Source organism: Cydia strobilella, chromosome 16 (assembly GCF_947568885.1).
Source record: "Cydia strobilella chromosome 16, ilCydStro3.1, whole genome shotgun sequence".
Classification (NCBI taxonomy): domain Eukaryota; kingdom Metazoa; phylum Arthropoda; class Insecta; order Lepidoptera; family Tortricidae; genus Cydia; species Cydia strobilella.
This window is the reverse complement of record NC_086056.1, coordinates 12,510,910-13,579,928: the sequence shown is the minus strand read 5'-3', so window position 1 is coordinate 13,579,928 and position 1,069,019 is coordinate 12,510,910. Positions and strand designations below refer to the sequence as shown.

Genomic DNA, 1,069,019 nt, shown 5'->3' with positions numbered 1-1,069,019 from the left:
TAGCTGTGCATTCGAAACCAATATAGGATGTGTTTATTGTTGTTTCCCAAATATCTACCTAAGAGACAGGACGTCACAGTGGCGACGAGTTACCAAATAAGTGAAAATCCTGTCTCAAAAATAAGAAAGAGGGATATAAATAGCAGCTTACTAACTAGTTGCACCACTAAAGCTATTTATTGCTAAATATATCGATGTAATAAATAAAGAACCCACGAGATGTACGTAAACGTACACAAAAAGGTTATAGGAATTGTTATTTCGTTACCCAACTTTTACCGATAATACCATGATTTTTAATCAGTATAAGTGTGTACATCAATCTAGTCAGTATTTAACTAGAAACAAAAATATTGGAAATTTACTCCAATAAATAAAAATATAATATATCCTTGCGGCATGGTGCCGTAGATGATGCTGGCCGACAAAAAGTTATCAGTTTTATATTCTTCTCAATAAAAGGAAAGGAGAAGAATGACCCAAATAGCGCAGATATGACTACCCACAAAGCAGTCTGAGCACATAAACATTTTTGTAAGGTACACTTTTGGTATTTAAACTACAGTATGGTCGAGAAAAGAACTATTTTTGCGCTAATAGTATTACTATAAAGCATATTTCAACGTCTTATTTAGTCTGAATACTATTAAATGCTTTTGTCTGCGTAACGGTTGTTGATCTAGGTACAACTGTAGTATACATGGGACATATGAATGGGACAAGGGCAAGCGAATGATGACTGTAATATATTAGTAGCTCACGAATATGTGGTATAAACGACAACTGCTTCATAATAGTTCACATAATAGTTTTAACCAGAAGTTATCTAAATAAATAATAAGTGTACACTTTACAATGGACGTGTCTCATAATTGTAGTGTAGACTTTATTTAGCGTCAGACTTAATAAAACTCAACTGATCAGCTGCACAACGTGTGCTATTTAGGTATCAATTTTAATTGTTTACCAAATCAGCACATTATTGCCTGAGTCTTCTTTCTAGAATGCAAAAAAGAAAAATAAGTAAATAAAACTGATACGGTCGGTGAAATTTGTCGTTAAAGCAAGTAATTACCTATTCTCCATGGAAATACCTTTATGGTTGTTAATGTTGTGTTAAGATTGCACTGATCCTCCTGGGGCCCAGCCATACAAGGAAAAAGTCCGAAATTTGCTAATGAAATCTAAACCTTTAACCTCGTAAGACCCACCATATAGTTTTTAAATTTTTAATTTGGACTTTATTCTATAAGTAAATTGGAACGAATTTCGTTTGTTTTACAACGCTGTAAAACAAAAGAAACGCTACTCTATTGGTTTCATCAAAAGGTTCAAATTAGATTGCAATGAATATGTACATTTTAATGTACATTTAGACTCACGAGGATAATATAGGAAATAGGGTTAATTTTATTTTGTTTTAAAATAGAACAAAGCAAAGCAGATGCCACTCTGCTGCCATTGAACATTAGTGAAACGTGTCACAATGTAGCAAAATGTCATGGTTACGGCGAGGGCTTGCATTGAATCCTGAACGAAGCGAGAAATTCTAAAATGGAATACTGAGCGTAGTGAGGGATTCAAGTGTTGACAACGCCAGTGAAAATAATTTTGCTACCATGTGACCCATACTGCTTTCCACTTTTCATTTGAGAAATAAAAAAATAAAAATAAAGTCTAAGGAGTAAAGAGTAATAATAATAAAGCCCTTTTCCGAATAGATGAGGTAAAAATTTTAAATTTCATCGAACTTAAAAAGTAGGTACCTACTACATGTAGGACCGTGGGCCTTGGGAAGGTATGGTTATGCTTATAATAATTCTGCCACGCCAGCAAGTTGAAAACTCATGAAATGGACTACCTTGTCCTCCTTAATTAAACGAGTTTTCAAATGCAACTACCGCGGTTATGGTACGCGGGGCAGGGTTGCTAATGCTGACTGTGGTGTATTTAAAACAACTACACATTAACACAAAAGTACCTGTAAATATTAAAACTAGCAAAGTCGAGTTTCATAGACTGAAAAGACAAAGCTATAAATGTACAGTTTATGCAATAGATGAGTTCCGTTTATATAAATACAATTGGAGCGAAAACTCCGTAAGTGGAACATAAGCCCGGAAAAAATACCATCGGAGTGAAAAACTTCGCGAGTACTGCATGGGATATCGGCCCATGTAGTGAAAATGATAAGTTCTTCAACTATGTGACGATAATAGGGTTGGTGACTCATGTTGAATCTAAATCTAGTTTAATAGATAGAAAATGAACAATTTATGATAAAAAAAAATAAAAAAAAAATATTTGAAAAATAATGGGAAGAGTCAAAAAACACCTCAAAGTTTCAAAATTTAAGTTTTTAAACATCCAAAAAGAAAATATGGTATCATTTTATTCGATTCCTTACATAAAAAATAATAATAATATCGTATATCGTATGGCGCATAAATGCAATATTTCGCCGCTTGTTTTCCATACATCGAAACGGTTTCTAAGCAATAGCGACGTTACATCGTGACGTCACGACGTATTGCCATTTTGTTAGAAGCGTTTCGTCAGTAAAGTGCGGGTGCCAGACTTCGACCATAATTTGTGACTTGTATTCTATTGCTTATGGCAACGGGTCGCATAGACATTTGATTTTCAAAATAAACCTGATCGACTGATACCATTAATAAAAATTTGTCAAATACCCTATTATTAACGATAAGGAGTGATACTCTGCTAATTGTCACATAGACTCGTTGAATTTTAATGTATGTCTTGGGGTCCAATCCTATGTATATGTGCCTACCTGTTCTGTTGTTAAAAACGTTAGATAACTTCGATAACTCGCTAAGTATGGAAACTCGGTAGTTAGAAGGTACTTACCTAACGCACATGTTCCGTGCTTAATTACGGATAGTATTACCAAAGACCTATGTAATTCCATATAAGATGAATAAAGTCCAAGGAAATACATGCCTCGGAAATCAAGAAAAATTGATTTTAGGCTAGATGGCGTTGACGGTTTCGCTTGTTATTTAACAATTTTAACACATATCTGTAAAAGAATATGGGTCAAAATCATATAAAAATAGTAAATACAAATAAAAAAATAATTTATCTGTATTTTTGGTATTATTATACATTTTCATTTTTAGTTTTAATCGTGTGTCGATAGATGGCAGTAAATTTACTGTGACTACAAAATTTACTATGACAGTAACCGTCTAGTCTACCCTAATATATATTCTCCTTGGTATTACAATGATGTCTTAGTTGTCCGCGTTATAACGAACAGGTCAACAGGATTGTAATAATGGTGCTGCCTTTCCCCTAAAAGATAAAATATGCCGGCATGTGATAAATGTGTCTGCAAAGACCAATTCCAAATGCAAAGCTGCACTAGGACTAAAAGAGTACCGATAAAAGTCGACGGGCCGACTAAATAAAAGTCCAAGAATGAATAAATTACCTAAAGCCAATCAACTAGTTTTAGTGCCGAAAGAGCACGTAATTCTATAAATTGATAATCAGAGGTAAATAAATAGACGCTGGGTAAAAACTAAATGCTGAAAAATAAATAAAAAAAACAAAGTACAAATCAGTGGCGTTGCGTGAAACCTTGCACGGCGAGAAAGCCACTGCGGTACTTTATATATGACTTGTTCCTAATAGTGAAAAACACACATACGTACATAATAACCGAGTTCGTAAAACAGACTGCCTAGCCATGGCGCCAATATCGGACAATTACCCAGACAGAGATGGGTTTTAATTAAGTATACGTATAAAAACATAAGCAAATAGGAACAATATTCGGATCAGACTTGATCTTGATTGCACCAAATTACAGTGTGCCTAGCTGAGGCAACAAAATAAAATAAAAATAGTGAATTGAGGTTGCTAGATTAACATTACAGTCGAGATACCGTATTTGAATATAATTGATGTCAATATTGTATCCAACAAGTATTATAATTATAGAACTAAATAATATGTCCAATGCAATTTATAATAATAACGGTCAAATACATAATATGTAGGTTCATCATTATACCTAATTAATATAAATCTATTTATATATACCATTGTTTGTTTAAATAACATTATACCTGTACACAAGTAAAACTACACAGCTTGTTGTGGTATGTACGGTAAACGGTAGCAGTGTGACATTCCTACCTTACTTAACATTGGACCATTTATGCATATTATAAATTGCATCATATCTAGACTTATATGTACTGTATTATCAAATATGCCAAGTAAAACTAAGGCAATCAGTTGTTGTACAGGTACAAGATGTTATTGGAAAGCTACCTGTATGATATAATTTTATTGTAAACTCACGAAATAGGTATTAATTTGGTGAAAAATGTATGTAGCTGGTATGCTAATAAAAATACCTAGAAATGTGTAGCCATTATAAGGCACTATGTAGTCATACTATAGGTTAATACTTGTAAGATAAACCTCAGTTTTTATAAATTTGAATAAAAGAAAGTAGACTCAAAACTGCAAAAAAGGAGAAGGAGAAGGACTGATATTGTAAAATTAAAATAACAATAAGATAATACAATAAATGTATACAAAGACGAACTTATTCCTTTATGGGATCTCTTCCAGCTAACCGCTAAGCAATTAAGAGAGATATATTGAATAGTTGTAAATATTCCAAGGTTTGATACTGTTGAAAAATGTTTATCGTTGAACTGTTGCAAAATGAATACATCCACAACTCGCCGAGTTTCTTTCGCCGGTTCTTCTCGGGTCTGAGTTTAACGCTGTTTTCCGAACCGGTAGTAGTATGTCAGAATTAGAATCTAAATTAACCTAGCAGTATAAGATAAACATAAATCATTATAAAAAGGAAGAGATGTGACGTCATGAGATTATATAATAAATGGAATGTCGGTTAGCACTCGGCCGATAATGTGGGTAGGGTTAAAGGCAGTCTCGCTCCGACCCTGCCACCGAACGGACGAGTGCATAGCTGTGCATTCGAAACCAATATAGGATGTGTTTATTGTTGTTTCCCAAATATCTACCTAAGAGACAGGACGTCACAAGTAGTAATAATTTCATTAAATTCAGTCATCTCATCTCAGCCGAAAGACGTCCACTGCTGGACAAAGGCCTCTCCCGAGGATCTCCACAACGAACGGTCATTCGCTGCCCTCAACCATCGGTTTCCGCGACTTTAAACAGATCGTCGGTCCATCTAGTGTGGGGCCTTCCCACGCTGCGTCTTCCGGTGCGTGGTCGACACTCGAGAACCTTTCTGCCCCATCGGCCAAAGGTTCTGCATTAGTTATTCTGTGGTTCTGCGAGCAGTGTGGCCCGCCCACTGCCACTTAACTCTGGCAATTCTCTGAGCTATGTCGCCAACTTTGGTTCTCCTGCGGATCCTCATTTCTGATTCGATTACGCAGGGAAACTTGCAGAATAGCTCACTCAATTGCTCTTTGAGTGACCTTGAGCCTTCTTATGAGGCCCATTGTGAGTGACCACGTTTCTGTGCCGACACTGGCAACACACACTGGTTGAAGAGTTTCGTCTTAAGACACTGTAGTACTTTGGACGAGAAGATATGTTACGTAGCTTCCTGCTTCCCAAACGCTGCCCATCGAAGTTGGATTCGACGAGCAACCTCTTTCTTAAAGTTGGACTTACCTAACTGGACTGGTTTGTCCCATGTATAGTCGTTTTTTACTGCGAATTTTGCTGACTTTTGCTTCTAACTTACCTATACGAGTATATCTATGATAAACCAAAACATGAGTCGAGATTTCAACTCTTGGCGTCGTAGGTATTATGGTTATTATAAATTGTATGCGATGTATTTCTTTAGTATAAGCAACAAAATAATGCACCATCAGTATTCTAGATTTAAACTGACCGTATAAATAAAATTAATGTTCGCATTAATCAGGGTATAAATTAAGTAGTTTCATGTTTCATACTATTTCAATGTAACATTTATCCGAAATTGAGGGCTTTGGAGTTGTGCCAGCGCCATGGAAACTCCGTCCTTAGTACAGTCGATATCATAAGTAATTTACTTATATAGGTACTTAGTCGGTGCGTCTAATTACTACCACCTTTTTCATACATATTATATAGGGTCGCGGCAATTTGACCGCAGACATTATTATTTTTAGAAAATGGCCGGAATTTTTCCCTGTGCCGTATCGAAAGAATGAAAGTAAAGGATGACTCATGTTAGACCGGGCCGTGTCCGGGCCGGAGCTTCCGGCGCTTCGTTTTCTATGGAAAGCATCACGTGATCACCTGTCATGTCATAGAAAAGTAAGCGCCGGAAGCTCCGGCCCGGACACGGCCCGGTCTAACGTGAGTCATCCTTAAGGTGGCACCCGGTCAGACTTATAAAAATGTAAGGAGATTTTTTGCGTTTATGTATAGGTACGTATGTATTAAGTACTTAACAATTTTTTCACCACAACAGCTGCTTTACGGCTCTCTTGATTGTTCAAAAACTGATAAGAAAGTTGCATTTTATTCACATGTGAGGCAAATTAATCAAATGCAAGTTTTGAGTTGTTTTCTTATGTTTGCTGGTAAAATTGACTTTTAAATATTATAATGATTTTGAATGATAAATATTTAATAATATTAATTTTGAATCGATTTGCTTTGATTTTGTTTGGTTATTATTTTCCTTATGTTGGTGTTGGTAAAAAAAATTGTGATTCACTGTGGCAAAATTTGAATAACCCTCGCAAAGCTCAAGATTCCGTTTTTCGAACCACTTGCTAGGTACGCAGCAAGCACGCGGTTCAATTTTGGAATCTTTCGCTTGCACGAGCGGTTAAACAACAACTTTGCCCCCTTGTAAAACAAATAACTATTTAACACCCCTCTTTTTGCGTCGGTTTAGGTTTATGCAAAGATAATAGATGGATACAGTCTCCGTATCTTTTACTATACTACTATTACTATTACTATATATCTATTACTATACTACTATTACTATTACTATATATCTATTACTATATTACTATTACTATATATCTATTACTATCTATTACTCCGTAATAGATGGATACAGTCTAAGGAAAAAACGTGCCTCGAAAATCAAGAAAATTTGATTCTCGATCAGAGGGCGCTACTAGCTTTAGCCTACTGTCGTATAGATGGCGTTGACGGTTTCGTTTGTTATTTAACAATTTTAACGCATATCAGTGAAAGAACATGGTTCAAAATCATAAAAATAATGAATGCAAATAAAAAAAATAATTTATCCATATTTAAATACATTTTATCGTATTTTTATAAATTTTCATTTTTAGTTTTAAAGTGTGTCAAGACAGATTGCAGTGAATTTACTGGGGTTTCAAAATTTACTATGACAGTACCGCTCTAGTATAAGTTACTCTATGGTTTATGTAATGTGAGTTACTTGTATTACTTGTATGTTTTCTGAATATTACCGACTGTACTAGCACTGGAAATTCAACTGAAGAGCGTATTGTGTTCTGGATAAATGTGTTATTTTGGGATATTTATTTTCTTCACATTCTCACTGTCGTCTTTGTTTGCACTAACATGTACACATACATACAAATATACATGTATCGGGCTGGGAGGCATATTCAGTTCAAGACACAATATTAATTTGATTTGCGCCACGACGCTAGTATTGTCAATACAATACTCCAATGAATGCATTTTACGTTTCCGAATACGCCCCTTAGTAGGTCTGTCTACAGCTTTTTTACCCGACTGCGACATGAACAAAAGAAAGAATTATGATTTTAGCAGTGTATTTAAGTGGGAAAGTGTTATTTTACTGAAGTAGAAGTATAATGTGGCTCAGCGACCCAAAGAGGGTCTTGGCCTCCGAAACGAGAGAACCCCAGTTTTCCCGATCCTGCGCCTTCCTGCCAATTTTCGGCTTGAAGCTGCCGCAGATCCGCTTCAACGCTGTCTCCAGCGGTACTTGGTTCGACCCACCGGGCGGCAACCAGTCTGTCTTCCCAAGTAGGTACGCCCTATTGGCAGCCCGATCCTTTTCCATTCTGTAGGTCATTTCTCTTTCATTAGTAGGTGGCCGAACAAAGAATAAATGGAAGAGGATATTATTGTCAATCCATATATTTTTTACTCACGATAGAAAGGACTATGGAGACATTATATCTATACTTTTAGGTATTGCGTTGCGAGAGACTGTTTATGAGTTTGTTATACAATTGCCCCACTATAATTTAACTATAGTACCCACCTACATATGACTAAAAACCGCAAGTCAGATAGATGGAGACATTATATCTATACTTTTAGGTATTGCGTTGCGAGAGACTGTTTATGAGTATGTTATACAATTGCTTCACTATTATTTAACTATAGTACCCACCTACATATGACTAAAAACCGCAAGTCAGATATAATAAATCTACTTACGTTACCAAAGATGAGTACCTATAACTTGGGCCAGCATTTCGGGTAAAACGTTATACGCGGCAATATACAAATATACCTAAGGGTGTTTCCCTTTGATACTGTCGCGTATAAAAAAGTGTCATCATATATTATGTGAGATTCTATAATGAGCATCACTCAGTTGCCACGCCCCGACCGCCCCACCCTTATCTAGGGCAGCCTGCAGCCCTAAAGTTATGCTAAAGGTCTACCTTAATGACCTTTGGGCCCGAGTGTCATAAAATTAATTGCTAGGTATTGTATAATTCACAGGCAAAGGCTGTGGTTAAAGATAGTCTTATTGCGATTCCTATAAGAGGAAAGAGAAAATAGTGCCATGCTTTGTCCTTATCACCAACCGGGTTTTATTTCATGGTCGGGTTATGGCAGCATAGGTAGGACGCGATGGCGAAATACCGAAATTTATAAGAGTGAAAGGGAAAAAGGATTATGCTGCCATACATTAACCTGTCAATACATGAATATGTCTTTCTCTTACCCCTGGTCGCTCGGTTTCATATCTATAACTGCTATACTATGTCTATGGACGCTGTGCATTTGTGTAGAATTAATATTAAAAAGAGCACTCACAGCGACGAGATCATTTTTATGAAAATTTATTTTTTTGAAGATTTTAATATTATGTTACGAGAGATGTAATTTAACACTTTCACTGCCAGCGACCCACTAGGCGAGTTCTCTGTTCGTGGGTGCTTTTCACTACAAAGCGGAAAACACGTGTTATCGGCTACTCTCGGAGCATGTAGCCGCTTGCAGTGTGTTAATGGTGTTTTTAGTAAACTAAACATACCTAGTTTTACAATATAGGTACTTACTCACCTACATATTGAGATTATAAAGCTTTCTGTGCCGGAAAACCCTTATTATAAGCTACGACGTAGCGCAGACCATAGCTCAGCGGTGAATGTGATAGAGTGGGCAATTATGCGCCCTAGCCTTTTTTTTCTTCTAAAAGTTGGTTAAACAAGTACATTTACGTCAATCACCTGTTGTGGTCCGAAAGACACTATGTAAAGGTCTCCGGGATTATATTTTGTATGTACCTAGCTCCCGACATGGCATCTCATCTTTACAAATTAAACTACGTACTTATTCATGAAATACAGACATTTCATTTTTAAGAGCAGGTTGTCAGCCATTCAGGAGGACCATATGTCATATTGTCCTTGTGACAACAAGTCAGTGTCATAATGACACATGACTTTCAGAGAGAATAAGTATATTAATTTACGATACAAGTGCGGAAAAGAGGAAATTCGAAACGAGTGGCGATAAATTAAAACACGACCGAAAGGAGTGTTTTAAATCGACACAAGTTGCGAATTACCTATTCGCACGTGTATTGTACGGTTTATAGTACATGGGGCCACCCCACACTAGCGTCTCGTCAACTCTGTGGCTACTGCTCGACGCAACGTTTGCGCAACTGCGCAGCGACGCCATTTTCCTTAGCGCTGGCTAGACGCCGACGATCAAAAGACGATAGTGTGTGGTGGCCCTTTTTAAATTTTCGACATATGCACGGAAAGTAGTATGTACGATAATGGTCCATATGTATTTTAAAAGTTACAAAATTACTTGCGGCAATACTGCGCCAGGGTAAGAACTTGCGCGAGTTATTCATCGTGTAAAAAACCGGCCAAGTGCGAGTCGGACTCGCGCACGAAGGGTTCCGTACAATTACGCAAAAAACGGCAAAAAATTCACGTTTGTTGTATGGGAGCCCCACTTAAATATTTTTTTATTTTGTTTTTAGTATTTGTTGTTATAGCGGCAACAGAAATACATCATCTGTGAAAATTTCAACTGTCTAACTATCATGGTTCATAAGATACAGCCTGGTGACAGACGGACAGACAACAGACGGCGCAGTCTTAGTAATAGGGTCCCGTTTTTACCCTTTGGGTACGGAACCCTAAAAACGATAAAAAGAAACATTATCTGCGATCCTCGGTAGTTAGGTAAAACTTGTATGTTGATTTTCTTTGTCCACATACTAAAGGATTTGGTTCTGAATAAAACAATTATAAAGAGTAACGTATTTATTGTAGAAATCTTTCAATTTAGCCACTTATGAACAAGCTTGTGGACGTTTTACTGCTTCTGTGACAGTTTTAGCAACTAACAAAGAGATTATGAATCTATACGGATCCTTATCTTGGCAACTAACTTAATTGTCTATTCTGAGATGCAAGATGTATTGATTAGTTCGCAGTTTCCGTTCATGTACCTATTTCGTATTATTTAAAGTATTTCGATGTGTGTTTTTACTACATTGGCAAAATGTTTGGCGAAGCAGATTGAGAGGCATTTGGCGACTATTTCGTGCGGCCGAATGCGAAAGCGCCTCAGGACTGTACTCAATGGAATGAAACAACGCAATAATATTTTGAAAATGTTTTTTATTAATAACACTTACATTTTTACAGCGCTCCTAGCCAACAGAGTAATACTTAAAAAATGAATCGGTGTAAAGAACTGTCGAACGCAAAACAAAGTTCTACGGTGTACGTCAAATAAACGGCTCACAAAGATCAAATCATTACAGTAATATCATCACGATCAACCACTATTGTCACGAGATGTACATCTTCTCCTCAAACAAGCACAGGTCACTCTAAAGAAACAAACTTCGTTTAAATCTATAAACATTTCATATAATTTAGATTTATTAGTCGCTATAATGTTATATTTTACTTTTGTAACCATTATTATAATGTTATATGTATTCGTTACGAAAAATTGAAATGAATCGTCCCACTCGGGTCTCCAGCTCGCTGGCCTGGTGCGCGAGCGCGCCCCGAGCTCGCTCGCCGAGCGTGCTCGCCAAGCATGCTCGCCGAGCGTGCTCGCGCCCGGCTGCGGCCGCCGCCCGCTCCGGCCGGCGCCGGAGCCCCGAGTGGCCACTAAAACAATCTCACTCTATCATAACTGTATAATTTTAAAAATTTCTAATTACGCATCCCTACGTTTTGTTATTATCCTTTAATTAAGAAATAAAATCTTACATAATTACCATGAGCAGCCTATTTTATTAATAAATTTGACAAAATTCACTAATAATCTGAATATGTTGTTATAAAAGAAAAGCATCGTGTCGTAGCGTGGTGGCCGCGACGGAGCGAGAGTCGGCAGTGCGCCCGGCGCGGCCCGCAGGCGCAGGCGCAGGCGCAGGCGGCGGTGTAATGCTTCATAACTACGTTACAATTCAAAATACGGCTTCAAAATTTCAACTACCTACCTAACAGTAAGCGGTAGTACAGTGTACACTAATCCTCAGGCACTCCACATCGACCTCGCACACACCATGCACCCGATCGCTGAGCGAACTAAACGTTTTCCACTCGAAAAATTCAACTTAATCCTATACTTAAATTATAATAATAATGGCTCTTAACTGTAATTTTACAACAAATGCTTTTCGTTGGCCGCCGAACACGGCGGCATACCGATGCCCACATGATTCACGAACAATGAACTACTGCTAGACGATCATTTATTACTTATTACATAAGTATGTGAAAAACAATTCATTAGTATAATTGATTAAGTCTATCTTACGTGATTAGTGTGTTCGAGGTGGCGGGCCGGCGCCGGCGCCGTCGCGCGGCGGCCTGAGTACGCTTCCGGATCCGCGTCCTCGAGATTCAATCGTCAAATTACATCGTCAAACAATTTTCAATATAAAAATAACTCGATTCATAATCATCAAAAATAATAATAATCGTGTATAATATTTTTCATCACAAATATCAAACCACCGTTCACCGTGCATATATACATACATAGTTCATGGAAACAATAAATAAAGAGGCGGGGTCCGTCTTGTGGCGCCGGGCGGGCGGGGCGGGCCTGCATCGGAGCGGAGCGGACTGGGGCAAGCGGAGCGCCTAGTAGTACGTCTCCTGCTCCAGCCAGCCGCCCGGGTTGCGGCGCAGGTAGAAGCGCCGGATCTCGTCGTAGATGAAGATCGACAGCATGAACGGGATGGCCGGCAGCCACCACACGAACCTGACAAACCACACACCGTGTTCATACTCGTATTCATACCACATGGAAAGGTTAGCTGGCGCAGCGCAGCCGGTACGATCCCAACTAAAATTATGAAATATCGCTTGCGAATTACAACAAAATGCCGAGCCAAGACCTTTTCCCTACTGCACACATTGCTGGACCCAAATATGTAATTTGTACAGTGTGTACATAATTTTATTTGTTGTTTTTATATTGTTGTTGTTATCTTTATCTTTTCATTTTTATTTCTTTCATCTTCTTGTCCTGTGTTCTATGGAATAAATGTATTTTCTTTCCTTTTTTTTAAATAGACAGAGAAAGTTGGGAGTTAGATAGGAAGTTAGGCACTCTCATCCATTCCTGTATCAAAATACGCACTGTATGACAACTTGCATACCAATTCTAAATTGGCATAATCGGTAGGATCAAAACAATGTATGTAACCCCGTAAATTACAATTAATATAAAAACTCATTCATGAGAAACAAAAAAAAAAATCCTACGTCACGCAAAATAGGCGCCAGTCGTAGAGTTACGGAAACCTGCCCGTGATACAATACAATACAAATTCCTAGGTATGACAATGACGTTAATATATGTTACCTACGTTAGATTGACCCGGCAATGATAAGACTCGCGTTCGGTTCAATCTCTTGGTTCGCTTGGCATAATTAGATGTTTAGTACTCACTTGAGTGGGTACATCCGGAGGCCCTTGTCCATGCCGGGCGTGTAGGACAGGAAGGCGGCCAGCGCGGTCTCGAAGATAATGCCGAAGTTGAGCGCCCAATTGCGCATGCCCTGGTGCACGATGGAGTTGCGGCGGGTCTTGCAGATGATCAGATCGGCCCATTGTACGACGACGATGGAGACGAAGAAGGCGGTGTGGCAGGTGAACTCGAGGGCCTTGCGGTCGCGGTACGTCTGCAGTACAAACGGTTTAAAAGTTGTCAATGAAGGAGAAGAGAGATGAATTACGTCCAGATCTAGCTGAGCTATTCAAAACATTTGCAAAAGGATTACTAACTGGTCCAGTGCATTACGTACGTATTACTACGATGTGCATTGGCCATATCTATTCGGACCTTAACGTGATAAAGGTAAGATAATTAAAAAAACATTCGTTTCTTTGAGTCAAATTTGGGTAAGTTTGAACGCTAGCGGATCTATGATGATAATAGTATGTTACGACTGCAGTTTTCTACAGATGTTAAAAACATTCATCTCTTCCTACAGGTATTTGCGTGGTATAGCAACAAATATTTGATAATGATAACAACCAATACACGATGCGAAAATTGATCTATTCTTTTCTGACGCTTAGAACTCATCTTAAAGAAAAGAAAGACGTCCACTGCTGGACAAAGGCCTGGAAAAGACCAGTAAATATTTCTTGCTAATTTGCAAAGTTCCGTTTTAAACTGTGCTTATGAAAGTGTCCCAGCTTACCCATTCTTGTCCATAAGAGTCAGTCAAATCGTTGATAGCCTTGGAATCCCACATCTTTCGAATCCCGAACAGCTTGAGCGGCAGGAAGCCGTTCTCAGCCATGATCACGAAGTACACGAAGAAGCCGGCGGCCGCTTGGATCATACCGATCTGCCCGTAGGCCATGGAGATCAACCTGACAACACCCACAGCTAGTGTCAAGAGCTGGTACAGAATAAAAGTCTTGCAAGCTTGATTTGATCGACACACGTTTAGAATATCCTTTAACATTGTATTTTAGCCAATCGATTAGAGCATCTTAATCTGAATTAGTTTCTTGAATATTTTAATAACCAATAGAATTTCAGTATGCTAAAGTAAAGACCAGTTCGGGTTCTTTACTAGTTTGCACAAAATTTTATTCGTATCGTGTGTCGTAAAGTGCCTTCTGTATGTGCATTCTTTTGCAGAAGTTATTGACGATCGGCACGTTACTAGCTAGTAAGCGTTAATGTTTTGGAAGAACATAGAATATGCTCTAAACTGGTTTTGTAAATAGCTATGATTATATAGCTAGCAGATTGATATCAAAGCAAAAATCATATCCTCTTTTTGGTATTCATTACAATCGAAGTTCTAATCCGCTAATGCAATAATGACAGAATGTATTAACATTTAAGAAAGATGTGGTTTTTGCTTTAATTATTTAAAATTGCAATTTGGTACATCGAAAATGTTCGTTTCATAACAAACTTTAATTTAATTTTAATATGTTCTTAGTTATACCTAAATAACTGAATACTAAATTAATGTAAACAGTTTTCGATGTTTCCAAATTAGTATTCTAAATGTACGATAGAGATAAAACAACATCCATGCTTCCACTGTACAACATTCAGTTAGTCGATTCTACGATGTAAAAAATAACTTAGAAATTAAAATAAGAAAAAAGAGAATGCCCAATTTCAGAAATTTTAACACAATTTTAGGTATTGCGTCTAGACCGTACACAAAACAAATTTTACATTATTCAAATATATTTGTCTTTTCAGAACTGGTTTAATTATTTTAAAACGTAGCGTTCTGAAAGGCTCATATTTAACTTGTAATATTCTTATTGATATTTCTGGAATTGGGTAGGAAGTAAGCTACAGCGAGTGAGTTAGACAGGCAGTCATAGTTATATTATTTTAAAGCAGTTATAGTAAGAGCGTAAGGATCCCTATCAAGTGTAGTGTGTGTGTGGCGTAGAAAGCGCTTTGAGCATTAATTTGCGACTAACGTGCTCTTCTACTGAATATAAATAATAAATCATATTATACATAAAAATAATTACGTGATAAAATTATTACGATATCTATAAATGTACCCTTTCGCCTACGACATTCCTTGAACACAAACGTTTATAATGTTTAATGGAAATTTTCTATGTTTATCTACTGGGACATTACGACACGTATCACACAAGTTGCTAGCGTCTAGGACGTAGACTACACTAGATCTAAATAGATCTAATCGTGCATTTGTCGCCGACACTGCGTTGCGAAGTGTCGCCCAACATTTTTTTTTGCAAATTTTAATTTATATGGAAGAGTGAAGATAATAGAGAGATAGAGGTAAAAGTCTAATCTATTTGGAGAGTCTTCTAGTTTAAAAGATGTCAGAAAATCTATGAAGAACTTTATGAAACAAACAATTTACAGTAGCAGGTAGGTTTTATGTACTGGTTTCGTATATTTATTAGGTATTGTACACAAGTTTACATATTTATTTACGGGGAGGGACAGTGGTCTGAATACATTTTTCTGTATACAAGATAGGGGACAGTTATAATCACTCTTCCACATCCAGCTCAAATGGTACTGTTGAGACACGGGTGGCCGTATTATTGACGTTCGTCGCTACGGGCGACAACTGAACTAATAGACGAAATAAGGGTCATTCCACAAGGATGTCAATTACGAAATGCTTTGCCTTGTATGGCAGCTACCTCATTCAAATGCGTAAAGCTCGAAAATATATTGCCAATATGTTAACCAAGTCATGAAACATTACCAGACCAACAATCGCTTCCTCAGCATTTTTAGAAGGACTAAATGAATAGTATGTCGTAAGCGACATTCTCGTGGAATGCCTCATAAGTCGAACCAGACTTAGTGCCGTCATCAAACAACTTCACTAGATGGCGAAGACATAAGAAGAGTCGTCAACTAGTAAGACTGTCATTATGAAAGTCAAAATAGGTTTCAACTTTTTTCAACATTCTGTGCCAAATAAACATTTTTGACTCTAGAGGTGTCATAGCGCATTGTAAAGGATACGCTATGTTGACGGTTCAAAGAACAAATGCAGGTGCCTTACCGTCGTGAAACCTTAAGTCGTCTATTAATTCAGTTGTCTGTTTTGGCTGGCGCCGTGCAACGGACGAATAGTTGTGTCGTTCTCAGAGAAAAAAATACCACTGTGTCAGTTGTCAGTAACCCCTAACTGACATAAAAAATCAATTAAAATTTACCCATTCGAGTTACCAAAGCGGGTTACTGTGGAATTTGCTCCCGGCGTCTGTATTAGCCGGCGCGGCGCCGGCGTCTGACAGATACAATCTATCTACGCATGTACAAGCAAGAGTATATAGGCTCTGAAATAGTAAGCTTAAGCTTTATCTAATCAATCGTCTTATGACTTTCCATTAATAGATTGGTCTAAAGAACTTTAGACTATTTATGGAAATAAATCCATAACTAGAGTAAACAGACTTGGAAAACACATTTTGTAATTTAGTTATTTTTTCTTTGAAACATCATCCGACAGTGCATTTATCTGAGAACGTCACTAAATAATCTGGCCATCGCGTGTTAACACCCATATGAGAAGTATAAAGCGTCGGGCCGCGGTGCAGTCAGGCCAACCTTCTGTTGACGAGGTTGTCGCGGTAAGGGTCCCGCGGCTGTCGCTTCATGATATCGGACTCGGGCGCCTCGTACGCCAGAGAGATAGCTGGCACCTTCGTAAACACCAAGCAATCAGGACATACCAACATACACTACATCCCAAACGTACTTGGAGCTGGTTGGATTTCAAATTGTACGTTAAGGGCTTCAATTGATGTTGTTAATCTCAGCCGAGTATTAGCCTTCTGTTGTATTAAGAACGGTCTTTTCCCCGTGTCTTTAAGACCCGGTTTGGGTCTCACAACACTAGCTTCTACTGTGTTTTTAATTGATTCTTTTGTGCAACAGTCACGTATAGCTAGTTTTCGTTACACGAAGGGATCAATTAACATGTAAGTAGATAAAAGCGCAATTGAGGCTTTAACTTTGTACACAGAATTTGAAATTCAGCCATAATTAGAAAACTCGCAGTCATCACATATTGACGCGCATGTATTAGTAAAGTATTAGGCCACACCACTCAGTTGCATACTACAATATACCCTGTTTGTCCCTAATATTCTTAATTTACATTAATTATGATAAGTGGTAGACAACTGACATAAGTGGTGGGGAAGAATACTTTATTAGTATCGGAGCGCCAATGCGCGTTAAGCGCGAGTCTTTAACAAGCTCGGATTTGTGGGTATTTGATCTGTATATCAATATGACGCTTATACATAATAAATATACCTACGTACACCTCTCTACGCCGCTTATACTAAACTACTTCGATTAGAAATATCATTAATAAAATATATATAATCTAAATATATCTGCTTAATATTACGATATAGCTAGTATAAAAGACTGGCGTGTTTATAAATTACATACGATAGCTTTCGACCTTGAAAGACAAAATGTAAAAATCTGAAACACTACACTAGTGAAAGAAGTTACAAACAAGCCCTAGATTGTAGAGTAATTATAATTATAATATATTACGTATATATCAGTGTCAGTGTACACATATTATAGCCTTGATGAAGTAATCTTATGTGTGATGAAGCGCTCGGCTCAACGTGAGTAACGAATGATAGCGATAACTTCGTGAAAAACTTGTGTCGGGTGAAGTATGAGCGGTAAGAAATGAGAAAACATCAAAATACCATACATAAAACAGTAGTACTATAGGACACTTATCAAATGTTCCATGCATGACAGAGATGACAGGTACAGACAGGGAAACACCGAAACTTACCTGCTCGTAACACCGTACATAAATGAGTGTTAAAGATCACAAAAAAACAAAATGAAACAATGTGTTTATGAAGGGACCATGAGGTGGTAACGGGGATAAAACACATTCTTCCATGGACACCAAGCTAAGGAAGTCAGTTAAGATAGTCAAACACAAAGACAACGCAAGGCATAAGTTAGGAGCTGTGCGTTCGTCGCCTTCAATATCCACGAAGATGCACGGTGTTAGGGCATCTACACACAGGCAACAACCACACCTCAATATTGAAGACTAACTTACACGTGGTAGCAAGCAAATTAGCGGATAGATAGAATCTTTGAACGAGTGCTGACACTCGCGTGGGTTTTACCTCTCGTTAACTAGTTTATCTGTGAAAGGATTACGCGGCTGTCGCTTCATAATGTCAGATTCGGCCTCCTCGTAGGCCAGGGAAATGGCGGGCACCTACAAACACTAGCCATGTGAACACAGGACACAGGACCACACCACGACGGCCGCCGCGCGAAGCGTGTGCATATCGTCACGTATACAACATCCAACACTTAGCAAGCTGATTGCAACCAGACGCTATTTGCTATTACCACTATTAATTGATTGCTGAAGGCGTATCAACCAAAGGCCACGAAAAACGTTCCGACCGAATTGACTCACGGACATGGCTAATACGGGCGGCGTCAACCACGAAACATTTGTATAACACAAATATATGATGGCGGGTGCTACCGGCGTTAGCGTCAAACGCATTCGCTCAGAACGTTTTTTACGTCACCAAGGCATTATGGTTGCGTCTATCGCGAAATAAATATAGATAAAACCACCAACGTCTTTTATCACAATGATAAAAAATGAAGAACAGTTTATCATATCACGCGTTAAACGCAAGCATCAAAGATACGCTAAACTCTTTCTGGACGTGATCAAAAATCAAAATTTGTTAATACACCTGGGTGTTGACGCACCTTCGATTAATCAGCCATTTGACTTTCGATAACGAACAGTAGCTTCGAGTTTAACAATCAGATCATAATGGTTACAAGAGCTCGTATATAAAATGGCTTCTGATTTAGGTAATTCTAAAATAAAATTCGAGAAAACGGCCACTGACAACGGACAAAATTTTCTTCAACTGGAGAAACAAGAACGTCTATGCCAAGTGCTTCAATAAGTCTGCAATTGTTGTTTTCAGTAAATAATAACTTTATTCTTAAGATTTATTATTATACAAATATAAAGTAGTAAGCATTGTCATTCTAAAACAAAGGACTATTAGAACGACTCAGACAATCTTTAGTAGAACAAACAGTACTTGAAGTAAAGTACTTAAAAGTTCCTCATTGAGATTAATTGGCCTAAGTTCTTAGTTCCCATTTACTGAAACTGCATCGACAGCACTACAGCTCAAGTACTTTATTGTGATACAGGCAAGGACTCTCGGCCCGAACGCGATCAATAGCCAAACGTCAGTGCCGCCATCTATCGCGAGTTTCCCGCAAACTGCGACCATTTTAATTCTGTACTTAGCGTATGGTTGCAACGGCTTGGAATGCTTAAAAACTATCGTAGAAATGATATTTATAACACAAAAAGATTGTGATGTGATTTTGTTTTAACCCATTATGTAAAACACAAAATTTGGAATATGGGATGGGGATGGTATTTAATCACAATGTTTCCAGGGTTCGAATGGAGATGAAGTGAGATGAATGACTGTACTAAGGGTGTGTTGTGTCTGTTTTAACTGTCGGTCGCGGGGGAGACCATTGTCGGGGTAACACCAACACTGTTAGGTATTAAAATAGGCAAAACACATTCATATGATTGTTATTTCCTAGCGGTCGTCCTCTGCTTCGGGTCGGGTCTCAAGCGGGACTCCACATTAGTAGAATGATTCCAGGCTAACACTTATCTCTATAATTTAACCATAATGAATGAAAGTTAAGTTAACACAGAGCTCAGTCCTTATGATTACATAAACAAGCTGTTTAGAGTAACACTGACAGTACACCCACTCGTTACGATATCGAGACAACAGCAACGTTATTGTTATTAGCTGGATACCGGCATGTTATATGGCAACAGTAATTGACAATTTATAAAGACCTCTCATTGACAAGTTTGTCGCAAAATGGGTTCCGAGGCGGACGTTTCATTATGTCCGCCTCCGCCTCCTCGTAAGCGAGCGCAATCGCAGGCACCTACATATGTCAATCACGAGGTAAATACAACTACGTCACAGTCGGCGAGGCCGCCTCTACAATATTAACTAAAATATTGTCAGTCTGCAACTCCTGCATGTTATGATGCCAATCGTATACTCATGAAGTTTCTAGTCAATTTAGAATAATAACAATTTCGAAAAAAGAAAACCCAAATATAGTCAACAAAAAAAAAACAGATGTTGCAGACTGTTAATTAACATAATTATTATCTTACACAATCTTACAGCTGTAATTATACCTCAGTATCTCACATATTGGGCATTTACTAAAGCTGTAAATAATTAATATATCCAGTGCACTAAAAGAGCTATTCGCACAATAAATATTGATACAATTCGTCGTGATTTTTTCATTCATATAATAACTCAGGTTTTCAAGTAGTAATTTTCTAGGTTTTCGTGTTTAAGAATTATTCTTCATCCAGTGTCATTTATGCGAGTATGTATAGCGCCTTATTAAAATTATATCTCGGAATTGCACTACATAATCTCAAGTCATTTTAAAAGAATGCTCATAAATCTTTAATTTCCAGTTCAGCTCTTTTAATGCACAGTCCGATAAACAGTGACAGGAAGTGAAACTTACCATGTCAGTTCCAAGATCGATGCAAAGGATAGTTACAGTGCCAAGAGGCAACGGGATATCGCAGAGGATGAAGGCAAGGAAGGGAGAGATCTCGGGGATATTGGAGGTGAGCGTGTAGGCGATGGACTTCTTGAGGTTGTCGAAGATCAGGCGGCCCTCCTCGACGCCCGTGACGATGGACGCGAAGTTGTCGTCCAGCAGGATCATGTCGGCGGCCTGCAACACCGGGGAAACGTGAGTTTTGGCGGATTTTATTAAGTGGGAAAGTAGAGTGGTTCAAAATTTCTCATTAGAGTACTTTGCATGTGATATAATTTTCGGGCGTACCTACGATTAAGAAAACTGATACAAAAACAAGATAATACAATTAAAACTGGGGAAACCATGCATAGACTGATGCCTACATCTTAAATACATTTAAGGACCTTAGGGTTGGCAATAAAAAGTTTATAGTGGCCAAGAGGACGACTAGTGCCATGAAAAATTGCCATTACATGAAATATGAGTGCCTAGATTACTTTTTTGTTACCAGTGAATTGTATACGCCAGTAAGTAGGCACTAGGCACCTTTTGCCTCTTTGTGGTACAGGATTGTAAAGTGTACACACCTGTTTGGACACGTCGGAGCCAGCGATACCCATGGCGACACCGATATCGGCCTTCTTCAGGGCGGGGGAGTCGTTGACGCCGTCACCGGTCACGGCCACGATGGCGCCGAGACGCTGGCAACCCTCTACGATGATCAGCTTCTGTTGTGGCGAGGTACGGGCGAATACGATTTCAGTGTGGTACCTAGGGAAATAATAATTATCAATACAAATTAGTCGCTACAAGTAAACAAAAAATAACTAAAAGTTATCGACAAAGAACATTGTTGACAACCAAACATAAAATTGCAATACATGTGCCGTAATATCTATTTCATGATCATAATACCAGCCACAGTGCACGATCATAAAACATCAGGGTCGTTATATTGGCTAAATAACTCGTGGGCCGGTTTTCCTCAACTCGAGGTTATATGTGTCTATTTTGAGTGTTGCAATGTCAGGCTTATATTATCAATCATATCTTTTTTTAGACAAAGACCACTACTTGATAGAAGCCGGCAACACCTATTAAATATGTATAATATGTTCAACAGCAGTTTGTCTGTACAAATGAACACGGGTAACTGTTCTAATAAGGTTTACGAAAGGTGTCTACAACATGTCTGTGTACAATATGTCTGTGTTAATATCACGTTGCCTTTAAAGGCGATGACTTGACGACAATCGCTAGTCGGTATGAGCTGTAGTTTAAAGTTTGTACTCACTTGAGAATCTCATCAAGCTGGTCAGAGTTCAGTTCCGTTGACCACAGTAGCCATAGCCTCACGAGGGTCCACTTCGGACATGGGGATGTTCAGACGAGTGGGAATGTCTTTGACGGTCTCGTTGCCTTTGAAGATGCCCACAATCTTGGCCATTAACCATAGACTTGTTGACCTTTAGTAACATAACGTTTGTACTCACTTGAGGATCTCATCAAGCTGGTCAGAGCTGACATCCCTCAGCTCCGTTCCGTGGACCACAGCAGCCTTAGCCTCGCGAGGGTTGACTTCGGACACGGGGATGTTGAGGCGAGCAGCAATGTCCTCGACGGTCTCGTTGCCTTCGGAGATGATGCCGACGGACTTGGCGATGGCCTTGGCAGTGATCGGGTGATCGCCGGTAACCATGATGACCTGGAATAGCAGGGGTTATGTAGTGTATGTGGTTTTGAATAAGGGAAGACTTGTTGGAAATAAGCGAAGGTTATCAAAAGTTGGAATTGGGTCTGGTCTGAGTAAAAAAAAATGTCTACTCTGTTTCCAGAAACTATTTACAATGATTATATTTAAAAGCATAATGTAAAAACATAAAAAAATATTGTATTTTTTATGACAAACTTTATCTATAATAATAAACTATAATAACCTTGCAAGTCTTAAGTGATTAAAGTCATTAAACCTCTAGTTTTGTAATTGCAATCTGTTTTCATTTCGTCTCGTCTAATTATTGCTGTATACAGTCAACATAAATGTCCTATTTCGCGGATTCAATTTTCGTCTTCAAATACAGTGATTTATGAGTTTGTACTTGTCAAATTATTTTGTGTATTTTAGGTACAGGATTTGCAATTATTTACAAATTGTAGGTATATTAGGTCTTTCTAAACTTGTAAATATAAATTCGGAACCGTACAAAATTTTAATAAGTATATTTAGAATTTAGGTAATTCGATGAAAAATTCCTTTATAAAATTCCACTCGTCGGAAATCATACACTTTCCGCACTTGTTGCATAAATAGCTATTATGGCATTTTTTTCTGTTAACTGATATTGTCAATATGTATATCTTATATTGTTGGCTTATAATGATTTCGTCGGTTCCATTTTCTACCGAAAATCACAAGGTCGACCATATAAATAAAGCACTTTTTATATGAAAGTCCAGACATGGCTATTGACATGACTCGTGAAAATCAGTGGCGTATTTCGAGGGGGGTGGGGGGCGCGGAGGGGGCAAGTGCCCCGGGCGCCATCCAAGGGGGGGCGCCATCCAAGGGGGGGCGCCAAAATGGGCAAAAGGCAGCAGCAGGGAAACTTGTCAGTCGTCAGGGGGCGTTAATTTGGTGACTGCCCCAGGCGCCATATCCTCTAGCTACGTCCCTGGTGAAAATGCACTAGCACTTAACTTTAGGCCCATTGGGAGCCTCTTCATTATGGCAAGGTCGCCATGTGGTGATCGGTGGAAGGTTCGTATAAAAGGCGAACACGTGTTGACAGTTCAAGCAATTTATTGTAACTAAAGCTTAACTCAACTTTCTTACGCCCACACTTGCTCAAGGCTGATGTAGCGTAAATTGTCGACGGGAACTTGATACCGCCCATATTACAGCTTCCCTGGATTACTATGTAATCTAACACTTTAAACTCTCTTTAAATATATACATACTATGTAATCATTAAAGGTCGATTGTATATAATTACCAATCTTTCTATCCATTATCATGTGCGAAAAACGTCACGTTCCTAAAATTGACTCCTTGCTGCTTTGCAGCGACAAAATGTGAATTTGATTATGATGGTACCACCGGTCTGTCGTTTGCCAAGTCACTGCAGTTAGGTGGTCCGAATAGTTACCTTGATACCGAGAAGATGGATGCACGTCCTTTTACAGTTTAAAATGTGCTAATTATTTATTTTTAGATGTTAATATTGTAATTTAAGATTAATTTTATATTGTTTATTTTTCTTTTTATTTTCTGTGTAAGTTAGTAGTGGTTTGGTATTTTTACTGTCATACTGTTTAACTTGTTTGATAAATAAAATAAAATAAAAAATACCGGCGGAGCGGCACTTGGCAACAGCGTCGTGCACAGCAGTTCGAAGCGGGTTTATCATGCTCATGAGCTACACGAAGCGCAGATTGTCGACGGGGAAGCTGTCTGTATTGAAGTTGTGGCGGGGTACTTGAGTGCCAGTTACCTTGATGCCGGCGGAGCGGCACTTGGCAACAGCGTCGGGCACAGCGGTTCGAAGCGGGTTTATCATGCTCATGAGCTACACGAAGCGCAGATTGTCGACGGGGAAGCTGTCTGTATTGAAGTTGTGGCGGGGTACTTGAGTGCCAGTTACCTTGATGCCGGCGGAGCGGCACTTGGCAACAGCGTCGGGCACAGCGGTTCGAAGCGGGTTTATCATGCTCATGAGCTACACGAAGCGCAGATTGTCGACGGGGAAGCTGTCTGTATTGAAGTTGTGGCGGGGTACTTGAGTGCCAGTTACCTTGATGCCGGCGGAGCGGCACTTGGCAACAGCGTCGGGCACAGCGGTTCGAAGCGGGTTTATCATGCTCATGAGCTACACGAAGCGCAGATTGTCGACGGGGAAGCTGTCTGTATTGAAGTTGTGGCGGGGTACTTGAGTGCCAGTTACCTTGATGCCGGCGGAGCGGCACTTGGCAACAGCGTCGGGCACAGCGGTTCGAAGCGGGTTTATCATGCTCATGAGCTACACGAAGCGCAGATTGTCGACGGGGAAGCTGTCTGTATTGAAGTTGTGGCGGGGTACTTGAGTGCCAGTTACCTTGATGCCGGCGGAGCGGCACTTGGCAACAGCGTCGGGCACAGCGGTTCGAAGCGGGTTTATCATGCTCATGAGCTACACGAAGCGCAGATTGTCGACGGGGAAGCTGTCTGTATTGAAGTTGTGGCGGGGTACTTGAGTGCCAGTTACCTTGATGCCGGCGGAGCGGCACTTGGCAACAGCGTCGGGCACAGCGGTTCGAAGCGGGTTTATCATGCTCATGAGCTACACGAAGCGCAGATTGTCGACGGGGAAGCTGTCTGTATTGAAGTTGTGGCGGGGTACTTGAGTGCCAGTTACCTTGATGCCGGCGGAGCGGCACTTGGCAACAGCGTCGGGCACAGCGGTTCGAAGCGGGTTTATCATGCTCATGAGCTACACGAAGCGCAGATTGTCGACGGGGAAGCTGTCTGTATTGAAGTTGTGGCGGGGTACTTGAGTGCCAGTTACCTTGATGCCGGCGGAGCGGCACTTGGCAACAGCGTCGGGCACAGCGGTTCGAAGCGGGTTTATCATGCTCATGAGCTACACGAAGCGCAGATTGTCGACGGGGAAGCTGTCTGTATTGAAGTTGTGGCGGGGTACTTGAGTGCCAGTTACCTTGATGCCGGCGGAGCGGCACTTGGCAACAGCGTCGGGCACGGCGGCTCGCGGCGGGTCGATCATGCTCATGAGCCCCACGAAGCGCAGGTTCTCCACGGGGAAGTTGATGTCGTCGGTGTTGAACTTGTAGCCGATGGGGTACTTGTCGGAGGGCAATTGGAGGTCGCAGAAGCCGAGCACGCGCTCGCCGAGCCCGCCCAGCTCGAGGTAAGCGTTGTTGAAGGCCTCCTTCATCTCTTCGTCCAGAACCTACAGAGATTGGGAAATTAATATCACTGGTACTCGTATATTTTCTATGACTTCTTTTCGGTAATGTAGGTGATGATTACCGCGTTGTGATATTTACATATCTACATTTTTTATGAAGTTTCATGGTAAGGTCGAGTTCATAAACATCTTTAAAGGCCAACGTTCCAGAAATATATTTACACGACCTTAAGTGTCGTTTTCAAGCAAAAGGTACCACATTGTCGCTTGCCATAAGGACGCTCTGACATGTTTTTCGATATAAAGACACAAGCAATTTTCGTCCTTATGGTGAGCGACAATGTTGTACCTTTTTGATTGAAAAAGTCACTTATTGTCTGTCTTAAGAGGCGTGTAAATAATATTTTTGGAATGTTAGCTTGTAAAGAACTCGGCTCTAATAAAACAAAAAAAGCTGAATTATAAGAAAATAGCTGTTTGATTACGTTACAGATGTAGTATAGAATTGTTTGCCATCGTAGTTTCTCGGAAACATTCGTATTTGTCATGCTACTTCTGTCAACCTCGGTACTTATTGTACTTAGATTGACTAAAATAGCATAACACGTTCGTGCGTTCCCGTGAAAATACGATTGCAAACAATTATACACTACATCTGTATCTAATTATGGATACCAGTCACTTTAGTGTACAGAAACAACATTCTCGTTAATGTCAAATGAGCTATGCAGTGATACTACTGAATAAACTTATTTGTAAAAGAGCGCTAACCAAAAACGAATATATGTATATCCAGATTTATCGCTTCTTAAAACTCGCGTCACGTCTTCCGACCGTACTTTAGGTACACGCAAAAACCGATTTGAATATAAACTATCGTGCCCAGAACTCGAACTTTTATTTCTTCCAAGTTATTCTCAAAGGAACCGCATTGCGTAAGCTCCGGGGAGGCCGTAACTAAATAACTTTTTCGCTGACAAAGGTAATGAGGGTAGGCTTATGCTTACGAAATCCTTTGCAACTTCGTTAATTACTTTAGGCCTTGGGCCCCTGGAGGTATTTACCACCCGCATTGGACATAAAGAAATTTACTTTGAACCCGGAGATAAAAACTGTGTTATGCTAAATTGAAGTGCTAAGAAAAATTCTTAGGAAATATTCTGGGGTCAAATTATTAACGCGATAAGATATTTCTTTCCATTTCTAATAGACTGATAATTTCCATCCCAAATCTCATTATTGCCAAACTCAAAGTGGAGTCAGGGATAGAAATAAAAACGTTGCACATGACTTTTTATGAAAGATTAATGGAGTTATTCAGAAACTCCTGTCTAATCTAACAAACCGTTAATAATCCCTGTCTCAGTCATTTTGTGATTTCTGTTTGTTAGAAAGAGACAAATTTAAACAGAGGTTTGTAAGAGGTTGCTAAGTATTATAAATAAGCGGGTAAATCTCACTCTTAATTTCTCGGTCTAATCTAATATAGGACTGTTCAAAGTTCTCAGTTTACCTTTTCCTTTCCTCCAATGAAGATAGTGCTGCAACGTTCCAAAATCCTCTCGGGGGCTCCCTTCATCACAAGCAGATGGCGCGGATCGCTGGGGTCATCACTCTCATGAATAGACACTTGGTACTTGTTGGTGGAGTTGAACGGGATCTCGCACGCTTTCTTGTTTCGCTTCCTGATGGACAAGACATCTCCAAGAGCTAATTCCATGCATTTCAGAAGGGCAGCTTCGGAGGCGTCCCCGGCGACTTCCTTCTTCAGAATAGGGACACCGTCTTGACCGCCTTTGAACTCGGCGCGGTTGCAGAGCGTGGCGATCTTGGCGAGGGCCTTGAAGCCGGGGCTGGTGCGGTCTGTGGACGAGGGTAGAATGTTAAGGTCAGATAGATGACAGATGTAACTATCGTAATTATCGTAATAAGCTTGTAATTATCGTCGGAACTGATATACTCTTATATGAAGTTTTGAAGAGTTGCGTTGTCTAATGACGACGCGTTTCGTTATGTCTAATCTCAGATACATACCTACAATACAATATTTTTTTTGTAAAAAAAGATTATATTTCAGATTTCTTTTAAATGGACTAAAACACAAATATAACAAAATACGTGACAATTTAGATGTGTTTGGTTTCCCTGGAATGGAAAGTATAAATCGCATGAGTAACTAAATTTTTTTTTGTATGTACCTATGTAGTTATGTAAAAAACAATAAACTGAAATAAATGTCATATACGAAAGAAAAAATGACCAAAGCCTCCAGTGTCCAGAACACCAGAATGATTGTGTCTACTTAAAAAACACAAATTAAAATATTTTCATAGAAAATAATTTAATTTGTTCTTAGAGTATGTAAAAAACATTAAAACATTTTGGTAAGTTTTATATAACAAAACTTCCGTGAGACACAGACATATTAAATATATTAATAACGGGTCACTCACGTGTTTTAAGTCGAAAACGCTCGACACATGTCGAGCGAAACATGTTGAGCGTTTTCGACTTAAAACACGTGAGTAACCCGTTATTAATATATTTAATAAGTTTTATATAGTTTATATAGGTATATGATATAAATCAAATTCCTAGATAAAATAGCTCATTAATCTTACGTAACTATATCGTTTGTAGTTTTTATAACAGTTTATTTTTTATTAGGAGCAATATAACAGGAGAGAATACTGAACTCCTGCCGGACGTGGAGCCAAGGGTTTCCACGGCTTCAAGGTTCTTCACGAGACAGTTCTTGGACCCTATACGCTTGGATGTAAGGCAAATATCAAAAAGTGCTTACCATACTGGACTCCTGACTGATCCTCAGTGGTATCAGCCTCAATGATCTGGTTGTCGAACCACATGTGGGCGACAGTCATCCTGTTCTGTGTAAGGGTGCCGGTCTTGTCAGAGCAGATGGTAGATGTGGATCCGAGGGTCTCCACGGCCTCCAGATTCTTCACGAGACAGTTCTTGGACGCCATGCGCTTGGCAGTGAGGGTCAGACAGACGGTTACAGTGGCCAAGAGACCTTCAGGTACGTTTGCGACGATGATACCTGTAGAAATGGACGGTTGATTAGTAAGATCTTGATGACTAGTTTAGACCTTATTTCATTACAATAAGGTATGAAATGGTCAACTAAGTGTGTCTGCTTTACAAATAATCATCAGATAGAATCAGGTAGAAATTTGTCGCATAAAACAAACAAAGAGGTTTTTGCTTATAATACGACGCCATTTTTCCCCGTTTAGTGTTCAATTGGTAATACCGCCTGCTGCTGACATACTTTCAAGAAATTTATTTAAAGCGCGAGCAAGAATATGCCATTTTTACCAATAAGGAAGATGACAGCGTCCAGACAGTTGTAGCCGAGGATGAAGGCGATCACGAAGAAGGTGACTCCAAGGAACACGGCCACGCCGGTGATGATGATGAAGTGGATTCAGGCGGTGGGCTCTAGAACCTTACCAATGAGGAAGATGACGGCGTCCAGCCAGTGGTAGCCGAGGATGAAGGCGATCACGAAGAAGGTGACTCCGAGGAACACGGCCACGCCGATGATGATGATGAAGCAGATTCAGGCGGTGGTCTCTAGAACCTTACCAATGAGGAAGATAACGGCGTCCAGCCAGTGGTAGCCGAGGATGAAGGCGATCACGAAGAAGGTGACTCCGAGGAACACGGCCACGCCGGTGATGAGGTGGATGAAGTGGTGGATCTCCTTGGCGATGGGCGTCTCTCCGGTGTCCAAGCCAGAAGCCAAGCCGGCGATACGGCCCATCACCTGGCGAAAGAAAACATTTTGTTAGAACTTAGAACTTACCAAAATATATTGCAGGAAGAATCAGTAGCAAAATTTAGCGCGAAAAAAAATTCTAAGTTCGGATTTGTCATCTTAAAACTGGCTTTTTGAATACTTCTGTCAACACAAATTCGCGATTAGGTGGCAATTTTAATATTAAAACTGTGAATAGTTGCTGGCATGAAAAATTATAGCTTTCCATTTCTACAATAAGGTGTATATAGGTAGCTTTGAATCACTCACGATTGTCAGGTAATTCCGAAAACCACTCGTAATACCATCTTATCAGAGTCCATTTTAGGAATCATCTGCAAGTGCCAGATGAGGTCTTATACCCACCCTTTTAAATTAAGAATACGTCGTCATACTTGATCAAAGTGGAATTTAAGGAAAAACCGAGCAAGTTTCGACTCACGGTGTTATCTCCGCAGCAGATGACGATTCCTTTAGCGGTGCCCTCGACAGCGTTGGTAGAGAAGAAGCCCAAGTTCTTGGTTTCCAGGGGGTTCTCGTTGGTGAAATCTGCGCCGCGGGACTGAGGCTCGGATTCGCCGGTCAAGCTGGAGTTGTCCACTTTAAAGCCGCGCGCCTCGATGATACGGATGTCAGCAGGGATACGGTCGCCAAATTTCACCTGAAATTGTTGGAGATAGTGAAACTAATGTCATATCACGTTAATAAACTAAACTGTGGTGTATGTGGAGAGCTACTTATGCACTTATTATATAAGCTACGTATCATTCATGTATCGAGTTAGACTGTAAGTTGTGTTTGACCTATAAACACATTTAATCAATATTCTATTTTATTTATTAGAAACATCTATCCGTACACTACATCAGGAGGTAGTCAATAGTCTGAAAATGTTTATATTTATTCGGCAAAAATAAGTTTACGCTATCTTTCTGTGGCATTATAGATCCTAAGAAAAAAAGCCGCTTTTGATATCTTTGTGGTGGGTCGAAATGGTTCTTTATTTTTATTTTGATAGCTTGACGATTTACCTCCTTATTCGTAAAAGTTAACAAAACTGTAAATTTTTGTATTTTTCAAACAAACACGAAATAACCAAATAACGAAAAGGGATAAACTATAATGAACGGCTTGTTAGATTGGACAGTCATATAATTATAACGCCATTAGACGACACATGTCGTAGCTAGCAGTTGATATTGATATATCCGCCTCCTTCCCTTCAGTCTTTCGAAAAGTTTACGAAGGTATAGCCTTCGTTAACCTTTTGTTGAAATACGGGTTTAAAATCGTGACCACACCCTTACATCACAATGTGATAGGGTAAAGTGGGTTTTATATTGCACTTAAAACAACCGGTACCGGTTGTGGCGTATTCAACCCTTTTACACCTCGCAATAGCTTTTTATGCCGTGACCTCAATCGATCAACGGGTAAAAATAGTCGAGTGTAAACACTTCGTGTTCTGAGTAACAATTTACAGTATATTCTCACTTTATCATGAATAATATTAGTCAGTGAGTCACTTAGTGTTATACGTACAAAAAAATTGTTATTGAAAGTTAACTAACTATAATTGTATATCATATCACTAAACTTAATTAATTTAAGATGTTATAAATAATTGAAACTGAAATATACTTATTTTAAATTTTGATTAAGGCCAGTTTTGAGAACCTATTTAAGAAAGATTCATATCAGTGTATAAAGATAAGGCAGCGGCCCTAAATACGCGAAAACGAAGCCGAAATGTGAGCCGGCAATACTATTCTGGCCATTTAGAGCTCACTGACTATTATTGTCATTTTATCATTATGTCATATTAAAGTACGCGAACCTTAACAATGTCAAAGGTCCTAAGGTGCTAAGCGCCTCGCAGATGATGGTGGCGAACTACAGCACCATGCTCTTTAACGACTCCATGATCTTGGACCTCCGTGGCAGATGTACTAACCTCAACAATGTCACCGATTACCAGGTCCTCAGCTCGCAGCGTCAGCTTCTCGCCCTCGCGGATGACAGTGGCGAACTGCGGCACCATGTTCTTGAAGGACTCCATGATCTTGGACGACTTGCTCTCTTGGTAGTAGGAGAAAATGCCAGTCACGATTACTACTGCCGCCAACACAATGCCCAGGTACAAATTGTCGTCCGCCGGTTCTTCTACGGTACTCGCCTGTAACGCAAAAATACTTGATAAAGTCGTGTAATGTAAACAAATATTTCTTTTATAATTTTTACAGACAAAGAAAACTAAAAGTTGTCTGTTCCTCGACAGTAAAGTACACTGCAACCTATACCTACTGGTTACAGACGTGTAGTTTTGGTACTCCTTAATTCTCGGAAGAAAAAAGACAAAGGAGTCGAAATCTCTGTAGGATATATTGTCCATCAATAACACGAAGGTTAGGTGAAAAACACACTGCGCCGGGTGTCCGACCAAATTTATCTAAGATTGAGAAAAATGCGCTCGTTTTCAAGCGCGTAACGTTGCAGTTGTAGTGCATGTGTTTATCGCATAACCTTCCCATGTGTCCATGTTTACATCGGTTTTAACTGATGTGGTCGACAGTTAAAAAGGACAATTGATGTTTAAATTGTACTGACCTGAATTCCATAGGCTATAAAGCATAGAATAGCACCAATCCACAGTAATAACGCAAAACCACCGAACAAATTTTTACAAAATTTCACCCATTCGGGCGTCTGTTTAGGTGGCGTGAGTGCGTTTGGACCATCCCTTTCAAGGTTCTCTTTCGCTTTTGCGTGACTAAGGCCCTAGAAAAATACATAAAAAGCATTAAAACACAAGAATTATGTTTATATTATGTCAAGTGTAACATGTATAACTATTATACGAAGAGCTACTGTAACCAACAAAAAGTACTTTTAGAAAGCAGTGGAGGGCTATGTTTATATGATCTTGTATCGGACATATGCCGATGACGTTGTACAAAACAAGGAAGAAATCAGAAAGGAATGCAAGAGATTAGGAAAGGATTAGATTGTCCAATACAAGGAAATAAATAGATGATGATTATGTATAGGACAAACTGGTGGGAATTCAGGTTTTAAGAACCCTGCACCACTGATAGAAATAGGGTAATATCTGAACAATTTGTTTGTGTATGTGGTTTAATTAAAAGAGGAAAGTAATCTTACATTTTCTGGATGTGTTTGAAATCTTTGGTATAGTTCCTCGGGAGTGACTTTGTGAAAATCAATATCCAACTCCTGTTTCAGGTCATCTAAATCTCCTGGTTTCCGCTTCTTCGCGGGAGGCTTCCGGCGGGTCTGAAACACACCAAGACACGGTTTACACATGCTTTCATCCTACTATCTCGTTTATTATTCGACGAATTGATAGTCTCCAGTCTAATTTCAAAAGCAAGCACTTATTCATAATGGAGGAATAAATCTAAATGCATTATAAAGTGAATCAAAACGCATGCAATAACGAGGGCTGACAGCGGCTGTCAATCTTCGTCGGGATAAAGCAAAAATGAAAGATGGTAATGTAAATAAAAACCTTGTACTGTCCATCGGCAGTTCTATTATCGTCCTTAATGAGGCCGATGGTGGCGACGCGGTACGAGTCGGTACGGCCATGCTGCAAACACAACTAGGGGCTAGACACATTCTACAGGCTGGGCCCTATGGGCCATGCACATGAGTGACGGATGAGTGAAGCTACGATCTCGAATGACTCCAGAATAGTTAAAGATATTTGGAAGTCATGCGATATCGATGCTTAAGAACAAAAAGAAAAAGAAACCGGAACGAGCTAATAAGTAAAACTTGTGTTCCAGTTCCTTAATAATAGGATTAAATAAGGTGTGTACTAAAACTAAAATAACTAATGAATGCTCGGCTACTATGGGGTCAAGCCTTGAAGTTGTACAAATACTGACCGAAGTACATATAGCCTAACCTAACAACGCGGCTGGAAAGCAATCAATAAAGCGAATAGCACGCGCAGGGAGCGCGGTAACCTTGCCGAACGTACGGGGATCGCTCAATTGATCTGAACTAGTTGTATGCGAACCTGAGAGCGGTTGAAAGGCCGGCGCGCACCTCGATGCATGACCGATTCAACACTCATACCCATATTCATCGCGTATCTACATCGCTGAGATTTGGTGAATGCGGAACAGTTGTTAGCCGAACGAAAGGGGATGTTAATAGAGATCATTATGAAAACGACCGGTAAGTGGCATGACGATTAGACGGAATCGTGGAGTGCTCTGTATACGTACGTCGAGCAGTTACAGTAGATGGGATCGAGGCTAAATGCGGTCCCGTTGCCGTAAACACGGCACGTCACCGTCGATAATTGATGGACGTTTGCATAGCGTTCATTAAAGCGCGCCCTGGATTATCGCGAAGGTTGCTATGAAAATAGCTAGAACAACAGCCGCGAGAAATGGCTTAAGGTTCAAAGGGGACATAATCGGGATTTAATTAGCATCTTATGGCCGCTCGGACACGAGGGTGCGATGAAATATTCATACGGTGGTAGGGTAGGGTATGGTAGGGGGCGCGATGCACGTCCTCGACTCGAGACGACGCCGAGGCGACGGCGACGCGGCGGGGGCCCGCACCCGCGTTACATAACGCCGCGCCTGCGCACTGCGGCCTTTCTCCACCCCCGCTACGCCCTCCACATAAATAGATAACACAAGGTTGCCACCCCGGGCCTCGGCGACCGCATTTATAATCTCTACAAAGGTTAAACCGAAATATCTAATGGAAAAATCGAAGTTCTCCAGCGAAACAAACAACAGCTTTTTCTCCAATATGCTCGGAAATGTTCACCTTATTGTAGCAAAAATAGTACCTACGGGAAGTTCTTCTTTATGGTCAAATTCAAATATAAAAAATAAAAAAACCATTATTGTCCTGTTTTAGCGGACGGGAAGTCATTAGTGTATTGTTTTTTGCTTTTTTAGGGTTCCGTACCTCAAAAGGAAAAAACGGAACCTTATAGGATCACTCGTGCGTCTGTGTCTGTCTGTCCGTTTGTTACAGCCTATTTTCTCCGAAACTACTGGACCAATTAAGTTAAAATTTGGTATCCATATGTAAGTTTATGACCCGAAGACGGACATGTAACGTAAACAAATGAATTTTAAACACGGGAAAACTTTTGGGGGGTAAATGAGAAAATTAAAAATAAAGTTTTTCAAACTATATCGTGTTACATATCAAATAAAAGAGCTCATTATGAGAATCTCAATTTTTTTTTTAATAATTTTAGGATAAACAGTTTAGGAGTTATTCAAGAAAATAGGCAAAAACAATGACCATTCCCCCCTCCCCTTTATCTCCGAAACAACTGGGTCTAAAATTTTAAAAAACATACAGAAAATAGATCTTTACCTATAGATCACAGGAAAACCTATTAGAAATGTGAAGTCAAGCGTGAGTCGGACTTAATTACTTAGTTTTTGATCCGACCCCTACGGGTTTTTTATAGACATTTCACTCATGTTTCACATAAAAATATACATTGTTTAAATTGTGTAATGTACGGAACCCTTGGAAGGCAAGTCCGACTCGCACTTGGCCGGTTTTTTTAAGTATGTATCCACTAAGAAAAATTTAAACAACCAATTCAATCGAAACTCATCCACGAATTGTCCTTTTCCGGCCTCTGCAATAATGTACTATTTTTAGGGCTGAAAATGTTTCAATGTGACAAAGGGTAATTAGGGACACCTACTCTTGAAGGATATTTTTCGCGTTTACCAAAGCTGGTTCAGTCGAAATCAGTTACCTACAGCGCTTTCGCTGGCATATCATGGTTATCGCATGCCTCTAAGTAGGTTAACACTTTTTCGTGCCAGCCACTGGCTTCAGCAAATATTTATCGGCCAATCTTTTAACGGTCAGAATACTGTATTCCTGAATTTAACATGACAAGCAGAACCGTAAGTTAAACAAAATATTCTTACTGGAATTATAAGGGTCTGAAGAAGGTGAAACCACTCGTGCGGTGCTGTGCTAAGCTCTGGTATAAGAGTGAATTTAGGACCAGCGACTGACATTATGTAAATCGGTTTTTAAAGATTGTTCTCCTCGGTTCGTTAATTCTTTTTCTCACGTGCGTATAAAATAACAGAAGGTTTTAGGTAGCAGGGCATATATAACGTAAATAACCACGCCAATGACCCATAATCGTTATCGGTAAGCTGCCCTAGTGTGAAACTGCTAAATGAGGCGACCTCTATAGACAGCTTCAAAAACATACTTTTTTAGTCATAGGATAAGGTGTAAAATCGTACGCACATCTTTGTCATAGCATAAACGGGTTAAAGGGTTATATATTCAACGTCCCCCCTAGGCTGAAACCGGTGTGGTCTGGATGAAAGGATGCTGAGTTTTGCAAGCACAGAAACCTATTCAGAAAGATTCTTTTGTAAAGCCCTTTTTAACCCCTTTAGAACTTGACTTTATATGAAATACACTAGGTAGGAATTGTGAGAATCTTTCCACAATGACAAAACTTTCTAACTCATTTATTTCAATTGGTTATTTCATTCTTTTCAAATAAAACTTCTATTTTATGTTCAAGTTGGTATTGTAAAGCACCTTCTCAAAGCTTGACAGGGTTTAGACATGGAATCTCGCGTGCCTGTTCAAAACGATAAGAAACGTTCAAGAAAATGTGACATGTTGTGACAAGGGGAGGGGGAAGTCACAAACTTTGTGACGTCACTTTAACTTATTTGAATTATTTTATTCGCTGTACGGTTAAATAACAAGTTTTTGGAACGATAATCGTTTTTATTCGTTTTATTTACTTTCCTAATCAGTTTTGGGTTATAAAATTACTAATATTTCATCTGTCAGAAATATTTTGATAAAATATTTAATAAATTAATAATACTTAATTCGATTTGCCGATTTCGTTGAAACAATGTGACGTCACGCCAGGGGGGTAGGGGTTTGCCAAATGTGACCAAGTTTGACAAGGAGGGGAGGGGGAGGGGGAGGGGGGGGGTCAAAACCTAGAAATTCGTGTGACCTAATTATTGGATGAACCCTTACTTTGCCCGCGAATTATTCGGCCTTTGTCATTTCACCTTCCTCCTCCAAGGGGAGAATTTCCAAAATCAAAATAGCTTATGTCATTCCCATGGGTGTAACTTTAGACGCCAGTGGGTAGGTTAACCTTGAAAGGGTAACAGAGCTACTATCGCATTAATAATATAACACCATAATTTGACAGAAAATGTCTGGTTAAATCCGTCATATAAAATGACAATTTTATGGATTTTTCATTATCTCCAAATCATGTATACTCTGGCACAGCGACCTTGTCAGTAGAAAAACGCGGCAAATTTAAAAAAATGTAGGCGCGAAGAGTAGACTTCCCATAGAACATTTTTATTTCGCGCCTTTTTCTACTGACAAGTTGGGTGTGTACATGTATACCTATTATTAGCAGGTAGGTACTATAACTTAAGTTTCTCTTATATACTTGTTTTTAGTCACCCTTCACACAAGAAATCCATCAGAAAAGAAAATGCCCCACAATTGTTCTGAAACATCGATTCATTGTCACGGTCACGAAACTGCTTTATACCGAAAATTTGTGGTTACTATCGTAGTAGTGACGTATGAATGAGACAATTATTTTTAACGTGATTTAATGAGCGTCCCGAAGCGCCGGGCCCATCACATGCCAAAACTGTCCTTTAGCTGTAAAAGGACTTAAGTCGCTTTAAAATCCTTTAGACACACGTCTTTTACGAAAGTGCGTTAGAGCACTATTAATAACGTTGTTCTATGAATTAGAATGTGTTTAGTGATGAGTTACGTGGCGACGATGCAACATTGTAAAAGGCTATTTTTGGAAAACACGGTTTGCAACACGCAATTGGTTGGAGAGCCGGCAGTAAAGTTTCGAACCAACGTGATACCGCGATGAGATGCACAATGGTTTCCCATAAAACTGATGCTAAGTCCGAATTTGATAGTCTGCCACGGCGGAACTAGCCGAAAGTACAAAAAAAATAGCCACTTCCGGTGCGAAAAAGGGGGGGTCATTTAACCCATCTGATACTGCAATAAAAGCTATGGCATCAGTTAGAAATTTACTGGTAGATACAGAAAAGCGAAATCTGCCAGTATGATTCCTGCCGGAAGTGCTTGGCATACGCTCTCAAAGGTGACCATCAGGACCCCTAAATTAACCCATCTGATACCAGCATGAAACCAATTCCAGTCGGTAGATATGAACCTTCTCTTCAGGAATATATAAGTCTGCCAGGGCGCTTTCAGCCGAAACACCTTGACATACGAGATTATGTGGCGCAACATCCGTGGTACCCGTATAACCCGTATTTTGGAATTGTACATATTACGGACATTTCAAATACTGCAGGCTTATTAATTTATTACTCTATGCTTATATTTGTATATTATTACGTTATTAATAACACATATTTATAATAAATTAAGTTAAAATAAATTAAATAATGTGATTAATATGATTAATAGTCATTGAATTAGCTATATGAATCGTTTGTCTTTGTCTGTCATTTTGACTTATGTATTTGTAAGAAAAGGATAAAACATAATTTAACTAATTCAGGCTCGTAAAGTTTTACGAATAAGGGGGTATTAGTATTCATAGCTAAATCAGGCTTGTAATGCGACATAAAATGATTTTTGGTGGTTTCTTTTACGCTTGAGGCGTTTTTTCACCTATTTGGTGTATCTAATCACTATCTTATGTAGGGGAGAGAGGGGCAAGACGAGTAAGACGGGGTAGCGGCTTTATATGGCGACACGACTGACCAACCATCAGAATCCCGTTAACGCATGACGATGCGTCGCCATCATAGCAATCAGTTCGCACAGTGACCGGCTAGACAAATGGTGTCGTTAATTATTTATTTGCAAAAAAACTGGTTTTGCCATATTCCTTGTTATTTTTAGGGTTCCGTACCCAAAGGGTAAAAACGGGACCCTATAACTAAGACTCCGCTTTCTGTCTGTCTGTCTGTCTGTCCGTCTGTCACCAGGCTGTATCTCATCAACCGTGATAGCTAGACAGATGAAATTTTCACAGATTATGTATTTCTGTTGCCGTTATAACAAACTATAACTAATTGTTTATAACACCTGTAGGTATTCATTACCTGTAATGCACAATTGATGAATAAATGATTCTAAAAACATTATAAAATAAATATTTAAGTGGGGTTCCCATACAACAAACGTGACTTTTTTGCCATTTTTTGCGTAATGGTATTATGGTACGGAACCTTACGTGCGCGAGTCCGACTCGCACTTGGCCGGTTTTTGTGTTTTATGTGGTTTGCGTTTGTTTTCTTATTATCACCAGCACATATATACTGTTACTTTATTCCTATGGCCCAGCAATCACGCCAACAGCTAAGGACTTGTTTGGTTTCAAGTACGGTTTATTTTACAAAAAACTTTCGAATTTCATTAGGCACATGGGGCAAGATGGGGTACATCTTGACGGCCGTAGTTTTAAAGTGATAAACTGATGAAGAATTGCGGATTTGAATTTATTTATTCTTCAACATCAACATCAACATCAAACATTTATTCAGCAAATAGGCCACAGGGGCACATTTACATGTCAATTTTTACAAACAATAAAATTAACCCAACAAACAATAAAATTAACAAGGGAAGATGGGGTACATGTTAGCTGTAAACACATTTTCTGTCTCTCAGACGACTTAAGAAATAAAAGTAAAACAGTTCGTGAGAAGTTATCAGACGATGGACCCAAAAGCCAAAAATTTAAGTTTTGTTTAGGCCCTAAATATAATATTTATATGAATCATTCTTATCTTGTCCCGTAGGGGTTCCCCATCTTACCATACTTGGGGGGCAAGATGGAGAGAAGGCACTTTTGGCCATTTTAATTTATTTTTAATTTTATTATCTAACTAGAGAGTTCCTAGTAAGTGTTGATTATGAAAGACTGATTACCAAAGATAAAAATAAAAATAACAAAAACTTAAAAAAAATAGCATTTTCAGTTTTATTAGACTTGAAACATTAAGTATCCCGTCATGCCCACCTCTCCCCTACATTTCTTGACGTTGACGCAAAACTGACGTAGTTTAACATTCAGGGTGTTGTTTTATAACACTACAAATTGAGATAACTAAGGTCTGTTTTTTTATTCCGTAGACTAAAATGACGTTTCATATGTAAGACATGACATTTCTTAGTACCACATGAAATGTCATTTTAGTCTACGGATTACGGAATAAAAAACAAAATATAATCTATTGGAGTCTTAGTAATAGGGTCCCGTTTTTACCCTTTGGGTACGGAACCCTAAAAATGATTTAAAATGTTCATATTTGGATTATTGGTAAAAATCGTCCTTGACGTTGAAAATCCTGTCTTTTTACACCCGTTTACAATAAGTATGTAATAATAATAATTTTGTTCATTTTGGTAAATAAAGGATATTGTAATTTGAAATTATTGTATTATTTATATATAAGGTGCTAACAAATTAGCTACAGAGATGGTTGGTACTTTACACTAGAACAATTAACTTTTAATAGAAATTAAGAAAGTTTCTCATAATTTTTGTTTTATTTACCGAACAAAATAAATAAACTATAATTCTATCTAAAAAAATAATCATCATGTATTTAACTGCTTGTTTGTCTTAAATGTCATTGTCAACGTGTCATTTGATTTATCAGCGTGAAGTGGCCAGTTAAGTTTTATATTTAAAAGAGGTTTTAGAATCTGTTCAATGAGGTCTCATTTAATTATCTCATTAACAGTTTTTTTTACAAAGCAAATTTGTTTTCCAATTTTCTCAAAATAATATCATAAAACCTATAATGTTTCATACTTACATATACTTCAGGAGCCGATTACTATCAACTGTAAAGATATCGGTAGCTAATTTGTTAGCACCTTTATAAGGCAAACAAAGAAGTACAAAGCCGTGAGCAGGTATTAAATTAATGCCCAAATTATATTGTGTATATTAATAAATTTGAAATATATGTTATTAATGGCATAAAAATATACAAATATAAGCATTAGGTAATAAATCATAAGCCTGCAATAATTAAAATGTCTGTAATCTGTACAATTCCAAAATACGGGTTCCACGGATGTTGCTCACATAATCTCGTATGTCAAGGTGTTTCGGCTGAAAGCGCCCTGGCAGACTTATATATTCCTGAAGAGAAGGTTCATATCTACCGACTGGAATTGGTTTCATGCTGGTATCAGATGGGTTAATTTAGGGGTCCCGATGGTCACCTTTGAGAGCGTATGCCAAGCACTTCCGGCAGGAATCATACTGGCAGATTTCGCTTTCCTGTATCTACCAGTAAATTTCTAACTGATGCCATAGCTTTTATTGCAGTATCAGATGGGTTAAATGACCCCCCCTTTTTCGCACCGGAAGTGGCCATTTTTTTTGTACTTTCGGCTAGTTCCGCCGTGGCAGACTATCAAATTCGGACTTAGCATCAGTTTTATGGGAAACCATTGTGCATCTCATCGCGGTATCACGTTGGTTCGAAACTTTACTGCCGGCTCTTCTACCAAATGTGCTGGAAGTTCCTCGGCCTACGTTTTGTTACAATAATACTAAGTACAAAATCCGGGAAATACAGGATTGCCTGCTTCGTTTCGCGATTGTATGCCGAAGCTTATAAGGGTGATATTTCCGTGCGTATAAAAAGAAAACCTTATTACTGCGAAAATACAAACGTAGCATATCGGAAAGTTATTAGGTTGATTAAAAAAAACAGTCCGTTTTTCCAGTTTAAACCCCTCGTATATATTCACCCTCTGACCTTATTGTGAACCTTTCCCTTTGCATACTAATCAGCACCTTGGGAAAACCCAGTGCGGGCCCACTGGGCCTTGTTTTTACATTCGCGGCAAATGTTTGCGAGTAGGTACTGTCGGCTCAAAAAGTATACTAAAAGCAACACTCATAACTGGGTCCCTGGGGGCCTAGCCAAGTGACAATCGTATATCGACAAACGCCGATCGAAAAGAAAAAAAATGTACGGAGATAAGAGATGCAACGAAAAGTCGCGTGATAATTTCCATCCATTAATTCATATTCGATTGGCGCTTTCCATCAACCATACTGTATTTAAGACAAAGCCCTCTCCACACTCGTGCGCGAATCGCGGCGCGAAGCCGCGAACCCGAGTGTGGAGTCTAGTTCGCTAATCAGCAAAATCGACTCTACACTCGCGTTCGCGGCTTCGCGCCGCGTAGTCTGGAGCGGGCTTAAGGTATGCGATACTTAATGATCAGTCACTGTGTTCATGATGGTTAATATAAAATACAAAATTAGTACAACATTATCCGAGTGCTATTAACACGTTTCAAAAACACAACATACAGTCGGGCTCGGGTTGTGAAACTAGCCTTTCCTATTTTGTATTTTCTTTTAAATCTTCTACAGCAAGTTGATAACCAAGGAAAAAACACATGCTACTCTAGACATTCAATAGGACGACTGTATCTCGTCCTGCAACAATAAATTTAGTGATTACCAGCGACATTTGTTTGGAATATTTTTGAAGTCTCTACACCGTGTCCAATGAGTCCGAATACACATCTTTTTACCTTGGCTTTAAAGACATACGGATTACAGGCCATCAAATTCTTATTTTAAGAGGATCGGTGCACAATATTTTGAGGGTGGATCTTGGATACTATGCTTATAATAAACGCATTCCTACACACATGGCATTTCCGAAGCGACCAAGAAATAGAGAGTGCAAAGATCTAACATAATACTTTCTTGGCACGCAGGTGACGAGTGTTTTTTCTGAAACTGTTTGTGTTAGAACAGCCTCATAATGCCCAAAATGATCGATTGTGGGCACCACGGATAGAAGACATTCCGGACAACTAGATCTAGAAAATGTTCCTAGGCTCCAGAGCTCACCATCGGTCAAGGTGTGGGGTGCAGTATGTAGGAGGGGTAAACTACCTTTAGTATTTTTAGATAAAGGCGTTAAAATTAACGCACTTTACTATAAAACCGAGGTTTTAGAGACGATTGTTGCCCCAAATTTAAAATGTATGTTTGGGAATGAATATTATGTGTTCCAACAAGACGGAGCTCCTTCACACACGGCAAAGGCAAATGCATTTGACAGATTTTTTGCCGAAACATGAATGGCTACCTAGTTCTCCAGACTTGAACGTATTAGATTATTTTGTATGGTCATACATGCTTTCGAAACTACCTACATGATTATAAAATCATAAACCTGGATCATTTCAAAAAGGTTATCAAGCGTATTTGGGACGAAATGCCAATGGAAATGGTGCGTGTTGCGTGTGATGCAGAGAAGCGTTTGAGACTGGTAAAAAAAAGTTAAAGGTGGAGTTATTCCTAAACATTTGTTGTAAATATATTATACAGTTATTATTGTATAAGTGTGCCATTAATAAAATATAATTTTAATTGTAGTAACTAATTGTACATTTATTTTATTCGATATTTGTACTGTATTCGGACTTATTGGACACGGTGTAGTATCGTGGGTGTTTTACGGGCCAAATGTCAATTGAGAAATGTCGAACAATCTACACAGCCGTGCTGAGCCGTGCATCTTCATTATGTATGATTGCTGTCTAAAACAAGTAATATAACTGACAATATTGTCATGTGCACTCAGATAAAAAAAGCTCTTGTTTCAAGATTTATTGAAATTTTGATATAAGGAAACTCGAAAATGTCTTCTTCCAAGAAATCAAATGTCTTGTATTATATCACGAACACCTACTTTCTTGCATTGTATCAAATAACAAATTGTCAAATAAAAAAGATCAAGTAATAAATTAGATCTGGACGGAATTTTTATAACATGGAATTCCAAAGTCAACTGTTAATAGGCGCCAGGCTACGCCAAAGTCGTGCATATGAGCAATGTGATTACTTTTACATTTTTTATAACGAAATTATGATATGGCTTTAAATGAAATAACACAGAAAAAAATGTTATGTACGAGTAAACATGATAACCTTACTTGTATTTACTAAAAATACATGATAATTTTATCAATACATTGACCTCGCGTACCTTTAAAAATGTAGTTTGCATTTGCACATAAGTATTGTTTATACATATTAAAAAGATTATTGACCGGTTTGTAGCTATCAATATATAATTCTGGAAGTGTCTCATATTAAATTAACTAGTATTTGTACCAGCAATTACGACAAACATAATTGTCAGTTTCGCACGTATTTTTAATCGAAGATTGCTCGACATGTTTCGCTCCATAACAAGGGGCTTCAACGGGAGCACGCGTTGGCGGACCGACACTGACACATGTCTTGCAATTTTCAACTTAAAAGTGACCCGTTTTAATATATTTAATGTCTTAATTTTTTGTACTTATTTTAACTTTTTAGCATAGGTAAACACGTTTGTTTTGCCTACTTTTTTTAGCAGTGTTAACTTATTTTAGGGGTGGGTTTGTCCCTAATAGTTTCAAAAATTTAAAAATATGGTACAAAATTATTTAACTAGTCGTTCTACATTCCCACAAATATAAATGGACCTGAAAAACAGTTACGAAAACGTGCGTGAATAGTCGAGTAAATTTGGCCTTGTATAGATTATCGTATTCTCAAGGAATAAATTCCGTGACCGGAGTAAATAAAACTAAAATAAAGTAAATTGCTAACCTTAAAGAAACGCCACTAGGAAATAAAAATACTGGACATTCACAACTAAGAAGTCCCGTATTTATGACTTTTCCTTTCGACATTATTATAAATATAGACTAGAGATTTGATAAGGTAATTTGCGTTATAAAAACAAACATGAAACGTCAAATTATGTTTATAGATTGGCACATGTATCACTTCTACTTACATGGATGACTTCAGTTTTTCAGCTCTATTGCATATCTTTATAAATTATTTAAATTAATAATAAAAAAACGCATTTAACTGATTTGCAAGACCGAAGTGATCCCACAAGTGTTCCGTTATTCAAAACAAAGTTTTGCACGGAACACTAATAACCTTGTCATCGTGTAATGGCTGTACAAGGAATCGAATAATTATTTAGCACTGTAGCCCAATAATTGGTTCATAATTGGGAGGAGCTTGCCGAGAACAGAGACAAGTGGCGCAAACTGGTGTTCGACGGCCGTAAAATCCACGATGGCGCTTGGTTTAAGACACTCGCTAGTAAGCGAGCCAAGCGTCATCAGAGCGACGTCTGTTCGCCACGGGCACAGTACACCTGCCAGGCTTGTGGGCGTGTTTGCCGCTCCCGTATTGGCCTGCACAGCCATGGAAAATGTTGTCGCCCTACCTGACACTGTTTCTATAGTCTGGCCTTTATACTTTAAGGCCATTGATTGATTGAGCCCAATAACGTTTAAAAGCACTCAGAAACGTACCTTTAATTACCCTTCTATTAGTTTTACAATAAGTCATTAGGACTCACCGACACTAACATAACAAACTGTCTCTCGCGGCCTTCCGAGCTCATGGTGAGGTATTTAAAACGGCTTTATGGGTACTTTCATTAGCTTGTACGCTTACTAACAGTTTACAGCTCGTGCACACGACAGTATACTCATACAGTGTTGCCAAAACATCTTTTGAAAAATTTATAAACGATTATACATATAATCTTTTGTAGGTCTTAAGAGTCCCCGGCAAGCTCGGCCGAATTTCACCTTCCCATACAAACGGAGTTTCGGTCTCATCTTAAAACTACTTGTTGGATTGCAATGAAACTTTATATACACAATTATATGAGGTATATCTAGCTCTGTAATTAGTTTACATAGCTCCAGTTTATTTAAATTACAAAAGCGTGCTCTCCGCATTATGACTAGGAAACCACTCGACCATCCGGCTAAAGAACTGTTTAAAAAATGTAAAATCCTTACGTTACCTAGTGTGTATATAATAGAAGCATGCAAATATGTGAGACAAAATCTTGATCAGATCCCCACTCATAGTCAACTCCGGGGTAGCGTGACGCGCAGGCGTAATCAGTTGGTCGTGCCCGCGTGTCGCCTCGCGAAAACTAGGAAGTCTATGCATGTACTGGGAATCAGACTGTACAACATACTGGACGATGAAATAAAGCATGCTTCTAGCGATGCAATATTTGTCCGCAAACTGAAAGCCGTACTATTAGAAATGGCTTGCTATACCATTGACGAGTTCTTCGATAGCCACGGGTCATTGGCTCAATCGCGTACCTACTAAATTATATAGGAATATAATAAATGTTTTTATTATTAATTGTAATAATTATGTTTTGTAATATTATTAATTGTATTATTGTATGCTAAATTGTAGAAATGACTTGTAAATGTAAATATTTACCAATAAATATCATATCATATCATATTTAAAAACAAACGAAATAGAGCAAAAATAAGTTTTGTATGAAAAACTTAAATTCGCTGTATTTTTTTACCATGGCCCCTGAAGCTACATAAACTAATTACAGACATAGATATACCTTATCTTATTGTAAGTACAAAGTTTCAGAGCAATCTAGCTAGTCGTTTTAAAACAAGAGCGTAACTACGTTTGTATGGAGAACCAAGCCTGCCGGGGACTCTTAAAGAAAATTTAAAGTTTGATAGTAATGTCTACTTAGTCGGTGCGTAAGTTCTGTCTCTGTCTCTGATATACGATGATCATTATTTTAAAAATGTGAACGTATTTAAAACATATTATTAGGTGAATGAAGTACCTTACACTATTTTATAAAGTTACACTCGAATCGAGCAAACGAGACTTACGATATTATACACCGTGTTTTTTTTTGATTTCCGTTAAATTCAACACGTTGCTTGGAACATTAATAGAAGCTACCTGGTATATCGCTTTTTGTAAAATTCGAAAAAAAAAATAAGAATCTTTTACACAGGCTCAGCAATTAAAATTATTTATTGAATATCTCATAAACTGTAAGAGTTAAAATACTAGTTTCTTAGAGAAATTAACTTTATTTAACCTGAAGATTCTCCCCTTAAAATTAACGGAAATCAAAAATAACACGGTGTATAACGACAAATGATTAAGATTCGCAAATAATAACGCAAGAAATATACAATTCACAGTTAGGTAAGTATTTATATTTAACATATGTTTAATGATATTAACTTTTAAAAAAAACTGTAGATTTTCCACTAGAGCTGGCAACGCTGTACTCATAATTATATCGCATAGCAAATGTGGAACGTATTTAGAAAACCGTATAAAATCGATTTCAAAGGTTTTTACTACATGACTACTACACTACACTATACGTAACTATAAGTCTCTTTTGTCGTTTATTCTCAGAGGGCCTACCGCGAACCACATTCGACGTGTTGCCTCTCTGTCGCACTTGTAAATTCGTACGTGTGACAGGGAGACAACACGTCGAATGTGGTTCGCGGTAGGCCATGTGATGTCATATTTCAAGGGCTAGGGTTTGACATGTCAAATTGCCTAAGGACTTTATTAACGATAATGGTCCTGTACTAAATGATTATTATTATTTTTAATGCAGGCAGGCAGTTTAAATAACTGATAATGCCTGTATCCAGAGTCATAAATGGTATAGAAGTTGTTTGAAGTAAGTAGGTTGTTATGCTTATTTTGTGTAACTGTATATAATGTTATTGCAACGTAATCTAAATGTAACATTTTCAGTCAAAAGGTGCCAAATTGTCAGTTGTCAATAAGGTCGATTAATAGTTGAATACTTATGGCAGTAGGGCCTTATTGACTACCGACAAATATTTAAAAATACTGTAAATTTAAGTTTATTTAAGGTAATAGACGAGATCAAACTATATCTAGTCAAGCAATAATTACTGACACAAAGTTAATTGTTCCTAGAGACTATATGATTTCAAAATAGTTAATTAAGTTTTGTATACTTAGTAAAGGGACTACGAACGAATAATAAATGCCCAATCATTTTATTGTATTTATTCAGGTAATTACAACAAGAATATCTAACTAATTTACAAATTATCGTTAAACCAGTAAGGTTTGTCTCGATACTCCATTCCACAGCAGATTTTGTACAAAAATGAATTATTCTTTATAATTATGTTGTCATCCCTTGCCTTAATACATGCCTTTTAAGAGAATAGGGCCTAATATACGCACAATTATTTTGTGGAAATATGACATTTTTGTTCTGAATAATTTTATTCAGGTGACCAATATTATTTTACGGTTTTTAATGCATTCCTTGTCTACATAGAGATCTAAGGAAGTAGCAGATGTAGTTAACAAAGTTCTGCAAGACTTTCATCCGATGTATTTTATAGTTTTATGAGAAATTCGAAAGTTTTAAAAATATATTATACTATACGTTACGTACGTATAATGGTACACATCTTTTTTTTAATCTATTTAATAAAGGGGTTTTATCATATTTGATGATGGCACCCATTGTTACAAATCAAAATCACAAATTTACCTTCGCTTAATTCCTAAATTAACTAATTTATATAAATCTTTAGCTGTTTTAGACAAAGGGTGTGCTAAGATATCATTACATGTACCCACATTCAATATGTTAATTTTATGTTTAATTACAAAAGCTTGCCTTTCTGCTTCGTTTCGGATACATTCCATCATAATGTGAGTAGCATCTTGATCATAACGTCGAGATGTTAAAAAAATACACCTCTAGATACAGGTCCTTAAATATAATTACGCAGATTAAAATAATTGTAAATTTATTTAACTTTAGGCAATCTCGTACTTCCCGGGCCTCGGAAATAGGTCTCTACTCTACTATAAGTGTGTGAAGTGAGTAGTTCTGTCGTATTAAAAAAACATTACATAAATAATTAAAAAATCGGCCAAGTGCGAGTCGGACTCGCGCACCGAGGGTTCCGTACTTTTTTAGTATTAGTTGTTATAGCGGCAACAGAAATACATCATCTGTGAAAATTTCAACTGTCTAGCTATCACGGTTCATGAGATGTAGCCTGGTGACAGACAGACGGACAGACGGACAGCGGAGTCTTAGTAATAGGGTCCCGTTTTTACCCTTTGGGTACGGAACCCTAAAAAAGCATTACAAGATTTACAACCATTTATTTTTCTTTAAGATGTAAAAAATAGGGCACGGAAAGGATACGATGGATCGTTTAAAAGAAAATAAACAAATTGTTAACATTATAGTTAGCCTAACGCGAAAAAAGATCTCAACCCTTGTCAAACTACTAAATGACGTAGCACTATCATCCCCTTTGTTAAGAAAATACTCAAGGGATATTCAGAATCAAAACGAGTGTACCTACTGACAGCAGGAGGCTTTTTCTAATTTTAATATAATGTTATAAAGTTGATCTGGATTTGTTATGGATATGATATGTTTGAAAATATATTGTGATTTACGAATTTATTCGTAAAAATATTTATAAGAGAATGTTCAAAAGTTAAATAACTAACTCATAAAAAGTGTAAGCTTTACAATTATAATAAAACGCAGTAATTTATTTTTATAGGTAAGGACTCAAGCGCCAAACAGTCCCTCGAGTTCTAAATATTAGTATTTAGTAGTGGGTATGGTATAGTATAGAGTATAGCTATTATGTGATAACTACCAAAGATAGATATAACTCCGTAATAGATGGATACAGTCTAAGGAAAAAACGTGCCTCGAAAATCACGAAAATTTGATTCTCGTTCAGAGGGCGCTACTAGTTTTGGCCTACTGTCGTATAGATGGCGTTGACGGTTTCGTTTGTTATTTAACAATTTTAACGCATATCAGTGAAAGAACATGGGTCAAAATCATAAAAATAATTAATGCAAATATTTTTTTTTAGCCATTTTTAAATACATTTTATCGTATTTTTATAAATCTTCATTTTTAGTTTTTAAGTGTGTCGAAAGATGGCAGTGAATTTACTGGGGTTACAAAATTTACTATGACAGTACCGCTCTAGTTTAAATTACTCTATGTAACTACTAACGAAACTTGATAAAATGCCGAAAATTGAGCCAATTACATTTTGTATAAATAAGCTCCTTAAAAATGGTTATATCTAACTTGTATTCCAATTAAATTTTTACTATGCTCTCTCAAATAAAATCTTTGTACGAAACAAAGCATTTCTAAGATAAATTTACGTGTTTGTTTAGCAAACCAAAACTAATAATTAACCTAACTATATGAACTAGTTTTGCAAGAATTGTACGACACGATTTCAAAAGTTTTTAGAACCTTCCCTCATCCATCCACAGGCATCCAGTGACCGTTTCCCAGAAATAATTGTACCTAGGATCGAAATGAAATTTTAGCGGTAAATGTAAACTGATATAAATGGTCCCTTTAAACTTTAAAGAGTCATTTGCGAATTTCCAGGATAAATCTTTACAAAATTTGAGAATAAGATCATAAATTCTCAAAATATTTATTATTATAACCAAAAGGGAGTTCTAACGTCGGCATAATCGGTCGCTTTACATAATTGTAGAAAACTGCGATCATGAAACTAAAAAACCTCATAGGAACCGCGTGTCTCACGTTATTGGTGCGTGCCTCCGAGGATAAAGGAGATACTGCGTCAGCAGTCTATGCAATTTAAGTGACATAATTCAATGTTAGCAAATTACTGGGTCGAAATATTTGGAAAAAAGAAGTGAAACGGAACTATTTCACTCCTACACTGATAATTGATGGTTCAGAAAATTGTATGTGATAAAACGGTAAAGAAAGAAAACCGAAGGCGTTCTTTTTAAGGAGACAATGGCAATTTTTGAGATGTTCGGACAGCAGAATGTTCTAAGCAGCTTTCAAAATTCAGCCGTGAGAGGTTTCTAAATTCAAATCGCAGTCCAGAAAATTCTAATTCTTCAAAATTCATTATCCAGAAAACGCCATAGGAGCCGCGTGTCTCACCTAATTGGTGCGTGCCTCCGTCAGAGGATAAAGGAAATACTCCAATGGAGCGTCGGCAGTCTATGCGATTTAAATGACATAATGACGAGGCAATTTTCTAATAAACCTTCGGGGCTCTTAGTGCTGGTGTACGAGGCAACCTGCCACCTACTTCCTCAGTAAGGTAAGGCCGTCGTAAGTGGCTTTGGAGCATACATCGAGGTTTTTGGTGCGGTAATGATTTGAGTAAGAGTAGAGATAAACAGAAGGAGGATAGGCCTGAGAAAACCTCATATTATGCCTAATGAATAACGACCTATCTGTGAATTTTATGCTTACTTTGATACAATTTTATTTTCACCACACAAGCTCGTAAAGACCCTGTTTATGTTTCAGAAACAGAAGAGAAAGTTGAATTTTATCCATGAGAGTGGAGAAATAATTTGATGCAAATTTTGAGTTGATGCCTGATGTCGGTGAGTAAAATTGACCTTTAAATGATGATTTTCAATGATAGGTATTAAATAACGTTCATTTGGATTTGCTTTGTAATGTTCTACAGTAAGTATTTCACTAGCGTTGGTATGGTGAAAAAAAACAATGTGTTTCACTTTGTAGCAAAGTTTGTTTAAATATAAAAAACATATTTTTTAATTTAATCTTTTGTTTAATTAATTATTCATTAGGTAGAAACCTGCTAGAGTACATTCTGTTTTTTAAGTCAACACCTAATCTTTGGCTAATGTCAAACATTCCCGCACAGAAAACCCCGATGTATGGTTTGGAGTTAAAAGAATATGTTACTTTGAAATAAGTCGGAGATCTTTCCGACTGTCACAATTAAGTGTCACAACTATCTATTTTCTAAATACAAATTTAAAATTACAGTACAAAAATTATAATGAAATACGCTCTTAAAGCAATTAAGATACTTTTCTAGGTCAATAGGTAAGTTATACTAAAGAAACAATGTTTCTAAGATTTACTTGCTATGCTCAATAAATGTAAAAAACTAAAATCTAAGTTTTAAAAAGGTTTTTTTTATAAAGACGACGGGTTTACGTTTTAGATCGAAATGAGAGAAAATCTTTAAAAATATCCCACTTTGTTGAAACTAGTAAAATACCATAACTGAGAAAAAAAACTTTCAGACAGATTGTTAAAAAAGCTTTTGAAACTTTCAGCCCTTTTTTAAAACTATAGGTACGCTCAGCAACTACGATTCATGAATTAAGATAATTAAGATAAATAAGAAAAGTTCTTTGAGTACGATTGCAAAGTAGCTTTTGAAAATGACAGCTCTTACATCCCTAAAATTCCACAGCATTCTTAATTAAGTGCATGATAGGAAAAATATGTAATAGGGATTTTCGCAAGTTACAGCTTCGGAAGGATGATCGGCAGTGAAAACACCATAGAACCATATCTCGTTCCCTGCGATCGATACTGGCAGTTACGCAACCCGGCCGGCGCCCTCAACGAAAACTCCACTTAGTTCCGGCTTTTCCCAACTATTTACTTACGATTTACAGGTACTATGATACTCCCCAATATATGATAGAAATAAACGAATGTGAATAAACTTAGCAAACGAAACGGGTAAGCATTGAAACGCGTGACAACTACGTGCACGGATTAATTGACACGGTGGAACAAAGGTGATGAGACGTGTATGGTGGCGTGAGACACTGCGAACATGCCCTGGGGGTTGCAACTCTGCAAGCACTCGCGGCGGCCGGCGCCAGCTGACCGGCGTATCTCCAGCACTCACTGTCGGCGACATGCACTCACATCTTCACGAAAGCACTGTACCTACCGCCGGTCCGCGCTCGCTACTATAAAAGCCTATTAAGCACTACTTCAAGCGACACCTCACTCACCTCGCCCATTTTCGCTAGACTCTATGAAAAAGGCGGATAAAAAGGAGCAAGCCGCCTCTCGGTCTCGCCTCGGTCCCTCTAACGGAGTGGGGTGGGTCGTCGCTAGTTCTGCAACAACGGGAACCGTTACGGCTTCCTCGCTCCAATGAAAAAACTTAAAATGTGTGCGCTTTTACGTAGTGTCTTCGCACGGCACCGGGGCTATGTCATCGTGGTACGGAACTGAAACCCGTATGATACGCGGGCGGAGGAGGCGCGTGGGGCGCGACGTTCGGCGGCCTGGCTCGGGCGGCGACTGACGGCGGGGCCGGCGCGTATCGAGCCGACGGCGCACTGACGTCACACTGCGTCACGACGCCAGCGCCGCCGCCGCCGCGAGCGTCGCGCGCATGCACCGCCCGCCGCCGAGCCGCCGAGCGAGAGCGCCCTCTGCACGCCGGCCTTCCGCCACCGGCACGTTGACAGCCTCCGCTGATCGACGGCCGTACGCTGCCTCCACGCGCCTCCGACACCTTATCTCATTAGCCGATCTATTTCTAATAAACACGGCCTAAAAAACACATACGGTGGCCTTCATTAATAACTGTCCATAAAAGCTTTTACAGTGGCGGTGTTAATAAATTTTTATGAGGCATTCTGAGCCGGTAGGGCGCGGGCGGGTGGAGGGCGGAAGGCCGTCTCGGCGACGCGCCCATCCTAATGTTGCATTGAGAATGATAGACATTCTTATCTCAAGGGCGAGTTCTCGGAGGGAAAAGTTACTCACGCAGTTGCCTTTGCTTAATTATAATTACTTTCTATGCTCAACAAAGCACATACATTACTCGTGAGACTAATAACACGCCTAATTTTGTTAAACACATTTAACGCAAGTTACTGTAGCATAATATTTCAATTATTCATACATAAGTAATACGTACCTATTCAAAAAATTTAATGATTACGTAATCTTAATTACTATAATCATTAATTCTCTTTTACAAATCGAAAGCTCAACTGTATAAATAATCTTAACACTTTAGAACAAGCTAAAGAGCTATTGATTGCAGATTAGCTCATAGATTCGCCTGATCTATTGACTTTTAAACAGTTTTCGCTCTTCAATCCGACCGATCTGCCCACATCGGTTTACATTTCGATGGCCGTAGTGCGGTTTTATAGTGGGCAATATATTCGATTCGGTTTTATTGCATACGCATTATGATAATGTCATAAGCATCGTATAAATGTGGGGCGATAAACGTTTTACGTCTAGACCTCGGATGTGGCCACGATCCGATCTAAATCCGCAAGTCTGATGAACCCAAACAATAAAATAGTAATTCTAAGACAGAGTTCTAAATCTTACTGTAGAATTAGAAGTTACACGCTTACAATTTATGGCTAAGAGTAATGGAGAAGAAACCCACATTCACATTACATACGAAAAGGTGTGTTAGACACATTACGTCTGGACCATTAAATCCTTTGTCCGATCAGACGCACCGAGACCGAATAGAAAAGTTGAAGAAAGGTACAAATCTCGCACAACCATAGAACCTTTTTCAGTCGGCTACATTAGCGGAGAAAATCAAAACACATTATACTGGACTCTAGAGCTTTCTTGATTTATTTCCTTGGAGAAACTAAGTCGCCTTTATAAAGGAATACAGATTACTTGGAGTAGTAATAATAGTTATTTGTTATACAAGGGTGCAAAGTTGTATTTTACCCGCGAGTGTGGAATTCAAACAAGAGCAAGCGAAAGGATTCTATAGTTGAACCACGAGCGAAGCGAGTAGTTCTAAAATAGAATCCTAAGCGTAGCGAGTGTTTTAACACACGAGAAGTAAAATACATTTGCACCCGTGTATAACACAAAACTTTTCCCCTCACTATAGCGAGGAAAGTGCAACATCCACAGGCGTTAGATCATCTTCATCACTGGAATCACTCATTTTTTTACGATAATACGATATTATAACAGAAATCTCGGGAAGTTGTGTATTTTTACGTGTCGGAGTCGGTGAAATTTTTTTTGTTGACAATGTTGACATTTCTGACGATGCGTTTTGAAATTGCATCGACTCAACTTGTGCGTTCAGAATTACATTCAACATCATTTAAAAAAACAAATGTTTCTTATGGAATTTAAGGTTTATGACTTAAAATCATTAAATAAAACTAAATTTGGTATTTTTTATCAAATTCTCGAACCATTTATTTAATGATAATTAATATCGAACGAACCATTATTATGACGTTTTACGCTTTGTTATCTGTCAAAAGTTACTTAAACACGCTCCATCCAAGGTCAAATTACTTTCCCCACTAGTGGATAAAATGCGTTTTTCCCCGCTTGTTTTAAAGGATAAAAGACGGCTTTCCGAGCTAGTGAGGGGAAAAATACTTTATACTCGAATAAAATATACTGTCGGCACAATACCGGTGACAATAAAATTCTAAAACGATGCACTCTAACACTTGGTAAGTAGAAAGGCCATTGAAAGAAAAGTTCGAAGATAATGTAGAGCGTGCAGCCTAGAAAAGTTATATAATATTTGTCTAGATTTCAGGACTTGGTGGATTTTTGGCAAACAGCATGGAGTAAACACGAAAGTTAAACGAATTCCACAAAACTTTATTTTTAACAAGTATAAATTGCGAAGACTGTCCAAATTTACACTTAATCACATTAAGAAAAGTCAACATTTGTTTTCAACTTCTTATACACACATTTTCTCCACAACCTATTAAAACCAATACTCGTGTTTTAGCTTAAGTGTGTAACTGACTTTAAAGTCAACCTCAAAACATCAATATAAGCCAAGGCTACAATACATATTTGCGTTTATTTTAAGATAAATTCATTCTAACTATACGAAGGGCGTTAGGATGAATATCTGTACTATTGGCGTCTATTTCGTACGATCTTCAACGTTAAGCGGCCCATGAGGCTTAGGTCGGCAGGCGTGACGAAAGGCCCCAAGGGGCTACCTGTCCTCTTAATTTCCGGTGCTTGACGCCTTGCCCGTAATTACCCTGTGTGGCAAAAACTACACGCTTCTATCCCCCACAAGGCGGTCAAAATTATTCATGAGGATTAACTGGCGTTAGTAAACCCTTTGATGTAAGGTCGCTGTGTATAAATTAGTTAAAATAAACAGAATTGAAACAAAGGGAATTAAATTAGAGCTTTAAGTTTCATTAAGTTATGGACTATCTCTGTCTATCTGAAAACTATCATATTTTCAGTAAAGTAGGCATTATAATAATTAATCAGAGTACCGAAAGCTCCAGAGATTAAAAATGACAAGAGAAGGAGAAGACCACTGATGCGCATATTACGCACGAACAATTTTATGCAATGAAAAATGGCATCGTACCTTAATTCCAAACTCGGACGCCAAGCCTTCGCGTAACAACAAAGGTTTAACCGTTTAAGTACGTTCCAAAAACCCTAATTCCTTTCATTTCTGTCGAGTTAGTCAAGTGTCTGGCGCGTTTTAGGCTCTCACAATGACCTGCTAATCGTAACGAAATCACGCACGCACACCGTAAGCGTACAACTAGCGCGAAGCCCAGACTACTGGACAATTGTTCTAATCACTTAGATCGTCAATCGTTCAGGCGACCAGTATAAGTAAGTGCTGTTCATGGTACTTGATCACGTTACTGGAGATCCAGTTACAATGGCATAGCCGAGTGTCCTAAACGCCTGCGCTCAGCGACAGGAACGGCTAGCGTAGCTTTTTTCCGGTTATGTAAGGTTCCAGACTGGTTACATCATGAGGGGTGGAACTATACGCATTGATTAACGGGGAGGGCGGGAAATATAATAATCAAAAGTTTGCTTGTGTTCGTGCGACAGAATGTACGTATTTGTATTCACAAACAAGCCATAAATAGGATTTGTTTCAACTTAGATTAACGAACGCTGTATCATGGGATTTAATGATGTTTTTTTTTTCATTTAAAATGTATTTTAAGTACATAAATTATACAGATGTTTACGACTGATTATAATCAGTCGTACACATAGGTTTATTTATATCAGGTCAGTTGGGGCGCAAGTGTCTTAGGACAATTGCATGTATTCGACAAATGCAAGTATGGCGTAAAGGTTAGAGGCTCTTCCACCGTCATCGCATTTTTCAGTAGGAAATGGAAATAAACGGAAACGGTGCAAAATGCACGTAACCCTAAAGCATTTAACAATGTTGGTATAATCAATCGTACGATGACTCGAATGATCGATCTGACGACCTTTAACATAACATTTAACAGTATGTCAATAAAGTCGTGTACACACATTAAATTAAATAAATATCTTCTTTTATTTGCACACTACATTAAAAATAAAATCCAGAATTTGTGAAAATCTTAAAAATAATATAGTTACATGTAAAAAATCTGCAACGCAGGCTTCGTCAGGTGGCTACAAATTCACATCGGCAACATGCTTCGTCCCAAAAATACCAATGATGATATCCGCAACAGGCTTCGTCATTTTTTTTTTGTTTAAATAAACACACACATTTAATTATTTATGCTAAATTGGTGGCATCAATAGACCTTGCCTTGTCAATTAGACTTCCTTTAAAAGGTGTACCATTACGAAATTGTTATTACACAAAATCTTGACGGAATTGTCACGATATTCGTAATTCGTACATACATGCAGAACTTTTTCAGAAAAAGTCACACAAGTGGCAGATCGTAAGAACTGACGGAGCGTGACATTTCGCCTGCAATCTCCTGGCCTATTGCAATGTAACAATAAAAGCAACTGCACACTTTTCAATTTAAGCGTTGAGGCTTGCAGCGGCCGCTATTTTTCATCTCAACGAGCCCTCCCTGGATGGAGACTAAACAAAAGGATTTCCATCATTGTTTCAATCATTCGTTGTTGGTTCCCCGTTACTTATTCAAATTTTACTGAAGATATTTTACGGTTTAATGGTAATATTTTATTTTTAGTGTTCCGTGCAATACTTTGTTTTGACAAACGGAACACTTATGGGATCACTTCGGTCTTGCAAATCAGTTAAATGCGTTTTTCTCAGAGACCGTTTGAGGTAGATACCTAAAATTTGAAACAGTTATAGCAATTACCACCACTTATATTGTAAATATGTCAAAACCGCTTATTTACAATATTCTATCTGATGTAGCGGTAACAAACAATGTTGTCACTGTACCTAAAACCGTCAGAACAAAGGAAAACACATATCAGAAATTTCGCGCTCAAAAGCACTTTACAAAGTTGTTCTAAGTATCGGAAACTGCATAAAACAGCACGTTAAACCCCTACATCCATCATAAAATCGAAGCCATCAAACACCATAAACAAAAGCGATATGGAGTATTTATATTTAAAGCCTTCATTTGTCATAAGCTACGCGCTCCCCCAACGCAGCGCGGGCCGGGAAATACGCGAAAACCTGGGAAAACCCTAGGCAACCTACCCGATCAATATAGATTCAATATGTCAGCCATCAGGACAGTCAGCGGTGCATTCAAGCGAGCCAAATCATAGGTCAGTTATGCACTCGGGCGCCAAATGTACCGAGTTTTCAGCTTTGATTAATATGCAAATTATGACACCCTAGAGTGAATAAAAATTATCCAACTTTAATAAACAGGATTATATATATATATGCGTACGCGTGTCCACGACTATCTATCGGTTGATCCGAGCGCCTTAGTGTCACCAAATATTTATTCGGCAATGAAAGTGACCTCGAAACTTTAAGTCGGGCTTATAAAACTTTCATGGCACGTAAGCGAGGAAGGAAAAATTTAGGGACTCATCCGGTTGAGAGATGTAGGTAAATGTTTAAGGGCGTTCGCATTCGAATGGACGTTCACCGTGTGTTAAGCGGAAGGTATATTATCAGTAGGGGCAGCAGCAGTGCTATCCCTTCGCCGCGGAGAGCCGGCTGATATGAAAATTCGTCGTCGAGCAGTCGGCGGCCGAGGGCGGCGGTGGAGACGCTGGTGTGGGGCCGGAGGCACGGAGGCTCTATCTGGGTCACCCCGGGCGTCATCCCCCACGATCAATAGCCGAGCCGGCGCGCGCCGCCCTCTCGCTCGCTCCCGCCTCGCTGTTACCTAACGCGTCTCGCACACTCCCCCCCCGACATTAATTATTCTCTAAATCGGTCTATATGAGCTATTTAGACTTTATATTAAGAACTATAGTCTTATCGTGACTAGTTCCGAAAGCGTTCATTACCTTTAAGTTTCCAAGCGCTGCGGTGCGAGGCTATAGGTAGGCGTGGGTGTAGAAACCACCGCCACTGTCTGGCTTTTTCCTTTACACGAGTCCTCGAACTTACGTAACACAGAACAATAGAATCAACGTACATTTCTGACTAGAGCAGCTTTACAATGGTAGAGCGTATTTTATTACAAATAATATGTATGTTCTGGATAGATTTTAAATAAGGGTATTCAGCAAATAGGCCACCGTTTCGCGGGCGATTCATACTCAGGGAAGCACGCTGAAATCTCATAATGAGGCGTTCTGCCGAGTGGGGTACTCGAGTGGACTCATAAATATGATCTGTAGGCAAGCCCATAGCGTTAACTGCCTCGGAAAAGTTTCAGCTTTCAAACTAAATATTTTTTTGTAGATGGTGGATTTAACAGGATGTAACACTACTCGCATTTATTAAAATTTACCTATTGGAATGAACATGAGGAACAAGAGTTCGCGATAAAATTATATAATCCTGTAGATTTGGCGGCACAGAATCCTGGAAATTTGCTTTACTGGATGTAGTAACTTTTCACATTAGCTAAATCGGTGAGAAACTTCGGGAATATATTGAATGTTCTAATACCGCAACTTGGAATTGTGGGAATTCACTGGAAGAGGTCGCGTGTCGGATTATGTGCAAAAACACGTTCGTCGTTTAAACATTAACGAAACGAATGCAAACATTGGTTTGAGCCAAACACAAATTAAAAGCGTGCGTGAAATTAAGCCTCACCCGTGTTTGTTGGGAAGACTGGAAAGATTGTTAATTAATGTTTATAGTACATGCCCTTCCATCGAGTGAATAGGATTATTAGTCGTTACACTCGTTACAAGTAACAACTCAATAAATGAATAGCTGCACGTCAACGGAGGGACCGACCGCGCCAGGGGACCCGCTGGGATACAAATCTACCATAAAAGGGAGAAACAGTCAAGGTCATGTCGGCTTCTGCACGCGTGGATAAATTTGTACAATTTATTCGGAGCTTCAAGAACGCGGGATTACCTCATTTTGTCGATACCACTCAGGTATTGTTACGTATAAGCACCTAGACCGCAATTCGCATTTCAGAAATAGCCCGTGAGTACCTACCACGGCGAAATAGAAGGTAAGCATGCCGACATGACGTGTTCGTCTAACAAATGTGGTGCCAAAACGTACCCATAAAACTGGTGTACTTATTGCAAACCACTTCAGTTTACGGAAAACTTCAAGGATAAGAACACGTTTGGCAAAGAAAAGATAATTCAGGCTGATTGAGGAAAACCAAATTGAAACATTTAAAATCTGAATGGAATAAACAGGTAAAATCAGTAATATCAATTCAATTCAGTTAACAAATTTACTCAGCGAATTTAAATTGTTTAAAATGCCATTTAATCGGATCCCTGCTAGATTATTTTTGCGTTACAATCGGTTAATATCTCGGTAGACTTAGCAAAGCGCGGCACAATGAAATGAAATTAGTAATAAAACGGTCATTCTTCCATTCCCTTCTGCCAACTTTCTGAGCTAGCTTTCGTGCCGCAATTTTCTGTATACCAATTTCACAAAAACTGAGTCTACTGAATATATTAGTGTATTCGACATGCGACAGTCAGAATATAAAGGATAGTCTTTATATCTCAATGTCTGTGTCATGATGCAAGTATAATAGAATTATACAGTTCTTTATGTAATTAATTATAAGGACAGTCCAGACAGACCTTGTGTCTGGTCAGTACGAACCGCTCGAATCCGAAGCAGAGTAATCGATACTGTAAACCGCCCCCAGCGTCGATATTTCAGTATTATGTTTCTTTACGAAACCTTCCGAGTGCCGAGATCAATGTATGTAGGTACGCATACGGTAGTATCTTGCGATTTGGTTCGACAAGATCACTGAACCTCGACAATTGTTTGTTCAAACTATTGAGAAAGTATACGATTTTCATGCAGAAAGTTGTGTTATGAAATCATGGTGTTAGCATTCAAAAAACTAACATTGACGAAGCCGTTAAATCCAAGATGGTTTCAATCAAAGGTTACGAACAATTTCCGTTGGCTAAAGAGACATTTTAATGGTGTTATTGTGAATGCAATTTTGTGGCGACGCAGCATTGGATTTATCGAGTAATGAAATTGAATATTGAAGATAATAGTTTTACCTCACCTCCAGCCGGAGCGCTAGGTCAAAGTGAACAAACCGTCGAGTCGAGTCAATTTCCGATATTAGATTTGCCTGCAGGCAGAAGTGGGGCAGCCATAACGAGATGTCCTGTTTTATCTCTACAAAATAGAACCGACGTGTAAGTGATCAATGTCGAATATTTTTTCCATTTGGAAATGTTTGCGACACAAAAACGGTTTCCATTATCTACGTCGCTTTCAGTTCCGCCTAAGGGAGCGTTCAATTCAATCAGGATCCCCTTACCATTGAATACGAGAAGCGTGTAGCTACTGAACGGAACTGAATTTAATAATGTGTCCTTTACCTAAAACAATATACTTACAGCAGCTGTGACTACTTAAATAAAGAGGATACTGTTTTGAAGTATGTGTAAAAAAATAATCGACCTAGATATTCAATAGTAGATTGTACAACAAGGGCATAAAGCGATCCAGCGAGGAGGATCCAATATTTTAGGTTATTTTACCGTATTTATTCAAGACTAAAGTAAATTGTACTTGGTTGTGTCAGGGGCGCGGGGCACGCAGGTCGGGACTTTGGGAGCGCGCCGGTCGGGAGCGCCTCGGCAGGGCTGGCAGATTGTATGGCAGATTTTGGACTTTATAAGTCAATAAGGGTCGTAATAGATGAATTTACTTTATGCTCTAGAACATAATAAGCAACTTTATGTCGTCTACGCACGACTTAAAGTCGAACTTCACGAGCATGAGAAGTGAAAAGAGGATTTGTATTGCATTTAGCTCGGGTCAGAACCCCTAGTGTAAATTTCATTAGATAGTTACTTAACGAGCGTTTGCATTTGCATTATGTCTATTTTTGTATGGGATTTAGAATAGCGCGCCAACCGGGACTCAAAATCCCATACAAAATTACACTTAACGCAAACGCGTACGTCACGTCACGCTATGGAATGAAATTTACACTAGGGGTACAGACGGCCTGCGTCTACTTTCAACAAGGATTTACACCGCACCGACGTTTCGTAAAACATTTCAGTCAATGAAATTATTATAGAGTAAACAGTATATGAGCAAATATAAACATACGTCACGGCCGTTGCTACGCCGTTACTGTTGATTCACCGCTTTCGGAGCATGATCCGAAGGTGAATATGGAGGAAGTTTATTGAAATACATACAGATAAGATTTATGGTTCTCAGTAACGTTCTAAAAATTGCACACGTCTCACCCTACAAATTTGAATAGATGGAATATGATTTCAGAATCTATTACACAAGCGGCAGTAACGAAATTACAGTGTGGTTTATGGAAGTTCGAATGGATTGAAATGGTTTTTCAGGAAATTAAGTACTTCGAAAATTGTCCAAACTTCATGTCCGTGTGGCCACTTATATAGATCAAAGCCATCTCAATATTTAACGCTTGGTTTATTGCATGAAACAGAGCTATGCTCTTACGTTGCGAAACTGAAAACACTAATGTATTTATATTGAATGTATGTCAGTATTTTAGGAATGCCCTGAATCTGTGTTGTCCATAAAAAATAAATGCATAAAGAGATAGAAGTTGTGAGTACTTCAGTATACAAATGTCATAATGCTAAAAACTATAGCTGACGATGACGTATCAGTTCCGCAGCGTACACCTACGCATGTGAAGAAAACTAATTCGGAATGTAATTGCAAACATAAATACAAGTTTAAGGCCTTGTTAAATAGGGCAATCCAATAAAAGTAGAGCAGGTGGAAACTGGATAGGTCCCTATAATCAAATTAACGCTAGCCAGTGCACGAACAATGGCTTAGTGGCGTTACAATGCCAACCAAGTCAACTATTTATAAAAAGTAATTTGAATCATTTTACAAGTAACCATAATGTAAGTTTTTATAATTGGTGAACCATATCATTTAGTATCTCCAGTTCTTGCTTTTCCTCTACATTTTGACCCATCTTGTTGTCTATTTAAGGCACCTGAAGGTAACTAGTAATTTTCAGTGTAAAATATAAGTTACTTTATCAAAATATTTCCGTAATGTGCGGCGTGTGTCCATTACGTGTTTGTGTTGGACAAAGGAACTAGTAAATAGAGCATTACTCCACAGGAAAAATTCTACCCTTCAGCTGTTTACTGTTATTATGAAAGTTGTTTTCCCCTAATGATTGATCTAGCGATAAATCATAACTCCATGATGTATTATGTTACCAATTATTACACAAGCTCTCTTTTCGTGACAAATACCAATAATAAAATGTCAATTTGACAAATATATGACAGCCCGCAACAAACAGCGATAATACTAGTGTAAACTTTCTGAAAATTCCCTGTCCACTATAACTTGGATCTTTTCAAATCGAGAGTGAATATAGGCATCTTTTAGATAAGCATGCTCCATCCTAGACCGCATCAGCACTTACTATCAAGTGAAAGTGTGGTCAAATACTATCCAGTAATTAAGAAACCGGACAAGTCGGACTCGCCCACCGAGGGTTCCGCACTTTTTAGTATTTGTTGTTATAGAAATAGAATAGAATAGAATAGAAATAATTTATTCGTTAGCACACACAAATAGAAAATTATACAAAACAGAGAAACATAAATAAAAAGAAAAAGTGCCACGAAATGGTCAACAGCAGCAATCGGCAGCTATGGTGGTATAGCAGGAACAGACAACATCATTTGTGAAAATTTCAACTATATAGCTATCACGATTCATCATGAGATACAGCCTGGTGACATACAGACGGACAGTGGAGTCTTAGTAGTAGGAGTAGGGTCCCGTTTTTACCCTTTGGGTACGGAACCCTAAAAAGTATAGTCGTCATAAAATATATCGAAGCGGCCAACGTGCTTAAAATATCTGCGCACCAATAGTGTTCACGGTGTGTTCATATATTTGAGAACATCTTGGCCGCTCTGATAAATACTATAGCGACCGTATTCACATAATAAGAAATAAAATATGTTTCTGTATACATAATAATAATAATAAAGCCTCTTTATTCCCATATAACTTATAGCTACATGATACATAATTTAAATTTAATCTTTTTTTTTTTTTTTTTACTTAAATTATAGGGACCCCTATTGTAGGGTATAGGCCTCCTCCAGATTCTTCCACCTCGTTCTGTCCTGGGCTACTGTTAGCCAGTTTTTGCTGGATACTTTTATAATATCGTCCGCCCATCTTTGTCGTGGATGTCCAATTTTTCTTTTCCCAACCGGACCGGCCCATTTGGTAGCGGCAAGGGTCCAGCGCTGGTCGGTGCATCTTGCTACGTGCCCGGCCCATCGCCATTTCAGTTTTAAGGCATGTTGTAATGCATCTGTCAGTCTTGTCTTTTTCCTAATTGTTTGACTTTTTATTTTGTGTATTTTTCTTAGTAGGATGCTTCGTTCCATAGCTCGTTGACAACTTATTATTTTGTTTTTAATGTTTTTTGTATAGGCCCAAGTCTGGGACCCGTATGTCAAGCAGGGAAGAATACAGGTATCCATCACAGTTTTTTTTTCATACTTAGATTGTAGTCACCTTTCAGTATGTCTTTGTGCGCCCAATATTTATTCCAACTACAGGTAATTCGCCTATTCACCTCCTCTTCGTTGCTCGTCTTGGAAAATGATACCTGTTTACCTAAGTAAATGTAGCTGTCTACGTATTCTAGTTCAAGTTCTGTATACATAATGATATGTAATGTCATGGAAAACCGGCAAGAAGTAACTGATGTAACTGTGACATTTGGGCGTTACCCGTGGGGGTGCAACGAAACGTATAAAGCGGATTAGTGGGGTCTTAATCCTCGTAAAGCCCCTTTCAGAACCACAAGCAAAGGCTAATGCGACATTTTAAATGTGACACAATTTTCTTTCTCGCGTTCTGGTGTAAATGTAATCAAAAGGAATCATACATAACAACCATATCCAAAGTATGGAACAATCATGTTGGAATTAAGACAAAGTTCAGTCTAAAACTGTGTTATAAAATATTCACAAAAACGTAATAGCGTTATTTTTTAAGCACGCTACCGATTTCCATTTAACAATCACTATGTTATTTGATGAATTTCCGATTGAAAAAGTATTACTCATTTATTTAAAAGTACAAATTTGTTTTATTTAGGGTTTGTTTCACATAATCTGAGTAAGGTATTGGATAGCTAATTAACAAATAAATTATCTGACAGATAAAATAAGCGTAAATCTGCCAGTTAAGCTTATTTGAAGATTGTGAAACGCCAACGATGAACTTATTCAGGACTTTATTTGGACATTATGAAACAGACCCTTACTCTAAAATCGACCGCATTGGCCATTGTAGCCGCCGTGCAGGTTTCGACGAAAAATAAAAAGACTTGAAGTAAACTTATAATTAATAGGTGCTGGTTACGTTACAACAAGGTACAGTTGACGAAAACGGTTAAAGGGTGTAGAAGTGGTGGTTCTAGTATGGAGGCTGATGAAAGAGTGATTAAGCTAATTTTGAATAGTAAAAAGGTAGTCTAAATTTAGGTGCCTCTAATTGGCCGCGATACAAGTTATGTGGAGCGCTCCTATTGGTGTTTTTAAAAAAGCCTCCGCATAGTAAGCGAGCCCGACGGTTGCGTTTAGCTACTGCATTATACTAATAAAAGGTTTCGTTCGCAACAGACATATAATGTTGGATACCTATACGAGCCTACACTACACCTACCTACCTACCTACCTATACTATACCTAGGACAATTGCATCCAGTCCAGATTTATACGAGTAATTTGAAACATTTTCCCTTCGAGCTATTTGAGTTGCCAGTTGTTATGCTAACCCTATAAACAGTTGCGAGCAGGGCTATATTTCCTAAACGATTACCTCATTCCACTCCTAACCCAGCAATAAAGACTCGAACTCGTCCCGTCTTGTAGCGAAGGTTAAAGTCGTTGTAAAAGAAAATTGCGTGCAGAACCCGACATATAAAGATAGGTAGGTGTATTCGAGGCCTTGCCCTAGTGGTTTGCTGAGGGCAATTGCTAGGAAATTGCCGAGACCCCGCGCCGGGCGTGATACGCAGCCCGAACCTCATCGGTAAAATTACTTAATTTGTTATTCCAGAATTCTTAATTAAACTGTAACTTCGAAATGTTACATCCAAACGCTTTTATCGAATATCCCCCATATTTCAAAAATGTACAAGGGTTATTATAAGTTTCTTTTTTCGCACAGATTTAGCTGCTCAATTATTAACGCTTTAGAAACTGCGATGATTTGAAGAGCTAAGTTTGCGGCTCATCGATTTTACTTTATGTAAATGAACAACTGGAAAAGCACACTCAGTTCTTAGTAGGACAGAAGCGGTTATCGTATCATGGCGCAGCCGCGATGTGCGAAAATAAGCCAGACTAAAGTTGAACGCTCTTCTTGCTATTGATTAGTGCACTAGAAAAAGAGAAAAGGAGGTCGCATGGCCCCGGCGCCGCACTTATGGTGTGCCTGGCTGTCGTTTAGTCCACACGATCTAGTGAATTGTGTAGACTCCGTTTAATGCTATCCTCCCCCGTAGAGACTAGCTTTAAGACCTCTACGAGAAAGCCTGCCGAGGGCAAACACAAATAAGCTCGGCAGTTTGGTGTTGCGTGGCAGCAACTTTTCCATCTAGAATTGTTATAGAAAACAGAAATATGATAACCCCAATACACAAATGTTTTTGAATCAAGCGTTCATCAAAATTAAGAGACTTTAAACTTTCTAGCAATATCGTTGACCATGTCCGTATGTTAGAGCTTAGTATAAAGTGCGTCCTACCTACCTTTTTCGATTACTATGATTAGCCTCATTTCGGTGCCAGGGTCGTCTGTCAAGTGTCCTGCCGCTAAACAGTTCCCAGGGTACACTGTTACGTAAATCTACCCGTGAATCAGCGACGTTAAGTGCATGCGAAAATTGCCATGCTCCACATAATTCAATTAGGAGCTTGATGGCGCTTCTCATAGTGACGCTCGAAAAAATGCATCTAAATAGATAAGGTCAATCGTTTTGAAAAATAGGTCACTCATCAATGGAAAACATGCTATTATAGGTGATAGCTTCTAATCCAAAACAGTAATAGTTTACTCAAGTTTGCAGGATTCCTTGGGCGAAACAGTTCATAAAACTCATATTGACAGTCATATTCATCATCCGAAAACTCAACAAGCGAGGATAGGTCAATAATTCAATACTAATGAACGATAACATCAATACAAATGAAGAATGAGAAGCACAATTACACGATAAACAGTATTTTTAGCGCCCTATTCATGAGCGGTATCTAGCTTTATTACAAGCCATTCAGCTCAGATACAAATCAATACGTGTTTCGCAGAAGAAGGCAGAGAGCTCATAAAATAAATGTATTTCTCGAGTCACTGACTTACGTTTGATAACCCATTTGAAGGGATTTGAAAGGTTTTTATTTGGCTCTGGTTTTTAGAAAGTACTTTTGGAGCACTGAAATCCTTGATATTTGGTCTACATCAGTAAAAACATGAAATTATTAATGATATAATTCATTTAATAGTACGAGTATAATTGGTTTTCGGTCTAGAATTCTGTCAATCGTTACTTTTGTTGTCACGTATTGAAACATTACTTATTTGAAAATCAATATAAAAACCAATTGATCTTTGAGTTATTTACTGAGAAGGATATGCAAAAATGCTGAATTACGCTATATCCCATTTGACAGTTTTTTTTATTTGGTTTAAAATTGCCAGTGATTACCCAATAATATCTCTTCTGGAATGCTAAAAGTTTTCGTGTTTAAATTGGTCTAGCTAGACGTTAATTAATAGCAAATATAGATATAACTCCGTGATAGACGGATACAGTCTAAGGAATAAACGTGCCCCGAAAACCAAGAAAATTTGATTCTCGATCAGAGGGCGCTACTAGCTTTAGCCTACTGTCGTATGGATGGCGTTGACGGTTTCGTTTGTTATTTAACAATTTTAACGCATATCAGTGAAATGACATGTGCATCCTGCCCATCCTAACTTACGGTGCACAAACTTGGTCATTAACTGAGGCCCTAAAAGCGAGACTCAAGGTTTGCCAGCGAGCTATGGAGCGTAGTATATTAGGTGTTCGTAGAACTGATCGAATCAGAAACACGGAACTACGCTCCAGAACTAGAGTTGCAGATGTAGGCGTCAAGACCGCTAAGCTTAAGTGGGACTGGGCGGGACATGTCTGTCGCATGCACCCGGAAAGGTGGGCCAAAATGGTTACTGAGTGGGACCCACGGAGCACCATAGACGGTGCAGGCCGGGGTTCAGGCAGACCAAAAAGGAGATGGCGGGACGACTTGGACGCATTCTACCCCAAATGGTGGGAAAATGGCGATGACAGGGTCGAGTGGAGAAAACGAGGGGAGGCCTTTGCCCAGCAGTGGGACACTAAAATAGGCTAATATTAAAAAAAAAAAAAAAAACCGTGAAAGAACATGGGTCAAAATCATAAAAATAATTAATGCAAATAAAAAAAATCATTTATCCATATTTAAATACATTTTATCGTATTTTTATAAATCTTCATTTTTAGTTTTAAAGTGTGTCGATAGATGGCAGTGAATTTACTGTGGTTACAAAATTTACTATGACAGTACCGCTCTTGTATAAGTTACTCTATGTTAATAGTAGTGATGCATTATTTTTAAAAACTGGTAAGGATTTTATTTCGGCGTAAAATGTCAACAGTAACTTTCATTGTCTTCTTCTATTGAAGGACGTTTTTGTTTCCATATTTTATTTTGGCAAACATTTTTGTCAATCATAACTGTCAGCACTTGCTTCTTTTTAGTTTTCAGAATTGGTCAGGATTATTGAATAATAGTGAATTATGATGAATCGTCGCGTAGGTTCGTACGCGTCCTAAAATGGCCGGTGGAACTGGCCGCCGCCGGTGGCATCCAGTGCGGGCGGTGCGCGCTAGCGCGGGCCCACCGGCGTTTCCGCTCCCAAAGGCGGTTCAACGGACTACTTTACAAATAGAAAGATATAAAATTTAATGTAGTGAATATCAAAATAGAGCATTTACAATAAATTGAGAGTATATTCCAACACTATGATTATTACCCATATTACCTACTTCTAATACTTCATTGTATAGAGTTTTTTGTATTCACGATTTTTTCTGTAATTTATGTGTCTACAAACAAGTTTGGGAACAAATCAAATTATTTTATTAAATATCTTTGATTTGTTTTTTTAAGTAGTCACACTACTATATATAAATTAAAAACTGTAATAGATGTCATATATTAAAGAAAAAGTGACGAAGCCCTCCAGTGGTGAAGGCCGGATGTGCCTACAATTTTAGTGTCACTCGTTGCCATGGTTACGTTTCTCTGGACAACTTAAAAGCATATTAGTCTTATTAGTAGTATTTCTTTTAACAAACTGTACTTAGGACAACGGGACAGTATAATAACATTAATAACACAAAAAAGTTGATACACCCTTATACTAACTTCTCAATTCAATCATTATTAGTGAATATGCGATATATGTATATAAGAACACCCTAAACAACGAACAGCTTTGATTGCTAAAGCGAAAAGTCTCCCGAAGACTGCAAGAATGCCTTCTTGACCTAAATATTTAACTAGCTGCCTTAAAACCCTACACCGTAACACTACAACACAATTTACACAATCACATCACTTAACGTCAGCATTCCAGGGTGATATTGTGCTAACGATCCGCTATGGCTCCTCACTATTACAAGGACAATTCATGATTGAGTTGTCAAGTAAATTTGCCTAAGCAAGGTAATTTGAAGTAGATTGTCTGCGAAAACGCTACCTTTGTCCTCTTTCCTGATTAAACCGTAATCCGAGAATGATGGACAAATTGCCAGTGGGTGTGGCGTATGAATGAAATTCGCGCACGGCCGCCATGGCACAATACTCGTACTGTATAGATCCAATTGGATTACCTACATGATACGTAGTAATCCTCATTAGAATATCCAACGTTGGTCAGAAGTATGTTAGATTCGTATTCCCGTTTCAAAGATGTATATATATAATACCGGTCGAAAAGTGAGCACTTAATTTTTCGTTTAAATAGAATGTCTTAGAACAATTTAATATATAATTAAGGTTAAACTTATAATATTGTCTTCGGTTACCGCGATAGTTACTCATGGAATAAAACTATGAAAACGGATTATATCGCGTATATTGAATTTATAATACATCCCGACGTTTCGAACCCTTTACAGCGTTCGTGGTCAACGGGTGACGGGTCAACGTCGGGATGTATTATAAATTCAATATACGCGATATAATCCGTTTTCATAGTTTTATTTCATGGGTTAAACTTATAGTTAAGGCTGTTGTTACTGAACCGGTGAGCTCCATCTTAGGCCCTGTCTTCACTTTCCATCAGGTGTGACTAGGGCCAATCGCCGATCAGTTTATAATAATTAAAAAAAAAATTAAGATAATCTCAAAACTTTGATATTGTAACTGAGTTCTATTCTGATTAATGTACCGCTACCCTTAAATTGAAATAAACTTCTTTTTTTACATAAGTACCAGATATGGTAGTAACGTAGGTAGGTATGTATAAAGGTGAGGATTAACAATTAACTACGTTTCGAATGTTGTTGGGGTTGGAGCATATGAGAAGCAAATATCGACAAAAGCCCAACTCGAAGACAAGACGTATTAAAAAAAACATAAATGTCTTGTTTGATAAATACTAGTAAGTCCCAGAAAAGTAAGTACAGTAACAAGAAATGAGAGCTGAATTTGTGATTTGATTTGTTGTATACCTGCAAAGATAGCATGGCACAAACTGTCAGAAGAGACGGAGCTACGGTAAACTTGGTTTACTTTCCACATACATACATATAATAACGAGTAAACTCGGTTATGTAACAGCGACTCGTATTCCTGCGGGCACACACTCAAATGAAAATTATGAAAGCTTCGCTGCAACTCCGCATCATAGTGGATTTTATTTCCAACGTTGGCAGCATTTACATGTTTTTCAACGGGAAACATAACACCGCTTGCTGCTACACACAATTAAATTGATTTATTACATTAAGCTGGGTATAAATCTAATAAGTGTTTTAGTTATGCTGTTCACATAAAATTGCTGTTAAATTAAAACTGTCAAAGGGGACCAAATTAAGGTTAGTTGGGGGAGACTATTAAACGCCTCCTTAGCAGAATTGAAAAGCGGTCCGCATAAACGAATTTCAGAGTTGTGGTAGAAATGAAATTTGCAAAAGCTCGCGGAGGAAAATTGATTGCCTCGCCCGCTTGTGTGGCAGTGTAAAGACAGTACACGACGAAACCCGGCCACGCATGATCTAGCATATCTTTTTACCGAATTAATGCACATATTGAAGCAGTTCTTTTTTTTAAATCTGTAATTATTGTAATTTATAATAAAAATACAATGTATGGGCTTCTGTGAGTTTTCGCCAAATATATTCCGTCATACCTTAAATCTTTTGCCCTGCGTTTTTTTTTGATAATCTTCACTCGCTTCGTACTATAATGCCACAATTGTAAGTATATTTTCATAAGCTGTTTAATGCTTATTAGAATGTCATCTTACCGAAAACATACCTTTTGAAACTCTTTTCTACATGAGGTAGTCAGGAAAACTTTCTACTCCAAGCACTGAAAGTTGTTTTGATATGGGAGGCATTTTTTTGTTAAAAAGTCAAATTCACCAAAGTTAAAAACACCTTAGAACTATTTTAATCTGAACACAATCAGAAAAATGTTAGGTATTGTGAAAAGAAAATGTAATAGTTAAGGTATAATTTGGTTTATATAATTAAAAATAATAAAATATTTTTTAATGGAAAATTTGGTAAAAACTGTCAGAAGACCGTGGGCAAAAAATATAGGTACTGTGGAATATAAAACGCTCAAAGTCACAGACAATCTAACTTTATATTATGTTTCTAATTTTATTATGTAGTTTGATAACCACAAACTGTTAAAGGAAAAGTGCTGCTTGAAAATGTACATTCATTTAAAAGATTTACCACAACATGCGGGCAGTGTTGGGCGCAATTAATTGCTTGTGTAATTTTATTACTAGTTTAAATTTTATTATATGCAATTCCATTTCCTATGTAATTTGGAAATGCAATTACATCAATTAGAAATTAAATTACTCAATTACTGAATGTTTACTATTTTTTTTCTAATTTACAAAGATGAACAAATGTATTACATTGACTGTTACTGTCATTTATTTTAAACATTAACTTAAACCCGATGGTATAAAAATCTAACATTTTAATCCTTGAATTTCCCATACATAAAACTGTTTTTTTATTTATGTATTATTTCCGCTTGTAAAAATACTCCTATATGTTTTTTTAATACAAAATGTCATTGTAAGGTTAGTCAAATTTAAAGCTCATCCATAATTTTAATATGATTTTGGAAATAAAGATGATCGAAAACTTGTATTCAATAAAAGTAATTCGTAATTGAGTAAAGTAATTAATTTCTAATTTCAATTTCAATATAATTAAAAATTTAATTAACCATTACATTTTGCAATTGCAATTGTAAATTAAAGGCGCAATCACTTTTTACATGTAATAAAAAAAAACATTACTAATTGTAACTGTTAATTAGTAATTAAATTACTTTTTGCCCATCACTGATGCGTGGTCGGGTTTTATCCTGAACAGTCTTTATTCACAAAATTTTAACTGTCTTGCAAATTAAGTTGTATGGCCTAGTTGAAATTTAACACCCCATTCATTTGCAAGTATAATGCAATACAAAATACGAATAAATACAACAGAGATTGGCAACGAGGCGAAATTAGATTTAGGGTTTTCGTTAAAAATTTACGTTTCGATTGACTTAGTTCAATTTGTGACGAGAAGTTAAAAATGTAATGAAAGGACAACAAATCCGCACGAAATTTAATTGGTATCTCAGGAGGGTCAGAAGTCAGAACCATAACTGCAACTTTTCGTTACAAAAGTTTTCGTGACCTTTTTGATAACAATTTCAACGTTTCATGTGAAGTTTAGCATCGTAAGTACCACTAGCTAGATAAGGTAACGTCTTACGTTGTAGACCACAGCGGGGCTATCGTGTGGGAATTTAATAGCAAAGTGCTGCGGACTTATCTGCAGAGCTTTGCAGTTAGCTCAATCTGGTTATATTTTGGAGGATTACCATATAAAATTATTTTCTTAGCCAAAATTGAAGAACTTTATGGCGCTTTGTTCCAGGCCGTTTTTGTTGACAATGGCGACTAAATATAAGCAACTTCCGGACAACAATATGATTTGAAAATGAGTTTGTGCGTGGATTTCGCCGAACATTAGGTAGTTACATTTACCACCCCACTTATATAAATCCTTCTGTCAACCTCTTCTCTTTTTACACAAGCCGATTAAAGACAGAGCAAATCATTAATCATGTAAGATCAGATAAGAATCCAGTGCCAAAATAGAATATGCTGAACAAATCCTAGCTAAGAAAAAGTAGGAGCGCTTGAAAATAGTCCACATTACTAGTTAAATAGATGCACGTCGTGCACCAACGATGGATGTGCACGTAACTCTCAAAAGCAAAAACACGAGTAGGTACCTCGTTAAGTTAAAAAATTCAGCTCCTACAAAGTCTTAAAGTTAATGTTGTTTGCCCTTACAGGGTGTCATGGTCTGACTTGTATTTTATTGAATAACAGCTTGATTTACTATGTACATGACTTTACAACGAAATAAATGAAAAATGAAATGAAATAAATATACAATGTTTCTACGAAAAATTGGTCGGAAGATTCGACAGGACGGAAGCCTCAACTCATATTTCAGACACGCGTCTCGTTTGCAGTAATTGCATTAGTACAGTATGGAAGTAATTTCAACGAAATTGACGCCATTACGGGATTAGTCAGAGTCAGAGTGGTTTGCAGTTTAAGCTGGATTTGATGTTCTTTCTTCGGGCTTCGACTTGCTCGGGACCAGACAGTGAGTCATTCAGGAAAAGGATACTTTGTCGTTCAAATGCCGAATAAAATTTAGCGTGCTTTGGCTATTTGATAATGACTTCCCCATTTATCTACTAATCCTATTCATCTATACCTATATAATATTATATTTGCAACTGATGCGAGATAGAGCACTGAAATTCGGAAGAAAATTTGGTTTGCAGTTGCACACATTTAGAATTTTAGACACCTAGTAAAAAACACTTTTTTTATGCCGAAAATCATCTCCCAAGTCGACGTGTTGTACGCCGACGAAGTCGCGGGCAGGATCTAATTATATTTAAATAACAGTATAATAGAGAAAAGCTGTTCCCGTTTCAACAGACTCATCAAATATTATCTGAATCATCTCAGTGGTCGGAATTAAAATAGACAAGTAACTAGTAACTATTTTAGTATTTTTTGTAAACTGTGACGTTTGACGATTTACATCAGGATCTTCATTCTTCATTTTCTCGCACCGTTAATATAAATTTGATATGAATTAGATTGTTAACAATATGCTTTACATCAGCATGGTATTTCACGCGAACAGAAGCGCAATTCGTAATAGATCGAAACGAGAATATCAAGTGTCAAGAAAATATGGCCACCGTAACGTAAGGACTGTATTAGGCCACCAAGGAAAAATATTCGTGTTGCCGACCCTTTGAAAACCTCTAGGACTCTTAGGTACTTTTTCTTGCAGACTGTAGTCTCTTAAGGGAAACTCAACAAGAGCGTTCACGTGAACGTAAATGTTCCTAAACACGTGTACGTTATGTACGTGAATGAACCGCCAGTCCGCCATACGTCAAACGGCGGAGGCAGCAATAACGGCGCAATGAATGCAACTCAAAGGAGATTAAATATCACCCGCGCGGTGCAGTGGAATCTAGACGAAACTAACTCCAATGTTTTGAATACGTTCGTACAAAGCTTGGAGCATTAAGAGAATTAGTGATTGCGTCCGGTGGTGCTCGTTTCGTTTAGTGATGTGGCCGATTGTTCCGCTGGTTTTAAAGTCCCTCAAGTTAAGGAAATATTTAATACAATTCCTTTTTTTGTAGTAGATATATTGTTTTTCTGTTTAGTTTAACTAACTTAGCGGTTTCACTCACGTTTTCTATTTAGGTTTGTTTTAGGGTTATTTATGACAGCGGTTCTCAAACTTCGACGGAACCCTTTTGGTAAGCAAAATATTTGACGGAGCCAAAAAAAAAATCGTTCGTCAAATTAACTGTGGATCAGAGACATATAGCTGGTTATTGATTTGTTTTCGCTTGGCACACTTTGAGAAAGGCTGATTTATGACATTTAAATGAGTAGGTGATTATGACTTATGACAGTTATGACTACGCGCTACGTTTACACATAGAAACGCAAGTGATTTTTGATGTATAGCGTGTCCGCCCTGTGCTATCATATTAAATATGGCTTCGAATAAGTTTTATTATTTGGAACACAATACAAGAAATAGTGAAAGGATATGCATAAAGTACCTAACCTAAAAGGGAAGGATAAGGACACAAAGGAAGCATCGAGGCGTTCTCAAGGTCTCGGCTTATTGTTCGTGAAACATCCCATTTAGCCCGACGCTGTTCCCTTTGCTGAGGAAACGACTCGAGAGGAATAGTATTAGTGTGTATGTCTGTATTCTGTCTCTCTCATAGCGTTTATCCTGAACAAGCCCTCAGCTACTGCTCTGGACCCCAGGGTCAGCCATCAGACTTTTCCTTCTCCACTTGGTCTATTTCAAACGGTCTCCGTCTTCCTCTTTATATATCTCTAACACAAGTCTCACAACTCACAACGTCAAGCCAGCACCTCCAGGGCTTTCCAATTTCATTAGTATATGATCTGATTAAGCAATCAGTGCTACGCTACGGTGCTTGAGGTCACGTCTTTATTGGTTTGCCGTACCTTAGCGAAAGCGATATGAGTATCAGAAAAACTCTTATTAGATCATTGGTAGACCTTGTATCTATACAATTAGAATTATGAATTGTCAGTTAACAGAGTGAACCATGTTATCCTCCCTTATATAGTCGCACGAGGACGTACGTTATTCTTGGGCGTTATTGTAACGTGACCTTAAGATTATTAATTAAAAAATGCGTAATTTGAGAGCGCTCTTGGATCCTTCGCGTTCGGCTCGCCCAAGCTCGGTAAGCATTTTGATTGATAGCCCTCGTCTGCCCTAATCCGCGGAAGAGGTGCGAGTATTTCAACCTCGAGTGGTCTAATTGATATTAATATTCTTGATTTTGTCTTGACTATTCATACTATAATAAATCTAGAAATATGGTCTAGAGAAGAGCAATCCATCCACGGTAGTACTATTAGTTATTCTGTGCCATTACTTTGTTTGAACTACGATTGTGTTGAACGCTCGTTGATTAATGTCTGTAGCTCCAATAGTAAGAGTGATTTATTATCTAAAAAGTAATACTACTTTAATATTTAAGTATATTTTCAGTAACCCAGTTGGCGATAGACAAGTTTCAAACCCGATCGTTTTGACAAAATCTAACTGATTGATTAAGGTTAAATACATAGGCGACAAAAATACGAACGTTAATTCAACGTATGTTCACTTTCATAAGCACCAATTATCAGGTTATCATACAATTTTATAACGATATCTAAAAATAAGTTTGCCGATTCATAAATATATTGTCACAAGCTTAAGCGTTTCATATTGCTTACAAATATACCGTCTTACATCGCCATAAGTCTTTATTAAATTGAATATTGCAATAGCAGCAATATCAATCTCTTTGTCAGCAACTCTCAATTACATTGAATAGACAGTGTCTCCCAAACCCCAATATTTTATTTAAGTTAATATACTTACAGGTAAAATACTTCTAGTTTTAATTTTATATTATTATAGTTTAGTTAGTTTTTAGTATTGATTTGTAATTTATATAAAAACCATGTCTTATTTAATAAACACATAGGTAAATTACAAGTACGTAATTATATTAACGCTAAAAAGCGAACTTTTCCAATTGATTCGGTCAAGCTATGTACTAATGTATGGGGAAGACAAACAAATTACTTATAGCCAGCATGAAATGAATGTAGTATGAGTATGATACCATTGGGTATGGTGCATTACGCACACTAGCGTCCTTCCCCTCCCCCTGACGCAACCCCCCCTTTTAGCATGAAATATGTCCCAGTTGATGGTTTTTTTTTTTTAATTTTTGAGAAAAGCATTAAGTATTGTACTTTTGAGTTAAAAAAATGTCACAAAAAATGTTATATGCAACTTTTTGGTAAGACTCAGCATATTCGTGTATTAACTTGTCGAAGTTCAATTTATTTATTTATAACATATGAGATTTAAAGGCACTTAGCCCACCTTTAAATGTATTTTAAGAAATTAGGTGAAGACATCTAAAGGTCTTTTTAAATTACGACTAAGGGCACTCCAGTTAATAATAGAAAGGACGATATTTTTGTAAAAGTGCAGCTTAAAAATCCATAGATCTGCTTCTTACAATATAACAATTTCATCAGAAATGAATTCAATTTGCACCTAATTTCAATTACAATCAGGAACTAGAATTGAATTTCTCACAAAACCTTCAAATAATCGAAATCATCTCCCAATTAATGTTAAAGTAGTCCATTGTCGCCAACAAGGCAGGAGCGAGAATTGAACAGACGATCGTACCCTGGGGTAAAGCGGTTGGGACTTGGGACCCTCAAAATAAGGATTTACACTAATGGGTTTTGAAGGGCAAAATATGTTCAATTCTGTCGATTGTTTGTTATGTACTGATATGAGAAATTTGCTGTCAATTTTGCCAGCAAAAGGAAATACAGTAGGGAAATTTAGGATTGCCAAAAGCTTTTAAATTTAGTAAATTATAGTGAGTTAAGTTAAAGAGTAATTTTTAAAAGCTACCTAATGGTATCCTGTAGGTAACTGTCTAAAATTGCAATTACCGAACACGGTATAAAGGTACGCAAGCGTGCATATTTTTCTTTCTGCTTTCCTAGTTTTCATCCGCATATTGGCAAAAGTAAGTTTTCCGTTCCGTCAATTTCACCCGAACAGGGATCACTAATAGAACACCACAAGCAAAGTCAAAGCACTTTCCGAATAAGTACATATTCCAATGCAGTCTCCCAGTCTGGACTCGAGCGTCGCGAAATCTCGTTTGCTGGTTACGTAACTTTTAGCCCGTCCTGGCCAATCAATACAGACTTCATAGAATAACAGGCCAATGTATGGCGGGGACAATCTAGCGTCCCGTGTTGGCGCCTAGGTTATAATAGCCATCATGGGTATGTTGGCTCCTATATCCCATTGGCAACAACGAATGTACTGACACGGTTGACATTATGTAAAAGGACATGATACAACTTTGGTTATATGCAAGGCACTTTAAAATAAAAGATATCACAAAACAGCAAGGCATAACAGGGCAATGTACGACGAAGACAGTTTAGCGTGCCGCTGTAGCACAGTTGAACTCTGTACCTGTGCCTGAATCAGCTATATTCAAACGAATGTCCCCATTTCCCCTAAGCAACGAAAAACATGTTTTTAACCATGGATGTAAGTAAAGGGAGGTAGATATGGCACCCGGCGCTCGATCGTGAGCCATCAAATATAGGTTCCGGAACCTATATTGGGTAAGTCGTACGGCTGACGCCAATATGTCAAGACTGTCACAATCATCTACTAAATATTGCCTGCGTTTGAGTTTTGTCAATTATGAACGTCACGCGTCTATTAAAAAAAAAGTCATTTTTTTTAACTGACAAAGTAGCGTTAACTAAATAACATCGTTTAAGTAAAGTCAGACAAAAACAAAAAGAAAGGCAACAAAGGAGAAAAATTTTGATTTTTCAAAAACTTATAAAGAAAACTTATCACCGAAAAGAAAGGTGTATCCGAAGATAATATGATACAAAACTTTCCTCCGTAAACCCCAAACATAATAGGAAAACATAGCGAAAATATACTAAATATACTAATGTATGTAAAGACCGGCGAATACTGAATTATGTAACAGTATTACGCAATATGCAAAGGGAAGCTGTGTTTCGGGATTGGATGGGATCAGTTTATCGCCAGATTTTAGATGCTGGATTTCTTGTACTAGAAGATTAATATGAGCTGGTACTACTTATAATGTTGAAATAACAGAAAAAAATAAATTTAAGTATGTAGTAAAGACTTAAAGAGGAGATCTAGGAGAATTGTAGAGCATTTAAAAGTTATGTGTTGCACTTACAGATGTGAAAGTTACAAATGTTTCCAAATGTTGGAAAATTTGGTTAAAGGAAACTTTCATTATGGAAAATGTCGATCTACATACAAAAATAAGAAAGGTTTATGAAAAATACCTATGTGGAAATTTCGCAAATTCGGAAACTTCGAGAAATCGTCAGCCGGTGAAACTAATTATATAACGTAGAAATGCGGACATATCCCTAAGCAATCTGAAATGAGAAGAATCCTTTTATATGTCAAATACAAAGACCTTTCGTGTCTTATAACGAGACTTGGCAGATTTGGAAAAATTGGCAGAAGACTACGAGAACCGGAGCCTACTCCGACAAGAGCCAAGCTCTTAATCAGCGATGATGAATCACAGTAACGACGTTTACATCTTCGAGTGCCAATTAGTGGGGTGGGTTAATTGGTTCCAATTTCCGGTAGGAACTAACAAATCGCGATGAACAAAGAAAACAAAGAATTGCGATCTGTTTTACGTAACAAGTCCGGCCCAAATTCAAAGAGGTAAGGTAACAGTGTCAATGACAAGCACGCATATAATAGTCTGGAGGGGTTCTTCTTTATAGTTTTTTCAAGGTTGTTATCGGCTTTAGGCTGGTTACGCATAGACATTTGAGGCGATACAATTTCACGAACCTGCCGGGCTAGCACATGATTGGCGCGAGAGTATCTCGCCGCGACATAGACCACCCGTCCCCCTTTAATTCATACAGTTAGTAAAAGACGGGTAGTCTATCTCGCGGCGAGGTAATGTCGCGTCAATCATGTGCTCGGCCTACTGCGACTGCATCGCGGTTGTTTACGGCGCTAGCAATTGATAGCGTTTGTACCAATTCGCCATTATTGACGATCACTTCAGCCGAGCGATTGGATGGATGAAATCACTGTGGTAAATAGCGGTATGCGGTATCCATTTTTAGGCCCGTGTGTATATCGACATTCAATTACTGTGCCGCTGCGCTATACAACATCGTGTCGCTACAAACGTGCTATCATAAGTCGTCGTATATTTAACCTGCTTTATTTACAGATCAGAGACAGAACTTGGATACACGATTCAGCAAGTTTCAAACGCGCTGGCGATGTGTTTAACCCCTGGAGCGCCCTAGTTTCACAGCAGTAGTATGGAACTCCTATACAAGCTACTGACACACGTGTCAGTATCAGTAGGGCGCTTCACGGGTTAACCAGCCCTAACAGCGTAAAGTATACGAACACGCAACGCTACCATGCGACTCCGAGCCGTATTGTGTTGCCGTATTGAATGTCAACAGAAATAACGCACCTTTGTAAGGGCCAACAGGATATTTCTCACTTCCAGATCCGTTGTACCGTTGTAAGAAAAGGCAATTGTAGCTTGCCTTGTCACAAATAAACGGAACGAGAAAAGGATACACTTTTTTAAATTTGTAACTGACTACTCGTTTCGACAATTACAAATAAGTTACGTAGTGAACATGTAGCCTAAAATTAATAACATTGATTAGTTTAAGCCCATCAATTACTTACCTCGTATGTGCGTATACATTTGTCATAATACTGTGGCAATAAATTTTAATAAAAAAATAATAGGCTAGTAAAATGGGTCTGTAAGTTTTTATTATTTCGCTTTGGTTGGAAATACAATAAATAAAGATTAAATAAACCGAACGTTTTTAAATAATATGATAGAATAATAGACCAATAAAAATAATCCTGCAATAAAGTTCGTTAAATTTAACGTTCTCTTAATTAAACGACTGGAATAAGTTATCAATTAATCGTCCAGCTTTCATTGTTTTAATGTACTTAGTCAGGTCATAAGTTGCGTCACAAAGATTTTTACTGACACATAAAAAAGTTATAGGTACATATGCCTTATTATTCATATATATGGGTTGAAAGATTATTTGATGCTGACTTACAATATAATTAAACGTGATTTGCTGTCTCGGTTTTGCATAATTCTATGTAATATTCAGAAAAAAGTAAAAAAAAAAACATGCAAAAAATACGCGGCCTGTTCAAGATGATTCTGATCCCTATCTATTTATTTTTCTTTTTTACATGGTTGTATCTTACATAAAACAAAAGCTGGGTATTTTATTTTTCTTTAAATACATAATTCATGTGTATTGGACTGCGAAAATTGCAACTGTTCATGTTTTACCAAACCTACTCGTTGGATGACACTGAAAAATAAGCGTGTTCCTGAAAAGTACCCTAAGGTACAGACTTGTTGGAGAACTAAATGCTGGTGATAAAAAACCGTCCTAATAAAGTAGGTTCATACAAATAAACAATTATACCTACTTTATTAATGTGACACTGATTTTTACTCCCTTTTCTGAAGTATAATTTTTCACAATCCAGCCGCGTATTTTCGTCCAATCCCAAAGTAAACAAGTACCTTAGTGAAGTAAGTCGCGATCAAAATTTTTAGCTAATTATATTACGTTTTGATCAGTATAAAACAAGCTTTCAAATCATTATTTACTTTTTTTATTGGAGGCTAATACAAAGCCTCATTTTATCAGTCAAAACCTTTCTTGTGACAGAACTTATGACCTGACTAAGTAATATCGGAAAACAATTTCCCTGGGTCCATTAGAAGTGATCACTTACAAGGAAGACAATCTTTCTTATCTAATTGACGGCCAAGATAATCCAGAGGGGTAGGACTGCTGAATGCTCTGTCCTTCCTTATCTAGCTGTAGTAATTAGAAAGCGACGATTAGTCAATCTCGCGCGCGGGTTCACATGTATTAGAGCCTAGAGTTGTCACATTAACGACAATAGCGGTTACCTAGATTAATTTTTAACAAGCAGAAACGTCTGCGAACGATGCTAATAAGCTTAGAATAAATTTAAAAGTGGAAAAAAATACTGACTTGGGTGAGACTTGAACTCCAGAAACTTGGGTGGGACTTGATATCCAGACGCCGTGAGTTCATGTTCAATTCTAAGCTTAATAGCGGTTACATAGCTTTGTCTAATTACATTATCTACTCTCATTTTAATCATATAAAAAACGTAGTAAAATTAAGATTAGCAATCTCTATTGATCCCTTCGTCCCCAGAATGACGTAGTGAACCTTATTTCGATAGCGGCACTCCCTTTGAAATTAATCAGGAAAGTAAACTGACCTTCGCCGACTTAATTGGTTCGTCCACTATGGGTTACACCTAGCAAACAGCTCTTGAGACTATAATGGAAGATGCGAACATTTCATTATACGGCTAACGAAGAAAGGAGGGTAATGGTTTCGAAAATATACAGGTTTAACGTTTAATCATACTCTGCGAGGTGATAACGCAGGTCATACAGAAAAACTTTTACTATGGATACCGTGCGCGTTGGAGGGTCTGCTATCTTGTAGCTTAAATAAAAAACTTTAGGTTTACATTGACATTTCACGCCAAAGCACGTTTTCTTGTGCATTGTAGGTTCTGCCATCTTGTGGCCTAGAAGCTTAAACATTTTCTACTTTGCGCCAATAAACAGGGGGCTCCGAAGGACCTCCGAAATCGCGAATAAATCGGCTGTTTCATACATTTATGTACACATACAATTCCTGTTATCGACAAACACCAATCGAAAAGTATCAATTTATCGGGATGACTGATGCGAGTAAAAAGTCACGTGATAATTTCAAACATGCTTTAATACCTATTAAACGACACGAATTATGTATAAACGACAGCTAACTTTTTAATAATGGGAATGGAACCGATAAATCTTTTAAAGTGAAACTTTTATACTATCGCCTCAAATATTTTGGCCCGTCTTTAGCATGTGGCATTACAGAATTACAGCATTAGTAAAATTCTACATTATTTCTCGTACTTAAGAGTTTATAGTCTTATAAAATAAGCTTCATTATTGGACTAAGGTTACAATATTTAATTCACTAAGGCTGATATTTGCTTGAGCTATGAAATTTCATACCAGTCTAGACGGCTTCGTCGAATGACTGTATTGATTTATAGACTGTGACAGAATGGTCAGAAAAAATAATTTTGAACCAAGTACCTAATTGAATTCCTCTTAGTCAAACTTTTCAAAGAGCCGTATTGCGGTGCAGAATTGCAGCCATGCATTCTTAAATAATTCTCTAATGCACTAAAATGTTTAGAATACAAAGTTGACCTTTCAGGCGAAATAACAGGTCTATTTCTGTTGGTATAGCTCCATGACCCTTCGACTAAAACTGGAGTACGCTATATCGAGCGTTTACAAATGTCAAAGATCAAATGGTGTGACATTTAATTTAATTCGATGCAACCCCAAACTAAGCTGACCTAAGTTGAGTTGCAGCACACAATACGTGCAGTAAACTAAAGGTCCGAGGAAGCGAAATGTCAACCCGCTTGCCCATACGCCAGTTAGCTTACCGCAGCACACACCCTACCGCTTCCTTTGCCTCCGAATTCATTTTGTACTTATTTACACTGTACCTAATAAAGTGGCATATGGCCACGTAAAATATTTTATGTATTATTTATTAAGATATCTCCATGTCGGTGGGTGTATCACTGGTGAAAAAATTGGAGCGGTGGTGCCTAACGAGAGTAACGAGGAAGTACAAAAATTTTTTTTGAGAAGTTTAGTCAGCGTTTTTTAATTTTATGACATAATGAAAATGTAATTTATGTCATATAATCATCTTTAGTACATGTACAATATATGTGATGCACGCTAAAATCGGTTGAATAGAAAAAAAAAATTACGAAAATTATATTGCGTTTTTTTATACTACAAAATTATTTAGTTTAGGGGGCTGAAATTTTGTATTTTAATAACTAATGTAGAGCCACACCACCCATAAAAGTTACAAGCCTAAACTCGATGGGGGTAGAATCACTTAGCTTACCCTGATGGCACGGCCTTTGTATTGTCTCAACTTATTTATGATCGCTTCAGTCTGACCAATAAAGAAAACTGTTTGAAAATGAGTATTGAGTACAATCACATGACCTTAAAACTTCCTAATTTAAGATCAAAGAGCATACACGTTTGTAATAGAAATAGAACGGATTGAAATAAGCTGACACAAGTATATTTTCGACAAACGAGTTATGTAAACCGCATGAAGCTTTATAGTTTGTGAAGTTGAAAATATGCTTTCGTGCGCAGAAATGCAAGCGAGACGACTAAAAATAGTCAATTTGCAGTAAATCACAGAGCTTGAGGGTGGCAAGTGAAAGGCCGTTAGTATATTTTAGAACTGAGCGTTCGGTGTCTGGAACCGTTTTGAAAACATCAGAACAGAGTCACTATTAAAATAACGGAGTTTTATCTCTTTTTCAAAAAATGCATAACCCCGTACTTCTAGCGTAACCCATTCTCTAGATGTACATTTGAAGTCCAAATTATTCACAATACAACAGTCCTTTCTTGAAGTTTTCTAATTTGTTCTTGATTCTTGAAATCAAACTATTTCTGACGTTTTTTCGCTTCAACCACAAATCGCCATTCGCAAGACGAAATTATTTTATAAAGATAGTCTTTTATGATAGGTACCGATTTTGAACAATACAAAACGTTTTCAATTTATTTTATGAATCTCGAAACAAAATAGCTGTACAAAATTCACACATACCTTATTCGTTTCAGTAAGGTAGAATGCATGTTCTTTAGCACTATTTCATCGTGGATTGTAGGTTGTTAGGCAATTGTTTATTAGACCTAATTATGGTAGCTGAAGATCGTTAAGGAAAGTTTCGGCGTGAATTTTAACTAGTTACGTTTAATACTAACATTGGAATGAATAGAAATCGCTTAATTAAAATACTATTAGATTTACACCTAGTAGCAGTAGTAGTAGTAGTACCTGCCACATAAGCTGTTTAAAAAAAATTTTTTATGAACTATTAGCTTTGCCACCAAGTTTAGTTTTATTATAAACAAGACTATCTTATTCACAATACTCTACATCTTAACTTAAGGCACCAAAAACGGAATATTATATGAACGCAAGCTTTGGCAGTTTTTACATGAACGGCGAAAGCCTTCTTTACAGAAGGTTAGTTGATTTCATAATATAAAATAATTTCCAATTTGACTCGAATACACCTATGAGCTTTGCGAAAACCAAGTCATGAAGAAACTTAGTTGTATCCAAGACGATCTTACTTACACCTCAGGCACCAAAAACTGAACATGTGAATATTACATGAACGCGAGCCTTCACAGTTTTTACGTGAGCGAATATCTTCAAAATTACAGGAGCTTAGTTGATTTCATAATCTATAAAATAGTTCCCAATTTGGCTCGAATGCACCTACGTTACATAACGCGTGACCTGCGCGATCGATGAAGTTGCCGACCCCTTTGCCGACCGATGCACCGAGCTGGCCCGGGCTTTTACACGTGACCCTTATCTGTTAGGGTTAAGGCCTATGTTGCGATAGCTGGCTGATGTTGCAGCTAGGTGGTGTCAAGTGGCGTTTGTCGACCGGTGGCGTGATAAAGCGGTGTTTTTAGTTATGTAAAAAATAATCTTTTACATAATTTAATGCCTTCTTCAACGTTTCCAGTTTACTGAAAGGGTACTTTTATTTATTTTACTTCTGTAGAATATGTACGAATCACTATAAAAATACTCAAATCATAATAAATACAGTACCGGTCAAAAGTTTAAGTTCACCCTTTGTTTTCGGTACAAATGAGTACTTTTGTACGATAATTTTTTGCGGTTCGGATGTCGAAATTTGTGTCCAACTGATGCGTTATTGTTTCCAGAGATGTGTTTGATTAGTCAGACACAATTTACGTACATTTCTAAACAACTCATTCCATAAAATCTTATACGTCGTCTGTCTAAGCTAACTTTGCACCAACTCGAACAGAACAGTGAGTGTTATTATGGTCGTGATATTTTCATAGAAATTTGACATTAGATGACATCACCACACTTTGTCATTACAAATGCTATGTAGAGTTGGCTCAGTCAGACTAGACATAATTGTTAAACATTGATTTTATAAAACCTTAGCTCTACCTACCTACTACCTAAGATACCTACGGTTCTGTAGATATTATCCAACGCTGTACAGAATCCTGGTATGCCCTGGAGTCGCTATCTGTAATCGACTAACCTACTTCCAATGCTGAATAATACAAAAGGGAAGCTAGCATCTTCAGTTTTTCAATTATAGGATGCAAAGCGTACCTATTTCAATATTGATTTTACTCCGGGGACCTTCTTTCATAAAACTCTTAGTTACATAAGCCCATTATAAGCCCAGCATAATCAATTATAATTTATAAACCTTAACCAGCAATATTTATGCGATTAGTATTTTTTATACCACGAGTTTTTTATCCAGGGATTCAGTGTGTTGATAGTTGATAGGTTATGGTAGAAATGCAGGCTCCTCAGAAAGTTACAGCCAGGTATGAGTACATACAGCGCATCTCATATATGCATAGCCAGCCTCTTAAAAAGGGGTCCAAGTTATCCCGCCACGAGGCCTGCCGGCTCCTCGGTTAGACTCGTGGGGCTCCAACTCAAATCAGTATTATTTTGACTGTGGTCTTTTGAAAGGTTTCGGTCATCCCTAGTAGGGTTGACACGAGCTTGCTCAATAAATAACAAGAAAGCTTTTGTCCAAGTTGGATGTTTAGATTAAAACACTTTAAAATACTTAGTGAAGTAGGCGATATATCACACGTTAGAAGGGGGATGACACATAGGGGAGGGAGGAAAAATGGCTTACGCTGTCAACACACCAGTGAATGTGGATAAACCGGTAGGGGAGTATATCACCTATACACAACATTTACGAGTGATTTATGTCAGATTGTCGGAAACTTGCACAATTTCATTACTTTCTTTCGATGTGTTTAGTTGAATTATACAAAGAGGAAGGGGAAAAGAAATAAAATTGAATGAAAATGTAGACACTAACAGCGCATTATTGTATCTATAAAAAAAGGCTTGTGAAAGACAGCGGAAGTGTTTTCCTTTACAAACAATAGAAATAATGTAAGCCCAGTTTGAATTTTAGATGCAGTCAAAAAAATTCTCTACATATTATAAACCTGTAATATTATGTATAAAACATCAAATATAAACTCTTTTTAGACAATCTATTCACTAATGGACATATTGGTATAAGAATATACTCAATGGAGTAATCGTAAAGTAACCGCGCACTGAAATAATACCGCTTGCAGTGATTTAATGGCTGAAACGCAAGCCGAAGAAATATTTTCCGAAACACTTTTATCTTCGTAATACGATACAGCACACTGGGTAGATGAAGGGCCGTATTACAAAGTAAAGGAAAATCCGATAGCGGCAAAAAGCGGGAAAGATGTACCGTTAGACGCCCATCATGTCTGTATCATCATTCATCTTTAAAGATGAGCCCTTATTACTCGCAGAATTTATTCAGTAACATGCGTCATAATTTCGATACCGAGTCAGAAATCTTTTTCAACAGACTGTATATAGAGTGCAGGATGATATAGTTTTATGACGGGGTAAAACAGGAAAGAAATAAACGTTCGTGAATGAAAGTTTAAAAAACTTAGTTTAAAGAACCTTATCGGCAGTATCGGCACTTAACTGTTTTTACCCATTTAATCCTTCTCAGTCTGCATTTAGATCTGGTTGTCTACTTTTCTATATTTTGCAATAAAAGTTTAAAAAACAAGGTTCATTTGGTATGGCGCATGTTCCCTACAATATGTCCTTGGTCCCAAAAGCTAATGTGTTATCATAATGTCTGCCGATTACGACAAATTGTCTCCGACGAGGGACCAATTAGGTAGTCGTTTGGCAGTTAAAGGTTTTTCTTATCTCAATATTTTCTTTCGCCACACATATTTAACTTTTTATGCCTCGCAGAGGGCGGAACAAGGTCACCGGAGCTCATGATTGTCAGGCAGCAGCTTGTAGTGTTACGCAACCTTCCCAAGGTTCGATGTTACGAGACCTGTAAATTTCCGTTAAATTTGTTCAGGTTGAGGCGACGACATTGCGTGCGCCAGTCTCGCAGAGATAAGCCACCCCAACGGCAGAAATGCGTGAAAAGGTTGGGTGCTACATAAAAAGAGCTTTATATAGTGTCTGTATAAGGCTGATAAAACTCGAGCGAGATTATAGGAAACCTGCTGCTGAGTTCGCTACCTGATTTATCTTGAGGATTGAAGCAACTTTGTTATAGGTATTCTAATATTTTGTATTAAGCCTCAGACAGCCTCAATATTTGATAAATGTCAGATCATTTATTAAACTTGTCATATATTCAATACAGGTGAATTGAATAGATTACAAATGGGACGTATATTAATTGTTTTCTCACCTCCCGTACTCATTGGCCGATATTGATTTTTAATTACTGGCAGTGGAAGGGCCCATTTACTGGCGCTGCGTATGTTCCGTTCATCCGTAAGATTCATCATAATCTTTTATACGAGGTGAAAAATTGTATATAAGCTAAATTAACAACGTTTATAGATAAAGCCAAAGTGTATAATACCTATAACTATAGCATAACTTGAAGTTCTCCTAACTTAAAGAAGATTGTATACAGACGAATCAGTAATATACATATTTAAATTTATGAATATTTGAATATGCAGCAACGAATTGAAATATTCCGCCTCTCTCTCTCTCTCTCAAATATGCTTATTGGCAGCCTTTTTCCTTGCGCGCAGAATTGTGAACGGCAGGAATTTTTGTATTTGTTCAAAATTCATCATGTTCGCGATTCTCTTTGTTCCACCTTTTATCTTTATCGTTGCTTGGCAACATTGGCAACCCACATCTACCTGTAACCTTTGCCTTTTTCCGACTTCGCAATTTATCTTGCCTGGCCACGATATAACGTGCCTTCTGGCATTTCCTACGGAGGGATTTGTAGACCTCAAATCACTGAAACGATCGAAACATGCCTGGGGTTGCTGTAAAAAGGTTAGTTACTCAACTGGTAGGTATGTCGATTCTGGCGCTTCAACATATATGTTTAGGCCGTCGGCATGTCGGCAACAAATTAACTGGTTGATCAATATCCTCAAGGCTCAGCAACAATACTTCATCATATAAATTCCGACGCAAGTTTTCGTGTTACACAGCCATCGCTATTCATAATGGGTTAAGATAATTATTTAGGCGCCCAATAACAATGTCTAAGCTTAATGACGTTCAAACGAGCATAAAGAATATGTTCTGGAAACGTAAGCGACCACAAAAAAAGGCTATTAAACCCATATTTTATGAGAAACTTTTGTGACCGTTAAAAGGTATCTTGTACCTACTATGAGCTGTCCGATAAATCCCAACCCATCGATTTAACCCGAAATCGTTTAATAAAGGTTTTGTATTTTTCATTTCGTAACACACAGGGTGAAGCATTGCTGCAAGCAGCTACTGCCTTGGACATGGCAATTGCCAATACCTGGTTCCAAAAAAGGGATGAACACCTGATAACCTACAAAAGTGGCAATCACGCCACGCAGATTGATTATTTCCTTGTGAAGCGAAATAAGATCAACTGTATCAAAGACAGTAAAATAATACCAGGAGAACACCTTACTTCACAGCATAGGCTGCTTGTAATCGATGTAAACATTAAAATCCAGTTTTGTATCAGAACCGAACGGCCCCCTGCAAAGATAAGATGGCATATGCTAGAGAAGAATGAATGTGCTATAAAGTTTAAAGAACGTGTGATAGATAAAATGATAGAAATGAATGGAATGGAAGGATTGAATGCAAACGAATGTTGGAACGAGATGGCAAATTATATACGAAGAGTAGCAAAAGATGTCTTGGGAGAGTCGAAAGGGAAAGGTGTGATAGATAAGGAAACGTGGTGGTGGAATGAGGAGGTACAGGGAGTATTAAAGAAAAAGAAGCAGGCATTTAAAGAATGGCAAAGTGTTGAAACTGGGCGGGAAGTTGAGAAGGAAATAAAGAGGACAGAGTATATAGAATGTAAGAAGAAAGCAAAGCGTGCAGTTGCTATAGCCAGAACCGCAGCACAGGACAATTTGTACGAGTCTTTAAATAACCCTAAAGGCGAAAAGCAGCTGTACCGCCTAGCGAAAGCGAGAGAAAGAAGTTCTCGGGATATGGCTCATATAAAATGTGTGAAAGATGATGCAGGTAAGGTGATTACGAAAGATGAAGCGATAAAAGAACGTTGGAAAGTCTACTTCGAAAGGTTGATGAATGAAGAAAATGAATGGGGCAGGGTGCTAGAGCACAGGCTGATAAATATGGGTGCAGTGAAAGAAATATGTATGGATGAAGTAAGAACGGCTGTGAGAAGTATGAAAAATGGAAAATCTGTAGGACCAGATGATATACCAGGAGAGGTATGGAAGTTATTGCGTGAGGATGGATGTATGTGGCTGACTTTATTCTTCAATAAGTTGTTGCATGAAGAAACAATCCCCGACGAATGGTGTGACAGTTTGCTGGTGCCCATTTTTAAAAACAAAGGGGATGTACAGGAATGCAACAACTATAGAGGAATAAAGCTCATGTCACATAGCATGAAAATATGGGAAAAAGTGATAGAGAGACGCCTGAGAGATGAGAGTGATATAACACAAAACCAGTTCGGGTTTATGCCGGGGAGAGGTACAACAGACGCCATTTTTGCACTTCGCCAAATGTGCGAAAAATACAGACATGCTAAAAAGAACCTGCATATGGTGTTTGTTGACCTCGAAAAAGCATACGATCGAGTACCCCGAGAGGTTTTGTGGTGGGCTCTGAAAGAGAAATGCGTGCCTGGGAAGTATGTGGAGCTAATCCGGTCAATGTACAACCGATGTTGTACACGCGTCCGGTCAGCAGCTGGCACCACCGACAGGTTCAGTGTCACAGTAGGCTTGCACCAGGGATCGGCTTTAAGCCCTTACCTCTTCCTGCTAGTTATGGACGCACTGTCATCGGACATACAGGAGGAGGCACCTTGGTGTATGCTGTTTGCTGATGACATTGTGCTTGTAGGTGAAAACGAACTAGAGGTGCAGAGCAGACTTGAGAAATGGCGGCAAAAATTGGAGAATGTTGGCCTAAAGATCAGCAGATCTAAAACAGAACACATGTTCTGCGATTTTGGCGGTCTCTCCAGTTTTGCTGCCATAGAACTCGATAGCGTTACATTGCCGGTCTGCTCCGACTTCAAGTACCTCGGTTCGCTCGTACAGTGCGATGGCGATATTGACCGCGACGTGAAAAACCGGATTAGCACAGGATGGATGAAATGGCGACAGGTTACGGGAACCATTTGTGACGCCCGTATGCCCCTTCGGTTGAAGGGTAAAATTTATAAAACGATCATAAGACCTGTCGTCATGTATGGATCAGAGTGTTGGGCCCTAAAGGTGAAGGATGAAAAGAGATTGCATGTAGCGGAGATGAGAATGTTAAGGTGGATGTGTGGCGTGACGAGAATGGATAGGATAAGGAATGAGTATATAAGAGGAAGCCTGAAAGTTGCACCCATAACAGAAAAAGTAAGGGCAAATCGCCTAGCATGGTACGGGCATGTGATGCGGAGGGATGAAAGTCATGTGACGAGAAAGGTATTAAGAATGAATGTGGAGGGAAGTACGAGGAGAGGAAAACCGAGGAAAAGGTGGATGGACTGTGTGAAAGATGATAAGAAACTAACGCAAGTGAATGATGAGATGACGGGTGACAGAGATGTATGGAAGAAAAAGACATGCTGCGCCGACCCCAAGTGAATGGGACAAGGGCAAGCGAATGATGATTTTTCATTATTATCTGTTTAAAAATTATCTTTGTGTTTTCACACATTTTTCGCAGTATCATACCTATTTAGGCTACGGCAACCTATCATGTATTTAAAATAGCGTATGTTTCTTCACGGTGCAGACTGCAGATGAGAATTTCTCAGTATCCTTAAAACAATTGCATTTCCAATTCATACGACTGTTATTTGTTAAGGAATTTTCTCCGCAGAAAACCTTACTCGTTTTCTTCGGAGCCATAGAAAGCCCCGGGTAAGCCATTTAGATACGTATATGTTTCTTGTTTAGGGTTTATTTTTGTTTGTATAAGGACCCGTATGCCGGGCCTATTTCATTATAATGGTCTCTACAAATCTTTCCTGAAGGTCGTGGCAAAAGTGCTACGTCTGAGATTCGTATTACCCAAGGATGTTTGTTGGGTCCTGATGACTATTTTATACCCAAAATACTGCCATAGTAGCTTTTTCTTGAATATTAAAACTGAGGAGTCACATTTCAGTCTTTGAGATAAAAATTGGCTTCGAACTTTTTTAGTTTTAGTTAAATATTAGTAAAATCACTATATTTGACGTCTTACAGCAGCATAAAAAATGTTGTAAGGTATTGTATGATTCATCTTAGTTAAAGTTATGAATGAACGTGTTTTGCACACAATACACATATATATTACAATTTGCTTAAACAATACTCTTTATTCTGGAATTTATCCCCCAATAACTATTATACAGTTTTATACCAGAATTGGTTTTACGCAGTCAAAATAAAGCTATTAGATTAGGTTATAGTATACATTAATCAGTCATTTATTTTACTTTATGTTATAGAATCAATGTTTGGCTGTCATTTTCCTACAAACGCACATTACTCCAGTGAACTTTTCAAAGGGCAGTGTCAGCTCCAATGAGTACTTATTTCATTTCATCGCGCTCCGCTGGGGATTGTCGTGACACTAATTTGACAAGATAATGGCTAAGGATTCTATTATAATATAATACAGTTGTCTTTAAATTAGATCACTCGGGTTAATGTTGGCTTTCGCGTGTCGTATCTAATTACAGTATATGTCAAGGATCTATGTTCTACAAAATTCAGGCCTTATCTTTGACCCAGAAAGAATCTAAAAGAAAGAAAGGCAATACAGTTCAGCCCGCAAAAAGAAAACGAGATTTTGAGTAATCACAGAGCACAGACATCAGCAGCAGAGCTTCTATTTTGTATATTAAGATCCTTTATATCACCTGTGTTATAACAAATAAATGTTATTCTATTCTATTTTAATCTTTCGTTCAAAAAGTTCGGAAACCCCTGATAGGATTTTTTATATCACGTCGTTGGCAAACAAGCATATCGCCCACCTGATGATAAGCGGTCACCGTATCCTACGGACGCCTGCAACTCCAGGGGGGGATTACATGCGCGTTGCCAACCCTAAAATATTATATCTGTGCGAGTTTTGCTTGGCATCAAGGTTTATGACTATGACCCGCGTTTGTTGCATTGTGTCAAAGCGGAAGTGTGCTTATTTTTCAAGATAGGTTATTTTGTGCTTTCTAGGGTCATATCATATATTTGCAGGTACAATTAAATCTGCCCAGCTACCGCACTTAAAGAACAAAAGACGTTAGTAATATCCTCATTAACTGCGTTACACAACCCGCGACGGTCGCCACCCACGACCAGCGTTATTAGGACACGCTCTCATTCCACACATCCTGGGGAAGCGTGGTCACTTGCGTCAGCCGAGGACCTCGGGCTTGTGACTAGAGAAACTTGACAGAGTGACGGCGTCTTGCTGTAAGATTATTGCGGAGCGCAGAATCTGTGTACCGTGTACCTAATTGGTTTTCTTTTTTTGACAACAGAGGGGCTATCTTTCTGTCAAATTCTAAGTCACGTAAAGCATCTTCTGTTTCGTACAATAGGTACTAATTTGAAAGAAGTGGGTAGAGCCCCTCTTAAATTCTGATTTTATGCTAACATTTATTTATTTATTTTAAACTTTATTGCACAATTAAAAACAAGTACAAATGGCGGACTTAATGCCTCAAGGCATTCTCTAGCCGTCAACCATAGGGCAAAACAGAAATTCTCGAATGTGGGTGCAGTGTTAAAAATAATTCAGAAAACATAACTATACTCGTACCTAAGCTATTTTGGACATTGACAACATTATTTACAATGTTACACAAATAACATTCGCGTCACACAAAGACTTGCGAAGATTAGCACGCACTCGCGTAGACAACGGAAGGATATAAGAGATGGATCAGCAGGATGGCGGTAATGTGTGCATGTAATATTCGAAATTGCTTATTTATTTCATAATGTTCGGTTATAGGTATGATATAGGTATGTATGTATGGTCTTAATTTCTCACCGATTACCATGCCAGCAACAACTAAGTGCATCGATTTTATCTTTTGTAAAAACTTGCTTTTTTTGTATATGCCTAACTCACTACTTGGGTCCCACTGGGCAGGCCAGAAAAAAAAACGCATGCTTACGCTCGATAGTAGTATTGTTATTTTACAGCAGAATTTGTAGCAGCTGCTCTATCAAGTTGCTTTACTCGCATGCCTCAGTCTAGTCCGCGCAGACGATTTGTCAGACGCTCGCTACCGAGATATATGGTCTGGTACTTTGTCAGTTTGTCACCTTCGTATTGCGATGAAGGGTTTGCAGCGATAAATCCAATGCAATTTGTCCAAGACAAGTGACCTTCTCTGGATAAGTATTGGTTTATTTATGTGCTAGATCTGTACAGGAGACTTCCATCAATTTTGATGACGTCAATCATAACCTTTTTTATAGATTTATGCGAGTAACGACCTCAAGACATAACTGATACGTTATATGTTCGATTTTCGTATATTATTTTATGTTGAAAGATTGGGTTAAGGTCTGACAAATTATGGGTTTCCTCCTTTGTAATCCACGATATGGCTTTTCTATTATTTTGTTTGATCTGAACAGCGAGGTATTGGTGATTATAATTGTTTTTAGGGTTCCGTACCCAAAGGGTAAAAACGGGACCCTATTACTAAGACTCCACTGTCCGTCTGTCTGTCACCAGGTTGTAACTCATGAACCGTGATAGCTATTAGGCAGTTGAAATTTTCACAGATGATGTATTTCTGTTGCCGCTATAACAACAAATACTAAAAACAGAATAAAATAAATATTTAAGGGGGGCTTCCATACAACAAACGTGATTTTTTGCCGTTTTTTGGGTAATGGTACGGAACCCTTCGTGCGCGAGTCCGACTTGCCCTTGGCCGGTTTTTTTTCTCGTTTTGCCAAGCCGTGATCAGTTACAAAAAATAGCATTGAATCCTTTTCCCCTAATGACGTCCAATTGTGTAAAATATTTTCCAAAACGTCAATTTCCAGGGAGGATAGGGGAAATGGGGAATACGTTTGTATAGAGTTGTCCACTTTTGTCTTAATGACTCCGCTAAAAACGAATGGGCTTCCACATAATTTCCTGAAAAGGCTTCATTTCCTGTGCCTATTTCACTCATAGCTTCAGTATCCTAATTTGAGGAATTTCACACGCGGTTAGAGTCCGAAATTGATGATAGGATTAACTATTGTTGTGTCATGTCCGTCATTAATTACGACGGAAATTCGGATATTTAGGGAGGTTAATTGGTTCGGAAAATTAGGGAAGCTTTTAACCAACTCATGTAATAGGACCTAGTGCGCTTATGCACCAGACGGTTTAAAAAAAAGTCACATACAGGAAAGACGGCATATCGATTAAAGTCACGATTATAATAAACAATTCAGCAAAGATTAAATTATACAACAAATCTCAAACAATTAAGCAAAGGTAAATGTAAATGTAATTGTATATGGAATTTTTATTCTAAAATAAATTATTTGAATTGAATTGAAAAGAGCCTTCAAGACAAGAGTTACAGGCGTTTGAAACTCCCATAGGAATCGCACTCTAGTCAACTAATATTACACTGATGGGTATATTCTTTTTGTCCCGACTTATCGTACAATGTACCCTATCTCCCTAAGTCTTATCACAACGCCGCCCTAAGCTTCATAAGTCATAAGTTTTTTTTAACTTCGCGTCAGGAACACAAGACTGTACCAACTAAGAAGGTAGCAGTCGTCTTCTTTAACTGGAGATCAAAGTTGGGTTGCTTCAAAAATGAGCAAGTCGTTATTCTGTACCTACCCTAGCTTTTTTGAATTTATTTCATTATGCGAAAAACAAGACAACCTTTCAACAGAAACTGCGCAAAGTGCCTTTAGAAACGCGCATGAGGATACAGAATTCTTTTGTACATCTACATCCACTAACGACTGAAAAATGAGGTGGTTATTCAGCGAGTGCCATTCATTAAATCCATGCATAATGTGGATTCACAATGCCGGGATGGGCGAGGACGTACCATTCATCCATTGCCAATGTGACTGACTAGTGACTCTATATTCATCAATTCGAATCATATCTGACCTTACGTTTGCAAATGGAGGGTTTTGTGACCCGTTAAATAGTTACGTACGTTAGTGATGTTGATTGATTGCCTACAGCTGTAACAATTATCGACATTGTTGCCTTGCTGTAGTTCTAGTGCGTGTGTCAAATTAGGTATGACTGGAATTAGGTTTGCCTATGACTGGAAAAAACATGTACTCAGTGTAAAACTTTAATACCTGGCCACAGTTCTGTTTGTCTTCGCAATTATACCTTCAAATTTGGTTAAGGTACAATGGATAAAAAAAGGACATATTCGAATTATGATATTTTCTTAGCACTAGGATTCGAGATCGAGATCTAACCACCGCCGGGATATCGCCGTGTGATGAATCGATTGCACAAATTTGTTTTCAGAGCAATCTTTTTCGAAAAGTACGATTATTTCTATAATTACTATTAAAAGCTTAAGAGTTTCATATAGAGTATATAGAGTATAGACCATATTTGATAAAATAAGCTGGTTTAATTTATTCAAAGTGTTAGTGGTGTTAGTTACTATAACTGTTCCAAATTTTAGGTGTCTGTCAAAAGCCTCAGAGAAAAACGCATTTAACCGATTTGCCATACCGAAATGATCCCGTATTTTGTACGAAGCACTAAAAGTTTGAAAAAACTATACCTAACTATTCGCAAGGACCCTTGGAAGACAGAACCACAGTCTATAGAAAAAAATCCCGTTGCCTATAAACTCCTAAACGTCTCAGTTGCCGCGGATGCTGTGCTAACCTTGACGGCGATGAGCGGTTCTTCCAGCTCTGTCCTTTGACACAAATACGGATGTGCTCAATTGGCCCGCCCGTTATCGAACCGCGCTAAACACGGCGCAAGGCTGCGCTAGGGTCTTCCGACCAGATAGTCTAGCCCGGGGGTCTCTTTACACCTGCAATTGCTCTTCAAGACACCCAAACAATTAACACTTAGAGAACTTAGAGCAGTCAAATCAACGTTTGTGGCTCTTTACGGTTTCAAATTCTAGCGATTTATACTGTAGTTTGCTCTGCTCTTTCAATATTTGTATTTTTTTGGTGCCCCCTAGACGTGGTGCCCTAAGCAACTGCTTAATTTACTTGTTAGTTAATTCAGAATGTTTGGCTAGGGCTAAAATAGAAAGACGTTGTGATCGGATTGGCGTCCCCTAAGATGTACAAAAAAGGCAATTACTGTGTAATAAACAATCCAGAATAATCTATTCCATAGTAGTATAGTCTTGTTTTTTTTTGCAGTTCATGCAAGTACTTCTGTTTGAAGAACTCTTTTATAAAAAAAACAACCCTTTTATCATTTTCATCTTAGCATTTATTCCGATTGCATTTCAGTTAACAACAAAGCATCAGAGCCTGTTTATGATAGCAGTAGACAAGCCGAGTTTGTGGTGTCATAGCAGTGGTCGACTGGCACAGGTAGTTTGCCTTAAGGCATTAAGTCCGCCATTTGTACATATTATTTTATAAGCAAAATAGTGTAAATAAATAGTCAATATATTGTTGATTTTATAGTAAACAGTGGACCATAATTCAATGGCGGGGATTTTATAACAAGCTTTTAATATAAATGACAAAATTACCCCTACATGTTTTAAGTCGAAGAATGTATTTTTAATGTTGTTGATAATAATAAAACTACTAACATAGAGCAAGGGTCTCTGAGCTTTAAGCCCCAGAGCCACAGGCAAGTCTCCTCTTCTCAGTGGCCCTTTCGTTTTGAATTAGGCTTTTTCTAAAGGTCATCACTACATAGTATAAAACAAAGTCGCTTTTCGCTGTCTGTCTGTCCGTCTGTCCCTATCTATGCTTAGATCTTTAAAACTACGCAACGGATTTTGATGCGGTTTATTTTTAATAGATAGAGTATATCATGAGGAAGGTTTATATGCATAATTTGTAAAGGTTTCTGGCATAGAGTATTGATTAATAGAGTCTGTTTAAGCTAACTTTGCACCAATATGAACAGAACAAAGTGACGGAGTGTCATTATAAACATAATATTTTTATAGAAATTTGACAGTGCCATACTTTGTTTGTGACATTGCAAAGTTGGCTTTGTCCGGCTCTATAAGGGTATTGATTGATAGACAATTTTCATAAATACAATAATTCATTACAACATACAAACAAAAAATATTGTACAGTTTGTTTGCAGTATAATTATGTAATGCACTGGGTGCATCACAGATTTAATATATACACTAGATGACGCAAATACCACGATTTGTATTGAAAACAAGCGTGCCGACTTTTGCATATAAAATTTACGCATAATATAATTTTAAAATTATCTGTGATAGGAAATATGTTCTTGCCTTTGGGTGCTTGCAATTTTCGGGCTGTTGCAGTTAATTATCATGCAATGAAGCATTTTTTAAGTTTTCACGGACGTCCGGCTGCAACAACCGGCGGCTTGGACTGTAAAGAGCAATAGTCAACCTCGACACTTGGTCGGGGTTCGGACACACATAGTAGATGCATTTGCGTCTTCTATGGTATATTTATTTCTGTGGGCTGCATGACGTAGATTGAACTAACAAGATGTTTATTGTTTAAAATACAATGCAAAAATTTTATGGCTTGTTTGTGCAAAATTGTAAATTAAATATTTTGCCTTACCAAGTAATATTTTTTATAAAGCCTTTTTTATAAAGTCTGATAAGAAATGGTAAGTTATCACAGAATTTGAAAATTCTTGTTTATGTAGGAGGTTAAACAGTATGTCTACACAAGCAGAGTTCTTTATATTAAACTTAATTTTAATTTCTACATTCAATGTATAAAATATTTGTTGCCTACGATTAAAGTTTTTTGAGAAGCCAGTCAGTAGACTGAACTTAAAGAGTAAAAGAGGCATATTTACGAGTAACTTATTATTCGAATAAGTTAAATTCAAATACCGGCCGTCCATATTATAATGCCTACTTTGTGAATTAAAATCAACTATAAAGTCATTGATTTCGCTAAAAAAAATGTATCATACAGATGCATTGTTCAATGGTCTATCTGTTTAACGTCGGATAATTCAATCTTTGTGTGATAATAGTCAAATAATTCAATTCCAACTGGACACCTACCAGGGCGTGGTCTTTTCTATTAAGATACATTATAAAAGAGCTATAAAAGTCCTAGAAAAAAAGTTATCATACAAAACACATCACATTGCGTAAAATGCATCAAGATTCTAGATAATTATAGAAAGAAAATAAGGAAAAAACGAAGAAATATTCAGTACTCACGTCAAGAGACTCCTTCGACGCCATCTTTCACAAACAATTTGACGTTTGAATCAAAATCGATAACAAAGCACAGTGCGTTTTATTATGGAAACTTGTTCGAAATCTTCGAAAAAGTCTCAATAAAATTGTAATTTCTGCTAAGTATTGTTCAAACATACACAGTTTAATTAACAAGCGTAATCGTAAGCGTATCGTATAACTATTTTATAATTATTCGTTACAAATCGAACTTCTCCCTAAAATAACTAAGGTCGAGTATTCACGGGCACGGACTTGGTACAGACCGTTATTATGGTCGTACACCATCGCACCGCACGAATGTCATTATGCGACGCACCCATACGTAAGAGCGACAAAGAGATATCGCTTTCTCGCTCTTACTTATGGATGCGTCTCACACTGACCTTGGTGCGGTGCGACGGTGTGTTATGTGGCAGCCATGTGGCAACACGGTGGCAACAAGGTAGTACGTGAATGGAAGGCCTTAACTTAATAAAAGTAACATATGTCAAAACAATTTTGTCTCTGGGAAACTTCAAATTGACAGTGTTGCGTCGAGTGGACGATAGATTATTTGGCTCAATTCTTGCTTTATTTTTACTGCAATGAAATAAGAATATCATTTTCCTTTAAGGTGTATGTCTAAAGCATCGTTAATACTAAGCGTTTAAAATGTAAATGTGTCTTTGTAGTTAAGTGTACAGATCAAGTTATCATCAAAGAGTAAGTTTTCGTATTGTTAATTAATTTTTAACTTTAGTCGTTCCAGCCGCTTGTTATCAGTTGTAATAACAAACTGTAATTGAATGATTTACGTTCATGTCGCTCTTGCAAAAATCTGTTTCTTTATAGGTCTTAAAAAGTCACCAGTCGTGTAAAATCAATATTAGTAAACTCGGTCGCGTTATTGTTTTATGTTATTGGTTTGAAAACCGTAAATAATTTCGTGCCGGCGTGTCTTTTAATCATTGGGAGTGTAAACAATGCATTCAAAGATGTACTAGTTGCGAGTGGAATGTAATTTATGATGTAAATATTCGTGAAATGACATGCACGAAAATGCAGTTATTTATTTTACTGCTGTTTCGCAGTTAAAAAATGATCAGTGTTATTGCAATTATAGTAAGAAATCCAGTAGGTCAAGGACATATTGATAAAATTGGAAGGTAATTTTTTCAATAAAGTAAAAATATGTTCTGACTTATTTTCATCTATTTTTTTTTTTGTTTGATGTAGATAAGTTGTAAGTTAGTCATGCCTTTATTTTTTCATGTAAATGTCTGGTTACAGTAAATTATAATTGCTTACATGTATGTACATATCAGGTTTTCCAGTAACAATTTTTTCAATACATGCATACACCCATATCGGGTAATAAGTACATTATATCAATAATTCCTATATTACAAATTAGGTTTTCTATAAGCAAAGTTATGGTACATAACTTTTATAGCAAATGTAATGTTTTTAGGTGTGTAGTACAGTAAATAGTTCATGATGAGTATCAGACGGCTGTCAACTGTGTTCTGGGCGACGTGCATCATGGCGTTCATATTCATCCTGTATGTGGTGACGGACCTGAGCTTCAAGCTGCCGAGCATCAAACCAGCTATGCAGGAACTTGATGATGTAAGTTTTAGTTATATTTGAACCCTCGTCTTGGGTTTGCATTATACCAGATAAACAAAATTCTCGGGATATGATGTCAATAGTGTAGCATAAACATTGTCAATTGCATAGCTCTTATACTTTAGATTTTATTCATATCTAAAAAAAAAACGATTTCGTCACTGACTCACTCACTCCCTCACTGATGATCATCAAAATCTTTAGGGTACTTCCTCAAGTCCTAGGGAAATGAAATTTGGTATGTGAGACTTACTCGTACACAAACAACAAAAAAAATCAAAAACTTGTAGTTTTTAGCCTCTAGGGGTGATTGGAATTTTGTCAGGAATCAATAACCGCTAACAATTATTTTAAAACGTGTTCTCTATTTTGTTTGAATTGTTATAGGAACAATTCTCAATTCATGGCTTTTTAACTTAAATATTTTTTCCATGACCGTGTTTTATATAGGCCCCTTGATATATTCTACTGTTTCTATTTTCAGAGCAAATGGTCCATGTTTGAATCTAAACTCCGCCACATAGAGGACGAATTAAACCAGCACCACGCAGTAGTGGGTGAGATCAAATCAGCCATGGATCAAATCGGGGAACATCCGGAGCTCGCCCAGCGTGTTGACCCACAGGAGAATGTTCTGCAAATACCAAAGCATAGGGGAAAAGAACAAGTGCCAAAACGTGCTGGAAAGGATAGGGAGATGAAGGAGTTTAAGGCGGTGGTCGCTGAGCCGCCTAAGATGAGGCCGAAGTTGAATGAGTCTGGTTGTCCCATACAGAAGCATGTCACGCCAAAAACGGATGTACAGGTATGATAATATATCAGTGACTGTTTTTTCAAAAGGGCTTTCTTTGTATGGTGTTCATAGAGAGATGAGCCCTTTTGAAAAGACTCTCCTCAATTATTTATTACTCAAGTAATAATGTATATAACATTTTTTGACATTGTTACCAGATATCCTTACTTAACCATTTGATCGCCAAACACGCGCACGGTAACAGTTTAATATGAACCTTCACGCATTCCAATAAGGTTTACGATGACGCATACAATACAATACAATACAAATGCTCTTTATTGCACACCTCATTACAGAAAACAATACAAATAATACAGAAAAGAAGAGGTTAAACAACATGCGGTCTTATCGCTAAAAAGCGATCTCTTCTAGACAACCTTTAGGTATCGGAAATTAATAAATTTATATCATGCCAGTAGATGTTAAAGATGCAGTAAAAGAAATCTAGCACAGAAAAAACACAAAACAAAAGAATATACCATACATATTATACCATAAATGGTTGACTGGTAGAGAATGCCTCCGCCACTTGTACTCTTTTTGTGTAAATTTGTGCAATAAAGTTTAAATACATAAATATAAAAATAAAATACAATATGTATATACATATAAAAAATAAACGTAAAAATGCCAGCTATAAGGAGAAGGAAGCAGATAAAAGTATTACGGAGCAGATAAAAACTGAAGTAATATATAACAGAAGGTATTTAATCTATACAATCATGTTTGTTGTTTACCATAGGTAATGTGATTAACGTGTAATACATTTGGCTGACTTTTACACTTGTTTCAGATGTTATCAATGTATGATAGAATAATATTCGACAACGAGGACGGCGGCGTGTGGAAGCAGGGCTGGAAAATCGAATACGACGACAAGCAATGGAGCCAGAAGAACAAGCTCAAAGTGTTCATCGTGCCGCACTCACATAACGATCCAGGTATGCTAGCCGGGTCCACACAGAGCGAGCATACGCGCGAGGCAATTTCCTCGCGCACAAAACGGCTGCAGACGTGCCTCGCGCGCACCGCCTCGGCCGAGACACGTCTACACTGGCCGTTTTGTGCGCGAGGAAGTTTCCTCGCGCGTATGCTTGCTATGTGTGGACCCGGCTAATAATGTATGCCCCTAGTGACTACTTGTCTTTCTAATTAATACAGTTGGATAGATACAGGTAGTCGACCTTATGCGCTAGTAGTGTTTATGAGAGGTGGCTATTTTAAGAAAATTTCTGAAGAAATATTTAATCCCCACAACCTGTACAATTTTTTATGTCATGAAATTGCCACGATTTTTTAGGGTTCCGTACCCAAAGGGTAAAAACGGGACCCTATACTAAGACTCCGCTGTCCGTCTATCTGTCTGTCGCCAGGCTGTATCTCATGAACCGTGATAGCTAGACAGTTGAAATTTTCACAGATGATGTATTCCTGTTGCCGCTATAACAACAAATACTAAAAAGTACGGAACCCTCGGTGCGCGAGTCCAACTCGCACTTGGCCGGTTTTTTTTAGATAACTTTGTAAACCAGTCTTAGTTTAGTAAGTAAATGGTTCCCACACTTTTTTGAATTTGATACTAAAATGTCGTCTCTAAAGAAAAAAAAAAAGCTTTAGTGGTAACTATTTGAGAAACACTCTTCTCGATAAGTAAGATAAAGTAATAATGATAAATATCGAGTCTGAGTCTGATGCAAAAAGCATTAATTCTGAAGGTAGTTAATTACATTACTGATGATTAATAAAACTTTACAGGGTGGCTGAAAACCTTCGAGAACTATTACAAGACGCAGACCCGCGCGATATTCACCAACATGGTGGAAAAGATGGCGGCCGGCGTCGGGCGCAAGTTCATCTGGGCGGAAACCAGTTTCCTTGCCTTGTGGTGGGACAACGACGCCTCAGATAAGGAGAAGGATATATTTAGGGGGTGAGATATATTAAGGTTATTACTTACTAGCGACCCGCCCCGGCTTCGCACGGGTGCAATGCTGATGCTTATTATACATATAAACCTTCCTCTTGAATCACTCTATTTATTTAAATAAACCGCATCAAAATCCGTTGCGTAGTTTTAAAGATCTAAGCATACATAGGGACAGACAGCAGGAAGCAGGGCTCGGAACCGGTTTTTTTTTTCAAAACCCCTAAATAGCCCAATATTTTTAATTATTTTATGCTCTTTACGTAGGACTGAATCATGTATTTTGGTAACAACTTCGTATTATTAGATTGTCCCATTAAAAATTAAATAATAAACCAAAGAACGAATAAGAACGTTATTAATATCGGTATTTTTTGTATGAAGAAATAACCGGTTCCGAGCCTTGGCAAGAAGCGACTTTGTTTTATTATAGTATGTAGTAATTTCGTAAACGCGGTAATTCCGTAAATAAATGATTTTCTGAATTAATTAATACTGGTGTATTGATAACATTAGTTAGCTAGTTACACTGCCATTAGCTCCGGTCGCTGTCAGTAAGTGAATTTGTGCTAAAATGTAATTACCGCGTCAACTGCTATTTGTGTAGGAAAAACATTTATGTATTTAACACGGATTGTTTTCTAAGTATATCTAATTGAACAAAAACGGTACCAGTTATGGAAAAAGTTATAACTTCTATCTTTCGAGTTCAGCCACGAACATTACTGTCAACTCGCCCAAAAACCTTATAGTGTACAACTTACAGCTCTTTCCCACTGACGTCCAGTTTTCTGCGGGTACGGTTTTCTACAGGATCCCGTTTTAGTAGTATAAGTGCTAATATAGTAACGTTCACACGAGAATTCCGTTTGCTGAACACTGCACGCTACTACTAAAAACGGGATCCTGGAGAAAACCGTACCCGCAGAAAACTGGACGTCAGTGGGAATGAGCTCTTACGTTTTAAATCAAATTGTATTCTTTACGTTAATATGTAGTTAATCAAGTTAAGTTTTGTTTATTAATAACTGGAAAACCGTAAAATTGAAAAATGTGTACACAATGTGCTTCAGAATAAAATTCATTATTCTCTCTTTCAGCCTCCTAAAATCCGGCCAAATCGAGATCGTAACCGGCGGCTGGGTGATGAATGACGAAGCCAACTCCCATTGGCTCTCCATCATCCAGCAACTCACCACGGGCCACCAATGGTTGCTTCACAACCTTAACTACACGCCGAGAAACGCGTGGTCTATAGACCCGTTCGGATATTCGAGTTCACAACCTTATTTGCTCAAGTTGGCTGGGTTTGAGAACTCTATTATTCAGAGAGTGCATTATAGAGTGAAGAAGGAGCTGGCCCAGAATAGGCAGTTGGAGTTTAAGTGGAGACAGTTGTGGGGTGAGTTTAAATTGTCATTTTACTAAAACCTCTGAATTTTACATGACATCTTGAAACTAGTCAGGTATGAATGTTAAACTAAAAATCAACCACTGGTTATCAACAAGTTGACAAGCTTTATCTCATGTAAGTAGTTAAATTAGAAGTCCGTTCAAGTAGTAGTACTAATCTCTAAACCATACAAGAAATTTGGCCGTCAGAAAATCAATGGTATTAAAAACTAGAAATTAGAATTGAATGTATTTCGTTTTAAAATCGAACGAAACAAAGCCAAAGCAATTCTGCCCCATTTAATTATGATTTAAAATTCATTGGATGTTATTTGTACTAGCATTGGGACCGTGGGACGCTAGAGCATAAAGTTTAATAATAAGGTGCAATTTTGGCTATATTGTGGATAACAGAATTCAATATTTTAGTCCAATGTGCATTGCGTCTCACTCTCTCACTAAGCTAAATGTGAGATGCAAATTCACGTTTTACAGGCGGAATACCATGCTAAGATGTAGTCGTGCCCCCAAGTTCTTAAAATAAATATTTTAACTTTTAAGTGTTTTCGGCAGTTTTTATAGTAACTCGTGTTTTGCGGAAATCACTTATCAGTGAAGTGGAATTGCTTATGAAGACCGCAACCGCACAATGATGGCATATTAAAATGTTTGTAATAGATTAGTTTTTGTTAATGGTAATGTAACGTGTAAAGAAACTTGATATAGTGAATAAATTTTTATATTCATTTCAGATGGCGTTGGTAAGACTGATATGTTTACTCACATGATGCCTTTCTACTCCTACGACGTTCCTCATTCTTGCGGACCTGATCCCAAGGTACTCTATTTTATTCGTATTTACCCGTAGAGAGTTGCAGCATAATTACAATACGCCACGTTGTAGTATTGTTAAGCATATTATCTCCATATTTTATTGACCGAGCGTCAGCGAAGGTCTCCATTTCAGCTTGGGCAGAAATACATTTATCATTCGTTTTATTTCTCTCTATATGGGGCATTTTCTATGAAAAGGGACCTTATTGTCGATGACGCTTACGCCGCACAGCGTCGCGCGGCATTGTATTTATATCGGAGCATCGTTTATAATGGCGTAAGCGCCATAGACAATAAGGTCCCTTTTTATGGAAAATACCACATATGTATGAATCAGTTAATTTATTGCCATTATCTTTAAATATACTACTTAAATTGTAGGTTTGCTGCCAGTTCGATTTCAAACGACTGCCAGGAAATGGCGTCACTTGCCCGTGGGGCACGGCGCCCAGGAAGATTATACAAAAGAACGTCCATGAGAGGTATGATTGTTATTGACATTATTGGCAATTTTAATGCAAACTAACTTTCGTTAAGCGAGGGTGGACCAAAATGTAATTTATTTTATGTCAGATGTCAGCAATTGTTTTATTTATTTGCATGTGCAATACGGCATAACTTCTTGTCAAAATGTTTCTAGGTCAACGGGTTTAGATTTTTTGAATTCTGATTTTTGCATTAGATTTAGATATGCGGCATAAACTGACATCCTTTGACGGTGGGAAGTTCTTCCAACGTCAACCACGACACAACACAATGTATGTTGGACTACTTTACGCATCTCAATATGCTCAACTTCAAACTCAGATAAATCCAACTGTCATATTTTGTGATTTTGGTATTAGGGAAAGGTAATAGGAATGGATTTATCCAAGTTTGAATGAAAAACTTAAATTATTTGGCTGAATGGAACTATCATTGCCATGTTGAAGGTCGTAAACAGAAAAAATTAAAAAGTAAAACCGGCCCCCGGTAATTCATCTTAAATTGCAACCGTGTGAGTTTTTTGTGTTAAATGAGTTATTGTGATTAATTTTTGTAATGTATTTATCATCTCTAATCATATCATTTGGGTTCAAGGTAATAATAGGTAGTAATAGGGTAGATATTTCCCAAGAGGGTCGAATGGATTTATCCAAGTTTGAAGTAAACGACACATATATTATTTTATCTATTTGTGTCTGCAAGTAATGAGCAGTGTTAAATCACATTTCCTTGTTCTAGGTCGCAACTGATCTTAGATCAGTGGCGGAAGAAGGCCCAGCTTTACCGCAGTAACGTAGTGTTGTTCCCACTCGGTGACGATTTCCGTTACGACCGCTCCAACGAGTGGGACAACCAGTATCAGAACTACGAGATGATTATAGACTATATTAATAATAACGAGGCATGGAACGCGGAGGTGAGTGCTACATACAAGCTTTTATTTAACTTACAATGTATGTAAAAAAGGGATGATGGAAGACAAAAAATGAGATGGGAAGACGAGTTCAGACAGGTGGCTGGAGCCTTCTGGAGAAGACAGGCTCTGGACAGGGACTCGTGGAGGAATATGGGAGAGGCCTATGCCAAGGGCAACCAGACAAGACGTCTGCGGAGAAAGGCTAGCAGTAAGTAAGTAAGTAAGTAAGTATGTATGTATGTTCGGGTCAAATCATGCAAGCAAAATTAGATCCATTTCCCAATATTCGATGTCTATGTAAGTTGGGTGACAATGCGATATTATTGTACCAGCGAGCTGATCTGATGATGGAGACAGAAGATGGCCATAGGAACTCTATGATAAAGCAACGAATTGTCTCGATGAGTATAAGTTTCTATCATCGCCGTCGGCAGGGTGTTCATCCTCACACTCTAGAACCTAACTGGTCGCGTACTTTGCGGTTTAAGAGGAATTTCCTCCCGCGGATGCTCCGGCTGTAGAACTCTCTTCCGAGGTTTTCCCGAATGTCTACAGTATGGGGTTCTTCAAAAAAGGGGTACAGGATTTTAAAAGGTCGGCAACGCGCATATAACACCTCTGGAGTTGCAGGCGTCCATAGGCTACGGTGACTGCTTACCATCAGGCGGGCCGTATGCTTGTTTGCCACCGACGTGGTATTAAAGAAAAGTTGCCTGTTGACAGAAAAGTACAGTCAGCGTTAAAAGTTTGTAACAAAAATGATATATTTGACAAAACTGGTTTTCTCTTTTGCTCCAAGTTATAACCAGTGTCAGAGGTAGAAGAAATCTTATCTTTTATAGTTATACCACAAGAAGAAGGTATCTCAACTGTGCTGGTCACGGGTGGCTGGCTCAACTTGGCGACGATTTCCACTACGACCGCTCCATATTTTTTTTCACTAGAATAGAAGAACATAATTATAGTCCTCCTCATCGATTTCGATGACGGATATGTTATATATGTAGGTTTGGCTGATCAGTTATTGGTTTTACAAGAGGGCAAATTTTGCCACCTAGTGAAACACAAAAAATTTCACCACACCAACGCAAGGAAAATACTATCTGTAAAATATCAAATAAAATCAAACCAAACAATTAAAAATTAATGGTATTAAACATTTATCATTTAAAAGTCAATTCTACCAGCCTACATAAGGAAACAACTCAAAATTTGCCTTTGATCACTTTGCCACACATGTGGATAAAATGCAACTTTCTCATCAGTTTTTAAACCATCAAGAGAGCCTTTATCAGCTTGTGTAGTGAAAAAATCGGCCAAGTGAGAGTCGGACTCGTGCACGAAGGGTTCCGTACCATTACGCAAAAAACGGCAAACAAATCACGTTTGTTGTATGGGAGCCCCACTTAAATAATGATTTTATTCTGTTTTTAGTATTTATTGTTATAGCGGCAACAGAAATACATCATCTATGAAAATTTCAACTGTCTAGCTATCACGGTTCATGAGATACAGCCTGGTGACAGACAGATAGACGACACAGACACACACAACACACACACACACACAGACACAGGAGGAGGGGAGGGTGGAGACAGTGGAGTCTTAGTCATAGGGCCTCGTTTTTACACTTTGGGTATGGAAACCTAAAAATTACTATCATCTTCTTATATCGATATGATAAATACTAAACTAGTATTTTTGTTTATTTAAAGTTTGAATTCGCACTTTCCAGATACAATTCGGAACTCTCCAAGACTACTTCAAAGCTTTGCACGAAGAGATGAAGCTGTCGGACTTCCCCGTACTTTCTGGAGATTTCTTCACGTATGCGGATAGGAATGAGCACTACTGGAGCGGGTACTACACGTCGAGGCCGTTTTATAAGAACATGGACCGCGTCTTGTTAGCTTACGTCAGGTAAATAATAGTGGCTAGCTTGGTCTTATACCTTTTTACTAATTAAAGTGATTATGAAACTGTTTAAGGTCGGTGAAAGGTGTCTCTTTAGAGATTTTTTAAAAATTATGCATTGTTTTCGTGGGATAGAGTTGATTTTATTTACTTTTATTGCATGGAAGTTAAAGTATAGATGTTAATGATTACAGGGCAGCGGACATAATAACGGCACAAGCGACATCATCCAACTCAGTCACCTACATTATGTCGCTGTCTTTAAGAGACAAGGTAATCTAAAAGTAATTTCATTTGCATATTATTTAGCATTGTTTCATGTGTAACGAAGTCGAGATGTAACTAAAAATCCTTTCGGATAGCACGCCACGGTCTCGGATACAACTTCAAGAAAAGTGAGCTTTTCATGTTTAAGGCGGGTTTCAAGAAAACCGAAATACATACCACCACTAAAACTTGGAACTTGAAAATGTCACTCGGTTTAAGTATCTGGGGCACTAGGTCACCGTTTGCCGAAGCTCGCGTGGATGGCTTCCAAGCCATAATAAAGCCTTTCACGACCGGTTTGGCCTAGTGGGTAGCATAGAGTAACTTATACTAGAGCGGTACTGTCATAGTTCAAATTTTGTAACCCCAGTTTCACTGCCATCTGTCAACACACTTTAAAACTAAAAATAAATATTTATAAAAATACGATAAAATGTATTTAAATATGGATAAATGATTTTTTTATTTGCATTAATTATTTTTATATGATTTTGACCCATGTTCTTTCACTGGTATGCGTTAAAATTATAAATAACAAACGAAACAGTCAAAGCCCTCTATACGAGTGTAGTGGCGCCATCTGATCGAGAATCAAATTTTCGTGATTTTCGAGGCACGTTTTTTTCTTAGACTGTATCCATCTATTACGGAGTTATATCTATCTTTGTGGGTAGTGACCCTCCCTATGAAGCCGATGGTTCTGGGTTCGAATCCCGGTAAGCGCATTTATAAGAAAAATGGAACCATTTACCGCTTCTGGCAAGATTCGAACTTGCGACCTTTTGTAACACTAGAAGTCAGAAGCGTATTAATCTCTCCATTTCTTCCTTTTTGTTTCCACGCCTTAGGGAGGCTCATAGCGATATTTGCCGAAAATAAAAATTAGTTTGAAATTCTCATATCGCTTACTACGGCTATGTTCCGAATCACGCTCACAACGCTTACAGTGCTGGCTGCCGGTCCGAAAGTTAGTTAGCGCGCTCAAGGCCGCGTGAGTGCTGTTTTGTTTCGGACCGCCGGTCATGTCGAGCGTGTTTACTGTCAAATCATGTCAACGTCAACTGAATTTGAATTTTGTTCGTTAATCGTAGGCAAGGGCCTGACACTCTTTGATAGAGAAAGATAGTCTTATTGCGATTCCAATAAGAGGAAAGAGAAAATAGTGCCATGCTTTGTCCTTATCACCGACCGGGTTTTTTTTCATGGTCGGGTTATGGCAGCTTAGGTAGGAGGCGATGGCGAAATACCGAAATTTATAAGAGTGAAAAAGAAAAAGGATTATGTTGCCATGTATTAACCTGTCAATACATGAATATGTCTTTCTCTTACCCCTGGTCGCTCGGTTTCATGTCTATAACTACTATACTATGTCTATGATCGTAGGCTATGTTCCGAATCACGCTCACAGCGTGCTCACGATCGGACCGATTCACGCTCATAGCGCTTGTCATTGTCAAACGTCACCTTGACGTTTGCGCTCAAGGTGCTTACCGGACATTCTCCTCAGTGTGAAAGTCAAAACCGACATTGGCAAATTAACCCTGTGCAAAATTGCAGGGAGTAATAGCCACATAAGTAAAAAAAGGGTGCTTACGCCTGAGAGTGTGAGCACCGTGAGCGCCGTCCACTGACGTCATCAATGACGTCACGATATCTCATGTAAGCGCTGTGAGCGTGAATCGGTCCGATCGTGAGCATGCTGTGAGCGTAATTCGGAACATAGCCTACCTACAAGTATACGTCGATAGGACGTATTACGTATACGTATAGTACGTATTTATAGGTGGAGGCTGCGCGGCGCTCGCTGGCGCTGTTCCAGCACCACGACGGCGTCACCGGCACCTCGAGGGACGACGTGCGCGCCGACTATGCTGCCAAGTAAGTCACCCGCAAATATCCCTTTTCGCGGCAACGTGGCTTACAAGATACATATATACAGGGTGTTTCTGACCATGGGGCTTTAAATTCAGGGCTCGATTCTACTCGCTAAACTAAGCTACTTCTATTATGAGACTAACCCCATAATTGCGAAAAGAAACTTGGCTTTTTCTTACATTTTGGCTGATCAGACGTATCGACTTCGGCAAAGCCAAAAAAAGTTCGGCATTTTAGTTAGTCCCATAATGAAAGTAGCTCAGAGTAGCGAGTAGAATCGAGCCCTGAATTTAAAGCCCCATGGTCAGAAACACCCTGTATATATGTATCTTGTAAGCCACGTAGTTGTATAGGTACCCTCGTTTTGTATTTTTTATTGTAAATAATTATTTTGAGTGTCCAAAGCCTCAATAAAAACCAGATTTAAAAAAAAAATTCGCTTTTTCGCACCAGCGAGACGTGAAGACACTTTTCTTTTAAAGGCCGAGAATAGGAATGTCAATATACAGTGTAGGGAAAATGTATGGGCCCTGGAGAGAAAGTGCCTTAAAATTTTAAATTAGCTTATTTTACTTAAAGGAAACATTCTTTTATTTTTAAAAAGAAACAAAACTGCATTTAGTTTTTTATTTATTTAACTTGCAATGTAAGTATGTATGTAACTATGTTTGTACGGGTCAAATCTTGCAAGTTAAATTTGACCCACTTCCCGGTTTCCGATGAAGCTGAAAATTTGCATACATGAGTATGTAAGTCAGGTGACAATGCAATATTATGGTACCATCTAGCTGATCTGATGATGGAGACCATAAGAACTCTGATAAAACAACGCAACCTAATTGTGTTCCTAATTATGTTTGGGGTTTTAGAATGGTCTTGACGAGTATTAGTTGCCTGTGGAAATAAAAGTACAGGCAGCGATAAAAGCTTGTATCAAAAATGAAATTCTTGCCTAAAACTTATTTCAGAATGCTGACAGCTATCAAATACAGCCAATCCGCAATCCAACAAGCGGCCTACTTCCTCCTTAAACAGCCCGACATCCTCGACCAAACTCAAGAAGACGTGTTTTTCGATGTGGATGACATCTGGCGGCAGAAGGACGAGATTCCGTCGAGAATAACTATGACTCTGGACCCTCTCTCGTCTTCTAGGCGGGTGCTGCTGTATAACTCGCTGACGTTTAGACGCCAGCAGATATTGACTCTGTTCGTGTCTACGCCACATGTTGAGGTACGTTTTTTTTTGTTTTATATCCCGGACATTAAAATAACAGCTCTATTGCTCAACTAACTGTTTTCATTTTATAGATAGACACGTAATTATTGCAAATTTTTTAGTGTTTAAATTTCGCGCAAAAACGCTCCAAGCTGTCACGTGATCTTGATGACGTAACGATGTTGATAAACAAACTGCTGTCAGTGCCACCTCTGGTGGTGGACTTGGTGGTCCTTCACCACCAGGTTTGACAACTTGTCTTGTGCGTGTTTCTCACACCGTGACGTCACGTGTTCCGATTTGCGTTTGCAGTCACGTGATGCTGGGCATTACTTTAAATACTTTGAAATTATTTTTAATTAATTTCTTACGCATATTTACACTTACAAAATATGATTTTCAGCATTCTTATATTCCCTGCTATGGTAAAAACATAACATTTTATATATTTGCGGTTCATGTCAACATCCCTATTGAGCTAGTTCAAAAAAAAAACGGACCTGATATGTTACGGAGTTAATTTAGATTAGATTAACAAGTTTTGAGAACAAATCAAATTATTTTATTAAATATTTTGATTTATGTTTTTTAAGTAGTCACACTACTATATATAAATTAAAAACTGTAATAGATGTCAGATGTCATATATCCGGCCTTCACCACTGGAAGGCTTCGTCACTTTTTCTTTAATATATGACACATATTACAGTTTTTAGATTAGATTAGTTAAATATGCGTTGAAAAAGAAAGGACTTAATAAAAATCCCTATTCATCACAGGTATTCGATCCAGAAGGCAAACCAATGATGGCCCAAGTGTCACCAGTGGTGTCGGGGGAGAAGCGGCTGGCATTCGCCGCGAACAAGTTCCAACTGTCCTTCCCTGTTACTGTGGAACCTTTAGCAATAACTACCTACACCGTGTCGCTACGGGACACCACTACCATTAACAAGTAAGTAAGCAATTAAGAAAATGCCACGCGAAATTAATCCTCCCAATCCACACGGTACACGGTATTATATTAATTTGTATGCAATAAGGAGTATTATTGCAATGTTCTGCCGCCAGAGTGCAGCACTAGTGCACATACTAAACCATAGAGTAATTTATTTATTATTGGTCTCGAATAGCCGCACTGTTTAAAGCTTTCGAATGGAATAGAAGGATTAGTAAATTACCTATTCGCTCCGTGCATGACTGGCGCCGCCGTAATGGATGTGGGACCCATTGTTCAGTTCACAGTTGGCAGCTACCTGCCTGGCGTCCGTTGGCTCGTTGGGTGGACGACATTCGGAAGACTGCGGGTCACTTCTGGATGAGATTGGCTCAGGACCGGGATAAGTGGCGTACGCGAGGAGAGGCCTATGCTCAGCAGTGGGCGATAGAAGGCTGATATGATGATGATGATGATGATGAAATAATATAAAGATGTCTTTCTCCGAAAGTTAATATTTTCACCACACCGTGCGTTGGCGTCGCTTGTTCTTCCCCTACCACCAACTTTGCAAATAGCCAATTGACTGTATTGTCCCTTCAGAGGCAAAAATCTACAGGCAAAATTTTAGAAATAAGTATATTTTATATACCTATTTAATTTAAAAATATTAAATCCTATTAAATGTTAGTGCAATTCAACCTCTTTTTTAGGGTTCCGTACCCAAAGGGTAAAAACGGGACCCTATTACTAAGACTCCTCTGTCTGTCTGTCTCATGAACCGTGATAGCTAAACAGTTGACATTTTCACAGATGATGTATTTCTGTTGCCGCTATAACAACAAATACTAAAAACAGAAAACAGAATAAAATAAATATTTAAGTGGGACTCCCTTACAACAAACGTGATTTTTTTGCCGTTTTTTTGCGGAATGGTACGAAACCCTTCGTACGTGCCTGAGTCCGACTCGCACTTGGCCGTTTTTTTGTACTTATTTACTGACTATTTGGTTTGACCAACTATAACTATAATTTCCAGATACACAGCCTTCTCCCGCGTGCGCGTGTATAACGCGGACTACTGGAATATCGACCTGCCAAAGATGTTCGCCATCGACCAACCCACCGCCCGCCTCAGCGAGGATGTCGCCTTCCAAGCAGGCAACGGGACCAGAACTGTCGCCACCATGAATGGACTGATTAAGGCTCTAGTGACGCCTAGTGGGGAAACTATCCCTGTCCATATGGACTTTGTACAGTAAGTACTATGCTACTTAATATAGTCTATATATCAACCTAGCGTCTCAGTGTAGACGTCGCGTTCCAGGCAGGCAACGGGACCAGAACTGTCGCCACCATGAATGGACTGATTAAGGCTCTAGTGACGCCTAGTGGGGAAACTATCCCTGTCCATATGGACTTTGTACAGTAAGTACTATGCTACTTAATATAGTCTATATATCAACCTAGCGTCTCAGTGTAGACGTCGCGTTCCAGGCAGGCAACGGGACCAGAACTGTCGCCACCATGAATGGACTGATTAAGGCTCTAGTGACGCCTAGTGGGGAAACTATCCCTGTCCATATGGACTTTGTACAGTAAGTACTATGCTACTTAATATAGTCTATATATCAACCTAGCGTCTCAGTGTAGACGTCGCGTTCCAGGCAGGCAACGGGACCAGAACTGTCGCCACCATGAATGGACTGATTAAGGCTCTAGTGACGCCTAGTGGGGAAACTATCCCTGTCCATATGGACTTTGTACAGTAAGTACTATGCTACTTAATATAGTCTATATATCAACCTAGCGTCTCAGTGTAGACGTCGCGTTCCAGGCAGGCAACGGGACCAGAACTGTCGCCACCATGAATGGACTGATTAAGGCTCTAGTGACGCCTAATGGGGAAACTATCCCTGTCCATATGGACTTTGTACAGTAAGTACTATGCTACTTCATACAGTCTATATATCAACCTAGCGTCTCAGTGTAGACGTCGCGTTCCAGGCAGGCAACGGGACCAGAACTGTCGCCACCATGAATGGACTGATTAAGGCTCTAGTGACGCCTAATGGGGAAACTATCCCTGTCCATATGGACTTTGTACAGTAAGTACTATGCTACTTCATACAGTCTATATATCAACCTAGCGTCTCAGTGAAGACGTCGCGTTCCAAGCAGGCAACGGGACCAGAACTGTTGCCAACATGAATGGCTTAATTAAGGCTCTAGTGACTATCCTCGTCTATATAGATTTTGTACAGTAATTTACACAAAATACTCTAGAGCAATTAATAGGTTCAGTGACTTCGTATTTCCAGCGGCCAATGTGAACTGTCTGCTAAAAAGTATTAGCCAAAGCTTAGTGGGGAGATCATGAACATACATGTTTCATAGAAGACGTACTAAGCGGAGAGGTTGTTTTTTAAAAAATTGAGGGATAGGAGGAACTGACTTTTTTTATTGTCTGAACGATATAGATTATATGGCTTAAAAAATACAATAAATCCTTTCCTTACAGATACGACTCCATGCAAGCACCAGACAACAACAGCGGAGCATATCTCTTCATCCCATCCAAGCCAGGGACTGTGTTCCGCGCGGACGCTTTCCCTGAACTGGTCATTACGGAAGGACCATTCAAAGCCACGCTGTACACCGGCCTGAATGGACCTAACTCTGCAGAGATCGTGTTGGCGGTAAGTTCATATTAACACGACTCCACATGGGCGCCAAAACAGAAATTAAATCACTGTTCGAACTAAAAGGAACATCTATTGGCCTTTTTTCTGCGATTACTAAGCAGTTTTGAAGAATTAAGTCCCTTTTTTATAGAAAAAGCCCAAAAAAGCTAGCTTTGTCTTATGCCTAAAATTTCCACAAAATTTGCGTTTGTAAGTGACAAATCTAAATATGCCTGGAACGTCATAATCAAAGATAGATATTACTCCGTAAGAGATGGATACAGTCTAAGGAAAAAACGTGCCTCGAAAATCAAGAAAATTTGATTTTCGATCAGATGGCGCCACTACCTTTGGCCTACTCTCGTATAGATGGCGTTGACGGTTTCGTTTGTTATTTAACAATTTTAACGCATATCAGTGAAAGAAAATGGGTCATAATCATATAAAAATAATTAATGCAGTAAAAAAAAACATTTATCCATATTTAAATATATTTTTTGATATTTTTATTTTAAGTTTTAATCGTGTGTCGATAGATGGCAGTGAATTTACTGTGGCTACAAAATGTACTATGACAGTACCGCTCTATCCTATTATATCTTCTTTGGTCATAATATAATTAATTATCTTCTAAATATATGTATGATAAAAGTCCTATTGTACATTAAATCATATCGCTGTGTTTGTACTAGCTATACATTTATTTGTCATCAGATCTCCGTGTTCGACAACCCATCGCTACCGCAGACTGAAGTGGAGATCTCCAACACGTTCCTGATCGACCCGCAGGTCAACGACCTCGAGCTGGCCATGCGATTCTCGACCTCCATCAAGAACAAAGACACGTTCTATACGGACCTTAATGGCATGCAGGTTTGCGATGAGATTTTTTTTTAACTTTTACCTTTGAAACCCAAGAACATCTAAAGGCGTTATAACTAGTCGTGCCGATAGCGCCATGAACACGAGTAGGTGTTATGGCGTACGTTGTCAAAGTAACCGTCACACTTTCAAGTAAGGTTTATATTAGCTCGCTTGCGTCCGTGACTTTGCGTATGAATAATGTTTTTATTTATGATGTAGAATTGTAGAGCATTTAATGGGTTAATACGGGTAAAATTTTGTCCCGGAAATTTTTTTTTTGTTCGAAATTAAACTATCGTGAGACATATTTCACCAACCGAAACCGTGAAACCGTAGTGATCTAAATATTTTGATCATTTTGTTCTTCGTTGTGTTGTGTTGACATTGTAGTAGTCGATTTAAATGTTTCCGGGTAGAACTAAATATGTTAGTAACGCAGCTCATTCGATGTAGGACAAATTATTATTATTTTTGAAAATTAGGTACATACACAAACTCATTTTAAATTGATTCCCAACACTAGCGTAAAATCGTCAAAAGGTGGCAGAGCTTTAACAAACATGGTTCCTAAGCTCCCTCCACACTCGTGCGCGAAACGCGGCGCGAAGCCACGAACATGAAGTGTATAGTCTAGTTCGCTAATCAGCGAAATCGACTCCACACTCGCGTTCGCGGTTTCGCGCCGCGTAGTCTGGAGCGGGCTTTATAGCTTCGGTCCATTTTTTGTAAGTTATCTTAGATTTTCTTGCAGCGTTTTGTTTTTCTATAATAATTTTGACCATATATTTTTGTTTTAGATGATAAAACGTCGCTATTTCGAGAAGCTGCCCCTCCAAGCCAACTTCTACCCGCTACCGGCCGCAACATACATCGAGGATTCTGACGCGCGTTTGACGTTGCTCACGTCAACGCCGCTCGGCATGGCGGCGTTGCAACCTGGCCAGCTAGAGGTAAATCCCCTAATTGACGATCATGATAAGAAGATAAGCATAATTTTGACATTGATGCAAATTTATAGTGTAATTTTTATCCTGAAATCAATAAATCTAAATCTAATCCTTTTTACAATTTAACTTGCCCTGTTAGTATGTATGTTGCTTTGTTAGTGTGGGTCAAATCTTGGAAGCTAAATTTGACCCACTTCTCGATTTAGAATTGAGCTGAAAATTAGCATACGGGATCCCTTGTTTGACATAATTATTGAAAGTCATAATGTAATGATTGTCTTATTATCATTAGTCATAATTCTGAAACCGTTAACCTTTCAGGATTTTCCTCAGGTTATCCTATAGATAGGTTAGGTTTGTTTTATGGCAATTCTGAAAAGTTACGCGTTTCTCAGAAAAGCCAAATTATGACTAACGAAAATGCGGATAAACAATACATTATGACATTCTATATGGGAAACAATAGAGACCCTTTGCATTCATTATGTAAGTCGGGTGACAATGTAATGCAATATTATGGTACCTTCGAATTGATCTCGCGATGGAGACAGGAGGTGGCCATAGGTACTCCGTGATGTGCTGATGAAACAACGCAACCTTGATTATAATTGTGTTTGAGTTTTTTAGAATTGTCTCGATGAGTTTTAGTTGCCTGTGATAAGAAAAGTACAGTCAGCGATAAAAGCTTGTACCGAAAATATTTTTTTTTCCAAAAACTTATTCATACCAGGAAGTTGGCTAACAAGCGTACGGCCAGTCTGAATGGTAAGCAGACACAGCTGATTAATGACGCTTAAACTTCTAACAACTTCAAGCGCCGATCCGAAATATATATAGAGTTCACTGTGTTGACAGGGTAACGGATAAATGAAGGCCCCACCACGTCAACACTGAGCACTCTCTGGATCAATATTACTTTTGTTATTTCCTGAGATTTTAGAACCGCCTGCTTTATTTTATTCAAGATTCATATGAAGTTACAGCAAATGTGGTAGGCTTCAGCTATTGAGAGTCAATGTATAGCATTTGAAATGAAATAAACCGAAAAGAAAACCTGGTTTGTAGGCAATAAGTGTTTTTTTAAGTAACAAGTTAATTTATTTTTATTTAATTTCATGTGCTAGCTGAGCTCGAGTTTTAGAAGTACATCAACTAGAAATGTCGAATTGCGTTCTAATGAAAGATACGTCGACCGAAATGTGGGCGCTACTCAGGTTTTTATTATATGCCGTGGTTTGTAGCGACGAGTAGGTAGTTAGTTTCAGTTGTTCTCAGTAAAGTCGGTACTTTGATTGTGATATTTATGATTACGAAAACGAAAACTTCGCAGATAACTTTGTCTTAATTTTTGTTTGTTTTCCCAGATTCAGTAAATATACGATGTTCTCATGTCAAATAGAAACAAATATAAAACTATACTTGTAGCATTACTAATAGAAGTACTTAGGTTGATTTTGATTCTTAATTTAGTAGTTTAGATAATGCCAGAAATAAATAGCCATAACCAAGAATATGGGAGCATCCCAACAGATTATAGTTTACCAACGCTACTATTTTAATTTATTTTTTATTACGAGTAGCTTACTTTAGTGTCTCACTGCTGGGCAAAGGTCTCTCGTTTTCTCCACTTGACCTTGTCGTTGGTATTTTCCCACCATTTCGGATATGCTTCCAAGTCGTCTCATCTCCTTTTCTTTTTGTCTGCACCCCGGCCTGCACCATCTATGGGGTTCCGTGGGTCCCACTCAGTAACCATTTTAATATTTAGGAAAATTATAAAAAGCCGTTTTTTGACCCAACTATATTCCGTGGCATGGCCACAGAATAAATAATAGTACTAGGTACAGAAGGTTCACTCTCTAACAAAACGCGTCTATTACGACAGATATGACCGCTAGGTGGCGCAAGCGCGAATTGGCGTCCGTTCCGTGGCGGTGCGCGGAGACTGCTATGGCTAGACACCAAAGTACTTGTAGCGACGCGACGAAATCGCAGAGTGAGCCACGCCTGGCTTGGCTTAAAATGTTACAAACACGATTTCCTAATGCATTAGGGTTGATATATTATAACATTTTGTTTATGTCTGTATCCAGGTTATGCAAGACCGGCGTCTGAGCAAAGATGACAACCGGGGAATGAATCAAGGCGTACTGGACAACGTGCGGACAAGACACACCTTCCGCCTCATATATGAAAAGGCCAACAATCCTTGCCAGGTAAGTTTGCATTTATGTCTCAATTCTAAGATCTGACCTTGGTTGACAAAACCGACGGCTAAGTAAGGACGACAACTTGAAATCACAACCTCAGTATCATTATACAAGGTCCAAAGTCAAACAATAACAGTGACGAACGAATATATTTTAAATTACGTACTTATATGTTTAGTATTTGCAGTATTATGTTTATTAGTCAGATGTCTTCATATATTTACGAACGGGCAGCTCCGATATCTCTGAACGTTCCAGCAGTGGAAGTATTTTTACCTGATATGATGAAATTACGATTGAAGATAACCAAAAGAAACAAGCTGCGGTGGCAGCATGGTTCCCTTTTTATCGCCTGTCACTTTCGCACTTACATACTTGTTAGAACGTGACTGGCATGGTGACAGGTGATAAAAGTGCGACCGTGCTACGGCCGCTGGTTTTTCAGATTGTTGTTTATAACCGTTTTGTTTTCAGCAAAAGCATTCCCCTGACCACCCAAGCGGTCAGCTGACCCTCGGCGCCCACGTGTCATCGCAGACCCTCCTGCACCCGCTCGTGGCGCTGCACTACTCCGCGCGGACCGGAGTAGCCCGGCCCGCCTACAAGCGAGCGCGGACCAGCGCCGCTGACGTTGTACTAGCGGAGTTTAGTGCGCATGTCTCGGCCAAGGTCAGTAGACTCCTGCACCCGCTCGTGGCGCTGCACTACTCCGCGCGGACCGGAGTAGCCCGGCCCGCCTACAAGCGAGCGCGGACCAGCGCCGCTGACGTTGTACTAGCGGAGTTTAGTGCGCATGTCTCGGCCAAGGTCAGTAGACTCCTGCACCCGCTCGTGGCGCTGCACTACTCCGCGCGGACCGGAGTAGCCCGGCCCGCCTACAAGCGAGCGCGGACCAGCGCCGCTGACGTTGTACTAGCGGAGTTTAGTGCGCATGTCTCGGCCAAGGTCAGTAGACTCCTGCACCCGCTCGTGGCGCTGCACTACTCCGCGCGGACCGGAGTAGCCCGGCCCGCCTACAAGCGAGCGCGGACCAGCGCCGCTGACGTTGTACTAGCGGAGTTTAGTGCGCATGTCTCGGCCAAGGTCAGTAGACTCCTGCACCCGCTCGTGGCGCTGCACTACTCCGCGCGGACCGGAGTAGCCCGGCCCGCCTACAAGCGAGCGCGGACCAGCGCCGCTGACGTTGTACTAGCGGAGTTTAGTGCGCATGTCTCGGCCAAGGTCAGTAGACTCCTGCACCCGCTCGTGGCGCTGCACTACTCCGCGCGGACCGGAGTAGCCCGGCCCGCCTACAAGCGAGCGCGGACCAGCGCCGCTGACGTTGTACTAGCGGAGTTTAGTGCGCATGTCTCGGCCAAGGTCAGTAGACTCCTGCACCCGCTCGTGGCGCTGCACTACTCCGCGCGGACCGGAGTAGCCCGGCCCGCCTACAAGCGAGCGCGGACCAGCGCCGCTGACGTTGTACTAGCGGAGTTTAGTGCGCATGTCTCGGCCAAGGTCAGTAGACTCCTGCACCCGCTCGTGGCGCTGCACTACTCCGCGCGGACCGGAGTAGCCCGGCCCGCCTACAAGCGAGCGCGGACCAGCGCCGCTGACGTTGTACTAGCGGAGTTTAGTGCGCATGTCTCGGCCAAGGTCAGTAGACTCCTGCACCCGCTCGTGGCGCTGCACTACTCCGCGCGGACCGGAGTAGCCCGGCCCGCCTACAAGCGAGCGCGGACCAGCGCCGCTGACGTTGTACTAGCGGAGTTTAGTGCGCATGTCTCGGCCAAGGTCAGTAGACTCCTGCACCCGCTCGTGGCGCTGCACTACTCCGCGCGGACCGGAGTAGCCCGGCCCGCCTACAAGCGAGCGCGGACCAGCGCCGCTGACGTTGTACTAGCGGAGTTTAGTGCGCATGTCTCGGCCAAGGTCAGTAGACTCCTGCACCCGCTCGTGGCGCTGCACTACTCCGCGCGGACCGGAGTAGCCCGGCCCGCCTACAAGCGAGCGCGGACCAGCGCCGCTGACGTTGTACTAGCGGAGTTTAGTGCGCATGTCTCGGCCAAGGTCAGTAGACTCCTGCACCCGCTCGTGGCGCTGCACTACTCCGCGCGGACCGGAGTAGCCCGGCCCGCCTACAAGCGAGCGCGGACCAGCGCCGCCGACGTTGTACTAGCGGAGTTTAGTGCGCATGTCTCGGCCAAGGTCAGTAGACTCCTGCATCCGCTTATACAATATTTTTTAAGAAAAAAAAAACCGACTTCCATGTTGGATGCCGGTAAAAGATTATTGTTGATCTTGAAAACCTAACTTGCTTAATAAACATAACGAAGAGGACAAATCGCCAAACGTGAATTATGCGTCGTTGCAGAGTTCCATTCTGATCATCATCAGCAGTTCCACTTCATCAAATGTCACTTTTTTAAATGTTAATGCTTGATTTGTTAATGAAAATACTAAACTCACTATATGTGCCTTTAACATTTGAGGAGTTCCCTCGATCCCTCATGGATCCAATCATCAGAACTGCGTTTTGACTAAAACGGGACCAATTTGTATGTATATACTTACAATCAAAAAAAGAATTTTCATAATCGGTCTAGAAATGACGGAGATATGGAGTTTTTCCGATTTGGAAGTCCTTTAAAAATAAACCCTGACAATAAGGCGACATGTCATATTGGATACCGTCAGCACCCAAAAGACGCGGCAAACTGCCAAGCCACGGACTTATGCCTAAACACCCTAAAGCAGAGTGCGGTTATTTTTGTTTTTGCCATTCGAAATTGCACAATATCACTGAACGAGATAGAAACTAAAGATTCTCGTTTACACAAGTTGCTATACTCGTATTAATTTATTATCGAGTTCCAACAATACTGTCAAATGAAATGACGTCATTATTAATGACTCATTAATCAATACGAGATGCAATTCTGTGCAATTGTGTTTCTCCTGTGTCGGTAACGGTTTAGGTATACGTTCATTAGCCAAATTCGCTTCACGTTCATCAGCTCATAGCTGATTTTAAGCAGTCATCCTAGCCTATATGCACATGCAGTTCCACTTATACAACTCCACTATGTCTTCCCATACAATGTCACATCAGTCATAATATGAACTACTAAGATCTACTTTAAATATTTTCAGAAGAAAGACGGCAACACAGTCCACGGCATGGGCATGACCTTTCAGAGGGTATACCTGGATAAGTGCTACGGGAACCCGGAGATCGCCAAGTGGTACCCGACCAGCGAAGGCATCGTAAGTTTTTTTCGTTACTGTTCGATTCACAAGAGCTGGCAAGAATGGACTGGATGAGTGAATGAAAATATCTATGTGATACATCACATTAAAAACACACACACAGTTAATGATTAACCAATAAAATGGTGGCTCTGACTGTAGAGTGGAATCCGTTTATTATGACGCAGCTTATGCTGACCAACCGCTTACTATGACGCAATTACTGTGCGAAGTTTGGTTTTCATATAAAATTTGTGACAGTCGGATAAGATGACTTCGCTTATGCTTATAGTGACAAATTGCTTATAACCTATATGACCTATAAATCCTATTTTTATGAAATTATGTTTGGTTATACTGACACATTCGCTGGTTTTCGTGGCCGCCCCCACGTCTCTCGTCGACTTTTGGTGCGTGCGTGGCGTTTAAGTTGTTTTAGTTTTGATTTTCGGTGAAAGTTGATAATTGGTACAAGATTAATTAAAACACAGGAATTTGAGATTAATTAAAAAAAATAACAAAAATAAGAAGTTAATCAACTATGCTTTATATGACATCCGCTTAGTATGACGTGTTTGCCACTGCCCTTCGATGTCATTATAAGCGGATTCTACTGTATACCGACCGATACAGGTGTCACTCATACCTACAATGAAAGTTTCGTTCATTCCATTCGTGCCAACTTTCGTAAATCAATCTGTACAATACTATACAACGTTTCCTATTAATGCTTCTATAGCGACCGCCTGCTAGAAATGTTGAATTTCGGTTTTGCCTCATGTAATAATTTCCCTTTTTCGCAAAAATTATCAATTGGCGATAAAACCACATTATGGCGCTATATTCGTCTTCCTTTGTTTTATTGCAGTGCGTAATTCAATAAATAATTATTTTGACTTCTTATATGTAGTATTGAACCTTTCTCTACACGAGTGGAGAAAACATAGCATAGTCAGCTTCTTCTCAGTTATGACACATGAATTCCAAATTTCCAAAATTCCAGGCTTGAATCGAACACGCCTGTCTCAACCAAATATTCCACGAAATATTTAATTTTGCTTTCTTATGACGTAATCAACGCATGCCTACATCACGTGTGATTAATATTTCAGATCCAACTATCAGATATGGTAGACGCCGCACCGGAGCAAATATTCGACAGCTCCTTAACTTTCAACCACGTACGGAACCCCGTGCCCGACGGGGCTCTCACACTCTGCCCCATGGAAATACGATCCGTCTTCATCAACAAGACTTTGAAACACGGCTGAACTGTAACCTAGACAGAAAACGCGCGAATAGTAAGGACGGTTGGTTAAGAAAAATATTAAGCCTTAATTAAGCAAGGGGAATAAATTATCACCTTTGAACTTTATTATCTCTTTTCGATAAGGTTGAAATCTTTAAAAAACCACGTCCTCGTTCCTATTTAAAGGACAGAGCACACCGGCTGTGTTGGCTTCAGACTCGGGTAAATCCGTCAGATTTTGCGATTTTAGTATTAAGAAAAGATAATAGGGTATATATTTCCTAAGAGGGCCAAATGGATTTACCCGAGTTTGAAGTTATGCGGCACAAGTTTAGCGCTGCGCGTGCGCTACAATTTCTATTGAGTAGGAAAAGTGTTATCGAAAAAAATGCAAGAAAGGCCGTATAAGGGAAGAAAAAATGCCCTTCACGATTAAGAGCTGTTTTTTTTTAAATATAGTTTTGTTGAAAAATTCCCAGTGGTTCAGCCAGGAAAAAATAAAATCCGGATTCAGGAAATGTGACTTTTCTCCAAAACTATTAAATTTTTTCATACCATCTTTGTGTCATGTCAAAAATTGTTTTTTTTTACTTCTTTACAAAGAGGATTTATCCTTAAGTTCTTTGGCAGTGTTAGAATAGCATAAGAATAAAATGTAAAAAAAAAAAACAACCAACTAACATTTTTTATTTATTTTGACACTGTTGCACTGTTGCTTTTTGATTTTGACCGTCAAACTAATATGACTGACAGAACGCTAAATAAGGCTTTTTTTAGAAATGACATTTGGAGTGGTCACTCCTTCAGGAATGAGAAAAAAATGTTTTTTTTTTTTAATTTTGACTTACTAGTTTTTTACAGAGATGTTAGATGGAGACTCAATTTTCTTTCAGGATATACATATATACAATTTAATAACCAAAATGAAAAAAGATGGTAAGATAAAGTTGAATAGTTTTAGAGAAAAGTCATATTTTATAAATTCGGATTTTATTTTTTCCCGGCTGAAACACTCGGAATTTTTTAACAGAACTTGGCACAATTGTACTACTAGATGTAAGTAACTATAGAAAAAAAAACTCAGCTCTTAACTCTTAAATGCATAGTGACGGATGCAGCCTCTACGACAAAAAACATAATTTTATGCATAATTAGATAAAATTGATTTGGTCCTGTATAACTATTTTGATCGTAAATTAATACACTTTCCGATGTTTTATTCAAATTTGCGCAGTATTTTAAAGAAAAAATTGATGAGTTTTAGTTTGTAATTTAGGCGTTTTTTTCGGGGTTTGCAATTATTTTATATTTAAAATCTGTATTATAGGCAAAGAGGATATAATAAGATAGAGCGGTACTGTCATAGTAAATTTTGTAACCACTGTAAATTCACTGCCATCTATCGACATACTTTAAAACTAAAAATGAAGATTTATAAAAATACGTTAAAATGTGTTTAAATGTGGATAAATGATTTTTTATTTGCATTAATTATTTTTATATGATTTTGACCCATGTTCTTTCACTGATATGCGTTTTATAAATAACAAACGAAACCGTGAACGCCCTCTATACAAGAGTAGGCCAAAGCTAGTGGCGCCATCTGATCGAGAATCAAATTTTCGTGTGATTTTCGAGGCACGTTTTTTCCTTAGACTGTATCCATCTATTACGGAGTTATATCCATCTTTGTTATAGGTATATTATAAATAGTATAAATTTCTAATGGTAGTAAGATTTTTCATATATTTTACCAATAATGGTATATTTACATAAATTATGATTTATTATTTTTCCCAGAATCAGTAAACAATTATGTAACACATATATTAATTTCAGGCAAAAAGAAAAAAATCATGCATTTATGGGTTAATCATAAAAGGGCATTTTTTTCTTCCCTCATCCTGCTACGGCCTTTACTGAAGAACTGGAATCTGGATAATTATCAATTATCAATAGGGAATATTACGCGAAACTCTGCGCAGGGGGCGCCAGGGCGCCACTACCACAATCTGAGGGTCTATCGTGAAGCAAGGAAATTTCTTTATCTAACATCTCTGTCACTCTTGCATATTCGAGCGACAAAGAGGCAGATACGCAGATAGCGAACTTTCGGAGTCGTGTTTCCCGGTAGGTCCTCTGTAAGCAAACCGCATTGATGCATCAATGTGATATTTTATTATCTCTGAAAACCTGTTAAAGGTACAGTGTATATAAGTTACTCTATGGTTTACTAAAAAGGCTAGTCCTGCACTCTGGTGGCAGTACATTAGTCAATCACAGCCGAAAGATTAATGAGATTTTGTAAACGATATTCACATCGTTTCCAAAAATAGATTTTTAAGGAAATATTTAGTCAATGCAATGTGACAACTGTATTTGTTAACTTCAAACATGTTTACATTCTGCGACAACATAGCGTTACGTAGTTTGCGTTGAGTACAGCGACATCTAACGGCATGTTAGGAAATAGTTATTTGTTATACAAGGGTGCAAAGTTGTATTTTACCCGCGAGTGTTTTAACACACGAGAAGTAAAATACATTTGCACCCGTGTGTAACACAAAACTTTTCCCCTCACTATAGCGAGGAAAGTGCAACATCCACAGGCGTTAGATCATCTTCATCAACTGGAATCACTCATTTTTTTACGATATTATAACAAAAAACTCTGGAAATTCTGTACTTTTACGTGAGAAGTTTTTAAGTAAAATTTTTGTTGACAGTGTTGACATTTCTGACGTATGAAATGTCAATGATGCGTTTTGAAATTGCATCGACTTAACTTGTGCGTTCAGAATTATATTTAACATAATTATTAAAAAAACAAACGTTTATTATGGAATTTTAAGGTTTATGACTTAAAATCAAAAAATAAAGCTAAATCTGGTATTTTTTATTAAATTCTCAAACCATTTATTTAATGATAATTAATATCGAACGAACCATTATTATGAGCGTTTTACGTTTTGTTATCTGTCAAGCTACTTAAACACGCTCCATCCAAGGTCAAATTACTTTCCCCACTAGTGGATAAAATGCGTTTTTCCCCGCTTGTTTTAAAGGATAAAAGACGGGTTTCCGAGCTAGTTAGGGGAAATAGTTATTTGTTATACAAGGGTGCAAAGTTGTATTTTACCCGCGAGTGTGGAATTGAAACATGAGCAAGCGAAAGGATTCTATAGTTGAACCACGAGCGAAGCGAGTGGTTCTAAAATAGAATCCTGAGCGTAGCGAGTGTTTCAACACACGAGAAGTAAAATACATTTGCACTATACACTCGTTTGCAATATTTAACTTACGCCCATATTGCACAATGTACTATTGTTTCTGAGTCATGAGCGTTCATTGTATGTAAGTATTTATATTATAATAATCTCTAATCATTGTGATTTGGGTCTCACAACGACTGATGTAACTAAATGCGCATGCAAATGTGCACGTTTCAAAATAAGGTGAAAACTGTCAAGAAACTAGTTTTCTGGTTTTTGTGTGGCTCATGGCGTTATACATAAACTTCTGTCAAAACTTATTTTAAAACGTGCATATTAATAATACTTAGGATATACCTATACATACATCTTTATCCTTTTTCAAATACTGGCAAGTCGAGTTTGTACGTGATAGAAGTTAGCGTAGGATATACCTAAGTACTAAGTGTAGCAAGGTAGAAAATCAAGTAAATAACATCTGTCTAGCACAAAGTAAAGATAATAGCATTGTTACGCGTGTTTCATACTATACCTTGATGTCAATGTCGGCGGCCGATGGTAAAATCAGGCAGATCATGAAATTCCTAGGCATACCGTGAATCGTGAAAATCATTATCTCGTTCCCTGAGTCGACGGAGCTCCGCGTCTGAAGCAACAACGAACCTATCCTACCTATCTATTGGTTTAACCTTTTCGACGCCGTGTCAAACACAAAGCTGTCACTCAGACGCCACGTCACCGAAGTATCAAAACTGAAATTGAACTTTATGCACATGCACGTAGGTCTATGTTGCTCTGTGGTCTGTGACGGATTAATCAGTCTTTGGCGTTCGACCTGCGGTGCCGATATATCCGTCATTAGGGTCCAAAAGGTTAACGTGACTTCCGTCAAAACTTTACGATCGGCCGCCGACATGGATAATATAATACATATTGAATTGCTATTTTCAGATTTATTAATGCACGGAGCGGGTTAATGAAAAATAGTATGAGCAACGTTAGGTGACGCAAGCGTGCGGCGGTTTTTACCTACAATGCCACCCGCTTGCGTGCGCCCGCTCCGTTAATCCGGACGCACTTAGGGTCGGTTGCACCAAACTGTTTGTCATCGTTAAAGTTCGCAAAATTTTATTGTATCGAAAGTTTCATAGTAAACCGCCGCGGCGCGCCGGGTGACGTTGATCAGTCTGTCAAGTGCGGATGGTGCAACTGGCACTTAATATGATAGATAGTACTGTCAAGTTAGCGTTGTACAAATGTGCTAGTTGCAGCAGTTTCCACGTCTGAATATTATTACAGGAATCGGTTTCCATGTTGGGAATGTCTGAGATCTTTCCATGTGGAAAGTTAAGCAGTTTTGGAAACGTCGGCACATTAGTAGTAAACTCTTGGGCTCTTATTTATTTTACAGTACATCTTATATATTTACGACACCTGTATAGCACAGGGTGTCGTAAAATATATAAGCACATTACGTAACTACGTCGAAAAAAGGGCCATAATTATGTACGTTGTACGATACACGTGCGAATAGGTAATTCGCAATTCGTGTCACATTCGTGCAACACGACCGGATGGAGTGTTTTAAAAGTGTTGCGAATTTCCTATTTTTCGCACTTGTATCGTAAATAACTAATGAGTGTGATTAATATTATTTTGATTGTTTTTAGTGTTTGCTTTTAGTGTGGGAACATTTTATTTGTTGTAAATATGTGTCGGGTTAATTAGCGCTGACGTTGCACGATTATTAACCCTTTTCCAGGCATAGTACCTACGATTTATCGATCACATACGCGCCAATAGACTATCAACTTTAGCATTCCGATTTAATGTTCAAATTAGATTGCACTTTTGGGAAATGTGACGTCTTTAAATGAATGATCAAAGTTGGAATAATTGGAATATATAGTTTGTCAAAGGACTGTCTCATTTCAAACGTAGACAGAGAGAATCATACTATCTTTGCCTTACATTAATACTAGCACCCAAAAGATAAGGATGAGTGTAGTTTTTTTTCGTTCTTATTTACTGACAATTTGGTTTGACAAACTATATTTGGATTTTTTGGGAAAACCTTGTATTTCAGGCAGCACCAATATAAAATAGACTACATATTCAAAATAGTTAAGCATTTCAAGAGTTATCAAGAGAAGTTCAGTCTAATTTGGACTTTAAAGTTGCAATTCCGTTTAGATGTTAGTGGTGGATAAATAGCTATGCATGGAAAAGGGTTAAAATAAAATACCATAATGGCAACTTCCTTAAGATCCCCTTTCATATAGACACATATTTGTCCATTAGGTTAAAAATATTATTTGATAATGTTTTCTGATTTAATTATTTTTTTATTTAAAAATTATCCCACAAACATGTAAAGATGTATAATATATTTATAGTGAGAAACGATCTCAGCAATCTTTAGTAATAATGGTGTAATAAATCTCCTATAGATGAAATTATATAAACAGTTGGATTTTAATAATCATATATCCATCCAGATAAAATTGTTTATTTATTTTACATATTATAAAATAAAATGTTGTTTTTATCTGCTTTCTCCTATTATTATAAAATAATCATGATACTTTTATATTTCAATCTTTGTTCATGTAAATATAACGTCTAAAATTATTATTTAGTTTTATTGACACACCCAGTACATTTTTGAAAGCTTTTAACTAACCTGAGTTCCACAATTAAAATTAGATTCTAGACTTAATACCTCAAGGTCGTTTATGGTTGGCAAATTGAGACCCTTGAGATTCCAAGGGTTTATTAGTACCCAACATACCATTAATTACAACTGTTTTTACTGGACTTTCACTTTTGCAGAATGCATCAATAATGGGGTTAGCAACTGTCAAAGGTTTGCAGAGATAGCGCCATCATAGCTTGCCCCTTTTTCTATGAGATCTGGGCTGGCATCCAGGGCATTAAAAAAACAAGAATTTGACACAATTCTAGGGATTGACAGGGAAAGCTATGCTGGCGCCATCTGCTAAACAGTTCGACCGGCCAACCCCGGCTAGGTAGGTGATATATTGAGCGAAATAAGGTTGAAAAATTAAAACCTCACATTGCTTAATAAAAGTTTAATTAAATTATCAACACCTTTATATTTAAAACAACATAAACCGATAAATACAGGCATAACGTGACTAGGCAAGTTGTTACAGTGACAAAGCACTGTTGGTAACAAATCAAATTTATAATAATATATTTGTCCGTGAGAATATTATTCTTTCTATTACAATTATGCATGATTATGCATCAATTTATCACAAAATACTGATTGTATTTATTAAACAATATGACCGCCACAACATAATTATAGTACCTACACTCAAATAATTTAATTTCAGTACAATTTTGTAATTTTCGTACCTTGTCACAGTGACAATTGATATGAAAGTCGCTAGGGACCCTATACTATTGTCACTGTGACAAGGTTCGAAATTATAATGAAATTAGATTCCTTGACCGTGCCTATAAATTACCGCAATAGTAAACTTTATTGGAATGAAGAGGTACACTTAAACAGTACGCGTTGTCATGTTCGGTGGCGGTCAAAAGGTCAATTAGTAGGACAAACTAAAACCACAGAGTAAATGTACTACCGTACAGAAAGGAAACTTCCTACCAAACTGAAGTTTGACAGCAGTTCAGGGACGAATCACGGTGTCCCTTTCTAATATATGGCACTATCCCTTTCGGCTATTTAGGGTTGTCAAAATTCAAGTCATTATCTTATCTGGTCTTGCATGCAAAGGGACGTCAAGTCCTGCCAATCATAATAATTGCTCGGAGCAATGCTGAGCCGAGAATACCCGAAAGGAGGAGTTTCGCACCCCTGCTAAAACCTACAAAATACCAATTTTAATTTGTAACTTTACAGGGCTATCAAAAATGTGTCATTATTTATCATCATAATATACCAAATCATATTAAAATATATTAATACATTTGCGAAAAAATCACAATTTAACAAATATTGGTTACATGATTACACTTACAGTTACGACTTTTCCCTTGAATGATATTATATAAGTATTATATTAATCAGCACTATAAAATACGTTCAGAGTTGGTTTACATTGCCAAAATTAATCACATTAACTCATTTCATAGAAAAACACTTTTAAAGTTGCAATTTAAGTTAATTATTCCGATACAACTAAATTTTAAGTGAAAATTGCGAGCGCCGGTAAATACTTTTTAATTTTTTTCTGTTTACGACAGCCAACGTGGCAATGATGGTTCCATTCAGCCAACTAATAAAAAAGTTTTTTAGTGAAATATCGCATTTTAAAACGATTTATATATATAATAACAAATAAATAGTAACTTTATATCGTATAACAATAATTTTTTCATTTCTCATGCTCTGAAAGAGGGTCATTGTTGTTCTAAAAGGTGCGCAGAAAATGATACGTGTCTGCACTAGAGCATTTTACATTCGAAGTACGATATTTTTAATTTTTTTACGATAAGCAATTGAAATTTGAGTTTAAATGGATTTGTTATACAATTTCCATTGTGATACTTGACTCTCCATTCCATAAATAACGATACTTTTGCCTGAATTTTTAATTGAAAGTTCCCTCAATAAATACTATAAAAATGTATTATTCGTCATGTTTTTGAAAAAACACATGCATTTTACTTTCCTCGTATTCGAAATGAAAAGTAGAGTGTTTAACTCGGGTGAAAGGCATCATTTCTGCCTCGGACTATTGGCGCTCTCACTGCGTTCGAGCGCCAAGACACCTCGGCAGAAATGAGTGCCTTTCATCCCTTGGTTAACAATCTACTATTGTACGTAATAAATGTCTAATGGCAAAATAAAAATATATAAAGTTTTTGAACATCCAAACTCTTTGGTGTGGACGTATCGATTACGTCTGAATTAAATTTAAAAAAGCTGGAAAAGTAAAAAGCACTAGTTCGCAAAAAAACAACTTTGCGAACGCTAAACAGCTACGTAAAGTAGCACTTTTTGAGCAAAGAACTGTATTAAAAAATATATTTACATAAGTAATTCTCGTAATTTAGGTCGAGATTTCAGTCTATGGTGAGCTTAGCTGCCAGTGTTAGTCCATCAATACTCGTAATATGCCGAGCGAAAGTAGACTTAAATTACGTGAACGACAATCGTTCGCAGAGAAACGAAACGCTATATGTTTCTATCGCACTAATATGGTAGAGTGAAAGAGAGACAATTATCAAAGCCCCGTTATCAACATATTTTAAGGGTCCCCGGCAAGCTCGGTTTTCGTACGGTTGACGTAATTTCGGTCAAATGACGTAACTGGTGACGTCATAATTCGACCTCTTTTTGAAACGCCCCCTTTTGCCCCTGAGGGGAATCCCCGTGCGCTACTTGTTAGTTCGGCAAAGATCCGTCAAAGGGCGCTACTTTGTGTAAGTGAGTTATCGATCCGTATCTTATCCTCGTAAGTTATCTATAGAAGAACCATGCCTGTTTCAACCAGACTAACAATAAAGTCAATCTATAGTCTAGAAGCGAGTTTCTGGTCCAAGATGACGGGGTTGGTTGCGGTGAAGTCCACTTGGAACTCGGGTACCACGGAGCTGACGAGGCGGCGGCACTCGGACAATACGGCTGGTGACACGATGTACGTTTGCTCCGTGGCACTGTACAGAAAATGTAAATACTTTACCAAATTTCGGTTTTGTTGTTAACTGTAAAACCGTGTCCTACAATTCTGCTTTCAGTGAAACTTAAACCTAATATTATAAAGTCTAATCGACTGCACCTAAGCGGAGATCAACGAAAACACACGACACGCTTGGCGGCTTAACGCGAATTTTAAAATCGAAGTCTGTCTCCATCTCCGTCATTTACCCAGCATAAACAATAGAGATGGAACTAGATAGACAACTTTGGAATTTGGATCCTAGATTACGAATCTTTAATTTTGTGCTTATTTTTTATAGTTAAGAAATTTTATTGCAATAATATGTTGTACAACGAAACGCATAAAAATACCTAATGCAATTTATTCAAACGAGCTGCGTTATGCAATATGTTATTGTACACGACTATACCACAGGGCGGACACGCTATACATCAAAAATCACTTGCGTTTCTATGTGTGAACGGCACGCCTGTACACGCGTCATGCGTCACAGTGTGAGTAAGTTACTTAAAAATAGAACTGAGCGGCCGCAAACGGCCGTCAATCTGCTGTCGCGAGGCGAGGTAATTCGAGTCGGGGCGGGGCGGTGCGTGGCCGTTCTGTATGATAATACTATTACTTATTCTGTGACTATACTTTGCACACTGTTTGTGAATACGGCTCGCCAGTCAAAAGTAGGAACTTCTGGCCCGCGGAGAGGTAGCGGAGGAGACAAAGACTATACAATCCGGTCCGCGAAAAAAAAGCGGAAGAGCGTGGCCGTGGCTTTCGGCACAGACCGCACAGAATATACAAGGTGTTCACGAGGAAACCGAAAGATTTTAACCACGCTTTTCTGAGGCCAAAAGAAGGAAAAAATGTAATAAGTTTAGGTCAAATTTGCAAAAATTTTTTTTTTAGATTTTTTAGATGTATTTGTACATAAAAAGTAAATATTATTGGTAAACTTGTCACTTAAAATGGACTTTTACTTTTTTTTCGTAACTCGTAGTTTTTAGAAAGTGATACTTTTCACTTTTTGACATCTATCAATAAGGTTACTTAGACTACGTCCCACAGTGGCAACATCGACATCAAAAATGCGTTTTGCACTATGTAACAATAAAAACTCGTTTTTTTTAAATTGGTATTAACTCTGAAACTAGGCAAATTACAGAAAAGTTTATAAAACATTTTAGTCTTTAAATATGATCAGGAATACGCTGTTAAAACTATTCGGTATCCTCATTTTACACCGTGTATAATAGTACTAGGTACAGAAGATCCACTCCCTAATAAAACGCGACTACTACGCGCAAGGCGGCGCAAGCGCGTGCAGGCGTCCGTTCCACAGCGGTGTGCGGCAATTACTATGGCAAAACCTCAAAATTGAGGCGGCCGCAGGTACTTGTAGCGACGCGACGAAATCGCAGTGAGATACGCCTGCTTTCGGGTCTAAACTCTAGATTATAGTTTGACACTGTGAAGTGACCTCTTGTCCCTGAGCGCGGCGCCGGCCAGCAGCAGGCCGCCGCAGCAGTTGGCGCCGGCCTCGAGGCTGAGGCAGTAGGGGTGGCGCCGCCGGGACGAGGCTGCCGCTTGCATGAGTTTAAGCGCTTGCTTGTGTGTACAGCTTGTTTGCTGAAACATACACAATAAATAAAACAAACAACAAACAATAAATACAATAAACATAATGTTGTTAATATTGTCTTCGGTTACCGCGATAGTTACTCATGAAATAAAACTATGAAAACGGATTATATCGCGTACATTGAATTTATAATACATCCCGACGTTTCGAACCTTTTTTTTTATCGCGTATATATATATCTTTACTTGAAAATAATTGTAGTGTATAACTAGCCTTATGAACCGATTTTGCATGTACAACCAGCCTTAAAGTTTGTAGTCTATGATTGTTCATTATTTTAGTATGTGGGTATTTTTGCACTTTGTAATTTTTCCTCAGTCACCCGTTGACCACGAACGCTGTAAAGGGTTCGAAACGTCGGGATGTATTATAAATTCAATATACGCGATATAATCCGTTTTCATAGTTTTATTTCATAATGTTGTTGTTGTTAATGTTGATGTTATTGTAATGTGTAATGTTGGGGATAAACATTTTAATATTAATTGCGAGGTAAAGCTCAGTTCTCCTAGGACAGCGGTGCCGTCATAAAGCGGCCGTCTCCATACAAAATAATACGGCTAAATATGGATGGGTTAGTATTTTGTATGAAGACGGCCGTTATATGAGCGGCATCGCTATCATAGGAAACCAGAGCTTAAGATTAACATGATTTGTTGTACGCTAGGCGATAAAAAAACGGTGCGATGATTCGATTCAAATTCAAAATTTAACAAGTGATTCGAAGATATTAAATCACATTTAGAAACGGGTCTATCGCGAATTTATTTTGTTACCTTTATTTACCGACGTTTCGACACAGGTTTCACTGGTCGTGGTCGCGGCTAACTGACGTCCCAGCAAAATGTCAAAACAGAGATTTGTGTGACTACCCCACGAAAAGTGCATTTAAAGTTCGAGGTAGACATCACATTTTCAAACCACCCACTACACATAAAAGTTAATTATTGTCAATAGTCCGACACACAACACTCACAACATCCGCGCACACATCCGAAGATAGATCCCTTGGCTTTAACTTCTGGATCACTGGTCCCCAAGTTGCCGATAAGTTAAAACCATCTTCCCTATTAAAATTTCTGGGGTGCTTCTTGATTTCAATCGCTTCTCGCACAACTCGAGGATAATAATGGCGTTCAGTGGAGACAACTTTTGGTTTATGAAGCTCAATCCAGTGATTTGCGCCGCATGTAAGTAGATGTTCGGCGATCGCGGACTTGTTTACTTGGCGATTTTTTACTGCCGCTATGTGTTCTTTCACTCTCTCTTGCACACTTCGTTTGGTTTGACCAATGTACACACTTCCGCAACTACACTCTATTTTGTAAACGCCCGGATTTTGGTACGGAATGACATATTTTGGACTGCGTAAAAGATCTGCTACTTTGAATAACGGCTTGTATACAGCCTTGATGGAGAATTTCTTAAGTACTGCTCCTACTTTGTCCGTTATCCCTTTCACATATGGTAAGAACGCTGGTTGTCTGTTGACCTCTGGATGTCTTTCCGTTCTCTTCGGCTTGCGTTTCATCCCCCCTCGGTATCCATTCTTTTCCAGTACAGCTTTGACATGCGCTAATTCACCGTCCAGGTGCTCAGGGTCACATAAGTCATGTGCCCTGTTCACCAAGGACGTGATCACGGATTGTAGGTGCCTTGGGTGATGATGAGAGGATGCCTGTAAGTATCTGTCGGTATGCGTAGGTTTTCTGTATACAGAGTGTGCCAAGGTGCCGTCCGATCTCACCATCAGTTTGACATCCAGAAAAGGTAAGGATCTGTCACATTCTATTTCATGTGTGAATTTCACTCTTGAGTGGATGGAGTTTAGATGCTCGGTGTAACTTTTGACGGTATCGTTATTCCCCTTAAAAATGCAGAAAATATCGTCCACGTACCTCTTCCACATTGCAATGACGTTAGGTCCCGACTCCAGTGCTAACTCCTCAAAATGCTCCATCCAGATGTTAGCGATTACTGGAGCAACCGGACTACCCATTGCTACTCCATCCACCTGGAGGAAATACTGGCCTTGATATATGAAATAGTTTTCCTCCAAGCAGTGTTCCAGTAAAGTGATATACTTTTCCGATATCCTATATTCCTGTAGTTTCTTTTTGATAATGTCCAGACATTCTGTTAACACCAGACATTCTGGTAAACAAGTCCGCGATCGCCGAACATCTACTTACATGCGGCGCAAATCACTGGATTGAGCTTCATAAACCAAAAGTTGTCTCCACTGAACGCCATTATTATCCTCGAGTTGTGCGAGAAGCGATTGAAATCAAGAAGCACCCCAGAAATTTTAATAGGGAAGATGGTTTTAACTTATCGGCAACTTGGGGACCAGTGATCCAGAAGTTAAAGCCAAGGGATCTATCTTCGGATGTGTGCGCGGATGTTGTGAGTGTTGTGTGTCGGACTATTGACAATAATTAACTTTTATGTGTAGTGGGTGGTTTGAAAATGTGATGTCTACCTCGAATTTTAAATGCACTTTTCGTGGGGTAGTCACACAAATCTCTGTTTTGACATTTTGCTGGGACGTCAGTTAGCCGCGACCACGACCAGTGAAACCTGTGTCGAAACGTCGGTAAATAAAGGTAACAAAATAAATTCGCGATAGACCCGTTTCTAAATGTGATTTAATATGTGTTTAAACCGCGAAAGTTTTAAATGATTCGAAGATATCATAGATAGAGAAACCTCTCTAGTCGATACCCCTAATTAGACAAAAACACGTTAACACGACTTCTTTAGCGTTTCCCTTGAGATTGTATAAGCTCCACTGTACCACAGAATACAGTACAGAAGATTCACTCTCTAACAAAACGAGTCTATTACGACAGATATGACCGCTAGGTGGCGCAAGTGCGAGCAGGCGTCCGTTTCGTAGCGGTGCGCGGCAACTATGACGACTAGTCACCAAAATTGGTGTGGGCCGCATGTACTTGCAGCGACGCGACGAATTCACGGAGTGAGCCACGCCTGACTGTACTTTTAATGAGTTTACCTGTATCATGACATCAGCACAGATGAGCAGAGTGGAGAGAGCAGGCCAAATAGCCCATTTGAGCAAGTACGACAATTTCTCGTCCGAGCCTGGTGTGAAAGTAAGGTCGTCTTCTGTCGTGAGTACTCCATTTTGCAAGCAGTATTGTAGGGCTTGCGAAAATGTCTGGAATTAGAGCAAACCGGTTAAGTGGGTGACGCACGATGGACAGTTTATGGGTGTATTCCTATGTGTCCCGGCCTCATGTGACCGCCGTCATACATGAAGCGGGGCCAGATGGGAATGATTCATATGAATGCGCCTATTCCCATTTGTGCCCAGCGAGGCCAAATGGGAATACACCAGTTAATGTGGTAATCAATCATTTCACTAAAAAGTATAATTTAAAGTGGAAAAACGAATACTAAGGGCCTGTTTCACAATGTCCAAATAAAGTATTGGTTAGCTAATTAACAAATAAAATTAACTGCCAGATAAAATTTCCTACAAAAAAAGCATTTTATCTACCAGTTAAGCTTATTTGGAGATTGTGAAACGCCAACGATGACTTTATTCGTCAGATAAGTGGCAAGTAGCTTATTCAGGACTTTACTTGGACATTGTGAAACAGGCCCTAAGACGTCTAGTTAATGTAGTCCGTAATATTGTAGCTCCAAAATTGACACCATTCGTTTTTAATAACTAAATTCAACTTACCGCCGCTTCAGTCTTCTCGATGTGGAAGAATTCGTGTCTAAGCATTGTTCTGATGCGGCTGTAGTCTGCCACCAACTGTTCTGTAAATGAACGAGATATTTAACCCTTTATATATCCTAAGTATATGATGTACCTAGTAAATTACTTGAGGAATTTTACTCTCTAATTTCTGACTATTTTATTGGTCAAGTCCAATTTACTTTTTGCAATCCCATGCAATCCGCTGTTCTATTGGGTTTACTGTTGTTTATCACAGGTTGTATTGTTTTTTAGGCCTCGCGAGCTCACCTGAGCCATAGAGGCAAAAGTCACTGTCAAATTACCTCTGCTAGTTGGTCCCCTGGCAACTATGACGCACAGTACGGCCGGCGGCACGAGGTAGTGTAGGACAGGGTTCACGTACAATTGCAGCTGGATTATAGGCACCGCGTTCACCATCGTCTCCGCTTTTATTATGTGGCCTGAAAGGTAAATTATATAAAATATAAGGTTACAAATGTTACAATGTGTACAAACATAAGTCAAAGCACAGAAGGATACGTAAATGGGCCCGTTTTTTTATTTGGTAGTTAATTTTGGTGAATAGATAAGAGGTCCCTATTCTGTAAAATATACCTCTGAGTTACGGCAACAGAACGTATTTTTTATACATAAATTATTCGTCCCAAATTGGGATTTCGTATTTATTCCGCTCAGAATGAGGAACTCTTCAAACCAGCCAATGTTATCCATATCTTACAAAAAAATCGACATCAATAAAAATCCCAAGACGCATAATAATCAGTTGGAGTCGATATACGTTTTGTGCTACCTATGTTTCTAATGGAAATGGAAAGAACTTCATAGAAACTATTGCTAGCTGACCTAAAAGTTAAAGTCGCGGACGGGTATGACGAATTAAAAATTTTAGTCGATGATTAAATATGTATTGATATTTTAAAGTAACATATTTATTTGGTATCGTAAATTAACCTAATTTCAACTATTTTTATAATTTTTAAACAAAAATATCAGCCCAATTAAATCAAAATATCCAAAAAACAACCTACCTTTCATTTTCTTCTGCACATCCGCCGACACCTCCATAATCTCACTAGACACCAGCCTGAGTCTACTATGCTGGTCCACTCTCATCATGCTCCTATGAACAACCAGCACTCTCTCCACGCTACTCTTAACATCATTCTCAAACACTGAAGCGCCTAACTGTCTCAGTACTCCTACCATCCATTCAACTTCTGTAAAAACTTGTGGGAGACTTAATACCTCGCTTTTCATTAAACTTTGCATGAGTACTAAAGCTAGTAAGTTCGAGATAGTCGCTACAGTATTTTTCTGCTGTAATGTTATCACGTAATTCGCTAAGTCTTGGACATTTTGGAACTGTGCTGGTGTTAATTGCTGAAGGTCTACAGGTTTGAGGCGCTCGGAGCTTTCGGTGGGGGTGTTGAGGTACTCGCGGACGGAGAGAGGGGAGCCCAGGTTGATGTAGATGTTGCCGAAATGGTCGTTTAGGCGATGGAGGGACTTTAGAAGACCCTGGAAGGGGATGGTATATAAATGTTAGAAGTATTTTTATTTTACAGTCTATTCAACAAGAAAAAAAATACCGACAAATAGGAAATATTTCTGCAATTTTCTGCCGCCAGAGTGCAGCACTAGCACCCATCGTAAACCACGGAGTAACTTATACATCATGGAGACTGTATAAAGGAGCCAAATCTCTATGTATGAAAAGTGTCCATCAAAAAACAGTAATTAGGCGGCGCCACCATACACTGAAATACTACAAAAAACAACCTACGTTATTTGGTCGGGTTATTTGTTGCCTTATATGGTTCATGTTATACTCATGTCCCAGAGCCTAACTAGCGCCACCGGAGAGATTAGGAACTATTATTTAAAGCTGAAAGCGGTCACTTTTGCAACAATTCTGCCATAAGAGATTGGCATCCTTTCTATACCATCCATATTATACATACTGTGCCTTAAACTGTTTATTGAAAGTTTTCACAGATAATAAAATATGACATTGATGCACCAAGGCGGTTTGTTTACAAAGGGCCTACCGGGAAACGCGAAAATCGAAATTTAGTTATCTGCCTCTTCATCGCTCGATTAAGCAAGAGTGATAGAGGAGTTAGACAACGAAATTTCGATTTTCTTGTTTCTTGTGTACCTGTTGTGTGTAGATTGTGATGAATTGTGGTAGTGGCGCCACCTACAAAGTTTCGCGTAATATTCCCTATTGGGATCCTCCTCTTTTGTTTAAAACTACGTGACTGCTATTCCGTCGTTTCGATACATTATATTATGTATGTATATATTAATTATATGACCTATAATGTATATTATAATATTTAAGTACTATCTAAGTGTACCTATTATGATTGTTATAATTTTGGATATTTTTTAATGAAATAAATATTCCTATATTAAAAAATATATATCATTGTTCGAATTAGAAGCCTAATTTAGACAAAATGCGTTTTTATATTGCCTTGATTAGGGTCAGGTGGGGTAAATATAACACACGGGTTAAAATAAGACAAAGGTTTTAACACAACGACTTACTCGTATTCTATTTCATTCATATTCCATTTAAAAAGAAGTAAAAAGAAGCCTTGTGTATACTTCTTTTTGAATGGAATAAGAATGAAAAGAAGTTTTTGAATGTTAAAAACTTTGTCTTTATTAGTTGAAAACTACACATCACGTACGGTTAAAGGGCTCCACATACCTTGCAACAAATCGTATGCATCATTTTCACCACATCGATAAAGATCGGCATTTCGATACATTGCGGCAATTTATCGATCGCCTGAATTGATTGCACCTACTTAATCGGCAATGTATCAAAACGTCGTAGAGATTTATGGAAAGGTCTGTGGAACACTGATTTAATAAGGTTTTTGAAACTCTTAAGTTTAAAACCGAACATAGGCAAGAAACTGTAAGAATTATTAAACCTTATTCTGACATAATGTTTTAAGAAGTTAGTACTGTTACCATTAGGCATAGCACGAGTGCACCTTGACGGTTTTTTTGTGCGCGAAATAGACTAAGTACACGTCTTTTTCAATGTTAAAGACATGAGTAGTTTATCTCGTATGGCGCACTCCTACTATGCCTACTGTGTATGCAGTGTAAATTAAATAGTGTTTGAGAGTGAAGTATGTTTACATTTCGTATACTTATCACACGTGCGTGAAAACGGAGGTCAACACGCTAGTTATTGTTTACTATGTTACATCAGCGTGTAACAAGGCAATGAGCAAACTGATAACATGATAATAATGGTAACTTGTCAATCAGTTATTGTCGGTATTTCCTGTCGAACACGTAATATAGAAGTTGATAATGTTTGTGACTTCTTTGTATTATTTTTGAGTGTTGGAATTTAAGAGTTCTCAATTCCCCCACTTTCACCTAGAACCCGCGGAATAGTACTATTGGCCAAAAAATACGTTTACCAAAAGTTTTAAGAAAGTTTTTCTTACTTACACGCGTCTTTTACAAAATGTTATTAATAGGGCCCGGAATTTTAGGTGCGGGTGCGGCTTTTATCGATATTATCGCACAGTGATAGTATCAATGCGGTTAATTTATTTAAATAAAATAATAATGAGTCATCTTTTCTCAAGCTATAAAATGTAAAGGTTATCTTAATTATACTTAATTTAAACGGATTAAACTTTCCGATATTTCAATTTTTTTCATTATTGACCGGACAAGAGTTTACGTATCGGATAGTTTGATATACATCGATAAATATATAGTCTTGTTCTCTCCCTACAATCCGCACCCAAAACTCCTGCCCTAGTTATTAAAAAAAAAACATAGGTAATTTAACTAAAACAAAACTTATTACCTTTAACATTTGGGTCAAAATTATTTTCGTTGTCTTGTTTTTTGTCCCCAAAAAATGTGACCGAGTGGAGCTTTTTGTATGACATGTAATTTAATCCTTCAGTTTCCTCGTTTAAAATATAATCTACAGCTAGGAAGACATGCGATGGCACTCGACTTTTTTATATATTAAATAGAAGACGGAAATACAAGCGTGACAGAGTGGTTAGAAACAATTTAAGACAACGAAAATAATTTTGACCCATTTAGCATTGATACACAAGCGCAAATATTTGTTAAAATTATCAAAAACATGCCACAGTCAAATAATTTGTCAACGTAGGTATGTATTTTTGGGCCATACCTACTGTAATTATAAAACATATTTTTTATAGTTATTATGCTTTCTAGTTTAAGACGCTGTTTAGCGTGGTAGGTAGTTTCATACTCTTCTCTAGCGGGTCTTACTGTATTTTTTCGATATGAAATATTATACGAATGTTTTAACGCCTACGAGCATTTATTGTAATAATCATCATCTATTGTATGTATTGTCTATTGTATTGCATCTATTGTGTATTGTTGTTGGACCTATTGTATTGTTGTTGTGGCGGGGTGGCCTAGGGGTTCATGGCGTTAGCCGCGATAGCTAAAGACGCCGGTTCGAATCCGGCCTTCACCACTGGAGGGCTTCGTCACTTTTTCTTTAATATATGACATCTATTACAGTTTCTATTAAATCTATATCACAGCTGTTTTTTGGCAACGTTTATCATTAGGTACATTTTGAATAACGTTCTTATGATTAGAAAATAGCTGATAAGTCTTTGATCGTATCTATATAAGCCCTGATAGCTTATCGCATTTCTAACCTACTCTCAAATATTATAAATAACTACATCGGTCCCTAAGCGAACTACTTACCACATGTGTACTCTAAAAGAGAACACAGATACTGTTACTGTAGTTATATTTCGTCGTACTCACCCCAGTATAGGTTTGGGCACGCCGAGATGCTCGTAGGTACGTAGGTGAACAGTCCGTGCTCTATGAGGCGGTCCTAACTGATATTGATGAGGACGATTGTGATGTCACTTACTCCACGTGAACCACGGCACTAGGCTCATCGTAATATGGACTAAAACCGTACTCACTCCGGTAGATTCTATAGGTTTGGGCACGACGAGGTGCTTATAGGCGAACAGCCCATGCTCCATGAGACAGAACTGATATTGATAGGGACGATTGTGATGTCGCTGACTCCACGCGAACCACGGCTCTAGGCTCATCGTATACAGCCTAAAATCTTACTCACCCCGGTAGATTCTTTAGGTTTGGGCACGACGAGGTGCTCGTAGGCAAAGAGTCCGTGTTCCATGAGACGGTCGTAACTGATGTTGATGGGGACGATTGTGATGTTCACGCGAACCTCGGCACTAGTCTGTTATAATACGGGCTATAACCGTACTCACCCCAGTGGATTCTTTAGGTTTCGGTACGCCCAGATGCTCGTAGGCAAAGAGCCCGTGTTCCATGAGACGGTCGTAACTGATATTGATGGGGACGATTGTAATGTCGCTCACTTCACGCGCAAACCATGGCACCAGACTCATTGAGAGCATACCTGATGGAATATTTATTATCATTAATAAAATTGTAATTGTACGGAACGGTTGCCCCAAACTGTTTGTCATCGTTAAAGAGTTCGCTAAATTGTATTGTACGGAAAGTTTCATAGTAAACCGCCGCGGCGCGTCGGGTGACGTTGATCAGTCTGTCAGTCAAGTGCGGATGGTGCAACTGGCACTAATTCAGTGTTATTGATTGATGTAATTGTTCCTAAGGGTTACTGCAATGGGTATGTACATGTTTAGATACAAAATCGCTTCCAGAACTATGGAGATTGCGATAGTCTTACGAATAGTCACAAACGTATCACTTTCTGCATGTAAATAGTTGCTAATTTTGAAAACAAAAGCCTCCTCAATTACTCAGCATTTTTAGGGGGCAAGCTTTTATTGCTCCTATTATTCGTTCCTTCCCGAAACAACTCTATAGGTAAGCAATGTTTCGCCACCAGGGTCCTTATGTATTGCTTGAGCGTGGCGGCGCACAACGGAGCCCCTACCAGCGTGCGATGGCAAGATTAGACTCACCATACTTGGGTGGTAGACTCTTATTGCTCCGGCTCCTCGTCCCTTCGAGGAAGAACTCTATGGGCGAGCAGTGTTTCGCCACCAGGGTCCGTACGTACTGCTTGAGCGTGGCGGCGTAGAGAGGAGCCCCCACCAGCGTGCGGCGGATGTAGAACGCGCACGTCTCGCGCATGCGTCGACCCACCACCGCCATGGAGTAGAAGTCTGCTCATCAAAGTAATTTATATTTAAAATATATATATTTGTTTCAACCAACAGAAGAGATTTAACCTAGATTTAACCTAAGTATTTCGGTAGTAGAAACTGGGAATAATCCATAAATTCTCGCGCAATTTCGTTTTTCTCGAGCGGGTTCCTGTAGGAAGGGTTGGTCATCGCACTCATCGCCAACGAAGGTGGTTATGCGCCAAGTGCGATGGGCACCTTTGCACCCGGTACAGCTCGCGGTAATCATTTCGAAAAGCATACTTAGTACCGTAAAACACTGTGGGACGAAATTCGGCTCTCATTGACATAGAAACCAAAGTTATTTTAATTTTTTTATTGAAATATGTTTTGCCCAGCATTGTTATGTTAAATTTTGAATTTGGGACGATTTTGGCATATAGAGTGCCGAGTTAAGATTTTTTTTCGAAAAAAATGTATGGAGCAGGAACAAAAAATCAATGTATTTCATAAACCGCAAAACAAACCGTAATAATATCCTCGCAGATGGTTATACTAAGAATTATTTGTGATTTGTGGCATACTACATATTTCCGTCACGGGTGCGAGAACCGCAGAAAATACCGTAATTTCCTCTCAGATGGTTAGTTTTTTTTTTTTGTTGACGTTCTTTATATTTCCGTAACGGGTGCAGTTTTTTTAAATCGTTTATTGTTTCTATGGAAAAGACACGTATCAGACACCTATTCCCCCCCCCACCTTTATCTACGAAACTACTAATAGCAGCAGTACTAGCACTAGCAGTAGATAAGTTTTGCAATAGACAAATATGAAACAAAGAGGTGGCCTATCACACATACTTAAAAAAACCGGCCAAGTGCGTGTACGCAACGCAGTTGTTTACAAGGCTACATTACGCGTAAACATTTACTTTTCTCTGTTAGACAAAAGTATGTCGCATTTCCTATCGTTTATCGTTATACGATACGGATGCTATTTTATTACTATTCAACTATTGTTAGTTCACTCATTATTTACCATAACAATTCTCTAATAAATAATTTAGTACAAACGTCATTGAGAAGTTGCTCGACCAGTCTTTTGTCTATTGTAGTCTTTATTTATAACGTTCTAGTTTGTAACAACATTATTATAATAATGCAACTGTTTGCTTGAAGCTTGTATCAAGGCTTAAAAAGTTGTCATATATTTGTTTATGTTGTATTGTAGGATTGTAAATGTGATCTAAATATTAAAACTAGCCAAGGGCATGTCGAGCCATGCTCAGTGTAGGGTTCCGTAGTTACACATCCGTCACAATAGGCAGTCTTGAAAGTTGATGTGCACATAACAAGCAAAAAAAAATCGGCCAAGTGCGAGTCGGACTCGCGCACCGAGGGTTCCGTACTTTTTAGTATTTGTTGTTATAGCGGCAACAGAAATACATCATCTGTGAAAATTTCAACTGTCTAGCTATCACGGTTCATGAGATACAGCCTGGTGACAGACAGACAGACGGACAGCGGAGTCTTAGTAATAGGGTCCCGTTTTTACCCTTTGGGTACGGAACCCTAAAAAGGAGTATCTTCGCAGCACTTGTACGCATTTTTACTAAGAGGGAGGGACTTTGCCTTCCATGAAATGTCTCTAAATTCATTATTTTAAAAAGACTTATTCGTTCCCGCAGCAACGGCCAGGAAGTCTTTATCATAATGGCAGCACAGGTATGTCATCACGCAGAAGTCTGCGTAGCTGCGGTGTGAGGCAGGAAGAGATCTGGGTTGGAACCCATCACCTTTTTAAAAAGACTTACCCATTCCAGCAGCCACGGCGGGGAAGTCTATATCATAGTGGTAGCACAGGTATGTCATCACGCAGAAGTCTGCGTAGCTGCGGTGTGTCGGCAGGAAGAGCACTGGGTTTGAACCCATCACTTCTTTGAGCTGGAATCAATGTCAATGTCAGTCAAGATAAGTTTCATTTGGCCGAATAACTTTTACCAAATAATTATTTCGCAACCTTTTCATTTCCCAACCCCATAGTTGGGAAATGAAAATGACGTACTAGGTTGGTTTAGGTTAGGTTGGATTAAAAAAGATGGGCGTCCCGCGGACTCTCCATCAGCCTACCGTCCGATCGTGTTGCTCGACGAGGCCGACAAGCTCTTCGAGCGTATCATCTGCTGTCGCATTATCAAGCACCTCCGGGGAGTGGGACCTGACCTGTCCGAACACCAGTTTGGATTCCGAGAGGGCAGGTCGACCATAGATGCGGTCGCGCGCATCAAAGCCCTCTCGGATGAGGCGGTTAACCACAGTGGGGTTCTCCTGGCGGTGTACTTGGATATCGCCAATGCCTTTAACACCCTGCCGTGGGCGTGCATTAGGGAGGCGCTGAAACACCATAAAGTGCCCCCTATTTGTGCCAAATAGTCGGGGCCTACCTTTCGGAGCGGTGTGTGGAGTATCCGGTCCGGGGCGGCGGGCTGACAAGGTGGGAGACATCGTGCGGTTTTCCACAGGGCTCGGTTTTAGGGCCGCTCCTGTGGAACATTGGGTACGACTGGGTGCTGCGGGGGTAGCTCCTCCCGGGGGCAAGTGTGACTTGCTACGCAGACGACACGCTGGTCACCTCCCGGGGGACCTCGTACCGGGAAGCAGTACGCCTCGCTACCGTGACGGTAGCACAGGTGGTGAGGCGCATAACGATGCTGGGTCTGGAGGTGGCGCTGCACAACTCCGAGGCGCTCTGCTTCCACGCTGCCCGGAAGGCGCCACCTGCAGGATCCAGCATCGTCGTTGGTGGCACTCGAATCGAGGTAGAGTCCAACATGAAATATCTTGGACTTGTCCTCGATTCCCGCTGGAACTTCCGCGAGCACTTTGCCCGCCTGACCACCCGACTAATGGCAGCATCGGCCGCATTGAAGAGGCTGATGCCCAACATCGGGGGGCCGGAGGTTGCGAGCCGCCGTCTATATATGGGGGTGGTGCGATCGATGGCCCTGTACGGGGCGCCGATCTGGGCGGTGAATCTGGCGGCCCGAAATGTCGCCCTGCTGAGGAAGGCTCAGAGGGCGATGGCCATCAGCGTCGTAGGCGGGTACCGCACCACCTCATACGATGCGGCGTGCTTATTAGCGGGAACGCCTCCTTGGGATCTGGAGGCGGAGGCCCAAGCGTCTCTGTACGAGTGGCGCAGGGACCTCCGGCTCCAGGAGTACCATCCTGCGCCCAGGGAAGTAGAGGCGCAGAGGCTCCTCGTCCGGCAGTCCATCGTCCTCCAATGGAAGGAAGAACTAGCTGGACGCGAGGGAGGACACAGGACTGTCGAGGCGGTCCGGCCGGTCCTACAAGACTGGCTGGAGAGAGAGCGGGGCTCGCTAACATTCCGGTTGGTGCAGGTGCTCACGGGTCATGGCTGCTTCGGGAGCTACCTGCACCGGTTCGCAAGACGGGAGGTGACGGCCGAGTGTCACCAGTGCAGCTGCGGCGAGGACACGGCGCAGCATACCCTGGAGGAATGCCCAGCCTGGGCGGGGCAGCGCCGTGACCTCATGGCAGTGGTGGGGGACGACCGCTCCTTGCCGGCCGTAGTTAAGGCTATGGTCGCCGACGAGAGGTCATGGAAAGCGGTCCTCTCCTTCTGCGAGGATGTAATGTCGCAGAAGGAGGCGGCGGAGAGGGAACGGGAGGCCGACCCAGCCTCGTACCCGATCCGCCGCAAACACGCAGGGGCTCGGAGGAAACCGTATGCCCATCTCCTCCCCCCACCTAGCGAGGTCTGGGCAGCGGCGCGGGGGCGTCACTGCCCATTACATAGGCCTCGCAGAGAAGGCGCGCGTGGTGTGCCCACGCGCCTTCTGAGGAGACAGGGGTAGAAGTTCTTCTCTAGCCCCCCCCAGAGAAGGGCCCGCTGCATGTGGTAGTGGCGGGCCCTTCTCTGGGGTGGTCACGGTTGCGTACTTAAGAGAACCCGTGGCTACGCCCATTGGCGGCGCGCAGGCATACCGTTGGTTTTTTAATGGGTAGTGGCGCCTTTTGCCGAGTCCCACATAACCCGCACTTTCTCCCCCCAAGGGTGTGGGTATGCATAAAGCATTTTTCCAACGAAAAAAAAAAAAGGTTAGGTTGGATTATGTAAAGTTGGGAAATGAAATTCGGCCAAATGAGACTGCTGCGAAAAGTTGGTTGGTTAGTGAAATTCGGCAATACAATTTTCGGCGAAAAGGCAGAGAACCGCCTGTGAAGCCGATGGTCCTGGGTTCGAATCCCGGTAAGGGCATTTATTTGTGTGATGAGCACAGATATTTGTTCCTGAGTCATGGGTGTTTTGTATGTATTTTAGTATTTATTTATTATATATATCGTTGTCTGAGAACCCATAACACAAGCCTCCTTGGGCTTACCGTGGGACTTAGTCAATCTGTGTAAGAATATCCTATGATATTTATTTATTTATTTACATGGTTAAATTTTTTTGCGTTCCTTGCAAGCACCTTTTATAGTTTATTATAGCTTTATTTATTATTTTACGCGATTAAGTCCCGTCGTTGTGAATAATAATGTATTCAAACTGTTGCTTAATCCTATCTTATGTTATATTGGTTGCACTTTTGATTGCACTGATCCCTTCTGAGTGAAAGCCTCCTTGTTACCCTTCCATCTCTCTCTGTTTTTTGCTGTTTCCATCCAGTTTTTTCCAGCTAGTTATATGATGTCGTCTGCCCATCGTTTTTGAGGTTTCTCTTGACCTCTTTTTCCCCTTGGACCTTTTATAGTTAACTCACCTTTAATACTGACGGTTCATTGACATAGATCCTCATATTCACCATGAATGCGATCTTGAGGAATACAATCCTCATCTAGCTTATTACGTGCAGCTTATTTTATAGTTAACTCACCTTTAATACTGATGGTTCATTGACATAGATCCCGATCTTCATCATGAAGGCAATCTTGAGGAATACAATCCCCATCCACCGGATCACGTGCAGCTTCTTCTCCAGCCCCATCTCTTCCAGGTATTGGTCTACTTCTTCTTTTAACTTCTCTTTAGGGACACCCGTTCTCTGACTTTCCTGGAATTTGAAAAATAACCGAGAATGGCATCTTAGGGCCACCCCACACTAGCGTCTTTTGAGTGTCAGCGTTTAGTCAGTGCTGCGGAAAATGGCGTCTCCGCACAGTTGCGCTAATGTTGCGTCTAGCAGCAGCCAAAGAGTTAACTAGACGCCGACGCTTAGGAGACGCTTGTATGGGGTGGTCCTTATAGGGAAACTCTTCCAATTGGTATGGTAGCCATCTGTCCAGGTTTACCCAGACTTATCCATGAGTTTTGAGAGAACAATTCCAAACAAAAAAAGGTTCAAAAATGCTTTTTGCAGTTTGAGGTGCATGAAGAATTAACCCTCCATCTTGCAAACTGCTGTAGTAGGATACCAAAATGTAATCAATTTAAAGAAAGTTAAGTAGCACATACAAGGAATACCAGCTGGTTTAATATAAAAATAAAACAATACATGCCCGTTATTTATATACCAGCCTGCATTATTTTATACTAATTATTATTATTATTTATTTTTTACTGTCACTTCTTCACGATTATAAAACCTAATCGGTTCAGCGATTAAGTTGAAATTTGGTATAGAGATAGTTTGAGTCCCGTGGAAGGACATAGGGTAGTTTTTATCCCAGAAATCAAACTTTAAGGGGGTGAAGAGGGAGGTGGAAGTTTGTATGGAAAATCGATAAAAAGCATATTGGATAAAAAATAAGCTACCCAAATTACTAACTCTACTCAGACGAAGTCGCAAAAGCTAGTATTTAAGTATTTCGGGGATCTCGGAAACGGCTCTAACGATTTCGATGAAATTTGCTATATGGGGGCGACTAATCGATCTAGGTAGGTCTTATCTCTGCAAAAACGCGCATTTTTGAGTTTACGAGCAAAGCTCGGTGTCCCAGATAGTCCAGATACACACAAAGATAATTTAAGAATTAAAATTCTTACCGCCTCAATCACAGTTTCCAAGAAGACCGAACTGGCGGCCGCATCCTTCAGATCCTGAGGGCTCAGGTACTTGTCCATCACCAGCGTCCTCTGCGGGTACCAGGCCCGCGACATGAACCTGAATATCCCACTCTCAGTCCTCCGCGGCTCCATAATATCTTTAAAACTCACGTTATCACTCATTTTTATATTTTTCGCTTTTCAAAAATACCTTTAATAAATTAAATTAGAAATCTTCTTACGTTAAACACATGTCACATCAGTTTTTAAAATATTCATTTTATAATTAACAATTATTTTATTTTATTAACAGCGCAGCGAATTAAACAAGCGCCGTACGTAAAGCACGAATCCTTAACAACTGGTTGACTGGTTGCAAGTTGACTTAGTTGACATTGACAGAATGACAGATGAACTCATACTGACATGAGACATGACAGCATGTATTTTTTTTTTCTTTGCAAAAGGTGGCATCGAGTCTTTTAGTCAAGGGCTCCACATACGTGCGGTAATCAAAGAGCGAAGATTTCGTCACTCCGCACGCAAGCTTGAGCCTTGCTCCAAAACTTGACTGGACTTGACTCACTCATGTATATAAAATAGTTTGGTAAGCCGTTTCGGTCAGTAGAAAAAGGCAGAAAATTTTAAAAAATGTAGGTGCGAAGGGTTGTCTTCCCATAGAAAATTTAAAATTTGCTCCTTTTATTACTGACAAAGTGGGTTTGCCAGAGTAGACATTCGTGTATTCTTTGATAGGCGAGTCATTAATTGTGACGTTCCACAAGAAAGGGTACCTTATGGCGGCTGGCGCTTACGTCGCATAGCACCGCAATAGTATTGGTGCGGCGTTAATAATAGCGTAAGCGCCAAATGCCATAAGGTACCCTTAACTGGGGACGTCACAATTGATTTCCATTGTATTCGTTTTCGTTTTTTTGACAATAATAAATAATAATAATAATAAATATTCTTTATTTGCTTAAAATACAATCAATCAATTATTCATGCTTGTTCATACTTCCGCCTATTTACTACTAACGTTTTTATAACGCCTATATGTTTCATAATGAAAATAATGGTTATACATACAACGGAATAATGGATTCTGTGCTGAATAACACAAAAATCAGAAATATTAAACAAAACAAAACAGTTATTGAAAAAAAAAAAACTTTATTCTAATACAATTTTTTTAGTACACATAGGCAGTATGGCGGCCGATGACGAGTAGCGCGGCCACACTACATCTCTGCCTACTTCCCATGACACTCGTCGAGTATGTGGACGAGGTATCTGGGGGCACGGCCGTGCCCCCGCCAAGACGAGACAAAGGGCAAAAGGCAGTTTACATTGTCACTGCAAAGTCACAGTCACAGCCGGTGCAAATTAAGCACGATCCGACTCTTGTCTAGCCAAACGTTTTAAGTTTAAGCCTGGCCACACACGCACGGAATTTTACGTACGGAATGGCATGTGCAAACGAGACAGCGCCATGCATTTGTAGAGCGACGCGAGCGACGTGACGTGCCGTTCCCATCTGTCATTCCGTACGGAAACCGAATCATAATTCCGTGCGTGTGCGGCCAGGGTAAAGCCCCATGCCCAGACGTATTTATTTTATTGGCAACACTGATTCGCATGGGGGAAATACTTAAATAATACTTCCTTCCTTAGAAATACAGCTTATATTTCTTAAACCTTGTATTTAATATACTTACTAACAATAAACAATCAACAATCTTTTTTATTCTTAAAGGTTCTATAATTCTATATACCTACTAACAATTTAAAAGTTATCATAGTAACAGGATTGTTAAGTATTTGTTTTTAAAAAAAGCCGTATAAAAAGCCACATAATTACAGTATATCTCATGAAATAAAATGTCTCATGAAATGACCCGTCACCCGTTGACCACGAACGCTGTAAAGAGTTCGAAACGTCGGGATGTATTATAAATTCAATATACGCGATATAATCCGTTTTCATAGTTTTATTTCATGAGTAACTATCGCGGTAACCGAAGACAATATTACAGTATATCTGTTAACAAAAAATGTAACTATTTAGTATCTTCAAATAAGAATTATAAAAAACTGATTTGTTGCAATAGTGTCAAAGCTAACATCAAATAGTCAACTAAGTAATATTTCAATATTTTTTTAGGTACAAATACAATGACTACCTAAATATTAAGATTATATATTAATGTACCTATTTAATTGGTGTGCTCAATTGAATAGGTACATGTAGAAGAGTTAGTAGTATAATGTACTTAACAAAATTAAACACAACAGTAACTAGGTACTATAGCTAACTTTCAGTCAAGTGCGATAACCTAGTTCTTATTTTAAACTTAGCGATTTGTTAGATGTCATTTCGGATACTTTATTTTATTGTATAAAAAAATCCGAACACGATTTGTTCCAGCATATATTTTTTCCCATTTAGATAATTTAAAACGTTCTTGATCGCATGGCTTCATGTTTGTAAATTTTCATGAAAAAAATATTCAATAATCTTTTTGTCCCGAGATATATTAATGTTATTTATTTAATGCGATAATGCGTTTTGTCAACTGTGCACAACTACATGCAAGAATGGCTTTAACTAAGTTATATATTTACCTGTCGTAAAACCACCCAAATAAGTCTATAACTCCATAGTGTGATTATTATTAGAATTTTGTAGTTCTGGCATAATATGTTTATAAATGGAAGAAAAAACTTATGCAAGACCAAAAAGAACAATAGTATTGATACTTAATTAGTTATTGAACGTGTGGATCAGATCAGATCGAACCACGTTCGACGTGTTGCCTCACTGTCCCACTTGTAAATTCGTACTTAAGTGTGACAGGGAGGCAACACGTCGAACGAGGTTCGCGGTAGGCCCTCAGTGGTTGTAGTGTTGCACTATAGTTGAGTGGTATTACGTTATAACTGCCTTAGACACTAGACAATAATAGTTTGGCAAGCCATTTCCATCAGTAGAAAAAGGCGGCAAATTTGAAAAAGTAGGCGCGAATGGTCAGTCTTTTCACGGAGTAGGATGGAGATGGCAAGTGGGCGTTCCCGTCTATCCGACAGTTAGTAGCGACCGACTCACTTTATGCACAGACTATGCTCAGTTGTTGTGTAAACTTCATGCTCGAATGACATTCACGTCGTGAGATGAATGAGATAATGAAAGAGTCGTATGTCGTATAGCTTTGACATTATATTTTAAACCGTCACTCATGTAGCCTACAGTTGATATTCGTTCGAGAAATGTAATACCGGTAATAACCTTTTGGTATGGAAAGTTGCTACGAATCAGAGCAATTTTGTAAGTGTGTGACGTATTTTAACGTGGCTATGAATGTGTGAGTTTAGCGACACTGGTTTTCATACTAAATATGAGTCATTTCACATCCACTAGTTTATTAATTCGCGAGTCTTTTATACAAAATTTGAATTTCGCGCTTTTTTCTGCTGACAAAGTAGGTTTGCCAGAGCATATTTTCCTCATTCACACCCTCATATTCTCCAGCGCCTTCGTCAGCCGCAGAATCTGCTTGATCTGGTCTATAGCCTCAGTTTCACCTGCTTCCGTCTCTCCCAAGTCGTTGCCGCAGTACGTGCCGAGCTCGCGGCACTTGGTTATGTACCGGTGCCACTTGGCGTCTTTCTGGAGGCAGGCGGGGTTGCCGATGACGATCAGTTTCGCTTTGGCGCGAGTTAGGGCGACGTTGAAGCGCTGGAAAAAGAAGTTATCAGTCAGATGTTATTTTATTAGGGTCTGTAATGCTCCTTTAGCGGTTGGCGGCTCCACTGCCGTAGCAACCGAATGCGGCGCCAGTGTGATCCCCGGCTTAGCTCTTTGAACGCCAAAGACGTCAACTGACAGCAGCTCGCACTTGGTCGCATAGTAGACACGAGGATAATGCGATTTTCCTTGTCTTGGAAACCGTTCACGGTGCCCACTTTGATGTTCAGCTAGCGCTCTTTAGCCACTATACTCTTTCATTTTGTTTCGTGCAGTATACAGGGTATACAGGGGGAGATCCCGGGTATGTCCTTAAACTACGTCCAAAAGAGACAACCTATATAGAGTATTTACCTTTGGGTCGACAAGGAATCCCAGTCGGAACTTGGCATCGTGTGCCAGCAGCTCGCACTTGGCCCGCACAGTGGACACGAGGATGATGCGCTTTTCTTTCCCTTGGAAGCCCTCCACTGTTCCCACTTCGATGTTAAGCTCTCGCTCTTTTAGCCACTGCTTCATTTTATATACCTGTCGCAAGTAAGCTTTAGTTAGGGAATCACATAGTATTTCAGTCTGTCTGTGCTCTCCTTTTAGTGGCTCTGTGAGCTGTAGACCTAGCGAGCATATTTAACTTAACGGAATAAATGTATAGATCCGCCATTTAAAAAAAAATCGACAAAAAAACTATTTAATCATCGAACGCTCACAAAACTTCACGAAAATCGTTTGAGAATTTCGACTGTACATCAGGACATACGAAAGCATTTTTGCCCAAGCTGAAACGGAGACCTACGCTAACGCTCTGTCAATTACTTAAGACAAAATCTGATTCCGAAACATTCCAATCAATTCAAAAAATATGAAAACAACTCTTTAGTTTTTAGGTTATTGAACTTGTAGACCAGGGGTCACCAATTAGTTTCTTCAGGGGTCCGGTTCTTAAAATGAAATGATCATGGCGGTCCGTTTTTCCTTGAGTTTATTAAATAAGAAACAAAATAAAATAGGTTAGCGGTCCGGATGCGGACCGCGGTCCGCCATTTGGTGACCCCTGTTGTAGACTATCCATTTGTGGTTCAGTAAAAACTACCAAAAAAAATATCTGCGGAGTTATTTCGAACGCAATATAACGAAGTACTTATAATGAGTAAAATTTATTACAAGTACCTGTCTTATGTATGGTGTGACCACGCCTATATCCGCCTCAGCCACGCGGTGCACCTCCAGCAGCGCTGTAATATGGCGCTGTACCACTTCCAGCTCAGAGTCGTTGTAGAAGCTGCAACAAAAATGGCATACTATACCATGAAACTGTTTTTGCCCAGGTTGGGACTGCAGGTTAGCTGTAAAGCGAGACCATGGTGTACCTGGGTGACTTCCCGATCCTCTGTTCCTGGGCCGCTACGCCGTAGAACACGATGGCGCGGCTAGATGTCCTCTCCCCTAGAATGTCCACGCTGCTGATGTTGTCCACAGGCGCCATGGCCTGGTAAATACACGTTTTCTTGGATAAAAGGCTATCAAAACAGTTGAACCGTAAATATGCGAAAAATGTTGCGAGGAAGAGGAAACAGCAACGGTCGATGCCAAGTGGCTGGTCAAGCATGGCTTGGGCCTTGGCCATACCTTATTATCATTGCCAAGACTAAGAGACTAAACTATTTTAGGATATCAGGGCCGTGTTGCATAATAAACTACAACTAATATTACAAGCGGAACTCCTTTCTAATAAGTGGAATTAGAAAAGGAGTTCCGCTTCGCACTTAAACTATCGTGAGACATATTTCAAAATATTTATCAGTACGGTTTTTACTCACTATTATTTTGTCGCTTTTGGCGATATGTTTCGGATTCGTTGGGAATCCCCATCCTCAGGCACGATGTACGTCGTGCACGCGGACGCGTCGTGGTGTGGGCGGAGTTCCGCTTGTAATATTAGTAGTAGTTTATTATGCAACACGGCCCTATTGTAATTATTATATACTCGTACTATGGGGGCGCCATAAGCCTTCAGTAAGAAGTGCATATACTTGAAAAAATTCGACCTATGCCGCTGTGGCCCGGTGGCCGAATGGCACAGCACATGAAGGCATCTGCCGCGATAGCAGAGGACGCTGGTTCTGTTCCAGCCTGGGGCACTGGAGACCTTGGTCACGTTTTCTTCGTATATGACATTTATTTCAGATTATTATTATATACTGCTTTCGAACATGTCGGTTTGAAGGATCGCCTACCTCCAGTTGTCCGTGATAGAACAGCTCATCGGGAATGCTGAGGATGTCGCGGTGAGATCGGAAGTTCTTTTTGAGCATCATGATGTAGTTCGGATCTCGTCGCTCGTCGCTGTAGAGGGTGCAGTGGCGCTTCAGGCGTTCCATCAGGGAAACACCTGTTGATAATGAATCAAAGTGACTAATCAAGAACCCGAGTACCTATTTAAAAAAAAATGTGTTGTTGCAATTTAAAGATTCACCTACCAATGTCGATAAACATTCGATAGAGCATTTCGTTCTTTTATGAATTGCTTGTGTAATATTTGTGTATCTATTAACAATTCACTCACTAGAAAAAGTAGCAATGATCATCATAATATATTTTTCGAGGCTTTAATGGTGATCTAGAAGCAGTTTTGTTGAGTTTTGCAGATACAAGAAGTAACAGAGTGGTAGACAGTAGAAGTAGTTGGTAGTTGGTAGACTCACCAAGCCCCAGCTTGCTGGCCTCCCGGGAGATGACGACGGGCCCCAGCTGCTGCGGGTCGCCGGCCAGCACGAGCGCGCCGCCCGGCTGCAGGAGCCCGCACTGCGGGACGAGGCTGGCCGGCTCGCTGGCTTGTGCGGCCTCGTCGATGAACACGTGGGTGGTCACGCGTTCATGCTTCTTTCGCTTTAGCTCCCTGTTTGTGTTGGTGAATAAATAAAAAAGTTGATATCGTAGATTGTTAACCAAGGGAGGCACTCATTTCTGCCCAGGTAGTTTCGGTCCGAGGCTGAAATGATGCCTTTCACCCGAGTTAAACACTCTACTTTTCATTTCGAATACGAGGAAAGTAAAATACATGTGTTTTTTTAAACTCATGACTAGTACAATTTTTATATCATTTATTGAGGGTACTTTTAATTAACGTTATTTATGGAATGGGCTACATCAGAATGGAAATTGTATAACAAATCCATTTGATTCCAAATTTCAATTGCTTATCGTAAAAAAAAAACGTACTTGGAAAGTAAAGTGCTCTTGTGCAGAAACGTATCACTTTCTTACACATTTTAGAACAACAATGACCCTCTGTTGTCCCTGACTGTATTTTATTCATGCTTATAATCATATTCATTAATTTTCATTCATATCTGGTAATTAATATTCTAATTTAAAATGAATTTAATTTAATATATTATGTGCTACTACGAATCGAGCCCCAAGCAACAATTTTAGATCTGTGTTCAATTATTTGGCTCCATTCGTTTTCGTTTACAGATCTTTTAGACCCGCTAAGTGCCATAACTTGTAGATGAGTATGATGACGTCCTAACTCTCAGCTGCGTCCAGATTTAACAAACGAGTCATTCGCAATTGCAACCCCTCGCGTTGCGTACTATTTACACGCGCATTGTAACACAACATATTTACAAATGTATGTGTGCGAGCAGTTAGCAATCCTCTGGTAAAAGTGTTAGGGCTTAGGGCGGTCGTCGTGAATGGCGCGTGTTAACTATTCGCCAGATCGGAACAAGCACACCTATTTTGACTTTATGTACTCACTTGGCAAATTTTGCGGCGTGGACAAGCGTGGTTATGACGATGCTGTAGGTCATGAACTTGGCGATGGATACCCTGTTCCAGGTGTCACGGCTCGTGCCGTTAGAGTAGGGGCCCAGGATCGGTGGCATAGTTTCCCTGAAATAGTTTCTAATTAAATTAAGCAGACCAGGATTTTCTACTCAGCAGCCCATCCTAATCGATCGGATTGCAGCAGCGACAGAGTTTCTTGCGAAAATTGGAAATCGTCCGGAGATAACCTTGGCAATGACAAAACCGCGAGGATGGTGGATTGAGTGTTCTATCTTACAGGAATTAAGTTAACTAGCTCATTCTATTGTTTTTCTTTCCCTCGCGGTTTTCTTGCTTGCATTTGCTTCCACGACCTAACTTTGGACTTGGATCGATTAATCAGACATCAAATTGGATTAGCAGGCATAAATAAATAAATAAATATTATAAGACATTCTAACACAGATTGACTAAGCCCCACGGTAAGCTCAAGAAGGCTTGTGTGTTGTGTTGTGGGTACTAAGACAACGATATATATATATAATATACAAATACTTAAATATATAGAAAACATCCATGACTCAGGAACAAATATCTGTGTCATCACACATATAAATGCCCTTACCGGGATTCTAACCCGGGACCATCGGCTTCATAGGCAGGGTCATTACCCACTAGGCCAGACCGGCCTATAAATAACTTACTAAACAAAGTGCGCACGAATCTGATTCCCGTTCGTCATCGCATACTGGTCTCAGTACATGAAGATGGGGACCTTTTTTTATTTTTTTACATCCAAATCACATCCGAAACATATTGTAAGTGTATTGTGTTGTATAATAAGTAGTATAATTAATATAAAACTACTAACCAAACTCTGAACTCGGAGTTGGCACGAAGAAGGAACTCCTCCTCCGGAAACTTGTCCGCGTACTTGATGAGCAACGTGGCCACGTGGTCAGCCGCCATGTTGGAGTCCGTGCACACCAATATCCGGTTGTTACGGCTCTTGGCCAGCTAAAAAAGAATACAATTACTAATTGTGTTGTCGGACCGTTCATTCGTTCCATTCTCTAAATAATGATAATAATTATGAATGAATGAATGAATGAATGAATATTTTTATTTCGTGTAACACATGGACACATATTTTTATTAGTAGAACTTACAAACTAAGGGGGTTAGTATGTACAACGAGATTAGATTTAAAATAATACCATGCAGATGGGGGAATGCAATCCCTCACAGTGCGACAAGTAGGGACAGTCTACCCTGTCCGCTATCATTCGTAGGATGCTTCTGGGACTGCCACGCACCCGGCGCACCAGGGATGCTGCGCTTGCACGCATGGTAGTATAGAAACATTCCACGCGAGCCGTCGCGAACATCCCCGATGCGCTACAGAACCGAGGCAGCCCCATCAGCACCCGGAACGCATTATTGTACTGGACCCTAAGAGCCCTGTATGCCCGTTGCGTATACTGCGCCCACAGATTGCAGGTGTAGAGGGAAGTGCAAAACGCCCTAAACAGTGTGACTTTCACCTCTTTAGAGCACCTTGCAAATCTGCGGGCGATCATATTCGCCCGGACCGACAGGGCCCTTCGTTCCCTTTCACGGAACTATGAATTATGGAATTATGGTCACGCCACGACCTTCAGATATGAGATTTCGATATAGAAGTAAAATTAGAAATTATTAGTCCTCTTATGTAAAAGGTATAAAGCCGGTTTACACCTGCTTGACTGACTTTTATAGTGACACCTGCAGAATGGCCTTGACGATAGTGGCCGTCTTGCCGGTGCCAGGCGGCATACAGCCGATAAGTAGCGACCTATTCGACTTTAGAGTTTATGTAATGGAAATACATAAGTCCTACCTGCAGTATGGCCTCAACTATGGTGACCGTCTTGCCGGTGCCAGGTGGTCCGTGCAGCAAATAAGGGGCAGTGCCACTGCTCCCAGCTACGATGTGTTCCACAACAGCATGTTGTTCCGGGTTGTTCGCAATCAGCGGGTTGTAGAAGCTGTAAGTACACACCAATATTGAGTTTAACGCAGAAATTGAAGATACTGCTTGTGTATCCCCGATTTAATCATTCTCAGACAAAAAAATGCTGTATCATACATACATTTCGGTAGATTAGGTAAATCGTGACGTTTAGTAATTTTTGTATTTGAATGGGACTGCTGAATCTTACTTTGAGATGCGTTTGATGGGAGGCACCCGCTCGTTGCACTTAGGGAACGAAAGAAGTCTGCATATGCCCATCTGCGCATGTCGTTAACCGCCAAAGCATGCGCTCCATGCGGGACATGCAACATATCCACTTACTCGGAGATGCGTTTGATGGGAGGCACGCACTCGATGCCATTTAGGAAGGTCTTGGTCAGCATATGCTCACGCCGCATACCGTCCACCACCACATGCAAGGGCCCCATACGGGACATGCAACATGTCCAACTTACTTGGTGATGCGTTTGATGGGAGGCACCCGCTCGTTGCCCTTAGGGAAGGTCTTGGTCAGCATATGCTCACGCCGCATGTCGTCCACTGCCACATGCATGCGCTCCAAAGGCATGCGGGACATGCAGAAGCGAATGTCGAACTTTGCGTCGTTCTTGTAGAGAATGTAGAGCTTGTGGAACCTAAAAGAAAAGGTTACTTCAGGTATCTTAAAAGAAGACAGAGTTATGGATCCAAAATCCAGATGGTGACTAAAATGAATCTAGAGCCAAGCGAATACATTTATAGGTTTCATAAAATCCACGAGTCGCTTTGCAGAATAAAATGTAGTGATATTTAAGTAACTACATTACGCATTCTTTTTAACGTGCCTACTCTTATATTCTGTAATTGCAAAATAGTATTTTATACAATCGTGATATAATAGAGAGCTTTTCAGTCGAGTACCGTGTTTGAGCAAGGAAGCTTGCTGAGTTGCCTAAGTACGAGATTAAAAAGCTCGATTATATCACTATTGTATACAATACTTTTTCTACGAGTCATCTAAAATACTTAATACTTTTTTTACTATAAAACCTAAATAAACAATGAGAATTGGTAAGTATCTCAGTAGACAAAAATAGTCGCGCGTTTATGTCTTTTCTGTGGCAGCGCGGCGGCACGTGATTGGTCAAATAATTTTATAGTTGACTACAGCGTACCGAAATGAATATTATAGTTAGTTGGGAGTCCACACATGAAAAGTACGCACTTATAGTTTGACTATAAAACTCCCGTGAAACTCAAATCCTCGTGTCGTGTCTCCGTGAAGACGGTCTTCGTAAATTGGACCGAAACATGTCGAGCTATTCAACTTAATAATACGTGAGTGACCCGGTTTAAAATAATCTAATACTTATAGTTTGGTATACGAAATCTTAATTCAACCATTACAGTCAACGAATAGAAAAAGGTACTAAGTTATAATATATCACCAATCGTAATTTGCGTTGTTTTATATGGTTAGGTGAGTTAACTGATTGTTTTTAGTGATGCACATGAATGACTTTATCATCATCATCATATCAGCCAGAGGATGTCCACTGCTGGACAAAGGCCTCCTCTATACATCAAAAATCACTTGCGTTTCTATGTGTGAACGGCACATCTGTACACGCGGCATGTGTCATAGTGTGAGTAAGTTGCTTAAAAATAGTACTGAGCGGTCGGCAAACGGCCGTCAATCTGGTGTCGCGGGCGAGGGCATTCGAGTCGGGGCGGGGCGGTGCGTGGCCGTTCTGTATGATAATACTATTACTTATTCTGTGCCCGCTCTGCGCCTTCCGGTACGTGGTCGCCACCCGAGAACCTTTCATTGAATGACTCACTTAGCAGATATCTGGCTGAATTGCGCGTAGTTGTCCTGAATGTCAGTGATGATAGCTTCATACATCACTTCGGTTTTGTTGTGTGGTCTGACGTAGACCAAATCTCCTAAAAAAACATAATGTATGGTAAAATTGCCCTTTTTAAAATTTCAAATTGAGGGAAAATGGACGCTTTGAAACTTTAACTTGAAGGCCATTAAAATCAAAATATTTAGATCATCGGTTACACTCACTAGTATTTTTAGTGAGTGTAACCGTAGCATAGACCTAGCATCACATATACGCGTGCGCCCGTGAGGGACAAAACATACGCAATGCGACAATATGATTGGTCGACTAGATTTGTAGCCCACCATAAACCATACTAAATTTACGGTGGGAAATAAAAAAAAAGTGAGACTGTGACAAGGACAAACAATAACAGCGCTTTCTCTGCTACTCCTACTGAGAGATACATAAGACTATCCCGCTCGGTCATTTCCCCCCACCCCTCATTACCGATCCAGTTTTACTAGATTCATGAACCGTAGTGATCTAAATATTTTGAAATATGTCTCAGGATAGTTTAATTTCGGCCATTAAAATCGCTCCGAATGAATCTACTTGATTATCACATTACGCGGGCTGGCGTCAGAGGGTACAACGCGAAAAACTAAAATCGAAAATTCTTTATTTGCCTCTCTATAGTATCTATCACTCACCCATATTCGTGCGAAAGAGAGGTAGATAACGAAATTTCGGTTTTCGTGGTAGGCCCTCACGACACAAGTGCTACAGTCGAGTTCATAAACATTTCTTCACCTTAATCCATTGCAATAAGGGGAAAAATGTATACATTTTATGAACTCGACTGTACGTATAGCGTTTCGGTGGCCGTCTGTCCGTGTCAAGTCAAGCGAATTCGCTTGGTGCGTTTTAACGTGACTTGTTCCTTAAGCTGTTTGTAGTTTTTGATGGATTATAGCTATAAATAACATCACAATAATTTTACGTAATAAGTAGTTTAATACTTACCTAGCATTAGCGACGGCCGTTTCTCGGCCAGACCCGGTACCAGCAACGAATACGACTTGCCTGAAAGACTGCGCCTCAGCGTCACGCCAGACATGTTGTAATTCTGCAATATTACATTAAGGCGCTTAGCACACTGGATGCGATTCGTACGTCGCTCCGATGTTTGAGCGAGACAACGCATATTATAGCGACATTCCGCTCGCACATCGGAGCGAAATGCGAAACGAATCCAGTGTGCTAAGCGCCTACAAGTTACAACCTACAAGATCACACAGTCAGGCTGCCACCCGGGTTTCCCTGAATTCCCTCTGAAGATCCAGGGTGTCTTCTGTCTGGCGTCGGCAGCGTAGGTTCGACGAAAACAAATAGACCATTGAATTTATTCAAACACGGATAAAGCACGTACATCTTTTGGTAAAAACACATTACGAGTATAAAAATAATAATAACTAAAAAAAATACATTCAGTTAGTCCACACTTCTTACGAATGTCGAAATGTTGCGATATTGTGTAGTGTAAAGTTACAAACCTTCAAATTAGCTCCAATAACAGTTTCCTCATACCACAGTAAGTTATGGAAAAACTGTATGTAGTTGAATTCGTCCGGGCCAGCTTCGAAAATAGTCCTGAGGAAAACATTTAATTGTTAGGATTAGGTATCTAAGTCCTTTAGGCGAACTAGGTACCTACTTCGCCTAAAGGGTCAAAGTTACGACTATAATTTATTATCTATCTGTATGCTTGCATTTCCAGGATGAACACTAAAAACCTACTCACTTGACTTTTTCGACAAGAGCTTTCTCCTCGTCAGTGACATCTTCGTTGCCGACTTTCAAGTCTCGGACGAACATTTTCTTCAAAGCTTTTGATGGTATTACGAAAACGTCATCTTCTCCCCTGAAGAAAGAAAACGGAAACATAAACCACAATACAAGTAAGTGGTAAGGTTGTTTTTAACTATTAACTATGCCTAGCTTAGTGTTTTAGAGATAATATAATATACCATACCTCTAGGTTAAATTGAACAATTTACCGTAGGACCAACTCCAAAATTGCAGACAAAGACGCGTATTTCATACCTTTTTTTTTATGAAATAGGAGGCAAACGAGCAGACGAATCACCTGATGGTAAGCGATTACCGCCGCCCATGGACACCCGCAACACCAGAGGGGTTGTAAGTGCGTTGCCGGCCTTTAAGATGGGAGTACGCTCTTTTCTTGAAGGTTTGAAGGTCATATCGGTCCGGAAATACCGCAGGCGACAGTTCATTCCACAGTTTAGCTGTGCGAGGCAGGAAGTTTCTAGAGAAACACACAGTTGAGGACTGCCAACCATCTAAGTGGTGAGGATGGTAATGTTGTCGCGTAGGGCGATGGCGAAAAGAAGCGGGAGGGATTAATCCGAACAATTCCTCGGAGCACTCCCCGTTATACACGCGATAGAAAATGCAAAGCGAGGCCACATCTCTACGCAGCGCCAAGGAGTCAAGCCGTTCCGAAATACGCTGGCATTCGACAATTCGAGTCGCTCTTCGTTGGATGCGGTCCAGAGGGAGAAGCTGGTATTGGGGTGCCCCTGCCCATAGATGAGAGCAGTATTCCATGTGCGGGCGAACCTGCGCATTTCCGATATCAATGTTAAGATGATATTAAATATTTTAAAATCAACAAAAACAATAAAAGGAGGGAGATTTCTTGTCTTGCTACCATCTCCTTTTCCCGTGATAACTTTATAGGAATGAACCGATTTTACGTTTCATAACAAGTAGTTGATTTGACTGGTTAGTACACATTGAACACGTTTTCCAATGGCTAAGGTATTCACTTCGTAATATGGCAAATCTTAGCATAACATTAAAAAAAAACTGTATTAAGGTAAGTAAGGTAACATTACTTTTTGTGCGCAGTGGTCCTCTCCAGTTTATCAGCCAGTACCGGCTGCAGCGTGTACGGACTGTCCACCTTCTCATGCTTCCTCTTCACGGCTTCCACAAATACTAGCTGAAACCAAACACTCATCATCATTAGCATCTATACTTTCCTATTAGGATTCGAACCCACAACTAGTTTGAAAGCCGCCGCACGCTATGCGAAGAACACACGTTCCGCGCGGTGGAGCGCGACCCTGTGATACAAAATTTCAAGCGGTCAAGCAGAGATAGTGACCGGGTGCCGAACTGCCGATGCCGCCGCGGCGGGCGGTGCCGGTGCCACACCGCTACGTGTTCTTCGCCTTACCGGATGCGTAAAAAATGAAAATAACAGAACGAATTTTGAAATCGCTCCTTTTGATTAAATATAATATTAATTGACAACATTTGACTGAGACAAAATTGTTTTGTCAAATTATGTTAAAAAATAGTTCTGAGGCACTTTCCATGTAAGGTGTATTTGGGTAATTCCGAATGTCAGATACAGTCGGATAATTCTTAAATGGGACTCATAACTGTTAATGATGGAATTTTGGGTAATTTTCATCAGATTTTTGGAATCATCCGACAAACGAAATTACCCGAATACACCTAAGGTAGGTATATATTTGTGACGCCAGATTCGAAATTCTGCATGTATCTATCCAGGTTTTACGTAAAATAAAAACAGACATGACGTAACTTCGATATATTTTTCTATTCCATGGGACAGTAAGGTTCATATTTATGTAGTCAGCAAAGCTATTATTAGCTTGGAACCGATGCAAACTCATTTAGTCAATATGGCTACAATCAAAAAACTAGATGCTTTTGAAATGTGGCTTTATAGAAGAATGTTAAAAATATCTTGGGTACATAAATTATCCAATAAAGAGATATTAAACAAAATGAAAAAGAAAATGGAAGTAGTGCTATCAATAAAAAGAAGAAAAAACAGCTTACTTCGGACATATTTATAGAAATAGTAAATACCAAATATTGAGCAGAATAATAGAAGGTAAAACCGGTACAGAAAGACCTAGAACAACATGGAGTAACAATATTAGGGATTTGACCGATACCAAGGACGCCGCTACTCTTTCTAGAACGGCAAAGAGTAGAGAAAACTTTCGCATGATGATCGCCGACATCCGGTAGGATATGGCACGATAAGAATAAGAAGAAACCACTATTCCGACCCATTTATAGTCTTGATAAGAAAGGCAGGCTCGAAATATTGTTTATACATACCTACTTAATGGCGTCGTATCGTATTTCATTCACCGTTTAGTACCTATACGTACCATCTCCTTTAGGATCACAGTGTACTCCTCGGTGTCAGCGTGGATGAATATGAAGTACACAGGTTGCTTGTACACGCCGTTCACACTGTTTTCAAAAGTCAAGCACACCTGTTCCTCCATCAATGTTCCTGTGAAAAGACCACTTACGATAATTGATAAATTTTATTAATCCAATACTACGACGGTTAACATGGTTTAAATTAGTTTTGTACTCAGCAGGACTGTCTGCTCCCCAAACGGCCTCTACGTGTTGGATCTGTATGTCCACGCACGCCTTAGAAATGACCGGGATCGAAAGACCCGAGAGTTTTAAACGGAGACACAAATAAATAATAATAAAAAAAAAAAAAAAACTAAAAAAAAGTTAAACCGACTTCAAACGGGAAAAAATAAAATATTATCTCGTTTTATATGAAACGTGCACACAGTCGCGCTTCTCACGACAAAATCCGATCTGTAATGACGACACAAATACATAGAAAATGACACTCAAAGACAAATCGTGCATACCTCGATCTGTTTTTGTGTACGGGACGAGTCACAACAGGCAAAGCCGTAGGTACAGTCGCCATCAGATATATCGGAGCGGCCGAGGTGCTCACAAATATATAAACACGCACTCTAACGCCCTGACAATAGAGGCGTGTTGAGATATTTGTGAGCACCTCGGCCGCTCCGATATATCTGATGGCGACTGTACAGTTGTAATTGTAACCTATGCTTCGGCAGAGGGGAAATAGTACGAATGCCGTCTCCATTCCCGGTGTTGCTCGAAGAAATATCTGGTCGAAAAACAGCTTTATCCTAATAATCATAAGTCTCAATTTTAAAAACTGTACTTACTTGGATGTATGCGGCAGCTTACAGAACCGAAACTTAAGTCTTCGCTGAGAAGTGTGAAGTTGAACTTGTTATTTGGAATCGAGATTCCTCTGAAGATAATGTCGGCTTCGGCATTGTCGTTCTTTATTTTAAATGTAAAGTTGACCCCTTCGCGCGGTTTCACCTGTAAGTATAAATAACACTATACTAGCCTCTGACCGCGACTTCGTCCACGTAGGGCCCGCGTCCGGGGTGCGGGAGATTTTTAAAACGCATGCCATAGGGCCCGCATCAGTAAAACTGTTTTGATTGGTCGATAGGGCCCGCATGCGGGGTGCGGGGTGTTTCTAAAAGGCAGGCCATTATGAATTTCACTAGTCGTTATACCGCCTTACCGCCTGCGGGGAGTCACCCACATGCTGTATATCGATCGAAACTATCGACTTATGAGTTTCACTAGGCGTTATACCGCCTGCGGGGAGTCCCCGCACGCTTTTTATCGACCAATAAAACTGACCCATTAACATAGACATAATAGTATATACAAGTAGTTATAGACGCGCCACCGGGCAACCGGGGGTAAGAGAAAAAATACTCATATAAAATTTGGGCAGCATAGGATTTTTTCTCTTTCACTCTTATAAATTTCGGTATTTCGCCATCGCCTCCTACCAGTCCTACCTATGATGCCACCCGGTCGGTGATAAGGACAAAGCATGGCACTATTTTCTCTTTCCTCGGAATCGCAATAAGACTATCTTTCTCTATCAAAGAATGTCAGGCCCTTGGCCATTAAGGATGACTACGCCAGAACAGGACCATTCTAGGTTGATCATCCATGTCACACTATAAATATGAGTGCATACACAGGCCATAGATATATATTATATAGACTGCAATACATAAGGTACTTACGGATACTTTGAGTACAGATAGCTCAGTATCGACGTGAAACGGTGCTGCGTTGTATGCTACTGGGGTGACGGTACTGGACACCACAATGCCGTTTCTGTTCTCTGCGTAGAGCTTACTGTGAACAAAATTAGAAGCGGTGACGCCGCGTCTTACGTAAGCGAACAACTCGCGAACGCGAAGCGAAGCGGGGCGGCGGACCCACGGCGCGGCGTACGCAACGAGATCGCCCACGTAGGACACTTCTATATGTATCAAAGGATTGATTCACCCCGCGCCGCATCGCTTCGCTTCGCGTTCGCGTGTTGTTCGCCTACGTAGTACGCTGCCTTAGTGTCGACCACAGGTTTATTTCATGGAATCAAATCGCAATCAGATTACAAACATGTTCGCCGAATCAAGACGCCGGTAGAAACCAATAAAATGGTACGTGTACAGTTTCTGAAGTACCCTAAATAAAAACCTTTTTCCTGTCCGAGAGGTAAGTACTTCAGCAGTTAATCAAATACCTAAATACACCTAACTCGCTATTTAACACCGAATATCGGTGACCAAAAGCTCATTAGTATAGCCCATTATTTATTTATTTATTTTAATACAATTATAGTTAAACGGCATTACAGCAAACACCAATGCGCCGAGAAACTTAACCTAACAGAATATTACATTTCAAGAAAAATATAATACAAAAGTAGGTACAAGATACAAAATACACAGGAAGAAACAGAAATAACAGATCTCATAACATAGTATTATACATCGACTGTGGAAGGCCTATCATCGATCGTGTCACAATACTCCAGACACTCACGGTAACACAGTCGTGCATAACTAGGCTAGGGCTAGGTATTATAAATAGGCTATACATACTGTATATTATTAAAATTGTACATTGAGATAATCATTTATACTTAGGTACTTATAATTACTTATCTGGGGGCACGGCCGTGCCCCCGCCAAGACGAGACAAAGGGCAAAAGGCAGTGCATATCTTTTCTCGGCACGTTTCGCCGTATTTTCGAACTCTCGTAGCTTCGTCTTGGACAATGCTAGAGAGCTGTAATTTTTTGTATTCAGTACTTTCAAGTATGTATTCAGTTCAACGATTTAAAAAATTGTGTATATACCTACCTACTTAGGTAAAGTTAAATGTCATTAAACCATAAAATATGAATCGTAAAAGCAAAAAAAACGTAAAAATTCTTAAATAAAATTTCTCTTGTGCTGTCGTAAAAGCGACGGCAGCAGTTGTACAGCGTGTCCTAGAAAACATGGTTTAGAACTTTAGATAGGGACTGCATATAAAGAGCTAGGCGGGTTCTGTCTCTGGGCCATACTTAGTGTGACCAAAATTCTTTATTTTTAGGTTCCTTACCCAAAGCGTAAAATCGGGACCCTATTACTAAGACTCCGCTGTCTGTCTGTCCGTCTGTCACCAGGCTGTATCTCATGAACCGTGATAGCTAGACAGTTGAAATTTTCACTGTTGCCGCTATAACAACAAATACTAAAAACAGAATAGAATAAATATTTAATTAAGTGGGGCTCCCATACAACAAACGTGATTTTTTGCCTTTTTTGCGTAATGGTACGGAACCCTTACCTTTTTTAACTTTACGTCGGCATAAATTCGTCATAAAGGAAAACCCAAGGATATTTTAATAATTGCAATACTTTTTGATTTGAGTGTTAAATAATATCGACAAAAGCTCGTAAATCGTGAAGTATATTTTTCGTAAAGCACTTGATAGAGATATGATCCATAGTTTTTTGACTTTTTTTTTACACTCTGTACATAAATATACGCGTTACGGATATACATAAAATTATCATAATCATTTATTAATCGTAAAAGTCAGCTTTGCCGAAAATAAATGGTGCGGCTAAGATCGTGCCCTTTGTACGAAAAACATGACATTTATAGTGTTAATTATGTTTTTAAAAATGCTTCTCAAATTAAGTTTCTACTTTCCCTAAAAAGTTGGCTCTGACATGTCACTTTCTATCTTAATGACCATAAATGAAGTCTATATTCCATAATCATTGCTTTTTTTAAGGTTCCGTACCCAAAGGGTATAAACGGGACCCTATTACTAAGACTCCGCTGTCCGTCTGTCTGTCTGTCACCAGGCTGTATCTCATGAACCGTGATCCGTGATCGCTAGACAGTTGAAATTTTCACAGATGGTCCACGGTGTAGGTATGTATGTATGTAAACACTTTATTGTACATAAGACAGATTACAAACACAATAAAAGAACAAAAATATATACAATGTACAAAGGCGGACTTATTCCTATAACGGATCTCTTCCAGTCAAGTGTTAACAAAATTTGCCGCGGCATTATGCTGAGTGGGGAATTGGGGATCCTTTTTGGGGTCCAAATGTTTTTTTGTCTGCATGCTTTTCTTTTTTATGTACTATGTTGTGGCGTCAAATAAATGTATTTTCTTTCTTTTCTTACTTTCAAAATTGCTGAAAATAGTCATAACCTAAATATTTTACGAGGGAGTACGACTCGCACTTGGCCGGTTTTATAAAAATCTTTCTTATCAGAAAACGATCGACTACTATTTTTCTAGACTAATCCAGTCCAAGTCACGTGGAATAACAAAGACCAGAAATCCACAGCAAAAGTCGTTGTTCGATTATAATAACAAAATCCATCCACGTCGTAGATACCTATATATTTACATTTCCGTCATACAACAATTAGCTCCATGCATGAATTTATTTTTATTTTTGGATTCATAATTTATATCGTTGGAACACCGGAAATGATAAAAATACTTTTATAAACCTTAACATTATTTTATTAAAAAATATTTAAAATGTTGAAAATTTTTGAGCGGTTGAAACGCTCATAATTTTTGGCGCGAATTCGACAGAGCGTGATGACGTCACACGTTGGGCGGCCCAACTGACGTTTGCTACTAATGACACTAATCTGTCGAACGCGTGACGTCACGTGGCATTTCGAGCGTTTCGCTCTCTAGCTTTTCGCGGGCAAATTTTTGTACTTTTTATTTATAATTTTAAGTAATTAAATGGTAATTTGAAAACGGAAATGCATTTGTAACATGATATAACGGTAACAAACATCCGAATAAAACATATTTCGTTCAAATATAAATTTCATGCATGAGGCTAATTGCTTAAAAGCGGCGTCTTTCACCGTAGGATAGGGTATTAGATAAGAATCGGGTTGGGTTACAGATAAGAAAGCAGGTATGTTAAATGGGGAAGTTCATGATTCATTCGTTGCTGTACTAACATGCCTTCGGGTGTCAATTGTGCTGTGTTTTCGCGTATCTATTTGGCTATTCAGGGGGCGTTCAAATATTACGTAACGCAATTGGGGGGACGGCGGGTCTTGTAAAACGTTACGATGCGTTACAGGGGCGGGAGGGGGGGTTGGAACAAGGCGTTACGTAACATGTTATTTTTAATAAATATCATTATAATCACGCTTATTTCCCGGAGGGGTAGGCTGAGAAATTACATTTAAAAAAAATACATTGAAATGGGAAGACGTACCTGCCCCATACATAGTTTCTCCTAATATTCCATAATCAAAACACGATACCTATTACGCCCTTAAACGATTCACCACAATTTTTTTGTTACAAACTGTTTGTAGTTAACTGTTTACCACAACGTGTAGGTATGTTAACAAAATTGCTGAAAATAGTCTTAACCTAAATATTTTGACAGTTATCACTATTTCCTGATGTTTTTAGAACTTAAATAATTAAAATAATATTTTTAAGAAGCCGACTCCATACTTGCCGAGGTTTTTCTGGGAATTTGCTAATTGTAGGTATAAAAGTATCCGAATTTCCGATCCCCGCTACCTACATTTTTAGGGTTCCGTACTTAAAGGGTACAAACGGGAAACGGGACAATATTACTAAGACTCCTCTGCCCGTCAGTCCGTCTGTCTGTCACCAGGCTGTATCTCATGAACCGTGATAGCTAGACAGTTAAAATTTTCACAAATGATGTATTTCTGTTGCCGCTATAACAACAAATACTAAAAAATACGGAACCCTCGGTTGGCGAGTCCGACTCGCACTTGTCCGGTTTTTTTCCATAATCAGGAGAAACTACATGTGTGTATAGATAGGTAGATACAAATCTACGTCATGACACTCATGACCTTGACTTCATAAGTAACTATACTACTTAAGTAGGTACCTACTTTTCTCGCTTTTGCGACATCTTTGTTTTTGCGACCACTCTTTATTAAATTAAAGTGTGCGGTAAATATTTTATAAATAGTAGGTACTCACTTGATTTTCCCAAGTTGGTCCAAGAGTAAATTCTTCAAATGCTTCTGCGATTGCTCATGGCCTGCTTCGACGTTGTCTTCCAAACAGACCCCACACCGCGGAGACATTTCGACAATTTCTACAAACACAAAACAACAATTAGAGAAAACACGACGAGCTACCGGCCGGGGCAGAGTGCTGTTCAAAATGAATTACGCAATAATATCGAAGGTAACACAAGACAATTCGTAAGCCTTAAAACAATAGCATAAGGATCATTATTGGCCAGAAAATAACGCTGTTTTTACTTACATTTCCTGGAACTCGACTATCGAAGGTATCGTATTCACCGTTTAGCTATGCAGTTTGATCACCCACACGTGGTAGATAGAATACTGTTACATTTATTCACATGAAATTGTCAAGCATTAATATTTAACATATATTTATACTTTACGAAATGTTTACGAAACAAAAGATGTAAACAAACAAACTACACGTCCGGTCGTCAGACGTCACGCCGCGACAAGTTTTAAAAACCAAATGAACTTAATGTAACCTCTGAATGAAATGAAATGATCAGAATCAGAATTATGGATCGTATAGAAAGGATGCACATCTCTGATGGCAGAATTGTTGCAAAAGTGACTGCTTTCAGCTTTAAATAATAGTTCCTAATCTCTCCGGTGGCGCTAGTTAGGCTCTGGGACATAAGCCATATAAGGCAACTCATTACCCGACCAAATTACGTAGATTGTTTTTGGTAGTATTTCGGTGTATGGTGGCGCCGCCTGATTACTGTTTTTTGATGGACACTTTTCATACATAGAGATTTGGCTCCTTTATAGTCTCCATGATCAGAATGATAAATAAAAGTATTGAATGAGATGAGTCAACTTATCAACTATAGTTGGGCAAGCAAATCTTGTCAGTAAATAAGCACAAAACAAACTATACACATCCTTTTCTTTTGGGTGCTAGTATTAGTGTAAGACAATGATAGTATGATTCTCTCTGTCTATGTTTGAAATGAGACAGTCCTTTGACAAACTATAATAAAATAGTAAATCCCAAATTCGGAGATTAGTGTTGCCACAATTATGTCGCTTTATATAGCTGGTCAAGCAAATCTTGTCAGTAGAAAAAGGTGGCAAATTTAAAAAATGTAGGCGCGAAGGGAAATCTACATCCGTGATATCATCCCATAGAAAATTTGAATTTCGCGCCTTATTCTAGTGACAAGATTTGCTTGACCAACTATAAAAGCGGCCTTTTTTAAGCCGATTCAAAAAATATTGCCGGCATAGAAAACGGCATGATAGCTTCAGCTTCATCGCATCTTCATCGGCATCAGGGGATTCAAAGGGTCCTCCACACTCATGCGCGAATCACGGCGCGAAGCCGCGAACGCGAGTCTGGAGCCTAGTTCGCTGATTAGCGAAGCGAACACACTCGCGTTCGCCGCTTCGCGCATGAGTGTGGGGGGCCCTCAAGATTCAGGGATTGGGGGGGGGGGGGGAATAGTAACCGACGACTCGACTCAAAAGCAAGTTTCTGGGCCACGTGACGCGTTCGGCCAATCAGAGAGCACTTCCGATGAAAATGATCAATTACGTTTCGAAAATAGGCTAAATTGTCCTACTAGTCAAATTATATGAAACATTACACAATGACGTCACGGTCAACTCACCTACTTATTTATTAAATCTAACTTGTTTAATTCAAAAATAACTACTATCAATTTTTTTCTAATAATTATCTGGTGCTGGTGCTTTATTTCACCCATACACCCATACCCTATTATTACAAGCTTTTATTTAACTTGCCCTGTTAGTATGTTTTGTAGTTAGTTATTGTGGGTCAATAGATTGAACTGAAAATTCGCATACAGTATATATATGTGAATTTCGGTATTTCGCCATCGCCTCCTTGCTATGATGCCATATCCCGACCATGAAAAAATGCCCGGTCGGTGATAAAGACAAAGCATGGCACTATTTCCTCTTATAGGAATCGCAATAAGACTATCTTTCTCTATCAAAGCGTGTCAGGCCCTTGCACTATAGGCTACATTGGGCTGTATTAGCCGCGCGCGTCATCATCAGTTGATGTCTTTGGCTGTCCAGTGGCAGGGGAGGGGGGGCAGAGGGGGCAAGTGCCCGGGCGCCATCCAAGGGGGGCGCCAAAGCCCAAAACGGCCAAAAGGCAGCAGCAGGGAAACTTTTGTCAGTCGTCAGGGGGCGCACATTTGGTGACTGCCCCGGGCGCCATATCCTCTAGCTACGCCCCTGTGGCTGTCAAAGGGTAAGGGATACTGTATAGTCATACTTGTTATGGCCATTTTTTGCCCGGATGCTGCACTTCATGATAAAAGCAAGCCGCTTTGCACAGTGCTAGTAGGGACCAAACTGAGTGATTTGACCCGCAGCAGCGCAAGTTTCACCCCTTAGGAACAGAGATGGCGCCACTTCTTTAAAAAATATTTCAAAAAATTGTACAAGCTAAACCAATGAACCGATTTAAATGTTTAATATCTCAAATGAAAGCTCATTATATACATTACTTTCAAATAAATACTCAAAAAATATATACTCATTACTTTCGACAAAAAACGACATCTTAAGTTTTTTTTACTCGATTGATAGTTTTTACTTGGTTTCTCAAAAAAAATGTATGAAACATGAATAGCTTAATGCATATATATATTACTGAATAAATAACAAGTATTATAAAAAAACCCGACACCGATACCTCTCATACTTCACGAAATATAAAAGTTTGAATGTGAGTGTAAATTTCTTTAAAATATATTTCAAAAAATCCTACAAGCTTAACTATTTGACCGATTTCAATGTTTAATATCCCAAATAAAAGCTCATTATATACATTACTTATAAAAAAATACTCATAAAACATATACTGAACCCTTTTGGCAAAAAACGGCATCTTAAGTTTTTTTTTCTTACTCGATTGATAGTTTTTACTTGATTTCTTAAAAAAATATTATGGAACATGAATAGTTTAATAAATGTATATATAGTACTGAGTATATAAAAGTATTACAAAAAAACCCGACACCGATACCTTTCATTCTTCACGAAATATTTAAGTTCAATTATGCACGTTCTTACAAATAAATCCTTTAAAAGAAATCTTCAACCGCAGTAAGTGCACTGATTTTAATATGAAATGTGTCATATGAAAAGAAATCACCCAATTTATTTTAATAAATAAAAAATTTATAAATAAAAACTGAATAAAGTTTTTTCCTGGTGGTGAATTACAAAAAAATATAACAAATCTAAAATTAGGAATTATTTTTATTTAAAGTGACTACATTTGTAAACCAAAAACTTAAATGTCCTCTTCGGGTTCATATTTATTTATTGCAACCATGGTTTTATAGGTATTACAAATTCTTGGTAGTTCCACATGGACCCCGTGGGGGCATACCAATATTACATGCATACTTAGGATCTAATCTTAAATCTATGTGTATAATATAAAAGTAGGTCAATTTAGTAGTTTTTATACATATAAGCCGAATTGAATCAGATAATTCTCAGTGTATTAAATACAAAAATAAACGGGCAACTAATTATTATTAGGTGATGTCAAATTATATGGTTTACCGGTAGATGTAAAACTGAAAAAGAATAGTCGTTTTGAAGTACTCGTACCATTCCAATACTACAAAATCACTGATCATACATGAACTGGTTGCTGTAGATTACTGTTGAATTATTTTTGTGCCTAGTTGATAACCATTAAACCTATAATTTTGTGCCAGACCTATAATTAGTGGTCAGCATGCAAAATAACCCTGGATTGAAAATTACATTAACTTACTTTTGATTTGTACAGCCACATTTGCATGATTTACACTGGGCTGTGCATGGCCAGCTGACGCGACGACACCCACAATGCATAGTTTCGCAGCCAGATTTGCAGCCACAATGGTCCAAGAGGCTTAATTGAGACCAAATCGTTGTAACTGCCGACCATTCCGGAGTCCAACTCTCTTTTTCCTCAGTCCATCCCGGTTTTTTATAATACTTGTTATTTATTCAGTAATGTATACATGCATTAAACTATTCATATTCCATACAATTTTTTTGAGAAATCAAGTAAAAATTATCACTCGAGTAAAAAAACAAACTTAAAATTCCCGTTTTTATCAAAAGTATTGAGTATATATTTTCTGAGTATTTTTTTAAAAGTAATGTATATAATGCGCTTTCATTTGAGATATAAAACATTTAAATCGGTTCATTGGTTTAGCTTGTAGAATTTTTTGAAATATTTTTTAAAGAAGTGGCGCCATCTCTGTTCCTAAGGGGTGAAACTGCCGCTGCTGCGGGTCAAATCGCTCAGTTTGGTCCCTACTATCACTGTGCAGAGCGGCTTGCTTTTATCATGAAGTGCAGCATTTTGTTCATAACAAGTATGACTAGTAGGTGATCATACAGAGTTGTAGGTGGTAATTCGCCTTTCTTGATAAACAACAACACAACTATTTTTGATATTCCTTTATTAAAAATCAAATTTAAACTTACAGCCTTTTTCAGGCGTCCGTCTTTCTTCGCCAAATAACTACAAACAAGTTTCTTTAGTATACGAAATGGCCTTCATGCTCACTGCTCGGTAAGAATGATTATAAAAACATCAAAAAATATTCATCTTAATACTAAACGACCTAACAACAATTTTAAGGTCATCAACTCATCACAGATATCATAATAGTTCAGTTGTAGTGTATGTATGTTTTAAAAATCTCCATTTTCCTCCAATGAGTAAAGATTTTTTAGCCTAGTTCCTACCTTCCTACAGCTGTCAGGTGCAAAATGACAAGAAAAGCCAGTTCTCAGGAGAAATACTATAGGCAAGTGAAACAAAAGAGAATTGAAAATACGGATTTTGAATGTAATATTTAGGTTTATTGATTTTAGTTGGATGGCACCGGCAGAGCGTCAAACTTTTGTTAGGAAAGATAACGTTAATTTAGCTGCTCTTCCTTCGAAACCATTAACAGAATAGAGACTTGGTCAAGAGTCAATAAAATCGAATGATAAAAATAGAATTATTTTGTTGTGTAATATATCTTTTTAGGTAGGTAGTAGTTAGGTAGGTGTAAGAGATTTCGGTATTCGGCCGAATTCTAGGCAACATTCGGCAAAGTGGCCGAATACCGAACAGTTGCTGAATATTCGTGGCTTCTCTACTATGGACGCTCTGTCACTGTCGAATATTATGGTAGGAAATAAATTATGTGAGTATACATACATTGATTGGTATAAAAGTAACTAAAAGGAACAGTGTAAATATCTTATAACATAGGGATTACGAAGACAAGGATTATAAAATCTCAAACAGTAACTAAGAAAATATCTTAAAAAAACTCATGTTAATAGACATTTTGAGTTTGAAACAGGAACAGAAATAACAAAGTATAGTTGTTGTTTTGTGGTAAATCGCTAATAATAGTAATAATTATAAAGGTAACATTTGCGCATCAATTTGGCACACACTTATAACAAACGATTGCTGACTGTACGTATACTTAAATCTACTTTTCTTTTCGTACAAAAATAGTCTCTTAATCGCCCCGATCGCACTTACATCCTTGACGATACTATGGCAATAGGACAGTTATTTGGCAAATGGCAGGATAAACTGTCGACAACTGCTTTAGAGTAATGACATACGTGAAACACAGAAATGGTTGTTTTGACAGATATCCCAAGTTTAACGGGTCAAAGGTCGAGATTGGTAGGTTAATTATATTTGTCAAGGATGTTTAACGAGTAATTAATGTAGGTAATTAGTTAATACAGATAAATTGACGAGACTTATGTATCAATCAATAAGTTACAGTTTTTAATAAAACTATAAATATTATTAACTACAAAGCCCCTTGCCCCGGCAAGCTCGGTTCTCCATACAAACGTAGTTACGCTCTCATTTTAAAACTATTAGCTAGATTGCTCTGAAACTTTGTACTAACAATAGGATAAGGTATATCTGTCTGTAATTAGTTTATGTAGCTTTAGATACAATAGTAAAAAAAATACAGCGAATTTAAGTTTTTCATACAACACTGGTTTTTGCTCTATTTCGTTTGTTTCATAAACTGGAGCTATAAAAACTAATCACAGACCTAGATATACCTCATATCATTGTATGTGCAAAGTTTCATTACAATCCAACAAATAGTTTTAAAATGAGAATGAAACTCCGTTTGTATGGGAAAGTGAAATTCGGAGACTTAAAATTCAATATACTCTATGCTTAAAAGTGATTTGAGGGCCTAAAATGGTTTCGCATTTATCGTCTGTCACCGTGGCCGCTAATTTTATGTAAGTGCGAGAGTCACGCGTGACACTAGAAGATAAAAGCGCAACCATCATACAAATACAGTGTGCATATAACTAAATAACACTTATAAATATTGCCAATATCACAATATTTAAACTAATGGTTATGATAGCAATAAAAGTGTGGATGGGTTAAGTGTTTAAACACTATTTTTAAAGTTCAAAGATGCCGTGCTAAAATAAAAATCATATTTTCAGTAAAATGTGTCTTCATTTTGAATGGCAATCAATGGACTTACAATATAGTGATATTGCTGTGGTTTATGTTTTAGTTTTAGATTAACAGCCAATGCCATCCTGCCATCCCCTGTCCGTCCCTTGCCATTCAATATCCTAAATTAAACAAACATTAAACTTAACAATCTATTTGAAACTCTCTAATACTAGGACTTATAATAATGACTCCGGAATAATCTCACTACAGCTCCCATAACAAACAACAATTATGTCAATTTTAACGAGCCTATTCGTATCAAAATATACTTAACAATGAATGAATCAAAGAATTTAAGATTATTTCTATACCAAATAAAAATGGAATGTATGTAGTTATATTTTGATACGTACAGACAGGCATAACCTAAAATTAAATAGATATGGTGTAATCATAATCACCCTACTAGGTCATTAGCCGGATCATAGAATGTTGTTTGCCTGGCGAACTCATACCTACCATTTCAATGGAATTTCAACCTTAACACGTAAAAAGTAGCATTTATTTTTTCATAAAATTTGCGAACGATTGATATTCAAACTCCTATAGCAAAAATCGAATTTAATCCTATAGCAAAACATTTGTATGGTGGGCACAAGGATTCATAAGAGTAACAAATAGTAAATATATTTTTGTACTTTCTGTCTGTGTGTAATAAACTACACAGTTTATTACACACAGATCTGTAACCTCTTCAGCAATCATCACAGGTAAAATTAGTTTAAACAACAATGTAACTTACCTCACTGGAATAAGGCATACAATAACTCCCCCCCCCCTCACTTAACTATCCCGGAGCCTCACTTAACTTTACTATTACTTCTTCTTTTCCTTCTCGTGTTGGGGATTTGGTTTCAACTGAGCTGATATACGGCATTTGTTGAACCTGGTGATAGCGACCTGAAATCAATGAAAACAAAAATAAGGAAGATACGTCCAGAAGTGTTAAAAGGAGTCAAATAGAAACCGAGTATACGACTTTAAAATAGAAATTTTATGGATTGAGCTTAGAACATACACACGGACGGACATGAGGAAACTATGACGGCTCCGTTTTTGCCATTTTGGCTACGGGTTAAAGTTGAGTTAGTTGTTACCTCATTAAGGACCTTAGAGGTTCTCTCTATCTGTTCGCACTCGTGGCCGAAGTAGCAGTTGAGGTCCTTGCAGTGGGTCATGTAGCGGCGCCATTTCTTGTCGCGGGTCAGGCAGGTCGGGTTGCCGATGATCACCAGCTTGGATTTGGCTCGGGTTAGGGTTACGTTGAATCTCTGTAGTGCATAAAATAATTTAGTTCTTTATCATCATCACAGGGGATTAGGTCTATGGGCCGGATTAGGTCTATTAAAACACAAGTGTGGTTTTTTGAAACGAATGTTAGCGTGGTAGAAGGAGCACAAGCACGAAAAAAAAAAACCGGCCAAGTGCGAGTCGGACTCGCCCACCGAGAGTTCCGTACTTTTTAGTATTTGTTGTTATAGCGGCAACAGAAATACATCATCTGTGAACATTTCAACTGTCTAGCTATCACGGTTCATGAGATACACCCTGTTGACAGACAGACGGACTGCGGAGTCTTAGTAATAGGGTCCCGTTTTTACCCTTTGCGTACGGAACCCTAAAAACGTTATTATAATTTACCTTGTCGTCCACTAGGAAGCCGAGCCCGTATTTAGCGTCATAGTCGAGGAGCCTGCAGTTGGCGCGCACGGTGGACACGAGTATGACTCGCTTCTCCTTCCCTTGGAACGCTTCGACGGTGCCGACCTCGATCTCATCGTACCCCGCGCTCATGAGCCATGTTTTCATCTTGTACACCTGCAAAAGACAACGAGTTACCCTCATCTGGCAGAATATTATTTGTCAGAAATACACTTCGCATAACACGTATCGCAGAAAACTTTTAGTCGAATGATACTTTCGTATAAATATATGCTTGCCATAATAGTCATTTCGCATAATATTCATTAAGCAGAATTTTCTAAGTTAGGTTAGGGTTTTCTGTCAAATAATATTATGCGAAAAGAAATTCTGCAAAGTAATATTATGTGAAAAGCAGTATGGCAAAATTATTTCTACCAAACAATATTTCTACCAAGTAAAATTATGCAATACAAATATATGTCAAAAAACTTTCTGCAACACAATAGGGAACCCAACGGGACAGCTGATCAAGAACTAATGTAGCTTGACAAAATGTGTTAGCGTTGAAAATGAACGTCTTTGTATACCGCTGTCAATATAAATTATAATCTTTGAAGTAGAACTTTGATGTTCAAGCAGCTTTTGACTGATACGAGACAAAGCATACGAAAGATTACGCGCTAATTACCCACACCGTCAGTTCATTTTTCACCAAGTTTACAAAGGTTAGATTAAACTTCATATAAATAGACTTTAATTGGAACAGTGTAACTTCAATTCAATTCAATTCAATCTTTATTTGCAACCAAGTAGATACAGTTTGCACAAATACACATGCAACTTAATGCTAGGTAGGTACATACATAACTACTAGGACCCGGTAAGGGCTTAGCAAAGTATTAGGGTTTTTAAAATATTCCTTATCTAGATTTCTTTGGCTTTCATTCATTCTTTCTTCCAATTGGTACATAATTCATTAGTATTTTAGGTACTTATAATAAAATTTTCATTAAAAACAAAATAACAATAAAAAAATTAAAAATTGAAAGCTATGTCACAAATTTAACTACTATTATGATAATAATGGTAAAACATTGTCAAGATAAGTTATTAAAGCATTTGTAAAATTGTCAAGGTAATATAAGAACAATATGGTATCTATATTTGGATAGGAGGTGAACATAATATTGTGATGCTTATTATAGCGACTGTGTATGTTTTAATGTCAGGATGAGTTTAAGTATTCATTAACGGTATAAAAAGCATTTTCGATTAAGTAATTTTTTTAAGCTTTTATAAATTTGTTATAATTTTCTTCAGATTTAATTTCTTAATAATTTCATAGGTTGTTGCGTTACTAATCAGTTTCTGAGCTCTTATGCCTCCTCTACACTATCGGCGATGATCGCTGATAGTATCATCGTCTATCATCGGCAAGATCATCGTGCAAGCATCCACATGATCGCCTGTACAATGCAACCACCCGGCGATACCCTTTGATGTGTGCCCAAAAACCGACAACTCACGGGTCGCAGACGATGATAGACGATGACTGGCGGGGACTGCCGAGTATGCCCTCCACACTATCGTCACAGAATAAGTAATAGTATTATCATACAGAACGGCCACGCACCGCCCCGCCCCGACTCGAATTACCTCGCCCCGCGACTGTACTATTTTTAAGCAACTTACTCACACTATGACGCATGACGCGTGTACAGACGTGCCGTTCACACAGAAACGCAAGTGATTTTTGATGTATAGCGTGTCCGCCCTGTGTTATCGTGCTCGCCAGTCATCGTCTATCATAGCCGATAGTGTATCCATTAGTCTAAACTGACCTGTCTGATGTATGGAGCGATGACACCGATGTCCGCCGGCTTCACGTTGTGCTGTTCTATCAACGCCTTCGTGTATCTCTTCAGCATGTCCAACTCCTTCTCGTTAAAGAAGCTGTTAACCAAACACTAATTTATTTAAATTTTGCCTATCAAAATGATCTACGACAAAGTTTGACTATAAGTCAAAAGTCTGCTATGGATATATAAAATCCGAAATAGAAGCTTTTTAATTTGATTTTTTTTATAATACTCCGATATGAAGTATCACCATTACCGCAACGCAGTTGTTTAAGTATTTTTTTTAATCAGAATAATTCCGTTTCTTAATACCAAAATATCTTCCTGATAATGACATAATAAAAGTAATTAAGATGACTGAGTTATTTACTCGATTTGTACCTACTTAAAAAGTCTTAGTAAATACATTGTTCAATTAGTCGGATTCACACAGCCTCCTTGAAAGGAGGTTGCCGCGTGAAGTAGCTCGGTCTTTGTGGACTGTGGGCCTAGCTTATGGTTGCGATTGCATTTACTTTGGTCGAAGTAAACGCAGGAGCAACACAGACCGAGGGGCTTCGCGCGGCAATTTCCTTGCGAGGCGGCCGTGCGCGGCATCGGCCACGAAACGCACCGGGCATTCACGCTCGACGTTGACGGCACCTCCCTCAAATTGGTTAAAATACATGTATAGCGGTCGGTGACAGTGTCGAGCGTGCGTGCCATGGCCCGATAAGTGTAGGTAGGTGTACCTGGGGGCCTTGCCCATCCTCTGCTCGCGGGAGTTGACGGCGTGGAACACCACCGCCCGCTCGCCGCCCGGCAGCCCGAGGATGCTCCGCCGGCTCAGCGGGTCCTCTGGAGCAAGAGGCTGGTACGAACAGAAAGTTAATCAATTAAACGGGGTCAAACTATGTAGTCTGAAATTACTGCAAGGGCATCAGACCCTGTAGCATGACTTGCATTTTCGCGCGCGACTCCATACTTGAAGTTGCGCTAGATGGGGGCGCGTATGAAGTCGTGCTAGAGAGTCTTGATGATATAAGGATTCGCCCTCAAAAAATCCTGGTAAGGATATGGATGGGTAGACCTAAAGGTAGCAAAACGCTAGAATATTTTTTGCTTAAGTATATTATATAACTTTTTTACTCCAATTAAATATTTACTCGGTTAATAAAGTGGTACTCACCACCAGGTTGTCATCGTAGAACATGTTGTTGGGTAGAGAGAGGATGTCAGGGTCGTTGCGGAAGTTCTTCACCAACATGGTGATGTAGTTGGGGTCGGACTCGTACAGGTTCGCGTAGTCGGTCTTCAGACGTTCCATCAGCGATTTACCTACAACAGTTTCCATAGAGGTTAGCATCCCTTTAATTACAAAAAAATAATTTTGACTGACAAGTGAACTTTTATTTGTCTTAAGTTAAAGGTCGGCAAACTGCGGGTCGCCAGCCGCGTGCAGCTCATTGGATCTGCAATTACAGCTCTCTAAGATTACCGGAAATAACACACATGACTAAGACCTTTCAAACCAACTTTCATGGCTCTTAAGAGCCCTCAAACCAAACCAATGACAACTACTGCTGTTGGCCGTTGTCTTCAAAAGTTTGCTGGCACCTGTGTATGAATTACGGGTCTCTATTGTTTGACATAATTATTGAAAGTCATAATGTAATGATTGTCATATTATCATTAGTCATAATTTGTTTTTTCTCAGAAACGCGTAACTTTTCAGGATTGCCATAAAACAAACCTAACCTAACCTATATATAAGATAACCCGAGGAAAATCCTGAAAAGTTAACGGTTTCAGAATTATGACTAATGATAATATGACAATCATTACATTATGACTTTCAATAATTATGTCAAACAAAGGGACCCCATGAATTACATATCAGCAGTCATAGCATACATCTGGCCAGTCTCTACAACATGTAGAAGTCGTCCCTTCCTCAAAGAATTTTTTAGCAAAAAAACTGGGGCGCACTTTCTGAACCAATTTTAAAAGGCAAACCCGTCGTAAATTAAAATCAAATCAATAAAAAACACTTAATTGGAGTTCAGATTGGACCTTAACGTACCTAACCCGCGGTCCTTGGCATCCCGGCTGATGCACACGGGCCCGAGCTGCATGGGGTCCCCGGCCAGCACCAGCATGCCAGCCGGCGCCAGCAGCCCCGTCACGGGCACCAGCGTGGCCGGCTCCGACGCCTGCGCGGCCTCGTCGATGAACAGGTGGGACATCTGGAGCTTGTGTTGAGCCTGAGCGCGAGGGCTGTGAGATAAACGGTTCACTAAATTCTCAGTTTTAGGCACGCGATTAACAATATCACATTTAACTCTCGATAGTCATTTAGCGGGTCCGCGTAGAGCGAGCTGCCTCGTGAGGAAGTTGCCGCGCGAAGCCTCAGTCTTCCGCCCGAGGCATTCCGGCCATCCGTGCGTTCGGACGAAGTGCGTCTACATAAAGCGAGCAGCTGCTGTTGTTATTTCTTCGCGAGGCGGCTTGATCTGTTTGAACCCACCTATTTATGCAACGCCGCAGATACTACTTCATGTATGTGATACTCACGTGCCATATTTAGCAGCGTGCAGCAGAGTGGTGACAACCACGCGATAGGACGACAAAGCGTAGTTGCTGACGGAGTATGAGTTCTCGTATTTAGTGCCGTTGGACACAGGCGCCAGTTCGGATGGCATCACGCTCCTATAAAATAACGTGAATAATTAGTCATTTGCATGTTTACATGTTTAGGTATACATATATTAGACAGATATAGATACATAGGTTTATGGTATACATACATACTTACTTTTTTTACTATGTACCTACTTAACTTAAACTGTTTTAGTTTTAACACACATTAATTTCGAAGCTACTTTTTCTCCAAGGGACTTTGTAAAAACTAGTTGTGGCTGAAAAATCCACGTTAAAACTAGTTTTCACCGAGGCCTGACGGAAAATTGGTTTTAACTAGAGAAAACGCATTTCTACTAAATTCTGCATAGTCTGTCAAAATCGACTTCTCAGCTGCAATCAACAGAAATTAATTGTTAGAAAAGCATTAAATGAATTGTACCTAACTTGATATAGGAAATGTAAAGAAGGCAATGGGAATTATAATATCTTACCAAACCCTAGTCTGAGAGTTAGCGCGCAGGATGAAGTTGTTAATGTTAAGCTCCTTGTTATATTTAAGCAGCATTAGGGCGATGTGGTCGGCCGCCATGTTGGAATCTGTGCACACCATTACGCGGTTCTTCGAGCTGTATTGGACTATCTGGAAACAAATGGCCGTGACAATTTTGACCGACACTTTGCTTGTATGAAAAGTTTGAGAGTTCTTTAGAGTAATATACCGCCACCACATATAACGTTTAGGCGGGTCCACCACACAGACCGAGCCACCTTGCGAGGAAATTGCCGCGCGAAGAAGCTCGGTCCTCGGTCGGTGCCTCGTATCACGTATGCGGCCGAGAGTGCCCGAGGGAGACTTTAGTAAACGCGCAGAATGAAGTTGTTAATGTTAAGCTCCTTGTTATATTTGAGCAGCTTGAGCGCGATGTGGTCGGCCGCCATGTTGGACTCTGTGCTCACCATCACAAGGTTCTTCGAGCTGTATAGGACTATATAGGAACAGATCCGTGACAATTTTTAGGGGCCTTAGTTTTCTATGGTAATCGATGCAGTGGACATATTTAACGATGATCAGTTCATTGATTCTGAGAAGATTTTTTTTTTGGAGATTCAAGGAGGTGGATATATCACATCGTTACACGTTAAATATGTTAGTAAATATATATATAAATAAATAAAAATGTTATTTATTTAGGTATCAACCCAATTCATTAAGATAATAATAATTATTAATCTAATTTATACATTCTAATCTATATTAAATGTTACTATTCTAAACTAAACTATTTATTACCTAATCTAACACTAGTTAAATATTTGCAGCGGAGGCAGCGGCAGCGGTTTTATATACATATATAATTTTCAGTAAGAGACATATGAAAAATCTTACTGCCATCAGAACGGTACACTATTTGTGATACACCTATGATAAAGTTTTTAAATATACAATAGTTACAAACCCCGAAAAAAAAACGTCCAAAGTCACATACTCAAAACCATCAAATTCTGGATTTTTTAAAATTTCCCGACATTTTGTCTTAAAACTAATGTATTTTTTATAATTAAAAATATTGCGTAAATTTAAATTAAGAAACGGAAAACGGATTAGATTTACTATTGAAATAATATAAGGAACAAATAGATTTTATCTAATAATGTATAAAATTTGATGTTTTTGTTGTGTATGCTGCATCCATCACTATGCATTTTAGGGTTAACTAAGGTCGGGTTGCATCAAACCGTCTGTCACCGTTTTAGCGTTCGCTAAATATTCATAGTTTTCTGCTGCTTGACGTTGATCAGTCTGTTAATTGTTACCTGTATGATGGCCTCAACGATCGTCATGGTCTTGCCGGTGCCGGGCGGCCCGTGAACCATGTAGGGCGCGCGGCGGGAAGTACCCGACAGTATGTGCTGGACGGCCAGACGTTGCTCTTCGTTGTTCCTGATCAGCGGGTTGTACCATCTGTGGATTCATTATAATTTTACAGTACATATGGTGCTACTTTTTCGCACTAGTGCGGGAATGAGCACTTTTCGAGCATATGTCGAAAGTTTAAAGGGCCATATGTACTGTAAAACGTTGTACGATACACGTGCGAAAAGGTAATTCGCAACTCGTGTCGATTTAAAACACTCCCTGCGGTCGTGTTTTAATTTATCGCCACTCGTTTCGAATTTCCTCTTTTCCGCACTTGTATCGTAAATAACTATTACCATCTTTGGATACATACATCATCATATAGAAAATCGGGAGCGGGTTGCGTAAGATAATCAGATTTTTTACTTAACCCTTACACCGCCCGAAATTAATATACGTGTTACATAATTGTTTGCTGATTATTGGAAAAATGATAAAAAATTTATAACATCGATTTTCACAACGAAATCAGTGTTAGAAGTTGCACCGGCTAAGTAAATGTGACGTTTTCAACCAAAAGGTACCACATTGTCGCTTGTCGATAAGGTTGATTTCTAATTGAAGTTATATGGAAATAGCACCTTACTGACAAGCGACAATTAATACCATTTTGGTTGAAAATGGCACAAATATATAATTTTCAGTAAGAGATATGAAAAATCTTGCTACCTCAGAAAGGTACATATTTGTAATGATAAAGTTTTTAAACATAAAATAACTAAAAAACCCGAAAAAAAAGGACCACATAATAAAAATCTTCAACTTCTGGATTTTTCCAAGTTTTCCGCCATTACGTCTTATAACGAATGTAATTTTTATAAATTACAATACTGCGTAAATTTAAGTAAAAAATCGGAAAATGGATTAGTTTTACTATTGAAATAATATATGGGAACAAATAGATTTTATCTAATTATGTATAAAATTAGATGTTTTTGTTGTGTACGCTGCATCCTACACTATGCATTTAAGGATTAAACAAACATATCTGGTCTGGAGATCTCGACGAGTACTTGGAATGAGGGCTATCGTTTTTTTGCTCACCAGTTGGCGCCTCTGTTGATGGTGGTCCAAAAGACTAAAGAATAGCTGTCAGCCATTGAAGTGACAAGTGACATTTGACATTTCGAAGTATGGAAAAGACCACCATCTACACTAGCGCCCCTAGCGGCGAATTCATACGCGTTAGCCCTCATTCAAGTACGACGGTTTTACCATAAGTCCAGAAACCATCATTCTACCAATTGTGCTGTCGGGAGCGGGACCCTCGTCATAGCTGACAAATCTTACCGAGGCCCTAGATCTTCAGGTTATTTTGTAAATAACTTAAAAGGAGACACCAGCCACTGTAATATTTGTAAAGTTTTTGAATGCAATAAACAATTTTTTTTTCACACGCTGCCCAATGGGTGAAGAATTTAGATATCGTATTGTAATTAATAATTAGCGACTGTATATGCCATAAGAATAAATAAATAAATAAATCACCGGGGTGAATGTGATCTGAATGAATAAATAAATATGATAGGACAATTCTACACAGATGGACCTAGTCCCACAGTAAGCTTAATAAGGCTTGTGTTGTGGGCACTTGTGGGTACTACACGACGAAATATATAATCATAATCATTTATTACACGTCAGAAACAGGAAAATACATTGTCTATCATTAAAATGAATAATAATAAAGAAAATTCATTTTAAATAAATTAAATAATACAATGTCAGTGTTAAATTAATAATAACAAAAATGAAAAATAATAACAGATTAAAAATTACAATTAAACATCACACAATTCGCATATGTCATAGAAGGCATTATTAGTTAACCATTTCTTTAATTCTTTGTAGAATTAATTATTATTTTCTATATAATATACAGTTATGTATATAAATACATAGAAAACATAGATAATTCAGAAACAAACTTTTGATATAAACACACAACTAAATGCCATTACCAGGATTCGAACCTGAGACGTCCTACTCCGTAGGCCACCACCACTGACTAGGCTAGCTAGAAAGCCGTAAAAACCTAGGCTAGGAGGCTCTGAGGTTTGAAACCTCGGCAGGTTTAAAATCACATTTGAGAACTTTGGCTATCTGATAATTCAAAAACTTTTGATAGCACTGACTGTGCAAGTGTTATTTTAAACGTCATAATTTCATAGACGTTTGACGTTTAAAACGACACTTGCACAGTCTGTACTATCTAAATGACACTTGCACAGTCTGTGCTATCAAAATGACACTTGCACAGTCTGTGCTATCAAAATGACACTTGCACAGTCTGTGCTATCAAAATGACACCTGCACAGTCTGTGCTATCATAATGACACTTGCACAGTCTGTGCTATCAAAATGACACTTGCACAGTCTGTGCTATCAAAATGACACTTGCACAGTCTGTGCTATCAAAATGACACTTGCACAGTCTGTGCTATCAAAATGACACTTGCACAGTCTGTGCTATCAAAATGACACTTGCACAGTCTGTGCTATCAAAATGACACCTGCACAGTCTGTGCTATCATAATGACACTTGCACAGTCTGTGCTATCATAATGACACTTGCACAGTCTGTGCTATCAAAATGATACTTGCATAGCCTGTGCTATCAAAATCGCTGCAGAGCTAGCTTGGCCTGACTCTATAAGCCTAGCTACAACTTACTGATAGATCGATTTAAGCTTGACATCCTTTTTCCTCGGCTCGGGAAACAATCTGCTGTCCTGCTTCCTCTCAAAAACGTTGGCAACCGCGACATGCGCTCGTTCGTGCGGAACTCGAGACATCATGAAACGGATGTCGAACAGAGCTTCTGGGCTGTAGTACGCGTTGAAGCTGGAAACATCACCATTTCAACCAAGGGCCTGACACTCTTTGATAGAGAAAGATAGTCTTATTGCGATTCCTATAAGAGGAAAGAGAAAATAGTGCCATGCTTTGTCCTTATCACGGACCGGGTGGCATCATAGGTAGGAGGCGATGGCTAAATACCGAAATTTATAAGAGTGAAAGAGAAAAAAATCCTATGCTGCCCAAATTTTATATGAATATTCTTTCTCTTACCCCCGGTCGCTCGGTGGCGCGTCTATAACTACTTGTATACATATACTATGTCTATGATTTCAACACAATATTTGACACATCACAACCAAAGATAGATATAACTCCGTAATAGATGGATACAGTCTAAGGAAAAAAACGTGCCTCGAAAATCACGAAAATTTGACTCTCGATCAGATGGCGCCAGTACCTTTGGCCTACTCTCGTATAGAGGGCGTTGACGGTTTCGTTTGTTATTTAACAATTTTAACGCATATCAGTGAAAGAACATGGGTCAAAATCATAAAAATAATTATATTATATTATTATTTATCCATATTTAAATACATTTTATCGTATTTTTATAAATCTTAATTCATCTTCATTTTAAAGTGTGTCGATAGATGGCAGTGAATTTACTGTGGTTACAAAATTAACTATGACAGTACCGCTCTATAATATTATATCCTCTTTGGTCACAACAAATAAAACATGCTAGTAAACCTTAGGTAACCAGTTTAAGTATTGGTTTTTGTGCTTAGATTAGAAGTGAAGCTTAGAATAGTCAATACGGATAAGTGTGGCTGCAACTATAGTCTGCATCTTCTCAAATGATTTTTACGTCTTAGACCCTAATCTGTTAAACAAAAGTCATTGTTTCTTTTATGAGAGCGGTCGGCTATTGTGTGCCATTGTTAGACACAATGGCACGCGCCGTGGCACGCGCTCAGAGACAATGTCACACAATGGCCGACCGCTCGCACAAAAGAAACAATGGCTTTTGTTTAACAGATTAGGGTCTTAGACGTAAAAATCATTTGAGAAGATTTATACTATAATTGACCTCAATACCTGTTTACAACTGTTTTTTATTAGTGTTTAGGGCGAGATGCCGCTAAACGCAAATAGTAAATGTATATTTTTTTTTATATTATAAACTGATCGGCGATTGGCCCTAGTCACACCTGATGGAAAGTGAAGACAGGGCCTAAGATGGAGCTCACCGGTTCAGTAACAGCCTATTCACTCTTGTTTTAAAGAAACCGAGGTCATATTGATCAGGGAATACAGATGGCGGGAGCGCATTCCATTCCTTAGCCGTCCGTACCAAAAAGGAGGAGGCAAAACGTTTCGTCCGAACGAATGGAATGTGGACCACGAACGGGTGCATTCGCTCCCCGCGCCTGGATGTCCGATGATGGAAAGGGGAAGGTGGGATCAGGTCGTGCAGTTCTTGTGCGCACTCCCCGCATGTATTTACATTACCTTTCATCAATATTCCCGATGTGAATAGTACTTTCTTCCATATCTTTTATTACGCTCTCGAATAAAATTTCGTTGCTATTATTTAGTTTTATGTATACTTTATCACCTAAAAACAATAAATGTAAAATAAATAAAAAAGTTCTTTTGTAAAACAGCCGAGGGACGACTGCCAATAAGTGGGAAAGTGTATTAACCGAGAAAAAAACCGGCCAAGTGCGAGTCAGACTCGCGCACGAAGGGTTCCGTACCATAAGGTAGTCCTATGTAATACAAATTTAATGTATTATAAGGACCCATTTGCATGCTGCCAAAAACTGCTAAAAAGGCTAGCTAGACCATGTAAAAAAAAACACGTTTGTTGTATGAGAGCCCCATTAAAATATTTATTTTATTCTGTTTTGTTATAGCGGCAACAGAAATACATCATCTGTGAAAATTTCTACAGTCTAGCTATCACGGTTCATGAGATACAGGTTGGTGACAGACAGATGGACAGTAGTCTTAACTAGTAAAGGGTTACATCAACCATCAGTGTAAAATGGTGTGTTAAGGGTGACTCACGTTAGAACGGCGTTGGTCCGGGCCGAGGCATTCGACACTTCCTTTTTAGGGTTCCGTAACCAAAGGGTAAAAACGGGACCCTATTACTAAGACTCCGCTGTCCGTCTGTCTGTCACCAGGCTGTATCTCACGAAGCGTGATAGCTAGACAGTTGAAATTTTCACAGATGATGTATTTCTGTTGGCGCTATAACAACAAATACTAAAAAGTACGGAACCCTCGGTGCGCGAGTCAGACTCGCACTTGGCCGGTTTTTTATAGAAAGCATCAAGTGATCACCGGTCACCTGTCATAGAAAATGAAGTGTCGGTTGCCTGTGCCCGGACCCAGGTCGTCATCCTATATGCGGTAAATACTCGTAGTATAAAAATAATGCTTTTGAGACTTACCACGTAATAGGGAAGGACGGTTCTCAGCCAGACCGGGCACTTCGAGCAGGTAAACATCACCCTTCTTCTCTAGAGTAACAGCAGTCATATTGTACTTCTGTAACACATCCATATACCAAACTTGAGTAAAAAATCAACAACTTAGTATTATAAATAAGTTAAAACCAAAGGCAGAATTGTCAGATACACACACAGAGACACAGCTGCAAAAGAGCATACCCACTATATGAATGGAATTCATTCATAAAGTCGGTATGCACTTTTGTAGCTCGCTGTACGTATTGACAGCCCCTAAGAGCGTTTTCACATAACACATTGTCCGATCCGATATCGGATGTCGGATCCTACATCCCCGTAGTCAGGCCGCGGGGGCGCGCCCGGGCCCCGTCTTTAGTGGTCACGCACACTACAATAAACTTTAGGCCTACACATACAAACAAATATTATCGGTCCGACAGCTGACGGGGGGCTCCGACATGGCTGAATTTATCGGCAGCGCCTTTCCGATATCGGATGTCGGAAGGCGCCTATGAGAAAAATAGCTGCAGGAGAGTTGCCATATGGTATCACTATCAAGTCCGCCTTTTTTGCGTTGTCTACCGTTTTTTAGGGTTCCGTACCCAAAGGGTAAAAACGGGACTCTATACAAGCTTACCCTGGCCTACGGGTTAAAAAGTTTGGAGAAAAAACCTAGACTATAAAATGTACCTAGTATTTCCTTACCCTTAAATTGATCCTAGCAATGATTTCCTCCCACCAGAGCAGATGATGGAAGTACAGCATATAATTTGCTTTGGTTATTCCTTCGTCAAAAATAGCCCTGAAATAATCACAATCTTATCAATCATGCATGTAATGCATGTTAATTATAAAATGTAATGTTTTGAAAAAATGTGTCCCGCCGAGTTTGTTGCCGGTACCATATTGGGATACCCTCCTCCAATTGAGGGGGAATTAAATCTTCTCGAGGCAGAGGCGTAGGGTCTTGCGGTTTCAGTCTTTTAAGTGCGTGCGCTTATAAAGCATGCCGTACGTTACATTTTTTGCGGTTGCGGAACCACTTTTGAAAAAATGCAGTGCGTTCTAAGCCTAAAAGCCAAAGCAGACATCAGGCCTATTGCAGCAGGGCTTCGGCTGCCATCGCAATACGTACTTGTATAAAATGAATTTTGACCGTCTATCCACAAAAGAAACGAAGGCTTTTGATTAACAGATTAGGTGTCCTGATTTGGGAAACCTGTGTCGAAGTCGGTAAATAAAGGTAACAAAATAAATTCGCGATAGACCCGATTGTAAATGTGATTTAATGTGTTCAAAACGCGAAAGTTTTTAATGTTATTAATATAACAGATTAGGGTCCGAGGCGTAAAAATCATTTGAGATAATTCATACTATACTTGTAACAAATCCCGCACGGTACGCAAGTTATGTATTACGCAGAGAGCCCGAGAAGTGTTGTATATGCATCCGATGTGGCCTGACCTTAGAATAGATAGATGGAGAAGACGTTTATATGTAGCTACAATAACACACAATATCATACATTGGCATAAAAAGAAACAAAGGAGACAAAATAATATTTTTCCGATACAATATTTATCCCTTGGTGTGCATTGCAGCAACTAAATACGATCACGTTCAATACGGTCCCTGCGACATGTTTACTACGAACACGGTTTACACTTTACCGTTTAAGAACCGTTTTGACGGGGTCCAATCAGAATCTTCTTAAGCGGGTTTTACTGGTATATACTAAGAGAACGAAAACAATTACAGGTAACTAGATAAAAATAGAATCATACCTAGTAGTTAGCAACACATTTCTCAATTGCATTTTGAACTCCACTTGGCCCTCTATTTTTTCCAGGGCGTCTTCATCCAAACCAGCGGGTAGCAAGATTTTAAGCAGTTTAGGTATTTTGTATAAGTTGTTATACGGCCTGTAATAAAACAAACGTTCCACGTATATACGTTCCACGTATATTAATGAGGTAATGAGCAAACCTAGGATAACATGGGGCACGTTCTAGGGATTTGATGTCGATAAATAAGATGTCAATTGTCAATATATATTTATACATATGTGCTCGCTGAAAAATCCTCGATTACTAAAACGAGGTTTGATATCATGTCCGATATAGAGCCTCTTAAGATAATAAAAGTATACCGATGTAATTTCCATCAAAATAATCACACTATGAAATCAATATTAAATTAAAGAAATTATACACGTTTTAATTTGTTATGTGTATTTATTTTAAAATCCAGATAAAAAAATAATATTTATTTATGTTGAATAACATCTAGACGTCGACAGTAACATCGATATATTTAATTGTCGATAGAATATTTTTCTACGTGACTTTAGTATAAGTGCCCCGAGTTATCCCAGGCATGTTAATGAGGTAATGAGCAATATAACGGTGTACGGATATTTCTATAGAAAGTCATAAGCCTACATCAAAGACAGTGAAATTGGTTATTTGTAACATTTTCAGGAAAAGGCAGGGGAGTATTGTCGGTGGTTGATAAGGTTGATTTTTAATTGTATCCTCATGACACGTTTTATCGACGACTGACCGCTACACTTTACTTATAAACATGGTTAAATAATACACTTAAAGTTCATTACTTCTTGAATCAAAGGAATCAATAGTCAATTACCAAAGAAATTATATGATACAGAGTGAATTGATAGTGGTAGTATGGAATCGGGTGTTTATTTTACTGTAATTGATTTCAGCTAAAATCTTAACTAATCTTATGGACTATGGGGTCTATAGGTCTCCCAACTTTCGCCAATGTATTGCTTTAACTTTAAGTCTTTATATAAAATAGCAAATAAATTACACATGATCTGTGGATACGACGAAGCGCTCTGCGTGTTTCCAGTCCAGGTTGGAGTAAGGACTCTTGGCGTTAAACTTCTGCGGCCTTTCAGTTGCCACCAAAACCACCTAAAGCAAAGTACATTATATGTGGCTTTCCATCAGAGAAAGGTCGTTATGCATTATGCACACGGAGGACCTTATGCATTAAGGACCCTTTTCTGATGGGAAGACACAAATTTAATTCTTCGAAAAAAATCTAATTTGATTGTCTTACAGTGCCTTTACTCTTATTCTCTCTTTCTCTTTATTTTTTAGAACCACATCGGTGGTAAACAAGCATACGACCCGCCTAAGCGGTTACTGTAGCCAAGTAGCATAGTAAAAAAAGTAAAAAAAAGCAGCAATTAAATAAAAATACATACCATTTCCCTGATAAAAATGAGACTCTTTCCATCACTATTTCTAATGAAAGTGAACATGATAGGCATCTCGTACTGCCCCACGTCCGCGCCAACAAAAGTAATGGATATAGTATCGATTGTGGATTCTGAAAAAGAAATGTTCATTAATTTGAAAGCTTTAGTCATATTGACAGCAAATCACTCCTTTATTTGTAGTACTTACAGAATAATTATACAGGGTGGCTAATAAATAAGTACATTCCCGTTGCCAGGGAGGTTTTGGGATTATACCGAACCACAAAATCGCGGAAAACATGCGGATCCAGCCCAAATATAAACTCGTGGTCGCACATTACAAAATGCGGTTCAGGGTGCGCCAGTTGAATCCCAACTACCGTCAGGAGATCTTCGCTTTTCATGTCATTGGTGTATAAAGAAGTAGTTTACTCACTAAGTTCCAAAAGATGCGGATCCTGTCCAAATATAGGTAAACTCATGGTCATACATGACAAAATGCGGTTAAGGGTGCATCCCAAGCACGAGGAGATTTTCGGTTCGTTGGTGATCGTGAAGAAGAATTTTACTCACTAGGCTCTAAAAGATGCGGATCCTGTCCAAATATAAAGTCATGGTCGCACATGACAAAATGCGGTTGTGGGTGCGCCAATTGAATTCCAATCACCAGGAGATCTTCGCTCTTCATGTCGTTGGTTATCTTGAAGAAGAATTTTACTCACTAGGCTCTAAAAGATGCGGATCCTGTCCAAATATAAAGTCATGGTCGCACATGACAAAATGCGGTTGTGGGTGCGCCAATTGAATTCCAATCACCAGGAGATCTTCGCTCTTCATGTCGTTGGTTATCTTGAAGAAGAATTTTACTCACTAGGCTCTAAAAGATGCGGATCCTGTCCAAATATAAAGTCATGGTCGCACATGACAAAATGCGGTTGTGGGTGCGCCAATTGAATTCCAACCACCAGGAGATCTTCGCTCTTCATGTCGTTGGTAATTGTATAGAAGAATTCAACCTCTTGGTTAGGTTTCGCCTGAACATTCGAGAATAATGTGTTAAGGTGCATTGAGATAACTTCGAAAGCTGCGTAATTTTGAAAATGGCAATATCTACTAAACTAGAAGCACATTGTACTGTAACAACAGTAAGCAAGATGCCTTGGTAATAAATAAAGCCGATAATTGTGGCGTAAAACGTCTAAAACGTGTATCTATGTTCCGGCTTCTTACAATAGACTAAGATACAATATTTAGTTTATACAATATACAGGTTGGAAAAAATTAATGGGCCCTGGAGAAAAAGTGCCTTCAAACCTTAAGTTAGCTCATTTTACAAGGAAACATTCTTTTATCTTTTTAAAAGAAACAAAACTGTGTTCACAGATTTTTGTTTTTTCTTTTAATTTCGCTTGTCTAAAAATATTCTTGAGTACTAAATATTCGATTATATGGATATATTGTACGACAGACGAGTGTAAGACCTAATGTTTCTTGGAGAAATGTTGTCATTACCATTAACTGTATCGACTAGTAGAATTTTCAGTAGATTTTTTTTTGTAGTAGTGTGTGTTCATTTTTTGGAATTTTTAGTTGGTTCGATTCCTGGGCCAGACAAGCGAATAAAAAAAACATTTAATGCAGTTTTGTTTCTTTTTCAAAATAAAAGAATGTTTTCTTTAAGTAAAATGAGTAAACTTAAGGTTTTAAGGCACTTTCCCTCCAGGGCCCATATTTTTTTTCCACACTGTATTTAACGAAGACCGTCACGTAAAAAGATGGATTTATAGTTAGGGGTGGCTTTCCGTCAACATGACATACCGTATTTAGCGGTTAAAGGGTAAATAAACGTACATGAACTTTTTTACATCCAAAGTACAGTACGATTTTATAAGATGTTCGAATTGAAGAGCTTATAGGAGTCCCACCTTTGCCCCTCGGACTCGGACGCGATATCGACTCAACAATGGCAATCAAATTCAATTCTAAATTTAAAACCTCAAAGTAGTTATTTGGCTGGCATATTTTGATCCCTGGAAGTAACACGGTTAAGTAACATTCGGATACCTTAAACAATTCTAATTATACACGAGTACATTGACCGATATCATGTAGGCACTTAGGCAGTTGTTATACAGAGAAACAATGCCGTCAGCGTAATAGAACCAGTGCCGCAAGCAAATTCGTTAACTAACTACGGTTGGTTGGTTTACAAATATCATATTTCTTGCCCTCTCATTTATTATACTGTATTGCTTTTGTGAACTTAATTAATGGAACAGGGAACAGTGAATATAAATAGTATGTGTTCGTATAATCAAACCTTTTCGACAGTTAGCAGGTTGTTATTTTATTAATAACTATAATGGGTATTTTTTATAAAAATAATAATAATACTATTAACGCTATTAAGTACGAATGAAAAAAAATCTAGGATCAGGTAAGGCCAATACGGGTATGTGTGGCTCGCCTTCACATTGGGTTTATTGCGAGTTCATACAGTCACATGCAATAATTTGTTACACAATGAAGGCTGCAAAAATATCTGACACGATCTTATTTGTAGAGCCATAAAATACACGAACATGTGTCACTAAACACAAGTAGCCTATTGACCTTACCTGAGCTTCGGTACCTCAGTTGGTGGATCGGGGCTCCGGTGTCACAGAGCCGCAACTTCGAATTTCACATAACGATTCTTTTTTTAATTTACTGAGTTCAAAACTTGATTTTTATAAATAAACTCACGAATATCCGGACTTTATGGTGATCAGTAGGCGGTTCCTTGATGACCCTGGCGTCGGAGCCAGCAAGCGGGAGGCTGTTCGCCGCCCCGAGGATGATAACACCATCCCTGTTCCTGCTGAACTCCTTCCTGGAATGGTTATCATCGGTCACAACTATTCTAGGGTATATTTAAGATACCTATCCAGAATTATATGAAGTATGAAGTAAACTAACAGATAAACAACGATCAGACAACGCTATCGCTGCTGCTTGACGCAACGTTGGCGCAACTGCGCAACGACGCCATTTTCCATAGCGCTGACTAGACGCCGACGCTCAAAAGACGCTAGTTTGAGGGTTCTCTATAAATATAAATGAGAAAACGAAATAAGTATACTGCAACTACGTAAGCCTCTTTTTGTATGGGGTGATGACAATAATGCTATATAACTAGTTGCTTTACGCGGTGTACTAGCAGCAATACTATTAACTAACCATCGGTGGAAGTTTTATCTTTGCAATAATTCATGTGAGTTCAGTGTGGACGATTGTATGGCGTTGACCGGAGACAAGCCTCAATACAGTGTTCAGCCACATCGCTGTTCAAAAGACGTTGATACGATATAAAACTATGTATTAACCTTAGTAATATAAGTTAATCGTTAAATTTAGATTAAGGTACTAACATTGAAAATGAGTGCATCATTTCGCCGTTAAACGCAAGTTTGGCGAACCTAGTATAAGTTTAAAATGTATCATACTTTTTTGAAAAAAAAAAAAAAACATCGTAGCAAAATGATCAAAACGCAAAGCTTAATTATATTAATACACGTCACTCAATTGGTGGAGGTAGCATATGCTTCAGGCCCCACGCGCTTAGGGGGGAGCCACGCTCCCAGAGGTACTGGAAGACCTGATATGTACATACATGTAAGCAATTATAATTAAATAAATAAAAAACGAAATTTTGATTTTTCCTTTTCTCTGAGTCCTAAGACACGCTACGTCAAGTCAAGTTCCGTTGTGGTCCAGGTACATACTTCTTGTGCTTGTATTGGTGCAGTATCCGGTTGCAGATGTGCTTGGGCGTGTCCTCGTGGTCGAGCTCCGAGTGTTCCTCGTAGACCTCGTCCACGACTCCGCAGAAGTCGCAGTACTGGGAGTCCTGCATGATCCTGCAACGTCAATCAGAAAACTATCCAACTTTGACTTAGAGCCAGTGGCGTAGCACTGGCGTAGCGTGAACCAATCTAGCCGTGGACGAACCCCAATCTGCGAGGCCATCACATTTTCAATGTGTTTTCCCAAGGTAATAAAAAGGTTGGCTTTGCGAGGCCCTAGGTGCGTACGCCACTGCACAGAGCAGTGGTTCAACTTTTGATCACTTGGACTTGGAAATTGCAAATGAACTGTGAACCACTGTTTGGAATGTAAGGTCTGCGGCATTTAGTGATGGTGTAATTAAGCATACTTTGCAGGCATGGGGTCTTTCGACCCCATACCGCAGTGAACGTGTTAATATATTTTTGAGAAAATTTTGTACTTATCCATGCAACTGTTACTGTGGCCCAGGGAAGGGCAGAGGTTCTTAAGCGGTGGTCCGCGGACTACGGGGTAAGTACCTGAAGTGGTCGAATTTATAAATAAAATAAATATTTGTTGATTGACTATATTCCTGTTAGCCGCTTCTTCAGTTAAAACACCATCGTACAGTAACAACTATTTATTCCTTTACGTAGTAGGTGAATAGAAATCAATTCCCACAATTTAATCTTGTCACAAGCATACACTTCAACTTCATTTAAGTACACAAGACGAACTGACTCATGATCGTTTGGTCGGCCCAAAACGCTGGCGCGGTAACTTGATGTTCATCAGTAGTCGTTAAATGTCTGTCAAGAGCAAAATAGACCTGTGTAAGCCGCGGTTAAGAGGTAAACAATAATCAAACTACGAATGAATACCTAATATTAGAACTGTCTTTTTATCCGTTATGTATGTTTTGTTCCTGTTTTTTTAAAGGGCTATAGTAAAAATGGGCGGTTTAAACTTGCACGTTCATAAATGGCCGTGTTATGAAGCTTCTAAAGTTACAATGATGGCGCGTGTGAACAATAAAAAACGGTCGTTAAAATAAACGAACACGTCACAAGAGACCCTTGTCGACATGAAATGTTATAGGAATGCAATGCCCCTTCAAATCCCTTGTATACCTACTGAATACTAGCGATGGTATCTACTTATTCTCGCTCGGTACTGTACATGCCATTATACAGACAGATACTAAACATATTACTATCATATCTTTCCATTAACTTTCAAACTGGTCTTTGTTATGGACCTACTTTGGACTAAATACATTCTTTGAATGAACTACTAATATCATAGAGAATAAGTAAAAGAGAAATAAGTATAGAGTGCTCACTCCTTACAGGGCTATCATTATTACTTATAAATAATAAGTTGTATACTAAACTTGTATGTGAGGTGTGGTTAAACATATTATTAATAGGATTAATGAAGCCGATGGTCCCGCGTTCAAATCCTGGGAAGGGCACGTATTTGTGTGATGGGCACAGATATTTCTTCCTGACTTTCCTGAGCCATGGGTGTTTTCTATGTATTACATATGTCCTTATAATATTTATTTTAAATATTTATTACGTCTTAGTTATTTAAATAAGTTTTCGCAAAGCTCGCTTAAAACTTATTATAAAAGAATTGTTGTCCATGTATGGACTGATCATTCTAAGCTTACTTATTTATCTATGCTAATATTTAGGGATCCCGTTGTTTGACATAATTATTGAGTCATAACATAATGTAATGATTGTCAGATTATCATTAGTCATAACTCTGAAACCGTTAATATTTCAGGATTTTCGTAAGGTTATCCTGTAGTTACGTTAGGTTTGTTTTATGGCATTCCTGAAAAGTTACGAGTTTCTGAGAAAAACCAAATTATGACTAACGAAAACTCAGACAAACAATACATTATGGCTTAAAACTAAAAAACAATAGACTCTAATATTTATTGCTTGATATCAATGTTTCATTTCATTCTGCCTGCTGTGTTGTTTGAATATCAGTAGTCATGTTGGCTAAGCTACTTCCATGAATCATTATTTTATAAATATTTAATTACCACTATTATTGCTCTAGTGTTTAAGTCAAGCTTATCAAAACTTGACTGAGTCATTTATCCTTTAGGTATCGCTATTCTAACCTCCTAAGCCCAAGGTCCTACCTATAGTACCTTTTCAGTTCGATTAAATTTAAACCCTATTCAATTGGAACAGTCGCGTTTGCTTTGTTTCGTTCAATTTACCCACAACGCAAAATCAACTCTATTTCCTACACTACATAGGTTCAAATTACAGTGGCAAATTTTTCACTTGTATAGCTGAGCCTTAGGAGGCTAATGACACTACCGATATGAGTACCGGATGTTTTATCTCTAATGTATTTTCCTAACTGAGGACCATCACTTATTTAATTATCATCATAAAACCTGAAAGAAAGAGAAATGCTCTGAAAGAGAAATGCGTGCCTGGGAAGTATGTGGAGCTAATCCGGTTAATGTACAACCGATGTTGTACACGCGTCCGGTCAGCAGCTGGCACCACCGACAGGTTCAGTGTCACAGTAGGCTTGCACCAGGGATCGGCTTTAAGCCCTTACCTCTTCCTGCTAGTTATGGACGCACTGTCATCGGACATACAGGAGGAGGCACCTTGGTGTATGCTGTTTGCTGATGACATTGTGCTTGTAGGTGAAAACGAACTAGAGGTGCAGAGCAGACTTGAGAAATGGCGGCAAAAATTGGAGAATGTTGGCCTAAAGATCAGCAGATCTAAAACAGAACACATGTTCTGCGATTTTGGCGGTCTCTCCAGTTTTGCTGCCATAGAACTCGATAGCGTTACATTGCCGGTCTGCTCCGACTTCAAGTACCTCGGTTCGCTCGTACAGTGCGATGGCGATATTGACCGTGACGTGAAAAACTGGATTACCACAGGATGGATGAAATGGCGACAGGTTACGGGAACCATTTGTGACGCCCGTATGCCCCTTCGGTTGAAGGGTAAAATTTATAAAACGATCATAAGACCTGTCGTCATGTATGGATCAGAGTGTTGGGCCCTAAAGGTGACGGATGAAAAGAGATTGCATGTAGCGGAGATGAGAATGTTAAGGTGGATGTGTGGCGTGACGAGAATGGATAGGATAAGGAATGAGTATATAAGAGGAAGCCTGAAAGTTGCACCCATAACAGAAAAAGTAAGGGCAAATCGCCTAGCATGGTACGGGCATGTGATGCGGAGGGATGAAAGTCATGTGACGAGAAAGGTATTAAGAATGAATGTGGAGGGAAGTACGAGGAGAGGAAAACTGAGGAAAAGGTGGATGGACTGTGTGAAAGATGATATGAAACTAACGCAAGTGAATGATGAGATGACGGGTGACAGAGATGTATGGAAGAAAAAGACATGCTGCGCCGACCCCAAGTGAATGGGACAAGGGCAAGCGAATGATGATGATCATAAAACCTGCTGAGTGTTTAAGTTAGATTAAGGTAAAGGATGACTTACAAAAAGCGGCCACGTGCGACTCGGACTCGCGCACGAAGGGTTCCGTACCATTACGCAAAAAACGAAATAAAATCACGTTTGTTGTATGGGAGCCCCACTTAAATATTTATTTTATCCTGTTTTTAGTATTTATTGTTATAGCGGCAACAGAAATACATCATCTGTGAAAATTTCAACAGTCTAGCTATCACGGTTCATGAGATACAGCCAGGTGACAGACAGGCGGACAGTGGAGTCTTAGTAATAGGGTTCCGTACCCAATGGGTAAAAAAGGGGCTCTATTATGTGCTCGGTCTACTGTATGATTTAAAAAGTGTCCAAACAAAACATTTTATGTGGCAGGTAAATCCCTACTGTGAAAGTTTCTGTAACAGATTGTTACAGTAACTTTCACTAAAGTACAAAACAAATTCTTTAAAACTATTTTGATGCGGCTTTTTTTAATAGATAGAGTGATTCAAGAGGAAGGTTTATATGTATAATACATCAGTATTGCACCCGTGCGAAGCCAGGGCGGGTCGCCAGTAACTTACTAGTAGTAATAAGAATTTAAACTGCCCAGAACAACCACAGTCATTAGTAAGTCAATAGCAAGAATAATCACCAAGCAGTTTAGATAGAAAACATGTTTGATAAAGTATTGTAATGCCATCATCGGCTGTCTAAATTATATTCCAAAATCCAATCAGATCAGTATAACCACTAATGAACTCTAATAATAGGTCTGACAAAATATCATTTGTAATTGTGATAAACATATTTTTAGTGTACAAATAATTTTTATTGATGCAAAAAATTACACAGCATTACAGCGAACTAATACACTGTGAAATTTAAAACAGAGAGTATCATACAGACAAGGTACATTATACGGTCTTAAGTAGAGGACAAACAGTAGGTACAAATGCAAAAATGAAAAACCAATACAAAACAGAAGATTCACGTTTATCCATTATGTCACAAAAGAAAGATACAGTGGTTGAAACCTAGTCTAATTCCAAACAATATGAAAATGCTTTTAAGGAGAAAGGTGGCGAGCTTCAAATTAAACCCTCTTTGGATCACTGTGCCACAATGGTTAATTATTAAAACCCAAGACAGATATCAGGCTTACAACTAGATTCAACATTTTTTTGTTTGTCAATGGCCCCCTTTTCTAACCATATTTTTAAAGAACTACAAAACTATGTTGTAAGTGGTGTTTTGTCTTGTTTTTAGGGTTCGGTAACCAAATGGTAAAAATGGGACCCTATTACTAAGACTGCTGTCTGTCTGTCCATCTGTCTATCACCAGGCTGTATCTCATAAACCGTAATAGCTAGACAGTTGAAATTTTCACAGATGATGTATTTCTGTTGCCGCTATAACAACATATACTAAAAAGTACGGAACCCTCGGTTGGCGAGTCTAACTCGCAATTGTCTGGTTTTTTTGGATGTAGTGTTTACAGTTTAACAATCGCTGCAGCAATTAGTGTAAATCATAATTAAGCATATTTTGCATCAGGTCGTTCAACCCGGTCCCACAGTGAATGTGTTAAGCACATTTTGGCATTCCTTGACCTCCATAAATCAACGGACTAACTTTAAGGATAGCGGAATTAGTTAAGCCTAGATTTGTAGGCAGGGATAATTTACCACATTAAAATTATAGCACCTTCAAATGTTGTAAATTTTTGGGCAGTCATTTAAAGATTACAAAATTACATGATTCAGATAAATAAAATCTTGTCTGGTGTACATTTTATTGTAACTAAAACAAATATCTTAAGAAAATAATTATTTCTTATCTTGTATATATCTTTCATGTAAATAAATGCTATGCTCACTCTAAAGAAATATATTGTACACTTTTTTATTACACTTGGCACAGATTGTGGGTAGGATAATTTAATACATGTTGATGCTGTAACATGACATGAGACACTAGGAAACTTACTTGTTGGTTAAAATTGAACTATCAAACTTATTTCCACACGATATTTTAAATGACTGCATTTACTGAATAATTATGCACATATGATTAGCAAACTAATCTATACTATACTCAGGCCATGGTAAACCCGACTCAAATGTAATAAAGGTAAAAATAATGTATTTTATCTGCAAGATTTTTTTAAATCATTATCGAGTGTACTCTTACTAACCGAGTGGACTTCCCCTAACAAAGACAATGAACATTAGCATCGCAAAATATTCGAAAAAAAAAACTTACCCGACACCGATAAGAACTTCTTACATACGTAGAAGGATTCTTTAAATCAGAGAAACGAACTATGCACAAACTATACAAGTAAAACGTTAAAAATATTTAATTATTTTCTTAAGTTTTACATTAAGTCGCAAGGTCGCAGTCGCAACACAAAAAACCGCCGGCAGGCCGGCAGATGACATGACAATGACAAGTTGACAACAGACAGAAGTCAGCTCACAGATAAGAAAATTTAACGCGCTCACAGAGCAACACGCTGAACTGTCAAACCATATGAAAGATCAGATATCCTTATTATGTTGGTAGCCTGTTTTAAGTAAAACATTTTAATCAAAAGTAAATATTAATTTATTAAAACTGTTATTAATACATCAAATACTTAAATGTAATATGAGATCGTTCAGTTACAATTAGAGATCACAATTATTAATATACCTACAAGATGCTTGTTTAAAACAAACTTGCTATATATTCCCATACATTTGTAGATAGAAGGAAAATCTTTATCACGTGAATGGTTGATTACGTATGTTTAGGTATAGCAGCCATTTAAAATTTAAATATCACGTCGGTTCCGGAGTGGGTATCTCTCAAATGGGTTTATTAAGTGCAGCTGGCCGTTCCTGTACGGGTTGCCGAGACCTGAAAAAAGACAATTGTCTCAGCATCCTTTTCTTTCTCTTTTAGAGTGCAACAGTAGACTATTCCTATAAATAAACGTGTCATAGCTTAAGTATAATGCAATTTGAAATGATCGAGCTGCTGCGGATTCCTGAATTACCTGATGCATAGCATCACCCCAGCAGACCCATTGAAAGATAAGTTGGCGCCTCCATTTGTTACTGACCTATGCATTTTCCAGTGACGCTGGAGCAAGTCGATCCTGGGGCGCACTTCCACCCGAATTCATCGTTGTCCAATTTCTCGGTGCACGGCTCGTCGGGGCCCTGGGGAAAGAAAACCTTTACTGCCTTTGCCTTTCGTTCGTTTTAGAAAAGTGGAGTTAGAAGTATTAAGATTTTTATAGTCCGTCCCTTACATAGTTGGCCATAAGATGATACCTAGTGCGTGAGTTAACCTGCGTGCGTGCTTGTTAAAGTCGTGACACACCATAGACCTAGCATTACATAGACCAGCTATACGCGTGCGCCCGTAAGGGATAGACATAGATGACGTCATAAACGTGGGGATACCATATTGGTAAAAATTACCCCAATATTTGATATCACGTTGGGGCGATTACCCTGGAGGCAAAGTTAGCTTGTTTGACGGTATTAAAAAATTGTTAAATAAAATGTCAATGGGCCGACCTTTTTAGGCGTATAAACAATGAAATACCTCCTATAATTCGCGCAGGTGGTACAAAACTAAACATGTTTAGTAAATAAAACGTAAAATAAAATGTATTATGGCTTCTAATTTAAAGAAATCACAAATCGCAATCACACCAATTAATGTACACCACATTTAATCTTCACAACATTTGTTTATTTATTTTTTGGAATTAGAAGTACGAAAAAACTTCGAGGTCAAAATTACCCATAAAATTATGATATTTTCATCTGGTATCCCTAACATGATTGTTATGCAGCTAAATTAAGAAGAAGTTTAAAAATGGCTGACCTCAGACTCCTACCTACCTACGTAATTTGGGCGGATAATTTTACAAATAATGTTTTGTTAATTTGCGTAAATAATTGTGATATTTTTATTGAAATCCTTTGATTCTACATTGCTTTGAGTGTAACGTAATTTTACGATGTTATTCTCACATATTGCGTTAAGAGGAAGGTGTAAAATACCGTACTTACGTGTGAAAGGTTATGATCTCATATTTTTGCTCAGAGCGGCTATTTATTACGATTATAGAACAATTCACCAGTATTTTATCAAAGTTCAAGCATTCAAAATGCTAACCATCACTATATTTCATAAGAGAAAGCACAATTTCATACAAAACAACGATAATTAAACAAGCAACGAACAAACATGACATGTCACGTACTTATTTGTTTGCCACAACCTCGGTTGTGGCAGCGGTGGAAAAGTGAAACTATGACAAGGACAAACAATAACAGCGCTTTCTCTGCTACTCCTACTGAAAGATACATAAGACTATCCCGTTCGGTCATTTTCCCCCACCCCTCATGACCGATCCAGTTATACTAGATTCATGTAACACACTATCGCACCGCACCAAGGTTATTGTGCGATGGTGTGTTACTGTGTTACGGCCTTTAGTCTACCTTCGTAGAACATTTCTCTTATTTCAAAATCTCTATGACTTCTATTACTACGTTTACATGCGTGCCGAGACTTGGTAAGCGTCAAGGACGCAGTTATGCGTTAGAGGGAGCAAGAGATATTGCTATCTCATTCCACCGTATAGCTGCGTCCCTGACGCTTGCCAAGTCTCGACATGCATGTCAACGTAGTAATAGAAAGCTGGTAATTCTAGAGTTGGTTAGTAAAGGCTAGTTCAGATGGGAACAATTGCTCAACAAATTGATTAAATGGTCTGATCAAATCAGGTGGTGTGGACGCACACGCTAATTTTGTTCGCCGATTTCAACCGCCGATTATGACCGTTATTACCGATAAATTAGAGGTGCGGACGCAAGAATACTAATTTGTGACGCTAGTATTCGCGTTGGGGGGCATTTTTTTAATTTAGAGCGCTCAAATATCAGCATAAACCTAAAATTTGATCATCCCATGTGGACTGACCTTAAAGAATACCTACGCATATAGCATGTAGTCACAACTGGTCGACTGCATCGAACACCAAATTGGTTAGTACATCTACCTTTTCAGCCTGCCATCTTTCTGCTAAGACAACCAGGGAAATAACATATACCTTTCTCTATCCATTCGGTAGAAAGTGTTTTTCTTTATTTTTATTTAATCCACACTAACAAAATGTTAATATACCCGATAACAGTCCCGCCTTGAGCCGCAGACTTTGTTGATGTAGGTCCCGTGGAGGCAGAGCTTAGCAGGCCTGCTGTTATGCATCTCACACACTTCGTCGCTCGTCAGCGCGGAGTAGCTGGGAGTGTCGCACACTGGGCAGTCGACCCACTCGCTGAAAAAATATCGAATAACTACTACAAAAGTACCGTTTTTTTATCATACACAATTAATTTGACTTCTTTTAGATTCGGTTAAAAGAAAGTTAGAATAAGGTTTTAAGAGACTGGCAACATCAATGTGATAATTTCATAAATCCCCGTCAATTTCCAAAAATTGTTGCCAGTGTATAGAGTTACCAAGAAAAGTCTGCAGAGATTTTGACAGCACACGCACTGCAGGTGTTATTTTAAACGTCAAACTTCTATGAAATTATGACGTACAAATAACACTGGCACTGCGTGTGCTGTCAAAATCTTTGCAGAATTTTCTTGGTCTAACTTGGTCTAACTCTATATTATTTCTGTTCATCCATTTCCTTCACTAAGTGTAAGTGTATAGTGCGGCGAATTTGAAAAATGTAGGGGCGGAAGGGAAAATAGGTATTGTCAGGAATGTTAAAACGTGTTTATAATTAATTCTGTTGCATTGCGTATACGTGTAATGTCATGGTCCTGTTCCTCACGGGATCTTGCATGTATCAACTCTATAGTATACTTGCTTTAAGACTAATTTATTGTTAGTTTCTAGAAAAATAAACCTTTTGTACTAAAGATTAGCTGGCATGAATCGGTTGAATGAATATAATAAGTAGGTAAAACTATATGTATGTGTCAAAATAACTGCCAATACTAGATCAATCTTTAAATAATTTCTGCCTTTGCAATAATGAAAGATGTTAACTGGAGCCGCATCGGCATGCGGCGACGGTGTGCGAGTAAGACTACCCTTTAGACATGTCCTAGCACCTGCCTCTCTTCGCATCAATGTTATAAACTGCCATACCCTTTCTCCTGCAAGTCATCGCGTTCAATTAGGTTCCGGGGCTCGAAGCGGTAGCGCGCCAGGCATGGGCCGGCCAGGAGCATCAGGTATACCAGTGGGTGCATCATCACGGAGTTCTGGAACAGTTACTAATACTACATCTTACACAAAAAATGCTGCAGTTCTCCCACGTAACCACCAGATTTTTAAAGGGTCGGCAGTAACATAAACATTAAGTTCATTTGGTGATTTGGGCAATACAACGGAGGGCACAATAGAAACGACAGCAAAAAGGATGCTGTCCGTCTAAATGATTTGCCAATTTTATTGGTATTTTTTTTGCAGTCACACATCGTTTCATCGGAAACCCTTTCTGACCGCGTGACTATCGTTCGTAAGAACTATTATATAATCTGTGCTATCGTGTAACATGAAGTAACATCATCAGTAGGACGATCTTCATGATGATCAACAATGAGTCTCCTATAACCGATAGTACATAGGTAGGTAGAGTTAGAGAGTTTAGACTTAACTCCTTTTGGTTTTAAAACAACAGGATACATAAGTGCAAATATGGAAGTAAAGCTTCTGGCACCCTCAGAATGAGCTGGCACCCATGCACTAGTTAGGCGATTAGCTGCATCAGTTTCACTAGATGGCGTTGGCGTCTACATCATCTGGCACTATGTACTATACGTACTTCTATTCTATTATAAAACTATATATAATAATATTATTGCAACGATTTTTTCTATCGCTAATTATAATTATTTCTCCTTCTTGAACATTGTGACATAAACGGTAGAAAATGGCGGCCTTGTACCTAACCCCAATGTTGTACCTTAGATAGTTTTTCTTAATTCTCGACGAAATCTTTCCAACCCACATGTTTATTCCTTGGCCTTTATTTATTAGTCACACATAATATGTCCCGAAATATATCTGAATAATAATTAATACGAATTCCATTTCGTCAGCTCCGTCGCGACGTTTATGAATGAAACGCGGTGTAGGCGCCCGAGTCAAGTCACGGGAACATCCACTTCCACTCGTGATTGTGATTAATAATCATTATAGTTTTACTATAAATACTGCTACACTATATATGTACTCATTACTCATTCACCGGCTTGCGATAATCTTACACCCCGATATTTGGGCAAATACAGTCGGTGCAGTCATTCAAATTTAATATTGTCTTCGGTTACCTCGATAGTTACTCATGAAATAAAACTATGAAAACGGATTATATCGCGTATATTGAATTTATAATACATCCCAAATCCCAAATCAATATACGCGATATAATCCGTTTTCATAGTTTTATTTCATTCAAATTTAATCAATAATGTAATTTATGTAAAAAATCGGCGGTTTTGTTTACGACTCCTGAATTTCTCGAATTACGTTTCTAAGTATGTATACCTATAAAAAACCTACATAGCGATAAGATTTTAAGATATCTAAATAAAAAATAAATAAAAATCGTTTATTTCCGGTAAATATTCACTTGGATACAGATTTTGCTGACCTCCACACTAGGCAATGCCTGTCCCGTGAAGGAGAGATTTTAAATAACCAGTAATTCTAAATTCTTAAATTAGCTATTTACCGATTAACAAGTTTGAATTAAATATAAAGTAATATCTAGTTGTCACTTTAGCGTAACTCGAACCCCTGTAACTGTAACTCGAATCCGTCATGCACACAGTCAGTCATTCGGACGTGCAACGGAAACGATATTCAGTAAATTTTATTGGAGATACTTTATTTTTATTATATTTTTCAAAGGTACTTTTCATTATTTGAGATCTAGGTGGGTCTATAATGGGGAACTATGTGGTTGTGGGCGTGCGTGTAATAGAGCAAATATATGTGACATTTTTAACCAAAAGGTACCACGTCGCTTGTTGGTAAGGTTGATTTCTAATTGAAGCTATATGAAAATAGCGCCTTACTGACAAGCGACAATAAGTACTCTTTTGATTGAAAATGACACATATTATATACTCCAGTATACAAGAGCGACTGGCTCGTGGGAGTCGGGAGTCGTGGGTATTCGCACGTACACTTCTATTTGCGACTTCGGTGGGTGTGATGTTTACTGTTTACCGTCTTTACCCGGGTTCTGTTTACCTATTTACCAGCAGATATTCTAGGTAAAGGTCTAAATGTTAACCAACATCTGTAGGGTCCGCTGTTATATGTACAAGTAAGTAAGTAAATATTCTTTATTGCACCAAAATTATACATTTTACATACATGTAAAACTACAAAGAATTTTTTGAAGAAAAATAGAACCAGGTAACAACAGGCGGTCTTATCGCTAAAAATCTCTTCCAGACAACCTTTGGGTAGCAGGAAATGTATACTACGTTACGTAGCTATAATGCTTGGTAGAGTCAATTAACTCCGTCAAAGGGAATTAATTCTACTCTATCAAAAATATTTCAAGTATTTTAGAGTAATATTCGACGCTACCGTTAGTCGCCCAGCATGACCACGTGGAGAAAAGTGACATTAATTAATTTGATTTCCTTAAAATGTTATTTCAATAAATGATTATTCAATTATTCAAGCTTTTGAAATCTGGGTCAAAGACAATATGTACTTCATCGGCTCTATCAATACGGATCGCGTGATCAAAAGCATTTCTGATGCTTTCATCGTAATTAATGATTGGAGCTGTAAGTACCTAAACGGTAAAAAAAACCTATTTGTTGTTGTTTGTATTTGTTGTTATAGCGGCAACAGAAATACGTCATCTGTGAAAATTTCAACTGTCTAGTTATCACGGTTCATGAGATACAGCCTGATGACAGACGGACAGACAGACAGACAGCGGAGTCTTAGTAATCCCGTTTTTACCCTTTGGGTACGGAACCCTCAAAATCAATCAATCTGATTGTTGGAAATTACCAGAAATATAGCCCTAATGAAAACACGCAGTAAACGTTTAGCCATTTATTTCAGAGTGACATTGATTGTAAAAATCATAAAAAGTACAAATTTAAATATTTGACACATATCAAAAAGGAGTTCGCAACATCCTCCCACCTTTTGGGACGGAGGCCCAAAACTCTTCTTTAGATCTCGCCTGGAAAAGTTCCTATAATCCTCCCTAAAGGCCACTTAATAAGCTTGGAGTTTGTATCTATTAAAGCTACATTACCTACCCTTAAATGCGAGTCCCTCTCCTTGCCCTTTTCTGGACGAGCATCTCCATGTAGTACTCGTTTCTGAACCTTTTTAAATATTCCATCGACTTACGAAGATGCCCACGGCGTCTGCTGAGAGAATTACGGTTGCACTGGTAAGGTAAGTTTCGTTTCATAAGGTCCTTCATAGAGCGTATGAGGCGCTCCCACCATGGCGCTGCAGGAGGACTGAATTCCCACTTAATGTTCCTCACGTTGAAAGTCTTCAGAAGGTTAATATTAGCTCCGTGGAAGTCAGTATCATTATTCGTGTGTATTGTGTCAAGTCTTCCACGTCTTGCGATAAGTCTTCTTAGGGCCATGAGAAAGACTTCAGTCTTCAGTGATTTGGTCAGATGCACGGCTCGGTAAACTGAACAGGTGACTAAAATTTTCCATATCATCCTGGCGATTATTATTTTAACAACTAACATAGCGGTTTCACTCACGTGTTTTTAGTCACTCGCGCGACATGTTTCGGAGAGCCTAAGTCTCCATTTTCAAGCAAGCTAAGTTAGTCAAGCTGATTATTATTCTTTTTATTTTGACCAAAAGTTATTGACCCGAGGTTCGAACTGCCCCAATATTTTTTAACGTCTGGAGACGACTCATCTTCACCAGTCTGTTCTTTATTTGACTTATTCACATATATATGTTTGCACAGAAATTATAATTATACGTAGTTTGATTTAAGAAGTCACTGACATGGAGCGGAATTTAAAAATAAAACGTCATTGCAACGTAAATTTAGTGTTTGTTGAGAAAGTTTGCAAAACACATCCATTGCTGCCTTAAGATTAAGAAGAAATAACGCAGTAGAGACAAATTGGCAATGTATTTGTAGACATATTATAACGACAATATATATATATGAAAATGGTAGACACTTGCGCACGCGTCGCGTCGCGACCCCGCCCGCCCAAACGATCCCCCGCCCAGTGCGAATGCGCATTCAAGTGACACACTTCGCCTGAAGCGGATCTTTTACAACTTTTAAAAACAAAACTTTTAAACAAAAACTTTTGAAGTCGGCGTTTCAGTGTATTCATTTGTTTTAACGTTCGAATTTCGATTTTAGAAATGGGCATGATATCGCGAGTGCGTGGACGCATACGGAGTGATTCTTTCTCCAAGATTCACACGCTTAAGTCCGAAGACAAAATAGCTAATATCGGTACGTAGAAATTTAATTATGAATGAGGTTATTAAATTTAATTGTTGTTTGATTGCAGTCATTGTACTAATACTAAGTAGTAAGTATGTTTTGGAATTTGGTTCAGAAATGTAAGCTACTTTCTAAGTAGATTTTTTATTAGATATAATTAACTTTATTCTGTTTTTTTATTCCGTAGACTAAAATGACATTTCATGTGGTAAGGTGCACTAGGGTAATTCCGAATGATTTTTGCACTAGTTGATAAGGTGTATATGTCTCCATGAACCAGTCAGTATAGCAAAGTTTTTAGACGGAAATAGTGAGTAACTTACTTACTAGATGGTTCAGCCTAACAATCGATTACAGAATTTTTCATAAATAATGTAAGATTTTTAAAATACAAGCGTTTCAAATCTAGTTTTTTTTTCGTTGCGAACGTGCAATTCCGAATTGGTTCGGGTAAATCCGAATACACTTGAAAACGAGTTTTATGTGTATGTCGCATAAGGTACATATTACTTTTTTGATTAGAATTACCCTCTCTGCTCTTTTTACTCGATTAGGCTAATAGGAGTACTTATTCATGTGTGTGTCAAGCTTTTATTTCGGAATTACCCGATCAGGAATCTGTGGTACTCAAACTTTAATAACACTTGCAGAGGACAAAAAAATTCCGGCTTGAAATGCCACGAATCGAGGAAAACATTCCCATACAATATGTATGAAAATGAAAACTTATTTTTTTAAGCCAATCGATTTCATTCCTATCCAGTATCAATAGTTTCCTAGGGGTCGACTTATAATAATGTACCTACTTACTAAAAATCCACATATTAAAGAAAACTTTTTCCATACATGTGGAGCAGAATTTACTATGAGAGAAAAAAAATAGCCTGTGAAAAATAAAAGTTAATTTTGATTGTTTGAGAACCACTGGCTGTCACTTTGAGAAAACAAGGTCGGGTAATTCCGGAACACTTTGTGACACGGAATTCCCCACTTCGGGTAAATCTAAAAATGTAATAAAATTCAAGCTAGAATAGTTTGAGCCCATTTAAAATGGCTAAAAAACGATAATCTCTTAAACACAAAAGCAGTCAATTCATTTACTCCCCAAATTACAGAGTTAGCGATGGTCGTCTAATTCCGAATGTCAAAAAAGCGGGAATTTTTCACCCGCTCATTAATCTGATGCGCCACACGCGTAGTTTCGTCGCTAGCGTCCCGAGCCTTCTAACGCGGGGAGGTAGATACTTGAACGTCATAGGGAGTGTTGCCAGAGCAAATAATGTAGCCGCGTTTAGTAGATATTAGTAATTTTCGGAATATCCCGATTTTCGGAATTAGCCGAGTAAACCTTACTAAGAAATATCATCTCATACACATGAAACGTCATTTTAGTCTACGGAATAAAAAACACACCTTACCTACCTATTTATAATAAGTTATGACAGAAAATCAACTGTTGTTATTTATAAATGCATGTGCGCGTTATTTGTTGTTATTTTTCTTTACAACAACACATCGTAATCTAAATTGGCTATAATCGCATGTATCTGTGACTGAAAATAGGACCACATAAAGAAAATACGCACTAATATCGGATGTTATGTTTTGATAACATAAACATTGTACCGAATGATGTTTACCGACTCTTGTGCGACGTACAAAGAAACTTTACACAAAATGGGTCAAAAACAACGATTTGGTTGTCAAGGTTGGGAGATTGAGGCCAAAGGCATATTTCTCGAAAGCTAGGTTAGCGTCTCAAGGAAATATTTCAAGTCTAGATTTTATAAAGTAAATTAAATTAAATTCTAAGAATATTGGCAGACTGTTACATTTTTATAAAACATTGGTAGAAAACAAGCGTATACGCGGCACATGATGGTAAACAGGGTTTTGCATGTATGTTGAACATGAGATGATTTCGTATTGGTTTAGACAAGAGGTAGATATAGCATGTTTTTTACAAGAAAAATGTAGTGGATGTTAGGTACCTAGGTACAAGGTATAAAAGTATAGGTACTTTAACTTTCATGCGTAAGTACATTAAAATGCGTCGGTAAATCAAGAGCCGAATGATAATTTGGGAACACATTTCGTTTGCCATTAATTTTACGAATCTAGTCCAGATGGCGTCTTTTTTTATTAACCGACTTCACTTTCATAGTTTTCTCTATAATCTTAGGCGGAGCGTTGACCCGCTTGGAGAGTTCATTTAAAATTGGCACGAGTTGCTCCGCTGTTGACGTGTTTAAGGTATGTAGGTTCCGCTGTCGCCTACCGGAGAGAGCCCATTGTTTATAGGGTTCCGTACAAAAAAGGTAAAAAAAGGTATCCATGATGCGATTCTGTCCGCCTGTCTGTCACATTGTTAAATATCTCGAGAACTACTTAGGTACGCCATCGGTTTGAAATTTGGTATAGGTATGAACAAAGAGGATATATAAGATAGAGCGGTACTGTCGTAATAAATTTTGTAACCACAGTAAATTCACTGCCATCTATCGACATACTTTAAAACTAAAAATGAAGATTTATAAAAATACGTTAAAATGTGTAGGTGTACGTTATACGTTTAGGTATACGTTAAAATACGTTAAAATGTGTAGGTAAATACGTAGGTGTCCAGACCGCTAAGCTTAAGTGGGACTGGGCTGGGCATGTCTGCCGCATGCACCCTGAAAGGTGGGCCAAAATGGTTACCGAGTGGGATCCACGGAACACCATAGATGGTGCTGGCCGGGGTGCAGGCAGGCCGAAAAGGAGATGGCGGGACGACTTAGACGCATTTTATCCGGATTGGCGGGACACTACAAACGACAGGGTCGAGTGGAGGAAACGAGGGGAGGCCTTTGCCCAGCAGTGGGACACTAAATTAGGCTAGTAAAAAAAAAAAAACGTTAAAATGTATTTAAATATGGATAAATGTTTTTTTTTATTTGCATTAATTATTTTTATATGATTTTGACCCATGTTCCTTCACTGATATGCGTTAAAATTATAAATAACAAACGAAACCGTCAACGCCCTCTATACGAGAGTAGGCCAAAACTAGTTGTGCCCTCTGATCGAGAATGAAATTTTCGTGATTTTCTAGGCACGTTTTTTCCTTAGACTGTATTCATCTATTACGGAGTTATATCTATCTTTGGTATGAACAAGGCTAACCCAGCCAGACGCGTTGAAAGTTTTATTGTTTTATTGTGTATATTGGAGAGCTATAAACGCTACTATCCTTTGCAACTGAGATCTATGTAGTCTGCATTGTGTAGTTATCACGCGCCGCCCTGCTTACAGTTTTTTTTGAGGGCATGTTTCCACTTTTAATCCTATCCTAGCTAGAGTTCTAGAGGCGGACTCCGACAATTTAGAACTTAAATGTTTAGTTCTTGGTGCATCTACATGTTCTACGCAGTGAAATCGGTGCTTGATGACGAGCTTAGTTTGTCTTCAGCATTCCTGGACGATGCGCTCAGATGTTTAATAGGTCGTGAAGCCACAATACCGTTTATTTAATCCATAAAAAATGGAAAGCGTACACAGTTTGTTTTTTATTTCAACACCGCGAAAGCTACAAGAACAAATTGTTGGTTTACGCACGCGTGCGCTGATTGACTTGCATCTTTATGTTGAAATTAAATTAATATGGACAATTTTATTGACATAGAAAAATCTATCCTACACTCAAAGTACCAAATGCATTTTTAACCAGTTCCTAAATTCCAGTATGGCTGCTGTCGCTGGTGCTGGTGCTGCCTTACTGGGCGCCGCGGGGGCTGCTAGTGGCGCTGGGCGGCGCCTGGCTGATGGCCGCCTACACGTGCCTCGTCGTGCCCGTGCTCATCTCCGCCAATTACCGCTACCCGGCCCGGTGGTGGCCCGACGTTGTGAAGCTTGCGCAAAGTAAGTAATTCCAGTATGCTGCTGCTGGCGGCGCCTGGATCATGGACGCCTACGCCTGCCTAGTCGTGCCCGTGCCAACTTTCGCTACCCGGTGGTGGCCCTGCGCTGTGCAAGCTTGCGCAGAGTATCATGGCTACTATTTATCTTTATATCTATTTATGGATGCTGCTGCTGGTGGTGCTGATGCTGGGGCTAACTTGGGGTTTTTTGGTGTACAAAAGTACTACAAGTGCTACGGCGTAGCCCGTAGCATTGTTAGAATAAGTATGTAGCGGACACTGTTTGTAGGGGTATAACACACACAGCATTGAAAGCCAGAATAGATTTTCAAAGCATTGACCTTTTAGAAGAATCGCACGATGATTACAAGCAACCACCTGTGGTGACTGGCTTTATAATAAAAAGGTTTAACAATAGCCATTTTAGTAAAATGAGCTAGCCCTGTAACCCAAGAAAATTAAAGAAATCTGCGGAAATAATTCGTGTAGTTTTGAAAATTGGTATAGTTGTACCTTGTGGTGTCCAGATGAACATACTAAAAGTCCTCGGGGGTGGGGGGTGAGCTGAGGGTGTAGGGGGGGGTTGAAGGTATATTTTTTCAGATTTTTGCTCGTATCTCGAATATCTGTACGAATAGCATTATAATTACTTCGAAAAAAAGTTTCTACATAAAATTTTCTACAAATTAGGTTATATATTTATTTTTAGTCTACGATCAATACTTTAGGAGCTACAGGGTGTTTAACAAAGAGATGAAAAATAGACATAAGAAAACGTCGTTTCTTCGTAGTTGTTCATCATAACTCAAATGTTTAGTTTAGAATAAGCAAGCTTAGTCACCTGCTGATCAATTATAGAAATAAACGGCCAACATCATGTCGGGCCATGCTCAGTGTAGTTCCGTAGTTACCCATCCGTCAAAATATACTTTTTGCACGTTTAAGAAGGCTTGGGTGTAAAGGCGCGGCGCGACTTCGCGGAGAGAACATGTCGCGACGTTGACGTATGACTCCACACTCGCAAACTTCACGGCGATTTCGCAGTTTGGTTCTCGCCATTATGGCGGAAAAGCATCAGCTGATCGAGCTTAACTGCTAGTTACCTATGGCATCATACGTGATTTAGCTATTTTTCCATTTTGTTTTGTTGTAAAACCGTAAAATATAGCCGCTTCATATAATATAATAAAAAAACGGGGAACTAGGCGCGAAGGCGTGAACAATCTGCGAAATCGACGCCACACTTACGTTCGCGGCTTCGCGCCGTGATTCGCGCATGAGTGTGGAGGGGCGTTAATGTAATTAGGTATTTTAAACTCCATCCGACTGGGAACTCTCAATGAAAACAATGAGACTCAAAGGCCGGATGCGATTCGGATGAATCTCCTGTAGGCCGGCTGTTTACTTCATATTTATTATTTTCCTTGGCAAAACAAATTCCTCGCAAAAATACTGGCGACAACAGCAAGCGTGCCAATTTATATACTGACCTATGACGCGTGGGCGCAGATCGCATAGATTTGTACTGTGTCTAGCGGTCAATGCATGAACATGACATGTTAAACAAAACAACATTTTTTTCCAACGGTATATAAATGCGTATTTATCTGAAAATAGTAGTGAATATGTGTACCGAAAAAAAATCTTAATAGTTAATACCCCGATTGAGCCTTGCTCTCAGTAGGAAAAGCGCCATCTAACGGAATAGGATGAGTGTGTATTATAGTTTTTCACCTCAGCAGCTCGAACAAGCCTACTTTCGTCACTCCCAGGGGTGAAGAAAGTGCGTCTGTAGTGAAACAAAGTAGCTTTTTATTTTGGTGAAGGCCATGAACTGCCACTTCATACTTCTATCGCAAATTCGTTTTTTTTTTGTTTCTCTGTATTATACTGGGTAATTTGAAATACATTTTAACCTTCAATATGTTCTCACTACTGAGGTGAAAAATTATATGTGTCACACGAGAGCAAAGTTATTTTACATCTCGTGTTTTTGAGTCCCGCGCTACGCTCAAGATTCTAACTTAGAATCACTCGCTTCGCTCGTGATTCAATTATAGAATCTTTCGCTCTCTCGGGACACAAAATCAACACTCGCAAGAAAAACCAACTTTCCTCTCTTGTTGCACAAATAGCTATATATTTACAACTAGTGGTTCTGTGAGCTGTAGGCCTCGCGATAAACTTCATAAGTTTAAAAAAATTTAAAAATAAAAAAACTTACTTCGTTAAGTCTTATCTATATCACAGCGAACTCAGAACTCTCAAGTGCCAAAGACCCTATACTGGCACTTAATTCATTTATGCCAATTTCCACAATTTTGAACATTTTCCAATAAAACGAAACGACAGAAAAATAGTAGATTGTTAAGCAAGGGATGAAAGGTACTCAATTCTGCCGAGGTATTTTGGCGCTCGGACGCAGTGAAAACGCCAATAGTCCAAGGCAGAAATGATGCCTTTCACCCGAATTAAACACTCTACTTTTCATTTCGAATACGAGGAAAGTAAAATGCACGTGTTTTATTTTAAAACATGACTAAGTATACATTTTTATAGTATTTCTTGAGGGTACTTTCACTTTCAATTAACAATTCAGACAAAAGAATCGTTATTTATGGAATCGAGAGTCAAATATCAGAATGAAAATTGTATAACAAATCCATTTAAACTCAAATTTCAATTGCTTATCGTAAAAAAAATAAAAAATCGTACTTCGAACGTAAAAATGCTCTAGTGCAGAGTGCAGATACGTATCTTTTTCTGCACACCTTTTAGAACAACAATGACCCTCTTTCAGAGCATGAGAAATGAAAAATATCTAATTACCAAACCTGCTCACAAAATTTCACGAAAATCGGTTGAGAAATGCGACCTGCAGAGGAGAAATGATGATATATGAAAGCATGTTTTCCCAAGTTGAAACGGAGACCTACGCTAACGCTGTCGGTCAATTAGCATCGTTTAATTTTCTTAGGTGCAACCGGGATTATTTATTTCACTTTAATGGCAGCGAAAACCTATTACAATTGCTTTCCCCATTCCCCTCACTCTTGCATCATTTATCGCAACTAGACTGTACAATAAACGCGTACACATGGCATTTCTAACATATTTATTATATACAGTGTTGTGTGTGAAAGTCAGGTCACCGTCGACAGAGCTGAATGAGCGGCGGAAATGGCAAGCCGCCAACACTCGTGCGTCATTAGTTCCTGTTCTTCAGAAAAACATTGTTGTAACAACCTATAGCTTCGTACATCCTTAATACCTTTCTCTTTCAAGGTCCCGCTATCATGGTTCAAAACACGCCCTCCAAAATAAAAATGCTGTTGCACGCAGTGCAAGTGTTATTTTAAACTTCAAATTTCTATGAAATTATGACCTGTAAATAACACTTGCACGGCGTGTGCTATCAAAATCGCTGCAGACCTCTTCTTGGTTTAACGCTATCGACTTGGAAAATGTTCTGCCAATAACTTGTGGCGTTCAGCACGACTACCTACGAAGTCACGTATCGTCATATCCGTTTCTTTCTGACATATGCAGGAAATAACGAAAGTGAAAGCGAAAACTGACGGATGTCGTTGATTGTCATGTGCGTCAACGATTTCCGGTTTACTGCGAATTGGCCGCATCGAATATGAAACGAGCGACGAAGAGGAGAGAAAAGTATATTTAGATGAAGTAAATTCACAGCATTCGATTTGAACATCATCGCATAAAGCATCGTTAAATTTTAATAATGTTTTTTCGAAGTCATAAATATAAATATTCTATATGTGAGTTCTTGTATCTGCCTGGAACTATCAACTATCAACGCTCGAATGAAATATCGACTGAAATAGCTGCCATGCAATTTTACTTAATTGCCTAGGGTAGCAGTTAAAAGTAAAATTGAGGTACAAACAACATTAGGTTCCACATGCAGTATTCAATTTTTTTTAATACCACGTCAGTGGCAAACAAGTATACGGCTCGCCTAATGGTAAGCAGCCACCGTAGCCTATGGAAGCCTGCAACACCAGAGATAGTACATGCGCGTTGCCGATCCTTTAAAAACCTGTACACTCCATTTTTGAAGAACCCCATACTGTAGCCCCCCGGGAAAACCTCGGCAAGGAGCTCATTCCACAGCCGAAGCGTCCGCGGGAGGAAATTCCTCTTAAACCGCACAGTACGCGACCAGTTAGGTTCTAGGCTGTGAGGATGAACACCCTGCCGCTGGCGAGCGGTGCGGTGATAGCTAGAAAGCGGCCGTTGGCATCATGTCAAACAATCAAATTGGTTCAAAAGCTGTTAAATATACTTACCTAATACTGAAATAGCTGCCTTGCAGTTGTAAGTGCCTACTAGGTTAGTAGTTAAATTAAAGGTAAAAGGCTTTATTGACGAACACGTTTAGGTTATATAAAAAGTCGAATAGGTTTGAAATAAAATATTCACAAAATACTTACCAGATAGATTCCTAAGACGAGTTCTATGGCGTTGTGAAGGGTGGCTCTGAACTGACTACCCTTGGTCACTGGGGGTCCTTTTATACCATGTAAAATTGTTGAGAAAAATAACATTGACAATCTTCACGGTTCCTTGGGCGTGTTTATGTTGTAGTGAAACAGCTGAAAATATCAAAATAATTTATTATTGATGTTTCTAGAGACTGTTGCTGCAGGGCATTAATTTTATACTTACGAATCGATTTGAGGAATGTAAATATCATTGGCAGGTAGACAAAACAAACCTTTATTAAAAGGAAGATAAATAACTATTTAATTTACCTTATTGTATGAAACTAAATTATGACTACTTATAAAATAAAATGACTAAAACTAAACCCAACTAAAAAAAAAATCCTTATAATAAACCCTGGCCTCTTGGCAAGGTGCCCATCACGCAGGCAGCATTCCCGCGCATCGCGATAGCAATTAAACCTTTGCTCGAGAAAGCTGCCCGCGCGAGGTTCTACCGTTGAGGGTATTATTCTTAAATATGTAAAGAAGAACGCTTCAATATGTAGAATCGTCATTGTGTTCGTCTAGCCCCGAGCAAACTAAACTATGTTTTTTTTACCCCATCTCACCTCATACAGGTATGTTATATTCGCATGCTGCTTATTGCTGGCCCTTTATCCGTCTCTGCATGGATAGTTAAATTGATAGTAGGACTTTAGCTGAACTAACAGTCGTTAGATCGTTTATTAAATCCACACACACACATTAATGTGATGAGTGATGATGGTAATGGTACCTATATACATCTAATGTTTCCGTGCGACTATTATAGTAAGCAGTGGCAGCTGAATTGTTTTTATTATTTATAAGTAGGTATGTCTTTTCCATATATCATGGGGTCCCGGACCTTTTGGAGGCGTACGTGGGGCTGAAGCCAAATTTGATGTTATGTACTTAACTATTATTATTATTTTATTTGTATAAATATAAATTTGTATTTGTATAAATGGGCCTGGTTCCTTTCAGAATAAATAGTTTATTTATCTGGAGCATTCTAAGAAAAAAGGGGAAAAGTTATGCAAATGTAGCAAAATGCGGGATGACGGGTTCAGTCAGCCAGCCGCGCCGCGACCCTGTTGCTAGACGCCCACGCAATTGATGTACCTAATCATGCTTGGAATCTTGTGCCGTGCAATAACAATACTCCTAATAATGTACTTATACTACATAATGATCAACAGTCCTATAACATTCTTACATCCCCCAGAAACATCTGACGTTTGACATATCATTGAATCCCGAACACCTTTGCCGGACACTATCAGATCAGATCCTCTATAAGTAGTCTAAGAGCCTCTTTAATATCGAAAGCTGTATTCTTTCTGTAGTCGTTCCCTCGTGTGTTTGCTCTCCTTGTAGTCCGGTTCTTTGAAAAACTGTTCTGTGACAGTTAGACGATGACTATATAATGTCTCTCGCACACTGGAATTAGTAATTTACCATGATCTTCCTTCTGAAATCCTAGGTTAATTTGTATTGATAATATGACCATGGAAAAGTGTATTATACATAGCTACTCTTCGCGTATAGATACATAAGCTTTTTTTTATTAAAGGAAATGTTTCTCCTTGATTATTAAAGCCACCAGAAAACCATGAAAACATCGTAAACTATTTTTCAGCGTGTCCGAATCATAAATCCGCTAACAAAAAATACAAGAAATGTATCTCTTCGCATCTAATTCGCGTAAACTGCGAAAGTGGGTTAATCATAACGTAACAGAAAATCTATTTAAAATTTAACAGCATTGAATGACAGCAAAAGCAAGCAAATTTAATGTTCTCTGTTGATTACGCGATTTGCAAATGTTTCAGTAGGTTGGTAGGGGGGCTGGGGGGGGCAAGTGCCCCGGGCGCCATCCAAGAGGGGGCGCCAAAATGGGCAAAAGGCAGCAGCAGGGAAACTTTTGTCAGTCGTCAGGGGGCGCAAATTTGGTGACTGCCCCGGGCGCCATATCCTCTAGCTACGCCCCTGGACTAGTGAAGCAATTAAGTTATTTTTCATACTTATATATCGCAAGATTAAAAAGTTTGAAATGGGGTTCAAAAGCAAGCAAACAATATATGAGCTAAAGTGTTGTTGTTTATTTCCAGAGATGTGGCGCAGGCTGGAGAGGCCAGTGTCGTGCGCACTGGGAGTGGTGCGCGCTGCGTATGCGCCGGTCGACCGCGCGGAGAAGCTCTTCCTGCAGATGAGCAACCTGTCGACAATGATTGGACAAGTGAGTAGAACCTCTATATGACAAGTTGTTACACTTGTTAGGGCATATTATATTAAGTACTAGCGACAAGGTATATGTAATACGTTATATCAGGCGCTATGTAAACGTTTATCATCATCATGCAAACTGCTTGTATTGTCTGCATCTACAATTAACCATTTTGTCATGTTCAATGGCTACCTTTACTTGTCGACTGGAACAATAGGCTCGTAATCGTCTGTTTAATAATTAAGTTATAACTGAAATTGAAATAATGTTGTTCCAGTTGCTGATGTTTACCGCGTGCGACCGGCTGTTCGTCTCGCAGGGCCGCCTGACCTGCCTCTACTCGCTCATGTTCTACAACGTGGTCACCTACTCCGTGAGCTACGTGCGCGAGCTCTGCACCAAGGAGGACTGGTCGCCCTACGTCAACGTCACCCGCCACTCGCGCGTCAAGCATCTCGCCATGTCCGCCACCAAAATTGTCCTCGAATGGACTAAAGCGGTCACTTTCATAGTTACTGTGACTTTTGTATTGTTGGCCTTTGGACTGGAACAGGGCTTGGAGCATTACAAACCGACAGCGTTGTATACGCTCTTCACCGGTACTTATTATTTGCTAACGGAGCGGACGTTCCTTGAGCTCTGGCCTATAGCTTTGACAGCTATGAAGTTTGAGCGCCTAGAAGGTATGGAGGCGCTGTATTTAGGTGTGTGGGCGCGAGGTGTGACGACAGCGCTGGCGCTGCCGCTGGTGCCGGCGCTGGCGTGGTGTGAGCGCTGGCGGCTAGCGCTGCTGTTGTTGTATGTGAATGTGATCGTTCACGGCAGGCACAGGCTCGGTGAAGCGTTAGAGAAGCTGAATGTAGCGTGCGGCTCGCTCGCTAGATTCCGACGAGCGACAGCAGCGGAGCTCTCCATGCTAGAGGACGTGTGCGCCGTGTGTCTAGGCGTGATGCGTTCGGCGCGCGTGACGCCGTGCGCACACTTCTTCCACGCAGACTGCCTCAGGAGATGCCTCGCAGCCTCCGACCGGTGTCCCATATGCGTCAGGCCGTACATATTCTGCTGATTGCTGGACACCACATTCGCCGGACAAGACTGTTGAGATTACGAAAGCCTCGAGAGTCGAGATCGAGATCGAGAACGAGATCCACGGGAAGACTGGATTCAATGTTTATTTGCTTGGAGACTTTCGTGCATGATTTCTGTTCATGCGCAATTTGCAACCACCATTTGTATGATTTAGGTTTATTTAATATATTCGTATTTACTCTTTACCTCTTTAGGGTCTAATTTAGATCGCTGTATTCTAAAAAAACCGGCCAAGTGCGAGTCGGACTCGCGTTCCAAGGGTTCCGTATATTACACAATTTAAACAATGTATTTTTTTGTAAAACGTGAGTGAAATGTCTTTAAACACCCGTAGGGGTCGAATCAAAAACTAAGTAATTAAGTCCGACTCACGCTGCAATTTCTAATAGGTTTTCCTGTAATCTACAGGTAAATATCTATTTAGTGTATTTTTTTTCAAAATTTTAGACCCAGTAGTTTCGGAGATAAAGGGGGAATGGTCATTTTTTGCCTATTTTCTTGAATAACTTCTCAGCTGTTAATCCTAAAATTATTTAAAAAATATATTTGAGATCCTCATAATGAGCTCTTTCATTTGATATTTAACACGATATAGTTTGAAAAACTATTTTTTAAAATTTTCTCATTCACCCCCAAAAGTGGCCCCTATGTTTAAAATTAATTTGTTTACGTTACATGTCCGTCTTTGGGTCACAAACTTACATATGTGTACCAAATTTCAACTTAATTGGTCCAGTAGTTTCGGAGAAAATAGGCTGTGACAGACGGACAGACAGACAGACGCACGAGTGATCCTATAAATAAGGGTTCCGTTTTTTCCTTTAGAGGTACGGAACCCTAAAAACTATTTTAAACACTTAACAAGTTAATTATTGATAATTAAAGTCATTTCTAAAAAAATATAATTCAATACGATAAAAATACGTAAAAAAACAAAAATTACAGCATTAAATTCTTATATGTTTATTAAAAAATAATGACCAACTAAAACGCTTCACTGTTGATAAACAGTGTCTTTCGTTTATCATGTAAAATGCTCGTAGCAGAAAGGTCAGTGCAGTGCAGCAGTGGCAGTACAGTATGAAATGCCTTCATGTAACTACAATTTTGTTATAAACACAGCTTATATGATTGCGTAGGTGTTGCATATGGCCCTTCGAACCGGATTTCAGTAATTATATTTTTACTAAAAATATACCTAGTACATACTATACATGTCATGTAACATGTAACCCAAACTTCAGTTAAAAGGTATTCGCCCCTAGTTTTACTGTATCTCAACATATCGACAATATATTATCTTTAAGAGGCCGGTGTCGATTTTAGTCGCAAAAATGTAAAATTGATAGATTTAGTCGGTGAAATTGTACACCTTTTGATACCTAATTGAAATAACAAGTACTGGTTTCTATTAGCACGTCTTCTTATCCTACCTTTTATCAGATCAATTTTTTGAAAACAGACTCACTAAATTAGTAATGTTTGCTTTTCTGATGGACGTTTAGGTAAACGCGCGTAAAGCATTGATTTTGTTCGTCTTATTTGTAAATTTCGTAAAGTTTGGACTGCTAAACATGGTAATTTTGTATTACACATATTCTGTACTTGACGTTTATCAGACTACATTTTTATTATTATGACTTTGAAGTAGTGTAAATGAAAGTTAGACGAAATCAATTTTCTCCAGAAATTACTTCAAAACAAGTGACAATATCTCTGAAAATCCACTTAATTTCAACGTAATTTTGATACTTAAATAATCTACAACATCTGCTGAAACTATTTTTATATATCAATTTGTATAATTTACCACCATAATTTTTTTATGAATTTTTAAAAACTGCCTCTTCTTTTCATATTTTACCGGTGACGCACGCTCGCGACCTCATTATTAAAAGGCAAGATGAGAAGACGTGGTAATAGAAACCAATACTTGTTATTTAGATATTACGTAACAAAACGTGTATAATTTCAACGACTAAATCTATTAATTTTACTTTTTTGCTCCAAAATCGACTACGGCCTCTTAAAAACTGTTGTAGTATATTTATTATGCCTAGTTACCACGATATATCTACTTCATTAAACTTTGTTCATTAAATTGTCCGTCTTACAGGTATACATCTACCATAAGATATCAGTTTTGTTTATCTTGTGTTTACTCTATGTGAAAATATTACAAGGATCATCATAATATTAATATGATGGTTGCGTTTTAGACATCGTACGACAAGTGACGCGATGAGTCGCGATGCGAGATTATTTACAGCGGAAAGTTGTACCTAAAAACGCGACCTATAGAACTACCATATATACCAGAATGTATTTTATATTTAGTTACATATATATGTTATTGTAATTTTCACACGCCTGCGGTAACTACATTACCTACCTACCAAAATTTTAATGGGTCCAATCCAACGTAAGCGCTTTGTACTTATACTAATAATTTTGTAATAAAGCAAATTTTAAACAGCGAAGGGTTTTCATTTTTACACGCAACCATTTAGTAATGTGTTAAAATATGGGTATGTAAGAACTGAAATAAATGTTTTTTTTTAGAGTGGTTTCAATGTGGAATTGTTAGACGTGCAAAGGGAAAGAGTACAGTCAGCAATAAAAGCGTGTATCAAAACTAATTGACAGTTATGAGTCTTAATCGCGAATGTCAATTGTTCCCCATTCCTTATCTCTGTTTTCGAGCACAAATCAATAAGCGCCTGTACGAGATTCACAAGCAATGTTTAAAAAAACTAGCAACTCCAAACTCAGTTCTACGTTCTACAATCAGCAGAGGGCCTACCGCGAAGTGCCGCAAACCACGTTCGACGTGTTGCCTCCCTGTCACACTTACGTACGAATTTACAAGCGCAACAGAGAGGCAACACGTCGAACGTGGATCGCGGTAGGCCCTGGATGACAGAGGCTACGAAAAATCACATGTATATTTCCATACATAGGTACATTATTAAAGTTTCCATTGTCGTTTTCTATCAATTCATTTTGGCTAGGCCCCAAGAAGTAAATGTGCCATTCTCAACCAAAAGGGTCGAAGGGGGGATTGTCGGTTGTCAATAAGGCGCTATTTCCATGTACCTTCAATTTTAAATCAACCTTATCGACAACCGACAATGTAATGATCTACATAAACTCTTCATTTCTTAACGGTAAAGTCGTGTCAATAGTCAGTATCATTTTAACTTGTTCACTCTGCTGCTGCAGTGCTGACTATATTTTGGATAATTTTAAAATATTTTATTACTTAAAAGCTTTTACTTGCTTGCACCTGGGTCCTGGGTGTATGCTATCAAAGAGAATGTACCTACCTAAGTATCTACACTTGCAAGTTAACCTTTTGAACGGTTTATGTCATAAACAAAAACGTCACTGTCACGCCAAGATAACGGGTGCAAGCGAGCGAATGTAAACTTTACTTGAAAGTGTCAAGGTTACTTTGACAGCGTCCGCCATAACATAACCCATGGTCCTTGGCGCTGTGGGTACGACTAGTAACGACCACTTTATGGGTTCTTAGCGTTCAAAGGGTTAAGTTTGACTCAATTTCAGGTTTATGTTATTTTATCATGGTTTATGTAACTACCAACCCACGAAACTTCGAAGTGACAATGCAATAACAAATGACGCCATACGCAAAAGCTGTTTATCTGGTGATAGTGATGATGCACCCGGAATTAACTCCCGAAAGGTGGCCGAAATCGAAATATACCTACTGTAAGTATACAAATACAACCTGTAAGTATATTTATTTTAAACTTTATTGCACAATTAAAATACGCGCACAAATGGGCGGACTTAAGAGCCAACAGGAGTGATCATTTCTCCATACAAACGTACTCGACTGTTTCCTCCCTGGTTTTTGAAGCTAGAGGAATGATTTTTTCAACACAGATTAATATTGTCAATATCTGTGTCGGTGTGTTTTGCTTTTTTTGATATTTTTGTTTTTTAAGGCGCTAGAGCCCTTCAAACATGGCCAAAAATGGCCTCACTGACTATGCCGCAATGAGAGGCGTGGTATTCAAAACTGGTATCAATTAGCCAAAAAATCAAAACAGTCCGACACAGACAATTTCATAATCATTTAGATTTCCAAATTTGGTTACGATTGCTTAAGTTTTGGAGGAGGAAACAGTCGAGTACGAAACCTCGATTTTTGAGATTTTTACGGAGGATTTTTCGCCTAAGCTGCAGTTGTCCTTATCGCACTAATTTTAGGGGCGGGGTCAAGTTTCTAAATACGTACACGGACAGAAAAGTGATGGGCAATAGTCGACATTGAAAGTCGATAATCTAGTGATGTGATAAGTTATCGATAAACCATAACAAAGTCGCGATTTGCCTCTTAGTAGGCGAAGTAAGTAAAGTGAGTATGCACTTTGGCCTCAGGGGATATCGTTTAACACTATTTATTATTCCTTGGTTCATACAAAGCTGAGCTGACGCACTAGCTACGAGATTAAGTCCTGGCTACCCCCCAAAAAGGGAGGGGAAAAGTCGGCTTCTGCGGTCCAGTTTGCCTCTATTTCTACCTATCTCTTGATATGAGATCAAATTTGGTATAAATTTTGTGTAAATTAGGGACGAATAATTTATTTTAGAAATAATAGTTTCACATTTTCATACACAAATCTGAATATACGAACGAAAAATTAAAACTATATATAATTTTTGGTCACAGATTTGCTCTTTAGAAGCAAATTGTGGTGATTTGCAACTAAAAATTAATTACACAATTTAGTTTATTCATTCTTTATTTAGAAAAGTATCAGTTCTAAGTACGTATTATTATATTGCTTTATATTTTACAATTTTCACTATTATTCAAAAATTTATTTTAAACAAAGTATTAATTTTATTAAAACTTTTGTGACGTGATCTCATGAAAGGGGCTCCACGAGGCGAAATACTTTTTACGCCAATTTTTTTTTTTTTTTTTTTTTTAATTTACAACAAAGACGAAAGTTCGAAAAAAATGTGGTTACTTAATAATTGCCTAACTTGTTGAAAAAATTAGTTTACATAATATCAATTTATAACCGTAGTATATTCCATGATATGTTTTAAATACACCATATTATTTCCTAATTTTTAAAAGAATATTTAATACCTTTAAAATAATATCTGTCTGTCTGTCTGTCAATCTGCCTGTCCGTCTGTCACCAGGCTGTATCTCGTGAACCGTGATAGCTAAAAAGTTGCAATATTTACGGATGATGTATTTCTGTTGCCGCTATAACAACAAATACTAAAAACAGAATAAAATATTTTTTTAAGTGGGGCTCCCAAACAACAAACGGGATTTTTTGCCGTTTTTTGCGTAATGGTACGGAACCGACTCGCACTTGGCCGTTTTTTGTTAATAGCTTTGAACTTTTTTTATGTGGGAATAAACGCTTCGAATACATTTTTCTAGACATCATTCTGAATCCAATGAGGTATCATACGTATTTTTAGGAGTTAGTATCTCTATTAGTGGCAGCCGTACAAGCCCAATTTCAAAGAAAAACCGCAAATCGATGTACAGGTTAGCCGTTTGGCACACGCATACTAAGAGGTCAAAACAAAATTTTTGACCCGCAGTTTCTAAAAAAAATCCCTTAGGAGGGGTATGCTGAAACATTTTTTTTGTATGAAAAAAAAAAACATATTTTTTTCCAAAAACCTATCGTGTGTGGTATCATACGAAAGGGCTTTTTGAGGCGATTCTAAAATTATACCACATCATTACATTTTAGACATTTTTTTGTAAATTAAAACAAATAGAATTTTCAAAACACACCAAGTTTGGGGTCAAGTTAAAGGGTTAAGTAGAACTGTGTCACTTTGTATTGAAAAAAAAAACTAAATAAATTTTTTATTGCTTTTTTGGGGTTACATATGAGGATATCACGTATCATTTGTACAAAAAAAAATCAGCCATATCGTATCTGGAGGAGCCCAAACTTGGTATGTTTTGAAAATTCTTTTTCTTTCAATTTAAGAAAAAACCGGCCAAGTGCGAATCGGAATCGGGCGCCGAGGGTTCCGTACATTACACAATTTAAACAATGTATTTTTATGTGAAACGTGAGTGAAAGGTAAATTGCGGTTTACGATTTATAACGTATTAAAAAAAAACTACTAACTAGATCTCGTTCAAACCAGTTCTCAGTCTCAGTTTTTTCAGTTTTATCATTCTCTTATTTTAGAAGTTAGAGGGGGGGTTACACATTTTACCACTTTGGAAGTGTCTCTCGGTCTCGCGCAAACTATTCAGTTTAGAAAAAAAATATATGAGAAACCTCAATATCATTTTTGAAGACCTATCCATAGATACCACACACGTATGGGTTTGATGAAAAAAAAATTTTTTGGGTTTCAGTTCTAAGTATGGGGAACCCCTAAAATTTTTTTTTTCCTATTTTTGAGTGAAAATCTTAATGCGGTTCACAGAATACATCTACTTACCAAGTTTCAACAGTTCTTATAGTTTCGGAAAGAAGTGGCTGTGACATACGGACGGACGACAGACAGACAGACATGACGAATCCATAAGGGTTCCGTTTTTTGCCATTTGGCTACGGAACCCTAAAAATGGCTAAAATGCAATGATGTGGTATATTTTCAGAATCGCTTCAAAAAGCCCTTTCGTATGATAGATGAGAAGTATACGATAGGTTTAAAAAAAAAGTTTTTTTTTATACAAAAAAAGGTTTCAGCACTCCCCTCCTAAGGGAATTTTTTTTAGGAGTTGCGGGTCAAAATTTTTGTTTTGACTAGTATATACGTGTACCAAACGGCTAACCTGTACATCGATTTGCGGTTTTTTTATGCGAACAGCTTACACTATTTTTTTCACCACCTTGAACCTTTTGTAGACTAGACTATTGTCCCAAAATATTGGGCGACGACCGGTCGTCTGGCCTAGGAGGTAGTGACCCTGCCTGTGAAGCCGATGGTCCTGGGTTCGATGATATGATATGATGAGCACAGATATTTGTTCCTGAGTCATGGGTGTTTTCTATTTGTATTTAAGTATTTATATATTATGTATATCGTTGTCTGAGTACCCATAACACAAGCCTCCTTGGGCTTACCGTGGGACTTAGTCAATCTGTGTAAGAATATTGATTTAATATTTATTATTATTTATTTATTTATTGGGTTTCATATTTATTCCGATCAGAATTAGGAGCTCTTCAATTTATACCTATTTTTATCAAAATCTGACACATAAATAAAAAAAACGGACCATCAATAAAACTGTATAATTACATCAAAGTAAGAAATATCACATGTCACATGTTTCTTTATTATGATAATTTTATCTAACCTGAGGCTTTCTTTTTTCTATTCAACGGAGCCGGAGAGCGGCAAATTTGTTTTTCAAGACGCTTGCTCGAAAAGATCTTATTTCATGCAGGTGTACTGAAGGGAAAAGGCCTATATTGTTCCCGCGGGAGTTATAGCTTTCTTTTTTAATTAGGTATGTCACTAATTCATACGAACCAAGTAAGTTATAAGTAAAATACTTTGTTTAAAATCAAGGTATAAGGGAGTTTTACTTTTAAAATACTCACGACTATAATTTAATATTTTTGTTTATCATATTTAAAAATATTTAATTGGATTAATTTAACAGCCGTTATCTTGTATGTTTTTATACAACAATGTTTTCTTGTATGTCCATGTTATGTTATGTTTTTTTACTATTCTGTAACTCGAAATGTTAATTAGATTGCAGGTTGTAGAAGGATATTGAATTTAGTTACTAAAAACGCGAGCGGCGTGAGGCCGGCGAGGAGCGCAAATAACGTGCGCGTCGGTGTGCGTGCACCACACACACTGGGATAGTCCCTCGGTACGCGGTACCGCCCCCGTCAGCGCGACGACGATATTCTCTTTCAAATCTCAAAATTGAGTTTGGTCTCGGCTCCTGTTGGCTCTTAAGTATAGTGTTATTAGTGTTCTTAAATAAAACAACACAACCCCATTTAGCTTAGACTCGTTTGATTCTTCTTGATATATAGAATAGATTAAGAATAAAACCGTTTTGATGTAAGTTTAAAAAATATTTTTTAACAAAAGCTTACTTTTATGATATACATTAAGCTAAGCTAAGCTACCGAATAATATCGATACCGTAGTATCTTTTTTATCTTCTATCCCTTTGCCTCTTATGTTAGCATCTAACATAGCACATCAGGTACCTAGATACCCGGCCGTATTATTAACTAAGAATCCGTTGCATTCTGAACTATCCTGAACATATCAATCCAACTCAATCTACGTTCGTATACCTACAAAATAAAGGGAAAACTGGATGGAGATAAAATGTGTCGTTTTCAAGCTAAAGGTACATTGTCGCTTGCCATAAGGACGCTCTGACAGGTTTTTCGTATAAACATACAAGCAATTTTCTTCCTTATGGTAAGCGACAATGTGGTACCTTTTGATTGAAAGCGTCACAAATATACATGTGGTCACAGCGGACAGGACTTGTAAAATCGTCTTTATTGCTAAGAACATAAGAGCTTACAAATAGTTTTGGTTCTTTGGCACACATAGGTACCTACTGTTTTATACATGTAACCCATACTAATATTATAAATGCGAAAGTGTGTCTGTCTGTCTGTTACCTCTTCCCGCTTAAACCGCTGAACCGATTTAGTTGAAATTTGGTATAGAGATAGTTTGTCCCGGGGAAGGACATAGAGTAGTTTTTACCCAAGAAATCATCGTTTAAGGGAGTGAAAAGGGGGGTGGAAGTTTGTATGGGGAATCGATAAAAAGCAGATTGGATGAAAAATATGCTACCCAAATTACTAACTCCACGCAGACGAAATCGCAGGCAAAAGCTAGTACTGTCTATAATGCTGATGCTGTGTCTAGGCTGGAAATATACGAGTAGGTATAATATACCTACCTATAAATAAACGCAACATTTGGTGTACCTCAAACCCATTATACTACCAACACCGAATGAAAATAAAATATACTTAGCGTGGCTGTGTTACCATGACATCATGTGGTTGAATCACGTAAACAAATGGCCGAACTTCCACATATCTAGCTGTCCTTGTCCGACCCACAGTTTCACAATTGTATGTTTTCGTTGTATCTCTCTTTTGCATCTGTATACCAATCGCATCACGAGCGCGGAAGTTGATAAAAACCAGCCTGAGCGGGATCTTATATAACGTTTGATTTTTACGGATCTTGAGGTCACTGTTATACTAGTTAACTTGAGTTACGCTCTGTATACGATGATATTACGTATCATATCGCTATTCTATTCGTCCAAAGTTAGTCTACGCGGTATGCGTGAAAAGAAAGACGTGTATCGATTCCACCCGCGAATTTTTCCGAATTGTGGCCAAATCTTATCAATTAGAATGTGAATTGTTATCGGTGTGGACTGCATGCTATTGAAAAGGATTTCAGTGAGGTTGGTCTACAGTATAAAAACTTAATAAAAAATGCAATTTTTTTAAAAGCTTTCATCAAACTGCAAAACTGCATTTATGTCGAGGGCGAAATAAAGTAATAATTTAATGGTATTCCTAAATATTATAGTCAAGAGCTATAGTGAAGTATAGGTACCTAAATGTTAAGAGTCACGGCCCGGTGTAGGTACAAAGAAAAGAAACTTATAAATTAGCTATTGTTTTATCAAATTCCACATAGAACTCGATTCTCGCCGACTTGCCTAGTTTTGGTACATCCAGATTTGACTCCGGCTTCCCTAGAAAATATTTATGAAGCGCCGAAAATGCCTTAGAGATCATTTTTGCTCGATTCTGACGTTCTTGACAGCCCTGGCTGTTGCGTCCCTCAGGGCTCAGTACGCCGGCTACCATCAGTTTGGCACTGACATAAACGCCATCGAGAACGCAATTTACTTTATATGCATCTCGCTCGTACTCCCAAATTAGTGCGAGCGAGATGCATAGAAAGTAAATTACGTTCTCGATGGCGTTTATGTCAGTGCCAAACTGATGGTAGCCGTACAGATCAGTGATGCGGGCATGCGGGGCACGCCAGTAGATGTGCCATGGTTTGCGTTTGTCGCAAGTAGCCGAGGGGCTACGGACGGAGCAGTCCCCATCTGACCATGTTTTGCTTACAGCGACCTACTTGGGACCTGAGCCTGTTTAAGGACTTCCAAATTGGCCAAGGTTCTTTATAGCCAGGCGGTAGTTGCACCAAAGCCTGCACGTAGACGTGGATTGAAACTATTTAAATAGTAAATAGTAATGATTTTCTCCATTCAAATAGTTTTAATCCACGTTAAAATCCAGGCAAGGGCACATAATTTATAAATCTTATAAGAACTAGGACGGTGTAGGTTGCTAGGTTGTATGCCTGCCAGCTGCCAGCTGAATCTTAGCATCCCCTTTCGCTGAGAGAAATCAATTTCGGCAGCCAGTCTGACCTGACCTACTTAATAATCCCTTGCCCTTATAAACGTTTCAACTGTTTTGAGGCGGAGGTTGGGAGGAGGGCAAAACGTTAGGTACAGGCCTTGAAAGGGCACAGCAATTTAAATTATTAGTGTTATACATACTTTTTAATATACATATATGTACATACTTAAAATGTATCTTATTGATAAACTTAATAAGAAACGTTGGTATGGATTATCACGTTACTGAATTTACTTATTAAGTATATGAACGAATTTAGGAAGTCGAGAAAAACGCAAAAAAACCTAACTATCTAAGTAATGTCCCATCTTAACAATGTAACTATTTAAAAGCGTATAAAAAAGCCCATTATTATTCTTATTACACAGCAGTTAATTGGTATTCATTGAGTTGTGGTTATTAAAATGCAATGAAGGCATCATTGTTGCTGCCGGGAGCTTTAAAATGCCGCATTATTTTATGGAAACCATATAAAGTTACACCGTTTTTCTAATAACATGGCGAACAATGTTTTACGGGCAGCGGCGCGCGGACCTATAAAAAACCGAATACCTATCAAAACCAGATTACGTCATGCCGGCTAGTTAGATTATGAGACGAACACAACAGTGATTCCGACAAGATCGTATCCCATGCTAATAGACATTTTAAATTGAACTCTAAGCTACAAGACATAAGGACGTATCAGGAAAATGCTTTATGTAGGAAGTAGTTTACAAGGGAATAAATCTCACAGAAGCACGGTCGTAAGTTTGTGAACTGTTATTTTTGTGTTTGTTTACGAATAAGGGGTATTGAGGTTAAACATAGTGATGTGGGGAAATCGAAAACACATATAAATCGAATACGTGGAGTGCATTTCTATGTGCCATTTGAAATTTAGATATTCCTAAGACTGACTGAGGACCTACATAGGACCTACCCACTTTTCTAACCTATTACCATTACATACAGGATGCGGCTCTTAAGGATGACTCACGTTAGACCGGGCCGTGTCCGGGCCGGAACTTCCGGCGCTTCGTTTTCTATGGAAAGCACCACGTGATCACCTGTCATGTCATAGAAAAGTAAGCGCCGAAAGCTCCGGCCCGGACACGGCCCGGTCTAACGTGAGTCATCCTTTATGCAGATGACCGTCATGTATTTATAAACATTACGTAGTGTTTCTAATTCGGCTAATTTACATTCAGAATAGGTCGATCTGACTAATTTGGTAAAATCCAGACGTTTATTTTGGAAGATACGTACGTTATTAGGTACGTTTTAGTATAAGTACGTGTTCGGTTTGCATTTTGGAAGCACTAATATATTTTAATACTAGGTAACTACCAAATACCTAACTACGAGTACTACAGACGTTGGAGACGAACCCACTTCTGAGGTATATCACTTACAAAGAACTTGCCGTTCTAAGTATCTTCAGTTACCTAGGTCTATACTCATCCTTTTCTTTTGGGTTCTAGTACTAGTGTAAGACAAAGATTTTATTTTTATTTTTTATTTTATTAATTCAAAAAATTTACACAGCATTACAGCGAACTAATACACTGAGAAACTTATAATAGAAAGTATTTATACAAACTAGGTACATGATACAGTCTAGAAAGGACAACAGAACAAATGTAAGAAAGAAAAACTAATACAAAACAGATGATTCACGCTTATCCATAGCCTCACAGTACTTCATACATTCTTTACACAGATCCATCCCACTACTTGCAAATACATCACATCAGATGTATGATTCTCTCTGTCTATGTCTCTGTCTATGTTTGAAATGAGACAGTCCTTTGACAAAATACATTTTTATTCCTTCTATTCTATGTTTGATTACTTATAAACAATGGTACTGTGGCGTCTCCCCTAGCTGTCACTGTCGACATCGTGCCACAAGATTCTAACAGATGGCGTTAGAGAGCTAGAACGCAATTAGCTAGAAACCTACATCGCGCTTACGGAGTTTCAAATATCACTTACTATTTATATATTTCTATTTATTTACGCCGAAATTGAACAATTAGTTGCTGAACCAAACATCATTGGTGTGACCAAGGCGCAAAGGCTTCGGTGGCTCGGCCATCTGGAGCGAATGGGAGACGATCGGGCGGTGAAGAGCGTTTGAGGGAAAACCGACAGCACGCCGCCCGGTCGGACGACCTAGGTACCGATGGGCGGATGGATGTGGTGGACGCTGATCTGCGCGAGCTCCAGGTCCAAGACTGGCGAGAAACGGCACAGGACCGGAATCAGTGGCGAATTGTCGTGTTGGAGGCCAAGACACACTTTGGGTCGCTGCGCCAGAGGAGTAAGTAAGTATTTATATATACTCCATCTGACTACCTCTGTGGACTTCGGTCCCCAGGCATAACACCCGCCTGGAGAGAGTCTCTCTCTACCTACCACAGTACCTTGGGTTCTGCAACTCCGGCAGAGTCACGTGCGCGTTTCCTGCGCATCCAGTATTAAGGTAGCTCGTACGATGTCGGAAGTTGTCTCTTCTATAATTTATATCTATATATAAAGAGACCCATTTTTGTCAGTAAATAGTAAAATAGTTATCCTGAATTTGTAACCGACAAAGCTTAGGGCTGTACCAAAATTGGAGCAATTTGTTTCACAAACTTTTAGACAGAGACATTTAGAGCCCAAATCTATGTGATCTTTCTATGAATCAGCACAGTGTGCGACCGTTTAGGTTCTTGGGTGTATGAACTAATGTAATCCTTTAAGAAACCGTCGACAGCTCATTCCCAAGCCAAATTAAATTGCAGAGCAGAAAACGCGTGACAGCACATTTGTCATCCCGAGCGTGCCATGTGTCATACGTCGTGTAGTGTATGCTGGTTGCGAAAATTAGGGCACACGGAACTGGCGTCGCTGGCGAATGGCCAGGATTTCACAGCAATGCTAAAATCAATCTCTATATACCTAATTATAAAACCATTCCTGATTAAAGGCTATGTGGGTCATGCATATTATACACAGCACGTTTCTCCTAAAATCTCATGTGAAGGTCAGTTCAATAAAACAATCCGATAATCCAGCAAGCTTTGTATTCACGTACACTCCGACATAATCAAGTAACTTAACCTCAAATCATAACGTTTTGCTATTACAATATGACAACTCGATCTGCACTCGTTCGTAGCCTCCCTCGTTCTGCCTCCCAATTGTGGTGCCAGTTGCCGCCATCTTGCCTCACCGGAAGCGTTACGATTTAAAATCGCGACCAATCGGGAGCCAGCTCGAAATGTCAAATACTCACTTCCGTTATTTATTCAATGAATATATTTTGATAATCAAAATATACAGAAATTTAAAATACATCACGCCCAAAGTTAACCCTTATCTACAAAATGTCCGCCCTAAAATATGAATTATCTTTTTTTTTTATCAAGGGCTATAAATCCTCATAACATAACATTTTGCGATCATTTTAAACTAACACGGAACTTAATCGCGTAGAAACGGGCGAGGAATTGTATCAACATCTTACTGCGCGGGTTTTGCGAACTACCCGCACTTGATCTTGATATTAACTTGTACGCTAAGGTTGTCACTTTACCTACACACAACACTAACGACATCCGATGGTATGTGATGGGATGTTTTTCCCCCTTACATTTGCTAATCACTGGATTCCACGAAGACGAAATCCCATCCCTCATTTAACCATAGGCCATAAATAAACGTAAGTTTTTACGCGATTAAGTCCAGTGTTAGTTTAAAATTATGAGTGAAAATCGTATTAGTTTAAATTAACATATTTTGTGATAATCTTAATTCCAAGCAATAGAGGTTATATACGGGCTATTAACTATGTATTAGGCTCTCAAACATGCACATAAACGGTTAACTATTGTCAAAAGGAATGACAACTTTGGTCTTAAAATCTGTTTAAAAGTAGATATTTATGACTCGGCAATGCGTAAATCAATCAATGTTTAAACGCTATTTTGTTCATTGGAATCAATAATGTTGATTGGAAATAATGGGTATTAATTACCAAAATCTCAGGAAACAATTGAATCTATGACGACTCCGAAGAGAGGGCGGCACCGTTGTCTAGAAATGCTTATGCCATCTAAATACCAGTCTTATCCCTACAACATACCTAACCGTGACATGATGTCATAACTTACAAGGGTCACTACTCATAACGCGTCACCTTGTAACTGCAAACATAACTTTTTTATGACCGAATGACACAAGTTGTTACTCAAAAGTCCTCGACCTCGTCGTCATGAGTAGCATACAGAAGCAAGATTTTTTGCACTAAGATGATAATATTGATAATACACTGTACAAACGAGTCACTTTGTACCGAAATAGATAGAGATCTTTATTTGCATCCAATGTACATATTTATATAACATAGTAATATATAGGCACATGGTCCCTGGTAGGGTATCGTGAAAACATTAGTAAGTAATACCTAATATTGTCTTCGGTTACCGCGATAGTTACTCATGAAATAAAACTGAAAATGGATTATATCGCGTATATTGCGTAATAGCTGCTAAAAAAAGCAATCAAATATAAGTTTTATGTACGAGTATGTGACAAGCATAACATAACTTAAGAGCCAACAGGAGTGGTCATTTCTCCATACAAACGTACTCGACTGTTTCCTCCGTGGTTTTTGAAGCTAGAGCAATGATTTTTTCAACACAGATTAATATTGTCAATATCTGTGTCGGTGTGTTTTGCTTTTTTTGATATTTTTGTTTTTTAAGGCGCTAGAGCCCTTCAAACATGGCCAAAAATGGCCTCACTGACTATGCCGCAATGAGAGGCGTGGTATTCAAAACTGATATCAATTAGCCAAAAAATCAAAACAGTCCGACACAGACAATTTCATAATCATTTGGATTTCCAAATTTGGTTACGATTGGTTGAGTTTTGGAGGAGGAAACAGTCGAGTACAAAACCTCGATTTTTGAGATTTTTACGCAGGATTTTTCGCCTAAGCTGCAGTTGTCCTTATCGCACTAATTTTAGGGGCGGGGTCACGTTTCTAAATACGTACACAGACAGAAAATTGATGGGCAATAGTCGACATTGAATGTCGATAATCTAGTGATGTGATAAGATCGATAAATCATAACAAAGTCGCGATTTGCCTCTTAGTAGGAGAAGTAAGTAAAGTGAGTATGCACTTTGGCCTCAGAAGATATCGTTTAACACTATTTATTATTCCTTGGTTCATATAAAGCTGAGCTGACGCACTAGCTACGAGATTAAGTCCTGGCTACCCCCCAAAAAGGGAGGGGAAAAGTCGGCTTCTGCGGTCCAGTTTGCCTCTTTTTCTACCTATCTGTTGCTATGAGATCAAATTTGGTATACATTTTGTGTAAATTAGGGACGAATAATTTATTTTAGAAATAATAGTTTCACATTTTCATACACAAATCTGAATACATGAACCAAACATTAAAATAAAATAAATATTTAAATGGCGCTCCCAAACAACAAACGTTTTTTTGCCGTTTTTTGCGTAATGGTACGAAACCCTTAGTGCGCGAGGCGCGAGTCCGACTCGCACTTGGCCGTTTTTTGTTAATAGCTTTTGAACTTTTTTTATGTGGGAATAAACGCTTCGAATACATTTTTTTAGACATCATTCCGAATCCAATGAGGTATCATATCATACGTATTTTTAGGAATTAGTATCTCTATTAGTGGCAGCCGTACAAGCCCAATTTCAATGAAAAACCGCAAATCGATGTACAGGTTAGCCGTTTGGCACACGCATACTAAGAGGTCAAAACAAAATTTTTGACCCGCAGTTCCTAACAAAAATCCCTTAGGAGGGGTGTGCTGAAACATTTTTTTTTGTATGGAAAAAAACTTTTTTTTTCTAAAACCTATCGTGTGTGGTATCATACTAAAGGGCTGTTTGAGGCGATTCTAAAAGTATCATCATTATATTTTAGCATTTTTTTTTTGTAAATTAAAACAAATAGAATTTTCAAAACATACCAAGTTTGGGGTCAAGTTAAAGAGGTATTTACCGTTGGTTATATGGATATTACGTATCATTGTATGATTAATATGTACCGTATCTGCAGTACAGTTCCATAAGTCTCGTAGTCTCGTAAAATAGGTATTGAAGTAGAACTGTGTCACTTTGTATTGAAAAAAAAAAAAACTACATAAATAAAATTATTTTCAAAATTGCTTTTTTGGGGTTCGATATGAGGATATCACGTATCATTTGTGGTATATTGTACAAAAAAAAATCAGCCATATCGTATCTGGAGGAGCCCAAACTTGGTATGTTTTAAAAATTCTTTTTGTTTCAATTTAAGAAAAACCGGCCAAGTGCGAGTCTTTAAAAAACCCGTAGGGGTCGGATTAAAAGCTGAGTAATTAAGTCCGACTCACGCTTGACTGCAATTTCTAATAGATTTTCCTGTAATCTTTAGGTAAAGATCTATTTTGTGTATTTTTCTCAAAATTTTTGTCCCAGTAGTTTCGGAGATAACGGGGGGGGGAATGGTAATTTTTTGCCTATTTTCTTGAATAACTTCTAAATTGTTTATCCTAAAATTATAAAAAAAATGTATTAGAGATTCTCACAATGAGCTCGGTCATTTGATATATAACACGATATAGTTTGAAATACTTTATTTTTAATTTTCTCATTTACCCCCCAAAAGTGGCCCCCATGTTTAAAATTCATTTATTTACGTTACATGTCCGTCTTTGGGTCACAAACTTACATATGTATACCAAATTTCAACTTAATTGGTCCAGTAGTTTCGGAGAAAATAGGCTGTGACAGACGGACAGACAGACAGACAGACGCACGAGTGATCCTATAAGGGTTCCGTTTTTTCCTTTTGAGGTACGGAACCCTAAAAATGGCTAAAATGTAATGATGTGGTATATTTTCAGAATCGCTTCAAAAAGCCCTTTCGTATGATAGATAAGAGAAGAAACCGATAGGTTTAAAAAATATATATACAAAAAAAAAGGTTTCAGCACTCCCCTCCTAAGGGAATTTTTTTTAGGAACTGCGGGTCGGAAATTTTGTTTTGACCTCTAGTATACGTGTACCAAACGGGTAACCTGTACATCGATTTGCGGTTTTTTATGCGAACAGCTTACGCTATATTTTTCACCACCTTGAAAGTTTTGTAGACTAGACTTTTGTCCCAAATTGGGGTTTCATATTTATTCCGACCAGAATTAGCTCTTCAAACATACCTATTTTTATAAAAATCTGACTCATAAATAAAACACGGACAATTAATAAAACTGTTATGTTTTTTTACTCTTCTGTACCTCGAAATGTTAATTAGATTGCAGGTCGTAGAAGGATATTGAATTCAGTTACTTAAAATCAAGGAGTTAATCACAACAACAGGGAATAAGCAAACGCTTAGTGGTGGTAACGAGCGAACGAGCTATAATCGAAGAATAAATCTGTAAGAAAAGAACTGGGTATAGCGTGGTATGTGGTATGCATAGCTATGGCGTAGCGGGCCGCGAGTGTCGCGACGCGCCGCGCGAACGGAGGCCGGCGAGGAGCGCAAAATGCGTGCGCGTCTGTGTGCGTGCACCACACACACTGGGATAGTCCCTAGCTACGCGGTACCGCCCCCGTCAGCGCGACGACGATATTCAACTTGAAATCTCAAAATTGAAAACGGGCTCACCTCCTGTTGGCTCTTAAAATAAATATTAAGAGTAGGTAACAATTAGGAACAATTAATATAATAGGTACTTAACTAAAATGTGTTTTTTACATACTTATAACAAGGTATTCTATAACAAGGTAATAGCATTTTTCGACAAGTTTACTTTTGAAAAAAGAACTTATTTTCATTGCTCGTAAGTGTAATACTTTAATACCTACTGCTTTTGTATGTTAGTAACAGTATGTACAGAACTAATTTGCTTGCACCCACGCCTGCTTGAGTAGCGAATCACGTATATATTTGAACAGACTTAAGAGCCAACAGGAGCCGAGACCAAACTCAATTTTGAGATTTGAAAGAGAATATCGTCGTCGCGCTGACGGGGGCGGTACCGCGTACCGAGGGACTATCCCAGTGTGTGTGGTGCACGCACACCGACGCGCACGTTATTTGCGCTCCTCGCCGGCCTCACGCCGCTCGCGTTTTTAGTAACTAAATTCAATATCCTTCTACAACCTGCAATCTAATTAACATTTCGAGTTACAGAATAGTAAATAGTAAACATAACATAACATGGACATACAAGAAAACATTGTTGTATAAAAACATACAAGATAACGGCTGTTAAATTAATCCAATTAAATATTTTTAAATATGATAAACAAAAATATTAAATTATAGTCGTGAGTATTTTAAAAGTAAAACTCCCTTATACCTTGATTTTAAACAAAGTATTTTACTTATAACTTACTTGGTTCGTATGAATTAGTGACATACCTAATTAAAAAAGAAAGCTATAACTCCCGCGGGAACAATATAGGCCTTTTCCCTTCAGTACACCTGCATGAAATAAGATCTTTTCGAGCAAGCGTCTTGAAAAACAAATTTGCCGCTCTCCGGCTCCGTTGAATAGAAAAAAAGAAAGCCTCAGGTTAGATAAAATTATCATAATAAAGAAACATGTGACATGTGATATTTCTTACTTTGATGTAATTATACAGTTTTATTGATGGTCCGTTTTTTTATTTATGTGTCAGATTTTGATAAAAATAGGTATAAATTGAAGAGCTCCTAATTCTGATCGGAATAAATATGAAACCCAATAAATAAATAAATAATAATAAATATTAAATCAATATTATAGGACATTCTTACACAGATTGACTAAGTCCCACGGTAAGCCCAAGGAGGCTTGTGTTATGGGTACTCAGACAACGATATACATAATATATAGGTATAAATACTTAAATACAAATAGAAAACACCCATGACTCAGGAACAAATATCTGTGCTCATCATATCATATCATCGAACCCAGGACCATCGGCTTCACAGGCAGGGTCACTACCTCCTAGGCCAGACGACCGGTCGTCGCCCAATATTTTGGGACAATAGTCTAGTCTACAAAAGGTTCAAGGTGGTGAAAAAAATAGTGTAAGCTGTTCGCATAAAAAAACCGCAAATCGATGTACAGGTTAGCCGTTTGGTACACGTATATACTAGTCAAAACAAAAATGTTGACCCGCAGTTCCTAAAAAAAATTCCCTTAGGAGGGGAGTGCTGAAACCTTTTTTTGTATAAAAAAAAAACTTTTTTTTTAAACCTATCGTATACTTCTCATCTATCATACGAAAGGGCTTTTTGAAGCGATTCTGAAAATATACCACATCATTGCATTTTAGCCATTTTTAGGGTTCCGTAGCCAAATGGCAAAAAACGGAACCCTTATGGATTCGTCATGTCTGTCTGTCTGTCGTCCGTCCGTATGTCACAGCCACTTCTTTCCGATACTATAAGAACTGTTGAAACTTGGTAAGTAGATGTATTCTGTGAACCGCATTAAGATTTTCACTCAAAAATAGGAAAAAAAAATTTTAGGGGTTCCCCATACTTAGAACTGAAACCCAAAAATTTTTTTTTTCATCAAACCCATACGTGTGTGGTATCTATGGATAGGTCTTCAAAAATGATATTGAGGTTTCTCATATATTTTTTTTCTAAACTGAATAGTTTGCGCGAGACCGAGAGACACTTCCAAAGTGGTAAAATGTGTAACCCCCCGTCTAACTTCTAAAATAAGAGAATGATAAAACTGAAAAAATATATGATGTACATTACCTTGCCAACTTTTACCGAGAACTGGTTTGAACGAGATCTAGTTAGTAGTTTTTTTTTAATACGTTATAAATCGTAAACCGCAATTTACCTTTCACTCACGTTTCACATAAAAATACATTGTATTTATATGAATTTCATGTTATCAATTTTTGTTTTGTACAATAAAGTGATTTACTACTACTACTACTACATTGTTTAAATTGTGTAATGTACGGAACCCTCGGCGCCCGATTCCGATTCGCACTTGGCCGGTTTTTTCTTAAATTGAAAGAAAAAGAATTTTCAAAACATACCAAGTTTGGGCTCCTCCAGATACGATATGGCTGATTTTTTTTGTACAAATGATACGTGATATCCTCATATGTAACCCCAAAAAAGCAATAAAAAATTTATTTAGTTTTTTTTTTCAATACAAAGTGACACAGTTCTACTTAACCCTTTAACTTGACCCCAAACTTGGTGTGTTTTGAAAATTCTATTTGTTTTAATTTACAAAAAAATGGCTAAAATGTAATGATGTGGTATAATTTTAGAATCGCCTCAAAAAGCCCTTTCGTATGATACCACACACGATAGGTTTTTGGAAAAAAAAATATGTTTTTTTTTTCATACAAAAAAAATGTTTCAGCATACCCCTCCTAAGGGATTTTTTTTAGAAACTGCGGGTCAAAAATTTTGTTTTGACCTCTTAGTATGCGTGTGCCAAACGGCTAACCTGTACATCGATTTGCGGTTTTTCTTTGAAATTGGGCTTGTACGGCTGCCACTAATAGAGATACTAACTCCTAAAAATACGTATGATACCTCATTGGATTCAGAATGATGTCTAGAAAAATGTATTCGAAGCGTTTATTCCCACATAAAAAAAGTTCAAAGCTATTAACAAAAAACGGCCAAGTGCGAGTCGGTTCCGTACCATTACGCAAAAAACGGCAAAAAATCCCGTTTGTTGTTTAGGAGCCCCACTTAAAAAAATATTTTATTCTGTTTTTAGTATTTGTTGTTATAGCGGCAACAGAAATACATCATCCGTAAATATTGCAACTTTTTAGCTATCACGGTTCACGAGATACAGCCTGGTGACAGACGGACAGGCAGATTGACAGACAGACAGACAGATATTATTTTAAAGGTATTAAATATTCTTTTAAAAATTAGGAAATAATATGGTGTATTTAAAACATATCATGGAATATACTACGGTTATAAATTGATATTATGTAAAGTAATTTTTTCAACAAGTTAGGCAATTATTAAGTAACCACATTTTTTTCGAACTTTCGTCTTTGTTGTAAATTAAAAAAAAAAGAAAATAATTGGCGTAAAAAGTATTTCGCCTCGTGGAGCCCCTTTCATGAGATCACGTCACAAAAGTTTTAATAAAATTAATACTTTGTTTAAAATTAATTTTTTAATAATAGTGAAAATTGTAAAATATAAAGCAATATAATAATACGTACTTAGAACTGATACTTTTCTAAATAAAGAATGAATAAACTAAATTGTGTAATTAATTTTTAGTGCAAATCACCACAATTTGCTTCTAAAGAGCAAATCTGTGACCAAAAATTATATATAGTTTTAATTTTTCGTTCGTATATTCAGATTTGTGTATGAAAATGTGAAACTATTATTTCTAAAATAAATTATTCGTCCCTAATTTACACAAAATGTATACCAAATTTGATCTCATATCAAGAGATAGGTAGAAATAGAGGCAAACTGGACCGCAGAAGCCGACTTTTCCCCTCCCTTTTTGGGGGGTAGCCAGGACTTAATCTCGTAGCTAGTGCGTCAGCTCAGCTTTGTATGAACCAAGGAATAATAAATAGTGTTAAACGATATCCCCTGAGGCCAAAGTGCATACTCACTTTACTTACTTCGCCTACTAAGAGGCAAATCGCGACTTTGTTATGGTTTATCGATAACTTATCACATCACTAGATTATCGACTTTCAATGTCGACTATTGCCCATCACTTTTCTGTCCGTGTACGTATTTAGAAACTTGACCCCGCCCCTAAAATTAGTGCGATAAGGACAACTGCAGCTTAGGCGAAAAATCCTGCGTAAAAATCTCAAAAATCGAGGTTTCGTACTCGACTGTTTCCTCCTCCAAAACTTAAGCAATCGTAACCAAATTTGGAAATCTAAATGATTATGAAATTGTCTGTGTCGGACTGTTTTGATTTTTTGGCTAATTGATACCAGTTTTAAATACCACGCCTCTCATTGCGGCATAGTCAGTGAGGCCATTTTTGGCCATGTTTGAAGGGCTCTAGCGCCTTAAAAAACAAAAATATCAAAAAAAGCAAAACACACCGACACAGATATTGACAATATTAATCTGTGTTGAAAAAATCATTCCTCTAGCTTCAAAAACCAGGGAGGAAACAGTCGAGTACGTTTGTATGGAGAAATGACCACTCCTGTTGGCTCTTAAGAGTTGAAAATTATGTTTGATGCTAGGACCTATTTACCAGATTTTTTAAATAGTTACCTATAGGTATTGGTTGGGTACTTAAAATAGACATATATTTATTTTGGACATGCGTTGTTTATACCTACTCAAAAATCTTACAATAAAATACCCTTCAGGTTGCCATGATAGGACTATAAGTTTAAAGATTTTGAGCGTAGCGAGTGATTCAAAAGGCATCAGATGAAGATTGTGTAAGTAAATATACTCTATCCCACCCAACCCCAGTGTCAGTAGAAGAAAGCGCGTAATTCCAATTTTCTATGAGAGGACAACCCCTCACGCCTACATTTTCTAAATTTACCACCCTTTTGTACTGACGGAAATCACGGAAATGGCTTGCTAAACTGTAGGTAGTTAATCAATCCTACTAAAAACATTGGAATGCTTTAAAATTGCAATCCTTCCTGCCATCCTTCCATCCTTTTCCTGAAATCCTGATTACAAATGAGATTATTTAGCCTCATTCCATGTTGACAATCGCATTAATATCTCCAAAAACTCTTACGTTATTTCCTACTCCCGACACCACCTGCCATCTTGGAATTTCTACTGAATAAGCTTCGAATGAAAATAAAATATGTAACGAGGTCCTGATAAATTATGTCAAGCCCATCACATCTTAAAAGACCGGCAACGCACTTACAACCCATGTGTCCATGGGCGGCGGAAATCGCTTACCATTAGGAGATCCGTCGGCTCGTTTGCCTCCTACACTCCTATATATATCATTAAAAAAAGTTGACATGTAGGTACCGCGCTACCGCGGCCTTTATCACATGTGTATATACTGTATGTACAATATATGTGGCTACGGAAGTGACGTTTATTTATTATACACTTTATGTTAAGGGATTAAAAGTGGTTTTCATATGACTACGTTGTACACTTGGGGGAACGATTAACGGTGTACTTTCGTCCTTGAATGAACAATAGGGAAAATATATACTACACCATTGTGTCGATAACAAACTAAGTATATCATGAAGGGATATGGTATATGGCAAAGATAGATATAACTCCGTATATGGTAAATTATCACTAAATTATGTTCACGAGTGCCAGTAAACTTATGGGTTTTTTAACGGGAAGATTGCTAAAGTGGTATTTTGTTTTTATGGGAAGGAAGAGATTTTGAATATTTTGACACGTTTAAGAAAGTGCGTCAGCAAAAAACACAATATTGCCTGTGTTAAAAGGAAAATGTAACAAAACCTGTAGTTTAGACAGACATTAGCCTCTGTTAAAGTAATTATGATCCATGAAAAATAGATATTAAATAAGAAATATATTTGATATTATAAGTATGAGCAATAGCAATATCGCTATAAAAACTTATTTTTGTAACTCATAACATAAGGGCGGTCATTCAACAGCTGTATGTCCAAATGTTTCATGGCATAGTTACATATTTTTCAACCTGGGGTCTTAACCTTTTGACCCCCAGTAGGGTCGCAAAAGCCCTATAGTGGTCGCGGGGGCGCGGACCGCAAATCACAGGTCTGATGTCGGCAAACCGCGGCTCGCGAGCCCCCTGCGCTGCGGCTCTTTGGGCGTACAATTGCGGCTCTTCAAGTCACTCAAAATATAAACACTTGGAGTTCCCAGACCAAGGAAAACAACGTTTGCGGCTCTTTTAAAATCCTTTAATTAGTGAATTCTACTGCGGTTGGCTCGTCTTTTCAGAAGTTTTGCCGACTCCTTTTAGGTAATATAGGCACATACTGCTGTATATGTATGTAATAATCTGTGTCTGGAGGGCAAGAAATCGCGAAACAAAATGATCATGCCAAAGGAGGTTGCTTCATATTTTCATTGGGGTTGGGTTGATAAATATTGTTCTATTTAAGAGTCCCCGGCAAGCTCGGCCACAGAACTGGCCGAATTGCACCTTTTCATACAAACGTAGTTCCATTTTAAAATTACGTGTTGGATTGTAATGAAACTTTGCACATCCATTGACATGAGGTATATCTAGGTTTGTTTTATAAACATAAAACAAACGAAATAGAGCAAAAACAAGTTTTGTGTGAAAAACTTAAATTCGCTGTAGTTTTTTTACTATGGTATCTGAAGCTACATAAACTAATTACAGACATAGATATACCTTATCCTAGTACAAAGTTTCAGAGCAATCTAGCTACTCGTTTTAAAATGAGAGCGGAATTACGTTTGTATGGTGAACCGAGCTTGCCGGGGACCCTTAAACGTTTCAGTAAATTATTTTTTGTATGGTGTGCCAATTCCCCGTAGCCGTAAATTTAATTAACTCTCCTGAGGGACCTTAACGTCACCGTTAACCACTTGCCACACGTTGCGTTCATTAGTGAGCGTTAACAGTCGGTAACACTGCACTCTTTAGTGGACCTTAATATCTTTAAAATAAGGCAGTTAACAACGTCGACGATCGTATTGGGGTTGACAGGGAAATTAATTACTTACCTATTAAATATTAGTAAGGCATATGCAAATGTGTTTCGTAATCGAATCGAAATTGTAGTTTTTCTGTGTATCTATATGTTTACGTTGTAATATTTAGATTAAAACATTTACATATTCAATGAATAGTCAAGTGGGCCCATTGCTCAAGTGGGGTACTTATGCCTTAATTTCCATATACGAATTTTCATTATTTACACTTAACGCTTTCACTCTCACGAATTTTGCTATTCTTTTGACTTGTTTTGAGGTCAGTTTAGATAGAGAGGTGTCACCTAGGGTCACTTTTGCTGCCCTTTATCCGGGCGGCAATCATATTTTTAATACTCTTTCACTTGGACCCTCAAGTTTCAAGTTTATTTGCATTCATGTTGTAGGTACATATGGGTATCAAATAACAAATGAGTAGATAATAATGACCCTGGTAGGGTATCGCCAAAATATTATGAATACTTACTAAAAACAAATCAAATATTTATACATGTGACAAGCATAACATACATTCAGTAATACGTAAAGAAAGTTCGATGATTACTCCGAAACCATTTTCGCTGAACATACCTACATGGGGGTCTTAATGTAGCACTAGTCTTGGTCCCATAACATATTGGCCTTTCTTTGCTTCATTATGTAGATCTTCATCGATTGCAAACATGTTACAGAATGGACAACAAATGATGGAATAGCCACAATACGATGGCGATACTTATTCACGACTACTACGAGCTGGAGGAGCGGGCGGGCAAGCACCTTAGAGCGTGGAAAGGTAGGTAACTTCTAACATTCATTAACTCATTTTGTATGCCTAAGTATCTATAAGTATTTTTTGCGAAGTAAGATAATCGTGTTGAAAATATGGCGAATTTATTAAATACATAAGTTCATCCGTTTCATTTCAATAATTTCGGTAAAAATACATCTAACACCTAAATTAATCAGAATGAGCCGACTAGAACTCTGTCGAATTCATTCTTTTGTGTTGCATGATTGTAATATATGTAGGTAAAAGCAATATAGCTTATACTAGAGCGGTACTGTCATAGTAAATTTTGTAACCCCAGTAAATTCACTGCCATCTGTCGACACACTTTAAAACTAAAAATGAAGATTTATAAAAATACGATAAAATGTATTTAAATATGGATAAATGATTTTTTTTATTTGCATTAATTATTTTTATGATTTTGACCCATGTTCTTTCACTGATATGCGTTAAAATTGTTAAATAACAAACGAAACCGTCAACGCCATCTATACGACAGTAGGCCAAAGCTAGTAGCGCCCTCTGAACGAGAATCAAATTTTCTTGATTTTCGAGGCACGTTTTTTCCTTAGACTGTATCCATCTATTACGGAGTTATATCTATCTTTGGTAAAAGGTAAAATAATAAGTAAGTATTGAACAAAAGTCTACAGTCGCACTCAATTTCAGATGTGGAAGATGCAAAATGTTTCCAAAAAGTTGAAAAGTTTTAGATATTCCTTAAAAAAATGACAATAAATAAAGGGAGCTTTCATTTGAGGTTTTTGTGAGAGGATCACTTTCAGTAACCATAATCTACTAGATGTCGGGAGGTTCGCTGAAGTCCGAACAATGCAACGTGGCGTGGACACATATTTATTCCCAATTGTACAATATTTAGTGAGCTTTCATTTGAGGTTTTTGTGAGAGGATCACTTTCAGTAACCATAATCTACTAGATGTCGGGAGGTTCGCTGAAGTCCGAACAATGCAACGTGGCGTGGACACATATTTATTCCCAATTGTACAATATTTAGTGAGCTTTCATTTGAGGTTTTTGTGAGAGGATCACTATCAGTAACCATAATCTACTAGATGTCGAGAGGTTCGCTGAAGTCCGAACAATGCAACGTGGCGTGGACACATATTTATTCCCAATTGTACAATATTTAGTGAGCTTTCATTTGAGGTTTTTGTGAGAGGATCACTTTCAGTAACCATAATCTACTAGATGTCGGGAGGTTCGCTGAAGTCCGAACAATGCAACGTGGCGTGGACACATATTTATTCCCAATTGTACAATATTTAGTGAGCTTTCATTTGAGGTTTTTGTGAGAGGATCACTTTCAGTAACCATAATCTACTAGATGTCGGGAGGTTCGCTGAAATCCGAACAACGCAACGTGGCGTGGACACTTATTTATTCCCAATTGTACAATATTTAGTAGGTATTATAACGAGTTGACTCACAAGAATTAGCACGTCGCACGCGCAGCAAGCTTTTATAATGATATGACCTCACCGGCCGCGCCTCTGGGGCGGGGGCCCGCTGTAGCAGAGCAAACAGTGATAACACACCTCTAACGTCGCTATATTATTTCAGTTAGTTATTTTGTTTTAATTATAAATTTTTCGATTAATTTAACAAGTTGCTGTTAGGCAATTTAGAGTCGATGATTAGGAGATGGCGGTGATGAAATTTCAAAAACGCCGCTGCGGACAGACAGATATACAGACGGGCATGGTTTACATGGTGAAACTATACCTAAGGGGTCCTATTAGTTGATTACGAAACCCTAAAAATAACTTTTTTTTTTAAATACTGTAAACAATTCAACATAATGAGGGCTAACGCGTATGAAATAGCCGCTAGGGGTGCTAGTGTGGATGGTGGTCTTCGCAAATATGGATGGTATGGCTGACAGCTGTTCTTTAGTCTTTTGGACCACCATCAACAGAGGCGCCAACTGGTGAGCAAAAAAACGATAGCCCTCATTTTATATAATTTATTATACGGACAGTTATCTAAAGATAAGCTATCTATGTACATCGAAAATATAGGACAAATATTACCACAAATTATCTACTATAGACACATTGACTGATAAGTCTTCTATAGGTACCTATCAGTCGTAATCTAATAGGGTCGCACATGTTTTAAATTGTCCTACGTAACTTTCTATGCACCCTTCTACATTGATCATATAAATGCTAGATTAGACATAATGACATAGGTATATGTCAGAGCTTTTGTATATTTATTAAAACTGAAACGGACGAAAATAAATGCATCTCTGCTCCAAAAACTTGTATGAGGACTGCACAGCACACACATAATCTGCTTTTCCAAATTAGATATCTATAATTTGCAATCGGGATAGTCCGTCCGGTACTAAAGGGGCCCACTGACTATCAGTCCGCCGGACGATATCGGCCTGTCAGTTAGAACAAAAATTTGACAGTTCCGAACAACTGACAGGCCGATATCGTCCGGCGGGACTGATAGTCAGTGGGCTCCTTAAGTCGTAAATTACGTGGAAAAGATGAAAGCTTTATTTCCATCTTTTCACGTACACGTAAAGCACCGAAATTGAATTGAATTTAGTTTAAAACAATTTCTATTATTATTTTTTCTGTTCCAGTATGGCACATAATAATCTACGTGCTAGCAGCCGTATTTGGCATCCTAAACTACGTGTTTCTGCACAACACAATGTCGATAGTAGACGACCACTGCGTACTGGGAGCCCCACAGATCGTGTTCAGCCCGGTCCTCGTTTACAACCCAGACCGTGCCACCAATGAGACTGGAGTGGAAGCTCAACCTACAACCGTCCCTGTTAATACGACAGAAACGTTGAAGAGAAGAAATGCACGCACTGATTTAGAGGATGCTATTGCAAAGAATGGTAAGTAATGGTGGTAATGGCGGGCGGACACGCTATACATCAAAAATCACTTGCGTTTCTGTGTGAACGGCACGTCTGTACACGGGTCATGCGTCATAGTGTGAGTAAGTTGCTTAAAAATAGTACTGAGCGGCCGGCAAACGGCCGTCAATCTGCTGTCGCGGGGCAAGGTAATTCGAGTCGGGGCGGGGCGGTGCGTGGCCGTTCTGTATGATAATACTATTACTTATTCTGTGGTAATAGTAAGAGACCTGTGGAGACGCAAAACATCCCACCATTGACAACACGGGACAGATATTGTCCTGGCGCAGACGCACAAGAAAGCCCGACCCCAAATGAAGTTGGAAAAAAAAACCGGACAAGTGCGAGTCGGACTCGTCCACCGAGGGTTCCGTACTTTTTAGTATTTGTTGTTATAGCGGCAACATAAATACATTGTCTGTGTAAATTTCAACTGTCAAGCTATCACGGTTCATGACATACAACCTGGTGACAGACAGACAGACGAACAGACGGACAGAGAAGTCTTAGTAATAGGGTCCCGTTTTTACCCTTTGGGTACGGAACCCGTTTTTACCCTTTGGGTTTACCCTTTGATGATGATTGCAAAGAATGGTAAGTTATATAAACTTTTTTAACAATCTTCTGCCTAGTCGGTAGTGACCCTGCGGCCTGCCTACGATGCTGCCCAAGTAACATATTGTAGGTCCAGGATGCAAATCCCAACTTGGTATGTTTTTAAAATTATTTTTGTTATTAAAAAATAATGGCTGAAATGTAATAATGTGGTATATTTTTAGAATCACCTCAAAAAGCCCTTTTATATGATACCACACACGATAGGTTTCTCGATTTTTTTCCCATACAAAAAAAAATGACAGATGAAAAGGATTTTTTTTAGGAACTGCGGGTCAAAAACTGTTTTGACCTCTAGTATGCTTGTGCCAAACAGCGAAACTGAACATCGATTTGCGGTTTTTTTTGCGTACACCTTACACTAAAAACATAGGCTCTGAAGCCCCTTCCACACTCGTGCGCGAATCGCGGCGCGAAGCCGAGAACGCGAGTGTGGAGTCTAGTTCGCTAATCAGCGAAATCGACTCCTCAAGTCCTCACCACGCTCGCGTTCGCGGCTTCGCGCCGCGTAGTCTGGAGCGAGCTTCATGTTTACATATTACTTTTTCAACACACTTGCTCATAACGACGTTTTTATTCCACCGATTTTTGGCTCATAATAGTCATAATCCTAGATATTAAACATGCGTGCTTTTTCAGTATATTATAACACTCGTGGTTTTTTATTATATTATCCGACTGAGTTAAGAAGGTAACTCATTGCTAATAAATACTAATAATATGCATGGAAACGGAGCCTTCTTTAATTGGTCGGACTGGCGGGCACCGGCGCGCCCGACCGCCTGCCGCGGCCCGGCCGGCCCGCCCGCGGCCGGACGAGGGGCGGCCGGCAGTATGACAAAATTAATGCAAACACTGCATACTAACTGTTTTAACAATTAAAATTTGATTATTAAGAAAGTTTCTTTTTTTGTGTGCAAGTGTGTTGAAAAACGTCGTATGAAACGCGTGTGCATTGGTAATTACACACATCGGCTTTCTTATACAATATCGCCTTGTGTGTAATAACCAACTTAGCACACTTGTATCACAATGTACTATTATGAACGTTTGATAGTAACAAGTAATGTATTAGGCAACTATAGCATTTACTATTAAATAGTAAATGCTATTAATGCTAATTAATGCAAATTTTGCATTAATTTGCAGTACTGCAAGAACGTTGGCAACAGTAATGTAAACGTTACTGACTGAGTTTGAAATGTACAAATCTTTCCGGGCCGTAAAACACAAACTACTTAATGCACTTGGCAGACTGCCACACTGAAGTAGCTACTTATTTCTATCATGCTTTGCTCAGGGTCGTATTCCACAGAAAGAAATTGGACATTTATTTGTCCAATGTGCATTGTGTTGCGTACAGCCAGTGGACTGTAGGTTGGTGTTTTAGCATATATTAATCCAATAGATTTAGACCGCTTACCGGATGGTTTTGTGGTCTGCTGCTGGCAGAGGCCTCTGCTGGAGGATGCCTGGTGATGTTCTTTCTTGGTGTATCCTTCCTTCGAGCACTTTAAGAGGGTTTTTACCGAGTATTATTTGCTTTCGCGTTAGTTTTTTATGGTTTTTTATCACGTTTTTGATGACACTGAAGTTGCTAGTTATATGTTTTTCAAGACCTCTTTTGTGACCGGCCAGTAGCCGCGCTACTTCCAATGAGTTAAATTTTAATGTAGAGAAAAATTAAATGATAATGTAGAGGTTACTAGCTTATCATTTAATTTAAAGCTACATCTAGTGGTTAACTGCCGAACAATTTTGCTTAGTAAAATGTAAAATTCAGTGGTAAAGTAATAATTAAGAAAACTTATATTGCTGGTTATTTATAAGACGGGTTTCCACCAGTGTGCGGCACAAGCATATATATACAGTACAATTACAAAAATGCGAAACCGAACCGAACTAAAGCGACATCCAGTAGTGAAAACATAATCTACATGGTTTGTTTCAATGCCAATAGATGGCGCTTAAATAAATAATGGCGCTGACATCTAGTAAATGAGATGCCGAATTAATTTCTAGCGACATCCAGTAGTGAAAAAAAACTGACCAAGTGCGAGTCGTACTCACACACGAAGGGTTCTGTACCATTAACTATAAAAACGGTCACCCATCCAAGTACTGACCCCGCCCGACGTTGCTTAACTTCGGTCAAAAGTCACGTTTGTTGTATGGGAGCCCCACTTAAATCTCTATTTTATTCTGTTTTTAGTATTTGTTGTTATAGCGGCAACCGAAATACATCATCTGTGAAAATTTCAGCTGTCTAGCTATCACGGTTCATGAGATACAGCCTGGTGACAGACGGACAGACGGACGGACAGACGGACAGCGGAGTCTTAGTAATAGGGTCCCGTTTTTACCCTTTGGGTACGGAACCCTAACAAACCTACATGGCCTAAGTGGTTAGTTTCAATACTTTCAGCAGTAAATCGCGCTTAATTAAATAGTTGTGCTGACACATTTTAACACACACATTTTAACTAGCAACTCTCCAAAAGTAGTTTGGCAAGCCATTTACGTCAGTAGAAAAAGGCGGCAAATTTGAAAAATGTAGGCGCAAATAGTCTGTCTTCCATAAAAAAATTGAATTTCGCGCCATTTTCTACTGACAAAGTTGTTTGACCGGCTAAAACAATTTTTTTTTTACCTTTACAGCATCCTTAGAAGAGTGGCCGGCGCTGGATCTTATGAGGACCTTCTTCGGGCCGCGGACGGACTGCGAGTTCGTCGAGTACATGCCGATCGTCTCCACCGTGTTCGCGCTCGTGTGGACGACACTGTTTGTCATGTGTCCTGGGGGTGGGCACGCACGCTTTGGGTGAGACACTTTAAATAAATAATATGCGCCAGTTATTTAGCTACTCGTATCGTACCTACATGCGAAGTGGCGGAATGACGTGGCAAAAAATCCAAATTTTTATGCTATTTTTTTTTACTATTTCAAATTACCTATTTACAAAGAAATAACTCAGAAAACCGGTTGGTTGGTATTTGACAAATAGTTCACTAGGGTTATGTGGGGTAAATACAGTGCTTTCGTACCGTAAATCGCGAAAAAAAAACTGCTATATCCCATAAATTTCGGTGAATCAGTCAATGTTTTCTATAGAACAGCTGAGTTTTGTTTCGCGATTTCGGGATTGGCCCCATTTTGTTTAGTATGATCTACATCATAATATTCATATTCAACCCTCAGTATGGTCAGAGAACAAATTTCCCTGTATAAGGCACGGGTAAAAATAAGACAAAGTTTGTAGCACTAAAATTTATTCTATTTCGTTCCAATTTTCCCTAATCATTTTTTCCCATTTAAAAAGAAGTCTATACACATAAGACTTCACGTGTACCTACCGCCAGGAGCGCGAGCTATTATTAGACGGGGATCTAGCCCCATTAAATGGTACATACATGATAATGGGAGCAACGGTACCTTGACAGTTTGCTATTCTTTCCTTATTACTGGATCCAGGAATCTGGCGGCTGGTTTCCCTTCCTCTGCTGGCCCCGATGCACTCTGTCATTTGACGATTTTATTTTCACCTAGGTATCCGTGCCCACAAAACCCACTTATTGCCCTATCCCTTTTTTATTTTAGCATAATAATCAAGAAACCGCATTTTCAAATTTAAGCCAATACTTAGTTGAGGCTAGGCGGGTGTTTCACATGTCCGATAAGTAGTCGTTACTTTATGAAGGAAATTAATATAGTAATCTGTCCAGGCTCACCCAACCTTGGCGCATCCTGGCCCCGGCGCTGGTGTTCACGCTGGTGCTGGTCGGGCTGACCGCAAGCAGCTTCACGCAGACCAACCGCGGGTTAAGAGAGTTCTGCTCGGCGTTCTACAACTACACCAATGCTACCACGTAAGATCAATTCCTGAAAATTTACCAATTTATTTTAATCTCGATTCCTCCTATAGGGAGCGTGCATAAACTGTAGGGGGCAGCACGGAGACGTCAGATTTTTGGCGCGAGGCGTAAATGTGAAGTTTATGCTTTCAAAGTAGCCCACAAGATGGCAGCACGTGCTTTGGCGTGAAGTGTCAATGTACATGTGATATGTGATGTACATGTTTATGGTTCCGATTCAGGCCACAAGATTTATTAATCTGTGCCACAAGATGGCAGACCCTCCAACGCGCACGGTCCCTATACAATCAAATCTTTCGCTAGCGTACCTACCGAGCGTACATGCAGCGTCAACCAGAGACCGAAACCAGGCGTGTCTCACTTTTCGCTTCATTTCGTCGCTACAAGTACCTGCGGCCGCCTCAATTTTGAGGTTTTGCCATAGTAATTGCCGCACACCGCTATGGAACGGACGCCTGCACGCGCTTGCGCCGCCTTGCGCGTTAGTAGTCGCGTTTTGTTTGGGAGCTCGCGGGAGTGAGTCTTCTGTACCTAGTACTATTATATATTCTGTGCCGAAACCTAAAATAAAATAGATAAGGTTATTGTCAAAGCGGTACTCAGATATAGGCTTTAGGTGTGGCGCATACATACGGTGACGGTCACCGAGTCGTTCGCCTAGGTATGAGGAACTGACAATATGAAAATTGTGCCATTATGTCACCTAAAACCACAACTCAACTTTTTTATTTAGTATACTTGCAGTCCTATAACGTCTTCATATCGATCATATTTTCCAGCTGCTCATCAGTAAACGTGTACATGGAGCGCTCATGGAACGCCACGTGGAAGTTCGGGTCCCGCGCCGTGGCCACGCGCGCCGCCAGCGCCGGCGTCTGGGTGAGCTGGGCGTGCGCAGCCACGCTGCTCATCGTGCGCTGTCTGACGGCGCCCGACTTTCAGCTGAAGAAGACTGGAGTTTATCTGGCGAAAGACCCTGAGCTGGTGAGCAAATTGTGCACACACAAGAATGTTTGTTGAATAGGACCACACTAAGTTTTCATGCCAAGTGCTACGTTAACTATGGAGCCTATAGGGATATATATGCTTTCTTACTGCCTTGTGCAAAGTTAGCGTGGCCAGTCTGTATATTCACTCCCGTTGCCAAAAAACTAAATAAATAGAGATTAGGATCGTTTCCTAGATATAACAGTAGGCGCAGGACAAAACTTCGCCTTTCTAGAGAACCACTATAACCACTTGCGTTGTCGCACGTGACTCATATGTAAAGCGCGATTTCAAGTATGCAGTCGCGCGCATCAACGTAAGTCATGCTAGGGGGTCAGATACGTATTTAGCGCACCATTTGCGTTTTTTTTTTATGAAATAGGAGGCAAACGAGCAGACGGATCACCTGATGGTAAGCGATTACCGCCGCCCATGGACACCCGCAACACCAGAGGGGTTGTAAGTGCGTTGCCGGCCTTTAAGATGGGAGTACGCTCTTTTCTTGAAGGTTTGAAGGTCATATCGGTCCGGAAATACCGCAGGCGACAGTTCATTCCACAGTTTAGCTTTGCTAATCAATCACTAATATTATTGTTCGCGTACATTTCATATAACGATGTGAAGCGTGAGTACATCAGTGCGAGAAGGGTTCGCTAATGGCGCGCAAGCAGTCGCAAGTCAGACCTCGCACCTTAGTATACAAACATAAAGTACAGTCAAGATGTATCCATTTTTTTCACTTTATTACAATGCAGTAGGGCAGCGGTTCTTAAACTTTTTTGGTGACGGAACACTTTTGGAAAGCGAAATATTTGACGGAGCCCCAAATTAAAAAATTTCGTTCATCACTGTAGACCAGACATACCTATAAAAGAGCTGGGTTTTCGTCTTATTATTACAAGAAGTATTCTCTCGGAGCCTTAACAGTCTTCGCGGAGCCCTAGAGGTCCGCGGAGCACACTTTGAGAATGGTTGCAGTAAGGTGAAAAAGTGGATAAATAAGTACATCTCTTTGTAGTCGACTGTACGTATACATTCATCATCGACTATTCTTTCGTTTCAGAAAATCACGCCCCACCTGCTAAAATCCCGACGGCGCGGGGGAAAGTCGCCATCGCCCAGCAAGTCAGTCCGCTCCGAGCCCACGGCCACGACGGAGCTGGTCACCAACCTGGAGCAGGACTCCGCCCCCACCTCGCGGCTCGGCACGCCCGTGCCGCCCGGCGAGAAGGATTCCAACGTGTAACCGTTGCCTCAACAAAACAAGGGTTTTAAACCTTACCTTACCTTGAAAAGCGCATCAGTGTCATAATTGCGAAATCTCTTGTATCTAAAATGAATTCAACGAAAAACATGAACTTTTTTGGTTTATAAATAATATATACAAAATTGAACATGTATGTACTTAAAATTTTAATATGTACATGTTTTTTTGCGAAATACCTAATAATTTTAAATTAGGTTTAATTTTGTATAGTTTTTGGTTTTTTACCTTTTTGTTGACGATGATGACTATACCAGTGTTTTGTATTTAGATTTAAGTTAAAAAACATTAAATAAAAATTTCACATTACACAGGAAATGTGTTTGTTATTAGTATTATATTTTTATACTTTTGCTGAAAATCTACTACTGATACATACTATTAAGGGCCCTCCACACTCGCGCGCGAATCGCGGCTTCGCATCTTCTTAGTAGTTTGTGGCGCCGCGTAATCTAGAGCGGCTTTATAGACAACACAACGCATTGCAATGTTATTGTGAAACGTAGAAAATATAGTCTGTCAAACAACTTTCAGTAGAAAAAGGCGCGAAATTCAAATATTTTATAGGACGATAACCCTTCTGCTTTTTTTTTTAATTTGCCGCTTTTTCTACTGACGAATATAGTCTGTCAAAGAACTTTCAGTAGAAAAAGGCGCGAAATTCAAATATTCTATATGACGATAACCCTTCTTGCTTATTTTTTTTTTATTTGCCGCTTTTTTCTACTGACGGAAATGGCTCAGTGTCTTGACATACTTGGCAATTTGATTGTCTCATTTGAATTAGTGTCGTATCTTAGTCGTATCCCGCTGTCAACTGGCAACATTAAAGTAATCAGCTGAAAAATGTGGTTGTCATTTGTTTGTCAAACTGACATCAGTGACAGATGTTATTGACAATCCCAAATTAAAATTGAGTTATTTGAGTGTGCTAGAATATGACGAAAATTAATAAAATTGTGCAATGAGAAGAACTTATGAAACTTCATGCAAATATTTTACCGTCTTAGAATGATTTATCAGGTAAATGGAATTTTTCGTAAACCTCATGCATTTAGACACTTCATTCGCTGCTTTCACGGCGAACAATCTTCCAGCGTTCTGTATCCCCTGCAAAAAAGGAAGATAATAAAAGTAGCAGGCGATGATGCAAGCCGATTCCTGCACGGCCTCATCACCAACGACATTGAACATGTGTCGTCAGGGGCGCAGTCCATGTATGCCATGTTTCTGAACAACAAAGGCAGAGTATTATTTGATACTCTGATATACAAGTGGCAAAACCAACCCTCGTTTATGCTCGAGTGCGATGAAAACGTTCTCGCGCAGCTCAAAAAACATCTAAAAATCTATAAGCTTAAAAGTGCTGTTCAAATAGAAGATTTAAGTCAAGATCTCAGAGTTTGGGCATTACTGCCATCTCCTGACCTAACCCCAGATTGTAAGTCAGTTACTGAAAACCAAATTAATATTTACAAAGATCCGCGTCTAGCAGACTTAGGATACAGAGTTCTGTCAACAGCATTATTAAATGGAAGTCAGGTAGCAAAACATATAAATGAGAATATAGAAGTTCAGAGTTCAGATGAAGGTTACCAATACTTGCGATATAAACTAGGTGTGAGTGAAGGGTCAGATGACCTTCCACCGGGCACTTGTTTCCCTCTAGAGGCCAACTGTGATTATTTACATGGAGTTAGTTTCCACAAGGGCTGTTACATAGGACAAGAACTCACTGCCCGAGTACATCACACAGGAGTAGTACGGAAGAGAATAATGCCACTAAAAATTATTAACCTAGCAGATGATAAGATAGAAACAGACACTACCATCAGAGCTGAAGGCAAACCTAAATCAAATTTAGGCAAATTTAAGAGTTATGTTAAAGACTATGGTTTAGGGCTGGTAAGAATCAAAGAAGCACTAGATGCCAAAGTACTCACAGTTGGCCAGAGTACCATGGAAGCGGTCAAACCTGTCTGGTGGCCTGTTGAAGCACCAAAAGAAAAAGCTATAACTTTGAAAACTGAAGAATAAATTGTTACATGTAATATATTTATTTCAAGATTTGCATTGAAAATGGGAAATAAATAATTGAAAACTTGTTGCAGAAAATTATGGGAGACTCCAAACCAAAAGAAGAACCTATTCTTTATGAATTTGCTTGTTCATCATGCAACTTAGCTGAGACAGCTGACTATAAAGGAACAAGTCCACCATTCTCACGGAACATAGACCTCAAGTACCCAAGCTATGTAATGAAGGACCCGTTCAGCCCTCCCGGCAAGGGCGAGATATTGGTTTTGGGAGCAGACTGTGTGAAATGTAACAAGCCCGTGTGCATCAGCAAGGATTGCAGCATATTCTACTTGAACATGTACTGTCTGGATTGTGCACAGAACTCTGCTGAGGAATTTCCTGTAGAAATAAAAAGTAAAATTGCACAATTAAAAAGAAAATAACATAAATTTACGTTGTTTGTTACTTTTATGTCGTATTCGTTATTTTTTTCTATTTCAACAATATGCCTTTGATATTCTTAGCTCAGGATCATGGACCAATTCATGCACTTTTACTTTTACAGTGATGAACTGCATGTCAGAGATTTCTTTAGTTGAACTTTTTGGCTAAAATAAATGCTCTTTACATTTAAGCCAATATTATTTGAAATATGTGTTGACTTGGAGAGAGGAGGTCGCAGTAGTAAATACTGCTATGGAAGGGATTAATGAATAAAAAGCGCAAATGCGACTTTATAAAATACTGTTTACTTTGGCTTTCCACTCCGATTTACAGTATTTTTTTTTGCACAAATTAACGTCAATAACACAGTTATATTTCACTGAAATTCAGTAACGTAAATGTTTGTAATAGTATAATAGGTCAACACACGAGTTTCAAGTTTATATCATTACAAGCGATATCTTAGTGGCGCGGTCCATGTAAGCTGCCCGCGGAGTACCACTCGCGGCGGCGGCCATGCACCGCGCCAGTTAGGAAATAAATTGTCTTACAAATAATAAAAATATAATTACAGCTGTTATAATATATTACGGTATATATATTAATAAGCTCTAAAATCAGGACAAAATTAAATATACATTTTGTCTTAATTTCCAGTCACTCGAAACAGCATTGATAGCACCACTTTACAAGTCGCCAGTGACTGCCCCCGCGTCCCGCCCCTCGCCGGCCGCGGCCGGTGTAACGCGATCATTACCCGATACACTATTTATAAATCGTTAACAATTACACAATGAATAAAGTACAAATTATGAAAATTCGATACATCTCGTCACCTGTTCTCTCGCCAGGTAAAATTATTGCTTTGTTTCAATAGTTGAGTTATATAAGCGACTATTGAAGGTTATATTCAAAAAGGTGATTGCATGCAATACATTCGAGACCTATGCCTATAAAGACAGACCTACCGGAGAACTAGCTAAAATGGCTGTCGCACAACGCGGCACACCTGATACGGCACCCAGGAAAGAGCACACATTTTCTAATGCGTTGTCGCTACTATGTCATCCGGTCCCGGTAGACCGTGTCCGGTGTGCCGCGTGGTGTGACATCCCTATAAGAGAACGGCCCCTGCGACTACAACGACAAATACATTTGTGATGGATGGTAGTGTACTATGAATGGACATGAATAGTTAATATTAACTTACAATTATTGATGTATACATATACGATAAACTTTTATATAATTTTACATCGTAAGTTACAAATTTAATTTCACGTACCGTGTATTAAAATCTTGACTGAGGCAGTGTGTTTAACGGGACTGGTATGTCTAGAAATAGCCTAACTATCAAAAGAGTATTCGATCGCCAAATCAAGAATATTTCACAAAAATGTTTGGTTTGAAATTGAGCTTTAGATAAATATCGACGCCATAGACAGTACACGACAAGTACACTTACAATAGGTTCGAAAGGAGAGAAGCAAACTTAAGAAGCTGGGACCGAAATAAACATTCGCAAATGATTACAAAGTACAAGTTTTGGACGGGTATTGGTTGACTTACAGGTAGGTATGATATCGAGAAAGATAACAGTAGGGAAATTTCGCTCACTCCACAACACTAAACTAAGATACGCTCACAGCCGAAACATAATTGTTACAATTTAGAATACAAATAGATACATTTCAAAGTCGATAAGCTACACATTTTTTCATACGAGACATGACACGAAATACAAAATTGTAAAATATACATAGGCCAAGCAATAAGAAGGTATAGAGGGAAATGCTAGGAACACAATTTTTAACTTCGTAGCTTTGTTTGGACTAGTTAGGAGATGAACATATCAAAAGTCCCCGGCCGTAACCCTGGTGCTGGGGGGGGGGGGGGGGAGGGTTTGTAGGTTCCATTTTTCGGTTTTTCGATTATATCTCGGAAACTATGCATCTGAGCGACTTGGCCACTTATACAAAATGAAAAGAGATTTAATTTGTTACAAGTTTTATTCAGTCAAGTTTATCGATATCTTGTATAGTTTTTGAGATATCCGCTCTTGAAGGTTTATTTAGGGCTCTCATTTTTATCTTGATTATCTACATCAGTAAAGCTGCTAGGGCGGGTTTGGTAACGTTTTCATATAAATCGGGGGTGTTGAATTCATTTATGGTATCAACATTGACACCTTTGCGAAGTAAAAACATAAACTTTTAACAAATAACTTTTTTTTAACTCCTCTTCACGCTTAAACCGCTGAACCGATTTAGTTGAAATTTGGTAAATATGTGTTAAGTCCCGAGACAGGATATAATATAGTTTTTATCTCAAAAATCATACTTTAAAGGTGTGAAATTTGGTGTGAGGGGAATTCAGCTTCTTCGCCGAAGTTGAATTCCTGAGGTTAATACTGTTTAAATTTAGGTTTGAAGTCATGTTTGGTATCATTATCAACTAAATCAAACATGTAGACCATCCCAAATATTATTTAAATAGGTTCAGAGGGTTATTGATTCCCCATACAAATTTGCACCCCACTTTTCACACCCTTAAAAGATGATTTTTGTTATAAAAACTATCCTTCAACGAAATCGGTTAGGCGGTTTAAGCGTAAAGAGGAGTTTTATAAAAAATCTTTTTTTTTTAATTTTGTTTTTACTTGGGAATGGTGTCAATGTTGATACCATAAACGAATTCAGCACCCCCGATTTATACGAAAACGATCCCAAACCCGGCCTAGCAGCTTCACTGATGTAGATAATTAAGATAAAAATGAGAGCCCTAAATAAACCTTCAAGAGCGGATATCTCAAAAACTATACAAGATATCGAAAAACTTTACTGAATAAAACATGTAACTAATTAAATCTCTTTTCATTTTGTATAAGTGGCCAAGTCGCTCAGACGCATAGTTTCCGAGATATAATCGAAAAACCGAAAATGGAACCTTCAAACCCCGGGTCTCCCCCCCCCCAGCACCAGGGTTATGGCCGGGGACTTTTGATATGTTCACCTCCTAACTAGTCCAAACAAAGCTACGAAGTCAAAAATTGTGTTCCAAGCATTTCCCTCTATACCTTTTTTTGGGCATTTATTTCCTGGCCTAACAGCATACAGCTATAAGACGGAGAGCTACTCATAAATACAGTACATACTATAAACATTTGCACATATACTAACACATATTTTTATGAAGAGTCAGCATCCAAAAATGTAACGATAAAATCGTTATAAAAAGATCATTTCATTATTATTTACCTTTTAATGAAAAGGTAATTCGATTTCAGGTTCCAGAGATTTAACTCAATGTACTGATACAAAACATTGATGATAAATTTGAAAGTCATAATGTAATGATTGTCAGATTATCATTACTATCATTAGTCATATTCTGAAACTGTTAACTTTTCAGGATTTTCATAAGTTTATCCTATTGATTGCTCGGACACTTTGTACTTACAATGGGATATGGTATATCTAGGTCTGTAATTAGTTTATGTAGGTAGCTTCGAATACCATAGTAAAAAAAATACAGCGAATTTAAGTTTTTCATACAAAACTTGTTTTCGCTCTATTTCGTTTGTTTTATATGCTAGAGCTATATAAACTAATTACAGACCTAGATATACCTCATGTCATTGTATGTGCAAAGTTTCATTACAAATTACAATCCAACCCGTAGTTTTAAAATGAGAACGAAACTCTGTTTGTATGGGAGGGTGAAATTCGGCCGAGCTTGCCGGGGACTCTTAACATTGCCACGTTTCTTTCTGATTTGTTAGGGGTTGCCAATTACTATGGAGGGGCCAACAACTATAGCACTCACCCTATTAAGGTTGTCAATTTAGACTGAATGAACAGCCAAAGTCCTCGCAAGAAGCTCCATAATGCAAGAATATTGTAATTGTTATTCGTTAGTGTTTGAACACGTCGCGAGTACTTTATCTGTTAACGTTACAAGAAAATGTAATGGCAGCAAATAGCAGTTCATATTGTAATGGCAGCAAAGTGCAGGGCACATTGCACTTTTGACTTGGGACACACTAAGGTACTATAAGGAACCATGAAACCTTAGTTTAATTGACCCAACATAAAGCATAGCAGCGTGGCTGCAGACAAAAATGCGTAGTTGTCCCTGTTTTATCCATTGCATCCATGTTTCAGCAATAAATATGAAATCGCTGTCTTATAAAACCATAAATACGGAACCCTAAAAATCACACGGTACAAATACATTTTAGTTACGTTGTTATATTTTCAAATAAGCGTCAACATTTCAAATTCAGTATACGACATAATTTGTTGCTACATTTACCACCGTATAAAATTATACCTATACTCCCCGCCTGCAAGCAAAATTGAAACTTATATCTGCGCACGACCCGTGAACCTACTTTGTGCGCCGCAGTTTTATGACCGAGCTGCGAGTGTCGGCACGGGGTTGTCACTTGACAACAAGTTTTTGTACCTATATCTACTGATTTATTATTTTTGAGATAAATATGTAGGAATTCCAAACGTTGATTCTCTAAACATTAAATTTTTATCCGGAGATAGTATTACTGGTTCTCACGGAAGTAAATCGGTATGCCACAGCCGTATTCCTCTGAAAATATGTCGGTCAATATCGTCCGGAATTTAAAAAAATGTTATTTCTGCTTCCTTGTTCTTCCGTTTATTCAGACATCCGTAGACAGAACAATATCTTTTATACGGATTAGATCGAGATTTAGGTTTGGAAGCCATTGTGTATTTTCAATTTTGCACGAGCGCCACGTGACACGACTATCGTGCGAGCCGAGCGGCGGCCCACTGCCATACGCCTGCCCGGGAGGCGCGCCGGCCAAATGTACCTAAACTGCGTAGTGACACCCCCCTGGTATGGGATCCAATACATTTTACAATTCTTCTCTTTCCGCACAGACTACACTTACTTTACAACTGACATAGCTGCCTGAGGGACCTGACTATAAATTCTAGTATGATAAGAATTTACATAGATAGAAAATGATTCCAATCATTAAACTCATGAAACTTAACTCAAAGTAGTTACGCAAAACACGATCTAGTTCCGCTGACACAGAGGCCTTCAACATACTAGTAAAACGTCTGTCTGTCTGTCCCTCTGTCACCAGACTGTATCTCATGTACCGTGATAGCTAGACATTTGAAATTTTCACAGATAATGTATTTCTGTTGCCGCTATAACAACAAATACTAAAAACCGAATAAAATAAATATTTAAGTGGGGCTCCCATACAACAAACGTGATTTTTTGCCGTTTTTTGCATAATGGTACGGAACCCTTCGTGCGCGAGTCCGACTCGCACTTGGCCGGTTTTTTAAATAACTTAGAGTAGGTTATACCGTATTTCTAACCAATTTTTCAAACAGTGACTAAATAAGATTCGTAACTCAAAGACTTGAAATTTGATTTGATTAAAAGCTGCTTCAGGTCGAATACTGGATTTGAAAAAGACAAGCAACAAAATTATGAGATAATAATCCAATCTTGCTATGTGTAATGTGTAAATACCATGCTTTTATTACCTTGTAAAAATAAACTAATCTAAATGCCGTAAGTTCATTATGTCCATATGCACTAAACCAGCCCGCGCAGCATGGTTTCCCCTATCACTAAGTCCGTCACTTTCGCACTCACATACTTGTTAGAACGTGACAGGCATGGTGATAAGCGTACCGTGCTACGAGTCCTGGTATAGCGCTGTGATTTGGCGAGAAGAAGCATTGCGCTTAAGTTGTTTTAATAAGGTAGAAGTTACATTAAAAATAATCTAGAATGCGAACGGGAAGAATTTTTGTTTCAGTTTATGTGCGCTGTTTTAAGGCTAACATACTTTTTATGTCAGTTTTCAACAAGGTGCACAACAGGCTGCACAATCGTTAACAAATTGACATACTATTTGGCCTAGAACCATCATATAAAATTCTTACCACTCGCGTTCAAGAAATACAGTGTGATTACGAACTAACTGATGCCTCATTTTACAAAGATCAGAATCGCGGCGGTAATCTAATAACTATAGGTACATACTAAAATTTCACTGCAACATTGAGCCGATTTCAAATTTACAACTTATAATTTCTTGTACATTCCTCAAGAGTAAACATTTAATAAACGTTCGAAACCGTAAGGTTACACTTAAGTTTAAATTTTCATCGCCGACTAGCAGTACCGCGGTGGTGAATTTTCATAACACATAATCAACATTTTATACATTGGAATCTCGCCGCTTCAAATAATTCAACAATTTATTCACTTTTAAAGCTCATTCAATATTATCCGGCGTGTTTTTCCTTTAAGATCTGGGACTCGTTTTATATAAAATAAAGTCCTAATATTATCAATACACATAGCAATACATAGATATAGAATAGCGATGCACACTAAAGCATCATTTTTATAATTTTACGACGTCAAAACGTCGATCGACATCAAACACGCCAGACAATAATGAAACCTACAAAACAGAGCTTAATTCCAAACAAAACAAACTCGAACCACCGTAACCGTCTAGCTGCAAACAAAACTGGACCTTACTGCGTGGGCACAGAGTCTATCCTTCGGGGATGAGCTGGTTGACCTGCGCGGCGAGGTCCTGGAGGGCCTGAGTGAGGAGGGCGCGGTAGTCTTTGCCGCGCGGGAGGGGGGGCGGGGGCTCGTCGGGCTCGTCGTCCAGGTCGGCCGCGATGTCGTCCAGCTGCTCGTCCGGCTCGCTGCCGTCCGGCGTGTGGCACCGGACCGGCTCCGCGGCCGGCTCCGCGCCAGTCTCAGGATCCGAGTTCTCTTCCTCTGCTAGAGAAGAATACTTAGTTATTTCTAAATCTTTCGTTTCGCAAATTTGCCGTTAGAACACTTAGAACATTAAGAGTGAATGAGGTGGATTCTCAATTTCTAAGTTTTCAGAACAATAAAATATTCATTTTTCAAAATGTTAAGCAGTCCGGTATGCAGCTCCTATGTTTTGAATCGTGTAACTTTGTGAATGAAAGAGGGTACGAGTGTGGCGGACCGAAGTGTCCTTGAGGCACTCACCCGTCGTGTGCGTGAGCGTGGCCGTGGCCCTGAGCAGCGCGCGCAAGTTGGGCGGGGCGAGGCGGGCGCGGGGGAGGAGGAGTGTGAGCGCGCGCACGGGCGCCAGCAGGCCGGCGGGGGGCGCCCGCAGGCCGGCGGGGGGCGCCAGCAGGCCCGCGGGGGGCGCCCGCGCCGCCGCGCTGCACAACTCTTCCGACAGCGCCGCCGCGCCCGCTGCCGCGCCGCACCCGCTCAGCTGTTTAACATAATAACTGTTAATAGCTGGGGAGCCAGCGATGCTAAATGTGTAGTTACTCGAGCGCCGTAGAGACCTATTGGAATCGAATGAATTAATGATAAGAATAAAAAAAGGTTATATTTTTTTTCTTCCAGCAAACAGGAAAGCGTCAACAGTTTTTTTTTAAATACAGTGGAACGAAGAAATCTGGATTACAACCGATGCTGTTGGTTCATTTCCAATGGAAAAGCAGCCTTATACGTGGGTCCTATAAGATTAAAATTTTCCGCGCAGTTCGAGCCTCGCCTCGCTCTAAAATCGTACCACGAAGAATTATACACGTAGTTGCCCCGCGAAGCAAGCGCTAACCAATATGCCCGGTTGGTTTAACACCACCGCTGTAAAGCTCGAGCGAGGCACGCCCTAATTGTTCAAATAAGTTATCACATTCCACAGCACTCACGTACCTTAGGATAATAGTGTTTCATGAAATCGTGTATAGCAGGATCCTCGAGCGACTCGCGCTCGTCAAACACCGCATCGACGTATTCCGATACAACACTACACTCCAGCAGCATTTCTTCTAGCTTTGTGTCCCCCTGTAACAGTACCAAAACATGTAATGAAAAAGGACTAACGAATTGGTTTAAACACAGTGTGCAAACTGAGTGGGCGCTCGACCGAAGTGTACGGCACGGCATACATGTTTAACGAATGCAAACGTATGCGAGCGGCCTCAGTATATGCTGCTGAAATCTCATGGACGCTCGAAGATACCCTGCACACCCCGTCGAACGCGCCACTGTACGCTCGCCACTGAGGCCATTAACTATCATAACGCATTTTTATTCCAAGTAATCATTCGGTGACTTTCGAAACTCAAATTTAAATGCATTTCGTTGATGCAAAGATAGATATAACTCCGTAATAGATGGATACAGTCTAAGAAAAAAACGTGCCTCGAAAATCACGAAAATTTGATTTACGATCAGATGGCGCCACTACCTTTGGCCTACTCTCGTATAGAGGTCGTTGACGGTTTTGCGTGTTATTTAACAATTTTAACGCATATCAGTGAAAGGAATGCAAATAAAAAAAATCATTTATCCATATTTAAATACATTTTATCGTATTTTTATAAATCTTCATTTTTAGTTTTAAAGTGTGTGGATAGATGGCAGTGAATTTACTGTGGTTACTAAATTTACTATGACAGTACCACTCTATCCTATTATATCCTCTTGTCACTTTTCAACTGAGTTAAACCAGACGATGAGCCCAGAGTCCCAGACATATCCATGACGATGACTACTCACCGGCGTGGTGGCGACCTCGTGCCAGAAGGCGGCGAAGTAGTTAAACCGCAGCGGCACCGCTTCTAACGCACACAGCGCCGACAGTAGCACCAGCTGCTCCGACATGCAGCGTTGTCGCCACGCCACTCGGCAACAAGTGTCTGCGTACATTAATGTGACGTTTTCAACCTAAACGTACAACATTGTCGCTCGTCGATAAGGTTGATTTCAATCAATCAATCAATCAATTAAATGTTTTATTCGTGATAAACTTAAAACTAAAATTACATACAAAAGTATAACTAAAGCTATAGGAACTTATAAAATTGGTAGGAGTTGAAGTTTACCACGAAATGGTCTCGCCTCAGCATAATGCTGACCCGAAGGTCAGCGCTGATCTTCCGGCGGGACCATTTTGGGTCACGATCGCAGCCGTACGACACGGCCCAACCATAAGCTGAACGCAGCCTTTGCAGCAGCGACCAGCGCCATCTTGTCTACTGTCTATGGCAGTACTTGACAATGTCATTATTGACAACAACAAGTGTATAAGAATAAGAAATGGCTATGCCGTACAACGCGATAAAATATATTTTTGCCTTTCATTCGTTTAAATTTACAAGTAACAAAAGAGATGACAAATACAACAGAACAAAAGTGGTGAAGTTTACTTTGTCAAGGTGAAAGTTTCCGCAGTTGACCATGGAGTGATCGTGCCTAACTACATAGTTGGGAGTTTATACTGTGTACTAAGGGAATTGAAGCTATATGGAAATAGCGCCTTATTGACAACCGACAATAAGTACCCTTTTGGTTGAAAATGGCACAAATTATGAGTTAAAACGAGTACAAATTGTAGTAAATATACAATCTAGAAGCGTTTGTCCAGTTTAATCCAGCAGTTCACAAATTTAGAAATAAGAGGACCGTTAGCATCGTGACCTATAATGGTTTAGATTTTTTGTATTACATCATGTAACTGGCGCCCACATTTTTTATTTTAAGAAGTTTGGTTAACCTTTTGACCGCCAAAGACGGTAAATCACGTCGTCGACATTTTGTGCCACTCACGCCGCCGACGTCATTTGCCGTCCAAACTTAATTTATCAAAGACTCTTTAATAAATAACTATATTTCTTTGTTTGTATTTGCATTATTTTATTTTGCCCTTCTACTTTATTGTATAACTTTATTACAATTCAACTATGAATAGAAGGTTAAAAAAACAACATTATGTTATAATACGACTTACCCAGTAAATAGCATAGCTAGCCACGCCAAAAACGGCACTTGACGTCGCCTAGTGATGTGACCGAGTCATGGAGGAATAATATTATTATATGAAAGTAACAATCTCCTAATAGAAATCGTTTCGCGCAGTTCCGACAAACACGCTAGCGCCATCAATAATAGATATGGCTTAATCCCATACATTTTGTAATAGGAGTTGTTTTTGCTAAAATAACTCTGCTATTTGTGCTGTTACGGTACTTGTTTTCGTGCTTAATTTAAACAACTTGGTTTGAAAGACGGTACTGACCTTTTGTGATAATGTAACCCCTTATGCATTTATTTTATTGTAACGATACTGCAGTTTGCTAATTAGTAGGTAATAATAATCGACAACGGGTTTGCACATCTCTGAGTAACGCGCGCTTATCAGTGTTCCGTGCGCCCATGACGGCACTTCACGTCCGATGCCTGACGTCACCACCAAGTAGTGATGTGGCATTATTGAGAGATTTGAGTGGAAGTTACAAGTACATTTTGATATTTAAATACGTTATTTAAAGGTTTTTAGTAGAGCTAAAAGCCAGAATTATCTAATATTATATTGTAAAACACCTGTGTAGTGGTTCTTCTAATCTAAGTATGTCAAAAACGAAATCAGTGAAAATATCGATATCCTGTTTTGTAATCACTATTGTTCTCTAAGGTTTTATTTTGCTTCATTGCGGTGTCACGTCGAGTTACGTCAATGCTTGGCGTTCAAAAGGTTAATTCGATCCATTTTTACAATCGACTACTGCAGAAAAATGTTAATTTTAAGGAGTTGGATCTAAAAGTATCTAAGATTATAAGTGGCCATGATTGGAATCCTCATTTCAGTCTACTCTGTGTAGGGTGGCATACTGACCGATGAACTTGTGGTAGGGGCGGTAGACGGTGGGCTGGGTGGTCGGGCCGGCGCGGGTGGAAGGGAGGCAGGCGTGCAGGCCGGCGTGCACGCGCGTGCGCGGACGTGCGTGCACGCCGGCCGCCAGCGGCACCAGCGCGCCCAGCGCCGCGCCGCCGCCGATCATCACCAGCTCGCGCAGCACGCCTGCACACATACAGACATTATATATCTTACAGAATATTCATGTCATTAAACCGATAATCCACATAGAGCAAAACGAGGCGTCAAAAAAAGATTTAAAGGGCCGGGGCTCGATATGCTAAATAGACCAAATACGCATTCGACATTCAAACTGCCTGAGCGGTTCATGCTGCTGAGAACCGGGATAAATGGAACGTCGCTCGGAAGAAACTAATGCTCTTAAAAGGAGCTGACAAATATCTCAATATGAGTATATTATAAATTCGATATCAGAGTTTCAGTTCCACTCACCCAACGCCAGGTCCCGGAGCTGCTTCGGCCTGGCGTGCAGGTTGAGCATGGTGAGCAGCCGGCGGGCGCACTCGGGCCAGTCCTTGCAGGTCAGCAGCAGCGCGCGCGCCTCCTTGGCGTCCCTGCGCGTGCGCAGCGTGCGGCACAGCGCCCGCGCCCAGCGCAGCGCCGCGACCAGCTCCTCCCGGACGCCGTGCGAGCCGCTGCCGCCTTCCACTACCACTGCGTGTAGACTGTGTAACGCCTGTAAACATTATCTCGCGTTAGCCGTGTCTAGTGGAGAGGCTCCGCAGACAATATATCGTATATGGACACGCATTCTAATTCGCAAGTCTTATTTCCGTACAATTTCACTTGTGCGCGAATATTCGTTAGTCGTGTTATAAGACTGTTTGTTTCTTAATAAATAATAAAAAATAAATAAATAAGAAGACACGTGTAGAACGGAGGTCCGTATTTAACTTTACATATCATTCATATCAAACGCCACACGGTTAGTCACAAAACAGGCAAACGTGCCTCAAACAAAACTTAAGTCGGGCTTAAAACAAGGTAGAAGAAAGTGCTCATAACAAAGAGTTGTTATGGGCCATAATAATTGTGGAAAAAGAAATCCCTATCCACGTACAAATATATCCAGCTGAGAGGTAAGATTTCGCGGTAAATTTAAAATAAAGATGGGGTATGAAATCCTATGTTTGTGTATCAAGTGCACTAACCTCGAAAGTCATCTGCAACCCTCCATTATACACAACGTACAGCCGGTCGTCCTCGTTCTCGACCAGCGTGCAGAACGCCGATATCAGCGTCGTCCAACACGTCCTGCCGTTTAAACCTGAAACCCAACTCCATGTTACTATGTTACAAAATATAAAATATTCGATCAATTTATTGTTCGTAAATCATTATTATTTACTGTGACCGACAATTGGTAACCCATATTTTTCAAGTAAGAATGAACACGCAAAGGGCAACTCATAGTGAGCTGCAATCGTATAGGTTCCAACTTCCGGGAATTTGAAATCCAGGTTTGGAATTATAAAAACAAAATTCTTGTTTACACGTTGTTGTTGTACTTGTCAATTAAATTTAACCTTTAAGAGCAGTACCACTATCATCAGATCATCACTGTCACTCGAACTCAAGCCACAGGACGGACACGCTATACATCAAAAATCAATTGCGTTTCTATTTATGTGTGAACGGCACGTCTGTATACGCGGCATGCGTCTTTGTGTAAGTTGCTTAAACAGAGTATTGAGCGGTCGGCAAAAGGTCGTCAATCTGCTGTCGCGGGGCGAGGTAATTCGAATCGGGGCGGGGCGGTGCGTGGCCGTTCTGTATGATAATACTATTACTTATTCTGTGCTCAAGCTCCTTACTCCTTACCCTGAAGATACGCGGAGAGCGTGCTGCGCCGGAAGGCGGCCGCTTCTCGCCCGTCAGTCTCCCCGCTGCTGCTGCTGCTGCTGTTGCTGTTGCCGCTGCTGCCGCCGCCGCTGCCGCGCGCGGCAAGGATACGTGCTAGCCTACGCATTAAAAAAATTCAACGTTCCATTATTATAGCCTTTCAAGCGCGGTACAATTATCGAATAAAATCAAGAATGAAAATGATCACAAATGAACCAAATTTTCACGTGATGCATAAAATATTTAGAAGGAACTAACTAGCAGGCAAAATACTTGTGACAACTATTTTTCACGCTTGACATTTTTTTTTAATGAAATAGGAGGCAAACGAGCAGACGGATCACCTGATGGTAAGCGATTACCGCCGCCCATGGACACCCGCAACACCAGAGGGGTTGTAAGTGCGTTGCCGGCCTTTAAGATGGGAGTACGGTATTTCCTGGAAGGTTTGAAGGTCATATCGGTTCGGAAATACCGCAGGCGACAGTTCATTCCACAGTTTAGTTGAGAAGGAATTTAACTAAAAGCCGTTTCGATGAGTTGCAGTGAAGTTAGGATCTCTATTCGGGATCGTGAGGCGTGGCGAGAACTCGTACAGGTCTTCTGTAAATCTGGGATATCGTAGGAAAAATAACAGAAACAACATGTCGCCAACCGAGGTGAATAGGGACAAAACCTGAAACGTGATTTACCTGATAATTTATTATAAAATATCCACACAAATTGTATCACACAAATCTTCTATTATTTTCAATCGAATGATACAATGTGTGTAAGTGTTTTCTAAGAAATTGTCAGGTAAATCACATTTTAAATTATGTCCCTATTCACCCCAGCCATCCCTATTCACCCCGGTTGACGAAACCTATATTTTTTTAATAAGATGAGCACGTAACGAGTAGGTACAGTATAGCATACCTGAGCAGCTCCTCCGCCGCGCCGGGGTAGAGGTGCGCGTGCGGCGCGATGTTGCGGAAGGCCCAGTGTATGTTCTGGTGCTGGGCGAGCGAGCGAGCGAAGGCCGAGCGAGGAGCAGGCAGTAGTATGTGTAGTGTACACACCTGAGCAGCTCCTCCGCCGCGCCGGGGTAGAGGTGCGCGTGCGGCGCGATGTTGCGGAAGGCCCAGTGTATGTTCTGGTGCTGGGCGAGCGAGCGAGCGAAGGCCGAGCGAGGAGCAGGCAGTAGTATGTGTAGTGTACACACCTGAGCAGCTCCTCCGCCGCGCCGGGGTAGAGGTGCGCGTGCGGCGCGATGTTGCGGAAGGCCCAGTGTATGTTCTGGTGCTGGGCGAGCGAGCGAGCGAAGGCCGAGCGAGGAGCAGGCAGTAGTATGTGTAGTGTACACACCTGAGCAGCTCCTCCGCCGCGCCGGGGTAGAGGTGCGCGTGCGGCGCGATGTTGCGGAAGGCCCAGTGTATGTTCTGGTGCTGGGCGAGCGAGCGAGCGAAGGCCGAGCGAGGAGCAGGCAGTAGTATGTGTAGTGTACACACCTGAGCAGCTCCTCCGCCGCGCCGGGGTAGAGGTGCGCGTGCGGCGCGATGTTGCGGAAGGCCCAGTGTATGTTCTGGTGCTGGGCGAGCGAGCGAGCGAAGGCCGAGCGAGGAGCAGGCAGTAGTATGTGTAGTGTACACACCTGAGCAGCTCCTCCGCCGCGCCGGGGTAGAGGTGCGCGTGCGGCGCGATGTTGCGGAAGGCCCAGTGTATGTTCTGGTGCTGGGCGAGCGAGCGAGCGAAGGCCGAGCGAGGAGCAGGCAGTAGTATGTGTAGTGTACACACCTGAGCAGCTCCTCCGCCGCGCCGGGGTAGAGGTGCGCGTGCGGCGCGATGTTTTTTTATTTTTATTTTATTTTCTTTATTTAGAAACAAACAGTCTCTTATATTAATAAGTTGTTACAATATAGGGTAATAGACTCATAGACCTACAGTTTCCTAAAAAATAGTATGAAAACCATGTGACTTATATAAATACTAAATTAAACTAGAAATAGAACTTCTAAGTTGTCAAAAACAATGTTACAAAAAAGAAAAAAAACTTTCATTTTAACAATAATAAAATAAAAATAAAAATAAAACTAAAAATAAAAATAAAACAAGAATGGAAGAATAAAACAAAAATGGATAAATTGTAACACAGACAAAAGTGCAATTGTTGTTAAATTTTCTAATTAAAGCCTGTTAAAGCCTATTAATACACTTCAAGGTCAGGCGTTTAAAGGTACAAAACTTGTTATTGAAAATATCTAAATTTTGAAATTTTTCATCATACATCCTGCATGCTCTTCTAATGAAACCGTTTCTCGCGTATGAAGTTCGACTACGAGGAATATAAAAGAGGTTCTTCTTTCTACATGCTCGCTCACAACGACGGGGTACTCTAAAGGAAATAGATTTTAATAACTCAGGGGCGTCGATAATGTTGTTAATGACTTTATACAGAATTATAACATCAGTGCGTTCGCGACGCAAGCTCAAGGGAGAAATATTATGTCTTTTCATAGCGGTAGTGTAATCTATGTATTTATTACCAGTGCGATAATCAATTGCTTTTAGAAACTTTTTTTGCACTTTCTCTATTCTATCGCTATGAATTTTATATAGTGGGTTCCACACTGCGCTAGCAAATTCTAATCGACTACGGACATAACTATTAAATAATATCTTATACGTCGAGGGTCTCCTGAAATCCTTACCTACACGCAATATGAAACCTAACTGCTTAAAAGATTTTTTTAAGATATTGTCAATGTGGGGCACAAAGGTAAGCTTTGAGTCCATGATTACGCCGAGGTCACGGATCTGGTTCACACGGGTTAACTCTTTATCGCAAAGATCATACTTGAAATTAATAGTTGTCCTTTTTCTACTAAAGCTAATAACAAAACATTTTGCTGGGTTTAAGAAAAGATTATTTGCGTTACAAAAAGTCTGGAAATCATGTAGATCATTTTGCAGTAACATACAATCGTCTGGATTTCGTATGACTCTAAAAATTTTCGTGTCGTCGGCGTATAAAAGCATGTTTGAGTTCTTGATACATTCAGTGATATCATTCAGGTACAGGACAAATAGTAAAGGCCCCAAATGGGAACCCTGCGGTACACCAGAACTGATAGACCTGTAATGAGAAATATGGCCTCTAACAGCTACAGCCTGCGAGCGATTTTCTACATAAGATTTTATCCAACGGTAAAGATCCCCGCGTATACCAAAATGCCACAGTTTCAAAAGTAAGCGCTCATGACAGACCTTGTCGAAAGCCTTGGCAAAATCGGTATACACAGCGTCCACTTGACAGTTGTTATCTAATGCAGTTAATATGACTTCTGTATATGATAGAAGATTAGTTTCGACACTACGACCGCTGAGAAAACCATGTTGGTTAGAAATGATATGGCGCCGCATAGCAGTAGAAAGCTGATCACTAACAATCTTCTCTAAAATTTTGCCAAACTGACACAATTTCGATATAGGGCGATACTTCTCTATGTCCGAGCTAACTTCACCTTTTGGTACTGGTGTAACTAATGCCTGTTTCCATAATGATGGTACACACCCCTCCCTGATAGACCTCTCAAAAAGTAAAGTTATCGGTAATGTTAAGCTAGAGGAGCAATTTTTAATTATGATGGGAGGTATACCGTCAGGACCAGCACCCTTATTAATGTTTATACGTTTAAGATAATTGTTAACAAGGTCTTTTGTTATAAAAATAGTGTCCATGTCAAACACTGTATCATTTACAGGTGGAAGATTATTCAGGTCAACAGAACTAACAGTAGGTTTTTCGAAAACTGAGTGGAAATGTTGATTGAAAAAATCACATATTTGTGTACCATTTGAGGCTGTCATACCCTTATAGTACATAAGCTGTGGGAGACCGCTCTTAACAAAAACTGATTTTATATACGTCCAAAAGAATTTAGGGTGAGTACTAATTTTGGCTTCAGTATTATTAATGTAATTTCTGTAACATATTGGCTCTAATTTTAAAATTCTTTTTCTTAAAGTTTTAAATGTGTCGAAATCTAAGGGATTACCGAAAGTCTTCCACAGCCTATGATATTTCTTTTTCTCATTTAGAAGTCTTCTAAGAGATCTAGTATACCAAGGAGGCCTAGAACACGATGTACGTTGCGGTACCTTTGGAACATATCTGTCAATCAATTTATTTAATATATCATAAAATAGTAATACACATTCCTCCAGTGCGCGGCCTTGAAAATATTCGACCCAGTGAATTTTTGATAATTCAATATTTATTTGATTAAAGTTCGCCTCATAGAAGCGATATATGTAAGTGGAAGCTGGCCTCAGAGGTGGCGCGTAATCGAAGTTAAGTTCGATCTGAAGAGCCTTATGATGCAAATCCTCAGGTGTTAAAATATCATCACTTACTGTTACCATACAATTTTTATTGCAAAAAATAAGATCAAGCACACGTTGATTAATATTATAACAACCGTTAAATTGTTCAACACCTGTGAATGATAAAAATTCACTAAGCAATTGTGTAGGATAACTGTTGCTGCTAGATAAGGTCATTTTGTAACAATCATTTTTAGTCCATTGTGCGTCAGAAATATTAAAATCACCTGTTATAAGAAAAATATCATTTGGATTGTCTATTATTAATTGACTACAGATTTCAAAGAAGTTTTCCAACGTATCCCTATACTGCGGCCCGTGCGGAATGTAAACGCAACAAATATTTAAGAATGTTTGTCCTTGAGCGTCAGTATGCGATAAAGGTATTGACAACCATATGCACTCGGAGGATGCAGGAGAGGGGCAGGGCCAGTCTCGCGGAGTCGGCAGGAACTCCCGGCGCACAGCGACCGCCACCCCCCCGCCCCGCTCCGCCCCACTCGAGCCAGCTGATCTATCGCAACGATAAACAATATACCTACTGTCGAAGATTTCCCTGTCAAAAAAGTGTGCATTTAACCAGCTCTCGGTAATACATATAAAGTCATAATTTAACAATGCGACCTGCGAATAAAAACTATGTGTTTTGGTACGCAGTCCCCTTACGTTCTGATTAAGTTAACAGTTAGGCCGGCGGTAAGTCTATAAGTACTTGAATTAGTATTAGAGCCAGAGTGAGCCATGTACTCTCTGAGTACCAAAGTATATTAAAGATAAATGGAGAGGGTTGGTGTTGCGAGTAAAACGAAGAATTTGTATTATTTTTTATATGGCTAGATGAGAAGGCGATTTCATTAGCGAGACATGCTGAGGATTTCATATGGGGCGTTAATATACATAATTTACGAACATTAATTTTTTTATTTATGAATAATACTAATAAAAACAGTCACTTAAACTTATTGAAATTGAAGTTTTTGTTAACCACCATAACTTTAGAAGACTCGGATTTTCTAGCTAAAATTTTACAGTCCCTTATCCATAGGTAGGCGATTTTGTTTTCCTTTTTTGAGCTCTCGCGCCTGCTTGAGTAGCATCTTACTTGCTGGAGTAAGGTGGTCCCCCAGGTACAGGTTCAGAGCTGGCCCGGGGAGGCCGATAGAAGATGTCGTAATGTCCCTTCGATGTTGCGGAAGGCCCAGTGTATGTTCTGGTGCTGGGCGAGCGAGCGAGCGAAGGCCGAGCGAGGAGCAGGCAGTAGTATGTGTAGTGTACACACCTGAGCAGCTCCTCCGCCGCGCCGGGGTAGAGGTGCGCGTGCGGCGCGATGTTGCGGAAGGCCCAGTGTATGTTCTGGTGCTGGGCGAGCGAGCGAGCGAAGGCCGAGCGAGGAGCAGGCAGTAGTATGTGTAGTGTACACACCTGAGCAGCTCCTCCGCCGCGCCGGGGTAGAGGTGCGCGTGCGGCGCGATGTTGCGGAAGGCCCAGTGTATGTTCTGGTGCTGGGCGAGCGAGCGAGCGAAGGCCGAGCGAGGAGCAGGCAGTAGTATGTGTAGTGTACACACCTGAGCAGCTCCTCCGCCGCGCCGGGGTAGAGGTGCGCGTGCGGCGCGATGTTGCGGAAGGCCCAGTGTATGTTCTGGTGCTGGGCGAGCGAGCGAGCGAAGGCCGAGCGAGGAGCAGGCAGTAGTATGTGTAGTGTACACACCTGAGCAGCTCCTCCGCCGCGCCGGGGTAGAGGTGCGCGTGCGGCGCGATGTTGCGGAAGGCCCAGTGTATGTTCTGGTGCTGGGCGAGCGAGCGAGCGAAGGCCGAGCGAGGAGCAGGCAGTAGTATGTGTAGTGTACACACCTGAGCAGCTCCTCCGCCGCGCCGGGGTAGAGGTGCGCGTGCGGCGCGATGTTGCGGAAGGCCCAGTGTATGTTCTGGTGCTGGGCGAGCGAGCGAGCGAAGGCCGAGCGAGGAGCAGGCAGTAGTATGTGTAGTGTACACACCTGAGCAGCTCCTCCGCCGCGCCGGGGTAGAGGTGCGCGTGCGGCGCGATGTTGCGGAAGGCCCAGTGTATGTTCTGGTGCTGGGCGAGCGAGCGAGCGAAGGCCGAGCGAGGAGCAGGCAGTAGTATGTGTAGTGTACACACCTGAGCAGCTCCTCCGCCGCGCCGGGGTAGAGGTGCGCGTGCGGCGCGATGTTGCGGAAGGCCGAGTGTATGTTCTGGTGCTGGGCGAGCGAGCGAGCGAAGGCCGAGCGAGGAGCAGGCAGTAGTATGTGTAGTGTACACACCTGAGCAGCTCCTCCGCCGCGCCGGGGTAGAGGTGCGCGTGCGGCGCGATGTTGCGGAAGGCCCAGTGTATGTTCTGGTGCTGGGCGAGCGAGCGAGCGAAGGCCGAGCGAGGAGCAGGCAGTAGTATGTGTAGTGTACACACCTGAGCAGCTCCTCCGCCGCGCCGGGGTAGAGGTGCGCGTGCGGCGCGATGTTGCGGAAGGCCCAGTGTATGTTCTGGTGCTGGGCGAGCGAGCGAGCGAAGGCGCCCGAGCGACGGCAGCAGAGCCGCAGTAGAGCGTAGTAGGGGGGGAGCATAGCGCGGTTGTACGCTACTACTTCGCCGTCTTCGTGGTCCGCACTGCAAAAGGGATATTCATTCATGATAACCATATACACCCTCGGGGAAATCCTGAAGAAAGGCCAGGTCAAGAGCACCCTAAACCGGCGAGCGTGTATGAGGAATGTTATGAAAGTGAAGGAAGCGAAAGAGGTATGTCAGGGTGGTCAGGATCGTAGCAAGTGGAAATCCGTGGTCTCTGCCTACCCCTCCGGGAAATAGGCGTGATTATATGTATGTATGTATGTATATACACCCTGGCTTACTTTTAGTATTTAACATTTCTAATCATAATCAGTAGTTTATTTTTATAGTTCACTTAAATCTGAACCATAATACAAGCACTTACAGTATATAGTTGAAGGCTATGTGCTTCGTGAGCCGCTGATTCGCCACCGCTAGCTGAACGTTCTCCGCGCAATCAACACAAACAGCGTGCCAAAATGTTAATAGCGCCTGTTTGTTCGGGTGAACGGCTACTGAGGGCTCTGATATCGCCGGGTGGTACAGGTCCCAAAGGTCGTTGAAGTACTGGCCGAACTAGACGGAAAAAGAGGACGAAGATATATAAAAATCTGTTAGGATAAATCAGTACTAGTTTTGTAGAACAGAACAAACGACTAAAAGAGTACAAAGGAAACCGTGTAGGATTGTGTATATCACAAGGTATATTGTTGCAAGTACGTATTACTTCTTAACTAATTTTAAACATTTAACGTAACAAGTTCAAACATGGTAAAATCATAGGGAAACAAATTCAATTGACAGTAAGGAGACCGAGTTCAATTTTAAATTACAAGGAAAAAATCTAAATCAGTCAAAATTAATATTGTCTTCGGTTACCGCGATAGTTACTCATGAAATAAAACTATGAAAACGGATTATATCGCGTATATTGAATTTATAATACATCCCGACGTTTCGAACTCTTTACAGCGTTCGTGGTCACCCGTTGACATGAAATAAAACTATGAAAACGGATTATATCGCGTATATTGAATTTATAATACATCCCGACGTTTCGAACTCTTTACAGCGTTCGTGGTCACCCGTTGACCACGAACGCTGTAAAGAGTTCGAAACGTCGGGATGTATTATAAATTCAATATACGCGATATAATCCGTTTTCATAGTTTTATTTCAGTCAAAATTGTTTACATTTAACGCAACAGGCTGGTTGCAGAACGATTATGTCCTCAGTTGTTTTTTTTTTCATGAGAATTTGTTACACACATTTAATCAATGTTGTCTGCAAGAAAGGTTCGTTACCATGAGCTTCTCGACGCGGCTGACGACGCAGTAAGACATGACACCGAAATATGCCGTCAGTTTCATGGTGCCGTGCACCGCTATGTCGGTGTATTTCCGCGCCGCTTTCAGCTTGCCCAGGAGCATTGTGTACACCTGCAAATTGGGTGATATTACAGGTTGGCCCCAAAAATCCGTAAAGTTTTTTTTCTATGTATATTGAATGGAGAGTTTGAATGTTTGAAGCGGTTGTGGTTTACACTAGTGTACCTGGTGCAGCGTGTGGTGCGCCGTGTCGGGCAGCTTGGCCTGGTGCGGCGCCTGCGGCGGCGGGCGCGCGCGCGCGTAGCCCTGGCGGAAGTGCTGCGACGGCACCAGCGCCACCAGCAGCAGTGCCGCCGCGGCCCGCACGCGCGCCGCCGGAGCCGCCAGCAGCTGCGGCTCCACCCAGCGCTCCGCCGTGCGCAGCGCCCAGGCGTGCGCCGCCTTGTTGCGAGGGACCTAATACAAACATAGACAAAACATGAGATGTAAATATAAGTCCGAGATCTCGTTACAGACTTGACCTCACGCCGTCATTACCTGTAACGCGAGCCACTCGAGCGCAGCGTGCGGACACACGTCCGCGCAGTCCCACAGCCGCGCCAGCACTAGCTGCGTGAAGCAGGGCAGCCCGCCGCTGGCGCCCGCGCCGCCGCCGCTTCCTTCAACCAATAGCGTCAGCAGCTTGAAGAACGATCCGCAGCTCTGTTAACAAAAATACAAAAATACGTAAGAATACGTAGTGATAAAGTATTCCAATTCGGAGCGGTTGTGAACTCTTTCGACGAGGTTTGTGACCGTCCGGGGATTGTGCATAGAATTAAATGTCTGCTTGACAAATTACAATTACACGAATAAAGCTTGCCTAGCTAATTAAGGGCTTCCATCCGTCCAAGTTTGCCTAGATTTGTCCTAGTTGTGAACCCGTCCAGGGATGAAAAGCTGATACTTTTGTGTCAGAGTTATGCCAACAGTTTAGTTCGGAATAAAAATAGTTTTAAGGTGTCTTGAGGAAAAATACGATTTCACGCATGGGAGACCATGTTAACGATCTTCTGCGGGAGCGGCTCATTCTAGCGGCACAGCGCGAACACCTGGGGCCCGTTTATCAAAAGCTTGTAGCTTGTAATACAAGTGGAAGTCCCTTTTTGACAGCTTTTGTTAGAAAGGAACTGCCACTTGTATTACAAGCTACAAGCTTTTAATAAACGGGCCCCACCGCGCGCGACTGCTGCAGGCTCAGGCACTCGCGTCTGTTTGTAGATGAACGGGAATCCTAGAGAGAGACAGATACGGTACCTCGGAGTGTTTGGCGATGGCCTGAAAGATCATGCTGACGATCTTCTGCGCGAGCGGCTCGTTCCAGCGGCACAGCGCGAACACCAGCGCGCGCGTCTGCTGCAGGCTCAGGCAGTCGCGCGTCTGCTGGTAGATGAATGGGAAACCCTGGGGAAAGGGACCACAGATCAGACATTTTGTCCGACAGAGAGAAAGGATAAAAATCGTTACCTAAGTAAATACCCGGGAAGTTGCGGATGCCGATGTTTTGAGATCCGCGCATGCGGATGCAGATGCGGATTTTTAAAGCGGATGTCGAATATTACACTTTAGTAGTTTTTATTAAAAAAAAACGAATCTTTTAGTATTTAAACTAGAATATAAGTGCCCCACAATCGCATTACTATACCAAAGTCCAAATAATAGTACATTACTACAGAGGCCGGGAAGTAAGGGGTTGCCGGCCGAATGCATATATACGGCCGAACGTAGTGAGGTGTATGTATAGTGCTTTTCTCAAACATGCAATGAAATAAATAAAGAAATCTCCACGAAATCAAAGTTTTAATTCTAAAGAAACTAAAAGTAAACTAGGCACAAAATATAACTACCACCTGTACCTATCTTTATCACACGTGTCGTATATTTTACACATGTAGTTAATCAATTTATTACACAAATGTTCAAAGGTATATTTATGTATCTTTGATTTTTCGCCTTGTATCCTTCTGACTGTAGTTTTAGCCACATAACTAAGATTACATCGTTTTTTATGTTGATATTATGCTTTACATACATTGTTGCCTTAAACATGGAGTATAATTAACAGGTATTCATTTAATATTTTCGTCGGAACTCATATTAAATACCACAATAAACAACGCACAATAAATCCAATAAAATAGAATTACAGATGCACAATGAAAAATGTTCAACTTTACCTCCAAAACGATTAAAAAAACACCAACGCGTGTTTGAGTAGACATTTTTACCGCTAATATTTAAATGAAATATAGTTTGTCAAAGGACTGTCTCATTTCAAACATAGACAGAGATAATCATACTATCTTTGTCTTACATTGGTACTAGCACCCAAAAGAAAAGGATGAGTATAGTTTTTTTGTTCTTATTTACTGACAAACTGGTTTGACCAACTATATTTTAAATCTGTATTTGTAGGTAAATTTGCAATTTAATATTATTGGAATTTGTTAATAATGTTATATTTATATATTTTTTGTAAATTCGATACAAATAAAACTGCAAAATATATTAATTATCGTTTATTGTTTTTTTTAAGGGGCAGAATGTCATTCCGAACCATAAGCAAATATTGGTTATAGTTTTTTTTTTGGCTGAATGCCATGATGCTGTGTCACAAATATATGTGATGTGGAAATTAAAAAAGAGCCACTTCCCGGCCTAGGCCTGCAACTTTGTATGAAATTTCATTACAGGCCCCTCGTCTAGCCGCGCCGGAGTCGTGATACTTCCCAGCCTAATATAAAGAACGTAATATCAATATTACATAGCATGTTTGAGAAAAACAAATTATTCACTTCTTGTCATTGTTCGTCATAGGCTAAAGTGTTCGATCGACGAATCACAAAAACGTAACGAGATTCCTATTGGCTAATGACGAAATTACCTAGCACTTACGCTGCCGCTAAGACGTTCCTGTACCTACCTGTTCCACATCCGCATCCGCATTAAGCTCCGCATCGATTTTATGCGGATGCGGATGTTTAAAATAATGCGGAAGTTCCGCGGTTGCGGATGCGGATGCGAATATTCAAAACATCCCTGGTAAATACTTCGGCATACTGATAAAGTCACGAAATTTGAATTTATCATGTGGACATAAATAAACATCGAATAATGAAAGGTAGGTAAAGCAAGATGTAAGTTTATTTATATCTGACCCTATTCTGGGTGCAGTCGACAGTAATCGAGAAGTTTTAAAAATGTATTTTTATTTTAAACCTTACACAAAAAAAAAACATTACATGGTCTTACAAAATTAAATGTGTTATAGAGAGGTATGGAAGAAAGAGACTTGCAGCGCCGACCCCAAATCAATTGCATAAGGGCAAGGGAATGATGATGATGTTGATAGATAAATATTGTACCTTGGCATGAAGCAGCGCCTTAGCATCAGTCTCCTGCAACGCTAAATGGCCGCTGGCGTCCCGCGACCGCTCCACGAGCCCGGCGACCAAGGCCACCATTTTGTCCAGAGCGCCCGGTCGTAGCTTATCGCCTGCGCTCTCTGTGTTCCCGCTGCCGCTGCCGCTGCCGCCCGCTTCTTCCGATGGTGATTCCACCTGAGACAAGTTAGACCTGTACCGCTGGTTATATTTTGACCCCTAGGTTATAAAAATATTAAAGTCAATTCTGTTTTCGCTTATGAATACTTTGTTAACATGTAAATCTTACATTTTGTTTTGTGTCATATATATAATTTGCTTTTCTAGTAATTTGTTATTTTGTGGTAATTATTTTTTATTTTGAATTATTTTGGAGAAAAAAATATTCGAGAGAAAACATGTAACTGTGTTGCATTTAGGATAGTGTTTTTAGTGTGAAAACATAGTTTGTGTCAATTACGTCCACTGCAATCTGATACTATGTCATAATATTCTAAATGACACAAAAAAAAATTAGAGTTAAAAAAAAATACTTAGGTCGAATTTAATCGTTTAAATAGGTTCATTAAATGATTTTGTGTCTTATTAAGGCATAGCTTCATAAGATATTTGATGATTTTGTTGTAACAGGCTGTCATCGTTACAAAAGAATATTAAAGATATTAGAGTTTACATCTTATTAATTTGAAATGCGGGATAAATAAGATGTATGAATTTGTGTCACTTGCATCCACTGCATAAACAAATATTACAAAAATATTATTTGCGTTCAAACGAAGCTAGCGGGCGGTCTGAATGAGCAACGGAGGCCGTGCAGGGTGGGGCCGCGGCGTGACCTTGCCGTACGCAACGCATGTTTACTTCGCCTGTGCGCCAAATTGACGCAACTTATTCAAAGAAGTTACGCAAACAACACAACAACAAGCAACAAGCAAGCAAAGAATGCGTCGAATTATCTTTTACCTATTTAAAACTTATAGATATTGTACAATGTCACCATTATGCAAAAGAACTGTAAGTACATGTTTGATTTGCGAGCGAGCTGGCAAGATTGCGCAGGGAAATCTTAAAAATATCGCGTTTACGTGAACGCCACATACATTTGTGACTGTGATAGGGAAAAGGTACCACTAAAGTAAAATTTGGTTATTAATACCGTGACTTTCTTTCATTCTTTGATAAAAAAAAATGCAATTTATGCAACAAGTGCGGAAATCATCTTTACGCACGTGTATCATACAATGTTTTACTATGCATTGTGCGAGTAAATAAAAAAACATATCATGGCAAATAAGTTTAATTATTAAAAGGAGTGTTTTAAATCGACACGAGTTGCGAATTACCTATTCGCACGTGTATCGTACGTTTTACAGTACATATGGCCCTTTAAACTTTCGACATATGCACGGTAAGTGCTCTTTTCCGCACTAGTGCGAGAAAGTAGCACCATATGTACTGTAAAAAAAAATTGAAAACAAAAAGCACTAGTGCGGAAAAGCAGTACTTTCCGCACGATATGGCTCCGTAGGAAACGCACTTTTCGAGCACATGAATTGTAAAAAAAAATATAGGACTGTATCTCCTAAACCATGCGTCGTAGCGCAAAAATAATAAAATTTTCGTTCCCCTTTATGTAACCCAAAAGTAATACATGAAAAATACAATGAAAAAAAAGAAACAAAATCTTTATAGGGCTGTATTAGCTGTATCTTCTAAATCTTGCATCGTAGCGCAAAAATAATCAAATTTTCGCTCCCCTTTAAGAAGCCCCTAATTAAGATTTAAAAACGCAAAAAAGAAAAAAAGAGGAAAAAATCTTTATAGGGCTGTATCTCCTAAACCGTGCGTCGTAGCGCAAAAATAAACGTTTCGGTCCCGTTTATGTGACCATTAATTTATATTTAAAAAAAAACGCAATAAAAAAAACAAAAAAAAAACTTTATAGGGCTGTATCTCCTAAACCGTCGTAGCGCAAAAATAATCAAATTTTCGTTCCCCTTTATGAAACCCCAAACTAATATACAGAAAACACAATGGAAAAAAAAAATCTTTATAGGGCTGCATCTCCTAAATCGTGCATCGTAGCGCAAAAATAATCAATTTTTCGTTCCCCTTTAAGAAACCCTTAATTAATACTTAAAAAAAAAAACAAAAAAAAACAGGAAAAAATCTTTATAGAGCCATATCTCCTAAACCGTGCGTGGTAGCGCAAAAATAACAAAATTTTCGTTCCCCTATAAGGAACCCCAAAGTAATATACAAAAAATACAATGAAAAAAAACAACAAAAAAATCTTTATAGGGCTGCATCTCCTAAACCGTGCATCGTAGCACAAAAATAATCAAATTTTCGTTCCCCTTAAGAAACCCTTAATTAAAACTTAAAAAAAAAACCAGGAAAAAAACTTTATAGAGCTATTATAGCTATATATATATAGATATGATATCTCCTAAACCGTACGTGGTGGCGCAAAAATAATAAAAGTTTCGTTCCCCTTTATGCAACCCATAATTTATATTTAAAAAAAAAACGTAATTTTTTTTTTTTAAATCATTATAGGGCTGTATCTCTTAAACCATACGTCGTAGCGCAAAAATAATAAAAATTTCGTTCCCCTTTATGAAGCCCCGAAGTAATATACTAAAAACACAATGAAAAAAAAGAAAAAAAATAACAAAAAAGCTACACCGTGCATCGTAGCGCAAAAATAATTTAAAAAACCCCTTTAAGAAACCCCTAATTAAGATTGAAAAACGCAAAAAAGAAAAAGAGGAAAAAAATCATTTTAGGGCTGTATCTCCTAAACCGTGCGTCGTAGCGCAAAAATAATCAAATTTTCGTTCCCCTTTATGCAACCCATAATTTATATTTAAAAAAAAACGCAAAATTTAAAAAAAAAATCTTTATAGGGCTGTATCTCCTAAACCATGCGTCGTAGCGCAAAAATAATAAAATTTTCGTTCCCCTTTATGCAACCCATAATTTACATTTAAAAAAAACGCAAAATTTAAAAAAAAATCATTATAGGGCTGTATCTCTTATAATCCTATATAATCCTAACAGAATGCAGACTTAATGCAAACAAACCTTTACCTCAACTACCTAACTATAACTCGTATCATACAGTGTCAACTAAACCAAAATGACGGGGTAGTTGTTTACGTGAAAAATAATCTAAATCATAAAGTCAAGGAAATAACTCTGTCGCAAGCATCATGTTTACAGCTAGACATCTTAAATAACATTGTTTTAGGCATATATAGATCTCCGTCTTATCAAAATGCGGAAAGTTTTGTAAACTCACTTGGTGCTCACCTGGACACATTTCGTAATATAGATTCTGGTAATAAAAGTATAATAATTGCAGGTGATATCAACATTAATATTGCGCTTAAGCCAATGGAACCGTCAACCGAACGTAAGAATAGAACCCACTATCTACATACATTATCATCATATGGCATATTATCAGGTCACACAATACCCACCAGAGAGAAAAATTGTCTTGACCACTTTATGTTATATTTAAATAAAAGAAAACTAGTAGCCTCAATAGCTATACTTAACACAACCATAACCGATCACCTCACTACATTTTTATCTATCTCAAAATTAAAAATCATCTCTTCTCCAAATAAGACAAAAACAGTTATAAACTTTGAAGAAGCACTAGAAAGTCTTAAATCTAAAAATATTGCAGAACTACTGTTTTGTGATGATCCTAACATGATTATTCAAAATCTTATAAGCAAGCTGACTTATTCATTACAAGAAAATACAGTGATCACACATATATCAAAAAAACACCGCATAATTAAACCTTGGATAACACAAGGTATGCTTCGCTGCATCAGAAATCGTAATAGACTACAAAAAGCGGTTAAAACTGATCCTTACAACGAAATCAATAAAATAACGTATATTAGATATAGAAATTATTGTAATAGGCTTATAAAGAAACTTAAAAGAAATTATAAAAAAGAATTGATTGCAAAAAATACGAAAAATAAAAAAGAATTATGGAAAAATATTAAGAACATTACATATTCTAACAAGAATAACACTTCTAATTCAGAATTACTTAACCTTAAATCAACACAAATTGCTTCCGCGGATTTTATAAACGACTATTTCGTAAATATTGGTAAGAACCTCACTCAGCAGACTAATCTGTCAGTTGATGAGCAAAACACTTATTTGCAAAATTTATCGTCTCAGCCGAATTCATTTGTTCTACTTGATGTTGACTATAAAGAGGTATATAGTACACTAATGAATCTAAAATCCGATAGTGCTCCTGGCTGGGACAATATCCCTACAAAGTTTCTAAAAATGGCAAATGCAGAAATTGTCCCCGTATTAACACATTTTATAAACATTTGTTTCGAGAAAGGAATATTTCCTACTCTACTCAAACAGGCAGTTATCACGCCAGTTTACAAGGGAGGGAGCAGAGACGATATTAGTAATTACAGACCCATATCGGTGCTACCAGCAATCTCCAAAGTTGTTGAAAAATTGCTTAATTCCAGATTAATAGCTTACCTAAACCAATTTGATATCCTATCAAACACTCAATTTGGTTTTAGGCAACGTAAATCAACCGAAGATGCGGTAGCAGCGTTAACCTCACTAGTAGTAGAGCAATTAGATAACCGGCAAAAGTGTATGTCCGTATTCCTAGACTTGAAAAAAGCTTTCGATACCGTTTCTGTTCCCATCCTTGTACATAAACTAGAAAAAATTGGAATAAGAGGAACTCCGCTTCTTTTACTTAAGGACTACCTGTCTGATAGAAAACAAAAAGTAAAACTAGAAAACTGTACAGGGGGGCTTAAGGAAATCACTTACGGCGTACCGCAGGGAAGCGTTCTTGGTCCAACCTTATTCCTAGTTTACATAAATGATCTCTGCGGTATGCAAATCACTAATGCTAAAATCTTCTCGTATGCCGACGACACCGCTGTCGTTTTTACAGGGGCGACTTGGGATGAAGTTAGAGTTCACGCTGAGCAAGGATTACGACAAATCCAGAAATGGTTGCATAATAATATACTAACGCTTAACACAGCAAAAACAAACTATGTTTGCTTTAGTATTTCTAACAACACACAACCTAGCAGTAATTTTACTATTAAAATACATATTTGCGAAGATACGCTGACCTCTGGAATATGTAGTTGTAGCTGTCCAATCATCCAAAAAGTTGCACAAGCCAAATACCTAGGAGTTTTCATGGATCAGCGGCTCTCTTGGTACCCACACCTTGAATATGTCTCCTCACGAATAAGAAAATTAATCTGGATCTTTAAAAGTTTAAGATATGTGGTGCCAAGGGGAGTGGATGAATCTAGAGACTCTGCCAAAGATTTACTCAAAGAGATATATATTGCTTTGGTACAGTCCGTCATAATTTACTGTATACCTATCTGGGGAGGCGCAGCCAAAACGCGTTTCTTACAACTGGAACGTGCACAGCGCAGCCTATTAAAGGTCATGTATTTTAAGAAAAAAAGATTTCCCACTAAAAAACTATATAGTATGACAAAACTTCTTTCCATAAGAAGATTGTTTATTCTTTACATAGTTCTGAAAAAACATAACTTATTACCATATGATAACACTTGCACACAAAGAAGACGAATGTATAAAGTTGCTACTGTACCTCAAAATAATACTAAATTTGCAAAACGGCATTACGTAGCATTATCTGCACACTTATATAACTTCTTTAACAAACACCTTAATATTCACAGTAAAAACTATTATGAGTGCAAAAAGATTATACCGGCTTGGCTTTTAACACAGACATATGAGGAAACAGAAGAATTGCTCATTTGACTAACCTATTGAACATAAAATACACACAGCCGTACAAAAAAATTTCACACCCACACACACACACACACACACACACACACACACACACACACACACACACACACACACACACACACACACACACACACACACACACACACACGAGGGATTTTACATCTGTTTATTTTTCTAATTATATGTACATACCTTTTGCATGTCTTGTATAAAGCTTCTCAGCATTATTATTGTAACATTTGTAACTGTAAGTAAATCGTAATGTAATATTTACCTAGCATAAATACCTACTCATAAATGTAGCACGCGCTATTGTTAATATTCTCCAGATAAGGAAGGGCGGTACCTCCTGGCACAGGCTTTTAAAGCTTAAAAGGAGGTTCCAACCACTAATTTTTAAGATGATGAGATTGTTAAAGAAAATAAACATTTTTGATTTTTGATTTTGATTTTTGATTTGATCTCTTAAACCATGCGTCGTAGCGCAAAAATAATTAAAAAAAAACCCTTTAAGAAACCCGTAATTAATACTTAAAAAAAAAACAAAAAAAACCAGGAAAAAAAACTTTATAGAGCTGTATCTCCTAAACCGTGCGTGGTACCGCAAAAACAATAAAATTTTCGTTCCCCTTTATGCAACCCATAATTAATATTTAAAAAAAACGCAAAATTTAAAAAAAAATCTTTATAGGGCTGTATCTCCTAAACCATGCGTCGTAGCGCAAAAATAATAAAATTTTCGTTCCCCTTTATGCAACCCATAATTTATATTTAAAAAAACGCAAAATTTTAAAAAAATATCTTTATATGGCTGTATCTCCTAAACCATGTGTCGTAGCGCAAAAATAATAAAATTTTCGTTCCCCTTTATGAAGCCCCAAAATAATATACAAAAACACAAAAAAAAAATAATAACAAAAAAACGTTATAGGGCTGTATCTCCTAAACCGTGCATCGTAGCGCAAAAATAATCAATATCCGTTCCCCTTTAAGAAGCCCCTAATTAAGATTTAAAAACGCAAAAAAGAAAGAGAAAAAATCATTTTAGGGCTGTATCTCCTAAACCGTGCGTCGTAGCGCAAAAATAATAAAATTTTCGTTCCCTTTTATGAAACCTTAAAGTAATAACAAAAAACGCAATGACAAAAAAAAGAAAAAAAAACAACAAAAAAAACTTTAGGCATGTATCTCCTAAACCGTGCATGGTAGCGAAAAATAATCAAATTTTCGTTCCCCTTAAGAAGCCCTTAATTAAGATTTAAAAACGTAAAAAAGAAAAAGAAAAAAATCTATATAGGGCTGTATCTCCTAAACCGTGCGTCGTAGCGCAAAAATAATCAACTTTTCGGTCCCCTTTATGTAACCATTAATTTATACAAAAAAAAACGCAAAAAAAAGAGAATTATTTTAATAGGGCTTGATCTCCTAAACCATGCGTCGTAGCGCAAAAATAATTAAATTTTCGTTCCCCTTTATGAAACCCCAAAGTAATATACAAAAAACACAATGTAAAAAAGAAAAAAAAGAAAAAAAACAATAAAAAAAACTTTATAGGGCTGTATCTCCTAAACCGTGCGTCGTAGCGCAAAAATAATCAAATTTTCTTTCCTCTTTATTCAACCCTTAATTTATATTTAAAAAAAAACGCTTTCACTAAACTGCTGTAACTCGGAAACTTAGAATCCACAAAGGGGACTTTACTAAATTATGACACATATTAAAGCCTGACCAGTAATATATGATCATTGTCAAGAAGGCGCTGTTCATTCTCATGTATAGGGTGACAGTTCAGTATAGTACGAAAAAATATTGTATTTAATGAACATCATCATCATTGTAATTAATGTTGCTTGCCACGCTTAAACATAACAAAAATCACAATAAATTGCGTCTTAAAATAAACTTAAAAAGTCTACTAAAAATCGAAACAAAAGTAATTTTTAAGTCGCTGATGTGACATTCTCAATCAAAAGGTAGGTACCACTTTGTCGTTTACCATAAAGACGAAATTTGATTATATCTTTATACAAATAACCTGTCAGAGAAAGTGGTACCTTTTGATTAGGAACGTCACAAATGTTGGTCAGTATGAGGAGTGCAGCCTACAGTTTATTTTTAATTATATTTATATACCTACTACGGTAAGATTGATAAGACAATGTAATTATGCCTCCGAATGAAATAAATACACTGTATCGCAAAACTAAGTGGCGAGACAGCTCATAATGCCATCTCTTTCACTCTTGGTTGGTCTTAACAAGGGTAAAGGAGATAGTATTAAGATCTCAGTCGCCAGCTGATATTGCGGCAAGTATAATAAGCACCCCACCCGCGTAGGTACCCTTCCCCGCGCACGCCCTTCTTTCTCAATTGAGTTTTATTTTGCCAGATAGTAAAAAAACCGTGGATCAAAATGACCCAAATTATGAATGATGTCTCAATGTGGTATTATAATATTGTAGACGTAAACTTATTAATATGATTTTTTTTTTGTGGCAGATACAGGGTGTTAATTAGAAATTTTTTTTTTTAAATAAAAGCGGTGGATGAATTTGACACAGATTTGTTTGAATAACATATATCAATGTTCTGTAAAGTACACCACTTCACTTACCGACTCTAATATTTTTTTAGGCGTTTTAGGATCAATATTAGGTATTTATTAAATGCCATTATAGCCGTGGATGAAAATGACACAAAATGCGTGTGTACGTCGGAAGCCACTTTGCCTTTACAGGGAAACAAAGAATTTCGTCTCTAATATTTTTTTTACAGAATGCTGATTGAAAAAAGAAATACCTAAATTTCTACCTAAGCAAATACCTAGGATGACACAAAATATTATTTTTAGGTTTAGTATATGGTCTGGCAACTATATATAAAAAATAAGCAACATTAATATTCTTATAACCTCAGAAGTTATTGGTACAGGTCTAAGTATAACGTTGAGTAAACAATACAGCGGTCATTGAAGCATTCATTTGTTTTCGTTTTTGACACAGCAAGTTGTCGCTCCTTTTCCTTGGACACTTGAAGGCAACTAACCAGTCACTCTTTCAAGTGATAACAACTCTTGGGTATACAGCTGTGTCACAGACGGATGATTACCAAAAAAGTCAAAATGGCGGAGCCGACACTAAAAATATATTCGCTTTTAATACTAAACCAGTTTCCGTACAAAGGCTTTAAAAAAATTGGATATTTTACAACATGAACATGACTAACCGTCGCAGTGTTCTGGCCCAGGTAGAAGCTGACCATGCTGGCGACGGCGTTGATCCTCAGCATGAACTTGCCCTCCTCCTCGCCCATCTTGCTGAACTCGTACAGCAGACTGATGTACTCGGTGAGGTGCCGCAGGTGAGATTGCGCTTTCTCCGTCTATATCAGCTACAGCAGTATATCGTCACTCACCGCAGCGGTGTTCTGGCCCAGGTAGAAGCTGACCATGCTGGCGATGGCGTTGATCCTCAGCATGAACTTGCCCTCCTCCTCGCCCATCTTGCTGAACTCGTACAGCAGACTGATGTACTCGGTGAGGTGCCGCAGGTGAGATTGCGCTCTCTCCGTCTATATCAGCTACAGCAGTATATCGTCACTCACCGCAGCGGTGTTCTGGCCCAGGTAGAAGCTGACCATGCTGGCGATGGCGTTGATCCTCAGCATGAACTTGCCCTCCTCCTCGCCCATCTTGCTGAACTCGTACAGCAGGCTGAAGTACTCGGTGAGGTGCCGCAGGTGAGATCGCGCTCCGTTCTCCATCTAATAAGTAAGCAGTGTTAAACATATTGAATGCGTTCTTGGAGTATTTGCGGTAGTTTATTTATAAGTACTTAAGTCTAGTTAATTACATAAATGTTCTGAATAGTAAGCGCAAGTACTAAGAGCAAGACTCATTGAACATCGAAGGTTCACGAATTGTCAGTTAACGATGTTAAAGCTCTACATCGGAATAAGTATGATTTTTTGTTCGCATCCTTTGCTAGATGTGTGCCGACTGTCATTATTTTATTTGTATCGCAGTTTCCACGGTATTCCGTATTTAGACACGTCCGGGATAATTCAATTTCCGACATGGATTAGTAAAAACTACATTTGCTTAGGCGATGGAAATAATTTTGGTAACTTACTTCATTCAGACCAGTAAATTACAAATAAAATACCGCCAATACTCGTTGAAAGAAAACAGCTAAAATTACAACACAAATATTATAAGTTTATTGCCAATTGTCACTACAACATTAGTGGTTATTACTTTTGGATAAGACACACGACCAGTGTGCGAGGTCTTGCAGCGAACTCACTTGCACTTATCAAGTATGAGTGAGAGATAATTTAGAGATTCAGCTGCTCGACCTAGTGACAATCAATATGCAATACACTTACAACGGCATAATCGTGGCAAACACGTCCCGTGTTCCAATTAATGTTCACTTTCAGCACGTGCTCGTTTTGTAACCGCGGTAGCTTCAGATTCCGCCACTGACGTTATAACAAAATAAAAAAGGTTGAAAATGGAGCCTTAACTAAGGCGCACACGCTAATATAACATTTATGGCTTAGTCGGTAAGGTAGCTATTACACGGAACGGCTTGACACACGAGTGCGTGCTATCTACATGGTTGCCTGTATTTGTGCATGTGCATGCGACATCAGGGACGCGTATACACTTTTTATCTACCTATAGATAAATGGCAATATTTTGTAGCCTGTGCACCCTAGGCGTACTAAGTCCATACATTATTTCTTTAATTCTGATCAATCTTTACAACTGCTTTTTAAGTTATTAATACTCTTAATATAATTGTAACACTGTTTGAACAACAACATTGAAATGTGTGCTGGTCAAAATTTAAAGTACTAAAATAATAATGTATAATGTAACTAGAAAAACTAATGTAATGTAACTAATATAAAATAGCACTGATCCTTTCTCGTGACAAAGTTGTCAAGTCGGAAATATACAAACGATTTAACCTTCTGGAAGCCAGGCATTCATATATAAACATATAGTTATATCGACATCATATGATGTCTATATACACCGGAATAACTTGTATTTTTACGTAATAAACGTACCTATCACAGAATAAACGAAAATAAACGATAAAAATATCGTGCCAAAAATTCAGTTTCAATTTCTTCTTAGCCCAGCTATACGCGGCCTAACATTATAGAAAACCAATAGAAAATAATAAAAAAACACTATCTTGTCACTTACCGTGCCCCGCTACAATGCACAGCAACAACTCAAAGTACTTATGTATTATAAATAAAGCAAACCACAAACACATTTATAGCGCTCAAAAGTTTCAGGAGGAGAATAACAAGTAAAATTATCTGTTGAGAAAGTCTAGTGCTAGTAAGCTAAAGCTTATTAATAACATCAATATATAGGACTCACCAGTGACAATAACATTCTTATAAACCTAGTAACACAACTCGCTTCACCAAACTTGCTGTTATCCTCGCCCTCCTCCATACCCTGCAGGTATAAGGCACAATGACTAGATCTGAAACAAGCGGAAATGGACGTTAGCTTCTTGTTAATAGGGTTGAATGTAATATCGATGGAGATATAGTTACCTGAGCCTTTGTATAACGTGCATACATAGCCTCTGAAACATTTGACGGACCATCTGGTTTGGGCATTTTATTAGCACCTGAAAAGAAAAAGAAAGTAATTAAATGGAAAGAAAGATTTTATTTATCGAGACATAAGACAAAAAGCAAGACTGCAATCCATAGTGACTGTATTGTATGTATAACAAAGATGAAAGAAAAACTATCATAAGATTAAGTAAACTCGATTAAACCCGCTAAAAAAGTTGTTCCATAGTGTTACTAGTCCATAATGTTACAGCAAAAAATTCAAATTGAATTAAATTGAGATGTGTCAAAACGGCACGGCAGCGCATACGCAAGCGTTAAATTACACAAATCATTATGGGCATACAGTGCCGTTGGCGCTTAGGATTGGACTTAGAACCTTAAGTCTATGGTCGTAGATATCCAATTAGCGTACCTGCATAGGCCACCACGTGTCGTCCGCCATGTGCCCGAGGAACCACTCGGACGCGGCCGCCGACGCGTTGAACTGCTTCGTCACGAGCTCCACCCACGACACCATCGTTGGCTGACGAACAGACACACGTTATTTGTTTGCCAATATTTATCCTCATCAGCACACGGATTTATATAGAAATCGGATTCTTTTTTTGCTAATCAAAATTGACCTTTATCACCGGGCTAGACTGATAATCTTAAGAAACAAGAGAAAACTGTCTGAAAGAATAAATCCAACCAGAGGACTGTGTCTTACTCCCACTAGTTACAGTAGTAAAATAAATTGCAGGTTCAGTCCTGTCACGGTCGCCAATTATCGGAGCTGTTGTTCATTAACAGCTCAGCTGAGGGTTTAACTCTTCAAGAAAACTCCTGCTTAAGGTGGTTCGACTAGGTTACCCAAAGCTTAAACCCCGCTAGATGGCGTCACTTTCGCAAATTTTCAGGTTTTATTTTTTTGTGGAATAGTGTTGGTATCTGTATACTTAAAAGTATGTTTAGCGCACTCTTTACATAAATATTGAACTATTATAATAAACATTGAATACTTCATTAGTGCAAAAAACACTTTTAAAGTCGACAGAGTGTTTCTGTCATGCTATTTCCTACTATTACTCACACATGCAAACAGTGTTTCCGTGATGCTTGTAGTAGACAATTTCATGCAGTGTAAGTATGCTGCAATGGCGTTGCGGTATGTTCGTGGAAATACGTGCAAGAGGATTCGGGTTCGGGTCAGGGGTACTTTTTTTGTCCTTTTTGTGTTATCTTATATTTCTTATACCTTTTATTCTTCGAATTCTTGTCCGATTCCGATATAACCGAAATATATTTCAGTGATATCGGAAACGGCTCTAACGATTTCGATGAAATTTGCTGTAAGGGGTTCGATCTAGCTAGGTCTTATCTCTGGGAAAACTAGCGTTTTTGAGTTTTTACTTATGTTTCCTTTTTCTCCCAGATATTCAAATAAATTAGTTTATAACGTTTTATAAAAATATGTGACGTTTTGAACTAAAAGGTACCACATTGTCGGTTGTCGATTAGGTTGATTTCATTTTGAAGCTTTATGGAAATATGACAACAATAAGTAGGTACCCGTTTGGTTGAAAACGCCACATATATTGAAAACCTGACTTTCACAAATCTCACCTTTTTGGGTTCTTCCAACTCAGAAAGGATGGAGAATACTGACGATTCTTAGTAGCACTAGCCCAAGGAAGTCCAGGTTTGTAAGTGTCAGGTATCAGTTTTTTTTAAAGCGCTAAATATAGTTCTACAAGTAAAGCAATCCCTTACTGCCCAGCCTCTATAGTATTTTTCAAACTGGAAGGGTACGATGATAGATTTCATCTCCATACAATTTATAACCTAATAATGCCAAATGTTGCAAAATTATATTGAATTGAGATCTATCATCGTACCCTTGCAGTTTGAAATATTTATTTACGATACAAGTGCGGAAAAGAGAAAATTCGAAACGAGTGGCGACAGATTAAAACACGACCGCAGAGAGTATTTAAATCGACACGAGTTGCGAATTACCTATTCGCACGTGTATCGTACAACGTTTTACAGTACATATGGCCCTTTAAACTTTCGACATATGCATGAAAAGTGCTCTTTACGCACTAGGGCGAGAAAGTTGCACCATATGTACTGTAAAATACTTTTTAGTACATATGGTGCTACATATACGTTACCGCCCTAGTGCGGTAATTAGTACAATACGTGCATACGTCGAAAATGTAAAGGGCCATAATTATGTACTGTAAAACGTTGTACAATACACGTGCGAAAAGGTAATTCGCAACTCGTGTCGATTAAAACACTTCCTTCGGTCGTGTTTCAATTTATCGCCACTCGTTGCCAATTTCCTACTTTTCGCACTTGTATCGTAATGTACTAATAATAAAGTAGTAATTGTAAAATAAAATTAAAACTTTTTTTATATATTTTTTTTTGGATTCAAGTAGGTACAGTGAGTAACAACATTGCATGGCCTTCTAATTATAACTATTATAGAAAACGGGATATTTATCATGTTTATTTATATTATTTATTTCTCGATATTTTGGCCGGTCTTGCAAGACCAGTCGTTGTGGAGATCCCTGGGGAGGCCTATGTCCAGCAGTGGATGTCTTGTTGGTGTAGATGGATTTACACAACAAATGAAATAACATTTTTTCATATTTGTTATCCGTAGTTGTCCCTGTACCTGAAAGAAAAATAATATCATGATAGCACAAAATCTCTAATGTTATAGGAAGAAAGATGATGCAACAATATGGATTCTAATAAAGTTATCATTTACTTACCTAGTAATAATTGTGTTTTTCATTCATAGACAAAATTCCATAATTTTCATCCCCAGGAAATGTTTTATTTTATTGCATTGAGGATGTCCTGATTTTTTCTGGCTAATGAAGGAAAACATTTTATTTCCAAGAATGCCTCTTCATTTTGCACAATACCTAAAAAAACCTAGAGTTAGTGACACATTGACTATTCGGCAACCAAAACAGTAATAATTACATTATATAGGTATTGTTCACTGCTTATATCTACCATTACGGAAGAAATGAGAATTATTTTCTAAAAAGATCGGCACGAGAAAATTACAGTGTACAATGAAGGAATGAAACTGTACCTACCTTACGAAACTTCACCATCATGAATTCCGCTTCAATTGAGTCTGAATTTTTCTGGATTTTCGCGGACCAGAACACCGATGATTTTTGTAACTTGATTTAGACGTTGCTATCATTTTCAATTTATACAAACAAATTGATAAGCATAGATGTAGGTATCCATGTTGATAAGTCACAATAAACATGACCCTATGTGTCAGTGTCAACACTGTCAAATAAAAATGCACTAAACATGACTTCATGGGCAGGATTTGCAGTGCCGTCGTGATCCTGCCAGGTCGGCCAGGCAACGTCGCCAACGTCATAGAGCGGCAACGCCGCACGCAACGTATTTGTACACGACATTTGTGACACACACATACGTAAAATTGATGAAAAAATTACGTTGATTTATGTATGATTTCTGTATGAAACAAAGTTTTTCTATTCATTTAGCGCAAACGAATATTCTAAAGTAGATAAATGAGCAAATATTTGTGTAGTAATAGTGTGTAGTGCCTTAATTAAAGCAGATTGAATTTTGTATGAAAATCGAACCACCTTAACATTAACTTCATCTAATTTGATATTTTAAAAAGATTTAGGTATGCAATAGGTACAGTCAAGGGCATAAACATATATACATTCTCAAAGTTTCAAAAATATGTGTACGCTCTTACACCTTAGACAATAAAGTCGTGTTCACATATTTTGAGCCATTTGTCTGGATCGATATGTTTGCCTTCGACTGTACATATCGGCACTACTTTGAAAAAAAAAAACTCTTATCTTGTTCTTTCAATCAAAAGAAAAATGGGGTATCTATGTATGGGACGCATACAGAGTTACTGCCTTTCAACTTTGAGCGGCCGTCACCCCGGGACTGGTGCGTTAACATCCATGTTGGTATTATTTGAGTTGACTTGCCAGTCCGATCCTATTTTGAATGAGTTTTGAAATCCCAAGTGTACATTACCTTCTCCTTCGCGTGTATAAATGTCTCGATGAAGAATGATGTGGACAGCCGGGCCGCGACCTCAGTGACCTCTGGCCGTAGCGTCATTAGCGACTGCGGCACTGAACTGCACATTTGACCCATGAACCTGAAAGGACACAATTTAAATTAATTTTAGATTCTACGTAGTAAACGTACTGTCCGCGCGCGAATTCCGTGCACGGCTGAGGAATGTTAGGAATGTTGGGCGTCATGACAGAGTGATGGTGACTGGTGTCATTTTGTACGTACGGGCGCGGCGCACACCCCCCCACTTCCTCGACCTCCGAATGCACGGAATTGGCGCGCGGACAGTAAAGTGTGACGTGCTATCGATCTAATAATTAAGCTTAAAGAGTAACTCAATTTAAAGGCGGTATACCATTTCTAAATGAGTAACACTCTCTCGTCATACTCCCCACTCCCCAGAAAATAATCTTAAGATAGAATCTTATAGTAACTACTTTTGTTTTGTTGGTGTTGCTGTGTTCGTTCTCGCCCCCATGCAAAACATTCGCAAGTGTGGACGTCGACACCGCTACTGAGACTATCAAAAGCGTGCATACTTCTGTAGATGTAGTTTCAAAAGTTTGGATTTACTGTTATACACATGTTATATTTCCTGTGTTATGTATGACATTAATTATTAAAAAATAAAAATACACTTAGAACGCGAGCATAATCTACTAGTAATCAAGGCCGGATCTAGGGTAGAGCGAGTGGAGCGGCCGCTCTAGGCGCCGGATGGCAAGGGGGGAGCCAAAATGGCAAATGAAAAAAAAAAAAGTTTTAAAAGACGCGAGTGTGACGCGGGCCCAAAATACGGTTCGTTTTGCTTTTGGGTAAAACGCTTCAACGAAAGGCGCCAAAACCCGATTTCGCTCTACCCTGATCAAGGACTCGGGCCGGCACTGCTAGTAATGTATATTTAAATATCAAGAAAACGTACGTGAAATACGCGTGCTGGAATATGTTCTTGTCGTGCAGAAAATGCATGTTGTCGTCCCATATCCACTTGAGCAAGTCGGGGGGAAGCGTGACGCTGGGCGTCAACTCGCTACGCCGCTCCACCGCCTGCGGCGACTCGCCCGCTGTAGACGACTGTCACAACCAAATCATTTATACAAGTTAAAAGTTGTCGTATCTCTAACACTATAGAAGTAAGCCAATCGTTGCAGTTAGATCCACAACTGGTAGAAAAAAGTAAAATCTAACTTCACTTTAGTCGAAGATAAGAATATTATCAGTCGCTTTACACTAGCACAGTTGCCCAACAAGGCTTTATATGCTCTCAATATTTAAACAAGATTTTCCTATGAAATAAAACTATGAAAACGGATTATATCGCGTATATTGAATTTATAACACATCCCGACGTTTCGCCCCGCCCGCCCCGCCCGAGATGTGTCCCGCCGAGTTTGTTGCCGGTCCCATATTGGGATACCCTCCTACAATTTAGGAGGGAATTAAATCTTCTCGGGTCCGTGGTGTAGGGTTGGAGCCGGCGTAGTTTTTATCGCGTATATATATATATATATATATATATATATATATCTTTACTTGAAAATAATTGTAGTGTTAACTAGCCTTATGAACCGATTTTGCATGTACAACCAGCCTTAAAGTTTATAGTCTATGATTGTTCATTATTTTAGTATGTGGGTATTTTTGCACTTTGTAATTTTTCCTCAGTCACCCGTTGACAACGAACGCTGTAAAGGGTTCGAAACGTCGGGATGTGTTATAAATTCAATATACGCGATATAATCCGTTTTCATAGTTTTATTTCATGAGTAACTATCGCGGTAACCGAAGACAAGATTTTCCTATGTTCATTCCACAGTATTATTCAAATCAAAATGAACTCTACAGTCATTGTAATAAAGTGCTAAATACCTGCGGCTCCTCCTGCGGGCCGCATTCGGACCCGCGCTGGCTTCGCGGCGGACTCAGCTCGTAGAACAACATGTACGCGCTGTTAGTCTTCTCGAATGAGAAGTCCATGAATTTGTCCGTCACTGAGTCGTAGGTTTTACTCTGAAATAAAAAATGTGGTTGTCTGTAAAGTCGGTTTACGGACGATAATTTTGCGTGATAAGATCATAAGACTCATAAGAAAACATTGATGAAAAGGCCGTAACGTTACCATGTAGATCTGTCCACAACGTGACACTTTTTCGTGCATGCTACCGCTGTTCATCGATTTATAAGTTATCACGTCAAAAATACAGAATAAGAAGAGGCTTTACGATACGAATAAATCAAGAGCTGTTTGCGTGGAAACAGCTAGTTCGTAGTAAATTTTGATTATAAATTGTTGTCAAAAGAGAATTCGGGAAATGAATTTTACTGAAGTAACTCATAGAAGTCATTTTCGGATTATCCAAGGATGTATTGATTGGAGTCCGACATGACGGCCACGAACTTTTTTGCTTGGCCTGTTCTATCTTCTATCTTTTCCAGTTTTTTTCCAGATGCGATATCCTGTTGCTACCGAATTTTGGATTTCAAGATGATGGCCATCAACGTGTTTTACAGAAGTTGATTGAAGTTACCGTCATCTCCCCGCCGAAGCACTCGGCGGCGATGTGCGCCGGATCAAAAGGTTTGACCTCGGCGTCGTTGAAGAGCAGCCAGCGGTCGTGGTGCGGGTGCTGCCGGTCGCGGATGAACGAGTAGTAGTGCCCGCCGTCGGCCGTACCCGTGTGCACTGTTACGCCTATTAACTCGTACCTGGAACAATCACTTTTCTGTATACTCGGCTCCCTCCGCGATATCGTCCCGTTGCCACATGACCCATGACACCCGACAAATACATGCGGCCCACACCAATTTTGGTGTCTACCCATAGTAGTTGCCGCGCACCGAACGGACGCCTGCTCACGCTTGCGCCACCTACCGGTCATATCTGTCGTAATAGGCGCGTTTTGTTAGAGAGTGAATCTTCTGTACATAGTACTATTATTTATTCTGTGTTAGCGCCTTATTCAGACATATTATCGGTACACGGTAAATTATGGTACAATTACACAGCCCTTTTATAATGAAGCCACATTGCGCAACGCTTCGAGCCAAGCCATTCAATTTAGTCAAAATTGCTATGAAGATAAACAACGTCGCATTGGACCGTGAAAAAAACTAAAAGAAGAAATGTCGACAACAGAGGGATCAGAAGCGCTAAGCAGCTATTTTGACGAGACATATTGCAGCGTAGCGTAGTTTGCTATATCCACGGCCGGTGCTAAATACATTTTAAATTTCCAATCTAAAGCTCCAGCAAGCATCTAACTAAATTAAAATTTAATATGCTTGAAAGCTTCGTCAATTCCTAAAATTAATCCTAGAAGAAATTATATCAACTTACTCGTGATGTTCTTCTATGTCCAAGTTGTCTTCAGACTCTGTGCTTGGACTACTGTCACCTTCCCTTTTCGTGTCCGCAGATTTCCTTTTCTCTTCTGAAAATGTAATAAGAATAAAGTATAAAAAAGAATAAAGTTATTCATGTGGTTCTAATTATTATAACACTTCGAATTGGTACAATCTTAACTTAACCCTCAGAACGCCACGGCTATCGTGCGCGGCGCATTATCGTGAACCTTGTCGCAATGCACGAAGGTTGATATTGGGCTGTAGCCGCGCGCATCAGTCTTTGGCGGTCAAAGGACACTCGAAATTTGATGAAAATTTGTTACACGATTTAGAACCCTATATCCAAGGAACAAGGTCGCAACTTGTCTAAGCCTTACCTTGATACTGTGCTGGCATGAGGTGCTTCTCGACGTATCCGGACATGTCCAGCCGCATGGGGAACGAGAAGTGAGTGTTGACTTTCTCTTTCAACATGGTCAACATGTTGAACGTGTACCGCATCGTGTTGAAGCAGAGGATGCGGGGGAGTTTCTTGAAGCAGGCCCTGTAACAAGTGATCCAGTTAGAGATCCTTAACTCTTTACGCCGTACTTGACGGTAATAAACCAAGCTTCCGACGGTCCAATGTCACTCTGACCTTGGTCGGGGCGCAATGCAATTTGGTGGCAAACCACCTACTAGACAATCGAAAACTGGCAAGGTCTCTTGGTCGGACACTTTCCGACAGTGTATTGAGCCGATTGAGCGCTTTAGACAAAATAAGGGGAGCTAGTTCAAGCCTTAGCGTTCACGCTAAATAATAGACGTAATGCTTATTATGAAAATATACAAAAACTAGCTTTTGCCCGCGACTTCGTCTGCGTGGAATTAGTAATTTGGGTACCTTAATTCTTATCTGCTTTTTAATCCATCCTTTTTTACCCCCAAATAGGTCCACACTATACATTTCCACCCCATTTTTTACACCCTTAAGGGATGATTTCGTGGATAAAAGTTATTCTATATCCTTTCCCACAGCTTAAACTATCCCCATACCAAGTTTCATCTAAATCGGTTCAGCGGTTATTGATCCCCATACAAATTTCCACCCCCCTTTTCACCCCCTTGAGGGGTGAATTCTGGGATAAAAAGTATCCTATGTCCTTCCCCGGGACTCAAACTATCTGTATACCAAATTTCATCTAAATCGATTCAGCGGTTTAAGCGTGAAGAGGGATCACACAGACAGACAGACAGACTTTCGCATTTATAATATTAGTATGGATAAGGTTAAAAGTATTGTCCAACATTTTATACGTTGTCCAATTAGGTAAGCGTAATCATCTTGACTCAAGAATCGTTGGGGTTGGGAGAACTTACATTCAATGTGATATAAGGAATACAACATAAAATGGCGTTTTTGTGACGTTGGAAGTTCGAAAAGAAGTCGGATCGTTGAGGCAATGCAATAAGAAACAAAAACGTAGGATTTTGGCGTTTTAGAAATTTTCCAAGCCTTGTGGAGTAGGGAAAAAAGTTATGTATGTTGGATACTACTACTATCTACACTGAATTTTGGAAATTATAACACTAAAGACTGACCGTTTCTCAGCGCGCACTTTAGCTGCGCACTGCGAGCACGTATAGCAGTTGTCTCCCTCTAACGTGTCCTTGACCGTGACCTCGTCGAGGCTCTGGTGCAGGTTCCGCATGTCGGCTACTTGGCAACGTACTGTGTAGAACTCTTCTAGAGTCCGGGACACGTGTGGGCAGTCCTGCGAAAAAATAAGAAGTTTAAGTAAGAAAAAAACACCTCGTTTTGGAGCGTATCAAGGGTCAGACGAAAAACCATTAAATGGAAAACATTTCGTTTTACTAATGGTAATAAAATCTACTTCTTATTGTTATTATTGTTATTGTTATTAATTCCTTTTTATTGTTATTATCAAAATTCAGAAACACTTTATTGAAAACGGAAATATAAATTCTTTATCTTTAATACTAAAACTAAAACTTTTATACTGTTAATGAAATAATGGAACTGCCAATGACTTTATAATATAATAATTAATTATATAATTTTTTTTTTGTAATTTATTATATTCTATTAATAATGAATTGATGACATTACAATGTTGTGTATATTTTCTGTCGAAATACTCTGTAATTGTGTCATCTCTATGTTTATTGTACAAAATTGTATTTGACGTGTACCTGTATTGTACCAATAAAGATTATCTTATCTTATTTAATTCTTTGAGCGAGGAAGCTGCCAGCTTTACAATCGCAGGTGACGTCTGCTATGCTTGTGGATAATTACTTTAATAGCGAATTCTGAAACAACTAAAATACAACAACTATTTCTTACAAATATGACAGTAACTCACCAATGAAACAACATTATTGCTCAGCACGCCACAGAACAGTGTCTTCACCAGCTTCTTCAGCTCCGGCGTCATCTCCTCCAGCTTGGAGACGAGGTCGATGAAGAACTCCGCCATGTCTTTTTGCTCCCCAGTATTCAAAGGCTGGTGGTCCATTTGGTACACTTTGCAGAAGCTGCGGGGGTTGTAGGCTTTTCGTTCACTTTCCTGTTAAAGAAAACACAAATCCACTTATTCATAAAACTTCAGAGCCTGATTCAGTTAAATTATGTTTACAGTACATATGATGCTACTTTTTCGCACTAGTGCGGGAATGAGCACTTTTCATGCATATGTCGAAAGTTTAAAGGGCCATATGTACTGTAAAACGTTGTACGATACACGTGCGAAAAGGTAATTCGCAACTCGTGTCGATTTAAAACACTCCCTGCGGTCGTGTTTTAATTTATCGCCACTCGTTTCGAATTCCTCTTTTCCGCACTTGTATCGTAAATAACAATTTATCCCTTTCTTACAAATACATACGTCAAAATGACTGATAAAGACACGATTCATAGCTAATTCAGGCCAGTAACGCGTTTATAAATAACGCCAAAAATCTCGTGAAGATAATGACGATCTATTGTTTCCTGGTTCGATCGGGGAGTATTAGAAATTAGGACCCTTTCCCTACACTCCTGAGTACATCTTTAACAATCGGATGATTATATTTATTGTAAAAGTTTTTTTAGGTTTAAGCAGTCAATCCTTTTGTGTCATTAGAATTGAGATACGTAGTAAAATGCTTCATCACAAAATACCAGGATAATTTAGGATTGGTAAAAATGTGGCAATCAATTACAAATGAATTACCATAAGGTACGCGAACATCCTCTGCATCTCATGCAGCGTGGCGCCATGCCGGCTATGCGCGGGGTCGGCGCGCAGCACGGCGGCCCTCGCTTGCGGCATCATGTACAAGTGCTGCATGCACGACGCCATGTAGCATGTGGCTCCGAGGTTCGTGAGGCCGACGTAGCCGCATTCGGAGCGGGATTCTTCCGCCGGCCAGTAGTCCCACGGATACGAGGATTGTGGACCTGAATAATAGTCGTGAGGTAATTTTTCACACATATTGAATTAAGCCCTACGAAGGCTACGAGGGCCAAGTTTCATAAGGCAATCACATTCATACAATTGACACGAGCTGAGCCAATGAAGAGATGTCTTGCCAATTTTTTACATGCAGATACGTCTGCGAGCGATACTCCAAATACGGAGGAGCGGAGGTTGCGGGTTCAAGTCCTGCCGGAAGCGTAACTTTTTCCATTTTTTCCTTCATGCTAGTTTTTTTATTTTACGCTCAAAACTTATTTCGTTCCGCCTTGTTCGAGCCGATACCAGCCGGTAACGAAATGAGTTCAGACCAAGACCACTGTTGAAGGATTTCAATCACGCCTCTGTGATATGGATTGCATGTTAATGAACGTTGATAGTCGAAAATCTAAACGGCGTAATGTCTCAAAAGCCGATTCTACATAGATAATAGTGGGAGCACAGGTCTTCTACAAGTTCTGAGACAGAATTGACAGAAAAAATAAGAAATGTATTAAAGCTAAAGCTTGTATAAGAATTAGCTCACCTGGTTTATGATGCTCCATCAACTTGTTATGCAGCACCATGTAGTTGTCGGGCGCGCCGCGGACCAACTCCACCAGGAGATCATATGCCGCAGAGCGCGACTTTTGAGACTTGCATTTCGGCAGGTTGCGGTGCTCCGGGTTGGGCACGTCAAACAGAAACGAGAAAACCTATGGACATAATTGTGTGTTAATAGTTTTGATAATCGGTTTGAAGTTTTCTAATCCCTTTGAACGCCAGACGGCGAAGGAATATGCCGTGCCCCGGACGCCAGGCGATCGCGATTATTTAAGCGAAATTGAACTTTACAGAGTCCCGCGTAAGTCCCTATTGCATTGACAAGCAATCGTTGCCGTCGTTGGTAGCCGTCGTTGGCGCCCTGGTAAGACTTTCTGAAGACGTCCACAGCCGTCTGTGACGGTCTAAGGGCTCTGGTACTCTACTGCCAGTTAGGTGCGATTCTAAAAGGATGTTTTTATACATACAGGGTGGATATTTCAAATGAGACACTTAGGAGTTGCTGCAACCATATCCCGCACGCCCATATGGTCTTAGAGGCGTCCGTCCCTTACTAATACATGGACAATCATTGGCATTTACATATTTTCTTACCATTTCTAACGTCCTAGTACCCTGCTCGGAAGTCTTGAATCGCAACGGATGCTTGAGCAAATGTGTTAGTAGACTGAGTTGACCGTAGAGGCCGTCGTCGGGCGTGCACGGCTCAGTCCTCTTCTCTATGATCTCCCGTTTCTCAAGGGAGGAGCGTATTTGCTCGCACAGCTCGTTTAAGTCTGGCGCGCCGCTGTCTTCTGATGTTGCGCCTTCTGCAAATATATTGTTAAAATTAGCGATTAGACGGTGTGACGTGTCAGAATGTAGGGTATAAGAACACTAGGCTTATTTACAATACATTTAGGCATAAAAAAAACAACTAGAGAAAATTAAGTCCATCTACGCAGTTTGCACCGATTTGGCTTGGCAGTGACATACTTGGCGTAGACTTGGCAGTTTTTATCAGTAGAATTTAATTACACGCTTATAAGTCTTTATAACTCGTATTCTGTTGAGTTATTTTATTAAGAAGATAGGTAAGAAAAAGTACAGTTTGTATATAGTATGAATTTAGTCAAATGATTTTTAGGTCTCAGACCCTAATCCTTTAAACGAAAGCCTTTGTTTCTTTTATGGAGAGGCGCCTTAGTCGCGTGCCGAGCGCGTGCCAAAGCAACCGTTTATTTATTATTCAAATTAGTTACACAGCATTACAGTATTACTACTAAGGCACTGCGAACTACAAAACAAATAAAAATACAAAGATACAATTATACAATACAATTTAAGTATTTAAGATTTGGGCGACGACATAACAGCGTGGCTCCGTTGCGTCGTCTGACTTGGTGTAGAATTCGGCAAGTTGCCCCGGAACCGCCGAAACACCACACCTTTCGACCATGTCGTTAAAAAGAAATCGTGATAGTATGAAAGTTCAAAATGTAACAGCTCATACTGAGATAACGAGTTTGGGTAATGAAGGACGAACGGTTGCCTGTGTGTGGACTCAGAATACAGAGCTGCTACATAAATTTGAACCATATAAATAGGACGGTAAAATTTATTTTTAAACGAGTTTGTTGCCGTTCAGTCAGTAACGGTAGCATTGGTAACCGCTGAACGAAAGAAACAAAAGCTTTTGTTTAACAGATTAGGGTGTGAGGCATAAAAAAAATTTGAGAAAACTCATATTATACTAACCTTTGAAAAAATCATCAGGAAGGCCGTCAATCAACCTGCACACCAACCAGAAGTAGTCTCGACACGCGGGTCCATACGGCTCCTTGCCTTCCTCTGTGTGATGATGAACCACCTACGAAAAGTAACAACATGCTTGTAGAATACTTTACATAATGATGAAAGGCGAAACCAACTAAAGTAGGCATTATGAAATATTTAAGTAGAAGTTACATGTGATATTGCCTTATTTTTTAGGGTTCCTTACCCAAAGGGTAAAAACGGGACCGTATTACTAAGACTCCGCTGTCCGTCCGTCTGTCACCAGGCTGTATCTCATGAACCGTGCTAGACAGTTGAAATTTTCACAGATGATGTATTTCTGTTGCCGCTATAACAACAAATACTAAAAACAGAATAAAATAAATATTTAAGTGGGGCTCCCGTGATTTTTTTGCCGTTTTTTGCGTAATGGTACGGAACCCTTCGTGCGTGAGTCCGACTCGCACTTGACCGGTTTTTTGCTTAAAATAATATCGATATATAAATTCCTTGCTCGGGCTGTGGAATGTGTCCCCAGACGACGTTTACTCGAAACACCGCAGTATGAGGTTTTTCAAAAACACATGTAAACGGTAGCGCTAAAGTGATATAGCCGGCGTTTCATTTCAAGCGTCTTGAAGCTACGGAGAACGTCATTAGGCTGGTTTACCAGTGAAATTGTTAAACAAATAGAAATGTAGGTACTTCGACATTTAGCTGCTGATGCTGGTGGCGCATGTCAGCGGCGCGGGGCAGATGGTCGAGCAGGAGCTGCAGCAGCGGCGCCAGCACCGCCACCTCGCCGCGGGAGCAGAGCCGGTAGAGGGCGCCGCCGGCCTCGCGACGAACCTGCACATAATATTTAACTTTTTTTACAATAGCAATAGGGTTTAACCACAGACCACGTATTCTAAAGACATACATAGTCCCGCTATCCCCTCTGTCACGCATACGGTAGCTTTACTCGATAAATTTTCGAATTTCGAATCACGCCACCAATCCTACTTCAGTCGGCGGACCACATGTTTTTGAACGGACCAATCACGGCACGGGACTCGTTTACCCGCACACCTCTCATCTTTGGCAGCATCGGTTTCATGAAATAATTGCTCTATACGAGTTCTTTAGAAATAGGTGTTCTGTGGGTTTAACTACTCGTAATTAAGCGGACTGTGACCATCCTGTTATCAGACTTGTGGAACAGTAATAGAGCGTGCGTAAACCGTAGGATATAGAATAGGAGCTACCAATTTATTCGCGAAAAGTGTTACACTTAGACGACAAGATGTGCCCTAGAACGTCCAAAAAAGCTTGCAATGTAGTAGAGGAGAGCAACTGCTCTTCGGCATAATGTGTCATTGTTAAGTTCCAAGTTTCTGATTTAGGTCACAAAAGCCACAAGTTCCCTTCGTGTACGGTCCCTTTAAGATTTTTCTATCTTGGAACCGTTGCTTTAGTGACATTTTAGCCACATTTCATTTGAACCTTCTAGTAGATATATATAGGTAGAAGTAGAATAACTGACCGCTGGGTCGGCGTCGTCGAGCAGCAAGCGCGGCGCGGCGCGGCGCAGCGACCAGGCCAGCGACACCGCGTCGCCGCCGCCGCGCGCCCACCACACGCACATGCGCATCGCGTGCTGCACTACCTAACATTCATAACTGACCGCTGGGTCGGCGTCGTCGAGCAGCAAGCGCGGCGCGGCGCGGCGCAGCGACCAGGCCAGCGACACCGCGTCGCCGCCGCCGCGCGCCCACCACACGCACATGCGCATCGCGTGCTGCACTACCTAACATTCATAACTGACCGCTGGGTCGGCGTCGTCGAGCAGCAAGCGCGGCGCGGCGCGGCGCAGCGACCAGGCCAGCGACACCGCGTCGCCGCCGCCGCGCGCCCACCACACGCACATGCGCATCGCGTGCTGCACTACCTAACATTCATAACTGACCGCTGGGTCGGCGTCGTCGAGCAGCAAGCGCGGCGCGGCGCGGCGCAGCGACCAGGCCAGCGACACCGCGTCGCCGCCGCCGCGCGCCCACCACACGCACATGCGCATCGCGTGCTGCACTACCTAACATTCATAACTGACCGCTGGGTCGGCGTCGTCGAGCAGCAAGCGCGGCGCGGCGCGGCGCAGCGACCAGGCCAGCGACACCGCGTCGCCGCCGCCGCGCGCCCACCACACGCACATGCGCATCGCGTGCTGCACTACCTAACATTCATAACTGACCGCTGGGTCGGCGTCGTCGAGCAGCAAGCGCGGCGCGGCGCGGCGCAGCGACCAGGCCAGCGACACCGCGTCGCCGCCGCCGCGCGCCCACCACACGCACATGCGCATCGCGTGCTGCACTACCTAACATTCATAACTGACCGCTGGGTCGGCGTCGTCGAGCAGCAAGCGCGGCGCGGCGCGGCGCAGCGACCAGGCCAGCGACACCGCGTCGCCGCCGCCGCGCGCCCACCACACGCACATGCGCATCGCGTGCTGCACTACCTAACATTCATAACTGACCGCTGGGTCGGCGTCGTCGAGCAGCAAGCGCGGCGCGGCGCGGCGCAGCGACCAGGCCAGCGACACCGCGTCGCCGCCGCCGCGCGCCCACCACACGCACATGCGCATCGCGTGCTGCACTACCTAACATTCATAACTGACCGCTGGGTCGGCGTCGTCGAGCAGCAAGCGCGGCGCGGCGCGGCGCAGCGACCAGGCCAGCGACACCGCGTCGCCGCCGCCGCGCGCCCACCACACGCACATGCGCATCGCGTGCTGCACTACCTAACATTCATAACTGACCGCTGGGTCGGCGTCGTCGAGCAGCAAGCGCGGCGCGGCGCGGCGCAGCGACCAGGCCAGCGACACCGCGTCGCCGCCGCCGCGCGCCCACCACACGCACATGCGCATCGCGTGCTGCACTACCTAACATTCATAACTGACCGCTGGGTCGGCGTCGTCGAGCAGCAAGCGCGGCGCGGCGCGGCGCAGCGACCAGGCCAGCGACACCGCGTCGCCGCCGCCGCGCGCCCACCACACGCACATGCGCATCGCGTGCTGCACTACCTAACATTCATAACTGACCGCTGGGTCGGCGTCGTCGAGCAGCAAGCGCGGCGCGGCGCGGCGCAGCGACCAGGCCAGCGACACCGCGTCGCCGCCGCCGCGCGCCCACCACACGCACATGCGCATCGCGTGCTGCACTACCTAACATTCATAACTGACCGCTGGGTCGGCGTCGTCGAGCAGCAAGCGCGGCGCGGCGCGGCGCAGCGACCAGGCCAGCGACACCGCGTCGCCGCCGCCGCGCGCCCACCACACGCACATGCGCATCGCGTGCTGCACTACCTAACATTCATCAAACGACGCCATTCAGATAAACAGAAATATATCAACATTAGTTAAATATGTCACAATTCATTATCAAAATTAAACCACTACATTACAAAATAGGGATGTTGACAATTTTTTACAACTGTTTTCGTTTTATAGACAGACGCGTAATTATTGCAAAAAAATATTTATTCATTAATTTTTAATAAAAAATCGACTTTAATTAGTTTAGTGTTTAATTTTCGCGCAAAAACGCTCCAAGCTGTCACGTGATCTGGATGACGTAACGAGGTGATAAACAAACTGCTGTCAGTGCCAGAGGACCACCGTTTGACAACTTGTCTGTGCTTGTTTCTCACACCGTGACGTCACGCGCTCCGACTTGCGTTTGCAGTCACGTGATGCTGGGCATTATTTTGAATACTTTTAAATTATTTTTAATTAATTTATATTTACATTTACAAAATATGATTTTCAGCATTCTAATATTCCCTGATATGGTAAAAACATAACAGTTTATATATTCGCGATTCATGTCAACATCCCTATTCTTTCAGTTCTTAAAGGTTCGGGTGTACCATTTTTAAGAAAAAATACTATGCATGACTCGATTGGAGTGGCATTCGCAAGCTTCGTATTTAACTGACGCCCAAGTCTGACCCCAAGTCGTCCGTATAAACTTGGTTTAAGAGTTTTAACTTAACACCGAAGCCTGTACATAACTGCATTCCTTACCTCGAATATACTATGCTACTTTTATCTTTGTTTTAAGGGTATGTACACTGTCTGCATTACTTCTGATATTTACACTTAACTTGGATCCCAAAGATTCAAACGCCACACCTTTTGTATACATTAAATACTTATGTCTAGATTACCTGCGCTCGACCCCAGAACCCCGTTTTGTAGGTGGTTGGTTCTTTTGACGTCGCCGCCTCGCATAGAATTGATATCAGTCTTTCTGTAGTGTCCTCCACGCTCATCAATGATAATAACGACTGAAACAAACATTATCATTAAAGTGCCTAAACCACAAAATAATTTAATACACAAGCGATTGTAAATATTAAAAATTAGAAACATTCAATACCCTATTGGTTAGGTAAAAGTCAAATGAAACTAAGGACACTAAAGGAGCCTTAAGTGTGTGACTCTGTCCGTAGCTTTAAGATTTTTTTAATGTTATTAACACCTGTATTTAAATTATATTTTGTTGTCGTGTTGTACATTCTAACCAAACTATGGACTCAACGTGTGCAATAAACGGTTATTTTTTAGGGTTCCGTACCCAAAGGGTAAAAACGGGACCCTATTACTAAGACTCCTCTGTCCGTCTGTCTGTCACCAAGCTGTATATCTTATGAACCGTGATAGCTAGACAGTTGAAATTTTCACAGATGATGTATGTCTATTGCCGCTACAGCAACAAATACTAAAAAGTACAGTACCTTGGTGGGAGAGTCCGACTCGCACTTGTCCGGTATTCGATATTCGTATTGCGCTATTCGGTACAACAATCGAGAGAAAGCGATACTGCTATGTATGTGACTGAACAACACACTTTATATGGCTTCACTACGGTAGCAAGAATCTTCTAGACTAATTATTCTAAGCAATGAAATATAAAAATCATACCGGATGCAACTTTGGTGTCTGCGACGGATCAGAAGAAGGCAGCGTTCCAATCCGACATAACAACTGCAACAACAACGCCAAGCAATCCTGTCTCCATTCACTATCGTCACTCCTTTGTAACACACCTAAAAACATATTACACATCAATCAAAATTGAACTTTAAACGTCTAAGATTTAGATACAGAGTTGTCTGAAACTGACAAGCACGACTCACCCGACATCATAATGTCATACAACAACCTCAGCCCGCCTTTCTTAATAAACAAATCATTCCAATTTTCCACATTAACTTTTTCTTCTTCAGTCTTTTCGCTTCCGGAAGGTTCTTTCGTAGGCGGACCATTATTATTAGAGCTCAGCTTATCAATAATGTGCAGAGAGTACATGAGTTTCTGTGGACTGTTGGGGTCGAGTAATTCTGGTAGCTTGCTTTCTATTGGGTTCTGGAAGGCTTCTAGTAAAGTCGGGTTTAGTGGTACCGCTTGGAGTATGTCCCAGACGCGCCGAGATAAGAGTTGAGCTTTCGTGTGGGCTACCGAATCCTAAAAAGAAATGGTAGATGAATTAGTATCAAAACGCTTACTAGAACAATAAGATGAGGTGGGTTGAAGCCGAACAGAGTTTAGCAATAGGTAAGTTATATTTACCGGCTGCGCCAGTATTATCATTTTAGAAGGCAAAAAAAAGTTAAGACGTACACGTACTTACGTGTACCTGTTTTTTAGGGTTCCGTACCCAAAGGGTAAAAACGGAACCCTATTACTAAGACTCAGCTGTCCGTCCGTCCGTCCGTCTGTCTGTCCGTCTGTCACCACGCTGTAACTTATGAACCGTGATATCTAGACAGTTGAAATTTTCACACATGATGTATTTCTGTCGCCGCTATAACATCAAATACTAAAAACAGAATAAAATAAATATTTAAGTGGGGCAACAACCCATACAACAAACGTGATTTTTTGCCGTTTTTTGCGTAACGGTACGGAACCCTTCGTGCGAGAGTCCGACTCGCACTCGGCGTGTTTTTCTTATTATATCGTATTAACCAAGCGTAAATTATTTGACAATTAATACAATTATATGGTAGACCATATATCGTCAAAAATAAGGTTCAGAATAAATCTGTTTGTTAAGTTGTAGTACACACTAACCCCGTTAGCGCCGGGCTCACGCATGCGCCCCAGCGCTTGCATCAGCGTGAAGAGATGGTTGAAGTAGGCGGGGTCCAGCAGCAGCAGAGTGGGCAGCCTCGTGCGCGCCGGCGCGGGCTGCGCGGACGGCCACTCCGCCCACGCGGACCGCGCGCCCACTCCCACCGACACGAACACCAGCTGCGCACAGTACACTCGATACTCGATACTCGGTCATACAGGTAAGGGCCCCACTCCCCGCCGTGCCCGGCAAGCTCGGCTCGAACATACAGACGTATAGTGTGTCAAACGACTGTCTCATTTCAAACATAGACCGAGAGACTTATACTATGTTTGTCTTACACTAGTACTAGCACCCAAAACAAAAGGATGAGTATAGTTTTTTTGTTGTTCTTATTTACTGCCAATTTGGTTTGACCGGCTATAGTTACGCTCTCATTTTAATAGGAATTGCTTTGCGCTATAACATTGTACTTACAATAGGATAAGGTATATTTATGTCTGTAATTAGTTTATGTAGCTTCAGATACCATAGTTAAAAAAAATACAGCGAATTTAAGATTTTCGTACAAAACTTGTTTTTGGTCTATTTCGGTTGATTTATAAACTGGAGCTATATAAACTAATTACAGACCTAGATATACCCCAAGTCATTGTGTGTGCGAAGTGTCATTACAATCCAACACGTAGTTTTAAAATGAGAACGAAACTCCATTTGCATGGAAAGGTGACATTCGGCCGGGCTTGCCGGGGACTCATAAGGCATACGGAAATCTGGCAAATGGATCGCGAATGTTCACAAATGGCGCTCTACCCATTTGTGAACTATTATCGAAAATATCGGGTGCGGCTTGCGTGTATTCGTAGTGCAGTGCGCGAGCGGTTCGCAAATGGACCTACGGCCAGATCTGGACGTGTCTATTCGTATTTAATCGATGAATGCTGTCAATACAGAAAGTAGAAGCAGCATTGCTTACTATTTTGTTGATACCGCATAATAGAAAAATGCGAACAAACGTAAACGTGGGTAGCTTGAAACGGAAAAAGTTGGTGTGCTATGAAACTTACAATTTGAGGACTGAAATTAAAATCTTTGAACAATAACACAAGTTAAAACAATGGTAACTGACCTGATTATCCTTAAACCCCATGTCGTAAAGAGTTCTCTCGTCGTAGTCTATAGTGAGCTCCTGGCCCTGTGTGATCATACGTAGCGGACCGTCCGTTGACAATGCCGTCACGCCCTCCTCGCCTTGTATCTAAACAATTGAAATAGTGCTTGTAATGAATTCAAAGTAAAACATACAAAGTATTTCTAATATTGTCTTCGTTACCGCGATAGTTACTCATGAAATAAAACTATAAAAACGCGATATAATCCGTTTTCATAGTTTTATTTTAAAAGTATTTCTAATGGATTTAATGGATTTTTTACGAAGTTAATCGTTACCATTCCTCCTGTTGACGCCGCAGAAGATTTTGTGAAATATATCCACGGTCAATCCCTGCCGCTCCTCGTGTGTGACAAAGTCCGAATGATATAAGCTGAGCGACGCACGAGGTCACCGGCCGGTTGTAAAGTCGCACGGTAGTGTTACCTGCCGCTCCCACCAGCAGTGAACGTGAGCTCGCAGATGAGCGACAAGGTCGGAGTGATGTAGGCTGAGCGACGCACGAGGCCCCGCGCCGGCGGGTTGTAGCGTGAGCCGGACCGTGCCCGCCCCGCCCGCGCCTTCCCAGGCTCCTGACTCCGCTAACGCCCAGCGGCGGAGGTGATATGCATATCTAGGGAAAACAGAACATGATTCAAATGTTTTGTGAGGTCATCGAAGCGTTTCAACCGCTAATTTTTTGGACAATTTCTGAAGAAATATAGAGGTACAACCAGAAATACCATCAAAACTCTAGTTTCCCACTGAGCACAGCTCTCTAGGTTTGATGGTATTTCTGGTTGTTTGGAAGAAGCTCTGTTGTCTTTTAACCCATTGAAACTTGTGTCCCACGGACGCGATATCGATTCAACAAAGACAGTCAATTAATTCTAAATATATACACTCAAGGTCGTTTTTTGGTTGGCAAATTTAAATGCCTGAATCTGTAGAGATAACTATCTCCCCGAACGGAAATAACTTGAACCTGCGCAAAATTCTAGGACTGAGATAGCAATCTGTCCGTTTTCTAGGTTTCCAAGAACCCAAAGCTAAGAAATGAGTGTCAACCAGCAAGCATTTTAGAAATATATAGGACAAACCTTCTTTTAAATGTATCCAAATGTGTTTTCAACAACAGCAGCGCCCTCTGTACACACTGCAACGCCGCATCCTCCGCCATATGCTCATAAATATTCTGCTTATCCGGAACCTTCTCCGGTTCTGTCTTTTCTTCGCCCGTCATGGACGGTATCGAGCTCTCGCTGCCCTGCTCTTTCACTATGAGCCTCTCGGCTGCGGAGGAGAGATGGAACATGCATTTGGAGACGAAATCGTCCTCTTGTAGTAGTTGCTGGCCCATGTAGTAGCTGTTTAGGTATTGAATGGCGCCCATAGAAACGTCTGGAAAGTTATTGTAAAATTAGTTGATAGAAATAACTCAAGAAGTAAACAAAAGAGGTTCGCAAAAGCCACAAAACAATCAGATTCCCTCGAAACCTTAATTCCTCTTTACTAAATAGGTATGTTAAGCTGTACAATATCAGGCCTAGAACTATCCAAATGTGAAGTTACTGGTTAGAAACATATACAGCATGGCTAAAAATTAAGTGCATTCCCATTGCCAGGAAGGTTTTGGGATTATACTGAGCAACTTTTACTATGGGAAATCGCGAAAAAAAAATTTGGCTGTTTCATACATTTTGGCTGGTCCATTTTCTATGGGAGGATAAATATTTTTTCGCTATTTCGTGATTGGTCTCATAATAAAAGTTGCTCAGTATAATCCCAAAACCTCCCTGGCAATGGGATTGCACTTAATTTTTAGCCACCGTGTATAGTATAGTGTCGTAGTAGAAAAGCCATTGCATGTTGTACATGGGTCAAAATCCTTTTCGTCGTCTTGTTTTTGTCCCCAAAAAAATGTGATGGAGTGGAGCTTTTTGTATTTATTTATTTTATTTAGTTTCAAATTTTTCTCAAGAGAATTATAATCCACAGCTAGAAAGACGTGTAATAGCACTCCAACTTTTTTTTATTTATTTGATAAAATTATTGACATGTCTATGATTATCATACTAGTAAAATTTTAAATTTTAATGGAATAGTAAATGTTTTATGTGTTATAAATAAGTACGGCTCACCCGGTATTTAGTCCTAGCTCTAAGTTATTGATGTGCATGGTAGGTTTTAATTAATTGTACTTTTTAACATTAGTATTTAAGTTTTTCTTTTGTTACTAACACCTCTATGGGCCATGCCTGAAAATAAATAATTATTTAATTTAATTTAATTTAAAAGACAAAAATAGAAGCGTGACTGAGTGGTTAAAAACAAGACAACGAAAATAGTTTTGACCCACGTGTCGACAGTCGAGACGTCGGAATAGCAGCATATTGACACTCTATGATCGTTGTGATTGGTGAATGTCCTCGTCATTTTGTTACAGTGCCAGTTAGACCCAATGGCAGATGTTGATGCACGCCATATTGGCACTTGGAGGATATAACCAAACGGAGTAGCATTTAACAGGCGTTCCCCTCTGTCGAAAATAGCCGGCAAATGGTCACACACAATGTATGGACTGACATTTATCTGACATAGCAATTTGGACGTTACGTATACATTTGACGTTCCCCTCCCCCGCAAAAAATGGCAATTTTTTTGTACAGTAAGTTACAGACAAGGCGTCTCCGTTGGTTATATCCTTCAAGTATTGGCAGCCGGTGGTCGGTGCACACGTCTGTCTCTGTACGGACACGTACCGGTGCTGTTGGCGCGGAGAGCGATCTTCCACAGATGGTCGATGGCGAGCGTGTGCGGGTGCGCGTCGCCGGTGCCGCCCGCGCCGCCCGCGCCCAGCGCCATGCGCGCCAGGTTGCACAGCTGCTGGTACAGGCTGAGGCCCATGATGCTTATCGTCTGTCCACCAATACAATAACTAAACGTTACTTCATATTGCGTTTAATTAAATAAATCCAACGTTATTTGTGTCAGAATCAAAGCGTTTTTGTGCCTCCTCTTTCTTTGGACACATTTCTAATTAAATGTTTCGACATTTCGATGACATTTCCTGACTGCTACCAAAAATATTATGAAAATTTAATAAATGGGGAAAAATCGTGTTTTATTATTATTATTTAGCTTTATCCCACAATAGTGGTCCTCAAGGGTATAAGCCTCCTCCATCTGTCTCCACCTCTCTTTGTCGGTGGCGACATCCATCCATTTTTGTCCCGCAGCCTGTACGATGTCATCTGCCCATCTTTTTCTTTGCCTTCCCGCTCTTCTTTTTACAGCTGGGCCTGGCCATTTTGTTACAAGATTTCGTTTATTTCATAATAAATACATGGTAATTTAACTACAAAATTAAGAAACTAAAACCCGTTCTGAGCCATGCCGGGTCCAAAGGTCCCCATCACACTAGCAACGCTGACGCTGGCAATGGAGACCTGTCCAATAAAATTATGCGTTAGGAACGCCCGTTACATTGATCCAACTATAATGTTCTCAACTTCTCATGTATTTGGAAATCCAATGTCCCGCACTATATATGTACGAAATATGTATGTTGGTTAGCAAAAATAAGCATCTCATAAAAAAAGGCGGCTGACCTGAACCAGCGTTCTCGTAGAGACCCTAACAGGCTCGTATTAGATGTTACTCCAAAACTAGCAACTCTACAGTAAAAACTGTCTCAAAATGTGTGTTAAGCTTTTTAACAAATTGCCTTTTTAGGAATTTAACGCCAAAAAATTAAAACCAAGTTTCTATAAATGGCGAATTGAAAAAAACTTGTATAATATTAATGACATTTTAAATTGACGGCTCCTTTAATTAATTAAATTGTTCTTAGTTTTAGTATTGACATTTGAATTATGTTATATATACCTGTCTATTTTGTTTAATATGTTGTATGTCCTAGAGTTTAAGGTGTAAATTTGCATGCTACTATGTACTTAATCATGTGTTACCTAATAACAATAGCATAAGAACCATTGTACCATGTTTAATGCAAATAAATGAAATGAAATGGTATAGAAATTTAGATAATTTTCTGGCAGTTGCGCGTGTTGCGACAGAAGCCAAGAGGCACTGTCCAGCTGTGTAAGTAGTACCTCAGGGTCTAGGGTGGGCATCTTCTCGATGTACAGGAACCGGAGCGCGTCCAGCCCCAGCGCGTGCTGCTCGGGCGACTTGGTGTGCGACAGCAGCCAGGAGTAGAGGCAGTCGGCGCATTCCGGAGTGCCGCGGACCACGAGACACTGCCATAACTCTTCTACTTGATCCACTGTTAACCTGTTAACATGTAAAAAAAGTAAAAACCCGTTAAATTATTGTTTCATTATTGTAGTTTTATTTTTATTACAAAAAGGCAAGCATTTGACCGCAATCTCACCTGATGGTAAGTGCCGATGCAGTCTAGGGGGATCATGCTTACCTAAAAGATGTCTATTCACTCTCGATTTTTAAAGATCCAAGTTATAGTGAACTGGGAATCGATTTGCAGGAAGTGAATTTCACTCCTTAGCCGTTCGCATGATAAAGCTGGATGCATAGCGCTTAGTACGAATCATGTAGTTTTCCTACTTGAACCATTACGCTTGGTCTATGTCATATTTATTTATTAGGCTATTTCACTCACTGGAGTGAGTAAGCCCTGAGTAGGTGTAAAACGGAGTTTGACACGCGTTTTACCAATGGCGAGGGGCGTTTTTGGGCTCTTGTCCACGGCACGGTTTGACCACGGCACGGCGTGTTAGCGGCGCCGTGGTCAAACCGTGCCGAGTTTTTACACGACGCGGTAAAATAACAGATGGTACAACGTAAGTACTACTCAGTTGTGAAGGACTGAAACGTAAAAAACCTCCGGCGACGCCAACTAGCTCATAGAGACTGCCATACAACACCGGCGAACATTACGCCGTGCGTACGTAGAGACGCCGTTTATTTACCGTGGATTATTACAGCAAAAAAACGTGTGTGTACAAGAGGCCTTAGACTTGTAAAATTGTACCTTGTAAATGTGACAGGAAACTGTCTTACCGGAAGTGCTGCGGCGACCCGACGGGCGAGAAGATGGCGGTGAGAAAGTGCAGTCGAACCGTGAGTTCTGTGATGTGCGCGTAGTGCGCCGCCTCGCCCGCGGCGCGCGGTTGGCACGCGTAGTGACGCAGGTCTTCGAGAAATAATCGCATCATGCCGCGCTCGCGCTCTGCCCACATTACCACCTGGATGGAGATATTATGTTACTACTTGCTATATATAAAATATAGGGGCCTAGTTAGAAACAACAAGTAAAAAAGTGAGTGCGTAAGTGCGTTTTAAACAAAACAATTGACATGTACATGTCGTTATTCATAAACGTCCATCAAACCTTATTTAGTTAAAATACTGAATTTGAAAATTTTCGTTGGTAAGAAAGAGACAAAACCTAATACAACTTAACAAGATATGATCATTTTTATGAGTGAGAGGCTATCTAAAATGTTACCTGATGCATATCCATTCCGCGTAGTTGTTGAAATGATGAGAATAACTTCGGCAAAAGACGAAGCGAGACTGCCACAGACCTGCGCGGGCAAAATATAACTCAGTCGCAATTTCTGGTTGCGAAATGTTAGGCCAAAACCTGAATGTGATCGTACCTTAAGTGACACTTTAATAAAAAAAACCCGCCAAGTGCGAGTCGGACTCGCGCACTAAGGGTTACGTACCATTACACAAAAAACGGCATAAAATCAGTTTGTTGTATGGGCATACCCCCCCAATATGTTTATGAAATTAAATGTTTTTTTTTTTATATTTGAGTTGATTGAATGAAAGGTGGAAGGTTTCGGTGGAAGTTTGCATGGTAATGTACTATTTTAAAAGTTACAAGGGGGGGGGGGGGCACACATTTTACCACTTTGGAAGTGTCTCTCGCGCAAACTATTCAGTTTAGAAAAAAATGATATTAGAAACTTCAATATCATTTTTGAAGACCTATCCATAGATATCCCACACGTATGGGATTGATGAAAAAAAAAATTGAGTTTCGGTTCTAAGTATGAGGAACCCCCAAAAATTTTTTTTTTGTGTGAAAATCTTAATGCGGTTCACAGAATACATCTACTTACCAAGTTTCAACAGTATAGTTCTTATAGTTTCGGAAAAAAGTGTCTGTGACATACGGACGGACAGACAGACAGACAGACATGACGAATCCATCATCATCATCATCATCACTTAAGAGCTTTGCTCTTGTCGGTGGAGTAATTGCCAGTCCTTTCTTTCCTGAGCCAGTCTTTTGATTTGCTCGTACGACGCATTCTCTTTTACTTGGCTCAGGTATGTGATTCTAGGCTTTCCACTACCTCTCGTCTTTTCAATTTTTCCTTCCAGGATGTTAAGGAAAAAGTTGTCGTTTCGTATTAGGTGTCCTAACATCTTGCCTCTCCTATTCCTTATGGTATTTAATAAGCTTCGCCTTTCTCCTACCATATTCAAAACCTCTTCATTCGTCTTTCTTTCAGTCCAGCTAATCCTTTCCATCCTCCGCCAACACCACATTTCGAAAGCTTCCAACCTTTTTCTGTCTTTTTGTCTCAGTGTCCACGTCTCACTCGCATACAACGCAATGCTCCAGATAAACACTTTTATCAATCGTTTCTTGGCTTTTTTGGAAATGCGTGCCTTAAGTAGGTCTTTTTTGTTTAGCGATTCTCTGCTTAATGTCTTCGGTGCATCTAGAGTCATTGGTTATCACGCTTCCTAAATATTTGTACTGATTGACTTGTTCTATGGGTGTGTCCTGTAGTATGATGGGTTGGGACGAATCCATAAGGGTTCCGTTTTGCCATTTGGCTACGGAACCCTAAAAACAGCAAGGAAAAGGATTGACCGCTAGTGTGTATGGATAAATAACCAGCTTGCAGTGTAGTGCATAATTATCTTCCATATTTTTTTCACGTAAACATACGAACGTGTTCTGCTATTTCAATCAGTCTCGGTACAAAAAGTAGCTTGACTGAAGTAGTGTGACAAATACGACGAGAAAATACGATGGAAAACAATTATGCCTATATCTGCACATTATGTGGTTTTTAATCTACAAAAACTTTTGAGTGGCCCATTTTAAATGTTTTAACTATTTAAAACTATATTTTTTCTACAAGAAATTTTAAAAATGTGTACAACATACCTGTGATTGGCAAGATTATCAAGGCACCCCTCGATGAACTTGATTCGGATAAATTTGTCGGTGCTAAAGCAGAGCAGCGCGCAGAGCGCCTTCTCCGCCTCTAGAGCCAGGCCTTCGCCGAGTTGCTCCTGTAAGTAAGGAATCGAATCAGGCAATTGTTTATTTATGCAAATGTTTGTAAAACGGACGAAAGGAGACACGAGACTTACTATAGCTCCGTCCTGCAACAAGTCCCACAGCAGCGTGTTGCCCGGGCGGCACACGTCGTCCACGTTGCAGGCCAGCGGCGCCGGCGCGGCAGGGGGCGGGGGAGGGCAGGAGACACGAGACACTTACTATAGCTCCGTCCTGCAACAAGTCCCACAGCAGCGTGTTGCCCGGGCGGCACACGTCGTCCACGTTGCAGGCCAGCGGCGCCGGCGCGGCAGGGGGCGGGGGAGGGCAGGAGACACGAGACACTTACTATAGCTCCGTCCTGCAACAAGTCCCACAGCAGCGTGTTGCCCGGGCGGCACACGTCGTCCACGTTGCAGGCCAGCGGCGCCGGCGCGGCAGGGGGCGGGGGAGGGCAGGAGACACGAGACACTTACTATAGCTCCGTCCTGCAACAAGTCCCACAGCAGCGTGTTGCCCGGGCGGCACACGTCGTCCACGTTGCAGGCCAGCGGCGCCGGCGCGGCAGGGGGCGGGGGAGGGCAGGAGACACGAGACACTTACTATAGCTCCGTCCTGCAACAAGTCCCACAGCAGCGTGTTGCCCGGGCGGCACACGTCGTCCACGTTGCAGGCCAGCGGCGCCGGCGCGGCAGGGGGCGGGGGAGGGCAGGAGACACGAGACACTTACTATAGCTCCGTCCTGCAACAAGTCCCACAGCAGCGTGTTGCCCGGGCGGCACACGTCGTCCACGTTGCAGGCCAGCGGCGCCGGCGCGGCAGGGGGCGGGGGAGGGCAGGAGACACGAGACACTTACTATAGCTCCGTCCTGCAACAAGTCCCACAGCAGCGTGTTGCCCGGGCGGCACACGTCGTCCACGTTGCAGGCCAGCGGCGCCGGCGCGGCAGGGGGCGGGGGAGGGCAGGAGACACGAGACACTTACTATAGCTCCGTCCTGCAACAAGTCCCACAGCAGCGTGTTGCCCGGGCGGCACACGTCGTCCACGTTGCAGGCCAGCGGCGCCGGCGCGGCAGGGGGCGGGGGAGGGCAGGAGACACGAGACACTTACTATAGCTCCGTCCTGCAACAAGTCCCACAGCAGCGTGTTGCCCGGGCGGCACACGTCGTCCACGTTGCAGGCCAGCGGCGCCGGCGCGGCAGGGGGCGGGGGAGGGCAGGAGACACGAGACTTACTATAGCTCCGTCCTGCAACAAGTCCCACAGCAGCGTGTTGCCCGGGCGGCACACGTCGTCCACGTTGCAGGCCAGCGGCGCCGGCGCGGCAGGGGGCGGGGGAGGGCAGGAGACACGAGACACTTACTATAGCTCCGTCCTGCAACAAGTCCCACAGCAGCGTGTTGCCCGGGCGGCACACGTCGTCCACGTTGCAGGCCAGCGGCGCCGGCGCGGCAGGCGAAGGTGGACGGGCGCGGGGAGAAAGCGCGCCTGCTGCGTAACCAGTGAGACACTGCGCCTGGACAAGCAAATTAGTATTTTATACAATCGTGATATAGAGAGCTTTTCAGTCGAGTACCGTATTTCGGCCACGAAGCTTGCTGAGTGGCCTAATGAAGGTACGAGATTGAAAAGCTTGATTATAGACGTTAATAAGGTCCATACCTGCGCGGCGAGTCGTGCTAACTCCTCCTCGCACGCCGAGTCGTCCTCGTCGAGGTCGGGCAGGCGGTGCGAGTGAGGAGAGATGGCGGAGGAGGCGCTGCCCTCCTCCTCTTCGCCTCGGCGTTTGTTGTAGCTCTCCATTAGGCGGAGTTCCATCAGCCTCCTGCTGAAAGAACGTGGGTTAGGTCACAAGAATGGAATGTTACAACTGCGGACAGAACTAAACTATATCACGTATACCCTAAGCTTCTTATTATTAGCGAAGCTCTGTTAACTAAACAGCAAGACTTCTAACATTCCAACACGGAGGTTGTGGGTTCAAACTTTGGCTTGTACCAATGAGTTATTCGCGAAAATAGTACCTACAAGCCGGCGGTGTAATGTACACAATTAACGATTAATTGCATCTCTTTTTTGCACAACACGTAAGTTTCTTGCAAGAAAATAGTCGATCGCTATTTACTGTAGGCCTAGCACAAAAGGGGCGCGCCAGTATCTCTCCCGCGAGATAGACTACCCGTCTTTTTATAACTGTATTAATTAAAGAGCGATGGGTAGTGTACCTCCCGGCCGAGATACTGTCGCGCTAATCATATGCTAGCCCGGCTGGAAGGACAGCTGTGAACAGGATATACTAGTGTCACTAACCTGGCGTCCACATTATCGCTAAAAAGCTGACAGTGTGCATTTTCACTGCCTGATGACTCTTCTTCTACTTCCGACACAGATTCTGCTAAGTCTGCCGTCTTCAGTTGTGTTGCTACAGGACAAAACAGATCGTAAATAACACTTTATAGCAGCAGATAATAGACTCCAGTCCGCCAGACGATATCGGACTGTCAGTTGCTCGGAACTGTAAAATTTTTGTTCTAACTGACTTGAGCTAGTCGTTTTAAAATGAGAGCGTAACTACGTTTGTATGGAGAACCGAGCTTGCCGGGGACTCTTAAGAGATCCAAAGGACCATGAGTATAAATCATAGCTTTATTAGCTTAGCAGGTATATTCAGAACTCACGAAAGTGCCTCTGCTTGTTGGTCTTGTGCCGTTTCTTGTAGAGCTTCTTCTTCCGCGGCCGCAGCAGCTCCTCGGCGCCGCTGCTCGCACTGCCGCTGCTGCCGGCGCGCTTACCGCGCCTAACGCACAAATCAAGCCATTTTACTTTTACAAGGGGTTTAACCCTTTGAAAGCCACGCCTATCGTGTGCGGCGCGTCATCGTCAACCTTGGCGGAATGCAAGATTGATTGTAGCCGGGCGCGTCAGTTGACGTCTTTGGCGATCAAAGGGTTACGTAATTTAAATAGGGCAGATAGAAAGTCAAAAACTAAGTAAAACAGACAGATTTTTTCTTAGGGTTTACTTAGAATTGTACGTTATGCAAAGATTTACTCACTTTTGACACGATTTCAGAGTAGCGCATTCCTTCTTTGTCAGCTCTTCGCCTTCACGGAGCCACTCTTCTTGTTCTGCTAAAAATATTACAGATTTAAGATTTTTTCAACAGATGAGGAAGTCAAGAATATAGTTGGTGTAGTCAGGTCACAAACCTGTGAGTTCTCGCTGGTGTTTGCTCTGTTTTCGGGGCGTGGGGCCCGCTTCCTCACCCGATGTGGATAACTCTTCACACTGAAACAAAAAGGAATGGATAAGTCACTCACCACGTCAAATTTGAATCAATTTAACACCTGTCCTGTGTACACATTGGCGGGTATTTTTTTTAATGAAATATCATCATTGTTAAACATCAACGTCAAACCTTATTGAAAGTAGAAGATATGAATGTTCAGCAAAGTGTGTGTAACGTGTATAGGTACCGGGTCGTCGTCGGAGTTGGTCTGCTCCATGCTGACGCTGGCCTCGCTGGAGGAGTGTCCGGGCTTGCAGGCGGGCTTGAGCCGCGCGTCCTCCGGCGGCGGGGTGCCCGCGCCCGCGCCCGCCCCCGCGCCCGCGCCCGCGCCCGCGCCGCGTGACCACATCGCGCGCATCAGCGCTGAAGCTAAGTACAGGCTCTAAAAACAAATGACGAGTCATTATTATTCTTTTCCAGGCGTTATATAAAAGCATGACCTTAAACAAGACCCAGTGCGGGTAGTTCGTAAAACTCGCGCGCCTGGAAGATGTTGATGTCAACTTTAGCCAGTCTTCTCCGAGACCACGGGGACAACGCCGTCCTCGAAACGTCGGAGTTAAATTTTAAACTTATTTTACGCGATTAAGTCCCGCTGTTGTGAATAATAATGAACAATGACCTTAATTGTAAGATCATAGAGTAAAAGACCAAATCTAACCCGAAAACGCACAATGAGATACAAAAATAATTGTTCTGATAATTAGACTAAGATTATATTTGTACAATATGACGATTTAGAAATGCTTGTTGCTAGAGCAACTACTTGAATAAAGAATATTTGACTTTGAGAATGCTCCAGGGTTTTGTGGACATTCAGCTGCGGTACCTAGTCTGCTCTGTACAAATGCCAGTCCGGCATTGGCACATAGCATAGTCAGTTATGGAAGACGTCCCTCACGCTACTTAAATCATCTGTCAAGATATGTAAGGTCTCATAACAATTAGAATACAATTTAACAGTGGGTCCAAAGATCGACCATACCTGTTCAGTATGCTCCTTAGGCGGCAGCGAGCATAGCAAACTGTACAGATGCGAGCACGGTTTAGGCGCCAACGCACGTATGAACCCGGGCAACAAGTCGTACACCTGTCGCCCGCAGTGTTTCAGTTGTGCGGCTGCCCATACCAGTTCCACGTGCTCTGACGTAACGCGGCCTTCCACCGCCAGGAACTTGAGGATCATGTGCGACTGCTTGATAACCTGATAATGAAGCTTGTTTGAGACTGAGTTGGTTTAAGTTATGGGCCTAATAGCACAATTTGTGTTTTATAGGTATTGATATCGATATATTTTTTTATTAATTGAATAAAACTGTTAAAAAATCACAAGCAAACAGTACTATGCTATGTATTCCAAAAGATACCCAGACATTTTGTAATAAGAGGGTAAGCAAACAAATGCTTAATTTTGTTATCATATTGAAGGCAAAGGACAAGCAATGTCTCACAACTGTTCAGTTAACTACACTGAAACTCACAGCCACAATTCCTAGGGTGAGGCAAGTCTACACAGACTGAGCTGCAGAGGTGGCTCTTTCTGTTTGGACTCACATAATATATAATTTGAACGCTATAATAATACATACCTCAACATGTAGATTAGGTCCAAACAGATGCTCAATGATATTATTCTGTGTAAGCCAGGATGCTAATTGCTGGCCAGCCACCTCAGCATCTTGTGCCGGCTCCCCCGCACACAACTCATTATGGGCCGCTATATGCGCGTTGATCTGCGCTATGCCTGCTAATCTCATTGTCAGGGTGCTGCTGTTGAAGTATTTGAAGGCTAAGGCTAGACCGTCACCGTCGAATGTGAGAGGAGCGTCTAGAGGCTCTTTTGCAGCTCCCCACATGAAATCTAGATACAATAGAATAGTTATAGACAATGCATTGAAAACATATGATATTAGATTAGACAAGATCAGTTCAGTCGCAGAATAAAACATAAGCATCTAATATTCTATGTAAATAGTGTATATGACAATGTTCAGCCTTTCAGAAATTTTTGTGCAGTTTAGTTGCAATATCTGAAGGCGAAGGGACTGAAGGGTTATGTATTATTTAAGTTAAAAGAACTTAAAAAAAATTCTTATTCCAGAATTAAACTAGAATCTTTAAGAAAATTATTCAAAAAGAAGCAATTGATATGGCATTGGCACCACTGAACTTATGAAGCAACAACATGCTTAGACATGTTCTTACCTGCCATAGACTTCACAGCTGGTACTCTAAGGTCTTTGTCCTCCAAACTGCACATGTACTTTAAGATTTTACTCCTCAATGGCATGAACAGCTGCGCCACAGCTCGAAAGTTCAACCACAGCTTGAGATTACCAACAGCTGCGACAATCGCATGTGCCATGGACAGTGGCAGCGTGCTGGGCGACGCATGCTCAAATACTGATGTCATTGCACACACCCCACCAAGCTTACAGAACAAGCTAACATTACGTAGTAGATATGCAGGTATTTCTGTATCATGTAAGTCACAGTAAGAACTTAAATTTGAAATCTCTTGAGCAGACAGGTCATCTAAGCGACTTAGTGCCGAGTGTTTACAAGCTAAGTATAAAGGGAAATTTAGAAGGAAAATTTTCGAGACAATTGCCATGAGCTTTTCCTTTTGCTGTAGAGACCAGATTTCAGCATCATCAGTGACTGTAGGTTTTGATGCAGTGGATGGAACTTCTGCAGTCTCGCTCGGCTCCACAGGTGTTTTGGACTCCTCAGGCTCAACAGGAGCCTGTTCCTCCTTGGGCTCATCACTTTTCTCTTCATTGTTGGGCGGGGCAAGTTCCGGAGGCTGAGGCTTCTCCTCACACTCTTCAGGAGGTAATGTCTTAGCTGCAGTTATCAACTCATCCTTGAGTAGCTTCAGTTGACACACAGACAAACATAAAATACTCTGCACCACTAAATAAAACCTTTCAAAGTTTTTTACATCTCGGTAGCAGCACATGCATTGCCTGGAAAAACAGTTTTATCTTAACCCCAATTAGCCAGGTCCACACAGAGCGAGCATATGCGCGAGGCAATTACCCGCCTCGGCCGAGGGACGTCTATACTAGCCATTTTGTGCGTGAGAAAATTGCCTCACGCGTATGCTCGCTCTGTGTGGACCTGGCTATTCACAAATAATTTCTTATTTTAAACATTATTCCATGGTTTAAAGACTTAAAAACATTGTAAGATGACACTTTTTTCTATATTACTCGTGTTTTGAACATAACAGCTGACTCAAATGTGAGCACAATAAGAATAAAGCTAGACCCTGACACTGCAGCTTTTTCACATCAAACAAACAATGTTGTGCTTAGCTTGTTATCAATAATGCAATATTGACGTTGTTCTTACCGTTGAGGCCAAGAAATAATGTAGTTCAGGACAGTCTCTAGTTCGAATTGGCTTATTGTTGGGTATTGGGAAACATCGTCAGTTAATCTTGCCTCACCTAAAAAAAAGAATATAAACCAGAATTTGAAATAACCATGACCAATAAATTACTTGTTTTTGTAATTAAATTATCGTTATAGCCCTCGAGGTAAACAGAAAGCACAAGAACGAAAACTACAACATTTAGAAACAATGTAACTTACAATTTAGTAAAAGCTGTGAAAACTCCGAACAAACATCACACATTCTTATGGTTTTGTAACAATATTAAGCGAAATATTATTGCAATATCATCGCAGTAATGATTTCGTGTGAAGTATTGACCATAATTGATAATTTTTCGTCTCAGAAAACGAACACTGCCTTGTATGTCACGGAATCCGTTTCCACCATTGTTGACGATTGTTGTCAAAAATTGCGTTTAGTTAATAGCTTTACATATGAAGGATATTTTTATAGCGTGGTAATTTAAATAAGATCTAATATGGGTCAAAGGTCAACCAAATGAGTTATTGTAGTTCGATAATCAATATTCTAATTTTGTATAAAAAAATGAAATTTCTATAAAAAAGTTGAATGTAAACCTTGCTTCTAAAAATCAAACTGCATACCTATAGTGGATATTAGCAATGCTTCATGAATAATTATAGATGAATGAGTGTATTTCAAATATCCTCTTTTTATCAATTATTTCACTTTATACATTACTATGCTTCTTTACAAAAAGGTTTAATGAACCAAAACTTGCATTAACAAAACTTAACTTAACCTATTGTTTTTTCGTTCAGAAAATGTTACATGAGAGCCATTGAGAGCCAAGAATACAATACTCACTAGGAGCACGCGATATTAAATTGAAATTACTATGTGATTTAAAAAACTAATGTATATAAATATTGTAGTTCTCACATTGTGTTTTATAAAATTATTGATGAGTTTTGCATTTCGGTGTTTCTATCTTATTTTATACATATGTCATGTTCGTATTTCTGAACGCATTACTTCTGTCATTAAATCTGTCAACAACATCAAGAAGTTGACGTTTCAGTTGTGCGCTATGGGTTGATTATTTTTGGATTTTAGTTTAATAAAATATGGCTCGATTGCTTTATGTCATTGCTAGCTTACATGTCTTACTCTGCCCATTTACAAAAGTCGAAGAAAGTTTTAATATACAAGCATTTCACGATATTTTATATCATCGACATAACCTCTCACAGGTATTGAAGAAAATCTAATTTTGGATTCTTTAGTGGCATACTTACAATTGTGTAATATTTTAATAACTTGCTCCAGTACGACCACAATGAGTTCCCGGGAGTGGTGCCGCGTACATTCGTCGGGCCGCTTATTATTTCGGCTCTATCGGCGCCTATGGCCGCAATTTTTCATCTGTTTGGGATAAATAAGTTTTGGATGCAGTATGTTGGTAAGACTTTATTCTACACACGTACTATTAATCACACACATATTACGATATACTCGCAATAATATACTATGCTATTTATTTAAAGTAAGTAGATTTTGTTTATATTTATTATTTTGATTTCAGTGCGTCTAGTATTAGCATTGACTGTGATCGGAGCATGGACGCGGCTGAGGAACACGCTGCAGAAACAGTTTGGGAACACGTTTGCTTGGTGGTTCACTTTAATAACAGTCACTCAGTACCACTTCATGTTTTACATGAGCCGTCCACTACCTAATATTCTAGCATTACCCCTTGGTAAGTAAAAACAATTCTATTATATTAAGATTCCATTATTATTATTATTATAGCCTCTTCTTCTTCTTCTTCTTTTTCTAGGGGCTATGTAAGGCTCCAGAGCCTATGTATCACTGCGACCTTCTCTGATCTATTGTGATCGCCACCTACTACAACTCTCGATCCAAACCTGCAACTTCAAACAGCTGCAGGATCTTTTTGGTTTCGAGAGACTTTAACTCCTCCGGGCGCAATATATGTCCACCCAGGATCAAGTCACGAGTGCGCATTAGGCAGGGGCACTCTGTGAGGATGTGTAGGGGCGTCTCCTCTGCCTCCATACAGAGTCTGCACCGCCCCATGTCACGTTTCCCCATAGTGTGCATGTGCTTATTTAGGCCGCAGTGCCCGGTAAGCACCCTGACCAAGTTGCGCAGTTGGTTCCTAGGCAGCGCCAAGGCGCTCGAAGACGCCTTTTTGCTGAAGGCCTTGATAAGCGCTTTGGAATGGTTCAACCCTGGTTTCTCCCTCCAGAGTTGAATGGTTTTGTAGTGACAGTAGTTTTTGCAGTCCGGAGCCTGAATGTGCGGAACGATCCTCCGCACATTTGGGACCCGGAATGCAAACCCCAGGCTTCCTTTCACACCACTTCTCCTACTCCACTCCAAGAGGAGACAACCTCTTTAAAAAATCCCCAATCTAAGGTGGAACAATCGTGCCGAGAGATGCGTGGCTGAGGGGAAGCTCAGCCGCTAACGATGACCCTCGATACCGGGCAACCTCGAGGAGTATTTTGCCTTGTTCCGGCAAGCGGGGCTCTGCTGGAACCGACCACATTTTTCCCTAGCTTCTCGTGGGATTTGTATGGAGAACGTTAATAATAAAACTGAAGGTACCCTGGAAGACCTATGCCAGGAACTAATGCCCCTGATGGTAGGTGCGGAAAACTCTGCCCAAACATCAGAGCAAGCCATGGAGGGAGTGGAGAGCGTCGACACGGATGAAAGGAGCGATATTCATTGCCCAAACATCCCAACGGAGGCTCCCAACCCTGACACACGTAAGTCCGTCAAGAAATTGACGGGCTCTGCGAAGGGCCGCTACAAAGCTCTTAGAGGACTAGGAGTTGCGCACGAGGAGGCGCTACGACTGTCCGCAAAGAGCTTCGCGGAACTTAAAAAGTTGGGATACAAGTTCGGGTCCTCACACTCCAAACCCGAGCCGAAATCGGCCAAACGGCCGCGCTCGGAGGAAAAATCACCGCAGGGGAACGCCAGCAAGAACCCAAAGGTGAGTGAGAGCCCCCCAACCCAACCCCAACCTCTACAACCCTTTAACGAGGTCCTTAGCCAGGTCCGGGTCGGAATCAAGGACTCCAAGCCGATGAACGTCGCGCAGTTGGGGTCCCTATGCAATACCATCTTGCAAAAGATTGCGACTCTGGAGATGGATGAGGGACCAAAGTTCAAGGGTTATGCATACAAGCCAGGTTGGTTACTCATTACATGCAGTGACCAAAGATCCAAAGCCTGGCTTGAGGAAGTAACACCAACCCTAAAACCATGGCCGGAAGCCAACCTCGGGGTCATCCCTGAAAATGAGCTTCCTAAGCCTAATATAGGGATGGTGTTCATTCCTGAGATAGACGACTCCATGGTCAAGCAGTCGCTATCTCTACTCTATGCGCAGAACCAGGGGCTGCACACAGAGTTATGGAAGACTCTCCACACCAAAGTCGAGAAGGGTGGGGTTTTGGTAACCCTGTCTCTGGACGACGTGTCGGTGGAGAATCTTAAAAAAAAGGACCTAAAGGCAAACCTAGGTTTCCGGGAGGTCCAGTTTCGGCTAAAGGGCCAACCTAAGACCCAACAGCCCGAAACGCAACCCACCCAAAACCCAACACCGCAGCCTGCAAACCCTGCCCCTCCCACCACCCTAACCCAAACACCCGCCCGAAAGGTGCCTTCAGGTCCAAAGCGTGCGGCTCCTTCCACTTCCAATCCCACTCCAGGACCTCCGGGGTTGCAGCGGTTTCTCGCCAACAGGGGAGGCTACAGGGGCAAAAACCGCCCAAGGGGTAGAGGGAACGGAGGAGGCCACCAAGGGCACGGCAGTGCCCACCGCCGTGGCAAATAAAAAAGACGCTACCAGGGGTAGGGGGGTGATGTTCCTTCAGGCCAATCTCCACCACGCCATAGCGGCCACAGCGGTCGTAGAGAAGCTTTTTGGCGAAAATGGCCTGGACATCGCCCTCATACAAGAACCATGGATAAACACCAAGTCCATGGCAACAGGACTCAACAGAGCAGGAAAGGTACTAATCTACGAAAAAGGAGCTAAACCGAGAGCCTGCATCGTATTTAACAAAAATATTAACCTCTTGCCTGTTACAGAGCTATGCAGTGAAGATATAGTAGCTGCCTACGTCGATCTCAAAGGGAGAGGAGCACTGAAGGTAATAGTCTGCTCCGCCTACCTGCCCAGAGAGAAGCAAGACCCCACAGAAGAACTGACTAAAGTGCTAGAGTACGCTCAGGCACAAAAGGCGGAACTTATTGTGGGTTGTGATGCCAACGCCCACCACACCATCTGGGGGAGCACTGGAATCAACAAAAGGGGTGAGTTACTATCCCAATTTATCTTTACCAATTGTCTGCACTTGTTGAATAAGGGCAACACGCCCACCTTCGTAACTAGAGCTAGGCAAGAAGTATTAGATATAACCTTCGCTACTGAAAAGGCGGCAAGCTGCCTAGCCAACTGGCGTGTCAGCAGCGAAAATTCAATGTCGGACCACAGACATATTTTGTTCAGTGTTAAGGACTCTCTAGATAGGGAACCACTAACGCGTAGAAATCCAAAAGAAACGTCATGGGAAGCCTATAAGGCTGACCTGGAAAATCGTCTAAAGGATGTACCAAAATATGTCAAAACACCAGACTCTCTCAACCTGACAGTTAATCTATTATCTGAAGGCATACTTAGGGCCTACGAACAAAGCTGTCCTTTGAAAGAGGCAAAAACTACTAACACAACGACGTGGTGGAACAAAAGGCTAGAAAACCTCCGTAGGTCTACACGTCGCATATTCAATCACTCGACCACGCCGAATGAGTGGGAAAGGTATGGTAGAGCGTTGACTGAATATAATAAACAAATCAGGAAGGCAAAAAGGAGGTCATGGAGAAGGTTCTGTGAAGAGATTGCCCAAACTCACAAAGGAGCGCGAATTCACAAAATACTTTCCAAGACACCGACCAACTATCTCGGCCTTCTTAAAAGACCAGATGGCACTTTTACGAGCACAGAAGAGGAAACTCTAGACTTGCTCAGAGGCACCCACTTCCCCGGTTCGTACACAACCAGTAACACACAGTTATGCGCCCAAAGGAATAATCAAATCCACAGGGCACGCAATATCGACTGGAATTTGGCAACTAATATCTTTAGACCAAACAAAATTAAATGGGCATTGGAAAAATTTAAACCATTTAAATCGGCAGGAGAAGACGGAGTGTTTCCAGCACTTTTACAGCAAGGACAGGACCTCCTCCTCCCGCATCTGGCCAGAATATTCCGAGCAAGTTTTGCGTGGGGAATTATACCAGATCAATGGACTAGGGTCAAGGTACGCTTCATACCGAAAGCAGGGAAAAAGGACTATTCACAACCTAAATCCTTCAGACCTATTAGTCTAACATCGTTCCTACTCAAAACGATGGAAAGAATCATTGATCAGCACATTAGAGCGAAATATCTGGTGGATAGACCACTAAGTGTAAACCAACATGCTTACCAAAAGGGGAAATCTACGGAGACTGCCCTACTCGACCTGGTTGACAAGGTGCAGAAAACCCTAGAGGAAAAGCAAACCGCTCTATGTGCGTTCCTTGACGTCGAGGGTGCTTTCGATAATACGCCCACAGAGACCATACTTAATGGTATGAAATCAAAGGGAGTAGACGAAACCACCACCAGATGGGTACATAGCATGCTCTCGAACAGAGTAGCCACTCTGACCCTCAATACTATAGAGCATGAATTTTATACCACAAAAGGGTGCCCACAAGGAGGCGTTCTATCCCCACTATTATGGACCCTAGCAGTGGACCAACTTCTTGCAATTATGTCAGGCCAAGACTATGACACACAAGGATATGCCGACGACCTTGTAGTCATTGTCAAAGGCCCTTGCCTCCACACTATATCCAACCTAATGCAAGGAGCTCTAAACACAATATTCAAATGGTGTAGAGAAAATGACCTGTCCATTAATCCGAGTAAGACGGTAATAGTACCATTTACAAGAAAACGGAAGCTTGAAAAGCTTACAGAACCAAGACTTAATGGACAAATAATACCGTTCTCAGAAGAGGTCAAGTATCTAGGGGTCACTTTCGACCAAAAGTTAACTTGGAACGCTCACCTGAGGAAAATTATACAAAAAGCGAAAATGGCCATGTGGTCATGCTGTCGAATGGCAGGAGCAAGATGGGGTATAAGACCCAAAATTGCTATGTGGTTATACACAGCGGTAGTGAGGCCCATTATAACCTACGCCTCCGCAGTCTGGTGTAACAAAACCAGCCAAAAGACGGCAATAGATACTCTAAACAGCCTGCAACGCATGGCTTGTTTAACAGTAACAGGCGCCTTCTCCTCGACACCGGGGGCGGCCCTCGATGCACTGCTGGACATTTTACCACTCCACTTGCAGGTGCAAAAGGAGGCCAAGCAGTGCGTCTACAGAATATGCACGCTAAACAGGCCAAAATGGCGCTCTCAAGCACTAACCAAGCTGAAGGCCTGGGTTTTTGCAAATAAAACCCTTAGCATGCCCACTGATGACACGCACACAGAATGTCAATTTATCAAACTGTTCTCAGTAGAAATACCTCCTAGAGACAAATGGACCAACGGCCAAATGTACTTTGAGGAGGGAAGCCATATTTGGTACACAGATGGTTCCAAGAAAGGCAATGATGTAGGATGTGGGATCTATGGTGAAAGACCTAAGCTCAGAGCTAGCGTCAGCATGGGCACACAGGCCTCAATCTTCCAGGCAGAAGTCTTCGCCATCAACAAATGTGCGGAGATCAACCTGGATAAAAACCTAAGACACCAACATATCTACATCAACTCAGACAGCCAGGCTGCTCTGCTGGCACTAGATTCACTTGAGTCAAACTCAAAACTAGTCCAGAACTGTAAAAACAACCTAAATGCACTGGCTAACTCCAACAAAGTCATACTTAGATGGGTACCAGGGCACTCCGACATTAACGGAAATGAAGAAGCGGACGAACTTGCTAGAAAGGGCGCAGACACAACCCTGGTCGGCCCAGAACCGTTCTGTGGAACCACAAAACGGGATGCATATTCTCTGCTCAGCAACTTAGAAAAAACGAGAGCAATCGATTGGTGGAAGTTCGTCAAAGGACAAAAACACTCGAAAGCTCTAATTAAAGGATTCAACAGCAAAGTTGCTAAGGAGCTTCTAGGGCTCAAAAGACACAAAACCTGCGCGGTGACTAGAATACTGACTGGACACTGCAAGTTGAACAAACACATGTTTCAAATAGGAAAGATACAAGATCCGACATGCAGGTTCTGCCAGGAGTCAGAGGAGACTGCAATGCACATTCTCTGTTCCTGTGGACCACTAATGTCAAAAAGAAGTACCTACTTAGGGCGGCACGTACTGCAACCCTATGAGGTACAGAACATTACGGCCCAAAGAATCTGGAATTTTCTGGATTCAACGGGCATTAGTAATGAGCTTTAAAGGGCCGTCACAATAGATCACTGTTTGGTCGACGTGACACTCAAAGGCCCACAACGCCCCAAATAATAATAATAATAGTGACAGTAGGTCTTTAGGGTGAGCCGCGTTAGGCTTCTGGGAATCCCACAAAACGGCTCAGGACTGTAGTTCTTCCCCTTAGCCCCTGCTCGCGCGAGTTCGTCGGCCTTTTCGTTTCCAAGGATACCCGCATGCCCGGGACCCAACGTAGAACAACCTTGTTCCTGGCTCCAAGGTTGTTCAATAATTGCCTTCAGTTCTCAACCAGCCTCGATGTGGTGACATCAGAGGTTAGGGCTAAGAGTGCCGCCTGGCTATCCGAATGGATATAGATAGTATGGTTGCCGTAGTTGCTTTGCAGATTCATTGACGCACATTCAATAATGGCGTATACCTCTGCCTGGAATATAGAGCAAAAACACCCTAGGTTTAAGCTGATGCTTTTCCTGGGCGCTTCACCATATACTCCGCAGCCTACTTCAGATCCGGATTTGGAGCCATCAGTGTACCACCTCAGGCTTCCTTCTTTCCACTTAATTTGACTGTTTGACCAGTCCTCCCTTTTGGGGAGTTCCACTGAGTAGAGTTTGAGTGGACAAAATTTGGGTGCCATAGTGTCGGACGGCATCCCAAGAACAGGAATATCGTACACTGATTCCTTAAACAGTCTCAGAGTTTGCGATAACCAATTACCTCTCCTCGCGCCCGCTATTCTAAGCATACTAGATCTCGCCTCCAATTCCAGATGCAGGTGAAGGGGCAGTAGATTTAGTATGGCCTCTAGGGCTGCCGTCGGGGAGGATGACATGGCTCCAGTGACGATGACACAGGCAGTTCTTTGCAGGCTGCCAAGCCTCGTCACTGTTGCCTTCTGCGTCGTTTTTCTGTACCATGCTACGGAGGCGTAAGACACTATCGGCCTCACTATAGCCGTGTACAGCCACAAGGCAATCTTGGGTTTTAGACCCCATCGGTTGCCTGCTAAACGACAGCATATTGCCAAGGCTGATCTAGCCTTTTGTATAGTTCCGTCCACATGCTTGTTCCAGGTCAGTTTCTGGTCCAGTGTTACCCCCAGATATTTGACCTCTGTTGAGAACGGAATAGTTTTACCATTCATGACAAGCGGCTTAAGTTTGTCTAGTTTCCGCTTGTTCGTGAATGGAACTATAATTGTCTTGTCCGCATTGATAGACAATTCATTATCTCTGCACCATGTATTTATGGTGTTGAGAGCCCTCTGCATAAGGTCTGATAAAGTACTTTGACAGTTGCCCCTCACCGTCACAACAAGGTCGTCTGCGTACCCCTGAGTGTCGATTCGGAGCTCCGCCATCTTATGCAGAAGTCCATCCACCGCGAGAGTCCAGAGCAAGGGAGATAGGACACCCCCCTGCGGGCAGCCTCTCACAGTGGCCACTTCCAGTGTAGTGTTAAGCAAGTCTAGCCTAACCATTCTGCTTGAGAGCATGCTTTGCACCCAGCGGATAGTGGTGCCGTCCACCTCCTTGGCCCTGAGCCCTTCCACCAGTGTCCGAGTGGGTGTATTATCAAAAGCGCCCTCAATATCTAGGAAGGCCGACAGGGCTATGTCTTTGTCTTCCAAAGCCCTTTCCACTCTGTCAACCAGCTCCAGCAGGGCAGTCTCTGTAGATCTGCCCCTACGGTAAGCGTGTTGGGTGTCGTGTATGGGTTTGTTTAGAAGACAGCTCTCCCTGATATACTTATCAATTACCTTTTCCAAGGTTTTAAGGAGGAACGAGGAGAGGCTGATGGGTCTGAAGGACTTGGCTAAAGCGTAATCCTTCCTCCCAGCCTTCGGTATAAATAATACCTTAACCATGTTCCACTGCTCCGGTAGGTGTCCCCAGGCATAACTAGCTCTGAAGATCCTGACCAAATGCGGGATTAGGACTTCAGCTCCTCGCTGCATTAGCACAGGGCTTACTCCGTCCAGGCCGCACGTCTTGTAAGGTTTAAAGGAGTTTATAGCCCACCTCACTATCCCAGGTCTTATGACGAGGGCAGCCTGCCTCCAGTCCTCTGGGCGAGGCCTATGCAGGCCTCTGACCAGCTGGGGCTCGTGTGACTGTCCTGCCCCCGGAAAGTGAGTTTCAGCCAAGAGCTCCAAAGTCTCCATCTCACTAGCAGTGAAGGAGCCATCATGCCTCCTGAGAAGGCCTACTTGATTACTTCTAGCTTTGGAGAGTATCCTGTGAAGTCTCGCTCCTTGAGGCGTATTTTCAATTTCCTCGCAGAACCTCCTCCATGACGCTCTCTTAGCTTTCCTAATCTCTTTACTGTATTCATTTAGGGCTTTCCGATAGACCTCCCACTCCTGTGTCCTCTTAGCCCTATTGAATAACTTGCGTGTTTTGTCCCTGAGCCTCCTGAGGTTGGAGTTCCACCATGGGACCACACGTTTGGTTGATTTGAACTTGGGAGCACAGTTTTCTTCAAAGGCACTTACAATGCCATTTGAGACCACCTCCACCGCAAGTTCTAAACTCTCCCGCGTTTTGATTACCTTCGCTGCGGATTCCAGATTACTTTCTAGGCTGCTCCTGTAGCCTTCCCAGTCCGTCCTCCGGGGATCCCTGAAGGTGACCGTTTGAACGCTGAGAGAAAAAGCTATATTAAAACAGATGTGCTTATGATCTGACAACGATTCCGCATCACTTACCCTCCAGTTCTGAATGTGCCTGGCTAGATTTGAAGATGCAAAAGTCAAGTCTAAAACCTCCTTCCTGACCCTAGTGACAAAGGTAGGTGTACATCCCATGTTTAGAATTTGGAAGTTATTGCATAGAAGAAAGTCATGTAGTAACTCACCCCTATCATTGATGTCGGTGCTTCCCCAGTTGGTGTGATGGGCGTTAGCGTCACATCCCACCAGCATTTCTGCGTTGTGTCTGCGGGCGTACTCGGCCACGGCTGTGAGATCCGCAGAGGGGTCGTTCCTGTCTCCAGGGAGGTATGCCGAGCAGAGTATAATTCTCTGCCCGCTCCATCCCTTGAGATTTACATACGCTGCTACCAGGTCGTCTGTGCATAACTCTGGAACAGGTAGAAAGTCAATGTTCTTGCCAAAAACAATGCAGGCCCTAGGCTTAATTCCATTAGTATTGCATAAAACTTTACCAACCGAATTCAGTCCTAGTATGGTTGAGTTTCGCACCCAAGGTTATTATAGCCTCTTTGTTTCCACTCTTTTCAATTATTTAGTTTCTATTTCAGTTTTTAAATTTGGTTAAAATAGGTTTTTAAGGTGTTGTTGTTTCTGTTAATTTTTCTCCTTTCTTGGGGTATGGATCCCGTTTGGGTAAAGGCCTCCTCCCATTTCTTCCATAAATATCTATGTTTGGCATTGTACATCCAGTCTTTCCCCGCAACCTGTACTATGTCATTGGTCCACCGTAAGATTCCATATTGTTGTAAAACAAAATGGCAAAATTAGTTTGTAAACAATATTTTATCAAAGATTGATTTCTTTATTCTAAAGTATTTACTTTTAAAATGGCATGCTATTGAGTGATACGAATGAATGCTTTCCAACAAAAACTTACTCTGGGAGTTATTTTTTGTAGGGAGAAAATCAAATAGAAGATTCATAGTATTGCCAAGGAGATAGTCTGAAATATTTGTCTATTTTTAGGGTTCCGTACCTCAAAAGGAAAAAACGGAACCTTATAGGATGACTCGTGCATGTGTCTGTCTGTCTGTCACAGCCTATTTTTTCCGAAATTACTGGACCAATTAAGTTGAAATTTGGTATACATATGTAAGTTTGTGACCCAAAGACAGACATGTAACGTAAACAAATGAATTTGAAACATGGGGGCCACTTTTGGGGGGTAAACGAGAAAATTAAAAAATAAAGTTTTTCAAACTATATCATTCTACATATCAAATGAAAGAGCTTTTCATTTTGTATAAGTGGCCATGGTGCTCAGACGCATAGTTTCCGAGATACAATCGAAAAACCGAAAATGGAACCTTAAAACCCCCTTGGACTTTTGATATGTTCACCTCCTAACTAGTCCCCAAACAAAGCTAACGAAGTCAAAAATTGTGTTCAAAGCATTTCCCTCTATAACTTTTTTTGAGCATTCATTTCCTAATAGATCAAACTTTATGCAAAAAACACCATTTATTGCTAATATTAAATAGTCTTTCAAATTAAACAAATTTAATATACTAGACTTATATTGACCGGGATATAGACGTGATTACCTTTTGTATAAGTCTAGTGAAACTAACCGTGAATCATTCAAAACTCATAAATTTAATATAGCCTCATATTGAATAAAGGTTTTATTTTGTAGTGTTGCTAGCCTTTGAAGGATGGATATTAGGCAAGCACAAGCAGTTCCTGATATCAGCGGGGGCCAGCATGATCATCTTCAGGTCCGAGCTGGCGGTGCTTTTTGGACTGTTCCTCATCATTGATGTGTACTTTAAGAAGATTGACATCAAAACGTAAGTTACTCCAATCCATTTATAGTATTTTTTTTACATCATTTAATCATTATAAATGAAGGTGTGAAGCTGAAGTGTAAGTATTTTTTTTAATTGTGCACCATAAAATAAAACTATGAAAACGGATTATATCGCGTATATTGAATTTATAATACATCCCGACGTCACCCGTTGACCACGAACGCTGTAAAGAGTTCGAAACGTCGGGATGTATTATAAATTCAATATACGCGATATAATCCGTTTTCATAGTTTTATTTCATGAGTAACTATCGCGGTAACCGAAGACAATATTATGTGCACCATAAAGTTAAAAAATACACAGAAAATGAAATACAAGTTCAAGACTAGATAACAACAGGCAGTCTTATCGCTAAAAGTGATCTTTTCCAGACAACCCTTGGGTACAGAGTCTTCATAAATAATATCAAGAGTTTTCTTTGATATACATTTTTTGATACATCAAATTAATTGGAAGTTATGGTATTAGATTCAGGTAAGACAACAAAGGCGAAAGAATGTATCAACAAATTCTAGCTGCCTGAATCCTGCCTCAATTAATCTTGATTCATTACTTTTAACATAGGGTTTTCACTCTGCAGACTCAACACTAACAATACCTAATGATTTTTCTTGTTTCTTGTCACTGACATTGCGATATTTTCTAATTTCAATTACTTCATGAAGCAAATGTAACTCCAACCCATCCTCTTTTCTCCTCAAAAAACATCCTCTCTTCCATTCCAATTAAATATTAATAAAATTACCCAGGTTGCTCAAAATAGTGTTACCGGCCGGCGCGGGCCTGGTGGCGCTGACCGTGGTGGTGGACTCCGTGTTCTGGGGGCGGCTGCTGTGGCCCGAGGCCGAGGTGTTCTGGTACAACACCGTGTTGAACAAGAGCTCCGATTGGGGTGTATCCTTTTCAACAAACATGTGGATCTTTGAGTGGAAATGTAAACATCCCGGTTACAATGAAAAATGTCCTTATTTATTTAACAGCTACAATTTTTGTGCTCACCAGTTGGTGCCACTGTAGTGTAGGTCCAGAAAAACAGATCTCAAAATTCTGCTATGCTATAATTTTATAAAATCAATACATACAAACAAATACACAAAGGTATTTTAACGTCTGAATGTGCCATTTTTTTAACCTGTTTAATTTTGCATATATTTTAGTTAGGGTAAAAACGGGACCCTATTACTAAGACTCCGCTGTCCGTCTGTCACCAGGCTGTATCTCATCAGCCGTGATAGCTAGACAGTTGAAATTTTCACAGATGATGTATTTCTGTTGCCGCTATAACAACAAATACTAAAAAGTACGGAACCCTCGGTGCGCGAGTCCGACTCGCACTTGACCGTTTTTTTTAAACTACCAACATTTATTGAGCTATATTTATTGTTTACCATGATTATTCAAAGATGAACAAAGATTTACCACACTTACTTATGAATAAGAAGTGAAAATTCCCGATAAAAAAGCTTGAAACCCCCAAAAGTTCTAGGCATTTGACATTTTGAAAGACCTCCATCTACACTAGCGCCCCTAGCGGCGAAATTAAACGAGGTAGCCCTCATTCTTTGTTACTAGCAGCGTTTTACCTGAAATAAAACGCATATTAAAATACTTACCTCACTGGAAGCTTTATAATTGAGAGAGCATATCTGTTTCCGTCGAATTATCACCAGTCTAGTGCTTTATTTGACTCTTGTTTCCGGCAACAGTGGCGACACCTGGCGGACCGCGCCATTTTTACACCAGGTAAAAGATGTCCGGTGAACTGTTTGTCATTGGCTCAATTTCACCAGGCAGAAATTAAATGAAAGCTTCCAGTGAGGTAAGTATTTTAATATGCGTTTTATTTCAGGTAAAACGCTGCTATTAAATTACTTTACCGTCACTGGAAGCTTTATAATTGAGACCTGTTTGTTATCGCCTGGTGTCGCCCCTTATTAGATTAATTCTAATGTATTATAGCGCCAATGTGATTGATTAGTATCTGAATTTATGATGACTGAAATATATGATACTGAAATATCGATTTCAATTATTTTATTCTTCGAACAGATAATTTTACACTTAGTACTTCAAATGTAATGATTTATAGTTATTCCTTATTATAATTTATTTATGTACTTCTTTTAATTGTATAATCTTGCCTGAACGATCAGGTACAATGATTGCAACCAGGCACAGCGCCTGAGAAATCAAATTTACTTTACTATTACTATATTATATAAATCAATGATCGTAATACCTATACAGAATTAAACAATTGTGTGACATTTGTAGAAGAAATACTTGTTCTTGCTACCTGTCTCCTGTAAAATCGCTGGAAATGTGTTAGCTGATTGCCAGTTTCCACGAGCCATAATGTCATCAAGGGAATGATTTTCCCACCAACTTTTTGAAGCTGCAGCTGATCTAATACTACCTTGGGCAGCTGCTATGTTCGCTTCTTTAAACAAAGTTTTTATCTAATTAGCAATGATCGTCCGTGAGGCTGGCTGCGGCCGATTCTTGACACTTGTCATGAACAAATTAAATGATTTATTTAGCAGCATTACGTCTGTCATTTACAAGTGATATGGTTCTTTCTATCCAAAAAAGGGAGATTTAGCATACTATTACTCGTATTTGCTAATAGTTTCCAACCTGACTGCCTGTAATTACTAGTCTATTTTTGAGCCAAACTGTGGCCAAAAAATGATACATTTATCTGATCTTATACAGTTGTCATGGTCAATCGTAAGCAAGGTTAAATTATGTATGCGCCTACCAGAGCACAGAAGTAGTAAAGTGGCCGTATGACGCATTATTTGGAAAGCATTGTTAAAGAAATATCAGTTAATCAACATCCCAAAATGGGGGTTTAGTCGTTTTAGGACATGTTAAGGAAATCGACTTAAGAATATGTTTTATCAGAACATGTGAACTCAAACAACTTGATGTTTCAGTGTTACACAATGTAGAAACGACTGACTTGTGTAAAAGTATGGTATTATACTGATAATTTATTTATTTGATGTAAATCCGATAAAAATTGTGCTAGTTTATATATATATTTGTACATGCCAAAGAAATCCAACGTTGCCAAGCTCAAGCTTTCTTGTAAGTTCTTAAAGTCATTTTTCTGCAAGAATTGTTAAGCAATGATAATTGATCTGAGCTCCATGACTAGCGCCTCAGAGTATACTTATACAGAGTATACTTCCAAACCTCGAGAATCATTTCCTCGACTTAGGGAGGTGGTAACCCTGTCGACGTGTCGATGAGATTGAGATTCTTCCGCAGGTGTCTCAGAGTAAGCGGCCTTGCTAGCGCTCGGGCTTTGAGATCTGCCCGCCAGAACATTTTTTCCCTAGCAAGGCATCATTACCAGAAATATCCCGGTCGATTGGTTCAAGTGAGCGAGGACTATTGACATCAGAAAAGGTGGTGGGAATACCCACGCGAGTGGATAGTTCCACGGAATACTGAATGCGTGGTACATCGCTTGAGGGTCTTTCAGGTCTCGGGATACATAATATTGTGTACCATGTGGGCTGTTGCCGAGGCGAATAGATCCACCACCGGTATTTCCCACTTCGCAAAAACTGTATCCACGCAAGCCGGTAGTAAGTGCCATTCCGGCGGTAGGTGACGACGCGATAATTGATCGGCTTGACAATTGTACTTCCCCGGTAGATAATGTATGCTAAAGTGTATTTGATTTTGATCTAGAAGATCTAAAGTCCGATGGGTTATGTTTACCAGGGCTAACGATTTCGATCCCCCTTCTTTCATTAGACGGGTTACGGCCGTCCTGTTGTCGCATTGTATAGGCATCAAACTGTGATGCAACAGGTGAGCGTAACCTTGAAGAACATGAAGGATAGCTAACATTTCTTTCTGATTGCAATGAAGGTTCCGAAGCTCCCGAAAGAGCTAGGTCGTTCAACTGCGACCCGGACATCGGTTTTAGAAAATTGGTGGGGAGGGTGATGTAGAGTTGTTGACGCCTGTCAACTTTATACCCACCAATTTAATCGCTCGACACACTTTGCGGTATTAGGAACGATGTGTTCGATGGGTCTGGCAGGGTGAAATTTACTTACCATCGATACTTATGAGGGTTCGAATAAAGATTTTGACATGATCTAGTAGTATGGCATTTTGATGGACAATCAGAAAATCGTCTAGGTAAACTACAATTCTGACATTCCATTGTTGCCGCAAGGTCTGAGCTACCCAATTTGTCAGTATTGACAACGTTTTTGTCAATTTTGTCAGTATAGAAAATACACTTGGCGTACGTGCGTGCAACGTGAGACTTGGACGTGGAACGTGGAAGTATATTATGATTATTATGGCATATACCTGCACACCCCGTCATTTGGTTGAGGAAGTCGGGTATCCGATGAATGTTTATGTGGTGAAACGGTTCGACCAGTATATAAACCGTTTAGCGCTTTCAAGTTGAAAATTGGTCGAGCTGATCCGTCCGATAAAAGGAAAAGAGGAGAAATGAAGCTTGGTGACGGTTAGTGCTACACTTAGAATGCCTTGAGCCTTCATTTTGGGCACGGAGCATCATTGACATCATTAACTATATATTGACGATCGGTCTGCAGTGGGTAGTGACCCTGCCTATGAAGCCGATGGTCCCGGGTTCGAATCCCGGCAAGGGTATTTATTTGTATGATGAACACAGATATTTGTTCCTGAGAATCCTGAATCATGGGTGTTTTCTATGTATATAAGTATGTATATTTCTATATATGTATATATATCGTCGCCTAGTACTTATAGTACAAGCTTTGCTTAGTTTGGTGCTAGGTCAATCTGTGTAAGATTGTCCCCAAATATTTATTTATTTATATAATTCACCACTAACCTCTGACAGGATTGACTCGTTATCAGGGAAAGCAATTTTTGAGGCAACGTTTGTTTTTAAAACAATTATTATCTTGGCAAAGAGTGTTGACATTGCCAACTGCAATATGCTTGCGAAGCTCACCCATTCACTGATCACTATCCATTTCTTAAAATAGCAATGCAAATAAATAAATATTAATTCTAGTGCACAATTGAAGAAATTTTCTTTTGACACAGGAGTGTGATGAAAGAGGCCTGATTTTAAATTGGGATACACCAGAAGTGGTTATGCAAGGAATGGTATGCGATACCCTCGTATTAACTTTAATGCAATAGCAAATGAGACAATGGGAGCCCCAGAAATACTGGTGCTCCCATTTTCTTCCACTGTATGAGGAAGTGCGCTACCGGCCTACTTGAAACGGTTCCGAGTCATGGTTTCTGCCGTTTCTGGTTGCCTTTGTAACCTCTACTGGAATTTCCTCATCCTCTAGTATTTACCTCCACGACCGGGCCGCGAGCCTCAATTTTGAAACTACGCTCTTCCACTTGTGTGGTAAGCAAGGTGGTTTTTTGAAGGTTGACCCAAGGGTAATTTGGTTGTTGACAATTTTGCCAATGACATACACCCCGCGAGGGTGCGTCGGTACAGGTTTGCATATGCGTATTTTGCGAGGAAAAGTACCCTGAGCTCGCATTGCACTGAATTCCACGCGATGGAATTGTAGGTTTTTGTATGCCTTGCCCCCGCGAGGGGCGGCTGTTAGGCTGATTTGCCTTGGTAATATCATTATGTTTAAGAGGCCAAACATGTTTCAAACTCCTCCTGCCTTTTCAAGAGGTGAAGTAAAAGAATCAGCATCAAAAATGTTAGTTGTGCAAGGGGGGATTTGGTTTACTAATGCCTTGACAAGTGGCTGTTTAATTTGGCTTGTAATGGCCTCTCTGCGTATTTCAATAGCTTCGGCGCGGTAACCACAAACTAATTGCAGAAGATCAGAGGAAATCTTTTGTAAATCGAGCTCATTAACTAGTATTTAATTCATAAGAAAAATTTCATACTTTTAGCCCACGATAAAAGACTACGAAATCTATCTTGAATCGCCTGTTTTTGTTTCAAAATGGAGTAGGTAATAGCTGCATATGATTCTATCAGCATAAGCTAGATGGCGTAAAGTATCATACATGTTTACCTCTTCGTTTGTTTCCAGGTCTATGAAACCTGGAGTATGATTGTAAATTTTTTATATATCAGAGTATCTACCCTCAGACCATGCTGCGCTTCCCAAGCGTTGAACGTCAAGAAGCATTTTAAATAAAATACTGGAGTCTTAGGGACCGAAGGTTCCTTTAATTTCGTTTCAATATCAAAGTGAACGGCAAATTTAAATTTGCGTCTTGACTCTCAGCGTTCGTCAAAAATGCAAGCGATTGTATAATTTCTCACAAAAAGTATAATCGGATAGAAAGATCTGCAAATAAAACACTATAGTAAACTGGTTAATTATTTGGCACAATAATTTAAAATGTAGGTAGTGGTCCGAACAGAAAAACTGTTAAAATATATGACCACATATTCATTTTACTAATATTAGAAATCAGGGTACTTACGTGACGTGGTCACTTTTTACACTTAAATTCACTTTAATTAATATAACGTATTGATTTACGGAATCACACGTAACAATTTAATTTCATTTTTTAAAATTTAAATTGTAATGGCCGCAGGGTCAGTGAGCCTGACTCGCTGCGGACTTGTTGTTTCGACGGGAAACTGAATGCCAATGACAAACAGTTCACCGGACATCTTTTACCTGGTGTAAAAATGGCGCGGTCCGCCAGGTGTCGCCACTGTTGCCGGAAACAAGAGTCAAATAAAGCACTAGACTGGTGATAATTCGACGGAAACAGATATGCACTCTCAATTATAAAGCTTCCAGTGACGGTAAAGTAATTTAATGTCTTATTTTAATCTCTTCAATGTCAACCGCGGCGTCATAAAAAGGAACGTGGGTAGAACTACAACGAGGTCGCCGTGGCAACCTGGTCACTCTTTGTAGACTGGTTTGCAATTAAGTAGGATTATTTTGAGAATTTGTAGTACTAGGAAGAACCTATATTGTTGATCTTTACGCCACAACATTCGACGTCTAGCGAGACCTATCTATGACTAGTTACGTGCCTACCGCCATGATGGGTGAATCAATTTTTAGAACACTCATTTCGTGTTTTAGACTCCCTAGCAAAAAAAACTGTTTTTCAATATCCATGTAATTTTTTTGACTTTTTTGTTTACACTGGCATTATTAGATACATAAATATTTAATTAACACATTAAAATTAACAGCTTGATCAGATAAAAGTTACATTTTGTACGGTAACGCAGCAGAAAAATACAAAAATGGTGTGTCCCTGATTTTTGTATGGAAGTAAACTTTTTTCTGTTGCATTACGCTTTACCATACAAAATGTAACTTTTATCTGATCAAGTTGTTAATTTTAATGTGTTAAATAATACTTATAACTTATAAATATAAGTAACATGTTTTAAAAAAAATGATTTTTCTTTGCTAGGGAGTCTAGCGACACGAAATATAAGTGTTCTAAATGTTGATTCTCCATTCACCCACATACCAATATGATAGTGGCTTTTACGAATTTTACATTGTTACAATACACTTAAATTTGAAAAAACATGTCCTTAACCAGTAATCAGACTTCCCCATTCCTCTGGTACCTATACTCGGCGCTGCCTCGCGGGCTCGGCCCGAGCTTGCTCCTAGCGCCTCTAGGCGCGTACCTAGACAAGCGAATGGTGCAGTTGGTCGCTCCGGCACTTGTCTACGTGTTGCTGTACTCGATGTTACCGCATAAGGAGCTGCGGTTCATTATATACGTGTTCCCGCTGTTCAATATGGCGTCCGCTGCGGCCTGCTCTTATATGTAAGTTGTTTATATTATTAGATATAATATGGATTATCTCTAATGTTTTTTTTTTTTTTTCGATCAAACCCTACGCCGTTAAACAAAAGGTTTCTTTTGTGCACTGCGGTGGCTACCTCATTTTTTAAGTGAAAAGGATCACGCCCGTTTTAAAGGCAATTTTAGCGTGCTACGCACATAGGGCTCAAGTTTAAGTAACAACTTTTTGCTATCTCCGAATATTCTTACCTGTCGTCCTACAGTACCCAAACGTGGTTACTCCGAATGCTGTTATCTGAATTTGAACCATATAAGTAGAACGCTAAAATTGCCTTTTAAACGGGCGTGATCCTTTTCACTGATGAGAAAAGAAACAATGACTTTTGTTTAATTAGGGTTTGGGCGAAAATCATTTGAGATAATTCGTACTATACCTAGGCTGGCCCTTAGATAATAGTATCTAGTAATAGTAGATAGCCAGATAGGGGATGGTGCAAGTCACCCCGGCACTTTTCTACGTGTGTTTACAAATCATGGGACTATTATTTGTATAATGTTGAATTTATGTCCTAGGTTTATATTAAACCCAGGTATCAAACTCCTGATAAAAATGAAATTTCGCAATTCATGGGTCATGTCCTCATATTATGACACATTGTCATGTTGTCTCAACCTTAACTTTTTATTTAATCTTATATCAATGTGATAAGGTCTACAATTAGTAAGAATTTGTTTTAAAGTTAGCCTATACGGGTAGATTTTGACATGGCGCAATTGACCTTAATTAATACAAGTAAATTAACTCGGATGTTTTTTTTAAAGATTTACTCGCCGAACGAAAGCGCCGATCTTTGAGCTCCTATTCTGGGGCACCGTTGTGGTAGTGGTTGGCAATGTGCTGCTGTCAGTCGCCTTTGCGTCCGTGGCCATGACCAACTACCCGGGCGGGGTCGCCATGACGAGGTAAGGTTCCGAATCTAAATGAATAAATATTCGTTTGTCCCTATTACAGTAAATTTCGAGATCCAAATGAAGTGGGCGGGGCTTTTCGTGTAAGACGCCCAAGTACCAGTTTACCAGTATAGCTTTAGAACCCGAATTACATTAGAAAATTGTGACAACCTTCAAAATACAAGATTATATAGGTGCATTCTTTTATCGAATTTTGCTTTATTTATGCTTTTAATAGAATTTGAGACAACCAATTGTATTATTTATATTATATACAATATAATTAGTATTACTTAAATAGTCCAAGATTCACTCTTCTACACTAGATTTAGTCATTCCTATTTTTTTTTCAGATTTCACAAACTCCTTAAGAACGAACCATACGTCCACCTACATATCAGCAATTTGGCAGCACAGACCGGCGTAACTAGGTTCACAGAGATCCACAACCCCCATTGGCAATACAGCAAAAACGAATCTCTCGACGCAGAACAATTACAAGAGTACACCCACCTCCTAATAGAAGCTAAGAGTAAATATTCACCAAACCTTAAATCATTCACTCATACGCATACAGTTCTAGAGGGTATAGATACGTTTTCTGCAGTTTCCCTAAATTATAAACTTTTACCTCCGATCAAAATAAAAACTCGCCCAGCGCTGTTTATTCTACAAAGGAAAGATTTTCGTGAATATCCACACGGTCATAAAGTTCGTATTGATAGCAGTGGTCGAGAAGAACCAGATTTAAGTAGCCCTTCAGATGACAATATGTACAATGAGTTGGAAACAGAATATGCTAATAATGATAGTTCTGAATCTGAAGGATTACTAGATGAAGAACAATTTGTTGAAGAAGAAGAAGAACAGACAGTTGAAATTGAAGAGCCAATAGTTAAATCAGAAAATATTGTTGAAACTGAAGAAGAATCTCCTGCAGACGACGAGACAGCAAACGATGCAAGTGATGTACATGTCCAAGAGATTGTTAGAGAAATATACAACACGGTAAATGTTGAAGAAATTGAAGAGAAGGAAGAAATTATTAAAAAGCCAAAGGTTAAGAAAGCAATTGAGGAGTTGAAAAGTTTGAGAAAAGAGAAAAAACTAAAAGCGATAGCGAAAATAAAATCTGAAACTCGAAAAGAGGTTGTGGCATCTGCAAAAGAAAAGCTCAGGGAGTTGATGAAACGACACAAAAAGATCGCTGAGGAACTCTATGGTGACAGTCCCGATGCAAAGGAACATGTAGTTGAAGTAGATGGCAGAGGTGATATACCTGAAGAATTACAGGAAACCGTCGCTGAAGAACAAACTCAAGTAGATGCAGAAAATCAAGTTGAACAGGAACAAGACGTAACTGAAAATCTTAAAGTTATTGCAGAAACGGCGGCCACAAATAAAAACATTGATGAGATAGTTGAAGAAGTTATAGCTAGACTTATAGATAGAAAAATATATGATGATAAAACTAAACCAGAGGATATCAAAGCCGAGGACAGGCAAGTGATCCAACAGATTGTAGAAGAGATCCTAGCAGAGAAAATGAATTATACTAGATTTGATCAGTAATTGTTTTTAGTATTTAATGATTTTACAGTTACTAATTTGATCTCGGATATAGTTATCTAACGGACTACTCTACCGTCAGATTAAAATAACTACGTACACAGCAAATTTTAAGATACACAGCCCTGGTTTGAATACTTCTATCTAGAGGACATATTATAACATATTTATATCGGGTCTATCGTGTTAATCGCGTAACCTGCCGGCCTAGCCAAGGTGACAGTCGCTATCGCTTCGCCATCGAATCGCTTTGTGTCTCTCTATCACTCTTCCATATAAGTGTGACAGTGACATTTGCGTTTCGTTCGCTACGGAGCGTTAGCGACTGGCATGTTGTCTACGGGGTCTGCTTAGCAACGTCAGAAATAAAGGTAACAGAATAAATTCGCTTTAGGTAAATATGATTTAATATGTGTTCAAAACGAGAAAGTTTTAAATTGGATATTCTATCCAGAGGAGTAATATCGCTACATTTCAATTTTCGAATCTTTAAAACTATAATTCCTGATTATTCAATGCATTTTACATGTAACAGCATTTTTCTAATACATAGCATTTTATAGTAATGCAATATTTTACTGTTAGAATGTAATGTCAAGAAATCTAGTCACATATCCGAAAAATAATCTGTCTTATTGTTGAATTTGTTGTTATGTATATTTATTATTAAGATTTTCTTACAATGTGTAAATAAAACGATTAATAATTATGAGACATTTATTTAATCTTACATTTCTTAAGGCTAAGTGTATTGAATTGTTTACTTACATTGATAATCATGATTAATAACAATCTAATCAGTCTAATAAGGCATAAGAAGTACATAATGCACAGGTACCGTGATTGAAGTCGTATGGGTTTAAACTCTGCCATGGGAGCTACCACAAGAAGCCGCGATTGCACAGACGGTGCAATTTAAAGTTTGTCCTCAATAATCTATACCAGTTATAAAACAAAATAAAAAAACAAAGTTGTATACAAACCCAACCCGCATTGGGCCAGCGTGGGGACTATAGCCCAAACCCTCTCGCACATGGGAAGAGGCATGTGCCCAGCCGTGGGACGTACATAGGCTAAATATACGGACGGCAACCATTTAATGCGCAATTCTAAATTTTGAAACTAATAAGTAACTTTGTTTGTTCTTGTTTATTACTAACATCAATGGGGTTAGTTAAAGGTTTGTGTAGATGGCGCCATAGGTTCTACCTGTCTATAGTTTGTTTCTATGAGATTTGGCTTAAAGGGCTAGCATCCAAGCCATAAAATTCCCACAAAGAAAACATGAATTTTACGCTTTTCTTCGAACTGACAGGAAAACCTATGCTGGCGCCACCTGTAAAATACTTCGACCAGCCAGCCCTATTACAAGAGGTGTACGGTGTTTCTTAGCTAGTACTAAGTAATTAGTTAATCTTATGTGTTACATCTTTGCCATAAGGTTTACCAATCCTCAGTTAACGGTGTGGACAATGGTAGAATAATAATTTCAATACGTAAATTGGCAGTGACGTTTGCTTTACAAACAACAGAGTCAACAGAGCCAAAAGATTTTATAAAAGTACAAACATGAACTGTATTGACTCTGATGGTTCTATATTAAAATATGCTATAAGGGGGTTTTCAGAAAAAATTGTACCATTTACTTTTTTTCGGAAACCCATCAATTTTTATTAGACTACTTTATTTAGACTCAGAATCACGAGTGAATGAGAACTATTGAATGAGACAAAGAAAAAAAGTGTCCTCGGTGTTTCATACAAATTTTGGGTGACAGTTTTATAACGGTATGTGAAAATGCGTTACAAAAGTGTCATTTTTATGGGGACACATTTTTTTCTGTTTAAATCCTCGTGATTCTGAGTAGAAATAACCCAAAAGTTGATAGATTATCGAAACAAAGTTAATGGTACACTTTTAAGTGAAAATGCCCATAATTATAATTGCCTATCAACACAGACTAGAAATAAAATACTATGTGGACCATGGTATGATAATATACTCCGCCTGGTACTCTCTTCCGAGACTCGCGAACCACGTTACTGACACTAGCCTACGTCATCGTGAACCTGCATGATGACGTAGGCTTGTCAGTCACGTGGTTCGCGAGTCTCGGAAGAGAGTACCTTGATATTATTATACCATGATGTGGACCTTTCGGCCACTGCATGAATTTCTTCAGTGACATAATTATTAAGTCCCTTTATAATATTGATCGACTGCATGCAAATATGTGGACTGAGAATTAAGTTTAACCCTATGACAATTAAAGACGTCAACTGACGCGCGGCTACAGCCTAATACCAACCTTCGTGCATTGCGATAAGGCTCACGATGACGCGCCGCGCAAGATAGACGTGGCCTTCAAAGGGTTAAATTAATGCTCAGTGAAAAAACAATATAGTAGAGAAAGTATTTATACAGTAAAATTGCTTAGATTATTTTAATTCTATGCCATAAGTTAGATATCTACAAATAATTAAGTAACAATATAATTCTATCGTTCACTGAAACTCTAGGAATGTGGAAAGCATTTCCGAGTAATTATCACAGTAAGATGAACATGTTTTACAAAAAATGATAAACTACTAGCTTTTGCCCGCGACTTCGTCTGCGTGGACTTAGTAACAGCAGCTAAAGTAAGTATAGCGCCTGGAAAAATTGTTATAGCAATTATTCAATTTGAGCAAATTATGCACACAAATTAGCAGGCACTTCATTAATTATCTCAATTCCACCCTCCTATGTCTGATTTCTATATGTCCTTCTCAGGGACTCAACCTATCTCTATGCCAAATTTCATCTAAATCGATTCAGCGGTTTAAGCGTGAAGAGGGAACACACAGACAGACAGACTTTCGCATTTATAATATTAGTATGGATAAAATTAACAGGTGCCATGCCTTCGTGAACTCTAGCTTTTTGTTTTGATACAATGATTTTATACTCAAGATTTATCGATTCATTAAATGGTTTGATTTACGGGGCCTGTTAACTTAATTATAAAAAATACCAATAAAATTCGATGATCTTTAAGTTAATCTCTACAATTTGATGTTGAAGTTACAGATTTCGTATTAAAACATTATTCGTAACAAATTAAATTGATGTATGACTGAAATTATTTGAAATTGTATGAGACTTCCAAAGACTTCTAGTATAATCAGAACCATCTTGCTTTGACCATACATATTTATCTCAAATAATTGCGATCAAAGAAATTGCCATAACTCTCATAAAATAAACGCCATTAAACCACAACATTATCAAAGTAAACACCTTGAAAAATGCTACGCGATCACGTCAGCTCAGTGCAACCCTAAGAGGTCTATCCCACTGACAACCAGTTTTTTGAGGGTACGGTTTTGTGCAAGATCCCATTTTTAGATCCAGCAAACAGAATGCTGTGAACGTCACTATATTAGCACGTCAACTATTAAAACGGGATCCTGCAGAAAACCGTAAAAGCAAAAAACTGGACGTCAGAGGGAAAGAGCTTTAAGGACTGTTTCCGTTGACGTTTTATGTACATTTACGTTTGTTTATGTACACAGGCGTCGCATCGTATGGGAAGACAGTATTTATAGAATGTGTCACCGTTTAGCTCTATTAAAGCATAGTGTATGAAAATGACGCCATGTTACATGTAGTATGAATTTTCTTAAATGATTTTTACGCTTAAGACCCTAATCTGTTAAACAAAAACCATTGTTTCTTTTGTGCGAGTGGTGGGCTACCGTGTCTGAGCGCGTGTCAAAGCAACAATAACGTTTAAAAAGTGGCTGTATCATGGTGGTTTTAAGGTTCAAATATATGTAATAATATGAGCGCTCGCCTACATTGAGGTGGTCGATGGTCCTACATTACCAAAATATGTTATAGTACTTCAATTTGAACCTTAAAACCACCACGATACGCTTTTCAAACGAATGTTGCTTTGGCACGCGCTCAGACACGGGAGCCCACCACTCGCACAAAAGAAACAATGGCTTTTGTTTAACGGATTAGGGTCTTAGGCTCATTTGTGAAGATTCGTACTATATACCTGCGTTAACTATCGAACGATTCTCAGTGCGATCAACATGCTCAGATACAGCTAACATTTCACTTAATTGAACAATATTACAATTTACAAATCTAGCAATATCTTCCAATCGAACCTGCCGGAGCTGGAGTTGATGGAGGGCGGGCAGGGCGGGCAGACCACCTGCCACGGGTTGTCGCGCACGGCGCCGAGCGCGCAGTACGGCACGCGCAGCAGGTGCGGGTTGAGGGTGTAGGGCTCCGGCTCCGGCTCCGGCTCCGGCCCCGGGGAGCCCGCGCCCGGGCTCAGCCGCTTCAGCGCCAGCACCATCATGTCCAGCGTGGCCGCGTGACCGATGAAGATTATGTTGCCGCCTGAATTCAATCATTTATTACATTAACAGGTTTACAAACCCCCAACACGTAATGAACCGGATGAAACTATTTTGATATAACATGTATAAGATTAAGAACCACCGCTAGAAAATCGGCTTTCAAATAAAAAATATGCATCCAAATCGGTTCACCCGTTTAACAGCTCCGGTGCCACAGACAGACATACACATATTGATCAAACTTATAATATAACACCCCTCTTTTTGCGTCGGGGTTTGAAAAAAGACAGTGGCGCTGAATTTTAAGTCCATCATGTATACGTAAATGGGTTCAGGGAGCATCTTGATTATAGGAATCTTTAGGTTAAACAAGTGTTGAAAATTCTGCTTTCGACTACACAATGCTTCAACATGCTTAACTGTTTGTTGTCGTTGCTGCTTTATGGTGTTTTTCTAACTGCTTGGTATTTCACTAAGCTTCTAATTCAAGGGCCTAACACGGCCAAAGAAAAAATACAAATTGAAAAATATGGTGTCCGCTTCTTTCGCAGAAAATTGTTTCATAGAACGTAATGATTCGCAGAATTTTCATTTCATAGAAACCTTGGTATTTCACTAAGCTTCTAATTCAAGGGCCTAACACGGCCAAAGAAAAAATACAAATTGAAAAATATGGTGTCCGCTTCTTTCGCAGAAAATTGTTTCATAGAACGTAATGATTCGCAGAATTTTCATTTCATAGAAACCTTGGTATTTCACTAAGCTTCTAATTCAAGGGCCTAACACGGCCAAAGAAAAAATACAAATTGAAAAATATGGTGTCCGCTTCTTTCACAGAAAATTGTTTCATAGAACGTAATGATTCGCAAATTTTCATTTCATAGAAACCTTGTTTTTTCGAAAACCGTAAAATTTCTAGGTACAGCTAAAAGGTCATTGTGTAGAACCCATTAGGTCTAACAGAAAAGTAGGTTAGGTTAGGTTGGAACTGCGACCCTTTGAGAAAAAATATGTTTTCTATGAAATGAAAATTCTGCGAAACATGACATTCTATTAAACAATTTTCTGCAAAACAAGGTACAACCGAAAAATACATTACTAGCTTTTACCCGCGACTTCGTCTGCGTGGAGTTAGTAATTTGGGTAGTTTATTTTTTATCCAATCTGCTTTTTATCGATCTTTCGCATTTACAATATTATAGTATACCTTCCGCCTCAGTGTCCTTGACCGCCGAATGCATCACCAGCTCATTCCTTTTATAAAAATCTTCTAAAGTCTCTGATGTGGTAATGTCCAATTCTATGTACGGCTTGTAACTGTAAAACAAAACGAATATTTTGTTACTTTTTCTTGTCAGTTTCATTTGTAATAGTTATTTTTAAAAAGAATAGATTAGTAGACAGCAGCATTCAAAGGTTCTTAGATAGTTGTTGGCTATTTAAGATGCCTAAACATTTCACCTTCCCATACAAACGGAGTTTCGTTCTCATTTTAAAACTACCTGTTGGATTGTAATGAAACTTTGCACATACAATGACATTAGGTATATCTAGGTCTGAAATTAGCATACCTGTGATATCTCGCGGCACTTATACTAAAATGACGTAGCAAAATATTTATCGACAATTAAATATATCGATGTTACTGTCAACATCTAGATGTTATTCAACATAAATAAATATTATTATTTTATCTGGCTTTAAAATAAATACACAACAAATTAAAAAGTGTATTATTTTTTTATTTTAAAATTGATTTCACAGTGTGATTATTTTGATGGAAATTACATCGGTATATTTTTATTATCTTAAGAGGCTCTATATCGAACATGATATCAATCCCCTTTTTAGTAATCGAGGATTTTTCAGTGAGCACATATGTATAAGCTAGTCGTTTTAAAATGAGAGCGTAACTACGTTTGTATGGAGAACCGAGCTTGCCGGGGACTGTTAAAATGCTAAAAATATAATTAATTGGAAATTTATATCGAGTGTGTATACTTGATGTAATTAAGTGTCCCACACGTTAAAAGCGATAGTACTCACTTCAAGTCGACGTTGATCCCGGCTTTGTGGTGCTCCTGCGGCGTCATGAAAGGAGCCATTGTTGGCGTCAGGTGCCAGTTCTTGAACTCGAACAGACCTGGCTCCACCTTCACCTTGAGCGACGGGTTCTGGTAACCTGGAAAAGTAAAAATTGTACTATAATATTAGGAAACAGAGCAAATGGATCCACTATTTCTTGTTATTTTGTGGCGTCACTAAGAAAAAACTATTTGTTTTAGGGTTCCTTACCCAAAGAGTAAAAACGGGATCTTAATACTAAGACTTCGCTGTCCGTCCGTCCGTCTGTCACCAGGCTGTATATCATGAACCGTGATAGCTAGACAGTTGAAATCTTCACAGATGATGTATTTCTGTTGCCGCTATACAACGCTGTGGGGCTCCCATACAACAAACGTGATTTTTGTGCCGTTTTTTTTGCGTAATAGTATGGGAACTCTTCGTGAGCGAGTCAGACTCGCACTTGGCCGGTTTTTGTTACAGTTGTGTCTCAGAAATCTCAGCATGACGAACTCTTTCGATAGATCTAAGTCTAAGTGGTTAAGGCGTCCAACGCGAGTAGTAAGAGAACAGTAAGGCGGCTGACATTTAGTACGGGTATTATTTATAGTTGGTCAAACCAAATTGTCAACAAAAAAACTATACTCACCCTTTTCTTTTGGGTGACAGTACTAGTGTAAGACAAAGATAGTATAATTATCTCTGTCTATGTTTGAAATGAGACAGTCCCTTGACAAAGTATACGTACCCTCCAACATGTAGTGCGCCGTCTCCACGCAGCGCAACGCGGAGGACGCGTACACGTGCGAGATGGGCTGCTGCGCCAGGCGGAGCCCCTCGCCCACCAGCGTCGCCTGCAGCCGCCCTACTCGGGTTAGTGGGGTGTCTTTGGAGTACGACTCGCAGCCGCCGACTCTGAAATATCAGAATAGTATATCACTAAGTTGTTTTGGTTCTCGAACAGCTGGGAGCGGGTAACGAAGCCGATTGAGATCATAAACAGTATAATATGTGTGTACCTATACCCATAGTCTGTATCTTTAGGTATTTAAAATAATGTTAACAAACCACAATTAGGTATTTTATTGGGCAAGAGAATTCTTCAAAATATTGTCTTCGGTTACCGCGATAGTTACTCATGAAATAAAACTATGAAAACGGATTATGTCGCGTATATTGAATTTATAATAGAATTCTTCAAGTCAATTAACTTAATTTGATGTGTCAAAACTTACAGAAGTTTAACTACGACATATTACTTACTCAGCGTAACAACAAAGCTGCTATATAATCGTGCTATTTTGTTAATAGGAATATATCGGAATGAAATGATTAATCAATAGCAATTTAGTTTTGTTATATATGCAGCTTGGACGCTGACTCAGAAAGAAGAGAACAAGCTCTTAGTGGCGGAGAGGAAAATCTGGCGAAAGATTCCGGGGCCTATCAGAGAAGATGGAACTTGGAGGCGCAGGAATAAATGGTTGCGGTGCCCAATATAATTGGCGAAATCAAAGCCACACGACTCCGCTGGCTTGGTCACCTGGAGAGAGTGGGAGAGGATCGTGCTGTGAGAAGCGTATGTGGGGCATCCGGGCGGAAAGCGTCCGTCTGGACGTCCCAGATACCGCTGGAGTGACGAAGCCCTAAAAGACCTGTCCGCCCTCGGAATACCCAACTGGCGTGAAGTGGCGCAGAATAGGGCAGAGTGGCGCTCTCTTGTGTCGGAGGCCAAGATCCTTTTTGGGTCACTGAGCCAGTGAAGTAAGTAAGTATATATGCTATTACTTCGCCCCCATAAAGAACCTAAAACGAAAAATATTTAGCCATTTGAGGGTAGATAAAAACATTACACGATTAAATGAAATAGGTTAAAGCCAGAACGATGAGGAACAGATCCAGGCAGTTTTCTATTTGGTTGGTTAACTGATAAATGTTTCAAGTACCCGAAAAATGTAAAAACACATTGTTTAAATTTATTTAACTACCTAAAGATACAGACTATAGTAGTGTGACTAGTAGTCACTGACTACTTAATACACAAATCAAAATATTTGATAAAAATAATTTGATTTGTTCCCAATTGTATCACAATCATTTGTCGATAATCTTTCGCACTACTTCGGAACTGGAATTAGTAATCGAGAAAAATTTGAACAGAGACATTCCTTTATCTTATGCGTTTATTTTTATGTTACAACTGTTTAGAGCAACCAAACGGAGATTACGACCTCGATACATTCTGTGTGGAGTGGCGGGAATGGGCATTGGACAGAGCCAAGTGGCGGGAAAGAGGGGAGGCCTTTGCCCAGCAGTGAGACACACTAAAAGGCTAATAAAAAAACTGTGAGCTCGCAGATGAGACGCAAGCTTGACAACCTTAGCAAGCTAACAGACCGAAAAGGTTTAGAGGAAGACAAAGATACATGTCGGACTCTCACCGTTCGCCGAGTGTGAGCGGCATGTTAAGATCCTTGCGCACGTAGTTACCGGCCTCGTCGAAGCAGAAAGGCACCCATGAGCCGTATGTTAGGTCGACGCGCTCGCCGTGACGCATCGCGAAGAACCAGCGGCGGTCTGGCTGCAACAACCATTACTGGTTGCTTCAATCCATAGTGTAAGGCTTCAGTGGACGCTCGAGTTGAGCGTGCAGGGGGGCGGGGCGTGCGACGTGCATGTTAAACAAATGCAAACGTATAGGAGCGGCCTTAGTGCACGCTGCTCACATCACTTGTGTGAGCCTGACGCGACGCTGCACGTCCCGCCGAACGCTCCGCTTTGAGCGTCCACTCAGGCCTTACACATGTATAGGAATACGAAATGTGCATCAGAACGCCTACCGCGAAAACCGAAATTCGCAAATTGCGGGGATCTTTCTCTTTTACTCCAATGAAGGCGTAATTAGAGTGACAGTGAACGGCGCGCAATTTGCGAACTTCTATTTTCGCGGTTATAGCCCCGATCAAACGATGATTGCAAGCAACTATCGATGTCAGTTTGTTATTTTTGGTCGACTCAAGATAATTAACAACAGCGAGCTTGCGCTTTAAATTATCACCGATGGTAATGATTATGACACTACCTTCATTTGTTTTATTCAATAATAAATCACAATCCCAATGTCGTTCCAATTTAATGGACCGTTACTAGGTATCGTTAGTAAGTGATAAACTGTGCCAAATTTAAATTTTGAACTCTTAAACACCGTTCTCAAGGCCTTGAATCATTACGCATCCCATTTCCTATATCCATAATTTGCTTGTTATTTTGTAATCGTATGATATTTATAAAATAATATTAGTATTTTTAGAAAATAATGATATAAAAATATAGTATACACGGTGTTTCCTGTAACAAAAGCAATAAATTAAACTGGAGGCTGTACGCCTCAAACTGACCAACATTTGTTTAGCAACTTTTTTAAATTATGAAATTTTTAGATTATACCTTTTTCATATTAATTAAATATTTCAATGTACGCTGCCATCTGTGTTTGACTTTGCTTGTCACCCTTTAAACATAACAAATTTTGCAATACATTGCGTCTTAGAATAAACTTTAAAGTGTAATGAAAATCAAAACAAGTTATTTTTTTAAAGTTGCTTAACAAATGTTGGTCAGTTTGAGGAGTAGCCTACAGCTTAATTTAATGCTCCTGTACAGAAAACACCCGGTATAATATAATTATACATATTACAGTAAATCCAATCCCTTTCCAAATTTTTGTCTTATCCGTATTTCCTAATTCCTAGTTCCCCTAACTTCTAATTCCTATACAACTTGACATTGGCTAACATAACAAAAGCCATAACAAGAAAAAAAAAAAAAAAAGGCCGGGCGAAAGAAGAACAGTCTATTAATACTTAGTAGTTTCAGGTGTAAGAATATGAAGCAAACACATAAGTAATAAGGTAAATATGCTTATGTGTTGCCGGGGAGATTCTTCGGCACGTAATTCAAAATCATTTTAGGCAATCAATAAAAATTTTTAGGTACCAATTTAAAAAGCTGTTAAAACGAACTTAAACATACCTTAGCTTTGGTTTCCATATCACCAGTTCCTTGTGTATTTGATTTCCAGTCGATACTAGTGCCTGAAATAACTATAAATTGTTATAAGAAAGGTAATATAAATAAAATAAAAAAACAATAACAGCACAACTTACAATCTTGGGCTATAAGCGCGAAAATCGAAGTTCATTTTCGAGCATAAGTTACGCCTTAATTGGAGTAAAAGAGAAAGATGCCGAAAGTTGCGAAATTCGATGTCCGCTGCTATAGGCCCTCTAAATACAACATGACTGCTGATCTACCCAAAATTTAACAATAACAGCCCTGCGTAATGTTTATAATACGATCGCTCGTCTAATTTTCAACGAATACGGGACTAAATCGCGTAAACCTACGTTTTTTATATATATTTGCCTGAAGTTTCAAACGTGACATTACGTTCGTGGTCACAGGCAGACTGGCGAGGAATTGTATCAACTACTTCTGGCTGCGTGGGTTTTGCGAACTACCCGCACTTGATCTTGATTATTCACTTGTACGCTAGGGCCGCGCCTAATATAGCGTATAAGTGAATAATCAAGATCTCGTGTCCTAGTCGGGTGGCTCGTGGGATCCGGCCACCTCCCGTCCGTGTTCGAGTCATCAATAACAACCACTCACCCTGCGTAATGTTTATAACACTGTCACTCTTCTGTTCAGTCATGACCACATCCCAGTACTTCTGCCACGCCTTGTAAACCTCCTCCGATTCCTCGTGTCCTAGTCGCGTGGGGTCCGGCTACCTCCCGTCCGTATTCGAGTCATTAACAACAACATAACTCACCCTGCGTAATGTTCATAATACTGTCACTCTTCTGTTCAGTCATGACCACGTCCCAGTACTTCTGCCACTCCTTGTAAACCTCCTCTGATTTTTCGTGTCCTAGTTGCGTGGCGTCCTCGTGGGGGTATCCGGCCATCTCCCCGTCCGTGTTCGAATCTGATTCGGACTTGCAATCCGAGCCTAGAAAATTATTCTCCAGTTAATGCCTTGTTCAGTTCACCCCTAACCACTGACGTACGAATGTTATTATAGGGATTGTTATTATAGACAGGGGGAACCGATTTCCATGACCAATCGCATCCCGGGCGAAAACTCGTATAGTGGTTAACGGCTATGTATGATGAACCCTCGTGAACGTCAGCTGCCGCTCCGTTGGTGCAGCAAATAAATTCTATAAAAAAAATTGTCATCGCCTCCCGCTTGATACTTTGTCAGATGATAGTTTAGATGCTATTGTGAATAAACAAAATCGTCAGCCGATTGTATCGCTGTGGAAAGACCGTCAGCTGGGTGACCAGCTGATACTTTGTCAGATGTTAGTTTAGATGCTATTGTTAATAAAACAAATCGTCAGCCTGTTGTATCGCGATGGAAAGACCGTGTTACGCGTTTCGGTAGCTGCCATTCCTTAACCCACCAACGAAGCGGCAGCTGACGTTCACGAGGGTTAATCAAACATAGCCGTTAACCGCTATACGAGTTTTCGCCCGGGAGGCGATGACTGACGAAATTTACGCCTGGCTCGCGGTCTATAATTTTTATTATAGGGACATTCTTACACATATTTACTAAGTCCCACGGTAAGTTCAAGAAAGCTTGGGTACTCAGACGACGATATACAATGTGTGGCCTGTAATAGGAGCAAAAAATTTAACTGTAGGCTGTACTTTTCATACCGACCAACATTTGTTCAGCGACTTTTAAAAATAACTTGTGTTTTGATTTTTAATACACTTTAAAGTTTTTTTCAAGACGCAATGTATTGCGAATTTTGTCATGTTTAATGTGTGACAGGCAACGTCAATAACTATGATAATGGCGTACATTGAAGCTAATATTTATTTTGTATGAAAAATACGAAGTCTGAAGTCTTCATTATTTTTAAAAGTCGCTGAACAAATGTTGGTCAGTTTGAGGAGTATAGCCTACAGTTTAATTTTTTGCTCCTATTACAGGCCACACATTGTATACAGGCTGGCTAAAAAATAAGTGCATTCCCGTTGCCAGGGAGGTTTTTGGGTTATACTGAGCAACTTTTACTACGACCCCAACCACGAAATCGCGAATCAACGGTTTTAGATGATTAACGTAAGCCTATCTAACGAGCCGTGCTGTCCCTGAAAAAAGTAAGGTTTTTTTTTGGGTTTCGTACCCAAAAAAATTGTAAAAACGGGACCCTATTACTAAGACTCAGCTGTCTGTCTGTCCGTCTGTCACCAGGCTGTATCTCATGAACCGTGATAGCTTAGACAGTTACAATTTTCACAGATGATGTATTTCTGTTGCCGCTATAACAACAAATACTAAAAACAGAATAAAATAAATATTTAAGTGGGGCTCCCATACAACAAACGTGATTTTTTTGCCATTTTTTGCGTAATGGTACGGAACCCTTCGGGCGCGAGTCCGACTCGCACTTGGCCGGTTTTTTTTTATTTGCCTGACTGATCCACACTCGAGCTTTGACTTAAACACATCCACACATTATATATTTTCCAGCATCAGTAGGTACGATCTTCGTTCGGTTGGTAAATACTGTAGTAATTTTCAAACAGATTGGGCATGGTGACAGATGTCATCTCAATACAATTTTGCGAGTTTCTGTGTTATAAATTGTATGGAGATACCAGATGTCACTATAAACTAATTTAGCAAAAAAAAGTCATCATGCACAAATAGATATACTCGTGTTACATTTATTGAGTATATATATCAGGCGTTTCGCTTGAGGCAATGACTCTTCAGTTAGGTACCTACAGCATCAATTAAATCAGTATGATAACATTGATAATATTAATATGTCATAGCTAAGTAAACGTCTATCCGCGAGAAGTTACTGCTTGTAAATAAACGAGATCATACATGTTACGTATATAATAAACACAAAACATTATCACACAACACGTGTTTCTCATATCGGCAAGGAAGCTTAATAATCAAAGGTTTATCTTATATTGCTATATCAGCTTGTATCGTGTTAATACATGCAATTGTCATATCACGAATCGATAATATTGTTAAACTAGCGACCCGCCCTGTCTTCGCACGGGTTACCCTTAACAAATTATACACCTAAACCTTCCTCAAGAAGCCCTCTATTGATAGGTGAGAACCGCATGAAAATCCATTCAGTAGTTTTTGAGTTTATCGCGAACATACCTACATACAGACAGATCTTATTCTATTCTTATTCATTTTATGTACATAACTGACACATGCAAATGAGGAAAAACCGGACAAGTGTGAGTCGGACTCACCCACCGAGGGTTCCGTACTTTTTAGTATTTGTTGTGAAAATTTTATGTTAAAACTTTTGTCCGAAGTAATTATAAAATTATAAAATAAAATATGAAAAAAGGTACCTTCAACCCCCCTTACACCCTCAGCACACCCCCAACCCTCAAGGACTTTTAGTATGTTTATCTGGACACAACAAGGTATAACTATACCAATTTTCAAAAATACACGAATTACTTTTGCTGATTGCCTATTTTCGGCTTAATTTGACGTGGCTAAATACAGAGATTTGTGTAACTACTCGACGAAAAGTGTATGAAAAAGTTTGGGGTAGACATCACAAATTCAAACCACCCACTACACATATGTTGAACAAATTCGGGATAGACCCGGTTATAAATATGATTGCGTTTTTCATGTAAAAAACCGACAATCACAATATAAATTCCTAAGAATTTACCATGTGTAATTTTAAGTGCCATTGTATATTGTGAGATAAATAAATCATATCATATCATATGCGTCACGTGTCAAAGAAAAAGCAATAAATTAAGCTCAGCGTTGTTCAATCAAGTTTTGACGCCCGCACCTGGCTATTATTAAATAATATACTATATTAATATAATTTTGCTTACCGCTGTTATTCCCAAGCGAAATCGCGCGGTGTAGCGTCCACGCGTCCGATTCCGCCGTGCGCCGCGTGAACACAGCCGGCAAGTAGCCGCTCACGCCTAAAAACAGGCGTAACTACACATCCAGCACATCCAAATAACAACCCTAAACACTGGGGATAAAGATCACAAACGCTTGCAACAAGTGCGCCAAAAAATGAAAGGATAGGTTAAAAAGGCATAGAAATTATGACTGACAATCAAATAACAGTTTGAATCAATGGAGATCAAGATCAACACATTCGCGGACACGATTGCTTTTGCAGTCGTGTAGTTTTTTGTTTCCTTTGGCCTATAACATATGACGTCACTAGGCGTCCGCGAACGTGTTAAGATACGCTGAAGGAAAACGTCTTAAGCAGACCTGCAAAAATATGCGAAGAAATTCAAAGGTGTATGTGAAGTCCATTCTGCATTGGGGTAGCGTGTGTTTTTTATTTTGTTCTTTTTTCACGACAGAGCTCCAGTTAAAATAATATCTGAAGCATCCAGATGCAATTGCCAGCAATTAAACAACTTTCATTGAAGGAACAAAGGTCTAATTACGCTTGTTACATTGATGTGGCAAAGCAAACTAATGACGACTTATTTCGTAAGTAATAAGGTTGGAATGTGCTTAGAAGTGATGCGGTAAACAACTTCTTACCTTACGTTATTAGAAAAAGCGTTAGGCTTTACATTGAAAACGCTGATTTGACGTCCTCTTCGATTACAATAGCATATTCCTAGTCAAACAAATTACGACTTAATTGTTTAGTGTTAAGGTTGGGTTGCGGTTGACACAAAAAACGAATGACTAGCAAATAGTTGGGATCGAATGGAGGACCGTAGATAATTCAAGACAAGAATCTACTGGATCAAGTGACGGCGCGGAATGATTTACCATACTAACAAAACAACAACATTCTTAACTAACAACTAGGGAATAAATCAAATTATTTATAATAAATATTTTAATTAGTGTTTTAAGTAGTTACATTACCTTTTTCTTTCTATCCCCGCTAAAATTTCGCTTACTAAGACGATGCCCATATTAATCTATCTGAAGAGCAACTCAACAAACTGGAGCGTATTCAGAACATCTGTATACGTTTCATATTTGGATTGCGCAAATTCGACCATGTGTCTATCTTTCGTTCGCAGCTCAAGTGGCTTCCTATTCTACGTTGACGTAACCTTCATACTCTTTCGCTTCTTTATAGCATACTCTTTAATCCTGCAACTCCCCGCTATCTCAAAGACCGCTTTAGCTTTGTTCGGTCTATCAGATTTTCCCAAAATTATCGTCATCTTCTTCTACATTTTTTAATGATTCCTTTATGTTTGAGGCAGTTCGGTTGTGGAACTCATTACCTTCCGACTTAAGGCATGCTAAATCACTTAATATTTATAAAACTCAAGTAAAAGAATATTATTTATCACTTCCGTAATGTTATTTTATATCCTGTTCCTTGTTTCCCTTTAAATTGTTGTTGGCCGCATTGTGGTGTTTTATATGTATATATTCGTAAATATGTTACATATGATATTTATTTATAGTGTATGTAGTTTATACTATTTGCTATTTATGTATGTGTATTATTAGGTATTATTATTTCTCAACTTCTATTACTCACTGCATCACCTACTCACATTACTTGTTCTTTTTGCCTTATCTCCAACTCCCCACTAAGCTAAGGTTGTCTGGAAGAGATCGCTCTTTAGCGAACAGACCGCCTGTTGTCTACCATAGTTTAATTTGTATGTCATGTTTTTTTTCATATTGGTGAGCAATAAAGAATATTTGTATTGTATAAATTATAAACGTAAGACGTCGGTCCGATTCCGCCCTCGGCCACGACGGCTGGGTTGCTTTTTCTTTATTCTACACCAGAATAGGCGGCGCAGCAAAAGACTGTTGTGTCCCCAAAATGTTTTTTTTTTTAGTTTTTAAGATCATATTTATTGTGTGTATGTTAGTCTGTAAGTTATGTATCTATGGGCCGTTGTTGCCTAAAAATAAATGTTTTTTTTTTAGTATATGACATCTATTTGAGCTTCTCTTAAGCTCCTAACTGACCATCGATAGACCTAATGTCTTACCAATAAGCTTTACAAATTGTCAGTTAATAAAAGCGTGGTCGATGGTACCGTCAATTTCCTCAACATAGTCTACCATGCCCAACATTGGCCTAGCTTAAAAATTGATTATTTACAAAACAGCTACTAAGTATGTCTAATAATGGGAGTATGCGACCTGTGGTTGGCGTTCAAAAATTGTATAGGTAGGTACCTATTTTTATCGTAAAAATTCTTCGCCAGCTCGAGTACACGGAACTGTAACATTACCAGTGATCGGCACGGATGGTGCCACACCGCGGGATTCCCAACAAAAATCTTAATATGGACATGACTCAATAATGCCGCAAAAGAAAAAGTAATTCTATTGTTATTTAAAAAAAATCTTGAGATTTAGAATAAGATTTCTATTCTGGAAAACCTGCGGTTTGGCACCATCCGTGCCAATCACTGAACATAACATAAAAATGCCAAAAAACTGTCAATAGAAACAATAACTATTTAAGCCTAAAACATAGATACCTTTTAAAACAACGAAATTTTCCGACAAATTTACAACACAAAACAAGTACTCTAGTAGACTGCACACTTGACTGGGACTCAAGAGTTTAGTGGAGACGGAATCACGTACAATTTCTTATAAACCATAGCAATCAGCCTAACGCGGTGAGTAACCTGATAACGTTAGAACGAAAGCCGGTTTTACACTATTGGTACTTCAACTACGAAAAGATAATAGTTGTGCAAATTCTGAAAAGCATACAAATTGAATACAAATAAAAATATTCTTTTATTGCACAACACAATGGATGAAAATAATATAGAAAGAAAACAGCAACACCGGTAGAGGTAAACAACAGACGGCTTTATTGCTAAAGAGCGAAAAAACAGCAGAAAGAAAAAAGAAGCAGATTATTGAAGTCAAGAGAAATGATTAGAAATATAGTTTTTTGCAATTGTATGTACATGTATATTTTGGTTCAGTCAGAAAAGCAGTTACGGTGTGGTATTCAAAATGACGTGTGCACGCTCGTATTCTTTTAACAACAAAATTGTGTACGTTCATTATTTGTACACCTGACCCGTGGCAACTTATACTGCTAACTGTATTTATTTTATATTTTATCTGCTAGTACCTACGTAAATACTAAATTCTAATAAACACTATCTCAAGTACCCAGCGACCCAAAGACAAACCCAAACCCCAAACCCAAAGTACCAAGACACACTTTGGGTCACTGCGCCAGAGGAGTAAGTAAGTAATAAACACTATACAACATTTTTCATGAAATATCTTTACAATTTTAATAACAAAACTTCCGTGAGACAGACATATTAAATATATTAATAACGGGTCACTCACGTATTTCAAATACTAGACTTAAAATACGTGAGTGACCCGTTATTAATATATTTAATATATCTCTACAACATTAATTAACACAGGAAAATCTTCTGAAAGGCCATGTACTTTGAAACCTGTGCTAAAATAACATGTATAAGTGTAGTAATGGCTTTATACTGATAAAAACCCGAGCGTCTGTCGTTGAAAGCCGCGCTGTTGGCTTTCAACTTGGCCTTGAGAGGTCGAATACTCTAATTCTGTAATGCTGAGCTAACATGAATTAAACGTTTATAAATTTGAAACAATGAAATGTAATCAACTCTGGTCAACCTGGGATTCGAATCCACATCATTGGATTGCCGGTCAAACGTGCTACCAATTCGACCAGCTAACCATTCGTCATTGCAATCGTGAGATCTGTATACTTTGATTGAAAGGGTTAGAACCTTAACCTTCTGGACGCCAATGACGGATATATGGGCACCGCAGGTCCAACGCCAAAGACGGATTTATCGGTCAAAGATCAACATAGACCTACGTGCATGTGGCATGTGCATAAAGTACAATTTCAGTTTTGACACTTCGGTGACGTGGCGTCCGAGTGACAGCTTTTGTTTGACACGGCAAGCTCGGCCGAATTGCACCTTTTCATACAAACGTAATTCCGCTCTCATTTTATAACTATGTGTTGGATTGTAATGAAACTGCACATACAATGACATGAGGGGCTATCTAGGTCTGAAATTAGTTTATATAGCTCCAGTTTATCAAACATACGAAATAGAGCAAAAACAAGTTTTGTATGAAAAACTTAAATTCGCTGTATTCTTTTAACTATGATATCTGAAGCGACATAAACTAATTACAGACATAAATATACCTTATCCTATTGTAACTACAAAGTTTCAGAACAATCTACCTAGTCGTTTTAAAATGAGAGCGGAACTACGTTTGTATAGAGAACCGAGCTTGCCCGGGACCCTTAATCAATATTTTTTCGTTTTGAATGGTGATAGACAATTCTGTATATACAATTTATAAATTGCATATTAAAATGTATTGTTTTATTAACGTATGATGTAGTAACGGCTTAATATTGATAAAAAAGTATAAGAACTCAGATAGCGTCAGATGCCACGATCGCGACACGATACAGCCTTCAACTTGGCATTGATAGATTATTGCATTGAGTAGGAATAGGTATTCTGGGGATAAACTAAGGTGACTTTTAGGTCTACTAAGGTAACAGTGCGGCTGGCTGCTGAAAGAACGTCTTCCTTTCTGATACAGAAGAAACGAGCCTGTTTAAAATGTAATTTACCGCCTAATGTGTATATGGTTAAAAGTTATACAGCTAGAAACAGTTTTAAATGATTCACGGTAAGTTTCACTAGACTTATATCGACCGGGATATTTACCGTGATTACCTCTTGTATTATTTTGGAGCTCCCGATATCTCGAAGCAGTTACCCGAGAAGGCCGAGAACGAGAGATGCATGTATCAGCGTCGAAATATCGGGAGCTCAAAAATAATACATAAGGTAATCACGGTCAACATCCTGGTCGACATAAGTCTAACAGCTAAAAACTTAAACAACCCAAAAATCTTCTTTCTAAAAATAATATGTGGTATTTTCTATAAAAAGGGGCCTTATTGTCGATGGCGCTTACGCCATTATAAACGATGCTCCGATATAAATACAATGCCGCGCGACGCTGTGCGGCGTAAGCGCCATCGACAATAAGGTCCCTTTTCCTAGAAAATGCTCCATATTACAGGTTTAATTTAAGTCGCTATAGTACATACTGACGCTAGCTGTGCAGGCACCGCGCTTACTGTTCAGGCTTTATTTACAATGTGAACAAGCACTCTTGCAAAATGAGAAAATAAAAACTAAACGTTGATTCGTATGTCAATGGCTTAAAATTCAAAATTGCATACATACATAATCAAACAGCCATTTTACTCACATATCTCGCAATTATGAACTATACGTACGTAGGATATTGTAAGATGTAAGTTGGAATACACGCCACGTTTTTCAGCTTCGGAACCCTAAATCATTGTCATGGGCTTATGAGTCGTGACTCGTGACCACGACATGATCATGATCGCTGTCCAAGCGCAGTGATATCACTTTCTTGGAGTTGTCGTTCACGGTGCGTCAGCGTATTTTGAGCGGCGGTGTAGCTGATCACGATCATGCCGTGATCATCACTCATGAGCTCATGACAATGTTTTTAGGGTTCCGTAGCCAAAATGGCAAAAACGGAACCCTCACAGTTTCGTCATGTCCGTATGTCACAGCCATTCATCTAAAAACCTATAGGTAAGGTACCATCAGAATTAAATTTTGAATACAGGTGTATTTTGTGAGCCGCTACTAAGTTTAGAAATTAACGTTAAAAAAACAAAATTTTTAAGGGGGCACTCCATACATATAACTAAAAGTAAAAAATAGTACATTACGATACAAGTGCGAAAAATAGGAGATTCGAGTGGTGGTGGAGTTTAAAATATGCGTCACATAATTTAACTTTCGAAGCGATTATCCCCCTCAAACTTTTAAATCGGACGTACAAAAATATCAACTAAAAACAAAATATTTATTTGTTTAATATGTTTGTAGTTTTGCAGTGACTTTGTATATTTCATACTGTTATGCTGTACAACAATTTTGAAATAATAAAATAAAATAAAAAATCAAGTAAACAAAGCTTAAGGCGGTTCCCTGAGCCAGAAGGCGAAAAATCTCCTTATGTGATCCTGTTTTTCTAAGAGGCGTTGATATTCGTAGACGTGGAAAAAATATATGTAGTTCTTGACTATATTATCTTTAATATCATAGCTTCCGATACACGAATTATGACACTTCGCTCGATACAATTAATTCCCAAATTAACCTCTAACTCGGACTTTTAATCCAACTTTACTCGGTTATTTATTATGTGATACTATAAACAAAAAAATAAGAAAAAACAATCTTAACTTAAATAATAATTTCATAGTTTTCGAAATTCGATATTGTAGGATAACGTTTTTAAAATAAATAAAAATCGACAAAATTCGATCAAAATTGACACTTGGCGCGCATGATCTTTCCCGTTCTTTCTTGCAAAATGTGACAGAGACAGCGGTAAACCGATGGAACGGCCTTAATACATATTTTCCAAAAAGCTTCTGTTTTTATTAAAAGGACGTTAGTGCCGCGAAGGTACGCCCAAGCTCGTATGGCTGTTTATATCGTATAAAGGTACAAACCCTCCATTATGCGTGGCCCGATACGCACATGACCGGTTTGATTTCTTTAAGGATATGATGGTCATATTTATCTACAACGTGACAGCTTGATAATGACGGTGTCTTTCTCTTTCAATGGCGTGGAGTTAAAAAGTGATACTTATTTTATCACGTGGATAAAGCCATGTATATACGCTTGGTAATATCAATAGACTATTATGGTAAAGTTCAAATTTATACTTCTTCAGACAATGGACTCGTACTAATTAAACATCCATTGTATTTATTCAAGACATTGATTACCGTATACAACATGCACTGATTTTGATAAGATAACGAAACACACCTAGTAACTTAAAAGAAAATAGTAGATTGTTAACCAAGGGGTGAAAGGTACCCATTTCGAATACGAGGAAAGTAGAATACATAGTCTATTTGAAAAGTATAAACTTCAGTAGTATTTCTTGGGGGTACTTTCGATTAACAATTTAGGTAAAAATATCGTTATTTATGGAATGGGGAGTTAATTATCAGAATGAAAATTGTACAACAAATCCATTTATTGAATAGAAAGTACGTGCTCTAGAGCAGAAACGTATCATTTTCTGCAAACTTTTTAGAACAACAACGACCAACTTTCAGATCATGAGAAATGAAAAGTAAATGTATAATAACTGTTTGAAATAACTGGTGTTTCCCGCCATTTTTGTCCGAGCGCTAGCAATGGGTCTACGTTTCAGCTTTGGCAAAAATGCTTTCGTATGTCCGGATGTTCTCCTCTTCGGGTCGCAATTGTCAACAGACTTTCATAAAATTTTGTGAGCAGCTAGGTTCGATGATTAATAGTTATTTTCACAACCCCAGCTGGTAAAGGCTCTCTTGATTGTTCAAAAATTGATAAGAATGTTGCATTTTATTCACATAATGAGGCAAAGTAATCAAACTAGACTTATATTGACCGGGATATAGACCGTGAATCAAATGCAAATTTTGAGTTGTTTTCTTATGTTTGCTGGTAGAATTGACTTTTAAATTATGATTTTGAGTGATAAATATTTAATAACATTCATTTTGAATAGATTTGCTTTGATTTTGTTTGATGAAACCAAGGCATTAAATTAATTAGCAGTAAAAAATCAAACAAGTTTTATTTATTTCAGATCGTAAAATTGTAAGACTATTAGATTTCTTCAGTCCATATTAAGGCAGTGCGCCCGCGCCGGCTGTCCGGATTATAAGGAGCAGCGGATTAACGATGCTCTACTGTATTTACAAACTTTCATGCATGAGTAACCGATGATGATGATGAGTATACACGGTTGTAGGTCGAGACTAAAATATCATGCTATCTCCATTTGTATAGATAAAACCAACCCTGAAACGTGCTATTTTATTATACAGTAAGCAATCGGTTTGTTTGCTTTACATTTAGATCGAGTTAGAACCTTTATCCGTGTGCATTGTTCTAGCGATCCTATCGCTACTGAAGTATTTGCATTAACTATACAGCCTTTAAACAGTGATATATCCGGAAGCTGTCTTTTATAAGTAGGTACATCAACAGTTACATACAACATACAACGTATTTTTTCAAACTCCGATAATTTCAAGGGCGTATTCCTGAGCTTAAATTAAGTTCATTTCTTAAAGATACCGGTATTCTAACTAGCTCCATTTTGAAGATAATTAATAATTTAGACCACGGGGACAACGCCGTCCTCGAAACGTCGGAGGTAAATTTAAAACTTATTTTACGCGATTAAGTCCCGTCGTTGTTGAATAATAATGAGTACCAAAATCGTGAAAGTTTCAATCAATTAATAATTTATTTTTATTTATTCTATTTCTTTTTTTTTTTTTTAATTTATTTTCAAAAAAGTATAACACATTTTAAACTTATACAAGTTTCGCCAAACTTGCGTTTAACGGCGAAATGGTGCACTCATTTTCAATGTTAGCACCTTAATCCAAATTTAATGATTAACTTATATTACTAAGGTTAATACTTTTATATTACATTATCAAAGTGTAAGTTGTAGGTATATATGTTGTTGTTATTCTTTAAGAATTTATTTGTAGTTTTACATGTATGTAAAATGTATGATTTTGGTGCAATAAAGGATATTTATTTATATACAATATTTACCCATCCCATACATTTAGTCATGCGTTAAGCCCTTACGATTACGACCATACTATACAATTGCCTTAAGGCCTGATTACATATTAATTTGTGCTTAGTAAAAGTTCAAACATTTGCTTCTAAACGCAAGTACAATCTCGGGCTAACGATATATGTCATCATAGTTTAGTTTAGTTATCTTTAGATTTAAGATAATTACCGTGCCCTACCACGGCCCATGTGAAACAGATTATTATGTAACACCTGCGTACCTACCATGGATGCAATAAATATATGAATACGAAAAAAAAATTTAGTTAAATATAATGCCAGTGGAGTAATGTTAGTGGAGTTTTATTTTATAAAAACACCGCCTATATATTAAACCAAAGAGAATATATAGGATAGAGGGGTACTGTCATAGTAAATTTTGTAGTCACAGTAAATTTACTGCCATCTATCGACACACGATTAAAACTTAAAAATAAAAATATCAAAAAATGTATTGTATATATATGGATAAATGATTTTTTTATTTGTATTTATTATTTTAATATGAATCTGACCCATGATCTTTCACTGATATGTGTTAAAATTGTTAAATAAGAAACGAAACCGTCAACGCCATGTAAACGAGAATAGGCCAAAGGTATTGGTGGTAGATCCCATCTGTGCGAGAATCAAATTGTCTTGATTTCCAAGGCACGTTATATAGGTCTGTGATTAAACTGTACGATAGTAAAGATAAGCCACTTTTATAAACTGCTTATCTTATCACCGCGAATATAAATAATTACAAACAAATAACAACTACAAGGGTTCTAACATAAGTCTCAAAATAAATAAACAACTTTGGTTACCATAGGCAACAAATTCTGTGTTGCGGCACCGGCCGGCGAATACAAGTTTGGACGCTATCCAAATAATTTACTAAGAACATACGTTCTGACGTAACTCGTTGATACTATACGGAATGTATACGAAAAGAGATAACAACCAAAGTAAAATAACGGTTAAAGTACACTCGCACGAAAGCAAAGCAGCTAAAAGTAAAGTACAATTTAGAAATATATTAAAAAATAAAATAAAAACAAAACTAACCTTCCTTCAGTGCCAGTAACCGTACGCGATTCATGAATTTAGCCATAGTGACATCACAATCAGATTATAAATAGTCCTACCAGCTTGTTTGTGAAGTAAACCGCGAATGTGTGAGTGACGCTGACGGCGGCTTGGTGTTGCCATTTTATAAACTTTGCTGATTATTGGGGTAAAATTATTTGTCTTTACTGTATTATACCTCGTTTTTTTAGCATTAGAAAAAGGTAAACAATCTTGACGTGTCTTTTTATTGAAAAACACTTGAAAAACAAGTTACAGCAAATATAGTTTGTCAAGGGACTGTCTCATTTTGGGCGTAGACGGAGAGAGTCATGCTGTCTTTGTCTTGCACTGGTGTTGGCGCCCGGAAGAAGGGGATGAGTGTAGTTTTTTTTGTTCTTAGTTACTGACAAGATTTGCTTGACCAACTATATGTAACAAATAGCAAGGATATTATATTTACATTATTTTGGTTTCATAAGTAATAGTTACTAGGTATTTAATAAAAGAGTTTTTCAATAAAAAGACACGTCAAGAATGTTGACCATTTTTGTGTGTTAACAAAAATTAAATAGGCCGCTTAGTTTTACAATTTTCATATCAATATTTCATATTTCGTCACCTACACCCGGGTCAACTTTGACATCTGATAATATAAAAACTAGAAAGTTTTGGCAAGCCGGAGTTCTTGTGAGCTATTTATGCATTTATCAAATAAAAACTGAATGAGACAAAATGAGGGTTTTATTTTTTAACACACTGTGAGACGGTACTATACTTAGAGCAGTGTTTTTCGACCTGTAGGTTGCGACCCCCTGTAGGTCGCGGAGGGTCGTAAAGATTCATTAAAAAAAGCAAGTCTCATATTGGTTTACTTTAGCGAAGGTCAGAGGTCGCAAACTTTTTTACATAATAATGTGGACGAGTCACGAAATGGTTGAAAAACACCGAATTATGTATAATAAAGCAAACTATAGTTTAGCACATTATTATTCGTAGTTTTAATTTTGCATGTTAACATAAGCAATTTAGAAATAATCATAATGAAACTGTAGCAATATGTAGGTAGCGCTTTAAGGATCTACCACTGTTTAGGCAGACAAACGTATGACAAAACGCCAAGCATAAGCGGCACTGACACGGACACGACACTGCGTTCACGCTGTGTCTAATTCCAGTATATTCGGTTCTTTACATTACTACCAAAAGAAACGGCTCGTCTGACTGTACTGCCCCCCCACGAAAACAAACTTCTTTTACGTTTGTTATACACGGCGGGACAGTACAGTATTCAGGGTGGAAAAAATTAATGGGCCCTGGAGGGAAAGTGCCTTAAAACCTTAAGTAAGCTCATTTTACTTAAAGGAAACATTCTTTTACTTTTAAAAAGAAACAATCTACATTTAAAGATATTTCCCTTTATTTTATTTTTGCTTGTTTAAAAATATTCTTGAATACTAAATATTCGATTTTATGGATATTTTGTACCACAGACGAGTGTAAGACCTAATTTTTCTTGGAGAAATGTTATTATTAACATTAACTGTATCGAATAGTAGAATAAAGTAGCGAGTGTTTACTTTTTGGAATTTTTAGTCGGTTCGATTCCCGGGCAAGGCGAGCGATGAAAAAATCTTTGAATGTAGTTTTGTTTTTTTTTTTGTAAAAATAAAGGAGTGTCATCTTTAAGCAAAATGAGCTAACTCAAGGTTTTAAGGCACTTTGCCTCCAGGGGGACTCCACTAGCGACCCGCCCCGGCTTCGCACGGGTGCAATGGTGATGTATTATACATATAAACCTTCCTCTTGAATCACTTTATCTACTAAATAAAACCGCATTAAAATCCGTTGCGTAATTTAAAGATCTAAGCATACATAGGGACAGACATCCATCCAGACTATGTAGTGATACAAGTGAGTGCTACGTACCCGTGAGCCACGAGGTGCCAGGAACCCAGCCGTCCGGCGAGCTTTCGAACGCCTTCTCCTCGATGTAAATGTAGTCTCCGAGCACCAATTCTAGCTCGTCGCTCGCCAGCGGCGAGTAGCCCTGCGTCACTTTGTGCACCTGGTAAAAGAGACCTGGTAGTGTAAGGCCTGAGTGGACGCTCGAGTTGGGCGTGCAGCGTGCATGTTAAACAAATGCAAACGTATAGGAGCGGCCTTAGTGCACGCTGCTTAAATCACTTGTGTGAGCCTGACGCCACGCTGCACGCTCCGCTTCGAGCGTCCACTCAGGCCTTACACTTATATTTATTCTCACATACTGAACAAAATAGCGGTGATTGACAGCAGTATTGTTTTATTTTTTATTTACGCTTATACATATTATTTATCGTATGGCGGTTAAACACTGGTTAAAAAACATTTATGGAACACGTTTATTTATGGGACAATATGATTGAGCGGTATGAACGTTGAGCAAAGTAAATAAAAGTTACTTTAATTCATGAAACGTACGAGATTTTCAAAAAGATTTAAGAGCATTTAAAAGTTTCGCGTTTTCAATGCTTACTAAGCGATATGTACCAGGTCTAACGTGAATAAATTCCCACGTTTCAATACAATTTTCACTGGTGAAAGAGGCGGCCAACTGACGTCTCGGCAAATGTCGACACAAAGATTTTTGTTGAACTACCCGACGAAAGTATATGAAAAGTTGTTCCAAGACACAAATTACATTACATGTTAATTATTTTCAACAGTCTGTTATGGTTCCGTATAAAATTTATACCATAAAGCGGTTACATCATGAAATACTCGCCCACGAATGTCAGTTTACTACCTATATAGTTATACCATGTTATACCTAATTCTGAATACGAGATTCGATCGTCGATCTTAAATATGTTGGGTAACTACTGTTCAGAGAAAGTTTTACACGGTTTTTATATTTGGAAGATAATACAATACATTTTTTTTTTATAAACTGATCGGCGATTGGCCCTAGTCACACCTGATGGAAAGTGAAGACAGGGCCTAAGATGGAGCTCACCGGTTCAGTAACAGCCTATTCACTCTTGTTTTAAAGACCGAGGTCATATTGATCAGGGAATACAGATGGCGGGAGCGCATTCCATTCCTTAGCCGTCCGTACTAAAAAGGAGGAGGCAAAACGTTTCGTCCGAACGAATGGAATGTGGACCACGAACAAGTGCATTCGCTCCCCGCGCCTGGATGTCCGATGATGGAAAGGGGAAGGTGGGATCAGGTCGTGTAGTTCCTGTGCGCACTCCCCGAAATGTATCCGATAGAACACCGATAGGCAAGCGACTCGACGGCGATGCTCAAGGCTCTGTATCCTTGACTTGACAGATGGGTCATCGCCAAAGAGTCTATGAGCCCGGCGCTCTATTGAGTCCAGGGCCGCCAGCTGATATTTGGCAGAACAGTCCCATAGGTGGGAGCAGTATTCCATGCACGAGCGTACCTGTGCTTGGTATAGGGAGAGAAGCTGATTCGGCGTGAAATACCGCCTCACCTTAAATAGGACACCAAGTTTTTTGGCAGCAGTTTTAGCCCTAGACTCAATAGTCGACCCGAAGTTTAAGTTTGATTTTAAACTTAGACCAAGAAGCTCTAAAGTGTTGGTCACGGGAAGGGACACATTTCGGAAAGTGGGAGCCAAGGTGAACTGGCTCCGTTTTGCGGTGAAAAGAAACATCTGGCCCGTGAAAAGGGAACGGGAAAACAGAACGCCTAAGGCCGCGGCCTGGACGCACGCGACCGGCGAGCAGCAAATCAAGGCCGTTCGTAAGGTCGAGCGCAATGTATGAATGGCCTTGATTTGCCGCTCTGTGGCCTTCAGGTCCAAAAATTTAGAGACCCAAGCTCTATACTATCAATTCGTTGTTTATCTACCTATTGAAATACTAGTAATGTATGCACATTAATGCGCGTTAGTATGTCAATCAAAGCGATTATCTTTGTAATGCACTTAAATTCGATAACGGTTTTATTACCAGCTCGACGTTTAAGTGAACTTACCTACACACGTCACACTGATAAAAATCGTTCAAAACATCGGTAACAAGTCAAATGCTTTACAAATTTTACCCCAACTGCGGACTACACTTAAAATAAATATAAAAATCCCCCTCCTATTAATAAGTCCTCCAATTAATAAAATGTTGCTAAGGTCGGGCGGGTGACCCGCGTTAGAAAAACCTTTTTTACAAATTCGGTTGTTGTTTTGACAAGTATTACATACATACATCAAAACGGCAAGGTGAAAAGGGACAACATAAAAAAAACTGATTAGCAAATTTAGCATCCCTGGTTTTTGGGTAAAGAGTAATAGGGCATGATTTGTCCGGTCGGCTCAAATTTTCATGTTTCTAAAAAACTGGCCAAGTGCGAGTCGGACTCGCGCACGAAGGGTTCCGTATCATTACGCAAAAAACGGCAAAAAAATCACGTTTCTTGTATGGGAGCCCCACTAAAATATCTATTTTATTCTGTTTTTAGTGTTTGTTGTTATAGCGGCAACATATATACATCATCGGTGAAAATTTCAACTGTCTAGCTATCACGGTTCATGAGATACAGCCTGGTGACAGACGGACAGACAGACAGACAGCGGAGTTTTAGTAATAGAGTCTAGAGCCAAGTCAGTCTAGCTATCACGGTTCATGAGATACAGCCTGGTGACAGACGGACAGACAGACAGACAGCAGTTTTAGTAATAGGGTCCCGTTTTACCCTTTGGGTACGGAACCCTAAAAAAGTACAGTCAGAGCTCCCACAACGCCTTCAGCCCGTCGAACGCTACCTCGCAGTGGTACGCTGCAGGGACTTTACATGCACCTCCAAGTTCATTCAGTGTAACAGTGCCACTGACCTGGTGATTAGCGAACTTGGGATCCCTGGAGTAGAGCCGCAGCTCCCAGCTGGATGTCTCCAAGGGCTGCAGCTCATCCACCAGCGCCTTCAGCCCGTCGAACGCCGCCACCTCGAAGTGGTACGCCAGCGTGATATGGAGGGACTTCACATGCGCCTCCAAGTTAATGGCTACCGTAGAAAGTAATTCAGTAAAATTAAAGATTCCAACAAAAGTGACATAAGTTTTATGCTGCTTTTTTCCTGTTGTCAATGATACTACTACTACTTATTATTATATTGTACTTATTATTATGAGTACTACTTATTATATGATTTTTGTACATTTCTTTAGAAAATTAAATTATCTAAAAATCTTTACAAAATAAGTTACAAAAATCTAATATCACTAACAAAACAGGGGTAATTCATATCTAAAACTTATAAAAGTGACTAAAAACTATAACACTATAGCAAAGTAATAAAAAAATACAAAATAAAAATATGATAAAATAACATGCAGTAAGTCTGCTTTCAATCCTATATCATTAATATTTAACAAAATCAGCCATAAGCACAATAATTTTATAACATTATCCAAAATTACATTTTGACATTTTTAAGGCTGTTTTAGCTAAATAACATGATTGATTAATGATTGTAAATGTTTTTAGAATAATGAGATTATTTTTTATTTACCTTTACAAGAACATGCAGGCTCTTCTACCACCTCTCTAGTTTACTGATAAATAAAAGGATGACAAATTAAATAAATAAAATACAAGCGGTCTAAGGTAAGGGTCTACTCTTACATTTAATTGGTTTTTCTTGGGGCATGGTGCACCAGGGGAAACATGTCCCCAATGCATCCAAATGTTCATATGTATCCATGGATACACCCACTGTATGGAAACAATCTGTGCTTAGTATTTTAATATATCATATCACATAGTGTAAGGTTCTAGGTGTGGAAGCAGTGTAAAATTTATTTCAAATGTTGGAGAAATGTTGACAATGGCAGGAACAGTGCATTTTAATTATTTATACATATAGCTAATGATATAATACTAAGGAGACCTAAAGAGACCTAGCTAGTTTCCAACACCAAATTAATTCCTCTTAGACCAAAAGAGTGCAGTTGTTGGCAATCTTTAGCAGGCACAGGCCATTTTTTTTTTCAAAACTGCCCTGCTAATATGAATGTTTTGAATATCATACCTTTTGCAGCAAAATATATTTTTTATTAGCAGGAAGGGATGTCTTAAAATACATAAAGCTTGCCAACTACTGATACAGAAATCCAAACCCTTTAGAGGAAGGATAAATAAATATACAGTGTTAACTCCTTATAACGTCACTTGATATAACAATTGACTCCCTATAACGTTGACATTGGCTATAGTTGCTTTACTATAATATTAATTTCTCTCTATATAATGAAAACTCTATAGCGTCAAAAACGTCTGGTCCCTTGAGTGTCGCTATATAGAGTTTACACTGTAATTGAAAACTTACACAAAGTTGAAACTTGCTTTACATACTGGACTGCTATCTTTTTCAAATACTCAGCATGTTCTTCAGACACAAAGAGTCCCATGAAGTTCTGTGAGATGTAGGGGTCCAACTTCAGGGGGCAGGCCGGGGGATCCCCCACTGTCTCTATAACACTTTTCACTGCTTTAGCCAGTTGCAGGGACGTCTCATCAGGTGCCTGAATGAATAATTTTACTGTCATTTCAAAATATAATCTAATTAATTTAACCTATTTAAAGACATTGTATTTTATAACTTTGTTTATTGTAAAACAATTGCCAAACTATGAATTAAAAATAGGTAGTAAGCTAGTGCTTAGAAATGTTAAAATAGTTTCTGTTTTTACCTGTTTATTGGCTAGTGTGAAACATTCCCACACACAAAACCCCAATGTATGGTTATTAGACTTTCAAATTCAATATAAAAATAAGAAACTGGACAATCAAATCAGGAATACTGTTCAGCAGCATATTCACTTTTTAACATATACAAATTATACCTACCTTAAAAAATGAGACTAGTGTAATATGAGGGGGGAAATTATGAGCTCCATTCCACCCTCCCAACTTTTTAGACTTGGCCCAGAAGTCGTGCAGTTGCGTAAGTAACGCGCCCGTCGGATTCGCGTACAGAATGTACTCGCGCGGGTGGTCCGCATCGATGTAGGTGTCGTTTACGTGCGTCAGCAACCAATCCGACGCTAGCTGCACACTGCGGTTCCCCGTAGCAGCCAAAGCCTTCAATCTAAAACACAACAAACAACTTCAGCAACTTACAATAATAAATAAAACCAACAAACTTGACTAACTTACGCCCGGTGTCTCGGAAAACCCATCTGTAGAAGTATTTGCAGCGGCGAGGCATCCTGTTTAGAAGGCTTGCTGGATGGCGAAATTTTCCTTGGCGGAATGTTAGCCATAGTTCTTATCTGGTTTCGTAGACTACACCAAACACGCTTCATAAAAACTGCACATGAGCACAAGATGAAAACAACGTAACTATACCGTACGCAAACAGCGTCGGTACGGTTGTTTAGAAAATACTGTCAGTGTCAAATTGACAGCTGGTATAAAAAAAAATCATGGCAATGTTCGAAAATGAGTAGAATACTAGGTGTGGTCTAGCCGACAAAAATACAAGAGATTTTATTTGTTGTTCATTGAACCACATCTATTACTGAAATATAAACATGCAAAAAGCTATATAAAGCTATAATAGAAGCTATTGAAGAAATTTAAAGCAATTAAAATTAATTAAACTATACAACCATTTTGTGATAAAAATCTGTGGTGAGGCTGTGTTAAAAAAATATGTAATATGATGTATGTATGATGTACAATAAGCTCCCTCCACACTCGTGCGCGAATAGCGGCGCGAAGCCGCGAACGCGGGTGTGGAGTCTCGGTCGCTAATCAGCGAAATCGACTCCACACTCGCGTTCGCGGATTCGCGCCGCGTAGTCTGGAGCGCGCTATACATGTATATGATAACATTACATTGATTGATTGTCACTGTCAGATTGTCACGTTTCTTGTATAGCACGAGTGCGCGTAAACTGCGAAATTAAAAGTTATTACAAGATTAAAACTCAAAACCCATATCAGTAACAATGTATCTCAGATATTTCTTGAACGAAAAAGGTGAAAGACAGTACACTCTGGCGGTAAGTGGTGTTTTCCACAATAACACAACATAACCTAACTTTCGTCTTTCTTTGCATGCGTTTAGTTTGAATGTATGTTCATTTCATTTAATATTCTTTAAATTTACAGACGCTGGACCCTACTGGAAAGCCAACCCTATCTGCCCACCCAGGTAAGGAAAAGTGATTAAATTTTTTCGTTCTGTCATGTACAAAGAATATAATACTCACTGTCATGTATGTATGACATACTGGGTAACGAGTATAACTTTGATTTGAAGTTGCTAGGCCAGGCAGCTTAGTTAGAATCTGAGCAAGCTAACTCCGAGTTATTTTTCAAAAGTGATATTCAATAAAAAGACATGTCAAGATTTTTTACCTTTTTTCTAATGCTAAAAAAGGTATATATTATAATGTTCATAGCGCTGTCTCACACACACAGCAGATCAATTATTCTCAAAGGCAACTTAAAGTTTCCAACCCCTATCTTGTTTACATTGTCTCACTCACATATAACCTAAATCTAAAAGTACAGTTCTGCTTATAAAAATAGAATAAAAATCCTATACTATTAAAGTATTAAATTTGTTTTAGTAAATTTGGTTTTTTAAATTTTCCTTCCTTAATGTGATTTTTATACTTATAATTTCTAATAATAATTTCCATATGATGACTACAACTAAATAAAAAACAAAACTAAAACACGACCGGACGACCGGTCTGGCCTCGTGGGTAGTGACCCTGCCTGTGAAGCCGATGGTCCTGGGTTCGAATCCCGGGAAGGGCAGTTATTTGTGTGATGAGCACAGATATTTGTTCCTGAGTCATGGGTGTTTTCTATGTATTTAAGTATTTGTATATTATATATATCATTGTCTGAGTACCCATAACACAAGCCTCCTTGGGCTTACCGTGGGACTTAGTCAATCTGTGTAAGAATGTTCTATAATATTTATTTATTTAAAACAATCTTTTTTTTTAGCCCGATTTTCTCCCGAAGACAAGTATTCAAGACAGAGAATTATAATCAAGAAGAGATTTGGTCTCCTTATAACACAACAGCCAGAACCAATCCACTAATTTAGCATAAAATTATTAGATTTAAGTACTTTAATCTTAAGCAAGATGTCTATTTTATTTTTAGACAGTGTAAGTTATAAGTAACTTGGAAAAAATTCCAGTGTAACATCAAAAAGCAATTTATGATAAGTAAATAAAATTTTCCAAACAATAACCCATATGTCATTGACCCAAAATACCCAAATAAGTTCATCATATCAAATAATATATTTCATATTTAATTTGCTACTTGCGAAATATCATTTTTATGTAGACAGATGGTAGGTTTATATTCAAATTTCGGTGGTTGAAGAGTAGGTAGGAATAGGGTATAGGCGGAATATAAACAACTTGTGTTATAGTTACGAATAGAATGAACCTTTATTATGTCATTAGCCTACTTTATACATGTATAGTTATCGCTTGCCAAGCAATACGCGTTTATGTCGCAGTAAACCATAACGTTACTGGGCAACACTAAAAGTGGACAATTACCACATTAGTCTGCCCCCGAAAGGTCCTCTCACCGCCAGGGTGGCAGAAAAAAAAAATTCAACTTGCTGTTGCTTGTTTACATTCGCCTACGTTAAGATTAAAATTCAATAATACCTTTCATTAAAACAGAAACGATTTTCTTTATCAAGAAAAAAAAATTATCCTTCAGTATGGAAAACAATGTCTAAGAAATATTACTAAGTAATTGCAATATCCTGAATTTAAGAAAACTAGTAGCGTTAGTGTCATAGCCCTTAAATTTGAAGAAAAATAATAGTGTGTGAAAATTATCAAAATTAAATTAGTATTTGTTTGCGCTTTATTAAAAAAAGAATTGTAAAAGAAAAAAATATTATTGTTATGGGACGTATCGTATTTCATTCAACACTTCAAAATATCAATATATTCTAACTTGCGGCACAGTCTCGTGGCTAAGTTAGATTTTCTGTCGACGTGCGCACTACCTGTGGCATGTGCTGTCAATTGCGACAACGTAATTGGATAAATTACCTATTAAGTATCGGTACTTCTTTAAAATCACTAGGAAAAAATAATATATATATATATAATGCCGTATTAAGACGGAGTTCTTAGCTCCTAACATCATGGGAATGGTTACCCAGGGCATGGTCAGTGGTCACCCTATAAATCAACAATGGGCTACGCTCCCGTGCGTACCCTTCACCTTAATCTTATCTCTCAATCGGGACTAGAACCCGAGGGCATGGTCACCCTAACGAGAAAAAAAATAACCTAGAGACACAAATACATTAAGACATAACAAGTCTCCTATGACTCTCACGGAGGACATGATAGGTCACACTATGATCGAGTATGAAGGACTAGTGCTCTAGCTATAAGGTCACATTATATGAATGTGCCTACAACTTCTGTAAACCTCTATTTGTGCACCGTACTGTAACTCGTTTAAAAAAAAAAATAACTCAAAAATTTAACGAAACAAAGAATCAAACTTCTACTGTACGTCAGATGAGCAGTCCCACATGTAGCTGAAGTATTAATTTATTTATTTAAACTTTATTGCACAAATTTACACAAAAAGAGTACAAATGGCGGACTTAACGCCTTGAGGCATTCTCTACCAGTCAACCATTGGGCTAAACAGAGACCGTTAGTTTGGTGCAGGATTGTAAAGAGTAAATATTAATCATTACTAGGAATCAATTTATAACGAAGCTATAAAATTCACTAAGTGTGAGTATCAAATTTCATTCACTATAAATTAAAACTTATACAAGTCGACGAGCAGCGCGCGACCTTCTCGCGTTTTGCTAACTCGTGCCGGCGGTTGCGCAATTATGAAAGTAGGGCTGTATTCGACACTACGGCTTTACAATTTATGACATGAATGGAATAATAATAATAAATATTTTGGATATTGACTGAAAGGTAGCGATAACTATTTAGAATGGGAAGAAATTGATGTCATTAAAATTAATGCGAACCTTGGGACTCCCAGCATGGTAACCTGACGGCTTCGCCATCCACGGCTCCGTCCTGGTCGTGGGTGGTCCGTGGTCATCCGCGGCTGTCGCAGCGGCGGAAATGGTGTGGCCGTCGGTGGCGGGTACTTACAGTAATAACATATACTAATCTATGGCGGGTACGGTGGCCGTCAGTGGCGGGTACGGTGGCCGTCGGGCCTGAGGACTCTGGTGGCGCTCTCATTCGGGGACGTACGACTATTGTCGGACGTCTCCAGCGCTCCCTATTTTCTTGGCTGGTGACGTCGGCGACGTCGGTCAGCGGCGGTGGCGGGGCATACCTCGCCCATGCCCTTGCCAGTGGTGTCCCTCTTGGCGCTGCTGGTGGCTGCGGGGACGTCTGGCTCGCTTGGCTGGCGGACGGTTCGTCCGTCGCTGGCGCGGAGGTGGCCGCGGCAGGTATTAGCGCCGTGGCTAGGCACCGGTGTGACGGTGTGACGGGTCATCGATGCGGCGGCTGGTGTAATACGTGGGGTGGAAGAGGGGAAGGGTTAGTCTGTCAAACACAGTACTCGGCTCACATAGATGTATTGCCTCCAAGCTGGTACACTCTGATCTCCCCGAACCTTAGTCGTCTATCTTTATATATAGTTATTCTACGTGACAGAAGAGGAAATCCCTTATCGGGTGGAGGTGCAAGATCGGGTGCACTGGGGTCATCGACAGGGTGGCGGCGACGATGGTCTCCGTGACGGTCCGCTTGTCTCCATTGATTGTAATTCGGAGCGATTTCATTGCTGTAATCGGCCCCGATAACTCGAGGTCGATGCCCTCGTTGGTCACGCGGATTGTTGTTGCTGCCATTGTGCTCGGTGCTCGATGTGATGGCCTTCTTGCTTGTTTCTTCCTCGGTTGTGTGCTGTGGCTTCTTGTTGATCCTCGATGTACTTGGTTCAGTTAGGCAGGGTCGCCATGAAATGTTGTTCAGAAGAGGTGGTTGAAGAGTAGGTAGGAATAGGGTATAGATATAGGCGGAATATAAACAACTCGTGTTATAGTTACGAATAGAATGAACCTTTATTATGTCATTAGCCTACTTTATACATGTATAGTTATCGCTTGCCAAGCAATACGCGTTAATGTCGCAGTAAACCATAACGTTACTGCGCAACACTAAAAGTGGACAATCACCACATTACAACGTCCTATTTTAGTTACCAATGTTACTATCTAGCATCACTGCAGTTTGCAAAGTTAACTTGGTCTGACTCTAGCTACTTTTTAGAGAATATCGTAATGGCTTTTTTAAAGATAATCAACCTTGAGAAAAAGAAAATAAATTTCATGCTTGAATAACCTCTCCTTCCTGCTTCTCTCTAAATTTTTTCTCGTTTTCACTCATAGCTGCGTCTGACCTGACCAACGTACGGCGAACCACCTTCGATCGAACAGGCCTCGGATCGAGGGCCTACCGCGAACCACGTTCGACGTGTTGCCTCCTGTCACACTTACGTTCGAATTTACAAGTGCGACAGAGAGGCAACACGTCCAACGTGGTTCGCGGTAGGCCCTCGAAATTGGAAATCGATCAAACAACAAGTGACTTCGAAATAAAATGCATTTAAAAAAACAATGAGTCAAGTTATGGCACCCTACTTTTTATTTTAAACTATAATTTTATCTATATAGGAAGCGTGTGGAGTTGGTGTGGAACTCAGAATAATAACTGTGGAGTGTGGAGTTGACTAAGAAGTTTATCTAGTTTACTGTAAATTGTTTGTCAAAGGACTGCATCATTTCAAACATAGACAGAGAGAATCACTATCTTTGTCTTACACTAGTACTAGCGCCCAAAAGAAAGGGATGAGTATAATTTTCCTGGTTGTTACTGACTGACAAATTAATTTGACCAACTATATATCCGAACGTACATTGTGTTCTGTCAATGCTGTCACTTGACAGTTGAAATGAAACTTCGCTAAAATAAAATCGCTTCGCTAGGTTTTTCTGTTTTATCAGTTGTCCAATTAAACGTAAGGATAATAATATACAGTCCTTTGTTAATTGTTATTAAAATGGCCCATAAACGAGCAGAACTAAAAGTATATTGGAATAAGATAACCTACGCTTATCCGATTCTCAATGATACACTATTTACCGACTGCACAAACGCCGAATATGATGAGATTCAGCAAATCATTGTTGGTTTGGGCATTCCTGCTAGAATAAGAGATTTGGTATTGTTGCATACAGAGAAGTATGTGCGCCAACACATAACACCATCCTTCTGGTCGAAGTTTACTGTCGTCGAGGAGGAGGTGAAAGGATTCCAACTCTTCAAGTCAGCTGTGAACGACCTATATGAGTCTGTCTCGAACTTTATGCCGATGCTGCGGCGACTGACTATCCTGAATAATACTTGTTGTGATAATAAACCTATATTTGGAGAGAAAGATGTAATTTTAGGCTTTAAGCAGCTTATACGGGCTACACTGCTGTCTCAACTGCCTCTGGATTTCCAGGTGATCATAAATCATTTTTATAAAATGTCATTTAATGTTTTTGATAATGAAAATGAGAGTTCTGACATGAGTGAAGATGTTACATGTGGGGGATGTTCAAATGAATACTCAGAATGCAATTGTGCCTATATTGTAAAAATATTTCATGATACAAACAGGAAATTGATGGAGTTGCAGCTGTTAGAAAGACTGACAGGGCAGGTGCTTACAAGCTTCATTCAGCTGCGAATAGACTCTCACATTCAGAAACTTTGTACTGGCACTGATGTTTCACATATAAGTGCACTGGAGAATTGGCTTGACACTACTGTGATGTCCTGGCTCACAAGGATATACTGTGCTGGATCTTCCAAGCCACCCCCAGATGACAAAAATATACAGAATGCAATCCTGAAGTTTAAACAGAAATTAAGCTACTACTTGTACCACAGTTATACTAAACTCAGAATAGACCAACTGTTTAACATCATTATTATTGATTATCCGGACTCCCAGCCTGCAATAGATGACATTAAACTGTGTTTAAATAAGACAGATTTGAGGGCAACTTTATGTAAGAAACTCCAAAGTGCATTAGAAACTAGGTTACTGCATCCCGGTGTGAATACTCCAGATATCCTCACAGCCTATGTGTCTACTATTAGAGCTTTGCAGCACCTTGATCCATCTGGGGTTATCCTAGAGACTGTCACTAAACCTGTGAGGAATTATCTGCGGAACAGGGAGGACACAGTGAGGAGTGTTGTCAGCAGTCTTACAGAGGAGGGAGCTGGCAGTGAACTGGCAGAGGAATTAGCCAAATTTGCAACAGATGCTGATGGTGATCATGAAAAAGAAGAAGCCTGGGATGAATGGAACCCTGATCCGGTGGATGCTGATCCTAAAATTAATGCCAATGATAGGAAAGCCAGTGACATCATATCCATGCTGGTCAATGTGTATGGTAGCAAGGAATTGTTTGTAAATGAATATAGAACACTCCTAGCAGACAGGCTGTTGGCTCAGAATGTCATAAACACAGAAAAAGAAATAAGATATTTAGAATTACTCAAATTAAGATTTGGAGAGTCACAATTGCATTTCTGTGAGGTGATGCTGAAGGACATATCAGATTCAAAAAGAATTAATGCATTGATACAACAACATAGTAATTTTAAAGCACTTAATGAGAAATTTACTTCAAATGCAATGATTCTGTCCGCTCAATTCTGGCCACCTTTTAAGGATGAAAACTTGGAACTGCCTGATGAGATCAAAAAACATTTTGAAGCTTATACTAAGACATTTGAAGAATTAAAGGGAAGTAGGACTTTAAGTTGGAAGCCACACCTTGGTAATGTAAATATAGAGATTGAAATTGGAGGTGAGAAAACTGACTTAATAGTTTCTCCATTTAATGCCACTCTCATAATGCACTTCCAAAATAAGCCTGAATGGTCACTAGAAGAGTTGCATCAGGTCATGAAAGTGCCAATTACTGTCCTAAGGAGAAAAATAACGTATTGGCAGTCTATGGGTTTTATTACTGAGAAAAGTACTGACTTTTATGTGTTAGTGGACAGCTCAGATGCTAAGAAATCTCAAGTGTCAGCCAACCAAGTACAAGAAATGATCTGTGAGGATGATGAAACGGAGAGTGTTATGGCGTCTGCTCATGATCAGCGGGAAGGGGAGCTTCAAGTGTTCTGGTCCTACATTGTAGGCATGTTAACCAATTTGGACTCTCTGCCATTGGACAGAATTCACCAGATGCTGAAAATGTTTGCATCTCAAGCTCCAGGCACAGAGTGCAGTCTGCAGGAACTCCGTCAGTTCCTGGATACTAAAGTCAGAACTCACCAGCTGGTGCTGCAAGGTGGCATGTATAAGTTACCAAAAACGTAATTAAAATACTATTTTCTACTTATAGTAATATGTTTTTGATTTGTTTTCCCATGAAAGAAAAAGACGTACAAGTTTAACAAAAACTTTATTTTTACATTGCATTAAATATAAAAAATTTGGTTACCATACATAATGTCTGTGGGTTAATATGTGACATATTGAATTCGTGAATTCAATCATAATAATAAATTAGTTATCATTTTAACAGTGTAAAAACCACCACATTTTAAATAATGTAAATAACAATTTAAATTAATACTTAGTGATTTCAATACAATACATATTTAATCTTGTGTCAGTCTTAACATCTATAAAAATACTGATTAAAATTAGGTAAGTGGAAATAACAGGGTGAGAACAGACACTAGATATTTGAGATGGAATGCTTTCGGTTAAATTAAATTATACATCATTAACTGAAACTTACTGTATGTCTGTATGTGAAGTAAATGCAAGCAATAAGCAACAAAGTACATACAGATTCACAGAATAATAAGTCAACATGAACAATATTTATTCCGTATATTTTAGCATTTCCATATGATAAGACAAGCTACCTAGTGTGGAATGTAGTTCAATTTTTTTGTAATAAAAGCACCAATGACATCTAATACAAAAATAATAACATACTCGTACCAAAAATTTTCTCATAAACAAGCCAAAAGAACATAAATCAACACCTAGATATTCTTAGAGATTAGTCAAAATTCAGGAAGCTTCAGATGGTAAACTGGAAAGAGTTACAATAAGTACTCTTAAAACATATAAAACAATGTAAAAAACACAATAATAATAATACAATACATATCAGACAGAGTAGCCAGATTTTGTGTTAGACGGTGGAGGAGGTTCGTTGCTCGGTTATCTACTATTTACGGTAGCATAGAAGGGAAAGAAACTGTAGCTGGAAATTTCAGTAAGGCAATTTTAGGGGTAGTCGGACTATATCAAATTTACTTCATCATTGAGATATACAGGTAATTTACTGTATGTAACGAAAGTCCGTGAAAGTTGTGAGGAATTCGCAGCTGCGCCTTTTGGTACTTCAGGAGAAAAAGCCAGCTCTTTGGCCAGCATTTATCTCGCTATCACTAAACTCATGCATATACTCAAAACACCAACAGAACTATGTGGTCCATTTTAATACCTTTAAAAAGATAGATCAGAATGTTCCACAATTAAAGAACATAATTTGCGTCAAGTACTTAACTCTAATGTGCAAATAAAAAGTAAAATTAGTGAACATAAATAATAAATTCCTATAATAGAAACGTTAAAGCTCTACAACTAGTGTACATTATATACAGAGAACGTCAATGGAATGTTAAATGTTTGTTAAATATGTCACGAATATGTGTGACGAATTTGAATACATTATAAATATTTTACAAACATCAACACCACATATTTAAATGCGAGATACACTTCTTAAGCTTATAATTAATTAAGTACATGAAAAATTCATTAAGTTCGCAATACTACTAATCTCATATTGGACGAATAAAATGACTAAATAATTTTCAACTTTTAGTTTTAGAACAGTTTTAAGCAGAATTTTTATTTTATCGTTTAATACCAATTATTATCTTGAGGCATGCATGATACAAACACTACTTCAAAATTAAACTATTGTGAGACATAGTTCAAAATATTTGGATCAGTACGGTTTCCCTCACTATTATTTTTAGTGCGCGGAGTACAACCGCCGCGGACAGTTGTGCCTGAGGAAGGATTTCCGACAAATCCGAAACATGTCGCCAAAAGCGATTAAAAATAATAGTGAGTGAAACGGTACTGATCGAAATATTTTCAAACACTAATTGATTCTAGCGCCTCGACGACGGGGCCGTAGCTATATTAGCACCACGCATAACTTGTGACATGGAAAACCCAATTTAAACTTGTACTTTATTGCGCGACAATACAGTAAACAATGGGATTGGCAACTGTCAAAGGTTTGCATAGATGGCGCCATCATAGCTTGCCCCTTTTTCTATGAGATTTGGATTAAAGGGCTGGCATCCAGAGCATGAAATTCCATTTAAAAAACAAGTTTTACATAATTCTAGGGATTGATAGAACAAGCTATGCTGACGCCATCTACTAAATACTTCGACCAGCCAACTCCATTGAATGCGTTTTCGAATGACGCATATTACGGGTAAGGCGTAAGTAAAAATGTTAATGGATATGAGGGATCTTCGTTATCTGCCTCTTTCACTCCTTAATATTCGCGCGATGAGGCAGATAACGAAATTTCGAGTTTCGCGGTAGACCCTAGGATCCGATCAACAGTTGACGATAGTACTCGCGTCATAGGTCCTCTCGTTACGGCTCTGGCCTACCGCGAACCACGTTCGACTTGTTGCCTCCCTGTCACACTTACGTACGAATTTACAAGTGCGACAGAGAGGCAACACGTCGAACGTGGTTCGCGGTAAGCGATCAGAATCATATTTGCATTCTTATTTAATTTCTCACAGAAATCTCACCAAAATTGACACAAATGGGTACCTTTTAAATCACAGTGTTTTAAACATTATCATAGCAAAATAAATAAATATATATTTTGTGCCACAGATCCGAATACACCTAGCAAATCGTCGTTACTTCGAAAATATCTAGTATGTACCTCTTATCATATTTTAATATTTTAAAATACAAATTAAGCTCATACAATGGGTACGCCTAGGTGACAATTTGCAAATCTCATTATAACGAGATGACGTCTATACTATTCTATATTTATTCTCCATTTTATCCCACAGTTTGTAGATACGAGCTCTTCAAAGTAGTGATGACGTCATAATAATAGGCCTGAATTCTCACATGCAACTAATTTCAGGCGGCTTTAAAGGTCATGACATAGTATACCGGCTGCTTGGGCGACGTGCACGTGCGTGTTCGCTTGTTCGAGCCGTGCATGCACACGTGACGCAAGCGGTGTGCCGTCTCTCATAATGATCTGTATATTACAACGCGCATGTCTAGGCACACGCATCCAGTGTGCACATGCCTTAACAGTGTTAGTTTAGTTTAAAACTGTCCATATAGACCAGGAGCAAATTTCGTCAGTGATCGCCTCCCGGACGAAAACTCGTATAGCGGTTAACGGCTATGTATGATGAACCCTCGTGGACGTCAGCTGCCGCTCCGTTGGTGGGTTGAGGAATGGTAGCCACCGAAACGCGTAACACGGTCTTTCCACCGCGATACAACTGGCTGACGATTTGTTTTATTAACAATAGCATCTAAACTATCATCTGACAATCAAACGGGAGGCGATGACGCCGAGGACTGAATTTTATTTTTATTTTTTACATGTTCATGTGACCAGCTGACGGTATTTCCACAGCGATACAATCGGCTGACGATTTTGTTTATTCACAATAACATCTAATCATCTGACCAAGTTTCAAGCGGAAGGCGATGACAATTTTTTTTATAGACTTTATTTGCTGCCATTCCTTATCCCACCAACAGAGCGGCAGCTGACGTTCACGAGGGTTCATCATACATAGCCGTTAACCACTATACGAGTTTTCGCCCGGGAGGCGATTGGTCATGGAAATCTGTTCCTGGCCCGCGGTCAATAGTTTTTAAGTGATGGTGAAGATTTTGCACATGCATTTGGGCACTTACCCATTTTATTAACAATGTGAAATCCTTAACAATAGAAATCAACTTCATTCAAACAGGGCGAGGTAAAGTATTTGTATATTGTGGTGTTTCATGCAAACGGCACAGAACGATCGACTGGCGGTGCAACGTACAACATTCACAGGACAGGTTGACGGGACACTCTGTTGAGGAAATTAAAGATTGTGACAATTGATTATGCCTAGTTTAGAATATCTTGGCATAATTGTCGATTATAATTTGGCAGTTTTCACATGCGCGGTGAATAGAGTTAACAGCGTTATTTAACAAGAAATAGGAGTAAAATAATAAAGCATTTACATGTATTTCATTAAGTTAGTACTTTTAGAGGGTACATGCAACAGAGGGTAATTTAAAGCTAATAAGTAATAACTTATTAGCATACTTACTAAAGCTTACATGATTTGTTTTATGTTTTGTTTAAACAAAATTAGATGCATTTCTTTAAAAAATATATATAAAAGGATTGAATTAATTGAGTAAAAATAACCGACAGGCCAAGTGTCAGGTCAATCAGTTAGCGTGTTAGTTTTGTCCCATTGGTCACATTGAAACTGTTGAAAGTCACCGATACCACGTGTCAAAAATCATCTGTCCTGTGAAGCAATGCTTTTATCAGATTTCATTAATGCCGCCGTCATATTGTTTAATTTGTTTTTGCCGCACCGGACAGATGATTTAGACTTGCATATATTTTCGCCCGCACCCATCTCAGAAGGTCGTTAACAGTCGAAGGGTGGGCGGCCGTTAATAGTCCTAGGCTCGTTCATGTTAGATCCACTCGTTCAGCAGAAGGTTACCGCATGGTACAGAGTATGCGCCGCTCACCGGTGTTTCCTGGGTGCGGGTGCGGGTGCGGGCGCGGGTGCGGGGTGGTGCGCGGGCGGTTGGTGCGCGGGCTCGGCGGGCGGCGGGTGGAGCGGGCGCCGGAAGGGCCCGAGCCGCTTGCCGGCGCGCGGGGACACGGTGAGGGCGTCGCCCCCGCCCCCGCCCCCTACACCCCCTCCGCCCCCGCCCCACGCCACCGCCGCGCCCGCGTCGAGCAGCGCTGCCGCTAGACGACCGGTGTTTTGTTCTATAAACAAATAACTGAGTATGATGACATCGTTCTAATCCACCTTGCGACTGTGTGACACCAAACACAAGTTCGCGTACGCGCTCCACAAAATGCTCGAATATAGCTAGCCGTTTGTTGCTGCACTAATGACTAATTTGCTGAAGACTGCTAGGTCGCTCAAAATAAGCGTGCCGGTAGAGTGGCAAGTGGCAAGTTACTTGCACAACACCTATTTACAACTTTTACTGGGGTCATGTTAGGCCTAGGTTCCTCTCGAGTTGACCTACCTCCGGTGTCACTGTGACTGGGACGTGGTACTTCCGGGACACCCTGTATACAGTATACACTGAACAGGTTGGGTTACCTTGCGGCTGCAGGTGGGTAACTGCAGGCACGGGCTCGCGCACGCGCTCCACGAAGTGCTCGAAGGTGGCGGGCTGCGTGTGGTGCTGCACGAGCTGCTGCAGGCTGCGCGCGCGCTCGGAGTAGGCGTGCTGGTAGAGCGGCATGGTGGCGCGCACGGCCCGCCCGCCCGCCGTGGCGGCGCCGCGCACCAGCGCCGCGCCGCACGCCACGCTCACCAGCCCTTCCTCCCACAGCGGACCGAACACTGCCACCTGCAACAACATTAACCGTATGATAAACATGGTATTAACATTTAAAAACCACAAACCAAAAACGATGTACAGTCGCCATCAGATATATCGGAGCGGCCGAGGTGCTCAAAAATATCTGAACACGCACCTAGCGCCTTGACAATAGAGGCGTGTTCAGATATTTTTGAGCACCTTAGCCGCTCCGATATATCTAGTGGCGACTATACATAAAAAATTGCCTCTCCGTCTTCGAGAATAACATCTTCTTTTCGTTAACGTATTTTTATTTTTATTTCTGAGCCTAGCCAAAATGTAGCATATCCGCCACCTTCCTACTTTTCATCTTTAATAATCCGTTCCGCTCCCATATTTCCTTACACATCTATTCTCCGATTTCACAAATTTACTTGAACTAAACCTTACTACATATACATAAGGTCCACCGACGTTAAGGTTGGTTGTCAGTACTCACCGAAGGCTTCCTCGAGACGGTGACCCGCAGCAACCCGGCCGACAGCGGGTACAGCACGATTAAAACGTCGCAGAACTGGGTGGGCAGCGTGTCTCTCTTGTAAGCTCGCCAGTGCTCGCTCCACACTACGTGGACCTCGTCGTTGCCGAGATGCCGCGTCTGAAATGTACAGATAAAACTCTAGTTTCTTATTTAATCATAAATGTTGATAATAACTATACAAATGTACGTATAGTTATACATCATATAGTGACAATTAGTAAGTTAATAATTATGTTGTGTTCAATCAAGTTTTGCGAATAAGGGAGAAAGACTTTCGCTTAAATGAGAGAGAGATGCACGGTCTCAGACTTTAATCTTTAATCCACTCAGGATTCAAGCTTATTTAGTTATTCAATACATAATCAATATAATCATATTGCAATGTCTAATGTAAAATAAGCCCTAAATTGCTCAATAGTAGCCGAAGCACCACGGAACGCACGCAACACATCGGTTAAAACAAATGCGGCGCAAACTTAGCGTCGAATGTGCGATTCGTGGCCGAGGTGTAAAAGTCAGCGACAAAAAAGTGATTTTACACCTTGTCCCAATCGGGAAAAAAACATCAAAACGTGTTATAGTTACCTTGTTGAGGATGGCGTCGGGCGTGTCGGCGGGCATGCGCGTGGCGACGTGGAAGAGCGCCTCGAGCGTGAGCGTGGCCGCGTACGGCGCCACGTGTTATAGTTACCTTGTTGAGGATGGCGTCGGGCGTGTCGGCGGGCATGCGCGTGGCAACGTGGAAGAGCGCCTCGAGCGTGAGCGTGGCCGCGTACGGCGCCACGTGTTATAGTTACCTTGTTGAGGATGGCGTCGGGCGTGTCGGCGGGCATGCGCGTGGCAACGTGGAAGAGCGCCTCGAGCGTGAGCGTGGCCGCGTACGGCGCCACGTGTTATAGTTACCTTGTTGAGGATGGCGTCGGGCGTGTCGGCGGGCATGCGCGTGGCGACGTGGAAGAGCGCCTCGAGCGTGAGCGTGGCCGCGTACGGCGCCACGTGTTATAGTTACCTTGTTGAGGATGGCGTCGGGCGTGTCGGCGGGCATGCGCGTGGCGACGTGGAAGAGCGCCTCGAGCGTGAGCGTGGCCGCGTACGGCGCCACGTGTTATAGTTACCTTGTTGAGGATGGCGTCGGGCGTGTCGGCGGGCATGCGCGTGGCAACGTGGAAGAGCGCCTCGAGCGTGAGCGTGGCCGCGTACGGCGCCACGTGTTATAGTTACCTTGTTGAGGATGGCGTCGGGCGTGTCGGCGGGCATGCGCGTGGCAACGTGGAAGAGCGCCTCGAGCGTGAGCGTGGCCGCGTACGGCGCCACGTGTTATAGTTACCTTGTTGAGGATGGCGTCGGGCGTGTCGGCGGGCATGCGCGTGGCGACGTGGAAGAGCGCCTCGAGCGTGAGCGTGGCCGCGTACGGCGCCACGTGTTATAGTTACCTTGTTGAGGATGGCGTCGGGCGTGTCGGCGGGCATGCGCGTGGCAACGTGGAAGAGCGCCTCGAGCGTGAGCGTGGCCGCGTACGGCGCCACGTGTTATAGTTACCTTGTTGAGGATGGCGTCGGGCGTGTCGGCGGGCATGCGCGTGGCGACGTGGAAGAGCGCCTCGAGCGTGAGCGTGGCCGCGTACGGCGCCACGTGTTATAGTTACCTTGTTGAGGATGGCGTCGGGCGTGTCGGCGGGCATGCGCGTGGCGACGTGGAAGAGCGCCTCGAGCGTGAGCGTGGCCGCGTACGGCGCCACGTGTTATAGTTACCTTGTTGAGGATGGCGTCGGGCGTGTCGGCGGGCATGCGCGTGGCGACGTGGAAGAGCGCCTCGAGCGTGAGCGTGGCCGCGTACGGCGCCACGTGTTATAGTTACCTTGTTGAGGATGGCGTCGGGCGTGTCGGCGGGCATGCGCGTGGCAACGTGGAAGAGCGCCTCGAGCGTGAGCGTGGCCGCGTACGGCGCCACGTGTTATAGTTACCTTGTTGAGGATGGCGTCGGGCGTGTCGGCGGGCATGCGCGTGGCGACGTGGAAGAGCGCCTCGAGCGTGAGCGTGGCCGCGTACGGCGCCACGTGTTATAGTTACCTTGTTGAGGATGGCGTCGGGCGTGTCGGCGGGCATGCGCGTGGCGACGTGGAAGAGCGCCTCGAGCGTGAGCGTGGCCGCGTACGGCGCCACGTGTTATAGTTACCTTGTTGAGGATGGCGTCGGGCGTGTCGGCGGGCATGCGCGTGGCGACGTGGAAGAGCGCCTCGAGCGTGAGCGTGGCCGCGTACGGCGCCACGTGTTATAGTTACCTTGTTGAGGATGGCGTCGGGCGTGTCGGCGGGCATGCGCGTGGCGACGTGGAAGAGCGCCTCGAGCGTGAGCGTGGCCGCGTACGGCGCCACGTGTTATAGTTACCTTGTTGAGGATGGCGTCGGGCGTGTCGGCGGGCATGCGCGTGGCGACGTGGAAGAGCGCCTCGAGCGTGAGCGTGGCCGCGTACGGCGCCACGTGTTATAGTTACCTTGTTGAGGATGGCGTCGGGTGTGTCGGCGGGCATGCGCGTGGCAACGTGGAAGAGCGCCTCGAGCGTGAGCGTGGCCGCGTACGGCGCCACGTGTTATAGTTACCTTGTTGAGGATGGCGTCGGGTGTGTCGGCGGGCATGCGCGTGGCAACGTGGAAGAGCGCCTCGAGCGTGAGCGTGGCCGCGTACGGCGCCACGTGTTATAGTTACCTTGTTGAGGATGGCGTCGGGCGTGTCGGCGGGCATGCGCGTGGCAACGTGGAAGAGCGCCTCGAGCGTGAGCGTGGCCGCGTACGGCGCCACGTGTTATAGTTACCTTGTTGAGGATGGCGTCGGGTGTGTCGGCGGGCATGCGCGTGGCAACGTGGAAGAGCGCCTCGAGCGTGAGCGTGGCCGCGTACGGCGCCACGTGTTATAGTTACCTTGTTGAGGATGGCGTCGGGTGTGTCGGCGGGCATGCGCGTGGCAACGTGGAAGAGCGCCTCGAGCGTGAGCGTGGCCGCGTACGGCGCCACGTGTTATAGTTACCTTGTTGAGGATGGCGTCGGGTGTGTCGGCGGGCATGCGCGTGGCAACGTGGAAGAGCGCCTCGAGCGTGAGCGTGGCCGCGTACGGCGCCACGTGTTATAGTTACCTTGTTGAGGATGGCGTCGGGTGTGTCGGCGGGCATGCGCGTGGCAACGTGGAAGAGCGCCTCGAGCGTGAGCGTGGCCGCGTACGGCGCCGTGGCGCCGCCGCCGCCGCGCAGCCCGCCCGCGAACCCCACGTGGCTCTCCAGCTCCACCTGCACACACACAACGACACCCGTTCAGTGCCCGTGCCCCGCTTGCAGAACAGGACTCATAAGCAACATGGGAATTGTGTATTGATAAACGCCCATCCGAAAAAAATATATAAATAAATATCGGGATGACAGATGCAACAAACACGGATACATTATTTCAGTTTCGTTTGGCGTTTCCTTAAAACGATTGTCACTTGGCTAGCCCCCCCAGGAATTATATAACGCTAACTAGTTACATCATGACTATTCATGACCTATAATCTAAATATTATACAATGTGATTGTGAATATCCTTTATATCATGTCTAAAAATAATTAACCAGATATATCCAAAAATAAGAAAATTAAATCAAGTTGAATAACACTATAATTTTCGTATAGTTATACTATACCAAAATAAATACATACATTAGACCAGAAAATTATACTGATATTCAACTTCATGTACTTTTCTTAGTTTTTGATATATGTGTTTAATTATTTTTAGATATAATATAGAGGATATTCACAGTCATTGTATATACATTTTGGACTAATCCATTCGCCATTTTTAGAGCAGTTCAAAATCAACTCAGGATTGTGAAAATTTTGAGCGTTTTCTAATAATTTGTTAGACCAAGTAGTGAAAATGTTAGACTATGTTATATATTAGTAATCTACTCACAAAGCCCTTTCATTTGGTACCCCACATGGTATGTTTAAAAGAAAAAAGTTTAAAACTTTGTACTGCCGATTTTGTGACGTCACAGTTATCCCCCCCACACTCTTAGAAAGTGACAAGTTCTTATTTCGTACTCAGTAGAGTCTACCGAACACAACGATACCACTTGTCGATAGTATACTGTACAGTCACATCGAATGGTGTATTAGGCCCTCTGGCCACTGTACTATTGAAAGAACTACCCGACCGAATAACTTGCCCACGATACTAAGGAGGGCAATGCCCCGGTAAATGTTGCAATCACCGCGGTCTCCCTTCCTTTTGTATAACGTGATGATGTTAGCCTCACGAATATCCTGTGGGAACACTACATTCACGTACGTATTAAGTAATAAATTAAATAATTATAATTATATAACACATCAATAACGTGAGAATAAATATTTATGTTCATCACACAAATATAAGTCCTTACCGGGATTTAAACCCGAGATTACAACTTCGCAGACGAGGTACTAATATTACCATTAATTAAGCAGCTGTTACATATATTCGTCTTATTTCTCCAAGTTTCAAGTCCAAGTGAAGAAAACATACCTCCCACGCCAAGGCAGCCAGGAAGGCCTCGTAGGCGGGGCTGCCGCAGCGGTTGGACAAGATTTCGTTGCGAGTCTCCTGCCCTTTGCCCACGTAGATCACCGCCACTTTATGGGTCTCACGACACCTGTAAAGATTGAATGGTATATGTGATGTAGGGATAAAAACCGGACAAGTGCGAGTCGGACTCGCCCACCGACGGTTACGTACTTTTTAGCATTTGTTGTTATAGCGGCAAAAGAAATATATCATCTGTGAAAATTTCAACTGTCTATCTCGGTTCATGAGACATGCCTGGTGACAGACGACAGTGGAGTGTTAGTAATAAGGTCCCGTTTTTACCCTTTGGGTACGAAACCCTAACAAAAAAAAAATTTTTTCAATATTATAACGCTATAAATGACATTCGTTATTCGGTAATTCACAGATGTTAAAAGATACCAAAATTTAAGTGAAAAATCAAAATGTCCACATTATTGCTATCTGGAGCGCGATCATTTAGTTCCCACACTGGACATTTCGGACATAGCATATTGTGTGCGTGTGGATTGATCAGTATTAAGTGAGATTAAAATGACACTAAAGTTCACCTCTGCGCATCGAGATTCCGCAGTTCTCGCAGCAGGCGCTCGGAGCGGCGAAGCAGCTGAGCGTGCGCGCGTCGCGATGGAGCCAGCGTGCCCAGCTGCGCCAGCAGCAGCCGGCACTGCGAGAACGGGCCCGCTGACCCGCTGTCGGGTCTCTCCGGTATTTCTAGTTCCTCGTCACTGGAGACAAGAGTAAAGTTAAAACCAATATTCTGTATTCTGCTATTCTAACTGCATAAGATTAACAGATGCTTCAAAAATGCTGGGTGAAAAAAAACCGTAAGCTCTTATAGGGTCTCTAAAGTAAAGGTCTCTCCTAGATGGTAGTTCTCGAAGTTGTGACGAGAGAAAAACAGCGGTGACAACTTCAGCTTTGATTCACGACAGTAATAGTAAAAGCCCAGCTTTGTCCAGCCTCTGCCGTCAACGTAATGTCGAAGTTAGCTATCCCAACAGCACCAAATAGTAACGATTCTCTTTCTAGAAACGAGGTAGTGGCGCTCGGTGTTCCGGTGCGCGGCCACCGTTCGTCTTTAACTCCTTGAGGTAGATGTGAAGGGGGCAGCTCTATCCAGTCTACGTAATATCAAAGATAGATATAACTCCGTAATAGATGGATACAGTCTAAGGAAAAAACGTGCCTCGAAAATCACGAAAATTTGATTCTCGATCAGATGGCGCCACTAGTTTTGGCCTACACTCGTATAGAGGGCGTTGACTGTTTCGTTTGTTATTTATAATTTTAACGCATACCAGTGAAAGAACATGGGTCAAAATCATATAAAAGTAATTAATGCAAATAAAAAAATCATTTATCCATATTTAAATACATGTTATCGTATTTTTATAAATATTTATTTTTAGTTTTAAAGTGTGTCGACAGATGGCAGTGAATTTACTGGGGTTACAAAATTTACTATGACAGTACCGCTCTAGTATAAGTTACTCTATGGTAATATCGAATTCAACTATCCTGGTCACGGCACAAAATTGTAACAAACCTGTCTCTAGAGGCGAGGTAGTGCCGCTCGGCGTTCCGGTGCGCGACCAGCGCGGCCACCAGTTCGTCTTCGGCTCCTGGAGGTAGCGGGGAAGGCCCGGCCTCATCCAACCTTCGGCCGTCTACTACTTCTGGTGATGTGTGGCCGATGTAAGCCAAAACCTGTTGAAAGAATTACAAATATACATGTTTGCTTGATACAAATTCGGAAGTATAGGCCATGACCACCAACCACGTCAACTGACGAGCGTGGCTACAGGTCATATCAAACTTTATTTAAACAAGATTCATGATTACGCGCTGCACACGATAGGCGTTGCGTTTAAAAGGTTAAAAACTAACGATTAAATTGAAAAATTGGTTTGTGCCTTAACTGATTGGCCAGTAAAACAAAGTTGACACAGAACAGTGCAAACTAGTAAAACATTTTACATACATGATCCAACTGGTGTTTATCTGGCGGACAGTTTTGGTAGTCTGGCAGCAGATCTGGCGGTAACGGCGGCGGCAATGATGACAACGTGTTATCGCGCGGACTCTCCACGCTGTGAAAGGATATTATTATTTTAAAAATAACTTTTACAGTACATAATACTCGTGTGGTGCACTAGTGCGGGAATGAGGTATTTCCGTGAATATGTCGAAAGTTTAAAGGGCCATATGTACTGTAAAACGTAGCACGATACACGTGCGAATAGGTAATTCGCATCAATGACTGGATAAGACAATGGGGCTTAAGAAAAAAATATGGTGTTTATAAAATAGTGTGGCAGTAGAAAGCAGCTGAGCAAAATTCACTCATCTGTTTATGCAAAATAATAAGTCTGTGTTTAGCTGTAACTGCTTTTTGTGATACTAGCTTTAAGTAGCTTTACAGTAGGTTCAAATTACCTCTCAGGTAAAGCCAACGGTTCGGGCTCTTGCTCCGCGCAGTAGGAGGGATCGTAGTACAACGCCGAGGCGTCCCAGCACGCCTTCCCCGCGATGTCGCGGAGTAGAACACGCACCTGCCGATCTGATGTCGCTAGACCTGGACAAGGAAAAAATCTATTCAATAAGTGGGTGAATTCTGAATTTATATTCCGGATAATAAAATGAGTGTTCGTTTGGACTTTTTTTAACACCACGTCGGTAGCAAACAAGCATACGACCCGCCTGATGGTAAGAAGTAGTTAAAATGCGCGTTGTCGACCCTTTTTGAATACCCCATACTTGTAGCTCCTCGAAAAAACCTCGTCACAGCTTATGAATTCCACAGCCGGAGTGATGCGGAAGAAAATTCCTAAACCGCCCAACACAATTTGCTCAATCCAACTGTCATATTTGCATCTTCATCATCTTCTCTGCAGGACTTCTAGATATGGTTTAACCTAACTAAACTTAAAGTCCTCCGTTTGAGTTAGGTACAATTGCTAGCAACAACCCACTGTATTTTTTTAAACCGTACTTACCGTGTTTTTACTGTATTGTTATTTATTAGTGCACGCTATAAAATCCCGTTCCTGAAAGTTAGCTTTAGGGCCTCCTGTGATCTAAGGCTGTATACTGACCGGGCGCGGGCGGCGGCGGCGGCAGCGCCGGCAGCTCGACCAGCGAGGCAAGCGTGGCGTCGCTGAGCCGCAGCAGCTGGATGTGCGGCGCGGACAGCACGGCGCCGCCCAGCTCCACCCCGAGCGACGGCGAGCTGTCGTGCTGCTCGCCCACGCCGCACGAGAGCTGGCAGCTGCTCCACAGAGGCCAGTGGCCGAGAAACAGCACTAGTTGCGTGCAGATCTGTGGGAAAATAAGAATTGCTTAGGTTTACAGTTTCTCTTCAGAAGAGGTGTCTAAAGAAAGCTTAACCTTCAGCTGTGGAAAATTTCACCTTTATCCTTGTATCGCTGTAGTCTAAAAACTGCTCGGACCCGTGCGCCTTTCCACAGGTGAGGGGTTATTAAGTATACAATGACCTATTTCTCGGAGTTTTACAGAGAACTGTAAAAATAAATCCACTACGTACGAGTTTCGTAATCTATGAAAATGTCAACAAATCACAAATGTTGTGAATAATCCGTTCTCATCGTATTTTGACGGAAACGTAAGAATTTTTCATGCTATTTTAGTCCATCTCAGTACAAAAAGTACTGATGCTGACTGAAGTAGCATGACAAAGACGAACGTCTCCAAGTAAGTAAGTAAGTAAGTAAGTATTTATTTGCAAAGAATAAGTAGGTACAATAGAAAAAAATACGATGGGAATCACAACATCTGTACTAACTTAGCACCTGAACTTTTAGAAAGCGGGCCATTATATCATTTTTAAATAAATAAACGACCATTTTAGTACTAAACCATTTTGAATTTCCTTATGTCACACATTTCGCCAATTATTATTATTTATTATTAAATATTCTGTTAAAGGTTCCATTAAAAAAGTAGCATACGTGAAAGTTAGTACTATCAGTATCACGCTAAAGATCACTGCGGCACGTAAAAAAATCACACTCCAGTGATAAGAACATTGCAATTGTTTTGGAGGTGACACAATGTTAAACTGATCAGATTTTCATAGGCTAAGTATATTTTCATGTATGAAAGTAAAAAAATGGACTGGAAAATTAGGAAACGGTACACGTAAAGCCTTGATTATGGATTATTCAGATGTTTTTTTTTATTCGGAGTGAAACCGGACATCTTTTACCTGGTGTAAAAATGGCGCGGTCCGCCAGGTGTCGCCACTGTTGCCGGAAACAAGAGTGAAATAAAGCACTAGACTGGTGATAATTCGACGGAAACAGATATGCTCTCTCAATTATAAAGCTTCCAGTGACGGTCAAGTAATTTAATGTAATGATTGTCATATTATCATTAGTCATAATTCTGAAACCGTTAACTTTTCAGGATTTTCCTCGTGTTATTTGTTTTATGGCAATCCTGAAAAGTGCGCGTTTCTGAGAAAAACCAAATTATGACTAATGATAATATGACAATCATATGATACAAGTGTGAATGCTTACCGTCTGCGCCCATAGCTTCACATCTACGGTGGAAGCCGGAGCAGCTTTCTGGCCTAGATTGTCTTGTCCATGCTGGATGTTGGGGTCGAAGTCCTCGTCCACTGGTAATGATAGTCCTTCTATTTCGGTGTTGGTTCCTCGCATCACAGCATATAGCACCTGAGAACAAATTATATAAATTAATTTCTAATAGATAGATATTCGACATTTTGAGAGACATGAATTAAAACATATTCCTAAAACCAAAGAGGATATAATAAGATAGAGCGGTACTGTCATAGTAAATTTTATAACCACTGTAAATTCACTGCCATCTATCGATATACGTTAAAACTAAAAATAAAGATTTTTAAAAATACGTTAAAATGTATTTTAATGATTTTTTTGTTTGCATTAATTATTTTTATATGATTTTGACCCATGTTCTTTTACTGATATGCGTTAAAATTATAAATAACAAACGAAACCGTCAACTCCCTCTATACGAGAGTAGGCCAACGCTAGTGGCGCCATCTGATCGAGACTCCAATTTTCGTGATTTTCGAGGCACGTTTTTTCCTTAGACTGTATCCATCTATTACGGAGTTATATCTATCTTTGCTAAAACCGTAATGAAGGTTGGTATGATTTTACGAATGATAAATATGTAGGTAATATCCTTAAGGACTAGACTTGATACGATACATATTAATATTATTCCTAAAAAGTATAGGTTTAAAGATATTTATTCTCATAAAAGACATACAAGTCACTTACACGAGAACAGAGTTATAAGTAAAAGTTATCCTATTTACGGTAGCATTAAAGTCGAGCTCGAGAGGTACACGCTCACACATATTTTTTTTTAAGTATATATTATAAATATTAAAATAAAATAATATTTATAAATAAAATAATATTTTGGTATTTCTAATAATATTAAAGGGATAAGTTCGCCTTTGTACATCTTATTATTTGTACCATGTAATCTTTAATATGTATATTTGTACAATAAAGAGTTTACTACTAATACTACTATTCCAAAACATGATAGCTATAGTAGTCTGTTACTCAAATTTTTACTTATAGTTTAGTTTATTTATTTCTCATAAGCGATCGTCGGATACAAAGCAAATGATTCAATTACAATTTATATTATAGTTTAGGAGTAGTTAATATACAATGGTATATAGATCTATCACAATATATTAGTCATTTCAAAATATTCAAATAACAAATCTTACAATGTCAAAATTAATAAATAATAAAAACAATTATAATATAGTACTACAGAGTACCAATCATTAAATAATTTGAATTATTAAACAATGTCAAGTTAAATGCAAAAAAAGAAAATAGAGACATGTCAAATGAAAAATAAAATAAAATGAATAATAATATTGCCTGTAAGTGGGGGATCAATAAAAAATGTGCCCTTTTACTATGTTAATTCTAGCAAAGATAGATATAACTCCGTAATAGATGGATACAGTCTAAGGAAAAACGTGCCTCGAAAATCACGAAAATTTGATTCTCGTTCAGAGGGCGCTACAAGTTTTGGCCTACAGTCGTATAGATGGCGTTGACGGTTTCGTTTGTTATTTAACAATTTTAACGCATATCAGTGAAAGAACATGGGTCAAAATCATAAAAATAATTAATGCATAAAAAAAAAACATTTATCTATATTTAAATACATTCTATCGTATTTTTATAAATCTTCATTTTTAGTTTTAAAGTGTGTCGTCAGATGGCAGTGACTGTGGCAGTGAGTGGCAGTTACTGGGGTTACAAAATTTACTATGACAGTAACGCTCTAGTATCAGTTACTCTATGATTCTAGTATGTAAATTGTATCTTCTGTTGGTGATCCTAATAAACAAATAAAAATATAAATGTATCCTCACCTCCTGGGATGGAGCAAACTCGGATTATACGCATTTACATAGAGTAACTTATACTAGAGCGGTACTGTCATAGTAAATTTTGTAACCCCAGTAAATTCACTGCCATCTGTCGACACACTTTAAAACTAAAAATGAAGATTTATAAAAATACGATAAAATGTATTTAAATATAGATAAATGTTTTTTTTTATTTGCATTAATTATTTTTATGATTTTGACCCATGTTCTTTCACTGATATGCGTTAAAATTGTTAAATAACAAACGAAACCGTCAACGCCATCTATACGACTGTAGGCCAAAACTAGTAGCGCCCTCTGAACGAGAATCAAATTTTCTTGATTTTCGAGGCACGTTTTTTCCTTAGACTGTATCCATCTATTACGGAGTTATATCTATCTTTGGTATTTAGGAGCGAATAAAGGTAATAAAATAATTTCCAGCTTGCTGGGAATTAATTCCTCAAAACGCTTTTTTTGGGTCTAATTTGACTGGCCTAGCAGTTTACTGAAACACTAATTGACTTGTAATTATTTATTAAAGCACTCTATACACGGTGGCTAAAAAATAAGTGCATTCCCGTTGCCAGGGAGGTTTTGGTATTATACTGAGCAACTTTTACTATAGGACCAACCCCGAAATCGCAAAAAAAAATTGGCTGCTTCATACATTTTGGCTGGCCCATTTTCTATGGGAGGGTAAATTTTTTTTTCGCGATTTACTATAAAAGTTGATCAGTATAATTCCAAAACCTTCCTGCCAACGGGAATGCACAAATTTTTTACCCACCCTGTATGTATGCTATATTATTTATACTGTTTTTATTAGTGTTGAACTAAAAAATAAAGAAAGAAAGAAAAATCCCCGTAGTTACCACCAAACCGAGTTGGTGGTAACTAATGGGAATTGTTTTTCCCAATAGTTACCAGTGGTAAAAAGTGGAAAAAAGATCCCAATAGTTACCACTGGTAAGAACTTGTGGGAATAGCCCAAATAGTATGTAGTAATTTTGTAGAGCGGGCACCACGATACAGGCCTAGCTAGCCTACTGTCTGACCAATACATGATTTACACAGAAGTAGGTAAAACAAATAAAATTATTTAATAAACTTTCCAACTCAGCCGGGCTAGCACATGATTGGCGCGATAGTATCTCGCCGCGACATAGACTACCCGTCCCTCTTTAATTCATACAGTTAGTAAAAGACGGGTAGTCTATCTCGCGGCGAGCCACTCACGCGCCAATCATGTGCTCGGCCTACAGGTCTCATTCGAAGACTATCACAATATAATTGCGAAAAGCTGCACCCAGGTGTCAAGCTAACGCTAAACAATGGCTGAAGGATGTACACTCGTTATGTAAGAAAGTTTTAGCACTATGTTTGTGGGCCATTCGTCTTCATTCATTAGCACCATACACAGATCACTTACACACTAGACGGAGCAGCATACAAGATTAATCGTGGTCCCATTGCGCTCGCTAATTCAGTATGAGCGCGCGGCCGGTTATTTCTGTTCTGTGTTTATTAACGAGCTTTACTTATGTAAATAACTAATATACAGCGAATTTACGGGTGCGGGAATAATTCCGTGTGTTTATAACTTTGTTTATTGTAAAATAATCACCAAACTATGAATAAAAAATTGGCAGTAAGCTTTAAACGGGCTTAGAAATGTTCAAATAGTTTCTTTCTTTACAGTTTTTACTTTTTTACCTATTTTTTGGCTGGTGTAAAACATTCCCGCACGCAAAAATCCGGGGTGTGCTAATATCAGATCGAGTGCTATTAATACATATAGATATACCTATATGTTTATTGAAGTATAAAAATGTCTAGGACAAAGCTGTACATTTATTTCAAAAGTGATGATCTATTTTGATGTAGGTGAGGGCTAGAAAAATCCGTCCGCTTGAAAGAATGAAACGTAGGTATGTATGCAGACCGCCCGGCATGAGCCTAGCCTAGACTCAGTGAAGAAAGTCCACGTCGTGTCGCGTCACCTCGCAGTCTTTGTAAAAGTTTTATGCCGCGTAGTCTGTGTGTGGTTGTCTACGGCACCATATTACACGCGGTTTTGACATCGATATTATTGTATTTATAAACGAGGAATACGTAGGGATATGTACAGTTTGCAAACAGCTCGAGTAGCAGTAGTTTACTGTATAGTAAAACAAGCTTTTAAATTCAAAATGCATAAATACGTAAGTTACAGCATATTTATTTGTTTGCTTTGTAATGGGACTTTTAAAGCAGTTAATTGTTAAATATTCGAGCGATAAAGATGCAGATAGCGAAATTTCGTATTCGTGTTTCCCGGTAGGTTCTCTGTAAACAAACCGCCTTGATGCATCAATGTCATATTTTATTATCTCTGAAAACTTGTCAAAAACCAGTTAAAGGTACAGTATGTATAAGTTACTCTATGCTTTACTAAAAAGGCTAGTGCTGCACTCTGGTGGCAGAACATTGCAGTAATATCCCCTATTTAGCAGTAATTATTTTAATATTTGGTATAAATGCTGCCTCGTACTTTTCATGTTTATCGACAAAGTTTAATAATATCTCAGGTTTTTATTCTCTCATTTACGTTTACTCACGGTTACGTGTAACCGGTCGTAGTCGTTGAATACACAGGGAGATCGATTAAATAATCTCATAGAATTATTGGGATTCCCAACCTGTGGATTTTTAAAATATTTAGATCACTACGGTTTCACTCACTATTATTTTAAGTCGCTTTTGGCGACATGTTTCGGACTCTTCGGGAGTCCTTCCTCAGGCCTTCGTGAGGCGTAGTATGGATTTTTTTACGTTTTTAGGCAGGTTTTTCTAACACGCCTTACTGTCCATTAGTAGTATTTAGTAGACCTTATTTTATTATAACACTTGGGTTGTCAATGGTTAATGGTTGGTGTGAATGGTTAGTTAACTGTGTAAACGAATTCAACGATGCATTTTCAGGCAATCGTCGCCCTCGCCCTGTTCGCTGTGGCTCTGGCAGCGCCGCAACACCAAGACCAGCCTCCTGTGGAGATCCTCAAGCAGGACGCCATCGTAGGTCCCGAAGGGTACCACTTCGAGTAAGTTTCGATATATATTTACTTATAACTGTTTAGCCCTAGCCTCTGTCCGCGGCAAAGTCCGTGTAAATAAAATTACCGTGCCCTTTATCACAGAATAAGTAATAGTACTACCGTACAGAAAAGAAACTTCCTACAAAACCGAAGTTTGACAACGATTCAGGGACGAATCATGCTGTCCCTTTCTAAATCGCACTACCCCTTTCGGCTATTTAGGGATGTCAAAAGTCAAGTCATTATCTTGTCTGTGGTTGTGCACGCAAAGGGACGTAAGTTGTGCCAATCCTAATAATTGCTCGGAGCAATGCTGAGTCAATACACTATTCAGCTGGCATGCATCAATAGGGAATATTACGCGAAACTCTGCGCAGGGGGCGCCACTACCACAATCTGAGGGTCTATCGCAAAACAAGAAAATCGAAATTTCGTTATCTAACATCTCTGTCATTCTTACATATTCGAGCGATAAAGAGGCAGATAGCGAAATTTCGGATTCGTGTTTCCCGGTAGGTTCTTTGTAAACAAACCGCCTTGGTGCATCAATGTCATATTTTATTATCTCTGATAACTTGTCAAAAACCTGTTAAAGGCACAGTATGTATAAGTTACTCTATGGTTTACCAATCGGGCTAGTGCTGCACTCTGGTGGCAGAACATTGCAGTAATACCCCGTTTGAATTGTTGAAATTTTAACTATCTGTCAATTTTGTTAAATTTAAATGTCGCTGTCCCGCTACGGGAGTTTGCCACACGAAGGGATGTATTGATACTTCGCTTCCAGGTTCGAGACGAGCGACGGCACCTCCCGCCAAGAGCAGGGCCAGCTGAAGCAGATCAGCGAAGACCACAAGGCCATCGAGGTGCAGGGCAGTTACAAGTACACTGCGCCCGACGGCGTGGTGTACACTGTCACTTACACCGCCGATGAAAATGGGTTTCAGCCGCAAGAGCACGTCGACCAGGGGCAGGGACAGCAGGGACAACAGTACCCGCAGTACCAGCAATAAACACTAACAGACTACATTGATCATTGGTGAAGCTTATCTCGTTGCATTAAGGGTCAGGAATGGTCAGTTTACTCGACGATGGTACAAGAACATCGCCGTGTAATACTGTAGCCGCAAAATTGATATCTGAAGTAGATAAACGGTACAGTTGTAGTGCATAATTGTTTTCCATCGTATTTTCTCGGAAACGTTCATATTTGTCATGCTACTTCAGTCAACCTCAGTACTTTTTGTACCGAGACTGACTGAAATAGCAAGACACGTTCCTACGTTTCCGTGAATAAACAATGGAAAATAATAATGCACTTATCTGTACATTTTGTGGTAAATAGTTAGTCAAATACTTACGCTTGAAACACTAGTTACTGCATTATGTGGGGGCCGTACAGCGCCATCTACTATAGGCGTCAAATTTGCACCAACAATGTTTTATACTACTTTTTGCGTCCTATTATTATTCCTATAACCATGATCCGATACATACACATAACAGAAAGGGATGGATTTTCTGGAATCTTAGGTCAATTTATTATCCCAAATGAAAGGTTGATATCAATTTAGTGTCTTTCAAAATTTTGATATTTGTGTAGGTTTTACTACACGTTCAAAGTGTTATTTCTTACTTTATTTTTAACTTCTTCTCAATTTACTAATTATTAATGTTTTTTTATAACTTTTTATACTTATTTTTGTACAGATTTTTAAATATATTTGTTAATATTTTACTCTCTCGTTTAATTGAAAAAGAAAAAAACCTATTAGCATGTTATTTTGAATATAATAAGGAATAAAGTCTGGTCGCCCTCCTTCCGCTGCATAAGATCTGTAGAGGCACACCGAACAGCAACTCGGGAGACAAAGGAGTAGAGCCAGCCAAAGGAATTACTGAAGCCCGCACCTGCTCACTACTTGGGCCAAACATGGGTAAATAAACCGTGAATTATAAGTATCTTAGCGTCTGGTCGCCCTCTTTTTCCTGCATGAGATACGTGGAGCTACACCGTACGGCGAACTCGGCGAGACATAGGAGCAGCGAGCCAGTCAAAACCTCTCAATCTCGTCCGCTACTGCTAAGTAGATGAGCCAAATATGCGTCAATACACTTTACGATTATTGTAGTATCTTACCTTGAATATAATAAGTAACAGCGTCTGGTCGCCCTCTTTTTCCTGCATGAGATACGTGGGGCCACACCGTACGGCGAACTCGGCGAGACATAGGAGCAGCGAGCCAGCCAAAGGCTTCACTGAGTCGCGTCCGCTGCTGCTCGCGAGTTGGGCCAAGCATGCGCAGATCCACTTTATTATTTTACCTGTAACAAAACTGTTATGTTTATTTTGTGGACCATCAAGCAACTGAAAAATGGCTCCATTTAACTTTATTGAAAGGAAGAGACTTGACTCGGTATTTCAGGTAATGGCAGAATATAAAATCACCCCTGCATAACATAAGGATCTTCCCTCCTTCCTTCCCTCATCCTGCCTAATGTGATTTTTCAAATTGTCGACATATTTAATTTTTAGCAAGTTATGAATAAAAAGCCTGGATAGGTTGAGGTAACACTGAAATTTGTTTTTTTTTTACTTAATGCGTGAACCAAAGGAAAATCAACTCTATTTTCCAAATAATTTGGTTTGAATTTTAATGGCTTAAACTAAGTATGGTGGGCAGGACCAGGATATAGGGAATAAAAACAAAATTTCTATTATTCAAGAGTTTCTGAATAAACCTATGATTTGCAGAGAAATGAATAGCTTACCAGCGAGCCCCGGATACATTTCAACTATGCGGTCCGTGTAGTCGGCTAACACCAGTATGCAGTCGCTGACCACTTTCGCAATGTGCTTGTTTTTCATCTAAAACAAACGTTTTATATTACTATTTTGAAGTTTTGTAAAAACTCAGACCATTTTTTGCCACCTTCGTTTTGTTTTGCTTCGTTGAAGTAACCAGGGATGTTGTGAATATTCGCATCCGCATCCGCAACCGCGGAACTTCCGCATTATTTTCAACATCCGCATCCATCCGCATGGAACAGATAGGTACAGGAACATCTTAGCGGCGGCGTAAGTGCTAGGTAATATCGTCATTAGGCAATAGGAATCTCGTTTCGTTTTTGTGATTCGTCGATTGAGCATTTTAGCCTATGATGAACGAGGTCAAGAAGTGAAAAGCTTGTTTTATTTGGACTTTAGTATAGTAATGTGATTGTGGAGCACCTATATTCTTGTTCAAATACTAAAAGTTTCGTTTTTTTTAAATAAAAATTACTAAAATGTAATATTTGACTTTTTGATGTGCCTAATGCCGCATCCGCTGATGTCGAAAAATCGGCATCCGCAACATCCTTGGAAGTAACTGATTACCTACCGCGCGCGAATTAATACCATTTCTTCGTATTAGCACACGTTTACCCCTAGGCGCCGCAGACTGGACGTGAGCAGCGCGAGCGGCAAATCAAGACCGTTCATACTTTAGGTCAAGTGTAATGTATGAACGGCCACTGGCGTGGCGTCCGATCCGCGGCTCGAAGCTAACTGTACAGGCGGCTCGGTCGAACAGACCACAACTCGGACTCACCATCAGCATCTGCAGCAGGCAGGTGACGATGGAAGGCAGGCGCGGGCAGTGCTGCCTGGTGGCCAGCAGGCGGCACACGTGAGCGGTCAGCGCGCAGGCGCCGCAGCAGCGCGCCGCGGCCGCGCCTTCCCGCCGGCACACGCGGACTACTATGTTTAGCACGTGTTCCTGTAACAATGTGATCATTACACATAGAGGTTTTTCTAGCACGAACGAGGCAACGCTAGTGACTTCCTTCCGAGATTTAGTTCATCGATATCTTATAACTGTCATAATACTATCGCTATGAGTAACTATCGCGGTAACCGAAGACAATATTATGTCATAATACTGTTACAAACAAATATGGCATGTTTGGATTTTTTTTTAACAAGAATAACGAAACTATCAATATATTAATACTTTACCCACATATAGTTCATAATTTAAAACGTTCGCGCTAGAAAAATCTCTATGTCTAGTAAAGATAGATTGGATGAAATGGAAAAAAGTCCTACAAGTTAATGGCCACCATCTTAATGGCAATCATCAGTATCATTCTTAGAATAGGTAAATTGTGACTGAATAAATGAATTCAAATATGCACTATTGAAAACAGTTTTACCAAAAAGAATTCCACCTTTTTCTAGACAAGCGTACCGGTGGTTTTGACAAGCTAGCCCTATAATCCATGGGCGCTTCCAAATGTATACAGACTTGTAGACTGTGTAGTGTGACTGTGTTTGTGTGTGATTTTTAATAGTGTAAAAAGCTTTATTTCGCACATCGTTAAAACTGTGTATTCATGATTTCCACTGGAATCCTATTTTGTAACCAGAATCGTCTGATAATTTTTCCGTATCAATGAAAAATAATAAAATAGATTACCTTGAGATCCGGGCACGAGACGGTGTTGTATTGATGGGGGTACGGTTGTAACATGGGCGCGCTCATCAGGGAGTCGGGTAGCGCGAGCAGTGAGCCTAGGAACGTCACCGCTGCTGTTCGGGGACACTGAAACAAATAACACTTTTTAGTAAAATATATTTTAACTTGTGCACATTACTCATCATTATCAGCATTATCTAAGCTTTTTATCGCCCACTGTTGACCATAGGCTTCAAGTCCGCCACTTGTCCCATTTCTGAGCTCGTATCATCCAGAAATGACCAACAATCTCCATTCTGCTTGGCAACATGTCCAGTGCAACTTCATTTTAATATGGCCACGACGTCACGTCTTGCACCTTGGCGCAGCATCGGATCTTGACACACGGTTTTAAAGCTTGATGACCAACTTTCTGAGCTCCGTCACTATCTGTGCTTAGTGAGCGTCTCGGCACGTTAACTGTCGTCAGACTTGTGACTGAACACTCGGCGTCTCACCGTGGGCCCCATGCCGGAAGAGTTGAGCACGACCGTGGACGCTTGCACGAAGTCGAGCATCAGCAGTGAGTAGCCGTCGAGAGCCAGGGACAGGTAGCGGGACTACTCAACCAGCACGACTAGACTTGTCGAACACTCGTCTCACCGTGGGCCCCATGTCGGAGGAGTTGAGCACGACCGTGGACGCGTGCACGAAGTCAAGTAGTAGTAGCGAGTAGCCGTCGAGAGCCAGGGACAGGTAGCGGGGCGCGGCGTACTCGACCAGCACGTCTACTACGGATCGGTCCTCGCCCGTCAAGCCTGAGGCAAAACAAACACTTCTATTGTATTTTTAATCTATGAGGGTGCTGAACCTGTATGATGGTAAAGGTTAGACTTTAGTCCTTTAAAAACACAGTTTTTGAAACTCCTAGTCATCAAGTTGAAGCATCTCTATCTAGAGATTGAGTTTTTATATAAAGAATACTACTTTCTATCATGTTAAATCCTTTCGAGACGAAAAAAACTCGCCTCGTGACTCAAATATTTAGAAATTGCCAAGGCAAAACAGATAACTAGTGATTTCCACAATAAAAGTAAAATTACACTGTAAATCAATAGAACTTTTACGATTTTTACTCATTATTATTTACTAACACGAGACTTAATCGCAGTCCCGTTTTAGTAAATAATAAAAACTAAAACAATTAAGAAAAAAAGTTAATAGCCGCAAAACAAAAATATTTTATATCCTTCTGGGACCTGGGACTATCCTACCATCACAGGTCGTTGAGAGGTAAGTGTCAAATTACAACATTTATTTTTAGATATTATGTTTGTATAGGAGCATTTCAATGCGTCAATATAATTAATTAATTATAGGTTTTTAGTCGATGTGTGGTTACTTTAAAAAAACCGGCCAAGTGCGAGTCGGACTCGCGCACGAAGGGTTCCGTACCATTACGGAAAAAACAGCAAAAAAATCACGTTTGTTGTATGGGAGCCCCATTTAAATATTTATATTATTCTGTGTTTAGTATTTGTTGTTATAGCGGCAACAGAAATACATCATCTGTGAAAATTTCAACTCTCTAGCTATCACGGTTCATGAGATACAGCCTGGTGACAGACGGACAGAGGAGTCTTAGTAATAGGGTCCTGTTTTTACCCTTTGGGTACGGAACCCTAAAAAACAAAGGCTTCTGGGATCCAGTAGTATAAAACAATTTCATCTCTTTTGGGATCAACGTACCTTTCTTTTTCACGAGCACGCTGGCGGCAAACATTTGTAATGATTTCACTGACCTCATATTTTCCCCCTGTGTCAATGTCACTATTAGTACTATTTAAAATAGTGAAGCGTTGAAATGCGCAAACACTGTTAATGTAACTGCGTTAACTGTGTAGGGTAATGCAGAGTTGTTTTGCAGTCAATTAGTTTTAATTTCACTAATTACGACACTGAGATGACCTTTAAATGTTTCATGCACATTAAATTCTAATCTATTTGTTTATTTTGTGTAATTAAACGAATTGAGGTCAACTCATTCGTCATTTTGTCATGAACTTCCAAGTGTGAAACGTACTGTTTCCTCATAGTCCAACACGGTCCAATTTTTCCCTGTATCAAATATACAAAATTAACTTACATTTGTCGCTTAATCAATATTACAATAATGCTTGAAGGGTCTTACCATGGTAATGCGCTAGTATAAATACAGACGGTGTGAGATGTAGCCAGTAGTAAGCAAAACCCTGCACGGCCCTGCATTAGAATACTAAGGCGAGCTTACCATGGTGGAGCGCGCGCTGGTACAGATGCAGGTGTGCGAGATGTAGCCAGTTGTTGCACGACGACGGCGCGCCCGGGCCCTGCGCCTGCACTCACACACCAATCATAGCGCCCAGTTTGCCGCCCTACAGTTAATACTAAGGTCACGTTACCATGGTGGAGCGCGCGCTGGTACAAATGCAGGTGTGCGAGATGTAGCCGGTTGTTGCACGACGACGGCGCGCCCGGGCCCTGGGCTTGCGCTTGCGTGCTCTCGCACAGTAGTCGTAGCGCCATGAGTTTGCCAGCCCTGCACATATGGCCAATATTAGTGAAACAGAATGTAGTATTTTAGAGAGAGCAGGGGTGCTGCACTAAATAAATTAAATAATTATCAATTAATATGTTGTTATATGGTAATGATGCCTCCCAAGAGTCATTTTGCACAGGTTTTATAAATAATACATACCTGTGCGAAGGCGGCAGCGCCTCTGCCTCGAGGCACCATCCTGCCACCAGGTTAAAAGGCACATGGATCTCCGTGTTGCCATTTAGCGTCTGATTTTGGCTTATCTGGAACAACGACAAACAAACTGAACAACTATCACAGGCAAACTTTTAAAGTAAAATCTCTGGTCGTATTGTTTGACGGTGCTTCGAACAGAAATGAATACTAGCAGTCATTATTTGTTTATTTAGGTTCTTCAATATTAATTATACATCAATGTCTGTATTCTTTAGATCAAAATTCAATTTAAATCCAGTAACTGTAATGCCATACGATAAATAAATATTAATAATGTGTTAGGCATACACCAGTATTTATTTCAACTCTGCTTCTGTTTACTGCAGACATATCACAAATAACGATATTTAGGTAGGAATTTAGTACTAGTTCAATACGAAATATAAGAGGTTTCAGCAAAACGTTATGTTCACAAAGGAAATAAAATCTATTTCAAAAATACCTTTAAAAACTCGAAATAATCGTCATCATCAAATGTTTTCAAATTCGAGTTTAAAACGATTTGTAACATTCGTAAAAACCAGCTAAAATCACTAATAAACTCGCGGAAATAAAAATAAACTTCGATAACGACCATTGGGTTCGATATTAAATTAAATTAAATTGACAAGTAAATTGTCAAAGCTAAGCAATCTACCCACATTTTATTAATTCTTTACAGCTGCTTTAAATAAACAAACGTTTCATTCCACGCACTTATCTTTTTCAAAACTCGACTCATTTGCTTGGCTCTACTTAATTTTTAATAAATAATTTAGGTAGTTACTTTTATTGAAGTAACGTTGCCTAAATAGAAGTACTCGCAGTTAATAAAACACTTAAATTCAACAGTTTGTAAATTGTAATACATACTACGCATACGCGGAAAAAATGCCAATTCAATAAAGCTACCTTTTTCCGGAGCCTCCTCAGAAGCCTCCTTTTTCCGCTTCTTCTTTCGCATTGGCAGTCTTTAAACACTTTAGAGTTGGACAACACTTCGTACAATCTCACAAACAACACGCACAGACACCGACACTTTGATAACTTCGTGATTTCTGCTCAACAATGTCAATTTAACAAAAAAAAAACTGTACAGTAAACAATAAACAAATGGCCAGATCGAGATGAAAATGATTCATTTAGCTATTACACCGAGATATCGACTGATAAATTGATAATTCCGTCACTTGTTTACGATAAAAATTAACAAATGGCTGGCGTATTGAATGACAAGGTTTGCGTAGTGTTAGCGGTAGAACGGTATTTGAATGCTTATTACATACTCACGATTATAGGTAACTGAACTTTAAGTTAAATAACTAACACGCTTATCTTTCAAAATTTAGAAAAAGGTCAATCGTTGTGTGTATACGCGGCTACCGACGTCGAGATTTAACTTTATCTCGATATGCTTCAATGCGTTTCAACCATCATGATAAGAAATTCGAATTTATTGGAGAGAGAACTATTAGACGTCACTGCAAAAAATGTTGTAAAAAATGTATTCGTGTAGTCGTTCGTTTTTAGGGTTCCGTACCCAAAGGGTAAAAAACGGGACCCTATTACTAAGACTCCGCTGTCCGTCTGTCATCAGGCTGTATCTCATGAACCGTGATAGCTAGACAGTTGAAATTTTCATAGATGATGTATTTCTGTTGCCGCTATAGCAACAAATACTAAAAACAGAATAATATAAATATTTAAATGGGGCTCCCATACAACAAACGTGATTTTTTTGCTGTTTTTTTCCGTAATGGTACGGAATTCTTCGTGCGCGAGTCCTACTCGCACTTGGCCGGTTTTACACACTGCAAGTTTAAAAAATAATCGATGTCGCATGTCAATTCAAACTAGACCGCTGCACAGCAATAAAAAAAACTAAATTTTTGCGACGCAAATAGATACTTTTTTGTTACTTATTAGATTAGTTCACGACAGCTTTGGTAAATCGATTTATATGTTAATAGCTTTGTTCGTCCTTTTTGGATCTGCGATGCCTACGGTTCCATCATGCATAACAAACGTATGTTACATTGGAAAACCAATTCGAATTCGTTATTATTACGCATATAGAAGGTAAAAAAAATTATGAGTTTTCCAACGACATAGGTTAAGCGTAGTGCGGCCATATACTATACGCAAACCTCGTTGTTATCAATGTTGCAATTAATTGAAAATTAGGGTTGGCAAAACTATCTATCGTGGGGTGGTATCCCTAACTTCACAATGGTCCCAACTTCGCCCAAGTAAAACATTAAAATAATAAGTTTACCAAGAAATAGATATCTACTGAATTTACAATTAATAGTTGCGAAAAAGCGTTTTAAAGTAAATAAAATAAAATATCTAAAACTTCACCTACTCATTTATTTATTATGAAAATTATACTAAAACTTAATCTAAATCCTAAATGTTGAGTTACTTAACGCCCATGATGTATGTTACAGTTGACTTATGTTATGATTTAATGCTAAAAAGTGAAGGCGAAGTTATGTAACTGCTAAAGGCGAATTTAGGGTACGTATCGAGCCAACCCTTATTTTCAATGAACTACAACTGCTAAAAATGCACTTTAAACTATTTTCTATTGCACCAAATATTACACAATAATTAAGACTACTTCTTGCTAGGGTGAATGTTCTGGCAACAATGAAATAAGGTACAAAAATGTTTGCAATAGCCACCAACTCTTACCCACGTATAAAGTAAATACTTTGAATTGAATAGTAAAAACTAGAGTGGGTGCTTAAATTAACAATGATGGCATTGCGACACGGCGGACACATGGTCAGTTCAGCTGGTGTCAAGGTCGCTTGTGAATTTAGGTTTCTAATTTGATAGAATAACGTTGATAAAACACGTATAGGCATGGCACAGTTATTTATTCATCACTAGCTTTTGCCCGCGACTTCGTCTGCGTGGACTTAGTAACCGCAGCTAGAGTAAGAATAGCGCCTGGAAAAGTTCTCATAGCCATCTAAATTTGAGCATATTATGCACACAAATTAGCAGGCACTTCGTTAATTATCTCAATTCCATCCCGCTTTTTACTTTCTTAAGGGATGATTTTCGGGATGAAAACTATCCTATGTCCTTCTCAGGGACTCAACCTATCTCTATGCCAAATTTCATCTAAATCGGTTTAGCGGTTTAAGCGTGAAGAGGGAACACACAGACAGAAAGACAGACAGACTGACTTTCGCATTTATAATATTATAGTATGGAGTATGGATTCGGTCTATCGCCTTTTCTTTTCTTACGACTGATGGTCTGGCCTAGTGGGTAGTGACCCTGCCTGTGAAGCCGATGGTCCTGGGTTCGAATCCCGGTAAGGGCATTTATTTGTGTGATGATCAAAAATATTTGTTCCTGAGTCATGGGTGTTTTCTATGTAATAAGTATGTATATCGTCGCCTAGCGCCCATAGTACAAGCTTCGCTTAGTTTGGGGATAGGTTGGTCTGTGTTAGATGTCCCCTAATATATATATATATATATATACTCAAAGTGGTAGTTACTGATATCAATACCACTGTCAATATACGAGTATATGGGTTAACAATAATGGTGTTTAAAATTTGAAGCTTGTGTTGCTAGAAATATATTAAAATTTTGATGATCGGTGAGTGAGTCAGTGACAAAATGAGAACTGAAATAAAACGTAATTGCGAATATATAGTTGGTCACGCAAATCTTGTCAGTAGAAAAAGGTGCGAAATTCAAATTTTCACGCCAACATATAGAGGCCGAAGGAGGCCTCTGCAGATTTATCTTGTACTCACCTTCAGTAGAGTAGCGTTGAGGTGTATGAGGTACTTGTAGAGGTTCTTGTGCGCCTGCGGGTCGCGCAGCAGGTTGGGGTCCCCGAGGGCGGCCAGCATGCGGCGCCACATGACGGCGGCGACGTCGGGCAGCCAGCCGCGGGCGCCGCCGCCCATCACCACGCCGACGCCGACGCCGACGCCGACTGACCCGGCTAAGCTGTCTGTCGCTTCGTTTTCTGACCACTCTGTATAGTTGCAAACCAGATTTTAGACTCTAAAATGGCTATCATCAATTGTTTCCGGTTTTAAATTATGGTAGTCGTTTTTAAGGTTTTCCGTTTCAAATTCTAAAAACTATGTTTTTATTTATACGCCCTAATTGAAAATGTTTTCACAAAAGTTTCATGAAATCCGAGTTTTTATATTACAAGAGCGAAAGACCTATAAAATGTTTTGAATTTATTTTATAAGATTGAAAATCAAACGGTGTGCAATGAATTACAAAAGTTCTTACCGACATTCCCGCCGTCTGATGCTAAATCTATCTGCAGCGGCGAATCCTTGATGGAGCTGCTTTCGACGCCGCTCGACGGAGCCGGCGACGGGGACCGAGATTCTATCACAAATAAAACAGTTATCATCGCAATTAGCCTCATGCATGAAGTTTATATTTGAACGAAATGTTTTTCACATCACCTATTCGAAAAGGGAACTTTTCTTCCCTGCTAGGAGGGATCAAAGTGGCACTTTTCTGTTCAAGGACATTTTGTTGCCAGTATAAAATATTGACACAAAGACATATGAAATTAGTATGCATATAATCGATTACAATTTCTTTATAATCGATTACGTGCATACAATTTTCTAACTTAAATAATATTTTGTTGTAATTGTAAACAATAAATGTAATTAGCGTATTTTAAATTAATTAATAGAATATTTAAATTAAGTAAATTAATTAATTAGCGTAATATTTACAAAGAAACGTAAAAAACATTAGTTTAATAATTTAATTTTTATTTTGACATTTTAGGTCTCCTTAAACGCAACCATACTTGTCTATGCAATTTAAAAAGTTTATATTTAAAAAGTTTTGTACAAATATTTCACAAAGCATAATTATGCGGTTCTGTATTGTGTATAAATTTGTAAATACTTAGTTTAAATCAATAACTTTATAATAATAAATATAAGTGATATCAGTCTTCATAGTGTTCTTCCGAAGATTTGGTTCAAAAGGGTAATAAAGAGCTAATTTGTTACCAGAAAAATCTACAAAAATAATGCACTTGATTTTCATTGTATCATTTTAGGTGTTTGCTGCTGTCTTTGAAAAGATATTTGGTACATAATTATGAGCTGTAGGTACTTTTAATTTGTCAGTAGTCACGTCTGAAAATATCGATACGGACAAAGTGCCAGAAGTATGTACCTACCTATACTTAGGTCGTGTATACATATTTTTGGCACTTTGTCCGTATCGATGTTTGCTTAAAATAATAATGTTTTGAAACCTAATTTATGTATGTAATTTCCTCATAGGTGATGTGAAAAGCAGTATGTGTCACATGGTAGCAAAATTATTTTCACCTTGGGCGTTAACACTTGAATCCTCCTCCTCCTTGAATCATCTTGAATTGAGGGTCGGCAACGCGCGTGTAATATCTCTGGTGTTGCAGGCGTTCATAGGCTACGGTAACTGCTTACCATCAGGCGGGCCGTATGCTTGATTGCCACCGACGTGGTATAAAAAAAAAAAAAAAAAAAATCCCTCACTACGCTCAAGATTCTATGTTAGAATCCCTCGCTACGCTCAGGATTCTATTATAGAATCCTTCGCTTCGTTTAGGATTCAATTGTACGCCCTCGCCGTAAATATGTAATTTTGCTCCCTTGTGACACAATCTACTATTATTCGGATGTTTGTTACCGTTATATCATGTTACAAATGCATTTCCGTTTTTAAATTACCATTTAATTACTTAAAATTATAAATAAAAAGTACAAAAATTTGCCCGCGAAAAGCTAGTGAGCGAAACGCTCGAAACGCCACATGACGTCACGCGTTCGACAGATTAGTGTCATTAGTAGCAAACGTCATTTGGGCCGCCCAACGTGTGACGTCATCACGCTCTGTCGAATTCGCGCCAAAAATTATGAGCGTTTCAACCGCTCAAAAATTTTCAACATTTTAAATATTTTTTAATAAAATAATGTTAAGGTTTACAAAAGTATTTTTATCATTTCCGGTGTTCCAACGATATAAATTATGAATCCAAAAATAAAAATAAATTCATGCATGGAGCTAATTGAGCATAAAAAGTTTGTACAAAAATATGTAAGAATTCAATTAATATACATAGTTTTATTTGCCTTGAACAGTTAATGTTACACACCTTGAAACAATATTTGTCAAATAAAGGCAAATATTAAGACTATCTTCGTAATATGACATCGCAAACCGTCGTAAGGTATAAAGTTATGAAAGAATTCGCTTTCTTGGATGTACCTCGATACGTGATACTTTCCCTTTACCGTTGGCAATGAGGATATAATAAGAGAGCGGTACTGTCATAGTAAATTTTGTAACCACTGTAAATTCACTGCCATCTATCGACATACTTTGAAACTAAAAATTAAGATTTATAAAAATACGTTAAAATGTATTTAAATATGAATAAATGATTTTTTTATTTGCATTAATTATTTTTATATGATTTTGATCCATGTTCTTTCACTGATATGCGTTAAAATTATAAATAACAAACGAAACAGTCAACGCCCTCTATACGAGTGTAGGCCAAAACTAGTGGCGCCATCTGATCGAGAGTCAAAATTTCGTGATTTTCGAGGCACGTTTTTTCCTTAGACTGTATCCATCTATTACGGAGTTATATCTATCTTTGCCGTTGGTTAGCGGGTTTTCCTACGTTACAACAAACGCTCCGTGATTTGTGAGCCATTTAGGGTTCTGGCTGAATTGGACATTCCATAGCGTCAATATTAAACAACCTATTTTGCTAGGACACTAAATGGCTCAACAATCACAATCACGGAGAGTGATCGTTCGAGTCCCGCACGATACATATAGGTTTTTCAGTGTATAAATATAACTTCCTTAGTAAAAAAGAAATGTGTCCACTTACCACTAGCGGAGTCTCTCTCGTCGTGTTGCGACGAGTGCCGCAGCGAGTCAAGCGAGTACCATCTCCGGGGTTTGCTGGCTGGTTCTTTGGTATCTTCTGCTAAATAAAGAAAACAAATGTTCATTATAGAAATTGGTGTTATTGTGGACATCACTATAATTTTAGTTATGATGCCACTATGGACTTGGCTCATTAAAGTTGCGTCTATAATTATTTGGATAAAAATAAAGTCAACAAAACGTCATTGTATCTCCAAACCTTGATATTGTACCTTATAATCAACTCATATATGCCACATATGTCAAATTGCTTTTGGGCCCGAGATACACTTGTAAGTTTTACTTACGTAAGAAGGGACAGCTATACTACAGAATGAGATATGAATATCGTTATCTCATTCTAACAAATAGCTTTGTCCCTACTTACGTAAGTAAAACTTACAAGTGTATCTCAGGCCTTAAAACATGAAGTTACGCGAGACTAAGTAAAATGTGCTAGAATTTGACCACGCCAAGTGTTTCTTCCAGTATGGCGCTTCTGTGGCTCATGTATGAACACTGCCAAATAGGTGCAAACTTAGCGTGGTCGGAGTGTAGGATTGCCGGACATGTGTACCGTGTACCTGTGTGTGTGAGGGTGGGCTGGTGCTTGTGTAGGTGCGGGTCGGAGCGCGCCCGCGTGAGGCGCCGCGCGCCCGTGTCCGCCCGCCTAGTCGCTCCCGCCGACAGCTTTGGTGATTTGCCTAAATTAAATCAAACACGTTAGCGACACCAGGCCGCGTAGCCAACATGCCAATCGCTTACCCTCCATAGCGATCGAAACGCAACTGTCACTGTTGCACTAATATGGAAGAGTGAAAGAGAGGCACAAAGCGTTTCGTTGTCGAAGCGATAGCGATTGTCACACCTTGGCTAGGCCGGCTGAAGAGATATTTGTTGTACTCACAGCGACAATGCAATAAAGGGGAGGATTATAAATGTAAGTGCGCCGCTTAGGCCTAATTCACAAAAATGTATCGAAACTTGCCATATACAGGGTGGCTAAAAAAATAAGTGCATTCCCGTAGCGGCGGTTTTGAGATTAAACTGAGCAACTTTTACTATGGGACCAACCGCGAAATCTAGAAAAAAAAAATTACCCTCCAATAGAAAACGGACCAGCCAAAATGTATGAAACAACCAAATTTTTTAAGCCATAGTAAAAGTTGCTCAGTATAATCTTAAAACCTCCCTGGCAACGGGAATGCACTTTTTTTTTAGCCACCGTGTATAAGAAGGAGCGAATCCTAGAGGCATTACTCGAAAATGGCTAGAGAGATGGACTTGATAAATTGATTGCGTCAAAAAATAATCTTGAATGATAAACAGCTCTACACTTGGTCGACATTACCCAGCGCTCGTCCCTCGGGCTGGTGCGGCGGCGGCGCCTGCCTGTGCGGCGGGGGCGCGGGCGCCACGCGCCGCTCCCTCCCCTCCCTCCCCTCCCCGCCGCGACCCTCCCTCCCCTCCCCGCGCGCCTCGCGCCCCTCCCGCCCGCGCCCGCGCGACTCGCTGCTCTCCGACAGGTCGAGCGAGTACACGTGCCGGGCTAGTACGCGAGTTAGGGTTTCCATTGTTTTCTGAAACAAACAAATCCAGGACCATTTCAAAATGTCTATTTAGACAAATAAATCTTTATAATGTAAAACGTGCGCCGGACGAACTCCGCCGACATTTGAGACTCCGTCAATGGGAAAACCTGAAAAGAGTCCACAATTGTCGGACATGATGACCTTCGCATCGTGATCGCTGTGATACGATTTCATTCCTATATCCTCCTGAGGCATAAATTTCCAATTCCTTCGAGCCGCAGATATTGTCTCGAATTGACTGAATTTCGAGACCGGGCAAGACACAAAACATCAATGTCTATTTTCATTCGCAATCGAATACAAAATGTTGATGTATTTGTAAATAAAAAAATTCATTACAACAATATTACATACCGCCCATTCTGTAATTAACTCCTCCCAGTGCGTCAACCTCGTCAGTAGCTCCATGAAGTTCTGCCACAACTCCGGCTTCACCCGCCACGTTTAAATTAACAACACTCCGTAATATTACATACCGCCCATTCAGTTATCAACTCCTCCCAGTGCGTCAACCTCGTCAGTAGCTCCATGAAGTTCTGCCACAACTCCGGTTTAACTGCTACGTTTAAATTCGCTTTTATCCACGTCACTATTAGCGTTTGGAACAACGCCGGTGCTAAAAATCCACCTGCAATAAACGTTACTTTTAGAATTATTATAGATTAAGAAGAGCCAACCGCAGTACAAATCACCAACTTTACGAATCTGAAAGAGCCGCAAATTTTGTTTTCAGTGGTCTAAGAACTCTCTAAATGTGATGTTTTTGGTCCACTGAAGAGCTGAACTTGTACGAGCCGCAGTTTACCGACCCTTGGGTTAGGTCAGAGATAATGTATTCTAGTAGAAAACTCCCGTGACTATGACAGGTTACTCAAGTTAAACAGAAACAACCTGCCGTTAAATATCCGGGGATATAAGGGATTGAAAATGAAAAAAAATGTTTAATTCTTCTATTGTAAATAAAAAAACCTGAGTGACAAAAAGAATCTTAAAGTTAATCGAAAAAGATCTTAAAGCTAATAATGTAGACGCAGGGACAACACAAAATAGATTGTTGTGGCGAAAACGTACGAGGAGGGCTGACCTCAAGTGATATGGGAACATAGCCAGGAGAAAGAAGAAGAAGAAGAAAAAGAGTGACCTGTTTTCATTGAAGACTATATCATAATAAAAAGTAGTATACTTTGTTTAGTCTTACCCAGTGATTCCTGTTTTCTCTTTGGTGGTACTTTGGTAAGTACAAGCGACGTTATTTGAAGCAATACCAGCAATAGTTGTTCCCTGCATCAAAAAACTCTAATTGAAAAGTTGATTCAGATGAAAGATCTTTAAAACTATGCGCCTGTTTTTGATGGCCCTATATGCTAAGTCCAAGATTATTTGCGAGATCATGTAGTCACGATGTGATGTTGAGAATTACGCCGAATGATAAAATGTGACATGACCATGTAGCGATAGTTGATAAGAAATAGGGAGAGTTGTAGTAGAACGTTCTGGAAGTACTGACCAGGAGCCGGCGTCCATGGCGACATGCATGACCATGTAGCGGTAGATGTTGAGCACTCGCTTGCACGTGTCCGTCTGCTCTTCCAGCAGCTGTTGCTGCCCCAGCCCGCCAGGCGGCGCCACTGGCGAGGAACTCGCTAGGAACACGTTGGCCGCTTGCGTCATGAATACTTGTAGAACGTTCTGGAAGAAAAGTATATTACAAAAATTACATTACAGTCATAGTACTGCTAAGACAAGTCAGTTGTTACGACACTAACTAAACCGTCGTCAACTCACTCGGCTTTCTCTACCAGGAATGTAGGGATCGCTGATACCTTTATCTATCTGCCTTCAGCTGAATCATTCCAGGTTTCTAAGTATGCGCCGTTGGCAATGAGGGCTATCGTTTTTTTGCTCACCAGTTGGCGCCTCTGTTGATGGTGGTCCAAAAGACTAAAGAACAGCTCAGTCATTGAAGTGACAAGTGACATTTGACATTTCGAACTATGGAAAAGACCACCATCTACACTAGCGCCCCTAGCGGCGAATTTATACGCGTTAACCCTCATTGACTTAAAAGGTGTACTTACTTGAAGGCCAGCGCGCACCATAACATTATCTCGCCCCACGGCGCCAAGGTACGAGTCGTTCCGGAGTCGTCGCGGCGGCGCCGCGGGCTCGTTCGGCTCGTACGTGTTCTCTAGCAGGAATGGCGGGATCTCCGATACCTGCCGAACAAACATAATGTAGTAATTATGTATGCATGACGGGTTCATGAAAGAAAGAATAAATCCATCAACATATTTCTCAATAATTTCGTTAAGGGCAATTGGAGTACTATGCTTGGCACAGTTACCTGACCATTCGAAAATATTATTGCAACAAGATAATAGCGCAAATATCGTAAATCGAAATTTGGTTATCTGCCTCTCAATCGCACTTGTATGACATGCGCTAATAGCAGAAGAAAAGTTTGATGCAGTACATGTAATGTAATAAGGTTTATATATGTAAGTTGACCTTATTGCGACTACATAAGGTTCATATAAGCTCACGTTCATCTGTATCCAGTCCTTATAAAGCTGATGACACGGCGTGCAGCTCCGGCGTGAGCGAACGGCAACAGGAAAGCTTGGCACTATACATTACTGTGAAGTCGACCTTATTGCGACTAGATAAGGTTCATATAAACTCACATTCATCTGTATCCAGTCTTTATAAAGCGCGATAACCCGTCGCGCAGCCCCGGCGTGAGCGAACGGCAACAGGAAAGCTTGGCGCAGTACTTCGACTGTGAAGTCGACGTGCTCGCGCGACCAGCCACATAGTACGTCGCGGACTACGGCAGAGCTACACAGGTCTTCTGCTGGGCAACCTAAAAAAAAAACTCGTTATATTTCATTCGAGATCATAAACGAATACTAGTGCCGATAAGCCGCGTGCAAAAAACCTCATTACCTACTGATGGAGCGGAATTAATACATCGTTTACACTTTGCCGCTGCGGGCATGGAGCATTTCGATTGTTCTCTCTCAAACTCACTGTTGCCATCGGAGGCCGTCTTTAGTCAAAGCACCTCTTATTTCAGTAGGTACGCATGAGATGCATCCACCGATGAATTAAACTAGTTACGAACTGTAGGATAATATTCGGATCGGATGGATATAGGGTTTGTTATATGTCGACCCATTTTATTTCTCGGGTTTCGAGAATTCTCGAACCCAAATTCTCGAGTTTTCTCGAGTCTTTTTGTATAAACCGTAATATTTTGGTAATATAAAGAAACAAAATATATTTTTTGCATGATTATATTCATATACGTTAAATTCTAAATCGCGGGCGAAGCTGTAAAGCAAAAAGGCGAGCCTTGCTTCAGTTCGCATTTCGAGTTCGGAACTCGAGAATTCATCATACGTCATTTTTTTCTCGTCTAGAATGAAGCCAAAATTCTCGAGTTGTCTCGAGTGCGAGAAATCTCGGTGACAAACCCTAGATGGATATCAAGTGGATGTAAATGGGTACGTACCTGGTTCCAAGCTAGGATGTGTGGTATTAGACGTAGAATCATGAGACGAAGCCCTGCTAGAGTCCGAGGGTTGTCCTACGGTAAAAGACGTTTCTTCCTCATGTTGTAACGACGTTGCTGGCGTCGGAGTATTTGAATGCGGCACGTGCGACCCTGTGCTGGTCATGGATGAAGGTTGGCCGCCATCACTTCCGGTCTTCTTGAGGAAGTGGGCGTAGTTCGCCACCCATTTGATGAGGATCACGCGGCATAGAACGTAGTCGTCGTCTAGTATATTGTGTTGGACTGGCAGTTCTGAAATTATTGAGTGGCATTAGTCTTTGCTAAATAATTACAACAAGTATATTATTAGTAAAGGGCGGCCGATGGATGAAAGACTTTTTATAAATTTCGAGTAATATTTATGTATTCCTTTTTATTAAAAATATATAATGCATGATGATAAAGTTCCAAATAATGTTTAAATATCACTTTACAAATATGTAGATGTCATTTTCCCTCTATAAGTGGATACGGTAGTGAATTATAAACAGAACGGAATGAAAATATGTAATATATAAAAAATATCATTATTTAGGTAATGATATTCATAATCAAACTTTTAACTTTTTTGTGCAATTGAAAGTATGTTCTCTCTTTTTAAACCAATTGTAGTCATATCTATATTACGTATATCGTGTGACACTATTTTGACGTATTTTGCATCCGTCAGCCGCCCATAAATTATCAGTTTACTTTGAAAAAAAAAAAAATAAGTGCAGAGTGTAGTAAAAACGACAATTCATGAGATTAGAACCCCAGGTTCGCTTGAGGCGTGGCATAACGCCGGGACAGTGAGACAGAACTGTACTTGTAATCTGTCTTGATGTTACATACCTAAATTCGGTTTATACAATGAATTCTTGCTGTTATACTGCGGACAGATGACAGGCAAATAATACATCTTAAACCTCTCCAGCAAAAAAGCAAAACTCCTCATACACTTCGCGTGCGACCGGTCCTTCCAATGGATCTTGGTTACCGATGATGCCATTCCTTCCAGTAATATTTCAAAGAAATGCTTCGTTTCATTGTCAATAGCTTTCTCATTGGCACTTGGTGGCAGTAGCGGTTGAACCTCCACACATTGGACTGGGTTTAAAGCGTTTGTATCATGAAAGATAGATGCTGAGACGTTCGCTAGTTTTCCCATGAAACCTGTAGTAGTTTGCTCCACTACAACCTTTTTGGCATTGTCTGTGGTCGAGCTAAAATTCGGATGGTGCAGTATATCCTCCATGCTGAAGTCTCCGGAATCGTTAGGTGCGTTTGGGTCAGGTTTCCCTTTGAGTGGTGAGCCGCTTGGTAATATGCAAGGTTCGGGCAGTCCTGGCACGAGTGAAGCGAACATCTTGTGAACTTCCACCGGAGCATTGTCACCGAGGGCTTGATACCAGAGCAGGAAATACCTGTATGAAAGCAATATGCAAATATTATCACTGTATGTTTGTATGTATAAACTCTTTATTGTACAAAACACAGAACACAAATATGGCACAGAAATAGGCAGTACAAAGGCGAACTTATCCCTTTAAGGGATTTCTTCCAGGGATTTGTTGTTGATGAATATGTTTTTATCAACATTATTTTTCCAACTAAATTGCTATGCTGCCTATGCTAGGCACACATCAAGACTATTCTAACAAGCTTAAACTAGACATGGAAAAGGTTCCAAACATATCAATGTTACAGAATTCCTATGGCTATATCCTACTACATCATCAGACTAGATAACTAGACTTTACCACAGCATTTCATGTCTAATGAACAACATGAGTATGACACACATCATTTGAATATTAAAAAGTTTTACAGTAAAAGTAAAAAAAGAGCCAAGCTTTTTTAAAGCCAAGACTTTACATAGCAAGAGTCATATACAGAGTGGCTAAAAAATAAGTAAAAAAAATTACCCTCCCATAGAAAATAGACCAGCCAAAATGTATGAAACAGACAAATTTTTTTTCGCGATTTCGAGGTTGGTCCCATAGTAAAAGTTGCTCAGTATAATCCCAAAACCTCCCTGGCAACGGGAATGCACTTATTTTTGTGGGCACCCTGTATAAATTAGGTATACTTTGGCTTAGTAAATTAGATCTTGTACTATGCATAAAGGAAATAATACTATATTCTTTTATTAAAACATTACATAGCTAAGTTGCTGATCTGGGCCAGAATCTGAATAGGTTGCGGGTCTGAATTCTGCTTCAAGTGATACATTTTTCATTTCATCTTAAAAATATTCTTTAATGTTTACCTTATCGATTCTGCTCGCAACTTCTGTGAGTTGCCACTATGTAGGAGCTTGGAGAAGATCCTGGTCAATGAGTGCAGCTGCCATCGTTTTCCAATCAGCTCCGGCAGCAGGCATAATACTTTTTCGAGAAGGGACAACGCCCCTTCTAGCTCTTCTCTTCCGGCTTTATGAACTAAAATAAATAAATATATGAGTATCTAAAAACTAGATTTTGATTTATTAGCTAAATCTTTTCCATTGTGTTAAATAATTATCTTAACCCCTATTAGTGTTACTATATTAGCGTCACTTGCACCATCACCATCCCACTAACCTGGGGTTAACCGGTTAAACCTGGAGTTACCATGGTTACCAGTACAAATTGGCACAGGGTTAACTAATTACCGGGTTAACCCCAGGTTAGTGGAATAGTGCATGTGGCGCTTAATAAATTAGCAGGCCATTTTATAAATGTCTTAGATGTAATAAAAACAGAAGTCTCTATAGTCCATTATTACATCAAGTTGTTTTATAAAACAGCTGCAAAACCCATTTCCAGTAGAACTAGCTATTAGTTAATGATTTCATGGTCGAATAAATGAAAATGAGGTTTTAGGTTTATCACCACCCTTTTTTATGCGGCGTTCTCTGTCTCGGCGGCAAAAGAACTCTAGAACGCGGCGTTCCGCTTTGACTGCCACGTTCTGACCCTGCTGTGTACGTTATCGTAAAGACTCAGGTACATTCGAAAGAACGCAGAACTCTGAACGCGGACCTCGGATCTCCAGACCGCTCATTGTCACTGTTATGTGTTCAAAATTATCTTCATATTCTTTTGTTTTCCTAACAATAAATATATAAACAATTGAAAACTTCACCCAATTAGCTACTTTTGCTGCTAAAATAATGCCATGTGTTAATAACTTAGAAATCCATCCAACTTATCTGTCCTAACACCAAATAAGTGAAATGAACAAGAAAATTTTGAATATGGACAAATTTCATTTCAAAATTATGAATAAAAAAATAACGGTACATAATTGAGATTAAGAAATAAGCAAGTAAGAGTTCATTGAACCAAAACGAACAAAGTTTATATTGTGATTACTCCATACAAAATCAACAATTGATCTCTGATAAGATCCTTAATTAGATCTGGACAAAAGTGGCCTTAAGTAATTGCATATCTCAGCCATTCAAAGTTCAGTCAAAGTGTGCTCCGCGGACCCTAGGGCTCCGCAAAGTCTCTGTGGGGGCTCTGCAAGAAAAAATCAATAACCAGCTTCCTTTATCTCTGGTCCGCAGTTAATTTCTCAAATATTTTTTTTTAATTTGGGGCACAGTCACCAAAAAAGTTTGAGAACCGCTAGCATATCTAAATTTATTTTAATTTTTCTTATCATTTATTTATATGGATTAGGTCAAGCCAATTAATTATCTTATCTTGTAAGGTTGTGATAAAAACTTAAGCTGTGTGCATAAAAAAATCACTTGAGTTAGATGAGTCAGAATGTGTGAGTCACTTGTGTTGTCTCAAAGTCTGTCCATAACACACCTCATTTGCCTTTACCTGAGTTAAACATGCAACTTTATATAGACATATTATTTTAGCAAAAAGAATCCAACAATAACAATAGATTGCGGAAATAAATAAAGAACATAAAATATTATGTTATCAGACAAAAGGTATGGTTGGTTTGCAATGGAATTCCAATTCTTATTGAATCCTTATAGCATGAGCACATTATTGTAAGTTTATTTTTATTTTTTATACCACAATGGTGGCAAACAAGCATTGTCAATTTTTCAAGCAAAAGGGTACAGTCAGCAGTAGATGTACCTAAGTGGGCTGAGCACAACTTTAGAAGAATAAGAGTTGTGCAGATCATTTTGAACACCTCACCCGCTTAGCAACTTCTACTGCTGTGTGTACCCTTTTGCTTGAAAAAAATGACAAATAATGGAGAATAATTTTTATTTTTATTAGTTCTGACCCGTCGGCTCCCTGGGTAGCCATATTTACTAGAATATGGGTCCGGGTCTCTAAAGGTCATAGTCATTTTTTCTTTCAGATACTTAACAATATTTTTGTCTGGATGATTAGATTATTTTTGCTGTACAGTCACCTGAATTAATATCTGGCACAGTGCAGCAGTAAAATATGTATATAGTTGTACTAATAACATTGTCAGTTACTTAATTATAGTATCGAAAGATATTATTACAGGTAACTGTTATATATTAATTTAATATCCCGACATTTCTACTGTCCTCAAACCAAAAGGTGATTATAGTCTTCCAAAGTAGTAGACTTTAGCCGCCTTATAATTTGAGGACAGCAGATTTAGTATACCCTTTAGTATACACTCAGTTACTAATAAGCGAATGTTAAATGGCTGCTTTAAACAGTAATTTGTCTATGAAAGCCCCTTTAGTTAACTCAGTTCTGGAGTCATGCCAAACTTAAAAAATGTCATAATTAGTGAGTGGTACCATTCAAGCATACTACCATTTTCTAGTGTTAAACTCCACTAAAACAATTAAATACTGGCAACCTAAGCTGTATGAGATGAGAAACAAAAAGTTGTAAAAGATATCACAATGCATTAACAGTAGCAGATTTATGATTTCTATGTTATCTGATAGTTCTAATGCAATGATAAGATATTCAGTTAATAGATAAGGCTTCAGTAGCTTTATATAATGCTTTTAGTGCTGTAAAAGAATGTTCCAATGATGAGATACAATTAAAATGGATATGTGTATGATACAGTGCCACCCAAAACTCACCAAGATGGAACGGAAGTTCTGTATGGTACAAAAAGAGAAACAATAATAAGTACATATATTATTAATAATCAAGTTCACCACAGACAACAAGGAAAATATACTCATTAAATTAAACACTAGTATTTTAATATTGCAGTTAGTTAGGAATATGTAAATTGTGATATTACCTCTTTGGCGAAGGTTATTTTCTGCTTGGATAAAGTTGTCATACAATATAAAATACACATGGCTGAAGTTGGCCTCGAAGTACGTTTTAGCTTCATCCGCGTCAATGTGCTCTGAAATAGAGGAAGATCATCACACACTCTCCACTTGCCCTTGCTCTAAATATCAGCCAAATTGCACTTGTAACACTTATGGGTAAATAGCTCATAGAACTGTGATATGACATAAAATCATTAGGAAAAGAGAGTTTATTTTCACGGCAAACACAAGCCGAGACGCATCAATTACAGTTATTTCCCACTAATTAGCATGTTCAACGGAATGTAGCGTCTATCGCCAATAGATATATTCTAGCCACTCGTACACCCTAATAACAACACGATCAACCTAACCACACTCGATTAACACGCGAAAACCTCACCTAAAACAATTTTTAAGTGTTTCAATCGGGTTGCAGAATCCTTTTTAGAATCCTGTATTTTGACTGTTGATTTCTTAACATCTTGGTGAGATTTCTTGGTAAACATGTCGGTGTATGTATTACACGATCATAACGAATATCTTCTTCATCCTGACAATGAGAAATTTGGCTTTTCACATTGTTTTCCTGAGAGTTTTCACTCCCATTTTGACATAAGAGAAACGAAATCTCAAGCAAGTTGACGTAAACACTACATTTGTTTTTCTAAAATGCTGGCAACGGTATTTACCGATACTGCCACGGCGTTCAATTTTTTTGACAAAGTAAACCAAAGAAAAACCAGATTAAATAAATGTAAAAGGAATGTTACAATTAAAACATTGGTTTATACATTTTTACCAAAATAATATACAATTTACCGCGTTTATTTATGTGCGAGAATGTTGTGAATAGCTGCCTTTATAACGGTTTGCAGCACTGGCGCGAAATTTTAAATTCACGAACAGAACTACTGAACGGATTTTCATGCGGTTTTCACCTATAAATAGAGTGATTCTTAATATTGTCTTTGGTTACCGCGATAGGTACTCATGAAATAAAATTATGAAAACGGATTATATCGCGTATATTGAATTTATAATACATCCCGACGTTTCGAACCCTTTACAGCGTTCGTGGTCAACGAGTGACGGGTGAGTGATTCTTATTTCTTGAGGAAGGTTTTTACTGTTTTTAGGTGTATACCTAATTCGTTAAGGTTTTGTGTAACCCGGCAAAGCCGGGGCGAGTCCCTAGTATAGCATTATGTTTTTTTTATGTAACCATAATTATCACATCGATTCGAAAGCATACAATTAATAGGTATTGAAAAATCTAATAAATATAATTAAATCTTTAATCTCATCATATTTATAATATAGAAAGGTTGGTAAATCTTACTTCCTAATGACGAGATTTCGTATTTCAGTTAAATAAATAGAAATAATGACTCCAGACTCATTAATATAGCTCACAAGCATAAATTTTAGGTCTGTGATATAGCTCTTATGTATTTACTTAATTGTACATAAGTTCCGAAAAACTCATTGGTACGAGCCGGGGTTTGAACCCGCGACCTCCGGATTGCAAGTCGCAAGCTCTTACCGCTAGGCCACCAGCGCCGATACAACAATTATAAAACTTTAATAATAAAGACAAGTAGGTACGTTATTAAAATTGTTAGTTGTTGTTAGGTACATTTGGTGTTCGGTTTCATATGCAGGTCGTAGAACGTACTCGTAGGTAGTTTATTTTTCTAGTTTGCAATACATTTATTCTTATTAAATCAAAATAATTACAGTCTGGCAAAAAAGAGTAGAAATTAAAATGTGGCAACACTGTAGTGTTGTCCCTTTCAAATCAATCTAAGAAAAACGGGACGACACTACCACTTGTTGCCACTTTTTAATTTGTACTCTTTTTTGCCAGACTGTATATACACGTTTTTGTAGTGGGTGAATGAATATTTTGCAAGTATTCGTCAATAGCGTAATAAGCCAATTAAGTCACTAGGTGGGTTTATGGAAGCGCGTTAGGTATATATATGTATATCTTGGGCCCTATAGCGTGCCCTAGCACACTAAGTGATTTTCGCGCTTTCGCTAGTCTCCGCGACCAAAGATTTATATAACTCCGTATAAGATGGATACAGTCTAAGGAAAAAACGTGCCTAGGAAATCAAGAAAATTTGATTCTCGAACAGATGGCGCCACCACGTTTTACCACCTTTGGCCTATTCTCGACTAGATGGCGTTGACGGTTTCGTTTGTTATTTAACAATTTTAACGCATATCAATGAAAGACCATGGGTCAAAATCATATAAAAATAATAAATGCAATAATTTATCCATATATAAACACATTTTATGGTATTTTTAACCATCTTCATTTTTGGTTTTAATCGTGTGTCGATAGATGGCAGTGAATTTACTGTGGTTACAAAATTTACTATGACAGTACCGCTCTATCCTATACATATATCCTCTTTGTTGTTACCAACATAATATTGTAAACAAACAAACATATGGTGACTGGAATAAAAATAATTATACATATTCATTTTCATTAGTAAGTACTTAGTCCTAAAACGTGTCCAATGACGAATAAACGCGACACGGACAAACAGTTAATCAGAAACTAGTTTTTATTTTAATTTGTATTGATGACGTCACTTGGTCATTATCTTCGCTCACAGATCACTTGCTGCACAGATTCAGTATGGAGCAGAATTCATATTTCATAGGTATGTAAATGTTGTAGCTCAAGATGTATCATCTCATTAGGTATATGGGAACCAAAAGATCGGTCAGTCAAAATCGTTCAAAACCCAGCAGTGTGTCAGTGTGTCCTATGAGAAATAAAATATTTACCTAGGTACTGATTTTTTTCGTTGATATTATTAAATAAAACAATCACTAACTAAACTGAGGCGATATTGTATAAAATATATATTAGAATATTTATTTTAGAGATAATTTGACTATGTGAGGATGTATTATTTCACCGTAGGTACTAAAAACTTTAAATTCTGACAAAAAAAGATACTCAATGAATATAACGACCTCAGACAGTTTCCCTGTGGGCATTCTATCTACATATGTTTTCGGATTCTACAGTGATCCAGTTAGAAAAAAACCGGCCAAGTGCGAGTCGGACTCATGCACGTAGGGTTACGTACCATTTACGCAAAAAACGGCAAAAAAATCACGTTTGTTGTATGGGAGCCCCACTTAAATATTTATTTTGTTCTGTTTTTAGTATTTGTGCGGCAACAGAAATACATCATCTGTGAAAATTTCAACTGCCTATCTATCACGGTTCATGAGATACAGCCTGATAACAGACGGACAGACAAACAGACAGACAGACGGACGGACAGCGGAGTCTTAGTAATAGGGTCCCTTCACCCTTTGGGTACGGAACTACGGAACCCTAAAAACTGTATTAAATTAAAATGTGTGCTGTTGACTTGTGTCTCATTTTATTGTACTTATTGTACCCTGATTGTACCTACACATGATATGGGCGCGCCTATATGGAGAGCGCGAGTCTTATAAAAATTCGTAATGCGTAATGCAGAATCTTTAGGAAGTAATCTACGCCCGCCTGCGCTCGCGCAGCTTCAGTCAGCCTCGAGCCCCGAGAGGCTCACATAGTTTCCAAAACAATTAAATAAATTCACTTTAATAATTTAGAGGTTATATTATCGTCCTTAATCACAACAGCTCAATTAGTTTTAACAGAAATGTGTTCACTTAGTACGAGTATTACGTTAACGTGCTTTTTGCTGATCGCAAGATCGTGTGGTCAAACCATCGATGGTGCCATCGGATTTCCAGAAAAGGAGGAAAATAATCTGATCAAAAATAAAGAGGTAATTGCTGTCGTGGTCAGTGTTTGTTTTTGTTCTGTTTAATTGTGTCTTTTATTATTATTGATAGGTACCTAATTATAAACTGAAACAGAAAACAGGTGATATTGCCTGGCTCATAGGCTACGGTGACTGCTTATCATCGGGCCGTATACTTGTTTGCCACCGACGTGGAATAAATAAAAAATAGATATGTTGATTAATATTACTGATAAATCCTTATATAGTACCTCTACCTACGCTCCATCCTAAAATAGAGCAGGTATTAATTTCTGATTTAGTGATAGTGATTGTTAAATGTGTCAACTTACGGCGTACAGTGCGTATTATACCTAGTAAGTACCTATAGTCTGTCACATCATCATCATCATTCGCTTGCCCTTGTCCCATTCACTTGGGGTCGGCGCAGCATGTCTTTTTCTTCCATACCTCTCTGTCACCCATCTCATCATTCACTTGCGTTAGTTTCATATCATCTTTCACACAGTCAAGGTGGATGGACTGTGTGAAAGATGATTACAAATGTTTGCCGCCAGCGTGCTCGTGAAAAAGAAAGGTACGTTGGTCCAAAAAGAGTGGCAATTGTTTTATATTACTGGATCCCAGAATCCTTTGTTTTGTTTTTATATTTGTAACCACACATCGACTCATCATTCGCTTGCCCTTGTCCCATTCACTTGGGGTCGGCGCAGCATGTCTTTTTCTTCCATACCTCTCTGTCACCCGTCATCTCATCATTCACTTGCGTTAGTTTTATATCATCTTTCACACAGTCCATCCACCTTTTCCTTGGTTTTCCTCTCCTCGTACCTCCCTCCACATTCATTCTTAATACCTTTCTCGTCACATGACTTTCATCCCTCCGCATCACATGCCCGTACCATGCTAGGCGATTTGCCCTTACTTATCTTTAGGTATTTATAAGAATGTAAACTAACCACAATTAGGTATTTTATTGGACAGGAAAATTCTTCAAGTTAATTAATTTAACTCGATGTGCCAAAACTTACAGAAGTTTTACTACGATATATGTAAATACATATAAACCTTCCTCTTGAATCACTATTTATTAGAAAAGCCACATTAAAATCCGTTGCGTAGTTTTAAAGATCTAATTTAAGCATACATAGGGATAGACGGACATCAGGAAGCGACTTTGTTTTATACTATGTAGTGATTATATTTATTACGTCCAGTGGCGTAACTAGGGAGGGGGGCAGAGGGGGCAAGTGCTCCGGGCGCCATCCAAGGGGGGGGGGGGGGGCAAAATGGGCAAAAGGCAGCAGCAGGGAAACTTTTGTCAGTCGTCCCGGGCGCTATATCCTCTAGCTACGGCCCTGATTACTAGACCTGTACCGCTGGCTATATTTTGACCCCTAGGTTATAAAAATATTAAAGTCAATTCTGTTTTCGCTTATGAATACTTTGTTAAGATGTAAATCTTACATTTTGTTTTGTGTCATATATATAATTTGCTTTTCTAGTAATTTGTTATTTTGTGGTAATTATTTTTTATTTTGAATTATCTTGGAGAAAAAAATATTCGAGAGAACACATGTAACTGTGTTGCATTTAGGATAGTGTTTTTAGTGTGAAAACATAGTTTGTGTCAATTACGTCCACTGCAATCTGATACTATGTCATAATATTCTAAATGACACAAAAAAAAATTAGAGTTAAAAAAAATTACTTAGGTCGAATTTAGTCGTTTAAATAGGTCCATTAAATGATTTTGTGTCTTATTAAGGCATAGCTTCATAAGATATTTGATGATTTTGTTGTAACAGGCTGTCACCGTTACAAAAGAATATTAAATATATTAGAGTTCACATCTTATTAATTTGAAATGCAAGATAAATAAGATGTATGAATTTGTGTCACTTCCATCCACTGCATAAACAAATATTACAAAAATATTATTTGCGTTCAAACGAAGCTAGCGGGCGGTCTGAATGGGCAACGGAGGCCGTGCAGGGTGGGGCCGCGGCGTGACCTTGCCGTACGCAACGCATGTTTACTTCGCCTGTGCGCCAAATTAACGCAACTTATTCAAAGAAGTTACGCAAACAACACAACAACAAGCAACAAGCAAGCAAAGAATGCGTCGAATTATCTTTTACCTATTTAAAACTCATAGATATTGTACAATGTCACCATTATGCAAAAGAACTGTAAGTACATGTTTGATTTGCGAGCGAGCTGGCAACATTGCGCAGGGAAATCTTAAAAATATCGCGTTTACGTGAACGCCACATACATTTGTGACAGTGATAGGGAAAAGGTACCACTAAAGTAAAATTTGGTTATTAATACCGTGACTTTCTTTCATTCTTTGATAAAAAAAAATGCTATTTATGCAACAAGTGCGGAAGTCATCTTTACGCACGTGTATCATACAATGTTTTACTATCCATTGTGCGAGTAAATAAAAAAACATGTCATGGCAAATAAGTTTAATTATTAAAAGGAGTGTTTTAAATCGACACGAGTTGCGAATTACTTATTCGCACGTGTATCGTACGTTTTACAGTACATATGGCCCTTTAAACTTTCGACATATGCACGGTAAGTGCTCTTTTCCGCACTAGTGCGAGAAAGTAGCACCATATGTACTGTAAAAAAAAATTGAAAACAAAAAGCACTAGTGCGGAAAAGCAGTACTTTCCGCACGATATGGCTCCGTAGGAAACGCACTTTTCGAGCACATGCATTGTAAAAAAATATATAGGACTGTATCTCCTAAACCATGCGTCGTAGCGCAAAAATAATAAAATTTTCGTTCCCCTTTATGTAACCCAAAAGTAATACATGAAAAATACAATGAAAAAAAAAAAGAAACAAAATCTTTATAGGGCTGTATTAGCTGTATCTCCTATATCGTGCATCGTAGCGCAAAAATAATCAAATTTTCGCTCCCCTTAAGAAACCCTTAATTAAAACTTTTAAAAAAACCAGGCAAAAACTTTATAGAGCTATTATAGCTATATATATAGATATAATATCTCCTAAACCGTGCGTGGTGGCGCAAAAATAATAAAAATTTCGTTCCCCTTTATGAAGCCCCAAAGTAATATACTAAAAACACAATGAAAAAAAAGAAAAAAAATAACAAAAAAACTTTATAGGGCTGTATCTCCTACACCGTGCATCGTAGCGCAAAAATAATTAAAAAAATCCCTTTAAGAAACCCCTAATTAAGATTGAAAAACGCAAAAAAGAAAAAGAGGAAAAAAAATCATTTTAGGGCTGTATCTCCTAAACCGTGCGTTGTAGCGCAAAAATAATAAAATTTTCGTTCCCCTTTACGGAACCCCAAAGTAATATACAAAAAACACAATGAAAAAAAAACAAAAAAAACTTTATAGGGCTGTATCTCCTACACCGTCGTAGCGCAAAAATAATCAAATTTTCGTTCCCCTTTGTGGAACCCCAAACTAATATACAGAAAACACAATGAAAAAAAAACAAAAAAAAAATCTTTATAGGGCTGCATCTCCTAAATCGTGCATCGTAGCGCAAAAATAATCAATTTTTCGTTCCCCTTTAAGGATCCCTTAATTAATACTTAAAAAAAAACAAAAAAAAAACAGGAAAAAATCTTTATAGAGCTATATCTCCTCAACCGTGCGTGGTAGCGCAAAAAGAACAAAATTTTCGTTCCCCTTTACGGAACCCCAAAATAATATACAAAAAACACAATGAAAAAAAAAACAACAAAAAAAATCTTTATAGGGCTGTATCTCCTAAACCATGCGTCGTAGCGCAAAAATAATCAAATTTTCGTTCCCCTTTATGCAACCCATAATTTATATTTAAAAAAAATGCAAAATTTAAAAAAAAATCATTATAGGGCTGTATCTCTTAAACCATGCGTCGTAGCGCAAAAATAATTTAAAAAACCCCTTTAAGAAACCCGTAATTAATACTTAAAAAAAAAACAAAAAAAAACCAGGAAAAAAAACTTTATAGAGCTGTATCTCCTAAACCGTGCGTGGTACCGCAAAAACAATAAAATTTTCGTTCCCCTTTATGCAACCCATAATTTATATTTAAAAAAACGCAAAATTTAAAAAAAAAATCTTTATAGGGCTGTATCTCCTAAACCATGTGTCATAGGAGAAAAATAATAAAATTTTCGTTCCCCTTTATGAAAGCCCAAAGTAATATACAAAAAACACAATGTAAAAAAGAAAAAAAGAAAAAAAAAACAATAAAAAAATCTTTATAGGGCTTTATCTCCTAAACCATGCGTCGTAGCGCAAAAACAATAAAATTTTCGTTCCCCTTTATGCAACTCATAATTTATATTTAAAAAAACGCAAAATTTAAAAAAAAAATCTTTATAGGGCTGTATCTCCTAAACCATGCGTCGTAGCGCAAAAATAATAAAATTTTCGTTCCCCTTTATGCAACCCATAATTTATATTTAAAAAAAAACGCAAAATTTAAAAAAAAAATCATTATAGGGCTGTATCTCTTAAACCATGCGTCGTAGCGCAAAAATAATTAAAAAAACCCCTTTAAGAAACCCGTAATTAATACTTAAAAAAAAACAAACAAAAACCAGGAAAAAAAACTTTATAGAGCTGTATCTCCTAAACCGTGCGTGGTACCGCAAAAACAATAAAATTTTCGTTCCCCTTTATGCAACCCATAATTTAGATTTAAAAAAAAACGCAAAATTTAAAAAAAAAATCTTTATAGGGCTGTATCTCCTAAACCATGCGTCGTAACGCAAAAATAATAAAATTTTCGTTCCCCTTTATGCAACCCATAATTTATATTTAAAAAAAAAACGCAAAATTTAAAAAAAAAATCATTGCTGCTATGGCTGTATCTCTTAAACCATGCGTCGTAGCGCAAAAATAATTTAAAAAACCCCTTTAAGAAACCCGTAATTAATACTTAAAAAAAAAAACAAAAAAAAACAGGAAAAAAAACTTTATAGAGCTGTATCTCCTAAACCGTGCGTGGTACCGCAAAAACAATAAAATTTTCGTTCCCCTTTATGCAACCCATAATTTATATTTAAAAAAAACGCAAAATTTAACAAAAAAATCTTTATAGGGCTGTATCTCCTAAACCATGTGTCATAGCACAAAAATAATAAAATTTTCGTTCCCCTTTATGAAACCCCAAAGTAATATACAAAAAACACAATGTAAAAAAGAAAAAAAGAAAAAAAGAAAAAAACAATAAAAAAATCTTTATAGGGCTTTATCTCCTAAACCATGCGTCGTAGCGCAAAAATAATAAAATTTTCGTTCCCCTTTATGCAACCCATAATTTATATTTAAAAAAAAAACGCAAAATTTAAAAAAAAAATCATTATAGGGCTGTATCTCTTAAACCATGCGTCGTAGCGCAAAAATAATTTAAAAAACCCCTTTAAGAAACCCTTTAATACTTAAAAAAAACAAAAAAAAAAACCCAGGAAAAAAAACTTTATAGAGCTGTATCTCCTAAACCGTGCGTGGTACCGCAAAAACAATAAAATTTTCGTTCCCCTTTATGCAACTCATAATTTATATTTAAAAAAACGCAAAATTTAAAAAAAAAATCTTTATAGGGCTGTATCTCCTAAACCATGCGTCGTAGCGCAAAAATAATAAAATTTTCGTTCCCCTTTATGAAGCCCCAAAATAATATACAAAAACACAAGAAAAAGAAAGAAAAAAATAATAACAAAAAAACTTTATAGGGCTGTATCTCCTAAACCGTGCATCGTAGCGCAAAAATAATCAATATCCGTTCCCCTTTAAGAAGCCCCTAATTATGATTTAAAAACGCAAAAAAGAAAAAGAGAAAAAAATCAGTTTAGGGCTGTATCTCCTAAACCGTGCGTCGTAGCGCAAAAATAATAAAATTTTCGTTCCCTTTTATGAAACCCCAAAGTAATAACAAAAAACGCAATGACAAAAAAAAGAAAAAAAAACTTTAGGGATGTATCTCCTAAACCGTGCATGGTAGCGAAAAATAATCAAATTTTCGTTCCCCTTAAGAAGCCCTTAATTAAGATTTAAAAACGTAAAAAAGAAAAAGAAAAAATCTATATAGGGCTGTATCTCCTAAACCGTGCGTCGTAGCGCAAAAATAATCAACTTTTCGGTCCCCTTTATATAACCATTAATTTATACAAAAAAAAACGCAAAAAAAAAGTTTTTTTTTATAGGGCTTGAAATGAAATGAAATGAAATGAAATGAAATGAAATGAAATGAAATGAAATGAAATGAAATGAAATGAAATGAAATGAAATGAAATGAAATGAAATGAAATGAAATGAAATGAAATGAAATGAAATGAAATGAAATGAAATGAAATGAAATGAAATGAAATGAAATGAAATGAAATGAAATGAAATGAAATGAAATTTATTATTCATAACACACAGTTATAGGTCAATACATAATTAGATTATTAGATTATTTCACATTTGGTATATTTGAGTACTTATTTTTAAGTATTAATTAATTAATTTATTACAATACATTATATATATTTAATTACAAAAAATTATATTATTTATACTGCAAGAGGCAGATTGAAAAAATCTTGATAATTATAAAAATTATTCTCCTCGAGCCACGTCTTCAGTCTACTTTTAAAGCTTTGGGCGGATGCTGCATTTCGTACTGTGCTTGGCAACCGATTATACACGGAAGGTCCTAGGTAGTATACTGATCTTTCCGTTTTGGCGAGTTTGTGCGAGATTGTACTTAGCCTATATTCATATTTATTGCTACGCAAGCTGTATCTCGGATTCGTACCCCTGCGCTTGAACTCATCGATGTGTCCATAAGTGAACATGGCTACTTGGTACAGATATAAGCAAGGCAGGGGTAGTATATGGAATTCTTTAAACAGCTCGCGTGCTGAGGTGTCGTCGGGCACGCCGGCCATTGCTCGGACTGCTCTCTTTTGCATCGAAAACACTCGCTGCCAATCCGAGGATCGACCCCATAGCTCGGTGCCGTACGTTAGCAGCGAGTGGACCGTTGCGAAGTAACAGTCGCGCACCGCAGCCCGCCCAGCCGTGCGCGCCAGCCGCCGAAGCGCGAAGCATGCGCGCCCCAGCCGGCCGCACACCTCATCTATGTGAGTGTCCCACACCAGGGCGCCGTCAAGGTGAAAGCCGAGGAGACGCGTGCAGGTCACATGCTGTATCTGGGCATCGCCCGCACTTACCTTCAGGTTCTGTGTTGGATGCCCATTGAGTTTGAACGTGATAAAGCACGTTTTTTCTTTATTGAGTGCTAAACCGTTCGACTTAAACCAGTCCTGTAGCTGCCCCACGACGCTGTTAAGAGCTCCCTCTAGCTCTCGTGCAGATGGCGTGCTCACCACGGCTGTGACATCGTCGGCGTACATGTAAATACTTGCGCCATTTATTGCCCGTGGTAAGTCATTTAGGAGCAAGCTAAACAAAGTGTTTGATAAGCACGATCCCTGCGGAACGCCCATTAAGTTTTGCATCTCTGCAGACGAGATTTGCCCGTTTTCGCCACAGACGACTTGGGTTCGCTCGGTCATAAACGACAGCAGCAGGCTCAGGGCCGGTCCCCGGATCCCACAGTGGGCGAGCTTCTCGGCGACGAGCGTGTGGTCAGCCGTGTCGAACGCGCGCGACAGGTCGCAGCAGATGGCTGCGACATGGCGGCCCGCCTCGCGCGCGCGCAACACGTCGCGCACTACTTCCCGCACTAGATCAGTGGTGGAGCGGCCCCGGCGGTAGGCGTACTGACAGTTGGACAACACGTTCCTAGGGAACCAATATTCCAATAACCTTCTGTTCAGTCCGACCTCGAAACATTTGCTGGGGCCTGGCACTAGCGAAATTGGGCGATATGACTTCACGGCGGATTTTTGGCCTTTGCCTTTGTACAAGGGACATATTTTTACTTTTTTTAAGCCGTCCGGGTATACTCCTGATTTCATGCAGTCATTAAATAAATGCGAAAGTACGAAGCTAATAGCAAAACCGGCCTGTCTGAGAAGGCTAGCGGATAGCCCGTAGATGTCCGTGCTGTTTTTAGAGGCGATGGCGGTTTTCAGAATGACGTTGATTTCTGCGGGTGTAAAAGGTATTAATCTGATCGAGGTATCGCTAGCATCTCGCCACTCGGCCATGTGGGCGCGACAGCGCGCACGGGCCGGGACAGGCGCGCCGCACGCGGCCGCCGCCGTCACAAATTCACGGTTCACGGCGTCCACCAGCTGCTGTTTCGACGCGAACGGTTTACCGTCAGTGTCACGAAGCAGGTCCGTGTAGTCGACGCGCTCGCGTGGCTTCCTAGCTAACTCCATGTTTATTGCCCTCCACATTGCCTTGCTTTTATTGGGGTTGCTATTTATGAAAGAATTAAAAAAATCCATTCGTTTGGTCTTTAATTTATTGGTATATGAAACTTGTAGTTTGGCCAGGGTTTCGTTTATCGCAAGGTTACCCGGGTTATTTTTTGTTAATTGTATAAAGTCAAATAACAGTAATTTATGATTATAAACTTCGGAATCTACCCATGGCCTGCTATTCAAATAAGTCTTAGTATTTTTTATTGGGATATGTATATTTAGAAGGTTGACCAGTATGCGTAAAACCGCTTCAGTGAAACGTCTGCAATCGCCTTTATATCTGCTCACAATTACTTGCCAGTCAATAGCTGCCAACGCGTTTACAAAAGAGGTCTTATTGTTATTACTATAAACTCGCCTTCTTATCATCAAAGGCGCCGTAGGCGCCGCCTTGATCTCCTAAACTATGCGTCGTAGCGCAAAAATAATTAAATTTTCGTTCCCCTTTATGAAACCCCAAAGTAATATACAAAAAACACAATGTAAAAAAGAAAAAAACAATAAAAAAAACTTTATAGGGCTGTATCTCCTAAACCGTGCGTCGTAGCGCAAAAATAATCAAATTTTCTTTCCTCTTTATTCAACCCTTAATTTATATTTAAAAAAAAAACGCTTTCACTAAACTGCTGTAACTCGGAAACTTAGAATCCACAAAGGGGACTTTACTAAATTATGACACATATTAAAGCCTGACCAGTAATATATGATCATTGTCAAGAGGGCGCTGTTCATTCTCATGTATAGGGTGACAGTTCAGTATAGTATGAAAAAATATTGTATTTAATGAACATCATCATCAATGTAATTAATGTTGCTTGCCACGCTTAAACATAACAAAAATCACAATAAATCGCGTCTTAAAATAAACTTAAAAAGTCTACTAAAAATCGAAACAAAAGTAATTTTTAAGTCGCTGATGTGACATTCTCAATCAATAGGTAGGTACCACTTTGTCGTTTACCATAAAGACGAAATTTGATTATATCTTTATACAAATAACCTGTCAGAGAAAGTGGTACCTTTTGATTAGGAACGTCACAAATGTTGGTCAGTATGAGGAGTGCAGCCTACAGTTTATTTTTAATTATATTTATATACCTACTACGGTAAGATTGATAAGACAATGTAATTATGCCTCCGAATGAAATAAATACACTGTATCGCAAAACTAAGTGGCGAGACAGCTCATAATGCCATCTCTTGGTTGGTCTTAACTTAACAAGGGTAAAGGAGATAGTATTAAGATCTCAGTCGCCAGCTGATATTGCGGCAAGTATAATAAGCACCCCACCCGCGTAGGTACCCTTCCCCGCGCACGCCCTTCTTGCTCAATTGAGTTTTATTTTGCCAGATAGTAAAAAAACCGTGGATCAAAATGACCCAAATTATGAATGATGTCTCAATGTGGTATTATAATATTATAGACGTAAACTTAATAATATGAATTTTTTTTTGTGGCAGATACAGGGTGTTAATTAGAAAAAATTTTTTTTTAAATAAAAGCGGTGGATGAATTTGACACAGATTTGTTTGAATAACATATAACAATGTTCTGTAAAGTACAACACTTCACTTACCGACTCTAATATTTTTTTAGGCGTTTTAGGATCAATATTAGGTATTTATTAAATGCCATTATACCCGTGGATGAAAATGACACAAAATGCGTGTGTACGTCGGAAGCCACTTTGCCTTTACAGGGAAACAAAAAATTTCGTCTCGAATATTTTTTTTACAGAATGCTGATTGAAAAAAGAAATACCTAAATTTCTACCTAAGCAAATACCTAGGATGACACAAAATATTATTTTTAGGTTTAGTATATGGTCTGGAAACTATATATAAAAAATAAGCAACATTAATATTCTTATAACCTCAGAAGTTATTGGTACAGGTCTATACGTCAGTAGTCTAGTCTCCCGTCCCGTCCCTGTCTACCCACAGAACAATATTCATGTTCATGTATCTATTATGTCATGACTTTTGTTGTTGTTATCTAAGGCCCACTTGCACTTCCTCTAACCCCGGGTTAACCGGTTAAACCTGGAGTTACCATGGTTATCAGTACAATTTGACACTGGGTAAACGGTACGAGTATAACTGGGCTAAATGACGTAGGTACATACTTAGTTAAGTTATACTTTATAAGTAATCATTGTTGACATTCTTTTTATATTGTATTTTAATTTTGCTTTTATTATTATTTCATTATGCCATTGTGTCGTCATGTATTATGGGCTAAAAGCCTGAAATAAACGAATATTTTATTTTATTTTAACCGGTTAACCCCGGGTAGGGCTTCCAAATACCGGACCTTTCGCAATACCGGTATTAATACCGGTATTGGCGACTTCAATACCGGGATCCCGAGATCCCGGGATTTTTTGAAAAAAATAGGAACCAAGTAACTTTGAAATAAAAATACCAAATTTTAATCAAATTGTTTTTTATTTTGCATGCGGGTTACAATCCCCGGGCTAGTGGGATGGTTCAAAAGGCGCTACGGCCCACTTGCACCATCCCACTAACCCGGGTTTAAGCGGTTAAACCGGGAACCCAATCTCAAATTGTACTGGTAACCATGGTATTCCAGGTTTATTCGGTTAACTCCGGGTTAGTGGAATGGTGCAAGTGGGCCTTAGTATCTAGTGATAATGATAAACAAATGACCGGTTCAATGTTGTCGAACTTTGCTAAAGGTCTCTGAAGCGGAACGATAGCTATTCTGTTATATAAGTCTGTATCTTTAGGTATTTAAAATAATGTAAACAAACCACGATTAGGTATTTTATTGGGCAAGAAAATTCTTGAGGTCAATTAATTTGAACCGCTTTGGGACCCAATTGCTAAAAGAATATAATATAATATTATATAATATAATATCTCATCATACCTTGACATAGAATTACAGTTCAGTTCAGTTTTTAGAAATAAAATAGCTTCAGTCCATTAGGACAATTTAGCCAGTGTATATGTATATATAAGGAGCTATAATATAGAATTATAGACGAATATTTATTGTAGCTACTTAGCGTTGACGCCAGAACAATGGATAAACTCGCCGTATCTAGATTAATTCATCATTATCCGCACACTTCCCCATTAGTTTACTGCATATTAGTTACTAGTTATTCACTTTAAACAACGTTAATGAGCAAAAACAAAGAAATTAATCACGACTCGATATCACCAAGATAGATGGCGGTTGACAAGCAACTCCATAGTATTACAACGGTCTCTACAAAGTTTTCTTGTTTATGTCCTCAGAATCGTGAGCCCGTGTTCCTGCCGTCAATGTGTCCAGTGGACCAACTCTACTACCCCGGCGACCAGAAGGACGATTGGATTTGCGACTGCAGGCCGTGTAAGTTTATATAATGTTACAATAGCACTAAATAGTCGGACTAGATTTGAAAAACAAAATAATGAAAAAGGAAATCCCTTGCGTGATATCTGTGTGCGTGGTGTTTGCGGGATGCTTCATATCATACCGGCTAGGTAGTTGTATTATTTTGTCTCTCTTCTAGAAATCATCGACATGATGAGCTAAAAAATTCAATTATTTTTGGGATTGCAAAATATGGCAAAATAACCATACTTAAGTACCTACAATTTGTTATTTCCTATTAGTTTTTTTGTGACGGAAGACATCATAAGCGATTTTACTAAATCGAATTCCTCTGGTAAACCCTGGTTAAACCCGAATAACCCGATATTTATGCCAAAACTAAGCGTCACACACTTCAGGTTAGCCTAAAGAGGCATCACGCTCATGCCAACCGCTTTATTTTATAAGCTATTAAACAGGTCAGGCTTTCTAGGGTAAAATTACTTTTATTTTCCAGCTTACCTCTACCATCCGGCGACGGACAGGTGCTGGCCGGCCTACCGCCGCGGCCCTTGCAAAGAGAAAGAATACCTGATACTACCGTCGAACACCTACATACCTGCCTGCGTGCCGAACCCATGCTTAGTAGACTCCTACGTACCGTGGAACAGAAAATGCCAGCAACTGGGCTTGACAACCCCCTGTGCGCATTTGTACCCTAACTCGGCAGCGCTAGGCGTAAATGCTACTACTTTGCATATTGACTGTGTAAAATTAAATATTGAGTCTAGATTCCTTAAGCCGACTGGTCAGTTGCCGGTGACGGTTGTGCCTTGCCCGCCGGGATGCAAAAGAAGTATAAATGGGAAATGTGTATATGCCTACTAATAATTACAACGGATAAACTCTTTGTTGCAACGTGTTACTGCCTACTAGTAGTTAGTACTAGTAACATTAGTAAAGTTAACGATACCTACTACATTAGGTATATGAATAATGATATGATTAATATATACATACTAGCTGATAATTTGTCAAAAGTGAATTATGATTTTATTTTATGTGTTCGAATCCTTTTGACACGTCCCCTCAAAAAGGAGTAAAAGGGTTGCCAAACATCGATATTCCTTAGACATTCCTTAATGATAGAACTTTCCTGATATCATTCAAACTTATTAATTAATTCACCCTGCACACAAAACCTTGCACCGTATGGCACACCGCCGCGAAGCCTCGTCGTTGGCAACCGCGGCGTCCCCTGGTAACCATGGCAATCACACCACCCTAACCACCACATGTCATTTCCCTTTATTTACCAATTATTTCACTTGACATCAGGCGTCCGTGCGCATCATTAGTGACGATAAATATCTAATTCTAATCTATGTGCGTGACCATTAACTTTCAGTGTTTTGTGACCTTTAAAGTTCAGTTTCAGTCGCGTTTCTGATAGGTTATGACTAGGACCTGTATTTGATAAAGTGTTATTAAATTGAAAGTGAAGTGCAAAGTGCAATTGCAATTAGCATCGTTGTAAAAATGGAGCTGAAATGCAGTAAGTTCCAGAAAACATTTTACGACATAGGTACTTTGTCAAAGATATACGAATTATATTATGAATAGTACATCTCTTAGGTAAGCATGCTCCATCCTAGACCACATCGGCACTTATTACTGATCAGCTGAGATTGTGGTCAAATCCTTTCCTTTAACCAGTTAAAAGAAACATGTGGTGTGTTGTTATTTATAGAATAGAATATAATAGCTTTATTTGCATAGAATAAGTACATTATTTCGTGTCAACAGGTGTAGCCATTGGACATAGCCAAAATGTACATATGCATTAGGGTTTTTTTTTTTCATTTATTTGGAGCATTAGAACCAGTATACAAAGTATCATAACAACCGGTTTAGCGGTTACGAAGAAATTAACAAATTACGTTTTTTTACTTTGGAGCAGTCTGTATGTGACTATGTGCTCCTGAGGTAATAAATAGTATGAAACCTTCTTCGACCGTTTTGATTATCTTTTTTATTTATGACACTAAATAAGATTCTGACTTTTGACAAATGTCATCATCGCCGCACATTTGCCGCACATTTTCGAACAAATTGTCAAAAGCACTGCCAATGATTAATACAGTATGTTTTTTTTGTTGTCGATTATTGGAAATAATATAGGAATAAATTTTTCACCTGACTAACTCGTAAAGGCTCAGTTTACTCTTCAAAAATTGATGATAAAGTTACATTTTGACCACAAGAGTGGCAATATAATTTGATGCAATTTTGAGCTATTTCCTCATGTTGGCTGGTTGACTTTTAAGTGATGCTGATTTTGAATGACAAATAATTAATACCGTTCGGTTGATTGAATTAAGATTGAATTTAGATTTGTAATATTTAATATTTTCGTGTGGTGTGAAAAATGTTATATATGTTTCACTCGTTAGTAGTTTCTAATCATCGTGCCTTGAAACCCTCGCAACGATCAAAATGAAAGCAAAGCCAAAAGGATGAATTGAATACGTAAGCACGGGGTAATAAATAACCTCTATTTCGTATTTCGTTATCAGGGTGACAAATCACAACTTTTCATCGCTATTACTTATGTATAAATTGTTATTTTAAAGTGACAAGTTTATGAAGACTCTAATATTTTATTAAGTAAATAGCAATAAACCTTAATATAGGTCATTGATCATCAATTAAACTTTACTCTAGCGCTAAGAAATTAGAATTTATTATTAATCACCTTACAACTGGCCATTATTCTGTAATCTCGCGACTGATGGGGTTATTTCCATATAATCGCGAACACGGGCGCGCTCGCCGTATCGCGATTGACTGCTGACCCCATTTCCCACTGGATACTGGGCCACCATACCTGTGATTAACCCACGGGCCCCGCGACCTTGGTCCGAGTTTTTGCCTTACCGTATTCTTTGACCACTCGATTAAACGCTTGGAGGGGAACTCGACAAGCGCTACCCTGACCAAATATACAGTTTAGGGATAGATCAACAAAACTAAACTATGACAATTAATATGAATTAACAATATGATGATCTAGAAGACAACTTTTAATTGCACGGTTGGTGCAATTACTCAAAGGTTGATGATTTCCAGTAGCAGAGGAAGTTTAGACCTTGAAAATAAACGAGATGCTCTAAAGGCAATAATCATAATGATATAATAGTTTATTTGTCGCAAACCATGGTATTACAGATGTTATCAAAATTAAATAAGTACAGACATGGACCAATAAACCTAATATAGGTCCGACTACCCACTACGTAGTCCTCACACGCCCTCGGTGTGGACGAGCACTGCAGACCAAGATTGGCTACTGCAGACACATGAGGGCGCACGAGCGGGCGGGCCAGCTTAGATCCCGCACCTAAGGAATATAATGTAGTCGCTGTGGTCGAAATCGGCTAGGAAAAGAAGGAAAATTTACAATAAGTACAGCCAAAGGGCTAATTTAAGAATTTATTTTCAATTCCAACATTTCCAACGTACCTATCACACTGGTTCCCTTTCATGAAGACTGCAAATGACTTCTCATTTAAATCCACATGAGGATAAGTACCTTGAAAATATAAAGGACATGATTATTTAAGTCAATCAATCCCGGCGGTTTAAATTTGTAAGTCTACAAAAGCCATCGTGGGCGAAGAGATCTAACAGTGTTTATAATCTTAATTTATTACTGTTTTTGTTTTTTTTTTGATTCCACGGGCCTAAATCCCGGTCTTTTGCTAGGCTATAGTATAGATACATCCGTGAAGACGGTCCTCGTAAATTGGACCGAAACATGTCGAACTATTCGATTTAATAATACGTGAGTGACTCGTTTTAAAATAATTTAAATTAACATAATATTAGTAATTGTGAATACTACGCATACCTATGCGTTTTATTAATAAGATGCTTAATATAAATATAGGTAGGTACATAAAAAGCACAAGGAACAGGTTCACCGGCTTGGAAAAACCCTGCACGTAACCTAACCGGCTCGAGTGTGCTTGAGAATGCTTCATTCATAAATTCATGTTAAATGAAATGAATTTTATTATCCAAGTAGTAGGTACAGGACTCATATATAATTGCTCCTTATAAAAAGTGAAAAAATGAAAATAAAAAATTGTTTATTTCGTTTAAGAATTACTTATACAGGTAAGTGTTGGTGCCTCTTTTTAAGTAAGAAAATACTGTTTAGCTATTTAGCGTACCGTAAAATGGGGTGAGTTGGGTTCGCGGGGAGAGTTGGATTATGAATGGGGAGAGAAGGTTTGAAAGGGAGGTGAGATGGATTTTTAGGGCTACTGGTACAAAAATAATGTATTCCAATTTAAAATGCAGCTATAGTAATACTCATAATATACTGACCAGCGTAGTGTTACGCTACTCGAATTCTATCCAGTAGCGTAACACTACGCTGGTCAGCGGGTGTTACGCTACTGGATAGAATCCGAAATCAGTATATCAGAGGAAGCTTCAAGATTGCCCCGATTGTCGAAAAGGTCAAGGAGAAACGCTTAAGATGGTATTCATGGCCAAAGGCGTTCAGAAGACCATATGGTGAAACTGGCCCTAAAACTGCCAACCACTAAACGCAGCTCAGGCAGACCACCTACCACCTGCTGGACGACGGTTGAAAAATACCTAAAAGAAGCTCATTTAAATAAGGACGTAGCGCAAGACCGCGTTAGATGAAAATTGAGGACAAGGAAGGCCAACCCCAAGTAAATGGGAACAGGTCTAGCGGGAAGAAGAAGTCATAATAAAAAAAACTATTCAACAATCTTCCAAAATCACCTTTGTATGAAAACCCATCTCACCTCAATTACGAGGGACTACGGGGTGAGCTGGTTTTTCCTTTTTATCGTCAGTTATGAAATGGAACTTCCCAAAATTAAATAAAAGCTAAAATACAAACACTTATTTTATTATATACACCATTCAGGTTGCATATGTAAAAATAAAATGTAATCGGGGTTTGAATGTCAGTTTTGCTCCTACTCACCCCATTTTACGGTATATATTATTTACTTTTTGAGTTGTAAAAGGAAAAATGAGGTAGAAAATGTTCTTTGGGAAGAGTTGTGAACACGTTGTGAAGAACGTCAAATAGAGTCTTGAGTCTGACCACCACACGCTAAGTTGTCATGCCATTTGCTAGGTGCCTCAAGTATTATGGTGCTTCTCTCAATGGGGAGGCCTTTGCCCAGCAGTGATACACTCTTTAGTAGATGACATAAAAAAGCGTAGGTACTGTCGTGCACAACGTTCATAGAGAATTAAAGTCTAGCGTGCTAGATGTGAGCTAGATGCACTAAGCTAAGCGGTTTTACTTCACTTAGTATCATTACTCAAAATGCTGACAGTGTGCGCACGACAAGAGTAAATATCTCGAAACTAGGTCGACACACGGCCCATACGGCCTAGTTTCGCATAATTTCATTGTCTACGTTGCACTTTTCTTGTTCAAACAAATTCGATTTTAAGCATATAACATCCCTATAGGCTATCCCCATAGGATCCACACAGAACTTGCGAACTTCAAATTGTAATAGAATTCCGAGCGTAGTGAGGTTACTTTGTCTGGGTAATTTTAACGAATGTCGTCATACATCTTCCAATTGTCGATTAGTCACAAGTAACATGCCATTTACTACGAACTAATATTCTTTATGGAATTCCCATAACGGAAAATAACAGTCTATAACTAATAAAGTTAGATAATTCGGAAAATTCAACAACGAAGGCGAAACTTAGCAAGTTTTAGAGCTCGCGGTTTGAATTACTGACAAAACAAATTTATTTGGCATACAAGGTGGCAAAGTTAGCCGTGAGACCATGAGAGCCTATATAAAATGCTGAACAAGCGAGAGATTCCAAAACGTTTGTCTAAGTTGATTGATATGAAGAACATTTTGAGACTGCGTAAAATTTTGAGTTAATTGCGTATTAAGTTAGGCCAGCTAAGAAACTGATATTTACCTATATTCATCATGTCAGCCGATAGACGTCCACTGCTGGACATAGGCCTCTCCCAAGGTACCAAGGTAAGGTAGGTAGGGGTTAGGTAAGGTATTATAGTTATTTGTTATACAAGGGTGCAAAGTTGTATTTTACCCGCGAGTGTGGAATTTATTCCCGCGAGTTGTATTTTACACACGAGAAGTAAAATACATTTGCACCCGTGTGTAACACAAAACTTTTCCCCTCACTATAGCGAGGAAAGTGCAACATCCACAGGCGTTAGATCATCTTCATCAACTGGAATCACTCATTTTTGTACGATATTATAACAAAAAAATGGAAATTCTGTACTTTTACGTGAGGTTTTTAAGTAAAATTTTTGTTGACAATGTTGACATTTCTGACGTATGAAATGTCAATGATGCGTTTTGAAATTGCATCGACTTAACTTGTGCGTTCAGAATTATATTTAACATAATTATTAAAAAACAAACGTTTATTATGGAATTTTAAGGTTTATGACTTAAAATCATTAAATAAAGCTAAATCTTGTGTTTTTATTAGATTCTCAAACCATTTATTTAATGATAATTAATATCGAATGAACCATTATTATGAGCGTTTTACGTTTTGTTATCTGTCAAGCTACTTAAACACGCTCCATTCAAGGTCAAATTACTTTCCCCACTAGTGGATAAAATGCGTTTTTCCTCGCTTGTTTTAAAGGATAAAAGACGGCTTTCCGAGGTAGTGAGGAGAAAAGGTATTATTGGTACCTATACTCAAATACCTTAGTTAAACACATTACAAAACTTAAGTACAATGTTAATTAAGGCACGAACAGCCCTTCGGCTATCGGGGGCAGTGGGGCAGATCTGGCTGTAACGAAAATATACAATGTTGTTTTGTATTTTTAAGGCACCGTTGCGTGTGAATTGGTATACCTTTTGTTACGTACTTTCGGCTGCCAAACGATCTTGATTTACGAAAAGAACCGTTGCTTGTGGTGCGCGTTTTAACGAATCAAATAAACAAAGGTGGCTATAAAATTTACACTCAGAAATCCCGACCACATCGGGACTTGACGCAGCGTATACGCAGTGACGTGTCTTATGTGTTGCGTTTTTGTCACGATTATGAAATTTTACAGCGTAATATACACTACGTCAACGTCTTTTGAGTAGCGGTGTGGCCGATATTTTTAAACTGTTGCTTTTCGAATTTTATTTCGGATCAGAAGCTTATAATTTACAAGATACTTGAGAAGACACTTGGTCTCTTCTGCTTTTTTTTTACCAATTGCTGTCTTTATCCATCACGGAAAAATTGTGTTCCCGGACATTTAGGAGGCGTGCGCGCTTTGCCGAAACCAACACGTAGAGGCCCTTTTGAAACTTTAATGAGATGTAAGAGATACACCGTGCGGATGACGCCCTTGGCCGTGTAATAATGGGACGCACGCAGAGACAGCACGCAGACAAATGTTAAATTTTTATTTGTCCATATGTCACGAGTGTCACGACAAAACAAAGTGAAACTCCACCGCGACTTTGTTCCGATTAAGTGCGTGTATCGACTTAATAGCAATGTACGTAATTGTATGGCCTATGTTGTCAGAGCGATTACTGCGTTTGCTTGTCAGTCTGTCCTGTCAAGTAACAATTTCGCAACGCAACAGCAACACTTTGCTACGATAGCAAAAACTGATACACAAATGGATAATACTTATATGCCGTTAATTAGCTAGTCAAAATTGAAATAGTACCAACAAACAAAAAAAATATATACCTACCCGTTTTCAGTTTAGGTGGAGAGTAGGTATTTACTCTCCAGTGTCCATTCTGTGCAGTATAATTGCCACGACGTTAATTAAAAATGTATTAAAAATGTCTTGGTAATTCAACGCAACCTCTGAGATATTTTCAGTTTGCCCAATGGACCATGGAGCATCATTTTCCATAGATATGTAGAGATATTACCGCCCCAACCCGAAAAGCGCTTCTACCATGCTTCTACAACCAGTTGCAGAGAAATCATACCCCTTCTGCATAGAGTGCATATAGGTTTTTTCCCCTCACTAGCTTGGAAAGTCGTCTTTTATCCTTTAAAACAAGCAGGGAAAAACGCATTTTATCCACTAGTGGGGAAAGTAATTTGACCTTGGATGGAGCGTGTTTAAGTAGCTTGACAGATAACAAAACGTAAAACGCTCATAATAATGATTCGTCCGATATTAATTATCATTAAATAAATGGTTTGAGAATTTAATAAAAAATACCAGATTTAGCTTTATTTAATGATTTTAAGTCATAAACCTTAAAATTCCATAATCAACGTTTGTTTTTTAATAATGTATTTTATTGTACAGTATGTATTTTACTTCTCGTGTGTTAAAACACTCGCTACGCTCAGGATTCTATTTTAGAACCACTCGCTTCGCTCGTGGTTCAACTATAGAATACTTTCGCTTGCTCGTGTTTCAATTCCACACTCGCTGGTAAAATACAACTTTGCACCCTTGTATAACAAATAACTATTTTAATTTACTTATATCCAACTTTATATACCTATTAGGTACTTAATTTTTACCAGTACCTACCTACCGAATAAATCTCTTATTTGTGGACCTACAATATTAGAAACAGGCGGCGTAGCCAAGGTAACAATCGCTATCGCTTCGCCATCGAATCGCTTTGTGTCTCTATCACTCTTCCATATTAGCGTGACAGTGACAGTTGCGTTTCGATCGCTACGGAGCGTTAGCGATTGGCATATGATTGGCATGTTGTCTACGGGGCCAGGAATAGTAGATTGTGTCACAAGAGGAGCAAAATGACATATTTACGGCGAGGGCGTACAATTGAATCCTAAACGAAGCGAAGGATTCTATAATAGAATCCTGAGCGTAGCGAGGGATTCTAACATAAAATCCTGAGCGTAATAGTGAGGGATTCAAGTGTTAACGCCCAAGGTGAAAATAATTTTGCTACCATGTGACACCTACTGCTTTTCGCATCACCTATGAGGAAATTACATACATATTCATTAGGTTTCAAAACGTTATTATTTTAAGCAAAGATCGATACGGACAAAGTGCCAAAAATATGTATACACGTCCTTAGTATAGGTACATACTTCTGGCACTTTGTCCGTATCGATATTTTCAGACGTGACTGTACTGACAAATTATATAAAAGTACCTACAGCTCATAATTATGTACCTACCTAATATCTTATCAAAGACAGCAGCAAACACCTAAAATGACGATACAATGAAAATCAAGTACATTATTTTTGTAGATTTTTCTGGTAACAAAATAGCTATTATAAAGTTATTGATTTAAACTAAGTATTTACAAATTTATACATAATACAGAACCGCATAATTATGCTTTGTGAAATATTTGTACAAAACTTTTTAAATATAAACTTTGTATAAGGAGACCTAAAATGTCAAAATAAAAATTAAATTATTAAACTATTTTTTTTACGTTTCTTTGTAAATATTACGCTAATTAATTCATTTACTTAATTTAAAAATATTATTTAAGTTAGAAAAATTGTATGCACGTAATCGATTATAAAGAAATTGTAATCGATTATATGCATACTAATTTCATATGTCTTTGTGTCAATATTTCATACTGGCAACAAAATGTCCTTGAACAGAAAAGTGCCACTGATATCTCCTAGCAGGGAAGAAAAGTTCCCTTTTCGAATAGGTGATGTGAAAAGACAATTTACTTACTTGAGTAGGTTATCTAATTTTAAATGATACATAAATCCCACCAAAAACATTTTCATGTAAAACGTTGCCAAGACGACCATATAGCTCACACTGACAATATATGCAAATACGACTATAATTATATGGTGGCTGTTTACGTAAAGGGTGAAATTCTATTTTATTTTTTGAAGTTTTTGGGTTAACCCAGCAAAAATTTTATTTTTAATCATCTAAGTAAATAAGTATGTACTGCCAGTCTTGAAGTCCGATTATTATTTATACGAGTATGCCCTGATTATGTCCCACATCATGACAAAAGCTGTCTGCTACTAGGTCTTCTGAATAATAATAACCGCCTCTTATTAGGAACAGTGTCAGTGTCTACTAAAAACAGCATTAGTCATCAATACAAAATCAATAAAATTTAAACATAAAAAAAAAACATTGTATTTCAACATATAGTTATCTCGAAACGTTATCTCCCGCAAAATCATCTTTAAGGGGCCCACTGACTATCAGTCCGCCGGACAATATCGGCCTGTCGGTTGTTCGGAACTGTCAAATTTTTGTTCTAACTGACAGGCCGATATCGTCCGGCGGACTGATAGTCAGTGGGCCCCTTTACCGCGACGTAAATTATGTTACAGCGATACCATCGCACGATAGCGTGCTGCGTCGCGAGGCAGTTCATAACGCCTTCAGACTTCATACCTAACTTTCCAAACTACGTACAAACCTATATCTATATCCCAATAAACTTGACCTCGAAACTCCCCGTTTCAGTGGAGAAACAATAAGGTGAGTTATTTGGCATTTCATGATGGACCCGTGTTACGGTCATGTTGAGTGACTAATGACTGTACATACACGCAACGTCTGCGAGAAATAATAATATACATACTTGTACTTCGGAATTACGAGTCATGGTGAACGGAACTTGCGTGAAGTACTCAAATATGTACATAAATACCGGGGGTTTTAGTTAAAATATTGCCGAGTATTTTGACGAATAATAGGTATGTACAGTCGCCATCAGATATATCGGAGCGGCCGAGGTGCTCAAAAATATCTGAACACGCACCTAGCGCCTTGACAATAGAGGCGTGTTCAGAAATTTGTGAGCACCTTGGCCGCTCCGATATATCTGATGGCGACTGTACAGACTTTTTTTAAACTGCACTTTTAATTTTTTGAGGAATTAAATGAATTGTAGGTACCTACTATATGCAGTTTTGCATTATAATTCACCTCTACATCTAGGGTTCTGGATACATACCTAATTGCTTAGGAAGTAATCTGTTTTCGATTAGCCACTTACTTAAGTATTGTAACGAAATATAGCAATGACCTGCTTTTGTGCAAAGAGTTAAATACTTATATTAGGCGGTGACGGCGGTGGGGTTGCGTGGCGCTCCGCCCGCCCAGGTAGCGTCCAAGCGGGCAGTCTGAACCTCGCGGGCCAGTCGGAGCCGCGCGCCCTCCGCGCTCGCTCGCGGCCCGCCACTTCCACACATGGCCCGCACGCCGGTCTAACCTCTCCTCTGTTATGGACAAGCGCGGCGCCAGCGCCCGGGACATCCCGAGCATCCTCAAGAAGCCCAAGGGCCGTCGCAAGGGGGACCTGCTCGACAAAAGCACTAAGATCAAGGGGGAGAAGGTGGAGGGCCCGAAGGGCGAGGATGTGAGCGCTCCCCTGCCGCAGGGCTGCACGCCTCTCATGTACGCCTGCCAGCAGGCCGACTACAAGGCAGTCGTCGATGCTATCAACAAAGACGTGAGTCCGCCACGATACAAACAATAACATCATCACAACATAAAGCTTTTAGCATAATTTCGTGATTAGCACGATAAAAGTTGCCTGAAAGCCTCACTTAAATCATTAACAGTAGTATTATGGAAGGTGTGGGAATATGAAATGAGAAAAGCTTGAGTTTGAGCGGCGCGGCAGACACGCGATGCTCGCGAGTCGTCTCCGCCTGCCGACACATGCACCGCTGCTACCATATTCACAAAACATTTAGTCCCGACTTTGTTTTAATATCTGGTATAACTTGACCTGAAAATCCGTAAGAACTATTCCTTATCGGAGACCACACATATATTGGTGAGCCTAAGGTGAGGTGCTCTGCGAACAATGGCATTAGAGGGCTTGCACATATTCAGTCAATATTTACACACTTGTTTCGCTAACTACCGGAATAACGCTGAGCTCACGTGGGGCTTGCAGCTAGAACCTGGGAAAAATAAGGGGCTTTATCACTGAATTCATTCATAATTTCTCCATGCAATTTCGCAGCTCACTGTACCTAAACGTTGACAAGATGTTTCATAGTTAAGTCCCGCCAAAAATACACAAAATAAGTGACTGCTTCGGCACTAAAAAGTTTCAAACATCAAATAGGAAATGCACCGACGTCGGTAGCACGGTAACGTGGCCGCGGTTCAATCAATAGGAGGCATCGGCTACACAATAGCAGGGGAACTATTGTCTATGAGGCCGAATCACGAATAATTTATTACGTATACCTATTATACGATTTTGCCACGTCAACTTGTTTACACTTGAGTTTAAGTAGTAGCTTTAAAGCGCGGGCACTTTGGACACAACACAACTAATAGAGACACTATAGTCTGGCTTCCTTTTAAAGGAAGCCAGACTATAGTAGTAGTAGTAGTAAATCACTTTATTGTACAAAACAAAAATTGTTAACATGAAATTCATATAAATTTAGGTACAAAGGCGAGCTTATCCCTATAAGGGATTTCTTCCAGCTAACCTTAGAGTAAATGAGTGGAAAATTCGAATTAGATAGATAGACAAACTTACAGAACGTACAATAATATTTAAAAAGGAAAACTACAATATTAACGTCTACGAATAACTAAAATACATCAATTGCATGCGCAATTGCATTGACTATAGTAGCGCGCGTAGAGCGCCTCGACTGCCCTGTTACGAAGTTTTGGGTGGAGGTGGCCATTGGGAGAGCGAAATAAAGGATGACTCACGTTAGACCGGGCCGTGACCGGGCCGGAGCTTCCGGCGCTTACTTTTCTATGACATGACAGGTGATCACGTGATGCTTTCCATAGAAAACGAAGCGCCGGAAGCTCCGGCCCGGTCACGGCCCGGTCTAACGTGAGTCATCCTTAAAGCATGGCAACCTGCGCTCGGTCTCCGAGTGGCCACGTCTAACCAAATACCTAGCTTTTAGTTTTTACTTAGAGATAAATATCTTTTAGTTGTACTATTATTAATTAATTTAGTACTTAACATAGTTTTTAGGTTTTTTTTATACTAACACCGTTATGGATCAATGCAGATCTGAAATAAACGATTTTTATTTCTTTATTTATTTTATAAAGGAAGCAATTCATTTGTAATCTCGTAGTTACATGATGTATAGTCTAGTCTAGTACTCAGAATCCATTTTAAATACTAAATAGTCTACATACTTATGATATGCCTAATATGACTGACCGAGGGCACTGTGTATGTAACATGTATATGCTACTTTATTGCACTTGTACATACACATTGCAGGTTTACATAAAGCGGACAAAACAAAAAAAAAAAAAAGATGTACATATCTCTTCCAGCTAACCTTTGAGAAAATTCGAAACGATCAAACACTAACAGGTGAAAGACAATTTAGTATGAACAAATAGCAACATGATAATTTTGGATACACATAAAGTAAGGCGACGAGGACATCCATACACATCCACTCACATAAAGTGAGACGAGAGTAATAAATAAAAAATAAAAGGATAAAAAAAACAGTATCACCTGTGTCATGCATTTAGTACGTTTAATATAATACATACAGCGCTCCATTCGCCGCTCTAGGTAACCAACACTACTTTAGCGCCACTTGCACCATCCCACTAACCCGGGGTTAACCGGTTAAACCTGGAGTTACCATGGTTACCAGTACAATTTGACACTGGGTTAACGGTTTAATTGCTTAACCCTGGGTTAGTGGGATGGTGCAAGTGGGCTTTAGGAAAAGTGCGTAGAGTTTGATTTTACATCTCTGTTCTTAGTAGTATTTAGTAGTAAGTATGGTATTTTATTAAATATTACGCCGACGTAAAGCATACTCTATCAAGCAAGTACCTAATACTTTAATTATTCTAGTACCGTAAAATGGGGTGAGTAGGTTTCGCGGGGACAGTTGGGTTATGAATGGGGAGAGAAGGTTTGAAAGGGGGGTGAGGTGAGATGGGTTTTTAGGGCTACTGCTACAAAAATAATGTAAGTATCCCAATTTAAAATGGAGCTATAGTAATACTCATATTTAAAAAAAATCGACCCAACAATCTTCCAAAATCACCTTTGTATGAAAACCCATCTCACCCCAACTACGAGGGACTACGGGGTGAGGTGGTTTTTTCCTGTTTATCGTCAAAGTTATGAAATGGAACTACCCAAAATAAAATAAAAACTAAAATACAAACGTCCGGAACACTTATAATATACACCATTCAGTTTGCATATGTAAAAATAAAAAGTTATCGAGGTTTGAATGTCAGTTTTCTTCCAGCTCACCCCATTTTACGGTAATAGTTTAGGTTCCTGCATATCAACGCGGGAGGGAAGAATGCTATGTCGGTGGTTTGGCAATTACACCTTTCTTTTGTATAGGTACTTTTTGAGTTCGTGTCTTTCCTCTGACAAGTTGATTTCTGTCCCCAGTTTAGGGCTAATAGCAAATTACTCGTACGTATAAAGGTGCATTAATATGGAATTCGATGTCATGTTGTTGATATGTCCAGGCCGCATCAGTCCGCGTCCGTGACCGCGGGCTCCGCTGCGCGCTGCACTACTGCGCGTCGAGCGGCGCGGGCGCGAGCCAGGCGGCACGCGCCGCGTGCGCCGACCGGGTGCTCATGGCTCAACCAGCCCTAGCTGACGCAAGAGACGCCGACGGCCTGACGCCGCTGCATCTGGCGGTGGTGCATGGCAACGTGCCGCTCGTGCAGACGTTGCTGGCGGCCGGCGCTGATGTCAATGCGAGGGATGATGAGCATCACACCGTCGTTCATTGGGCTACTGGTGAGGAAATTGAGACTTTTTTGTTGGTGAGAGCGGCTCTTGATTTTTTAATAGTTCTATTTCTAGCGCTACCAGTAGAACTAGCAAATGTGCACATCGTATCGGCACTATCGGCTTGTCTGTTGTGCATATATTTTTGTTCATGAGACTGTTATTGGTAAAGTGGTAAGATAAGGTAACATACGATACCGAAACCAAATCAAGATGTTCGGTATTCTACTGAGTGGTGCCATAGAGTAACTTATATCTATCTTTGGTGGTGCGCACGATGCGTAAAACGTAAATTTTAGGATTTTAGGTATTTACTTTAAACAAAACTCCAACGTGGATGTCAAGAAACAGCGCAATTAATTCCCTCCATGGTTAGTAGGAAATGTGTTCAACTTTTGCCCTGAAATATGTGTCTCCTACATTAACTCCAACCATATATAATTGCGGTCTACCTCATCATGTATAAAAACTGCAACAGCCATTGAAAAACCAGTTTGAATTTGGAATGTATTGCACTAGAACACGGTTAACCATGGAATGAGTTTTCCAATGGCTGTTATGCATGGCTACAGAAGTACAGACTACAGCGATATCGTCTGAGTGAGTCGTTATCTGGCCGGTGTCACTCGGTGGTGCGCGGCTCACTATCTTCGCTCGTACTGCGAGCTTGCACGCGACCAATTAGTTACGTTTGCAACCCGCTGGGTTGCATATGCGTCAATCACAGTTGTTGATTGTGCTTTCAATTTACTTTCAGAGTGATCGGTTGTCTTCACGCTTTATATACTTAGCAGAAGACGGTTTATTCACACCTTAGAACTTACTTTTATAGGGTTCCGTACCCAAAGGGTAAAAACGGGACCCTATTTCTAAGACTCCGCTGTTCGTCTGTCTGTCTGTCACCAGGCTGTATCTCATGAACCGTGATAGCTAGACAGTTGAAAATTTCACAGATGATGTATTTCTGTTGCCGCTATATCTAACAACAAATACTAAAAACAGAATAAAATAAATATTTAAGTAGGGCTCCCATACAACAAACGTGATTTTTTTGCCGTTTTTGCGTAATGGTACGGTACGGAACCCTTCGTGCGCGAGTCCGACTCGCACTTGGCCGGTTTTTAGTAAGTATGATGTGCAATGTTATCCACTCCTTGCTCTTGCCTTCATTTTCCTCGTAAACAGGCTATAATACTATAATCTAGGAAAGCGAGAAACTTAAGCTATAGCTATGTAGGTACGTACCTATGTTTAACAAATAAATAATTTGGAATTTGGAAGTTCACCATCGACACTTTCAATTATGTAGGTATTCTAATAAATATAACTACAGTAATACCTACCTATATTTTATTCAGCCAGTGTTTGTCAATGTCAAGTGCCTACCTTGCATACAACAAGGGACACTATCCATCGTGTCTTGGTATCGATATGAACATTGTCGGTAGTTTTCGTGTGGTGTTCGCTCAAGTCATTAGTTCACGTGGAACAATCGATAGTTTAGAAGCGGTTACCCAGTACGGTGACCGTTTTCTGCCGTTTTCTACCTATTGATTGGAGGAAAGCGGCCAAGTGCGAGTCGTACTCGCGCACCAAGGGTTCCGTACTTTTTAGTATTTGTTGTTATAGCGGCAACAGAAATACATCATCTGTAAAAATTTCACTGTTTAGCTATCACGGTTCAAGAGATACAGCCTGGTGACAGACAGACGGACAGCGGAGTCTTAGTAATAGGGTCCCGTTTTTACCCTTTGGGTACGGAACCCTAAAAACTGAAAAAGTATTAGTGTATACTTTTTCGCGGATTCAGAAAATTCGGACTTTGGAGTGAGAAAGAGCGAGTCATGTCTACATGACACAGCATTTTTCTAATTATGATTGTAAAACTAACCAAGTGGACTTTGTTATTAAATAGATAGGTACCTACTGTCTTTTTTACTAGCCCAGTAAAGACCTCAAACCCCTGAAATGTAATTTAATTGAAATCTTTACAGCCAAATGCGAACTTGTGATTATCCATGCTAATAAATGCGCGCGAACCGATTTTGTTGCAATTTGGTATAGAGATAGTTTGAGTCCCGGGAAGGACATGGGGTAGTTTTTATCCCACAAGCAGGGCCGGATTTAGAGGTGTGGAGGCCCCGGAGCAAGAAAGGAGTTGAGGCCCCCTGGCCCTAAATAATTTTTCGGAGGTCTCTATTGTGGGGGCCCGGGGCAGTTGCCCCGGTTGCCCTCCCCTAAATCCGGCCCTGCCCAGAAGTCATCCTGGGGGAGTGGATGTTTGTATGGGAAATCGGTAAAAAGCAGATTGGATATAAAATACTAACTTCACGCAGACGAAGTCGCGGGCAAAAGCTAGTGAATAAATAAATCGGAATTTGTGCGCAATATGCCCTAGCAAGTTTAGTAAAGACAAGTGCAAAAGAAACCGAGGCCGATGACAGTGTATTACATGTGAAGGTATCACATGTGGGTGACATGAAAGATGCCACCCGTTTTACCTGGCACACAATTTTACATTCGTCGTATTCAGATTTATGACACGATACGGGTCTAAATAAATAATTGCAGCATTTTCCAGGCCATTTACACACTGGCTAGCATAATACTTTCCGGCTTCTTGCCCTGGCTATGGTAATATGTGTTCAGTTTAAGGTCATTTCCGATGCAGGCTTCTCAACGGACGTCCGACGGTAGGTATATACTGCTGACCTTTGTCTTCCTTCCACTTGCAACTGACTTTGGCCTTAGTCTAATTTTAGTCTAGGTATCAGAGCAGCATATTGCACATTTTTAACTTGTTCATATAATGATGTCTGCCTTTGTCAAATCTTTGAGCGTATAGGTAGCTATTTACCTATATGTAAAGTTAGGCAGATTATGGTGATGTGGCGTCTGGCACCACTGTTGGCGGATGGCGGCAAAGGTTAAACGAATAACCGTGACAAACTAGAAAAGTTTTCTGGGGTTTTACTCTACCTTTGTTTGTTACCTGTCTTTAACTACCCACCTGTACCTGATTTGACCTGATGTACCATAAAGTTTAATTCATAATTATAAGTATACCTATGGGTTCTATTTGACTGTACGTTACAGTCGGAAAATTACCTATTAGAATAATAAGTCGATGGATTAACGATCAAGTTTATGCGGCACTGTTGACCAAGCAGCTTATCATAACTATATCATAACTATGCCCCGCGGGCACTAAAAATAAAATAGCACTCAAACTGTTAGGCATGAAATAGCCGACTTGATTTGCACGACTGCGCTGACCTATAACCATAAAAGTGTACGAATAACAAAGTAATGAGTAATGTTCTTATCGTGGCCATCTTGGTCCATTATTTAGGGGAGACACCCCCCTAGTCCGGCGGATCGACCGACGGCAAGGCCGTGCCCTTGACTGCCCCCATAGGCTACCTAGGACTGCTATTAAGGGAATTGTTGATTGAAAAGGCCGTGTCAGCTTGATGAGTCAATGGTTTATGCAATCGGGGTTTACCAGAGTTAACGCGTGGTGATAAAGGCGGTGAATATTTTACGAAGTACTTAAGTCAATATTTAAATGTGCTGCTGATTTATGGATTGGTCTGACAGAATGTTATGATGTAATACAGGTAGTCAATGAGCCAGTTCGATGAGAACCTACTTGAGGTACTTTTTGATGTTACCGATTTGTATACTGCCCTTTAACAACCCTTTGTAACATTAATGTGTGCAATACGCAATAAGATAACACTAGGTATGCAATTAGATGAGTCGCCTTATGAGGTTAGGTTTATTATGCGTGGTAGGTGTGCAGAATATAAGGGTCAAATTTACACTACCACAGCAGAGCTATGGAGTGGCGAGTGATATTCGAGTAACTTTGCTGGCTGTCACATAGAAAACATTGACATTTGACCAAACGAAACGGTATGAATCCTCCAACTTTTTCTTCACGTACTTATCTGAGATTGGTCTCTCAGCATTACCCACCTACATATTACCTAATGTACCTGCCTACTATATGTATAGAAAAACACCCTGCGTGTTGAATATCGTTTTACAATTGTTTGCTGTTTGTGCAGTGTGCGGGGAAGTAGGCGCACTGCGCGCTGTCCTCGCGGGCGGTGCGGACGCTGCCACTCCTGACCAACACGGTGGTTATCCACTCCATTACGCGGCGCAGATGTGCGGCGCTCCTGCAGCCACCGATCATCAGGTATAATTTAAAAAATCCTGATACTCACTACAGCGGCCAAGGTACAAGGTAGGTTGTGATGAGAAATGACTGGAGACTGTCACCAATTAAGTAAGTAATGAGACCTGGGAAATCTCCACACTTTGTGTAGGTACATTCTGCACCAGTAGCGCTTTTTCCAAATAGCACAAGCAGTACTCTGCCGACAATAAGGCTAAGCGTATGCTGAGACGCAGGCGACGCAGCACAGCATTTTGCAGATTTTGCAGGGCAGGACAGTTGGGACAGACATAGGCCCCCTCCGCATGCTGCGACACAGCTCCACGCAGACCTTTCGCGTCCTAGCTATTACAAGAAGTAGACGTTTGAGGAATAAATAATAAGTCCAGTCAGTCTGATTGTGCGAACGAGTTGTTGCTGCTTTACAGTTTGTCCAAGAGTATTTAGAAAAAGTATTTGGCAAAGTGATTATTTAATAGTAGATTGTGTCACAAGGGAGCAAAATGACATATTTACGGCGAGGGCGTACATTGAATCCTGAGCGTAGTGAGGGATTCAAGTGTTAACGCCCAAGGTGGAAATAATTTTTCTACCATGTGACACATACTGTTTTTCACATCACCTATGAGGAAATTGTTATGTTCCAATATATTAATTAACCTAAAAAAATTGTATACAAAAAAGAAAAAAGATCATGCCCTAGAACAGAAAAGTGCTACTTTGATCCCCCCTAGCAGGGAAGAAGAGTGCCACTTTGATCCCTCCTAGCGGGGAAAAAAAAGCACTTTTTCGAATAGGTGATGTGAAATAGTTATTTGTTATACAAGGGTGCAAAGTTGTATTTTACCCGCGAGTGTGGAATTGAAACACGAGCAAGCGAAAAGATTCTATAGTTGAACCACGAGCGAAGCGAGTGGTTCTAAAATAGAATCCTGAGCGTAGCGAGTGTTTTAACACACGAGAAGTAAAATACATTTGCACCCGTGTGTAAGACAAAACTTTTCCCCTCACTATAGCGAGGAAAGTGCAACATCTACAGGCGTTAGATCATCTTCATCAACTGGAATCACTCATTTTTTTACGATATTATAACAAAAAACTGGAAATTCTGTGCTTTTACGTGAGAAGTTTTTAAGTAAAATTTTTGTTGACAATGTTGACATTTCTGACGTATGAAATGTCAATGATGCGTTTTGAAATTGCATCGACTTAACTTGTGCGTTCAGAATTATATTTAACATAATTATTATAAAACAAACGTTTATTATGGAATTTTAAGGTTTATGACTTAAAATCATTAAATAAAGCTAAATCTGGTATTTTTTATTAGATTCTCAAACCATTTATTTAATGATAATTAATATCGAACGAACCATTATTATGAGCGTTTTACGTTTTGTTATCTGTCAAGCTACTTAAACACGCTCCATCCAAGGTCAAATTACTTTCCCCACTAGTGGATAAAATGCGTTTTTCCCCGCTTGTTTTAAAGGATAAAAGACGGCTTTCCGAGCTAGTGAGGGGAAAAGAATTTTTTTACTCGTGGGGAATTTACGGCCAAAGCCAGTCACGACTAGTCCGATGGTTGAAGAATGAAACAATTCCGACGGCCCGCACCGAACTTTTATACCATTTAGTAGCGACACACTCCAGTGTCCATATTGGATACATATTGGATGCTGGATACCGGATACTGGATACATATTGGATACTTAGTGGATACATATTGGATACTGGATACATAGTGGATACTGGATACATATATAGTGGATACTGAAGACCTATTGGATACATAGTTGATACTGGAGACCTATTGGATACATAGTGGATACTGGAGACATATTGGATACATAGTAGCAGTGAGGCGACGATGCTAAATGTGCGTCGACTCGAGTCTTAGAGACCTAATGGAATCGAAAGATTAGATGATAGGAAGAAAAAATGTATTACGAGCAGGAAAGCGAAAAAAAACACCACGTGGAGTTACTCGAGCGCGTCAGATATGAAGCAGCGCGTCAGAACACACATGCCAACCACTTTTCCGACTATTCAAAATTCTCACATTACCATCTATATACATCTTCGAAATGTGTAAATTTGCAAAACAAAATAATCATATATTTAAAAAAAGATACGAATTACTCACAACCCACCTACTGAGACATCAAAACAAATTACTACTACCGGCCTCTAAAATTAAAAAGCACTCTAATAGTACCTACCTATATGTAATGGCAATAAAAATATTTAATAAACTGCAAGAGGCTATAAAAAATGTAGGAAATGATAAAAAAATGTTTAAATTAATTAAATCTCTTTTATTAAAAAAATGTTATTACACATTGAACGAATATTTGAATGATAATAATATAAACAATTAACGAAATAATATAGAATGAATAATTAATATCTTAGTAATTATGTCATTTTCTATCAGAATGTAATATGTAACTTATAAAATAAAAAAAAGTTGTTTTGTTAATTTAGTTTTTAAGACAATTTTGCTGTGCCCTAACAGGGTATCATGTACCGACTATATTTTATTTACCACCTGTATGAAATGAACATGATTGCAATAAATAAATGAAATGAAATATTGGTAGTGTCAGTCGCGCAACATGTCTCTGATAAGAAGGGTATGTTCAGCAAGCTTCGTTGCTTAAACACGGTACTTACTCGACTGAAAAGCTCTCTATTATATCACGATTGTATAAAATACTATTTAAATTATTCCTTAATAAGTATCATAATAAAACGTATTTTCAGTACTATAAATATATTTTCCTTACAATCTAGGTCTATGGAATAAAACCAGTCAACAATTTAGCTGATAGCGATACTCATTAAAGAATTTGGGGTACCGCGGTTTACTTTGAGGGGTCCTAACTACTAACTAACTAGACGATCACAAGGCCAAAATTCTGGGGTAAATTTAAGTAAAAGTGTGTTTATATTGCGATTATTTTATTTAAGTAAGGGGGGAAGTGACAACACCTGTAAACTATGTTCGCATTTAATGTACAATAAACATGTTAATAAACATTAATGTTTGAGTAAATATCCGTTGTCAGATAAGTACATAGACCCAGTAATGCTCCTCGCTTTGTCACTGGCCAAAAACAACATGACTTCAGCTATTTCTTCGGGCTCTCCTACCCTATTGAGGGCCGTTATTTTTTTGTAATTCTCCCATATGGCATCTGCATTCTGCCTTCCGCTGTTATCCAGGAAATCAGACTTCACCGGGCCAGGATTGACGCTATTGACTCTAACACCGTACGGTGCCAGCTCTAACGCAGCACAGCGGGTAAAATGATCTAAAGCTGCTTTGGACACGCTGTATGATGTCAGGCTTAGCAACGTAGGAACGCGAAGAGCCGAAGTGCTACCCGTGTTAATGATGTTGCCTTTAGTTTTTATCAAATGGGGCGCGGCTAAGGTTGTGAGATGGATAGCGGCGCGAACATTCGTTTTCATAATAACGTCGTATTCTTCGAGAATGTTGCCTTCGAGTAACGACGAGCCTTGCCTGGACATACCGGCGTTGTTGATGAGAACGTCTAATTTTCCGAATTTTTCGATGGTTTGCTGGACTATGGTGCTAGCCTCACTTTCGTCGGAAATGTCGGCTTTGATGACGAGGGGTTGTGGTCCGTGCTGCGCGCACTGTTGCGCGACGTCGGCGAGTTTGGCTTCGTTCCGGCCCACGATTGCAACGCACGCCCCTTGTTTAGTGAACAGCACTGCGGCAGCCGCGCCGATGCCGGAGCTCGCCCCAATCACCAGGACAACTTTACCGGAGAAACTCATGATGTCGACTGTTTAATTTAGATCACCAGGCGACTTTTATAAGATAACCTACGAAATAAAGTTGCGTGATCGAGATTATTTTTTAGGGTTCCGTACCCAAAGGGTATAAACGTGACCCTATTACTAAGACTCCGCTGTCCGTCTGTCTGTCACCAGGCTGTATTTCATGAACCGTGATAGCTAGACAGTTGAAATCTTCACAGATTTCTAATGCCGCTATAACAACAAATACTAAAAACAGAATAAAATAAATATTTAAGAGCTCCCTTAAGCTTTAAGGGCTCCCATACAACAAACGTGATTTATTTGCCGTAATGGCACGGAACCCTTCGTGCGCGAGTCCGACTTGCACTTAACCGGTTTTGATAGAGATAAATCTTCAATCATCAAAGTCAATATTTGACTCAATCTTCATTATCACTAATTATGACTTATGTAAGTACTTACCTACTCGTGATATAAATACAATTTAATGTAACTTTCCAAGCTTGTTAAAAGCAGAGACTAGTAAATATTCTAGACGAATAATTTCTATGTATACAACACCGCGTTTATCGCGTGCCTCATCATTGTTGTAGGTGGCGCTTTATACTATTTTTCAATTTTAGCTTTATGCGAATGATATCTATCACCTACTGCTATTTATGGCTATTGGCTACCCTGCACGTCTCAATTGGATTTGCCTGGTCACTGTCATATACACAAAACTAAAACGAAAGCAATCCGCGTTAGACCCGTTAATGATATTAATTAAAGCTGTTATTTAACTTATCCTGTTAGTATGTATGTTAGTGTGGGTCAAATCTTAGAAGCTAAATTTTACCCACTTCCCGATTTTCGATTGAGCTGAAATTTTGCATACGAGTACATATACATAAGTATGTAAATCGGATAACAACGCAATATTATGATGACATGGAGCTAATCTGATGATGGAGACAGGAGGTGACCATGGGAACTCTGTGATAAAACAACGCAAAACAAGTGTTTGGGTTGTTAGAATGAGGGCTACCGCGTTTAATTTCGCCGCTAGGGGCGCTAGTGTAGATGGAGGTCTTTCAAAATGTCAAATGCATAGAAGTTTTGGGGGTTTCAAGCTTTTTTAACGGGAATTTTCACACCTTATTCATAATTTGTGGTAAATTTTTGTCCATCTTTGATTAATCATGGTAAACAATAGATATAGCTCAATAAATGTTAGCGGTTTAAAAAAGTGCAAACTAAAATATATGCAAAATTAAACATGTTGAAAAAATGGCACATTTAGACGTTAAAATACTTTTGCGTATTGATTTTATAAAAATAAGCATAGAAGAATTTTGAGATCTGTTTTTCTGGACCTACATCTACAGTAGCGCCACCTGGTGAGCACAAAAACGGTAGCCCTCATTGTCTCGATGAGTAGGTATTAATTGCATGTGGAAAGAAAAGTACAGTCAGCGACAAAAGCTTGTACTTATACTTATTGCCTAGACTCTATTAAAGTACTTATAAATTATTCGCAGTCAAAACTACTTATCTACTGCAATATCAGTATTACTTGCGAAAGTTGACGGCGGTATAAGCCTTCACACGGCCGTGGAATCAAACTGTCAAGGCACACTTTTGGCCAGCAAGCCAGCAGTGAGGGCGGGCTTTTGAACCTTCCGTTCCAGCTAGCGCCAGTAGACAGCGCCAATTTCAACTTTCATTTCAACTCTTGTTGCCAAAGTTGATGTTTGGCAATTTAGTGACCACAAAACATTGTGGCGTAGTACCGCTGTACTATGCTGTTTATAGCTGAAACAGATGGCGCTCCATCTGTTTCAGCTATAAAACTAGGGGGCACCTTTTATTATTTAGACTTCCCTTCGTCGTCGTCGTCTTAGACTTTAACTCTCTATTACAATAACCTCTTTCTATTATAAACTTCGTTTTTTTGAAAACTCCGTTCAATTTTCACAGAGCCGAGGCGCGGCACTGGAGGTGCTCCGAGCGCTAGTAAAGGAAGGTGGCGCAAGAGTGGACGTCCGCGATGCAGACGGCCGCACGCCGCTGCTCTGGGCCGCATCGGCGGGTTCCGCTGCTGCCGTGCTCGCGCTGCACCAGGCTGGTGCTAAAGTTGACGATGCCGACAGGTGACTTACTAAAACTAGATAAAATCTCCCAGTCGCCGACCACTGTAAGATTTATTATTATTATTTATTTATTTAATAAAATACAGAGTATTCATACAATAATCATAGCCCCGCAAAACTCAATAATGAGTTTGACTGTGGGGTCATCAGTCTCTAGTTACATATGTACTTAACTTAATTTTATAGTAGTGCTCACTATGAGATTGCGAATGATACTTTTAAACTAAGAATTCTTTGTGAACAGGGACGGACTAACGGCACTACATTGCGCTGCAGCGCGCGGACACACCGAAGCATTAGAAACGCTAGTCGGTCTTTGCGGCGCTCGCGTCGACGTAGCGGACTCGCACGGTTGCACCCCTCTCCATTACGCGGCCGCGCTAGGCCATGCTGATGCCACGGCGGCTTTACTGCAGCATGGTTCAGATGCTCATCGCCAGGATCGGCGGGGACGCAGTCCCGCACATACTGCGGCCGCTAAAGGACAAATTGAGACTGTCCGTATACTAGGTAACTGCGAATGAAGACAATTAGGTACCTCTATCTTAACAATGCCTACCTGCGGCATTAAACCTGCAAAAACTTTTACCAACCACACATCCCTTCAGTCTTAAGTGTTCACTCTTTAACTTTTCTCTAAGTGTTTTTACTTTATTTCAGGAGCGAGAGGGACGAATTTATGGTTACGAAACTCTAAAGGCGATTTACCATTGCACGAGGCTGTGGCTTCCGGCAGAAGGGAATTAGTGAAATGGCTCTTAGATGGACGGCCCTCCCAAGTCAATGCTACGAACCATGAAGGTCGTACTCCACTGCACATCGCAGCGGCCACTGATAACGCTGACCTGTGTCGTCTCTTGTTGGATCGTGGCGCTGAAGTTAATCCCGTAGCGAGGTCCTCCAAGAACGAACCAATGACGCCTCTAGATTGTGCGACAACCCGCGGCCATAGATCCACTGCTAAATATTTGCAAATGCACGGCGGTCTGCCAGCATCGAAACTAGGAAATACAGAAATTGTCATTGATGGCGCCCCAATAACAGCTTTGCCAACACGTAGGGTAACTAGCACAAAAATTGATGTACGAGATAGGATTAGGATAGAAAAAAGGGAAGTCGTTGAGCTTTCCAGTCCTATCCATGATAGAAGACAAGCAAGAAACAGAATGGATAGTGATAGCACTAATGGTTCATCAACTGATGACAAGAGATCGAGACGAAGGTCTGATAACAAATATACCAGTAGACATCAAGATAGACGAAAAAGAATAATCGAACCTCAAAAAAGTTTCAGCGATGGGTATGATACAGAATTAGAAGGACAGGCACGGGACGAATCATATGGTCGAAAACATAGAAAGGGTAGTAAAAAGAATAGGTCTAAAAGTGAGCCCTCAAGGCGAAGTAGAAGTAACTCAAGATATCGGGGACGTCATCGATCTGCATCTCATAGTTCATCAGGATCAGAAACATATCCAGAGAAAAAGAAAAGTAAACGGCATCGCAAGCGTGGAAGAAGGAGGTCAACTTCATCATCAGAAAGTAATAGTAGTTCTGAATCGAGCGAAAGACGGAGTACAAAACGCAAAGGAAAGAAAACCTCAATACATATCGAGAACAACGATGAAAAACAGAGCGTCAACATTGTAAAATACAAAAGCGCCGATAATATACAACGCTCTGAAACAAAGGAAGATATCCCTGCGTTGACTCCACCAGCTATTGAAATTACAGAAAAAAAGGAATCGGATAAAGAAGAAAAGCAACTAGTAAAAAGTAAGACTCTCAGTGAAACTGAGACTGACACCTTATCAGTAAAGACTAATATGATCGTTACAGAGGCACAAATACACATGGAACGCGAGTCAAGTCAACATGGAAGTTCCGAAATTACAGTGACTGTTGATTCATCAAATAATGTGTCCATAGAAACAGCTAACCTCTCAATAACGCATAAAGATTTAAAGGACGAGGCTAAATTAGAGGCAGACGTTGACTTAACAAGTAGTGTAACTGAAGAAGCTCAGATCAATGATACGACTACAGGGCCACAGCCTTCAGGAGAAAATGCCGCAGAAAAGTTAAAAACTTCTGAGAGCCAATCAAAAGATGCAGCAAAAGAAGCAAATGAAAATACACAATCCGTGGAAAAGTCGGGTTTAGAATCTCAGACAAGTGAAAAACAATCAAAATCACTAGAGAGTGATAAAGATCCCTCACGAGATTCAGCTAAAGATGACAAGGAAAAGTCAAAAGAAACGTCATCAAGTTCTAGTTTAGAACGGACTAGGAAAAAATCTTTTCAAGTGTTGGCTGGCCCGGAAGAATTATTACTGCAAAGTAAAGACGCAGGAGAACTTGCCACTACGTTAGACATTAGTGCTGAAAGAAAAGATTCGCGGGACAAAAGTAGCTCTCCAACGGTGTCTTTTGCCAATAAACACGAGGTTTTTGAAAGTAAGGACTTAAATAAACAGCCTGATCATCTAATGGGCGAGCAAGTGATTCATGGTGAAGTGAGTCCAGGAAGTGGCAGTGTGGATAAGAAATTAAGTAGTGAAAGTACTGCGAGTGCTGATGAAAAACGAAAAGAATATTCTTCCACAATAACAACAGGCAGCAGCAACGAAATTGCACCAACTACAGATAAGGGTTTGATTACAGTAATTGCGGCGGAAGATCGCGCTGTTCAACAAATTCTATTGGAGAATACTTCAGATGACATCAATTTACCTTTACCTGTTTCACCTAAACGAAAATCATCTAAGGACAGCCAGGGAAGCAGTAGAAAAAGCAGTATTTATGAAACCGAGAGTTATAAAGTACTATCCGACATTGCAAGTGTTACCGATGTTGGCACCGGTATTCTTAAAAAATCTAGTAAAGTTGACGAAGGCTCCTTAGATGATGACAAAGAAATGGTTATCAAAGATTCATTTGGACGTGTCGCCAGTGTTAGTGACAACGAAATATACAGTCACTCTGAAGTTAACGGTCGTAGAAAACGTTTCCGTAAAAAGGGTAGAACAAAGAGTCGCATAACTATTAGGTCTAAAAGTGAGAATTCAGAGAGGGGGTACGAGTCCAGTGGACTAATGGATTCAGGGTTTGAGCCAAGTCCTAGAGCAGTTCAGCGCCGAATAATGAGTCCCCGTCTTGCAGCTTATTATAGGCAGAGAAACGCAAGCGGAAGATATTCTGGTAAATCCGACAGTAGAATTCCTGTGCGAAAACCAGGAGATAAAAACGCAGTGGATATGAAATCTGTTACTCAACGCATTCAAACGAACATGAGACGGTGAGTAGTGAAGTCATGATGATACTCTTAAAGCTAAGGAGCAGTAACTAAAATAGATCACCCAGTTACTTAGTCCCTCTATTGCAGCGGTCGGCAACTTTTTAGCATCCAAGGGCCACATAGTAGTTAATGAAGTTAAAGCGGGCCGCACTTTGTTAATATTTGCGATTGAGTGAGAGGTTCGCGGGCCGCCTGTTACCGACCGCTGCTCTATTGGCTCCAATTAATAGTAAGAAAAATTGGTGACTGATTTTCTTTTGTTCTGCAGATATTATTGCGAGAGAAAGATCTTTCAACATTTACTGGAGCTGAAGCGTCTACAGATCCGAACAAGTAAAACCAACGAAGCAGTTCTCGTCAAGCGAGCCATCGATGAGTACAACAAATCAAGCTTAGCAAGCGTGGGCCTCGGCATCTACAGCAGTGTCGACTACTCATTCAGCAGCTTTGAAAAATTCCTCTACGAAAGTCTTCGGAAATTGCAGAAAAGTGGCAAAAGACACTTGGACAATCTGCCCGAGAGACCAATAGATTTTGACTACGGAGAGAGTGAACTGTACAAAATGAGTTCGATTCCTGATAATCCTTGCCTCTGCACGAGCAAGACTCATCGATGTTTCCACGCAGTTCACGCCTACACCGGCATACCATGCTCAGCTTATAGTAAGTACCCACATAATATTCACCGCAAGCACAAGTACTGGTACCTACATTTACATTAATTAATCACACACTCCAGGCGCGCGTGGCATATCCGTGCGAAATATAATTAATTACCTGTTTACTTAATGGTATCTTATTTGTTATTTTCCTTATTATACTAAAAGTAACGTATGTTTTCAGTACCCTATAAGTGGAATCACCACACAATGCCCAAGCCCGCTACAGCTGATCCAAGTACCAAATCAAAAGGATTCCTGCCAAAAATAGCCTCAAAGTCGCCTTCGAGCTCATCAGGAAAGGCTCACGTCACTCTTGAGGTGTCTCACGGCTCCGAGCGGCAGCTGATCGCATTGCCGGCTGAGAAACTCGACAAAAACAAGAGATACTACGTCACATTCACTGTGAAAGGCTCAGAACCTGCATCTGATAACGATAACGGGTCACCTTCCAACAAAGCTAAAGCAAGCGTACGAAGTGGCTAATTAAAATTTCCGACGATTCATGATGATTCTCAATCCTTACTCACTGCCATATAAAGATGTACCTAGAGAAATATAAAAAATATTGGCAAGTAATTTTGCACCGTGTAGGTACCAAAGGTATAATATTTATACACGTGGATTTTATTAGCTATTTTGTTGAAAATTGCAATTGTGATTTTGATTGACTGATTGATGCCGTCCAGTAGCATAATGTGAAAACATTAAAAAGAAAATTAACATCTATTTTTCTAATAGTATTAAACAGAAATATTATAATACATAAATTATTTATATCGATTTGAGTATACATAGATCCCCGTTCATAGTAGTCCTAACTACCTATTATGCAATTTCTAATTATTTTTACAAAGTAGATGACAATCTATTCAATAATACACAAATCATGCGATTGTGTTGTCTTCCTTTACTCGAAGTTATTTAATTATTAGCACAATATTCGGAGAAATATTCGACATTTTGCAAGCACAAGTGATTGTCAATATTCAATTATTTAGATATCTTATTATAAGTAAAACAACTATAAATACATTTTGTTATTATTTCCTGTTAACGTTAACGTTACCCAACCCAACCCGACTCCATATTTATGTTTATAAACAAGGAAAACCACACAAGTAATTAGTGCGAATGAGTTAATAGATAAGTTATTAGTTATTTACGAAATGTAAACAAAAATTATGTTACAAATAAGTCTTTATTTAGTTCATTTAAATAAGAATCACAACAAATATGTACATAAACAATTATACCTAAGAAGGTCCAGCGCCGTGGAGTTACGAATCCTAAATCCTGAATCCTCCATCGAATAATGGGGAAATTAACTAGTAATGTCACTAACTATGAAATGTCAAGTGGTTTGAATACTTGTAACCATACTTGTAACGCTACGCTACAGTACCATCAAATAAAATGACAATATAAAACAATAAATAACTAAAAAACACATATTTAGGCGGAGATTTTACTACATATTGAAATCTAGACGCCAAGCAGTAGGGCAACACCGGCTAGAGTCCAGCGTGTTGGTTTGTCTTTCGTCTTCAAGTTGAATGTCCACACGAATGTCGGCCCTCGCATTCTGGAATAATTTTATCATCAGAAAGAAACTATAGCGTCGTACCTAATGATAGTAATGATTGACAGGGAATAGCCCCGGTCCGGTGCGGGCAGAACTTTTTTCATGCAACACTTTGCATATTACTTGAACCTACCTAATAAGGAAAACGGTGAACATAATACCTACAAATCAATAACCATCCAAACATGGATGGTGTTTGGATGGTTATTGATATTGAGTTATCCACAACTCCACGAAGCCACTAGCGTAATCCAACTAGCAGCAAAATCCTACTTTATTGCAATGGGGATAGGTAAGGTCTGTATTACACACACATGATCTTATAGACGGAGCACTCGTACACGGTACACACTTAAACGTTGCGCGTGTCTTGCTTGTCCTGTGTCACCGCCTAGACGTAGATGACGAGAACTATCGGGAATAGTTTTAGCCGATTTCACGAAGCCACTAGCGTAACCCAACTACTAAAAATTTAGCTTATTGCAATATTTTTTATTTAGATAAAGGCCTACACTAAACTCACCGGATCTTATAGACGGGGCACTCGTAAACGTTACGAGTATCTTGCTTATCTTGTGTCACCGCCTTGATGTAGATAACAGGGACTATTGGGAACAGTTCCATCATGCGCGACTCCACGATGCCGCCGCTGGCCGTGTCCCAGCGCGCGCCTTCCATGTACAGGCCATGGATGTTGGCACCTTCACGGGGTGGGGCACTGTTCGACAAATAAGCAATTAGTGAGTTTCGGTACGATAGAGTGGTGTTACAAAGTAAGCTGTCAAGCCTGCGAGTCTTGAAGACAACGATCCAAATGAGTCTTAATTTTCAAGTACCTAGCCACCTAAGAAGCGATCTACATAGCAAGGAAAATCTTACTTACTTGAAATCACCGCGACTCTTTTTAGTAACGTCACAGTTGAGACACATCTTGTCGAGCGGCCACTCGTTCTTTCTGGCGGTCTGCTGCATTATGGCCGTCAGGAACGACTGCGGGTTGAAGAAACCAGCTAGCCACACTGCAGGTGGCAACTGTAGAAGAAAACAAAAAGTTAATATTAGGATTTCTGCGAATAACGAGGTTTTCAACAACATTGAGCTTTGGTTACAAGACGAAAAGCAAAGGAATTACCCCAGAGCATAAAATGCCCTTGTTCACATCTCGTTATACAGCGTACGGAGTCATCTCTGTTCGGGATTACCAGAAAGGTTGACTTGTACGCGAGTTAGGATCACTGTTCGACTGGCATGCGGTCTATAAATACTATGAAGAGCCCCTACATCAAAACGTCGTTACTCAGCAAAACTTTCGAATCACTTAGTTACACGGATATAGTGTCCTATATTTACCCTAAATGCCATACTAGCCATAGGTACGCACATAAAAATCCCCAAATTAGTTCTCGAGCTCAGTAAGTCACAGATAAGGGTCGGCGAACCAAGAAGCAGTACGCGAGCATGATCCCCACTGGTCGGGCACGCGGTCTATGAAGAGCGCCTCCATCAAAGTTCGTCGCTGTTCAGCAAGCCATTCTTTTTCTAAGTTACAAGGGTAGCGTCTAATAAACTATAACAAGCCATACGCACATTGAAATCTCCAGACCAGTTCTCGAGCTCAGTAAGTCGCAGGCAAAGGTCAGCGAACCAAGAGGCCAGGCCGAGTAAACTGGGATACGCGAGTTTGGTCCACGCGTCGGGCACGCGGTCTATGAAGAGTGCCTCCATCAATTTTTCCATATCGCTGCTGATCGTTAGCTCGCCCTGAATTTTACAAGAAAGTTATTTGACGATTGCTATTGCAGAACTTTTTTTTACATAGTCATGAATTGGTCATAAAAAATAGTACATTTCGATGCTAGTGCGGAAAGTATGTCATTACTTCACGAGTAACGAGATATCGTTATTTATGATTATTCGTTTAACCAGAATTGTATTAAATAAATAAATAAATTTGTGTATCGTTTATTTATAAAAACAATATCGAATGTTGCCTTTGGAAACTTAAAACATTCTTGCAGTAAGAAAATACGCCTCTTCTTTGACAGGCGTTCCGTTCCATTCAGACAACTTATTAAGAACGGTTTTTCAACATTAAAAAATAAACGTGTTATATAATACTTATAATGATGTAGAGGTAAGTAATAAAATATGAAATATGCATATTTTTCGTATTCTTACATTAACAGTAGGTTTTTATATTGATAATGACGTTTAAATGAAACTAATATTAACACTCATCAATAAGTAGTCATGAATTGGAACAAGTAAAAATTAAAAAAAATTGGAAAAGTAAAAAGCACAAGTTCAAGAAAACCAACTTTCCGCACGCTAAACAGCCACGAAAAGTAGCACTTTTTGAGCAACTGTATTAAAAAATCTTTATTGCACTAAGTTATATTTTACGCGATTAAGTCCCGTCGTTCTGAATAATAATGAGTAAAAATCGTGAAAGTTTAAATCAGTTCTAAGTTATATTTTGATTGCACATAACATTGGTACCTGGCTCTCAAAGTACCTAGCTTTTACATTTACGAGGGTTATACATTTATGATCCTTGTCTCAAAGACAAAGGTCATAAATGTATAACCCTTGTCATTACTCTTTATACGCCCTGTTTCAGATAACAAGCTTTCTTATAGATGAACGAAACGGTCCTAATGCTGGGTTTCCCAAGATTTGAACTAGGTATCTACTTATAAAAAAGATCAAGTTGGTAACCAAATTCCGTTTTTACCTTAAGTCCGAGCTCGCACTCTTTAAGAGACCTTCGTATTTCACCCATTAGCCGGTTCATGCGCTCACACTCTTGAAATGCGACGATAATGTAAGGAGTCAACTCCTCCACTTTACCCATCAGCTCTTGAAGATTGAAGGGCTCGGGCACTCTGTCTAGGATGTCTTCTATTATGGCTTTTACCTGTCAAAAAGGAAATAATTATACCTACTTCCTTACACTGGGAACCCTGTAAAATTCAAAAGACCCCTAAGTTTCATCTTTAGATCGTTTTGGTTCTGGCTAATCCTCACCAACATCGTTTTTAATCTATACATGGTGCTGGAATAAGTAGTCATTAAGGAAGCAGAGGGGACTACTTGAAGTATAATACAAACCGTTTCTTCTTTGGTAGCACCTCCACCAGCCTGCGCGCCAGTGTCTCGTGGTTGTAGTTCAAACACGACCTAAATCCAGATCATTGAGAAAAATAATTACATTAGCATACCAATGGAAAAGCAACACATATCTTTTTAATCAATAGTTGTCATTAATACTCATCTAACTGTCAAAATCTACAAGAAATTGTAATTAATTACTAGGTCTGGGTACAGTCAACATCAAGTAGATAGTGATGGCCAAATAGCCAAATATAACGACACACGTCCTTATTTTTTGGTACCGAACAATGCAAACTGTACCAATTTCTATTATTCTCCGAAAGTAAAAATAAAGTAGACAAGAATACCCTGAAAAGTCGTTCTGACACCGTCGTCAAATATCCAATCTCAGCATTAGGGTGCAACCCGTATAGATAAGGAGTCTCGTCCGGTAAAAAGTCGTCAATGTACTGGTGATAGCCTACATAGTCCGAATTAGGCGGCGAAGTGAACCCTACGGCTAAAACGCATTCACCGTCCACCTGCAAAAGTTTATACAATAATTGGTATTATCACTAAGCTCGATACTTAAAAGGGAAGTAGAAGTTGTTTTAGGATAAGGCTAAATTTTACAAACATCACGCTACTGATGAAAATTAAGGATATTTTTGTCACTTTGAGTCTATAATACTTCCGAGTTCGACTACATAGGAATATACTCCAGGAATGAAGTGCGGCTCAGCAAGCTATCCCAATTGTGATCTCCCCTAAAACTCTCCGCAAACTCCAGGTTTATTAATATGGATTTTGTGTCTTCATTCAGTTGAGATCTTACCAGTTCCGGTTGCATGTACTCCAGTAAGAAGGTGCGACATAATCGCCTGTCCCAGTCGTCAGTGATGTGACCGCCGTACATGATCTCTCCGAACAGATACCGTAAATCCTCCCAAGGAACACGAGGATTTGCCTCTAGGTAGTTGTACAATACGTATACGCAGATAGTGAGATCCCCGAAATTAAATGGATACGATCTGAAAAACGGGTAAAAGTTAATGGAAGCGATAATTGAAAGCTCTACTGACACGTATAGGTAATTAAAAGTAGCCTTAAGCTTCCCAACACTTTACCTTTTAATAAAGTAAGTATAAAAAATGGTCAAGTAATTTTGGAGGCGAAGGTAAGGTACATCCTTTTGTCCCTACATTTTACCACGGCTCACTTGGGGAGTCTGGGATGCGCTCAGTCAGTCCACAAACCTACCATGATAGAGAAACACACCTGTTCCAGCCTTGCGGACCGAATTTGCGCCGCTCTGCAACCACAGCATGGAAATAGCATAAAGCAAATAACACGGATTTAAACTCCGCCTCCTTACTGCACATCTCCAGAGTTTCTTGACTGAAGTTATCCAAGGACTGCAGAAAAGTTATTGATTATTTAAACAGAGGTTAAGATGAAAGTGGAGGACCCGCGCGAAATCGGCGTTTCATACAAACGTAGTCCTCATTTTCCCCTCTGGATATTAACTTATTGAAAATATTTTGACACAATTTGTTGTATATCAACCACAGCTATGCCTCTACGTTAGTTTTTTTTTTCGACTTTTTAATTATAACAAGAGAAAGCATTTAAAAATTTGTATAAAATCTGTTTTTCGCACCTAGCTTTTACAATAATCAAAAAATATAGCTATGGTTAATAAGTTAATATACATCAAATTATGTAAAAAATGACAATATCCAAAGAGGAAAATAGGGACTACGTTTGTATGGAGAAGCGGCCGTCCCCTGTCCTCTTAAACAACTTCTAAACCACTAGGTTAGTACTTAGTTTCCCACTTGTTCTACAACAGTAAAACGTTAAAGTAGGTAATAGTAGAAAAACTGGCAAGTACCTACTGTGTTCATAAACCACATTCATATTACATTACCTTATGCAAGTTGGCCCACATGCCACTTGGGGGTTCATTGGTAATCTTGATAGCGGATTCCAAGATACCTTGCGGAATTATATGATACGCAGGATCGGCAGCGGGTTCAGCACTCAAGAATAATCTGGATTATAACATAAATCATAAGTATCGTAACAAATAATTAGATGGTTACCAAATACCCGTTAATACAATCAGCTGCAGAGATCCATTGGCTTTGATCTCTGAGACATTAATCATTATCCTTCTTTAATTAAAGCGAAAATTACGAGTAATAAGTAATGTTTATTAGTATTTACCTATATTCATCTAACGGACTTTCGAAGCACTCTTCCATCTTCTTCTCCAAGGTCGCCAGCCACTTGGCCACCAAGTGAATGTTCTGCAGAATAACCCAGTGGCCACCCGCGGACGCGACGCCTAAAGCCTCTTCTGCGACCACCTCTTGGCCCTGACCCAGGGACACGATGTGGAAATTCTTTTTGTCAGTAGCAAAGCCCAGTTTGCGACCCAGTTTTTCTAAGTCCTGTGTTATGAATAATTTAAGTATTTATCTGCTGAGTATTTATCTAGATTTATTGTCAACGAGCTATATGGATTTGGACAATCTTTTTAGGAATATTCATGATATATGATGATATAGTAACCAATGTAGCGTGCTGACCGGTTTGAAAACCTGTCCACTTACTTTTTTTGCTGCTGGGGATTAATAGGGGATTTTACTGCAATGTTCTGCTACCAGAGTGCAGCACTAGCCTTTTTAGTAAACCATAGAGTAACTTATACATACAAGTTTTCAGAGATAATAAAATATGACATTGATGCATCAAGGCGGGTTGTTTACAAAGGGCCTACCGGGAAACGCGAATCCGAAATTTCGCTATCTGCCTCTTTATCGCTCGAATATGCAAGTGACAGATGTTAGATAACGAAATTTAGATTTTCCTGTTTCGCGATAGACCCTCAGATTGTGGTAGTGGCGCCTCCTACGCAGAGTTTCGCGTAATATTCCCTATTGATAAGATAAACTTACATAAAAGAATGGTAAAATTGTAACTGGTGTTATGTAATGTATACCTTCAACGGGTCCACTCCTGGCGACAAAATGAAGAACATAGCAGTTGTCGAGTTACTTTCTTCGAAGGATTTTTCTAGTGGTGGAGTTCTCGCTTCAACGAACTTTGTCCCCAAATTCTCTTCACAAAAAGCGCTAAAATAAATTGCCATAACATAATAGATACATCAACAGAGCTCAACGCTATCAAAGTATGTTTAAGTGACGGTTCGGGATTACATTTTATCAACTTTTGTAGACATTCAACTGAAATGTTATTTGTCATGAATACATTTTTGCTCTCCAATATTGTCAATTAATGACAACATTGGACCACTATTCCCTTCAAGCAAGCCTTGGACTATTAAATATATCTTTATTAATAAAACTATAAGTGACAGCTAAACTATAGGTATAGGTAATAATTTCAGTCTCGCCGAGGGGTTTTGAGGACCTTTTGGTAAGCCAGTTTTGCTGCAGTTCCTAATTTTTTTCATCATATGGAGAGAGGACATTGGGGGGGGGGGGGGGCAACTAAGATGATAATCGTCTGGAGAAAACGAAATGCTATCTGTCTCTCTATCGCAGGAAGAGTGATAAAGACAGATAGGTAGTATTTTGTTTCGTTTCGTTTTCTATAAACGATTGTCGTCTTCGCTAGGCCCCCTGATATGCCTAAACTCAGGGGTGATAACAGTATAAGTTATTTACTTTGACGCATAGGACATTCGATCTGGCCGTAGAGCGCGCATGATACAAAGACGCTGTAACGATGACTTGTTTTTCCACTCTCCGGGCAATTTATCTCTTTCAGGAGCTTCGCCGTCGGTATACTTTTGCCATCTGTTTATGAGTAGCAGAAAAAGTGCTAATTACATACAAATGCTAAGTAAATTTGTGTAATTCATTAACTTGCAATTTATAATGTCATACCTCTTTGCCGCACCCTCTATATCCTTATCCAGGTTCTCGAAGGCATCCATCTTAGCCAAGGCCACAATGCCACCAAAACTGTTGTTAGAGAGCCACGTGTACGGAGAAACTTCTGGCGCTACAGCATATTTCAACAAGAAATCCAGTTCTCGTGGATCTACTTTTCCATCATTTTGTAAAATCTATTGAAACGGGTAATAAGTTTAGTTAAATAAAATTAAAAAAAAACGAATATTATCTGGGTCTGGGTCTATAAGGAGCAGAAAGCAAATCAAATCGTCGCCTCTCGCCTCCCTCAAACTAAGTGCATTGACCTAACTAGATAATTATTTGTATTCGGAATAGTGTAAGCTATTTAAATAATTGTAAATAATAATTTAACACTATAATTGCTAAAAACTGTAGACAATTTATCCCTTACATTCTTAGTGGCAGAGCAAGTAGTTTTTAAAAGTTCGGTCAACTAAGTCCTCTTTTCTACAACGTCTGGCTACACTACCCAATTATTCATTTTAGTATAAACATATAAGCACTACTAGCTAGCTACCTGTAAAGTGATGATGAACAAAAAGACCAGTTTATCCCTCTCGAACAGGCCTCTGCTAGTATAAACAAACACAAAGTAGGTAATGCTATCGAGCAGGTTCCTAACTCTGTGCTCTAGTTCTTCTGCAACTTCTGCCTTGGCCAAAGCGTCCTTGAACACGACGCTGTATGCTTTTAGCGAGAACTGATATATAGGATTGATCTTGCACAAGTCGTTCAAAATGAAGTACAATATAGAAGCACGTGTGGCTGCTCGTCTGGAAAGATAGAATTTAAATAAGAGTCAACAATCCGCAATACGGCTGAACATCTCACTGAAGCAAATACCTACTTCAGAAGACATCAAACGATTTCCATTCTTTACTCCCCAATCCCCATATAGCTCAATCGTGAATAGGATCAAGCATAGAGTCTACGTTAATAAATGTGGCAGATTCTAAATGATAAATTAGACAAACCTGTATTTTTCTCGAGCATCGTCAATCTTTACCGTAGTAACTTTACCCTCCTCTACTTTTACTTCGATATCTGCGGCGGTTTTTTTCGTGGTCTCCAAATTGATCACCAAGGCAGAGTCGCTGAGAATATCCGCGCCAGCATTCGCCAGGCGCTTTAGCAAGTCATCTTCGAGGGTTTTGAGGGTGATCTTAAACTCGTTCTGCTGTTTGGTAAGACCAGCGCGCAACATTTCCAAGTCTGGCCTTTCAGCTTTCACTACTTCGCCTAAAAGTTGTTCTTCAAGCCTATAGGTAATTATAAAACGTTAAAAACGGGAACATTTAATATTTTTTCCAGTTTTTACACTAGTTACACTAACCCATCTTTAGTGACGGTGAAATTGATGAGAGTGCACTGAGCCTGCATTTCAGGTTGGTAATGTGGATTGGCCAGTTTCGTTTGGATTATCAGTCGGAAACTTGGCATATAATCTATTTCCCTGTCGCCTATCTGTAAAACATAACAAAAATCACAAATCGTTCAGTAGTTCACCCAAAAGTTGAACCCCTAATAGTAAATATAGTTAGACCAAGATATGTCTGCAGCGGATTTGATAGCCCAGACTGTGATATTTTAAACGTCAAATTATGACGTATAAATGCACTACTTGCACAGTCTGGGCTATCAAAATCGTTGAAGAGTTATCTTGGTCTAACTCTAGTAAAAACAGCAACACTCCTAACCGTACATCGGTGGACGTTATTACAAAAGGCATAAGGTCCACCAATGTACAGATGTTTTTTTTTTTCGGAGTGGAAAATGCATTTACGCACCGTCTCCTCGGCCGCAGGAAGGCCATTGATGGGGGGGTGTGTGGGACTCGCCGCTCCTGTCCCCTCTCATCTGGCGAGAGGGGAGGGAGAACTTGGCCCTACCCACTGAACCCACTCCGGCGTTCCACCCTCTTTGCCGTTTGCGAGAGCGCCATATGGGATCGAGTATGCTTCACTCCACCATAGGCAGTTAACAGTGTGGGCGATGGTACAACATTTTCCGATCGACCTATCTTGCATTCTTTCCTTACCTTCAAGACTTTGCCTTTCCTGATGAGAACGCGCCCCAGCAATGGTTCTAACACAGCGTCGACAGTTTCTCCAATATTCTCCAAAAGGACGATTTCTCCGTTACTGACAGCTCTCTCTATGCGATCGAGGTAGTTACGCATCGTCAGGCGAACCACTGTTAGACTGTCGCCGTACTTTGATTTAATCCATTTTATTCCTTGCCTTGAATCAGAAACATATTCTGCTTTAGTAATTATTTTATATCGTCAGGTGACAACCAAAACTCACTAATTACTAAAAAAATATTAAACAAAATTAACCTTATTTTAGTACTAATATGGTTCACTAAATAAGTAGCATTCATTTCACGAGCATTTAGTGTTCGTATCACAACCAAACAGGGGATTATTTTGCATAGAAATAGAAGCTGGAAACGTAAATTCGCTAGAATCATGGGTAATCTTAGCTTCTAGCATAGTATAAATATTAAAACATCAGATATCAAAGATCGACTATCAGCAGATAAAAATATTCTCTCATTACAACAAATGAACAATTATAAGATAATTTAAATTAAAGCAGTTACAGCTGGGGGTCGATCATGAGCGGCCAGCGTGCAGAATTCGTGAGGATGGTGGCGTTCTCTGTGCTCATGGTGTCGGTGGGCAAACCCTCGTTGTTCCACGTGGCCACCTGCGCGTCGTCTGTCAGCATCGACAACGGGTCCAGACCCGGCGTTGTCTCGATTTTAGGCTAGATGTAACCATATTTAATTTTTAAACCAAGTAATAAATAATATACTTAAGAACCTAAAGTTTATAGGAAAGTATGATCAGGAATTCAGTAGGATACCCATGCACAAAAATAAAAATAGAAAAGTATGACTCAAATACTACCACCAAATTTTCGAAATTAAAATCAAAATGTCGACACAGTTCCAAATCAAATATAGATCCAAAGAAATTTAGGAAGTCAAAAAACGATATGGACCACGTTTACGTCCAAATGATAGATAAGATCAAGTTCTGAGTTGTCGATGGTAAATGACTCACGTTAGTCTTTGCAAGGTTCGGAACCCAGTCTTCATTCATGAGCTGCTGCCTGTAGCGACGCATGAAACAACCCACGTATGATATGAAGGCGGTGACTAACAGAACGTCACCGGGCAACATCTTACCAGACTCTTTGAGATTCACCACCGTTGCCGACCATCTGGAGACGAGGTAAAGCGTTATCAAGTACTGAAGGTAATGTACTCATTTCCCACCGAATTTTCTACGGGTAACTCGAAGACATTATTTGTGAAAGAATATCAAGAGATCTAGGAGTAACTCAAACCGACGAATATGCATGAGTATATCCAAAAATTGAAAGAATGGAAATACGTAGATATTTCAATACCGATACCATATAATGGATACGATAATCCACCCGTATTCCAACACACTATCGACTTAAGCATATAAAAGAAAGTAAATAAAGCACAGAAAGGAAAAATACAAGTGCCCCACCTGATTTTTTCAGAAGCCAAACCATTCACCAGCCTATTAGCCAGATCAATGGTAGCATTGGTAGCGTCGGCTTCGGCCTGGCATTTAATTTTTTCATTTACGGCTTCTTGGAAAGCTTTCATTAGAACTCCTAATTTTTCTTCTAATTCCTAAAAAGCACAAAGCAATTTTGACCACTTCGAAAAAATATTTTTTGTATTTCGTGGCCACTACTAAATACTAATCGTTAATTGGGTGAATCGTAAAAATATTGTACAAAGCAAGAGGACCGGTAATTAGTTATAAGTTAATTGATTCCATTGTGTTGCAATAATTAAGCAATTTCTATTTAAGTAACATGCATTATAGTGTGATGCCGTCTGTTATAAATTATAAACCTGCATGTGTATAAGTTAAATACAGTCCAATACATAGTTAATTTTCGTAACACAATGGAATCAATTGACGCAAGACTAAATGCAAGTCGTTAACTAGTCTTAATTACTTATGTAAAGTTTTTTGCAATTCACCCAGTTACCAAAGTGGGAAAATATTGACTCTTCGTGGGTAATTTGATAGAGCTATCAAAGTTTGAAAATGTTTCTGATTGATGTCTAAAAATTTTAAAAACATGTAAGTACTTACCTTAATTTGATCAGTTAGGAATGACAATTTGTCCCTAGCTGCTTGTAACTCTGCGTTTGCAGCATTTAAAGCCTTTCTCTTGGGCTCTACAACGACGAACACATCGTAGAACTTGCAGATGTTGATAACCCAAGAGCAGAGACCGGCTGCAGCCGCCGACTTTGATGCGATAACCTCTGGATTGAAATCTGGGTTCTTGAGGTACGGTAGAACTGCCTGGTAAAAATAATTCAAAATAATAAATAGTATACCTTAAATCTAAGAAAGCAAACTTACTAGATTTCATTATTTAGTCCGACTGCATTTTTCAACATACGCTAATGGATATAGTTCAGAACACACCTTAATGACATCTGGATGTATGTTTTCCTTGTCGTAGTAGACAAGATCATATAAAAACTGATCAACTTTTGCCATCATAATCTAAAATAAATAGTAATTTGATAACATTAAAATATTTTTCAATTTACAGAAAATAGTATTTTGTAATTGTTTTCAATTAGACATCTCCGTATGTGTTACATGGATATGGAATAAAGATTGTAATATATTGTAAAGTATTTACCTTACTAGCTTTCCATGACCGATCTTTAGGAATTTTTCCCTTCTTGGCAAACAACACCAACACGGCCGCTGTGACAGTAACCACGGCCTCAGGGGGAGACCCAAAGGCCTTCAACTCAGTCAAGTTGTTCTTATTTAAAGTGTTCAAGGCTTCTTGAGCCGCTAACAGGGCCGGCTCAGCCTTGGCCAGATCGTCCGCGCATATCTTAGCCTTTATTGTGACGTCTTCTTCAATAACTTTTACCTTCTTTTCCTCCTCGGCAGCTGTTATTAGATAAAAACGTCATGAGGATACCGAACTAATCTCAATAAAGGATGGTTATATTAGATGAATATCGCTTTCGCACAATGGAGTCAAGCAGATTGATGCATCAGATCGGCAATTTTTTCAGCGGTGAGCAGAATGGGCGGCCTGAACTCGTTAAAGCAATGTATTTTATCAAAGCGAAGGGACGTCGTTTATATGTAGGTATATTTTTATTTTTATAAAAAAAAATATGTAAATACCAAATGCCTTTTCCTTCGACACTTTTTCACTCTCTGCGCCTACCACTTCGATAAGCTCTTCAGCGGCCCTATTTTTTACTTTTAATATAATTTCTTGTTCCGCTAACGTCACCTGTACAAACAATATGTTGTTAAAAGGTTTACTTTATTCATTCGTTTCTTTTTTTTTTACAAAATAAAATTCTACGATGTTTAACTTGTTAAAATAACTCTGTTACTAAATTGTGCACCATGCAACTTTTTTCCACACGTTTTAAAGTACCTAAACAAATCACCCCTCGTAAAAAAAATCTTTTCAAAAAAGCTTTCCATTTTCATAAATCATAAAGCAACTAATTAAATTAAGATTATTCAGAGATATCAAAACTGCACATATTTGTTCACATTTCACCTTTAACACCGCGACATCGGCCGCACAGGACGCCAGCTTCTCCAATCCATTTTCTAACCTAGTAATCATCATATGCAGGTTCTTCGTCTTCTCATTAAGCAGCTTACTGTACAGAGCGATTTGTTCAAGGAAAGTCTTCGGCGTTGTGTAGTTGTATCTCCGTTCGTTTTGAAAATATATGGCAGACATTAAGTTCACACTTTGATGTACGTGTGACATGAAATCCGACACGGGCTGTACGAAGGTAGGCTGTAGAAGATTTAAATAAGTTCGTTCTTATTTGAATTGCGTAAATAGCAATGTTCATAAAGCAATATTTTCTGTTTATAAAGATTATAAACAGATGACTCTTCTGAGGCACTAATAGCTACACAATTAATTGACTATTGGAAGCTAAGATGTATAATTTTCTATAGATATGCATATGCAATACGCGTGCACCCGTGAGGGATAGAACATACGCAATGCGACGAAATTAAAAACATTTTTAAGATTCCTGACATCATACCAAACATAACCTACGTAATTTGGTCGGGTTCATTGTTACCCACTATAAACTATAATAAATTCACGGTGGGAAATAAAAAAAAAGTGAGAACTGTTTCTCTGCTACTACTACTGAAAGATACATAAGACTATCCCGTTCGGTCATTTCCCCCCACCGCTTGTCCAGTTATACTAGATTCATGATTAAAAGAGATTTTAAGGTCTTCATGCTACAGAAGTGAGTCAGAATCATGCATTGAATAATAATCATAATAGTTTTATGTAAAGAAGAATCAATTCGTATTGCACTAGGCCAAATATTGGGGTACCGGTAAAGACTCCACTTCAGCTAGGAAACGCCTGGAGACAGATTTCAGGGCTTCAGCGGGCCATTCGTGGAACCAGTTGATCGCAGTGCAGTTGACGATGGAGGGGAACTTGCGCGCGCGGATGCGGAGCGTGGCGCCCACCGGCGAGAAACATAACACCACCTGATATTATGGAGACTAGTTTCATCCATTTTTTGAAAGTAAATATACGTTTATGTCTAAAAGTTTAAGATCACTATGATTTCAGTACAAATGAGTACGTTTGTGCAATAATTTCTTGTAGTGCTGATGTCGAAAATTGTTTCGAACTGGGCGCGTAGCCAACTTGCCAATCGTTAACGATCGTAGTCATCTCTCTCTATCACTCTTCCACACTAGTGCGACAGTGACAGTTGCGTTTCGTTCGCTACGGAGCGTTAACGATTGCACGTTGGCTACGTACCCTGATCTGTTACTATGGCACAACAGAAATGTATCGCACAAAAGTACTCATTAGTACCAAAATCACACAGTGAACTAACTTTTGACCAGAAGGTAGTGTATCTCAATTCGGGCCAAGCAAACAAACATAAAGCAACGTTATATAAAAAAAAACTGGTTGCGAATAAATGTATTAAGCGTTTTTATTGTGACAAAATCATACAGCAGCTGCACACAGTAGCGGCAGCGGATAGCTATTTTCATACAAGATAGTTTCTACACTAAAAGCAATCATAACGTGGTCTAAATCAGGCAATGCTTTTAATTTTTTTTAATTTTAATTATACAATATATACAATAGTTAAGAAGCAAAACTGCACCTTTAACATGGTCCGAACTCTGTTGATAAAGAATCGCCAACAGTTCTCTTTCGTGTCCATCACGCCACTAGCTTTTGTCTGGAAAAGACAAAAGACATGTCCGAGGCTTTAATTCAAAATACTGTATGAATTGGTTATATTATAACTAAAAAATATTTAAATTGTGTGTCAGAAACAAGCTCAAGTTTAAATTTCAGAAACTGACGGCTGTTGCACCACACTATTTACATTTCCAGCTTTACTAGAACTTGCGGAAAGCAATAGCTTATATTTAACCCTTTTTCAGTCCGCACCAACCAAGGTTTTTCCAAAAAATCGAAATATATTCCGAATAGGTATAGTTAAGTTTTGGTAATGCATTACGTCGCATTTTGCGAAACTTCAATCAAAATCGAACCTTAAACGGGAATGCTAAGGTTGAAATTCTATTGACACGTATACCTAAAAAATGGTATGTATAGCTCGAAATTTACCTCAGCTCGTAAGCTTGAAATTTACCTCTGCTCGTACGCCGTTAATAAGATTCTCTGTTTCATCTTCCGCAAACAACTCCGGTATTTCTCCGGAAGCTAATAGGTCGTTTATTAGCACCAGGAACCGTTCTTCTGCCACCTGAGCATCCGTCATCAGAAACACGTTGCCGATATTCTTCAAACCAGCTTTTACGTATAAAACCGCTGAAGTCATAGAAAATATCGAATGAAAATATGTTAAATTCAGTTACTAATAGTTCTAGAAAGGCAAACCAACTTTTTCATATCATGCGTGGCAAATTATATGTATGAAGCGTACATCTTTTCTTTAATATAAAAATTCATATTTCGTCAGGTGACAACCAAAACTCACTAATTATAATTACCACCACAAGTTCATAACCATAGTGTACCATGTTAAAATACTAAAAAAGGTCGATTTTTGTTTAATTATTTTTTAGTAATTAGTGAGTTTTGGTTGTCACTTGACGATTTATAGATTGTATTTCCGCCCTTTTTTTGAGAAAAGCTTAATACATACCTCGGCCGGGATAAGAATTATGTACCGGCCTTGTGCATAAAATGGCATCGCTTCGCTCGGAACTTTCTATCACACTCGGCCGGCAATTCCCTATTCCCCGGCTTTTAGGAAAGTATTATTTAAGTGCCCATACGCTTACCTAAATCTGCTTTTAGGTCAGCCGAGGCGTAGCCTTTTCGTAACTGAATTTGGAACACTTCCAGCGAGGAAATAAATGACGACAGTCTTGACAAAGATTGCTTTCCGGACCCTCCCACGCCGACCAGCAACGCATTTCCTCTAGGAGCTTCAAGAATACGATTGATCCTACACAAATAGATAGTAAATTACTGCCGGGAACTGAAGACATTGCCGGTCGGAATAGTGATACCTAATTATTATATAACGTGCTAACAAATCAGCTAGTTAAGCTACCGATATTTTAAGAGGTGGTACTTTACATCAAAAAAAATTAACTTTAAATACAAATTAAGAAAACTTTCGTTTTTTTTTGTTTTTGTGCATTTAACTGACAATATGTTTAATTAACACTTTCTGTCATGTCAACAATTGTTTGTCTTAAATATCATTATCAACATGCAACGTGTCATTTGATTTATTAACGTGAATTTGCCAGTTAAGCGTTGTTAGGTAAAAGAGGTTCTAGAATCTGTTTAATGAGGTCTTATTTATTTTAATTATCTCATTAACAGGGTGCTTTTGTGTAGCAATTTTGTTTTCCAACTCCAACAACTTGGTGGTAACTAGTGGAAATAACCCTGAATGAATGAAAGTGCACGATAAGTTTACCTTCAAGAAACATTTTGGTTAATATTGTAGTTGGCTGTGTTGCTAAGTACAGTCAGCATCAAATAGATAGTGGCGGCCAAAGTGACCAAATAAGAACACTAAATTCAAAATACACCTTATACATTTACATCCAAAACCATTAATGGTATTGGATGTGAATGTATAAGGCGTGTTTTGAATTTAGTGTTCTTATTTGGTCACTTTGGCCTAGTAACACTTAACATTCGATTAGCTTATCTATCAATCAATAATTAAAAACATAACTCTTTTTCACTATAGGTACCTGCAAATATGATACATCGCATCCTCGAAAAGCACCAAGTTCATAGTAGCAACCAAATCATTATAACTGGCCAAAGATTCGTCAAGTAACTTCTTGATTTGAGGCCAATCTTTTATAGGGAAGTATTTTGGATCACCCACTCCTTCCGCGAAATGGCAGAAAATTAACGGCTTGTCAAAGACCACGTTTTCTTCAATGTCCTATGTAAAAAAATAACGTCTCATTTACCTTTACGAATAAGCACTCATACAAAAATATTATATCAAAAATTACACATACTTCACAATTTTTTTTTATCACTTCCTGTATAAGTTTGTTGAATGCATCAATATCCACGGAATCTACAAATTTATCTGAATACACGCGAGTTGCTTCGTGATACCACAGTCTCACTAGTTCTGAATGTGTTTTTATGGCATCTCCTGTCGTGAATAGAATTCCCTGTAACATATTGTCTATGTATAACATCAGTTTTAATCATTGTAATAATTATGATGATGGAAATTAAAGTTTCGTGGGACATATTTCGCGGCGGCTGCACTCCGCAACTCCGGCTGCGGACTGCTCCGAACCCCCCGCCGCCGCCCTATCAGCGCGCGCGCAACGAGCGACGAGGCGGGCGGCGCGCGCATTGTGCCTGAGGAAGGACCCCGACGGGCCCGAAACATGTCGCAAATAGCGATTGTAGTCTAAATATTTTAATTCAGATGATCTCCTTAATATTAATTACAATTCAGACAATCTACTGAGGCTGTCTAGGTTGAAGAACAGAGGGAAAAATAGTGATAAAAGAAGCACTTCTGAATATCTATGTACTTAGACCACTATGACCACACATTACCTGCTGAAACACCATGTTTTCTAGATTTCGCGGAGTAAAGTTCAAATGGAGCTAGGTTCCACACGCATCAAGAAAAACGTACTCTAAGATCGAATCAAGAACATATCTGATAAGAACTACCCTATTTTTGAATAATGTGCCGATTCGATAAAAGTAATACCTGGAATATATTGGAGAGATCTCTCAAGTTAAATATGTAGTGAAATTTAACCGCTGTTGGCAAGAACATTGAAGCCAATTTGCTGTGTAACACGAGAGCTGTGTTGACCAGTACCTCAGCGTACCGCGAGACTTGTGGCCCGAATTTGTTCAGAGGATTGACTAAGTGCTGTGACAGAATCTGCTTGTAGATGTGGAAGCAGGCGTCTAGAGCTGGGAAACTAAAGTACACTGTGGTTAGTAAATGTTCAATGAATGTATTTCAACGATTTCTTTGATTAATCATTCGGGACTTACCTCACAGCAAAGGTACAGAAATGCCTTTGCAAGCGTGGATCGATAGAGAATGACCCAGCGGTTGGATTCATGCATGAGACAAACATGCAATTTGAAATTTCCTTTAACGACAGCTTCTGTCGATCATACCTATAAAAGTATAAATAAAAAACAATTATTGACATTGTAATCAGTAGCAGAATTTAATATTTACGTCCACATTGTTTTATTTTTAGGGTTCCGTACCCAAAGGGTAAAAACGGGACCCTATTACTAAGACTCCGCTGTCCGTCTGGCTGTCTGTCACCAGGCTGTATCTCATGAACCGTGATAGCTAGACAGTTGAAATTTACACAGATGATGTATTTCTGTTGCCGCTATAACAACCAATACTAAAAAGTACGGAAACCTCGGTGCGCGCGTCCGACACGCACTTGGCCGGTTTTTTTTATTATATGTATATTCTTTTTAGTAGGTACAATGTGCCCACTGGGACCTTTTATAAAATTATCCCCTAGAATACACCACGGATCCGTGGCAAATATTTTTTTAAGGTAGACTTCATACTGTGCGACCATTTAAAGTCTGAATTTCATTCATACGGAATTAATGTAAACAAACAACTGTCAATGTCAAAGTGACACTTGCAGGCAAGTCAAGGGTTCTCAAAGTAAGGGCTCGCAGAAAAACTTAAAAATAAATGTAGGTAGTAAGAAATTACGGAGTTTCGCGGTAGCATACCTACATACTTACAACAAAAAAAAACGATAAAATTGATAACTACCTTTTTTGAAGGCGGTTTAAATTAAAGCCATTAAAAGCGATTACGGGAGCACTCAATCTCGAAAGTTAGTGAAAAAATAGAATAGAATAGAATAGAATTTCTTTATTTGCCAGAATACGTGTATAAGATGACAACAGAAAAGGTTTACACGTATCAGTATTCAGTCGAGGACACGACATGCAAATAATTGACAATTTAATAATTTTAACATAAAATTAAAGTACTAATAATATTTAGCACCCCGCAACTTGCTCGCCCGGGTGAAGCTCCATAGTGATGCCAGTGCAATAAATAAACTACCCGACGAAAGCAGCTTTTTTTCCATTATTATACCAAAATGTTTTGTTAAAATTTAGTTTCCTTTTGACAAAGTCAATATTTCTGGAGTAGAATATAAAAAGATTTCTAATAAATATGGAAATTATGGACAGTTCTGTTTAAGTTCCCTGAATGCTGCTAATGTCCAACACATATCCCTTTAAGTGGCAGGCGGCTCGCGGACAATTACACCAATTAAATTAGAAATTTGATTAATTCAAATAAAATCGAAGTTCCAGCAACTCAAAAATGACGTATACCACTAGAAGGGTTATTCAATTTCTTTTGGCAGATCAGCCTGATGGTGAGATGTGCATCTTGATCAATACTCTACCAGTGTTTGTAATCCATGTACTCTCTGATAAGGGTGTGCGGCTGCACCGTCCCGTACGTGTCCACCTCGGGCATGTTCATATCGTCGACGAAGTATATCATGAATTTGCTTCCCGGCGGGCCGTAATTGCGTCCGGATTTCTTTTCTAACGGCTTTTCAAGCACTTTTTGTAACATTTCTATAAAACAAAAGTTGTATTAAGTACTAGGGCACTAGAAATGTATTTAACACTTTAACGGTCAAGATTCAAGCCTAACAATTCTGCATAAAAATAAATGGAAAACGTTGATGTTATAGGGTAGTCTTTTTTCCCATATAATACCTAAGTGTGCCCTATAAAAGGTTAAAAATCATAACAACTTTATTAATTAGTACACCAATACCACCATCTTTAACCCAAATATTACTTATTTGCAGCTATTTACTCGTACAATCTTACCGGATGTTGTATAAAAATTAAGCGGAGCATTTGTAATGGCGTAGGAATCCGGCAGAGCGTTAAGCTTTGCACCGACGCTCACAGTTTTGCCGCTGCCGGCGCTGCCCACAAGCATCACCGGTCTTTCGTTCGCTATCAGCAGATCCATGAAGAATTTGATTCGAGTAGTCTCCGATGTTGATACCAAACATGACTAGAAACCAGAAGGTAAATCATGTTTATATGTATTTTCACACGCTTTTACCTAGCTCCACTAGCAGATTATTTTCTTTTATTGTGGTTAATTGCAAAAATGTAGAGGACAAATAGTAGGCATCTTACCTGTAACGGCATATCAGGGTCCAATTCGAAATGCTCCACTTTCTCCGACCATGGCAAGAACTTTTTCGTTTCAGGGTCAATAAAGAAGCTGAAAACGTTTCCTGTAGATGGGAACTTGATCTGTTTGAATTCATTACAGAACCATTTGCTGAACTCATTCCGCCAGTCCACCAGTTGGTCTTGGAAAAGACCAGAGCCGAAACCCCATACCACACAAAACACGAAGTAAATTTCGTACCTGATGAAATATTTATATTTTAATTTCATATATCCTATCCAATGATGTCAAATAGCCATAAGACTCGTGGTAAATATGTTACAGTTATAAAAATCGTCCATGTATGTGTTTTCTGGCAATAACACTCACCATTCTTTGGGACAGTCTGATGGTAACAAAGATTTCTTAAGGAAACATTCGAGCAAATAGCATGTCAGCTGAATTTGCTGAAGCTCGGTTAAAGGAGTTATGCGTTTATACTTCTTGGCAGTTTCCAGAAGTGAGGGAATGTACTTATCAAACATTACTGTCAGCATTGCTTTTTCGGACTCGTCATCTCCTCTCATATCAATCCATGAGGCCACAAAACTGAAATACGAAATTACAATATTTAGACCCACAACGTACCTATAGGTACAGTAAATGTTTCTTCGACATTGTATTAAAATCACGAAGAGTATGGATTAATTAAAGAGGAAATTTTGGACGAAGCATATATGTTTCGGAATGACGGGAAAAGAAGATAAGGATGTGATTTTAGCCATAGGATTGTCTATGTTTACCAAGTGTTTGATTATAGGTTTCGTAATCACATAACTTACGGATTCCAGCCGAGATCCTGAGGGTTGATATACAGAATGCCAGCTCTGGACACAGTGGCAGGCGTAGCTACTCTCAACGTAGCGATCTCAAACAGTAACCGCATAGTCTTATTTAAAGCGATACGCTCGTTACTCGCCAGAGTCAATACCTGGCAAGACAAAATTAAAATGAACATTCTGTACCTTAAGTATGTAAATGTAAGAAGTATAATACTCTAGTCGATCGATTTGATTTCTACCTGACTTTTTTGATCCTCCACGAGATAGTACTTGAACCTTGGAGTTGTTACTAGAAACAGTTTTTTTATCGGTTCTAATAAAGGCGCAGGTATCCTTTTAATATTAATTCTTTCTTTTATTATAGGTTTGCGGGTCCTATTGTTAATTTGGACTTTAGAAGAGATTTCCAGCATTTATAGTCTCGCCTCTCCCTTGCACATATTTCATAAAAACATTTTTGATGTCGGATAAAAACAAATCTAACCTTGTTATCATCCATTAACGTGTTCAAACTCTCAATCCACATAGGATCAATATCCCCATCCAGGACAATCCACTTAGGCCCGTCGCCAGGCATGTTAGCCATATCCCTCATTATGGTTGAGAAAAGTCCATCCTTCCACTCTCTCGTAGCCGGGTTAATAATGCCGAACAACTCGTCATTAGTCACAGCTTTAGGGTCTAAGTCGTTGTAGTATGGCTTCATTTTCAACATAGTGTAAGTCTTGTTTAGACATTGCCACACCATAGATTTGCCAGTGCCGGCAAAACCGTCGATGAAAACGGAATGTCGCACGGCGAACAGTTCTACAAGTTGCACCATCTAGAATAAAATCAGAGATACAGATAAAAATATATTACTAGCTTTTCCCGCGACTACGTCTGCGTGGAATTAGTACCAGCAGTTAGTTAAGTACAGCGCCTGGATAAAATGTAATGGCAATAATTTCGATATAGCATATTATGATGCTTACTTGCTTACGCCAATTAACAGGCAATTCATTAGTTTTCTATTTCCACCCCTCTTTTCACCCTCTTTAGGGATGACTTCCGACATAAAAACCATCATATGTCCTTCCCCGGGACTCGAACTACCCCTTTACCAAATTTCAACTAAATTGGTTCAGCGGTTTAAGCATGAGGAGGTAAAACACAGACAGACAGACAGACTTTAGCATTTATAAAATCAAAAAAACCGCGAAAATTTCGTAAAATAAAGTCATATATCATTTTCATATAATTTCAATTTTTCCCAACGCGGGGGCAGTAACGCGCTTTGTAGACCTGTACCAATAACTTCTGAGGTTATAAGAATATTAATGTTGCTTATTTTTTATATATAGTTTCCAGACCATATACTAAACCTAAAAATAATATTTTGTGTCATCCTAGGTATTTGCTTAGGTAGAAATTTAGGTATTTCTTTTTTCAATCAGCATTCTGTAAAAAAAATATTAGAGACGAAATTCTTTGTTTCCCTGTAAAGGCAAAGTGGCTTCCGACGTACACACGCATTTTGTGTCATTTTCATCCACGGCTATAATGGCATTTAATAAATACCTAATATTGATCCTAAAACGCCTAAAAAAATATTAGAGTCGGTAAGTGAAGTGTTGTACTTTACAGAACATTGTTATATGTTATTCAAACAAATCTGTGTCAAATTCATCCACCGCTTTTATTTAAAAAAAAATTTTTCTAATTAACACCCTGTATCTGCCACAAAAAAAAATTCATATTATTAAGTTTACGTCTACAATATTATAATACCACATTGAGACATCATTCATAATTTGGGTCATTTTGATCCACGGTTTTTTTACTATCTGGCAAAATAAAACTCAATTGAGCAAGAAGGGCGTGCGCGGGGAAGGGTACCTACGCGGGTGGGGTGCTTATTATACTTGCCGCAATATCAGCTGGCGACTGAGATCTTAATACTATCTATCTCCTTTACCCCTGTTAAGACCAACCAAGAGATGGCATTATGAGCTGTCTCGCCACTTAGTTTTGCGATACAGTGTATTTATTTCATTCGGAGGCATAATTACATTGTCTTATCAATCTTACCGTAGTAGGTATATAAATATAATTAAAAATAAACTGTAGGCTGCACTCCTCATACTGACTAACATTTGTGACGTTCCTAATCAAAAGGTACCACTTTCTCTGACAGGTTATTTGTATAAAGATATAATCAAATTACGTCTTTATGGTAAACGACAAAGTGGTACCTTTTGATTGAGAATGTCACATCAGCGACTTAAAAATTACTTTTGTTTCAATTTTTAGTAGACTTTTTAAGTTTATTTTAAGACGCAATTTATTGTGGTTTTTGTTATGTTTAAGCGTGGCAAGCAACATTAATTACATTGATGATGATGTTCATTAAATACAATATTTTTTCATACTATACTGAACTGTCACCCTATACATGAGAATGAACAGCGCCCTCTTGACAATGATCATATATTACTGGTCAGGCTTTAATATGTGTCATAATTTAGTAAAGTCCCCTTTGTGGATTCTAAGTTTCCGAGTTACAGCAGTTTAGTGAAAGCGTTTTTTTTTTAAATATAAATTAAGGGTTGAATAAAGAGGAAAGTTCAGTTTTTTTGCGTTTTTTTTAAATATAAATTAATGGTTACGTAACGGGAACCGAAACGTTGATTATTTTTGCGCTACGACGCACGGTTTAGGAGATACAGCCCTATAAAGATTTTTCCTCTTTTTTTTTCTTTTTTGCGTTTTTAAATCTTAATTAGGGGCTTCTTAAAGGGGAGCGAAAATTTGATTATTTTTCGCTACCATGCACGGTTTAGGAGATACATCCCTAAAGTTTTTTTTGTTGTTTTTTTTTCTTTTTTTTGTCATTGCGTTTTTTGTTATTACTTTGGGGTTTCATAAAAGGGAACGAACATTTTATTATTTTTGCGCTACGACGCACGGTTTAGGAGATACAGCCCTAAAATGATTTTTTTCTCTTTTTCTTTTTTGCGTTTTTAAATCTTAATTAGGGGCTTCTTAAAGGGGAACGGATATTGATTATTTTTGCGCTACGATGCACGGTTTAGGAGATACAGCCCTATAAAGTTTTTTTGTTATTATTTTTTTCTTTCTTTTTCTTGTGTTTTTGTATATTATTTTGGGGCTTCATAAAGGGGAACGAAAATTTTATTATTTTTGCGCTACGACGCATGGTTTAGGACAGGGGTCGGCAACCTTTTAGCAGCCAAGGGCCACATAGCAGTTAACGAAATTGACGCGGGCCGCACTTTGCTAATATCTATGACTTTATCAGGTATTGTCGTTTGTCAAAATTACATACAAAATAGCCAGGGAGGCTCGCGGGCCGCAAGTGAGAGGTTCGCAGGCCACATGCGGCCCGCGGGCCGCCTGTTGCCGACCCCTGGTTTAGGAGATACAGCCCTATAAAGTTTTTTTTTTAATTTTGCGTTTTTTTAAATATAAATTATGGGTTGCATAAAGGGGAACGAAAATTTTATTGTTTTTGCGGTACCACGCACGGTTTAGGAGATACAGCTCTATAAAGTTTTTTTTCCTGGTTTTTTTTTGTTTTTTTTTTTAAGTATTAATTACGGGTTTCTTAAAGGGGTTTTTCAAATTATTTTTGCGCTACGACGCATGGTTTAAGAGATACAGCCCTATAATTATTATTTTTTTAAATTTTGCGTTTTTTTTTAATATAAATTATGGGTTGCATAAAGGGGAACGAAAATTTTATTATTTTTGCGCTACGACGCATGGTTTAGGAGATACAGCCCTATAAAGATTTTTTTATTGTTTTTTTTCTTTTTTTCTTTTTTACATTGTGTTTTTTGTATATTACTTTGGGGTTTCATAAAGGGGAACGAAAAATTTATTATTTTTGCGCTACGACGCATGGTTTAGGAGATACAGCCCTATAAAGATTTTTTTTTTAAATTTTGCGTTTTTTTAAATATAAATTATGGGTTGCATAAAGGGGAACGTAAATTTTATTGTTTTTGCGGTACCACGCACGGTTTAGGAGATACAGCTCTATAAAGTTTTTTTTCCTGGTTTTTTTTTTTTAAGTATTAATTACGGGTTTCTTAAAGGGGTTTTTTAAATTATTTTTGCGCTACGCTTTCTTTTTTTTCATTGTGTTTTTAGTATATTACTTTGGGGCTTCATAAAGGGGAACGAAATTTTTATTATTTTTGCGCTACGACGCATGGTTTAAGAGATACAGCCCTATAATGATTTTTTTTTAAATTGCGTTTTTTTTTTAAATATAAATTATGGGTTGCATAAAGAGGAACGAAACTTTTATTATTTTTGCGCCACCACGCACGGTTTAGGAGATATTATATCTATATATATAGCTATAATAGCTCTATAAAGTTTTTTCCTGGTTTTTTTTTTTAAGTTTTAATTAAGGGTTTCTTAAGGGGAACGAAAATTTGATTATTTTTGTGCTACGATGCACGGTTTAGGAGATGCAGCCCTATAAAGATTTTTTTGTTGTTTTTTTTTTCATTGTGTTTTTTGTATATTACTTTGGAGTTCCGTATAGGGGAACGAAAATTTTGTTATTTTTGCGCTACCACGCACGGTTTAGGAGATATAGCTCTATAAAGATTTTTTCCTGTTTTTTTTTGTTTTTTTTTTTTAAGTATTAATTAAGGGTTTCTTAAAGGGGAACGAAAAAATTGATTATTTTTGCGCTACGATGCACGATTTAGGAGATGCAGCCCTATAAAGATTTTTTTTTGTCTTTTTTTTTTCATTGTGTTTTTTGTATATTAGTTTGGGGTTCCATAAAGGGGAACGAAAATTTGATTATTTTTGCGCTACGACGGTTTAGGAGATACAGCCCTATAAAGTTTTTTTTTTATTGCGTTTTTTTTATATATAAATTAATGGTTACATAAACGGGACCGAAACGTTTATTTTTGCGCTACGACGCACGGTTTAGGAGATACAGCCCTATAAAGATTTTTTCCTCTTTTTTTTCTTTTTTGCGTATTTAAATCTTAATTAGGGGCTTCTTAAAGGGGAGCGAAAATTTGATTATTTTTGCGCTACGATACACGATATAGGAGATACAGCTAATACAGCCCTATAAAGATTTTGTTTCTTTTTTTTTCATTGTATTTTTCATGTATTACTTTTGGGTTACATAAAGGGGAACGAAAATTTTATTATTTTTGCGCTACGACGCATGGTTTAGGAGATACAGTCCTATATATTTTTTTACAATGCATGTGCTCGAAAAGTGCGTTTCCTACGGAGCCATATCGTGCGGAAAGTACTGCTTTTCCGCACTAGTGCTTTTTGTTTTCTTTTTTTTTTTACAGAACATATGGTGCTACTTTCTCGCACTAGTGCGGAAAAGAGCACTTACCGTGCATATGTCGAAAGTTTAAAGGGCCATATGTACTGTAAAACGTACGATACACGTGCGAATAGGTAATTCGCAACTCGTGTCGATTTAAAACACTCCTTTTAATAATTAAACTTATTTGCCATTATATGTTTTTTTATTTACTCGCATAATGCATAGTAAAACATTGTATGATACACGTGCGTAAAGATGATTTCCGCACTTGTTGCATAAATAGCAATTTTTTTTATCAAAGAATGAAAGAAAGTCACGGTATTAATAACCAAATTTTACTTTAGTGGTACCTTTTCCCTATCACTGTCACAAATGTATGTGGCGTTCACGTAAACGCGATATTTTTAAGATTTCCCTGCGCAATGTTGCCAGCTCGCTCGCAAATCAAACATGTACTTACAGTTCTTTTGCATAATGGTGACATTGTACAATATCTATGAGTTTTAAATAGGTAAAAGATAATTCGACGCATTCTTTGCTTGCTTGTTGCTTGTTGTTGTGTTGTTTGCGTAACTTCTTTGAATAAGTTGCGTTAATTTGGCGCACAGGCGAAGTAAACATGCGTTGCGTACGGCAAGGTCACGCCGCGGCCCCACCCTGCACGGCCTCCGTTGCCCATTCAGACCGCCCGCTAGCTTCGTTTGAACGCAAATAATATTTTTGTAATATTTGTTTATGCAGTGGATGCAAGTGACACAAATTTATACATCTTATTTATCCCGCATTTCAAATTAATAAGATGTAAACTCTAATATCTTTAATATTCTTTTGTAACGGTGACAGCCTGTTACAACAAAATCATCAAATATCTCATGAAGCTATGCCTTAATAAGACACAAAATCATTTAATGGACCTATTTAAACGATTAAATTCGACCTAAGTAATTTTTTTTAACTCTAATTTTTTTTTGTGTCATTTAGAATATTATGACATAGTATCAGATTGCAGTGGACGTAATTGACACAAACTATGTTTTCACACTAAAAACACTATCCTCAATGCAACACAGTTACATGTTTTCTCTCGAATATTTTTTTCTCCAAAATAATTCAAAATAAAAAATAATTACCACAAAATAACAAATTACTAGAAAAGCAAATTATATATATGACACAAAACAAAATGTAAGATTTACATCTTAACAAAGTATTCATAAGCGAAAACAGAATTGACTTTAATATTTTTATAACCTAGGGGTCAAAATATAGCCATCGGTACAGGTCTATTGTATATTCACCTTCAAGATGAATCCCGGTTCAGGCTGTAGTTTCATTTCTACGGCGGCCTCCACTAAATGCTTTTCGAACTCAAAGTCCCGTTTCCTGGGCACGTCAAGAGCCGGGAACAGGTCTCCGATCAGGCCCATGAACACAGGGGTGTCGTCAGTCACAATCTTGGGTACGTTGAAATCTCGCAAGGCTCTCATGAGCACTTGATCTTCTGGCCTTAAGCGGTCACCTCGCTAGGGAATAAAAATGCTCAAAAAATCAAATGACAACAATCATGGTTTATATGGTACAATGGACAGTAGCTATGAAAGTTTTCTTTATTCTTTATTGTATTGCAGTCATGTTCATAATACATTAGGTGTTACAGTATGAGGATGGTAGGTAAGGGGACTCAATTTTTCTTAAGTCTAGGTAATTACATGCATCTCATACAAATAGCAATAAAATCTATATTTATAATTTTATATTTTATCGACGTTTATGCAACGTTAAATGTCAAGTACGTTTAGAAAATTAGTAAAATAATAAAATAATTATGCTAAATATTAAATGTTAAATGTCCAGGTTAATTTATAAATAGATTTAAATAATGTGAAACAATATGGTTAATATTAATTAACTATATGTCATTTTAGAGAATGCATGAATGTCAATAAATGTTTACAATAATATTTCAATAAAATTTAATTAATTCAATTTGGGTAAGTACATAGCATTATTCCAGTGTACCAAACATTTAGAAATTCGTCTATTGTGTAATATGCTTTCACTAGAAGAAGCTTTTTAAGCGTATTTTTAAACAGTTTATCGTTCGGTTCCTGTTTTATACTGTCGGGGAGTTTATTTGTGATTATAATACATTGATAATAAGGTCCCTTTCTACACATAGCTAACTTGGTATTTGGTATGGCTAACTGATTCTTAGTTTAAAGAGCTTATGAAAGTTTTGCAGCGATTGGCGGGAACATGCACCAAAACCGTGACGAGTAGTGGAGAAAAGGGGAGGCTTTTGACAAGCAGTGGAGCACAAGATAGGCCATATATGAAATAATATGGTCCTTCCCCCGCCCCACTGATATAAATATTTGAGTTTAGGTGCTACTAAAACACGACAGGATACAGAAAAAACTGTGGTTGGAAAAGGTATTATCTCTCATCGAATTTGTGCAAGGTGAACTTCCGTTTGACCCTAACTGATTTGAACATGGTATTAATTTAAAATAATACAGTACCTTCAGCGAACCAGCAACGACCAACACAGACTTGATGGCCCGCAAGCCCCAATCGTAGTGGTCCTGTTTTGATAGCAGTTCTTTGCACAATGTGTAAAGCGTGATGAATTTACGCGCTAACAATCGGGCCTCCTGGAAACCTTCGGCGACCAACATGATTTCGCAGATCAGCTCGAAGTCTGGTACCACCATGGCACAGGGTCTGCGTACAGAGGACTAATTGACACGCAATTAGGCAATGAAGAAGTTATCCTCTAGGTTTTTAAGAAACACACTTTTAAAATTTAATAAAGATTAGTAAGTTGGGATCATGTGCTTCATAATAACATTCATAATTCATAACATCAACCAAATGAATAGGGGTGGACGAGTGACTGCGCCAAAATAATTGCTCGTCTTTATAAATATCTTATCTTCCCGTATCAGTAATACATATATGAACGCTTATCCCTTATTATAGTACTTACTTACCTATTTTGACATTGTATTTATTAACACAAACACTTAAAAATGAAAAAAACTTATAAATAAAAAATTTGGCCTAAGTCGAATTCGCTCGGTAGGGTGGCCAGAAGGCTGGCCGCATTGCCCCGCTGGATAGCAATGCTAATCCGCTGGGCAAAATATTGGCCAGCCCTCTGGTCACCAGAAGCCTCTTGAAGTGTAGGTATAGAATATTAGGTATTTATAGGATTCAAATAACATGTAATTAGATCATAAGGATCATATAGCTTAGCGGTACCATATACGGAGAGTCATGTAAGATGACTCTCCTCCATATTAGGTTAGGAATGTAGCCATATACGGAGAGTCATCGGAGACTCATGTAAGATGACTCTCCTCTATATAAGGAATGGAGGTCAAACCATATGACACCTTCCACGTGTAGCCATCCCCACTTAAACACGTGTAACCTAGATTCATAAGTTTATATATACCTAGTTTAATGAATAAATAGTTCAGTTGTACTCGACAGTCTTGTGTTTTACTTCTGTCTTGGGTCCCATCCTTACATGGCGATCCTGCCAGTGGCGTAAAGTCTACGCCATATGGCGCCTGCCGGTGCAGTAGGTGGTTCTGCACTGGCGGGGCGCGCTTGAATGGCAAAATTTCGAGTAAATAATTCAAGAAAATAATTTAAAACTCTTAATATGTGGACATTCGCAAGAAAAAAAAAACAGTGAAAAACTAAAATATCAAAAAGCAAAAACTGAAAGTGAAAAACAAACAATAATTTAAATAAACTAAAATAATGTGTGGGAAAGTGGACTCTAGTGATAAACATACGTAAAATTAAATAAAGCAAGACATAATATGGACAAGAAGGCAAGTGATATACCAGCGCCGGTTTGCTAATATAACGTAAATAAAACTATTTTTGTGAAAAATCTATCAGCGTGAATGTGAAAACGTGATTTAACTATTCGGATAAAGTTCTGTGCAAATCCGCGAACCAAGACTTCATGTGTATGTGATGACGGTCATTGCTAGCCAGTAACGAAAGCTGTGGGCGCGGCTGGATGACTCTAAGTGGACCCAAATAGACAAGAAGAAATGGACTCCTATTATATTAAGGTACACTCAATAATTGTGTTCGAGATTTTAATTATTTTTTAAGAGTGTACATGTGGATATTTAATTTGACTGTCATAACAAGCTGTATTTTCAGGGTAGTTATTTTTTTAAATTGCAAATATCTAAGGTTAATAAAATGTATTAAAAAAAAAAACAAGAAATTCTTAGATGTAGATTCAATAAATTTAAAAATAGAAATATTACATTCTTTTAACTTCTTCTTAATAGATTCTTAGGCGAAATGCATTAAATTTATTGATTTTATAATGTTTATTTTATTATAAGGTAAATTAAGTAGATATATGTCAAGTATGAAGGAAAATACATAGGATACTTATAGTAAGAAGATATGATTTTACCGGATTTGACTTTGTTAACACGGACTTGAATGCATAATAAACAAATAACGAGGAAGAAAATAAGTGATATATATAGAAAAATTAAACGTGGAATACATATATGTAACAAAGATTAAACGAAAAAAGGTTAAATATTATGATATGTCTATGAAATAAAACTTGATATTATTTTACTATCTGATATGGAAAATTAAATGTTCGTAGGTAACATTTTGTAAAGTGAAGTTAAATGATTATTTTAGAAAATGAAGTTATTACAATATAAAGGACTGGTTTAAAGAGAAAATTCGCGAAGATAGAAGGTTGAAATTGTGAGGTTTATAAAGTTGTGTTAAAGATGGCAAAGCTAAGCAGATAAGTTTTTATGATGCAATTAGCCTGATCACCTAAGAGCGAATTAAATCCTTATATGTTGTAGTTTTGATGGTTTGTAAGTAATATGAAGCGGATAATAATTGTTTTTAGATTATGAGGAAAATTAATTATTTTAAAAGGGATTATATGAGAATAATGAGAGCGGTAATAATGATATTCGTTAGCTTCAGTGGCCCGAAGGGAACTGTTGTGCGAATTAAAACAAGTAGCAAGGTACACCGGGATACAAGGGCAGGCACGAAATCCTTGTTACCTGATCATGATTCGGTCGAGCTACCTTTCGTGAAGGTCCTTGGACACGTGGTATGTTTGTTAAAGAAAGGAAGTGTTAAAAGAACTGCCTGTTAAGTAATAATTAATGGTATAAATAATATATGCGCACTAAAGAAAGTAATAAAAATAAAAATATACCTTGTATCCTGAAAGAAATAATGAATAAAATAATAAATGAGTGAATATATGATATATTGAAGAGATATTGTAGCGCTACAGAATAGATAATTATGCTGTATACCCTTGCAATGAGAATCGCATACAGTGCATGCTTTATAAAAGAGATAGTATGAAAACAAATAATAAACATAATAAGCATGTGAAGACGTCATAAAAGAGAAAGAGATAAATAAATAAATTGTGAAACATTATTTTCTTGCAAGTTAATAGGAAAGACGATACTATGAAAAGTTATGCATACTGACAATATGAAAAAAAACCTGTGTAATTTAAGGTACCTAGGATTGTGACAAATACGCGTATTAATCAATGACAATGACAATGAGAAATAAGAGAATTAATAGAAAAGGAGATTGAATTAAGAATTACTTTGTTATCAAATAAGTTTAATTTTATTAAGATAAGAGATTTTTGTATTATTAATGGTTTTATTTTAACATGTAAGTAAAATTTTATTTTAGCATAATTATGGTTATACTAAAATAAAATTTCCACTATAGTGGAAGACATATGAATATTATTTTTGTGTTATGGATAAATAATTATAAAAAAAAGTGTCAAAAAAAAAAGTGTAAAAAAATATATATAAAAACAATAATATAAAAATTTAAAAAAAGAAAAAATATATTCAATAATATATTTTTCCTTTTCCAAAAGGAGGGAGATGAAGTGTAGGTATAGAATATTAGGTATTTATAGGATTCAAATAACATGTAATTAGATCATAAGGATCATATAGCTTAGCGGTACCATATACGGAGAGTCATGTAAGATGACTCTCCTCCATATTAGGTTAGGAATGTAGCCATATACGGAGAGTCATCGGAGACTCATGTAAGATGACTCTCCTCTATATAAGGAATGGAGGTCAAACCATATGACACCTTCCACGTGTAGCCATCCCCACTTAAACACGTGTAACCTAGATTCATAAGTTTATATATACCTAGTTTAATGAATAAATAGTTCAGTTGTACTCGACAGTCTTGTGTTTTACTTCTGTCTTGGGTCCCATCCTTACACTCTATAAGGCGCTTTGCCAGCTCCTCATAGAGGCGACGCGCGCTAGGTCCCCACGGCCCCAGGGTTTCCACCCCAAACGCTGCAAATATGTAGCTACTACCTGGTGTGGCATATTTGCGACGTTTGAGGCTTTCGGCCGAGGATGCGGCCACACCAGCGCCAACTTTGGTGCCTGGAATATGGGACGGCGCCAGGGTATCTACGCAGGTAGCTTCCCAGACAAGTGGCCGACCCATACTCCAAGGCACCAGCGTCATTCCGTCAGGCCTCTTGCCATCGACCCTTTTTTTTTTGTTGACGGAGTGGGCGAATGCTGTTACGCACCGTCCCCCCGGCCGCGAGAAGGCCATTGATGGGGGGGTGTGTGGGACTCGCACTGACAAGGGCCCTTCGAATGACGTCGTTGAGGCTGGCGTGGCGAGGGATCCTCCCAGCGCTACGGCTGCATGAGAGGCCGTGATGGCCCAGACTGTCCACCATAACTCCGCATTGGCACCGGTGGGGCATGTTTGTTGATGCCCCTATTTTGACATTTTGAATTTCTATATTCACTTCCCGTTAGCACTTCAATGTATTCTAACAAAACTAGTTTATATAAAAATCAAACCTGAACAATGCTTTCAAATTTTCCGGCAATTCAGTCCTGCCCGCGTATCCGGGGTTCATAGTAATGAACATTCCCACGGTTGGTATTATAGTAATAATTTCGCCCATGAAATCGAACTTCTTCTTTTTGAACTTGATCGCGTCGAGGACAGACTTGACCTGGACCGACACTACGGATAGCACTTCGACGGAGATTCTGTTAAACTCGTCGAAACATCCCCATGCGCCGGTTTGGCAAAGCCCTAGAAATAATATTATGTCTGTCAAGCCATTCCCGTCAGTTGAAAAAATGGGAAATTTTAAAAATGTAGGCGCGAAGCGAAAGGCTAATCTTTTATACAGACAGTTGTTTGACCGGCTATATGTTAGCAAGCTGATGTAGCGTTAAATCAAGACGTTTTCTAAATTACAATACAGAATAATTAGAGATAATACTCACCTTTGTAAATGTTTCCACAGGACTTGTAGTCCATTTGCTCGGAGCAATTGAACACGTACACCATTATTCCGAGGGCTCTTCCTAAATCCTTCGTGGTCTCAGTTTTTCCCGTTCCGGCCGGTCCTGCTGGCGCTCCTCCCATTATCAAATGCAAACTCTACAATGTAACCAGATAATTTGTCATGTGTGTGACTAATAATGAAAGACAGGAGAGTTGTTATAGTTAAAAAAAATAAAGGCTGCCGTTCCATTGAGGCGAACACGTGCAATTATTTAATCACAATGACCAAAGTAAAGTACATAACTCTTAAGTTGTCGGACGTCTATCCGTCTTGAGTTCTGTCAGGCTTCTCGTCTCTAAGCTAATCTCCACCTCAGTGGAAAAACAATCTAATATAAATCGAATTGTGCCAATGTACCTGCGTTAATGTTATGTAACATCTGTCGGTTAACGGCGTGATCACAAGCCTAGGCGTATTACCTAAGTATTCGTAATCATACAAAAACTGGGCGTCACAAATGTTGGCGAAACAGTTATTTATATTAAAATCCCAGCGATGCCTGTAAATAAAATAATCTACAGATGTACCTAGTGCATAATATTTCCCATCGTATTTTCTTTACGGAAACTTACGAACGTGTCTTGCCATTTCAGTCAGTCTCGGTACAAAAAGTACTGACGTTGACTGAAGTAGCAGGACAAATACAGCCGGTTCCGAGAAAATACAAAGGCAAACAATTATGCACTACATGAACTACATCTGTACATACCTACACAATTTTGTTTCATTATATATTAAATAAATGTTATTAATATTATGCTTAAAGTAAGCAAAATAGCACTTAAGATATACTAATGTGATCTCATATAATTCTACAGAAACTATTGTAGTAGGTACTTTGTCATTTATTTATGAGACTGCTGCGCCCTTGCAGGTTGCAGCGTCCATATTACGTAATATTATGTCATACTCGTATGTTTGAAATAAATGCTTAGAACTTTGACTTTTGAAATCACTTTTAAACAAAAAATCCTTAAGTCACCTCAGTTGACTTTGCCACTGGAAAGCACTAGACGCATCCACTTTAGCAGCAATAAGCTTAGCGACCACGTCTCGTGAATGCACGTCGATAGTACAGATGGTCATGATCTTTTGTCGGTCACCAACGGTCAAATCTCCGAGCAACAAGACGATCAGATTGTTTAACTGATTAATTTGTTTCTTTTGATAATCCTTGAGAGCATTTTCATAGCCTTAACAAAAAACATAGTGTTAAAAACTATTGATAGGCACACAGTTCCAGTGATAGGAACATTTTATTTGTACTAATCAGTCGATCATAATCATAATCATAATAATATATTAATAACAAAAGTTACAGCTCATTCGAGTTATTGCCTATACGTAATAAGAAAATATAAAACATAATGAACACTTACAAAGTGTAGTAGATTTTAACATAGGTAAGTATTATACCACATATCTGATTTTGTAGGATTATGGCAGTAGAATTATTTATGGTCGTAGAAAGCCTGCTCGATTAGCCAATTCTTCAGTTTTGTTTTAAAGACTGTGTTGCTGTGTGAGTTAACTATTTCGTTGGGTAGATAATTGTATACCTTCGGGCCCATGACGTGCACAAGTTTGGCTGACTTGGCCAGCTTGTGTGAAACGGCCGGGAGTCTTCTCTCAACTCGGTCATAATCATAATCTTTATTGTCTGTGAGAAATGGGTACATTGCACAGTAATTACTAATGTAACAATTTCATCAGACACAGTTTCTAATCAGTCGATGTCACGATGCTCAGGAAAAGTTCTCCCGTTTTTTTTGCAGGATCCCGTTTTAGTAGGAGATATACGTGCTAACATAGCAACGTACACATTCTATTTGCGGGATACTGCACGCATACTACAGAAAACTGGACGTAAGTGGGAAAGAGCTCTTACTAAAACATTAGATTCTTCAAGTCATATAAGCTCGGTAACTCAATTTGCTTTTAATGATAGCCTGAGGCGGGTAGGATGGCGTCCGGTATGTCAAAAAAATAAACACTAACCTTCTTCCAATTTCTCAAACGCCTGGTTGGTTTCAGTGGTCCACCAGATTTGAGTGCCTACAAGTGCCGGTTGTGCTGGCCAGTCGAACACCCACTCATCTCTAGGTTTGTCTTCGTACGATTTCACTGCATGCTCAAAAATATCACGCAAAGTGTAGCGCATACATTCTGTCACTCTGTTTAACCACACCTCCACCTACGATAACCAGATTCTTGTTAAGCCAATGAATGATAGAATTCTCGGATGCTGCTGACTGATGATAAACAACACATTATTCAAAAAATCTACGCTACTTGGTTACACTGGCACCTGACTTTTTATTAGCAGTATTTTCCCGTACAGCACTCCGCCGATTGTCTTTTGGCCATAATTCTGGATTTTTAAGTGCGGAACTGTCATGATCGAGGACGAAAAATATAACCAATACAAATATAACCCTGCTGTTCTTCACTTACCTTTCCTGAACAATCTAAGCACGGGGCCTTAAAAGGTACGTGTTCCTCATTCTCCTTGGAAATCATCTCGAATGCATGCTTACTGGTTTTATTAGGAAATACCAGTTTGGCCAAATTGTCGTATAATTTGGTTAGATGTCGACAAACAGCTGGTGGGTTATTGCCATTAGACAAAATATCTATAAAAAAGAAAATATAAGGTGTAGAGTCAACTAATCATAAAAGTAACAAGTGTGATAATCAAACCAACAACATAGATACTTATATCCACGCTCACATTTTTTAAAGCTAACCATTTTTACACCAAAATGTGAATGCTCCGTTTATATGTGACGATATCACTTGTCCATTGTCGGGGACCGGGGTTATAGCACTTCTATTTATTTACCTGCCTTCAATGCATACATTAATTTGGATCATACAATACCCAGTAAATCTGCTGAAGATACAAAGTAGAATCTTGGATATGCCAAGCGTTTTGTCTCTAAGTAATCATTAAGCGCCTTCTCGCAGAGGTTAAGCGCTTTCATCAAATCCTCCAATTTATCCAAAAGGCCTGGTTTATTAGTAGCTTGTATTACGTTTGGAGTTTGGCCAATGTCTCTTAACAGCTCCTGTAAATAGCACGATACAGGTCTAGGTTTATTTAAGCAGAATGTTTCATCATATGTCATGGGCCAAATTGTACTTAAAAACCTACCTGGTCGTATTAAAAGAAATAGTGAGTGAACGACACTGTGCCTAGCACTATTAATACAGAAACGAACGAACAGAAAGAAAAATTAAAACGAAAAAGTCTGAAAGAAAACCTTAAATGTTTTGTCAACGTTATCAAATCGCTTGGAGTCCTCTGGTAACTGTGAGCGGATATCGTCGGATCCGACAAAGATGCTTTCCAGATACTGCCACTTGCGCTGCACTTCAAACCAAATGGCAATCACGGCATCCGCCATACCAAGTTTTTTCTGCCATGCAGTGACTTGGGTCTCAAAGTAGCCGACAAACTTTGATGACATCATGTTTTGAACTTGGTTCTGTAAAATTTACGTTTAGTTAGTAAAAACATGACGATTTTGTTACAGCGATTAAGTTTCCACGACAGCGCGTAAAGGGTGAATTCTTTATCGATGCTAAATCGTGTCTTTATCGAGGCTGTATCACTGTAAAAGGTCAATGTATGCGATTTCCTAAAAAATGATTCCCCTATTTACATAACAATATTACCTGGTTGTCTTCCAGAATTTCTACGAGCTCTTCACTAGCCCTAGGCAGCTTGATTCCCGTTCTTTCATGAGGTACATAGTCGAACTCCAGTTGTGCCCACGTAATTTCCAGCTCCCTAATAAATCAATAAGATTGTTAAACAGCTTGGTTCAAAGCGTAGATATACTTTACTTACAGATTATTATTCTCACTTTAGAGTTTTCTCCATAGCTGCTTCTTTAACTGATTTATCCACGATTGTTTTGACCTCCTCTTCAAATTTATGTAAATTAAGCGCTAGAAGATCAGCTAAGGTAGTTTCATCACCGAGGGAGAATTTCACCTGTCAGCAAATAATTCAGTAGGTATGCATGATTCAAACTAACGAACTCACATACATGTTAAAATTAATACTTACCAATAGATGTATTTTTACTTATCAAAATAAAACTATTAATATCATGTACAGTATGATTATTTACAAATGTGCTATACGTAATTATCTACAGTATGAATTCCGATAATATGACTACATGATCTGACACCTTCTGCTGTAAAGATCCTCTTCTTATCGACTTCAGTTGGATTCCATGCCTTCTCATTTCTTCCATTGAGTAAACTTTGTTTAATTTTCTGAATTTGCTACCAATTTCAGTATTTTCTTCTAACTTTCGCCTTCTAAAGTCGTTTATTTGAAGATTGCTATCTACGTTATCCTCTTCTGATTTGTGGTCTTGATCCTCTTTTAGTACATCACTAGCCATGTCTTCAAGGGATTTAAATTCGGCAATGATTTCGTCAAAGGAAACGCTACTGGACGCATGTTTTAATGGGGATGGTGATGGCGCAGATGATAGAGCGTGTTCGGTATTGATGATCATGATGTGCGAGTGTATCGACTTCTACGCAAATGAAATGAAATGAGAAATTAATTTTAATATGTATAAATATTTATACATGACAACATTTATTTAATACCTTAGTGGCCATCATTAACTCAACCCAATGTCTATCCTTGATGGCAGGATTTTGGAGATCTGTGACTGCACGTAAAGAAGTCATCAAGTTCTTTATAGTACCTTCAACCGCTAAGAATGGCTCCCTAAAAATAAATACGCGGTTTTACTGTACGTAAATAATGAATGGCCTCGCACCAGCACGACTCTAATACTCCTCCAAACGCATTTACCACATCGTCGGTCTCATTCAGATTACAAATTGTAGTAAAGTAACAAAAATAGCTATGTTAACAGAAGAATATTAAGGGTTTAAGTGATGTAAATGTGGGATGTAAGCCAATTATGATATAGAGCGTGGCTAAGCTACGCTGGAATGTTGCCAGCTAGTGTGTCATAATCCCAAGCTATTTATCGAAAATCATTTTAGCCAAATCTACTCACCAAGTTCTCATTTCCTTATCCAACTGCCTCAAATCTTTAGTAAAACGTTTGCATTCCTGATCCATCCCATCAGCGTCGATCTCTTTCCACGGCGACTTCTTCCAAGACTCGATAGTTCCCATCACCAAATTGTAATAATCCCACAATTGCTAAAAGAAAAGCGCAGTTACCCGTCAATAATGCATTCATATAGTTATATGAAAGTTATATTAAAAATTGTGTTAAACGAAAACTGATACCTAAAATAACCAAGCCTTGACACTATATAGACCGATAGTGGGACCAGATCTGGATATTTCCTCGTATATATATATATCTATATATCCTCGTTGATCTTCTTAATAATTTAATAAAATTTATTTTATAACAAAAATATTTGCTGTTTGCGAAATATTGAATTAAGGAGATCATTGATCATCTCAGATAAATCCGAGAACAACATCCGCAAAATACACTACACAGTTTGACGACTATTTCTGAACCTAATTACAAATAAGGTCGACATTATGGTCAGTTAACGCATTCACTGCCAACGTTTTCGTAGCGCTACACCCGTAGCAGATTCTAACGTTTCCCCGCTTTATAAAGGAAAGCGATCACGAGCGGGTTCCCGGCATGTGTTGAGAGTATTGTTATTAAATATTATTCACAAAGACTTATTTTACGCGATTAAGTCCCGTCGTTGTGAATAATAATGAGTAAAAATCGTGAGTTTAAATCAGTGTTGAGTATGGCTATTAGTAGAAACCTTGATTGGGGGATAATCTAATACCATTTAAATACCTTGCACATTTTGACTTCTCGTCGGCATTGTTTTAGGATCTTGTCATCGGGCGGTTGTATGTCAAAGAGGGACGAAGACTTCTTCAATTGTTCCACGACGTTTTCGAAGACCATAAGCTCTGCATTTACTTTATCGATCTGCTTGTAGGGTTCTTTGCAGTTCTCCAAAAACATCTATATTTGTGAAAAAAATACATCTTGTTTTTTAATGAAATAGAAAATGAGCAGACGAGTTATCTAGTGTAGAATGGCTATAGATATAGCTTTTATGTTACATAAGGAACATTACTGATGTGACGACGGAAAGATCTCAGACTTTTTGAAATGTCGTACTTCTGGAAAGTATTTTTTTTTATTTATAAAATCAATAATTTTGTGAAATGATCTACAATTTCCGAAAAAAAACTTTTTGGGAACCCTCTACTTGCACATCAGTAAGCAATACAAGAAGAAAGCAATACTACTCGCGCCAGAAATATGACATCACTCTGGGGGTGGAGAGCATCTCTGTGCTCGTTCCGGAACGATATTGCTGATGCGTAGTTAAGCGAGCGTGACGCGCTTGGTGATGTGGTCAGCTAAATCTAGTCACGTTGGGAAGCGTTTTCAGCTGAGTAGTGTATGCTTTATTTCTTGGACTGTACCTCCTTGTTCCTTAACGAGTCCCGGTACAGTCGCCATCAGATATATCTTATGGCGACTGTATATGCTGGTTAGCGAGTGCGATACGCTTGGCGAAGGCCGATGCCTGCACAGCCTGCAGCGGCGCAACGTTTTGCTTCATCACGGTAGTCAGCTACATCAGTCACACTGGGGAGTATCTCAAGCTGTGTATCCTATCCCACGGACTGTACCTCCTTGTTCCTGAACGAGTCCCGATACATGTTGATGCGTAGATTAACGAGCGCGACGCGCTTGGCGATGAGCGCCGCCTGTGCGGCCTGGAGCGGTGCCACGTTTTGCTTCATCACGGTGGTCAGTTTGAGCAGATTCCGCCACTTTTCGGGAAGCATATCAAGCTGTACAAATACAACATTTTGTAATTTAATAGTCGTACATGCCTTTGTTGTAACACCTCAACGCACATGGAATTTAGGCACAAGCAAAAATACCTGTTCACATGCACATGCCCCTGTAAAGCAGTATACTGTTATTCCCAACCGGTAGCATAAAAAACTACGAGCTAGATTCGATAAAAATACAGCCGATATACGTTCGATGCGTAGCGTAGCGTAGCAAATGCATGCGAAAGCTATTCAATTCCCAGACTTGCTGGATAATTTGTAGGCATGCAAAATGTTTCTCACCAAAACATCCCCGCGGACCCTGCCGCTAAAGTAAGGATTAGTAGATATATCATTTTGCAATTCCTGTTGTATGCATGAAGAGAAAAGAAAATTATCAATTGACTTACATGAAAAGAGTGGGACCCTTATACCTAAATACTAAACCCTTATTCATAAAGCTTAACAAGTCTCAAGCAGTTTATTTATGTTATATCCCTTTCTTACATACATTCTTATATACACTCAAAATCAAAAAAATCAATCTTTCCTACATTCAAAATTATAAATTAAGACAAACGATTAATTTGATCGAATCTTGTAACGCATTTATTAATAATGCCGTAAATCTTATATCGGAAGATACCCTGTTGGTTGTTTCAGCTACAGACGTCTCTCTCGTAAAATAACCAAAGGGTAGAATAATACGAGTATGAAATACAGCTTAGTTTGAAGTAAACAAGTAACCTGTTCATAAGTTTCTTCAGGGAAGTCCACCCCATATTCCTTTAGTGCGTAGATAATGTCACGGAGCGGCTCAAACATGGTGTCGGTGCCAGCATCGACCCTTGCCTTAACTTCGTTAAACACTCTCATGACTTGCAGTAATCCTTCATAATCGTCTTCTCCTAGCTCTACTGATAATTCTTTTGTGGCATATGCGATGAATTCTTGTAGCTCGTTCAAACTGTCAACAATATTTTGGTGAGCTTGTGAAATATGCGAGAGTGAAGATTTTTAGATATTCTGTCTGTGTACCTAGTTTTAGCTTAAAGACTTTGCTGAACATTTTGATATATGATTTTTTGCTCCAATTACGGAATAAAGGTAAAATAGTGTCTTACGCTTGATAACCTGTTGTAAATGATTTTTGGTATATCGTACTTAGGTTGTGCTCCATGTACTGGTTTTCTAAACAAATTTACTTTCGTAACTGGAAATTCTCAAATTTATTTAGTCCCGTCAAGTCCCGTGAGCACTTAATATTTCATTTCAAATCTTATCCTGTTATGATAAAGACATATTTTACAACAACACATATAGTTTAAGAAAAATCACCTGGTGATAACATGGTCTTTCAAGTTCTGTTTGTACATGTTGCTCCACTTGCAGATGATGTTCATAATAGCTTGGTTGAGCAGTTTAAGGTCCAGCTCCAACCAACCATTGCAGAGGTAACTGCGCGGCAGTGCCGCTACCTCGTCATACATTGCGTTGAATTTGTCAATCTGTTAAAAGGTTGACGTTAATCTATACTAACACGATTTTCAGTCAAAATTTAAAAACTGAAACGGGACTTAATTGCGTGCACTAACTTTTATTGGCCTGACGTTTCGAACGTGACATTACGTTCGTCGTCACAGACAGACTGATTGTTCACTTGTACGCAAAGGTTGCGATTAAGTTGCGTTTCAGTTTTAAAATTATAAGGTTGACGATGTAGAAAACGAGTCAGTTAGTTCCCAAATTCGCCGGATTCTTGTTTCGTTGGATTATCGTATACTCGGATTGTGACGTACTAAAGTAAATCTGGCGAATAAGGAACTAATCGAGTCGACCTTTGTAAGATCATAATACCATAACAACACATCATTGTTATTTACATATTAAACCACCACCACCACCATGGAGTTGCCACCGCGGACCATGGGAGTGTCACGTACGAATTTGTCAAGCTATAAAATAAACTATACGAACCGCACCGCACTAAGTACCTATTCGTTTTTAACAATGGCGCCCAACGTGGGACGTGGATTCGAACCAGCAACTATAGAACTAAGTTTCTTACTAGCCGTGAAACCAACGGATACACCACGAATAAGACTTTATTTCTAAAAGTTTTTTTAATACTAGTCTTAAAATTTACTTAAATTTTACTTTAAGCTTTAACTCCTTTTTTTAGTTACTCGCACAAGTCGCACGACATGTTTCAGTGAATAAAAATGAGCGAGTTAAACTGTAAAAGTAACTTATGTTAGTATGACTCACGACAGTTTCAAGTTCGATAAATTTCGCTGAAGATTCTTACCTCGTGTTGGTAATTTTGGAGTTTCGGTTTGGTTTCCGGCGGAGGCGTGCCGTTCTCGTACACGTACTTGTCGAACTCCTCCGGTGGAATCACGCGGCCGTACTGCAAGAAGCCTGCCAGCACTTCTTGTCTGTCCTCTAGCCATAGAGGTGTGTATTTTTCGTATTTCTAAACCAAAGTTAGATAGTTAATAATTAGCATAGGTACCTAAGTTATTTTCTTATCGCGTAGAGACTCGGGAAAAAATTATGGATTGCCTAAAGATGATTTATAGAAAGGAAGTGAACTTAATGAAACAGAAGCATGGATGAAGAACGCATTACCATACTCGTATTAAGCTAATTTAAACACTTACCCCCCTTGTTCAGAAAACTTTAAGGGCCTGGTTTAGTTAAATTATGTTTTATCCCTTTCTTACAAATACATAAGTCAAAATGACAGCTAAAGACAAACGTTGAACGCATGCTATCAACGGAATGTAGGAAAAATTACATTTAACATTACATAATATAGTGACACTATTATTTTACGCGGTAAACGCAGCATTAAGCGTATGTCATTTTTCATACATTGCGTTAACGCATGCGTTCATGCATGCATGCGTGCATGCGTTCTTTATAATGGTAGGACCAAATTAAAGCAAATTTACAATTCAAGTCTCATTGCCACTGCATAGTCCTAAAAACTGAAAAAAATACAAAAAGATGATTTAGGCGATGTTATGGACTGATAATTTTTGCCTTACAATGGTGTTGTAAACCGTTAAGGGCAAGTTATTAATATGATATTTTTTGCTTACCGATGCGTATGTCACGATATCATTAATGGCATTTTCAATCCTCTTAAGAATATCATGGTACTGGTCAATCAAAGCATCTTCCCTCGTTATATCATCTACAATAGCACGAGCAAATATTATTATAACAATAATTCGCCAAATAAGCTACCACAGACATTTATTTCAATGCCACATCACCTTCATAAGAAGCGATCGGTACGATTGGGTCGATTCTAGGGAAAAGAGTTGCCTGAAGAAACATGTCTTTCATCATTTCTCGGAGTGTATCGTAGAGACCATCTTCATCTTCCAATTCTAACGATGGCGAGAAATATATATCTAGAAAAAATAAAGGCCATGAATACAACGTTTTGACACTTTTACCAACCCTTTGACCGCCAGAGACTTCAACCGACGCGCGCGGCTACAGCCTTATATCAATCTTCGTGCTTTTCAATAAGGTTCACGATAACGCGCCGCACACGATAGGCGTGGTGTTCAAAGGGTTAGAATTAAAAAAAAACAATTATTTACGATAAAAATGTGATGACGACTGGATACTTTGGATGATATTTCACCTGGATCTCTCAATTCTGCTGTAACTCTCATAAATGCAACTTGCGGCCCCTTTTCCAAGTCCGTGTTTATTTCAAAAAGATCAATGCTACTTTTGATTGCTTTCATAATTTGTTTTGACACCTAAAAAGTGAATGTGTAATGTTTATAAATAAATACTCATTGTCAATTCATACTTCTGAAATTTTTGCATAAGAAAACAATAGAAAATCGTTACCGTAAAACTTCCCAACCGAGATTAACTCAAATATCTTCGTTCAGGAGGGACGACTATTATTTTAACGTCTAAGGCAAAATATTTGTATAAATGGAAGATAAACTCAGACCAAACCCAAAAGAAGTTGAACTTGAGGGCCATGGTGGTTCTAGGGTATAAGGTGAGGTAAGGTAAGGGGTATTATAATACTTATTTTGCGAAGGCTATTACCAAAGAATCAACGTATTCCACGTATGCGGGCCAACGTGCAGCCCTAAAGTTCTCCTCTTCTATCTCTTGCTTTTCAAGTTCGATATCAGCTAATTCTTCTGGGTCCGTTATTTCTTCTTCCTCCTCAGCCGGGGAATCCACTCCCTCCTCACCTGAATTATTTTTGCTATTCAATTTAATAGTTTACAATTTGACGTCTTTTAAATAAGTACTGAAGTGCAGCCGGAAATTTTCCAGATATGCGAAAATTTCGGAATATTCTGACATTTTTTGGAAAGCATCCTTTACTTTTTGTTAAATTTTCCACAAATTTCCAAGAATTATTTTAGGTAATTAATTTTTTTAACTTCCCGAAATCTGTATAGCATAAGCTGCTAAGGAAACATGAATATCCGCTCTTTCAAGTAGTAATATAATGCGCTTATGAACGTCAAATAAAGATTGAAATAGTTCTAAAGTTTTTAATGTTTACGGAAATGCAGTTTACCAGCATCTCGTCGTGCTTGCCGCTCAGCCCGCTCCGCTTCTTTAGCCTCCCTCTTGGCTCTCCTGATCGCCCTCCTTTCCTGCTTAATTGCTTCCGCTTCCGCTTTCTCCGCTTCTCTCTCTTCTCTCGCGATGCGCTTCGCTTCCCGCCTCTCTGCGATTTCTCTAAGCTTCGCTGCACGAGCTGCCCTCTCTTCGTCGTCCATGGTAGCTTCGTCTACTTCTTCCAAGTCTTCTTCTTCGTCAAGTGACTGTCAAGGAAAATTTTAAGTTTTACCTATACTAGGGACCGGAAAGCCTCTGCATTTGTTAATTTTTTCGATGTGGTTAGCCTATCGAAACACATGTTGTTTTCCTATCGAATAAGGTAGATAGTTTTAATACTTACAACTTACCGTTTTACGATATGGTTTCAAAACTGATGGGGTTTGTAAAACTATTTTTTTTATACTACGTCGGTGGCAAACAAGCATACGCCCCCCTGATGTTAAGCAGTCTCTGTAGCCTATGTACGCCTGCAACTCCAGAGGAGCTACATGCGCGTTGCCGACCCGAACACTTCGCACCGCTCCTCCGCTCCGTCTAATAGTGTTTTTTGGCTGCTGTTTTCTGTAAGGTACTTGTTGTACCCTAGTTGGGCTCTGCTCTAGATCTGGAACGACATCCGCTGTGCTGTGCCCTACCACACAAAGCGAGATGGCATTCACGGTGCCCATATCTCTCTTTTGGGCGCAGTTTAAGGACATACCCGGGTCCAGGACGTAGTTTAAGGACATACCCGGGTCTATCAAATATCCTATCCAATACCCATTTATTCGGAACCGGTTCCGATCCCTGACCTAAGCTTTTATTTTTGTAAACCGAATAGAATTTTATTTATCAAATTACCTCTGTATCTTCTTTAATATTGAAGAACAACTTGTAATTGGTATCCAAGATGTGTTGGAATTCCTCGTGGCTCTGAAGTATTTTGTTTCGTCTGAAATTTATTCGAAATAATGTATTGTATTTTATAATCGTGATACGTGATAGAGGTTGCGATCCCCGTTCAGGCTCCTACTTGGTCCAACAAATATCGCTTGCTATCCAGCGCGGCAATGCCGCAAGTATATTAGGCACGTTTGGACAGGGTGGGGGTCGGAATGGGGTTTATATTTAGTATAGATAATGTGTATTTTCTAGTTAGTTTTAGTGTTTTTCTTTAGTTTTATGTGTACGTGTTTGTTTTGGTTTTTAACATTTGATAATGGTTAAAATCTATATGTGGAATGTGTGACATGTTAATAAATTTTATAATCGAAATGTTATTGACATTTTTAATGTAATGGGTTGATACGTAAATAAATAACATTTTATTTTTTAATGATGTGTATAATTAATTTAATAAGTTTTTGGCAAAATTACATTTTTACTGACTGTACTTTTATTTCCACAGGCAACTAATACTCATCGAGACAATTCTAAAAACCCCAAACACAATTAGGTTGCGTTGTTTCATCACAGAGTTCCAATGGCCACCTCCTGTATTCATCATCAGATCAGCTCGATGGTACCATAAAATTGCATTGTCAATTTGTCATCCGACTTACATATTTATGAAAATTTTCAGCTTCATCGGAAACCGGGAAGTGGGTCAAATTTAACTTGCAAGATTTGTTTACAGACATCGGGACACGCGAAAATAAATAAAAGTTTGTAAAAATTACCGAGTCACATTGATAGTCGAATCACATTGTCAGCGAGAACCACAGATTTAATATATACACTAGGAAGATGACGCAATTACCACGATTTGTATTGAAACCAAGCGTGCCGACTTTTTCATACAAAATTTACGCATAATATTACTTATCTGTGATAGGAAATATGTTATTGCCTTTGGGTGCTCGCAATTTTTGGGCTGTTGCAGTTAATTATCATGCAACAAAGCATTTTTAAGTTTTCACGGATGTCCGGCTGCAACAACCGGCGGCGTGGACTGTAAAGAGCGACGGTCAACCTCGACGTTTGGTCGGGGTTCGGACACGCGAAGTAGATGCATTTGCGTCTTCTATGAGTTCTATGGTATATTTATTTCTGTGGCGAGAACTTTATTGCAAGAAATACTTGCATCTCACTTGTTAGGTAGGATGAGAATACCTGTTAACAAATCTCTGATGCCTCTCAGTTACAGCCAACAGTTCCCCTTTGACGTTGATCCTGGACCTGTTTTCCTTGCGGCTGTAAAGAGGCACGTCGCCCCAGGCTGCGATGTTCTTCAGACCGTCCTTCATGTTGTTCTGAGCCCTGAGCACTCGCTCTTGAAGCGTGTTGATGGCTGCGTACACTTCTGCCATCCATTCAGTAACTGTTACAATAAGTTTTTTTTTTCATTGAAATATTTTGAGTGCAATTACAAAAACTGCTCAAAGAACAAAATGTTCTGTTGCCCGTGTTTAGTGCCTAGACCATCTTGTGCAACTGGTTTTATGTATAACTTACGAAATAAATGGACGTTTTCTAGAAAATTAACTAACTTATTATCAGATATTTAGAATCAGACTAAAGCTTAAGGTGGCAGCGATTTTGATAGTAGCACAGACTGTTCAAGTATTATTTTAAACGTCAAATTTCTATGAAATTGACTTTTACTTAACAACTGCACAGTCTGTGCTATCAAAATCGCTGCCAACTTAACTTGGTCCGACATTATCGACCACCAATAATTTAACATCTTTAGCCAGAAATTAAATCACATCACATATTGCCCTGAAATTGAATAAAACTCGTGCCAAATAATGAAAGGCTTTATTATCATCATTTTAGGTGAATTCCCAAGCCCGGCCTGACTATAGCTAAGATCATCTTCTTAGCACCACCACAGAATAAATAATTGTACTACCGTACAGAAAGGAAACTTCCTACAAATCCGAAGTTTGACAGTGGTTCAGGGTCGAATCATGCTTTCCCTTTCTAATATACGGCACTATCCCTGTCGGCTATTTAGGGTTGTCAAAATTCAAGTCATTATCTTATCTGTGGTCGTGCACGCAAAGGGACGTCAAGTTGTGCCAACCCTAATAATTCCTCGGAGCAATGCTGAGCCGAACGGAGCCGAGTTTGCCCGAAGCGAGGAGCACCACTTCTGTCTATTTGTTTTCAAACCTTGTTGTAGGTACTAAAACATGGAATACTTACAATCATCGTTCCAAGTGTACTCCTCGACGCCACGGCCTAGAAGAGCGTCAATGGCCGAGATCTCCTTTTCTATTAGAGCCACTTCTGTCTCGTGACTGCCTTCTCGAATTGCGTTGTACCATGATATGGCCCGGTTAAGACGATTCAGATCATACTAAACCAAATACGATATAAATTATTTATTTAAACTTTATTGCACATAAAATGAAAAGTACAAATGGCGGTAAATTAGTATTTTCTGCACTAGGTGCGAGCTACCTAATAGTGGTACATAAACTGAACATACCTGTAACTTTTCATTTCGTGCGTACAGGTCCAAACCATCTTGAGGTATCCCCTGCTTATTCAAGTACATCATATGACGGATTTCGCGCAACAACATTTCCAACTGAAATAGTCAAATAAAAAAAAGAAGTGTATTACATGCCGTGACACAAAAGGCAACTTTATTTCTGATGGACGTCCCCACCCCCCGGGTAACGCGCCGTAACGTTTTCGTGTACCCCTCCCACCTAAAAGTTACGTAACACCCAAGTGACCATTTTTACCTAAAAGACAATTATGTTTAGAAAAGTATAATCATAAAATTGAAGAAATGAGCGAGCGTGTATGAGGAATGGAATGTTACGAAAGTGAAGGAAGAGAAAGAGGTAGGTACGAGTATATCAGGATCGTAGCAAGTGAAAATCAGTGGTCTCTGCCTACCCCTCCGGGAAATAGGCGTGATTACACGTTTAAGTATGTATATATTTTATTTAATAAAAAAATTAATATTGTTACGTAACGCCTTGTTCCAACCCCCACCCCCCCCCCCCCTCCCACCCTGTAACGCATCATAATGTTAAGACCTCCCACCACCCCAAATTGCGTTACGAAATATTCGAACGCCGAGAGAGAGAAAACCGAGGGAAAGATGGATGGACTGTGTGAGAGATAATACGAAACGAACGCGAGTGAATGATGAGATGACGGGCGAGAGAGAGGTACCTATGGATAAAGGCATGCTGCGCCGGCGCCGGCACCAAATGAATGGGATAAGGGCAAGCGAATGATGATCTTACCTCAGGACTGAAGTTATTTCTGACAAACGGCGGGTCTCGATAGATAAGATTCTTGGCCAAATGCATCTTGCAAATCGCCGGTACAGTGGCGCACCAAGCTTTGAAGGACTTGTCGTCCACAGAGTTCAGGTAGCCAAGCATTTCGTTTGCCTTCTGTCGCATGTATAGGGCAGAGTCTGATTGTACTATGCTGCAAGTTACGAAAAAAAATTAGCGCTTGACAAGCTGTTAAGAAAGGGGACGGCCGCTTCTTCATACAAACGTAGTCCCCATTTTCCTCTCTGGATATTAACATTATGGAATAGTAGATAGTATAGAACATATTTACGGCGAGGGCGTACATTGAATCCTAAACGAAGCGAAGGATTCTATAATCCCCACAGTCTCCTGGCCGTCGTGGCAGGGAGATGGGACAGTGCCCTAATTAGGCACTGGACCTCCCAACATCTTAGTTTAGGTACTAATATAGTAATTTAAGTATATTTGTAACTAACAAAAAATGGATTGTGATATCGTCCGAAATAAATGTTTTTTTTTATTTATTATAAATAAATAAATTTTATTTATTATAATAGAATGAGGACAAATAATACAATATGACCTTTAACTTTATGGGAAACAATAGAGACCCGTTAAATACTTACGGGTCTTCTAAGACCACGAACTCCTGTATGGGGTCTTCAATCCTCCTGCGCAGTTTGTTGATCCACCACATCATGCCGGCGACGGGCGGGAGGTACGCGTCCACCATCGGCCTATCTGCACTTTTACCCATTTTCTGCAAATATATATGCAAGTGCAGTAGTTTTCTAGGGTAAAATGGTACTCAAGAGAACGAAAGCGTTGGTTGTTAAATTGAACCATAACTTAGTTCAGACTGAAAGTTAAGAATAGAATCCGAAAACAGAAGGATCAAAGATTCGAAGGTTGAATGTTCGTACAACGTTCAACGTTCGTGAAGGTGGAACGTTGTATGGTCTAAGTCTAAAGTAATAATATGTTCAAGTACTAACAACAGATTATACCGAACTAATTATCATCCCTAGAATAAAAACACATTTCTCATGTCTAAGCATAGTGTTGCAATAAGAGCACACAATATCAAGCAGAAATTAGTATAAAGTAAAGAAAAATCTTACCGTCATTTCTTCGTCAAAGATTTCTTTCACGCTGTCCAAATTGTCATGCATCATATCCATCAACTTCTTCAGTTTCGGCTGAATCTCGGCCTTGATGATGGGACGGTGGTACAGATCTCCGACGATTTGGAAGAACTGGAAGGAGTTGGCAAAATAAGCACATTTGATAGACTTTATGTCGTTGCAGAAGTGTTTCTAAAATGATCAGTTAACTGCGTCGACTATGGTGCTTGAAGTAAATGTAGTGTAGTTTTTAACTACAATATAACAAACTTCGTCACGATAATCGACGGTGTGGTTGCTCTTTCACACTTTTTTCACCCTAAACTGCGACATTCACTAACATCTCTGAGTAGAAATAGAACTAATAATTACGACATTCACAGAACAGATGCATGGTCGCATTAGTCGCCTGCTTCCTTAGATTCCAAAATCAACCTAATTTCGCGTCCCTGAAAACATCTAAATCGACTAACATGAAGGCATCTTGCATTCCAAATTAGTCATAATTTATCGCTTCTTATGGCATTTAAAATAACACAATTTAACAAAATACACACTTTAAATATTTGCTGCATGTTATGGCACTCGTCGAGCCCCTGCGAGAAGAGCGAAGCTAGCCTCCGATCCATTTGGTTGAGCACACCCATGTGTTTCTCATAGTCCGGTAGAAAGCTGTTGTCTTCTGGATCCGCTGGGTCGTAGGTTATGTTGCCGAGGTTCTGGTAGATAAGCGTGTAGTCTTCTAACACCTGTGAGTTACAATGATAATTGTAAAGCCATTTTGTATAATAGCGCACGTGGCCTAGCGGTAAGAGCGTGCGACTTTCAATCCGGAGGTCGCGGGTTCAAACCCCGGCTCGTACCAATGAGTTTTTCGGTGAAGTTTTCCTGCGTGAGGAAACCGGACTAATCCCAACAAGGCCTTGTTTACCGTGGGTTGGAAGGTCAGATGGCAGTCGCTTTCGTAAAAACTAGTGCCTATGCCAATTCTTGGGATTAGTTGTCAAGCGGACCCCAGATTCCCATGAGCCGTTGCAAAAAAGCCGAGACAAACGTGATGAAGATGAGATTAATTAATTAATTAATTAGTAAGTGTTAAAATATAATGATATGCCATATTTGCATTGATATGCCAAAGTACTCGTACCAGTTATTGGCACCTGCTGCCTTAAAACAGATTGTAGGTGCCAACCATTGGCAGGTTGCCGCCAGTAATTAACCCTATCTACCAAAAAATATATCAATACGACCGATAATACTGGCCAAAATGGATAACCATTTTCGTCAAAATAAAATGCAGATGCTAGTAGTTTCTTACATTAGTCATGGTAACGTAGGTAGCATAAAAAATAAAAATAAAATCTCACCTTCATACACTCGACCTTCATACAATCTTCCCCCTTATCCCGCAAAATTCCACCTTCTCCAGCTTTAATATTTCCACTGTAGCTTCAAGTATAGATTCTATCATCTTGATCCGCTTCAAGTAGATGTTGAACCGCATGAACACGCGGTTGAGTTGAACGACCAGCGGACTGGGTCCACGCCGGGCGGGATGACCACTCGATCATAATTGGGGTCATGTAGCATTATATAAATAAAAGATCTTACCTTCATACACTCGACACTGATAATCTTCCCCCTTATCCCGCAAAATTCCACCTTCTCCAGCTTTAATATTTCCACTGTGGCTTCAAGTATGGATTCTATCATCTTGATCCGCTTCAAGTAGACGTTGAACCGCATGAACACGCGGTCGAAGTTGAACGACCAGCGGACTGGAGTGATGCCGGGGGGGAAGAAGGATTCTATTTTGTCGCGGTTCATTTCGTAGGTGGCGCTGGAATGGGGTAGGTATTATGTACACGGAACCGGATAGTCAAAGATTCATTTCAAAGATTCAAAGATGCATTTATTTCGTCATCATGGGTTACATAAGGTGTCATTTCGGTAATATATTAGGTCCATGAGCCATGGTGTGCCTTTCGGCGTACGATATAAAAATATAACTATACTAAACTACTGACTTACTGAACTTGGTTGACTGGTAGATAATGCCTTATGGCATTAAGTCCGCCATTTGTACTTATAATTTTATGTGCAATAAAGTTTAAATAAATAAATAAATAAAATACTAAGAGTACGCGCTAAAATATTCTTAAAATAACAACAATACAAGGCCAACCTCACATGCAAAAAATTAAACTAGATATAAAACAGTGTAATAGTAAAAACAATCGTACAATAGTTGCTATTACAATAAAATTTTATTCCACAATAAATTTAAGGAATCGTAAACTTTGACCTATGTATTTTTAACTAGAATTGTATTTATCTATGATATTTCAACTGTACCTGTGTGACCTGTAAAATATTTTTTACACCAGCATTTAAGCACGAGATATTTTTTTTGGATTTGTACCTGTCTTGGTTGTCACCTGACGTCATGTTTATAACGACGAGGAAAACAGTAAATTACCAAGCCTTTTTTCAAGGCTAGCTAACTGACTACGCAGACTCGTGATCGTGACCCATAGACGTTCCCAGCCTCGAAGCTAGATGTCACCTATATTCCCTATTTTGTATGTGCTTGTGCTACTTTGGAATGAGATATTCCAATGACATTTTACATTTTCGCTCACGTTCTCACAATCTCATTCCAAAACACGAGCTAGAATTCCTTTAAGATGTTTGAACTAGCGGAGACGTATCGCTTCAAAGCTTAATCTCATATACTGATGTAAAATTGTGTCCTTGCTTTCTAAAATTCCTGAACTGAACCCACCCACAACTATTTTCACTTTTCGAATAAATCTAGTAAATTAGGCTTTATCCATAATAGGCTTTATCTATCTATACATATAATAAAGCGCAAGAGGGTCGAAAGTCTGTACATGGAAGATATTCGAAAAAAAATTAGCTTATACATATAATAAAGCGCAAGAGGGTCGAAAGTCTGTACATGGAAGATATTCGAAAAAAAATTAGCTGGGGATACTTAGAATCGATAACAGAACACGTTCCAACAGTTTTTAGAATTTTTGTCTGTTTATCTGTTTGTCTGTTTATCTGTTTGTCTGTTTATTTGACCGCGCATCAAATGAAAACGGCTGAACGGATTTTGATGAAAACTTTACTAATCTGTTAAAAAAATCCACGGCAAGGTTATAGGCTATAAAAATTTGAGAAATTTCACCCCTAAGGGGATCAAAAGGGGATGAAAGTTTGTATGGGGTTCAAGATGTATTTTAAGGTAGCAATTTGAAACTTCGTAAAAAGATATACTATTGAAATACAAGAAAACTTATTTCAGCGTTTTTGAAAATTCATCCCCTAAGGAGGTGAAAAAGAGGTTGAAAGTTTGTATGGAGATCAAATTTTTTTTCGAGTGCGTTACTTGAAACTTTGTATATGGGCATATTATTATAATACAGGAAAAGTGATTTTAGCGTTTTCAAGAATTCGTCCCCTAACGGGGTTAAAAGGGGGTTGAAAGTTTGAATCCATTACAAATGCTTTGAAACTTCTTAGAAAGGCATAATAGACGATTAAAAAAAATTTTTTTTTTTTTTTAACATTTATGGCCGATTAAAAAAAATACCTTCGACGTTTTTTGAAATTTAACCCCTCAGGGGGTTGAAAAGGGGATGAAAGTTTGCCTTGGGGTGAAAATTTTATTTTAAGCTAGGAACTTGAAACTGCAAAAAGGTATTATATAAAAAGCAAGAAAATTACTTTCAGCGTTTTAAAAAAAACCATCCCCCAACGTGGTGAAAAAGGGGTTAAAAACTTTATCTTGATAACTACTTATCCACACCTACACACAGACACCTATGTATATATAACGATGTAAGTACTTAAGTATAAGTTTAGTTTTAAGATAGGTAGATTGTCTACCATAATTGTACGCCCTAGCAGGCAACTGTTGATACTTATTATTTTTAATTACCACCTTTGTACGTACACAGTTATACAATAAACATTATTCTATTCTATTCTATTCTATCATTTAAGCTACTAGGCCAAGTTAGGTATCGTTTTTGTATAAATCGGGTATGCCGAATTCATGAATGATATCAAAATGACACCATTCCGGAAAACAAAAAATATGAAGAAAAAAAATTCATAATGATAGAGGAAAATGGATGGAGACTGCGTTTGTATGGAGAAGCGTGGGTACTTTAAAAAAAAAAAAACATTTTTTTATGTCGTTTGCGGAGTAAATGTCAAACGATTTGGGACTAATACGCGTCCCCATGGGGAACACCCAAATATTCCGAAATACGTTTTTCCGATTTTTATAACCACGATTTTCAAAATCCCGATTTTTTTGAAGTCCGAAATATCAAAATTACGATTTTAAAAACACGATGGAATAAAATCACGATTGTGCTATTTCCGAAAACTCAAAATCCGATTGTCACTTGACCGAGAGCTTAACGTTCCGATTTTGCACTTTTCCGAAAATATTTTTTTCCGAATTCCTAAATTCCGAAAAGTCATTGTCCGATCGGAAATTAAATAATTCGGTATTCAGAAATTCGGTCTTTTGGCAGGTCGGAAAGTGAAATTCGTGATATTCAAATAAAGACTTACGTTTTACTTTAGTAAACCGGTATTCAGAAATTCCGTTTTTTGTAAGGTCGGATAAATGAAATCCGTGATACTCAAATGAAGACTCACGTTTTAGTAATTATTACGGGTGCCTGTCCTGCCGCATCATGTTAAATTCGGCATAAAATATTTTTGGCATAAAAATTCGGCATAAATAAATTAGGCAGAACTGCGAACTTGCGAACCTGAACTGTTGCTAGAAGTGGGTTAGGTTTAGTTACAACTGCGACCTCCAAGAAAACGAACTGTTGCCAGAAGTGGGTTAGATTAGGTTAGAACTGCGGTCCCCAAGAAAACGAACTGTTGCCTGAAAAGTGGGACAACTACGACAGTCGGAATTTTGATGGATCGAGCATTTAAAAATCGGAATGATAAAATTCGACATTCTAAAATTCGGAATAAAAATTATCGGAATTATGTAGTGTACCCGTTACCATGCCTTCCCGAAAAAAATAGAATCTTTCACGAAAGTCTCGCAACGCATTGAGGCTACAAGGGGCACGGTCTTAGGAGTCTGAGAAAGACCACGGTGAGACTCAGTGGCGCTCTAGCCAGGCAGGTCGCTTCGCTTTCGACAGAAACGGCATGCCAGCGCGAGTCTTGATTGTGATACCAAAAACATCGTACGCAATACATAGGCGCAGATCCTGACGGAGTGTGGCGCTCATCCCGAGCAACTTCCCGTTCCGCTTCAAATGCTTCAGGTCCCCGTGAGCGTCTGCTTCGCCATGACATGACCATCAACAAGTCGTAGGGGCAGACGTTGCGCACCGCCAGCGTCATGCTTAGACTGATTTGACTGGAGGACCGATTTGGATGATATTTGCCATGGGCATGATTTGGATAGGTACAGTCAAGGACGTAAAACTACCATATGGTACTGTATATATCGTTCGATAATATCTATGTCGTTTAAATCACGACAAAAATTTGAATAATGGCAAAAAAAATATTGATTTTGGAGTGTAGTTTTATGTAGTGGTAACCTGGTACCTAATTGTAAAATATTTTAATCCGGACTACAGTCCTCTAGCGTATCCATCTGTCAAATTTACTTCAAGTTCCGCCTCCAGGGGAGAAGGAGATAAATTAGGGGTGCATTAGCCGCTTACTGACACAGACCGAATTCCACGCAGGCGAAGCCGCGGGCACAGCTAGTCCATAATACGATCAGGTTTTTTCACAAACTGTACTTACATAAAATGGTTCAAATTAGTAAGAGCCCTCCTCAGCTTGAGTAGCTGCTCATCGGCCTCTCCTTGGAAAAGGGACGGCGGGTCGATAGAGTTGGAACACTGCATTATCACTAGGTTGCACACCTCACGAAGTAGAGCTGTGAACAGAAAACAAAACATTGAACTTAATGGCCGGACTAGGTAAGAGCGATCGGACCGGTGTGTTACGAGAGGTGACACGATCGAATCTGGATCGACACATTGAGTTTTTCTATCCATCTTCAAACGAAAATTGAGTGTCTATGTCATCAGAATCACGATAAATTATGCAAATGATAATCCGGAAATGTAATCCATAAACGGCTGGTTTTTTGCCGTTCCAGATTAGCGAGGTCTTACTATAGCAGTAAGCAAGTGCCGATACAAACGTTATAAATATGTACCAATGTGTAGTTAAATTGGTAGATAAGAAAACAAGCATAATTATATTAATGTAATTTAATAGAAGTTGTTATTTATCTAACGCTCTTTTACTCTTTAAACCGAACCTGAAATTTTCTGACACCTAATGTTAAAATCTAATAATTCAATAAAACATTATATCGTACGTATAAGTTTCTCAACATTGCAGAAGTATCTGGAGCTGCCCCACAACAGTCCGATGCAGTGGAACATGGGCCGGATGTTCGGCTTGGCGTCCTGAAAGTCCGTGCCCTCGAAGTTCTCGAAATGGGCCTGCAGTGGCCGCTGATACACGTAGATGTCCCGGCATTCTACCACGCCTGGAATTACAAACATCTTGTGTTGGTAGGGTGTGTACCTCTACACTATGAATATAACGGTCTTCTTACCTGTCAGTTAATTAGGCAAGTTTTAGAGAATTTCAAGTTTCAGTATGTGCTACTTTCAAACGGAATTTTATTTTCCTAATAAGTAGATGATGATAAGAAACTTTGCTATGCGCGTATTATAGCCCGCTCGCAAAAATCAGAGCGACGTGCGAATCGCATCCAGTGTGATAAGCGCCCTACGGTTAGCAGATTCAAGGCACTCGAGATACACGTTATTCGTTGCCTCGAGGTATGAAGCCATTGCGCTTAACGCGCGGGTCGTGTTGCGAGTAGATCCCCTCTAGATTCTTTAGACTGTTCTATTTACACCGATTATTATAGAGAGTAGATAATGATAAACTTTACCAGCCACAACGTTAGTGAGCAGATTCTTGAAGCACTCCAAATACACGCTATTTGTGACTTCTAGATATGAAGCCATGCGTTTCACGCGCGGGTCGCGCAGCTGCGAGTAGATCCCCTCTAGATTCTTTAGTCTAAGCGCATAGAAATCTAAGTCCGCCATTGGTAAGGGAAACTTGGTCCGCTTGAATGCTGCAATCATGATCATAAATATATAAATTACGATGTCTTCAGGCAAGTATAATGGCTGAACGCACAGCACCTTAAACCTGTTTGATAGAGGTAAGTCACACTGATAGATCTAGGTATGTATCGTCTCTATATTTATGTATTATGTATAAAAACGCATTACCTATGTAAGAATCTTCTGACATCAAGTCATGGATTTGCTGAGTCCACTTTATAACGGCGCCTTCGATGTTGGTCTTGAGATGCAGGTCTAGATCTTCGCCGTCACTATGACAGTGCAAAATTTTGTAAAAGGCAGGACGTTAAACCCACAACGTTGACTTTGCTGGAGCAACCTTTTCACCGCCACGTCAATGAAGTACTTATTAAAGTGTCATCAACGCCATGTCAAAAATTGCATGAAGTCGTGGCACAGATTATATAATAGTTCTTACGAACAGATACTTAGCTCTCAAAGAAAACGCAAATACCTACCGTTTTGATACCTACACAAAAATACAATGGAGTGACCTTCGGCGGGCCGCTCCCCGCACCGCGCGCACCGGCACAACGCTAGGGTTGCCGGCGCCGTGGCCGGCGCTTAGAAATGATAAAAACCAATAGGTATTTATCATGAGAATCATTACTCTGCTGTTAGAAATGAGAAATACCAATAGGTATTTATCATTTCTAACAGCAGAGTGAAATAAAATGAAATCTAAATCTTAGATTATGTATTTTATTCATTCATTCATTAATTTACAACTGGTTTACTTTGTAACTATAAATTTGTCGTAATAAACACTACATGTTTAATGAAAGAAATTCAATCGTAAGTACCTACGTAGCTTGTAACTATCGTAAAAATTGCAAGAGCGGCGCGCGGTGACGTGCGTGCGTGAGCGCGTGTGGCAACCTTTTCTTGCTTTTCTACCGTGAACGGGAGGCGATTCGCAGGTATAAATACGAGCTCGCGCGGAGAGTTCCATAGGCCTGGTCGTGGCGTATGGGGCACGAAATGTACTGACTTTATATCAAGTCAATGGCGGCGAAAAGGCCAAAATCAAAGAAACATGAACCACAGACTAAAATACTCACTTTTGTATGGTTCTTAGACAGTTGGAACTATTTACGTACCTAATCTATGGGCGAAGGTGTTGGGAGGGAGGGGTTACGTATCTATAATCTGTTGGGGTACCCCACAGAGCGAGGCTGTATCCCCATTTGTCTCCGTCCCACGTGACCGCCGCCATACATGAGGTAGGGACATTGAGGCGGGGATGGGCCATGCTGGCTATCAGTTCTAATGGGTCCCAATAGTTTTAACTACACCCTCACAGGGCGCTAAAGTGACATATCGTAAGAAGTATCTAACTTCTTAAACAACATGGAAGCATGAATTCTCAGCACAGCTAATTAATTATTTTTTCAAAAAGAACAAGTTTACATATTTGTTATATACGACAGATATGATGAAGTTTTATATGTAAGATAATTTACCTTTCTCTAAACCTTGCTTCCGCTTGAAAAATGTTCTCTACCCCCGTCGGCATGGGTAGCATCACTTGACTAGCCATTTCACCTTTTAGCTGCACAAAGTAAGTCATAGATATTTGTAAAGATAGATAGTCAGAATACTCTTTATTGCAAACCTCAAAATGGGTCAAAATTTCAAATTAACCTGGTGCATCAAACTCCTTAGCTCATCAATGTGCCTCTTCATATCATTGCAGACGATCTTCGGCCAGCCCCTCTGGTTCTCCGGATTGCAGAGTAACGGCCCAATCACCTCGTCGGCCATGATGCTCAGATCCATGAGCACGTTACCAGACATCTCCCCTAATGTGACGTTCTGCAATATTTAGGGGCTACAGAAAATTTGTCGCTTCTTTGAACGCCACGCCTATCGTGCGTGACGCCTCATCGTGAACCTTGTCAGAATGCATGAAGCAAGGGCCTGACACTCTTTGATAGAGAAAGATAGTGACGTCAGCGACGTACAAATCACGTTATAATAACGTCCTTTATACGTCATAATGACGTAACGGACGTCAGAATGACGTATAAATGCTACCTGAGGCGATTTCTATAAGAGGAAAGAAAAAATAGTGCCATGCTTTGTCCTTATCTCCGACCGGTTGGCATCATAGGTAGGAGGCGATGGCGAAATACAGAAATTTATAAGAGTGAAAGACTCAGTAAAAAATCTTATGCTGCACAAATTTTATATGAATGTTCTTTCTCTTACCCCTGGTCGCTCAGTGGCGCGTCTATAATTACTTCAACTACTTGTATATACTATGTCTATGGCATGAAGGTTGATATTGGGCTGAAACCGCGCGCGTCAGCTGACGTCTTTGGCGGTCAAACGGGTTAATAGAGCCACAGTCAACACTTATGCTGAGCATTAATGAATATACAGCAACCTTAATAGGGTTTTTAACTACTTGCCACATCAGTTTCTTCTTTCGAACTGTCAAAACGATTTGGTACTATGGAATTTATATGTAATACTAGCATGTGACGTCACGATCAAATTACCTACTCTTTATAGTTATATAAGAGTTTTAAAATATAAATTGTGTCTAAAAATAACTGCTGTCTATGATTCTCTATTAATCTTTTGGTGCTTTATTTCTAGCATGGTGTAAAATAATTAATTTTAAATACAGTCAAATACCCTTACAGAAAATAAGTAAGGAAAGAGTGCTAACTCCCGTCAGTTTTCTTACCAAAACGAGAGTTGTTTTCGTAGTCGACATCTAGCGTCAAGTAGCAAATTTATCAGTACTGCTAGTTGACAATAGATGTTGCGACGAACGAAAAGTCTAATGCTCAACAATTTTCAAGCTAATATTATAACCGGATTAACCAGAACTCTATTTTCAACTCCTTCTGCTGGTAATATTACCTAGCTGTTAAATTGTTTTAGCAATAAATTTTACGTCGTTTTTATATTTTACTTTTATATCCATATTGTAAAAAATCTTACCTGAGATCAAAGATAACTATTAATAAAAAGTAAAGGTATTACCTTCCGAAAATTGGCTGAAGTGAGTGCCTCTTCAGCAGTCCTCAAAAAGTAAACCATCTTTCCTCTGCTGATTGGCGGAAAGGTCAAAGAACATGTCAAAAGTCCGGCTGTGTTCATACGGAATACGAGGATTGGAGACTTTTTATTTTCAAACCATCTGAATAAGATATGCTGCAAAATAAAGTTAACTTAATTTTCTTGCAATAATAGCTTATTAAAATAGTAGGTATGAGTTAATACTTCCTATGTACTTATTTGTGAATTAATCATGTATTGAAAATAGCAAAAAGAAGTAGGACTGAAATAATAGTATGCCATTAATGCCTTTATTACACTGCTGACTTTTTACTACAAGGAAATAATATAATATGCTATACGCTAAACCAGACACTTACAAATCACGATTATAAAACTACTTTCTCAGGCTAAACAACCCATAAAAGTTGTGGATATATTAGTTTAACATGGAATGATTATTTAAAAACAAACTAACTATAATTTAGTAGTAAGTTCACTTTACTGTGCTATTGGTAATGATCTAAATAACAGTTATGTGAAGCTGATTATAGTGATGATGAAGAAAAAATAAATGGAATGTTAAAATTATTAGCATGCATAATTTTTACCCTGTCATCCGAGGATATGAACTTTGCCCATTTGTCAACTTTCTGTTTCAGCGCCTTCAATAAATAATCTTGCATAAATTCAAGCCGTTTGTCAACTTCTTCCTATGTAAGAAACAAATAAAGCTTTGGTAAACAAGGACTTGATTACAAAGACGAACATGTTAGGCTTATATTTTTGCATTACATACATCAGTCATGTTGTTTGATTCCACTAGTCAATCACATATATCGAATAAATATTGTGTTTATGTGCACATTTTTTAAATAGAATTAATATTTAATTATTTTCGTATTTTTGTGCACAAATCAATACTGACCAATTTTGTTTATGGTGCTGTCTAGGCAACGTACATGGAGTTTCAAATTTTAAATTTCGAGCCATGATTTTTATGCCACAGACTAGAAACGACTATCATGGCACATGTTTTATAAATACTTTAAAAGTTTGAAACGTTTTATAATGTAGCTCAAATAGTTTTAAGTTTACTTTAGTGTTGCCATACTATTCAGAAGGTAATTTCCCTTAATTTAAGGTAATTCATTAAAAAATTTTACTGCACTAATTAATTTAGGATTAAATATAATGTTGTTAATAGAAATACGGCATATTTGAGTAAAATATATAGTTGGTCAAACAAATCTTGCCAGTAGAAAAAAGCGGCAAATCTAAAAAATTAGGCTCGAAGGCTTATCTTCCTATAGAAAATTTGAATTTCGCGCTTTTTTCTACTGACAAGATTTGCTTGACCAATAATATTTACGTCCAATCGACCCAATGAGGGCAATGAGAAGTGGATTGGTTCGAATCGAAAGCATTTTAGAGGATATAACCAAACGGAGTAGCCATTAACAGGCGAACGCCCTCTGTCGAAAATATTTGGCCAATACACAGTGTATGGACTGACGTTTATCTGACATAAAGCCCGACCAGAAATATATGATCATTGTCAAGAGGGCGCTGTTATTCTCATGACAGTTCAGTTTAGTATGAAAAATTTAGTTCCAATGAAATTCCGCAACATGGCGCGTGATCATATATTCCTGGTCAGGCTTTACTTTAATATTTGGGGATTTGATTTTTGTAAGCTGTTAACCCGACGCAGCGCCTGGCGCTTGCGCTGCTGTCAATGTCAATGTCATAGTAGTTACGCGCCAAAACTGCTGTTTGCGGCGTTGTTGTGTTGTGCTTAATGTGCTTTGTAATTTAGACTCACATAATTATAAAATTAAACTAAGTCGGTTATTATAAACAATAATCAAATAAAATGGAAGGATTCGATGATCCCGGTGTTTTCTTCTCCGACAACTTTGGAGTCGAGGATAATGAATCTCAAGACCAAGTTAACCTACAAGGTGTAAAGAAGAAGTTCAAAGAATTCATTCGCCAGTTTCATGTTGGAAATTTCAACTACAAATACAGGTAACAACGCATTAACCCAACACAATTATATACAATGTCAACATCAGGTTTATTCGTGGCTTCCTTATGTAAATACCAGAGCTGTTGATATCAGTTCCGTTCCATTAACTATTGATAAAGAGAACAAATACTACGGATATTTTGATGGGAATCGCGTTGTTTAGTTGGACACCTTGAAGTAGATATGACACTATGTAATAAGCTGCATTTTTGATACATAAATAAATCATTTTTCATTTTCATTTTTTCACTGGGACACGAAGACCCTCCTCCCTCTTTAATCTAGCATATATCTGAGAAATCGTGGATAGAAACAGGCAGCCTGATGCTGATTTGAGTTTTAGCTATTTATATCCAGTACAGGTGCGTTAATGGTCTTTATTAATAATTTCTACTGTGGTGTTAATAAAAGGTTTTTTTCTCTTTACAGAGATGCTCTTAAACGTAATTACAACCTGAGCAAATATTGGGTTGAAATAAATATAGAGGATTTATCAAGTTTTGATGAAGTTCTTGCTGAGAAACTGTACAAGAAGCCTAGCGAACATCTTCCAATTTTAGAAGAGGCTGCTAAAGAGGTAAGTCTTGTAAACTATTACTTAAAGTATCAATAAAGAACAGAGATAAGTGTACCATCCATTAACCTATCTTGTGCAGGGATTTTTTTTTTCTAATAGTTTCCTTGTACATGGATTTAAAAAAAGACCGGCCAAGTGCGAGTCGGACTTGCGCACTGAGGGTTCCGTGCTTTTTAGTATTTGTTGTTATAGCAGCGACAGATATACATCATCTGTGAAAATTTCAACTGTCTAGCTATCGCGGTTTATGAGATACGGCCTGGTGACAGACAGACAGATGGACAGCGGAGTCTTAGTAATAGGGTCCCGTTTTTACCCTTTGGGTATGGAACCCTAAAAAGTATGAATTTAGTCACCTCTTGTTTTGTTGAACACCTATAATAGGTACTTCATTTAAAAAAAATGTTTAATCTCATACTTGTGTTATGCTGAGTGTTAAAATAAACATTCCCTATATTAGTTTTTACATTGTGTGATACAAAAACAACTAATCTATTTAACTTTGGACAGTCTTATGATACTGTCAAGTTTGTCTGATGAATGATGATGTATATATAATGTGGCCATGGGACCTTTGTATAAAAACGCTGCAACAAAATAGTTTTTAGGTTTAATAGATTTGTCTGAATCAGTAGATCTCTAAAGTAAGTCCAGTTGGTAGTAAAAATTTGTGTCTGGAATTTAATTTTTAACAAATACCTATATATTTTCGGTTTACCACAATTACCACCCATCTACATCCTACACATACTCATAATTTTTTGCCATTTTAAACCAAAATATAATCTTCAGTTGGCAGATGAGCTGACAGCTCCGCGACCTGTGGGAGAGGAGACAGTTGAAGACATACAAGTGCTTCTCTCTTCTGATGCACACACATCCAATCTGAGGGAGCTGAAAGTAAGTTTACTCATACCATTACCCAGTTCCGACCGGACCAATAACTCCCATCTAAACATAACATAATTTAGATTAAACTTAACCTAAGTATAGTATACATGTACAGTTTGTACTGTACTCAGTAGATATAACACATAAAAATACTTACTTATAATATAATTGAGAGCGCACTATTTGCCAACAAACTGTCTACAGTTTGGAGAAACTTTTGTATACCTAGACATAAGTATATTTTTTTTAAATAAATAAATTAAAACAAAAAAATAATTAATTTTACTATAACATAAACATGCATTATTTTGTTGGATGAGTCTGAAAGAAATTGCTAAATTCTGGTAGAAAGGGAAAGCCAAGCTCGTTTCTTAACCGTTAAATGCATGATTTTTTTTTTTGCTTGAAAATAATATATGTCTTACATTATTGTTTACTGATTCTGGGAAAAATAATAAAAAAATTAAAACATCGATTTTCACTGCTAAACCAGTGTTAGAATTTACATAGGGTAAATCATTATTTATGTAAATTTATACAATTATTGGTAAAAGATAAAAAATCTTACTACCATTACAAATTTATACTATTTATAATTATACCTATAATAAAGATTTTAAATATAAATAATTGCAAACCCCAAAAATACCGCCTAAATTACATGCTAGAAATCATCAACTTTTCCAAATTTTCCGCCATTTCGTCTTAAAAGAAATGTAATTTTTTTTACTGCGCAAATTTGAATAAAACAACGGAAAGTGTATTAATTTACGATCAAAATAAAATAGATTCGGAGGCTTTTTTAAAGCACCAATAGGAGCACTCCACATATTTTGTATCGCGGCCAACTAGAGGCACTTAAATTTATACCTTTTACTGTTCAATTATTTTTTTATACCACGACGGTGGCAAACAAGCATACGGCCCGCCTGATGGTAAGCAGTCACCGTAGCCTATGGACGCCTGCAACACCAGAGATATTACATGCGCGTTGCCGACCCTAAATCGCCAAATTTCGCTAAATAGCTCTTTTATCAGCCTTTTGACTGTTTTGGGCAACTATACTGTTGTAAACCAGTATATTTGGAAGATTACATTAGTTTACTTCAAATCGAAGCTTTATTTAAGTTGTCAAGACCTGCACGGTGGCTACATAATGTATAAAATTAAATGTTTTAGTTGTGTGCATACATACATCACTATGCATTTAAGGGTTAAAAAAAGTTTAGAGAATAGGACAGTATAGAGGAATAGATTTGCCACACTTGCAAAATGAAATTTAGTTTCTCATCACCAATCAAATAAATTCCTCTCTTTTTTAGTCAGAAACCGTCTCCCGTCTGGTGAAGATCCCCGGCATAGTGATATCCGCATCAGGCATCAAAGCGAAGGCCACGAAAATCTCCATCCAGTGCCGCTCATGCCGCAACGTCATCCCTAATCTTCCCGTCAAGCCTGGCTTGGAGGGTTATGTCATGCCTAGGAAATGTAACACGTAAGTTATTGATAAGATCTTTTTTTTTTTTCATAGGGATTTTTTTCTGCCACTGTGTTTAAAGTGATTGAGTGTGATTTAGATTAGATTTAAATTTATTTATTTCAGGATAAAAATTACACTATATTGTGTTGTGTATTCATTGTGATTCTTTTCTTATTAGATTAAGTACTAGTTGGAATAAGATAGGAAGACTTTCTTCTAATACCCTAATTCTATAATCCGGCACTGATAAAAGTTTGAAAAAAAGGTTACAAGAGTGACCATTATAAATTATACACTAGTCTTTAGGAATTGGCTTATGCCTATGATCATAGAGTAACTTATACTAGAGCGGTACTGTCATAGTAAATTTTGTAACCCCAGTAAATTCACTGCCATCTGTCGACACACTTTAAAACTAAAAATAAATATTTATAAAAATACGATAAAATGTATTTAAATATGGATAAATGATTTTTTTATTTGCATTAATTATTTTTATATGATTTTGACCTATGTTCTTTCACTGGTATGCGTTAAAATTATAAATAACAAACGAAACAGTCAACGCCCTCTATACGAGTGTAGGCCAAAACTAGTGGCGCCATCTGATCGAAAATCAAATTTTCGTGATTTTCGAGGCACGTTTTTTCCTTAGACTGTATCAATCTATTACGGAGTTATATCTATCTTTGCTATGATGCATGTTATCTCATAAGTTAGTGTTAAGTATATTGCTATACCCTTACAGGGTTCATGTGGAACTGTATTAAATATCTATAAATTGTATATACAGATGTCAATCACAATGAAAAAATCAACGATGATCAACTCTGGTCAACGTGGGACTCGAACCCACATCCTTGGATTGCCGGTCCAATGCATTACCAATTGCGCAATTGGTAACGCATTGGACCGGCAATCCAAGGATGTGGGTTCGAGTCCCACGTTGACCAGAGTTGATCATCGTTGATTTTTTCATTGTGGTTGACATCTGTATATACAATTTATAGATTGTAATAATGTGGTACGTCCCACAATAAAAAAGGAAAATAGTTTTAAGAACTGCATACTAATATGAGTGCAATAAACAATTCTAATTCTAATACTTTACATTTAAAAGTGATGGTGCAGTACAGGGCTGAACCTCCAAACACACTTTTTCTCGTACAGATTTTAATCATTAAGGGTGAGGTATTTTTTTTAAAGGGTTGAAAACGGTCCACTTGGAATATATTATATCGTCAAGTTTGGCACTTCAAATGAAAAGGCTCAATTATTTTTAAATTTTGTCATAGTTTGTCTCCTGATTCTTGTAATATTGCTTGTTTCAAAATATTTAGTTCACTACGGTTTCATTCACTTGTATTTGTAGCCGCTTTTGGCGACATGTTTTGGACTCGTTGGGAGTCCTTCGTCAGGCACGAGTGTCCGCGGCGGCTGTACTCCGTGCACTAACCGCGCTGCCCGCCTCGTATTTTGAAATATGGCTCACGATAGTTTAATTTCGGATATTGCTTGTTCAATATTATATGATATGTTTAATGTATGTTTAAGACAATTCCCATTAAACAGTCTTTATTTATTTTTAGGGAGCAGGCTGGTCGTCCCAAGTGTCCATTGGATCCTTATTTCATCATTCCAGACAAATGCAAATGCATTGATTATCAGGTAAATTTAAACAGAAACGGGTCTTAATCGCGTGCACTTCCTTTTCAACCGACTTCAAAAAGGAGGAGGTTATCAACTAGACCGTTTTTTTATGTATCATTTTTTCCAGTGTTTTTTAGGGTTCCCTACCCAAAGGGTAAAAAGAGGACCCTATTACTATGACTCCACTGTCCGTCTGTCTGTCTGTCACCAGGCTGTATTTCATGAACCGTGATAGCTACACAGTTGAAATTTTCACAGATGATGTATTTCTGTTGCCGCTATATCAACAAATACCTTTGTGCCTTTTTGGCACAGACATCAGCCACCACCTTCCCTTTCAATTAGTTTGCAAGCATTATCGTGTACTTTTATTATGTACCTATGATGTGCTTTACCTGCCGCAGCTTTGTATGGTACTTTAGTAGCGATTATTATCGTCACGATGCAGTAATGGTAGTTACTTGTACGATAAACGGTTTAAAATATTTGACAAGTAAATTTTCTAGGTTGCGCTAGTATTGAAACAATTTGTAATTTTATATGCAGTAACCGGAATAGAATTAAGTATCAACTCTTTCAATAGGTGTTGAAACTACAAGAAGCACCAGAAAGCATCCCGCAGGGCGAGATGCCGCGCCACCTCTCGGTGTACTGCGAGCGCGTGCTCTGTGAGCGCGTGGCGCCGGGCGCTAGGGTCCAAGTTCTTGGCATCTACTCCATCAAGAAGATAGCAAAGCAAGGAGTAAGTAACAAAGGAAAAAAGATGGGACCAGTGCTCCTTAAGGGTCCCCGGCAAGCTCGGTTCTCCATAAAACCGTAGTTACGCTCTCATTTTAAAACTAGTATCTAGTTTACTCTGAAACTGTACTTACAATAGAATAAGGTATATCTATGTCTGTAATTAGTTTATGTAGCTCAGATACCATAGTTAAAACAATACAGTGAATTTAAGTTTTTCATACAAAACTTGTTTTTACTCTATTTCGTTTGTTTTATAAACTGGAGCTATATAAACTAATTTCAGACCTAGATATACATCATGTCATTGTATGTGCAAAGTTTTATTACAATCCAACACGTAGTTTTAAAATGAGAGCGGAATCACGTTTGTATGGGAAGGTGCAATTCGGCCGAACTTGCCGGGGACGGGTTTTGTTAAAAGTCAAAACGGTTTGTAAAGTAAACGCAATTCTATTGAAGGCACAATCTGACTCTCGTAATAATATAATTTTATTACCTACGCATAAAAAATAACCCCCTCCCACACTCGCCACCTCTAGGGAAGAACCACTCTTGCGCTTCTGAAAAACCACCATCTGTTCAAACTGTCATGTTGAGAAACGGACATGAAATTGAAAAGTAAAAGTGATAACACTGTGTACCGCCTGAGTGCACGCTCGAAACGGAGCGTGCAGCGTGGCGTCGGGCTCACAAGAGTCACAAGTGATGTGAGCAGCGTGCACTAAGGCCGCTCCTGTACGTTTGTATTTGTTTACCATGCACGCCGCACGCCCCACCCCCCATGCCCCACCCCGCTGCAAGCCCAACTCGGCGTCCACTCAGACCTTACACGAACACCTCTCGAACCATTTCCACAGAGGGAAGGGCGCGGCGACAAGAGCGTGGGCGTGCGCTCGTCGTACCTGCGCGCCGTGGGGCTCGCCGCCGCCGAGGGCGCCGCCGCCGGCCTGCTGCCCTTCACCGCCGACGAGGAGGAACACTTCCGGCGCCTCGCCGCTTCACCGGACATCTACGACAGGATCTCCATGTCCATAGCACCAAGTGTGTTCGGGGTTGTCGATATGAAGAAGGCGATTGCTTGTCTTCTGTTTGGAGGTGTGTAAACGAGGCCTATAGGTAATCTTAATAGCGACTTAATGCAGGATCTGGAAAATATACGGCAGTGTATAAAAGTAGAAACATGTATAATTCCTGAAAAAAGAGAGGTACTAGGTATGATTCCTGAACACTTATTTGAGCGTCACATAAATAGTTAAAATTTACGGAGACCGCAGGTTTACTTTACTGTACCTACTATTTATCCTGACGCTTCGAGCGTGACATTACCCTCTTGGACTCGGTCACAGACTGGCGAGGAATTGTATCGACATCTAGCTGCGTAGGTTTTCCTAACTGCCCGCAAAGTGGTCGTAATCAAGGCTCGGAAACCGGTTAAATTTCCAAACCGTTATCATGTACTTGGCGCAAAACCTTTGTAAAACCGTGATTATGGATTGTGAGTTAGCCTATACAAAAGACTCGTAATATCCTTTTCAACACACTTGCTCAAAACGACGTTTTTATTCCACCGATTTTTGGCTCATAATCCTAGATATGAAACACGCGTGCTCTTTCAGTGTATTATTCCACTCGTGCTTTTTCATTATATTATCCGACTGAGTTAAGAAGGTAACTGATTGCTAATAATATGCATGGAAAGGGAGCCTTCTTTAATTGGTCAGACTGGCGGGCACCGGCGCGCTCCTCGCGCCTGCGCGGTGCGCGGCCCGGCCGGCCCGCCCGCCGCGCCGCCCGCGGCCGGGGCGAGGGGCGGCCGGCAGTACGAGTATGACAGATGCAACACACAATACTAACTGTTTTAACTATTCAAATTTGATTAATATGAGTATCTTTTTTTCTCGCAAGTGTGTTGAAAAACGTCGTATGAAACGCGTGTGCATTGGTCATTACACACATCGGCTTTCTTATTGCGCGCTCGCTTACAGCTCGCGCGCACAATATCGCCTCGTGTGTAATGACCAACTTAGCACACTTGTATCATAATGTACTATTAATGACTAACAGGTGCCCGTAAGCGACTCCCAGACGGGCTGACGCGGCGCGGCGACATCAACATCCTCCTGCTCGGCGACCCCGGCACGGCCAAGTCCCAGCTCCTCAAGTTCGTGGAGAAGGTGTCGCCCATCGGCGTGTACACGTCCGGCAAGGGCTCCAGTGCGGCCGGGCTCACGGCTTCTGTCATCAGGGACCCGGGCAGTGTGAGCATCTTGTTACTAGACGCCGGGATAGTAATAAGTAAAATTTCGAACTTTCTTTCCTCTCATTACCGTTTTTTTGGTGAGTATCAATTACACTAAGGTTAGGGTTCCGTATACCCAAAGGGTAAAAACGGGGCCTTATTACTAAGACTCTGCTGTCTGTCTGGCTGTCCGTTTGTCACCAGGCTGTATCTCATGAACCGTGATAGCTAGACAGTTGAAATTTTCATAGATGATGTAATTCTGTTGCCGCTATAACAACAAATAACTAAAAACAGAATAAAATAAATATTTAAGTGGGTCTCCCATACAACAAACATGTTTTTTTTGCCGTTTTTTGCGTAATGGTACGGAACCCATCGTGCGCGAGCCCGACTCGCACTTGTTTTTGTACGCTGCTACCCAGTTAATGCCATAAGGCATAAACCATTGTACCAAGTTTACCATTTAAAAAAAAACCATTTATTCATCAAACGCAATATTTCCAATTTTCCAACAAATGTTACGCAAACATTGATAATATTGAATGTTTTGTTTAGCGCAATTTCGTGATGGAAGGCGGTGCCATGGTGCTCGCCGACGGCGGTGTAGTCTGTATCGACGAGTTCGACAAGATGCGGGAAGACGACCGCGTCGCCATACACGAGGCTATGGAACAGCAGACCATCTCCATCGCCAAGGTAGGTTCAACCTATACATACATCTATGGCGGTCCTTATTTAACGTTTAATGCAAGGGACGTTGTCTGTATAGAGTTCGACAAAATGCGGGAACATGACCGCGTCGCCATCTTCTTCGTCGCGTTATCCCGGCATTTTCGCCACGGCTCATGGAAGCCTAGGGTCCGCTTGACAACTAATCCCAAGAGTTGACGTAGACACTAGTTTATACGAAAGCGACTGCCATCTGACCTTCAAACCCAGACTAGACCTTATTAGTCCGGTTTCCTCACGATGTTTTCCTTCACCGAAAGGTTGTTGGTAGGAGGCGCGGTTCGAACCCGCGACCTCCGGATTGAAAGTCGCACGCTCTTACCGCTTATTTGATTTGACATCAAATAAACTTCTGACGTCAATAAGTTACTAAATAAGTCACATAGCACGACTTGGGGTCTTACCTAGAACAAAATTTGGATGGATGGCAGATCTGTGTATATCCTATTACTTATCTTTGCTACAATTACATATTGCATCATAATCAGCTGAGTAGTTTCATCAAAAAAGTATACCAAACAGCCAGTTACTTTTGCTGCATTTCCTTTCAATCCATTTATATTATAATCAATTATGTTATGGGGAATTGGTAGACGAAGGCGAAGATCGGTATTCCCATTCCTGTTTTGGCTCGGTTCCTGGTGGATTAACCTTTTCGACACCGTGTCAAACACAAAACCAGTCATCCAGACGCCACGTCACCGAAGTGTCAAAACTGAAATTGAACTTTATGCATATGCATGTAGGTCTATGTTGCCCTGTAGTCTATGACCGATTAATCGGTCTTTGGCGTTGAACCTACGGTGCGTATATATCGATCATTGGCGTCCAAAAGATTAAGAGCCCATCGACGTGCTCACTAGCGCCGCTGCCTAATAATTGTGATTATTTAAATTTAACGATAGATATTTAAAAAAGGGGGGCGCTACGTACTGTATTTTGTATTTAAGTACCTTTTCAATCACAATTATTAAGCAGCGGCGCTAGTGAGCACATCGAGGGGCTCCTAACATTGTCCTGTTTATTCACAGGCGGGCATCACCACAACTCTAAACTCCCGCTGTTCCGTGCTGGCGGCCGCCAACTCGGTATTCGGTCGGTGGGACGACACGAAGGCCGACGACAACATCGACTTCATGCCCACCATCCTGTCGCGTTTCGACATGATTTTTATCGTGAAGGACGAGCACGACCAGAACCGAGATATCGTAAGTATTCATCGCTCGGACCTTCATAAGGCCACTCGGCAAGCTTCGGGGCCTAAACACGGTACTCGACCGAAAAGCTCTCTATTATATCACGATTGTACAAAATGCTAATTTACATACTGGGACGTGTTTAAATTGTACTAAGACGTTGCGGAGCGAGAATCGACCATTATGAATATTTCCAGACGCTCGCGAAGCACATAATCTCCGTGCACATGGGCGGCGACAGCGCCGAGCGCTCGGCGGCCTCGGGCGAGCTGCCGCTAGCACTGCTGCGGCGCTATGCCGCGTACTGCCGCGCGCGCTGCGGCCCGCGCCTGGCCGCCGCGGCCGCCGAGCGCCTGCAGGCGCGCTACGTGCTCATGCGCACGGGCGCGCTGCAGCAGGAGCGGCAGGCCGACAAACGCCTGTCTATACCCATCACCGTCCGGTGAGTACGCCGCGTACTGCCGCGCGCGCTGCGGCCGCCGAGCGCCTGCAGGCGCGCTACGTGCTCATGCGCACGGGCGCGCTGCAGCAGGAGCGGCAGGCCGACAAACGCCTGTCTATACCCATCACCGTCCGGTGAGTACGCCGCGTACTGCCGCGCGCGCTGCGGCCGCCGAGCGCCTGCAGGCGCGCTACGTGCTCATGCGCACGGGCGCGCTGCAGCAGGAGCGGCAGGCCGACAAACGCCTGTCTATACCCATCACCGTCCGGTGAGTACGCCGCGTACTGCCGCGCGCGCTGCGGCCGCCGAGCGCCTGCAGGCGCGCTACGTGCTCATGCGCACGGGCGCGCTGCAGCAGGAGCGGCAGGCCGACAAACGCCTGTCTATACCCATCACCGTCCGGTGAGTACGCCGCGTACTGCCGCGCGCGCTGCGGCCCGCGCCTGGCCGCCGCGGCCGCCGAGCGCCTGCAGGCGCGCTACGTGCTCATGCGCACGGGCGCGCTGCAGCAGGAGCGGCAGGCCGACAAACGCCTGTCTATACCCATCACCGTCCGGTGAGTACGCCGCGTACTGCCGCGCGCGCTGCGGCCGCCGAGCGCCTGCAGGCGCGCTACGTGCTCATGCGCACGGGCGCGCTGCAGCAGGAGCGGCAGGCCGACAAACGCCTGTCTATACCCATCACCGTCCGGTGAGTACGCCGCGTACTGCCGCGCGCGCTGCGGCCGCCGAGCGCCTGCAGGCGCGCTACGTGCTCATGCGCACGGGCGCGCTGCAGCAGGAGCGGCAGGCCGACAAACGCCTGTCTATACCCATCACCGTCCGGTGAGTACGCCGCGTACTGCCGCGCGCGCTGCGGCCGCCGAGCGCCTGCAGGCGCGCTACGTGCTCATGCGCACGGGCGCGCTGCAGCAGGAGCGGCAGGCCGACAAACGCCTGTCTATACCCATCACCGTCCGGTGAGTACGCCGCGTACTGCCGCGCGCGCTGCGGCCGCCGAGCGCCTGCAGGCGCGCTACGTGCTCATGCGCACGGGCGCGCTGCAGCAGGAGCGGCAGGCCGACAAACGCCTGTCTATACCCATCACCGTCCGGTGAGTACGCCGCGTACTGCCGCGCGCGCTGCGGCCGCCGAGCGCCTGCAGGCGCGCTACGTGCTCATGCGCACGGGCGCGCTGCAGCAGGAGCGGCAGGCCGACAAACGCCTGTCTATACCCATCACCGTCCGGTGAGTACGCCGCGTACTGCCGCGCGCGCTGCGGCCCGCGCCTGGCCGCCGCGGCCGCCGAGCGCCTGCAGGCGCGCTACGTGCTCATGCGCACGGGCGCGCTGCAGCAGGAGCGGCAGGCCGACAAACGCCTGTCTATACCCATCACCGTCCGGTGAGTACGCCGCGTACTGCCGCGCGCGCTGCGGCCGCCGAGCGCCTGCAGGCGCGCTACGTGCTCATGCGCACGGGCGCGCTGCAGCAGGAGCGGCAGGCCGACAAACGCCTGTCTATACCCATCACCGTCCGGTGAGTACGCCGCGTACTGCCGCGCGCGCTGCGGCCGCCGAGCGCCTGCAGGCGCGCTACGTGCTCATGCGCACGGGCGCGCTGCAGCAGGAGCGGCAGGCCGACAAACGCCTGTCTATACCCATCACCGTCCGGTGAGTACGCCGCGTACTGCCGCGCGCGCTGCGGCCGCCGAGCGCCTGCAGGCGCGCTACGTGCTCATGCGCACGGGCGCGCTGCAGCAGGAGCGGCAGGCCGACAAACGCCTGTCTATACCCATCACCGTCCGGTGAGTACGCCGCGTACTGCCGCGCGCGCTGCGGCCGCCGAGCGCCTGCAGGCGCGCTACGTGCTCATGCGCACGGGCGCGCTGCAGCAGGAGCGGCAGGCCGACAAACGCCTGTCTATACCCATCACCGTCCGGTGAGTACGCCGCGTACTGCCGCGCGCGCTGCGGCCGCCGAGCGCCTGCAGGCGCGCTACGTGCTCATGCGCACGGGCGCGCTGCAGCAGGAGCGGCAGGCCGACAAACGCCTGTCTATACCCATCACCGTCCGGTGAGTACGCCGCGTACTGCCGCGCGCGCTGCGGCCGCCGAGCGCCTGCAGGCGCGCTACGTGCTCATGCGCACGGGCGCGCTGCAGCAGGAGCGGCAGGCCGACAAACGCCTGTCTATACCCATCACCGTCCGGTGAGTACGCCGCGTACTGCCGCGCGCGCTGCGGCCGCCGAGCGCCTGCAGGCGCGCTACGTGCTCATGCGCACGGGCGCGCTGCAGCAGGAGCGGCAGGCCGACAAACGCCTGTCTATACCCATCACCGTCCGGTGAGTACGCCGCGTACTGCCGCGCGCGCTGCGGCCGCCGAGCGCCTGCAGGCGCGCTACGTGCTCATGCGCACGGGCGCGCTGCAGCAGGAGCGGCAGGCCGACAAACGCCTGTCTATACCCATCACCGTCCGGTGAGTACGCCGCGTACTGCCGCGCGCGCTGCGGCCGCCGAGCGCCTGCAGGCGCGCTACGTGCTCATGCGCACGGGCGCGCTGCAGCAGGAGCGGCAGGCCGACAAACGCCTGTCTATACCCATCACCGTCCGGTGAGTACGCCGCGTACTGCCGCGCGCGCTGCGGCCGCCGAGCGCCTGCAGGCGCGCTACGTGCTCATGCGCACGGGCGCGCTGCAGCAGGAGCGGCAGGCCGACAAACGCCTGTCTATACCCATCACCGTCCGGTGAGTACGCCGCGTACTGCCGCGCGCGCTGCGGCCGCCGAGCGCCTGCAGGCGCGCTACGTGCTCATGCGCACGGGCGCGCTGCAGCAGGAGCGGCAGGCCGACAAACGCCTGTCTATACCCATCACCGTCCGGTGAGTACGCCGCGTACTGCCGCGCGCGCTGCGGCCGCCGAGCGCCTGCAGGCGCGCTACGTGCTCATGCGCACGGGCGCGCTGCAGCAGGAGCGGCAGGCCGACAAACGCCTGTCTATACCCATCACCGTCCGGTGAGTACGCCGCGCGCGCTGCGGCCGCCGAGCGCCTGCAGGCGCGCTACGTGCTCATGCGCACGGGCGCGCTGCAGCAGGAGCGGCAGGCCGACAAACGCCTGTCTATACCCATCACCGTCCGGTGAGTACGCCGCGTACTGCCGCGCGCGCTGCGGCCGCCGAGCGCCTGCAGGCGCGCTACGTGCTCATGCGCACGGGCGCGCTGCAGCAGGAGCGGCAGGCCGACAAACGCCTGTCTATACCCATCACCGTCCGGTGAGTACGCCGCGTACTGCCGCGCGCGCTGCGGCCGCCGAGCGCCTGCAGGCGCGCTACGTGCTCATGCGCACGGGCGCGCTGCAGCAGGAGCGGCAGGCCGACAAACGCCTGTCTATACCCATCACCGTCCGGTGAGTACGCCGCGTACTGCCGCGCGCGCTGCGGCCGCCGAGCGCCTGCAGGCGCGCTACGTGCTCATGCGCACGGGCGCGCTGCAGCAGGAGCGGCAGGCCGACAAACGCCTGTCTATACCCATCACCGTCCGGTGAGTACGCCGCGTACTGCCGCGCGCGCTGCGGCCGCCGAGCGCCTGCAGGCGCGCTACGTGCTCATGCGCACGGGCGCGCTGCAGCAGGAGCGGCAGGCCGACAAACGCCTGTCTATACCCATCACCGTCCGGTGAGTACGCCGCGTACTGCCGCGCGCGCTGCGGCCGCCGAGCGCCTGCAGGCGCGCTACGTGCTCATGCGCACGGGCGCGCTGCAGCAGGAGCGGCAGGCCGACAAACGCCTGTCTATACCCATCACCGTCCGGTGAGTACGCCGCGTACTGCCGCGCGCGCTGCGGCCGCCGAGCGCCTGCAGGCGCGCTACGTGCTCATGCGCACGGGCGCGCTGCAGCAGGAGCGGCAGGCCGACAAACGCCTGTCTATACCCATCACCGTCCGGTGAGTACGCCGCGTACTGCCGCGCGCGCTGCGGCCGCCGAGCGCCTGCAGGCGCGCTACGTGCTCATGCGCACGGGCGCGCTGCAGCAGGAGCGGCAGGCCGACAAACGCCTGTCTATACCCATCACCGTCCGGTGAGTACGCCGCGTACTGCCGCGCGCGCTGCGGCCGCCGAGCGCCTGCAGGCGCGCTACGTGCTCATGCGCACGGGCGCGCTGCAGCAGGAGCGGCAGGCCGACAAACGCCTGTCTATACCCATCACCGTCCGGTGAGTACGCCGCGTACTGCCGCGCGCGCTGCGGCCGCCGAGCGCCTGCAGGCGCGCTACGTGCTCATGCGCACGGGCGCGCTGCAGCAGGAGCGGCAGGCCGACAAGCGCCTCTCCATACCCATCACCGTCCGGTGAGTACGCCGCGTACTGCCGCGCGCGCTGCGGCCGCCGAGCGCCTGCAGGCGCGCTACGTGCTCATGCGCACGGGCGCGCTGCAGCAGGAGCGGCAGGCCGACAAACGCCTGTCTATACCCATCACCGTCCGGTGAGTACGCCGCGTACTGCCGCGCGCGCTGCGGCCGCCGAGCGCCTGCAGGCGCGCTACGTGCTCATGCGCACGGGCGCGCTGCAGCAGGAGCGGCAGGCCGACAAACGCCTGTCTATACCCATCACCGTCCGGTGAGTACGCCGCGTACTGCCGCGCGCGCTGCGGCCGCCGAGCGCCTGCAGGCGCGCTACGTGCTCATGCGCACGGGCGCGCTGCAGCAGGAGCGGCAGGCCGACAAACGCCTGTCCATACCTATCACCGTCCGGTAACTTCTATATGACCCTCCCCGTGGCGAAGCTTGAACCCCCTCGATGGCTCCATTTTGCTCAAAATTAAACTCCTAATTGATGGATATTCTCAAACATGGCATCTGCCCTCTTAACGTTTAAGTGCGATGTCTAAACCTTTTCACCACCCCGGCCGGTAAAGGCTCTTGATTGTTGTTTGTACTCCTAATTTCAAAAAGGGCGCTCTTTACTTGGGATGGGATAGAATGATAAAACCATTAACCTCACAAATAAAGCCAATATATTAAAATTAATTTTCAAACCTTATACCTAAGCTCTGTAAGAACATCGTTAGCTAGTTGCCCGGTCTGGTCAGCGACATCTAGCGTGAAATTTGGTAAACCTTGTATGCAGTTACTATGCAGTATACGGACGCGAACATGCCGCCCACCAAGAACAACTGTTCTTAACATAATACAGAATAACAAATAAACTTATAACTTTCAGAGAAATATTATATCTTTAACAGAAATATTGCTTTCAACATAAATTTAACTTAAATATAGTTAACATTTAATCGGCTAATGGCAAAACACAAATTCTCGAAGTAGGTCTTTTTATAAGACTATTTTTTGATCTAAGAGTAACAACTCGCGTTACCCTGTCCAAACCTGGATGTGTTTCAACCACTTGACCGAGGAGCCATCTAGCCGGTGGTAAATCAGGCTCTTTCACTAGAACTACATCGCCTATCTTAGGTTCTGGAGTTTGCTGAGTCCACTTGTGCCTTTGTAGGTACTGATTTAAATACTCTTGAGACCAGCGCCGCCAGAAATCCTGCATCATACGTTGGCATAATTGCCATCTACGTAATGGCGAAATTGGTACTTGGTCATAACACTGATCTGGTGCTACAATCAGAGGTTCTCCCACTAGGAAATGACCTGGTGTTAACGGAAGAGATTCTCCATTGTCATCAATGCGCCACAGTGGCCTTGAATTCAGGCACGCCTCAATCTGCGATAGAACCGTACTGGTCTCTTCAAATGTGAGTGTGGCATTCCCAATTACGCGTTTGAGATGAAATTTACAGGATTTTATCCCTGCCTCCCAAAGTCCTCCAAAGTTGGGGGCGTAAGGAGGTATAAAATGCCATTGAGTCCCGTTGGAGGCCATCCAGTCAGCCAGCTCGGGAACTAAACTTGACCTTTCTGCATTGAACAGATATTGAAGTTCCTTGGCCGCACCCACGAAATTAGACCCGTTATCACTATAGAGGTCGCTGCAGTAACCTCGTCTCGCGACAAACCTTTTGAATGCAGCGAGAAATCCGGCAGTTGATAGGTCACTAACTGCTTCTATATGAACGGCTTTGGTAGCCATGCATACAAATAGGCAAATATACCCTTTGTATGACTTGTTTCCCCTACCCTTGGAAACACGTATATTGATGGGCCCGGCGTAATCTACCCCACTATGTACAAACGGTCTTGCTATGTTCACCCTAGGCGAGGGTAATTGCCCCATTAATTGGTTCCGAATGATGGCTGCGTTACGAACACATGGAATACATTTCCTGACATGTGTTTTAGCTAAGTTCTTGAGACCTGGTATACAGAATTTAGCCCTAATGTAATTAACCATTAGCGGTGCTCCTCCATGTAAAGTCTGGAAATGTGCATCCCGAATGATAAGCTGAGTCAACCACGCTGATTTCGGCAACAACATTGGATGTTTTTGATCGTAGGCCATGTCCGCGCTCTGGAGCCGCCCACCAACACGAATTATTCCGAAATCGTCGAGCTGTGGAGTAAACGAGGTAAGTTGGCCTTTCTTCTTTAGTCTACCTTTTTTGATTTCCTCTATTTCTTCCGCATATGCTTGTTGCTGACTCTTTTTTACCATGATTGCTAAAGCTTCGTCTAACTCAACTTTCAGCAAGTAGGTATGATTTTTTCTTTTATTTTTCAGGAATCTTCGGCAGTATGCAACAACTCTCAACATCTTCGTGAGTGAAGAATACTTCGACCACATAGGATCTTCACCATCCGATTCAGTTACCACAGTTTCCAAGTGAGTATGTATTTTCCTTTCTTCTAGGTGAGTATTGACTGTCTTTGATGTTTTGTAGTTAATCACTTCTTGTTTCAGCCAAGCTGGTCCGGTTAGCCAGAGTTCAAAGTTACTTAATTCAGATGCTGAGATCCCTCTTGATGCACAATCGGCCGGGTTCTGCTCTGACTTTACGTGCGACCATTGGCTCCGACTAGTGGCTGTCAAGATCTCTGAACATCTGTTCCCTATAAAAGTCTTCCATCTGCTTGGGTGACTGCTTAACCACGCTAATACTACCTCCGAGTCTGTCCATGCATGTATATTCGATTTTTCCACGTCTAGCACCTCAGAAACTTCAACTAATACCTTAGCTAGTAATACCGCACCGCATAATTCCAGTCGAGGAATTGAAATTTGCTTAATTGGCGAAACCTTCGTTTTGCATGACACCAGACTGACGCGTATCAACCCTTCTGCATCAATAACGCGTAAATACACCACCGCGGCATATGCATCGTTCGACGCATCACTGAACCCATGTAGTTCAACTAACATGGCATCAGTTCTGTGATTTGACCAGCGAGGAAGTCTGAATTTGGTGAGCTGTGACAATTCTTCCCTATAGTTCAACCATTCCTCAAGCAGTGGAGACGGTAGCTCTTGATCCCATTCGATACCAGCCAACCAGAGCCTTTGAATGAATATTTTCGCTCTTACGATGCTAGGTGCTATCCATCCAAGAGGATCATATAGTTTCGCAATGTCTGATGTAACCTTTCTTTTAGTTACAGGTGCTGTTGGTGGAGGTAGCTGAACTGTATAAGCAAATTCGTCCCGATGTCGATCCCAGGTAAGTCCTAATATTTTATTTACCGCTTCTTGCTTCATTTCTATTTTTTTTTGCTCTTCTTTCCCTGCTGTGCTTTCTCGAATTTCATCTAACACAGCTTTACTATTGCTTGACCACTTTTGAAGTTCGAAGCCTCCTTTGCTTAATAGCGTCTTCATCTGGTGGTAGATCTCTACTGCTTCTTGCTCGGATTGACAACCAGACATCAGGTCGTCCATGTAGAAATCCTGACGTATCCGACTAGCTGCAAGAGGGAAGTCTGCACCCTCATCCAAGGCTAATTGAATCAACGTTTTGACAGCTAGGTATGGAGCTGATGAGACCCCAAAGGTAACTCTATTTAACTTGTATTCCTTTACCCTTTCATTGTTGTTCTCTCTCCACAGGATGCGTTGGTACTTAGTGTCTCTTTCATCGACTAATACTTGCCGGTACATCTTGACGATGTCGGCAATGAAGACAACTGGATGCATTCGCCAACGCATGATTATGTGCCTCAACTCTGACTGCAACGTAGGACCCACCATAAGGTCGCTGTTTAAGGACACCCCGTTTGTGCCCTTGCAAGACGCATCGAAAACTATACGAACCTTTGTAGTTTCCCGGTCGTCACGCACAACAGCATGGTAAGGTAAGTAAAATCCTTTTTCCTTAGATTCTTGTTCTGACAAAGGTTCCATGTGATTTAAATCCCTATATTCATGGAACACCTTTGTGTATTCTGTTTGCAGGCGCTCATCGGTTTGAAGTTTCCTTTCCAGAGAGTGGAATCTTCGCAACGCTATCTCTCTGGACCCACCATCTACACAGGCTGGTTGCTCATCCCTGAACGGTAATCTAACAACGTATCGACCGTTCTCATCCCGTGTAGTAGTTGCTTCGTATATCTCCTCACATCTTTGTTCTTCAGGTGTTAAGATCCGTTGTTTGTTGCTAGGTTCTGATTCAAGTTCCCAAAAGGACCTCAGCAACTGTTCCACCTGAGTGTGCATGCTGACCAGCTTGCAGGAGATGTTCGCCTGTAAACCTATTTCACCACATAAAATCCATCCCAGAGACGTCTTTTGTGCCACCGTAGTCTCCTGGGGAGATTTGAATAAACCTGGTTGAATGATCCGAGCATAGACCTTTGCTCCTAACAACATGTCTATTTTATTTGGAGTGTGATACTCAGGATCTGCGAGCTCGACACTTTGCAACTCAGGCCAGGATGTAATAGATACCTTTGCAGAAGGTTGATTCGAGGTAACTTTGTCTACTACATATGCTGTGACTTCAATGGCACTGCTAGTGTCAGAGCGCGGTGCTATTGTAACTTGAACCGTAGACTTCAGCACTGTAATCAGCTGACCTCTCAATCCTGTCACTGTAACCTTAGCTGGAGTTTGTTTTAACCCGAGTAACTGAACTGTCGCTGAGGTGATGAATGACACTTCTGAACCCGGATCTATTAGTGCCCTTATTAGATGATATTCTTCCTTTTCCCACATTTTGGCTTTTACAACAGCGGTAGCCAGTAACCCATGCTGAGAGACTTCATTTAAGAAGTGATTTGAAACACTGGTTCCCGGTGTAGCTTCCAACGATGGATTTGTGAGTTCCTGTGTGTGAACGTGTGCCACCGTTTGACTAGCTGATGGCACCTTGCCTTCATTTGCTTGAGTGTCCCCTTTTTGATGTAGCAGCGAGTGATGTCGCCTGTTACAGATTTGACAATTTGTTGTCAGTTTACAATATCTGGCAGAGTGATTATTACCCAAACAGTTGAAACACATCCCGTTGGTTTGAACAAAATTACGCTTAACATCGACATCTAAAGCATTGAAATCTTTGCAATGTATTATCCTATGCTCACCTTTACAGTAATTACAAGATACATTGTTGGAGATATGCAGATTACTAACCCTTTGCACCTGATTGCCCTTGACCTGACTAAAATTTCCCTTGTAATTGTTATTTACATATTTAGGTTTTTGGGTGAATCCCGGTTTTGGTTCCAAAAATTCCAAAGAATGATATCTTGTTTGCAAAAAGTCTTTAAATTGTTCCAGTGTCGGTAACTCTTCAGACAGAGATACAGATTCGCTTACTTTACATTCCCAGTTTTTCCGACTTTCTGGATCCAATTTATGACTAACAATGTAAATGATAATAATATCCCAAGTGCTTGTATCAATTTTGAGACCAGACAATGCATTCAACGTTTCCGTGGTACAATCTAACATATGCTTAATATCAGTGGCAGACTCAGTCAAAAGAGGCTTTTGTGCAAAAAATCTTTTTAATATGCAATTCGCCAAATATTGCTTATTATTATAGCGATTCTCTAACTGGGTCCAACACTGGTCATAACTTTCACTAGAAATGGGTATGTGTCTAAGAAGCTGTTCAGCTTCGCCTGTCAAATGCGCCTTGAGGTAGTGAAGCTTCTGGATGTCATCGATGTCCTGATTTTTGTGGATGAGTGAAGTGAACAAATCCCGGAATCCCATCCACTCCTCATACTTTCCCGAAAAAGTTGGAATCGTGATCTTAGGGAGCTTCACATGACTCGATTTTGACGTTGATGCTGTAGTTGACAACATGGGACTATCATTGCTGGGTGTTGCCTTTAACTTGCTCAAAGCGTTCTTAAGTTCGCACTTGTAATCCATATATGACTCGTTGGTTGCATCATACACATCGTCTTTTATGTATGCAGTGTCTTGTAACATATCTTGCTCTGGCAACATCAGTATCTGCATATGCATACGTGAAAACTGATCCCATATTTTTTCTAAGCTTTCAAGTCTGGTTTCAACGTATGAGATGGTAATCCGCTCCTTCGGAGACTTTTTGTAATTACTGAAAGCCTTGGTAATACGAATACTTTGATCTGTTTGAAAATTGACACTAGCTTCCATCTTACTACTCATCTTGAAAATTTACAAGTCCCAGCAAACTTATCATAAAATTTCTAAGTCCCAAATAGTCACGTAAATTTGCTAAGTCCTCAAACAGTAAATCTTGAAAAGTTACGTGTTTTTTGTTTTTGCTCATAAATTTTCTAAGTGTTTGGCTGATGTTCGATATGAAATCGGGCATAGGTTCCCCGTCGGTTCACTTTTTCTTAAATTATTCTAAGTCCTAAACACTTTGAAATTGTCTTCTGTCTATGAATTTTTCTAAGTCCAAATTTGACAGTTCTATTTTCCAATATTATTTTGACAGGTGACAGTTCCAATTAATGACACTTTGCACAGATAAACATAAATGTACTCACTGTTTGAAATCTTCTTACACTTCACTTCACTAGTACTTGAACCTTAGTTGAATCTTCCCGCCAAGTTGATCCACCGTGACGTCACTCAAGGTCACGGCGCTGCTGACTCCGTCGACTGCTCCAATCCGCTGCCGCCCTCGGAGACTGCGTCCTCGACAACAATCCGTTGCCACTTGACGCAGGAACGCACCACTAAATACTAAGGCCCAGTACAATCCGGCTCGAAGGACCATATGTTTGTACTCCTAATTTCAAAAAGGGCGCTCTTTACTTGGGATGGGATAGAATGATAAAACCATTAACCTCACAAATAAAGCCAATATATTAAAATTAATTTTCAAACCTTATACCTAAGCTCTGTAAGAACATCGTTAGCTAGTTGCCCGGTCTGGTCAGCGACATCTAGCGTGAAATTTGGTAAACCTTGTATGCAGTTACTATGCAGTATACGGACGCGAACAATTGTTCAAAAACTAATGAGAAAGTTGCATTTTATCCTCATGTCTCGCAAAGTAATCGAGTGCAAATTTTGAGTTGTTTCCTTATGTTGGCTGGTAGAATGGACTCTATCAAATGATGAATTTGAATAATATATATTTAATAATGTTCATTTGGATTTGATTTTGTTTGATATATTACAGTAAATATTTTCCTCGCGTTGGTAGTAAAAATTTTCAAAAAAGATACCGGTTTAACTGGTTAACCCCGGGTTAGTGGGATGGTTTAAGTTGCAGTTAGGGATAAACGATTATCAACGGCTTGTTAGATTTGACCGACGTGTATGAGTAACGCCATCAGACTATATTTTGTGGATATTTCATTGACAATAGTCATTTCCTTTTCAGACAACTTGAAGCCATCGTCCGCATCTCTGAATCTCTCGCCAAGATGCAGTTACAGCCATTCGCGACTGAAGCGCACGTGACCGAAGCCCTGCGGCTGTTCCAGGTGTCCACGCTGGATGCGGCCATGACTGGCAGCTTAGCAGGTAAATATCGACATTATGTAGTTAACATAGAGTTCTAAATCCCTCGCCAAGATGGTGATGCAGCGATTAGCGACCAAACTTGCGTGAACGAGGCAGGTTTCAGCCCTTACTAATTATCCCTGGCCAACCGTTCGACCCTACAGATGTCTTATGTGACTGAAGCTAGGGAGTAAACATTTTAAAATACACTACTTTTCTCTTGACCAATAGCACAGTTATCAAATTTAAAAAATGTTCAAAATATGTGACCAACCGTATCATTCTTGTTAGTTTCAAATTGTCTTCTTTTTATCACAGGTGCTGAAGGCTTCACGACAGAAGAAGACCACGAGATGCTATCCCGCGTCGAGAAGCAGCTCAAGCGACGCTTCGCAGTTGGCTCCCAAGTATCGGAACAGACCATCATACAGGACTTCCTGCGACAGAAGTACCCGGAGCGCGCCATTCAGAAGGTCATCCACACCATGATCAGGCGAGGCGAGCTGCAGCATCGCTTGCAGAGGAAAATGCTGTACCGACTTTCTTGATTGTATGTTTGTTGTTTGTCTTGTGGAAAAAGTGCCCTTCTGGAGAGTGCCTATTAAAAATACATGAAGGTAGCGGAATTTCCCTGGTTAAATAGAGAAGTCCCTATCTCTGCAATCCGTCAAATCATCTCATGTAAGGAACCCACTGTGGCAGACTACGAACGCGCTCGTGAGCTAGAAAGAACCGGGCGAACATAATTATAATGGCGGTGCCCGCGTGCCACTGCATTTGTGTTATATTCGTTTGGATAAGTATAAGGGAATGTTGGAAGCGCCTGTGTGAGCTCACGCACCTATCCTTCCATAAGGCTGCGTTTCCACCAGAGATGTGCGAGGTAGCTGAGCGGTGCGAGGCTGTGTAGCGGGCTCTTTTCAAATAAGCGAGCGGAGTGTGGCTAGGCGAGAGCGAAGCGCGCGCGCCACACTGCTTGCGTCTCGCAACACATCCTTCCCTTGTTTTGTATGCACAGAAACCTCGCTCCGCTGAGCTGTTTCCAGTAGAGCTGCGCTCAGAGAGGATTGGTAAATGACGTGTTTCTAATTCTATTGGTTACATCACTGATGAAAACGCAGCCGCATACGTCCAATTTCCTTGATAAATTATATAAATAAACGAATTTTTAGAAACGTTACCGTGTTCTGCGATTTTCATCAGTATTTTTATGACGCACTCGCTTTCCGATCTATTTTTTAAGTTTGTTACTTGTAATCGAAATAAAACCACCTCATTTTATAAATTTGGTTTTATTCAATAGCATCTAATGCACAGGCAAACAAAGACATGCTCACAGCATTAATAGACTTTAACATCAGTTATACTGATCGGGATCACATGAGATTACTAAAATACTAGCTAGCAGCCTCTAGAACGATAATACTGGTCTCCTTGTAGAAGAGGTAGAAATGACTAGTTTATTGAGCCATCGGACTCTTACGTTTTCGAAAATCTTCAGTTATTCTTTGATTACTTGAGGTGGGAGTTTGAAAGGGTATTCAGGATGTTTTTCGACTCCTTTCCAGAACAGGAAGTTAAATATACGGCCATCTTCACCTTTGTCCAGCTTCTTGAGACGGTTCATGTCTTCTTCGGATAGTTCGAAGTCGTATATTTCCATATTTTCCTGCAAAGTGAAAGCAATAAATATTTCGACAACAAAATAATATCTCTCACAGCTAAAACTTAACCTGTGGGACCAAAAGCAGATGCGCGCATTACAAACTCTAGCGTAATTGTCCGTTAAGAGACGGCGAGAGTTTGGCTAAGCTAACTCTGCAGCGGCAAAGTGTGGAAGTGCGTCATATTTTATGGCACTTCTAACACTACCGCTTGCCAAGTCGGTGCAGTTAGATATTTTTAGTTATCTATTATATCGAGGAGAGCCTAATACTATACCTTCAATCTATGTTCGCTGGTGCTCTTCGGTATGGCAACAATGTCCTGCTTCACAAGGAAGTGTAGCAGCACCTGCGCCGGAGTCTTCCCGTGTTTATCGGCGATCTCCTGGACGATTGGGAGCCCAAGAATGTCGGGGAAAGCATCGGGGCTGAAATTAAAAATATATCATTTTGAAAAAATACTCTCAAATTCATACATTTTTTTCGTGCTGTTTTCTGTGTAGACGTGGCACGTCTTTATCAACCGAGCTTCTTCGCGCGGCAATTTTCTCGCGAGGCGGCTCCTTCTGTGTGGACCGACCTTCTTGGGCCTACTCTCGTACAAAAAGAAAAGTTTTCTCTTATGTTCCTGAAAGCTAGTGATACTGTAGTCTATCTTCTGGTTGTGACTATTATAGGAAAAAAAAAGGGAACTACGGCACAGTACGACTATACCTAAACTGTAGACATCTGACTTGGCGATGAACTTTTGAATATAAAAGATACTTTTGATTTCAAATCTGTGTACGGCTTATTGCTTGCATTCCGAAATCTTGGAATAATTTTCCAATATTATTATGATTCCGGAATGAGAGCACTGAATATGGAAAATTCCGGAATTGGATTCAAGTACTTTTATTAGATTTTAATACGTTTACTACTAAAAATTTCCAAGAAATTACACTACGCTGGTGTTATTAGCCGTCGCAAAGCAAAGCAATACATTTACTTGCCCAGAATCCTACGCGAAACTGGCTTAATCAAAACATTCGGCCGGAATAAACTGGTTTAATCTCAATAAGGCTTACGTTTTGGGCACTAGTAAGCTAGTCGGCAATGCATGAAGGTAATAGATATAGCTCAATACTTTAATACATAGAAAACAACCTAAATTCAGAAATGAATCATCGTTATAAACACAATGAATGCCCTTACCGAGATCGGAACCCCAGGATCTTCATCTTCGTAAACAGAGCCAGCCAGTACCTACTAGGATACGAAGCCGTTATATTTAGACATTATGTAAAACTGGGCATCAAATGCAGGGCCTGATTTACCCACAGGCTAATAAGGCAAAGCGTAGGGCGCAAGGACCAAGGGGGCGCGGCGGCGGCTCTGAGTTGAGACAAGCGGGGGGGATATACATAGTCAGCCTAGGGCGGTCAGAACCCTAAGTCAGGCCCTGATCAAATGGTTTGCTAGCATCCGTAGTTTCCCTAAATGAATACGGCCGTGTCATTGAAGTGAATAAAAGTGACCATAGTAGTAATACGGTGCTAAAATAAGCGGTCCAAACACGGCACTACTCAATATAAAGATATTTCTCGATAAATAATTCTTCAAATAAAAAATAAAAATAGAAAAAGTACGGAACCCTGGGTGGGCGAGTCCGACTCGTCCGGCTTTTATTAAAAAATCTAATAAAAATATTATGAACCTTAATTCCGGAACCAGTTCCGGATATCCTGAATTAGGACCCAATATCGAAAATCAGTTCCGGAATTGAAAACCATCCGATATTGCATGCCCTACGGCCATACCTATACTTATACTTATTCACGAAGTGATCCTTCGCCCCCGGGCTGCCCAGCGGGGCGTAGGCCGTCACCACAATATTATTGACAGCACAAAACTTCCTCAACTGCTGCTGCTGAAACGACGCATGGAGCTCCACTTGGAGAACCTGGGGCAGGACCGAGGCCTTGTCCATGATCTTCTTGATTTGGTCTTCGTTAAAGTTGGAGAGGCCTAGGTTTCGGATTAGGCCTTCTCGCTGGCATTCTTCCATTACCTGGAATAGCAGAATTAATTAGAGGAGGTATCTTAAAGTAGGTCTTCTCAAATTCCCAGCCCAGGCACACAAGAAGAAATCCAATACTTTATTTAATTTAAGGTATTCTTCCAACATTCAGCTAGAATGTGTCAAGTATGTTTTTCTTTTATCTTTTTAAGTGATCCCAACATCTCCTTTTCGGTTTATCTGCACCCTGGCCAGCCGAAGTAACCATTTTGACCCACCTTACCCAGTGCATGCGGCAGATGTCCAGCCCAGTCCCACTTAAAAAACCTACTTAATAAAACGGATACAGGAGTTGGAAGGGGCAGACCTCGGTGGACTTTCTCTGATCAGATCGGGGAAATCCTGAAGAAAGGCCAGGTCAAGAGCACCCTAAACCGGCGAGCGTGTATGAGGAATGTTATGAAAGTGAAGGAAGCGAAAGAGGTATGTCAGAATCGTAGCAAGTGGAAAATGATTATATGTATGTACTTAATAAAATGTTGTACCTTCCATATTTCACAATGATTAGTTGTAACATCCAGCAAATAGTCTCCATCGCTGTTGACTACCGGTGTGAGAGCCTCCGGGTCACACACGAAGGCGAACGGCACATGGATAAGGTAGAGATCGATGTAGTCCATGTTCAACTTAGTGAGTTGCAGTTCTACAAATTTTCTAACATCTGATGCCCTGTTGCCAACATGTGGGAGCTGTAAAGTAATACAATTTTATTAAATAATAATTTATTAAACTAACTAAACTAGATAGAAACTTTTGTGTAAACTTGTTTATCCATACTAATATTATTAATGCTAAAGTCTGTATGTCTGTCTGTGTGTTACCTCTTCACGCTTAAACCGCTGAACCAATTTAGTTGATATTTGGCATAGAGATTGAGTCCTGGGGAAGGACAGGGTAGTTTTATTTTCGGAAATCATCCCTAGAGAGAGTTAAAAGGGGGGTGGAATTGAGAGATTTAATGAATGGCCTGATAATTGATGTCAAGCAATTAAGCTTATGCTCAATTTGAATGATTGCTATGACACTTTATCAAGGCGTTAAACTTACTCTAGCTGCTGTTACTGGTTGCAAAAGCTAGAATGCAATAAAGTGATATACATACATATTATACCATAAATTAAAGTTTGTCACAAAGGGATATGGAAACATTGGAAACCAGAAAGTAATTCTTTAAAGTTAAATTATAATTATTATTTATAATATTACCTTGGTTGTGATGAACAAGTCCTTCCTAGACCCTTTTCCACTATTTATCCATTCGTTCACAGCGGCACCAATGGCTTCTTCATTGTTATAGTTAAAGGCAGTGTCTATGTGTCTGTATCCCAACTCCAAAGCCTTCAGCACTGTCGGCTCAATTACATTAGAAGGTGCCTGCAAATTCATACCAATAAATATACAACATTTTAATAAATATAACCAATATTTATGTACTTAGCCACTAAAGCCCCAATACTTGAGTGTTCTAACCTGCCAAGTCCCTAGCCCTATGGTTGGCATGGAATCGTTTGTTTGTGATAGGGTCACCGTCTGCATTATTCTGATATTGTTGTAATAGAAGCGTACAGGTGTCCTGAAAGAAGTAGAAAAGATAGCAAGCAGTGTTTTCGTTCCAAGATTCATATAATATTAGCAATGTGAGTCTGACGGGTTGAAACTTGGCACAAAGCCAAAAAAGGGCGTATTTAGAGTGTGCGTACAAAAACTGATCAAGGCAACCAGTGTAAGCTATTTATAATGCAGTAAATACCACCAACTTATGAAGCCGAAACTATGAAAAAATATTGATTTTTCCATGTGACGTAAGAATAAAATTCAAATTTCGCGGTAGAGAAAACCAAAGGTCTGTTTGAGACAACGATTAAAGCATTGGGTTTAGGTAGCAATTTTGTAGAATAGTCGTGTAAATAAGCTTTTAGTGTCTATGGGTAAACATTTTTTGTCTATGCTTAAAAAAAAAGAAAAAAGAATTGACATTGACAGAATGAAATTGTTTCCCGCCGTGTTTACATAGATTGTTTATATAGTTTTTTGAAGAATTATTATAACATAAAAACAACGCATAATAACTGTTAACAATTTTTTTTATTTAAATAATCCATTCCCTAAAAGCTAACATGGGTGTAAGTAGTATATTTTCATGAAAACATTACTGGCTTCATTTGTACAATATTTGTATGTTTTATTCTCAAAATTCAAGGAAAACGTAATTTTAATTTAGTAAAGACAGTGCAGTGAAGATAACAATAATTTTACGCACTCTAGCCTTATAATACCAACTTTTTCTGCTTATTTATTGAGGTTATGTTTGTAAAGAAGCTTTGTTGCTAAAACGCCTTGTAATTCTTGCAGAAGAAATCTACAGCATCCGTAAACAAGAGCAAAGAGAAGAGGCTCGCTAGGAAGCAGGAGCAGTACCGCATTGCCGATGGGATGTCTCATGTGACTTCGGCAAACAAGCTGACAGACCTGGCTTTGCTGTGCAAAGAGCTGCTGGTGTACCGGAGCAATGACCTGGACGTTGAAATGTACATACAGCGGGTAAAGGATCTCGACAAGAGTGTTTTAGACTGGGCAATAGACCTTACTGAACGGAATATGAAGAAATTGTAAGATATTAAGCTTATTTTATTTAAATTATCCCTTTTCTTGCTAAACACGGACATCTATTAGGTTTTCACTGAAACTAGTCACTACTATCATCATGTATACTAAGACTCCTACCAGGCTGTATCTCATGAAACGTGATAGTTAGACAGTTGATATTGTCACACATGATGTATTTTTGATTTTAATCCAAACTGAACGCGGCAACAGATATTTCTGTTGCCACTATAACAACGAATACTAAAAAGTAGGGAACCCTCGGTGGGTGAGTCCGACTTGCACTTGTCAAGTCTTGATTAAAATACTTAATAATGTTACATAGTCACAAAACTATGAGATGTTCAATTTCATTTGTAGGTATAGCATTGGTATAGGTCAGGGGTCGGCAAACTTTTTAAGAGAAGAGCCAACAACAGTAGAGATCATCAGTTTCAGGCATGTCACTGACTTCATAGAGCCACATAAAGTTTATTTGACTGGTGTAAATCCTTAAGTGTTGATCGTTGGGTGTGTTGAAGAGCCACATCTGCAGGTCCAAAGAGCTGCATGCGGCTTGCAAGCTTTATTAAATCTTACATGCTTATGCAAATTAGCAAAATATAACTAATTGAAGATAACATACAGGACACGTCTCCACCCACTCAAAACACAAGCTTTATATCATAAAAAATGTATTTCAGGTATGAGACCTGTGCCTGGGGCTGGAACAAGGAGAAGAAGGTGGAAGAAATGATGGATGACTCGGCCTGGTACCTCATAGCCAAGGAGAAGTCCGGGACCCTCCTGGCATTCTCACACTTCAGGTTCGACATGGACTTCGGGATCCCTGTCTTGTATTGGTAAGTAGTTATTGAACACATTCACTGCCAATCTTTTTGTAGCGCTATACCCGTAGCCGATCTCAGTGTTCTCCTGTTTTGTAGAGGAAAGCGACAACAAACAGAGAACCCGCCGAGCGGGTTTCCGGCACTCAATATGTTAGGTTACTTGTTTTACATGTAATTATGTGTATGAATAAGCTCATCAGCTGAATATGAATATGAATAAATATAGATGGTGCTGCAGTGCACCATATTGGATTATAAAATGTTAATGTTTTACAATCTAGTAAATTTGGCCACATAGCTTAATGTTGGAATGATGAGGCGGATGAAAACTTTCCATTAAAATTAATGTGAATTTTATACTAGCTGTATGATAAACAGAGACCGAAATTATTGTGACATTTTTGAACTGTCATAGGGAGTTCTCATTTATCGACTTGCAATACACAATTATATTGATACAATGTAGAACACAAAATATTAAAAATTATAACAGTAAAAGAAGAAATTTCAGCTATAGACTGCAATTATATAGAGCAATAGGAAAAGTCTATATGTAGTGAGATATTTTTAAAGGGAAAAGAAAACAAGATTCATAAAGTATTTTCTATTATCAACATAAATATCTTACTTGTTATTATTTACACTTATACCTAAATTACAATAAATTCAATTTGAATTAACTAATTAACTTTCGCTTTGTATTTCCAAAGCAAACAGAGCAAAAGACTGTTTCTTCTAAACAGCCTTTTTTCGAACACTAGCTTCTCTTTAGGCCACCATTTGATACACCTAGTGCAAAGATATCGAAATAGAATATAAAGAATGAAAGTTAATAGAATAGCTAAAGCTACGCTAAGGGCGATTACATCTAGTAGCATGTGCTGAGCTGGATGCAAGTCTAACGCGGGAGACCTCAAATGTCCAGCACCTTTATGTCTTAGAACATACTCTATCCAATATACTCCAGTATCGAGCGGCGATAGCGGCCTATCTAAAAATATATCCCTCAGCTGTAAGGCGTTTTCTTTGTACCTGCAACAAATATTATTTATTAAAGTTCAGTTACACAGCTTGTGTCTTAGGTTATCTAAAAGTTAGCTGTAAACAGATAGCAGGGCGTTTTTATAGGCAATAAATATTAGTTAGGCGATACGGGTGCTTTGCCGCGTGTGGCGGTGTGCGCGTGCCCGAGATAGTCCTTGTTTGCGAGAACGGGAACTCGTCTGATTGTCTCGTCTGAACAGAGAAAGTTTTTTGTTCCGAAGAAAGTTCTGGCAGTTTAAGTACCTATATATATCTACGAGTATACCGTCGTAAGAGCAAAAGACAATCATGAGTCAAAGGACAATGGGCATTGGTATGAGGCTGGACCCAGATATGAGTTGAATATCATTAAATAGGTCTTTTATAATTATTTAATGATCACGCAGCCAATGAGTTTTTTTCAACAATGTTATATTATAATTTCAGAGTTGTCTCTAACTTATCTCCGTTACTACTTTGTTTTTATTTATATTTGTCTCAAGTTATACACCGCAGTTTTACATGTTTTACCGTTAGAATGATGACTTGTGTGAGTAGGTATTAGGTTAATTAGGTAGTTTAAAAGTCGGATAACTAAACAGTGCCTAGAGACTTATACTACGTGACGAGACGTGTACTTCTGATCACTAAGCAAATCCTTTAATGCTTCCCGCCACTGGTCCATATCGAAGTCCCTGTTAGGTGAGGCCACTCGCAGGACGCCTCTATCTGCCATGGCTTATCCGTTGAGTGGCTGGTCTCTATACAGTAGCACCATGAGCATAGTTACAATTTTACAGGTAGATATGAAGATAAGAAGTCACTTACTTTTGATTGCTAAGCAAATCCTTCAGTGCTTGCCGCCACTGGTCCTTATCAAAGTCCCTGTTGAGAGTGACCACTCGTGCGACGCCTCTGTCAGCCATAGCTCGTCCGTTGAGTGCTTGGTCCGCGTACAGTGGTACAGTCAGCATGGGCACGGCGCACGCCACCGCCTCTTGCGTACCCAGGAGTCCGCCGTGCGATATAAACAACTTTACGTTGGGGTGACCTGAATATCCAGCACCATGGTTAGTTCATGTTAGCAAAAAAGCTTTATTGAATTTGGTCCACTCGTTTCTAGTGATTTAATTACAAGATAAAGGGTCAGTTGCACCAACCACAATTAACAGACTGATCAAAGTCAAGCAGCAGAAAACTATGAAACTTCCCATACAATAAAATTTAGCGAACGCTAAAACGGTGACAGACGGTTTGGTGCAACCTAACCTAAGTCAGGTAATGTTACATGAAGTAATTCGGTCAGTTAGCTGTCTTACAAAATTTGGAAAGACTATCGTAAATCTAGTCCGCTCTAACGCCTTTAACTGCTTAGTAGGTATGTTATGTACACAACAAAATCCAAAGCCATAATAGCAATCCTAACTGTGTTTAGATTACTATATCAAATGACTACTCACATAAAGTTTTATACTGTGGTATCCAGTCCATAGTGTACACGTTGTCAGGCACGGTCAGGTTCCGGGCTAGCATCCGTCGGTCCATCTTAATCAATACTGTCTGTGGCAGTTCGCCTATAACGCGGAAAATCTCGGCCAATTTGTGGTTGGGGATCGTCTCGATGCGCGACATGGAGCCGAAACTCCAGTAGATGACGCCTTCTTGCGACGCGTCGAGTAGCACTTTCAGTTCCTGAGAATTATATGTACATATTAATTATTATAGTCTTAACTGCTGGGCTTACTGGTTAGAGTTTTGTTGCGCATGATTGGGCATATGGCTCTAATAGCGCGCCAATTATGGCTTTATCTCAGGTCTACCAATTTCACCTTTTATGTCACATCTTTTGAACATTTGTTTATTTGTGCGGAGCGTGGTCTCTATTCACACCCAAATCCTGATCTTATTAGTCCATCCGATATATAAAAACTGGCGCTAAGTTGTAAGTACCTAAACTGCTTAACATTAGACAATAGGAAGGCGTTGCATTTTTGGTTAAAAGGTCTCTATCATTGGTTACGTCCGCATGACGGTGGTACCTATCTCCTGTGACTCTGTGATTTAGTAATGAGTGTGTTAAGGCTTTTATTTACTTCAATGGAGTACTTGCAAATAACTTCGCTTTGTACAAACTTTCCAAGCAAGTTAGTACGGAAGCTGTGATGATGGCTTATCACAGTTTCGTTGGGTCAACCTTACGATATGGGATCATCTATTGGGGTAATTCAGTCAACAGAGAAGCCGTCTTTATCGCACAGAAAAGATGCGTGAAAGCGATTCTAGGGCTTCACCTAACAGATAGCTGTGTACCACATTTTAAAGACCTGAAAATTCTTACATTCCCCTGCCTCTACATTTTTGAAATCGCGATGTACATCAAAACAAACCCAACACTATTCAGGACGGTCTCTGAGGTATTTGCTAGAAATTCCAGGTATCCTCAGAATCTCTTTCCTGTTTCCGCAAATACTGCCCTAATGCGCAAAAGTGTGTTCTGCTTAGCTAGTAAGATTTATAACAAATTGCCTGTCCATTTCAGAATGTTACCCTTAAATCAGTTTAAGCACAAACTACTGACATTTTTAATTGATAATTGTTTTTACACCATTTCTGAATTTTTGCTGTATAATTTTAACGCTTCTGATTTGACATGACTTTAATATTAATAATAACTAGGTATTTATATAGATATGTAAATTTATTTCGCATGTTAGTATGTAAGGAAATTATTCAAGTTTTTGTACGCCATCAGGCAGGGTATAGTGCTACAAATATTTATTTACCGCCACTGTAATCAGTTTGACATATACTCACAAATAAAAACACTTTGAACTTTGAACTTAATTCTCTATTCTATTTCTATTTATTTATTACAAAATATATAAGCATTACAGTCAACAGAAACCAAGTCGCTTATATACTAGGACAATTCATAATATATAAATTTATATAGAAAATCTAATCATTTAGAGTGAGTTAAGATTTGTTGCCAATATTTCAACAGATAAGAATCGCATTAATCATCTCTATTCGAATTAGGCAATATCAACAAAATATTATATCGATCTAAACAATATCAGACACTAACTAACTTATAACTAGACTGCGTTCACAGACCGTATGTCTATCAGTGGAAAGTAGGCCGCAGCTAGTTTGGGAACAGATTATGGGTAATTTGGCAAATAGTGCCGCTATCTGCTAGGTCTTAGGTCCCGGGTCGATAGATCACTATTGCTATATAATTTGGGTTAAGTGTTATAGCATCGAACCACTAAGTACAAAGTTCGATTAGCGACGATTTCGTTTGCAAGAGCTCCCAATGTTCTGGCTGTGGGGTAAAATTCTGGATGGATCAGACTTTTTTACCTTCGGCTTGGCTCCTGATCAGATCAGAAAACAGAAGTAGATATGTGAATAACACATTGCCATCGTACCTACTATTGTTAGAAAGCCATACAGAGGTAGAACTCAAAAGGAACGACCCAATACCCTGTAAAAAAACCGGCCAAGTGGGAGTCGCACGAAGGGTTCCGTACCATTACGCAGAGAACGGCAAAAAAATCACGTTTGTTGCATGGCCCCACTTAAATATTTATTTTATTCTGTTTTTAGTATTTGATGTTATAACGGCAACAGAAATACATCATCTGTGAAAGTTTCAACTGTCTAGCTGACTAGCTATCACGGTTCACGAGATACAGCCTGGTGGTGACAGACGCGTTGTTATTCTTAACTTTTCTTTAAGTGAAATGTTTATACCAATTTACCAATGACAAGTTGACAATGTATGATTATTACTGAATAAATGATATGATATGATATGATATGATATGACGGACAGACAGACGGACGAACGGACAGCGGAGTCTTAGTAATAGGGTCCAGTTTTTATCCTTTGGGTACGGAACCCTAAAAACTATGATAATATTGATGATTCGCTCAAGATTTAATTAAAAGCAATTTTCCGGTATATTACAATAGTACATTTCGATGCTAGTGCGGAAAGTATGTCATTATCTTACGAGTAGCGAGATATCTTGCCACGAGCCGCAGGCGAGTGGCAAGACTCGGGACTAGTGAAGAATGACATTTCCGCACGTGTATCGAACGACGTTTTTTAATACAGTTGCGAAAAAATAAGAAAAACAACAAGTAAGGAATTCGAAACTTTATATTATTAATTCTGTGACATAATTGACATTGACATTATGAAGAGGTGTTTTTTTAGCTGGGTGTTATGTTATTACCATCGAACCCACTTCAATGAAAGTTTTTTTTTTAAATGCATGTTCTATAAAACAGAAACAATTGTAAATATAAAACATTGTACTATTATTACCCAAATATCGTTAATTACGATTATTTGTGTATCGTACATTTATAAAAACAATATCGAATGTTGCCTTTGTAAACCTAAAGCAGAAAGAAAAAAACGCCTGTTCTTTGACAGTCGTTCCGTTCCATTCAGACAACTTATTAAGAACGGTTTTTCATAAGTTTACGTAAAGTAGCACTTTTTGAGCAACTGTATTAAAAATATATTTTTCCCCTCACTAGCTCGGAAAGTTGTCGTTTATCCTTCAATACAAGCGGGGAAAAACGCGTTTTATCCACTAGTGGGGAAAGTAATTTGACCTTGGATGGAGCGTGTTTAAGTAGCTTGACAGATAACAAAACGTAAAACGCTCATGATAATGGTTCGTTCGATATTAATTATCATTAAATAAATGGTTTGAGAATCTAATAAAAAATACCAAATTTAGCTTTATTTAATGATTTTAAGTCATAAACCTTAAAATTCCATAAGAAACGTTTGTTTTTTTTATAATGATGTTAAATATAATTCTGAACGCACAAGTTGGGTCGATGCAATTTCAAAACGCATCGTTGACATTTCATACATCAGAAATGTCAACATTGTCAACAATTTTTTTACTTAAAACCTTTTCTCACCGACTCGCGTAAAAATACACAACTTCCAGAGTTTTCTGTTATAATATCGTAAAGAAATGAGTGATTCCAGTGATGAAGATGATCTAACGCCTCTGGATGTTGCACTTTCCTCGCTATAGTGAGGTGAAAAGTTTTGTGTTACACACGGGCGCAAATGTATTTTACTTCTCGTGTGTTGAAACACGAGCAAGCGAAAGGATTCTATAGGTGAACCACGAGCGAAGCGAGAATTCTAAACTCGCGGGTAAAATACAACTTTGCACCCTTGTATAACAAATAACTATTACAGTACATATTGTGCTACTTTACCGTACTAGTGCGATAATTAGCACTTTAAGTAACTATGTCAAAAATTTAAAGGGCCATATGTACTGTAAAACGTTCGATACATGTGCGAATAGGTAATTAATAATTATTAATATATATTATTAATATATAATTTCCTATTTTTCGCGCTTGTATCGTCATAGTATAAACAGGACAAAGTATGTTATATACAATATACAAGTCCCGCGCGGTGCGTTTGTATGAAGATAACATACTTTGCCCTGCTTATACTATGGTATCGTAATGTACTATAATATGTTTGTAAAGTGAGAAGGTGAGTATCCACTGTCCGGATTTCTTTAACTTCTCATTGATTCAACTGGAAATTTCCGTGAAGATTTTCCGATTTAGCTCTATTTGTACTTGAGAGAAGTGCATCAAAACAATTGAAATGGGTTAATCCGATAATGAGGGCTACCGTTTTTGTGCCCACCAGTTGGCGCCACTTTAGATGTAGGTCCAGAAAAACAGATCTCAAAATTCTTCTATGCTTATTTTTATAAAATCAATACGTTCTAATATACACAAATGTATTAAGGCCGTTCCATCGGTTTGCCGCTGTCTCTGTCACATTTCGCAAGAAAGAACGGGAAAGATCATGCGCGCCAAGTGTCAATTTTGATCGAATTTTGTCGATTTTTATTTATTTTAAAAACGTTACCCTACAATATCGAAATTCGAAAGCTATGAAATTACTATTTAAGTTAAAATTGTTTTTTCTTCTTTTTTTGTTTATAGCATCACATAATAAATAACCGAGTAAAATTGGATTAAAAGTCCGAGTTAGAGGTTACTTTGGGAATTAATTAGTATCGAGGAAAGTGTTATAATTCGTGTATCGGAAGCTATGATATTAAAGATAATATAGTCAAGAACTACATATATTTTTTCCACGTCTATGAATATTAACGCCTCTTAGAAAAACATGATCATATAAGATTTTTCGCCTTCTGGCTCAGGGAACCGCCTTAACGTGTAATTTTTCCGACCTGTTTAATTTTTCTGTTTTGTTTTATTTAAGTTGGCACTTTTTTTTAAACCACTTACAATTATTGAGCTATATCTATAGATTACCATGATTAATCAAAGATGGACAAAGATTTACCACAATTATGAATAAGGAGTGAAAATTCCCGATAAAAAGTCTTGAAACCCCCAAAACTTCTATGCATGTGACATTTTGACAGACCTCCATCTACACTAGCACCCCTAGCGGCGAAATTAAACGCGGTAGCCCTCATTAAAATAGGTTAATCCGATAATTATCAAGAGGCACTTATTAACTATTATAGTTCTAACATTATTTTCTGCTCTTTAAAGATAATGTCATACTTCGGTCACTTTTGTTATATAATACAAGTAGACCAACATGAATGCAATTACAACATTCTTATTTGTAATAATAATAATTGTCAATAGGAATTATTATGCCATTGTATAATGTGTACAATGTTGTTATTGTTTATCTTTTATGAGTGCGAAGGCAAAATGTATATAAACAGTAATGTTATTTAATACACGTGCATAGACTCCGACCACGCTAAGTTTGCATCGACTTGTCAGTGACAATGCCAGCCATACACTTGATCAGACGTAATACTTGGCATGAATGTAATACAGTTAATTTAGGTTTCTCATTTAAAAACTATAATCTCATCAATTGAATATATCTGCATCTGACTATAACGTAATTTTTTTGTACCTAAGTAGGTATATAATTTCTCAGTTGATTATTATCGTACCGTTTATGCTAAAAGTGTCGTTCGGTTTCAGCCTTCGCGTCGAGAACTTTGCTCTCTTAACACATTCACTGCCAAGAACACGATAGGTGTGTTCATTTTGTATTGGAAATGGGGCGCTCGGCAATGAAAGTGCTAACTGACCATTGGTAGACCTTCGGTTTCAGTTTCGGCAGGTTTCGGCGTAAATATCATGTTTCAGCCGCAAGGCCCGGTTTCGGCCAAAAAACTTCCGAACCTTTCGCCGAAACTTACAACATTCTACTTTAGAATCGCGTTTGGCTAGTTGTCTATTCCACTTGGCCGGTTTCTGCACGAATTATAGGTGTTTCATTGTTCATAGGTCTAAAAATAAAGGACACAGATTTTTTTTTTCAATGATTTAACACGTCTATAAAAGTTTCACTATCGGTCCGACCTAAACTGGCTGAAAACCGAACCTCTGACTTCGGTTTCGGCTAAAAATCCGGTTTCGGTCGGGCACCTACCTAGCTTGTCTAAATTTAACGTATGACCATATCCTATTCACAAACCAAATTATCAACGATATGCTTCATTATGACATTCAGGTCTACAGTGGGTCTACACTACAACAGCCCTACAATGTCAACAACAACAATTCAATAGATTGCTCGTTGATTTATTGGGTGCAGTCGCGAGAAGCCGAGGTGACCTAGTGACTCGTAAGATATGAAATCACGATGAATTCCGCCTGCGAGAATATACGAGATAACGTAATCGTGCTCTTAGTATTTTACTCCTTTTAACAATATTCTCCGTAAACCTTGCATTAATTAACTGGAAAATCTTAATCAACATCCTTATTTATTTGTCAGACTGCCAGACTCAATGACACGAATGGAATAAAATCGATTACACAACCTATTTACTCACATATTATTTACGTTTGTAGAGAAGTCTTAAGATGCACGACGTTAATCGATACACTTAGCTCCGAATATTTGGGTTGCTGTGATATATTGTACGGGAATTTTTATTTCAAAATCCCATATTCATTTGGTTCCATAGTAAAAGTCCAGCCTTGGTTATTAAAAAAAAACCGTTTTAGCTCTAAATCGTATTCGGGCAAGTAGCATGAGATACCTGCGACCTACTGAAATATTTGACTTGAAATATAGGCGTGGCATGATAAACACTTCCGTAAGGGCGACTTGTTTATTGTTTGCTTCGAGATTGATGAAAGTTTTACCTTTGGCAATTGTTGCGAGTCGTCCAGATGCAGCCCTCCTACTTCTACTAAGCCCGGCACCAGCGGCCGCACCTGATTTATACTGAAATGACTGTTCGACAGCACCAGACTGTAGTTCTGAGCTAAGGCTTCTAGTTTTGGTCCAGGGCCGAAAAGCCGGTCTGCTATAACCTGAAACATATACTTACGCTTAAAATCTATCCTTGCAATAGTTCAGTAAAAAAGAAAATTTGGTCTTTTGCAGCTGTGATAAAATTCAATGACAATATGCAAAAAAATAATTAAAAGACTTACCTGAGAAGGAATTTGCGACTGGTATTTGTACAATATTTTAGCCCAATACACAGATAGCGTGTTCATAAATCTTTCCCAGAGCGTCATGTGTTGTCCGTAGCCCATCATATAGGCTGGGATATAGGAAGTCGCCTCCGGATTCCCGAGTTGGTCATTCACCCATGGTAGGGGGACGCTGGATAAAAATCCCACTACAGGAGCTTGGTATTTCCTACCAAACGGCAGGAAACATTCGCTTCCGAATATCTCGACTATCACCATATCAAATTTTACAGTAGAATTAAGCAGGGCTTTGACAGCTGGTAACTTGGAGACGATTTCACATGTCCTGACACACTCTTGTATTATCTGCTCCAAGTTGCCTATGAACTCCGGTTTTATTGTGTGATGCTCTTTGGTAAGGTTGTTGGCGATTTCAGGTATTGTTCCGGCTAGGCTGATCGTTTCAACGTTTGGAGGTGGATTTTTCTGTAACAATAAAAAAGAATAGGTGTAAGCAAATAGTTTTTAGAAATGTGTTTTTGGAAGGCGGTAAATGTTCTCGAGTCCTTCTTTAGATGTTTTCCAGAGATCATTGTTAAGGTACAATTTTATTCTTGAAAGAAAGCTCCAACTAGTGCGCTAGATATTGTTATTACATGTTGTTATTTTTTAGTTCAAGAACGGAATATGTACTGTTGTCAAAATTATAGTTTAACTCAACTGTCACCTCTTCTCCCACATGCTGTATTAAGTTTGCTTTATTTTATATTATTAATGTGTTTTTAATTTAAACTGGTTGCCCTGAAAACCAACGCCATGGCTAAGGACGATAGTTATCGGCACATGCTGAGTGGCATCCATTTTGGTGTCCTGCATTAAAATATTTGTATTATAGCCTAAGCTTGCATTCAACACCAAATAAACTATTTCAATCCAAAAGACGCTTAGCTTTTAAACAAAACGATATAGGGGATATAAGTTGAATGAGCGAGTGTTTAGACGGGCACCGCGCGTGCGCGATAAGCGCCGCAACTACCGCAGAATCGCAGACACGAGAGGTGAGAGGGCAGAGGGATCACGGCTATTCCTACTAGCACTAAAGAAATACTTGCAAAATTCCGTGACTGTTGGTCGTGTGATTAACTATCACCAATTCCTATTACTCTCTGTATGTGCATAGGTATGTGTCAGCAAAGTCGGTCGGCCAAAACCCAATTTGTAATATTAACATCTCCCGAGTCTGTCTTCTGATTTTACAAGCTCGTTAAGGTATCTTCGCGACTTGTTTTTTGGTCAAACGGAATGAATGTTTATATTATATGTATTTCTAATGAGACAAGTTTTAAAATAAAGCTATAAATATACATGTGCTAAGCGACCAACGGCCGCGCGTCCTTGCCATTGACGAACCCGTGATTTAGTTCGTTCACCCATATAGGTTTTCTTTGATGTTGATATCTTGATATACCCGCTTTACACTGTCCGCAAAAAACGCGGAAAGCGAATATGCACCCGATACAAACAGCAACACTTAACTGTCCATTGGTGGACTTTATCATAAAAGGTCCACCGATGGACAGTTAAGCGTGTGGGCGATGGTACACACAATCATTATGCCTTTGTGTCCAGTTTATGTCAATTTGTCTATATGCCAACAAAATGTGAAATTTCCTATTATACTAACTACTGTCGCGATCACGCACGCGATTATGCTTTGCATTGGGCTGGGCGACACCATTACGACATTGCGATATGCGAAAGTAAAAATCACGATTTTTAATTTAACTAAGCTTAATTTATAAGCTAAGTTCGTAAAATTTGGACTCTATCGAGAACTCTAATTATAAGTAGAGTTAATGTGTGAGTGTGATATTATGATTTATGGCACACTCTAATAATTTTTTGACATTCACGACAATCACGACTTCACGAGGTCGATAGATCTCAACGAGTGACAGTTACTTGAGATCTAGTTATTGGTCACCAACCGTGAAAAGTGACGTATCAGGAGCTCAAAACAGTGGCAGAGAGAAGAACGGAATGGCGCGCGGTTATTCCACCGATAAGAGCCAGGCTCTTAAGAATTATGATGATGATGTGAAAAGTGCGGGCATAATAATTTGCACGCAGTGAACCCATGATGTTCGGTGACAGGCCAACGCACTCGTGGTAAGATGAAGATAACATCTTAACACGCGTTCACTTAATTGTTGCCGAGTAGGTATATCATCGAAATGACTGACCTCTAGTATATATCAATACTACTTAAGACTTTTAATGAGCGATAATATAACTGCTTTCGCAGTTGACGCGGTTCTACATTGTATTATGTATTTTTCTACTCAATTAATATATGCATGTCAGATAAAACAAAATTTTAAACACACATATAATTGATTTCGTTTTTAATACCTACTTAAACCTATAATTATGTTGTTTTAAGGGCGGTGAATACCTATAGAGGTATCGTAGAAACTTTTACACTGGATATCGACGAATGATATTGTCTTTTGTTAAACCCGACCACTAGTTACGTGGTCTTCGGGGCGTCCCAGCGATGCCTACTTTCCGTGACTTTTTTTATGATGGGTGCAACTTTGTAACTACCTCTGATGTATTCATTTTTCACTTTTATTTGTTGACTTTGATACCTATCCAATGTGGACTTATGACGCTGCTTTACGATTTTGAAGATTTCTAAGTCATTCTTACCATCTCCCAATCTACTATAAAACATTCCTGAGATTGGGCTCTATTTTGGCTACCTTCCTCTTCGCTTCTTGTTTGGCTTTTTTGTACTCTATGTGGTTAATTTGAAGTTCTTTGGTTTAACATCATCATTCCACCACTTTGGGCCCTTGTTATGCGTAAGTATTCCCTTTGGGACTCCTAAGATGTTGGAAGAATGGGTTTTACAAGTGCGTGTAAAATTTGACCACATACATTCGGCATTGTTGTTGTATTCGTTGTTCATGTCATCCTCCAGATACTGTTTGAGAGTAGCAATAAGGTACTTTTAGGGCTGTAAAGTAGTCCCCATTTGATTTTCGGGGTTTTATCAATGGTTGTCTTAATATGCTTGGGTAGTTTGAGACATACTACTAACATTCTATGCTGCGAAGTAAGCGCTTCTCTCGGTATTACTTTACAATCCCTAAAGTTTCGAAGTAAGTTCTTGTCTGATAAAATATAGTCTATTTGCGTACCATGTCTTGAGCTTTTATACGTGATCAGGTGTCAAGGTGGTCATGGCGAGATTATGTCTCATCCCAAATTCCAAGATCTCTTCCCATCTGTTTATTTATAGTCCCATAGCCTCGATTTCCATGTACTCCCGGGTATCCATCAGTGGAAACTACATGTTCAGATCTCCGCCGATATATTTCGTTTCTGGAGAAGGTATCTGATTGATCAAGTCATTAAAATCATTCCAGAATTGAGATTTTTCCGCTTCTGAACATCCTACCTGTGGAGCATATGCCGAAATTAGATTTAAAGGCGGTTGTTTATCCATGGCTAACTTTACAGCAATCAGTCGGTCGCTTATTCTTGCGACCTGGATCATCTTTTCTTTAAGGTGACGTGACTATTTCCATACATTAAGCCAAATTAGGGTCTGCTTCACCCACGTATATGTATATTAGAGCCCCACCGCTGTCCTATATAGTTTCTTTCCGCCCAAACGCTGTTAGACTTTGTGCTACTACGATGTACTTCTGTGAAATACTTTCCGGCATCAACATAAACAAATAAACGATAATGTAATGTATAACATCCACGACCGACTTGCAACTGATAATAACTGAACACTGAAACTTATGACTACATAAATGAAAATGATTCACTTAATGGCTGCAGCAAAACTTATCATTATCTACGAAGTACAGTAGCCTATTTTTTTTCTTCACATTGTAATAAAGAGAAAAAGTGGACGTAGACTTTGTGAAAAACATGTGGAAAGCAGTTTTTGTTTCACACCAAATATATTACTATTTCTAATTAATTGAAGCCTCAGTTAAATTCTTGCACCATGAATTCCGTACCAGCATACAACTTTTGTAGCGTTTAGATTTCTGTTCTTGAGGTTGACTCGCTCTTGACAATCATATAAGTTTTCAATAAATACTTAATCTTGTTATGTGATATAACACTAAAACCCCACGAAACTTTGATAACACCAGCAATTTCACTGAATTCACAACTATTTATTCATTATTTTAATCGAAGAAAATGAAATATTATTTATGATATTTTTTATTTAACAATTAAATCGGTAGCGAAAGCTCTAATCTAACTGATGAAGAAATTTCAATTTCGCCGTTCGTCTAACCCTGTTCATGTTAAGTCCTATAGTTTTATAATTATAATATTTTTGTTGAATATAATTTAATTTAATGTTTCTGGGCGTGAATTTGTACACTGCTTAATGTTGAATTTATTTAAAATTTTAAAATCTTAATTATTAATTATTTTTCGTTAATGATTTATGAAACTTAAAAGCTTCCACCACCTAAACTTTTTCTCCTCCAAACTAAGTGTTAATAGTACGTACCATTGGAAAATGTGTGATGACGGTGAGGTGATGCTGCCTTTCAGCCAGCGCCTCGATCAGCTTTCCGTACATCGCGTAGTGACTCCTTGTGTTGGTGGGCAGCACCGCCAGCAGCCGCGCCGCCTGGCCCGCCGTCGCGCACCACAGAACCAACCACATCACCCACACCCGCATCTCGCCGCCGCTAGCCTTAGTTTGCAAGTGTCCCGGCCACCGTCGCCGATCGCTACCCGCCCCCGATAAGGTGTGACGTCACTCTGTCCTCTGATTGAAGTCCGTAGCACGTACCGCTCGAGCCCACCCACGGCGAAAGCAACCTTCATTCACTACGAGACCTATCGCCTTCCGATTCGTGACTACTTAGATAAATTTCTTCGTGACGACCTGACGCGCTTTCGTCTGCTAGGACAATGAGGCGGCGGCGGCCCTTACTCGTTTTGTAGCCGGTATACATGTCGATCGTGTAAACATTCATTGTGTGTTCAGATGAACGGTGACCGAAGTGTTCTGCGCAGCCCGCGGTCCACGTGGGGTGAGCGTGCGAGTGCGGATTTACGAAACGGTGTGGAAAGCCAATTTTTTTAAATCATAAAAATAAAGGCAGGGCTGTGGTATTTGGCTTGTCAATATTTTTGAATTTATAGATCATTTTTTATATATGCATAGAATTTAGCAACAACTTTTGTTCAACTAACACGGACTGTTTGGAAGCTTAAATACGACAAACTTTTCATAAAACATTACGTACAATAAAACTGCAGTGAACATATTGTACAATTACAGACGGTTTGAGGTATACAGCTCTTACTCTACTAACTTATTTACTTTAAATGAAAACTCACTCTTACGGTTGTAGGTATAAGTCTTCGTTTCGAATACCTACAGGCAATTCGTATTATGATTGAGATTTTTTTTTATACCACGTCGCTGGCAATCAAGCATACGGCCCGCCTGATGGTAAGCAGTCACCGTAGCCTATGGACGCCTGCAACACCTTTGCTTTGCTTTGCTTTTTGAACAAAATAAGAAAAAGATACTCTACAACAAGTTATTTTACACAAATTTAGAAAATAATACGATGTTATATAACATTTTATAACAGCCAATGTGGGAGCACCATTACAAGACATTGCAAGAAAATATAGGATACAAAAACCAGTTTTACCATCCTTAAAAGTTTTGCACTCAGTTACCAAATACTGGCGATGCATATTCTACTCAAGTAGGTATTTCTGTAGTTTGGTGTGTTTTGATGAGGGATAAAGTTTTATTTTTGATAATTGGCTCATCGCCATTACGGAAAATTTGCTTTTTAATCCACGATGATATGAATAATCCATAAACAGAATTGACATTGCAATTGGGTGAATGCATTTTCCTATTTTATTTAAATCGCAGTTTTACTTACACAAACTTTTTTGTGCTTATGCAATAAGAACCTGTGTAAAATTAACACTGAGTGCGTAAGCAAGATGAAAATCGTTTATATTAGACATCCGCCAATCGAAACATGTATTGGGATGACTGATGTCACGTGATAATTTCCAAACATTATTTATACTTCCATGATGTGACAAATTACAACGTGGCGCACTCAATATGGTCTCAATGTTAGTCTTTATATTTATAAATCGAATTAGATCGCGTGACATGATAGCTAACGGTGGACTGTATAAAGTAAGATGAGATGATGAAAACACGTACTAGAAGTTAATTATTTTAATTAAAACATGGAACACAAGAATAAGCAGTATACAAATTTACAAAGATATATAAATGAGGTCGCATGCCAGCCAGTCGAGTCGCTAACAGGTAGCTTATCCGAACTACACTGAATTGCTGATATCATCTAGTTCACTTTAACTTATGTGACAAGAGATATGTCTGGGACTGATTAGTGTAGGTTGTATATCACCATTAGTCCGTACAACCAGATAGTCGATATAGTCTAACGAATAATGCGAGTTCATATCTGCATAATTGTACATTTTGAATACTTACTGTAATAATATATTCTTATTACCAGTGTGTAAACGCCATACGATAAATAAATAGTCCGTTACAAAAACTTACATTTTATTACTGTAGAAACCTTCACTACTTTCACCCAGTTAGAGTAAATACTAAATATTTCACAAATCAAAAACTTTTGCCATTTTCGGGTGCGTCCCGTTGCCTCTCCACTTGGTGATGACATGACTTCATATCTTGTTATTGCACATGCATTTCAGTATAAAAAATGAGGACTGACGAGAAGATAGCAACAGCTGCTACGCATGCACACTGACAATTTTTTTTATTTTTTATTTTCAAAAAAGTATAATACATTTTAAACTTATACTAGGTTCGCCAAACTTGCGTTTAACGGCGAAATGATGCACTCATTTTCAATGTTAGTACCTTAATCTAAATTTAACGATTAACTTATATTACTAAGGTTAATACATACTTTTATATTACATTAACACAGTGTAAGTTGTAGGTATATATGTTGTCTTTCTTTAAAAATTTCTTTGTAGTTTTACATGTATGCAAAATGTATGATTTTGGTGCAATAAAGAATATTTATTTATTTATTTATAAACAATATTTACCTATGAAATAAAACTATGAAAACGGATTATATCGCGTATATTGAATTTATAATACATCCCGACGTTTCGAACTCTTTACAGCGTTCGTGGTCAACGGGTGACTGAGGAAAAATTACAAAATGCAAAAATACCCACATACTAAAATAATGAACAATCATAGACTACAAACTTTAAGGCTGGTTGTACATGCAAAATCGGTTCATAAGGCTAGTTATACACTATAATTATTTTTCAAGTAAAGATATATATATATATATACGCGATAAAAATAAACTATGCCGGCTCCAACCCTACACCACGGACCCGAGAAGATTTAATTCCCTCCTAAATTGTAGGAGGGTATCCCAATATGGGACCGGCAACAAACTCGGCGGGACACATCTTTTCAAAACATCAGAATGTCCAGCATCATCCAACACTACGGTCTCACAGTCTATGTCTCGCTTGCTCCTTTATCAGGTGGACTACAGGATCCCAAGCTGGTGGTAGAGAAAAGCCATCTTCCCTATTAAAGTTTGGATATTTCTTAATCTCAATGGCCTCGCGCAGCATTCTGGGTATGTAACGCTTCTCCTTGGCAAGAACCAGAGGCTTATCAAACTTGATTGAGTGATTGGCTTTATCCATGACATGCTCACAGACAGCAGACCTAGGTCGACGGTGCTTGACATCAGCTATGTGTTCCTTCACCCGAGTGGAAATGCTCCGTTTCGTCTGCCCGACATATGATAGGCCACACTCACAGTCCAGCCTGTACACTCCTGCAGTCTGTAGAGGGGTATTGCATTTTACAGGCCTCAGGAATTGTGACATCTTCTTCATTGGCTTGAAATATGTTTTTATAGAAGCACGCTTCAAGATGTGGCTGATCCTGTCCGTGACCCCCCTGACAAAAGGCAGAATGGCAGGCCTGCGCTCGACTGTGGGGATCTTAATGTGGGACCTCTGGTTGACCCGCGGTATCCTGAGCTCGTTTGCCTGGAGCGCGCGCCTGGCATGCTGGAGCTCCGCGGCCAGATGCTGGTCATCACATATCCTCTGGGCTCTCTGAAACAAAGATTTGCCTACTGTAACAAGTTGACTGGGATGGTGATGCGATTTGCCATTTAAGTACCTATCAGTATGAGTAGGTTTCCTATACACAGTGCGACCTAGGGTGTTATCAGGATTTCTTTTTACCAATACATCTAAGAAGGGGAGAGAACAGTCTTTTTCCAACTCCATAGTAAAATGTCAGCGACTACTGGAGACACCGGAGACCCCATGGCCACGCCGTCGACTTGAAGGTAGAATTCACCATTCCATAGCAAGTAGCCAGATGTAAGGCAATGTTCCAACAGCTTAGCATATTCCTCTGACATGTTCTGCTCACATAACCTCTTCTTGACAATTTCAATGCAGTCTTGTACCGGTAGGCTTGTAAATAGCGACTGGACGTTCTTGGATCGATTCGTCGGATTCGTTTCTTGGATCACCTAAATTCCATCCATAGCAAAATAAAATTTACTATGGAGTTGGAAAAAGACTGTTCTCTCCCCTTCTTAGATGTATTGGTAAAAAGAAATCCTGATAACACCCTAGGTCGCACTGTGTATAGGAAACCTACTCATACTGATAGGTACTTAAATGGCAAATCGCATCACCATCCCAGTCAACTTGTTACAGTAGGCAAATCTTTGTTTCAGAGAGCCCAGAGGATATGTGATGACCAGCATCTGGCCGCGGAGCTCCAGCATGCCAGGCGCGCGCTCCAGGCAAACGAGCTCAGGATACCGCGGGTCAACCAGAGGTCCCACATTAAGATCCCCACAGTCGAGCGCAGGCCTGCCATTCTGCCTTTTGTCAGGGGGGTCACGGACAGGATCAGCCACATCTTGAAGCGTGCTTCTATAAAAACATATTTCAAGCCAATGAAGAAGATGTCACAATTCCTGAGGCCTGTAAAATGCAATACCCCTCTACAGACTGCAGGAGTGTACAGGCTGGACTGTGAGTGTGGCCTATCATATGTCGGGCAGACGAAACGGAGCATTTCCACTCGGGTGAAGGAACACATAGCTGATGTCAAGCACCGTCGACCTAGGTCTGCTGTCTGTGAGCATGTCATGGATAAAGCCAATCACTCAATCAAGTTTGATAAGCCTCTGGTTCTTGCCAAGGAGAAGCGTTACATACCCAGAATGCTGCGCGAGGCCATTGAGATTAAGAAATATCCAAACTTTAATAGGGAATATGGCTTTTCTCTACCACCAGCTTGGGATCCTGTAGTCCACCTGATAAAGGAGCAAGCGAGACATAGACTGTGAGACCGTAGTGTTGGATGATGCTGGACATTCTGATGTTTTGAAAAGATGTGTCCCGCCGAGTTTGTTGCCGGTCCCATATTGGGATACCCTCCTACAATTTAGGAGGGAATTAAATCTTCTCGGGTCCGTGGTGTAGGGTTGGAGCCGGCATAGTTTATTTTTATCGCGTATATATATATATATATCTTTACTTGAAAAATAATTATAGTGTATAACTAGCCTTATGAACCGATTTTGCATGTACAACCAGCCTTAAAGTTTGTAGTCTATGATTGTTCATTATTTTAGTATGTGGGTATTTTTGCATTTTGTAATTTTTCCTCAGTCACCCGTTGACCACGAACGCTGTAAAGAGTTCGAAACGTCGGGATGTATTATAAATTCAATATACGCGATATAATCCGTTTTCATAGTTTTATTTCATGAGTAACTATCGCGGTAACCGAAGACAATATTAATATTTACCTATCTTATATATATTTTTAGTCATGCGTCGTTGTACCCAATAGCAACTTCTTAATTTTTGATTTAAAGATGTTTTTACTAGCACACTCGTCTTCTATTGATAAATTGTTCATTAGTCGCGGTATTGATTAACGACTACATTAACGATGAGATGTGACTGTGCTGATTGCTGACCCCGGCGAGGGTCGAAGGAGCTGATAAGTGATAGCTGCATACTTTATTCTTCACCACTCATTACTGGTTATCTGGTAGTTTGTTTCTAGTAAACGAATATGTTGTTTACGCGTAAAATTCGTGAAATTTTATAAGTAAAGCTGTAGTTTTCCTTAATTACCTTAGACTATTTAGACGGTTCAAGAATTTACATGCGATTTTCGTTACATTGCTGCATTTGCTCGATCGACTGAATTCATTGTAGGTATACTCTGTAGTTAGCAATGTATCGAATATTGCATTCAAATTCTTGAACCGTCTAAATGGGGCTGTATCTATAGAAAAGCTTAAAGTACCTTAATACTACGACGAAGAAAAAGAAGGGGTTATGATTTTAGCAGTGTAGCTATAATATAGGTAAATCTATATGTAAAAGAGTAAGATTGTGCCGTGTGTTTCACCGTATCTGCGAAGCTACTGAGCGAACGACGAGCAAGCGAGCGAAAACGAAAGAGCTATATGTATATGTAGTATGTACTCGTACTTGGGTTATAGCTTTTTAACTTTTCATTTCTATGTTTGCTGAACAGATTATGCCACCCAGCATAGTAGATTCAAATCAACGACAATATTTTTAACTCCTATCTTCCCTGCATCTACTCTTTATTACTGATCATTCATTCATTTATTCCTTTATAAAACATAATTTTACATGTCAAATACAATATTTCATCATTTTATTAAACTTCATTATAATATTATTGACTTTTTATAACTCCTAAAAATGTGTGACTAGTACATTTCACACGTGTTGTAAACGACATTTTTTAATACAATTGCGAAAAAATAATAAATTAATATTTAATATATCATTAGTAGAATCATACCACCAAACCAAACCAAAACCAAAAGTACCTATACAGCTAAGATACGCGAGCTGCCGCAGCCCGCGATACCTTCATACTCGTGCGCGCCCCGGCCGCGGCCGCCGCGGGCCCGGCGCGGGTTGGTCAACGACACCTCCTCATAACTCATGAGGCCCTGGTACCTGCTCCGCGCTAAATTCAATTTTAATTGCGTTTCGAAAGTATAGTTTGGAACTAAAAAGTAAAAAGCACTAGTTCGAGAAATTGAGCTTCTCGCACGCTACGCAGCCACAAAAAGTACCACTTTTTGAGCAACTGTATTAAAAAATAAATATTACATCTTCGTTTAGGTATCGCGAAATAATATATTGCCATCACAAAATGTTCTAGGTATTGATAAGCGGTTATTAACTAATAGGTGCTAATAGCAGAATCACGTTTTATTATAGAATTTTGCCATTCTTAAATGACGCAATATACCTACTAATACACGAACTGAGAACGTGAACGACCTCCGAAATTTGAACGTTTCATTTTATTAATATTTTAATTTAAAGCAAAAGCTTACATAAAAACTTAAATGTGGATAGAATGTGTGACAATTGTGTGTTTGTTATTTCTTTTAGGAAAAAAATGATTTTAGATAATATAACTTCTCATTAATACATATCGAGTTCGATCGAGTTCAAGGAGAAAGAAGGACTACTCGAATTACAGTATTAATCAAGAACAGGGAAAAACAAAACCTGTGTAAAGATCATAAATCCAACATTCAAATGTCATACCTACTTATCTATTTGTCGTATGGCTTTGTTATATGTCACTGTATACTATAAAAACAAATACAATTTTACCCTAAAAAGTCTCTACTAAACGATAGAGCGTCCGTATAATCTAGACTAATCTACAATGTAGTCGTACGATTGTCGGCTGTAGGTACATCTGAAATTCAAGCATTTATCATTAGGCTTAGAATCTTTTCGTCGTTGGTTTCAAAACGTTTTAGATCTAAACATACTTATTTGTTCCAGCTATGAGGTCCAAGTGGAGGCCGAGGGGCGGCGGCGCGGCCTCGGACATCGCGTGCTAAGCGTACTGGAGAAGCTCGCGCTTGCCACGCGCATGCGCTGCGTGCGCCTGACCGCGCTCACGCACAACCCCGCCGCCAGCGCCTTCTTCCGGGCCTGCGGGTCAGTACAGTACTAACTCCTTGTTGTAGCCCGCGCTCCTTACTGTTTGTGTGTTTACCGCGCTCAAGCACGATTCTTTTATCAGAATCAATAGAACTCGTGATTCTTACAAAGTAGAAAAACTATAAAAATTCAAAAATAAAAGTTGCGGGTAGATCTACGGCAGTATGGCGAAAAAGTAGGAATCCCAAATACAAATACCTTTATTTTGCATGAAATATGGTACAAAAGGTGGTCAGACAATATTATACATAGCACATATTTCACCAGCATCTGCAGCATCCCATAGTTCTTAAATCGCTGACATAAAAGCTATGGGACATATTTTTGAGTATGATGAGTACACCCATATTATTACACTTGACTTTAGCACATTTCAGTAGGTACCTAATACAAAAATACGAAATTCGGGATGTGAACGCATGCCACTGATTGCTTACAGTTTATCAAAAACTTATAGAGTAGCGTTATGTCATAAAGCCCAATTAGCGTTATCATATCATTGCAACGATATATTACCTATTCAATGAGTATATGTATTATACCTAAAATTCAGTTCATTATCTATTTAGCGAAACACAAAGTCATAACATAACCGTTATAAAACTTACAATAATTTTAGAGAATTTTAGATATTTTTGAAACGTAGTCTTATCCGCTACTATTAATTCTGTCTGTACCACGACGGTATCAATGCGTGCCCACTGTTAACTGAGAATTCATAAACCCTATTGATAAGTCATAACTCATAAGGTTAACGGATGGTCAGCTCTGAATGTTGCTGTTAATATTTATCGGGGACCGCGAACCGTGACGCTGTCGATAATTTATCTACGATACTTCGTACTAATACGTTGTGCAATTTGTATAACGAAAACGTGGACAAGTTGACACTTGTGCTCAACGACTGGTTAATCCAGGGTTAGGGTCACGTTCAGATTAGGGCGTAATCTAAATGTGTCATAATTTGCCTCATTAATTGTCATCAGTTGGCGGCCGGTATTTACAATTAAGAGTAGAGCATTCGCGGTACGACAGATGAAAATTGTATTTTGATCACACTTGCTCGTAGAAGATCTTATGGGCCCCGGCACACTTAGCGTCTTTCGAGCGTCGATGCCTAACAGCATGACAAAAATTGTAAAAATGGCGGACACCGCGGACAAATGTTTGAAATGTCACCGTATTTAAAATTATTTCGCTTCAAATTTAGTTTTTTCTTCGCAAGTGTGTTGAAAAACATTGTGTATCTTGTTGACGAGGGTACGAGCGCACTTTGGACATGATAACACTCCGCCGTCGTAGTTGGTTGTGATAGCTACAGGTGGCGGAATCTAATGTTCGTCTCGCTTTGTGCCAAGCTCATTTCTCAGATTCAAAAACGTTAAACCCGTTTTAGGCTACGCTATCTATCGTTCTAAAGGCCCTATTTCTCGTGCAGGACCCAGCCTCCCTCCCTGTACTCCTTAAGTCGTTAATAAGTATCCCTACTTCTTTTCCCAATCCTAGTAATAATAAAGTCAAAAACGGGTTGTGACTTGCTACTATCGTTATCGTTTCCCACTTAAAAGGCTGCATTAATTGTATCTTCTCATACATCTATCGGAGGAGTACAAATACAAATGCTCACACTATTGAGACATTCCACGGGACGTCCCGTACAACTGCATTTTATTCATGAAATAAAACGTTTTTTCCTGCGTTTAAAACGGATGATTATGTTTCTGGAACAATTTTACAGAAAAAGATACCATGTTCAGAAAATTCGCGTTTGTGCGGGACAACAGTAAACAACGAAATGGAATGTTCCTATTTCTTGTTACAGATACGTTTTAGACGAGACGAGTCCAGCGCTAGAAGAAGCCGCACATTACGAGATACTGAGCAAGGCCACAGAAGCCCCGGAGGAGACTTAACATCCCCACCACTACACCGCCACCACCTAGTCAGCAGGCCAGCTCATCGCTATTATCCCAAGTGGGTCCATACTCCATAAGTTCGCATTATGAAGTGACTTAATGTAATGTTTAGCATAATAATCTTGCACATCATGATTAATACCAATGTTCTTATTCGACAGAATATTACATGTTATATTGGCTTAAACATACATGTGGGCTTTGATTAATAGGAACAAAAATACCAAACCAAAGGTTTAGAAGAAAGCGAAAGTATGCATATCACTTTTCGACTTTTTTTCAACGATTGTATGTACTAACAGTTTTACCGCTATTTCAAATTAGTTCTTTTAAACTACGTTAAGTATTTTGGTCTTATTAATTGTTAAAGTTTTCTAATTTCATATATGTATGTGCCCCATCTACATTATTACAAAAAGGCCCGTGCTAGGGCATATAACCCCGTAAATCTATACGAACATGATGTCATAATTTCAGTTCCTAGTCTACCACACACTTTACACCATTATTTTTACTCTCTGAAATCTAAAATAGAAATATTTTTGTATTTTTACACATGACATTGATAATGAACTCCTTTCATATTATTAAACTCATGCATACTACTTTTTGTATCGATTTCAGCTAATCTAACTTTGACTAATGATATCAAATTTTGGTGCCATCAAAAGTATATTTCCAACAGAAGCTTTCGATTTGAAGTGGTATTATCTTATCGCCGGCTACTTTGTCTACTTCCGTCCGAGAATATAAACTAAAACTACTTATATTCATTAATTCAATTACTACTTGTATCGTACTTCTTTATTTAAAAGCGCCTACGTAAATACGCACAATTGTTCGAAACTCTGAGAGTTCGTCTACGCTACATTTGCAGCGTACAATATAATGGGCGCGCCTTACTTGAGCATTTGGCGAGAGAACTTAGCGTAGCCCATTGAAGTTATGTATTCCGGAATAAGTACAGAACAAAAATGACTAAATGTTTGTACTAGCGTCCGTAGCACGGTCGCATTTTTATCACCTGTCACCATGCCTGTCACGTTCTAACAAGTATGTAAGTGCGAAAGTGACAAGCATAGTGACAGGCGATAATAATGGAACCATGCTGCCACCGCAGAACAAAAATTTGTGACCATAAGAAGTCAAACTATGACGAGGATCGTGTCTCGTTTTGATTAAGACAATAGTGCCTCCAGTTCAATAAGTGAATATTTCAGTCCTTTAGTTTGATGCTCTCTTTCGAACTGATTTCTTTAGTTTGCCATTATCGCCTGGCTTGCTGGGTATAATGGGTCAATTTTGATCAGCAAAAAAGTGACAGAACTATCCGGGTTCTACATAAATCTGTAGTTGGCAGGATTGTAATAAGCTAGAAATCATTATAAATCGTATCGCTACACTAATTCGTCTGCAGTATAATTGGGCCAAAATTCTTTTCTTTGTCTTGTTTTTGGTCCCCAAAAAATGTGACGGAGTGGAGCTTTTTGTATCGGGTGATGGGATGAAATTTAGTTTTAATTTTTTCTTAAGGGTATTATAAATATTATAATCTACAGCTAGAAAGACATGCAATAGCACTCAACTTTGTTTTTATTGATTTGATAAAAGACAAAAATAGAAGCGTGACAGAGTGGTCAAAAATAAGAACGAAAATAATTTTGGTCCAATTATTAGTTACGTCCATCACTACATTCCGTGTTTTGTAACTAGTTTAACAGGTTGTTAATAATTAACCCGTCAGTACCTTAAACTGATAATTCTCATAACAAATAAGTTTATTTTAGCAAAATAAATACAAAAATTTTACAGATAAATACTATTTTATTTTGGATAAACCATTCAAAACCAACCATCAAAAACAGGAAAAATATTATAAGTAGTTAAATATTTACTTATAAAAAAACCGGCCAAGTGCGAGTCGGACTCGCCCAACGAGGGTTCCGTGCTTTTTAGTATTCGTTGTTCTAGCGTCAACGGAAATACATCATCTGTGAAAATTTCAACTGTCTAGCTATCACGGTTCATGAGATACAGCCTGGTGACAGACAGACGGACAGCGGAGTCTTAGTAATAGGGTCCCGTTTTTACCCTTTGGGTACGGAACCCTAAAAACAATATTTATTACACGGTATCCCACAACTCCATAAAATATGATACAAAAACGTGTTAGATGTAAAATATTTGCTAACAACTTATAAAGTATCACTTACAAGTTAATCTGCCATGATAATGGTTTTGAAAGCTCATTTTGTGGCGTTGGGTTGTATGTCGGTATGGGACAAGAAGGCCCTTTTCTGATGCATTCAAGCGAAAGCCCCATATTTATCTATTATTTCCTCTATACAAAAGTATGTCGGTCAAATTTAGGTCGTTATACGCTTTGCATAAAGTCCAATATTCGTTGAACTGCATGAAAATGGGTTATTATTGCAAATCTTTTAATTACATTTAAAATTTGAAGCGTAGTTTGTGCAAGTCATGCATCAGAAATCTGAACGGAACTGTCAATATTTCCATAAACATTCGGCGTCAGCACTTGATATGATATAATTCGCATACGTAGTATGCTTGCAAGTGCATTTTGAAGATTAGATAACGAAGAGGTAACTAGAATCCACTATATGATATTAAAATATTAATAGCCGCGTCTATAATCTGTTTATTTATTTATATAAGAATCAAAACTCGAATTTATACCTATTTTTACAAGTAGGTACGCCGGGACTTACAAGAATAGGATAGGATTCCAAATCGCACATTATATTCACATTTTTACTTTATATTAGGGTTCCGTACCCAAAGGGAAAAAACGGGACCCTATTACTGTCACCAGGCTGTATCTCATGAACCGTAATAGCTAGAGAATTGATATTTTCACAGATGATGTATTTCTGTTGCCGCTATAACAACAAATGCTAAAAATGTATCTTTAAAAAAAAGTAAAACCGACTTCAAACGGGAAAAAATAAAATATTATCTCGTTTTATATGCGCTAGCAAACTGATACGTTTGAATTCGGTGCCCTGGTATAGATTGATAAGAACAAAAGAACCAGTATTGTAACTATTTAGCTTGGCACCGACTTCAAACGTATTAGTTTGCTAGCGCATATAAAACAAGATAATATTTAATTTTTTCCCGTTTGAAGTCGGTTTTACTTTTTTTTTAAGATTAATTTTATGTTTCCATTTTTAGTGTTTCTTCATCTGTCTGGCCAAACTGTCACTAAACATCTTTGCACTTCGGGTAAGTTTCAAGGTCTGGATCTAAGCTATCAAGATTTGAGGAGTTGGACCTCATGGAACCCATCATCAGAACTAGACCTTAACACAAATGTTCCAACTTACTTGGGTTTAACAAATATAACGAAGAGGACTTAAAATTGAAATATGCGTTATTAAAGAGTCCCGTTCTGGTCATTATCAGTAGTTCCACTTCATCAAATGGTACTGTTTTGGATGAAAGTGCTTGGTTTGTTAATGAAAATCTATAAGATTTGAAGAGTTCCCTGGATTCCTAATGGATCCCTTCATCAAAACTGGTTTTTTTACAAAAACGGGACCAACTAGGGACTATATACATTCAAACAAAAAAAAAACCAAATCGGCTCAGAAATGACGGAGATCTGAGGTAACATATACAAAAAAAATACGGTCGAATTGATAACCTCCTCCCTTTTTGAAGTCGGTTAAAAACAGAATAAAATAAATATTTAAGTGGGGCTCCCATACAACAAACGTGATTTTTTTGCCGGTTTTTATAGTAAACGGTGTGCGTATCACTTCGTCACTATAACAGATAAGGACGTCTTTCCATTGACCGGTAATCTGTACTAACGCTTATCTACAGGACCTGTAAATAATTGGCTTGACCCCTACTCTATACTTGCATAATAGGTATGAGCTTCGTGAGAGATAAAAATGGTTAATTAGGAGCCACTCCCCCGAATTGAGGTGTTGTTAACCTATTCTTTGTCGTCAGCGTGATATGATATCCGGATCAAAACAACATGACATGTGTATGAACAACATTGACAGCAACTTTTGAAGTTGAAGTTTCACCTGACCGCTGCCCGCAGAACGCATCCAGTGTGGCAAATCCTTTAGTGCAATAAAAATACAGTGTTTTATTCAACGGCTATCTCCTGCATACTAACCTACTAGTACTACAAGCTGAATAGTACTGTATAGGTAATATTGGTCGTACTAAAAAATCATGTGTCTAATTAGGTATTTGGACATTTCAAAAAATATTGTGCCTGTTTACAAGCTATTTACAAGCTTTTATTTAACTTGCGATGTACCTATGTATGTACGGGTCAAATCTTGCAAGTTAAATTTGACCCACTTCCCGGTTTCCGATGAAGCTGAAAATTTGCATACATGAGTATGTAAGTCAGGTGACAATGCAATATGATGGTACAATCGAGATGATATGATGATGGAGACAGGTGCTGGTCATAGGTACTCTGTGATAAAACAACGAAACCTAATTGTGTTTGGGGTTTTTAGAATTGTCTCGATGAGTATTAGTTGCCTGTCGAAAGAAAGGTACAGTCAGCGATAAAAGCTTGTACCAAAAATGAATTTTTTGCCAAAAACATTTTTATTACAATCACACAATTAGCCTCATGCATGAAGTTTATATTTGAACGAAATATGTTTTATTCGGATGTTTGTTACCGTTATATCATGTTACAAATGCATTTCCGTTTTTAAATTACCATTTAATTACTTAAAATTTTAAATAAAAAGTACAAAAATTTGCCCGCGAAAAGCTAGTGAGCGAAACGCTCGAAACGCCACGTGACGTCACGCGTTCGACAGATTAGTGTCATTAGTAGCAAACGTCAGTTGGGCCGCCCAACGTGTGACGTCATCACGCTCTGTCGAATTCGCGCCAAAAATTTTCAACATTTTAAATATTTTTTAATAAAATAATGTTAAGGTTAACAAAAGTATTTTTATCATTTCCGGTGTTCCAACGATATAAATTATGAATCCAAAAATAAAAATAAATTCATGCATGGAGCTAATTGTGATAGTAAAATAAAAAAATAAAATAAAATTCATTTATTTCAAGCTGCAAGGCTCATAATCAGTTTTTGCACGTCATAAAAATAATAAAAACAAATATAAAATTAAAATTGAAATCGAAAAATTGGTACCTATTAATAAAACAATAAAATAAATTTAAAGCATACACTAAGTCCCTATCCTATGCCAGTCTTAATTACATGCCTGTCACAGCAGTGCATGATGTAAGGACAGTCCACTCTGTCCGCGATCATCGCTAGGACTGTGTTGGGGCTGGCTCGCACCCGCTGGACCAAGGACGCGGCGCGCAGTCGCATAGTGGTATGAAAACACGCCGTGTGCGCTGCCGCGAACATTCCCGAGGCGCTGCAGTAGCGAGGCAGCCCCATCACTGCCCGGAACGCGTTGTTGTATTGGACGCGAAGTGCATTGTATGCTTTCTGTGTGTAGTTAGCCCACAGGCTGCACGTGTACAGCGACGTGCAGTAGGCTTTGAACAGCGTCAACTTCACGTCGCTGGAACACCGAGCAAACCTGCGCGCCAACATGTTAGCCCTTACACACAATGCCCTTCGCTCCCGTTCAATGTCAACGTTATCTTTCAGGTCAGCAGTAACGATATGCCCTAAATATTTAAAACTCTTTACTCTTTCTAGTGGTGTTCCATACAGAGTTACATCAGGTACATGCAATGGTCGATTACTGCCGGCCTCAAAGACCATATATTGGCTTTTAGCCACATTATATTTCAAGCCATGGCTCACAGCGTACTCCTCACAAATTCTCAACAACCTTCTGAGACCACAAACCGACGCGCTCAGCAGCACCATGTCGTCCGCGTAGCTAAGGTTATTCACACACACGCCATCCACATGACAACCGACATGCTGACTGCTGAGCTCGCCGATCAGCGCGTCCATGTATAGATTGAACAGTGCGGGAGAAGTCAACCCCCCCTGCCTCACCCCGCACCCCAACCCATACTCCTCCGATGTTGCTCCTGCCCACCTGACCCTATTGACCTGGTGTCCGTACCAATATTTAAATATATTAATTAATTCCCTGGGCATGTTTATGTTCTCCATTTTTTCCCATAGTACTTTGTAGGACACGAGGTCAAAGGCTTTGGAGAGGTCCAGAAAGCAGGCATACACCGGGGTCAGACGATCGGTATAGTATCTGACTGTATGCTTAAGACACAGTATTGCACTATCTGTGGACAGTCGAGGACGAAAACCAAACTGATTATCGTGCAGTTTCAAATATTTCTCTAACTGTGTATTAAGCATACAATCAAACACTTTTGCAATAATCGTTGCTAAAGAAATTGGCCTATAGTTAGTTTGATCCGTTAAGTCTCCAGTTTTATTTTTAACTACAGGTACGACTATCGTTTTTAACATAACAGTAGGTATATAGGAATGACTCAGACAAAGGTTATAAAACATAGCTAAGACTCTTGCGATATGTGGACCGGCATGCAGGAGGTGCTCGATACTCAGACCGTCATGGCCCGGAGATTTACCTCGCGAGATAGATTTAATTGCCTGTGCGACTGCCTTAGCTGTGAATCTTATCCCCCCCACCAAGCCGGTCAGAGCATCGGGCGCCGTCCTCCCTGCACCCAGAGGAGATTGCACACGAAAATGATCTTTAAAGGCATCAGCAATGCTTTTGGGGTCACTCACCCCGCCAACACTCACAGGAAGGCCCGGACGAGCGTTCATCTTTTTTGTATCACGCCAAAAACCCCGGAAGTTGCCCTTAGAATGCTTCTCAGCGAGAGTATCCATTTTTAACTGCTCTTCGTGATTTTGACACCACTTTAACCGAGATTTGAATACTTTTCGACTGAGACACATCTCCTCGTACATTATACCACTCCGGGGTCTTCCGCATGACACCCATTCGAGAAACCTCGCCCTGGCCACCCTATGAGCCCCGACGACGTGTTTATTCCACCCCAATACGCGTTTACCCCTTGCTCCCCTCGCTCTACTACCCCTACCACATACTGCTGCCTCACTTAATGCTTTTACAATATTACTATATAAGTTGTCAATAATACGCCTATGAGCCACGCTATCGCAATATCTATCTGCACAGTTTGAGAAATTTTGGTCGAAGTCTATACGCCCCAGTCTAGAATGAGCCTCCCTCTTATATAATTCAATTTGTTGCTCCGTTCTTTCCCCCCATACTAGTTTTTTATTCGCGATTATTGTGCTAGGCAGCTTAGGTGTTAATAACTCTAAATCGCATTCTATGATAAGAGGGAAGTGATCAGACCAGAATGAGTCATATTTGACTCGCACATCTCGCACAGAATGCACAGCCGCCCGGGTAAGGATACCGTGATCGAGCCAACTAGGGGTTCCGTACACTTCGCTAATAAAGGTATAAGTAAGGGAGTTCAAACCTAATTTATCTGCGTCGATGCAAGACCAGTTCTGTTCCCTACAAAACTCCATTAGCTCCGTGAAAAATAATTCCCCCGGGTTAGCATTAAAATCTCCTAGAATATAAACGGATTCTATGCCATATTCATCTATGATTGCACTCACCGTACCCAGGCAGTCCGTGAACTCCGACAGATTCACAGCCGAATTAGTAGGCATGTATACGCTCATTACAATTATATAACGATCTTTAATGGCGACCTTGATTGCACACACTCGACTATTATCACATTTTATCACGGACACCTCAGAAAAAACACTATGTTTCCACAAAAGCGCTACTCCGCCATACGGTCTACCGCGTAGTATTTCCACTGACGTGTCGACGGCCGAAGTTCCCGTAAACCCAAACTCACTATCTACAGTGCTTAGGTAACATAAATCCTCTTTCAGTAACCATGTTTCTTGTAAGGCTATTACGTCACAGGTACGACATAACTCCCTCACACCATCTATGGAGCGCTTTATCGACTTGCAGTTAAAACTGGCAAAAGTACACACCTTACTTGTATTATTCATTTTTCTTGATTTCAAGGCCGGTCACAGAGTTCCCTCCGTTCGTATAATTTACAAAACGTCTGAATATAATGTCTTCAGGCCACAACTTCTCATTCAAATACATGTGTAATTTATTTTTAGATACGTACATCTTGTATGCCTTATAGTCACGCCGTTTTTGTATGTTTATTTCTTTTAGCGACACTGTATCTTTTGTTTGACCATAAATGTATTGAATAATGTCATCTTCCGTTGTTTCCTTATGTACGTTTGTAATGAGGACAGGAACTTTCCTTTCTGCCGCTTTGAAATTACATTGAAGGTCCCGCGCAACACCATACTTGCCATGAAAACGATATTTTCGTTGTTTTTTACGGCTCTGCACCTTCTCCCATTTCCCCTCATTATCCTCATCTAGCAATTTAATAGATGATGACTCATGCGTTACGCGGTTTGCTAATCCACCACTATTGTTTACGGTATCGTCCATCAGCTGACTCTCGGGCTCGGGCACAGCTGGTTTCGGCCTGGCAACGCCGCCACTCAACGTTGCCGCGTCGTTGCCGCTCTTATCATCCGATAACGGTTGTTGAATTGCTGACCCGTTTGTCGTGTTTTGCGCGCCTACCTCCCAAATGTTTTTATTCGGGTGACCGTTCTTTGATGCTTGTTCCCGATCATGATAGCTATCCAGCATCGAATTGCACTGCAGAATGCCCACAGGTCCACTATCCATAGTATCCAAAGCCCAGCAGGCAGCCCCTCGCTTCTTATTAACGTTACAAATAGGTGTCGATGGTAACGTATCATATTTATTCGCTAGGAGTTCGAGTTTCAACCCCTTCAGCTGCTCCAAAGTCGCGTACGTCCCTTTAATCTCTGCTAAATCATTTTGAAACTTGAGCATGTCTTTCAAGAGCTTAGTACAATCCAGACTATTAAATAGTATCGGTGGCAGACGCTCGAGTTTTCTCGCCACAAATACTGGAATTACGTCCGGCTCCGTTGACTTAAAAACATTAAAAATGTCTCGCAGGTCCCTTTCTTCTTTGCCTTCACTTTTTCGATTAATCTTGCGTGCCTCCGTTGGAATCGAGTCAAACAGTAACGACTTCGAGTTTTTGATCTCATCACTGGAGAACGCAGACTTACAAATCCGCACAAGCGTTATCTCGTCCACTAACGACACTTTATTTTGAACATAAGCCAACAGTTCATCGATGACTATGTTACACGAATTGCACTTAATTACGCCCGTCATTTTTACCGCGATCGTATGTACGCACCCACCTTCGTTGAGCGTGCGCGCGCGACTATAGTAGTAGTTTTTATAGTTTTTTGTTATAATTTTAGGGTTGTTAACAGTGTTGGCCGAAACGTTAATGCAATTAACCAGTACAAATTGAACCGTAAATTGTAACCGTCCGTTACGGTTTACGGTTCAATTTGTACTGATTAATTGTTAATTGCAATTAACGTTTGGCTCGTGGTTTATTGGTGTGCGGAATAGTAGACTCTTATCGTGGCAGTATATTTAATTCGTACCTATGCACTACCTATGTCAGTTTAACTGACTCAGTTCTACCTGATTTCACTTAATTTTTTGTGATAGGTAAATGGTACCGCTTAGTAACTACCATGACTGTAATACTACATTATATAGCTACATAATCTTATAGTTACTTTGTCGTTAACTTAATTCTTAATTGGCGAGTATTCGTTTGACCTTTTCTCGTAACAATCTCATTGATACTATTACAGTAGGCATTTGTTGTAGTAACATAAACACTGATTAAGAGTAAAGTTACATAAGATTTATTTAATTTAATAATTTACACACAATACAATAGGTATCACAGTTACTAATAAATGCTCTTTTTCTCAATGATAATCATCTTATAGTAATTACATTGTCGTGTTCACTTAATTTAGGTACTTAACACGAAAGTGGAGGACTCGTGCGAAATCGCCTTCTCTTACAAACGTAGATATTAGCATTATTGAAAATATTTTGACACAATTTGTTGTATATCAACCACAGCTATGCCCCTGCGTTTGATTTTTTCGAATTTTTAATTATTATAAAAGTTAGGAGCATTTAAAAATTTGTATGAAATCTCCGCTCCTAATCTTTACAATAATAAAAAAATCTAAGAAAGTCAAACGTAGGGGCATAGCTATGGCTAATATACTTACATCAAGTTATGCAAAAATAATTATTTTGCATAATGTCAATATCCAGAAAGGGAAATGGGGACTACGTTTGTACGGAGAAGCGGCCGTCCCCTTTCCTCTTACCAGTATTACCTACACACCAATCTCTTGACACGCTGCATAGGTTTCAGGATTCGGTAGACAACCAGGAACTCTTATAGTTTCGCCATGTCCGTCGTCTGCTTTTCTATCCGTCTCAAGCCTAGCTCAGTGACGGTGGGGATGAGTTTTTTTTTCGCTTCAAGCCTAATACAATAACTTCAAGACAAACGCAGGTCATTTTTAGTACAGTGAGTATTTTCGGAAATAACCGCTCCTATAATCCAAAACAACCCGACTTATCTCATTAAAGGCCTGTTTTCCCCTGAAAATACTGTTTTGAAAAAACTGTAAATTCGCGCTAGCTATACTAATCAACCGTTTCAATATCTACAGGAGAATGCTCGTCAGCAGAATCTCGACTTTCCTCGCTTTGCTCAAATGTAGTTTCAACATCTATAGAACTAATTTGTCTTGTATAATCCTGAGTAGTGTTAGACATTTCATGAGTCCACGTGTGGGTCACTGGTAGTCTCGAAGGTGGTAACGCTACGGCGCGGGGCGGGGCGATATTGGTGCATTTCTCTCGGCGCTCCCGCGCTCGGCGATTTTGAAACCAGATTTTTATCTGCAACAAAGTTTTACACATTATAGCTGTGTTTAATGGCGTATTGTTAACTCACTTACGGTATTTATTAAATTAAAATGTTGGCATTATTTTCTTACTTTCTGCTTAAAATATGGAAATATAAGTATCGTTTTATTTTAAGTCGTTACCGTAAGTAAATCGGTAACTTGGATTTCTCACAGTTAAGTACCGGTTTAAGTTCAAGTTAAGAAAGGCTGGTGATGTGTTCATGTTCATGCTCATAATGCTCATAGTCATGTTTTTGTCTTGTCTTGTCTCTTTTGTTCTTGTGTTCCCGTGTCTTGGGTCTTGTTTTGTTCTGTTCTGTTCTCTAGTATGGCTTGTGACGCCAATATTAAACATTTGCATCTATCGCACTAGTATGGTAATATGTGACGCTAATATCAAACAGTTGCATCTGTCGCAGTAATATGGTTTTTTTCGCCTACCCTCCGCAAACCGTCCGATAAGGAACTTTTTTCCAAAAATTGCAATTGATTATAAATTGTCCCACTATTAAGCAAAAGTCTCCTGTACAAAAGTGTGTGGTTCCCACGCTAGTCCAATGCGGAAATCCCCAATTTCACATTGGGTTTTTTAAAGTTGTTGTGAAATGACTGTAATGAGGTATGCAACTTTCGTCACGATGTTTTTTTTTACCAAATATAACTGATATTTCGTACATTGGTAAGTCCAATGACAGTCATTGATACGAGCCTGGGGTTAGACTTCGCACATTTTATCGCTTGCCTACTTATTCAGCAAAGAAGAATAGGTACCAGCTACCAGCGCTTGGTCAAATTGGAAATACGAGCACCTGTCATGAATGTAAATATTGGTTGGTTACTTCGAACCTTCGAATCTAGAGGAAAAACCGAAACTTGGGGGGATTAACAGGATAAATATAACCGCCTGAAGGCATCTTACTCAATTTTTGTGCAGAGTTAACTTGGCCCGACTTTATACACGGATGTATCTAACTTACTCTATCATCTCGCAGCTGTAGAGCTGCAGCTAGGGCTCGCAGCGCCGGCGGTGCTAGGTACGGCGCACGCGCGTAGGCCGCTTCTAGTGCTGCCGCCTGCGCCGCGGTAAAAGGAACGCGTGCGTGTCGCCCCGACCGCCGTTGCCGACACACGTTGTTGACTGCTCCTGTACAATTTAATTTTATCTATTTTAGATTTTTGTCATAAACCAATAACTGTTGTCAATTGTATAGATGTACATACCCTACCACAACTTTACCCCCAACACTAACCTAGCCATTTAGAGTTGGCACTTCGACCATTCAGCATCGGCTCGAATATCATAGCTAGCAACGAGACTCTAGCGACCGAGCTTTAGTATCACGAAGCAACGAGACTAGAATACTAATTACAGTACAGATCTCTGAATGAACTGTATAGCGTAAATACTATAATTAATATAAATACATATAATTTTTGCCATTAATTAGCACAGCAAACTGCCCGCGTGACCCCTAAACTGCTTTCCAGAAACTTCAGTTTAAACAGCGCAGCCATGTGATAACCTCAAATTTGTGATAACAGACTAGAACTAAATCGTGAAATTTAACTAATTATCTTTAACTGGTAAAAAAAAATTAAGGCAATCATATTCATAACTGTCGTAGTTAGGCTATAAGGACATTGTGCTATTCGTATGAAAATCAGTCAACTTTGGCTCCTATGTATTTTCAACAAGTAATATCAGTCAAAAATCGTCACAATTGCACTAGCTATTTAAGTAAATAGTAGTAGAGTAAATTAAACGAGAGATGTGCATTTAGTAGCTAAGTGATAACTAGATAAGCAAAAAAAAAATTGAGGCAGGCTACTTCAGAAACAAGTTATTTGGGGTTACCCAAACACCTCAAGGAAAATTGCAAACGAATATCAGAGTGGGCTAAAAACTGCTGACTGCTTGCAAACGGGTGCTATGATCCGAAATCGTTGCCTAATGCCTATGCACTTTTGAGTCATGAGAAATAAATATAAGTAAATTCTATTAACACTAACGTGGAAGCCGCGGAGGTCGGTACCGCGTGCAGCACAACCAACTCGGAGTCTCCGGCGCCTCGCGACTCGAATCCGCACTCAAAATCCGCTCGATACTGAAATCCGTTCCCCTAGAACTTCGCACAGGAGACACGTCCATCTTTTCACAGACTAAATGGGCCGGCTTTTCGATCCTTCAAATATATACACTGGTTAAGGGAGGTCTCTCCCATGCCCCGCCTTTCAGGGGATGATTTTGATACCCTATATAGATGTTATCAGTGACCGCAGAAAGGGATCACGCCTCGCTGGCTCCAGGAGTGTTGTGACGTAAACTCATTCATACAACAAATTGAATGGTAAACGATACTGTTTGCACACAAAAGAATGTTATTACTTTACTAGCATGTGGGAATTGATTGTAATTTAAATTTTGTTTGCGATTGGTAATACGATACTTGCGTATTAAAATTGCATTAGGGTGTATGCCACTTACAATTATTATTGCAGTATAGAATGAATATCAATTAAAGTAGGTATATGTACATATTAGGTATTAATTAAAGTTTACGTGGCAACGCTGCCAGTGTCATGGGGACGTTTGGGCCGGCTACGGTCCGGGGTGGCACCATAGCCTAAATAGTTTAATTTAGTGGTTAAGATTGACAAAGCCTGTTGCGGATTACATCATTTGTAAGTCGATGACGAAGCCTGTTGCTGATTTGCTTTTGTGTCCACTTGACGAAGCCTGCGTTGCCGATCACGATCTATGCATGGACTTTCTATTTACTGTTTTATTTATTGTGACGTGAAAATAAATGAATGGTTTATTAAAGTTTATATACTTATCTGTTGACGGATCAGTAAATACCCCACTGAAAATAATTCTTCAGTTTCAATCAATGTTCCCATTTGTATCTCCTGTCCCGAAAACGTCGTAGGGACCGATATATGTAACAGCCAGAAATTAAGCTCCATGCAGTAGATAGGTATTTAGCTGCTAGCTTTAACTTTCGGCATTATTCTCTCATCCTTAAGAATCCCCGGAAAGCTCGGCCGAATTTCACCTTCCCATACAAACGGAGTTTCGTTCTCATTTTAAAACTATGCTTTGGATTGTAATGACACTTTGCACATACAATGACGTGGTATATCTAGGTCTGTAATTACTGTAATTAGTTTAAGTATATAGCTCCAGTTTATAAAACAAACGAAATAGAGCAAAAACAAGTTTTGTATGAAAAACTTAAATTCACTGTATTTTTTAACTATGGTATCTGAAGCTACATAAACTAATTACAGACATAGATATAACTTATCCCCTTATCCTATTGTGAGTACAAAGTTTCAGAGCAAACTCGTAACTACGTTTGTATGGAGAACCGAGCTTGCCGGGGACCCTTAAGAGGTTGGTGCTCTGTGGTCATAGTAGGTAATCTAATCTTCAATATTACCTTAGCTGCAAAATTTACTAAGTGGACCTACTAAACTTCTATTAACTGTTAAGATTTCTATCTTCTATTAGTCTTACAGCTCTAAAGAACTTTGGTACATTGCCCAATAGGGTCCAAGAAAACTGATATATAGATTACAAACTAACACAAACATTGTTTTATAATACGCAATCATGCGCAAAACTTGTGGCCTAACATCTAATAAACCGGGGTCTTTAACCGATTATTCACAAGTGATGTAATCACGTTATCTGCTTTTGCTCGCTTGTTCAAGTGCCACATTATTTTATTGTGTTAATCGTAACAAAAGTACGGGCTATTGACAGGGCTGTTGTCCAAGCAACCCTATTGTACTTTAAAGTAGCAAGATGGGTCGAGAGATTGTACTGATAACGTTGAGTTTCAAAATAAAGGCAGATGTTTACTGAATATTCGTTTCATCTCAATCACGGCAAGCGTATCGATTTCCTGTGTGGGAAAAATAGTAATTTATAGGCAATTTGGGTAGACTCTGACCACGCTAATTGCACAAACTTGAGAATGCATCCATATCCCTATAAACTCCATACTTCACGTGGCACTTTGCATGAAAAATAGGGTATTTGACTACCAGTCAAATCAGTTTCTTTTTCGAACTGTCAAAACGATTTTGCTACTATGGAATTTATATGAAACACTAGCATGTGACGTCACAATCGTCAGTGTGTTGTAGAGTCGTCGGACCAGGTCAATAGGGTATTTGACTGTATTTAATATAAATTATTTTACACCGTGCATAAAATAAAGCAGCAGAACATTAATAGAGAAACGTAGACAGCAGTTATTTTTGGACACAATTTCTATTTTAAAACCCGTATAAAACTATAAAGGTAATTACCTTTACGGTTTACGGTTTTAGTCAAATACCCTATTGACCTGGTCCGACGACTCTACAACACACTGACGATTTGTACAACTTATGTCGGTCTGTTTATAATATGTAGGTAGTACCTACTTATTTATAGCAAATGCTTAATTTAAGTATTCCATTGAAATGCAATCGCAAAATGAAAACGGGTCATCCTTTAGGTAGGCGACCAGTGCTATTAAACAGCTTAGGTTTTGTAAGGCTCTCCCTTATGGAAGTTTCTCTACATATAAAGTACTCCACGTTTTCATTGTCCTGTGTATTCAATTCACTAAGTATTCATATTTCTTTATCATTACTATTTTATTGACATTATAAGATTAGAATTAGCTAACTAGCTCGTAATTAAAATGAAAGCATCATTTAACTAATAAGTACACAACAGAATAATGATCGCCAGTTTGGAAGTTGGTAGGTATATGACACATATGGCAAGCTTGTTTGTCTTCAAGCCAATCAAAGCAAGGCAAAGGAAATTCATACAAATAACTATGGATGGTATAGAAAGGATGCCAATCTCTTATGGCAGAATTGTTGCAAAAGTGACCGCTTTCAGCTTTAATTGTTCCTAATCTCTCCGGTGGCGCTAGTTAGGCTCTGGGACATGAGTATAACATAAACCAACAAATAACCCGACCATATTACGTAGGTTGTTTTTGGTAGTATTTCGGTGTATGGTGGCGCCGCCTAATTACTGTTTTTTGATGGACACTTTTCATACATAGAGATTTGGCTCCTTTATATAGTCTCCATGCAAATAACGATAAAACAAATGACAATTCCATATCGTCGATCGTATAAAAATCACCGCACGGCGCCTTGACTTAACAGTAAGAAGCATAATTGTGTGGCATGACCCGTAGCGGACCGGTAAAAACTTAAAAAGTCCCTCACCAAGGCCGCTGCACCGCTACCTCTTACCTCCCACCATTGTGGATCGGTTCACCGGTCGCAGTACACCTATAGCTACGGTTCAAACCAGTACACAGTAAACTTGTGGAACGTAAAAATGGCCCTCCCGGAGTATTTTGAGTTAAGCAATGGTGATCGCATGCCGAGGATCGGCTTCGGAACATGGCAGGTTAGTGTTGTTTTTGTATTATCCTCAGATCGTAGAAAAGCTGAAGGTAGTTTTACGCTTTATTATTTTTTTGGACTTTGCGGAAGTATTTAATATAAAATGTCCTACTTAGTGCAAATTGAAAAACAAAGATAAGAACATAGGTAAGTAATATACGCGTGCAATTTATTTATAATTGTTACATTTTTGTTAAGTAAGTATATCTTCGGATAAATCGGAGCGGCCAAGGTGTTCATAAATAATATCTGTACAAAGCCTTTATTATCAAGACGTTTAAGTGCATGTCCGGATGATGTCCAGGTATTTTTGAGCGCATGTGCAGCTCCGATATATCTGATGGCGTGGCGACTGTATGTTGTTAAATTGTTAACTGGTTATAAGCATACAGTAGACAATAATTATGTATGATAAATGATAATAGTGCATCGTTTCTTGGCCGATTGTTGGCGGCACTTGTATTGATCTAGGTATACAAACTCCTTCACAACATGACCTAAGTGTTCGGGAGCTTTGACATAGGTAACGAACGTTAATCATTTATTTGCTTTTTATTTTTATTCCCTCTTTCGAACCGTCGTGATTAATTTAACTAAAGCATGTAATAATTAAAAATTCCAAGTTATTACAGTCAGCTGCAGAGAAAAAGTAATGTCTGCATAGAAATTTGTATGCAAAGGTGCTAAGCTAATAGTATTGCTGACTGTACATACCTACTTACTTAATGAAGAATTTTTTAAAGTATTCATGGGACTCATGGGAGTTCCTATTAGGATTTTACATATTAAAGATTTGATTAACACAAAACATTGCAGTATTCAATTTATACACGGTGTTTCCTGTAACAGGAGCAATAAATTAAACTGGAGGCTGTACGCTTCAAACTGACCAACATTTGTTCAGCAACTTTTTAAAATTATGAAATTTTTAGATTATACCTTTTTCATACCATAGAGTAACTTATACTAGAGCGGTACTGTCATATTAAATTTTGTAACCCCAGTAAATTCACTGCCATCTATCGACACACTTTAAAACTAAAAATAAATATTTATAAAAATACGATAAAATGTATTTAAATATGGATAAATGATTTTTTTATTTGCATTAATTATTTTTATATGATTTTGACCCATGTTCTTTCACTGGTATGCGTTAAAATTATAAATAACAAACGAAACAGTCAACGCCCTCTATACGAGTGTAGGCCAAAACTAGTGGCGCCATCTGATCGAGAATCAAATTTTCGTGATTTTCGAGGCACGTTTTTTCCTTAGACTGTATCCATCTATTACGGAGTTATATCTATCTTTGTTCATACTAATTAAATATTATTTTCAATGTACGCGGTGTGTTTGACGTTGCTTGTCACCGTTTAAACATAACAAATTTTGCAATACATTGCGTCTTAGAATAAACTTTAAAGTGTAATAAAAATCAAAACAGAAGTTATTTTTAAAAGTTGCTGAACTCATGTTGGTCAGTTTGAGGAGTACAGCCTACAGCTTAATTTATTGCTCCTGCTACATGAAACACCCGGTATATGGAAAATGCTTTGTATATAAAGGTATTGATAGGTATTCAGTATTTTGTATAAAATGGAACTAAAAAATTTCCATACTAAATTGTCGCCATGTTTAAGCATTTTACGTAAAAAAAGTGACAGTTACGTAGAAAGTCGCGCCCTCAATAATTTTCTTGTCGGACTATAAACGCGTGCGAATAAAGAAATAGATAAATAATAATAAGTTTACCAATTAACCGCTATTATATATCAACTTGTTTGTAAAAGAGGCAGACCACCTAATATGTATGCCACTAATTAGTAGAGCATTTAGTTGATTTAGAGAGTTGTAAAGATATCGTGCTGGTATCGGAAATGAGGTCAACAGCGCTAAAGGCAAACCTACTAAAAATTTACCTAAAATATATTTGACTCTGCTACTAGTTTGTTTAGATTATTGTTACTAAATTACGGGAAAATAGATGTATTGATTAGGCACACAGATATTTATAGTATACAAATCTGGACATTTCTAATCTAACCCGAAAATCAATTTTTTAACATGCAGATACGTCTGCGAGCGATACTCCAAATATTATATTAAAGGAAAAAAGAAGCAAGAAGAAGTGTAACTTTTTCCATTTTTTCCTTTAATATAAAATTTGGACTAACCCGAAAATACCTATGTCCCCGGTTATGTCCCCGTCACTGCCAGTACAGTCAGCATACAAAGTAGCGTATCATGCCCCGTGGACATGCCAATCGCTAACGTTACGTAGCGAACGACACGCAACTGTCACTCTCACACTAATATGGAAGAGTGATCTTAGAGACAAAGTGATTCCATAGCGAAGCGCTAGCGATCGTCACCTTGGCTAAAAGCCGCCAGACTACGGGCCAAAAGTAGGTATGTACCTAATCTATTAGTACTAATAGCTTAACAAAAAGAGGCAATAATTGCTCTATATATGTATATATGTGTGGAGCTATTAGGCTGTGACAGATACTTTTGAACGCGTAGTATAGTGAATATATCTCTATTTGGATAAGTATTCCAGGGTGGCAGATACTTTTGTCGTGTTGTTTCATCCGCTCCTAATGATGCTGACTGTACAAGTTTCTATGGATGTGCGAATAACAAAAGACCAAGAGTAGATCTAGGAAAGTATCGTCAACTTCCCCAACATTGCCTACCGTGCCCAACATATTCTGGCTTAAAAAAAACCTTGTTTCTTTACAAATCAGTTAGCTAGTTGTCTTTCTCTAATACCTAATAATGGTCGCGATAATCGCATTATTAGTAAACTGATATAGACAGCTGTTTTGTAAAGAATCACCGTTTCTTTAAGCCAGGCAATGTTGGGTATACGGTAGGCATCGTTGAGGAAGTTGACGGTACATGGACTAAGATGCTAACAAAAGCTAGTATTTGTCAAAAAATATTTATTTCAATGGAACAACTTGGCTAGGAGTGTTTGAGGGTCGAATAAGGACTTCCCCATTATATCTAGTATGGGTTCGCTTTCTGTATGGAACTTTGATGCGCGTCTTGAAGAAAGTTATGAGAGAACGCCACTTGGACTGGCGTAGTTTGGTGGTGGAGTCCTTGATGGCGCAGGGTCTGTTGAGGGTCGTCGTGCAGCGGTATGAGGCGTGCGAGTGCGCGCACTTCAGGCGGCGCTTGAGCGAGGCCTCACTTCCGGAGCAGTCGCCGCTGGAGTGGGACAACCCTCGCGACGTGGACGCGCAGCATTCCTCGAGCGAACACCGATCTTCTGTCTGCTCCAGATCCTGCATTCCATTACATATTCACAATAATTATTCTCTTTCTTGACTGATGGAATATAGTCGAAAATTATCATTTATCTCCAAATAATGCTTTTCGAGGTAGGAGGACATCACTGCACAATATGATTTCTGATATTTTTCAAACAAAAAAATTTCTGAAACGGTTTAATCTGTTTGACATTCATAGAATGGAAAATGACAAATCTTAATGTCTAAAAGGTGACAAATAAGAAGTAGGTAGCATAGGTAGGCAGGTCTATTCAAAGATAATATAACCACTACGTTGTAGGTTTATTATGCATGCAATATTTGGTATATAAAGCCTGACTAGCTGACTAGAAATATTATATGATCATTGTCATGAGGGCGCTGTATGAAAAGTATAGTATGAAAAAATAAATTATAGTGAAATCCCGCAACATGGCGCGTGATCATATATTCCTGGTCAAGCTTTAACCGTCCAACTATGTACTGCACTAAATGCTTAAGTGATTCTTACAGGCCTCCGACGAAGTATTAGAAAAAGCCGTAGATGCAGCCCTAGAAGTAGGGTACCGTCACTTCGACTCTGCGCGAGCTTACGAAAACGAAGCAGCCCTGGGACGTTCCCTGCGGCGGTGGATTGGTGACAACCCTGCAAGGAGAAAGGAGCTTTTCGTTGTCACCAAGTTGCCACCTGGAGGTCAGTTTTAAAACAATTTTCGAGATTTTAAGGCGCTCTACATAGCGTACACTGCGGTATTATGAATATGGACAGGGCCGGATTTCCACCTAGGCCCACAAGGCCCGGCCCTAGACAATTTAACAATGGTTTTAAGATGAAGAAGCCCCCCCCCCCCTAAATTCTAAGTACCATACCAAATAAGTGCCTAGGGGCCCTAGGTCAGGTCTCTAAATCCGGCCTAAATATGGAGCACAGAACGATATTATGAATAGAGCGAAGTGAGCTCTTAATTAGGGCAGGAGTGAGCAATTACTTTTTTCAGACAATATTTTTAATTGGTATTTTTAACGGGTGTTCATAACATAAAATTTGGCAAAGACGTAGTTTATATAATACAAATAAGAAACGTAAAATCAGGTAACTTTTGTCCACAACACAACTATGGTCCAAGTTCAAGTTCCAATGAGTAAGTATCTAATATAGAAAAGGCATTAGTATATCGCAACAAAATAAATGTAACGAGTAGGTACAAATCAAAAAGGCTCGTTGATAATCAACGATAGTTACCTAATTTTACGGTAGTACCTAAATAGTTGAACCGAATTTGACCTTTTCTGATCCGCGTCTTTACTTGCCAGGTAATCGCCCCGAGCTAGTACCAGAATACTTCAACGCATCATTAAAAGACCTGGGGCTGGAATACCTGGACCTGTACCTGATGCACACGCCGTTCGCGTTCGAGCACGTGCCGGGAGACCTGCACCCGAAGAACCCTGACGGTTCCATGAGGGTCGACCTCACAACTGATCTCATCGCTGTTTGGAAGGTAAGTGTCTATTAGTATAGTCTAGCGGCTGGACTCTAGCCAAACAATCCAGTCAGTTTACTTTTTAAAATCCACCACAATTAGCTGAACATATTATTTTATCTCAGTTTTATACCGGTTGCATCATCAGCTACTGATTCGGAGTCCAGGATTCGCGATTTACCCTATGATTCCACTTTTTATACGCTGCTCTGCTGCCGCTCTGTGGCTAAGATGAATTATACCTATACCAAGGATTTCTTATTCTAAAGCTACAAGAATCATCAAAAGGGAGATCAGAAAGCCAGTATGAATGTCTCTGATAATCTTAAAACTAAGTAAACTTATAAGTAGCGTCTGTTCGGAAAGAGAAGAGTCGTGGAATGTTTTGGGCCCCATTACATTCCACGACTCTTCTCTTTCCGCACAGACTCTACCTACATTTCATCAGCGGGAGACGGGAAAAGTGTGTCACAACCAAAGAATACTCACTAGTTGCTCACTATTCACAACCAAAGAATATGTCACAACGTAACGTTACTCTTTATTGAAAATGTCACTGTAATCTTTACATTTGCAAAAACAAAGAATACCTGTCAGGTTTTTAATGTCACATATTAACTTCACTTCCACCTCCCATCAAACAAATAAATTTTAATAGTGTAACAAAAAACTTACAAAATGGGTGTGAACTTTACTGAAAAAATCAATGACTCGTACAACTACAATGCGGTTTTCCGCAATCCTGAAGTATACAAGGAGTGCAGCCATCTCAAAACTAAACCAAAAAAGATCTTTAATGCGATCAAGTCTCGCATCCTGACCCAAACACCGCAGAAAGTTAACAATAAACAAAGCATTCAAAACCACGATGAAGAACCGTGGTCGAACGTTCTCAGGTCCTCTCCTTCCTTGAGTAACATTGACAGAAAGAAAAATATATCACAAAGTGATACGTTCAATCCTCCCGAATACGGAGTTGTATGTCCCGTCGCGGGTAGTGAGACTGAGGAGCAGACTCTTGCTAAAATAGAATTAACAGACGCAGTACAAGGATCACTTGACAACAGTACACTTACAGAAGGGGTTGGCGATAAGCCGCACGTTCCTCGAAAGATATTGAATATAGCCAATTTACCGAGGTTTCTGTGTCCTTGCTGCACAGGTGAAGATGCCGTAGAAACAGTGCAAATTCCCAAGGATTCCTACGAAAGCATTGATATATCTAAAAAGTCTAATGTTACGTTGCCACCTTTTGATACAGATGCATCCCTATTGAGTATTGTGACTTACACACCAAGGCGCATACGGCTTATAAACAAATCAAAAATATGTATGAATACCGTTAAAAATGTTATTCGTAACACGTGGGAATACTTATAACAATGCTCTGCGGAATTTATTATCATCCAAAAAACCTCCTGCCATTCAAGTGAAATAATTCTGGAGTCCCAGTTAGATCTCAGGTTATCCTACCAGCGCGTTGCAGCACATGGAAACTGCGGAATCAGGTAATTAGAATAATATAATTGTTTTGTTTTGTAATTCTACTGGGTAAGTAATGATAATTCATTAATTATCAAAAACGTACTTATATGAACCTATACATATATGCGTGTGGACAAGGTGACAGCTGGAAGGGGGCAGAGGTTTTTTAAATAAATACAATAAATAGGTAGTTTTACTTAGCCTAGCTTTATTATACTTTCTGGCCAGTTTCTCGTGTCGTCTTGGTGCCTAAGTTAGTATTTAATATATTTCTAGTGTGTATTTTAATATTTCTACGTATGTCTAATTTTAGATGGTGATTCCGACGAATGCGAACATTATTAAATTGTGATCAAATATTTTACTTTTTTTTAAATATATTATAATAATGGTAATTGGTTAAAAAACTTTATCAAGTGTAAATAACGCGTGAGGACTATAGTTCTCCGTATTCTTTATACTTATTACAATTTTTAGCATCGGAAACTATATTCATGGACAAATTTAGAGGAACGCGCAAAAAAAAGGTTTAATTACTGGATTACAGCACCTAATATCAGCTGTATATACACACCAGGGACCGGACAACCCTTTCCGCGATAAAACCCTTTCAATGGGCGACACTTAAACACGGCTAACACATTGAAAGACTTTCCCTTTTGAACTGCAAGCCCATTCATACCCCTACCTTTGACTAACCCTTACCGAAAAGCTAACCAAAAATAAGGCTAGCCCTTAATAAGGGTTACCCTTATCTTTAAGCGCTTTTTATAAAGGTTTCCCTTTGCGTCAAAGAGACAGGATTAGTATATATCTACGGTAGTGTATGAAAAGGAAAGAAAATACGTGCCTAGTCAAAGAACGCCGCCGTCGCCGCCGATGATCGCTCGGATTCGAAGTAATGTGTGCTTTATGAACAAGGTAGACGACTTAAATTAGCACGCTTATATGCTAAAAGTGAAGCCCTTTATAAGGCTAACCCTTATAAGCAATATGCAAGGTGTTGGTGAGCGGATGATAAGGGTTTTGTAAGGGTATTTGGGCTACCGATTACTCAAATGTGGTAGCTTTATATAAGGGTTTTTAAAAGCAAAACAAAGGGTTTCGTCAGGCAAAGGGTATGGTGAGTTAAGCCTTATGCAATACCCTTATAAAACCCCGATAAGGGATAGCGGGCCGGTCCCTGATACACACTCGTCGAAAGCCTCTCGGATCAGCGATCCATTGGAGAGGCGCAAGACAAGACGGGGAAGAGCGAGACGAGAAGGGAGCAACATGTACACACTCGTTCTCGACCTGTCTCGGGGTGTCTCGACGAGTGTGTACAGCCGATGCCGGCAAGTAATTTCAAAATTAGTAACTAACCTTTTTTTTGCGTTCGTCTAAATTTGTCCATGGGTGTAGTAGACTTCGATTGTATAGGAGCGGCTTTTCGCGTCGAGCTCGTGTGACTCCCCATGACGCTGATCAGTCTGTCAAGTGCGGATGGTGCAACTGGCACTAAAGTCTGTTGCTGTTAGCAATCTAGAATAAATTTTACTAAAACCATAGCGTATTTCAAACCTCAATTAACCAAGCTTCAACCTACTTTTAAAATCCAGATTGAGACCAAGTCATCTGTCATCTGTCACGAAAGAAAAAATATACTGACATCCGCCACCTTCTGACAACATCAAGTCAAATCCCATGTTTAGGTAACAAAAATATTAAAACAGTAGTTTCAAGTCAACAATGAATCCAACTTACATCAAAGTTAAATTTGGAAATGAGTAGGCAGTGTTCAGAAGTGAAAATTAATGTGTATCGGGTTTGGGAATGCCCTCAACCTATCATGAACAATGTCAACCGCGAGTTATAAGATGTCCTCGATCAGCAAGATGCGGGCCGCGGTCGGCGCCCCGGCGGCCTAAGGCTTGCTCAGAACTATGTCCCAATCCACGTCAATGTCGGTACGAGAAAAAGTCTCGCGACTGGGAGTTTTTCTGTAAGTACATGTGTTGCTGCGGATGGTGCTGCACCAAGAAATGTGTCACATGTTGTAGCCAATGCAAACAATGTTTCCAATGCAAAATATGCAAAAAGAAATCGAAAGGACCAAAAGCGTTTAAAGACAACAAAGGCAAGATAGGCCCGTCCGCCTCCGGCCCCGCAGGCCTATCTCCGCCTGGCGCCGCTGGCCTAGCCCCACCCGACCCCGCAGGCCTAGCCTCGCCCGACCCCGCAGGCCTAGTCCCGCCCACCCCGAGTGCTAGCAACCTACCGACTCCTGCCTCTGCGACACGTATCTCCTCTGCAGGAGCTATAAACGCTGCCAAAGTACAGGCAGGCACTCAGGCAGGACCTCAAAATGTTAGAAAAGATTCTAAGGGAATTCCTGGCTCTACTAGCAAAACGTCCATGACAAATCTTGCAACAACCAAGGCAAAACAAGGAGGATCGGCCCTTGAGGCAAAAGTAGAAAACGCACAGGTCGATGATGATGACGTTAATGTGCAGAAAGAGGGACAATTTAAAAATAGGAAAAACGTTTATTACTTATATCATTGTAAAGTTGAAAGTATGAAGTCAATATGGCCAATGAAAGAACCGAAATCTACCTTTACTAATGCGAGGGGCGTCGTGGAATTAAAATCACGGGAAGATGGTGTGACAAAGCTCCCCGAGATTTTACCGCACTTTCGTGATTACGGCAAGTCATTGCAGTGTTACTATGCGGTAAATGGTCCGTTAGAAATTGAACATTCGAAATGCATTCAAAAGGGTATAAACATTAAGAGCGTTAACTCGCTTCATAGAGGCCGTTTCATAATGCCTGAGAGCGCAACCCCTGGCCCTTCTCAATCTACAAAACCTTCGCACCCACAGCGAAGACCATTTTCATATAGACTATTTTGGCTTTGGGGAAAGAAAAAAAATAACGAAAAAGCAAATGCGTCCAGTTCCTCATTAAAAAGTAGCACCAGAGCTCAGGAAAAGAATTCGCTCAGTGTCAACTGTCCAACCTCGACTAGCCCAGATTACGACAAACTTTACGCTTATCATTTAAAAGCAAATGCATCCAGTTCCTCATTAAAAAGTCGCACCAGAGCTCAAGAAGACAATTCCCTTAATGTAAACTGTCCAACCTCGATCAGCCCTGATTACGACAAACTATACGCTTGTCATTTAAAAGCAAATGCACCCAGTTCCTCATTAAAAAGTCGCACCAGAGCTCAAGAAGACAATTCCCTTAATGTAAACTGTCCAACCTCGACTAGCCCAGATTACGACAAACTTTACGCTTATCATTTAAAAGCAAATGCATCCAGTTCCTCATTAAAAAGTCGCACCAGAGCTCAAGAAGAGAATTCGCTCAGTGTAAGCTGTCCAACCTCGGCTAGCCTAGATTACGACAAACTTTACGCTTATCATTTAAAAGGAAATGCATCCAGTTCCTCATTAAAAAGTCGCACCAGAGCTCAAGAAGAGAATTCGCTCAGTGTAAGCTGTCCAACCTCGACTAGCCCAGATTACGATAAACTTTACGCTTATCATTTAAAAGCAAATGCATCCAGTTCGTCATTAAAAAGTCGCACCAAAGTTCAAGAAGAGAATTCGCTCAGTGTAAGCTGTCCAACCTCGGCTAGCCCAGATTACGACAAACTTTACGCTTATCATTTAAAAGCAAATGCATCCAGTTCCACATTAAAAAGTCGCACCAGAGCTCAAGAAGACAATTCCCTTAATGTAAACTGTCCAACCTCGACTAGCCCAGATTACGACAAACTTTACGCTTATCATTTAAAAGCAAATGCATCCAGTTCCTCATTAAAAAGTCGCACCAGAGCTCAAGAAGAGAATTCGCTCAGTGTAAGCTGTCCAACCTCGGCTAGCCTAGATTACGACAAACTTTACGCTTATCATTTAAAAGGAAATGCATCCAGTTCCTCATTAAAAAGTCGCACCAGAGCTCAAGAAGAGAATTCGCTCAGTGTAAGCTGTCCAACCTCGGCTAGCCCAGATTACGATAAACTTTACGCTTATCATTTAAAAGCAAATGCATCCAGTTCGTCATTAAAAAGTCGCACCAAAGTTCAAGAAGAGAATTCGCTCAGTGTAAGCTGTCCAACCTCGGCTAGCCCAGATTACGACAAACTTTACGCTTATCATTTAAAAGCAAATGCATCCAGTTCCACATTAAAAAGTCGCACCAGAGCTCAAGAAGACAATTCCCTTAATGTAAACTGTCCAACCTCGACTAGCCCAGATTACGACAAACTTTACGCTTATCATTTAAAAGCAAATGCATCCAGTGCCTCATTAAAAAGTCGCACCAGAGCTCAGGAAGGGAAACCGCTCAGTGTAAATTGTCCAACCTCGACTATCCCACATTACGACAAACTTTACGCTTATCATTTAAATCAGACATTATATAAAGATTCTCATCCTGCAAACAAAGAAATACCGTCGATCAAAGATAACACTCGGATTGCGATTCGTCAATCGCGGCGACGCAATAGACGGGCTTTCGATCTCACAACAGCGTTACGGAAACTGAGGAAGAAATCAAGGATATCTCCCGTAATACACGAACCATCTACTACCACCGTCGTAATACACCTATCAGACTTCCAATTTAGTGATAGTTCCACTATGCTAAGGATTCCTACTGCGTCCAACCTGTTGCTAAATAAAGAATTTCAAAAACCATTAATAATCAAAGATTGTGATCCTGATCAATCATAAAAAAATAAAAAATGTAAGTCCCATTACAAAGGCGTATGATTTTGTCCATCCATGTTCCCATTGCTTAAACACCACTATTTCCAACTGACTGCGTAACATAGCTACTCTATACGAGCAATTTATACAATTGCTTTGACACTTCAATTGAAATATTTAATTAATTGATAGGTACCTATATTTTTAATTAAATTTGACTACTTTTAAAATAATGTAACCGGTTTTAACTATAGCTTTCCACGAGCTGTACCGTGCAAACGTAGAAAATGAAACATCTTGCATTATACAGATTAATTAATAAATGATTAATTGATTACCCACATTCCTAATTAATTCTTTATTATTACTGCTTTAGATGTTTAAGTAGTTCTTGTCATATCAGGCTTCATACAGAAAAAGCGAGAGGTTTGCTGCTGAGAGTAATAAATTATTTTCCCCTCACTAGCTCGGAAAGTTGTCTTTTAACCTTCAAAACAAGCGGGGAAAAACGCGTTTTATCCACTAGTGGGGAAAGTAATTTGACCTTGGATGGAGCGTGTTTAAGTAGCTTGACAGATAACAAAACGTAAAACGCTCATGATAATGGTTCGTTCGATATTAATTATCATTAAATAAATGGTTTGAGAATCTAATAAAAAATATCAAATTTAGCTTTATTTAATGATTTTAAGTCATAAACCTTAAAATTCCATAAGAAACGTTTGTTTTTTTATAATGATGTTAAATATAATGCTGAACGCACAAGTTGAGTCGATGCAATTTCAAAACGCATCGTTGACATTTCATACGTCAGAAATGTCAACATTGTCAACAAATTTTTTACTTAAAAACTTTTCTCACCGGACTTCCGGTTCGAGCGCCATCTTGATAGTTAGCATCGTGATTAATTACTTTGTTTTTTGCTTATTAATATTGTTTAAAGTGTAATATCGATAGCTTATTATACAGTAAACTAATGTGGTAGTGTGCAGTGAATGGAGAATTAATTTTGAAGCGCGTTTAACCACCATCTTGGAGTCAACGGCCGGTAGTCCACGTGCTTCTTGTAAAGACTAGCTATCGATTTACAAGAGCTAACAAATCACCGTACACTGTCTTGTACAACCGTAAAATTTTTGTCGTTTGTAAACCTCTCAATACCTTGATACTGGCGAAATAGTCCCACTGGGCTGAAGCCATAATTTTAAAAGAAGAAGAAGAAGAAGAAGAACTTTTCTCACCGACTCCGTAAAAATACACAACTTCCAGAGTTTTCTGTTATAATATCGTAAAAAATGAGTGATTCCAGTGATGAAGATGATCTAATGCCTGTGGATGTTGCACTTTCCTCGCTATAGTGAGGGGAAAAGTTTTGTGTTACACACGGGTGCAAATGTATTTTACTTCTCGTGTGTTGAAGCACTCGCTACGCTCAGGATTCTATTTTAGAACCACTCGCTTCGCTCGTGGTTCAACTATAGAATCCTTTCGCTTGCTCGTGTTTCAATTCTACACTCGCGGGTAAAATACAACTTTGCACCCTTGTATAACAAATAACTATTGATGTATAGGTATACTATCGGCACGAAATATGTATACAGGTTGGAAAAAATTTATGGGCCCTGAATGGAAAGTGCCCTAAACCCTAAAGGAAACATTCTTTTATTTTTAAAAGAACCAACACCCAACACTTCATTCAAAGATTTTTCTTTTTTTCTTCAATTTCGCTTGTCTAAAAATGTTCTTGATTACTAAATATTCATTTGATGGTTATTTTGTACGACAGACGAGTGTAAGACCTCATGTTTCTTGGAGAAATGTTATCATTAACATTAACAGCATAGACTAGTAGAATAAAACAGCGAGTGTTTATTTATGGAATTTTGTGTCGGTTCGATTCCCGGGCGAGACAAGCTAATTTAAAAAAATCTGAATGCTGTTTTGTTTCTTTTTTTAAATAAAAGAATGTTTCCTTTAAGTAAAATGAGCTAACTTAAAGTTTTAAGACACTTTCCCTCCAGAGCCCATAAATTTTTTCCACACTGCATATTAAATTATCAATGGCATGACCACAGAAAAAAGGGCATGACATTTCTCCGTAAGTTGAGAATTAGAACCGACATTGTTTGCATGCGGCGAACTATACCTATAAGTGTGATCGTCGCAATGACCGACCTGGGGGCCTATCCTAGATGACAATCGTATGCAGAAATACGAAACGCTATCTGTCTCTATCGCACTAAAAATGTGGAAGAATGATAGAGAGCTAATAGCGTTTCGGTTCGTTTTAACTCGCGATTTCTTGTGTGGTCCCTCTACGGTTACTGAGTGCCGGCGAGTCGAACCAGTCTAAAATGTGCCATCGAGATGCGTAATAAAGGCGCGTTATCGGAGAGCGCACCTACACTGGTTTTTTGACCGTTGGACTAGTCGGCGCTATCTGGATCTGAATTATTTATTAAAGTATGTACTCTATATTTGTATAGGTATAATACTATTTATACTGTTTTTATTAGCATTGAACATTGAACTCTAACAAAATATTAGTGGTAACTACTGGGAAAAAAATCCCAGTAGTTACCACTGGTAACGAGATGGTGGTAACTAGTGGGAATAACCTGAATAATTCAAAGTGGCAGAGCCATGGGGGTTCGCGAGGAGCTCATTGAGTGTAAAGTATTCAATTGTTTTTCCAGAGCTTGTTAAAACTGAAGGAATCCGGCGCCGTACGACACGTCGGAGTCTCCAATCTGAACGCGGAGCAGCTCGCTAGGATTTGTGCTGTGGAGAAACCGGCTTGCCTGCAGGTTTGTGCCTGATTAATAATATTACCACTTTTTTGTATGTACTTACTAATCCTCTGTCAATCCTGTCTATTTTCATTTGTCCCACCGGGCACAGATGTGAACAGATGCATTTATATGAATCGTTTCCATTTGTCCCCGCCTCATGTATGGCAGTGGTCACGTAGGACGGGTACTAATGAGAATACTCCGTCAATCTGTGCAGCAGGAAGGCATGATTTATCCCTTTCACCAACAACGCCTAAAGTTGTCCACTGTTGCCGTACCACCGATATAATTGACGAACCTTAAGAGGAAAGGCAACGGCCGCTTCTCTATACAAACGAATGGATATTTTACATAATTTGATGTATATTAACCATAGCTATGCCCCTACGTTTGACTGCTTTCGATTTTTTGATAATAGCAAAAATTAGGAGCGAAAAACAGATTTCATATACGCATTTTAAAATGCGCCTAACTTTAATAATTATTATAAAAATAAAAAATAAATAAACGTATACGGGGCATAGCTGTGGTTGATATACAACAAATTGAGTCAAATATTTTCGATAATGTTAATATCCAGAGAGGAAAATGAGGACTACGTTTGTATGAAAAGACGATTTCGCGCGGGTCCTCCACTTTGGTCCTTAATAATTTCACGTTTCTCTCAAATTTTTTTTAAAGAAAAGTTTAATGTTAATTTTGGAGAAGTTTGTAACTTCGACCGTCGAAAAACTGTCAAAAGGGTAACTTATTTGTATTTCCAGGTGGAAGTACACCTGCTGTGCCAGCAGCCGGCGCTGCTAGCCGAAGCCAAGAGGCTCGGCGTACCCGTGGTCGCGTATTCGCCGCTCGGCTCCAAGGGTCTCGCCGACATGCTGGCTGAAAAGACTGGGTAAGTGTGGCCTCCCTCTGGACTGAGAATTGTGATCATTGGATATTCCTCCACGCCATATCGCCATATCACTGGAAATTCCACCTTTGGAGTGTATGATTTTCCTCCGTCGGCGTTTGTCCATCACGCCTCTAGGCTTCTAGGCTCCTTCATTCATTCATTCATTTAACCAATAGAAAATAGTCGAAATTAAACTATCGTGAGATATATTTCAAAACACGACAGTGCACGACGTACAACCGCCGCGGACACTCGTGCCTGAGGAAGGATTCCCGAAGAATCCGAAACATGTCGCCAAAAGCGACTAAAAATAATAGTGAGTGAAACCGTATTGATCTAAATATTTTCAATAGAAAATAGCTGACTAGAACTGCGCTGAGCGAGGACAGGTAAATAAAGAGATTCTATTTTACTAATTAAACCGCTGTGACAATTGTGTATTTTTTTTTTCTTTCACGTGCTTAGTCACAACACATACGTAATCCGCACAAGCATCGCCACAAATATATTCTACATTCTATTGGTTATATTGATTCTATTGGTTCTTAACAAACACATCAGTCCCTCGCTCGAGTCGCTCGCTCTGGTGGAAACGCAGCCTTACAACAGAGCAAAAGTTAGACGAAGTGAAGTCCTTTAATTTATCGGTCCACCTAGTTGGAGACCGGCCTTTACGCTCGCCTTCTGTGTTCCCAACCACTATCAAATTTTCCAGACTTGTGTAACTTCATAACATAACATCATCTCCCTTGTGTAACTTTAAGGAGACTCTGACGATACTTCTATTACTGATTGTATTATTGTGTGTTAGTAGATTAAAGTATAGCACCGTGTTTCGGATGTGCAACAAACAACACCACGTTTATCTGTCTCATCTCATCAGCATTACGTATCGTACTCGTATCGTCAGGGTAACTCTCCTGACCATAACATTATAGCAAATCTATGGTGTACTTCCTTTTTGGCGAAATTTATTTCGCCAAATTTCACTTGGCAACCAACTTTTGGCCAAAGTTTCATTTGGCAAACCAATCGTTGGCATAACCTTACTTCGCAACCATTTCATTTCCCAACCCCATACTTGCGAAATGAAAATGATGTACTAGGTTGGGTTAGGTTAGGTTGGATTATGTAAATTTGCGAAATGAAATTTCGCCCAACTAAAAATATGGGATAAATAGTTTGGGAACTGAAAGTCTGTCAAGTAATTTTCGCCGAAACTTCAGTAAACCTACCTACTCGTAAATTTAAAAGGGAGTGAATTGTTTCTTAAAGGGTGACGTTGAGAGTGTGCTTGGTAACAATATTGTGGTTTTAATTCGTTATAAATGTATTGCTGCTTGCATAAATTACAAAAAACCGGACAAGTCCGGGTCGGACTCGCCCACCGATGGTTTCGTACTTTTTAGTATTTGTTGCTATAGCGGCAACAGAAATACATCATTTTAGACAGTTCGAAGGAAGTTAATAATACGAAATCCAATGCCATTCGACAGTAGTGTATACTAAATAAATTAAACGTTTTTATATTAAGTTTCAATGCCAACGCCAGTTTAGGAAGTAAACTAAGTAGACAATTATAAAAATGAATGTTACATTTTCAGGGTTCCGTACCCAAAAGGTAAAAACAGGACCCTATTACTAAGACTCCGTTGTCCGTCTGTCCGTCCGTCTGTCTGTCACCAGGCTGTATCTCATGAACCGTGATAGCTAGACAGATGAAATTTTCACAGATGATGTATTTCTGTTGCCGCTATAACAAATACTAAAAAGTACGGAACCCTCAGTGGGCGAGTCCGACTCGCACTTGTCCGGTTTTTTATCAAGATATGTTATCAACAGGCGCTCGTATCCCGATCTACTGACGCTGAGGCCAGTGACCCGCGCGGCGGCGGCGCACGGGCGCACTCCCGCGCAGATACTGCTCCGCCACGCGCTGCAGCGCGGCGTCGCCGCCATCCCGAAGAGCACCAACCCGCAGCGGATCAAACAGGTAGTTAACTCCGATGTGTGATATGGAGACGGTAATAACACCCAGACCTACTGACGCTGGGGCCAGTAACTCGGCTCGGTTCTTATCAGCAACATCTTTAACTGACCATTAGTTAACCTTATAACGTTGCAATAAAGCTTACGAATGGGCAGGTACTCCTGCATGTGTATAGATATAGTATATAGAGTCGCCCATACTCAGACCGGCTGACGCTGGAGATGTTAACCAACGATCTATTATTAAATCAGATGGTTGATGACAAGTTTTTTTTTTGCTAATTTCTGTGTGTTTGAAGGTTTGGCTATGTGATTCGTACCTCGTACTATATTATTATAAGCAAAAATTGTTTGACCTTTAACTATTTGTGGACAGAATATATCGGTGTGGGACTTTGAGCTGAGCGCTGCAGAGATGGCAGAACTGAACGCGTTGGACCGCGGCGAGGCGGGACGCATCTGTGACTTCAGCTTCTTCGCGGGCATCGAGAAACATCCCGAGTTCCCCTTCAAGAAGTAGCCTTACCGTTATGAATCGTAAATACTAGGTGATAGGGTTACTATTACTTCGAGCTGAGCACCTCGGAGATGGCGGAACTTAACGCATTAGACCGCGGTCAGGCGGAACGTATTTGTGGCTCCAAGATCGTCTTCAGAGCATCGAGAAACACCTTAAAATATCACTTTTATTACGAGCTGAGAAGAGACTGCCGAGCTTAAATGCGCTAGTCCGCAGTGCTAAGAAACTCCTCGTTCCGCTTAAAGAAGTACCCTTGCCATAATAGTCTGTAAATACTGACCAATAAGGTTACTATTCCCGATTTCGGTAATATGCTGTAGTGTAGTACATTCAGATGCCATGACAAGATGAAGGAAGTTCGAGCAGCGTCAAGAAATAATTCGAGTGCCTCTTCAAAAGCCTCATGTAGTCTACAAATTAGTTGTCGCGATCTGCTGGCCGATAGCGACGCGTCTATGAGAGTTATTGCTTTCTCATTCTAATCTACTGATCTGTCGGTTGTAGACAATAGACACAAATTGTAACGTTTATAGACCGTTTTTTCAATGAGTAAAGAGCGCGTCGATTTTGATGCATGATAAAAATTGTTCGTCATATTTGGTAGTAGGTATCTGGATGTTGACTCTTTTTCAAACAAACGTGATAGAAAAATTACCAATTATTTATAAGAAAAAAAAAATATTGCCTGTTGATAATATATATATATATATATAATTACTTAGTTTATAAATACAACACTACAATGTACCAACAAACAAATAAAAATAATAATACCTAAGGTAGCAAGAACAGTAAGAATATTTTTGAAGACACGTGTTTATACTTAGTTTATAAATAATGTTTTTGACCCTAAGAAATATAAAAAAATATCTGCAAATAGTTTGTTTCCTTTTTATCCATTTGAATTAAATCACAGGCTTGTAATGCCAAATTCCTTCTTCAGCTGTTCAACAACTTTAGAAAACCACGCTACGCACGTTATTCTATCTACGCTTACCGGCGTCCGCTAGACTCGGACCAAGCTATCTCTGCATGGCATTTGTAATCATCATAATTTCAATCTCATCATTCATGTAAATTTATATAAAAAGATTACGTGTAGTCCCTCACTATTCTATTCAAGCCGTGCAGTTATAGACCGCGAGCCAGGCCCAATTTTCGTCAGTCATCGCCTCCCGGGCGAAACTCGTATAGCGGTCTCGTACTCGGTAGCGGCGGCTATGTATGATGAACCCTCGTGAACGTCAGCTGCCGCTCCGTTGGTGGGTTGAGAAATGGCAGCCACCGAAATTCTTTTCACCGCGATGCAACCGGCTGACGATTTGTTTTATTATCAACAGCATCTAAACTATCATCTGATAAAGTATCAAACGGGAGGCGATGACGCCGATGACTCAAAGAATTTTCTTTTTTACATGTTCATGTGACCAGCTGACGGTCTTTCCACTGCGATACAATCGGCTGACGATTTTGTTTATTCACAATAGCATCTAAACTATCATCTGACAAAGTATCAAGCGGGAGGCGATGACAAAATCTGACGTTCACGAGGGTTCATCATACATAGCCGTTAACCACTATACGTGTTTTCGCCCGGGAGGCGATTGGTCATGGAAATTGTTCCTAGCCCGCGGTCTAAAGGCCCAGGCATAAAAATAAAAAATAAAAAATTGGCCACTAAAATATTAACCTATAGTGCAGGGAATAGTTGATTTTGATTTGTTTGAAAATTTTACGAAACAAAAGAAATGCGACTGTTTCAATTAAATACCGTTTTCGGGGTTTTCATTTCATCGAACCGAAGAGGTAATAATACTATAGGTAGGTTGGATTGGGCCTTAGGAGGTTAGACGGTATATGGTCCCGCTGTTACAACAGCAACTACTTACAATGTTTTGCATTCACAATGCTTTCGAATACGTATCGTTCAAAATAGGTACCAGCAGATATATATATATATATATGCATGTATATAGCGTGTGTAATCATAATCATTCACCTCAACACTCAGTGCCATTCCTATAGTATCTTATTGTAGATAGGTATTATATACGGCGATTGGGATAAAGTGACAAACAATTATACTAACTGTACTTACAGTTAGGTTTAGTTTATATAGTTTGTCAAAGGACTGTCTCATTTCAAACATAGACAGAGAGAATCATACTATCTTTGTCTTACGCTAGTACTAGCACCCAAAATAAAAGGATGATTATAGTTTTTTTTGTTCTTAAGTATTTACTGACAAATTGGTTTGACCAACTATATATTAACTCGCTGATTACAGTAGGTTATACATATAGTAGGTACTAATATAACATTACCAACTAACAGCCCAGGCTGGTGAATGTGACTGGAGACCGTAGGGCTGCCATCGATGGACTTTTCAATAACCTTATTGAAAAGTCCATCGATGGCTGGTTATGTTTAGCTGTTAGTCAATTTTTTATTGAAACATTAAATAACGAAAAAAAGTTGTATAAAAACTTAAACTAAACATAAATAAATTATAGTAGCCTAAAGGATTTGACACACTACAGACTTATCACATTACAGTGTGCACAATGGTACAATGCATACAATTAAAATGTATAATACTGAATTTCATTTCACTTTGAAATGAACCTTCTTTAGCAACAGTCACTCTAGGAGTGCAGTTTTACCCATCGATGTGTGTACAATAAAATGTATTATTAAAATGGCGCTAATTTTAAAAGCTGCAGTGAGATTATATTATTATTTAAATGAAGATATTGCAGGTAAGTTCTGGTCAAATCAACCACTTATTTATATATAAATCATAAAAGTTATTACCTAAACATGCTAAGACTTTTTTTTTGAAATCGCAAGTAAGGCCAGAGGGCAGATAAAGAAATTGAGATTTTAAGTTTTCGCGGTAGGGCTCAGCTCCTTTGTTAAAGTTGGTATTCAATAGTTGGTAACTAATCTATGTTAAGCGGATAAATACCTATCTAGGTTGAATAATTTACTAGTCTGAATAATACAATGTTCCGTCAAGGTTCCGTCAATTATGCCTTTCACCATAATTTGTGAAGTAACCTTAAGCACTACCGCATTTTTATTCCGCCATAGATCCGCGAACCCAAAACTGGTTCCTGATGAGAACGCCATGGCCCGGGGTAGCCATCATCGTCCTCTACCTGGCGTCCGTGATCTATTGGCTGCCAGCGTTCATGCGCTCGCGGCGCGCTTACAATCTGCGCGGCGTCATCGCGATCTACAACGCCACGCAGATCATTATGTGTGGCTACGTGGTTTATAAAGTGAGTAGACTATATGCATGACACTATAATGGCCCGGGTAACCCTGGTTAACGACCTAGGTATATCAGTTATCAACTTATCACAATCAAATGGCTCTGCGGAAAGTAAAGGGATCGCCCACTGCCACGTCAATTCCGAAAAAAGTTTCGATTGGGTCTTCAAGTTTGTTACCTCTCTTCTAATATAATCTTATTCCACAGAGCCTTTTATCTATTCCGAGAGAAGTTCCGATTATTTATCAAGTTTCTCATGTAGGTATTATTATTCCACAGAGCCTCATGCTCGGTTGGTTGAGCCACTACCGCTTGTTCTGCCAGCCGGTGGATGAGGGCCCTAACAGCGTGGAGTACGCGTGGCACGTCTGCTACGCATACTTCTACATCAAGATTATTGATCTGCTGGACACGGTACGATTCTAAATACAGTTATGCTATATAAGCCATTTACGCGTAACGGGCTTGAGCTAGGTACTTTACCCGGCTTTTTTCTACCGAGACACTATTCCCTCCTTGACCTAGCACTTTAAAGCGGGCTTAGTAACTACAGTTAACAAAGGAATGCAGTCCCAAAGCTCATCCGCAAATATTCTAGAGACCCACTTCGTAAAGAGACCTTTATTAGCTCGATGGGGATTTCTCTCTCCTTGGTACCTAACTGATTGATAATGATTGGGTACCCATAAAATGAGTAATATCTTTTCAAAAGGGCTTATTTCCTCATGAAAACCATACAAAAATAAGCCTCTTTGAAAAGATACTCCTCAAATGTAAAAATTCATGATATCTTTATAAATTTCCACATTGTCGATATCTATCTACCTACTATACTATCCATCGTGTAGATAATTTGCATGGTCAGCGGATGTTATATGCACTATCATGCAAATCTTGCTATTGAATTCAAATTAAAGCGTGACGTGGACGTTGTAACTATGTTCCTAAACTTCAACCTTTAGCGAGACTTTATACCTACCTACTGTTGGGCGAATTCTAATAATTCGAATGCCCTAGGCCTGTTTATCCTACGGTAGGCGGATTGTCTGACTGACGGCGAGAAAGCGACTAGCCATCAACTACCTACTTATTTTTTACCCGTGTGTAGATATGTATAATTTAATGTTAATGTGGATAAAACAGATGCAATGCGACCATTTTCTAAGAGAAAACATATGACTGCGAAGAAAGAATTCGTAATCACATCTCGCTGATCGCTGCCCATCGGACACTTGCTATAATGAGAGTCACTTGGTAGCAAAAGCACATTCTAAAACTGACCTAGACGCGTTTTTTTTCAGACTGTTATTTACTCACATTAGTATCTTTTAAACTGAGTGTGTGTAGGTAGGTACTTTATACGGCCAACAGCACAATACAAACTTCCACTCCTAATGAACGCGACTATACTAAACGGTTAAAATTGGAAACTGTGTATTACAGGTATTCTTCATACTGAGGAAGAAGCAAGAACAAGTGACGTTTCTTCACGTGTACCATCACTTCGGCATGATAATGGTGGCGTGGGGCATCACCAAGTGGGTGCCAGGTGAGATTTACATTAAATTTCATCAATTTTAATACTTACAAACACTTTCAAAACATCATATAAAATTATACCTAGTTTCCTTACAAGGCACACAATCGATTGTATTTTCTGCAGACATCTCTTCTCTGTCGTATCGCTCTTGACAGAGCGGTCGTGGTCACGTTGAGGCGTCCGCATCGGTAGTAGAGGCGGACACAGCTCTTCGCACGATCTCCCGCCATCTCTCAGACATAACTAACACGATATCTTTTTTTTGGTACTGTGTAAAAGTAGTCGGATTTCACGAACGTGGCAGCAATTTCAACGTATCATTCGTCCAACTGGAAACAGTACTTTTTCTATAAGCGGGTAAAGCGGGGCTAGACTTTAGTAAGTTTAGTACCTCAGTTAGCCGAAAGGCGGAATGAGGACTTCACACACACCTTTGAATTACTTCAACGATGTATGTATGTGTAGACGTTTCTTCGCGATTTTTTTTTCTGTACCGTACCGTAGTACCGTAATAGGTACCAGGCCTTACGAGCCGAGGTGGACCCTCGAACCACGATGACCACCTTATTGCGCACTGTAAGTAGTGTAAGGCTTCATCTATATAATACTTCAATATTTTTTAACAAATTTACGCATTGTAGTAAGTATTCCTTGTCTACCTATTTACGTTTTCATTCTGACATTCTGTGTTTTACCAGGAGGGCACATGACAATGCTGGTGACCCTCAACTCGTTTGTGCACATGGTGATGTACACGTATTACCTGCTTACATCATGGGATGCCTCCTATAAGCACTCGCTCTGGTGGAAGAAACACGTTACGCAGCTACAAATAGTAAGTACAGATGTGTCGCTTAACTTCAAGCTGGGGTAAATCCATTCTTAGAAAAATATCTACCCTATTACCTTTTCTTAATACCAAAATCTGACAGTTGGATTTACCCGAGTTTGATAAGCGACTCGGATGTAGTGCATAATTATTTTCCATCGTATTTCAATCAGTCTCAGTGCTGAGCCTCCTCTTCATTTTCGACGCCAATATTTTTGTGGTATTTTCCGTTGTTCCCAATTCTCTAATCACCAACTCTGGACATCTGTGTAAGAATGTCCTATAATCTTTATTTATTTATTTAAAGGTAATGAAAGGGTGGATGACTTAACTCGAGATGCCATTAGTTGTGGGGACATGTTTCCGTTTAAGAATGTTGCTGAAGACCTATTGGCACTGCCTAAATTCTACCTACGAAAGGAATGGTCGAAATTATGGAAATCTGGTGCGGGTGCCGCTGCGTAATGCGTTACATTATCGGAGCATTCAAACATCAATTCATGACAAACCTTGGTTTGCTAAAATCTCTTTGCCAAAACCTGCAACTAGATCAGGTGGAAACTCCTAGCTTCGGGCAAACTCGGCTGCGTTCGGCTCAGCATTGCTCCGAGCAATTATTAAGGCGTAACACACCATCGCACCGCAAGTGTCCATGTTTTTCATTTTTTTTTCATGGAAATATGGGACACTTGGCAACACTGGCGCACGTGTGCAGGCAGTCTGTAAGGTGATCTGAGGGTAGATCGCACCGTTTTGATGGTTCGGTGCGATAGTACTTAGGGTTGGCACAACTTGACGTCCCGTTGCGTGCACGACCACAGATAAGATAATGACTTGAATTTTGACAACCCTAAATAGCCAAAAGGGATAGTGCCATATATTAGAAAGGGACAGCATGATTCTTCAGTTGAAGCGATATCTCTTTCTCGCTCTTACTTATGGGTGCGTCGCACAATGACCTTGGTGAGGTGCAATGGTGTGTTACCACCTTAATAATGGGATGACAACTGTCAAAGATTTGCAGAGATGGCGCCATCATAGCTATGGCGCTATGCTATAGCGCCTTTTTCTATGAGATTTGGTTTAAAGGGCTGGCATCCAGGGCATTAAAAAAACAAAAATTTGACAATTCTAGAGATTGACAGGGCAAGCTATCTGCTAAACACTTGCTAGAGTTGCTAGTTGCTAAACACTTCGTCTTCGACTGGCCAAGGGCCAAGCCAACCCCGTTGCTCGGAGCGATGCTGAGATCGCTCATGATCCGTGCGTTTCCTTTATATGTTATAACCGCAACGCTTTATATATATACAAAGAACATTTAATATGGACGTAAATGGAACTGCGAGTACGAGTATTACTGAAAACAGGAAGAGAAAAAAGTCGTTTATGGTGCGGAGTCAGGCACGCAATATGGCAAAACACATTCTTTTAAAATGTGAAGAAGAAAAAAGGTTGAACAAATATACGTTTACTGTTAACCAGGCACTTGATCGTGCAGCGTATTACACAGGCCTGTCTAAACGTGTGCTATCTAACATAAAAAAAGAGCCTGTGGACGCGCAAGGGTGTTTGAAATCTCCGTCTAAAAAAGGCAGGAATTATACGAGAAAGAACATTCTGAATGTGGATAACTTTGATCGTCAAGTATTACATCGGTGCATCGAAGAGTTTTATTTGAGCAAAAAAACCGTCCCAACCTGCAAAAAACTTTTGTCAGCTTTACGAGAAAAAATTAATTTCCCTTGGGGTGTGACCAGCTTGAGAGGGTTGTTAAAACGGATGGGTTATAAGTGGCAGAAATGCCAAAGCAGAAGGAGAATTTTGATAGAGAGGACAAAAGTTTTGCATGCTAGATCAGTTTATTTAAGCAAAATACTTCAGTTTAGAGAGAGTGATCGCCAAATATTTTTCTTAGACGAAACATGGATAGACAACAACTTAACATTTAAAAAATGCTGGCGAGATGACAACATTAATGCAAATATAACAGATAAAAGCTCCTCCAATCAATTGATTTTAGTCCATGCAGGATCAAGCAGCGGCTTTCTAAATGGAGCAAAACTGCTTTTCGAAGCTGGCCCAGCCACTGGTGACTATCATGGGCAGATGGGTGTTAACTTTGAAAAATGGGCAAAGGAAATGTTATTGCCGAACCTTCCTACAAACAGCGTTGTTGTGATGGACAACATGCCCTACCACAGCCTTCAAGATAATAAACCTTCAAAATCCAGTACAAAACAGGCAAAGATAGATTGGCTCGCCAGGAATAATGTACAGGCCGATCTTAGTATGAGGAAAGACTACTTGTGTGACTTAGTTGATTTGCATAAATCTCCAGAAAATACTTTTAAAATGGACGAATTATTAAAACGTCATGGCCACGATGTATTGCAATTGCCTCCCTACATGTGCGATTTGAACCCGATACAGCTCGCGTTGGCAAAAGTTAAGAGGCTTGTGAGGGAACAAAATGTTACCTCCGACTTTTCTTTAGCCAGATTGAAGGAAGTAACAGAACAAGCCATCATGCAAGTCACACAGGCAGATTGGCGCAGATATGATGACCATGTTTTAGTATTAGAGGAGCTTTACTGGCAAAGAGATGGCGTGATGGAGGATGTAATCGACTCATTCGTTATTGAAGTACGTGACGAAAGTAGTACATCAAACTCATCAAGTTCAGATTTTTCTGAGAGTGATAGTGCCTAATTATTTTAAGCAATAAGTATAATAATGTATGTTGTTAGTTTTTAAGTTACATATTTTTAATATGTATTCTAGTTTGAATGTATTTGTCTACAGACTACAGGGCAATAATGGCCTGACAATAAATATTCAGATTCAAATTTTATTTGCTTAAACATGGTATTTAGAGATGCAACGGATAGTTGTTTGGCCGGATACCGGATGTTTGGCCTGACCATCGGCCGAATATTTGGTATCCGGCCGCCGAATATTCGGTCAGTGGAACTATACCTACATTTCGGTATCTCAGGTGCGCATTGTGAAGGTTTTTTACCTGTTTCGTAGTGAACGTTCGCGCGGACTCATTTCTAGGATCGAAATGAGTGCTCGTGTAGTACAGCTTTAACAAGCACGGGCTAAAAAATATATCAAATACGGTACCATCTGGAAGAAAGTACGAAACTTGGCATGCACGTAGCTTTTATATTATATGTTTCAATATTAAAAGAGGAAACCGTTAAAAAACCTTTCCACTTCTCATGCCCGTAATGTTCGACTAAGTCGTGCGTAGACGACATAAAGTTGCTTATTTTGTTCTAGAGCATCAAGTAAAATCATCTATTACGACTCTTATTGACTTAGCAATAAAGTCCAAAATCTGCCATACAAACTGCCAGTGCTCGCTGCGCTCGAACCAATAAATTGCCTCGGATAAAAATGGATCGCTTTATTTTATGCCCTTGTTGTACAATCTTCTATTCCCCCCCCCCCCCCCTCTTGTGTCCCTAATCACAGTTTTTTTAATTCTTTTGAAAACGGCTAAAGCATGGAGAAAACCGTCAAAGGTTAAAATGTTCTTTATAAAATTATCTACAAAACATTCTTTGGATGTAAAGCCTGACCAGGAATATATGATCACGCGCCATGTTGCGGAATTTAATTGGAACTAATTTTTTCATACTAAACTGAACTGTCACCACATACATGAGAATAACAGCGCCCTCTTGACTCTTGACAATGATCATATATTTCTGGTCGGACTTTATGTTGATAGGACTTATAGTTTTCAAAATATGCTAAAACATTCATTGGGGTAAGTACTAAATAAGGACAGTACTAAATGTATGAAGCAGTATGCACTCAGTCAGGCGATGCCGCTTGGCACGATTGTTCCTTAGGTCAAACAAAGCTGATCTGACCCGGTAGCCACGAGATCGTACCGTGCCTCCAAAAAGGGGGGGTAAAAGGGTCGACTCCCCAGGTCCAATCTATGCTGTATTTCTTCCTGTTCTTAGCAACTAGGGCAAGTTGTATATCATTTTCGTATAATTTAGGGACGAGGAATTCATTTTTGAAATAATATAACCTTTTCATACAAAAAAAAATATTTTTGTACAAAATGTTGTAATTTTGGCTATTACAATCACAGTGTGGCGATTTGCAATAAATAAAAAATTGGACAATGTAGCTCAGTTATTCTTCAATATCTGGAAAACCGAGCTTTGCTCGGAAAACAGATCGATTTTTTGCCCCCGAAAATCCCCATATAGCAAATTTCATCGAAATCGTTAGCCGTTTCCGAGAACCCCGAAATATATATACATACATACATATATACAAGAATTGCTCGTTTAAATGTATAAGATTCTGGAACATATCAATTTAAAGTAGGTAGGCATTCATACATTTTTTCGTAAAAAGAAAAAAAAGTTATAGCGCGTGGCGGTGACGATTTCCATACAAATGGAACTATGCCCAAAGTCAAAGATTAAAAATGTTTACAAAAACACTAAATTTGGCATTTTAAAAGTATAAATATAATGTTTTAGCTATTTTCCCATGCGTTATTGCCATTTTTTGGTACACATGTTTAGACATGCAAATATATGTTTCATTTATTTTCACTTAATTATACAAATTATACAAGTAGAATTTAGTACAAAGTTGTATTTTTATTTTATCAAAAACATACTAAGTGGTTAATCTTTATTTTCATAATGTACCTATTTAACTTGCGCGCGGCGGCAATACAATACAAGTTGCATATATCGATAACGTAATATCGACAAAATCACACCACTCGGTCATGACGCCCAACATTCCTACGGCTACGTTTACATGCTTGTCGAGACTCGGCAAGCCTAATGGCGTACCACACCATCGCACCGCACCAAGGTCCTTGTGCGACCCACACATAAGTAAGAGCAAGAAAGAGATATCGCTTTCTCGCTCTTACTTATGGATGCGTCGCACAATGACCTTGGTGCGGTGCGACGGTGTGTTACGCCCTTAAGGGACGAGCAGCTATGCATTCATTCATTCATTTATTCCTTTATAAAACATAGTTTTAAATTAGAGGGAGCAAGCGATATTGCTATTTCATTCCACCGAATAGCTGCGTCCGTTAGGCTTGCCAAGTCTCGGCAAGCAAAGCATGTAAACGTAGCATAAACTAAAGTTCTATAAATAAAGTCTATTCTGGTAATTCGTGAGACTTCATGAGACTTAAATAAATTTAAATAGTATTTAAGTCTCATGAAGTGAAATATAACTTTCTTTTGAGAATAATAAAAATATCTTAAACCCGATTTCGAAAATTGAGATCCCGAAAATCACTCATATTTCGTTGCAATAAGTGTCCCTTTAGCGGAATTATGCACCAGTTTTTAGTGTTTATTCTTACCCCGAATACATTTTATTTTTTCAGTTGCAGTTCACATACCTGCTGATCCACTTTGGTACGCTGGCGGTAAAGCGCGAGTGCGACTTCCCGCGGCCCTGCGCCTACATCATGTTTCCGCAGAACCTTTTCATGGTGCTCATGTTCGGGGACTTTTATTATAGGAGTTATATTAAGAAGAAACCCAAGCAGTAGCGAGTCATCTAATCCACAAAATTACTAAAGGACTTGTTTCTACAACCAATTGGACCGATCGGTGCCTATATTTGGAAGATTGAAATGAAACAAAATATATCTATTGAAATACTCAATATAGTCTTTTTAAAAGTCTTTTTTAAGTAAAATAAAATTACATCTTTAATTCTTAAGAATTTTATCTTATCCTATAAGCGCTTATATCACCTTATTTCATCAAACATTGCAACACATTGTTATGCTAAGCACCATTATCAAAATAAATAAAATTTTAATTCTCACTTTAAAAGATTCTAAAATAAACTGTGGAATTATCACACCGTAAAACCTCACAACTATAGTCCAAAATCTCCCAAATAATATCTTAGTTCAGTTCTGATTTTTTATTCCGTAGACTAAAATGACATTTCATGTGGTACTAAGAAATGTCATGTCTTACACATGAAACGTCATTTTAGTCTACGGAATAAAAAAACAGACAGCTTGTAATACAAGTGGGTCAAGTGGAAGTCCCTTTTTGACAGCTTTTGTTAGAAAGAGATTTGGGCCCTTGGGGTCCGTTTCTCAAAAGCTTGTAACTTGTAATACAAGTGGATATCACTTTTTGACAGCTTTTGTTAGAAAAGGACTTCCACGTGTAATTACAAGCTACAAGCTTTTGAGAAACCGGCCCCAGGTGTGAACTTTATTTGATTTTTTAAGGTGTATGGCAAAATGGAAATAAACACTCATACTTAACTAACTTAGCGGTTTCACTCACGTATTTTTAGTCACTCGCGCGACATGAAACCGCTAAGTTAGTTGAGTTAATATGTTAAAATGTTATGTGTATAGTTTAAATTGGATTAAACACTCATATACATAACCAAAAAGAACATACTGATACTTAATTACTAATTGCACTTGTGGGCCATACTTGCAGTACTATAGCTGGGAGGTTTTATGGCAATTAATTAAATTTAGTCAGACCATTTTAATTTTTACTTAAATCGAAATTACAATTTAAATCGAATAATAGAAATAGGTACTATTAACGTACCTACTTTTACCCCAATCAAGAAGTTTCCGTAATGAAAACCAACAATGCGAGTACCCCTGGCTTAGGTAGTATATATAAGCTGTATAAAGGGGCCCACTAACTATCAGTCCGCCGGACGATATCGGTCTGTCAGTTAGAACAAAAATTTGACAGTTCCAAACAACTGACAGGCTGATAGTCAGTGGGCCCCTTCAGGTAAATACGTATTCCAGTAGGTATACATATAATAACTCTACTTTACATGCATAAATAGCTTTACGGTCATGGCCTACTACTAGTGTGAACAGAGGCACCGACACCCGATTAAAAATCGTCCCGACAGCTGACTAGTGTGAACAGAGGCACCGACACCCGATTAAAAGTCGTCCCGACATCCGACAGAGCTCATTCCCGCTAGCTCTTACTGTTTTGATTCAATCAAAAAATATATTAATTGTATTACCCTATAGGACATACCATGGTGGTCCCGTACAAACAAATTTTTATTCTTCAATTTTTTTGTGAATTACTAATGAAGTGGAAAAAATGCGCCCTGGGTGGAGTGCCTTAAAACCTTTGTTAGCTCATTTTTTTTATTGTAAGGAAACATTCTTTTATTTAAAAATAACTGCATTCATAGATTTTTCATTTTTTTTTTGCTTTTATAAAGATATTTTGTACGACAGACGAGTGTAAGACCTAATGTGTCTTGGAGAAATGTTATTATTACCATTAACATTAAAAAATAGATGGTGTTTATTTGATTCCCGGGCGAGACAAGCGAATATAAAAAAAATATCTTTGAATGAAGTTTTGTTTCTTTTTGAAAATAAAAGAATGTAGCTAACTTAAGGTTTAAGGTACTTTCCCTCCAGGGTTTTTTCATTTTTTTTCTACATATAGTGTTGTCACTAAGAAATAAACATCTAAAATTGCATTTATATGAAACACACGGTCACAATTCCATAGTACGTACCCGAAGTGACTAAAAGTAAAATCAACTTACAGGTATTCTCCAATCAGTAAACAGCCGAAAGAAATCTTTGTCATCACTTCAGTCGAGAAAAGAGATTCTGCTTCACTAACTCAATAACATTATTATCGCTGAACGCATCTATGATCGCCTTCGTCAAACAAAGACTCCTCGTCCCATCTATCTCATCCTCATCAAAAGAAACTCCTGTATTCGCAAAATCTCTTACATTTCTTTTTAATAAGTTTATAAGTTCCTCAGCGGATACAGTAGGGGGTACCTCCAAGTTCTTGTGATCTTTAAGTACAGCTTGTAAGTCTAAGGTTTCGATGTCTGGCGGGTTGGCTTCGTCGTCGCAAGTGCGCTGTCGCTTGATACGTCGTAGCTTGCGACGGCTGTCCAGATACGATTTGGTCACAGATTCTAGTTGGAGAAATAGCACTGCTAAAGGGGTGTCTGATAGGTCATCCTGGAAATAAAATAAAAAAACTTTTAGTGACAAATTAAGCAAATTTAAATAATTATAAGTTTTTGGCAAAAAAAAAACATTTTTGGTACAAGCTTTTATCGTTGATTGTACTTTTCTTTACACAGGCAACTAATACTCATCGAGACAATTCTAAAAACCCCAAACACAATTAGGTTGCGTTGTTTTATCACAGAGTTCCTATGGCCACCTCCTGTCTCCATCATCGGATCAGCTCGATGGTACCATAATATTGCATTGTTACCCGACTTACATATGTATGCAAAATTTTCGGCTTCATCGGAAACCGGGAAGTGGGTCAAATTTAACTTGCAAGATTTGACCCGTACAAACATAGTTACATACATACTTACATAGGTACATTGCAAGTTAAATAAAAGCTTGCAAAAAAACGCAAATTTACGCAGCTTCCTAACAGAAATGCTAAGAGTAAAAAAAATAACGAAAAAAAGACCGTCCTGCTGGCTGACATTCTTTAAAATACAGTCAAATTAAACACCATTAAGAGCAGATAGGGTAAGCTACAAAATGATTCACTCGTCCCATTGGTCCCAGTTTTGCAGGAATATCACCACTGCTGCTTAGCAGAAAGGTTGAAGAGCCATCATCAGCCTTAGCTTAAATAAGGTATTTGACTGTATTTAAAATAAATTATTTGACCAGTAGTCAATTAATAATTTCCAATTGTTTTATAATTGTTTTGTGGGTGTGTCACAATTGTTGTGTAAACCCTACACCAATTATAACACACCCCCTATTATAGCACAGGATTAAATGATGTTAAATCACGCGATAGTTTCAAACTTAAATAATAATTAAAATTTCGTTATTAGAGAGTTTCAACACTGATCTGACCATGAGGTTAAGTTATTAATTTAAATATTTTAAATTCGAATAGAACAACATAAGACAACATACAACAACATAATATATGTAACATGTTTATTATGACTGTTTGTGTTCTGGGACTGCCAGACAGGTTACAGAATTAGATAAAGTGAGAAAAGTTACAGCAGGTCAAACTCGTTTTGACATTGATATAAGAATTAAACTCAATAACAGCGACAAGTGTTGCGACACAGTTACAGAGTAAGCCCTTTTTGAATTGTGCGACTGGTAAAATGCATTTTGCAACTGCAGCGAATTGGCGGTGTACCAACTCTATTTTTAATACTCGTATTGTAGTTCCACATAACAATTTACTGGTCATTAGCATTAGGTTAAGAAACAACGAATATATTTATAGCTATGAACACGTTCCTTTACAACGATTTAACTTTAATTAAAATCCATATTAATATTATAAATGCGAAAGTGTCTGTCTGTCTGTACACGCTCCACCTCTTCACGCTTAAACCGCTGAACCGATTTAGTTGAAATTTGGTATAGAGATAGTTTGAATTCCGGGGAAGGACATAGGGTAGTTTTTATCCCAGAAATCATTATTTAAGGGGGTGAAAGGGGGGGGGGGGATTTGTATGGGAAATCGATAAAAAGCAGATTGGATAAAAAATAAGCTACCCAAATTACTAACTCTAAGCAGACGAAGTCGCGGGCAAAAGCTAGTAATACATAAATGTACCTACAGTCATGGCCTAAACTATAGATGGAATGCACAAAGGTTGATATTGGGCGTCGGTTGACGTCTTTAGCGATCAAGAGGTTAATACCCTTAAGGTAGAGTGCATAAGCTCGAAATAACACGCTATAATCGACAGGCAGGATATATTTGAGTAATGCCACATATATATCCAACTACAGTCAAAAGCAATAAAATAGTGGTCACAGTATATGAAAACTTCAACAAAATAAACACGTTTGATTGCTCTCTCGAGTGCAATACACACCTCGTTAGGGTTGACAAGCAGTTTCGCCGTGTCTTGGGGGAGGTCTTTACACACTTGGGCGACCATTATCTTGGTGAGGGCTTCCGACACTCGGGTTGAATTGTCTTTCTCCTGAAAAGGAAAACCAAATACGTTTTATAGCCAAACAGGTTTTCATCCCACACAATTCGAGACCATCCAGCCAGTCAGGCCAGCTGACTACGTAGGAAACATATTCCTTAACCTAGACCTTGACGGCCCCCGACCCCAGGGCAGACCAAAAAAGCGATGGCTCGATGTCGTGAAAGCCGATATGAGCGTAAACGGGCTCACACAAGAGGACGCCCATCAGGATCGCGCAAAGTGGAGAAAGGCTAGTAGGAAAGCGGACCCTGGCAAAGGCCGGGATAACCCTAGGTAGAAGACAATAGGGATGATGACCCATGTTGAATTTTATAACAAAATCTAGTAACATAGATAGCAAATGAGTAATTTATCACAATTATGTAGATATTAAAATAATATATGGAAAACAAAAATACAGGACTTGAAAGTTTCAAAATGTAAGTAATTTTTCAACTTCCAAAAAGGAAAAAATTAAGGGTACCATTCGATTTCTTACATTTTACCCAAAAAAAGATTGTAGAGCAACTATATACATAAACGCAATATTTCACCGACAAAAACGCAATTTTCTTATTTTGTTCATACATTCAAAATGGGCTCTCAGTGAACTTGACGTCACGTTCACTTATCGTTTTGTTAGGAGCGTTTCGCGAGTGAAGTACGACTGTCGGACTTTGACTATCATTTCTGACTTTTGTATTGCTTTAATGCAATGGGTCCCATATAGACATTTGATCCTAAAAATAAACCTGATCGATTGATACCATTAATGAAAATTTGTCATCTAGCTTATTCGAGACCATAGATGCATGGATTGTTAAATTATAGCCAAGAGGCCTAAATAAAACATAGGTAACTGTTGGTAACGAGACGCTTTGTTTTTTTTTAATGAAATAGGAGGCAAACGAGCAGACGGATCACCTGATGGTAAGCGATTACCGCCGCCCATGGACACCCGCAACACCAGAGGGGTTGTAAGTGCGTTGCCGGCCTTTAAGATTAAAATACGCTCTTTTCTGTTTATTATTAAACAACTGTGAGTTAAAACAGTGGCGTAGTGTAAACCAATCTAGCCGTGGGCGAAAAACACATCTGCCAGGCCCTTTTCAATGTGTTTTCCCAAGGTAATAAAAAGGTTGGTTTTGCGAGGCCCCCCTAAGTGCAAGGCCGTGGGCGAAGGCCCCATTCGCCCACGCCTAGCTACGCCACTGTTATAAGTAAATAACAAAATCAAATTTGTTGCAATCACTACAAAAATAAGTCGCTACCGTCAAAGTAACCATCATTGGGAAATGTTTCTAAAAAAACACGATTTTCAAATAAAAACTATGAAAGGTTAAAAATTATTCTTGCCTACCAACACCCATGTTGATCTTAAGCATGATTTTCTTGAAAATGAAGACCTAGGCACTAGAGACTAGGAACATGTCGCGCAAGTGACGTGTAAATACGTGAGTTTAACCTGTGTAATTACTAATTAGCTTAGTGTTAAGTTTTAAAGTCATACGTGTTACCTATAAATATAGTGTTAAAACCAATTATAATCTGTTTCTACTAAGGACATGGTCTACTATCGTTTGTACGATACATATAGCAGTCGTCCGGCGAGAACGGCGTATGATCAAGCAGACCAGAGGGTCTACCGCGAACCACGTGCGACGTGTTGCCTACCTGTCACACTTACGTACGAATTTACAAGTGCGACAAAGAGGCAACACGTCGAACGTGATTCGCGGTAGGCCCTCACTCTTATTAGACACCCGCGGCCGGCACGCTGTCAGTCGCCTGTCGTGACGTCACGCCACGCTGTCGGTCGCGGGCGGCGTTTTAAGCAGCCGCAGCCTATAATATAAAGGGGCTTCTAAACGAGCCATATTTTCATCGCAATATGTGGCCGGCAACTATTGGTGTCCCTCTTTTACTCGCATGTTAGAGAAAGACACCAATAGTTGCCGGCCACGGGGTCCCTTTGTTTGACGTAATTATTGAAAGTCACAATGTAAGGATTGTCATATTATCTTTAGTCGTCATTCTGAAACCGTTAACTTTTCAGGATTTTCCTCAGGTTATCCTTTAGATAGGTCAGGTTAAGTTAGGTTTGTTTTATGGCAATCCTGAAAAGTTACGCGTTTCTGAGAAAAACTAAATTATGACTAACGAAAATGTGAACAAACAATACATTATGCCTTAAAACTATATGGGAAACAATAGACACCCGCCGGCCAAATATTGCAGTGAAAATATGGCCCGTCTACTTCTTCTTAACTCACATGCGGCAGCCACATGTTGAGCGTGATGTTCACACTGTCGACGTTCTGGACGTAGTGCCACCAACCGCGCGGCACGACCAGCGCGTCGCCCGCGCACAGCTCCACCGTTCGGCCTCTACTCAACCCTATAACCAATCCATCCATACTAATATTATAAATGCGAAAGTCTGTCTGTCTGTCTGTCTGTTCCCTCTTCACGCTTAAACCGCTAAATCGATTTAGATGAAATTTGGCATAGAGATAGATTGAGTCCCTGAGAAGGACATAGGATAGTTTTTATCCCGAAAATCATCCCTGAAGAAAGTAAAAAGCGGGGTGGAATTGAGATAATTAATGAAGTGTCTGCTAATTTGTGTGCATAATATGCTCAAATTGAATAATTGCTATAAGACTTTCTCCAGGCGCTATTCTTACTCTAGCTGGGGTTACTAAGTCCACCAAGACGAAGTCGCGGGCAAAAGCTAGTGAGAATATATGTATAGAGGGGTACTGCTACTGTCATAGTAAATTTACTGCCATCTATCGACACACAATTAAAACTAAAAATAAAAATATCAAAAAATGTATATATGTATAGAGAAATGTTTTTTTAAGTGTATTTATTATTTTTATATGATTTTGACCCGTTTTTTCACTGATATGTGTTAAAATTGTTAAATAACAAACGAAAGCTTGAACGCCATTTAAACGAGAATAGGCCAAAGGTTGGTATTGGTGGTAGCGCCATCTCTGCGAGAATCAAATTTCTTGATTTGCGAGGCACGTTTTTTTATTAGACTTTATTCATCTTATATGAAGTTATATAGGTCTTTGCCTATAACAAAACAGTGAAAATTGTAACGCTGGGCAATAATCAAATGTGTACATACAATTAGCACATGAGAAAAATCTATACTAATATAGCCGTCAGGCTTGCAATTATAAAACTTTTAACAATTAGGTATTTATATTGCAATTATAAGTTTAGGCAGCTAAATAAAACGGTGTTCAATATCAAATGGAGATTGACGTCGACATTTTCTGGGAGTGTGTGATAATGATAACTTGAGAAAAAGAAGTGAGGGCAGGGAGGGACAAACTCGAATTTCAAACTATAATGGAATAAAAAATATTTACGAACTGCAAAAATGACTGGGACCTAATAAGATTATAGATTTATTTCTCGTCTTTCTAAACACATTTTATTTTATTTTTGTCGAAATCATCAGAGCTGTTTTCGGGAACTGATTTACAACTCAAAAAATTATACACTAGTGAGTAGGAATAGTTAGTAGAAATTAGTATGAAACTTCTATCAGTAATGTTGTTTGTACAAAAATGCCTATTCAAGTTAAAATTAACATTATGCAAATAGGCAACTCAGGAAACTCTTAAAACAATACAAATTCATGAAAGAAGTAAAACGTTACCTCAGAATGACCTCATATGCCACAAATTTGCGTCATAAAAAAGGTGAGACATACGAAAGCTTGTGAGTGACGTAAGAACTGGCCTTGGGCACATTCTGCCCCATGGCTGAATGACTGGATATGAAGTCATCCATAATTTAATGTTCCTTTTACAGCAGTTTAACTAGTCATAGTCATTTAACAACATTTATAGAATAAAATAAGTGCAACAAAAGTGTGAATCATCTTTAGTTTTCGTGTATTTACAGTACCATCCACATTGTTAACTGACCTATTCAAAGCCTTAACGTAAAGACATAAGGTCCCCCATTAGGCAAGAGTTACAGCATTTTTTTTTTTATCTGTTTTTTTTGAGGCTTTGGACACTTAAAGCATGTTAGATAGTTTTGGATTATACTTGCTGCAAACCGAAGTGGCGAGTCAGGTCGTAATGCTATCTCTTTCACTCTTGGTTGGTCAACAACAAGGGTAAAGGAGAAAGCATTATGATCTCAGTCGCCAGCTGGTATTGCGGTAAGTATAATAGACAGTCCTTATTTTTTTTTGTAGTAGGTAAGTATGTTTTTTTACAGTACATATGGTGCTACTTTACCGCCCTAGTGCAGTAATTAGCTAGCACAATACGTACCTATATCGACAATTTAAACGGCCAGATGTACTGTAAAACGTTGTACAATACACATGCGAAAAGGTAATTCGCAACTCGTGTCGATTTAAATCGGTCATGTTTCAATTTATCGCCAGCCACTGCGAATTTCTTACTCTTCGCACTTGTATTGTAATGTACTATTTTTCCTCAGATATATTTGTTTGCACAGTTAGTTTAACAGATAAGAAATTGTCATCTTCAAAATCTTTAATGCAGCTAAAGCTTATTTAGCATACTTTAGAAGTTTGAACCCAATGAGGGTTGGGAGGAAGGGGTTAAGTATGGACCCTAAATTTTTTCATGGAGAGACTCAGATGCTTAGAAGAGGGAAGACTTGAGCTCCTTACTGGTGGAAATCAAACTATATAGTCTGCATACTGCATACATACCATTAAAGGCTTCCATATTGTTAGGGCAGTAAAAATTTAGTTCACTGTAGATACTAGACTCCTCGTAGGGCACTCTTGTGGGCTTCATACCTCCCGACTCTGGGGGGAAGAGAATCCAGCGCTTTCTGCAATTTAAAGCTAGTAAACCTCAATGCAACTAAGACTTGTACATTTTATCATCAATATATGTATAGTTAAGAAATAGTAAATTATCTTTTTGCATGTACAGTGTGGTTGATAATATTATTTCAAAAATACTTATTAGACTATTAATTGTTCCCATATTAATATTCACATATCTTACTTTCCATACAGTTGGGCTACAATATTGTATCCGTAAGTGTCCTGGTGTGCCGGGGTGTGCGCCCCACTGCTTCCAATCCACAGGGTTGAATCTGCTGCTCCCTTGTCTGGGTAGCCAAACTTATGCCAGGATACTTCCTACAAACATAACCAGACTTGAAAAAATTACAAATTACATTTTCAAATGCAAAATATAATACAAAGCTTGTGTTAAAATTAACTATCCTTTTCTAACAAACATATAACAGAAAAGCAGGAAGGAAGAATATAAAGGAAGCTTTGTTATTAATTAAATCATAATACTTAAAGGATAACTCAAAATGCTATGCAAGGCAATGCTGGGCTTACACAATGTAGGTACATGATACGTTTTCCACAACAAACTTGTTTATGATCTTAAGCTGTATTATTAACTTTATGATCTTAGCCTTCCATTCAATGTCATCACCACATAGTATAAAACAAAGTCGCTTCCTGCTGTCTGTCTGTCCCTATGTATGCTTAGATCTTTAAAACTACGCAACGGGTTTTGATGCGGTTTTTTTAAATAGAGTGATTCAAGAGGAAGGCATTGCACCCGTGCGAAGCCGGGGCGGGAAGCTAGTATCCATTTAAAACGCCAGAGGTTAAAAAGAATACAGGACATAATACCTACCTTAAGAAACTCAGCGTGTTCGTCGAACCACTGGGGTAAATGTTTATAATCGAAATACATCCATTGTTCACTAGTAGGAGACTGGGTGATGAATTCCTTAAAAGTCATAGATTTCACTTCACATTTCCTCTCCCAGCAGGGCTCGTCGGACACCAGATGTTTCCTTAAACACCTAAACGGTACTTCTTTATTCCCTAAAGCTGAACACCATTTTTCCATGTCCCACCGGCATAATGGCCAGTCTGATATAAAATTTCGGAACACAAGCGGCACAGTCACATTTTCAGTAATTTTGCGTACTAAGTCGCTAGATAAAGTTTCAGTCATTTTAAAAATTAAAGATATTTATAATCTGGACAGCCGAGAACTCGAAACCGTCCGAGGTCAAGAGACTAAGAGAGAAGCGAGACTAAACTGAAGATGCAGAATGCAATGCGTGCGTCTCAGTAAGTCAGTAAATATTATATGTTATTGTTATGAGTTTATTATGCAATGCAATTAATTCAACTATTGAGTGACAGTGACAGATATGAATGAATGTTCCAAAATGTTAAACAATCACTTCAATCAGACATCAGTAAAAAAATTGTAATTCATACGTAAAAAACATAAAGGTTTAGATAGTAAAAAGTTGTTTCAAAAATATCAAAAAAATTCATTATATTTTCATATCTTTCTACTCGACTATGCAAATATAGTTGGTAAAGCAAATCTTGTCAGTAAATAAAAAACAAAAAAAACTATACTCATCCTTTTCTTTTGGGTGCTAGTACTAGTGTAAGACAAAGATAGTATGATTCTCTCTGTCTATGTTTGAAATGAGACAGTCGTTTGACAAACTATACATTATATACAACAGGGGAGGTAAAAAATAATAATACATATTTATGTGTTTTGAAACATGAATATGCGTTCAAATTTTTAAAAACTAATGTCTATAGGGCCCTCCACAGTCGTGCGCGAATCGCGGCGCGAAGCCGGGAACGCGAGTGTGGAGTCTAGTTCGCTAATCAGCGAAATCGACTCCACACTCGCGTTTACGGATTCGCGCCGCGTAGTCTGGAGCGACCTTAGTAGTTTAATTAATGATACGTATTAAGCCCTTGCTAGACGGTCGCCGACAAGCCCCTTGGACCGCGTGGCCTTGGTCTGGACGGACTGTGTAGACAGTGTTTCCAACAAAATTTCATACAAACATTACCAAGGTCAGACCAAGATCAGACGGTCTGAAGTGATCTGAAGGCTTGTCAGCGACCGTCTAGATCGCCCTTAAAACATACTTTAGAAAAGCAAAAAGGACCCACACATGCAATCCCAGTAATTCATGCGCAAAATGTGTCACTATCTCACTGTCACTGAAAAGAAAAGATTGATACGCATCTTTCGTACGCTGTGAAGTACTTCACTCTTTTAGATCACTAGTTCAGTTTAGTTCAGTAGCTAAACAGATCCATCTATGTCAACAGTACTGTGATGGAAACTATATAAAGGAGCCAAATCTCTATGAATGAAAAGTGTCCATCAAAAAACAGTAATTAGGCGGCGCCACCATACACCGAAATACTACCAAAAACAACCTACGTAATTTGGTCGGGTTATTTGTTGCCTTATATGGTTCATGTTATACTCATGTTCCAGAGCCTAACTAGCGCCACCGGCGAGATTAGGAACTATTATTTAAAGCTGAAAGCGGTAACTTTTGCAACAATTCTGTCATAAGAGATTGGCATCCTTTCTATACCATCCATAAGTACTGTTTTCATTTCTCTCATTCGCGAATATATTGAGTTGAATGAAGAATTCGATAGATAATTTGATTCAATATGAATAACTTAAATAAATTAATTTATGAATCGAAGGTTTAACATGGCGTGTTTGTCACTCTCTAATCGCTAATCAGCGAACTAGGCTCCACACTTGCGTTCGCGGCTTCGCGCCGCGATTCGTGCATGAGTGTGGAGGGTCCTTAAGCTAATGAGCAAGTGAATGAAAAGGTTTTTAAACTGAACTTCTGAAGTAAAGAACTAAATGAGTCCGAACTGAACTAGTGACATCAAGTGAAGTACTATTAGTACGTCAACTACTTCATTTCATTTGATTCATTTTATTTGAATCTTTCATTCGCGAACTACTCATGTCTACCAGTAATTTGGTTTTTCATCTTTGGCTACAATACGATGCGATGCGAATATCAAGTGCTCCACAATTGTGCATAATAATCACGTATTAGTCGTTCAGGTTTATGAACGCTTGTTCTAAGTCAAAAAAAGTAAACAAGCGGCACGGCTATGACACGGCAGCTTGCTTTCTTGGCAGATGGCATTTGTGTTGCGATTGGGACATTTGTGTTTTGTGTTGTTGTTGTTTGTTATTTTTTTGTAGCTGTAGCAAAATGAACTAAGTTACACTGTAAAGTGTAAGTTATATAGATAAACAATGGAAGCTGAAGTAGTGTCTTCTTTTTTTTCTATTCATAACGAAATTCAGAAGACATCCGAGGATATAGGAGATGAGTTCCTAGAACTCGTTGATGATTTAAATTTCTCATTGGAGCAACTCAAATTGCCTAGATCTGTAGAATGCATCTACAATCCTACGTTATATGCGCGGGAAACTTTTGAAATGTATATCAAAAAGTTCTGTAACACGAAAAAGGATATAATGTACTTTGGAATGAACCCTGGACCATGGGGCATGTCACAGACTGGAGTATGTATAAGAACCATAAGGCTAAGCGTATGCTGGACGCAGGCGACGCAGTTCACGCAGCGCAGAGCAGATTTTGTAAAGTATAGAACGTTCTTTAGCTACACACACTGCAGCGAGTGCAGCGCAAGGACTTTCTATACTTTACAAAATCTGCTCCGCGATGCGCTGCGTGATCTGCGTCGCCTGCGTCCAGCATACGCTTAGTCTAATCAAGCTTTCAATATTAAAATAGCTGCCTTTAAAAAAATAGCATTACGTTGACAAATTTATTATTCAGATATTAGGCCAGGCACAGGTAGGACATAATTTTATGTGAATTAGTTAATATTCCTCATTTTAGGTGCCATTTGGGGAAATCAGTTCAGTCAGAGACTGGCTAGGTATTCAAGGGCCAGTCAATAAACCTGAAAAAGAAATCAAAGACCGCCCAGTACAAGGTTTTGAGTGTACTAGGACTGAGGTAAGCAGAATTTGTTCTCTTTTTTAGTTCTCAATTGAAACATTTTTTTTTTATGTATTAAAGTTATGTGTACTTTAAGGTGAGTGGGAAAAGATTTTGGGGACTATTCAAGGAAATCTGTGGTACTCCTGAGAACTTTTTTAGAACCAGTTTTGTCTACAATTACCTGCCCCAGCAATGGATGAAGAATAATGGTTGCAATCTCACTCCTGGTGATTTTAGGGTAGGTATTCCTTTTAAATAAATAAATATATTACCTGTACAGTATTCAGTAGTAATGATTTCATTACTCTTGAAAACATTAGTACCTAAATGAAAACAGAAAATATTAAATGTTTCATGTCATAACAAATATTACTTTTCAGGTTTCAGAAATGCAAGCCCTATTTGATATCTGTGATCCTATCTTCATTAAAGTCCTGCAACTGTATGATGTAAAAACTATAGTCGCCATTGGAAAATTTTGTGAAACCAGAGCCCAAAAAGCTTTGAAGATGCACAGTCCACATAAAACCTATCAGGTATTCATTTCATACCGTATTAACTACTGTAACTATAAGGCCTGGCAACACAAGATGCAGATGAAGTTGATAAACACATATTTTGTTATTTGAATATGCATCTGGTGTATATCAGTCCTAAAAGCATTTATTGTTATAAGACTGGGGTGTGGTCACATTTCAACTGCTGTAAAGACAGAGCCCTTGTACAGATAATATTACATACAATGTTTACTTTATGTTCTTCTAATGCTGACTATACAATCAGAGAGCCATTTAGAGTTCAAGCGAATTCTATTGTTCAATAATTAAGCTATCTAATTTAAACCTTAATAGCTCAACAATTGAAGTCCGTGGCCATAGCCGCCATATTAATTAAACTATTTTCATTACTTGTTGTTTCAGATACTATACATTCCTCATCCAAGCCCCAGAGCTGTGAACAACAATGACTGGGACAAAAAGGCTGTAGAATACTTGAAGAATCTAAATCTAATGCAATATTACACATGAAGAATTAACATGTAGTGCCCAAATTGATCAAAACCAGGTCACAAAGGGGTTTAATTAATTTAAAAAATGATTATGTAATTTTAATTTTATAAGAAACTCTATGAATAAGAATTATTAATAATGTGTCTTGTATTAGAAGTCTGTTTAATGCATAAAAAGTTTATTACAATAATTAATATAACAATTCTGCACTTCACTTGACTTGAGTGTGTTGTATGAGAGATTATTTTTTGAAGTATGTTTCCATTATGTTTATGATTATTTATATTTGCCATTTTGTGATCTCATTTACTATTGTACTTTGTAAGATTAAAATCTCTAAAAATTAATCTTCACTTGAGCTGTTATTTACCTTCCCCTGCCGGAGGACTCCGTTTCAGCTTGGAAAAAAATGCTTTTGTATATTGGGATGTTCTCCTCTGCAGGTCGCATTTCTTAACCGATTCTCGTGAAATTTTGTAAGCAGATTTGATAGTTAGATAGAATTATAGAATGATTTTGTCATTTCGTTTTTCGGAAAAAGTTCAATATGGTGAAAGTTGGCATAAAAGACACTGCGCCAGGCACTTACGACCATTGTGAGTTCGCTGTGATAATGACTCAACGATGTATTTTTCATTTTCATATTTTTTAAGCTTATCGCGAGATCTACAGCTCGCAGCCACTAATTTTAGTTTAGTACGTAACGGTCGCCGAGAGCCTACTGTTATGGTGTACCACACCATCGCACCGCACCATGGTCATTGTGCGACGGTGTGTTAGACCCTTTACTATAAATTTATTATATTTTTTGGCCTACTGAAACATGGAAATTTAAGTAGTATCTGCCTCTCTATCGTTCAAATATGCTCTGTGAATTTTCGTCTACTCTGCTATTGCTCTGCTGTGTGTGCGATGCTCCTAGTGAGTATTAAGGCTGGCGTCCACTAGGCTTGCCAAGGCGGATCGCAATAATTCGCCTTCTATACATTTACCAACATTTACTATGAAACTGCGTCTATTGACTAAGAGCCGCGGCGCATCGAATCGAATTTACCATTCATAGTAAAGCCTGACCAGAAATATATGATCATGCGCCATCTTGCGGAATTTCATTGGATTTGTCACAGATGTCAGTGTCATTGTGGCGGTTTACTTGAAAAATGCTTAAGTGTTGAATATTAAATAATAAATGACAAAAATGCCAAAAACTATACATAGTCAGGAGCGGAACATTGTTAATAATGTAAATAATAAACTGCTGGAAAAGAGCAGTTCGGGAAATTAAACTATTTCGCTACAAAACATTTCCAAATTAACATCAGAGCTGACAGGTAAACAAATCAAAATGTCATTATAGTCTGGCTATTACGACTTAGTTATTGTAGTGTTATGTAATATTATATTACTGTAGTGTTATGTTACTGCTGTAACAAAAATGAGTTTGAAATATATTTACTATGTTTTGGAGACGATTAATCTTGTTAATTGACAATGTAGCAGAACCTATGTAAGGTTACGGACCATATACCTACCTAGTAACATGACCATCATCGTCATCATCATCATCATGGTGGCCTTTTGGTGATCCAATCAGTCCAATCTTGGATATAGGCAATACATTGATTGATGATTTTGATGATTGATTTGTTACAAATCAAATGAAGTAACATGATAGACGAAATTTTTTAAAAAAGCTATAGAGTTGAGCTGAACTGATGGTGTGGCTATTGGCTAATAATAGTAGTCACACCATCTGGTATGTTACGACTAATTTCTAGGTAAATCGGAGGCATCGATTACGCGGATTACGAGAGAAGGTTGTACCTCCTGAGGTTTTATGCTGCCAAAGAAAAGCATACCAAAAATAAAAAAGAAGACGCAATAGGGTATTTGACAACATTCAAAATATATAACGAATTGCTGTCATCCTGAAAGACAATAAAATAATAAAGTATATTTCACTATATTTGAATGTAAATTATGTTTATTTTTTGGAAAATAAACGATAGAAAAATTAATATTTTTTGAAATTTCATCAGGGACGTGAACGCTCTGTGATTGGTCAACGCTCGGATGACGTCACACGCGGGTAAAAATTCTTGATTGCCTTGAGTGTTTTAACTGTTTTATTTGTATTTAGTTAATTTTAGTTATTGTTCCACAGTTTTCTGATATATTCCGATTTATCCGTATATCTAGTAGCACAATATTCATAAGAATCTCAAAATGGAGCCGAAATATGTGAAAGCTGATAGCGCAACCTACCAGGCAGACGCATTAATGGTTGCACTTTTCTTTAAAGATAATCCGGATTACTATTTTGCGGAACTTAGAAATGTAAAAACAGCTGTGTGAGTATACGTAGAAATTGTTTATTTACGAACATTTCGATTTCGATGATACGAATATGCTATATATATATATATATATATATAGAATACGATGACGAGCACAATATCTCCATACTGCACTTTAGTTTGAAAGAAAAAGTATGCTACTAGCTACCTACTAATGCTGAATGAGCTATGTTATGAGGTTATGTAGTAATACATTAAATACCTAGATCTTGTTTCGTTAAATAACAAAATCCGCTGCTTTAATTACCATATTTATTTACAGTTAAATATTACTTACATCGAAGTGGTCTTCACACATAAAAACATTTATATGCGCTAAGCTAAAATGCTCTTTGGGTCTCTTCGCACTAGTTTTAAATACATTTTTCTTTTTTTGGGATTCGTTGGAATGGAAACAAACGATTTGTCTGGATTTTTTATAGTCGTACTTGAACATTGCGGCACTATATACCATTTTACAGTGAAATAATGAATTCAATGCACATAAACCATAAGATTAACTAAGGTCATTGACTGAGTTTACTTGCGCGTGACGTCACACGTGTCACGTGATTAGCCCCTTGACAAAAACAGCGTTTAAGGCGCGTTCAAAATAAATAAACTTTAACATTGTTTTTTTATATTTAATATAGGAAATTTCCGCGGAAATTTCAATATAGTGTAATTATTAGGTCATAAACAATAAATAAAACCATTTTCAAAAATTAGTCAAATAGCCTATTAGACGATTTTGACCTATGTGTGATACGTAAGAAAAGAAAATACATGAATCTTATACGGCAAAAAATAAAAGTATGTAAGTCAAACGAGTTGCCAATCCACATTGTTCAGACTATACTGAACTGTTGCCATATAAATGAGAATAATAGCGCCCTCTTGACAATGATCATATATTCCTGGTCAGGCTTTAAATGTATAGAAGGCGAATTATTGCGATTCTATTCGCCTCGGCGAGTTTAGTGGACGCCAGCCTTTATATTCTTTAGGACCCCTCCCTATATTATACTACTCTTTGCCCTCCCTCCACACTCATGCGCGAATCGCGGCGCGAAGCCGCGAACGCTAGTGTGGAATCCAGTTCGCTAATCAGCGAAATCGACTCCACAGTCAATCGCGTTTGCGGGTTCGCGCCGCGTAGTCTGGAGCGAGCTTTTAGTGCGATTTGGGTGCGATGTTCGCGCTAGCACGTTCTGATACTTCTGAAAAATTACTTACAGCGTGGTGGCTTGGTGGTGGCCCTAAAGGCTCATAACTCATAAAGGTCAAAGTTATAAAATACTTAAAACAAACAACGATAGTGTAGACGAAGAAAATCATACTTATTCTTATTTAATATAAGTATAAAACATATATAACATACAAATTGAGTTAGTGAAACATTTCAGTTTAAAATGATTGATTTAAGGCTCCTTAGCTGTATGTATTTTGGTTTCTGAACATACCGTTTCTGTCATGTCAGTGTCACTCCAATCTCCATGAAACATGCCGAATGAATATGAATGAGCCAAACGATAATAAAATGTAATTTTGTAAGATATTAATCTTCATTCCATGCATATAATATTGTAACGAAGTGACGTACCTACGTGTTTCCATTCTTTTGGACCAGTGTATTAGTTACATACTTGGATTTCTTATATAAAAACCCTACATCAAACGTCACCACATACATACTGGCTCAGAAAAATAAGCAATGGTCGATCTCATGAAAAGAGCCCTTGAGCTAGCAAAGGAAGCACTTGTCGCGCAGGAGGTACCCGTTGGTTGCGTGTTCACAGATGGCGAAAACATAGTTGCAGAATCAAGAAACTGCGTGAACTTGACTCGGAACCCTACAAGACACGCTGAAATCAACTGTATAGACACTGTAATTGACTACTGCAAAACAAATAACGTAAATTATAAGGAATTATTTCGTAAAATAACTGTGTATGCAACAGTTGAGCCATGTATAATGTGTGCAGCGGCTCTCAATGACCTACATGTTAAGGAAGTAGTGTATGGTTGTGCTAATGATAGGTTCGGGGGAAAGACTGTAGTAGATGTTAGTAATTACTATGAACACAACTACACACTGACTGGGGACCTGATGGCAGATGAGGCCATGGCCTTGCTAAAACAGTTCTACAAGGGTGTCAATCCAAATGCACCAGAACCAAAAGTTAAAAAGAAAAAGGATAATGAATGATGTTGTAATTGATTTTAAGAATTTGCATTTAATAAATGCCAGAATTTGTTACAGTGGATGTTGCAATATATTTAAATTGTATTAGTAGAAAAACAATTTTACACTGTAGCCGGTGCTGTCCATTTATCTATCTATGCTAAGATAAATCAGCTCTCGTGCTAAGCATATAATTAAATTTCTATACTTTGCATTATTATTTCACTTAACATGTTAAAGCAGCACAATAATTTCATTACATTGAGTATTATTTGCTATTAATGTTCATAATATATACCAAGACTTAGTTGGATAATGTAAAGTATTAAATCATTTTACGGTACAGACACTTGTTTTAGTCACTCGCGCAACAAAATGAATGAATGATTTAATGTTAGTATGTCTCACAACAGTTTAAATTCGATTAATGTAAAGTATTGTAATAAAAGTCATTTAATTTACATGTATAGTACTTTATTTTAGTAACTTAATATCACTAAAAAGTTGGTATTGCCCAAGAGACAGGAAGGTATCCTATACAAACAATTAGCCAGTCCTGTAATCCAAAATATACATTCACTGCAAGAGATCAGAGTAATAACTAGTCACCACTCCATGGTACATTCATTCACTCCCCTCCAACTAGCATTGTACCTATTTATTATATCAATAAAACCCATAAATATAACATTATTTCATTCACTGAGCTATAGCCTTCCTCTCCCTTAAGACTTACTGTGATGGCATTAAAAAAAAACCCTGTTTAAGCATAAAATACAACAGTGGCATAATATATAGCTTACCTCAATCTACTTGACACATGCAATTTGGTTGAAAGAAATAAAAATGGGTACCTACTACTAAGAAGTCCAACAATAATCATAAAATATCCCTTACACGAAATGGCTAATAAATTATAACTCTTCACATACATTTTAAACCTTAAATCTAACATACAATCCACTGTACCAACATAAAAGTGAGACCTATTGGAAATATCACTATCATCTCACCTTTTTTTCATTGACAAAATATCCACATCATAAAGGATATCACAGATTTAGTTTAAGCCTAATAACTTGAGATCTCACCATTACATTCTTACAGTGTAACAATCTTAAAGGATTTTTTTGTAAAACACCTGCAATTACTAAATGCATACATATATAAAATTATAACACTGTTCCCAATAAGAACAATTATAAAACCAGGTATAAACAAAAAAAATATGAAACTGAAATACTTTTAAAATAATGTACAGACTTTTAAAGTATAAAAACTAATTTATTGTAAGGAAAAAAGTTTATGGATCTTCATCAAGCTCCAGTTCATTAGGGTCATGAAAACCATTCACAAGGGGCTGGGGCTCGACAGCTTCTGCCGTTCCATTCACTCCGTTGACCATCACTGGCTCCTCTGTGGATGCATATCCATTAACCTCCACTTCTGTGGCCAGTTCCTCAACTGGACTGGTACTCCGGCTGGAGCTGCTGTCACTTGCTGAGGTAGAGCTATCACTCTCGGAATCCTCACTGGATGAGCTCTGTGTCCTCTGTCTTAAATGCTCATTGTCATTGCGAAGCTTCTCATTGGCCGCTTCAAGTTCACGAATCTGCTCCTCCTGTTCCTTCAGGCGTTGCAACAAATCACTGGAACATTCTTCCGTAACATTAGATTCAATGGAAGTCCCTGAAGTGTCTTTTTCAATCATCATACCATCCTTATCAAGTGAATTATCTAGTTCACCTGTAGTGTCTTTGTCTTCTTCCATTCCTTTGGGTCGACGATCACTCCTCTTGACAAGATTATCATATTTGGCTTCAAGTAGAAGATATTCCTGGATCAGTTCACTCTTGGACATATTTGACAAACGTTCACTTTGAGCATCCTCATAAACACTGGAAAATTCTTTTGTTAAATATTCTTCCTCATCCTCTGGTAGAGAAAAAAAGTAATTATCCTCAGAATCTACGCTGAAGCTTGAGTCCCGGGTGCGCGCTGATGGGGTTTGCAGATCATGAAAATTATTTTCAGGTTCTGGTTTATGAATTTCCATTAAAAACTGATTGTTGTTGAAAGGAGCATGAGTGTTCGCCAGAACCATTTTCCTGAACCGATAATTCCTTTTGGAATTATCGTACTTTCTTCCATCTTGCCAAGGAGTCTTCACAAAAGGTTTCATGATTTTTCTTTTAGACTTCCCGCGTCGCCTTTTCTTCTTGGTTCCTTCAAATTTCTGGTTTGGCACATCCAGTATAGATGGCGCCTCTGGCGCGATGGGGCGCGTCGAATCGCCATCTTTATTTTCCGAAATGATATTTACATCCATTTCGAATTAGTTGTTCACTTTCAGTTGAAATTTCACCGATCCGATGACTAAATCGAAGTTACAATAAGACACACAAACAATATTTTAACTTCTAATGTAGTTTAATCACCATACACAAATTTTTTTGTCGGAGACCTACACACCGATATTGCAATATCGCCATCTATATAATATTTGTTTTGTACTTGTACACGGTTGTACAGCCTACCACATTGCAGTGTTGCAAGGTACACGTAGTAGGTATTTCGTGACAGGAACTGTATTGTCATAGCAATAGCGGTTATATTGCAGTTGAACATCAACATTTCGTTATTACAATAACAAGTCGCCTTGTATACATAAATGAGGCCTCTTTATCACCATTTTTGTGCATAAAGTAGTTTTTGATATATTTACACAATTTGATTAAAATATGCATGATATCAATGGAAAATAACTGAAATAACGTGGAAATGAATAACTATCACATTCTTTTCACGACGATTAGTTTGTATAATACATATTTGTGCAATTATTAAAAACATGAGGAATAAAATCAAGTTTGCAAATTACGCATTTCTAAATAATGTTAATATTGTCAAGGATAAATATTTGATTATTATATTAGGTATTATAAAGTTTAAATGAATAAAGCCAGTAATATTTCATAGTTTATATTTAAATAAATATATTTAATATCGTTTTATTTCTGTAACTAAAAATGTTTTGTTTATAATAAAATAATATTATTCCAATTAGAATTAAAGTGAAAAAGTGAACCAATAACATTCCTATTCTATTCATTGTGCTCGATCGAAAAAAAATAGGGACATTTTAATGTCACTGGTAGCACTGAAAAAAAAATGTAAATGTCAGGTCAGAGTCAGAAATAGGCTTGTGCCTGCTCGGTCACTACAGAGAGCGCTCCGCTCTCGGTCAATCGGTCAAACGAACTAGTTCGGTCTTTTAGTTCCTTTAGTTCAGTTCGGTTGTTGAGAGCCGGGAATTGGATTTTTTCCAATATTTAGTAACTGAATACAATTTAACTTGTACAATACGATTTGTCGATATCAAACATTAAAACACCTTAACAATACAAAAAAAAAACAAATATCAGATTTATGAAAAATATTTGATTTTCCTTCGTATTTTACGGGCTTAGGAGTGTCACGTCGTTCATTCATCTCGTTCACACTCGTGCCAGGGACAGTGCCAACCGTTTCGTTCCATCCATTTACCGTTTCACTCAGTCAAGCGCTCTCCACTCCCACTGAACTAAAGGACCTAAAGACCGATTAAGAGCGTGCAAAAAGATTTAGTTCCTTTCGGTCCTTCACGGGATTTCATTCTTAACAGTTCTTAGTTCATGACCGACTCAAGCCTAGTCAGAAATCTGAGAAATCGTCTGTCAGCTTAGACTTGACATTTGGTATTTTGGTTCATAAAATAGAACAAAAATAAATAAATAAAAGTTAAATCATAGAAAGCCTGGTTTATTTAGTCAGTATCTAGTAAATGTATAATTACATGTAATAAAATATTATAGATCTACTTCCAAATTACAATAAGATTTACTAGTATCGACCATTAGAAATCTTCAACGATGGCTGACGACATTGTTTTCGACTTACTTCATTCAGAAATAATAAATTATGCTATGGAGCAATCGAAAGATAACTCTGAAAAGAAGGTAAACCTTAACTTGTACAATGTATTACACCACACCCAGGGTAGCTGTGCTATATAAATATTACGACTACATTTCAGGAGGCAGACTTATCTATTGTGGAATACATTGGATTTGCGGCTGGATATAAAGTAATGGAGCGATTAACCCGAGAGTGGTCGAGATTCAAAGATGAACTGGACACCATGAAGTTTGTATGCACAGATTTCTGGACTTGCATTTACAAGAAGCAAATTGATAATTTGCGCACAAACCACCAAGGGGTGTATGTGCTTCAAGACAATGCGTTTAGATTTCTAACTAACTTTTCAAATGGGCAACAATACTTGGAATATGCTCCCAGAGTAAGTAATTCATTTTTGAGATTATATTACATCAAATCTATCAATCAGAAATATATTGCATGGTTATGGGTTTACAAAGATGTTACATTTGCCTACTATTCGTTTATAACGGGGTCCCTTTGTTTGACATAATTATTGAAAGTCATAATGTAATGATTGTCATATTATCATTAGTCATAATTCTGAAACCGTGAACTTTTCAGGATTTTCCTCGGGTTATCCTATAGATAGGTTAGGTTAGGTTTGTTTTATGGCAATCCTGAAAAGTTATGCGTTTCTGAGTAAAACCAAATTATGACTAACGAAAATGTGGACAAACAATACATTATGACTTAAAACTATATGGGAAACAATAGAGACCCGTTTATAACACACATAGTTGGAGTACTTGCACTGGGATACAAACCTTTGGCAGTTGCCAACCCCATTATTAAATAAATCTTATTTGATAACTAAGCTGAACATTTGATTAATATTTATATAGCAGGTAACTAAATATATAGTCCAGTAAATTGGCACACAAGCATTTAAAATGGTGTTTAAATTAAAAATATAATATAATATTCAATAAGTATCTAAAAAATATGTATTTATTTGCAGTATGTGGCGTACACATGTGGTCTGATAAGAGGCGGTCTGGCAAACCTGTCCATAAACAGCATTGTCACCGCCGAAGTGCAGTCCATGCCCTCCTGCAAGTTCCACATCCACGTCCAGAGAGTATGAATTACAAAATAAAATATTTATTGTTAAAAAAGTTTTATTTTACTAATAATTTAACAAAAATAAGTTTGAAAAGTTTTTTATTATATAAATGTAGATTTTTTTATATCAATTTATTAATTATTGTGGGTAGATAGTTTTTATTCTGTTTTGTATAAAGATACAATTAAAATGACATGTTTCACAAACAAGTGTGCAAAATTATACAGAAATCCATACATTTCTGTAACCCAGTTGAAGTTGTAGGACATACTGGGAAATTGAAATTGTACCACTTAAGAACAGGGAACTATCTACCCTAGTACCTCTAAACTTTATCAAATAAAAAAAATCAACAAAATTTAAAAAAATTGGGACTACAAAACTACAAACTACTATTGAATTTTAGAAGGATAATAAAATTGGTCACTTGACCTTCCAGCTTTCAGGTTTAGCATGATCGTATATGGTCAGGATGACCAGAAAGAGCCCAAGGCCGCAGCCCACGATGGTAGAGGTGTACAGAAGTCTATCGGTAAAGCCTCGTTTCAGCCAGATTGGTTTGCCGTCCTCACACTGAAAACAGTAGTTAAATAAAATATTTAGCTTGTATTTGGGAAGGAATGCAAGTTATTGTGACAAAAAGATTGCCTCATGGAAAATGCAGATTGATCAAAAACCTCAATATGTTGGGTTATTCCCACTCGTTACCACCAAGTTGTTAGCAGTTGTAACTACTGGAAAATTTTTCCCACCTTTTACCAGTAGTAACTACTGGGAAAAATAAATTCGACGGTCTTTCCCCTGCGACACAACCGGTTAACGTTTTTTTTTATATTCAAAATAACATCTAATCTACCATATGAATATGACAAAGTTTCAATCGGGAGGCGATGACTGAAAAATATTTTTTTACATTCATGTGACCAGCTGACGGTCTTTCCACCGCGATACAACCGGCTAACGTTTTTTTTTATTCCTAATAGCATCTAAACTATCATCTGATATAGTATCAAACGGGAGGCGATGACTGAATTTATTAAATTTTTTTACGTGTTTCGGTGGCTGCCATTCCTCAACCCACCAACGGAGCGGCAGCTGACGTCCACGGGGGTTCATCATACATAGCGGTTAACCACTATACGAGTTATCGCCTGGGAGGCGATTGGTCATGGAAATCTGTTTGTGGCTCGCGGTCTATTAGGGTGGTATTCCACACCTCTGTCCTATGTGCATTGCGTCTCACTCTCTCATTAAGCAAAATGTGAGACGCAAATACACATTGGACCAAGATATTGGACAGATGGAATACCATCCTTAGGCCAGGATTACACTTGTAAGTTTTACTTACGTAAGTAGGGACAAAGCTATTTGCTAGAATGAGATAACGATATTCATATCTCATTCTGTAGTATAGCTGTGTCCCTACTTACGTAAGTAAAACTTACAAGTGTAATCCTGGCCTTAGATAGAGGGCAGGCACGTGACGTTTTGGAGGAACACGTTGGCAAAGGGAATGATTACTACTTAGGTATACTGCATACTAGGTAAAACGTTAGGTGATATCAGTGTGCAAAGGCAAGTTCTAATTCTAACTCTTATTGTTGTAAAACACTCGCATTTGCTTGTGTTTTACAATATCCGACATTCTTGAAATTCCCTATAGGTATGGCTATATCTACCTACCTACTACAGAGTTTATGCAGTCCACTATCCGGGATATCGTCAGGTCAGTGCCGAGTTACCAAGGATCACGAGAGTGGATGAAACAATAGTAGTGATGATGATGATGTGTAGGGATGATTAGTACACTTACTTGAAAGTCGGCTTGTAACTTTCTCAATTTTGTAAGGGACGCTGATTCTCGCAAGTAGGGGGTCGTGGATATCGCACGAGCCATGGGCTTGGTAGTCATGGTGGTCATGACATACTGAAACAAAAACCTATTTTAGAATATTGCTATGGATAGGTATAAATATTAAGTTTTGTAGTTAAACGCGTTTTAGACTACAAAACCTATTGCTTCTCTAGGCCCTATTTTTCGACTACCTCTCCTTACACCTCCCTGTACTCCCTAAGAGCTTTAACTCTTTTTACACCTCCCTAACGACGAGAAAAAGAGCCCGAGAAGTAGTATACGTAATTAGGTAACGTGCATGAACTTATTGGCGCGAAATGTAAATGTCAAGTTTAAGCTTCCAGTGTAGTCCACAAGATGGCAGACCCTACAATGCAGAAGGCACAAGAAAACGTACGTGAACTGTAGAGGGCAGCAGTAGCTTGCTTTGGCGTTAAATGTCAATGTAGTTTATGTTTCCGATTCAAGCCATAAGATGGCAGACCCTCCAACGCGTACGGCCCCTATAGTCTAAAAGCCCTTTTAAAAGTAGGTAAAGATACTTATTTCTCAGACTCGCTCGAACTGTAAGTTGTACTTTTATGATAAAAACAAATTAATTAAAGGGCAAAACTAGTGCAACTGCTTTTTATTGTTCAGGCTTATCTAAATTGTAGGTTTATGAGTTTGTTAGCGTAGTGTTCCACCATAGCGTCTAAACTACTGAACCGATTTTGATGAATGAGGTGTCAATCCGCGGTTTTCGCGCGCGCGCGATTTTCGCGGCTTCGCGCTCAGTGGAGTCAGTGTCAGTGGGCCGTGAGTGGAGAACGGACTAGCATGCGGCTAGTATATTGCCATTGCATTGATATATCGATAACAGAACCATTATAAATCATTTATTCGTTGCAACGTTGCAACTATTATTTGATAAATTATTTGAATTACTTACCCGTGGAATAATCCGCATTCGAGCGAGGATATTCATTTTTCGTCCAATAAAAATATAGAATTATAAATTTAATTCGATTTTCTGTGACCCTCAATGTTATGACAATGTTTTAAAAAATGTCATAGAAAATTTGTTTTATTTTGAATAGGTACAAATATTTTTTATTTTAAGCCAGAGCTAGCTAACGAATCGATTTTTATTGAGTTCGATTATTGCACGATAATGTCCTTAAACAACTGTAAAAACTAAAAATAACCAGTCTGTTTTCAGTTAAACATACATCACATAATTCAACCAGTGCGAACGAAGCGTAGGAACGAAGCATTGCTTCGCCATTGTTTTTCATTTCATTTTAATATGTAATCCAAAGATTTCTCGATTCGATTATACACACGATTACGAATAACGATTTCGGGCGACTAGCTCGACGCCCATTGACGCCTCTCTAGCAGTTTCTCTAGTTTGTCTATGGTTAGCTTGGTTTGACTTGTCTATGGTTCAAACTTTCTGACGCAAACTTTTTGATTGGCGGTCTTCTCCTTGCTTCCTTCACTTCATTCACTCTCAAATTTACAGAAAATGGCTACCGAGGAGTTGCTGACTGAGCAATTTCAGTTTTTAGGTATTAGCGTGCAGAAAGAAGTTCTAGCAAAATGTGAGTATCTAACTAATTACTTATAAACGGTCCACTTATCGGCAACTGTTAATAACCCGCATTTCGTGATTGTTTGTATGACTTGTACCGCTATGAAAATGACTGTTCAAGGTTGTTTTATTATTCACTTGTATTCCAAAGGTGTGAGTTTATGCGAAGAATACGACGTCGACGCCGAAACTTTTGTCGAACAATGGATGGCGTTCAGTTTAACGAACTTAAATGGCGCCCCTCCGAATTTGGATAGCTTGGATTCACTTGAGAGAAAGGAATTTTCCAAGCGGGCGGATCGCCTCAGCGCGCCCGTTAAAGATGCTAGAACGAGTACCGGCACAAGTGTCGCGGTGTACGGAGCGTCCGTTGCTACTCAGTATCCTTTTTGCTCGAATGATCCACGTGCTCTAATTATGTTTTATTGTTAATAAGTTTTCTAACGTATATTTCCTCGAAGTCGGCAACTGTTACTGTCTAATTGTTTTTTTTTTATGAGCATTTTGTGTTCATGTTTCAACAAAATTAACATAATATTCCTTAACATTCAGGCCAGATAATGAAGTCCTATCTAAATACATAGCCGTAACTCCAAAGGTACGTTATTTTACTTTGATTATTCTTTGTAACAACTTAACCTTGTAGAAGTAATTGAAGTGACATGCTGTCCTTATCTTCTTATTGTGGGAACTGAATGTTAGAGTGAGACATACTATAGCAGGCATACATAAAAAACTTTGTTAGATATAAATACATGTTTTAGATGTATGGACATCAATTTTGGTTTTGTACTTGTCATCATTATTATGAATGTGTGTTGTAATCATGTTTTATGCTTAGCAGAAGTTTTGATTATATATTTATTTGATGAACCATGTGTATTCTGTGAGCAATGAGATACTTCTTGTGTTACATGACTTTTTTCTCTAGGTTATCTTGTATATGGCTGATGTAGGAAGTGTCAAAACAGAAATAACATCTACTTGTGCTGAATGGGTATGAATCTAGTGTCGCAGTTTACCTTCTGTGACTAGATCTACACTCATTGAGTGCTTGTAGACCAAACTGCAGTGAAGACAAGAAGACATGTAGAATTTACTTTTTATTGACTTGATGATATTTGTGGGCGAGTATGCTTCTAGTTCGTGTCACTGATACCATGACTAGATCCATACTCGTCTGCAGCCATCAACTCACTCAACTAGGCTTGTGCCTGCTCGGTCACTACAGAGAGTGGTCCGCTCTCGGTCAAAAGAACTAGTTCGGTCTTTTAGTTCCTTTAGTTCAGTTTGGTTATAATAAAATAAAAAATATATCATTTTGTTAGAAACTACATTTCATAGAAATAAATAATTACTAGGGCAATGTTTCTAGAAATAGATACCTAACTAAATAGTTAGTAATACATACTTTTGGAGACATGCAAATGATCACAATGCCTCAAACTGCAAACGCAGATTGCGGTTGGGGCTGGCCCGCACCCGGCGTACCAGGTATGTGCATCGTTTGCGCATAGTTGAATAAAAGGACTAGACTAGGACTTTGTTTTACATTAGGGTTTTTTTTCAATCTTTGGTAACTGAATATAATTTATATAATTTAAGTTCTGCAATATGATATGATTAAACAATAAAACAGCTTAACACAATAAAAAAAAACTATATAGAGAAAAATATTGGATTTTCCTTCATACTTTTTGGGCTATATGGCGTGTCACGTCGTACTTTCATCTTGTTCGCACTTGTGCCAACCATTTTGTTCCATCCGTTTTCTGTTTCACTCAGTCAAGCGCTCTCCAATCCCACTGAACTAATGGACCTAAAGACTGATAGAGTGTGCGAAAAGATTTAGTTCCTTTCGGTCCTTTATGGGATTTCATTTTTATCGGTTCTTAGTTCATGACCGACTCAAGCCTACACTCAACACAACTACTCTGTTTGTATACTAAATTATGTGTATGATGTATTGGCGGAGTTAAAAAATTAAGTAATTATTGGCAGGTGACAACCAAAACTTACTAATTACTACCACAAGTTTATAGCCATAGTGAGCCGTATGGTAATAAAACAAGGTAGAATTTCGTGTAGTATTTTTTTCTGCAATTAGTGAGTTTTGGGTCACCTAAGATGATAATATCAGATGTATACAAATATTTTTACATAATCTGATGTATATTAACCAAATAAAAATAATATAAATAGCCTTTATTTCTACTATTAACATTTACATAATAATAATTTAATCAGTTAACAAAGTTTATTTATGTAATAGTAGTCGCCTCCGTGGCGTAGGCCTCCCCCAAGCTCTTCCACAGTGGTCTGTCATTAGTACAAATTGAACCGTAAACCATAACGGACGGTTACAGTTTACGGTTCAGTTTGTACTGGTTAATGGTTAATTGCATTAACGTTTTTGGCCAACACTGCTACCAAGCGCTGTCCTTTTCTAGCTAAAACTATTGGCTAAGGGCCCGTTGCACCAACCACATTTAGCAGACTAATCAACGTCACTCGGGAATTAACTATGAAACTTGCCATACAATAATATTTAGCGAACGCTAACGGTGACTGACGGTTTCGTGCAACTGATCATGTGTGTGTAATTTTACAGTTGTTAACTGACACCAATTCTGGCTGAAATGCCTAATCTAGACAGACACCATACATAATTACACAGTACAGTTACTGTACAAGTGTACAGTACACACATACACGAGTTCATTGCCTTCTAATCGCGATTTGATTGCTGCGACAATTACACTAATGTATGTAGAGTAGATGTGGAATCCGCGTATTATAATATAACCATTGTGCTCTTCTATTGCGTCTTCTATTGGAAGTTAGTTTCCTATATTGGATAGTAATAATGAGTTGTGTGATGCTTTTTTAGTAAAAGTAAAGTAAAGTACTTTTACTTTACTTGCTTTTTTACTACGTGTCAAACAAGGGTCTCTTAATATCGATTCAGACAAATGGCTCAAAAATATGTAAACACGACTTTACTACCTACTTAGGGCGGCACGTATTGCAACCCTGTGAGGTACAGAACATTACGGCGCAAAGAATCTGGAATTTCCTGGATTCAACGGGCATTAGTAATAAACTTTAATGGGCCGTCACAATAGATCACTGCTTGGTCGAAGTGGCACTCGAAGGTCCAGAATATCCCCAATAATAATGGGGATTTTAGATTTCTCTTAGCCTTGGACATTAGGTATATCTATAGTGTAAACGTGTATAATAATATTGTTACTGAGAAATATTACTGTCATTTATAAACGATCTATTATTATTCCGCGCTGTCGATATTGAACTAAATCGACGACCTATTTGAGCTGCAGCTGTTTCGAGTCGCAATATATATACAAACTAGTGAATAATGGTACAAACGTTCATACCAGTTGTATGGGACTTGTACCGTTTTTCGCTAAAGCCACAATAGATCCTGCAGGGTCAAAGTGCAGGCTAAACTGGGACGCATCTGTTTGTGCTGTCATATATCGAATGTTCTGTTTGTATGTATTATTTAGTATCTAGGGTGACCCGAAATACATACACAGATATTTATCAACGCCGAATAGTCTTATTAGGGTTCCGTACCATAGGGTAAAACTAAAAACGGGGCCCTATTACTAAGACTCCGCAGTCTGTCTGTCACTAGGCTGTACACAGTTTAAATTTTCACAGATGATTTATTTCTGTTGCCGCTATAACAACAAATACTAAAAACAGAATAAAATAAATATTAAGTGGGGCTCCTATACAACAAACGTGACTTTTTTGCCATGTTTTTTGCTTAATGGTACGGAACCCTTGGTGCGCGAGTACAACTCGCACTTGGCCGGTTTTTTCTTAATACGTCTTCTCTCTTATGTGCGGTTCGCAGCAGGGGTAGCTAAGCAGACTAGATGTAAATAGTTACTAAGTAGTATGTTTAGTACCTACCTATACGTAGACTACTTTAAATACCTACTTCGTTTGCTTAGCGACTCATGCTGCGGGCTTGCTTATTATATAATTCCATATAGATAGATATGTTAACCACAAAGGGCACAACGCATGTGACATGCAGGTATTTCCGATTATCAGTGTTTTTTTTAAGTGTTATGTATTGTGTTGTGTATAAGAGCTATTTTTAAAGTCGCCGGAAGAGGATAGATAAAACGATGTACCTAAAAGCTGCCAAGAAGAAGTGAATGTTCAAATATTTTGTGCGGCTTAGCTGCTCCGATTTATCCGATGGCTAGACGGGTAGCCCGGATGATCTACTAGACTTGACGCCCGATGCTGTCCAGTGGTTGCAAAACTTATGTATGTTGCCTTATAAAAAAAACTGTATACATTAATTTAATACTGTATAATTTTGCTTGTGACTATATCGAAATATCTAGATAAGGTATAGTATTCTGGATGACTTGATTGCTTTTAAACGCTTCTCACTGCACCCACCTCGACATTTTTCTGTTTGGCCCTATGGTTTACTGGTAGAGAATGCCATGAAGCATTAAGTCCGCCTTTTGTATTTTTTTTGATGTGAAATAAAGTTAAATAAATATCGCCATACGATTAAGTAATAAGTGATGGCTACTGTGCGGCCCGCTTTATATCGAGTGATTAATGATTATCGAAGCCAGTCATACAATCTGTCCTCCTGTCGGCCTGTACTACAGGCCCTGTACTATCATATAAAAATGTTAGGTATGTGTTTTATACGAAATCCTTGTCTGCTCCCTGATTCCCCCACATTGTAAGCATTTAGCGTACATACAATACTCCCCTTGTTGTTAAGTTAATTAAAATTAATATAAATACGGTAACAGCTCAACATTGCCTTAGGTAATAGGTATGTATGTGGTATGTGTAGTGTATATATTATAGCACACAAGACACAAGTGTTAGCTCGGCTTCCTTTCCTTGGCTAAGGTTTTAGGTATACACTTTTATACTGAGCTGTTTGGTCCGTTTCATAAATATTCCGAGTTAGATTGTTAAAGATTATAGTGAGCTAAAGACTTCGTAAGTGACACTGAAGATGCCCCTAAGATCATTAATTATCGCCTACAAAGACAACCACACAAAGTTTTATGAACAAAACTTTAGCTGTGAACAGGTTGAGTAGGTACCTATACAAACATCCTGTTTTTCGTTCACTATCTTATGCCAGTTATGCCTCAGGAAATTTGACTCTAGGTACACTTAAGTATGTACAAGAGATCCAAATCACTATAAGACAATACTGTCATCTGCGATATTGTCTAAGAGGACAAATTTAAATGTCAGAGTGGACAAGTGGTAATTATACTATTCCCTGACTTTATACTGTCCCTAGCATCTCTATTCTAAGCTACATGATTTTAGATACAAAAACTTTTACTCAAGGCCGTTCCGTCGGTTTGCCGCTGTCACTGTCACATTTCGCAAGAAAGAACGGGAAAGATCATGCGCGCCAAGTGTCAATTTTGATCTAATTTTGTCGATTTTTATTTATTTTAAAATCTTTTTTTGTTTATAGTATCACATAATAAATAACCGAGTAAAGTTTGATTAATAAATGATTAAAAGTCCGAGTTAGATGTTACTTTGCGAATTAATTGTATCGAGCGAAGTGTCATAATTCGTGTATCGGAAGCTATGTTATTATAGATAATATAGTCAAGAACTACATATATTTTTTCCACGTCTACGAATATCAACGCATCTTAGAAAAACATGATCATATAAGGAGATTTTTCGCATTCTGGCTCAGGGAACCGCCTTAAACTTAACATGTTGTTTGTGAACCTGTTGGTTGTAGTCATGAATTACGTGGCTAACTAAAATGCCTTTTTCAGAGAATTAAAGTGGAGGATACAAGTCGTAAACACGAGTTGACGGCAGCTACATACTCCCCGAAGACGTAAGTAACACTTACCTACCGTCGACGCCGACGAGAAAGCTTTTATTTTTCGACTACCTATTATCTCACTCGGGACACGTACCGTGGGTATAAACTGTCGAATCCATCGTGCATACCTATAATAGACCGCGGGCCAGGAACAGATTTCCATGACCAATCGCCTCCCGGGCGAAAACTCGTACAGTGGTTACCGGCTAAGTATGATGAACCCTCGTGAATGTCAGCTGCCGCTCCGTTGGTGGGTTGATGGCAGCAAAAAGTCTATAAAAATGTTTTTGTCATCGCTTCCCGCTTGATACTTTGTCAGATGATAGTTTAGATGCTATTGTGAATAAACAAAATCGTCAGCCGATTGTATCGCTGTGGAAAGATCGTCAGCTGGTCACATGAACATGTAAAAAAGAAAATTCTTTTCGGTCATCGGCGTCATCGCCTCCCGTTTGATACTTTGTCAGATGATAGTTTAGATGCTATTGTTAATAAAACAAATCGTTAGCTGGTGGTATCGCCGTGGAAAGACCGTGTTACGCGTTTCGGTGGCTGCCATTCCTCAACCCACCAACGGAGCGGCAGCTGACGTTCACGAGGGATTATCATACGTAGCCGTTAACCGCTATACGAGTTTTCGCCCGGGAGGTGATGACTGATGAAATTTGCGCCTGGCTCGCGGTCTATAAGAAGCTTACCTAAAATGTCTCATGCGCGCGTTTCTTTTGGATTTGTTCTTCCCTTTGTTCGTATAGTAAACATTTTTCAGCGGAGCCTCATCAAAATACAGCACGCGAGGCAACGCCGGCACAGTCCTTCACAGCTACGGCGACGATGACTTGTTACAAGCCATCACCACGCCCAGCGGGCCCAATGACGCGCTCAACGTCACGCAGGTGCCCAACCACGACGGCGAGCTGTACACTAAAGCCATGTAAGTGTATAAGGTTCAACTCCAATACTTTACAGCTAGAATGAGTGATGACTTGTTACAAGCCATCACCACGCCTAGCGGGCCAAATGACGCGCTCAACGTCACGCAGGTGCCCAACCACGACGGCGAGCTGTATACTAAAGCCATGTAAGTGTATAAGGTTCAACTCCAATACTTCACAGCTACGATGAGTGATGACTTGTTACAAGCCATCACCACGCCTAGCGGGCCAAATGACGCGCTCAACGTCACGCAGGTGCCCAACCACGACGGCGAGCTGTACACTAAAGCCATGTAAGTGTATAAGGTTCAACCCGAATACTTTACAGCTACGATGAGTGATGACTTGTTACATAAGCCATCACCACGCCTAGCGGGCCCAATGACGCGCTCAACGTCACGCAGGTGCCCAACCACGACGGCGAGCTGTACACTAAAGCCATGTAAGTGTATAAGGTTCAACCCGAATACTTTACAGCTACGAATGAGTGATGACTTGTTACATAAGCCATCACCACGCCTAGCGGGCCCAATGACGCGCTCAACGTCGAAGGTTGACTGGTAGAGAATGGCTCATAGCATTAAGTCCGCCTTTTGTACGATTGTATTTTCTTTTGTGCAATAAAGATTAAATAAATAAATAAATAAACGTCACGCAGGTGCCCAACCACGACGGCGAGTTGTACACTAAAGCCATGTAAGTGTATAAGGTTCAACCCGAATACTTTACAGCTACGATGAGTGATGACTTGTTACATAAGCCATCACCACGCCTAGCGGGCCCAATGACGCGCTCAACGTCACGCAGGTGCCCAACCACGACGGCGAGCTGTACACTAAAGCCATGTCAGTGTATAAGGTTCAACCCGAATACTTTACAGCTACGAATGAGTGATGACTTGTTACATAAGCCATCACCACGCCTAGCGGGCCCAATGACGCGCTCAACGTCGAAGGTTGACTGGTAGAGAATGCCTCATAGCATTAAGTCCGCCTTTTGTACGATTGTATTTTCTTTTGTGCAATAAAGATTAAATAAATAAACGTCACGCAGGTGCCCAACCACGACGGCGAGCTGTACACTAAAGCTATGTAAGTGTGTATGGTGAATTCCCGGTACTTCACAGCTATGATGATTACAAGTGTCCCAACGGGCACAGTGGGCTAGAGCAAAGAACCGTGTCCTAAGACTCCCAAGTGAATAATGTGACAGACCTATACAGTTTACAGTGGCTATTAGTACTTGTTTCAATCATCATCGCGCACACGGCTGCATTAGTGAACTCTACACTAGAGCCATGAAAGTATGAGTATGTAAGTGTGTCCTTCTAAGTAGGTAGCTATTAGCAGTATTAGCGTTTACAAACCTTATTTAAGATTATTTCATCTGCATATACCTACATAGGCAAGGTATCCTAACTATGGGCATAGAGTAACTTATACTAGAGCGGTACTGTCATAGTAAATTTTGTAACCCCAGTAAATTCACTGCCATCTGTCGACACACTTTAAAACTAAAAATAAATATTTATAAAAATACGATAAAATGTATTTAAATATGGATAAATGTTTTTTTTATTTGCATTAATTATTTTTATGATTTTGACCCATGTTATTTCACTGATATGCGTTAAAATTGTTAAATAACAAACGAAACCGTCAACGCCATCTATACGACAGTAGGCCAAAGCTAATAGCGCCCTCTGAACGAGAATCAAATTTTCTTGATTTTCGAGGCACGTTTTTTCCTTAGACTGTATCCATCTATTACGGAGTTAATGAGTTATATCTATCTTTGCTATGGGCTATTTTTCATAAAGAGATAAGTAAGGAAGTTTTACAAGTAACAATTAGCAGGTTAACTACTATTTATGGTGTCCATATGTATTTATTCTATATCTATATTTGAGCACTGCAAACAAGAAGACAAAAACGCGTTACATACCGCTACCATACCTATTGAATAATAGATTCTCAACTCCATTTTTAGGGCTTCTAAGTAGATTCCCCCATTTGTTCAGTGATGTGCTTCTGAGCTATCAGTCAGTGAAGTGGACTGGAACTTCTACGAACTTAATATATATACAGACTTATTTTTAATTCATGATCAAAATCTTATTTACTCATAAATATGTATAGTCAGCAGCTTAGATTCGTAGCGTTATTATCTTGGTAGCCTAGCGGTAAGGCATGCGGGCATGCTATTTTCAAACCGAAGGGGTTTGAATCTCAGCTTGTATTTTTCGGAACTTATGTACGAAACATGATTTGATATTAACGATCGTTTTTCGTTGAAGGAAAACATCATAAGGAACATGTCTAGACTTTGCATCAGAAACAAAATTAGGAACACAAAAAAGTGCCGAAAGGTGTCACAATGATTTACACACATTGAGCAGAAAATGATTATTTATTTTGCATAGCATCTACATCTACTTTTGCTTGTGTCCTGTAATTTCGTTCGTTGCAAACAATTGCTATACAATTACCTTTTCATTGAATCATAATGGACTTGAAAATAACTATGTAGCTGCAGCATTACGATGAAAATATTTTGTTACAAAGCCACAGAAATCACAGAACAGACAGCACTTAAGCATAGAAGGGTCACTGTTTAACAAACCAGATTGGTTAAAAAAAATAAAATATTTTAAGCGGGAACGGCGGGAAGGCTGGGCCGTAAGTATCGTAATAGTTAGGTACTTAAGTTTCTTAAATATTGACTTATAATACTCCCATTCTTTACCAACTAGTTTAGCATCAAGCTGCACGGATATTATGGTCGTGTCTACGTGACAGCGAGATAAAACGGTGTCCGTCACTTTCTATCCCGCGTTGTTAAAAAGTGACAGTTATTTTATCACGTGGATAAAGCCAACCATAATACGCCTGCTGGTCGACAGCGACCTAACGGAACTGCTTTGTCGCAGGTTTGGCTTTGAACTCCTCCCCGAGAAGGCCAGCATATACGACGCACACATCAGCTACATCTCACGACACATAATGAAGAAGGCCGGCATTACAGAGTGCAGCTCTGTCAGGCAGAAAACACAGGTTTGTTCGCTAGATTTATTGTTTATCGTCTTCGATCTTCAAACTTCGTGATCGAAGCTTGCTTATGTCAGAAGAAGAGGGGTCACCCTGGAATGAACAGAGCGTAGGTATTTAAGACGGCTGCTGGTTACGCGTTCCGTTTTAGCTGCCTAATTTATTTCAATGTATTTATTCCTAAGTATAAACTTTCAACGATTTCCTGTTGTTTGGTAGGTGGTAAGGGATAGTGCCGTAATAACTAATAAGCAAAGTAAGCAATTTCTCAGGGCAACACGACAAGGGGTAGAGGGGGGCCTAATTCTCAGGAATCAGGGACCGGCCCGCTATCCCTTATCGGGGTTTTATAAGGGTATTGCATAAGGCTTAACTCACCATACCCTTTGCCAGACGAAACCCTTTGTTTTGCTTTTAATAACCCTTATATAAAGCTACCACATTTGAGTAATCGGTAGCCCAAATACCCTTACAAAACCCTTATCATCCGCTCACCAACACCTTGCATATTGCTTATAAGGGTTAGGCTTATAAAGGGTTTCCCTTTTAGCATATAAGCGTGCTAATTTAAGTCGTCTACCTTGTTCATAAAGCACACATTACTTCGAATCCGAGCGATCGTCGGCGGCGACGGCGGCGTTCTTTGACTAGGCACGTATTTTCTTTCCTTTTCATACACTACCGTAGATATATACTAATCCTGTCTCTTTCACGCAAAGGGAAACCTTTATAAAAAGCGCTTAAAGATAAGGGTAACCCTTATTAAGAGCTAGCCTTATTTTTGGTTAGCTTTTCGGTAAGGGTTAGTCAAAGGGTATGAATGGGCTTGCAGTTCATAAGGGAAAGTCTTTCAATGTGTTAGCCTTGTTTAAGTGTCGCCCATTGAAAGGGTTTTATCGCGGAAAGGGTAGTCCGGTCCCTGTCAGGAATCGATCCATTATGATGGATGACTCCAGGGAAGGGGAGGACTCATCGTGGTCTAGGAATGCTTGCTTAGGGCATCAAAATGTCTTAATCCCGCACTGAAACTAACATTAAAATGTGGAAGAACTTCCACAAAAATAGGTAAAATTGACGTAAGCGAAGAACCTCTTTTTTGTACTTTACAGTAGTATAATTTCAGACGGAGACGACAGTGGCGGGGCGGATTGAGTGTGACGCGGACGCGAGGCTCAACCCCAAATGCGTGGTTCTGCAGGGTACGTGGGAGCACTCGCTCAGCCAAGCCGTGCCCGTGGACTTGGACGGGTGAGCTACTAAACCTACTAACTTATTAGGTATAATTATAATAATGGTGTGTTGTGCGCAAGTGCTCGTTGTTACGGGTCGAGTGTGACGCGGACGCGAGGCTCGACCCCAAATGCGTGGTTCTGCAGGGCGCGTGGGAGCACTCGCTCAGCCAAGCCGTGCCCGTCGACTTGGACGGGTGAGCTCCTGAACTTACCGCAATGTTGTTACCTATATAAGAAAATTGTTTATAATCTACAATATGTTTTTTCAACTTTATAGCCTACGAGTTAAATATAAATCTTGTCAGAGTGAGCTCACATTTAGCATTCCTACGTAATTTTAGTGACACTACGAATGTCATGTTGCGATTAAGTCACTGATGACAGTAATGATTTTGATGATGGATAACCAAAGTGGCCATATGAAATCTAGTCTGTAGTAAAACAACGTAAACTCATGGACTTTTTCACACGGGCTTTTTGTTTGAGAAATAATCGTTTTGATTAGTTAGTTGGCGTGGGTCACTGCATTTCAGGGACCGGCCCGCTATCCCTTATCGGGGTTTTATAAAGGTATTGCATAAGGCTTAACTCACCATACCCTTTGCCAGACGAAACCCTTTGTTTTGGTTTTAAAAACCCTTATATAAAGCTACCACATTTGAGTAATCGGTAGCCCAAATACCCTTACAAAACCCTTATCATCCGCTCACCAACACCTTGCATATTGCTTATAAGGGTTAGCCTTATAAAGGGCTTCCCTTTTAGCATATAAGCGTGCTAATTTAAGTCGTCTACCTTGTTCATAAAGCACACATTACTTCGAATCCGAGCGATCGTCGGCGGCGACGGCGGCGTTCTTTGACTAGGCACGTATTTTCTTTCCTTTTCATACACTACCGTAGATATATACTAATCCTGTCTCTTTCACGCAAAGGGAAACCTTTATAAAAAGCGCTTAAAGATAAGGGTAACCCTTATTAAGAGCTAGCCTTATTTTTGGTTAGCTTTTCGGTAAGGGTTAGTCAAAGGTAAGGGTATGAATGGGCTTGCAGTTCAAAAGGGAAAGTCTTTCAATGTGTTAGCCGTGTTTAAGTGTCGCCCATTGAAAGGGTTTTATCGCGGAAAGGGTTGTCCGGTCCCTGCTGCATTTTCCTCCACTAACTTATGTAGGTAAAGGATTAATGTCAACCTTCTGTACTTTAGTACTGTAACTAATGTTACTATCCTATATCCTGTACAGTCGACGTCACAGATATGTTTACGCTTTTGCACCTTACTCCTTTCTAATAAGGCAAAAAATGTAAGTAAATATTCTTTATTGCACCAAAATTATACATTTTACATACATGTAAAACTATAAAGAAATTTTTATAGAAAAATAGAACCAGGTAACAACAGGCGGTCTTATCGCTAAAAAACGATCTCTTCCAGACAACCTTTGGGTAGCAGGAAATGTAGAACTAAATATGGTAAATGTAATGTAAACAATCAGCGATAAAACATGTATATTTTTTTTCAGTATAAAACAGTATTCCCTATTCCCCGGCCAAGTAGTGGCGATGCGGGGCACCAATCCGCGCGGAGACAAGTTCCTGGCGCAAGAAGTATTCTGTGATGGCTCGCTGCCGTTACCTGACCATAGAGCGGATATGATTAATGCTTTACAAGGTGTGTATTTCTATTTTGAGCTTTCCCTACCTATGAAGGTATTCTAAACTGAAGAACCACCTTGCCAATCTACCCACTGATCCAAAATTGCCCTGGGTCCGTAGCCAACATGTCAATGTCACTGTCACTGATAGAGAGAAATTACTACGCTACGGGCGTTAACGAATGGCATGTTGACTAAGATCTCTGACCTGAAATATGACCTGCAACCTGCAAACGACAACATATTCGCCTTTAAATTGACTTAGTGCCGTTCCGTGAAGCAAAGGAAGTGTTTGGAATTGGGTGGGCGAATATGAAGCAATCTTGCCTAGGAATGATACAAGTGGAAAAATATGATTCGAGCTCTAAACCCAGAGAGGTCTCCATTTAGATATCATTATGACATCCTGTACCTATTGAGGTATCAATACAGGTTGAAAAACATTCAACACAATACGTCAATTTCTTTTGTTGTTTTACTCTACCACAAGTACCGCAACTTATCTAATTACTCTTGTCTACTATAAAAAATACTTTCAAACCATAATTTCATTCTAGGAAACTTGTCAATGGTGGTCGCCGCAGGTCCTTACACGACCTCCGACAATCTCTCCTACGAGCCCCTCAAAGACCTGGTTACATACATCAGCACACACAAACCCCACATCGTCATCATGACGGGACCCTTCATGGATGCCGACCACGCTAAGCTCAAGGACAACACGCTGGCAGAGACTTACAAGTCGCTGTTTGAGAAGCTGATCGATAGTTTAGCGGAGCTTAATACTAGTTGGTGAGTTCATATGACAGTAATGATTTTAATATGTTTACAAATGGTCTCTAAATAGGCTATAGGTACATTTTTTGTGAGCCGCCGAAAGACCTGACAGCATACGTTAGCGCACTGAAACTACAATTCGTCTTCATGACGTACCCTTCATGGATGCAAATCACTCAAAACCAGGGGTGCGAGACTCCTCGCTTCGGGCAAATTCGGCTCAGCGTTGCTCCTAGCAATTATTAGGGTTGGCACAACTTGACGTCCCATTGCGTGCACGACCACAGATAAGATAATGACCTGAATTTTGACAACCCTAAATAGCCGAAAGGGATAGTGCCATTTAGAAAGGGACATCATGGTTGGACCCTGAATCGCTGTCAAACTTCGGTTTTGTAGGATGTTTCCTTTCTGTACGGTAGTACTATTATTTATTCTGTGTCAAAACTCAAGGACAATACTTACAGGCCAATTAATGTCAGTGTACATACGTTCGAATTGGCCAGTGAAATTCTTGTTACTGGTTACTTTCTCATGATAAATTACAATATTTATAAACATACAATGTTCACAAATAAAAGGCTACTTACTTACAGTACTTGTTTAATTTTCATAAGGTTGCTAAATTAACTGTCGGTAATTCCACGAGGTAGATGTCACGTTTTTCCTCATGGAAACTTGTTTCTTTCACTTCGATTTATGTTGCGGTTTGTATGATAATCCATTCAGTTCGAATAGCATATTAACTTACGGTTTTATGCGATGCGTATGACGCCATAAAGTTGTAACAAGTCTGATTATGCTTCCATACAATTTATGGAATACAGTCAAGTGAATACATATATATACATTCCCAAAGTTTCAAAAATATGTGTACACTCTTACACCTTAGACAATAAAGTCGTGTTCACATATTTTTGAGCCATTTGTCTGAATCGATACTTTTGTCTTCGACTGTACATTGCTACTATGTCTGGTTGCCCTATGTCCCGAAAATTGCGATTTACACACGTTACATAATACAAACAAACGTAATAGGTAAAATGATTCTTTCTTTCCAGTCCATCCACCAAAATCTACATAGTATCCAGCCACAAGGACGCCTTCCACCTGAACATATTCCCCACGCCGCCGTACTCGACGCGGCGCAAGCATCCACACGTGCACTTCGTGCCGGACCCGTGCACGCTCAACATCGGGGGCATCATCGTCGGGGCCACGAGCGCTGATGTGCTCATGCAGATTAGCCAGGAGGAGATATCGCTGTGAGTTTGTCACACTGTTGCTCATATTAACCCCTCGAGTCCCAGCATTTTGAAATGTCTACAAGCTGTCTCAGAGGTTTTTGATTTACCGCACATTTTTTATGAAGTACCGTGCTTTATCGCGTCCGACGGACTCAAGGGGTTAATCCCTCAACGCTAGGAGTTGACCAGTTAAGGGGCAGAAACATCCTCTTTTGAGAACTAAACCAGAGATTTAATTTATATTTCTCATGGAAAGTAACCACTAACCCAAGATGGAAGCAATAAAAACAAGCGATTTTGTAGTATCAAAATCGGAAATGACAAATTAACGAAATATGTGTATGACTTCTTTGGTTTACTTCGGTTACTTTCATAGGCCTGTGACTTAAGGAATAATAATCTGGGGTAAATGAATATTGAAAAAGAAAGTTATTCAGATTCGTTATCAAGTATAATAATGAAGTGTGGTTTTTGCAGAGGCATGGGCGGCGACAAGCTGGCCCGCATGGCGTCGCACGTGCTGAGCCAGCAGTGCTACGCGCCGCTGTTCCCCGCGCCGCCCGCGCAGCCCACGGACGCCGCGCTGTGGGCGCAGCACGCGCACGTGCCGGCCACGCCGCATGTGCTGGTGCTGCCTTCTAACTTCAGATATTTTGTTAAGGTGACCTCATTTTTCAATAAATAAAGTTAGATTATAATTATTACTGCACTTGCGACTTCGGAAACGAGAGCGATCAACCAAATGTGCCCTGGTACTTTTTTGGAGCATGCGGCTCCAAGATCGGGCAAGATATGCTATTCATTGTCCTATATGTTGGACTATATGTAATTATGTACCTGTACTGTTATTCTAACGCCGCTCCAATACTATTGCGATGCTATGCGACGTAAGCGCCAGCCGCCATAACGCACCTTTTCCCGTGGAATGTCACATATTTAAACCTAGTTGCATTTCCTAGGAGGTGAACGGCACAGTGGTGGTGAACCCGGAGCGGCTCACCAAAGGCACAGGCGGAGGCACGTTCGCGCGCCTCGCGGTCCGGGCGGACGCGGACGCGGACATGAGGCGGGTCGCGGCGCAGGTGGTGCGCATTTGATATCATTACCTAATAAAACATTCTGTGAGTACAATCATTGTTTCTTTTCCAATCCGGTCCGTAGCTAAAAAAGTTTCCAGACTTAGTCTTGTCTCCAGAATTGTCTTCAGTCTTTAGACATTGGGATACCCTCCTACAATTTAGGAGTATTTAAATCTTCTCGGGTCAGAGGTGTAGAGTTCGAGCAGGCATAGCTTTATTTGACGTTTGTAAGCTCATTGTAATATGAATGTGCCTACTTGAAAAATAAACTATCTATCTATCTTTAGACTTGGTCATATTTTTTTAATAAAGTAAGTAGTAGTAAAGTACTTTCAATTCCGTAATTTATCTGCTTTGTAGGATTGAGTGGTAGACAATTAGTATTAGCATTAAGTCCGCTATTTGTATGGCGAAGTATTTTGTTCAATAAATAATAGCATTCTCCAAAGAATAAACTTTTATACAGTATTCGTTGTAAAGTCGTCGTCAATAGAACTTGCGAACGATGTAAACAAACCGTTTTACCTTCATTACTTCGTAATCGCGCTCTTTAAAAGTACAACTGTGACTGTATCAACAGTCTATATACTTAAATATTTTATTTATATAAATTTTTAGTTAAATTAAATGTTAATTATTCATATTTCAGCGAAAATAACCTTCGTAAAAATGTTAGGTTATGTGTCAAACGCTAACAAAATCTGTCATATTTGTTTACATCGTTTGCAAGTTCTATTGACGACGACTTTAGTCACTTAGGTACCAAACAAGATGCCTGTTCAGGATAACAATAACAATGTCATTCCTTTAAATCAAACTTCAGACTTAGCATGTAATAATAAAATAATGTTTCATGTTCATAAAAATACAAAATACACACTTCAATAATTAAATCAGATATAACAACAACAAAAAATGTATAGTAAAACATCTTACAACTACGGGTTTCGTACACAGCTGCTAAAATAATCGTTAACTAAAAAATATTTCATAAAATAATGGTAGAAAATGAAGCCAGCTGGTATAAGACACCTAGTGGAGGAAATATGAGATGCGTTAGCACTTGGACAGTAAAGAGGAAAGTCAACAAAACTTGAATTTTGGCAAAAAGTTTCCATCCATAGACTTCAAAAATTTTTTTTTAATTTCATTCAAACTTCTCTAATGACATTAAGAAATCGTGCGCGTTGGATCTGCCACCTTCTGGCTTACACCGATACTTAACTTAAACTTAACTTTAAGGGCCTCCCCAGTCTCCCCACCCTAGCGTCTCCCGAGCATCGGCGTCTGGTCAACTCTATGACTGCTACTCGACGCAACGTCGGCGCAACTGCGCAGCGACGCCATTTTCCATAGCGCTGACTATGACACCGACGCTCAATAGACGCTAGTGGGGTGGCCCTAAGGCAATAAACAGGCGTTCCCACACACGCTCCCTAGGAAGATCTCGTTGAGTTTGACCCACTCGCCGGGCGGCGAACGCAGCGTCATTTGTAGCCCCATGCGCGGGGAGTTAGGAGATTGGGAGCGTAACGCACACAGGGGTCGCAGGGTTTTGATTACTTTAGATGGACTCGGTTATAGTCTGATAATGTCAGGATAAAGTGTCCGTCTATTTCTATATCAAACTTAAGCTATATACATTAACTCTTCACATAAACAGTGGGTTCCCGTGCCCCCTAAAATTCACGCACGCTCCTTACATTCACGCGACGTAGATAGGGTCGTTGAGATTGACCCACTCGCCGGGCGCCGAGCGCAGCGTCATCTGCAGCCCCATGCGCGGCGAGTTGCCGGCCGAGCGGCGTACTTCGGGGTCTTCGATTTGACGGTAGCTGGGAAGTAGGGAGGGATTTATTACATTAATTATACTCGTACTTTTCATAATATTTATTGCCACGAGATAGGTCGATCACCTCAGATAAGTGTACGTGTCAAAATTTTCTAATGCGCCAACAGAATTTCAAATTTAGCATTACGATTTAAGGTTCAAATTTGATTGCACTTTCGTGAAATGTGATTTTCGTCAAATGTATCATCAAAGCTGGATTAATTCGAATGTATTTGGATTTTTTGGGATCTTGTAGATTGGTGCGGCCTTAAAAAAGGGATAAAGATGTCTGTGGTACGAGTTAACGTTAGTATACAAATATTGTTTGAACTTTTTAACTGTTTTGTAATTTAATATTTTAATTACAAATAAAAATAAACACTGTTTCTACCTTTTCAAAGTTTCCAAAGGCTCGGTATTCGCATTACGAACGCCCGTCTCTGGGTCAATAGTTGTCAGTACGCATCTGAAAAATAAAATGGTTTATTTCCATTCAATGTGAGACGCAGTTCGCAGTGTTTTTTTTATACTACGCCGGTGACAAAGAAACATACGGCCCGAATGATAATAAGCAGTCTACGTAGCCTATGGAGGCCTGCAACTCCAGAGGTGTTACAGACCCTAACACTCCGCACCTTCGTTGAGCCCTGGCAACCTTACTCACCGGCAGGAACACAACACTCAATGTGAGTATTGTGAATCGCCAGTCTCAGTACCTGGTGCACGGCTTCAAGATCTCAAACACGACGTTCCCTATCTTGAGGAATTTCCAATTGTCTTCAGCATAAGCTTGCGCCCCTTGCAGTATGAAGTTAGGTCGGAACGAGCGATGCGAGACGCGGTCCGTGAGCTGCAGCCGTGTGTTCAGATCCTCTACTGATGCCTCGTTTATCAAGTTGAACGGAGTTTCGTCTGGGAGTGCGCCCTGGAAATTATGTAAGGCGAATTTTAGTTCTGTCCTCTCATGATGCTCAAGATTATATTTAGAATATTTCGCAGACTCGGTGCTCAAAATCATTACTTGGGGAAAATCTAACTCTTCTTTCCTGGCTGCTTACTTAAATATTGTATAATACCAGGAATAATGAGACGTACCAAAGATAGATATAACTCCGTATGGATACAGTCTAAGGAAAAAACGTGCCTCGAGAATCAAGAAACTTTGATTCTCGATCAGATGGCGCCACTACCTTTGGCGTACTCTCGTGTAGATAGCGTTGACGGTTTCGTTTGTTATTTAACAATTTTAACGCATATCAGTGAAAGAATATGGGTCAAAATAATATAAAAATAATCAATGCATCCTAGTGCCCATATTGCTGTCCCTGCTCATTACCTAACCCGTTGACCGCCTAAGCTAAGACGTCAACTGATGCGCGCGGCTCGGTTGCAGCCCGATAGGCGCCATTCATTTATTACGTAAGAAGATTTTTGCCAGTTTTCGAATAGCCAATTAATAGGTAATAGGTATGCTCACCGTATCATTCTTAGTAAACTTGTAGATTTTGTTGGTGCTGCTCCTCAGTGGTCGAGGATGCTGGGTGGCGTAGTACACTAAGCGGAAAGTGCTTGACGGGCGACCCAGCAATCTGCAAACAATTGACAGATCGCAGTGTCGATAGCTTAACCTTTTGGACGCCAATGACGGATATACCGGCACCGCAGGCGCAGGTCCAACGCCAAAGACAGATTAATCGGTCAAAGACCACAGAGCAACGTAGACCTACGTGCATGTGCATAAAGTTCAATTTCAGTTTTGACATTTCGGTGACGTGGCGTCCGAGTGACAGCTTTTGTGTTTGACACGGCGTCGAAAAGGTTAAACTTGTTAAAAAATCATCGCCAGCATCGCATAGCTTGCACTTCATAATAATTGTAATAAGGTCAATATCCAACGTCTACGATAACTTGATAAGTTTACTGCTGATCTACTTTTTTAAAGACCATTCGGCTATCGCTTGCTCAAAACGTGTCGACATCTCGACAAATTAAAATTAGAGCTCGTTCGCTCTATATGTATATGTTTTATTAGCATCTTATTGCGCAATCACACTGTGTCATTCGCCACATGCAAACAATGTCGTTGCCTAGCAATCTCATACGTTCCATTCGGCTATCTAACTGGTGAATGACGCAGTATGACCCAATTATTTTTCCCAGTAGTTACCAGTGGTAAAAGGTGGGAAATCGAAATCGTAGTTTCCTTTTAACAATGGGATTGGCAACTGTCAAAGGTTTGCAGAGATGGCGCCATCATAGCTTGCACCTTTTTCTATGAGATTTGGCTTCAAGGGCTGGCAAACAAAAATTTGACACAATTCTAGGGATTGACAGGGCAAGTTATGCTGGCGCCATCTGCTAAATATTTCGATCGGCCAATCCCATTAGATACGTACATCTCAGATTGTCAACCTTATAATTGTAACTGCACTATTATAACTTTGACATGATAACAGGAGCTAAGTAGATACGTACTTGTTAAACCATCCTGAGACCTCCTTGCCGCAGTCAAAGACAGGCACTGGCACGCCCCAGACCGTGGCTTCGATTGGCTTCTGTAGCGCGATCACCTGCAAATTAAAGACGTACAAGTTTTAAAGTTAAAAGTTCTGTGATTCGGGAGTTCAAGTAACACTTAAAGATGCATCGCTGTGTCAGCTGTGTGTATAGTTAAGCTGCGTTAACTCCTGGCATATTCGGCGTGGTCGAGTCGTTGGACGCATTTTTTGAGAACTTGAATTTGAGCATCATTCGTTTGGTCGTTTTGGGACAAAGTCTCACCTCTGCCAAGTTGACGTGCACGGGAGGGATCTGGTCATGTTTGTGTGTGAGGGTGAGCACGGAGCTGCGCACGCACGGTGACACCAGTAGCATTTCTGGATACGCTCGGGCTGTGATGAAGTTGTCCTTCTCGTCTATCACCATCAGAACTCTGTAAGGATATAGTTATGGTGTTACTGGTATTTCAAGAATAGCATATCATCATCATCTTCCTAGCGTTCGTTCAGCCAGATCCTCGAAAAAAAAACAATACGCCCCCGAACTCACTCGATATTCAGCATCTTGCAAATTATGAAATGTGAATGTGAGCGTGGCCGTTTGCGACCACTCCTTGGGTATCCTGATCCTGGCTATGTGTGATTATGTGGTGTGCAACGACGCGTCGGAACAGCTCACCTGTCTCTCAGCCACCCGTCTTTCAAGCCCAAAGTCGAACATTCCCCAGTATCAAGTACAACAGGGCCGCATGACTTGATTGGATAAGTGTATATCTTCTGAAGCGTGCCGACTTGTGTCCACTCGGTGGGTATCCTGGGCTTGCTGCGCTGGTAGATGTGGTAGGCGCAGTACGCGCTGCCGAGCATGCCGGCGGTCACGGCTGCCGCGGTGGTGTATGGAGCTGGAACGGGGCATAGGTATTTATTGAAAGGCAAGTTTAGTTCAGTTGAAAACCCGTTAAATATGCCATGATATCTGAACGGGAAAATGTACGGCCCAGGAAACAGATGGATTCACAGAAGAGTTGTGCCGTTCTCGAGAACGTACTCCCGTTTGTATGGGAAATGTTCTCGCTCGAGAATATTCCTCATATTAGTAAATTGAGAACGTTCTCGTGAACGGCACAACTATATCACAGAGGAATTTCATATTTTAATTCATTTTTTTCTGTGTATGTGTGCTTTATGCACTAGAGACTAGTTAGATAATATTGCATCCACCTACAAATCTGACTCGACCCACCTTCATGCAACCGAAAAAAGGGTAGATACGAGTACGTACTGTAATAATATTAATTACCTCCTATTTACATTTACAGTTTACCTACTAGTAAAACACATACCTATCTATTAGTATTTGGCTTCATTTTGTATGAAGCTGAATACATTAAATTCTAAGTTAAATAAAGTAATTACAAAGTGTCATCAATAGCATGAACGCAGTTAATTAAAGATATCAAAGTGTAAACAAAGTTATTTAAGTTTGTTGGATAAAACTATTATTTATCGCAATAAAGCCCTCATCACACAACGTGCATTGCCAAAAATCTAGGAGGAAATAACCAAACGGAGACGCCACGTCTGTAATTTTCTGTACAAAAAAGTCTGCCGATTTTTGCGGGGGAGGGGAATGTCAAATGTATACGTAACGTAAAAATAGCCATGTCAGATAAACGTCAGTCCATACATTGTGTATTGGCCGACTATTTTCGACAGAGGCACAAACTAATAAGAGATACGACAGAGGGGATCGCCTGTTAATGGCTTCTCCGTTTGGTTATATCCTCCTAGCTAAAAATGCTAAAGCCGCGAATCCTTTTCGTCTATACTTAACATAGAGTCTGTGCGGAAAGAGAAGCGTCGTAGGATTTGAAGGCGAGCCGGTGCTATTTTACGGATTTTGCTACGCTGACAACACTGTGACGTAATTATAGTACAACACTAAAGGTTTTTGCCTGGCGCTGGTGGCCTAGCGGTAAGAGCGTGCGACTTTCAATCCGGAGGTCGCGGGTTCAAACCCCGGCTCGTACCAATGTTTTTCGGAACTTATGTACGAAATATCATTTGATATTTACCAGTCGCTTTTCGGTGAAGGAAAACATCGTGAGGAAACCGGACTGATCCTAACAAGGCCTAGTTCCCCCTCTGGGTTGAAAGGTCAGATGGCAGTCGCTTTCGTAGAAACTAGTGCCTACGTCGATTCTTAGGATTAGTTGTCAAGCGGACCCCAGGCTCCCAGGAGCCGTGGTAAAATGCCGGGGTAACGCGAGGAAGAAGAAGACTAAAGGTTTTTGCCAAGTACGTTCAGTGATCACACTTCGAACAGAGAGGGTTGCAATGGTTCTAAACTAAAATGTTCCGTTGCATTCGCGTAGTTACGCTTTCATGTTAAAACTACTAGTTAGATTGCTCTGAACTTTGTACTTGTTGTACCTACGTACAATAGGATTACATATTAATTACTTTATGTATCTTCAGATACTTACCATAAATAAATAAATAAATGTCATTGTATTTGCAAAGGTTCATTACAATCCAACACGTAGTTTTAAATAGAGAACGAAACTCCGTTTGTCTGGGAAGGTAAAATTTGGACTAGCTTGCCGGGGACTCGAAGAAATCTTTAAATGACGCATTTACCTCAAGTGACGCAGTTATCCCGGTTGTCCTTAATGTTAGAAAATTAATTATTATATAAAATTTTACGGTAAAGTTTCGGAATGCTTAGCATGAGTGATCGAAGATTAAGGCTGTAAATTCTTTATATTATTCGTTGTAATTGTCAAGATACACAATATCAGTATGATATTTTATATTTCCTTATATAGGTTGTCTTTCTTAAGAGGTCCCGTGGTAATGAACTTGTTTACTTGCCCTTATCGCGGTTGTTTTGGGTCAATGAAACGTAGATACTTACTTTGCCGCCTACGGTACTACCGATGTACCGATCCATCTTTTATACTTGTCTACTTCAACGAAAACGTAACCCAATGATGAGAAGAACTAATATTTAGTTTACTAGTTAGCATGGGGTCTATTTATTTACTCGAGATATTGAGATGGCAGAGTGAATTCCAAAAGAAGTGTAGTTCACAATTAGAAATGTCTTCAACATTAAAATATCTGTAAAAAAAAATATATTGCATATATAATCAGTTTAAACACTTACATTTAGTGTAACTCAAATGCTATTCACTACATCAGCCTACCGCGAACACCTAAGTTCGCAAATTGCGGGTTTACCCTTAGTTAGTTAGTTAGTTTTGCTGGGCATTTTCCGCAACTCGACATCCAATGTGCCTATTTTGCGTGAAACGAGGTAGCGCTACTCTAACCACCCCAGCTCCTCCACGAAGCCTAGCAAGGTCTTCAGGTTGCTAGTTGCCTCCTTTAGTGTGCATGGATTCCCTAGGTATTTGCTCCTATATACTTCTACCTGTTTACAGTCTAGGAGAATATGTTTTGTTGTTTCTTCTTCTGCCATGCACGCTCTGCACATGGGGCTGTCCGTTTTACCCATAATATGTAGGTGTTTGTTTAGTGTGTTATGTCCTGTTATTAATCCTACTATTTTACGTAGTTGGCTTCTTGGTGTTTTCAGTAATATTTTTTTTTACCCTTTAATATGTTCTCACTACTGAGGTGAAAAATTATGTGTGCAACACGAGAGCAAAGTTATTTTACATCTCGTGTTTTTGAGTCCCTCGCTACGCTCAAGATTCTAACTTAAAATCTTTCGCTTTCTCGGGACTCAAAATAAACACTCGCAAGAAAAACCAATTTTCCTCTCTTGTTGCACAAATAACTATATTAACTATAGTGTAAGTTAGTGAAAGTGAGAGTCGAGCTATGAGCTATCGCTGTGCCCGTTGTGTGACTCGGGTCTTAGATCAAGGTCATGTGCGGCAGACTTTATTAACACGAGACGAGATATGAAGTTTGACGCTAATTACGAAAACAATGTAAAAATTTAAAAATGTCGGTACTCGATCTATTTTATTTCAGATTTTAATAAGTATAAAAAAATTGGGACTATGTATAAAAGATCTGCCCCACCCACCACGCATAACTTCTATAGTAACAGCCATTGGAAAACTCGTACCTACCGTTTTCTTGCGAGACATATTCCAAAAATAGCTATTTATGCAACAAGTGCGGAAATCATCTTTACGCACGTGTATCATGCAATGTTTTACTATGCATTGTGCGAGTAAATAAAAAAACATATCATGGCAAATGTTTAATTATTAAAAAAATGAAAACAAAAAGCACTAGTGCGGAAAAGTAGTACTTTCCGCATGATATGGCTCCGTAGGAAACGCACTTTTCGAGCACATGCATTGTAAAGTATTATTAAAGACTGGCTCCGGAATTTTATCTTCTCCAAATAGTATTATTAAAAAGTAACAATTCTTACCGTAGCTACACATTCCGCCGCTAAGACTATTACACAAATAATACAAAACAAATTTAAAATTCAAGACGCGAGGCGGCAGTATCGCGCTGTTACGCGCTCACGACTAATGAAGGCATCACAGTGCATCAAACTGATCAAACTTGTTCATGCTTGGATATTCGCTAGCAAAAACTGTTTTATATTTTTGTTCGTAAAGAAAAACACATGGAAAACGTTGTGTTTTCAGACTCGTCACTCGCAAAGATGTCTTGTCTTGCGATGGCAACAGCGCGTTTAGTGTTAGGTTGGATTTAGGTTATGGGCGTTTTGAATAGAATTTATAGAATACCGCTATTAGGATAGGTACCTTATGCCATTGTAATAAGGTCTTCGCTCCGTTGAGCGTCTTCGAGGGTTATTATTGCTACCCAGGCGGGTAGCAATTTGGATGTGTCGCCAGGTATTGCCGGCGCCACACCTGCGCATTACCTGCGCCGGGTACGGGTGTGAGGAAAAGTCAATGAAATATTGAATGGCTGGCAAAATTGAAAAGAAAAATAGTAAGAAGAACAAATAATATTGAAGTTATTGATTGATGTAGTAAACGTTCAGTAAATCTTACCTGAGCACATCTAATCACCAGGCATCGTAAACTGCGAGCAAAGATAGATATAACTCCGTAATAGATAGATACAGTCTAAGGAAAAAACGTGCCTCGAAAATCAAGAAAACTTGATTCTCGTTCAGAGGGCGCTACTAGTTTTGGCCTACAGTCGTATAGATGGCGTTGACGGTTTTGTTTGTTATTTAACAATTTTAACGCATATCAGTGAAAGAACATGGGTCAAAATCATAAAAATAATTAATGCAAATAAAAAAAATCATTTATCTATATTTAAATACATTCTATCGTATTTTTATAAATCTTCATTTTTAGTTTTAAAGTGTGTCGACAGATGGCAGTGAATTTACTGGGGTTACAAAATTTACTATGACAGTACCGCTCTAGTATAAGTTACTCTATGCTGCGAGCGAAATCCATTGAAATGACGTATGACAACAAGTAACAACCCTAGTACTTCAATGGATTTCGCTCGCAGTTTACGATGCCTGCTAATCACCTATCTGAGGGGCTACCGCAAAAAAAGAAATGCGAAAATTGCGGGGATCTTTCTCTTTTACTCCAATGAAGGCGTTATTAGAGTGACAGAGAAAAATGCCGCGGTTATAACTCTAGTGGTGATACGAGTATAAGTTGAGTCCACGTACTTAGGTAATGAGTTAATGACTGATAAATTGATAACATGCATTTTCACGGTATTATCAGCGCTGTTTTAAATTATTATCATCTTGCTTTATTAAACTGCGTATATAATTGCAATCACATCATTTGTCTCCACTTATTTTGTAGGTAATAGGTTTACCTCTACATAAATAATAAAATAGTTAAAGATCCAGACATTATGTAGTCAGAATTTAAAATTTCAAAGTTTAACCTGGTTACTTATTCCTAATTTGAACCGCTTGTGTTGATGACTGTACATGTTAATTTATCCATTTATTACGTAAATGTTTGTCACAAACACAATGTATTCATATAATACCTATATTTTTGTCCATGAGATCTAAATTATTACGGGTATTAAAAATTACTGGTTTTAAATTGCACCTACTTGTGGATAATTGTTATTATATGCGCTAATTTAATTTTTCTCTTTGCTAAAAACGCCATCAAAACTAGGTATATGCATTCTATTTAACTTCGCCAAAGATGCTCTGCGCGTCGTGATATCGGGTCAACAGATACAATCAAAACAAATTCTAAATCCACATTGTTTATTCAGTTTATTGGCTGGCAAAATCAGGGCCACTAGGATTTCATAAAATGTAATATTTATATTTTGACAACAAACGCTACAACAAAGCTTAATTCGCAACATTAGGTAGACAACTACAGAGCTGTAGGCACCTAGTACCTACCTATAGTACCTATAGCTATTATTAATTATTAGACGCCTGTCATTCAAGTATGGCTAATATTGCTATATTAATTACACATTCGGTAGTACAAAATACAGGTATTTCAATATTGTTAGGTATCTATTGCTTTAATTTATATTAAAATCGTTTTCTTTGAATAACAATACTTATTTACCTACCGCCTTACAAGATCTATATTAGATTAGGTACTTTTATTTACTTACTACCACATTTATATAACTGGGTACAATATGTACATACGTATGTAATTGTTATTAATTATTGTTACAAGTTATACATAAGATAATAGCATCATATTTATAGTTTCTCATTTAATATCTATTTCTGGCGGCAATATCTTTTATCCTCGTAAGGCCCACCATACAAAGTTTTCCTATTTTTAATTTGAACCTTGTTGCATAGAAGATTAGGGTGACTTTCGATTGTTTTAGAAAAAAACGAAACAAAAGAAATGCTACTTAATTCAGTTAGTGTAAGGTTCAAATTAGATTGAAACAGAATGTACATTGTAATGCACATTGGGCCTTACGAGGTTAAATAAAAAAATACGTAAATAATACACTTTACCATAAATTTTTGCATCTTACTTAATTTAATAATTTGTGACGTTTTCAATCAAAAGGTACCACATTGTCGCTCACCATAAGGACGAAATTGAATTGAATCTTTATACGAATAACCTGACAGAGCGTCCTTATGGCAAGCGACAATGTGGTACCTTTTGATTGAAAACAACACATTTACACATAAGGAACTTAAATAATAGCACAGATCAATTAAGTATAATTATAGAGACATAAATCCGTCATTTTGGTGACTTATCAATACGTGGCTTATGTTTACAGTTCGTAAAATGATGAAATAACAAAGCTACAGTCACCGAAATTAAAGTTATGTTATGACATTTAGGTCCGTCCTAGCCATTTTGCGTAACCCTAAAATTTGTCTAATTCATCAGGCAGGAAATACTAGATTCGTACCCGCAGCCGAGCGACTTCTGCATCAGCCTCGTGTGAAAGTTCACATGCGACACACACATTGCGGCTTTCCATCACAGAAGACCTTTTCATCTGAATTTCAGATGGAAACGCCCTTATTGCACTTGAAGTATAAGGACTCTTCTGGCACATATTGTGCCAGATTGCTAGCGATAGTTCACGCGAACACGGAGTCCTGGAGTGACATAAGTTCGTGTCCGTTGACAGATGACATTGCAATGTCAGGCTACTTGAGACGAAGACACTATGAACGAAGGCCACGCGGCAAACACGAGGTTGTGAAGGGATACCAGAGCACTGTCTACATCAGAGCATCTTCATAAGGCAATAGTCTTGTTTGAGACGAAGGTCACGCGGCGAACATGGGGTCGTGAAGGGTACCAGTCCGTGGACGGAGCAGAGCACCGTCTACATCAGCTGCATTGTTTGCTAGACTGTTTGAGACGAACGTCACGCGGCGAACACGGGGTCGCGGAGGGACACGAGTCCGTGCCCGGAGCGAAGCGCCAGCTGCAGCCCCATGCGGGGAGAGGGGCCGGACGCGCGGCGCTCCTCGGGGTCAGGGGTCTGGCGGTAACTGGACATAGAGAAAAAAGTTCTGTACTCATTTGAACAGCAAATAGGTAATAGTTTCCTGAGGCTAGGGTTTTGTGCAGGTATGAACTAATCGATATATGTGTCGTTTTGATATATGTTTTTCGTATAAAGATACAAGCAATTTTCGTCCTTATGTTAAGCGACAATGTGGTACCTTTTGATTGAAAACGTCACATATGTCTCTATAGCAGGGGTTCCCAAACTGTGCGTCGCGGCGCCCTGGTACGCCGTAGACAGTAAAGAGAAGCGTCGTGAGGCAATCCTCCTCACCATGTACCTATCTATTTCGAACAGCCTGGCTAGGGGTTAGGGCGCCGATATTAAATTTTAAACTTGCAAGTGCGCCGCGGACTGAAAAAGATTGGGAGCCCCTACTCTATAGTAATAAAGTATGCTCTCTATAGTAATCATAATTGGCATAATTTGAAAAACTCACGTTTTCAAAGTCTCTAGTGGCTCCCGCTCCTCTCTGCGCACGCCTGTTTCCGGGTCGATCGTTGTGAGTACACATCTGTAAACAACAAAGTACATCTTTTAATTTTTTTCCCAGATGTCATAGTGCATAGTGGATTGTGTAGAGGTGCTTGTACGCAGCGCATTTAGCTCATTTTCCCCAGTTTGATAACGTAGTGGTTATATTTTCTTTGGTTTGATATACAAATTTCCCGCTTGTGCTATTACTCAGTCAGTTCAAGTAAAGGCGCACGCACGCGTTTATAGGTAGTATAGAGCAATGAACTTTTCAACTTGGGCTGGTAGAGTGAAAAAAAAAAACACCTGATATTGGCTCGACTATACTAGCTCGCGTCTTTACTTTCTTCCCTGCAAGTGACTTAACACGCGCAAGCACGTATGTAGCTCCGTGTGCAAGTATTACGCTCCGTGTGGAGCACTATAGAAACCCGCACAAGAAACATTGAGGTACCTATTTACCTCAAGCACGGCTTGATGACTTCAAACACATTGTCTCCAATCTTTAGGAACTGCCAACGATCCTCGTCATAAGGCTGCGAGCCTTGTACCACGAAGTTTGGCCGGAATGTGTGGTGAGTGACCTGACACGACCGCAGTCGCGCGTTGAGGTCGGTGACGGATGACGCGTTGATTATGTGGTAGGAGGTCTCATCTGGGAGCGCTCCCTGAAAATAAAAGACAAAAAAATTATGAATCTAACCAAAGTAGACCCATACTAACCCACAGCTAGTCACAAAGGCTTTTTAGCTCGAATTTCCTAAAAGTTTTTGGATAGCATTATTTTCGGTGTCTGAGCTGTATCTAATCAACCGTTATTGTTTTATTTACCTTTATGGTTACTTTATCTTGGTTGGTCCATCAGTTAGTTCGTGTATTCAGATCCTCTCAAGAGAGAACCTCCTACCTACCAAGAGCTTTGGGCGTAGGCTTATTGTAACTTCCTATGACTATTATTGTCTTGTCATCAGAAAATAAGTATAAGTACATGTACAAATATACCGTGTCATTCTTGGTGAATTTGTAAAAAGTGTTTCCCATCAGGTTCAACTTTCTCGGCTTTTGCGTCGCGTAGTACACTAAGCGGAAATTGATCGCAGACATGTCCAATAGTCTGGAAATTGGAAAATATGATTGAATCATCATCATCTATAGAAGAATCAATTGTCATCAGGTTATCCTGACAATTGAAAAAAAAAAATTATTTTTTTTAGCTAAGTCAAGGCGAAAGCAATAAAGAAACAATCCAGTAGGATAATTTTTGCTCAATCTCGCAAAACTGATTGGATTTGGATGAACATCAAAATGTATTCCCTAATAAGGAAGGATGGAGGTTAAAAATCAGAGACTAGTAAGCTATAAATAGCTTTTACATCTTCCTGAATTTGGTGACTGACGTCAGGGTCGCCACAATACTACGTGAGACACTATGGAGATATCTCTATCCAAATTCTACGTATTGCTGCGTCCCTGTCACCCTGTACTAAATTCAGAAAAAGGTAGAAATAACTTAAAACCTACCTAGAAAACCATTCTGAGACCTCCCACCCACAGTCGAGCACAGGCACCGTCACTCCCCACACCACAGCTGTCTTGGGGCTCTGCAACGCAACCACCTAAAATTAACGCAAAAAACAACGGTTCAATTTAGCGCCTTTTAAACATATTCTACACTAATATTGTCTTCGGTTACCGCGATAGTTACTCATGAAATAAAACTATGAAAACGGATTATATCGCGTATATTGAATTTATAATACATCCCGACGTGAGTGTGGCCTATCATATGTCGGGCAGACGAAACGGAGCATTTCCACTCGGGTGAAGGAACACATAGCTGATGTCAAGCACCGTCGACCTAGGTCTGCTGTCTGTGAGCATGTCATGGATAAAGCCAATCACTCAATCAAGTTTGATAAGCCTCTGGTTCTTGCCAAGGAGAAGCGTTACATACCCAGAATGCTGCGCGAGGCCATTGAGATTAAGAAATATCCAAACTTTAATAGGGAAGATGGCTTTTCTCTACCACCAGCTTTGGATCCTGTAGTCCACCTGATAAAGGAGCAAGCGAGACATAGACTGTGAGACCGTAGTGTTGGATGATGCTGGACATTCTGATGTTTTGAAAAGATGTGTCCCGTCGAGTTTGTTGCCGGTCCCATATTGGGATACCCTCCAACAATTTAGGAGGGAATTAAATCTTCTCGGGTCCGTGGTGTAGGGTTGGAGCCGGCATAGTTTTTTATCGCGTATATATATATATCTTTACTTGAAAAATAATTAGAGTGTATAACTAGCCTTATGAACCGATTTTGCATGTACAACCAGCCTTAAAGTTTGTAGTCTATGATTGTTCATTATTTTAGTATGTGGGTATTTTTGCATTTTGTAATTTTTCCTCAGTCACCCGTTGACCACGAACGCTGTAAAGAGTTCGAAACGTCGGGATGTATTATAAATTCAATATACGCGATATAATCCATATTCTACACTATTATAGTTTGTCAAAGGACTGTCTTATTTCAAATATAGTTCTTTTTGTTCTTATTTACTGACAATTTGGTTTGACCAACTATATTACCTATAGATAATCTACTTATATTTAGTTGTACTAACGTTTACGGTGAAATATACAAAGTGGTTGGCAACACTAATATTTATTAACATAATTAGGTTCTCTAATAAAATTTAAGACTATAATATGACTCTAATGACTCAGTCCAAAAAGGCCTTCCACGGCCTCTCCTTACGTTTACGTCCGGTCGACCTTTACAATTTGCGGTCGGGAACGTATTTCAAGGCAAACACACTTTACACCTGACCTAATCTTATTCGTTTGAAATATTTTAATTCATCAGTAATAACTTCACCTCAGCCATGTTGACATAGACGGGCTCCATGTCGCGGTGCTTCAGCGTGAGGATGGAGTTCCGCACGCTGGGTTGGACCAGCAGTAGCTCCGGGTAGTTTCTGGCCGTCACAAAGTTGCCTTTCTGGTCTACAACCATCAACACTCTGAAAACGTTAAGCGAGAGATTGATAGGCAGGAATAGTCTGCATCTTCTCAAATGAATCTAATCTGTTAAAAAAGACCCTAATCTGTTAAACAAAATCCTTTGTTCCTTTTGTGCATGCGCGTGACCATTGTGTATCAGCGAGAGGCATGCGCTCACCAACAATGGCCACACGCTCACCAACAATAAGCACGCGCACGCACAAAAGGCATAAAGGCTTTTGTTTAACAGATTATGGTCTTTGGCGAAAAAATCATTTGAGAAGATGCAGACTATACCACACAGGTACAATGTCATAAATAAAGTAAGAAATTATGGATGGTATAGAAAGGATGCCAAACTCTTATGTCAGAACTGTTGCAAAAGTGACCGCTTTCAGCTTTAAATAATAGTTCCTAATCTCTCCGGTGGCGCTAGTTAGGCTCTGGGACATGAGTATAACATGAACCAACAAATAACCCGACCAAATTACGTAGGTTGTTTTTGGTAGTATTTCGGTGTATGGTGGCGTCGCCTAATTACTGTTTTTTGATGGACACTTTTCATACATAAGAGATTTGGCTCCATTATATAGTCTCCATGTAAGAAATGATGAGACTACTAAAAGGTGACCAATGATAAGCGCACATGTGCTGAATCTTAAATCGCATACGATTTGTTGCAAGGTCTGTAGAGGCCTTAAAACAGTTTAGAAAGAAACTTAGAATAGGTTGAAAGGTACAGAACTTATTAATAAATAAGCATTTCAAATATAATGGAAGTGTAAAGTAGTAGAGTTAGACCAAGCTAAGTTAGCAGCGATTTTGATAGCCCACTGCTTACCATCAGGCGGGCCGTATGCTTGTTTGCCACCGACGTGGTATAAAAAAAGTGGTATTTTAAACGTCAAACTTCTATGAAATTATTACGTTTAAATAACACTTGCACAGTCCGCGCTATCAAAATCGCTGCCAACTTAGCTTGGTCTAACAAGTATAATAGTTTATGTACGTACTATCTCGCCTTAAAAACAATTGCTAACATTTGGACTCCACTATCTAGTTTATCTGTTGCAAATTGCGGTCAAATTAGCCCTAATTAGGTCCTTATCACATTGGTGATTTGCGAGCAGCTTTCTAACCTTTATAAGTATAGGTAACTATATTACTTGCGCATTTGCGAATCGCCAGTATTAAAGGTGTATGAGTTCTAGAACGCCCCTAAGAATTTCAGAACTTTCGGGCAGGGGTGGGGTGCACGTTTTACCTTTAGGCCGACTCTCCATGCCTTGGAAATAAAAGATACAGCTATGGCATCAGGAGTAGGCAGTAGCAAGTGTAGAAACTTACAATATAATGTATAAACACAGAGATTTCATTTTGATGACAGATATGACCGTGCGTTTCACCATCGCCAATGTCATCCATCATCATCATCATCATCATAAATCTCACCTGTCTCTTAACCAGCCATCTCTCAGCCCTAATGTCGTGCACATAGCTGTCTCCATGGCAATACCCCCACACGACTTGATCGGGTACGCGTAGATATGCTCCAGGGTACCGACTTGCGTCCATTCAGTTGGTAACCTCTTTCGGTTCTGGTAGATGTGGTAGGCGTAGTAGGCGCTACCGAGAACGCCCGCTGTCACGGCGGCGGCCGTGGCGTAGGGTGCTGGAATGACAAGAGTACCTAATGATTCAAAGCTACCTTCTTAGCGACAGCGAGCTCAATGTATGAATGGCCTAGATTAGCGCTCGCCTCGCCGCGCGAAGCTTGCGTCCAGTCCGTGGTCTGATAGGTCTAGGGTTGCTATACGTCAGGATTTGTCCGGACATGTCAGGATTTTTGACCCTTTGTCCGGATTACGGCCGGACTAGGGCAAGTGTCAGGATTTTTAGGAATGAACCACCGCAGAGCGCAGCGCGCCGCCGGGGCGTCGTTGAAGCTACGCCAAATCTCTGTTACAAGAAATGTCAGGATTTTTAGGCGCACTTTGGCCGCACCGTGCGCAGGCGGCGTCCCTATTAACTCAAGGCTAGTACTCAACAGTACTCGGGGCTAACGAACTACTTGTTCGTTCCCCTTGCTGTGGAGACGTCTGGGTGCTGGTGCGCGGAGGCGAAAACTTTTCTCGGGGAGCTGGGGCATCACCTGCTGGAGAGGGGTCTCGACCCCCGCTCCGGGTCGTTCCTGGCGCAGAGGTTGTCCATCGCGGTTCAATGCAAAAAGGCAGCAAGCGTGATGGGCACCTTTGCGTCGGGAGCGATGCGGGATGGATTGTTCGACTAGTTTGTATGGGTTAGTTTAGGTTTAGTTTTAGTTAAGTTTATTGTTAGTATTTTTAAGTATAATAGGTATTTTTAATGATGGTATTTTTTTATTGTAATTGTATTATATTGTATTGTAAATTAATAAAATTGAGATTTAATTAAAAAAATAACTATAGTTTGTTAAGGGACTGTCTCATTTCGGGCGTAGACGCAGAGATTCATACTGTCTTTGTCTTGCACTGGTGCTGGCGCCCAGAAGAAAGGGATGGGTGTATTTTTTTGTTCTTATTTACTGACAAGATTTGCTTGACCAACTATACTTACATTGAAGTACTTATTTAAAAAATACGAATAATATTTATAATTACTAATCTTATCTGCCGAGCAGCATTGCAGTTTGCTGGCAGTTGGCACCCACTTTTATTCCTACCCAATCTAAATTACATCATGAACAGCTAAGTTTTATCAAGATATTAATGAGTTTTGAACAAGGTCGTTTTGAAGAGTTGATTAATAAACAGTCTTACTGATAATGATGATGTTTGTATAATGAGATATCATTATGACGTCTCCCAGGTAGCAAAAAGACGTCAAATGGCGTCAGCGACGTCGTAATGACGTAATAATGCCGTCATTATGACGTCGCTGACGTCATTTTGCTACCTGGGCTATTCCGTATAATACCCAGGACTAAATAGTTGATTTAATTCAAAATATTAAAAACGCATGGTAATAGTACTACAATTAATGAGAACTTCAAATGTCCTTCAGTATTCAATGTTCTCACTCATACAGGAACAATGTAATTATTATTCTCTTTATTTATTATTTTTCTCATGTTAGGTTTTTTATAATATGCATATAAAAGTAAAATATAAAAACACTTACAAAACAATACAAAATACATATAAACAAATTATAAAAAACCTAACCTAGGGTGCCGCCAGCAGCGGGGCAGGGCCCAAGCTGCCGGTGGTCAGGGCCGCAGAGAGAGGAACCGGCGGACTATCCGCGCCGTGTCCAAGATCACCGCCTTCTGCATCTGACCCTTGATCCAAATTATTATTATTATTATTGTTCTTATTATTTGTACCGTGTAATTTTTAATATGTATATTTGTACAATAAAGAGTTTACTACTACTACTACTACTAATTACCTACTTAGGTTTAGCGGAGTTTTCGAAAGTTTTAAATCATGTTTAATACTTTAGACCCAAAGCTACCTGGCACCCAACTCGGAACTCTCGCAAGTATGTAAAAGTAATTAGTTATTGCTATTTTAGGTACTCACCTTGCTGTAACATGACGAATATAAAACAATAGTTAGAAGTACGTAATATAATAACAACGAAATGCAAACACATTCAGCCACTAACCACTGACACGTATCGAGCGAGGCGAGAGACTTGTCTGTAACTCTATAGTCAAGTTAATTATTTAAGAGGGCACATCCGATCGGGATATACGGGTGAGAGTGAGAGCAAAAACACGATATGTAGAGATTTTTTTTCGTAAGTAACTAATAATTTTAGAGGCACCGATCTCTTGAATAACTTGATGTATGGCAAATAGGTTTAAAATAAATAATATTCACTAGCTAGCGTACATTTCTGCTACAAGTGGGTCAAGAGGCACCTTAACAACCGGGAAAGAACCTCGTATAAATATACTGTATACCTACCTATATATTTAATGCGGTAAAGTCCCATCAAAGTCAAATAAAACATCCCTAATGTTTAAATTAATTCCAAACATTGTAATCAAATTATTAAATTACTAAATAATGTTTGTTTGTATAAATTTTCTTGGTCATTTCCTGTAAATCTGTGCAAATTATACGTATCTCGTATTAGCCAAAAGAGGGATGTAAGTACGAACATGGTACGAACGAACAACCTACCATAGTCAAAACTTGAATTAAAAAAAAACATTGAGCCTGAGCTATTCAAACGGGTAACGTTTTGTTTCACGCACAGTATTTTATAGCCATGAACACGGTTTAAGAAAACAACACGGTTTAAACAGTACGTAATAAAAATTCTAATCATCTAATGTCTTAAATTAAAACAAAGTATATATAAAAAAATGTTTCTCAATATTAATAGTTTCTTAAATAGATATAATATTTATTTATTCTTTAAATGCAGAAAAGTTCGGAAGCGGAACTAAAGAGCTATGTGAGAATAACCAGCAACCAGTGTTGCCAACTTGGCATAATTGGTGCCAGATATGGCATAATTTCACACTCTCTGGCATCGAAAATTTCCATTTAGCATCTGGCATCTTTTTTAGCATAATTTAGTGAATCAAGTGATTATGTCCCTAAGCCAAGTTTGAAACCTACTTGGCAGTGATAGACAATCCATGGCTCAACCGTCAAAGGAAATTTTATACATACGAGGAATTATAATAAGCCGTAACAGACTACCGCACCGCACCGCGACCTTTTTTTCATACGCGTTACCAATTAAATTGTCAATCAGATTGTGCGAAAAATTGTCTCGTCTACACCGACTAATCTTTTTGTGTTATCTATGGTATAGTCAATGTCAATGTCATGTCATATGTCATAATGGCCGGTTTTTTGTTACCTATAATATTTTAGCATCTTTTTTAGCACATTTCAAAATTATTTAGCATATTTCTGGCATAATTTAGACATAAGTTTGGCATTTTTTCAAATTCCGAGTTGGCAACACTGCCAGCAACAACGTCAACGTGTAACATGTCATTTGCCTGCTGTAGAAATGCGGTCCAGTCTGACTTTCATTAAATTTTCGTTCAAAATGTGTAATTTGTGTCTGGTCTGAGCACAAATTTCTAAATAAAACGATTGGTAGTCATTATTATAAACGACTGTAACAATTAACAAACATGGTGTTGCTTGGGAATGATGAGGTGACTATGATTATCTTGTTTAATTTGTTCAAAATAATCTACATTGAATTTGCTTTAATCAACATATTCTTACTTTTCAGTTCCTCGTTGAACTTACTAAGCTGTTCCAAAAGGCACGTGCTTCAGGATCCATAACCATGACGATGAAAAGATGTAAGTACTGGACCTTTGCAAATTATACATATAAACCTTCCACTTGAATCACTCTATCCACTAAAAAAAAAACCGCATCAAAATCCATTGCCTAGTTTTAAAGATCTAAGCATACATAGGGACAGACATGAGAGGTTTTTTAAATAATAAATCAGAGGTTTTTAATACTTGAATACTTATTTATTTTATATGAAACATTATTTCGTGTACATTGAAAAAAAAGCGGAGACAGAATGACAGGCAGATTCTACAGGATTCTTTCAGAGGATTCTTTCAATAGGTTGCGTTCAGAAACTAACTACAAATACTACAATTTAGAGATGAGCAAAATGTGTCAGTAAAAAGAAAAGAGTGATATATATCTTTCTCTCACTGGGATATATATCACTCTTTTATATCTTTATATCCGTATGCGTCACTGCTCCCGCTCGCAACTGTATCGGCACTTGCTCACTTTACGTCATGTTATGAGTGAGAGAGAGGACACTAGAGTAGTTATTATACCGTGGCGAGATTATTTCTTTCATATTGTATCATATCATATCATGATGGATATTGGATATAAATCGATTCATTCACGAAGGCACTTGCTTTGGTTCCTTGCATTTAAAAATGAATATATTGACGTTATTGAATTTTAATATGTTTGCGTAATCAAATACCTTATTGCGGTTTTTTTACATTTTGTTAAATGCCTAAAGGAATACACTCAAGTCCCGTCGAAACGAACGAGGTCAAAGCAAAGGGAACGATTTGCAAAATTTGGGAAATCGCAAATACGTTTTGTGTAAATCCCTAAACTTACCAAAATATGACCTAAATTAGTTTGCATATGCATAGTTTAATTCTAACTTTGTAGGAACAAAACGCAGCCAGTGTATAATAACAACGAAAATAATCATGCTAGGTCCAAACAACTTTAAGCAATTGAACTCATTGACTCATCACATCATTGCATTGTATCCTGCGCGTTGCGCGAGCGAGAAATGATAAATACTGTAGGTAGAACCCGCCCGAACTACCGCTGTAGCTCCTTCGTGTTACTTCGGTCGACCGACGGCGTCGACGCGCGGCCGAGACAATAGGCTTCGCTTATCTTATAATCTTATCTATTGCCGGGGGTGCGAGTGTACGGATATATTGGGATATACTGATATATTCGGATTCGTAAAGACATGAAGAGTGATTCATGAAAAGAGAAAGATATATATCTTTTATATCTATATCCCCTGAGTTACCCATCTCTACTACAATTATCAAAATAAAATGTTTTAACGTTTTACAGACTATTATTTAACATTCCCCCTTAATTGTAGATTAGTTCACAAACATTTTTAAACTTAACAGGCTCTAATGGCTTGGTTAGAATGTCAGCACAGTTATATGAAGTAGGTACATACTCTACACATAAATTACCTCTTACAACATTTTCATGAATGAATTTATAACGAACATCTATATGTTTAGAGCGTCTGTTCAACACTCCATTCTCTATCAGTTTTATAGCACTTTGATTGTCCACTTTTAAATTCACATGCACTTTTATTTGTAACATTTCTTCTATTAAGCTTTTTAGATACAGCACTTCTTTACTGCATTCTGCAGCAGCTATATATTCAGCTTCGCAGCTTGAGAGTGCGACTATAGGTTGTTTCCTTGCACACCATTGCAAGGGACCTCCGCAGTACATAATAATGTATCCGGTAGTGCTTCTTCTTGATTCCAGGTCTCCAGCAAAGTCGGAGTCGCTGTAGGCTTCTAATTTGGTAAGGTCCGAGTTTGTGTCATAGCCGATATCTATATTCTTACTTCCTTGTATGTATCTTAGGGTTCTCTTTACGTTTTTCACATCAGTGTTGGTAGGTTTTTCCATGTTACGACTTTCAATATTAACCGAGAATGCCAGATCCGGTCGAGTCTTGCTACTTAGGTACATTAAAGAACCTATAGCTTCACGGTAGGGAAATCTCACATCTTCTGTATCTTCGTTGTCTTTTTCCTTCAGATCTTTTACTAATGGTGTCGGACATGGTTTAGAGTTTTCCATCTTAAATTTTTCCACTATGCTTTTGGCATATTTTTCTTGTCCAATTCTTATTTGTTTTTCTGTTCTAACTATCTCCATTCCTAGAAAGGAAGTAGGACCTTCTACAAAAGTCATTTCAAAGTCTTCTTCAAGTTTCTTCAACAATGAGAGCATCTCTTCTTTATTTTCTCCTATCAGCAATCCGTCGTCTACATATATTCCAAGGATAACATCTCCATTTTCTGTTTTGAAAATACAGTGATCTGTGTTAAGTGGGCATAATCCCTTCTTCTTTAGGGTCATTGAGAACTTTTGGTTCCACTTCAGAGGAGATTGTTTTAGTCCATATAGGCTTCTTTTCAGTTTACATATTTTTCCTTCTTCTTTTTCATAGCCTTCCGGTATCTGCATGTACAGATCTTCAGTTATCTCTCCGTAGAGGAAAGCAGTTTTTATATCCAGTTTCATGATATGGTATTGCTTATTTGCAGCAATAGCTAGCATAGTTCTGATAGAACTGTTATTAATCACAGGACTGAAAGTTTCTCCATAGTCAATGCCAGGTTTTTGTTCACATCCTCTCACCACCAATCGAGCTTTGTACTTTCCATCACTTTTCTGTTTCAGGACCCATCTATTGCTCAAGATTTTTCTTGTTCCAGCTTCAGCTCTATCAACAAGTTCCCATACTCTGTTGTCTTTCAATGATTGTTTTTCAGAGTTGATGGCTTTTATCCATTCTTCTTTTTCAGAACCGGTTGTGGCTTCGCTGTAGGTAAGGTAAGTGAAATAGTCGTTTAGTTTTGCTGGCTGTTTTCTTATTCTTCCTGACCTTCGAATTGTTTCAGGTGTTTCTTCTTCGTCAATGGTTTCTTCTCTTTTCTGGAGGTTTTGAGTTTTGCTTCTTTCTTCTTTGTTTGGCATTTCTTCTCTTCTTTCTTGGTTTAGAGTTTCTTTTCTTTCTTCTTGTATTAGGTTTTCTTCGTTTCTTTCTTCTTCTCTTCTATCTTGGTTTAGAGTTTCTTTTCTTTCTTCTTGTCTTAGGTTTTCTTCGTTTCTTTCTTCTTCACTTCTATCTTGGTTTAGAGTTTCTTGTCTTGGGTTTTCTTCGTTTCTTTCTTCTTCTCTTCTGTTCTGGTTTATTACTTCCAGTTCTACCACAGGTTGTTGTTTTATATTTTTAGGTTGGAAAGATCTTTGTATTAGATTTGAGAAAATTACATCTCTTCGCTCTACGATACGTCGCTTTTCTTCATCCCAAAGACGGTATCCAGTAGGGGAGTATCCGACCATAAGGAATTTCTCAGATCTTTTGTCTAATTTACTCAGGTTTCCAAGTATTTTACTGTGAGCTTGACTTCCGAAGTAGCTCAGATTCTTCAGATCCGGTCTTTTACCAGTCCATAGCTCTGAGGGTGTAACCTCTTTTCCATCTGTAGGTAGTCTGTTGATTATATATGTCGCGGTTCTTGTCGCTTCACCCCATAGATATTTAGGTACGTTATTCTCATACAGCAATGCTCTTACTTTTTCCAGAATTGTACGGTTTAATCTTTCACTCTTCCCATTAAGTTGAGGTGTATATGGGATTGTGTAATCCAGTAATATTCCCTTTTGTTTGCACCATTCTTTTATGTTATTAGAAGTGTATTCTCCACCATTATCACATCTTATCATTTTTACTTTCTCGCTGTGGGTTCTTTCCGCTTCTTGTATATATTCTTTCAGGTATTCAAACGCTTCATTTTTACTTTTCAGCAGGTATATTTTTGCAAAATGGCTATAGTCATCCATCACAGTGAGTATATATTTCTTTCCATCCCAGGTGTTGGGTGTTATGGGACCACATATGTCTGTATGTATAATTTCCAATTTTCTTTCAGCTCTTTTTCTCTGGGTATTAAATGGTAAACGGGTTTGTTTGGCTTCTAGGCAAACTTCACAGTTGATGAGTTGATCTATGTCGTTTTTAGTTATATTTATGCCATCTACTTTGTCTAGCATTTTTTTCATTGTTTCTTTGCCCGCATGACCAAGTTTTATATGCCAGTTTAAAGCTGTATCATTTTTATGTGTTAATAAAGATGTCTCTTCTTTTTTAATTTGCAGTTTTATGAAGTACAGGCCATTTTTATTTTTCTCACCGGTTAACACTTCTTCATTGTTTTTAGAAATTATTACTTTGTTTTTAGTGAACAATACTTGTCCATCTTTTTCGGTGATTTCATTTACAGAGATCAGGTTTTCTGGTAGTTCAGGAACATATAGTACTTCTGTCAGGTTTACATTCTCCGAATTAATTACACCTTTTCCAGTGGATATTATCTTCTCATTTTCTTTAGCAATTTGGATGCTGGTTTCTTCTTTTTTAATCTCGGATAACATATTTTTGTTTTTAGTCATGTGTGAAGTACAACCTGAATCAACGACGAACTCTTCGACGTCAAGGTTCCTTGTTTTATTAAATGTTGTTAGAAATGCTACCTTTTCCTTAGTCTTATTTTTCTTAAAGAAACAGTCTTTTTCTTCGTGATTTGTTTTTTTACAGATTTTACACGCCTTAGTTTTGTTTTAAAATGCCTTGAAAGCCACTTTTTCGGATGAAGACGAATCAAGCTCGCTTTTGTTCAGTCTCTTTTCTTCACTCAGTATTCTGGCTTGTAGATTTTCTAGTTTTATCGGCAAAAGAAGTGCTTTCCCACGCAGTTATTAAGTTGTTATATTCGATAGGTAAACTTGATATGATTTTTGAGATAACCATTTTTTCTTCGATTTTTTCACCGAGCCCTCGTAGTTTAAATGACAGATTTTCTAAATTACCCAAGTGTTCTGTCATTGAAGTGCCCTTTTTATAATGGCATTGAAAGAAATTCTGCATTAATTTGCACCTTTGTTGTTCATCAGATTTTTCGAATAGGAAACATAGTTTCTTATACATGTGGTAGGCACTTTCACATGTCATAATTAAGGTTAAGTGTTTTTTATCAATAGTTTGCATAATAATGCGTTGAGCTTGCGCATCTTTCAGGCTTTGTTGGGACGAACCGGCACTTTCGACGGCGTTTGTCGATGCGCACACAATTTCGTACAAACCGTAGCTTTTAAATAGGATTTCGACTTGAAATTTCCATATCGGGAACGATTCGGCGTCCTCCAGGCGTTGAATGTTGGCTAATTCCGCTGCCGTAATTGGTATCTCCATCGTTTTTCTTTATTTTAGCTTCTCTCAACACTGCCACATTTGTCACAGAGAAATCGTATTACTGTTGTACTTGTTTTTACTTGTTTTACTCGTGAAGAACCACGGACCTCTGCTACCATGAGAGGTTTTTTAAATAATAAATCAGAGGTTTTTAATACTTGAATACTTATTTATTTTATATGAAACATTATTTCGTGTACATTGAAAAAAAAGCGGAGACAGAATGACAGGCAGATTCTACAGGATTCTTTCAATAGGTTGCGTTCAGAAACTAACTACAAATACTACAATTATCAAAATAAAATGTTTTTAACGTTTTACAGACTATTATTTAACAAGACATACATACAGAGCGAAAAGCGACTTTGTTTTAATTGTTTTATACTCTCTCTCTCTAGCCTTTTCTTACCCTTTGGGTGTAGGCCTCCTTCATTTTGCGCCATTCGTCGCGGTTCTGTGCGACTTGGAGCCACTGTTTCTCCGCAGTCTTCTTGATGTCGTCGTCCCAACGCATCTGGGGTCTACTTTCAGGATTTGTTTTATACTATGTATTGGTAATGTTACATCTAAAATTTGCTCCTAATTTTTTGTTTATTTCAGATGATGGACGAACTAAACCTCAACCGCGGGATGGAACACCAGTAGTCAAAAACCCGGAGTACAAATGTTTAATTAGGGCACAATCTAGCAGCAAGAAAATATCTACAGTCATTGAACAAAGAGAAGTCGAAAAATTCAGTACAGCATATACAAACCTACTGAGGACGAGCGTTAACGGACTGAAACGCTTGAAGAAACCCAAGAAGAAGGCAGTGGTAACTCAGTAATGGCATCCAAGGTCACGGCAATGTGTCAAGAGACTGAAAATATAGTGCGCAATGTGTTCTATGAAGTAAACTGTTGTGAGTGTTCCACCGTGGTGTCCTAAGTGTGTTGGAGGTCCATTGAACTGTGCTTTTCTCTCGGCAGAGATGGAAGAGTTGGGTCCATGCGCTAGCGACGCAGGCTCTGTTCCTCCTTGACCATCGTCCAATGTCAACTTATTTATAATTAAATATAACTAAGTACATTATCAAATAAATATCAAAAATCTTTAATATTAGTTGAAGTTTTTTTTATGGCAAGTTTATATGTATATTTAACAGTATTCCGATTTGTGTCCACCGGGCAGTGTTCTCCTACACCATAGAGTAACTTATACTAGAGCAGTACTGTCATGGTAAATTTTGTAACCACAGTAAATTCACTGCCATCTATCGACACACTTTAAAACTAAAAATGAAGATTTATAAAAATACGATAAAATGTATTTAAATATGGATAAATGATTTTTTTTCTCTGCATTAATTATTTTTATGATTTTGACCCATGTTCTTTCACTGATATGCGTAAAAATTGTTAAATAACAAACGAAACCGTCAACGCCATCTATACGACAGTAGGCCAAAGTTAGTAGCGCCCTCTGATTGAGTCAAATTTTCTTGATTTTCGAGGCACGTTTTTTCCTTAGACTGTATCCATCTATTACGGAGTTATATCTATCTTTGCCTACACTGACCCGCCTGTGGCTATCTCTATTGCACGTGCATAATTATGTATATTGCTGTCCTGCCCACAATGCCGGCTGTCGATGTCACTGTGCGAGCGTGACAGCAATATTATTATGTGTGTGCAATAGAGATAGCAACTGATGGGGTCAATGTATGAAAATCCTTGTGCTAAGCATCTTTTCTTTAGTTACTGCATTTATGTTGTAACTTAATATTCACATAATTTCAGTGGTAGAAATAATTTTAAGTAGCAAAACAATTACTTAAAAGTTGGTAGAAAAATACCTGCTTGCTTGTTGCTTACTATAAAGTATACACTGATAATTATCTAGGACAAGAGCAATTTGACATAGTGGGTGTGTATTTATTGATATTACCATGATCTGATAAAACCAGTAGAATTATACAATTCTAGTGATTTTTGTGAACTTTAATTCATTTTATTTTAATCTTCTAGTTCCTGTATAATATTTTTATTAAAAATGCCTGGATATTAAAATATTCTGTCTTTTTTTGTCAGTATACTCTTTTTTTTAATACTAAATATATTATAAACAAAAAACATACCATTCTATGAGTAAAATAGGATGTGAGTTATAAATAATATTTCAGAAATAAAACCATGTTATTGATTTCATGTATAATGTTTTATTCTGTTAGATTTTGTATCAAAATAACAATTATATTCATTATAGAATTTAGAATATCACAAAAAGAATGAGACCAGTACAAATTACAATATACCTAAATCTAAGATTATATTCTTTCATTTTGTTTAATAATATCAAGCACCAGGTATATAAATTTTTAAATATGTATTTTGAGCGTTGCCATAACTTGATTTATCATTTTTATATAAAAATATATATTATAGTGGGCTATATACAACCATTTATGTGAGTTTTTAACATAACAATTTGTATCTATTTCAAACCCATGCAAAATATTTATTCATATTAATACATACATTATTTTTTACACTTGTGAAACTTTGCGTTCATACATAAAACAATAGCAACATTAGCAACACACTATATTTATGAAACAAAAAGAAAAATTATTAATACATTAGAAACAAGCAATATACTCAACAAAATGTATATAAAATCATGCAATGCTAATACAATTTCACTAATACTTAATTCATTTGATTTGATTAACAAAAAAATACTATAACATAATTCCTAAACTCTTAGTCAATATCATAATTCCTTTAATGCATATAGATAATAATAAAAAAACAAATTGCATTTCATTTAGGAGTTATTGCACCAGCAGGTACTACTTACTGGCTTCATGCTAAAATGTATCAAATCTATATTTAATTTTTAATACATTTTTCGCACTTGCATTGTCATTTTATCAAATTTCCCGTCACTTCTCTAGTTTATAAACAAGTACAAATACTACAATTATATGAAATAATGGTAGTATAATAACTTGCATTACACTCAAAACCTTTTCAAAATAAACCTTTCTTTTTTTCCAGTCAAAACCTTATCAAAATTATATACATTGTCTTTAATATAGACGTATATGGGTTTTTGTAATGCCTGCAATTTTATTATAGCTATTGCCATTGGTATTGGTAAGTTGGTAACCTTATTCTAATGAACTTAGCTGACTGTGACTAGCTACCGTCTCTAGTTATAATGACAAGGAACATGAGCATACAGTGTGATTTAAAAAGTTCCAATATTACTGTTCTAATATAGCGTAAACACCCCAATAATCGACATGTCAAGACCCAATATTCGACACCTTGTTGTCAACTTTATTACTATGACATTATGATTGAAAATGTCGATTATTGGAGCTGTGTTGGGTACTGGAGCCTCTGTTACTATGAAACCATCAGACTAGGAAAATTCAAACTAGTGTTATTGTCATGTTTTCCTATAGAAGGTCTATTAAAACAGCGAGTACTTTTGAAATTAACCCAGTTATAAACAGCAACACTCTTGAGTGACTATCTGTGGACCGTAATTCTTTACAATAAGGTTTAAGAATTGTCAGTTACGGTATATACATATAGTTCTAGTTCGCATGTTTATGAGTGTAGCAAAACAAAGCTAATTTCAGTCAAGATATTGATACAAGTATTTATCAAGCACAAATTAATGCGTCTTGTATAAAAAAAATACACTGTCAGCTCTATTTATGAATAGAACAATTATTCGCGTAGCGCGTACTCATGAAATAAAACTATGAAAACGGATTATATCGCGTATATTGAATTTATAATACATCCTGGTGACTGAGGAAAAGCTACAAAGCCACGCGCGTGGTTTCATAGTTTTATTTCATGAGTAACTATCGCGATAACCGAAGACAATATTATATTCGCGTACTATTTTTTCCAGTGCACACAAAACGAACGAGGATAGCCGCGACTCGCCCGAGGAATGATTCGACGCTTCGCGCAGCATTTACTCGCGAGCTAACTCGTCCTGTGTGGACACATCATTCGTACTATTCGTCTGAACAGCGAGTCCTTTAATTCAATTCGACATTAAACATTTAGCTGAACGTTCAGTTGATGGTGGACTTGGCAGTGAGCCGCTTGAGACAGGCGGAGCGCACCTGGTCGTGTCCGAGGCGCTCGGCCTCGTGCAACACTCTGCGCAGTTCGTTGGTGCGGTCGTGGCGCGCCGCTAGGATGTACGCGTTGCTTACGTTGCGGCAGAGCAGATAGCACGATATCTGTTGAAATTTTTTTTTAAACCCTCGATTTTTACTCATTATTATTCACAACGACGGGACTTAATCGCGTAAAATTAGTTTTAAATTTACCCCCGACGTTTCGAGGACGGCGTTGTCCCCGTGGTCAGTCTTCTCCGAGACCACGGGGACAACGCCGTCCTGTAAACCAATTTACACAAAATCGATGTATCGCTTAACTTGCCAGCAAGTGCTCTACTAAAAAGTACCAACCACGACAGGTTGACAATAGACGGATCATAGGAACGCAAGTAGTGCTGAAAATAAGTTGGTTTTGTTTACGACAAAAATGCGACATGCATTCCCGACGTGCTGTATGAGCTGCCCACGCGCCTCGCACCAGACCACGGCATCCACGCCCCTCAATGTGCATGTAATATTGATATGATTGTGATGTGGTAGTCGTGGTCGTGGTACCTTAATGCTGAGGCTGGAGACGAGCTGTATGAGCAGCTCGGCCTGCTCGTCGTGCAGCTGGCCGCGCGCCTGGCACCTCGTGGTAGTCGTGGTACCTTAATGCTGAGGCTGGAGACGAGCTGTATGAGCAGCTCGGCCTGCTCGTCGTGCAGCTGGCCGCGCGCCTGGCACCTCGTGGTAGTCGTGGTACCTTAATGCTGAGGCTGGAGACGAGCTGTATGAGCAGCTCGGCCTGCTCGTCGTGCAGCTGGCTGCGCGCCTGGCACCTCGTGGTAGTCGTGGTACCTTAATGCTGAGGCTGGAGACGAGCTGTATGAGCAGCTCGGCCTGCTCGTCGTGCAGCTGGCCGCGCGCCTGGCACCTCGTGGTAGTCGTGGTACCTTAATGCTGAGGCTGGAGACGAGCTGTATGAGCAGCTCGGCCTGCTCGTCGTGCAGCTGGCCGCGCGCCTGGCACCTCGTGGTAGTCGTGGTACCTTAATGCTGAGGCTGGAGACGAGCTGTATGAGCAGCTCGGCCTGCTCGTCGTGCAGCTGGCCGCGTGCTCACACCTCGTGGTAGTCGTGGTACCTTAATGCTGAGGCTGGAGACGAGCTGTATGAGCAGCTCGGCCTGCTCGTCGTGCAGCTGGCCGCGTGCTCGCACCTCGTGGTAGTCGTGGTACCTTAATGCTGAGGCTGGAGACGAGCTGTATGAGCAGCTCGGCCTGCTCGTCGTGCAGCTGGCCGCGCGCCTGGCACCTCGTGGTAGTCGTGGTACCTTAATGCTGAGGCTGGAGACGAGCTGTATGAGCAGCTCGGCCTGCTCGTCGTGCAGCTGGCCGCGTGCTCGCACCTCGTGGTAGTCGTGGTACCTTAATGCTGAGGCTGGAGACGAGCTGTATGAGCAGCTCGGCCTGCTCGTCGTGCAGCTGGCCGCGTGCTCGCACCTCGTGGTAGTCGTGGTACCTTAATGCTGAGGCTGGAGACGAGCTGTATGAGCAGCTCGGCCTGCTCGTCGTGCAGCTGGCCGCGTGCTCGCACCTCGTGGTAGTCGTGGTACCTTAATGCTGAGGCTGGAGACGAGCTGTATGAGCAGCTCGGCCTGCTCGTCGTGCAGCTGGCCGCGTGCTCGCACCTCGTGGTAGTCGTGGTACCTTAATGCTGAGGCTGGAGACGAGCTGTATGAGCAGCTCGGCCTGCTCGTCGTGCAGCTGGCCGCGTGCTCGCACCTCGTGGTAGTCGTGGTACCTTAATGCTGAGGCTGGAGACGAGCTGTATGAGCAGCTCGGCCTGCTCGTCGTGCAGCTGGCCGCGTGCTCGCACCTCGTGGTAGTCGTGGTACCTTAATGCTGAGGCTGGAGACGAGCTGTATGAGCAGCTCGGCCTGCTCGTCGTGCAGCTGGCCGCGCGCCTCGCACCGCGCCACCACCGCGCCCACTCCCCATTCCAGCACTTGGTCGCTCATCAGGCTGTAATATTAAACATTCTTATTAATATATTACAGATAGTGGAGTCAATATAAAGTTTAAGTTACATTAAATGCACACTCAAATTTTTCTACATGGGTGAATTCTATATCATATTGAATACCCGTCTGTAAAGTAACAACTTGATATCAGTTCCCGTTTTTGAGAAATAAAACTTTTTTTTAAATCTTTTATACTACTTAAACAATAATTCCCACATAAGATATTTTTCGTAGAATGGGTTATGAAGCTTATACGACTACACGGTCAGAATATCTCTCGACAATAATGTAAATTATAGATTTATTGAAACAAATTATTATTTTGTAAGTTTTTCATGACCGAGGAACTCCCACACCGAGAGAAAAGTTTACTATGGTGGTTGTGAAGTAGTTGTATCGATCATGTTTAAAAATCTCCCGAGTCACTACTATATTTGTAGAATAGCAGCAAGATTTTGGAAACAAACAGCAAATAATGTTCTGCACAATTAATGGACATTTCTAGTTTTTTGCCAGTAACTGCACAAGTTATGGAAGAATAACATATTCATTTTTCTCTCGATAATTAAATCAATTTCCAGCATAAAAAATTTAAAAAGTATACGGTATTTCCAGGCATTCACAGAGGCCAATTCGAACTTTATTTAAGATGTCAATAATATATAATTTTGTTATCATTCGCCCGACCGTCTCACTCGCACCAAAACATATTTTAACTAGTACGAGCGAAATGCACACGCAAATTAAAAAAATGACATTTTTAATAACAAAGTTCGAATTAGCCTCAAGGTATATTAGGAAAGTATACCTTATGGCTTATGGCATTGCGTTAAGGTTCAATAGTTCAATGCATTAAGTGTCTGTCTTTATATGAAAAACAATAGCTGTCAAATTTTTATATCTATTCACAAAACGTTTAGAATACTGGATGCTGTGTCAGATATAAATAGACCCTTGAAGTCTTACAACTATCTATTATGCTTGATCTGAATCTTACTGGTTAGTAAGGACCGTCCACTTAGTTATACTTCGAATAGCCGCCCGGACAAATTATGAAGCTAATTTCGAATTTTAAATTTGGACAATTCACGAGAAGAGTAACGTAACGTCAAACGATATGTTTGTCCCTTTTCAACGATCCTGTCATCCGATGCTTTTAGTAGCGGGAGCTGTGAGAGTGAAAGACGCAAATGTCAGCAATTCTTACCGCTTGGTATTTGTCAGCGAGCGCATCGCGACATGAAACCAGTATGAACCTGGCCCTCGATTACGTATAATTGTAAGGAAACTTGGGATTAAGTTATATTAGTCTAAGGTCTAACAGTTGAGAATAAGACGTGCTCTGAATATACAGTGTGGAATTTTTTTATGGGCCCTGAAGGGAAAGTGCCTTAAAACCTTAAGTTAGCTCATTTTATTTTTAAAAATAATCAAAACTGCATTCAAAGGTTTTTTGAAATTCGCTTGTCTCGCCTGGGAATCGAACCGACTAAAAATTCCAAACAATAAACACTCCCTATTTTATTCTACTAGTCGATACCACGTCGATACAGTTAATGTTAATGATAACATTTCTTCAAGAAACATTAGGTCTTACACTTGTCTGTCGTAGCAAAATTGAAAAAAAAAATTAAAAACCTTTGAATGCAATTTAGTTTCTTTTTAAAAATAAAAGAATGTCTCCTTTAAGTAAAATGAGCTAACTTAAGGTTTTCAGAGAATTTCCCTCCAGGGCCCATTAATTTGATTATTAAATTATAGTGGTAAGTAAGCGCATTGAGTATGCACTTTTGTCTCAGGCGATGCCGCTTGGCACGATTGATTGTTCCTTAGGGCAAATAAAACTGATTCAGCCCGGTAGCCACGAGATCGTAACGCCCCCCAAAAGGGGGGTGAAAGGGTCGGCTCCCCAAGTCCAATCTATGCTATATTTCTTCCTGTTCTTAGCAACTAGGGTAACTTATATATCATTTTCGTATAATTTAGGAACGAGGAATTCATTTTTGAAAAAATTATTAGACCTTTCCATACAAAAAATTTAATGTTATGTAATTTTTTGTGACAATTTTCCCTGTTACAATTACAGTGTGGCGATTTGCACTAAATAAAAAAATGGACAATGTAGCCCATTTATTGTTCATTCTGGAAAATATCACTTTAAAGGAATAGCTGCCGAAACGCCAGTCAAAAAAGAGGCGTTTTTTCTTACTAAGCGGCGTTTTAAGTTTCCAAGTTTTTATTCCTTACTTGTTGTTTTTATTCCTCACTTGTTGTTTTTATTATTTTTTCGCAACTGTGTTAAAAAACGTCGTTCGATACACGTGCGGAAATGTCATTCTTCACTCGTCCCGAGTCTTGCCAAGATACCTATCTCGGTACTCGTGAAGTAATGACATACTTTCCGCACTAGCATCGAAATGTACTATTTATTTCATTTGGGCACCAAGAAGTATGTTGGTAGTAAACCTTTTTGCGAGTAAAATAGTATGTAATAATGATTTAATATAATATTGTTAATTAACTAAAGTTTCATTATTGCGTCATTTCATCTCATAACCCTACTACCCATTGAATTGAATGACCTTTTTCACGTTTTCTGCAGCAATGCAGTCGACTGCAGCAGCAATATTGAAGCGCGACATTGCTGTCGACTGCTACGGCAGTAGCCGTAAATGTCAAAATCAAATTTCCTGTCTGGATTTTGACGTTCATTTAAAATAAATAATCAAAGGGGATCATCGATTTTGGGCCCGGAGGACAAACCATCGCGTATATTATGGTACACTACACAGACGGTTACAGTAATTATAAACGCAATTGATTACGGAAAAAGATATAATATTGGGTGTAAATGAAACGGGAATGTATTATACAATAAAATAAATTATATCTATTATTAATTTCCGTAAATCACACCATCATCTTTATTATGTGACGTCCTGTCTCTTAGGTAGATATTTGGGGAACAACAATAAACACATCCTATATTGGTTTCGAATGCACAGCTATGCACTCGTCCGTTCGGTGGCAGGGTCGGAGCGAGACTGCCTTTAACCCTACCCACATTATCGGCCGAGTGCTAACCGACATTCCATTTATTATATAATCTCATGACGTCACATCTCTTCCTTTTTATAATGATTTATGTTTATCTTATACTGCTAGGTTAATTTAGATTCTAATTCTGACATACTACTACCGGTTCGGAAAACAGCGTTAAACTCAGACCCGAGAAGAACCGGCGAAAGAAACTCGGCGAGTTGTGGATGTATTCATTTTGCAACAGTTCAACGATAAACATTTTTCAACAGTATCAAACCTTGGAATATTTACAACTATTCAATATATCTCTCTTAATTGCTTAGCGGTTAGCTGGAAGAGATCCCATAAAGGAATAAGTTCGTCTTTGTATACATTTATTGTATTATCTTATTGTTATTTTAATTTTACAATATCAGTCCTTCTCCTTCTCCTTTTTTGCAGTTTTGAGTCTACTTTCTTTTATTCAAATTTATAAAAACTGAGGTTTATCTTACAAGTATTAACCTATAGTATGACTACATAGTGCCTTATAATGGCTACACATTTCTAGGTATTTTTATTAGCATACCAGCTACATACATTTTTCACCAAATTAATACCTATTTCGTGAGTTTACAATAAAATTATATCATACAGGTCGCTTTCCAATAACATCTTGTACCTGTACAACAACTGATTGCCTTAGTTTTACTTGGCATATTTGATAATACAGTACATATATGTCTAGATATGATGCAATTTATAATATGCATAAATGGTCCAATGTTAAGTAAGGTAGGAATGTCACACTGCTACCGTTTACCGTACATACCACAACAAGCTGTGTAGTTTTACTTGTGTACAGGTATAATGTTATTTAAACAAACAATGGTATATATAAATAGCTTTATATTAATTAGGTATAATGATGAACCTACATATTATGTATTTGACCGTTATTATTATAAATTGCATTGGACATATTATTTAGTTCTATAATTATAATACTTGTTGGATACAATATTGACATCAATTATATTCAAATACGGTATCTCGACTGTAATGTTAATCTAGCAACCTCAATTCACTATTTTTATTTTATTTTGTTGCCTCAGCTAGGCACACTGTAATTTGGTGCAATCAAGATCAAGTCTGATCCGAATATTGTTCCTATTTGCTTATGTTTTTATACGTATACTTAATTAAAACCCATCTCTGTCTGGGTAATTGTCCGATATTGGCGCCATGGCTAGGCAGTCTGTTTTACGAACTCGGTTATTATGTACGTATGTGTGTTTTTCACTATTAGGAACAAGTCATATATAAAGTACCGCAGTGGCTTTCTCGCCGTGCAAGGTTTCACGCAACGCCACTGATTTGTACTTTGTTTTTTTTATTTATTTTTCAGCATTTAGTTTTTCCCCAGCGTCTATTTATTTACCTCTGATTATCAATTTATAGAATTACGTGCTCTTTCGGCACTAAAACTAGTTGATTGGCTTTAGGTAATTTATTCATTCTTGGACTTTTATTTAGTCGGCCCGTCGACTTTTATCGGTACTCTTTTAGTCCTAGTGCAGCTTTGCATTTGGAATTGGTCTTTGCAGACACATTTATCACATGCCGGCACATTTTATCTTTTAGGGGAAAGGCAGCACCATTATTACAATCCTGTTGACCTGTTCGTTATAACGCGGACAACTAAGACATCATTGTAATACCAAGGAGAATATATATTAGGGTAGACTAGACGGTTACTGTCATAGTAAATTTTGTAGTCACTGTAAATTTACTGCCATCTATCGACACACGATTAAAACTAAAAATGAAAATGTATAATAATACCAAAAATACAGATAAATTATTATTTTTTATTTGTATTTACTATTTTTATATGATTTTGACCCATATTCTTTTACAGATATGTGTTAAAATTGTTAAATAACAAGCGAAACCGTCAACGCCATCTAGCCTAAAATCCATTTTTCTTGATTTCCGAGGCATGTATTTCCTTGGACTTTATTCATCTTATATGGAATTACATAGGTCTTTGGTAATACTATCCGTAATTAAGCACGGAACATGTGCGTTAGGTAAGTACCTTCTAACTACCGAGTTTCCATACTTAGCGAGTTATCGAAGTTATCTAACGTTTTTAACAAAAGAACAGGTAGGCACATATACATAGGATTGGACCCCAAGACATACATTAAAATTCAACGAGTCTATGTGACAATTAGCAGAGTATCACTCCTTATCGTTAATAATAGGGTATTTGACAAATTTTTATTAATGGTATCAGTCGATCAGGTTTATTTTGAAAATCAAATGTCTATGCGACCCGTTGCCATAAGCAATAGAATACAAGTCACAAATTATGGTCGAAGTCTGGCACCCGCACTTTACTGACGAAACGCTTCTAACAAAATGGCAATACGTCGTGACGTCACGATGTAACGTCGCTATTGCTTAGAAACCGTTTCGATGTATGGAAAACAAGCGGCGAAATATTGCATTTATGCGCCATACGATATACGATATTATTATTATTTTTTATGTAAGGAATCGAATAAAATGATACCATATTTTCTTTTTGGATGTTTAAAAACTTAAATTTTGAAACTTTGAGGTGTTTTTTGACTCTTCCCATTATTTTTCAAATATTTTTTTTTATTTTTTTTTATCATAAATTGTTCATTTTCTATCTATTAAACTAGATTTAGATTCAACATGAGTCACCAACCCTATTATCGTCACATAGTTGAAGAACTTATCATTTTCACTACATGGGCCGATATCCCATGCAGTACTCGCGAAGTTTTTCACTCCGATGGTATTTTTTCCGGGCTTATGTTCCACTTACGGAGTTTTCGCTCCAATTGTATTTATATAAACGGAACTCATCTATTGCATAAACTGTACATTTATAGCTTTGTCTTTTCAGTCTATGAAACTCGACTTTGCTAGTTTTAATATTTACAGGTACTTTTGTGTTAATGTGTAGTTGTTTTAAATACACCACAGTCAGCATTAGCAACCCTGCCCCGCGTACCATAACCGCGGTAGTTGCATTTGAAAACTCGTTTAATTAAGGAGGACAAGGTAGACCATTTCATGAGTTTTCAAACTGCTGGCGTGGCAGAATTATTATAAGCATAACCATACCTTCCCAAGGCCCACGGTCCTACATGTAGTAGGTACCTACTTTTTAAGTTCGATGAAATTTAAAATTTTTACCTCATCTATTCGGAAAAGGGCTTTATTATTATTACTCTTTACTCCTTAGACTTTATTTTTATTTTTTTATTTCTCAAATGAAAAGTGGAAAGCAGTATGGGTCACATGGTAGCAAAATTATTTTCACTGGCGTTGTCAACACTTGAATCCCTCACTACGCTCAGTATTCCATTTTAGAATTTCTCGCTTCGTTCAGGATTCAATGCAAGCCCTCGCCGTAACCATGACATTTTGCTACATTGTGACACGTTTCACTAATGTTCAATGGCAGCAGAGTGGCATCTGCTTTGCTTTGTTCTATTTTAAAACAAAATAAAATTAACCCTATTTCCTATATTATCCTCGTGAGTCTAAATGTACATTAAAATGTACATATTCATTGCAATCTAATTTGAACCTTTTGATGAAACCAATAGAGTAGCGTTTCTTTTGTTTTACAGCGTTGTAAAACAAACGAAATTCGTTCCAATTTACTTATAGAATAAAGTCCAAATTAAAAATTTAAAAACCATATGGTGGGTCTTACGAGGTTAAAGGTTTAGATTTCATTAGCAAATTTCGGACTTTTTCCTTGTATGGCTGGGCCCCAGGAGGATCAGTGCAATCTTAACACAACATTAACAACCATAAAGGTATTTCCATGGAGAATAGGTAATTACTTGCTTTAACGACAAATTTCACCGACCGTATCAGTTTTATTTACTTATTTTTCTTTTTTACATTCTAGAAAGAAGACTCAGGCAATAATGTGCTGATTTGGTAAACAATTAAAATTGATACCTAAATAGCACACGTTGTGCAGCTGATCAGTTGAGTTTTATTAAGTCTGACGCTAAATAAAGTCTACACTACAATTATGAGACACGTCCATTGTAAAGTGTACACTTATTATTTATTTAGATAACTTCTGGTTAAAACTATTATGTGAACTATTATGAAGCAGTTGTCGTTTATACCACATATTCGTGAGCTACTAATATATTACAGTCATCATTCGCTTGCCCTTGTCCCATTCATATGTCCCATGTATACTACAGTTGTACCTAGATCAACAACCGTTACGCAGACAAAAGCATTTAATAGTATTCAGACTAAATAAGACGTTGAAATATGCTTTATAGTAATACTATTAGCGCAAAAATAGTTCTTTTCTCGACCATACTGTAGTTTAAATACCAAAAGTGTACCTTACAAAAATGTTTATGTGCTCAGACTGCTTTGTGGGTAGTCATATCTGCGCTATTTGGGTCATTCTTCTCCTTTCCTTTTATTGAGAAGAATATAAAACTGATAACTTTTTGTCGGCCAGCATCATCTACGGCACCATGCCGCAAGGATATATTATATTTTTATTTATTGGAGTAAATTTCCAATATTTTTGTTTCTAGTTAAATACTGACTAGATTGATGTACACACTTATACTGATTAAAAATCATGGTATTATCGGTAAAAGTTGGGTAACGAAATAACAATTCCTATAACCTTTTTGTGTACGTTTACGTACATCTCGTGGGTTCTTTATTTATTACATTGATATATTTAGCAATAAATAGCTTTAGTGGTGCAACTAGTTAGTAAGCTGCTATTTATATCCCTCTTTCTTATTTTTGAGACAGGATTTTCACTTATTTGGTAACTCGTCGCCACTGTGACGTCCTGTCTCTTAGGTAGATATTTGGGGAACAACAATAAACACATCCTATATTGGTTTCGAATGCACAGCTATGCACTCGTCCGTTCGGTGGCAGGGTCGGAGCGAGACTGCCTTTAACCCTACCCACATTATCGGCCGAGTGCTAACCGACATTCCATTTATTATATAATCTCATGACGTCACACATAGCATAGCTTAACGCTCAATTTCGCACAAACCGTGAGGTTTTCACTAAGGAGTTTAAAATTCTCTTTGCACTAAACTTTATGGTTGGTAAAAAAGTGTGTATTCTAATTTGGCACTAACTGCCACTGTCTGTCATTGCTATGTCATAGCCTCATAGCTGACATACGTGAGATATATGCCGCAATGTATACATTGCGCGTTTTATCGGAGCTTTGCCTGAGGTGTGTTAAGTAAGCGCGCAATCAAAATTAAACATGCGTAAACAATCGTTACGCGTACCGATGAAACTGGGTAAGTTAGTCATGGGAGAATTAACGGTCGACCGCATCGCGAACTCTCGGCAGTTCAAGCGGACCGATCGTCTACCGCGAACATTGAAGTGAGACGGAGATATGGAAGTCGATCAAACGTTCTCTACAGTGAATCAGTACCCGTCAGTTAGTGCCTGCGTGGGTAATTTAAATAGCTTGGACGTCGTAATAATTATGGTTGTATTCCATACAATATTACATATACGTGAGATTTTTTTTGTTATTACACTAACATGAGTAAGAGATTTATGAAGGTGAAACAAAAGTCGAGTGTCCATTTTCTATAAGCAACAAAAAAAAAATCGAAACAAAAATGGTTAATAGTAATTAAACGGATTCATTTACGTTAGAGATTTTTTTGTAGAATATAGTAAATATAAAGAGCTTAATTAACATGTAATTTTTATGTACACATTAGTTGTTATTTTTATGTAAAAAAAAAAATTAATAAAGAAAGTTATTGGGGGCAGGTTTCTGTGCCAAGCTGGAAGAAAATATAAATACTTAATGAGTATATGCCTGAGAACAGCATATTAGAAAATCTCTAGTGTGGGGATTGATGTTTTGGTTTATTTCTCTATTTTAGTAATAATTTGGATTTATAAAAACAAATTGACATATTTTGTGGAGATTTTTTTCAAAATATATTATTTGTAACATAGGTAATCACATCTCAAAAAATCTCTAATGTGAGAATTAATGTAGATTTCTCATACATTTTGAACTGTGCGGACCGGCCTAAGAGAACGTTAGAAATAGTTGAATTGTCGAAGTGCTGAAAACAGATCAATAGGATGGTCGATACGGAATGAGCCGCCTCGCGAGAGGGAATTGCAGCTCGGTCTATGAGGTGTATGAGTTATCTCAAATGATTTTTTCGCCCAAACCCTACGCCGTTAAACAAAAGGCATTGTTTCTTTTGTGCACCGCGCTGGCTACCTCATTTCTCATTAGTGAAAAGGATCACGGCCGTTTTAAAGGCAATATTAGCGTGCTACACATAGGGGCTCAAATAGTGTTGTGGATTTAAGCTTTGAGGCGTAAACTACAAGACTTGAGTCGCGACTGCTGAGCCTTGAAGCCTCGAACCTTAAAGCCTCGGAACCTTAACGACTCGAACTAAGAGTTCGTGTTGCTGCTTACGAGCAAAGAAACCTCGAGTCTATTGGCCTCAAGCTTTAAAGCCTCCTAAGCTTTGAAGGTTTAAGTCTGTCAGGTTTTTAGCAGTAAAGGCTTGGAGCAAAAAGTAAAAGCTTTTAACAAATAAGATCAACCTAGGGTAGGGTGAAATTTAATACGTTTTTGTGAAATAGGGAAAAACAGAAAAAGATAATTATGACTTATCGCGTTTTTAGAGTTCAGTATAGTCAACTAGGAACCCTTATAGTTTCGCCATGTCTGTCCGTCCGTTCGTCTGTCTGTCAGTACGCGGGTTGGCTCAGTGACTAGTACAAAAAAGTTGAAACTTGGTATGAATATATAGGTATGTGTTGTGAAATGTGAACACGCTGACAAAGAGTGCTCGAGCAAAAACAAAAAAAAATCTTTTTTTAAATACTTTTATTTTTATTTCTTATGACTCACTCATATAGGACGGAACGGAACGGGAAAATTTTAAGATATAGTTTCATAGAAAATGTATCTGGATGTATATTGTAACGTAATACGTTACATGTTTCATAAAATAGACCTTAAGAACTATTACTTACCTAATTAAAAATATATTTACAATTGTTAACTATATTACACACTAAAATATACAACAATACTGTCTTAAAACTGTGTATTCAGGAATATAAAATCATCATCACGCTGATTATTTCAAATATGTCGCGCCATAGTTATAACATTCATTCACAGTAATGTTCACATTCGCGAGTGCTTGAATGAATGCACTTATCGGTGCGCTGTGTCATGTCATCGCGCGCACCCGCTCGCTCGTTCATTCTATCTTTGAAGTTGAGTGGAACGCACGTCGCTCATTATCGATCTCTGCTACGGTTCGAAATAACGAATCCGTAATCGAATTTTGACTTCGTCCCTACGCGTCCCTCAACGATTATAAAATCACTGTGGTGTTTAATTATGTTTTAAAGTGTACCCCGAATTGGGTAAGTGGATACATGTTATATGTTAGTTGCTTAGGATGTTGTAGTGTTATTTTATTGCTTTGGAATTTTAACTTACATATTGAAATTACAAACATTTCATAGTAATTGTCATTTAACTAAAGATAAATCACTTCCTCACTATAGTTCTATTCATAGTCGTCATGACCTTTTGTCAACCGACCCTCCATTTTGTATTAAGAATAATAGTTGCATTTAAATTCCTTATTTCGTTAATTTACTTCGCCTTTTTAAAATCTCCGTATCTGAATTGTGAACTTCCACGGCAACACAACTACTATAGTGCTTTCCTTCTTGCCGCTGGTGTTCACAAAGGCTTATGGACCGTTTCTAACGCATTGTCTGATGGCGCGTTCCTGGGTCCAAAGTCCAGAGTGACTTTTATTGGCTTCCTGCTTGCCGCCCGCTTGCCGTTCTGCTACTGGCGTGCTTCTGGCCCTTTCCCCGACTCAGCGCCACACAGTTACGAGCTGCGCTGAACTCAGCGCCGACCCGAAAGACCTGCGCCTACCACCTCGGCACCGTCAGGGGAGTACTTTGGCTGCAAACGACTAGCGGAATCCGATCTTGACAAGTATTAGCGCGAACCACGACATTTTACCCGTTTTTGACCATCTGAGCTAGTTGTGGTAATAAATATTTTTATTGAACGTTCTTCTGCCTACTCATTTCAAATTTCCCATTCCTATTGGGACAATTAGAAGGTCAGAACATCCCAGAACGCGACAATATACATACGCAACGGAATCACGGTTCTAAGTAGTCCACCCTGTATACGTTGCAGGCAGTAAATGCGTTAACTGATGTTAAGTTAATCTTCCGATATAGATAGGTATTTATAATATTCGTAAATTCTCTACATAAAAATAATTTCTGCAAAGAGAGCTCAACGTATGAGCTCTAAGCTTGACACAAGCTTTTAAGGTTCGGGGGCTTGAGCTTAAGTTAAAAAGCTAGAGTTCCCTATGAGGCCCGAGTCTTAAAGACTTCATTTTGACAAGTCATAAAAAGTTTTGAGTCGTTAAGGTTCTAAACCGCTTTGTGAGCAAACCTTTAACGCTCTAGCTTTTAAAGCTTGAGCCTTAAAGGTTCGCGAGTCGTTAAGGTTCAAAAGTCTTAAAGACTAGTCTTTTAACAACACCAGGCTCAAATTTATGTAACAGATTTTTGCTATCTCCGAATATTCTTACCTGTCGTCCTTCATTACCCAAACGTGTTAACTCCGAATGCTGTTATCTGAATTTGAACCATAAAAGTAGAACGCTAATATTGCTTTTTGAAGGGGCGTGATCCTTTTCACAGATGAGAAATGAGATGGCCACCGCGGCGCACTACTATACTAACAATGGCATTGTATTATTACAATACAATTATCTGTTTTTGTTCTCGTAGCCGCCAACTAGTTACTTACAAAATAAGTTAGAAGTGCATTGCATGTATATTGAATTTTTAACCTTATTCCTTGTTGAATAGGGTTAAAATGGTCTAAAAACATGTTGTAACAAATGGTTTACTACAGAGTGCGTTCGTTTTGGGTGTCGACGGTTTAAAATGCAAATAAAGTTATGTTAGCCATTATTTAGTTAGTGTATTTTGTAGTCTATTGTTAAAAAAATAGAGTCGTTAATAACATTTCAAGGCGGTTATAATCTGGTTTTACTACGAGGTAGTTATCCAAAATGGCGAAGCCATGAGGGTTCAGGAAGTACAATTCACAGAGCCACTGTCAATGTTGTATACATTTCCACATCCTTCCCGGCTTACCTGGACGCAGTTTCCTTGGATTCCCTGATGCACTTGGCCAAAGTCTTCACTTCCATGAAGCGGTCGGTGTTCACCAGGTACTTGGCTACATGTGTGTAGATGTTCATAGAGTCCAGCTTGTGCTCTGTTATTACCCTGGTAACAAATATGAAACATTCAAACAAATGAGATCGACTGACTAATGCTGCAATGCAACAGGTCGATTCATAAGAGCTGGCACGAATGGAATGAATGAGTGAATAAAAATATCTATGTGTACCAATACAGTTGTCACTCATACAATAAAAGATTCGTTCACTCCATTCGTCCCAGCTTTCGTGAATCAACCTGTTAATTGTACCACAAGAATATAGAGTAACTCATTTTAACTGGGGCAATGTTGTTCACCTAATTTTGTCCATAGTATCTTGACAAACTGCTGTGTAACTTCATCTACAATTTTCGTTTAATTGTACCCGGCTGCTATGTTCACTGCGAATGATTCTGTGAATATTAATTGAGACGCTGCTATTTGCAGTCCTAGAGTTTCTTAGACTTTTAAGATTTTTATTGGATCCTACTTTATTTACTTAAAAGCCAAAGTCAAATCCATCCTTCACGGACTGCCCCTTAGCCAGTATCAAAGCCACTATCCGTATCTTATTCGTGTTCAACCCGAACAACGTAAGTTGTATAAACTCCTTTACATCCGAATCCCTCCTAGTTTGCTGGTATTCAACTCTATTCGTTAAATATCAAAATACTTACTTAAACGCAAGATCGAATCCATCCTTCACAGACTGCCCCGTAGCTAATATCAAAGCCACTGTCCGTATCTTGTCCGTATTAGATCCGAACAACGTAAGCGGTTTTTACTTTGAACTATAGTATACTAATTAAATTTTAAGACACTTACTTGAAAGCTAGGTCGAATCCATCCTTAACAGACTGTCCTGTAGCCAGTATTAAAGCCACTATCCGTATCTTATCCGTATTCGATCCGAACAACGTAAGTGGTCTAAACTCCTTAGCATCTGGGTCTCTTCTAGACTGCATTGGTATAACCTCATCTATGACGTTTAAAGGTAGTCGCTCGGCCGCTTCGTTCGCTGCTAAGTATTTAGCGACTTCCATTTGACGCGATATTGTGGTCATGAGGTTGTCTATCGTCACTTTGTCTAGGTGGAAGTGGATGGATTTCGGGTCGTTTGTTCCTGAAAATAAGAATTTAAAATTTTTAATACATCTGTATTCAATTAACACGAATTAGAATTAGAATACGAGCAATGGAACCTTCTGAACGCCACGCACCACGCCCATCATGCGCGGCGCGTCGTCGTGAACCTTATTGGAATGCAGGAAGGTTGATATTGGCTACAGCCCAGCGCGCGCGTCAGTTGGCGTCTTTAGGCCTCCCCAGATATATCGACGCGTAATCGGCAAAAGCCGATAGAAAAAAACCTTTATGTCTGTGCAATAAGAACGAAAAAGCCGTCGACGCGTCGGCCGATGCGAGCCGAGCCGAACGACATCTTTTACGCTCTTATTGGGCAGACATAAAGGTTTTCCTATCGGCTTTTGCCGATTCCGCGTCGATATTTAAAGTTTTTCAGTATGGAGATGACACTAACTTATTGCAGGAACACACTGCGAGAGATGATGGTGCGCAGCAGCTAAAGTCCCACTTCGAGTATGTAATATTGTGAAAGGCGTGGTTCGTACAGGGCGCGCGTACAGCAACGCGCAGGTGGCGGAGGCGCGCGCGTGCTGCCCCGAGCCGCACTGCAGCGCGTACAGCGCTTCTAGGCGCTTCGTGGCTTCCAGGGTGCGGCAGATGTGCATTATGTATTCCTGCAAATATGAGTGTAGAAATCATATTGTATGCATTGACATAAACTACCTTTTAATTAGGGTTCCGTACCCAAAGGGTAAAAACGGGTTCCTATTACGCGAGTGTACCCAAAGTTAAATAAATACAAAATCCAAACAAAATTGGTGTGTATTTAAAATCCGGTGACAATATGTGTTTAATTTGTCTTTATTTGTATGATCCAACTCTAGACGCGTGTTATGAAAAAAAAACCGGACAAGTGCGAGTCGGACCCGCCAATCGAGGGTTCCGTATTTTTTAGTATTTGTTGTTATAGCGTCAACAGAAATACATCATCTGTGAAAATTTCAACTGTCTAGCTATGACGGTTCATGAGATACAGCCTGGTGACAGACGGACAGACAGACAGACAGCAAAGTCTTAGTAATAGGGTCCCGTTTTTACCCTTTGGGTACGGAACCCTAAATAACAGGTTCTAAAAATTGTGTAATTGAGTGGTTAAAAACACTTAAACTCACCGACCACAAATCCAGCGTGCTATCCACATCACTCATAGCTTTCAGCAGCTCATTGACCTTATCCTTCTTCAAACACTCCATATACACCGACTCCGTAAACGTCTCCTTATCCACCAAGTTATCATAGCAATACGTCAGCACCTCTGACATGTTCTTATATTTCATATAAAATGCTATGTTAGCTACGTGAGAACCGTAGTTAGTTAAGTAGTAGACGCATTCTTTATAAAAGAATGGGTCTAGTTTTTTGACTAGATGGTCTACTTTAGGCTCGTGGTTGTTGTTTCTTCGTAATAGCCCTTGAGCGAGGCTTTTCTTTAGCTGGACGGTGGCTGTTTGGAAGTCGCTATAGTCACCCTGTTTGATTTTTTTCACGCTTGCTAGTGTGTGCATTATGTTGAGAGCTGGTTCGGTGACTTGGATACGCTTTTTGCTTGCGTTTTGGGATGTCAGTTTTTCGTTTGTAGACTGAAAGAGAAAATTTAAATTAATAAGAGAAGCTATGCATTATTGGGTCTTCTGTCCCTGTGTTTCACCAAAGATTGAAAAAGAGTTGGCGCAGTCAGTAGGATCCAAGCCAAAGAAAATAAACTTGTCGACTTTGTGACTTTGAAGTGGGTCTAGTCTGTTATCTCCGTACCTTCATAGTCTCCGCCTTGTTGAGGATGTGCTGGTTGACGGGGAAGTTCATGTCCTCGAGCATGCTGAGGATCTCCTTGAGGAGGGGAGGGTTGGCTCAAGAGCGGATCTGATTGGCTGATACTGTGTCTTACTAAACAGATCATACCTTCATAGTCTCCGCCTTGTTGAGGATGTGCTGGTTGACGGGGTAGTTCATGTCTTCGAGCATGCTGATGATCTCGTTGAGGAGGGGCGGGTTGGCTCGGGGCCGGCCTTCGGATTGGGTGCTTGATACTGAGCTGGTACGTTCCGACTGTCTTAAACCTGGACAGAAACAATGAAATCGTTTCAATATATTATTTGTCAAGAATAAAATTTTAGATACATGTACTTTGTGAATGTACTATTCGTTCCACAGTAATTTAATACACATCGAGATGATTCTAACAAACATAACGCGCGGTGTGCCCTGCCAGCCTTGACAAGTTAGACCTAACTAGCTAGGTAGCGCATGTACTTGTAACAGAATAAGATATAAAATGCGGACACACACCCGGCATAACCCCAAGTTTGCTCTAGCTAAGGAAAAAGTAAACTTATGTTGATATATACAGAGCGCTTGTTTCTAAACACCCTTTACCTTGCAACCTCCTATTCAAGAACTGCTCAGAAGCCTCCCTCCCGTACTCGCAGTCCTCGGCCACCTCTAAGTACACGTTCACGGTGTTCTTGAAGCAGTGCGCGAACTTTTCCCGCGCTTGCTTGAAACACCCCGCCTTAAGACACGCCTTGCCCCAAGCGGCTAATACGCTGTTGCGAGGGATCCCGGATTTGGTGGCTATTTCTAGAGCCAGCTCCCATTTCTCGGCTTCTAGTAGGGAACGGACGATTTGACCTGAAAATAAAAATATTTTGTTGCTTGAATAAATAATATTTGTTGCCTTTTTAGGATTTTGACTGGTTGTAATTAGAGTAATTAATTACTCAATTAATATTGAATAGTCACGATAAATTAACTAATAAATGGATAGAATTGCGGCTATTCTAAGACAAATACTGCTTACAATAAAGCCTGATGAGTCACAAAAAAATTAAATTCAGGATAACGTACAATCAATAAATCGTTTGTGTTTGAAAATCAAGATGATAAAAATATTCTCGGATAGATGGCGCCTACACCTTTGGCCTATTCTCGGCTAGATGGCGTTACCGAACCCGTTTGATATTTATTTAACAATTTGAACACATATCAGCGAAAGAACATGGGTCAAAATAATATAAACATAATAAATACAAATAGAAAACCGGTCAAGTGCGAGTCGGACTCGCGCACGAAGGGTTCCGTACCATTACGCAAAAAGATCACGTTTGTTGTATGGGAGCCCCACTTGATAATAAATATTTATTTTATTCTGTTTTTAGTATTTGTTGTTATAGCAGCAACTGAAATACATCTGTAAAAATTTCAACTGTCTAGCTATCACGGTTTATGAGATACAGCCTGGTGACAGATAGACAGACATCGGAGTCTTAGTAATAAGGTCCCGCGTTTTTAGACTACGGAACCCTAAAAATAATTTATCCATATATACATTTTTATTTTTAGTTTTAATCGTGTGTCTAAAGATGACAGTAAATTTACTGTGACTACAAAATTTACTATGACATGACAGTAACCCTCTATCATATACATCAGCTGAACGCGCACACTTACTAGGGTGTTGTAAACGCGGCACAAGGTGGTGCGCCTGTTGTGTAACGAGTGTGGCCATAGCGTCGGCGTGGGCGAGGCAGCGGGCCGCGTGCGCCGCTCCCGTCTCCGCGATGCGTCCGCGCCCACTACCACTGTAACAAACCGCCACTATTATTGACACCGTCGATCTCATCAACAAAAGAAATGGGCGTTTTTTAAAATAATTATTCCCTAACCTGTTTCTTTCAAATCTGGACATTCTTGGGCTCATGCTGCTCAGAATCGACAGCATTCTCCATTCTGCCATTAAAAAAAGGTCCCAAAATGTACATTCCATTACGTCACGTTTTAGTGTGAAAATTTTTTCACGTTGACGTAGTGGAATATACAATTTTCATACAAATTTTTGGGACATTTTTTTTATCATCAGGATTGAATATGCTAGTGATTCTGAGTTGAAAGAACCCAAAAACACCAGGATCTGTATCAGGTTTTCAATGTTTATTTTAGAAAACGCCAATATAACCAACGTAAGTTATGTATGTCTGAAATATTTGGTCGAACCGTTGGTCATGCGATTATAGTACAATATCTACTTTCTAACTCTTTTTATTACAAAGATACTTTGCTTGTGTATAATTACAAGTTCCGGCACTCTCAAAAATGCGTCTTTCTTTTTTGCAAATTTCATTGCAATAAAATTCACGAGTCAGTTAACAATACGATGGTATATACAGGGTGTCCCAGAAGTACCACGTCACAGTGACACCGGAGGTAGGTCAACTTAAGAGGAACCTAACCAGCCTAACATGACCCCAGTAAAAGTTGCACGGTTTTTGAGTTATTACCGAAATAAAATAAAAAATATTGAGAATTTTCCCCTTTGTTTTAATATTTTTAATACCTACCAGCATCGATAACTCGAAAACCATGCAACTTTTACTGGGGTCATGTTCGGCTGGGCGGAATGCCTAACTGCATTACTCCACGTAATGCAAAAAAAAATGCTGCTTACGTTCCTTTTCAGTTGACCTACCTCCGGTGTCACTGTGACGTGGTTGTTCTGGGACACCCTGTATACTGACGCGATCTCGTGCGGTGCGTGGCAGGGATGTTGCGGATGCCGATTTTTTGACATCCGCGGATGCGGATGCGAATGCGGATTTTTAAAGGCTCACATCCGCGGATGCGGATGTCGAGATTAGGCACATAAAAAACGTCAAATATTACACTTTAGTATTTTTTCATTTAAAAAAAAATAAACTTTTAGTATTTAAACAAGAATATAGGTGCCCCACAATCGCATTACTATACTAAAGTCCAAATAAAACAAACTTCACTTCTTGTCGCTGTCCGTCATAGGCTAAAGTGCTCGATCGACGAATCACAAAAACGAAACGAGATTTCTATTGGCTAATGACGAAATTACCTAGCACTTATGCCGCCGCTAAGACGTTCCTGTAGGTACCTGTTCCAATGCGGATGCGGATGTTGAAAATAATGCGGAAGTTCCGCGGTTGCTGATGCGGATGCGAATATTCGCAACATCCCTGGTGCGTGGGAGTAGAGTTCAGCTGCGGTGAAGGGCAGGAAGCGCCGCGATTTCGTCACTTCGATCTAGGAACGTGCCGATGGACCAATATGATTAACAACAAGTACTCACGCGATCTCGTGCGGTGCGCGGGAGTAGAGCTCGGCGGCGGCGAGCAGCAGGGAGCGCCGCGCGCGCACCAGTAGCCTCGCGTCGCCTCCGCCGGACAACGCGCGCGCTATCTCGTCGCTCCTGTCTAGGAGGAATCTGTGGGCGAAAAAAGAGTGATTAGAGAAAGAAAACCGGCCAAGTGCGAGTCGGACTCGCGCACGAAGGGTTCCGTACCATTACGCAAAAAACGGCAAAAAAAAACACGTTTGTTGTTTGGGAGCCCCACTTAAATATTTATTTTATTCTGTTTTAGTATTTGTTATAGAGGTAACAGAAATACATCATCTGCAAAAATTTCAACTGTCTAGCTATTCACAGTTTATGAGATACAGCCTGGTGACAGACGGACAGACAGACAGACGTACGGACAGCGGAGTCTTAGTAATAGAGTCCTGTTTTTACCCTTTGGGTACGGAACCCTAAAAAACATTTTGAAAAGAGCCGCTAGAAGCTTATTAAAGATCTTGAGGTTAGCTGGAAGAGTTCCCTCATAGGGATAACTTCGCCTTTGTACTTTCTAATGTAACAACGATCGTAACAAAGGTAGATAACAACCTATCCTTTCTTGGATCATTGTATGATTGTAGATTCACTTAATATTAAAGGAAAAAATGGAAAAAGTTACACTTCCGGCAGGATTTGAACCCGCAACCTCCGCAATCCGTGCGTTGCTCTTAACCAATTGAGCTACGGAAGCCTACCAGAACCTTGCAAATCTTTCCATTCCTTCCCTTATGTATACACGCCTTTGGGGTGGCGTAAAGCGCCATCTACCGTAAGACGATTACATCTTTTTAACGGCACCGGAGTCTCAAGTTGCATTGAGAATTCACCAGTAACAATGTGCTAACCCATACTAAAATCAATTTTTTAACATGCAGATACGTCTGCGAGCGATACTCCAAATTTAATATTAAAGGAAAAAACGGAAAAAGTTACACTTCCGGCAGGATTTGAACCCGCAACCTCCGCAATCTGTGCGTTGCTCTTAACCAATTGAATTTTTTTTTCCATTTTTTCCTTTAATATTAAGTTTGGAGTATCGCTCGCAGACGTATCTGCATGTTAAAAAATTGATTGTAGATTCACTTGTAGCGTTGTTGACAACCCTAGCGTACAAGTGAATAATCAAGATCAAGTCAACAACCCTACAAGTGAATAATCAAGATTTAATGCGAGTAGTTCGCAAAACCCGCGCAGCTAGATGTTGATACAATTCCTCGCCAGTCTGCCTGTGACGTGACTACGAAGGTAACGTCACGTTCGAAAAGTTAGGGCAAAAAATTAACTTAAGTGCATGCGATTAATTCCCGTCACAGTTCTACTTGCAAACCTACTTCTGAAACACCAAGGTAGTCCTTCCCAAAATTAGAAATTCAGTCTCAATACTAGTCTAAGGTGAATGATTTTTTGTACTTACTTCGGATATTCCAAGCTGATGGAATGCATCTTCATTATACTCAAACACAGAGTAACATTCGGGGTAAATTCAAATCCAAATTCCGCCCTAACAGCCTCATTTTTTCCAGAATTGTTCGATAAACACCAGTCCATACAAGTGATGCCGCTGCCGGCAGAATCAGAGTTACTGCTTAGCATCATGTTGTCATGGTCCGAGGTGTGCTTCTTGTTGGTGGTTTGAGTGTAGCAATCGTTGCATACGCGGAATTTAACGCTGCTTGGGTATGTTGGCACCTTGAATAGAAACGTAATATTGTATTTTGTGGTTGCAGCATAACGATTGAGTTTTTAGAAGTAAATATGCAGAATCATCCCTTCTCTTTCTGTCTTGCTTTTGGACTTTTTGGAGGCTTCGTAAGTTTGGTGTAGTTTGCTTTTCATAATGATGGTAAATATATTAGCTTTTAAATAGCGAACAATCATGGAATCCTTAGAAGACCTCATTAAAGAGGCCGTTGTACTTGAAAGACGTTTATGTCGAAATAAAAACACAAGTTATCAACAAAACGTAAGTAGAAAACATAAGTAGTGAGACTAACTAACCTGCATTCTATTCCTCGAGCAAACATGGCACACAAGCCTGCCACACCGTCTACAATGATGCCTCCGAATGATCATAGAGAATATAGACGTTTGACACACCATGCACCGATCCGTCGAATAGTCTTCCGCCCATTGCTCTTTCGGGGGCACCTGCTCCGGCATTACAAAAGGCCTCGACGCCGCTTCAATGTTGATGGAATCTATAGACTGCATGAGAGAATCCTCCGAAGGTTTTGGTGGAGCAACGCAAGTGTTCTTTGGGTTCATATCCAAAGCTTTCTCGGCGTAGAAACGGAGCAACGCATCCACAGAGTTCCTTGAAATCACTATGTTATCTATCAACTTTATGTTATAGTATAAGTTGTCTCCACTGGGATCTTTCTTCAAATTACTCGAGATCTTGTTAATGATTACTGATAGTACATCTAGTTTGGCGTTCATGAGAAATTGCTCAAGCATTAGCAGAGGTTTCTCGATCAACTCCCAGAACATTTGTCGTAGGATTACATCTATTTCGAGCATGATCTGCAACCCGATCTTGATGTTTTCAAACGATTTCCAATCGGAGGAATTTTCTGAGACGAAGTCTACACAAACTTGGAGTATTTCGACATTTCTGACTTTGGACATTTCCTCTTGGATGAGATCCATCGCTTGACTAGTTGGCAAGCTTGACAAAAGTTCACCAACTAGAGAAGGAGTGGCTTGGTTCGTGTATTCAAACAGCTGTCGTAAGAGATTCATGGTGATCAAGTGTTTCATGTGCTCCGAGACCTCGTGGACCTCGGCCCAGTCCAGGCAGAGTTGGAATTGCTGACTGTCCATTAGGACTTCGATGACGTTTTCGGGGTTGTTCATGGAACGCTCGTAAACGTCGTACCAATGGCTGGAGCCCATTATTGATGCGATCTGAAAACAAAAGATCAACGTCACAAACCAAAAACTTCGCATTCAAAGTTATACCTATCATATGCAAAAAGGATGCCTACTAACTTTGGATTGAAAATTCTTTGCCAATTAGGGATTTTAAACCATTACCCTATGTGTATTTATAAAATTAAAAGCCGTGTAAAATCGAGACGTTTACCTGATTATATAGTGGTATTTTAACCATCCAATTTGAGCATTTCTCATGTAAATCTTCGTCTAATATCTCCCGATCCAGTAGGAACCTCAAATAATCCAACACCTCCAGAGCTCCTTCAGCGGGCCAACTGTTCAGATTGTTTAGAATGAGATTCACCTTCAGCTCCGAACACTTCAGGTATTGGCAGTATTTCCAATTGTTCTCTATCTTCGGGTGAATGGCCAGTTTGAATAATATTAGATCTCGCAGGTTCATCAAATTAGCACTGCACAGTACTTGTCTTTCAGAGAGTGCGTCAATTATATTCAGGCATTTTAGTAACTTCCCAGCTTCAATCAGCTGAGGCATGAACAGGAACAACTTGTCGAGATCAATTGTGGTATGGAGAGACGCTAAATACTTATTACCTCCAAAGAGAGCCTTGGTGTAGTTAAATCTTTCCAAGTACATATAGTTGTTCAGGTATCTCGTTCGCGCGTCCATGCTCTGCTGAAAGCTGTTGTCGTTCGGCGATGTGTGGATCTTTTTGATCAAATGCGCCAACACCCAATTGTGTAAGACGATGTATGTGAGACATTGAGGCGTCGGCGCGCGCGGTAGTGGTGCCATGTTCGTATCCGGCTCCAAAAACAAATTTTCCTCTGTATTTTTAAACTCATATACAGCTTGAAGCAAATTATTAAAGTTAATCTCACTTGCTTCCATGTGAGGTGTAAGTATAATCGACGGGCAAAAATTCAGTATCAATTTCGGTATCAAATTGACGTTCAGCTTCTTGCAAATAGGCTCCAAGTACGTTACTGGAATTTCTTTGGTATTGATCATGCTGCCGAATATGTCGTGCAGTTGTTTCTCTAATACAGTGAAGTAGGAGGTTTCCGTTGCGGTGGTTGCATTCTCTTCCAATTCTAGCTGAGATACTGTTTTGCAATACATATAGCACATCCTGAGGTAGTGCGTTCTTGTCTTCTTATTTCCGTGTCGAGATACTTCTCCTATATTGCACAAGTCTTTGTCAGATGCGGCTACGATGTTCATGTAAATCTGATGGTATTTCTGCAACAGATTCGGATCGATGTTAGTCTTGTTAGGGTTGACGATGTCTGCTAAATCCTCGCAGCATTGACGCAGTTCTTTGGACAGCTGATTCATTTTGCAGAACTCTTTATGTTTGATCGGTATTCGGCAGTCGGCGATCAGGCCGCACACATTGTCGATGAAATCGAAGGACTTTTCCGTATTGCCAAAGATCTCGAAGGTAACGCTGGCTATATCTTCGATGAATCTGATGTAGTTGATCTTTTTAACGGCAGCCACGTCCGTGGACGAGCGTACTTCGGCCAGTTTTCGTTCGACGACATTGATTAATCCATAAGTTATTTCTCTATTCAGACCGCTGCTTAAAAGAATGTCGACCGCGTTGATAAAAGAGGCGTTCTGATGGCTATACAGCTGCAGGTGAGGATGGCAAGCGGCTAGTTGAATAACGTCAAAAGAAAAGTTAGGAGGCCTGTTTGAAGCCAGAAACCCTTCAACTAAGCCCATAACTTCTGTGGATACTACGGAAAGGGCGGACAGTTCTTTGGTAGCGTAGGGAGTGTCGCCTTTGTAGTAAATAATGTTTTTGATTTTCGCTACAAGGTGACGCAGCTGCTCGGTGAACGAGACCTCTGTTGCGATCTCGGCATCGGCTAGATCGAACATCTGAAAATAAAATTAAACTTTTTAATAAGCGGCTTGTTTTCTTAGATGCGGAGAGGGATCTGGGAATGCTAATTTTTTTATTGAATTGTTAAAACAAAGTCCAAAGAGAGTTGACAATATTTCATATATCCAAGTGGACCATTTTCTGATCTATATCTTTTATCTTTAAGTTTTAAGAAGCTCATATTTTTTTATGTCTCTTGAAATCCAATTTTTCATTCAAAAACGCGAACGAATAAGGGTGGTATTCCACCTATCCAATATTGTCCAATGTGTATTGCGTCTCACATTTTGCTTAATCAGAGAGTGAGACGCAATCGCAATGACATTGGACGGAATACCACCCTAAGCGTGATCAGAAATCTTTTGCGAATGATTCAAAAAATTTCAACCACAATTAAAAAATCATTTGACTTTATTGACATATTTGTCATGTCACTGTTATTGATATGATAGTGGCAAAAATGATCAAAATAAACATTGTAATCTTGTTACTAAATGCTAATTTACATAATAATAATTACAGTGATAACGCAAACATACAGCTTGAATACAGAGCACAGTCATAATAGGGTCGTTAGGCGCAAGACGGACTATAAAGTAAATATTTCGATGGTTGACGATGATATCGAAATGGACAGAGAATTCATTCATTTAAGCAATAGATCCAGCAAATTAAGCAAGTAGGTAAATGTGATTAGAATACTTTATATTATTTAGTCTTTATAGGTCGCTTTGGGGTCAATGAACTATTATTGGCCAAGATATAAAAATAAATATTAGGGGACATCTTACACAGATCAACCTAGCCCCAATGCCCAAACTAAGTAAAGCTACTATGGGTGCTAGGCGACGATATACATACTTATATTGGGGTCCCAGCGCGCACAAGTTGTTTGCAGAAATCGCGAAGCGTCTGGTTGACGTAACTGGTGACCTAAGAGCTGGCGGCTTCCTCGCACAACGTATCAGCATTGCGATACAGCGAGGAAATGCCGCCAGCATCCTTGGTGCAATGCCTCAAGGGCCTATTTTAGATTTAAGCTAGTTATTAAATTTCGTTTACGTAGTACCACTGTATATATCTTGTATGTAAATAAAATTGATAAGTTTTTATAGATAAATACATACTTATAGGTATATACATAGAGCACCAATGACTCAATGCAACTCAAATTGGGACAAGGGACAACACAAATTGTAGTATTTATGGCGAAGGGGAGGAATTAACATGTTGTAACGGAACTATTGTACTTAGAGCAAGACCTGTACACCAACATGAGAGCAATAAATATTCTATTCTATTCTATTCTATTACATTACACAATGGAACACAATTAGTGTTAATATGACGCCCCCATGAATTACTTTAGCATTGGATGTTGAGCCCGAAAAGAAATTGAAAGGTAGGTATATTAGAGTCGAACCACGCTAAGTTTTCATGCCAAGTGCTCGGTATGTCAAGTATGGAGCTTATGTAAGTATAGTCTGCATCTTCTCAAATGATTTTTACGCTTAAGACGGTAATCTGTTAAGCAAAAGCCATTGTCTCTTTTGTGCGAGCGGTCGGCCATTGTGTGTAAGCGCCGCACGCGCCAACCCACTATGGCACACAAAGGCCGACAGTTCGCACAAAAGAGACAATGGCTTATGCTTAACAGATTACCGTCTTAAGCGTAAAAATCATTTTAGAAGATGCAGACTATATAAGCGTATGCGTTCCTATTGTTTGTGCAAAGGTAGCGTCGTCAGAGTCTACGCACGAAATAGAAAGCTCTTGCGTAGGTGGCGTAGGTGCAATTGCATAAGATCCCAAAGGGTAAAAGTGCTCCCAAGACTCATAAAAGATTTAGGGCAATAGTTTCAATCGTTGCCTGCTGAGGCCACAGTAGATCAGTAGGCTGGTATCTTACATTTATTTTTCGTTATTTGCAGATATTACAAGAAAAATTCTCATAAAACACTTCGGAACACCCGCCTTGATGGCAAGTATAATACAGTATTGAATCCCAAGGTAATCAGATATGCTGTTTCTATATAAATAGCTTTGTGTACTTTGTATCAAATCATATGGCTGCTCTATTCTATAACATACATATATAGTTTGTCAAAGGACTGTCTCATTTCAAACATAGACAGAGAGAATCACACTTCTTCGTCTTACACTAGTACTAGCACCCAAAAGAAAAGGATGAGTATAGTTTTTTTTGTTCTTATTTACTGCCAATTTGGTTTGACCACATGATTTATGAATGACCAAAATACCTCCTTTTCCAGCTAACTAATCTGACACAAGATCATGATAATGATATTGTAAGCACGAAAATGTATCAAAATAATTCTTTAACAAGCAGCAACTATAGCTATGAAAATAGTGAAGAGAAATCGAAAACACATCACATCGTTGAAATAGGTGAATTATACTCAAAATTATAGTCGATAATAGTCTAAAGTTTCGGCATTTGTTTCACCGCCGACTATGAGCAAAAAGCGTTTTTCTCTGCATGCAATTGTTACATCTACACGTAAACTGGTCGCTTTTTCGCCACTGGCCAGACAGTTGTATAAATTGTCGTGTAATAATATAGGGCCATTGCGCTAGTTTTCGTCCAATTGACGGATAAGCAAATAATATATTTCATTTTTCATTTGCTACTTGCGAAATATAATTTTTATGTACATAGATATATTGTTTAGACATTAAGGATTGCAATAAGTCCAAGCTTGTACAGCAATGTGGGTTTATATTCAACATTCAGCAAGTGGACGAAAACTAGCGCAATAACCCTATTTGACTTATTTTATGTTATAGATGTCAACAAAACTGTATCAGAAGATCGAACAAATCTAACTCGGACAGCACGTGATATTTCAGCCTACCGGGTGTGGAGTATAGTGCAAATATGGCTAATAATTTACATTGTTCTAGCCATTCCTCTATGGTGTACTATAGGTAAGAATTTATTATTTTTATGCAGGCTCTCGTAGAAAAACCTACCTTTATAAAATTGCGCCGAAATTGACTGGCAACTATATAAATCTAGTATTATTTTGATAAAAATATTTTTTTAAATAATTGTATCAGTCGAATCATGGAATTTTTTGGCTAATTCGACTTAAAACCCTATTTAGTCCTTTTTTGAAGAGTCCTATACTAGACTAGTCTCTTGTGGAAACCTTGGCTGTCATTCTCTAACCGGAGCGTAGAAGACTTCGTCGTCCTTTGAAACTGCTGAGTGCGTTTAAACAATTCCAGGGTGTTAGGATGAGCCCCCCTACCAAATTTAATGACAAACTAAATAATGTACTGTATAATTCAGGTCGCTGTTGTTGCTGTCTCGTGTGTAAGAGCTTCCAGGCCCAAGAAACAATAAGGGAAGCTAAACTATACGCAATGTGGAACCCTCCCGGAGTGCTCAGAAAAAGTACTGGTGACGTCGTATACACTCCTTCGGAGAGGGAGAAGGAGGCTTATGAAGAGCTTGAGCATTTAATAAGGACTTTGTGAGAGAAATAATCCATGAAAGTGCTGTTGCTGATTTCCTGACGCCGCGGTAAACATCATTTTTTTAAAGACGGAAACCCACCAAGGAAAAGAGACGCGGAAAGAAGTTTAAAACATCGAGGACGGACCCAAATAAGACGCCTGTAGCAGGAGCTGTACGTCGCCATATTTCTGCCATGTATGCCAACCTAAAGTTACCGTAACATGTACAGCGCCATCTAGTCAGGGGGCAAATTGGCGTGTTTTACAATTAACATATTGGACTACTTTACGCGTCTTAGTATTTTCGTTTGTCTATGGTGGTCATATGGTCAAGTGATGGTATAATGTTGGAGTTTACATATGAATTTCCGAGTAAGGAAGAACCTATTCATTTTGATAGTTTTGTTTAATGTAAAAGTACATAACACAATAATAATCATAGTATTTTATTACGCTTTATCAATAATAAGGAGATTTCTATTTAATAAAATGTTTGACATACCTCTATGATTTGATTGGCTTTAGAGAAATCGTTATGGTAGAGTGCCAATGCCACCAAGCTGTTCGGTTTCGCCAACATTACGGAGATGAAGTCAATGTTTCCTTTTGTGGAACTGGTCACTGTAATGCGTAATTTTATTACTACATCATGTAGACATATTTTAGACAGATAAGTAAGTAGGTAACCATAAACCTATGCAGTGTTTGATAGTCCGCCTACAGCGTTTACGTTACGTCAAGTAAGCGCGAAAACTAATTTCAGAAAATCTTACCATCATCAGTAGCAGAGATTGTAGATGCTAACATCACTTGGTCGACATCAGGTTTAGGGTTTGTGTGTCGTCTCCGCACCCTCAGCTTCCTCCTAGAGCTCCTCAAGTCAAGCTCGCGATCCTCTTCCTCGCTGCTGTCGTCAACTTCCACGTAATCTAAGCATAGTTTTAGCTGCAGCGGCCCCGTGTCGGGCGGGAGAGTGGATACCAGCTGCAGCTTCCAAAGAGAGTGGTTCACAACCTTCACAAGGCGTTTCAACCTCGACAGGACCACACTGTCTGTGGTGTCTGCGTTCACATTGTCTTCCAAAGACTCTAAGCACAATTTCAATGTGTTCAAAATTATCTGCATCGTCATGGCGTTACACATGAAGCCAGCGCTGGCGGTCTTGTTCCCTTTCGGATTTTTCACTTGTTTTTTTGAATAAAAGTATGAACAGTCCGAATGAGTTCCGCAGGGAAACTCTTGATAATGTACATGGCAAGAAAAGAACTCGTATCTTAGGAAGAGGCATGCGAAAATGTTCTCGATAACTTCGATGCATGCTTGCATGGGTTGTATGGATAAGACCACGCGTTTTACTTCGTCTAGGGAAGAGGTAATTTCTACAGCATCCTCAGAGCCTTCAGCTGCGTTTAGTATTGTGTCTATAATTTTAGTGATAGCGCAATAGCTGTTATAAGTCACTATGTCCCAGTTTAAATTCTGATCACCTTTTGGTCTCTTGGTACTCCCTTGTAAAGTCATCAATTCTGTTATTATATCATTGTTTGTATTCAAAAGTCTTGATACTTTATATCTGTCTACTTTTGGTAGCCTGCAGACTTGGGAAATTAATGCTAGAGCACTTTGCGTCAGAGCCTGGCTAAATATTGACGTGGTCATGATTTTGCAATTGTTTTCTAAGCAAAACTTAATTATGGTCAACTCTCTCTTCACTTCTGTTATATAGAACTGTAGTTGTTCATCGGGAGTGGAATATGTGTCCAAAATTGAAAAGATATTAGTTAATTGGTGAACAAGAGATGGTAAGTCATATGTTTCTGGGCTGTTTGTCAAATCTATCAGAACCATTATGAGTATTTGCTTAGTGAAGTTGTTGATTTTGAATGTGACATTCTTCATATCATGTAGCTGGTGCTTGTACACCTGAGCAGCCTTTAAAAGCCAGTGTGTTTTGTCTTGGTAACAGAGTTCTAGCATGTACTCTGGAGTCAATTTGAATTCTTTCTGCGGCTCATTCTGCTGTATAAACTCAGAAGTGACCTTTAAAAGTTCTGGCCTTTCTTGGGGTACTAGACCAATTAGAATCTGTTTTTTATACTGTCTGTATGTGTCATCAGAGACCAGTTTGAGGACTTGTTGGGTAAATTGGGGTATAAATTGATCTTCCCATTTCACCAAAGACATAATTGTGATTGTTTTATCAATGCTATCTGTTATTGACAAATTATTTAATAGCACTTCTGAATAAAGTGTCAGAATTTTGTTAGTGTTCAAGTTATTTAGCATGAGGTGGAACTGCAAGTACCTCAGGATGATGGAGGTGGTGATTGGGTTGCTGATGAGATTTTGCTTCAAAAATGCTAAGGTTTCATTTGATATGTCTCTACATGGTTTGGATTCCTCTATGTAATAGAAGAACTGTAGTATCTCCTGAGGAACACAAGAATGTATTTGTGATTATAATTCAAAACAATTGGTCATTAAATCCCTTGCTCATCAAGGATTTAGTAAAATTTAATAATATACAATTTTAAAATAACCCAAAATTGAAAAAAAAAAAAACATTTCTGCAAGTAAGTATGTCTCAAGCACTCATTCACAAGTTAATACAACATTTACAGTGACAGCATACAGTAACATGAGATAGCAAATTTATACAACAGCCAATACCTGGGTAAACATTACATTATAATAATCTTTACATAAATAACTGCTTACTACGACATAAGAGAGATGTATAGTCTCTAATTCCATAACCAAGAAAAGGATACATGAGGAGATAATTATTAGTATGTAGTAGATCAAGTCAGTCAGTGAGTTAATAGAAAATCAGGCAATGAAGTACCATAATATTAAATTACTGTAGCACAATAGACTAATCTAAGATCCATTATATTTTATTACATTTAAATCCTTTGCAACACATATTAAATCACATTTATAATCAGGTCTATCGCGAATTTATTTTGTTTCCTTTATTTACTGATGTTACGACACAAAAATATAATGTACATTTACAATCGGGTCTATCGCGAATTTATTTTGTTTCCTTTATTTACTGATGTTACGACACAAAAATATAATGTACATTTACAATCGGGTCTATCCCGAATTTATTTTGTTTCCTTTATTTACTGATGTTAGGACACAAAAATATAATGTACATTTACAATCAGGTCTATCGCGAATTTATTTTGTTTCCTTTATTTACTGATGTTACGACACAAAAATATAATGTACATTTACAATCGGGTCTATCGCGAATTTATTTTGTTACCTTTAATCCCGCGACCACAACCAGTGAAACCTGTGTCAAAACGTTGGGAAATAAAGGTAATAAAATAAATTCGCGATAGACCCGATTGTAAATGTACATTATATTTTAATACACTTTCATTTTGTATAAGAATTGGAGACCCACTTACTGAATGTTAAAATCAACAATTAGTAAAATATGTGTTTCTATATCACACCAATATTATAGTTGTATAACACAAATGATTGTTTGTAATGATTTGACTCACCTCAAAGACCTCGGGCGACAGGTCGTCAAGGAGGCGTAACAGATATTTCAGTTCCCCCTCCTTAATTTTTTCAGGTCCCTCCATTTTACCAGAGCATTTAAAACTGTTTCTAACAGTATGAAATGCAACTCCTACTTCCCACTGGAAGTTTCCTTCATTATGATACTGCAAATAGCATTGTAAATGTATCGCCTTACAGTAAACAGATAAATTGTCATTTGTTGTTTATCATTTCACCCTCCTACAGGTCAAAAGTAATTCATTCACTGGCGAAATCGTCTGTTCCTATGTAGATAGTAATAGTCGACGAGCACTACTACTATCTACTAAGATAAATAAATATTATAATCGAACGAATCTACGTACACCTCAAAACAATGTAACATACGAACCAAAACAATGCTGTTACTGGACGAGAAGCATACTCGGGCTATGAAGGCAAATTTATCAGAAACCAGTAAATTATTATTTCTACAGATTATGAGCCGGCACTTGTACAATATAACAAATTTACTGTTTATTTATTAATAAATTGTCTATTCAGCATAACTCCATCGTAAACCTAAACCTTCTGTCACTGTCACTTTACACACAAAGGTGAAAGTGATGTTCTAGACATGGTTTTATCTGCTCTGCTGCTGATAAAATAAATTAGTAAGTAGGAAATATAGTTGGTCAAACCAAATTGTCAGTAAATAAGAACAAAAAAAAACTATACTCATCCTTTGGGTGCTAGTACTAGTGTAAGACAAAAATAGTATGATTATCTCTGCCTCTATTATAAGACAGTCCTTTGACGCCTTTGACAAACTAACTGGAAATTCTACGGTTTAATAAAAAATTACATCATTGATAAATTTCGTATAAATATAGTTTGTCAAAGGACTGTCTCATTTCAAACATAGACAGAGAAAATCATACTATCTTTGTCTTACACTAGTACTAGCATTCAAAAGAAAAGGATGAGTATAGTTTTTTTTGTTCTTATTTACTGACAATTTGGTTTGACCAACTATACTCAAGACTTGATCGGATCATCAGGGATCAAATGGAAATCAACGTTTATAGTAATATCTGAAACTACCTGTGACATGACAACTGTCAAAGTCACGTCAAATGCCAAATGATGCATGCTTGCCTTTTTGGCGAAAAGTCGGAAAATTAAAAATTACAATGTGATGAATAGAAAACATTCATCTTTGGCTAAATTATCTTTTCTAACGTTATTTGTAAACAAAGCTGGCGTATACTTTGTTACGTCTTTATTTTAGTTTCTGTTTCGTTCCCTTATAATGCGGTTAATAGCGCGATCTACTTTTTTGAGACAAATATCAACTCTATACTGCAAAACAAGTAGCAATAGAAGGCGAGAATGCAATGTATTTGTAAGAGAGCAGAGGCCTATCCTCACGATAAGCTCCTTAAAGCTTCTGCCGCTGGGTTGTGCATATTACTCGGACGAAAAGAAGAACTTGCTTCAGTTGGAAAAGAAAGCTGAGGTACTGAAGGATGCATTCGAAAAGAAGAAAGAACAGTTAAAGGACACAGAACACAGGATAAGACAGCGGGGTGAAGAGCTGGTGCGTGATATCAGACATCAGAAGGAGCTAACTGGGCAGAAGCTGCGGGAGAAGAGGGAGCATTTAGTGAAGGATATTCTTGAAACAAAAGCCAAAGTCAGGGAAAGATTTGAGGAAGCTGTTGAGGTGAAATCTTAGTTTACCACCTAAACTAAGGTAAATCTTTTACGAACTAAAGATCTGTAATGTTATTGTCTGTTGTTACAGAAAGATAGAATGTTCACAATACCCAATTTCCTGTGTGTCACCAGGATGGCAATTTCCCCGTACTTGGGGTACGTAATTCTACAAGACAATTATCACTTGGCTCTGGGTTTATTGACCTTTGCTGGAGTTACAGACCTGGTAAGGATAAATATATCATTTTATTAGGATGATGTTATTTCCATTCCATGAATAATAAATACTCGAATAAGTAAAGTAATAAATACATAAGAGATTTAAACTAAAGGCCCTATCCTGAATGTATCTATTTTGTCAAAAAACTGTAAATTTTGCATTTTCAACATAAGAATTTGCCTATTTTTAATGCTCTGGGTTTTTTATAGAAATTTTCTATCTGTATTTTAGACAAGTTATAATATTCATAAGAAAAACTTATATTTATTTTTATTACCATATTTCAGCTGGATGGTTGGATCGCAAGAACATGGGAGAGCCAGTCCTCCCGCATGGGCTCCTTCCTTGACCCGCTGGCAGACAAGATTCTTGTTGCAACACTGTTTGTCACACTCACCTGGCAGAACCTCATACCTCTGTCTCTGACGGTGCTGATTGTGGGAAGAGATGTGGCCTTGGTTGTGGCTGCATTTGTTATCAGATATGTCAGCTTGCCACCCCCAGTTAGTATTTCTTTTTTGGTATCATTATGTTGAGATAAAATTGTTCAGACCCTCTTTTGAGAGGTCATATCTGTTAGGATGTTAATGACAATGATTAATATTTTCTACTATACAATCAATGTAGTCTGAACTGAAAAACCGGCCAAGTGCGAGTTGGACTCGCGCACGAAGGGTTCCGTACCATTATCTATTGTTTTTAGTATTTGTTGTTATAGCTGCAACAGAAATACATCATCTGTGAATATTTCAACTCTCTAGCTATCATTGTTCATGAGATACAGCCTGGTGACAGACAGATGGACAGTGGAGTCTTAGTAATAGGGTCCTGTTTTTACCCTTTGGATATGGAACCCTAAAAAACACAAGTTTAATTTTATTCATAAGTCATAACATTTTAATAGCATTTAATGTGTATAAAATATCAAAGATATTTTTTAATATGGCAAAATATCCTCAAATCAGACTTTTTTTTTTACAGAGAACACTAAGTAGGTATTTCGACGTGACACATCCCACTGCTCAGCTTGCTCCCACATTCATCAGCAAAGTCAACACTGCCATTCAGTTACTATTGGTATGTGTTGTATTGATAACTAAAATTAGCACTTAGGTAACTATAGTATACACGGTCGTTAAAAAATAAGTGCATTCCCGTTGCCAGGGAGGTTTTGGGATTATACTGAGCAAATTTTACTATGGGAACAACCACGAAATCTATATAATTTTATATAGTCTGTCAAACAACTGCAAAGGTGCATGGAGAATTCCGTACACCGACCCGTCATTTCCTATCTCTATCGCACGCGAATTTAAAAAGAACAATCATTTTTTCATCTGTTTAATTCTGCCGCATAAATAATGTTCTGTAATTTGGTTTTTTTTTGCGAGCATGTAAATATTTGAAATAAAATGTGACAATTGATGTTGTTTTGACACATACTTGAATAAATTTCAGAAACTTCTCGCCTTGCCTTGCACTGCTAAACTGTGGAATGAACCTTCGCCCGCAGTATTTAAAAGAAAATCGCTCTTTATTTAATTTTTATTCATTATTGTCCAACTGTAGGAGGGTGGTTAATTGTTATTAACCCAAGTAATGCACAAACTACTGTTAATACTTAATACCTAACCAATTTTTTTTAAATGTATTAGTTTTAATGTGCGTAATATTAATTCCAGGTGGGCACAACCCTAGCGTCCCCCGTGTTCGGGTACGTAGACCACCCCGCGCTGCACGCTCTGTGCGGCGTCACGGCCGCCTCCACCGTGGTATCGGCCGTCAGTTATCTAGTCAGTAAGGACACATACAAAATCTTGAAGAAAAACAAGTGAATGTTGATCGTTAGTCTTCCACGATGTTTGAAACGGGAAAGTGTAATAAAATGTATATATTAGTTTTGTATCTTTATTTCAATGCCAGCCAATCAGATTTGTATCATAGACAAAGGAACACGCATGTACAGTCGCCATCAGATATATCAGAGCGCCCGAGGTGCTCAAAATATCTGAACACGCACTCTAACGCCTTGACAATAGAGGCGTGTTCAGATATTTGTGAGCACCTCGGCCGCTCCGATATATCTGATGGCGACTGTACACAGTGCTGAAAAATATTGTTAGACCGAGGTAAGTCTGCAACGATTTTGATAGCACACGCAGTGCATTATTTATACGACATAATTTCATAGAAAATTGACGTTTAAAATAACACTTCCACTGCGTGTGCTATCAAAATCGTTGCAGACTTATCTTGGTCTGACTTTAACGGCAACCTGGGTAGTGAAATAGATGCCGCTGGACGGCGGTGACATACGTTTTTTTGTCTAAACTGACATAAACGCTAACGACTACGTAATTTACTTTCTAAGAAAGTAAGTTACGTTCGCGATAGCGTTTGTTAGTGCCAAACTGGTGGTAGCCACCTAGCCACACAGATTGACAAACGAAAACCTGTGCACGGCGCCATCTACTTCAGCAGTCAGTTTGTGGCTACAATATTTTGCATGACTTATCAGGTACGTGTTATATTTTATCTGATTATTCGCTGTGCGGCGCCACCGCCACGAAAAGTCACGATCATTTCCATAATTATTTCGTTTCGTTTCTAATGGAGTTTTCTATAAACGATTGTCATTTAGAATACGAAGGCACGTAATTTATTGCAAAATATTGTAGCGGCAAACTTCACAGTTACAGTAGATGGCGCCAGACGTTTAGTGTTAACTGAAGGCCAACCGCTGACATTGAAAATCGTTATCTGCCCCTTTTAAGTCAAACCAAATTGTCAGTAAATAAGAACAAAAAAAACCGGCCAAGTGCGAGTCGGACTCGGGACTATTTAATTCTGTTTTTAGTACTTGTTGTTATAGCGGCAACAGAAATACATCATCTGTAAAAATTTCAACTGTCTAGCTATCACGGTGATGAGATACAGCCTGGTGACAGACAGACGGACAACGGAGTCTTAGTAATAGGGTCTTTTTTTTACCCTTTGGGTACGGAACCCTAAAAAGAGATCGATAACGTGAATGCAACTAAGTCGAGTTGATATGCTTTCTCCCGAGTTTAAGTGCACTAGTATTGAATTCGCTTAGAAAGAAATAAATATTTTGTGCTAAAACAGTCGTTCAAACATGTCATACCAGCCAATAGGATTTTTTAAGAAATGTCGTCGTGTTCACCTTGTCGAATGTTCAATTTCGCTCTCTTGCACAACGAATAGTTTGGGGGTAGCAGAGTATATGAAATAATACAATGATTACAAATATGGAATTGATTTATTTCGTTCTATTCATATGAATAAATTGCAAGTAACCTAATATGATAAATTACGCATAGGTATTATAAAAATATATAATGATTACAAAATTATACTTAACTAGGCAAAATGACGTTATCCACAAGTCGCCGTTTTGGAAAAATGGCTGAAGCAGGAAAAGGGTTACAATTTATAAGTCGGTATGGCCCTATTCAAGGAAATGTTCTCTACTTTTACCCAACTACGGAAATATATTATTTTGGCTGTCTATAAATGTATGTATGTTGGTGTCGTGTGTTCCGTCCTAGCGTCAAAACTACTGAGTCGATTTCGGTGGATAAGGAGTCATCCATTCGGATTTAAGACGCTGACGTGGCTACGTTTTTAACCGACATTATAAGAGGGGAGATTTTGCTTGTAGCTTGTTTGTGGTTGGATATCATCGGCAAATTTTTTAACCGGAAACAAAGTCTGTGGAGCCAGAGCTGGGTGTGTTTGGATGGGATGGGAGGAGGTTACCCAAGCTACCCAGAACCGGAGTCAGTGGAAGGGTAACAGGATGAAAAGAAGAAGAGACAAAGAGTAAGAATTCTGAACGAGGTAAACCGTAGTTGGCTAATTAATAGTTTTTCAAATGTTTACTTATATCCATTGAAATAGGATAAATTAATATAGGTCCTTTAGAAACCATGCTATTATTTTTATTGTAGAGTGAAGTTTGCGTCATTCAAGTTACGATTGGCGTTTCTTTTCAACAATTGCCATCATAGCTAAGCCCGCTGAAAATAGGTAGGTATAGTCCGACAAGAAATTGTAGAAAATTATTGAGGGCGCCACTTCCAACGTAACTGTAGTGGGGGGACACTCCTCCTTTCGGGCTTTCTCGGCTCCGTTCGGCTCAGCATTGCTCTGAGCAATTATTAGGGTTGACATGAATTTTGACAACCCTAAATAACCGACAGGGATAGTGCCATACATTAGGAAGGGAAAGCATGATTCGACCCTAAATCGCTGTCAAACTTCGGGTTTGTAGGAAGTGTCCTTTCTGTACGGTTTTATTACTTATTCTGTGGTAACTGTCACATTTTTGGCGTAAAATGCTTAAACCTGGCAACAATTTGGTATGATTTTTTTTTAGTTCCGTTTTATTTAATTTCTACTATTTTATGTCGCACTATTTCTATTTAAAAAGATGTGCCTGCTCACCCCTTTGCGAATAATTAGTCGATGATGCGTAAGACAAAACAGAAAATATGAGGATGGATATGAGTACGACTAATGAGTCTTATTTATAAGTAGTTATCCCAATCTTAAAACACTGTGGAATGTCGAACATGTTTTAAGTTAGTAATGGGTTAAATTTTAATACTATCACATCTGTTGTTGAAAACAGCATTAGATTTTTTTTTTTAAGTTTTGTATGTAATTCACATTATGTGATGTGTGATATAGTGCTCATGGCTTACATAAAAATAAAACTTTAAACACTTGACACAAATAGGTTTCAAAAACCCTTAACTATCCTTACAAATTGTTTTGTTCTCGAGAAAAGGGACAGTTGCCAAAGAAATATATTTGCATAATACAGAATGTTCCAAAATATCTGAACTTAAAGTCTACAAAACCTTGATAAGAGCATTGTGCTCAGATATTTGAGAGCACCTCGTATGACTGGACCTGCACGTGCGTTGTAATGTATGGATGGACATAAACGACGTCACACCACTCGCGTGGCTCGTGCGTGCGATGCAGTGTGGCGTTCCTTAAATATGAATTCATACATTACAACACGCGTAACTGTTGTGCAGTGATCTTAAGTTAGGAAATATGCCAAATATGGTTTTATCTCATATTATAATTAGCCACTGCACACAATGGAGTATGAACTAATGTCCCTATTCTCAGAGAATATCACAATCAGATAATACAACGCAACCGCTCTTACCCCACTCTTGGGTAAACAATGAGCTTCCAAAGACATTAAATATAAATATACAAGTTACAAACTACTTATCATGTTATGAATCTCGATCATATTTCTCATAATGGACCGGATGTGGAGATTTCAAAGGCACTATGTACATTCAAAACGAATTAAGTAGACATAGAGTGCTCACTCCATACATCAATTTTGTTACCAAAACGACTATTATTTTCGTAGTCGACATCTAGCGTCAAGCAGCGGAATTATCAGTGCTGCTACTCGACACTAGATGTCACTTGTGTCGCGACTGAAGAAAAGTGTATTGCTCAACAATTTACAACTAATATTATAAGCAGAAGGAGTTGAAAATAGAGTTCCGGTTATAATATTAGCTGAAAATTGTTGAGCATTAGACTTTCCGTTCGTCGCGACATCTGTTGTCGAGTAGCAGTCCCGATAATTCTGAAATTCCGCTACTTGACGCTAGATGTCGACTACGAAAATAAAAGTCGGTTTGGTACAAGAAAACTGATCTATTGAGTGAGCACTCTGTGTCTATTTAATTCTCTTTGGTACATATAATCAGTTTCGTGTAAATAAATAAATAACTTATGGCATAAACTATACAAGAATTCATGAAAAGCTGAAATTGATGTACATAGTGTAAGTATTAAACCTAGATAGGAAGTGGGTTATAAACCCTACTACTAGGCCTAATTCAGCTAATTTTTACTTATAGTTATCTCTTTTGACAATCTGTAGTTCTCTATTGCCTCATTCGTTATCCTTGTAGGAGTATTGCACATTCTACTGTTACCTTAACGAAATAGTACATACATTTTAAATTAAACATTAATGATTTTAAAAACAAAACTTCCGTGAGACACAGACATATTAAAACATTAAAAACGCATCTCGCGCGATGCGCGCGCGCATGAGCGTTTTCGACTTAAAATACGTGAGTGACCCGTTTTTAATATGTTTAATAAACATTAATGATTTCACAATAAAGCACAAATTAGAAAAGAGGCTCCAATCAAGTTCTCTTATTACTGATGCAAATTGAGGCTTAAGCAGGGATCAAAATCCGGCATATTTTTCATACAAATGAAATTCGGAATCTCGGTTGTTTAGGTATGTATATTTTTGCATTGCATTAGGCTAGGGGTCGGCAAACTTTTGAGAAGAGCCAACTGTAGTAGAAATCACCAGTTTTAGAAAGCTCAAAGAGCCGCAAATGTTGTTTTCAATGGTGTAAGAACTCTCAGGGGTTAATTTTATGGGCGACTTAAAGAGCCGCAATAGTATCACCAAAGAGCCGCATGCGGCTCGCGAGCCGCGTTTTGCCGACCCCTGGGCTAATCTAGTAACTCATTGTTACTAGATTAACATTATCAAAGAAATATGGCAAATGCTATGTGATATGATACTTTCATTTTTAGTTATACCAGTAACAATCCCTCAGGCCTAAGTAAAAAATATGTAAGCTGTAACCTATAGCTTGAATCTATTATATGCATCTATGAATAGACTAGACAAGCAAATATCTGCCTTTCAGAGCTCCTGATCGGTGGCTTGATATAGCCAATTGAGATAGTTTTTCGATGTTTAATTTAACTTCCTACATTATTATGGATACAATAATGTATACTTCATTATACAAAGTAATCCTAATATAAACAACATTCAAATAAAATATGGCAGGTATAAATGTTATGTTACTACAAAATAATCAATCTTGTGTTTTACCAAACCTTTACCACTTTTACTCTCTTTGGATAAATGATTTTACAACTGCAGTTATATCAAAATAACCAGAACATAAAATAATAAGTCTCATCAGATTAACAGTTTCATTACTTATGTTAATAAAGTACAGGAAATACAAACACAATACTGAATTACAAAATTATAAAGTAGGCTTTGAAAATTAAATGAATTTATCAAATTTATATTCAATGTCAAAATAAATTAAAACTTAAGTATAAAATTATAAAAAATTTACAAAAATATAAAGGGACATTACTCCAATTAATTGCAGAGAATTATTTACAATTTACACACAATGAAGAAATGGTAACAGCACTGGCGCACATTAAAGTTATAGTTAAGCATTTACTTAATTATTACAATTAATTTAATTAAGCATTTGTTTAAAATGCACAAATATATTAAATGCAGGTTAGTGAAATGAAAATGTGGCTTACTTAAGATTAGTAAGCATTTAGATTAATCGTTTACCCGACCTTGTTGATGAGTTCATCACAGATGGCCGTCAACTCCTCATTGTCTTTAATCTTCTGCGCAAGGGACTCCTGCAGGGAGGACGCGTGTACTTCACTCTTCTTCAACATGGCATTCAGCTTCAATATCTCGGCCTGGTGAGCCTTTTTGACTGAATCGAGCTCAGCATTAGCCTTGTTTAGCTGTTGCATGGCATGTTGACGCAAAGTCTCATACCTCGCTTCTAATTTCTGTATTGCATCATTGTTTTCCTCTACAGACCTTTTTAGTGACTCTTCATTACCTTTGTAGCCTTGTATGATGACTTTACATCTTTCATACTTTGTGTGAACATCATTGAAGGCATGTTCCATGGAAGCCAGATGGGATGCAGCTTCGTCCCTTTCTCGAACTAGCGTGACTCGTTCCTCTGTCCATCTCTTGCCTTCAGCTTCTCGTTCCCCTATAAGGGATGAGATGGTTCTTTCATATTCCTCCATGACTACACTCATCTGTTTGTTATTTTTAACTTTTTCCGCAACACGCTGCGAGAGAGCCTTTTCTTTATCAGCATATTCTTCATTTTGTTCTGAAAGCTTTTTGACTTTGGTCTCACACTCCTCGAGACGATCTCTTAATTCCCGATTGAGATCTCTGAGGTTCTGCGCTTCTTCCTCTTGAGCAGTGAGCAGTTCCTTGACGGCCCGCAGCTGTTCCACCGTGTGGGGGTCCATGTCTGACGTGCGGGTGAGGACTGGCGGGGGAGGGGGGGTGTTTCCTCCCAGGCTCAGGAGTCTGTCGATTGTAGCAATAGCTGGGGACACTATGTTCGCTTTTACGGGCGTCACCTTCGGCGTTGAAGACAGCTGACTTCTGTTCACTGCGGGAGTGACCACCTGCGTGGGTTTCTCAGTATGACCGCTATGACTTGGCTGAACAGACAATTGTTGCATCGAGTTCACTATATTTTGCTCTGTACCTGACATGGTACTGCTAAAACTTTCTTACTATATCTTAAACACAGTGTTCATTGACGAACCTGGAAATACATAATGATACTTAATATAAATATCAAGGTGAGTCAACGTGAGTACATGTAATATTTTACTCGATGTCCAAATTAAGTGAAGGCTATTATCATACTTTTGGAGACAACGAATTGTACCGAAGCATCTCAATAAAAAGGTCAACATCCTACGCTCGGAAATATAACTCCTAATAGGATATGAACATAAAGAAAACCTTCGAAAGCAAACATACCGCATGTCCTTGAACAACTGCGCACTTGGATAGAAATCACTAGTTAGGAATACAGATAGATTAGAATCTTATGCCAATGTCTGCACTTAATAATTAAATAAACATTTAGCACAGTACAAACTATTAGGAAATAACGATGATGACATCAGTCAAGTCCACTACCAATAATACCAATTACTGCTAAACCATAGACAACGTGGAATTGACAGATGTTTAGTGTTGCAGGTGTGAAAAATAACGGACATAACAGACGATAGAACCACAACCTTTGTACGGTCCCCGTTTTGCTTGCAAACGGAGCAAGCAGCTTGTGGAACGTCCGCTGAAATATATTATCGCATAATAATTTTGATTCATAATACAATAATGTTTCGATGGGAAATACCTCCTGTAATTTCTACAAGGCAGATCCAGCTCCTATAATCTGTAAAGCTATTTCCGTCAGTGGAAAAAAGCGTCAAATTTAAAAAATGTAGGCGCTAAGGCCAAAGGGTTATCGTCCCATAGATAATTTGAATTTTGCGCCTTTTTCTACTGACAAAATTGTTTGACCGGGTATATTTATATTATTTAAAATTCCATATCTAATGACGTAATGACTAACTTAGAAAATATAAACCAAAAACATATCATTTATTTAATCTTGTTTATTTACATTAACATATAGGTAAGTAGCTTAAACACCGACGATATATCTTTCCGTTTTGTACATCTCATATGCAAATTCTTCATCATGCGTTGGATCAAATTCTAGACCTGAAACCGTATAAAACAATATTTAAGTTAATTAGTACTATTAGTGGCTCTCTCAGCTAAGACTTCGCGAACTCACATGGCTACGACATGTTGAAAAACTAAAAATATGGATCGCGAATAAAAAACCTATAATTATCGAAATTCCACGAGAATCGGATGAGGAGAACTGCCGGACATATTAAAATATTTTTGCCTCAGCTGAAACGGAGACGCTTTGCACTCACTCAGTAAATAAAGGTAAAGTAATACGAAGAAGTAATAGGTGAGTGAAACGGGACTTGAAATAGGGAATATTACGCGAAACTCTGCGTAGGGGGCGCCACTACCACAATCCGAGGGTCTATTGTGAAACAAGAAAATCAAAATTTCGTTATCTAACATCTCTGTCACTCTTGCATATTCGAGCGATAAGGAGCCAGATAGCGAAATTTCGGATTCGCGTTTCCCGGTAGGTCCTCTGTAAAAAAACCGCCTTGATGCATCAATGTCATATTTTATTATCTCTGAAAACTTGTCAAAAACCTGTTAAAGGTACAGTGGATATGGTTTACTAAAGGGGCTAGTGCTGCACTCTGGTGGCAGAACATTGCAGTAAAACCCCCTATCCCCAAAATGGTTGTGAAGCCCGGTTCTGAAAAAAAGACCTATATTTTTTTATGCGTACTTCATTTCGAAACACTTCACTTCATGACCTTCATGACTTCACCTCACTTTATGCATAGTTTCCTAATTTCCTATATACCTAGGACATAACAGCATTGGTAAGTAACTTACCAACATATTCTATTTCTAAATTGAATTCGCCATTAATTTTGTCGCAGCAGGTGATGCCGAAATGCGTCACTTTGTCGAACCGCACCCGGACTTGCTTGTCCTGCAGCCTGCCTTTCGAACCTAGAATAAACTTCGAAAACGGAATCTGAAAGCCAAATAATAATATGAAGTTACCCCCTTATTCATAAAACTTTACGGGCCTGATTTAGTTAAATTATGTTTCATCCCTTTCTTACAAATACATAAGTCAAAATGACAGATAAAGACATACGATACATAGCATTAGCTATGCGAATTATCGGGCTTGGAGGAAAGGGGACGACGTCACATGATCGCTTCTCCATACAAACGTCGCCTGCGGTATTTCCGGACCGTTACGGCATTCGAACCTTCAAGTAGAGCTTACTCCCACCTTAAAGGCCGGAATCGCACTCACAAGCCCTCCGGAATTGCGGGTGTTCATGAGCGACGTTAATTGCTTACTATTAGGCAATTCGTCTGCTCATTTGCCTCCTCTATCATAAAAAAACAAGGTTTCAGCCTTCAACAATAGTTTGCACTTCTTTACGCATCTTAATATTAGGTACTTTAGGTCATGTTTTCATAGAGGCACAGGGCGGACACGCCATACATCAAAAATCATTTGTGTTTCTATGTGTGAACGACACGTCTGTACACGCGTCATTGTGTGAGTAAGTTGCTTCTGAGCGGTCGGCAAACGGCCGTCAATGTGCTGTCGCGGGGTGAGGTAATTCGCATCGGGGCGGGGCGGTGCGTGGCCGTTCTGTTTTCTTGACTGACCAAGTGACCTTCTGCCACTGCAATAAGGCTCACGAATAGACGGTTAACACTGTTTATTTTAAACGTACCTTGGCTATTTGCCAATAAGGCCCTCCCCTGGTGTACAGGACGTAATGGTAGATATCGTTCCACGTGATATCGTAGTAGCCCTCGCACGACAGGTTGAGAAGGTAGGAGCGTCCGTCGCCGCGTATCTTTATCACCAGTGTGTTGTATAGATGCCAGTCGAAAGTGGCTTCGCGTTTAAATGATTTCTGCAATGAAAAAAAAAGGTGGTGTAAAATTGTCTTCTGAAGTAGGTGGATGGCACAAGGTGTAAGGGGCAGTGCGAAGCAGCAATGTCTGTGTAGACCTACTTCACTAGAGGCAAACGCACACGCGGCCGTATAAAATACCTCTGACAAGGCACAGACAGCGTAAAACTGTAAGGAAAACTTAGCGTCGCACGTTGCGATCTCTAAGCAGAATACCCTAGTGTCCAGATATCCGTGGAACAGGGCCCGGCCCGCGGGACTCATGTCCAATAAGCACGTACTTAGAGAACAGAGAAAAACTGTAACAACTTACCCGGGTTCGCTGCGATCTTAAAGCATAATAACTTGCCTTCTTAATACTCCTATCCTTGTTTACCCTACTGTTCAAATATCCATGGAACAGGGACCAGCCTGCGGGACTCAAGTCCAAGCAGCACGTACTTAGAGAACAGAGCAACACTGTAACAACTTACCCGGGTTCGCTGCGATCTTAAAGCACAATAACTTGCCTTCTTAATACTCCTATCCTTGGTTACCCTACTGTTCAAATATCCATGGAACTGGGACCAGCCTGCGGGACTCAAGTCCAAGCAGCACGTACTTAGAGAACAGAGCAACACTGTAACAACTTACCCGGGTTCGCTGCGATCTTAAAGCACAATACCTTGCCTTCTTAATACTCCCATCCTTGGTTACTCTACTGTTCAAATATCCATGGAACAGGGCCCAGCCTGAGGGACTCAAGTCGAGCAGCACGTACTTAGTGAACAGAGCAAAACTGTAACAACTTACCCGGGTTCGCTGCGATCTTAAAGCACAATACCTTGCCTTCTTAATACTCCCATCCTTGGTTACTCTACTGTTCAAATATCCATGGAACAGGGCCCAGCCTGAGGGACTCAAGTCGAGCAGCACGTACTTAGTGAACAGAGCAAAACTGTAACAACTTACTCGGGTTCGCTGCGATCTTAAAGCACAATACCCTGCCTTCTTAATCTTTCCATCCTTGGGTACCCTAGTGTCCAGATATCCGTGAAACAGGGCCCGGCCCGCGGGACTCATGTCCAATTTGCAGGTGCTGAAACCTTCGTTGTGGTCGCTGTCGCTTGTCGTCACGAATTTATCCAGGACCGAGCGCTCGTTGAAGCACCAGATTAGGTCGGTTTCACCTGGAAAGATGTGATGATAATTGAATGAAAGGGTGGTGATAGAAAGGTGCGTTAAGAACTGGCGATGGCATGTTCGCGAAAGCATCGCTAACTGCTGGAGTGGATTGTGTAACTAGTACAAAATACATAGACAGCAAAAATCTAATTATCCCTTTGAACGCTACACGACGCCTATCGTGCGCGTCGCGGCGCGTCATCGTGATCCTCGCAATTCACGATGGTTAATACGGGGCTGTAAAAGGTCTTAATCTTTTGTCCATCTACAAATCCTACAATCATCTTCCTCGCGTTATCCCGGCATTTTGCCACGGTTCATGGGAGTCTGGGGTCCGCTTGACAACCAATCCTAAGAATTGACGTAGGCACTAGTTTTTACGAAAGCGACTGCCATCTGCTGACCTTCCAACCCAGAGGGGGAACTAGGCCTTGTTAGGATTAGTCCGGTTTCCTCACGATGTTTTCCTTCACCGAAAAGCGGCTGATGGTCAATATCAAAAGTTCCGAATAACTCATTGGTACTAGCCGGCGTTAGAACCCGCGACCTCCGGATTGAAAGTCGCACGCTCTTACCGCTAGGCCACCAGCGCTTCTACAACTTCTACAATGTTGGTGGTATATAAAACTTCTAGAATTAGACCAAGCTAAGTTGGCAGCTCAGACTGTGCATGTGTTATTTAAATGTCATAATTTCATAGAAGTTTGACGTTTAAAATAACACTTACACAGTCTGGGATATCAAAATCGCTGCCAACTTAGCCTGGTCTAACTCTATTTGTCACATGCTTATTCAAATGTTAGGTAACTATAATTACTCATAATATAAAGCATGTATTTTGGCAAAAAAAAGCAAATTTTATAACTTGTTTTTTTTTTTTTTTACTATAATCCTACGAAAAATATGCAAATAAAAACCATCGCTTAATTACAGCTTTTTATTTCAGAAAAATGTAATCTAAGTACAAGCATATATCATAATAAATATTAGATACACCGATCTTAGACGGATGTCTACCTAAACAAAGGCTCCTATATTGTAGAATAAGGTGAAATGGAGAAACACTACACCTCAGTCCTATGATTTAGATGCAGTAAAGAAGTCTGGGTTTTATAAAGACTTTAGCAAATAGAAAAACTAAAAACCGTTTAATATGTTGCACAATATTTTAAATCTCTCAATTTATAGTTTCTTTAATATACCCAAACTTATGGTGGTCCCACACTAGCCGCTATGTAAAGTTATATTACATCGTGTGGCAGGGACAAAATGATAGTAGTGATAGTGTTTTATTATGCTGTCCCTGTCAATGTTTTATGTTATAGAACATTATATAACAGCCAGTGTAGGAGCACTTTTAATCCGTCTATACAAAACATAGGCGGGATTTGGACGCGATAAGTAACTAATTGACATAGAGCAAAACAAAAAAAAGAGAAATAAACATTTTAAGATTTTTAAGTCAGTCAAACATCTAAACAAGGCATTTAACATCAAGATAAGGACATTAGGGACAATACTTGATTAGTTTACACATAATTTGTTAATAGAGTTTGTAATTATTAAGTGTTACACCTATTTTATGTTTACAAGTTCGAAGTCTAATCTATCTAGTAGAAGCTGTCTTGTATTTTTTAATGGAATTTATAAAAAAATGAATTCACAATGTACATTTTTAAAACAGTTCCTACAAATTAGTCAACAAGCACCAACACCTGTAAATGGAATATCAAATAAGCGCAAACATAAAATAGCATTCTTAGATAAGGGTTCATCCATTAATTACGTCACCCAAAATCGAATTAATATTTTATAAAAATATTTTGACAAAAGAAATATTACTAATTTTATAACCCAAAAATGATTAGGACAGATAAATAAAATGAATAAAAAATCGTTCCAAAAACTTGTTATTTAACTGTACAGCGAATAAAATAATTTAAAGTGACATCACAAAGTTTGTGACTCCCAGCTTCCCCTTGGCACAACATGTCACATTTTCTTGACCCCTACTCCCTAAATGTGTGATGTAATTAATGACTGACCCCTAATATGTTTCTAATCAAAAAGTTATAATAATATATCCAACTATAACTAAAGTCATAATAATGTCATAATTGTAGAGATTCATCACAGAGATTTTAGATAATAGAATACAGTTAAATATCTCTAAAATGGTGCACTCTAGTGCACCTCATTTATGAGCTGATCACAAATTCTTGTTAACTCCTCATTATCTCTTATTTTTTGAGACAGTGACTCCTCTAGAGACGAAATTTTGATCTCATGCTTCTTGATGGTAGCATTTAACTTTGTTAGCTCCACACTATGGTTTTTCTTCACAGTTTCCAATGTTTCATTGGCTTTAGACAAGCTCTCTTCAGTAATTTGTTTCAAGTTTGTATAAAGTTCTTCATATTTTTTCAAACCAGCTTCATACTCTGTAATTTTCTGCTCAAATATTTTCTCCGTATCTTTATGTTCCATAATAATACTTTTGCATTTTTCATACTTGGACAGCAAGTCGTTGAATGAGCTTTCCATGCTTGCCAAGTGACTTAAAGCTTGGTCTCGTTCAGTGCTTAGTTTTTGTTGCATTTCCCGCGTCAGTAGTTGCTCCCGCTGATGCTCACCGATCAGAGAAGATATAGTTTTCTCATATTCTTCCATTACTACACCCATTTGTTTGTTATTCAGGTTTTTGTCATGAAGCTGCTGAAGTAGCTGGTTTTCTCTCTCTATCAAATTATGTTTTTCATCCTTAAGCTTCTTAACTTTTAACTCTAACTCCTCAATAGTACTTGTGTATCTACTCTCAATGTTGTGTAACGCAGACTTGAGATCTCCATTTTCCTGTCTGAGTAATAAAGCTTCATGTTCCTGCTTCTGGAGTATAAGTCGAAGAGAATGTAGTCTGTCTACCTGGTGGGTGTTTGAACGGTGATGAGGACTGCGGGGAGCAGCCACAGGCGGTGTACTCCCTATGAAATTAATGAGCCTGTCTGTAGCTACATGACTAGACGATACGATTGCAGAGGCACTTCGAACCAACGGCGGCATTCGTTTAGTTTCAGTTTTGGCCAAATCGTTTTTGACGGGTGGAACCACTTGAGTAGGCTTTTCCCATGCACATGAGATAGATCCCACAGACATTGAATGCTTAGGCGTAGCGACACTGTTGTCAGCGAAAATGGATGCAGCACTTCCTGTTTCGTAGCCTATGTCAGCCTCCGTGGAGTCCGGGAGGGATTCAGTAGGAGTGGATGGGGGTTTTTGACGAGCGTAAAGCGGATCGAATTTTATGAACAAGCTTTCCTTGCCGCGGTCTACGTGACTGTTGCTGTGAGTGGACTCGGCACACTTCACTAGATAGTCCATACTTGTCGGATCCATGTACAAAGGATCCTCGTAATGTTGAAGTTCCTGCATGGTTATATCACAAACACTGTCGAAGTCACCGCCCGTGAGCAGGTCACTCGTCACATCAGCCGACTCCTGGGCCTGCTTGCCTCGCGGTGACATCGCCATCAGATCTCCGACCGAAGACACCGGCGTAATGAAACTGTCCTCTGATGCGACCGTACTGCCCCTCGCAGATAACATGTCCTCTTTAGCGCAGCTGCCGATGTCAATATTCGTACCACGGCCGAGGAGACTTTGAAACTTCTGATATATATTGCTCAAACTCCTGTTTTTATTGTAGGTCGGAGACGGATCGACAGTTACTATATTAGAGAACATCCGGCCTTCAGCCCCACGCGAGCTTTAGTGCCACTGAAGGAAAAGCTTCGTCAATCTACTTAAGTCTCGCTATTTTCGTCACTCGCACTCAAAGACTCAAAGGAGTAAAAACAGAAGTTACAACCGATTTTATTTTGTCAATTTTGTGTAGGAGGTAACGGATATTTTTAAAATACCATATGACATTCGTATTGTTTGTTTTTTCATCTTGCCAGATCAAAAAATGGTTTGGGTTGCCAACCTATTTGCACACTGTTTCAGCTACATTTTAAAACATCGAATTTTATATAGATTAAATCAAATCAAGAAGGATTTATGAAATTTGCAAAAAAATTAACAGAAATTTTATATTACATCCCAAATAATAAAATAACAATTCGATAGGCCAATTTACTGCCCGATCAGAGGATCTACCGCGAAAATAGTTATTTCGTTACCTACAGCTCGAATAGTGCTCGAATATGTAATGTAAGTGATAGAGAGGCAGATAACAAAATTTCGATTTTCTTTCTCCAGCTTTTGTTCTTGACAGATCGGTCAGATAAATTGTGCCAATTAATTCTTCATAAACCTGGGTAAAACAAAGACTACTTAAGACTGCCTAAACTACTACTATTTGGTATATCAAAGGAACCTAATGTTTTTAGATTTAGATGTAAAAATGAATGAATATAAATAAATACCTGGTCTGGCGATAAGTAATGGATCGGTCAGGGCTAAGTCTTTCATTTCTTGCAACCATAGTTTTACTTCTGATTTTAATTCCTTGACACCATTTTTGATATGTGTGAGCGTCGATACATCTTCTTTTGTATTATAGCCACCTTTACGTTCACTCTCATGAAACAACCATCGTTGTGTATTAGTAAGAATTGACGCAGAATTGTATAGCTTTAACCTTTTATCTAAAACCCTGTTTAATACAGAGTACGCTCGGCAGCACTGATGAATTTTCACTATATTATTCTTAAACAAAGCCATTGCACACTTCGAACAGCTTATTGATAGCACGATTATGTTTACTAATACTAATAAATTAAAACATTTTAAATATTTCGCCTTTTTTACATAACCTACAACCGATACCAAATGTCAGAAATGTCAATCCGGAAAATCAGCTGGTTAGTCAGTTCAAGACAGTGATAAAGTATAGGAAACCACGTTTGTTAACAATATAAGCACGTTTTTAACATTATCTTAAACAGCTTTTGCTGTCATATTGACGTTAAATTACCAACCAACCAAAACCATTAAACCATTTGGTTGGTTGGAGGTTACAATCGAGTCTAGTATTAAATTATACAATACACATAACTTTCACTTTTTGCTACGCTGTGAAGCCGAAGCCAGAGTTCTCTGAGGATCTCGCGTCTACGTTTTATTTTATGGTCACCTCACGAACCGATGACGTGGTGACTTTTACCATAAATAAAGTCGGCTAACAAATAATGGTGTATAATTTAAAGTTCTAACTGTTCTACATAAAAACTACGATGGGAATGGAAAGAAATGTTTCGGTAAATATTTTATTAATATATTTTATTTCTAACTATTCAATTTTTTTAACAACATACCTATACAACAAGTAAACTTAACGTTAACCAGTTGTTTAAATACTTTTCTATTGGTAATATTGCATGTTATAATCATATAAAGTAAACCCTAAACTACCTTATTTTTTAAGTGAATGATTCAAACCATTAAAAAAATCCGCAATGTTTTTCTTCTATCATCTATATAATATTGTTATCTTGACAGTATACTAGAACTAAAATAACTTTACCCTTAATGAAATAAAACTATGAAAACGGATTATATCGCGTATATTGAATTTATAATACATCTACATTTACCCTTAATCATTATCTATGTCTTGCTTCAATGGTATCTGTTTTGATTTCCGGTGAGATCAAGATTAGATAATATTAATAGGTAAATAAATCTGTACATGGCGGGAAGAAGTTGATAACCTAAGATATTTTATTGAAGAAATTTGAACTTTAAATAAAATTTCATAATGTTAAAATTTCTTTTTTTTACGCCACATCAACTTCTTTCTGCCGTGTACGGAAATATGTTTTTGATTTAAAGGTACATCCAAGTTACATAAAAGCAATTTTTTTACCTTATCAATCTTGTCTTTGATAAATGGTAAACATAATTTTGTTCCTACTATTGCATATTTCAATAAATCTTTTTAGTTTACTTTGAAACTATTAATTACATACAATTTGAAACTTCTTCAACTATTTAAGATGCTTCATAGATGCGACGGGTGACCGGAAGGCTGGGGCATACCTCGCCCAGCGCATTGGTGTTGCTGTCTAGCGCGGCAACGCTGCCAGCCTTCTGGGCACCCTACCGGATGGCACAGAACTGGGGCAAAAAATTTTATTTGTAGGCTTTTACATTTTAGGTACTTTAGTTGTTTTGTTTAGTTTATAGTCTCGTAATTAATTAAAACAATTAAAGTAAAGTTTTTTAATAAGATGTTCTTTTATAAACAAGTTTGGAAACAAATCAAATTATTTTATTAAATATTTTGATTTGTGTTTATTAACTAGTCACACTACTATATATAAATTATAAACTGTCATTGATGTCATATATTAAAGTCAGATGTCATATATCATATAGAAAAAAAAGTGACGAAGCCCTCCAGTGGTATTTATTATTTATTTATTTTATATATGACATCTATTACAGTTTATAATGTTCTTTTATACTCACATGCCTTCATTATACAAAGAACACAATATAGATAGCCACATTTCTTTTTCAGGGGGCAAACTCAGAGTACCTCTATCCCCCCGAGCTTCTGCAGAGATTGGACTTCAGTAAAAGCCCTGCCACATTCAAGCCAAAAATAAGTGCAGTAGAGCCGGGTGAGGACTGGATGGTTGTAAGACCCCTGCAGCGGGCTGATTTTGACAAAGGGTTCCTGCAGTTGCTGAGCCAACTTACAAGCGTTGGGAATGTCACACAAAAACAGTTTGATGGTGAGTTTTACACCTTATGACTAGAAAGTTATACATAAGTTTCTAGTTTAACTATAGCCGGTCAAACAAGTTTGTCAGTAGCGCCTACATTTTTAAAATTTGCCGCTCTGGAATGGAAATTGCTTGACTATACTCTATATATCAAATATGGATCGCTTTTGATGTAGTTTTTTTTTTAACTAAGGTAAGGAGATGGGGAACTAATGTGTAAGGTAGAAATAATAATACTTGACCATTTTTGCTCTTTGTTCTATTACCAACAAAACTTTTTTTTTCGCAATCTGATCCTGAAAAATGTGAACTAGGATCTGGTAACCCTAGTTTCAGGCCAACATTTTTTCGACCACTATATCTTCGTCTTGAAGGGTAGTTTAATATGAAATTATTCCTCTGGATTTCATTTCTGCAATTTTGTATTTTATTTTATTTATTTGTTTGCTTCCTGTGGAGCTACTATCCTTTGTGGGTCTTGTCCTACATTTTTTTTACCAGTAGCTGCTAATTTAATGTACTGTAAAATTTCATAGTGAAAGGTTACATTTGACTATTACTCATTTGTTTACCAACTACTTAGCAAGCATGTGCAATATTTGACAACACACAAGTTGTGTTAGTGAATGTAATTATTTTGAAATGTATGCATGATAGTGCCAATAAATGCATGTTCTGGCTATACAATATACATAAATAAATCTTACACAGATAAGCAAAGCTTGTACTATGGGTGCTAGGTGACGATAAACATACTTATATAGGTAAATACATACTTATTTACATAGGAAACATCCATGACTCAGGAGCAAATATAATATAAAAAAACACAAATAAATGCCCTTACCGGGATTCGAACCCAGGACCATCGCAGACAGGGTCACTACCCACTAGGCCTACTAGATAAATTTTGCACTGTATTGGTCTATTCAAAATATGATAGACACTGCTATAATGTAACACATGGTATGGTATCGTCAGGTGACAACCAAAACTCACTAATTACTACCACAAGTTAATAGCCATGGTGAACCATAATTCATACCTAAATAAGGTTTTTTGTTTAATATTTTTTTTGTAATTAGTGACTTTTGGTTAATTAGTGAGTGAAGGTATGAACAAAATTTATAATGGCCCCATGTGGCCATTCAAGAGAGGAAAATGTATGATGTGTATTGTATTTTCATTTATGATCTCATTAAGGTAAATATAGGACGAACTCTCTATGGTTCCCAAGATACAGGCTCGGCCTAGTTTGGGGACCACTGTCAAGTTTTCTCTGATGTAATGTTTTTTGCCTAATTAAACCTTTTTATTTTCATTTCATTTTCATAGTATTTTTCACATAGCTTGGGTATGGTGAGAGCTGTCATCTCCATACAATTTATAACTATAACAGTACCTATCTCGCAAAATTGTATTGAGATGACAGCTGTCACCATACCCAAACTTTATGAAAAATACTATTGGTAAAGATAAAGTTAAAGATAGTTTATTATTCAAGTAGGCATATTACAATGCGCTTATGAACGTCAAATAAAGCTACACCGGCTCTAACCCTACACCTCTGCCCCGAGAAGATTTAAAAGGTACTAATCAAAAACTTTGTTTACTACCCAGAAACCAGAATAACTTGGAAAAGTTATAGACATTATTTCTAACACACTATCAGCTTCAGCTACTGATAAAAACATGTCCAATAGATAGGCATATACAACGAATATAGTTTATATAAATGTCCGAAGTGGATGACCTTCAGAACCGGCACAAGATATGAGCTTAACCTTTCTTAAACCTTGATATTGTTCCTGTTCGCGATTTTCGCAATAACACCGTAAATATCAATCACATTAAGAATGTTAATTAGAAGCAAACTGGTTGGTCGGGTTCCTTGTTTGGTTGCTAAAAAAAGGTGGCTATTTTAATTAATGATAATGATAACACAGTATGTTTGAAAGGCATTTCTTCTTAAGGGTCCCCGGCAAGCTCGAATCTCCATACAAACTTAGTTCCACTCTCATTTTAAAACGACTAGCTAGATTGCTCTGAAAAATTGTATTTACAATAGGATAAGGTAAATCTATGTCTGTAATTAGTTTATGTAGCTTCAGATACCATAGTTTAAAAAATATAGCGAATTTTAGTTTTTCATACAAAACTTGTTTTTGCTCTATTTCGTTTGTTTTATAAACTGGAGCTATATAAACTAATTACAGACCTAGATATACCTCATGTCATTGTACGTGCTAAGTTTCGTTACAATGCAACACGTAGTTTTAAAATTAGAGCAGAACTACGTTTGTATGGGAAGGTGCAATTCGGCCGAGCTTGCCGGGGACTCTTAATGATAAGATCTTTAGATTTGCCAGACATTTTAGTCATTAAATGTTATATGTAGGTATTGTAAGCAAAGTGGACTATTACCTTTATCTGTATGATTATTCCCAAAACATTTTTCGAGATTCTATGGATTTATTACCCTAGTTTTTGGACCCGGGAATGTCCATAAACTACGTCCAAAAGAAAGGCATGGACACTGTGAATGTCATCTCGCTTTGTGTGGTAGGGCACAGCACAGCGGAAGTCATTCCGGATCTAGAGCACAGCCCAACTGGGGAAGTACCTCCACCTTACAGAAAACCGCAGCCAAATAACACTAGACCCTACTCATAGTGTTGTGTTCCTGCCGGTGAGTAAGGTTGCCAGAGAGCTCAACGAGGGTGCGGTGTTAGGGTTGGCAACGCGCATGTAACTCCTCTGGAGTTGCAGGCGTACATAGGCTACGGAGACCGCTTAACATCAGGTGGGCCGTATGCTTGTTTGCCACCGACGTAGTGTATAAAAAAAGTTTTGATAAGTAAATTAGTATAAGGTTTACGATGACGCGCCGCACACGATAGGCGTGGCTTTCACAGGGTTAAACATGAATCCCTGGACATAAATTCCATTGTTATATTTCCAGAGCGCTTCACGCAAATGAAGCAGTCGGGCGGTTACTACGTGACCGTCATAGAGGACACGCGCATCAAGAAGTTGATCGGCGCCGCCACGCTCACCGTGGAACAGAAGTTCATTCACAACTGCTCTTTGGTACGTTAAAAACCTAACTGTGTATTTTATACATATTATGGTATTACCCACTCTATCGAACCCTGATATCTATGATAATTGAAGTGTGCAAAATAAATAAACAATTCATGAGTGCGAAAGAGACAGGCAACAAATTAAAAACTTCATAGCGGCCGCGCGCTCTGGTCCTCAAGTGGTTAGATTATAATTTTCTTGATTCGAGACTGGGAGCGATTCAATTTGAGACACCGACCAACTCGAAAATCAGGGCCTGAGATAATGCTTGGTTGGCCCTTTATTATAAACCATAGTAGCTTAGACCAGTGGTTCCTAAAGTTGACTGGGCTCCGACCCACCTAACAAAAACTGCCAAAATCAGGACCCACCTCTTGGCCGTCTTTAAAAGGGGGCATAAAATATTATTGGCAACGCTCAGATGCTCTAGTAGTTCCAGTGCCCACTTAATATTCGCTAGACCCATAGTTTGGGAAATGCTGGTTTAGACTGTTTAGATGGGCTTTTCAACCAGTAAGTCAGGATTGTCAGGAAGATATCGAGTTTTTAACTATGTATAAAAATATCTTGTCTGATTGAGATGCCGGCTGTACACACTCGTCGAGAGCATCTCGCCGAGTGTCGGCAAAAAACCGAACCAATCGGAGAATGGCGAGACGAAACGAGTAAGAGCGAGAAGAGAGCAAAATGTACACATTCGTTCTCGGTCTGTCTCTGGGTCTCTCGACGAGTGTATACAGCCGGCATGTAGTATCTACTTTTTACCGTTGTGTAAATATCACAAAAGCGGAATTTCTTCAAACATTGATATTGCATTTTTCAGCGTGGGCGACTAGAAGATGTGGTAGTCAACGATACGTACAGAGGAAAGCAGTTGGGAAAATTGTAAGTATCCATTGATAACTAATAATTTTGCTGCGATTTTTCCCTATCCGTGTTGCATGATCGCATCGCAAGCGCGGACTTATGGCCGAAGGGTGTGGTGTTTCGGCGGTTCTGGGGCGACCTGCCGAGTCCTGCACTAAGTCAGACGACGCAACGGAGCCACGCTGTTATGTCGTCGCCCAAATCTAATGTTTAATTTGTCTTTGGTTTTTATTTGTAGTTTTTTTTGTTTCCTTGTATTCAGTGGCGTAGCTAGGCGTGGGCGAAGTGGGCCGGCGCCCCCTACGCAGAGTTTCGCGTAATATTCCCCATTGGACTAGATTGATCTGTGTAAAACTGTCCTATAATATTTATTATTTATTTATAACCCTCTTTTTTGCAGAATCGTAGTGACAGTATCTCTCCTAGCGCAAGAGGTAGGCTGCTACAAGATGTCCCTGGACTGCAAGGACAAGCTCATCAAGTTCTACGAGACCCTCGGCTACAAGATGGAGCCCGGAAACTCTAACGCTATGAACATGAGGTCAGTCGAGCCTACAAACTTTTTCTGTAGGAGTTTTGTTAATTTTATATCGGATTTAGGCTTTTTAATGTGACATTTGTAAACAGTGGCAATAAAGAAAGAACTCTGTGTAAATAGTCTGTGCCATATAAACATGTAGAAGAAAAAAAATGTTCAAAACTCAACAATCAGGAATTCAATGTTTTAATTGTAAAATAGTATCAACATTTCTGATCATTAATTATTTAAATCTTATTATCATATTGTACCTGAATAAATATATAGTGATAAAATTACAACACAGACCAAGACAAAGGGGCATTCAAGAAAAGTGTCGGGTACCTGACGCATTCTTTTTTTACTTTTCTGATAAAGATTAAATGCCGTTATTTGGCATGATAACGAGATATTATTAGATAAAGTTATCAAAACTTAGCTTTAAATTCAACAGTATATAATACAGATCTCTACAGGTTATACGCGTCACGTCCCCAACAAAGTAGATCTTTTTGTGGAATGCACCCAAATCAGACCTTATTTCAAAGTCACAAAGTGTACTTTTGCTATTTTTATCCACAATAAAAAACTTCCAGGTTCGAGGATCCTTCCTGACAATTAGCCGCCGGGACGTCTGACCTGCGCTCTAAACTGTAAGTCCCGCGCGCCGAGCAGTCTTCGCAACCCCACATCATTACCCCACACCACTAGTCACTACGCCATAGCACTCCGCGTTCTCTACATATGCATAATACGCACGCGACTTAATAACTTACCAGTTTTCCTATTAGTGTTGAATAAAGAGTAAACTAGTCTCTTGGTCGTAAAACATCCTTTTCTGTATAAATTGACAGAAAAAGGATGAATTACGATGTCAACCAGCTAGGTTTGCTAAAGGTTGTTCAAGTGTTTATTTGGGTATAATTGTTTCTCACTAATTCATAACGTCGTCCACATTTTTATTTTTTACAAGAATACTGTTTTTGTCATTTACAATTTTTTTTTACTTGTGTGAGATTTCATTTATTAGATAACTTATTAAAGATGCACCCTTTTCACTCCGTCATATTAATCCGCCTGTGTATCAAAAATGTCCAGACTTTTTAAATAGATCTGTCAAAGGAGCCTGTTATCATGGCGTTTTATCTAGCGATAATTCCACGATTTCTACATCGTATTCACTATACTATCCGCAAACCAAACTGACGAACGCGGTCATATTACTGTCATTCAATCTTGCTATGACCATGCAAGTGTGAATGAGAAGTTTTACGACTCCGGTCATCAGTTTCGTTTGCATATAGAGTATAGTGATAAAATCACAGAAGAATCGCTGAACAAAAACACCAGACTGAAAAAGTTTTAAGTGTTATAATTTAAGGCTGCATTCCACCCATTTTTCTGCTTGAGCTGTTGTGATTTCTGCTTGGTTGCCGTGTTTACAGTGCAGGGTCAGTTGTTCTATCCATCAAAAGCGTATTTCCACTTATATTGCTGCTAGTTTTTTTAGCCCTACTTAGTAGAAAATAAGGTGTAAAACTGCCACCAAACGAAAGGTATTTTTTGGTTGGTTCTGTGAAAATTCGCGTTTGATGGGGTGTGCGATTGATTTTGGATGTCCTAGCATATAATTTTGTTTTATTAGTTTAAGCTTCATAGATCCGCTAGCGAGTTGCTTCCCATTTCACCGTAGTTTCATTGTCATTGTTATTATTTAGAAATTGTGACTTAATAAATTGCTGGTTACTTTTGGAAACTAACTTTTGCAAAATCTACGCTTTGTCCGTAGTGAGTTCACCATTCGATTTAAAAAGTCTAATGTATATTTTAGTACTTATTAATACTAACTCTTTTCTTAACTAGATAGGTGAAGTAACCAGCAAGCAATACTCGCACGGTTATATTGCGTTCATTCCATAGATTCGTTTATATATTATATTGAAATTGTCATGTTATGTAGAAATATAATATGTGCAAAATCATTCTTAATTAATTATAACATAGTTTAGTATAGTTCCTAACCTTTCATTATTATTTTTGCTAATAAAAACATCATGCTTTACTTATATTTGGTTTCATTTATTTGATTTTTGATCGCAATATGGAGCTGGACGGGACATGATGTGATGCTAGGCAGTGATGGCAGGACCAAAATGTTAACGGATTGGTGGCCGCTTTAGGATGGGCGAAGCCCCTGGCGTCCGTTGGCTCGTCGGGTGGACGACATCCGGAACATTGCGGGGCACTTCTGGATGAGATTAGCTCAGGACCGGGACAAGAGAGGCCTATGCCTAGCAGTGGGCGATAAAGGTCGATGATGATGATATAGTCACTTGGCTATGTTCTTACATGCCAAACCTTAAATGACAGTTTGATTGGTCAATTTGCTACCTGCCTTTGTGCCAATTTTATACTAAAATGACAGATTGGTTGGTCAAATTGGGGCATGAAGGTGCTGATAGATTTATAGAATTCACTCGAGCTGAACATCGAGCAGTTTTTAAGCAGATTCGGTAAATTGTTCGACAAACGCTAGTCCATTATTCTGTTCTCGAGAATGCTCATTATCATTACAAGTGAATGCTCAAGTCTATCAGAACCTTAAAAACAATGTCAGTGGGGCGACACTCCTCCTTTCGGGCATTCTCGGCTCCGTTCGGCTCAGCATTGCTCCGAGTAATTATTAGGGTTGGCACAACTTGACGTCCCCTTACGTGCCCGACCACAGATAAGATAATGACTTGAATTTTGACAACCCTAAATAGCCGAAAGGGATAGTGCCATACTCAGAATAATGACTAAAGCATAGAAGTCGGGCAAAAATGCTTCGCAAATATGTATACCCGTACTTTACTTCCTTACGAATTAGATAATGTGCCGAAAAGAGATGCATATATGCTTGTTATTTCTCATTTACGTACGGTGTCATAAGTTTGATAATTTGCTAGGGATGTAACTGTGTCGACTTTTTATATCGATAAATTATGCATAAGTTTATGTGCCGTGTAAAATAATAATCACGAAATTGGCAAATTGATAATAGTCTGGCTAATGAAAGTTGAACCTGAAATAACGCGGCAATTTCAAGAAATCTGTAGCAGGCGGCTCGTTGAAATGAAATGAAATGAAATGCGTGGAATACAAGGATTGCATAACTTTTACACTTTTTATAATTTTCATATTCTAAAAATCATTAAAAAGTATAAAAAATATGCAAACCTTGGAATCAAAGAGCCGCCTGATATGAGGATTAATGCATGTACCTAATATAGCTTTTATCTCATTTGCAGTCTACCACTACCACTCAGAACCGTCTAACTATACCTCTCGTTTTTTTATCATTAGAAAGAAGGCGAGCGATCTTAACGTGTCGTTTTATCGAAAAACACTTTGAAAATAAGTCACAACAAATATAATATACGATCATTTACATACTTTTGCTTTCATACGTAAAATATTGTTATATTTATAAAAAAAACTTGTCAATAAAAAGACACGTGGAAATGGTTTACCGTTTTTTCTAATGCTAAAAGACTAAGTATAGTTTCTAGTCATGTACAGTCAGCTGCAGAGAAAAGGCACCCCCCTGCATACAAAGTTCTGTAAATTAGTATGGACGTGGGGTACCTTTTCTCTGCAGCTGACTGTACCAAATAGGAAATAATAAAAAAAAACGTTCGTGTAATATTTTTTAATTATTTAATAATAGGGAATATTACGCGAAACTCGGCGTAGGTGGCGCCACTATCACAATCTGAGGGTCTATCGCGCAACAAGAAAATCGAACTTTCGTTATCTAACATCTCTGTCACTCTTGCGTATTCGAGCGATAAAGAGGCAGCTAGATAACGAAATTTCGGATTCGAGTTTTCCGGTAGGTCCCCTGAAAACTTGTCAAAAACCTGTTAAAGGTACAGTATGAATAAGTTACTCTACGGTGCACTAAAAAAGCTAGTGCTGCACTCTGGTGGCAGAACATTGCAGTAATATCCCCTATTCCTCGTCCTTTGGAAATCTGAAATAAAAAGTTGTGACCAACAATATTAATAAAAGGAACGTTCATCAATGATCATTAATGTCTTTTTTATTAGGGTTCCGTACCCAAAGGGTAAAAACGAAACAAAGAAAATTATAGGTACAGTCGAAGGCAAAAATATCGATCCAGACAAATGGCTTAAAAATATGTGAACACGATTTTATTGTCTGACCGTACACATATTTTTGCGACTGGGAATGTATATATATTTATGCCCTTGACTGTACTCATCAATTAAAATGAGACAGTCCTGGGCCAAACTATAAGAAAGCTGTAAATGTCTGTATTGATCTGAGGTCGATACATCACTATGCCAAAAATATAACCTTTCATACTTAGCAGAAAAGTTCGAAAATATATGCAAAAATCTATATAGACTTGAATGCAAGTAATAATTATATAAACAACATATCGATTTCTATGTTTAGGGTCAGGTCCTATAAATAATTTTTTTCAAAATTGAACAAAACTCACCGATTAAAGGTTATCGGTTCGTGCGTATTTTCTTTTCTTCCTGTATGCGATTTACAGCCCTCGATCACACAAGACATTATCACAAAGGGAACTTCAAACCATTACAAATAAAAACTCAGCACGTTTTCCAACAATCTTTCAGGAATAGCAAAAATTAAATTAAAATAAACCAAGATGACCGCTGAAACATCCCGAAATATTTCAACTAAAATAATACGACTATGTCAAGTTGTTACAGTTGACACCTACCTGTGAAATAACGAACATATATTTTATTTGGCTGGATTATATTATAGAACCACATAGGACCATTTGACATTTCCCTCAGTTTATCTTATGACAATACTGAAAAAAACGAAAGAACTTGCGGATTGTTGTCTCACTCACTCATAGACAAAAAGTAATAACGTGTTGTGAATACGATATCTTTTACCAAGCTTTTATTTTTGCCCGGCTTCTTTGCTTTAGTCATTATTAGACCTGTACCAATAACTTCTGAGGTTATAAGAATATTAATGTTGCTTATTTTTTATATATAGTTTCCAGACCATATACTAAACCTAAAAATTATATTTTGTGTCATCCTAGGTATTTGCTTAGGTAGAAATTTAGGTATTTCTTTTTTCAATCAGCATTCTGTAAAAAAAATATTAGAGAAGAAATTCTTTGTTTCCCTGTAAAGGCAAAGTGGCTTCCGACGTACACACGCATTTTGTGTCATTTTCATCCACGGGTATAATGGCATTTAATAAATACCTAATATTGATCCTAAAACGCCTAAAATAATATTAGAGTCGGTAAGTGAAGTGTTGTACTTTACAGAACATTGTTATATGTTATTCAAACAAATCTGTGTCAAATTCATCCACCGCTTTTATTTAAATAAACATTTTTTCTAATTAACACCCTGTATCTGCCACAAAAAAAAATTCATATTATTAAGTTTACGTCTACAATATTATAATACCACATTGAGACATCATTCACAATTTGGGTCATTTTGATCCACGGTTTTTTTACTATCTGGCAAAATAAAACTCAATTGAGCAAGAAGGGCGTGCGCGGGGAAGGGTACCTACGCGGGTGGGGTGCCTATTATACTTGCCGCAATATCAGCTGACGACTGAGATCTTAATACTATCTATCTCCTTTACCCTTGTTAAGACCAACCAAGAGTGAAAGAGATGGCATTATGAGCTGTCTCGCCACTTAGTTTTGCGATACAGTGTATTTATTTCATTCGGAGGCATAATTACATTGTCTTATCAATCTTACCGTAGTAGGTATGTAAATATAATTAAAAATAAACTGTAGGCTGCACTCCTCATACTGACCAACATTTGTGACGTTCCTAATCAAAAGGTACCACTTTGTCGAGGACTCTCTGACAAGTTATTTGTATAAAGATATAATCAAATTTCGTCTTTATGGTAAACGACAAAGTGGTACCTACCTTTTGATTGAGAATGTCACATCAGCGACTTTTAAAAATTACTTTTGTTTCAATTTTTAGTAAACTTTTTAAGTTTATTTTAAGACGCAATTTGTTGTGATTTTTGTTATGTTTAAGCGTGGCAAGCAACATAAATTACAATGATGATGATGTACATTAAATACAAGACTTTATAATACCTAGATATTTGAAAGTTATTAAAAAAAAGTGCCATCGTTTGATGAGTAGAATATTATGTTTTAATTATTTTGGTCGAGTTACAGGCCCCACCTGGTTAGTATGTTACAAAATTATGGCTTGCGATTATCGTTAGCCAAGCCCCCACAACATAACATGAATTGAACGCTTTCGTTTCAGGACGTCTCCAACGGATAACATTATTTTTATCAATATAAAAAAAATCTAAGTAAAGCCTGACCAAGAATATATGATCACGCGCCATGTTGTGGAATTTCACTGGAACTAATTTTTTCATACTATACTGAACTGTCACCCTATACATGAGAATGAACAGCGCCCTCTTGACAATGATCATATATTACTCATGGCTACATCAGGCTTTAATATGTGTCATAATTTAGTAAAGTCCCCTTTGTGGATTCTAAGTTTCCGAGTTACAGCAGTTTAGTGAAAGCTCGCAAAATTTACCTAAATCCATTTTGGACAAAAACTGATACAACATTTAGTACTAATTTAAAACAGGAAACCTAGTGAAAATTTCAATTGGAAACTCAAAATCCCATACAAAATGACACTTAACGCAAACGCATTCATCACCTATCAACAACCTCAGGTAAACGGTACACCTAGTATTGTTACTTCTCATTAAAGAACAGGGATTGCCCATTGTAATAATTTATATGTAATGTTTATTTGCGTTTTTTTTTAAATATAAATTAAGGGTTGAATAAAGAGGAAAGAAAATTTGATTATTTTTGCGCTACGACGCACGGTTTAGGAGATACAGCCCTATAGTTTTTTTTTTGCGTTTTTTTTTAAATATAAATTAATGGTTGTTACAAAAAGGGGACCGAAAAGTTGATTATTTTTGCACTACGACGCACGGTTTAGGAGATACAGCCCTATAAAGTTTTTTTTATTGTTATTATTTTTTCGTTTTTTTCATTGTGTTTTTTGTATATTACTTTGGGGTTTCATAAAGGGGAACGAAAATTTTATTATTTTTGCGCTACGACGCATGGTTTAGGAGATACAGCCCTATATAGATTTTTTTCTTTTTCTTTTTTACGTTTTTAAATCTTAATTAAGGGCTTCTTAAGGAGAACGAAAATTTGATTATTTTTCGCTACCATGCACGGTTTAGGAGATACATCCCTAGTTTTTTTTGTTGTTTTTTTTTTTCTTTTTTTGTCATTGTGTTTTTGTATATTACTGGGGTTTCATAAAAGGGAACGAAAATTTTATTATTTTTGCGCTACGACGCACGGTTTAGGAGATACAGCTCTAAAATGATTTTTTTCCTCTTTTTCTTTTTGCGTTTTTAAATCTTAATTAGGGGCTTCTTAAAGGGGAACGGATATTGATTATTTTTGCGCTACGATGTACGGTTTAGGAGATACAGCCCTATATAGTTTTTTGTTATTATTATTTTATTTTTTTTCTTGTGTTTTTGTATATTATTTTGGGGCTTCATAAAGGGGAACGAAAATTTTATTATTTTTGCGCTACGACGCATGGTTTAGGAGATACAGCCCTATAAAGTTTTTTTTTTGCGTTTTTTTAAATATAAATTATGGGTTGCATAAAGGGGAACGAAAATTTTATCGTTTTTGCGCTACCACGCACGGTTTAGGAGATATAGCTCTATAAAGTATTTTTCCTGGTTTTTTTTTTGGTTTTTTTTTAAGTATTAATTAGGGGTTTCTTAAAGGGGTTTCTTTGATTATTTTTGCGCTACGACGGTTTAGGAGATACAGCCCTATAAAGTTTTTTTTATTGTTTTTTTTGTTTTTTTTTTCATTGTGTTTTTTGTATATTACTTTGGGGTTTCATAAAGGGGAACGAGAATTTGATTATTTTTGCGCTACGACGGTTTAGGAGATACAGCCCTATAAAGTTTTTTATTGTTTTTTTTTTGTTTTTTTCATTGTGTTTTTTGTATATTACTTTGAGGTTTCATAAAGGGGAACGAAAATTTTATTATTTTTGCGCTACGGCGCATGGTTTAGGAGATCCAGCCCTATAAAAAAAAAACTTTTTTTTTTGTGTTTTTTTTGTATAAATTAATGGTTACATAAAGGGGACCGAAAAGTTGATTATTTTTGCGCTACGACGCACGGTTTAGGAGATACATCCCTAAAGTTTTTATTGTTGTTTTTTTTTTCTTTCTTTTTGTCATTGTATTTTTTGTATATTACTGGGCTTTCATAAAAAGGTACCGAAAATTTTATTGTTTTTGCGCTACCACGCACGGTTTAGGAGATATTAAGCTCTATAAAGTTTTTTTTCCTGGTTTTTTTTTAAGTTTTAATTAAGGGTTTCTTAAAGGGGAACGAAAATTTGATTATTTTTGTGCTACGATGCACGGTTTAGGAGATGCAGCCCTATAAAGATTTTTTTTTTGTTTTTTTTTTCATTGTGTTTTTTGTATATTACTTTGAGGTTCCGTAAAGGGGAACGAAAATTTGGTTATTTTTGCGCTACCACGCACGGTTTAGGAGATATAGCTCTATAAAGATTTTTTCCTGTTTTTTTCTTTTAGTATTAATTAAGTGTTTCTTAAAGGGGAATGAAAAATTGATTATTTTTGCGCTACGATGCACGGTTTAGGAGATGCAGCCCTATAAAGATTTTTTTTTGTTTTTTTTTCTTTGTGTTTTTTGTATATTACTTTGGAGTTCCATAAAGGGGAACGAAAATTTGATTATTTTTGCACTACGACGCACGGTTTAGGAGATACAGCCCTATAAAGATTTTTTTCTTTTTTTTTTCATTGTATTTTTATGTATTACTTTAGGGTTACATAAAGGGGAACGAAAATTTTATTATTTTTGCGCTACGACGCATAGTTTAGGAGATACAGCCCTATATATATTTTTTTTAATGCATGTGCTTGAAAAGTGCGTTTCCTACGGAGCCATATCGTGCGGAAAGTACTACTTTTCCGCACTAGTGCTTTTTGTTTTCAATTTTTTTTTACAGTACATATGGTGCTACTTTCTCGCACTAGTGCGGAAAAGAGCACTTTTCGTGCATATGTCGAAAGTTTAAAGGGCCATATGTACTGTAAAACGTACGATACACGTGCGAATAGGTAATTCGCAACTCGTGTCGATTTAAAACACTCCTTTTAATAATTAAACTTATTTGCCATGATATGTTTTTTTATTTACTCGCACAATGCATAGTAAAACATTGTATGATACACGTGCGTAAAGTTGATTTCCGCACTTGTTGCATAAATAGCTATTTTTTTATCAAAGTAGAATTTTATCAAAGAATGAAAAAAAGTCACGGTATTAATAACCAAATTTTACTTTAGTGGTACCTTTTCCCTATCACTGTCACAAATGTATGTGGCGTTCACGTAAACGCGATATTTTTAAGCTTTCCCTGCGCAATGTTGCCAGCTCGCTCGCAAATCAAACATGTACTTACAGTTCTTTTGCATAATGGTGACATTGTACAATATCTATAAGTTTTAAATAGGTAAAAGATAATTCGACGCATTCTTTGCTTGCTTGTAGTAGTATAACTTCTTTGAATAAGTTGCGTAAATTTGGCGCACAGGCGAAGTAAGCATGCGTTGCGTACGGCAAGGTCACGCCGCGTCCCCACCCTGCACGGCCTCCGTTGCCCATTCAGACCGCCCGCTAGCTTCGTTTGAACGCAAATAATATTTTTGTAATATTTGTTTATGCAGTGGATGCAAGTGACACAAATTCATATATCTTATTTATCCCGCATTTCAAATTAATAAGATGTAAACTCTAATATCTTTAATATTCTTTTGTAACGGTGACAGCCTGTTACAACAAAATCATCAAATATCTTATGAAGCTATGCCTTAATAAGACACAAAATCATTTAATGGACCTATTTAAACGATTAAATTCGACCTAAGTAATTTTTTTAACTCTAATTTTTTTTTGTGTCATTTAGAATATTATGACATAGTATCAGATTGCAGTGGACGTAATTGACACAAACTATGTTTTCACACTAAAAACACTATCCTAAATGCAACACAGTTACATGTTTTCTCTCGAATATTTTTTTCTCCAAAATAATTCAAAATAAAAAATAATTACCACAAAATAACAAATTACTAGAAAAGCAAATTATATATATGACACAAAACAAAATGTAAGATTTACATCTTAACAAAGTATTAATAAGCGAAAACAGAATTGACTTTAATATTTTTATAACCTAGGGGTCAAAATATAGCCAGCGGTACAGGTCTATATTCTGAGGTGCCATAAATTCGTCCGTGAATTGCTGTCAAACTTCGGTTTTGTTATAACAAAATTATTTTATTCTGTGACTTTTGTCACTATCGGCGAAGAAGTGTGATGAGTACTCCTTGTGGAAACTTACAAAACAATTCAAAAGGCCTCAACAAGCTGTTCCGCCACTGAAATCTCAGTCGGGTTCATGGGTTAAAAGTCCCAAAGAAAAAGCCGAACTCTTCGCGCAACACCTTAGCAAAGTTTTTATGCCCAATACTAGCTCAATGACAGACTTCGAACATGAGGTGAAGGCTTACCTGGAAAGCGATCAACAACTATCACTGCCTATCCATGCTATTACTCCAAGAGAACTACAAAAGGCAATAAAAATGCTAAGCAATAAGAAGGCACCTGGTTTCGACTTAATAACGGCAGAAGTCTTGAAACACATACCTAAAAAATCTATTGTCTATGTGACTATGCTTTTTAATGCCATAATGCGAATACATTATTATCCCAGACTATGGACAGTTTCTCAAATCTGTATGATACCCAAACCAGGAAAAACGCCTACAGACCCAAGTTCCTATAGACCAATTAGTCTTCTGCCAATAATGTCAAAACTCTTCGAAAAGCTTTTCCTGCGGAGACTCAAGCCAATCCTAGAAAAAGAAGCTATCATACCCAACCACCAGTTTGGATTTCGAGAACAACATTCAACAGTAGAACAAGTACATCGTGTGGTAAACAAGATAAAACAATCATTGGAACAAAAGGAATACTGTGCCGCTGTGTTTCTGGATATCCAGCAAGCATTTGATAGAGTCTGGCACGATGGACTATTGCATAAACTGAAAATGTTATTACCAAACTCATTTTATATGGTTTTAAGATCTTACCTACAAGACAGAAAGTTTCAGGTCAAGTTTGGCGATGAAGTATCCCAGTTGTACAACATCAAAGCCTCTGTCCCGCAAGGTTCGGTACTTGGTCCTGTTCTTTACTCAATTTTTACGGCTGACCTACCATGTAGTGAAGAAGTAGTAACAGCAACATATGCAGACGATACAGCCTGTCTTGCAAGCCACGTAAACCCAACCATAGCAGCTGAAAAATTACAAACTCATTTACGCAAGATAGAAGAATGGCTTGAAACGTGGAGAATAAAGCCAAATGTTAATAAATCAGTACAAATAACATTCACACTACGAAGAGAGAGCTGTCCAGCCGTGAACCTGAGAGGAGAACAGCTACCCCAGGAAACTTGTGTAAGATACCTTGGTCTTCACCTGGATAGGAGACTAACATGGGCCAACCATATTAAAACAAAGAGAAAAGAAGCAGACCTTCGTTACAAGCGCCTGTACTGGCTGATCGGCCGACAATCACCTCTGACACTATCTAATAAAATGCTAGTGTATAAAAGCATTATAAAACCCATATGGACATACGGGATTGAACTCTGGGGAACGGCCAGTAACTCAAACCTCGAGATTCTACAAAGGTTTCAGAATAATGTCCTAAGGGCTGTAACATGTGCACCATGGTTTGCAAAGAATACAGAGATACATGAATACCTAAATATTCCAACAATCAAAGAGGAGGTTAACAGATATTGTGTTAAGTACAAAGAACGACTAAAAAAACATACAAACGAACTTGCAAGGGACTTGGTTAACATCAATGACAATCCGAGTAGGCTGAAAAGGTGGCAAATACTGCGGCTAGACCAGAGGCACTAGAAGATAAATTATATTTTATAAAAGTCAAGAGAGAGTATTTAATGGAAGACCTCTCAAAACCCTTAAAAAGACAGAACATCTGATTATGGCTAGAACGGCCGATTGCAGATAAAATGAAAAAAAAAAAAAAAAAAATCTGTGACAATGTCTAATAATGGACAAAAACAACATTGTTTGCAGACTAGAAAAAAAGGCCAACATTGTAAATTTTAAACTTTTATTTACAGAATTGTAAATTTCAGTTGCAGACAGAATAATATTTACCACACGACTTCGATATCAGTTCAATATCGGAAAAAATTATCAACATACGCACAATAACAGTTCCCGGTATATTTAGTTCAAATCCCATTTTAGTTTGAATATACAATCTGTTATATTTCTCATACATTCATATTGTTAATATACTCTGAAATCGTTAAAATTCTGTCATGGTTTTATATCAACTCCACACTGAATTTACTTTAAGGACATTTGGTTCTTGTGGATATTAAATAAATATTTAAAGTTAGCTGCGTAATTGATGTATTGACGAAGGTACAAAGTTATACAATCCCGTACCTTGCGATAAAGAAGAAAATTGTATATCTCTATATTTAAATGTAACAACATGGGTGCATTCTACCATCTCAAGAATGTCGATCTTATTTTTTCACAATATAAAAAATCGATTTAGTATACATTTATAAAGTTTAATACTTCCATGTTAGCGGCAAGACTTATTTATTGAGCGCAAGCCATTCTGTTTGACATGTTTACTACTTGAACTTATCGATCTATCGTTTGAGCATCGCTCGGTTTTTTTTTCCAATTAATTTGACGATATAACTCACCCGAAATCGATCGGTAGTTGCAGTAATATCTCGTTCTTACAGCACTCTACCTCGAAAGGCTCACCATATACAATTTTCCTATTTTTAATTTCAACCTTGTTGTATAACTTGTATAGTAAAATGGGATGAATATGGTTTGTTTGAGATGCCATAAAACAAAAGAAATGCTACTTCATTTGTTTTATTAAAGGTTCTAATTAGATTGAAACGGAGTGTTCATTGTAATGCACACTGGGCCTTAGGAGGTGACTGTGTGAACGTTAGTACCGCTAGACATTTATGGGGGTTTTCAGAAAAAATGGTATTGTTTACTTTTTTTCGTAAAACGATCAACTTTTGGGTTATTTAGACTGTCACGAGCACTATTGAATGAGACAAAGAAAAAAAGTGTCCCCAGTTTTTCATACAAATTTTAGGTGTCTGTTTTTATACGGTCCATACAAAATGTATGTGAAAATGCGTTACAAAACTGAATTTTTTTTGGTCTCATTTAAAAAAAATCGATAGTCCTCGTGATTCTGAGTAGAAATAACCCAAAAGTTGATGGATTTACGAAAGAAAAAAGTAAATGGTACACTTTTAAGTGAAAATGCTCTTATGTCAAGAAGAAGATCTTGCCAAAATCCGCGCATCCACGTAAAGAAACTAAACATATAAATTCTGCCTCTCCAAGGCTTTCTTACAATAATCTATACAATCTTTTCGGAGTCTAAAGCGTATCGGATAGGATAAAATATTACTAGATCTTTCAATGAGCAAATACCAAAAAATGTGATTCATTACAAAGTATATTCCACTAAATTTCCTATTAACATGATTGTAAAATGCTTGTAATGATAAAGTAAAATCCTAGTAAAATTCATAGACCGACTCAAGTCTGTTCCATCGAACATCACTTATTATGACGTTGTGACTCAAATAGTGGGATTCAAGATGGCGAAACTTGCTCGAAACAGACGATCATTCTTATTGCAAGTATAGCAAATAGTCATAATGAATCCCATTAATCAAATCATCAATTTAAATATACATTTCATGTCTCTGAATGGAAAACAACCTACCGGTACTCATCCTTTTAGGCGTTCGCATTACTATTTATCTAAATGAAAAAAGAAAAAAATATATATGGTAATACAAATAGAAATGCTACAAGACAAATTTAAAATCTTGCTTCATTTGTTTTAAATAAAACAAAAGAAAGAGCTTTTACTCGAATATTTGAGAATGAGATAGCTATATTAAGTACCGGCCCCGGAATGTCCATAGTAACACACACACACACAAGCACTTACACCGAATTGACACCCTCATTTCCTTGGCTTCCCTTATTCGTTCCATGGAACTTATTGATTAAGAAATAGAGTTAAAAATGCCACACATTTCAGTTCTAAAGAGCAAATAGGGTATACCTATCTGTACCTGAGACACAGAGTGAAGTATGTTGAATGACAAGAACTATAAGGACCGTACGCATTGAAGGGTCTGCCATCTTGTGGCTTGTTCGGAAACTTAAACTTGACCAATTACAAGTGTCAATACACTTCGCGCTAATAAACAGGGGATGCTGCGTCCTACAATTGCACGCTCACCATAGGGGGGGGGGGGGGGGGGGGGGGGGGCTATAGCGTTAAATAGTTTTACAAATCTCTCGATCACCAGCATCAAAGTATAATTAGAAATGGACGTTATTGGCAACCGACAAGGTACCTAATTGCCCGAAAGAGCCATTTTTTTCGCGCGATATACTGGTACTACTAAACTAGGCATGAACCCTCAGTCCTTACTCAATCAAAGTAAGAAAAAGCGTCAATTTGCTATATCTCTCAATCTTGATACGGCCAAAGAATTTGTTTTTTGTACCACTTTGTACCTTGTCGCAGTGACCAGTGATAATCGTTATGAAAGCCGTTATGTGACGATCAATCTCATAATGGTATGTCAGTGTGACAAAGCGACACATAGCATTTTGACGATTCTATAGTATAGTATAAAGTATTAAATCATTTTACGGTTTAGACTCACTTGTTTTAGTCACTCGCGCGACATGTTTTGGAGAGCCTAGGTCTCCTTTCTCAAGCACTAATAGTGCGAGCAGCGTTCACGACGACCGTGTGTTGCGTACTGCCGCTGCCGCGCGCCGCGTCGCTCGCTGCGCGCGCGCCGAGTCCGAGAAAACCGGTTGGGGGAGGTCTTGCGCTATCGTTGTAGGCGGGCACAGTGGTGTGTTTGGGTTTGGGTCACCTAACACTTGTAGCGCCACACAGCACGAACTCACTATTAGTGCTTGAGAAAGGAGACCTAGGCTCTCCGAAACATGTCGCGCGAGTGACTAAAACAAGTGAGTCTAAACCGTAAAATGATTTAATATCAGTATGTCTCACAACAGTTTAAATTCGATAAATTCGATAGTATAACGTTTTCAATTCACTCTGGTTCTAAGGTACAAAATTCCGATTGCACTCTCCCGTCTCGAGCTAACCGACTGTACAAAGCGAAGTTATATGCTAGAGTAAAATATGGCGACGGCGTTCTACCGTTCAGGGCCTGTGGATTCAAAACTCCCAAACCCAGGTATTTACAGTTAAATAAGAAATGCTTTTTCAGAATATGCACCTTCCCCCCAAAACAATGAGAAGAGTAATATTGTAATGTATCTAAGACCTAAGTAATTAATCGTCGATCGTAACATCGATCAAAGACAATCGATTTTGAAATTAATCGTCGAATGATTGATAGACGGGTTGATGTTGTGTCGCCCATCTTATGTCAAAAATACACCAAGAAAGTATGTAGTGAACCCTATTGCAATGGCTTAAGGCTTATATATCCTAACGTAAATAACATAAGTTTTTATAAATAAATAATAATAAATCCGTTTATTTAAAAGACAACATAGGTCCACACATACATGTGATAATGATATACATTTTTAGATTGATGATTTTGATGGATAAAAATCAAAGAAGATAAAACTCAATTAACTTTAAAACATCCATATTTTGAGGAAAAAAAATCTTTTCCAAAACCAACCTGTTTTGGAAAAGTATTTTATATACATTCAGTAAATATTCCTAATTCGGAAAAGTGCATATTTCGAAAAATTTTGGGCTTAGAAAATGGATTCTTGGCAAGTATCTCCACGACCCTAAGAATCTCAAACTGTCAATAGAGACGTGACCCGGCTTAAATTCTCTCACCTATCTAATAACAGTTCCAATTCTTAACAAATATCAATTACAATTTAATAAATTACCACATCGGGTCCAAAACCTGTAAGTCGTAGGTTGCAAAGATAACCTTAACATACGAATTGAAAATGGTACCGTTTTCAGACAAAAGTCGCCATCCACTTTACCACTTTGTCGGTTATCAATAAGGCACTAAGACATTACATACAAATCGCTTATTGACCGACAAAGTAGTACGTTTTTGTCTGGATAGAACACTTTATACCTATTTAATTAAAACGCCTTATTGGCTTCTAGTCTCACTGGAACGCTCAGCATCAGTTATAACACTTGTTCCCAAACTTTCAGAGCTACTGATCAACGTTTTGACATTTTCGCTTCATTCGCTGCAGTGATTTGTTATAAATACATACATTTTAGTACTTATACAATAATTAAAATTTGAGTTAAACAAAAAATATTAATAATTTGAATAACAATAAATAATCATAATACAATATTATCTACAATAATGATCATAGTAACATTTTAGAACAGTATTTCTCAACCCTCAACGAATGAGTGAGAAAAAAGACCCCCTAAGGTTAGGAAGGTTGAGAACTCCTGCTCTAGAATGTCTGGTAAAATCAGGATAGAAACTTACCAACAATCACCTTTATCTCGTTAGCATAAAACACATTTTTGTTTGGCGAAAGTGCCACATACACGCCATGTCATATAACATAAGGCCGGGGGCCATCAAAAGTTTCGTCGTATATTTCTTAAAATTTGAAAAGTGTTGCTCTGAACACCTGAAAGAAGAAGAGTACGAGAACGTACGTCCGTATATGATCTGAGAACCTATCGCGAACACCGAAATTTGCAAATTGTGGGCATCTTTCTCCTTTACTTCAATTAAGGCATCATTTTCAATTGTGGCTGAATGCCGATGGGTCTGTGCCTTCGATGCCTAAACTGCAAAAAATTCCAAAATGGTGGACGAACGTTTGAAATGTCACCGTATTTAAAAATGATATCGCTTCAAATTTAGTTTTTTCTTCGCAAGTGTGATGAAAAACATTGTGTGTAACTCCGGGGGTGAGAATATTGTTACTCGAGTCTTTAATTCACTCCAGCCTGCGGCTGACGTGGATATAAAGTCTCTCGTACAATATTTCACTTACGTTGCACAGTACTATAATAGTTGTATTCAGAATGGCGGCGGCGGCGCCGCGAGCTTGGCGGCGAGTTTCATGGGCCCCTGCCCTCTCGCGCTGCGCCGTGCTTCCATCTCTCTCTGTCGCTGTAGTTTGCGCTCTTCACGCTTTCGTCGTATCTCGTCCATTTTTGAGGCGTTGTTTTCTATAATAAACGGGGGATATTACTAAAAATACAAGACACAATGTTAACTTGACCATTGTGAACCTTATTGCAACTAAATATGGTTTTCCAAAGGCCAGTTACGTAGTAGTTGTTGGGGTATGATTGAATACCTAATTTTAATAATTAAAAAGTCAATCACAACCATAATTAAGCGTGTGTATGCTTAACCCTTTTCCAGGCCGCACCGATCTACAATTTTTTCTCAAAAAATCCAAATATATTCCAATTCAATCAGCTTTAATGATTCATTTGAAGACAAGTCACATTTCCCGAAAGTGCTACTAATCTGATCCTTAAATCGGAATGCTAAAGTTGAAATTGTATTGGCGTGTATGTGGTCGATAAATCGGACTATGACTAGAAAAGGGTTAAGTGAGCGTGCTGTGAGCGTAATTGGGAACATATAGACGGTGATGCTCACCGTCAGCGTCCTCCTCGATGGGCTCGAACTCCCCGTCCTCCCAGCCGCCGAGCGAGTCGTTGCTGTTCTGCGGCGCCGCCAGCCGGTGCTCCTGCAAATTGTTCATTTATACTCTTGCACGGCCACCTTGGTAGTAGAAAAAGGCAGCTCATTTACAAAAACCGGACAAAAGCGACTCGGATTCGCGCACGAAGGGTTCCGTATCATTACGCAAAAAACGGCAAAAAAATCACGTTGGGAGCCCCACTTAAATATTTATTTTCGTCTGTTTTTAGTATTCGTTGTTATAGCGGCAACAGAAATACATCATCTGTGAAAATTTTAACTGTCTAGCTATCACGGTTCATGAGATACAGCCTGGTGACAGACGGACAGACAGACAGTGGAGTCTTAGCAATAGGGTCCCGTTTATACCCTGAGGGTACGGAACCATAATAAAGCAAGATTTAAACGGTACGAAGCTTCTTAGAATAGGGAAGGGTGGCATTATTTGATGTAGAAGTTAGTTATTTCTAGTTTTAAAGATATACCTAGTCAGTCAAGTCACCCATAGATTAGTATATGTTATTTGTAGTCACCTTCGTTTTTGTCGAAACGGGTCATAAAAATTCCTTTATAGCCACAATTTCTGTTATGTTATATCCCAGCGTGTTATATCTGTATTCATTATTTATTGAAACTTTATCATATATCAGCTTGTGCTCGCGACTTCTTCTACGTGGGATTTAGAATTTATTCTATGTCCTTCTCCAGGCCTCAAACTATCTACATAACTAACTTCATCTAAATCGGTTCAGAGGTTTAATAGTAAGTAGGGATCGTTAGTACCTTGTGTTGCAGCGCTGGGCGCACGTATGTAGCGTTAGCGTGGTTGACGGCAGGTTCCGTCCACGCGGAGTTGTTCCACGTTTCCGAGGGGCTCACCAGTTCGGCCTCTGCAGACTGAAAAATAAAACAATACAATGTGTAATAGGAATATCGGTAATATGCCGAAATTGTTAACAATAATAAAAAACCCCAAGTGACAATATCGTATCAGTCGCGCCACTCATCGCGCGCTAAGAGAGGCACATGGCGACTTTTTCGCATGTGGCCCCTTGTCGCATTTGCAACGCGCGACAGAAGCAATGCAATAGCGATACAAACGCGCGACTGTCGCGGCTGTATCGCGACTGTAGCGATGCTGAATTGCGATAGTAGCTAGCTATATTCGATTCTGCAGCGCCTCTGGGATGTTTGCCGACGCTAGCGTAGAGAACTTTTATGCCATAGTAAAGAAGAAGACGGCGTCTGTGGTGCTGCGGATAAGGGGGAGCTCAAATAGCATCCAGAAAGGTGGGATTTGGATATCCTCCGTCGATATACCGACCTTCATGTCGTATGACCTAGGAAATAAGTATTTTTATGTAATAGGTAGTTTTATAAGTGTTTTGTAACTAACAATTTATGGATCTCAGCTATCTGAAAATAAATAATTTATTTATTTATTTATATTTTTATTTATATGGGCGTTTTCTAAAATAAATATTGAAAACCTGATTTTCACAGATCCTGGTGTTTTTGGGTTCTTTCAACTCAGAATCACTAACATATTCAATCCTGATTATAAAAAGTCCCAAAAATTTGTATAAAAATTGTACATTCCACTACGTCACGCACATACAAATGAAAAAGTTTTTCATTTTATGGAATGGACATTTTGGGACATCATTTTTTAATGGCAGGATGGAGAATGCTGTCGATTCTGAGTAGAATGAGCCCAAGAATGTCCAGATTTGAAAGAATCAGGTTTTTAATATTTGTTTTAGAAAACGCCCACATAGATAGTGTATCGCTGCAATAACTCGCCGTGTGCGATCTTCCTAAAACGCAAGGGGCTGCGTCCGCGCCGCACGACGCTCAGTAGGTAGTTAACTAGTTAAACGCTCGAGAGCGTAATGCGGACGAGCGAAGTGCGTCTATTCCTCTGCACGCATCACACACGCGTCACGATCCGCTTGTTATCTCAGCCTGTATGGCCAACCTCTTATGTTTAGCTGAACGGTCTTGTTGGGTGTAACGAGGCTTATTCTTACGGGTTGTTCCTGCAGCGTGCCCCACTCGCCGTTGTCCCAGTCGTCTTCGCACAGCGCGGTGAGCGGCGCCGCGGCCGCCGCGCTGCCGCTGCTCGTCGGAGACTTGGCGCTCGCTCCTGTGCCTATATAAAAGAGTAGTTTGTAAGTGAGAGAGTAAGCAATAGGGGCTATTACTGCAATGTTCTGCCACCAGAGCGCAGCACTAGCCCGCTTAGTATACCATAGAGTAACTTATACATACTGTGCCTTTAACTTAACAGTTTTTTGACAAGTTTTCAGAGATAGTAAAATATGACATTGATGCATCAAGGCGGTTTGTTTCCAGAGGACCTACCGCGAAACGCGAATCCGAAATTTCAGTATCTGCCTCTTTATCGCTCGAATATGCAAAAGTGACAGATATGCTAGATAACGAAATTTCGATTTTCTTGTTTCGCGATAGACCCTCAGATTGTGGAGTTTCGCGTAATATTCCCTATTGTCTATGAGTGCTGTACGAGTCACACTGGTTGGATAGCTCACATATTCTTTTTAAAGAACTGAGCAAAAAGCTCATCGACCCTACTGGAGACTAGAGAGCTGGCAGCTTTCTCTCACAGCGCATAAGTATTGCCATCCAGCGAGGGAATGCTGCCTACGTCTTTGGCACGAGAAAAAGGCCCCCCTTTTTTAGATGTATTTTAATTAATATTAGCTTTATTATTTAATTTCTTTTAAGTAGTTTTGAATATACAGTGTAAACTCTATATAACGTCACTCGATATAACGATTCACTCCCTATAACGTCGACATTTGTTGGCTATAGTTGCTTTACTTTAATATTAATTAGCGTGTTAATTAAGGAGGAAGAGGAACATGTCGCAGAAAAACTTAACAATTTTAATTTTATGTTTCAGGTCATTGGCGGATGGGTGTGATACGCAGCAGACATTTTTTAATGATAATTAGGAAAATTGTATATGTATACGTAATATAACAAATATGAATAATATAATACGTAATATAATAGAAAACAAAAAGTTTGCCAAATACCGGACCGGAGTCTCGGCCCCCAATACCACTTTGTGGCAAGTGGGTTCAATTTAAGCTCACATGTTCTTTTTAAAGAACTGAGCAAAAAGCTCATAAGACACTACTGGAGACAAGAGAGCTGGCAGCTTTCTCTCGCAGTGTATAAGTATTGCCATCCAGCGAGGGAATGCTGCCAGCTTCTTTGGCACGATGCCACGGGGGCCTTTTTTAGATGTATTTTAATTAAGATTAGTTTTAGTATTTAGTGTTTAATTTGTTTTAAGTAGTTTTGCATATATGTATACAACATATAGTTTAATAGGAATTAAATTAATAAATGAACGGTCTATTTATTTTCACTTCGTTTACGAAACGATATTAAAATCGCACATTCGGTTATGTGAATAAAAAACCGGCCAAGAGCGTGTCGGCCTGCCCACAAAGGATAATTTCGTGCCTTCGTACGATACGAAAGAAGCAAAAACAAAAGAGTGAACTTTTTTTGGGTTTCAATAAGACTTCTTCAGGTATTCCAGATATTACTTATCCAAGTTTGCTAATTTTCCCTTTATCAGTGCGCTAAACCCCAAACCAAATTTCATCTCTCTAGGTTTAGTGGAAGTACTAGTTCTATTTTGATGATCAATAAGTCAGTCAATAAAAAAAAATTAGGGCTTACGCGATAGCTTTCGAAACCTTTTATTGGGTAGTTTGAGACACTGTAAAACACTGTTTTGTGTATGTGTATGTGTGTACGTCACGTACCCGCGCTGGAGTCGATCTCGCCCCAAGCCGCCATGTCCCAGTGCTCGGGGTCGTAGTCGGACGCGGACTCGCTGTGTTCCAGTGACGTCATCGATGTAACTGACGAAGTTGTAGTTGACATGCTTGAGGATGATGGTTGCTCTGAAAAAGAAAACATATTTATAACGGACTGTGATAGGTGGGTAAGTACAGCGGACATATTTCTCCCTACATTTTTATGATATAGGAGGCAAACAAGCAGACGAACACCAGGGGCCTGTTTATCAAAAGCTTGTAGCTTGTAATACAAGTGGAAGTCGTTTTTTGACAGCTTTTGTTAGAAAGGGACTTCCACTTGTATTACAAGTTTACAAGCTACAAGCTTTTGATAAACGGGCCCCAGAGGGGTTGTGAAGACCGCCTTACCTAGTGAGCCCGGCTTGGACAGCACGGACTTGGGGTGCTGCGCGCGCGCCGTGTCGGAGTGCGAGCGGTAGAACTTGGCCGTGACGGCGGTCACTGCCCAGCCCGCCCAGGTTGCTGCTGCGTTGCTGAGAGATGGGGTGGCTGTGTGGACGTCCGCCTCTGCAAATAACAGATATTGACAGACAAGTCGCGGGCAGAAGCTAGTTATAAGAATAATACCTCAAAGTTTTTGAACAGCAAATTTTAGACAAAATATTGTGTGAGTACTGTGAGTGCTATTTGATACATACCCATTCCTTCCTTCAGACTTGGATCTTCTGAAACCTTCTCTAACTTGCCGAGGAAGCCCTTGATAGTCCTGAATGCTGCGTCGCGAACCTGGAAGTATAGGTATAATCAAAGACCTATTGATTGTGCAAGATGTGGAAAGAATAAGACAGACAGAATTTAGTGCTTTTAATTTGACAGCTAAACGAGATGGCGCTGTACGGCTCCATAAATTAGAAGGTAACTTTGATTGTCAAAAGTTGACGTTTGAAAATACATGGCGAAGTTTTTAGTCAAAAAATTCATTTTAGACACAAGCTTTTATCGCTGACTGTACTCGTCGAGACAATTCAAACAAAGCCAAACACGATTAGGCTTCGTTGTTTTATCACAGAGTTCCTATGGCCACCTCCTGTGTCCGTCATCAGATCAACTTGATTGTACCATATGTAATGGCATTGTCACCCAACTTACATACGTATGTGAAGTTACAGCACAATCGAATAATGGAAAGTGGATCTAAATTAGCTTGTAACATTGCAAGCTACATAAAAGTTTGTAAAATATGAAGAACATGAATAAGAAAATGTATAATGAGTGACATTTTCACTCGGAATATGAATGACAGACTGAGAGGACATTCTCTGAAGCTGGCACGGACGCAGAGTAGTAGCAACCCAAGACGACACTTCCTGTCTAACCGTGTAGTGAAAGTGTGGAACAGTTTGCCCGAATCCGTAATCAGTGCGCCTTCAGTTAACTCCTTTAAAAACAGACTCGACAAACATTTTACGAATGGACCGAACACAAGTGCAGGACATTGATATGCACGTATCAGCTATTTTAAGCTGCCTGTGCATTCGTATATAATAATAATATAATATAATAATTCTTACTCAACTCGGAAAGTATCTACAAATATAAAATGCAAAAAAATTGACAATCAAGCATAGTACTCGTAGATATTGGATAGTAGATTAGGGTGACTTTTATTTGTTTTAGAAAACAATGAAACAAAAGAAATGCTACTTTATGTAGTTTCTAAAAGGTTCGAATTAGATTAAAACAGAGTGTACATTGTAATGCACACTGGGCCTTAAGAGGTTAACACAGGTTAACGAACTTTTTGTCTCAACACTCCAGTTACGATGCGACTCCATTACATTAAAGGTCAAATAAATTGAACATATTTTAATGAACGATGACAACATTCGCTTTGAAATGAAAACTATGTCATCAGAGATCGTCAACCTTATCTTATATCTTTAAACTTTTGGACGCCAATAACGCGAGGAAGAAGAAGGAGGTGCTGCCCCCTACAGATGACGCACGCTCTACTGCGCGTAATACGGTCTGCCATCTAGTGGCTAAAATCTAAAAATAAAAACATGATATTATGCTTCGCGCGAATGAACAGGGGCTTCTGTGCTGCCCCCAACATATAAAGCACACTCCCTATAAAGCGGAATAATCTGTATCGATTTGGATCATTTCTTACCTGTTTCTCCGGATCGTTAGTCAAAGGACACAACGCCGGCAGAACTCTGTTAGCCACCTCAGCCAACAGGAAGTACTGCTGTGTAGCTGCCAGCGCTAGCACTCCGGCTTGCCGCGCGGGCGGGAAGGCATCCCGGGTGGCTCGCACGAACGCCGACACGAGGACTTTCTGCCGGATCTGGGGGTGCAAGTGCGCCGCCACCTTGCCTAGGCACACTGTGGTGTTTGTCCTAAAAATATATGCCGTTGTAATAAACTGTAAATTTCCGTCAAATATTTTTTTTGTCCAATATTACAGTCGCCATTAGATACATTGCAGCGTGAGCTCGCAATTATGCCTACGAATCTCGTCCCGCCGGCGGTACAAAAGCCAGCTAGTTGGTTGCCACACGCGCTCACGCAAGCACGTTACTGCGCGCTTTGCCAAAATAATGTTTTCAAAACAAATAAAAAATCATAGTTTTTTCCTCTTTCGATAGATGAGGAAAAGTAAGTAGATAAGTAAGTAGAGTTTGAGAGAAGCGTAGGCAACCCTAGCGTTGTGTCGGTGCGCGCGGTGCAGACAGCGGCGCGTTGAAGGTCACTCCATTGTATTTTTGTGTAGGTATCAAAACGACGTATTTGCGTTTTCTTTGAGAGATAAGTATCTGTTTGTAAGAACTATTATATAATCTGTGCTAAGGCGCTCATAATTATCAAGGCATACACTTACGTCTTGATAATAGAGACAGTGGTCAGATATTTGTGAACACCTTGGTTGTCGCCCATCCATAGAGCAAATAATGATTATTAGTGCTATGCATATGCATGCGAATGTCTAGTAAGTTTCAAGCGTTCAAGCAAATATCTGTAAGGTTTTATTAAATATATTTCTCGATTCCTAACTACTCATACCTTATACCCAACTGGTCATCTTTAGACTGCAGTATCACGAAATGCCTCAGCACCTCAATGTTGAGGTTGTTGTATTTGAGTTTTGATGCCAGATGAACTATGGACTTGACCGTCTGTTCGCGTATATCAGGTGTCTAGATTCCTAGCTACTCATACCTTATGCAGCCCTGGTCATCATTAGACTGCAGCCTGGCGAAATGCCTCAGCACTTCAACGTTGAGGTTATTGTAGTTGAGCTTCGACGCCAGATGCACTATGGACTTGACCGTCTGTTCGCGTATATCAGGGTTGTTGTCTAGATTCCTAGCTACTCATACCTTATGCCGCCCTGGTCATCTTTAGACTGCAGCCTCGCGAAGTGCCTCAGCACCTCAACATTGAGGTTATTGTAGTTGAGCTTCGACGCCAGGTGCACTATTGACTTGACCGTCTGTTCGCGTATAACGGGGTTAGTGTCTAGGAACCCGTGTACCACTTGTGGGAAAATTTGGTCGTTTACCTGTGGAAAAGTAAGATTTTGTTGATTGTTCAGGATATATTCCAGATTTTTGGACTGTAATGAAACCAGGTAAGGAATAGAACCCGCTTAATATGATCACTTTTAGTAAGATTTTAAGTGTAAAAGGTCATTTTATAGTGTTTTTTGCACCTTGTTTTCAATCATATTTTCACAGTACTTTCAGGTGGAAAAGATATTAGGATATATAAATAATTAGAATTTCCTTGAAGTGAATTTGTCATTTCGATCCCAAAACGCATTGGCAATTTAAAAAGGTAGGCCAAAACTTATTAATATTCAATTAAAGTATTTTCCTCTTATCTTTACAAAATAAAAGTAAACCAAGAACACAAGTCAACATATAATTTAGTTCACTTATCAAAAAGACAACAACCTTAATTAAATGTGCACTCACCGTGGAGTTCTGCAGATGCATGATGAATTGGTCTAATTGCTGCAGCAGCCGCGACCGCGTGGTGCGATCGTTTGACGCAAACAATTTTACTACGCACGGCACGATCTGCTTTTGGTACGATTCCTCGTCTAGCAGTTTACCTAGCTGAAAATTAAATTAAAATTAATATGAATCCCTCATTTACTGACTTGGCACACAAATTTAACCATTCAACCGAATTATTTATGTAGAATTGACCCTTTAAACCTTTCTATCATAATTTTCCTCTTGAAAGTCGCACATCCTGATCATTTCCAACCTTATGAAACGCTCATAAACATTTTTATAAGTGATAAAATTATTTTCTAATCTTTTATAGTTTCAATTTCATTAGCACTCTAATCTTCTCTCAAGAGATTTAAATCTTTTAAAATATCGGTATTTACATTTTCTCAGCATTTTGATTTAGATACCATCTCTGGAGAACAAAAAGTCACCTTAGTTCAGAGTACATTTTAATTTTTCAGTATGTATTCATACTACATAGTATGCATTCTACATTGATTCGCCATATTGGTTGAACATCAATTTAAATGTCTAATACATACTCTAAGGTCCACTTGCACGCGCCACGCGGTTAAATCGTTAATCTAGTGTTAAATTGTACTGGCAACCATGGTAACTCCAGGTTTAAGCGGTTAACCCGGGTTAGTTGAATGGTGCAAGTGGGCCTAAGTGTTCATTCAGACGCCAATCATAATCAATGAACTCCAATATTTGAACAGGCTGTTAAACTGCAAAGCACCAATTTATGAACCAATATGAATAATAATAGTAGAAGAGTTGGATAATTTAAGAAACAGTAGTAGTAACATTAAAGCAAAGCCTTTACTATAATCAATACCATTTTATAAACATACCTTGAACATGGGCGCCAACACTGCCGACCCCGCGTCCCCATATTGGAACGCTGTCAACAACTGCGGCAGTATCTTGTGGACACACACAGCTTCCGGAAAGTTGTCCAAGTATGAGCTAAGCGTGGAGAAGAACCGACCTTTCTCGATCTTATCCTTGATTTGCATCTCTTCTAGAAACAGCATAGTGTCTATAAGATCGTTTTTGAAGTAGCCACCCATTTTTCTACACCTGAGAAGTGAATAAAAAAAAAGTATTAGTTTCTCAAGTATTTTATTGTATTGCATTTTTTTGTTATTTTATAATTTTGTTTGTATTACAGTTTTCACTAGAAAACATACTTAAGCATAATCATAACTTTTTAGCTTGTCAGATTATACACTCAGTTCGGTAGTGGTAGGACAAAGGCTTTTAAAATCATAACTTTTTATTATTATTATTTTTTGGCACAGAACAGCATATTCTGCCAGCACTGGCACTAAGGTTCACTGTTATAGTTGGCCAAACCAAATTGTCAGTAAATAAGAACAAAAAAAAAACTAAGCTCATACTTTTCTTTTGGGTGCTAGTACTAGTGTAAGACAAAGAAAATATGATTCTCTCTTTCTATGTTTGAAATGAGACAGTACTTTGACAAACTATAGCTAGCAAACCCTATAAATACTAGAGATGCAACGGGTTGGCCGGACACCGGATGATGATGATGATGATGAACTATACTACATTACTAACTACATTCCGGTTTTTCAGGTGCGCATTGTGGAGGTTTTGACCTGTTTCGTAGTGAACATTCGCGCCGACTCATTTTATAGGTTCGAAATGAGTGCGCGTGCAAGTAAGTGGAATGTTTAAATTGTTTTAAAATAATAAACAAGTACAATTATGACCCTGACGGTTTCTTAAATCCAATTTGTTTACTCCAAAATCAAGCAGTAGGTCACTATCCGGTATCCGGCCGGATATTAAGATAGGTCGGATACCGGATAGTAACCGAATATCCGGTGCATCTCTAATAAATACTATACCTCGTAATAATGTCAGCAGGGTTGGGCCGAGATGTAGGGTTGGCACTGACTAGCTCGCAATACAGAGTGCACAGCTGCTTCGGAATGTAGTCCAGAGTCTTGAGGGCTGGTTGGGTTTTGAGAGGGCCGTTAAAGGCCTCCCAAATAAGACAGCCGAGGCCCCACATGTCTGTTGAACTGTAGATAAAGCATAATTTGGAGTTTCTTACAAAATATTTGGTGGTCATTTGAAAGTAAGGCCTCTAAATAAATTTGCTAATATCATGTTCCTCGCGTTGTCCCGGCATTTTGCCACTGCTCATGGGAGCCTGGGGTCCGCTTGGTAACTAAGAATTGGTGTAGGTACTAAATAAATTTGCTAATATAATTTTTTAAATGTATGTTAACCCATATAGGTAGGTCTAGAATTCGTTTTTGGTTGAAACTTCTTAAGTTTATGAGCTCTTTTTCCTACTGATTATTAATTTTAATGAGTAGGAGGAGTTTTTGCCAGTGAGTCAAAAAAAATACAATGGGCATATGGGTTAATGTAAATAAATAAACAAAATTTTATCATGAAACATAAATGAGTATATGAAGCAGAAAAATAATATTTTATCTAAAAACTGTCTAATTGATACATTTCATGACTTATTGCTTTATTTATTTGTGTTGTTTTCAATCAAAAGGTACCACATTGTTGCTTGCCATAAGGACGCTCTGACACGTTATTCATATAGAGATACAATCCAATTTTGTCCTTATGGTAAGCGACAATGTGGTATTGTTTAAATGAAAACGTCACATTTCTACTGAATGAAATTGAATTGAAAATGTACAAGTGATATTTTCCAACACCAATTCATGTATCTTAGAGTGTAACCTTAACTAATATCAATATTACCATTTTGTAACTGCCTTCAGTTTGGCTGGGTCCTTTTTCTCTGGAGGATCATATATTTCAAGTGCCGGTAGAATTTTAATAGGAATAGGGTTTGAAGTGTCCTGTCCGTGTGAAGTGAGGAACTCGAAGCCTCCAAGCTTCCATTCCCCGGCTTGCGTGACAAAGACAGAGTATAAGCATACATTGTTGTGTCTCATGTTACCATCATTATTGAAAAATGATAGTGCTCTCTGTAAAAGAAAAAAAGTTATGGACATGGACAAACAAGTTTAAGTTTTTTTAATATTGTTAAGTCATAGGACCTTTGCATTTATATTAATTTACAAGTGAAATCAATCATTGCAAGTAGCAATTGATATTTGTGGTACATGAAACCAACTACTTCCTAGAACTAAAACCGAGCTCTATGTATAAGTGGCAGTACTTACAGTAATTTGGAAAATTCCCCAAGCTAAGAACAGGTCTTTTTGTTGGCCTTCAAGTTTCATATCATCTAATTGGGTAGCTAAAGGCTCTACATATTCTGTAGCTACATATAAAAATTTCTCAGTTTCACAGCTATCTAAATAATGTAAAAGGCTAGGGTGTCTCATAGTCTTAAGTTTCTTGAGTGAGGCCTTTGCTACGTCGAACATCGTTTCCGAATTCTTTTGAACGTCGAAAAGGAATATCGATACTTCGTCTTGTGTACCCCTCTTCTTTCCCTTGTGCAAAGACCATACTGTCTTATCTTCTAAACCACGCACTGGATCACCCACTTCATAAGGAAAATCCTTTGTAGGATCTCGCGAGAAAAACGACCACATATTGCGTTTTTATCAACACTTCTTTTCAACTAGAACGCATGATTGCTAATGGGTGCAGTTACTTAAATCACAAGAAATATGAAAGACTATTTCATTATAAATATAATTATTTTCAATTATAACACCTTTTAAACATTTAAATCCCTTATAAACATTTACGAGAAAAAAAGAATGAATGGTGAATGAAGTGATGACAAAACTGAAGTGACAGTTCAAACTTTTTTAAATTTGTAAATCTAAACCAAGGTTTGAGTGGGTTTGAGGGAAACAGTCCAAAAATTGACAAGCTTTGGCGTTTATTGCGGTACCTCAAACAGCTCTCCTAAAATTTTTGACATATTAGCTCGCCATTCTAGGTTATGTTATGAAATTAATGAACTTTATTTATTTATTCTATCTTTATTAAAATAATTGCTACTCCTGGTTATAATTTGTGTTAAGTAGAGTTGTTTTTCTCTTCTAACCATGTCTAAATCAGTAGCAAGACTTAAGTCTATGAAGAAAGTTGCTGATAAGATTGATCATTCTTCTAAACTAAGAACCAATATTCCTGCTGGAATGGCTGCTGCTGGTCCACCTTTAGGGCCTATGCTTGGACAGGTATGCATAATTAATTGTCTTTCTCCTAAATTAAGATTATAATCTGGTATCTAAAAATTATAACCTATATTTCAGCGAAACATTAACATAGCTGCGTTTTGCAAAGACTTCAATGAGAAGACTGCAAATATTAAGCAAGGAATACCGTTGCCGACTAGAGTGAAAGTGAATCCTGATCGATCATACCAGCTGACGATTCATCAACCACCAGCAAGTTATTTTCTTAAGCAAGCAGCTGGGATCAACAGGGGTGCCATGGAATCTGGTAAGTTTTTTAGGTTTGCTAGTATTACATTGTGATGATGGCTGCCTTTACGTATATTACCCAAGCATTGCAGCCCTAATTAAGAACATTCCCGCACCCCCAAACCCAGGGTATCAAGATGAGAGTCCTATTTACTCTATCCAGTTTGGGTCTTAAAATAATGTGAACAAAAATCAACGTGTATAAATGTTTTACCTTATTGGTGAGAATACCTACTGAGCATGGATATTTCTTTCATGTTTTTATGTAGAGGGCTTTTTTTGTGAAATGCCCTCTTACCAGTGTCTACACCACCTACTGCACACTCTTGCAATATTTTGAATTCCACTACCCAAAGGTCTGGTCTTTAAGTTAAAAAAAAAAAAAAAAAAACGTTTATTCAAAGATCTTACTTACAACTAAATACATATTTTCTTCTGCCAAACCACACAGTGGTTTGTTGTTGGTTTGTGATATGACCACCTGTTTTTTTTAACCATACAATTATATGTTACACACATGTAATTTGTCTGTATCAGTTTCTATGGCGTTTGAGATGTGTAATCAAAATTTATTGCATTTTTAAATGATTGTTCTAAAATATTTTATCTATACTATTTCAGGAAAGGAGATAAGTGGAAAGATCACATTCAAGCATTTGTATGAAATAGCTAAAATAAAGCAGCAAGATCCCCCTCTGGAGTGGAGACCGCTGAAGGAGATCTGCACAATGCTCATTGCCACGGCCAGGACTTGTGGGATTCAAATAGTTAGAGATTTAGACGCTAAGGTAAATTTTGTTTTAAAAATCTTAATTGAACCAAAATCTACTAATTAAAGTTTACATTTCCATTGTCACTGATGGCAAAGCATTAAAATCACGATCAACCCTTTGACCGCCAAAGACGTCCACAGACGTGCGTGGTTACAGTTTGAGATGGCACATTATATTTTAAGTACCTGGGAGACCGAGCTTTGCTCGGAAAACATATAAAAACTCAATAATGCGCGTTTTACTAGAGATCAGACCAAGCTAGATCGGTTTTTCGCCCCCAAAATATAGCAAATTAAATCGAAATCGTTAGAGCTGTTTCTGAGATCCCCGAAGCAGCAATTGTGCAATCTATGGGATGCAGTTATTTGTTTGAGGGAGCAAGAATAATTGGAATCTTGCTCCACCACATAGCTGCATCTAATAATTAGCCAGACTTGACCACTATGTAACTTAGGAAACTATAAGGACTTACTTCTGAAAAAGATTATCAGAAGTAAGTCCTTATAATTTATAATAATAAATATTATAGGACATTCTTAAACAAATTGACTAATCTCCACAGTAAGCTCAAGAAGGCTTGTGTTGTGGGTACTCAGACAATGATATATATAATATACACTAATACTTAAATACATAGAAAACACCCATAACTCAGAAACAAATATCTGTGCTCATCACACAAATAAATGCCCTTACCGGGATTCGAACCCAGGACCATCGGCTTCACAGGCAGGGTCACTACTCACTAGGCCAGACCAGTCGTCAAATCTTATTACAGCTGTTGAGTTTACTACAATAATTTGCACTACTTTATGCATCTCAGGATCCCATTGTCCATGCTAGTAATTAACATTTTACATATTTCCAAATTTCAGGAATATGGAGAATTTTTGGCAGAAAGAAAGCTAGCTGTAGAGGAACAGAAGAAACAACTCCAAGAAAAGAGAGAAGCTAAAATGTTACGAACTGCGTAGACCTGCTAGTCTGACTGTTAGAAAACTGTTATAATTAGTTTAAATATAGAGTTATACAATAGTTCAATGGTTTGTTGCTTTTTGGCTCATTTACATAATAACCCTATTTTCTGTTGTACTAAATTTATTTTTTCAATCAGTAAACTACTAGAATTACTGCCCATATCATTCAAGAAAAAACCGGCCAAGTGCGAGTCGGACTCGCGCACGAAGGGTTCCGTACCATTACGCAAAAACGGCAAAAAAATCACGTTTGTTGTATGGGAGCCCCACTTAAATATTTATTTTATTCTGTTTTTAGTATTTGTTATAGCGGCAACAGAAATACATCATCTGTGAAAATTTCAACTGTCTAGCTATCACGGTTCATGAGATACAGCCTGGTGACAGACAGCAAAGTCATAGTAATAGGGTCCCGTTTTTACTCTTTGGGTACGGAACCCTAAAAAATTATGGCACTAGTTGACATCAGTGTCATCTCGTATCACTGTAGTTTCAAACAGGTAATGGTACTTTAAATATTTCACATAGGTACTTAGGTAATACTATAATTAGACATACTTTTGCCAAGTGGAACTAACCCACAAACAACTAAATCATCATTAATTTTTTGACTAAAATTAATTTTGCGAATTTTGTGTTGTTGGATCCCATTTTGTAATGTACATTACGATACAAGTGCGAAAAGTAGGAAATGCGCAACGAGTGGCGATAAATTAAAACGAGCGAAGGGAGTGTTTTAAATCGACACGAGTTGCGAATTACCTATTCGCACTTGTATCGTACAACGGTTTACAGTACATATTGCCCTTTAAATTTGCGTCATAGTTGCGTAATGTGCTAATTATCGCACTAGTGCGGTAAAGTAGCACCATATGTACTGTAAAATAACATCTAGTGCAGTATCATATCATATTATGTACAGTGGAAGGGCAATCGAGTATCTGAAGAGTGCAAACCTCAAATCTCTAGATTAATATTTAATTTAAATCCAGTAACTGTAATGCCATACGATAAATAAATACATGTACAGTAAGCATCAAAAGTAACGGATCAGACTACGCGTACAGGTGTCTAGCAGCGTAACAAAAAAGAGGTATGTCTCTATATGTAAGATAATTCGAATGTATCCGATACTTTTGAACGCTAATTATAGAGAAATTTTATCTCTAATTAGAAAAGTTTTTCACGGTGGCAGATACTTTTGGCGCGTTGTTTCATCAGCTACTATTGATGCCGACTGTACACCGAGACTGATATGAATGATTTGCTCTATGACGTTTATTAGCTTGAGTTAAGTGTAAAAATATGGGTGCATATAACTTACTCAAAAATATGTCTCATAGTTCTTAATTCGCTGACATAAGAGCTATGGGACATATTTTTGAGTATGATGTGTGTGCACCCATATTTTTACACTTGACTGTACCGTCAACTTCTGCAAATTTTAAATATTTAGAAATGAAACAACCGATGTAGTAAAATATCATATTTATTATGTGCACATTCACTTTTGCCATCATAAGAGTACTTTGGCCGATCAATTTTAATTATTTATGATATGGTTTCGTTTCTTCCCACAGCTGCAAAAGTCCAGAATGTAGCATTTTAAGTTTAAAAATCCATGTCCAAAATCTTCACATAAAGTAAATGTCCATTTCAGAATAACAAAATTACAAAGTCAACCTCGATAAATTCAATCTTCAAATGCATGAAGAAGTCAAATGTACTTTTTGTAGGTAGGTACATAGCGTAACAATAAAAAAGTCTCAAGTTACATCATGATTCATGATACTGTTTCAAGTTATGTAGGAGCATGTTTCTTACATAAATATACACATGTCCCACATCTATCTTACCAGTCTACAAGATTACCTACATACAAACTACCGACAAAAATAAACAACACATTTAACAACCCTTGTACGTGAATACTTTTTGAAACGATAGGTACTAGATTTGTGACCAGAGTCACATAAATTGTCTAGAAAATTACTTATTGAGAACAAAAAACTACTTACCTCCTACTAGGTATCACATGAATAGTGGCCAGCTCCTGCTTTCATCAGACTCAAATACTTTAAAAAATAATACAACGAAATGATGCTAAGCTTATAAGAATCATAACTATACATTATAATAAAAAAATATATCCAATAGTCCTACCCACTCTCTATACAAGTCTTCAAAAAATAAACTATAATGTCACTCTCTAGACACAACTCAGATCTCATAAAATGTCTAGTTACATTTGCAACATATCGTTGGTAACTTGACAAGCTCTGGACATTGAAAAATTAATCTTCATTATAGAAAATATACTTACTCTAAAGCTACTTTTGTACTTAAATCAATCGTCTAAGCGTGATCGTTTGATCACAATTTTTGACCTGAAAGCGGCCGATTGAGATCTTTTCTTGACTACTCTATTAGTATAGGGCGATTCCGTGCATAATTTTCTTATTAGATAGGATATAAAATAATGTTATTATAGTCACATGTCAGTAGCCTCACCAGTTAATTTAGGAATGGGTGTCGAGAATTTAAATTGGCAGATTCCACTGAAGTTCAGTGAGTCAGTTTAGTGGTCGTATTGACCGCTTAGCACGTTATAGTCATAAGTATATAGTCAAGGTCGTCAACAGATTGCGTCAGGGGCGGGGGCGGCGGCGGCGCGCCTGAGTTTGGGGGAGTTGGGGAGGACCTCGGGGAGCTCCGTCACCTTGTCAATAGTGAAGTCGGGTAGGTCTGAAGACTCTTCATCTTTTTGGAGGGGAATCCACACGGTGCAGCCAAGCTCTGCCTCCTTTCCACCCTGGAAATAAAGAAAATTGTAGTGTTAAATCTTGATGAGATACTTTTCTTGAGAAAGATGAAGAATGTTTCAAAAGTATAGGGTAGGTAAGTGTTTCAACACATACGCATTTCTCAGTAAATAGTTAATTTTATTATACTTGGCGTGTTTCCATTTCAATGTTGACAAAATGGGTTAGTTTAAGGCTCATAAAATGCACAGCAGATGTTTTCAGAGTAGTTTAATCCTGCGTTTTTCTTTTCAATTTTACTTCAATATTGCAGGTTGCATTGCAGCTAATGAAAAAGAATATCATAAATGCATAACAAAAAAATGCAAGGGCTCAAAGTAATGTAGCTCGCTCCAAATACAAAATCTATTATTGCAAAGCTTGCAAGTTTGTAAACGGCGTAAAGTGCAAGTGCGCCGGGTACTAAATTAAGAACTCACCTTAATGTCGGTCTCAAGTTTGTCTCCAACCATGATGCAATGTCTCGGCTCGACGTTGAGCAGCTTACACGCCTCCAGGAAGATGTGCTGATCAGGCTTCTCCCACGGCAGGTCCCCGGACACCAGCATGCAGTCGAAGTACTTGCGCAGACCCAGCCGCTGGATCTTCTGCCACTGGGCGCGCGATGGCCCGTTCGTGATCAGACCCAGTAGGTAATCCTCCCTGTTCATTCATTGTCGCCTACTGTTATTGCGTGCTGTAACTCAGCAAACTATACATGCAAATGTCCTTGCACTAGTAAAAGCTCAGTGCAAGAGCATTTTATGAGCTAAAATGACACATGAATTAATGTTCCACGCACAATTTATAGATGCTATAAATAACACATGAAAATGGCTCGGAACTGCTCTTAATGTCATGTTTTGCATTTTGCCATTGCAAGAATTAGGACATTAGGTATTCATTCACATGGTTAGTAACAGACTAGTTAATAATTGGCTTGGTGCATTAACATGACAGTAATTATCAAAACAGGTAGCAACTGTGAAGATATTTGTAGCTATAACTTCGTGCGAAGTAGAGTTCCTACTTTCACTTTGCATGTTGAAACTTCGAACCAGGGCTATTAATAAAAATCCTTACCAACTAATTCGCGTCGAACAGACCAGTTTTAAGCGTGTTCAAATAAGTTAGAGCTCAAGTTATACAGGTTTGAAAATATATCCACAGTTGTTATGAAATTGTTGCGGCAATAGTTTTACCTTCATGATGTCTCCCCATATATTTTTTAAACACAATTCAATACCTAAGTGTTGCGCTCGCTGCGCCCGAGTTTAGTCACTCGATGAGCAACAACAGAACTGTTGAAAAACAAGTAATTAATTAGCGATGTGATCAAAGTCGGCCCAACACGCTTGGGAAGACACCCACACTTTCAAAAACATACTTTATTGAGTAGGAAATAAAGACGATGTTTTCCCAAAACTTTGGTGCTGACTTTATCATGAAAGTTTCCAAAATAAATACTCAGTGCTCTGATATCCATAGTATTATGTGGCATGCCGCACTGGATTCAAACCTGGCATGCTAGACGGTCTCTGAAAATGATGGTTAAATGAATGTCGAATTATTGATGTAGGCACCTTAGATGCTTACATCGCTACACCACATAACACCATGCAAAATTCTGTCAGAGAACCCACGTATTCCTGATGAAAGTCACTGAAAAACTTAAATTTTGTTCTTACCCTTTTAATGCAAGTAATTATAACCAATTGCGTAGTTACCGAGGTATTGCACATGAAAGAACGCAGATATATCTTGCGTATATAAGGACTTTCAGCTGCATTGAGATTATAGCCATTTGCAGTTGCCTAAAGTGTTGTGCGTAAATTATATTTCAGAACACCAACATCAGGATATCGTAGGTTTAATACAGTAGGTACATTAGGCAATTTCCATGTTTAATGTTGAACAACAATGCGTAGTTTAAGTGGCCAAACAGGACCATTATCGTTATCGCATATTTGACAACAAAACAAAGAATTGCCTCATAATATCACAAGTTACGTAATGAATTAGGTGAAGAGCTATTATATCATGGAGAAATTATTTATCAATGAACTCAATAAGGGTTCGATAAACCTTATGTCACATTGAGTATTTCTGCATAATATAAATAAAAGAATGGATCGTGGAAGAAAACGTACCTCAAAGTCTCTAATAGATGGATAACGTCAGGTGATAGAGACAAGTATTGAAATCTTAGTTTTAGCCATTCATCAGAAATATTTTCTGAAACAATAGGAAAGATAGAATTAAATTATTAAACATCGAAAAAGCAAAGTGAGTTGGGTGAAACGCGCAATACGGTCACCTTGGGTTAAAAATAGTTGTGTGGAAAATCACTAGGTTGCTGGAAACGCGACTGGAACTTATGTAACAGTTCGTAATTGGGAAAACAGAAGACACATATGTTAGCAAGTACTCAAGTACCAAAACGGTACCCATAAACGATCAACCTTTCTTTTACGTTAACATCATGAATACTGTCTAGTTTTGTTGTCCATGCATTTTTCATTATTAGGTATTTAAATAAAAACATAATGCATATCAGTCTTTCCTTTGACCGGTTTTCTTAGTGTTGCCTTCAGAACAGAGGACAACCGGCTGAGCACCACAGCTCATTAAGAAGTGCTTAAGGTCATTGTTGTATCTTTACAAAAGTTGATGTTATATTTTACTTCCTTCGTTAAGGGGCCCACTGATTACCAGTCCGCCGGACGATATCGGCCAGTCAGTTGTTCGGAACTGTCAAATTTTTGTTCTAATTGACAGGCTTTTCATGTTAGTCAAGCAATTACCCATGTAACCTACACATGCAATCATTATTATATGGGCTCCCTTACATTCCACAATTCTTCTCTTTCCGCACATACTCTAATTCAATGACATGCATATTGTACCTACGCCAAACACTGGCTGATTGTGACGCACTTTATGTAACATAATGATCATTTCTAATAGGTACGTAGTTTTGTACAAATACATTATTTGTATTAAAGAAGTACATTTTCAAACGGTTGTTAAGTGTAATATTAAGATTATTAGAGTATATTTTATATTATAGTAAACTAAATTTACGCGAAATATAAGTGTATTTGGAAAAGAACACAGTCGCATTTGAACTGATTGACCAGTTGTATCAATTAATTCTAGAACACAATCGTTTAACGATATTAAAACGATGATTCCTACTCTCTCCTTTTGCATGAGACATAAGACGATTAGATATGAGAAATTGCGCTAACCAAACGATGACGATGAAACGATGTGTTTGCCGAATCATACAGGTACCCGCTTCTTTATGCCGTATCTCATCAAACCATCAACGGCATCATGATAAACAAACCTATTACACGTAGGTACATGTGGCTAAACGAATATTGATTTAAATTGCCTGCTAACACAACACGGTCAAGTGCGAGGCCTCTACCTGCTGCGTATCAATGTCACACCCATAATGAATGGAGTATGACGATGTATTTGTTGTGAACTAAATTGAATATTTAGGTAAACGTAATAGGCCGCGATGCCTTACACGCTGCGCCCTATGGGGCCCTGTAGACAGGCCATAGGCCATATTTTCACTGCAATATGTAAAGGGGCCCACTGATTATCAGTCTGCCTGACGATATCAGCCTGTCAGTTGTTCGGAACTGTCGTTCAAACTGACAGGCTGATATCGTCTGGCGGACTGATAATTACCCCTTAAGTATTGTATTTTTACTTCGTGCTTTAGACATGTCATGTGTATAGGAATTAGACAAACAGAAAAGCTTTATTTAACATCCCAGACTACTCTTAACTCCAGTGTTTCCGTTGGCTTCGCAGTTAAAAATAAAACTCCTATTGTGAAATACACTAGCTAAACGATTTAAAAGATGTTTTCACTCTATTTCCATCTTCGCATCTATCTCCTTCATTCGCACTTGCGCGTGCGCATCATTTTGTTTACAATATCTATAATAATATCGCGTGGGGCGCATGCGTCTGACGAAATTGACGTAAATGATGACACACAGATAAATAAAACTACGCTATGAGTATGGCCTTTATACCTACCTGCTCTAATAATTATTCCTTAGTATCAAGCCCAAACATTGTCATGACATAATATGTAAATATAAAATTTATATGTACCATGTTGTTATTGCTTCGTGGCTGGGCTTACGCCTACTTATTTGGGGAACACTAAATTGTTCTGACGACACAAAGACCTGGCTAGGAGCCATATTGTACAGTCTTCTGTAATATCTTACGCGAAAATGCGAGCATAAATATGTTAAAACGACTTTATTTGCAGTGACAGAAAAGCTTGTCATACTTTTGCGTGTTTCATTGTAACAAATTATTGTAAGTTACTGTACCGTAGGTCATTTGCTGTAGTTTATGAGGACATTTAGATAATGAGTTGAAAGGTGAATAGTGGCTTATGCGTTATTTTAATTGCGCCGCGGTGCAAAGGTATAGTGCGACATAAAATAATACTAAATTGTTGCCATGTTTAAGCATTTTACGCCAAAAATGTGACAGTTACGTAGTAAGTGGCGCCCTCAATAATTTTCTACAATTTCTTGTCGGACTATAGTTCAAAGATCATGTTCAGTCGAGTCTTTGGAACGATAAGATATTAGCCATTCAAATGCTCGTCACTGTCTCAGAGCATGGCATCTTTAAACTTAACTAATCGTCAATAGAGGTGAAAGCAGGGTGATATCTAGTGGGCATTAGCATGTCAAGGTCTATATAGGATGTTTACCTTACTAGAATAATTACGTATTAAACAAACCGTTAAAATCTGGAATGCCCAACTGTAACATGTAGAACAGATGTATCTAAATACAATATAGCTACCACCAAGCTCTGGGAGGTAATCGATATGTTGTGTATTTCTGTCTGCAGCGCAGTGGGCGTGAATTTCCTTTTCGCTGGACACACCCCCTTCCATATCTCGTGCCACGATAAAAAGTCAGCGGCATTTGCACTTGGGTCAACAACAACACAACAAGAACAAGGTTCATAGGTACATCTACAAGGTTAAATGCACAGTAAATACAAAGCGAACGGATAAGCTGTTTGTTTTGTTTTAGAGTGTAGAAAAACGGCCTGCCTGGATATTGGTCTACAACAGATAGTTGAGCCGCATTGAATAATATCAGAGGTTCTAATCGATGACGATTGATGAAGTGGGGTTCTGATCGGAGTTCGGACTTAGCCACATCAGGAAATATGCTATTTGTTAACCTTTTAATGTTACGTTAACCAATGGTCGAAGAGTTGAAGAATATTTTAATTCGCTGGCAACTCTTATATCACGAATGAGTCGTCGCAAGGGCGCACGCGGAAGGCCTTCAGGAACCTGAACCTTTTAGAAAAACAGTCCTTACAGAAAATATTGGAGTTGTAACATTTATCTAGAGCTTCCAAGTATGGCGATGTGTTCTTTGGCAAGCAGTTTCTCCATAGGTAGGCTCAGTGCCGGCTCGAGTCTTTGATCAGGGTAGAGCGAAATCGGGTTTTGGCGCCCTTCGATGAAGCTTTTTACCCAAAAGCAAAACGAACCGTATTTTTAAAACAATTTTTTTTTCTCATTTACCATTTTGGCGCCCCCCTTGCCATCCGGCGCCTAGAGCGCCCGCTCCACCCTAGATCCGGCCCTGGGTAGGCTGGCCACTCATCTATCACAAACGAGTCGTCAGAGTTCATTTCTCGCCTTTGGAGCAGACCGTACTGGAGTTGAAGGATCATCTAGACTAGAGCCTCCGTCTCCACCCTAAGTACTTATTGGAGTTGTTCCAAGTATACTCACTGGCGATGTGTCTATAGTTTTTCGGCAAGCAGTTTCTCCATAGATGGGCTGGCCACTCATCTATCGCGAATGAGTCGTCATCAGGGCGCGCGCGGAAGGCCCTCAGAAACTTGGAGGCGCTCTCGGAGGCGCCTTCGCCCGGAAGGCCGTACTGTTGTTCCAGGACCTCGACAAGCTGAGGAGACGAAGGTTATTATGATCATCCTTATTAAAAAGCTAGAACATCTCAGGGCATCATGTAGATATGTTTGCGATTCAATGAGATTAAAATTGGTCGATGTTTCTATAGTTTGTCAAAGGACTGTCTCATTTCAAACATACAATAGTAGATTGTTAACCAAGGGATGAAAGGCACTCATTTCTGCCGAGGTGTCTTGGCGCTCGAACGCAGTGTGAACGCGCCAATAGTCCGAGGCAGAAATGATGCCTTTCACCCGAGTTAAACACTCTACTTTTCATTTCGAATACGAGGAAAGTAAAATGCATGTGTTTTTTCAAAAACATGACGAATAATACATTTTTATAGTATTTATTGAGGGAACTTTCAATTAAAAATTCAGGCAAAAGTATCGTTATTTATGGAATGGAGAGTCAAGTATCACAATGGAAATTGTATAACAAATCCATTTAAACTCAAATTTCAATTGCTTATCGTAAAAAAATTAAAAATATCGTAGAAAAGTATGTTTTCATTTCTCATGCTCTGAAAGAGGGTCATTGTTGTTCTAAAAGGTGCGCAGAAAATGATACGCGTCTGCACTAGAGCATTTTACGTTCGAAGTACGATTTTTTTTATTTTTTTACGATTAGCAATTGAAATTTGAGTTTAAATGGATTTTTCATACAATTTCTATTCTGATATTTGACTTTCCATTCCATAAATAACGATACTTTTGCCTAAATTTTTAATTGAAAGTGCCCTCAAGAAATACTATAAAAATGTATACTTAGTCATGTTTTAAAAAAACACATTTATTTTACTTTCCTCGTATTCGAAATGCAAAGTAGAGTGTTTAACTCGGGTAAAAGGTATCATTTCAGCCTCGAACTATTAAATACCTCAGCAGGAATGGGTGCCTTTCATCCCTTGGTTAAAATCTACTATTGTCTTACACTAGTACTAGCACCCAAAAGAAAAGGATGAGTATATAAATTGTATATACAGATGTCAATCACAATGAAAAAATCAACGATGATCAACTCTGGTCAACGTGGGACTCGAACCCACATCCTTGGATTGCCGGTCCAATGCGTTTGCGTTACCAATTGCGCCAATTGCAATTGTGGTACGTCCCACAATAAAGGAAAATATATTAACATTTTAGGATGAGTATAGTTTTTTTTTGTTCCTTTTTACTGACAAGATTTGCTTGACCAACTATAATAACGTGGCAAAGATTTTTGCTCACAAATCAAAATCCAATCCGGACGCCTGATATCACTTCCGGAAAGGTGAAGTCCTTATTATAAAAAGAAATAATAATCTGTCTTTATTCTGACAACTTCTGTCGACTGTCATATAAGATGTGAGTGTTTTTGAAAATATTTTTGTTGTGGTGTTGAGTGTTTAGTGAGTGCTTTTGGATATTCCTTGGACTTCATAATTATCTTCTAAGCTACTAAAGGGTATGTAGACGTAACTTTATCCTTTCTGTCAGATTTGCGAATTTTGGATGATCAGGTTAAATTTGCTTCCAATTATATTGACAAGTTCTAATTTGGCTATGGGCTATGGCTGATCTGGGTTGGACTAGGTTTCATTTGGATGGCTGCTTCGGGAGCTACCTGCACCGGTTCGCAAGACGGGAGGTGACGGCCGAGTGTCACCAGTGCAGCTGCGGCGAGGACACGGCGCAGCATACCCTGGAGGAATGCCCAGCCTGGGCGGGGCAGCGCCGTGACCTCATGGCAGTGGTGGGGGACGACCTCTCCTTGCCGGCCGTAGTTAAGGCTATGGTCGCCGACGAGAGGTCGTGGAAAGCGGTCCTCTCCTTCTGCGAGGATGTAATGTCGCAGAAGGAGGCAGCGGAGAGGGAACGGGAGGCCGACCCAGCCTCGCACCCGATCCGCCGCAAGCGCGCAGGGGCTCGGAGGAGGGCGTATGCCCATCTCCTCCCCCCTACCTAGCGAGGTCTGGGCAGCGGCGCGGGGGCGTCGCTGCCCATTACATAGGCCTCGCAGAGAAGGCGCGCGTGGTGTGCCCACGCGCCTTCTGAGGAGGCAGGGCTAGAAGTTACTCCCTAGCCCCCCCCCCCCCCAGAGAAGGGCCCGCTGCATGTGGTAGTGGCGGGCGGCGCCGGCGTGGTCACGGTTGCGTACTTAAGAGAACCCGTGGCCACGCCCCATTGGCGGCGCGCAGGCATACCGTTGGTTTTTTAGTGGGTAGTGGCGCCTTTTGCCGAGTCCCACATAACCCGCACTTTCTCCCCCGAGGGTGTGGGTATGCATAAAGCATTTTTCCAACGAAAAAAAAAAAAAAAAAAAAAAAAATTCATTTGGATCACTACTCATAAACAAGATTCTCGAACGTCTCTTCTCATCTTCGCCTCAGTGGAAAGGTAGCCTTATTCAATAAATAGGTTGCTTTTCATATCAGCAGACACTCGGCAGACAAATAACAGTTGTGCAACTTCAACATCACGTGATTCACGTGCAGCTTGTTCATTGCGTGCACTTTGCAATAACAAAAACGGATAATACTATCACTATCAGTCGATTTATCTTTACTGCAGAGTGCTGACTCAGTTAAGCCTTCCCCGATATCTATTTTATAACTGGTATCGTTCATTTATTACCTGCCGGCCTAGCCAAGGTGACAATCGATATCGCTACGACAACGAAACGCTTTGTGTCTCTATCACTTCCATATTAGTGCGACAGTGACAGTTGCGTTTCGATCGCTACGAAGCGTAAGCGATTGGCATGTTGGCTACGTGGCCTGTTTTGTACAAAAGATAAAACAATACGTCAGCGACTAACGTACTACATGCCCTCAATGTTATGCCATAAATATTAGGCGTAGAAACGAGTCACTTTTATTCTGGCGATATTAATAATCATCATGTCTCATCTTGAGACGCAAAACACTTTTAAACGTTGGCAATGTACATTTAAAATATGTGTTGAATAGATGTTACATGTACCTACGCAGTTTTATTTATCAAACAGAGGTTAGGGTGCCTTTGTCTCTAAAACAAATTCAAGTATAAAGAGAACATTAATCTAGGTTAATTAATGAACAAATAAATCTAAATAACCACGTTCGTTCTACAGATAATGGTACTCGTTGTTTGTCAGGTGTAGGTACTATGACAATTCTACAAGGCATAATAATCAAGAGCAAATTCTCAAAACAGGTTGGTACATAAAGATCATACGGAAGCAAGGATGAAAATAGCATCTTCATTATTCCTATATTGAAAGCGTTGGTCTATTTAGGGGGATCCCGTATATCTGGTCTTTAGCCACGCATAGTCGTAGGATTTCTGAGATCACACCTTAACTGGTTGATCTCAAGATTAAGGGATGGGAATAGCTCGGGTCAACGCTCGTGCGAAACGTTCACTCACCTGCTTGGCACAGCATCCAAGCCGAAATTGATACTGTTATACTCCTCTAATTACTGTCATTGTCACTTGCGTTCTCGTAGAGTTATTCCCAGTCTGCGTCACAATGAGCAAACCTTTATAGTATGAATTATCTCAGATGATTTTTTCGGGCTCGGGCCCTACTCTGTTAAACAAAAGGTATTGTTTCCTTTATGAAGAGGTTACACTGCTTACTGCTAATAGCCTCGATAGGAACGAGCCCGTTTAAAAAGCAAATTTACCATTCCATTAATATGGTTCAAATTCATGAAACAGGCCAGCCCATTCGGAGATAAAACGTTTGTTATCTCCAAAGAAAATACCACCCTGTTCTCTGAATGAGCTGTCACATAAATTTTAACCTTAAGGCGGTTCCCTGAGCCAGAAAGCGAAAAATCTCCTTATATGATCATGTTTTTCTAATTTAGTTAATCATGTTCGTAGACGTGGAAAAAATATATGTAGTTCTTGACTATATTATCTTTAACATCATAGCTTCCGATACACGAATTATGACACTTCGCTCGATACAATTAATTCCCAAAGTAACCTCTAACTCGGACTTTTAATCCTACTTTACTCGGTTATTTATTATGTGATACTATAAACAAAAAAAGAAGAAAAAACAATCTTAACATAAATAGTAATTTCATAGCTTTAGAATTTCGATATTGTAAGGTAACGTTTTTAAAATAAATAAAAACCGACAAAATTTGATTTAAATTGACACTTGGCGCGTATGTTCTTTCCCGTTCTTTCTTGCGAAATGTGACAAAGACAGCGGCAAACCGATGGAACGGCCTTAATACTATCACGATAGTTGCTTTTTAGGTTTTAGGGTTCCGTACCCAAAGGGTAAAAACGGGACCGTATTACTAAGACTCCTCTGTCCGTTTGTCTGTCACCAGGCTGTATATCTGTTACCGCTATAACCACAAATACTTAAAAGTACGGAACCCTCGGTGGGCGAGTCACCCGAGATAATTCATACTATACCTATGAGTCGTTTTATATGTGGTTAAGATTGTGAAAAACCCTTTAGACGTGTAGTCTCACGTCACGAACCCGCCGCCAAAAGGCCGCTCCCATACAATCGACGTTACGCTCTTATTTTAAAACAACATGCTCAAATTACATGAAACTTGGCATAAACATTTACGTAACATATACATATCTATGTCTGTAGTTTTCGTTCCTAAAATCTGAGGGTCTACCGCGAACCATGTTCGACGTCTTGCCTCATGTCACACTTACGTACGAATTGTCAAGTGCGACAGAGAGGTAACACGTTGAACGTGGTTCGTGGTAGGCCCTCAGGCCCCCATAGGCTTCCGCTACCGCCCGTCCGATGGTAAGCGGTTACCGTAGCCTATGGAGGCCTGTGACGTTAGTAACAGTGATGTCGACAATTGTCGCACCTGTCACCGTGGTGAAATAGGGGCCTGATCTACCTATTTTTTGTTTGGCTGCATTGGTTCCATGTTCCATGGTTCCTAACCCGACGAAAATTACTTAGTTCCACGAATTTTGGATAAAGAAAAAGAACTATAGATATACCTGCTGCAAAGCTAAGTTATACAAAAGATTATTGTGGGTCGTAATGAATGTAATGATGGAGGCCACTATTGTTTTTTTTTAATGAACAACAATAAAGCAGGTAGAGCAAATCAGGTAATGATACAATGGGTAAGAATCAGGTCGTTATTATGATTAGGGTTCCGTACCCAAAGGGTAAAAACGGGACCCTATTACTAAGACTCCACTGTCCGTCTGTCTGTCACCGGGCTGTATCTCATGAACCGTGGTAGCTAGATGGTTGAAATTTTCACAGATGACTTATTTCTGTTGTCGCTATAACAATAGACACTAAAAACAGAATAAAATAAATATTTAAGTGGGGCTCCCATACAACAAACGTGATTTTTTTGGCGTTTTTTGCGTAATGGTACAGAACCATTCGTGCTCGAGTCCGACTCGCTCTTGGCCGGTTTTTTGCTTACCTACGCAGAACTACTCATAACAATTGACTTATTTTCTTGCTATGTTGTCATTTTCTTGGAAACTAGATAAAAAGAAACAAATGTTTTTACATCCAGAATTTATTTATCGTATAATTGCTTGTTTATTATGTTTTAACAGCATTTCTCAAAGAGCCTAAGTGCAGCACAGCTGCAGATTTTACATTTACTAGCGAAAATATAAAACTTTTTATATAGTTTTATGTATTAGGGAAGATGGAAAGATAGAGAAGACTGGCGTTAAATTCACAAGTTTCACAACTCAAAATTAAGTACCATTAGTATAAAAATGTATGACAAATTATCATAAATATTCTATCTACTTAGTCTCCAAACAATTTCTTGCCTAAGTCCATTAATCGGTGGTTTCTGCACATTTTCAGTGCTCCTCCTTTCTTAAGGACTGGGATAGCACCTTCATTTGAGTCTACTAGTCTGCAAAGGAAGTCCTCAAATGCAGATTTGACATTGGGGGGAAGTGTTCCAACTTTTACCTTTGCAAGCATTTCAGCAATGCCCTCAGCCCAGCCACTCTCAATGGCAAACTCTGAGATCCACGGTACAATAGTTAGCACCCCACTCATGGTTTGCATGCCAAGGAACCATAGATCAGCAATTTCACTCCAGTTTTCTTTGTAACTCATGGAGACAACAAGAGCAGTGGGATCATTAGACTCATCAACATTGTAAGCATCCCAGAGAAACCGAATTGTAGACTGAATGTATCTGCAAATGGAAAAGTCATTCTTCTTTACCTTACTAGCTTGCTGTTTCAGTAAAAGGAGGCCTAGGACAGCTAGATGACCATGCAAAACCAAGTTTTCTGGAATCTGTTTCAGCTCTGGTAAGTTGTTGAAGATAAACTTCAGTAAAGTGTTGAACAGTACACTGTTGTCTACAATTTTAGGTGCTAGTACTGTAAGGTTCATGAATATGTTGCAGAGGCTGACCATGGCAGCTCGGGAGTCCTTCATGTCTTCTAATACTTTAGGGTCTATTTCAGCCTCAGGTTGAGTTTTGACTTTCAAGCGTTCTGACTTTGGTACTGGAGGTTTCTTGTAGTGAACTATTGACCAATGGAAGCTTACAGCCTCATAGAGGATATCTTCCTGTTTCAAGTTGAACATGATATCTCTGGCTTTGTCTTCTACAGCCAAATGACAAAGAGCTGGTAACATTAAACGGAGTAAATCAACTTGACCCATTAGTGTTGTGTCCATGTCCATTGCTTCTCCTTCTGATTGGTTCTTCTCAGCTAGTTTCCTTGATCGGTAAGCATGGAAAGAGTCATTGGCAAGTTGGAACATGAATGGGAGTAGTGCATAAATTTGCTCACGCATAGCTGTAGTTTCCTGTGCAATCCAGGCAAATAGTACTCTGACCATGGCACAAACATATACCTTTTCAGCATCAGGTAACTTGTCCCTGCTCTTATCATTGGATACTTTACCCAATTGTGAGACAACAGCATTAAAGGCTCCCTTAAGGCTTGTGTAGACAGACTGCTTTTCTTTCTGTTCCAAGTCAAGCTGATCCAAGGCCATGTAGTTGATGGATAATTCCAATACAATGAAGCAAGCAGTGACTAAGTCAGCATTGGCGAAGGCTTGTTTAAAACTTCTGTCATCTAGTTGCATTCTGACTTCAATTGCGCACAACTGAAGCAACAACAGGAAGAACTTCTTAGGATTCTCTTCATCATTGAAAGTCCACTCAATTCCAAGTAAATCTACAATGTTAGCTGCTAGTTTCAAAGCGGGATCTCTCTGGTTTTTCCCGATCTTGCTCGTCAAGATGTCATGCAGAGCTTTGTAAATGCTCATTGGCCAAGTTTCCTCTGAAGATCCAGGTATAACAGTGCTTTTGTTGCAACTGTATAACAATGCACTCAATATAGCAGCCAATTCAAACTTCCTTTCTGATTGATCGGTAGCAAAATCTAACGATATTTTGTTGACTAATGCATGGAACGGTTTAGGGTCATTACCCCAAGCAGCGGGGCCGTATCTGCTTACCAATTTCACAAGAATGTTAAGGGCTTCATCTGTTTGGAAACTTTGATGTGAATAGATTTCAGACATCTTAGTTATGGCACCCACTTCGATCAGAGCTTTCTGGCCCGCTTCCTGCTCAGCGATGCACTGTAGACATGTGTATGCTTCGCTGATGATGATGAGGTTGTCGTCATAGTCTGAATCGTCTGATGTCTGCACTATGTCCAGGAACACCGGTATGTTAGCCAGCATTTCCGGATGTGTGGCAAGCTCTGGCTCATTGCAGAAGCATGTAAGAACCGAGAGTGCCACTGACTTATACACTGAGGGCGGGCAGTCATCTTCTAAAGTGCAGGTCAGCAGTTTCTTCAGGAATCCGAATCCGATAGCTTCAAACAGCGCTTTTTTCGCGTTCGCCTTGCAGTCTTTCGCCTTCACTAGTTTAGTCACCATGAAAAGCGCGGCGAACTTTTCTGTGTCGGTTTTCGCGGACTTCAGAATGAGAACGCATTTCTGAATTGACTCCGATATATCACCCATTGTCACAAAACACTTTTTGGCGAGCACGTCGTGATTCTCGCTCCACTGAAATCCACTGAGAGCCAACAAGCGGCACACGTTGAATCGACCAAACGATCTACATCACGGTTATATTTAGCTCGAGTTCTCTTCCAAACTATCTAAATCTGGCTGCAGAGCTCGCGTTCTCCAACCAAGAATATCCTATTTATAAACATACATACTGGAACGCGAGAACACGCGGTGCAATAGACAAGCTCTACGCACAAAAAATATACGCGATGACAGCGCGCGCACTGGCAGTGGGTCACAGATGACCGTGACAATGTCAAATCATAAAATCGAAATTTTACAAACCTTATTGCAGGCTCTGCTATCACACTTCCTCGTCTGAATTAAAGTGTTATCTAGGTCGAAAAATATCGCCGAAACATCACTATTTTCATTGTACGATTCACCAGCCATGATATATCTTAGGAAAAATAAAACAGTAAAATAAGAGATCCTGTGAAGTTTAGTTCGCTCTCACTCGCGCACGGCACAGCAAGTAATGTAATGGAATAGAAGGAAAAATTACATTTTTGTTGGACAATCTGTAGAAGACTACGCCATCTAGTAGTATTTTACGTGATAACCACCTTAGCTGCCCGAACAATAAAAGCAAGGTTTGAACCGTGACTGTTGTACAGTGACATACGGTCTTAGTATAAAAATAAACCGCTAGATGGCGGTTTTATAAAAGATGGATATCACAAATCACAACACGACGAGGCAAAACATCAATTATCGCGGGTTCCAATTTTTATGTTATAGGTAGTTGGTCAAACTAAATTTCCAGTAAATAACAACAAAAAAAAGTATACTTATCCTTTTCTTTCGGGTGCTAGTACTAGTGTAAGACAAAGATAGTATCATTCTCTCTGTCTATGTTTGAAATGAGACAAATGAAATAATTGGCCCATAACCGCTATGCACACAGCCAGGAGCAGTACAAGTAGGTATAGGTAGGGTATTTGACTGTATTTAAAATAAATTATTTTACAACATGCAGGAAATAAAGCACCAGAAGATTAATGGAGTAACGTAGACAGCAGTTATTTTTAGACACAATTTCTATTTTAAAACCCGTATAAAACTATAAAGAGTAATTTGATTGTAACGTCACATGCTAGTGTTTCATATAAATTATATAGTAGCAAAACCGTTTTGACAGTTCGAAAAAAGAAACTGATTTGACTAGTATTCAAATACCCTATACCCTATTGTAGGTTATGTAATGAGGGCTATCGTTTTTTTGCTCACCAGTTGGCGCCTCTGTTCTTCTTTTAAAATTATGGCTTCAGCCCAGTGGGACTATTTCGCCAGTATCAAGGTATTAAGAGGTTTAAAAACGACAAAAATTGTACGGTTGTACAAGACAGTGTACGGTGATTTGTTAGCTCTTGTAAATCGATAGCTAGACTTTACAAGAAGCACGTGGACTACCGGCCGTTGACTCCAAGATGGTGGTTAAACGCGCTTCAAAATTAATTCTCCATTTACTGCACACTACCACATTAGTTTACTGTATAATAAGCTATCGATATTACACTAAACAATATTAACGGACGGACGGACAATAGTGACCCTATAAAGGTTAAAAATGGAACCCTTTCCTTTTGACGTACGGAACCCTAAAAATGGATGGGTGCTGACTTGTCTATTGTCATATGCGTAATTTCTTTCTATTATACATTATACGTTGAGATACCTAAATCGTGTTCTATAAGTAGGTAGTAGGTACTATTCGCACTAGTAGTTCCGCTATCCTCGCTCGGAAATGACGCATCATTCTTGGTTTTTGCCTCCAATATGAGCAAGTTGCGTAAACCCAGAGACATATGAAAGTAATATGAGAGAGGATGAGTTACGACCATAAGGGACACGTCATTCTTTGTACAGTGAAATTCTTTTATCAACATTGTTTCGCGGTAATACGGCCTTGGACGGAGGGTTGATTTTTTATTTACGACTTTATTTTAAGGAAGCGGGAAATGTTACCAATGTTTGCTGGGTTGCTAAGGGAATAAGATCTGGTAATAGAAAAACAGTTTGGTTTATGGAGCGTTAAGCTTTCGGGAGTAGGTAGGTAGGGTAGGGGTAGTAGGTGTGGTAGGGTTTTTTTTATTTTATTTTTTATAGTAATGTTTAGCCTAAAAGTGCAAAACCGTAGAACTAAAGGAAATTTTAGTAAGAGGAAATTTTGTTCTCTATAGAAAATTGAGCTGCTAAGTTGAAATGGGACTGGGCTGGTCATGTCTGCCGAATGCCGGACGACTTGTGGGCTAAGTTAACCACGAAGTAGGAGCCCCACGAGTCTAACGGGATCCGGCAGGCCTCGTCGGCGATGGCGGGATAACTTGGACTCCTTTTTGAGAGGCTGGCCAGATATATCACTAAACAGAGACGAGTGGAAGAAGAGTGGGGGAGGCCTTTGCCCAGCAGTGGGATACAGTGGGCTCTGAATAATAATAATAATAACACCGCTGGGGCAGCTTGTGGCGAGCTGACGGTGAGTGGCGACACCGCGGACCCCTATTCCAGAGGGCCCTGTCATCTGGCCCTCGCCTCTGTGCTTGCCTTGACTCGCCGGCCAGAGTGGAGTCGCAAGAGCGGGTCCTATGCTCCGGGTTGGAAGTGTAAAATGTCGTAACGCCGGCGGCCTGCTGAACGGATTACCGGGATCTGGCTACCGCAGACTCACCTCTCGACAACCTCACAGCCACTCGTAGTGTTGCCCTGTTGTCGCACTGTACGTGCAGCCATTGCGGGGCCCACTCAATGAATAGGGGATTATTACTGCAATGTTCTGCCAAGTGCCACCAGAGTGCAGCACTAGCCTTTTTAGTAAACCATAGAGTAAGTTATACATACTGTACCTTTAACAGGTTTTTGACAAGTTTTCAGAGATAATAAAATATGACATTGATGCATCAAGGCGGTTTGTTTACAGAGGACCTACCGGGAAACGCGAATCCGAAATTTCACTATCTGCCTCTTTATCGCTCGAATATGCAAGAGTGACAGAAATGTTAAATAACGTAATTTCGATTTCTTGTTTCGTGATAGACCCTCAGATTGTGGTGGTGGCGCCACCTACGCAGAGTTTGATGTTAGATAACGTAATTTCGATTTCTTGTTTCGTGATAGACCCTCAGATTGTGGTGGTGGCGCCACCTACGCAGAGTTTCGCGTAATATTCCCTATTGGCGAGTCACCACCTGTCTTTTACAATTTTGAGACTGATTGTCAGGTGTCCGCTAGTCTCCTCCCATAGCCCGATATCCAGTCCATCCAACATACAAATCAATAGCCTATGACCTGAGTTCCCATCGCAGCACAAAAGTGCTGCACTGCAATAGTCTTTGCACCTGGCGGGGACCATCTCCGGATGTATCATATTGTGTGCTCGGGAAATGATGTCAATAGTGGACTTATTAAGCATAAATATTTTCAATTGCATAGCTTTTAAAAACTCGAAATTTTGTAAATTCTGGCAAAAAGTTATCAGATCTCTTGTCTAACTCTACAAGCCCTAACTTCACAAACTCTACACCCTAGTCAAAATATGTGGCTTTATATGTGGTTTCGTTACCAAGAACTATTGTACGCGTATAATCAGAAATAATAAATAGGTACATTTTTCACTCGCCAAGCCACATATATTGACTACGGTGTAGAGTTTGTGAAGTTAGGGCTTGTAGAGTCAGAAGTTTGGCTCTGCAAGACATCTGATAACTTTTTGACAGTGCGAAATGCGACCTCGATCTCGCATGAGCAAATTTCGAGATCTCATGCGCACCACTAAGTGCGAGCGAGATGCGTCATTAGACGACTCATTTATGCAATTCGTGAGGACCATCAATCAGCGTTAGCGGCTCACGCTGATTCAAGATCGTACAAAAAAAGATAAAAACCATATAAAATTATTAAAACAGAAATAGCCTCATAGCTCATTTATTTTACTTGCATGCGAGTTTCATTACCATGCGGTATTTGAATTTGATCGGTCGGCTGAATTGGATGTAACCTCAGTTCGCTTTAATATATATATAGGTATGTATGCTTTGATTTGTTTTTAAGTTTAAACACTTTAAAAGATTGAAGTGATGATGTTTACATTTGTAATTTTATTGTATGTACTCTGGACGTGTAATTAGCTTTATCAATAAATACATGAATATGAATATTACAATACATGGAAGTATTTATCTACATACATTATAATTTGATGGCCAGGTAAATGTGATGACTATTTAGCCTAAACGATGTAATAAAGAATTTCCACTGAAAAAGAAAATTCGCGTAAACTGACGTCTCCACGGAGCCATTTACTTTTTGCTGAGACAAAAGCTTTGGGTAATTTATTTTGAATTTATCGAGATATTACGTAAGTAACCGTCTAGTGTCCAAAATTTTTCAGTTCTGAATTCTGTAATATTTTTGAATATACTGATTTAAACTAACACCATTTTCACTCATAATTTTAAAACTAACACAGGACTTAATCGCGTACAAACTTACGTTTATTTATTAGGTTTAAATAAACATAAGTTTGTACGCGATTAAGTAATCGCTTACCATCAGGCGATCCAATCTGCTCGTTTGTCTCCTATATAAAAAAGTCTACTCATTGTAATAAACAGTATCATAAAATAAGGTGTGTTTGGGTAATTTCGAAGGGTTATAAAGCCAAGCATTGCAACATATCTGTATGATTTACGTACAAATCGGGTTAACCTTGCCAATGTCCAATATCGGTGCCTTTAAAAATAGGCAAAAGGCAAACACTAGAGGGCAAGAAAAGGGCCAGCGTTGAGTATGTCAACGCGCTCAAGAGCTATTAGACTGCTGTCAGTAGCAGCCGCTGGCCTGTTTGCCAACCATTTGCCAATATTACTGCTAGTAAAACCACTTCTGATCGTTCATTAACAAGTAATTTATTTATTTAAATGTATGGTCACGTTGATGTAGGTTCTGATTTGTATTTTCTGTACATATTTGTGACATTTTCAACCAAAAGGTATCACATTGTCGCTTGTCGATAAGGTTGATTTCGAATTGAAGCTATATGGAAATAGCGCCTTATTGACAACCGACAATAAGTACCCTTTTGGTTGAAAATGGCACATTTACTGACCTAAAGATGATTCAACAAATGTCCACAAAGGTTCAGCCCAAATCTTCGTTATTTATGTAGGTCAAAATCGGAAATTAGGCTACATTATTCTTAATGTACGAGAATAAAAATCCAATTTTTGCTTTTCTGGTCATACATGACAAGGTCAAGGAATTTAAATTCAGTGCCATTAATTTCGTACCTTGTTACAGTGACAATAGGGTACTTGACTGTATTTAGTTGTAAAACTCAAATAACAACGTTTCATACGTTGGTAATAAAAATATTACATACTTAAGTACCACAGAATCATAATAAATTAGTAGGAAAAGGAAAGCACTTGAAATTAAATGCTTTTATCACAAAACTATCGCCCCCCAATCCCAGTATAATCGAAAGGATAACCAAACCGTTTTAAAAAGTTCAGTACAACTCTCAATTTAAATCTGAATTTGTAAATAATCCCCAGAGCGCTGAAAGCGGTATTGTAAGTCGGTTATAAATAACGTAAATAACTTACTGAAAGTTTCCAATCCCAAATTGAAGGTAGCTGATATTTTTCAGCTGCAGCGTCGTGGCGGCTGTGCGCTAACTTGGAGTCTCCGTCGGTCATATTTATTGCTTCCCGATCCAGTCAGCGTGGAAATATCAAGGTAAGCGAATAAACAGTATTTTAAAGTCAAACGCAGATTTATAACATTTAACCGTTCGCGTTTTTAACACATATTAAAATAAATAATTACTCAAGGCAGCAGCAAGCTCGGTTCTCCATAGAAACGTAGTTACGCTCTTATTTTAAAACTAGCTAGATTGCTCTGAAACCTTGTATTTACAATAGGATAAGGTATGACTGTAAATAGTTTATGTGGCATCAGATACCATAGTTAAAAAATACAGCGATTTAGTTTTTTATAAAAAAAAAGTTTTTATATGCTCTATTTTGTTTGTTTAATAAGCTGGAGCTATATAAACTAATTACAGACATAAATATACCTCATGTAATTGTATGTGCAAAGTTTCATTACAATCCAATACGTAGTTTTAAAATGAGAACGAAACTCCGTTTGTATGGGAAGGCGAAATTCGGTTTGAATTCGTGATGTTCTCTAAAGGGACCCACTGACTATCAGTTAGGGAATGCAAACCTGTTTTTATTTGTATGAAATTTCGGTTAATAACCGGTTATTAACCGGTTTTTTCATACAATTAAAAATCGGTTTGCATTCCCTACTATCAGTCCGCCGGACGATATCGCCCTCTCAGTTAGAACAAAAGTTTGACAGTTCCGAACAACTGACAGGCCGATATTGTCCGGCGGGCTGATGTACAGGTAGTTACACTAAACACTAAACTCTGTTTTAACATTTCGTTGGGACATTAAGTTACCACGAACGGTTAACCTATGTCGCGTCGAAGCGTCGTCGGAAATAAAGGTAAGTAATAAAAATAAATTTATGATAGACCCGATATAATTATGTTTTAAACTTAGATTCAAACAGTGGCAATTCGTTTTGTGGCAATTAAAGTTGGTGCAGGAATAATTAAAAATGTCATGTCATCTTTAGTGAAGTGTCCGCCCACAAAGTGAGTCGGTTGAAAGTTCAACTAAAACGAGCAGTTCAGACTCTGTTGCATTTACCCTTATCATAAAATGTTCGTAAAAACTTTATTGAAGTGGATACCTCAGTTCTTTGCTGAGTTAATCAGACTACTTATCGACTATGGTTGGTTTTACCGGACCTTTTGGATTTGGTTTAGTGGCAACGTTTACTGGTAGTTACCGTCGCGTACAAAGGACATATTGAGAGTTTCTGTAATTCTCAAAAACTGTAGAAATTAATTAATTGGTTAGGGAACAATTTTTTGAAATATTGCTGTTAAGCTCCGTCAAATCGGGGCTCAAGCTATAGTTGTATAGGTTTATGTAAGTAGAGTCATTGTAAGCTAACTTTGCACCAATTTGAACAGAACATAGTGAGGAGTATCATTATAAACGTAATACTTTCATAATTAATTTCAATAATGATGACATTGCCACGATTTATCATTCCTAATGCCGGTACTTCTATAATGATAGAGTTAAAATACTGGTTCTAATAATGTAACGTGTTGTTGGGAAATATTCTAAGGGAGGAATCTGAGGGCCTACCGCAAATCACGTTCGACGTGTTGCCTCTCTGTCACACTTACGTACGAATTTACAAGTGCGACAGAGAGGCAACACGTCGAACGTGGTTCGCAGTAGGCCCTCTGGAATACTCCGCTGGCGTCTAGCTGCAGCAAATAAAGTAGCCCTGTGTGGCTGCTTACTTTCAACGGTCCCGGCTTGTTTTTTATTCACAGTAAAAGGAAAAGTTGGACGTTGTTATTTGAAATTAGACTACTTTTTATAATGAAGGTAATAGAATGATAAAAGAAGACTGAGAATACTTAAGAATCTAGGTAGCAAAGAAGGACTATTTGCGTCGTCTTACTTAAGAAAAATGTGCGAAACGACTGCACATAAATTTATATTTTCTGAAAAAATCTCAAGACTAACTTTGGTTTGAAAATTATGATATTCAGAAAAACGGGTAGGTACTCAACTATAATCTGATAATTTCTCACTAATAGTTCTATTTTAAACACTACTTAAACGATAGTCTTGTAAATTCACGTAGCACCAATTTCTTCTAATTCAGACTCTGTTACTCCATGCGAATCATTCCATTGTTGAACTGATGTGGATGCCGAAATTGACAGTTGTGCATCTCGAATAGGGGCCCAGATTTATTTCGCTACTTTGATAGAAATGCGGTTCTTTTTCGATAAGCACCTTCCATTACAACTTTCATTATTATTCTTAGAATCTTAAATGTTTTACTAAGAACCATCCAGAACGATATCATTGTATAAAATTTCTTAGAAAGCATTGTCTCCATTACAATCAACGAGGAGTAGGTATCTGAGTCATCTAAAAAGTCCTCACCGCTTCCATTCGGCAGTTCCTAAGGTTCCATTGTTGTCTTATCAGCATTCAGCGCCCTTACCTACTGAATAGTGCCCTCGGCAATTAACACGGATGTGTATTGGGGTAGACCACGCAAACGCGCCTAGCACGATTTTTTTATAACATAGGAGCAAACGTGCAGCCGAATCGCCTGATATAAATTTCCGCCGCTTATTGACACTTAAAATGGCATTTAACCCTTTGTAAGGCATAAGGGTGTCAGAAATTATGCAAAATTAAACCCTATCACTTAATAAAGTTGAAATTACCTTTGCCTTATAAAGGCTTAAAATGGGAGTACGCTCTTTTCGTGAAGGTTTGAAGGTCGTATCGGTCCGGAAATACCGTGGGCGACAGGTTAGTTTATTTTATGTATACTAAAAACCATACGTGCATACTGTGAACAGGCCATTTACGCCAACGATTAAAAACGACGTATTTAAATTATATGAAACTTGGCATTAACACTTACGTAACATAATATATCTACTTCTAGTACTAGTTTCGTTGTTAAAAATTGTGATACAAAGAGACTATTCGCTTTGTATAACAATTTTTAACAACAAACTTTTACAACACGAAACAAATTTTAACAACGAAATTTTGTATGTCAAACTTCTACTCGCTCTAATTTCTCTGCACTACAATTGTCTCGCTTAACTTCAAACTCGGATAAATCCATTCGACCCTCTTAGGAAATATCCTTTTTTAATACCAAAATCGCAAAATCTGACAGTTGGATTTATCCGAGTTTGAAGTTAAGCGACTCAATTTCTAGCAACGAAAACTAGTTCTAACCATAGATATATATTACTTGAATGTTCATGTTAAATTTCAAGTAATTTCAGAAATTTCAGAATATCTTTTCTTAGCGTAACTTCGATATCTTCGGTTGTATGGCGGCTAGGTTCGTGTGACTTGTAACAGTTACTACAGCGTCCAGCGGCCGCACATGTGCGGTCTATTCACACCCATATCCGTGTCAATTAACTCGCGATGCTCATTAGCAGCTCGTTTTCATTCGCCGGCCGTAATCCGCCAGGGAGTTGGTAACTTTCTTCGGAACGGCCCGATTTACTGTATCACGTGCGCTGATGTGCTGACGGCGCTGACGCCATTGTCTTTACTGCCGATTTAGAACACTAAGTGGCCTTTTATGAGGGCTGCTGATTAAACTGTTTGAGTTCAGTAGTCCTGCTACTTATCTTAATACTTTCTAGGATCTTTTTGGGTCTCATATACACTCCTGGGGTCTCATATACACTGTGATCTCGCCATAGTTGGTAACTTTTGGAACGGCCCGATTTACTGTATCACGTGCGCTGATTTGCTGACGGAGTAGACGCTACTGCCTTTACTGCCGATTTAGAGACATAAGGTCTGCTGACACTGACTATTTGAGGTCTGAAGAGTCCTTTAGAGTTCCTTAGCGCCTAAGCCAGAGCTTCGCGTTGCCCTTTCCTTAACCTTAAACCTAGAAAGTTTAAGGCTTTCAGTAAAATCTGTATGAGGTAGATTACGAGGTTACATCATTTTATATTCGGTTCCTCTGGTCACATTCGGTTCCAATCATCAATTCATCAGTAATCAGAATATTCATATTAATAAAAAACTTTATAATAACTAAAATTTAAAAAAATACCATCTCAGGCGACTATCGAATTCGGCCTTCTAAAAATACCTTTTTTTTCTTAGCCTGTTATAGTGTCCTATACTGCTGGGCAAGGGCCTCTCCCCTAGATCTCCACAACTCCCGTTGTTGTGCTTTTCCGGCCAGTTACTGCTACTAAAAAAACCTATAATTAATAATTGTATGCACTTAGAAAATCGCGAATTCTTACATACGGTGCGTGACATTTCAAAGATTCTTCCGTCATATTGTCATTGTTTGAAAGGTTAGGCATCGAGGGCAGAGACCTATCTGGCATTCAGCCACGATTGAAAATTGTGTAAAAATATATTAAACGGCTATTAAATTTAAAATGAAATATATTTAAACAAAAACAAGAGTATTGAATTAGAAACATCAGTATTTTAAAAGTAAAACTCATAGTTCGTATGAATTAGTCACAAAATAAAAAAAAAAAACAGCTATAACTCCCTAGGACCTAGGCCAACCCCTAGACCTAGCCCCTAGCTAGGCCTAGGGAGTTATAGTTTTTTTTTCACATTTCATAACTCCCGCGGGAACAATAAAGGTCTTTGTCCTGTAGTACAGTACACCTGCATAAAATAAGATCTTTTTCGAGCAAGTGTGATGAAAACAATTGAACCTGTTATGGGGGAAGCTGCATAATTCAGACGAATAATGAAAATTTCAACTAATCATTTAAACCGATGGCAGCGCGCCAGGCCGTCCGTCCGCGCATTTACAATTCATGGCCATCTGTGAGAGCGCCACGATCTGCTGCCGGGGCTGCTGCGGAATGCAGACTAATAATTAACAATTGTTATTAATCATACGATAAAAACAATTGAACGCTAATCATATAACAACCAACCATCATTTAGAGTGATGGCAGCGCGCCAGGCCGTCCGTCCGCGCATTTACAATTCATGGCCAGCTGTGAGAGCGCCACGATCTGATGCACACCAAATAATCGTTATTAATAAATAATTTATATTTTAAATTGAAGGAAAATTAGTAAAAATCACTGCCTCGGGAGAGATTCAGATTCCGGAATACGGGTCTACCAACGCCGACGACGGGCGGTCTCTGTAATTTAGTTCGTAGAGCCGCATGCATACAAGGTAGCGCAGTAGCGAGTTCAAGTCTCTCAGCAGTGAATTTTTCTATTTTTCCATCATTTCAATCTTTGCAGATAGGCAAACATAGTTATTTGTGCAACAAGAGAGGAGTTTTGGTTTTTCTTGCGAGTGTTTATTTTGAGTCCCGAGAAAGCGAAAGATTCTAAGTTAGAATCTTGAGCGTAGCGAGGGACTCGAAAACACGAGATGTAAAATAACTTTGCTCTCGTGATGCACACATAATTTTTCACCTCAGTAGTGAGAACATATTAAAGGTTAAAATGTATTTCGAATTACACGGAATAATTAAAAAAAAAATTGTAATCAAAGTATGAAGTGGCAGTTCATAGCCTAAATTAAAAAGCTACTTTGTTTCACTCCCTGGAGTGAGGAAAGTGGCACTTTCTTCACTCCGTGGAGTGACGAAAGTACGCTTGTTCGAGCTGCTGAGGTGAAAAAGAAATTTTCAAAATTATTATTGTACTTTTAAGAATGAAGGTTTTAAAAGCACGGCTGCGTATGTCTAAGTATGTTCGTTGTGCGGCGGGCCTAAGCGCAGTCAATCCATCGGCGTGCGGCATGTTTGCGCGCTGCTATCGCCGCCTTGCACCTGCCTTATCCGGGCGCCATTGTTGTAGATTACCGAGAAAATGTGAATCGATCCTTCCGACGGACCAGTATAAGGGCTCCCGTGTTGTAGGTATTTCAAAAATCCTTTATCTTTATTTCAATTACTCTTGCATTATACGAGCGAGAAACAGATAAAAATGAGGTTCGAAATTCACGAGCCAACCTTGCCAAACGATGTCATGGAGTAGAGGCCTACTCAAATAGTTATTTCTAGTTATGAAACGGTTATGGACATGATCTGTCAGCTGTAGGTATATAACTGTGGAACAGGCCGATCAATGTACGAAAATCTTCGTATTAGCGTCCTCACTTTATCGGTAATTCTGTGGTCTAATAATTAGACTGAATGTCATCGTCCTCGCCCCACGTGACCGCCGCCATACATGAGGCGGGAACAAATGTGAATGATTTATATAAAGCGCCTATTCCCATCCGTGCCCGGCGGGGACGGGGATAGGAGATACACCAGTACCACGGCCCCATCTAAAATGTCCGTGAAACTTCACCCGTGCTCGCTCGGTTCATGGGAAACACGCGGCCCGGACGTCGCGGGGATGCACTCGCGCCTAAGCCGCTTTGCGAATTTGATGCATGCGAAATGTCAGGATTGCGGCGATGGAAGACTTTGGATCCATCAAGCCTGTTAGTACTGCGTTTTAAGCGATTTCTAGGGTATAATAATTTAAATATATCGATCTAATATTATAGAGCACGTCACGTGTGAAATTTTTCATGAGTCAGCAAGTATTTATTTTATTTAAGATAAGTAGGTACAAAAAACTTATTGAGTAACCTATATAGGGGACAGCTTAAACAGAATACACAGATCAACCTAGCCCCAAACTAAGCAAAGCTTGTACTATGAGCGCTAGGCGACGAAATACATACTTATATAGATAAATACATACTTATATACATAGAAAACACCCATGACTCAGGAACAAATATTTGTGTTCATCACACAAATAAATGCCCTTTCCGGGATTCGAACCCAGGACCATCGGCTTCACAGGCAGGGTCACAACCCACTAGGCCAGACCGGTCGTCATATATACAGACTTATTCACTAATTTACTATGTAAGAAACTTATCTTAACGTGCGATGCAAACTCGGTATCGGTGGTCCCCGCACTAGGCAAGCCTGTATTGCGGAGGCCAGGACTCGTGGTACAGTACAGAAAGATAGGGTAAGGTAAGTAAGGTAAGTATTCAAATGAAATTGATATTATAACGACAGAGACTCGCAGATTGGACGAGTTCACTGCTGCACCGCATGAGCCCATCACGGCTCCGAATGGAGACGCGCCGCGCGTGAGCGACTGTACCTATACAGATACGTTCCCGCTGCTCCCGCGCAGTCCGGCAACCGACGCGGTACAATTTTCGGGATTCGGGATTATATACGGGAAGATTATTGGGAGCTCGAAAACAGTACAAAAGGTAATCACGGTCCATATCCCGGTCAATATAAGTCTTAAACTTAAGGAATTACGTCTGTAAGATCAAAAGGTTTTGTGGTCAAAATGTCACATTAACACAATGACAAATTTAAATTTGTTGGATTATTCATAATTTATTCGCAAACATAATATAAAAAAACCCACTAAACAAAACCTCTTCAGGGTAATTAGAGGCTTTGTTAAATTAGTACTGCATTATGTTGAATCAAATACCTATTCTAGGCTATAAACAGCTAAACAAAGAGAACATGGAACCGCTGCGACCGTTTTTAGGTAACATCGCGCTCACCGCAGATTTTAATGCACATTATTAACCTCCAATCTTTACGTTCAACTGTATCCAAATATCTATCGTATTTCAAGAAGTATAAGGGTATTTTTAAAGTTGCAGAGACCGGATAGAAAGGAGTTTGTTATAGTAATTGAAGGTTTTATTTGCTACATTCTTCAACGGACCGCCGCGAGCCTTTAATGACGGTCCTCGGGCATTGCATTCGGTTCAACCGCTAGATTTATAGTTCAAAATGCTGCAACAACCCGCACTTTTTCGTTTAAACGTACTGTGTCGCTGTCCTTATGAACTAGCTGCACCTTATTTAAAAACATTAAATTTTGCTGCAATTTTCTCGTTTTCATTCAGTACCTAAACACCTGGTATTAGGTAAGTATAGTCGTATATGGTGTGCGCTGAAATTGCGTGCCCTTTAGTAAGAACATTTTTAAGAATTTAATTTTGTTTTTAAAATGCTATAGTTATTTACGATACAAGTGCGGAATATAGGAAATTCGCTACGAGTGGTGAAAAAATAAATGAAATGAAATGAAATGAATATTCTTTAATTCAGACCATGTCCATATACAATTAAATTACATGTAAAATTAATATTAAATTATATAATAAATTTCATTTGTTAGTAGCAGTATTAAGCCTTACAACTAAGGTTAGTATATATACACAGCATTCTATTTTTTTTTACATACAGTAAATTAGCTTGCCTGTCAGCACATGTATCATATGGCAACGGTTCATGTACAAACAAGCCCGAAGACAGTGTTTTTAATCGACACGAGTTAAGTATTACCTATTCGCACGTGTATTCTACAACGTTTAACAGTGCAAATGACATATATGGCCCTTTAAATTTTCGACATATTCATATTCATATTCGTATATTCATAATAATTCATATTACATGTAGTTTTTCATAATTACACGGCACGGCAATTCATAGGCACGTAAAGTGCTTATTGTATTGTGTGAAAGTAACACCATATGTATTGTAAATATTTTTTCATCACACTCGCTCAGTAAATGTGGAATTGCACGGAGGCTTAGCGGGAACTATAGAAAAAGCGTTTTCCCTATAGGGAGTTGTGAAGTTTCTAGTATTATAATTAAGCAGTTTTTTGTTTTTATACTTCATTTTTGTATCGCAAGTGTGTGATGAAAAACATTGTGTGTAACTCGGGGCGTAATCATATTGCAAACTCGAGTCTATAATGAGTGATTTAACTATACTCTCGTTTGCAATATTTAACTTACGCCCCATGTTGCGCAATGTACTATTATTTTCATTGTGCTAGAAAATTATAAAAAAAATGAACTGCAAATGCATGGGACTGTGAAAGAAAATTAATGGTTCCATTCCAAAATTAGTCCAATGTCCATTGTATAACTATGTAGAACTGATGAAATAAAACTATGAAAACGGATTATATCGCGTATATTGAATCACCCGTCACCCGTTGACCACGAACGCTGTAAAGAGTTCGAAACGTCGGGATGTATTATAAATTCAATATACGCGATATAATCCGTTTTCATAGTTTTATTTCATGAGTAACTATCGCGGTAACCGAAGACAATATTATGTAGAACTGATTCGTTTGGCAGACGTACTAACATTGTATATATACCTAATTTGTTTGCCAGACGTACTAAAGCCCCTAAAACCTTCGGTTGCTGAACACAAAGACATAATATCCTGTAGGAAAATATATCCCTATGGAAAATATACCTCTGATCGCTGTTATTTATGTTATAGCATTCAAAGCTTGTTTTGAACCGAAGTATTCAAATTTGGAGCTTCATTGAGAGGTTCTCGATAATAAATTGTGAACGGCTTTTAAGAAATTGCCTCTATCCCGCCATTCACATGAAATGAACATAATACTTAACAACGGACATGTTTTTAAATAGACTTCGCATGCACGGCAGGTTAAATGTAGGCCCTTTCGAAAAACGTGGAAAGAAGAAGACTGAGGCTTTTATTATTTATTTAGTTAGGTACCCTTAGTAACCTTAAGATTTTACTTAACAACGAATAACCTATGTTATTTCAATTTTTTTAAATTAATCTATAAATTGTATATATACAAAACAATCAATCACAATGAAAAAATCAACGAAGATCAACTCCGGCTGGTTTTTTTAAATTAGCATGTACCTAATATTTAACTAGAAATAACCTTTTTCTCTTTTAAATTGACAATGTAAATAATATATATATGTATTTGTATATTGAAACTGAGAAGTTAATTCATTCGTACCTATCTAAGAAAAAATTCGTCAAATTTATCGGTCAAAAAAAAAACACAAAAAAGACTTAATTAAGTACATACTTTTTGAACTAACACTTTCTTTTACATTATAAAAAAATAATAGGTACCTAATTGCAAAACTTCCGTGAGACACAGACATATTAAACAAATTAAAAACGGATCACTCATGTATTTTCCGTATTTCCGTATTTTCACGTGTTTTTGTATTTGTGTGTGTCACGTATTTGCCGGTCCGTCACCGTCGACGCAAGCTCCTGATGACGCTACTCGGTACGGAGTGAAACATGTCGAGCGTTTTCGACTTAAAATACGTAAGTGACCCGTTTTTAATATGTTTAATAGGTACCTAATTGCGGCCACATTTTACCTAGAAATAAGGAATAATTATGAATATTAATTTCAAATGCTTGATAAAACTGAAAGGCGCAGAAAATCGTTGCGGCATCTTAAACTACACAAGACCAAGAAAAGTCTGAAGCGCTCGATAAAAAATAGTTTAAAAAACCAGAACAACACAGAAACAACACCACAGAAAATGGATTAAATAGTCTTTATCCTTGCGAAATTTATAATTGCGGGCATCTTTCTCTTTTACTCCAATTAAGGCGTAATTAGAATGACAGAGAAAATGCTCGCAATTTGCGAACTGCGGTTTTGGGAAAAAATAAATAAACCATTGAAAAAATAAACATACATTGAAATAGTACATTTCGATGCTAGTGCGGAAAGTATGTCATTACTTCACGAGTACCGAGATATCTTGCCACGAGCCGTAGGCGAGTGCCAAGACTCGGGACGAGTGAATAATGACATATCTGCACGTGTATCGAAAAACGTTTTTTAATACAGTTGCGAAAAAATAAGAAAAGCAACAAGTATTAAGGAATTGAATTCGAAACTTTTTATATTATTAATTCTGTGACATCATTGACAATGACATTATGAAGAGGTGTTTTTCTAGCTTTTATTCGACTAGAATAGATTTTGTTATTATTATTGAACCCACTTCAATGAAAGTTTTTTTTTTCAAATGCATGTTCTATAAGACAGAAACAATTGTAAATATTAAAACATTGTACTATTATTACCTAAATATCATTATTTACGATTATTTGTGTATGGTATATTTATAAAAACAATATCGAATGTTGCCTTTGGAAACTTAAAACATCCTGCAGTAAGAAAATACGCCTCTTCTTTGACAGGCGTTCCGTTCCATTCAGACAACTTATTAAGAACGGTTTTTCAACATTAAAAAATAAACGTAAATACTTATAATGATGAAGAGGTAAGTAATAAAATATGAAATATGCATATTTTTCGTATTCTTACATTAACAGAAGGTTTTTATGTTGACTACGACGTTTAAAGGAAACTAATATAAACACTCATCAATAAGTAGTCATGAATTGGAACAAGTATAAATTTAAAAAAATTGGAAAAGTAAAAAGCACTAGTTCGCGAAAACCAACTTTCCGCACGCTAAACAGCCACGAAATAATAATAAATTTTAGCTCTAACTGGTTAGGTAGCTACCCATGCTGTAATCATACGCATGGAGGTTGTGGGTTCGAGCTCTAAACCCGCCTCTTACCAAGGTAAGTATGCCAATAACAATTAGGTGTGTTCAATTTGCTGTGAAACCTTCTAAACCAATATTATATTATCTCCATATGGTGCAAGTATTAAGATGTTTCATTCCACATTTTGTAAACAGTCGTTTTTGAGCTCGAATAGCTTCGTGCTGATTTTTTACTAGTTTAAAGTTATTCGTCATGCAGAAAAGTAACTCTCGCACGCCGCTTTTGTACGGTTTCACCATGTTTCTCCCGTTTATCACAAAACACAACGAATATTTAAACGATTCTGACAAACACATACCATGTAAATGACGTTTAGTGACTGCCAAAGCGGATAGTTATAATATTATAGAGCGGTACTGTCATAGTAAATTTTGTAACCACAGTAAATTCACTGCCATCTATCGACACACTTTAAAACTAAAAATGAAGATTTATAAATATGTGAATGTGAAATAAATAAATGTTTTTTTTTGTTTGCATTAATTATTTTCATTATTTTGACCCATGTTCTTTCACCGATATGCGTTAAAATTGTTAAATAAGAAACGAAACCGTCAACGCCCTCTATACGAGAGTAGGCCAAAGGTAGTAGCGCCATCTGATCGAGAATCAAATTTTCGTGATTTTCAAGGCACGTTTTTTCCTTAGACTGTATCCATCTATTACGGTGTACGGTATAGTTATATATATATAAATTATTATCGATTATCTTCAAAGCGGTGTTAATAGAATACCTATGTGTCTTTGAGAAATCAACTTAATTTACGCTGCCTTGAAATTAACTAACTTGAGTTAAGTGTAGAAGTCCTGCATCTACTACTTAGTACATATATTTCAACGCACCTTTTAAGCAAGATGGTAGGTTTGCGTAGTCTACCCAGTTATATCATATAACATAAATGTCTTCATACAATCTTGAGTATTTATATCTTAAGTATTTACGGGTAACATACTTAATATATTTCCTACATGTTTATTATGCCTTTCAGCGGGATTTTATTCAGCGACTCTTCAAAGCATGTTTTGAAAAAATATTCATATTTGTAGTTCCTGGTCCTTTCAGTGCTATAAGCTTTCAATTGGCTTTATTCATTTTGCGTTTGATACTTAGGTCTTTTCTGAAGCGTGAAACATTCTTCGTTGTAAATGCGAGGGTGGATCAAAAAGTACCCGTGTTAGAAATGCAGACGCATTTTTTTTAACTTTCTTTTTGAATATAATTTCTTTCTAGGTTCCTACACTTTTCACTACGTTTCGGCCACTTCTTTAAACCCTCAAAAAAAAAAACGATTTGTCTAGCTCTCCAAAATACGCTTCTCTCTCGTTCCCCGACCCATTATTTTATAGTGGGGAACAGAAAACAGTCATAGGGAGCCAGATTCAGTGTGTAAGGTGGGTATGGCAGCAATTCGTATCATACGAGTACCTAGTTGGTGCAACTCAGCTGAAACGTCTTATTTTAAGGTAAAAACAATGAAATTAAATCGCGGTAGACCCGTTCGTATAATTAAATATGTCATACCTAGTTGGTTTAATTTGGCGGAGACAATTCCGGAAGAATGGCCGTGTCTCCTTTTTTTTATCGAAACGGTCTCAATGATAGTTTTCCTTTTTGTAAAAAGTTCACGACGATTGTTATCTTGGAATCCCAAAAAATCGTGGCCATAGCTTTTCCGGCTGGTATGACTGTTTTTGCCTTCTTCAGGGCAGATTTGAAAGAAATAATACATTATTTTGACTGTCGTTTGTAGTTAGGTGTGTATAATAATGGATTCAGGTTTCATCAACGGTAACGATGCGACGCAAAAACAAAAATCATTTGTTAAGTGGTACCTATTGATACACTACCTGGTAAAGGGTTAATTACCCTATTGCCCTTGCCGGCGTTCCAATTCTTTCTAAATCCAAAAACAACCTCACTGATTTGAATTACTTAGAACACTAACGTGAAACTAAATGAATGATTGAACGCTACACGTCGATCGCCGGCAAAGCAAAGTTCTGAAGGCGAATTAGGCCGAGCGCTTGTTAGCGTTTCTCTTTTGTTTTGATTACCTACTAGCACTAGGGTTCGCATGTGTGAAGCTTAATGTCATTTAAAAGTTTCTATTATTTGCCGTTTGGTGTAGGTTTGAATTCAACGCATCTCACTCGCGCGTAAAATGAACTTAACAGAGTTGAGGAGAATATTTTAGAATCGGTTTTCAAGTTTCAAATTTTTATTGTCGCTCCATAACCAGCGCTCGCGCACTAGGTAGCAACGCACGTAGCACGTACTCGTAGCAGCAACGCACGTAGCACGTATTCGTAGCAGCAACACACGTAGCATGTAGCGTAACGCGCGTATCGTGTCCAATTGTTTGCTTGATCAGCCCTTCTAAGCGCTACAGCGCTACAGCGCAGCGTATTCACAGAATAACGGGCCAGTTCGAACAATGATCTAGATATCAACTAGATATCCACTAGATATGAAACAGAAACGATAACGAGATATTTAAGAGTCATGACAAATTTGACATTTCCGCGATTCCGAATGTACCCTTGAACGATCTCTTTAAGATTTGCTTAAGATATTACTTAGACATCCAATGGATATCTAATGGATATCCCGAATCAGGAATTCTGTCAAAAATCATTTAAATCGAATCAAATAAAAATTTTCAAGCAACAAAGATACAGACTATAAATATAATCTAAAAACACTAATTTTTTTTGGCGTTACAACCTTCTTTTGTAAATACACGGGAACAAATGGGGGGATTACTAAATTTAATTTTATATAAAAGTCAGTCAATTAGATTTAAGATTAGATCCTATGCATGTAATATTGCTATGCCCTCACAGGGTCCACGTGGAACTACCCAGACTAGACCATACTTGCAATACCATACCATAGTTGCAATAAATAAATATGAATATGAACATAAAAATCAGCTATGTACTGGGCATAAGACAATCACAGCTACACCAGCGGAAAGTCAAATACGGCCAAATTCCCGTAACTCAGCGAATGTGTTAAATTGCATAATCAGTAAGTTAGATTAATTAGCTAACTTACCTATCTTAATCTTAGAGATATCTTACATCCAAGTTTGCGATACTAATGATTATTTTATATTATCCTCACTCTATAAACATGAGTGAAATGGACGGAATGCTTGTTTGAAAGTTCAGCATGCAGCCGGGACTTGAAAGGATTTGAGCGGTTTCAAGGAGAGGTCAGCTTAGCCGATCGCAGTTTGTAGACGGTACTAGTCGTGCTTTCAGCGCCATTAATAAGCGAATCTGATGGACTTGCATTTATAGACCTTTAGTAAACAGAAACATCCCTAAAATTGACGTGGCACCAATAATGAGACGTATACCAATTGCTGAAAAATAAGTATTTAACATCAGCTTTTAAACACTGGCAACATTTTATCATAAAGCTTCTTAAGATTGACGTTTCATTAATTTCTTTTGGTTTTAACACATTTGTGCAACAAGAGAGGAAAGTTGGTTTTTCTTGCGAGTGTTTATTTTGAGTCCCGAGAAAGCGAAAGATTCTAAAGTAGTAGAATCTTGAGCGTAGCGAGGGACTCAAAAACACGAGATGTAAAATAACTTTGCTCTCGTGTTGCACACATAATTTTTCACCTCAGTAGTGAGAACATATTAAAGGTTAAAATGTATTTAGAATTACACAGAATAAACAGAAAAAAAAATGTAATTCAATATGTAATATAATACCATACCATACGATACGATACGTACGATACGACACGACACGACACGACACGACACGACACGACACGTACGATACCATAATAAAAGTATAAAGTGGCAGTTCATGGCCTTCACTAAATTAAAAAGCTACATTGTTTCACTCCCTGGAGTGGGGAAAGTAGGCTTGTTCGAGCTGCTGAGGTGAAAAAGTAATTGTGTGGTTTTATGAAACTACGATGCAAGTGAAACTTTTTTCGGATTGTAGGCATTTAATTGAAAATGCTAAAGACGGACCAAAAAAAATGAGGCGATAGAATAAAAGTTTCACTTAAAAAACATTGTTAATTATGTTGAAACCATATTACAGAAAATTTCATTACACACGTAGCTTAACGAGCAAAGCGGTAGATAATTTACAGTAAACAAAAAAAAAAAACTTAAATATCTCATGATTGGTGCTGTTACTACCTATATCTACTTCGGCTATAAGATAATAACGCGACCCTTAAATGCTTGTCAAGTTGCAAGTATGGACATACAAAACCTTCCCCGAGGTTACAGATTCTGTAGGTATGATTACGGAAAAACGTAAGGGAATTGCGTTTGGAACTCTCGCATTCGCGGCAGCCATCATGTTTGTGATAGCAACACTGAAAGCGTGTTGTGATGTGATGTTGCGACAACTGCAACATCAGAGGGGTAGCAAGTGCGTTGCCGGCCTCTATGGTGGGAGTACTATCTTTTCTTGAAGGTTTGAAGTTCGTATCGGTCCGGAAATACCGCAGGCGACAGTTCATTCGCAGAGTTCAGCTATGAGAGGCAACGAGTTTTTTGAGAATCTAAGTTGTGACGATGGAAATGTAATAGTCGCGTATACCTAGACTTGGTCCGTATTATCGATGTCGTTGTCCACGTAGCTTTCATCGGCTATGTAATATCATAAGTACCTAACAGCCCATCATTTAGAAAGCCGCTAAGTGCTTTAAATTCAAAACCCTGGCCTGAGGTTACTAGAGATTAATCGGGGAATGTTTTTTGCCTCTGCAATCCAGTTAGCCTGAGAGCTGGTCCCAGAAAATGATATATGATAATGAGAATTGTTTCCCCCAATGGAAACGTCTGGCAATGTTAATATATGTTCGAGCAGAGCTGCGATCGCGTCATACGTGTATTTCAGCTCGTTTGTGGTGCGCGTGTCGCGGCCGCTGCTGAAAACCATCGCGAGCACGGACTTCTGGCCGAAGGGTGTGATATTTCGGCGGTTCAGTGGAAATCTGCCGAATCCTACACCAGAGCAGGTGACGCCGCAACAGAAACTTGCGTCACGAAAATGATTTTTATTGTATTTAAGTTTTTACAAAGAAATGAGACGTTGAAACACAAAGTAAATACATTTTAAAATTAAATAAACTAATTAATCTGTAAAACTAAACTAAACTTGTAAAACTTAAAATTTAAGATTTTTATTATTGTATATATCTTAGTTTGTAAGGTACCTATGGGCTAAAGGGGCCCACTGACTATCAGTTCGCCGGACGATATCGGCCTGTCAGTTAGAACAAAAAATTTACAGTTCCGAACAACTGACAGGCCTACATCGTCCGGCGGACTGATAGTCAGTGGGCCCCTTAAGGCCCATACTAAACTAAGGTTGCCTGCATGCCTGCCTCAATGCAAACGCGCGTTTATATCGCTACAAGCGCAAACAAACTGCTCCGTGGAATGAAAAACACGTTGTGGACGCGCGGTTCTAGATACGCCGTGAGTATAGGCCCTTACAATGTAATTAACGGCAACAATCTTAACTAATTGACCCTTGGAGGACTTTGTATCTTTGTTAATAAGGATTATGAAATATATAAATTTTCAGTAAATAGCGGACGATGGTAAATAAACATAAGTTTTAGCAAAGATAACGAGATATCGCAGGTTGCCTGCTTGTGGCAGATAATTAAAAATCAAATTAGTCTAATGTTCACCTTATTCGCTTTTTATAATTACGTTGCATTATTTGTTGAGTCCGCAGTCATAGAAGCATATTCAGATGTTTAAAACATGAAACAACATGATATTATTTCGGTGTGTCATGCTCGTACTTTAAATATTTATTTTTATTATTCAAATTAGTTACATAGCATTACTGTAATGAACAAGACACTACGAAACTACAAAAAACACAAAATATTTAAACAATTAAAGAAAAAACACAAATTAATTTGGGCGACGACGAAACAGCGTCGCTCATTTGCTTTGTCTGATCCGGCAGGCAGGTTATATTAATGCTAAAAGGTCAACCTGAGCCTGGGGTCGGTGTCATATTTTAAATATCTGAATTTGCCTTCTAATCCAAATGCGAGGGGACTTTTGTAGACGCAGAATTGGGCGGCGAAAGGGGAATCACAAAGGGTTCCATTTCTCCTGTTAATTAGGTATCAGATATAGCCTTTGCTATTATTACAGTTTCACAATGAACTCCCTGGCTTTTTTCCATATGGTTAAAAAAAGGAGGGTAATATTTGTAAATTGTATAAGTATGTTTGTATTAATGCATATTTGTCGACATATTTCGCTAACAACACAAGTAATACATATACAGTAAGCAATATGTCACCCGTCACCTCGCTTGTCCTATGCCCTCGCCCTAGACGGCCTACTCCTAACATCGAAAATCGAAACTCCCGTATTACTTAGCCTTTCTGTCGCTCGAATATACAATAACAATAGAGAGGCAACGACATTTCTATATATGATCCAGCCACAGCGCACCCTCCCACTTCATCAGCCCTCAGCCTCCAAACCTACTGTTTTCGTGTACGAACTGTAAGTACAACTTACTACTTACTTAATACTTAGATATGTACCACTCATGGACAAGAATTTACCAGTAAGCAGCGTAGTTTTTCCTCCAAGCCTTTTAGTAAAACTACATACATAGGTGAACATTTAAGGCGAAAGGCTGTAGCGGGACACCGGGCCCTTTTACAATTCAAATTAAAAAAGCCTTATATTCCGAACTTTTTGCACAAACCATAGTTACTTATACTAGAGCGGTACTGTCATAGTAAATTTTGTAACCCCAGTAAATTCACTGCCATCTGTCGACACACTTTAAAACTAAAAATGAAGATATATAAAAATACGATAAAATGTATTTAAATATGGATAAATGATTTTTTTTATTTGCATTAATTATTTTTATGATTTTGACCCATGTTCTTTCACTGATATGCGTTAAAATTGTTAAATAACAAACGAAACCGTCAACGCCATCTATACGACAGTAGGCCAAAGCTAGTAGCGCCCTCTGAACGAGTATCAAATTTTCTTGATTTTCGAGGCACGTTTTTTCCTTAGACTGTATCCATCCATTATGGAGTTATATCTATCTTTGCACAAACTTACGTACTTTCATTGCGAATGGATTATGTCACTACTGTATTTAAGAAAGGGCATAAGTGCCACAAATTTCTTACGTCTATTTAGTCCGGGCCGGTGGTAAGCCTATATGTGTGTCCATACACTCTCAAGATTGATCCAAACCCGAGCGGATCTTAATCCCCTTACAGGTATTGAATTTGTAAATTGAAATTAATATTAACGTGGATACGTATTAAGCGTATATGACACGGTTTATGCGTGAATGTGAAAAATAAGCCAAGGTGGATAGAATCAGAATGTTTTTGCGCTAGCCATTTGCTAAGGGTAGAGGAAAAATTGAGGAAATATATATTGCTATCACAGTCTGTTCGACCAGCCAAAGATGATTGTTTGAGCGATCTAAGCCGAACCGATGGACTTAGGTTAGGATGAGGATGGGCTGATGGGAACCTGGGAGCGCCGTCTAGAGCGGCCAATAGCTGGCTCCCGTACGATAGAAGCCATCCGCCCGGTCCTAAAAGATTGGGTGGAAAGGCGGCATGGGGTCCTGACCTTCCGTCTGACCCAGATCCTGTCGGGGCACGGCTGCTTTGGTCGGTTCCTGTGGAAAATTGTGGGCCGTGAACCAACCCCTGAATGCCACGAATGCGGAGCGGAACAAGATACGGCCCAGCACACGCTGGAAGTGTGTCCAGCATGGGGCTCGCAGCGATCCGTACTCATTTCTGTAGTGGGGTCGGACTTGTCCTTGCCGGCAGTGATTGCTGCCATGGTGAGGCAAGACACGGCGTGGCAGGCGATGCTCTCCTTCTGCGAGGAAGTGGTGGCGCAGAAAGAGAAAAATGAGCGCGAACGGGAGATTGCGGCGGAAGCAGACTCCACTCGCGGTCGAAGAGTAGGGAGGAGGCGCGCTGCGCACGACCGAAATCTCCCACCCTAAATAAGGGTAGCGGGCGGCGGAGATGGAGGGTTTCCGTCGCTCTAAGCTGATCCCCTCGAGCGGGAAGCGCGTGGAAGCTCGGCAAAGCGCGTTTCTGCTAGGTCAGCCCGGGGGGGAAGTGTGATTTCTCCCCCCTTTATTGTTCTAGTCATTACTAGTCAGCTGCTGGTGGGTCCACGGAGAATACGCAAGTGGACCCGTGTTCCCACCTAAAGCCAGCGGAGCGGCCAACGTCAGTTTTTAGCAGGTATTACGGGCAACATACACCCGTCGAGTCCTGCATAACCCGGGTATGCGTAAAAGTATTTTCTGACGGAAAAAAAAAGGATGAGGATGGGCTGTAATCCAAATAAATGACTGAATTTTAGCTTCGATAATTATGTTAGGTATATATAATTCCAACATTCACATAAAAAATAGACAAATATGATGCAACTTGATGCAACTGAACTGAACCTCTCCAAAACTATGTTAATGTCTAACAGCACTAAGTTACCAATATATGCTGACGACGAACCTCTTAAATATACTGATAAATATATTTATCTCGGTAAACAAATTAGCTTCGATATTTCAAGCAATTACCAAGAGGTGGAACGCAGAGCACAGCTAACATGGAATAAATACTGGAGCTTAAAAGAAATATTTAAGAGCAACTTGCCAATCAATCTGAAGACTAAGGTAATGAATACTTGCCTCATACCATGCCTGACCTATGCTTGTCAGACTTGGAAGTTTAATAAGAATCTGCGAAATAAAATTACTACGTGCCAGCGCGGAATGGAGCGCAGTATGTTAAATATAAAACGAATAGAAAGAATACGCCACACAAAAATAAGAAACATCACCAAAGCAACAGATGGCTTGGCATATGCTTTAGCGCTTAAATGGAAGTGGGCTGGACACGTCGCGCGCCTTGAAGACCAGAGATGGACGAAAAGTGTGACCGCATGGAGGGGACCACCAGGCAAACGAAAGCAAGGGAGACCCAGAAATCGGTGGGAGGATGAAATCAAACATACAGCGGGTCCAAGCTGGATGCAAACTGCAAAATCCAGAGACGATTGGTTCACCTTGGAGGAGGCCTTTACCTGCAGAGGGGTTCTTGCAGAATAACTCACGGGAAAAGAATCAAATAATAATATTCTAATAATATTTTTTTTGTTATCTCATAGTTTACTAACACTAAAATAGCTACACTCTTTTTTCATGATATTACTAACAAGACTACTTTTGGAAACTGTATAATTAATTAATTCTGTAAGAAATAAAGGCTTTTTTATTTTATTTATTTATAATTGTCGAACAATAACTTTTAATAACCAGAGTTACCGATTATGTGCAGAGCACATCGCCATCTACAGTAGCTGTCAGAGTCAAGGCATGAATTTGTCTTTCACTTGTCATAAACAATCAAATTAATCTTTGTTGTTAGAGCCCGCCGTTAGATCTTTGCACCGACTTGAGTAGAACCAAGTGAAGTAGTGTCATTGTGAACGTCATATTTTCATAGAAATTTGACATGAATGACATTACCTTTGTGATTGCACTGATTGCAAATGCGAAGCAGAGTTAGCTAGGTCCGACTTTAACGAGCTTGGCTGACGCGCTACCGTGCCTAGTTATCGGTTCGATTGTGTAAACGCTAATTGAACCCGCGTTACACAGCGCGATATTTAACATTTCGATGTCAGATTATATTGGATTAATAATAAATGTGCTATAATGTATGTGCGCACAATTAATTGCTTAGCTAAAAGGATCGTGTGGGAAATTTGCGTTCAAATTACATTTATGTAATTATTAATGTGCGACCAATTATTAAATGCTAAATATGGAGTTAACGTTAAATAATATTAAAGTACATAGTAATGACTGAACTAAACATTTGTGATGCATAAATACTAAATTGGTATTTTTTTTAGAATTTTCAAAATCGGTCCAGAAATGACGGAGTCATGGAGTAACAAACATTAAAAAAACAATAAAAACACAACCGAATTGAGAACCTCCTCCTTTTGAAATCTTGCAGTCGGTTAATAATAAAACACGCTGTAAATGTTTTGGATCATGTACACCTATGCAATTTTATTTTTAGAGCATGTTATACGGGGTGAAATTTAATCACCGAACAACTTTTACTATGTGCCAATGCCGAAATCGCAAAAAAACTGGCTGTTTCATACATTCCGGATGATGTGATGCCGCTGATTTCTATGGAAAGCCAAATTTTTTTTCGTGATTTCGTCATTGGTCCCATAATATAAGGCTTAGAACGCACTGCGATAAGTTTCTTGCGATTTCAGCTTGCAAGTGCGTGCGCTTACGAAACATGCCGTACGTTATACACTTTTCGCGGATCTGAAGCCGCGAGAAATTAATCGCAGTGCGTTCAGTATGAGTATGACCTATAAAATCACTACCCAGAGTATGGCTGGTAAGAAAAATTCAATCTGTATGTTTTAGGCCGTTTCATAAATGAAAAAGAAACAAAAAGCCTGATTCGAACTTTAAGATACGTCAAAAATTTGCCAAAGATACGACATGGATCGGATATGTCAGTGTCAAAAGTGTCGATTCTTGAAACAAAGTTCAAATCAGGCCGATGGTAGAATATCTTACTCGTAAAATACTTGCTTGGAAACGCCCCAATTAAGCCGAACGGCTTCAGCCGAAATATCCAACTATTTCAATTGCAAAGCTCGCCAAACTTAAAAGGGTCTTTAGAAATACATTCCGCTATTATAAAGTCTGGAATAGATTGGTGTGGGCAATGAAGCGTGCAAATGGCGGCTCTAATGAAAACCGCGCGGCCTGCTTCCTTCCAAATATTAAGTTGCCAAAGTAAGTACGTAGGTATTATATATTTACATATAGAAACGCAACTTTTAAGTATTTATGTACATGACACTTTCTATATCTGAACTAAGTATCTGTTTTCGGTGTGTTCTTAATTATTAGTTATTACTGCCTGACTTCATTACAAACGTTTCTGGTTGAAGAAATCAGATCTAAATAATCTAGATCATCATCTTCCTCGCGTTGTCCCGGCATTTTGCCACGGCTCATGGGAGCCTGGGGTCCGCTTGGCAACTAATCCCAAGAATTGTCGTAGGCACTAGTTTTTACAAAAGCGACTGCCATCTGACCGTCCAGTAGACCAGAGGGTGAACTATAGTAAGCTAAGGCCTTATTGGGATTAGTCCGGCTTCCTCACGATGTTTTCCCTCACCGAAAAGCGACTGGTAAACATCAAGTGATATTTCGTACATAAGTTCCGGAAAACTCATTGGTACGAGCCGGGGTTTGAAGTCAAGACTTCCGAATTTGCAAGTCGCACGCTACTAATAGGCCACCAGCGCTTCCCAGATCTAATTCATAATCTGTCATTAAAATCGGAATACTTCTGAATCAGGTACACTAAAACTGTAAATCGTGCTCTTCCTCCGAGATCACAGGGACAATGCCGTCCTCGCAATGTTGTAGGTAATTTTAAAGTTCAAGTATACGCGATTAAGTCACGAAACTGCTAACGATTCTGGAAAAATATACAGATTAAAGTTTTCAGATAAAAAGATTTCTGTAATATTTTTATTACCCCAGAACTTTTTAAAGATTTAACTTTTTTACGATGGTGGTCTTCATATTATTTCTCCACTATTTTTGGTTTGCTATTTTTTAATGTTTGAATCGGGCAGTAAGTCAAAGAACGGTTATTGACGCCGCCTACTTCAAGTCTGATTTAAGAGTCCCCGGCAAGCTTGGCCGAATTTCACCTGTCCATGCAAACGGAGTTTCGTTCTCATTTTAAAACTACGTATTGGATTGTAATGAAACTGCATATACAATGACATGAGGTATATCTATGTCTGTAATTAGTTTATATAGCTCCAGTTTATAAAACAAACGAAATAGAGCAAAAATAAATTTTGTACGAAAAACTTAATTTCGGTTTATTTTTTTTACCATGGTATCTGAAGCTACATAAACTAATTACAGACCTAGATATACTTTATTACATTATAAGTACAAAGTTTCAGAGCAATCTAGCTAGTTGTTTTAAAGCGTAACTACGTTTGTATGGAGAACCGAGCTTGCCGGGGACTCTTAAACAACTACCTGCGCAGCCCGATGCTGACAAACGTAAACAAAAGGCACTCGTAGTACTTTTACAATTTACTTATACTCTCCCTTTTTCCCTTTTGAATTTTGTTTTAAACATTTTCCCCTTTTTGAAGAGCCGTTATCTCGGCCGCCTTCTGCTTTCCATTTCGCGATTCTTTTCACTTGTTTTTTTCAATGTAGCGGGTGCGTTAGGAGCGGAATTACTTGCGGTGTGTGGACGGGCGATAACAGGGGCTATTATTTTGCGATAGAAATCCGTAGAATCTTGCTTTTGTTTGAGTAATTCTGTACGACAAATGAACGGCTAGATGGCGCTGTGCTGTCCTAAAACGCAAAAAAGGTGCCATATCAATATTTGAGACAAACTTGTGCTGTGCCATAATTTAACCTAAAAATACAGCATAAAACCTCTACACGTGTGTACGAGTACGAAGTGTAACTCTCTTACGGTAGATGTCGTTACCCCCCTAGACCGATATGATGGAAAGATTTGCTGGCTATGGATGAGGTCTTGGTGGCTTAGTTGGCAGAGCGCTGGAGTATCGATCCAGAGGCCGTGAGTTCAAGTCTCACCCGAGGCAGTAATTTTTCCACTTTTAAATTTAATCTGAGCTTAATAGCATCGTTCGCAGACGTTTCTGCTTGTTAAAAATTAAAAAAAAACCTCTATTCACGAACTTTAATTGCTTAGCCTTTTAGGGATTTCGCTTTGGTTTCAAAATTTCATAGCGTAAGTATTTAACAACAAAATTACTTTAAACTTATACCCTAATTGGCTAGGCAAACATGACCGTGACCGTACAAACTCCAAGAATTGAAAAAAGGTTCTAAAAGTGCCTTTTAAGGAAGACTCGTCTCATTTCTATCAATTATACATTTATTAATTTGGATTATTTGCATGAAGGTACTCGACTATGTTAATGTCGAAAATACTTGACCATTAAATGCATGATTTTTTATTTTTGGTTGGAAAAAATGTTTTTATTTAGTTATTTGGATGTAGGATCTAGGAATCTGTGAGCTGTCCAATGCTTTGTATACATTTGGCAACAATATGCATTTAAGGGTTAAGCGTCAATTTTATTTTCCAATCTTACACAATACAATCTACGTAGCCTCAACCCAGTCTAAATGCGAGAACCATTTCTTTCTTTATTTACTCGCAGTATATTATACGGAGAACGCTAAACATGCATCTGCATAATGATAGTCTGAGAGTAAGAGTACAAAGGCTACTTTATTCCAGCTAAATGCATGTTTCCACTGGGGTAGTTTAAATACTCGGGTTTTGTAGCGAGAAGATCGTATCTTATAAATAAACATCGCTGGACCGACCCAAACCCAGGCATAGTATTCTACACCTCAACGTATAACAAGCGTAAAGGGGCCAACTGACTATCAGTCCGCCGGACGATATCGGCCTGTCAGTTAGAACAAAAATTTGACAGTTCCGAACAACTGACAGGCCGATATCGTCCGGCGGACTGATAGTCAGTGGGCCCCTTAAGAGCGTTTTCATATTGTGAGATCTGATATCGGATGTTGTGTGTTGTGTCGCGCGAGTGACTAAAAACAAGTAAGTATAAACGGTAAAATTATTTAGAAAATACTTTATGGTATCAATTAAGTGCTTTTATTTTCGTATTAACGCTTTCTTTTAAACAACAAACAATAGTTAAATGTATAAAAGGCACTTTTATCCTTTTTGCTTAGTTTAGTAGTTTTTACTCGTATCCGACATCCGATATCGGATCGGACAATGTGAAAATGCTTTTATTATCGATTATCGCTCAATAAGTCCCAAGTTAAACAGATTTCCAATGTCACTTGTTAGGCGTAGTGGCGCTGAATTGATTGTCAGCCATGTTTCAAGTCCAAGAAACCACCTTGATCAATTTATATGTTAAAAAACCGGCCAAGTGCGAGTCAGACTCGCGCATGAAGGGTTCCGTACCATTACGGAAAAAAACAGCAAAAAAATCACGTTTGTTGTATGGGAGCCCCATTTAAATATTTATATTATTCTGTTTTTAGTTTTAGCGGTTTTTATAAATTGTTGTTATAGCGGCAACAGAAATACATCATCTGTAAAAATTTCAACTGTCTAGCTATCACGGTTCATGAGATACAGCCTGGAGACAGACAGACGGACAGCGGAGTCTTAGTAATAGGGTCCCGTTTTTACCCTTTGGGTACGGAACCCTTAAAACGTTCTATAATTGTTTTATTCTTGTGATACATACATAATAATTATTGGGTTTACAAATATTTGTATTTATTTCAATACTAAAACCAATTTAATCTGTAGGTTGTATTGTACTTGATTTTTTTAGGTTAGGTTAGTTAGAAGACGAAGTACTTCAAAAAATGTTCAAGTGCAATTCAAATAAATAAATAAATGGGCGAAATCCTAATATAAGTATAGTACATAGGTATAGTAGTATTCCAAATTTTATATTAAAGGAAAAAATGGAAAAAGTTACACTTCCGGCAGGATTTGAACCCGCAGCCTCCGCAATCCGTGCGTTGCTCTTAACCAATTGACCTACGGAAGCCTACCAGAACCTTGCAAATCTTTCCATTCCTTCCCTTATGTATACACGCCTTTGGGGTGGCGTAAAGCGACATCTACCGTAAGACGATTACATCTTTTTAACGGCACCGACGTCTCAAGTTGCATTGAGAATTCACCAGTAACAATGTGCTAACCCATACTAAAATTAATTTTTTAACATGCAGATACGTCTGCGAGCAATACTCCAAATTTTATATTAAAGGAAAAAAAATGGAAAAAGACGCAGACGCAGACGTATCTGCATGTTAAAAAATTGATTACCTATAGTAGTATTATAAATAACCAGGTAATCTTATACTTATGTTATGTTACAAAATGGAGAGAAAATATGTAGAACGTAAATTAAAGTTTAAATGTTATCCATAATGCAAAAATAAATTAAATATTCATGAACATTCGGTCACCAATTATCAACTTAAATATTTTCGGCCATTTGTGCATCTATTAATATCAATTAACGATGCACTTTCACGCATGTTTATATACCTATATTGGTTTTCTTTGACAATAAGTAAATAATTTAAATAATTATGTGTTAAATTATTCACTGTATACAATATACAGATGGGTAGGTTACACTTGCTAAAATGACAGGTAGGTGCTTAGATATTGTTATTTTAAATGGTATAATGTAGTCAGCAAATAATATCATATCTACTCATTATATATATCATAGGTAGCGGTTTCGGGAAGTATCTACAAAAACTATTTTTTCGACAGTCTTCTAATGATCTTTTTTGCTACAAGTTACTACGTTCTGTCCCCCAAAGGTTGTTTCCACACAGTTTTACGAGTATATAATAACACTTTGATGTTAAAAGAAGAAAGTTGATGTTTAATTTTACACTTAAATAGCATAGCTGTGTGGACCAGCAGGTGCCCATTTCTCGAACGGTATTAGTCTAATATTATTAGTGGGTTGTCATGGCAATCCATACGATTTGACAGTTCGTGGACTAATATTATTAGTCTAATAGAAACTGACAACAATGAGATTTGACAAACGTTTTGCTATTTATATCGTTATTACCTGTTATGGAAATACAAAATCATGGATTAGACGATTTCCAAACTATTATGGTTTCCCTGTGACTCAATAGAATGACCTTACTAAACTTACCTAACGCATTTAGATCGCTATTATTCAAAGTCTAATGCGGTCTAGACACGATCAATTGGAATGACATGAATAAATAATGTTAACATTCCTTCATTCAATCCGATCACTACACTGACAATAGTAATGTTACGGATAGTACCTATCTGGTTTGCATAGCAAAAAGTCTTTTTTAAAGAACAATAATTGAGAACTACCAAGAAGAAACATCAAGTTTACCTAAAAGACTGCAACAAATTCTCTACCACGTAAACAATAGTTACTTATTTGTTTTACAAGGGGGAAAAGTTGTTAGCCCCTCATGCTGATATTGATACCCGAGCCAGCGAAAGATTCCAAAATTGCGAATTTACTAATAAATGTAATAAATCAAATCCAAATGAACGTAATCATGTATTTTAAAGGTCAATTCCACCAAAAACATTTTCATGTAAAATGTTGCCAAGACCCATAAGGCTGGCACTGTAAAAAAGTTATCAGATCTCATGTAGAGCCATGCTTCTAACTCTACAAGCCCTAACTTGACAAACTCAACACCTTAGTCAAAATATGTGGCTTGGCTATTTGTTACTAGACTACAAGAACTATTGTACCTACTTATAACAAATAAGTAATGAACAGTGAATACATTTTTCACCTTACGCCCATGTGACGATAGCGAAACGGCCAAGCTACATAATTTTGACTCAGGTAGAGTTTGTGAAGTCAGTGCTTGGAGAGTTAGAAGCTTGGCTCTACATGAGATCTGATAACTTTCGATGATAGGTTTCGTCTTGGCAACATTTTACATGAAAATATTTTTGGTAGGATTTCACTTCTTTTTGTAAGCTGCTTATGACAATCTTCCATCCTGTAATTTAAAGGGTGGGGGTTGATTTACTAAAAATCCTGGAATATGACTTTATTGTTTATAACAAGGAGTCAGTCCCTATATCAATTTTCAGACCTCTAGCATCAAAATTTAAGGTAGTTTAAGGGGTTGGGGGGTAAAAGTTCCAAGTTTTAGAATTGTTTGTTGTTTGTATACTAATACTAGCTTATATACCAAATTTCAGCTTTCTAGGACTTCAGGAAGTACCCTAGAATTTTGATGATCATCAGTGAGTGAGTGACGAAATCGGGGTTTTTAAGATATCATTAAAATCTAAAGAATGAGCTATGCAATCGAAACTTTTTATGTTTAATTAGTTTACTATCGACATCATGTCCCGAAAATTTAGCCTATCTGGTATAATCCAAACCCAAGATATGAGGGTTAAAAAAAACGACGAAGCACTTCGAGAATAGGTAGGTAGTGACCTTGTGCTTGGCGGGGGCACTCCCGTGCCCCCAGATTCTACTAGTCAACATAAACTCAACATTTGCATCAAATTACTTTGCCACTCTTGTGGGTAAAATGAAACTTTCTCATCAGTTTTGAAGATTAAAGAGAGCCGTTACGAGCTGGTGTGGTTACTAATATAAAATTAAACAAAAAACGAAGTAGCAACTCATAAAACTGTTTAAATATAAGCAGAAGCTAATTGGCTGATTCATACAGTACTTTCGGAGTAGAATTTAAATGGGCCATTCGGAACGAACAGCTGCCGCCGGGAACTTTGCAAGTGGCCGCGGGAGCCTCCTCAATTCTTTACCTTAGGGCCAACTACACTGCCGGGTAAATAATGTAGTGAAAAGTAAAACGTTTTTGAGTTTGTTGTTACTTTACAGAGGCTGTTTCTGTTTTTTTTGTCTAAATGAATATTTCAATCTGGGTGCCCGGCAGTGCCCCCACTAAGACGAGCCAGTCTTCCGTGACCACAGCTAGTGCAACCTAGGTGAAACGTCGGAAAAAAGGTAAAATAATGAAATTTTATTTTATCGAGTTAATGACATTAATTATGTGTACAAAACGCGAGAGTTTAAAGTGTGATAAGTAAGTAGGTAATATCTATTAACAACGGAAACAAAAGAAATATAGATACGACGCCAGACAAAAGGCTGAACACAGCACTCCCATCGAGGTTAAAAGCTTTGATAAAATGCATCTAAACCCATCGCAGGATGAAAATTGAAATCTGCGTACATAGTGCTGTGCCCAGGAATTCATGGGCACTTTGCCTGGGATATTGTGGCAATAATGGGGAATTATGACTGATATATTTCATCAAAAACACGTTTTTTATAGGTATGAGTAAAATCTTATGAAAATGGTCTGCAGAAAAATAAATTATTTAAGTATAAAACATTAATATATAAAACATTACCTAACTGAAATAAGAGTGATAAACGGCAACATAAGTTATAAACATTCATACATTACCTAAAAACTCTCTTCAGACATCATCAAGACAGTGTAATTGAAAATACAATAAAAATACGGTCGAATTGATAACCTCATTTTTAGAAGTCGGTTAAAAAATACAACATTTAAATGAAGATTTAGAACAAGGAATGAGATTAAGAGCCTATTCTATTTTTATATCGTATTTAAAGTTTAGAAAATCCAACAACAGAGTAATATTTCGGGGGAATATGGTCATGACGTATGTTCCCGAAGAGCGAAATTCAGTAGTACATCACTATGCATTCCTATACAATGCCAGTATTGCAGAAACAAAGTAATTGGCGGGGAGAAAAATTACGGCCGCGAGCAGTGTTTAAAAAGAGCAGAGAAAGGGAATTGCTGCTCGCTGCAAACAAAGGAAATGCGTGTATGATATGTGATTCGCAAAACATGTCTCGACTGTTTGATCGGCCATACTGTAACTTGATCTATACCTAACGCGGCAAATGATGATCCTCAAGTCACTTTTGGATAGACTTAATTTAAAAAATAATAGAAGAAATAGGATTTTACAGCATTTTTATTACTTAATTGTTACATTTCTAAACAAAAAAAAGTGTTATAGTACCAAAACCTAGTAACATGTCAAAGACCAAACTAATGACTAACAGCGTCAAACATGAGATTCAAGTTGACGGCGGAAGAATTGAATATACCTAGGCCAAATATTAGTCTCTTAGTCTCTCTCTTAGTCTCTTTCCAGTCCAGGTACGACAAGGAGGTCGCAAGACGTACCGGAAATGCCTGGAAGATCTATTGACCCATGAAGAAATACATGATGGGTGACCTTCCCATGCATATCGCTGAAATGCAAACTCATGGATATGTGTATTTTTCCAATCCTCACCTACGGCGTTCAGACTTGGTCTTTGATTAATGCTCAGAAGCTTTCCGTCAAGGTTTGCTAGAGAGCAATGGAGCGCAGTAGCCTTGGTGTCAAACTGTCTGACAGAATTAGAAACTACATCTTGCGCTCCAAAACCAAAGTAGCCGACGTAGCCCTGACAGCCGCTAAGCTTAAATGGGACTGGGCCGGACACATCTGCTGTATGGCAAATGACCTATGGGTCAAGTAAACTACCGAGTGGACACCGAATATAGTGCGGCGTCACGACAGACCTCGATGGAGATGGCGGCATGACTGACGTTTTTCGGAAAGATTGGCCCAATATTGCCCTAGCTAGATCGAGACGCGTGGAAGAAAGAGAGGGAGGCCTTTACCCAGCAGTGGGACACAATAGGCTAACAAATAAAAATAGTACCAAAAAAGAAAAACATTTGACATTGAAAGTTACATACAAAAACTTACTGTCGTCAAAGCTGGTCACTTTGCGCTTGTTGGGAGGTGAGCCACAGATTGGCCACACTTGGTCGAACGTGTACGGTCTATAGTAGGCTTATGAATAACATCCCTGCAATTATTGGCGCAGGATGCGCCGGTTTCTTTGCTGTGCGGTCTACTTGTTGCTTCCGTTTCGGTTATGGATGGTTATGGTCCATGATAAACAACAACAAACAAAGTTAAACAACAGGGACGGTGTGTTTGTTTTTTCCACGATGGTGTCATTCAAGCATTTCGATCCGCCTTATGCATAGCGGTGACCGTGTCTTTACCTTTTCTGCGATTATATGTATTGTATAATGATGATAAATTTCTTAATTATTGAATCAACGTATTCTAGCCGCGTTTGGGTGATTGTAACTTACATGAGATGCACTGTAACTATATTATTTGAATAGTATATATAGTATTATTATTAAATAATTTCACGGTTTAGACTCACTTGTCTTGTCACTTGTTGTGACTAAAACAAGTGAGTCTAAACCGTGAAATTATTTAATGTTAGTATGTCTCACAGCAGTTTAAATTCGAGTATATATAGTACTTTGAACTGTCTTGTAAAGTCGAGTGTTTGGTAAAAAATATTAAGTTAAAGGTATATTCAGAAACGGAAAATGAATACCAATACTATCTCTATACCACCATCGTTCTATATCTTTGATAGATAAATGAATCAACATATTTAAAAAAAAACCATTTACCTACTCATAATATTTTGCTATAAAACCTGTAGAATAATAAAAGCAACGCTAAGGATTCTTACATAACAAACGCCTGACCCGGTGCTATTCTTAGAAAGGGTCAAGATATATTTTTGCATGGAGAGTAAGCTGAAAAGGAAGAAAATTGAAATAAGTGCCGGGGAAAATTTTTCTATAGGATGACACGAGTACATATTTACGTATAAAAGCTTGTTCAATAAATCACATAACACGTGTAAGCCAACGTACGCTTGTGATCTATTTAGGGACGTACTAGTATTTAGAAACTTAACAACAATTAGATCTAGGAGCCTGGAGTCCGTCTTGAACATAACGAATTGAGGGAATGTCATAGAAATTTGATATTAATGTTGATATTCCTACACTTTGACCAACTTTAGTTAAGTCATAGAAAACGTTTTTTTCTGTGTATGGAAATCATGACGTCACTTTACGTCGAATCATGGCCTGATTCTAATTTTAATAATCGTCAAAAATTCGATTTCGATACGATATGGATTATTCTTTTACCGATCTTATACCTATATACTAATTAAAATAAGTGCACTCTGTTTAAAGTTCTATGTTTTAAAATTAAATATTTCAACTAACGAATTTTCAGTTCATGAGAAGGTTAGCTGAATCTGTAGTATTTCCCCCCACGTAATACTCGTACATCGTCCCTTATTAGAACCATTATACCCGAACACATTAAACGAAAGCATATCACAACGCGACAAAAATCGCGTACAACAAACAAGGGCATTGTGAAGTCGAGATAACAAACAAACAAACCCCGTGTAAAAAAAAACAAACACGGCTCAGCCCTCTAATGCCGCTGCTTATGAGCGGCGCCTTTTGCTCATGCGTTGTGTTGTAGCTCTATGACATGGGGTTCTTCAAGAAGCAGGTAAGGTTTTCAAAGGTTGGTAACGCATAAGTGGCTGCTCTAATGTTGCTTATGTCCATGGGCGGCGATGACTGCTTCCGATCAGGCGGCTCGTCTGCTCGTTTGCTGCCTGTTACAAAAAAACTAGAGTAGGCGGAAAGAAGAAATTTAAAATTGTGCTTTAGATATAACTTTTTTTTCACCATACCAGCTCGTAAAGGCTCTCCTTATTGCATTTTCATAATAAAAAAAATCACATGGGGACTCGAAGCGAAAACCTTGAGGACTCGAAGTATGTAACGTATGGGCCCGGGGTATACTCATTAGTATTAGGTAGGTGTATTTTTTCACGAAACCTTGTATAGTTTGACTTCGGAGTCACGACCACAAGATCATCCAGTATAATCTTCTAGGGTACTAGAACATAAAATAAGAAATAAATTTTAGTATAACTACTTAATTGTCTTTGTTTATGTTACTGTACATTTATTGTAAACTATGTGAGGTGTCAAAAATTGGTATTGTATTGTAAGTAAAGTAATTTAGTATATACTAGTACATATAAAAAAATATTCTGTTGCACAGCTACTATCACTTAGTTCAATGTCATGCTAAACGGAATTGCTAGAAACACTTAAGAAGTAGGTAGGTATTCCAAAACTTTAGACCCTTACCCCTGACGGTTTGACCCTCACTGTTTGAAATTAATATTTTAATTAAAACCTTCCAAGAAACCACTTATCGAGAATATAATGAACACAAGTGAATCGGAAAAGGATTCGGAAGTACGGAGTACGTAAAGAGTTTGTCGGGAAGTATCGGAACTTACGGCGCGATTCGGGAAATGAATTAGAGATTCACTAGATATGACATAGTAAAGATATGTGACGTCCCACGGGTAAAGATACCTTATGGCGATTGGCGCTTACGATTGGCGGTAAAAATACGTAATCTCTAATTCACTTCCCGAATCGCGCCGTTATGCACGGAATATTATTTTGATATTTACCACTAGCTTTTCAGTACAGGAAAACATTGTGAGGAAACTTGCATAGTTCATCTGTGAAGAAAGTCAAAAGGTGTATGTGAAGTCCCCAATGGACACTCAAAACTATAAGTAAACGTCTAGAGGTGTTTGAAATTTAGGTGTACTAAAAATGTCATGGACGGATAGAGGAACCAATGACAGCATGCTGCAGAGAGTGCAAAAGAGAAGAGACATTTTAGAGACTATTAAGATTCGGAAACTTCAGTACTTTGGTCATGTATTACGAAATGACAAATACCACCTCCTCCAGCTGATAATACAGGGGAAAATCCAAGGAAAACGAAAACCTGGAAGAAGACGTACCTCGTGGCTTAAAAACCTCAGGTGCTGGTTCAAGATGAGCACCAGATCGCTGTTTCGAGCTGCAGGGTTAAAAGTGATTGCCTTAATGGTAGCCAACCTCCGGCAAGCGACCGCAACATAAGAAGCCCCCAACCCGCATAAGGCCAACCTGAGAACATATCTCTAGTCTGGCGAGTAAAATTAGAAAATTAATATTAGCGATAAGAAACTTTTAAAATCTTTTCACTACTCTTTGTCAATCTGTGACTACTTATTGCGTTACTGCTTGGGGAGGAGCATCAAAAACTTCTATTCATTTCATTTATTCCTTTATAAAACATAGTTTTACATGTCAAACACAGTATTTCATATTTACAACTATCTAAGTTACATAACAAAACACATCAGTATGTATATAATATTAAGTAGGACAGTTTCAGGTGATAATGTGGACACGCTGGACAAAAGCACCAATTTTTTTTCAGGCACTTGTTAGGTCCATAGGTTTAAGTTTTTGATAGGAACCAACTCCTCCGTCGGCCATATTTAATTTTATGGCGGCCATTTTGAATTATAGTTAATAAAATCTCGAGTTCTAAGTCACTTAAAATCACAAACTTAGTGTCTAAATATACATATTTGGGGTCAAGGAATTCAACTAGTAGTAGTCACATTAAGGTCTAACAAAAATAAGTTTTTGCATAAATATACAACTTGTTCACTTCTAAGGGCCCGGCAACGGCCGCTGTTCAGAACCTGAGAAATTGTTCACTATTCATCTTTTGTTTACCTTGTCGTCATGTCAAATATTATGTTTCTATTATCTGTCTAGTGGGACCCCCCCCTCCCCCCTTCCCCGCACATGCAAAAATATATTTATGTATATTATATAATAAATTTATATATGTATTTATATTGTTTATTTATGTAGTTTATAAAGGTATTATAGTATATAAATATTACTAGTTTGTATATTGGCGTTAGTATTAGAATTTATATTTAGAACATTTTTTTCGCATCGCACTGCACCCACCTTAACTAATTTTTGTTTGGCCCAGTGGTTGACTGGTAAAGAATGCCTCAAGGCATTAAGTCCGCCTTTTGTACTTGTTCTTGTGCAATAAAGTTTAAAATAAATAAATATCTTGTAATACAAATAAATAAATGTAGCAAACTACACAACATGTTGAAAGTAAAATGTAAGAACGGTGAATCCTGACCCACCGTGATACAGTTCACACTAGTACGGGGGTCAGATGACACTTACTTACTTGGTGGTTTTGTACCATATATGCAAAAACCAATGTAAGTAGTATAAGCACCTTTATTTTATCTTTTATCTTGTCGGGACCAAATTAAGCACTGAAATCTTTCAGTTTTCAGCAGCTCAAACGATGGAAGTAACGCACAGGGTGCGAGTCAATCCCCACGCGCCGCAGCAAGTGAATCTGCGAAATGGCGGCGGGTATAATTAATTACCTAACTTCAATGGGCATGGACAACAAAAGACGATTGTTTGCCTTCCGCGCCGTTGAATCGATGTCGGCCCTAAAATCCGGATAATCTCGCTCTTTGTATCTATTTTATGGAAGAAAATAAAGTTTTTTTTCAGCATTAGCATCTGAGCATCGGGCATTTTCCGTCACCAGTCTTACCTTATGCCACAATTATTCAGACTTTTGACGGTATAATTACGTTTCAGCGGTTATGAACGTAAAATTAGTATAATATTTGTCACTCAAATGTTTTTTAGAGGTTTTTCGCGGCTTTTGTCAGGTCCTTGAAATTTCTAGAAACGTCTTAGATGTGTGGGTAAAATTAGCAGTTAGCTCGATGCTAATAGGATTTTATAGAACCCTCACACGTTCGTGTGTGTGGGATGCTAACGAAGTAAATAGCCTCTTCTTTCTTTCTGTAAGTACCTCATTACAGTTAATATTACTTATTGGTATTTATTATCACTACCACGCAATCGCTCCATAGGATTAACAAAAAAAATGTAACGCGACATTGACAGCTGTAACTATGGGTATATATTCACTATCGAGTCGTCGAGGACTGAGGCCGTAAAATGCTATATACGTGTACGGATAGGATAATTGACGATGATGTTCGACGAGCAGGCACTCCGTATAACTCCGTGGAGTCTCCATCGCTGTCTTGACTCCATTTCTTACCGCCAAATGTCAATATAAAACGTAACAGCTCGCACAGCAAGTAACGATCTGCAAGTAAACTGTTACAGGGAAGGCACTTTGTTGTACAAAGCTAAAAAGACTGGTCTGTAGATAACGAGCCAGGCACAATGGACCCCTCCCGCCCACCGCCGAATATGAACTCTCATTGTCTACTTAATTACAACGGGTGTCTTTGAGATATGGCCTGTACACATTCCGCCACAAAGCCTGTCACACACAAATAATATTTTATCATTCCAGCAATGTTTTCTCCTCTTAAGAGGCAATTATATCTCCAAGTGAACACGGCGTCAATCAAAAGGAACCCGGCCTGCCGCTGCCCGATTGCGTCCCAATAAAAGCGGATACCTACTCAAATTAAAGTCCCGATTTCATCTCGGATGGAATAATTGACATGTGGAAGTTCATTAAAAAGTTACCGAGATGTAATTCAGTTTGCGACATTTTATCGAATGACGAAACAGCGCTCTGATAATTTAATTATTGCGATTGTACGGCGGGAAACAACAAATATTTATAACCAAAGTAACATGTATGCGTTATCTGCGGAAAAAACCGTTATGATCTTCTGTAATAAAATTAAAAGGTTTGCGATAACAATAATTTTAAATTAGATCAATTTGGGACGATAACGGCCCGAGTTATTATTTCCATGGCTACGATAAAGCTTGTAAATGGGTTTCCAAACGTCCCGGCTGGGCGCTGAGCCTTTTTATTAGGGTATTTGTCAAGATATTCTCGGCTAAAGGGACTATAATCGAAAATTTTACGTTTGGTTACCATACGCCTTGTGTTCTGCTCGACTGGGTAATTTATAGAATGGTTTGGATTACCTACGGACGTATCTGTTTAGCCTTATTAGTTAAACGAGTTCATTAGAGCTGCAATGCCGTGCAAACAAACAAGGCTTATGATGGCATGAATCTTTTTGAAAATTAATTCAACTGGCCTGATGGGCAATGACGAGCTATGTAGTAGAACAGCGCTAACGCACGCCTTGTTCGCGTAACGCAACGCGATCATACACAATTTGCATGTTTAATGGAATCATTGCGCTCGATCGGCAGTAATTGGGGCACTAAATTTACCTCCTATAGTAACCATACATACCATGCAGACATGTGTGTAAATTAGTGTAAATTATGGATGCGTAAATATTAGCCTAACCTGAACGTATCCATTACTCCCGCAGTAGCACCTGGTGGTAACCGAACTGAGGACCTACCGCGAAAAACGAAAATCAAATTGTTTTGAGCACGAGACGCTTCGATCACGCTTTGTGCTCGCTCGGTTAAAAATGTAAAAGTTAAAACCGCAAACGATATTAAATAAAATTATCTATTATTTTTAAATACCAATAAAATACATGCCAAATGATTAAGTATCCCCGAAAAACTCTTCACAAGCTAATAACTACACATCTATGACCTGAGGATCAAACAAAAAAACGAAAATCGAAATTTCATGAGCACTGCGCTCACTCGCTTAAAAAATATAGAGGTTAAGACCACAAACAATGTTAAATAAAATAATGTGTCAATTATTGCAGTAAAATACATGCTAAATAATTTATCATTATTCCCGAAATATTCCCCGCTAGCTAACGCCCCGTATCTGTAATGAAGTCCATAACTGCAGCTAGCGGTTATCGGCAGCAAATGAGTACATTTCCTTCGCCGAGTTGATTTCCTCCCACCTGCCGGATATTGGCTGACCCGCGCCAGTAATCTGTCTGCGAGTAGCCCGCTACATTATACAGCTCATAATATCGGTTAGGGTACCGATGTCTAGGCACCCTTAATAATTGTATCAAATCAAACAAAAAACATTTATTGTCAAGTAACAAAGACCCATAGGTATTACAGACTAACACAACAATAATTAGAATCTTAAAAACTAAAAATCATTTTGGTGTCATTAAAGTATTTTGCTGCGTTACGCGTTCTGGTGTGGGGTGATTTTAATATTTATAAACTATTTTGCTAAAAAAGGTTTATGGGTTGCAAAATACCATTTACCTTCCTTAAGTTCACACAGGCCAGGAAGAGGTTTTTCCCCTCACTAGCTCGGAAAGCCGTCTATTATCCTTTAAAACAAGCGGGGAAAAACGCATTTTATCCACTAGTGGGGAAAGTAATTTGACCTTGGATGGAGCGTGTTTAAGTAGCTTGACAGATAACAAAACGTAAAACGCTCATAATAATGGTTCGTTCGATATTAATTACCATTAAATAAATGGTTTGAGAATCTAATAAAAAATATCAAATTTAGCTTTATTTAATAATTTTAAGTCATAAACCTTAAAATTCCATAAGAAACGTTAGATTTTTTGTAATGATGTTAAATATAATTCTGACCGCACAAGTTGAGTCGATGCAATTTCAAAACGCATCGTTGACATTTCATACGTCAGAACAGAAATGTCAACATTGTCAACAAAATTTTCACTGTTCTTCTCACAGACTCACGTAAAAATCAGAATTTCTAGTGTTTTCTGTTATAATATCTTAAAAAAATTAGTGATTCCAGTGATGAAGATGATCTAACGCCTGTGGATGTTGCACTTTCCTCGCTATAGTGAGGGGAAAAGTTTTGTGTTACACACGGGTGCAAATGTATTTTACTTCTCGTGTGTTGAAACACTCGCTACGTAATCGTAATCGTTTATTGCAGACAAATAGTCCATATTATGTACCTACACACTATTTACAAGTAGAATTAAAAACTCGCTTCGCTCGTGGTTCAACTATAGAATCCTTTCGCTTGCTCATGTTTCAATTCCACACTCGCGGGTAAAATACCTATACAACTTTGCACCCTTGTATAACAAATAACTATTTTTCATTGGCGAAAATATGTTTATGTTTGTACCTAAAATTAATGTAATGTTTGTGCTAATTTTAGTTAAGTTCTACCATAGAGAAATAAGTAAGCATAGAGTGCTCACTCCTTACATGTTTTGTTACCAAAACGACTATTATTTTCGTAGTCTGCATCTAGCGTCAGGTAGCGGAATTATCAGTACAGCAACTCGATACTAGATGTCACATGTGTCACGACTGACGCAAAGTGTATTGCTCAACAATTCACAACTAATATTACAAGCAGAATGCGTTCAAAATAGAGTTAATCCAGTTATAATATTAGCTGAAAATTGTTGAGCATTAGACTTTCCGTTCGTCGCGACATCTATTGTCGATTCCGCTACTTGATGTCGACTGCGAAAATAATAGTGGTTTTGGTAACAAAACTGATTTATGGAGGGAGCGCTCTATGCTTACTTATTTCTCTATGGTAGTACGAGTACTAAATTGCTATAAATGTCATAGGTAGCTTATGGATATGTTTATGTAATTATGTTTGCTTGCTTATTTGACATGACAATGTATTTACCCAAAATTGTGTTTTACTGTAGGTATTACTAGAGAAATCTACTTAATTCAACTAGTACCTACACCACTTTTCTACAACGGTTTTAAAGCTAAGCGAACTATGTAGATTTACTGAGAAATTCCATTATTCTTAAAATTTTACATTAAAACCCTCAATAGCCTGGTAAATAATGCCGTCCCGGCTCCAAATAAGTTTTTTTCTCATTCAGTCCATTTAATTTTAGATATTATTAAGCTCAAATAATCTTTTTTTGCTCTCAAAGGGTCTAGATTGGCCAATTAAAACTTTAAGCTTATTACTCGGCGCCCAGTTTTTGAATACGTTAAATTAATTTGCCCCTCGGTTTCCTGCCAGCTGTCAGGTTGGGAGTAATCAAAAATCGCTTTTAGAGGGATTATATTCATTTAGTTAATCAATTTAAGGATAACTTCATAAGATACCTACTGGACGGGGCGGGGGATACTTTTTCTTCCGGAATTTATTGTAGCAGTTTATGTGCTCAACCATATTAAAGATACCTACGTTATTGAACTATCGGGAAATAACTCGCATGTTTATGCTCCTTTTTTGGGGTTTATTGTTATTTGAATAAGTATTGAATACTGTTCTGTACCAATTTTTGTTACTTTTATTGAATCAACTACACTTTCTGTTTCTCAAATGTGCAATTTAGGTAACTACTTATTGATAAAATTTATAGAGTACACCTATAGAATCAGTAGTAGTAGTAGTAGGTACTAAATAATAAAACGCATGTTGATTGATGTATTGATTTTTATCTGATTGTTGATTAATGTTCATTAACCGAGACACCTACGAGTATAATGTGTGTTACTAGGGATTGCATCAAATAAACAAGCTTTTAACTAAAATTCATTATTGAATTGCAATAAACGCTCCATCAAACGTCCAAGTTCGATATAAAATATTCAAAGCTAAAGTGGATTCCGCAAGGTCTGCACAAATATTCCAATTCGGGTCATCGCGGCGGATGATACATGGGGATTGCATCGTAATTGAAAAAAACATGTTATTGCTGTTTGACGCATTGCTCGCTCGCCTCCGCTGACGATATTTATGAGTTTGCGGTTATCTGTTGCTTGCGATTTACCCTCCACAGGGTAGTCGAAACATCAAAATGTATGTCTTCTCGGGCTTATAACACAAGAGGTCGAATGTCTATCTTCGTGGTGGCTCGTCGAGATTATATTTCCATTCTCAAATAAGTTTTTGGCAAAAATTTCATTTTTGGTACAATCATTTATCGCTGCCTGTACTTTTTTTCCACAGGCAACTAATACCTGTCTCCATCATCAGATCAGCTCGATGCTACCATAATATTGCATCTTCACCCGACTTGCATATGTATGCAAATTTTCAGCTAATTTAGTCGGAAATCGGAAAGTGGGTCAAATTTAGCTTTTAAGATTTGACCCACACTAACTAACAATAGTAGATTGTTAACCAAGGGTTAAAAGGCACCCATTTCGGTCGAGGTAGTTTATAGTAGATAGTCCGAGACGGAAATGGTGTCTGTCACCCGAGTTAAACACTACTTTTCATATCGAACGCGAGGAAACCAAAAAAGACAATTTTGCGAAATCAGTAATTGAAGTACCTTAATATTTAGACCTACGGCCATGATTTTTAGGGTTCCGTACCCAAAGGGTAAAAACGGGACCTTATTACTAAGACTCCGCTGTCCGTCTATCCGTCTGTCTGTCTGTCTGTCACCAGGCTGTATCTCATGAACTGTGATAGCTATACAGTTGAAATTTTCACAGATGATGTAATTCTGTTGCCGCTTTAACAACAAATACTAAAAAGTACAGAACCCTCGGTGCGAGAGTCCGACTCGCACTTGACTGGCTTTTTGTCCTTTGGACTTACTTGCAAAGAAATACCAATAATAATAATATTTAAGCCTATATATGTCCCACTGCTGGGCACAGGCCTCCTCTCTTGCACGAGAGGGATTGGGCTGTAGTCCCCACGCTAGCCCAATGCGGGGCTTAGTAATTATTCGTTGTTAAAACTTAAAACTCTCATGCTGTATCCAAAACTCACCTTTACCATTTACTATGGTACGGATATCAGAATATAAAATCGCGGGTTAACAAGAGTATCTAACGCTTCCTCTCGATTCCTCCGATAATGGGTATTTGCACGTGACAGGGCGGAGTGACGTGGCTGTTGGCAGCATTTCTCCAAAGCGAGTTACGAAAACACAAACAAACATACAAACAAAATATTAATTCGCCGAATGAAGTAAATATGGTACATTACATGTGTTAGTGTAAATGTGTAGAATGCTAAGGTTGATAATTCACTGTGCGATTTAATGCTATTTTAAACCTCATCGACCGGCCTCAAAAAGCGTATTTTGCTGTATTTTTTTAATGATATAGGAGGCAAACGAGCAGGCGAATTTCCCAATAGTCAGCAATTACCCCATGGACACCAGACCTGCACGGTTGTAAGTGCATTGCCGGTCTTTAAGATGGCTGAAAATTGTTAAAAAAAATGTTTTGTCTGAAAACAATGAGCAGAATTGAATTTTGTTTACTTTAATTTCATGAGGTAAAGACAAAATTCATTAACGTAAAGACAAAATTCAAATACCTTACAAATGACTGATACGCCTAATAATGAACTCTACATTTGGCAACACATAAACATTTATTAATGAATATGAGAAAGAAGTAATAATATTAAGTATTTGTATAAGCGAAAAGAAGAAACCATATACGAGTACATTGAGCCCGGTGACCGGATTGCCTTAGGTTCTCCTAATAAATACTCGTAGTTTAAACTTTTCCACTGTAAATTCCTTGTTAAACCGTATATTAGGTATGCTTTTGAATTTATTTTAATAAAAAATTACAAATTCAATCGAACTTAGTTACTTAAAATAAAATAAAAATGTAATTATGAATGTTTTACAGCACTAAAGAATTTACAAAGGTTTTAAAATTTTAATATGCATTAAATTATTTAAGAGCAAAGTTAAGTACAAAAAGCTTACCTAGATTTGACTTCCGGGGCGGAATTTTAAAGGAAATAAAAATGTTGTATGTAGTACATTGGCAAACAGGCAATCAGTGGCATTTGCTTCGCAAACACTCCAGCTCAAGTGCTTGTCAAAGACTGCGCCAATTCTTTTATACAATGTTTATGACAAAATCTTTTTAGAAAGGATGAAAGAAGAAATTTTATTCAGGACGCTTACAATATAAAGCATAAACGTCACTGAAAAGTCCTCCCCTCAGCTTGGTGTCAAGTTACCTAGGTATCTTGACGCTGGCCTTCCGTGGAGACCTTTTTACGCCTTTTAAAGGATTTATCTTGATTTTTGTGTTATTTATAAACATGCTGTGAGCCTCAATTAGCTATTAATTCAGCGATTGGCCTTGTTATAGGTATGTACCTGATGGAAAGTGATCTTAAGTGTAAGACCTGAGTTCACGCTCGAGTTGGGCACTAAGATGGAGCTCACCAGTTCAGTAATAGATTCACTCTTGATTTAAAGAGACCGAGCCGGCCCATTGTTTGTCTTAATCTGTCGCTTTGACTAATATGTGATATAGGGATAAAACATAAATTAACCAATTGAGGCTTGTAAAGTTTTATGAACAAGGGGGTAAAGCTCTACGTTTGTTATTTAACTAGATAACCCTTCGTGTGTTAGACGCCATTTTGCAATATCTGGACATATGCTATTCTCCCGCTGCTGCCGGGAAGGATATCTTCGTATTTAAAATAATAATATCTGGCACAAATTTGAAAAATTTTACAGATAACAACAACCTACATCACTGCTGGGCAAATGCCTTTGTAGTTTACCTTACTAAAAATAGTTAAGACTTGCATATGAACACATCTCACTCTAATGAACTAAAGTGTTCTACAGCCGCTATAAATAACCTTCACACTACCGTGCCCACACCAATATGAACAGCCGTAACTCAGTTCACACCTATACTAAGATAAGCCTTTCCTAAACTGGTGTCCCGTAACCAGCACTCTAGGATAAATAGTCGTAACTCAATTAAAAGATACATTTAAATAAGCCCTTCTTAAACTGGACTCACATCAGGCTCCTCTTCAAAGTTAATTAGATATTCAACACCGCACCGTGACCGTGACGTAATTCAGTGCATTGGTTCACAATTTGTTGCAAGATAAACAATTTATTGTCTAAACCCAGGAAGAAAATTATCAAGTACCTACGACAAAATCAATCGAAAACGTACTTGTTAATTTCCAACGAAAAAAATAACATTAATATAGTATCCGTTTTCCTTGTTCCTAATACCACAATCTTATCTTTTGTGTTTTCCTGGGACCCCGGAATATACCTATTCCCGGCCGGGCATATCGACAAGCGGCTTACTTTAAATTGAAACAAATTGGCGGGAAAAAGTCTTACCTTTTTAGGAGTCACATTCGTTTGTATTGAATACTTACTTTTTGTTAGTATCTTGGGTATTGACCTACGTATATATTACTCCGTAAATACGCCATGTGGGCACTACGCGAATAACTTTTTACTTTTGAAATCTTTGATCTTGGGATGATTTCCAGATATTGGTCAAGTAATATCAATAGGGACTGTCAGAATGGGAATACCCAATGATGGTTCCGAAAACAATCTTATTGTATGGTAGAAACTTTAATTTATTTATACGTTAATGACTTAGGCTGCCTTTGCACTGAGGCGGAGATGATTGCAATCTTCTCCGCTCCTTTGGATTACAACCCTTGCTATCGGTTGGTACCCGCACGTCTCCTTTCGCTCATCTCTGCCTCAGTGGAAAGGCACCCTTATGGGTTTGCCTTACACTACACTATTCAAATGTTCTGCTGATGCTGTTACCTGCCTATAATACCTAACAAGATGCAGAAATACAAGGCCTATTTCGACAATTATGTGTAACGAAATGCGTAGCATGGAAGCTCGAAGCCATGCTGACCGCACTGAACGTGGCAATTTTTTTTACTTTTTAGGGTTCTGTAGTCAACTAGGAACCCTTATAGTTTCGCCACGTAAAACGCGGTAATCTCATACCTTTATATATATACCTAAGTTAATTTCTAATTTTGAACACGAGTAAAGCAGTCAGTGATCTAAATAATTCAGATACGAGTAAATTATCATCGCAATTAAGATTCAATTCCCATCAGTTGCAATCATATTGATTGTGCGAGGATTTGTTGACCGCGGCCGCCACTGCCGCTAGTGAGCCGACAAATGGCAAATGGCCGTCACACAAAGTATTTCACGGTACAAAGAGACTACAGGCCAATTCCAACAATAAATATAATGTGGTATTGATCTATCATGGATCTGACATCATTCCAATATGAGATGGTTCCAATCTCCTTCAGAGGACCTGCTAAATTGCGCATTATGTCAACCTTCAAACAAAAACGTCACTTGTGGCTGACAGATCAGTATCATATTGGAATGAGATATAATAACTAAAACTCGAATCGAAAAACGTCACTTTTAACACTGATAGATCAGTATCATATCAGTATCATATTGGAATTAGATTTAATAACTATAACTCGAATTGGCCTGAGGGCTTACCGCGAACCACGTTCGACGTGTTGCCTCTTTTTCACACTTACGTACGAATTTACAAGTGCGACAGAGAGGCAACACGTCGAACGTGGTTCGCGGTAGGCCCTCTGGTACTAATGATGAGAATTAAGTCGAGTCCGGTTCAGATTTTAACAACTTTTTACGGTTTAAATCTGGTTTTGATACCTCATGTAGGTAGAAACTTATAAAACGCTTTCTCTATTTGTCTCTGCATCTAGCATAGACGTAAGTAATGATGATTGTGAAAGCCTAATTAAACACGAGCAAATATAAACAAGTCCGTATTGTTTTAATACTGAGTTTGAAACAACACTTCTCCGTAGATAACGCCGGCTTGGCTGAGTTTTTTAGACTTTACAGGACGTAGCAGTTGTATAATATTGTAGTACAGGTTTGAGCAATCGCATTGAAGCCCCGTTGCCCGTTGGTCCCCGGCAAGCTCGGCCGAATTTCAGCTTCCCATACAAACGAAGTTTCGTTCTCATTTGAAAACTACGGGATTGGATTGTAATGAAACTTTGCACATACAATGACATGAGGTATATCTAGGTTTCTAATTGGTTTATATAGCTCCAGTTTATAAAACAAACGAAATAGAGCAAAAACACGTTTTGTATGAAAAACTTAAATTCGCTGTATTTTATAACTATGCTATCTGAAGCTACATAAACTAATTACAGACATAGATATATACCTTATCCTATTGTAAGTACAAAGTTTCAGAGCAAACTACAGTACCGGCCAATAATATATCACCTTGTTTTTGTATGAGCTTGTATAGAGTAAAAATATAGGTTAGTTTGTAGATTGCATGTTTTACTAGTCATATTATACAAATACATGATGAATACTGCAATGAAATACTGTGAATTGCAATAGGAGACTCAGCATATTACTAAAAAATCTCTACTAAAAAAATAAAGTTGACAATACATAAAAAAAAACTATGAAAAAAAACCATTATATGAGGCCAATTTTTCTTATCGCTCGTACAAAGGAATACTACTAGACTACATAAAGCAGTGAGGTGGAAATTACTCACAAATATATAAAAAAAGTTATGCCGTAAAAACATAGAGGTGATATATTATTGGCCGGTACTGTAGCTACTCGTTTTAAAATGAGAGCGTAACTACATTTGTATGGAGAACCGAGCTTGCCGGGGACCCTTAAAATTCCTTATGGTGCAGTCGGTTCAGACAGCAAGTTTTTGATAAATCGTAGCATCTTTTTAGAACACAATACGGTTGTCAACAATTTTATTATTAATTTAGAGGCCTTTTTATAGTAACTTCATCTATTCGAAACTTGATTTTATGACTTTCGCTCGATAGAAAAAAATAACGAATTTATGAGTATAAGATACGTTATATATGGCCGACCTTTCACCGATACGCCTGACGGATGAAACTTATATTTTATGAATGAAAATATGTTTCTGAACATAAATAAGTAGGGTTGCCTATAGAAATATGGTCAAGCCTTTGCCGCTGTCACTGTCACATTTCGCAAGAAAGAACGGGGAAGATCATGCGCGCCAAATGTCAATTTTGATCGAATTTTGTCGATTTTTATTTATTTTAAAAATGTTACCTTACAATATCGAAATTCGAAAGCTATGAAATTACAATTTAAGTTAAGATTGTTTTTTCTTCTTTTTATATTTATAGTATACATAATAAATAACCGAGTAAAGTTGGATTAAAAGTCCGAGTTAGAGGTTATTTTGGGAATTCATTGTATCGAGCGAAGTGTCATAATTCGTGTTTCCGATACACTGCTATGATATTAAAGATAATATAGTCAAGAACTACATATATTTTTTCCACGTCTTCGAATATCAACGACTCCTAGAAAAACATGATGATATAAGGAGATTTTTCGCCCTCTGGCTCAGGGAACCGCCTTAATAAATAATAATAATAATAAAAATTTACTGACGCCTGACAACCGAAATAAGTTTCAATGGAAAGTATACAAATCAAAATATTTCATAAAAATAATTTGATTGATACAACTTGTACAACATGAATCAATTAGGTTGCCCATCTTTTTCCAGACACTAGATATTATGTGGTAGCCGTGTTTAAACAGGTGAGTTTATACCGATAATTGCACTCATCTGCCTGACGCTTGAATTATCAAAATGATGGTAATTTTATTGCGAATACAGTGGTATATGGTTGCCTGCGATAAACCCGGTCACAAATAAGGATTGCCAGGCTTTTAAATAAAATAAGAAGGGACTTTTAGCGATAACTCAAAAACGGCTTCACTGATCACGATTGTTTTAACTTTTATTAAATGTGTTTATTAAGCACAATTTTCTTGACTTTTTTCATATTTTTTGGACCGATGGTTCAAAAGTTAGGAGGGAAAACAATTTTTTTTCCTTTCGAAGCGTTTATTACCGAAATAATTCACTTTTTTTCACAAAATGGTTTTTAAAGACCCGTATTCATTTTAAAAGACCTGTCCAAGGAAATCCCACACCATAGGGTTGAAACAAAAAAAAATATATCCTCGCATTTTGTTTCTATTGAAGCGATAATTTTCTTAAAATTTTAATATAAGTATGCGATATCATCCAATTTCATAGTTTTATTTCATGAGTAACTATCGCGTCAACCGGAGATAATATTAATCTATTAAGTTTGCTTTTTATACCTCTTTGCAAATAGTAATAATAAACTTTAAAATACACAAATACAAATAAGTTAAAACTCACAATTCAAGACTGAAGTATTCGAAGCATAGTCTCGTAAAAACTAGTTGAGATCTTTTAAACCATTAGCGCCCGTTGCACTCGCTTGGGTACACCCAAAATTAGAGGTTCCCAAAAGTATGTAGACTCCTAAGACTCAATTTCTATCAACTCTAGCTCAGTCGATGTACTCCTGGTTTACGAGTACGCAGCTCCGTAGCGCTTTTACCGAGCCCCGCGACGGGCAGTGGCGCCCACATAAATTCACATTTATCTCTTTACCTGCCGAACTTTCTGGACGCCTCACTCCCTCCCCCAAGGAAACCCTGTTTTATATAACTTCTTTATTCCGTTCAATGGATTTGGGGTTTCCGCGCACCGCCGAAAGTTAATTATACATAACCAGTGATGTTTATTTTTGCGGAAATAAGTATGAGTTTGTGTTCCTTTGTTATATTGCTGGGAAATTATTGCCGTTTCATGTAAGACGCGATTGCTTGAACGATGGCGCCATGGAATTGTACCTACATCCTGCATAATAACAAAGAAATATAAGATTTTCATTGTTAAGCAGGGAAAATAAAAACTTTATTAAAAACTGGAGACGAGAAAATAACGGCAAACCTCAACATATCTAGATTTAATAAACTAACTTGAATTTTAATGTTTATTCACGAACGTGAAGAAATGTTCTTTTACCCAGTTTTTAATCAGATGCTCAAATGCTGAATGAAATAGCCATGTAAATATCTACTGAAAAAACAGTGTACCTAGAGATATGTATAATACGAAAGTAATGTCGTCTAAAAAACTCAACAACGAAGAATACTTTTATTTGTTTTATATAAATGTCCGTCTTATGAAAATAAACTAGTGTTTTGGTAGTATATTCCGTCCTAGAGCGGCATTCAGAAAAGTCTCTTTTTAATTTGATATTACTCTAAGTGCATTTTGCTCGTGCATATTTATTTAGATGTTTATGGCATGTGCGATGGATAGAAATATATTTATAATAATATTTAAAAATAGCTTCTGCCCACGACTTTGTCATCGTGGTATTATGATGTTGATGATCGATAAAAAACTTATTCTAGTCTTTCCTCGGGTGTCAAACTATCTCTATATTAAATTTCGTCGAAATCATCAGTTCAGCGGTTTAAGCGTGAAGAAGTTATAGATAGACTGACAGACAGACTGAGTTACTTTCGCATTTATAATTTGTCGCATGTATAATTGAAATGTTTAATTTGTTAAATAGGTAATTGAAATTGATTTTATTAATAATTCTTTATTTTCTAAGTATTTAATGTATGTTTTGATTGTTTGGAATATTTAATTTTAATTTTAGTTCTACAATTATACTTTTTCGACATTCATAGGTGCATTATGTTAATGCCTAAATTGAATAATAAAGAAATTGAAATTAATATTAGTAGGGAGTAGGAAACAATAACAGATTTGTAAAATCTGAATGCCACTCCTATTCTGTTTGTTTATTTTGAAGCAGGTAGGTAGGTAACAACTTTGCTTACTCTAGTAAGGCGTAGTGATACAGAAAGCAGCCTGTGGCTAGAGCGGTTCCATTATTCGACTTTCGGTCGAATAATGGCGTTTCCAATGTATAGTACACTAGCTAGTATCTACAATTTTAACAACTCAAACTATCTCTAGACATAGATACATAAATATGTTACTTGAAAGTTTCATGTTATTTTAGAATGTCTTTTTACAATCAGTGTAACTTCGATTACCGATTGTCGAATGTGTGGCGAAGAGGAAGAGACAGTAAGACACCTAATGTATGAATGTCACTCTCTCTCTACACTATGAATGAAGGACTTTGGATCAGGCTATCTGGAACCAAAGGAATTCAAAACGCTATCCATAAGCTCCATAATCCGGCACATGGAGATGGTCAAAAAAGCTCTTGAGTGTTTGACGGATCATTCTTAAGGGGGTAATTGCCCAAAGATCCCTATGGGCAAGGGCTCCCGAAATTATAAGAAGATACTTATTCAATCAAAACACACGCTGAAAAAAGAATCGACCCAGAATACATTAAAATAATCAACACAGTTAAACAACAAAGCAGTACCTCAACAAGGTTCCGACACTTAATAAAGGGAATTGAACGTCCCCCCCTGATAGGTTTTTCATGTAATATATACAGATGCATAATTCAGAGATAAATGTAAATGTTTGCTACGCCGTGATTCGCGCGAAGCCGATCCACCGTAACACGAGACGTTGTATTATGTATGAGGCCTTTTCAATTCATTTGGGCAATACTCCTGTACCTTGTCCTTTCTGGGTCAGTTATTTATTGCCAGTCATTTACACTAAATCTGCCGAAAGTATACATTATGATGAGGCAGCCGTTTTCAATTGACTTCGTAATGTGTTAAGAGGCCCACTGACTATCAGTCCGCCGGACGATATCGGCCTGTCAGTTGTTCGGAATTGTCAAATTTTTGTTCTAACTGACAGGTCGATATCGTCCGGCGGACTGATAGTCAGTGGGCCCCTTAAAATTTAATGTGACCGTTACTTGGTAAATTAGTTGAGTTTAAAGGTGGGAATGTCACCCACTCGAATTCAGATCCGACAAGATCCGACAATCGTTCGCAGAGAAACGAAACGAAACGCTACCCGTATCTGTCTCTATCGCACTAATAAAGTGGAAGAATGATTGATGTTTCGTTTTCTGCAAACAATTGCCATCTTAGCTAGGCCCCCAGGCCACCTGGGAAAATACCATCATCAAGTAGAACGCCACGGTCATAAGCCCTAAAGTATAAAATGAATACCTGTTTACTTTATGAAGCTTTTATTTAGGTACCAAAGTCATAGACAATAAATAAATAAACTTAGAATGCTTACTCCACACACTCACAGATAAAGACCCATATATATTTATTCTATTTTAAGTGAGTTTAAAACATATTAATAATAATTTTACCGTATCTCCCATACAACTTAATAAGTAAGGATAGTCAATAGATATGGAGTGAGCCCTCAAACCTTATTTCTCTATGCTAAAGTGCACAAAAGTTTAAGGAATATTCCTTAATGATTTCATTAAGTACCCACAAGTCTTAATTCGAATCCATGGCCTCTGATATAAAAGTCACAGGCATTACCGCTGGCTACCAGCGCACTTTCTTCCCCTACTCATAAAATAATCTTCATAAAAACACCTCAAACGTAACGTTCAGCGTAAAACTTGTGTAGATCGAACACCGATAAACTACACCTTGTATTATCGCTGCGGGCAGGTAGCGGCGTCAACAGAACTTTCAACGAAAACAAACCAATAAATGTCTCCGGGACAATTCTGGGGAGGCAATCTATTTATATTTCATTTGATAGTACCAATGTGCGCCCTAACTTTTGTATACGGGATGCTGGGATTTAAAAAAAAATTATTTAATTTTACAATAGAGGTACTGTAAATGTTCAGCGTGAGGTACTTAGTTATAGAACTATTTCTTGTTTTCTATTTTTAATTTTTTACGAAATTCCTGTCGGGTCTGTCAGTTAGAACAAAAATTTGACAGTTCTGAACCGATCCGGCGGACTGATGGTGATCAGTGGGCCCCTTTAAGTACATTTTTTATTGTGATCTATTTGTAATCTAATCTTAATAGTAATCTTTACATTGCTATAAGATTCAAATTAAATAAGAAGTCACTAATTACGTTTTAAATGGAAACAGTTAAAAAGTCATTTATTATTAACTTAGCTTCCACAAGTTTTAGTTTTCAATGAAAGCTCTAATCTTTTTGCGATAACGCGAGGAAATTGTAGAACTTGAGAAAAGATTTTCAAGAAGCTCATTTTTCCTTAATATTTCATTTTAGTAATTTATTGTACACGTTTAGTTAAATTGTATCTTTAAACATTATTTTATTAAAGATTAGCTTGTTATATTTAGTAAATTTGTTTTCGATAAGTTGCAGATTCAATATATTTCACTGAGCAGTTATATGTAGTAATTAAAAAGGTTCCGAACCTTATTACTATAGGTACACTATTAAAATTTTAACGGACATTACAGGGTATATGACTACTAGTCAAATCCGTTTCTTTTTTCGAACTGTCAATATCTATTCTTATGAGAATAAATGATCTTAAACCTAACCTAAACGATTTTGCTACTATGGAATGTATATGAAACACTAGCATGTGACGTCACAATCAAATTACCTACTCTTTATAGTTTTATACGGGTTTTAAAATAGAAATTGTGTTTAAAAATAACTGCTGTCTACGTTTCTCTACTAATCTTCTGGTGCTTTATTTCATGCATGGTGTAAAATATATTTTTTTTCCGTACTTCTTTGTGATAAAGATATTTATTCATTTCATTTATTCATTCATTTACAACATACATTGTGTTTGAATAACAGATATTTACAAAATTAAAAATAACATGCAATAAAATAAAATTCTAAAACTAGCAGTCAGTACATATGAAAGGAAAATAAAAACAATACGATACAATTAATAAAATGTTTAAGTTGTTACTTAAAATAATTGTATGTACATTTGAGTATAAGACCTGAAAACGCACCGGTTTACCCCGTAGTACCATATTCACCCTGTATATTCCCCATGACGGAACTTTACTTTGCAACTGTTTGTTACCGAATCGAACTAATCCATTACGGTAATCCTGACGGGTGCATCAGGTTAGTTCGAAACATAATGTGTAAATTACGTTCCTAAAAGCAAATCCATACTAATATTATAAATGCGAAAGTGTGTCTGTCTGTCTGTTACCTCTTCACGCTTAAACCCCTAAACCGATTAAGTTGAAATTTGTCTAATTGCTAATCCCACGCAGACGAAGACACGGGCAAAAGCTAGTATTCTAAAGAGATGATAAGTCAATAATAATATTAAGTCGGTACTGGACTTAGCATAATATTATTAGACTTATGGAACTTTCAATGGGAGTAGCAGAGACAGCGCTATTATCTTTTGTCCTTCTCATAGTCTCGCTTTTCACTTTATTAATTAAAGGACAAACGATAATAGCAAGAAAATCCACAGCGCAAAGTTGGTCATAGTTGCTACACACAAAAATAGTATCCACAACACGCTTCGTCAAAAATGAAAAATAAAAACCAAAATCAAACTCACTCACAACTCACAACTCGCAACTCACTTCACTTTTGTCTACTTCTAAAAGATCCTAAGTGCCATGTCCAAACGGTAGACGTTTTGTTGTTTGTCCAAGCTTGGTGGGTGAACCCGACTAGATTACGGAGGTTGTTTTTGATATATTTGCAATGTCAAAGCGTGTTTTTAATGTGATAACGTCTTATAAATCGATGAAAACCGGTAGCATGCACGAAAAAGTGTCACGTTGTGGACAGATGTTCATGGTAACGTTGTAGACAGATCTCCGTGGTAACGTGACAAAATGCTATCTATATAATATATAAAATAAATGTAAAAAACATACAACCGAATTGAGAACCTCCTCCTTTTGAAATCTTGAAGTCGGTTAAAAAGTACAAAGTTTGAGTAATAATAATCAGTGATAATAATTCAATTCATAAAAAAGTATGCAATTTTTCATCAATGTTTTCTTATGACGTTATCACGCAAAATTATCGTCCGTAAACCGACTTTACAGACAACCATATTTTTAATTTAGTCGTCTTGTGTATGTCCTGTCCTGTCTCTCACGGGCGCACGCTATTCTATAGTATACATATATTATGTTAGGTGTTTGCTTTTAACAAAGTTGTGGATTTAACTTGACATACATTAACACGCGTTTAATAATGGTTGACGTTATCGTAAGCTACATGCTGCCTTTGAGTTATCAAGATAATGTATGTATGTCAGTAAATACCTATGTAGTTGATACAATGCTTTTAGTTTAAACGGTAAATAGCGACGGAAATGAGTTTTTCCGTTGTTACTTACGTTTAACTTTCTCAAAGTACAATTTTTCTTCATTTACTGTCGTTGCGATTTCATTGTAAAACATTCGTCTCTATTAATGCCTCCATTAGTTTTTTAACATTTATTATTATTAAGTACTAGAAAAGGCGTAAAACATGTCAAGGCAAGCATTACCTAAATATCTGCTCTATTAGCTATGTGGGCCTCTAATTGCACCGTTATTCTATAACATAATATTGGGAATACAAATCTCAAATTCTTCTAAGTTTTACTTAGTTGATAGTATACTTATACGTTTACTGACTTGTCATAACATAACTCATAACAAAATCTCAAATTCTTCTAAGTTTTACTTAGTTGATAATATACTTCTGGATGAGATTAGCTCAGGACCGGGACAAGTGGCGTACTGGAAGAGAGGCCTATGCTCAGCAGTGGGCGATAAAGGGCTGATATGATGATGATGATGATACTTATACGTTTACTGACTTGTCATAACATAACTCATAACAATCTGTTATATAACAGACAACGTGGACAAATAACAATGGATGCAAATCATTAGGTACGCTCCGAATGTAGACTATCCATTGACAGCGATAGTCATGAGCGAACGACCAGAGAAATCTTGTTATTTATAATGTAAAAGTCTAAGATGTATATTAGTACTGACACTAGAGGAGCACGGGGCTGAAAGTTTCATTATAAAATTACATCAAGTTTTAGCACCTACTGCTTTTATACAGCTGTGTATTCAGATATTTTCAAGGCAATGATGTGGGTGTCATCTTTGATCCCGACTTAGAGCGTTTTCACATTGTCCGATCCGATATCGGATGTAGGATCCTACATCCCCGTAGTCAGGCCGCGGGGGCGCCCCCGGGCGCCGTCTTTAGCGATCACGGACACTACAATAAACATTATGCCTAAACATACGCACACAAACAAATATTATCGGCCCAACAGCTGACCGGGGGCTCCGACATGGCTGAATTGATTGGAAGCGCCTTTACGATATCGGATGTCGGAAGGCGCCTATGAGAATAACAGCTGCATGAGAGTGCCATATGGCATCAATTTCGCCTTTTTTGCGTTATCTATATAGTAATAACTGCTTATTAAATGAACAAATAGATACAGAGAAACACATATGTCTCACATTTTACTTTCATCCGATGTCGGATCGGACAATGTATAAACGCTCTTACAGCAACCCTTGTTTGGCGACGCAGGATAAGCTCTCGTCGACCAACAAGTACACCCGACTAACCTTGTTTTGTATATCGTTTTTAATAAATAATGGTTCATTATTTTCCCGGTTTTGGGTAAAGACAAGGACTGTTGTTTCTAGATAACAATGACACGCTTATTTTGATTAAAAGTTGCTATGGCTTATTTAGATTATCTATTTATTCGAAACTATATCTAGTTGTTCGGAACTGTCAGAACTGTCAGGCCGATATCGTCCGTCGGACTGATAGTCAGTGGGCCCCTTTAGGGTAAAGGTTTTTAACTGCTACTTAATTCCCTAAATACGTGTATTCATTACCTGGGTTTTTTGGACAATCTTATTATGTATTTTCTTTATAAATTCGAGTGTAATAAAAATACGTAATACTTCTTGAGAAATAAATTAATCTATATCCTAATCTAAATGATACATACTTAACAATACATTGTCTTATTCTTGTTATCTCAACTAAATAATATTTACTATGTGTCTGCGCGTATAGACATACGTAGATAGCTCTGCTGGCCAGGATTTGCGCTGATGTGGATGGCAGGTTGTTGAAATGATTAATTCTGGATTTTTACTTAATTAACTTTATCTATAAAAAATAAGCAAACTAAAACAGGAGTAGGCAGGTAAGTTGTTCGGTGAGAAAAAAAAAAATTGTGTTGTCATCCTCTGTCTTCATTGGTGCGCGCAGGGATGACGAGCCGCTACACTATTGGCTGCCGATCACGACATGTCTGATGCACGCCTCTCATTGGCTGCTGGGGGCATGACGCGATGACATGTGTGTGACGTCATGGTACTCGTGGTAGGGGCGCATCGCAGCCGGGGATAAGCGCGCGGGTCGCTAGGCGCGGGTCGGGCTGAAGGTCACGGGCCGCCGCCGGTTTCTATGCACTTTAGGTATTGCCGTAACATAAGCTCCCGGCCTTGGAAGAGTGCACTTCCAATGTGAAGATGAGACGGTGAAGTTAGTCATCATCATGCGTAGGTAGCGGGCAGATTTTCGAAAAAGCTCGGCGTACAGTGCCGCGGGATGTGCGGATATCGGCTACTCGGGAGACGCCGTCTTTGCCCGGGTAAGTCTTGGTGATTCGCCCTAAGCTCCATTTGAGGGGCGGAGCATGGTCCTCCTTGATTAGGACGAGGGTATCCACCTTTAGGTCGTCCAAATTTTGCGTCCACTTTGTCCTGACCTGCAGCTCGGATATGAATTCCTTCGACCACCTGGCCCAGAAATGTTGTCGCATTTGTTCCACTCGCTGGTATCGTGACAGACGGTGCACGGGAGCGTCGTTGAGGTCAGCGCACGCAGGGGCTGTCAGCGGACGTCCAGCAAGGAAATGAGCAGGGGTTAAAGGGGTGTAGTCTTGCGGGTCTGAGGACAAAGGACTCAAAGGCCTGGAATTCAGAATGGCTTCGCATTCCGTTAAAATAGTGCTAAAGTGCTCGTAAGTTAGCTTGACATCGCCTATCACACGTCGCAAGTGATGCTTGCAACTCTTAACACCAGCCTCGACCAGACCGGCAAAATGACTAGCATAAGGAGGCGTCATAATAAATTCAATTTTTTGTGAGATTGCGTACTCTTTTATTTCGCTCGAACATGATTTTAAAAACTTTGAAAAATCATTCATAAGACCTACAAAGTTCCGTCCGTTGTCCGAAAATATTTTTGAAGGTTTACCACGACGCGAAATGAACCTTTTCAACGCCAGTAGGTAAGCATCTGAAGAGAGATCGGTAACCAACTCTAAGTGAACTGCGCGCGTAGCAAAACATATAAATATACATAAATACGCCTTGACAGTTGTGGCTCCCCGACCCTTGCGGTTTAAAATGTAGAATGGACCTCCATAGTCCACAGCGCAATTGACAAACGCGAACCCTGGTTCTAATCGCTCAGAAGGTAAATTACCCATAATAGGAGTTAACGTTTTACCCTTAAAACGAACGCAAACAACGCAGCTGTGAACCACTTTCCTAGCAAGATTCCTACCGCTTACGGGCCACCAGGCCTCGCGAAGCGAGAATAATATATGCTGCGGTCCCGCGTGCAATAATCTTTTATGTTCAAATCGGAACAACAAAATAGTAAAATGATGCTTACTAGAAAGTAATATCGGGTGTTTTTTATCGTAATCAAACCTAGAAGAATTGGTAAGCCGTCCTCCGACTCTAATTAGGTTATTATTGTCAATGAACAAATTTAATTTGGCTAAGAAACCCTTTGCGATACATTTGTTCTTTGTCAATGCGTTTTGAACATCCGATAATGACTCCAATTGCGATAAGCGCGAGAGTAATATCTCAGATTCCCTCAGTTCATCTACAGTGAGCGCGCCGGTTCGACGTGCATCCTTATTGCGCGAGTTATGAATGAAGCGAATTACGTACGCGGCTGCGCGCTGCATTCGGTTGAACTGAGAAAACCTGTCGAATGTAAATAGTTTATTATTGTTATTGTCGTTGCATACCAGACTAGTCATCGGATTCGTTTTACGTTCGGGTATCTGGGACTCGTCTGGCAACAATGACGGATCTACAGTCTGAGCATTATAATTAATGTCATGAAGGAAGTCAGGGCCGCTCCACCAGAAACTGGATGAGCGAAGTGCGTCCAACTGTACTCCCCTAGAAACCAAATCGGCCGGGTTGCACTTGCCGCTAACATGATGCCACGAATGTTCTTTCGTTAGTTCGTGGATTTCTGCAACCCTATTTTGAACGAAAGGTTTTAGTAAATTAGGCTGCATTCGGAGCCAACTTAGTGCGATAGTTGAATCGGTATGAAATATTACTCGGTTGAATTTCGCGCGGAACGATTCTTTTATTTTATTATATAATTTAGCGCCCAATAAGCACGCGGACAGCTCCAGTCGAGGCGTACTCAAAGGAGGCGAAATTGGGGCCACTTTACTTTTCGAGCATAGCAACCGGACGGTAACAGCTGATTTATTATCAATCGTTCGCAAATAGGCGCAAGTGCCATAAGCTAATTGGCTTGCGTCTGAAAATATATGCAAATCTATACATATAGGATCATTGCACATAACATGACGTGGTATGCGAATGTTAGGTAAAATAGCCAGGTTGCTTACGAAGCGGTGCCAGGCTTGCGTGACGTCATCGGGCACAGCTGCGTCCCAATCTACCTTTAATAAAAACAACCGTTGTAATAAACATTTGGCGATAATTATCATTGGACTTAATAATCCGAGCGGATCGAAAACCTGTGATGCCGTGGATAATATTATGCGTTTCGTGACAGGTTTAGGATTTGGCTCGTGTCGCGAGTGATAGAACAATTCGTCACTTTTGTTGTACCACCCGAGACCTAAAGTTTTACTATGCGCGTGCTCGCCTAATGATAAATCCTTGACGTGTCGTCATTATAACGTTGACCGTTACAATCGAAGTTAAATACCCATTTTCGTAATGGGAAGCAACCAGAACTTAAAACTTTCGCGGTTTCGTCACAAATTCGTAGCAACTCGGGACTCGTAGACGATCCAGAAATAAAATCGTCTACGTAAAAATCGTCTCTAATAGTTCTAGCTACTTCGGGATCTGTACATTCTAGCGCCAATTGTTTTAGACACCTGCAACTGAGGAAGGCAGCGGCCGCCGTACCGTACGTAACGGTACTCAGCTGATATATGTCAAGGTCGTCGCTTGGATTATCGCGCCATAAAATTAGTTGTAAGTCGCGTTGAGATTCGTCAATTAGGACTTGTCTATAATGTTTTTCGATGTCAGCGCATGCAACGAACCTATTTTCACGGAATCTTAACAATATAGCAATCAAATCGCCTTGTATAGGCGCGCCTACGCGTTGTATGTCGTTCAGCGATTTGCCGCTGGTCGTGGGGGCGCTAGCATCGTATACGACTCTTAGACGTGTTTTTTGTGCATGTGCACGATAAATTCCATGGTGGGCCAGAAAGTAATTAGGGGTCCCGTAGGTATATACTCGTTTCATATGACCTAATGCGAGATATTCTTTTATAAAGTCGCTGTACATGCCTTTATATACCGGATCGCGATTGAGGCGCTTTTCCAACGACATAAAGCGTCTTTTCGCTTGCGCGAATGAGTCACCGAGAGACTCGGGAGATTCTTTGAGAGGAAGTTGCACGCAAAACCTACCATCCTCGAGACGGGTAGTCGTTGTGACAAAATGGTCTTCGCATGCAATTTCCTCTTCGCTGCGCGAATCGTGCGATTTGTTATTTACCTGCACCTCCTCTATTTCCCAAAACCTACGTAATTGATTATCTAATGAGGTCGCGTCAAGAGATTGCATAAAATTACAATTAATAGGCTTTGTATTGCGCGTATTAGAGAAGACAGGTCCAGAAACGATCCATCCTAACTGGGTATTTATTAAAAATGATCCGTTCGTTAAGCGCCTTATCTCAACTATCCCTACGAGGAGCTCCCAGAATATGTCAGCTCCTATAAGGACCTCAACAGGTTGACTTTCATGAAAGCTAGGATCTGCCAGACGTACGTTGTCTGGAATGCGGAATTGATTACGTTTACTCGGAAACGTAGGCAATGACGAGGTTAACTTCGGTAAAACTCGACATTGTAATCGCGCCTTAAAATTGGTAACAAGTGAATTTATTTCGATCTCACATACTCGCGAACTATGTGTAGCTAAATTCATGATACCGTTTAGTTCTTCTGTGGACTGTATACATAGCGGATTTAATTTGTCACACAACGCTTCGGTAATTAGACAACCTTCGCTCCCATTATCGAGAATCACTCGCGTTTTATGATAGTTACCGTAACTATCTGGAATTTCGACAATGGCGGTTGCTAATATTACAGGACGCCTCGAAGACAATCGCGCGTATAAGTCTTCGTCTATGTGTGCGTTCGATACCTGCAATACGTGTTGTGCGCGTGCGATATTATTATCAGAGATCGAGGAGGAGGGCGACTTTGATGCGTTGTCTGTTGCCAGCAACGCTACGGAGCGCTTGTCACTGGCACCTTCCTTCTCGTCCTCGTGAATTATGGAATTGTGTTTTTTGTTACACTTTCTGCACGGGCCATATCGGCATTCACTGGGCGCATGCCCTGTTCGTAAACAATTCTCACACAAACATTTATCGCGAACTAACTTTAATTTATCTTGCAAACTTAAATCAATGAATGCTTGACACGAGTACAAAGGATGTTTACCGTTGCACATAATGCATATTTTTTTGTTAGGTGTTTGTTTGGAGTGAGATTTGTCCACGGACTTTTCGGTGACAACATTACAGTGAACCTTTGGAGCCGTGTGCGCGTTATGAGTGTATGTTTTTTTAGCATCATGCTGCGGATAAGTGTTATGTGAGTTGGACCGGCTGTGCGTAACCAATAATGTTTCCAACATATCAGCGCGGTCGCGAATGAATTTTAGCAAATCATCTACCTTAAGCGCGGTTTTGTTTTCGTTCGACACTGGTAATAAAGTGCTTTTATATTGCTCCCACTCACGTTCGGTGGTGGGATCTAATTTAGAGACGACTAAATAAATAATTAGTGTGTCCCAACTTTCTGTGGGCTCACCGAGCAATTTTAAAGCGCGTAAATTCTTTAAAACTGTATCTAATAACTTTCTTAACAGTGCCGGCGATTCTTTGTTAAGCGATTGTATAGAAAACAAGGCCTTTACGTGATTGTGCACTAGCAATCTACTATTGTCATACCGGTTCAGTAGTAATTCCCAAGCAATTGCGTAATTATCTGCCGAAAACTCAAGCGAATCGATAACAAGAAGCGCATTACCCTTGAGCGATGATTTTAAATAATGGAACTTTTGAATGCTGGTTATTTCTTGCGAGTTGTGCACTAAAGACGCGAATGTGTCTCGGAATTGTAACCAGTGTTCATAAGATCCGTCAAAGGTAGGTAAAGAAATGACGGGGAGCCGAACTGTTTGCGCCAAATTATTAGAAGCTTGCACTATAGGTTCATTAGCTTTCTCCGAGCATTTCACCATACATTGCGTTTGAGCTAAAATCGCGTAATATTCGCTTTCAAACACCTCTCTGGTTTCAAAAAGTGAGTCCATTTCGCTATCGGGAATTAAACTTTCTAACTGATTATGAATTTCACTAAAATCATCGAAAATACCCTGAGCTCCCTGCATGCGTAAATTGAGCTCTGTGCGTTGGGTATCGGACAAAGTTAAACCCTCAAATGTTTTTACAAACTTTTTGAAATTAGTCAGCCTACATTTTACGGAACCTCGTCTACGGTTTAAATGTTTTATCGTTTCCGAGTCCGCTTCTTGATTAGGACCTAACGCGGCGTGAAACACAAAATCATATTTGCCAGTCATTTTGCGAATCGAATAAAGGCAGACGCTAAGTACTCACAGTTGCAATCACCACCACGGTCGAGCACAGCAAGGCATCTAGCAGTGAAGCTGACGCGGGCTGCTTGCAGACTTTTGCGAAGGTCGACTCGACGACGTGCGATAGGGTCACAACGAAAGCACAAGCACTGGAATTGAGAAAAGCACGGTATGACGCAAGCGTAAAAGGGAAAGGTAGGATAGGTAAGCTGGCTCGTCTCACCGAAGATCTTCACCGATGCCGATGACTCTGGTCGTTTCAGCACTCTGCCGATGCGTTCTCACACCCAATCTGTGGATCCAAGGCTGGTTGATATCCGGTTCGAAGGACCAAAATTATGTCTGCGCGTATAGACATACGTAGATAGCTCTGCTGGCCAGGATTTGCGCTGATGTGGATGGCAGGTTGTTGAAATGATTAATTCTGGATTTTTACTTAATTAACTTTATCTATAAAAAATAAGCAAACTAAAACAGGAGTAGGCAGGTAAGTTGTTCGGTGAGAAAAAAAAAATTGTGTTGTCATCCTCTGTCTTCATTGGTGCGCGCAGGGATGACGAGCCGCTACACTATTGGCTGCCGATCACGACATGTCTGATGCACGCCTCTCATTGGCTGCTGGGGGCATGACGCGATGACATGTGTGTGACGTCATGGTACTCGTGGTAGGGGCGCATCGCAGCCGGGGATAAGCGCGCGGGTCGCTAGGCGCGGGTCGGGCTGAAGGTCACGGGCCGCCGCCGGTTTCTATGCACTTTAGGTATTGCCGTAACACTATGCTATTACCAAAGATAGATATAACTCCGTAATAGATGGATACAGTCTAAGGAAAAAACGTGCCTCGAAAATCAAGAAAATTTGACTCTCGATCAGAGGGCGCTACTAACTTTAGCCTACTGTCGTATAGATGGCGTTGACGGTTTCGTTTGTTATTTAACAATTTTTACGCATATCAGTGAAAGAACATGGGTCAAAATCATAAAAATTATTAATGCAAATAAAAAAAATCATTTATCCATATTTAAATACATTTTATCGTATTTTTATAAATCTTCATTTTTAGTTTTAAAGTGTGTCGATAGATGGCAGTGAATTTACTGTGGTTACAAAATTTACTATGACAGTACCGCTCTAGTATAAGTTACTCTATGCTATTACCTATGTAACCAATACAATGAAAACACATTCTAAATAAGAATAAAATTCTTTTTAAATTACAGACTGACTGTAGGAATTGATCCTCGTCTTACTGATTTAGTACTTAACAGCTTATTGTATATTCACTCTTATTTAAAAGATATCTAGATCTGACTGATTACAGATTGACAGACAACTGACTACTGTTTATAAAAAATCGCTATTGTCTAACGTCTGATATTTTCATTTCCATTTACCCGGTATTCCTTTAACTACAGCAAGTATACGAATATTATTCGTTAGTACACCCTTCCTATTTTATTACATCTTGTTAACCCCTATAAATCTAACTCCTTTGGCCAAGGGGCAAACGAGCGCACTGCCCACATGCATAGAACGTAGTTACTGTGCAGGCATACGTGAAGTTTACGGGGGTTTGAAAGAGCTGACCCTTTCTTGAAGATGCCCATAGTATAGTTATTCCAGTATGATTTAATATGACAATATTATAATTTCAAATTGTTTTAAATATCTGGCCGCGTAACCAACGTGCCAATCGTTAACGCTCCTAGCGTATCGTAGCCATCCGTCTCTATCACTCTTCCATATTAGTGCGACAGTGACAGTTTCGTTTCGTTCGCTACCGAGCGACGCTTTGGCTACGCACTCTGAATATATCTTGTGAGAAAGACTTAAAAAGTGTCCATTTGACTTTGACTCTTTATATTAAATTAAAGGATTCGTAGTTACTTATTTTGTGAGACCTTTTGCCTTCCATTAATGTAACTCAAGTAACCATGTGCGGCGCGGGAGCAGTCGTCCCCAAGGCGGCGCTAATACTGATTCTACCCGTATATTGTCTATTGATGCGCGAACGCCCGAATCAAGTTCTCGTCTGAACCAGCGTGTCGAGACCTGTACAACATAATAAAACAAAAAACCGGCCAAGTACGAGTCGGACTCGCGCACCGAGGGTTCCGTACTTTTTAGTATTTGTTGTTGTAGCGGCAACAGAAATACATCATCTGTGAAAATTTCAACTGTCTAGCTATCACGGTTCTTGAGATACAGCCTGGTGACAGACAGACAGACAGACGGACAGACGGACAGCGGAGTCTTAGTAATAGGGTCCCGTTTTTACCCTCTGGGTACGGAACCCTAAAAATACGCTTGTGTACCCAAATGTTATAGATCAACGCCGAAAACTGGTCCTGGCAAAGTTCTCAGATGTATAGAAATTATAGGCAATGGTATTATTACAAATGTTCTTTACTTACGGAAACAGACAAATTATGACAGTGTGTATGACTACTTATAATAAGGTCATGGAGCGAGCAATATTGTTATGATCGGAACTTCTCTGCGGGTTCATATTAGAAATGAAGAGATCCGCAAGAGAACCAAGCCTATTGCTCGTAGATTTCTTCTTAAGTGGCGACAGCGAACTGGAGAACGCAGCCACATAAGGTCCCAATTAGGTGGACCGATACGAGGATCTGTTCAGGGTAGTGAACCGTTGGATGTGGGTAGCGTATGACAGGTCCTTGTTAAGATCCCTGGAAGACATTATTATGGATTAAGGAGATCTTCTTTTGGTTAATATGATGATGAACTAAACTAGGTATATTTACCACAGATCCCACTTACACTGACTGGTTTTGCCTTTACCCTCGGATAGCCGGCGCTCGGAATGGCATCCTAGAATTAAATCAAAATATATTAGCGAGGGCTAGAAATCATTACATTTAACGAGCTGGATAACGTCGTTGGATCTGATTTTCAGGTAACTATGGAGGGAGTTGGCGGACCGACTCAATTTTACGATGGGCTTAGGTAAGTTTGGCATAAACCATATTTATTAAAGAGGTTTTAGTTTATTCGTACTACATACATATTTAATTCGTAAAAAAAGATAAAATCTAGCCTTATCAGTCTTATCACTTGCCTGCAATCCCAGAACTTACATCTTCATTGGGGTCAACCCTTTAGCAACCTGTATAGGTACTCTTTTTTTGATGAACGCCATACTGCAGTGCTTCCCTCGCCTTCCTCCCTCGCCCCACCCTTGTCCCTTAAGAAACTGCATAAAATAGACACTTATAAGGGGTTATTACGTCTATCCTTTCGTGTGACACTTTCTTCCATCTTATTCCTAAGAGGAACAAGGAAATAACATATACCTTTCTCCGTCTTTCTCATTAGAGTGTCTTGAAAAATGAGAGCTGTAATAGCTGCTCATTTGATGTTCAAATTTTTCAGAACTAAACGCATTGATAGGTAAATGCACCGGACACATCTAGCCGTCTTTATGTATAAACAATAACGCGTCCGCCGAGACAGCTACCGCAATCGTATGGCACAAGAAACTTTGTAATCTTTTTAACTTTTTCCGAGAGCAACGGAACACGGGAACACATTCGTTTCAGCCACGTAGTAAATTTTATTTTCGCCGAGATCAGACGTTATGGCGGGGAAGTTGTGGATAGGAGAGATATTTCATTTACTACTTTGGTAAGTTTTCCCTGTAGTAAAAATATTTACCAACGGACTTTATTATTCGATAAGTTAACGTTTTATTCACTAAATGCTGTTTTTTGTGCGCGGTATCTTTTACAAACTTCGGAGAATCAATTAATAACAAAAGTTAAAATTGTTATGATAAACTATCATAATTTTTCAACGAATATAACTCATATGATAAATATAAATAAGTAGGACATAATACATATTTGTCGTAATCGTATTCTCAAAATGTACGACGGTTTTGAAAAACTTTTATTAGTTATTTATCTAATACCTCATTCCCTCAAAAATTCAGCAACGGAACCTATGTATGTATATACCTAACTTTAGAGTCCAGATTGATGATAACGATTTTAATATTAGGAAGAAATCGAAAAATATATTTACAGTACATATGGTGCTACTTTTTCGCACTAGTGCGGGAATGAGCACTTTTCGTGCATATGTCGAAAGTTTAAAGGGTCATATGTACTGTAAAACGTTGTACGATACACGTGCGAAAAGGTAATTCGCAACTCGTGTCGATTTAAAACACTCCCTGCGGTCGTGTTTTAATTTATCGCCACTCGTTTCGAATTTCCTCTTTTCCGCACTTGTATCGTAAATAACTATTGTAACAAACGTGTTGTATATTAGACCTAGAGTGTATAAAGAGCGCGAACGACCAAGTATGTACATATTTTTATTATGTACGAGTTTAGTGTAAGTATAATTAATAATTAGACTCTGTATCTAACAGTCCACGCCGCAGTGTCGAACGCCCAACTTTGTTTGTTCGTTAACAATGTATACAGTTTTGTTTTAGAATTAAGTGCAACTTTCGCTTTAAAAATGTAGCAGTTGAGCAGGAGTTCGCACTGGACAAACTTTTCAATTACCGTACCGTACTTGTAGCAAATGGGCTTCTCTTATTGACTTAATCATGTTACTTACGACTGTTCGGTTTCGATGGGTTGTAAGCAACTTGAGCCGCTATTGTGAAAGTTGATCATTAGAGGATTAAGTTATCGTCCTTTTTTGCTTCGACGTGCGGTCTGCGGTTGGAAGTGTCTTTAGTCTAAGCCTCAGTTTGTTTCTCAACTGTGTCTCTGGTAAGTTTAACATAAATATTGGAAAGCGGATCTTGAGTAAAATTCTTGCATACATTGAAAATCCTGGAACAAAAAAAAGGTCTTACACCTTTTTTTTTGTTCGAAAAACGTCATCCAAATTCGTTTGCTTAGGTTGCTCATTATACTGAATTGTTTGCATTTTTAAGGATACAAAAAAAGTCCGTTCCGCTAGATTTTGTTTCCGAGCGTTATAACTGCCTCAATTTCGTAAACAATTATTTGGCAAATTATTTATAGGTCCTGTACAGTCGAAGGCAAAAATATCGATCCAGACAAATGGCGCAAAAATATTTGAACACGACACGACTTTATTGTCTAAAGAGAGTACACATATTTTTGAAACTTTGGGAATGTATATATATTTATGCCCTTGACTGCACTTACATAGGTCAGATAATATCGCACAGCTAAACTGTGGAATGAACTGTCGCCTGCAATATTTCCGGACCGATACGACCTTCAAGAAAAGAGCGTACTCCCGTCTTAAATACTGGCAACGCACTTACAACCCCTCTGGTGTTGCGGGTGCCCATGGGAGGCGGTAATCGCTTACCATCAAAAACTGAAAACACCGTCAAAATCTTCTTCGATAATGTATTCACAAGAGTTAAATATTTCGAACGAACGTTTCTGTAACATCGGATGTATTAAGTATCCGAATTACTCATAATCCTTAAAAGGTACTAACAACATAAGTGCAAGAACGTTTCAAGATCTAAGAACCTTGTAAAAACCTTCGCTCTTATCGGGTGCGGAAAAGAGCCATCTTCATTTCGCTCAATTAAGTGCCCAAAATAAAGTGGAATCTTCAAACCCCTGTCAAATGAAAAATGGGAAGTGAACTGTACACGGGCCCGCGCTAATCTTCATTCATTTATATGCACAGGAGACTTTGGAATTGTCTGCTAATTAAAAAGAGTCTCCTTTGTGATGCAGATACGTCGGCAGGCGCAATCAAAGTCTTCATTCCGTCAAACCCTTTAAATAAATAATTTCCTTGGGCCACAGTTTTCTCGCAGTTTTTAAAGCGGTTTAGAGCGGGAATTACTTTCCTTGCTGACAAAGGATATTGTTACTGGGTGAACAAACGACCGTCTTAGCTTTTAAGGATATTACATACACTAGACTGTGTACAGTGCCGGAAAATAATAAATGACCCCAGGGGATTTATTAATACACGCCGGGATATTTTTATGTTACAACAACAGAGCTAAACCTAGTGGACCAACGGACCACGGAAAGATTTTCATATTTGACCAACATAAAATCTCTCCTTGAACAATTTTTATTTTGGTTCACTTGATCTTCTCCCCTGGCTGGAACGACAATACCAAAAACAACGCCGTAAATCAGCTGAATTTAAAATGACAAACTGGCAAGTGTAACAACTTTTGAAACTAAGGATATTTTAATATAACTTTATTTTGTTTTTGTGAGATTTCCGTGGCGATGGCACTTGAAACAATGTCGAAATATCGGGATTTCCCAGAAAGTAACTCTGTTACTTCTTTTCGCTCAAACCGCTGAACTGATTTAGATGGAATTTGGTATGAATATTGTTGAAGGACCAGGGAAGGATATAGATAAGATTTTTTATCAATCATCACCAGTTCACGTAGACGAAGTCGCGGGCAGTAGCTAGTAATATTATACCATACCATTGGCATTGACCATGTTAGTTTGAAATCGTATAATCCACTGGTAAGTGTTGCACACTTCCGCTGATGCTGTTCAAGCTTCAAACCAACATTTTTATTCAGTAAATAGGCCACAAGGGCACTTCTACACGTCAACCGTCAACATTGAATTTACATACAAGCAAAAAAAAAACATCAATAATTATACAATCGTTTTGTACACTTAATTAATGTCATTACCGGGTCTAACGCCACCACCAGTGATTCAGATGTTAAAACCGAGGGACCAGTGTGCGGATATTGTTAGTGTTGCGTGCTTGCGTGTCGTCCCGTGGACAATAAACATTAAACAGAAAAGGGTAGATAAATTTATTTGTCTACCCCGAACATTTATATAAACTAATCTCGGGTAGTTTAGTGTTGTTTACCAATATCTCAATTGACATTTTCTGGGACGTCAGTCTTCCGTGACCACAGCTAGTGCAACCTAGATGAAACGTCGGAAAAAAGGTAAAATAATGAAATTTAATCGCGTTAGACCCGGTAATGACATTAATTATAATATACAACTAACTACAACTACCAATTCAAACTAACGTATTACAATTACTTAGAGATGTATAAGGTCTCTTTATGTCGATTTACATAAAAAAAACTAGTATAATAATATTAAAAGAAACAAAAAATAAAAATCTAAAATTATTTAGAGGTGTAAATGTCTTTGTGTCAGAACTCAGAACTATAAGATTGTATAGTTTATCAAATTATAATTAGAGATGTATAGGGTCTCCAAGAGTCAAAATGTGTCGTGTGTAATTAACACATTGATTAAGAGAAAAGAAACATACGAGAACCGAATGAGACGTCTCACTGTAATTATACTCAAAATTAAAGTTACTAAATATAATAACTCGTGTTAGCTTAAACAGACCAGTCTCCACACTGTGATCAGACAGTATTGGAATTCAGCAGTCGAGAGCCGTGGCATTCCCGCTTTGCTCGTTCAACTCATGCGATTTGTGGTTGTGACCACACACTCGCTTGTGAAGGGTTGGAATGAATGTATGCAGTATGTACCTACTATATGTAAGTGGTCATGGCAGTGTAATTTCATAAATATCGTATTTTCATTGGCTACTTAGTAATAATAAAAGAAAAAAAATAGGAATTTTTTACACAAATTGACTAAGCCCCACGGTAAGCTCAAGAAGGCTTGTGTTGTGGGTACTCAGCCAACGATAGGTATATAATATACATAACAGGCTGGCTAAAAAATAAATGCATTCCCGTTACCAGGGAGGTTTTGGGATTATACTGAGCAACTTTTACTATGGGACCAACCACGAAATCGCATCGAAATCTAGTACGCTTGCTGAGTGGCCTAATGAAGGTACGAGATTGATAAGCTTGATTAGGTATATCACTATTGTATACAATATTTTTCTACGAGTCATCTAAAAAAAACTTTTTCTACTATAAAACATAAATAATTAAAGACAATTAGGTAAGTATCTCAGTAGTACAAAATACATCAACGCGTGCATAATATATGAATAGGTATTACTCATGAAATAGTCGCGCGTTCGTGTCTTTTCCACTGGACGGCGACGCCACGTGATTGGTCAAATTTATTATAGTTGACTAAACCGTTTCGAAATTAATATTATAGTTGAGTTGGGAGCTCATACATGAGAAGTACCCAATTACAGTTTGGTATACGAAATTTTAATTCAACCATTACAGTCGACGAGTAGAAAAAGAATTTCAAATTTCATGTTCAAATATACTTTATTCATGTACGTCTAGCAACAAGCACTTATGAATGGTAAGTATTATGTAATTTATTGATGTTAATATTATTTCATACTTAATAATATTGAATTATTATACAGATCAAATTGAATACTTACTCAGAATTTCACTAAAAGAGATCACAAGAGATTTACGATACGCTTTGCCTGAACTTATGCCCTCCACCGAATTTAGTAGCCTAAAGAAAGAATTTAAGTAATACAGTCTCATGGAAATAAAAAAAAGATATTTTTGTCTGAAACGCCATTCTGAATATTTCATTAATATCGGGACTCAATATAAGTGCAACGCTAGTCTGCAATTTCGCAAGTCAGTGGTCGCGTAAATGAACAAATGCCTACCTACTCTGTGACAGCGACAGCTTGTCAAATTGATTCAGACGAAGGATTTTCTTTCTTTCTCTTTCAGTTTTTGTTATTAAGTCGGCGGCAAACAAGCATATGGCCTGCCTGATGGTTACTAGTCACCGTAGCCTATGTACGCCTGCAACTCCATGCGCGTTGCCGACCCTTTAAAAACCTTCACACTCCTTTTTTGAAGAACGCCATACTGTAGGTCCTCGAGAAAACCTTTTCTATAATTGTACATAAATCATTATTGTAATACTAATATGACATTAATTAAAATTTAAAAAAGGTTTTTACACTGGTTTATATGAGACTACGCTTAAAATTCGTATTTTAACACATTACAGATTCTATTTCTTCTGATAATATTAACAATATCTCTCGTTAAATAGCTTAGATGTATCATGAGGTCTCGTGAACATTAGCTTCCGCTCCGTTAGTTGTTTTTTTTATAATCTTTGATATTTTATCAAACTCATTGTAGCGTATTGTTACTTAAATAATATATCTATTCTGTTTGTAACGCGGAGACGCTTTCCATATAGATTTTTATACATTGACCCACCTGTTGCTATCTCTATTGCTTGCGCATAATTATATAGCTGTCCCACCCATGATGCCGGTTGTTAATGTCACTGTGCGAGCGTGAAAGCTATATAATTATGCGCGTGCAATAGAGATAGCAACAGGCGGGTCAATGTACGATAATGTTTGTCGAAAGCGTCTCTTCTTTACAAATAAATTGCACCTCTATTTGACTTAACCTTTTCGAAAACAAAAGCTTAGTAATCTGCCCGAAACGCGATGAATGAATAAAAATTACGAGTACTGTCGAGTCGAGTGATGTAAATAAATGCAAAAACTAGCGCCACAGGTTGTGCTCGGTAACGCTTCATAAGCGCAGCAGGGTGAGCATATACTTACAGTCTGGCAAAAAAGAGTATAAATTAAAAAGTGGCAACACTGTAGTGTCGTCCCTTTCAAATCAATCTAAGAAAAACGGGACGACACTACAGTGTTACCACTTTTTAATTTATACTCTTTTTTGCCAGACTGTTGGTACGTATCATCGTTTACAGTGTTAGCGTTTTCGGTACAGATATCGGATTCGGATGACCTGTTAAAAAAAACAGCCGCTTGCCAACGTATTGTGATCTATAAAAGCCCTACGACTTCAAAAACTCCGTTCTCTGAGCCTGCTGCACCTTAAGCTACACATGTCGTATAATGCTAGTGGGATAAAACAAGGCAAGATGAGATAATAAGTAGCAAGCTCGGAGCAAATAAATCACTCTAAAAGTAATAGAACTGGAACAAACACCATAAAAGGGATCTCATTATTAAAACATATTTAAGGACCGGTCTTTGTGAGCTTTAAAACTTTTGTTTTGTAAATAGCCAGAGAAATAAATTGCCCTCTCTAATATATCATTGTTAAGTTGCTATGAAAGTTAGTGTAACACAACTGTACTTATTTACGAAGATTATATTTTACTTCTGTGCCTAAGTTACTATATAGTATTATAGTTTTTTTATAATGATTAGTGTATAATGAAGTCATCGTTAACCAGTCAGTACAAAAACATTTAAATTAAATAGTTTCAGTCACTCAGTTCAGTAACAACCATTTTAATTTAAATTTAATTCAAAACTTATTTTATTAATATGGTCGGAATTTATGGTATAAGAATAATTCCTGTAATCGATTCTGATATCGTATTTTTTACATATCCGCGAAAAATATTAAAAAATGTAGGTATACAGTAGAGTCCAGGTATAACGACGCCCTAGGGACCGCTGATATTACGTCGTAATAACCGGACGTCGTACTAAACGAACTGCCAATTTTAATATTTTTTTTAATCAAAATAATTACATCATTTTGTATTTATTAATACTTATGCGACCATCAAAGAATAAAAAAACATTACAATTAAAATATTAATATTTACGTAAGTATTACGACTGTTTGTCTTAAATGGAGAGACTTGTGTTTGGAAGAAGCCACTTTTGTACGCGTACTCACTCATCACCCGTAAATTACTCGAATCCCGTAAAATAAAAAGTCATAATTCTTGGGGATCTAATAAAGATGACAATCGTACATCGGCAATCAAAGAATAAATATGTTTTTTGCCAAAATTTTCAATTTGAATACAAGCCTTTATCGTTGGCTGTGTACTTTTGTTTCAACACGCAACTTATACTCATTTAGACAATTCTAAGAAACCCAAACGCAATTAGGTTGCGTTGTTTTATCACACAGTTCCTATGGCCACCTCCTGTGTCCATCATAAGAAGTGGGCGACAGTCCAAAATATTGCAGTTTACCCAGCTTACACAATTATGTATGTAAAATTTAAGCTCAATTAAATAATTGGAAGTGGGTTTTATTTAGCTTGCAAGATTACGAAAAGACACATGACTATTTCATCTTGCTGCGTATACTCGTAGGCAAAGGAGGAGGGGAGTTGGGTGCGCGGGATGGAGTAAGCTTCTTACTAACAATTTATTTGTAATAGCTACTTCGCTCGTCATTGTAACCGGACTTGACGGACGGATTTTGTGTAAATTTCCGTCGTTAAAAGCGGTCGGTCGTTATAAGCGGAGTCGTAATAAACGGTTGTACTTTCATAGTAGCTCATACTAGAACCAAACATGTGGCTATACTTACGTCGCTATGACCGGTTGGTTGTTATATGCGAAGTCGTACTAATCGGACTCTACTGTACACTTAATCGGGGGCGTCATATTTCACTTAGTTTCAATAAAGTCACACTTAAAATTAATTCGCCTTCTGTCGTTATACCTTGTTAAATACACACTACGTAAACTTTTACTGGCCTTTTATTGACTGCCGCCAAAACATAATACCTGCAAAGACTACAATCTCCTCTTCAGTTGATTGTCCAAGGTTTAAACAACTTTGTCACACTCTTGGCGTTATGCATTTATTCGACGCCCCAGCCACCTAATGAATAACATGCAAATGGCCCCGTAATGAAACCACCACTCCTCAGTTCTTTCACCAATCCAGCTAACTTTCAAAAGCGCTCACTTATTTTACTGGTCCATGTCGAAATTAGACCTTGTCGTTTTATAAATATGGTCCCTTTTCAGACAACATGGGATTAAAAATAAATTATTTAGAAATGTTACTTTGAAATAAACTTACGAAATAATTTCAATTACTTTGTCAAAGTTGTTTCGTAGCACTAAAGCCTACGTCTTTCTTAATTTTGAGGTTTATTAAATATACACGCTGTTGTACATACAATTTTCTTATTTTCGTCGCGGATTTTTGTTCACAAGCTGTAAATAAACTGAAATCCTGATGTTTTTTCATCAGCATCTTTATGGCGCGGAGAGTACATTGCCGGCTGATGGGCACAAAATCTTTATTAATTAACCGAATTCGCGGGCCCATTTGCGTTAAAGCCGGGCCGAGCCCGTTTTTATTTACGCCTAACACATTTATAAACTGAAGTGTGCACTCCGTTTATATAATATTTTTTCGCTATAACTGCACTATGGGGTATCTAAGCCCGAAACCCGGCCATAACATAAGTCATATATAGTACAAACTGGTTACAGTTTGGCGATGCATAAATTTTGTTTGTAAGCATGTACCCCTTTGTGAAAAAAAAAAATATATATAAGACAAATACACGAAATTATAACAAAAAACCTAACCGTCGTGTACCTGACAAACCACTGAATGCAATTTTGTTTAAGAATACATAGACAATTTGTTATCAGTCGATGTCTGAGTTACACGTGTGAATTAGTGAGCGAACGATTTTCTAAAGTGCATATTTGGATCCATAGAAGTTTTACTGGGACGATATAATTGGTGAAATTAGTAATGAATACTATTGAGCTAGGTTTGCGCTACTAATACTAATTTTATTTTTGATGTTTTGAATAATAATAACACTTTTATAGATTATTTACCCAACCGAAAAATAAGCGAATGAATTGTATAGCGAATAAATAAGCGAATAATTAGTATTAGTAACTTTTCTATTTGCCAAATTTAAATAAAACATTGCCGAAATGCGCCGAAATATTTTTTTATTAATATCTTTGAGAGTAAAGTTACAAGACAAACATATACATTCACATGGAACGGTAATATTCATGTTATTTTATTTTTTAGCTGGAGTGGGTGTTAAAATATTAACACGGGATATATTTATTACATGGCCAAAAAAATTTCGTAACGGTAACTCAAGAACCAGTTGGATTTGGTAGAAAATTACCTTGTTAACCAACAGATGTTGTCCTTTAGAACAAAAAAAGGATTTTTTGTTAAAGTTGTTATATTTAAAGACTGAAATAAGTAACAGGTGGAAGAAAGCTCACAAAACAACGAGTTTTCCTTCAAAAAAATCACAAGTTGCAGGGAGCAATAGAGATCCCTATGAAATCTGTCCTTCCGGTCGCCCATCAAAATCATTTGAAGTTTTGAGCGAACGTAGTAAAAGGCAAAGAACTGAAACTACGAGATCCGATACCAGCGTTGAAGAACTTTGTTTGCTTTCCAAATGAAATCACGGGAGACTGGTAAACACAGTGCGTCAAGAGTTGTAAAAGACGTTAATGCAAGCCCTACGAGAGGTGAAAAATATGTAAAAAGTTTCAGACAGCAGGAATTACTTAAACAAAGAAACAATTGACATTAACATCAGAGATGCGTATATAAGTAGTATAAGAATAAAGGTCCCAAAGAAGACGAGGCCGTTCACTTCAGTGCAACCGCATTAGAAATGTTATTGCCAAACCGATTTGTTGATGACGAAGAAGCATTAGTAGAAGATAATCAGTCATCAGAAAATGAAGAAGAGTGTCTGAACCATCTGATCTGATTAACCTTAATGCAAATGTGATAAACAATAAACAATTATATGATGCATATATTTTTTTCCATAATTTAGCATATTTTTGAAAATTACTCACATAATAAAATTAAAAACACAAATGCTCAGTACAAGGTTATTGATGAGATAAGAGAATAAAATATTTTTGGCCGGATTATAGGGACAAATACCCTATAGTGCAATGGCAAACAAACACCGCTTAGTGGCAAGCTGCCATTGTAGTCTATTGCTGGCAAAGTACGGAGTCACATACGGATTTTGGATTTTTAATAATAGCTCCATTTATGTAGCATGAGAATTGGAGCGTATGTAGGTAAGTTACATTTTTGAGGCCTAACTTATTGCCATAAACTGTGAATCGATATTCATTAGCCAAGACACTCGGCAGTAAACCAACATGCGTCCTGGTGCGGACGGGACGGCGGCGAGTGGGTTTACGTGTAATCGCCGGTAACAGCCGGTATTTGCATACCGTCACACCGACACGGTTAATCAAGCACGATCTACTGCAATATTCGGTATCAATGGGTTTGGGATAATGTTGCACCCTATTGGATGTTTTCTATTGCTTAGTTAATCTGTAAAACTACGAGTAATTCCAATAATAAAATGCCGATTACGCACTCAATCTCTATGAATAGAAACCTTCATGTAAATACACGGATATCGCATCAACTCCCAAATTGTACGTAAAAAGAAACCGTAGTTATCAGTTATGAGATCTAAAAGCGATAGACGAATTTAGTTGATATTTAAGTTTTAAAATCGAAGTTAGTATACTGAAGTGTGATTATATAGTAAATAGATGCTAACTCATACACTTCAATTCAAATGGTTACCTACATTACTCACTTAGTCAAAAATATCTTGTTATTTTTTTATTCCAAACAAACAATGACCTTTATTGTGTAGCTCTGTGCTGCACAAATTTTACATTACCTATATATATACTATACTCATTTTACCTTGCTCTACTTATTTATCACTTTCCTTTAACAACACGTTCGCAATGTACATACATATTGAGCTCTGTACGTTTCAAATTCGATTCGAAGCCACTTACTCGGTAAGAAGCGTGTAGGTAAGGCCTGAGCGGCTCCCGTTTCATTGTACCCGCTCTAATAGGTTTAGTGAACTCTGGGTCTAGGCTACTTTGCTATTCACTAGGTTTCGGACACGCTTGCCGTATTTAGCATCTTGTTACTGTCATCAAAAGTTGATTAAGTAGCCCTACAAAAATTGCTGGTAAAGTCGACTTCATATATGTTTACAGTTTTGCTTCTTACTTCTTAAAGCGAAAAATTAAAACATATCTGTCGTCGAATGTACAGTTTATGACTAAGGGGGACAGAATATAAAAGCACTGAATAAACTACGGTACGGTACAGAATAAGTCCTACCTGAGGGTGCTTGCACAATCAAAATTTACAAAACGTTAATTACGAGAAGCATAAAATCATATTTAAAATGTGGTAAATGTATGTATGTATGTATGTAAACACTTTATTGTACATAAGACAGATTACAAACACAATAAAAGAACATAAATATATACAATGTACAAAGGCGGACTTATCCCTATAAGGGATCTCTTCCAGTCAACCTTAAGTAAATCTCCTAGCCCGAAGCGCATCTTAATTAGATTTGCGAAATAAATTATTTATTCGTAACGTAATATTGGTAATTAAAATTGCTCGGGTCCGGGCGTTTTAACATTTGACAATTGACATAATTTAGTTAAGTAAGTAGTAATAAGGTTCATTTAAGGCACTATTGTATTAGGATTTACCTGTAAAAATAGTTGCCCTATTTAATAAATAAAATAAAATAAAATAAAACAAAGCATGTATGCATGTAGGTACAAAAGAAAATGTGTCAGAATATGTTGTAATTTATTCTGTCCATGTTACTGTTGATTGGGGCATACAAGTCACAGTCATGGCCCAATCTGTGATGCTAATGGATCATTCTATGATAATAATAGGAATTTCTCCAAACGAAAAACAATTTCTTCGTAAATGCTATCCAGCCACGTTGTTATGCCAGTGAATGTGGAGCCAACTGGTTTACGAATGTCAAAGGTCTTTAACCGACTGAAATAAAAGACTTTTGGCAATGCTGAATGTTTCTTTGAACGCCTACGAGTGAAACAAACAATACGCGATAAAAATGAACAATAATTTGAATAAGGTTCAAAGACTTTCGCAGGTAGCCAATACAGTTGTAGAAATACGAAAAGGAAATAGGAGTAAACGTAATAATGATGTCTTTATGCTCTTTATGTTATATCTCTCAAACTGTTACTTTAAAATAAAGTGTTTCTAATATAAGAGTATACGTTTGTGTATTTTTCAATGACCATGAAATTAAAAACAATTAAAAATCCCCCGCGCAAAAAAAATGTCATAAATTGGAGAAAAACTAATAGATTTTGAACAAACATAGCTAAGAACCATCGGAAAGAATCTCGATACCGTTCACGTAAAATCCGTGCTGTCCATCCGTTTCATGAGAGCTACGATACCACAAAAAGACAGAAAATGGCGTCAAACGTATAAACCCCCTATTTTGGGTCGGGGGTTAACAAATACAAATAAAAAAATATAACTACCTTCTTTGTTTAGGGGCTAAGATAAAAGAGATAAAAATGTGATGATCGATGCAGTTTTCATACCGATTCTTATTGTATTTTTATTATATTATTATCCAACGCATTGAAATATTCTCCAACACAATATTGAAATGACACAGCTTACGTGGAAATAGGAATATCTCCAACATGATCCGTAGCTTTATATATACCTATGTATGTGTGTACAATATGTTTTATGCTGGTAATAAAATCGGGATCCGATTGAAGGCGCGACGGCAGGACTCAATTGTTGCTCTGCGAACTTCACAATAGATATTGGGAACTAAGGAAGTAGATATAACTACGTATGAAACCTGTTGCGAGTTGCGACCCGTGGTGTCTGGGGAGGTCAACTAAATATAGTACAGGCCTAGCCAATGTATTCTAGGGTCGTACGGGTTAGCAGTTAAAATAATGGCTCTTAATAAATAATAAATGTGCGAGTATTATGTAGGCACTACTAAGTCTTATGTCTCTACCTGAATAAATATGTAGATACGTAATTAAGTATGTAAATAATTGTTGCTGTCTATAATGCATTGTCTCGGTGGGTTTTAATATTTTATCGTTAAGTTAAAATAACGCAAAGGATTGCCAACGCAAAGTAAAATACCTGTTTATTTACACAGACATTTATTGACATTTTGCTGGGACGTTAGTCTTCCGTGACCACAGCTAGTGCAATCTAGCTGAAACGTCGGAAAAAAGGTAATATAATGAAATCTAATCACTGTCACTAGTTTTTCGATTAGTTATCTATGTAGCTCTTTTGCAGTCGCAACTAGTAAGTTACTAGTTCCAGTTAGGTATCTATGGTAGTGTATAAGTAATCGAAATCGTTCACCTCAACTCTTCTGCCAATTTGTCAAGTACGGTTAATTGTTTACTATAGATGTCAGTTGTATGTTTAAGATTGTCCCTAAATATTAAACAATATATTTCTATTTAGGTGCCTGAAACAAACTGTAATAGATGTCACATACGAAAGAATAAGTGACCAAGATCTCCAGGGCCCAGGCCTGGGATCGAACCAGCGTCCTCTGCATTCGCGGCAGATGCCTAAACCAGTCGGCCATCCGGGCCACAGCGGCATAGGTCGAATTTTCTCAAGTATACATATTCAATCTCTTAAAGGCTTACGGCACCCTTTGGCCTTTGGCTTTTGGCTTGAAATCACTCAAATCAAATATATGTTCATATTTTTTAAATTTGTTTTGTAATGTTTATATTAAGAAATAGTAAAAATAAAGAAACAGATTAGGCACACACGGTCCATTTATTCAATCCCACGAAATGGATCCTAAATCGTCATATTAAGGTTGTATTTTATTTCTTACGTCACCAAGGTGACTGGTATTGTATAATATGGTAATACAGGATTGTGTGATTTGCGCTCATGAGATTCAATTTCACGCCGAGCTATGATTGACGGGGACATTATGCAGGTGTTCGGTTCTACGCAATTTACTGTTGTAAGTTGGCTTTGCTTTTACCAAATCTTTTGGTTTAGGTAACCGCTATTCGCGTTCGTACTTCTGAAGAGTACTTTCATCGTTCCAATTTTAGTATATGTACCGCCGAAGTAAGTATGCGTAGTTTCATATATGTAGAACGGTTTACTAAAGACCACGCGAGATGGCGCTGTACTGGGAGCAACGATATCTACGTCGCGCTTATGTTTTTTTTTAATTGTATATATGGGTAATTATTTTAAATATATTGCATTATTTGTGACTGCCATTTGTTAGTTATTTCTTATGGGCAAATTTAGAGGAACGTAAGACAAGGTTTAATTATTGGTTTACAACACCTAAAGTAATTTCAAAATTAGTAATTAAACTTTTGCGTTCTAAATGTCCATGAGTGTAGTTACAGGTACATACACTGTTGGGGTCTCCCTAGACATATCGACGCGGAATCGGCAAAAGCCGATAGGAAACAGCTTTATGTCTGCGCAATAAGAGCGAAAGTCGTTCGGCTTCGCTCGCACATACCGACGCTTTCTGGGGAGACCCTTAGTAGACTATTAAAGCGTCCCAAACAAGGGGTGGTGCGCCTTACATTAAAAATGGGTCGGCTGGTTTTTTTGTATGTTAATAATGACAAAATGCTCGTGTTAAATTCAAATTTCTGACCTCAAGAGCCCAAAGGATCATGACAAATACTTAAAATAAAACCGGCCAAGTGCGAGTCGGACTCGCGCACGAAGGGTTCCGTACCATTACGGAAAAAAACAGCAAAAAAATCACGTTTGTTGTATGGTAGCCGCATTTAAATATTTATATTATTCTGTTTTTACTATTTGTTGTTATAGCGACAACAGAAATACATCATCTGTGAAAATTTCAACTGTCTAGCTATCACGGTTCATGAGATACAGCCTGGTGACAGACAGACAGACAGACGGACGGACAGACGGACAGCGGAGTCTTAGTAATAGGGTCCCGTTTTTACCCTTTGGGTACGGAACCCCTAAAAACCATGAAGGTTAAAGACTTATGTTACGGCAAAAGTCCCTAAGAACACATTTAAGCGCACATTTGCTACAAAATGAGTCTAATTTGGTCTAAAATAAAAGTGGTGAAGTCAAAGATAAAAGTTTGGACACGAAATGTCGGATGCCTCGGCTCGACCCGGATCCGGACCGTTCTAGAGGTCATTCTTTATTGGTTCCTACGAAACAATGAGCTCAGTGAGCATTGTGAACAACTAAAGGTATTACCTATCAGCCATGTATTATTCAAACTGCTAAACTGGGACAAATGTTCGTCCTCAATACTTGGTTTTATATTCGTGGGATTTCTTTTATGGCCACTTTGCGATTTAGTAGGTAATATTAACCATAGTTCTTATGTGCCATTCCGCCTTCACCTATTTATACCTATCATACAGTCACCATCAGATATACACTGTGGCTAAAAAAATAGTACATGCCCGTTGCCAGGGAGGTTTTGGGATTATACTGAGCAACGTTTACTATGGGACCAACCCCGAAATCGCGAAAAAAAATTTGGCTGTTTCATACATTTTGGCTGGTCCATTTTCTATGGGAGGGTAAATTTATTTTTCGCGATTTCGTGGTTGGTACCATAGTAAAAGTTGCTCAGTATAATCCCAAAACCTCCCTGGCAACGGGAATGCACTTATTTTTTTGACACCCTGTATAGAAGTTTCTTTTTATAATATAGGAGGCAAAAGAGCAAATGGATCGCCTGATGATAAGCACTCACCGTCGCCCATGGACATCTGCTACACGAGGGTTCCATGTACGTTGCCGGCCTTAAAGAAGGGAGTACGATCTTTTCTTGAAGGATTGAACGTCGTAACGATTTGCTGCTACGTTCGGATGTAGCGTGCTACATGCTACGATGTGCTACGGCGTAGAAATAACGAACCTAGCCGCTGCCATACAATAGTTCGAAGTTTTCTGTTTATTAGAATACCGAGTATGGCCCGTTTCAAGAAAGCTGGAGCTTGTATTACAAGCGGAAATCTATTATTAACTCCTTCTATTTCATTTCATTTCATTTAATTTATTTGCATTTAATTTATTTATTATAGTAGTTTCCGTTACAAGAAACAAGTAAACATGGAACGAGACCTAGTTACTATTTATTGTTTTTTGTTCAGCTGTCATTAAACATGTTGGAATTACCTTAGCTGGAATGCAAGCGCATTATTCGCCCGGTGACGGTAACTCGTAGGTATGTTTTATCTCTTTAGGGTTCCGTACCCGAAGGGTATAAGGGACCCTATTACTAAGACTTCGCTGTCCGTCCGTCTGTCCGTCTGTCACCAGGCTGTATCTCATGAACCGTGATAGCTAGACAGTGAAAATTTTCACAGATGGTGTATTTCTGTTGCCGCTATAACAACAGGTACTAAAAACTAGAATAAAATATATATTTAAGTGGGGCTCCCATACAACAAACGTGATTTTTTGCCGTTTTTTGCGTAATGGTACGGAACCCTTCGTGCACGAGTCCGACTCGCACTTGGCCAGTATTTTTGTCATGTAGCCTGGCAAACCCAATTTGTCATTAAATAAGAGGAAAAAAACATCCCTTTTTAAGGTCGTAGTACTAGCGTAAGACAAAGACAGTATGAATCTATTTATGTTTGAAATGAGACAGTCTATTACTTACTTACTGCTGTGGCGCGACGACCCGAAGTGGATCTTGGCCTCCGATACCAAAGACCGCCATGCTACTCTGTCCAAAGCCGTTTCTGTCCAGTCGACGACACAGACAGACACACACACACACACACACACACAGTGGGGGAGACAGTCTATTGCCAAACTATAATATAGCAGTTTTGTAAAATTTTCGATCCGTCATTAAAACAAGTTGGAATCACCTGAGCATTAACTAAAGCGCATTATTCGTCCGGTGACGATTGCCCGAGAGTAATAACCCCGTATGTTCGCCGGACATTTATTATCTCCACCGCCGCCGGCAATGCAGCAAGTTTAAATTTCCAGAAATAATTTATGGCACTGAAAATCAAAATATGAAACCGAAATACTTTCCGTTAATAATGAGTGCGCTCCTCTGTGACACTTTTTACTTGTAGTGTGGTGGTCTGATAAGCGGTGGTTTTGTAATGAAGCAAAGCAAATCAAGCAAATGCATACTTACAATAGTTTAATTAGTTTATTTTGTTTGTGCATAGAGAACTAAGTAAGCTTAAGTGCTTACTCCTACATCGATGGAAAACCCATTTATAAAGTTTTAAGCTAGGTTTGCGAAATATTATTAATAAATTGTAAGCTTAATAAATATTAAGTTTGAATTTTAAAACTTATACAAACAAAAAATCGCGTACGCGATATAATCCGTTTTCATAGTTTTATTTCATGATTAACTATCGCGGTAACCGAAGACAATATTATAAAAATAAGTTCATACCTCCCATACAACTTATTATTAGGTACCTAATTACTTGAATAAAGTGAAACTCTGGTTGAGTTAATATTTTTTTAATACAGTTGCTCAAAAAGTGCTACTTTTCGTGGCTGTTTAGCGTGCGGAAAGTTGGTTTTCGCGAACTAGTGCTTTTTACTTTTCCAATTTTTTTAAATGTTTACTTGTTGCAATTCATGACTACTTATTGATGAGTGTTAATATTAGTTTCCTTTAAACGTCGTAATCAACATATAAACCTACTGTTAATGTAAGAATACGAAAAATATGCATATTTAATACTTTATTACTTACCTCTTCATCATTATAAGTATTATAACACGTTTATTTTTTAATGTTCAAAAACCGTTCTTAATAAGTTGTCTGAATGGAACGGAACGCCTGTCAAAGAAGAGGCGTATTTTCTTACTGCAAGAATGTTTTGAGTTTTCAAAGGCAACATTCGATATTGTTTTTATAAATATACGATACACAAATAATCGTAAATAACGATATTTAGGTAATAATAGTACAATGTTTTAATATTTACAATTGTTTCTGTCTTATAGAACATGCATTTTATTTGAAAAAAAAAAAACTTTCAATAAAGTGGTTTCAATAATAATAACAAAATCTATTCTAGTCGAATAAAAGCTAGAAAAACACCTCTTTATAATGTCAATGTCAATGATGTCAGTGTCACAGAATTAATAATATAAAAGTTTCGAATTTCATTCCTTACTTGTTGCTTTTCTTATTTTTTCGCAACTGTATTAAAAAACGTCGTTCGATACCCGTGCGGATATGTCATTCTTCACTCGTCCCGAGTCTTGCCACTCGCCTACGGCTCGTGGCAAGATATCTCGGTACTCGTGAAGTAGTGACATACTTTCCGCACTAGCATCGAAATGTACTATTTCAACACACTTGCTCAAAACGACGTTTTTATTACACCGATTTTTGGCTCATAATCCTAGATATTAAACACGCGTGTTCTTTCAGTTTATTATTCCACTCGCGCTTTTTCATTATATTATCCGACTGAGTTAAGAAGGTAACTGATTGCTAATAATATGCATAGAAAGGGAGCCTTCTTTAATTGGTCGGACTGGCGGGCACGGGCGCGCCCGAACGCCTGCGCGGTGCGCGGCCCGCGGCCGCCCGCCGCGCCGCCCGCGGCCGGGGCGAGGGGCGGCCGGCAGTATGACAGATGTAACACACAATACTAACTGTTTTAACTATTAAAATTTGATTAATTTGAAAGTTTCTTTTTTTTCTCGCAAGTGTGTTGAAAAACGTCGTATGAAACGCGTGTGCATTGGTCATTACACACATCGGCTTTCTTATTGCGCGCTCGCTTGCAGCTCGCGCGCACAATATCGCCTCGTGTGTAATGTCCAACTTAGCACACTTGTATCATAATGTACTATTATAATACTCCAACTTAGTAATCTGTGAAACTAGTCTGCGCTGTAGGCCTCACAACTCAATTTAGCTCCGTCATTTTGAAAACAATCCAAAAACTGAATGGGCAAAAAATCTATAATAGAGCTTTATGTCGTTTTAGTTATTGGTTTTTGTTTTCAAAATGACTCCTCCCAAAATTTTATGCAAATCGGTTGAGGAAGCGAACTGTAGAGAATTCCAGACTGACATAAAAAAAAACATCATTTTTGATCCACTGAAACGGAGACCTTCACTTCGCTCGGTAATTATTTTTTTTACAATAATTACTTTACATACTTCTTTTTCAGGATACACTTATCCTAACAAATCTTGAATAGAGCAATTGTTGCCCCCACTATGTTGTTTGCAACAAAGGTGTATGAGAAAATAATGTTTCAATGAAGAGCTATTGTTACGGCGGGGTTTCACAAAGAAATTTTCAGACAAAGTACTTGAAGCAAGCGTTTGCTCAACTTAATAAAAAATTACCGGAGCGGGTACCAAGTGATTTTCTTTTGTTTCCTTAGACAAACTGTGTACCTGCAATATGAAGAATTGTAGTGTAAAGGGTAGAGAATATAAAAAGGATATTGTTATTATTTAAGAATAATTATTCTTCTTCCTCGCGTTATCCCGGCATTTTTGCCACGGCTCATGGGAGCCTGGGGTCCGCTTTGACAACTAATCCCAAGAATTGAAGTAGGCACTAGTTTTTACGAAAGCGACTGTCATCTGACCTTCCAACCCAGAGGGGAAACTATGCCTTATTGGAATTAGTCCGGTTTCCTCGCGATGTTGACCGAAAAGCAAATGGTAAATATCAAATGATATTTCGTACATAAGTTCCGAAAAGCTCATTGGTACGAGCCGGGGTTTGAAACCGCGACTTCCGGATTAAAAGTCGCACGCTCTTGCCGCTAGGCCACCAGCGTTCATGTAGTCCATCTTCAAATGTAAGCCTTTAATGCCTTTTATGACTATCTGTCTCTTGCCGCTACACATCTTCCAGTTAGTTAGGGAAACACTCAGGCTGTTTTCTCGTTTTTTTAGGGTTTCGTACCTCAAAAGGAAAATACGGAACCCTTATAGGATCACTGTGTTGGCCGTCTGTCCGTCCGTCCGTCTGTTTATCATTACAATTTTATGTCGAGAACGCGTGGAGGTACTTATTGAAATGAAATTAAAACCATATACTCAGGTCTACATAAAAGTCCCTTGAAGCTGTGAAAAAATCAAACTACTAAGTTAACGTAAAAATAGAAAAAAGATACGGCCGTTTGTGCCGCAAAAAGTGGATCAAAATTTATAAGGTACTTCCCGTTGACCTAGAACTATGAAATTTGCCAAGTAATATCGTCTTTCTCAACAAGTACAGGGAGATCTGAAAACTATAAATTTGTAAAAAAAAGTTAAATTTGTACGGAACCCTCGGTGGGCGAGTCCGACACGCTCTTGTCCGTTTATTTTTCCATGAAGTGGCACACGCCTTGTAACAAGTTATTTTGTTTATGTATTTTACAATTATACACGGTGTGGCAGTTCTACTTGCATGATGAGTGATACATTTATGTCACGAATATGTTTACAATATAACACTTTAAACTCTCGCGTTTTGTACACATAATAAACATTAAACAGAAACGGGTAGATAAATTTATTTGTCTACCCCGAACATTTATATAAACTAATGTCGGTTAGTTTAGTGTTATTTACCAAAATCTCAATTGACATTTTGCTGGGACGTCAGTCTTCCGTGACCACAGCTAGTGCAACCTAGCTGAAACGTCGAAAAAAAGGTAAAATAATGAGGTTATTGCGCTAGACCCGGTAATGACATTAATTACGAATATGTTTGTCATAATGTGCCATATGCTGTTACCTTTATTAGACCCAGTAGACGGCGACAGGAGTGGAGCAACGTTGCATCGTTAATTATGATACACTTGTTTTATGGCTGTACCGTTACTCGTACACGTTATTACTGTTGTTTCAGTATCGTTAAAGCGTGTTGATATTCTTGTATCTAATGTCGTGTTTGCGGCGACCATCCTCTTAGGATTACGAGTATGTATTATTAAATAAAAAACATAATAAATATATTATTCTATTTATTTCAATTTTATTGCACATACTAGATACATCATTGTACAAATAGCGAACTTCATGCCAATATTCTCTTTTAGTAAACCAAAGGACCAAACAGATATGGTTGTATAGAATTGGTTTGTAATGTATTAAAAAAATATATAAAACCATAATGGGTCAGGTACTAATTGTCGTACATACTGAAAGAATTAGTTGCTATACATGTAATTTATGTATCGGGTTGGTTTGTAAAAGGCACTAGAAAAATATAATTGCAATAGAATCACATAATTAAAAAGTTTTCAGAGATGTTTACTTACAGAAAATTAGTACACCAGAAGCATACTAAATCATTTTGAATTTTATAACATGACAATTTTAAAAGTTAATTTTTAGGGTTCCGTAACCCAGATGGCAAAAAAAACGGCACCCTTATAGTTTCGTCATGTCCCTCTGGCCGTATGTCACAGCCATTTAATTTTATATATTTCCAAGTAGGTAGGTTGTCCAGGAATCATTTTAGCACGCGGCTCGACTTAACAATTTATAATGAGGTCTCCAGGGTTGCCCATTCGCTGCTCGAGCGAGTCAAAGACTGCCCTGAAAACCAGCGCCATGGCTAGAATATCTTAGTCGTGGCATCCATTTTGGTGTTAGAATTTATTAGAAAAGGATGTATTATAGATTAAGTTTTATGTTTCACACCAAATAAAGTTCCTCCATCCAGATTAAAGTTGGAAAAACTCTTCAGTCTTATGTGTCAGTGAAAAAATCAGCTCAGTTTTATGAGATCTTAGAAGACTTCTGAAACATTTAATTATGTAGTCCTTTTTTAGTTTTTTTTAGAAACTTCTGTAATAAAACGAATAAAAACTGAAAAATCTAAGTATTTTTATGAAGACTAGGAATAAATACACGTTTTGAAAATTGTTGTAAAATCTAAAAATGTTGAGACTTCTCCAGACAGAAAGTCGAATTTCTACAGAAGACTCAGTCTCTAACAAATTATTAACTCCTTTGAGGACATGATTGTTTATAAACACTACTCACGATTGTTACAAATCTTAGTGTACGATTTGAGTAGATGCTTGAGCAGGGCATGCAGCTGGCCGAGGCATGAGACATGTAAAACAAATATTTAATGCAAACTAAAGGGTCTGATGAGTGCACGCTGCACAGAGGAATTGCCCGTCTCGCTAAACGCTTCGCTGGACGCTTACCCAAGGTGCATACTCTAACCTGACGCCCAACGCCATACATTTCACTAACATATGGCGGTCGGCGTCATAGTCAAGCGTGCACGCTCGGAGCGTGTGCCCGAGGCGTTAAGGTCATGTTATACCAGTTTAATAACTTGACGGCGTTCTCGTAAGCAATGGTATTAGCACGACGCCACAGGCCCCACGGGGCCCATGGCTTGCCGACGTCTTGTGATTAGTCTCCTAATGCACGCTGCTCCAATGACAACATTATTATAATATCGTGTTAATGCCAGAGCGGTGTAATGCTTCCCAAAGCACATGATAATAGTTGGTACTATCGTATATATGTTTTGCTGGCATAATCGATGTTTGATCACAAGAAAGATTGAATGTTACATACCATGCCGTTCCACCTTTATGCATGACAACCCAAAAAAAGGTTGCTGGACCTACTAAATTTGTGCATCGTAAATACTGGTACCATAACCTAATCACACCACAAAGATCCCTTTCGGTAGAATTAATGTAAGTATGTAAAGTTTTTGGAACTAGTTTCCTTATCGGACGGTTTGCGGATGGGGGCGCTAGGCGAAAAAAAGTGTAAGATTTTGCCGTCACAGACCATACAAGTGCGATAGATGCAAATGTATTGGCGTCACAAGCCACACTAGTGCGATATTTGCAACAACAGAACAGAACGGAACGGAATGGAACGGACCGGAACAGAACGGAACACGTCACCAGCCTTTCTTAACTTTGTTACAACCGAGTGTTCCACGACACACCACTTTTTTACAGTACATATTATGGTGCTACTTTACCGCACTAGTGCGATAATAGCACATTGCGTAAATAATTGTCGAAAATTTAAAGGGCCATATGTACCGTAAAACGTTGTACAATACATGTTGTTATTGTTAGTATTGTTAGTATAGTATAGTATAGTATTGTTATTATTTTCATTTTTATTTTTATTTTGACGATCATGATAGAAATTCTTATATTTTTGACATTAATGCAAACTTATTATGTAAATTGTCTTTCATGAAATAAATCATCTTATATAATCTAATCTAATCATGTGCGAATAGGTAATTCGCAACTCGTGCCGATTTAACACTCCCTTCGGTAGTTTGTTTCGCCACTCGTTACGAATTTCCTGTTTCTCGCACTTGTATCGCAATGTACTATTATTCAACTCTATATGTCTTTTAGCTTACGTAGCTCTAACTAAAACTCAAATTCAATCACAGATAAACTCTTGTAGATAAAAATAGTGCAACTTGTGCTCCTTTATTCATTCTATATTACGAGTTCTTTATAATCTGCAACAAACGTTTGGCCCCCCGGGAAATCTGCAGCGTGCATGTCAAAAACAGTTTTCAATTTGCAAAATAATGCAAATAGCTTTATAGGGTGATAGTACGAGCGTTTTTAAATCTATCGCGATATTGCTTTTACTGTACACAGTGGTTTTCACAAGACTAATATCGAATAGTTTTTTAGGGTTCCGTACCCAAAGGGTAAAAACGGGACCCTATTACTAAGGCTCCTCTGTCCATCTGTCTGACTGTCTGTTACCAGGCTGTATCTCGTTCAGGTACTTATAAAATACCATCTTTTATAAGTACCTGATTTTTTATAAATAAATAAAAATATTACAAGGACAATTTTACTCAGATCGACCTAGCCCCACAGTAAGCTCAATAAGGCTTGTTGTTGGCACTAGAACACGACATAATGATTATGGTTTAGTTTAACTTTCTATTAAAAACTCCGCACCGATTGAAAATCATTTAGACAGTAACCCCCTTATCCGTTAAACCAAAGAGGATATAATAAGATAGACCGGTACTGTCATAGTAGATTTTGTAACCACAGTAAATTCACTGCCATCTATCGACACACCTTAAAACTAAAAATGAAGATTTATAAAAATACGATAAAATGTATTTAAATATGGATAAATGATTTTTTATTTGCATTAATTATTTTTATGATTTTGGCCCATGTTCTTTCACTGATATGCGTTTAAATTGTTAAATAACAAACGAAACCGTCAACGCCATCTATACGACAGTAGGCCAAAGCTAGTAGCGCCCTCTGATCGAGAATAAAATTTTCTTGATTTTCGAGGCACGTTTTTTCCTTAGACTGTATCCATCTATTACGGAGTTATATCTATTTATCTTTGGTTAAACATAGCAACCTCTAAAAACCTCTGTTAAATTTTTCCTTCTTTTAACAAACAGAAACGACATAATGACGGATAGGGATAAACGATTATCAACGGTTTGCTAGATTTGACAGACGTTTATGAATAACGCCATAACATTTTCTTGCCTCAAACAGATGGTTGGTGTTGCTTACTATCAGGCGATTCGTGTGCTCGTTTGCCTCCTGAATCATAAAACAAAACTTCATTATTGTGGGTCCGCTTGGCAACTAATCCCAAGAATTGGCGTAGGCACTAGTTTTTACGAAAGCGGCTACCATCTGACCTTTCAACCCAGAGGGGAGCTAGGCCTTGTTGGGATTAGTCCGGTTTCCTCACGATGTTGTCCTTTGCCGAAAAGCGACTGGTAAATATCAAATAATATTTCGAACATAAGTTCCGTAAAACTCATTGGTACGAGCCGGGGTTTGAACTCGTGACCTCCAGATTGAAAGTCACACGCTCTTACCGCTAGGCCACCAGCGCCGGCCTTATATTATTGTGACGTAATGAAAAATATCAACAACCCTTTATATGGTGGAATTAAGTTACTTTTTAATAAATAAAATAAAAGGTCAAATACAACCCCTTTTAATACATTACATTTGTATACTGTACGCTCAGATTAGAAAGCTAACCCCTTACTTAATGTCAAAAATAAAAAAGTATTTGGTTAAAAGTAAACTTTAATAGCTAAAAACATAACAGCCATATAAAGCTGCGCATGCAGTAAAGGGTTAAGTAGGTAAGTTTAGGTTTAAGATAAAGTTAAGTTACAACCGCTAACACAAACACAAAGGAGCCTCGTCTGCCAACAAACCACTGTGTGGTTTGGCAGAAGAAAATACGTATTTAGTTGTAAGTAAGATTTTTGAATAAACGTTCTATTCATTTATTTATTTTTAGCATCTCCAATAAGAATCTCTGAATCCCCGTTATAAAGAAGGCTCTTGTATATCGCGCATGTCGGCAATAATCCGTGAGTTTGATGAGCCCTGTTTACGACCCACAGAGCGTATCGCTTAAGAGCAGAATAAAACGCTGACGATGCTCAATTTATACGAGTTAATATATTTTTATGGGTTAAGGAACGCCGCGTTGCTCAAGGAGCCTCTATTCACTGCCGTACAGGCCTTTACACAGACAGTGTTAAATAACTACAGTGTAATAGTTATATACGATACAAGTGCGAACTCCCTGCGGTCGTGTTTTACAGTACATCTGGCCCTTTAAATTTTCGACGTAATGTGCTTATAGCTCATGGTGTGCGTAATGTCGCACTAGATGTACTTGTAAAATAAATAAAATAAGCCCATAAAATGGTAATTAGAAATCTAACCTACTGATGAAACCCAACGTAGCACGCTCGTAAAAGTCGTAAATATGTATCGAATTTTAAACCTATAATGAACTTATATCGTTACAATTTCAGGCATTTCATAAGTTTGAGCACGAGCAGGAGCTTTGCATAAGTCGAGAGAGGCTATTATGCATCTAACGTCCAAGGTCCCCACAGAAAACCAGCGCCACGGTTTGCCGCGGCACTATGCTGAGCGGGGATCCTTTTTGGCGTCCAAATGTTTTTTGTCTGCATGCTTTTCTTTTTTATGTACTATGTTGTGGCGTCAAATAAATGCATTTTCTTTCTTTCTTTCTTCTTTCTTTCTTATGCTCTCATAGGCAGAAGCCTACCAGGCGCGTAAATAAAGCGTCCGGTCCGCTTGAAGTAAGGTCACATGTATAACAAAAACACTACATCAATTTTTTTTATACTACGTCGGTGGCAAACAAGGATACGGCTCGCCTAATGTTAAGCAGACTCCGTAGCCTATGTACGCCTGCAACTCCAGAGGAGTTACATGCGATGCGCGTTACCGACCCTAACACCGCACCCTCGTTGAGCTCTCTGGCAACTATAATCTGTGACTACTCACCGGCAGGAACACAACACTAATATGAGTAGGGTCTAGTGTTATTTGGCTGCGGTTTTCTGTAAGGTGGAGGTGAGGTGTAATTGCATATTTACAGTCACTATCAAATATGTGACGGCTAAAGTGTCCAAATATATCGTTACACACCTTTGTTACCTTAGAAATAAGGATGTGCCCCGATATATTTGGCCACTTTGGCCGTCACTATTTATTTGACGCTGACTATACTACAGTTTTATAGGTAAGTTTTCATATATTAATGCTTGCAAATTTTTGTAACTTTCAAGTTTTTAAAGAGTGCTTGTATAATTGTATCTGCACGCAATCAAATCGTATCAGTTTGTACTCGTACAGGACTTCAATCCATCAGGTACCCGTTTTCATTGCTATTATAAGTAACAGATAAATTAGTTATAAAGTAAAACCTAGCCAGACGAATTTCTAATTTTCGGAAACATCAATCTACATTTTTATTAGAAATATCCTTGATATCGTTAGATTCCTCGAAAAACTGATTACCTTTAAGTGACACGTAAAATATTAACTGCTCGCGTTCCAAAAATAAAACATAAGTATTGCTAATCGGAACCATTAAAAATGTTTAAGTGGTGCTACCACCAGTTTGGCACTGACATAAACGCTATCGAGAACGTAATTTTCTCGTTTGCACGCTTGAACGTTTTTTATTTAAATTATGAACAAACGTCAATATTTAACGCGCAAAATAATCAAATTCTTGTTTCGTCAGCAAACCTAGTAGGTACAAACTTGATTCATATCACAGAATAAATAATAGTACTTGGTAAAGAAGGTTCACTCTAACAAAACGCATCTATTACAACAGATAGGACCGCTAGGTGACGCAAGCGCGAGCTGGCGTCCGTTCCGTAGCGGTGCGCGGCAACTACTATGGCTAGACACCAAAATTGGTGTGGGCCGCATGTACTTGTAGCGATGCGACAAAATCGCGGAGTGAGCCACGCCTGGGTGCTTAGCCAAGCTGCCAATTGTTAATGCTCCGAGCGTAGTCATCTCTCTCTATCACTCTTCCATATTAGTGCGACAGAGACAGTTGCGTTTCGTTCGCTACGGAGCGTTAACGATTGGCAACTTGACTACGCAGCCTGTTCATGTTTGCAAAACTAAGACCGATGTACAAGAAAATATTTGCATCTCCCCTATAATGGAAGCCAAACAAACCTCAATTTGCATTTACAAATAGGTGTTCCATTTAAAAGAGACGAAAGGGAAATATCGAAATGATGGATGTGGCCGTCATCGGCGCTTCGATTACGTCTCGAAACACGATATATCTACAGCCAGAATGCATTAACATTCGGGCTGAGTCACTCTGACACTCAGCGTAGAGTAATTATCAAGAAGAGAGGCCAACTCTTTCTATAAATACATTTTAGCTCATAATGAGGGCTACCGCGTGTAATTTCGCCGCTAGGGGCGCTAGTGTAGATAGATGTCTTTCAAAATTTCAAATGCATAGAAGTTTGGGGGATTTCAAGTTTTTTTAATGGGGGATTTGCACTCCTTATTCATAATTGTGGTAACTTTGTCCATCTTTGATGGAATCATGGTAAACAATAGATATAGCTAAATAAATGTTAGTAGTTTAAAAAAAGTGCCAACTAAAAAGCTTGAAAAAATAACACATTTATAGGTTAAAATACCTTTGTGTATATTAGAATGTATTATTTTTTAAAAATAAGCATAAAAGAATTTTGAGATCTGTTTTTCTGGACCTACATCTACAGTGGCGCCAACTGGTGAGCACAAAAACGGTAGTCCTCATTGGGGTTGGCAGTTGCAGCAGTTAAAGGTTTTACCTATCTTTAGTTCAATTTTATGAGATTTGCCTTAAATGGCATCTAGGCTATACAAATCCAAAAAAGACAAGAATTTGACACCATTCGTAGGTTTTTTTTTATACTACGTCGGTGGCAAACAAGGATACGGCCCGCCTGATGTTAAGCAGTCTCCGTAGCCTATGTACGCCTGCAACTCCAGAGGAGTTACATGCGCGTTGCCGACCCTAACACTCCTCTCCCTCAGCAGGAACACAACACTGTTAGTAGGCACTATTGACAGGTAAAACCTACTACTTCGATACTTAGACCGGTCAACTCCATTGAAAAAAAAAACATTAAAAACGTGTTCTACTCTATACTAAAGAAAATAAAAGGCAGGGCCACAAAGTCCTTCCGTAAAAGAAGCTGCATGCAATTAGCTTTTTTGTTCTTGCCTATTATCTGTATACCTTACCAATCCAAATTTTATTTTTATAACATTTTTATAAAACAAAGATGAGTGGAACCAGCCAGAAAGACTTTTAAATCTGACTTTGAAATATATAGGTACAATTAAGTAAAGTGTACCAGTAGGCCTAGCACATGATTGACGCGACAGTATCTCGCCGAGAGATAGCCCATCCGTCTTTTACTAACTGTATGAATTAAAGGGGGACGGGTAGTCCATGTCGCGGCGAGATACTCTCGCGCCAATCATGTGCTAGCCCGGCAGGGTGTGTATCCACTAAAATACTTACATAATAATAATAATAAAAGACGTTTATTCAAGAAGTTGTAACACATTGTTGTACATCGCATTCTTGTATACCTACACGTGTTGTATCGCTTGTATAACGAACTCTGTCCAAAAGAATTGGTAGACACAATGACTAGACGGTTTACCCAGCGTAGAGTAAGTGTATTAGTGAGCAGATAGGACAAGGATTTCATTAAGGGCATTATATTTAGGTAGTTATAATCTAACCAAATCACCTAACCTAACCTGATTACGCAAGACGCCTCTGTGTGTATTTGATCTGAGAATTCACCAATACAGCGCCGAAAGTTACCCGTGAGCAACCTATTGACTATACTTTAACACAAACAACTACGACATTGATGGATTGACGAATTATTTTTTATGCTAATGTGTTTTAAAATACTTTATGAATGAACATAAGAAAGTTTACATTTACATTACTAATTTGCTTTCTCAAATTCAACATATTTAGGAATTAGGTCTTTTTATATGTCAAGTTGTCAAAGAAACTTTACAGTTTCTTCAATCGACGACCGGTCTGGCCTAGTGGGTAGTGACCCTGCCTGTGAAGCCGATGGTCCTGGGTTCGAATCCCGGTAAGGGCATTTATTTTGTGTGATGAGCACAGATAATTGTTCCTGAGTCATGGGTGTTTCCTATGTATTTAAGTATTTATATATTATATATATCGTTGTCTGAGTACCCATAACACAAGCCTCCTTGGGCTTACCGTGGGACTTAGTCAATCTGTGTAAGAATGTCCTATAAAATTTATTTATTATTTATTAAAAAAAAACATTAAAGTAAAAAAAAGAAAAATATATTAATTAAATACTTGCAATGTGTATAATCGTTACATAGAGAAGTATATATGTATAAGTAGTCTCTGAAAATGTTAGACTAGCCACGAGGCAGCACGAAAAACAAAATTAATTCACTAAAGCTAGTAGTTCTAATAAATTCCGCTGTTCTCCTTGCACCATTTTTACATGTTTGGCCCGATGGTTGACTGGTAGAGAATGCCATTAGGCATTTAGTCCGCCATTGGTACATTATTTTTATGTTGTGTGCAATAAAGCTTAAATAAATAAATAAAGCTAATATTGGAGTAGTAGTATATAGGATCCCTGTTTTCGGAACTGACTTGGCTACTGTACTTTAAAATAACGGCAAATAAAGATGAAATAAAACTATGAAAACGGATTATATCGCGTATATTGAATTTATAATACATTCCGACGTTTCGAACTCTTTACAGCGTTCGTGGTCAACGGGTGACACCGCACCGCATAGTTTTATTTCATGAGTAACTATCGCGGTAACCGAAGGCAAATAAAGATACTAAATAAGACACCTATTGTCCTTACACATTTTCTCAAACGTCTCGAAGTTTAAAAGTTTTATCTCCATTCAATATTATAGAATGGGGAAGTTGCATAATAAATTTCGTTTCCTGAAATATGGTGAAGACAATGTCCAACTCGAGGGTGCAACGAGCCAAACTTCCAGACTAACAGAACTTCTTGACTAACGGAACTTTTGACTAACGACATTTTCGATAAAAAGGTGAAACGCTTTCTTTCGACTCCATTGATTGTCGCGAAATGGAATGCAAATATTGATGTAGCTAGGTGAAAGACAAATATTGATATAGTTAGTGTTCGATAATGGGGTGCCCGAGATATTTTCTAACCTGAAAACATTTTGTCAAAGATTTCAATATACGTCCGAATGTATACCTAGCAATTTTAGTACTAACAACACTTTTGCTCACTGTTTAAGTGTACAAGGCATTATTTTAATTGAACGGAATAAGCAGTACGCGACGCGAATCGTAAAGTTACTTGTGTATCGATACCTCCTAAGTGTATACTGAGGCAAAAGCTTTCAGATTCTGTCTACATAAATGGAATTCTAAAATTAACGGTAGTTCGCGATATAAATGTACCTATGTGCTCCAGTATACGCGTATTTCAGTTGAGCCTACAACCATTTGACACAGTATAGGTACGTCGGTACGCCAGACATTTTTTTACGAAACAATTAGATTGATAGTACGTAGCATTTTAGCGTTACCAAATTATCAAAATCCTAAATGCAATTTTATCCTAATTGATATTTAATTTAATTTAAAACAAATGTTTACTGTAATCTGCTATCTAACAAAAAGTCTTCACAAAAATTAAAAAAAGGTGAAACTCATATGAAGACGATATCCATCATTGGCGTAAAATATTTCAAGATGGAGCTCGCGCAGCCAATGCTAGGTTAGGCAGAAGCTAAGTTTAGGTAAAAAATATGTATTTTTTATTGCGACATCCGACAAACGTGACTAACGTGCTACCTAATGCAAAAAGCCGTATGCCGCTGTCGCCATTAAACTTGTTTGAATATTTATAGGTAACACATTTGGCTCAAAAGTATCATAGAGCGTATAGGTAAATAAAATGTAGGGCTTTTACCTGCGAGGTTATATCCGTACACGGCGGGAAGAAGTTGATAAGTGGCGGGAAAAAATTGAAGTTTGAACCTTGTGTAATTTTATTTTAAGTTGAAATTTCTTCAATAAAATATCTCGAGTTATCAACTTTTTCCCGCCGTGTACCGATGTTTTCTTTTCAAACACCCTACGTAGTACTTTCCAGTATATTGTCACCACTTAAGAAATTGTCGGCTCCATCATGAGTTCTACTAACATTACTTAGCAATTCAGACATTTTGTATTGAAATTTAAATTCTAGACGGTTTGTGCTGACAAAGTAGGCACTTCGGTATTGGTATTTATATTAATAAATACATTGCAGAAGACTGGGGAGGAGCAGACATCGCTTTCATTACCCCTACCACTTAAATAGCCCCATTTATACTGCGTAACGTAACCGTAAAATATATTTATTCCTCACCTACTTTAGCACACGTTAAACTGCCAGTAAACTACTAGGTATAGCCGGATGGCATTAGGAATGCCAAAGCATATTGTAAGCGCCATAATACGGGCCCAAGCGGAATTAGGTACGTTTTTGCGTCCATTGCTCTTGGGCTCTTGCCAAGTGTTTACTCTTTACATAATGCCGGTGATTGTGGACTCGACGCCCGTTGTGTTATTCAAGAGACATAATCGGTAGTAACTGGTATGCTATTATCATTGTGCTAGAATATGAGCCATTGAGGGTAAATTGTCCATGGAACCCTCCGCCGAAACGCTCGAACTGATGTGGCGTCGGGGATATACATATTATACATTTATACCTGCAGTTCGTGGTTTCCATTGTCAACATTCTCATAAGATGAATGTTTAACATGTTTTGATGTGTTAATAATTACATGACACGGTCTTAAAACGATTAAGAATGGACGCGAAAACTTACCTAATAATGTTGGTATCGAAGTTTATATAACAAAATTAAATATTGATAGAAATGTATATTTTTCACTAGCTTATAATAACCGATTAAAGACCGAACTTAAGGTACCAAAGTAAATTTCTTGAGAATGAATTAGTCACGACGCCATTTCACATTTCGTCTTAATACCTAAGCTAAATTAGCTAAAACACTCGTCTACGAGTACCACTACGTTCGAAGTTCTAATGCATTCTGTGCATTCTACTGGCACGTTAATACCATTGAGTTATTATTACTATAGAGACGACATACCAAACAATGAAATTGTCGCAATCACAACCTGTACCACGCGACCGTCGCGAGAATCACGCTCCTCTTCTATGGTTTGATGCCAAAACGGCGCAAAATACTGGTTCTCAGTGCCGTTTCTATACGTTAGTAATAATAGTTAAATGGTTAATACAGGCAAAATTGCATTCTCGGTACGTGTAGCATTAGATTCTAGAAGCAGATTCTGATTTGACAATTTGCTACGGCTTTGATCTTGTTTTGATATGACCTTGACACACGCTGACGCTGATTGGTCCCACGCGCGCGCGTCATACAGTTGATAGTGTTGATACAGATTACAGTCGTCATAAGCATTACGCTCGCACTTATTTGTGCGTGTGGGATGCACTGCGTCAAGGTATCATAACAAGATTAATATTAGAATGTAAAATTAGAACCAGCCTCCTACACGTTGACATGTGTGAAATTACATTATCCCCCTGCCTACGCGGCTGTCATGGCTGTATAAACTGTCATGGCTGTATTTTGCCACGTCGGGTTTAATTGAATAAACCGTATTTCCCTCCAAATTTTTGTTTAATTAAGAACGATGCAAACTCGACTTGTTTTAATTGTGTAATATGATTAAACGATTTTGACAAGTAACATGGCAGTTGACGTGAAAATCATTTATTGAGGGCCACTTGCACCATTCACTAACCCGGGATTAACCGGTTAAATCTGGAGTTACCATGGTTACCAGTACAATTTGACACTGGGCTAACGATTTAACCGGTTAACCCCGGGTTAGTGAGATGGTGCAAGTGGCCCTTAGTGTAATATAATAATAAATAATAATAATGAAGTGGGTGCCACAATGTAAACGCCGGCATGGTCGGCCTAAAGGGGCCCACTGACTATCAGTCCGCCGGACGATATAGGCCTGTCAGTTGTTCGGAACTGTCAAATTTTTGTTCTAACTGACAGGCCGATATCGTCCGGCGAACTGATAGTCAGTGGGCCCCTTAAGAGATGGCGGGACGACCGACGCATTTCTCACCAACCAGCAACTGGATGGATACTACAGTTAATCGGGAAAATTGGGGGGAAGCCTTTGCCCAGCAGTGGGACACTATAGACTCGTTAAAAAATGCAAAAATACACACTTACTCGTATTTTTGCATGTTCGTATTTGTATCTTGTGTTTTGGAAATTTAGGTACCTATTTTCATTAAACATAAAATATTTTTTGGCTTACATACATTAAATATGCTTAGGTAGGTAATTACATTTTCTGTAGGTAGTTTATAAAATATGCATCACGTCACATTAAATTATTGTTTGTGACTAGCCTTTTTCTTGCATATTATTTATTAATCGAGTCAAAATTACTTTGGTTGTCTTGTTTTTTGTCCCCAAAAAATGTGACGGAGTGGAGCTTTTTGTATGGGGTCAAATTTACTTTTTAATTTTTTTTAAGAGAATTATAATCTACAGCTAGGAAGACATGCAATAGCACTCAACTTTTTCTATTTATTTGACAAAAGACAAAAATAGAAGCGTGACAGAGTGGTCAGAAACAAGACAACGAAAAGAATTTTGACCCAATCATTTCACATGCATTTTCATGCTCCATACAAATTCACGGTCATGCTCCATATATGCACATCAGAATATGTATTCTTAATATTTTCAGATAAAAAAACTTGTATTTATTGCAAATTAAAAAGATATATATAAGAGGACGTGTATGTATAACTCTTGTATCTTCTGCGATCAAACTGGACTTCAAGATGTCAAGACTTAAATATTCGTTGAGACGTGGTTCTAAATCAACTAAAGAAACTGACGTACAAAAATACTGACAACATATATTTATCGACTTTAACCTCTTGTCTGTGTATGATATTGATCCTGACCGTTTTTTAGTCATATTTCTGCATTTTATTCAAGAACGATTTTTTATGCTCTACATATACAACCGAAGTTTGAACCCAGGATTTGTAACCACCACACACATATGAAAGGTTAAGTAATATATATTTCCTAAGTCTGAGAGGAATACAAACGGAATTCTTACTAAATCACTACATAGTATAAAACAAAATCGCTTCCTGCTGTCTGTCTGTCTCTATGTATACTTAGATCTTTAAAACTACGCATCGGATTTTGATGCAATTTATATATAGAGTGATTCAAGGGGAAGGTTTATATGTATAATTCATCAGCATTGCACCCATGCGAGGCCGGGGCGGGTTGCTAGTAGTAAGATAAAACCAGGAAAATTTCCAAGTTTATATCACCGACCGTTACATAAAGAACAATCAAAGTCGTTTTCAAGTGTCGGTAACAGGCAATTACTTACGTACACAGCTAGTTCCATCTGATATTACACTAGCTAATATGAAAGAAACGACTGCATTTTATAGCGGGCAAGGAGCTCACTGGAAGTTTTTCATTCAATAAAAGAGTCACTAAGTGATGAAAGGGAAACATCTGGCACATCACGGGTCAATGAGCGGGAACTGAAATTTCATAAAATAGCGAATTTACATTTTGCTAACTTGTGACGGTCAGGGGAATTGAATTTTGGGCGCTAAATATTTGCTGTGGGGCTTTTTTTACGCTATAACGGTGGTTAACAAGTTAACGGTCAGCCAGACGATTATAGTAGCTTCCAAGTTTAAAACCGTAACAGACTATCGCACCGCACCGCGACTTTGGTGCGGTGCGCGCACGTATCGGTAATTACACACAATACACACTACCGATACGTGCGTGGTGGCCGTACGTGCGTTAAGGAGGCAGCTGTAAGTTAGAGCGAGAAAGAGATATTTTGACCGCACCAAGGTCGCGGTGCGGTGCGGTAGTCTGTTACGGCTTTTAGAGGACTTACAAAATATCGGAATTTCGTTATCTGCCTCTCTATCTCTCGAAGTGAAAAGAGCTATAGAGAGGCATGTAACGAAACTTTGATTTTCATTTTTCACGGTAGGCCCTAAGAATGTTTACCTCGTAGGAGCCCACCATACTCAGTTTAAGCCATGGAAATTTAAACCATTTTTTTTGGAAAACAGTTGATTTTCCTTTGATTCACATTTTAAGTAAAACAAAAGAATTTTTTTATGTACTATCAACCTATCCAGGCTTTTCATTCATAACTTGCTAAAAATGGAATATGTCCTTTAGAAATCACAATGGGCTGAACAAGGTTTGTCCCTTGCATTGGGGCCACTTCGAAAACGACGGGTACTTCTGAAAATCACAAATATCTATTAAACCAGAAGCCCTTCATACTTTGGCAATACTTACGCTACTGCAACGATTATCATGGCAGCTTGCTTACTGTTGCTACAATAGGGGACACATGTTGAATTTTATAACAAAATCTAGTAAAATAGATAGCAATATCACAACAATGTGGATATTAAAATAATAAAAAAAACACAAAAAACCTCCTGTCCTGTGTTTTTGTATAAATGATACAAAAACACAGGACCTGAAACTTTCAAATCTTAACTTTTTTTCAACTTCCAAAAAAGAATAAAGTAAGGGTACTATTCGATTCCCTACATTTTATCCAAAAAAAGTTTGTATGGCAACTATATACATAAATGCAATATTTCACCGACAAAAACGCAATTTACTTGTTTTGTCCATAATTCAAAATGGGCTCTCAGTGACCTTGACGTCACGCACACTCTTCACTTATCGTTTTGTTAGGAGCGTTTCGCGAGTGAAGTACGACTGTCGGACTTTGACTATAATTTCTGACTTTTGTATTGCTTAAATGCAATGAGTCCCATATAGACATTTGATCCTAAAAACAAATCTGATCGATTGATACCATTAACAATGAGGATATAATAAGATAGAGCGGTACTGTCATAGTAAATTTTGTAACCACTGTAAATTCACTGCCATCTATCGACATACTTTGAAACTAAAAATTAAGATTTATAAAAATACGTTAAAATGTATTTAAATATGAATAAATGATTTTTTTATTTGCATTAATTATTTTTATATGATTTTGACCCATTTTCTTTCACTGATATGCGTTAGAATTATAAATAACAAACGAAACAGTCAACGCCCTCTATACGAGTATAGGCCAAAACTAGTGGCGCCATCTGATCGAGAGTCAAATTTTCGTGATTTTCGAGGCACGTTTTTTCCTTAGACTGTATCCATATATTACGGAGTTATATCTATCTTTGCCATTAATGAAAATTTGTCATCAAGTTTCTATGTAGTTTAGTAGATACAACCATTTTCAATATTTTACCCTGCTTTTGAAGTTACCTTAATGAACCTAATACTTTAATAAATACTACGGCCTTAAATATGAAAGGTCGCAGTATTGTTCCTTTTCGTATAATAGGTTCTTTATTATGATTATCAATACGTCGAGCTCGCATACAAGTGGCAGTGCTCGAAAGCGAGCGATCGGGTGATACCAATAACTACGTGATCTATGTTTTCAATCATTACGTCCAACGCATATGCGACATGCGACAATAGATTTATTTATAGGCACACGACAATAGGATATTTGACTGTCAAGTCAAATTAGCTTCTTTTTCGATCAGTCAAAACGATTGGACGCTGTTGAATTTATATGAAACACGGCCATATGTGATGTGATGTCATGGTCTTACCTACTCTTTATAGTTGTTTATTCTTTATTCTCAAAAGGTTCAAGTCGATAAACAAGACCAAGTGCAGGTACTCAGATCGTGAAACTCACGCAAGTCCTCGGAACGTCGGAGGTAATTTTAAAACTTAATTGTACGCTAAGTCCCATTTTCGTAAGTAATAACCAGGCATCGGAAACTGCGAGCGAAATCCATTGAAGTACTAGGGTTGTAACTGGTTGTCATACTTCACTTCAATGGATTTCGCTCGCAGTTTACGATGCCTGGTAATAACATCCCTATTGTAACCATCCGGGAATAGTATTATTTGCCTTTTGTCGTTCGAAAGCTCTGCAGATAACATGCAATTTCACATTACCTTGGTTTATTACGGATATGCCAAGATTCTACGCTCCATAATTCAATTGATGAAACAGACTGCTCTTACAGCATAAGAGCGTTTTCAGATTGTCCCGATCCGATATCGGATGTCGGATGAAAGTAAAATGTGAGACATATATATTTTTCTGTAATTTGTTTATTCATTTAATAAATAATGATTACTAAAAAACGATAGATAACTAAAAAAAGGCGGCCTTGGTGCCATATGACACTCTCCTGCAGCTGTTTTTCTCAAAGGCGCCTTCCGATATCCGATATCGGAAAGGCGCTTCCAATAAATTCAGCTCTGTCGGAGCCCCCCGTCAGCTGTCGGGCCGATAATATTTGTTTGTGTGCGTATGTGTAGGCATAATGCTTGTTGTAGTGTGCGTTATCGCTAAAGACGGCGCCCGGGCGCGCCCCGCAGGCTGACTACGCGGTTGTAGGATCCTACATACGATATCGGATCGGACAATGTGAAAACGAGAGCGTTTTGCCGCAGTCAGATATGATTTTGTTCCACTCAGGGCATGCACTGGTCTATAAAATTTAGTGGCTTGTGGAAACTATTCCGCAGTTTCAACATATAATGTTTTAACGCTGAAATCACTCGTTTTAGTTTAATTTGCAGGTTTAATTCTGCCTCTGTAAATTAATCTAGTAATCTAGTTACGGATATGGAGTGGTGAGACAATGAAAATGAAAATCGTTATTTTTAATTAAGTTAATTAAAGTGCACTTATAAGTGTCAAAAGACTAAAGCAAAAACGCTTTCCACGTAGATTTTCGGACATTTACCCGCCTGTTGCTATCTCTATTGCACGCGCATAATAATTATATTGCTGTCCCATGATGCTGGTTGACAATGTCACTGTGCCAACTTGACAGCAATATAATTATGCGCGTGCGATAGGGATAGCAACAGGCGGGTTAATATACGAAAATCTATGTGGAAAGCGTCTCTTCTTTACCACGGGTTCTTACCTATACCATAATTACCACTAAACCCTATACCCGTCAAAGTTGATTTCAAATTCGAAGCAATTGTTTGTTACGACTTGCGGCCCATTTTTCTGACGGTATTAAACTAATACTTATTGTTACGTATTTGAAAATCCATACGGTTTGATGTTTTGTGAACTAATAATATTAGTGTAATGCACCAATCATTCAGCCTAATAGCATTGAAGAAATAATTAAAATACTTTATACCATTCTTAAATTTTCACCAAATCCATGAGATATATTTAGATTTGAAACATGATACCTAACAATTTGCATCCCTTGCACTTGCACGAATTTGTTGGTCCGAATGAGACACACCGATTGTTACGATGTTGGCACCTACCACATTTCAAAAGCCTGAATATGCGTCCGTAAATGTGTTACACATCAAACTAATCCAACAATTCCGTTAGCGGCTGGTAAACTCGCACTAAAATAACAATGGGCGCTAATAGAAATTTGGTTAAATTGCACGTGATATCGGCAATTGAATGAGCTCGCAACTGTTCGGATGTTTTCACAAACAAACACCAAGTAATCAATCCTATTATTTGACTAACGATGCATTCAGAGTCTTGTTGGTCATTATTCGTTGTGTGTGTTCATTTAGAGTAACGTAGTGAATCAAGCACGTGAAAATTTATCTGTTTTTAATATCGGTCAAAGGAGGGTATTGCTTTAAATAAAAATATTACATAATAAATCGATCCGATTCTCGATGTGCGCTCCTCCTCCTCCTATGTCTGCCGCCTGTGGCCCCCCCACACTGAAAAATTAGGAGAAGCGTCACATTCGGAGTTTATCAATGGGGTGAAATCATGTTTGTTAGCCTGTGCGTAAGGATTTGACCGATACAGATAAGGTTTTTATTAAATGATCCGTGATTCCGTGATAAATCTATTCTTGATGATGGTTCATCAGATAGGTGTTAAGTATAAGTATATTACATAACAGCATCTTTTTTCTATGTACGTCCTGTAGAGAAGCGCTAACCTCCCGAGGGTCACATTATGCACGCTCCAAGCGTGCACGCTTGACGCTGACGCCGACCGTCATACATTTATTTTGTTTAACCGATGTATAACGGTTAGCGTCAGCGCTGCCCTGTTACGGTAATAGCGTATCTAGCTAGGAAACATATTATGTCATAAGATACGCTATATTTCCGTAACAGGGCTATATTTCCGTAGCTTAGATGACAATCGATTGCGCTACGATAACGAAACGCTGTGTCTCTCTATCACTCTTCCATATTAGTGCGACTGTGACAGTTTGCGTTTCGTTCGCTATGGAAGCAGGGCAGAGCATGGGCTTAGTGACCCAGGAGTTAGAGAAGTCTGCCCGATACGATTTCTGGAAGCGGTTGCCAGTCCCCGCCATTATCTCGGAGATATCTTTTGTCTGCGAGCGGTAATTAATAACGCGACCGCTTCCGGACCCATCCGCTGTGGGAAAGGTAACCTTTGTTTTGGAGAAATGATTCCTAAGAACTGAGGGCAGGGGAGAATTTGTTTTGACAGCTTTTTCCGATGCCAAAACCAACCCCTGAGCCCAATTCAAACTTAAGTACCTTAATTGTGATATCAAAATGATATCTAAATGCATTTCGCTTTGATTTAACAATATAAGTTTGAATTGTGTCGCTTAACTACAAACTCGGGTAAATCATTTCGACCCTCTCAGCAAATATCTACCCTATTTACCTTTTCTTAATATCAAAATCGCATAATCTGAGAAATAGATTTTCACGAGTTTGAAGTTAAGCGACTCAGTTGGCCTCCATGCATTTCTTGATATTAGCCAATTTAAGAGTGTTGAATATGTCTTACTCTATACGAATTGAGTATGTCTTATTAGTTTTAAAAATTTCATAGTTTCAATCTGTTGTATATTACTGGCTAATCAAAATTTTGAATTTATACTTCTTCTACACAATATGTATTCCATTGATGTCTGTTGTTACTTCAATAAACTAAGTCAACAAACAACATTCGTTATCAGCACGAATTTATATTTAAATAGATTTACACGCGTGAAACTGCATTATTCTTGTATTAAAAGTGAATCGGCAAGTTTTTACAATATGGGCGTGTATATTTTGTGAAAATCCGTGAAAATTTAATAGTTCACAATTTTCCGATATTTTTTGTTGTGACATTGGAACAGCTGTAATCATGTCAAATAATTCTCTTGGTGCAATAAAACCGCTACTAAATAGAGAGGGATATTCATCATGGAAGTTTAAAATACGTATGTACCTCATTCATGAAGATTTATGGGAGACCGTCATCGGATACCCTGCAGGTAACAATATCTCAGCTGAGAAGAAGTTACGTAACGATCAAAAGGCGTTATCTAAAATATGTCTCACTGTAGATGGTATGGCTATTACCCATGTAAGGTCAAGTAAGACAGCCAAAGAAGCTTGGGATGCTCTGGCGTCCGCTTACGAGGACAAAGGCTTAGGGCGTCGTATAAGTCTCGAACGGAAGCTGTACAGGTACTGCCTTGATGATTTTGACTCCAATATAGAGACTTACATAAATGCTGTCATGTCAACTGTGCAAGATTTAGCCGATATAGGCAAAACTATGGAAGATGCTTCAATAGCTGCAATTCTTCTAGGAGGCTTAAGTCCTCAATATGCACCCTTAGTAATGGCTTTAGAAAACTCGAATATAGACATTACTGTAGACCTAATTAAGACGAAATTATTGAATGAATTGAATAAGCCAGCCTTAGATAACCCTAGTACTGCTTTTCGAACCCGAATGAACCCAATCAAACCTCAATCGACACAAAAGAAGCCGGTAGTCTGTTATGATTGTATGGAGCCAGGACATAAGCGGCCAGATTGTCCCCATAAGAAGGATAAGAAGAGAAAACCCGTATATCACAAGAATTCTCTATGTGCGCTGAATGTCAATGACGGCTTTGAACATGACAAATTCTTTGTAGACTCTGGTGCTTCGGCGCATATGTCGTCAAGAGTAGATTGGATGGAAAACGTGAAAGGTTCTTCAACCGGGAACGTGACCATTGCAAATGGTGAAGTATTACCCAGCAAAGGCGTCGGAGATATTTCTATTACCAGTTGCAGTCACAATACTGATATAAAGAAGATTACGGATGTGGTTCACGTACCGAACTTGAAGTCTAATCTTATTTCAGTCAAGAAGTCGGTTGATAAGGGTTTTACCGTAGTTTTTGATAAAACTGGTTGTAATTTTTATGATTCTGATGCTTTTTCTTGTAAAGGTGATGTAATTCTACATGGTTCTGTTTGTGGTGGACTGTATTCTTTAGACTGTACAGTCAACACACCTCGTCAATTATCCGCTTTTGAGACACACTCCGATGTTTCTAGCTTCAAGCTATGGCATAAGCGTTTAGGTCACCTGTGCCGCATTGGAATGGATCAGCTAAAAAACGGTCATGCAGTAGGCGTCGACTACACAGCGGTAGACAAGGAACCTTGCATCTCCTGCATTGAAGGTAAGCAAAGTCGGAAACCCTTTAAAAAGGTTTCACACAAAAAGTCAACATCAGTTTTGGAACTTATTCATTCTGATGTCTGTGGTCCCCTGCCTGAAACTTCATTTCAAGGCAATAAATATATGTTATTCTTTATAGACGATTTTTCTCGTATGACTTTTGTATTCTTTATTTCTTCAAAAGCCGAAGTAAAGAATAAGTTTTGCATTTTTCAGTTATTAGTGGAGCGGGAAACTGGAGCCAAAATCAAGACACTGAAGAGTGACAATGGAAAAGAATATGTTAATGGTGAATTTTCGAACTATTTACAAAGTCAAGGAATTCAACACCAAACAACAGTTCCATATAGCCCACAGCAAAACTCGGTTGCAGAGAGAACTAATCGTTCTATTGTGGAGAAAGCCAGATCAATGCTTTCGGAAAGCTCTCTTTCTCAGGCCTATTGGCAAGATGCTGTAGAGATGGCGGTGTATCTCAAAAATAGATCACCTCATCGTGCTCTCGATGGCAAGACTGCGTTCGAGAAGTGGTATGGTAAGTTACCAAATTTGTCTCATCTACGCGTTTTTGGATGTAGAGCTTTTATTCAGGTCCCCGAATGTCGTCGGAAGAAACTGGACATGAAAGCATCTGAACACATTTTCGTTGGATATTCAGAAGATCCACGAAGCTATTATTTCAGGGACGTTAGATATCCCAGAAAAATTGTAAAAAGCAGAGACGTAACTTTCTTTGAAAATTCTTTTAAGGATTTAAAAGGTAAAGATAGTAACTCTGGTGTTGATATACATGAACTGGCACCTATACCTCTTCTCCTAAGTTCAGAAGTGAACTCGTCAAATAGTTCAAATGAACCTACACCTCTGGTAAGTACTGTCACCGATGAAGAACATAATCATCCAGATACTGCACGTGTATCAGAAAATATTGACTACGACCCTGAAGTTGAAGAACCGTGGTACAACTCTACTAATGAAGTTGAACAAATTGTAAATGTTTCTGCACATTCATCAGAAGATGAAGAGTATGATACTGAAGCTGCGGAACCAAGGTATAATTTGAGGCCCAGAAACTCTAAACCTGCTGCCAATTGTGTATGCATGCAGTCTTCATCACTTAAGGTGATTGATGAACCTACAAGCTATTCGCAGGCTATGAATGCAGAAGATAGAGATATGTGGTATCGAGCTATGCAAGATGAATACCAATCCCTGCTTGATAAAGAAACGTGGGTTCTTGTTAACAGACCAGATAAGAAGGTCATACCTTGCAAATGGGTCTATAAGCTGAAGAAAAATGCACATGGTGACGTAATTAAATATAAAGCAAGACTTGTAGTCAAAGGCTTTAATCAAACATATGGTGTGGATTATACTGAAACTTTCTCTCCAGTCGTTCGTAATTCTTCACTGCGCATGCTTTTCGCGTTGGCTGCCGAAAAAGGTATGAAGATGCATCATTTAGATGTTGACACGGCGTTTTTAAACGGAGATTTGGAGGAAGAGGTGTATATGAGTCAGCCAGAGGGTTTTGCTAAACCTGGACAAGAAGGTAAAGTATGCCTACTAATGCGTTCGCTTTATGGCCTCAAACAGGCACCGAGGGCATGGTTTAAAAAATTAACCGAAATTTTACATCGTTTAGGTTTTAACCAAACTCCTTCTGAAGCATGCGTTTACACTAAAAAGGTTGGTACCGAGTCTATAATACTCGCCTTTCATGTCGATGACATTGTCATATTCTATAGAGAAAATAAAACGTTAGAAAACGTCATAACTGACTTAAAGAATTATTTTAGCTTAAAAGTGCTGGGCCCGTTGAGCTATTATTTAGGTTTGAATATTAGTAGCAAACCTAATGAGATTAAATTATCTCAAGAAACTTACATTAAGGATTTGTTGCGAAAGTTTAATATGTCGGAGTGCAAGTCTGTACCTACGCCATTGGAAGCAAAAAAGTTGTTGCCGTGTGAAGATGGTAATATAAACAAAACTTCGCTATATCCATATCAGCAATTAATCGGATCACTGATGTTTTTGGCTGTAAACACGAGACCAGATATCGCTCATGCGATATCGTATTTAAGTCAATTTAACACTAAACACGACAAAAGTCATTGGATTGCCGCAAAGCGAGTGTTGCAGTATTTAAAAGGTACTATCGATTTGGGCATTATTTACAGGAAAGGCGGTGGATGTCTACACGGTTATGCAGATGCAGATTGGGCCAATTGTCCTGTAGACCGTCGTTCCTACACAGGATTTTTCTTCACCATGGCCGGTGGCGCTATTTCTTGGGAAAGTAAGAAGCAGTTCACCATTGCCCTTTCATCAAGTGAAGCGGAATTTATGAGCTTGTCGAGTGCTGCGAAGGATGCTGTGTTTCTGAGGCGGTTGATGTTTGAACTTACTGGTAAGTTGACAACTATACGAATTTATAATGATTCACAGTCTGCCCAAAAACTGGCACTGAATCCAGTCCACCATAACAGAACCAAGCACATAGATACAAGATTTTACTTTATACGTGATTTATTAAATGACAATGTTGTTAATGTCATTTACACTCCTACATTGGAGATGTGGGCCGATGTGCTAACTAAGCCATTGGCTCGTACAAAGCATCAGAATTGTGTGAAAGGTATAGGTTTATGTTTATAACCATATTTTGATTACGGGGGAGTATGTTGTATATTACTGGCTAATCAAAATTTTGAATTTATACTTCTTCTACACAATATGTATTCCATTGATGTCTGTTGTTACTTCAATAAACTAAGTCAACAAACAACACAATCTTATAACGGTAGGTCTGCCCGAGATGATTTTCCTAGCTACCTAGTACCTTTTGACTGCGTGCGGTATAGGGAGCGTGCATGAACTATAGGGGGCAGCACAGTAGCCATCAGATTTTTGGCGCGAGGCGTAAATGTAAAGTTTATGCTTCCGATGTAGCCCACAAGATGACAGAACCTACTATGCACAAGAAAAAATACGAGAACGGTAGTTGGCAGCACTTGCTTCTTGCTTTGGTGTACATGTTTATGTTTCCGATTCAGGCCACAAGATGTCAGACCCTCCAACGCGCACGGTTCCTATATCTTTCTCACAATCCCGAGTTTGTATGGTGCTCGAGACGGTGAATTTTCTTCCATTCACGGCTTTTTTGGATACAAAAAATAAATGAACACTTTTTTGTAAATTTTATAGTCATAGTTCTACGTCTTATTTTTTATTTAATACGAAAAAATGCTTTAACCACCATATAGTTTTACATCTACCACAAAAATATCAAACCCATGTTCCTTACAATCCGCCTTAATGCAAATTCCGCGAATAAATCGGCGGCGATACCTATCACCGAACGCGCACGAATTGAGGAAAAAGATCCATTTAAATGTAGATTGTCTCCAGTAATACTTCCATTTGTTTTTGTCTCGGAAGCCGCGGAGATACGAGTCACAGTAACCCGGTTTGCGGTTAGAGTGGCAACGAGCGAGTCGAGTCGAGCTACGCAGTACGCACTGTAACTGTAAGGCTCAGTGTCTTTGTGGGACGCGAATACATTTGCTCCTAGTTACTTGCAAGTACCTAATTGTGCATTATAGGTTCTTTTTATTTAATTATTCATAACGACGGGACTTAATCGCGTAAAATTAAGTTTTAAATGTCCCGTCGTTGTGAATGATAATGAGTAAAAATCGTGAAAGTTTAAAAATGTGTACTTTTATTTACTTCAATTTTGGGTTAGGCGACAAGGCCCATATTATAAAAACCTTATAGGCTAACATGCGACGTGAACGCTTATCACCATAAGGTATTTACTTTGGAAATGTTTGTTATTTGGGTCAAAGTTCTTTTCCTTGTCTTTTTTTGTCCCGAAAAAAAAGTGAGGGAGTGGAGCTTTTTGTATGGGGTGAAATTATAATCTACAACTAAAAAGAAATGCAATAGCACCCAACTTTTATTTATTTATTTCGTAAAAGACAAAAATAGAGGCGTGACAGAGTGGTCAGAGACAAGACAACGAAAATAATACTGACCCATTTTCTTACGTACCGCATGGTGATGATATTGCATCGGCCAGACCTTTTGCAGATTGTTGCAGCTGCTAGTTGTGTCAAAATCAAGTCGTATTAATAATAAACCAAGTTAAAATTTTAAATTTTCTGGTTTGTGCAATCTGGCTCGTGTATACAATTATTATTAAATGAATCGATTACCGATACTAGGTACGAATAATCTGTGTCAGCAAACCGATCTAAAATTTAACTCCGCTCGGCTCCACGCGATCTAAATCGACTGCACCAGTCCATTGTGAAACGCAATTACCGGGGCTAAACCCCTCTTTTACTATTTCAGATACAATTTAGCGTAATTGAGACTTTATTAGCCTTAATTTTGGATTGCGGTATCGAAGTCAGAATCTAGATATTGTAGAATTGCAATGCATTATTTGTGCTGCATTGAGGAGTCGGGAAAATTATATTTTTTAGGGTTCCGTACCTAAAGGGTAAAAACGGCACCCTATTACTAAGACTACGCTGTCTGTCTGTCTGTCTGTCACCAGGATGTATCTCATGAACCGTGATAGCTAGACAGCTGAAATTTTTAAAGATGATGTATTTCTGTTGCCGCTATAACAACAAATTTAATACTAATTACATATTACATACATATTACTTACTTACAATTTTGTATTAAATTGCAATTTTGTAAATAGCTTGTAAAAACAGAATAAAATAAATATTTAAGTGTGGCGCCCATACAACAAACATGATTTTTTTGCCGTTTTTTGCGTAATAAATAAAATAAAAATATATTTATTTACCCACACAAAAACCAATGAATTGCGTCTTAATGGTACGGAACCCTTCGTGCTCGAGTCCGACTCGCACTTGGCCGGTTTTTTTTAGTCGAGTACAGCCGGGCTAGCACATGATTGGCGCGAGAGTATCTCGCGGCGAGATAGACTACCCGTCCCCCTTTAATTCATACAGTTAGTAAAAGACGGGTAGTCTATCTCGCGGCGAGATACTATCGCGTCAACCATGTGCCTACTGGGACAGGTTATTGATTTTAGTGTTTGTTTGTGTCGTTTGTTAATTATACTACCTATACGTTACAACGTAGCGGCGAAGGTACTGACAGCGTGTGGATGAATGAGGTGCCAATCAATTCGTCTTTATGAGCCGGGTGACATACACACTTAATTATTTCCGACTGTAGGTACTTGGTGCCAGATAGTATTGTCATTTGTATGATATAATTCCTACTTGCAAGGTATTTGTAATATGGGCCTTGTTGCCTGAACCAAATTTTAAATAAATAAAATAAATAAATTGCTGAGCATCAGCCACTTGTCCTCGTATCGAGCTAAATTTAATATTAATGGACTGTATCTTTTATAGAAAACAAGTGCGAGTCGGACTTGCGCATGAAGAGTTCCGTACCATTACGCAAAAAAGTTTGTTATATGGGAGCCCCACTTAAATATTTATTTTATTCTGTTTTTAGTATTTGTTGTTATAGCGGCAACAGAAATACATCATCTGTGATAATTTCAACTGTCTAGCTATCACGGTTCATGAGACACAACTTGGTGACAGACAGACAGCGGAGTATTAAGTAATAGGGTCCCGTTTGCACCCTTTGGGTACGGAACCCAAAAAAAGAAATCGCTACTTTGTCCTACCCGTCGCAATACTGACCCAATATTTTAACATTTTGGACAGTCAAGGCATCCAGCCACCATCCTCTGGGTGTTGTTATTACAGTCTATAATGAATATGAATCTTATTATTATACATCATCATCATTCGCTTGCCCTTGTCCCATTCACTTGGGGTCGGTGCAGCATGTCTTTTTCTTCCATACCTCTCTGTCACCCGACACGTCACCTCATCATTCACTTGCGTTCGTTTCATATCATCTCTCACACAGTCCATCCACCTTTTCCTCGGTTTTCCTCTATCGTACCTCCCTCCACAACTTATTATTATACATGTTAAAGTTATTATCATTATCATAGCCAGTGTACGTTTGAAATAGGGGTGCTTTTCACTTGAATGATGACAATATGGCTAGAACATTTAGCGAATCTCAAATTAATCTACCACAAACGATAGCGATCTCAAGTCACCTTGGCAACTTCTCCGCAAGTTTAAGACATTATTCAAGGGCCGCAAAATTAAACTGCCATTAGACAAAACTAGTTCTTCGGAAAGTTATCAAATAACCTTCGCCTATTTCCGTGACTGTTCGAATAATGCAAATGGAGAAATCCCTCAACGTGGAGCATAACAGCCGCATTGTAATAGTGATGGGATGTTCCGAGAAATATTCCCAGCTGTGTTTTTTTTGTTTTTTTATAAAAATATGTAGAAGCCGCCGTAAGATACTGGGCCCCAAAAAAGACCGGATGGATGCTGGACAGTCCTTAGGAACTGTGAGATTGAAGAACTAGTGGCTGAACCTAACATTATCACTAAAGCTTAGAGACTCCGTTGGTTGGGCCATCTTGAGAAAATGGATGAAGATCGGAACGTGAAAAGAGCATACCTAGGCCGCCCAGTAGGAAGACGTCCTATCGGACGCCCCAGGTATCGCTGGTGCGACATGGTGGAGGCGGATCTGCGCGAACTTCGAGTCACCAATTGGCGAGAGGTCGCCCAGGACCGAGAAAAGTAGCGCTGTCTTGTGTCGGAGGCCAAGTCTCATTTTGGGTCGCTGAGCCAACAGACTAATTAGTGAGTGTAGAAGGAAAATGAGCAAACGAATTGCTTGATGGTAAGCAATTACCGTTGACTATAAATACCTGCAACACCAGAGAGGTTGCAAGTGCAAAGCATTGCTATAGAAATACAAAAATAGCATTTGAATATTAATTATTTAGCTTAACTCATATGAACAATTGTGACGTTTCACGGGTACACCGGTACGGGTACCTACGGGTAGGTACACGGGTACGGGTGATCGGCGCTTGCGTCGCGTATCACCGTATTAGCATTGGAGCGTCGTTAATATCAGCGTAAATGCCAACCGCTCCCATAACGTGGAACGTCACAATTGTCCTATTTCACTTATATTTTCGGGATCAGAACAACGGGAATATTCCCGCTTCACATCACTAGCCATAACAGCCGCATTCGATCCATTTGCAACCAAATTGCAGTTCATTTTGTTGTAATGAGAACGTGCCTCGTGACTCTAATATGCTATAATAATATTGTTGTGTTTACTGGCTTTCCAATATTTACGGCTTTATTTTTGTTGTACAAATTAACTGGATTTTAATGACTTATTTAACCGAACCACTTATTTAAAATGTAGGCTACATGTAGTTAACTTTTTGAAATGTAATAAAAATATGTAATTCTTTTTAGCTTACATTGAACCTAGGGCGCGTTACTTATAAAAGCCAGTTTGTAATAAAAAACCTCTTGGCCTCGTGACTGTACGCCTATTCTTTTCTTACTACTTGGTTTGCGCATTGGTTTTGGTTTTGCGGTTTTAGAAGAGCGTTGTTACCTACTAATAAATATCGTGTTTAAAATATTTGAGTGACTATATAATTGGTATTGACTATTGATCCTGTTCTCTATTATTACTTAAAGTTTAATTTTAACGCTACTATTACTACTAGTTTATTTGAATATAAATGCGAAAGTGACTTATTTTGTCTGTTTAAATAGGTACCAATGTTCTTTCTGGTTTAATGCGGGGTTTTCCTTTCATTTATGAAAATTATTTTCCTCAGAACTGCGTTATGCAACCAATAATCATATCTACACAAAGGTATTCAGTTAGCTTTGGACCATAGTAGGGAGATTTTAGACTACAGTACAGGTACCTATTGTGTAAGGTTTTTAAGGTATTAAGTTCGATAAACGTATTTTCCACTCGCTAATGGAGTCGAGTGGAGAAAAGGGACATTGGTCAGCATTGGTACATTAAGTATGGTACAAAAAGATGAACTATGACTTATTGATGGTTTATTTTTTCCTTAGTAGCTGGCATTTTAAGTCATGATTTTGCAGCTTATTCAAACACAGGTATTCGGTTTACCTTAAAACTTCCATATTTAAATAAGGAGTGATCGCCGAGAGTAATAAGTTTTAGACCTCGCCCCTGAACCTTGTTAAGGGAAACGAAAACTCTTGGAAAGCTCTTAACCGGCATAGAAAACATAAACCAGGCACACGGGCGCCTTATAAAGTTAACGGTAACTCGATTAGGGAAGCAGTCAAAGAAAGTTGCAAGATGGCTGAATGAATCGTGCGCGATTGTTTAATGTCACATTAATAATGTGACATATGTGGCTTTCCATTACAGAATGGTCCTTATGCTTCTTGTGCATAATGACCTTTCCATAAAAAAGGGTCCTTATGCTCTATGTGTCTATATCTTCTTTGATCAAGGGCCTGACACTCTTTGATAGAGAAAGATAGTCTTATTGCGATTCCTATAAGAGGAAAGAGAAAATAGTGCCATGCTTTGTCTTTATCACCGACCGGGCATTTTCTCATGGTCGGGTTATGGCATCATGTGGGCAACATGGCGAAATACCGAAATTTATAAGAGTGAAAGAGAAAAGACATTGGACATGCAAACCGGATTAATTGCGTAGTATACATTTAATATGAATATTTTTTATCTTACCCCCGGTCACCCGGTGGCGCGTCTATAACTACTTGTATATACTATGTCTATGAATCTGATGGAAAACCACATATATGTATGTTGATTAGATTACCTACCTAAAAACAACTGCGTCAACTCAAACGCAGTGCATCTCGCTTGCACCAATGTCAGTACGAGGGTGATGGATTGTGAGTTAGTTTTGTATACGCAGTCGCTAGCGAATATGTCATTGTCAAACCCGTGGTAAGGATACTGTTATTTATGTTATTATTTCTAAAACCTTCACTCAACTATTTAAGACTAAGAAGAACAGAGTAATTGGTACAGCAAAGCTTTTCAAAGTTAACGGTAACTCGATTAGGGAAGCAGTCAAAGAAAGTTACAAGGAGTTCGGGCGAAGTACGCCAATGTTTAATGTGACATACGCGTTGATTGACCTTCACCACAGAATAAATAATACTACTATCGTACAGAAAGAAAACTTTCTACAAAACCGAAGTTTGACAGCGGTTCAGGGTCGAACCATGATGTCCCTTTCTAATATATGGCACTATCACTTTCGGCTATTTAGGGTTGTAAAAATTTAGGTCATTCTCTTATCTGTGGTCGTGCACGCAAAGGGACGTCAAGTTGTGCCAACCCTAATAATTGCTCGGAGCAATGCTGAGCCGAATGGAGCCGAGTTTGCCCGAAGCGAGGAGTTTCGCACCCCTGCCTTCACCAAGGAGGAGTTTTGGCCTAAGGGTGTCAAGTTCTGGTGCTTCCGCGGCCGGCTCTGACACTGCGTGTTTGCGAACTGTATTGCAGCCATTATTGTGTTTTTTTAGTTTTAAGATGTTTTATATTTGAAATTGAAATTAAAATTGAAATCTTTGTTGTCATATTGTGAGTTACAATGATCTTAAAATTATGTCAGGTCATAAGTACTAATTATTGCTCGACGACATAAAGTGGTCGCTTATCTTATAGTAAGCTTTGTCTAAGCACCATTTATAAAGTTTACGTCCAAAGTCAGGTTGTTCAAGTATTTTAATTTCATTATAATAATATGTATGCTAGTTTTAAAGTGTATACCTGGCCAATAGTTGCCTGCAAATAAAGATTTTTCATTTCATCGATACCTAATATAAAGACAAGTGGAACAGGCGTCTAGGTTTCAAAGCGAAGTTCTAGGGTGCGAACCCACCCTGCCTTACATAACAATAGATTTCTTGGAACTTTTGTACAAAATGTAATTTAATATTTATCAGTACCTACAATTTACCGTCCTTCAGGGAAACTGGTCTAATACGGACATAACCTCCAGCTTAAAGTGTTTTAGTTGGAATTTTCCTCAAAGCACTCAAAATGCTTAATACTGTTATGGCCGCACATATTGCTATAAGCCGAAGGTACTTTTTAAGGGTTTCAAAACAAAGGTATCGAGTGCGTATCCTTCCTGGCTCTATTTCTTTTTTTTTAACATCGTTAAGAATTCACACTAATGCAAACGAGGTACCTATAGTTTTAATCGACGAAGAGCATTGCTAACGTAGTATACCCAACCTGCTAATGAGCAATTCCGCTGCAACTATTTAATTAACTATCAAACAGATGGTGGTCCCTGGCAAAAAAAAAAATCGAGCGATCCCTTATCACTGGAAGGTGTCGTAAGTCACTATTGCAAAACTGGCATAACACCCAAGAAAAAAAAAAACTGGACCAGTACGAGTCGGACTCGCCCACCGAGGGTTCCGTACTTTTTGGTATTTGTTGTTGTAGCGGCTATACATCATCTGTGAAAATTTCAACTGTCTAGCTATCACGGTTCATGATATACAGCCTAGTGACCGACAGACGGACAGGCGGACAGACGGACAGACGGACAGCGGAGTCTTAGTAATAGGGTCCCGTTTTTACGCTTTGGGTACGGAACCCTAAAAAGAACACAAACCTACAAAATTTACAAACTATTCGCTCTGAAAAATAACCAAAAGTTTTTACAGACAGACCTACTAAGCCACCTTTGAAGTGCGCTGAAAGATAGGTGAGAAGACCACAGCAAAAATCAGACTTGTTTGCTGAACACCTAGCAAAAGTATCACCACCGTCTCAGGTATGGAGGGTAGAGGTAAGGAGAAAACTCTCGTATGGAAGAACAGTTGCAATAAGTGTTCAGCTGTCAGCTATAAATAACAGTTCCAAATCTCTCCAGAGCGGCGCTAGAGTAGAACTTAGCCGTTATTGACGGTGTGAAGTGCGTTGTCAATGATTTGAAAATTTTGATCTAAAATGTTAGGTATTGTGGCGCCATCTATTTAAGGTTTATTGACGGTCACTTCCTCATAAACAGAGAGTAGAGCGTGTTTTCCTTACCTCTCCCTAGTCTTAGGGCTGATACAGATGGACTGCAACCCGACTGCAATTTGTATGGGCTAGAATTAGGGCTAAAGTAAGCTCAAGGCTCGGTTCTGCTTGGTTCCCGGTAATTCCAATTAGTGCATATGCCATTCGCGTGCAATATTAATCTTTGGGCAGGATTGTATTACGAACCGGCGGCCATTATGCATTATCCCCTGTAACGCCATGTGTAACGCCCGTTAACTAGATTGCATTTGACGTTGATTTACAGCGAAATCGTCAATCTTTAGTCTATTAAGAGGCTGACTAGTTAATGAATGACCTTGAGGTTGACTATACTCAAACAAAGAGGAGAATAGTGATAACGGGAATAATTTATTTATTTAAAATTCAGACAACGAGGCTCATAACTCATATTACATAGTTACTAATAGCTAACATAATTTTATACACAACTAAACACTACATATTTATAAGTTCGCCTTTTTACTTACTTACTAGATCAAATGGTATAGTCTCTTTTTTGTGAAAACAATTTTGGTAAGTCACTAGGTACCTCTCCGTGCGCTATTTAATGCTACACATCGCAAAGGCGGTCATACCTAGAGCTTCCAATCGGGATCCCGTATTTTTTGGTATTTTTTCAATACCGGTATTTTTAATTGCAATACCGGGATCCCGGTCCGGTATCCCGGACCACCAAACCCAAACAGTTCCCTGTATTTTCTACAGTTTTGAATTACACCATACAATTACTAAAAGCAACCCCATATCATATCGGTTGTTATTAAAGATACAGCTCACGATTCGTGTTAATGCCTGTCCAAATGTTGGGGCATCCGGTAACTGCCGCAATCAATGCACCATGCAGTTGCACGGATATGCATATGCATATTGATGACAGTTATTGATCTGTGTGCTCGATGCTCGATAATAACCGCTTATTAATAAATATGATCTTTGTTAATGTTAGGTACTTGGAGTCCTCTTATAAGTATAGTAAAATTCTGCTATTCCATCGATTTATACCACATATTCATATATCAATTACAATGCTGTCTTCTTTTAGTCTAAATGCAAAATCCAAAATCCAATTCACAACGATAGCTTCTTAATATTTCCTATCAAAATCATAAATGCTATTTTAGCTTGGCATGGGTAACATTTGTCATCATAGTTTCACTTCACGGTTGAATTGTACTGAAATTGTTATATATATGTCTAATGAAAACATAATAGCCGCACGTTTGCTCACCTAGGACAAGACCGCTCAAACGACAAGTAATCAAATCTCAAATTAACCGCATTATGCCATATTTGCCAAGATCCCGCAACAATGGGGCGAATTAAGAATATTAGCATTGGGATCCACATTGTTCATAACGGGGAAATAATGGCGCCTGATTGCCGGCGTCACCCCGCGCGTCTTGCGAATACCAAACAAGGCCAATTAATAACGCGGTGTTGCCATAATACTCAAGTTTTAGCGTTATTAGTGGTTTTTAGTTTTCTATACTAAACTTGGTTGGCGGAACAGTTAGACCTTGAAATACAGTGTGTAAATCTAACACGGGCGATAAATTAAACCAGATATAGAATTTATCCGTGTATTGATTAATTCAAAAGTTTTTGTAAGTTACACTTAACTATGACATCGTAATTATTTTTTGAAAATTTACCGAGCAGCAATGTACTTACTGCAAACATTACAAGACATAACATGACATGACATTACGAGATACGAGGTTTTGTAGGAACTGCCAACAAGCGTTGACAGTCACTTTAAAAAACTCGTATCTCGTAACTTGTGACACTTTTGTGTTGCTTTACAATGCGGGCCGAATTATTTTGTATGGTTAATATTTTCGATAGATTTCTAAGCAAAATTTGTCTCAATATACTTTTTAGGCCCTATGCTAACCACCGCTTAAATATTCGCCCGTATTGAATTTACACACTGTATATTACGTACTTATAATGGGTCGCGATGCGGATAGGCTTGGTTCAAATTTTTATTTAATGGTCAGAATGATTACAAGTGCAACGGCGAGCGTATCGTAGTTTTCGATTTCCCTAATAATTTTTTGCCAAAAAAGCTAATTTTAATTTGCTCAAACTTGACGAATTTCACAAATTCTAACAAACCCACATTTAACGATTTTAAGTTATATTACAGAGTTCCTATGACAATCTTCGGTATCCATCATCAAATCTGCTTGGTCAAAAATGGTCAACCTTAACGCGTCACCGCCGTGTTTGAGTTTGAAAAGTAAGTACCAGTTTCATGTTATTGTTTGTAACATAAGATATACCTCATACATTGCAGATTAAGCCAATTGTTTAACATTTGCAAAAAGCTAATTTTTAGATAATACCGAACATGTTCCAATTGTCACGGCCGTGGACTCAAAAGTCAGCGCCACGGACTTTTGAGTTCACGTTCGTGACATATAGACATCGTGACATTCTTAATTAGTTTGATTGATTTAGAGGTATATGCACTCTAAAATGGATTTTTTGGATTTTTATTACGGATTTCAACGTATGAACTGTCATTAGGTTTGTCGTAGTCATGGGAGTGACTTAGGCTATGTTAAAATTATTATATAAACCAAAATAGTGGAGTTGGCCGCCAAAATGCTGAAATGTCACGACTGAGGGACACTTTGTCACAACCGTGTTATATAACTCATTTTATTTACCTTTCCTGAGGGTATTAAGCTTGACCATATACATCAAAAAAATGTTTTTGTATGTACTTTTGATATATGTAACAATATGTGAAAAATAACAATTTAAGAATCATGGACACAATGTCGATGATGATGATATCGAAATAACGATAAATAGTACAGATCCCACACTTTTCTTCAAAATTCCTCGGATTTGAAGGAATTGTTTCCGTATTTTCTAATTGGTCACCTGGCAACATTACAACGTTGTGCCTTGCATTGCGCTCATTAAGGTTCCACGTGCCTGTCGGCGGCTTTAACGGTAGGGGTGATGACAGTATTAATTAACTATTTTTCCTTGTTTCGTTGTTATAATTATTTATTATCTTAATAGGTTATTATATTTGGGTGATAATTTGGACTGGATGTGGCAGTCTGTGTGGCCACTGGATAATAAAGTAGAGGTTATAAAACTTATAAACAATGGTTATACATATATAAACTAGGCTAGTATTAGTGGTTAGGTAATAAATAATCATTAGACGAGGGCAACGTCAGCATCAAGTATGCAAAGTGATTTAAAAAAGTAGTGTCTCCGAACCTTTCAATACGGGCACCGATTTATTACAAGGTAATAATTAATTTGGTTCATGCACTGCGGTGTTATACCTTGCAATGCTTGGTTTGTCAAATTCTATTCCTTGTTTATTCCTTGTAAATTGGTCTACTTAACTTTGATGTGTGTAGTTAAGTAGGAAGCAAGAAAATGGCTATGATTGATTAAAAAAATAATTCTAACACAACATGTCATTATAACATTTAAAACCTTCGCGCTTTGAACACATATTAAATCACATTTACAATTTATTCCCGACTGTAAATGTGATTTAAAATATGTTATCATTCTGATAAATGTTCAAATCAAAAACATAAATGAAAATTACATCTGAAGATGTGTTTGTTTTTTTTCTTAACGACAAGCATCACAACAAGGTTCAGTTCAACCTGGAAGCTTACTTGAATAAAGAATATTTTGACTTGACTTGAATTGAACACAGCTCAGGCTTTCTTTTTGCCAAGAATTCACTCTATCAAGTCTTAGCGCCTCTTTATACAGTTGCAGACAATAACTGCAGCTTTGCAAAACGACCAGATAGAGGCGTCCGTAATAATATTACAGTTGGAAAAAGGCAGCAAGTGAATATAAGTTTGAGCACACGTTTATTTCGTTTTTCCCGGGATGACTGTACGCTTTGCGTCACTCCAATCTGAAAAGGATATTCGAATGTATCGAACTAGCGGGAATTTCACTCACATCCATTCGATGGAATCTGTGAAAAATTCAAAGATAAATTTTCACATAATCTCCGACTCCAGTGGAGTGTCGTTGTTTATAAAAATGCGAGGAGCTTGGAATCTTTTCAAAATTGAAGTCGATTCTCGCTCTAAAAGACGTCGCAAAGTCAGTGTTCCAAAAGCATTGCCTTTTTTAAGGAAATATAATAGTTATTTGTTATACAAGGGTGCAAAGTTGTATTTTACCCGCGAGTGTTTTAACACACGAGAAGTAAAATACATTTGCACCCGTGTGTAACACAAAACTTTTCCCCTCACTATAGCGAGGAAAGTGCAACATCCACAGGCGTTAGATCATCTTCATCAACTGGAATCGCTCATTTTTGTACGATATTATAACAAAAAACTCTGGAAATTCTGTACTTTTACGTGAGAAGTTTTTAAGTAAAATTTTTGTTGACAATGTTGACATTTCTGACGTATGAAATGTCAATGATGCGTTTTGAAATTGCATCGACTTAACTTGTGCGTTCAGAATTATATTTAACATAATTATTAAAAAATTTATTATGGAATTTTAAGGTTTATGATTATGACTTCAAAACATTAAATAAAGCTAAATCTGGTATTTTTATTAGATTCTCAAACCGTTTATTTAATGATAATTAATATCGAACGAACCATTATTATGAGCGTTTTACGTTTTGTTATCTGTCAAGCTACTTAAACACGCTCCATCCAAGGTCAATTTACTTTCCCCACTAGTGGATAAAATGCGTTTTTCCCCGCTTGTTTTAAAGAATAAAAGACGGCTTTCCGAGCTAGTGAAGGGAAAAGTATTATACTAGCTTCTGCCAGAGACTCTACGTGGGATGATTATGATAATGATGATAATATAAATATCCTATGCCCTTCCTCGGGTCTCAAACTATCTCCATACCAAATTTCATCTAAATCAAGTTAATTCTATAGAATTTGGTCTAGTTTTGGCCCAACTTTATATCCAATTCAAAATCAAACCGTCGTTGAGTCGGACCAAGCTTACTCTGCGTGGCATATGCAATGACAATGCGTAATAATGTTATTATGATCATTAATGTTAAATTTCTATGAAAGTATTAGGTTTATAATGACACTAACTTTGTTCTGTTCAAGTTGGTGCGAAGTTAGTTTCCGACTCTAGTAAAGTTATGTTAACTACAATCATATTAACTCGTCCGCAAGGTAAGACCTTACATAAGCAGGAGCGAGGACATAGGAGTTTATCTAGGCACCGTGCTAAAGGCTTATGCACGTCGAAAAGGTGTTCGGCATGTGCACAGTGTAACGCAGCGTACTACGTAGACGAACAACACGCGAACGCGGCGCGGTGCGGAGTGAATCAATCCTTTCCCACTTCTAGTGTCCTACGTGGGCGATCTCGTTGCGAACGCGAACGCCTTGGGCCCGCCGCGCCGCTCCGCTTGTTCGCGAGTGTTCGTTTACATAAGACGCAGCGTAAACAAGCTGTACCTGGGCAAGTGACTTGATTTAAGACTTGGCGACAGAGTTCAAAATACTTTTATATACCTACTTACACAGCAGCAGCTTGCTGATATTGCAAATACCCTGAGTAGAAGAATTTATTGTGCCCTCCAACCAATTTTTCAGCAAATTGAGATTTAACCCCTGCAGGATTTATTACTCGATTCTTCCACCATTCATATAATATACTTAACATTACTTTCAGCTTGGGTATACTATTTATGAAATAAAATAAGAAATATATCAGATAGGCACAGAACTACCAGCATGTGATATCCAAAGGTCTATTACCCCGTGTCATATCCCGGATTTGGGGGCTATAGGCCACCAAGGTTACCACGCTTCAGCCCTAGGGAGTCCATCAGTCTCAGAGTAACACACGTTGACGATTGACTGACAGAGCCTAAAGTGATATGATGGAAATAGACAGTTCACCTGTGGTAAATTATTATAGATAGCTGAATGTGGATTTGGAACTAAATTCCTACTTTGCTGTCTTTTAGGCTTTGCACGAGTGCACCGTGAACGTATCTCGCGCGCGAGATAGACTAATACCCTTCTTACGACGGACGGACGCCCGAGATACTGTCATAGCCATAGCCCGGTTTTTCGGCGGCAAAAACGTGCCAGTGGCGGGGGTACGAAACTCCTCCTTTCGTGTATTCTCGGCTCCGTTCGGCTCAGCATTGCTCCGAGCAATTATTAGGGTTAACACAACTTAACGTCCCTTTGCGTGCACGACCACAGATAAGATACTTAATGACTTGAATTTTGACAACCCTAAATAGCCGATATTGCCATATATTAGAAAGGGTCAGCATGATTCGTCCCTGAACCGCTGTCAAACTTCGGTTTTGTAGGAAGTTTCCTTTCTGTACGGTAGTACTATTATTTATTTTGTGCCAGTGCTAGTGATTATTTAAATATCGACTCATATTGATAGCACGCTATTTCTAAATCATAATAACAAGTGACTCGTTCTTGAAGTAAACAATATTAATTAAGTGTTGGTTCCTTTGTTATCTATTTGCAAACCTCTTTGCTTTATTATTATTGCAATTGTGGAAATCTGACATCTGGCATAGACTCAAGTCAGTTACAATAATAAAATTTACATCGAATAATTCAGAGGGCCTACCGCGAACATCGAAAATCGAAAATTTCGAGCAACTTTTTATTTTTACTCCGTAATTAGAGTGACAGAGATAGTTGCGCAAAACTTTAAATTTTGGATGTCCAGCCCAGTTAGTTTTATTGTAAAAGCGATATATTTTAAACATTACATAAAATTACTGTCTTACGAGTACGTCATAATTTTATCGATATTGGTAAGTTTTTGTCATAGTGCACTCGTGCTAACCCTAATGAATACAAAGTCAATCTAGTGACAGTATGCCGATCAGCGGGGCTAAAATGGACGGCTGTCTATCATTTGTCACCATACCTGTCACGCTCTAACAAGTACGTAAGTGCGAAAGTGACGCATGATATGACAAGTGACAAAAACGCGACCATGATACCGGTGCTGCATTTGTCCTAACATTCTAGCCGTCAGTGTTTACAGCAGCGCTGTCGACTAACATGCACCCGCCGGAGGTTAGTTTAGTACGTTTAATTAAGATAACTTTCCCACTCGCATTAACGCGCCTTAACCAGGGACCGGACAACCCTTTCCGCGATGAAACCCTTTCAATGGGCGACACTTAAACACGGCTAACACATTGAAAGACTTTCCCTTTTGAACTGCAAGCCCATTCATACCCTTACCTTTGGCTAACCCTTACCGAAAAGCTAACCAAAAATAAGGCTAGCTCTTAATAAGGGTTACCCTTATCTTTAAGCGCTTTTTATAAAGGTTTCCCTTTGCGTGAAAGAGACAGGATTAGTATATATATCTACGGTAGTGTAAGAAAAGGAAAGAAAATACGTGCCTAGTCAAAGAACGCCGCCATCGCCGCCGACGATCGCTCGGATTCGAAGTAATGTGTGCTTTATGAACAAGGTAGACGACTTAAATTAGCACGCTTATATGCTAAAAGGGAAGCCCTTTATAAGGCTAACCCTTATAAGCAATATGCAAGGTGTTGGTTAGCGGATGATAAGGGTTTTGTAAGGGTATTTGGGCTACCGATTACTCAAATGTGGTAGCTTTATATAAGGGTTTTTAAAACCAAAACAAAGGGTTTCGTCTGGCAAAGGGTATGGTGAGTTAAGCCTTATGCAATACCCTTATAAAACCCCGATAAGGGATAGCGGGCCGGTCCCTGGCCTTAACTAGACAAATCTACCCACAATCCTGACATTTGAAAGGGATTAAACGCCCTTGTAACATTGAGGTGTTACGTCAGTTTTGGTTGGAAGTGGGATTAAAGCTAGCTGTAGCATTATCGTGTGAATAAGTTTGTGGTTATGGAACTACCGATTATCTCATATTGTCTTCGGATACCGCGATAGTTACTCATAAAATAAAACTATGAAAACGGTTTTTTTTTTTTTTTTTTTATTTATTGATAATGGGAAACAAACAGCGAAAGATGACACATATAGATAATTACACTTAAATACATACATAAGCCAAAACAGTTTCCACTACTGAAATTAGATAATTATGGTTGCTCAGACAAGACTTGTTTGTACAATTCAATTAAACTATCTCTAGATCTAGTGCTAAAGAACTAAACAATGCGAATTTGAAACCACAAACGTGACATGCATAAATTTAACTTAATTTTACAATAGTAAACTATCAAAATCAATTATATTAATTATATCGCATATATTGAATTTACGCGGATCGATCCCACCGACTGGGAAAGGGAGGCTGATGACCGCGACCACTGGAGGAAAACCCTGGGCAAGGGAGCAGCTGCACACGATGCAGCATGGCTTGACCTCCTTCACACTAGGCGAGAGCTAATACACCAGCGCGCTGATTTCCCACCTTCATCATTCTCTTGCCCGCTATGCGGTCGCGGCTGCCGCTCTCGCATTGGACTTACTAGTCATTTACGTAAGTGCCGCAATGTTAGGGACGCTGTTTAAACCATCATTTAATTGATGTTGAAGGCCAATGATGATTGAATTTATAGACGTTTCGAACCCTTTACAGCGTTCGTTGTCAACCCGTTGACCAAAGTAGTAAAAGTAACCGCTTAGAGTTAGACCAAGATAAGTCTGCAGCGATGTTGATAGCATATGCAGTGCAAGTGTTATTTTAAACGTAAAACTTCTATGAAATTATGACGTATAAATAAATAACACTGGCACTGCGTGTGCTAACAACATCGCTGCAGACTTTTCTTGGTCTAACTCTAAGCCGTTACTTTTAGCATTTATATTGGCTTATGAAACAAAAGATGATATAATTCGAACTCTGTTTGTACCTAATCAATAAGACATTCATAATATTGGGTACTTTGTACATCAATTTAACTTTAATCTGAATGTAGTTTCTGGAAAAGTTTCTGAAGTAAATGATGAACTTACAGGAAAGATGCTGTGCAGGAAAGAGTATATTTTTTTCAATTTCACAGATCAAATTATCATCACTTTTTTACATTTTGTTTGAGTGTTTACAGGGTATAACAAAAATCTGTTCCTAATAAATATGAATTGATACATCTTTCTCTCTCAAAGATTAAACGACCAAGCTCTAGTAACCAACTTTATATTCAAAAACATAACTGAAGATTTCGAATGACATTGCCTTGTTACTCTGGAGATCTCATTACGTGACTTCCTGTCGTCAAGCAATAAACAACGCTCCGATAGGCACTGCGAATGCTACAAATGCGATATGAATTACTTCAAACTCTCTCGCAGTATCTTCAAAGGAATTTGATTAACCACTACTGTGCTACATGAAAGTGGCCATAGAGATTCGCTTGATACATGTCTGTTAGCGCTCGGCTCTCTTATAAGCGCTATTCGTAGTAATTCTTAATAGAAGGGAGGTCTTCGGTGTAGAAAAGAAACTTCGTTATAAAACACTTTTATTAGTCGTTTATTTATAACTTTATATATAACTACGAATATTAAACTCTTGTAAGCATATTTCAGAGTATTTTAATTTTTATTTAAAAAATTGCATTTAAATAGTATATTTAGCGATAAGACCGCCTGTTGTTTACTTCTGCTTGTATTTCTGTTTTCTTTTGTACTGTTTTCTTTTATTGAGGTGTGCAATAAAGAGTATTTGTATTGTATTGTTTTGTATTGTATTGTATTTGGTGAAATGGAATTGCTCATGATCACGAAGACCAGAATGAACTCCACGGCAAGTGTTTTACGTTTTAGGGCTAATTTTGAAGTTCAAAGTGTTTTTAATTGTTATAATATGCATTAAGGTTGTAAATAGGTAATTTAAATGGCATTTAAACTTTTCTCTATTAAAGATTATTAATTTGAAGTTGGTTAAAAATACTGTAAAAGTTTGGGTTTAAAATTAAGAGACAATGTTATCTCTTATGGAAACATTACCTACAACCAGTCTCTACCTACCGAAACTGATTTGAATTAGGTAATTAATGTAATTACCTATATACATGTCCCGCTCTAGCTAGTGCAAGTTTTGTCTAAAATTCAATAATATGTTTCTTTTTGTGCGTTGTTTGAATCATGCCATAATTGTTATACGGCTTACGCTTGTAAGCAAATTAATTGAACTTGAAATGACTGAAGGGTCCTTTGATAGTGATTCTTTAAATTTAACGAGATTGAGACTATTGAAACTCATTTTCAAAGGAAATGTTCACAATGGAAATATTTTATAGAAATAATTAATAATTTAAATTTTAAAATTGAATCAGAATCAGAAAAATATTTATTGCCACAAAAAAAAATACCTTAAGAACTAAGTAAAATTTAATTAGAATTTTTTAATACATTTAGTAGGTAGGGTACATGAATGATCGGGCAATGGGCTCCAATCTCATCATATGCGAAGCACTCCAAGCAGAGGGCCTAGCGCTGGTTTTCAGACTGGACCCTTGAGATCGGTCGGTCGCAGGCTAACAAATTACCGTGCTTGACTAGGCTTAACAATTCGTAAAATAATAATAATATTAAATAAAAAGAGCCATTCTATGCGTAAGTAAAACAAAATCAACCAACATAAAAATAACCAATATAAAAAAAAACTTGTGTGCTCATGTATGTGCGTGTGGTGTGTGTGTGTGTGTCTGTGTCTGTGTGGTATGAGTTAAGCATAGAGTATATTGAATGAGTTAAGTGTGTGAATATGTGTCGTTTTCAAGTAAAAAGGACCACATTTTCGCTTGCCATAAGGAAGCTCTGACAGGTTTTTCGTATAAAGATTTAGTTATAAAATTCAGCATGTGTCAACAACCCTATTTCAATAACCACTTTTATAGATTTCTTTAGGCAAGAAATAGGAATTAGGTTTTATTGAGGTGTGCAATAAAGAGTATAAGTATTAACAAGTTTTGGAAACAAATCAAATTGTTTTATTAAATATTTTTGATTTGTGTTTTTTAAGTAGTACTATACATATATAAATTATAAACTGTAACAGATGTCATATATTAAAGAAAAAGTGACGAAGCCTTCCAGTGATGAAGGCCGGAGGGTAAATAAGTAGAGTAGATGAAATATAAACAGGGGGTATTAGTGCAATGTTCTGCCACCAGAGTGCAGCACTAGCCCGTTTAGCAAACCATAGAGTATAACTTATACATACTGTGCCTTTATTAGGTTTTTGACAAGTTTCCAGAGAAAGTCAAATATGACATTTATGCACCAAGGCGGTTTGTTTACAGAGAAGAGAACCTACCTGGAAACGCGAATCTGAAATTTTGCTATCTGCCTCTTTATCGCTCGAATAGCTAGTGTCAGAGATGATAGATAACGAAATTTCGATTTTCTTGTTTTGCGATAGACCCTCAGATTGTGGTAGTGGTGCCCCCTGCGCAGAGTTTCGCGAAATATTCCCTATTGTGCCGATTGGTCATAAAACTTTATCTTTACGAATACAAAAGGACAAAAGAGGTGTGAAGTGCTTTTTTGTCGCACGTCTCGTCCATATAGCGGGAATAACTTAGCTATGATACTTTAGGTGAATGAAACTTTTTTTCGACACATAGTCTTTACTTTGAAATTAATGTGTTTTACATAAATCTTTTATTTTTTAAACAAGACCAAGACCGAATTGAAGTTTGAATATTAGTAAAACATAGAAATTAAAATTTAGAAAAGTAACGCAACGCGTACCAACACGCGAACGCGAAGCGAAGCGATGCGGCGTGGGGTGAATTAATTCTTTGATACTAGCGGTGGCAGCATGGTAGCATTTTTATCGCCTGTCACTATGCCTGTCACTTTCGCACTAACATACTTGTTAGAACGTGACAGGCATGGTAACAGGCGGTAAAAATGCGACCGTGCTTAGCGGTCTATAAAAGTTTCCTACGTGGGCATATCTCGTTGGGATCGCGAACGCCGTGAGCCCGCCGCGCCGCTTCGCTTCGCGTTTGCGAGTTGTTCGCTTACGTAAGACGCTGCCTATCTTGAGATTGTTTAGTCCAAGTAGGTACCTACGTAAGCAATACCGGGAGTTAATTGTTTTGTTGCCCTATTGTAAAAGAGCCATTAGAGATAGCATTCATCGCCTCGCTTTATTTTTCGCCTACTATAATTAATTTGTAACTGATCTGGGTGCGTAGTCAAAATGCCAATCGTTTACAATCCGTAGCGAGAGAAACGCAACTGTCTCTGTCGTACTAAAATAGAAGAGTAATAGAGAGAGATGACTACGCTATGCTACGGAGGGTTAACGATTGGCATGTTGGCTAAGCACCGAGATATTTAGAGTTGCGAAGCACCTTTGTATAATAAATAGGTATAGATAGGAAGAGAACTTCATTTACCAACATGAATATAGTATATCTGGATTTGACATGAGCGTCGGTAGAAGTTGACCGAACGGGATAGTCTTATGTATCTAGTCTTATGTATGTGGTAGGAGTAGTAGAAAGCGTTATTATTGATTGTCCTTGTCACAGTCTGACATGCCGTAAATTTAGTATGGTTTATGGTGGGTGAACCGGACCAAATTACGTAGGTTACCTGTGTTTATACAATCGTGATATAATAGAGAGATTTTCAGTCGAGTACTGTGTTTGATTGTATGTGATTGAAAAGTTTGATTATATCACTATTGTATACAATACTTTTTCTACGAGACATCTAAAATAATACTTTTTTACTATAAAACCTAAATAATTAATGAAAAATTGTACTACAAAAATGTAGTACAAAAGACATAAACCCGCGACTATTGTTGCCCGTTTAGTCTTTTCTATGGGAGCGCGGCGGCACGTGATTGGTAATTTTTTTATAGTTGACTGCTGCTGTAGCGTATCGAAATGAATATTATAGTTGAGTTGGGAGCCCATACATGGAAAGTTCGCAATTATAGTTTAGTATATTACGAAATCTTAATTCAACCATTACAGTCGACGAGTAGAAAAAACGTATTTTTAATTTCGTCGCATTACGTATGTTCTGTCCCTCACGTGCGCACGCGTATTGCATAATTTGCATATCTATAGAAAATTATAAATCTATGTTTACCAAGTATGTATGTTTAATGATTTTTAATGTTGTCTTCTTAAGCATTAACATTGGCATTTGCTTATAAGCTTCTTTAGCCTACTTTATATGAGCATATGCACATAAACTATTCCCATTCCCACCCATAAATCTTTTCAGTCTTGTTATTTTCTGGTTTGCATTAAAGCCTTTAATTGCTTGAGCGGTCTTTTGAATGGAGAAACAAACACTAGGCTATATTCTCTGACTTGCGAGTGCAGGTGAATAGGGTTCTCGGTCAAACCAGTCTAAATCGAACTCTGAATCTTTAACAACTATTCATAGTAATATAGAGTACTTTGCTGGCTCGCTGTGCCTCGCTATTAAACGTTAGGCGATGGGCATGTCACCGCAGGGCTTCCATTCACACCTTGATGTAATACGGTATTCCTCGATATTGCATCCCTTTCGCACGTATTTCTCGCTATGCGTATGAAAGGGATGGAAACCCAGTATAGGCTGTTAATGAACATTCTAAGCCTCGGCCTAAAGCCTCGAGGCATGAGCTCACGGTATTTTTTAAATTCATGCCCACAGCTGCGAGCATACGTCAGGTTACGAATGGAGGGTTTGAATTAGTGTGTGGTGCATTTGTATATTTTTAGGTTAAGCTCGATGCCAAAAGAATAAACCTTTTTAGTTTTTTTGTAACTGCGCTAACATAAAGGAGTTCTGAGTTTATGTAGCAGATTTAGGGACATACACAGTTGTGGCTTTGGCACTGATGCATGCCGCATTTTAATCCGATATTTACATTTTAATATAGATCTTTACAATGAATTCAGCGTGCTCTAATTTCAGAACTAGACTAATAATCACAATTATATAATTGGCCATCTTTGAGTAAGCTTAAGTAAGTATACTCTTTTCCTCTTTTCCTCTCTTCATCCTAGCGCTGTCTCGGCTTTTTGCCACGGCTCATGGGAGCGGTTCTGCTTGGCAACTAATCTCGAGAATTGGTGTAAGCCCTAGTTTTTACGAAAGCGACTATTATCTGACTTTCCCACCCAGCAGGGAAGTATAATAACTATGTACACAATTCATTAAATTTGATTTGGAGATTAACCGTGACGTAACCAAAACCACACCTGAAAATAGGTTCGAATTGTCCCGCCTCCACTACGAAACCCTAACAGTAAAATGACTATATTTTACCCAACACTAAACACCATTTCGTCAAACAATGATTTTAAAAGCCTGTTTCGTGCAAGTTAAGAGTCCCCGGCAAGTTCGGCCGAATTTCGCCTTCCCATACAAACGGAGTTTCGTTCTCAATTTAAAAACTACGTATTGGATTGTAATGAAACCTTGCACATACAATGACATGAGGTATATCTAGGTCTGAAATTAGTTTATATAGTTCCAGTTTATAAAACAAACGAAATAGAGCAGAAAAAAGTTTTGTATGATAAACTTAAATTCGCTGTATTTTTTTTACTTGAAACTACACAAACTAATTACAGACCTAGATATACCTTATCTTATTGTAAGTACAAAGTTTCAGAGCAATCTAGCCAGTCGTTTTAAAATAAAAGCGTAACTACGTTTGTATGGAGAACCGAGCTTGCCGGGGACTCTTAAAGGGCAAGTTGTTTCATTAAGCCTATATATTTACCTTCAGGAAAGCATCACAATGGAACTAACCGATTGCATATAGTTACATACGCTCATGTGTTATTATAATATCGTTTGATAAACGAGATTATAATGCCCTTCCTCACGCACACGGTAAACATTTTTATTTCTATTCATACGTTTCTATAGGGCTAATGAGGGCAAGTAGATAAGGTCGTGTGCTGCGCTCCCATCTGTACCCGCCCCCTGACCTGATTTTTATTTCACGAATTGGAATTTTAACTGTTCAATATAGCAACTATCGAAATCGACATTTGTATAATAAAAAAAGATAGGAAGAAACAGAGGCGGTCACAAATGGGAATAGGTTCATTACTATCTGTCCCCGCCCGCCGTGGACAGATGGGAATGAATAATTCCTATTCCGAACCCTTGCCTTAGTATATCAAAATTAAAAGAGAATATTTTGAAAACAGTATTTACCTAAGTTTTGTTTTAGTTAAATTATAGGTATTGTAATTTTAATTTTTAATGACATTTTGTAAAACATGTGTAAGTAAGAAAAATATTCATGACGATTCCAGCATCGATATGCTCGGAGCGTGTTTTCCGTAGCCTTCGGGTGATACTAAACAGTTCGCCTGAGGGTTCGACTGTAAACCATTGGAAAAACAACAACCAAAAACATCGTACTAGCTCCATACGGATCACACAGCGAAAAACAGCTTTTCAATATACAGGATAGAAGGATAGAGGCGTATGTAGCTAAACTGTTTACAGGCCCTGTCGCGCGTGCAAATCTAATTATCACTACGAACGGACGACGGGGTTCGAATGTTAATTGTTTGTTCAAATAATAATTATGGGGGACAGTATTTACACTAGCGATTCGAAACCATGCCGACAGACCAATTTGTATATCTGATTTAGTAGCGAGCCATTTTAATTCGTGTTTATTTTATTATTTTATTTGCATTCTCTCTTCCGTCCGGAATCTTTCATGTTAGATTTACCTAAGCTTGTTTGATGTAATGTTGCTTGGATTTTCTTTTTGCCGGCTCTTAATTTCTTGAAAGGTTGTCGATTCGTGATAATGAGACAATTTGTTATGTTTGATTGCCAATGTTTTGCTAACTTCTTAATAAGGTTTGGGAAGTTTGGTTCGTAATAGTAGGTTTCTTACGCGGGTGTAAGCGTTGTTATTAGTAATTATGAACGTTGTAATATATTGTATACAGGGTACCTAAATAAGTTGAAGTTGGTACTAACAACTTAGTTTGGTAGATTAATTGTAATTTACATGAGTACTGTTCGTAAACGTTGATGCAGCTGAGTGGTGGATTCGTCTGGAGTATCGTGTTGTAATTTAACCTTATTATTATTGATTCATGTATATTTTTACGTGTTACTAACTTCACTATTATTGTTTTGTTTTTGTTTGCATGGATCTTTATGAAGGACTGGTCTTCCTTGGGGGCCGATAATGTTGAATGAAGTAAAGTAATTTTTTTATAGTTGCCCAATTTCACAATAGATGTCGCTGTTGTAATGCAATAGAAGTTTGTATGCAAAGGTGTTAAGCTAATAGTATTGCTGACTGTACCTACGTGATCTGTGTTCGAGACAGAATTTAATATTTTTTTTTATATGATAGTCAGCAAACGAGCAGACGAGCCGCCTGATGGGGAGCGGTCATCGTCGCCTATGGACATAAACAACATCACAGGAGCCACTTAAGCATTGCCGGCCCTTGAAAACCCTAAATACCCGCCTAAATTTATTTGTACCAATTTCCTTTCTCATCTAGAGTGATTGTAAATATTTATTACCTACTTTTCTACATAAATAAAATAAATATATGCATATTTAAGGTAGGTATAGTAAGATATTAGATTATTTTAAACCGGGTCACTCACGTATTATTAAGTCGAATAGCTCGACATGTTGTAAATTGGACCGAAACATGTCGAGCTATTCGACTTAATAATACGTGAGTGACCCGGTTTAAAATAATCTAATATGTTTGAGTCTCACGGGAGTTTTATAGGTATAGTAAGCATTAAATAGATAGTGACGACCAAAGTTTACTTAGATAATATATATCCTACATAGAAAATTACAGCTTCGTGTTATCATCCGTCCAAAAAATTTGGTCATTTCAGACTGCTGACTGGATTAGCCTTCAACATTTTATGAGGGATAATGGACCTATGTTTAAGCTTTATTTTTACTAGACGTAAAGCAAATCCTCCTTAAATCAAATTGAAGCAATCATATTTTGTCAGATTAGAACACTAATTATTCTTAATAAAAAAAAAACATTTTTTTTGTTTTATTATACTAATAGGTATACACTCATGGACAAATTTAGAGGAACGCAAAAAAAAGTTTAATACGCTAATTTTGAAATTAATTTAGGTGCTGTAATCCAGTAATTAAACCTTTTTTTGCGATCCTCTTTTATCCATGAGTATACGTATAATATTTATAGTAACTTCAAAAGTAGGTATGTTCATCAATTGTTTTTACTTAAAGAAATATATGTGAATTACTGTAAACAGAAATACCTATTGAAGCTTGAATTTCAAGTAGGTACCTAACGAACTTTTGATTGCTCCAAGTCTTAAGTAATTATAGAATAGAATAGAATAGAATAATTTTTCATTGTATAACTGTGTACATACAAAGGTGGTAATTAAATACAATAAGTATCAACAGTTGCCTGCTAGGGCGTACAATTATGGTTGGTACAGGTATGGTTGGGATATTTTAATGATCTTTTGATTAAGTTTTATCGTCTTCTGTAGGTAAATATAATAATGGCAAAAACTTATTTCGTGATAATCAGATCCTAAGTGACACATAATGAATGCGAATATCGAAATTAGGAATTTAGTTAGCGAACTATGTTTCGCTCTTGCACATTTGAGCGATAGGGAGGCAAATAGAAAAATGGAATAACGAAGCGTTTAACGGTTATAACCTTCAGGCGTATTCGAATTTAAGTTATTCGATTCGATTTCTTTAACCAAAAACGTTACTTGACACTGACTGATCAGTAATATCATATCGGAAACTGATCGAATAACTAAAATTCGAATAAACTTGCATGATTCAAACCTAGTGCGCGAGGGTATCAGACACTAATAGTAAAATTGTAATTTCCTTTATCCGGCGGTTTTTTCGCATAATAAAGATTTTCATTTTCATTATTTTTTTATGTAATAGGTAACACTATTGACAGCGTAGTAATTCGAATGAAATTAAATCTGATAAGCATTTGAATGATATGAAGTACACAGGGTGGAATTTCGTTATGGGTCAGTGAGGGTAGCTACCAGATCCCGTGCTGCTACGCGAAAACGGTTCTAGAAGACCTTCCCTCGATTTCATATTAATGAAGATTGGCGTTTACAGAATTTGGAAAAATCATACAGGATGCAAGGAAAGGTCATTTTTGGCAAAAAAAAAAATATGCCAATCGATCCCATTCCTGTCCAGGATCAAAAGCTTGTATAGGACCAAAAAAAAAAATTAACGGCTAGAAAAGCCACAAATCGAGGAAAACTTTTCCCATACAAAATGTATGAAAATGAAAACTTTTATTTTTCACATGATATTTTTTATGCTTATTGATTCCGTTCCTATCCAGTATCAATAGTTTCCTAGGGGCCAACTTACGGTATTGTACTAAAAAGCCACAAACTAAAGAAAACTTTTTCCATACATTCCATACATCAAATGGAGAAACAGTAAAATTTTATTCACATTTTTCTATCTCTCCAATCAGTTATGTTACGTTTAAGGACCATAACACTGTTTGAAGACATAACTGTAGGACTCATGAGCGAGATAGAAAAATGTGAATAAAATTTCACTTTTTCTCCATAGTAAATGTATAGAAAAAGTTTTCTTTAATTTGTGGCCTTTTAGTACATTACCTTAAGTTGACCCCTAGGAAACTATTGATACTGGATAGGAATAGAATCGATTGGCATAAAAAATAGCATGTGAAAAATAAAACTTTTCATTTTCATACAAATTGTATGGGAAATTTTTTCCTCGATTTGTGACTTTTCTAGCCGTTTATTTTTTTTGGTCCCATACAAGCTTTTGATCCTGGATAGGAATGGGATCGATTGGCATCAAAAAAAAAGTTTGTCAAAAATGACCTTTTTCTCGAATCCTGTATGTTTTTTCCAAAATTTGTAAACGCCAATCTTTATTAATTTAAATCTTTTCAGACTGTTTTCGCGTAGCGGCACGGGATCTGGTAGCTGCCCTCACTGACCCTTATTAAATTCCACCCTGTATATGCACCTACACAAACAACAACATATATATGCACCTAATTTTTACTGATAGTGAAGTGAAGGCATTAGATAAATAAATAGAACTGCTAAAAACTAGGTATTTTGGTGGACCATTATTTTACTCGTATATGTATTATATATATGTATATCGTAAAAGTTTATCTCTGTCGACTTTAACGATTTACAAGCGTTAAAATTTAATTTTACGATCAAAGTTGTCACTACGCTTAATGGTTCAACAGTATATTATCCGTGTCCGAGATTTATTCCAACAATAATAAAATGGCGACAATAAACATTCCCATTCACAAAACCATCTAACACCTTCCTTGTTTATTGATCAAGTAAGTCTCATTTCTGCTTAAAGCTTTTTTATGTATTCAGAGGTCTATGATACGTGGTGTGTGTAACGTTGGTGAGTGAATGTTGATTTGTGAATGCGAGCAGCCGCGGTATTGCACGGCTAACAATTCCGCAGCTCGCCGAACCTCGTTTATGGCTGTTAGTGAAGTCAGTCATACTCTACACTGCAATCGAGGGATTTTAAATTGAGACTTTTGGGTAAATTTTTGAAAAGGGTTTTTTTCGACATTTATATGGCAATTTTTTATTTTTGGAAAATCAGATTTATAAATATCGTTTTAGGAAGGGTTTATAATAACAATAATATACTGTACGAGGCACCGCTCTACTTTACGTACGTAACGTAAAAATATCGACATTTGTATGGCACTATTCAGCGAAGGCGATTTTGAAGACATTTAACACATCTATGGCAGTATGAAAATTGTTATGGCACTTTTTATTATTTTTGTGGCATTTGTAAGACCCTGACGATATTTGTATGGCACCTTTTCGACATTTGTATGGCACTGTGTCGACATTTGTATGCCACATTCGACATTTGTATAGTCAAGGTAGCCGTACAAATGTTGCCATACAAATGTCGCCAAAAATGTTTTTGGCCATCTTTCGTACATTATGTACCCGATTCACGCATTTATTAATCACAATTTTTTTACACCATATTGGCAACTGTTATTATAAGGAAACACATTTTTATGTCAATTGTATATCAATAAATAAGAGCCAAAGAGCCCATACACATGTCGCAGTGACCCTACCAAAATACGTCGGTCAAGAAAATTAACTGTTCTTCTATCAAAAATACCGTCATTGCGTCCACTACCATTATAAATCGAAGCCCAAGTTATGTTCTATTGTATCGTTAATTAAAATGTAATGGTAGATCAATAGACAAACTAGATTTAGGGAGGTATCCTTGAGTAATATATAACAAAAACAGTGCCGCTTAGAACAACCACAAAAAGGCTTTCCTGGTTTTAATAAATAACGCATTATTTTTTAAAAATAAATAGATAGATTCTCTAAATAGTTCTCTACATAAAGGTATCAAGTATTTGATAATACGTTGCCTACATCCAAACTTATAATTTTTTTGCCGAGCCAAACCGCACGAAATAGCGGTAGATTTCGCCGTTTTTAGGGTTTGAAATTAGGTTTTAGCACAAACAATGCATACTTAAGGAATCTTTTGTATATTTATTATTAATTTATAACATATATAATGAAAATATATCTATAGCAATTCTGTTCGTTCAATGTATTTGGAATTATAGCCCTGGGACAGCAAAAAATGCTCGTTTGAAAATTGACCCTTATACGTACTTTATTTTCATTTCCTTGAATATTTTAAAAAACTATGAAAGATTTGTGCCCGCGAGCAGCAAGCTCGAGAAGTAAGCTTGATAAGATCAAGCGCTCTTCGCCAGAACAAATGAAACGGGCGGTTCTTAGGCAGAGTCACTACTGACAAGGCTACGGAGACCGTTAAACAATATGCAATGGGAAAATCTAATTTGATTGAATATTTTAATGATGTCTACAGTTTTGTTATTAATTGTGGTCTGTAAAACGTACTTCATCATCGTCATCTATCTCTGATATAATACGTAACTGACTGACGTAACCCACTATTTTAAATCCATATGTGTGTGTAATCCATATGTAAATCCATATATTATGTTGTGTAATGTAATCGGTTCTAAAAACATAATTCAAATGAGGCTATATTTATTTAACTGTTATAATAGTGAGCGGAAAACGTCTCGGGCGCTTGTGACGCTTAAAGTTAATTTGCGTAGATAAACTTTGCACCCGGAAAGATGGGCCAAAATGGTTACTGAGTGGGACCCACGGAGCACCATAGACGGTGCAGGCCGGGGTCCAGGCAGACCAAAAAGGAGATGGCGGGACGACTTGGACGCATTCTACCCCAAATGGTGGGAAAATGGCGATGACAGGGTCGAGTGGAGAAAACGAGGGGAGGCCTTTGCCCAGCAGTGGGACACCAAAATAGGCTAATAAAAAAAAAAAAAAAAAACTGAATATCAACGCTGGATTTATAAAGGTTCTACGGGGTAGTTCTTTAGGTTAGTGAAACTAATTTGGTAGTTTGGTTTTCTATTGGTATATCAATACCAATAGAAAATTCCTACGAAATACGTCGGCGGGGTAATTGCTGCGGCTCCATTTTAAATTATGGAAATGTTTTTAGTAATTAAAAGCAACGGCAGACACTTTAAATATTGTGACTCTTGTGAGTCACCGATACTATAGGTAGTTTCAGCTCTTGATTTTGTCCTTGTAGAACTCGTAAAATCTTGTTAAAACGGATTGCGACCATTTTTATTACACCTTTTATAAGGTAATTTCGCATAAATCTGTCCAACCGTTTTGAATGGTTAAGAAAACGTCTAAATACATAAAATCGTATTTAGAAACGAATGGGTGGTCTTAGAGCCGTAACGCACTGTCGACTAGTCGCCGGCGACTTGGTCTCTCGGCGACCAAAACAGGTAACTAGGGCCAAAAGACCAAACCGAGCGCAAGCATCACTAAAACATTGTTCTTCACAACTAGGTTCGAGAGAGATGGATATAAAGTCGTCTTGACAGTTGCTCGCAGTGTGAATGCTTCCATTTGAACCCGTGTTCTTAGTTCTTATTAGTGGTCGCCGGCAACCAGCAGTCGCTTGTGTGTCGCCACTACGCAGCGTGTCGCCGAGTCGGCCAAGCGACCGGCGACTAACACACTTATTCATAAAAAAATACGGGCCTGATTTAGTTAAATTATGTTTTATCCCTTAAATAAAGATACAGATAAAGACAAACGATTCATAGAAAATTCAGGCCAGTAACGCGTTTATGAATAACCCCATAAGTACGTAAACGACTATATAAACTATAGAAAGTCGCTGTTGCCATTGACTGAGGCGTCGGTGACCAGTCGTCAGTGCGTAACGGCTCTTATTGCCAAAGTGTGATCCCTTCCAGACAATAAATATAATATAATATATCGTCTATACAATGTGTATGTTGCATGATAGTTTGTAATATTTTTATAAAACCACAATGAATTCTTTTGGTAAAACGTCGGTTTTGTTGCGAGTGCTTCATACATATTTATAACACCTCCATGCACTTCTACTAAAATGATGTATTTATACAATGTTGTGTACTAAAGTACAAAAACACTTAGCGTTCCCGAATTTAAATTCTAACACATAATGTAAGTTAGAATATTATTTCCATTTAAAGTTTTAACTGAATGAACATTATGCACATTGTAGGTATTAGTATGTGTACTTACATTCGAAAACATGCTTTATTTTATACTAAAATATTTAAGAGGATTTATCCGACACATGTTATGGTACATAAATTAATTTTAGTTTAAATTTATGTAAACGTACCTACTTTCATTATTTAGGACGGTATGAATAAAAGAATTAAAACTACATCAAAAAAGTCTTGGTCTACATTCAGCTAATAAATTCTTTAGATTGAAATGAAATGTCGCATGTACAAATAATGCTGGCATGACAATAAGCCCTACATTTTAAATCTTATGTAAAACCATAAAGACTACGCAGAACTTCATAAAGGCGAAACTAGAAAGACATATTGTTTTAAAAGTAAATAAAAGCACGCTAAAGTAGCTTCTATACATACACATACATACATATTAAATCAAAACGTTGAGTTATAAAATTCGCTTCATGGCATACCTTTCGTGATATATGTGAATATGCATCGTCTCCAATGCTTAGGCACAAAAAAAAACCTAAATTTTACGTACGAGGCGCGCGGATTGTAGGAACAATTGATATAACCCTAAATTAACTATAGGTATAATAGGCTTGATGACAAATTTTTATTAATGATATCAATCGATCAAGTTTGTTTTTAGGATCAAATGTCTATATTGGACCCATTACATTAAAGCAACACAAAAGTCAAAAATGATAGTCAAAATCCGACAGTCGTACTTCACTCGCGAAACGTTCCTAACAAAACGATAAGTGAACGTGACGTCAAGGTCACTGAGAGCCCGTCTTGAAGTATGGACAGAACAAGAAAATTGCGTTTTTGTCGGTGAAATATTGCGTTTATGTACGAGTATACATATAGTTGCTATACAATCTTTTGTTGGATAAAATGTAAGCAATCGAATGGTACCCTTACTTTTTTCCTTTTTGGAAGTAAAAAATAAATAAATTTTGAAACTCAGGTCCTGTATTTTTGTATTATTTCCATATATTATTTTAATATCCACATTATTGTGATAAATTGCACATTTACTATCTATTTTACTAGATTTTTATATTAAATTCAACATGTTTCATCATCCCTATTAAGTAACATGTAAGATTATATATATAGTCAAGAGAATATTGGTTCACCAAAGAGGAGTTTTGGCCGAAGTGTGTCAAGTTCCGGCGGTTCCGCGGTCGGCTCGCTGACAATGCGGGGTTGCTTATTCGTATCGCCGCATCGTAGCCATTACGTATTTTGTAGTTTTTTAGTTTTAAGATATGTAATTCTATGTTTTATAAATGTATGATACTTTTAACCCGGCCACTAGTTGGCTGAAGTAAATATTTTACATTTAATTTAATTGTGGCGTGGGTTTTTTATTTTATTAAAAAAAAAATATTTTATCCGCAGCACTAATTGGGGTCGAAAACTTGGGGACAGTAAAATTAACGGATTTTAAAGCCTCATTTTCTCACTTTATTCTTATCGGCATGTAACCGACTTCTTTAAATTTGTATGATAAAAGTCTTAGAAAAATGTATGTATAATGTCCACAGATCAGACGCCGTTTCTCCCAAACGTTTTTGATCAAAATCAATGACCGAGTAACGACATAACGGTTGACATAAAATCCCAAATTATCCGCATCACACACATTACACCCGATAGCCGCGAATTAGAAGCAAGTCGGAAAAAAAGCAGACTTGGCATAAATTGGCGGGGAGTCTCCAGTGAACCGAGGCCATATTAACGGGTGGTTGGTGACGTACAGCGTTCCTTATCCCGGCGCGACCCGCGCAAATGACGCAGAAAAGATGCGGGCAAACGCCCTCTTCATCACAGAATAGCGCCCGCGTTCTCTTGATTTATTTATTTTTTAGTTCACGTCACTTGAATAGAAGTGCGCAGGTTAGTTATGGCGCCTAGACGCCTGTTTGTGATTATTGGCGACTTTTTATGGGTTTCTGCGATTTTATTGATATGGGCGTATTTCTTGAATTTGTACATTTTATAATAATAAAAAGTGTTTTGTAATAACTCTACTACAACGAACTATACTACAATAAACTGTAGTAAATAAAATAAGTAAGTTTAGTGACTTGCTTAGTGCTCAATGCCCATGATGACGATGTTTAACACATTTACTGCCAGTGACCCGCTAGGCGGGTTCTCTGGTCGTAACCGGTTTCATTGAATATGATTTTGCCCATGCTATGCGCTTGTAGCGCGTAGTAAATCACCCTGACACTAAACAGAATCATCGTAGCACAATAACAATGCTACAAACTACGTATCGGCGTAGCGCATGTGGCGTTATCTGACTTGCTAGTCAACTGTGGATAGGCGTATCGAATTTTATACTTACAGGCCCACTCGGACGTACACTGATATCAGAATGATATCTAAATGATGTCGTTTAGTTATCGTTAGTCTCGCTCGAATGATAACTAAATGAAATCATTTAGATGTATACGTTCGAATTGGCCTTAAGGTGAGTATCTTGTTAAGGAGACGGGTACGTTGAGCAATTACAAGCGTACCTATTTTTTTTATACTACGTCGGTGGCAAACATGCATACGGCCCGCCTGATGTTAAGCAGTCTCCGTAGCCTATGTACGCCTGCAACTCCAGAGGAGTTACATGAGCGTTGCCGACCCTAACACTCCTCTCCCTAGTTGAGCTCTAACCTATTTACCTAGTTTGACAGATTTTAATGATTAGTATATTAAGTACCGAAAGTGAAAGTAAACTCTTTTCTTAGCTTTTCTTTAATTCGCCGCACATAACAATACATACGTAGATTATGTAGCCATGCACCACTCAAACAACTCTTTGGTTTAAAGCACCACCTCAGTACTTACAATAAAAAAAACCGCTAGCATTCATCAAAAATGATTATATTACTAAACAATAGCGCGCGTGCCCCGGACTTATCTACTCGTACTACCAAGCGAGACTGCAATGCGAAATGAACCTTAACCACACAAAGCTCTAACGCCATTACTACCACGGCTCTGGTAGGAAATTATAACAGTGTGAGAAGTCGCGTAATGCAGTAAAGTCGCATTTGGCTTGTACTATTGGATCTGCATGGCGACTATTGTTCCACACCTCGAGATCTCATCTCTAAATGCATGCAACATCAACTAAATTACGACGTGTGTTCTGTTGCATTAAAAATAGAATACCTACCAGTTAGATAAGTAAATGAAATGTTTCAGAAATATTTAGTTTCTAAAGCATTTTTGTAAACTCTCTGTTCTCTTTAGTTTTTATACGATTATTCACCTATAAAAACACATATTACACACCTGATATGCTGAGATTTGGTAGTAAAACTAAATAAATTATTTGTACTATTTACATTAGGTGTATTACTTAAGTGCGGGTTACATCACCCACAATTGACAGACTGACTAGCGTAACTCCGCATAATACTATAATATTTCTAGTACCGACAATAATTTTAGCGAACTTTTTTACGATGAAAGACGGTTTGATGCATCTGGCCTGTAATACTTGATTTGTAAAGAATAAATTTAGGTAAAGACAACAGTTCGACTGTATAACAGTAAGAATTCGCACACACAATAGAAATACACACAGCTTATACCTAATCTCTTTCACTAGCCTGCAGAACTAGGTGGAACTACTGTTCCGAAGACCCAATTAAAGCTGATAAAATGTGGAATTGGACAATAACGAAGGTTTTTGAGAGTACGAGTATTTTAATCTAATGTGGTATTCAATTATTATACTTAGTCATGTTAAAAAAAAAACATGTAGTTTACTTTCCTCGTATTCGAAAAGAAAAGAAGAGTGTTTAACTCGAATGAAAGGCATCATTTCAGACTTGGACTATTGCTATCGAACAGTTTACAAAACGAGTCACATCGTTGTGTTCTAAAATAAACTTGACTTGTAAAAAATTATTCTGTTTAGAAAATTTTCGATGTTACTTTTTGTTCTGTAAAATATTCCCACATTAGAAATAAATAAAGCTAGTTAGAGTTTTGAATGATTCACGGTTAGTTTCACTACTTATATTGACCGGGATATAGACCGTGATTACCTTTTGTATAATTTATGAGCTCCCGATATTATACAAAAGGTAATCACGGTCTATAATACTATCCCGGTCAATATAAGTCTAGTGAAAGCTAGTTAGTTATATATTCTGTTAAAATTTCCTTCGAAAACCTAATGTTGTCGTAGGTATAAAATGCGCACAATTATAATCTTACTAAGTAAATGAAGTTTTTGTAAAGTAATAATTCTACGAGTATGTTGCTGAGTATACCGATATTTATAAATTCATATTTATTTATATCCTGGATACACTGAAATAACTATATAACTGTAGTTTTGATACAAATTGGGCATCTTATTTAATCTCAAGTAGTATTAACGATGTAGGTAAAGTTGCATTACCTCATATGTTTAAATGTCAGGTCAGTAAGTACAATATATTCCGTATATTCGTGCCATAAGTCTCAACCCCGCATTATTCTTCACTCGTCTCGCATCCCGCCAACAACGTACGGTACGTTACAAATATGCATCCCAGATGACTTTTTAACTGCATTGTTTCCTTTACTTGTTGGCGGATTGAAAAGGAATCTTTTTGCAACCAGCTTGTGGTATGTTTTTCTTTTTTTGCTTGGAATTAAACTAAACTCACTCTTTGTTATACTAACATAAAAATAGTAATACAATTTATCATACCACGTTTAGTTGACGGTTAACTTTCTTCATTGCCACAAAACGATCCTGGTTTTTGAGAATTCCTTAAAAGATCGAAGCATAAATATTTCATTCTAGTCTTAAAGATATTTTGGGGCATTGAACTTCAAGACACCACAAAGAAGACAAGCTAAATGGTGTTTGCGTCGATGCTGCATTCTTAGCATATTGTGTTTGTTGAGGAATGGAGTGACATGTGCCCTTGAGGTAATGCTGAAACAAATATGTGCGCAGGCATTTTAGATGCGTCGAATAAGCTTCTTTGTCTCGGCAAGAAGTCGGGCCCATATACACTGTGAACATAATTTAATTTAGATAGTACAAGAGATTGAACCAACCGTATATGCTCATTTTCATTTTAATATGGCCTTATCTTATAAATAACTAAGTTTATAAAAACAGCTTCTGACTACATTAACAGTGTGGGGCTCAAACCGAAGGCTGCTGTCCATGAGCAGCCCGAAACTACGAGCCTCCTGGACTCGCTCAATTATCACAATGGCCGTGGGGCTAAACCTTGTCAGTTGTTGTTTGTTGCCTAGACTAGACTAGATATTTGGTCTTACTGGGGTTGAGCATTTAGGCAGTTATTTTTGGCTCAACATGCAATTTTGCTAAGATGGTAGTTAAGTTTTCCAATTGCACTATCTGTTTCATCTGGCTTGTAAGAAACGTACACATGAATAGTGTCTGCATAAATGTGGTACTTACAGTGTGTGACCTGCGTCCCTATATCAGCAGAGTATAGAATAAATATCGTATTTAGACTTATATTTGACGAATCTTAAAATTTGAATCAGGCCGTAGTCAATACTACGAGTATCATATCCCACTCTTCAATAAATCAAACACAATCATTTCTAAGAAAATTACTTTGCTAACACCGTAGCTCAGAATGGGGTCAACCCCTCATAACAGAACTAATGTTCAATATAACCTTCACTCCATGTAATACCAACTCGAGCTTGCTGCGAACCCCAAAGGTCATTTGCTTCGTGATACAATTGTTACTGCAAACGGAATAGCTAATATCTTTATTTTCTGAACAGATAACTATCTGACAACAATCAGCTTGTTAGTAAACAAAATATTATAAATATTAAAACAAAAGAAAAACTAACTCCAAATCTCAAATAAATTACTCAAATAAATTACTTATGACTTATGGTCTTTCGCAAATAAATTACTTATGACTTATGACTTAACTAAAAATTTTAAGAAAGTTATCAAAGAAACCTATAAATGCTTTTTAAAACCCTATAAAATGATAGATAGACTATCTGACATTTTAATTCATTTCGCGAATATAATACTTACTTACTTACTACGGCGACTCAACGACCCAAAGTGAGTCCTGGCCTCCGACACCAGCCCGCTGCGGGCGCAGCATGGTTCCATTTTTATCGCCTGTCACTATGCCCGTCACTTTCGCACTTACATACTTGTTAGAACGTGACAGCCATGGTGACAAGGGATATAAATGCGACCGTGCTACGGCCGCAGATCACGCCATGCCTCTCGGTCTTGCGATAGCTCTCGCCAGTCGCCATGCATGTCGCGAATATAATATGAAATCTAAAACATCGAAAACGACGCGCCACAGTTTTCGACCCAACCAGCCCGAGGTACCAACCTACACTTAGTATCGTTGCATACTCACTCGTAGTGTGAGTATAAAAGTATGTTTACACTAATCATTTATTTGTGTGTGTGTGCAGATTTAGATCAAGCTTTAACTATAAGTAGGAAATTTTAATTGAAAAATCTATGTTTTTTAACTTCTAGGGTGGCTTGATTATCTAACGAGAGCCAAACAATGCAAAGCGGTATGTATATTTATTAGAAATTCACATATACTATTTAGTATGATGAGATTGTATCAAGCTCTCATTAATCTCACGAAAACGGCTTCCTTGAGCAGCCTTCCACGCAAATTGAATACAAGATATAAATCTAGCATTCTCCTAATAACATGCGGTACATTTCTCCACGGGCCGTTTTATTTCTGAGCCACAAAGCCTCCGCCCCAGTAAATCCGACGATATCTCGGGAAAGCGACAGAGTGCCACTGGCGTTCGTTTCGCGGGACGCACTTTAAATTTTGCGACTGCGAAAGGACGGATATCCGTGGAATTTAAAATGGCGGAGCCCGATGGAAACAAGAGCGCTCGCATGGCAAACGGGACGGGGCACAGAGTAGAATAATTTATGTTATCATTCAGAAGGCCAACCCTCTTTAAAATTTTGTTCCTTTCTAACAGACCAAATGGACAAATGAATATCAAGGGCTTCTTGGACTTGATAAGCGTTTATTAATAACGTCATTAGTCTATATCCGCTCTGTTCCACATCTTACGGCTTTTCCTGGTCCCAAAGAGAGCCCTGTCTGTGTTCGCTTTGGACTTTGCATTCGAAAGCGTCTGTCATAGGAACAAATCTAGAAGAGAAAGTACCTAGGCATTGTTGGAGTTTGTGTATTCTCACCGGGTCGGCGGGATCCGATTTCGGAATCCAATCCTAAGAATTGGCGCAGGTATTAGATTTAATGACAACTACTGCCATTAAACCTTCCATTCCAGAGGGAAACCTTAGTTAAGGTTTATGTAGATTTGTTTACGTAGGTACTGTTTTCTTAGAATGTTTATCTTTACCGAAGATCATTATATTGCATGGGTCATTTTGTACATAAATTCCGGAAAAAACTCAACCCAAGTATAATCGTAGTTTCGAGCATGCAATCTTACCGCTTGGCTTTAAGATTCATAAACTCATCATCGGTTTGGCTATTTCTGTTGGCTACGCATATACTTATTATATTAGTATTTGGGAATATTTATTCTTTGGCAGCCCTAACAGAGGCTGGGGGAGGACCGGCCCGACTTTGCATAATGCTGCCACTTAACGTATTCACCACTCCACCCTGCGTGGTAAGAAGATATGTGGAATTGATTATTATGAAAAAATGAAAAATGAAAATGAAAAAATGTTTATTGGTTCTTTACAAGTAATTTACAGCATGGGATGGGATCTTTTTAACAGAAAACTCCGCTCTTCCGAAATCGCTACGGTATAAACCATTATGTTTGTGTCTTTAAATCTAGTAGTTAACACTTAAATATTATATTAGTTTGCTGATAAATAATATACTCCCTGTCCCTCGTTCCAATTGAGTTACTTATAGTTAATACACCTCACCTGGGTAGGTCGTGTTTATGAAAATTTGATAGCCATTTTAATTTCATTATTAAAATCATTGTTTTAATTACTCACTTGAGTATTTTTAAAATTAAAAAACTACGATATCAAAGATGTGATTGTCTTCTTTCATATTTCACATAACACAGTTTTATTTTCTTTTACAGTAGGTATATGAGTACCTATAATATCTTTGTCTAAAATAGGCCACATGGTACTTTAAAAGTCTTACTCTTTGCAAGTATATTTATAACGCTGTAAAAAAAAACCTTGTCTCCATATACACAAGTCCGCTTATTCAATACCGTTTCAGCGTCTCTGAACTGAACGTAGTACGGTAATTTTTCACTTGTGACAACAATTTTCAGCGACACATAATTATGACAACTAGACCGAACTGTTACTGTTATACAAACCGCCGTGATGACTATGATTGTGTATGTGAGACTCGAAATATAAGTAGGTAAAACATAATAAAAATACTTCAATTAAAAACTTACAAATAAAAACAATGCCTGAAGTCGTTGTCGCTTGTAGGTGCCCAGATGGCTGGCCGCATTGCCCCGCCGCTGGATTGATACGCTGAGCGAAATATTCCAACCTTAGTCCAACCTTCAGGTCATCAGAAACCTCTATAATGTGCTTTAATAACTGAGATGTGATACTCAAATTTGAAATAAACCATTTTGGATTCATTGCAATACAGCAACGTGATGTAACGAATTGTACTTATACAATCTTTTAAAGGTTAATTTGTACTTAAGTATCTGCAGCAAGCTCGCTTCTTCATACAAACTTAGTTACGCTCTCATTTTGAAACCACTAGCTAGATTGCTCTGAAACTTTGTACTTACAATGGGATAAGGTACCTATATATATGCATGTAATTAGTGTAGCTTCAGATACCATAGTTAAAAGAATACAGCGAATTTAAACTTTTCATACAAAACTTGTTTTTGCTCTATTTCGTTTGATTTATAAGCTGTAGCCATATAAACTAATTACAGGCATAGATATACCTCATGTCAAAATATGTGCAAAGTGTCATTACAATCTAACATGTACCTAGTTTTAAAATGAGGACGAAACTCCGTTTGTGTGGGAAGGCGAAATTCGGCCGAGAATGCTGCGGACTCTTAATTTTCGCTCGTGCATCTTGTTCTACTTTACAAATCAAGAGCAAGAGCTTCGCAAATCAAGAGGTGTCCAGGGTTATCCCGGCCCATTTCAAGAGGAGTCCAGGGTTATCCCGGCCCACCATCATCATCATCGGAAGCAGAGCCAGCCAGATGCAGCGTCAAGCGAGCGCCACATGGAGGTCGCCAGGCCACGCCAGCAGCAGCAAGAATGCCGGTTGCGAACATGCACCGGACCGGACGAGGACGAAGCCGAGGACGGCCAGCCACGCAGCAATAGGATGTAATTCCCAATCTTACATGTACTTTCTTTTTCTCTAAAAGCCAGCATTTTTTTCGAAAACGTCATAAACAGAAGTCGGACAAATCATCGCAAAACCATCAAAAATCATTTATATCTCAAAATAGGACAAGATTTATTAAACTCGTATTATGTACAGTATTTTTGAATAAAATTTCCAGATTATACTCAAAACTGCAGTTCAAAATTGTTAATTTTTTTAAATCCTGTTCTATACTATATTTATTTTTGCGATAATTTGTACGAACTCTAGTCATAAAACATTCATATAAAAGGTTGTCGCTAAGCTCAAATTCGTTTTGAATATAAATAATTTTCAAAATAAAAGAATTCATAATATAAAAAATAATATATTGTCCACAATCATGTATGTTGCAATTTGCAGCGCGTTCCACAAGTTGTGCGCACGTCGACAGAATTCAAGGGACAAATTAAAAAGTAATTTACCTGACAATATCTTAATACCCACACAAATTGTATAGTACAAAATCAAATATAAACACACACCACACAGACGCAGACGTTTCTGCTTGATACAAAATTAAAATCAAATATTCTTTTCAATCGAATGTTTCAATTTGTGTGGGTATTTTTTTAAAAATTGTCACGTAAATTAAATTTTTAGTTTTGTCCCTATTCATCCCAGCCATCCCTATTCCTCCCGGTTGACGGTAATTAAAATTGCATTGAGTTCTATTTAAACGCAAACTTAAATAGCATTGCCGATTTCACTCTGACGATGCGTGAATCAATCGTAACAAATCAAATCGCTGGCACAAATTGCAGACAGCGCTGTCGCCTCGCCGTGGGACCGAGCTGAACGAGGCATAAATAATTCCCGACGGTGTCACGCTGAAAACACGGCAAAAAGGCAGCAATCGTTAGGTGTTCGCATCAGTGCCGCGTCATTTGCCGCGCCCCGCCGAGTTTACACATGCCACTCCAGTGGGTAGTGTAAACGCACGCTTGCGACTGCAGGTCGTTAGTTTCCCGTCGCGTCTCGAGTTATTGGAAAGAAAATTGTGCTGACTCGAGTCGCGTTATCTCGCGCTGCTGAGTCGGTATGAGTCACGTAGTTTCTGATAGCGAGGTTGCTTTGTGAGGGCGACAACAGACTGTGATGACGATCATCCTTGGGTATTGTTAATAAATTAAAAAAAAAAACGCGAAATAATTTAGGCAAGAATCCTGCTTTGAACGCTGTATTGCGGTGCGCTATAATTTTATTTAAAAGTATATAAATTAATGTATGTCGTTTCAAAACAAGAGCGTAACTTCGATTGTATGAGAGCGGCCTTTTGGCGGCAGGTTCCTGTGTCTTAAGGAACCCCGGCAAGCTCGGTTCCGCATACAAACGTAGTTACGCTTTCATTTCAAAACGAGTAGCTAGTTTGCTCTGAAACTTTGTACTTACAATAGGATAAGGTATATCTATGTCTGTAATTAGTTTATGTTGCTTCAGATACCATAGTTAAAAAATAAAGCGAATTTAAAATTTTCACACAAAACTTGTTTCTTATCTATTTCGTTTGTTTTATAAACTGGAGCTGTATAAACTAATTACAGACCTAGATATACCTCATGTCATTGTATGTGCAAAGTTTCATTACTCTCCAACACGTAGTTTTAAAATGAGAACGAAACTCCGTTTGTATGAGAAGGTGAAATTCGGCCGAGCTTGCCGGGGGGCTTTCGGGGGGGGGGTGTCTTTTTAGCGATAAGACCGCCTGTTGTTACCTGGTTCTATTTTTCTTTAAATATTTCTTTGTAGTTTTACATGTATGTAAAATGTATAATTTTGGTGCAATAAAGAATATTTACTTACTTACTTACTCTTAAATCACGAACCTAACTCAACTACACAACTCATGTAAGTCACAGAACTTGGAAAGAGCATGAATCCTTCACATGCAATGCACTTGGCCCACTTTCCGGTAAATGCGCTTTTGACATAATCTGGGGACAAAGGAGCCCGACGTCTCAATGGTGCGGCCATTAATTATTTAGTTGAATCGTATGGTTGACAAAGAGAGTCGAGAACATTAATTTAGATTCTCACTACTGATGCTCTGACAACCCTCCTAGGTAACTCCGACTGCTCACCTAGTCTGCTACCATCTCATTATGATCTAATTACCTATAATAGGAAATTTTGATTTGTGTAAGATTGTCCCATAATTTTATTTTGTAATTATTACAAAATAAAATATTATGGGACAATCTTACACAAATCGGTCTAGCCCCACAGTAAGCTCAATAAAGCTTGTGTTGTGAGTAACAGACGACGATATAATCAAACACAAAGGTAATCCGCCACATGCTTCGTCAAAACACAAACGCAATCCGCACAAGCATCGTCCTGACTTTATTCTACATTAAGGCGGTTCCCTGACCCAGAAGGCGAAAAATCTCCTTATATGATCCTGTTTTTCTAAGAGGCGTTGATATTCGTAGACGTGGAAAAAATATATGTAGCTCTTGACTATATTATCTTTAATATCATAGCTTCCGATACACGAATTATGACACTTCGCTCGATACAATTAATTCCCAAAGTAACCTCTAACTCAGACTTTTAATCCGACTTTACTCGGTTATTTATTATATGATACTATAATCAAAAAAAGAAGAAAAAACAATCTTAACTTAAATAGTAATTTCATAGCTTTCGAATATCGATATTCTAGGGTAACGTTTTTAAAATAAATAAAAATCGACAAAATTCGATCAAAATTGACACTTAGCGCGCATGATCTTTCCCGTTCTTTCTTGCGAAATGTGACAGAGATAGCGGCAAACCAATACCAATCATAATTTCTGCAACAAGCTTCGTCAAAAACAACCATAAACTAATGCCCACCCCCACCCTGCACCAAGCCTGGCCCAAAAGTTCCCATTATGCTTGCAGCATTCCACGCTGTATGGCGATGGAAAATGGATGGCGCTTGCTACTCATCACTTGTCACATGTGCGTTGCCAACCCAAGATAGTATATTAATATAATCGCTGACGAATAAACAGAGTGATATAATTATGTAATAGATAGATATAGATTAATACTACTGTTAGTAGCGAATCAAGCCAATATACAGTGCATGTACACCTGTATAGGTAGAATGGTGAAACAAACTCAAAATATTGTACCCAACACCTACATATGTAACCCAATATTCATATGCAAATAAATCATTCATTCATTCAATACTTAAATAAATACATACTCGAAGAAAACATGCATAACTCAGGAACAAATATCTATGACGAATACACAAATAAATGCCTTTACCAGAAATTGAACCCGACACCTCCTGCTTGGCAGGCCCCTATTCTGTTTTATATTCCGTAGACTAAAATGACATTTCATGTGGTACTAAGAAATGTCATGTCTTACATATGAAACGTCATTTTAGTCTACGGAACAGAATATAGTGAGTCTTCACTACCGACTACTGGGATAGGAGGCCGTTGGAGATCTGTTGTGAAATCCGGGAGTTTGGAAAAATAACCATCATTTTCAATCCGGGAATGAACAGTTTCACGGATCTGTTAGAATGAAACACCAATAATAGCTATGTGTCACTATAACCGATAGTTCACTCGGTATTCGTAGCAAGTGTGGCTACCACCACAGTTTGGCAGTTGGCACTGACATAAACGTTATCGAGAACGTAACTTACTTTCTATGCACTTCGCTCGTACTCACATATTAGTGCGAGCGACATGTATAGAAAGTAAATTACCTACGTAGACGCGTTAGCGTATAAGTATGTCAGTTTTGACACTGTCAGTGACTCATGGTACGGGTACACATCGACTCCAAAGTCTGGAGCATCGTCGCAAGGTTGACAGCCTGTCGATCTTTTATAGGATACATTTCGGAGAGTGTGCCGAGGAACTGCACAACCTTATTCCTCCGTCCCATTTCTACCATCGGACCACACGACAAACGGCACTCCGGCATCGCTTCATGGTAGGAATTCCAAAAATACGCACGAAGCGTTTTGCTTCCACATTTCTTATGCGAACTGCCAAGGAGTGGAACGCCCTGCCCGAGTCTGTGTTTCCGCATGAGTACAATTTGGAGCTCTTCAAGGCAAGAGTTAATAGGTATCTCATAGGTAAGCGTGCTCCACCGTAGACCACATCATCACTTACCATCAGGTGGGATCGTGGTCAAACGCCTGCCTATTCATCATAAAAAAAAAAGTAGTGATAAATCGCGGTAATTTTTTTTTATTTGTAGAGCGCTTTATGTGCGTTCGCGCGGGTCAAGCAAATCGAGTTTAATTCCAATCTCTGTTATACATAGTTATCTTGGTATCATCTATAGTTACGCTGGTTCGTATATGCAAGACGCCAGCGCTTTGCAAGCAATTATAACATGTCCTGCATACTTATTAGACAATGCCCTAATCTAAAATGGCATATATGTAAAGCGGAAGAGGTACAAAGGCGCTTACGCTATTCAAAACGAGACGCCAACTTCGTTGTGTTAATTAACGGTAGTTTGTAAGGTTCTGTAGATAGTATGGGGTTCTTCAAAAAAGGAGTGTACAGGTTTTTAAAGGGTCGGCAACGCGCGTGTAATATCTCCGGTGTTGCAGGCGTCCATAGGCTACGGTAACTGTTTACCATCAGGCGGGCCGCATGCTTGATTGCCACTGACGTGGTATAAAAAAAAATACAATTTAATGATGTCGTGTGTTGATGTTGTTGTCGTGTCGTGTCGTGTCGTGTTGTAATACCAATTATGCTTAGTGTGTATTATTTATATTCTGCAAAAAGAAAAGTATTTTTTTGGATAAGTTGCATTAGGGATAACTTAAGCGGGATAATTTTTGAAAATATCTTCTAAACTTGCAGTACTTTTTACTGTAGTTACGGTAGGCAAGTTGCCATGGTAAGCGTTAGAGCGTTTTCACATTGTCCGATCCGATATCGGATGTCGGAAGGAAGTAAAATGTAAGATATATCTCATATTCTGTATTCTGTATTCTGTCCCTATCAGAATGGTTTTCTTAAACAAAGATCTACGGATTCCAACCTTATCTTATTTAATGATTACCTGTCACGTAGCTTAGATAATGGAGATCAAGTCGATGCTGTGTACACTGATTACAGCAAGGCATTCGATCGCATCGACCATAATTTGCTATTATAAAAACTTTTATCAGTAGGTATACGGGGAGAGCTCTTTCGATGGTTCTCCTCCTATGTATTGAACAGGTCTCAAGCGGTTGTTCTGAACGGATTCTCATCATCATGGGTGGAAATCCCTTCAGGAGTGCCCCAAGGATCTCTTCTTGGACCACTATTATTCACCATTTTTATACATGATATTTCCCAATGCTTTATACACTCAAATATTCTTTTATTTGCCGACGATATGAAAGTCATCCGGATAGTCAATAACGCTCTTGACGCTATTTACCTTCAAGAAGATCTTCTTAGACTAGATCATTAGACTAGATCAATATTGCGCTATCAATAAATTAGATATAAATGTGTCCAAATGTTTTGGCATCTCCTTTACTCGAAAGCGTAATGTCTTTAATTATAACTATATGTTCAAAAATGAGATTATTTCCAAGTGTAGTGAGATAAGGGACTTGGGTGTCTTAATGGACAATAAGTTGATTTTTGATCGGCACGTGGATTCAATAGTCAATAAAGCTTTTAAGGCACTTGGTTTTAACACAAGATCGTGCAAGAACTTTAATAAGTTAAAATCAATTAAAATTGTCTATTGCGCATTTGTAAGAAGCCATCTCGAATACGCCTCTCAGGTTGGGAACCCTTGTTATGACACCTATATTTCTAAAATAGAAAGAGTTCAGAAAAAGTTTATTCGTTCTCTGAGATTTAAATTCAAAATTCCAAAACAAAGTTATAAACAGCATTGTGCAAAACTTCATCTGCTACCTCTCTACATCCGGCGTAATATATCCGACGTAATATATATTATGAAAATTGCTCAGAACCATGTAGACTGTTCTGATCTACTAGCCAACTTGAATTTCACAGTCCCCCCACGCATATCCTCTCGCACCAAAAAAATCTTCCATATTCCCTCCGTTCATTCTAATTACAGGAAAAACCCCTTCCTTCTAAGAGCTGGTAAGTCTTTCAATCAGCTTTGCAAACATCATGATCTCATCGATCTGTTCTGCGATAGCTTTAGTTCGATACGTAAGCTAATGACTCAGGACTTTTCCCACTGTTAAATGTTAACAGTGGAAAAAGTGTTAACTCAACACTGTATCTCTATCCTGTTCTTTTTTTCTCTCTTTTGTTCTTCTTGTTAACTGTTTAAACCAATTTTCCCTCTCTAGTAAGATAAGTAAAGTATATTTATAAGTCAGTAAGTATTATTAGTTGTAATTTCGCACGCCATGCACTTTACGCAGTTTCTATCTGTGGAAACTTGTAATTGGCTCACTGCTTCTATGTTATTACCTAACGTGTTACTTCAGCTGTAAGTTTTCCTAATAAATAAAATAAAATAAAATATCTGTTTCTCTATATTTATTTATGCATTTAATAAATCATTATTACTAAAAAACAATAAATAACTCAAAAAAGGCGGACTTAATGCCAAAGGCACTCTCCCGCAGTTGTTTTTGTCATAGGCGCCTTCCGACATCCGATATCGGAAAGGCGCTTCCGATAAATTTAGCCATGCCGGAGCCCCTCGTCAGCTGTCGGACCGATAATATTTGTCGGATCAGACAATGTGAAAACGCTCAGTGTTACAAAGTAGTGCTTGAAGGTTTAATTATCTATTAGTTATATGTTAGTTATTAGCAGTTTTCAAAATTAACCCACATTCGAAGCACCTATCTAACCTAATGCACTTTACGTTTTTTGACAGGTAGCTCGTGACATCACAAAATAAACGACGTCCTTCCTCTGTCATCTTTTAACTAGGAATTTCTCCAAATAAAAAGTAGGTACAGTCAAGGGCATAAATATGTATACATTCCCAGTTTCAAAAAAATGTGTACACTTACACCTCAGACAATAAAGTCGTGTTTACATATTTTTGAGCCATTTGTCTGGATCGATATTTTTGCCTTCGTCTGTACCCCAACTTTCAATGAAACCCCCAAATATATATAATCTCTATTACTGAGCTCGAAATTTGATTGCTAGCCATTTCATCGAACTAGCCAGCAAATATAACGAAACCAAACCGTACCTCGTTACTGTGTAAACGTCTTTTTGAAAACCCAACTTTGTGTTGAAGTATAAAACAGCATTAATGACCTATAGCCGGCTAATGACCGTCTGTTTGTTACGCAATGAGATACAGCACGTTAAACTTTGATTGGTTTTTCATAGACCGCGCAATAAGAACATCGTTAAGGAGATATAAGCTAGGGTTCTGCTAATACTTAGTTTTAGGTTCTGAGGTTTTGCTTAAACCAAGTAAAAATAAAATAAAAAACTTACTTGAGCATGATTTTTTAATATCTAATACAACTAGCTTCTTCCCGCGACTTTATCTGCGTGGGGTGATGATGATGATCGATAAAAACTATCCTACGTCCTTCCTCGGGCCTCAAACTACCTCCGTACTAAATTTTGTCTAAATCGGTTTAGCGGTTTAAACGTGAAGAGGTAACAGACAAGAGTTACTTTCGCATTAATAATACTAATATCCGCGCGCGAATTCGGTGCACGGCTGAGGAATGTTAGGAATGTTGGGCGTCATGACCGAGTGGTGTCATTTTGTACGTACGGCCGCGGCGCACACCTGGGACGGAGGGTCCTCGACCTCCGAATGCACGGAATTGGCGCGCGGACATTAGGTAGTAGGGATACCAACAATGTCACCCGGGCTATGAAAGAATGCAGTTGACATCTATTTCAATGAAATCGACTCAATATTCAAAAACATTCAACGTCACGGTGCGGTGCGTGGAACAAGTGAAGAGTTGATATATTTAAAATCATATCCCCTTCCCTTTGGCTTTGCCTTTATTAAATATGTGAAACACAACAAACAATTTTTGAAAGAGGAAACAGACGGACGCGTTACCATCCTACTTAGAGTTTTTGTATAGACGAAGCTTTCCTCTTAAAGTTTGATTGGCTTTTCATAGACAGCAATAAGAACATCGTTAAGTTGAGTGTGGCCACAAATCGTCTTTCCATTGCCAGAGACGTGTGCTTGGAAATAAAACTGCACCCATATAACGGCAATGGTCTTCGCTGACCATAGACCTTACGTCGTTGTACTAAAGTCTACGAATGGGCATAACACTATGTCGACGATACACGGAAAGAGCCTCTTTTCTTATACATTAAACTGGGCTTTTATTATGCGCTCAAATGTCTGGAGAGTGGAGATGTTGGCCATTTCCAGGCTTTGTCCTTTAGATGATGCACACACAGACTCCGTGAACTGATTAAGGCCATCACACCGAAGACGATCGTCTTGATGACTTCACTACAGTTTGCATGCACAAATCAGCGTGTGCGATCTTCAAGGTTGTATCAAAATAAGATCAAACCGTAACAAATTGTTAAATTATAATCGACCTCAGTGAAAAAATTATTTGGAGAACTCATAGAGTATCACTTCAAAAAATAACTGATCTTAAGTAGGTAAAACATTTTGATCAATATCCTAAAACCAATTTTATTGTTACAAATCGACCTGTTGGCTGAGGAGTGAGGTAACACATTGTCAGTAAATAAGAACAAAAAAAAAACTATACTCATCCTTATCTTTTGGGTGCTAGTACTAGTGTAAGACAAAGAGTATGATTCTCTCTTTTGTCAAACTATAGTTAGCAAGTCCAAATTTTTGTGTAAGTACTACAAAATGTTTTGTTACTCTTTATGTAAACATTTCTTTCAGTGCTCCCGTAAATATATTAAAAATATATTATGTTTCATACTTAGTATTTCTCTTGAATGTCAACAAAGAAGGTAATTTGAATTCAGGGTTTACCTTTTTGCTAGAACTCATATAAGTCACATTTCACACATGGATGTAAGTAAAGGGAGGTAGATATGGTACCAGGCGCACGATCGTGAGCCATCAAATATAGGTTCCGGAACCTATATTGAGTTAGTCGTACAGGTGACGCCAATGTGTCAACATTGTCACAACCATCTAGAAAATTATACGAAAAATGTCGTGTTGCGCCTTTTTCGACTGTTTTAACAGCTCGAAACATAAAAACAAATCTCACAGAATCACTTTCCATTCGTAAGTACTGTTATAACATTTAAAAACATTATTATTTGTAAATAATTTTAAAATTATCTTTGTTATTGAGTGAGAGAGATAGCTAAATAATGCATTACCCATGTGAGAAACACGTTTATCCGAGTGTCAAAACTGTCAACTAGGCATGCTCGCTTCAGGAATAAGCTGCAATTGTATAATCTCTTCCCAAGCGTGTCTTTTCGGTCGAACCATTTCAAGTGAAACCTCGAGATCCCTACTGCCTATGCGTAACCAGAGATAATATCTTTATACTGGTTTTTTTGCGGCGATACGTTAGTTTAACATGGCGAATACTTAACCAGGGTTTCAGAAGTATAAAACGAGGGTCAATTTCATGCTTTAAAATATGATACTCAATGATTCGATATTAATCTCAGTGCAACTCGCTCGCTCATATTTTTGCGTGAGAGAGACGGACTAAGATTAGATAATATCAAATCGAGATATTTAAAAAAAAATCTAAATAACTTAATGTCACCTTAAGACGACAATGTAAGAAGTATGTAAGTCTCGCCTACACATTAGTATGTGTTATAAGTTTATCTCTATTGCACCTCGAGCAATACGTAAAATATAGGGGTCTCGCTTGCACAGTTGTGTTAACTGTATTCGGTTATCCCTGTTGCTCGTTGTGCACATATACATTATAACGGTGTGTAGTATTTGCAAATGTGTGGGTGCTGGACCAGATTTTAGTTTTTTCAACTATTAACGTCACATATCTACCCCTTTTTACCTACATCTATGATTTCACATAATTTTTTTTTTCATTTGAATATATATTACCTAATTAAGGTCGTATAAAACCTATGAAACTGTAGAAATAAACATTCCAGAATATGTATGAATTTCATTCTGCAGTTATATTACCTTCAGTTCCATTCTAGCCAGCTTCATACGTCTGGCACGTGACTTTGAACCTTGATTTGAATTAGAAATTGTTTTGCATCTGTAAGGTTTTTTTTTCAATAAGCTATTGAATGCAAAAGTATTAAAAGTTTTTAAACGCTTGTGCGCCGTAGAGCACGTACCTAGTTATTAATTGGCGAGACGACGACAAGTTAAATTTTATTAATTTTGTGGACGCCATTTTTATTTGCTTAAATTTTAACAAACTTCGTTCGTAACAAATTTAAATTAAACAACATGTAGGTACCTAATTAGTCTGGAGTGGAAACAAGAAATTATCTTATTGAATTTACTTCGAATCGAAGTACTTCGACGATAATTTTGGATTTCTATCACGCATATTCACGCAAAAATCATAATAATAAAAGATTTACAGGGACATAAAATTATAAGTAGTGACATGATTAGACGCGTAACGTAGTGCAGAAAAATAGAATTGTAGCCACAGTTTTAAGAGATTTATCCGTATGTTTTATTTGTCATTGATTTAAAAGTTACTTTTAAGAATACGATAAGTACTAGGGGACATGTCTCGCGACATGCGTCGGCGACAAGTCAAGCACCTCGCACACATCGCGAGACTTAAGTCGGTACCCACGTCAGGCGAAGTCATGCGAATTCGTGAAACTGCGCCCGACATACTTGCCATCGCACGACTTATTATTATGACACATACTGGCGACATTGTTACCGTCGTTGTCGATGCACGTTGTCGCCAGACATGTCGAGCGAAGTTCGGTAACGTTGCGCCACTTCACACTGGCGACACGTGTCGCGAGAAACTCGTCGCCTAGAGTATCCCTGGCTTTAAGGCTTGACAACCTAGACAGCGACTAGTTTTCTTTTGCATAAACAAATTGTCAAATGACAAAATGACACATTATGTGACTAAATTATCAGATGACAAATACTATCTAACGACACGATGCAAAACCGCGCCAGAATACTAAGACTAAACCGTATTCTCGCATTCGTAAGACATTAAATATTTAATATTAATTGCTGTTGAAGTAGAAACCTGGAAAGAAGAGCGATGGCCGCAGCCGTGGAAGTTGGGTCATGGCGCGACTAGCACCTCTAGAGGCCGACTCTATTCTAACTAGCTGATATGGTCTTCATCTTTTTTTAATACTATTGTGTAAGTAGGTAACTATGAGATATTGGAAGGGTCATTCAGGGATGTCCTGAAGCAGCAACATTGGGCTAGCTCAATCGTTTTTAGGGTTCCGTACCCAAAGGGTAAAAACCTATTACTAAGACTCCGCTGTCCGTCTGTCCGTCTGTCCGTCTGTCCGTCCGTCTGTCTGTCTGTCACCAGGCTGTATCTCATGAACCGTGATAGCTAGACAGTTGAAATTTTCACAGATGATGTATTTCTGTTGCCGCTATAACAACAAATACTAAAAACAGAATAGTATAAATATTTAAATGGGGCTCCCATACAACAAACGTGTTTTTTTTTTGTTTTGTTCCGTAATGGTACGGAACCCTTCGTGCGCGAGTCCGACTCGCACTTGGCCGGTTTTTATTTATGCTAGGCTAGTTAAGATGACAATCGTTTGCAGAAAACGAAACGATACGCTTGGCTCTCTATCACTCTTCCATGTTAGTGCGATAATAGCGTTTTGTTTCGTTTATATGCGAACGATTTTCATATTAGCTACGCCCCTTGACATACAAAATGTTAAACTACCCTCTTGTCGGCGCATTTAAATGTTAATCTACCCCATAATACATATACAATAGATACGACCTTGAGTCGTGTCAGCAAGCAACTCACGCACACCAATAAGTGTGAGCGAGATGCCAAATGATATGACTTCTGATTGTATTTCATCAGAACCAATCAGCGTGACCTGCTGACTCTAATTAGTGCTCACGAGGTCGTATCAATTTTTTTTTTTTTTACTAGCCTAATTTAGTGTCCCACTGCTGGGCAAAGGCCTCCCCTCGTTTCCTCCACTCGACCCTGTCGTTTGTAGTGTCCCGCCAATCCGGATAAAATGCGTCTAAGTCGTCCCGCCATCTCCTTTTCGGCCTGCCTGCACCCCGGCCAGCACCATCTATGGTGTTCCGTGGGTCCCACTCGGTAACCATTTTGGCCCACCTTTCAGGGTGCATGCGGCAGACATGCCCAGCCCAGTCCCACTTAAGCTTAGCGGTCTGGACACCTGCATCTACAACTCGAGTTCTGGAGCGCAGTTCCGTGTTTCTGATTCTATCAGTTATCAAAATAAGATGAAATTTATCAAATGATACAAACAGAATTGGCCTCCTATTTCTTTAATAGAGTTTGCAAACTTCATAATACTTTGCCTACCAACTAAAACTATTAATTACGTTTCTTTTCGCAACCGCACTGAACTCGTTTTGGTTTGTTTCTAAAGGAATTCATTATGAGATGCTGTCTCGTTTTCTATTAAGAGTTTGTTACAAGTTTTCCTTGTTGCTGACGTTTGGTACGATATCTTTCATGAAAATATCATACATAATTTAAATAATCGAACTTGAGAGATTGTATTTGGTAATAGGTGCCACTAAGTTTGATTTCACAATCCCTAGTTCGCTAGTTATCTACTTAATATTAAAAACGCGAAATTAATTTAAAGATAAACCTGGTTAATTTCTGATAGATCGATGTGTTTAATATGGACTTCCCAACTATTGTGCCAATCTATCATAACGCCTAAAAATCGCAAAGATGTTACGCTATATATCTTTACATTGTTATACATAATGTTAATATTTGTGAGGTTACCCTAAGGAGCATGAAATTTCATATAATTTGTTTTATTTAAATTACCTAATTATTATCTAGCCAAACATTGATATCATGGAAAACAGTATTAACTTCAAATTCGTAAGTAGCAGGGTCTTTGCAGCAAACAACAACGGAACAATCATCAGCAAACTGAGTTACTGTGTGCTTAGTAATATTAGGTAGATCATTTATATATACAAGAAATAATAACGGCCCAAGTGTATACCCTGGAACATCCCTGTTTAACAATTTCAAGGTCAGAATGAAACTACACTAGTTTGAGTTTTAGGACAGTATTTTGTAGTTTCGATCAACTGTTGCCTGTTCACTAAATACGATTCTATCTAGTCAGCACAGATCCTACGCATTTTATGCAATTTGTCTAATAGAATATTGTGTTGGACATAGTCAAACGCTTTTCTCTGTGCTCTCAGCAATATCTTATCAGCAACTCAAGTATAGCCGACGTTGTATACTTGTTTTTTCTAAAGCCAAATTGACGATCAGACAGGACATCAAACCTATCAAAGAAATTTAACATATCACCCGTTCAAATACTGTATATTATGGGAAAGAATGCAATAGTTCTGTAACTTCTGGAATTATCTAAATCATGGTATTTAGTTATCGCGCGTCTCGCCTGCGCCAATACATGTACAGACAAGTACAAGCGAAATGCACGATACCTAAATAACATGATTTTTTTGATGTCAGTGTACGTTCGCATTGGCCTGTTAAACTGATGTGATTGCTGAAAATGCGCCCGTTCGAAAATCGCTATCGATTCTATGTTTACCCAATCGAATTTTGATCTCCTAAATCTCGGAATATTCAACTGAAATTCAGCTTATTGGAAAGAAATCCTGGATAAACTAGGATCATACGTGTTGGAGGTACAAGCGGCGGCGCTCCCGACCCGACCAATTTTGTCACACCTATATTTACCTAAAATTACATGCATGCAACTTTAGTAAAAGTTACGGTGTACCTATTTTTTTCCTTTGCTTGTTTTTATCATTTTAAAACCTAGTTTAAAGCGGGTCCCTTTGTTTGACATTATTATTTGAAGTCATAATGTAATAATTGCCATATTATCATTAGTCATAATTCTGAAACCGTTAACTTTTCTGAATTTTCCTCATTATTATTTGTTTACATATGAAAAATTGTTTAATACGAAGTACTTTTTATTCGTACTGGAAAAAACACTGTCAATGTCAATTCAATTATGAAAATGGAAAAATGGAAATATTATAAAGATGGAGGATTATGACCTGAAATCCTTTAAAACCAGGCTTTACTCGTACGTATTGAGTTATTACTATCAATTTCTGATTAAATACAAACTTATCTTACTTATACCTTTATCGTAATGCTGATTTTTAACAACGTCGCATACTTTTATATTATCAGTTATTTTTTAAATATAAAGTAGTACGTCGACTAGTGTGATATGAGTTGAAAGTGTTGAATTTAATATTCCTTTACAAGTTCGGCAATTTTCTTTATATCTAAAGTATATTTTTTCTGAAACCGCATAACACGAGCAAGTACTATTATTATAAGTAATTGTTACCCGAAAGTACGAGTGCCACACAATATAAGCCATGTCAATATGTAATCAAATTGATAACAATTTATATTTTCTCAATGCCTCCGAAAGGTGCCCCCGGCCACATACTCGACGAGTGGCATGGGAAGTAGCGAGGGAAGTACGCAGAGACGTAGTGTGGCCGCACTACTCGTCATTCGTCATCGGCCGCCATACTGCCTTGCATATTTCCCTCACTACTTCCCATATGATACCCATTCGTAGAGTATGTGGCCGGGGTATTACTGAAATCCCTCGTTTGGAAAACAACTTTTCAAATACAAATAAAGTTAGGCGAATCCTAATATCTGTACATAACTTCTTTGTACAGTCATGGTCATAAAAGGAATCATATAAAATAATACAAACGTAGAGCTTTCTACTACGATCAAAAGTGTTTACACTGCTGCAATAAGAAAACCAGCTAAACTGGGCGGTAAAACTAAAACCTAGTAAGAGACATTTAAAAAAGTTGTAGGACGAACGAAAAATGAATATTACGTTCTTATTTATTGCTAGCTTATGTCAGTGACTTCGACTCCTTCGATGACGATGATTGATATACAGACTATACGTTCATGTTTTCTTTCCCAGCTCACAAACTATCTACATACGAAATTTCAGCTAAATCAGTTCAACGGTTTAAGCGTGAAGAGCTAACAGAGTTTCTTTTGCTATTATGATATTATGTAGTATGGATATAAGGGGGCAAACTTGTTTACCTCTCGTGGTTTAATTTACACCTGAGCAAGTGAAACTTTCAAAATTGAAATACGATCTTAGCGGCTCGTTTAAAAAAACCGGCCAAGTGCGAGTCGGACTCATTACGCAAAAAACGGCAAAAAAATCACGTTTGTTGTATGGGAGCCCCGCTTAAATATTTGTTTTATTCTGTTTTTACTAATTGTTGTTATAGCGGCAACAGAAATACATCATCTGCGAAAATGTTAACTGTTTAGCTATCACGGTTCATGAGATACAGTCTGGTGACAGACAGACGGACAGACAGACAGACAGACAGACGGGCATGAATATCTGCTTTTGTAGATTTGATGTTGCGTAGTAGACACGAACTAGAAAATACTATGAAATACTATTCTGTGATAATACACGAGGAGCAATATTCGAAATTCGAAACCTGTTGTATAGGCACTTATTGATTTGTTATTGATAAGTCGCCTATCTCGCTTTGTATTTTTTCTGATATAGGAGGCAAACGAGCAGACGAAATATGTAAATCTCCAACCCCAGAGGGGTTACAAGTGGGAGTATAACATGGGAGTACGCTCTTTTCTTGACGGTTTGAAGGTCGTATTGGTCCGGAAACACTGCAGGCGACAGTTCATTCCACACACACACAATATTACACTATTACAGTATATGTGTCGTTTTCAAGCAACAGGTACCACATTGTCGCTTGCCATAAGGACGCTCTGTCATGTTTTTCGTATCAAGATACAAGCAATTTTCGTCCTAAGCGACAATGTGGTATTTTTGATTGAAAACGTCAAATATTGTAAGTAGATACGCGCGAGATGAAAGGGCAAGTAAATAGCAAAATGAGATCAATTGACAGTATGACAGTTCTTAAGTTCGAAGCCGGCTCTAGAGATACCTTTTCCTTAATCAATTAAAATAAACTTACAGAAAAAAACGCTTTCCTGGTTTTGGTTTAGAACAACTGAAAAGAGGAAGTATTGCTATTGTATTGTAAATATTTCACGATCGCCTCGGAACGAAAACGGTCCGCTCATTTCTTCAATATGAAAACAATAGGGACGGCTATACTTTATGTGTACATTTGGAAATAAATCTCGAACTAGCGACTGAAAAGAAAACACCAATGTTCAGGCATTTCAGCGTTCCTGCTTGAATATTGAAGAGTTATAGTTGCACTTAATATTAAGGAGTATTCTAGTCTAGGAGCTGGCCCCGGGAAAGTATACAATTTATGGAGCAACCAAAGGCTTATAGTGTATTGCCAGTAATACTAGTAAACGGCCGCCATTTTGTATGGAAATTTTCATATAAAGCGATCCGTGTGTTTATTGATTTAAAACGGGTTACTCAGTTTGGATATTATATAAACAGTATCCAATTTTTATCGCTCGTGAGTGTAGAACGATGGAACAGTTAGCTACGATAAAACTTAGATCGTGTACGCGTTAGTCGGTTAAACACAGTATAAGAACAATAGTGCTGCTTGTGAACTCGTGGCATCACGTTTGGTGACTATTTCTGGGATCTCGTAGAGACTGATGCTATTTACTATAGGCAGGCTAGTATAATGTAGCCTGTACGCTAGTAAAGTGTTTCGTTTTTCTTTATACACACTTCACAGTGAATACAAAGCAATTGTTAAGTTTACCGCAGAACACGGAAATGACCACGTAGTAAAAAGTCGTTAGAACCATCCAAGAAGTCCAATGGAGCATCGATACGAAATCGATCAAAATTTATCTCTATGAACAATATTTTACATTACAAGTCAAATCAAATATAAAATAAAATAATGTATAAAGGGCCACCCCTGTCGTGTACCCGACTGCCTCAGAGAGGTCATTAAGTGGCGGCCCGGATAGAGTCGATAATCCATTGGACCTTCAAGATGGTTATATTCGTAACTCTACTCCACGAACAACTCTGGAATCTACCTCTATGAACAATAAAATGAAATTGTAGATGACAGGTCAAATAATAGGTATAATAGGTATTTTAACCACCCTATTTTACCAGATGCCTAATTAGTAATTATATTTTTTAGAATTTAAAGTTACTGATGCATATCGGTAAGGTCTACTGTTAATCTACTGCGGTGCGGTCGAGGTCAACCGCTATCTCGTGAAGTCGCAGCGCGGCGGACAGTGAGAAATTGAATTGTGCTGCGCCGAGTGCAATGTGCGAAGTGCTTCCGATCATTTTGCGGTACTGACGCATAAACAGTGCATCATAATATGGCTTGTAATATGGGATTCCACGAATATAGAAAAATAGCCAGCAAAATACAAAATTAAAGTTATTTCAAAAACAGAGATGAATGGAGAAAGTAATTATGCAACCAAAACTTTTAACAGTAATTAAATAGACACAAGCGGCTAAGAGTGAGAAGTTTGATACGAGAGAAGATGAAGTTTTAGTTGTTTTTTGAAACTCTGAAGAAATTTGACCTTTTGGTCAGTCTGATGTGCAACCGGTGAGAACACAAACTACAATTTTTTTCTGGGACAAGCTTTATGAATTATGATAGTTTTAACTCGTAGCCTTAAAACCGGTATTTGTTTTTAGCGGACGGTTAAGCATTTAATACCTTCTCTTTGTTGGGATTCGCTACAGTTTGTTTTAGTTTTACGCTTGAAACAATTCCGTGTCTGGCTATATTTTTACTGTTCATTGCTTAGTACAGAACGATTTTAGGTATGGCGATTGTTGTTTTTATTTTATTTTTTGTGCGTTGGTGCCGGGAACGGTAAGACAATACATGTTACTTTCAATCCAAAGTCCGCAGATTCAAAGTTCGGCTTGAATCAATAACATTTTCTGAGGACATAAATAGAAACTTGTTTCTACTTCTATTTATTTTCGCGTCTTTGGCCATGAAAATGCACTGAGTGAAATCTCTGAAATTTGGTATCATCAACGACTGGGCAATTCACCCAGGGTGATTTGTGGCCAGGGTATAATAGTGGCACGCTTACCGTTTCGTTCTTTCTGCTGGATGGGATAGGACAACTTTTTAATTGATGAGATTGCGCCCCGTAAAACTACTATTACGAATACAGACGATTTACTCTTCTCCGAAGCCTTAAGGGTCAAACGTAGTTCCGCTCTCATTATAAAACAACTAGCTAGATTGCTCTGAAACTTTGTACTTACAATAGGATAAGATATATCTATGTCTGTAATTAGTTTATATGTAGCTTCAGATACCATAGTTAAAAAAATACAGTGAAATTTAAGTTTTTCATACAAAACTTGTTTTTGCTCTAATTCGATTGTTTTATAAACTGGAGCTATATAAACTAATTTCAGACCTAGATATATTTACATCATGTCATTGTATGTGAAAGTTTCATTACAATCCAACACGTAGTTTTAAAATGAGAGCGGAACTACGTTTGTAGGGGCAATTCGACCGAGCTTAAATAATTTCAATTACAGACTAATTGTGTCCAATCAAAGTAACCAACAGACTGCAGTTAGCGGTCGATTTTGCCGATTACCCAACAATTCCTCCTTATTTCGGGACTGCATTCAACAAAGTGGTTGCAAACAGGTTGCAGCGCGGCTGCGCCAGAGACAGGGGACATTTGTAATTTCGTTAGAGTCAATGCCACAAGTCTCGAGACACTGCCTCGCATAAGTCATGCCGTACTCTACGTACTACTACTACGTAGCAAAACACATATATTTCTGTCGGAGAAGCGGACACCTATGAAATAGAATAACCCTTACCATGGGCACAGCGCGGACACGCTATACATCAAAAATCACTTGCGTTTCTATGTGCGAACGGCACGTCTGTACACGCGGTATGCGTCATTGTGTGAGTAAGTTAATTAATAACAGTACTGAGCGGTCGGAAAAAGGTCGTCAATCTACTGTCGCGGGGCGAGGTAATTCGAATCGGGGCGGGGCGGTCCGTGGCCGTTCGACCAACCATTTTGCGCGCAAGCTTACATGTGTTTTGATTGTTTAGAATATCGAGGAAGAAGATGCAACTAGCGAAACTGTATAACAAGCCACGGAGTGAAATGTTTTAAAAGCGATATAAAAGTCAGAGAAGACAGTCAAAGTCTGACAATAGTACTTTACTCACGAAACGCCCCTTACTAAACCGTATTAGGTGACGTCACTATTGAGTTAAGCCGTCTGAAAAAATATGGAAAATTGCGATTTTGACAGTGAAATATTGCGTTTATGTAAACGTTGCGTAAAAAATTGAATGGGCTTCTTTTTCATTTTGATTTGGAAGTTAAAAAACTTGAATTTTTAAATTTTGATGTACTTTTTGTAATGTCCTTATAATTTTTAGTGCCCAATTTATTTCGATAAATTGGTCATTTTCTATTAGTTTGTAGAGTTTGTTATAAAAATCAGCATCCCTGTGAGATATTTATTTTATCCCTGTAAGGTTGACTGGTAGAGAATGCCTTATGGCATTAAGTCCGCCTTTTGTACTGTAAGGTTTTTCTTTTGTGCAATAAAGATTTAATAAATAAATAAATAATAAATAAAATATTTCGAAAGCAACTCATAGTAAGGGTAGGACTGGACTTACGAGTAGTGGACATGTGGTAGACATTCTTGCTAGTAATTTTGCAAACGTTGTTACATTTCCGTTGTGGAAATATCTTCAATAAGGGGAACATTTGAGTGATCGTCGGTTATATATATTCTTGTCTTTCAATATATTCGCATCACAATTGAAATATTACAAATATTCAATTTGTATTTTATCATAGACTAGACTAGTTTGTCCATCTGGTTTAAAGTTGTGTGGTTTTGTTCTCATTCCCCAATTTCGTTGATCTTGGTGTGTTACCTAATTCTAATTACTAAAACTTAAGTTGTTATTAAACCACATTGACAGTACCTTTCTTTCCTTTTCCTGTCAACCAGGTACCTAGCTATAATAATAAAATTACAACCCCTGTAAAGGGTTCGAAACGTCGGGATGTATTATAAATTAAATATACGCGATATAATCCGTTTTCATAGTTTTATTTCATGACTAACTATCGCGGTAGGCAGGCAGAGTAATTACATGTATCATATTATGATATGATCTAAGTACATACTAAACAAGTGTACATCCACACTTATGCACAGCAAAACGTTAATACATTTCAAGTTTACAAGATGCACATGCACATCAATCTTAGATTACTATTAAGATAATCCTAGCATGTTTAGTTCCTACGGTTAATCATTTACCAGCATTCAGACATATCGATCTTACAGCAACGAACACATTACGGAACAGATAGTGCAATATAATGGTACCTAGGTTTGCTCGGTGCTCGGGCTAAGCGTTACTTATTGCCTTGTCAGCGCTGAAAGAATTGCGAGCGGATGTTTACTACCACAGATCTTGCCTGCTAGATGGATCAAGACCAGTTGCGGTTACCACATGTGCTTATAGTTTGAATCTTTTCAAATGAATTTTACGGCAAAGACCCTAATCTGTTAAACAAAAGTCATTGTTTCTTTTCTGAGAGGGCGTGGTCATTGTGCCTGAGCGCGTGGCCATTGTGTCTCAGCGCGTGGGTTTGACAGATAAGGGTCTTTGCCGTAAAAATAATTTGAGAAGATTCAAACTATACCACTCATTTCAATAGTGACCATGTTTCTGACATATTCTGTAAATTACAAGTATTTAAAAAAAAAACCTCTGGGGGTAAACATGGGCAGCTTGTGTGTACTGTACAAAGGTATAGAATGGAACTGAGTAGTGGGAATGTCTGTGTAATATTACGACGAGTCTTTGTAAAAGTTTTAAAGGGTGTCAATAGTTAACCTATCCATATAATAATAACTATAAAAATGACAATCGACTTGCTGTCGGATGAGGCGACCGGACATTTGGCCGCTAACGTGTGAACTTTGAGGGACGAAACTTCATTTACTCAGTGCTGATAACTGCGTTGACTCCCCAACATCCCGGGATGAACAAAACAATACAAAGAAATGCGCTCGACGCTGACACTAGCAGCGACGGCCGCTATATATTAGTAGAAAACAAAAGTATGACAGTTGATGTAGTAAGCAGCCGCGTTGTCGAGTAAATACGCACCGAGCATTTTTCGTGGCCTTTGAGTAACGCAACGTCTATTGGAGAAGGTCTATGTCACTTCCACTGTGGATTTAAAGCAGTCACTGACGGATTGCTACATTATCGTTAACAAGGTTCGATTTAATTCCGCCTCGGAACTAAGATGTGGGGGATAAGCAACGAAAAAGCACGAGATTAGCTTGGCAAGAACTAAGTGCGGCTTTCCTTTGGATTGCATGGCGTCGGCGCTGTACTAGGTGTTGTTTAGCCGATGTACTTAATTGAAAAAACTGCCAAGTGCGAGTCCAACTTTTTTGCCGTTTTTGTGTACCAGTACGCAAAAACGGCAAGCCTCACTTAAATATTTATTTTATTCTGGTTTTAGTATTTGTTGTTATAGCGGCAACAGAAATACATCATCTGTGATTTTCAACTGTCTAGCTATCATGGTTCATGAGATACAGCCTGGTGATAGACAGACAGACAGACGGACAGAGGAGTCTTAATAATAGATTCCCGTTTTACCCTTTTGGTACGGCACCCTAAAAAGGGGTTGTAATCTTATAAGAATACGTAGGATAATTTTACATGATTAAAAGACTCGACTTTTGCCTGTAGGCCGAGCACATGATTGACGCGACAGTATCTCACCGCGAGATAGACTACCCGTCTTTTACTTACTGTATGAATTAAAGGGGGACATACCCGGCGAGATACTCTCGCGCAAATAATCTGCTAGTCCGGCTGATGAATAAATATGAAAATCGTTTATCGACAAACGGCAAACGACAAGTAAAAATGTATCATGATGACCAGCGGTGGCAGCATAGTTCCATTTTTATCGCCTGTCACTATGCCCGTCACTTTCGCACTTACATACTTGTTAGAACATGATAGGCATGGTGACAGACGATACAAATGCGACCGTGCTACCGCCGCTGATGATAATCATCACGTCGTGTCATGGTTGGGTAACTTTCATATCCGATAGTTAGTTTTAGTGGGGAAATTAAAATTTAGTAGCAGTAGGAACTAAGGTCAATACGGACAAGTGTGGCTGCGGGATGTTTGGTAACAGGTCCAGAAGTTTCGGAGAAAATACGCTGTGATAAAGGTTCTATTTTTTGCTTTAGAACCCTCAAAATTAACATTTCACAAAACAGAAAACTTTTCAAACGTTTCTACCACGGCAAAAATAGCACGGTATTTTTTAACTAGCATTATGTAAGTCTTCGTGGATTTTAATTAACTTTTTATTGCTCTAAGTACCCGTCGGTAACTGTCGGACACACCGTGTCCAGAAACGGCCGGAGCTGGCCCGGAAAATGGTCAAACAAGTCAAATTACCTTATCAAACTTTTGGCCACGAAAAAAAACTTGAAATCTTAACAATAAACATTATTTACGTTAGGTACTCTTTGGGTCACCGACTTACCAAGTGTTTTGGAGAAAATTGGCTGTGACCGACGGACAGATAGGCACTCTAGTGATCCACAAGGGTATCTTATTTTATTCATTACGTACAGAATCCTAAAAAATACCGTTATTTAAGTTTCGATTTACGTTTTCTATCAACAATTGTCATCATGGGTCCTCACTCCTCCCCCATTTTGCAAGCCTCTAATATTGTACATCATTTTCCGGGACTAGCTCTTAAACGACTAGAAAAAATACAAAACAATTACAACACAGCCATCCTTAACGAGCAGGAATTGAAGGAATTACAAATGGCGCAAAATTATGAGCCGCTTCAAATAATCATTAAACATAAACGCGCAATGGTTTCCCATTCAAATGATAGCCCGTTGCAGTTAACTGCCGTCGTAATGCCCAACACAATCTCTTCCTCGGAAAACAGTTACATTTTAGGGCGTTATTAATGAATTATTACCTATTAAAGTATAACAAGAACACATTCTTTATTGGCGAGACGTTAAGTTTATAACGGTCATTCAATCTAATTCCCGTTCGGAGTATATGAGGCTGTTTGGTGGGATGGTACTTGTTAGGATTTACGAGTAATGTATGTCCAATGATATAGGTTATACGCACTGCTCCAAAACTGAAGCACTTAACACTTTCAGTGCCGAGCACCACATTTTCAATACAAAATAAACACGCCTAGCGTGTTCTTGGCAGTGAATGTGTTAACATGTGACGATTGTACAGAATGATCTTAGTCATTTTACTTTAACTATGACGCGCAAGTGAGATATTTTTAAATCAAATAACAAATATTATAGGATATTCTTACACAAATTGAATAAGCCCCACAGTACGCTCAAATATGCCACTGCTGAACTCCCACTTTTTCGCCTCGTGACGTTCAAGATTCCACCAGTAATGACGTACCACTAATGAAACATTACCACTTTGAAGTGAACTAACAGTCTAGCTCTCGGCCCATTCCGTAAGATGTGATTAAACCGACTCCATGCCATCTATTCCAATCGCTAGAGCACGAAACAGGGAGGAAAGCGAATTAATGATTTAAACGATTCAAGAACTTGCACGCAATTATCTTTAGGTACAATGTACATTGCGGTATTTGGTCGATCGACTGAATTCATTGTGCTATGTAGTTAGTAATGTGCCTAATATTGCATGCAACTTCTTGAATCGTCTAAATGAGGCTTCAGACTGCCGTTGGTCAGTGAGAAACGATGACCGAAGTTTTAATTGCGAGAGAGTCTTACTCTTAGAAGTTCTTAACTTGATTTCACGCATTACTGTGTCAGTCCAACTCGTATCGTAAATTAACAACAAATCAAAATTAGGTAAATTTTATAAAATTAGAGTATTGCTTCTCAGTGGCAGTGTTAATTTAAAAAAAATTGAGATTGCTTCTCAGTGGCAGTGTTTACAGTCAGGTATCAACAATTAATTTGGTAATATGCATCACTTTTATACACACGATACGCGAACATTTTTTACACGCGAAAATATTTGATCGCTCGTCCGCCGCGCCGCTGCTGATTCGATAGCTACTAAACTGTATTTAAGTGCGTTGTTTGTTTACACATAACATAAATAGTTGTTACTGGTCTTGGATTTTCGTGTATCATTTTATTAGGTATAGATATTAAAATACATACATAGAGGTCACGTTCTAATGGTTAACCCGAGAACTCGATTCTCAAAGCTAGCTCATGAGAATAAACAAACAAAATAATATAGGTACACCCAGTGTGGAAACTGCAAATGCGCCGCTCGCATGTCAGATACTGGTTGGATTAAATGCTATGTGGAATACAATTTGAAATATAAAAAAAAAACAACATTATATAGCAATTGTAATACTAATTAATACTCGTGTCTTTGCGAAGTTAAAATTTTATTTTAAAATGACTTATACGCAAACGACAGTGATTAAAATATAATATAATAAAATTGTATAGGTACTAAATTTGTATAGTATACAAAGACAGCTTGATCACAGATACCGTAGATCAGTAGACCTATTTGTCCAAATATATGGATATAGAATAGTTTTTCTTAGAAAATGTTACCTAAAATGTAACATGTTTCATCGTATTTGCATAGAGTAACTTATACTAGAGCGGTACTGTCATAGTAAATTTTGTAACCCCAGTAAATTCACTGCCATCTGTCGACACACTTTAAAACTAAAATTGAAGATTTGTAAAAATACGATAAAATGTATTTAAATATAGATAAATGATTTTTTTTAATTTGCATTAATTATTTTGATGATTTTGACCCATGTTCTTTCACTGATATGCGTTAAAATTGTTAAATAACAAACGAAACCGTCAACGCCATCTATACGACTGTAGGCCAAAACTAGTAGCGCCCTCTGAACGAGAATCAAATTTTCTTGATTTTCGAGGCACGTTTTTTCCTTAGACTGTATCCATCTATTACGGAGTTATATCTATCTTTGGTATTTGTGTGTACTTTTAATATAAAACCAGTACGAAACATTATCCATCACTATGGATACACACTATTGTTATTAAGCAAACTCCTTGCATTGTGTACCGTTACTGTATACCGCGACGTTGTTTACCGCGTAAAAACGTTTCAAACGACGCATTAATAAAAATATCAAATAACATACGTAACACAAGTTGTCGAGCGGCGACACAGGACTCTATCCCTATAGATGGAGCATACGTATGCAGGGCGGGTTAAAAGATGTGCATTTTCGTTGCCAGGTAGGTTTTAGGATTTTACTGAGCCACTTTTACTATGGAACCAACCCCGAAATTTGGCTGTTTCATACATTTTGGCTGGTCCATTTTCTATGGGAGGGTACTTTTTTTTCGCGATTTCGAAAAGTTGCTCAGTCTCAGTATAATCCCAAAACCTTCCTGGCAACGGAAATGCACTTATTTTTTAGCCACCATGTATAAGAAGACTGAATTCGCACTCACTACACATTGGCGCGCCTATCCTAATTTATGATACTTGCACACTTGAGGTGTGGGCTATAACCGCGAAAAACTTGAGCACCTTAAACAAGTGCACCATGCACCAGTTACAGTTACGTCGTATGTGCTTCTACATCCTGCAGCTGGTGCGGGCTACTTTCGCGAGAAACATACCTAGATATACCTACAATGATGTCAGACGCGCATCCGCGCGTGCATTTCACTCGTTACTTATCCGTGAATGTATAGGTGCGGGCGAGATGGCCCGTGCATCTGACATCAGTTAGATGACATTTTGATGTCACAATGTAAGTTTGAATTGGCCTCCTACGCATGTTATTACCATTTCCAGACACGCAGATCTTTAGTTACTTAAATAAAAAAAAAATATCTACAATATTACTTCCACGGATACGTATGTAGAATATATGAAAACACTATACACATATGGTATGGAGTTCTCATATATTCTACATGGTCTTCTTCTTTCTCCGTGCCTCTTCTCATTTTTTCTGTGGTCGGCCATATATTCTACATGGTGTGGAATGCAATGAACTGTTGTAGCTCGTGAGTTAGAACTTGATAAGTAGAGTAGCGCCTAGTGTGTCTTTGTATTTGTTTCATAATGCGGAGCCTAGTGGGGTAGTCAATTGAGCTTTGCTTTTCTCTCAACTTTGTTTGTGAACGTAAATTTCTCAAAATATTTTCACTGTAAACAAGGGACGGAAAACACTGATCAAGCGATGCTTTAAACAGTTTAAACTATACAGTGTGTAAGCCCAATACGGGCAATAAATTAAACCAGATATAGAATTTATCCGTCTAATCATTAATTAAGATTTTTTTTTAAGTTACCCTTAATTATGACCCTGTAAATAATTTTTAAAAATTTACCGAGACTGAGACTGAGACTGAGAGTGTACTGCATATATTACGAGACATAATATGACATGACATTACGAGATACGAGCTTTTTATAGTAATTGCCAACAAGCGGTGACAGTTACTTTAAAAAGCTCGTATCTCGTAACTTGTGCGTTGTTTTACATTGCGGGCCGAATTAGTTTGTATAGTTAATATTTTCATTGTATTTCTAAGTAAAATTTATAAAATAGACTTCCTATGCCTTATGTTAACCACCGTTTAAATAATCGCCCGTATTGGATTTACACACTGTATAATATATTCGACGAGAAATGTATGTTTTCATGAATATATGTTATTACTAAGCAACTAAAATATTAGAATTAACCGTAAGCCCTTAAAAATAAGCTAATCGAGAAGTAGCGCAGGATTGAAAAAAGTGGCCCTGTCTTGTGTGTGTGTGTGTGTGTGTGTGTGTGGTGGCCAAGACTCATTTTTGGTCACTGACCCAACGTAGTAAAGTAAGTATAGTAATTAATAATACAAAAAGATTACTAGTGATATCAGTTAATCATTGTCAATTATTGTGACTTTGTCATAAATATAAATTCTTTATTCTTTTTTTGAAAAAAAAAAAAAAACTATTTTATTACTTTCGTTGCCATTTAATAATAAAAAGCCATTAATTACTTCATTTATGTTTCCACTAGGTACCTATGCTTTTGTGTCCATTTTGATCAGACAATTTTTCGTTTTAAAGACATAATTAGGAGTAAGGTAACAGTTCTCATAACTTTAAACTTTAGGTTAAATCTTGTACTTTTTGATAAGTAATTTGCTTTTTTTTACTTGATTTAGATTTATTGCAAAACTTCTATCCTTGTAACTAGATTATTTAAATATTCGTCACGAATTAGCTTTTATCGCTGACTGTACTTTTCTTTCTACAGGCAACTAATACTCATCTAGACAATTCTAACAACCTCAAACAGAATAAGTTTTCGTTATTTTATCACAGAGTTCCCAAGACCACCTCCTGTCTCTATCATCAGATCAGCTGCATATATCATCATAATATTGCATTGTCATCCGATTTACATATGTGCAGAATTTCAGGTCAATCGGAAATCGGAAAGTGGGTCTTTAGCTTCCAAGATTTGACCCACACATGCATACTAACAGGGCAAATTAAATAAAAGCTTGTAATTAAAATAGCCCACTAAACCGAAATTGCACGTTACTAACATAATTAAATTATTGCGTACGTAACATGTTGCATACGAGCGGTAATTAGATTATGGGAATCGCACTTCGACAGCTAAATTAGAGCAGCTGTGAACATGCCTGAACGAGCTCTGAGCATGCCGGAACAGCCTGGCATTCTCTTCCAACCAAGTAGACTTGGCCGGTATTACCATGGTAATTTAATATGTACTAACTAGCTTCCTAAGTCTCAGAAGCTTTAGTTTTGGTTTTAAAAACTAGATAAGGTGATTTTTAATCTCTACTAGTAGTATTATATAAGCGAAAGTAACTGTCCGTCTGTTACCTTTTCATGCTTAATCCGCTTAAGCGATTTAGATGAAATTTGGTATGGCGATAGCTTGAGATCTGGGGAAGGATATAAGACAGTTTGTACCACTCATCATCATCATACCATGCAGACGAAGTTGTAGGCAGAACCCTCTAGGAACTCAGGAGGCTAGAAGCTAAGTAAAGATAAACAGGACTGAAGTAACAACTGAAGCAACAATCGAAAATGCTCTTGCAATCGATGACTCTTTGTCAATAACGCATAATTAATTAGTTAGTTGTAATGACGCTGTTGGTTAATGAAACGTTGCATGATGTTAATCACTGCGTTAATCCGGTTACAATAAAATATAATGAAATAAACTCGTGGTCGGTCACATTTTGAGCAATAATCATAAAGGTTTAATTTAGATTACGACTTCATTCAGCATATATTTTTTTTATAACAGCGATAGCACCGCAATTTGTCAAGAAAATCTACAGTGATATTTACTCGCGTGAACGCTGCAACAGAAAAGGCGCGGAGAACTGTTCGTTGTTATGATCAATTTTTTTTAATATTAATTACCTGTGGACATGACGGCCGACTTTCAATCCGGAGGTCGCGGCTTTAAATCCTGGCTCGTACCAATGAGTTTATCGGAATTTATTTACGAAATATAATTTGATATTTATCTCTAGCTTTTCGGTGAAGGAAAACATCGTGAGGAAACCTGCATAAATCTGCGAAGAAATTCAAAAGTTGTATGTGAAGTCCCCAATCCGCATTGGGCTAGCGTGGAGGGGTCCGCGGTGTCGCCACTCACCGTCTGCTGGCTAAAAGCTATTATTACCAATTTCCTTAAAAAAGCATCTCATTATGTGCTTGATATGTAATGGAATGTATTTTATAGAATTCAAGATAATAGAAATAATTGACATTGCCAAATAAACCAATAAAAAAAATACATTTTATACAGTGTTAACATAATTACAATATAATAAATAAACAAATTACTTCTAAACTAAATATATGTACTACTGTTGTAATTTTATAATTTTATTGTACCATTGTAGTTTTATTATTTTATTGACAGTGTTAATCAAATCACAACAAACCAAAGAAAATCTTACATTTAAGTATCTGCGTGCTCATCCGGTTGTGTCTGTGTTTGTAACTTAGTTCTGTTCTGTATTACTTAATAATTATTAACAATAGCCTTGTAAGTTTTGTACATGTACCTAATTACTAACACTTTTATGGGCTTTGCCTGAAATAAATGGTTTATTATTGTTACAAGTTACAACATAGTTTGCAAAATATTGTTGCTATCCTTCACTATAAGTCTATGACGACGCCTAAAACTCATCAATTTTTTTTTTAAATAAATTCACGCATTTTTAAAAAGGCCAGTTACCGAGAACAGTCACAAAACTGAAACCATCTCCCCCATTTTGCTAAAAGCGGTACCGCTTAGGTAAAAACGGGACGTTAATCGGGTAACAGACGTCGAGTGGTACCATGAGGGCCCTCCGCGGGCCGTGCGGCTAAACCACTCCACTCCAGATTACAAAGACTGCTCGGCTAAGTCCACTCCATTTCGGCAACTATTAGCCTTTGCTCCGATTTTGGTAACTTTGAAGCTGCGCAGAAAATGTTAATGATAGTTGCATGTATATGTTAACTGTGAATTCTCAAAGGCTTTTTCACCAGACCAGCTGGTTAAGGCTCTCTTGATTATTCAAAACCTGATGAGAAAGTTGCATTTTATCCACATGTGAGGCAAAGTAATCAAATGAAAATTTTGAGTAGTTTCCTTATGTGGGCTGGTAGAATTGACTTTCAAATGATGATTTTGAATGATAAATATTTAATAACATTCATTTTGAATGGATTTGGTTTGATTTTGTTTGATATTTTACAGTTAGTATTTTCCTTGCGTTGGTGTGGTGAAATGTTTCACTCGGGGGCAAAATTTGTTTAACCTTCTTGCCTTAACCCTCGCAACACTCAAAGTTCCACGTTTTGAATCTTTCGCTTGCTCGGGTATCAATATTAGCACGAGAGGTTAAACAACAACTTTGCCCCCTTGTAAAACAAATAACTATTGATGTGATCTGTCAGCTATCAAAAGTGACATTTCTGGATGAAGACAAGGTTGGCTGACATCATATCTATAACAAATCCAGATCAAAATCATAATCATGACCAAAAATCACAATTAGCCTCCTAGTTATTTAAATACAATGATATGATGATGAATGATACATGGTGGTTGGTTGACCAACATTTATAAAGTAAAGCAGCATTAGTTGCAAAGCGGGCCAGAAGTTTCTAATGCATGTGTACAGTCACCATCAGATATTTTAAAGGCGTTAGAGTGCCTGTTCAGATACTTTGAGCACCTTGGCTGCTCCGATATATCTATAATAGATGACGACTGTATCCACGTGGTGTTGGAATCAGGTCCCAATAATTTATTATTAAATTCCGTGATGACTTATTTTGACTATATTGTCGCATAATATAAAATTTTCGAAACCGCATTTTGTTATTCCGCCCATTTAAAAAAGGTTAAAATAATATTTTCCTGCAAGTGGTTATTCTGTCAAAACCATTAACTCCAGCCAGCTTTGACGAGTACCTAATAAATTCGGACAGCGGTCCCGGTTATAACCTTGTATACATAACTTTGATTTCAATAGGATTAAAGCGACCCAAATCAAGTGAGTCCGAACACACCGCAACAGTGGATCTGGAACCTATTGCTATTCACATGACCTATTGAATGCAGACGAGAGTTTGCGTCATACAACCCAGATAACATGTGAGCTCTGATTTAACTAAACTGTTTTTTCCGGAAGTTGGGAAAATAATGACAGTTCAGTAAGTCCATCTTACGGTACATCTGTCTATGCATGTATAGAAGAATGGTATCTACTCGTACATGATAAATATAATAATGAGTGCAACGAATATGTATCTTTATTTGTTATTTGTCGTGGGAGGCATCATTGAATGAGCCCTGCTTGCGCTGATTTGGGTCCTTTTCATGATGCACACTTAATGTTTTTTTCTGCTTTTGTTTTTTATCTTTGTAACAAAATGTACGTTCCAATTAGCCTTCTGATCTGTACGCATTGAGAATAGGAATCCTGCACTTAGTACCTATTAGCGACCGATGTCCAGCTGTCGGGTCTGGTGGGATTGAGCCGTGAAATCAACGTGTTCTGAACTAATCGCTCAGCCGTGTACCGAAGTATGCTTTCTGTGGACGATTTCATTTTTAGGGCCTATTCAGATTAATTTTCGTGTGGCGTTGATGGATTGTCGCGGGTCAGGCCAGGTGTTGACTAAAGTTTCACATTTCAAGACTAATAATTTTTCATTAGTTGCACACTTCCATGTCAGTTTACTGCATAATAATTTTACACTTTAAACAACTACAGCAAGAAACGAAAAAAAAAACTCGAGATGACACGTGTTTTGAAGTTCAACTGGAAAATCGATACCTTTTTATCAATTTGTTTATTCAACCAGAAATATCACTTTTGATAGCTGAAAGATCATATTTTATAACAAATATAATTATACAACTTACTGTTAACCAAATGCAGCGACAGCATTTCAGTTTAAGGCAGTTTTATTTTAATTTGTATGTGTCATTTTACTTTTTTAGAGATTCGCTGATTAGAATCCCGTTTTTAAAGGTACTCTACTTTAAGAAAAGTGCTTATATAATTTAATTTATAAATAAATAAAAGAACACAATAATGTCTAAATAACACTATATACAAACACAAAATAATGAGGAATATCAGCTTTGCTTTTCATACTAAATAGGTGTACCTTTTTGTTCAGATATGCGGTCAAGGAATTTGATTTATTTAATAAGTATAATAAGAAAATAAAAGATCCCTAGCGGCTTCAATATGAATTACACGAACTGGTCTACCGCGATTTAATTTCATTGTTTTTACCTTTAATTTCGACGTACCCCCGCGCGCCGCGTGGTGCGGTAGACCCGTTCGTATAATTAAATATGTGTTCAAGACGCGAGAGTTTAGTGTTATATTTCAATATTAATTGACAGAGGTACGTAGGTACCAAGTGAAATTACTTGACTGTACAAGTGTACATGCTGAGGGTCAGTCAGGGTACGATACTTGGCCCGCTCTTATTTGGACTCATGATCGTTGACTTGGAATCTGTTGTCTGCCGATGATTTGAAGCTTGTGTATGGAGTAAAGGGTAGAGGGTTGTATCTCTCTTCTAGAGGATATTACCTCAGTTACTAACTGGAGTATAGCCAATAAGCTTCTTTTTATTACATTGAAGCGCATTGGTAAGAAGTAAGTTTGAGGCCTTGTCAAGCATGTAGCTGGCGCCTTACTTCTGGAGAAGATCCAAAAGGCATTCTCAGGAGAGATTCTTATATAAAAAAAGATTTGGTTATTATTTATTTATGTATCCGGATGTATTTACTCGGATGCCTCGGATATAATTCCCTATAGGTAAGGCGCAACAATAAATTCTGACCACCGCTTGTCGCATACTGCGTGGTGAGTCCGACTGCCCGGAGCTTGTGGCTTGAATTTTACGGCCGTACGCCGCGGACTTGCCAAAAATCACTTTGAGACCGCGAGCGCGTCCACTGCTGGCAGTGCCGGCGGCGCGCACGGTGTCGCATAGGAATTCGCTCACTATCGTACGCTGACGCTACTCAATGTGTTCCTGACATCGGCACCTGAATGTGCCTTATTTGCTAGGAGATGGGCGACTGTGTGCCGTGAATGTCTAAAGTTCTGCGAGTTGATGGATGGCAGACTGTCCAGCACTTATGTTTAATGTCACCTACATGTATTGTCTCGTTATATATTTCATGTGTTTGTATACTGTGTATTTTGCAATGTTTAATTTATCGGCATATTGGCTTGTCTGTAATGGCGTGTAAATATATTGTTAGTAAATAAATAAAAAATGTTTTACTAAATAATGGACGGTATACATTAGATATACCCGAGAAGTCACTAGGCAAGTGGATGAATAATTTACCAAAACTACACCCAAAGTAACATTTGGACTAATGGACGTTCCCTATTACTTGTCAATTTTAATACAAACTTTTTGTCAATGTAGGCAATTTGATCTTAAAGTTTCAAACTACACAAACTACACTAACTATACGGTGAACACTATCCCAAACCTGTCAATAACGACGTTTTTCCGACTTTTAGGTAACTAAATATTATATATTTACTATTTTTCGAAACAACGTAAATAAATTTTTCTAAAACAAAATTAATGCAATTTAGGCCTCATCAGAAACCAGATTTAGATGTAGATTTTATTATTGATAACACCAAAATTGATTGCGTTTCGACATTTTCTCTTTTTGGCATAACAATAGATTGTAATACGAACTGGAAAGCCCACATCCAGAAAATAAAAACAAAAATAAGCCAATTTATTTATGCATTAAGGATACTTAAAAAGTCAACAAACATCCAGACTGCTATGGTGGCATATTGTTCGTATGCACACGCATGGCTTTCTTACGGAGTAAATTTGTGGGGAAATAGTACTGATGCTTAAGAACTATTCATTCTACAGAAGAAATGCGTTAGGATCATTGCAAATATTAAGCAGTTAGATAGCTGTAAACCTCACTTCCAAAGTTTAAGAATTCTAACTCTGCCATATATCTACATATTTGAAACGTGTAAATTCGTGAAAAAACATCCAGAGTTATACTCCACTTTTGGTGATGTGCCACGTCGATACGAAACACGTTATAAAAACAACTTGCTTCAAACGTCATCAAAGTTACACAACTTCATAGGAATGGACCATACTCTACGTCAATACAAATTTACAATAATTTAAACGAAGAAATTAAATCTGAAGAAAACTATAACAAATTTATAAAAGCTTTAAAAAAATACTTAATCGAAAATGCTTTTTATACCGTTAATGAGTACTTAAACTCATCCTGACATTAAAACATACACAGTCGCTATAAGCATGACAATATTATGTTCACCTCCTATCCAAATATAAATACCATATTGTTCTTATATTACCTTGACAATTTTACAAATGCTTTAATAACTTATCTTGACAATGTTTTACCATTATTATCATAATAGTAGTTAAATTTGTGACATAGCTTTCAATTTTTTTTTATTGTTATTTTGTTTTTAATGAAAATTTTATTATAAGTACCTAAAATACTAATGAATTATGTACCAATTGGAAGAAAGAATGAATGAAAGCCAAAGAAATCTAGATAAGGAATATTTTAAAAACCCTAACACTTTGCTAAGCCCTTACCGGGCCCTAGTAGTTATGTATGTACCTACCTAGCATTAAGTTGCATGTGTATTTGTGTAAACTGTATCTACTTGGTTGCAAATAAAGATTGAATTGAATTGAATTGAAATAATTATGCAGCTATCATTCTTCTTTGACCAAAAGAGTTCGTTCCTCTGGACAAGAAATAATGGCTGAGATACTACTTACTTTTTGTGCCTAGATTTTCTAAGATTGCATTAACTTGAGAAGTTTGGATGGGTGCCACTGTGACGGAGTAGCTTAGAGGTCCAGGGCGTTTAGCCGCATAACCTGATGAGGCCGGTTCGAATTCTGCCACCGCCACTGGTGGGCTCAGTCACTTTTTCTTTAGTAAAGACATCTATTTCAGTTTATAGTTTTCCCGTCTCACATTAATTGCCAGTTAGTAGGTAAAAGTTCCTTAATCACTACTCGTGCCATTCAATTACACATCCTGAGGGAACCTTGCTCGCTAAGGGAACCAGAGATTTTCCACTCGGTAGCTTCAACGTAAGAATTGGCCTAAACGTTCCGAGAAACTCATTGATACGAGGCGCAGTTCGAGACCACTATAACTACAATATGGAAGCCAACGCTCATATAGGTATCGTCCGATCGCTTATTAGTAGGTACTTTATTAGGTATCATCCCCTAATCACCCGCAATCCAACTGCCATGCAAACACCGTTTCAGTGGCGATTACACGCAAACCCACTCGCCACTGTCGGCCGAGCATGTTTACTGTAGTTCCGGAGCTAATGAATATCGAGCGGTACTCATATTAAGTATGATCCGGATACACAGAAACCGCATTATGATGCGTTTACCAAAAATGCGACATAGCCCTAGCCAAGATGACAAACGTCAAACTCAATGAAAACATTTGGGATGACTGATGCTACGAAAAGTCACGTGACTACGAGTATTTCCATATATTATTTAAGTTTCGATTGGCGTTCTCTACCTTGAAGGTGAAATTTAACAACAATCGTGAGCTATTCTGTGGTGGTTTGAGCTCACTTTTACTTTTTTGCCTGTATGGAGACGCACTAGTCGAGCAGCTCAGCGGTACACATGTCGGGTGCTATGTTGATGGCGTATGCCTAAACAACTCCCTCCATTAGGGCGCTCATTAACCTATAGCTGTATGTATGTGACTGATACGCCTCCTCACACGGTCTGATGTATAACGGGAAAATTATACCTTCCGTCCAATTAAAAGACATCACCCTCACGAGAGTCACTCGCTTCAAATATCTCGGGCACATTGTTACTGATGATCGGAAGGACGATGCCGATATGGAGAGAGAGAGCGAAGAGCATTATATGTGAGGGTGAACATGCTGGCCCGCAGGTTTGCTTAGTGTTCAAAATAATCAAATGCAATAAAAATTACGTTATTCAAGACATACTGCTCGTCCTTTTACACTGGCAGTCTGTGGGTCCGATTTAGGTACCCAAAAGTCATACAATGCTATTAGGGTGCAGTACAACAATGCCTTTAGGATGCTGATTGGCCTGCCCAAATTCTGCAGCGCATCCATCATGTTCGCGGAGTCTTGCAGCAATTTTGCGCAGAACAAGGGACAGCCCAAACAGCACCCTCAAGATGATTGCTGATCATGATCATTGCCCTGTAATGAATGAAATAATTATAAATGTCAAATCAAATTTAGCTTTTAAGTACTTTTAAGAATGTACTAACAAAAATAAGATCACTGTTATCTTTAGTAAATTAATTAATTGAAGTTGAAATTATTCAGTGGCGTCCTAATAGGAGGTCCTTTTCTAAAGTACAATATGGTTCACACCTACTTAGAAGAATTTTTGTGTAGTAGAGTACGGTTAATCGAATTTAAACTGTCGTGAGACATACTAACATTAAACTAATTTTACGGTTTAAACTCACGTGTTTTTAATCACGCGCGTGATATGTTTCGAAGAGCCTAGGTCTCCTTCTATGCTCTAGAGTCTTCTTCTAGGTTTCTAGGCTCTCCGAAATATGTCGCGCGAGTGACTAAAACACGTGAGTTTAAACCGTAAAATTAATACGGTTGGTTTAACCGTAAAATTAATTAATTAATGCCGTAAAATTAATTATATAATACTCAATACGGGTATAACGTACTGATCTGGCCCGCATAAGACCAATTAGTTTCATTACTACCACAAACTCTGTTAGTATGTACCTTAGGTATGTGGCCGGAAGATAGGTGGAAATTAATATCGTTGTAAACCCATTATTCAGCCGTGAGATATTGACATCGACTGCGTTACTCGTAAATTATACATGTTGTCTAAGAGATACATATATTAGTTAGGTACTCCAGGATGTAACTATTATATACCTGCGTAAATACAGTACCTACTATTAGGGTCGGCATTATACCTGTATGCATTGATCTCATTTGACATCACTTGCTGTGCGTCTCTAACATTACATTTTTAAACATAAGGCTCCTCTGACTTTGGGCTCCAATGCAAGGAACGTCCTTATTAAAGAGGGTCCAGACTTGGCGAGTGCGCCGCATAATATGCTCTTGTTTGTAACATGCTCGCTAACTACTCGCGTGCATTGTGTACGTACGAGTGCATAGGTAGTACATACGACATACAGCGCGCGAACTGTGCGCGAGCAATTTTCAAATGGCGCGCTAACCAAACACCTAACTTTTAAAATTCAATACTACTTCGAAATATCAATCTAAAATACTAAATATCTTTTGGGAGTGGAATTCCTACATATTCCTCCAAGTTTCCTATTAAGAGAATACCTATCCCCTGAAAGGGTATAAGCGCTAAATCTGGATTCAGCAAGTATTTTCTATAACAAGATGTATTTTTCCGCAAAGATATTTAGGACTTTTTTGTGTAGTAATAATATGCTTTAATGTTGCCTTACACCATATTTTCATGGAGAACGTAGATTTAGAGTAAAACGCGAATTAATCCAGGATGGTACACATTTTACAAGATGGCTGCGATTCATCGAGGTCCTCAAATGTCAAATGGTGTAGATATGAAAAAGGGGCATTTAATTTATATACATGCCAAATTTCAAAACTGTTCTAGATTTCGAAGTTAGACCTAATCCGATTATGCTGGTAGGATTGTTGGAAATCTTATATTGACCTAAGTAGATTAAATTACCTTTTCCTATAAGCTAAGCTAACAATAGTAATAATTGCTCGCTGATGAAATCCAATAATATTGAAGTTAAACACACAATGGTACTCTTGTCTGACCGTTTCCTGGCTAACCTAATCTATGTACGCTCTAGATATTAGCTCAAAAGTTAGTCCCTCAACTTTGTCGATCAGGCGGACTAACTTTCACATTTATGTTACTGGTATTAAATTGGGATGTTTGAATAATGAGCACTTATGTTGATATTACAGTGTCTTTTTATGACTTTATCTACCGATTTGATTGCCGTATTACTAAGTACCTTATACAAAATTACATATCCTTGACGTAGGGAGGTAATTAATCGTCTGATATATACGTATACGTACTTATACCTATTATAAAAGTAAAGACGTGATTCTTTAACCAATGCTGTTGATATAATTATTATGTAGTGTGGTGTGAGTGAAGGTTATGGGGCTTTCCTGTGGACATCATATAATACTTAAATTTCTACTAAAACTCATGGCCTTTAAAACCTGTGAATAAACAATAGACTTTCCACAGCGAGGCTTATTATTAACGACGATCCAATACTTGGCGTTAGCGCCAACCCCCATAACCTTTACCAGTAAAACGTCACAATTTTCTTACTTTATCTTATAAGTTGTATGATATACAAGTCTAAGAAAAAAACGTATCCTAATCGTTAACTTGTATTGTTAGTTTTTGACCCAGCTGTTCTTCTCTTTAACCTGGAACATGATTCAGGTTTAAAAAAGTTGTTACGGTTTTGATGTTATTTTGATATGAAGATCGCTCACGCTGTAATCAGCGCGCACCAATGTGCATGCGAAATTAAGTGAAAGTCGTGCGCGAGACACGCGCCAATCACCATATCCATACCATATTGATCGTCAGTATTTTTTTATACATATATTATAAACTGATCGGCGATTGGCCCTAGTCACACCGTCCTAATGGAAAGTGAAGACAGGGCTTAAGATGGAGCTCACCGGTTCAATAGCCTATTCACTCTTGCTTTAAAGCGACCGAGGTCATATTGATCAGGGAATAGAGATGGCGAGAGTTGTATCAAAACAAGATCGAAACCATAACAAATTGTTAAATTAGAATCGACCTCCTGACGTATGATTTGAATGACATAGGCTTACGTTTACGTACGTAATCAGTCAGGCTTTTAGGTTGCCTGTGATTTTACTTATCATGGAAACAAGAACAATATAACAAAGAGGAGTAAATATCAGAATGGCGTGCCGGCGTCCGCCGATCTATCAACACCTTATCATAGCAGCAATATTCCAACTTGGCGGATTATCTACACCGTAACGATGTCTGTTCTAAGCATGGATATATGTGAAATAGACATCTCATGTTTGTATGAAAACTAAACGTACCCAATCCTGACCTGAAGGTAACGTTCTAATGAATAGCGACTGCAACATCAGCGTTACTTTTACGGCGTTACTGCTACGAGTACGACATTGACACGTGCGTTGTCACTTAAATTTCATTGATAATATGAGTGACGGGTTCAACGTTCTAACCGCATCAATAATGCGGCAACGAACGTATTAAACACATTCGTGGGTATACAAAAATTGTACTAAGCCTTCTAAGGCAGATTAAATATTTATAACAAACACATTTTGATGTATCACAGCTAAATACTTAAGAAGATAAAATAAACATCAATTTACCTTTATTTGATGAGTGACAGGAAAAATATAAAACTACATAGTGTTTATTGATTGATATTTTTGTTTTTTTAAACCAATTAGCGTTCTACATTCGTATATTAACATGTAGTTTAGTATTATTGTTTAGTTTATAATTTTTTTCTGTACTTAAATATCATTGTCATTTTATGTCCCAATAAAGTTATATATTGTTTTATTAAAATTCAAGTTAATCAAAATGCAGAACAATGAACAACTGATTAAACTATAAAAAAATACAATGAATGGCATGTAAAATCAATGAAAGCTGATAATTGCCACACAAAAAAAAAATGTGTTTAACATGCACTAATACATATATATGTCTGTGGTGCTTATACAAAAACCTCCACTTCCTTTCTATAATGGGTTTAGGAAAGTTCACTAAGTAGGTTTGCGTTGGCAGAACTTATTTATCTTATTTAAAGCAAGCTTATTGAAGTTCAAGTTTGAAGCTTAAATAAATTAGCAACGGAGCCAGAGATTTGTAATGGATTGTTAACGTAAGTCTAATATCGGCTATCTCAGTTAATGTACGTATTTATATTTAAATATGCGTAATTTAGAATGACTAAAAACGTCCTAAACTTTCGGCGATGAACCTGACCCTGATCCTTCACTTCATCCGCCATAAGAAGATCAGAATGATATTTGAGTCTCGCCCACGCCAATACATGTACGTACAAGTATAAGCAAAATGACCGATAACTGAATGACATGAATTAGATGTCCTTTTGACATTAATATAACTATCAGTGTATGTAAATAAACAAGCTCTTAAATCTGTGCAAATAAGGGGGCAATTACACAAAAGATCTCCAGAGGGGGGCAAGAGCCCTAAATCTTTTTCTATCTCTATAGTGCTTACTTATTAATCCGATAAAAGAAACAACTTCAAAAACCTTTTATTAACAATTTAAACTCCTCCAAACACTTGAAACGTACTTTTGCGAGAATTAACCAATAATGTCTTAAGGAAATAAGATCAGCGTGGGAATATGCGACTCAGGGCGGATGCTCTCACCATTTAATGTCTCTAACGAGCGATGAAATTTCCCCGAATTCCTTTTTAACTGCTACCTGAGTTTACCTGCGGGTCGGTAAATACGGGCCCACATTTGGTCGCTGGATTGTGATTCACAATCTGAAAATAATAAGAAGAAATTTCACTTAATTCAAAGCTTGCCCGTCTCTATGTAATTCGAGGATTGGGTGACACGAATGCTCTTATTATTGCCAAGCACGCGAGCACACAATCGGGGATTTTAGAATTTGTGCCGTTGGGTGGGAGATTGATGTAAATCATAAAAACGTGTTTTGAATTAAAAAAATATTATAAATGTTTCAATTGTCACTTCACTCAGTATTATTATAATAATAATAATACTTCAAATAATTAAGGATTTATTAATTAGTGATTTACCCGCGACGCTGATATCTCCTTACGAGTAAACCGTAAGTGTAAATGAGGCAAAAAAAAGTATTGTCACTTATTTTGGCCTTATAACCAGATTTTATTAAGCGCTTGCAGTTTTATCGTTCGCTTCGTTATATAGTTTCTGATTTCGTTATCTACACCTGAATATATATATATTGTATATTACAAGGTATATTACAAGGCACAATAAAATTATCTAATAAGAAACAGAAACGCTATATCTTCAGTTACAGCGTTTTATCATCTAACGGCAGTTCTATCTCGGATATGACGGTAGACGCTCTTGCGCACGGGCCTGTTGGTTTAGTAGAATTACGAAGTCTGTGTGGGTGACTGCTTATACTTTACCTATACGGAAAAATACGGATCTATACGTGGGAGTACAGCCGGAGTTTCTATTTGCTTTGCAAATGTTTCTTGAGACTCCCAAGTATGTAGATTTCTCGACGTTTTCGATGATATTATTTTCCCAGATAAAGTGGGATTCTCGGATGTATAATCGTTTAAATATGTCCCATATTCCGAATTCGTTGAACTGTGATATGCCAACCTTTTTTATTACTCTCTGGTGAATGTTTTGAATATTTATACATTTCAACTCATAAATATAAAACGTATACCGAGGAGAAAGAAAACTACCAAAGTGTTGTGATATCTACTTTAACATTAGGTTAGTCAATCTATTGTGTACGAGTATCCGTGTATGTGTAAAACCTCTTCCTTATAAAATAGTATTGAGATTATGTGATAGGCTGGAATGTTAGCTATTAGCCGTCTAAACTGTCAAAAGCCAGTCAGATTTGGCTTTCTACAACCAAAATTTAACAGTTAACCTTAGAGCCCAGTGAGTCAAGAAAATCAATCTAAGAAGTAACTAGTAGAAGTAATTTAGGCTAACCCAGAAGGAACATTTTCATATTTCGACTAGCGTGAAAGCTCTAAACCATTTTCTTCCATACGAAGTGAGACGCTGTCATCGTCCTACAGAAAGTTCAAGTACTATAAAAAATCCCAACCAACATATATACATTAGAACCTTATGACCAAGAGATAAAGTACACACACACACACACACGATATACCAGAACATAATGCCAGACAATTTTTCGCATGCGCGCTTCACTTGCGCTAAACAGCTCGCAAGGAGCAGGGACAAGTGTTACGTCACGCTTGAGCAAATTGATGTTCCTAATGGCAGCCATTACGGACATTGTGTCCGCTCCATCGCACATAAAGGTCGGCGGGAGACCCGTCCGATCTACCAAGAAAAAAGTATGAAAAGTTATCATAAATTCCTGTAAAGCGATGTTTTGCTAACCCTTTATTTCAATTTGTGATTGTTTTTCGGTTATTGCAGTTGGGAGCTTTGGAACTTGCGTGTGTGTTGATAACGTCCCGGTTTTATGTTCTACTAGCGATCCGCCTCGGCTTTGCACGGGTGACACTTACACAAAGCTTTAGCATATTAAACACCTAAACCTTCCTCAAGGTGAAAACCGCATGAAAATCCGTTGAAAACATATAGACATACAGGCAGACGCGGGGGGGACTTTCTTTTCGATATCACTGTATTCTAAACAATGAGGGCTATCGTTTTTTTGCTCACCAGTTGGCGCCTCTGTTCAATCAATCAATCTTTAAGTAGTATGGCTCCATCGATACTGTCGATGATTTCGCCAACGTCAAAGTGGGATCCACGTGGGATCGAATTAATATTTCTAGATTTTCTTCAGCCAGTGTACGGTAAATAAAATTATGGGCCTCTAGGGCTCTAGCCAGACACGGTTAGAGGTAGAAATACCAAAAATGCTCTTAGAGCACGACGTTGTTCGGTAGTTAATGTTGTTGTTGTCTCGTAAAACCGATAGCTGGATTTTACGAGAAGCACGTGGACTACCGGCCGTTGACTCCAAAAAGGTGGTTAAACACGCTTTGAGATTAATTCTCCATTCACTGCACACTACCAAATTATATTACTGTATAATAAAGCTATTGATATTACACTTTAAACAATTTTAATGAGCAACAAACAAAGGAATTAATCACGAGGCTACTATCAAGATGGCGTTTGAACCGGAAGTCCGGCGCCTCTGTTGATGGTGGTCTAAAAGACTATAGAAAAGCTGTCAGTCATTGAAGTGACAAGTGACATTTGACATTTCGAACTATGGAAAAGACCACCATCTACACTAGCGCCCCTAGCGGCGAATTCATACGCGTTAGCCCTCATTGATGAATACTTTAGTTTGAGATTTTTAACTACTAGCTGTCTTTAGAAAAAACTGTACTACCTATTAAATTATCAAAATCATCAACTTACTTATGATGGTAATTACTAAGAAAATAGAAAAAAAAGAAAAGGGGCATTTATGTCAACATATTTAAGAGAAATTTCTGACTTTTTGGACGTTGCGACACCTAGACATTCTGGCATTAGGGTATCATACGTTCATAACATCCGGACTTGTTGACAATTGGTTATTGTTACACCTGGAGTGTCCCACATCAGGGAATTACTTACATTCGGACTATTAACGGTCGGCATTATGACACCTAGCCTCTCTGACACTTGGACATATAAGTAAAGGCCCTAAAGGAAATATATGTCATATAAAAAAAATTACATGCTTTCTTCATTCAGCTACATATCTAAATTTAGCCAAATATCTAAAGCGGCTTTTCTCTAATCTTAGGGTTTAGCTGTAAGCTGACCCTTGATACTGATGACACCATGTACACGGAACTAATTTAAGTTCGGTCACAACAGAGGGTCTACCGCGAACCACGTTCGTCGTGTTGCCTCCCCGTCACACTTACGTACGAATTTACAAGTGCGACAGAGAGGCAACACGTCAAACGTGGTTCGTGGTAGGCCCTCAGTACCGCGCAGCAAAACGACAGCCTTGTTTAGCCAGATAAAAGTTATCTGAAAACTCGGCAACAAACTTAGCGACTGGCTTCAGGTGGATAAAGGTGAAGATTACCTTCCCGTAGACCCAGCCGATTATAGCCAGCCGCTTTGAAATCGATTTTAAGACCTGCCACTTCTGTAGGTACAATCGGGGACATTCCCGGTTCCCGGGGACCTTAAGGGCAAAAATCGTTTAAACGTCTTGCAGACGATCAGGCGATATCATAAAAGTAATGACCAAAAGCACTTAAAATGTGGGTGTTGAAAAAAAAAGGTTAGCTCAGGTAAAGTTCATTGCTGTTCATTGCTGTCCATTGTCTTTGTGACGGGCGGCATTTGCAAACTAAAATAAGGAATCCAAAATGCATCCTAATTGGTTATCTTTATGGGGAGGCGAAGCGAAGCCTAAACAACAACAACTAATAAACTGTCCGTACTACTTATTGTTTGTCTCATTACCTGTTTTTATCCTTTTCATTATTAACATAAAGAATCCTAAATGCATCGTAATTGGTTATCTCTATGGGAGGCGGAGTTTAACTCGCTCGTAAGGATCGAGGTAAAAAATTTCTGTAGTTGTTCACCGGGAATGTCCCCACTTGTACATATTGCTATAAAAATATAATTTTCTGAAATAGTAGTGTATCTACCTATGCACGGTTATCACACTATACTTACACGCGCATAGCGCTGTCACGCTCATACACCAGAACGATGTGCGAACTCGCATCCAATGTGAATGAATAACACCATAGATATTTTCGCTAGCTTAGCGATCCAAAATAGATCTTGGCCTCCGATATGAGTTGATGTCAGGAGACAGATTCCGTTTTAACAATGTGATAATTATTTTGATGCAACCTTGAGCCATGTCGTCAGGCGAAGTGTGAAGGAAATGCCTTATGATATACTTCGTAAAGACCAACTAGCGTTAACGGCTCACTTACGCTGATTGCTGCAGCATCGCATCCTGTCAAGGTAGTATCTAAGATGAAAACCATACCAAAATGTTAAAAGAGTACTGGAAATGAAAAGATTTATTGAAATTTTACCCCGCGTAAAATTCTATAGCCTCTCCTTTAGATAATTTCGGACTATCTTATCCCCTTTCCTCCCTCTGAGTATGCGTACTTTCTACATTCATTTAGGTTATAAGTTATGCAAAATTTTACACAGATCTTTACCACTGTTTTTAGTTGTACAAACTTTCACATTCTTATTACATATATATTGAGCAGCATTGCTACTGCACCGTTACTGCTAGCATTGAGGTGGGCGAGTTCACTGTTAATTGCCTTGATGAATTGAGTCCAATAGCAACACAATTTTCCGCATTGCCAAAACGATTAAAATGTTCAATCCATCACTAATTTTATGTAGGAAATTGACAGTGACATCATCGGCCGCGTCTATTCACATAGGTGTCTGTACTTGTATTGGCATAAGAATACCCAATTCATTGACCATAAGGCACCTACGAGTATTATACTCTATCTACTGATTACGTCATCTATGGATAGGGGAAACTCGATTAAGGCAGGAGAAAAAGTAATTGGAGCCGCAGGAAAGAACAGTTTAGTAGGAGTTTAATTAAGCATCGACAGGCGACGCTCGGTAATGATCTCTGACATATGCCTTTTCTAAAGATAGCGATCAATTGGGTCGAGTGCCTAAAGTAGCTAATGGCGTTGGAGATTATCCTAGATTAATGTTACTTGTTTGTTGGTGGGTTATATTTTAGATTATTTTTGACACATGACGTGCCCGTAGATACAGGGGATGTTTGAAACGCCGTTACAACTCCTCGGTGCTCGTGCTCAAATTGTATTTACATTACTCCTCGTCGACTCACAAGAACTGAAGGAAATTGTGCGCTAATCTGCCAAATTTTCAAAACTAAAATTACTTACCCATCTTATAACGTGAAGGTTCATAACATTAATGAAGAATTACGTAAATGAGAACAAAAACTGGCTATTAAGGCTAACTAGGTTTGTTTTTAAACTTCCGTTTCAAGTGGTCGGATTTAAAAATAAAATAATAAGTAGGTAAAAATTTTAATGTACTAATAAGAAGTTTTGCTTGCTCTGCTCTGAGGAAGTTATTCGGATTGAATAAGAAATGGAGCATTTATCTTGGCAATGGCTTATATTTTTTAACTCACGATTCAAAAGTCAACATTGTAGCTTAGAAGATACGGTTGCTTTTAAAGAAAGGATTAAATCAGATAAGAGTTTGGAAAGGTTTGCGGTGGAAGCCCGGACAGTGCCAAGGGCTCTTTGGTCCAGTCGGAGCGAAACCTTATTGTCGTGGACTCGACTCGAGATATACATAGTTGTTTAGAGCTGTGTTTGAACTATGTTGAAAGTAGCTTCTTCGTTTGGGCAGGGTTGTTTATTTTGCTTAAATATGAATAAATGAGATTAGCTTTTGTGTCTCCGATTTGCGTTAAATACCTATGAAATGCTTTAAACAAAGGAACGTGATAATTATGATTTTCTTTGTTTGTGACAGTGATAGACTAATGCTTCGTACATGAAAGGAAAAAAGAAATTCACGAATAAAATTTCCTGGGTATATAGGTAGATTTATATTTCGTCCTGGTAAACTCCAAGTTACATAAATGTGTAATATTGTAAATTTCATCGAATACCCTGGAAGAATTTTTGAGAATTGTTTTCACAATAAATTTACAAATATACATACATACATATAATCACGCCTATTTCCCGGAGGGGTAGGCAGAGACCACGGATTTCCACTTGCTACGATCCTGACATACCTCTTTCGCTTCCTTCACTTTCATAACATTCCTCATACACGCTCGCCGGTTTAGGGTGCTCTTGACCTGGCCTTTCTTCAGGATTTCCCCGATCTGATCAGAGAAAGTCCGCCGAGGTCTGCCCCTTCCAACCCCCAATCCAATTTACAAATATAGAATTAAAGAAACGGGTTTATTACTGTATACAAAATAACCTGTTTTCATTATCTCAAGTAAAAACAAATATCATACCTACAATGTTTTCTTGCTTAAATAATAAAATAAATAAGTTTGTGTAATGTTAGACAGACAAGGTTGAATATTCCCGTTACATTGTATCGCGCAAGCCCTCGAATAAGTGGACAGCTTTGGGGCAAGCAGTGCCTCCCATTTGTGAGTTCGGTTGACTTGCCCCAACTTGTTCCATTCGCCCCTGGGGCATTCCTAATGCATACAGATCTCAAGCAACTTGTTGGAAACACTTACCAGTATAAAAACGCTCTCTGATTAGACGTAGCTGCTTACCATTTACATGTAACCTTACAGTGGCGCCTAACAACTTAAATTGCCAGTGTTCGCGTAAGCAATAAGTATATAAACTCAGGAAGCTTGTTAGCACGACTTCTGCGGCTTCGCACTGGATAACATTGTGTTATAGATTTAAACTATTTAGATAGCCTCGTTTGCAACTAGGGCAGCTTTAGGTATGTACGAAATGATTGAAAGTTTACTAAACTGCCTTGTTAGATGTTGCAGACAAAGGGTAGCTTGACTTGCTCACGGCTCGCTGATTGGTCATAACAAGAATTACTGAACAACCCGTATCGTGTCCGACAAAGACATCGTCCTACTTGGTCACCTCATACCTACTATATTACTTAAAAATGTTATAGATGCGTAAGTAACTGTCTATTTGTATGTCTGTTACCTCTTTACACTTAATCGCTTAACCGATTTAGACAAACATTGATATAGAGTTAATTTGAGTCCTGGGGAAGGACGAGTAGTTTTTATCGTTCATCATCATCATTGTTCCACGCAGATGAAGTCACGCGCAAAAGCTAGAAGATAATATACATGGATATTCACAATACCATTCGTCTCTCATTTATACTTAGTTTAATTTACATAGCTTTAAAATAAAACGTTGGTCGTTTTAATCACATAATCTCAATTTTCTCGAAGTCTACTCGTAAACCGTAGATTACCTTAACTTTCCAAACAACCTGATCTCATCAACATAAAAAACCGGCCAAGTGCGAGTCGGACTCGCGCACGCAGGGTTTCGTACCAATACGCAAAAAACACCAAAAAATCACGTTTGTTGTATGGGAGCCCTACTTACATATTTATTTTATTCTGTTTTTAGTATTTGTTGTTATAGCGGCAACAGAAATACATCACCTGTGAAAATTTCAACTGACTAGCTATCACGGTTCATGAGATACAGCCTGGTGACAGACGGACAGACAGACGGACGGACAGCGGAGTCTTTAGTAATTGGGTCTCGTTTTTACCCTTTGGGTACTACCTAATTACGCATTTAACTTGTGGACAATAGATGGCAGCACTGGACAATAGTTAGGTCGATTGACGGGTATGTAAAAAATTTGATTTCGGTCACACAGACTGACAGATCGACGGAATAATATGAATTCTGCAGCCGTCGGGCACGGATCCCTAAACACGTCCACGCTATACGAAACGGTTTCATCACGCGTATAAAACAAATAACGACAGTTATACACTCCGTAAGATGACACATTTAATATCAAATTGCGAGATTTGAATTTTTTATCGCCATACATGCATTGACAGTAGATATACCATGAGTTTGATGAGACTGGCTTTACGACAGCGCGAAACTCGTTTCAAATACGTTTTCCAAGTAAAATAAAAGTGTTGACGAAATGAATTTTGCTGGATCGTCATGATACTCATGTTTTTATGAGAAAAGTTAAGTGTGGCTGATAGGTTTTTCAAGGGATTAAATATAATATTAAGATCTTTAAAAAGATCGTTAAATCTGATATTGGATGAAAATTTTAATATTTTTAAATAATGAAGTGTTTTATGACTGTTATAAAGTGACGGTTGAATGATTTCATTTCTGTTCTGCTTTACTTTGGTTACAAGGGTCAGAAATTCGGAAAATAACCTAACCATCACTTATGTCTATGAAAATGATCTATGCCTTCAGTTACTGCCCAACATCATGCGAAAAATGCAGGTTTCTTTTAGGCTTCCTTTCCAATAAGGCGAAAATAAGCGGAGAAAAGAGGGGATGATCGGAAATCAACCGATGGAATTAGTTGTAATTAATACAGCCGAGAGCGAGTTGATTCCCGCACGTCTCCTCTCATCTCTGCTCATTTTCGCCTTAGTGGAAAGGCAGCCTATGACTCTCTATTTAAATTTGTACCTAAATTTGTTGTGTTAAAATTTTGAATATATATATTATTTCTACTCAGAATCTGGAGCTTTTTCCATTTTTACTGAGATGAAAAAATGTCCCCAGTTTTTTAGCCCATTTACATACGTTTTCGGTGTCTATGACCATAACATAACGGACAAACAAAAATTGTATGAAATTTTCGAGACATTTTTCTCTTATTAGGGTCGATAGGGCTTGTGATTTTGACTGGAAATAATATAAAAGTACACAATTTTTTAATGCAAATTTTAATTTTAATTTTCATAAATGAAGTCATATCACATTGTAATTATTAATATTTATAAACTATTTCTTCTTCTTCTGCCGTGCCTTATCCCTTTATTTGGGGTCGGCCCTCCTCGTTTTACGGCGCCAAAACAGTCGGTCTTGGGTTGTCTGCTTGTCTAGTTGAGCTCGTTCTAGATCATTAGCAACGGTTGTCCACCACGTGGCGCACGGTCGTCCTCTGCCTCTTCTTTTATCCGGGATAGCTAGGGCCTTCTTTACAGCGTTGTTCTCGTCCCGTCGCATTACATGGCCGTACCATCGCATACGACTTTCCACCATCTTATCCACGATGGGTGCAACTTTAAAAGAGCCTCGGATATATTCATTCCGCACTCTGTCCAGTCTTGTTACTCCGGCTGCTCACCGTAGCATTTTCATTTTAGTCGTGTGTATCTTTTGTTCGTGCTGCTTTTTGACGGCCCAGCACTCGGTACCGTACATCATCATGGCTGGTCTTACTGCCGTTTTGTAGACTTTACACTTCAGCTAGATTTATAAACTATTTAACACTCAATATTGTACCTACCTCGACATGTAACAATTGTTATTAATAAATATATTTCATTTCATTTCACAATGCAGTACCAAAAAAAACTATGTTTTTTTAATCATCTAAATGCCAAAACCATAATATATTATTTATTTAAACAACGCACACATATATACGTTTCAAAATTTAAAATTTACGGTTACCACCAGTACCCGTACCATGAATCACTGACAGTGTCAACACTGACATATACGTTAAAGTCTACGTAATTTACTTTCTATACATCTCGCTCGCACTAATATGCCAGTACTAGCGAGATGCATAGAAAGTAAGTTACGTAGACGTTAGCGTAAGGGTACAGTTGACGCTTGATGTTTACGTTTGGAACTGCGTAAACTCGATCGCTGTCCATCTTGCTCGCACTGATATAATAGTGCGATAGAGTGGGAATGCTATCGAGTTCACGTTGTCTCTAAACGTAAATGTCAAATGTCAATTCGTGGCACGGCTACTTGATGCTTAAACATGAAGTAAAAAAAATAGTATAATACAAGTGCGAAAAATAGCAAATTCGCAACGAGTGGCGATAAATTAAAACACGGCCGACAGTAGTGTTTTAAATCGACACGAGTTGCGAATTACCTATTCGCACACGTATCGTGGCCATTAAATATTTTGGGAAATGTTAGTTATACCTAACGATACATTTGACTAAATAATACGTGATAAAATGAAGCTTGACCAAGTAATTATTTGTTAAACAATAACTTGCCAAAAAAGAGTTTTGCTAACTGTAAAATTGCGATGTTGTTTTGCCAAATATTGTTCTGGGCAATTATCATTTGGGTAAAATAGTTTGGGGTGTAATACTTCGGAAAAAGCTTTGGGTATTTATTAGTAAACCGTTAAAAGTAGCTGATTGATTTCGAACAAAGTATCGAATACCATTAAAACCCAGTAAAAGTTAAGGAAAATTGCGGAACTTCAATACACTTTACCGGCAAAGGACGGGCCGTTTTATAAACACGATCCCAAAGTTGAAAATGGTTTTTCTACCTACGAAGCTCAATTTTTAATTGCTTCTGGGAACTCCAGGGCGTTAATTTATTAGTGCAAACACCAGAGATCGTAGGGAAAAATACTCTTTACTTCTTGATAATTGCATTTTTAATAGTGAATCGGTAATTTTTGAAAGGAACGAACGGCGGAAGAAAATTATCTCGCTTTTGTGAAACGTAATGAATGGTGGAACGTTTTTAAATGGAGTCTATAGATTGCTGTCTTAAAAAGGGAAACCTACTGTATCATTTGTTTGGCGAATTTCATATCGACTAGCGTGAAATTAGTTAGCGGTTAGCGGACATGTGCGAGCGAAATACACGATAACTAAATGACATCATTTAGATATCATTGGCGTGTTAGTCGCATACAATTAGTTGAATGTAAAATTAGCTACGACATATCGAGGACGGCATTGTCCCCGTGGTCTCGAAGAATCACGACTTTATACCACGGGGACAGCCGTCTTAGAAACGTCGGTCATTTTAAGACTTTAAAGTCCTGTTTTCGTAAATAATAAAATTAAGAATTGTACAGAAATGGCTGTAATGAGTTGTTAATTAAGTACACACGGGCACCAGGCAGCCTATGTGCAGTAATCGGCTCTTCGTGTTGGTAAGGAGATTACACCATGCATCAATTGCGCATATGAGTTAATGTCAAAACATGTGAACACATTACTTACCTTATTACAGAGAAATGAGGTGTAAAGTTGTGAGCATATTTAGGTCGTCAATTACTCATTAATTGGTAATTAATTTAACCAGGTATCATTAATAACAGAGAGTAGGTATCACATGAATGGATGCGATGCTGTCTGTAATAATAAAACGAATTCTAAATGAATACCCCAATTGACTCTCATAGGTACTTAGTTATTTAATTTTGTAGTCCATCTAAGCTAATTTTGCACCGATTCGAACAGAACAACAGAGTGTGGATATGTCATTGTAAACATCATATTTTTTTAGAAAATGTACATTAATGCTGACATTGTTATACTATGTCATTGCAAACGCCGTGCAGAGCTTGAACTGACTAAGATTTAAGACTATTTATTTCTTTTATAGAACTACTACATTTTTAAATTAATTTTTAACAAGCAGAAACGTCCGCGAACGATACTATTAAGCTAAGAATAAATTTAAAAGTGGAAAAATTACTGCCTTGGGTGAGACTTGAACTCACGGCCTCTGGATCCAGAGGCCGTGATTTTAAGTTAAATTTACTACATCTTCGGCTTAGAAAATACGGTTAAGAAATATCACTCAGAAACAAAATTATTGCTACTACTTAAAAGCAAGGTCTTATTTACAAAAAAACTGTTAGAAATCTCTGTATCTACGTCAGTTTACTGAAGCTTTTATTTGCTCTAAAACATTTGAACAACGAGCAATACGACAATAAGTATTTATCGATACGTGCAGACACTGCGATTGTTTTCTTTATGGTACAGTAGAGACATTACAAAATAACGACAATATTATATAATAGCGATCACTAGAATTAACAAAACTCACCGTCTGTTCCGAATTTACTGTTACCTATTATTATAATGATTATTAACTAATTCGCATGGCTGAACATATAGAGACATACAGACATATGGTCGCCGACCTCCTGGACGGAGATGGCACGTGAAGAAGAAGAACAATTATTATACAATTATTATAATTATTATAATAATTACACCAGGCTGTATCTCATGAACCGTGATAGCTAGACAGTTGAAATCTTCACAGATGATGTATTTCTGTTGCCGCTATAACAAAAAATACTAAAAACAGAATAATATAAATATTTAAGTGGGGCTCCCATACAACAAACGTGATTTCTTGCCGTTTTTTTTCGTAATGGTACGGAACCCTTCATGCGCGAGTCCGACTCGCACTTGGTCGGTTTTTAACTAATACATGGCGTTACTCATAAACGCGCTACAAGCCTTAATTATACAGGATGACTTAAAATTGGTAATAAAAAACACTTGATTGTAACTCAGTTAATCTCAGTTAATGGGGTTAAATTAACACCATTGTTAAAATTAACTGTATTTAATTGTCGCAAATTTTCTAATAAAACAAATAATTAAAATCCCGAAGTGTGGTTATCCCACATTAAATACCTAACTGTCATACCTGTCACTCTTATTTTGTTTGACAAGTGACAATTACTAATCAAAACACGTTTACTTGATAAATACTGTGGCATGTGATTGATAACCAAAGACTCTTCCCTCTTTGGCAAAGAGGAAAGTGTTTATTTGAAATTCATTATGTTAGGATAACCACGTGAAGCCTAAAAAATGGGATAAATAATTAAAACTAATAAATTACTTTGATTATTTTTTAGCAAGCAGAAACGTCTGCGAACGATGTTATTAAGCTTAGAATAAATTGCTCAGTTGGTAGAGCGATCCAGAGGCCGTGAGTTCAAGTCTCACCAAGGCAGTAATTTTTCCACTTTTAAATTTGACACAGGCCTCCTTTCATGCGCGAGAGGGATTGGGCTATAGTCCCCACGCTAGCCCAATGCGGGTTGGGGACTTCACATACACCTTTGAATTTCTTCGCGGATGTATGCAGGTTTCCTCACTATGGTTTCCTTCACCAAAAAGCTAAAGTGGTAAATATCAAATGATATTCCGTACATAAGTTCCGAAAAACTCATTGGTACGAGCCAGGATTTGAACCCGGGGGTTCCGTACCCAAAGGGTAAAAACGGTTAATTTGTAAAACCACTACCACACACTAACCCAAAGCCGCTAGATAGATAAATCAAACCACGGTTTCACTTTAAATAACTAGATTATATTTCGGTCACCGTACTTTACGATCATTTGTTCACAGTTTGCAATCCAATAACAGAACTCCACTGTCCGTGTGTCCGACTGTCCATCTGTCTGTCACCAGGCTGTATCTTATGAACCGTGATGGCTAGACAGTTGAAATTTTCACAGATGATGTATTTCTGTTGCCGCTATAACATATAAATAATTAAAACTAATAAATTACTTTGATTATTTTTTAGCAAGCAGAAACGTCTGCGAACGATGTTATTAAGCTTAGAATAAATTGCTCAGTTGGTAGAGCGATCCAGAGGCCGTGAGTTCAAGTCTCACCAAGGCAGTAATTTTTCCACTTTTAAATTTGACACAGGCCTCCTTTCATGCGCGAGAGGGATTGGGCTATAGTCCCCACGCTAGCCCAATGCGGGTTAGGGACTTCACATACACCTTTGAATTTCTTCGCGGATGTATGCAGGTTTCCTCACTATGGTTTCCTTCACCAAAAAGCTAAAGTGGTAAATATCAAATGATATTCCGTACATAAGTTCCGAAAAACTCATTGGTACGAGCCAGGATTTGAACCCGGGGGTTCCGTACCCAAAGGGTAAAAACGGTTAATTTGTAAAACCACTACCACACACTAACCCAAAGCCGCTAGATAGATAAATCAAACCACGGTTTCACTTTAAATAACTAGATTATATTTCGGTCACCGTACTTTACGATCATTTGTTCACAGTTTGCAATCCAATAACAGAACTCCACTGTCCGTGTGTCCGACTGTCCATCTGTCTGTCACCAGGCTGTATCTTATGAACCGTGATGGCTAGACAGTTGAAATTTTCACAGATGATGTATTTCTGTTGCCGCTATAACAACAATTACTAAAAAGGGAACCCTCGGTGCGCGAGTCCGACTCGCACGTGGCCGGCTTTTTATTACGAATTTGAGGTCACTGTATGGTACATTATCGTTTTTCATGTAGCAAAATTTCAATAAACATGTAGGTGACCGACCTACTAGCATTTTGTGCTGCTGGTGCTCGCGTGCTTTTGTTTATATATACAGGTTGGCTAAAAAATAAGTGCATTCCCGTTGCCAGGGAGATTTTGATATTACACTGAGCAACTTTTACTATGGAACCAACCACGAAATCGCGAAAAAAAATAATACCCGCCCATAGAAAATGGACCAGCCAAAATGTATGAAACCGCCAATTTTTTTTTGCGATTTGGGGGTTGGTCCCATAGTAAAAGTTGCTCAGTATAATCCCAAAACCTCCCTGGCAACGGGAATGCACTTATTTTTTAGCCACCGTGTAATGGCGTGTATACATATTTTTTACACCGACAAAACCGCACATGTTTAGCTTGCATTTTCTTTTGTATGATGTATAGGCAGGCGTTTGACCATGATCCCACCTGAAACCACCTGATCTTTTGTACATTTTATGTGTAAATAGCTTTTGTTCGTAAATATCCTGAGCTTTTTCTGTATGTATGTATACTCGTATATGGGTGTATTATAACGTTTATAAACTGTAGATACAGCAAAAGCTTTCCGTGTTTTTTATTTACCGGCTCACTGAGCCGATCAGATACAAAACCATTGCGTGACTTACTTCTTTGAGGCACCGTCTGTTTGAGGGTCCTATCTTAGCTTTCCAAGGTTTTGCTGGAGCCTTAATTGACTTATATGGTTAATTGGCGTTTATGAATCATGGTTTTTGGCATCCGGCCTACAACGAGCTTGATCGAGGCTCTTACTTTTTATGAATTAAGCTTTATTTTTTTAATACATATAATGACTTGGCAATCGCACACAATGCTTTAAGTACTTGTACTCGTATTGCTCAAACTGCATGTCATTTGGGCTAGCGCTATGTTCAATTAGGATTATTTTAAATAGTTGACGAATTATCCTTATGTTATTATGTAGCGGAGCGATTGCAAAGTTATTATTAGTATTAAAAAAAATAAAGGTATGTAATATTGTTACGGTTTAAATACCCCCTGGCACTAACTAAAATAACCGACTTGGTTTCACATTGTATCTCAAAACTTTTTTGTAGTAGAAGAACTGCGTTGCGAGACTTGCATCTTTTTACGTGTAATGTTTTTGATGGATATCTTTTTCAGTTTGTAATTGCTGTAAAAATGTTGAGCCTTTTTAAGAAACCAACTAAAAAGATATTTCTCAATATACTTAAACAAAAGAGACAATCGCGAAAATGGAGCATCTACGTCTTAATAAAACACTCGGGTGCATTACGCTTGATAAATGCGTGTAATTGTCCTAATCCCATATCCCTGCGAAATAAGCTTCTCGCGAGAATAAACGACAAATTCCTTAATACAATGACGGCACTCCGGTTTATTTAAGAAGTTAAAATACACGATGTGTAACGTGGACGAGTTAAATTAAATTAGAGTGTGTCACGAATAGGCTTATTTAAGGCTTATTTCTCGAGATTACGCCTCTGTTGACGACGAGTGCTTTATTTGATCAGTGTCGTTGAAAAATCTTAAAATGAATTAAAATGTCTGAAATCACTTGAACAGGGGGCTCTTAAACGAAGGGTTTCTGCCAACAGTGGAGAAGAAAGACGTTTAATTTAATGTGATTTTAAATGCTTCTGTAAAATGTGCGTGTGTTGCTTTTGTTTAATTAAAAAGTTAATTATGTTGGTAATATTTAAAAGGTACGAAAGTAAAGGTAAATTGAGGAGAGTCTTTTCAAAAGACTTATTTATCTATAAACACCATTCAAAATATGCCCTTTTGAAAAGACAGTCCTTTAGTTGAAGCGCCCTTAAAAAAATATTTAAAGAATTATTACATGACACATTTATTTATTTATTTTATTTATTAATTTATAAAACTTTATAAAACAACGTGTTATTGAAACTATTAATCATAATACAACATTAAATAAGGTCAATACGGGTAAGTGTGGCTGCAGGATAAGTGTAACTTGCTTTCACTAAACGCAAGTAGCAAATATATGAATAACGCAATAAACACTAATCATTGTGTAAACAGGTCTCAATGTGAAGGCCAGCCACACTTATCCCGCAGCCACTCTTACCTGTATTAACCTTAATACACACTATAACTTATAATTAAAAAGCTAAAAAAAAAAAAAAAAACATAACATTTAGTTCATAAAACCTATTTTATATGTGATGTACTTTGGATGTACTTAATTCTGAACTGTAGGTCTGTACATGTTGTCAAACATTTAAGCATTTAGGTATTCGTTTCAAAAGCCTCTGAACTTCTTAATTTCCGTTTACAGTGTAGATATAGACAAAAACTCAAAAAAAAATACTAGCAAGTATTTCTTTCATTAAGGCCGAGCTTAGATTCAATAAATATTTACCAGTGGCCACTTCGAAGCGTTGCGTGACACGACCTGCTCGTACCAAGTTACAGACTTCGCTTATTCAAAACTCTGAACTCGATAGTGAGTAGATACGTATCTAGTTTAGCTTGACCTCTTTCCCAGAATCGGTTGTATGTAACCGTTCATCAAGCTTATACTGGACATGATGGGAGACTGCTCTTGTAAACGAACTGTTGTGGCATTGACGTGATAGGTCAAGCGAACGGCGTCTTAACAGCTAACTTCTAGGAGCGAACCCGGTTAGCAGACGGTGAAGTGCACGTCACGTACGTAGTACCATCGGCCACAGTCTGACATTTTGTAAACCTTATAACAAAAGGCATAAGGTCGATGGACAAGAGTATTGCTGTTTGTACATACGTCTAAGCATAACGTACTCGTAAGCGATACATTGTTTCATAGAGTTACATACGTACAGATACAATAAAACTTTTGTTATTTTGAAACTGATACGGAACTAATGAATAACTTAGAATGTAATGGAATAGTTCACACTACTTTAGCCAGTCTTTCTCAGAGACCACTAGCGTTTAAAAAAACATGCAAAAATATATATTACTTTGTAATTTAAATTCCACCTATGTAAAATCATCAAAAATATTAAATCCTTAGTTGACGTACATGAGTACATATATGTATACTGTACATAATAATTGACAAAAGTGCCTTTAGAAAAAGCATCAATTTATAAATAATATATGTATAATTTTATGGAACTATCTTAGAGTACGTACCTTGATAACGCATAAAGGAATTGAAATAAAAAAATAGACGCCTTAAAATATCGTCAAAAAAAAGAACTAATCAAAACAGGATGAAATAAAGCCAAAACAAATGGATTACCATCCAATAAAATTGAAATTGAAGCTATTATTAAGACTTTTTCATGTTTACTAAGAAGGGTACAAAACTAAAAATAAGCTCAATGGCTTACACGAGAATTAAGTTACATTCACAAGACTAATGAAAATATGTAAATGTCACCATCTGCTTGACTAAAAGTTGAAGCAAATTCGAACGTAAATTTTGATGTAAAAATGATGTCATTTTGTTATCTTTTGCCTGTGCTTTTCACTCGTGTTGCTACATATACGTATAAATACAATCAGCATCCAAATTAACCGATTAAACTATGCTTCAAAAGTACGAGTATCTACCATTCTTTGACAACATAACAAAAAAATATAAGCCGCTGTATGTAGACTGTGATAGATCTTATCTTATCTTATGGTTTTCGGGGGCCCTTGCGGATACACTTCGACCCATAGGGATCTTTTGTGCAGTTACCCCTTAGGAAAGATCCGTCAACTACTCAAGAGCTTTTTCCACCATCTCCATGTGCCGGATGATGGAGCTGGGTAGCGTTTTGAATTCCTTTGGTTCCAGATAGCCTGCTCCAAAGTCCTTCATTCTTTGTCTGGCGAGGGCGTGACATTCACATATCAGGTGTTGTGATAGATACTTCAGAACGAGAAATGTAGAGAGAAATCTGTATTTGGGAAAGAATTCCTGGACGGCAGGTGGTTTTGGAGCTTTGTTTCATCCGCTACTATTGCTGCTGGTGCTGACTGTATAACGGCCCGGCCACGACATTGCGCGATTGGCGGCGGCGGCGGCAACCATAGGTTGGAGCGAGACACAGCGATCAGACCTTTCGTTCGTCGTAAGTACGAGTGAAATGCACGCGCGAATGATAATAAAATGACATCATATTAATATCGGAATCTAATTCGAATTGGCCTCCTGAATATCAAGTTCTTTGCTCCCGTACATTCTGCTCGGAAACTTTTTCGTCCCCGTCGCAAAATTACTTTCCAAGTTGGCCTTCAATTTACACTTCAATGAAGCACTAAACTTTGAATACAAATTTCATTTAAAATCGACCCAATCAGAAGTTGGGAGAATGTATCAAAGAAACCACGTGTTGACTTTGCCGGTGCTAAGTGGGTCTGAACGTGAACATTTGATTAGGCACGATTAAGGAACTCAAGGTGACTCACGCGAGAACGGTCCAGGCCCGGCCCGGGGCGCCCGACACTTCTATTTCTATGACAGGTGACGGTAATCACGTGACGCTTTCTGTAGAAAACTGAAGTGTCGGACGCCCCGGCTCGGACCCGGACCTTTGTAGAGTGAGTCATCCTTTAGGAGTCACACGAACGTAGCCACCGCCATACAATCTAAGTTACGCTCTCATTTTCTTTGTACTTGTGTGTTTAGTTATGCCTTTTTTATTATAAACTGAAATAGATAACATACACTAAAGAAAAAGTGACCAAGTCCTTTCCATTTATATATAGTAGTGTGACTACTTAAAAACACAAATAAAATAAAAACATAAAATAATTTGATTTGTTCCCTAGTTGGCTTTTCTTATTATTGATTTTTTTAAATGTTCTTGTTCTTTTATAAACGAGCTACTTTTTCCGCCTCGAAGAACACAGCGGAGATTGAAGTCAATATTTGATTATCAACTGAAAAACTGGTCCAATTTTTGGACGCTCGGGGTAAACCTGGCAATATTAAATTTACTTTTTTTACGAAGTACCTATAAAAAAAAAATTACCGGCTTGTGACAATATGTTTTGAATGAATTTTATGAAATAAACTTTGTTCCACAGGTTATTAGATTAATAGAAGAACCATTTACTCGTAGCTTCCATGTAATCGATTTAGCGATTGATTTGACAAAAATAAAAATAATAATATTGTTATTATGTCAGGAGCGTTTACATTTTTTAACATACCTTTATTGTAATTGATAAAGATAAAATATATTTATTCGTGACGACCACAACACAAGTACGAACATGTGCAGACAACAACAGCAAGAAAAGAAGAAATCATCAAGTGTGCATCACGAAATGGACCCAACTCAGCATAATGCTAGTTATAAAGCCAGCGCTGGTCTTCCGTAGGGCCCATTCGGTGATGCCACGACAGATAACACACAATGATACATATTAAAACATTACAAAAATACACACAAGGAATAATTACGAACATGTAACATAACCAAAACCAAAAAAATACATTAAGAACACAAACAAAAAAAAAAAAACAAGTATACAAGAAAAACAGAAAAACATTAAGAAACAGACAAATCCATAGACAATTAATAATTATGAATTGGATATAAAACGTTCATTTTAAATAATTAATAAATAACCAAAATTATTAATTATAGACCTAAAAACGTTTATACTCGACCACAGTTTGCATGTAAAGTAACAATAAAATAACATAAGCACGCGGACAGCATTTACAGTAAGTTATACAGTTGAAATTAAAATAATTTTAAGTGAGTTGGTTTGTGCGCCATTATGAGCACGCATCATACTCTGCGTTTACTCATTTGTTACCCAGATATAAGCGCCCGATATAAAAAAATATAAGCGCGCCACCTATTAGACCGCGGGCCAGGAATAATAGTATCCCCGGCAAAAACTCGTAAACCGGCTGACGATTTTTTTTATTCACAATAGCATATAAATTATCATCTGACTTCTTTATCACAACAGTTAGAGCTGTGAACCTAATTTCAGGTAAATGTGTCACAATTTTCACAGGCTTAGGGAACTACTTAGGTACGCTTAACTATTTTAATAGTACATGAAACTTGCCCAGTGCACCAGCCGCACCTTTGCCAATTTCCTTGGTCATACATACTCATAACTCTGCTTGCGTCGTATCCGAATTTATTGAACGTTTTAGAAAGTGTTACTTCGTGATGACTGTATGCAGGTTAGGTATTACTAGGATAACAAGGTTATTACTAAGATATCTCACTCGATTTAACGAGAGGCGCGCGTGAGAGGGAGGAATACTATAAAGGTGACATTCTGAGTGTGACTTGCGACCGATGTCACTGTCAGTCTCCTTGATAAATTTAAATGGAGTGTGGGATTAAACGTTCCAATCGCGACAGCAATTCGACAGCGAGAGCAACCCAATTTATCGAGAAATTTGACAGTGATATCTCCCATTTCCGCAGCCATAACGCTGCTGCAGTCGCCATCCGAAAACAACCTGTAAGCGACGCGCTTAACACATTCACTGCCAGCAACCCGTTAGGAGGGTTCCCTGTTCGTAGGCGCTTTTCGCTACCTACGGGGAAAACTGTATTATCAGCTTAAAACATTCACCGCTCGAGCTACGGTCGTAGCCGATAACATGGGTTTCCCGGTAAGTAGCAAAAATGCTTCGTAGAGGCAAAACGACAACATGTCGTGATTAGCGCTGAATGGGTTAACATTAATCTCAAGAACTCCATTGTGCGCCGTCGCGCAAAGCGCGCGTATTTTGTTTTTAAAAAAAGGTGTGTAAATTTTGTATCTGTCAAATTGATACAAACCGAATTGTTCCAATTTTAGTTGAATTTTAGAATTATTAGTACGTGTTCTATAGTTTGTCAAAGGACTATCTCATTTCAAACATACACAGAGAGAACCATACTATATTTGTTTTACACTAGTACTGGCACCCAAAAAAAAGATGAGTATAGTTTTTTTTGTTCTTATTTACTGACAACTATATTATGTACTGTGTTGTACATAAAAAATATTCGTGTATTTTTAATTATTTGCGACCCGATCTGCAACACCACTAAACACCATAAATGTTTATGGGTAATCCGTTCTAAATACCGATGGGATATGTCTAAACCGCGTGTTAATGCATGAATAAAACAAAAATGCATCTGTTCGGCCGATATCGTAGCGCCTTGGATTGCATGTGAGCACTGTGAACGTACCAGCTACCTTACACTTGTAGGTATAGTATGATCATAGTTTCCCTGCACTCGCTTTATCGTGGAGTGTGACAATGGACCTGCGCTCCTTTGTCTGTGCCAAACTCAGGGCGGTTTACTGAACTTAAGCTCAGCTAGGCTGTATTACCTTTAATACTGGCATATATGGTGACCACAGATTAGACAACACTAACGAACGGAAAGTCCCCTGTGTAATAAAAACAAGCGTTTTATTCAGGTTGTATGTTCCATTGTCTACAAACGTTGCAACCAATGACATGCGATTTTAGATTATTACCGGGTAAGTAGGAGCAACGATTTCAATCGATCGATCAAAATGCCACGTTGTATCGCAAATCGATTGCGTTTATAGATGACGTTTGGAAGGGCCATCATCTACTGAGGCACAACAAATAAATACCTACCTACATTTAAAAGTAATGGAAAAGGGCGTGTGCTTAAAATTAATAAACTTTGCTTTCCTTTCAAGATAAATTCAAGTCAAGTCAACCTGTTTGCCTATTATATATGATACATTTTGCACAGTCACCCTTCTAAACGACAAAATTATTATTTCAACCAAAATAAAACGTTCTCGTCAACTGTCACTTTTTATTGAAAAAGGCGCGCTCACACTGACTGATCTATTTACTAAAATACCTCTCAAATTAGGGGACATCAATAAAAGATTGAGGCCTTACCGCCACTATGTTGCCATAGTGCTGTCCCCAATAATATGAAGTACTATGTAAAAAAATGGTTATATAATAATAAATAACAATAATTAAAACTAATAATAAACTAAAATAACAATAATTAAAACTAATAATAAACTAAACTAATATGCGCCTCCACCCTGCATCGTACCCGGCTCAAAAGTTCCCATGATGCCTGCAGCATTGCCTCGCTGCACTGCAATTGAGATCTGTTGAACCAGGTACGATCCAGAGCGGGGGTCGCAGCCCCTCTCCCGTAGACGCCTCCCCAGGTCACCAATCAGACGCCGAGCCTCAGAGCCCCAGGGCCCCGCGGTTTCTATTGCCACCGGCACGAAGTCATAGCTTGATTCCAGGGCGGAGTATTTGGTGTGCTTTAGCTTGGCGGCGGATTCCGCCAATATGTAAAAAAATAGTTATGAAGAAACGGGTTATGATTTTAGCAGACTATGTATTATCGCAATTAAACTATCGTGAGACATATTTCAAAATATTTAGATCAGTACGGTTCACTCACTATTATTTTTAGTCGCTTTTGGCGACATGTTGTGCCTGAGGAAGGATTCCCGAAGAATCCGAAACGTTGTGTATTATGTTTGTATCATTATTTTATGAGTTCCACCCATAGACATAGTATATACAAGTAGTTATAGACGCGCCACCGAGCGACCGGGGGTAAGAGAAAGAATATTCATATAAAATTTGGGCAGCATAGGATTTTTTCTCTTTCACTCTTATAAATTTCGGTATTTCGCCATCGTCTCCTACCTATGATGCCACCCGGTCGGTGATAAGGACAAAGCATGGCACTAGTTTCTCTTTCCTCTTATATGAAACAAACAGCTTATTCGTAAAATCGCAATAAGACTATCTTTCTCTATCAAAGAGTGTCAGGCCCTTGGTTCCACCGCAGTTCCGATTTTTACGAATGAGGAGTTAATTGAGTTGTGATGGCATCAGAAGTGACAGGCTATAATTTTAACCTAATTCGAAAATTTATCAAGGGACCAAGGCAAGACAACAATCGAATAGAAAAAAATGTATCGGGATTATTACTAAAACTACACGACTATTTCCATCCATTATTTAACTTTTAAGAGCCCGGTTACGATTTTAGTCGCAAAAATGTAAAGTTGATAGATTTCTTCTGTGAAATTGTACACCTTTTGTTACCTAATTGAAATAACAAGTACTGGTTTCTATTAGCACGACTTCTTATCTCTAGGTTTATCAGATCATTTTTTTGAAAAACGGCTTACTAAATTAGTAATGAATTTTTTTCTGATGGACGTTTAGGTAAACGCGTGTAAAGCACTGACTTTGATGCTCTTATTTGTAAATTTCGTAAAGTTTGGACTGCTAAAAATGGTAAATTTGTATTACACATATTCTGTACTCTAGGTTTATCAGATTACATTGTTGTTATATGACTTAGAGTTCGAGGAAATGAAAGTTAAACGAATTCAATTTTCTCCAGAAATGACCTCAAAACAAGTGACAATTTCTCCGAAAATCTACTTATTTTCGACGTAGATTGCATACTCAAATAATCTGCAATGTTTACTTAAACTGTTGCTGTACTTCATTTTATTTAAATTGCAACTTTTATTTTCTGACGATTTTTTAAAAACTTCCCCTTTTTCTGGTATAACATCGGTGACACGCGCTCGCGGCCTCAGTCCCGCGCGGGAGCTGGTAGAGGCAGGACGTTTGTTGATCGGCTCCGCACGTTGCATCGACGACGACGAAGTTATTTATCATTGTGTGCGTCGCTCGCCGTGTAAAAAGTTATATTTGTTTGCGTGTTTGGCTGTACTGTGTGCGTGTAAACTGCGACCAGAAACTTTAATCCTTGGGTTGTAAGTACTTGTTTATTAACCGCCTTCAAAAAAAAGGAGGTTCTCAGTTTGACCCGTATGTTTGTATGTATATGTATGTATGTATGTATGTATGTTTGTTCTCGATTATCTCGCATTTGGCTGAACCTATTTTGATGCGGTTTTTAGAAAAGTGTTTGTTACATTCTGGAGAAGGTTTTAGTATACATAGAGCTGAGCTGATGCTGAACCCTGGCTGTACCTAGTGGAACGCAGGTTTAGTGCAACATAGACACACGCTGTTTTGGTCTGTCTTGATGAGCAATTAGGAGAGCAGTACCCAAGATGGAGCTGATGCTGAACCCTGGCTGTACCTAGTGGAAATCAGGTTTCGTGCAACATAGGCACACGCTGTTTTGGTCTTCCGACACGTCTTGATGAGCACTTGGGAGAGCAGTACCCAAGATAGAGCTGATGCTGAACCCTGGCTGTACCTAGTGGAACGCAGGTTTGGTGCAACATAGGCACACGCTGTTTTGGTCTTCCGACACGTCTTGATGAGCAATTAGGAGAGCAGTACCCAAGATGGAGCTGATGCTGAACCCTGGCTGTACCTAATGGAACGCAGGTTTGGTGCAACATAGGCACACGCTGTTTTGGTCTTCCGACACGTCTTGATGAGCAATTAGGAGAGCAGTACCCAAGATGGAGCTGATGCTGAACCCTGGCTGTACCTAGTGGAACACAGGTTTGGTGCAACATAGGCACACGCTGTTTTGGTCTTCCGACACGTCTTGATGAGCAATTAGGAGAGCAGTACCCAAGATGGAGCTGATGCTGAACCCTGGCTGTACCTAGTGGAAATCAGGTTTCGTGCAACATAGGCACACGCTGTTTTGGTTATTCGACACGTCTTGATGAGCAAATGGGAGAGCAGTACCCAAGATAGAGCTGATGATGAACCCTGGCTGTACTAAGTGGAACTCAGGTTCATTTATTGTTATCAGAACTTCCACCCCCTTTTAACGCCCAGTACCTACTGCATGTTAAACGTGTGGTAGCTCTGGTCAGGTGCCTGCTTCATCTGGCAGCCCTCCAGGTGTTCCAGGTCTTGAAGAACTTAACCTGCCTACAGCATACTCTACCAACTTCAGATTAAAAGAGTTTTACCCCTGATCCGATGCGTCCAGCAGCACTCCAGGTGTTCCAGGTTTTGAGCTGTCTCCGTCATACACTACCCACAACACGTTGAACGAGTGTTACCCACCCTTTGCCCTTGACCCTTTGCACTCAGCAGCACTCCAGGTGTTTCAGATCTGGAGCTTTCCTCATCATACACTACCAGCGGCACGTTGAGCGAGTGTTACCCGTTACCCCTGACCCTTTGTACCCAGCAGCACTCCAGGTGTTCCAGGTCTGGAGCTTTCCCTATCATACACTACCAGCAGCACGTTGAGCGAGTGTTACCCCTGACTCTTTGCACCCAGAAGCATTCCAGGTGTTCCAAGTCTTGAGCTGTATCCATCGTACACTACACACTACCAGCGGCATGTTGAGCGAGTGTCACCCCTGACCCTTTGCACTCAGCAGCACTTCAGCTGTTCCAGGTCTTGAGTTTTCCCCATCATACTCTACCAGCGGCACGTTGAGCGAGTGTTACCCCTGACCCTTTGCACCCAGAAGCACTCCAGGTGTTCCAGGTCTTGAGCAGTATTCATCGTACAACCAACCACACGTTGAGCGAGTGTTAGAAGAGTGGAGAAGAGAAGAGGATGACTTTGGAAATAAAAATTATTATCACCCTTCCCAACGATTAAGACTATCTCCGTAATATCAAATTCCATCCAAATCGGTTTTATTGGATCCCATACAAATTTCCATTACCCCCCCCCCCCCCCCCCCGTTTCTGGGGTAAAACCTATCCTATGTCCTTCCCCAGGACTCAAACGATGTCCATACCTCATTTCATCTTAATCGGTTCAGCGTTTATTGATTCCCCATACAAATTTCCACCCCCTTAAAGGGTGAGTTCTTGAATAAAAAGTATTCTATGTCCTTCCCCGGGATTCAAACTATCTGTATACCAAATTTCAACAAAAGGCTAGTTTCCCCTCTGGGTTGGAACGTTGGAAAGTCAGATCGCAGTCGCTTGCGTAAAAACTAGTGCCTACGCCAATTCTTGGGATTAGTTGCCAAGCGGACCCCAGCAGACTTCCACGAGCCGTGGCAAAAAGGCTGGGATAACGCGAGTAAGATGATTATATATATATAAGATATTGCCTTAGTGCAAATCATTATCATCATGCTATATAATTTGTATGTATTATATGAATACATAGGTAAATTGTTAAGAGTAATAAACGATTATATCAATTTTACCGAAAGTTTTATTTTAACCTAATTAAAGTTATAAAGTGACGCATAATGTTGCGAAAGTATCAATATTGTTTAGGCGGTCGCGTTATTTCAAGCAGCGGCCGGCGTTCGGTTACTGTGTAAAAGTCGTATCTTCGCGCGTTTTCAAATCGACTACGGGCTCTTAATTGGCGTTTTCTATCAGCGATTGTCATCCCCTGGGCTAGATTATATTTTAGGGATTTAAGTGTAGTTTGTCGTAAAGTATATATTTTGTACCTACATTGTACGTTCTTCTTTCGTACGTCGTACGTTTCGTCGTTTCGTCGTAGGTTGATATAAAATGTATTATATAATGTTGATAGCCATGGTCACAGGGCGGACACGCCACTATCATAGTACGGAAATGATTTTAGTGTACAATGTTGCACGAGCGTACGCCATAGGTAACTGTATATAATGAATAGAGTATAGAGTATACGCATCAATGTGTATGTAAGTTGTTTTTGCCATTCAGCATGAAACACTATTACTTATTCTGTGCTATGGCTCTCTTCGCTTACAATAATTTTACATAAACTTAAGAAGTATAAAACATAAAGAATAAATACTGGAATTTGTACCTACCGTTGGCCAAAGATCCTTATAAATACAGTTAAATCTATATAAAATCTAAAGGTGTGGCAACACTGTGCCGGGCAAAGCTGTTTGTTTCATATTCATCGAACCCGATCCGTATTACGTAACCGGTGACCATATTAATGCTACTTCGCCACCTCGGCGTGAATATTTCACGAGTATTTCAGGGGTCGTTTAATAGGAAAATGGACGACCGCTTCTATATATAAACGTAGTACATTTTCCTCTGAATGTTGATATTACCAACATCTATGCTGTACGTTTGAGTTTTTCGATTCTTTTATTATTATAAGAGTTAGGAGCTTCCACATAGTATATTTTTTTTAGAATAGAATAGAATAGTTTATTCGTAAACACAGACAATAGGCATACGTTAAAAGAACATAGTGAAAATAAAGTGTCACGAAATTGCCCCATCTCAGCATGCTGCTGGCGACTTCCAGCGCTGATCTTCCGATGAGATCATCACGGAAGGTAACAGACAAAAAGAAAGCAACATAAAGGAAAGAAACATAAAATATGGCGAAAAATAAATTACACACAGTTTACAATACAAAAAAGAGATACAATATGACGACATAAGTACATAAAATACTGGAACTTGTACCTACCATTGGCCAAAGATCCGTATAAATACAGATAAATCTATTATAAAATCTAAAGGTGTGGCAACACTGTGCCGGGCAAAGCTGTTTGTTTCATATTCATGGAAAAGATAAAGATATAAAGGAATGCCAGGATCTAAAAACATTTGAAAGAAAACTGAAACAATATTTTATTAGTAAGCCCTATTATTCCATCAAAGAATATTTTGCTAGAGCTTTAGATAAAATATTAATATCTGACATTTATATATTATTAACTCTGATTATGTATTTCTTCTGTTTCTTCTATTCTCTTAATTTTATTGGCAATTTATGAATTAACTGACATATTATATACATATAATTTAATATATATTTTTTACTATATTTTTTATTGTATTTTAAGATTGTGTAATTAATTTTGACATTACCGTTGATGTAATGTTTCATATACATGTATTTGCATGCATTGTACTATGTTTTTATGTGCAAATAAACGATTGATTGATTGATAACATTAAGTAGAATTGCACGGATCAACCGATCGAACATGTACCGGTCCGGTAGGACCATATCGTGCGCGACACTAAGCGTGCATAACGAGCGCCAGCGGTAGCTACACCACATTAAATTCAATGACAATGACAGAATTGACAAACATAGTAAAGTGAAGTGAGTGAATCTAATCACTTCCGGTTCGAACGCCATCTTGATAGTAGCCTCGTGATTAATTCCTTTGTTTTTTGCTCATAAATATTGTTTAATGTGTAATATCGATAGCTTTATTATACAGTAATCTAATGTGGTAGTGTGCACTGTGCAGTGAATGGAGAATTAATCTCAAAGCGTGTTTAACCACCATTTTGGAGTCAACGGCCGGTAGTCCACGTGCTTCTCGTAAAATCCAGCTATCGGGTTTACGAGACAACTACAACAACCACCGAACAACGTCATGCTCTAAGAGCATTTGGTATTTCTACCTCTAACCGTGTCTGGCTAGAGTCCTAGAGGCCCATAATTTTATTGTTTACCGTACACTGGCTATGGCCGATGGCCGATATGTTTTAATCAAGAAATATTAATTCGATCCCACGTGGATCCCACTTTGACGTTGGCGAAATCATCGACAGTATCGATGGAGCCATACTACCTGAAAAATTGATTGATTGATTGAGTGAATCTAATATTTTACTATTTTCAATCCGTTTTTGACCATGAAAACCATAAAACAATGAAAAAAATGAAATTAATGAATGAAATGTTTTGTATTTGTTCCTAACTTTTATACTAAGTACCTAATGAAAAAAATTTAAAAAAGTCAAATGGCTAATGAGCATCTAATCATTTAAAATATTTACTATAATGTCGATATCCAGGGAGAAAAATGGGGACTACGCTTGTATGGAAAGTGGTCGTCCACTTTCCTCTTAATAGGCTACGTTTGGGGCATGAATATCGTCCCTAAGTAGACCTTTTCGTACTAATATGTTAGCTGGTTTGAGGGTGTCAGGAACGTGCTGAAAGCTTTGTGGTTAGAGCTATTGTCATGTATAGAGTTTGTTATTTTATAATAAACATCTAATACCTAATGGCGTTATTCATACTATTCATACACGCGCTGCAAGCCTCATTAGCTATGAATTGTTTGTCTTAGGGTCGGTTGCACCAAACTGTTTGTCATCGTTAAAGAGCCTGCTAAATTGTATTGTATGGAAAGTTTCATAGTAAACCGCCGCGGCGCGCCGGGTGACGTTGATCAGTCTGTCAAGTGCGGATGGTGCAACTGGCACTTAACTGTCTTTTTGAAAACGTATTAATTAGTAAGAAAGGGATAAAACATAAATTAACTAATGAGGTGTGGCAAGTTTTATGACATAATATTTATAAATATATATATATTTTTATTTACAAAGATAACTACGTCGTAATACGACCAGTTTTTTGTTAATCTTCATTACTTACATGTTACTTACTTAGTATAATGTTATTTAAAATATTTAGGAATTAATCTCTTCTACGCAATCATTACAAGGAATACCTACTATTTTTAGGTATTTATTAGTTATTTAAAAAGATATAACAAAAAACATTGCATTTTTTCTGTTTCTTTTGACATTTATTTACCTTGGAGTACTGTGATATATATTTATAAAACAAGACAGATTCTTAAATCAAAACTTTAACGCATTCACTGCCAGGGGGCGTGGCCTATTAACAAACTTGTATGCCTGTGAACGCACATGTGCGTTGGGGGCAGTGAATGTGTTAAATACGTTCATACTTCAAACTGTCGCCCTGTCGTCTGTTGAAATAGACCCTTTCAATAATGTATGCAACAACCATTTAATTGTTTCTTGCAATTTGGCCAAATCATACATTTATTTATCTATATACTAGAAAACAAAGTCGCTTCTGGCTGCCTGTCTGTCCCTATGTACCTATGCTATGCTATGCTATGCTATCTTTAAAACTACGCAACGGATTTTGTTGCGTTTTTTTAAATAGATTCAGGAGGAAGGTTTGTATGTACAATACATCAGCATTTCAGCCGTGCGAAGCCGGGGCGGGTCGCTAGTCTAGAATAAATTCGAGCTGAAGAATTTTCAACATTTTACATGCATTTTTATTTCTTTCACGTTATTATTGCAAAAACGTATGTAAACAAAAATCTGAATATAAATATAAAGTGTATCTGCTAAAGTAATTTTCATACTGTAATAAAAAAATAGCATTAAATATTTACTCAAAGAAGCGGTATACTTTCAGTAAATATTTTCACAGCACTTTCAACTAACTTTCAATGTCTTGAAGTGTTGTGCAGCAAAATATTTGATTTATACCTAGTACTCTACTTAGAGGTTTCTGAAAATATTTACTAACTTACACGATAATTTTGTTTTTTAAGATACATACTCATAACTATATGCAACATTTTGTAAATCGTGTTTTTACTGAACAGTAACTATTTCATAGATTTTTTAAATTTAGGAATTGTCAGGTAGTTTTATGAGTCAGAGTTCAACAGAAGAAAGTGGATTAAGTGACAAGATTTCGCCCATTTGTCCATGTAAACAAAAGTTTTAAATACCTGCTGCATTAAATTGACCAAATTTAATGGGCTGGTTACCTGAGGGTCTCCGGCAAGCTCGGTTCTCCATACAAACGTAGTTCCGCTCTCATTTTAAAACGAATAGCTAGATAGCTTTGAAATTTTGTGCTTACAATAGGATAAGGTATATCTGTCTATAATTAGTTAATGTAGCTTTAGATACCATAGTTAAAAACATACAGCAAAAATTTTTTTATACAAAACTTGTTTTTGCTCTATTTCGTTTGTTTTATAAACTGGAGCTATGTAAACTAATTTCAGACCTAGATATACCTCATGTCATTGCATGTGCAAAGTTTTATTACAATCCAACACGTAGTTTTAATTTAAAATGAGAGCGGAACTACGTTTGTATGGGAAGGTGCAATTCGGCCGAGCTTGCCGGGGACTCTTAACATCAAATGACTGAAATTAAACGGTAACTATAGTTGTTATATTACGTATATTATAGATTTATTCTTAGTAGTGGCCTGCTGTTAACGTTGATGTCCAATTGTATGGAGACCGTATGACCAAGGCCATAGCTGGGACTGCTGGAAGTTTTACCTCCACCCGTGTTCGAGTGATTTTGATCCTGCAACCATTTCTTCATTCCATAGCGGTTCTGAACTCTTATCCAGCTCTATTACTAGGTATGTTTAAAGATATAGGTATGTAGCTCCGTATACGATGAACAAAGTACCTACATATAACGAAAAAAACGTGCCTCGGTAATCAAGAAAAAGTCATTGTCTTTGGCCCTATACTCGCCTATATGGCGACATATAGGGCCAAAGACAATATATATTGACGACACCGTTTGATATTTAATTAGTCATAAAATAATAATAATAATAGAAATAGAAACACATATTTATTTTTGATATTTTTATACATTTTAATTTTTAGTTTTAATCGTAACTTTACTGTGACTACAAATTTTACTATGACAATACCCCGGCTTTCACCACTCGTCACTTTTTCTTTAATATATGACATCTATTACAGTTTATATGACAATAACCCTCTATACTATCTATTCTCTTTGCTATTTTCAATACTGACCCGTATGTAGATTCTAATTTAACAATTTGTTATGGTTTTGAGCTGGTTTTGATAAGACATTGACGATCATCTTGGTGATTGGCGCGCATCTCACGCACGACTTTCACTTCATTTTGCATGTAATAATCAGCGTGAGTAATCTTCAAGGTTATATCAAAGTAAGACCAAAACCGTAACAAGTTGAACACAAATTGGCGCTGCGTCGAGCTGTTAGACCGGCACAGATCAGATCCATGTAACGCTACGCAAGGCAGCGTTGCCTTGGCTTGACGACGGCCCGTCCGACGGTTGAGCAAGCCTGAAAGTGAGCGAGCTGTAAGCGGACTTCGATAGCTCGCTGCTGTGCAAGCTGTGCTCCATGTTATAAGAGCAGAGCGTTTCATATCCTTCACTGAAAAAAAAAATCCTAACTCATGATTCTCATGAAGTAATTTAAAAAAATTAACCGAGTTTAACTAATAAAGAAATACAATTTTACTAAATATCCTACATTTTGTAACAGGTAGCACATAGTTCGCACGTCCCATGTTTTGTTAGTAACATAATATTTTGTTAAGCAAGGTCACACATCGTTCGCATGTCCCATTTTTTGTGTAAGTAGAGGTACCTAGTAACAAAATATTTTGTTACTGTTATGCAAACATTTCTTTCAGTTTAAATGAAGCGACAGCAAATATTTTCACAAACATCTCTAAGCAACAACTGGTACTTGGTACTGGTGTTGGTGGTTTGAATAAACCGGCTAAGTGCGAGTTGGACTCGCGCACCGAGGGTACCTTACTTTTTAGTATTTGTTGTTATAGCGGCAACAGAAAAAAATTCAACTGTCTAGCTATCACGGTTCATGAGACACCGCCTACTGATGACAGACAGACGGACAGCGGAGTCTTCGTAATAGGGTCCCGTTTTTATCCTTTTGGGTACGGAACCCTAAAAAGCACCAACGGCTTGTCTTTGTTATTACTGCTGTCATTGTGCCTAATCGGGTTATCTCAATTGTAGCTCCAATCAGGACGTGGCCAATGCCAAAATCCAATGCTGCAAAACCCAGTGCAATAGCACAAGCGCAAGCAAGTTTAGATTTTTGCACTTCTGCCCCTCTTAACAAGCTAAGACGTGAGCGGTTTTTCATATATAAAGCTCTGAAGATACCTAGGAGAGGAAATGGCAAAGATCTAGTTTTTCGTTTGATCCGCGTACGGAACAAAGAGCACAGCTACATAGTCGCATGTGAGTGTGTCGCGGCTCTCAATACTTGCGCTACCAGAGCCTTCAAATCTAACAAGTGTTTGGTACACTCAGTCCCGCTCTCTGCCGCTGATCGGATCTTCTGACTTTCGAAGTTCCGTGCAATGGCGCAATGGGACAAGATTGGCTTATCCGTCAACTGTAGAGAAATTTATTTAGTTGATCAAATGAGGGTAAAACCTAGAAGCTCGTGGCAGATACCTAAAAATACTTCTGAGGAGTCTTATAAAGAATAACTTATTGATACCTTAGAGGCTGTGCGGTAGTATAGTATAGGTACTTATAAATAAATAGGTAATAAAATACCTATTATTGCTACTCTTGAAGTGACGGTAGACGAACAAGCGGAAAATAAATAGTGCGTGAAAAATAAAAAATAAAGTACGAAATGTCAATTAATATTTTATTTATATTTTGTCATTTTATATTTACTCGACTTCTCGATAAAAGAATACTTACGAAGGTGCATCAAATTCAAATACCGAGTATTGTGTCGTATGTGATGAAGATCATGATACTGATGTTGTTCTTATATTTACGTTTGTAGTATCTCCACCAAATATTCAAATCTCGAGTTACGAAATGAAAAAAAAAATAACGACAAAAGTTCAACAACAAAAACGAGGCCCCTATAAAACGGGTGGGTGTTTAATAGGCGTATAAATCATTACAACTTTTAACAATAAACAACATGTGAACAAGCATGACAAGCTGTTTTATCCACAAGGGTCTTTCGGTTAACCGCGCGACCAATTATTAACAAAACTGATAACATAGAGTAACTTATACTAGAGCGGTACTGTCATAGTAAATTTTGTAACCCCAGTAAATTCACTGCCATCTGTCGACACACTTTAAAACTAAAAATGAAGATTTATAAAAATACGATAGAATGTATTTAAATATAGATAAATGATTTTTTTTATTTGCATTAATTATTTATATGATTTTGACCCATGTTCTTTCACTGATATGCGTTAAAATTGTTAAATAACAAACGAAACCGTCAACGCCATCTATACGACTGTAGGCCAAAACTAGTAGCGCCCTCTGAACGAGAATCAAATTTTCTTGATTTTCGAGGCACGTTTTTTCCTTAGACTGTATCCATCTATTACGGAGTTATATCTATCTTTGCTGATAATTAACCAGTTAATTGAAACTAAGATTAAATGCAACAAAATACCTACCCATTTTAACTGACCTAATGGAATAACAAGTAAAGCCCGTTATTAATTGCTTCACATGGTCTCAATTTAATGAAACATCGACTGTCATTAAAATGTCGTTAACTGGGGTACCGGAATGTTTTTCAGGGAATTCAAATCGATTCCCTTTATTTTTTGTCATGCACTGGTTCATTAATAAATGTGTATCGCGATTTACTTTTATTGACCGAATGTACGAGTAATTACTTACTACCTACTATATTGGTTTTTTTCAGTCACAAGAACACAATGCATCTATAACTATGTCATTGATTCAACCAATAGAGAATTTTTAGGTAACATTTGGATTCATTATCTTATTTCTTAGACAATCTTAGCATACCTACACGATTTCGCTTGATTCCCAGATTAAGTAAACTTAGGTTTACTTATACGTATTAAAATTAGATCTTAACAACTTAATATAAAATTAATTGTGATGTATTTAAAAAATAAAAAACAGGCCAAGTGCGTGTCGTGCGTGTGCGTGGCGTGCATAATGGAGGGTTAATGGACTCCGTACCGTACATATACAAAAAAATCGGCCAAGTGAGAGTCGGACTCGCGCACGAAGGTTTCCGTACCATTACGCAAAAACAGCAAAAAAATCACGTTTATTGTATGGGAGCCCTACTTAAATATTATTATTATTCTGTTTTTAGTATTTGTTTTTATAGCGGCAACATAAATACATCATCTTTGAAAATGTCATCTGTCTAGCTATCATGGTTCATGAGATACAACCTGGTGACAGATGGACAGACAGACGGACGGACAGCGGAGTCTTAATAATAGGGTCCCGTTTTTACCCTTTGGGTACGGAACCCTAAAAACACACTTATGAAAAGAACAGAGCCCAGATAAACCTTGAAACTAAATATTTATATCCCAATAACATTGAAGGATTAAAAGACAGATAGCTAACAAAATTATATGAATTTTAAATATAACTTGAATACGACTGCAGTATTCTATTGACTTTTTTCATTTATATTTTCATAAGACGAGACTTATCGATATTAAGGGTCGGCTCCCCCTCAGGTCCTCTGCGGGAGCCAACAGATAATAAGACTGATATTGCAGTTTAAGTGAGATGATTCAGTTATCGCATCCGAAGAGGAAAACGGGTCGACTTGTTTAGTCCTGTCTATTTTGTATACAGTAAAAGGTGTAATTATAGATAAGAAACTCCCAAGTTTGGTTCAAAATATTGAACTTGTCGGACCATAGATCGACATTGTCGCTTTAACTACTAGATACATGACGTAATCACTCAATAAGCACTGTCGTGGAAAATAAACATATTGATTCATTACGACATGGTTCCATGAAATCAGGCCTATAGGAATCAAATTGGTACACTGTACGTAGTACTGAACTACACGAACACGCAGGTAAGTAATTGAAAAATCAAGATTTATTCATAATATTTTTAGTGTACGGACGTGTCGAAGAACGATATAAGTAATTAAGTATGTATTCTATAAATATGCGCACTGTTTGTTAAGTTTGTTTGTTTCGTAATTCATAATAAAGTACCTAAAAGGTCATGTTTTTGTCAATAAAAATAACTTTAAGTAGGTACATAAACTACACTAAGTCGTCGTCGTCGTCGTCGTCGTCGTCTGGATCCTGTGCCATCTCCCGTCAGTTATCGCCTTGGAGATCGCTCTAGTCTACTCCAACAGCATCGCCCCAGCGATACCTGGGACGTCCGATCGGCCTCCTCCCCACCTGGCGTCTCAAGTATGCCCTTTTAACGCCGCGATCCTCCTCCATTCTCAAAACGTGGCCGAACCAGCCAACCAACTTATTTGGGACATTAAAATTCCTCAGAATGATGTACAGGGTCCCCCGGTCAATGCTGTCATAAGCTTTTTTGAAGTCCACGAATAACGCGTGAATGCTCTGAGCGTACTCCCATTTCTTCTCCATCAGTAATTTTAGCTGGAATATCTGATCATTGTACTGCGATTGCGACGGAACCCACACTGATAATCGCTAAGGATAGGCTACTATGGCGTACACTCGTGTCGGAGGCCAAGACTCATTTTGGGTCGCTGCGCCATTAAGTAAGTAAGTAAGTAAGTAAGTAAGTAAGTAATCTACATATATTTATTATGTATTTAACTGTCAAAACATGATGGAGCAAATTACACCAGCAACTATATACAAATTTGCTTATATTTAGGTAGGTATCTAATTTAAATATTAGCTGTTGCTGCTAGCATCTTTTAAAATGTATTTGCTTTCTTCCAGGTAACATTATAATCAAGATCGTCAACTTTTTTCACTCGCCAACCTACTAGGCTTAAGTGAAACCGTAAGTATCCCCGCAAAACACAAAAGATATAGCCTCAGAAAACCGTCATTATTATTTGATATATGAATGAAAGTTATATCGCACAGTGTATCGCCCGCTGAGCGGCCACCAAGAATGCTCCATAATCTCACGGAGGCCAACAGATGGTCTCGCTGCTCGAAACATTATCCTTTTGTCATGTCCAATTCCCCCCAACGCACAATGAACTTTATATCTGCAACATAAAGCATTATATCGCTTAAAATGATAGTAATCAGCTACCAACGGGTACATTATTGAGCTAGAAAATTTTCAGCACACGAAATCTCGCAATTCCTTTCATACGGGACAAAATGGATGTCGTTTTTGTATATTGAAAATTATAACAAGCGTCTTTATCTGACAAGCTTCATTAAAGGACTCTAATTTAACCTTTTTTGTTAATGAAGAACAGGTTTACTTTTCTCCTGAAATGAAATATATATTTTATGGTTTATCTTACTACATTCTACCAACAGTCCTACATGTGAAACGGACGGATTAAGTCACAATTTTCGCCTGATTTTAATTAAAGTTTGTTGAGTACTACAAAGTAAGCAGTATTATAATAAATCACAACCTACGTAAATTGATGCTGCTACCAAAATCCCCGCTATAGGAACATCATCCTGCGAACGTCCCACGCTGTATGCAAGCATCTTGATCTTTTCTGATACGATGTGTATTTTCAACCTATTATGCCTGCAACCTTGACACGTAACCTTTGCAGGTTACGTGCCAACTAAATACCAATTTCTGCGCATTTTTATTGCCGTTATGATTTAACGTCTCGAGAAATCTGTTTTCCCACTATATCTCGTCTATTAAGCTTTGGGCATAGTATCAGGTTTCGTTTGTGTTTTTTCCTTTAAAAATACAAACAAAACATGACAAAAAGCAAACATGAATCAAATTATATTCTCTTGAATTCCGTCGAACTCATTGGCTAGAGCTGAGGTGCCTGTGTATTCCTATTTCTCCCCGCCCAGAAAGAGAATAGGCGTTTCATAATGTAAGTCATTCCTATGTATCACCGGCTCATGTACAACGGCGGTCACGTGGGGCGGGGACAAATGGGAATACACCATTTGAACCAATGACCTACCATGCTCTATCGGCTATCAGTATTCGTAATATAAAACAACAAAATTACCAAAACACATAAAACTAGACTCGTTTCGATTAGGGTAATATATTATTTTATAGGCAATACAGTAACTAAGGACAGTATTTTAACACAAAAATGTTTTGAAATGTTCCCAAGACACTAGAATGATGTTCAGAAAACCATTTGCCACGTTCACCCTTTAAATGGGCCACACACGGGCTAGATATCACCCGAAATTGGTCTAATCTTTAGTTATGGGCCCTCGTAGGAGTGTAGTTTTTCAACAAACCCCTCCACTATTGAGGAACGGGAAAGTTAAGTCGGTCGTGGGAATAAACTTGGGAACTCCCTTAACGATAAAAGTGTTATTTTTGAAATTTGCTTCAAGAAAATAGTGATTAATATAGCTTCAGTTGGTTCGCTGCTGTTAATATTGAATGTGGTTCTAAATTTAAACGTTCTAGTTGCGAAATATAATTTACTAGGTACATAATTTTTTAACGGCTGCAAAGTGACGACAGATTGAACAAAATGTTTGGCCGCTTTTAGATACATGAAGTGTCAACCCATTAGCTCGATGGGTGGACGACATTCGGAATATTGCGAGTCACTTTTGGATAAGATTATTAGCTCAAGATCGGGGCGAGTCGCATAGTTGAAAGAGGCCTATGCTCAACAGTGAGTTCATAAGAGGCTGAAAATTTACTTAATTATCTATAACATAAGGAACGAAACATATAAATAGCATCTTAGCGATAACGTGTATGACTTTGCTGTTAGCAGGTTCTATTCAGGTTACAGCATAGTTTAAGTTTACTTGTTTCTGTTCTAAATAACTCTTTTATCACTTACATACCTATTTTTACCTCAACCTATTTTCTTATTGCGTAAGATCATTGTGTTTTTAAGCGCTAGACGTCATAAGTTCGTAGTTGCGTTATCTAATTCTCCATCAAATACAAAGCTAAAGTCAAACGGAGCGTGACTATTAATAACACTATTAATCTTCTTGATTATTCAATGCTCAAATGTAATATTCCACAAATGTTTACACGACTACTACGCTCGAGCGAACTTATTGAAATTGTAAAGTATTTCTAAGTTTGAAGTGGCAGCAAGTCTGGAGCAAGACACATGGGAAATGATTACCATATTCAACGCATTTCCTCGGCACACCAGCAGCGGTAGGCTTCTTAGGAAATTATTTGTCATATTAACGTCACTCCCGCCCGAGTTTCGACGTCGAGATGGTTAATATATTAAATTATCGCCGGAGGTATTCTAATGTAATTCGATGCCGATACAACGTCGGGAAATTATTAAGCTCTGCATTAACAGCTGTGATCGCGCCTCCAGGCGTTTACGTTGTCTCCGCAAAGATAATCGGGCTCACATAAACAAGACACGAAATAAAACGCGGCCGTCAACTGTTTCTTGTTACACGCATTTCACCGAAAAATTATAATAGCTTCCCCCGCACCTAGCTTTAAATAAAAATACTCGGAAAATCCTTTTTTTTAAAACACCAGTGTCTGGTGTTTCACAGGGCTGAGGTGTGACTCCGTGAAAAGTGTTTGTCATTTATAACCGAGCATAACAAGGTAGCATTTTTTTCCACTTTAATTAAACCGCAGTGGCCACACCAAACAAAAAACCACGAAGCCAACAAATCAATTTCGCTTCAGGAAATTACTTTGTAAAGTTGAAAAGGGTTGCGCGATACGGTACCAAATTGAAATTCTTTTGTACGGCGCCTTTACATGGCCAAAATGTTACCTGTCTCTGCATCATAGCACAGAGCAATTTCGCGCTCACCTTTATTGGTTTCGACTGTGATTTCGATAAATAACAGTTAAAAACAACGAAAAATCATTGTCTTTTCGAAATACTGTCGCTTAAACCTGACGTTGCTGAAACAATATAATTTTATTATTACAATTTTATTTGTACGAAACTGATATAAATCATATATACTTACTTGTTTTATGGCTCAAAATTTATCGTCCATTTGACATTCGAAAACCCGTTATCTATATATATAAAATTGAAAAACCAGAACGGGATAAAAAACGAGGGAAGAAGCGAAATGGCGCCTTACAAATTTCTAAAAAAATAGTTTTTAACACGTTTCTCGAATACGACGCACGTATGATAAGAAAAAACTGTTCAAATCTATTATCTAAATATGATAATAGAACTAGAGCATAAAAAACTATCGCTTTCGCTGCGTATTTAATTTACAATAAGCAAAATAAATTTTCATAACAATCTTCATTTTACGACGATCGGCCTTTTTCCGCAACTCGGCTGGTTTCATTTCGGTGGTGCTACAGAACAGACCAAATTATTTGACGTAAGTTCAATAAGTTTGTCATGTTGGTATACAGTTATTACGAGTGGCTTATGCCATAATATGACTTATATCATAGTGGTGATGTATGAAAGTGTAAGTCATTTGTATTTTATTATTGTTTTATATTTCTGAGTTTTATTATTCAGTGACTTTCACGGCTTTGGCAAACAATGTCATGCATGCGGCGGGTGGATGGCGAGAAGCGCCAAAAGCTGGATTCCATGGCCAAAAAACAAAGCTGATAGCATGTAGCGTAGCCTATCAGTTCAAGGAATGTTGCGAAGGGATGGTGCCCGTAATAAGGGATGGTGGTGGTAGTGTCGATGTGTGTAAATATGTATTTTATTAAGTTAATAATTACACTTTAATGACTAGATATAATCAATTCGGGAACTTATGACTAGGTATTAATATGCTTTAACTGTTACTATTTCTGTTATTAAGGTTACCTACCCCAAGGGTAAAAACGGGACCCTATTACTAAGACTCTGCTGCCCGTCTGTCTGTCCGTCTCCGTCTGTCACCAGGCTGTATCTCAAGAACCGTGATAGCTTCCCTTTGTGCGCGAGTCCAACTCGCATTTGGCCGGTTTTAGTGCTTTTCCTGTATAATATCCAGAAAGGAAAATGGGGACTACCTACGCGTAGGTACGTTTGTATGAATAGGCCGTTTATGGGCTGTGGTCGTCCACTTTCGTTAAGGCGGCAATTAATCTAATGAACGTTTTTTGCAACTGGGCTTATAAAATAAAATAATAATTTTATGTTAAAAAAAGTTTTTAATAATTATATACGTGGCTGAAAAAATACAATCTTGCCTTTTATCAAATCACATCCTTTATTGAGAAGTTTACGAACTAAAAGTTATCTAAATAACGGTCTCAAATAAGTCCCTATCACAGCTATGAACCTGGCAGGGTTGAATGCTGAAGGGATAGATTATATAGCTTAGCTTAGTCGGTATTTAAATAAACATAAGACAAACCCTTTATTTCACTTACGCGAGCGGAGCCGCGGGCCCGTCTAGTATGTATATAATCCTCCAATTCGATTTCGATGACAGCAACCTCAGTAAACAAGGGTTTTTTTCTCTCATGAGCTCTAATGTGACTGGCCAGACCAAACTTGCTCTTAAGAACTCTTTCACACGTGGACGGTCGGTCGACTCTACTGCCGCCGCGCTGTAGGGTAGTATTTACTGTCGAGTCGACCGGCCGTGTTGTACACTCAGCATCAAATACTCTGTAGCAGTCAAATTGGCCAAATAGTTCGGTGCACCATACTAAATATATGGTGTACTAAACTATTTGACTACTTTGGTATTAAATACACCGCCAAAATTTGACGCTGAGTGCTTATGCATGTGCATACACGTTGGAGAGCTTAGGTTTTTCCTTGCGTAATTAATTGGCTTATAGAGACGTATGCTGAATAACAGCTTAGGGTAATGAATAAATATCTGTATCATTTGAAGTAGTATATATATATATAGAACCTAGATTATTCGAACTTTCAATTATCCAAACATTTTACAGGTGATCTATATTTTAATGTTAATTTGTATGTGAAGTTTTAATATACTAACTGTACTATTTTTATGTCAAAAAGTATTATTTTTATTTGATCGCGTCCCAAAAGTTCCACATTTCGATTCGGATAATCAAGATTCTACTCATTTTAAGATCGTAATTCAAAAAGTTGTGAAGGTGGGAAGTTTATTAACAAAAGAAGCAATATGACTAAAAGCATGCGCCTATTGAGGTAAAAACCAATTAGAAAGTTATGGGGTGTTCTTGACTATTATTTACGTATTATACCTGTAACCTACTTTAGACTCTGAATTCTGTATCTCATCTAATTTAATTTCAATCTGATTAAAAGTACATCGCGCTCGCACTAATATTGTTTTACGTTAGTGGGAGCGAAGAGAGAACGAGTAAATTCAATTTGAATTTTTTATTAGTACGGCAAATATTTAAGTGAGAATAGTCCTCCCATTACCCGAACTCACCCCTCCACGCCCATAACCTCATCTAATATATTAACTAGGGATTTATGATAAGGGGGTAAGGTTTAAAATTGCATGCATAATTGTATCGTTATCGCACTCCCCAAGTGTAGGCTCGATGAGCCTGGAATTGTTCTGGTAACCGCTGTTTTCCACATTACTTAATTAAAATCTATAGGTATCAAAACCAACATATGGTTCTCTCTGTTATAAAACCCCAATGACATGACAGCTGTGTATGTTCAAGCAAAATAAATAAATTGAATAGGGAATATATACGCGAAACTGCGCAGGTGGCGCCACTACCACAATCTGAGGGTCTACTGTAAAACAAGAAAATCGAAATGTCGTTATCTAACATCTCTGTCACTCTTGCATATTCGAACGATAGTGGCAGATAGCGAAATTTCGGATTCGCGTTTCCCTGTAGTTTCTCTCTAAACAAAACGCCTTGGTGCCTCAATGTCATATTTTATTACCTCTGAAAACTTATCAAACAACTGTTAAAGGGACAATATGTATAAGTGACTCCATACTGTTACTGTTACTGTTTTGGCTTATGTATGTAGTTAATTGTAATTATCTATGTGTAATTTTTTGCTGTTTGTTTCCCATTATCAATAAATAAAATAAAATAAATAAATAAAATACGGGCTAATGCTGCACTTTTAGGGCAGCACATTGCAGTAATACCCCATGTTGAATTAGTAATTTATTTATTTATTTAATCTTTATTGCACAAAAGAAAATACAAAGGTACAAAAGGCGGACTTAATGCTACAAGGCATTCTCTACCAGTCAACCTTCGTAATCAAAATTAGTTATTGGCAAAAATAGTACATTTCGATGCTAGTGCGGAAAGTATGTCATTACTTCACGAGTACCGAGATATCTTGCAACGAGCCGTAGGTGAGTGGCAAGACTCGGGACGAGTGAAGAATGACATATCCGCACGTGTATCGAACGACGTTTTTTAATACAGTTGCGAAAAAATAAGAAAAGCAACAAGTAAGGAATGGAATTCGAAACTTTTATATTATTAATTCTGTGACACTGACATCATTGACATTGACATTATGAAGAGGTGTTTTTCTAGCTTTTATTCGACTAGAATAGATTTTGTTATTATTATTGAAATGCATGTTCTATAAGACAGAAACAATTGTAAATATTAAAACATCGTACTATTATTACCTAAATATCGTTATTTACGATTATTTGTGTATCGTATATTTATAAAAACAAAATCGAATGTTGCCTTTGAAAACTTAAAACATTCTTGCAGTAAGAAAATACGCCTCTTCTTTGACAGGCGTTCCGTTCCATTCAGACAACTTACTAAGAACGGTTTTTCAACATTAAAAAATAAACGTGTTATACTACTTATAATGATGAAGAGGTAAGTAATAAAATATGAAATATGCATATTTTTCGTATTCTTACATGAACAGTAGGTTTTTATGTTGATTACGACGTTTGAATGAAACTAATATTAACACTCATCAATAAGTAGTCATGAATTGGAACAAGTAAAAATTTTAAAAATTGGAAAAGTAAAAAGCACTAGTTCGCGAAAACCAACTTTCCGCACGCTAAACAGCCACGAAAAGTAGCACTTTTTGAGCAACTGTATTAAAAATATTATTTTTGGTAACTTGGTAAGCTTTTATCGCTTACTGTACTTTTCTTACCACAGGCAACATCGCATTGATAATATTAATTGGGGATAGTAGGGATTTATTCAATAAGAGGGTTATAAGATACGAGGAACAAGTTGTTTAGGGATTGTTTAGGGATCCGTACTCAAAGGGTAAAAAAAATTAATCATTATAAAACAAAAAACCCGACTGCACACTAAAAAGAGGAAAACAAGCCCCACAAAAAATATTGTTTAATCAAATGCTAAAACCAAGCTATGGAATGTAATCGATAGTTAAATAAATAAAAAACTTATTCTAAATACTAACTAAATATAATTTATAAATGTTGATGGTAAGTACCGCAGGCGGGGACCAACACAGGGTTACTTATAGTCATTTTGGTTGTTGGTTGTTAAGTTCACTATTTAGCAGAATGTTACTTAGAGGTATTTTCGTTGGTGGCGGTCAAGTTGTTCCCCGCCTGCGATACTTACCATCAACATTTATAAATTATATTTAGTTAGTACTTAGAATAAGTTTTCGATTACATTCCATAGCTTGGGTTTAGCATTTGATTAAAGAATATTTCTTGTAGGGCTTGTTTTTCTCTTTTTAGTGTGCAGTCGGGTTTTTTGTTTTATAATAATTAATTTTTTATTTATAACTTTTTAGTTGAAAAAAAGAACAAGTTATTACTTTATAATTTTCAAATCGGATGAGATGTATCGAAAAAAATCACTTAGAAAAGTCAACCGTCAACGACGTGTGCCCTCATGTCATGCGCGTGTGCCCGCGTTGGGCACTCGAGAATATCCCCCTCCGTACCGCACCACGCGCCACAAGGCAGACCACGCCCTTCTTTGCCCGCTACCAGACCGCTACGCGAGAGGTGCGCGGGAGTTGCAGAACAAGTTAGTTGCACTCCCGTGATCAAGACGAATCTAATGATACCTCATACATCAAATTCTTTCAAAGTGAAAGTAAAGAAAATATTATCTCTGTATCCCGTAGGACTTTCGGGATAGAATGTATCCTATGACACTCCCGTGATCAAGACGAATCTAACGATACCTCATACATCAAAATCCATCAAGCCGTTTAGGCTACAGGAGGCCATAAAGAAGCAGACATACATACATACATACAAACATACATACATACATACATACATACATACATACACTCGAAAAACATTACCCTCCTCCTTTGGCGGTCGGGTAAAAACGGGACCCTATTACTAAGACTCCGTCTGTCGGTCTGACGGTCTGTCCGTACAGTTGAAATTTTCACAGAGAAGTATTTCTCTTACCGCTATAACAACAAATACTAAAAAGTACGGAACCCTCGGTGGGCGAGTCCGACTCGCACTTGTCCAGTTTTTTATAAACTGAAATAGATCTATTAAGAAATATACTAAAGAAATCAAATCAATAAAAAAAATATGGATAGTTTTTTTCTGTTCAGTCAGCATTATAGATAGTGATGGCCAAAATAATAAAATATATTAGAATACAACCTAAGCTAATTACTGTACTGACTGTACTTGCGTATTCCGGTCACATTATTCGGAACTTATGTCACAGAATAAGTAATAGTATTATCATACAGAACGGCCACGCGGCCACGCACCGCCCCCCCCCCCCCCCCCCCCGATTCGAATTACCTCGCCCCGCTACAGCAGATTGACGACCTTTTGTCAACCGCTGAGTACTGTTTTTAAATGGTTTTTAAGCAACTTACTCACACAATGACGCATGTCGCGTGTACAGACCCGTTCACACATAGAAACGCAAGTGATTTTTGATGTATAGCGTGTCCGCCCTGTGCTTATATAGTAGATACAATTTTTCTTTAATCATAAAAAATATAGTACCCGAACAGAAACCAGGTACCTACAAATATAGGTACCTAGTTAATATTTTGAAACCGCCGGTGTAAAATAATGAAGTACTTCGCGACCATGTTGGTTATATAGCGCACGTAAAATTTAATTTGAAACGTATCCAACGGTCCTGGCAATTTGTACCGCGATCCTAATTTGGACCGTATTGTTGGACGGAAGAAGAGAAAATTGATTGAAGGTTGTATTTTAGGCATTTGGTCAGCTAATGGGATAATCCGGCTAGGTTCAGCGTTTTTGTTGATGTTGAATTTTAAGTCTGGATATATCCGTGTCTTCGTGGCATTAAGGCTGGAATGAAATTGGTAATAGGATTCTAAAAGCTAATGTTGCGATGTCTGACATGTTTGAAAAGTGACATCTTTGATATTTTAATTTCAGTAAAATTACCACTCGTATGCTTAGATACGGATCCGTGCCATTCTCGGGAATATTACACGAAACTCTGCGCAGGTGGCGCCACTACCACAATCTGAGGGGTCTATCGCGAAACAAGAAAGTCGAAATTTCGTTATCTAACATGTCTGTCAGTGGTCTGTCACTCTTGCATATTCGAGCGATAAAGAGGCAGATAGCGATATTTCGGATTCGCGTTTCCTGGTGGTCATCTGCAAAGAAACCGCCTTGATGCATAAATGTCACATTTTATTATCTCTGAAAACCTGTCAAAAACTACAGTATGCATAAGTTACTCTATGGTTTACTAAAAAGGCTAGTGCTGCACTCTGGTGGCAGAACATTGCAGTAATTTCCCCTATTTAAATCTATTGTTTTAAATGTCAGGGTCACTTTTTCAATGATCAAATTTGACAGGCCGCATAATAGGGGTTAAGTTTAACCTTGATTCCTTTCTTTTTCGTACAATAAAGTGTTTACTTACTTACTTAAGTTACAATTCTTAATGAGGAAAATAAAAAAACATAAAGGAGAAACAAGAAAAAATAGAGTAAAAATTTAATTGGCACTTATTGTATAACGAAACCCTGTCATCGTTTGTTGTCGCTTAGTGTCGGAGTCACAGATTACCTACCATAGGATTCTGTATCATTGTGTACAGATTAAAGCAAAAATACGTTTTAATTTTTGGAAATATTTTTCATACTTGGGTACTCGTGTTTTACAAAATGTCATTAAAAATTAAAACTACAATCATTTAACTTAAACAAAACTTAACGACATCTTCAAAATATTCTCCTTTGGCTTTGACACACAAACGCAAACGTTGCACAATAAAAAAAATATATCAATGTATTTTTGGGCTAACCTGTAGTTTCTTAAAATAGCTGATACCAACGAATAGTACCTAATGCATTTACCTACGTGTAAAGAAGCGCACATATGGACGTAAATAGACAAAGCACGTTTGTTTTCTTCGGGGTCATTCAAACGCAAAAATTAAAAGATATCTTCTGTTTTGCGAAAGTAAAGAAGACTTAAGACCTACTTTTTAACTTATGTCGCCTCGAATTACTCCGAGTGTCTGTGTGGTTTTGGGCGGGTCTCATTTATTATATCTATCAATAATAAACTTCGCATGCACATAAAAGATAAATAGGACCTAGATCGGTGATAGCTAACGGTGGACTGCGGACTGTATAAAACAAGATGAGATGATGAAAACACGTATTAGAGGTTAATTATTTTAATATAACAAGAAAATACGGCACAATATGTATCGGTGACAACTTTACAAGGCAGACTGACAATTAGTACTTGACATAGAACACAAGAAAAGTATAAAGATGTACGAAAGAGGTCGCATGGCGCCAGTCGTCAACAATCGGTAATGAAACCGATATGCTCGGTCTAGAGGCAAGTGATCTGTGGCAGGGGCTCAGCACGACGCTTAGCAAACAATTGTTGCGTTGCGTACGAGCCCTGTTCAACGCAATTTATACGACAATTTAGAAGCAATTAGCGTCGCCGTTTCTTTACAACGCGTTTAATTTGTGTAGGTATCTTTTTTCTGGAAAATACAGCGTATACATTTTCTACACAATTTCAGTTTTATATACAAATCTTCATTGTGCTTAAAATACAGTGAGGTGATAGTCTAAACACTGAGCGGTTTCGGTTTCAGACTAGCGTAATTTTCTGTGCGTTTCGGTGTTACGAGTTTACGCTCGCGTTACATTTGCCTACATTTGGTTTTTACGAGCTCACACGCGTGTTACTTTTCTCTCCAATTGGTGGCTATACCTATATACGAGCTTACACGCGCGTTCACGTACGCTCGTACAAAACGCTAGTTTGAATCCGCCCTTATTGTGTTCATTTTGATATACAGTCAATAGGTAAAGT

General features: G+C 38.8%; 51 protein-coding genes across 59 annotated transcripts; 24 read left to right on the top strand and 27 right to left on the bottom strand.

Annotated features, from left to right (window-relative positions):
* Positions 1–10,827: 10,827 nt before the first annotated feature.
* LOC134748636 (sodium/potassium-transporting ATPase subunit alpha) lies at positions 10,828–33,853 on the bottom strand. Its single transcript, XM_063683433.1, has 17 exons — positions 33,570–33,853; positions 33,054–33,134; positions 32,687–32,818; positions 32,132–32,302; positions 31,479–31,700; positions 29,967–30,185; positions 29,353–29,533; positions 28,547–28,804; positions 27,257–27,606; positions 25,534–25,785; positions 22,336–22,547; positions 21,430–21,613; positions 20,822–21,037; positions 16,796–16,890; positions 13,908–14,082; positions 13,150–13,382; positions 10,828–12,456 (listed from the first exon to the last, which is right to left on the bottom strand). Exons 1-17 carry the CDS (start codon positions 33,714–33,716, stop codon positions 12,336–12,338), a joined length of 3,249 nt encoding a protein of 1,082 aa, XP_063539503.1. The 5' UTR covers positions 33,717–33,853; the 3' UTR covers positions 10,828–12,335.
* A 66,056-nt stretch (positions 33,854–99,909) lies between these two features.
* Positions 99,910–130,565, top strand: LOC134748635 (alpha-mannosidase 2). The gene is made up of 22 exons (XM_063683432.1): positions 99,910–100,078; positions 100,827–100,984; positions 101,469–101,789; positions 102,574–102,721; positions 103,536–103,710; positions 104,805–105,106; positions 105,849–105,934; positions 106,312–106,412; positions 107,155–107,332; positions 109,068–109,252; positions 109,441–109,519; positions 111,297–111,391; positions 112,357–112,621; positions 113,386–113,558; positions 114,580–114,798; positions 116,062–116,239; positions 116,939–117,097; positions 117,886–118,038; positions 120,129–120,251; positions 120,720–120,914; positions 123,381–123,491; positions 124,586–130,565. The coding sequence occupies exons 2-22, from the start codon at positions 100,850–100,852 to the stop codon at positions 124,742–124,744; spliced, it is 3,540 nt and encodes a 1,179-aa protein (XP_063539502.1). The 5' UTR covers positions 99,910–100,078; positions 100,827–100,849; the 3' UTR covers positions 124,745–130,565.
* Positions 130,566–131,039: 474 nt separating this feature from the next.
* On the bottom strand, positions 131,040–151,480 carry LOC134748606 (dihydroxyacetone phosphate acyltransferase). 2 transcript variants are annotated; one of them, XM_063683400.1, is made up of 11 exons: positions 151,122–151,480; positions 150,013–150,189; positions 146,923–147,052; positions 144,945–145,148; positions 144,261–144,412; positions 139,989–140,478; positions 139,263–139,400; positions 138,940–139,019; positions 138,244–138,408; positions 135,066–135,214; positions 131,040–133,589 (listed from the first exon to the last, which is right to left on the bottom strand). In XM_063683400.1, exons 1-11 carry the CDS (start codon positions 151,302–151,304, stop codon positions 133,445–133,447), a joined length of 2,013 nt encoding a protein of 670 aa, XP_063539470.1. In that variant the 5' UTR covers positions 151,305–151,480; the 3' UTR covers positions 131,040–133,444. The 2 variants fall into 2 exon arrangements, with proteins under 2 accessions (XP_063539470.1, XP_063539471.1); XM_063683401.1 differs by lacking the exons at positions 150,013–150,189; positions 151,122–151,480 and adding an exon at positions 149,899–149,999.
* Positions 151,481–152,274: 794 nt separating this feature from the next.
* On the bottom strand, positions 152,275–173,260 carry LOC134748477 (RNA helicase Mov10l1-like). 3 transcript variants are annotated; one of them, XR_010128416.1, is made up of 20 exons: positions 172,728–172,899; positions 168,438–168,552; positions 167,544–167,706; positions 166,701–166,828; positions 165,381–165,487; positions 164,264–164,383; positions 164,016–164,112; positions 163,486–163,588; positions 162,472–162,577; positions 161,107–161,286; positions 160,517–160,664; positions 159,509–159,654; positions 158,629–158,763; positions 157,569–157,762; positions 157,101–157,255; positions 156,234–156,352; positions 156,034–156,145; positions 155,221–155,394; positions 153,395–154,857; positions 152,275–153,333 (listed from the first exon to the last, which is right to left on the bottom strand). XR_010128416.1 is itself a non-coding variant. In XM_063683279.1 (20 exons), the coding sequence occupies exons 2-20, from the start codon at positions 172,832–172,834 to the stop codon at positions 154,630–154,632; spliced, it is 2,637 nt and encodes an 878-aa protein (XP_063539349.1). In that variant the 5' UTR covers positions 172,835–172,845; positions 173,019–173,260; the 3' UTR covers positions 152,275–154,629. The 3 variants fall into 3 exon arrangements, 2 of the variants coding, with proteins under 2 accessions (XP_063539349.1, XP_063539348.1); XM_063683279.1 differs by adding an exon at positions 173,019–173,260 and having other exon boundaries at positions 152,275–154,857; positions 172,728–172,845; XM_063683278.1 differs by having other exon boundaries at positions 152,275–154,857.
* A 4,563-nt stretch (positions 173,261–177,823) lies between these two features.
* On the bottom strand, positions 177,824–205,244 carry LOC134748495 (RNA helicase Mov10l1-like). The gene is made up of 22 exons (XM_063683292.1): positions 205,103–205,244; positions 199,613–199,747; positions 198,594–198,720; positions 196,714–196,882; positions 196,422–196,565; positions 195,855–195,979; positions 195,452–195,558; positions 194,404–194,541; positions 193,325–193,421; positions 192,602–192,698; positions 191,652–191,757; positions 190,011–190,181; positions 187,235–187,382; positions 185,911–186,059; positions 185,351–185,485; positions 184,860–185,053; positions 183,966–184,114; positions 183,529–183,647; positions 182,780–182,891; positions 180,936–181,112; positions 180,392–180,565; positions 177,824–180,194 (listed from the first exon to the last, which is right to left on the bottom strand). The coding sequence occupies exons 1-22, from the start codon at positions 205,159–205,161 to the stop codon at positions 180,111–180,113; spliced, it is 2,916 nt and encodes a 971-aa protein (XP_063539362.1). The 5' UTR covers positions 205,162–205,244; the 3' UTR covers positions 177,824–180,110.
* A 637-nt stretch (positions 205,245–205,881) lies between these two features.
* LOC134748628 (uncharacterized) lies at positions 205,882–222,157 on the bottom strand. The gene is made up of 5 exons (XM_063683425.1): positions 221,988–222,157; positions 209,291–209,406; positions 208,307–208,460; positions 206,223–206,322; positions 205,882–206,017 (listed from the first exon to the last, which is right to left on the bottom strand). The coding sequence occupies exons 1-5, from the start codon at positions 222,099–222,101 to the stop codon at positions 205,932–205,934; spliced, it is 570 nt and encodes a 189-aa protein (XP_063539495.1). The 5' UTR covers positions 222,102–222,157; the 3' UTR covers positions 205,882–205,931.
* On the top strand, positions 213,429–227,814 carry LOC134748620 (uncharacterized). The gene is made up of 4 exons (XM_063683418.1): positions 213,429–213,640; positions 217,355–217,531; positions 224,135–224,262; positions 224,528–227,814. The coding sequence occupies exons 1-4, from the start codon at positions 213,547–213,549 to the stop codon at positions 225,314–225,316; spliced, it is 1,188 nt and encodes a 395-aa protein (XP_063539488.1). The 5' UTR covers positions 213,429–213,546; the 3' UTR covers positions 225,317–227,814.
* Positions 227,815–234,636: 6,822 nt separating this feature from the next.
* LOC134748194 (uncharacterized) lies at positions 234,637–261,176 on the top strand. The gene is made up of 7 exons (XM_063682906.1): positions 234,637–234,787; positions 251,110–251,213; positions 253,832–254,098; positions 257,393–257,555; positions 258,458–258,601; positions 259,387–259,591; positions 260,658–261,176. Exons 2-7 carry the CDS (start codon positions 251,144–251,146, stop codon positions 260,838–260,840), a joined length of 1,032 nt encoding a protein of 343 aa, XP_063538976.1. The 5' UTR covers positions 234,637–234,787; positions 251,110–251,143; the 3' UTR covers positions 260,841–261,176.
* Positions 261,177–261,735: 559 nt separating this feature from the next.
* LOC134748469 (cysteine-rich DPF motif domain-containing protein 1) lies at positions 261,736–263,326 on the top strand. The gene is made up of 2 exons (XM_063683270.1): positions 261,736–261,881; positions 262,970–263,326. The coding sequence occupies exons 1-2, from the start codon at positions 261,846–261,848 to the stop codon at positions 263,318–263,320; spliced, it is 387 nt and encodes a 128-aa protein (XP_063539340.1). The 5' UTR covers positions 261,736–261,845; the 3' UTR covers positions 263,321–263,326.
* A 284-nt stretch (positions 263,327–263,610) lies between these two features.
* On the bottom strand, positions 263,611–333,896 carry LOC134748633 (ubiquitin carboxyl-terminal hydrolase puf). The gene is made up of 57 exons (XM_063683430.1): positions 333,689–333,896; positions 333,447–333,543; positions 332,295–333,058; positions 331,679–331,950; positions 331,075–331,293; positions 330,277–330,471; positions 330,010–330,088; positions 329,856–329,931; positions 329,479–329,597; positions 329,111–329,222; positions 328,463–328,628; positions 328,164–328,316; positions 326,687–326,814; positions 324,998–325,076; positions 324,550–324,734; positions 323,622–323,802; positions 322,269–322,425; positions 320,607–320,907; positions 319,954–320,140; positions 319,486–319,614; positions 318,356–318,535; positions 317,419–317,746; positions 317,204–317,328; positions 316,447–316,566; positions 315,461–315,583; positions 312,949–313,092; positions 312,226–312,337; positions 311,083–311,297; positions 310,472–310,640; positions 309,703–309,929; positions 308,854–309,057; positions 308,069–308,241; positions 306,865–307,031; positions 306,480–306,573; positions 305,671–305,848; positions 305,012–305,152; positions 304,065–304,216; positions 303,098–303,224; positions 299,451–299,561; positions 299,012–299,088; positions 298,830–298,938; positions 297,029–297,187; positions 287,573–287,767; positions 285,465–285,611; positions 284,706–284,870; positions 284,394–284,624; positions 284,145–284,279; positions 283,225–283,415; positions 282,699–282,896; positions 275,890–276,029; positions 275,220–275,335; positions 274,501–274,744; positions 274,027–274,212; positions 271,911–272,050; positions 271,062–271,193; positions 270,378–270,612; positions 263,611–270,137 (listed from the first exon to the last, which is right to left on the bottom strand). The coding sequence occupies exons 1-57, from the start codon at positions 333,729–333,731 to the stop codon at positions 269,899–269,901; spliced, it is 9,771 nt and encodes a 3,256-aa protein (XP_063539500.1). The 5' UTR covers positions 333,732–333,896; the 3' UTR covers positions 263,611–269,898.
* Positions 333,897–334,501: 605 nt separating this feature from the next.
* On the top strand, positions 334,502–356,484 carry LOC134748601 (dol-P-Man:Man(7)GlcNAc(2)-PP-Dol alpha-1,6-mannosyltransferase). Its single transcript, XM_063683393.1, has 8 exons — positions 334,502–334,705; positions 334,782–334,914; positions 335,038–335,211; positions 345,319–345,472; positions 346,244–346,388; positions 353,050–353,276; positions 354,078–354,218; positions 354,560–356,484. Exons 1-8 carry the CDS (start codon positions 334,580–334,582, stop codon positions 355,776–355,778), a joined length of 2,319 nt encoding a protein of 772 aa, XP_063539463.1. The 5' UTR covers positions 334,502–334,579; the 3' UTR covers positions 355,779–356,484.
* Positions 335,843–338,475, top strand: LOC134748576 (uncharacterized). The gene is made up of 2 exons (XM_063683369.1): positions 335,843–337,504; positions 337,584–338,475. The coding sequence occupies exon 1, from the start codon at positions 336,055–336,057 to the stop codon at positions 337,324–337,326; it is 1,272 nt and encodes a 423-aa protein (XP_063539439.1). The 5' UTR covers positions 335,843–336,054; the 3' UTR covers positions 337,327–337,504; positions 337,584–338,475.
* On the bottom strand, positions 356,479–387,438 carry LOC134748604 (ecdysteroid-phosphate phosphatase). Of its 4 annotated transcripts, XM_063683398.1 has the most exons (15): positions 387,190–387,438; positions 386,881–387,121; positions 386,360–386,555; positions 385,657–385,746; positions 384,867–385,036; positions 381,956–382,094; positions 370,124–370,219; positions 367,111–367,211; positions 366,869–366,947; positions 366,230–366,291; positions 364,639–364,778; positions 362,946–363,112; positions 362,180–362,315; positions 361,341–361,450; positions 356,479–360,173 (listed from the first exon to the last, which is right to left on the bottom strand). In XM_063683398.1, the coding sequence occupies exons 1-15, from the start codon at positions 387,336–387,338 to the stop codon at positions 359,905–359,907; spliced, it is 2,145 nt and encodes a 714-aa protein (XP_063539468.1). In that variant the 5' UTR covers positions 387,339–387,438; the 3' UTR covers positions 356,479–359,904. The 4 variants fall into 4 exon arrangements, with proteins under 4 accessions (XP_063539468.1, XP_063539466.1, XP_063539467.1 ...); XM_063683396.1 differs by lacking the exon at positions 366,869–366,947 and having other exon boundaries at positions 366,230–366,300; positions 367,032–367,211; positions 387,190–387,426; XM_063683397.1 differs by lacking the exon at positions 366,869–366,947 and having other exon boundaries at positions 367,032–367,211; positions 387,190–387,426.
* Positions 387,439–387,878: 440 nt separating this feature from the next.
* LOC134748128 (H/ACA ribonucleoprotein complex subunit 3) lies at positions 387,879–389,253 on the top strand. The gene is made up of 3 exons (XM_063682826.1): positions 387,879–388,040; positions 388,150–388,192; positions 389,002–389,253. The coding sequence occupies exons 1-3, from the start codon at positions 387,987–387,989 to the stop codon at positions 389,097–389,099; spliced, it is 195 nt and encodes a 64-aa protein (XP_063538896.1). The 5' UTR covers positions 387,879–387,986; the 3' UTR covers positions 389,100–389,253.
* Positions 389,254–393,001: 3,748 nt separating this feature from the next.
* On the top strand, positions 393,002–395,448 carry LOC134748600 (anaphase-promoting complex subunit 2). The gene has a single exon (XM_063683392.1). The coding sequence runs from the start codon at positions 393,094–393,096 to the stop codon at positions 395,422–395,424; it is 2,331 nt and encodes a 776-aa protein (XP_063539462.1). The 5' UTR covers positions 393,002–393,093; the 3' UTR covers positions 395,425–395,448.
* Positions 395,449–395,494: 46 nt separating this feature from the next.
* LOC134748547 (probable Rho GTPase-activating protein CG5521) lies at positions 395,495–440,493 on the bottom strand. The gene is made up of 35 exons (XM_063683336.1): positions 440,248–440,493; positions 439,829–439,939; positions 439,662–439,679; positions 436,893–437,064; positions 435,476–436,047; positions 434,600–434,893; positions 433,770–433,948; positions 433,164–433,301; positions 432,593–432,774; positions 432,284–432,366; positions 431,562–431,713; positions 430,845–431,073; positions 430,078–430,197; positions 429,456–429,554; positions 426,824–426,925; positions 426,328–426,554; positions 422,508–422,611; positions 422,212–422,348; positions 420,434–420,588; positions 419,792–419,917; positions 418,925–419,092; positions 418,104–418,200; positions 417,472–417,656; positions 410,372–410,530; positions 408,926–409,148; positions 408,267–408,405; positions 407,812–407,920; positions 407,377–407,537; positions 406,379–406,555; positions 405,789–405,915; positions 404,381–404,530; positions 401,210–401,368; positions 400,506–400,758; positions 399,913–400,159; positions 395,495–399,227 (listed from the first exon to the last, which is right to left on the bottom strand). The coding sequence occupies exons 1-35, from the start codon at positions 440,351–440,353 to the stop codon at positions 399,203–399,205; spliced, it is 5,685 nt and encodes a 1,894-aa protein (XP_063539406.1). The 5' UTR covers positions 440,354–440,493; the 3' UTR covers positions 395,495–399,202.
* LOC134748630 (larval cuticle protein 65Ag1-like) lies at positions 414,398–416,415 on the top strand. Its single transcript, XM_063683427.1, has 3 exons — positions 414,398–414,458; positions 415,219–415,337; positions 416,119–416,415. Exons 1-3 carry the CDS (start codon positions 414,447–414,449, stop codon positions 416,342–416,344), a joined length of 357 nt encoding a protein of 118 aa, XP_063539497.1. The 5' UTR covers positions 414,398–414,446; the 3' UTR covers positions 416,345–416,415.
* A 2,983-nt stretch (positions 440,494–443,476) lies between the features above and the next one.
* LOC134748585 (uncharacterized) lies at positions 443,477–456,247 on the top strand. The gene is made up of 3 exons (XM_063683376.1): positions 443,477–443,659; positions 455,274–455,370; positions 455,852–456,247. Exons 1-3 carry the CDS (start codon positions 443,531–443,533, stop codon positions 456,220–456,222), a joined length of 597 nt encoding a protein of 198 aa, XP_063539446.1. The 5' UTR covers positions 443,477–443,530; the 3' UTR covers positions 456,223–456,247.
* Positions 456,248–466,404: 10,157 nt separating this feature from the next.
* Positions 466,405–485,202, top strand: LOC134748404 (protein phosphatase 1 regulatory subunit 12A). The gene is made up of 8 exons (XM_063683186.1): positions 466,405–466,823; positions 469,829–470,108; positions 474,173–474,306; positions 480,040–480,212; positions 480,457–480,722; positions 480,873–483,510; positions 483,779–484,173; positions 484,354–485,202. The coding sequence occupies exons 1-8, from the start codon at positions 466,596–466,598 to the stop codon at positions 484,653–484,655; spliced, it is 4,416 nt and encodes a 1,471-aa protein (XP_063539256.1). The 5' UTR covers positions 466,405–466,595; the 3' UTR covers positions 484,656–485,202.
* On the bottom strand, positions 477,316–478,095 carry LOC134748405 (uncharacterized oxidoreductase TM_0325-like). The gene has a single exon (XM_063683187.1). The coding sequence runs from the start codon at positions 478,093–478,095 to the stop codon at positions 477,328–477,330; it is 768 nt and encodes a 255-aa protein (XP_063539257.1). The 3' UTR covers positions 477,316–477,327.
* A 357-nt stretch (positions 485,203–485,559) lies between the features above and the next one.
* On the bottom strand, positions 485,560–547,031 carry LOC134748588 (dynein beta chain, ciliary-like). Its single transcript, XM_063683377.1, has 82 exons — positions 546,936–547,031; positions 546,748–546,849; positions 546,122–546,292; positions 544,769–544,939; positions 544,588–544,676; positions 543,272–543,375; positions 542,923–543,111; positions 542,335–542,508; positions 541,749–541,884; positions 537,549–537,777; positions 536,495–536,686; positions 535,935–536,069; positions 535,440–535,573; positions 534,796–534,985; positions 534,021–534,122; positions 533,735–533,888; positions 532,697–532,904; positions 531,446–531,536; positions 530,559–530,808; positions 530,072–530,223; positions 529,647–529,767; positions 529,267–529,407; positions 529,090–529,184; positions 528,291–528,458; positions 527,321–527,490; positions 526,730–526,949; positions 525,833–525,997; positions 524,979–525,152; positions 524,196–524,344; positions 523,774–523,897; positions 523,008–523,138; positions 522,817–522,931; positions 522,402–522,626; positions 522,020–522,206; positions 521,593–521,771; positions 521,137–521,332; positions 520,121–520,331; positions 519,496–519,637; positions 519,077–519,233; positions 518,639–518,879; positions 514,247–514,448; positions 513,023–513,247; positions 506,886–507,224; positions 506,402–506,550; positions 505,950–506,168; positions 505,583–505,820; positions 505,262–505,454; positions 504,823–505,000; positions 503,408–503,536; positions 503,112–503,331; positions 502,390–502,551; positions 502,111–502,310; positions 501,178–501,344; positions 500,523–500,701; positions 500,025–500,102; positions 499,225–499,386; positions 498,410–498,658; positions 498,019–498,130; positions 497,513–497,775; positions 497,290–497,370; positions 496,948–497,163; positions 496,324–496,472; positions 495,865–496,024; positions 495,399–495,565; positions 494,833–495,034; positions 494,128–494,258; positions 493,769–494,053; positions 493,312–493,567; positions 492,765–492,946; positions 492,543–492,674; positions 491,855–491,987; positions 491,077–491,303; positions 490,778–490,901; positions 490,126–490,262; positions 489,683–489,878; positions 489,216–489,389; positions 488,866–488,934; positions 488,489–488,671; positions 487,342–487,515; positions 486,638–486,786; positions 486,278–486,472; positions 485,560–485,754 (listed from the first exon to the last, which is right to left on the bottom strand). Exons 1-82 carry the CDS (start codon positions 546,942–546,944, stop codon positions 485,655–485,657), a joined length of 13,779 nt encoding a protein of 4,592 aa, XP_063539447.1. The 5' UTR covers positions 546,945–547,031; the 3' UTR covers positions 485,560–485,654.
* Positions 547,032–547,904: 873 nt separating this feature from the next.
* Positions 547,905–571,319, top strand: LOC134748440 (DNA replication licensing factor Mcm5). The gene is made up of 13 exons (XM_063683226.1): positions 547,905–548,167; positions 548,598–548,745; positions 549,538–549,645; positions 550,959–551,131; positions 552,706–552,784; positions 553,350–553,508; positions 554,365–554,602; positions 555,572–555,765; positions 556,305–556,445; positions 557,510–557,686; positions 557,872–558,116; positions 569,811–569,953; positions 570,251–571,319. Exons 1-13 carry the CDS (start codon positions 548,013–548,015, stop codon positions 570,478–570,480), a joined length of 2,190 nt encoding a protein of 729 aa, XP_063539296.1. The 5' UTR covers positions 547,905–548,012; the 3' UTR covers positions 570,481–571,319.
* LOC134748439 (1,5-anhydro-D-fructose reductase-like) lies at positions 571,209–575,438 on the bottom strand. 2 transcript variants are annotated; one of them, XM_063683223.1, is made up of 6 exons: positions 575,126–575,438; positions 574,862–575,035; positions 574,141–574,344; positions 573,396–573,646; positions 571,874–572,024; positions 571,209–571,601 (listed from the first exon to the last, which is right to left on the bottom strand). In XM_063683223.1, the coding sequence occupies exons 1-6, from the start codon at positions 575,276–575,278 to the stop codon at positions 571,434–571,436; spliced, it is 1,101 nt and encodes a 366-aa protein (XP_063539293.1). In that variant the 5' UTR covers positions 575,279–575,438; the 3' UTR covers positions 571,209–571,433. The 2 variants fall into 2 exon arrangements, with proteins under 2 accessions (XP_063539293.1, XP_063539295.1); XM_063683225.1 differs by having other exon boundaries at positions 574,862–575,029; positions 575,126–575,436.
* Positions 575,439–575,629: 191 nt separating this feature from the next.
* Positions 575,630–602,479, top strand: LOC134748626 (N-alpha-acetyltransferase 40). The gene is made up of 5 exons (XM_063683423.1): positions 575,630–575,778; positions 576,008–576,264; positions 576,943–577,101; positions 598,585–598,743; positions 600,569–602,479. The coding sequence occupies exons 1-5, from the start codon at positions 575,773–575,775 to the stop codon at positions 600,657–600,659; spliced, it is 672 nt and encodes a 223-aa protein (XP_063539493.1). The 5' UTR covers positions 575,630–575,772; the 3' UTR covers positions 600,660–602,479.
* On the bottom strand, positions 577,679–591,603 carry LOC134748608 (UDP-glucosyltransferase 2-like). Its single transcript, XM_063683403.1, has 6 exons — positions 591,170–591,603; positions 586,636–587,103; positions 586,342–586,512; positions 579,573–579,804; positions 578,941–579,163; positions 577,679–578,121 (listed from the first exon to the last, which is right to left on the bottom strand). Exons 1-6 carry the CDS (start codon positions 591,341–591,343, stop codon positions 577,770–577,772), a joined length of 1,620 nt encoding a protein of 539 aa, XP_063539473.1. The 5' UTR covers positions 591,344–591,603; the 3' UTR covers positions 577,679–577,769.
* A 3,398-nt stretch (positions 602,480–605,877) lies between the features above and the next one.
* LOC134748546 (uncharacterized) lies at positions 605,878–606,621 on the bottom strand. The gene has a single exon (XM_063683335.1). The coding sequence runs from the start codon at positions 606,619–606,621 to the stop codon at positions 605,878–605,880; it is 744 nt and encodes a 247-aa protein (XP_063539405.1).
* A 1,513-nt stretch (positions 606,622–608,134) lies between these two features.
* LOC134748413 (uncharacterized) lies at positions 608,135–609,954 on the bottom strand. Its single transcript, XM_063683198.1, has one exon. It carries the CDS (start codon positions 609,917–609,919, stop codon positions 608,672–608,674), a length of 1,248 nt encoding a protein of 415 aa, XP_063539268.1. The 5' UTR covers positions 609,920–609,954; the 3' UTR covers positions 608,135–608,671.
* A 1,327-nt stretch (positions 609,955–611,281) lies between these two features.
* On the bottom strand, positions 611,282–614,049 carry LOC134748545 (homeobox protein MSX-1-like). Its single transcript, XM_063683334.1, has 3 exons — positions 613,558–614,049; positions 612,525–612,691; positions 611,282–611,539 (listed from the first exon to the last, which is right to left on the bottom strand). Exons 1-3 carry the CDS (start codon positions 613,694–613,696, stop codon positions 611,282–611,284), a joined length of 564 nt encoding a protein of 187 aa, XP_063539404.1. The 5' UTR covers positions 613,697–614,049.
* A 2,770-nt stretch (positions 614,050–616,819) lies between these two features.
* Positions 616,820–634,235, top strand: LOC134748434 (aldo-keto reductase family 1 member A1). The gene is made up of 7 exons (XM_063683218.1): positions 616,820–616,978; positions 620,769–620,949; positions 621,570–621,757; positions 630,622–630,732; positions 631,482–631,609; positions 633,452–633,602; positions 633,975–634,235. Exons 1-7 carry the CDS (start codon positions 616,907–616,909, stop codon positions 634,116–634,118), a joined length of 975 nt encoding a protein of 324 aa, XP_063539288.1. The 5' UTR covers positions 616,820–616,906; the 3' UTR covers positions 634,119–634,235.
* A 2,469-nt stretch (positions 634,236–636,704) lies between these two features.
* LOC134748625 (very long chain fatty acid elongase AAEL008004-like) lies at positions 636,705–645,372 on the top strand. The gene is made up of 6 exons (XM_063683422.1): positions 636,705–636,877; positions 637,212–637,402; positions 637,675–637,809; positions 638,839–638,944; positions 639,634–639,770; positions 645,157–645,372. Exons 1-6 carry the CDS (start codon positions 636,817–636,819, stop codon positions 645,322–645,324), a joined length of 798 nt encoding a protein of 265 aa, XP_063539492.1. The 5' UTR covers positions 636,705–636,816; the 3' UTR covers positions 645,325–645,372.
* LOC134748611 (uncharacterized) lies at positions 640,910–642,610 on the top strand. The gene has a single exon (XM_063683406.1). It carries the CDS (start codon positions 641,088–641,090, stop codon positions 642,471–642,473), a length of 1,386 nt encoding a protein of 461 aa, XP_063539476.1. The 5' UTR covers positions 640,910–641,087; the 3' UTR covers positions 642,474–642,610.
* Positions 645,373–646,524: 1,152 nt separating the features above from the next.
* Positions 646,525–655,824, bottom strand: LOC134748619 (HSPB1-associated protein 1 homolog). Its single transcript, XM_063683417.1, has 6 exons — positions 655,430–655,824; positions 654,776–654,912; positions 654,472–654,596; positions 652,025–652,149; positions 649,650–649,760; positions 646,525–647,784 (listed from the first exon to the last, which is right to left on the bottom strand). The coding sequence occupies exons 1-6, from the start codon at positions 655,754–655,756 to the stop codon at positions 647,392–647,394; spliced, it is 1,218 nt and encodes a 405-aa protein (XP_063539487.1). The 5' UTR covers positions 655,757–655,824; the 3' UTR covers positions 646,525–647,391.
* A 1,762-nt stretch (positions 655,825–657,586) lies between these two features.
* LOC134748119 (single-strand selective monofunctional uracil DNA glycosylase) lies at positions 657,587–659,922 on the top strand. Its single transcript, XM_063682818.1, has 5 exons — positions 657,587–658,138; positions 658,479–658,598; positions 658,678–658,821; positions 658,964–659,119; positions 659,504–659,922. Exons 1-5 carry the CDS (start codon positions 657,866–657,868, stop codon positions 659,609–659,611), a joined length of 801 nt encoding a protein of 266 aa, XP_063538888.1. The 5' UTR covers positions 657,587–657,865; the 3' UTR covers positions 659,612–659,922.
* A 3,498-nt stretch (positions 659,923–663,420) lies between these two features.
* On the top strand, positions 663,421–664,457 carry LOC134748431 (tRNA-specific adenosine deaminase 2). Its single transcript, XM_063683215.1, has one exon. It carries the CDS (start codon positions 663,644–663,646, stop codon positions 664,136–664,138), a length of 495 nt encoding a protein of 164 aa, XP_063539285.1. The 5' UTR covers positions 663,421–663,643; the 3' UTR covers positions 664,139–664,457.
* Positions 664,458–664,566: 109 nt separating this feature from the next.
* On the bottom strand, positions 664,567–666,620 carry LOC134748430 (protein HEXIM1). Its single transcript, XM_063683214.1, has one exon. It carries the CDS (start codon positions 666,441–666,443, stop codon positions 665,418–665,420), a length of 1,026 nt encoding a protein of 341 aa, XP_063539284.1. The 5' UTR covers positions 666,444–666,620; the 3' UTR covers positions 664,567–665,417.
* A 1,018-nt stretch (positions 666,621–667,638) lies between these two features.
* LOC134748582 (trafficking protein particle complex subunit 6b) lies at positions 667,639–669,210 on the top strand. Its single transcript, XM_063683373.1, has 3 exons — positions 667,639–668,112; positions 668,190–668,453; positions 669,054–669,210. Exons 1-3 carry the CDS (start codon positions 668,026–668,028, stop codon positions 669,177–669,179), a joined length of 477 nt encoding a protein of 158 aa, XP_063539443.1. The 5' UTR covers positions 667,639–668,025; the 3' UTR covers positions 669,180–669,210.
* Positions 669,211–669,556: 346 nt separating this feature from the next.
* LOC134748419 (uncharacterized) lies at positions 669,557–671,099 on the bottom strand. The gene is made up of 2 exons (XM_063683204.1): positions 670,972–671,099; positions 669,557–669,731 (listed from the first exon to the last, which is right to left on the bottom strand). The coding sequence occupies exons 1-2, from the start codon at positions 671,077–671,079 to the stop codon at positions 669,582–669,584; spliced, it is 258 nt and encodes an 85-aa protein (XP_063539274.1). The 5' UTR covers positions 671,080–671,099; the 3' UTR covers positions 669,557–669,581.
* Positions 671,100–672,445: 1,346 nt separating this feature from the next.
* LOC134748563 (DNA polymerase alpha subunit B) lies at positions 672,446–688,480 on the top strand. The gene is made up of 12 exons (XM_063683351.1): positions 672,446–672,599; positions 672,741–672,969; positions 673,142–673,187; positions 678,421–678,485; positions 679,243–679,407; positions 682,338–682,461; positions 683,579–683,703; positions 685,207–685,355; positions 685,896–686,130; positions 687,177–687,380; positions 687,840–688,023; positions 688,322–688,480. Exons 1-12 carry the CDS (start codon positions 672,524–672,526, stop codon positions 688,457–688,459), a joined length of 1,740 nt encoding a protein of 579 aa, XP_063539421.1. The 5' UTR covers positions 672,446–672,523; the 3' UTR covers positions 688,460–688,480.
* Positions 688,481–689,418: 938 nt separating this feature from the next.
* On the bottom strand, positions 689,419–697,304 carry LOC134748649 (mitochondrial amidoxime-reducing component 1-like). The gene is made up of 8 exons (XM_063683444.1): positions 697,188–697,304; positions 693,450–693,672; positions 693,054–693,204; positions 692,748–692,842; positions 691,750–691,861; positions 690,989–691,197; positions 690,664–690,738; positions 689,419–690,276 (listed from the first exon to the last, which is right to left on the bottom strand). The coding sequence occupies exons 1-8, from the start codon at positions 697,198–697,200 to the stop codon at positions 690,147–690,149; spliced, it is 1,008 nt and encodes a 335-aa protein (XP_063539514.1). The 5' UTR covers positions 697,201–697,304; the 3' UTR covers positions 689,419–690,146.
* Positions 697,305–700,300: 2,996 nt separating this feature from the next.
* LOC134748658 (mitochondrial amidoxime-reducing component 1-like) lies at positions 700,301–707,902 on the bottom strand. Its single transcript, XM_063683453.1, has 8 exons — positions 707,792–707,902; positions 705,681–705,900; positions 704,104–704,248; positions 702,755–702,849; positions 702,236–702,347; positions 701,696–701,901; positions 701,199–701,273; positions 700,301–700,742 (listed from the first exon to the last, which is right to left on the bottom strand). Exons 1-8 carry the CDS (start codon positions 707,862–707,864, stop codon positions 700,616–700,618), a joined length of 1,053 nt encoding a protein of 350 aa, XP_063539523.1. The 5' UTR covers positions 707,865–707,902; the 3' UTR covers positions 700,301–700,615.
* Positions 707,903–709,220: 1,318 nt separating this feature from the next.
* Positions 709,221–715,881, top strand: LOC134748207 (signal recognition particle 14 kDa protein). The gene is made up of 3 exons (XM_063682919.1): positions 709,221–709,398; positions 709,479–709,551; positions 715,380–715,881. Exons 1-3 carry the CDS (start codon positions 709,375–709,377, stop codon positions 715,604–715,606), a joined length of 324 nt encoding a protein of 107 aa, XP_063538989.1. The 5' UTR covers positions 709,221–709,374; the 3' UTR covers positions 715,607–715,881.
* A 1,113-nt stretch (positions 715,882–716,994) lies between these two features.
* LOC134748589 (zinc finger FYVE domain-containing protein 26 homolog) lies at positions 716,995–751,934 on the bottom strand. Of its 2 annotated transcripts, XM_063683378.1 has the most exons (17): positions 751,761–751,934; positions 751,369–751,533; positions 748,618–750,274; positions 748,347–748,465; positions 742,654–744,357; positions 741,567–742,475; positions 740,983–741,257; positions 739,524–739,658; positions 737,882–738,012; positions 736,808–737,062; positions 736,334–736,491; positions 735,547–736,014; positions 734,829–735,048; positions 734,114–734,411; positions 733,219–733,353; positions 720,790–720,916; positions 716,995–719,032 (listed from the first exon to the last, which is right to left on the bottom strand). In XM_063683378.1, exons 2-17 carry the CDS (start codon positions 751,450–751,452, stop codon positions 718,862–718,864), a joined length of 6,846 nt encoding a protein of 2,281 aa, XP_063539448.1. In that variant the 5' UTR covers positions 751,453–751,533; positions 751,761–751,934; the 3' UTR covers positions 716,995–718,861. The 2 variants fall into 2 exon arrangements, with proteins under 2 accessions (XP_063539448.1, XP_063539449.1); XM_063683379.1 differs by lacking the exon at positions 751,761–751,934 and having other exon boundaries at positions 751,369–751,693.
* Positions 751,935–752,486: 552 nt separating this feature from the next.
* LOC134748143 (probable cardiolipin synthase (CMP-forming)) lies at positions 752,487–755,184 on the top strand. Its single transcript, XM_063682848.1, has 5 exons — positions 752,487–753,074; positions 753,156–753,293; positions 753,575–753,790; positions 754,269–754,364; positions 754,970–755,184. The coding sequence occupies exons 1-5, from the start codon at positions 752,661–752,663 to the stop codon at positions 755,120–755,122; spliced, it is 1,017 nt and encodes a 338-aa protein (XP_063538918.1). The 5' UTR covers positions 752,487–752,660; the 3' UTR covers positions 755,123–755,184.
* Positions 755,185–760,243: 5,059 nt separating this feature from the next.
* LOC134748621 (transforming acidic coiled-coil-containing protein 3-like) lies at positions 760,244–762,115 on the bottom strand. The gene is made up of 2 exons (XM_063683419.1): positions 761,956–762,115; positions 760,244–761,734 (listed from the first exon to the last, which is right to left on the bottom strand). Exon 2 carries the CDS (start codon positions 761,679–761,681, stop codon positions 760,710–760,712), a length of 972 nt encoding a protein of 323 aa, XP_063539489.1. The 5' UTR covers positions 761,682–761,734; positions 761,956–762,115; the 3' UTR covers positions 760,244–760,709.
* A 474-nt stretch (positions 762,116–762,589) lies between these two features.
* On the bottom strand, positions 762,590–770,533 carry LOC134748622 (complex I intermediate-associated protein 30, mitochondrial). Its single transcript, XM_063683420.1, has 5 exons — positions 770,129–770,533; positions 765,492–765,709; positions 764,355–764,540; positions 763,486–763,630; positions 762,590–762,711 (listed from the first exon to the last, which is right to left on the bottom strand). The coding sequence occupies exons 1-5, from the start codon at positions 770,424–770,426 to the stop codon at positions 762,632–762,634; spliced, it is 927 nt and encodes a 308-aa protein (XP_063539490.1). The 5' UTR covers positions 770,427–770,533; the 3' UTR covers positions 762,590–762,631.
* LOC134748153 (transforming acidic coiled-coil-containing protein 3-like) lies at positions 766,627–769,611 on the bottom strand. Its single transcript, XM_063682861.1, has one exon. The coding sequence runs from the start codon at positions 769,443–769,445 to the stop codon at positions 767,889–767,891; it is 1,557 nt and encodes a 518-aa protein (XP_063538931.1). The 5' UTR covers positions 769,446–769,611; the 3' UTR covers positions 766,627–767,888.
* Positions 770,534–770,762: 229 nt separating the features above from the next.
* LOC134748627 (probable glucosamine 6-phosphate N-acetyltransferase) lies at positions 770,763–778,969 on the top strand. Its single transcript, XM_063683424.1, has 6 exons — positions 770,763–770,962; positions 772,228–772,444; positions 775,398–775,525; positions 776,343–776,404; positions 776,787–776,927; positions 777,500–778,969. Exons 1-6 carry the CDS (start codon positions 770,939–770,941, stop codon positions 777,516–777,518), a joined length of 591 nt encoding a protein of 196 aa, XP_063539494.1. The 5' UTR covers positions 770,763–770,938; the 3' UTR covers positions 777,519–778,969.
* Positions 778,970–789,220: 10,251 nt separating this feature from the next.
* Positions 789,221–806,470, bottom strand: LOC134748597 (N-terminal kinase-like protein). Its single transcript, XM_063683388.1, has 14 exons — positions 805,886–806,470; positions 805,458–805,687; positions 804,575–804,751; positions 803,552–803,780; positions 802,653–802,796; positions 802,056–802,237; positions 800,846–801,074; positions 799,371–799,458; positions 799,081–799,239; positions 798,676–798,816; positions 796,900–797,021; positions 795,653–795,766; positions 794,825–794,915; positions 789,221–794,382 (listed from the first exon to the last, which is right to left on the bottom strand). Exons 1-14 carry the CDS (start codon positions 806,261–806,263, stop codon positions 794,231–794,233), a joined length of 2,436 nt encoding a protein of 811 aa, XP_063539458.1. The 5' UTR covers positions 806,264–806,470; the 3' UTR covers positions 789,221–794,230.
* A 122-nt stretch (positions 806,471–806,592) lies between these two features.
* LOC134748578 (large ribosomal subunit protein uL11m) lies at positions 806,593–808,917 on the top strand. Its single transcript, XM_063683370.1, has 4 exons — positions 806,593–806,863; positions 806,939–807,128; positions 807,731–807,897; positions 808,758–808,917. Exons 1-4 carry the CDS (start codon positions 806,729–806,731, stop codon positions 808,854–808,856), a joined length of 591 nt encoding a protein of 196 aa, XP_063539440.1. The 5' UTR covers positions 806,593–806,728; the 3' UTR covers positions 808,857–808,917.
* Positions 808,918–810,330: 1,413 nt separating this feature from the next.
* LOC134748662 (N-acylneuraminate-9-phosphatase) lies at positions 810,331–826,154 on the bottom strand. Its single transcript, XM_063683455.1, has 5 exons — positions 825,948–826,154; positions 817,473–817,647; positions 813,811–813,895; positions 812,101–812,323; positions 810,331–811,671 (listed from the first exon to the last, which is right to left on the bottom strand). The coding sequence occupies exons 1-5, from the start codon at positions 826,053–826,055 to the stop codon at positions 811,495–811,497; spliced, it is 768 nt and encodes a 255-aa protein (XP_063539525.1). The 5' UTR covers positions 826,056–826,154; the 3' UTR covers positions 810,331–811,494.
* On the bottom strand, positions 823,265–825,857 carry LOC134748661 (neurochondrin homolog). Its single transcript, XM_063683454.1, has one exon. The coding sequence runs from the start codon at positions 825,609–825,611 to the stop codon at positions 823,401–823,403; it is 2,211 nt and encodes a 736-aa protein (XP_063539524.1). The 5' UTR covers positions 825,612–825,857; the 3' UTR covers positions 823,265–823,400.
* Positions 826,155–1,069,019: the final 242,865 nt, after the last annotated feature.

Coding starts and splice junctions, on each gene's coding strand:
- LOC134748119 (XM_063682818.1), top strand. CDS start 657,866: ATGGAAGCTGAAGTAGTGTCTTCTTTTTTTTCTATTCATAACGAAATT. Junction 658,599..658,677: donor TTGAGTGTACTAGGACTGAG/GTAAGCAGAATT, acceptor GTGTACTTTAAG/GTGAGTGGGAAAAGATTTTG. Junction 658,822..658,963: donor TCACTCCTGGTGATTTTAGG/GTAGGTATTCCT, acceptor ATTACTTTTCAG/GTTTCAGAAATGCAAGCCCT.
- LOC134748563 (XM_063683351.1), top strand. CDS start 672,524: ATGGCTACCGAGGAGTTGCTGACTGAGCAATTTCAGTTTTTAGGTATT. Junction 672,600..672,740: donor GAAAGAAGTTCTAGCAAAAT/GTGAGTATCTAA, acceptor TGTATTCCAAAG/GTGTGAGTTTATGCGAAGAA. Junction 686,131..687,176: donor GCGGAGCTTAATACTAGTTG/GTGAGTTCATAT, acceptor CTTTCTTTCCAG/TCCATCCACCAAAATCTACA.
- LOC134748495 (XM_063683292.1), bottom strand. CDS start 205,161: ATGCAGTCATTTAAAATATCGTGTGGAAATAAGTTTGATAGTTCAATT. Junction 182,892..183,528: donor AGGATGGGCAAGGCCCCCAG/GTACACCTACCT, acceptor TTTGGTTAACAG/CTTCTTTAACGAGAAGGAGT. Junction 180,566..180,935: donor GCTTCCTAGTGGACGACAAG/GTAAATTATAAT, acceptor TATGCACTACAG/AGATTCAACGTAACCCTAAC.
- LOC134748588 (XM_063683377.1), bottom strand. Junction 546,293..546,747: donor TCATATCCTCGGATGACAGG/GTAAAAATTATG, acceptor TTTATTTTGCAG/CATATCTTATTCAGATGGTT. Junction 489,879..490,125: donor GGTCCGCAAGGCTGGAACAG/GTGTGTTTCTCT, acceptor CCCGTTTTTCAG/ATCGTATCCATTTAATTTCG.
- LOC134748601 (XM_063683393.1), top strand. CDS start 334,580: ATGGCTCGATTGCTTTATGTCATTGCTAGCTTACATGTCTTACTCTGC. Junction 334,706..334,781: donor ATCGACATAACCTCTCACAG/GTATTGAAGAAA, acceptor AACTTGCTCCAG/TACGACCACAATGAGTTCCC. Junction 346,389..353,049: donor ACAAGAGCTCCGATTGGGGT/GTATCCTTTTCA, acceptor ACCAGTAATCAG/ACTTCCCCATTCCTCTGGTA.
- LOC134748662 (XM_063683455.1), bottom strand. CDS start 826,055: ATGGCTGGTGAATCGTACAATGAAAATAGTGATGTTTCGGCGATATTT. Junction 813,896..817,472: donor AAACTATAGACACATCGCCA/GTGAGTATACTT, acceptor CTATTGTTTCAG/AAAATATTTCTGATGAATGG. Junction 812,324..813,810: donor CATCTATTAGAGACTTTGAG/GTACGTTTTCTT, acceptor ATGAATGAACAG/GGAGGATTACCTACTGGGTC.
- LOC134748628 (XM_063683425.1), bottom strand. CDS start 222,101: ATGTTATTTTTCTCAACAATTTTACATGGTATAAAAGGACCCCCAGTG. Junction 208,461..209,290: donor GATGACTTGCAGGAGAAAGG/GTATGGCAGTTT, acceptor ATATTTTTTCAG/CGAGTGGGTCGACTGCCCAG. Junction 206,018..206,222: donor CGTCACTGGAAAATGCATAG/GTCAGTAACAAA, acceptor GTCTTTTTTCAG/GTCTCGGCAACCCGTACAGG.
- LOC134748622 (XM_063683420.1), bottom strand. CDS start 770,426: ATGGCTTTGTTTAAGAATAATATAGTGAAAATTCATCAGTGCTGCCGA. Junction 765,710..770,128: donor ATTACTTATCGCCAGACCAG/GTATTTATTTAT, acceptor ACATCTTTCCAG/GTGAAACCGACCTAATCTGG. Junction 764,541..765,491: donor TAAGATCGCAGCGAACCCGA/GTAAGTTGTTAC, acceptor TTTTCATTGCAG/AAATCATTTAAACGCGAAGC.
- LOC134748439 (XM_063683223.1), bottom strand. CDS start 575,278: ATGAATCTTGGAACGAAAACACTGCTTGCTATCTTTTCTACTTCTTTC. Junction 575,036..575,125: donor TAGGGCTAGGGACTTGGCAG/GTTAGAACACTC, acceptor ATTGGTATGAAT/TTGCAGGCACCTTCTAATGT. Junction 571,602..571,873: donor CCAGCGAACATAGATTGAAG/GTATAGTATTAG, acceptor TTCACTTTGCAG/GAAAATATGGAAATATACGA.
- LOC134748546 (XM_063683335.1), bottom strand. CDS start 606,621: ATGGACGCGCTGATCGGCGAGCTCAGCAGTCAGCATGTCGGTTGTCAT.
- LOC134748143 (XM_063682848.1), top strand. CDS start 752,661: ATGCGGTTAATAGCGCGATCTACTTTTTTGAGACAAATATCAACTCTA. Junction 753,075..753,155: donor GATTTGAGGAAGCTGTTGAG/GTGAAATCTTAG, acceptor CTGTTGTTACAG/AAAGATAGAATGTTCACAAT. Junction 754,365..754,969: donor CTGCCATTCAGTTACTATTG/GTATGTGTTGTA, acceptor TATTAATTCCAG/GTGGGCACAACCCTAGCGTC.
- LOC134748477 (XM_063683279.1), bottom strand. CDS start 172,834: ATGTCTCCGCGGTGTGGGGTCTGTTTGGAAGACAACGTCGAAGCAGGC. Junction 163,589..164,015: donor TTATTGGAGCTAATTTGAAG/GTTTGTAACTTT, acceptor GTAATATTGCAG/AATTACAACATGTCTGGCGT. Junction 162,578..163,485: donor ACGGCCGTCGCTAATGCTAG/GTAAGTATTAAA, acceptor ATGTTTTTTTAG/GAGATTTGGTCTACGTCAGA.
- LOC134748661 (XM_063683454.1), bottom strand. CDS start 825,611: ATGGGTGATATATCGGAGTCAATTCAGAAATGCGTTCTCATTCTGAAG.
- LOC134748589 (XM_063683378.1), bottom strand. CDS start 751,452: ATGGAGGGACCTGAAAAAATTAAGGAGGGGGAACTGAAATATCTGTTA. Junction 748,466..748,617: donor AATCTCTGCTACTGATGATG/GTAAGATTTTCT, acceptor TACGCATTACAG/TGACCAGTTCCACAAAAGGA. Junction 736,015..736,333: donor ACAAGGCGGAGACTATGAAG/GTATGATCTGTT, acceptor TTTCTCTTTCAG/TCTACAAACGAAAAACTGAC.
- LOC134748630 (XM_063683427.1), top strand. Junction 415,338..416,118: donor CCCGAAGGGTACCACTTCGA/GTAAGTTTCGAT, acceptor CTTCGCTTCCAG/GTTCGAGACGAGCGACGGCA.
- LOC134748578 (XM_063683370.1), top strand. CDS start 806,729: ATGTCTAAATCAGTAGCAAGACTTAAGTCTATGAAGAAAGTTGCTGAT. Junction 806,864..806,938: donor TAGGGCCTATGCTTGGACAG/GTATGCATAATT, acceptor CCTATATTTCAG/CGAAACATTAACATAGCTGC. Junction 807,898..808,757: donor TTAGAGATTTAGACGCTAAG/GTAAATTTTGTT, acceptor TCCAAATTTCAG/GAATATGGAGAATTTTTGGC.
- LOC134748404 (XM_063683186.1), top strand. CDS start 466,596: ATGGACAAGCGCGGCGCCAGCGCCCGGGACATCCCGAGCATCCTCAAG. Junction 466,824..469,828: donor TCGATGCTATCAACAAAGAC/GTGAGTCCGCCA, acceptor TGATATGTCCAG/GCCGCATCAGTCCGCGTCCG. Junction 480,213..480,456: donor AAAGTTGACGATGCCGACAG/GTGACTTACTAA, acceptor CTTTGTGAACAG/GGACGGACTAACGGCACTAC.
- LOC134748619 (XM_063683417.1), bottom strand. CDS start 655,756: ATGACTGAAACTTTATCTAGCGACTTAGTACGCAAAATTACTGAAAAT. Junction 654,913..655,429: donor AACACGCTGAGTTTCTTAAG/GTAGGTATTATG, acceptor TTATGTTTGTAG/GAAGTATCCTGGCATAAGTT. Junction 652,150..654,471: donor CAATATGGAAGCCTTTAATG/GTATGTATGCAG, acceptor GATTGGTTATAG/GGTTGAGTAGAGGCCGAACG.
- LOC134748658 (XM_063683453.1), bottom strand. CDS start 707,864: ATGTGTTTGCATTTCGTTGTTATTATATTACGTACTTCTAACTATTGT. Junction 702,850..704,103: donor TCTATGTCAACATGGCTGAG/GTGAAGTTATTA, acceptor CGTTAATTTTAG/GTGGTTGCGTTGCAGAGCCC. Junction 700,743..701,198: donor CCACTAGAGACTTTGAAAAC/GTGAGTTTTTCA, acceptor CTCTATGTCCAG/TTACCGCCAGACCCCTGACC.
- LOC134748440 (XM_063683226.1), top strand. CDS start 548,013: ATGGAAGGATTCGATGATCCCGGTGTTTTCTTCTCCGACAACTTTGGA. Junction 557,687..557,871: donor ACGACCAGAACCGAGATATC/GTAAGTATTCAT, acceptor GAATATTTCCAG/ACGCTCGCGAAGCACATAAT. Junction 569,954..570,250: donor CATGACTGGCAGCTTAGCAG/GTAAATATCGAC, acceptor TTTTTATCACAG/GTGCTGAAGGCTTCACGACA.
- LOC134748626 (XM_063683423.1), top strand. Junction 576,265..576,942: donor GAACGGAATATGAAGAAATT/GTAAGATATTAA, acceptor AATGTATTTCAG/GTATGAGACCTGTGCCTGGG. Junction 577,102..598,584: donor GGGATCCCTGTCTTGTATTG/GTAAGTAGTTAT, acceptor TATTTGTTCCAG/CTATGAGGTCCAAGTGGAGG.
- LOC134748430 (XM_063683214.1), bottom strand. CDS start 666,443: ATGGATGTAAATATCATTTCGGAAAATAAAGATGGCGATTCGACGCGC.
- LOC134748627 (XM_063683424.1), top strand. CDS start 770,939: ATGGGAATGGAAAGAAATGTTTCG. Junction 770,963..772,227: donor GAATGGAAAGAAATGTTTCG/GTAAATATTTTA, acceptor TTTCTTTTTCAG/GGGGCAAACTCAGAGTACCT. Junction 772,445..775,397: donor CACACAAAAACAGTTTGATG/GTGAGTTTTACA, acceptor TTATATTTCCAG/AGCGCTTCACGCAAATGAAG.
- LOC134748649 (XM_063683444.1), bottom strand. Junction 690,739..690,988: donor ATCTTGAAGCCGTGCACCAG/GTACTGAGACTG, acceptor TTTATTTTTCAG/ATGCGTACTGACAACTATTG. Junction 690,277..690,663: donor CCTTTGGAAACTTTGAAAAG/GTAGAAACAGTG, acceptor CCTACTTCCCAG/CTACCGTCAAATCGAAGACC.
- LOC134748153 (XM_063682861.1), bottom strand. CDS start 769,445: ATGTTCTCTAATATAGTAACTGTCGATCCGTCTCCGACCTACAATAAA.
- LOC134748419 (XM_063683204.1), bottom strand. CDS start 671,079: ATGACCACCATGACTACCAAGCCCATGGCTCGTGCGATATCCACGACC. Junction 669,732..670,971: donor AGTTACAAGCCGACTTTCAA/GTAAGTGTACTA, acceptor TACTGTTTTCAG/TGTGAGGACGGCAAACCAAT.
- LOC134748608 (XM_063683403.1), bottom strand. CDS start 591,343: ATGCGGGTGTGGGTGATGTGGTTGGTTCTGTGGTGCGCGACGGCGGGC. Junction 587,104..591,169: donor TCATCACACATTTTCCAATG/GTACGTACTATT, acceptor TTATTGTTACAG/AAAAATCCACCTCCAAACGT. Junction 586,513..586,635: donor AGTCGCAAATTCCTTCTCAG/GTAAGTCTTTTA, acceptor TATATGTTTCAG/GTTATAGCAGACCGGCTTTT.
- LOC134748194 (XM_063682906.1), top strand. CDS start 251,144: ATGGCGATACTTATTCACGACTACTACGAGCTGGAGGAGCGGGCGGGC. Junction 254,099..257,392: donor GGATGCTATTGCAAAGAATG/GTAAGTAATGGT, acceptor TTACCTTTACAG/CATCCTTAGAAGAGTGGCCG. Junction 257,556..258,457: donor GGTGGGCACGCACGCTTTGG/GTGAGACACTTT, acceptor TAATCTGTCCAG/GCTCACCCAACCTTGGCGCA.
- LOC134748413 (XM_063683198.1), bottom strand. CDS start 609,919: ATGACGGGCGTAATTAAGTGCAATTCGTGTAACATAGTCATCGATGAA.
- LOC134748431 (XM_063683215.1), top strand. CDS start 663,644: ATGGTCGATCTCATGAAAAGAGCCCTTGAGCTAGCAAAGGAAGCACTT.
- LOC134748405 (XM_063683187.1), bottom strand. CDS start 478,095: ATGAGTTTCTCCGGTAAAGTTGTCCTGGTGATTGGGGCGAGCTCCGGC.
- LOC134748576 (XM_063683369.1), top strand. CDS start 336,055: ATGGAGAACGTTAATAATAAAACTGAAGGTACCCTGGAAGACCTATGC.
- LOC134748625 (XM_063683422.1), top strand. CDS start 636,817: ATGGCGCTAATTTTAAAAGCTGCAGTGAGATTATATTATTATTTAAAT. Junction 638,945..639,633: donor CATCACCAAGTGGGTGCCAG/GTGAGATTTACA, acceptor GTGTTTTACCAG/GAGGGCACATGACAATGCTG. Junction 639,771..645,156: donor ACGTTACGCAGCTACAAATA/GTAAGTACAGAT, acceptor TTATTTTTTCAG/TTGCAGTTCACATACCTGCT.
- LOC134748633 (XM_063683430.1), bottom strand. CDS start 333,731: ATGTGTGATGTTTGTTCGGAGTTTTCACAGCTTTTACTAAATT. Junction 330,472..331,074: donor CTAAGGAGCATACTGAACAG/GTATGGTCGATC, acceptor ATTTGTTTTTAG/AGCCTGTACTTAGCTTCAGC. Junction 274,213..274,500: donor GCTCCGGGACCTGGCGTTGG/GTGAGTGGAACT, acceptor GTATGTGTGCAG/GCGTGCTGCGCGAGCTGGTG.
- LOC134748620 (XM_063683418.1), top strand. CDS start 213,547: ATGGGCATGATATCGCGAGTGCGTGGACGCATACGGAGTGATTCTTTC. Junction 213,641..217,354: donor AGACAAAATAGCTAATATCG/GTACGTAGAAAT, acceptor CCTAAATTCCAG/TATGGCTGCTGTCGCTGGTG. Junction 224,263..224,527: donor TGTCGACAATGATTGGACAA/GTGAGTAGAACC, acceptor ATGTTGTTCCAG/TTGCTGATGTTTACCGCGTG.
- LOC134748128 (XM_063682826.1), top strand. CDS start 387,987: ATGTATCTCAGATATTTCTTGAACGAAAAAGGTGAAAGACAGTACACT. Junction 388,041..388,149: donor AAAGACAGTACACTCTGGCG/GTAAGTGGTGTT, acceptor TTAAATTTACAG/ACGCTGGACCCTACTGGAAA. Junction 388,193..389,001: donor AACCCTATCTGCCCACCCAG/GTAAGGAAAAGT, acceptor CTTTTTTTTTAG/CCCGATTTTCTCCCGAAGAC.
- LOC134748636 (XM_063683433.1), bottom strand. CDS start 33,716: ATGATCTCTATTAACATCCCCTTTCGTTCGGCTAACAACTGTTCCGCA. Junction 25,786..27,256: donor TCATTGGAGGAAAGGAAAAG/GTAAACTGAGAA, acceptor CAATCTCTGTAG/GTTCTGGACGAAGAGATGAA. Junction 22,548..25,533: donor GCCGCTCCGCCGGCATCAAG/GTAACTGGCACT, acceptor CTGCTATTCCAG/GTCATCATGGTTACCGGCGA.
- LOC134748635 (XM_063683432.1), top strand. CDS start 100,850: ATGATGAGTATCAGACGGCTGTCAACTGTGTTCTGGGCGACGTGCATC. Junction 116,240..116,938: donor CTGCAGAGATCGTGTTGGCG/GTAAGTTCATAT, acceptor ATTTGTCATCAG/ATCTCCGTGTTCGACAACCC. Junction 117,098..117,885: donor CGGACCTTAATGGCATGCAG/GTTTGCGATGAG, acceptor TTTTTGTTTTAG/ATGATAAAACGTCGCTATTT.
- LOC134748582 (XM_063683373.1), top strand. CDS start 668,026: ATGGCTGACGACATTGTTTTCGACTTACTTCATTCAGAAATAATAAAT. Junction 668,113..668,189: donor AAGATAACTCTGAAAAGAAG/GTAAACCTTAAC, acceptor ACTACATTTCAG/GAGGCAGACTTATCTATTGT. Junction 668,454..669,053: donor ACTTGGAATATGCTCCCAGA/GTAAGTAATTCA, acceptor ATTTATTTGCAG/TATGTGGCGTACACATGTGG.
- LOC134748611 (XM_063683406.1), top strand. CDS start 641,088: ATGGACGTAAATGGAACTGCGAGTACGAGTATTACTGAAAACAGGAAG.
- LOC134748621 (XM_063683419.1), bottom strand. CDS start 761,681: ATGTCAGGTACAGAGCAAAATATAGTGAACTCGATGCAACAATTGTCT.
- LOC134748585 (XM_063683376.1), top strand. CDS start 443,531: ATGTGTTCACTTAGTACGAGTATTACGTTAACGTGCTTTTTGCTGATC. Junction 443,660..455,273: donor ATCTGATCAAAAATAAAGAG/GTAATTGCTGTC, acceptor TTATGTCCTCAG/AATCGTGAGCCCGTGTTCCT. Junction 455,371..455,851: donor GATTTGCGACTGCAGGCCGT/GTAAGTTTATAT, acceptor TTTATTTTCCAG/CTTACCTCTACCATCCGGCG.
- LOC134748545 (XM_063683334.1), bottom strand. CDS start 613,696: ATGGACGTGTCTCCTGTGCGAAGTTCTAGGGGAACGGATTTCAGTATC. Junction 612,692..613,557: donor CCGACCTCCGCGGCTTCCAC/GTTAGTGTTAAT, acceptor TAAATTGTACAG/GAGCAGTCAACAACGTGTGT. Junction 611,540..612,524: donor TACAGCTGCGAGATGATAGA/GTAAGTTAGATA, acceptor ACTTTGTTGCAG/ATAAAAATCTGGTTTCAAAA.
- LOC134748434 (XM_063683218.1), top strand. CDS start 616,907: ATGGCCCTCCCGGAGTATTTTGAGTTAAGCAATGGTGATCGCATGCCG. Junction 616,979..620,768: donor TCGGCTTCGGAACATGGCAG/GTTAGTGTTGTT, acceptor TGATTCTTACAG/GCCTCCGACGAAGTATTAGA. Junction 621,758..630,621: donor ATCTCATCGCTGTTTGGAAG/GTAAGTGTCTAT, acceptor TTGTTTTTCCAG/AGCTTGTTAAAACTGAAGGA.
- LOC134748207 (XM_063682919.1), top strand. CDS start 709,375: ATGGTGTTGCTTGGGAATGATGAG. Junction 709,399..709,478: donor TGTTGCTTGGGAATGATGAG/GTGACTATGATT, acceptor CTTACTTTTCAG/TTCCTCGTTGAACTTACTAA. Junction 709,552..715,379: donor AACCATGACGATGAAAAGAT/GTAAGTACTGGA, acceptor TGTTTATTTCAG/ATGATGGACGAACTAAACCT.
- LOC134748606 (XM_063683400.1), bottom strand. CDS start 151,304: ATGAGTGATAACGTGAGTTTTAAAGATATTATGGAGCCGCGGAGGACT. Junction 150,190..151,121: donor TGGAAACTGTGATTGAGGCG/GTAAGAATTTTA, acceptor TTCAAATTCCAG/GAAAGTCAGAGAACGGGTGT. Junction 138,409..138,939: donor TCGAGAAGACTGAAGCGGCG/GTAAGTTGAATT, acceptor CTCTAATTCCAG/ACATTTTCGCAAGCCCTACA.
- LOC134748547 (XM_063683336.1), bottom strand. CDS start 440,353: ATGTTTACCAAGAAATCTCACCAAGATGTTAAGAAATCAACAGTCAAA. Junction 407,921..408,266: donor CCGTTGGCTTTACCTGAGAG/GTAATTTGAACC, acceptor ATCCTTTCACAG/CGTGGAGAGTCCGCGCGATA. Junction 400,759..401,209: donor CCGTCTCGAGGAAGCCTTCG/GTGAGTACTGAC, acceptor ATGTTGTTGCAG/GTGGCAGTGTTCGGTCCGCT.
- LOC134748600 (XM_063683392.1), top strand. CDS start 393,094: ATGGCCCATAAACGAGCAGAACTAAAAGTATATTGGAATAAGATAACC.
- LOC134748597 (XM_063683388.1), bottom strand. CDS start 806,263: ATGTGGTCGTTTTTCTCGCGAGATCCTACAAAGGATTTTCCTTATGAA. Junction 799,240..799,370: donor AAGTCTGAAGGAAGGAATGG/GTATGTATCAAA, acceptor TGTTATTTGCAG/AGGCGGACGTCCACACAGCC. Junction 794,383..794,824: donor CATCGAGGAGGACGCTGACG/GTGAGCATCACC, acceptor CGTTTATTATAG/AAAACAACGCCTCAAAAATG.
- LOC134748604 (XM_063683396.1), bottom strand. CDS start 387,338: ATGAAGCGTGTTTGGTGTAGTCTACGAAACCAGATAAGAACTATGGCT. Junction 385,747..386,359: donor AAAGCAAGTTTCAACTTTGT/GTAAGTTTTCAA, acceptor GTTTCCATACAG/TGGGTGTATCCATGGATACA. Junction 362,316..362,945: donor GGCGCACTACATGTTGGAGG/GTACGTATACTT, acceptor TTACTTTTCCAG/GTTACCAGAACCCGTCGCTC.
- LOC134748469 (XM_063683270.1), top strand. CDS start 261,846: ATGCAAATATTTTACCGTCTTAGAATGATTTATCAG. Junction 261,882..262,969: donor GTCTTAGAATGATTTATCAG/GTAAATGGAATT, acceptor AACTTGTTGCAG/AAAATTATGGGAGACTCCAA.